Source organism: Cardiocondyla obscurior, linkage group LG28, assembly GCF_019399895.1.
Source record: "Cardiocondyla obscurior isolate alpha-2009 linkage group LG28, Cobs3.1, whole genome shotgun sequence".
In the NCBI taxonomy this organism is placed as follows: Eukaryota; Metazoa; Arthropoda; class Insecta; order Hymenoptera; family Formicidae; genus Cardiocondyla; species Cardiocondyla obscurior.
The window spans coordinates 403,801-1,475,720 of NC_091891.1; the positions used below are offsets into that span (position 1 = coordinate 403,801).

General features: G+C 37.9%; 118 protein-coding genes, 11 long non-coding RNA genes and 2 other non-coding genes across 237 annotated transcripts; 60 read left to right on the top strand and 71 right to left on the bottom strand.

Moving 5' to 3' along the window:
* Window positions 1-2,297: 2,297 nt before the first annotated feature.
* LOC139112354 (zinc finger CCCH domain-containing protein 10-like) lies at window positions 2,298-2,895 on the bottom strand. The gene is made up of 2 exons (XM_070673328.1): window positions 2,874-2,895; window positions 2,298-2,782 (listed from the first exon to the last, which is right to left on the bottom strand). The coding sequence occupies exons 1-2, from the start codon at window positions 2,893-2,895 to the stop codon at window positions 2,298-2,300; spliced, it is 507 nt and encodes a 168-aa protein (XP_070529429.1).
* Window positions 2,896-25,586: 22,691 nt separating this feature from the next.
* On the bottom strand, window positions 25,587-26,617 carry LOC139112384 (uncharacterized). Its single transcript, XR_011547372.1, has 2 exons — window positions 26,483-26,617; window positions 25,587-25,968 (listed from the first exon to the last, which is right to left on the bottom strand). It is a non-coding gene; the product is annotated as an uncharacterized lncRNA (long non-coding RNA).
* An 8,256-nt stretch (window positions 26,618-34,873) lies between these two features.
* Window positions 34,874-38,274, top strand: LOC139112453 (uncharacterized). Of its 2 annotated transcripts, XR_011547379.1 has the most exons (10): window positions 34,877-35,243; window positions 35,320-35,560; window positions 35,652-35,818; window positions 35,925-36,120; window positions 36,278-36,473; window positions 36,630-36,825; window positions 36,982-37,177; window positions 37,334-37,529; window positions 37,685-37,881; window positions 38,039-38,274. It is a non-coding gene; the product is annotated as an uncharacterized lncRNA (long non-coding RNA). The 2 variants fall into 2 exon arrangements; XR_011547380.1 differs by lacking the exon at window positions 36,982-37,177 and having other exon boundaries at window positions 34,874-35,243.
* Window positions 38,010-50,026, bottom strand: Lig (ubiquitin-associated protein-like lingerer). 8 transcript variants are annotated; one of them, XM_070673473.1, is made up of 15 exons: window positions 49,633-49,788; window positions 48,230-48,425; window positions 47,660-48,026; window positions 47,268-47,525; window positions 46,823-47,010; window positions 46,503-46,754; window positions 46,089-46,406; window positions 45,578-46,012; window positions 45,316-45,498; window positions 45,026-45,233; window positions 44,645-44,850; window positions 43,507-43,713; window positions 43,293-43,418; window positions 42,932-43,207; window positions 38,010-38,194 (listed from the first exon to the last, which is right to left on the bottom strand). In XM_070673473.1, exons 2-15 carry the CDS (start codon window positions 48,356-48,358, stop codon window positions 38,144-38,146), a joined length of 3,204 nt encoding a protein of 1,067 aa, XP_070529574.1. In that variant the 5' UTR covers window positions 48,359-48,425; window positions 49,633-49,788; the 3' UTR covers window positions 38,010-38,143. The 8 variants fall into 8 exon arrangements, with proteins under 8 accessions (XP_070529574.1, XP_070529567.1, XP_070529571.1 ...); XM_070673466.1 differs by lacking the exons at window positions 38,010-38,194; window positions 49,633-49,788 and adding exons at window positions 41,646-42,859; window positions 49,795-50,026; XM_070673470.1 differs by lacking the exon at window positions 38,010-38,194 and adding an exon at window positions 41,646-42,859 and having other exon boundaries at window positions 46,823-46,983.
* Window positions 50,027-50,058: 32 nt separating this feature from the next.
* LOC139112451 (uncharacterized) lies at window positions 50,059-54,744 on the top strand. 4 transcript variants are annotated; one of them, XM_070673485.1, is made up of 7 exons: window positions 50,059-50,207; window positions 50,283-50,394; window positions 50,496-50,782; window positions 51,150-51,202; window positions 51,357-51,437; window positions 51,546-51,766; window positions 51,850-54,744. In XM_070673485.1, the coding sequence occupies exons 3-7, from the start codon at window positions 50,720-50,722 to the stop codon at window positions 53,046-53,048; spliced, it is 1,617 nt and encodes a 538-aa protein (XP_070529586.1). In that variant the 5' UTR covers window positions 50,059-50,207; window positions 50,283-50,394; window positions 50,496-50,719; the 3' UTR covers window positions 53,049-54,744. The 4 variants fall into 4 exon arrangements, with proteins under 4 accessions (XP_070529586.1, XP_070529587.1, XP_070529588.1 ...); XM_070673486.1 differs by lacking the exons at window positions 50,059-50,207; window positions 51,150-51,202 and having other exon boundaries at window positions 50,249-50,394; window positions 51,613-51,766; XM_070673487.1 differs by lacking the exons at window positions 50,059-50,207; window positions 50,283-50,394; window positions 50,496-50,782 and having other exon boundaries at window positions 51,145-51,202; window positions 51,613-51,766.
* Window positions 54,745-55,659: 915 nt separating this feature from the next.
* Window positions 55,660-63,775, top strand: Nep3 (Neprilysin 3). Of its 6 annotated transcripts, none has more exons than XM_070673475.1 (13): window positions 55,660-56,166; window positions 59,047-59,160; window positions 59,583-59,745; window positions 59,827-60,045; window positions 60,151-60,431; window positions 60,838-60,936; window positions 61,031-61,201; window positions 61,354-61,502; window positions 61,614-61,836; window positions 62,055-62,514; window positions 62,699-62,845; window positions 62,926-63,065; window positions 63,139-63,775. In XM_070673475.1, exons 1-13 carry the CDS (start codon window positions 56,155-56,157, stop codon window positions 63,313-63,315), a joined length of 2,355 nt encoding a protein of 784 aa, XP_070529576.1. In that variant the 5' UTR covers window positions 55,660-56,154; the 3' UTR covers window positions 63,316-63,775. The 6 variants fall into 6 exon arrangements, with proteins under 6 accessions (XP_070529576.1, XP_070529577.1, XP_070529578.1 ...); XM_070673476.1 differs by lacking the exon at window positions 55,660-56,166 and adding an exon at window positions 56,174-58,427; XM_070673477.1 differs by lacking the exon at window positions 55,660-56,166 and adding an exon at window positions 56,174-57,934.
* Window positions 63,776-66,067: 2,292 nt separating this feature from the next.
* Window positions 66,068-91,433, bottom strand: LOC139112450 (probable glutamate receptor). Of its 3 annotated transcripts, none has more exons than XM_070673482.1 (8): window positions 89,299-91,432; window positions 69,807-70,028; window positions 69,621-69,715; window positions 68,772-68,909; window positions 68,068-68,294; window positions 67,598-67,818; window positions 67,149-67,414; window positions 66,068-66,697 (listed from the first exon to the last, which is right to left on the bottom strand). In XM_070673482.1, exons 2-8 carry the CDS (start codon window positions 70,026-70,028, stop codon window positions 66,280-66,282), a joined length of 1,587 nt encoding a protein of 528 aa, XP_070529583.1. In that variant the 5' UTR covers window positions 89,299-91,432; the 3' UTR covers window positions 66,068-66,279. The 3 variants fall into 3 exon arrangements, with proteins under 3 accessions (XP_070529583.1, XP_070529582.1, XP_070529585.1); XM_070673481.1 differs by having other exon boundaries at window positions 69,585-69,715; XM_070673484.1 differs by lacking the exon at window positions 68,772-68,909 and having other exon boundaries at window positions 69,585-69,715; window positions 89,299-91,433.
* LOC139112452 (growth/differentiation factor 8) lies at window positions 74,275-94,012 on the top strand. The gene is made up of 3 exons (XM_070673489.1): window positions 74,275-75,980; window positions 91,532-92,141; window positions 92,914-94,012. Exons 1-3 carry the CDS (start codon window positions 75,608-75,610, stop codon window positions 93,131-93,133), a joined length of 1,203 nt encoding a protein of 400 aa, XP_070529590.1. The 5' UTR covers window positions 74,275-75,607; the 3' UTR covers window positions 93,134-94,012.
* Window positions 94,013-95,207: 1,195 nt separating this feature from the next.
* Window positions 95,208-104,427, bottom strand: LOC139112459 (uncharacterized). 2 transcript variants are annotated; one of them, XR_011547386.1, is made up of 5 exons: window positions 104,286-104,427; window positions 104,059-104,173; window positions 103,893-103,936; window positions 97,422-97,671; window positions 95,208-97,238 (listed from the first exon to the last, which is right to left on the bottom strand). It is a non-coding gene; the product is annotated as an uncharacterized lncRNA (long non-coding RNA). The 2 variants fall into 2 exon arrangements; XR_011547385.1 differs by having other exon boundaries at window positions 95,208-97,671.
* Window positions 104,317-108,465, top strand: Dgkepsilon (diacylglycerol kinase epsilon). Of its 5 annotated transcripts, none has more exons than XR_011547381.1 (13): window positions 104,317-104,665; window positions 105,078-105,295; window positions 105,412-105,583; window positions 105,670-105,800; window positions 105,964-106,111; window positions 106,211-106,428; window positions 106,506-106,651; window positions 106,728-106,896; window positions 106,982-107,162; window positions 107,224-107,360; window positions 107,439-107,613; window positions 107,827-108,102; window positions 108,177-108,464. XR_011547381.1 is itself a non-coding variant. In XM_070673494.1 (11 exons), exons 2-11 carry the CDS (start codon window positions 105,131-105,133, stop codon window positions 107,556-107,558), a joined length of 1,587 nt encoding a protein of 528 aa, XP_070529595.1. In that variant the 5' UTR covers window positions 104,317-104,665; window positions 105,078-105,130; the 3' UTR covers window positions 107,559-107,820. The 5 variants fall into 5 exon arrangements, 1 of the variants encoding a protein (XP_070529595.1); XR_011547383.1 differs by having other exon boundaries at window positions 108,026-108,102; XR_011547384.1 differs by lacking the exon at window positions 107,827-108,102 and having other exon boundaries at window positions 108,194-108,465.
* Nox (NADPH oxidase) lies at window positions 108,340-118,985 on the bottom strand. Its single transcript, XM_070673492.1, has 19 exons — window positions 117,982-118,985; window positions 114,626-114,720; window positions 114,402-114,513; window positions 114,120-114,217; window positions 113,879-113,999; window positions 113,643-113,793; window positions 113,203-113,413; window positions 112,740-112,966; window positions 112,366-112,554; window positions 111,902-112,095; window positions 111,505-111,826; window positions 111,248-111,383; window positions 110,932-111,095; window positions 110,649-110,802; window positions 110,290-110,507; window positions 109,983-110,164; window positions 109,655-109,864; window positions 109,324-109,527; window positions 108,340-109,193 (listed from the first exon to the last, which is right to left on the bottom strand). Exons 1-19 carry the CDS (start codon window positions 118,126-118,128, stop codon window positions 108,996-108,998), a joined length of 3,333 nt encoding a protein of 1,110 aa, XP_070529593.1. The 5' UTR covers window positions 118,129-118,985; the 3' UTR covers window positions 108,340-108,995.
* Window positions 118,986-119,931: 946 nt separating this feature from the next.
* Window positions 119,932-120,205, bottom strand: LOC139112461 (uncharacterized). Its single transcript, XR_011547388.1, has 2 exons — window positions 120,120-120,205; window positions 119,932-120,036 (listed from the first exon to the last, which is right to left on the bottom strand). It is a non-coding gene; the product is annotated as an uncharacterized lncRNA (long non-coding RNA).
* A 56-nt stretch (window positions 120,206-120,261) lies between these two features.
* LOC139112454 (chaoptin) lies at window positions 120,262-127,897 on the top strand. Its single transcript, XM_070673490.1, has 10 exons — window positions 120,262-120,423; window positions 120,775-120,958; window positions 121,169-121,316; window positions 121,545-121,655; window positions 121,812-122,558; window positions 122,772-122,920; window positions 123,397-124,179; window positions 124,373-125,127; window positions 125,198-125,714; window positions 127,472-127,897. Exons 2-10 carry the CDS (start codon window positions 120,775-120,777, stop codon window positions 127,792-127,794), a joined length of 3,717 nt encoding a protein of 1,238 aa, XP_070529591.1. The 5' UTR covers window positions 120,262-120,423; the 3' UTR covers window positions 127,795-127,897.
* Window positions 127,898-128,758: 861 nt separating this feature from the next.
* Window positions 128,759-147,779, bottom strand: Cht7 (chitinase 7). The gene is made up of 16 exons (XM_070673493.1): window positions 147,193-147,779; window positions 134,715-134,796; window positions 133,961-134,121; window positions 133,306-133,543; window positions 132,924-133,103; window positions 132,573-132,696; window positions 132,037-132,346; window positions 131,525-131,948; window positions 131,127-131,344; window positions 130,739-130,893; window positions 130,532-130,672; window positions 130,140-130,287; window positions 129,862-130,047; window positions 129,585-129,707; window positions 129,224-129,425; window positions 128,759-129,042 (listed from the first exon to the last, which is right to left on the bottom strand). The coding sequence occupies exons 1-16, from the start codon at window positions 147,193-147,195 to the stop codon at window positions 128,834-128,836; spliced, it is 2,904 nt and encodes a 967-aa protein (XP_070529594.1). The 5' UTR covers window positions 147,196-147,779; the 3' UTR covers window positions 128,759-128,833.
* On the top strand, window positions 134,115-145,733 carry LOC139112460 (uncharacterized). The gene is made up of 4 exons (XR_011547387.1): window positions 134,115-134,363; window positions 134,701-134,837; window positions 142,350-142,644; window positions 142,767-145,733. It is a non-coding gene; the product is annotated as an uncharacterized lncRNA (long non-coding RNA).
* Window positions 147,780-150,494: 2,715 nt separating the features above from the next.
* On the bottom strand, window positions 150,495-155,898 carry Ggamma30a (guanine nucleotide-binding protein subunit gamma-e). The gene is made up of 2 exons (XM_070673495.1): window positions 155,654-155,898; window positions 150,495-151,474 (listed from the first exon to the last, which is right to left on the bottom strand). Exons 1-2 carry the CDS (start codon window positions 155,764-155,766, stop codon window positions 151,369-151,371), a joined length of 219 nt encoding a protein of 72 aa, XP_070529596.1. The 5' UTR covers window positions 155,767-155,898; the 3' UTR covers window positions 150,495-151,368.
* A 3,216-nt stretch (window positions 155,899-159,114) lies between these two features.
* On the top strand, window positions 159,115-159,856 carry Mrps33 (mitochondrial ribosomal protein S33). The gene is made up of 2 exons (XM_070673394.1): window positions 159,115-159,283; window positions 159,390-159,856. Exon 2 carries the CDS (start codon window positions 159,419-159,421, stop codon window positions 159,761-159,763), a length of 345 nt encoding a protein of 114 aa, XP_070529495.1. The 5' UTR covers window positions 159,115-159,283; window positions 159,390-159,418; the 3' UTR covers window positions 159,764-159,856.
* Window positions 159,857-160,002: 146 nt separating this feature from the next.
* Cnpyb (protein canopy b) lies at window positions 160,003-161,480 on the bottom strand. Its single transcript, XM_070673392.1, has 5 exons — window positions 161,175-161,480; window positions 160,879-161,005; window positions 160,666-160,800; window positions 160,289-160,453; window positions 160,003-160,209 (listed from the first exon to the last, which is right to left on the bottom strand). Exons 1-5 carry the CDS (start codon window positions 161,278-161,280, stop codon window positions 160,032-160,034), a joined length of 711 nt encoding a protein of 236 aa, XP_070529493.1. The 5' UTR covers window positions 161,281-161,480; the 3' UTR covers window positions 160,003-160,031.
* Window positions 161,481-161,972: 492 nt separating this feature from the next.
* Window positions 161,973-167,575, bottom strand: Dbo (Kelch-like protein diablo). The gene is made up of 6 exons (XM_070673456.1): window positions 167,221-167,575; window positions 166,127-166,503; window positions 165,711-166,026; window positions 164,899-165,596; window positions 164,467-164,809; window positions 161,973-164,241 (listed from the first exon to the last, which is right to left on the bottom strand). The coding sequence occupies exons 2-6, from the start codon at window positions 166,441-166,443 to the stop codon at window positions 164,050-164,052; spliced, it is 1,866 nt and encodes a 621-aa protein (XP_070529557.1). The 5' UTR covers window positions 166,444-166,503; window positions 167,221-167,575; the 3' UTR covers window positions 161,973-164,049.
* A 1,584-nt stretch (window positions 167,576-169,159) lies between these two features.
* LOC139112440 (putative inorganic phosphate cotransporter) lies at window positions 169,160-178,281 on the top strand. The gene is made up of 4 exons (XM_070673457.1): window positions 169,160-169,534; window positions 176,119-176,333; window positions 176,486-177,377; window positions 177,495-178,281. Exons 1-4 carry the CDS (start codon window positions 169,510-169,512, stop codon window positions 177,824-177,826), a joined length of 1,464 nt encoding a protein of 487 aa, XP_070529558.1. The 5' UTR covers window positions 169,160-169,509; the 3' UTR covers window positions 177,827-178,281.
* A 2,589-nt stretch (window positions 178,282-180,870) lies between these two features.
* LOC139112437 (ankyrin repeat domain-containing protein 27-like) lies at window positions 180,871-183,897 on the top strand. Of its 2 annotated transcripts, none has more exons than XM_070673452.1 (2): window positions 180,871-181,382; window positions 181,444-183,897. In XM_070673452.1, exons 1-2 carry the CDS (start codon window positions 181,036-181,038, stop codon window positions 183,728-183,730), a joined length of 2,634 nt encoding a protein of 877 aa, XP_070529553.1. In that variant the 5' UTR covers window positions 180,871-181,035; the 3' UTR covers window positions 183,731-183,897. The 2 variants fall into 2 exon arrangements, with proteins under 2 accessions (XP_070529553.1, XP_070529554.1); XM_070673453.1 differs by having other exon boundaries at window positions 181,238-181,366.
* Window positions 183,898-184,041: 144 nt separating this feature from the next.
* LOC139112435 (presequence protease, mitochondrial) lies at window positions 184,042-188,840 on the top strand. Of its 2 annotated transcripts, XM_070673449.1 has the most exons (3): window positions 184,042-184,661; window positions 185,252-185,322; window positions 185,436-188,840. In XM_070673449.1, exon 3 carries the CDS (start codon window positions 185,481-185,483, stop codon window positions 188,586-188,588), a length of 3,108 nt encoding a protein of 1,035 aa, XP_070529550.1. In that variant the 5' UTR covers window positions 184,042-184,661; window positions 185,252-185,322; window positions 185,436-185,480; the 3' UTR covers window positions 188,589-188,840. The 2 variants fall into 2 exon arrangements, with proteins under 2 accessions (XP_070529550.1, XP_070529549.1); XM_070673448.1 differs by lacking the exon at window positions 185,252-185,322.
* A 326-nt stretch (window positions 188,841-189,166) lies between these two features.
* Window positions 189,167-191,064, top strand: LOC139112441 (probable methyltransferase-like protein 25). Its single transcript, XM_070673458.1, has 4 exons — window positions 189,167-189,427; window positions 189,544-190,123; window positions 190,198-190,320; window positions 190,382-191,064. The coding sequence occupies exons 1-4, from the start codon at window positions 189,350-189,352 to the stop codon at window positions 190,627-190,629; spliced, it is 1,029 nt and encodes a 342-aa protein (XP_070529559.1). The 5' UTR covers window positions 189,167-189,349; the 3' UTR covers window positions 190,630-191,064.
* Med8 (mediator complex subunit 8) lies at window positions 190,559-192,891 on the bottom strand. The gene is made up of 5 exons (XM_070673464.1): window positions 192,592-192,891; window positions 192,079-192,324; window positions 191,371-191,541; window positions 191,077-191,194; window positions 190,559-190,996 (listed from the first exon to the last, which is right to left on the bottom strand). The coding sequence occupies exons 1-5, from the start codon at window positions 192,754-192,756 to the stop codon at window positions 190,920-190,922; spliced, it is 777 nt and encodes a 258-aa protein (XP_070529565.1). The 5' UTR covers window positions 192,757-192,891; the 3' UTR covers window positions 190,559-190,919.
* An 86-nt stretch (window positions 192,892-192,977) lies between these two features.
* Window positions 192,978-194,884, top strand: LOC139112444 (NAD-dependent protein deacylase sirtuin-5, mitochondrial). The gene is made up of 5 exons (XM_070673460.1): window positions 192,978-193,480; window positions 193,589-193,803; window positions 193,901-194,043; window positions 194,228-194,378; window positions 194,745-194,884. Exons 1-5 carry the CDS (start codon window positions 193,238-193,240, stop codon window positions 194,797-194,799), a joined length of 807 nt encoding a protein of 268 aa, XP_070529561.1. The 5' UTR covers window positions 192,978-193,237; the 3' UTR covers window positions 194,800-194,884.
* LOC139112438 (fanconi-associated nuclease 1) lies at window positions 194,273-201,547 on the bottom strand. 2 transcript variants are annotated; one of them, XM_070673454.1, is made up of 10 exons: window positions 198,393-201,547; window positions 197,818-198,005; window positions 196,571-197,727; window positions 196,331-196,462; window positions 195,801-196,250; window positions 195,302-195,713; window positions 195,110-195,232; window positions 194,859-194,969; window positions 194,625-194,649; window positions 194,273-194,403 (listed from the first exon to the last, which is right to left on the bottom strand). In XM_070673454.1, the coding sequence occupies exons 2-10, from the start codon at window positions 197,935-197,937 to the stop codon at window positions 194,363-194,365; spliced, it is 2,571 nt and encodes an 856-aa protein (XP_070529555.1). In that variant the 5' UTR covers window positions 197,938-198,005; window positions 198,393-201,547; the 3' UTR covers window positions 194,273-194,362. The 2 variants fall into 2 exon arrangements, with proteins under 2 accessions (XP_070529555.1, XP_070529556.1); XM_070673455.1 differs by lacking the exon at window positions 194,273-194,403 and having other exon boundaries at window positions 194,418-194,649; window positions 198,393-201,545.
* Window positions 201,548-201,663: 116 nt separating this feature from the next.
* Window positions 201,664-211,173, bottom strand: E(pc) (Enhancer of Polycomb). The gene is made up of 11 exons (XM_070673451.1): window positions 210,996-211,173; window positions 209,506-210,298; window positions 208,500-208,638; window positions 208,174-208,415; window positions 207,714-207,970; window positions 207,492-207,624; window positions 207,096-207,398; window positions 206,663-206,814; window positions 206,429-206,563; window positions 205,185-206,252; window positions 201,664-205,055 (listed from the first exon to the last, which is right to left on the bottom strand). Exons 2-11 carry the CDS (start codon window positions 209,656-209,658, stop codon window positions 204,938-204,940), a joined length of 2,700 nt encoding a protein of 899 aa, XP_070529552.1. The 5' UTR covers window positions 209,659-210,298; window positions 210,996-211,173; the 3' UTR covers window positions 201,664-204,937.
* Window positions 210,094-212,474, top strand: LOC139112443 (glyoxylate/hydroxypyruvate reductase A). Its single transcript, XM_070673459.1, has 5 exons — window positions 210,094-210,202; window positions 210,847-211,044; window positions 211,329-211,703; window positions 211,788-212,152; window positions 212,234-212,474. Exons 2-5 carry the CDS (start codon window positions 210,948-210,950, stop codon window positions 212,363-212,365), a joined length of 969 nt encoding a protein of 322 aa, XP_070529560.1. The 5' UTR covers window positions 210,094-210,202; window positions 210,847-210,947; the 3' UTR covers window positions 212,366-212,474.
* On the bottom strand, window positions 212,434-325,314 carry Trsn (translin). 2 transcript variants are annotated; one of them, XM_070673463.1, is made up of 8 exons: window positions 324,636-325,314; window positions 291,020-291,063; window positions 261,899-262,211; window positions 261,736-261,779; window positions 213,873-213,975; window positions 213,578-213,793; window positions 213,420-213,499; window positions 212,563-213,265 (listed from the first exon to the last, which is right to left on the bottom strand). In XM_070673463.1, exons 5-8 carry the CDS (start codon window positions 213,922-213,924, stop codon window positions 212,966-212,968), a joined length of 648 nt encoding a protein of 215 aa, XP_070529564.1. In that variant the 5' UTR covers window positions 213,925-213,975; window positions 261,736-261,779; window positions 261,899-262,211; window positions 291,020-291,063; window positions 324,636-325,314; the 3' UTR covers window positions 212,563-212,965. The 2 variants fall into 2 exon arrangements, with proteins under 2 accessions (XP_070529562.1, XP_070529564.1); XM_070673461.1 differs by lacking the exons at window positions 261,736-261,779; window positions 261,899-262,211; window positions 291,020-291,063; window positions 324,636-325,314 and adding an exon at window positions 214,296-214,526 and having other exon boundaries at window positions 212,434-213,265.
* Kr (krueppel) lies at window positions 294,168-299,884 on the top strand. Of its 4 annotated transcripts, XM_070673366.1 has the most exons (4): window positions 294,168-294,446; window positions 294,566-294,714; window positions 297,625-298,297; window positions 298,706-299,884. In XM_070673366.1, the coding sequence occupies exons 2-4, from the start codon at window positions 294,675-294,677 to the stop codon at window positions 299,301-299,303; spliced, it is 1,311 nt and encodes a 436-aa protein (XP_070529467.1). In that variant the 5' UTR covers window positions 294,168-294,446; window positions 294,566-294,674; the 3' UTR covers window positions 299,304-299,884. The 4 variants fall into 4 exon arrangements, with proteins under 4 accessions (XP_070529467.1, XP_070529468.1, XP_070529466.1 ...); XM_070673367.1 differs by having other exon boundaries at window positions 294,168-294,714; window positions 297,620-298,297; XM_070673365.1 differs by having other exon boundaries at window positions 294,168-294,714.
* A 606-nt stretch (window positions 325,315-325,920) lies between the features above and the next one.
* On the bottom strand, window positions 325,921-333,548 carry LOC139112404 (endochitinase). Its single transcript, XM_070673395.1, has 10 exons — window positions 333,452-333,548; window positions 328,892-328,972; window positions 328,486-328,815; window positions 327,971-328,193; window positions 327,729-327,852; window positions 327,341-327,538; window positions 327,145-327,229; window positions 326,815-327,035; window positions 326,322-326,507; window positions 325,921-326,230 (listed from the first exon to the last, which is right to left on the bottom strand). The coding sequence occupies exons 2-10, from the start codon at window positions 328,962-328,964 to the stop codon at window positions 326,105-326,107; spliced, it is 1,566 nt and encodes a 521-aa protein (XP_070529496.1). The 5' UTR covers window positions 328,965-328,972; window positions 333,452-333,548; the 3' UTR covers window positions 325,921-326,104.
* A 4,072-nt stretch (window positions 333,549-337,620) lies between these two features.
* Window positions 337,621-342,038, bottom strand: Cysrs (cysteine--tRNA ligase, cytoplasmic). Its single transcript, XM_070673252.1, has 11 exons — window positions 341,908-342,038; window positions 341,294-341,525; window positions 340,937-341,117; window positions 340,425-340,767; window positions 340,204-340,344; window positions 339,919-340,129; window positions 339,353-339,828; window positions 339,068-339,212; window positions 338,785-338,993; window positions 338,285-338,656; window positions 337,621-338,211 (listed from the first exon to the last, which is right to left on the bottom strand). Exons 3-11 carry the CDS (start codon window positions 341,113-341,115, stop codon window positions 338,080-338,082), a joined length of 2,208 nt encoding a protein of 735 aa, XP_070529353.1. The 5' UTR covers window positions 341,116-341,117; window positions 341,294-341,525; window positions 341,908-342,038; the 3' UTR covers window positions 337,621-338,079.
* Window positions 341,878-349,358, top strand: Emb (exportin-1 emb). 4 transcript variants are annotated; one of them, XM_070673235.1, is made up of 14 exons: window positions 341,878-342,010; window positions 343,149-343,383; window positions 343,463-343,657; window positions 343,735-344,085; window positions 344,170-344,895; window positions 345,024-345,258; window positions 345,344-345,507; window positions 345,590-345,739; window positions 345,822-345,965; window positions 346,043-346,189; window positions 346,268-346,516; window positions 346,605-346,857; window positions 346,953-347,203; window positions 347,367-349,358. In XM_070673235.1, exons 2-14 carry the CDS (start codon window positions 343,186-343,188, stop codon window positions 347,511-347,513), a joined length of 3,210 nt encoding a protein of 1,069 aa, XP_070529336.1. In that variant the 5' UTR covers window positions 341,878-342,010; window positions 343,149-343,185; the 3' UTR covers window positions 347,514-349,358. The 4 variants fall into 4 exon arrangements, with proteins under 4 accessions (XP_070529336.1, XP_070529337.1, XP_070529335.1 ...); XM_070673236.1 differs by having other exon boundaries at window positions 341,993-342,122; XM_070673234.1 differs by lacking the exon at window positions 341,878-342,010 and adding an exon at window positions 342,238-342,392.
* Window positions 349,359-350,266: 908 nt separating this feature from the next.
* Hecw (Hecw ubiquitin protein ligase) lies at window positions 350,267-356,926 on the top strand. Its single transcript, XM_070673233.1, has 10 exons — window positions 350,267-350,540; window positions 350,806-351,147; window positions 351,273-352,216; window positions 352,362-352,652; window positions 352,727-352,925; window positions 353,080-353,606; window positions 353,680-354,017; window positions 354,135-354,335; window positions 354,423-355,382; window positions 355,517-356,926. Exons 2-10 carry the CDS (start codon window positions 350,844-350,846, stop codon window positions 355,626-355,628), a joined length of 3,876 nt encoding a protein of 1,291 aa, XP_070529334.1. The 5' UTR covers window positions 350,267-350,540; window positions 350,806-350,843; the 3' UTR covers window positions 355,629-356,926.
* A 721-nt stretch (window positions 356,927-357,647) lies between these two features.
* On the bottom strand, window positions 357,648-366,512 carry LOC139112290 (cilia- and flagella-associated protein 44). Of its 2 annotated transcripts, XM_070673231.1 has the most exons (25): window positions 365,720-366,512; window positions 365,343-365,505; window positions 365,032-365,171; window positions 364,622-364,916; window positions 364,344-364,488; window positions 364,047-364,240; window positions 363,704-363,943; window positions 363,347-363,528; window positions 363,136-363,274; window positions 362,798-363,071; window positions 362,448-362,682; window positions 362,093-362,363; window positions 361,821-361,987; window positions 361,513-361,731; window positions 361,325-361,444; window positions 361,023-361,239; window positions 360,755-360,943; window positions 360,456-360,653; window positions 359,723-360,247; window positions 359,466-359,640; window positions 359,096-359,385; window positions 358,817-359,013; window positions 358,524-358,741; window positions 358,322-358,464; window positions 357,648-358,257 (listed from the first exon to the last, which is right to left on the bottom strand). In XM_070673231.1, exons 1-25 carry the CDS (start codon window positions 365,890-365,892, stop codon window positions 358,060-358,062), a joined length of 5,307 nt encoding a protein of 1,768 aa, XP_070529332.1. In that variant the 5' UTR covers window positions 365,893-366,512; the 3' UTR covers window positions 357,648-358,059. The 2 variants fall into 2 exon arrangements, with proteins under 2 accessions (XP_070529332.1, XP_070529333.1); XM_070673232.1 differs by lacking the exon at window positions 358,322-358,464 and having other exon boundaries at window positions 358,096-358,257.
* Window positions 366,513-367,014: 502 nt separating this feature from the next.
* On the top strand, window positions 367,015-369,589 carry LOC139112315 (glyoxylate reductase/hydroxypyruvate reductase). The gene is made up of 7 exons (XM_070673285.1): window positions 367,015-367,422; window positions 367,502-367,585; window positions 367,658-367,782; window positions 367,979-368,168; window positions 368,447-368,610; window positions 368,875-369,165; window positions 369,371-369,589. Exons 2-7 carry the CDS (start codon window positions 367,506-367,508, stop codon window positions 369,484-369,486), a joined length of 966 nt encoding a protein of 321 aa, XP_070529386.1. The 5' UTR covers window positions 367,015-367,422; window positions 367,502-367,505; the 3' UTR covers window positions 369,487-369,589.
* Window positions 369,590-369,828: 239 nt separating this feature from the next.
* Window positions 369,829-371,233, bottom strand: Lamtor3 (Late endosomal/lysosomal adaptor, MAPK and MTOR activator 3). Its single transcript, XM_070673306.1, has 4 exons — window positions 371,119-371,233; window positions 370,746-371,005; window positions 370,345-370,572; window positions 369,829-370,241 (listed from the first exon to the last, which is right to left on the bottom strand). The coding sequence occupies exons 2-4, from the start codon at window positions 370,752-370,754 to the stop codon at window positions 370,104-370,106; spliced, it is 375 nt and encodes a 124-aa protein (XP_070529407.1). The 5' UTR covers window positions 370,755-371,005; window positions 371,119-371,233; the 3' UTR covers window positions 369,829-370,103.
* Window positions 371,234-371,266: 33 nt separating this feature from the next.
* Window positions 371,267-377,834, top strand: LOC139112300 (sulfhydryl oxidase 1). 4 transcript variants are annotated; one of them, XM_070673259.1, is made up of 9 exons: window positions 371,267-371,499; window positions 371,600-371,954; window positions 372,132-372,384; window positions 372,496-374,215; window positions 375,450-376,236; window positions 376,366-376,684; window positions 376,946-377,083; window positions 377,295-377,367; window positions 377,590-377,834. In XM_070673259.1, exons 2-4 carry the CDS (start codon window positions 371,660-371,662, stop codon window positions 373,931-373,933), a joined length of 1,986 nt encoding a protein of 661 aa, XP_070529360.1. In that variant the 5' UTR covers window positions 371,267-371,499; window positions 371,600-371,659; the 3' UTR covers window positions 373,934-374,215; window positions 375,450-376,236; window positions 376,366-376,684; window positions 376,946-377,083; window positions 377,295-377,367; window positions 377,590-377,834. The 4 variants fall into 4 exon arrangements, with proteins under 4 accessions (XP_070529360.1, XP_070529357.1, XP_070529358.1 ...); XM_070673256.1 differs by having other exon boundaries at window positions 372,496-376,236; XM_070673257.1 differs by having other exon boundaries at window positions 372,496-376,236; window positions 376,413-376,684.
* On the bottom strand, window positions 374,369-376,422 carry LOC139112319 (probable palmitoyltransferase ZDHHC24). Its single transcript, XM_070673291.1, has one exon. It carries the CDS (start codon window positions 376,269-376,271, stop codon window positions 375,429-375,431), a length of 843 nt encoding a protein of 280 aa, XP_070529392.1. The 5' UTR covers window positions 376,272-376,422; the 3' UTR covers window positions 374,369-375,428.
* On the top strand, window positions 377,157-377,223 carry LOC139112471 (small nucleolar RNA SNORD18). The gene has a single exon (XR_011547390.1). It is a non-coding gene; the product is annotated as a small nucleolar RNA SNORD18 (small nucleolar RNA).
* On the top strand, window positions 377,453-377,522 carry LOC139112470 (small nucleolar RNA SNORD18). The gene has a single exon (XR_011547389.1). It is a non-coding gene; the product is annotated as a small nucleolar RNA SNORD18 (small nucleolar RNA).
* A 436-nt stretch (window positions 377,835-378,270) lies between the features above and the next one.
* Window positions 378,271-379,566, bottom strand: LOC139112333 (uncharacterized). The gene is made up of 2 exons (XR_011547365.1): window positions 379,370-379,566; window positions 378,271-379,269 (listed from the first exon to the last, which is right to left on the bottom strand). It is a non-coding gene; the product is annotated as an uncharacterized lncRNA (long non-coding RNA).
* Window positions 379,567-379,716: 150 nt separating this feature from the next.
* Window positions 379,717-385,657, top strand: Zdhhc8 (zinc finger DHHC-type containing 8). Of its 2 annotated transcripts, none has more exons than XM_070673254.1 (9): window positions 379,717-380,112; window positions 380,251-380,375; window positions 380,455-380,612; window positions 380,690-380,862; window positions 380,955-381,167; window positions 381,235-381,379; window positions 381,985-382,199; window positions 382,273-382,440; window positions 383,501-385,657. In XM_070673254.1, the coding sequence occupies exons 1-9, from the start codon at window positions 380,021-380,023 to the stop codon at window positions 384,207-384,209; spliced, it is 1,998 nt and encodes a 665-aa protein (XP_070529355.1). In that variant the 5' UTR covers window positions 379,717-380,020; the 3' UTR covers window positions 384,210-385,657. The 2 variants fall into 2 exon arrangements, with proteins under 2 accessions (XP_070529355.1, XP_070529356.1); XM_070673255.1 differs by having other exon boundaries at window positions 380,955-381,149.
* Window positions 385,385-389,673, bottom strand: LOC139112305 (DNA primase large subunit-like). Of its 6 annotated transcripts, none has more exons than XM_070673269.1 (8): window positions 389,582-389,673; window positions 389,203-389,299; window positions 388,305-388,466; window positions 387,883-388,220; window positions 387,573-387,800; window positions 387,350-387,499; window positions 386,889-387,267; window positions 385,385-386,804 (listed from the first exon to the last, which is right to left on the bottom strand). In XM_070673269.1, the coding sequence occupies exons 3-8, from the start codon at window positions 388,438-388,440 to the stop codon at window positions 386,647-386,649; spliced, it is 1,389 nt and encodes a 462-aa protein (XP_070529370.1). In that variant the 5' UTR covers window positions 388,441-388,466; window positions 389,203-389,299; window positions 389,582-389,673; the 3' UTR covers window positions 385,385-386,646. The 6 variants fall into 6 exon arrangements, with proteins under 6 accessions (XP_070529370.1, XP_070529368.1, XP_070529369.1 ...); XM_070673267.1 differs by lacking the exon at window positions 389,582-389,673 and adding an exon at window positions 389,418-389,554; XM_070673268.1 differs by lacking the exon at window positions 389,582-389,673 and adding an exon at window positions 389,369-389,449.
* A 2,492-nt stretch (window positions 389,674-392,165) lies between these two features.
* Spock (secretory pathway calcium atpase) lies at window positions 392,166-399,622 on the top strand. Its single transcript, XM_070673249.1, has 15 exons — window positions 392,166-392,297; window positions 394,371-394,571; window positions 394,677-394,766; window positions 394,874-394,971; window positions 395,316-395,574; window positions 395,662-395,998; window positions 396,105-396,493; window positions 396,579-396,735; window positions 396,817-396,987; window positions 397,072-397,387; window positions 397,467-397,652; window positions 397,760-397,907; window positions 397,968-398,060; window positions 398,142-398,283; window positions 398,365-399,622. Exons 1-15 carry the CDS (start codon window positions 392,187-392,189, stop codon window positions 398,496-398,498), a joined length of 2,832 nt encoding a protein of 943 aa, XP_070529350.1. The 5' UTR covers window positions 392,166-392,186; the 3' UTR covers window positions 398,499-399,622.
* Window positions 399,208-400,320, bottom strand: LOC139112356 (uncharacterized). The gene is made up of 3 exons (XM_070673329.1): window positions 400,303-400,320; window positions 399,903-400,075; window positions 399,208-399,718 (listed from the first exon to the last, which is right to left on the bottom strand). The coding sequence occupies exons 1-3, from the start codon at window positions 400,318-400,320 to the stop codon at window positions 399,601-399,603; spliced, it is 309 nt and encodes a 102-aa protein (XP_070529430.1). The 3' UTR covers window positions 399,208-399,600.
* LOC139112331 (uncharacterized) lies at window positions 399,617-401,409 on the bottom strand. Of its 2 annotated transcripts, XM_070673308.1 has the most exons (5): window positions 401,276-401,409; window positions 400,968-401,090; window positions 400,742-400,897; window positions 400,542-400,611; window positions 399,617-400,015 (listed from the first exon to the last, which is right to left on the bottom strand). In XM_070673308.1, exons 1-3 carry the CDS (start codon window positions 401,312-401,314, stop codon window positions 400,748-400,750), a joined length of 312 nt encoding a protein of 103 aa, XP_070529409.1. In that variant the 5' UTR covers window positions 401,315-401,409; the 3' UTR covers window positions 399,617-400,015; window positions 400,542-400,611; window positions 400,742-400,747. The 2 variants fall into 2 exon arrangements, with proteins under 2 accessions (XP_070529409.1, XP_070529408.1); XM_070673307.1 differs by having other exon boundaries at window positions 400,542-400,897.
* A 159-nt stretch (window positions 401,410-401,568) lies between these two features.
* Window positions 401,569-402,363, top strand: LOC139112327 (uncharacterized). Its single transcript, XM_070673302.1, has 2 exons — window positions 401,569-401,666; window positions 401,872-402,363. Exons 1-2 carry the CDS (start codon window positions 401,625-401,627, stop codon window positions 402,301-402,303), a joined length of 474 nt encoding a protein of 157 aa, XP_070529403.1. The 5' UTR covers window positions 401,569-401,624; the 3' UTR covers window positions 402,304-402,363.
* A 14-nt stretch (window positions 402,364-402,377) lies between these two features.
* Window positions 402,378-405,110, bottom strand: LOC139112307 (gram-negative bacteria-binding protein 1-2). The gene is made up of 8 exons (XM_070673272.1): window positions 404,831-405,110; window positions 404,463-404,690; window positions 404,047-404,243; window positions 403,839-403,972; window positions 403,603-403,769; window positions 403,209-403,534; window positions 402,986-403,087; window positions 402,378-402,881 (listed from the first exon to the last, which is right to left on the bottom strand). The coding sequence occupies exons 1-8, from the start codon at window positions 404,970-404,972 to the stop codon at window positions 402,783-402,785; spliced, it is 1,395 nt and encodes a 464-aa protein (XP_070529373.1). The 5' UTR covers window positions 404,973-405,110; the 3' UTR covers window positions 402,378-402,782.
* A 464-nt stretch (window positions 405,111-405,574) lies between these two features.
* LOC139112316 (3'(2'),5'-bisphosphate nucleotidase 1) lies at window positions 405,575-407,939 on the bottom strand. Its single transcript, XM_070673286.1, has 6 exons — window positions 407,856-407,939; window positions 407,501-407,557; window positions 406,688-407,107; window positions 406,302-406,530; window positions 406,142-406,226; window positions 405,575-406,042 (listed from the first exon to the last, which is right to left on the bottom strand). The coding sequence occupies exons 3-6, from the start codon at window positions 407,043-407,045 to the stop codon at window positions 405,785-405,787; spliced, it is 930 nt and encodes a 309-aa protein (XP_070529387.1). The 5' UTR covers window positions 407,046-407,107; window positions 407,501-407,557; window positions 407,856-407,939; the 3' UTR covers window positions 405,575-405,784.
* Mttfb2 (mitochondrial transcription factor B2) lies at window positions 407,564-409,410 on the top strand. The gene is made up of 4 exons (XM_070673274.1): window positions 407,564-407,700; window positions 407,822-408,655; window positions 408,751-409,067; window positions 409,156-409,410. Exons 2-4 carry the CDS (start codon window positions 407,834-407,836, stop codon window positions 409,355-409,357), a joined length of 1,341 nt encoding a protein of 446 aa, XP_070529375.1. The 5' UTR covers window positions 407,564-407,700; window positions 407,822-407,833; the 3' UTR covers window positions 409,358-409,410.
* A 309-nt stretch (window positions 409,411-409,719) lies between these two features.
* On the top strand, window positions 409,720-411,204 carry LOC139112323 (uncharacterized). Of its 4 annotated transcripts, none has more exons than XM_070673296.1 (3): window positions 409,720-409,862; window positions 410,257-410,401; window positions 410,479-411,204. In XM_070673296.1, exons 2-3 carry the CDS (start codon window positions 410,285-410,287, stop codon window positions 410,932-410,934), a joined length of 573 nt encoding a protein of 190 aa, XP_070529397.1. In that variant the 5' UTR covers window positions 409,720-409,862; window positions 410,257-410,284; the 3' UTR covers window positions 410,935-411,204. The 4 variants fall into 4 exon arrangements, with proteins under 4 accessions (XP_070529397.1, XP_070529399.1, XP_070529398.1 ...); XM_070673298.1 differs by having other exon boundaries at window positions 409,734-409,862; window positions 410,272-410,401; XM_070673297.1 differs by lacking the exon at window positions 409,720-409,862 and adding an exon at window positions 409,986-410,157.
* On the bottom strand, window positions 410,683-412,574 carry LOC139112322 (transmembrane protein 179). The gene is made up of 2 exons (XM_070673294.1): window positions 412,441-412,574; window positions 410,683-412,361 (listed from the first exon to the last, which is right to left on the bottom strand). The coding sequence occupies exons 1-2, from the start codon at window positions 412,548-412,550 to the stop codon at window positions 411,806-411,808; spliced, it is 666 nt and encodes a 221-aa protein (XP_070529395.1). The 5' UTR covers window positions 412,551-412,574; the 3' UTR covers window positions 410,683-411,805.
* Window positions 412,575-413,903: 1,329 nt separating this feature from the next.
* Window positions 413,904-420,206, top strand: LOC139112302 (polypeptide N-acetylgalactosaminyltransferase 1-like). Of its 2 annotated transcripts, none has more exons than XM_070673261.1 (10): window positions 413,904-414,032; window positions 416,927-417,326; window positions 417,555-417,743; window positions 417,875-418,041; window positions 418,264-418,438; window positions 418,579-418,909; window positions 419,028-419,213; window positions 419,275-419,523; window positions 419,620-419,763; window positions 419,839-420,206. In XM_070673261.1, the coding sequence occupies exons 2-10, from the start codon at window positions 417,121-417,123 to the stop codon at window positions 419,986-419,988; spliced, it is 1,797 nt and encodes a 598-aa protein (XP_070529362.1). In that variant the 5' UTR covers window positions 413,904-414,032; window positions 416,927-417,120; the 3' UTR covers window positions 419,989-420,206. The 2 variants fall into 2 exon arrangements, with proteins under 2 accessions (XP_070529362.1, XP_070529363.1); XM_070673262.1 differs by lacking the exon at window positions 413,904-414,032 and adding an exon at window positions 416,720-416,851.
* LOC139112308 (facilitated trehalose transporter Tret1-like) lies at window positions 414,174-415,812 on the top strand. The gene is made up of 2 exons (XM_070673273.1): window positions 414,174-414,701; window positions 414,795-415,812. The coding sequence occupies exons 1-2, from the start codon at window positions 414,174-414,176 to the stop codon at window positions 415,608-415,610; spliced, it is 1,344 nt and encodes a 447-aa protein (XP_070529374.1). The 3' UTR covers window positions 415,611-415,812.
* LOC139112321 (protein takeout-like) lies at window positions 420,005-422,322 on the bottom strand. The gene is made up of 7 exons (XM_070673293.1): window positions 422,047-422,322; window positions 421,735-421,857; window positions 421,415-421,599; window positions 421,264-421,350; window positions 420,861-421,130; window positions 420,579-420,737; window positions 420,005-420,346 (listed from the first exon to the last, which is right to left on the bottom strand). Exons 3-7 carry the CDS (start codon window positions 421,485-421,487, stop codon window positions 420,198-420,200), a joined length of 738 nt encoding a protein of 245 aa, XP_070529394.1. The 5' UTR covers window positions 421,488-421,599; window positions 421,735-421,857; window positions 422,047-422,322; the 3' UTR covers window positions 420,005-420,197.
* Window positions 422,323-422,836: 514 nt separating this feature from the next.
* LOC139112295 (coiled-coil domain-containing protein 39-like) lies at window positions 422,837-427,866 on the top strand. 4 transcript variants are annotated; one of them, XM_070673246.1, is made up of 13 exons: window positions 422,837-423,192; window positions 423,333-423,473; window positions 423,711-424,136; window positions 424,258-424,479; window positions 424,539-424,730; window positions 424,884-425,099; window positions 425,244-425,627; window positions 425,746-426,000; window positions 426,156-426,638; window positions 426,779-426,991; window positions 427,060-427,351; window positions 427,471-427,645; window positions 427,752-427,866. In XM_070673246.1, the coding sequence occupies exons 2-12, from the start codon at window positions 423,372-423,374 to the stop codon at window positions 427,578-427,580; spliced, it is 2,895 nt and encodes a 964-aa protein (XP_070529347.1). In that variant the 5' UTR covers window positions 422,837-423,192; window positions 423,333-423,371; the 3' UTR covers window positions 427,581-427,645; window positions 427,752-427,866. The 4 variants fall into 4 exon arrangements, with proteins under 4 accessions (XP_070529347.1, XP_070529346.1, XP_070529348.1 ...); XM_070673245.1 differs by having other exon boundaries at window positions 422,837-423,162; window positions 423,275-423,473; XM_070673247.1 differs by lacking the exon at window positions 422,837-423,192 and having other exon boundaries at window positions 423,225-423,473.
* Window positions 427,716-429,512, top strand: LOC139112312 (S-formylglutathione hydrolase-like). The gene is made up of 5 exons (XM_070673280.1): window positions 427,716-427,866; window positions 428,232-428,302; window positions 428,414-428,791; window positions 428,874-429,099; window positions 429,223-429,512. Exons 1-5 carry the CDS (start codon window positions 427,798-427,800, stop codon window positions 429,403-429,405), a joined length of 927 nt encoding a protein of 308 aa, XP_070529381.1. The 5' UTR covers window positions 427,716-427,797; the 3' UTR covers window positions 429,406-429,512.
* Rho-7 (rhomboid family intramembrane serine protease rho-7) lies at window positions 429,066-432,188 on the bottom strand. Its single transcript, XM_070673281.1, has 8 exons — window positions 431,894-432,188; window positions 431,354-431,534; window positions 431,012-431,113; window positions 430,774-430,939; window positions 430,447-430,667; window positions 430,266-430,367; window positions 430,065-430,162; window positions 429,066-429,862 (listed from the first exon to the last, which is right to left on the bottom strand). The coding sequence occupies exons 1-8, from the start codon at window positions 431,938-431,940 to the stop codon at window positions 429,766-429,768; spliced, it is 1,014 nt and encodes a 337-aa protein (XP_070529382.1). The 5' UTR covers window positions 431,941-432,188; the 3' UTR covers window positions 429,066-429,765.
* Window positions 432,189-432,233: 45 nt separating this feature from the next.
* On the top strand, window positions 432,234-436,050 carry LOC139112326 (putative peptidyl-prolyl cis-trans isomerase dodo). Its single transcript, XM_070673301.1, has 3 exons — window positions 432,234-432,403; window positions 433,083-433,295; window positions 433,623-436,050. Exons 1-3 carry the CDS (start codon window positions 432,349-432,351, stop codon window positions 433,841-433,843), a joined length of 489 nt encoding a protein of 162 aa, XP_070529402.1. The 5' UTR covers window positions 432,234-432,348; the 3' UTR covers window positions 433,844-436,050.
* A 436-nt stretch (window positions 436,051-436,486) lies between these two features.
* Gs2 (glutamine synthetase 2) lies at window positions 436,487-461,376 on the top strand. 4 transcript variants are annotated; one of them, XM_070673278.1, is made up of 4 exons: window positions 436,487-436,804; window positions 457,921-458,111; window positions 458,241-458,689; window positions 458,797-461,376. In XM_070673278.1, exons 2-4 carry the CDS (start codon window positions 457,928-457,930, stop codon window positions 459,271-459,273), a joined length of 1,110 nt encoding a protein of 369 aa, XP_070529379.1. In that variant the 5' UTR covers window positions 436,487-436,804; window positions 457,921-457,927; the 3' UTR covers window positions 459,274-461,376. The 4 variants fall into 4 exon arrangements, with proteins under 4 accessions (XP_070529379.1, XP_070529377.1, XP_070529378.1 ...); XM_070673276.1 differs by lacking the exon at window positions 436,487-436,804 and adding an exon at window positions 440,895-441,067; XM_070673277.1 differs by lacking the exon at window positions 436,487-436,804 and adding an exon at window positions 445,617-446,718.
* LOC139112336 (uncharacterized) lies at window positions 444,314-445,623 on the bottom strand. Its single transcript, XR_011547367.1, has 2 exons — window positions 445,524-445,623; window positions 444,314-444,554 (listed from the first exon to the last, which is right to left on the bottom strand). It is a non-coding gene; the product is annotated as an uncharacterized lncRNA (long non-coding RNA).
* A 234-nt stretch (window positions 461,377-461,610) lies between the features above and the next one.
* Surf1 (surfeit locus protein 1) lies at window positions 461,611-463,222 on the bottom strand. Of its 2 annotated transcripts, none has more exons than XM_070673289.1 (5): window positions 462,874-463,222; window positions 462,575-462,692; window positions 462,306-462,500; window positions 462,024-462,194; window positions 461,611-461,929 (listed from the first exon to the last, which is right to left on the bottom strand). In XM_070673289.1, the coding sequence occupies exons 1-5, from the start codon at window positions 463,070-463,072 to the stop codon at window positions 461,716-461,718; spliced, it is 897 nt and encodes a 298-aa protein (XP_070529390.1). In that variant the 5' UTR covers window positions 463,073-463,222; the 3' UTR covers window positions 461,611-461,715. The 2 variants fall into 2 exon arrangements, with proteins under 2 accessions (XP_070529390.1, XP_070529389.1); XM_070673288.1 differs by having other exon boundaries at window positions 462,575-462,696; window positions 462,878-463,220.
* Window positions 463,223-463,469: 247 nt separating this feature from the next.
* Window positions 463,470-465,087, top strand: Rpl14 (ribosomal protein L14). The gene is made up of 4 exons (XM_070673303.1): window positions 463,470-463,549; window positions 464,132-464,233; window positions 464,483-464,677; window positions 464,894-465,087. Exons 1-4 carry the CDS (start codon window positions 463,547-463,549, stop codon window positions 465,053-465,055), a joined length of 462 nt encoding a protein of 153 aa, XP_070529404.1. The 5' UTR covers window positions 463,470-463,546; the 3' UTR covers window positions 465,056-465,087.
* Window positions 465,088-465,599: 512 nt separating this feature from the next.
* On the top strand, window positions 465,600-469,796 carry Rnb (R and B). Of its 2 annotated transcripts, none has more exons than XM_070673251.1 (6): window positions 465,600-466,194; window positions 466,382-466,599; window positions 466,785-467,507; window positions 467,631-467,809; window positions 467,940-468,210; window positions 468,321-469,796. In XM_070673251.1, the coding sequence occupies exons 1-6, from the start codon at window positions 465,913-465,915 to the stop codon at window positions 469,282-469,284; spliced, it is 2,637 nt and encodes an 878-aa protein (XP_070529352.1). In that variant the 5' UTR covers window positions 465,600-465,912; the 3' UTR covers window positions 469,285-469,796. The 2 variants fall into 2 exon arrangements, with proteins under 2 accessions (XP_070529352.1, XP_070529351.1); XM_070673250.1 differs by having other exon boundaries at window positions 465,602-466,194; window positions 467,937-468,210.
* A 38-nt stretch (window positions 469,797-469,834) lies between these two features.
* On the bottom strand, window positions 469,835-475,850 carry Sad (Cytochrome P450 family protein sad). The gene is made up of 9 exons (XM_070673263.1): window positions 475,008-475,850; window positions 474,626-474,911; window positions 473,944-474,415; window positions 472,371-472,940; window positions 471,922-472,112; window positions 471,413-471,747; window positions 470,887-471,111; window positions 470,563-470,772; window positions 469,835-470,499 (listed from the first exon to the last, which is right to left on the bottom strand). The coding sequence occupies exons 4-9, from the start codon at window positions 472,886-472,888 to the stop codon at window positions 470,383-470,385; spliced, it is 1,596 nt and encodes a 531-aa protein (XP_070529364.1). The 5' UTR covers window positions 472,889-472,940; window positions 473,944-474,415; window positions 474,626-474,911; window positions 475,008-475,850; the 3' UTR covers window positions 469,835-470,382.
* On the bottom strand, window positions 475,008-478,132 carry LOC139112301 (uncharacterized). Its single transcript, XM_070673260.1, has 2 exons — window positions 475,291-478,132; window positions 475,008-475,139 (listed from the first exon to the last, which is right to left on the bottom strand). The coding sequence occupies exon 1, from the start codon at window positions 477,850-477,852 to the stop codon at window positions 475,891-475,893; it is 1,962 nt and encodes a 653-aa protein (XP_070529361.1). The 5' UTR covers window positions 477,853-478,132; the 3' UTR covers window positions 475,008-475,139; window positions 475,291-475,890.
* A 20-nt stretch (window positions 478,133-478,152) lies between these two features.
* LOC139112320 (odorant receptor 4-like) lies at window positions 478,153-481,716 on the bottom strand. Its single transcript, XM_070673292.1, has 5 exons — window positions 479,647-481,716; window positions 479,168-479,267; window positions 478,985-479,086; window positions 478,749-478,907; window positions 478,153-478,451 (listed from the first exon to the last, which is right to left on the bottom strand). Exons 1-5 carry the CDS (start codon window positions 480,036-480,038, stop codon window positions 478,386-478,388), a joined length of 819 nt encoding a protein of 272 aa, XP_070529393.1. The 5' UTR covers window positions 480,039-481,716; the 3' UTR covers window positions 478,153-478,385.
* A 532-nt stretch (window positions 481,717-482,248) lies between these two features.
* On the top strand, window positions 482,249-487,218 carry LOC139112332 (membrane metallo-endopeptidase-like 1). Its single transcript, XM_070673309.1, has 18 exons — window positions 482,249-482,357; window positions 482,566-482,717; window positions 482,805-482,966; window positions 483,043-483,126; window positions 483,202-483,401; window positions 483,551-484,372; window positions 484,459-484,563; window positions 484,696-484,837; window positions 484,926-485,034; window positions 485,152-485,242; window positions 485,335-485,511; window positions 485,584-485,690; window positions 485,772-485,830; window positions 485,966-486,017; window positions 486,180-486,247; window positions 486,397-486,533; window positions 486,610-486,777; window positions 486,880-487,218. The coding sequence occupies exons 1-18, from the start codon at window positions 482,338-482,340 to the stop codon at window positions 487,057-487,059; spliced, it is 2,835 nt and encodes a 944-aa protein (XP_070529410.1). The 5' UTR covers window positions 482,249-482,337; the 3' UTR covers window positions 487,060-487,218.
* A 1,004-nt stretch (window positions 487,219-488,222) lies between these two features.
* Window positions 488,223-500,786, top strand: LOC139112314 (hexosaminidase D-like). Of its 3 annotated transcripts, none has more exons than XM_070673283.1 (15): window positions 488,223-488,502; window positions 488,596-488,650; window positions 489,041-489,256; window positions 489,391-489,739; window positions 489,814-489,888; window positions 490,010-490,205; window positions 490,427-490,471; window positions 490,580-490,720; window positions 490,783-490,856; window positions 491,040-491,180; window positions 491,571-491,859; window positions 493,815-494,327; window positions 494,449-494,921; window positions 495,022-497,882; window positions 499,211-500,786. In XM_070673283.1, coding segments are annotated over exons 1-8 (978 nt in total). In that variant the 5' UTR covers window positions 488,223-488,461; the 3' UTR covers window positions 490,581-490,720; window positions 490,783-490,856; window positions 491,040-491,180; window positions 491,571-491,859; window positions 493,815-494,327; window positions 494,449-494,921; window positions 495,022-497,882; window positions 499,211-500,786. The 3 variants fall into 3 exon arrangements, with proteins under 3 accessions (XP_070529384.1, XP_070529385.1, XP_070529383.1); XM_070673284.1 differs by having other exon boundaries at window positions 494,449-494,635; window positions 497,444-497,882; XM_070673282.1 differs by having other exon boundaries at window positions 494,449-497,882.
* LOC139112329 (uncharacterized) lies at window positions 492,686-499,392 on the bottom strand. Its single transcript, XM_070673305.1, has 2 exons — window positions 499,257-499,392; window positions 492,686-494,259 (listed from the first exon to the last, which is right to left on the bottom strand). The coding sequence occupies exons 1-2, from the start codon at window positions 499,378-499,380 to the stop codon at window positions 493,922-493,924; spliced, it is 462 nt and encodes a 153-aa protein (XP_070529406.1). The 5' UTR covers window positions 499,381-499,392; the 3' UTR covers window positions 492,686-493,921.
* Window positions 500,787-511,333: 10,547 nt separating the features above from the next.
* LOC139112318 (chymotrypsin-2-like) lies at window positions 511,334-512,662 on the top strand. Its single transcript, XM_070673290.1, has 4 exons — window positions 511,334-511,478; window positions 511,563-511,880; window positions 511,968-512,197; window positions 512,424-512,662. Exons 1-4 carry the CDS (start codon window positions 511,334-511,336, stop codon window positions 512,583-512,585), a joined length of 855 nt encoding a protein of 284 aa, XP_070529391.1. The 3' UTR covers window positions 512,586-512,662.
* Window positions 512,663-512,794: 132 nt separating this feature from the next.
* On the bottom strand, window positions 512,795-515,634 carry LOC139112306 (sorting and assembly machinery component 50 homolog). Its single transcript, XM_070673271.1, has 8 exons — window positions 515,397-515,634; window positions 515,119-515,193; window positions 514,932-515,000; window positions 514,607-514,825; window positions 514,247-514,464; window positions 513,789-514,161; window positions 513,397-513,679; window positions 512,795-513,142 (listed from the first exon to the last, which is right to left on the bottom strand). Exons 1-8 carry the CDS (start codon window positions 515,415-515,417, stop codon window positions 512,961-512,963), a joined length of 1,440 nt encoding a protein of 479 aa, XP_070529372.1. The 5' UTR covers window positions 515,418-515,634; the 3' UTR covers window positions 512,795-512,960.
* Window positions 515,635-515,764: 130 nt separating this feature from the next.
* Subdued (anoctamin 1) lies at window positions 515,765-522,352 on the bottom strand. Of its 6 annotated transcripts, none has more exons than XM_070673238.1 (12): window positions 522,205-522,352; window positions 522,004-522,085; window positions 521,146-521,486; window positions 520,830-520,955; window positions 520,266-520,745; window positions 519,775-520,168; window positions 519,449-519,681; window positions 519,150-519,347; window positions 518,579-519,014; window positions 518,290-518,495; window positions 517,876-518,163; window positions 515,765-517,751 (listed from the first exon to the last, which is right to left on the bottom strand). In XM_070673238.1, exons 3-12 carry the CDS (start codon window positions 521,452-521,454, stop codon window positions 517,437-517,439), a joined length of 2,985 nt encoding a protein of 994 aa, XP_070529339.1. In that variant the 5' UTR covers window positions 521,455-521,486; window positions 522,004-522,085; window positions 522,205-522,352; the 3' UTR covers window positions 515,765-517,436. The 6 variants fall into 6 exon arrangements, with proteins under 6 accessions (XP_070529339.1, XP_070529341.1, XP_070529342.1 ...); XM_070673240.1 differs by having other exon boundaries at window positions 521,146-521,489; XM_070673241.1 differs by lacking the exon at window positions 522,205-522,352 and having other exon boundaries at window positions 521,146-521,489; window positions 522,004-522,190.
* Window positions 522,353-522,838: 486 nt separating this feature from the next.
* LOC139112324 (prenylated Rab acceptor protein 1-like) lies at window positions 522,839-524,547 on the bottom strand. The gene is made up of 4 exons (XM_070673299.1): window positions 524,184-524,547; window positions 523,691-523,924; window positions 523,348-523,547; window positions 522,839-523,274 (listed from the first exon to the last, which is right to left on the bottom strand). The coding sequence occupies exons 1-4, from the start codon at window positions 524,249-524,251 to the stop codon at window positions 523,168-523,170; spliced, it is 609 nt and encodes a 202-aa protein (XP_070529400.1). The 5' UTR covers window positions 524,252-524,547; the 3' UTR covers window positions 522,839-523,167.
* A 1,674-nt stretch (window positions 524,548-526,221) lies between these two features.
* LOC139112334 (uncharacterized) lies at window positions 526,222-527,053 on the bottom strand. Its single transcript, XR_011547366.1, has 3 exons — window positions 526,991-527,053; window positions 526,710-526,910; window positions 526,222-526,631 (listed from the first exon to the last, which is right to left on the bottom strand). It is a non-coding gene; the product is annotated as an uncharacterized lncRNA (long non-coding RNA).
* Window positions 527,054-527,211: 158 nt separating this feature from the next.
* Window positions 527,212-531,490, top strand: LOC139112463 (wee1-like protein kinase). Of its 3 annotated transcripts, none has more exons than XM_070673501.1 (4): window positions 527,212-527,725; window positions 529,187-529,526; window positions 529,927-530,818; window positions 530,977-531,490. In XM_070673501.1, exons 1-4 carry the CDS (start codon window positions 527,479-527,481, stop codon window positions 531,184-531,186), a joined length of 1,689 nt encoding a protein of 562 aa, XP_070529602.1. In that variant the 5' UTR covers window positions 527,212-527,478; the 3' UTR covers window positions 531,187-531,490. The 3 variants fall into 3 exon arrangements, with proteins under 3 accessions (XP_070529602.1, XP_070529601.1, XP_070529603.1); XM_070673500.1 differs by having other exon boundaries at window positions 527,214-527,725; window positions 529,924-530,818; XM_070673502.1 differs by lacking the exon at window positions 527,212-527,725 and adding an exon at window positions 528,606-528,777 and having other exon boundaries at window positions 529,924-530,818.
* A 784-nt stretch (window positions 531,491-532,274) lies between these two features.
* Window positions 532,275-535,545, top strand: LOC139112464 (sodium/bile acid cotransporter 7). 3 transcript variants are annotated; one of them, XM_070673506.1, is made up of 5 exons: window positions 532,275-533,150; window positions 533,250-533,476; window positions 533,579-533,722; window positions 533,795-534,041; window positions 534,128-535,545. In XM_070673506.1, exons 1-5 carry the CDS (start codon window positions 533,024-533,026, stop codon window positions 534,370-534,372), a joined length of 990 nt encoding a protein of 329 aa, XP_070529607.1. In that variant the 5' UTR covers window positions 532,275-533,023; the 3' UTR covers window positions 534,373-535,545. The 3 variants fall into 3 exon arrangements, with proteins under 3 accessions (XP_070529607.1, XP_070529606.1, XP_070529604.1); XM_070673505.1 differs by having other exon boundaries at window positions 532,275-532,874; window positions 533,002-533,150; window positions 533,579-534,041; XM_070673503.1 differs by having other exon boundaries at window positions 533,579-534,041.
* Window positions 535,291-541,268, bottom strand: Swm (Zinc finger protein swm). Of its 3 annotated transcripts, none has more exons than XM_070673499.1 (10): window positions 541,056-541,268; window positions 539,976-540,094; window positions 539,573-539,873; window positions 539,211-539,378; window positions 538,685-539,052; window positions 538,273-538,521; window positions 537,329-537,832; window positions 536,462-537,246; window positions 536,067-536,321; window positions 535,291-535,828 (listed from the first exon to the last, which is right to left on the bottom strand). In XM_070673499.1, the coding sequence occupies exons 1-10, from the start codon at window positions 541,112-541,114 to the stop codon at window positions 535,751-535,753; spliced, it is 2,886 nt and encodes a 961-aa protein (XP_070529600.1). In that variant the 5' UTR covers window positions 541,115-541,268; the 3' UTR covers window positions 535,291-535,750. The 3 variants fall into 3 exon arrangements, with proteins under 3 accessions (XP_070529600.1, XP_070529599.1, XP_070529598.1); XM_070673498.1 differs by having other exon boundaries at window positions 537,329-537,844; XM_070673497.1 differs by having other exon boundaries at window positions 537,329-537,844; window positions 539,211-539,375; window positions 541,056-541,171.
* Window positions 541,269-541,615: 347 nt separating this feature from the next.
* On the top strand, window positions 541,616-543,689 carry Sgt1 (suppressor of G2 allele of skp1). Its single transcript, XM_070673508.1, has 5 exons — window positions 541,616-541,824; window positions 541,919-542,029; window positions 542,247-542,445; window positions 542,671-542,870; window positions 542,950-543,689. The coding sequence occupies exons 1-5, from the start codon at window positions 541,801-541,803 to the stop codon at window positions 543,055-543,057; spliced, it is 642 nt and encodes a 213-aa protein (XP_070529609.1). The 5' UTR covers window positions 541,616-541,800; the 3' UTR covers window positions 543,058-543,689.
* Window positions 542,510-545,275, bottom strand: LOC139112465 (mitochondrial potassium channel). The gene is made up of 2 exons (XM_070673507.1): window positions 544,740-545,275; window positions 542,510-544,458 (listed from the first exon to the last, which is right to left on the bottom strand). The coding sequence occupies exons 1-2, from the start codon at window positions 544,902-544,904 to the stop codon at window positions 543,655-543,657; spliced, it is 969 nt and encodes a 322-aa protein (XP_070529608.1). The 5' UTR covers window positions 544,905-545,275; the 3' UTR covers window positions 542,510-543,654.
* Window positions 545,276-549,109: 3,834 nt separating this feature from the next.
* Cert (ceramide transfer protein) lies at window positions 549,110-553,510 on the top strand. The gene is made up of 8 exons (XM_070673410.1): window positions 549,110-549,948; window positions 550,061-550,180; window positions 550,295-550,532; window positions 550,646-550,929; window positions 551,759-551,926; window positions 552,042-552,473; window positions 552,550-552,682; window positions 552,841-553,510. Exons 1-8 carry the CDS (start codon window positions 549,676-549,678, stop codon window positions 552,966-552,968), a joined length of 1,776 nt encoding a protein of 591 aa, XP_070529511.1. The 5' UTR covers window positions 549,110-549,675; the 3' UTR covers window positions 552,969-553,510.
* A 1,085-nt stretch (window positions 553,511-554,595) lies between these two features.
* Arp2 (Actin-related protein 2) lies at window positions 554,596-558,204 on the bottom strand. Of its 4 annotated transcripts, XM_070673418.1 has the most exons (10): window positions 558,021-558,204; window positions 557,779-557,950; window positions 557,519-557,629; window positions 557,141-557,158; window positions 556,701-556,718; window positions 556,120-556,199; window positions 555,916-556,051; window positions 555,483-555,842; window positions 555,117-555,395; window positions 554,596-555,043 (listed from the first exon to the last, which is right to left on the bottom strand). In XM_070673418.1, the coding sequence occupies exons 2-10, from the start codon at window positions 557,824-557,826 to the stop codon at window positions 554,861-554,863; spliced, it is 1,233 nt and encodes a 410-aa protein (XP_070529519.1). In that variant the 5' UTR covers window positions 557,827-557,950; window positions 558,021-558,204; the 3' UTR covers window positions 554,596-554,860. The 4 variants fall into 4 exon arrangements, with proteins under 4 accessions (XP_070529519.1, XP_070529520.1, XP_070529521.1 ...); XM_070673419.1 differs by lacking the exon at window positions 557,141-557,158; XM_070673420.1 differs by lacking the exon at window positions 556,701-556,718.
* A 143-nt stretch (window positions 558,205-558,347) lies between these two features.
* On the top strand, window positions 558,348-562,908 carry Purple (6-pyruvoyl tetrahydrobiopterin synthase purple). Of its 4 annotated transcripts, XM_070673443.1 has the most exons (6): window positions 558,350-558,655; window positions 558,910-559,019; window positions 559,102-559,237; window positions 559,361-559,499; window positions 559,737-559,816; window positions 559,941-562,908. In XM_070673443.1, exons 4-6 carry the CDS (start codon window positions 559,423-559,425, stop codon window positions 560,222-560,224), a joined length of 441 nt encoding a protein of 146 aa, XP_070529544.1. In that variant the 5' UTR covers window positions 558,350-558,655; window positions 558,910-559,019; window positions 559,102-559,237; window positions 559,361-559,422; the 3' UTR covers window positions 560,225-562,908. The 4 variants fall into 4 exon arrangements, with proteins under 4 accessions (XP_070529546.1, XP_070529544.1, XP_070529543.1 ...); XM_070673445.1 differs by lacking the exon at window positions 558,910-559,019 and having other exon boundaries at window positions 558,348-558,655; window positions 559,406-559,499; XM_070673442.1 differs by having other exon boundaries at window positions 558,350-559,019.
* On the bottom strand, window positions 560,266-564,776 carry Bwa (alkaline ceramidase). Its single transcript, XM_070673430.1, has 5 exons — window positions 564,583-564,776; window positions 563,676-564,242; window positions 562,500-562,656; window positions 562,076-562,313; window positions 560,266-561,934 (listed from the first exon to the last, which is right to left on the bottom strand). Exons 2-5 carry the CDS (start codon window positions 563,766-563,768, stop codon window positions 561,613-561,615), a joined length of 810 nt encoding a protein of 269 aa, XP_070529531.1. The 5' UTR covers window positions 563,769-564,242; window positions 564,583-564,776; the 3' UTR covers window positions 560,266-561,612.
* A 1,060-nt stretch (window positions 564,777-565,836) lies between these two features.
* On the bottom strand, window positions 565,837-568,971 carry LOC139112411 (condensin complex subunit 2-like). The gene is made up of 2 exons (XM_070673407.1): window positions 568,622-568,971; window positions 565,837-568,411 (listed from the first exon to the last, which is right to left on the bottom strand). Exon 2 carries the CDS (start codon window positions 568,325-568,327, stop codon window positions 566,291-566,293), a length of 2,037 nt encoding a protein of 678 aa, XP_070529508.1. The 5' UTR covers window positions 568,328-568,411; window positions 568,622-568,971; the 3' UTR covers window positions 565,837-566,290.
* A 188-nt stretch (window positions 568,972-569,159) lies between these two features.
* Hdm (meiosis specific with OB domains hold'em) lies at window positions 569,160-571,704 on the bottom strand. Of its 2 annotated transcripts, none has more exons than XM_070673412.1 (8): window positions 571,552-571,704; window positions 571,145-571,276; window positions 570,806-571,074; window positions 570,355-570,577; window positions 570,094-570,210; window positions 569,830-569,992; window positions 569,548-569,755; window positions 569,160-569,459 (listed from the first exon to the last, which is right to left on the bottom strand). In XM_070673412.1, exons 1-8 carry the CDS (start codon window positions 571,670-571,672, stop codon window positions 569,274-569,276), a joined length of 1,419 nt encoding a protein of 472 aa, XP_070529513.1. In that variant the 5' UTR covers window positions 571,673-571,704; the 3' UTR covers window positions 569,160-569,273. The 2 variants fall into 2 exon arrangements, with proteins under 2 accessions (XP_070529513.1, XP_070529514.1); XM_070673413.1 differs by having other exon boundaries at window positions 569,318-569,474.
* Window positions 571,705-571,860: 156 nt separating this feature from the next.
* Window positions 571,861-575,331, top strand: Alphasnap (Alpha-soluble NSF attachment protein). The gene is made up of 5 exons (XM_070673425.1): window positions 571,861-572,146; window positions 572,583-572,779; window positions 572,852-573,117; window positions 573,213-573,386; window positions 573,527-575,331. The coding sequence occupies exons 1-5, from the start codon at window positions 572,055-572,057 to the stop codon at window positions 573,674-573,676; spliced, it is 879 nt and encodes a 292-aa protein (XP_070529526.1). The 5' UTR covers window positions 571,861-572,054; the 3' UTR covers window positions 573,677-575,331.
* Window positions 575,332-576,808: 1,477 nt separating this feature from the next.
* On the top strand, window positions 576,809-578,768 carry Aurb (aurora B). Its single transcript, XM_070673422.1, has 7 exons — window positions 576,809-577,040; window positions 577,220-577,357; window positions 577,505-577,696; window positions 577,777-577,911; window positions 578,002-578,160; window positions 578,271-578,502; window positions 578,571-578,768. Exons 1-7 carry the CDS (start codon window positions 576,880-576,882, stop codon window positions 578,667-578,669), a joined length of 1,116 nt encoding a protein of 371 aa, XP_070529523.1. The 5' UTR covers window positions 576,809-576,879; the 3' UTR covers window positions 578,670-578,768.
* Window positions 578,769-578,816: 48 nt separating this feature from the next.
* Pus10 (Pseudouridine synthase 10) lies at window positions 578,817-581,014 on the bottom strand. Its single transcript, XM_070673411.1, has 7 exons — window positions 580,821-581,014; window positions 580,632-580,730; window positions 580,232-580,539; window positions 579,933-580,138; window positions 579,727-579,852; window positions 579,455-579,647; window positions 578,817-579,323 (listed from the first exon to the last, which is right to left on the bottom strand). The coding sequence occupies exons 1-7, from the start codon at window positions 580,959-580,961 to the stop codon at window positions 578,894-578,896; spliced, it is 1,503 nt and encodes a 500-aa protein (XP_070529512.1). The 5' UTR covers window positions 580,962-581,014; the 3' UTR covers window positions 578,817-578,893.
* A 100-nt stretch (window positions 581,015-581,114) lies between these two features.
* Window positions 581,115-582,744, bottom strand: LOC139112427 (uncharacterized). 3 transcript variants are annotated; one of them, XM_070673435.1, is made up of 4 exons: window positions 582,636-582,744; window positions 581,846-582,080; window positions 581,473-581,751; window positions 581,115-581,403 (listed from the first exon to the last, which is right to left on the bottom strand). In XM_070673435.1, exons 2-4 carry the CDS (start codon window positions 582,058-582,060, stop codon window positions 581,247-581,249), a joined length of 651 nt encoding a protein of 216 aa, XP_070529536.1. In that variant the 5' UTR covers window positions 582,061-582,080; window positions 582,636-582,744; the 3' UTR covers window positions 581,115-581,246. The 3 variants fall into 3 exon arrangements, with proteins under 3 accessions (XP_070529536.1, XP_070529534.1, XP_070529533.1); XM_070673433.1 differs by lacking the exon at window positions 582,636-582,744 and adding an exon at window positions 582,145-582,273; XM_070673432.1 differs by lacking the exon at window positions 582,636-582,744 and having other exon boundaries at window positions 581,846-582,240.
* Heix (UbiA prenyltransferase domain-containing heix) lies at window positions 582,430-584,602 on the top strand. 2 transcript variants are annotated; one of them, XM_070673424.1, is made up of 2 exons: window positions 582,430-582,589; window positions 583,159-584,602. In XM_070673424.1, exon 2 carries the CDS (start codon window positions 583,174-583,176, stop codon window positions 584,182-584,184), a length of 1,011 nt encoding a protein of 336 aa, XP_070529525.1. In that variant the 5' UTR covers window positions 582,430-582,589; window positions 583,159-583,173; the 3' UTR covers window positions 584,185-584,602. The 2 variants fall into 2 exon arrangements, with proteins under 2 accessions (XP_070529525.1, XP_070529524.1); XM_070673423.1 differs by lacking the exon at window positions 582,430-582,589 and adding an exon at window positions 582,771-582,908.
* A 1,231-nt stretch (window positions 584,603-585,833) lies between these two features.
* Xmas (RRM_XMAS2 and SAC3_GANP domain-containing protein xmas) lies at window positions 585,834-591,773 on the bottom strand. 2 transcript variants are annotated; one of them, XM_070673399.1, is made up of 4 exons: window positions 591,557-591,773; window positions 587,455-591,472; window positions 587,037-587,318; window positions 585,834-586,952 (listed from the first exon to the last, which is right to left on the bottom strand). In XM_070673399.1, exons 2-4 carry the CDS (start codon window positions 591,438-591,440, stop codon window positions 586,376-586,378), a joined length of 4,845 nt encoding a protein of 1,614 aa, XP_070529500.1. In that variant the 5' UTR covers window positions 591,441-591,472; window positions 591,557-591,773; the 3' UTR covers window positions 585,834-586,375. The 2 variants fall into 2 exon arrangements, with proteins under 2 accessions (XP_070529500.1, XP_070529499.1); XM_070673398.1 differs by having other exon boundaries at window positions 591,552-591,773.
* A 212-nt stretch (window positions 591,774-591,985) lies between these two features.
* Cdc14 (cell division cycle protein 14) lies at window positions 591,986-597,891 on the top strand. 2 transcript variants are annotated; one of them, XM_070673409.1, is made up of 8 exons: window positions 591,986-592,445; window positions 592,873-593,138; window positions 593,265-593,565; window positions 593,867-594,236; window positions 594,329-594,670; window positions 594,762-594,890; window positions 595,192-595,422; window positions 596,163-597,891. In XM_070673409.1, the coding sequence occupies exons 1-8, from the start codon at window positions 592,397-592,399 to the stop codon at window positions 596,203-596,205; spliced, it is 1,731 nt and encodes a 576-aa protein (XP_070529510.1). In that variant the 5' UTR covers window positions 591,986-592,396; the 3' UTR covers window positions 596,206-597,891. The 2 variants fall into 2 exon arrangements, with proteins under 2 accessions (XP_070529510.1, XP_070529509.1); XM_070673408.1 differs by having other exon boundaries at window positions 591,991-592,445; window positions 595,141-595,422.
* Window positions 597,892-599,643: 1,752 nt separating this feature from the next.
* Window positions 599,644-601,951, bottom strand: Por (Protein-serine O-palmitoleoyltransferase por). Of its 2 annotated transcripts, XM_070673414.1 has the most exons (7): window positions 601,835-601,951; window positions 601,442-601,758; window positions 601,131-601,323; window positions 600,833-601,049; window positions 600,561-600,679; window positions 600,272-600,474; window positions 599,644-600,160 (listed from the first exon to the last, which is right to left on the bottom strand). In XM_070673414.1, the coding sequence occupies exons 2-7, from the start codon at window positions 601,662-601,664 to the stop codon at window positions 599,718-599,720; spliced, it is 1,398 nt and encodes a 465-aa protein (XP_070529515.1). In that variant the 5' UTR covers window positions 601,665-601,758; window positions 601,835-601,951; the 3' UTR covers window positions 599,644-599,717. The 2 variants fall into 2 exon arrangements, with proteins under 2 accessions (XP_070529515.1, XP_070529516.1); XM_070673415.1 differs by having other exon boundaries at window positions 601,442-601,944.
* A 101-nt stretch (window positions 601,952-602,052) lies between these two features.
* Window positions 602,053-607,714, bottom strand: LOC139112408 (protein Son). The gene is made up of 13 exons (XM_070673402.1): window positions 607,098-607,714; window positions 606,705-607,028; window positions 606,285-606,597; window positions 605,975-606,214; window positions 605,741-605,892; window positions 605,527-605,672; window positions 605,326-605,434; window positions 605,016-605,260; window positions 604,796-604,906; window positions 604,613-604,726; window positions 602,976-603,204; window positions 602,769-602,884; window positions 602,053-602,678 (listed from the first exon to the last, which is right to left on the bottom strand). The coding sequence occupies exons 1-13, from the start codon at window positions 607,420-607,422 to the stop codon at window positions 602,565-602,567; spliced, it is 2,538 nt and encodes an 845-aa protein (XP_070529503.1). The 5' UTR covers window positions 607,423-607,714; the 3' UTR covers window positions 602,053-602,564.
* Window positions 607,715-608,015: 301 nt separating this feature from the next.
* Window positions 608,016-612,866, bottom strand: Stt3a (catalytic subunit 3A of the oligosaccharyltransferase complex). Its single transcript, XM_070673406.1, has 12 exons — window positions 612,678-612,866; window positions 612,123-612,279; window positions 611,279-611,446; window positions 611,031-611,191; window positions 610,549-610,938; window positions 610,290-610,443; window positions 609,936-610,174; window positions 609,698-609,862; window positions 609,383-609,571; window positions 609,054-609,273; window positions 608,786-608,974; window positions 608,016-608,711 (listed from the first exon to the last, which is right to left on the bottom strand). The coding sequence occupies exons 2-12, from the start codon at window positions 612,217-612,219 to the stop codon at window positions 608,566-608,568; spliced, it is 2,118 nt and encodes a 705-aa protein (XP_070529507.1). The 5' UTR covers window positions 612,220-612,279; window positions 612,678-612,866; the 3' UTR covers window positions 608,016-608,565.
* Window positions 612,867-613,006: 140 nt separating this feature from the next.
* Window positions 613,007-620,444, top strand: Nup205 (nuclear pore complex protein Nup205). The gene is given in 11 exon segments (XM_070673397.1): window positions 613,007-613,192; window positions 613,558-613,724; window positions 613,862-614,278; window positions 614,433-614,745; window positions 614,810-615,532; window positions 615,607-618,870; window positions 618,960-619,210; window positions 619,321-619,560; window positions 619,638-619,839; window positions 619,944-620,127; window positions 620,129-620,444. Coding segments are annotated over 11 exon segments (5,793 nt in total). The 5' UTR covers window positions 613,007-613,182; the 3' UTR covers window positions 620,151-620,444.
* A 41-nt stretch (window positions 620,445-620,485) lies between these two features.
* Window positions 620,486-621,731, bottom strand: Pig-c (phosphatidylinositol glycan anchor biosynthesis class C). Of its 2 annotated transcripts, none has more exons than XM_070673428.1 (2): window positions 621,592-621,731; window positions 620,486-621,460 (listed from the first exon to the last, which is right to left on the bottom strand). In XM_070673428.1, the coding sequence occupies exon 2, from the start codon at window positions 621,442-621,444 to the stop codon at window positions 620,626-620,628; it is 819 nt and encodes a 272-aa protein (XP_070529529.1). In that variant the 5' UTR covers window positions 621,445-621,460; window positions 621,592-621,731; the 3' UTR covers window positions 620,486-620,625. The 2 variants fall into 2 exon arrangements, with proteins under 2 accessions (XP_070529529.1, XP_070529530.1); XM_070673429.1 differs by having other exon boundaries at window positions 620,486-621,487; window positions 621,592-621,706.
* Ubc10 (ubiquitin conjugating enzyme 10) lies at window positions 621,729-625,371 on the top strand. Its single transcript, XM_070673431.1, has 4 exons — window positions 621,729-621,950; window positions 622,276-622,371; window positions 622,840-623,026; window positions 623,219-625,371. Exons 1-4 carry the CDS (start codon window positions 621,729-621,731, stop codon window positions 623,386-623,388), a joined length of 675 nt encoding a protein of 224 aa, XP_070529532.1. The 3' UTR covers window positions 623,389-625,371.
* A 249-nt stretch (window positions 625,372-625,620) lies between these two features.
* Window positions 625,621-633,375, bottom strand: Cul3 (cullin 3). Of its 2 annotated transcripts, none has more exons than XM_070673403.1 (14): window positions 632,377-633,375; window positions 630,263-630,646; window positions 629,891-630,094; window positions 629,641-629,820; window positions 629,179-629,553; window positions 628,931-629,101; window positions 628,710-628,817; window positions 628,359-628,536; window positions 628,041-628,273; window positions 627,726-627,895; window positions 627,507-627,645; window positions 627,260-627,387; window positions 627,128-627,184; window positions 625,621-625,845 (listed from the first exon to the last, which is right to left on the bottom strand). In XM_070673403.1, exons 1-13 carry the CDS (start codon window positions 632,434-632,436, stop codon window positions 627,160-627,162), a joined length of 2,355 nt encoding a protein of 784 aa, XP_070529504.1. In that variant the 5' UTR covers window positions 632,437-633,375; the 3' UTR covers window positions 625,621-625,845; window positions 627,128-627,159. The 2 variants fall into 2 exon arrangements, with proteins under 2 accessions (XP_070529504.1, XP_070529505.1); XM_070673404.1 differs by lacking the exon at window positions 632,377-633,375 and adding an exon at window positions 631,609-631,632.
* Window positions 633,376-633,636: 261 nt separating this feature from the next.
* On the bottom strand, window positions 633,637-637,463 carry LOC139112407 (NF-X1-type zinc finger protein NFXL1). Of its 2 annotated transcripts, XM_070673401.1 has the most exons (5): window positions 637,253-637,463; window positions 636,704-636,976; window positions 636,518-636,630; window positions 634,745-636,428; window positions 633,637-634,653 (listed from the first exon to the last, which is right to left on the bottom strand). In XM_070673401.1, exons 2-5 carry the CDS (start codon window positions 636,965-636,967, stop codon window positions 634,204-634,206), a joined length of 2,511 nt encoding a protein of 836 aa, XP_070529502.1. In that variant the 5' UTR covers window positions 636,968-636,976; window positions 637,253-637,463; the 3' UTR covers window positions 633,637-634,203. The 2 variants fall into 2 exon arrangements, with proteins under 2 accessions (XP_070529502.1, XP_070529501.1); XM_070673400.1 differs by having other exon boundaries at window positions 636,704-637,463.
* A 38-nt stretch (window positions 637,464-637,501) lies between these two features.
* Window positions 637,502-640,711, top strand: LOC139112428 (coiled-coil domain-containing protein 25). Of its 4 annotated transcripts, none has more exons than XM_070673439.1 (6): window positions 637,502-637,670; window positions 638,117-638,164; window positions 638,250-638,341; window positions 638,427-638,809; window positions 638,907-639,037; window positions 640,680-640,711. In XM_070673439.1, exons 1-5 carry the CDS (start codon window positions 637,646-637,648, stop codon window positions 638,986-638,988), a joined length of 630 nt encoding a protein of 209 aa, XP_070529540.1. In that variant the 5' UTR covers window positions 637,502-637,645; the 3' UTR covers window positions 638,989-639,037; window positions 640,680-640,711. The 4 variants fall into 4 exon arrangements, with proteins under 4 accessions (XP_070529540.1, XP_070529538.1, XP_070529539.1 ...); XM_070673437.1 differs by lacking the exon at window positions 640,680-640,711 and adding an exon at window positions 639,841-640,400; XM_070673438.1 differs by lacking the exon at window positions 640,680-640,711 and adding an exon at window positions 640,086-640,400.
* Tgt (tRNA-guanine transglycosylase) lies at window positions 639,404-641,286 on the bottom strand. Its single transcript, XM_070673416.1, has 7 exons — window positions 641,086-641,286; window positions 640,925-641,014; window positions 640,635-640,788; window positions 640,406-640,538; window positions 640,112-640,273; window positions 639,839-640,007; window positions 639,404-639,748 (listed from the first exon to the last, which is right to left on the bottom strand). The coding sequence occupies exons 1-7, from the start codon at window positions 641,284-641,286 to the stop codon at window positions 639,404-639,406; spliced, it is 1,254 nt and encodes a 417-aa protein (XP_070529517.1).
* Window positions 641,287-641,487: 201 nt separating this feature from the next.
* Window positions 641,488-643,700, top strand: LOC139112429 (uncharacterized). Its single transcript, XM_070673440.1, has 4 exons — window positions 641,488-641,612; window positions 641,690-642,556; window positions 642,625-642,720; window positions 642,817-643,700. The coding sequence occupies exons 2-4, from the start codon at window positions 642,088-642,090 to the stop codon at window positions 642,861-642,863; spliced, it is 612 nt and encodes a 203-aa protein (XP_070529541.1). The 5' UTR covers window positions 641,488-641,612; window positions 641,690-642,087; the 3' UTR covers window positions 642,864-643,700.
* On the bottom strand, window positions 642,830-645,895 carry LOC139112423 (mitochondrial protein C2orf69 homolog). The gene is made up of 6 exons (XM_070673427.1): window positions 645,796-645,895; window positions 645,518-645,659; window positions 645,090-645,217; window positions 644,756-644,918; window positions 644,238-644,481; window positions 642,830-644,150 (listed from the first exon to the last, which is right to left on the bottom strand). Exons 2-6 carry the CDS (start codon window positions 645,647-645,649, stop codon window positions 643,963-643,965), a joined length of 855 nt encoding a protein of 284 aa, XP_070529528.1. The 5' UTR covers window positions 645,650-645,659; window positions 645,796-645,895; the 3' UTR covers window positions 642,830-643,962.
* Window positions 645,896-646,245: 350 nt separating this feature from the next.
* Window positions 646,246-648,643, top strand: Zip102b (Zinc/iron regulated transporter-related protein 102B). The gene is made up of 5 exons (XM_070673388.1): window positions 646,246-646,617; window positions 646,711-646,837; window positions 646,915-647,141; window positions 647,265-647,399; window positions 647,506-648,643. Exons 1-5 carry the CDS (start codon window positions 646,522-646,524, stop codon window positions 647,749-647,751), a joined length of 831 nt encoding a protein of 276 aa, XP_070529489.1. The 5' UTR covers window positions 646,246-646,521; the 3' UTR covers window positions 647,752-648,643.
* An 87-nt stretch (window positions 648,644-648,730) lies between these two features.
* On the bottom strand, window positions 648,731-651,587 carry LOC139112398 (UPAR/Ly6 domain-containing protein crok). Its single transcript, XM_070673391.1, has 3 exons — window positions 651,214-651,587; window positions 649,693-649,860; window positions 648,731-649,457 (listed from the first exon to the last, which is right to left on the bottom strand). Exons 1-3 carry the CDS (start codon window positions 651,278-651,280, stop codon window positions 649,240-649,242), a joined length of 453 nt encoding a protein of 150 aa, XP_070529492.1. The 5' UTR covers window positions 651,281-651,587; the 3' UTR covers window positions 648,731-649,239.
* Window positions 651,588-652,887: 1,300 nt separating this feature from the next.
* On the bottom strand, window positions 652,888-656,572 carry LOC139112392 (cytochrome P450 4C1-like). The gene is made up of 12 exons (XM_070673384.1): window positions 656,129-656,572; window positions 655,756-655,865; window positions 655,468-655,558; window positions 655,072-655,257; window positions 654,865-654,958; window positions 654,693-654,795; window positions 654,438-654,555; window positions 654,151-654,257; window positions 653,978-654,046; window positions 653,676-653,844; window positions 653,357-653,536; window positions 652,888-653,261 (listed from the first exon to the last, which is right to left on the bottom strand). Exons 1-12 carry the CDS (start codon window positions 656,280-656,282, stop codon window positions 653,083-653,085), a joined length of 1,560 nt encoding a protein of 519 aa, XP_070529485.1. The 5' UTR covers window positions 656,283-656,572; the 3' UTR covers window positions 652,888-653,082.
* Window positions 656,573-656,914: 342 nt separating this feature from the next.
* Window positions 656,915-661,623, bottom strand: Mer (ezrin/radixin/moesin family protein merlin). 3 transcript variants are annotated; one of them, XM_070673382.1, is made up of 9 exons: window positions 661,118-661,622; window positions 660,905-661,034; window positions 660,572-660,777; window positions 660,115-660,342; window positions 659,437-659,676; window positions 659,258-659,364; window positions 658,203-658,332; window positions 657,597-657,932; window positions 656,915-657,516 (listed from the first exon to the last, which is right to left on the bottom strand). In XM_070673382.1, the coding sequence occupies exons 1-9, from the start codon at window positions 661,202-661,204 to the stop codon at window positions 657,139-657,141; spliced, it is 1,842 nt and encodes a 613-aa protein (XP_070529483.1). In that variant the 5' UTR covers window positions 661,205-661,622; the 3' UTR covers window positions 656,915-657,138. The 3 variants fall into 3 exon arrangements, with proteins under 3 accessions (XP_070529483.1, XP_070529484.1, XP_070529482.1); XM_070673383.1 differs by having other exon boundaries at window positions 659,467-659,676; window positions 661,118-661,620; XM_070673381.1 differs by having other exon boundaries at window positions 659,258-659,676; window positions 661,118-661,623.
* A 1,605-nt stretch (window positions 661,624-663,228) lies between these two features.
* Window positions 663,229-674,461, top strand: LOC139112394 (paired box protein Pax-1). Its single transcript, XM_070673386.1, has 4 exons — window positions 663,229-663,322; window positions 664,004-664,092; window positions 672,974-673,615; window positions 673,807-674,461. The coding sequence occupies exons 2-4, from the start codon at window positions 664,074-664,076 to the stop codon at window positions 674,337-674,339; spliced, it is 1,194 nt and encodes a 397-aa protein (XP_070529487.1). The 5' UTR covers window positions 663,229-663,322; window positions 664,004-664,073; the 3' UTR covers window positions 674,340-674,461.
* Window positions 674,462-674,738: 277 nt separating this feature from the next.
* On the bottom strand, window positions 674,739-676,018 carry LOC139112400 (uncharacterized). Its single transcript, XR_011547377.1, has 3 exons — window positions 675,769-676,018; window positions 674,955-675,311; window positions 674,739-674,828 (listed from the first exon to the last, which is right to left on the bottom strand). It is a non-coding gene; the product is annotated as an uncharacterized lncRNA (long non-coding RNA).
* A 106-nt stretch (window positions 676,019-676,124) lies between these two features.
* Window positions 676,125-677,478, top strand: Galla-2 (MIP18 family protein galla-2). Its single transcript, XM_070673390.1, has 3 exons — window positions 676,125-676,512; window positions 676,826-676,905; window positions 676,978-677,478. Exons 1-3 carry the CDS (start codon window positions 676,389-676,391, stop codon window positions 677,245-677,247), a joined length of 474 nt encoding a protein of 157 aa, XP_070529491.1. The 5' UTR covers window positions 676,125-676,388; the 3' UTR covers window positions 677,248-677,478.
* Window positions 677,479-677,870: 392 nt separating this feature from the next.
* L(2)k09022 (HEAT repeat containing 1 homolog l(2)k09022) lies at window positions 677,871-686,609 on the top strand. Its single transcript, XM_070673368.1, has 10 exons — window positions 677,871-678,011; window positions 678,094-678,242; window positions 678,508-678,817; window positions 678,928-679,291; window positions 679,475-682,786; window positions 682,941-683,612; window positions 683,891-684,208; window positions 684,310-684,758; window positions 684,829-685,279; window positions 685,546-686,609. The coding sequence occupies exons 2-10, from the start codon at window positions 678,101-678,103 to the stop codon at window positions 685,714-685,716; spliced, it is 6,189 nt and encodes a 2,062-aa protein (XP_070529469.1). The 5' UTR covers window positions 677,871-678,011; window positions 678,094-678,100; the 3' UTR covers window positions 685,717-686,609.
* LOC139112393 (uncharacterized) lies at window positions 685,938-713,013 on the bottom strand. The gene is made up of 9 exons (XM_070673385.1): window positions 712,668-713,013; window positions 712,289-712,510; window positions 710,145-710,248; window positions 708,047-708,220; window positions 707,362-707,544; window positions 706,723-706,905; window positions 691,646-691,831; window positions 689,965-690,049; window positions 685,938-686,731 (listed from the first exon to the last, which is right to left on the bottom strand). Exons 1-9 carry the CDS (start codon window positions 712,859-712,861, stop codon window positions 686,665-686,667), a joined length of 1,398 nt encoding a protein of 465 aa, XP_070529486.1. The 5' UTR covers window positions 712,862-713,013; the 3' UTR covers window positions 685,938-686,664.
* On the top strand, window positions 688,267-786,650 carry LOC139112399 (uncharacterized). Of its 3 annotated transcripts, XR_011547374.1 has the most exons (5): window positions 688,267-689,220; window positions 689,582-689,618; window positions 714,013-714,061; window positions 734,437-734,481; window positions 786,550-786,650. It is a non-coding gene; the product is annotated as an uncharacterized lncRNA (long non-coding RNA). The 3 variants fall into 3 exon arrangements; XR_011547376.1 differs by lacking the exon at window positions 786,550-786,650 and having other exon boundaries at window positions 714,013-714,065; window positions 734,437-734,565; XR_011547375.1 differs by lacking the exon at window positions 786,550-786,650 and having other exon boundaries at window positions 734,437-734,565.
* Dysc (whirlin protein dyschronic) lies at window positions 719,334-783,036 on the bottom strand. 4 transcript variants are annotated; one of them, XM_070673373.1, is made up of 15 exons: window positions 782,636-783,030; window positions 770,654-771,035; window positions 769,921-770,294; window positions 764,091-764,221; window positions 756,996-757,319; window positions 756,601-756,833; window positions 755,709-756,012; window positions 754,844-754,903; window positions 750,947-751,101; window positions 746,167-746,248; window positions 745,570-745,677; window positions 731,944-732,171; window positions 725,687-725,992; window positions 725,040-725,118; window positions 719,334-724,800 (listed from the first exon to the last, which is right to left on the bottom strand). In XM_070673373.1, exons 2-15 carry the CDS (start codon window positions 770,998-771,000, stop codon window positions 724,658-724,660), a joined length of 2,874 nt encoding a protein of 957 aa, XP_070529474.1. In that variant the 5' UTR covers window positions 771,001-771,035; window positions 782,636-783,030; the 3' UTR covers window positions 719,334-724,657. The 4 variants fall into 4 exon arrangements, with proteins under 4 accessions (XP_070529474.1, XP_070529475.1, XP_070529476.1 ...); XM_070673374.1 differs by lacking the exon at window positions 731,944-732,171; XM_070673375.1 differs by lacking the exons at window positions 746,167-746,248; window positions 750,947-751,101 and having other exon boundaries at window positions 782,636-783,033.
* Rgl (Ral guanine nucleotide dissociation stimulator-like) lies at window positions 785,021-811,686 on the bottom strand. Of its 3 annotated transcripts, none has more exons than XM_070673379.1 (7): window positions 811,173-811,686; window positions 809,911-810,223; window positions 791,670-791,774; window positions 791,175-791,595; window positions 789,443-790,068; window positions 788,945-789,256; window positions 785,021-788,817 (listed from the first exon to the last, which is right to left on the bottom strand). In XM_070673379.1, the coding sequence occupies exons 2-7, from the start codon at window positions 809,938-809,940 to the stop codon at window positions 788,173-788,175; spliced, it is 2,139 nt and encodes a 712-aa protein (XP_070529480.1). In that variant the 5' UTR covers window positions 809,941-810,223; window positions 811,173-811,686; the 3' UTR covers window positions 785,021-788,172. The 3 variants fall into 3 exon arrangements, with proteins under 3 accessions (XP_070529480.1, XP_070529481.1, XP_070529478.1); XM_070673380.1 differs by having other exon boundaries at window positions 811,155-811,686; XM_070673377.1 differs by lacking the exons at window positions 809,911-810,223; window positions 811,173-811,686 and adding an exon at window positions 795,670-798,042.
* A 1,292-nt stretch (window positions 811,687-812,978) lies between these two features.
* Axud1 (AXIN1 up-regulated 1) lies at window positions 812,979-844,540 on the bottom strand. 3 transcript variants are annotated; one of them, XM_070673370.1, is made up of 5 exons: window positions 843,922-844,540; window positions 821,116-823,213; window positions 819,797-820,047; window positions 818,217-818,639; window positions 812,979-817,639 (listed from the first exon to the last, which is right to left on the bottom strand). In XM_070673370.1, exons 1-5 carry the CDS (start codon window positions 844,279-844,281, stop codon window positions 816,482-816,484), a joined length of 4,290 nt encoding a protein of 1,429 aa, XP_070529471.1. In that variant the 5' UTR covers window positions 844,282-844,540; the 3' UTR covers window positions 812,979-816,481. The 3 variants fall into 3 exon arrangements, with proteins under 3 accessions (XP_070529471.1, XP_070529473.1, XP_070529472.1); XM_070673372.1 differs by lacking the exon at window positions 843,922-844,540 and adding an exon at window positions 832,706-835,959; XM_070673371.1 differs by lacking the exon at window positions 843,922-844,540 and adding an exon at window positions 824,255-825,272.
* A 108-nt stretch (window positions 844,541-844,648) lies between these two features.
* Window positions 844,649-848,237, bottom strand: Oli (Olig family). Its single transcript, XM_070673389.1, has 5 exons — window positions 847,788-848,237; window positions 847,303-847,509; window positions 846,961-847,196; window positions 846,660-846,883; window positions 844,649-846,538 (listed from the first exon to the last, which is right to left on the bottom strand). Exons 2-5 carry the CDS (start codon window positions 847,438-847,440, stop codon window positions 846,315-846,317), a joined length of 822 nt encoding a protein of 273 aa, XP_070529490.1. The 5' UTR covers window positions 847,441-847,509; window positions 847,788-848,237; the 3' UTR covers window positions 844,649-846,314.
* A 24,580-nt stretch (window positions 848,238-872,817) lies between these two features.
* Dhc36c (Dynein heavy chain at 36C) lies at window positions 872,818-897,739 on the bottom strand. The gene is made up of 39 exons (XM_070673509.1): window positions 897,663-897,739; window positions 897,147-897,416; window positions 896,541-896,844; window positions 896,212-896,357; window positions 895,978-896,131; window positions 895,485-895,634; window positions 894,938-895,126; window positions 894,628-894,731; window positions 894,274-894,543; window positions 893,690-893,994; window positions 893,103-893,457; window positions 892,270-892,743; window positions 891,732-892,112; window positions 891,111-891,547; window positions 890,895-891,010; window positions 889,935-890,757; window positions 889,163-889,725; window positions 888,777-888,974; window positions 888,446-888,577; window positions 887,690-888,233; window positions 886,615-887,126; window positions 886,105-886,451; window positions 885,608-885,994; window positions 884,575-885,193; window positions 884,085-884,273; window positions 883,178-883,707; window positions 882,535-883,083; window positions 882,139-882,330; window positions 881,776-882,002; window positions 880,481-880,851; window positions 880,062-880,242; window positions 879,477-879,775; window positions 878,993-879,157; window positions 878,671-878,911; window positions 877,977-878,269; window positions 877,409-877,646; window positions 877,176-877,327; window positions 876,660-876,941; window positions 872,818-876,421 (listed from the first exon to the last, which is right to left on the bottom strand). The coding sequence occupies exons 2-39, from the start codon at window positions 897,386-897,388 to the stop codon at window positions 876,215-876,217; spliced, it is 11,868 nt and encodes a 3,955-aa protein (XP_070529610.1). The 5' UTR covers window positions 897,389-897,416; window positions 897,663-897,739; the 3' UTR covers window positions 872,818-876,214.
* Window positions 897,739-899,706, top strand: Mefts (elongation factor Ts, mitochondrial). Of its 2 annotated transcripts, none has more exons than XM_070673510.1 (4): window positions 897,739-897,821; window positions 898,400-898,561; window positions 898,650-899,181; window positions 899,262-899,706. In XM_070673510.1, exons 2-4 carry the CDS (start codon window positions 898,400-898,402, stop codon window positions 899,483-899,485), a joined length of 918 nt encoding a protein of 305 aa, XP_070529611.1. In that variant the 5' UTR covers window positions 897,739-897,821; the 3' UTR covers window positions 899,486-899,706. The 2 variants fall into 2 exon arrangements, with proteins under 2 accessions (XP_070529611.1, XP_070529612.1); XM_070673511.1 differs by lacking the exon at window positions 897,739-897,821 and adding an exon at window positions 897,933-898,178.
* Window positions 899,707-899,716: 10 nt separating this feature from the next.
* LOC139112469 (uncharacterized) lies at window positions 899,717-903,277 on the bottom strand. 3 transcript variants are annotated; one of them, XM_070673514.1, is made up of 5 exons: window positions 901,581-903,277; window positions 900,861-901,447; window positions 900,687-900,790; window positions 900,321-900,536; window positions 899,717-900,153 (listed from the first exon to the last, which is right to left on the bottom strand). In XM_070673514.1, exons 2-5 carry the CDS (start codon window positions 900,901-900,903, stop codon window positions 900,004-900,006), a joined length of 513 nt encoding a protein of 170 aa, XP_070529615.1. In that variant the 5' UTR covers window positions 900,904-901,447; window positions 901,581-903,277; the 3' UTR covers window positions 899,717-900,003. The 3 variants fall into 3 exon arrangements, with proteins under 3 accessions (XP_070529615.1, XP_070529616.1, XP_070529613.1); XM_070673515.1 differs by lacking the exon at window positions 901,581-903,277 and having other exon boundaries at window positions 900,861-900,979; window positions 901,325-901,567; XM_070673512.1 differs by lacking the exon at window positions 901,581-903,277 and having other exon boundaries at window positions 900,861-901,567.
* Window positions 903,278-904,172: 895 nt separating this feature from the next.
* Qua (villin like protein quail) lies at window positions 904,173-908,769 on the top strand. Its single transcript, XM_070673362.1, has 9 exons — window positions 904,173-904,310; window positions 904,422-904,538; window positions 904,881-905,221; window positions 905,289-905,770; window positions 905,973-906,256; window positions 906,504-906,690; window positions 906,878-907,126; window positions 907,224-907,520; window positions 907,743-908,769. Exons 1-9 carry the CDS (start codon window positions 904,173-904,175, stop codon window positions 908,090-908,092), a joined length of 2,445 nt encoding a protein of 814 aa, XP_070529463.1. The 3' UTR covers window positions 908,093-908,769.
* Window positions 908,183-909,821, bottom strand: Prosbeta2 (Proteasome beta2 subunit). Its single transcript, XM_070673353.1, has 4 exons — window positions 909,654-909,821; window positions 909,252-909,431; window positions 908,857-909,172; window positions 908,183-908,586 (listed from the first exon to the last, which is right to left on the bottom strand). The coding sequence occupies exons 1-4, from the start codon at window positions 909,713-909,715 to the stop codon at window positions 908,311-908,313; spliced, it is 834 nt and encodes a 277-aa protein (XP_070529454.1). The 5' UTR covers window positions 909,716-909,821; the 3' UTR covers window positions 908,183-908,310.
* A 334-nt stretch (window positions 909,822-910,155) lies between these two features.
* LOC139112361 (putative uncharacterized protein DDB_G0277255) lies at window positions 910,156-916,946 on the top strand. 3 transcript variants are annotated; one of them, XM_070673332.1, is made up of 16 exons: window positions 910,156-910,566; window positions 910,722-910,848; window positions 911,121-911,222; window positions 911,478-911,602; window positions 911,688-911,871; window positions 911,942-912,045; window positions 912,246-912,362; window positions 912,450-912,565; window positions 912,636-912,690; window positions 912,816-913,076; window positions 913,175-913,433; window positions 913,501-914,050; window positions 914,147-914,853; window positions 915,140-915,219; window positions 915,369-915,522; window positions 915,611-916,946. In XM_070673332.1, the coding sequence occupies exons 1-16, from the start codon at window positions 910,544-910,546 to the stop codon at window positions 916,685-916,687; spliced, it is 4,041 nt and encodes a 1,346-aa protein (XP_070529433.1). In that variant the 5' UTR covers window positions 910,156-910,543; the 3' UTR covers window positions 916,688-916,946. The 3 variants fall into 3 exon arrangements, with proteins under 3 accessions (XP_070529433.1, XP_070529432.1, XP_070529434.1); XM_070673331.1 differs by having other exon boundaries at window positions 910,158-910,566; window positions 912,816-913,088; XM_070673333.1 differs by having other exon boundaries at window positions 910,159-910,566; window positions 910,718-910,848; window positions 912,816-913,088.
* A 363-nt stretch (window positions 916,947-917,309) lies between these two features.
* Window positions 917,310-918,639, bottom strand: Rps25 (ribosomal protein S25). Of its 2 annotated transcripts, none has more exons than XM_070673358.1 (3): window positions 918,502-918,639; window positions 917,806-917,898; window positions 917,310-917,611 (listed from the first exon to the last, which is right to left on the bottom strand). In XM_070673358.1, the coding sequence occupies exons 1-3, from the start codon at window positions 918,502-918,504 to the stop codon at window positions 917,348-917,350; spliced, it is 360 nt and encodes a 119-aa protein (XP_070529459.1). In that variant the 5' UTR covers window positions 918,505-918,639; the 3' UTR covers window positions 917,310-917,347. The 2 variants fall into 2 exon arrangements, with proteins under 2 accessions (XP_070529459.1, XP_070529460.1); XM_070673359.1 differs by having other exon boundaries at window positions 918,398-918,512.
* Window positions 918,640-918,659: 20 nt separating this feature from the next.
* Window positions 918,660-922,483, top strand: Znt86d (zinc transporter 86D). Of its 2 annotated transcripts, none has more exons than XM_070673346.1 (2): window positions 918,660-918,977; window positions 919,532-922,483. In XM_070673346.1, the coding sequence occupies exon 2, from the start codon at window positions 919,569-919,571 to the stop codon at window positions 920,661-920,663; it is 1,095 nt and encodes a 364-aa protein (XP_070529447.1). In that variant the 5' UTR covers window positions 918,660-918,977; window positions 919,532-919,568; the 3' UTR covers window positions 920,664-922,483. The 2 variants fall into 2 exon arrangements, with proteins under 2 accessions (XP_070529447.1, XP_070529448.1); XM_070673347.1 differs by lacking the exon at window positions 918,660-918,977 and adding an exon at window positions 919,011-919,301.
* Window positions 922,484-922,586: 103 nt separating this feature from the next.
* On the bottom strand, window positions 922,587-981,856 carry LOC139112357 (uncharacterized). The gene is made up of 10 exons (XM_070673330.1): window positions 981,788-981,856; window positions 981,556-981,746; window positions 979,722-979,911; window positions 972,382-972,990; window positions 971,258-972,171; window positions 965,103-965,392; window positions 955,970-956,324; window positions 945,627-945,939; window positions 928,129-928,338; window positions 922,587-926,396 (listed from the first exon to the last, which is right to left on the bottom strand). Exons 1-10 carry the CDS (start codon window positions 981,854-981,856, stop codon window positions 925,758-925,760), a joined length of 3,780 nt encoding a protein of 1,259 aa, XP_070529431.1. The 3' UTR covers window positions 922,587-925,757.
* On the top strand, window positions 931,044-933,372 carry LOC139112382 (uncharacterized). Its single transcript, XR_011547371.1, has 3 exons — window positions 931,044-932,459; window positions 932,622-932,731; window positions 933,006-933,372. It is a non-coding gene; the product is annotated as an uncharacterized lncRNA (long non-coding RNA).
* Window positions 981,857-1,022,608: 40,752 nt separating the features above from the next.
* On the bottom strand, window positions 1,022,609-1,064,010 carry LOC139112368 (uncharacterized). Its single transcript, XM_070673349.1, has 4 exons — window positions 1,061,838-1,064,010; window positions 1,059,982-1,060,019; window positions 1,030,465-1,031,127; window positions 1,022,609-1,030,162 (listed from the first exon to the last, which is right to left on the bottom strand). Exons 3-4 carry the CDS (start codon window positions 1,030,749-1,030,751, stop codon window positions 1,029,439-1,029,441), a joined length of 1,011 nt encoding a protein of 336 aa, XP_070529450.1. The 5' UTR covers window positions 1,030,752-1,031,127; window positions 1,059,982-1,060,019; window positions 1,061,838-1,064,010; the 3' UTR covers window positions 1,022,609-1,029,438.
* Window positions 1,064,011-1,071,920: the final 7,910 nt, after the last annotated feature.

The window sequence follows — 1,071,920 nt, forward strand, 5'->3', positions numbered from 1 at the left end:
TTTGGATCGAGATGAGTTCTTCAACCGTCGAGCGATCAGTTCCTTGCAACCAGGCATCGGTAACTGATCGTCGCCAATTAACAAGTAACAAAAAAAAAATGTAAGTATCTTTTCTGATATTATTTTTAATATCTTTTTTTAAAAATTTCCGCTTAATATAAAATATTTTTTTCAGATGATTTCCAACATCAATATAAGACAACTTACCCGCTGGCCGCACGAAGTACGCGTGATACGCGTACAATCACCCACGCTATTTTGGGTAAAGTTAATAAACGGAGAGAAGGCTCATTTGGAGATGCTTGAACAATTGACTGCATTTATGAGGATTGCAGCAGCCAACCTCATGCTGTTACCACATGAAGTTACAGTGGGAACCCTTGTTGCTATCCGAGAAGGTTTAAAGTGGCAAAGAGGAATCGTCGATGATGTTAGTGCTACATTGATTACGGTACATCTTCGCGACTGGGCTCGCAAAACCTGTAGACTACCTTATGAGTGTTTCCGACTGGACGAACGATTCTGTGAATTAAAGTGGCAAGCGATACCGTGTGTTCTAGACGGAATCTTGCCTCGGCGAGCCCAGATGTGGACGGAGCAAGAGATCACACTCGCTAAAATAATCATGGAAAAAGCGCGGGGGTGGATTACCATCAATGATATTCTCTCTGGCGATGCGGCTCTTGTTTCGTTAATTAGAGTCGGGCAAACAGAAAATGTGCACCCGGTAGATATGTCAACTTTATTCATACACCTGGGTATTGCAAAAAATTTCATCATGTGGATCGATACGCCGGCTGAATGAATTACACCGAAAGGGCCTTAAGTCCGTTCGTATATCCGCTTCTTTAAGCATCATCACGAAAAATTTACTGGGAGAGTGCATGTGGGAGTGCCTCTCTTGCGAGAATGGGACATTTCGCAGTAAGTTTTTTATTTTTTTTTTTTTTTTTTGCTTTTTTAACTTTTTAATTTATATTTTTTAAAATTTACAGAGGATAACACGCCGAGATGCAATTTCTGTCGGGTGCAACACTTCAAGAGGGTTCAGGCATTAATTTGTGGCCACTCCTATTGCACACCGTGCAAAAAAATTATACCATTCTCCATGCAAGGCCAAGTGCCTAAATATCTCTGCACGGTGTGCAAGCAATGGAAGGTGCAGATAAATCTATGTAAGTATATTTGAAATAAATTTTAATTATTTAATACATTTTATTTTATATGTTTTTTAATAATTTCTTTTTTTTGTTTCAGACAATGACTAAGGACTCCAAAAAAATTAGTTTATAAGTTTAGGTTAAGTTTAGGTTAAGTTTCATTTTTTATTTTTCATTTTTTATTTTTTCATTTTCTATTTTTTTTATTAATACACTTTTAGTTTATAAGTTTAGGTTAAGTTTTATTTAATATTTTATTTTTATTATTTTTGTATTATTTTTTTTTATATATTCATTTTTATATTATATATTCATTTTTATATTATATATATTTTTATATTATATATTCATTTTTATATTATATTTTATTCTAAAGTAATTGTACACATATTTATTAGTTTGTAAGTTTTTAATAAGATTAAAGATGTTCATACAGAAATAATAAAATATGTTTTATTATAATACGCCCAAAATTCCGACAATGACTAAAGACTCCGGAAAAGACGAGGGAAACTAAAAAGAGACGGAGAGAGAGGACGTCCAAAAAAATGTTTTAGTTTATAAGTTTAGGTTAAATTTTATTTTATATTTATTTTTATATTCATTTTATATTCATTTTATATTCATTTTATATTCATTTTATATTCATTTTATATTCATTTTTTATTCATTTTTATATTCATTTTGACTAGTTTATTTTTTATTAGTTTATTTTATATTAGATTTATTTTTATATTAAATTTATATTCTAAAATAATAGCATACATATTTATTAGTTTGTAAGTTTTTAATAATTAAAAATGTTCATACAGAAATAATAAAATATGTTTTATTATAATATTTCTTTCATATCTTAATTTACTACCATATATTCTACAAACGTTTATTATATATAAGCAAAAATATAATAAAACTAATAATAAAACTAATAATAAAACAAAAAATTCCATTAAAAAATGACATTAAAAAAATGACATTAAAAATACCTTTAAAATTACATTAAATACAATCAACGCAAAAACGACAGAAGCAACTACAATAAACGCAAAACGACATAAGCAAAACAACATAAGCAAATACAATAAACGCAAAACGACATAAGCAAAATACAATATACGCAAAAAAAAACAACATAAGCTAATGCAATTGCTCATAGCTGGCGACGGATTGGCATACCGGGCACACAACCGTAAGCATAGTGTACGGACGCGGGGGGCCTTGACACTTCAGGGCACACGTGTAGCAATACACGTGCCCGCAACTGGACGCCCCGAACGTGTCCAACATAATTTCCGTACAACACACTATGCATTCCAGTTTTTCGTCGTGCCCGATATGCCGACGTTGGCAGTCCGTCCTGTTGCACCTGCCGGCCTTATAGTCCCCGCAGATGATGGAATTCTGCAGGGTGCGTCCAACTTCGTACCGCAACTTCTCTGATGTTAGGCCGGTACTCTCGTAACGAGCCTGCTCCACGCTCGTTACGTGCAAAAATTTGCATTGCGCGTTTGTGCACTTCTTGTTTTGGTAATTGAAACAATACCTGTAAGGGTGCACAAACGCGCAATAACTGTTAGAGCAGGCTCCTCGCTGGAAGTCGCGGCAGAGCTGTTGTTTTTGAGCTAAAAACATAAAAATACATATTATATATCATTTTATAACAGATTAAATTATTTTTCTAAATTGTATTATAAATTCTATTATAATACATACCTGGTTCCCCAAAATATGCCATTTTTACTAAAAGTTTTCTTCACTGTTCTCGACTGTCTTTGAAAAAGAGCTCCTGCACGTACAGATGCGAGACTGAGAATGAGGCATGGTCACATCGTCGTCGTCGTCGTCGTCGTCGTTCTCATCAATAAACAAAGAAAATAGACGCCGGGCCAACGAAAACGAAACGTGATACAAAAGATTCCAGACGCCAAAGATTTTTGTCGCATAGGCGTGTAGAAAGAATCGTCCATATCTAACGAAGGCATCTTGAAACGATTACTAGAAAAGCATGAACGACACTTGACCAAGAGAAAACGCAAAAAGATTTTTACAACGTTTGAAGCCCATACAAACGCAAAAGATTTTTTGACCACACGGGTATATAGAAAAGAATCTAGCGATAGCATGTTACGCATCTGCAAACGATAACTAAAGAATGCGAGTGAGAGCGTGAAAGGGTGTGAGCGAGAGCGCGAATGGCACTTGAACGAGAAAATACAATTTTTTACTAATTTTATATTTTAACGATATTATCTTATACAATCGATATAATGCGAGCAACGATGACGATGACGACGATGATGATTGCAATGAAGACGCCGGTGACGTTGGCTTTACGCAAAATTGTCCTTCTGTAATATTAAAATTTTACGGCTACTATTCGTACGAATAAAAATATTTTTATTTTATTTATCTTTATACTTACCATTTACGGATTACATGAATCGCACAGCTCTTCGATGATTGTCTTGGGCAAGGAATCAATACCACATGAGCGATTGATAAACACGACATGAGCGATTGATAAACACGACATTAGCGAACCTATTAAAATTTTTTCTTATCGTAAGAATAATAAGAAGAGGAAAATACACTCGAGCCGACAGTTGTGCATCCTCATAGTGTCAACTTTTGTTTAATATTATATTTCAAAGCGGCATACTACGCATGAAAACTACGAGTCGTAGTCGATGGTGACAAACGCGTGAACGAGAACGAGAGGGAACGATAGGCGGCGCGAACAAGTGCGAGCGAAAGGCAACGATGGGCGCGCGATCCTTTGCGATCCGCCGCCCGCCGCTCGCCGCCGACGCCTTGACTAAGACTCGCGTGAAAAATGTGTAATATATTTTAACGCATATTCATAAAATAAATATATACTTTTGTAATCGGCACGTATCATTTTTAATCGCTTCTATTCCATCCTTCATTTTATTATAATTGTGAGTCCGCCCTCGTTCGTATGCAACATACGTATCTGAGTGAGAGAGAAATCAGATAATAAGGAGGAGCGATTAGCCGGGGATGTACGTGCAGCGTCACCCGCATTCGAATCGTATGAGCGTGTACTAAATTGTTTATAAACAATAGGCGGCGCGAACGGGTGCGAGCGAGTCGTAGTCGATGGTGACGAACGCGTGAACGAGAGCGAGCGAGAGGGAACGATAGGCGGCGCGAACGGGTGCGAGCGAGTCGTAGTCGATGGTGACGAACGCGTGAACGAGAGCGAGCGAGAGGGAACGATAGGCGGCGCGAACGGGTGCGAGCGAGACGGAACGATGGGCGCGCGATCCTTTGCGATCCGCCGCCGCCCCGCCGCTCGCCGCCGCCGACGCCATGACTAAGACTCGCGTGATCACCCCCCTTACCCCCTGTAAAAATAAGACACCCCCTTTCCCCTTTTGAAAAATTCCAACCCTTTGAAATTCGCGATGCCGCAGGAAAATACCGCGGCGCGATAACGCACTTATTTATTTTTTAAAAAATATCAAATTACGTAATTAAAATATCAAATTACGTAATTAAAATATCAAATTTCATAACTTTTATGTTATTGTTATATTTATAAACAATCGATTCCGAGAATCGCAGACAAAGGAGCGATTCCTGGAAAAACACCCCTCCCCCGCGTGACGTCATTACCCCTCGTCCTAGGTCACACGGACACACTAACACGAATTGGTCCAGAACCGGTCTATACCCATCTACTTATTGCAGCGTTTATTATTGATGGTTTAACAATTCACAAATTACTTCAGTTACCTGTTGAACGAGGTCAGAATTCAAAGTATAAATCTTTAAAATCTCAAATTATAATTTTGCTTTTTACGATGTGCTATGCATCAGATTTTTGTAACCACACTGGATTATATTAAAGAGTATTTTTAAAATACATCCAACAGTCCGCAATCTGTAAAAGTGGAATGGCAAAAAATTTGTTGCATTGCTTATTTTCAATATTTTTGTTATATTATACATATTTTTTAAGTTATCAGCATTTTTGTTTTGTCTTCTTAGAATTATGTTTCTTTTCTTATTTTTTCTTTTATTTTTTTTTATTCAATATTTTTATTTTATTTTTTTTATATTTTATTGTAATTTTAATTTTTTTTGTTTTTTTTTCGATTTTAAAGATTTGGTTTCGCAGCGCCAAGTTTTTTTTTCTTTACATTATCACATTAGTTTTATAAAGAGTATTTATTATTAAAGTACACATTTTATGTTCTATTTTGGGGGAGTGTTTTTTGGGGGGAATCTTGATTTTGTTTAAATATAATTTCTATTTTCTTAAGATTCTTGGCGCATTTATTTGATCTCATTAATTTTATGAAGAGTATTTGTTATTAAAGTACACATTTTATGGTCTATTTTTGGGGAATATAATTTTAAGGGAGTCTTTTTTTGGGGGAGTCTTGGTTTTGCTTAAAAACTTTTTCGAGGACGCTTTTCTCGCTCGCCTATACTTGGCGCTTTTTTTGAACTTTTTTTTAAAAAAGGTCAGTTTTTTGGGGGGATATCATTCATTTTGTAGTTAAAATCTTTTTGGGGGAGTCTTGGTTTTGCTTAAAAACTTTTTCGAGGACGCTTTTCTCGCGCACTTATACTTGGCGCTTTTTTTAAACCTTTTTTTTTTAAAAAAGTAAGTTTTTGGGGGGAATATCATTTATTTTATAGTTATAGTATAATCTAGAGACACGTTAGTGTTCTGCGTTACGTGCACAAGCAGCGTAATCGAGCGTGTCATTACGCGAGATTTTTTATTCTGAGCTATTGAGATGTTTGGATCTCAACAACGGTCTAACCGATCGCTTTCTAAACGTGTTCCTTTATATATAAGTTTGTACATAAAATACACGTTTTTTATTTTATCTATTTTTGCTGTACGATTGATACTTGTTAGAACAATGTTTAATAAAATTGATGCTATAACAAGTTCGGGGTAAACTTGTGTCACACTTGTACGGTTCGACATGTGTTTGTAATATTATAGAAAATAGAATGGGTCCCATCCGACGCCCAAACTCGTGAGACGCACCAAATTAATTTTTTTCGTCTCTCCGTTGTAGTATTACATTTAACGCCTCATACGTTTTTATATAGGTTTGCAATATTTAGTTTTGTTTATCACTACTCGAGTTTCTCGAGAAAAATCTTTGGCTTTGTTCAGCAGAAAAAACTGCTTTGCAACTATTATAAAAATATTAAAATTGATTAGCGCATTTTTTAATAAAAATTGTAAAGTCTATTTTAAATTTAGATCGTATTAATATTTTTGTAAAGAAGATTTTATTCAAAAAATTATTCAAAGTATCAAGACAAACCTAGGTTCATGCTTGTACGGTTTCACATAAATTTTTAATATTTAATAGATATTTATTACGCGATCATCACTCATCAATAAACACAGTCGATAAATGAAATAGAGTCGATAAATCATTCCATGCCATCTAGCGGCGCGAAAACGAAAAGGACATTTTCGTCGTCGATGACGTTAAAATAAAATGTGATTTTACTCTTGCAAGCAAACTTTACATCGCGATATCTTCGTTTGTAAATAACGTAGCGAAAAAATAAAAACACTTTTATTATATAAATTGACCCTAATCTACACAATGAACCTATGTAGAAAGCAATCGGTTCAGCCATTGTCGAGATCCAAACATGTATGAATTTCTTAAAATGGGTCTCGCGTATAATAGGCAGGTAGTACGCTGCGCCTATACTTGGCGCGAGGCACTACCGTGCCTCGTGATAGGCAATTCTATATTTAATTGTGGTCAATCTTACGTTGCATTGTCTCGAGTAACAACTATGGAAGGATTGCATTTGATTAACTTTGATCCTTCCAAAGTGACAGTTGACAAAAAAGCTATTGACGAATATAATCGACTAAAATATAAGTACAAACCAGAGGCAGAAATAATTACTATGCAAAAAGAACGTCGTCCCAAAGTAAAAGATATTCTATGGATACAACCTAAACTAGTTGAAGCTGTTCAAGAGAATGGTCAACAAAATCTAACGTTACAAAAAAATACCACTTGGGTTTTACGTGGTTTTCAAAAAATACAGATAATGTTTCATGTTACGCTAATGCGGTTATACAATGTCTATTTCATTTAAGTGTTATAAGAAAGCAACTGCTTAATTGTGATATTTCAAATAATTTACGTAAGTTAATGCATCGGTATGAATATGGAATGAGTAATCTAAATACATATAATGTTCGACAAGATTTAGGAGAATTGTTTTCGATGAACGTAAAACTAGATGCAATCAAATTTCTAACAACTTTGTGTACAAAATACGAATGCATAAGAGAAACAGTAGAGCATGAGGTAACTTCTACTACTCGTTGTGTTACTTGTCAATATACAAAAACAATTTGTTCTAGTAATTTATTTATTTCAATATTTATTAATAATTTTAACAAAAAGAGCATTATATTTCAAGATTTATTTAATGTTACATATTCACATTGGTATCAAACTGATAACGGGTTATGTGATAATTGTACAGGAAATAATATACTGTTTAAAAAAGAATTAACGTTGACAATAGATATAATTATTATTCATTTAGCAATATTTTCGTCAGAAAAAAATATAGTTGTAAAAGCAATACGTAGTTGTAATATATCTAATATTCCAACGTCTACAATACTAATAGGTGAGAAATCATATAAAGTTAAAAATGCTATATTTCATTATGGTTCTAGTATTGAAGAAGGAAATTATATAAGTATTTGTAGAGAATCAAATAGTTGGATTGAAATTGATAATGCGGAAATAAAAAAAAGACAATGGCCAAAAGGTGCTTAAGATCTTTATATACTTTTTTCACAAAAAATTGATAGAAAATAAATTTATTAAACAAATTGCATGCATGAACCAATAAGTAATCAATAATATTTAGATTAGACATTAAAAAAAATTATGCTAAAAAATAATGATACGAGTTAAATTTGATTGATATGTTTTTACTAAAGTGCAAAACAAATTTTTCTGCTAAACGTATCCAAAGATTTTTCTCAAAAATCTCGTGTTGTGATAAATTAATTATAAGTTTTTAAAAGATTATACAGGGTGTCCGGTTAGTTTTGTCATTCCCGAAATTTTGGGATAGACAATAATAATTCAAGACAAAAAGTCCTATACAATTATGCAAAATTCGTCACCGTTGATTTTATAAAAATTATAATGTCTCGGCGAATGAACGCTAAGAAATCTATGGGTTGGGCGCGGCGATGGCATTGTTTAGTTTTCTGCAGAAAGTAGCCGAATCGAATAATAATGTTCGACGAATGAGCTCTAAGCAACTTAGGGGCCGGCCGCGGCGGCGACGGTGTTTATAAAGATGTTATCTGAGTCAACTCAAAAGAGAACAATTGCAAGCGCATTCGTTTCATTTTTGCCGCAAAGATTTCGATACGTATTGAAATCTTTGCGGCAAAAATGAAACGAATGCGCTCGCGATTGTCTCCTTCTGAGTTGACTCAGATTACATCTTTATAAACACCGTCGCCGCCGCGGCCGGCCCCTAAGTTGCTTAGAGTTCATTCGCCGAACCCGCTCGACAATCATTATTATTCGATTCGGCTACTTTCTGCAGAAAACTAAACAATGCCATCGCCGCGCTCAGCCCATAGATTTCTTAGCGTTCATTCGCCGAGACATTATAATTTTTATAAAATCAACGGTGACGAATTTTGCATAATTGTATAAGACTTTTCGTCTTGAATTATTATTGTCTATCACAAAATTTCAGGAGTGACAAAACGAACCGGACACTCTGTATATAGAAAGCGATCGATTGGACTAATGTTGAGATTAGAAAATATCAATATCTCTGAAAAAGAAATCTTGCAAAATGATAAAAATATTGGTTACTCTACGCAGATAGAAGGCTGCTGTGCGCCTAAGACCGATATTTATAAAAACGATAGAGGTGTCAAATGTAACATTGCAACGGAGAGACAAAAAGTATTAATTTGATCCGTCTCACGATTCTATGAAATATTTTAAATTTATGTGGAAGCGTAGAAGCATGAATGAATCTAGGTTCAAAATGTTTTAAATATTGGTTGCTTTGCATAGATAGAAGGCTGCTGTGCGCCTGAGACCGATATTTATAAAAACGTCAAAAGTGTCAAATGAAACATTGCAACGAAGAGACGAAAAGTATTAATTTGGTGCGTCTCACGAGAATGGGCGTAGGATGGGGTGTCCCATTCTGTTCTATTAAATATTTCAAATCCAGGTGTAACCGTACCAGCATGAACCTAAGTTCGGCTTGATATCTTCAACTTATAATAATTTTTTAAAATAAAAATATTAGTTGCTGAGCGCCGATACAAGGCTACTGTACGCCGGATGGAGGCTGCTGTGCGCCTGAGACTGACATTTTGTTCTATGTGGGCATTTTTTAGCAAAGAGATATGGATGACACAAATGGCTCATTTCATCTTTGGTTGTTTAAAACAAAAATGAAATGATTTACTGTAATCATCTGTGTAACTTTCTGAAAATCCTGCATATATTTAATTGGCTGCTGTGCGCCGATAGAAGGAAGAAATAAAGCAATCAAGTAGACATGTATATTTTATTACATTTAAAAAAATTGGCGCTGCTGTTTTGTATAAAAAAAATTCAGTAAAAATGCTTTAAGGGGATCCTAAAACTCCCTGTTTTACCACCTACTACGAGAATTGACTAATCTTTGAATCAGTTTTACGGAATTAAAAATCGCTTTACACGAATAATGTACATACTTCAATGTGTTGGAGACTGGTCAGATTAAGACCGAAAATAAAAAAAAAATTTTCGTATTATATTCACCTGCACAACATTCGTTTAGTATACAGGTTATGTTGTTAAAATGCACAATCAGACACCAGTCTTCAATGCAGTCAACATCGAGAAAGACGATAACACTGTTTATATTACGATTAAAAGCTTACAAAAAAAGATTAGTCTTTTCTACGATTTAGATTTCCGTGCATGTGTCAGCATGTGCCATAATGATATTTTATGGTAAAGATGTAAAGAATTATGTCTAAGATTAATTGTCACATGTTCTGACAGATGGCACGGACGAACAACAGTAAAAAAATTGTCATTATTTTTTGCGTGTGCAAAGAGCAATTATATTTACACAAATACACCGTTATTACTTAGCGAAAGAAAACGATGTATTAGTGTAAAATATAATTGCTCTCTACACAAAAAAAAAAAAAAAAATAAAATTAAAAATGTACCCGACAAGATTCGATCCAGCAATCTTAGCGGAGCGAGATTACCGATCCCGCGTCTAGTCGCTGCGCCACACCGATCTTTTTGTTAACCTACTTACGTTACGGGTACTTATGTCGCAATACAGTATCAACCGACAAGAGGAACAGAAGGAAGAAGAGACGAATTGACGGATGGCTGGATGTAACATCGTTGGAAAAAATGTATTTTTAAGTTCATTTTCAATTATAGTTGCGGGCGGGTACGGGATCGTCATCGGCGGGTACGGGATCGTCGCCGGCGAGTACGGGATCGTCGCCGGCAAGTACGGGATCGTCGCCGGCGAGTACGAGATCGTCACCGTCGAGTACAGTGACCGGCAATAATGGCCTGTCGCACTGCGGCGACGGCGGCTCCCGCGCGTGAGGTGGGGTAGTGTGCGTGAGGCTTCACCGCAAATCGCGTACGGCATTTAAAATTGTCTTTCTCAAGACAGAAAACAAAAATTATCCCAAAATTAAATTATACGTAATGTAAAAATATTGTTACGCCCGGTATACGGAGCAGCGTGAAGCTGCCGGCTTGCTCCGAGGTTTCGGTTCCCCGTTGCTAGGGGAACGAAGACGATTGATTATTATTAAAATGACAGTTCTGCCCGTGACTTAATTCGGTGCGGATGTATTTGATGTATTTGGTTAAGTCCGATTAAACTCTTTTCTGTTCTTTTTCTAAATCCGTCTTCTTCTCTTTCGCGGAGCTCGAGCGCCGCGAGTGTGAGTGAGTGTGAGAAAGAGACGCGAACGCGGAGACGTTCGCCGACCCGTTCCCGGCGTAACATTTTGGGGGCTCGTCCGGGATGGCTACGCATACGGCGAAGAGGAGACGATCCCGTCAGAAGGATCCTGCTTCGTCTGAGGCGGCGGCGTTCGAGTCGCTCCGTCAGGAGATGCGTCAACTGCGGGTCGAGCAGGAGCAGAGGGAGGAGAGTCTGCGGGCCGAGATTCGTCTGCGTGATGATGCGATCACGAGGATGCAGAGCCGAATCCTGCAGCTAAGTCCCTCCAATAATTTTTCGCGCGTCTCCGGTGTTCTTCCGGCGGAGAGGGGCGCGAGTTTCGTTCCGGATGTCCCTCCGGTTGAGGGTGACGCGCGTTCCGTGTCCGGGTTGAATTTAAAGTTAGATACATATGACGGTTCCGTTCCATTGCGGGAGTTCTTCTCCCAATTTGATTTGATCGCTCGGGCAAAGCAGTGGGGACAGGAGGCGAGAACTGTTGCCCTTGTTTCTTGCCTTCGGGGCAGAGCGCGTTCGGTTCTCTGTACTTTTCAGGATTCCGAGGGCATGGGCTACGCGGAGCTTAGAGCAAAGCTCGAGTTATGTTTCGGGGAACCGCGGTCTTCTCAGAATTATTATTCACTTTTTACAAATCGGAGACAGAAGGAAGGGGAGGATTTTGCTTCTTTTGGGACGGAATTAGAGCGGTTATCTCAGTTAGCTTATCCTGAATGTCCCTATGAAGTACGAGACAAGATCGCTTGTGCACAGTTTATTTCTGCGTTGTTAGATGGTAGGGTTAGGAGAACGCTGCAATTAGAAGGGATCTCCTCACTTAAAAAGGCGATCGAGAGATCGAAAGTGATCAGGACGATTTTCGGGGAATCTTTCGATAAGAGAGCGTCAGGTTTTCAGGGGCGCGCGAGTTCTTTTAGAAATTTTAATTCTTTTCGTTCGGAAAAGTCCAGGGGGGACGTTAAGGAAAACGAAGGAAAGGGGGAAAGTTCGGTAAATCCTAGGAAGTATAAAGGGAATAAGTTTTCTCGGGAGACGAAGGGGGGGCTCAAGGAGAGTGTTGGCTTTGTGGGAAGCCAGGACACTTCCAGAATCAGTGCCTTACCCGTCAGGAAAACTCGGAATAGTCGACCTCTTCGGGGGTCGGCTAAAGGAAAGGGGGCCCCGAGGGAGTTATTTTCCAGAAGAATCGGCTATTCTTCACGCGATTTTTGTTTCGCAGGAAAGATTAATGGTAGGAAATGTAATTTCAGGGTTGACACGGGCTCTGATATTACTATTTTGAGTTCTAGGTTTTTCGGAAAGAGGAATTCAGGTTTACAATCGCTTAGAGAGGGGCAAAGATTTCGATATCCTACAGGGGAAGATGTTTCTATTAGAGGAGAAGCTAAAGTTTCTATGAAGGTAGGAAAGTTTGCTCTTGAAATGAGCATGTTTGTAGCGGAGATTTCGGATGATTGCCTTCTCGGGGCGGATTTTCTGAGGAAGGTTGGTTTTTCCAAAATTTTTGACGAAGCTTTTGGTTCTTGTCGGAATTCTTTGAGGGTGGCCAGAGTCAAACAGACTTCCGGGGTGAATTCTTCTTTTTCTCAGAAGCTTTTTGAAGAAAGCTTGAAAGAATTAAATGATGAGCAGAAGAATGTAGCTTCTTTATTCTTTAGAGAATTCCAGGGGACATTTTCGGAGGAAATTGTTGCAGGGAATTGCGAATTAGTGAAACATAAGATTGATGTAGCGGACGCTCTTCCGATTAGACAGGTTCCTCGTCGGATTCCTTTTCGAATGAGGGATGAGGTTGATGGAATTATCGAAGACATGAAGAACCGTGGGGTAATTGAGGAGTCGCAAAGTCCTTGGGTTTCTCCAGCAGTTTTAGTTAAAAAGAAGGATGGGACAATTAGATTCTGCGTCGATTATAGGAAAGTTAATGCGGTTACGGTAAAAGATTCTTTTCCTCTGCCGAGGATAGATGATATTCTAGATCGTTTGGCTGGGAATTCCTGGTTTGCTACTCTTGATCTTAAGAGTGGGTATTGGCAAATCAGGATGGATCCAAAGGACAAGGAGAAAACGGCTTTTTCCATAGGAAAAGGACTTTGGCAATTCACTGTCATGCCTTTTGGTCTCACAAATGCTCCGGCAACTTTTGAACGGTTTATGGAAAGGGTTTTGGAAGGGCTTCTTTCTAAGAGTTGTTTTGTATATTTAGATGATGTGATAGTTTTTGGATGAAGTTTCGAAGGACTTATGGAGAATCTTAATGAAGTGTTTCTTCGTTTAAGAAAATTTAATTTAAAAATTAATCCAGGGAAGTGTGTTCTTTTCAGTAGGAAAGTTAAGTACTTAGGTCATGTGGTTTCTTCAGAAGGGGTAGCTACTGATCAGGAGAAAGTAGCAGCAGTAATAGATTGGCCAGTTCCTCATACGAAGAAGCAATTGAGAAGCTTCTTAGGTTTTTGCTCGTATTATCGGAGATTCGTGAAAGGTTTTTCTTCGATAGCAAAGCCACTTCATTATTTGACGGGAAATTTGGTGAAATTTTCTTGGACGAATGATTGTCAAGAGGCTTTTGAATCCTTGAAGCGGGCCTTAACTTCTCCTCCAGTGTTAGCGTTCCCGAAGGAAGAAGGTCAGTTTATTTTAGATACTGATGCTTCTGGAATAGGAATCGGGGCTGTTCTTTCACAGAAGCAAGGGGATGAGGAGAAAGTTATAGCGTATTTCAGTCGGGTTCTATCAAAGTCTGAAAGGAATTATTGTGTTACTCGACGCGAGCTTTTAGCCATTGTAGATGCAGTCAAATCTTTTCGTCATTTTCTTTTAGGAGGGAAATTTTTAATTCGCACGGATCATATTTTTTTAAGGTGGCTCTTGTCTTTTAAGGAACTCGAGGGTCAGTTAGCTCGCTGGGTAGAAAGATTACAACAATTTCAGTTCGAAATTGCTTACAAGAAGGGGACTTCTCATGGGAATGCCGATGGTTTATCGAGACGGCTTTGTGAAGCGGAAAACTGTTGGTATTGTTTTAAGGTTGAGCAAAAAAGTCTTCCCGAGAGAGGTGAGACTGTGGCTCGAATAGTCTTCCAAGAAGAAGAGTTAGATCTTTGAAAGAAAGATCAGCGGGAGGATCCGAGTCTTAATGTTTTAATACAGGCGAAGGAGTCTGGGGAACGTCTTTCCCGTTCGGGATTTTCTTCTTCAGATACAACGGGAAGAGTTCTTAATTCATATTGGGATTCCCTCGTTTTAGAGAACGGATTTCTTTATAAGAAATGGATAGCTCCAAATTTAAGGAAGGTGCTGTTTCAGTTAGTGGTTCCTCGTAAACGGATTAAGGGGGTTCTGGCTGATGCCCATGATTCTCCTTCGGTTGGGCACTTTGGAATCAATAAGACTCTAGATAGAATTCGGAAGCGTTTTTATTGGGTTTCTTGCAAACAAGATGTAGAAGATTGGTGTCGTTCGTGTTCGGTTTGTTGTTCAAAGAAGGGACCTTCCGGCAAAGGAAAATCTCCTTTGCAAATTTACAATGTCGGATCTCCGTTTCAGAGATTACAGATGGACGGCAGTGTTACGCCCGGTATACGGAGCAGCGTGAAGCTGCCGGCTCGCTCCGAGGTTTCGGTTCCCCGTTGCTAGGGGAACGAAGACGATTGATTATTATTAAAATGACAGTTCTGCCCGTGACTTAATTCGGTGCGGATGTATTTGATGTATTTGGTTAAGTCCGATTAAACTCTTTTCTGTTCTTTTTCTAAATCCGTCTTCTTCTCTTTCGCGAAGCTCGAGCGCCGCGAGTGTGAGTGAGTGTGAGAAAGAGACGCGAACGCGGAGACGTTCGCCGACCCGTTCCCGGCGTAACAATATATATTTAAAATATAAGTAACATGAGTATTTAATTTCGATTGTTAAAAGTCGCGAAATGTCTTAAAGTATACGCTAGAATTAATAGCGTACTCTTGTGATATACTTCTATCCTTGTCTACCCGTATAAACACGAACGCGTGCAAGCGAGAGAGCGAAGGTGCGCCTATAATAATTCCTTAGCGTTCACTCATGCTTTCTCTCTCACACGCACGAGTCGCGAGCGAGAGAGAGCATGAGAACGCCCCCCACCAAATTTTCCTTCGTCCTCTCGCTCCTTTTGGCGTTCCCTGCCTCACGCACACTACCCCACCTCACGCGCGGGAGCCGCCGTCGCCATAGTGCGACAGGCCATTATTGCCGGTCACTGTACATACAATACATGAATTTTCACCTAAGGTTCCACCTGGATATAAGATATCTGAAACTCCAACACAGATCATTTACCTTCCAGTCGTCGTACGAAGCGTTACTGATTTGACGATTCGCATTGTAGATCAAAACGGACGATTGCTTGATTTTCGCGGCGAAGAAATTACCGTGAGACTGCATGTGCGGAGACGACTTTAGTGTGAGATGCTCGTTTTGAATAAAACGTCGAACGTGAGACAAACTAAATACACAGCTTCCACCAAAGGAGTTCAATTATTGAAGAAAAAACTTACTACATCAAACGTAGAATTTTTAAAATCACTGGGTTTCATTGTGTGTAACATCTAAAAATGGCTGATATATTGATTATTGATGATAAGCCGATCTTTGATAATAGTATTGTTAAAATTGAAACTTATACGTACAACCCATATGCTAACACAACGTTTAGATATAGTGATGAAATACGGATACCAATACAACAACAGGATTTGTATACGTTGCCATGTGACAGTTTTTTCTATATTGAGGGAAAAATAAAAATAAAAAAACCTGACGATAAGTTAACAGCTGCGCTAGGAAATAATTGTGTAGCGTTTATGTTCGATGAAATCCGTTATGAACTCAATGGTGTAGAAATTGATCGCAACAGAAACGTTGGAATAACTAGCACTCTTAAAAATTATATATCGCTAACATCTGATAATGCTGTGATGCTGCAAAATGCTGGATGGAGTGAAACATCAACTACGTCAGAAGGATTCTTTAATTTTTGTGTACCCCTCAGTATATTGTTAGGTTTCTGTGAAGATTATAAACGAGTGGTTGTCAACGCTCGCCATGAATTAATTTTAATACGCGCTCGCAATGATAATAATTCCATTATAGGAAATTCGAAATTAGAGCCAGAAATTGAATTGCATAAAATACAGTGGCGAATGTCTCATGTCATATTAAATGAGGTCAATAAATTATCCATGCTGCGAACTTTGGATAGCGGGCGATATTTAAGCATGACTTTTCGCTCGTAGGATTTGTATGAATATCCTCTTTTGCAGAGTACTACAAAACATTCTTGGGCCGTCAAGGCTGCAACGCAACTTGAAAAGCCTCGATACGTTATCTTTGCTCTGCAAACCGATCGCAAAAACGTTATGTCTAAAAAATCAACTATTTTTGATGATTGTAAATTAACGAATGTGAAACTTTTTTTCAACTCTGAATATTATCCATATGATGATCTGAATTTAGATTTTGACAAAAAAAGATACGCTATTCTTTATGATATGTATATACGTTTTCGTAAAGCTTATTATGGCAACAGTTCTTATGAGGTTTTTTGCAATGTAGCAGCATTTCTATCATATGGACCATTTGCTGTTATCGATTGCTCTCGACAGAACGAGTCAATCAAAAGCGCCACTGTAGACGTGCGATTAGAATTTGATTGCAAGGAAAATGTTCCTGCGAATACAACCGCATATTGTCTTATTTTACACGATCGCATAGTTGAATATAGTCCACTGTCTAACGTTGTGCGCAAGGTCTTATAAAAATTGCTATATCAGCAGTTTTTATCATATATAAAGAAACAATTTTATCTACACATCATTATTGTTTCGAACACGCATTCATCATGATTGTGCCAACGTTTGTTGATCTTCAAGGTTTTAATATTGGACGGCGATTTATTGTAAAAGAAGTTGCAGTGCTAAGAAAGGGTACTGTTCTAACTTATTACATCTTTAAAAATTCAGTGCCATGGAATTTTTTGGCGCAATTTGAAAAGTCATGCATTTCTTGGACAATAAAATATCATCATACATTGTCGTGGAAAGAAGGAACTGTGCCATACAACATGGCAAAACAATTAATTACAACAGCTGTAACAAGTGTAGACGGGGATGAAGTGTCACGTCTTATATATGTCAAAGGATATGAGAAATGTACATGGTTGGCTGATATGCTCGACGACAATGTTAGAGAAGATTACATCATTGAAACCTTAGACGCTGATTATGAAGATATTGAATCTTTAAATATTTTAGATACTATTAATACTGTGCGATGTGGAAATCATCTTACGTATTGCGCTTTACAGAATGTATTTAAAATATTCAACTGGTGGTCGCAGCGTTAAAAAGAATTATAAAGATTAAAAAAAATTTATGTTAACGGGGATGGCGATGAAGTGTGGCATCTTATATCATAGGATATGAGAAACGTACATGGCTGATATGCTCGACGGTGATGTTAGAGAAGACCGCATCATTGAAACCTTAGACGCAGATAATGAAGATGCCGAATCTTACAAAATATTTTAGATCCTATTAATATTCATCTTACGCATTGCGCTTTACAAAAATGTATTTAAAAATATTTAACTGGAGCATCAAAAGGAGTTGTAAAAATTTTAATAAACAAATTTATGTTAGCGGATGGTGACGAAGTGTAGCACCTTAAAATATTCAATTAGTGGTCGTAGCGTCAGAAGGAGTTGTGAAGATTAAAATAAAAATTATTTTTTATGTAAAATAATTATGTTTTTTATTTTTAACAAATATATAAAATATATAAAATATATATAATTATTAAAATATTTAAAACATATATACTTTTAATCTTAATCTAAATCTTAATTTAAAACATATACTTTTAATCTTAATCTTAATCTTTGAAACGACCGTAATTCTTGGCCGCGAATATCGGGCCAGCCAGAGTGCCCGGATGTGCTCGCCGGGCGGACAGGATTCGCGAGAGAATAAGTAGGTCCGAAAATACACGAGACTTGGATTAACGATTAATTGATGGTTTATTCAATTAATAATTTCAATAACAATTTACAATAGAGCCAAATGTGACGAACGCGTGATTGAGACGTTGCCGGACAGAATACTCATATAATAGAACGCTTGCGGTAACGCGGTAATTGGCGCGTGTATGCGCCGGATATTCCCCAGCGTCGCGGACCTGGGCGGGGCCTGGTCGATGCACGCGGCGCGGGACGCGGTGGTTGGAATAATTCGTAGATCGCGACGCGAATGCGGTTTCCTTTTCCCGTCGGCGCGGGCCCGGGCGGGACCTGATCGATGCACGCGACGCGGGACGCGGTGGTCGAAATAATTCGTGGATCGCGACGCGAATGCGGTTTTCCGGATGTAGTGAAGGACGGAGCACCTGTCCGGTGTTGCAGTAGCCAAGAGTGCTCGGCCGAGGCGGAGAGCTCTCCACCCCGGCTTTGTGCAACGGTGCGAAAGGATATTCGCCTTGGCAAACCGACGGTAGATCCGGGATCGAGGTCACTCGAAGGAGGCAAAGTGCGCTTCACCCCACGAGCCGGTCTTACGAATCGAGAATTGCTTTCGACTGCTAGGAAGATTCCTAGGTAGGCAAGCGTCAGGAGTGCCTGACCGAGGCGGAGTTCGCTCCACCCCGTTGTTCTGCTTGCTCCAGGAGTCGGTCGGTCCGGATGTTCGCTGTGAGGCGAACAGAACGAGAATGGTGCGCGACTTTTCCGAATTCGCCTTTTTATCTAGAAAAGGCGACGTCCGGGGGTATCCTGGTACTAAATCGTCTACATATACCAATATTAATGCTTTGTTGCTCAAGGTATACACGCAGTTTGTACATTGTAATTTTTTACATCCTAATTCTTTGAATCTTTTATTTAGTTTCAAATACCATTGTCTTCCACTCTGGTGGAGTCCATAGAGAGCCTTTTTAAATTAACAATTTCTCCCCTGCTCTCGATGGATCTGATGGTAGCCGCATATACAATTCTTTATCAATACTTCCATATAGGTATGCGCATTTTACATCTAAATGTCTATGGTTCCATCCTAAATGACAAACTAAAAGAGAAATAAACAATCTAATTAAGGTGAAGTTTACTACGGGAGAGTAGGTCTCATCATAATCTATGCCCGGTTTTTGCGAGTAATCTTGAGCTACAAGTTGCGCTTTGTATTTTACAATCTCGTCTTTCGGGTTGCTTTTGACGTTGAATACCCATTTGCTTCCGATAACAGCTTTTCCTCCGGTGTCATCAACTGGTTACCAAGTTTCTTTGTTGTTGAGCGTTTACATTTCTTCATTCCTGGCTTTCGTCCAATTCTCTTTCTGCTCACTTTCCATGGCTTCCCTTAGTGTGTCCGGAATTTTTATATCCAGGAACAGGGCCAGTGGTTCTTCGAAGACGATGTCCCTTTCGCTGGATGTACGTGACCCTTTTATTTTTTGGCCCGTGCGACTTTGTTGTGTCTTTGTTCCTTGTTCTGTTTTGATACCTGTAATTTGCAAAGCTTTAAAATTAAATGCGTTTGGATCGTAATGAATAGCATGTTTTTCGCAATATAGACGTGCTTCGTTTTGTGACGTATTCTTGTGTCGCTCATTGCATAATATGCGACGTCAATTCGTCCTGTTTCTGTTCTCTTAGTTCTTCTTTTTGCTACGTGTTGTAGACATCTTGCGTCTAGCTCTATCCGTGGGATAATTTTTTTTAGCCTAGTTCCAGTGCTAACGCCTTCACGTGGTCTTTCTTGAGGGAATTCTTCAGGTTTTTTTTCTTGGGCCATCTCTTCAGGTTGTCTTTCTTGGAGCATTTTATCTGTTGAAGCATTATCTTCGATGTCTTTTTCAGTTGACATGTCATCGGGTAAATCGGTATCATTAATGAATTTATAAACTACTTTGTTATCACCCGACAGTGGCCTTTGATCATTTCCTCGCTTGCCTACATCATTTTACGTGCATAGTTTCTATAATACCTTTGTTTTCTGGTTCGTATATCCTGTAACCTTTTGTTTTGCGAGCATATCCCACGAGAACGCCAGTTTTTGCTCGTGCATCTAATTTTCCCTTCCTTTGTTTTGGGATATGCACGTACGCTAGGCATCCCATAGTTGTAAGATACCGTAGGAATGGCTTTCTACCCACCCATTTCTCGTAGGGTGTATGTCCTTCCAATTTTTTATGCGCACAACGGTTTTGTATGTAAACAACCGCACTTATCGCTTCTGCCCAAAAACTTTTTGGTAAATTTCCCTGTAGTACTGAGCAGCGGGCGCTTTCCATAATTGTTCTATTTAGCTTTTTGTCTACCCCATTCTTCTGCTCTGGTGTGTATGTATTTGTTCGTTGAATCTTTATTCCATCTCTTTTCAATTTTTCCTCGATGATCTTTGCACAGAATTTCAGTTCTTGATCTGTGTCGACAGCTCGTATTCTTTTATCAAACTGTCGTTCTGTTTCTTGTTGAAATTCTTTAAACTTTTCAAATACTTCATTTTTATGATTTAAAAAATATACCGTGCCATACCGTGAATGATCATCTATGATACTGAGAAAGTATCTCTTTCCACCAAGAGATTTTACCGGTGATGGTCCCCATACGTCCATGTGTAGCAGTTCTAATGATTCTTTTGTTGTTGTGGTTGCAATAGGTTTGAATGACGCTCGTGTTGATTTTGACTGTTGACAAACTTTATATATTCCGATGTCCCCTGTGATATTATTCAAACCCATTACCATTTCTGCTTTAACCATTGATTTTATAGTTTGCACGTTGCAGTGTCCCAGACGTATGTGCCATAGTTTCAAATCTTTTCCGAACCCACAGAGTTTATTTCCTTAGAATCTACTCAGCTCATCGCCCATCTAAAACGAAAAGTTTTTCCTTTAATGGTGCATCAAATGACCACTTATCTGGTACATATATTCGCATCTTGTCTTTGTAAATGTGGGCTTGAGCCCCGGCCTCTGCGATGCGTCTTCCAGATATTAAATTTTTCTAGAGGCTCGGTACGTAAAATACTTTCTTTGTAGTATGTCCATATTTCAGAGTCGAAGTTTTACAGTACCGATTCCCTTAATCTTCAAATTACCGCCTGGCACATACGCTGATTCGTTCGCTCATCTTTTTAAATTTGCGAACAAGTCTTTATTGCTGCAAAAATGGTTGGTTGCCTCGGTATCGATATACCACTTACAGCTGCCAGATGCTTTCGTTACATTTGCCTCAATAACGAATGCCGCTGTTGATCTCTTTGCATTGTTCTTTGATCCTTGATTTTGTCCAGGGCATTTTGTCCGGCAGTCTCTCGCAAAATGACCCAATTTACCACATTTAAAACATTTAAATTTATGATTTACCTCTTTTGTGTCCTTTTTTGCTTCGTTCTTTGAACTCGATGGTAGACGATATTTTTTCTTGACTCTTAAAGCGTCTACTATCACATTTCGGTTGTCCAGCCTTTTCGCCTGTATTCCAGTAAAGCTGTCCTTACGTTATCAGTGGTGAACTTATTAGCCCGTATTTTGAGCTCACTTTTAGATGCGCTTTTAGTTAAAAGCACCTCTAAAAATGGTTTTATAAATGTGCGCGACGTAGACGCGGATTACATAATGCGCACTTTACGCGAATTGAATCGCCGGCGTTTTCGTCCCGAAGAAACGCGACGGGGTACGGAGATCGTGCGGGCAATCAAAATAATTATACTAAACCACTCATAAAAATAATTAGCACTTGTAATTACAAACAATACAAAATAATACAGTTCTCCGGCCGGAGCGTTTTGATAGGAAATTTTGACTTCGCCCGTGACCGCTGTCAAAACGGACCGGCGAAAATCTTGAAGAGCGGTGAGACTGACCACTCTCGCGACGGATATCTTGACGAAGAAAGAAACGCGAGACAGCCGGGCAACACGCGCAACGTTCCGGAGGAACCTAATTATACAATGAATAATCTAGAAAGAAATTCTAATTTCTCGCAAAACGATGGCTTATTTGTCACGTACGACTAACTAGCTTACCGACATCGGCTCGAGTTGATTGGGCGGTTATATAAATTAGAACGTGAAAAGCCGCTAGCTGTTTTCAACTCGAGCCGACATCAAGCAAGCACGCGCACACCGGCAAGCGGATGCGTGAACAATAAAAGTGGTCGTATTCTGAACTCAGATTTAGAGGCACCTTTAAAAGTGACAGTCACTTTTAGCCTAAATGTGCGCTTTTATCTCGAAAAAGCTATTCTGAACCCACTTTTATAGCACATTTATAGGCTTCCGCTGAATGTGCCGATAAATGTGGTCTGTAGCACATTTAGCGACACATTTAGCGAAAATCCAATATGGCGGCACCCATGTGATTTGACAGGTGGACCCGTATAGCGACTTACTAATTAGTAGCGACATTAATTAATTAAATTTATTTTAAAAAATGATATACGCGAAGTTTTTAGAAGTAAACGAAACTCCATGTAATAAAATTAATCGTATTAGAACAATTCTAAAAACTTTCAATTTTAAAAATGCGCGTATATACAAGATGTATCATTTAATGTGACACACCGAATAGGAATAGGTGGGTCTTGGTGAGAAAAATAAAAAAGTCATACCATTTTGCAAAATTCTCAATAGTTATTGAGAAAAAAATTAATTTGTCTAGCGCAAGAGCGACAAGGAAGCCACGCGTGAGTGAGCGCGACAGGCGAGTAGCTAAAAATGATGCCGTCGCTTGTCGCGCTCACTCATGTGTGGCTTCCTTGTCGATCTTGCACTAGACAAATTAATTTTTTTCTCAATAACTATCGAGAATTTTGCAAAATGGTATAAAACTTTTTTATTTTTCTCACCAAGACCCACCTATTCCTATTCGGTGTGACACATTAAATGATACACCCTGTATAAAAATGATTAAAGTGCTGTGCGAGTGTAATAAGAACTCGGTATTTAGTACGTATAACATGATACATAACCAAATAATCAATTATAGAGTTAGCCGAGGCAATTGACAACGCTGCAGAAGTTCGGGAAGTAAATGAATTACGTAATTTCAAACCAAAAGTTTTTCGGGATAGAATAAATCCGTTTAAACTTTTCAATGAACGAGAATTTCGACAGAGATACCAGCTGTACAAGGAATGTGTGCGTTATGTGCTTACATTAGTGGACGCTAGATTAACTCTGCTAACGATTAGGAGAAATGTTATACCACCAACTCTGCAAGGCCTCATCACTCTACACTTAAAAAAATATTTTGATTACCGTAACAAAATGCATTTGTTACTTAATGATTTGCTAAGAACACGAATTATTAAGTTTATATTGCAAATCATTTCTTTTGATTTGTTATTTTTACAAATCATATATGGTTTGCAACACAAATCAAATTTGTTGATAATATTTGTTATGGGCTTTAAACATTTGTTAGTGCAACGTTATGAAACTAGTAACAAAAACGAATGTGACATCACGATTCCGTGATGTGACAAATACGGATTACCTTGTAACGCTTGTTTTGGTTACTTGAAATTGTTAATAAATTTAGTACAGATCATTTGTAATTAGTACAAAAAATGATTAATGAAGATATTAATATAAGTGCATCAGACTTCGCGGTGACAAAGCGTTTGAAAAGTTGGGGCTTGAGTGCGGAAGTTATTCAAGCATTCAAAGGTTAGTATAAAAATCTTTGTTGTAAAAGTATAATATAATAATTTTTATCTCACTTTGTTGTTTGCGTCAAAGATCAAAAAATTATGGAGGAAGTATTTCCTTACTTGGACAAAGACACTATTAATCTATTAATTCCTTTTATTGGAGAAAGAATTCTTTTTAATTTAAAATATAAAGCGGAATTAAATAATAAGGTATTTTAAATTATTTTTTATCTTAGCCATAAATGTTTGCATTTTAATTTTTTTATAAAATAAAAAAACTTATTTTAATTCTTTATATATGTACTATAGATTTATACCGATACATCAGTTGCTTGTGCATCTGATGAAAATTCCGATATTAAAATTATAGCCACTACTGGTAAATATTTCTATTTCTATTTTTATTATATTTAATTATTTATAAAAAAATTATATTATTATGGCTAATATGCATAATTGCTTTCAATTTTATTCAGACACCAGTGGCGAAGCAATAATTATTCAAGAACCAGCACTAAATGAAATCGTAAATCAAAATATAAATATTTTGGATGACAATATAATACAGCATATTCCAAACAATGACTTGGAACTTCAAAATGAAAAAATAGACAACAGATATGTAAGTAACTAATAAAAGTTTCAAAAATTTATATAAAATTTGTGGCGGCCGAGTCGACAAATTGGCAGTAGATCCTCGGCGCGCCACGAGGAATGCAGCCCGACATACACAGGTGTATGCCGGAAGGCCCGGACGCTCGGTGGAAGAAAAAGCTCCGGGCCCAGCGAGTAACAACCGCGACCGCCAGGCGGCGCGGAAAACGAGAGCTTTCTCGGGAGTCAAGAGCGGCAAGGACCGCTATATAAGCGGCACCGAGGAAGCTCCCGATATCGCCTATCTTCGATGAGTGTATGTCAGTTGCCCACAGTTCTATTGCCCACGTAGCGATTGCCCACGTATCAATAGGACACAGTGCGATTGGCCACAGCTCAATTGGACACAGATCAATTGGACACGGTTCTATTGCCCACGTAGCGATTGGCCACGTATCAAATGGACACAGTGCGATTGGACACGAAAAGTTGCCCACCGTTCAAATGACCACAGATCAGTTGCCCACCGTTCAAATGCCCACAGATCAAACGCCCACAGAAAGTGAATTTTTGTTCGTTTGCCCACGGATAAATGCCCACCGTTCAAAAGCCCACAGATCAATGGCCCACCGTTCAATGGCCCACAGATCAATGGCCCACCGTTCAATTGCCCACAGATCAGTGGCCCACCGTTCAAAAGCCCACAGATCAGTGGCCCACCGTTCAATGGCCCACAGATCAGTGGCCCACCGTTCAAAAGCCCACAGATCAATGGCCCACCGTTCAATTGCCCACAGATCAGTGGCCCACCGTTCAAAAGCCCACAGATCAGTGGCCCACCGTTCAATGGCCCACAGATCAGTGGCCCACCGTTCAATTGCCCACAGATCAGTGGCCCACCGTTCAAAAGCCCACAGATCAGTGGCCCACCGTTCAAATGCGACTTTTATATCATATACAGGGTGAATCAGAAAATGGAAGTGCCACTTACCATATAAGACTGGTTACCGCAAAATATTAATTTAATATTATTATTTATTTGTGGACGCGTTGTTTATGGATATTACTTTGTGCGAGGCAGTCAGCGGCAGGATAGAATAAAAATAGTAATTAGGAAGTAGGTATTATGCATAGTGTACAGCATAGAAAATTAATCTTATTTAACAATAATTTATTACGTTGAATTTTATAATGTACTGTTTGTTACAGGTATAAAAATAGATTTAACGAATTTTAAAAGTCGTTGCGATATAAAAAAATAACTGTATACATATATTTTGATATTTTTTAATAATCGGGAAAAAAATTAACTTACTAACTACACATTCATAACCGATAAGAAAAACAAAAGAAATCGTTACGACAAAAGTATTCACACGCAGCCGATACACATTAGAGTTCGAGTTACATCACGTTCTACGCTTGTAAATAAAATAATAGTATCTAAAGCTATAACGTATCACACTGTATCTAAGTCCATTTTGCAATCTATAAGTATTACAACTGCATGCTCGAATACTAAAAAATAAAACAAGTTACATCAGAATCTCTGCTACATTACAACGGTTTGGTAAAGCGCACTTTGGCATAAACGGATAAAAATATGTTTTACAACTACACAGTCATAAGCGACGAAAAGATACAAAAGCAACCGTGTTCGAGTTACATCACGTTCTACGCTTGTAAATAAAATAACAGTATCTAAAGCTATAACGTATCACAGTGTATTTCAATCCGTTTTGTAACTTATATGTATCAGAACTTTGTTCAAAAATAACAAACATCAGTATAAAGTTATGTTGTATCTTTTCCGCACGAAGTAACACGCCTAAAGATTTTATCTCTTAAATCTAAACATATTTTTACATAAATATGCTGTAATGTCTTATGGTTTTCTAATCCTTATGTAGGTTTCATACGAGTCGTTGCATATGGGACAACGCTTAGCTTTTAAACGTTTGATACATGTAACGCAACAGGCAAGATGTCCACAAGGTACGAAAGCATGTGTGCGCTCGTTAGTAAGGCATACCGTGCATATGTCTGAAGAAGATTTTGCTTCTGATGGACTTAGAGTTTTCGTTACATTCCAGTCTACATTTCTCGTTTGCAATTCCAAATGTGACATCTTCTTTCAGCAAAGGCTCGGCACTTCGCTGCGCCGTATTTTAATACTAAAATTGTAATTTAATTTTAGACTCAACTACAAAATTCTTTGTACAAAAGTTATTACCTTGCTCTTTTCCATAAAACGACATCGTACCGTTTGTACTGCCTCGTGATATTTCTTGAGTCCTTAATATAACGAGCAATTTTTAAACGACACTGGCAAATACAACAAGGATAACGTAGTATTCACAGCAAGCAATAACTACGACACAAGCAGCATTTACGACATATGACAAAAGCAGAATTTACGAGTAGTACAACATAAGCGATCAACACATGTCCGTATTTTTGGTTAGAAAACACGTGGCGGTGAGATCGCGCGGGAAATGTGCATTAAGCTTGATACGCAATGCACGGTACACGCAATAAAAGTAAAAAATACTATTGGTCGAAACGAACTTTTCCACTATTGGTTGTGCCTCTGCATTGTGTGTTTCCCGCGCGATCTTACCTCCACGTGTTTCCTAACCAAAGATACAGACGCGTGTTGGTCGCTAATGTCGTACCACCTATGTTTAATTGCTTTTGTCGTTTAATTTTTATATTGAAAATTGTGCTATTTGCTTTTGTCGTTTAATTACCGATCAAAAAGTTTTGCTTTGCAATAATGATTTGTCGAGATTATTTCATTCGTTCATGCAACAGAGATTCATGCAATAAGATACATCGAGCAATAATTTGTTATTTTTGAACAAAGTTCTGATACATATAAGTTACAAAACGGACTGAAATACACTGTGATACGTTGTAGCTTTAGATACTGTTATTTTATTTACAAGCGTAGAACGTGATGTAACTCGAACACGGTTGCTTTTGTATCTTTTCGTCGCTTATGACTGTGTAGTTGTAAAACATATTTTTATCCGATTATGCCAAAGTGCGCTTTACCAAACCGTTGTAATGTAGCAGAGATTCTGATGTAACTTGTTTTATTTTTTAGTATTCGAGCATGAAGTTGTAATACTTATAGATTGCAAAATGGACTTAGATACAGTGTGATACGTTATAGCTTTAGATACTGTTATTTTATTTACAAGCGTAGAACGTGATGTAACTCGAACACGGTTGCTTTTGTATCTTTTCGTCGCTTATGACTGTGTAGTTGTAAAACATATTTTTATCCGTTTATGCCAAAGTGCGCTTTACCAAACCGTTGTAATGTAGCAGAGATTCTGATGTAACTTGTTTTATTTTTTAGTATTCGAGCATGCAGTTGTAATACTTATAGATTGCAAAATGGACTTAGATACAGTGTGATACGTTATAGCTTTAGATACTGTTATTTTATTTACAAGCGTAGAACGTGATGTAACTCGAACACGGTTGCTTTTGTATCTTTTCGTCGCTTATGACTGTGTAGTTGTAAAACATATTTTTATCCGTTTATGCCAAAGTGCGCTTTACCAAACCGTTGTAATGTAGCAGAGATTCTGATGTAACTTGTTTTATTTTTTAGTATTCGAGCATGCAGTTGTAATACTTATAGATTGCAAAATGGACTTAGATACAGTGTGATACGTTATAGCTTTAGATACTGTTATTTTATTTACAAGCGTAGAACGTGATGTAACTCGAACACGGTTGCTTTTGTATCTTTTCATCGCTTATGACTGTGTAGTTGTAAAACATATTTTTATCCGTTTATGCCAAAGTGCGCTTTACCAAACCGTTGTAATGTAGCAGAGATTCTGATGTAACTTGTTTTATTTTTTAGTATTCGAGCATGCAGTTGTAATACTTATAGATTGCAAAATGGACTTAGATACAGTGTGATACGTTATAGCTTTAGATACTATTATTTTATTTACAAGCGTAGAACGTGATGTAACTCGAACTCTAATGTGTATCGGCTGCGTGTGAATACTTTTGTCGTAACGATTTCTTTTGTTTTTCTTATCGGTTATGAATGTGTAGTTAGTAAGTTAATTTTTTTCCCGATTATTAAAAAATATCAAAATATATGTATACAGTTATTTTTTTATATCGCAACGACTTTTAAAATTCGTTAAATCTATTTTTATACCTGTAACAAACAGTACATTATAAAATTCAACGTAATAAATTATTGTTAAATAAGATTAATTTTCTATGCTGTACACTATGCATAATACCTACTTCCTAATTACTATTTTTATTCTATCCTGCCGCTGACTGCCTCGCACAAAGTAATATCCATAAACAACGCGTCCACAAATAAATAATAATATTAAATTAATATTTTGCGGTAACCAGTCTTATATGGTAAGTGGCACTTCCATTTTCTGATTCACCCTGTATATGATATAAAAGTCGCATTTGAACGGTGGGCCACTGATCTGTGGGCTTTTGAACGGTGGGCCACTGATCTGTGGGCAATTGAACGGTGGGCCACTGATCTGTGGGCCATTGAACGGTGGGCCACTGATCTGTGGGCTTTTGAACGGTGGGCCACTGATCTGTGGGCAATTGAACGGTGGGCCATTGATCTGTGGGCTTTTGAACGGTGGGCCACTGATCTGTGGGCCATTGAACGGTGGGCCACTGATCTGTGGGCTTTTGAACGGTGGGCCACTGATCTGTGGGCAATTGAACGGTGGGCCATTGATCTGTGGGCCATTGAACGGTGGGCCATTGATCTGTGGGCTTTTGAACGGTGGGCATTTATCCGTGGGCAAACGAACAAAAATTCACTTTCTGTGGGCGTTTGATCTGTGGGCATTTGAACGGTGGGCAACTGATCTGTGGTCATTTGAACGGTGGGCAACTTTTCGTGTCCAATCGCACTGTGTCCATTTGATACGTGGCCAATCGCTACGTGGGCAATAGAACCGTGTCCAATTGATCTGTGTCCAATTGAGCTGTGGCCAATCGCACTGTGTCCTATTGATACGTGGCCAATCGCTACGTGGGCAATAGAACTGTGGGCAACTGCACCGCCACCTGTTGCCGTCGTACCAAATCTGCGAGCACTGCCAGCGAAATCACGCGGATCGCGAAATCACGGCATTGGTCGATAGGTTGGCGGGAGTAGATCGACAAATTGAAAGCGAGAGAGAGAGAGAGCCCGCAATGTTGCTATCGAAGCGACGGAAAAAATCCGAAACTACAATAAATTGTATTATGACGCGGCGCACAAAAAGCCTTCATTGTATAAGGAACAACAATTGGTTTTGATTCGAGATACGCAGACCCGACCGGGTCAATCGAGAAAACTTAAATCACAATATAAGGGCCCGTACATGATATCAAAGGTTCTCAACCACGGACGGTACGTAGTCACGGATGTGCCCGGGTTCAATCTCTCCGGAAAAGCATTAAACACGATTTTGTCAGCGGACAAACTTAAACCGTTTGCGACGGAATAAGGCATCTTATTATGCATTGTATTTGGTAGCGTAGAGCGACATCGCCGCATAAGATGCGTTAATCTGCGAATAACAGCGTTTAATTTACGAGTTTATATTATATTTAATCACGAAAAGTATTTCCATTTTGTTAATGTTCTTACAATTTCGATTTGATTGCGGCTATTTAGTAGTTATAAAGCGAATTATATAAATGTGATGCGAAGGCTGAGCTTCCAGTAGTTTAAGATGGTCCTTTACGGTTGTGACGTCAGAAATTAAAATTTCCACTAAATAAAATTCCTAGATCCTAGTAAAATCGATTCGACCAATAACATGAGAGTGAGGATTCTCAACCTGGTCTTTTGGATAGACGGTCCCTCTCTGTAAGAAATAATCTATGGTAGACTTTAAGAACAATAACCAATATGTTAATGATAAAACAAAACGTACAGCGACATTCTAAAAATATTTACGCATAATGTCAATTTAAAAGAACTTGATTACATTAATATATAATTTTTCCACATATTAACAATTCATGAGCCGTGCGCGACTCATTACCACCGTATACTCTCGCGCTTTCGAAAAACTTGTTCTATTAAATTGATAAAATGCAATGCGTTCTGCCAAATAATTATAGATTATTAGAATAAGTATTTTTCCTTTGAACAAAGGGCCAGCCAAGAAGGCGCCAAAAGCCAAGAGCGCGAACAATAAACAGCCCAAGATATCGGATCCTCGAGTCGCACACGCGGTCCCTAATTGCTTAATTTATGAGATACACAAAATGGAGGCGCCACGCTCTATCTGCTGACATATAATAAACATTACGGCTAAGCCGATGTCTCTGGCTGACTATTGAACACCAAAGGAAAATTCCATTGTTAAAACTCTAAGAACACGTGGAATAAACTAAATTCAATAATTTAATAATTTAATGATTGTAGAAATTAACAATCGTTTACTAAATTTTGTAATATTAAATCTGTATCACTTTCGCCAGCACTGCCACCTTTTCTTAGAGTTTACCAAATTTAATACTTTTAGTGATACCGAACGATCCTATTTAAGAATATTTTACTTAAGTACTAAAATTACTTTTAAGAAAAGAGACCACCCATGTTACCATATGAGAGCACCCCAGTACATGTATTCAGCGCCTACCGAATGGCTAACTGGCAACCATGCTTGTCAGCCGCGCTGCCATTCCACAGGCGCAGCATTGCGATAATCATAAGCGCGCCGATAATTATTATTAAAATTACTTGTCACAATTATATCTCGTCCATTGTAAATGCACGTACATATGAGCGCATATATCTTTTCCTTTTCGCAAAATTGAAACTAAGAATATTAACGTGTTTACTCTCATACATATGTACCCGCATAATTTTTATAAATAATTATTTTAATACACCCGCAAGATTTATCTGTGACTCTGAATGCTTAAAACTTAAATCGCGTGAAAATAAACTTTCGCACGGCATTAGATCAGTCGCCAATTCTAGGAATGCATAGTTTCGCGATATCTAACAATAACATTCAGAGCTACAGGTTTCAATCGCACCGCTATCAGCGCTAGGGGGACCGAAACCCCCCAAATTAATAAACAGTACATGTACGAAGAATTCCATACGATTTCTCCGCCGCTAGCCGCGTCATACCGAAAATCTAAGACGCAAAAGGCCCCCTTCCCTGTCGTCTAATGCAAGGGATGCTAACCCTATATAAGCGGGCCCGCGGCCCGAGCGAGCGTTCAGTCTTTTTCAAAAATCTACGAACGTTGTGTAATTGCGGAAGCTACCCGAGGGTCACGAAGCCGCTGTAATATAATCACGCTGCGTCTGCCTGGACCAACCAACAGACTTGTAAAGGCGCTGCGTCCATCCTTTAATAAACTCAAAGTAAGTTGATTAAAATTTTGAAATAATTCTCCCATTTCCAAACTCGATCCTCTTAATATTAAGGAAAATCGATGTAACTAGTTATTGGTACATCTACAAGCCTTAGGAGCTTAAAGAGAACGATTAAAGCGTAAAAGTTAACATTGGCCGCTAAGTCGTTCTTCTCTTCCTCCTCTGTATTAAACCATATCTTTATCCCCTAATAAATTATCAAACCGATTGCTCAAAAGTGCAGATTTATTTTTCCGCTGCGAAGCTTGCATTACGACCTGAGGGTTGTCTGCAGTACTCGCCATCTCAAAATACAAATCCTCGCATTTTGCAAATCGGATCCCTCCCATTCCTCAATATTTGCTTAATAGTATAGATTTGTTATTTCGCTGCGAAACGTGCATCACGACCAAAGAGTCGTCTGCAATACTCGCCATCTTAAATACGAATCCTGGCATTTCGCAATTTAATTTTCTTCTCCTTACAATCGTCTGTATCTTAATATACCACGATTCCACTTTTCCTTAAAATTGTCTGCAAGCATGTGCATAATCGAAACGCAGATGCACAATTGCATTACGATCTGAAGTATTGTCTGCGAATACGTGCAACTCAACCTCGATCTGCACACTTCTGCATTACAATTTCCCTTCTTTCCAATTGTCTGCGAGTAATGTGCTTAATTAGTATTTTGACGCATAGCCGCACCACGATCTGAACGGTCGTCTGCGATTCATGCAATTCAAAGATAATAGGCATACCTTCCGCATCACAATTTCCCTTTCTTATCCCATAAAATCATTTGCTTAATAGTGCAAGCTCGATGAAAATCGTCTGCATTTACGCATTATGATTCTAGATGGTATGGAGGAAAAAATATAGAGGCGGAAAGAAAAGGCGCGAAAGGGCGGAGATCTATCGGCGTTTGAGGGATCTCATCGCCGCATAGAAGGAGGCCGCCAACCATCCTTCAAGTTCTCCCCCTCCCAGCTCGTTCGGGGCACCCGAGAAGACCGCCCCGAAAGACCCGCAGCCTGGGCCATCGAAGCCCAGAGGCCCTAGAATACTTAGCATTCAAAAGGGCCATTTTATTACAGTCCACCGTCCTCCCCGAATAATTGAGACTATAGACCTTACTACTTCCGACACTGAAGTGGAAGTCCTGGGCGAAAATCCTCCCAAAACTATAGACCGTCTATTTAATAAAATTATTAGCAATTGTACACCTAAAGAGAATAAAAACTAAGATAAAAAGATCTATTCTTGTAACTTCCTACGATAAGGCAGAAACGGCTCTTGCCATCCCGGGGTATAATCGGTGCATGCAGATTGCCCCTTAAACTAAAAAAGAGCAACTCCAATCTAGACCCTAGGATACCTAGAGAGAAGAATTAAATATCGACGCTCTGGTCCTTTTCACTATTTCCCTAGAAATCCCTAAATCCATAAGCTGAGACGTCACACGGTACTTGATTTTTGTTTAAACCAACTAATCAAATTATGTTAATTACGGCTATTCAAAGGCCTCTCATTTCTTTCTTTTTATTTTATTACAGTCTATGTTAATTATTTGATTTTTTCTTTAATTGGTTGGTTGGTAAAGAGCGACTTTATGATGTTTTCTAAGTCAGTGATTATGACACTTAATAAGGTAAACAGCGTGTCCGATAGGGCGAGATATAAAAAAGGGTTATAAAATTATTGTAATCTAACGTAAATTGTTAGCCCACTGGGCAGGCAAAGCTTACTTTGTACCACGAGCGAATAAGGCACTTGCGAGCCGCAAGTAGAGTCAGACCTGGCCGAGCTGTAAAAGATTTACCACTAGCAGCGCTGTGGCGGGTCGCTTTGGCGCCGTCTGGTAGAGACCGCCAAAGCTCTTAGAGCTGTTGTATATAGACGAACGCACGTGAGCAGCACGATCGCTCAACGGGCAGCCGGCTTCGAACGGCCGTCGGCTCGGGGAGTCGTTCAGTAACGCGCAAAGGAAACGGATCGGAGATAGGACCAATAAAGTGAGACCTGACACACTTATAAAAGTTTCCTTTATTCATCCTGAGCGGCTTCCAGGGGAATCTCACTAGAAAAGAGAATTGCCTCTTACACAATAGCCTAGCTCTTCAGGGTCGCGAGATATTTCACATTTTCCGCCAAAACTTTGATCGTTAATATCTCGGTAAACAGGCGTCGTAGGGGTCTGATCAAAAACGCGGTTTAAAGGGCTTGGAAGCCGGCGTCGAACGACGAAGACAGATTTAGTTTATCTTTTCTAGATCGCGAGATATTTTATTCAAGTCGTTTCATGAATGTCAGTATTAATGCTGTATTGGCGGATCATAATCGCGTTACATTTTACGTTTGTTTTTTGCGTTATTTATATGTTTCTATACTAATTCTTATTTAGCATGTAAATTTACAACAATTTATTGCTATTTATTATGTATTTTTACAATATTTTATTATTCGAGTCGTTTCATAAATGTCAGTACTAATGCTGTGTTTCTATTGGTTGAAATTAATCGAGTGACATTTTACACTTGTTTTTTGCGTTACTTATAAATTTTTGTACTGAATCGTATTTTGCACGTTAATTTACAACAATTTAATGTTATTTATTAAGTATTTTTACAATATTTTATTATTCGAGTTGTTTCATGAATGTCAGTACTAATGCTGTGTTTCTATTGGTTGAAATTAATCGAGTGACATTTTACACTTGTTTTTTGCGTTACTTATAAATTTTTGTACTGAATCGTATTTTGCACGTTAATTTACAACAATTTAATGTTATTTATTAAGTATTTTTACAATATTTTATTATTCGAGTTGTTTCATGAATGTCAGTACTAATGCTGTGTTTCTATTGGTTGAAATTAATCGAGTGACATTTTACACTTGTTTTTTACGTTACTTATAAATTTTTGTACTGAATCGTATTTTGCACGTTAATTTACAACAATTTAATGTTATTTATTAAGTATTTATACAATATTTTATTATTCGAGTTGTTTCATAAATGTCAGTACTAATGCTGTGTTCCTATTGGTTGAAATTAATCGAGTGACATTTTACGTTTGCTTTTCGCGTTATTTAAATGTTTTAATTTATAATTTTATTTTGCGCGTTAATTTACAACAGTTTAATGCAATTTAATAAGTATTTTTACATTATATTATTATTTAAGTTTTTTTATAAATGTTAGTATTAATGCTGTGTTTCCATTGGTGAATATTTTTCGCGAGATATTTTATGCTTATTTTATTCGTTTCTGGGAGATCTACTGCTTCCTCGAGTGTCCCGATGGTTTTTTTTTACAATTTTGAATCTTCTTTTTGGTTCCCACAAAGTGCCAAGACTGTGCATCAACGAGAACTAATTTTTATAAAAGTTTTAAAAGTGACAGGTATGTGTAATAAGATTAAGTTGGAAGCCTGAAATACAAATATTTCTATTTGTTTTTCAATTTTTAAATTTTATAGACAAAAGATACGTGACGACAGCTAACCAACGAGACTATCCGGAAACCCGGGGAAGCCGCAGAAGTCCCTCTGACCATTCCTGGTGCAAGAGAAAAATCTTTGATTCATTCAGTACTCCAGATAGCACTAACACTTTCCAGAGTGAATTCATGTATGTCACCGGTTGAAACTGAAAGAGAGCACTCTCCTCTATCACGAGGGATCGAATTTAAGCCGACTTTGACCTTTGTTTAATTTAGAAGTGAGAAAATCAAGATTTAATTTCTTTAATCTCAAAGTGTCAACTTGCAAATTTGAAATTAACTTTAAAAATATTTCTATTTGTTTTTCAGACTTCAAACTTTATAGGCAAAAGGTACGTGACGGCAGCTAACCAACGAGACCATCCGGAGACCCGGGGAAGCCGCAGAAGTCTTTCTGACCATTCCTAGTACAAGAGAAGAATCTTCGACTCACCCAGTACTCCAGATAGCACTAACACTTTCCAGAGTGAATTGAGGTTTCTAAGTTTAATTTCTGATTTAAAATCGGTTTATCTAAGTGTAGTAGAGTGTTTTAATTACATTTAAATAATTCTTTTAACTGTAAATATTTTTATATTTCAGATTCTTGGTGATTGGTGTTCTGCGAGGGTCACAGAAGTTTCACTGCACTTCTACAGCTTGTGAAAATAGTTCTGCGTCTTCCTCGAGTGCCCCGTTGGATTTTTTATCAAATTTGAACCTTTCTCTTGCTGCCCAAAAAGTTACAAGGCTCTACATGGACGGGAACTATTTTTTATAAGTGTTTTAAAAGTGACAGGTATGTGTTTTAGGTTAATAGTAAAGTTACATCTAAATAAATTTTTTTCAGGCTTCTAAGTTAAATTTCAGACTAAAATTCAATTTATTTAAGTGTACTAGAGTGTTCTAAATACAATTAAAATATTCTGTTAACTGTAAATAATTTTATATTTCAGATTCTTGGTGATTGGTGTTCTGCGAGGGTCACAGAAGTTTCACTGCACTTCTACAGCTTGTGAAAATAGTTCTGCGTCTTTCTCGAGTGCCCCGTTGGATTTTTTATCAAATTTGAATTTCCTTCTTGCTGCCCAAAAAGTTCCAAGGCTCTACATGGACGGGAACTATTTTTTATAAGAGTTTTAAAAGTGACAGGTATGTGTTTTAGGTTAAAAGTGGAATGACTCTTAAATAAATTATTTTTAGGCATTCAAGTTTAATTTCTAACTTTAATTCTGTTTTATTCAATGTATTAGAGTGTTTTAATTACAATTTAATATTTTTCCTAACTGTAATAAATTTATATTTCAGTTTTTTGATGACTGGAGAGTTGCGAGGGTCAGAAAAGTTTTCCTGTGCTTCTACACATTATCAAGAAAGTTCTGCTGCTTCCTCGGCCATCCTGTTGAATTTTTTATTAAATTTGAAGCTCCTTCTTGTGTTCCGGAAAGTGCCAAGCCTGTACATCGACGAGAACTATTTTTATTAAGGGTTTGAAAAGTAACAGGTACGTGTTATAGGTTAAGAGTAGAGTTACTTTATAATAAATTATTTTCAGGCATTCAAGTTCAATTTTTAACTTTAATTTTGTTTTATTCAATGTATTAGAGTGTTTTAATTACAATTTAATATTTCTCCTAACTGTAATAAATTTATATTTCAGTTTTCTGGTGACTGGAGAGTTGCGAGGGTCAGAAAAGTTTTCCTGTGCTTCTACACATTGTCAAGAAAGTTCTGCTGCTTCCTCGGCCATCCTGTTGGATTTTTTATCAAATTTGAACCTCTTTTTTGCTGCCCAAAAAGTTCCAAGGCTCTACATGGACGGGAACTATTTTTTATAAGTGTTTTAAAAGTGACAGGTATGTGTTTTAGGTTAAAAGTGAAATGACTCTTAAATAAATTATTTTTAGGCATTCAAGTTTAATTTCTAACTTTAATTCTGTTTTATTCAATGTATTAGAGTGTTTTAATTACAATTTAATATTTCTCCTAACTGTAATAAATTTATATTTCAGTTTTTTGGTGACTGGAGAGTTGCGAGGGTCAGAAAAGTTTTCCTGTGCTTCTACACATTGTCAAGAAAGTTCTGCTGCTTCCTCGGCCATCCTGTTAAATTTTTTATTAAATTTGAAGCTCCTTCTTGCTGTCCGGAAAGTGCCAAGCCTGTACATCGACGAGAACTATTTTTATTAAGGGTTTGAAAAGTAACAGGTACGTGTTATAGGTTAAGAGTAGAGTTACTTTATAATAAATTATTTTCAGGCATTCAAGTTCAATTTTTAATTTTAATTCTGTTTTATTTAATGTATTAGTGTTTTAATTACAATTTAATATTTCTCCTAACTGTAAATAAATTTATATTTCAGTTTGCTGGTGACTGGAGAGTTGTGAGGGTCAGAAAAGTTTTCCTGTGCTTCAGAACTTTGTGAAAAATGTTCTGCAGCATTCACGACGGTCCCGTTGGATTTTTTATCAATTTTGAAGCTTCTTTTTGCTGCCCAGAAAGTGCCAAGCCTGTGCAACGACGTGATCTATTTTTATTAAGGGTTTGAAAAAGTGACAGGTATGTGTTATAGGTTAAAAGAAGTGTTACTCTTAAATAAATTATTTTCAGGCATTCAAGTTCAATTTTTAACTTTAATTTGGTTTTATTGAATGTAGTAGAGTGTTCTAATTACAATTTACATATTCTCCTAATTGCAAATAAATTTATATTTCAGTTTTATGGTGATTGGAGTACCTGGAAGGCCGCAGAATTTTTACTGTGATCTATACTTGGTGAGGGGGATTTCTGCTGCTTTTTCAAGAGTCTTGTTGGCATTCCATTACAGTTTCTTCATTCTACTTTTGCCCCACAAAGTCTGAAGCTTGTAAGTCTATGGAAAATATTAATAATTAACTTTTAAAAAGTGACATGTATGTTTTATAAATTGTAATAAAAATTTGTTAAAGTTAATGATTTTGAATGTTCCAAGTTAATTTTTTGACTCTAATTCGATTATATTATAGCTAGTAGAGTGCCCACGTTTTATCTAAATAATTATTTTATTTTTAAAATAAATCGATAAAGGTTAGAAAGATCGATGTATTTGCAGCGACGGTAGCGCCGGGAGTGTTTGGTAGGCGGATTTTTGGCGGAACTACTGAAATCGATGCTGATATATATATCATCATCGATTTTGGTAGTTCCGAAAAAATCTGCTTACCAAACGCTCCTGGCGCTTCCGTTGTTTAGTATATAATAATAATTCTAGAAAATACATGCGAGATCGTAATACAAGCACTTGCACCTTAAATATATATAAATCGCCAGGCTTCTTTAATACATTTATTCTTATATATTCATATTTATACACAATAGTAGCTATTATTATTATTATTATTATTATTATTATAAATCATATAATAGCAATAGTTGAGTAATGCATATATCGTGCATTCACCCGCAATCGGTTAATATTTGACAAAAATACAAAAATTATTAATGTATAATTATACGAGAACAAATGTGCTTAATTCCGAATCTTATCTTCTCCATCTAGCTCTCTTCTATCTTCTACCTTTTCTCGTTTTTTTCTTTTTCATATTCAGTAATTCTTGCTTCCTCCTCAATTATATTTTGCATCTTTCCCTATTTACTTTCCATTATACATTACACTTAATATAATATTTTCCTTGTTCTAAATTGATTCGAGTATACACGATGAAGTCGTGAAATCGACTATAAAACATACACTAAGACATTAAACAAAAATTTATGAACTTGATTCCTCCGGTCATTCATCTATCACTCCTTTGTTGATGTCGGGTGCGTGTACAATCAAACGCATTTCTTTCTCACTTTTTTTTTTATATATAAGTCACTTGGTGGTCCACAGTCACTGAACCACGATAAAGACAATGTAGCCCTTTTCTCCATTTTCCTTTTTTTATCCTCTTGTTCGAAAATGCGAACCTAGATTTACTTTTATTAAAAAAAAAAAAAAAATAAAAATAAAAATAAAAAAAAGCTAATCTACATTTGGTCTTCCAATCATTTCAAAACGCATTCTACGCATACCGCATTCTGTATGTATGTATATATATATATAAATATATATATATATATATATATATATATATATATATATATATGTACACGAGTTTATGGTATTTATATATTTATATATGTATATATATGCAGTCGCTAACAAGAGTTTACTTACAACTATGTACTTCTCGCTTATCTGCGGTAAAGTTTTGTCGACCGTCGTGATTCGTCAGCCCATTTAATGTTCATGATAAGAGAAACATTATTCCTCACGTATACGCAAGTCGTAACAATTCTCACAGCACCTCCGTGAGAAAAAAAAAAAGAAAAAATTCTTGCCTCATACGTCTTACTTTTTTTTGCTCGACATTTTCGTGTTCAGTTTCTAGAATCTTATTCATTTTTCCTCTCCCTCTGGAAAGGTTTTTACGATATCATTCATTATTCACAATGCAAAAATGTAAAGTATATCTTCAAAATATGAGTGCTTCACAGTTGGTCGATACACATAATTATCCCGTTGAGTATGTATATAGCTATACAGCTCGCACGCCTTTAATCGGCACGAGTAATTAACGAGTGTGTATACCAGACGGAATCGATAATGGCTTTCGTTCTTTTTCTTTCCTTTTTTCTTCTCTTTTATTACAATCTCACAATGAAAAAGATACAAATGTCGCTGCTAATGGCCGTTACTGCACATACGTTGTTTACTATACAAGGTGTTTGGATGAGTATTACGAAGTTCTTATAATCACATAGAACTCTAGTAAACAAATAAGAAAGTACTGTACTATTTTGTAAAATTCTCAACCGTTATTAAGAAAAAAATTTAAATGTGTAGCGTAAAAGCGTCAAAAAAGCTGCGGGTGAGTGAGCGTAGATATTAAAATTTTTTTCTCTATGACGGTCGATAAATTTACAAAATGGTACAGGATTTCGTAATACTTATCCAAACACCTTGTATATGCTCGTTCGTCTCGATAATCGGTTATGTTAAGTCTCATCAGTTTTAATCGTTCGCGATTTGATAGAACGAACTTTTCATCTCGTTCCTGGAAAACGCGGAACGTGTACGATTGCTTGTTGCAATGGAAAACATCACATGTTGTCTCTCAGCGCGCACGTGCTTCCCATGTACACGCATCGACTATAAACCATTAAAAAAAAAACATTTTTTATTTGATAATGTCACGAACGCGTTTTCCAAAAACTGCGATACAGTAAAGATTAGAACTTGCTGATCTATTTTTCATTCCCCCTCTTTCCCTGAAAGAAATTAATTTCTCTTTCTGTTACATTCAGAAATGCACTAATATGCCAAATGACAATCCGTAACGTTTTTAGATATTTTCCAACGAATCTCTTAATAACAGTAACATTATTTATGTATTGCAATAATATAATTTGAGATTCCCAAAAAATAATTTACATTATTAAACCATAAAAGTTTCAATATTATTTTAAATCAAATTTTTAATAACTTTGTTGTAGAGAAATAAAAATTGTTAGCTCTTTTATTAAAATATCTAAAGATCCAATTCTTAAATAAATTTTTTAACTCGAAAATAACCTTTCTTTAATTGTATAAAAAAAAAAAAAAAAAAAAAAAAAAAAAAATGAGTTACATATAGTACGATTTCAAACGTAATTTTACTCATTAATCAACTGTCGGTTTAAATTAATGGCCAACATAAAAAATACAGCAAAATATTTTACATATAAATATACTACTTTGAAACGATATATTTTTATAATATACATAATATATTTTTGTAATAATTGAAGAGATTCGGATAGAATAAATCACAATATTGTCAATCTCGTGAAAAGATCTACGTCGTTCATAAAATTAGGTCAAATATATGAATTTAGCGAAACAAAAAGATAAAGATAGGTACAAAAATAATAAAAAGAGCAAAGCACAATTTTTACATATGTCTGGCATATTTGATTTCTTTTTTAGCTACACTTAAAAGTAATACGAGTTGCATATATAGTTTTCCGTTTAACCGAAATAATATGCAATCAATATAATACGGAATAAACGTACGTGTATTAATTAAGAGTAATAAAAATCAATACTACTCACAAAAATGCGTAACGCGTTTAAACCAAATGTATGCGAATGCAACGATTGTACTTTACACAGGGTCGCCGTGACGTGCCATACAAAAGAAAAAAAAATAATAATAAAAACGTTATAAAACGCGATAATAATAAATGTATACAAGCGTACGTTTTCACGCTGTACACCCTTTATTTCCGCTCTTTTACTGAAAAACAATTTTACCCTATTTCACAAAGATACGCCTTTATTATTCATTAAGCAAAGATGCTTTACATACACGAGAAAAAGAAAAAAGAACAATATAAAGACACACTATCATCACCCTATAATTAGCAGTCAAATACAAGTACATTCGAAATTGCACTGTAATGTACAGAGATCCGGTGCGAACCCGACGGATGTTATTCTTCTAATTTCTTTTCCGGTGCATCATACGAAAAAGTCGCGAGACACTGGCTTCGTCGTATCGCGTATACGGCGTGTCAGATAAACTTGCCACGAATTCCACGACGTAGTCGTGTCATAGAATTCACAAACGATAGACGATAATCCATCTTTCGCAATCCATCGCGTTACAAACGCTACAATTTCATTTGGCACGAGTGCAATTCACAGTTAGAAGGAATATGCAAATGATCATATACGATTTGCACATACACCACCCGCATAAAATGCAAAGAATTATTTTATTGTGATATCGCGCTCTACGCCAGTCTCTTGGAGAAGTTTGCGAGTGTGCAGTATATGTGTGTATGTGTTGTGTTTGTGTGTATTATATATATGAACTGAACAAATAAATTATAGATCAAGTACAAGTAAATGTAGCGTACAGCGTACACAGGAATTAATTGTTCATTACCATTAGAAGGAAGCATTCCGAGCAATAATTGCATATACTTTTCAATTTGTAAGAGTATTTCACTCTCCACTCTTCACGGACTCGCGTTATTTTCGAAAAAAAAAAAAAAAAGAGGTCTTTCATCTATCATTTTTTATGTCATTTTTAACTATTGACAACGTCAAAGTCTCTATGTCACACCATCCCGCTTCACAATATAAGACGACTTGTTATTCTACCAGCAAGATGTTACGTTACTTCGCCCTTTCTCTGTGTCGAATTTAAAACTTTGTCTTTTATTTTTCTTTTATTTATTTATTTATTTATTTTTTTTTTTTTGTGTGTTTTTGTTTTTAATTGCTACCGGTCCAATAACTAGGACTGTATCCAGGCTTCGCTTGAGCTTTGTTCTGCGAACTTGTGTTGGACCTTTGGTTGCCGCTGTTGCCGCCATCCTGGTGTAGCGGCTGATGCAGCTGATGCGGGATAGTCGGGATGAATAAGTGCGGGGTACCATAACCACCGGGCAAGCCAGCATTTTGACTGCCCGTCAAACCGAACGGTGGTGGCGTAGCCGAGTGGAAAGTCTGTTTTTCGTAAGACTAAAAGGACCGATTGATCGTGTGAACATACGGGGTTTTTAACGACGGTTGTTTTTGGGTAGTGCTACTTACGTTCACTTTGTTAAGAGCAACGTGACTCTTGGCGTACATTGTCGCGCTGATGTCTGTTGCGGAAGAGCCAGCAGTGTTGGTGTTCCCCGTGGAAGTACCGGTTTTGCCTGTTTGGGTTCCAGTGTAACTGCTACCGGCACCCTTGTATTCTCCAGACGGTCCAGCGGAAGCCAATGCATCATAGCTCGCTCCAGCACCATAACCGGATCCATAGCTACCCGGCTTAGCACTGTACGCACCGCTATTTGTTCCAGCATTGCCGGCCGCTGCTATTTGCTATAATACAAATCATTTTTAGCACTTGTTCCTTCATCAGGAGAAATTATTACATAAATAAAGACATTTAAAGCGTAAAACTTACCGGATAAATAGCAGGAGTTCCATATTGAAAGCCTCCCGGCATAAGTCCGCTACCGTAAGTAAATGCGTATGCATATCCCGGAGGAAGAGTAGGATTTATCATTGGCTGCTGATGCTGCGTAGCGGTCTGCAAATCCCATATAATTTATAAATTTTTTACAATGTATTTTTTTTTCTTTTAGCAATAGTTATTTAAGCTGATCGATGAGACTCACCTGCTGCGACATAGTGGAAGGAACTGGTGACGCATTGCTGTCGTTTCTAGCGAACCTAGCGTCGCTAATACTAGTGTAGGCTCCTTGGACTCCTTGGACACCCTGTACTCCTTGAACGCCGGATAAGGCATCACCTCTGCCACCACCAAGACTCGTAGCGGGACCGGTCGTCTGATAGCCCAGAGCCGCGTCATAGTAAGTTGTTGGCTGCACGTTAGTCAGGAAGGCCAAACACAAAACTACATGCATACACTGTGTACTCCAAATACAAGAGAAGGCTAACTAACGTCTAATCTCTACGCGTACCGAGCTGGGGCAAGTGACATGCGTTTACTTGGAGTTTTGCTATGTATAAAAAAATAACAAAATACTTATCCGACCGGGAACCATTATTCGCGATAGATCTAGCTACTAATCACGCATACAACCGCAGTGCATACATACAAGTACATTTATATTCCTCGCTAACGCGTATTTCCCACTTATATTGTATGATTGAAATGTCTGAATAAAGCTAAAGAAAATATATAGAGCAATCTTCATCAACCATTTATATATATTACCACATAAAAATATAATAAGATCAATCAGATACATGACATCATTCATAAATAATTAAGGCAAGACAAAAAAGAAAGTAAAGAAAGCCAAGATAGATCGGAGATCGAAACAATCCCATAGCTAAAGTATATTCTGTAAATATTTTTTCCAGTTCTTTACTATTGATACCAAGAGAGATTTGCACAGTGTCGAAAAGCCGATCTGTCTTTGCTAATATACCGTTTCAGAAACAACAAAAGAAATAAGAACGAGTTTACAGTATTATCATAGAAACATCTATAGGAGTTTGAAATATTTTGGAAAGAATATTGGAATTACGAGCAGCTACCAAGCGATAAAGAAATATATTTCAGAAATTTTTGTACCAGATAATAACATAAAGTAAACGCACTTCGAAACAATGTATACATTATAATTTATTTTAATGTCTTTTATTAGTTTAGTTAACATAATAAATTATTCAATAAAATATATTATTGCAATGTACGTTGCTTCGAAGAATCGTTAGTTAAAGATGTATTTATATATGAATAAATAGAGAAACAAATTAACTTATGGAAATCGAAAAGTGACTGACCATGTGTGGTATTCTTTGTTGTACAAGCTGTATATCTTCGTAGCTATACACAGGTTGCTGGAAGGCTGCATATGGTACACCCGCTTGGCCCATAATATACTGGTGACTGAGCATCGGCGTCATACTTCCGGCCGCACCACCGCCTGTCATGTTGCCAGTACCACTGCTACCCGTCACTACTCCACTCGATGTGCTTTTTGGAACAGCTGAAAAAAAGTTTTATTAGTCAAATGAAACAAGTCCAATTCTTACTGTCTATAGAAATTTTTTAATAAAAAAGTACTGCAAAAAAAAAAAAAAAAAAAAAACGAGAAACAAAATAAAAAATTTAACTAACATTACTTTTCAATTTTTAATATAATTTTTTAAACATCTACTAACCGTTGGAATTCGTTACTTTAGTTTGTGAACTATTGACAGACGTCGAGGTGAGACCCAACGTTGGTGTACTAGTCGTCGCAAGGGAACTGTTCGATGTTGTTGCACTGCTGTCGTATTGCGAATCCTTTGTTGCGGTGCTATTCAATTTGTGATTGTGAGAGGCTGCTTGCGGTTGACTGGCGTAACTGCCGTACGGATTCGCATAAACCTAAATATTTTACATGTGAAATTTTAATGTCGAAGAATTGTACGAAAAATATGAGAAAGATACAATAGGATATTGCACAAACCGATTGCGTAGCACTCTGGTAACCAGAACTTTGTGTTATTGGAGACGTGAATGTTGTGACAGAAGACTGATATGGAGGCTGGTAAGTTTGATATCCCGCATTACTATTTGATACAGTGTTAGTAGCTTGCGCTGGGTATTGCGATGTTGTAGCCGGCACATATCCGCTCGCAGATGGATAAACCTACCAAATAAAAATTATTTTATCTTTTGCAGAAGCTCTATATCTCTGAAGTAATTCTCAAAATTGTTAATTCAATTACTTGACTGCTCGTAGTTGGTTGATTGTAACCGGAAGTCGCAGACGCCGATGCAGAAGGAGATGGTTGACTGAAATTCGACGTATTGGACTGCGGAAATGATGTTGACGAGTTGTAGCTCGCTTGTGAAACCGTTGCTGTCACGGAATAACTATTCGCATTAGCACCCGACGCATTTTGAAAGCTAGACTGGGATTGGTTATTAGTCGAATACGCGTTGTAGGTGCTAGGCGTGCCACTCGATGACTGAAAAGATGATTTCTGCGACGATTGATAAGACGGCGTACCACCATACGTTGGCGCATTTCCAGGCGAGACTTGCGATGTAAAATCTTGCTTGGTTATATCCAAACTTTGGCCACTACTGCTTCCACGAGTGAAACTTTGAGAACTAATCGTGTGCTCGTTGGACGTTGGCAAAGTATCAGTACTCTGTAACTAAAAACATGACAAAATTATAACTTGATATATTAAAAAACTGCAATACTATGCAATAACTTGATTTAAAGTCTACCATCTGTGAGCTGGCGTTAAAGGGTGTGGTGGAAGTCTGCGTAGTCTCGATGTCGAGTGAATTACTCGTATTGGCAGTGTTTGCAGTACTCGCACCGGAAGTCATGTCCACACCGACGATTGTATTACTTGTGGAGTTATACTTTTCGTTCGCCGAACCGTCAAGAGAACTTGAGTCGCTACCAAACTCTAATGCGCCAAATTGTACATCGAGAAACCCGATTCCGCTGTTCACTGCATCACCAGGCATTTCCACAGCACTTGAAGGTATTTTTGATGGTGGAGGTACTCTTGGACGTTGTTTTGTTTGTCTCTGAGGCTATAAACAAATATTTTAAATTGTAGATAATTTAATATTTAAAAACTACACGTTAAGATTTTATAAAATTGTAACATTATATTAATATTATAATACCTGATTGGAGATGGATGACGAAAACGACGTTTGTGCAGCTGCTTTTAAGTTTTCACTCGTCTGTTGAGTAAGTTGCGTCAGGTATTGGGTTTGCGCTGCTGTTAATACGCCACTAATAGCGCTGGGTTGTGACAGTTGCATCGTTGGTAAGCCCAATACTTGCTGCTGCTGTTGTTGAGCTTGCTGTTGCTGTTGAGGTTGTATTAAGCTCTGCTGCTGCATCGAAGACATGTCCGACAATTTTGGTAGTTCCTATAAATTGTACAAAAAGTCATTAGAATAAAAAAAAAAAAAAAAAAAAAAATCTAAAACATTCTTACCTCCTGCTGAAGCAGTGACAGATTAACCCCCTGGCCTTGCGTAGAGATATCCTGAGGTTTTGGTTCCTCGACAACAGGCGGAGGTTCAAGGATATTCGTGCTCGGAGTGAAGACTTTAGTATCTGCCAAGGATCCCGTGTACTCCTCGTTATCCCAATCTTCTGTAGAGTCCAAATTATTCCAAGCATCTATATATACAGTTCAACATATAGATATAATGTTTGATATATTATATTTGATGCATATATACATACATCAAAGTATGTATTTGTGCACATATATATAATATATTTCATTATAACTTTATGTACTTATGCAAGATAGAAATCAATTTATATTTATAAAATTGATTTCTCGATAATACTATTTTCTATTGTTCGTAAGATGTAGTTGTTTTTTTTTCTTTTTTTTTCCCTTCAAGAATCACAAATGAACTAAAACTTACCCATTTTTGGTTCTTGAATACTTTGTTGTTGCTCCTCACTACCAGTCCAAGTTTCAATGGGCCGATTAAAACCATGAGCAGCAGAAGCAGACGATGGATCGTTACGATTCGCAAATGTCCTTGGACCAAGACCTCGACCACTGCTACGACACCCACGACCTGATCTTCCAGATCCACCTCTGCCTCTTCTGCTATAGCTGCCATCACGCAGGCCATCTTCCATGTTCCTCTCGTTCTCTTTATTTTCTCGTCCGCGCCCTGACCAAACAATTTTGCAAAAGTTACAATTAACAGTTTATTAATTAACAAAAAAGGTTTTGTACTTTTTTATGATCTTGTTTCTAGATTCAAGCAATAATAAAATAAAAAATGTTTACAACAATTAAACTAACATCCACGATTATCATGATTAGCGCGGCCACGCATCCGCGGAGGACCGCCACTACCACGTTGATTACGCCGTTCTTCCCAATCGACATTGTCATCCTGCCCACCCATCTGATCCGTCACCTGCTTGGAACCGCTGGGCTGACGAGGCTTCTTCTTCTTCACCTCCCATTCTGTTTTCACTCCCTCCAGAAGATCGTTTACAGCCCGATCCAAGTCTCCATCACTGTCATGTAGGGCCATGATTACCTCATCCTCCGAACGCCGAGTCATATCCATGACTTGTTTAATGCGTTCTTTCAGGATAGGGTCCTCACCTCCTGCCATCCTGGTATCAATAATTTGCGCATTACGCATTTGATTTGTGTTTTGCTGTAACAAACGTTACTTTTTAGAATATTTATAATATTGGCCATATAAAACGATACTTGTTTTATAGGAAAACAACTGTAATTATATAACATTTTAAATGTAAAAGAATATTATTGTGATGCAAGAAAGTAATTTTTGTTTCAAAAACAATAAATTAATGAATTTTGATAATGCTTAAAGACAAAAATTGATCTTTTACCAACCTGAGCCTTGTCATGTTTAGTTGAATCTGATGATTTAGTCTGATGATGGTCTGATTTGCTATGTTGTTGTGATTTATTTTTATTGGTGCCTCTTCCAGAGGACACCAAAGATTTGTTGCTTGAACTCATTGCCAACTAAAATCCCACGTATCTAAGCACTCACAGTATCACACTATGTACACTCTCTATTTACAGTCTGAAACAGAAAATGCATTTGTTAATATACATATAATAAATACATATAAAATGAGTTATTAATTCCACATGAGGCAAGCCATGTATAATTATGTTAAAAGTACTGCTTTCATAAAAGCACAAAGACAAACTATATATTAAGCAATGTATTGAAACCTAAATGTATAATAAACATTCTATGAAGTGATTATTATAAGTTTCCAAAATTACATCAAATTATATTGTAAACGTTTTAAAAATAGTCCTCAGAGCTTTTTTTTAGTCAGATACAAATGTAAATGGGCAAATATCCTCATCGCCTAATATTCGATAATAAAAGGCCCATTATTTACAACATAAATTTGTGTTTAAGTCACAATTACACACAGCACTACTCAAGTTTCGCTGTAGACTAAATCCAAAAACTTTTTCAACGAAGATAAGACTTGTAAGATACGTGAGGACCAGGTTAGGAACGGATTCGATAACGATAAACGAATAATGCTGAGATCCGCCCTAGGAAAAGTGACGAAAGTCGAAAGGAATGTCACCGCTTCTCGATGATTTCGAAACGGGGAAGAGCGAGCTGCTTCGGGAACGAGACGAATGCACTTCACGTGCCACGTTGGGACGCTCTTTCTTGTTGGAGCCCCAATGCGTCGTTGAGGCACCTAGACTGCGAAACGTCGGCGAGAAGCACTATTCGCGTCAAAGCTCTTTGCGAGCGAAAAAAGAAAAGGAAAGAAAAGGGAGAGAAGCGCACCCTCGTCGAGCGCGTCGTCGCCCGCTCGCACGCCGCGAAAAGTTCGTGCGTAGAAACGGAATGAGAAACGGAGGAGGTGAGGGAGAGAGAGAGAAGGAAAGGGAGAGGAAGAGAGAGAGAGAGAGAGAGAGAGAGAGAGAGAGAGAGAGAGAAATAGACGGAGGGTTTGAGGGGTTGGCTCCTTCGGCGACACGGCGGCGCGGAATGAGCCCTCACGACGGGGCGCAAGGGTCACGTATCGCTTTTCGGCGGGCCATGTGCACTGTGCACGGCCGAACGCCATTTCTACGTACGTGAGCGACGAGAAGCTTGTCAGAAGTCGGGGCCGCGGTGGTAGCGGCGGTGTATCAATGGATCTCGCACGGGCCTCGGAATGGCCGTGTGGAACGGAAAAAGAAAGAAAGTAGGAAAGAGAGAGAAGGAGCGAGCGCGGAGGCGAGGAGAGAATCCTTAGTGTGTAACTCACGGCTGCGTGTCGTAGAACGTCGCGGGCTGTGGGTCGCCTCGACGGATGCGACGGAGAACGGAAGCGCGCGGAATCGGCGGCACACCACGGGCGCCTCGGAGCCGCGGCCGCGCGTAATATAACCACGAGAAAAACAACGGATTGGAGACCTATCTACCGTACCTGGGTTAGTGCGCTCAAAACGCAGCTCGGTCACGTGACCGCGAGGGCCCCCCTTCCCTGTGCGATGCACCAGTGCACCCCGCTAGTGCTCAACAGCGCAGCACCACTACCGCCGCTATTTTATCGCCGAGTCTGTGCGTATGCGTGCTTCGCACGCTCGTCAAGCCGCCAATCGAAGCGAACTGAACGCCGCCACGCCACGTTTCCACTCGACCTTTCCTCGGCGGAAGAACCGCTGGACTGCGTTCAGAAACATCACCTAAGTGTGATAGGTATCATTTTATCCTTGTTTACCGAATGTTAAACAAGAATAAAATAGCCTAGTTTCCACTAAGCACTTGATTCAGGCTCAACGCATAAGAGCGACGTAAGAGACTTAAGTCGTAGACGTATATCAGCGCACAAGTCGTAACGTATGTCATATAGTTGTTGATAGAAACGTTGCAACATTTTTTTTTTTTTTTTAATGATACATACACATGTTGTAGACATACGTTAGGCCCGGTCTACAATGGACGTAATAAGTCTTAATTGAGCCTTAAGAAACTGACCAATTATATCAAGCATAGACTTTTTATTCGAATACACGTAATAAACTAGGTAAGTGCAACACGTATTTAGAGCCAGTGCAAAGTCAGTGCAAATTGACCGAATTCATTATTAGTTTTATGTAATATGTAATATAAAATTTTTTTTTTAAGAAATTCCTATACGTCATCCTCGTTTGGCTCATTGCTCATTACCGTTGCGGTGGTAGCACTGCTCACGGCGAGCTGACGTCATTGTGAGTTCCGAAATTGAAATCAATAAGTGCAATGTGCAATGTTGTGTATATTACCCTACGGACGGTGAGAAATGGCGATTATGTCAAAACATCGCGTTAAGAGGTATCATCACGCTTGATTCGGGAATATCGACGACGAAGATGGCTCGTAACAACAAGAAGAAGCTCGCCATATTCGTGGGCACATCCAAGTGTCTCATTTACGTGAGTTGCTTTGCACTTCACGGTGCTTGTTTCAGTTTTTAGTTTCTTCTTTATAGCTGTAAAAAAGCATTCTACAAGCTCAGTGGATTATCGATTTGCATTTTAAAAGAAGATTTGTTAAAACAATTTTGCAGCTTCGCTCGATTACGTTTGATTTAACCTCTATAAGTAAGTAGAATAAAAGCAAACAATGTAACTCAATATAATGCTCCAAGAATAAAAAGTTATTACTAGATCTCACTACGACATTGGATGATATCGATTAAATTTTGATCGGTTTTACTTGTTTAATACTTGCTCGATTTTATGAAACTAAAAATGTTACAATTCTTTTTTATTTCTTTTTCTTTTTTTGTTTTTTTTTCAGGCAGAAGCAAAATACTGTGCCTCTGATATGCCTGGAGAAATAAAATACTACGAGTATGTTCTATTATCTAACATATTAATTAATTTTACTTGATTACATTTTGTTAGTTAATTCTAAAAGACACTTATTTTTGAGGAATTATTTTTATTATACTATTAATTATATTATCTATGAAAAATTACTTAATTTCAATCATAACGTTCGTAGATGTTCAAGAACAGAGTATTGTTGCACTTTTGGTTGTTGCGTGTCACCTGGATTTCATTTTCATCATTTGTGGTACTACTGGTGAGTAGTTTTAAATAACAAATTTTAAGATTAATTAACCTATTAATAATTTTTTTTTTTTTTTTTTTTTTTATTAAGCAGTACAATAATAAAATGAACAACTTTTAGGATCCTGGTTATAATCATGTTCTTGGTCTGTTCTGGTGGTGGTTGGTGGTACCGATATTGGTTGCAGGGAAGATATAGAGCAGCAACCTCGGCTATTCCAACTCGATCTTCCAATCCTAGATCACAAAATTCACTTCGTAATTCATCTTATCAAGCACAACAAGCACGTATTACATACAACTCGGCGAGAAATACCGTCTTACTGCATCGCATGTGGAAAGGCTTGTATTTTTTCTCTTTTAATAAATTTAATATGCATGGAAAGGTGACGATAGAAACTTTATTTATATATATTTTTTAACAGGTCCTCAAAGAAGTACAGCAGCGCCAGCGTATAATGGTACCGCGACCACATCGACTCACTATCAGAATATGAACGTCGTTTTAAACGATGCCAATTGTCCTTACTATCAATTATATGAACCTCCACCTAGTTATGAGACAGTGATAGCCCAAACGCGCGGCAAACTTTCAAATCCAGCATCACCGGAGTCTTCTGTCTCACGAATTAATCTACAGACACCGAATGTGATACCTAATCCAAGTGTACCGCAGTGCTTTTTTTACAGCTGCAATTCTCCGACGAGATTGGTGGATGGCAATTCAAGTCAATGTCAAAGTGATAACGCGAATGCTCATCAGCTCAATGGTCACGAGAGTGTTCCATTTGCGCATTTCTCCCAATATTGCCCCAAGAATGGTGCGGTTGGCCAAAACATGTGCACTCCTCTAGAGTATCCGGAACAATCAGTCGTATCCGGGGGAAGTAATTTTTCTTGCAGTTACCAAAATAGTACGCATCGATTGCCGGAATATCCTGCGGACAGATCGGTCGATGTGTCGGATACGGAAAATGTGGCTTATGGCTACGAGATTCCAAGCACAGAAGAACGCACAATGCTTAATATTGACGCTACAACTGAAAGCTATGGAGAACGTAGTCCGTGGCAGAGAAATGATCAGTCTGTATTACGAGTCCACGGTAAGATAACGATGCAAGATGAAAATCGCGCATTCCAGAATAAATGTGCGACAACTACAACTACAAATACACATCTACTTTCGCTTAAGTCGGAAGAAAACGGAAGCGAGAACGAGATGAAACGTACATTTAACATGGCACAGAGAAACTTTCCGAGGGGACGTACAGATTACGGTGGGTCTTTGCGATTACCACGTAGACATCCTGGAGATGTCATTTATCAAGGCAGTAGCTTCCAAAACGTTATTCTCAGAGATTCATTAAACACTTGCCCACGGAACACTTTTAATTCGACTCAGACAGCATCATCTGAAATCGCGAATACTCTGGAACGTGATGCAAATTCTTCGCAATCAAATCCATCCAATAATGTGATATTAGAATCCTTTAATTTTGAAAATGTGCAATCGCCTCCGAGTGAAAATGTCGACGAGACCCGCGGTCTTTCTGCGATGGATCGGAGGGTGCACTTTGATCTTGAAAGTAAACATAAATTAGATAGATCAAAGTCGCTAGACTGAACGTAAATCGAAATTTTTATCATTGCGCGAATTATGCGATGTTTATTCTTATATGTCTCTATTATTCGCGCGTAACTTGTATAACAATATAAACTTGATCCTTATCAGGATAAAACGGAATAATCTTTAACAGAGTTTTCAACCGTCGCGATACAAGAACGATTCTATTTTATCAAAAGTAATGCGACATTATTTTTATTAACATATATGTACAATATATTTTATGTAACAGGGAGTATTTCATATTCCATATTGCATTATTTTCCATATCACTTCTTTAGTCGTCAAAGTTGACGATTGACTCTCGTGAAAGATGTATATATAATATCGTTCATTATTGTCGTACATAAAAGTAGGCATTAGAATTAAATTGCACTTTCGTAAAATTTTTTGCCGCATTAGCTACATTTTGATTACCTCCTGAGATGCTAAATTTTATCTCTAAATGTGATAGGCAATAGTTTAATTTTTATGCATCAGCGAAAATGTCTTATTTCTAATAGCTATGACATATACTGCCATAAAATGAATATCTTTCTGAACATTGCGGAAGATTAAGATATAGACGATGAAAATGATGTTTCAAAAGCGCGGCCCAATTTAATCCATTTACGCACAAAGATATTAATCATTAATTTATATAAAATAATGATGAATAAATCAGATTTTTTTTTTCCAAGTAACAATGTATTTATAAATTACTTACGGAAGACCAAGAAAGTGACTAAAATCTTTAATAAAACTTGTAATAAGTAAATAAATTAATTTTGACATTTTTTTTCTAACAATATTAATATATTACTTGATAATATCAAAATAATGTTATTCTACGTGCAGTATATTTATGTCAGATTAGTCTTGTCTATAAATTTAAACCTCTATTATATATGTGCACATTATACATATAATATTATGTCTACATTACGGAATCCTTAAATCACTACACATTGCGTACATATTTAATATTGAGATACAGCAATTTAAGAAAATTCTAATTTATTATACAAAAAAAAAAAAAAAAAAAAAAAGGGGGAAAAAAGAGTTTACAGTTGAAGCAATATTTATGATAACTATGCCCATAAAATAAAGAAATTAAAACGCCGAAAAGGAAATGCGAATGTGAAAAAATATATGTATACGTATAATAAATATTGAAATAAACTTGATTGTATGCAATCACGTTTGCTTAAACGTAACATATTAATTCGACTATGCTTAATATTATAAATTGAATATTTTTACTTAAAAAAAGTTTTGTATTTGTATATTATTTAAGGAGAAGAACTACGTCTTCGTGCTGTAGCATGAACGACATTTAATTTGCCATACTCTTACCAATGTCGTCGAAACACTGTAATTTTTGTCAACATATATCATTTGCACAAATTATATTATAAGAAAATAATTTATTTTATAACATACAGACCCTGTACTTGTTTGTATTTTAGACATGCGATGTGAGTTTAATCGCGGCATACAATGTCGCCAGTCCTTCGATTTAAGTTTTTTTCAGCGTAATAGCGGTCCAAGAAAACGCATACGTGCCAATAGCGACAAGTCCGTTAAATAAGCAAATAACTTGAATAAGCGTGACGCGGTCTTGCAGCTAAGGAGGTCTTACCTTAAAATGCAAAGCAAAAGAAAAAAAAAAAAAAATATATATATATATATATATAATATATATATTGTATACAATGTACACCTACATATTGCCACGAGTCTACGATAATTTCTAGTCAGAAGTTACTATATTTTGTGTGTGAAAAAGTGTGTGTAGTCTACGCGTTATATCATATAGCTTAAATAAACTCTAGTCTCTACGATCTTCTCACCGTAATGTGCAATCATATATCTGTGCGGTATCAATGACACTGTAAGATACCGTATCTAATGTGAAAGAATGTTTATTCGAAATAAAGACACCAAATATTTATTCACGTATACAATAGAGATAAACTGTGCCTTATAGAAGTGAATCCTTTCAAAGTGGTGCATAATGCGTAATAAGTTATATGCCCAGTTTAATTAGACATCAATTTTAAATAGAAATGCTAGTGATATCAAGTCGATATTATGGAATAATAACAGATCAATCGTAGATATATTTTTTTGTAAATTTTTCAATGAAACTACACGAGTTTAATTTTTAAATTACGTTTGCTAATTTCTGAAAGAAACAATTTTGAGATTGTTTGGGTTCTAATATTGAGCTCCACGATTTATTAAATTTTTTTTTTTGTGAAGAGGAAGAATTTGTTGAAGCGAATTTCTTTTTTCAGCATTTTTTCAGTAGTACATATCGACCAGGATAAACTAGTATACATGTACGTATACATGAAAAGTAATATAATAAATTTAAAATTATCAAATTATAAATTATAAATTCAAGAACTCGGAATTTATTTTCAAGAAAACGAGGAAGATTATTTTTGCAATAATTTTTTCTTTATTAAAAAAATTTGAGGAGTAACGTCGTGCTATTACCCCAAACGACTGACGATCCACATTTGATCTTTCTTTAATTTTCAAATTTAATTTTTCATTAATCTATTTTTTATGCAAGCTTAAAGTATCTCGTTGAATTGATTATAGCGAACGTAACGCGATGATGTATCGGTATCATAGTATATGTCACGACGATAAGACGATACTTGTCACGAAACGGCGATAAGAGATGGCAGGTAAAACCGGACGGGCGAGAGATCAATATAAACAGCATTCGCGGGGTCGGTCGCGTGGGGTGTGCTATGGGGTTGCGCGAGAGAAAGTGGTAAAGGCATCCCCCTGTCAAGCGAAGCGGTCACCGAACGCCGATTGCAGCGCATATTACCCCGGCCACGCTGGCGAAAACGGGAGAAAATGCTGCCGTAGACGTAGCGGTGGTGACGGCCGCCGAAAGCACCCAGAGAGGACGATTTAACCTTCTCTCCTCTCCTCTCCTCTCCTCTCCTGCCTTTCGCCAGCCACCCTCTCCGTCCTCATTTCTACCCTTTTCGTCGCGATTGCTGCTCCCGACTCGCGTGCGAGCGCGCGTATTCCGCCCTCAATGGTGAATCAATAATTAAGGTGACAGTGCAGTGGTTGCGCGATCGTGTACCGGGGCAAGATGTCGGTGAAGGTGAGTCCTCGTACGTGCATCCGTGAACGCTATGCGACATATATGACGGTTCCGGTTCCTCCCGGTCGGCCGGTCAGCGAAACAGCTTCAGCTGAACCCCAGCGGCCGCGCTGACGAAACGTTCTGACGTTCTGAAGGCTATTGCTATTATGTAACGCGTATCATTTCAAGTATTGATATCTTACGGCGTGCAACAGTAGAGGGAGAAGAGCGACGAGATAGAAAAAGATCGTCTTGTACATCGTCGTATCGTCGATAAATATACTGCCATGATCGTAGGTCATGGCTTATCACACATGCATGAAATGCGGAGAAGCGTAGCTTTTATCTCGACTTGACCTAACGCGTTTTTAGTGCGTAAATGCGATTATCGTTGCGAACGTGATCATTTCTTTGATAATACAACGTATCTTTGTTAAACGTCTCCATCAGTTTCTTGACGAAATCAAGTGCCGCCGATCCAATTTTTTTTCTTTTCTTTTTGGTTTCGCGTCTAAGTAAGTACATAACGCGACGTGTTTGGTGACCTCGCGCAGTTGTCTTCAGTTTTGTAACGTGCATTGTTTAACTCGCATTAAAGTGACTCGCTGCAATTTGTTAATCTCGTTACGGTGTTATGTTCGCGCGGAGTCAGTCAGCCGCCGTATCAACCCGCCAAGTATTTTAATGACAATAACGGCGTCACAAGTGTTCGCTTCCTGTCGGATCCGAAGCCCTTCATCGAAGGCGAAGGTAATCCGGGAGTGCTCGCGCACGTAGTGACGCGTGCGCGCCCAAACGCGCGCGCTTTTCGGCACGCAATTCGCATACGCTCACGCACTTGGGCGCTGACGCCCTCCCCAGCGCAACACGCCTGCAAAACTCTAGTAGAGACTTTTCAATTAGTACGCAAATTGTTTCCTCTGCTCTTTGTTCGACCAAGTTGTAAAAAAGCAGCTCGGAGTTGACGCAGCGAAATAATAGTGCTCGTGAAAGTTGTTTCTTTTTTCTTGAAAACTTGAAAGCAACGTGAAACCTACTTCTTTGTCAAAGGCTTGCTCGTTTGACAAATAAATTAATTACAAAAGAACTCGATTACCTGCAAAACCGATGTAATCGGCAACTATATTTGTGCGTATATTGTGTGCGTATACTATATTGGTACATGAAATCTTGGAATGCTTCTTTTCGTCTGTAATGCCGCCAGAAAAAATAAAGCGGAAAAAAGAAAGAGAACCGGCATAATAATGATCGAAGCACGCAGCAGCGTGCTTGCCAATCTGTCATTTGCTCTCGTTTACGATGACGTAAATATGATACTATCGGCGAATCTCATCTTGAACAGAAGCTACGGTCAATACGCGTACTTGACAGACGAGCTTCGCATTCATTCGTTTCCCGTTCAAGTATAGCAATACTATATTCGTCGAGTCACAATGTCGCAATAGTTGATATATAATTCTCTGCATTTCCCGTTAATGTTGAATAATTTAAATTTGTGCGAATTACATCGCGATAAGTAGTAAGTATAACGATGCGAGAGAGTTTGTTCTCAGGATTAAACGACCTGTCAAGTAAAATAAGCCTGTCTTGATATCATTCGAGTGCGCCTTTAGAAACATCGACAGGGTTTAGCCCGTAGAGTGGAGGACAAGTTGTATTTTTAGTACGGGAGGTCTAAAATCGTATCGCTACTGCGAAATTCGCGAGTGAATCTTGCATCTTCGGCGAGGATACTACGTCGATCTGCGCGTATGTGCACAATTCGCTTATTGAGGATCATCAAAAAGTGATTATTTTATATTACCAAATGTATTATCCGCAATTCGCGTAAACGCAAATTACAATCTTCAAACTAATTCGGTTTCCTGAAAAATACCGTTTCTTTAAACTCAAACGATAATTTAACGACAAAAAATATAAATAGACGAGATTGAATCTTGCATTGAAACTGACGGTAATCAGCGTAATGTGTTAGGCTTGAATAATTTATAATTAAATTGAATTAACTTGATTAGAGAACGGTATCCTGGGAATTATTTTAAGGTATTTAATTGCGATGCAACGCAACGTTTCGTGGATTTCCTTTCCCTATGATTAAAGTGTAGAGTATCACTTAATTTACATATGAATGTTAGTAATGTGTTTGAACGTTTAAATTGAGACCATTGCGCCTATTGTACTTCCACTCGACAAATTGCCACGCCACAAAACAAACATCTGTTATGCAGATAGAGCTCAGCGAAATATACTACATATGTGTATAAAGTGTCTCTTTCGGGGTGAGTTCTCTTGATCACATGCTCATCTAATTTTATTTAAAAAATTAAAAAAATAAAATATATATATATATATATATATATATATATATATATATATATATATATATGTATGTATGTATTCTTTCATTCGGAATAATAGGCTTATAGCTTAATTTCATAAACTTTTTATTTATAATAATGAAAAAGTCGAAAAAATTCTTAATCTAAAACCTCGTTATTTAATCAACTAACGAGAGCAGCAAAGTTATACGTATACACAGGCACATGTGACATAATTATTTACGACCAATTAAATGTGTTATCTTAAACACACGTGAGAAGCATACCGTATTTTTATCTTTATTTGCGAGAATCACAGTGGCAAAGAAAATATTGAACCTTTTTGGAATCCATTGCAATTTCGTATAATCCCAGCAAAATTCCGTACTAATATTTTCAATATGCAAATCACGCAATTGCTTTATTTGCGATTATAAATTTACAAGATGCGGTACGTGTGATGAGCCGCGCGCATCCCGGCACTTTATACGAACAATTTAAATTGATTTTTTTCTTTTATTTTAATTAAACTTTAATTTTTTTTGTACATAAAATTTATTTTTACATGATTGTTGTTCAGATGACGAGATACAGGCAGGCCGAATTCGAAGATGAAGACAGCAGCAGCATCGGCTCCGTTGCTCTAAATAGCGAAGGCATCAGTACATCCGCCACGCATATAAGATATCATACGGTAAAAGTGTCTCTCTCGATATCAATATATATGTATATGTATATATATATATATATATTTATGTATATATTTATTACAAAAAGATTGATATTATAATTTTAAATCATTACCGTGAGACATGACGATAGGTTTGTTCTTTCCAGCTGCACCGCTGAACTGGGGTAGAAAGTTAGAGTGAAAGGCAAAGCCAGAAGAAGGAATACAAGTTAACATAACGAACCAGAAAGAGAAATAAAAAAGAAAACGTGTGTGTCCCCTACTTTTTACTCTATTGTTGGGTTGATAAAAACAGAGAATGAGGAGATGTGTATCTCTCAACGTTAACTTATTGCCCTAGGGTGCCCCAGTTCGGCAATGCAACCTCGAAAGAACCAACCTAATTTAAGGTACTTAATGATCGTGTAATTTTATTGATGACGTAGGGTACGACGATGTGGAAAGCGAGAAGTATTTTGGAAAAGTGTCTTCTCATAATTTGCGCCGTTTTGTTATTAACAATCGTAGGACTGGCTACTGTAATTAGCGAGATGAAATCAAATGAATGGGACGAGACCCAGGTTCTTCACGTCGCCTCTCACGAAGAAGGTAAAAAGATTAACCGTGATTTTTATCAGAATATACTTGTCGCAATTCCTGGCAACTTTGTATACATATATTTACAAATAGATGCAGATGGTAGAACGCATTGCCTCACGGATCAATGCGTGACAGTGGCTGCTTCCTTAATTAATAGTATAGATACTTCCGTCGATCCATGCGACGATTTTTATGAATACGCTTGCGGCGGATGGAGGAAAAAAAATCCCATTCCGGATGGGAGAAATGTCTGGGGCACGTTCGGCAAGTTGGAGCAGGATAATCAACTAGTTGTCAAAAATGTTCTCGGTATTATTAATTATTTTATTATTAATTATTAGGAAGCGTGCTTTATCGACGAGTCTATCGATGATATATATATATATCCAAACGTTGTTTTACATTTTCGTATAGAAAAACCGCTTAGCGAGATGAAATCAAAAGCTGAGAAGAAGGCCAAATTTTATTATCTGTCCTGCATGGACGCGAACGAGACGATCGAGGCGCTTGGAGCGAAACCGATGCTGGATTTGCTGGAAAATATCGGCGGCTGGAACGTTTCTGGCAAGTTCAATATCAGCACGTGGTCCCTGCAGAACAGTATGCATATTCTGCAAAACATTTACAATATGGGCGGACTATTCTCTTGGGGAGTTAGCGAGGATGATAGAAATAGCACTAGATACATAATCCAGGTACAACCACATTACAGTGAATTAAGATAACTTGAGAGTACATGTGTGCGTGCGAATAAAAAAAAAAAAAAAAAACCTTTTTTAAATGCAGAATTATTCCAACGGAAATATTAAACGCGAGAATAAGTGTCGATTATATCATTTTCTTTCTACAAAAACTCGCTTTATATTAATTACAACGGTAGTGATCGTGTTACTAGAATATTTATTTCTCCCATTGTCGTTGTAATGATAGATTATTATTAGAACGAAAGAGTGAATCGAATTGATGATTAAGTAAAACTTTCATGACTGCGGGAAAGAATTATTTCGACGAAAGGGATACGCGATAGAACTTTTATGCAAATTATTACAACTTGCAACTATTTCAATCTTAATTTAATTATGTATTTTATTGTAATTAAAGATCGATCAAGGTGGCTTAACGTTACCTACTGCGGACAGTTACCTTAATGCATCTGAGCATGGGAAGGTTTTGAACGCTTATCTAGATTACATGACAAAGGTACAAAAAATAATGATATCGATACACGAGTCTTTCGCGTGGCATGTATTTTCTTGATAGTGAATGAAATACGGGTGCTCTTGCACGTTTTCAGATTGGCGTACTCCTAGGTGGCGAGGAGAACAGCACGAAGAAACAGATGCAGGATGTAATCGCTTTTGAGACGAGGCTGGCGGAGATCACTATCCCGCCCGAAGATCGAAGGGACGAAGAGAAGATGTACAATCGAATGTCGTTAAACGAATTGCAACGTAAAGCACCTTTCGTACGTTTGTCGTTTTATATTTCATTACGCAGTTCGATATTGTACGTAATATTGTAAATCTACAATTACTTTCGTCGTAGCAGCATTTCTTTAAATAACATATATTACCATAATATCGTCCTAAATATAACCACGTTCCGATATGTTTTTAGATGTCGTGGGTAGATTTTTTCCAAAACGCCACACGTCTCGTTAATAAGAAGATCAATAGTAAAGCGATGATCGTAAACTTTGCACCGGAGTACTTTGTAAATTTATCGAAAATCGTGCAGGAATACAACAGGACATCCGAGGGAAAAATGTACGTATATGTGGAAATGGTCGTCGGTTTTATTCAACGAAAGTACATATTATTCTTTTTCTCTCTTATCTTTTATTTTTTTTATTTTCTTATTTTCTTATTTTCTCGCAGAGTATTGAATAACTATCTGGTTTGGCAGACCGTAAGGTCCTTAACGGCATTCCTCTCGAAACCGTTTCGTGAAGCTTACAAAGGCTTGCGGAAAGCTTTGCTCGGCATGGAAGGTCACGAAGAGCAATGGCGTTATTGCGTCAACGATGTTAATAACGCCATGGGTTTTGCCATCGGCGCGATGTTCGTCAGAGAGGTTTTTCACGGCAAGAGTAAACCAATGGTTAGTTTGCATTAGTATTTTAATCCTTTTTAATTATATTCTAGTAATTATTTATCTGCTTCTATTTATTATTTTGTTGTACAAAACGGAAAAGTGTGTCAAGTTGTCGAAATTAAGTAAAAAATAATTTGCCCTTCTTAAATGTTAAAATATAATTTGTAAGAACATGCTCTTCTTTTAATTGAAATAATATTTAAATTTGTCTTGAACGCTCGTAGGCAGAAGAAATGATTAATCAAATCCGCAAGGCGTTCACGAAAAACTTGAAAAATCTAAGTTGGATGGACGTAGAGACGAGAAATGCTGCCGAAGAGAAAGCAAATGCGATCACCGACATGATTGGTTTTCCGGATTTCATTTTGCAGCCCAGCGAACTCGACGAACGTTACAGGGATTTGTCGATCAAACAAAACGAATATTTCCAAAATACTTTGCGAGTGAACAAGTATAGTTTTCGCAAAAATCTTGAGAAACTTGATCAGGTGGTGAACAAGACTACTTGGATAATGACCCCGCCGGCCGTAAACGCTTACTATACACCCACCAAAAATCAAATGGTCTTCCCCGCTGGGATCCTTCAGAGTCCGTTTTACGACATGAAAAATCCCAATAGCTTGAACTTTGGGGGAGTAGGCGTAGTTATGGGACATGAATTAACACATGCTTTTGACGATCAAGGTATAATTTTTAAACATACTTTATATACATATAAAGGAATTATGTTAAATTCTTGTCATTTTATATTAGACATTTTACGTATTTGGGATGTAAGTTAATTATTTACATAATTATTAAAAAAAAAAAAAAAATTCTTAATTTTATTTTTTATTATACTTATGTATATTTTATTAACATCGAACAGGTCGAGAGTATGACTTGCATGGAAATCTGCATCATTGGTGGAACGACACTACGATAGAACGATTTAAAACTAGAACCGAATGCTTTGTGGAACAATATAATCATTATCAAGCACAAGGACGAAATATAAATGGCCGACAGACGCTAGGTAATTCTCTATTGATTACAAATAATTGCTTATTGCTGGCGAAAGTATCAGAGTTTAGATCAATCAATTGTAATATACAGGAGAGAACATTGCCGACAATGGGGGTCTTAAAGCAGCGTATCATGCTTATCTTTCGATACCTAAGAGCAACAGAGATGAACTGCCGCTACCCGGACTTAATCTAACGCATCGTCAACTGTTCTTCCTTAATTTTGCTCAGGTTGTAATAAATAACAATTCCGAATTTTTTTTCTTTTATTTGCATTTGTCCATAAATATTTTCTTGCCTATAGATTTGGTGCTCCTCCATAACATCCGAGACGATGACTCTTCAGATCGAAAAGGATACTCACAGTCTACCCAAGTATAGGGTGATAGGACCACTTTCGAATATGCCGGAATTCGCGACCGAGTTTAACTGCCCTAAAAACTCGAAGATGAATCCGACACATAAGTGTGAAGTGTGGTAACACTTTCTGTTTATCCCAATTAATTCATTGAGGACAGTTCGGGTGAACGTAATTTTCCAAGTCGTAAGAAAACTGTCGAGGTTTCCACGTATTGTTGCATAATGAGAAACACGTGGAGCACGAGACTTATTCCGAGCATCGGACTGTGTATTTTTTAATTCCTTTCACATATCACCACTTATCACCAAGATGGTCATTGAAAATTTAACAAATCTTTTGCCAGCGTATGATTTTGCCATAGTTTGTAAATATACAATCTTAACAAGTTTTATGAATTAGTTCTGTTCTATTATTTACTACGATAGGTATTAAAATTCTCTATAATTTTCAGTTATTTTATTTTTTTTTATGTTTATTTTTTCCTAAAATTAACAATTTGGACTGTAAGCAAGACTTGTACGAATATTAAGTACCATACGCATTTTTAATATCGTAAGTTTTTTTTTTTTTTTTTTTTTTTTTGACAGAATCCATTAACGTTTCAAACTTATTTTATAAAAACTTACTTCACTAGTTAGACGGAACTCGGACGTTGAGATCTCGGTAACGCGATACGCGCGATATAATATAAACTACTATCGCTGATGTAAAAAAAAAATATTTTTAAATGTGCTTAATTGTGCTAAATATTTTTCTCCTATATCACGTAGCACATATTTGACGTTCAAGTGAATCGGAGACTTTTCTATCAATTGCAAAAAATGTATCTACAAATAATAACTTGTCTAGAAAAAAGAAATCAAATTTAAAAGATATTATTTCGCAAGTTATAGATACTTAACTGCTAAACTCAGACTATAAAAATAGGTCTTGTATGTAATTTCTGATAAAAATTGGTTATCTTGATTTGCCGAAATGTGACGATTCTCAATTCAATATCTGTAAGTACCTATATACATATATACACATTTTTTTTAAGATACCGGCTATTAGAAGTACATGCATAAGTAATAAGTTTGCGGGACATTATGTGATCTCATGCCTACAAGATTATCGTGTAATTCTAAAAAGTGTACATTATATGTATTTTCTCTTTGTTTCAAGTTTTATTATATTACTGGTTAATTATTTATTAAAGAAAATTATACATATAGAATATTTGTAAATAATGTGATTTTTTAACTGAAAAGCTTATGTATTTATTACAAGAGGAATGTAGATCTTTGCTTGTCAGCATTAATTTTACGCTGTCATTGTGACTAACAAGAAAAGAGAAAAAAAATTTTTGCGCAATGATTAGCTACGATAAAATCTCAACTAAAAGCGGTAACAATTTCGTTGTAAATCATTGCTGAATGAGAAATGCAAAATTAAAAAACGTATTTTAGCAGTTTAAATAATATAAGGCATATAACAACTACTTACCTATCGATAACTTTTTTTTTATTTCTCCATACAATAAAAAGGATCGCCAAAATGAAGAAATTTCTATCTTTTAACGCAAAGCAAACTTGGAACCAATTGCCAAATAATGAAAGAAAGTATTGTAATTTAAAATTCTCAATTTATTGAAAAATAATAAATTATAAGTTTATAATAAGTTTAAAAGCTGTCAAAAGAAATATAATATTCTATTAAAAATTAATCAACGTGATGTGATCCTGTTATTATTTTGTCTATATAACATGTGTGTGCATCTAAATTTTATTCTCGCAATTACATTCTTCTATTATCAAATTATCAAATCATAATGAATGCTCCGATTACGTTGTGACCGTAACAAATATTGCAGCTCAAATGAGTTTTGCACAATTCGAAAGAGATGCCAATCAAAATCTGATCTTTTTTATTGTGGAAGTAAAAATAAATATGAATTTGAATGCAACATTATTTAATACAAGGAAATGAATATTATACATAGTTAATCAACTATTTCATTGTACTATATTAAATAAGATACACTTATTATGCATGCACATAACCAATTTATTTAAAATCTTATCGATCGTAATCATTCATAATACAAGCTGCAAGAGACAGCGCACACGGAGATGTATGTTATTATTAACTAATTAAATTAAATATTTAAGCTTAATTTCAGTATTAACTTGCGCCGTCAAATATTGAAAAAAAGTGCGTTGTTCTAGTCGAAAATCGTTAATCGTTGTAATGTTAATCCTAACAAAGTCCTATATCAAGCCTGTGTACGCAATTCCATACGTCCTAAGAGCATAACTATTCATTTTTCTTTAGTTTTCTTATTAAGAGATAAATTAATGATTTTGTTAATTAGATTCTCTAAAGTCTAAAGTATATTTTAGGAGAGAAAAAAAAAAATCAAATTAATACATTTTTATGATCGAGGAAGTGTAATCTATCACAAGATAGAGAGAGAGAGAGAGAGAGAGAGAGAGAGAGAGAGAGAGAGAGAGAGAGAGATATTAAGGTCCGCTCGATATCTAATGTAAGATTAAATTTAAGATGTTAGCATTAAGCTTGTCAAATTTGACAAGTCTACGATAATGCAAGAAATTTCTGAAAAGTATTATGATACATTCGAATTGGAAGGAACGAGTTCTTGACGATTCGAAAAGGATTTCTCGTCGAGATTGCTCTATCCGCGCTCTCTCGCTTTTACATTTCCCTTTTAAAGAAGATCATAGGTGCTGATCAAAATACAAAAATAAGCCAAAGTTTCTTTAATTCCGTTATAATATAAGGATCCATATAGGCCTTAAATATACCAAGTCGATGCATAATGCAATTGTAAAAGTTTATTGTTTATAATTATAAATAATTGTGAATCTTATAACGAGGAGAGGAGCGCCATTTCTGCATTTATAAGATGTTGTGACGATGATAAAAATACAATTTGCATTTAATTTTGCGTAACGCAAAAAAAGTGTATTATTATTAAATTAAAGTGTATTATTATTATTATTATTATTATTATTATTAAATTAAAATTAAAGAAATTAAATCTTTAACGCTTACTCGTAACATTATAATATTATTTAGGTATAATTACCATCGATTAATTCGTACTGTGACTTTCTGGACGAATAGTGGATTTTTTCTCTTTTCAGTTAATAATATCAAGTTAAGTTTTCGTTGCCAGGTGTAACGCAATCTTGCTTTATAACTAGTCTTCGATGTGTTGAAATTATTATTACTATTATTATTATGTATTCCGAGTAATATTGAATGTCTTTTTTTACCCTCTCGCACGTATTGAAATTTATACCAGATATTTTCCAAAATGCAGATAAACGTACTGATAATTATCATCGCGAAAAAGTATAAATTAGTTAAACGAATGTGTTTGTATTCTACCGGATGAAAACTGTTGGATTGATGATAATTGGATGTCCTGTAAATTGGTTGCGAGATCCATTTCTTCTCAAGATAATTCAATATCCCAGCCGAGCGCATACGCATTAAGCTGCACAAAAGTATTCCTCGATAGTAATAAGGGAAAAATTAAGCTAATTTTTTCCTTGCGGGGACACCTCTGTTCCACAGTATTTCTCAATATGTATAATAGGCAAATTAAACGAGATGGAAAAGTTGCATAATTTAATTAATATTATACTGGAATTTACAATTTTATTTTCCAAATATAATTTGCATTCTTCTATTCTGATTGTAATATTACAATTTATAATATTACAAAATGTTAACAAAAAATGAGAGTTGACGTGGCTTAACTTATTGAATTAAATTAAATTAAATTAAATTAAATTATTATCTATTAATTCTTTTTCCAAATAATTATCTCTATTTTAACGTGCAAATACAATTCTTATTTAAATGTGTAAGTAAGTAAGTAAGTAAGCCAAGCTGTAATCAAACGTGCGTACTGCGGCCGAAGTAAAGAAAAAAATGACACTTACTATCTGTCAATGAGTTTACGGTGTCGTGCCGCTCTGGCGTGCAGAAACGTAAGTTTGAGACTCCAATAATTTTCGGGGAGTTGTACGATGTCACACTCGTGCTGAACTTTGTGATAAATCGGTAAAAATATAGCTGGGGCCTCCAAATAGGCAAAACCCGGACGGCATAATTTCGAAGGAAGAGCCTCCCTGTCTCTCATATCAGGGCAGTCACTATTTAATAATTCTTTCCAATGAGTTTGAAGATCGCTATCTGGTAATTTATCCTGTTGTACATTATTTTAATAAGAATGTATTGTATAATGGAAAAGCGTATTTTTATAGATTTCTAGATTTTATCTTTTCGAAATACATATATTATTTATCTCACGAAAACTACAGATGCAGCAGTTTTAGCAGCAGTTTGCGTAGTATTTATAAATATATATTTTCTTTGTTTCTATTCTTACCACGGTAAAGTGGACATATGCAGTGCTGTCGTTCCTAATACAAAGCGAGTGTGTCCTTTTCATCATCACGTCTTCCAGATTAGTCAGAGAAACGGAGTTTCCTTTATTTGCCAGGCAAGAGGTAAGAGTACTACTGAATCCGCACGTCATCAACATTCCCATCACCAGAGAAGACAAAATTATTAATCGAAGAGACAAGCTTCTCGGTATTTTTTGAAAACCTAAATAACGTACGAATGTTAAAAAAAAAAAAAAAAAAAAAAAAAATTATTTCTAAAAATAGGTAATGCAGAGTTTTCTTAAACAAACAAATGCATGCGTAGGTATACACAAATTTCATTAAAATTATAACATACAAAAAATATTTTTAATGTTTTTTTAAGTTAAACTGTTGAACTTTGTCAGTTTCCGGCTTGAGACTTTATTCCGTTTCCTTTTCGTATCTTATTTATTCGCACTTGCCGTGTTACCTTGAAATCCCAAAACGTGAAGAAGATTGAAGGACAACGAAGAGAGCTCGTCATCGCATTCCTCATAGTTAACGTGTATGAATTTTTTAATACGATATACTGTCACAACGCTGCATGCGATGCAAATGATGGACGCGAAAAGCGCCAGCCATAAACCGTGGCTAAAAGTGTTAACGTAGTACCATTTTATGTCAATCATACCTTCTGATTGAACGAACAAAGCGTATCTAAAAAAATTGATTAGATTAATTTGATCGGACATTTAGATTTAAACAAGCCAACGCGAACAAAACTTGTTCTTTTCCCCGTTTTGTTTTACTTTGCGATAATAGGTATGTATGAATTTTATATCTCAATCGCAATCGATAATGATCCCGGACTTATTTTTGTGTTTTTTTTTTTTCACCCTCGCGGTATATGCGACACGGGAGGAGAAATTGCAAAAGCGAAATCAGAAAGTTATTAACCGAGATTAAATCGCGGGAATGTATATCCTAACCGGAACAGGTTAATGACCGACGTTAAACCGTAGCAGCTGAAAAAAAAAGCTTTCAACGAGCGTGCGCTCGCGGGGAGTGAAAGCTCGCGATAAGAAGGCGCGCCTCGCAAGCTCCTGCATGGAGAAGTCACCGCGTTAAAAAAAAAAAAAAAAAAAAAAAAAATCGAGGGAGGGCTACGCTAAAGTAATAACAAGTTCGACTTACGAGGTGGTCGTGAATGGCACGCTGTAGGAGTAATAACTCGTCGAGTACATATACATCGCCGTGGCGATCAGCAGGGTGTGAATATCTCCATTCATCAGCGTCGCGATGATCGACCGTCTCGTTTTTTGGTTAATCGTCCTGCATTTTCGTCGAAAAGACGCTTTTATTACGATGCCGCGCAACGACTCGCAAGTCCAACACAACACCCTACGCCACGCCACGCCACGCCACACCCTTGGGGTCCCCCTCGCCGCCGCTGCCGCCGCCGTATCCCTTGTCTTACTCCCTACCCGTTGCCCATCTTGATACTATACTTATACCTGTCTAGACGAATGAATCATGCGAGTATTTTGACCCACACCCGCGACGTGGGGTGTGGGTGGTACACGGAAAATTGGGCAAGTTCTACGTATGGCTTCGTCACACATACCTTTTTGAAGAAGCGTCTCTACGAAAATTATTCGTGCGAATCGCCGCGAAAACAGCATTGCAGTTACTTTGGCATGCGGTCGACGAGAGAGAGAGAGAGAGAGAGAGAGGAAGTAGCTCCTCGGTATTTAGAAATAATTTTCCACGAGAAATCTGACATCGACATAGATATCTGAATCTCAATGTTATACAAAAGTTTCACCGAAATACTTGATAAATTTCTCTACCAAGGTTACTTACGTCGACTGTCAATTAGATATACTGTATAATGAAGCGAGCAAAGCTATTTTTTACCCAATGCACAAGTAAAATACATTTGAAACAAAGATAAAACCGTTAAGAAACATGCAAAAATTAATATTTCTCTCGAGATAGGTACTTTACCTTGCCGATATATTTTCGTATGCAGTAAATACTGACTTGAATTTTAAAGCTTGTTCTAAAATCGTCCAGGCATCCCCTATAATTCCTGTAACCTCATTCTTTTTCACGTCAGGGATAATATACGGATGCATCTGAAAGGATAATTAACATCTTCGGCTGTTTCACGCTCAAATAACGAGTCCAGTTTATGAGAAAATCACATTAGAAGAAACAAGTACGCACGGAATCCGTGGCGACAACGAGAGTCCTTCCGCGCAAATCGTATATCGTATCTACACTGCAGAAAGCGGAGTTGTTCGATTTTAGCGCCTCAAGTTGCTCGAATTCTCCGGTAATCGCATTCCAAAGCAAAACGTGTCCGGGCCTTCTTCGTAATATCCTAATTTCCTCTTTGTTTTGCAGAAGTTTAATGCACGTCTCGGCTACGACACATGGTAATACCATCTGCGTAATCAATTAAAACAAATTTAAACTAGGTATAACATTTGCGAAGAAAGAATTACAATTTTAAGAATTACATTTTTTTAACATGAAATTATTTAGATAAAAAAAAAAACCAAAAAGAATATTAATCTACTACACCGATAGCAAAAGATATTTCATGGCAGCTCCAGGATATTTCGTTTCAAATATTTCCAGCAAATGTTCCAGCTGTACTGCGGGAATAATGTGGAAATCATTCGCGTCAATTTGCTTTTTATTACGTCAATGTAGACTAATGGACAATTGACACTCGACAAGTTTGACGCGAGAAGTGAAAAGCTTTTGCCGCGTTGTGTCAATTATCGAGAAGTAAGCGTAAAAAGAAATCAATCTGCCATGTATTCACATATTGAATTATTTGTGCAAAATATAAACGAGGAATTATTTTATTTTTAAAAGTCAACTTATTAAAATGTATTTTAGATTATATGCCGTTATTTAAGAATAATAAATACTTTGATATTGTAATTATAATAAAATATTACAAAAAATTATCGAATTTTTGAATTATTCTCAAGACATACATACATACATATACATATATTACATGTACATACGTATGTGCATGCGGAAAGTCCCAGAAATTTAATTCCGATATAAAAACAGATTAAATAAATTATTAAGTATATTTTTTCTGCTTTATTGCCGATAGCATAAGAGAAAGAGAAAGAGAGAGAGAGAGAAAGATTTCAGATAATACACGATATGTTTATTTAATTAAAAAATTAATTCAATTATTTACGAGCATGACCCTAAATGTCTTATATTGCATTAAAATTAATCTTTCACACAACAGTTAGTTTCTTTTAACAAAAAGAAAAAGAGCGATAAGTTATAAACTAACGCCGCAACTGAGAAAGATTTCAATGCTTGGAAAACACCCAACAGGGTTACAGAAATAATAAGTTTCCTCTAATCCCTATACTATTTTTGTTTCATATTTTTATCGTTGCGGAATAATATAGTATACGTACGATACAAAACAATTGTGATATATTTAAAAATTACCTGCTGATCAAGCACGATGGTTTCAGTTTCGATTAATTGATATCAGAATATTATCTCAAGATCGTCTGGTATTACCTCAATATTATCTATATGCTCTATTTTTATTACATAGAAATTATCATATAACGTTAGACTTTTGCAGAGTGCCGTTTTATTTGAGAAAAGTATACTTAATTTCGGATCTAATTGTAATTGTATGATATTTTTGATGATTGATTCGATTATATTTATAATTGACTCAATTTAATTTGTCATTACAAATGTCATAAAATTATAGTCTGGTTCACAAATGATTATTTTTTCCTCTTAGAGTATATACGTTTAGCTTTTCCAGAAAGGGAATGTTTATTAGTTTACCTCGTTCCTTTAAAAAAAAAAAAAAAAAAAAAAAACATAAGCGATTGAAGAAAGAGAGAAGACCCGCGGATAGTATCGATAACGGCGATCTGACGGATGGAGTCTCGTGAAAAAGAAGGATCACGCAATAGCAAAGATCAAAGCGAGATATCTTCGCCGAAGCTATAAGCAATTCCGTTCCCGATCTTTGCAAGGATGCAAATTATTATAATTGATTCCAGAGAAGAAACGATGGGGAAAAAAGTAGGAGAGATATGGAGATTGGGGTGTGATCAGACGCCTATAAAATTTTATTGAACGACATAATGCATCTTCAGTAGAGCAGTTACAATGTAGGGGGCGATCCATCGTTCAACTTTAACCGGATATGATGAAAGAGTCGGTCGCCGATCAAGGTATTCATTACTTTCCTGTGCGATCAATGCGTTACCGGACAGGCACAGATATCGTGGAGATTTCGACGAGCCGAAGATTCTTCGCTTTTCACCTTCCGGCGGTAGCGTTCGCGCGCAGAACTCACCCGGATGTCGGTTTTAACCGAGATAAATTCATTTTACCGTTAAAGATGCACCCTTTGTATCGCGTTCTCTCTCCTCTCCCCTCTGTGCTCAAGTAAACGTAACGTTATTTTCACTTTTAAAGTTAACTACTTTCATTGTTTCAAAATAATAGAAACGGTTGAGCATAGAACTCGCCGAAAATTCTCCTCCTTATATATTTTTCATCACCGAGATGCCGAAAATATGTATCGCGTCCCTCGACTTTGCAATGTAAAAATCTATCTTACCCAATACGAATACGATGAGATCGGATAGGCTGTGCCTATCCGAAATCTCGGCGGTTTCGCTCGCGACGGAGATGTATGCGGAATGCGAAAAGATCGAAAAGGCGTTTAGAATACGCAACACGGTGCATCTTCGTCTTGCGCGCATTTGAGATTTGAATCCTTTTGAAATCTTATTTGGATTTCAAATATCGAGGACCACGAGCCTTAAGTCGCGCGGCTATCTCGCACCCGCCGAACCTGATCTTCTCCTCCGCGTGTCCCTTTTCCCTTCCTTCTCTTCTCTCACCCTGTCACATTGCGCTATCGCGCATCGACAAGATGGGCCCTCGAATCGATTGGCGGGTTGCTCCCGCGTCTCGTGCCCTCGATTTCGGGATAGGCGTAAAAAGATTCGATCGAGATCCGTGCACAAATTGCACATACCGCCACAGCGTGTACAGCCGAGAACGAATTTGCAAGTTTTATAAAACGCGAGAAGGAGAAAGAAAAGAAGGAAAGGGAGATAAGAGCGATGCATACTGAGCGATATCTTTTGACGTTTGGCCATCGTTTAAAAAAAGAGCGACGAGAGTTTCACAGCCGGATGAAAGAGCTTACATGTCGTGCGGCTGTTATCGTAGAATTTTACGATTTTTAACCCTCTCGAGACTTTTTCCAAAAAGTTTATTGATAAATTTCATGCCTCGGTATAATGCCGTCGATAAATGTAATCTTTAAGCGATTATAACGCAAGGAGCTCGTATTTGGTGATCCAGCAATCTCAGTTTAATTTCGCCCAGGAATCGGGAATCGCTACTCTTCTCAGATCAATGTTAATTCTTTAAAAGTATTTTAGCATGCGAAAGAAATCAAATCTCTCTGATTCTCCTTTAGACTTTCGAAAAACCGAACTTCTATTCATCTTCAAGATACTTTAAAATGTTACATTACGTTTCGCATGTAATAGAGATCGTTTCTCGTTCAGTGATACGAGCAATGCATAAAACATTTCTGAGAGGCCAGCGACCGCATTTTTTCTTTTTCTTTTTTTTTTTTTTCTTACTTTTATGCTTCTGTTATATCGATTTGATGCTTTACAAGAATGTTAGATATCTATGAGAAAACGATTGAAAAATATAATAATAATAATAATAATAATGCACTAAATGCTGCATTGAGATTAATAACACGTTAGTTAGATATTATTCTAACTAATTTAGCAAATTTTCTTTGAGACAACTTTCCTCCTTAAGAGAAATACCAATAAATAAAGAATACCATCTTCTTCTCGAAGGGTACCGCGTGACATTTTTGAGCCTTCGATACCCGTTCGGAGGAATGCTAACCGGGCGTTACACGATCGCGATATTTCTCATCGTGACGATTTAACCCGCTGACACCGACACCGGCGTAGAAGTGATGGGACGGTAACTGCCGGTTGACTGCTCGATGCCCTTTCAACTGTTGTAAGCCGGTACTTTGACGGGTCCGCCGCGCCGATTGAAGATTTGCAAACCGGCATGTAAAGAAGAACGAAGATAAGCGTCGCTCTCTACACGAGGGAATCCAAGGGGAGATGAAGAGTTTTCGTACGTCAAGAACAGTGGGGTATGGCGGGTTGCGCCGGATGCGACGGTTGGGAGTGCGGGTTCACGAAAGAGAGGCAGAGGGAAACGGCACTCACGGCGACGGTGACACTGATGGTGACGGTGACGATGACGGTGACGGTAACGGTAACGGTAACGGTAACGGTAACGGTGACGGCGACGGTGACGTCGACGGCGACGGCGACGGCGACGTCGACGGCGGCGGCGGCAGCGGCGATCAGCGACAGCCGTGGCAGAAAGGGTTGAGAGCGGGGAATAATAGCAAGGGAGGAGGAACGCGCAGGGGGACATTGGTTGGCGGCGGGTGTAGGTAGGTGTACGTTCGGCCCCTACGACGCGAGTGCGTAAGATACGAGAGAAACTAACGGAGAGAACATCGAGACGGAGAAAGACGTCGCGGCGTTCACGCGAAGGAGGGAGACAACGAGGTAGCAAAGAGGAGAGAAAGAAAGAGAGAGAGAGAGAGAGAGAGAGAGAGAGAGAGAGAGAGAGAGAGGGAGAGGGAAGAAGAAAGAAGAAAGAAGAAGAAGAGAGGAGGAGGCCTCCACCTCGGACATATATGCGATGAGAATTCGCGCCTCCTGTCTCAGTGCTTGACAGGCCGGCAAGCTCTTAAGATCTATCAGGGTTCTACCAGTTCATCATTTCAGCCGCTGTGCACCCCATCACGCGCAATCGTTCCCCACAACCGTTTTCTACGGGACTTTGTCGAATTTTCATGATTCGGCGTACTCAAACGAGAGTAAAGCACGAGTTGCTTTTGGTACCCGCAGTAGTATTAACCCGGTGGTGTCAGCCAGCTCGGAGGACCGAAAATCGACAGAAAAGAACAGACACGAGCACGAGCAAGAAAAGATAGAATCCTGTCCGTAAAGATCAAGTTTGGATTTGGCGCCATGACGTCCGAAAAAAATTTGATAAAAAACAGGACCTGTCATTGAGCAGGACGCCCGGAGTGATTGACACTAAAGACTGAAAACAAATTGGCGCTAAAGATCAAAAGTCACGAGGATGCAGCCGATTAGTATGATCGCCCAGGACACTTTGTATTAAGTTTAGCCGAGAAACTCAAGTGCCTTGTGATACTCTCTCGCAGTGGTTGGTGTGCGTGAGAACGGTTTTGGTGAACCCTATAAAGTGGAGCGAACTATCCGGAAAATATATACCGACGATTCTCTCTTTTCTCCCCCCTCTCTCTCTCTCTCTCTCTCTCTCTCTCTCTCTCTCTCTGTCTCTCTTTCTCTTTGGCATAATCTAGAAGACTCAAATTTTCCGCGTAGTTAATAAATTCGTGACATAGAAAGGAAGAAAGTGAAACTGGATCGTGTAGATTGCGATCGTGATCGAAGCCGGTCGCCTAGTTCTGGCGAAATACCGACTTCAGGACACGATAAGAGGATCAAGCTCCTGGAAGTGAAAAACGTATGGTTGCGTAAGTTCAGGAAAAAGCTGGCGCTGCGAGATAAACGACGAAGAAAGAGATTTTTTTCGTGGATGAGACCAGAGTTACGCGAAAAAAAGTAGACAAAGTAAAAAGACAAAGTGTTGTACAGTTCGCGAAGAAGACTGTCGGAAGCAAAAGAGAAGAAGTGGAAGGAACGGAAAGGGAAGATCCTAAGAATTATCAAGGATCAACGAAAAATTGTTTCATCGAGAAAACTCTAAGGAGAATTCTAAAATCTCGTCTGAAAGTGATCCAAGAGGTTGACGGGAACGACAATGCCATTGATAATCTGATCGTTCCTTTCGCGACGAAAGCCGATCGGTAGAGCTTGATCCGATCAAGGGCGACCTTGAACAAGATGGTCACGAGGGCGCTGCTACTACTCTCGCTGGTCCTCCTCGGTGCCTTCGACGCGCCCGGCGTCGAGAGAGCCCACGTCCGGCACCTAGCGATGGCTGGGAACGCCTGCAACGCTTGTAGGATGCACGAAGAGATTCGTGCGCTTAGTTTAGAAGCGATCAAGGAGCAAATCCTGAACAAACTAGGTCTGAAACAAGCGCCGAATATGACGGGCCGGGCTCTGCCACGGATTCCGCCGATCTCGAAGCTGATGGACATGTACGGGATGCAAGCCGATCAGCCACAGCCTCTTGAGCCTGGCATCACGCACCACGAGGAGATTGACGAATACGCCGCAAAGACGGAAAGTGTGTTTGCTTTGGCACAGCCTCGTAAGTTTTTCCGTTTTCTCTTTTCTACATACGTGATATCTCGAGGAAAAAAAAGAATAAATTATAAGAGGAGAGATAAAATTTATGCAATACTTTTTTTGATTTTTAACATTTCTTAAGGTAGGATACTATACTTATGTGAGAACTCGATACCTGAACCTAATTTAATTTGATTCGCATAGTACTCTTTTTTAACGATGTTAAAAGCTTATTTTTCTAATTTCAATAAATTAATTGATTAATATTGATTTTTTGTCCATTAGGACAAAATTTAAGGCTTCGGGAAATTGCGCAAATAGTTAAAAAGCCCGGACGTTCGTTTGTAATCGTGTGCCATAATCTAAAATTTGGCGGCGTTTTTTTATTTTTTATAGGTACTTTTTGTTCAATATTTTGAAAAAATATGTACGATTATAATATTTGTACATATCTTATTAAAAAATAGATGCATTATTCTAAAGATCATGTCAGCCAGGCGCCACTGTTCACACAGAATTAATTACCGCGATCGAGTGATAATATTTCATACGTGATACCCCGATCATGTTTTCCTTGGCGACGTCAAAATAAATTAACTCAGCGACTCGATGATCCGTCCAATGATTCGCGCATGCACAGCACGTTCTCGCGTTCCAACATTGTACATATACTGAATTTTATTGTATCGTCACCACTTACGACTTAACAGGGTCAAAATGACAATTATATATCTGACATTTATTACTATTAACTCTACGATTTATCCAAAGTGCCGTTCCAAAATACATACAGCTTCCAAACGTGAAACATCCATTTTAAGGATATTCTTAATTTTACATCCTAAAGGTGTCTCGGCACAGAATAGGTGTTTGTAATTGCTAATTGTTACCAAAACGTAATAGATAAGAGAGTTGTCTGAAAACGCAAGGCGCCCGGGACGTCAATATAGTCGGTAAATCAACATCGATTGCTTTTAAGGTACGTCGAAAAATTAGAGGTCGAAGACAATAACTAAAACCAATCAAAAAAAAAAAAAAAAAAAAAAAAAAGAAAAGAAAAAAAACCAAGGGGGTCAAGGATATCGCGTGTTTTCGGGGACACCCTGTATGCATTCCGTGCATAATATACACTTATTAAGGAGCAGAAGGAGCTCCAAACAGTCCGCCGTCGCGCGAGTCCCTCGGGCGAACTGTCTTCGAGCCACTTGCCGCTAAGCACGTAATAGTGGTGGTAGAACTGCAACCTGTTATTAAGGCCCCAGTGTTCGCGAAAAAAGAGAGAGAGAGAGAGAGAGAGAGAGAGAGAGAGAGAGAGAGAGAGAGAGGAGGGAGGGAGGGAGAAATAAAAGGTGGGAGGAAAAGAAAAAGATACGAAAAAAAGAAGAGGAAAAAAAGAGAAAGGGGAAGAAACAAAATAAGATCAACGACCTGTTTAGGATCGGCGAGGGAGACCGATCGTGGTCTCGCTAACCGCGAGACTGGCGTATTTTCTTTCTGGGCGAATCTGAATTTTTTATGAACGTAATATGCCCGGAGCACGACGGCGAGTTCACCGGTACAGCACCGGCCGCATTGTAGACGATTATCGCGTATCGCGCGATTGCAGACACTTTGGCATTCCGATAAAGAGTTAACTTATTATTATCTATATCGCGTCAATTATAGCTTTATTTTGCAGAGCTGCAATACGTGAGATTCGAAAACGAGGTTTCTGCGACGGACATTATATTATTGTATATACATACATATATTGTATAACGTTGTATCGCTGTCGCATTGGACAGATCACTAATTGCGAATGTCGAAGGCTCGCTCGCGAAGATGCTTCGACACACTCGCTCACTTTTTTTTTTTTCTTTTTTTATTTTGCTCGAAAGATAAGCCAAAAAAAGAAGCGAAATATATGGACGACTCGATAACGAAGTAAAATTTTATAAATTAACTTTTTTTTTTTATTACACAGATAACTACATTAGGTATTTATTATTCAACGTGATAATATGATATTTGTATATTTACCCCGTTCAACACATAATGTTAAAAGTAGAAAAAAGCTTGTAAAAATAAGTTGCAAAATCTTTTTTATAAGATTTTAAGTATAATTGAAGTAGAATTTTTAGTCGATTATTTATAACAGAATAGATTCTTTGAAAAATAATTAAACTAGTCTGTCTCAAATAATATGAACGCTAATTACTTCACTCTATTTTAAAACGTATTTTTTTTACAAATTATCGCATTCTTAATTTTACGTATTGTATTAAAATTGTTAATTAATGTCATATGATTTGCTTCCTAAACTGTTCTCGTCGCAGTCTTGCAACAGTCGAAAATAAGTATGAATATATTTAGCATTGTGCAGATAACAAACGACCAAGTGCGAAGGGGAGTTCAAAAGATCAAAACCTACTATCCAGTAATATCGGTAAGATTAATAGCCGGAACGATTTATTAAAAAAAATAAGAAAAGAGAAAAAGACGAGAATTCTGCGTGCACATATACTTGAGATAATACGCGGCGCTCTTAACATACGTACAGTTGGCGAGAATCATGCGTAACGTGCGCAACTTGCACTCGAAAGCGTCGACTCTTAATATCATTTCTTGTCCATGTCGTTAGAAATGCTTGGAATAGAATTTGGAATAGAAAATAGCACCAAAAGTGAAACGAAAGAAAGGATGACTAACTGATATCACAACGGGTTATCAGGGACGACCTCTTGTCTGTTCGTCCGATCAACTTGGTCCCCGCCGCGGGGAATTATTTTTGAAAATTCGTACGTGCGAATTTTTTTTTCTGACACACAAATTTATATTTGCTTTCACATTTCTGTTCATCTTTATTACTTTCTACAAATTAAATCTTGGTCTAATTTTGGAATAATGATACGTTTTTCTCCCTAATTATTGATTTTTCCTACAATTTTTTTTTCACTAGTTTTTTTTATCTCTGTTGCTTTTTTTTAATATTTTGAAACCCGTACTTCTCTCTTTTAACAAGTTACCCAACGGTTTTCTGTCCGACGTTCTCAAGAGATCGACCGATCTTTCGATTACCTCTCGTTGCATGATTAGCTTGTAAGTACACATGGATATTCGACATATATGTGTACATACATACGTGCGTATAATATAAATGTAATACGTGAAGCGTGATAAGTCACCGATGACCAATGTGAATTAACGCTTTAAAACAGTTTAAAGAGTTGATTCGTAAGTGGTAGAAAAGTTTTCTTTAAGATCTCTTCTAAAAAAAAAAAAAAAAAATTACCATTAATTATACTGCGCAATTATGTTCACCCTTGCAACTCAACGTTTTATTTTATGCATCTTTAAATTAAAGAAAATTTAATTATAACAAATTACATCCGTTATTAATTATATGTATAAAAAGTTGAAAAAAGCAGAAACAAATCAAGTCACGCAATACGTAAACTTTTCAGAATCTATTATTTAATTACTATGTGCGAAAACTTTGCGACAGATTACGTAGCGAATTTTAGAAATTAATTATAACAAGTGATCTCTCAAAATCTTTGTAGTTACCGCCGTATCACTCCGATGACACCGACCAAAATTATTTCTGCAGGAAATATAGCGCGTTCATTGATTCAATAGTCATTGCAGACGCGATTGATCGAACATCCTTTGAAACTTTTTTTTTTTTTTTTTTTTTTTTTTACGTACCGCTAAAACACATTTTAACTATACAATACTAATTAAGAATACGGAGCCAATTAAATGCATAAAAATTCAATGATACGTATGCCGTTTTGTCTAAATAAAATTAATAAATACCGTAATTTAATATCATTCTAAGAGCACGGAAAAAACGGTATTATATTTCACGAATCTAAGCACGGAGAGATAAGAAAAATTTCAGCTCAGCTAAATATTATCAGCTAAATATTAGCATTTTCGCAGTTTAAAAAATGCAAACACATTAATATTATTATTATTATTATATCAAGAATGTCACAAAAGATTTGAAAGATTAAACAATTTGTTGGAAATATATGACAATTATTTTAATATAAAAAAAAGAATGAAAAATATTTGTAATACTTTTTAACGCAAAAAAGATTTTTTTACAATATTCTTAATTAATAACCTGTTAAAAAAAAGAAAAAAAACAAAAACGAAAGAATACAGATCAGTTCGCAAATTCGAGATGGAGATCCGTCAATCTCCGTCTAAGTACTCCTTAGAATTAAGTATGGACATTAAGTATAGGCCTGTCGAATATATCTAGACGCGAGAGATCACCAAGACTCGTAAGCGTATACGTGTGCGAACGACGAACCGGCCTCCATCCGCAACGAAGGTCACGGCCGGTGCACAGGCCTAGGTCAGGCCCATCGCCCATTATCGCGTTAAAGCTGTCTGTAGGTGACTGCCGGTGGTTAGGACTATATTACGTTGGGAGTCTAGTCTATGACTTAGCGCCCGGAGCTACTCTAGAACGGCAATTTACTCTAGTCAGCTGGGAGCAATGATTGTCGAAGGCGGCGGGGCTATTCGAAATTCACAGAGGGGAGATGATCGCTCTAAAGAAAGATTACAGAATTATATTTATTAAATTTTTACACGAGCTATTCAATAGATCTTCCGTACGATCAGATAATGTAAGAACTTTTTTTTTTTTTCTTAACATTTTGTATAAATTCTTAATATACACATATATATATATATATATATATATATATATATATATATATATATATATATATATATGTTGTCAGGAAATTAATTAAAAAATAAATCGCAAAAAAATAACATTATTAACGAGTAAAAAATTCGTAATGCCTAAAAAATTAACGAGTAATATTCATCGTAAATTTCTCTTTCGGTTTTTAATTTTAATGAGTAATAAATTTCACAATCAATGTATACATGTATAAAAAATAATAATTTTATCGTACCATATAATTAAATTTAATTGAGAAAAGATAGCTCATATCTTATTTTACTATATTTACACATTGGATTTCTTCATCAACTTTCCACGTGGATTCAAAGTCAAACTCGTATCTCTTTATTGTAATTATCACACAGACAATAAGCACGCGGTGGAACAGTTATATAAGGATCTCAACTTTATCGATATTGTATTTTTTATTCTAATTATTATTTATATTTTAGTGCAATTCAAATATAAATAAAGAAACAAAACTAGAGAAAAAAAGGAAAAAAAAGAAAAGAAAGAAGAGAGAGAGAGAGAGAGAGAAGAAAATTGATAATTAGTCAGGAGCGCGACCTTTACCGTAATTAAAAATTACTAAATACATCGCCTGCGGCGATAATTGAAATGTTTTTTTAAAAAAGCATATTTATATTTCGTGTCACTTTTACGAGACATGTCTGCTATCGCAAAACATTTCCGCGAGCTGTACAGACTACTGCGTGCGTTGCGTTGCAACGTAATCTCCCTCTCGATGCGTAATATTTTATTTTGCATCTTTTTATTGTCAACAAAATTAATTTTTGTAAACAATTTGTATTAATATCATGGTCAAAACTAAAAATAATTATTAATACGTTGAAAAATTATTATCTCTTGGATTAACTTTATTTATTAAATCCGCATCTCTTTCTGCAAGCTGTTTAGCACAATAGGATAAAAATACTCTTGATTACGTAATAAAATTATACGTGATTAAAGCCTTTGTCGCGACAATTTTTCGTCCCTCCTATAAAAGAATAATTTTATTTTGCACATCGTAAGAATTAACCCCACCGGGAAACCCACGAGTTACTCGGCTGCCGTTTTACGTTGCGCTTAAATCATTAATTCGTTTGGACAAAATTAGTAAATTTGCAATAGATATATATTTCTGGGGAATAACGATAGCCCATATAATACCGTTGCGGTCGGCATACTCGCAGACAGGCGCCATGCCTTCGGCGGTTCTCATTCATTTAATACCTCGACTTCTTTCGTATGGAAGTAGAAATGAGAGTTAGTTTTAGCATTGGTATATTATTTCGATGGTTTTGGATTTCAATGCTGACTAACAGTCACAAAGATGATCTTTAAGCCGTCTTGGTAATTAAAACCAAGCGGATCGTTTTATTTAAAGTTAAATTTTATTTTGAAAAATTATCCTGACCATGTTTTATACAGGATTTGTATAATCAAAGTGATTCTATTCTGCAATGTTTCTGGTATTACTTTTATTAAATCTTACATGTACACGAATTAACGATTTTAATGAGAATTTGATAGATTTGTCAAAATCGCGGAATTGACTTTGTCATGAAAAGAATTAAGAACGTTAAGAAGAGTTGAGATCTATGAGTAATTCTCGCAGAGAAAACCACTTCTTCGTGTTCCCGACTCTATGCATCGTATTAAAAATACAAATACCACTGTTACACGTGAATGCGTTTAAGGGCCAGTAGTATTACATACGTTCGTATAATATAATATTATTGGAATTAATTCCCAGGAACCAGATCAGAAGTGTTATTGCTAGGATTTAATATTTATTATCGTCATCAAATTAGCGTATGATTTAAAATATAACTAAAATTCTTTTTTTATTTCTATATCGAAATTATGCATTTTTATTTTTTAATAAAATTTTTTCATTAAAAAAAAAAAAAAAAATAAGACATTTATATGCGATAAATGCGCGCGACGCCTGGCTCGTTTGTATCGTCGACGCAAATAAAACTTTGACGTGCGATTTACTAAAAACTCCTTCAATTTATTATTTAACAGATTTACTTCGAACAAGAAGACAGGAAAGATGCAAGAAGAAGAGGCGTTTCTATTTTTTTTTTTCTTTTTTCTCTTTTTCGCCTCCTGGGGCATTAGTAAGCCCTTCGTCCCCCGTAAGAAGGGGTGCGGGCGCATAACCGCACGCGATGCCACAAGGCGCATAAGGTACAGGTAGGCCCTTTCGAGGGGAAAAATAAAGGTAAAAGAAATAGCGGGAATCGGACAGAGCGGGGGGAGGGAGGGAGGGAGGGAGGCGAAGGAGAGCATGAACCGGCGCGGAAGAGAGAAGAAGAGAGAGGGAACGAGTACGCGTGACCCAAATGCGAATTTTATCGAGTTACGCTGTTATACTGTCGAAGTGCAGTCGCAATTGCGGGCTGCCCACGTCACGCGATGCAGATTACACAGAGACGGCAGTTTTTACGTCCGGTTTCTGCTTGACCGGTGGGCCCCCGGAAGGTGATCTCACGATGAAACGTGTTTTACAGGGTGTACTGCGAGCGAGCGCGCTACCGGAAAGAAACGATAAATGCTTTGTAGATAGGTAACGCGGCGTCGACCCCTTCCTCCCCGATGCCTTCTGTTTGTACGATTATTATCGATGTAATTATTTTTGAGAAATTACCTTATCTAAAACACAATAAAAAGCAAGCAGTTTTTAATCATTCTCTTCGAAGGTATCTTTTGCCCTATTAGCCTTTATAGCTCTAAATAACCCTCTTAAAAAAATTATATCGCGAAACAGGGGATCAACTTTCGTAGATGAAATTCACAGAAATTTCCAACACAGACCAATCGGGCTTGAGTTGAACAGCGAATAGAGTTGTAGCAGAGTTTACACGTTGCGTCTCTATCGAACGCGAATGCGTTCTCCACGCGACAAATCCGCGAAGGGTCGTTCACCCCCGCGCCCTACGAGCTCGCAGGATCATTAGAGCAATTAGATATTCCCAAGTCAAAGTTAGAGGGCACGTTATCGAGCGGCTTTAGGCGCAACGAGACGGCATAGAAGGAAGGAAGGAAGGAAGGGGTGAGATGAGACAGGACGACATTGCGTTACAACATTAATTTCGGGGTTCAACGCTCCTGGGAAGGGGATGAGAACGCGTACACAGACGTAGACACCCGCAAAGCCTTCTTCTCGGCGTTGCCCTCGGCTGTTTAGCTGAATTGAATGTGTATGCTCGACGTCTCGTTCGCGAAAACCCGTTCCTTTCAGCGCTACGTGCACAAACGATCCTGTCGCGAGATTAAACCAATTGAAGGGTGGAAACGTTGCTGAAATCGCGTGATAAATTAGTAAGATTCATCCCTGTTACAATTCTTACGCCGAGCACGCGTATTTTCTCCATGGTTTTCGCAGGAGAGCAACACTTGCCCCTGATCTAACCGTAACCATTTCGATGCGGATTTACGATTACACGATCGAAGGGGTTAACTCGAAATTTTACTTGAAAGTTCGGGAAGGATTATTTTTTATTTCTGTCTCAAGGCCGGAGATAGCTATGCCGCTTTTGCATCCTCACGTGACACCGCTTTCCACCGATCCCTCTTCGTTTCTTTCTTTTGCTCGTTTTCGTTCTTGAAGGTCGGACAAGGGGGAGCACCGGAACGAATCCCTTCGTCGACATCGCGGCCGGAAAAAAATGGAAAGAAAGACTTAACGGTTAGGACGGGAAAGATGGTGGGTAGGTTTATTTTCGTCCAGACGAGGCTACAGACCGTCTAGCGCGAGAAATTTCCAACTATATTTAAAATAGTGGCAAAAAAAAAGCTCGCCCCGCTAAAAAAAAAAAAAAGTTTATCTCAATTATCTTGCTAACGAGATATTTTCGCTTGAGAAAAATTTCAGGATTTTATTAATTTGGTCCCGTCGTCTCGTTCACTGTGACCGTTTAAAAATAATCCCTTCCGGTCCTCACGGCGTATCTGCATCTTCCGCGGCGTTCAGGGAGGGCGACTGACTACTAATCGTCACCGTTGAAACGCACGTGACGTGGATTTTCAGGCCGGGGTTTCGCGGCAGACACAAATAAATGCACGCCGCGAATGTGACAGTTGGCGGCGCGGGCAGGAGACAGGAGTGGGAAAGGTAAACGACAAAAAGAAGGAAGCGCGCGCGGAGTGAAGACAATAAAGCCAAAGCATTAAGTACATGGTGCTTCAGCGCTTAAGATAAATATAGATTTTAGCCAACACGGAGGTCACTCGCATTGCGCACACGGCAGAAAGACTTTCTCGCCTGTGCGACGTACACTTGAAGATTCGAGGGATGGAATAATCTCTATACATAAGACAAAATTAAATTGTATAATACCTTAGTCAGAAATCTTGATCTGCAGATTTGAAAGAATTTTGTCAAATTGACAGCATCCCGGGTGTCATTTAATTTTTATTATCGTTTCTACTTTTTCGAATCTCGCTTGAAAAGTTTCTCGTGAGAAAGAGAATCTAGTCCAACTTTTACCGTCATCTCCCGTTTAACGTTTATCAGTCTAGCTTGGAAACTTTGCTCTCTCTCTCTCTCTCTCTCTCTCTCTCTCTTTCTCTCTTTCTACGTAATGGTCGCTAAATGCGGAACCGCGATCACGCTTTGTCGACGGAAGGCTGGTTGCGTCGTAGAAGTGCGTCGGAATAAGCAGGAAAATAAGACAGGAGAGCCGTTCAAACGGGTGGAAATCATGGAAAACAACGATGATACGCGGTGTCGTGGCCCTGCCTATAAATAAAGCGAAGAAATAATTGTGATATGGAAAGATCTCTCGCCGGCCGCGCACCGTGGTCCCCCTTCTCGTCCATTCCTGATACACTTTTTGCTATCGGCCGATTCTTTCATTCTCTCTCTCTCTCTCTCTCTCTCTCTGTCTCTAAGTTACAGACATACGTGAGGGCGGCGACGTTTAAAAATATCGCACCGCAAATCGTCACGACACGGCCGCATGTGCTGCCGTGCAGCACTTTGATGTTCAGACCATTTTGACGATACAGTTCTATACGGTAATAATTTTTCATTTGCGCATTTTCTCGAGTGTAAATTGTATGAAATGTTTCAGTAAATAATAACCTAACATAATTCTATTTAATTTTTTCAAAAGCGCAATTACGAAATGCTTAAAATCTCGCATTTGGAATTAAACTGGTCGCTGGAAGTTTTCGCGATTTTCTCGAAAGAAACTGCAAGTAATGTTTGCGCACAGGAATCAGGAAAAACGAAAGAGTTGGTGATAAAATGCATGCACGATAGCGCAATCCGAATGCAAGTCGCGCATGCAAGGAGTCGTCCGACACTTTCCTCGTTGAGACATCGACGTATGTTCCTTGAAAATACGTATCCGGAAATTATCAAGCTCTTACTTTCGGCCAGATAAAATAATTTATCGAATCGATCCTTGTTTTTAGGAGAGCGCGAGATTTCCTCTTATACGTATACGCGTCTACGAGGGTGAAGGGTCTCGAATGTCAAACTTTCTCCCGCTGAACTTTCAGTCGCTTTAAAACGCGAAGGGCACGTTTTTGACTGCCCGACGAGACCGGCGCGTCCATAATCGTAAAGTTGACGTGATTAATAATAATCATTTCTTGGGGGGAGAAGAAGGAAAGGAAGGAGGTGGTAGACGGCATGACGGACAGACGGTAGCATCGCGAGTAGATGTCTACGGGTACATGGTAGATCCGAGTTTGCGCGCGCGTCAGACGATCGTTGCGAAAGACGAGACAGCTGACGGGTGACAGTGACAGGGACGGTGAATAAAAGCGAGACGAGGGTAGATCGCGGCAGGGAAGTAGGTAGGTAGTGGGTGGAGAACGATAATCGAATTATTTGAGTGCTCGAAAACGAAGAGAGAGAGAGAGAGAGAGGAGAGCCCGGCAAGGTTAATCATGCGTCCGTCGCGGTGCCTCTCATAAAACGTTAACGAAAATAAACCTCCCCTATCACTCGGATGGATTTGCGTCACGCAAATCTCGCCGAATTCTCATGCAAAATTGAGGAAAATTGTACCTGCGTGTAGACTTTCCCCCGTGCCCTTTGCTTGCGAGCAGCAGGATAATAAGAGACGTTGGCGATTCTGCCGCTCTTTGACAATTGAAGAGATATTTCACGTTCACGTTACGCTCTATTTCTTGTCGCGTCAGCGTACTTTAGTCGTAATCGTTCATTATTACCAATTAAATAAATTAATTATTTTACAAACAGACGACTTTTGTACCCACATAATTGTATATTGTAATAAAAAAAAAATAGCTGAATTAATTTTGATATTAAAAACCAAGAAATATTCAAGTGTTTTTAAAAAATAAAATTTCTTATTAATTGCCAGTTAATATAAAAAAAAAAAATGTCGTTTGAAATAATTGGATCAATTTCTTCTATATAGTCATCTAAAACTTGAGTAATTTTGCTTGACTGGATCTAAAACTGTCGTGGAAACCGTCAGGTAGACAAGCGTTGACGCGCTCGGAAAACGTTGCTCATAGCATTCATAAGCTTCACGGAAAAGTTCTTACGCGGCGATCAACGGCGCGAGGAACCAGTTGAATACCAGAACGAACGCAGCCGGCTTAGAAGATACGCGCCGAGTTGCAGCTTCGATATCGATACGTAAGGAGAGTCGCTGATTGATCGAGGAATCGGGTGAAAAACGTTGCTCGCGTATAACGGGACGATTTGAGGTGACTTTACCCTTCGTGGAAGCGGTCTCGTCGTGCGCGATGGCCTGAATAGAGCCTTCTGGCCCCTGCCGCGTATATAAATCTACCTCCTGCCGCTCCTCTTTCTTCTTTCTCCTTTTTTCCCTCCTCTTGCACATTAGCCGCGTCCCCGTCGATGCGCTCTCGTGGTCGGCCGGACCGCTCGCTCATCGCGAAACCAGGGAATCCGGGGTCGCGTTAAACGTCGGTCATCAGGGTGAATGTCGGACGCACGTGCGTGCTCGCCGCTGCGTTCGATCGGCAAGAAATCTGAGCACGACTCCGCCGAGCTCTCTTCCTGATTTATTGCTCATCTTTGCCTCTCCGATCGCGAGAACGGCCGCGAGCAAAGCTCTTGCGCGGGCGTTTGTGAAGCGTTTTTGCGAACACGGAGATGACCGTTTAACCAGGAGGATTTTCTAAGCCGATGGAATCTTTTTATTTTGAAAACCAGCCACGTCGCGCTTCTTTAAGGTTTTGCTGGCTAACGCTGTTCTACGCGATTCCGATGTCGAGTCGCGAGCACTACCGGATCTCTCCAACTCGATAGAGACTGTCGTAATGAGTGAATTTTATTTCGATATTCCGATATTGATAATTAATACCTACACAAAGAAACGGAGATTTTGCATCCAAAGTGATTAATTTTTTTTTTCTCGATTAGCTGCTTTTTGTAATATACATATAAAGTACGATTAAAGCCCAAGAAAACTAAAAAAATTGCAATTTTTAGAGATTGAATCGTCCTGTATTAAAAACTGCAGCATACAAATGCTTAAAACTCAACTTCTATTAGAGCTGTAAGAAAATAGAATTTTCTTACAATTTAATCGTTTCCGTTTATCTGCAAACGTTTGCAATCGGAGAAAGCGACCCGAAGACCCGACGGACGCTTCCTTGACTCTCTCGTATCAACGATTATGCGTTAACTCGATCGCGAGTCGAGGCGATTCTACCGGAGCCGTGCCCGCGATACCATCGTCATTGGGGAAAAGAACGGGGCGTGAGTAATCGTCGGTCGATTTACCATGAGCTTACCCCGATAACGGAAATTTCATGTCGTTAATGAAATTATCAAGGAAACGCTTTACAACGACGGGCGTCAACTTGCTGCCGGTAAGAGCCGGAAAAAGAGGCGTTGCGCGCGAAATACTTTTTTTTTTTTTTCTCGTACGATTGGCCGACATCGCAAAAATTCTTCTCCGATCAACAAATTAAAAAACCGCAGATTTCCCCGGCAATCGGACGTGAATGCGCCCGCACGAGATTGCTTTATATTCGCAATCGGATTAAAAATCACGTTAAAAAAGTTTGAGGTGCCGCGACCTAAATGTACGCTTTTGTACGTTAACTTTTGTATTTGCTAGAATATTGATTACAGCAGCATAATTTATAATTAAGCCAGAGATTATAGAGCGCGCGCTGTTAAGTTCAGACATTAGTTAATTATATTTATTTCTTTGAAATAATTGCAATTGAATGATCCACGGCCGACGGCGTGTTCCCAGTTCATTTACATTTGTATTTTCCGGTCAAGTTAGATTAATTATTCCCCATTCTTCCCTTTTTTTTTTATTTCAAATTAAATATAAAGAAATATTTAATTATATGCACGCGATACCAAAAAGAGGCTGGACATTATTAATCGCATTTCTTTTTAAAATCAGGAATTTTAATTTCTACATAGCGCTTGTGCCCTCGACCGCTTTGATAAATAATTTTAAAATTTATATTCCTCTCTAGCCGCGTTGTAATCGGAATGATAATGCGTGTTCACTCAGGGATTAAGCGATTCGTCATGAAATTACAATATCGAAATATACATCATCCACAGTGTTACCGTGGTACTTTATCCCACCCGATTTTTTTGACAATATATATATATCATAAATGAGACGATAAAATATGTAACATTTATTTTACTCACATTTTAGACAGGATTGTTATTTTCCGTCCGTCCATCCATCCTTCCTTCTGTGGCGGTTTCTGGATCGTCCCGACGTGTTGTAGCACTCGACACTATATTACACTGTCCTTGTCTTTCTTTACAGTCATTAACACCATCACTCGCGAGACGAACGACCGAAATAATGACGGTGGATTACCGCGACGATTTTTTAGGTTATAAATTCGGAAGCGCGACGGACGATCACTCGTTGTATTAATGTGCCCTCTAAATGTTCGTGGCGTTGTTTGCTTCCACCGGGTCTTTCACTCCAGTCGTCCACGATCCCGGCACAAGAAATCCGGTAACGAACGAGACGAACCGCGACACAAAATGTCCTCCGCGCACTTTGTCCCTGGCTCGAAACGGGATGAAATTCTCGGCCACGACGAAGAAGACGGGCGAGGCGCGGATCACCTCCTGGCACTCTGGTGGTGGCTGCCAGAATTTCCCGAAGAAGATCGTGATGGAAGCCGGTCGAAAATGTCCAACGCGGAGCAATATACGTCGAACGCTCCGTGTACACTCTGCTGCCCGCTATGTGACCTCGTTCGTTCCGGAGCTGCTCTCTTTTTCGAAGCAGGAAATGAAGCACAACGACGAGCGGGATAACTCCGGCGTAGCACAAGATGATCGTCCGTTCTTCGAGTCAAATACTTATTTATCCGCGATTGTAAGAGAACGCCCTCGCAGTCGCGAAGCAATTAAGCCGTCCTCGCGCAAGAACCTCCGCAGCTAGATATATATTACAAAAAACTGCACCTGTTTTTAACCATGTCTCTTATATAATATCCGAATTGCACTTGACTCGCGAGAAAATCTTGCGCATCCGCGACACCTAGTGATCGGCCGAAAGGCTTGCCACGTGGCTCATCCCGAAAATGGCACAGTAGCAGATTCATTTTACTCTCGAGAAAGTTACTGCGCACGCGCCGCGGACAGGTGCCTGGTACGGACCGGTACAGGTAGACACGGACCGTCGCAAGCTGGTACGGCCCGTCCGGCACGGGCTGCGCGGAGCGTTACGGTCTCAGAAAAAAATCCACTTATACCTTTAAATATTCATTATCTTGCTCAAATTCTTATCTCAAGTTTTTTCATAGAAAATATGCAAAAAAAATATATAATGTTCAATTGTGCATCGTTATTTTAACAGCAATTCACGCGCAACGCCACTTTTTTTTTATATAAAAGAGAAGATAGATTCGCTACATCAACCAATAACATAAGTCATTATCGCACTCATTTTCTATTCCGATAACCTTGCACCGAATAAAGCTTAATGAAACTGTCATAATATACTGTTTCAGCACCTCTCAATTAGCAATTTCGCCTAATTAATTTCGCAAACGTGGACTCTTTTCTTTTCTTTTTATCTCATCACGAGCTTAAAGAACACCCGTCTTTTCTTATGACGAGCTCGAGCAAATCTTTCAATTCCAGATCGCTTTAAAGTGTTTTACGTATTTCAAAGTGTTTAATGACGTAGAAGTATATCGCGACGCTTTGAGCATTTTAAACGAACGAGATTGAAATATCTCGTTATTTTTGTTGAAAATTGCAATGCAATAAACAAGATCGCAAAATTGTATCTATATCGAATATGAAGGCGGTTTTGTCGTAAAAATAAATTACATGTTTGCGTTGCAACAAATGTTTACTTAATTTCATTAGCTTTTTTATTTACTCACGCTATCCAGGGTGTAGATAGCACCCAAGTGGCTACAAAGCCGTTGAATAGCCACGGCGATACTTTATCGAGCTGTGCAACGTTATGCGCGCGATATCGAACGGCGAAAATCTTTTCATTCATGGATAATAAATTGCGCGGCGAGCAGGACGGATCCCCCTCTTTTCGAAAAATCTGTCCATACGTACTGTTAAAAACACATTATTGGCGATATTATATTTATAATATGTATATATCATATATTATATATTGTACGTTTTATTTGAAATTTTCCACAACTATTAACGTACGTCATACCCCGCATCGATATACTTGCTCCTACGCAACGTTAAATAATCGTACTTGCAGCTGTTTTACAATGATGTAAAAATTAAAGAGCAAACTCCACAGTTACGTCACTCAATTCATTCTCCAGAAAAGACGGAAGAGTATTTCTCTTATCTCTTCCTTGGTTAAGTTTATCTGTGATTGAACGAATTCGTATTGCGTTTTATGACCGACGTATCGTGATTTTGATGCTTTCAGATCAGAGGCTAAGGCACTCGAAAGGTAGTCTGGACGTGCTGTACTTTAAATTTTCCGACAAGGTCGTCCAGCATCGCGTTACCAGGGCGGAGTTGTCTCTGTGGATATGGGGCGTAAATCAAGAAGTCACGGAACTTGGGGAGCCGATCGATTTGGATAGTCACGACGTCGGCCCGGTGACGATCACGTTGCAAAGGATCCTCCGAGGCGCTACCGAGACGGGTGGACCTCTCCTGGGTCCACCTCTGACCACAAAACATCCTCGTCCGTTCGGACGGCGAGGCGGTTGGATCACGATCGAGCTCAGACGAATGGTGGCGGAATGGTTCAAGCACCCGAGAGACAATCTGGGAGTCGCAATCAAGATTATCGGGCCCGGGAGTAATCATCGCAGGAACTCGGCTCGACTGGTCGAGACCAACCCCGGCGCGGAATACGCTCCGTATCTCGAGGTGCAGATGCAGGAACTTGATTCCCGAAGAGGCTCCAGGATCAAAAGAAACGTAGGACTCAATTGCGACGAGGCCAGCCAGGAAACCAGGTGCTGTCGATACAAACTCACGGTGGATTTTGAAAAGTTTGGCTGGGATTGGATAATCGCACCTAAAAAGTGAGTTAAATTAAGATACTTTTCATTTCTATTTATTACCATAAATTTCCAACTAAAATTAAAGCACACAAATTTATGGCGAGAAAATATCTTATATGCACGAAAAAATGATAAATTTCTTTTTGCGGGAGACACATTGGGCCGATATAGTATATGTATATATGATATTTTGCGTCCTGTTTAATAAAATACTTGAAACGTGTGTACTTTTGTAAAAACGTTCTGCGACTCGCAAAATGATTAATGTATCCTCGGTCAAGCACGTACTCGCAAAGATTTCTTTAGCGAAGGAAAACATTTTGAGCCAAACTGGGTTTCAATAAAGGAACTGCGATTTTCTCCCTGGCACGTAGAACAGTTTTGCCCCAGCTGCGCTCAACTATTATTTCCACACGTTTAGTCTAAAAATAGCTTTCGTTGTGCAATCATATACATTTTCAGTTACTTTATTATCGTGATATTCGACACTTTTGAGGAATATAAAATTAATTACGCTTTTTATATAAAGAAGCGGAATAATAAATGTTAAATTTACAAAATAACAATTAATATTTGTATCGTCGGTACATTTCTATCTTTGAAATAATAAGTTTTATCAATTTCAATTTTTGTAAAAAAAATATTCTTTTTTGTTTCTTAGAAAATTAATATTACTATAAAATTGAAAAAAAAAAAAATAACGTCGATGAATCTAATTTTATGGATCGGCATTTTATTAGATAGATAGTGAAATCCGCATTAACGATCGGTTCCTTGGATCTTTGTGTCGCAGATACGATGCCAATTACTGCTCGGGCGACTGTCCGATGGCTTTTCTTCCGGCTTATCCGAACACGCATATCGTCAGCTTGGCGGAACCGCCGAACAACACCGGACCGTGCTGCGCACCTAGGAAGCTGTCGGAAATCACAATGTTGTACTTCGACAATGAGTACCAGATTGTGTTCTCGCGGTTGCCGGGGATGGTCGTTGAAAAGTGCGGATGCTCATAGTCCATCTTCGTTTCTTTCTGGCAGAACGAAAGCGACGTGGGCGACGTCGAGAATTCCACGCGAATGTCGCGACGTTCTCCCATTGATCAATCTCGACGGTTATCGTCATTGCCCTTGGCAATCGTTATTGATTGTCGCCGCCGTGTTCTCGGCGATTCCTCATCCGATAGACTGAAAGTGCCTTGTTCGGAGAGTGATTGCGCGATGCGGATCTCTTTAGAACGCGAGGAAAGAAACGCAAAGTGCGCGAGTAAGCGGTGCGACGATTCGCGATAGTCCCCCTCGAAGACTGTGCTGGATGCCAAGGGAAGTCCAAAGAGGGACTCGCGCCGTGTCAGAGGCACCTCAACGGGTGATCCATGGTCCATGGCAAGGCGGATAGTTCCTAGAGTCACGGTATTATTTTTAAGATGCCGATACGTTTGCACTTGATTCACGATCGTACGTCGGTTGCGACCTCGAAATCACCATTTTTACAACGCTTTTGGCAATTACGCAAGACGTAATTATATTTATTCAACTCTAACATTATTTTGTTAACGAGCAGGAGAGCATAATTTGGCTTATAAAATTATATTATTGCGTCACGGTTCGCGAGACTATATCAATTGAAAAGGATACGATATCGGCCGTTTCACGTGCCTAATTGTGTTCACAGAGAGAGTCATTTTTATCTCTCTTATTTCTCTATACTACGTAATTAAAATGCGTTATTATTAAAATATAGGTCGTCAACGATCGGTGGAAATGTATCGGCCAACAGATCTCGGTGTACAGTAAAATCGTTGTTTTTTTCTAATGGTTTTTTTTTCTCTCCCCCTTTGTCTTTCTATAATATATTATGCGTATGTATACAGGGTGTCCACCTTGCGTATATATATATATATATATATATATATACATATATATATATATATATATATAGAAATGTTTCTGTCATTTTTATAATTTTTTTTTTTTTTTTCCTTCTTTTTATGAATTGTGAGAGTGCATGTGCGAGAGAGCGTGTCGAATTATGTAAATAAGTCGTAGGAGGGCAAGAATGCAGTGTTGCTTCGCTGACAATCCCGCATCTTGATCACAGAACGCGGGTGTCGAGCGTTTATTTCTAGACAAATGTGCATTAATTAACGCGAACGAATGCGCAACGCGCGCTTAATTTTCGTAGCTTTTTTCGTAACTTGCGGTATTAATAGTTGCATTTTAGCGCGTTCAGAAACGCATTCGTCGAGAAGGGACAACGATTTTTTTTTAGAACGTGTCCCTTCGCTATTCCACGCGTTGTGCAATCTAAAAGAAGATCAAGGAAAGATTGACAAATATTTTCTTTAGGCAAAATTATTCTATGTATATCTCGACAAGCGCTCTTATTAGTTTTTATGGACTCGTTAGGCTCCGTCCCTAATCCTCGGGCATAATCGCTATTAATTACCACGGTGACAGAGAGAATCAGTATCGTAATTATGTAATATAGACGTATTCCCGACGCTTGAACAATTCCAGTTATGTGTAGCGATTGAAATCAATGTAATTTCGATACATTCAAGTCTGCACGATCGGTCGATAAAAAAATAATTTGCAAACGTTTAATAAATAAGGCCCTCTTTCTCTTTGAAGCTGGGCGACGTCGGGCATTGAATTCGTCGAGATTCTATCTGGTTTCAATTCCTCGATGTATACGATCTTCAAAATTCGGACACATACTTGAAATTTCTCGTGCTATCAGAGCTAACACTTAACTCCACATTTACTCCTCGGCTTCGAGTCAAGTGCACTAAAGCTACATTTTGTAAAATAGTATACGATGTACGATGGACTTGCGCGCACCGTCCCTAAACTTTATGTGATTGTAAAGGAAAAAAAAAAAAAAATTCACATAACACGATATACATAACACCCCCGCGCGAGTTTATTACAAAAAAAGAAAAAAAAAAAACTTTGCGATTTTTATAAAGCGATCATTTAGAATGTAAGAAAAACGATCCGTGAAAATCGATTTTTAAATATTCCTTTCCCTGTCCCTCTCCTTCTCCTGTTAAATTGTTCTTGTCTTTTCTTCTTCAGCTGTCCATTCCTTTCCCCTCCCCTCGTATCTATTACATTTCCTATTTTCGGTTTGTTTGTCTCAGTGTATCAATAATTAAAAAAAGATAAGGGATTTGTTTATCCCCCGCTCCTCAAATAGCGAACGAGAACGGCAGAAAAATGCATACTTATATGTATAATGTGTACTTCCTAGGTAGGCATACAGCATAGATAGAAAAATATTTATTCCATGAAATAAATGGTTTTTCGATGAGCACGGAATAACATTTCATTTTTTTCTCCCTTATCACTATTAAATAATTTTTAGAATTAGTTGCGCGTCTTCATGAAAAATAAAATAAATGATCAGATTTAACTTTCCGTTGATATTTCCGATAAGAAGTTTATCAAAATCTCCTGTGTCGTAATTTGTTAATTTATTTTGATTATTTCAATTACTTTAATCATTATTTGATATTTTATTTTATAAATATACGATATGTATGTAAAAAAGAAAGTGCGTACTTATTACTCTTGAACGTCGTACGTCAATTTTATTTTTAAAGCCATTTTATGATAAATTTGGCAGTATCATGTATTCTGATGCGGCAATCAATCTGCATTTTATTAAATCACGTTCGACGACGTATTTCTTTTTCTTTTTAATTAATCACGAGAGAGAAAGTCTATAATGAGAGCCGACGATAAACTTTCGGGGCAAAAAACGATTATTGTTTTGCGATTTCTTTTCGTCCACCAATTAAAAACCGGTCATGTTTTCGCCAACTCCCGGTACTCTAAAAGTAAAGAATAATATTTTTCTTAATATAGGCGTTATTAATCGTTATATCGTATTACTTTTCCAAATTGTCGATACAAAAATTCTCTCTTAAAAGCAATTAATTTTGCTGACGTAAAGAATCTTTTAAAAATAATTTATAAATGCCAGTTAATACAAATCAAATCTGGACATTAAAAGTATAATTAAACAAGTTGGGTGAACTTAGAGTATATTTAGATATACTCAAAGTTCATGTCAGGAATGGCTGTAACTGATAGTGCTGAAAATTTTGACTGATTCACTCCATCAGTCTCATAAATCAAAACGAATTCGTCAATATGATTATCGTCTGCTTATTATTAATAATTAATGATTTATGGTTGATAAAAATATTATTAAAAGTAACCCTATAATATAAAATTTATCAAAAATATGCATTCTTATCGTTTGCAGATTAAAGTGCACACATAGCCTGTCATTTATTAAGTTTATTCAACATTGCTGTCTTCAAGGGTGATATTACAATCGATGCAAGTTTCAAATTGCATGCTCTCGATAATCTATTACGTGCAACGAAAGATCAATTCAATGACAAATGAGCTTTTTATAAATACTTGATAAAATTTTGATCGCGTCGATAAACTTACAATTAGATTTTACTTTTATTAAATTATTAAATGTACAAGGTGTATCGCTTCCCATAAATCATTGTTGAAATATTATTTTACATGCGCCGTGACGATAAAATAATGTACACATAAAAAAACATGCTTATGGGTATATTATTTTCTACATGCGATTCTTCTTCCTTCTTTATGCGATTCAGTCTTGTATGGATGACTATAATTGTGTCATGGCTTTTACGTCGGTTGCGATAACAGAAACAATTGTAATGTGGAAATAAAGGAAGAGTTATCTGTCGTTAGTCGGATCGAAAGGGTGCCAAGGAAAAATTTATTTAAATGGATGGCGCTGTCAGGGTATCAATAGTAGGATGTGATTTATCAAGAATGCGCAAATGACAGTCAGACAGACAATCATTTTTTTTTCTCAAGTTTTTTATAATACGTTTCCGAAATGAATAAATGTGAAAACTATTTAATTTCAAGTTTTAGGTTCAATTTTTTAAAATAAATTTATGCAACACATTTGTTTTAAAGTAAAGAGATTTTTTTGGTAGAAGAAAAAATTAAAATGACACAACGTGTGCAATGTCAAAGCGTCATTATCATATCGCTTCGTCGCTGCTTTAGCGCTATGTTGATGCCGATATAATATCACTTTTATTCTACTAAACTACTAGAAAAATAAAAAATGAAAAAAAATTATATTTAATTTACAAACCGCATTAATTTGACAATCAAATGTAATTAAAAGACAATTTTTTAAAATAATATTTAAGAAACATAAAAAATTAACATCAATAATTACAAATAATTTAATAAAGATAATTAAATTTTTTAAGTGTTGAAAAAGACTTACTTATATATTTATTACTGCTTTGTGAATGTCATGGGGTGTCAGTGACATGAGCGGCGTTGCTCGGAGTGCGACGATAATTCGCACATATAACGTGATAGTCAAGATGCACGTTCTGACAAGTCGGCCCAGTTGAATTAAAGGCAGAGTCAACTGTTTCGCCAGACGTGCCAATTCTCGTTTTATTGTTTTTCTTCGACGGCGCCTCGAGCACTCGTCCTTGCCGATGGTCGGGTTAGTGCTCTCTTTTTCGCTGAAACAGAAATGCGAAAATCGACATTAACCCGAAAATATCACGGAGAAAATATTTAAACAGAAATAGTTGACGTCGCGTGCCAAGAACGCTCAAGATAGAATTAAATAAAAGATACGAAAGTGACTTTCACCAAAACGGAAAGTGACGATCAGTCGAGAACTTTGCGAGATAAAAATTCCTTAAACTAACTCTGAAAATTTTATACCGTGAACGATATTTATAAAAGATATCTCATCTTTATTTTTTTTAAGTGACACATATTTGTTTTTTTACGTCAAAATTAATTAAACGACGACGTCTTTTAATCATTTTATTGAGAAAAGATTTTCGCTATCTCTCTCGATACTTTTCGGCAAAGATTTGTCTTTCGGAAACAGATTCTTGTCGTACACGGTATTTTTTTCCCTTTTTTATACAAATAGAAGTTGTCAAGTTTGTTCGCTAGCAAAGTCATTTCTGTAAATGAGACCAAGTCGTATATTCATTATAAAGAAAAAAAGAAAAAAAAAATCGTGGAGGTCAAGCTTCGCCTGCCGTCGATGGGCAACGAGCTCTCGAATGCACTGGCCCTTGTGGGCCAATCTACCTAAACTCGCCGACCAGACTATGCTTTAATAACCTTGCACTCTGCGAAGCATATTGGCCGGCTCATCGGATTGGCATTTAAATTGGTAGGTTGAAACACTATCGCCTAACTTTCCTCCTTCCACTTAAAAAACGTAAGAAACCAGACTCGCGACAGATCTATCTATACGAGATATTACATAAAAAATGGCAGAATAAAATTACTCATCTGGAATAATGTGCGCTAGCTTATAAATTAACATATCCGCGAATCCCGGTAACGCTTGATTAGAAACAGTTGATTAAACTCGAGTAACGGCAACTTCTATAAATAAATTTTAAGCAATGAAATAATTAACAAACAGTCAATTATAATTATCATTGTATGTAATTATAATATATATATATATATATATATATATATATATATATGTATATATGTATATGTATAATATAATATTTAAAAAATGATATGAATCATATTAAACGATAATATTTTATTCTAATCATTTTTCTTGAGCAAGACGCTTCTTCCGTGTGTAACAGACTGAGAAATCAATCGGAAATATACGTAACGAGCGTTTAATAAACGTACGATAAATATAAAGTAAAGTTGATTTATCGCAATTCTAAAATAAATTCCTAATTTTAGAAATTACGAACACACAGCTTTGGACGATAAATTCTTATCAATTCTTACAGCATGCAGTCACGTGAAATAACTTGGGTTTTATTGAAAGCTTAGTGATTTGCCACGCAACGCGCCGATGCGACTCGAATAATTGGCAAGGAATTCTGTTGTTAGAAGCAGAAGTAGTGCCCATTTGGAGAAGTGAAAAGCGGATGTAGGCCGACGTTAAAGCGCGTTTTTTACACCCGGCCGTTAAACGAGAGTGCGATGCGGGGGTGGGAATAATAATATTATTTAAAGCATGAGCTCTTTGACATAATTGTCACGGCGTGGTGCCGCTGGTGGTATTTAGCTGCGTTTTATGATCCATTCAACGGTCCGGCTTTTAAACTCCCTCGCGCACGGCCGTCACTCGGATTTGCATTTTACGAGTGAACGGGCAAAGGTGAACTACGATAGATCGGAGAAGAAGAGGGATAGGAAGTCAAAAATAAAGAGAATCTGACAGAGATGCCTGCGCCCAAGTACATGCTATTTATGCATTCATATTCTTTCCGATAGTGTAATTTCTTCGTCAAACGCCATTGGTCGGATGTTGTTTCCTGTACCATTAATTAACCCCGTATCTTACAGATCGCCCGTGAGCGTATTTATTTTCGTGTCGATTTGCGCTTTCTACGACTTCGTGAAGTCTTTTACAAATTTTTATTTCCATTTGTGAATTATTCTTTTTTTAATTTTTATTTTTATAATATTTTATATATACATATATTATTAGTTTATTTAGATAATATTTTCATATATCTAAATCTCATCATATATTTAAATAAACTTTCTCGCGCTGCGTTTTGCCTGGTCGGTGCATGCTCACGACTCGAAACGATTGGATATGGATAAGGAAAGTGATGACGATCGGAATAATGGGACACATGCAGTACCTGTTAGTATGTAGCCTTTATTCGAGAGCGTGGATCAAGTGATCCCCTTTTCACTTAGGGGACGAGGAACTCTGCTGGCTTTCACGGAGGGTCGAAACGACGAAGAAGAAAAGAGGAAGTCGAGTTCGAATCGCAAGGGACGCTATTTCCTGAATGCTACTTCCTCTCGAGCGCCAAGTGGAGTATATGCATCCAGTTAATTTCTCACGTACATCTCCTGTTTTAGATCATCAACTTTATCCGGAAAATACAGAAAGGGAATTTGCACAAGTGAGGGAAGAGAGAGAGAGAGAGAGAGAGAGAGAGAGAGAGAGAGAGAGAGAGAAAGGACCATGTAAAATTTAAACTAATGCTATTTTCGATACGTACGCGTATTATTTACGTTACACTTGCAGTCGCGATTATAATTTGTTGTTGCAGCAGCACAGGAAATGATGGATGAGTTTTTAAGTGAAACGTCGAAATAACATCTCCGTGTTTAAAAAAAAAAAAAAAAAAAAAAAAGATTTGCGGGAACAAGAACGGCAAAAAGGAATGTACGTAGCGACAGCAAAAGCGATGCACTTGAATTAACTTAGGGTATTTCTAGCACTCTAGGTTTAGCTCCGGAACACTCGTGGTATGTTATATGCTGGCAGAAGGTCTCTTCTCTCTCCCCCCCCCCTCATCCCCGCCCCTCTCGCTCTCTCTCTCTCGCTTTCCTTTTACGGATCTGGTGCACTACTATGCTCTCAATGGTGACGAAGCACCCTTGTCGGTTAATTTCGAAAATCGGCTTGACTAATATTCAATAAAATGTGCAATTTGTCGATTTTTATCGAGTTAGAATAAATGGCACTTGTGAATTAAATTGCCAAAGATCGGTACGTTTGCGCAACGCAATTGATTATCAAGAGCTTACGCGCGATAACGACGAAAGATAAGGGAAAGCGTCTCGAATTCTTTGTCAGTCGGTGACGTTAGAAGAACCGCGGTGCGATATTTGAATCAGTTGATACAGGAGTGCTCTTAGATAATTAAAGGTTAAAAAAAAAAAAAAAAAAAAAAAAAAGATAGGAAAGAAATGGCAGAGGAGAATGGTACAAGAGGAATGCCCGCGAATAAGAAAAGAGAAGAAGACCCGGTTACGTGAACGTTTGTAAACGTGTCCTCGGGTAAGCATTCAGGTTTCGGTCGTTTGGGTGGCTGCCTAGGCAGGCTTGCCCGTGTTACCCGATGCCCCCTTCACCTTTACTGCACATATAAGGGCTGCGAGCACCAACCCCCGCACACGCACCAGCGAAAAAAAATGCATACGCATACGATAACGGGGGTGCGTGCCTGAGGGCTATCCTTATGGGGCTTGGGGAGGCCATACAATACTTTAGTAACCCCGTAATGCCTCCCCTTTCGCGCAAGCAGGAGGGCAGGCAGGCAAGCGAGGCGAGGCGAGGCAAAGTAAAGCAGGTAGATAGAGAGCCTTAAAGTATAAAATAGCCAACCGTTGCGCCTCTTCTTTTCTTTTCCGATCTACTCTGCATCAGGACTAAAGGGTTACCAAGAGGGTCGGTGGTATCTCACGTTTGTATGTCAATTTATCAAGCGCTACCAATATGAGGGTAGATGGCTTTTCACTTCCTTTGTCACGAGGAATTTGATTACTTTCTCAACGTAGTAGAGCTTAATTTCCGATTAATATAGATAACGAGAGCTTGATAATATTCAGCAAATAATAATTTTTTAAAAAACTTGCAATAAAATTATTTGTTATAAAGTCAAGTAACAAGGAAAGTAATATTAAATAGTTGGTCAAAGATCAATTAATAATTTTTAACGTCAAATATTAATCTCTATTTTTATACGTATAATAAAAAGACAAATTAGAATTTTAAACATCTTTTAACTTCATTTAATTATTTTTAATTACCTTATGTCCAAAAAATTATATATCTGCAATTTCATATCAATTTGAAATTATTATAACGCGTTTTATACATCGCGATCTAGTACATTTCCATTTACATAACGTTTTACGTTAGTAAAAATCGACGGTTGCATTGCAGGCGATTTATTAAAAGTTTGTCTCGTGCAATACTTATACATTTATCTTTTCGATAAAATATGTTTTATTTAAACAGGAAGTCATAATATTACGCAGCTTATGTACTGATAATTTAAGAGATCGTGAGCCGTCAAACGTCCCGGCTCGTGAGTGTTTGCTATAGTCACATCGGGATTTATTATCGCATAAAGATTCCGAGTCCAGGGAATAAACTGCGATCGGATAACGACGCTATATAATTATCTCACAATTTTAGCGAAGGGTCTAAAAATCGCATAAACGAGACTCGGAGAAAGGTACGCGGATAGGGGCCGAGGAAACGAGCAGAGGTTCCGCGCGAGACGGATCACGATAATTACGAATTACCCCGCCGTGTTTGTAATTAAAAACAGCGGCAGTTTCGTGCGACTGGAATTTCGCTTTGCAGTCCTGCTTTCGGCGCCAAAGCGGGGTGCATAAATCGTGCGCGGTGCCAAATATTCGAAACCCCTCTCGTCTCTCTCTCTCTCTCTTTTCATCGAACGAAACAGAGCACCCTGCGACTCCCGGTGCAGTCGAACCGAGACACACATGCCTGTGGAAATATACGTACGCACGCCCTACCGTCGTCGGCCCTCCTATTTATAACGCGAAATTCCCGGAAGGTGAAGGCAGATAGCATCGAACCCAACCACCGACGGGGACGAAAGAGGACCTACCCATAATTTTCCCCCGATTCGTGGGCTGTCGAGTACCGGCCACCGGCTGCACGCACATCCGCATTCGATCAAGCCACGCGCCCCGCGTTCGCCAACTTCGCTCTCCTCCTCATTCTTCATTTCGTTGCGTTTCACCCTTCCACGTGCATCCGGACAAGCTCGAATTTTTTTACTCTTTAATTTAAACTAATTTTCTTTAGCTTTTTCTCCGCTCAAACGATTGATTTATAAAAAGTACTCGTTTCAATATAATTCTTTTAATAGTTGAATTTTTTCTCAAACTATTTGTTACGTAAAAAATATTTAAACATTTCCTGTTCTCTAAACCAGCTCTAACTCTTTTATAAAATATATAGAGCAAGTTACGTATAACGTTGAAATTTAATAAATATATTGTACGTACATTGATAGGTTTCTCCAGATTTTCGTATGTCCTGCAAAGCAGAAGACGCGGGACACGAATCGGTATCGGTAATCGGCCGCGGGAATTCTGGGAAGATAATAATATTTGCTCCGATGGCAATCAACCGTCCAGACGGCGGCCAGACAAGACAATGATAGATCAATCTTGCGAGTCTCGCACGCTCGGATGCGCGTCACGTCAACGCGCTAACCCGCTTCGCGACCTCACGATCGTGTTTGCCGACGTCGGGCTGACTGACGACTTTAGGAAAGAGTCACCGACGGTCGTAATATACGACCGTGACCAATTTACAAACGGCACCCGTCATTTCTCGTGCAGGGGCAAGCGACTCTTCCTGCCAGCCGAGAGTCAGTAGCCTCGGATCGGTCGGGTCAACGGTAACGGAGCCGCTGACACGACGAGTTCTCCTAGTTGCGCTGATAATGACTTCGTCTTTCTAGTTAAAGTTTCTCGCGGTTCTCATTAATTAATTCAAGTATACTTCTTTTATTATCATTTACTTATATGCATCTTATCTCAAAGACCTTTAAATCTAGTTGCAATGCTTATCATCAGAAGGCGTTAGCAGACCGCCTCTTTAACGACGTCTCACATGACTCGAATTTCACCCACATTCAGTCAAATGATCGATTATATTAAATAAAAAATTTTCTTGATATTGCGTAACCGTTGAATTAAATTAATTAATTTTATTTTTTATTTTAATGATAAGTATACAAGAATTACATACAATATATTTATAATAAATACTGTTCTACAAAAACCCTACTAAGAAGCAAATCTTTTTTTATTGTTTTAATATGTAATTATATCACGTGTAATTTTTATCAAAGACTAGAAAAAAACCATGCGCGCGCTATGCGCTCGCTATTTTTTAAGAGATCTATATTATAAACTACGAAAAAGAAATTATGCGACTTACCAATCTGCATGAGCTTCAGCGGAGTTGTTGACTTCTGCCGGTGACTGTAACATAAAAAAAAAAAAATTAATGTAGACGTGTAAATTAATTAATAAAATTAATTTAAAAAAAAAGTAAAAAAAATTTTTTTTTTTATAAAGATTTTATTTAAAATATTTATACTTACTTAAAAGTTGCTCCGCCGATGCAGGATGCCCGTCCCGAGCCTGCTCCTCCTCTCAGAATATCAGGCCTCCCGTCGGAATGCTTCCTCTCATGTCAGACCGTTCTCGCACTGTTCCCTGCAAACAAAAAGCCCAGATAATTAGTTTAAACTGCGCGAATCTACGCATCACTTCTGAAACAAAAAGGTTATTTCGCAGAGATGTACGTACGCGTAAGGATATAACTTACTTTGAGGAAAGGAGACGTGATCACACGTGCTCTCATCACACGTAAAATGGAGAGGAGAATATAATTTTCGTGCCGGGAGGTTTTCGTTGTAACGCAAGTACGTATTTCGGCACAGACTTGTGGCTGCTGTGTAGGGTGTACGTGTGCTTCGCGTGACCACTGAAAAAGGACAGAGCGAGTGGTCAAGCTGAATAAAGTAAGAAATAATATCGATAGTCGACTAGACCGATCGAGTCGATGAAAGACAGCAACTTGTCAGTGGCAACTGTGGAAACAGCTGTAAGGTTATACGTGCATTAAGAAACATGTATAACATAAACTGCATACAAAATATAATCAACTTGAAAAATAAATAGTGATTCTCGCGTCTGTCACCTAACGTAAGTATCAATTAGAATGTAAATTATTTTGTCTTTTATTTTACTATTACGTCTTATTTTAATGTAACAGAGTCGACTCTGTTATAAGTCATAAATTATAAACATTTTTACAAATTTAAAATACTCTCACGTTATGTCCTTTTCGCCTTTTACAAATGCAAATCAATGATATGTTAATGATACATTTAAAAGTTACATCATGGCTTAACTCATATTATTTTTATATATATAACAAAATCAATTAATTTACCTTTATTTTATAAATAGTTACACATTTAGTTATCTAGTAAAATACTTGTTTGTTAAGTAATATTTATTTGTTAAACATATAATATTCTGAGTGTGCTATAAATTTTGCATTTTTTTGTATTTAATAAAAGAAAGAGAATATTTATTATTGTATTAATTTTAGATTAAAATTTTTGGAATTCTATAAAACTAATAATAAATTAGATATTCTACATCATGTGGAACGAAGATCTAAATACTATTGTGCTGCCTACATTGTCTACCATGATTTTCTTTGTATTTACAATAAATTTCTTTCGGTACCTCATGGGTAATCCTCATATTCAAATTAGAGATGTTACAAAAGAACATAATTGGAAAACAATTAGTAAAACAACCAAGGTAATTTTAAGACTTAATAGATTATTACTAATTTTTTTTTTTTCTTTTAGAAATATATTTACTATTTCTTATCATTTTCTTTTCAAATATATTCTTTTCTAATTTGTCATATACAGGCATATTACTGCAGTATTTGTGAAGCTTTACTATTAAATCTTGATTCTCTTTTCTGTGATTCGTGTGGCGTATGTGCGGACCAAGGTTGTGTAAAGCTCGCCGATAAACAGCTAAAATGCAAGACTATAACTCTACATAATGACCAACCAATGAAGCATCACTGGATTAAAGGTATATTACTAATCTGTAATTATAATATACATTATTATTATACACATTAATATACATTAATGTTATTTAAAAAACTGTATTTAAAGGTAATTTACCACTTGTTGCCATGTGTTACATCTGTGAAGAAGAATGCGACGTTGAGCCTGGGCTTACAGATTGGTGGTGTTGTTGGTGTCAGAGATGTGTTCATAAAACATGTAAACCTTCTCTCTCTGAAGTAATAATTAACAATATTTCGCTTTTTTATATATTTTTTATAGTTTTTTTGCACAATTTTTCTTGTGCAATAGCATTTGGTTGTTTTACATAAAACTTTTCATTTTGTTTTTAAAAAAGTTGGTATATTAAGTTACGAGATACAATTAATTGTTTTCTTTTAGATATGTGATTTTGGAAGATTCAAATTAATGATTATTCCTCCGGGGAGCATAGAAATAATAAATCGACGTAGCACAATGAGGCGCAGATTACATCTCCGTTCTGTTACATCACCAAACTGGCCTAACTGGAATCCAATCATTGTTGTAGGTGAGAAAATAAGAGAGCAATAAATATTTCTCAAAAATACATAAAAATTATAGTATTCGGACGGATATATTTGTTCACATGATTCTTGTTTTTGCGTAGGGAATAGAAAATCGGGGAACAATGACGGTGGACAAATTTTGTCTCTATTCAGAAGATTATTAAACCCCGCGCAAATAGTGGATTTAGCAGAACGTGATCCAGTCGCCGCTCTCGAATGGTGTCGTTTGTTAGAAAAGACCACATCTACCATACTCGTAGCTGGCGGTGATGGAACTGTCGCTTGGTTATTAAACACGATCAATAAACTTGAGTTGGAGGTAAATCTTTTTTGATTCATTTAAAATTTTCAAAAATACATAAATAAAATACTAACAAACATTTTTGTATGGCGCAGCCTGTTCCATCTGTAGCAATAATTCCTTTGGGAACAGGCAACGATTTGTCCCGAGTATTAGGATGGGGAAAGCAACATGACTCACAGTTGGATCCTATAGAACTGTTACGAAAAGTTCAGACAGCGGAGAAAGTAAAGCTTGATAGGTACATGATAGAAAAATTAATATACGGCATTGTTAAATTATCAATTAGATTTGTATATTCAGTTTGTGAAATTTAGGTGGTCTGTGGCAATTAAGCCACACGGTGGATTAGGATTTAGAGGATCGCGTAATAATTTATTTATGTACAATTATATAAGTGTAGGAGTGGACGCACAAGTGACTTTGAATTTTCATCGCACAAGAGAAAGTCGATTTTATCTGTTCAGTCACAGAATATTTAATAAGGTACATTTTTGACAAGTAAAAAAAAAAGGATAAACAAATTTGTAGAAGAAAAATACAATTTACGTATTCTGAATATATCTTTTAGCTACTGTACCTGTGCTTTGGCACGCAGCAAGTTGTGGAAAGAGAATGCAAAGATCTTGATAAAAACTTAGAAGTTTATTTAGACGACAAAAAAATAGAATTGCCTTCTATTGAGAGCGTTGTGATACTTAACATTCCATCCTGGGCTGCGGGTGTCGATCTGTGGAAAATGGGAATAGAAGGTAAATATTTCTAATAATCGATTTAAATTTAATAATATTAATTATTCACGTTACTTGACAGATGATGAAAATTTGGAAGTGCAAAGTATTAACGATGGGAAATTGGAAGTAGTAGCGCTTTATTCTTCATTCCATATGGCTCAGCTTCAAGTAGGTCTCTCAAAACCACATCGAATTGGTCAGGCTAATACTGTGAAGGTATTTGTTTCAACGATTCTAAAGTTTTGTTTGCATCTGTAAGATTGTATGTACATACATAACGTCATTGTTATTTAGATAAAATTATCGCGCTCGTGCGCTATGCAAGTTGATGGCGAGCCTTGGTACCAACATCCATGCGAACTTAACATAAAATACTGCAATCAAGCTTCTATGTTGATGAGTACTGACTTTTAAATGTACAATATATTTATAGGCATTTGCACAAATGCATTTATTCACACGTTACTGCGTGAGTATTAGCAAATTTTTGCCAAATCTGTTGATAATATAGCACTTTGACGACAATTAAAATATCAGAGCGTATAAAATTTAAAGGAAAACTAAAGAAAACTCTAGTCAATATTATTTCATTCCTATCTCAAAACAGCCATGTTAAATCGTGTCGCTAGAGTAAATATATGTCAGGTTAATTGTTTATTAATGCATTAATAACTAATTTCAGGTAATTTAGAAAATAATTTGTTTCAAATTTTAATCAAAATTGTGAATTTTACTTACACGATTTTAAATTAACAAAAAAGAATAATGTAATTGAAAAACTTTGATAAATTCTTGGCAATAATATAAGAAAAGAACAGAAAATTAATTTTACTAAATTATGACAAACTGTCAAGTACATTTTTTCGTAATCTTGATGACAGTTTGGATTTTGCACGAAATGGCTAAAATGATGAAGGATTGAGACTTATTATAAATTAGAAAAAATTAAGTTAATGTGGTAAGAACAATTTTAATTGCATAAAATATATTTAATATTTATATTTGTAAAATAAAAACTAAATTTATTTGTAGTTACTTTTAATGTGCAGACATTGAAGAAAAAATAAAGATTTATTTAACATGAACTGAATATGGTAGCAGACAAAAATCAATTTGACAAACAAAATTGTATAAGAGAAGAAAACGTACGTACGTCTTTCTAGAACCACGGATCAATGAAGAAGAAAGATCGATATCGATTTGACAAAATCCTTTTGTTTATTGTTCGCTTACGCCCCCGATACTTATCATCTTTAACTCTATACAATGAGATTGATGAGAAAAAGCGCATAAAATATATAGATTATACTTAACATTTGTATATGTATAATATGTATTATGATATAACATTAAAAAAATTATAAAACATTTGTATATACATTGTTAATGCATTTGTGGAAATGATACGTAAACGTGTGTATAATAAATCGTATATATAATAAATCGTGTATAATTTATCGCGTATAATAATTTATTGTTCGCTTACGCCCCCGATACTTATCATCTTTAACTCTATACAATGAGATTGATGAGAAAAAGCGCATGAAATATATAGATTATACTTAACATTTGTATATGTATAATATGTATTATGATATAACATTAAAAAAATTATAAAACATTTGTATATACATTGTTAATGCATTTGTGGAAATGATACGTAAACGTGTGTATAATAAATCGTATATATAATAAATCGTGTATAATTTATCGCGTATAATAATTCGCGTATAATAAATCGTGTATAATTTACTATGTTAATAGTATTGGAGATATTATTAATTACTTTAATTAAGTAATTAAGTAATTAATTAATTAATTACTTAATTTGTATATTTTATTTTTAAAATATTAAAATGATTCTTTTCTAAAACAGAATCCAAATTGATCGCATTTGTATCGAAGAATCCTAGCGAGCTGTGGTGGTCCGCAATAGAAAACTGTAATTTTCCCCTTTTTTTTATCTTGAAGTTGCTTGAATACTTTGTCCCAATTAGGACGTCCTGCATTCGTTCTGGTTTTTAAACCTGTGATGAGATCTCGTTTCTCCTAATTAAGAAAAATACCAAATAAAATTAATATATTACCGTTTCAAACATATTTTTTAATCTTTCTGTCATAGACTTGAAAACTAATAATGTATAGATTATAAAAAAATTTATGTAGTTCTATTTCTTACTTTTTCATGCAGAAGGTCCAACGCTAGTTGCAGTCCAACTGCTTTCATGTCATTCTTTTGCAATGCACTTGTGATGTACATGTGCATCTCCAGAAAGCGTTCCATAGTAATACCTAATTCAGCCTGTTCTATTTCAAGTTGAGATAATAAGTTTACGAACCATTCGAATGAACGTTGGTCGCGGTTAATCCAAAAGAAATCCACCTATATACAATATTCTTCGTTAAATTAAAAAATTAAGTAACAATTTAGCTCTTTTTATTATTCAATTTGCTCTAATTTACCACTTTCAGATTTAGTACCAATAATTTATACATATAAATTAATTTACCTTTCGTAAATTCATTTTAGTAGGTGGAATTTCACTTGCCCAAGAAAACGAACATTTTGGACAAGTGTGTCTTGCTTCCCAATAACGATGCATGATCGATTGTAATATAGAAGCGAAAGGTGTAACTCCGATACCCGTGCCTATCAAAACGGCGTGCTGGGCTTGAAAAATGTGGCTTGATGGTGCTCCATAAGGACCGTCTAAAAAAATCTATAGTAACGACATGTTATTTACTACTTAGAAAGAATTTAGTAACAGTTGAAAAAAATCTCATTAAATGATATCTAAGACTTGTAATAAAAGTTTTACCGTAGAAGATTTACCGTACCTCCAATGGTTTTCCAACGGGATAATTTATAGTTGGTTGAGAAGCATTATCGAGTTTCAAATCTAGACTATCTGAACTATTACCAGCTTCGTTAAATCCTTGTCTCGATCTTCCTTCCTCTGCCGCTATTTGCACCGTTATCGACGACATTATTTCACTTCCCTCAGCATTTGTATTCGATACTGCAAACATGTACGTAAGTACAAGGCAATTAAAAATGCAAGATTTGTAAAATATTATATCGATTTTTTCTTTCCCCCGTATAAAATATTTTGAAATAAATGTAAATTTTTACTTGGTAACTTACCAACGTTGAACGACGTGCCGATCTCGTAATCGTCTGTTTCGAAATTGGGCGTCTTAAAAGCGATGATAGTCGGTTTCGTCCTCATGTATCGGAAACTTTGAGCTAAGGATTTATTCTGCGGACTCAAATATGCTAAACCCAATGATTTAAATCGTGCACATCTCATCTGACACTCGTCAAAAGTCCTTTCCGATTCAGATCTCATGTAATCTCGAAGGCTGCGAAATGATGTTATTATGCATTGTATATTTATACATTAAATTATTAATAAAATGTTAATTATAATATGAAATATAAAGAAAAAGATTTATTTTTTAAAAACAAATGTTATTATGTTATTAATGTATTAATTTTCTCACGCTCTGAGTTGTTCTTTCTTCTTGCTCTTGATATGCATATCAGGCATCGAGTATGATTTTTCAAGAGGCATTTTACTATCAACGAATAACTGATTTATTCTCCTATCTCTTCTCGTAGGCGTATCTAACCATTCTTTATTTAATTCTGATGTACCTGTGAAATAAATTTGTGTATAATGTTGCAAACAGTGTTAACTGTGATTACTGTGTATTATTCTTTCTCCTACATATCTAACAATTAGTCAAAATATTGTTACTTTAAATAATTATTAAATCAAATTACGATCTGTAGGTTTCAAATACGCAGACGGATTATTAATAGATGCATGCAAAGGTGGCACGGTATTCGATAAATCAGCTACGAACGAAGGGTTGTCCAGGCTATGAGTATGAGGTTCGGCTTCGACTGAAGTTTTTTGTGTCATCGATGATGCTTTTTTACGGAAACTACAGAAAGAAGAAGATAAATATATTAACATATTTGCACTTGTTAAGAGTGACACACAGTTTAATAAGAAATTATTTATAAGCATTAAAGAAATTAGTTCTTGCATGAATTTTTGCATAATGTTTGACTGAATCATAATTAATAAACTTACGATAGCTTTCGAACGGCATCAGAGTTTTCACCAGGTATAATATCGGCGCAATGAAGTTTTATTTGTTCCTTCTCAAAGTATGAGTACAAGCTGTTGGTCCATTCACCAACCGCGCGAATGTGCAGCCACATATAGTCTGTACAAAAATAATTAAATTTTTACGAAACAGAACAATATTCAAATTAATAGATTATTTTCTAGACTTGCTCAAACAGGAGTTTTATAACAACGACGATTTGAAAGCTCGAGCTCTGTACCTTTTTGCTCGGGAGCGCTGCTAATGGTGAAAGGATGCCATTCATATTTCGCTATTACTGGGATTTTAACGAATACATAATCACCAGGATGAAAGTGAAAATGAGATGGCCGCTTGATGACCAGGTGAGTCACCTTCGAAGGTAAAAGAAGACCGGAACTTATATATGTCTTTCCTCTTTGAGAACGTAACGACATCAATCGACGGATCTTTTCTATCAAATATATGACACCTGGGATGACAAACCACTTCCAAAAATTAGGGCTATGGAAGATCATCAGAATCCAAAATGGTATATACAGTAGATGGGACCAATAAAATATCTAGCAAATTATAAAGATTATAATAAGATTCTGAAAAAAATTAATAGAGGTAATAACGATCAAAGATATTTATACCTCAAAACACCCTCCACGTCGTACAAACGGCAAAGAACAAACGATCATAATGGCAAGAATAATAATCAAAATTAAACCAGTCGGAAATGCAATGCCTGCCACCAGACCAAAATATCTAGGTCGACTTGTTAACAACCATTCGGACATGGTGTAATTTCCACTGTTCATTACCTCGTCTTTTATTATTACCGTCCCTAAAAATATGATCAAATCTTGTTAATTACAGTTATAAGTAAGTTAATTTAACTCCTTATCTTGTGCGCTCGAGTTAATTCAAGCGGCGTTATATTAAAAAAAAAAAAAAAAAAAAAAAAAAAAAAAAATCTGTGCGTTAAAGGGTTAATTAAAAATAGAAATATTTCACTAAAATACTAAAGATCGTTTAACGTAGCTTTTATTAGAATTTCAGCAAAAGATTTCCAATACTTAAAATTATTATATTTATATTGAATATATTTATTTACCGCAATTAATAAGATGCATCAAAGTATGTATAATGCTGAAAACTCCGATCAATATTCCCGTAATTTTATGAAGATACATGTGATGATCTAGAGGGAGTATGGAATTAAAGCGATGGTTTCGCAAAAATGTAAGGCATTGACGCAGCATCAAGATCAAAATAAATGTGCAGTCGAAGTTCAAACATTGTCCTAAAATATATTAATTTAATCTGAGACTTTCAATAATCAACATCTATTGGAAGTTTTAAATTTCTAAAAGAGTTTTAAACTAGAATACAATTATTACGTTTAGGTAATAAATTTAAATATTAATTTTAAATAAATTAATAATGATAAAATATCGCATTATTAAATACAATATATACTTTTCTTACCGGATGCCCGGGCAATCATTATATAACCATTGGAATGCCGATACTCGTAGAGACGAGTTGCAAAAAGAGCGACGTGAATAAGTACAAACATTGACATAAAAGTAATAAAGACAAAATTATTTTTTATATATGGCTTGGTCAGTTGATACGGAAGAAGAGAAGATAATGTCCCCAAAACAGATTTTGGCTTTGGTTTCGGTTGCGGTGGCACCAACCATCGATCTATGCTGTAATTTTATATTTTTAATTCTTACGTTTAATATTGTTTTTAAAAAATAATTTTAAATTTAATAACTTGTAATATAATCTGACAATTAAAGGGATCAAATATTTTATTATTAATATTAAATGGCGATTAAAAAAAAACTTTATTATTTTAATTCTTGGAATTTTGCAACAATTAAGTTTTTTGTAAATTTTATATTATATATGTTTGTACATCTTACATAGCTATTTATCTAACCTGATTGAAAGATTCTCCAACAAACCCTCGTGTTTCTCTAATTGGTTTTTCAGAGCCTCAAAAGTGATTGCTCCTCTATTGCCTTGATCGGCGTCTTCAAAAAGTGCAATTGTTAGATCTTCGATTTGTTCATCGCTGAACTTCATTTCATTTTCTTCCATACAAGCTCTCATAACATGTTCTAGCTCGCAGAGTTGAATTAATCCATCACCTTTCATCATTTTGAAAAATTAATGTAAAGTAATGAAGATGACATTTTGACAAAAATATCGAATTATTTAATCAATTTTATTACATATATAAATGTGACTATTAAAAATCTTCTAAATGTATGTATGTATGTATGTATGTATGTATATATGTATAACGTTCGTATTAAATCCAAGAGCAAATGTGTGTTCTGTAAAATAATTTTTTTAATAAACAATTAGAGACATTACCATCGATATCATAAACTTTGAAGAGAAATTTAATTTTATCATTCGTTGACTTTCCAGCGAATTGATGCATAGCGTCTAGAAATTCTGGAAGCGATATTGTCCCAGAGTTATCTTTATCAAATATTTGAAACACTCTCTCGGTAAAAAATGGCTACAAAAAAATGTAATATTAAAAATGTTAACGATGTAAAAATATTGCATTTGAAAGAACAAAGATACTTGTAATTTCTGCGTACATTTTTCGAAGTAACAATAGTTTTAAATTCCTCACGACGTATTTCTCCTTCATTTCCAACAGTTTGTTTAAATATTTTTTCCAGCCATTCAAGATTTCTTTTGTTAAAGCCAGCCCTTGGTCTAATTGTAAGACAAGATTTAGGTAAAATAATGCATAAAAGAACATTTAAGAAATGTAATAGAAATTAAAGTAACGATAAAAAAAATTTCTAGTTTTTTAATAACAAGAATATTAGGTACCTGTTATTCGTTATTGTAGATAGCATATTCATAATTTGAGTCGACGTAACATATCCCGAGTTCTCTTGATCGATTAATCGGAATAATTTTTCAACAATCTGCGACATGCAATATACGTAATTTTTTATGTACCGCATAATAAAGATTTTTCAATATTATTTTTTACCTCGTTACTCAATTGTACCTTATTTCACACGTATTATATTTGTTATTATTAATATTAATTTTTTTTTTTTTTTTTCTCTTACTTATTCTTAATACGTAAAGATAAAGCCAACTCACCCCTTTGGCATTAAAAATTTGTTGAAAATTGGACAGATTTATTGGATTTTCTTCACATAATACGTACGCAACGCTTTCAATCTGATCGACAAAGTCATTATGCTTTTCATTTCTAACAAAGAATCGAGAGCATTCAATAGAGCGAACATAAAAATATTTAATGTACCATAGAGAATTGAGACGAATGAATACATTTATACAATATAATGGAAAGTTATTCTTACGTTAGTCTTCCCTTCATGAATTCGAGCCATTCATTCTGTTTCAGCAACCCATCGCAATCTTGATCGAATAATGTAAATAATTTCCCAAGAAGTATCTGTGAAATCGATAAATCAATTTTATCAAGTCGATTTCGTTTAAGAAGCGTTAACAGAATATTACTTGTTTTAATATAATTAAGAACATTGATATTTAAAAAAATGATGACAAGAGATAACCGTTCAATATGCAAATCGTCTAAAATGTATTTCTTATTACACGCACGCGTAATCTGGGCCAAAGTTAATATGTGATAATGGAAGTGCGTTTATTAAAATTCTAGCCTCAGGTGTATATGACGACGGCAACATTAACATCAATATGACACGTATCGATCACCATCGGCGTGGATCTCGACGACCGGTGCACGTACGTATACTATATGTATATTTTACTCTCGATCGTTAAGAAATGGGTCAATGTCGTGAAAGATCATACTCCCTCGTCACATGCGAGATCCAGAAACGTGTCCCAATACTGTGGGATATTAGCGAATATAATACATATATATATATATATATAATAGTGGCTCACGAAAGTCTACATACACACCATTAGAATCCATATAATGTTATTTAAGTCTTTTGTTCATACATATATTTTTTTTTTTTTTTTTATTAAAATGTTTTATATGCTTACAATATTAGTTTTTATTATAAGGAGTACGACTACCCGTCAGTTACAACGTTTCACGGTGTACGAATCACTCGATCGGACGGCGGCTAGCATGCGTGTAGCTTAGCGCGGTGTGCGTCACGTTTCACACAACGAAGCGTATACGTGTGCCACGAAGTGCCGAGGAGATCGAGAGGATGGTGGAGGGGTGCGATGTTTTAACTCCATCTTTCTTGCAAAACATGCGATGGAGAGAGAACGCATGCTAGCCACTTGCGCCGCTGATCGTACACTGTGAAACGGATCAACTGACGGACAGTTGTTTCAAAACATTGCTTTAACATTGCTTTTGCAGCTTAGAGATATTACACTCTTTTCGTTACTTAGCTTACATTTAGTTAAACTAATTTAATATGATTTTTTTCAAATCTAAATTTATAATTGTTACTTTGTGCTTAATTAAATTTTAATGAAAGTCTTAACGTTTGAATAATGTAAATTCGTATTTAATAATAATTGCTGACAGGGATTAAAGGGTTAATGGAATAGTTGATAAACGACTCTATGGGATTGGTCTTTGCGATCGATCGATCGGTCCCAAGTGACCGAGAGACGCTTGGGGCATCAAGGCCTCTCGCCTGAGGCAATTAACCACCTTGATCGAAAACCAGAGATCCTCAATAGAGTCTCTCGGTTCTCCTTATCCTATTCAAATTCTCAAGAGAGAGAGAGAGAGACTCATTGCCCAGCGATTGCGATCTTCTACAGAGCTCCCGATAAACAGGTACATGGATTCACGATCGTTAATTTCAGTCAAAAACATTTTAGTTCCGATAAGGATATCTCACCGTAGTTCTCCTTATTCAGTAAAGTATCTTATAATTGAAAGGGAAAGAGAGAGAGAGAGAGAGAGAGAGAGAGAGAGAGATTTTCATCAATGTGCTCTAAGCTGTGTTTAATTTACGTTTTGTCTTTTTCTAATCCTTAATACTACAAAAGATAAAAAGATAAAAATTAAATTAGAATCAAAGTTAATCTGCATTGACGAAAATGACTGTTAATCTTCTTATTCTAGTGCACAATGCTTAGTTTTCATGTAAAAAGATTAATTTTTAATTTAAATAAAAGATACAATATGTCTCATTATTTATACTCTTGTGACAAATAAATCTCTTTAGATCATGGTAAACTCGAATAAATTTTGATTGCCAATCTCAAAGAAAATTGAAACTTTACATCTTGGCGTAGATAGTATGTATCAAACTTGTTAAAAAGATGTTGTGTAATTTTAAACGGTATAACGATAACGTTTTCTGTCGGAGGGTGAAATGATTAACAAGGCAACCGATTGTGATTTTTTAATGCCGATATGTGTTTCGCTTTACTTTTCTTTTCATTTGCATTGTGAGCGACAGTTTATAAAGAGAATTTAAGAGTTTAACATATGTATAAACGTAAAAGCTACTTCTTTATGTCACGATAAGGTTTTCCTGATATTACAAGAAGAAAAACATTACGCAAACAATCCAAGAGAATTGCATCTATTTGATTATACATATTAAAAACAAAAAACATATTAAAATACGTAATTATAATAAATCTTTATTAGATTAGAATTTAATCTATTTGTAAAAATTATATTGTTTATAGAAATTTTGTTTAAATTATGTTTTATGATTATTTGTTTCAAATATTATTTTAGTACTTAAATACAAATAAATTGTAGTAAAGGGGACAATTTAAATAATCTGTAAATGCTTTTTAAAAGAATCATAATTGCTCGACAAGCCAATATACCCATGATGTAACGTCGACGTTACATGTTTAGTACCGCACGAACCTTCTTTTTCTTCACGAAAGAAAGTGAGGCAGCAAGCCAATAATTACAATAATTGCAATTCTTCATGGCCGCTTTAAGAAAGTACCGGATTAAGATCACGAGGATATTCTATCCTCTCGTTATAAATTTGTGTTAATTTAAAGTCAATAGATTAGAAAATTTTTAACGCTCCATATCATTTAGCAACTCGCAATTACGATCCACATTTGTGATATATTTTATTTAAAGAAAAAAGAAACTAAAGTCTTTTAATTAATTTACATTATGTAGATTTGTTTTAAGCTTCCACGGAAAATAATACGCGGAAAAGAAAAGTATTCCATTACATATAAAAGAATTAAATTGCTAAATCTCATATTTTTATGTATGGAATTTTTAAAAATAATTTTTGCATTTAATAATGATTTTTCATACGATACAACATTTTTTATCGAGTTTCCAGATTTCTTTACAAAAAATTATGTTTCACTTTATGTAAAATGCATATCGTGTTGTTACGAAATCCTTTAAAAAATTGTCGTAAAATTAATCTGCGTCGTAAAACTCAGAATATACTTTTCCATATTTCATAAATAAAAAAGTGACGATCTTTATTTTATTTCTTAGTCGTCAATTTATGCAACACTTGTGTATATATTTGCACCATCTATATAATATTTCTTCGGCATAACCGCAAAATTAAAAAAGATATCAAGTATTAATTTTTTTCTTTTAATGTTAAAATATTTATTATCTAATGTTTATGGAAAAGTTTATTGATTAAGATTTAGAGAAAAGCATCATAACTCAACCAAATCGTTATTTTATTATAAAATTAGTAAATTTATTAAATTTAATCTAGTACTTATTGCAATTGTGTAATACCTGATCGTGAAAAAGTCTCTTAAAGGCTTCTTTGCTGTAGCGCTCTGATCTTTCTTCTTGCACTATTTCCTTACATTCTTTCAACAAGATTGTCCTCTTCTTCTCGATTAGACATTCCTTCTCCATGCCGACAGTACTTTCTTCCATGTTACTGAATATTTCCTACTGCTGTAAGAAACAAGGATATCACCAAATAAATAAGAAGGCAGCTATTTTGGTAATTCACCACAATGTCAACAAGATTCTAAGCATTATTATCACTCGCTCCTGTTAACAGACACTAATATAGGTACTTGACAAATTAATCACGTGTAATTTAATATTGACCATGTGAAATTTGATTGGCAAATATTTTTTAATTAACCCTGTTATATTGATTTGATGGCAATAATCCTTGCACGTGTTAGTTACATATTATTAAATTGCAACTATACAAGCTCAAAAAAAAATTAAAAAAAAATTTTATTTTTAATTATTAAATACAAGTAATTAATTTAATAAAATGTAATAAGGCTACTGACTTAAAAAAAATACAAAAAATTGTTAAGACGTTAAGAAATAAACGGACAAAGCAAATAGTATAACTGTCCACTGAGCTTTTACTCCTTGCGATCACAAAATATTAATTATGACAACTATTCTTTTATAAACTTTGCTCGTTGAAAAAAAATGGTTACAGGGTGTAATCCAACGCAGGATGTACCAATCACAGAAAAACAATAATTCTTCGTCACGTATCTTTATCCGCAAATAAAGACTTGACAAATAATTTATAATTAATTAATTCGCGCGTAAAGTTCTACCTCGGTACTTAAGAACTCGGTTTAACATACAAAAGTTCACTTTATCATCTAGTATTAACACACGAGATCACAGTGCCTAGCGTGCCTAGATGTTACTGAGAGAAGGCTTGAATGAAAATCATCCTCGGGGCATCAACGAAACACACGCGTTCGCGCGATTGTCACCGGCTTGGTTGGAAACGTGGTATCAGTGACGCTCGCATTGGATCGCAGAGCATCACAGTGAGGGAAAAAGAAGGAAAGACAGCGAGATGAAAGAGGACAAAAGTCTGTTTTAGTGGCAATTTGAATTGTGTGGGGGTAGAAGAAACGAACAACCTTTCACTTTTTGACAAGTTCTGAGTTCCTCCTTCACTTTGTTGTAACTATAATTAATATAAATAAATATAAGACGTCGTCTTTGTTCATGTCTCTTTTGCTTTTCTATATGTCTAGAGATAACGTTACAATCTGAGAAGTATATATATACAAGTAATTTGTCAGAATTAGATAACATCATCGTCATCAGAATTAGATAATAAATCTGCTTGTTAAAAAAACTTATCTATTTTTTACACGTGATTATTGTTTTAGGTACGTATATGTACGTACAGGTATTTATTACACAAACTACACATTGTTGATAACAAATTGTTTGCCACTTATTGTTAAGCGATAGCACGATGACTTTTGAAAATCACTACTTTTCATACGTTTATAATAGGTATATTTAAAATGGTAAAATATACCTTATAAAGAAACAAGAATTATCGTTGATATACAGTCACTCATAAAATGATTCAAAGACTACTAAATTTTGACTTTTAATTTTTATATTTTTAATATACATACAAGAAACAAGAAAAAAATATTATATTGCGTTAGGTTGCACTATATAGATGACAAAAGCACACGAATTTAAACCTTGTAGTAGTATCCGAATCATTTTGTGAGCAACTGTACATGTGTCAAAGGAAGACTTATAGAGTTGTTTTTTAAATACACGTTTGACTGTAAAAAATATCAGTTAATTTTAGAAACCTGTTTCCGTCTGGAATGTAAGAGAAAGATCACAAAATTAATTCGATGCCGCATAGCCAGATACACGTTTGTCGTCAAATCTTTATCGATCGGAATTGCAAAATATTTTGCGCGTATAAAAACACAGTTTTCTTTATTTTTTTTTTTTTTTTTGTTTTTTGAGCAATAATAAAATGTCATTTATATGCAGTTTTGCATATACAGGAAATGTAGAAATGTCATGTTATATTTTCTGAAAATTAAATAAATAATTGTAATTAAGTCTTTGCATTTGTGACATTGTACGAACAATAGCAAATACTACTAGAATATTACAGTTTTTGTTAGAATTGTCCCAACTTCTACCACGTTCGATCCATAAAGGTCGTATAGAGATGCGCTTGCGCTTCTTGGAGCACTTGCGCGGTGGAAGTCGTGCATGAACCGAGTCTTCGACGCGTTGCTTCCCCTCCTAGTCTCTCGGACAGGACAGGACTGGATAGAACAGGATTAACAACGAGCAATGAGCGTGTCCTGAAAAATCTTGAAATGAGCCTTACGTCTTTCAAGCTAATGAAATACATATTACTTTCCGGCTGAGAACTTCCATAAAATAAGCAGAGTTTAATCCTAGTACAAGGTCTGGTAAAAGTTATCTCTTATTAATATATAATAATGTACTTTGTTTCAATAATCTTTTAAGATAATAGTTCTTTTTTTAGGATACAAAATACGTACGTAATAAATCGTATATCGATAGTAACGCGATATAAAAATATTATTGGAAAAAAATACATATATTTGCAATGAAAAGCACACAATATTTCATAAAATATGTATTTAAAATTTAGAAATTGTAAATATTTTCATGCACATAGAAAATTATTTTTTTTGTTTTTATATATAAAACGTAATATATATTAAATACGTAATAAAATTTTAATTTGCATATTTTGCATATTTAAAGTTAATTAGTTTTGCATACTTACAGATGACATTTGACGTAATTCGATTCAGAAATATATTCTTCCTGCTTTGGAGTTGCAACTTTGTAAGATGTTACAACATTCCTTGCACATTTAACACCATGTGTATGTGTTGGGTTCAGGATGATAACGACGACTTTACAAAGATGGATATCAGTTGTATGGGAGTCCCATTTGCACGATTTCCTGGTATGCCAAAGAGAAATTAATGTTACTATTAATTAACAAATTTTTTTTGTTATAAGAATTTAATTTTATTGTAACAGGAAATGATTTTTTTATCTACTTATCATTATTAGCATGCTTTGTCATTTTTGCTTAACGTTACTATACATATAAATACCCTGATACACCCTTCTTTATTATGACGACGATATAATACATATAAAAATATTTCAGACGTATCAGTGAATTATGTGGCACAACTAGATATTGCTGGATCCGGGATACAAGTGTTGGATAATGACGCGCTGGCAGGTTCAGCAGGTGTCGAGGCTTTGGGACTCATGAGCAATCGATTATCCAGTATAGGTGACAAGTCTCTGTTGTAAGTTTATTTTTAATTTTTTCCTCGTGCATAATACAAGCTTACATTTTTCGCATAGATTGATTACGAGACAAAGTTTTGCTTGTTAGACTTTTTTTTTATTTTTATATCTTTTAATAAAAAATAAAATTATACGTACCTAAATTTAATTTAATACTATAATGATCTTGAACCAAATTCTGAACAACTATGACGAGAAATTTATACCTTTTATGTCTTTTTTGTAAGAGGAGTTACGGACAGTCTACGTTCTTTGGATCTAAGTTACAATTCCCTTGAGGATGTGCCTTTCAAGGTTTTTCGTGATCTGAAGAAATTAAATTGGCTTAATATGCACAGGTATGTAATTATAATTAATACATATTGTATATGTATTATATGTACGTATACACACGTGTATATGCGTGTATGTGCGCGTGTGTATTGAAAAATTATTTTAATTATAAAATTAATTTTAATTAATTAATTAAATTTATTAATTTAATCACTTATTAGCAATCATTTAACGTCGTTGGACGGCGACTGGGGTCATACCAAAGAAACTCTAACGAACGCATTTTTCGGTGATAACTCGATCACTGAAGTACCGAGAATTTTTTCAAGTTTTGCTGCTCTGGTATGGTTGAATTTAGACAACAATAACATCGAGGAACTCTTTAAAGATTTTTTACCGCCTAACATGCACACTTTGAGCATTAATAATAATCTTTTGAAAGATTTTCCACAATCTTTGAAAGACCTAAAAGAATTAACTTGGCTCTATATGAGAGGAAATGATCTAAGGTATCTGGAACTGCCAGATTTCCACAGTCCGAATTTAGAGCTCATTGATGTCAGCGAAAATGCTATCGAATGGATAAAGACGCCTATCTTGAGCAATCGTACTATAAAAATTAGAGATTTTAATTTAGACGGAAATAAACTGGTCTCGTTGCCAAGTAGAATGTTTAATCGCCTCGAGACTAGAAGACTTCATCTATCGTCAAATAGTATTAGGAACGTTGATAAAGAAGCCTTCCACGGTTTAGAAGACAGTCTCGAATATTTAAATTTGGAGAATAATAATTTACCGACGGTACCAAGTGCTGTTAGCCAGTTAAAAATGTTGTCGTACCTCTATTTAGCCAACAATGAAATTCGAAATATTTCTGGAGAGTCTTTTCAAGCATTTGCGGAGCATCTCAAGGCCCTTTCTCTTGCAACTAACAACTTAGATGCAGTACCTGTGGCTGCTTTATCCAGGTAATTTTAATATTATTATTTAAAAAAATACTTTTTTTTTTATGTAAAACCAGAATAAGCTATCTGTGTTAATCACATTCGTAAGGTTTTATATTATATAGACAGATTGTAAAAGTTAAATCACACAATAAAAAATGCGAATAAATAGTATGAAATTCTAATAGCGGAAAGAAAATTTGACACAATATATCTGACAATTAATTTTCGAAACAGATGCCAGAGGCTATTGCACCTGAATCTCGGTTACAACAAGATCTTCCATGTCGAACCGGGTGATTTCGAGTGGGCTGAGGACCTTGAGATCTTACTGCTCCGGAACAATATCCTGATGAAATTGAAAGCCGAGACTTTCAAGGGCGCCGGTAATTTTACGTTTCTTATTTTAATTGTAAAAATATATTATTTAAAGTCATTATATATATACACACACACACACACACACACACACATCACAAAGTGAATGATATAAATTATATTAATGATACGCTATTAATAAAAATATACAATACAGTTTTCTGTAAAAGTATTATAATTACATGTACACTCACCGTCAGAAATGGCATTCGTGATACTACGACGGCGGCTAGCGTACGTGATCTTGGCGTGATGTGTGTCGAATCTCACACGAAACGCGCGCGTAGATGTGTTGCGGAGCACCGGTTACAGAGGACTGATGTGAGAGGGAACGCGGCCTACACCTCTCCACGCTCGGCGGCTGAGAGTGGAGGAAATCACGTACGCCAGCCGCCGTCGCCGCTCGTCGCAGCAAATGCCATATCTGCTTTTATCAGTGTACGTACGTACAAGAATTTATCTTTAATTTAGAACTTTCTTCTAGGTAAACTAAAAGAGCTTAGCCTGTCTTTCAATCATTTGACGGAACTCGATGACGATTGCTTCGTTGGTCTCGAAGAGAGCCTAGATATTCTCGAGTTAAGTTTTGCTTTTGCTACGGACGTTTTTCCGCAGCGTGCACTTAGACCACTTTCAAATCTCCGGTGGCTGGTTTTAGATAACAACAATTTTCAAACAATTGAGACGACAGCCTTCTACTCTTTTCAACAATTGCGTTACATTAACATGGAGTCAAATAGGCTACATTACTTACCTGAAAGGATATTTCTCTCAAGTGTGCACCCAGAGCTAAGGGACGTTAAATTGGGATACAACTTTTTGGAGGCAATACCCGAGTCAAGTTTCCATAATTTAACTGAATTACTATCTCTCGATTTAACTGGCAATCGAATAAGAGTCTTAACGCCTGGCTCCATCGTAGATTGTCCAAAACTAGTGACCATTTCGTTGGCTTATAACCGAATACACAAAATTGAAAGAAACGCGTTATATGGTTTATCCAGCTTGCGTTTTCTTCATATGGAGTTCAATAAGCTGACCGTACTGGATTTGGGCGCTATTTCAGAAATCGGTGGCCCCGATTTTGCATTAAACGTTTCTTACAATGCAATCGCATTTATCGATTCGGTATCTACAATGAACAATCTTACCAGATTAGATCTTGGATTTAACAATATCAGCCATTTGTCGGCGGACACGTTTTATGGAACACCCGATTTGAAAAATTTAAATCTGCGGAATAATTTTCTTTCAAGGATCGATCCTGGTGAGTGAGTAATAATTTTCGTTTAGGCAAAAAATAATTTTTTGCAGCTTTAATTTTTTTATCGAAGATAAATTACTATAGATGATCTTTAGATAGATTTACACTCGTATTTTTAATTACAAAGTATTAATATTTTTATTTTTAATTTCTCAAACAGTAAAAGCAACTGTAATTTATCTATATATTGTTTTAGGAACATTTGCATTCCCTCACTTAGAAACTCTGGATCTGAGTAACAATAAGATAGAAACGTTACGCAAGCAGTCTTTCCACGGTTTGGAATCGCTGCAGTGGCTGAATCTTGGCGAAAACGAAATAACGCAGTTGTCGACAGAACAGTTTCGAAATCTGAAAAGTTTGAGGATTTTGATTCTTTCGAACAATAAAATTCGTTCGTTACCAAAAGACGTTTTTGAGGGCACTAGATTAGAAATTCTCGATCTCAGTCACAATAAATTTACCGTCGTACCTTCATCGTCATTCTTAGAAGTTGGATATACATTAAGGGACCTCAATATGGCAGAAAACTTTTTGGATCACCTTGATTCGACTGCTTTTCCAACTTCTCAGCTTATATCACTGAATCTGGCACAAAATCGTCTAACTATTCTACCAGATAATTCGTTTGTTTCCTTGGGAAAATTACTAAGTTTAAATGTATCGCAAAACATTCTTCAGGCAAATTTTAAGGAACTATTTCATTATTTACCAGACCTCCGACATCTCTACTTATCTAATTGCGGGCTTAGAAGTATACCATTACTGCCATTAACAAATTTAAACGTTTTAGATTTATCTTTTAACAATGTTGACGAGACAATCGACAAGCAGTTTCAATATTTAGAAAGTTTAAAAATTCTTTTCTTAATAAATAATTCGCTGACATCAATGCCCGGTGTTAGACTGAGCCTTCTAAGAGAACTTGATGTTTCTGGTAATCCTATCGAGGTCAGTTAAAATTAATTTAAAAAAAAAATTGTATCTTTAGAAAAATAAAAGCTATTTTATAATTTTACAGGAGCTAACAAAAGAGAATTTCTTGGGATATCCAAGATTGGAAAAATTAAACTTGAGGAATTTAAACAGAACCAAATCAGTGGACAAAGATTGTCTGCATCCTTTAAAATATTTAAAACACTTGCGAATCCAAACGTGGCCTCAGGCCGACGGGTTTCATCTGCGTAACTTACTATCCGGTTTACCACTTCGAACGGTCGAGATTCAAGTGACGGAACATTTACTAAAGCATCAGATACAAAACGTCTTTACAAAACAATTGAGAGAACTGACTATCACTGGAACCGATCTCGAGTTGATCTCCTCCGAAGCGTTCTCTACTATCGAAGGCGGAGAACTGGTATTACGAATCAAAGATACGCACGTTCAACGATTACAGTCAGATATTTTTCTATCGTTGACAAAGAGATTGTCGCAGCTTACGCTGGACCTAAGGAACAATCATATCAACGAATTAAGTCCGTCGATAATTTATGGAAATCTTTCGTGGGAGACTGTAGGGACCAACATGGTGGCTGGTAAGTTTATAATAATATACAGTCGGTCACAAAATGATTCGGACACTAGTAAATTTTGACTTTTAATATCTATATCATAAATATATTTACAAGGCAGAACGAAAATATACTACATAATGTTATGTTGCACTACAGAGAAAGTAATAACATAAAAAACTTTTTGTTATTATTTATTGTTTTTACGAAATAAAATAAAAACCAAAAAATGACGAAATTTTATGTCACAAAATGATTCGGACACTTTTGCAATAATGATTATAAAACTGAAATAAACAAGAATTTAATATTTTGTTGGGTATCCATTTTGTTTAAGTACGTGTTGTAATCGTTTGGGTACTGTAGAAATCAAATTTTTTAAATAATCTACGCTAATATTTTCCCATTCTTCTTTCAATCGTCTCTTCAGTTCTTCTGTTGACGTTATAGTGGTTTTACGAACTCTACGGTCCAATTCGTCCCAAACATTTTCGATAGGATTTAGGTCGGGCGATTGCGGAGGTGGTTGTAAAATATTTTTACAGTTGTAAAGTAAATACTCTTGCACTATTCTTGATTTGTGCTTTGGATCGTTATCTTGATATAATTTAAAACTATTCGCAATCCCCATACTTGAAGCACTTCTTTGTAAATTGTTTTTTAAAATATCTAAATATTTATTTTTATCGAGAATTCCATCTATAAAAACTAATTCTCCTACTCCAAAAGCGGAAACACACCCCCAAACCATCACAGAACCTCCTCCATGTTTCACAGTTCCTTGTAAATTTTTGGGATTCAAATGTTCGTTAACTTTTCGCCACACTCTTACTCTACCGTCACTTCCAAACACATTAAACTTAAGTTTAATGTGTTTGGAAGGCGAAAAGTTAACGAACATTTGAATCCCAAAAATTTACAAGGAACTGTGAAACATGGAGGAGGTTCTGTGATGGTTTGGGGGTGTGTTTCCGCTTTTGGAGTAGGAGAATTAGTTTTTATAGATGGAATTCTCGATAAAAATAAATATTTAGATATTTTAAAAAACAATTTACAAAGAAGTGCTTCAAGTATGGGGATTGCGAATAGTTTTAAATTATATCAAGATAACGATCCAAAGCACAAATCAAGAATAGTGCAAGAGTATTTACTTTACAACTGTAAAAATATTTTACAACCACCTCCGCAATCGCCCGACCTAAATCCTATCGAAAATGTTTGGGACGAATTGGACCGTAGAGTTCGTAAAACCACTATAACGTCAACAGAAGAACTGAAGAGACGATTGAAAGAAGAATGGGAAAATATTAGCGTAGATTATTTAAAAAATTTGATTTCTACAGTACCCAAACGATTACAACACGTACTTAAACAAAATGGATACCCAACAAAATATTAAATTCTTGTTTATTTCAGTTTTATAATCATTATTGCAAAAGTGTCCGAATCATTTTGTGACATAAAATTTCGTCATTTTTTGGTTTTTATTTTATTTCGTAAAAACAATAAATAATAACAAAAAGTTTTTTATGTTATTACTTTCTCTGTAGTGCAACATAACATTATGTAGTATATTTTCGTTCTGCCTTGTAAATATATTTATGATATAGATATTAAAAGTCAAAATTTACTAGTGTCCGAATCATTTTGTGACCGACTGTATGTATAACAAAAATGCATAAATATAAATATTACAATTAATAAAACTTTTAACAAAAATTTTCTAACGTGTTTTCTAATAATTAAAATTCTTAATTAAGCTAAAATACCATTCTTTTTAGGTGGACTGCAGGTATCTGGTAATCCGCTCGAATGCGACTGTGAGATCGCGTGGCTTAGTTTATGGCTACGCAGATGGCTCAGAGAATCCCGTCAGATTCATACAGCGTCACAATCCGACGCCAGACAACTCAGAACCATAGCTGGCCGAGCTGTATGCACGGAAACAACGCCATCTTATTCGTCCGACAAAGTCCTGCTGACTTTAGGTACGCCGCACACCGCTTGCCAAGCATCTGCCCTCAGCTCTGGAAATTACGAGCGACTTGCAACAGCCTGGTTGGCCTTCGTCAAGTTCTTCATTCTTGTTTTCATCGCCAATTAATTACGAATTTATATCACAATCTTTCGTGATGAGCCTAGTCTTTAAAGTTCACAATGTGATCTTTTTTAATGTCAGATTTACCAATAAAAATAGTTGATTACGAGATGCGCTTTTTATCATATTTACCCACAATTAATTGGAGAAGATAAAATGTTCACCGGTAGCTTTATTCGTCAAGGTATACTATAATTATTTTTCGACACGTACGACATTCCGCTACCTGGGTGATATCTGATCGAGCTACGATAGAAGAATGCGCCAGAAGTAACGTTATGAAAACAATGTCGAGGGGTTGGCCGCTCACCGAACTTTGTTTGTTTATCTCACTCTTTTACAATTCAACGTATTATAAAAGAATTTATATTTACATCAAATACTATGTCAAATATGAACTTTAATGTATATCATAAATCTGTAACTGGAGAATACGTTGTGGTATTTATCAATTATTCAATAATTTGTACGTTACTTAATTTACATTTAAAAAATTAATATAATTAATGTCAGAATATATAGTATATAAATTACATTAAAGGAACGAGAAACGTTTAAAGTACTATTAAGATATGTTAAACAATTTTCTTCAACGTAGAAAAAGTAAAAGTAAATAACGCGCGCAAAGCGCTTTGTAATATCCAGTCTTTATAAAAGAAAAAAAGAACAAGTATAGATTAAAAACAATTAATATAAAGGTAATAGCTATTTCAAGACTTTATCTTTATTTACAAATGTAATTATTATGATTTCGCTTGTGCTTTATACAGATGGCGAGGGTAAAGATATACGAGAATGGAAAAAAAAATCTTAAAAAATAAAAATTAAAATGTAGATAATAAGATACTTGTGGAAAAATGTATAATGGAAGAAAAACATTAGAGAGGATAAAATTCGCTGACGCGCGATAATATTATACTTACTGCTTGCAAATTAATGAACACTTTCAATAAAATTACTTTCCCTAGACTTCCTCCATCATTTTTGTTTTTATTTTACAGCTTCACGTATCGCATGAAATTATCTTTGTTACTGCTCTTTACTTTTACACAGGCGGTGCTTGCGTGTGCTGCAAACAGCCCTCGACATTCTCCGGCCAGTCACAAACATTCTCATTAGGATTAAACACCAAATTCACAGGACAGGGCATATGATGTTTGCGTTCACCCTCGCACATATAATACATCGTACAATCATTTTTGTCCGCGTGATAAGATATGTGATTGTCTTCTTCGTCACACGACACTTCGTTTGCTGCAAAATTATGTTTTACAATCAATTCTTTAATTATTCCTGTGGCCTACTCTTTATCTTTTATAAATTTTAATAATTTCAGATAAAATTTGATGTTCTCTTTATAATATTCTTCTCACGAGCACATAATAAAAAATATTATGTTCTTTTTATAAAACATTTTCTATATCGATTTACTTACGATCTTTAGTGGTGTATTTTCCATTTCTCAAGGTGCTTTCATAAGGACCGTCATATTCCAGCTTGACTTTATAGCTTTGCAACTCTTTCTTCATTGCTTTGATCAATGGATACTTTCCTGCTCCGCAAGATCCTCTGAAATCATCCATGTCGACTGACCAGATCATTACACCTCCAAAGCCTTCTTCTTTTAGCCAAGTCATCTGTAAATAAATATAATTTAGGCTTTGTAAAAGTATATGCATAAACATGGGATATGACGATTCATGTCTAAAAAAGCAATATTAAATTCTTGAGTAATATTCTTCAAATATATTTTTGTTTAAAAAAAAAGTGTGTGCGGGTATGTGTAATATATATACCTTGTTAATAAGACTTCTTTCGTCGTCAAATCCGACCCACTGATCATCTCTATAAGCAAATGGTACTTGTTGTTCACTATCCCATACCAGAGTCGTGTTGTCTTCGTTTAGGAAACTGCAAACCTATTTACGAAGTAAATCAATTTAGATTTTACTGAATAACGTAAGCAACATACAAATCTTTTAACCCTTTTAATAGAAAAATTCACTTTAACTATTTTATTTAAATAGATGAAAAATTATTGCACTTGAGTATTATGAAAAAACAGTTGCATACTTCATAATAAGACAGAAATCCGGATTCATTAGTAAAGTTTCCTGCAACTCCACCGCCAGACGCAGGTGCACCAATGTCGAATTTATCTTTATCGACTAGGGTAAAGGATCTACCATACGTTGGCATTCCGATCATTAACTTTTCTTTTGGTGCTCCTTGCTTTACCCATTCTCGTGCGCTGTAATCCTAAAAATAAAATATGAAACATTTCGTAACAACTAAAAAAAAAAAAAAGAAGAAAGAAAGATTAAAATTAGCATGCAAACACTTCTATTTACCACTGTCAATTTTTTTTGATAACTAGTAGCACTTTCCAAAGGATATAATGGACTGTTATGACCGACTTGTCTCTCCCATTGACCATGAAAGTCGTATGCCATCACGTTAATAAAATCTAGGTACTTGGATATTTCTGGGACATCGTATCTAAAAAGTAAAATAAGTTATCTAACATGCTGACGTTTTATATTATATAATATTTTATATTATAAGTGTTAAAAAGAAAAAACTAACTGTTAAAACTAACTTTAACATACATAAAAAATTATATTGTTTTGTATATATTGTTTTTATATTAATTTGTGATTTAATATAATAATAATAATATACGCGGTCGATCTCGCTATGCGTAAATCTGACGCGAGACGCTACCGCGTCTCTTGATATCTACCCTGCAGCAATAGCTTCAAAACTTGCAGGCACCGCGGCTGACAAGATTAATTTCGGTTGACCAGAACTCTTTGCTTCACCCTCGAAAGCTAGCCTGAGTTCCTTTAAAAGATTAACGTAAGCCGTTCGATCGTCAGCTCCTCTACAAGAAATATATTTTATATAATTATTCAAAATACTGATAAAATACACGAAATAAAGAAAATACCTCGGGTATTCCCAGTCAACATCTAGGCCGTCGAATTTATATTCTCGCAGAAAATCAATAGCTTCATAGACAAATTGATTCATCCGGAACGTATTACTGGTGAGTTCTTTGAAAGGCGTCGAGCCAAATGCCCATCCGCCAATCGCAAGTAAAATCTAATGATAACATTAAAATATTAATAATTGAGTCACTTTTTAATTAATTTTATTAAATAACAATTTCTGTATTTTTAGATTTAATTATCTATTTTTACTTAGAAATTTTAAAATGCCAAAATTTAAAAGAAGAACCGAAATCTTTATTTAAGATTATTTTTACAAAATAAAATTTTTAATACGCAATAATACGATAAAAATTTATTAAACTGTTAAAATTTAGTGAACAATACCTTAATATCTGAATTCTTATCGCGAAGCGCAATCAATCTCTTATACATTTCAGCGTCTTTGTCACTTCCTTCGGTAAGTAAATGATCCTTCAAAGTAGCGAACGCGTATACTACGTGAGTGCAAAGATTCGGATCAATGTCTTCCGGATTAAACCGTCCCATTCCTGGCCTCTTGTGCGACCAATTTGTCAGATAACAAATAGTTTGCGCTTCTCTCTCTGCAATTTATAAAAAACATTTTAATATTTAATTAATCTCTAATTGTAAATATTATCTCAACAGATATATTTCTTATATGTATAGTCTAAACTGTTTAAAAAATTAATACATTTTTATAGAAAAAATATTTAATTAAAATATAATAAAAATATAGTTTAATAATTTTAATAAAAAATTACCTTGAGTCGGAGTGTTAATAACAAGGGTAGACTTTTGAATTTTTTTTGATTTGTTGAGCACTTCCGAAACGGCAATCTTGTAAGGCTCCGGTTTCTTGACGATTGTTTCCGTGATAGTAGTAGCGACTGCCGTCCAATCGATGTCCTTGGCATTGGAACCTCGCGAAATACCCCGGAGTTCTTCTCTCATCGCTCCAATCAGAGGATACCGAACGTTTCCACCGCACACGGTGCCATTGAAATCGTCCATGTCGATTGTCCACACCATAGCACCTCCGTAACCCTTGCTCTTTAGCCAGTCCATTTTATTCCTAATGGATTTTTCGTCGTCAAAACCAACCCACTGATCGTTGTACACCAAATAAGGTACTTTCATCTCGTCATCCCATACGTAGCCGGCACCATTATGCAGCATTTCGCAGATCTGACATAAAAAAATAATTGTAATTTTACACGTAGCTTTATTAACTTGTTTTTGTATAAAATATATTGTATAAAAACATAGGATCTACCTCATAATATGCGAGAAAACCAGACTCCTTTGTGTATTCGCCTGCCTTTCCGCCACCGTTAGCTGGAGCGTGTACGCGGAAGTTCGAAGGGTTTGAAAGGGTAAAGGACCGGCCGTACGTAGGCATGCCTATAATAAGTTTTTCTTTCGGTGCACCCAGCTTGACCCACATGGTAGCTGCATTGTCAACGCTCAATTGTTTCTGCCACTCCGAATCTAATGACGAGGCGTACAACGGGGCGTTATGACCGGTTTCTCTTTCCCATTTCCCGTGGAAGTCGTAGGCCATGAGATTAATAAAGTCCAAATAGCTAAGTGAATAAATGTACATTTTCAGTCAAACATATATCACGATTCAGATACTCTAAATGTGTAACACTTAACATGTTAATTATTTTATTTTAAATTCATGAGTCAACTATAAAATAATTATTAAAAAAAAAGTTATTTGCACAATAATATCGTATTAAAAAAAAATAACATTAAATTTATATTTATTAATGTATTTCACATTTCTTTCTAAAGTTTTTCTTGTACCTGGCGACTGCTGGCACATCATATCCACTCTTAACATTGTCAGGTCCAACTGGTACCGCGGCGGTTAACAAAAGACGCGACTTCTTCTTCTCTTGTGCCTCTGCTTCGAAAGCCTCTCGCAATTCTACGAGAAAATAATAAATTAAAACGTAACGGACGTATATGATGTATGAACATGCACGAAGAGTGGAAATGTCAAGTGTTCCGTCGCACGTTGAACTCGAGTAATTCTTAAGTACGATAAAACAATAGGTAATAATCGTTTTATAGAGATTAATGTGCGTATCTGACATTTTCACTCTCGAGGATTTTACATTGTTATATTTTTCTTTTTCTCAATCAGGTCTTTACCCTTCAGCAGGAGAACGTAATTCTTTTTATCGTCTCCACCCTTCGGATATTCCCAGTCGATGTCAAGGCCATCAAAGTTTCTATCCCGTAAATATGGTATTGCACTGTAGATGAAGGTTTGTCGAGCATATCTCGTCGACGATACATCCTTGAACTTTTGCGTGCCGAAAGACCAACCGCCTGGGAGATAGGATGAAAGATAAAATTATATTTGCACTTGTTATTAACCTGAGTTGAGAAATTTTCCAAATTGCGATCATTTATTGCACGTAAATTTATTTACGCGCTGACCACGTATTCAATTATATGTATATATTAATAATTTACCTAATTTTCGAATAAATAATAGAAAATAATATGAGGCGACACTAAATAAACATACCAAGTGCGAGCAGAACTTTAAGAGACGGATTGGCTTTTTTAAGATTCACCACTTTATCATAGAGACCGACTTTGCCGTCCTTTGTCTCGTCGTTCGATTCGAAACTGGTTAATTTGTTCTTCTTTAGCCAGCCGAAGGCGAAAATAACGTGGGTGCAGAGGTCAGGTTGAATGTCCTCCGGCACGAACTTGCCGATCTTCGTTCGATACTGAGACCAATTGGTATAATAACATACAAGCTGTGGAGAAAGAAAATGGAGATCTGTAACTTTATTAATATAAAAAAAAATAATAATAAACCGATCAACGCAAAAATAAGGTATTTACGAAAACGATTTGGACGTACTCCCTGAAGGACAGATATGGGATTAGCTGCGACAAGTGACGACGGCGGCTGGCGTACGTGCTTCCCCCACTCTCGGCTGCCGAGCGTGGGGAGGGGTAAGAGACTGCGTTCTCCCTCAGTTTTCTGTGACCGGTGCTATATGTTACATCTACGTACGTGCGTTTCGTGTAAGATTCGACGCACACCACGCCAAGATCACGTACGCTAGCCGCCGTCGCAGCCCCACGAACTTAATTCCAGACGGTTGAGTGTATGTACATACGGTTCTGACATCTATCGACGTAAGTTCAAAGAGTGCTTTTTCACCTACCTTGTAATCGTTTGTCTTGCCAGGCTGAAGTTCGTTCTTTGTGTTCTTATTGCTAACCCGATTTCGCGTAACCTTGAACCTGTTGACACTGGCTGAGACCTCCTGGTCGTTTGAGATCGACGGGGCGGAAGTTGTCGGCCTCCGGAATCTTTTTCTCGCGCCTAACAACATAAACACAATCGCGATATAATTACGTAAAATCGCTCTGATTTTTTTCTACGGCAATTACGCAACGTATGCACGAATATGTGTTTCAACATTGCATAAGATTTCGCGCTTACACGCATACGGCACGAAACTTGGAAAGGCAGGTGCCTTTCACCCATTAGAATCAACTACTTTGGAACCGTTTTGCATGTGTGATGCAATATCGACGACGACAGAGCCCTTTTGCGCTTTTTAGGTATTGTATAATATAAACTTGTGTAATCGGAAGGCTACGTGTTCTCGCGCAGTTAAATACACTTGTCTGATCGCCATCTGCACTTGCAGACAGATTGCTGCTTTAGCGTTTGGCTGATGAAAAAATTTATACAATCCAAAGTTTGGTCAAGAAATTAGCTATGTCGTGGAAAATTAAATAAAGTAAAAGGACATTACGTTACATTATTAATCAATTATTAATAACCTATCTGTGCTGAATCATTTTAATCGCCCCGATTCTTGCTTCGAAAGTGTAAACTAGTGCGATTTCCAAACCGATTATTACGAAAGTAAACGGTGAGAATTAATGATTGCAGAAGTCGTCGAGTACCTTCGGCGTGTTGAAGGAGACCCAGAAGCAATACTGCGAAGCAGACGAGCAGCAACCTCCAGGTAGTTCTGTTGGTTGACATCTGGAAAGAAAGCAGAGACTGGGACAATGCAACAGAAATAGGTAAGTGCAATGAGAGTTTGATTAATTTATTGCTAGTAAACGTTTGCTCGAGTTGAAGTAAATCACTTCCAATTGAGAAACTCAGGCTGAAAACTTGATACAAAATTAATCAACCTTACGTAGTTAAATCTAGAGTTATGGCTTCTTCTGTATTTAGATGAACAATAAGTTTGTCTAGAAACTTGTCTTTTTATAATGATGAAATTGCAGACTTAATTCAGCTTAAGATTTTATTGGCAAACGTTGGTGAAAAAATTCAGACTTGCTAGACAAGAATTCTTTAACATATTCCTTTTACTTTGCCCGTTAACTTGAAAAACGTTTGCATAACTTAATATTTCTTTTCTCTGGCGTGGTGTAACTATTCATGCACGATGAGGTTAAAGACCTGAGGTATAGTTCTCTGCTAATTAGTCCGCGTAATATTATTCACAACGACGTCGTGATTGTCGAGAAGAAAAATTCAAAATACTGTACCACTACTTGTTAATATTTGCGATGCCTAATAAGTAAACGGCGAGAATCGTTGACGGTTTTGACAATCAATTACTAGGTAATCGTTAATTGTTGTACAATAGCGACAATAAGAACCGCGAGTATTTTCATTAAAGTGTTCTTCAACGTATCGCTGATCGAATAGGGGGTGGGAGTCTAATAAACTCATCTTAAATTCATTTCTCTCGCGAATAATTTGAGATTACAACAAAATTAGAGCACTTGGAATTAAGCGATACAAGAGCGAAAATATATTTCACACTTTCGTACTTTTTTTTTATAGCGGTAAAATTTAATTTACAATTTTACATTCAGACATATCATAAATGCAGTTTGTTGAATAAGGACGAATTAAAATGTCCACATGATTTACAAGCATATTTCAAACGTAGGATTCTTGAAACGTGTGAGAAATTATGTCCACAATGTTGATGCAACGATGAAACTTGAGTTCCAGTGACATATTCATTAAGAAATGATTCAACACTAAGTAGTTTTCATTGGCATCCAAGAAATGCGAAAGTAATTTGCGGTTTAAGTAATCTATTGCTGAGCGAACGGTTGTACTCGAAGAGCTTGGGTGAATAAAAAAATAGCTAAGCGAACATAGTCAGCAGCGAGAAACTCAGTAAAATAATTATGCGCAAATGTATCTTATCGAAAATTATTTCTACTTGAAATTCGCGGAGAGGAGATTACAATTTTTCAATTCTCTGGCTGTACGTTACGTGGAATAGATTATCTTTATGACTCGGAACAACTCGTACCATTTTTATCGCGAACAAAAGTTGGTAAATGATAGGAAAAGATCTCTGCATTGATATTCAACGTTATGCGGCTTGCTTATCTTGCATTTTAGATAAAATACTAAGAACTTAAAGACGCGTTGGAGTGAATAATTATCCCCAATGCATCCACATCGAAACAATGTACCGATCCGTTCGCACGCGAATCGCGTTTTCACTCCCGGCTTGCGTGAGATCACGATGGAAGTCACGCTTCATCGCGTTTTTTCGCAGGATAGATCCACGGTGGGATAAAATACCACGCAGCTCGTCGTCCTCGCTCGTATTAATTATTATTGCAAACGGTAAGAAAGTTGGCGGACCGAGCCGATCCTTTTTTTTTTTCGAGGCCATGGCCGACCGGGGCCTTTGCAACGAGCAAATTTTTTTTTTTTTTCAACGGCATCCGCACGGCTCCGTATTACTTCAACGGCATCCGCGAACCTGGAAAGTTCTTAACCTCGTGAACCCCTCTCGTCAGAGGACCGCAAAGATCGAATATCATTGCGCGAGACCCGCGACTTAATGATATTCAGCGTGAAGCCCGCCGGTCCCGCTTTTATATCGGACCGAGCCGCTGGTTCCGATATGCCGAGACGAAGTGAAACTTCTCTTTCCTGCGTTCCGCGGCGATGCGATTTGTCGAGAGTGATTTCGTTCGGCAGTCTTGACGGCGACACTTTTGTGCCTCGCTAATATCACTTAAAGTTTCCATTTGCCGCGTCAAATTTAGCAGCTCGATTTAATCTAAGCGAAATACAATATTTTTTGCAGACTATAAGAGATCGTCATCTCCGCGAAATACTTGCAGGTTTTTTAATTTACACCTTGCGACCGTCGATGATGAAGAGAAAATGCAATTATGCCTTTAATCTTTCTGTTCCAATTTCACTTTGCATCAAGGTTCACGTTGTACGAACAGAACTGAATTATCAAATCCCCAGCATCATATTATTATTAATATTACTTTACAAACGGCTTTTTAACTTTTTCCACATTACTAGAAATAATTAATGAAATTCAAAATTTCATAATTCTTAAAAATAAAATATCGCTGTCTGTACCTATACAAGTCTACGCACAATGTGGCAAGTGCATTAAAATGACGTTCTCGACAAGTATTGTAAAGAAAAAACAAAAGAAATTTTTTTTTTACCGCTTCTCCTGATTTGTAAGAAAAAAAAAGAGAAATAACGTTTGAATCAGCCTGAGATTTTCAAATTTAAGTGACTTAAGCCAAGTATCTTAAGGCCATCGCCAGCTGCAACTCTCTCGTTGCATCGTCTTGTCGTTTGCGTTGCGTCGTCGTTGATGGCTTGGCTTGGCTCGGCTCGGCGCGGCTGTGCACGTCCGTTCGCGTGGAGAGAGCGAGAGATTTCTATGCCGGACTTTTAGAACGAGCGGCTCCTATTGCCACGGTGCACGACTCCCTCGTGTTATATAGCCAGCCAAGTATCCGTGACTTGGCAGGATGATAATTTCCAACGTTCCCCTTACTGGTCTATCCGCGTGCGCGCGTTTGCCGTACACCGGCGGATGCAAGGCAATCTAACGTAAATCTTAAGGGATATATACCCGAGATGTTTAAATCGCTGTATCGGGTTTCTACGACCTTCTTCTCGGGAGAAGAACGGGACAACGCGAGCGCAAAGCTCGCGAGAATCATGCTGGATTCGTTGTAAAGCGGAAATGCATTTTTAAATTCTCTTTTCCAATCGGTTTTTTTTTTTCTTTCGCGATAAAACACTTTGCGGTTACTTTTATGTAGAAAAATTAATAGCTGTTGAAGGGATCCAATTAATATTGAGTTAATGAAATATGAGCGAACAAAGTTGAGCCTGATTCGAAAGACCTAAGGCTTCAATGTCATTTCGTCACGCATGATCTGGTTCCTCAATCTTTTTAACAATCTAATAAAAGACGAAATAAGTAATTGCAAAATTACAAAATAAACAAATTGATATTTTTCCGTCTGCCAAAAATATATTTTTTTAAAGTAACACATATTTTTCTAACTATTAAGTAAAATTAGAATTTCATGTGTATATAGACTGTGCTGTAATAAATACGTAGAAATAATCTTTATAATTGTTTGCGATTATAAAGCAAAGACGACAAAAAAATCAAAGTAAAATAAACTTTCGTGTCTACGAAGAAGAGTTAAATTATTATCGTCGAGAATTAACATCAGGTTTCAATTCCCGCTATTTTGCCGATTAGCATCTGAAATTGTAGTGAAAACCGGCGAAGCCTGGCATTACCTACATCTCCAATCGTCCTCATTTTATTTAGTTTTGTTTCAAGATTCGACGCTTCAATCGTCGCTAGGCAGGATGTTGATTGATTTTTGCGACAGATTCTAGATCAGGGAGATCGTTCATCCGTGAAAATTTCACTGACGTTTCTTTACTTCCATACGCGACTTTACGTACGCAGTTTGGGATTTTCGAAAGTTATCCGTCATAAAGATATGGCCCGTCTAATTGTTGATTCACCGCCAACAAGAGAAATCGATTCTCAGCGTCGCCTATTAAGAGGGAAATGCAATTACAGGGACGATTATGCACCGCGGTTAGTCACAATGCGCGTTTTCCCTTTTGCTCGTCTCGTGGATGACAACTTGCGCATCGCCATCTCGATTTTCCCCTATCTCGGGGTTCTCGATGTCATTTACATTTTTATTACACCATTTACCCTACAGTATTTGTGTAATTTTGATTAAATAATAAAGAATAGGATATCTTCCACAATTAATAATTATAACTTGCAATCCAACGCCAGCTTCTCGTTTATCATTATGCTGTTATTAAACACGTAATGTTATATTTTATTCCCATGATAAGAATTAAATTAATCTATCAGATAAAGCAGCAAATGATAAATGAAAATTTGGCGTGTGACTCATGGATTGTAGGTATAGTGGCGAAGGCGGAGTACCGTTGAGATGCAACGAAACCATTTCTACCGGTTTGTGCTGTGGCTGTGCTAGGCTTTCTTTTGGACCGTGCGCCATGCTACCTTGTTACATTTACCTGGTTTACACTCGAACGCTCTCATTCACTTAGCTTCGGCATACAAGACTTTGCCCTTAACCGTACCGTGCTGTCGCGCGACGTTTTAATTCTTAAAAACAATCGCTTCTTCTATTGTCTCTTAACTTTGATACAAATTTTATTTTAATTTATTATTATAATCTTTAATTTAATATAAAATTTATTTTTGTATTACGTGCGGAATTTATGTGCGGAGAGTTAAATATATATGTGTCATTTTCTTAGGTCAATACAGTTTCTACGTTTTAATTTAAATATTCTTCAATATTGCACATTTTATATAATGCTAATAGCAAATTTCTCTCGTAATAGCGGCTTTCTGTTATATCTTAATATTATTTTTCCGTGGCGTCAAGCTTTCTTATTTCTGCTCGAATTCCGGAACGTTTTCAACACATTCTTTATTGAATTACTGTCGTCAACCTCTCGCGCAGAATAGAAATAATTCCACCGCACAAGTATGAGCGCAGCTATTAATACAATCGCTTTATTAGCGATAGGGTAAATTCAAGTAATTTTATCTATGTGACTGCTTTTGTTTCAACTACTAACTTTTTTTTATATATTTTTATGTATCTATGTTTCATTACAAATTCACTTGCCATAACGTACCTCTTACCTGCATTTAATTACATTTTAATAAGGCCTACATTTTCAGCAAGGCCTATATTTCCTTTTATGGAGATATACTTCTTTATAGGTCATAAATGCAAAAAAAAAAAAAATTAAAATTATAAACTTTCATACTTATGTGATCCTTTTACACATCCCTCGTATTTCTTGCTCATTTTCTACTTTCGAGCGTTCCCACTTGCTATCGAATTCCTATATCTCAAAGTGCATTCCACATCGAAATACTCTTGCATAGGACGGACACTCGCTCTTTGATCTTTTTCAGTTCAATCGAGTGGTTTTTTTAAACTAACTTCCAGAAACTATCTTATAAAAATCTTGATGCAAATAAGCCCGTTGTAATTTCAATCTGTTTATCTTGTAGAATGTAGGTCTGCGAAGATGACACAGTTATAGCTGCGCGATGGCAAAAATCGAGCGAAAGCTTATATTCATTCGATGCATAAAGCTAAAACACGATTTTCAACTGGCGCGTTTCTTCTTACCGGTTGTAAATAATTTTTTTGTTGCCAACATTCAGCTAGTCTGGGAAACTTTCTAGCCGGCGACTACATGCCTAACTCGGTAGAAATCAAAGTCATGCAAAATTATTCCTCACGCACGCATCGTTTCAGGATCGCCACATCAATATTCAAATATTGACATTTTTGTAAAATTATTTATTTAATTTAGCAGAGCTCATTTAATTTAGCATAATTTTTATCAACGTAATTCAATAATTTTTTAACATCTTGTTAGAATAATTCCCGTTTTTCGTTGTATTTGAAAGAACAACCTGCGATTCCGCGACGTTCTAGATAAAAGAGATTATTTTTCTTTAATCTTCTCAAGGTTTTCAACTTTTTCTGAGAGAGAAAAAAAGATTACGTTTCTGCATTATGTATATTTTTCTTTACAAAGGATTCTCTGTCCTCGCTCTGCATTTTACGATCCATGCCAGCATGCAAATCACGGAATTTCTTATGTAGATTTCCCAGAGTCTTTATGTTCACATAACATCGATAATACCTACAGTTTTACCGATGAGCAAAAAGTGTCGTTACGTATCCGCGAAAATGTAACGGGTTAAAAAAATTAATCTCGCGTGTCGGCGGCAAGTAATATAAGGGTCTGATCGCGAAGAGAATGGCGAAGGTTCGCGACGATTAAATGTAAATCGCCGCCTGATTCGTCGCGATGACAGAACGGCGAGCTGCTGTTGATGGTGTTTTACAATCGCGCGGAGCAATAATTCTCGTCGCGCCAGACCGATTATGAAAACTTGAAAGGCGAGGCTCTCCCGCTACCCGCCACTACAGCGCGTACATATCCGACGCATTAACAGTAATTTGCGCGTTGCACGCTGATGTAATAATTACTGGAAGTGCCGTACATAAGAATGGTACTCCAACAATACTCTTCTTCTTGCTCGTCGTGACTTTAGAACGTTCACCTTCATTTTTCATCTCGACAATGACACGCGATTCATATAATTACAACTAATTGCAGCCTCTGCTTACAGATTTGTCTTTATTAGCACTTGACCTAAAAACTTGAACAGGGAAAAATAAAATTGTTAATTAACTTTGTTAAGTATCGTACATCGATACCGCTTTAGCAGTTGCGCAGACACGTTGTATTTTCTAGCATCAGCAATCTGTTAAAATTTTTTTAAGTAATCCACAGCAATTGCGTGCACGAGAAATAACAAATATTGTAGTAGCAAGTAAATACTGTGTGTGTGTGTGTGTGTGTCATACAAAATAATATTATATACGATCAAATTATAGCGATGCTATAAACGTTTAGCATCATGCAAGGTATCGATTCGCAAAGTTTCTCACAGCTGCGACATGGGCATTTTCAACGTACGTTTCGCAGCGATAAACTGAGTTTTTATTACGTCCGCATCGATGCACGATCGTCCGTTTTTCCACATGGTTTCCTCATTCCCTGGTTTACTACTTATCCTATCGTGTAATTAAAACTCGAGGATCACCGTGCAATCGCATCAGCGTAATGCGACCGATAATACTACGTCTGTTCGGCGCAACAATATAAATTACGGACACGCGTTAAACTTTTTACACTCATAAAAGAAGGGAATCGCGCTCATTAACAGCCAATTAACGTTTAACCCTCAGTTTCAGGTGAAAGTACTGACGGTGAAAAAAAAGAAACTATCTATTATTCGTCTAATCATTTCCGTTAGTTCATACGTTCAATGGTTACGCCGAACTTTCCCAAAGTATAATCTATATTCTTAACGTTTCTCACGGTTCAACAATTTGTTTCTCGGTTTTTTTCCACAAACTTTCCAATTAAATGGTATTTCGCTGATATGCTAAAATCTCAAAGCACTTAAACGCTCATAATTTATAACGACGCCAAGTTCTTTATCGTATAATAAAATATAACACCCCACTTACAAATATTTCAGAGATATATTCATTATCTCTGTTAAAAAAAAAATATCAGTGTTACGGTGTCACGCATCAATTAACTAATTAATCGATTTTATTGTTGGCATTTATTAAATTATATTTTTTTTTGTTTTTTTGTTTCAGATCAACGCAGCTGCATTCAATGCTGTCAACAAGTGTCGTTACCGCCGATATTATTAATTATACGAACCGCCGTCGGTTCGTCGGTCGTTCCGCGAGTTTCGTATAGTATTCGGGCGGATCTTTTTGAAATACGACTTTCTTTTAAACGCGAGTGCCGAACATGAAACGCGCATAAAATCACGGTCGGGGTGTTCGCGAGTGACTTGTGCGCGGGAGGATGGCTCGTCACGTCCCATCTGAGAGGAGGAGGAGGAGGCCCAGGAAGGGTATCCTGCATCGGCGGAGCAACTTTTAAGTAAGTATAAATATTTTAAATAAAATCTTTATAAAAAAAAATTTGTTTATCCTTTTTTTTAATAATTTTATTAATTGATACCCTGGCATGTCTAAATTAATATTTTCTTTTTTATGTTACAGTCACCGGCAGAATTATACAACTCCGCTGAAGCTCGTGCAGATTGGTAAGTCGCATGACTTTATTTTTGTAGTTTATAGTATGGGTCCCTTAAAAAATAACGCGCGTATAATTTCTTCTAGTTAGAATAATAAAGCTCATAAAATAAAATAAAATAAAATAATAATTTAATTAATTAAGTGAACGTAAACAGAAATGTAAAATAAATTATTAACGCTACATTGGGGTACGATCTTCATCGCGATAGCACATTGCAGTTCGTTCCTATAATAATTCACATACGATTTTGCCGCATTTTTAATTCGTTAGCAAAACTTTTTTAATCGCTCACTCGTGGTCCATTATTACACACGTTATTGGAATAAAAATACATTGCTTCGCAATGTATACAATATTAGTGTAATTCTCCGCTTATCAGTTAAAGATCGATCTTCCTTTCTCATCTCACGATGTTTGCCCATAGTACGATTGCAATTCTATCTCTCGCGATTCGAAACACCGGGCTATTCTTATTTTTCTCATGAATAAAGCGCACGCTTTGTTCCGACGTGCATTAAATACTTAAAAAAAAAAAGAAAAAAATATTTTAGGTTCCTGGGAGAGTTCTACGAAGTTTTGCAATAAACTAAATATTTAAAATATATTTAATAGGTTTTATAATTGAGAAATTCAACTAATAGATAAATTTCTGTGTCATCTAATATCGATTTGCAATAAATAGTTAAATAATTTTAAAAATTAATAAAAAATATACGTCCCACGTAGGTTTCGTCTAATTATGTCTAGCGGTATCTCTTGATTTCTATTTATGTTTACGTGACAAACGTACGTCACATAACAGAAATATAGATATTCCATGCGCGAAGTTTACGGTGCGTTGCCGTGAGAATAATAAAGAAAACAACGCCTTGCAAAGGCGCGGTACATTGAGCAACCTAAAAAAACAGCACGTAGCGACGAATTTCACTTTCCAAGTTAATTAACCTTGAATGACGTATGAGATATCAATCTACGTATGGTACTTTCGTAAGAAAATTCATTCGACTATGTACAATTTCTTCTTTTTCACAAATCAAGTAAGAATACGTTTGCGTGCGAACGAAATATTTCTCAAGCGACTTCTTCTTCGTATTATCTGATCGACTCGAGTCAATCGATATCTTTATGCAGATAAGAATTTACATGTCGAGTCGGCGGCAAGAATATTCTGACGATTTCCTGTTTCGATATAATTGGCGATCGGTTCTCAACGCCAAAAAACCAGGATCGCAATCAGTTGCTATCCTTCAGAATTCAGATGTATGTATGTATGTATGCATGCAGTTGCTAAAATCATATGAAAAGAAAAAGACTGTCTCCCCCGCGCGCTTTAAAGCGATAATTCCGTTCGCCATCCTTGAACACTCGGACCTAGGCAGCTTTGTTACCACGAATATCCCGGTTTCAGAATCGCGACGACGGTAATCCTACACAATACTCGTTGTGCTAGAACTTACATAAAAGCAACCTGTTCGGCACGTCGGCGCCCGGACGTGTTTTAACCTGGCGACAACCCGGTACCGTGCAAAAAAATTCCGCTCTTGTCGAGGCAGACTCGCCAATGGTAGCCAATTCACCGCGTGTGTCTCTAGCGATGAGATCGAAACTTTCGCCGGGGCTCGAAATAAAGGCGTTTCGTAAAAAGTTACGTCGACCAATAAACGCAGCAGCTCGATCTTCGCCGATTATTACGCATTTGCAATCACTTTATATATATATATATATATAAATAGTTGATTCCTTTAATTGTACGGCGATGTAAACGGAGCCATAAATTGTAGACGTGGGCGCTAAATACTTCCGACTTATGGTACTACTTGGCGTTCACTCTTTATTACTAATTATCTAGTATCTGGTAGTTGGAAGCGGAATAGATTTGCTTAAAAATTGCAAGCCGACGTCGGCTTGTCAACGCGAGCACCTCTCGACGCGTGAGTATCGATTCGTTTTCAGGCTACGTACGTTTTCACCTGACTTCCGCCGGAGGGGCTTTCGGTGGTCGCGCGCTTATGAAACCCACTCTGGTTTCCTGCTACGGGACATATTGCTGATTTGTAGAAGACAGTTTATCGACTTCCTACCTCTTTTCCTACTTAACGGCAATCCGTCACGAGAATCGTCACGACTCGCCAACGACGAAATTAATTTTCACAGCCGCGTGTAATTATTGTATGTTTATTAGCGCGTGGTTTGCAATTTAGGAATCCTGAATATAATTGATTACTTCTCGAAACGTATCCAACCTAATTAGGCGTAAAATAATATTTTGCCGTTTAATAAAACCTTTATTGCTATAATTTTAATTAATTTTATTTCACATCGATAAAACAAAACTCACGCGTTGCTTTTTAAGACAAATTATTAATCTATTTTCAATGATTTTCTTTATACGCCTAATGCGCGCGCGTTAATAAGAAGGTAAAGAGGATTTTATTTTCTTTAGCCAAAGATATAAGCGTATGTAGGTTACGTTGGAAAGCAGCAGACTTGAACGTCGCAGACTGCGTAATTGAACCACCGTTTCCACGCAGTTTTATGTCTTTCCTCTCGTCGTAGATATTATTGTTCTACTTGTCACTGGAATTCCTTACCTTGTAAGAGACTTTTATATAAATCCTTTCCACCACTTCTTGTATAAGAAATTCATCTGTGCCTCGTATACGTGAAAAGATTCGAGACGATTTTTTAATAATCAGGACGTCGGTGTAATAACGAAGGAGGGAATGTTATAAAACCCGATTCTCAGAAATTTCACCGACGGATATAACAGAAAAAAAAAATGCGAGTATTTCTTTCTCTTTCTTTACCGTTATTCCGGCTGGTCACGATTAGCGTCATTCATTAATAATTCAATCTGTTGCATTCCGCGATCGCAACGGAATTACAACTCTTAAATCGTAGATGTTCCTCTGGTACGAAAAAAAAAAAAACGGGCGGGTCTCTTGACAAATTATTCTACGACTTTGTCACGATCTTGTGAATAAAAAGTCTTTTTAGAAAAAAATCGCCTGAAGAAGCAACAGTTTCGTTTATCATTAGCCGTGTCACGCGTCGTATGATATGTTTCAAGGCGTGGCAGGATGAGGTAGAAAGTTGCAATTTATATGACAGATCTGTAATAACTCGAATAGTTTACTTAATATTTCTGCAATTTAACATTGGCATCGCAACAGAATTTATTGGCATTAATTAAAAAGTTATTCTTAAAAGTGCCAAGTATTACAATAATTATACCATAATTATACAAGTCATTTTTCGCATGTGGAAAGAAAGTATCGAGTAAATTACACGATTTCAGATTGAAAACGATGAGAGACGAAAAATGAATCAATTTCCTTTTTTTTTTTTTTTCTTTAGCAACGCGCGAACAGGTGCATTCCGTTAATGTAACACGTCCAGCAAAATTACGACGAGGTGTATCCGTACTTTTTATTCCGTACGTTCATTCGCATATATCCGTACCAAGAGAGTTCGCCCACGCGCGAAGGTGTCACGAGATCGCTCAGAGATTTCGATCCCGCTGTTTAGCAAGGATTTATATTATTACATAAAAAAAAAAAAGTGCGCCGACGTCGTCGAGGTCGTCGCACGACGAAAGTGAGAGGACTCGCAGGTATAACCCGGAAGGGCGGAACAAGTTCCCAATTCTCTATCAAAAATCCCGACTGGGGGTATCCGTGTTAATAATTATTATATCCCGGGATATGTTTAACGAGTATTATTATGTTTTCAATTGCGATAATCACCTTAGTAAAATAGACTAATAATAGATAAAACTTTACGACACGAGCATTCGCCAATTTTAATTTTGTCGTTTAGATTAAGCGTCGGGGATTTTAATACACTTCACGGCGCGAAATTGATCTACCAAATCGGTACTCTGGGAAACGATCTCCCGCAGCCGATTTAATTTTATACACGTAACGAACTTTTTTTTTAAGACCGGTTCCATGGCGGTCTCGTATAAATCCACACGTGACGTAATAATTCCACCGCGAGAAGATCAGACGGTTTGGAAACGTAACTGCGTGGAAAAGATAAGCGTGTCAGACGCGAGGTATGCGGCTGCGAATATCTCTTCCGTGCGCGAGAGAACAATTTCGATAGTCCCGCTATTGAATGCGATAAGCTGGAGAGCGAAACTGGAGCAGATCGCTCTTTCTTTCCCCGATAAAAATTTCCGACGGATCTGGGTCTGGTCGAGATTAATTCGCCATCCACAAAAATTAACTTTAAAATCGGTATACAAATCAAGTTTACGTTTAAAGAATTTATAACAGCGTAATGCTTCAATTGTTAGATTTTTAGTTATTATTACGATGGTAAAAATACATTTAGATATGACAATTTGTTGACAGCAAATTTATATAATCTCGTGATTGTACTCACCATAACTGCTCCAATTCCTCAAAACAGCAACAACAATAACGATCCGTAATACGTAGCACCGCGTAAAGGCAGAGAACCGACGGAAAATCCTTTGGATAGTATCTTGTTAATGGACAAACGGTGCAGAGAGAAAATTCAATAACTCGATAAAATTGCCGGCAGGTCGGAGAGAGAAAAAGAGAGAGAGAGAAACGAAAAAAAAAAAGAAAAAATCTCGATTATTGATACGGATCAATGATCGAGAATCCGCCGCCGCATGATCGAGGAACTGTCACTGACAGCAGTTCGAGAAACACTGACTGGAGTAGCGAACAGGCCTACTGTCATTCTTTCTCTCGCTCACTTGCTTTCTTTTGTTTTCCCTCTCTCTAGTGGTATTGCTCCGTCGATCTCTCTCTTTCTCTTCCTCCCTCCACCCCCCCCTCTCTCTCTCTCTCTCTCTCTTTCTCTCTCTTTTTGCCAACCTCCCTCTTCTTCCTTGAAACGTGAGTACACTCTCTCTTCCTTGCACACTCGATAGATTTTTGCTGCACACCTCTAGACGGTGGCGGCGATGGCGACAAAGATATCACATCTATACGGCAAAAGTAACGATAAGGTTTACAATAAAAACGTTGTCACATATTGACTCTTTTGACGTGACTGCCTTTCATTTTACGTGTAGCGAGTAGCGAGTGAAATTGGTTGAAATAAAAATTGGCGCAGGTAAAGGCCTCTTAAGAAAGTATATTTAACGTTTTATCTAATATTAATGAACTTATTAATTTATTAAACGATAACGAACAAAGAAATTTTAGCATATACAATTGCGTAATCGTTGATTAAGCCACATAATAACGGGAATGCATAAGAATCTATATCAAATATATATTTAAATTAATTGTATCGCAATATAATTTTAGTTAAAAAGAACGTCTGATATTTACGTGGGGGCTCGAAATTACGATATTAATCGGTGAGAAAGCAGAACGACAAATGATGGATAATGCGATAAGAAGTCGATGAACTTGGTCGCTATATGACACAAATGCATTTTAATATAAAGCATAACGAGTGCATAATACAACTGGTATACACGTAATCGATCGGTTAAATGTTGCAACACTTGCAGTATACCATAATTGGGGAAATGCTCCAGCAATTTGTCGACGGCGATCCTGTGATTACTGTATATAACGGTTGCTCACGATGAAAAAGGATCCATATGGCGTAGCATTTACCAGCGTAAATAATCTAAAATCGGTTTAGATGCTAGTGACGGGGACTCGAAACACGTCAGGTCATTTTAAATATTATATAAAAGTCTCAATCTATTTTAAATATTGTTCGATTATTTGCAATATCCGTAGTATCTGTAATACTTGTATATTTTATTTTGATACGTCTTATTTTATCAGTTACATAAAAATACGTGAAATAAATTGCCTAGGGTATATAACAAAACGTTTAAGTTTTTTTTTTAATTACAATGCACAAACAAATGAATCGCATAAGGAAGAAAGCAGCTACGTTTAATGAGCTTCCGTGAAGGGTATAATTCTTGATTCCTGATCAGCTTTGATCGTATCGCTCTAATTATTTATTCCAAAGAATCAGGGTAATTAAGATTCAAGTTTGAGACTTTCGCTGAGAAAAGAAGCCTAGAGCGCAGCTAATTACTTCCAGAGCACATTTTTTTCGGAATGCCATCTTTCAAAGACGCTCCGCGGACGCGACTTTCGCAAGTAAACGATTCGTTGTATCGAATTGTAATAATTTTTAGATATATTTCGAGACTTTAAACGCAAATGGCGCACCTAATGCGTCCGCGGCTCTTCTTTCAAGAGCTAGCGCGTGCGATTTATACCGAAACCCTTCAAGCATATATTGAATTTAATTGTAAACGCTGCTCACGATGATAACGAACGCAGGCTTCCTGACGTTAAATTATTTTGCAAATTAATCGTACATAATGATCGCCAGGAAGGCAACGCGAGTCAGAGAGATTCTAATTCGCGTCGCTAACTGTCACGGAGGCACACGCCGTCTGTCCATTCATACATTAGTTCTCGTCGTTTGTTTAAGAGGCGAAAGCGGCTCTCGCGATTCTTCCCTCAGATTTTGCTCGTTTTTCATTTTCTTTATTTCGCCCCTTTGCTACTTACGTTTGCGTATAAATTTTAACACTCGGCGCGTATAAAAATATCCTCGCCGTTCCTTTCTCTCCGCCGTCAGGTGATCCTAACGATCCGTAAATATATGCATAATTAACGTTATAGAGAAATATAAATTGCTCGGACAGCGCTCGCTCGCGCGCGGTGCAATTTGTCGAAAAGGTCGTTAACCCCTTTTTCCCTCCCACTCGCGGTTTATAATATAAACGCGATTATCGCGGGTTTCGAAAATTACCTCTCCGCAAGAAGGGGTTTGTTTGTTATATCTCTTCCACGTTCCCTTCCGGAATTACCCAACACGCTCGTGACTGAAAACCCCTGATTTTCAAGTACCTGACGCGATTGCGGCGCGCAACAAATTGAAGGCTTCTTCTATCGTTTAAATGAGATTTTATATAAGGTAATTTTCGATAAATTTTTTTAATGGTCAAACGCACTCGAGCAAAACCGCGCGAGAACGTATCAAGTACCGTCTCTAAAGAGCATAACTCTCTGAACGTGGTTTTGTTCGTGGTTTCGCGTTCACCTAGCTCTCACTCGCGTTACCAGGTTTTGCGTCGTGTAAAATAAAAACAGCTAAAACAATTTGTTTAATATTAATTTAAATATTATATTATATTACGAAATTGGAATCGACAAATCCCTAACTACGCTGCAAATCTAAAAAAAAAAACAGCTTTGAAATTCAAAGAAAATTCTTTAAAAAAAAACATCTTGAATTTATTAAATCACTTTAAATCAATTTTATTTTCGCCATGTTATCGTCACATTTAATATTTCATACACATAAGAATTATATGCAAAATTTTCAAGATTTCTACACATAACGATACATGTGATTTGTATATAAATTTTTTCAAAAGTTTGCAACATTTTTAGCAAAGTGAATTATTGACGCCCTTCTTACGCCAGTATTGTCGGGAGGATATTTAAAACGTCAGTTTTGGATAGGAAATTGTTGAGGTAAAACGAAAACAGGCAGTGGTAATTAAGATAATTGAAAAATTAAAAGACGGGTTGTTGTTAGCGATTGCGATCATGTTCTAAATGATACCGTTAACTCTAAAATTTGATCGACAACTTAAGTGGCATTTTGCTACGTACGCGCTTTCCTAATTTGAATAACGGATGCAGAAAACAGAATCCGGATTTCAGTCGCTGATCATGTTATATATTTTTGTAAGAAATTCACGCGGAAATACATACAAGAGTAATTATAATTATTATTACAATAATAACTATGCTCATATAGTATGAATATACATACGTATATGTATATATGTATAGATTTATGTATACACGTAACGTTAATAAATTGCGTTGACAAGTTGATCGGTGAATGGAGAGAATTTTACATGGCAAGTGCATCACATGGCGAATGAGATGTGCAGGGTGACGTCGCGCGGCATGCGGCGGTCTATTTGATCGGTCCAGGCGGAAATAGTTGTCCTTTTTCTTCTCCTCTTCGTTTCCTAGGTGGGACTTGGAACATTTTAATTTGTTCAGTCGACAAGCGAAACTACTCGACGAGACTGATTATCGACAACATTTTCGTTATTTTTTCCCTTTTTCTATCTTACTTTTGTATCTCTTTGCCTACGTCAACGGCCGATCGATAAGCGCAGCAGGCTTAAACCTTAAGGTTACCTCGAGATATTTTTACAACAAGTAACGATTAGCGAGGAATTGGTCAGCGAAGCTGCACGCCGCGCGAATCGTCAAGATAGAACAGTCCCGGAGGAACGGAACGGTCTGGCAAACGGATTTGCTTCGGTCCGATCTTCGATCGCGGCTTAATTCTTTATACGTTGGCGATGCCTGTCGACGATCAGATTGATTCGCGATCGAATCGCAATGGACATCCATCCATCCATCGGCATTTCTTCCTCTTCCTCCGCTCTTCTAATTCTTTATCTTCGGCCAAGATTCCTTTTGCCGCGGATCAACAACCGACTCCTCTCCTCCTGGGCTTACACGCACGCTTCCTTCTTCTTCCGTTGCTCTTCCTCCGCTCTAGCCTCGATTACATGATTATACACTTGCCTTTCTCGGCCCAGGGATTGTTCTTCTTGTCGGGCGCGTGTATCAACGGATCATTCTTCTCGTTTTCTTCCACGTACTCTCGCATCCTGCCGAGAAGAAGAATAAGAGGGTCAGCCTCGCGTAATGCTAAAATTGCAACCTGACAACATGCGTTCCTACTCGTCTACCTTACCTAAGACTGTGGCGCAATAAACATGCGATTGTGATTCTTTCGAGTGGAATTAATTTCTCGTTACGCGACCCTTTAATTTTTCGACCCCTTATACTTGAAAACAATAGGATTCATTAAACGATTGATATTACATTTCGCTTTCAAACCGGTATTTTATTCTCGATATCGTGTATTTTTTAACGAACGCGGGGGCGTTGCATTGCTCGTGCAAAATCGAAACTTGCCGGCGGCTCAAAACCGAGAATTTTCCAGGATCTCCTGGAGAATGTTCCACGAGATACGTTAACTCCGATTTAGTAGATCGGCGATAAGTTCGCGCCTCCGCATGTAGAGCGGCCGACAAGCGATCGCTCGTTTCGCGAGGAAGTCGGTGAAAGGGACTCGATTTTGCGTTCAAGGAGAGTCGCGTGCAAGCGGCTGCGGCTGCGGCTGCGGCTGCGGCAACGGTAAACGCCACGAAGCTTTCGGACTTTTCAGCCGTTTAAACGCTCTCCAAGCGCAAAATGTCCGTGGAATTCCTTCCCGCGGGAGATCGCCGCGAACGGGAACCACGCACGTGCACGCTTAACCCTTCCCTGCATTTTATTGTACCCTATGTTCGATATAGCTCTCAATTTATCTCAACGTAAACGGGAAAACGTGTAGCTTTTAAATCGATTATACGGCAAGAAAAGGAAGGATTTTCTTGCCCCCAAACTCTTTAATTCTTACGTCACACCGCGCGCGAATTTTATTTCGCTAACAATAATCGCATTTCGTGCTTGATCGGCATTGATTTATCAGAGTTCGTGCGGGAATCGCAAACTTTCACTTATCAGCGTCGGCCGCGCAATTTTTAAGCGAGGGTGAACGACTCTCCGCGAGTCGACGCCCGTGTCGTAATGTTACCGATTCGCGTTTCTGCGACGTCTAGCTATTATTTAGCGGCCGTCGTTTATGTAATGAGCGGCAATCATTGAAATCAGAGCGATTCTCAATCGCAGGCCGCGACTCCGAATGAGAGTCGACCGAGCGGATTAGTTGTAGAAATGAAATGGACGATTCTGTCCACTTCACGCTCGAATTGACGGTTTGTCTCACTTTCGTGTCTATCTTTACGACCCAGCGATGGAAGTTGTAATTTAATACACGAAGATCGAGTGAAACTATTGATTGACAAAAAATACCATATTGCATTTTCACTAAACATTCGCGCGCTACTAGACGACACGTTTGCGTCACAAAATTAAAATAAAAGCACACCCTCGTGCTTAACAAGGTTAATTGCAGACTTGTTAAAATTAAATTTCTTAAAATTAGAAAAAAAATCAAAGACGTTTTAATTATTATATTAATAAATAAATATTAATTTTTAAATTAAGTTATGCAAAATAAAAAAAAAAAAATTTACTGCAAAACTTATTTTAGTTGCAACTCATTCTTTTGTAAGATTTTTTTTAATTCGCTGTAATTATCTGTTAATCGTTAATTGTTAATGTTGCCGATACACCGCGACTAGTTAGGCTTCCGTAGCGTGCTGTAAAAATAAGAAAGAGGGTATCGAAAGAGAACGACCCACATCACCATTAAATGCAACAGGCGTCGGGTACAACCGAGTTTAAAGGAGGTCATCCTAATTTCAGGAACCGAGACTCAACGTCGATCATTTCGCGATTGTACATTTTTGACTCGTCGCGTGCACAACCACAACCACAAGCGGAACTCTGAGTTTCGGGGATCCGAGACAAAATATGTTTAATAGTTAGAATTATTAAAAACGTTAGGCTGCGATCGAGAAAGGGTTAAGTTAATAGGTGCATCGCCAATCGGTCGGCACGATCGAGCGTGTAGAAAACGGACGCTAATCTTGTTGTTCCGGTGCGCGAGTCCGCTCGCGAAACAACGCGGAAACCGCGCGCGTTTCGACCGGCGCGGTGCGCGACGCGGCTTGTTTCTCGCGCCGGTTTTCGTGGCGAGTTATCGCGCGCGAAAGCAAAAAAATTTCCGCGGTCTCGCGAGACTTCTCGAGCGGTGAAAGGCGACGGAGCACTCGCCTTCGTCCCCTTTGCTCTCCTCACCCCCGAGCTGCGCTCCCGTTTTTTTCTTCTCCTTCCTTTCTTTTTAATATCGGGCGATCAACCTAATCTCGCGCCCCGATAACACGACGATACGTTTCCACGACCCCACCTCTCGATCCTTCCGTTTCGCCGGCACGATCTTGCGAAGCGTTGCGACTTACTTTACTATTAAATATAATGCAGCATATACCTAATAAAAGTAGACCGGTTTTTTGTTTTTCCAAAACGCATCCATAATATGTAAGTTTTGCTTTTATAAAAGAATTATATGATAATTACCTGCACGTGTTGCAACATACACCTTAAAACAATTAAGCTCTCTATTGGAAAAAAAGAGATGTTTAATTTTATGTAATTTGTAATGCAATATTCTCCTCGTATGAACTCGTTATCCGCGAAAGGTCGTTAATGCCGTCATTAAATGACTCGTGGGTTAAATTCGCAGAGCGAATCGCGGTTTGCGAGCTTAATCTCGCAATATACTCGGACGCGATCGATCATTAGCGTAAAAGCGACACGCGAGGAATATAATTAGCTCGAGTCGAAGGATGATGATCTTCCCTTTCGTTTAGACGTGACGAAACCGCCAAGTTACGACGAATCAAATCCAGTCGCGGTCCAATTAAGTCCCCGATAATCGTCACCAATTATTGAGTCATCGCGATCGCTGACCGCGTCAGGTTTTGCGTGACCTCACACTTGCGTGCGTATGTAAACCCGCGTTCCCTGAAAGTGATGGTGCGCCTCGAAAACGAACACCCGCCGCGTCGTCCAAGGAGATCCTGTCCCTCTACGTTCTACGTAATACGGGGACGTTAATTGTGAGCACGACTCGTGTCAGCCTTGACTGTGCGCCGCGCGCCGGCTAACGCTCGCGCGATTACACCTTACGTTCGCGCGAGATGACTTATCTGGGAAAAGGCTCGCCGCGCGATCGGGATCGGGAATACCGGAACACACCTACGCCGTGGCCAGTCACGCACACGCGACGGTTTCCATATCCATACACTCTGAGGAAAATGTAGTTATTTAGCACGTAACAAATTACCTACATTTCATTTCTAAAAATGTTGCAGCCAATTCACGCTCGTACGCTTACCGTAATATCGTATAATTAAGAGAATAGTTGAACCTTGAACGATAACAACCTGCGTCATTATGATATTACAATTTATTTGCAAAGACATTCTAAGACTACGCACATGCAAAAATTACATTGTCGATTATCGAGGAACTAGAAACTACCAACTAGCCGATACCGTTAAACAAGCCTTGGCTATTTTATGTGCCTTGTACTCACGATCAGAGAATATTTCAAATATTTAAAAAAAAGTTTGCAACAGATAGACACGCCCAGATTATAAAAATTATATACGTTATCCTCGGAACACGAGAGTCTTATCTTAAAGGTATTTTTTGTGTGCCAAGTGCGCTTGAGTTAGGTATATTAAAGATGCAATTATTCAGAAATCAGATTGGACTAATTGTAAAAAGTGTACTAGAAATGAAAAAGAAGCGTGCGCCTTGTGCGTGTAACGTTACAACAATTTACAAACTAAATATTACAAATACATAAAATTATTCCGTACATGTACATTGCTATTAATCGGCAACAATAACGATTAACGATAAACGATTATTATTTTATATTTTTAATCACTTACAACATCTATTAGCAAACGAGTGCAGCACGAGTCACTTGTTTTATTCAAACGAGACAGAAGTTTTTTTTAATACTACTTTCAAAGACTAAATAATAAATTCTAATTCTAATATAATAATAAATAAAAAAATGTATCTAATAAATGTTCGAAAATCGTGTATTTAAACTAATAAGTCTATCGTAAAAAAATAAAAATTAAAAAATTAAAAAAAAAAAGTTACACGATGTCTGTGACAGACACCTGCGTGCGAGGGAACATTTCTCTCTTTGTCAGACACAAACGGGCGTATACGCAAATGATACGCAAGCAGGGGGAGAGAAAACGATAGCAGACAATGACGATGACGATTCGATGGCACCGTGATGCACTTACGCCGCGATGCTTTTCGACAGCGGCCACCGTTCCATGGACGCCTGATATTTCATGTTCTCGATTTGCTTCTTCAGTGCGTCCTTGTCCATGGTGGCGAGTACACTGGGATCCATGGTTATAGCCGCACCCCCCTTGTCGCAAATAGAGAACGGGATGGCGCGTGCGCCTATACGGGAAAATCAATAAGAACGGCTTGAGAGCAGCTATCGGACGCTGTGCTCGTAACGCGAACGATGGTCTCGTTTCGGACGAGAGAGAAACTAGGGTGGAAGAAAGAATCTCATAGTTCTGGTCCACCGATAATAAAACACGACGTATGCGAACCGATATCAAAAGATATTAGAACTTGGCGACGAGTCCTGCCTATCGTTATATGTATGCGCGGTTTATTTGCCGATTCGCAGATAAGAAATCGCAGGGCAAATGATTTTTTTAGACTACCAATGATCCTCTCGATTTCGATGCTTTAAAAATAGGGCAGGGTTTTAAATTATTATACTAACAATTTAAATCACTCGACACTACACGGCATCAAGCTTCACCCGCGTCATTTCTACGCGTCTACTAATTTTCTTCTTCTACGTTAAAGAAAATTGTTTTATACTTGATCATTTTCACTAAAGAATTACAAAAGTATTTTTATTTTTTATAAAAAGATAATTTGCCAACGTTATTTTTTAATATAGTTTGTTCACGCATATTGTAGTTGTTTAGTTCGATATTTTTAAAAATTATTAATTACGAGCTTTAATTATGACCGCGTTAATTAATTGTAACATTAATCTATAGATCCTATTAAATCGTAAAAGTATTACAACGTGGTTTTCTTCGTACATTCTTGTAGAGTCACAGAAAAATTGTAATTAATTTCTGCACCCTGATTAAATTATATCTACAAATAACAGCTCACCGGTTATTGTAATTTCACAATATAACAATTAATATCACCGATAATGATACTTTGAAATTCATAATATATCGTTATTTATACGATTTAATTAAAAGCTCTCCGTTAAATAACTACGCACGGTGGTTATATAATTTACAATTAAATCAATTTACAATCGCTGTGTTTTTAATTTAGATCAATTAAAATATACGAGTGACATGAATCGCGAACGAGTTATAACAGGTAGTACTCACCTAAACGAAGAACGGTGGAATTCTGCAGCGATATGCCCTAACGGGCTTCGCGAGTCGCTTAAGGAGAAGCCTCGGAAAATCCGGACAATCTAATTTAATAATAATTTCACCGCTGATCTTTAATCATCGTCAACGCACGTAGAACGTGCGTGCTCGTTGATGAACGCATTGAATTTAATGCATGTGGAAATACGTATTCTCGATATTCAACTTTCACATTTATATGAATAAAATCAAAAGATAATATTGCTAAATTAAAAGTTTTTATTATAAAAAATATTTGTTTATGGGAAATAGCATGCTTATTTCTCATAAAATTACTATATTATGGTTTGTAAGTCACTTTTTTAGCATCGAGGGTACGTGCAGGTATGCGTGTATAGATGTGGAATCAGCTGTGCGCTTTGACTATAGTCAGAGGCTGTGCGCAACTCTACCTACACATGTACCCTGAAAAGCAGATGTGGCGTTTGCTGCGGCGACGGCAGCTAGCGAACGTGCTTTTAGAGTCTTGTACGTCGAGTTTCACATGTCCGCATGTATGTACCGCGCCGGCCGGATTGCCGATGACCGATTTCTCCCCGTCCTCTCATTCCCTGCCTGCGCCTCATAGAATTACGTACGCTAGCCGATGTCGCCGCAGAAAACGTCATATCTGCTTTTCGGTGTACATGCATGCATGCATACATACATACAGTCGGTCACAAAATGATTCGGACACTAGTAAATTTTGACTTTTAATATCTATATCATAAATATATTTACAAGGCAGAACGAAAATATACTACATAATGTTATGTTGCACTACAGAGAAAGTAATAACATAAAAAACTTTTTGTTATTATTTATTGTTTTTACGAAATAAAATAAAAACCAAAAAATGACGAAATTTTATGTCACAAAATGATTCGGACACTTTTGCAATAATGATTATAAAACTGAAATAAACAAGAATTTAATATTTTGTTGGGTATCCATTTTGTTTAAGTACGTGTTGTAATCGTTTGGGTACTGTAGAAATCAAATTTTTTAAATAATCTACGCTAATATTTTCCCATTCTTCTTTCAATTGTCTCTTCAGTTCTTCTGTTGACGTTATAGTGGTTTTACGAACTCTACGGTCCAATTCGTCCCAAACATTTTCGATAGGATTTAGGTCGGGCGATTGCGGAGGTGGTTGTAAAATATTTTTACAGTTGTAAAGTAAATACTCTTGCACTATTCTTGATTTGTGCTTTGGATCGTTATCTTGATATAATTTAAAACTATTCGCAATCCCCATACTTGAAGCACTTCTTTGTAAATTGTTTTTTAAAATATCTAAATATTTATTTTTATCGAGAATTCCATCTATAAAAACTAATTCTCCTACTCCAAAAGCGGAAACACACCCCCAAACCATCACAGAACCTCCTCCATGTTTCACAGTTCCTTGTAAATTTTTGGGATTCAAATGTTCGTTAACTTTTCGCCTTCCAAACACATTAAACTTAAGTTTAATGTGTTTGGAAGTGACGGTAGAGTAAGAGTGTGGCGAAAAGTTAACGAACATTTGAATCCCAAAAATTTACAAGGAACTGTGAAACATGGAGGAGGTTCTGTGATGGTTTGGGGGTGTGTTTCCGCTTTGGAGTAGGAGAATTAGTTTTTATAGATGGAATTCTCGATAAAAATAAATATTTAGATATTTTAAAAAACAATTTACAAAGAAGTGCTTCAAGTATGGGGATTGCGAATAGTTTTAAATTATATCAAGATAACGATCCAAAGCACAAATCAAGAATAGTGCAAGAGTATTTACTTTACAACTGTAAAAATATTTTACAACCACCTCCGCAATCGCCCGACCTAAATCCTATCGAAAATGTTTGGGACGAATTGGACCGTAGAGTTCGTAAAACCACTATAACGTCAACAGAAGAACTGAAGAGACGATTGAAAGAAGAATGGGAAAATATTAGCGTAGATTATTTAAAAAATTTGATTTCTACAGTACCCAAACGATTACAACACGTACTTAAACAAAATGGATACCCAACAAAATATTAAATTCTTGTTTATTTCAGTTTTATAATCATTATTGCAAAAGTGTCCGAATCATTTTGTGACATAAAATTTCGTCATTTTTTGGTTTTTATTTTATTTCGTAAAAACAATAAATAATAACAAAAAGTTTTTTATGTTATTACTTTCTCTGTAGTGCAACATAACATTATGTAGTATATTTTCGTTCTGCCTTGTAAATATATTTATGATATAAATATTAAAAGTCAAAATTTACTAGTGTCCGAATCATTTTGTGACCGACTGTACATACATACATACATACATACATACATACACACACACCCTGAAATACAAATACAGCGTTCGCTGTACAAATGTAAAGTTATAGCGTGTGAATAGTATTTTTCTCTCTTTTTCTTCTTTATCCAAGGCTTAATATAACAATTTAATATTTTATTTCACGTGTATAAGCGACAAACGGTACGTAATTCTATTAAAATTGACTTCTGTTACTTATCTTAAGTCTAAAAATTTTTCTAAGGTTCGTAAAGTCGGTTCTAACCTTACTTTTCCTTCCCTCTTTCAGAGTTTATATAAGAATATTTAGTTATCAATATGAACAAATACGTGAATCTGGCGAATGTGGGCACTAATTATGCTAAGCGTATGAATCGTTTAAGTAACCGAATCTTTGGCGAAGTGGTTAGACCAACTAATCAAAAGTCAATGAAAGTTGTGAAGCTCTTTAGTGAGAAACCGATTAACAAACGACCAGAAATTGTAGAATATTATCCAAGATTTAAAGAGACAGAACTGTTGATGACACATCTGCGAGATTATGGTCTCTATAGGGACGAACATAAAGACTTTAAAGAGGAATACCAACGTTTAAGAGAGCTTCGTGGTAAAACTAAGTGGATACCACCTCCTTTCAGAAATAAATCCAATAACAAATCTTAGGTCAAATGTTCTATATTCTAATATAACAAAAATTAATCTTACCATAATATGTATTTTATTTCTTAATAAATTACATGTTTAAATATATCTTAATTTTTTTTTTTGTGGAATAATATTTTGTATGAAATATAAAAGAATTTTATTATAAACTTTTTAAACAGCACAATATGGCACATACATCCAGTATATAAATGCTAATAATTACAAATTCCATTTAAACCATAAATGAAACGTATATATACAAATTTGTTAATTTATTCTTGTAATTTTACAATTCTTGCTTTATATTTTGAGAATTATCACTTGTATTTTCTTTGCTATTTATATCTTCTTTCGATACCTTTTCCTTCTTTCTCTTTTGTTTCTTAACATCTTTCTCGACATTAACTTTTTCGTACAGGCAGGAATCATTTTGTCCTTTCAGTGCACGCTCGGAACACAAATATCTAAATAGTATATAACGATCAAAAAGAGATATAGATTTTATAAAATAAACAATTAAAATAGATATATTCTAGATAATACCTAATTAAAGGAACCTTCCCTTGATGATTATGATACCAGTCTTCAATATCTGCTTCATAATTTTCTAGCAAACCTTCACATTGTGTCTTTAAAGTGGTTATCTCCACAGATGGCTTGTCCCATAATTCATAAGGAATGCCTAATTCTACTTTAACTCCTTTATCCCTATATATACATTTATTAAATTTTAAAACCATATTTAAAATGTATTGTTATCAATAAATATGTGTATTCAGAATATAATTCACATTACTTATACTACAGAATTTCAGAATTGAATACACATCTATTGATAAAAATTTATTTTGAATATGGATATTCAAAGGATATTCTTAGAATATATTCAGTACACTTTTTGTTATAATAATATATCTTACACAAGGCCATGCAACGTTTTAAACGTTTGACTCATTCCTTTTGCAAATCTTGTACTGTCTGTACGTTCTTTATGTATGTTGTATTCCAATATACGCTCACAAACATTTTCCATAGACTCAACTAATCTCAATTCTCTAAAAAAAAAAAAAAAAATTATATTAATGTCACCAGAACATTTTCATGTAATCTGTCTCGTGAAATATGACACTTACGATTTTTTATATTCCTTTTTCTTCTTTGGAGCAACATCATCCACAGAATATCCAATTTCTAACACGTCGTGTGTTTTTCCTGTTTCATCTAACCTAGCTTCGAGTTCTGTTGCTAACACCTTGCATACTGTAACAGAATTGCATTGTTACTTTTAAAATAAATCCTTAGTAAATTTGATATTATTATACAGAGATTTTAAAACACATTTTCAATATATTAAGTTAACACAAAATAATATTCTAAAATTCTAAATCTACTTTTCTGCCTTGGACGTATGTTATCTCAAATCAATAACCTTCGCATTTATCAGCATATTTAACTCCTTGCTCTTCTTCGGGATTAGCAAAGACCAAATATACTAATAACAAATTTAATATAATTGCACGATTCACTAGCAGCATCGTTGCTTAATTATATATTAAAATAATAGTAAATGAAAGAGGAATGTCAGTCAGTAGATCATGGAAACCTAGATTTGTAACAACTTGTAAAGTCACTGATATGCAGTTTGATCATGCATCATAACCGGTAATTGGCTAAAATTACAATATCAAAATAAACTTCAACAGTTCGACCGCTAATGCTAAATTGCACTATATATTATTACAGTATAGCAAAGAGCCCAACTCGGAATCGCGGCTTCCACGCGTACAAATACAGAGGCTCGTCCGTGGGAAGCCAGCGCTTCAGCTGCCGACGGCAGCCGAAGCGCTGGCTTCACACGGACGAGCCTCTGTATCTGCATGCGTGGAAGCTGCGATTCCGAGTTGGGCTTTCTGGTCTAGAATATGTGAAATCAGTCGATTCGCATCCCAATAGGGAATTTACAAAACTTCCTAATACTAAAGAGAGATTTCTTTTATATTATTTTCAGCTATAAAAATAAATAATAATTTAAATTGTTAGCTACAAATTTATTATCTTAAAGATCGTAGTTTCTCAAAAATTTAATTTAAATTAATAAATTCATGTATAATAATAGATTTGTACAAAAATATTTTTAATAAAAAAATTACATTAAAAAAAAAAATCTTTGTTATCAAAAAGAGAATTAATTTTGGAATGTTTCATTAACAGATATAGGAAACAATAATGCTGTGCGTAATAGCATGCGCAAATTTCTAATGCGCATTTTTTATTTTATAGATAAAGAACAGGAAAGAAATCCTATGACTCTTCCTTTGTACTGAACAGTTGTACAGAACAAGTTTTTGATCTCTTTCAGTAAGATAAGAAAACAATACGTTTGCGTCGACACTTAATGCTTTACGTAGAATTACTATGCGCACTAATCGATAACAACATAATCATTTTTAATATTTCTTTCGTTTATGGGAAACGTGTTGTTAAAACGTACAAGATTCGATCTCTTATGTATTTTCGACATAAGTTAAAAAGTAACTCGCTAATACTATGCATATAAAATATTGTGGAAATAATATTACATTCTCCTGCTATACAGCTGCAACTTCGTCAGAATTAATTAAGAAAGATTAGGTAATTGAACACTTATTTGAACTTCGTTCACGAATTATCATAATTTGTACCATTAGAATATTTAATTTGGTTAACGGGGAATAACGACTTCTCCTCTATAATATTATAAAATTAAAATTCGAATATAAATTTTAGGAATTCAGAGTAGTTTAGTATTAATTAATTGAAAAATGCGTTAACAAGCCATCATAAAAGTACAGCAACTCGAGAGAATCGAAATAATCATTTTTACAATCGATTGCTTAGAAATAATTACATTACATCGTCAATATGTCCTTATGCTACACAGACATGCATTTTGTTGCCTTCCAACAATCTCATATATGTAACAGCGACAGTTTCGAAATGCTTTTGCCATTTATACGGTACCCAAGTGATACTCGTATATCATTTGATTTTCACATAAATAAATCTTAAACAATTATCATTATTAGTACAATACTGGTCGCTCTTAGCCAATTACGTTGATTGTTGCTATATAATTACAACAAACAAATGTTACATTATGAGATTATTGATCAATGATCCCTATCACCATTTTGTACGATAAGGTTGTGTTACTCCTCTGTAATAATTTTAATATATGTAACAAATGAAGTTAGTTAAATGACGTTTTCTTAGCGCAATACAAAAAAAAACAATTTTAAATGTCATGTTTAAATAAATTATAATTTCAAGTATTGTACATCCTATTATTTTTTCTTCGAGCGTGTCTTGGCATTTATCAAAAATGGTTAATAACATATTAAATGCATCAAATATATTAAATATATGAATTACTCACAGTTTAATCGAAAATGTGATTTAACTTGATTATTTTTTTATTTTTACAAGAGAATGTATTTATCACTCAATATTTCCTCTGGTTGAAATTCAGTCTTGTTAACAAAAGAAGTTTTCTATTTCAAGCAGACTACCCTTTTTTTAGAGAGAAAGAGAGAACGAGAGAGAGAGAGAGAAAGAGAGAGAGAAAGAAAAATCATGTTTTATCATTCTTTAATTGTTGGGCACAGAAACGACCCTTTGCAATTAAATTAAAATTCTACTGAAAACGTAAGCCTTTATTTCGATTATTTACCGAAGAATGGAAGCTGTAAATGTCTTTTTAAAACACATATGTTTCTGACGAACGTTAAGGAAGAGATTTTGCCTTTCTTTCTTTCATGGAATAAAATGCCATTTGAAATTATGTGTGTATACAATAGTGATAAAGCATTTTTTAATTAAGAATGCTTTATATAGATAATTAATCTAAAACAATTAAAGTTTGAGTATTGCATAACATAAAAAAATATAAATAATATGGATGAGGAATCTTATAAAATAACGTAATAAAACTATAAAACAACGGCAGTAAATTGATAGACTATCTGCATCTTCTTTCTGTAACGTGATCTGTGCGCTGGACTGAGCGGAGATCTTGAAATTGATAATAAATTAAATATTAAAGACCGATGCAAGATGTTCTCACGGAATTTCAGAGAAAGGCAAAGTCTTTTACAAAATGCATATATTACTTATATAATGCTCATCGATCGGCGGTAGCGTTTTCTAGTACTAGTTATAACAGGAACCGATACAGGAGCAGGAGGTGTTACAGGCGTAACTGGCGTCATCGGTGTAAGAGGAGTTAAAGGAGTTTCAGCCATTTGGGCTGAAGAGGGGGGCCTGAGCTACCAAATGTAATTTTCGGTTTGAGGAGCTCGCATCACTCCCACGCCTCCACCAAGCCTCCTATAATTCATACAACCACATAGTTTCCATTGATTCTGTTCCGTATCGTATACTTCAATTGTTTTCAGATACGCAGTTCCGTCGAATCCTCCTACCGCATACAATTGACCGTTTACTACCGCTAAACCCACCTAAAAGTCGTATAATAATAGTTATAGTTTTATTCATTATTACGTGTATAATTAAATTTTGAAATAATTCAAATATATACATTTTCTTTTTATATGCGGACAAATATAAGTTTTTTTTTCCATATATTTTTATATTTTGAAACATTAGCAATTCTCTAACTCTATAAAATTCTATAAAGAAAAAAGAGTAATAAATATAATAACAAAAAAGAAAAAAAAACTTACTCCACTTCTCCTAGATGTCATCGCTACTATAGGACTCCAGGAATTCGTATGAGGATTATAACGTTCCGCACTGGACAACTCCATACAATCGTCTCGTCCTCCCACAGCATAAATTACATTATTAAATACAGCACAGCCTAGATGTTTACGTCTCGTAGACATTGGAGACACTTGGGACCATTTATTCTGCCTTGGGTCATATCTTTCTACCGTATTGAGAGGTGACTGTCCATCAGACCCGCCGATGGCATATAAATAACCTCCGAGCACTGCAACCGCCACTCCCAATCTTCTGGTAGTCATTGGTGACACTTTAGACCATTTATTTTCTTTAGGATCGTATCTATAAAGTTATATGTATAATTAATTATTGTTTTATATATGTATCGATATTTGACATTTATAAAAAAAATTATTAACATAGGCATTTACCTTTCCACATGATTAAGGCATTGCACTCCGTCTTGGCCACCAACCGCATATAGAAATCCATCTAACACAGCGACACCCACGCTGGTTCTACACGAAGTAGTAGGAGCGACATCGCAAGACCACTGATTTGTTTGTGGATCATACCGCTCAATGCTATTTAAATAGCTTTGTCCGTCATGCCCACCGACAGCATATAACAAATCATTTAATACCGCTACGCCGACTCCGCATCTTCGTTTACTCATCGGTGCAACCATTTTCCAATCGGCAGTATTAGGGTCGAATCTCTCGACGCTGGCGATAGCGTCACCTGAACACCATCCACCAACAGCAAATAATACCTCTCCCCGTCTCGTAGGTTTTCTGGGTCTGGTTCTAGGCCCTTGCATCAATGGCCTTTCTTGCGGTAAAAGTAAATAATTTTTCGCTTCATCCACGAGATCTCTGCAAGCGTCATCGGAACGAACCAATAGATCCGACCCGACGGTACCAACTAAAAATTTAGGACTAAGTAGTGGAAGTCGCACATGTTGCAAAACTTGTGCAAGATGTTGTCTCCTTTCTGTGACGTTGTATTTCACCCAATTCATCACGGCGCTAAAAACTTGCTCCTCCGTACGTACGTTTAATTCATCCGATGAAATAATGTCTACCAATTGCCCGACAGGTAACAATAAAAATTCTTCGCTCTCCATTACCTAAAAAGTAATATAATTAAATATAAGTATATAATTAAATATAAATAAATTAAATAAAGAAATAAATATCTCTAAATTGCGAAATCGACGTTTGATTTTTTAAACATAATATACCTCTTGGAAATTATGTTGAGTAAATTTATCGGCAATGCGGAGAAGTTCGCGACACGAATGGGTATCCGCGAACGCCCGGATACCCAAGCAATTTGATGGATCTAATTGGCGTTTTAGAAATTCGCAACATATATCTTGAATTTCAGCTAATTGAAGAAGGCACGCTGCTGGAAGGAGAGTTTGAACATTAGCTTCTTCGACGATAATATGAGAGGTGTAACAGAAATCTATGAGTAACTCCATAGCCATTTCGTCTATGTCACGTATTGTTACTTCAGTCTGTCTAGATTCCGCCAGCTCCCCAGTAAACATTGCCCTAAAAAATAAAAAAAAAGAAATTAATTTTATTGTAAAATTACAAGATTTACTGCATAAGTATAAAAGAATAAAATATATTTAATCGTGTGTCGTTGTACCTAAAATATGGACTGCATGCTGATAGGATGACACGATGCGCGAATATTTTTCTGGAGCCAACATTGAGAACAACATCGCACAGTTCTCGATGACGACGAAGAACATTAAGCTCAGTTAATGTCGCCCGGGGGTGCTTCTCAGAGGTATGACTGAGACGTGGTGGGGAAGGAGCGCGCTCTACGACTATTTCACCCATCCTCTGTGAGGATGGGGCGCCCGCAACCACTCTCCCCGAGGCACCCCTGGTCCCCCCGGCTAGTTGGAGGCGCAGCGGGGGTGACGCCCAGCCCCACACGGAATCTATCTGCAACACCATTCACCAACTACCACAGGTTTCAAATGTGCCTGCAGCAGGTCCCCTAATGTTGTAATTTCCCTACAATCAAAAGATATAACGTCACATAAATCATACCTAATTAAATATGATTATTTATTGTTTTTGATTTATTTGATATATTTCGATTTATTATTATATATGATATATATATATATATATATATATATATATATATATATATATATATATATATATATATAAAAATAATCTAATGTAAAGGTATTATCAAATATTAGAGAAGAAAATATGTATTCTGTAACTGTACAAAAGATAGAAAGAGTTCACTCATCTGTATGAGTCATAATCAAAGATTAGTTCTTAGAAATTAGTGATAAGAATTATCTTTTGGAAAACAATATGCAAACAATATCTTACTTTATTTATGTCTTTCTAGCACATGCATCTCTAGACATTTACATTTTCCAAATAGAAAACTTTACATTATTAGTTTTAAAGCTCTCAAGCACTGGGTGCTAAAATTTAAACAAACATAGAGATGTACAGCACACACCATTCTTTCACTGAAACTCTAGGGAATGGACAGTGCTAAGCGTGAACGAGATAAATGCTGATAAACGCGGTTAAAAAGAGATTGCATATATAAGCGTGAGTCTTGCAGGATCACTGAATCCTCATACCTTGTCGTTAAAAATATCGCGAGGGACGCAGGTGCGAGGAATGGGTCGCAACCCTAGGGGGACGAGTGCATTTGGTTCGCGAGGACCATGCGGAAAATCGAAAATCGGGATTACGTACTTTCGTCCGTCTTCCTCGGACTGCCAGGCGATGTCAACGGTTATAGAAGCAGAGAGAGGGACAGAGAAAGAGCTGCCAGAGTTGTTCTCGCGAACTCGATTTCGGCTCGTCGTATTTTTGCGTCAGCGTGGCCACCCGTCGTGTAACATTGGACGTCGCCGTTGACGTTTCCCGTCGTAATCGAAACCCTGCCTGGTACACTTTGCACCGCGTCGCACTGCGAGCTATCACGAGCACGCTCTCATTTTGACGTTTTTCCGTGATGATGCATCGCGGCTCGCGTCACGTATTCCAGCCGCTCCGCTCGTGAACTCGCCTCTCGCCTCGACCCAACTTCCACTAGTTCTACCTTTGCAAACCAGGGGGTAAGGGAAGAGGAGAGACCACGTTCGCGCAGGGTGTCTAGACTGTATCGAATGAAAAGTATCGAGTATTATAATGACATTGCTAGCATGGAATTGAGTATTATAAAGATCAAAATGACTTGATACCAATCGATACCAGCGACAAACTATAAATTATATGATTATGAAAGTACTCATTTAAAATTATAATTAGTCTTGATATCGAAACAAAAATATTCCAGGTTACGATTGTCGAACATTTCGATAGAATTTGAATCGATTACTAGACACGTGAGATGATAGCATCACTGGCGCAATTATATATAATATTAATTGGTCATTTATATCAAAACTCAATTAATTCTCCTTTGCAACGTTTTTCTGCTCTACTTCAACGTTTATTAATTAAACAATATTATGTGTAGTTTTCGTCTATACCGACCATGTGGGTCTTTTTCTTTTCGTTTCAATTGTAATATCAGAGAGGACGTGAGTGTTGAGTTTTTCAAACGTATAGTGTGCGACGCGAGATAAGTTTCACCTATAACCCAATTTACCCTTTACTTAATTAAAAATACAAAAATAAACAATTTAAAAAATTAAGAAAACATATTTGTATTATTTTAATTCAGTTATAATAATCGTAAATCATAATTTGAGTCATACGAAGATACAAGATAACTGCGATAAAACTTTAATATCTCGATTGATTATTTATTTTACGTTTGTTGACGTAATATTGTAGTCTGTGTTTTCAAGTTTTATAAAAAATAGAAAAAAATAAAAACCCCCCGTAAATAAATATAAAATATAAAATTATAGATTTACAGAAATCATAAAAGAAAATAACTTTTTAATTATAAATTACGAATAGCTTTAGACAGACTTGCAATTTTTTATAATTGACTTCATCTTGCGAAACGATTAACACTGTTTTGTTCAGAGGTTTTGTCCTGGAAAACGCAGTGAATCGCGACAAATTCAGCGACCTTGCGTTCAATATAGAACAAGATAATTTAGCATTACTATCGCAATCATTTTGACCGACGTAGAAAAAAAAAAAAAAGAAAATAAATAAATAAACAGCTACGTGAATAAAATTTTACGTCTTAGACGAGAATCCGAGATCAATGATGACGCGTTCACCATGAGACAGTACGTGAAAAGAATTTCTCAGATTGACCGATTACGGAGAATGAGTTAATCTTCATATCAAAGGCCACATTGTCCCATTGAAGGTGAATGTCTTGTTTCGTACGCGTCGATCGATTGCGACATTATTTTCGACAAAAAGAGAAGTCTCGCAAGTTAATTTACAAAGTAAAATAAACACCCGCGAAGCTGCGATTTAGTCTTAAAAATCTAAAAGTAGTTTTTTTCAAAAATTACTCCGAGAACAATTCGTCACCATAAAAAATATTAAGCGCGGATCGCGAAAAACGAGAAGCGCGCGTTTCCCTCCGTATTCCGACGTGTTATCGCCGGGTGTCGACGTGAGGCTCAGGGAAAGAGATGGTTCTATTATAATAGAAGCATTCCCCTGAAAAAACGTCAGCGAGCGTGCACGCGCGGGTCTGGGTCCGGGTCCGAATCACGACCGAACTTATCGCTTCCTTGCCGCCTCTTACCTTGCGTTTCTCGCTCTCGTTCCCCACCCTGAATAATAAGCGACGAACAGCACTTACCGATATAAAAGCGAACTTAACGGGGGTGTCGGATCCAGTCGGTCGCGGCTACGTGTGTACGACTCAACGGTGGGAACCAAGCGGAAGGAGGGTGTCGGTGGCTTTGCATCCCTTTACGCCCGTTGAAGGCGAAAGAATAACCCTTTCGAGAACGAAGAGGCGCGAAAGGAATTCTTTTTACCCTGGGTTTTAGGGATCAACGATTGGAAAAGAGACATCATTGACACGCCGTTCTCCAAGGATAATAGATTCCTCTTAGGATGATTTCCGCGTGGAAAACGTGTTGTAAGTACGATCTCGTGTCGCGATCTCTTACACCTTTCAACGTGCCTGCTAATTAAATCTCTAATCGATTTAATATTCATCGATTCGAGCAGTTTATCCGATCAAGCATATTTTCCATATCGCGATGATCTTTGCAGCCGTGCGTGTAACCGCGATTTAGCGACAATCAGAAGCTGTATGTATAGCTATAATATTAAATCGTCGATCGTAACGAAAAGACATGTCGATATTTAGAACGCAAAAAGAAATTAATCGACAACATCGTTAAATATCGTTGATCGTTTCGCAATCTTTCGAGTGGGTGATTTGCTCAAAAAATTATCGCAATAAGTTAAATAATAGCAATTTGGAAAATCCAATTAATATGATAACAGCCGAGAGAGAATAACTCATTATCAACAATTTACATGGACACGTCAATTCGATTTTTTTAAACAGAAAAAGTTAAACAATTTTTTTGTAACTTATTGTAATAAAGAGTAACAATATCAAGTATTTTTATATTGTATAAAATGGCATTCAGAACAAAATGGTCTAATTGATACAATATGTCAACGTGTTGCGATATGAAAATAAAATTAATTTTCTCAAAGCTGTGACGCAGTTCTTGGCGTCTTCCCTATAACTTATTTTTTAAGTACAAACGCTTTGCTTTATAAAAATAAGTTGTAGGAAAGAAATGCAAAGTAGGAGATACTTGTGATTAATTGCAAAATAATAGCCACGCCGCAAAGATTATCGATCGCGACAAATTTTGATTTTTGCCAATCCCACTGTCACGATTCGTTAGCTTTCACGTTCGTCCGACTTTACAGGAAGTGCCTTGACATTAATTGCAACCCGTTCATTTGCCCAGATCACTTCTTAACGTTTACGCGCGATAGAATGTGCGAGGGATGCTCTTATTTATTAATGAAAGGCAACGGGGAATGAGCAAAAAGAAATTTAATTTTAAATGTTTCTTTTAATATAAGACTTTTAAAATGTTAATAAATTAATAATTAAAATTATCTTTTAATAAATATTTAAAATATCTTTATATTGTACTTTGCACAAGACTCAATCAAATGTAAATTAGTTTCGACAGATTTATACGTGAATTCGCAATTTTCACTTCACTCTCCTTTCCCTCCTGGGAGAAAAAAAATAACGCGATCGATTATCCGCGAACATTTTCTTTTGCTCGAGGCATAAGAAACAAATTTAACAATAATTTTCGCCACACGTGTTCGCTTAATAATTACTTAAAGACGTCAATTTGCAAGCGTCGTTTAATGGCTATCGTCCGTTTGCAAAATGCTTCAGAAATTCGCGAAGCTGATTACAGAAATTAAGTCGCGAGCGCGTGTCTCCGTTCCGGCCGCTATGACGGAAACACGAATATCTCGTTATGGTTTTGACAAATCAATGTCGAAAGAGTTGATAAATTACAGTAATGAGAAAGTCCAAGAAAAAGGACAGAAGGGAGGGAGGGAGGGAAAAAAAAAAAATTATTATCGGCAAGGCTTTGTCTCCGAGTATGTAGTTTCTACGAGATAAGATAGCGGCCGGCAGTAAACGATCAGCATTCTTTACAGGCAATGAAAACCAATTGTCATACGGCATTGTCAAATGCTGTCGATCGTAGTAAAGTGACAAGCTCATTTTTGCACGCCACATTGCACATATTTTACCGTAGATATCCGTGCAGTTTATTAATTAACGGCTGTAAGGTCACCGATATCGAGAGAAACCGCGTATTTGCCCATTGTACGCCGACAGCCACCATTCACGCCTACAAATCGAAGGTTTTGAACTGAAAAACCGATTTATTCGCCGTCCGAAAAAAAAATTCACGGTTTATTGCATTTTATTATATTTTATCATATCGCACGATTAAGATGATCACTCCCTACCGAAAAGCATCCCGATTGCAACTCGATAACATTTTTGTTAACAGTTTCATCTACATTTATAAATTAATAGCGACCGTAATAATTATCTGATCGATAAGCTTCGCTTATTGCATTCAATCAATCACTTTCTTTGAAATCTTTATCAATTTTTTGATCTTAATTGAAGTTGTAAATACTTTTGATAAGTGAGAAAGACTCGACGTTTTAGAATATCGGTAATTAACGCGGTATCGCAGACTGTTAATTGTTACTTACTATTTTGTTACTAGCATTATTTTTCATATTTAATTTTAATTTAAAGATTATTTTTAACATTTTTTTTTTCAATTTCAATGATAAATTTTCAGTTTTCTGGCGATAATTCTTTCGGTTTCGAGTTAAAGAATCAACTTCCTTTTATGCGGGATTACCGATAGAATAATATCTTTGTACAAAATCTCTGAACGAGAAACTTCCGACTTCCACAATCTCTTTTATACGAACGAGTTTGCTTTCGTGGTAGCTAATTGTGCGGATCGATGGAGTGTTTTATTTTTTGTTGAGCGAATATCGCGAAATTTAATCCCGCGCCCTCGTCCCCGCATTTCGGCGATTTTGTAAATCAAGAGAGATCGCGCGATCAAGTACGTATTGTGTTATTCCCCGAAGCTTGATCACTTAATTCTATTTGATTTTGATTTTGTAATCCGCTGCGAGTAAAGTTCAAGCTTATGCCAAAGATACATGACAAATCCAAGTATCACCCGCTTTGCTCGATTCTTCGCGACTACGATCGCACGAAAAAGTACGTAACTGATTACGAATTTTGACAGAAGCGAAGAAAGTCCTTATTCTGCGTTATATATATTTTTTTTTCTTCGTATTCATAAGATTTTGTAATCCGCTGCGAGTAAAGTTCAAGCTTATGCCAAAGATACATGACAAATCCAAGTATCACCCGCTTTGCTCGATTCTTCGCGACTACGATCGCACGAAAAAGTACGTAACTGATTACGAATTTTGACAGAAGCGAAGAAAGTCCTTATTCTGCGTTATATATATTTTTTTTTCTTCGTATTCATAAGATTTTGTAATATCGATCCTTGCCAAGATATCGATGTTTACACAATGTATCTCAAAATATAAATTAAGTAATCGGAACATAATTAAGTGGCGCGCGCACGAAAGACGCCGTTTGTCGTATCTTTGTGGAACGTGTTTTATCGTGGAATTCTATATTGACGCTTGATTAATAAGTAAACAAAAGATAAGCGCAAAGTAGTCAGGAATTAAAAATATCGAGAGGTACAGAGGCGTGTGCGAAGTGAATCGTGACGACGGCGCGAATTGCATGGTGGATGGTATCGCCGACGATATTCTCGACGATATGCTTTTTTTACTTGACAGAGAGAGAGTACAAATTAACAATACCGAGAATTAGAAATGATATCGTCGACTAGGTTTCTGATAATTTCATTTGCAATAATGAACATCGACGACGTAACATATACGTCGCTTTTTTTTTTTTTTTAATATAAAAATACGTACGATACAAATATGATATCAACCCTACGTAAAAAACTAGAAACTTAAATGCGGAGGTCGAGTGATCGCTGATTAAAATACATCGCGACGGGATGTGATTTCGTAAATCAAATTACGTAGCGTCTATTTCGCGGATAAAATTGCCGTAAAACGCGGCACAGACAAATCCCGCGGATTTACAATCTCGCGCGATTCGTGCGATTTCTGAAACCCTTGGGATCAGTACGACGACGTATTATAAATCACTGCGCACGTTGCTGTGCGTGTTGCGAATTTTAATTTCCGCCAATTCACGCCCGCGAAGAGACAAATATCGCGTAGATATACAGATTCGATAATGTTCTACTTTAATTGCGTTTTGAAAAAAAAAAATCCCTTTTAATCCCCGGAAATCTGTCAATCGATATTATTTTATTGTATTGAAATAATCGCTATATCTACCATGATGGTTCGACTTAATATTTTAGATATATAATTAAAGCGCGTCCAGCGACAAATCTGCGCGCTAAATGTCGATGCGATGTCATCGATTTATCACTTGTTGTCACACAGCGAGTAGTTAAGTACCTCAATATCAGAAGCAAAGTGCACATCTCGTGAGCTTTACAATAATAATTCAGATAGGACTTTCCCTTACGCCGTGCTCTCTTTCGATCACATTTTTCCTACGCTTTTACTCGAACATATCGTAAGTAAAAAAAAAAAAGAAAAAAAGAAATAGATGTATGCGCGCGTTTGTTAATTAAAAAAAAAAAAAAAAAAAAAAAAAGATTACACCTGCTAGATTACGTCACAATCAAGCTCAAGAGCTTAAAACCAATTATATAATATTTAATATCGATAATCGGCGAGAAAATGCTTAGTATAGTGTCGTAATAAAAAGATCAATTAGGGGAACGTTATTTTAATCGCATCGCGATTGCGAGATTTTCCTGATTTACGAATTAATCGAACGCGGCTTCTTTTTCTTCTTCTATTTTCTTTCTTTTTCCCGAAAAAAGGTAAATCTTTTCGACTCGAGAAATATTTCCTGCTCTCGCGAATATATTTTCTCGAAGAGTTACTGGGTCACTTCTCGCGAAAATAAGCCTCCTTTCCCTGCCGTACTTGAATAATTATTGATCAAGCTGATTTGACAGTTTGACAATCGTTGCGTAAAGGTGCGCGGAAAAGACGTGTGAAATTTTTTTGTGACGATAAGATTTTTGCAAGACGCGTGATACTTTCTTCAACCGTTTTTTTCTAGGACAAGTTAGACGCACTTGCGCGATTTCTTTCCCGACATTTCGCAGTTTGCCTCACGAGGAAAATTTGAGCGCGAAACTTATATAGCCGTGGAATTAACGAGATAACGAACGAAATCGCGAAAACTTTGTATTCTCGTCCATTTAACGTCAACGAGGGAAACGGCGTTTGCGGAAACTCGTTCTTAAATCTTATCCTTTGACTTTGTGTAAATCTTTCTTTTGAGATATTTCGCAGATAACATATTTATTAATCATTTGTGAGCGGGATTTATTCGGTTTGCAAGATATTGCCAGATTAATCAGCGCGTTAAGCGAAAAAAATGTTACATGGAGATAAGCACGTGTACGTGTAAGGCTGTAGGTATATTAAACGAAGGGAATGTAGTATCGGTGCATATATGGATGTAAGTAGATAACAAAGTTTTATTTTTAATCGTTTTAAGTGATGCTTTAATCGATATGAAAAAAGGCTTACCGTTTCCAGTAATAACAGTCTGTCTCTTTTTTTAGACGTGCTTTACTCTGATACGCGATATACGCAATTTCCTGCAAATACCGAGCTTCGATCTTCACTTTTGTCTCGAAAATGCGTTCTCGTACACTCGTGAGTAACGGAAATTCACAATCGGATAGAATTTTTACACGCGCGCCGTTGTACCGCATCCTCAAAGATGCCCCGTCGAAGGCATTAACGAGGAAAGTTCGAACTCGCGTACGAGGAAGGAATGTTGATTACCCGGTCACCTGTTTGAATCATTGTCACGATGTAGGTAAAGGCCAACCGAGAAAAAATCCCGAAGCTAAATTTACGAAAAGTCGCATCGTGACGCGTAACTCTACGTAAATATTTTAAGAGCCTCTTCGGAAAAAGTCGAAACGCTGACCGAATACGCGTATAACCGGAAAACGTGCTCGCGTTCTTTCAATCGTAGCGTTACCGAAACGTATGTAGATTCGTACTCTTCGCTAAAGAGAAAATGTTTAAGTGTGCTTTCGCGGCGAGGTGTCATTGCGTATGTTAGGACACGTGCGTGCGTACGAACGTGATCGCATCGCGGATGGACAGCCGCGGAATAGAAAATACGCGGCCGAAGGTTCATTCACCAAACCCGGAGAAGGAAACTGTGACCATCGAGAAAGTCCCGTTGTCCTTGCATCGTTAAAGTCGATAAAATTAGATTTCTTTCGCGACGCGGGTAAAATTTATCTTTCCCAAGCCGACTTTTATTCTTAAAAATTATTTCTTTTAAATACATAAAAGTAAAAGTCTTATAATCGTAGCCTAAAAATAGTACTTTTAATTAAGATTGAGATATATTTCTTATGAAACGCAGTGTCGTTATCACGAGATTTTGCCTGAGTCAACGACGATCAGAAGAACGGCGAAAGTAAACTTCTGTAAAAACTTCATCGCGCGAATGATTTATTGGACAACGGAATTGTAAAAAAAAAAAAGAAAAAAAAACATATATCGGCGATAACGGCATATAATCGGATAAAGAGAACAAAGTCACAACTGAGATAAGTGCACAGTAATCTAACAGTAAGCCCAGCAAAGCGTGAATCTTTACAAGTGACTTCTGTATGAGCAAACTTTACGAGAATTAACCCACCATATCCTAAAACCTTTCAGTCATAAATTAATAATATATTGTCTTCCGATTCAATCAAAGTGACATTAATGAATAATCAAAAAGAATCTTTTGAATGGAAAAGTTTTAAACACATTTTCACAATATTTTTCATTATCTACAGATCTTACGCAACACGTTACTTGTATCTAAAGTTACGAGTCACGGTAATTACAACTCGTCTCAGTTGATTAAGTTTTCGAAATGATTAGAGCTCGTTTTAGTTGGCTAAGCTTTCAGAAATGGCAGATATAACGCATGCAGAATTAACGAAATTATGATTACAGGTAACCACTTACCGCAACGATGGGTGTTCGCTATCATGGGATTTTTGGCGATTTTGAACGCGTACACCATGAGAATCTGCCTCTCGATCACTATTACGGAGATGACAAATCCAATAAATCACACCTTCACAGATGATACTTGTCCGGCTCAGGCTAAAAATTCGACAAAAGAAACAGATGACGTTGAGAGATACGATTGGGACGAATATACGCAGGTAAAAGATTATCTTTTATGCAACGTATTGGGGATTATTATATAATCTTAACACTTTTATACTTAAATATTATTCTTATCTCTACTTCTACGTTTTGCTTTTAATTTTTTTTCTCTCTTACCTTTTATACTTATTGCCATTTTTCGTCTCAGGGTTTGATCCTTTCGTCGTTTTACTGGGGCTACGTTATTACGCATCTGCCTGGCGGAATGCTGGCTGAAAAATTCGGCGGCAAGTACACCCTCGGCTTTGGCATGCTTTCGACAGCTATATTCACCCTGCTGACGCCGGAAGTGGTTGTATGGGGCGAAGCGAACGGTTTGATCGTGCTACGGATCCTCATGGGCCTCGGCGAAGGCACAACCTTCCCGGCGTTGAACGCCATGCTGGCACAGTGGACCCCGCCAGAAGAAAGATCGATAATCGGTTCGTTGGTATTCGCCGGTGCTCAACTCGGCACGGTCTTCGCCAACTCGATGTCTGGCTTAATTCTACACGATTATTCCTGGCCCGTGGTCTTTTACGTGTTCGGCGGTATCGGCGTGCTATGGTTCGTCGTGTGGGTGCTGGTATGTTTCAATAATCCGTCCGAGCACCCGTTCATCTCCGAAAAAGAAGTCAAGTTTTTGCACGAACGTATGAACGAACACACTCATACGAAACCACCGCCCGTACCCTGGCGCCACCTATTAAGCTCGACCCCCGTCTGGGCCTTGATCGCCGCTCAGGTCGGTCACGACTGGGGCTTCTTCACCTTGGTCACCGATCTCCCCAAGTACATGAGTAGCGTGCTCAAGTACTCTATCAAGATCAACGGCTACGTATCGGCGTTGCCCTACCTCGTCATGTGGTTCAGCAGTATAGGATCGTCTTGGTTAGCCGACTGGATGATCGTCAAAGGCGTTATGTCCCGCACTAACGTGAGAAAACTCGGCACCACGATCGCTTCCATAGGCCCAGGTGTCTTCATTATTGGTGCTTCATATGCCAGGTGTGACGAATTCCTGGTCGTCGCCTTGTTCACGATTGGTATGGCTCTAATGGGTGCGTATCCTTCAAACCATTTTAAATTACTACCTTAAAAAGAAATCTTAGAATTAAAAGTAATTCCTCCATTATTTCGACGTACATCTCTTATTTTTTTTTTTTTTTCTTTCAAAGGTACCTTCTATCCCGGGATGAAAGTCAACGCGTTGGATCTCAGCCCTAATTACTCCGGTACGCTAATGGCGTTGGTAAACGGAATCGGCGCCTTCACCGGTATCATCACGCCGTATATCGTTGGCGTAATAGCGGCAGACCAAACCCTCCAGCAGTGGCAGATCGTCTTTTGGATCGTCTTGGGGGTATTCATTGTAACAAACCTGATCTTCGTCTTCTTCGCCAGCGGCGAAGTTCTGCACTGGAACGATCCCGACTTTGTTATACGAGACCGAGAAGAAAGGCGGCGCAGAATAGAAAACGAAAAAATGGAATCGATGGGGAAATCATGATAGCGTCTGTTCAAGATGTTCCCGAACAGTATTCTTAACAAATCAGCCGGACTCATTAACAGCCACGAGATCTCGTGTATTTCCTTGATCGATAGACACATTCTCAAGGTCCGTCTGTCATTTCGCTACGGCTTTCGACCAAGATCTCACAACCGCGCGAGAAAGAGAAACCGCTTGAGAAAGGCGCGCGCTCGATCCCTGCACGCTTCTCGCGCGCAATCCTTGAATAGTAATTAACACGGCATTATAATCGCGCGATGCCGGAATGCATCTAGAGTTCAGTTCACGTCGGAACGTATCGCTCAATGCCCCAGCGACATTTACGCAAGCGAGCCTTTTTTCGTCACGAAAGGAACAACCGTAGGCTAGCAACGATTGTATATATTTGCGTAAGAATTATAAATGTATAGTATAAATTTTATTTAATTAAATAAAACCTTAAGATTGTGCATCTCTATTGATATTTTTAATAAAGACGATAATACTCGTAACGATAGCTTCTCGTCAACCGATCTCGGAGAACTTTATTATTTTTTCTTACAAAAGATCGTTTTAGTTACACTGATAATCCGTCGAGTTGTCTAGCAATATTTTTAACGTGGCCGTCATTCGGTAGTTCAGGATACAAAATGAGAAATTTTTATAAGAAATATTTAATCAACTTGTAAGTTTTCTACGTAACTGCGTTCGATGGCCAAAAATGCATTAAATGAGAAACAAATTGCCATACAAATCTCGTCTGTTTGTAAACGACAAACTTGAGCGTGCCTTATCGAAAAAGCGAACAAGTTCACATAGGTGCTAATTCAAAAACGGACAAATAATCTTCGCCAAGAACTTTGCAAATTTTTTCTTCGCCTTTCAATATCCGTAAAATGCTTGGCGTTACATGTTTGATGTTTTACATAACTGACAATGAGAACGAAACGATCATAAGAGACGATAAACGATAATATTAAAAGAAGGCCAGCGGAAATTTTTCGCAATTCCACCTAGGCGCAAACAATAAGAATCAATTAATTACACAAATATTCGATTAAAGAGTCGCTCGATTATTTATTCGAACGATCAGAACTAACGTAATCGTATATATTAAATAAATTAATTAATAAATTAATTAATTCATTACTACATTCCCGTTATATGTCTTATCTTTTATCGTTGTGAGTTTAAGATACAGATCTACAGTTGCACGCGTGATAATACGTCAATTGAATATTAATTTTAGAGTGGACATCTCACTTACTTTATTGCAAAGCGAATATATTAATTACACATCATATATGTAATTAATACACATAATCTCTATTTAATTATATAACGTGCGATGCAACGAAAAATACATGTAACGTGAAGTTCTGCCGTATCATAATTAAAAGCACTTATTTTTCGTTCGTTTAAGTCTCTGATCGGTCCCGTGACGTTTACAAGGTAAAATATGGGCTCGCGAAGCATCGCGTGCACCGTACATGCTAATTAAACAGGAGTTGGATAGCACAGCGGTCAATTCGCTCGTGATTACGGCACTACCCGATTTTTAATGAGCCTCGGCTCACACACAACGGTTTTTTTCCAAAGCAAAGAAGAAGGAACGCGTTGTACGCCCGATTAAATTCGCGGCCTGTTCGCCTCGTTCGTGAAAATAATAATTCGAGTTTCAAATTGAAGGCGTGTTTCACGCAAGGATGCAATTTGATACAAAAATTGCGCACGTCCCCGCGGCTTTAATAAATAAAAAAAAATATATATATAAAAAATTGCGTAAGCGTCGCGAGATCCACTTCGCGCATTTTATACACCGTGCATCTCTCTTCTCCTCCTTCTTCTGCTACACTCGTGAAATATGCGAGCGCGTATGTGTTATATATAATGTATACGCCAACGCGTTGACATTCAAGTACTTATTACAAAAGTGGAAGATAAAACGGAGATAAAAAGAAATAGAAATCAGCTGGCCAGCCGCTGATTCTATCTACACACATATCACAATTAATATATTTAAGTTTTTCTCGAATGAGAAGACATATATTGTTCCGGAGGTCGCAACTCATGCTCATCCTCATGATAATGTATTATAATAAAAAAAAAAAAAATCAATGATATTTTTTATCTCTGCCGCATTAGCGATAGCGAAGATAATGCCCGGCTTTGCTCGCACACTCGGTGTGCTCTACATATATGCGTAATATGAGGAATTTTATAAACGTAGCGTACCAGCAATATTCATCGGAACGGAATGAAAATGCCGAAGGCACGTATCGGAAATAATTATTATCATTCCGGCAATAATGTACATAGATGAAGAGGAAAAAAAAACAAATTTACGCGCGCTGCAACTCTCGCGCTACGTGGTTATGATGTTACAAGGAGACGGGAAGACGCTGATCGTCCAATTAATATTCATGTCATGCAGGAATTCTTCTACATATATTATAGCGAGATGCTTCTGATAATCACAGGCGTTTATCGCTCATTACGAATTAGATCACTAAGTTTTTTTTACCGTCGACGTTACATATTAATGCAATCGCATTCTTTCATTATATAATATGAATATGTGCACTTATCAAAATTCCTTATCTTTTATTGACGCTAGAAATAATTATGTTAGAAGAATACCGAGCACCTAATTAATCATTAAGCTATATATTTCCTAATTTTATTCCGGTCGGTATATTATACGTTTCACGTAATATTTGCTCGGAACGAATATATTAATCGCGTGCCCTTATTTAAAATTAGAATTGTAATTAATGAATTAATCTTAATAAGCGCATAAAAATCTCGCAGGTTATGTGCTGCAATTTGTAATTAAAAAATATAATATTTTACTTACAATCAGCGTGATTATTCGGCGGTGTTCCAACCTTTCTGTACCTTTCTTAGGTTTATTAGGCCAAAGTCGCATGCGATATTATCTCTTGCTTTCAAAAATAAAATCCAAAGCAATTATAATGACTCTTGCACCAATTTCATTACAAAGTATTGAAGTATTATTTTTTGAACGAGAACTACTAGTGGCGACAGTGCAGCTACAGAGAACAATTAACTTCTTGTAACATAACCTAACTCGTTCTTACATCTGTCATGCTTGAATTCAAATCGTGTGCGATGTTAGGCAACTTACCGAAGTCACCAGCGATCTTTGTGTCGCTCCCCTTCGTCGTCTTCTTCCACGTCAAACTCACTCGCGTCGCCGGTCGCCAAACATGAACCCAGGGTACGACGAAGATCTATCGGAGAATCGATTCTTACAGGCTCTTCGGAACGAACATGATCCTACGTTCCAACGGGCCATCCGGGAAGACTGGATCATCTGCGTTCCGCGCAGTGGTAGCTTCGCCAATCACACGTTTCAGGAGAGCGACATTAACGCTCACATTCTAGTTCCCGGTGGAGACCTTTCCATCGCTCGCTTCAACTGCTTGAACGGCAGAGAGATCTTGCTTGAAGACCGTGTCTTGCACATTGAACATGGTGACGCGAGCCGGTATTCCTCGCGATTGCTCTTTGAGGAGATTTTTTATAGCGACGATTTGCGTAAATATCGTGTATGGTAAGCTAATTCTCTGAAATTATAGTTCTGGTTGCTGGCTTGACGTTACTGTATCCCACAGGTGCATCGAGCGGCCCCTGGAGGCCAGAATGCATGTCTCGGATAACTGCGTAAGCGTGATCACAAATCTCCAGGAGGCTGTAAATTTTCTTCAAGCAGAACTGCCTGACAAGCAGCTGCGTGATTTCGAGACTAAGATAAAAGATTTTTTACTTGTTAATAAAAATCTGGAGGACAAGTCATTGCAGGCACAAAAGGATTTGGTACACCAACTGTATGCAGATTGCCTAGAGATACTACTGGAGAATGTAGAGTTAAAGGAAAGGGCTCCTAGTAATAAGCAATATCAATGGAACGTCAGAGTTTCATTAGAAACATATATTCTGTATACCTTAAGAGATGTACTGCTAAAATCGTTATCTACCTGTACTGTTACAGAAGATGCAAATCTAAACAAGATTATAAGGAACTTAGATGGAATTCAATTGAGCGATTTACGAGTACGGTCAGATTTACAATCTCGGATCCATGGGGGAAAGATAGAGCTGTCGCGACTAGATTACTTTGCGACTGTCCTAGGCAAAATTGAATGTCTGAGAAGAACGGTGAATTATGTATCGCGTGAAACGTCATCATCTGTCACATCGGACGATCTTTTGCCAGTGCTCGTATTCCTTGTCGTCAACGCTGGCTTATCAAACTGGACGGCACAGTTATACTTCATGAGACAGTTTCGTCTCTCCACGAGTTCTAGTTATGAAGCGGACGAGACTGGATTTTTGGTAACTTCTTTAGAAGCCGCAATTATGCACATTAAATCAGGAGTAACTTGTGGCGAGGACAAACGCATAAGTAATCTGGAAAAATATCAATTAACGGATCAGACTAAATATTCGTCTATTAATTATTTATTTAAGTGTATCGAGAACGGCAATTTATCCGAGGTAAAAAGATTCCTGATTTATGACTCATCCAACCAAGTCAGCGACGTTGCGCTTTGCCATCCTTTATGCACTTGCGCGACTTGCGAGCGAAATTGGACGAAGCAACGAGACTTAAATGCTTGCCCGAAGGACGACAAGGGTCTCACACCGTTGCATGTCGCCGTGCTGTGCGATCAAATAGTAATTGTAGATTTTCTTCTCGACCGCGATATAGATATAAATGCCATCGACTCGAATGGTATGACGGCTCTTCACTACGCCTGCATCAAGGGTCATCAGAACATCTTGTTGCTAATGTTACATGCAAGCGCAGATCCCGCATTGAAAGATTCACGAGGAAATACACCATTACATCTGGCGGTGGACCGCGGTCACGAGAACTGCGTCAAGGCATTGTTATATTTGTCGGAGCATATGAGAATGTCGGTTGACGTCAACACCGCAAATGATAACGGCGACACTCCACTGCATCTCGCGGCTAGATGGGGATATTGCACGATCGTTGATATTCTTCTAGAGTATGGCGCGAGTTGCAAAACGAACAAGAAGGGTCAAACACCTTTAATGGTAACATATAGTGCAACCATCTCTGAATTGCTTAAATGTAATATGATGTCGGGTAACATTTGCAACGGCGTTGCTTTGTCCCAGCGACGTTCCCTCTCTCAGCCTCATCAATCGGTGCCTTTTCAACAACGTCGTCGGACCACGTTGGAGAATAAAAATTTGTCGTATCCTAAAAACTATGCCAACGTGATGCAACATCGTATGATGGATAAACTGCTTGCTGCGATAACCGACGGTGATGTATGTCTGGCGTGTTATTACTTAGGATTAGAGATTTATCGCGAGCGACCGCCGAGTGCTCGCGCAAATTTGTGCCATCATCCTCTCTGTGACTGCGAACGATGCTCGGCGATCGGTGAGGGTAAGCTGGATCGAAAGCGAAGACAACGTGTGATCGCAATTAACGCTTCTAACAGTTTAGGCGAAACAGCGTTACATGTAGCAAGTACGACCGGACGCATCAAGATGGTGCAGCTTCTGTTAGATGCTGGGGCAAATGTGAACGTGATGACTAAATTAGAAGGTCGCACTCCATTACATCTAGCGTGTCTCAACGACCACGTTGACGCGGCAAAATTATTGTTAAACTGCGCAACTTGTGATGTAGATGCCAAAGATCAAAACGGCGATACACCCTTGCATCTAGCGACCGTTGCTAGCAACGTAAAGTCGGTTGGTTTACTGATAAGACACGGTGCATCTACCAGCACACGCAATCTGCAGAACAGAACACCACTGCAACAAGCGGAAGAAATACTGTACGCCGGTTTTTCCACAAATCGCGCTGACATACTAAAAATTCTAAAACAAAACTCGGTACAATCAGCCAGCGACTAGATTTTTATCTCTTCGGTTATTCCAGACGTTTTTTTCTTAATACCTCATAAATTAGTCAGTTTTCTTTTTTTTTCTTTTTTTTTTAATAATTATTAACTTATAATACTCTTGTAATTTTATTTAATACTCTATTGCCATGAGATAAACGAAAAATAATGTCCATTCAAGTATACTTTAATGTATTTAAAACTGTATAAGAAAAATCTTTGCACAGAGAAATGATAATTAATATTTTTTATACAATAGATAATTCTATATTAATTCTTTTCATATATGTACATATATCGTATTATATGAATGTGATTACAAGTATTTTCCAAGAAAATTCTAACCTCGTCCGAACATAATACTGACCGATGTATCTAGCATCAAGTGCCGATTACGATTCTAAAATTAAATCTCATCTGCATCTTTTTTCCTTAAGTGGAAGTTTTTTTTTAATTGCTTGGATAAATTGCACAAATTGTACTGAGCGATATTAGTGAGATTAATACATTCATAAATCAACAAGACAGATAGTGCAATATAAGTCAGATTAAATAGTTTATATATTTTATAAATGTATAATCAGAAGCTATAATATATATTATACGCGTGTCTTCGTACAACTCGTGTTTTATTTGATCAAAAACAGAAGTTTTTTAAGTAAAAGCGACGTCAGCTGTGCATAAGCACGCACTTTACTAATAATAATCATCGCAACGCATGCGTAAAAATTCCGACTGCGAGCTCTGCTTTCTAACCACTACTAACACCTTCAAGCATCTCTTAGCTGATCACAGCTGATCGCTGAATACTGTTAAAGAAAGAATTAAGGTGTGCTTAGATTTCTATTGCAAGATTTACAAATTTCCAGAAGACAAATATATTCTTTTGCAACAGATAGATAAGGAATCGTTCCAAATTGTTGTTTTAATAAATAAATTAATAGGTAAGTTTATTAATATAATACCGGTGTTTGCTTGTTGTACCATAAATATTGCATCACGTTATTTGAACAAATTTGACTTTCATTAATCGTCAATTAACTTAATCATTAATTCATTCGTTAAACGATATCAGCTTGAATTAATTTTTGTCTTGATTAATTTATTTGTTGTTTAATACATAAAAGGTTTAATATCGATTTAAAGTAAGGTTGCAAAAAAGTTAATTATTCATATTACAATTATGTAGCTCAAAGAAATGAATGTTTTAATTACCTTGTTCTCAAATCATTTTCTATATTAGTAATATTTAACTTGTGCACGATTTTTAATAAAATGTGTTCACAAATAATTAGGTTAGGAATGTAGAGGTACATACAATTTTAAGTTTTATAGAAAACGTTTCTGCTGATTAAATTAATTAAGTTAATTGATGCTTGATCAAAGTCACCGAAAACATTTATAGATTCTTCACAAATCGACATTTCTAATCGATATTTTGAAATTTATTATTAATATTTTTCCTCTTATAACATACATTTTTATTTTTCTAAAATGATATCCCATGGTGTCAAATAAATATAATACTTTAAAGTGGTGATAGATTTATTATTATCAGACTTTACATATAAATTAAATCCACTTACAATTGTTCAAGAAATATTGGTAAGTATTTATACATACCATACATATGTATATGTGTGCACAAATATTATTTTGCATTTAAAAGTTACAATTTTAAATCGTAATACCGACATATTATTTCAAATTATTTTCAGATACCTCATTGTCTTTCACAATTGTGAATTAGAAGTTTCTCCAAGATGTTAAGATTATTAAAATTGTCAAGAAATTCATTTTTGAGAAGGGCAACTTTACAACATGTCACCCATCGTACCTTTCAGTCATCTACAATTTCTACATCAAGTGCACTGCATTCGAAAAAAAAAGTCACACAAGATGAATTAACAAAATTTAAAAAGGGCGAGGTTCTTCATGGATTTATAGTGGATGAAGTTGCAAATATAGATGAACTATTTCTTACTGCAGTAAGGTTGACACATTTGAGTACAGGCGCGCAGTATCTGCATTTGGCCAGAGACGACACTAATAATGTGTTCTCCATTGGATTTCGTACAACCCCCATGGACTCCACAGGATTACCTCATATACTGGAACATACTACTTTATGTGGCAGCGAGCGATATCCCTGCAGAGATCCATTTTTTAAGATGTTAAGAAGATCCTTGGCGACCTTTATGAATGCTATGACTGGGCCGGATTATACTATATATCCGTTTTCAACACAGAATTTGAAAGATTATCGCAATTTACAATCGGTTTACTTGGATTCAGTTTTCAAGCCAAATCTGCGAGAGCTGGATTTTCGACAAGAAGGATGGAGATTAGAACACGTGGACGTTAATGACGTGAACTCTCCTATCATATTCAAGGGAGTGGTATTTAACGAAATGAAAGGTGTCTTCAACGACAATCAAGCTATTATGGCGGAACGTTTGTTAAATTCTATTCTACCGAGCCACACGTACTCTGTAATTTCCGGCGGTGATCCTCTGGTCATACCTAATTTACAATATGCCGATCTTCTTAATTTTCATAGAAAATACTATCATCCTTCGAATTCGCGCTTCTATTCCTATGGAAATTTCCCGTTGGAGGACCATCTGAAATTCATCAACGATCAGTACCTGTTCTTATCTGATAGGATAAATTCTTCCATGTCGGAAGTGCCAGCGGAGAAACGATGGAATGAAGGTAGAAAGGAACACATCGCGTGCAAACCCGATCCGCTCCTCGCGGATCCTAGCAGGCACAGCGCTATCGCTATTGCACATTTGTGCAATGATATAACCGACATACAGACGACTTTCGAGATGTACGTGTTATCACAACTGTTGCTCAGAGGTCCAAACTCGGCATTTTACAAGTCTCTAGTTGAATCGAATATAAGTACTGGCTTCGGACCATTCACAGGTTTCGATTCACAATGCAGAGACACAATGTTCGTCGTGAGTCTGCAAGGAGTAAACCCGGAAGACTTCGAGAAAATTGAAAAAATTTTTGACAACACCGTACAGAAAGTTATCGAAGAAGGCTTTGAGAAGAATCACATCGAAGCTGTTTTACATGGCATCGAGCTTCAGGTGAAGCATCAAACATCGAATTTTGGATTAAATATGCTTTTTAATCTGACGTCATTGTGGAATCATAACGGCGACTTGATACAGGCGTTACGAATCAACGATGCGATGAAAAAATTCACGTCGCGAATGAAAGAAGATCCAAAGTATTTGCAAAGTCTAATCGAGACCTATCTCAGAAATAATAATCATAAATTGATGTTAACAATGTCGCCCGATGAAAATTACGAGCGGAATAAAATACACGCCGAACAAGAGCTGCTGAAAACAAAGTTGGAGGAACTTTCCGCGGAGGAGAAGGAACAAATTTACAAAAATGGAAAGATTTTGCTTGCCGAGCAACAGAAAAAAGAGGACGTTGGAGTTTTGCCGACGTTAAAAATAGAAGACTTAAAGGCTGACGTAGAGAGATACAAAACCTCTGACTTGAAGATTTCCGGAGTGCCTCTTCAGCTGTCTGTACAACCAACGAACGGGATTTCTTATTATCGAGGAATACTCAACACGCAGGCGTTACCGACCGAATTAAAGCAACTAATACCGTTGTTTAACAATGTTGTTACAAAAATGGGCACGCAAAATTACGATTATCGGAGTTTCGATCAGATGATGCAACTAAAGACTGGCGGTTTGAGCTTTATGAATCACATCGCCGAGCAGAAAGACAGCGAATTGAAGTACGAGGAAGGAATTCTCATAGACTCGTACTGCTTGGATCGAAATTCAAGTGACATGTGGAAATTGTGGACCGAGCTATTTAACAACGTTAAACTGACTGATCTTCAGAGATTTGAGACACTTGTAAAGATGAATGCAGCTGATTTAATCAACGGTATCTCACATGCCGGTCATATATACGCAATGAGTAGCGCTGCTAGTTTAATCTCCCCTATAGCCAGGGCTAAGGAAAATCTCTCGGGATTGCAATACATCACGAGAATGAAAAAGGTGGCGCAGATACGCGACTTAACTCCTTTGATGCATAATATGCAAGAAATAGCTAATCACGTCTTGAACAAGAAACACTTGCGCTCGGCCATTAATTTGTCTGAGGAACATCAAAATGATATTTTTAATGGTATTCATGCATTCTACGATTCTCTAAAAGGTCACCCAGAAGATTCACATGTCATTACTAGTGATCAAAATATCGATATAAAAGAATCTAGTAATCATCACGTTCTGCCGTACACGGTAAACTATTGTTCTAAAGCTATTCTGACTGTTCCTTATACGAATCCGGATTATGCCGCATTACGCGTGTTGTCTAAATTAATTACTTCAGTGTACCTGCATCCGGAGATTCGAGAGAAAGGTGGAGCTTACGGCGGAGGTGCAAAACTAACGTCCGAAGGAATTTTATCCTTTTATTCTTATAGAGATCCGAATTCCACTCGTACCTTCGATTTGTTCGATGGGACGTATGATTTTCTAGTCAAATACTCGTTGCCTCAGAATGACATAGACGAAGCGAAACTAGGAGTCTTTCAACAAATCGACGCACCTATTCCTCCCAGTAATCGAGGCCTGACCAAATTTATAAACGGCATCACAGACGATGATCTTCAAAAGCAAAGGGAACAACTAAAAGCTGTGACTAAGGAACAGATCTTGCATGTGGCAGAAAAATATTTAAAACCCGATCAAATTGAAATCAAAGTAGGCCGTTCGCTTATTGGCCCTGCAAATACCGATATTTCAAGTAGATGCAAAGAAAATTGGCTGGTACTAAATCATGAAGAAGCAGATCGAGCACGAGCTTCTGATTAACTAGAATTCAAAGTACAATTTTAATTTTATTGCAATGCAATTTGCAATTGCAATCGTGCAATGAAGAGTTTAATATGAACTACATACGAGTCGATGATGTTTAGAATTTTTTGTGACATATAATTAAAATATTAGAAACTGAAAAAAATGTTATATCACAATAAAAGTGTAATATTAAATATAATTTATGCTATTTTTGTATATTAAATGTATTCCAGTTAAGGCATATAAATTAATATTTTATTTAATTTATTCCCTGTTTTTATTCTCACATATATGTAGTGCATAAATATTAAATTGAATATTTATTACAAGTAAGAATGTAATAAATTTCTTTTTTTTTTTAGTCTACTGATACGATGGATATCAATGCTGAAAAGAAATATTTTTTCGAGACACTACGTTTTTTCCACGAAACGCAATGGCTTCATAATATTCCTGTAATTGATATATTAACTAAAGCGTCTCTAGATGCCATTCCTAAAGAATGGATAAAACATTTAGAAATGTTAGAAAACGAGGAACTTAATAATTTGGTAGTGGAAAAAACAATAAAGGTTGGTTAAAAAGTCTCGATAATACTGTGTGTAATAGATTATTAAGTAAATTTATTATTTTAGTCTGACTGGCCTGATTCCTTAAAAACGTATGTTACAAAATGTAAAGAAGTTAATAGACTGCCACCGATATCTATATTATCTTCTGTAAAACTGCCGCAACATTTTAAAATAGGTCTAAGTCAAAAGAAACAACACGAAATAATGCATTTAGCTCATTTAGTCGACGTGCAATGCAAACGGCATGATATACAAACGATCATTGACTTGGGTGCAGGTTTGGTAAGAAAATAATAATGGAAAAAGATATTAATAATATGGGGTAGGATACCTGTACACATATATGTGTATACTCAAACTCGCACATTGCAATAAAATATCTTTTTTTTTTTTTTTAGGGTTATGTATGTCAGATGTTATATTATTTGCATAATTATCAAATTTTGGGATTGGAAAGAGATAAAGAAAACATTAACAGAGCTTTTACTAGACAAAAAAAATTGTTTCCCGAATCTCTGACTAAAGTTAAATACGTTCATTGTGATATAACATGCGATTCAGTTGACACGATAGAATCTATTCTCCAGCAAAAATTTCACGACGTTGCAAACGTGTGTCTAATTGGCTTACATGCTTGTGGGGATCTTAGTACAAGTGCATCGACGATCTTCTGCAAAATGAAATCTGCTAAACTCTTTATTTTAATTTCCTGTTGTTACCACAAACTTTTGATCTCCAAAAGTATACAGACACCGTTGCAAGAAAAGCAATATTTTCACAACTTTCCTACATCTAATTGCTTGCGAGAAACGATTGCGGCACATAATTTTGATATAGGACAATTCTTACGAATACCTTTTTTGCGATTAGCATGTCAAGAATCAGCGGACAAATGGCATGGAATGACCCAAGAAAAACATGACGATCATTCCTTTCATGTTCTCGCCAGAGCCGTTCTCCAATTATATTCCCAACAAAGTAAGTTACAGAAATATATAATACATATACACTTTATGGATAATTCTCTCTCTAATTCAGAGAATGTATTTTAGACAATTATGTTCTTAAGAAAAAAGTTCGAAAAGGCACGAGAAAGTCGCAATGCTCGAATTTTCAAACTTATGTTAAAGATTCATTATTAAGATACGATTTCGTACCAAATGCAGATGAAACAGGTAACATACTAATTAAATCTTATAAAATTAACAATTTATATAATTAAACTTTTACTTAAAGACAGAGTAGTCACTCGTGAGAAAATGGAAAAGGACTTAACACAAATATGGGAAGAACAGAGTAAAAGTTTCAAAGCTGTAGAAATTTACACTGGATTGCAAATGATGTTACAACTTCCAGCAGAATCGTTGATTTTACAAGATCGATTATGCTGGTTGCACGAACAAAACTTAGAAACTGTTATCGTACCCGTGATGGATAAATGTATTTCTCCTCGCTCGTATGCGATTGTATCTTACAAATGCTAAAAATTATTATAATTCGTTATAAATTAATAAATGTGAAATATAAATTGATCGATTTTTAAGAAAATTTGAGTCTAAATAATGTAATATATGTAAAATTGAGTACACATTTCAAACATTATTTAAATTATCTTGTTAATGAAAAATATTCTATATAATTACGTAAAATTATAAATTACATAATCAGATCATATAAAAATTAAAAATAAAAATTAAAACATAAGGGCATACTAATATGCGAGTTATCAGTCGTTTTATAATACATTTTAAGTGATAAATATCCTATTAAATTCTTATCTATAAGGATGGATTTGTGATGCTGCTTTAATATTCGTTTTTATTGCACTTGGTGCTTTATTCATTTGTCCCACTGTAATATAATAATTTAAATTATTATGAGCATGTAACTGCGAAAAAAAATGAACATCTTTAGAAGAATATTGTACTTACTTGGTGTATTACCTAATGGTCCTTGCCCTGTCGTTTGTTGCTGATTGCCAGGTCTGCCTACCATCATGTTATTACCTACTGGATTTACGCCGGATTGCACCATTTGTATTGAATCAGACTGAAAATAAAAGTAGCATATTATATATCTCGCAATATATTAATAATTTAATGACCATTGATGCAAAATTGATGTTATTTGTGCAATGAGTATTAACTTTTTTTTATTATTACAATTATTTTTGTCAATTATTGGAAGTCTATTAAAAATTGGGCTTTTTTTCATCTGTAACTTACTTTTAAACCTTTGCCCATTCCTACAGCAGCTAAAAGAGCATGGGTGTCTGCCGTACTGCTAGTCTGAGCTTGTGTTGCTCTGGTGCTAACCTCACCCTCCCAATCTTCACGCGCCTTATTCGCTATGTCCCATACATGACTAATTACTTTTGTATACTGTGCCAATTGTTTCTGAAACCCAACAGAAGCACAAGAAACTTAATAAGCAGCTAAATTAGTGCGTTCCACTCGCTAAATGGACCGTTCAGAAATTTCTGCATAGCAAATGTTTATATGAGACATCAAACATCTATGGCTATTTATATAACTACAAATAGGCTTGTATACTTAGTCCATAGCGAATGGAACTGACAAAGCTGAAGCTATCTGATTTAGTAGCTTACATTGTAGTCCTTGTTTAGTTAGCACATTAACAGAAAAATAAAACATTTTCAGTTAGCTTCAATACATTTACCTTATCAGATATTATATATATATATTTTTTTTTTTTTTAAAGAAATTAATCATAATTAAGTGCATATACATTATACATACATATACTATATACATATATATGTATGTGTATATTATATATACACACATTATACACTTAAAAAATTTCTAATTTAATTGTAATTATATATCCAATGTTTAAATATTTTCTATAGTAAAAGAATTTAATGATAAATAAGAATAATAAAAAAAAGAATATTTAAAAAATTGTCTTACATGTGATGTATCAATATTAACATTAGCAGCTTTTGCTTCCAGCTGCATCATCTTCTGTTCAGCTTGAGGTTCCAGCTTTGTTCTCAAATAATCTGGCACTAAATCATGAGCAAACGTAGGAATACGATTTTCAGTCAATCTCAGCAATTCTTCGTCTTTTTCTGGACTCAAACGTAATGGTAAAACTGTTAAATTCCTAAGATTTGGTGCTTTGTCATGCCCAAGAATTTTTGAAAGGCTGGTTAACTGTAAAAACAATATTAATGATAACTTTAAAATTTACGCAAATAAAAATATATAAGAAAATTAAAAACGACTGATTTGCAACTTTTTATCACATATGAAAATTTCCCATAATTTTTGTTGCAATTTAATTAAATTAATTAATTTACTTTCCCTTTCATCGTAAAATAAATAAATTGTTAATGATATATGGCACATACATATAATATAAACGGGTGTATATTAGCAGTTCCAGTACATGTTAATCAAATAATAAAACGAAATACTTACGTGGCCTGAAATGAGGGCAAAATTGTCAAGGAAATTCGGCCAATTCAAGGTTTCATATTCGTGCTCCACCTTGAAAATCATCGCAGCAATCGCGTTTTTCAGGTCGTTCACTCGCATTATTATGGCCTCCAAGGCCGAGTCTAGTTGTTTCTCTTCTCTCTGCATCGCGTAACTTTTATCACGAAACACGATAATGATAAATTAATATCACGCTACCATATAGTTCGTCGTTGAAGAACGCATCTCTACAACTATTCACTCCAACTCGATCACTCAGCTGCAGCCTGCAGCTCCTCTCGGCACTCGGTAGCTCGATCAGGATGTCCAATACATTGACTTGCGTTCTCTAGGGATTTGTAAATGCCAACAGAAATACGTAAAATAAATATCGAAAAAGTGTTTGCGTGAATAACTTGGGTTTATTTTCTTCTTTCTAATTAATTCTAACGGTAGAATGACATAAGCTTATTAAATTTTATGCGCGTGATGTACGAAAAACAAAGAGCCTGTCTTCACAAATCAGTTGTTTGCCAGCTGATTGCCACAAGCCACGTGATCACTTAGACTTACTTGCAAGAATTATTAATTCGTTTTAATTAATTTACTTATTTTTAATTGCGACTTATTTCCGCACGAGACGACGTTGATGCACAACGTAATGAAATCCTTTCGCGAAACCCTCGCAAGTGCCAGCAACATTCTGATTTTGACCGGTAGCGGAATCTCTGCCGAGTCCGGAGTACCGACTTTCCGAGGTGCCGGCGGATTCTGGCGTAAATACCAAGCCCCGAGTCTCGCGACGCCGGAGGCATTTGCAGCGAATCCTTCTCTGGTGTGGGAGTTCTACGAATATCGTAGGCAACTTGTGAGCAAAGTCGCACCAAACAAGGTAATTCAAGGAATTAATAAAAGTCGCGTAAAAAAATCTAATTTTTTTACGAGCATTTAAAAGCGGAGCAAAACAGTTTTTTAATTCTCACCGTTTCTTATTTCACAGGCACATAAGGCAGTGGCAGACTTTCAAAAGCGTAAATTAGAAGAAGGTAAAAGAGTGTCCATTGTCACACAAAATATAGATGGTTTGCATCAAAAAGCTGGAGCATCAAATGTGTTGGAACTGCACGGCTCACTTTACAGAACACGCTGCACAAAGTGCGGCGATGTTGTTACAAATGAGAAAATTCCCATTTGTGAAGCACTGGAAGGAAAAGGGTAAGCATGTCCTATAGTATAAATAATTATTATTATTTTATTAAATACAAGGATTATCCATGCATCTTGTTAATCTGATAATTATATGTCCAAGCAGATCTCCTGATCCAAGTATTATGTTCTCTGACATTCCAATAGAAGAATTGCCACGTTGTAGCATCAAAGATTGTGGAGCATTGTTACGACCTGATATTATATGGTTTGGAGAACAGTTGAACTCAAATGTACTGAAAAAAGCCTGTATGTAATCTTGTTTAATAAGCGTAACTATATATGTTCAACTTTTATAAAATTTATTTTTAATTATTCGAAAAAAAAGAAAATGAATAGATACCATTCGATTAGAATTCCCATGTAAATTAATAAAAAAAAAATATATATAGAATATATTGATTTTAATCGTGATATTTTTTTTAAATTACAGTTGAACTTGTGGAAACATGTGATGCTTGTTTAGTCATAGGAACTTCGGCAATTGTATATCCAGCCGCTATGTTTGCGCCGCAAATAGCGCAACGTAATGTACCAGTCGGAGAATTTAATATAGAAGAAACACCAGCTACAAGACAAGTGCAGTAAGTATGCAATGCTCCTTTGTTGCTAAGATAAAAAATTATTTATTGTCGTTATTATGCATAAAATTTTTATAATTCTAAGATAAAAAGATTTACAGATATCATAAAGTAAAAATATTATACTGACAAAATTAAATGCAACGCTTTTATCTTTTTTTTTTACACATGCATGCAAAGTAATATACATATATATCTCTGTAATTTGTTAAAAACATTATAGTTCACTTTTATCGTGCTTTCGCTTACGTCCTCTAGGATGACTCGTGTGTGACTACAACAAAAAATGTCATATTTATATATTTTCATAAAAAAGAATAAGTCAATAATTTTTATAGAATAATTTTTTAAAAGTATATTATTTTACAGGTATCACTTCAAAGGTCCCTCTTCTGTTACTGTGACACAAGCATTGGCGCCTTAAAAGGCTTGAAATAATAAATTAGCAATTAAACTTTTTTATAATATAAAAATAAGGATTACCTCACAATAGCATACTTCTGTATTTAGTCCAAGCCGATTTAAATAATCCAACCATAATTTTTGTTTAGTTGACAACGAATCATTTGGACCTTTTACTTCTACAATTTTGTACTAAAAAAAATGTATATATATATATATATGTATAGTATAATGTTATAATTTATTAAAATTTACATTCGATAGAATAAAAAATATTTTTTAAATATTTATTTTATATAAATTTTTTAAATTGTATATAGAATATAACTTACTTTGTTTGTTTGTGCATTCCACACAATTAAATCTGGAAAGCCAGCTGTCCATAGTGGGAAATTATAAATCAGTCGTTTACAGATTCCAATAACACCTTCTACTCCTAAGCAACGTGCTATTTGCTGAAAACAAACGTGATATATTTATAATTTATCTTTTATTATAAGTGCAATGTAAACTTTATTAATTACCTGGATACAGTCACTGTCATTAAATATATTATCCTGAGAAATAGATTGGTATTCACAATATAATTCAAATTTGTCCTTTAAATACTTGCTCAACTTTTCTGAATCAAACTTTTGAAGATTTTGAAGCTTCTTATCAATTTGCTCCTTTCTATTTTCGTAAAATTCTGACGAATATAGATCTAACGGTGCATTCTGATATAATGATACCCAAGCGCCAGGAATATTTATGTTGTAAAGCTCGTCCCAAAACATTACGGCAAACAGAGTGATTGGAAAAGCACCTTCGCAATGTACACCCTTAATATATCCCTTGCTTTTATAGCTATATAATGCCAAAGTTTCAACCGAGCCGTACATTTTTTCGTCCGCATCAGTACTGATACACCAACTACTTTTCCCTTGTGGTGTATTACTAAAAAAAAATTGTTTTTTTTTTTTTTTAATATTTGCGTATACATATATGTATTTATTTAAATAACTGATTCAACTTTTAGCTTACCCGCATATCGTTCCTTGTATTGTAATAGAATTTTCAGGTATAAGCTGTGTCCTGCTAATTACATGAGAATCTAACATATGTTTAACAAGGGCTTGTGAATTTTTACTAATACCAGTTTTTCTCTTAACAATTATTTCTGCTCTCTCTAATAGATCTAATCTATCAACTTCTGTTAGATTTTCGTATTTTATCGTCTTTGATATTAATGCGACACTAGCCTCAAGATTTTTCTGATGGTACATGTGTATCTTGATCAATTCAATATACCATTGGCCTTTTCTGTATTTCATATGACAATTTTGATTTATTAATATTTGCAGGTAATCTATCGCCAAAGGCAACGTTTCCTTGGTTTTTTTAAACACATTAATGCTTTTGCTTAAAACTTTGAGCCACATATAACCGGGCATAAAACGTCTAATGTGATAAGGCAAACTAGAATCTTGAAGACTACAAACAAATACAATATATTTAACAAATCTATGTCACAAAATAATCTTAAAAAATTAATTTAATTACATATTTCTCACCTTATGGACTCTATTTCTAAGATAAGTTGTAAACGTTGTGCAGCTAAAGTTCCAAGTCTCTGTGCATTTTCCCATTGCTTATTTTGGATTGCTCTTAAAATGTTATGTAACACATTTTTTGCCTCAATATAACTGTAAAAAAAAAAAATATATATATATATATATAATTTAAAATTAAAATAAGATTTAAGTCGGCGGTAATAATACAATAAATCATAAAACAATGATAAAATTACGCACTCTAATAGATGTTTCTTACTGGCAAAAATGGGACAGTCATTTATAGTTATTTTTGGAAACTTTATCTCGCCTTTCTCTATTCTTAAAAATGTTAGAAATGTATCCGACAATGTTTCATCAGGATCTTGATTAGGTATTAGCAATGTAATTATTCTATCAATCACTTCTTTCACTTTAATATTCAATATTACACAATCTCCCAGGCAGTTGTTGACTGATGTACGTAATTTATCTCTAGGAGATGCCGTTCCAGGAAACAACGGTTTTGTTTTGCATCCAAATTCTACTAATTTGCTTTTATTCTTCTCAATCTTAAAATCTCGACATAATTTGTGAACTTCAGGTGCTTGTAGCAAATTTATCAAAACTGCTGTATCTTCTTTGTCCTTATCAGCTTTAAAAATAGATCGTGATACAAGCTCGTCAAAAACTGGCTTCAAGTTATTGGATATTTCATTATATTCAATGTGATTTATTCGGTGCCACTTGTATTGTCTTTTCAGCATACGTATGAGTAATGCTTGTGCATGTCTTGAGAGAGTGAGGAATGAAAATATCATGTCCAGTTCTGTATTATCAAAATAGCCACAATTAATTGGATTGGAAAATACAGTAACAATGGCTTTAAATAAATGTAACGAATACATATCTTCAGGTATTACTACATCGTCAAATTCATATTTCGTGGTAATTGTAGTGTCTATGCACTTCGGCTGATAGTTAAATTTCCCAATCGAATAAACTTTCTCAAGATCAATGTCATTATTGGCTATAGCTCCTTCCTTGGCCAAATTTAGATAATTTATTGCCTTAGATGTCAAATCCTCAATTGTGTTTTTGATCAATTTTCGTCTTACTCTCTTTGTGCTTGGTGATCTATTTAATGCAGCTTTTATTGGAGATGATGTTTTTGGCGTAAACTGTCCATCACTGGACAATGGAGTGGGCTGTGCACTTCTAATGGGAGATGCATATTTAATAATTGGCGACGTTACTATTCTATTTTCTACAATTTTAGTTGGGCTGTTATGTGTATTAGTTTCAATTGAGGGTAACTTGTCATCAAGTGTTATAACATCAATTTCTTTTTTATTTGTTTTACACAAATTTGGACTTTTGTGTAAAAAATCTCTTCTCGTCTTCTTTACTGGGGTTCTCTGTGCAATAGAAAAAAAAATTATAATATTATTAAAACAGATATCAAGTGTCTTTATATTCTTTGAAGAATAATAATTACAACTTATTACCATAATAATTGGTGACTTTTTTTTTTTATTTTTAATACGTTCCGATTTGTTGGAACCACCAACAACATTATAAAACTGGTCCATCGTTGTCTGTCTCATTGTATTAAAATAAATTTTCATGCCAAATAAACTCTACAACATGCCGCAAGCTTGGAAACAATATACTGTGCTCCACTGAAAATGCATTTCTGAAACAAACAACCATAAGACACCTGGCACAAAGAAACAAAAAGAGGGTTATTTTGCGTCAATTATTTGCACTCAATCCTTGTTTTATTTCGTTTTTACATTATCCTATCGTTAAGTAGTACTTAATTTAAACCATAGCAGATCGACCAAAGAGAAAATTACTGTATTTACACGAGTCGATACAAATAACCAGCGGATATAAGTGTTTGTCTAAAGCTAGATAGATTCAGAATCGTAAGTTGTGCTGCGACAAAAAAAAAAAAAAAAATATTAACGGCGCTATGTTTTTTCGTTTTGCAGCTTTTTCCGTGTGTTTAAAGCTATTAAAGAAAGACGTCGGGATGTGCGAAGTCTAGCGAAACGGTGAGTCGATCCTCTCGCCTTACCTTAAATATAAAGATCCAAAAGTCGCTCACGTCCGAGAAAAGACTAAAGGGATACAATCCACGAGACGTGTCTTCACGTTAGAAACTACCGTTTAAAGTCAACTCGACGAGCAAACGTTCTCATGCCGTCATATCACGCCGCCGCACAATGACATGATTCAGATAAAATGGTTAAGTTATGTCTTCTGCGCAGTCGCGCTGCGGCCCGTGTCCACAGAGCGCGCCAAAACTGTAACCTACACGACAGTGATCCTGTGGAAAAACCACTTTAATTAACGTTGCAAAGATAATATAACGATAATTCGGCTGACATACAAAAAAGAACTATACATCGTTTATAGATAGATAACGTGTGATAAGGTTGAGATGCCAATTTATAAAAGTTTAACGAATGAGATATGAATCATCGAGTAAGTTCATTGTTAATTCGATGGGATAGTTAACGTTGCTTGTAATAATGTTCATACTTTTTCAGACATGAGTTTGTAATAAAAATAAAACGTCAATTTAATGTAAGTCCACACAAATCGAGAAATCCTATTATACTTTTTGTTTGCTAATCAGAAAGGACATCGTCACATCAAAACTAAAAAAATGGGAAAAAATTAATAAAAAAAAAAAAAAGAAAACATTACAAAGCATCAATTCTGCAGAACTAGGTAAGCTTAAAAAAAATATAAAAGAAAGATTGATAGCGTAATTGGAATTTATTTTGGCAGGTCAACTTTGTTCAGATTTTATCGTCTGTCATGCGTCGGAGCGCATTTTCTTACGGCTTGTGAAACAACGTTTTGTCGATCATTCTTCATCTCGTTTCAAAAGCGCACGGGGAAAGAAAACTCGCCTATTAAAAATAATGTCTCATGACGAACGTAAAAATAATACGACTGAGTTTTATGTTAAATTGCATTTGGCTCGCCGAGTTACTCAGAGGTACTGTATACGAGTTGTGATTTAACATGCCGCATTCTTTCTTTGTTATTTATATATATATATGTATATGTACGTGGTGATTGCATGTACAGAGCTTACGAGATGCGTTATATGTGTATACGTACATATGTATACGAATATGTACAAATTGTCCAGTCGATTTCTTTCTTCTCTCTCTTGCCTTCTCTAAAATTACATACTAGTTAGAATGTATTTAATAGCCAAAAAATGCAACCCGTAAATTGACTTATAATATATACGTATGTATATATGTACACACACACACGCACTCATTGTCAGTTATATCCGCTACCTCGCGCGCACCATTTAATCGCACGATAACGAATAATTAATACTTAGGTCTCTATAGACAAGTTGCGGAGAAATGTCGACTCGTCCGCCAGACAACACCTCACCATTCTTTCGCCCGGCGATATTAAAGATTCAGGATATCTATCGCACTTGGATGAACTGTAATATTTTATAAGAATTTTAATGAAAAATTTGACGAAGAAAACAGCGAAAAGCTTAGACAACAGAATCATGGGAAAATTAAATATTCATCGAGAACAATAGTATAATAATTTGATGTGTCTCGCGCAATGTGGAGAGGTGTTATCAAATGACGGATTTGAACTAGACGACGTCGTATCAGATGAACAAGTTGAAGGGTCGTCCGGAGCGAACGTTCTACGAAATATTCTGTAAATCTAGCGTCGTAGGATATAATCAATACGTGCAGTCGTCAGTTCCAATCTATACGCTTCTCAATCGCGTAAAACGTGACTTTATATATTGCAAATGATGGCGAGTACATACTGAGATTGTTTTATATACAAGCTTTTGTCTTACGTTTTTTTCCTACGATGCTAAACTCGTAGAATATGTCATATACATACGCGATAAAACTCCCTGCGTTTCTTTATAGTCCTCGCGAATCCTCCAACTGTACAATTGTTCTCGTCAAGAAAAAGATTATCCGTGCCGAAAATTACGGAGCTTTGGCTGGAGATCATCTTTTTTTTTCGCCTTCATCTGTTTCATTTTTTTTTTTAATTATTTTTTTGTTTTTAATCGGACCTTTCTGGTCGCACAGCGACGCGAAAGCTTTACACCGCATTCACAGAATAAAATACACATATATAAGTAGACACACATCGTGTCTCGCGTCAATATTGTATCGTAATTTTTGTTTAACACGCATGCAGAAAAAGTGTTGCGGAGCTTTCTTGTTCACATACCTATTGATCGGTTTTAAGCTCATTCCTCTCCTTCCGATAATCTCGTGTCTTACGCGCAATCAGACAAGCCTAGCTTTTTACCTCGCCTCATATCGATCATCGTCGATTCGGAATATTTGCATTTGTTCAATCTTAACTTCTATTTACACGATACACTATTGTTTCACGCGAATGCAACGAATTAGGTAAACACGAAGTTTCACCAAACGAGATACGACCGATCTCTTTGTTTCGCCTTCTCTTCTTCTCTCTTCCTTTTTGGTAAATGATTTCCTCGAAGCGTCTTTCGACAATAGCGTCTGATAGCGAAGCGAAGGTTTTCTCATGCGTTTTACGATACGCAAAACGGAACGTTCATCGGTCTTAGCCGCAGTGGAATTTCGTGTTTGCCAAATCAGAGAAATGTAAAGCGAACTCAGTCTTTGGTTGGAGCGATCTTCCAATATCAATCCTCGACGTTTCATTTAACTTTAATGGCCCTATCGGATTACTCTTTTAACATTAATAAATTTTATATAAAAATTCATATACATCCGCGCGCTATACCTCTTTCTTAAAGCGTTTCAACTAAAATAAACGGATTACTATTTATTATAAATACATTTTTCGAACTTTTATTTCTTCTTCTTTTCGCACAAGTCGCTCGTTCTTCTCAAAGTCATTTGGCGGTAAAACTATCGCTTCTTCCATTTTTTAAGATATCTCTAGAAATCTCAACAGCAGTCTACGTATACGCTGTACATACGTCTGCGTTTTTTTATTTACGAATGTGTGGCATGTGTACGTTAATATGTCTTACGGCAAGCAGATAACGTTTTAAAAGCTAAAGATTACGAATGTACAGGGGCAAATAAGACAGAGAACGGAAAGAGAATTTCAATTTTGCGCGCAACAGTGAATCTGAGAAAAACGAGACAAACGATGAAGTATCTAAAGAGTATGTATGTATGTACAAATACATGTTAGCAAAACAAATCTTAAAAAAAAAAAAAATATATACATATATTTTTTATCGACACATAGGGTGAGCACCCTGCATATATATTTGATACTACACGGGCAAAAGTGTGAAGATCTTAACAAAATAATAAGTCCTATCCAGGATAAAATTTCTTTATTACTCCTCCTTTCTAAAATCGTCTTGAAATTCATAAATTTCCATACACATTTCGCTGTGCGTCTACCACAACAACGTTTTTTTTTTTTTTTTTTTTTTTTTTTGTTTAATTACAGTTATTCAGTTAATTACCTAAAAGTAAGAGATACAATAAGCGTAATTATTTTTATATGTACAATATATCTGGTTTTTTTTTTGTTTTATTTTATTACGATTTCGAGAAGTCTTCCTACGATTTGTAATCACTCGCACCATAATCTTACTCTCCCACCGTTCTCGCGTTACGGCTGGCGACGAATTGTTTTATGGCTCACTACCGCGAGAGATTTCTTTGAGACCAGGATTTACAGATAAATTAAAAATTATTTTACACCGGTAATTATATGTAATCAGTACCTGCGCTTACGATTTGTTACAATTAATTGCTGTTTAATCTCAAATTTATAATTTATTCTTGTACGTCGCTATATTTTTGTTTGCAGTGCCAAGAAATGTACAAGTATCGGTGTAAAAAAAAAAAAATTAATAATAAATAAAATAAAATAAAGAGAGAAAAAAAGTTGTTTGTGACTATAGAGGGTACAAAAGTTATCTGTTCTCTGCAAGGCATTCCAACCGAATAATTTCTGATCTCTTTCTTTTTCTCAACGTACCTCTGAAAATGTCGTTAATTTAAGAAAACTTCTCCCTATATCATTATGTGTTTATAAAAGAAAATTAGTTATAATCGATTCTATATTCTCTCAAATATTTTCTCATTTTTTTTTGTATATGTTTCTTACATTTTTACACTCTCTTGTAATTGATAAAGCAGAAGAACAAGTGATATTCTACAGAAAGATTAAGAGAGGAAGAGAGCCATATTACATGTCACCCATATTACGCGTGGGAAAAACCAGGGAGATACTACTTTCTTTTTTTTTTTCACAATAATAAATCAAATAGTAAAAACATACACATTTTATCTAAAAACAGGTTGCATCAATGAAGTGTATAAGTACGATGAGATATTTTGCTCGAGTCGATTATAGATATACCAAGATAATTTGTTCAATTGTATCAATAGACTATCTCTCGAACTTCGTGACGAATTAACAATGGAAAAGACGAAAAAAAAAAAAAAAAACGAATGTCATTCGTGTATAACTTGATGTTAATTTTTTGGAGGATATTGAAATACCTGTTCAAATGGAAATTTAATAGCATGCCCAAATTATTTGCATTGCAATGTTCTTAATACGACTGTAATTTGTGACATAACACGTAGCAAAATTCACATAGGACTTGAATTTTGACGTTCGTGTCCGCGAGCCATAAGAACTCTATTCTACAAATAAGAACACGTATCGAACAGCTTTCCAACATTTACGTTTATCTACGGTAGAATACCGAGTTTGTGAGAGGACAGATAAAAGTGTGATATGAGGTGCAATATCATTATAACTTTTTGTTTCGATCTTATCTCGTTAAATTCGCTTATACAGGAAAGATAAAAAAAAAAAAAAAATCACAAAGTAAATTCGCGCATAGAACACATGTTCAATTAATGAATTTGCCTTTAGAGACCGTGAATCAATCGCTTTTAAATCTACTTTGCCAAACATTGCTCATAATATTTCAGTATTTTTCTACGTCGATATAGTGATAAATTCAGTCACTGATGTGAAAGACATAAGTAATCTTAAACGTTGTCCCCAATGAGCATTGTAGATTCTAACACAGTTTAGAATGATTCTTTCGCGTAAACACAAATCTCACGATACAAGCTTTCCACAAACGCAACATCATACAACAGTTCTATTACAATTGCATATCGGTCGCATGTAATACGTGGCGATGAATATGCGGGTATCAAAATGTACATTTTGGCGATTACTGGAGAGAAAGAGAAAAAACAAAATTTTTTACGATTATAATGACTTAATGCTATCAAAGATTAATTGATAACAATAGCTTCGATATTTCACAGCCTGGAAGCCTTTAACGTAGTATTATATGTATATGTATGTATATATTTATATATATTTATATATTTATATATAAGGAGCATTACTATATATAAAGTCATATAATACTTGCGAACCGAATCTATGTACAGTATTGAGAAAAATCGTACACTTTCATAAGAAATTAATTAATCTACTTTCCTTTCCTGTAATGTTATTTATCTGGAAAGCGATGAGATGTAATTCGAGCATGCTCTATTGTACTTATAAGCAGATTACTATACAGTCCCCGCCGTTGCTAATGTAATGCTTTGCATCTATTTTTCACATATGATTATGAAAAAACTTACGAAAATTACTCCGAATAATTTCCTCTTTAACAATTATCTGATAACAGAAATAATTTTTAATGATTAAAAATATATTTAAACATAGTTTTTATATTCTCGAGTGTCCATCAAATAATAAATGTTACGAGATATGCAAAATTAAGAGAATTTTTTCTTTTCTTTTATGGACTTTTGATAACATAATAATCAATGCTGTGTCTGAGAAAGCTTGCTGCATTATTGTGCGCCTAACTTTTATGTAATTAAACAGTATTGAGCTAATAAATGAGAGATTTCGATGTCAAGATAGACGTAATTGGTTTGCATCTCGGATTTTTGCATTTACGATTTTCCTTGCATTGAACGAACGAGACTCTTGCAGACTATTGTCACTAAAAACAATAGAGAAGTATTGCACGCTATATTTTGATGAGTAACTTAATTATACTTTTACTTTTTTTTTACAGTTAAACTATTCGTGTGTCAGGATTCAATTTCTTCTAGACTATATATTCCTTATTCTTATAAAAGATGAAGAAGAAAACGAGCACTGTTATTAAAAGCGCTAGTGCTAATTTCGGACAGATAGTTTAGTTTCGGAGAATCTTGTATCTACAGAAACAATGGCAATATTTTTCATATGGCTATCGATCATAACAGTAAATGGTTATTGGTCGTTCAATGAGCAAGGAAAAAAAAATTTTAATTCCGGGTGACGATTACCCGACAGAGAAGAAAAAGAAATTTAACATTTGCATTAGAATCCACGCTATCGCTGGCAAATAGCGTCGCCATAACAAAACAACTGATCGGAGGAGCAATTGTACCTAGCCGTATCGCTCTTTTACGTCAACGTAGCGCAGTATATCATCAGTACGCGTCCAATCTTCCGCTCACAGCAAACATCATAGGCAAGGTAAGAGAATTAGCGAAGCCCCCATTGACGTATTGGCGGCAACAGGGGTGCCGATAGCAGGCATCATGTCACTTCCATCGCCAATGAATTTGTTTTGTTCGCCCGTACAAGCTGTTGTTGCTGCGGTTTGCTATCGCATGGCGAACCGTCCACTCCATCCACTTCCATATCTAAACTTTCACTAAAATTAAACAATAAATCAAGATGTTAAAGTTGCAAAATTTCGTGTACAATATTCCTAGCTGTTTTTGGTATTATTCACAAAAAAAATTTAAGTATAAATTACAAAATTATAAAAAACATTAATTACCTATTACTATTAAGCGTAATTTCCCCGGACGTTGGGACCTGTGAAGCCTGATTTTGCGTCTGTTGTTGCTGCTGCCTCGCGAGACTCGCTAATTTACTTTGCGTTATCAGGCCGGGTAACAGATTGGACGGTGGATGTTTTTGTGGTAGAACTAATGTAGATTGTTGGTTGTTTATGACATGGGTGCTATTTGTCAGATTATTAGAGTTGTTAATGTATGGTAGCGGGCCGTTCTGATGGCTATTGCCAAAGTTTGTGACGTTACTGCCGTTGCCACTACTACTACAACTACCACCACCGTTACCACCGCTGCCGCTGCATGTGGTACTTGCACTAAACACTCTAACGTTTGCACTACCACCACCACTACCACTACCGCCGCCGCAGCTACCACCATTCCTATTATTTGTCGGACTAGTCAAAGATTTCGAGAGAATGGAGGCAGTTGCACTATTGTTCGGCAATTGTTTGTGTTGCTGCTTGGGCTGATGATTCGACTGCGTATCGATTGCAGCACTGACACCGACAGCGCACTGCGTGGACACTGTACTCGATGCTACTGTGGCTTGATTGGTCGTACACGTGACGACGGAGGACGAAGGAATCGACGAAGAACTCGTAGAAGTATGTACAACACTAGAACCACCACTGTAATAGGTAAGTCGGGTTTGCTGTGTCGTGGTGGGCGACGCGAACAAATTATTCATGAGTGGCATCACAACGAAATGTGAACTTCCAAGCTCGCCGTCTGTCCGTGATTCGTTCGCGCCGATGTCTGAGAGACCACTCACACTACTCGTACTACTAAGGTTCGCTACTGCAAGCTCAAAGTCTGATACGGTATCCATTCCAAAGTAATCCGCGATATTAAACTCCGATGTAAACGGTGATTCGTCACCCGCGCGTTCTGGCTCCACCTCGATGCATATGGACGTCGCCTCGGGTGGAAACGGGTATGGAAGCTTGGACCGAGACACCGTTAACTCCACGTCTGAGTCCGCGTCATCGCTACTTTCCTCGCTTGGACTATGTACCGACACAGGTGGAGTCTTTGGTCGAAAATGTAACCTGCAAGACAGAAAAATATTAACACAAGAAAAATGTGACATAACTATATAACTATTCTATCAATTTATACTTTATAAATTAAATAAACAAATAAAAAAGATTTTGTAACTTGTTAATATGTATAACTAATAAAAATAATATAATTTAACACAAAAAAAGTAATATTAAATGGGTACCACTCCGTCTTGACGGTAGTTGTTGCTGTGGCAGTCGTATTTGAATCCGTTGTCTCACGCTCGGAGTCATGTATTGTGAAGTCTAAACTAGACCACATATCATCCATGTCGGCCGTACAGCGATCTAATATTACTCTACAAATTGTTAACAAATATTATTAGTTATATAAACCGTCAAATAAATATTATTTTATTTTATAGTATTTGTCATATAAGTAGATGTGTTAATCGTACCTGCCACCACGACCAATTCTCCGCCGTGCGAAACCAATACACTTTGGCACTGGTTTGGTGATACTAGTCAATGCAAACCTGTATTTTGTATCGGCAATACCGCCTTCGTTTTTACCACACCAAGGCCAGTTTCCATAACCACCTGATACAGGCTGCAAAAAGATAAAAATTATTAAATTGTTAAATATAATCCTAAAAAATAACAGATTTAATTAAAATACATATTAATTAAATAAGCATTTATTTACTATTTATTAACAAAATAAAATTAAAACTTGCACTTTATAATATTTAATTTCTGTCATACTTTTAATTTAACATTTTTATAATTTATCGTGTTTTGCTAATACTCAGTTCAAAAAATTAATATTGTGCCAATAGTCAGATAACATTAATATTAAAAAAAAAAAAAAAATATTAAAAAGCAGCTTACCGGTAAATAAGAGCTATTTCTATTTCGACGAAAGGCGAATTGACCCTCGTCTGCAGTGTCTTCGTCATCGCGATCAGAAGGTAACGAGGGCTGAGAATGCGAATGAGATGGAAGTGGGCTATCTTCATCTGAACTCATAAGCGGGTCCAGCCCGCTTCCAAGAACTCCTGAGCGATTTCCTCGACCGACGCCACTACCCGTTCCGCTACGAATGCCAGAGTCGTCTAAACTTCCTCCTCTGCTATCCGTTTTATGTTTCCGCTTCTTGTACTGTCTCTTTTCTTTCCTGGGCACTACTTCATCCTAAATTACATAGTAAATGTGAAGACGATACTCTTCTGCCGAAACATTTAAAGGCAAAGATGAATCAACATTTTCTTTAATGTCGACACATACTTTACAAACTTTGTTTGTCCAATTTTGATGAACGCCAAACTGATTGGTAAAAAGTGGAGCAAACGCTGGTCTTGGTGCCTTTAACGCTGACACTTCCGCCAATATTTGTCCACTGAAATCTTGCGCTTGATACCTAAGACAAATAGAACGTAATTTTCCAAATTAATAAATACATTTATATAATAAATAGTATAATAGTATCACAAGCGATTTAATACAAACCGTTTTTCGTAAATCTCGATTGTGAGATGCAGATGTTCCCGTTTCGTTTTTTCTCGGCGTTTTACCATTTCCAAAAGCGTAACCGCTCTACTAAGATCTCTACGAAGCTTCAACATTTTTTCATAACTGGTTTCGTCATTCTTGCGATTCTTACGTGTTTGCATCTTTTCTGTACGCCGTCTGAATGCAAGATATGGATTGTTTGCAGCTGAACCAAATCGATTCTCCGTTTTAACCGATAATAGTAAGGGATGTTGCTGCAAAAAAATCCACAAGATTATTAATATCTAACAAAAGAAATAGATTTACAAATAATAGAAACTGTATTACTTTTGCCAAAGAAAAAAGGTAAAAGAAAATTTATATAAGTTTTTTTAAATTGTTCACAATTAATCTAGATTTGTGCATGAAGTAGAGCAACCTTACCTTAAAAAACACATTGTAAAAATACGACACTTACAGTTTTGAGACGCTTGTTGAGCCAATAGTCAAACACTGCGATAATCAGATCATCATCCTCTTTTAAAAGTGCCTTGGCTTCATTGAGGGTAACTACAGTTTGTCCTGAACTCTTCTCCAAACGATCCATCATTTCTTCAAATTGGAGAGGAGTTAATTCCATCTTACGACTTTGCAATGCAACCCATTTTTCATCCTCTGAATCCATATCATAGTCCGGTATGTCTTGTTCCATTGCAAAAGCTGCAAAAAGAAGGCGAGTGTATAAATTAATTCCAAAAAATAATGTAAATTATAAAAATCAAAAACATTTTAATGTCTACTTACGCTGCATATGTATTAATTGGCGCGGTAGCTTATAATCAGCAGGATATATCTTGTTATAAGCTTCTGCATCTGCCAAATCTGTTACTTCAGGAGTAGGAATGATTAGACCCGTACATATCGCTCTTTGAAGATGATGTTCCTAAAACAAAGAATTATTCGATTAAAATCGTATTACAATCGTTATTATCAAACATATAACATAAAATTCAACTTATTATAAAAAATAAAAAAAAAACATGTTTAATACATTTAATACTAAATTTAAATAATTTAAATATATTTTTATAAGAAATTTTCTTTAATTTAGTTTAACATATTTTATCTAAATGCCATAACTATATTTCAACATTGTCAAATTATGAACATATTAAAATAGACTTGTTTGATTATATTAATAAGTATTACATTGCACTATGTAAATAATACAAGAAAGCAAATTTAATCGTTGATTGACAAATTAAATCATATTAAAATATAATAAAGGATTCAAAGTTTTGATTGTTTCAATGGTATAGAAAGTACATGGAATATACTTTTAACTTGTAAACGTCTTCTAGTGTTAGGGATACAATAAAGTGATAAAATATGAAATAGTATGTCTATTATTTTATACAAAAAAGACGTGTTGTTTCCAAATTGAAAATTCCTGCGTCTGGAAGACATTGTAAAGTTGTAATCTAAGCGTCGGAAAGTAAAACGCTTGACATTTTGGTCGCATGAGACCAGGATGACATAGAGCAGTGGCATAGGCTCGCGATTAACAATGAACGAGACGTTGACATCTATCGTGAGGAGTAAAATCGGGAGCGAGAAGTCGCGAGAAGAAGGATTGGGAATTGCAGGGAAAATGGTAATTACGTTAAAACGTGGAAAATTTATGAATTTTCCAGGGTAAACGACAATGGGCGGGCCGCCATCTGCCGGTTGTTTATGAAATTTTACGCCGTGGGTAAGATGGCGGACGGAGAAAACATGCTGGAACGAGATGCTGGACGTTCCGACTTACGCATTCCTCCTCCTTTTCCATGCCGCTGGGCATTTGGGGCACCGCGCGGTTAATGGCCGAATAATCTGGCAAATCCGGCAATTCCTCGGCCATGTAGATCGGCATGGGCTTGGAGGCGTCCAGGGCACGCGCCCTGAACGACAGCTTGCTCATCCTGAGGGCGGCTGGCACGCGCGTGTTGACAAGCAAGGATGGCTGGCCGCACCGTAAGAGGCCAGTCGGGTCGGCTGGGGGGGCCTCGGGGCTCGCGGAACGCCGTGGACCTGGCCTATTGAGGCCTGGCTGGAGGCCCTGGGGCCGAATTACCCGGCACAGAGAGCGCTCAGGGCCTCATCGTTCCCCGGCCATCGCGCTGGAACACGGTCACTCAGTCACCAAACGAGATATATCACTTTGAAAACATGTTTGCGTGACACGGTCCCTGCTCAAAGCCATCATGGCCGACGCACAGCCATTTAACACGTTCGGCCGCCGCCGTGCAGTTCTGCGGGCCGACGTGTGTAGCGCGGGAATCGCTCCGCGTCGTCGTCGTCGCCGTCGTCGCCGCCGCCACCGCCGTTCTCGCAGCACGAGCCTGCTTATTGGCCGCCCAGCTCCCGCCCGCTAGGCTGAGTACACACCACGTCAATTCGTTCGACGTACAGTGCACCAGTGCACCGCCACCGATGGATCACAATTATTTCTTCACTCCCTAACGGTACTTATTTGCGCTGTTTATTTCAACCGTGCTTCTGCTCTGCTTTACGTACTTTCGCACGTAGCTTCTTGCACTTGCAGCAACCAACAGTTTATTCTGAAATAAAAATATACCAATATTAATTGTAATACAAAGGATAACTTTGTCCAAAGAAATAACCGTGAGAGTATTGCAATTACGTTTTCGTTATATATATAATTTTTTTTTCCTTTCTTTTTTTAACATTAGAATAACTGTGGACGACGGAACGGGAGTTTGTCGTTACATGCAATTAAAGAAACGAGGAATAAAGGTACAATCGAAATAATTGCCGCGCATGCGGCATTGGCATGGTGGGTGCTTCAAGTTCGTGACGAATCGCGACGCCGGCCGCGCGAAATCCGAAGCCGAAGAGTACCTCGCGTCGAAACACACCCACCCTTTTTCCATTTTACATTCCAAATAAGATAAGACAGGTCTGTATTTTCAACTCTCGAGAAAGAAACGCGAGAAACTTGCGAAAGCACGAGCAAAAGTCGAGTTATCGGTACCGATACAAACGCATGCCGCGGCTTGAAATTGCACGCCTTCATTATTGAACGGACGCCAAATATGTGACGCGGCGACACGTTGTCGTGCGTTATCGCCGTGTATCTTGATTACAGTGCTCGAGATAAGAGGAAAAAGACGGATGTTGCGCATTTGACCAACGTAGCCGGAAACGTCGTGGAAATCGCGAATTTGCTGCGACACTAGGGCGTGCAACATGACGCAGATCGTCGCGGTTCTGTCTGTGATTCCTAGGTTATCTTACCACCTGCGCTCGCGGCTGCCAGGTCTGCACATTTCGGACGTGTCACCAGGTAATGAGTGCCCCACGCGGTCGCACATCGGATATCGGCGGGCGATTCTCGTCCTGGGCGAATCGTCCCGCCGTTTAATACTCTGATAACCCCCTCGCAACGAGCACGTGTCGAATTCCCACTGCCACTGGTCACAGGTTACCGCCATTCCCGCAGGAGAGCGCGCGCACCGACGCGGCTAAGCTCTACAACAATTAAAAAATGCCTTTTAGAACTTTGTTATATCGAAAATGCTCACGGTTTAGACATTTTTTAATTTAACACATATTTTTTTTTTAATACAGGACAAACAGACACTTTATCCAAGCTTAACACGGCGGAAATATTAGTGGCCGACTGCGATTTATTGATACCTTATGTAAATAAATTAACGTCGGTCAAGTGGATACAAGCGACATGGGCTGGTTTAGATAAATTCGTTCCACATGTACAAAATATGCAGAGAAGTTATATATTGACTCGTTTCTCCGACGAATCGTTCGGCTTGGCTATGTCCGAATATGTGATCGCACAGATTGTTAATTACGAGCGCGACCAGAGGCAACAATATGAAAATCAGAAACTTACTACGTGGAATCAGGAGGGTAAATTGAGAAATTATAGGCTTATACGTGATTTAACCATCGGTATTTTAGGAGTGGGAACAATAGGCAAATCAGGTAAGCGATTAAAAAAATTTACATTTGACATCGAACAAGCGATATTCTAATTTTCTTTTTTTTTAACTTTCGATATTTTTATAGTTGCGGAAAAGCTAAAGCAATTTGGCGCAACGATCTGGGGAATGACACAGTCTATTCCGGAAAAAAAATTACCGTATCTCGATGAACACAGAACGGTAAATGACCTACCAGATATTCTGAAAAATTGTGACTATGTCGTTAACATATTGCCCTCAACTCAAGATACAGTAGGATTTTTAAATGGCGACGTTTTGGAACATTGTAAAGCCAAAAACGCAATTTTTATTAACGTAGGACGTGGTTCTGTTATTAAAGAAGCAGATTTGATAAATGCTCTCGAACAGAAATGGATTTCAGCTGCTATTCTGGATGTGTTTGAAAAAGAGCCTTTGCCAAAAGAGAGCAAGCTATGGCATCATCCGCAAGTAATTATCTGCTTTTTTTTAATTATTATATATGGAATGTTTTGCGAAAGATTTATAAAAAATACTAATGTGTTTGTTTAGGTAACTATCTCACCACATAATTCAGCTGTGACAATGTCAGAAGATGTTGCAAAGTTGTTTACTGCAAATTATGCTAGGTACGTAAGTGGAGAGAACATGATAAATGTATTTAATTTTAATAAAGGCTATTAATAGCTTATATGATATTATATTGAGGTAACAAAAGGGATGTATGCAATATATATTATTAATCAATATATACGAACAAATTAAAATAAAGAGTATATTTTCGATATCTTGAGCCATGTAATTGTTTTGAACAGAATTTAGGATTCCACTAAAATTTAGGTCGCACACTTAAATTTTACGGTTATATAATGTTCGAGATGTTGCAAAATAACGTAATGTCTATTATTTTTTATACAGTTCTTTAAATTATGCAGCTTAAACTAAAAATGTGTCAAACTAATCAAACACACAAGTATTTATGTAACATAAAATAACGTTCAGAAAATAAATTACTTAATTTATATATGACTAAATATGACAAATAAACTATATATATTTGTTTGGTCTTTAACATTTTAAGTAACAGATAAAAAAAAAAAAATTTTAATATCTAAAATAATTCGATTATATTAGCAGCTTATAAATTATTAACCTAAAGTATAAAATTCTAAATAAAGAATATAGAAATGGTTTTCTTATATATATATGAACACCGGATATCTCTCTTAGCATGACGTTATATATATAGAGGTATATTAATATAAAATATGCAGATATAGAAATCTACTCGGTAGGCGCTTCTTCGATAGGCAGCTCTTCGGTAGACGCTTTTTCGATAGGCAGCTCTTCGGTAGGTGGCTCCTCGATAGGTCGGGCACTTGATATCAAACCTCGGATGCATAAGTCATACACTACTTCTTCGATCTTTTTCACATCATACTTGAGAGCGTCAAATCGTTTCCTCAATATATCGTTCTTTAAATTCAATAGTCGAAAGCCTGCATTTAGATTATTAACAAACGTCGCAATTTGCATTGGCCAATGGTAATGACCGTTCGTGACACTATTTACAGCAAAACGACTCTAAAAATAATAAATTATTTGTTTAAATTTTAATTAATTTTAAATTATTTTATTTTAATTTAATTTAATTTGTTTAAATTTGTTTAAATTTAAATTAATTATTAAACTATTACGTAAAGAAATGAGAAAAAAAATTATTTATCAAAATACATACTAATTCAGCAGATAACTGAAGCAAACCCAGTAAGAAATCCTCCAGATCTAGATGAAAACCATCTTCTTTGTTATTTTTTACTGCAAAAGTACAATAGAAATTATTCTTAAATTGTTATGCATACATATAATCATAATTAGTTATTAAGTATTATATACCTCCTAGTATTTCTGCCACAGTTTTTTTGTCAACCAGGAGGTTAACCTCGAAATATATTACTAGAGCAACCAGAAAGCACAGCCTCTGAGTAATAAAACGCCATTGATCGTGATAACGATAATACTGATAGCTCGGTACTATTTTAGCCAGACTTGCATATTGTATCCTCACTTCTCCAAATATCTCTCTTGCCTTGAAACAATATTTTGACACAACTGTAATTCATTAATCACAAATTATTACATAATATAAATTCAATGAGCAAGTAATAAGATAGTAGATGCAAAAACATACTAATATTATCTTCCATCGTTTGATCCACTGTGTGAATATTTTGCATTATCATTAGTATATCCCTAGAACTCTTCTCAATGTTCTTCACAATGACACGAATTTGCTGCAGCAAACAGAAAAATATTACAAAACTTTAAAAACATGATATTGTTGCACAATTCTAGATCGATTCGTCTTTGAATAAATCAAAGCCAAAAGTAGAAATATCGCGTTAGTTCGCCAATAAAGATTAAATTACAAAAAAAACCTGTTTGTTCAAAAAAAAAAAAAAAATCATAAATCGGTGACGATAAAATGACGATAAATCCGTCATATCGAGAACATATTGCAAAATAAATTTACGTTTGAATGTTTAATAGAAATCGTGACGCCGACAACATAACCTAATAGAATCTCATTCTCGAGGAACACATCGATACGCACCTCGCGCACTTCCTGCTCGTTGTTCAGACTGTCTTGGAACGAATTAAACATCTCCGTTATTGTAGAAGACATGGTGTCATCCATTATTTTCAAGAACGAGTCGGAATATTAAAACGTGTTGTAAATCGCGCACATCGATCTCGTTAAATGATACCGACCCGACATCTGTGTGCTGCCCGCGTAATACCGTACGTACATCTTGTCCTATAGCGTTTTGTATAATATAATTCTCAATCGTTATTGAGAAAAATATTCAAACGTATAATCGTAAGAGTGAGCTGCGAGTAAGTGAGCGCGACGAACGAATGGTTAAGAACGACGCCGTTGCCTGTGAATTGAAACACGATGTTGAGCGATCGCATTCTTTTTTACAACAGGTAATTGCATTGCATTGCATTTTATATAGCTCGTGTATGTCAAAAGAAAATCACAACGTCTCATCGCATTTTTCTCATTTATTTATTCGTGGTATTGCAATTTTGTAATCTGTTTAAATTTATGCATGTATCCGAAAAAATATTGCATTTATTGGCACGTTAGTGATTTTCTCGATCTAGCAAAACGTTTAAACGAAATCTCGGACGCCCGGGATACCGAAGGATCAAACCGCGTCATGGGCGGCAGCGCGATGCGGCAAATTCGAGTCGAGACACGAAGGCGAGAGCCGCGCGTCCACTCGCAACTCTCGCAAGGCCTCGTACTCGAGAGTGTATAAATAGAAACCAGTAGGTCCTGCTGTGCGCGCGAACTCAAGAGAGGCGGCGGCTTGGAATTCTGCATACGAGCCGCCCGCCGCTCGCAGCCTCACGCAAAGATCGCAGGAGAAACGCATCCCTCCGACCAGGGGGAGAGAATTCGCGGGCGTGTCATTGATCCCGATACACGGCCGGCGGTTGAGCAACATCCACGGCGAGGGGAGGGAGAGGGACTCGTTTTATGGAAAAATCCGAGCGCGCGCGCGCCCACGTTCACGGGCACCGATCACCCGCTCGTTTGAGTTAACTCGACGCGAAAAGGAGAATTTCTTTTAGAAGAATCCGCGAGACAGTCTGTAAGAAAAAAAAAAATAAAGAAAGAAAGAAATTGCGACGGTTCCATTCGTATTTTGCTAAATTGAACACGGAAACCGGACGTGAATGCCGACGAGGATTCCCCGAGAGACAGGGTTTTCGGAGAATCTTTTCCACGCTTCAAACGAAATCCGAATGACTGCGTCCAGCAGAAAAAACTGCTTTGCAACTGTTGTAAAAATGATCAATGTGATTGACGTGTGCTCCTAAAGTCAACGAAAATTAAGAATATACGCCAATCTTATTTACGATTTTTATAACAGTTGATAAGCAGCTTTTTCTGCCGGACGCAGCTGACGAGAGCGACGTCGATCTTGATCACTTCGATCCCTCCTTCACCCTTCGATTTCGATCTCTCTTCCTATTCCGGCAGAAGAACATTCTTTTCGAAGTTTTTTGCGTTCAATGAGGATGATGGGCTGGCGGGATCCAGTTCTGTCAAATTACTGCGTTCTCGTTACGTCGTCTCACTACCGTCAGAGAAGAAGACCGATGAAGAAACGATGAAGAGAGGCACTCGGCCTTGCGGCGGCCTTCGCTGGCTGCGCCGTGGACCTTCTCATCCTATACCTCGTTCTCGATAACTTTAGAGACACGTGAATCTCGCGACATTTGTTCCTCCGAGCATCCTCACGCTTCGTCAATTAATAGAAGAAAAAAAAAATAGGAAAAAAAAAAAATTATATTAGACAGTATTTTGGTCGGCGCTGAACCATTTACGCGGCGCGATGTAACGACGCCGAGATAACAGTCGTGAAAGCTTTTGCGGTATCTTTTTTCGTTATGTAAAGCGGTCAACAGCCCGCATATATGGTATGTATTATATGTATACGTATGTACGTAAATGTAAGAAGCCCTCTTGTACGCGGGAGGTGCGAGAGAGGAAAGAGAAAGAGGAGACGCGGCGGCAGAGGCGCCCCGTTAAAGCTTCGCATTCCTCTTCTCTTCGAGGGGGCGTCAATCTCAATAAAATCCCACCGACGGCGGATCGCCGTGAATTCGTGGCACCTCGTGGAACTCCTGCGTCGTGCTCTTCGTGCGCGCGCTATTTTTAGCGGTTGCCGATCTTATCTCGACACGAGAAAATAACGCGGGCGCACGTACGGGCTGTTGTAAAGAGACCAAGAGTTCCCCTTCCTCCGTTGCGGTCCCGAGCCGGTCGCGGTTAACAACATGGGGGATGGACACTTGGCCGATTCGCATGGGTAATACCTTGCGTGCGGTACGGAGTCGATTGCGATTCCCTGGAAAGGAGAAAACCCTTGGCTCGCTGTGGCCGTCGTACAATCGAAGAGCGACATTTCTAGGACGAGTCGAGGGGAAACAACGAGATCGTTTTATCACGATCTGAAAATCAAACATTGATCTTTGATCGAAGAAGTTGGATATAAGAATCGGTTTGCTCCATTTTTTTTTCTTTTCTTTTTTTTTTTTTTTTACCGAGTCGTCTGCTATTTATTACATCCAAAGCCTCCAATTTCCGATCTGTCTGGAGTTTAATAGCGAAACTTGTCTGTATATTAGTATTTAGAACAACAAAAAAAATAATATACGAGTTATGCACGTATTGAAATGATAATTTAAATAACCGGAACTGTCTAAAGGTAAACTAGACACTTTGCAATCACTTTCGCCGTTACTTTCAAATTGTAGAAAAAAATACGCACGCAGACGAAATACGCGAAGTTGCGGTAGCGCGACGCAATTGCCGCAGAAGCGGCTTATTATTTAATGTTTGCGCTTTTAAACAGGTTTACGCGTTTTTTGTATAAGCTCGACGCGTGTAAATGGCGAAGTAACAAATCATATTTACACACATAAATATAGAAACGGATGTCTGAAAGAGAAAGAAAGAGCTTAATCTCAAACAAAAAAAAAAGAAAAAAAAAAGAAAAAAACAGAAAACGCGTGACGCGCTTTTTGAAAATTCTATGAGCAATGTACGCGGAAATTGTAATATATATTTAACGAGAGAAAAATAAAAAAAATAAAAAAAAAACTTGTTGCACAATATTCATTCAGAGTTTATTCGTCTCGCGATGTGATCCGGTGATTTTTTAACGAGGCATCCACGTGTCTCATTCAACGCTTAATGAGAACATGTAAACCGCATGCAAAATGCATCGACATAAATGTCAAGGTTGCTTCGGCGGTATAACGCGGGAAATACCGATTACCTACCAATATGGCAGATTTATATTTGCTGTAGGAACAAATTACTTCTCACGTGCCAATCGAATCAAAGATTGCGAAATACGATAAACGCGAACGTTAAAGCACAACCGGATCGTTACACCACGTTGCGTATATCAATTTTTGACATAACGAATCCTCGGTATTTTAAGCCGATCCATTTCCTTCCACTACGGGCTTCTCGTTAGTTCTCCTCGTAGCACTTTATCTCAAAGGGTTTTCCTATCATTTTCTTCCCCGTTTGTTTTCTCAGATCTAATCGCGCGGCTGGATTATCTTGAAATTAATCACGCGCCGTCTTCGCTTTGTTTTTAGCTTTGACATTAAGCGAGACGTACTCGCGCGGTGAAAAAGACTTCCTGGTCGAGGCGGTACGCGCGTTGATATTGTGAGAAATTGAAGACGAACGAGCCTGGCGACGCGCGTGTCCATTAATTTTCCTGGCGGAAAACGGCATGCCGCGTAAACACCGATAGATCTTGGTCCACGGCCGACCGCGCAGACAGCCGGAGGCAACCGGTTGTAGACACGCAGTGTACGCCGTTTGCTCGACCGTGCGTTTCGAATCGTTGACGATTACTCAAAGTGTTAGGTTTAACTAACGGGAAATTTATTATATCACGTTTGAAGGTATTCGCCGTGTAAATTCGTCCGTTCTCTTTCGCGCGAGCTCATATCGCTTCATAATTCAATGGACGATTCGCCTCGGCAAAAAATGACGAAAGATTAGAGCCCTAGGTAACGCGAATACCGCGAGCGAAGGATCGCTTCTCTTCCCTCCGAAGAACGTGTCTTTCTGCAATTAAAATCATAGACAGCCGGAAATTGAGGTATGCTCATCCTAAAGCCGAAGGCGCATCGGAAACCGCATTTATTACTCACGTGAACGCTACCGGGGACGTTCGCGAAACTATGATCACGTTAAATTATGTTCTTGAACTCAATTTTTCATCATTGACAAAGACATTTACGTTTAAATTAGAAGACGTTATTTTATTTCACTTCTTTTGCCCCTCAAGTCACAGAAACTTATTTCTCGGACTCGATACACGCTCGCTTAATTTCTTTCGCCGATGCAAAATCGACACTAGAGTACGGGAGACCAGGGGAAGAGACAAACCGTGGGATACTAAATGTAACTTTGCGTTGACAGAGAGCCGCATCAAAGAGAAGCACCTTCGGCGCTGAAACTTTTTACGTCACGGCTGGAGAATTTAAATTCTTATTCGCCGATCGTTCGCCATCGCGGAACAACCGTCTCGTCGCGTCGGTTGCCGGGGCGCGGCGTTGGACCGTTAAGGGCCACGAGCGCGATCCGCGCCGAGGAATCCGCAGTATCTTTGCGAATCGGGGTCGTTATCGCGCGTCCAGCCGTATCGACACCGTTCCTCGTATCGCTCCAGCGCGCGCAAAAAAAAAAGAAAAATGCGAAATTCTTAATTAAGATAAACGGTCGCTCGATATCTCACGTCGGGAATCGTGCGAGATAAACTCCTCTTTATTTTAATTAATATATTTCCGTCTTTCGAGGGACGCGAGCGTGGACGAGGCACAATTCCCTCGCCGAGGAAGATCGTTTTTATGTCGCAGTCGTCGCGCATCTCTTCGACCGACGTCAGGCAAATTCATCGAACGCGCACGTGGTTACGTAATACGTAAAAGCCTAAGTATAGATTATGAACGTTCGGAGCGTGCAATTATGAATTTTATGCATTCCATTAGGTGGGATTACCCTCGAAGGGAGCCGCTTGTCAGCATACTTGGCCAGCCAGTTGCCAAGCCGCGTATCTCACGTTTCGTTGAGGCCGTCCTCGCGACCGGTCGCACGCGGCTGAATCAGCCGCGAATGCAAAACGCGGATATGCGTGATATACGCCTCAAAGAGATGGACAAAAACTAGTCGATGCATTATGGATGCTGCACGCTAGATCGCCTTGCGCGAGAACCAGCCTCATCAGCCACTCCTATAACACGAGGGCGGTAAAAAGCAGATCTCGTTAAAAAAAAATTCTATTAAAAATAGGAAACTGGTTAAATAGACGTAGATGATTTTTTTTTATTTCTGCGTAGAAAAAAACAGTTGTAAATTTAATGAAAAGTGAGTTGCGAGTTGCCACAGATATCAAGTAGTTGAAGCAACATTGGTACTTGTTAGTCAATCAAATTTGACAGATAATTGTTTTAATAATTATGGCAGTTGGTTTAATAACACTAGGATTGAACGAATTACTTACGTTCGTGGCAGCCCGCAACTTTACCGTTTAATTGAATTTACAACTTTTTTTTTTTAGTGTACAGACGGAATCAGTTCAATTTGCAACGACAATTTACTTAACCGTTTTAATTAATTTAATTCGTTAAAAGGTAATTTCTGTTGGCTTCAGGCTGTCCGGCCACAAGTTCGAAGACCGCTTTCAGGTAAAACGACATGGAACGCTGAACTTTGCTCTTTACCACACGCCGTTGCCGAGAAACAGACGTTATTACGATCGTTAGTGACTGTCGTTTTCCGTTCCCTTTTCCGCATCGCGACGACTGAGTTTCGCTCGTCTTTGGCGTTACCAGTTGGATAATGCAAAGGAAGAGGAGTTTCAATTATAGATTAATTAAGTCTCGCGCGTAGGAATGTTACGTCGGGCTACGTGGGGAGAGACGAGCGGCTTTTCGCTCGAACGAAGATGCTTTCGCGTTTCAAGCCGGTCGGTCGATCGAGCCTTCCAACAGGTCCAGCGGAACCGACTCGCCGGACTAGTTAATAAATTATCATAGTCTGCCATCTTGGTTTGCACGCAAACTCGCAAGAATTGCTGGCTTTATTTTATTAAAAATAAGTGTAGGGTGCGTACGTATTGAAAAAAAAAAAAAAAAAAGAGAGATAAGTATCGCGTCTCGCGGAGGACGTTTCATCGGAGTCGCGTTCTAGCGTTCTTCGCGCGCGAAAAAGTTGGTCTCCGTCGTAGGTTGGTCCGCCAGTTAATGGAGCCGTTGCGCATCATCGTGATCGTATTCGCAACCAGTGTGACGACCGGCGATAAAATCTACCTAGATACCTTTGCGAATGCGACCGACGTTTAATTAAAGCCATCGACATTCCTGGCGTCTGGAGGATTCGCGAGTGTGAGACGAAGTCGGTCCCGCTTCTCGGACTTGTCCACCTACGAATTTCGGACAGGAGAAAGAAACACATGTAGATCGAGAAAAAGAGGCGGACAGAATCGGAAATTTGAGCGTGTCATTGTAAAACTGTATCTGGCAGCCAAAGGAAATGCTTCTTTGATAAAATGTCTTGGTCAATCGGTGTAAAAGGCGCGGGCGTATTTTGGTTCGCGGACAAAAAAGGCGACGAAGCGGAATTCAAGCCGGCGCTGAAAACACGCGTGCCAGCACACGTCGTGTACTTCCTCATGCGAGAAGGTCGCGTTTATTTGCGCGGGTTTCCACACTCCATCGAGTTGCCTCGGCCATAAATGGGGCACAGTATCCGAGCGGTAACTTTTTACGGTACCGGACTTGCCGCCGTTGGATACCGTTGGTATACATAAACAATGTCGCAAACGATAGCAACGGTATCTCCCCGGGATTTTCGAACTGATACGAGTTATCTGAGAGAACATCGCTTCTTCGATCGCAGCCTGAATTATTTGCTCAAATGATTCATGAAATTCATTTTGAATGCGCGGTTAAAGCATTTTCCTATAACTTTATGGACCGCGCATTACGTTCTTAAATTATCTTTAATTTTTTAATTAATTTTTTTTAAATTTGCAGCACATTTCAATTATATTCAAAGAATATCTCACGAATCACATGCTCTGAATGCTCCCGCGATGAATGGCGTGAAGGGCACGTGCATTAACCGTATCGTGGTACCCGGGATAATTCGCGTGATACTTGCGACCTTGGTTGAATCTCGATGAGAGATACGTCGAGTACTTTAGAAATGAATAAAAAATAAAATGTGTGGAAACTAAAGCTGAGAAGTAGTAACGCTGAAAAAAAATCCTTGGAAAAGGCCTTTTCGAATTTATTTTATTGTAATATCAAGGGTCGCTTATTGCGAGGAAAGAAAAATTCGAGGGACTAATTATCTAGGGCGTTTTAAAGCCCACATGATTTTCGCGTACGTATTTCTCACTTCTCGCCCTTTTTTTTCCCGACGTCGTGATTAATTTTCAATTTACTCAATTTCAAGAAAAAAAGCTGCGGGTTACTCCGCTCCGTGCGATCTTTTTCGATTAATTTCGCAGAAGAAGTCGGCCAAAAGCGGCCGAAAGCGATTGGAGGGCCCGATCTCTCCACAAATCCATGGCGAGACACGAAGAGGGACAGGTGGACGAACGTGTGTCGAACGTGAGAGAGAGAGAGAGAAGGAAAACCGGCTTACTGAACAAGTATACGATCTCCCTTCTCCACCTTGAGCTCCCTCCACGAACGGCTCGCCTTCGAAAGATGCTGCTGCTGTTGCCCGCTCTCTCTCACGTAACTAACGCACATAGATACATATATTATCGTCGCGAGCGAGTGAGCGAGCACGCGTTTTAGCCTCCCGCGGTTAGTCCGCCGGTTAGTGTGGTTGGTGGGTCCGCATACCGCATACCGGCGATATCGTCGTCGCTGTCATCGTCATCGTCTTCGTCATCGTCGGGGTATTCTCGCTTACGCACGCTGGCCACGTACGCGCACGGACAAACCAGGTACACGGCGATTCCGCGCCTAAGTCTTTCGCGCGTGTGACCCACCCTGCCGCCCACCACATGATTTCGATTAAATTGTTCGAGCCGATTAAACCGGCGATCGTAAGTGAATCGAAGAATCGGGAATAGAGAGAGGTGAAAGAGATCGCCCTGTCTGGTCTCGCTCGTCGCCGCAAGAAATTCCGCAAGGACGTCGCGAAATCACCATCGCCACCTCCGCCGCCTCCGCCGCCGTCGTCGTCGTCGCCGCAGTGGGGACCGATCGCGACCTCGCGAGCCGCCGACGGTTTTTCCGCAGTCTCTACAAGTGTGGTATCACGATAGGAAGGACATTCCTTCCTATTTCCTTTTTCTTTTTTTTTTTTTTTCTTCTTTTTTATGTTACCGCGAAAGTGCACCCGGCAAAACGGAGTTATCGTAACGTGGTCCTTCGTGACTATCGTCCTCTTCGCTGCAATTTTCCAAGAGAGGCGGTGCCGGAGAAAGTGAGACTTCCGGAAATACGCCGCATCGTGAGCGCTTCCGTTTATGTAATCACGTCGCCGTTCGCCATTCGCAATATGCAAAGAGATCGCACGTGCGGGCATCGAAGTCTCCGAACGATTCGGTTCTCCAACGCGCTGGATCGAGTATCCTTTGACCCTTATCCCCGTCGCAGTGTTATCTTCGTGGAGAGAACTGTACGTACGCTCGCGCGCGCACGTGCGCGTATGTGCCTGTGTGTGCATGTGTGTACAAGATTGCTACATAGCTGCAGCGGAATGGACTTTCGTCATCGGGGAACGAATGCGATTATATACCACAGCGATAACGAAGCGGAGAAATCATGAGTACAGGGAAATTAAATGAGCTGCGTACAGCATGCTGGTTTAGAAGTGACATCGTTGCCGTTTAGCGATTTTTAGTGTGGACATTAGGATCTCATTTCGAGCGAAATCTTTTAAAGCGATTGCACCGCTCTTACGATTTTCATTTTTGGCTAGCAATCGAAGCGTATATAAATTACGCGTCACGCATACGACTTTTTTTTTTTCTCTCTCCGCTTTCAAAAGTTATAAACTGGCGTTTCAACACGTCGATACAATCGCGGAGCCATCGTAGTGGAGAAGGGACCTTGGACGCACTTACTCGAGAATAAGTCGAACGTTTACATAACGGCGGCAGCTTTAGAAAGTGCATGGGTATTCGAAAAATTATTAATAACGCGATAATATAAAGACGAGGAAAAAGAAATAACGTAACGTCGAGGAAAAAAAAAATAAAATCGATAAGAATAATTCCCTGAATCTATCCATCAGTTAAAAAAATGTAGGTAAAATAATTTCGCGCTAGTTAAAACATTGGGCGTAAAAATAAAGAATTTTATAACAAAGATTTCTCTTATATCAGTTCACCACTCGGTTTCACCGCGTTCTCAAGCCTTTTCTAGATTTCTTTAGTTCCATTTGTAATAAGCTACATTTCACGCGCATTCTATGCATTTTAATTTAATATTTTATTGCACGTTTGATTCGAGAGAAACAGATCTTGCAAAAGAGAGAGAAGAGAAGAAATGGGCGCGCGCCTGCCCGGCGATTTGAATACCAAATCGCCGTCTCTTGTGCAATTCTCTCTTGTCTGTTTCTCTCCTTTTTCTTCTTTCCGTATTCCGACTGGGGTCCCTACGACCTTTCCACGTCTACCTGCCTGCGTGCCCCGCGTATTTTTAGGCGTGACACGCTTTCTTTGTGCCGGTCGGTTGGACCACCGTCGCAAAAATGATTCCTCGTAAAAGAATACGCGCAGTAGTGTTAAATCGACATTTCTTCTTTCTTTTCTTTCGTTACTTTTCCTCTCCTTTACTTATGTTTCTTACGCGTGTCTATCGAGCTTTCCAATTTTTAATTTTTCACCGACGTTAAATTTAACGCTCTCTGCAAATTATTAACATTGTGAACAATTCTCCTTCTTTTAATTTCAATAATTACAGCGATTATTTTCTATATTTATAATAAAAAAAAAAAAAGTTTAGTTGCAGTTTTATATATTATAGAGCTTCTTGCGTTTATATATGACGATAATAGATAAATAAAATGACAAGATCCATTTAACTTTTAATCACTTATCTGTCTCATTGAAGTTCTGGAAGTGATTTCATATTCTTTCATTCTCGTTACTTCGTTATTTTATTCAAGGCTAACTTTATAATGTATGCACATATAATTTTGCAATTTAAATATCAAAGACGCGGAGAGAATGTGTAATGGATTCCGTACAACGGATTTCTTTCTCGACTTTCTTTAAAGCCTCGGATTATTCTGGAATTTCGTACACCTCGAGTGATTGGCACTTTATAGCTGCGAGATAGTGAAACGTAAAAATCGTGCGATATTGGACAGCTACGAAAGGCAGCAAGTCGTACAGAAAGATTCGCCGGTTGTTTAGAAAAAACGTTGCGTAGTTAGCTCTATTAACATTATCATTTTAAATACAATCAAGCGTTATCTTAATAATTATTATACACCATAGGATAACTGTGAGCGAACGGAAACTACCGTGGGAAGGTGGCTGCAAAAAGAGCGGAGCAGACGAGGACGAAAAAAAAAAAAAAAAGATAGAAGAGAAAAAAGAAGGCTCGACGGAAGGAGAACCGAGTAACTTGATTTAGCCTCTCCTAGGCTTTGTCTGTATGGGAGGATAGAGACATAGCCTAGAATAGGTTAGGTCAGGACTCGTTCAACATGGATCATCTACCGATACTTGATTCGCGGCGCCGAAGGGAGAAATATGCCCAGACTCATGGTCAAGCTCAAGGTCTGCTTCGACGAGACCGACTTCAAAGGATATCAAGTGCGTTGGAATTTGTCTGAATTATGTCTGTAACAAGAAAATTATTTCACCGGTAAAAATACATATGGAATAACGCCCTTTAAATGTTTCCTATCTTTGTAAATTTGTGCATTTCGATGCTCTTAATGTTTCCTGAAAAGAAAAATCGTCACTCAAGTTTCCTTTATTTTTTTAATTTGAATTTTAAAGTTCTTTGATGTCGGTAAGTAGGAAAATAGCGTAGCCGTGTATACATTCGAAAAAATGTTAGTACCTTGAAAGTGATAAATTTGTCATTTTTCTAATTATTAATATTAATAAACCTTAAAATTAAAATTAAAAAAAGAAGATTTGAATGACGATTTTCTTTTTTAAAAAAGAGTAAAAGTAACAAAATATAGAAACTTACAAAGTTAGAAGAAAATCTAAAATGGGAGCATATTACTAAATACAGATAAAATGTGAATAAAAATAAATTTTGCTAAAATCCGTTTTTATAACTCTTCGAATTATTCACTGCCAAACATGTCTTATATCGTTTCACAATTGATAAAACAGATCCTGTTATTATCAAGTGTATTAAGGAGATCCTGGAGCGTCTGTTTTATCATCTATTCGTATTTCAAACTAATCTTTAAATTAGCTAAGCGGAATAAAAAATCCTTCTCCAGGATTAAAGTACATACTCTGAAGAATTGCGCTTAAGTTAGTTTAATATCAAAATTGCAAAATCAATTTAACATATTGATTTTCATGGTAAAGATGTCTAGAAATGTGTACAAAATTTAGTTCCGACATCTCTGAGTAGATAGCATTGCCAATTGAAAAAGAATATTTATAAATTAATAGTTATTAATGTAAATAAATGTTAATTTTAATTTTAGTTTAATAGAATACAATGAAAAATAATCTTTTATTATCCCTCATATATTATTACGTATTATTAAAATTTGTATTATTAAATGCATACCGAGTCACAGCAAGATTGCGCAATGACTTCAATAAAAATTGCATTCCGAGTGAAATAAATATAAAAAACTCCGCTTCCTTCTTTCTTTCTTCTTACGATATTTTGCGACAAAGCGTTTAAATGCAAGATTCTAAAATCTTGTCCCCGGATGAGTGGTTGTTCGGGGGCAGTCGATACATTCTTATTTCCATACAAAGCCTTTCAATTTCCCTACTGAGCCTTTGATATTTTGCAGGACGAGGGTTCCTTTGCCCGCACCGCGACTTCGATCCCTCCCTCGTTCTCATTGATCCTGGCCCAGCTTTCCTTTTCGCGCGAGAAAATTATGTAAACTACCACCGATATAATGCGTATACATATGTGTGCGCTCGGATCAAAAATTCATAGAGGATCGGGCTTGCAATCGCGAGCATTGACATTTTGTTAAATGCGCGAGATGTTGACAGTAAAACGTGTCGCTAATTAACTGCCTTGACGGTGCGTGTGCGACATCTGCGAACAATCGTTCTCTTTACCTCGGTATGAAAATTTAACATAAAAGGTTTCTGGAATTTAATTTAAAGCAATTCACGCGGAGAATTTACCGCGCGACGCATTGTAGGACACACGCCCGCGAGCCGGTAGATTTAAAGGAGAGATTCGCTACGATAACGACCGAGAAGTTCTTCTCGAATGTGAAATTTCTTTCTCGCGGCCGCGATATCTCTTTAGGGAAACCATAGTAGGATGCGGGCACAATGATCTCCTTCAGATTGTCAAACGCATCGTTTAGTCGCGGGCACTTTGTAATGATATATCGTTCGTCTTATGAAGAGGTAAGAGCTGCAGCCCATTGCAAAGGCATTGTCCTGCTTTTGCGAGAACATGACCGGCAGCACGGTTCGACACGCGTTAGATAATTCGTTTCGCGGATACTTGATACTTTTTTTGTCAAAACCCTTTTCTGGCCACCAATGAAGGAGGGCACTAAGTTCCGATTCTCGATATAGACGTTACCATTATGTTCGGAGAGCGATCTATTATGACAATTTCTTTGTAACACAAGATTTTTAAGATATGAATGAAAATTGAATCTTTCAGCACCTCTTAGCTGCAAAAGATGCTTAAGTACCGAGAAAAGCTTCAAACTTTTTTTGTATTATTAATTACTCGTGTTAAAAGTCTACTTGTATTTAAATTTTATAATAAAATTAAGAAGCACACAGTTAAAAAAAAAAAGAGAGGGAATAAGAATTATTGTTGTATATGTTTTTACAAAAATAATGCAATATAAAAGCTTTAAAAAATTTGCACTTAAAAAAAAAAAAAAATAAATACGAATGAAATAAACGAAAGTAGAGTTAAAGAGCAGAATTCTGACTTATATTAACGATGATCTTTGAGAATCGTTAAACTCGACGTGGTATTATTCTACGTGTCGTACGGTCTTTAGAAATTCACGAGTTCTAACTGATTTCTGTTGTGCCGACACAAATGGCGATAATGGATCCCAGGATACTACTGCGCGGACTGCGAATGAACGGTCCAGCAGGAAGATTAATCGTGAACGATGCAAATGACGAGATGGAGAGTTTGCGCCCCGCCTGAATGAAAGCCCATTACGAGCATCTTCGGAGGAAGCCCTCTCGATTGGGCGCGAGGGAAGGCTGGCGGTGGAAGAAGCAGAGAGCGGCCAGAGGATCGAACGGAGTGACATTGTGTCAGTGAAAGTTGGGTGAAGTGACACTCGAGATAAATGTCCTGCCGGTGTTACACACCGGGAGAATCTCCGACCCTCGTCTTTCCACGTGCTACTCCGCTGCAACGTCCGTCCGTGGTTTCCTTTATCTACGCTCTCCAACGATAATCGCTGACGATGTTTTTGATAATTGCGGATATTTCGTACAAGCCGGCGGAATGCGCGACGATAATTTCTCCCGCTCCTCCCCGAAGCGATTCTTTTACTTGCTGCGGTAGATCGAGCATTTAACAATACGGTATCAACGACGATCTGCCGCGACCGATGGGGATCGGATCGCGTTTACGACGGTTCGGCGAATGTTAAAGGCTTCCACCTTAACTCACCGAGAAATCGGGGATCATTAGACAAACGGGCAGGGTTCAACCCCGAACGGCGATCGGTTTTCTCGCAACTGTCCGGTTGACCCAAATCTTGGGAAACGGCGAACTGACGGACCGGACAGAATTCCACGCAGATGCGACGTTGCGCCACGACACGTACATAAATTTTCCTTTTCTGCCTACGAGCCTTTTGTTGCCGTATAGTTTTTCCCTTTCTTCCCATACGAAAACGCAGTCGTGCATTCTTTAGACAAAGAATGGCCGCGGGTCAAAAAACGGGTAACGGTCACAAAAAAAAAAAAATGTTTCAGATAGAAAAATAATTAGATATCGAAGAAACTTTGACCTGTGATTTTCTACTTTAGCGAAACGAGAGCGGCGCTTTATACTTTTTAATTTTCTGCCCTTTTAACCCTAAGATCCTCGGATAGAGTCATCATATATATATAGTTGTATAAAATATAAAGAATTTTTCTCCGCTTTTTTTTCTTTCTTTCTTTCTTTCTATACTTGCTTTTATGCTTTTATTGCCTTTTCGTCGGTTAGTCGTTGACCTTTTACATTTTTAAAGCTAGTCATGACCATCATCATAATTTTATGGGGATACACCTTTTTAAGCTTAAATGTATGAAATTTATGATGCTTTTATGGTGTCTTAAAAAATAAGAAAACCGCACAGAAGCCACATTACGTTCCCAATAATTTTTCTGCTATTCAAGTTCTAGAATTATACTTAAATACTTTTGTTCTTATTAGAGCATGCTATATTTGTAAAATAATTTTGCATTATTTTATATATTTTTAACAAATCTTAAATTTAATTTATATATAAATAAAAAAAATTTCTGAGGATTCTTCAATTGAAAAAAAATCAAGCAAGAGGTATACCCCCGCGTCTAAATATCTGCTTTAAATCCTGTTGATGTCACCGACCCTTGGATTATTTAGTAATTTTATTTATATACCGGCAAAGTTCTTCAAGATTTCGCTTAGAAAAAGATGCGAAAGAATGGTCGCGAAGAGTCGTAGGAGTCGCAGGATTTACAAGACTGTACGAACGATCTCTTGGAAACATGGACGTACCGTTGATTCTTCAAATCAGCACATGCCTCGCCGGATTTTTCGTCGTACAATACCAATGTTTAGACACACAGCGAGCGAAAGGCTTGCAGCTCGCTTTTCTTCGGTGCGAGCAAACAGTTCTCTGTCTCATTCGATGGCCAATGTGACTGATGAACCGTTCAGGATACCGTCCCGAGTCTTTTCCTTCGTCGTTTTTGCGATATAACAAACGATCCTTGCGGTCCAAATCGCTCGATCGAGCTGATCCAATATATAAGGCGTCTCAGAAGAGATGCATAATCCAATACACAAAGCACCTGCGCGCCGACGATCATCCGCCTTTTAACGGAACACGCGATTGATTGTCAGAAACTGGTTAAATTTATTTCTGGGGTGTTCCGTTCGAAAGCAATACGATATTCTACACGAAAATCGCGGGGCAAATCGCTGGTTCCGTCGGCGGTGCCCATCGTTCACGCTTCAGAAAACATTGTGTAGCTCCTTCCGCACACGCAGGCAATCACCGACACGCTTCTGGAACGCGTGCACCATATGCCAGCCGGTGATTCCACCACGGTCACGATAATTTGCGAAACCATCCCCGATAATGAACCCTCCGCCGCGTGCGCTGGTAGCAGCTTCGAACGTCGACGATCGATCTCGCCAGTCGAGTCATCTAAAACGTACGGTTCTCGGCCGAAAAATTCTGAAAGCTCGCATTTTACGCCGCACCGATGTGCGGTGGGTAGGTTTCAAGAACTCGCCTGGATCCCTTGACCACTACCTCGGATACGAGAACAACGAAGAAACGCGGAAGCTGTCAAACGCAATCAACGTCTACGATGAGTTTCCACCAAGCCAGAGCGGATTCTTTCTTCGCCCTCGTGTAAAACGAGTTTCCAGGAAAACGCAAAAAAATTAAGGACCCTTACGTGCCGGTTCGATTCAAATTGATTTCGCCGCGCGTTTCTGCTTTTTTTTTCTTTCTCATTGTGGTTCGCACGCGGTAACGTTACGCCGGTCCTTGCATCGGGTTACACCGGAATTGTAAGTACGGTTATATAAGAAACACTTTTTATATTTCCGTATGAATATTAGTAAAACTCTCTTAAAATTTCCTAAAATTTTTTCATCGCATAACCAGTTGATCATTGAATTTGATTTTCTTAAGTACGATCGCACGAAGCGACATTTGAGAGACATCTTAATGCGTACAATTTAAGATCTTTGTAAAATTTAATTAAAACTAATCGATCAACGCATGATCGAAACAACGTTTGATTTTTTATCTTTATGCGTTTCGCACGAATTAATATTTCAAAATAGTATTTCGCACAATTAAATCTCTTGTAAAAAAAAATAGTTTAAAAAAAAAAAGTTTAATTATTCTGAACAATTCTAAAATTTCGGCGGAATGCCGTTTGAAATCAGCATTATTCTTACCAAGAGATTCATATCGTGCACCGTTGCCTTCCAGGTGGTTACTGAATTTTTCAAAAGCGGGCTAGGGCGTACCTGGGAAACCGCGGATCCTTCTCGTCTTACTTTCGGAATCGGCATAGCGCGATAGCCAATCGGCGTCAATCGGCCTCGCAGAAATACAAGACCGTGACGCAACAATGGTGACTGCTCCTTTTGGTGAATCGAGGAAACTCCTTCCGCCCACAATATATCTGAGATTCGTATCTCGAACGGCCATCTAGAGTCTTCTCTTTCCCTTTTTTTTTTTTTTTCTCTTTCTCACCCGTCTACCTCTGCGCGTTACGTAAAAGCGCATTGACAGATCCAGGGTGCTCGCACTGACCTAAGCTGGGATCAAATTCTATTCTTTTCGGTCTTCGAACGGCTCGCTGGCCGATCGGGCAATGATCGACCAGACCATTCGGGATGAGAATGAGAAATGAAGCAAGTTGCACAGAATTTTGTCAACTCAAAACATTTTCCACTTGCTTTTACTTTTGGCGAATTAATATAATAATTCTAATTAAACAATCTATCTTCAGTCTCAATTAAAAAATTTAGTAGAAAAAAATTAACGGAGAATTTGTTAATTTAACAACCGTTTTTTTTTTAATTTGCACTCGTTTGTAACTTTAGCCTGCATTTTTAAACTTAAATCGCCAACTATAAATTAACTCGCAAATAATGTAGTCTATTATATAAAATAAAATAATTTGACTGTCTCTCTTCGATAACTTTTTTAAGGTTGTTCTTTGTCTGAGGGTAAGACGGTAGCTGAAAGTAGCACGACCGTGCCAACTTAGCCGATACTCGTCTAAGATTTTTGCATCTGTTACAAGTAGGCGAACAATGACAGCCGCACAAGCCGTTTGTCTGCAAACAGCTCTATTTCCCGAGGATTAAAGGATTAGGTGTAAGGAGTATACGCCTTGGCCGCCGATAATAATGGAAGAACAATCGCGGCGTACGGTAGCGAAGCGGCCGTGTGCCTCTTAAGAATACCGGTGTTTCCCAAACAAGGATTTGTCCAGGAAGAAAGGTGGCGTCATCGCGGATTACGTCCACCTTGGTCATTCACGGGCGTCTCTCGCTCGACTACGAATTCGTCGGCACCGAGAACACGCACAGCCGGACAGGAAGGGATTGTGTGCGGACGTGCGCCTGTGTCGCGATCCTTAATGCTTCTTACTGTCATCGTAATACGCTTCTGATGACACAAGGACAATGTTGTTCTCGAAACACGAGAGCCAGCATTCATCTACGCGTAATTTTGCGGTCGGTCCGTACCGATCTCTTTGTCGTGCCGATATTGGAGCGTAAAATGGGATTTTCTGACTAGTTTCGCTCTACTTTTAGTGCGGTAGATTCTACGTGCATAGCGCGATTAATTAAGTTCATTAAGATTTCACAGGAATTGAAATAAAAAAATTAATGCAAGAATAGCAAAGATGCAATTTCAATACAAACTATTACATTTTTTTTCAATTAAAAAAATATATCTTTAATCAATAGATATTAAATAAACTTCTTTTCCAGTCTCTTTAATTTTTTTATAGATTTTAATTATTTATAGATTTTATAGATTTTAATAATTACCGATGATATAAATTCATCACGTAATTTATTATCGACAACCGTGTCCTCCTCTTGCAAAGTCAGTCGCCAAGAATGCATTTAAAGACTGAATGCGGTATTATGTGGACAAACGAATGCATCTAGTTTTCGTCCATATCTTTCTGTAACCGACTTCTGCGACGATCTATTTTCAGACCGCAGGTGGTTCCACGGACGAACGGAATCACATGTTGGGCTCGTCCTCTGTGTCGCAAGTGTCGGGAGGAGTAACCCTTCGATCGTCAATCACCCGGTGATCGTAGTGAACTTCCTGAGAACGATAGGGCGCGAGCTCAGAATCTGCTTTACACAACGAAACATCAATTACGCGTTCATTATAATATAAAATTGTTTTTTTTTTTTTTTTTTTTTTTTTTCACGATTTAAAATACAGCCTATTAAAACTACAAAGATTAATTAACTTCTTTTAAACGTACACATGACTTTTTAATATACGACACTGTTTTAAAATCGCATATATAAGTATTAAGAAAAGCAAATTATAATTAAAAAAAAAAATGCAATGCATCTATTCCATTATAGAGATTATGAAAATAAGACGTTTCAGCTTATGATTTAATTATCGTGGAAACGTGATAGCACGTATCGCGAAGCTCTCTATGTAATGTGACTCCTTTCTCTTTTTTAGACTAACCAGCTCGTCCTTCCGCATTACGATAACGTTTGTAGGCGGATGTCCGGTGGCCAAGGGATCGAGTGGTCAATGCCAAGGGGGCTCCGGCTCAAGAACAACACATTGGGAAATACCGCACGATCGTAGGGCGGGAGCCTCTTTCCCACACTCTACGCTTGTGAAAATTCGTTACGATTTCCCGCACGTGCGTCGGCTCGTCAAGAAAACGCCGCTTGCCGATTTCGTATCGGCAACGTTCGATCACGGTAAATGGTACCTGAAAACAACGTTAGTGTTATCGCGCCGCACTGCGTCCACAGGTTCGCATCTGCGCCTCGTTCTATTGCATGCCGCATCGTCGAAGGTATCTAAATTGTGCGTTTGACCATTAAAACTGTATCGCGTGAGAGGCGCGTGAGAACGCCACGCATCTCGGAATGATTCACACGTCACACTATTTGCGTGAGAATCGGCAATCGGGATAAATGGCGATCGAGTGGTAATCGATAAGACGAATCGCTCGCGAAACGTCCGCGAGAGGAACGATATCGTGACATATGTTTATCGTGACTATATTGCACATGCACGAAAATGTACAAAAGTATTTGAACCGAAAGATTGGGCTGATGTGAATCGCCTTTAAATAATCGAATTTAATAATCAAAAAACCCTTTCAAAAATGCCGCAAAATGAGCCTTCAAACAATTTGACAAAGAAACGATAAGAGAAAAGCTCCCGTTCCATTTAAATTTCAGATAGCACCAAAAAAAAATTTTTTTTTATTAAAATTTAATATAAATTATAAAAGTTTATTTAAATCTTTCTCGTAAAAAAATTCTTTCCGGGAAATCCGAATGTAATTAGGATGTAAGCACCGGACGGTCGTTTTTATCGCAAAGTGCATCAGGATGAAAATTCTCGGGTACAGCGAAGATCACCAACTGCAATCTGCGATTGCCTCGCTTGGCAAAGTTTTAATTTGAGTTGAACGATATTTTCTGGAACGTAGTTTCTAGCCAAGCTCGTACAAAGTAAGGTCGGTCTCGAGCGAAAGTACCATTTACGTCCAAGTTCGAGTGTAACCACTTAAATCTTCGATCAAGTTCAACAGCGTTAAGTACGATGTGCATGGCGCCTGATACTGCGATGTAAATTCAATAAGCGTCGCAGGAAGGAAGGAAGGAAGGAAGGAAGGAAGGAAGAAATATTAAGCCGAGACCTCAAGATAAGCAGATCCCGATGGAGTGCGATTGTGTATGCGCGTAAGTGAATCGTTCTAATTATTTGTGTTATTTTTTCATTAAATTTCCATTAAGTCTAACCTGAGAACCTGGTCGACGAAAATAATTTTAATAATCAACAGCACGCGCATACAGGGGTCTTTAAATTATCACGTGAATTTTACGCGACGATCCTCTGCGCGAAAAATCCATTATTTCGCTGCAACGTCAGTTTGTTTTTAATTAGTTTAACGTTGCTTTTCGATGAGAAAATGATTCACATGAAATAAACGCGTTATGGGACACATACTTATTATCAAACTTTCATACAAAATCTTTTAGATGACGCATGCTCTTCTAATATTAACAGGTCACTTTCGAAGGGAGCACATATACGTAGGTACGTCCGGAAATCGCAAAAGTGTAACGTTTTGATCGTTATCGAAATTAACATCGCGTGCGACATTCAACGCGCGTATGTAGGTTACTGGCTTCCTCTAATTTAATTACATAGATTGCTTTTCCGTCGAGTCTATTATTATTCATAAAAATTTGTCAAAATACGTGATTAATTTTTACGTAAAATTTAGATTTCTTTACGTTCGTCGATGATAAGGTGAAATAAAAAGAGCGTTGGTTACGGCGAGTAAATTTTGGGTAAAAATGTAACATCTTCCGCGCGCGAAATTAAGAAAACGTCGACTCTGCACAGGACTATTATATTTGAGTGAGCGAGCGTTCATTATAACCGCATGATAACGTGATACTTTGATATTCGGCAGTAAGTAAACGGATAAGTAAACGCGGGAAGAAGAGATGCGAGAGCCGTATCCAGGGCAACCGGACCCTATCTCATCCTTCGCGGTCCTGAGAGCGTTTCTAGATGTCTTCTTAAGTTGCCGGAACAAACTTCGACTTGGTAGAACAACGTGTAATGCCCAGAGGGAAGCGGGAGCACTGTCGAAAGGAAAAACAGGCGAAGAAGAAATTTACTTACAGCACGGGATTACTGTTTCGCCCCGGGTCATCTTCCGTGCCTCGCGCAAACGAGTAATTTAACTCGCCTCTTTCACGTCGAAAGGCACCGACGATCCTTTTGTTTCTGTTAATTAATACGGAGGACGCGCGATTTAATTTCTCGGTAAATTAAATTCTTGTAGCACGTCTCCCGGCGTTAACGCGAAATGAAAAGATTTAATTAAAGGATCGGCTGGAGTGAGTGTAAACTGGATGGAAACATAAATTAAAATGTCTTTAAAATCTCCTTTCCCGTCGGGCTACAAGGAGCTGGTATTTATATACGCACTTCTAAGCTACGTTTTATATTTGTTAATAGATATAATTTATCAGCGTTGATGCACCAGATCGATCGCTATCGATGTTATTTCTTTAGAGCGTCTTCGATTTCCTCCCTCCTTTCTCTCGATCGAGCTTAAAATCCGAATCGCGTAATGTTCCCGCAATTTTCCAGAAACTTCAAAGAAACACCGTAGGACCGTAGCGAAGATCACAATGAACGATCGTTATGCGTATTCAAAATGGTTCTGCCCGGTAGGGTGTAGCCAGAAGCCCTGGCTATTGTTGACCCTTCGCTTTCCTGGAAAACGCAGCCGATTGTGCAAGCCCGGCTCACGTGTGCAGCCGTAAGCGGATGTTGATGGATCTACCTCTCTCTCGCCGCGATCCTCCCTCTTTCCAATCCCGCGAGGATATTAAATTCAGAAGTATTTGGGAAACTGCACGCCATGCAATCGTTCACACGCTCACGTTATCGTTACGATAGATAGATTTCCGTTCAAGTTCAACAGGTGATTGCATCTTACATCCGTATTAATTTTTTCCCCCCTTTTTACATGCTCCTCTTTTTAATGCAATAAATTTCGACTGTTTATTTAAACGCTACATAGTCAGCGACGGAAATTTATTTTGCCGTAATCTTGCATTGGATTCTATTGCCCGGAGGCAAGGAAATAAAAAGACAAGTTCCGCCCAGGTCGTATACGTTACGACCCATCCTCGTCCTTTCTTCCTCGTGGCTTCCACGGATCTACGGGATGTAGCGTCTACTGTCCGCATCAGAGGCACACACATGACAAAACCGATGACTGATGACGCGGGGCACCCTCTCTTTGGCGCGAACTTTTGTTTATTCGCATCTCCGTCTCCATCGATCAATGGCCATCGCGGACTTTCCGCGTAAAGACGTAAGAAACCGTAAAAGAGAATACTACAAAGTCCCTTAATCTCAAAGTCGAGCGGTTCTTCGCAAATGCCCGTTATCAATAAATGTGTTATTATTTCCAGCGATAGTTAAAGTTTTATTATTTCATCTTTATTAGATAATTCAAATTATAAATTTAATTATACTCGTATGTATGCACCTCCACGAAATGTAATTCGCGAGCTTACGGACGTTTAAAATAAAATAATTTTGAGATTAAAAAATTTCATTTAAAAAAAAAAAAAAGTTTTAGCGTATCGCAAGACATTTAGTTGCGTATTATAACATTCTGTATGAGAACATTTGTCATAGTACCGAGATGAAGCGGTTCGAAGGTAAGAATGAGATTTTATCGCGAGTCATCGTGATCGCCTAGTTTCATCTTACGAGCAAACGTCCAAGCGGGAAAGAGCTCGATGAGAATGAAGAGTGCATTCGTGGCGTCCATTCCGCGGGACGATGGTGAACCGGAAGGTCGTCCCTTTGATACGAAGGGCGTCTGAACGTCGGTTCGGTCGCTGCACAGAACGATTTATTGATTAGTACGGCTAGCCAATGGCGCATTGGTCAGTTGCACGAAGGCTCCCCAGATACAACCCCAACGCGCAAAGACCCGAGAGGGGTTGAGACAGGGAGAGGGTTGCAAACCCCATAGCATCGTCCGACGATCCAGGGAGAGATGTAGCTTATCTCATTCTCGGAAATTATGGTGGAACGATGAAGGGCGCGAACGGCCGTGTTCTGCCTTCAGCAGCCATTGCTTTTGCCCGTCAGAGGCTAATATTTCTTTTAATTATACAAAAAGAATCGAATTTGTAAATTAGTTCTCAAGAAAAAATACAGTTGATTATTTAATGTGCCGTAATTTCGGGCTAAATTATTTGACGTGGTTAAAAATTAATTTATTAGCATAGCTTTTTTTTATATAAAAATATAATTAATTTAAAAACTATCTGTAAAAAAAATTTGCTTAAACATAAGAAAATATTCTATTGCTATGTTTAAAAATTGTTTTTAACAAAGACTATTACAATTTTCTCATTTACTTGTGCGATAATTTATTTCAAGCTTTTACAGCTGTCAAATTACTAGAATCGAGGCAACAGTAGGAGCGCCAGCACTTTTGAACGTGAAAGATTAAGCAGTCAAAGGCTTTTAAGCGCACGCGAGGAGCCGTTATCAATTATTCAAGATCAAGCCACCAATCTTGGATCCCTCTTTCGCCGCCGTTGCCGCCACCCCGTTGCGACTTTCTTTCTAAAATCCTCTCCCGTGGACTTCTCTGATTCATCTCCTGTAGTTACCTACGCCTTAACTCAAGAGCCGCGACATAATTAGGCCCACGGCATCAAGTATTTATTCTTTCATTAGCCTCCTCTCTAGTAGGAAGCAACTAGAGGGTCAGAGATGAGACGACGTCATTCGAGCGTAACTTGATCAACTTCAAACTTTGCTCTCGTTTTCTCTTTTTCCTTCTACCTCTCTTTTTTTCTGTGTTTCCCCCCCTATAAACTGCCGCGCTGCAATTATTATTGCAAATTTCACTTTATGTTTTGTAAAAATTTATATCTATTATTAATTATTTATCACATAATTGTATCGTCAAGTTATAATCAATGGAGTTTTCTAATTATAAAATAATACAATTATCGTAATTAAATTTTGCAAAAATAGTTTGATAAAATATTTCAAAATGACTTTTATAAAGATATTTTTCACAGTTACTTTCGCCGATTAATTATTCGCTTCCTCCATTTGAGGGTGTGGTTTCGCAGGGATCTGACACACAAGGGTTGTATTACTCTGCATCCTGATTGGAGGGTGAAAGCTTCAAGGGAGAATTTTCATCGCAAAAGGGTTATACGACGCGAACGTTAAAAGTAATACGCCGAAATGAAAGATTCACCAGTTTCTTTTGATCCTCCAACGCGTGTTTACGATACCTTCGGTGAGGCAGGAGATGACGAAAAAAAAAAAATTTAATCCGAAGCAGCACGCGTCCACTGCCGGCGGAGCAAGATGCTCGTTGAAACGTGGTCCAGACTGCATCTGCCGCCGATATCCCTCCGCCCTTTTAGCAAAAAAAGAAATCGCGGCTAAGTCGATTTAAATTATTCAACCAAATTTTTTTTTTCACGTCATCGCGCTTCCATCTTGCAACCGTTTTTCAACGCACGTGCCGAGAACACCGCTACGGTCATTTTTATCGTTCAGATGGCAGATCTCCAACGAATCTTTTTTTTTTTTTTCTTTTTTTTTTGTCAACTCGGTGGGATTTACTTTACGGCACGTTCCGTAGACTTTCAATCTTTGGTTGATGATCAAAGTTCGATAAGTTTTAATAACGTTTAATATAGTAATTTTATAAAAAGAAAGTACAGCTGCCAATTAATATACGGTGTAACAATATTACGGCATTAATATTTATTAAGCGTAAGATATGAATTTATGTGCTCTTTTATAATAATACACGGGCGATATAGTGCTGGAAGATATATTCTTATTAGGGCGGACCTCTTGTAAAACTTTTACGAGATTCAAAGAAAATGTCACTAGGCGCATAAATCAAATTAACTATGTAAAAGTCCACATTTGGGTCCATTCGGTGACAGTTATTAAAAAGAATGAACCCCTTGAACAGATGCTTCCGTCTACCGTGGAAATCATGCCGCGGCGGTTTTGATTTATACATCGGCCGTATGGGTGGGCATTCAGAGTTTTCGGTAGCGAAAAGGAAAAGTCTTTAATAGTTTCACGCGCGCGTTAAACTTGTCCATTATCGGCGCACCGCATCCTTTGAGAGAGCCGAATTCCCAAGGAGCGGAATGTGTCTCTGAAGTTTATTAGGAACGATTTTACGTAATGCGGAAAATTATTTATGGCGCGTAATTAATATATTTTTTCGATATAATTAAAGCCTCGGCGACGAGATTAAAATGGTCGGTTTTTATTAAAATAAATTTTAAGCTGTAAAAAAAAAAAAAAAAGAAACGTGCGCAAATATTAATTGCTTCTACAAAGGAATAAATTTTTATCTTTCAGCTTTCTTCAGCAAAGATGAATAAAGTTGCTACATTGTGTATGGATAAGCTGTTAAAAGGGAAATAATTTGCATATCGAGATGGATGAACCGAAAGTGGTTTTATACGTATATCGTCAGGAATACGCATCTAGTTCGTCGAGTCAGTTGCGCGTGATAAACTACCGGCAAGGATCGAAGCTATAACGCTCTCGTAAACATCTTTCCACCCCTGCCGTCTTCACCACCGATGATATCGTCTTTTCCTTTTCACGGCACTTACACCGCGACATCGCTGACAGCAACAGGCGGCACATGTCTCTTTTATCCTCTCTCACCTCCGATCTGTGATACTCGCTTTTACAGTTCCTTGTTCGGCTGCGGAGCATCGTGAAATGACGCGTGCGGGAATACTTTTTACGTTGCCAATTTACAATTCTGTGTTATCTTACTATTGTTAGATGAACGATAAGTGACGTTTTACATCCGCGTTATTTCTTTACGCACAACGATGGACGGGTTACAATATGTATAATCGTCATAACGTTCCTCGAGGTCTGCCCATTTGCAATTAACGCCGTTACGTAAAACGTGAAATAGACTACAATATTTAATTAATTAAACGATCCACTTGTATCTATACCAAATTAATTATTGGAGCACGTGGATTTATTACCCCGAACCGAAAGCAGCTGCGTCTCGTGAATCGCGCTTAAGTAAATTGAGGATTCGCGTAATTACACGTTTCGCCGAGAAGATGATGAAAGAGCGCATCGCAAGATATTTTCGACGTCGAGCGATGATAACAGTCCAGTCTACGAGAACTCAATTGCTTTTATAAATGTTATGTGTATCGGGAACGTATCACTTACCCTTTTAGTATTTTGATAAATGGAACGTCGCGTATTTCTGGCATGCATTTAAAAATTGCTGATTATAGGTCAACTCACTGACTATCTCAACACGATTTAACTTTGCGATATATTTTGTCTTGTAAATCGACATACGTGTGTCTTTTTTTAACTACTTGCACTCGAAAAAATTCTCCACTAATATTATGCAGAAAAACTTCGGCGAGATCTAGTTTATCAAAAAGATATCAGATTCGGGCAATCAAATAAAATAATCGTATTTATCAAATAATTAAAAAAAAAAAAAAAAAAATCGTTAATCATAATTATTAAAAATAAGTGGCGAAGTATCGTAATGTTTGCTCGTGCCGGGAAATAAAATCTCCCTAATTTCAGATGGGACTATTTGATTTGTTTTAACATCTTCGCGGCCTTCCGTCGTGTCGCTCGCCTTTCCGGTATTTCTCGTCTCGTTAGGGTCACTCTCGAAGCTTATAGATTTCCCGTTTCGAAGGACGCGGGAGCGAGCTCTCGAGAAGGCAAATACGACGGATGATCGAGAGGTCCGTCGGCGCGAGGGAAGACAGATGCGATTCAAGAGGTGGCCGCGCGCAGCATCCTTCGCCCGCGCAACTTTGCCGCTTCCGTTTTCCCGATTTCCCCACCCCGCTCGCCCCCGTTGCTCCCGTGCTCGCGTCTAATGTGAGAAACCTGTAATGTGTTTACTGATGGGGACGGTAATAAAAATATGACATCGCAAAATGTGATGGAATATGGGTTGTGATAGCGAATCATTGATTTTTCTCCTTGTTTGACGCACGAGAGTGGAACTCTTTTCACGGAACTTGAAGAACTTGATTGAACTCTAGTGGAAAATTGATTAAAAATTAAATAAAATAATAGAAACATGCAGTATAAATTATTATGGTTTTTTTTTTTTTTTTCTTTGACTTGCACGTTTTATTTATTAAATTCTGCCTTAAAGTTTCGCAATCTTTGCAATGTATTAATCTATCATAAAATTCTTGAAATGTAATTACAAACTATAAGACAAAATTATAAATCTAATTGCGCATAGCATGCATCTTCCTCTACAAACGATGGAAATTTCTCCCCCGATTTATCTCGCTCGCATACTTATATTCGCTATCATATCTTTTATGTACTTGCCGGCAAGGCTTTTCGCATCCAGCAGATTTGTGCTAACGAGAACGTTATAGGAGCGCCGTGAACAAAATCGTCCAAGGAATATCGTAGATCTTTTGAAGATGCTGACAATCCGGTGGAAAAACTCTCGAAAGGTCGATCGATCTTGGTTCCGAGACATTAAGACATCCTGTAATAATGGATACGCCTTTGACATCCGCGCGAAAGCTGTCGCTCTTTTAGAAAAATTATTTCCTCATTTAACTGCAGGCGGCACAAAATGCTACGAAGTTAAGGGCGTACACCCTTTCCCGCAGCGCGCCTTTCGCGCGTCCACCTCGGCGACGAATGTGCCGATCGAATGTCCAGTGAAAATTGAGAAAAACCAGATTTCGGGACAAGCGCACGTCCGACCGGAAGAGTGGGACAATGACGGGTCGGCAGTTAGTCTTTGTTACGTGGAACTGGAATAGGACTAGAGGCGTTAACACGATTCCTGGGCAGAGGGTTCGTAGGACGGTGTCGCACGACGCCGACGAGTCCGTCGCTAAATGCTTACCACGCCTCTAAATCCTTCAGTTCCCTTTGCCAGCGGCGTGTCCTGCGAAACATCAAGAAGAACAAGCCTCTTCTTTTTTTTTTTTTTTTTTTGAACCGCCCCGTATAATTGTGACTTGCGACAGTAAATTCAAAGTTAGTGGAAATTATATTTTTTTCTTGAGAAACATAAAAGCACTTGAACGTCTTAATCCTTAGCTATAAATTAATTAATGTCGAAAAATTGCAAGATTATACAATTGCGAATATACATATGTGTAAAATAAAAAGAAATTTTTTTTAATTTATAATATAAAAACTGTAAACTGAACTGGGTAAATAAAATTGTTACATAAATCAGTCTTTCAAAAATTACGCGTCAAAAAAAAAGCCTGATTCTCGCATACAGATTAACTTGAAATACGGTGTCAAAAATATACGTGTATCTAATTGAATTCAAATAACATTAATCGTATTACGAGGTATCATTTATGCCGGCCTAATCTTCGTGAGAGCACTTTTAGGTAAGTGGTTTAATACCCGCATGATATCTCTTTCATTTTCTTTCTTTTTGTAGATTAATAAAGGAAATGTTTTCGTCACCTATACAATTTATTACAAACTGTTCGTGCTTTTATCGATCCACTTTAATGAATTTACGAATAATTCGTTTACGGTAAGATTTTCGATTTTCGAGAGAAATTACAAATGCCGTTTGACGTCTGTCAAATGCAGCTTCGCATTTCGAACGCTCTCACAGTTCAGCCACCCCTTTCACATCTTCGTTTCGCGGCATATTGTGGGAATCGCGACGTTTACATAATTTTCCCAGGGCTTTGGCGAAAAATCGCAACACTTGCCCAACCTGCCGGCGTCATAGGCGTGCTGAGAAGGGAAAGGACGCTGAAAAACCCTCGTCCTTCAAAGGTTGAGCCAGTGAAATCGTACGTCTTTGTATGGAAATAAGAATGCCCCCCTGCACCCATGGTGTACACCCACGCGCACGCACACTATGATCGAAATTCGTGCGCGCGTAACTTCAAAAGGCAGTCATGCGAGAAGGAGACGGAAATAGGGTGAATAGGAACGAAGCCGCAGGTACAATTGGAATCGGGCACGGTGAAAATATTTTTTTCGATCGGAAGGAAGGGACCCCGACATTATAACCGATATCCACATATCGTCGTAAAGTTCAAAGTGACGTTGTCAATGCCTCTTCAGCACAAAACGGTAATAACAAAGAGCAACAATTTTTTACTTGCAAGTATCGGGACTGATTATTACTTGGCCACGCGAATAAATTTTGGTGCAGGGTAAATTTCAAATTTTTAATAAACTATTATAGCGTCGTGGCAAACGCAACCCTGCGTCAGTTATGGCGTTAATAAAAAAAGAACAAAATGTCCGCAGGGAAGGATCCTCCCGACTATGGGGTCCAATCTCATTAACCCTTCACCGGCCGGAATTCGAAAAGGGGTTGGAACGCTAACCCTTCCCGTTACCATGGCAACAAACCCTGCTTTCATCTCCTTAGAACAGCGTCCAATGGTAACAATATTACCTGCTACTTGAAATACCGTTGCGAAACGTACTACGTCGACAATAATAATTTCAACTTTTATATTATATTGCACATTTTGAATTATTAATGTAAGATTAATTATGTGATAGAAAAATGAATAAATTAATTGAAATTAAAATACTCTGTTTCAAACAAAGTGCACCATCAATCTGGTACCATAAAAATGACTTAATTTATTTCGCAAACTATAATTTTATTTTCTAACGTGAATATAATTGTTTTTTTCTTTTCAAAATTCTCATGCCATTTAAAAAAATTAATAATACAATTATGACATTACGAAAATTATCATCTATTTTTTATTTTAATAAAAATAATTTAAAGTACGTCTTTTTCCTTTCAGTAAAATATTTTTAATCGTTTTCACGATCATTAAGAATATAGCGGAATCGTTTTGTATTTCTTTCAAGCGCGGTAAAGAAAAGATTACCTTTCTGATGGAAGACAAATCGTTTTTTTTTTTTTCTACAAATTTCATTAGCCTCATTTTGTGAACGTGATTTTCAAAACCTCATCATTTTTACTTTTTCTACAAATATGCATCCATCATTGAAGCCTACCTGTAAAGATCACAACTGACAACACACTTCGAATTGCTTCTTCTATCGCTTTCTTAATACGCGTACTTTCTCATACATATATTAGAAAAATTTAATACGTTGTTATCACAGATTTCATCACGCGACATTCATTGTATGTATTAAAAGCACAACGACAATGTATTTTAAATAAAAAAAAAACATACAATCTGATAGAATGAACGGTTGTAAATGACCTGTCACAACAGATTGAGGTTCGAAAGGATTCAGGCATCGCGGGCGATTCTTCGTTTCGGAAATATTTAAGTGGATCTCCGATGTTTTGAGAGATACCATAGTCGGCGCCGAGACGGAACGTCAGATTGGTGCTACGATGCTCTTGCGAGCAAAAAGGGTTCGTCGTTAATCTTCGAACGTGGCCGATTTTTCCGACGGTGAATAAAGGTACAATATGCGAAAGTTGAGAAAAGCTTGTATCGATAATATCCGATTGTCGTAAAAGCGAGAAGCAAATTTCTCTTTGTAAAAATATTTTGCTCGAAGGAAAACGTTTCCGATTTATCTTTGCATTGTACGTATTTTTTTTTTTTTTTAAACTTTTTAACATATTTAATAGAAAAATGCGTATTATGTTACGCGAATGCATATTTCCACATTTGAACAGTATCGAAAATCGTTCTATTAATTAATTTCTGTTATTCGTTGTATCGCGTATGAATATACATATGATATAAAATGTATTTTTTTTTTTTCATCATATTTAATTTTACGAAACGTTTGATGCAGTTGCTGTGACAAAACCGATGAAATATTCATCGGCGAGTAATACGGATTCGTAGTAATCGGGTTTGTTCCCAATGAAAAGGGAGAAGAAAAGGAAAGAATTAACGAGAATGCGAAAACAAATTAGGTAAATGCACTTTCTGTAGATTCTAATTATTGTTTGCTCTCCCATCCTTCAAATCTCCGGCATCTTCCGCGACCCATTGTAATAGAATTGAATTGACTTTCTACTCGGTCTCTTATTCATTCATTTCATTTCTAAATTGAGTAAAGAATGCATTACTTTAATCGTTTCTTTTAAAAAATATTATATAGAAATAAATTTGTATTAAACAAAGATCTCTTTCCGCGAACTAATTTTTGAAGGAAAAAAATACTGTAACAAATATAAGCTCATTTAAAAAAGAAGTACAACCCTCTCCACCCAAATGCTAATTAAAGTACGAGGGTGCGTTAGATGATACTGTAAGAGAGAAGCAGAAGGAGCTCATTGGCATTCGAGACGTAAAGACGCATAAAAAATAGCTTCTCTCCCGAAACGCAACTTGGATTTCTCAAAAGGTATAGGAGGGACGAGGTAAAAAGGGTGTCGCGTGGGCGCCCGTGGGAGGAAGCCGCAGAATAGCGAAAGAGAAAAAGGGAGGAAGTTCCGACCACCCTCGGAAGACAGAGCCGCCGTCGCCGTCGCCGCCGTACTCGGGGCGCTAGAGGGATGATGAATATAAAGGCAGGGCAAGCAGTTAGGGTAGATTCAACCCTCTCGGCTCGTGAGCCTCACGGGCCAAGAAGAAGCTCAGATCAATACTTTTTATGCGAGAAGCCACGGGACGACGGGTTTGAACGCGGGTGGAAGAAGGGCGAGACGGTTCGGATGAATACGGGGTTGACACGGCAAGGTGGAGCAGAATCTCTCGGCTCGCTCTTCCACCATCATACCCTCCCTCCCCCCGGCCTCCCCTTCCTCCGCCGCCGCCCTCTCTGTTCGCAATACTTCCCCTCCCCCCCCACGTCTTTCTCTGTCCCTTTTTCTCTCTTTCAACGTGCCGCCGTAATCAGGAATATCATTAAACTCTCGGCTTCTTCCTTCGCAACAATCTTCTCCTTTTCTTCCGCGCCTTCCTTCTCGCCGCCCCCGACTTCCTCGATCTTCTGACAAGCTCCTCGTTACTCCTACGCGCGAGGAGAGTCGAGAACACGATCTTAACGATCCCTCGAAGAAAGTCCGTCGCGTATCTTCGCTCTTACTACACTTACATTGTTAACGTGACCTTCGAACGAAATTGCACGAGATACTTTGTAACGTGCCGAAAAAAAATTTGTGGCACATTTTTGGTGTAGGGTCTGTGTCCCAAAAAAAAAAAAAAAAAAAAAAATATATATATATTGCGCAAGCTGCATGGTTTCTTTTTTATTTGTAACAACAGCGGTAACTTCTGACGGCATTTTCTCGTGACGCGATAATGAGGTGCGACAAGGGTTTAAAAAAAAGCATGTAAAAAAAATTTGCAATTTTTTCGTTCGAAGCTATCTTGCCCTTGGTGGAGAGACAACGTTTGGCAAACGAGAAATGCGGGTGTAGATCAATTCCGTGACCAAAACTAGAGCAACGCCGTAAATTTTTTCGAACGTGATTTAGGGGATACTGACGGTGTAGGTTGGATACAGATTTCGAGCGTGCAATTTCGTGCAAGGACTTTCTCTCTTCGCCGGCGAATGACAGAACCCTTAACGCATCCGGGCCGTAAATCTACAAGATGCCCGAAACTAGAGTAAAATGTTCAACAGTTTTATGCAGTGCACTGGTACTGCGATTCGAGGACCCTACGTTTAAAACCATGTCAACCTGTAGATAAATTGCGTTATGGCAGCTTTATTCCTACTTTCGAAAAAAAGAAATAAATTTTAAATGATATATAATGCCATTATTCTTTTTTAAAAGTGCCCTCGCCCTTGACGCAAAAAAGCAACGTGTCGATTTTAATTATTACCAGTATTACTCTTTTACGAAGGTTTTCTTCACTTAAAGCGTCAGGTAACAAAAAGAAAAAGAAAAAAAAAAAACGGAGTTGAATACTAGCGATTAAGCGTTATCCTACGGTGTCTTTTTAGTTTCTGTTTTATTTTTCCGAAAGCTATAATTATTTTATATACCCACGTAAAAACGTGAACGTTCGGTTGATCCGTGTAAGTGCTTGAAAAGTCGGTGTGCGTTTTCATAATCATTCGCCTATAAAAAAAACCAGTCACGGCGGTCGAGTCTGCTGGTTGTACGCGGACTGCTAAAAAGAAATGAAAGTCGTTTCGTAACTCCGCGGACGCCGTAATCCACTCGTACGTAGCGAAACTCGAGAGGGTGCTTCATCCTCGTTCCTTCGTCATGCGCGACGGTTACCCGGTGGTGCTCGAGCGGAAAGAGATATACACGCGGGCACGAAGGCCTCGCGCACACAGCTGAACAACTCGCCACCCTCGCGCCACGTCCGAGGGTGCGTGTTTACACACACGCGCACGTAGGTGCCCCGGAGATTCTGCAATATGTTATTGTTCGGCTTGAACGAGTATCTTAGAAGCCGCTTCTACCCCTCAGCTATTGTCGTGGTCCTTACAGATATTGACAACCCGCAGGAGAAATTGGCGGGATATCTGGAATCTCGAATCTTTCCGGGATACGCATCTGCTCTCGAGAGTCGGCCCCACTTCTAAAAGTCGGATTAAATTCGTTTCTCGTTTCCTTAGGCTCATGATTTCGTGCAAGATCGGGGCATCGTGACTTTCGCACCGCGCGGAAAACTTCCTTGTCTCGAACTTGTAGAAACGCGAGGATATCAGATCGAGAACCTGAGCAACTTAATGTATTTAAAAATTACATTCATTCTCGAACGTGATAAAATAATAAATAAAAAAAATAAAATAAAATAAAAACTGGTAAAAGAATAATATGCTTCGGGTTGAAAAAGCGCGTAGGAATTTCGTAAGGGAGATGGCTTCTGCGAAACGGCCAGAATAGGTATATTATTTTCGCTTGAGTTGCTCTCCTTTCCGATAAATGGTTTTTGAAAGATGTGGCAATCCAGGAAAAGGTTTCACGAAGGAAAAGAATTGAAAAAATGTTTTTTTACACAATTTGATGCTACGTAAGTATTTCTTAAAAAGTATAAGAATGAATACAATAACCTATGAATAAAAAATTTCCATTTCAAAAGAAGACAATATAAAATAAGAAATATACATATGTATTATTTTTCACAAAAGATATTATTTAGTTATACAACTTGATCGAACCCTTGATAATAATCATTTAATCGCGTTCTTTAAAATTTTTAAGTCTTCTTTTTATATTAAAATAAAAAATTACAAAACTATTTTTAATGTTTAAAATTAATTTTTCAATTATCAGATAAGCTTGGAAAATTTATTCTGTATAAAATTTAGTTTTGTGTTCTTTGTGGTTGCGGTAGACAAAAGGAAATTTGGCTAACATTCCTAGCAAGATTCTACAAGATTAAGTCCAACTTCTTACGAAAGTCTATGTGAAGATAGCGTGCATTCATCAAATGAAAGTTGACGGAGCGATTCATCGAAAAATCTCAACTGATCCTGAAAAACCAGTGGAATGGCGCCATACATCATTTCTAACTTTTACGCTAATCCGTTGATTGCTTTCCATCAGGTTGACTACCTGCCGACAACCGAACGATTGACAGGTAAATCATTAACGATCGACGATTTTCAAGTATAATAAGTTTCGACGAATAAAACGTCCTCATCGATTTAAAATATATTCTAATTTTTGTTCTCAGTTCAGCTACAAAGAAAATTATATGTATTACGATATTAATATCGCAATTTTTTTTTATAGTGGCGAAGTCAAGCAATTCTTCATTGTGGATCAACGAATCGATCAATTCGAATCGAAAAAAAATCTGGGCAAACTCCTAGGGGAAAAAAAAAAGCACGATGAATCCGGCCACGCGCCACAATGCGCGAAGAGTCTCAAGACGCGCACTTTTATTTATTCCATCCCGTCACGCACGTCGCTCACTTGAATCTGCACGCACCTACACAATTTCTGAAGCCAGCTGCATCATGCATTGTCGAATCTTTCAAAATCTTTATGCGTCACGATTCCATCCCCCTTTCTACCTCTGAGAGATATCGTCACACTCGAGGGAGGTACACCGTTTTTCGAATCGATGAATTTAAAAAAATTTGTCGCGGACGAATGTGAAATCTCTCCAAGATTGAATATAAATAATCATACGACTCTAAATTAAAGTAACTAAATAATTTAATTAAAACAGTTAACTTTGACTCGCGTGTATTTTTCTTTTCTTTTTAATCCAGTTTCGTTGACGAAAAACGATTGACCTGCTACCGCCTGCACGAAGGCAATTCTTTACTCGAATCCTACACCTACGAGATCCCGCGCGGCGTTAACTTTTAAGTAGAAATACCTGCGGAGGTGGAGAGAGGATCAATTATATTCAGCGTCGCGGGGTGCCGCGGGCGCCATATGTCGGCCGTGGGGTGCGTTAAGGTCGGCCTCCGTTATAAGCTTCGCGAATGACTCCACGATTTTCCGCCGACTCGCGAAACCGCCTCATAATAACGCCCTGAGATGTTGGCCACCGAAGTAACATCCATCATTTCCGCCAAGAGTTATTAGGGCAGCGTCCAGCGAGCGCCGCATAAAGACTGTAGTGTGGAAAGGGCGGTAGCGCTTTCGCTTCTCTCTCTTTCTCTCCCCCTCGATCTCGCCCGGCTCGCCCTTCGGTCTCTCTCCCTCGAGGGGTTAACGATGCGTTTTATGCCGCGGCGTTAAAGCACTCGTTGCAAAAACCGCCGTTGCTTTCGTTTCATCGAACGCCGCCACCATAACGCACGGGAGGAGTGAGCCAGAACAAGCCGTAATGATCTTAGAAATGATTTACAGTTCTCTCATCGGTTCTCTCACCCCGATTCTCTCGCCTACCTTTCTTTTTTTTTTTTTTTTTTTTACGCCCCAGTATTTCGACTAGTCACGTGGCGATCTTTTTCGCTCTTGTCTCTATCGCTTTGCCGACTGCCGAAGACGAAAACGAGCGCGAAGGAATTAATTCGGCGAGGAAAAGCAGCAGCGGGATTCATTTGCCGAAGCGAGAGCCAACCGCGGTGGTCTATCCGATAACTATTCTTTCCCCAAGTCTCATTTTTATACAGATCGCTACTTATTTTCCATTAATAATACCTTGCGTCTGTAAAATCAGCGTTGTTTAATTTTACTTAAAAAAAAATAAAATAAAATAAAAAAACAAAAACGAAGGAAACGGCGCGTGCAAAGAAACGCAGTTACGCTTTTTACAATATAAACTTAATTCGCTGTCTGGAGCTTTTTGGCGAAGCGACTTCCTTGAGGATCGGGGGTGGGCAGGTGAGTTATCCGGCGATCGCGATTCTTCGAAGCGTATATAAAAGGATACGCCGGCTGCTGTTGCGTGGAGCTACGTTCGGGGAGGGTACAAAAGTTCCAATATATCAAGTGCAGTTCTTTCGTTCCCGCGAGAAGGAACGAGGAGGGCCCCGGATGAGCGTGCCTCGAGGGGGTGGCGCGCAACAATGACAACCCCTCCTGATGCACATCAATATCCTCGCGTCGGATGCCACATATTTTCGCTCGATACAAATGACACCTTCTCGAAAAACCAATACCTGCTCCGCCGCGATCCTTCGATCATCCGTGACCCGATCGTCTCTGGAGCCCCGAGGACTTTTTGTTAAAGGCAGGCCCGAAATAATACCCTTCCCTTAACAGGGTCGCCATCTTTTATCATGTCGAAAAGCAGTTTGGAGGAATGCGTCGCCTCGCCAAAGAGCCACGACCTCTCGGATACGCAAAAAAATAATATATTTCTACCGCGTTATTAAATCAATTAAAAATTATAATGTAAATTATTTTTTTTTTAACATTTTAATTAAATATAGATTTAATGGAGATGCGTATCATGGTTAAATATTTCTACTAAAAATCGTTTATTTTGCATAAGATGTTTAATGCATTCTGGCGGGAACGTGCGCGGGCAATGCAACTTTGTCGTCATTCGGAAAAATTGTCACACATCGTCGCACGTAGTTTTAGATTCCCGTACGTTTCTGGATGGTCGTAAAAGTGTTACGAGTGCGGCTGTCAGCGGCGCCATAATTGAAGATTAATCGTTGGCGTAGGTGTTAGAGCTCATCGCTAAAGTAAAAAAAATGCATTGAAAGGAAAAGGCACGTTGTTGGTAAGGGCGGGCTGGTCGCCGAGTCTCGGCACCGTTTTCGCTTTTGTGCGGGAACAATTACTCACAGATTAGAGTGAGAATTTGCGAGGCGAAGGCAAAAGGGGACAATCTCACTCACTTGATCTTTACATTTACGACTGGAGTCACCAAGCCATTCAACCCGGTGAAATATCATCGCCTTAGAACGAAAAATCGTAAGACGAGTCTTCCGGCGAAGAAGCTCGATTGTGAGTTTCCATAAGACAAGCTACAATTTCTATGAGAAAGGTGTCTGAAAATTGATATCCGCGAGGTGACGAGTTACTTAGTTTCGCGTATACGAAATGGAAAGCTTGACTTTATCAAGAAATACCCCGATTAGAAATTAATATTAAAATCTAAACTGAATTCACAGGTTTGATAGCAATTTTTATATTTATCTGTATCGAACGATGTGCTTCTAATAGTAATCACGAGGCCGAGCAAGCTGGTCGAAGGGGCGTAATTTTTCGTAACCACCGGATGTTCGCATGGTCGAAATTCGACGCAGGTCTAATTTCTCTGACGACAGTTTGAGGAAGACAAAAAAATAAGAGAGGAAAAGTGGGAAAGGAAGGAAAGTCCGAGGGAAAGACGGGGCAGCGCCGAAGAATCTGGCCGTACAGAGGCGGAGGAAGCGAGCTGGTGGAAGCTCAGCGTGCAGGAAGTCAGGACATATCTTTATCCTTGCACGTTTCGTCGTGATGGAAACCATACTTGAGAAGAAAACATTCGACCGAGTCGCGGAGAACGTATGAAAATGGAGACCACTTGTTGAGGGCTGCGTACGTAGGCTGAATTTTCGCGTCGATGCTCGGCCTGCCGAGACGCCGATTTTTCTCCGACGCAAAGGCCAGAAAACGAAAAAAAATGAAGAAAAAAAGAAAGAAAAAAAACCGTAGCTGATGTTCACAGCTGTACCGTAATAGAGCTGCTTTTATTTCTTATTGCGGCGTGTTATAACGCGTTTGTCGCTCGTTCTTTTAGTGGTAAAAATAAGCCTTTATTCTCGGACACTGTCCATTATGATCTCAAATGACACTATTAGACATCCGTCGTACATTTTCAGTCCTTCTCTCGTCGCAAGATCTTATGGCTAGCTCATGCTTTTGTTGTAACAATTTTTTTTTTTTTTTTTCCGTTACAATTGAGAAGTGATACAGGCACAAGTCGCGAGAAATAATCTAGTCACGGTAGCACGAGAAATAATTTGCGTGAAAAAAATGCGTACAAAATGCGTAAAAAAATGCGGAAAAAATCCCGACGCGTTCCGTGACGTTGTTTCTATTGTGTCAATCAGCGAAGAAAGCGTCATATGTCACGGTACTGAAATGTCCGAGTAGTGAAGAAGTCGTATATATTATTATCAGCATCGATCATTAGTAATTATCATCGGGAATCTAAATGGTTTTCCTGTCTCGTGACCTAAGCGCCGACGCGACAGTTGCGCAAATGCGGTCGGACTGTCAGACTGTTAGTGGCCTCGTGGCAGATGTTACGATGCAGACCATAACTCGTATGCACTCCAGCCACGCGCTTCGATCTTTACTGCCGTGCGGCGGTTTCATCCGTTTTCAGGCACAAAAAAAAAAAAAAAAAAAAAAAAAGAAAGAACAAGATATTCGAGATTTTCAATAATGTTTTAAGTCGCTAGGCAAAACGCCGTCGTTATATTAATTTTTTGCTAATCTTAAATATAATTAAACCGAGTAATTAAAACAAATAAAAAATTTTTTATAACATTTTGTCGTCTGGAACACAAGAATGGTTTAATAATATCGAAAAAAAAAGTAGTTCTAAATATTTCTGCGATACCATCTTAACGGAAACGATTTGTAATATAATTTTATTTCCACGAGAAATAGAGAAAACTACCGGAGTCTCGCGCTGTGTTAAAAATAAGGGTTTCTTTTTCAAAACTAAGCTTTTAAAATTTTAGCGGTTTGATTGTAATCGTCTACAATGCGGCTAATAAATGGCTCTCGTTATTGCGTGGTAAATCTGGTCTGCATATTGAACCCCGCTGGACCTTAGGGTGACCATTTGGACGTGCCAACGAACCTTTCTGACTTTAACCAAGGGTTACGACAATAGCTTTTTTTCGACGTTCGTCTATAAATCAGATTTGCAGTGACAAATTTTCTGGCTCAGCTCTATCTTCGGTCGTTTTTAGCATATAATAAAATCTTGTAAACGCTAAAGGCATTTCTTAGGTCAGAGAACTCATTGGCTACGAAAAGCTTCGAAACGAGATGAAATTTTCGTCAAACCCGAGACGTTTAGCATGTAACTTAAATAAAAGACTATTATCCTTCTTTAATTAAAAAACAACTAATACTTTTTATAAAATATTTAATTAAAGATTACCGACATGGCGCTAAGGTTTTAAGTTTACTCCCGCGAAATATTCGTTCCGTTCGATTTCATCGACATTTTGGCGAAAGAAGCGCGGTCGGGAACAACCGCCGAGAAACTCGATCGCGCGTCAGGTAACGACACGTGACGAAAATGACGACGCGTCCGCAGATCTTTTCGGATGAGTCGCAGTACGACGAGAAAGTACCGAAACATCAAGTAGGAGAGCGAGAAAGCGCGAGATCTCTTGGATAGGGTGTTCTGGTAGCGGTGTCCACTCGTCGGCGTAGGCGGATTAAGAGCAAATCCAGCGGTGACGCTGACAAGAGGTTGGGGGGGAGGGAAAGAGGGGGGTACGGGAGGGTTAAATCCTGATCGCGTTTCACGAGCTACCACCTTCGAATGTCGCGCCAGCTTCCATTAGCGCTACCTACGGTAACTTGTCAAAAGGAAACTCCCGGGCATCGACATTATCACGGCCTGCCAAAACACGATTCTTCCTCGCCTACGCGGAGCCCACGACCCGGACACTCAAAGGGGTCGCGGGCCAATCTTTTCTTCCGACTCGATTACATCGGCAATAATAGACGCAGCCGGGAGAGAGCCGTAGGGGCTGCAATGAAAATCTCGTTGATTCGTTTCGCTGGCGATTCGAAGAAAGACCGTCCGACCGCGTGAAAGGGTTTTCCTTCGGGTTATACGCGTGGCGCGGTGGCCGGGACGCAGCGAGCGACTCTTTGGAAGGATTACAAGGGATTGCGACTATCTTATTGATATGCATCCACGCGAAAATTTTATATTCAGCCAATGTAAACAAGTAGATGTCAAAAACTTGATTTCTAATATAAAATCGCGGACCTCTCTCTCCTCTCTATATTCATTAATTTTTAAATATTTATGTCTCTCTTTATCTACAATATTTTACAATATGTTACTATATTGTTTATATATTTATTTTTAATTAATTTCCTATGTTATTAATAGACTGTTAATTAATATATTAAAAATAGCAATTTTTTAAATAATTGTTACATTTTTTTAATTGAATGTAAATGATAATGCAATTCGGACTATATGCTTAAGTAAAAAAAAAAAAAAAAACATTTCAATAGAAATATACCGATCATTGGTGGGCACGTAAATTTTGATTTTGGTTCAAAGATGAAAGGAAACGCTGCATGGTCGTAGACATCAGCTGCAACTCATAAATAGCCCTTTTAGGTTGGTCTACGCTGACCATATAGAATGTCTTGAATTATTGCGTCCCGCCAGTTAAACTCTTTCCAGTTTGCGAATAGAAGACGCATATACGGTCGGAGCGTCCTCACAATGTTCGAAAAAATCAAGACCAGCGTAAGTTATATCGAGCCCGGTGTCATCTTTACAGCGATGTATAAAAGAACGCTCACATAAAATATATCGGAGCTCTAATATAATTAAATGCGATTAAAAATAACGGGCTATAAAAGTCCGAACTAAATTTATTAAACAGCTCGCCTTAAACAGATAGCGTGTTAATAAATCAATATCGTTTCTTTCTGTTTATTTTTTTAATTGTTTTTTTCTTTTTTTTTTTTTTTTGCGATAATAGAAATTTATTCGTTCGCTATATTAATACTCTAGTAATTATATGTAAAAATGGACTAATGTCAGATGTAATTTTTTTCCTACCGTCGCAAGGAGATTCGAGATATCAATTTTGGATAAGAAATAATTGAGATAATGGAAACGAGCTGTAAATAACAAAGATAATCGAAAAAATTAAAGTGGCGGCAAACGTGAAACCTCATACGTACTAGATTGTGCATGTTTAAAAATTTTATTTCAATTATTACGTTATCCTGCTATTTTTTTCGACTATCTCGTGAAGTGATACATCGAGATGGGTATAAATCTTGGCCACTTGGAGCATATCGAGACGTGATCTTTTTCAGATACACCGAGAAAAAGGGCTTTTCCACCTAATATTTGTCGACGAATAAAGAAAAGTTTAAATGCGCACCCTTCACGTTAGAACATTGCTCGAAGACACGTACGGGGAGTTTCGAGCAGCTATCCACGGTTATCAATAGCAAACAGCCAGAGATGTTTGTATTATATGGATGAAAGATCGCGGGCGGTCGTGTCAAAAGAGCGAAAATTTAGAAGAGCCCTCGCGGAAAAAACAAAACGAGCCGGCTAGCAAAAAAAAATCCGGCGATAAAGAGAAATAATCGCTACTAATGGACGGGATTATCCGGTGACGGTGCAGGTACTCCGTCGTTTTATCGCGAAATCTTGAACTTGAACGTAATCTAAAACGGGCAGGTACGCCGCTCGGAGCACGAATGCAAGAATGTGACGCAATATAATACGAGACTTGGAGCTGCGTCTACGGATCCTCCTATTCGCGTTCACAACGCACAAGATCTCTATCTGTTAGGAAAATCCGACTCAGTGGAATTAGCAGAGCGTCTCCATTGGGAATGCCCAATAAGAAAACTACACATAGCGGGCTGGCTATCGCGAGCAAATAGATCCGAGGACGTTCTGGAGAAAAGGTTTCCGGAAATGTTAGACGATTTTTTTTTTCTTTTTTTTTTTCCTCTCCGTCGAGGATTCGGTGTTGAATTCCACGTAGAGAGGCTGATTTCACAATTGTGCGCGCAACGCGCGATTACCGCTCCTTTATTCGCGCACGTTTGATGCATTACAATATGCGCTTTTCATCGTTGGCTTAAGCGGCATGCGTGAACCTCCGCGTATATTTTGATTCAATAAACAGATCAACTACGTATAATTCCCGATATCTATCTGCATCGAGAGTTAAGGTCGATCGAACGGCAGCGTAAGCTGCCGCACAATAGACGCGGCACGTCGGGCTTGTAGGCGTCGATCCGGACAGCCGACTAGCTTTTAAAGAGAACACCGATCCGGATGACGAGTGGAGAATCCTCTCGCGCGCTATATTGGATCGGAGCAAAGGATTGGAGAGTGTAAAGAGGCAACGAGGCATGTCGCAACTCGTTACGGCCAAGAAGATTGGAATCTTTACGGGTGAACCGATCGCGTCGCCCCCGTTTCAAGGGCCATGTTAACCGTATAATTTGGCGCACGTCGAGCGGCGTTGAACCTTGATAACAATCGCCGTCTTGAAATGAAATCTAGAGAGCGAGCATTCGGTATGTTGCACGGAATCGCTAAAAATGTACGACATTCTCAAATTATCGCGTTAGTATTTGCTAAATTTCGGTATTTCAGTTAAAGGCAAATCATTTATTACAACGTTGTGGCTTTCACGATTATCAAGCAGCGTGGCTTTCCACGATTCGGTTGCATCGAGCGCGTGCCGTACCCCGAAAATAAGAGCGGAACGAAGATTAGGCCGCGGAGGGACGGGAGCCTAAAATTGCTCGCTCGCGCAGAGACAGACATAAATTTAACGAAAACGATCGAAGGTAATCGAAGTGTCCGCTTTACTGGCGAGGGGTGCAAACTAATGAAATAGATTCGTCGTCTATTTGCCCTTTCTCCCGTTCTCATTGCAGCCGACCCGCTTTTTCAAGCAGCTGCAGGCGGCTATGGCTATCTATTGTCTTACTTTCGCAGATGTGCGGTCCGGCTTCGAATGTCCGGCACGTGTCATTGGGATAACACGGCTAATTAGGCGATGGATGGAGCCCGCGGTCTGGTGCGACTCGATAAAACGTTAAACAAGAACGACATCTCACGATACGTAAACTCTCGTTTGAGAAAAATTATACTAAAAGCGAACGTGGTAATTAAAATTTCAAAAAATATTCCGTCAAATTAAAGATTATTCTCGACACTTGATAAATAAAAAATTTAAGATTTTCAACAAAAAAAATATTAAATATATACATCGCTACCGGCATATTTTTATTCAATAAAAATTAAAAATATATTATTAATCAATGCCCGTTTAATATACATATTACAGAATAAATTTCAATAACCGTATTAAAAATTATCTATAAAGACAATCTCGTTGCGTTATCGGCAGTTATGAGCCTTCTTTATAAAAGAAGAAAAGAAAAGATAACGTCGTTCACTTTGAACCGAAATCATCTTTAACAAATCAAATTTATCTTTATCGAAGGTGCAGGATTATAGGTACCTACGACAAATGCAATGTTAGGAGCGATAAACAAATAAACGATAAGATTATTTTACACTCGATTTTTTTTTTAAGCCTATATCTTTGTTAAATAGATTTCATCTTTCCGACATCTGATAATAATTTCAGTAGACCTTGTCAGAGCTGAGGGGACAGGTGGAGATAAACTCAACTCTCTGTCTCACGATTTTCTTTTCTTTTTCTCTTTTCCTCTTAGCTTATTTTCTCGTAACCTGTCATATCCCTCGCCGTTCTATTTAATCTCTCGATACGACGGCACGTGCCGTCATTAATGGCATATGGATATCAAAATCGAGCCCTATCTCTTACATTTGTTAAATTATTTTCCTGACCGTGCAGGTTAAGCTACAACATGGAAATAATATCAAATAATATAATTTTTTTATTAAAAAGAATACGCAAAAAAGTACTTTCCTCAAACGCCTTGAATTTTTACGTTAATTCTTGTTCTACGTTTTCATCGAACGAGTCTTAGAGCATTTAAAATTTTACCTATTAGCAGAGAATCCCACTGACAGATCATAAACATAACGTAATTACGAAAAAGAGTCCGTTCCGATCGGTATTTTCTTATGCAACTGTCTAAAGGTTTTCTTTATCCGGTGTTACTTTATGTGTTTTCTAAGCGTTCTCTGAGTACGTATGTGAGGAGGGTTGGCCAATATCGGAAACACGGATGATAGGGCTGTATCGGTACTGAATTTGTTATCTCTTTCAAACACTTAGAGGCAACCGTTTTTACTCGTAATCGTAAAGTAGAAGGGTGAGACAATACAGCGAATATTTAAGGAATGCTTTTTGTACATAAAAATTCTTCAGTTAATCGAAACAAATTCTCTTTTTCAGATTAACTCTCATTCTTAGAGACTGATTATTCTCTTACGTGAAGAAAGACGGGAATTTTTCAGAAGAAAAGTATCACTTTAATTCAGTTTCCTATCGTCGAGTATTTTTCTTTTACAATATCTTGTTTTAAATTATTTTATTACGTCAGCCCGCAATCGCGAATTAATTCTGGTAAGGAATTCAATGAATAATCGATCTCGTAACGACGATTTTAGTTCGAAATAAACGAATGGGACGAAATACGGAAGCGGATATCCGCAATTTCATTCGTGCGAGTATTAAGACGCTGCCGCGGGAAAGGAGCAGCAAAAATTAAATGGAAAAATCCACAGCGTGGGTTACATCAGGTTGCATAATGCACAGCGCGGACTCCGTGGCTGTTTGCTTAGGGCAAAATGCGGTTTGTCCCTTTCGTGATCGTGCGCACACAGAGAATATCTTTACCCGACTCGAGAGTGCGACCGTCTTTTATAAAGCATTACGCGACCTTTTCGTTTCGATTGTGCAAATGTTTCAAGAAAAATATTAAAAAGAAAAAAGGGCGAAGAGTAATAACTGTGAAATATACGCGATGCAAATAATTATAACGTGTCTTTAAAATAATATCGATTTGCATATTAATAATTTTTTTTTTTTTTCAAATTTAATAATAATTGTAGGAAAATATTATTTTATATAAATGTGGAACAGATTCCCTTTCTTTTTTTTACCGGAGCGTTAGGAAGTGTCATGCACATATTTACATATCGCGATCTCTGGGGAGGATCCGAAGTGCATCCCTTTCCTGAGAAAAACACGCGGCTGGACACGTCTGGGACGGAAAACGGCCGGATGAACGTGGGAGGGTGAAAAGAGCAGGTCCGGCGTCATATGATGCCGCGTGTGAAACTTTGCGTTGCGTCCTCGGTCGATGGTCCGGTTTCCTCTTTATTTTTAAGGGTATGTGTATTCTAACCGTCTGGCTGATTTTCCTTTTTAAACGATCCCGATTTTAAACGATTTAGGGATGGCACTTGAGAGTAACGCGTGTCCAAAATGTTAAATAGGAGCGAAAAGCAAATAAACATCCGACTATTAATTAAGTTTATTAAGTAACGCATCCTCCAATTAATAATTTATTCTAAAAAATTTTTTAAACCTTAAAATTTTATTATTTTATGTCATGATACGTTTATTAAATAAAAAGAAAAAAAATTTGGTATAACAAAGTTGAGACGCGTTTATCGTTCAGATGACTGCGGTAACGCGCGTTTTTATTTTTCCGCGATACGTGAAAACGAGGCAAGGGCTTTTGATAAAATAGACCGGCATAAAAGGGAGTCACGATGAAACGTGAAATATCTGGCATTCCCACAGTCGGATAATATATCCGCGGCGTGTCCACCCCTCCGTTACCTGGCGTCGCAGGTGAAGTAAGGTTGCGAAAATCTCGAAAGGAAATTACGAAGCTTTTCCGAACCGCTAACCCCTATGCGAGAGTCCCACGGTATAATATCCATTCAAATGGACCGAAAGAGTATCGACGATGCGGGGTTATACGCGAGTTACGAAAGAGGTGCGGGCGAGCCGGTCCCATCGTAAATACACAGAGCAAAATCCGGTAAACGTCGCATGATCGGCCCCATCTTTTCTCTCCAAATTGCATCTTTTTACCAAAGGGCTCGTCGGATTTCCAAGTCGCACAGGTGTGCACCGGGATTGGGATATTTGAATAGTCGTTTACATAAGAAGCTGAGCGTGTCTCTGACGCGGGAGATGCTTCGACAGTGAAAAGGGTTACGCCAAACTTTTATTACCGCCAACGCCCGGGACAGGGGATGGCCGAGGTGAATCGCCGCGGAATAAAGAAGTTAGAGGTTCGGTGACGTATCCCTTTTACCCGTATCTAAATAGCCGTACACGTGGGAAAAATGTCCCTTGATGGAATTTTATGAATGCCTGACTCTAACTTGCAAAATGAATTAAAAGTATGTATAACGAAAATCATTTCTGTTAATTATTTATATTGCGGATTCACACCTTTTTTAAATCACTTTAGAAAACAGAGTCTAATTTTTATTGTAATTTATTTTATCGTTATTTATTAAAAATTTTTTTTTTTTTAATTTTGACTTATACGAAATATATCTGTGTGTTAAATACTGACACGATTGTTTCAGGCTGCATATCGTGAGTATAATAATGGTTTCGTGCCCGTGAAACAAATAATATAGTAATAGAATTTTGAGAGCATTTATTAATACAGCGGTCGGTCCACCGGATATGAATAGCGGCGTCCACACGCAAGAGTTCAACGAAAATAACACGTCCACGGCGCATCACTCATACCGGTGTTTTGCAAGTCGTAGCGTGGGAATATCCCCCAAACCGCGATTCACCCTTATTTTTACCTGTTCGAGGGATTTGCCGAAGAAGAAATACTATCTAGATAGTGGGGGAAAACCGAGGGTGCGGGGGATGAAATTAGGATTAACGTTCGGACTGGGCAGGGACCTTTCAGGTATCTTCCGATAATTTTCAAAACGTAATTCCTATTCGTCATTCAGCGATAGCTTTCCGTATCGTAAAAGCTGCACGTATAAATAACGCATCTTTTCCATTTATAATGTAATAGTTGAAATATATAATTATTTTGTTGCATTTTGTTGTTCAAATCACTTGTTAAACTAATACCTCGCTCAAGCCTTTTATCATAATTATACGATTTCGAGTTCTTCGCTGCATTAAACGCGTTAAATGATCGAATTTACGACAGAATATGACAGTATCTCAGATCTTGACGAGTAAGGAGACGGTCGACAACTTACGAGCTGCTTTCAGGAAATCCTTCGAGAATCAAGGGCCCGACTTCCCACGCGTAGGTAGAATTCTATACAACTGTCCGGTATTGTGTTTCACAATTAACAAATATAATATTACTCAACCTATATGTATATCGGACCCCGCTTGACCATTCCCGTTTCATTCAGGCTAAGCTTGGACATTGTAATGGCCGTTTCCTACATCTTTAAAAGAATCCGCCGTCCACTTTTGTGCGAGAGTAGCATCGATTACGTAAATATAGAAAATCTCATCGTTCTACTCGTGACCATAAAAACATCCTGGGTTCTGAACTCTCAAAAGTTTTCGAACCCCACATGCATAATGATATAGTTTTGTCTACGGTAAGATTAGATTTATCGTCGAAAAATTTATTCCGCGCGTACTAAATTTTTATATTCTCGTGTAAAAGAAACGACAACTTTTTTTTAACGCAGTTTTTAAACATATCAGAAGAAACCACGCACGCGCTTCGCGCGCGGTATTTTTTGAGAGCCTCCAATTTCGAACTATAAAAAAATAAAATAATGAGACTCACCGATCTGCATGAGCTTCAGCGGAGTTGAAGATTGCTGCCGGTGGCTGTAACATAAAATAAAATATATTATTAATAACGTGTAAATTGGTTCATAAAATTAATTAAAAAAAAAAAAGGGTACAAGTTTTTATTTAATATTTTATTTTAAAAAAGGTATATTCACCTAAGAGTTGCTCCGCCGATGCAGGATGCCCATCCTGAGCCTGCTCCTCCTCTCAGTTCGGACGTCGTGACGAGTCCTCCTTCCGCGCACAAGTCACTCGCGAACACCCCGACCGTGATTTTACAATTATTTATTACGTACACGCGTTTCTGTCCGGCACTCCCGTTTAAAATAAAGCCACGCCAAAGAAAAATACGCCCGAATACTGTACGGAGTTCGCGAAACGACCGACAAACCGACCGCGGTTCGTATATATTTTTTAATCGGCGGTAACGACACTTTTGTAGGCGACGGTGGATGCATCTGCGTCGATCTGTAACAAAAAGAAATTAAATTTAATTGTAGAGATGCTATTTAACTATTAAAAAAGAATGCACGTGCTTCTAAACGGTATATACACCGATAAATCACCTCAGAGAGATGAGCGCATAAGTGAGAATGTAGCTTACTTTAAGGAAAGGAGCGTAATCACACGTGCTCTTCTCTTAACGTGGATGGGGAAGAGAAGATAGTTCTCATGCCGGAAGGAATTCGTCGAGCGCGAATGCAAATTACTTTCGGCACGGACACACGTGGCTGCTGTACAGTGCGTAATGAGAGTAGTACGTGTATTGCGCGCGACCGCTGGAGAAGGACAAAGCGAGAGTGGGAGTGGTGGGGGAATATACTTAGCGCGCGGCATGTAGGCTCGCGCTCGCTCTTACTCTGTTCCCCCCCGCCTCACCCCACCTCCCCCCGCGCCTATCTATTCGTTGCTCTCGTTCGATTTAACTGTAATATTTAATTAGTATGTCCAGACAAAGACGGTACTTTCACCAAGTCGTACGCGATCTCGAAAATCGCGAAGACCGGTCTTTGTCTGGACATATTAATTAATTATTACAATTAAATTGAACCTCAAAGTAGACAGCCGACGTTGACTCTCGCTTGGCGTGAAGCAAGCCAAGCGAGAGTGAACTATCAGCGGCGGTTTTAAACGGTAAAAAATAAGATAGCATTGTTATCGAATAATTTAAAATATTTATAAGTTTTTAAATAATGTCATTATTTTTTTTTTTTTAGAAATATATTTTTTTTGTATTTTATAATATGCATAATAAAAAGTTTTGCATAATAAAAAAATATATAAGATTTGTTAAATATATACGAGATAAATGTTGCTAAAAAATATTCTTTTCGAAAAAAAAAAAGAAGTGCGCTATTGTAATACTTATGGAAAGTTAATATCTAGCTGAAAGTATTGTTGCTTTATGATTAATGCTCGAATTCTATGAATTTTTAGTATAATAGTCGAGCAAACTTTTTTTTTTTTTTGACGAGTAATCCTTTAACATTTCATGAGTCATGTCTCCACTTTTGTTCGCTCTCGGCAGGTCTGGCAATGTATCGTAAGAGGAGCTTAAAGAGTTAACGGTACAGCAAATATAATAGAACGCAAAAAGATTTTTTTCTTTGTCGCTTTTTTTTTTTTTTTCTCTCGGGTCAACTCACTTTTGCGATAACGTCCTTGAACATGCAACTCCGTCTATTTTACATTCGAAATTCACAAACGTCCGAAATGTTTAAGGATTTCCTTCCGAGTGTTTGCCGCAGGCATGTTCCTCAGCTGAGACGGGCCGATTGACGCAAGCAAACACGCAAATATCGCGCAGCTCTCTTTCTTTCTTTCTCTTGTCGCAATATTATTGCTCCGAGAGATGCACGCGCTAGTCGGTCCAGCCGATCTTGGCTATATATCACGGTCCATGCGCGCACAAACAGATAAGATCGTTCCGAGTGGTTTACCGGCTAGCCCTGTTTAGCTTACGGCTTATACGGAGATACCCCGTGGCACCGGGGAACGTGCGCTGCTTATACAGGATCACAATAGGACGACCTCGTGGAAGAACTCCAAGGAGGGTGATCGCGACTTTTTATGCGTTTCACGCGCGCGGAACACGTACGTTAGGATCAGCGGACAAATTAAAATACATTGCGGCAAGGAGACTTTCTAACTAGCGCGACGGTATCCCCTTGTACACTACCCTCGGTACGGATTCGGATCACTTTAGCATGACCAACCATCGCTCAGCCGGTAGACCGCTTTTGTCGCGAAACGTTAAACTATACGACACGTTTGCTGGACACGTCTACGTTGGGTTGATCGGTCCGTTAGCATTTTTTTTTATGTTTCTTTTTTTCTGATAGGTGTAAAAGTATGGCAAGGCTCCAATTTTTTTTTTTTTTTTTTTGTCATTTCCGTTTTCCCGGTAGGAGTGATTTATAGACGTTCGAATAGAGGTTGAAGTTACCGCACGGCGGTACTTTTCGAAAGTATTTGTTAAAAAAACGCAATGAGACCATACAGTGTGCAGTATATAAATGAACAAAGTTTGCCGCTGTCAAAACTAGATATACACTTCTTTCTTTTTTTTTTTCAGTTTTATTAACTTTCTTTTTTTCCCGAAGGCCATTCATCTTTTTTTAGAACCTGTAATTAGTTCGAACTCATATATTTTTACCTAAAATATCGTAGCGTGGATAATGCGGAACGGCTCTTAAATATTTTTACGACAAGTGAATAGACCTGAGATAAAGAGATTTCCCTTTTCTTGTGCTCGCACTGTAACAACTGTAACACACTATATTACAATCTGTATTACAATTGGAAAAAGTGTAACAGACGTAGAAATTTCATAACACGCAAATATAATTTTCTTTTTTCAGAATTTACGAAATAAAAAATTGCGTATCGTTTAAATTAAAATTATGAATTCAATCCGATACAGCGGATGGTTAGTATTATTACCTTCGTCGTGTTGAAAGCAGCGCGGCTTTCCGAGCATCTCGTTATTTTGTCGAAAAAAAGAGGAAAAAAATTGATAGGCAAAAACTCGGAGGCTCACTTTTACCCCACATGGGTATCCCACTCTGCGTATCAAAAATGAGTTACGTAGCAAAATGGGGTGCGAGAAGTCGCGAGATGAGAGCCCGGGGTGAGAGCGCTGCTCGCCTCGGCGGTCTTACCGTGGCAACATTATGCGGTTTATGATCACTAGCGCCCGCCTTACGACGAGGGGCATGACTCTCGTTACGGCCTCGTAAAAGAAACCTTTTAACGTGTCCACTTCGCAACGCCTTCGCCCTGCGCGACTCGTCGCGTCGCCGAGGCGCAAAAACTTTTATAATTATCGCACCCGCCGATCGCGCTTAAATCGCCTTCGATCGCCGGCCCGCGGTTTCCTTCGCCGACAAAACTCTGATCGCGATGCGCATAATTCTTTCATGATTCCGCAATAAGCGACAGTCCCGAAGGGCGGATTACGCTCGGGCTGTGCTCTCCACGTCGAACGGTTGTCAAAATAATATTTGTTCAGTTCCATGGATTTCGGCTCGAAGAGGCTTTCTCGCCTGTCCGCTCCTCCCACGTCAGTTATGAGACTTATGACCGTTGTGATTGTCATGTTTTGTCAACTCTTTTGTGCGCGACAAAAGGGCTGCCACCGCGAGGACCACGAGGGCTTTTCGCCAGAGCCTTTAGCGCGCTTACGTCTACGATCAGCCGACGTTACGACGGAGGAACGCCGTGAACCTCCGGGGGGACAAAAGTGCGACCGGAAGTTCTGCTGCTACAAAATTCGATACGTCATTCGGGCTAAGAAATCGTGTTTGTCCGCCGCCGAAGCGGTTTTCACGACGCGCGACGGTACCGTCAGATTTTGACAAACGTGAGCCGCGGCGGTGGATCCAAAGCGCATCAGATGTTTTATCAACGATCCATTTAAAAAAGCGTCAAGCGATGAATCGAGAGCAACTATTTTCCGTGACATTTTATTACATTTGTTCGAATAATATTTTTTTAATTATTTATAAAATTTATTAAATCAATCTGCTATTTACTTCTATTAAATTTAATGAGAAATGCTAAATTTTTTTTTTCCACGCTTCTTTCTTTAATCGATAAAAACTCGTTATTGACAGAATTAATATGCGATAAATTCATTACTTTAACGAGCGCGTGTGGGCTTTTCGCGCCTCCTACGAACATCCCTCGTTAGTTTCCTTGGCAGGTGCTGAGATGATAGCTCGATTCGGGAGTCACGTACAAAACCGAGAGCGAAAATCTCTGAATCCAACGCGCCGCGCTGCGGATCCTCACAGATCAGTCTCCCGTTTTCTTTTTTCTCCTCTCTCGTTCTCTCTCTCCTCCCCCCTCCCTTCCGCGAGTAAACCCTCTTTCGTGCCCTCGCTTTGAAAAATGCTCCGAATTGTTATTTTTCTCACCCTCGGTGGCGCTCGACGACGACCCTTTTCGCTAGGACGGTCAACCGAGGACCGCCACCGCCACAATCTGGCAATTATCGACGTGAGGCGGCCACGAGTGCGTGACTATGATAAATCTATGATAGCGATCGGGGAATTTATTACCCGCCTGGCGCGAATGAGATTCCGCTCCCGCGGCCGCTCGCATAAACGGCAAAGGCGTCGTCGTCGGCGGGGTGCGACCGCCGGGGGTCGGTTAACGCGAGGCAGGGCTCGGACTGCCGGCCAATCCAGCTCGCTGCATGGTAATAAAAATATCGGGGAAAAACATTGGCAATGGCCGCCGCCCGTCTCTTTATGGGTCGCATATGCGGCAGGACCATTTTTCTTCGACGTCCGTTTGCGTTGCGTGACGAAACGACCGTGTCAAGTTGTTGCATCCTCGGCACGTCGCTGCGCCGGGTGGGCGCACCGAGTACGCGAAAAGGCGCGAGGACCGCTCGCACCATTTATCCCGTAACGACGAGCTCGAACGCGCAAACGCATTCTTAAATCGATTTAAGAACAATCACGTTCGCGGGAAAACATATCGGCCCGAACAACCATTTTTATATTACGCCGACAATTATGTAGAAAAATTCAATCTCGCGCGGATAAGCTATAAAGGAGCAGATAAATAATAAAGTTCTCCTTTCCATTAAGCTTTATGCCAATACATTTTAGAAAAGAAAAAAGTAAACGACGAGATCTGCTTCGCGTATCGGATGATACTCGAAAGTTTACGTAAATTAAAGAGAAGATAGAAGAAAGCGCACAAAGCGAGGAGATGAAAAAATAAAGACGTGGACCGCGACGAAGCACTATTACTTTTTTTCTTTTTTTTTTTTTTTTTTATTACTATCGTTTACCGGCTGTTCACGTAGTTATGTCCTTGGACATGTTTGATAGATAAGAGCGCGTTCTAGAAGCGAACGACTGAGCCCTTAAAAGATCGCCTATTAAGGTAACTCTAGTCCTTTCAAACGCTCTTTGGCGGCCGGACAATCTTCTCAACGATAATTGATAGGCTACATTCTCAAAGGCTATCGTTTCCATCTTTCGCTATTGATTACTATAACAATTATTAGACGCGGTCAAAAGATAATTATGCCGAGTGATCTTATTCCGTCTCAGAGAGCGTAATTAAATATCTTTTTTATATTTTGCAAAAAATGTTTTACTATCGCAATTTAAATAAAAAAAAAAGAATAAATAATAATTTAAAGCTTTGTGAAATTTTGGAGCAATGTGAAACTCCAGAAAATCGTTCTCAAGAGCAACTAATATTTTAAAATTATTTAGACGATTCAACTATATTAATAATTCTGTTCTTTTTTTTAACGTACGTTATGAAAAGCTGGAAAACAACAGTTTTGAAGGAAACAGTTCCGCCGATCGGTGAGCCTCTCTCGAGGCAAGCGAGTAACTTAATCCCATTTTTCCAGCTAGACAATAAAGCAGCACCGCGCGCGTGCTCACGCGCGTACAACAAAGTGCGGCGCGGTCGGGCGCGCGTGGACCGGGGGAGACATTAACCGAGGGCAGATGCTTCCGCGCGTCGTTAAAAAAGCGAAGAGGGCGCGTGCCGGCATCAAACAACTAAAAATACTCGAACGCCTTCTCCTCTCTTCGGGAGGAGAAAGAAGAAGAGAGAGAGAGAGACTGCCACGCCCGCTATAAAGTCCCGCTCGCGCGCACCTTTTGAGCCCGAAAACATCCTAAAAGCCCCCTAATACCTCACCCTCCTACGCTGCACGTAACAAATAAGCACCGCTAATTCTGGTAATTAGTAACGACGCCGCCCGGCATAAAAACTATAAACGCCGCGCTTCCATGCGCTTTCAATTTCTGGACCACTTCTTTTGCAGGTCAATCCTTGAAATCGTTGAAATTCTTACATCTTTTCAATTTTAGTACAAAGTTCTCGTTAAGGGAGTAATTAATTTCCATAAATAGCGATTGTCTTGCGATCTAAATTTGCCCTGTATTCTGATCGTTTGACAACATTTCGTGAGGCTGAAGAAAAAAAAAAAAAAAAAAAAAAAAGAATAATTTCCGGCTACCCGCGCACTGGTGAAAATTGAACGGAACGTAAGACAGGATAAATCCCGCTTTCCGCGCAACAAAATCTTGTCGCCGTGTTTATCCTCGGAACTGGAGACAAATATCGTGCCGGCCCTCGACGACAGAAGACAGTCTTGCCCTGTCTCGCGGAGAAAACCTCCCTCAGGATCGCGGTAGCATAAAAAACATTCTCGATCCTGACAGCGAGAGACGACGGTGGCCTGGGAGACACGAGACGTGCGCGTGCCGACGACACACATTGTCTCTCTCCCCCTCGGTTTCCACCCTCCACGTGTTACCGATCTCGCGGATGTCGGTTTACATATTTTTAACCACTTTTTTCCGTAAACCCACCGTCGGCTCGTTTCTCCGTCTCTCTCCCCCTCTCTCTTTCGTTATGTTTCTTCCGAGCGGACATGCCTATCGAGGTTTTTTTTTTTTTTACCGTATCTCTACTTCCTCGTCTCTCTCTTCTTCCTTCTTTTCCTGAACTACCCGGGAACGTGTGCGCGTTTCACCCCGAAAAGTGGATATTTTCGTTTGGAAAAAAAAGAATGAAAAAAGCGCGTATTCGTTACACGCTGCACGAGGGTCGATTCTAGCTCGCGTGCAAACGAAGCGATTCCGAACGTACGAGCGTCGGCTGTAGCGAGCAGAATGACGAGAGAGGAAGGGTGTCGAAGGGGTGGAGGGAGGAGAATTGAGAGTAAAACAGCGACGGTCGCGAAGGGAAAATGAAAAGCACGCATCTGCGTACGAGGAGCGAGTGAGAGAGCGAAGTCGAAAGGGGAGAGAGAGAAAGAGAGGCGCGTTATCTTTCTCCCGGAAAGTAGAAATTTGACGACGGCAGCACGCAAAGGAAAAAAAAAAAAAAAAAGGGAGAGAGCGAAGCGCACCCTTATTATATGCGCGTTCCGCACGAGCGGGGGACAAAAAGCACCTCGAATCCTTTAACCGAACTAAATCGAAAAAAGCCCGCCTGATTTATCGCGTCACGCCGCTGATTTTCGGTATCGCGAAAACGCCGAGTTTCTAATGGCACGCGCGCCAGCGCGAAATATCTCGCAAACGTTTTCCTCGAAAAGATATTTCGCGTTTCATCGAGAAAAGTATAACTCGTCCGAGAAACTCGCGTAATCGTATCTCGATGCTTAACTGTAGTAACTTATAATGTGGCCCTCTCCCGCCGTATATTCTCCGTATTATTAATCAATAAATCTGATATTAAAGTTTGGAGTATATACATCAATATCTACCTCGGGGTTTTGCCGCGTCGTAATCTCATCAGAACTTTTCCATTAGCCAGCCCGTGGGTCAGTATTCGGACGTAACGATGCCCCGGTATTAATTTTATCCGTCGGGCTTCCCAGTTTCGTCTTTCGCGAGACGTGGATGATCGATGAAGAAAGGCTCTCTCGAACGGGTACACGGCGACGTTTAAGGTGGCGAACGGCTCCATCAAGCTGTACACGGACACGGAGCCACGTTAATCCCGACACTATCGTCGTAACGTTCGGCACATTATTCGAGTGGCCAATCGAGCGTCAGTGAGCATGCGACGATCGAGTTTATGTGCCATAAAATGTGAATTGCTGCCGGGCGGGCGAACCTTCCGCTCCGCTCTCTCGTGGTCACGCAGCCGCGATTTATTCCGATCGAATCGCCCGTCAACAGTCCGCCGCGGAAAAGAGAAGCCGCGAGAGCGAATCTAGAAGATCGTTTGGGCATTAATTCTAATTAACGTGCAGCCCCAATGCGGCTACCGAGCAAGTTCCCCCCTTCGGTCAAACAATCCAACGCTTACGTGGAGTTTAGCGGCGCGATACATTGTCGAGAATGACGTAAATTCTGTTTAATGAAGCGAAATTGCGCGGCGAAGAATAAAACATGAGTTATTAGAAATCTTTTGTATCGAGTCGCAGCTACGCGTGGGAATCGGAACTCTATTTATCGCGAGACTCGTCATAATTTTGTTCCGGTAGCTCGTCAAAGTTTTTCCTCAAGATTTGCGCGATCTACGTTAGGCATTGCTGGAAATTTATTTAGGATATTAATTTTCGTCGGGGATGGCGACGTAGATACACCGGGAGGTGTATTTATCGGATCGACAAATATAATATATCGTTTCATTCTCGGAGGAACAAGCGACTCGTTAGATGTCGAGATATTAACGCTCGAACGGACAGGTAGAAGAGCGCGCTTGGAAAGGTGCGCCGAACCGAAGGATACACTCAGGTGCAAGTTTCGAGAACAGGATCGCAAGCAAGGCGACGACGAATTAATTTCGAATGGGGCACGCGTGAAATACTTTTATAATTCAATGACGTTTATTACCGATGCAGAATAAAAATTTTCCGATCGTTTTTCTCATCTTGCGTTCTCGTTTCTTATATGCAATTTATTTTTGTATCAATAAGACGTTAAAAATATTTGTTACTGCTTAAACTTACGAAATAGAATTAAAAATTGTTTTAAATAAAATTTTAGTTAAAATCACGAAACGGTAAATTAAATATCTGAAAGGTACATTGAGTAAAAATTTCTAAGTTTTTTTTTATCGCGCTTAAAAAATAAATTTGAGCTTTGATTAACTGTACGTTTGCGTATAAACGAAAAATAATCCTGATCGCAGCCACTTGAGAGAGGGATTGATGCCAGAATGGCGATGTTGTGACAGCAATTCAAATTAATCCCTTTTCTTCCGGGGAAAAGGGTAAACCGACGTGCTCGAATAGCGAGCCCTTTTCGAAGGATAGGGTTGCGCAAGGGTTGAGGCGTAACGATGGCGGTATCGGTATCAAAATGGCGCTAGGGCTACGTATTTTATATGGAGATAGTAAATACATTTTCAATCAAACTACTCGATAAATTTCTATAGATTAATTAAAAGAAAAATAATTTACAACGATCCGTTAAAATTATCGATAAATGTAAATCTCAAACGCGACGCAACGTCTGCCGTTGAATCCACTTGATATTCAGCCGACGTTTGTTTCCGTTTCCTGCGTGGCTACGGCGCCTAGTTCCGTTAACTAATCATAAGAACGAAGAACGCAGGAGAGAATTCGTGCGAGCGCGAGATGGGCGACCATTTATTTCGCGACATGAATATTCCCCGTCGTCCTCGTAACTTGTTTCCTGTCATTCGAAGATGTATAACCGCCGGTGTGCGGTGGCATAAATTTCCCGAAAAGGAAAACAAGTAGAGAAGACGTTCTGTCGCCATAACTCACCGGAAACACCACCTCCGCAGGAAAGGTGCGAACCTGGCAGCCTAATGAGATTCCTGACTGTTTAAAATGCTCGATCTCGCGCCGATGATGAGATCTGTGGCGCGAGTTCTAACGATCGTGGACCACACCGTCGTGAAAACAACCATTATAACGGCATTTTGTAAAGGTCTCGATGTTCGTGTCGTATTTAGATATAGATACGGTAGAAAAAAAAAAACATAGTAGCGGTAAAAAGAAGTAAATTCTAAAATTTGAAATGACGCCGTATGCTTCCATTTAAATAATTTTGAACTATGATTGTTAGAATAAATGTGATCTTAATAACGCGTCGTGCATTCAGCAATCCTACAGAAAAAAAAAATATATATTATTTAAAAAATGCTAGTTATAATAATGAAATTATTATTTATCTCGAGGTAATTTTTCTACGTTGTGCTCTCTCCCGTTAAGAAATCCCATTAAGATTATTTTAAGCTTGCGCGCGATAATGCATCCCGGCCAATCTCGCTGCGGTACTTACATAAATCAAGATTACAGTATTATAGACGCGATACGCGTGAATTGACCAGGACGAGACGCAAAGATAAGTTTCCTGGCAAGCACCGGCGATACTGGTACGCACATCCACGCATTTGCACGCGCATATACGCATTCCCACAAGCTTCTCTGAAATCATTACCAACAATGGCGCGGGACAGACGGCCATCGAGCTCGGACAATGAACAATGTTGGCAGCGACGCTGTCAGCCAAGCCCCCCCAGTGCACAGAGGCTGCCGCAGCAGCCTCTCCTCCGCAACCCCTCGATCCTGTCCTCCGTCCTTCTCCGCTCCGTCGGTTTCTCTCGAACTGTTCGACCCAGAAAAAGGTGGGGTTCCCGTGCAGATTGCACAACCGTCTGACGCCAGCTGGCCAACCCCTTGACCCCGACAGGGTGGACGGTCGTAAAGATCCCATATACGTAACCCGGCCCGATCTGACCAAAGGGGGTTGCGGAAGAAAAGGTGTCCAGCCGGCCGTTACTTCGTCGCACCTCGACGCTGACCGATTCGACGGGAGTTAAAACGGCGCGTTCGCGCGATCACGGCGGGTAAAGAATTGCGGAATGCGAGGAGAATGCGGGGGCATAAAGGGGCTGGACACAGAAATATGTCCCAGGTGACCGGGTAAACGGGACGCTCGGCCTCCCGGCGTCGGGCCAAAGGTAAATCCGGTTTTCGCTCTCGCGTTATTCTCGTTGCGCCCCTTCGCTCTCTCTTCCCTCTCGACTCGCGACTCGAGGACATCGCGCGCCGTCCCCGGAAACGACTCTGTTGCGTTGTGCATTCACGACCGTAGGAACAGGTGATGTACTCGAAGCGCAGCAACTCGATGGCTGCAACGAGGGTTAAGCGGTTGGCCCGAGCTGTAGAAACGGAGCAGCTGTAACCTAAAGTTTCACCGCCTAGATATCTCGCTGTTTGAAGAACTTTTTCTTATCTGCGGCCCGTCGGAAACGAGTTTTTCCGCTCCGAGGAACGACCGTGACGGCGCCGTGGCTCGACCGCACGCCGTCGCATGCATATTCGTAAAACCGCATCCCGTTCAATTTACCGCGCCGTCTCTCATTACCAATTCACGTATATTCGAACTTAATTATCCATAAACAAAGCCGATAGATCTCGCATCCGCAGATCGGCCACTTATTTCCTCGAAACGCCCCGCATATGCTTCCCGATCGCTCGCTAAGGAAAAAGGAAGACTGATTTAGTAAGAATTCACGCTCAAATCGTTTCAACGCGATTTCGATCCCGCTTCTTTATCCGAGCGGATCGGCTGATTGCCAGAAACACCGTTCCTATCGCAGGTACTTTACGACGGCCGACGCGGCTTCTTCTCCCCTCGGCCGACAAAGTCTTCTCTTTTTTTTTTCTCTTTTTTTTTTTTCTGTAGGGACCGTGTCAGACCCCTTTCGGAGCTACCTGGGCGCGTGCGCGGCGCGTTTCTAGCCTGGTCGACTCGTTTCTTTTTTAAGCGAGAGAGAGAGAGAATCATGTTGCACTACCTGGAACACCCGGGAGAGAGACGAATTAATATATCGAGTAATGGATTAAGGGCCCTGGGACCTACCCCACGTAAACGACGCAACCCTCTCCTCTTCCCATCGGCACGTTTATACCTGCGCCTCTCCGCGGGATGCACGCGCTTATGGTCGACGCGTAAACCGCGTGCACCATACGCTACTATTGTGCGAAAGGGGGGAGGGTCGATAGGGTTGCGAAACGACAATCTCCCTTTCTTTCCTTTTTTCTTTTTTTTTTCCTTTTTTTTTTTTTTCTTTATTTCCTATCGCGCTCACACCTCTGGCGGAGTAATTGGAAAGCGATATATCCTTCCGCTCGATGAAAACGGGTGTTTTATTGAGTGGCACCGACCCGCGTGCTATAAAAGTCATCGCAGCGACGATCACGATCATGCGACAGGTTCAAAGGACGGGGTGAAGAAGAAGATAGAAGCGTTACCGCGCGATTTGTCGAAGCTCACTATTATAGATTTAATTAAATTTTATAACGCGTTAAAATTTAATTAACACGAATTACGATTACAATATACATACAGGCAGCATTAATTACAAGATTAGAAAACGTATACAAACAGAAATCGACGCGTTCTAGTGTCAGGGCTCAAACTGATACGCATAAATTACACGTTTTAGAAATAATAGTTCTGTCAGCATACGGCTCAATTCAATTAATCATTAAAGCATGAACGAACGGCAGCTGCGGCTCACGCTGCACGTACGAACGCAGAGGCGACGTGGTAACATCAAAGGGCAAATGATTCATTTAACCCACCTTATTGAGAACGCGGCAGACCGGAAAACGCCCACCGCCGGCACGGTATCTCGTTAAACGCAAAATTACGGAACTCGTCTGCGGAATAATTGCGGAGCGTCGCGCGCCGAACGACATTTGTTTGCCTCGCTTCGTGGTGGGCTGGCGGACTCCCATGAGAAAGATGAGAGAAAGGTAAGGGAACGGGCACCCACCTGCGAGAAAGGGTCGCGATTCCCTTCCGTAACCCTCTCTGCCCGACGGTACGCGCTCCGCGTTGTGTGCGTATACGTGCGTGACACCTGTTACGAGGCACGGTTATCCACGTTACCGATACACGCGGGTCAAACAATTAGAGAGGGTTGAAAAGGGCGAGGCCCCGAAGCGGTGCATCGGGGTCTACGAACGCGGCGCAACCCTTTTTCCCCCTTTACTCCGCGGACCCCGCGCACGGGACCGTCCCGTAATAATCGCAGGTACAGGCGCACCCTGCCACCTTGTGCGACCCGAGATCACGACACAATACGCCGCAACCCTTTCGACTAGGGCTCGTCCATTATGTCCCTAAACGTTATCCCACCGAGAAAAACGCGTAGAAAAAAAAAAAAAGAAAACAAACCACCGAATAACAGGTTGGGGCACGTTTATGCAACCCTTTTTTTCACCTTTCGCTTTTTCTTCTTCTATAATGTTTCTTAATGTTCTGTCCACCTTGCGCTTTGTGAAGGGACCGAGCCTGATGTAAGGATCTAGTTTTATTAAGCAGGTTGTGTCAACCTTTGTTATTTTTTGACAAAAAAAAAAAGATTATCCAGACCATTATAATAATCTGTACAATAATATAACTTTTTATTTTCTATTATCGGGTATTATTAGCTATAAGTGATTTACCACGGAAGTAATAATTTATACTCTTGAAATATACGAATCTTGTATTGTTTCGCTATTTTCTTTTTTTTTTTTTTTTTAATATTAATTTTCAGCGCAGTCTTTTTAAAAAGCTACACGTTTTAATAAAAAATTTGAACGGACAGTGACGAATAATAATTTCGACGAATAGTTTCTACTGCGTCGCGGGCGGTCGTCCCAGAAGAAACAGGACCTCCGACCACGCGACTTCTAGAAAACGAGCTGCTCGCGGTTTGAGAAACATTGGGAGAGAACGAAAAGTGGAGCGTGATACCAAAAGCAATAATTATCGGTGCGCTCGGACCGATCGCTGTAACCGTTCGGCGCCGGAAGTAGGTGGCGTTTAACCGGGGACTTTACGAAAAGGGATGAAAGGACGGAGCGATCGGGGTCGTTCTAAGATGGCCCGGGGAATTAGTCGGTGCCGATAATAAGAGGTCGCTTTCCTTTGCTTTCTTAACCGACGAGTAGGGGTGTCATCGTTAAGTCTTAAGCGGATGAAGGGCGAACAAAAAGAAGGACGAGAAAGAGACGACAGTTTGTCGGGAAAAATGTTATTAAAATTTGTAAAATTTTCCTACCACTGATTAAAAATGTAATAAACAAAAATAAATATTTCTTTATAACAGAAATAAGCTTTGTAATTTCTTTTTTTTAATAAACGACAAAAAAGATTTTTTTATATCGCGGGATGAACACGCACCGTTAAACTGTTACACTAAATAGTAAAGCCGACATTTAAAGTGCCATAAAGATTTTTTAGGACTCAAACGAGGCGGTAGTCTATTCTTAACATTCGCCATAATTAGTAAAGGTTACTTCTTAGTAAGGTTGCTCCCTATAATTTACAGCGATCTCGGCAGACTTAAAATAGCGTGACAAAATGTGGCGCTGTCTACAAACAAAGTTATTGAACGAGCATCAAAAGTCGATCCGTGAGTTAAAATCAAAATAAAAAATCTGCACGATTGTCAGTCCGTCTTTCTCGAACCGTGTAATCTGCTTTGAGAAGCCGTCTAAGTTTCCAGACGATCTCATATAAGTCTTACCTTATCAGAAGAAATACGATGCGCAAAGTATATTACGTTGCCCGTTTCAGATTTTATTTAATTAAAAGATAGTATTTCTCCGTCGGTTATCTTCCAAATGCAATTACAAACGAATACGTATAAATACTTTATATCTCGGAACGTTGAATCCCTGCTGCTTAACTTTTGAGAAACGTTAAATAATATTAGGACGTTTAAAGTAAAACAATTAAATAATTGTGCTTGCAATAGGAATTGATGGATCGAAACAAAACGGCGACATAACGCGTCGTTGAAGTTAATGTTGTAGCTATAACAACAAAGCAACAAACTTGGGGCCCAATTAATCTTTTCCAGCGGGTTCTTCGCACGCACGAACGATTTAACGAGGTTGCTCGAAGCAACGCGCCGCCCACCTAGGACCGATTAATCTTCCCGCGAGAGCAAGCGAGAGTTCCTCCGAATCACGAGGGAAACACCGGCGTAAAATTAGCTAACACCACCTCGGCGAGAATCCCTGAATTTTTCCTCTTCCTTGGGGATAGCGTGATGCTGCAACTATAATCCGCCATCGCGGTAGACGGCGAGGAATCGTCTCGGGCTCTCAGTAGGTTGCCGCGGTTTACGCCCGGCCACCCTTTGTTTGAGAAGCGAATTGCCGATTCATCTTAGCGCGTAATTATTTTTCGTCGAAATAACGAATTTTAGACGGTTCGCCGTGGGGTGCCCCCTGAAGCTGTTGAAATCCGTGCCCGTAGTAAAAACTCGCTACGGATAATTCACATAATTCTCCTAACGCTAACCCTCTCACGTTAAAGTATATCGTTGAAGACAAAACGTAATCTTTCGTTACTGAATATTTAATATTGAATTTAATAATATTTTAATAAAAAAAAAAATTTCTATACCCTTTTTTTTTTTTTCTTTTTTACAAAGAATAAATAATTATTTTAGCAGCTCAGGTACAATAATATACGAAGCGATTAATAATAATAATAATTTCTCTTATTAGCGTCAAGTATTTATATTAAAAAATGTTTGAAACGACATATTCTTGGGAGAGAAAAAAAAAAAAAAGTTTAGCGATAGACCGCCGGGAAGATTAACTCTTCCTCGAGGTACCGGAGGGCGAGCAAAAGGGCGAGAGGTCCCGCGACAAGAAGGAAAGAAGGCGACACGCCATTATTCCCCGGGCGCTTTATCTGCTCTTCCCCGAGAAACAAAAGTTCGCCTCTACCACCGCGACGGCGGCATCGGTCGCGTCGCTGCCCACGACTATCGATCTCTTCGCCCTTTCGCGGGCTGGTCCCTCGCAGGGAATAATGCGCGGCGCAGAGATACACCTTGATCCGCAGATATCCAGCGGTCACGATCCCCGCGAACTTTTATATCGAGGGTTGCCCAAGTTTTTTGGCGCGTACTTCAAAGAAGTTCCCGCGGAACGAGAGAAAGAAAGGGAGAAAAAGGGGGAGAGAAAGAGAAGGAGAAAAGACCGGCACTGTCGACAAGTCCATCGTGAGGATGGCACCGCGCCATCAAATATTCTATGAATTCCGAGTCGGCTTTGTGTCGGAATACGGTGACGGCGCGGCGTCGCGAAAGGAGATATTTCGTCGCATTAAATTTTTATCGAAAACTTTTGCGCACACCACAATAAAATATCGCAATGGATGGCCCCTGTCCTGCCGCCACCGCGCGTCATGCTTATATTTATTTATTCATTCGATGTACGGTAACCTTCGTCAATTTTCTTAATCGATAAAATTGTCCAGTAACATTTTCTACGCCTTTGTATTTTCCTTCTTTTTTTTTTTTCTTTTTCTGTCATGTTGCATAAAAAATTCTTTCGAAAGAAATTATATTATTACAAGTAAAAGCACAAAAGTTTATTTAAAGATCAAAAGGATACCTATTGCGTTTTGAGAATGTTAGATAAAAGTCACGATAATGTGAGTAAAATAGAAATGAGCTTAGGGACTTTTCATATAAAATTGTCGACGCGTACGTATACTTAAATGTAAAATTATGTTATATAAATGGAGAACGGTTTTTCAGGACGATATATTTCTCGCCTTTAAGAGCGATTCGCGAAAGATGGCGATCTCATCAAGAAGTAATATTATACACCGCCTAGCCCCATCGAACAACGAGAGAAAACCTTCGAACTAGCAGAAGCCATAATTTCGCAAAATGAGGTAAGCTTCGTCTATCTCTCCTTCTTGGGACGTCCCTCAAGGCTGGCATGGGGTTACGTCCCCCTTCTACGATCGCCCCATCGCTCCGGCCAACCCCCTTGTGTCATGTTGGGGTTGCGCGCTGCACAACTGACCAATAAGCTACCCCTCGCGCTTATGTCCACACCGACTATTCGATCGATAGTTACAGTATCCATGTAACTTTCTTCGTCCACCATCAGCTCCCTCGTAACGCACGCTTTGGCTTAGAACAACTCGGTTTGCACGACATTTCGTAGAAATAATACGCCTCGCGCTTTGCAATTTTCTCCGTTGAATTTGCTACGAAAAAAGTTTCTCGCCGTCACGACACCGAGTCGACGGTTTTTGACCGTCTAGCCGCGTCTAGCATTAATAGGAGCAGTCGATTAACATTTATGAACAACTAGAACGGACGTCCACGTGGCGGTGAAAGCGCTCGCGATCGAGGCAGCTTCGTGATTAAACGTCGCCAAGAATAATAGAAGGAAATATAATAATTCGGATTAGAGATGTTAATTTTGTCGCCACAATGTCGTCGCGCACATAACAGAGAGCGCGCTTTGAATCGGCAACTTTTTCAATTAACCTCGCGAAACGATATCAAGCTAACAAGGACCCTGGATACTTTAAAGAGCCACTTATTTTGCATCGTTGCATTTTTATTCGGCCGAGCTTCGCGTACCATCGGAAGAAACTTTTCCATTAAAACCTGCCGCGAAAGTTGCTGACGACCATCGATAAGACGCCCTGACGTAATTAATAGCGGCTGCAACGAAAGATGGTTAAGTCGGTGACGCAACGAGGGAAAGAATAATGGCGAGCTAAGAGGCTCCAAGTGTGATAGCGCATGAAAAAAAAAAAAGAAAAAAAAATCATTATCTAAATCGAGAAACTGTACTTTTTTTATTTCAAATTTCACATCCTTCAGTTTTATTAATCTACATTAGCATTTTTCAAAAATGTAAAAAAAATATATATATATAATTACTCATTCTTTACGAGCAATCAAAGTTTAAATGCCTCTAAAATTTTCGACATGAAGAATAATATCAAATGAGACGAATAAAGGAAGAACTCTTGTTTCGCGGGAAAGTTTTTCGGTTTCTCCATTTTGATATAACGTAAGCGCTTATTACAAAATGGTAATAAATTGTCGAGGCTTCCCTCACATTTACAGCGAAGATTCGCGATGAAGGATCGCTCGGGGTGGATTGGCCGTTAATCAGGAGCAAGGGGCTACTGATTCAGGAATTTTTAATGGGCGATCTCCTCCCGCCCAGCGAAGCTCCTCTTTCGCAGAGGAAAGCGCCGTCGATTAATTCGGGGATGGAGACATTTTTGCGAAGAGGTTCCTTTTTCAGGAAGGACAATGCCGAGGGATCGCGCGAGTTACAAAAGGGAGAGTCCGGACAAAGGGTGCGAGAACGTTGGAACAAAAGAACAGATAACGGACTAAGCAAAAACATTGGGACAGAGAAAAGTCTCTGCGCCTACCTCGCGCCGGGCTGAGGCGCGTTCGTTCTTGGTGCGAGAAAATTTATCCACCGGAAAACGGTTTACTTCCTGTTCTGCGAGACAACCAGTTCTTAACTTTATCACTCTTAGATAAAACAACAATAAGAAAAAAAAAAAAAAAAAAAAAAAAAACATTAGTAGAGGTGGACGTTTATCTTTTAGTTGCAGGAATGTGACTGAAACCTGCTCGAGCGCTTGGAATATTTCGAATGTTTGTAGTAGATCTGTTTTGAAGCAGATACCACTGATACGTGGATGACCGATAAGGAACCGATTTCGTAATAAGCGTTAAACGGAGAACGGCGTGAGGCGGCAGGAAGCGCGGAGCAAAGCCGGAACAGAATAACGGGAGATGAGCGATGGAGGAAAGCGTTATTTTTAAAGAAAAGAATTCCCTCCTCTCTCGCGGGACGCGCAAGTAGAAGACCCGCGCCGTAATGAAAACATGAATACTTGAAGCCCTCCTACCGTCCATAATTATATCTTCGCCCTCGGGTTAGGCTCGAGCTACGATCCGTGGAGCTCGGGAAACGCGAACGGCAGAAGGGAGAGAACGGCGGAAAGAATCGAGGGGGTGGACAGGGGTGCCATTTCTGTCCCCTAAATAATTAATTCCGGCAGCGCCGCCGGCTTAAATGCGCAAGGAGGGTAAGGGAGGGAAAAACTTTGGTATACCGGGGACACAAGTCTACTGGAGATTCAACCCTCCGAGTCTCCCGCGAGCGCGCGTCCGCGCACAAAATCGATCGCATCGAAAGCACGTTCAAGTGGCATTTAACAGCTTTTCAATTTTTCTGTGTCATCGCCACGTTAAATTTTAGAAAATTAAAACACGTAACAAGGACGCTCAATAGAATATATAAAATTTCAAGCGATATCTTCGGAAATATCAAACAAAATTTAGATTTCCTCGTTATCTTTTACCTTTCGAGATATCCGAGCTAAAGAAAAAAAAAAAAAAGGACGGGTTGCTTACGTATGTAAGCAGCCAAGCGTTAAGGCTGACCGTCGAGAGATTGATTGATTGATTTTCTTCGACGTACGAAGAGGGAAATCGGCGCGCGCGGTTCCGCTTAGATTAAATCGCTAATCCCTATTCTGCCTTCGCATTTGCGCGCGAGCTCGACGCCCGGTTGAGCTTTCGTAGGCGCCTACGTCTTGGAAGATAAGACGGAGGATTAATGGTCGCGGCATTAGGGCGTAATTTTATGGGGATTATTTTAAAGGCCTTCTTAGATCCAGTGGCTCAGTCGCGATTATCTAGACATCATTAATCATGCGCCCCGCGCTTTAAACTCCGCGTAAACGCGATACCGAAAAGTTTTCGAAGCACCATTTACCCGGGCGTCGCCCGAGTTTAGGTAGTTACGGCGGTAGCTTCTCGTCTGGCAAACGTTAATATCTTCGGGAAAAATGAGAGACGGCGGCCGTTCGCAAAATTACACGAAGAAGAGACGTTTCGCGTTCGCGCGATATTTACGCACGAACATAGATATTTGTCAGAATGCCAGGACATTTGTCAACTCCTCTTTCCCGTGTATATATTTATATGCACGAGACATTTGCAATGTTATTTGTTCCCATTCAACGTCCATTTCGTATATATAATATTTGGCAGAGAGTTGGTCAACAGTTAATTTCGCTAATGCCAAAGTACACGAACACGACCGGCCTCAAATGTTTCTAGGTTGCGTACAGCAAGATTTCGTTAAATATCATAACTCTTGATGCTTCGCATATAATATCGACTACAGATTTCACTGAAAAATTTGCAAGGACGTCGGCGATGCTAAATTTAAACTGCAACTTTTAGAACTTTCGATAAAAGCAGACTTATTTAATGCGAGATAAAATTTTTCTCGTATAATAATATGACGCGAGTACTTTGCGGATGACGAGTATCGGGACTTTCGTACGCTAAAGGGTGAAAGTTGCCACGCCTCTCCTCAAGTTTTTCACCAATCCAGAAGAACGGGTCTGCCGGGTATATACGCGGTTACATCATTCGACCCCAGGCAGGTGCCGCAAAGGGTTGGAAAGCGTAGTTAAAGCCGGCAATACGAGAAGGGTTAAACAAATCAGAGTTGCGATTGGTCGTGCGCGACGGAGGGAAAGGGTTCGAGGAGAACTAATGAATTGAACGCCATTTTGAATCCTTTATGCTATCACGCTGCATTGCCAGCTTCGAAGCTTCAAAACTCACGATCTTACTCGTGAATTTTTGTTTCTCTAACGTAATTGAAGTTAAGCAATTTATAGCGCTTGTACAAACGTTTATATAATGGCATTAGAGATATTCTACTTAATCCCGAACGTGTATGCGCTGTATCTTTCGCAGCTCCGGGAAATCCTGCTCAACCCGCACCTTAATCCCGCGAGCGGGTCGTCTCCGCGGAAAAAAAAAAGAAAAAAAAAAAGGCAACGTAATAAAGAACCCTCGAAATCCACCGGCCGGAATCAGAAGAAAAAAGCGGAACGTTGCCTGCGCACACGCGTTGCATAAATATTATTAAGTTTGTCCGACGAAGCATACTTACATCTGCCCGATGAGGGAGAAAGAGGAGGCGACCGATTTTTCGAAATCCACGAGGCCGATACAAATTTGACAGTCGCCAGGACGGTTCTTTGTACGATTTTTTTCTCTCTCCTCCTGCCCTTCTCGCGCGCGCGACAGGGGCCGAGACGCGTGCTGAAAACTCTCACCATCGGAGAACCGTCTCAAGGAGATTTTAATACGGCCGCGCAAAAACGATTACCGACACAAAAGTTACGTTTCGATTGACGGTCGCCGAACAACAGGCTCAGCCGTTTTAAAAAGTTCTATTTAATAAAGAAGACGCGAGAGACGGACGTCAAAAGTTTTCCAACAGCAAAATTAAATATTTGTAAATTAATTAAAAAATTGTAATTAAAAAAAAAAAAAAGAAATTCGCTTAATTACAAGCTCGTTGGGAAAGATGAGAATACATAAAGACGTTGAAACTTGAGTCCGTTTCTTTTTCGCGTGCGCTCTAATAATGTTGTACACGACGTGTAAATGTCCCCGGCGTCAGCGTTTTATTACGTAAAATTATGCCGAGCCGCAGAACGCATGCGATGGCACGGAAGATCTACAGATCGGAGATCTGGGGCGTGTGGGTGATTCTAAATCTGACAATGGCGCGCTTATGCCTAACACCTGCTTAGGTGAGAATCAGGAGACAAATATTAACATCTATATTTCAGCGAGCCAGACGCGAACGGGAAAAAAGGGGCTTTTGTTCCGCTCGGAAAGTACGACTTTAAATTCCATGTTTCCGTTGCTGCTTGAAACGGAAGATATTAAAAAAAAATTCTGATCGGTCTTTAAGAAATAAGTTCCGGAGAAATCGTATACTCTTTCATTTTTTTAATCTTTTTTTTTTCCCCCCCCCATTCTTTTCGCGGCACGTTTTTCAATCCTATGTTCGGCAGAGAAGTCAAGCTTCTCAAGATGGAGAAAACGTCCATCGACACGATCCATACGGCCCACTTGACTCTTTAGCTCCTCTCTTCCGTTTTCCCGAGCGAGCGAAGCTCGCGCTCGGCGCGTTTGAAGTCAGTTCTCGTCGCCAGCGGTTTCTTTTTCTCGGACAAGCTATTCTGAATCGTAACAACGTCGCCAAAACGTCGGCAAATTGTAACTGGAGAAATAGAGAACGCGGGTAACCGGCTCGGGCAATGTATCCGACGGCCATCGAGTTTCTGTTTCCGAAAGAGCACGGACGCAATAAAATGATCCATCGCCAAAGAGGGAAAGGAGAGAACGAGAAACGGCGACGAGATCCCGGAGGAGAAAAGATGAGGAGCAGGAGGAGGGTAAAAAGCAGCAGCCTGTTGCTGCTCGCGTGGTCCTACCGCCTGTGTGCGTGTACGTATACGTATCTACATGCGCGTATATACGGAGGAGAATCGTGTGTGCAAGAGACGTTGGAACCTCAAAGGAGGATGAGTTGGCGCGAGTCGAACACACGAAGGGAGGAACCGACATCGTGTAGTTGCTCGAGGAATCTTTTCTTTCTTTATCTGCGGTTCCGTATCTCTCGTAAGCCTCGGTAGCAATCGGCGTTTCATTGTCACGCGACGTAACTCTCCATTTGTACCTGTATTCTTTTGCGGGAAGAATGTTAATAATCGTAGCGACGAGACGGACAAGCGAGCCTAACGTAGATTCGTAAAGATCATCTCGAAATGAATTGCGCGCATTTCCAAATCTCTCGAAAAACGTAATCAGTCGCGAAATGAAATGCGTAACGCGAGCATTGCGCCACCCCGCCGTCGAATAATTTACAGAACGCCGAGTGGCTCTTGGCGGTATTGTGCAGTTGGCAACCACCTCCGCGAAGGCGAAGCGAAGGCGAGAAACCGAGGTCACGAGAGAACTCGCGCGCAGAATTCTTTTGGGGACCATTTGTCAGTGTCCATTAGTGCGGGACACTGGCAGCGGGACGTTTAGCGCGACACAATGTTAAAGAGTTGTGTATTTGCGAAGTTAAATGAACCTTGCGCCGTGGGCGACGATTGTACAGCTGCGGAGTGGCTGCCTCTCGCTGTCGCGACAAGAGCCGGGGTTCCCTCTTGAGGTGTGCCCATGCGAGAAAACTGCGAAAGGGACGCGCGCGGTTCCCGCTTCGAAAGAGTGAGGCCTGCCGGATGACAAGACGCGCGCTTCCACCGATGTATAAATAAAAGTAACTCTCTCCCGCATCTCTCTTTCTATCGCGCCTGAGTTAACCCGCGTGCTCCTGCCTCCTAATGTCCCGTGGAGAAGGCGAAAAGATATACCAGAAGATCGCCCAGGAGACACGTGCACATACCTTATCCCATTCTCGGATATTTCAGCGAACTTAACCGTTCTTATAAGGAGCGCTTTTGTGTATAAAAGCACTCTGCAGGAAGTCGAGAGGTTCTTTAATGGAAACAGAAAAGATGCATGAACGCTATCAAGTCGTCGTGTCGATTTCTAAGCTTTCAGTTTTGATAAATAAAAATAAAATAAATAAATAAATAAAGAAAAAAACAATACTTTGCATTTGAGATTACAAAATTTGGCATTAAATGACGATGCAAAATATCAAATTTTTAATAATTACAATTTTTACGTTTAAAAAATTATTATTTATGCTTCAAATTTTCTGCGTCACTCAAGGATAGACGAACCAGAGTTAAGAAATCGTGAACAAAGTCGAGTCCGCGTGGCCCACCTCGGTTGACGAGTCACGTAGTGCCTTTCGAAACTCTAAATCGGCGAAAAATTTAATCGACCATGCGGAGTTTCGTTCGCGGCCTCGTATTTTCCCGATGGATCTGCGAACACGGCGAGTCGTCCGTGACGACGAGGAAAACGCAAAAAGGTACAATAGATTTGGGATTTAGAGATGGGAGACATACCGGAGGAAGAAAGAGCGAGATATAAAAAGGATGGACCACACAGGCGGTTCGCTCCGGGCGAAACCATATATCGCAACGAGACACCGATCGATTAAGTTGTAAAATTCACAATGAAGCAATTACAGTTCGCGCGGATGCTAAATCGCAGCCCTTCGAGATGTATTATTAATTCGAACAAGGCGCGGTCGCGAGAAACAATGCGAACGCGCACCTGTCTCTTGCGGTGCATAAATCGACGAGCCGGCCGACGTTAAGACTTAATTTGTAGCGTCGCGAGCGGATGCGACGGTATAGAATTTGAAAAAAAAAAAAAGCACGTAGAGCGCGTAAATTTTACAACAAATTTTCGACCGTACTCTCGATCTACGTAGGGCACGGTGCCTCTCACATTAAATAACAAATCTCCTATGAATAATAATGAGCAACAAATGCGTTCGAGAGACGAGCCAAGAGCCGAGAAAAAGAAAAACGAGACGAAAGAAGAATTTCGAGGTGTTTGACACTTGGAGTTTTTACAGCTACCAAAGCAGATGCAGACGAGTCCTTCGAAGACGAACGGTGACGAGAGTCAAAGTAGGCCCTCGTTTATTCCTCGTTTATTGAGAGCACGAGTGTACATTCGCGAGAGATCTGTACGTCAACGTCAACGCGTCTCGCTAAAACGATCAAGTTCGTAGACACCGTGTCGTGGTCGTCGACCGGAAAAGAGGGACGTTTTGAATACGAACTTCGAATAAGGGCGAGGCAAACCCTCGCGCCCTACCATCGCTCCTAGAAACGAGTTCGGCCGGAGTGACCTCTTCACCCTGCGACGGCGTATGTGCGTCAAAGAAGTGAAATCAACGTCCGTTGCAAATAGCAAAAGGAGGGTAAAACTTAATTGTACTTCGTGGATGTCGATTTCGAGCTGATTGACGCGGCAACGAAATCTGTCATCTTATACATTACGCGGTAAATGCAAACGAGATGTACCTGACAAGTTGAAAAAAGGGAATGTAAAATTAAATAAAAAAAATTTTTTGTATACTTCCTACATGAGTCGTAGAATTCTTGAATATGCATTTAGTACAATCTACATTTTAGAGATCAATCGATCAATTAATAGAATAGCGAAATTTTAGAATTGTCACTTTAGAAATGTTTGATCTCAAAGATACTTCGCATAACGCTGCTGAAAAGAAACTAAGTCCGCCGTAGGTATAGGGTTACGTGACTCCGCATATTTTCGTGTACAACACAATATGAAAAATGAACCTGTTCCATTACGAAAAAATATAACCGATACCTTAGAATGGTTTAGAATAAAATATTGAGACATTTAAATAAAAAGCATCGGAGCACAACGATAGAAGTTAATGATTTTTCTTTTAAGTAGGAGGAAAAGAGGGGGATAAAAAAAAAATCTTGGCAAAAGGAAAAAGTCTCGGAATTTTACTCAGCTTCTTGAACTTAAATTAGCCTAACAAAGACTTGTATAAAAATTAGTTTTTAAAGGAGAAAAGGAAGATAATCTATACGAAACTTCTGAGAGAGATCACCATAGGAGAAAAGCCGTCGCCATAGTATCGCGCCGCAAATAGCCGCGGACAAATTACTGGCGACGAATAAAGCAATTTTATTCGCTCTCTCTTCTTTCCGCGCGTGCAAAACCCCTCCTGCTTTCCCCCCTTCATCTCGCCCTTCGAAAATATTGGTCAAATCTGCCTTGCGTAACGGGAGTAGCGAGCGGGAGCAGGGAGGGACGCAGATTCGAAAAGGCAACCCCTGCTCGGACCGTACATATCGCAGACTTGCAACCCAGCTTCGAATTACTCACCGATCTCCCCTTTACCCGTGCCGTTTTACCCGAAAATCCAAAAACGAGGGGATTTGCGCGTGTGTGCGGAAGCGGAGCCGAGCGCGTAGGGTCGATTGTTCAGCCAATCTTTTTCTCTCTCTTTCTCACTCGCTCTTTCTCTTTCTCTCTTTCTTCTTCTCGCCTTCGCGCGATACTTCTATCTACCTTCGGGATTCAACCCCCCTCCTCGGAACCGAATTTTTCCCTTGCAAAGCCCTTTCTCTCCGGTAACTTATTCTGATAGAAATTCACTCTCGACGACCGCTCTTGCCCATTATAATAGCGGTCTGTTAATATTACTCAATTCTGCGATTGCACTGGTTTCCGATAAAATTTTTTATTCAAATCTACGCAAACTACGTGTCACGTCAGCGATCGCGTTATATAAATGTTCTATAAATTTTCCTACGAAAAATAGAAATAAATCCTCGGTAATAATATGTCGATGCAAGAACGCGAATAAATTTGATTTTTATTTCGTCGTGCCGTACGAACGTCGCGGACGAAAGATGCCGTTCTTTCGGCATCCGGTCAGTTTTCCGCTTCCTTAAATCTCTCGCAAGGGTAGCCGAATCACACGTCAGTTGCAGAGACGGACGTTTTTGTGTTACAGGGGAAAAAAAATATCGTGCCGGTCTCTCGGGCCGCCGCCACCGCCGCCGCCACCGCCGATAGGGTGTAAGAGTACGCAGCGCATGGATGAAAGGGGGTGAAGGGCAACGAAGAATATAGGGTGGTTTTAGGTCCTCCATTCAATTTATCGATGGATTGACAGCTCTGTTAGGCCCTTGTTACGCGGGAGCACGTTGTTGAGTAAAAAAGATAGACCGAGGACACAGGAGCGAGAGAAAAAAAAAAAGTAAAGTGAGCAGAGAGGAAGGGAGACAAATTTACGATTTAATTGCGCGCGTTTTACGTGTCTTGCATATTCATTTGCAAACGTTGCTTTCGCGAATATTAATTAACAAATATAAAAATGATTATTTCGACGCGTTGCGATCAGTCGCCTTTATAATATAACTCGATCTCGCGAACTGGGACTTCCACCCGGGTGCGATAGGAGAACTAATTTCACGACGATATTTGATTAGGACTGGAGTCGACCAAACACACGCGGCAGTCACGTTAATCGGACAGTGACACATCGGCGCGTCGTTTTCTCCTCTGCCTTCTCCTCTGCGCCTCCAGGATCACCGGCTCGGCCATTGTTCGCGCCCGATCGATCGATCCTCCGACAAATCCTGCGAATAGGAGACGTAGCGCCGCGGCTGGTGGCCATACCGCGAATCGATCGCACGCCTCATTATTTATTAAATGAGGTGGCTGACCAGCGACCAGCGATCAGCAAGAGCTCGGCTCCCCCTTGCGAGTGCTACCACCGTCCGTTGCGAAATCCGTCCTGAAATCGACCCGATCTCTAGAACGACCAGGTGCCCAGCATGGTCAACCGCTACACTTACGCTCAGGATCTTATACAATTTTTTTTTCCCGCCCCTTCTCTCTCCGCCCCGCATCGTCCTTCCTCTTACTCGCGAATAAAAGCGAACTCGATCAAAAGTCGCGACTGGACGTGAGCCTACGAAGGGATTCCAACGAGGTACAGAGAAAATAACGCCCCTTTATTCGCTCAAAAGAAACGTTGTGTGCTCACACGGTGAGATTTTGTACGCTCCGCTCTTTCGCGAGTTTAATACAAGCTCATGGACGATAAACTTACGAAAATTACTATAAAAATTAACGGACTAACGTCGGATGTAATTAATTTTTTTATACTGTCACTAAGAGATTCAAAATGTCAGTTCAGCATCGGAAATACGTAAGATAAAATCGAAAAAAAAATTATAAATAAGATAATCAAAAAATTAAATTCACGGTATAACCTGACATCTTATTTATTCGCCTAAACGTTTTAATTTTTTTTTTTTTTTTTTTTAAACAATCACCAATTTTATAAAACTATGTTTTTTTGTTTTCAATTATAATTTCCTATCTATAATTTTCAGAAGCGAACACGTTTACTTTTTATCGTACAACGGAAGCTTAAATGTGTATCGTGCTGAATTTCAACTCTTTCGGACGCCGTCTAGGTCGTCGAGCGAAATTCCGCGACGGCGCGATACAAGGACGATAGGGTCAGCAAAAGGATGAAAAAAAAGGAAAAAAAAAAGGAAAGAAAGAGAACATCCTTCCTCCTAGACCAGCTGGTGCGTCGGACCGCATCTCGAGTCTATTCGCACACCACATGTTCGCCAGTGGGCGAGCACCGAATTAATGCAGAAAAGAGGGCACTGCTCCGCTATTATTAGCCTAGGCCATTAAGCGGTATTGGGATCCGATAATTAGGAGATTCGGTAATAAGCTTGTAACGCGGTCTATCTCACCGACCGGAATGTCGGTGGTCCCGACGCGTCGTAAGTCCATAAATATCGTATCAGAAAATTGGCGTATATCGTTCAGTGACAAATAGAGCCTTCAGTTATTGCCTGTCTCGAAAAATCAAATTGTTAATAACTGTTCTCATGTAAGCTTAAAAAAAAAAAAGGGAAATGTTACCGTGCATTTTTAAGATTAATATATATGTCGCGAGAATTATTTCCGTGCAATAAAAAAATAGTTGCAACAACGAATTTTTCCAGGAGAAAACAGCTGACGACTTCTTTCGCGGATCTCCACCGCTCTGCTTTCCGCTCGCGTAGAAAAACTTTCGGTTTAACAAAAAGAAAAAAAAAAGAAAGAAAAAAAAAGAGAGAAAAACGGGAGCGTCTTAATATCTAGAAAAAAATATTCGAAAGCACGTTTGATATCTGATTTGAACGATAGCCACGGGAGAGAAATGGGGAAGAAAAAAATTTGCTCAAGCGGCGGAAGGAAATTTCCAAGTCGTCTGCTTTCTACCACGATAAACCGTCGTTCGTCGGTTACAGATCGAGATACCGACACAATCCGCGGTATTGGTCTCTATGTAAAGTGGTGCACAACGGTCAGATCCAGGGGTAGATTGGTCGATTCTGCATACGGTATGTGACCACGTAAAGAAAAATCTCGTTGGATATTTCGATTTCTTTCAACGACGCTCCGAAAAGAAACGTAAAAACTCAGAAGCGTTTTCTAACCGTTTTCCTCTAACTGATTGTGAACGATATACGCATTCAATTAAAAATAAAAGATATATCACAGACAAATTAAGTTTGTTTTATATTATCAAAAGAAATTTTGGATATGCAATTTAATCAATTTAATGATTATTAAGAATAACAATATTTGTATAAAATATTTTATCTTTTTATAATTTTTTTTAATGTTAAAGACTGAAACGTGAATTTTTTTTTTAATACAGTGCAAGTGCATAGATAATTATTTTTGACGTTAAGAAAATATTAGACATTTCAAAATGCAAACGAAAAGACAGCCTGCTTAGCTATTTTTAGTTCGTTGACGCGGCTTGTGATATATCATTCTACACTACAAGGTAAAAATGCAGGATACTAGAAGAATTGAGAACAGGTATACGGAAGGGTTGAAGACCTTGTCCGGCCCATGTCATTCTAGTATAATAGCCTGTCAAATAATAATGTATTTCTTTATCACCTAATGGCTCAGTTGTAATAGCGACCAGTAATATGCCTATTACGAACGGATTCTTTCTGTGTCAATAGAGATGAATAGTTAAAACCCATTTTCCAAAAACGAATTTTCATCCAGTGATTATTAATAACGAAAAACATCAAATTAATTATCAAGCTAGCTCATATTTTTATTACAAGTATAAAAATATGAGCTAACTTAAACTATGAAAAAATAAAAATCTTGCGACTCACCAATTTGCAGGAGCTTCAGCGGAGTTTTAAAGTTCTGCCGGTGACTGTAACATAAAATACAAAATATTAATGTAGAGACTGTAACCAAAAAATATATATATATATATAATTTAATAAGCGGCAACAAAAATATATTTTTTAATCATACATTTTATATAATAATTTAAATATATTTTATTAATTAAATTTAAATATATTTAAAGATATGCAACAATTCTTTCTTTTTTTCGCGTTTCTTTTTTAACTCTTGCGAATTATACAGAGCTTAATTATTTGCCTACGTAGTTTTTCACAATATTTTGTCAGGTTTGTATGCGAAAGCACTTTCCCATCGTATTTGGGGTATTCTTTTCGGATATCCCGCCCCTTCGTCGCCCCTCGTCCAAAAAATCTCGAAACGTATGACATTCATCGAACAAAAAAGATTTTTTAGCAGTCAGTCGATCAATTGTCGATTCTAGATAATCTCAAAATCGTTTGTACTAGATAATGCAATTCTATATAATTTTAAAAGTTAAAGACGTCTTCGAGTAAGCGAATACTGACAACAACCTGCCGGGATTGAGCGCAGAATCGATAGAATTCAATGAAATTCAACGATCAAACGCGTATTCCGATCCGTCGCATCTGCGAGCGCAAATAAACGCGGCCGAAAGAAAGAGGAGGGGGGAAAAAAAAGAAGAGATATTTTTGGTAACACGGAAAGGAGCCTCTTGTGGATCGGCCGACTCACTAATTCGACAATCGCCCCAGATCCCGCACCCCGATTCGGCTTTTTTTTTTTTTTTCTTTCTTTTTTTTGCGTCTGTTTCTCTCTTCCGTTCGCCTTACTCTCGGTCCCTCCCGTTTCTCTCGCGCTCTCGCACGGCTCGGATCTCCGTCCTTGTCTCCACGGCGACGACAGGCGGCTGACAGGGTGGAGTGCTCGCGCCACCCTTGTACTCACATGCCCGTGTCCGCGTGTTGGTGTCCCGGTAGAACGACGTGCGACCGTGTGCGTGGCTCTCTCGCCCGTGCCACGAAGGGCGCGCGCGGGCTCGTTCGCGCGTGCATGCGTGACACCCATGGTACGCACGGGGATCCAAGGGGCATTCTTCCACATTTTTTTTTATCGCGGCCGAACGTGCGCGCGATAGTGGCCGGCGAACGTCGTGAGTTCTCGACTGCAGGCACGCGCTACGCGCGCGAGCAGGTGAGACGAAAGAGCGAGCGCGGTTGCACGCGTGCCTCCTCCTTTCTTTCCTCTCCGCGCCGCGCAACGACCCCCGCGGGAGTTATCGTAGCTCGTTCCGTTTTGCGAAGTAAATAGTAAAAGAAAACGGGAGTCAGGGTGCGTGGCCCCCGAGCGTGCTGTTATCGCGGCAGAAGTCAGTTTTCTTACGTCAATTACATCGAGCGTTCTTCGCGTTTGACTCGACATAGGCATGCTTGTTTACGACTGCCTTTGGTAAAGTAATAAGTAAATTTTTCAAGATTAAACTCCACTTTCTATTCGTCTATATTTGCCTGCCATGATTTGAGTATCTTGGCGCACGTCATTAAAATATACATTTCGTATATATCGAAAAAAAAAGAGATAAAATATCCATTTTTAAATAGCTTCGTAATAATGGAAACAAAGTATAACTTAAAAAATTATTGAGATTCATCAATATTAATGCATACGTGTAGGACATAAAGTTACTCTTTAATTTAATCAGTTTTTTTTTTTTTAAACTTTATAATTCGACCTTGGTACGTAACCGACAATAGGATGAGAAAAAAAAATCTGTTTTAAGACCTTCGCTGTAACTGTTTCACGGCTTCTGAAATAGATCACAAGGGACAATTAAGATGTGTAACAAAGAAAGCGAAAGTCACTTCACAAAAAAAAAAATGTGCGAAAAGAAAAAATATAGTCCATGCATAAAAATGAATTGGAAAGTTTGCTAAATGTAAAGAGTGTGTATACATCTTTAAAATAGCATATCCAAAATGTAACAAAAATACTATTCGGCATTGGTACAAAGGCAAAAATCTAGAACAATGGCAAACCTTTCTTCACGCTAATTTTGTCGTAAAAATTATATTATTGAAAAAAGCAAAATTTTAGAAAATTGTTAAAAAATTGCAAGTTATGTCTCGTTTACTTTACCTGCTTATTAATTAATATACAGATATATATTTTTTTTTATTTATTATATATATATATATTTCAGTATTTTAATATTTATTTGTAGACCTTTCACGCGATATTATATTGCCCTTACGCGCAATCTAGGAGACTTTCCCAACAGAACGACGTATCGCCGTGCAATTTATATCGACCGCTTTTGAAATATCGACAGCCGTGGCGAACTTTTGCAAAAAGCTCGCTCCTGTACACACGTGGAACTGTCAATATCGCGAAAGCGGTACATTCAGCAAACATAAAATAACGCAGAGATACACATGTATGTATGTATGTACGTACGTGCGTCGCGGAATGAAAAGTAAACGATCGCGTTCACCCGAAAGCGCTGTCAAGGTGCGCGATTAGAGATCTATAATTATCGTACGAAATAACATTAATTGCGACGTGATCTCAAGTAAAAAAAAAAGGTTCACGACTCGTTTTCATTACGCATTCTCATAATTTTAAGGAAAAGGAGAATCTCTGAAAAAGTTTCGAGCCGCGCTCACGCGAACTTACTCCTTTCACACTTCTTACGTTTCTCGTTTCTTGTTTATCCCTCCTTCATCCCCCCCGGGCGATCCGCCACCTTCTGAAGAAAAAAAAAGCGCGCTCTCCACACGCGCCGATCCCCTACCCTCAAAGATCACGGTCGCAGGTTTACCCTGTTTCTCGCCGAACCTCCTTGCTCTTCCCTTCCCCGAGTTGTTTCTTTGCGCTTGCTCTTTCTATGCAATAACGTCTCTTTCACTTTCTCGCGTCTCTCTCTCGCTAGCTTCACCCTCTCGCACCGTCAGCCCTCCCTTCCACTTTGTTTCCCTCTCTTTCTCTCGCCCCTCGAACTCCATCTTCCACGCATAGGGTAACCCGCGCGTCCTAGCGACGAAGAACGTTTCGGCGACTCGCGCATCCAGGGTTGCGATTCGAGAGGGTAGCGCGCTACGGTACCTGGTGGGGAAAAAGGAACTCGTAGTAGGGATTTGACCGGGACGTGTGAGGGTGGGAGATATTTGACGACTAGCGAGCGGAACTCGGTTGTCCACTTAGTATTGGGTAAGGTCAGCCCGGAGTTAGTATCGTTCGTTGATAGTCGTCAGTCGACCGGCGTGATCGTACCACGATTTTGCTCGTCGTGTTAATTACACTCGCAAAGTAATATATAAATACATATATATATATATACACATATAATTATATGAAACAATCTCTCTCGCGATACTCTAACGGTACGTCGACGTCGTGCCAGTTGCATCGGGTGCTGTCAGTTCGCTCGGAGTAAGTCACTTGTGTTTTAAATTACCCTTTTCGGGGTGCCGTTCCTGCGCTATTACGGAAAAACAAATGAGAACACCGACCGACGACGGCGTCTGTTTTTAATTACGCCATTGATGCAGTTTCACGTCAAAGCCTTTCCGTATCTTCAACTCGCGAGTGATCACGCTGCGTTTAGGAAGAAGGCTACACGGAATGTCAAAGTGAGGACCGCCACACGGAACTTGTAGCATGGCATTGGCTTGTTCGCGCGAAGTGCAGATTTATGCAGGTATCTAGTCTTTCTTTTATAGATGTAGAGTAACGTCAAAAAAAAAAAAAAAAAAAAACCAATTGCATCGTTTCCGTCAAGAATTTTCAATAATTTTGTTGTACGCGGCATGAATTCTCTGCGAAACGTTTAACAAGATTTAATTTCTGCTCTTTTAAATGATTCTCCCACGTTCTTAACTCTTAGGCATCGTTCTCCGGAACGCGCAGCTTCGGTTATTTTAAATAATTTTCTTTATCGTAACTCGTCTCTCACGAAACCTGGCAAAATCTTCGTAACATCACGTGGAATTATTAGAACAGTGTTACGCGATCCCCGCATTGTTTCTTTCTTTTTCATTCGCGAACTAAGAATCTGCCGGATATTGGCCCGGAATGAAAGTGAAAATGTAGGTAGTGCGTCGGCGCTTTAATATATATAGAGACAAACGGAGTAGAGAAAAAGAGAGGAGAGAGAGGCAAGGGAGCGGGAAGAGAGCAATTTCGTAGTTTCTTAAGAGTCGTGCGTATCTTCTTGGCGTATCGCCAGAATCTAAAAGCATCGTATGGCGATACGACGCACGTACGTTGTGACACATTGTAAACACATCGATAGGCAACCGGAGCAACTAGCTAAATCCCCCGCGAGGCGAAACGAAAGAGAGAGAGAAATTGTAAAAAAAAAAGAAAAGAAAAAAAAAAATTTGTCTCGCAAATAATTCGCGGCGCGACGCAACGCAGGTCTAAAAATAATCACCGCGATTGCCTTGGAATGTGCCGTACGCGTCTTCCTCTCGCGTAACAACCTTCCCGATTCGTTATGTGTAACGAATATTTAAACTGATGCTAACGGCAAATTGTAGAAACTAATCTTTTGACATACGCGTACGTGTACAAACGTAAGAATTTATTGACTCTAACGTCTCCTAGAATAAAATATTATTTTGAGACAAAGTAAGGTATAAACAATCAACAAAGATTAAGCTTCATTATTTAAGAAAGGGACATGCTTTACGATTTGCCGACACCGGCAGTATTGCGAAAAAGAAAAAGGGGAAAAAAAGCACCGTTATCCAGAAAAATTGTGCCGAACTGCAGGAACACATTTTTCTAACTTTCGGCTGTGCTTCAAGGCTATTGCGAAAAAAAAAAAAAACTGATCGTAAAAAAAGATCCTCCGACAACAGAAGGAACAATAAACGTAATTGCCGCCGGCTTTGTAATTTCTGCGCGTGGAAAAGATTAAAGTCCCGAAACATTTGTTAACTTTTTTTTTTTTTTTCTCGATCACAAACGTAGCTTGTGTTACGTTATTCTCAGTGAAGTGAAATAAATACAGATATATAAGCTTAACTCAAGATGGTCTAGCTTCTAATAGGGTCTCCGAGAGAAAGTATTTGCGAACTACAAGGGTTGCGACCAATTAGGAAGTAGACGCGAGCGGGGGCGGTACTCCTGGCGTCGCGTTGCCAAGAAACGGCGATCGTAGGCTGTAAGGATCTCGGTCGCCGTTAAGGGAATTTTAGGGTGGCGGGTAGCCGGCGGGGAGAGTAAGACACCGTACGCGCCCTTATTGATTCAACGACGTCGCCTCTCTAAATAGCCATTAATTAACCCGCAGCGATCGAACGTGGATCCTTTTGCCGCTTGTTGTTTCCCCGTTCCTCGCTTTACGCTCAGAACGCTTGAAAAGCATCCTCGAAGCACTTCGCTTTGCCAATTTCCGAAAAACTGTTTGTGAAACGCTTTGCCGATTCACGATCTCCGAATCCGCATCCCATTTCGAAACTTCTTTTTCACGCAACCCCTTTAAACACTTCGTGTAAAGGAAACTCTTAAATATAAGCTGACAATGGCGTATCCTGCGTGACGTCAATTCGCAATCCTTTGAACGGCCTTTTAGAAATTGCGGTTTCGTTGCGTAGGCGACTTTCCAGAAAAAGGATTTGCGACAACCCGTACTTCGATCCCTACTCAATCGTGAACTAATCGCGCACATTTATCAGGGAACAAAACACCCCAGGTTGCTAATCTTGGAAACACAAATTTACCCTTTACATATTTTATTTTTCTACGTTTTAGGTACTGTGAAAAGTACATTTTTCTTACTCTTAGCATGTTACCTTTCACATTTATTTTGCAATACTTATCCGAGAAACTTAATTTTGTAATTTATAAATTTATATAATATAAATTTATATAATATATATTTAATTATATACAATTAATACGTAATTAATAATAATTAATAGAGAAAATATAAATTTGTGTTACACGATTTGATGAAATAATTAAAACGATACTAGTTAATTGTTATATTAACGAATGTTTCTGTCGAGTACGAAATGATTACGGCATTCTGATAACGTAAATGTTCGCGCGCCGATAAAGTCGTTGGCCCCGAATCGAAGAAGCGATACGTCGTAGACGCGTAGGTGGATAGTCGGAGCCTTATGAATGAACTCTCGCGTAGCTGAGAGTGTGAGTGAATGGAGGAGGATCCAGTAACCTCACGTGCGAGCGACATGTGTGGGAGGGCAGCTCGGGAGTGGAGGGAAGAGAGAGAGGAACGGAGAAAAAGAGAGGAAAGAGCGTGCAGAGAGCGTCCGAGAGAAAAAGAGAGCACGGAAAAAAAAGATTTAAATTCGCGGATCGGCATATTGCATCGCTATCCAAAATTAATATCTTATTTAAAGCATTGCGAGATTTAATTAAAAATAATAACGAGACGATGAGAAATATTTTCGTTAAATTATTACCCTCGTTTGTGCTCAATTATATACTTCACCCTACGTATATAAAATAACGCAAACTATAAAATTATTTAATCTATTAATATATATGTCGAGTGTGAAAATTTTTAATTATTCGCCCTACCTAGCATTTCGATATTTTTTTACACACGTCAATATCTGTTTCTCGTCAAGTCCAGGACTCCTGATCGATCAGCATCTGGGCATGATGCAGGATCCCGAAAACAGCACTCAGCTCGACAGCGCCCCGCGAAGGATGTTTCCCATGTTCGATCCCACGTCAGCGGGACTACCGATGACCCAGGAGCAGCTGATTGCTAATCAAGCGAGAATGACGAGAATAGCTCTAATGGCCGCGCAACTTCCCGTATCGTTGCACGCCACCCTCGCCGCGTCTCCGTCACTTTACCCGCAGGATCTCTTTGGGAATTGGATATCCCCGCGAATCGCATCCTCGCCACCCTCGCCTCTTCGCCCACTGCCGGAAGTATCGCCGGCCCCGAACGCGAAGCCCGTGTCGCGGCGCAACAACAACAATAATAACAATAACAACAACAACAACAATAACGATAACAGTGACAACAACAATATGACGGGAAATGACGACGACAGAATCGTCAGGAGGGGCCGCGCCGCGAAGAGGAAACCAACTAAATTGAAAGCGGAGCCTGCGGCGGAAGGTGCGGACCCACTCAGTCCTTCCATCAGTCCCGAAACGACAAAGGACAGCAAAGATAAGGTCTTCACTTGCGGAGTGTGCCAGAGATCCTTTGGATACAAGCACGTGTTGCAGAATCACGAACGCACGCATACGGGGGAAAAACCTTTCCAGTGCCGAGAATGCCAGAAAAGGTGAGAATTCCTGCGATCGATCGCGTATCGTCCCGTGCTTCTAATTTCTCAAGTCACCGCGGATAACATCTCCACGAAATAATTTATTCAAGTGGCAATTTAACTCTTTTATTCTTTAATAAAATTGTATTCTTCTTAAGTCAAAGATAAAACAAAAGTCAACTGTTTCGAAATTTACTTGAAGATTTTTAATATAAAAATTGTTTAATATAAAAATTATTTAATATAAAAATTGTTTAATATAAAAATTATTTTTTTAATATTTGCATCGCACATATGTGCTCGAGACGAAATAAAAAGACAGCTACGGGACGAATTAAAAAGACAAGCTACTTAATCCGATATCTCTCGCGTTATTCATTAAACGTACAAGTATAAGTGAACGATCCTTGACCTTCGATTTTGCAGATTTACCCGGGACCATCACTTGAAGACGCATATGCGGCTCCACACGGGTGAAAAACCTTACAAATGCAAATACTGCGAGCGAAAGTTCGTACAAGTGGCCAATCTTCGCCGTCATTTACGCGTGCACACGGGCGAGCGCCCGTATGCGTGTGACATGTGTACGTCCCGATTCAGCGACTCGAATCAACTGAAGGCACACATGCTGATACACAACAACGAGAAGCCGTTTGAGTGCGATAGCTGCCAAATGCGCTTCAGAAGGCGACACCATTTGCAGCAGCACAAATGCGGTAACGGCGCGGTGCACCAGGAGTCGTCGCCCGAGGCCGAGTCCCCACCGTCGTTGAACAGCGACGAGCTCGACTCGGAAGAGTACGTCGACGTTGACGTCGACGTGGACATCGACGGGGACCAAGCGCCGGAGGAAGACCCGGAAGGAATCGCGCATCCCAAGAAGTACATAATGCCGGTTACTAAACTGGCGCGTCACATCCGAATGAGCGAACTTAACAGCCCTGTATATCACTCGCCTTCGATAGTGCTTCCTTCGGTCGTTTTGCCAGTGCAGACGGAACCCGAGGATTTATCTATGAGGTAAGGGCGTTCCTAACACGGCATTTTCTTGCATCCCTGCGCTAAACGCGGCCAATCGATTAAATACATGAACGAGTCGACGAAAAGCGATCTTATCTTTTGTCTCAAACTAGTCTGCAAATAAATAACTATTCTAATAAAACGATATTAACATATGGCTTTAATGTAAAAAAAAAAAAAGAAAGCTCGATCGAACGAGAAATTGCAAAACTTTCGCTGGTAATGTGCTCGAGACATTCCACGACACGTGCGGGAGAGAGAGAGAAAAAGGGAAAAGGCAGAGTATAATAACGAAAAACGTCAACCGAATTGTAGATAAATTTAGTATTCATTCTAAATAGATGAGGAAAGTGTAGCAAAGAATAAAGATCGCCACATGGTGCTTGACGAAATTTCGGTTCGCGTGAGAAATGTCAAAAGAAGTAATGCAGACAATATTGATTGATTTTTATCGTGTTATTCTTTTTTTTTATACGTATATATAAAAGAATTTTTGGTTAAATTTCAATAAAATAGTTTTGAGTTGAAATACATTAAGAATAGAGATTAAAAGGAAAGTAAAACTCGGAAACATAAATGTGAGAATTAATTTTGGATTATAATAAGTACACGTCTGATTTAAAAAATTAATTTTTAACGCGTCTTATTATATTTTTAATCTTTTTAAATAATTTTATAAGAACAAATCTATGTGGAGTGCGGACACTAAATTTGGCTAAGCATCAATTTGCTCGTGCGATTTTAAGCAGTTCCTTTACATTTATAAGTAAAAATGTTTCAACTGACAAAACTCACAAAAATTACGTAAGTTATAGTGTACCTGCATTTATCTTCTATTGTTTGCGAAATCGTCATACAATAGGGACAAAAGATAAACGAGGGCAGTTTCGGGCAGTTTCGGGCCTACCGAGTATTTTGAATTTAATTTACAAAATGTATTAGCTCCTTTTTTTTCCATTTTCTTTCTCTCTTTCTCTCTCTCGCTTATCTTCGTGAGACGTAAAAATGAAACGATTCATTTCTAAAGTGTTATATTTTGTCGCAAAGAACACTAATAGAATATGAAAATAGGAGCAGTTTTTCAACTTGAAGAATACGTTACGGACCATTGTGGACAAGGGTCGCAGGCCTTTAGGTAGTCTCGAAAGTCGGTGGCCAAAATGAAAAATCTATATCCCATTACTACATAAATCAAACGAGCATTCAGTAAGCTTAAAGAAATTTCTAGTACGGGGGTGCGATGGGAAACCTGAGCAGCGGAGACCGGTTACCGGCTGCAAAAATTTTTTCGTGATCCGGTGTCATCGCGAAACTGGTTCGTGCGAAAGACTGTGATCGCGCGCCGGCTGTGATCGGACGGGGGGAAAAAAAAAAAGTCCGGTACAAAAAAAAAAAGCAGAGATCTTTTTGAAAGGATTTATGACGAGACCGGGTGCGCGCGTCCGAAGGATAGGAGGCGGACATCGGAGAAGCAGATCTCGATTATGCGTACCTCATTCTCTATGATCAAGGCGAAACTGGAGGAGGTAATCGAGGTGGTGGTCGGTTTGAATTTTAAATCGAGTCGCTCGGCGATTACAATTTTCCAGTTTGCTAAACCACTCGAGTCGCGATGACATTTGTCGTCTTATTTAAAAAATCAAATACACGTTGAAATTGATTGCTAATTCAAGAGCGTTATCTCGATGATTTTTATTGCCGTTTGATTATCGCGGTAAACAACAGTTTCGCCTATCACGCAAGAATAGAGGATTGAAATCGTTTCACATAAAGACTGGAAACGCCTCGAGCACGCGAATAGTCTAATCGGTTCAACGATCATTCGAAAGAACGTTCGATCGAGATAGAGCAGCGAACAAATCTCCGGATAATCACGGAAAGGGAAAAACGTAACAACGGACAATATAGTACCGAGCGAGACGACCGTAGACGAGGAACCGCGGAACTCGCGATAGCGAGAGCGAATCGATGGATCATCGTCACTCCTCCCCTGTTTACTTTATACTTTATACTACCATGTCGAACAGACGACGTTAACAGTTACCACAACGAGTAATTAAACGTGAATCCCTCTTACTACTTTAATCCGTGTTCTCTCTTTTCTTATTTGACTTATCTCCGGTGAGAAACTGCGTGTGAACGACATTTCGCGGAGCGCGCTTTTTCACGAGCGCTTCAAACGCAACGTCGCACGGTCCGCGTAACAGCCTTTTCTGTAACCCGCGATTAACAATATCGGAGACATACATCTGTCGAATGCGTCCACTGCCTTCGATATACCGTCGGGATATTTTCTACCGCCACGCGAGGCACACGTTAAACGACAGAGGTCAGCAGGCCCCGATCTCGTGCCCCGAAAGAAAGGCAAATCCACCCCGAAGCCCCCGAGTATATTGTTTGCGCATACGTGAAGGGAACGGCGTCCCCCAACCCCTCGAGTAAAGTCACAAGTGTTAAGCGTCGCCCGACTATTTCTTTTCCTCCCGCCCTTTTTCTTTCTTCCGAGGAGTGACAGATGAACGAGCGGTGATGTCGCGATAGGAGAGCGCTTAACGAATTTGCTTGTGGCCAGTCCACAATCGCGCGAGGCGAAGGAACCGGTCCTTCCGCCACTCAGACGACGGGATGACGAAGAGACGAGGCGTACCGGGGCCCCCAGGATTCGCGGCCGGAGTAGGCGCCGCGATTAAATCTCCCCGGCGCCGAGGAAGAGTTCCTCTCGTCGAGAGCGCGCGCTGCTCGCGAACAAAAGCCTTCCCTCGTCACGCGGTCTAATTCCGGAGCGGCGATTACCTCGTCGACGACGCGAAAAAACGCTCTAGGAACAGCGTCTTCGGAAAACGATCCCCACGTCCGCTCGCGCGTTAACGACGCATACTTTCCGTACTTTAATTTGTTCCTTCTTCTTCTCGCGAACGATCGACGGCTCTAAATCGGCGAAATTGCGCCGCCTCCAGTCCACGCTTAATATCTCGGAACGCGCGCTACAAATTTCGATAAGCCGCTCGTTATTTCCAGCCGGGTCGTTCACGGCAACAGCGGCACGTTCACCAGTCACGTTTGCTTGGCGTTTAGACAGGTGATACTTGACGCGTCCTCGAAACGCATCGGAGTCCAAAAGCGACGGCCGAACTCCTAATCGGCATCCCGGCACATTGATAATTGTCGGTCGGGAACCAAAAACCGAATAACCGAATACCGCGTCCTAGTTTTGTTCCTAACGTTCGACGTTCTATCGCGTTCCGCGTTTGCCGAGTCGAAGTGATCTTTTCAGGCGCAGAGACGGGCCGCTAAGTTATCCCAGCTTCCACTCGGCGTTAACGCGGCACGCTTTACGCGATGTTGAATGCAAGAGTACCTTGAGATATATCGATTCCTAGTTAATGGTTGTTAGTTCCGAACGCGCTGTTTGTAACTTACGTTCCTGCCGGGCTCATCTTTTTGGCCCGCTATTATTTTTTTTTTTCTTTTTTTTTTCTTCTTCTTCTTTTCGTTTCTTTGTAAGCAAAACCAGAGTCATGAAAAGTTATCGACGAGGCGAGAAATCACGTTAAGCGTCGTGATTAATGAATAAGATTATCGCTTGTCCTACTGTAATCATTATTGTTGTTGTCCTCTAACTCTTAACGTGCAAAAACTATACATATTACATATAAATATATAAATATAAATATATATATATATATATATATATATATATATATATATTTGTATCGCATATAGTTTAATGTATTAATATGATGTGTGCTCGAACTGGGAGTACGTTGTACGGATGGGGATCAAAACGATAAAATACGGAAGTAATATACGAAGGATAAAGAAATTTAGAAGATATTTTATATGAATAAGTTATTACTAGAATTCGTGACAAAGAGTAATAGAAATAAAAAGCAATCTATCTCAAATTAAGAAAATACGGCGAAATAAGTCGTATGATTGGAGCACAGAGGCATTTAAAAATGCTTGAAAAAAGTATACATGTGTATATATATATATAAAACAAAGAAAAATAGTTATATATGTATGTATATATATATACATATATACGTATAACGAAAAGAAATATCTGTTTGTTATGCAAATGTTGGTATATTAATATGTTACGGTGAAATCTATATTGATGATTTTATACAAAATGTCTAGTTATTCTGTGACATTGTTGGAATTATTTTTATAAATTAAAGAAAAAAAACAAAAACTACACGTTGCACATAATTACATGTAACTTCATTAATTACATATAAATTATCTTTTGCTGTCTCGTTCATTGAAGATATAAAATCAATAATTGTTTAATCTCGTCATCGATGATCAGCGCGACAATGATGTTATAAAATAATGACCGACGGTGATTTTATTATAATATACGATAGCATCGGTAAAGATATGTAATTAAAATTTCTTTTTACGTTATATATTTTTTAATTATTCCGGTGTGACTAACGATTCTACGGAATCTCCAGTCAATCTCGTATAAACATCGGTCAATACCTTTCACCGTAACAACTACAATTTTTTTTTTTTTTTTTTTTACGCAGACGCTACGCTTGAATGAATTAAACTCTGATATTTAGCTGCTCTCTACACCTTGTTCTCGCATTTCTCGCTGTAATTCAATTCCTTCTTTTTTCTCGCTGCGAGAATAGAGAAGGTGCCAGCGGCCGCGCTCAAACATTGTCGAACGTAACGACGTCCCGCTATCGAGCCGAGCGCTCGTTGCGTCGCGACTCCAACCGCACTCCGTATCCCAGTGACTCGAATAAGGAGATGTAGGCGATTGTGTATACTTCTTTATACCTATATGTAACTAAATTTATATGTATAATTTTATACAGTCAATCGTGGCGCGCGTGCGAATCCGGACGCGTGCGGACGCCGATTCCCCGTGTCGCTACACGCGACGCAGCATCCCAGTGCCAAGAACTCACGCGACCGCCGGAAACCACCGTCGGCGCGCGACAATAAACTCTCTTTCTCTCACCCTCCCGTTCTCCCTTCGTCCCACCCTCCCGCTATACCCCCTCTCGGGCGCTCCGCATCCGGTTGGATCCTCGCGCGCGTTAACGATAACACGGTACAAATTCAGACCTTATGCCTACGGTGAAAAGTGAAAATGGAACACGGTCTCACGAAGTAATAGATAATAGTGATAGTCGATGCGGAGAGCGCGAAACGGCCGCTTGAGAACGTAACGATACGTATCGCGAGTAACATTACTATGCACGCGGTGATCATTGTCGGCGATCCCCGCGGGCATGCGGGTCCACGGTGGATCACCCGAGAACGATATCGCGCAAATTAACGTCACGTATCGCCGTTCGATACGTAATGTGCAGCGCGAAGCCAGCGGATCAAGTGGCATTGTACGTATACTATGAAACTGACACTACCTCACCATACACCTAATATATCTCAACCACAAGACTGATTTTAAATAATATTCCTATAATAAATGAAAATGGAGCAAAGAGAGCTAAGAAAAATGATGTATCGCGAGTCAGAGACTGAGTGAATGAATGCGCGAGTGTAAGAGAGCGTGAAAAATATCGTTCGTACAAATATGATATAAACTGTTTTGTAAGTAATTCGCGTCTAGAATAACACTAATTGTAATAATTATCATTATTACTACATTGCTGCCAATTTTGAATTCTTATTATGAATAACAGTAAAGCGAGGAGGGAAACCCTTAATATCGTACGTGTTTACTCGTAATTTTCGTGCCCCCGATTTCGCAATCACACGATTCTGTAATCAGTTATCGAATGTTCCATTAAATTGACCGCTCTGTCAAACTATTTTTATTATTAAATCTCACTGTTTAATCGTTATCCGGTCTCAGTTATTTAACATCCAACCTGCACGATGATCCACATTTCTATCATATTGTGTCTATTAATATAGTAATTTTAATATTTCAATTCAATAGAAATAATTACGAAAGGCAAGTGCGGTTTTATAAATATAAAGACTTAAATAATATAACTGCATAATTTTAGAAATTATACCTTCAAGACAGTTACGATTAACAGCGTTAATTGTTAACTGTGTCACAAATATATATATATATTTTTTTTTTGACGAGATTAAACTTCGTAAAATTGTACCAATTTCAAATCCAATTTTAATACGCGCGAATTCTATTCCATTCCAATTCAATTGCATTTAATTTTAGTGCCTTCGACCGCAAATTCGATGAAAGAAGTAACGATAGTCACGAGTTTTCTCGCGTTTCGGGGTTTCATTGAGATTCCTCGGTGTCATCGATAAAACATTATTATCGGGGGATCGTTATTTCCCGAGGAACCGCCGCAGCTCGAATAAAATATCGCGGGCATCACAAAGGCGACGATATTTCCACGACTCATCCGAGGTTGCATCATGGATTCGCTCGTTGATTCAGAAAGCGAAGTGAAGAGACACCGAGAAGAGAAACGAAAGCGGCCACCCCGGGGAAAAAAAAAAAAAAAAGAGAAGGGGGTGATCGGAGGGGAAATGCATGGTGAAAAACCGTCTTTCTCTTTCCACCTTCCCCCCGGTGCGTTTCCTCCCCGATGGAGGACCTGCATTCAGCTGTGCTATTCGGGTTTCCAAAATCTAGGATTCCATACACGCGCGATCAAGCGACGGGCGAAGCTGCAGGCGTTGCCGAAGGGCTGGAGAGAGGGGTGGCGGCGGCCGTGGCACAGTGACACATTATGCTGTAATATGGGGGCACGTGGCAGATGCAGCGGATCGAGTCAGACCGAATCGTTCGAATTCATAGGTCAGCAGTCTCTCGAGTCCTGCACGGGCTCTTTATTCCGTTTTCATCCCTATTTTTTTTTTTAATTCTTTTGTCTGATAAACCTGAATGATTTACGATATTTTGTCGTGATATTTATTTGACCGCAAATAGCGCATAAAACAATTATCACGATTAATTAAATTCGTTACGTTCGCCCTCACTTTTATTGTGTTTGTGGAAATTTTATACTTTCCCGATTTGAAATGCAAGTGATCGAGATGTACGATGCGATCTTGACTTATTTTATTGCTTAATACTGTTATAGAAATCATTATCTTTGAGCTCTCGTGAAGGAAACGAGCGGGAGGTAAGTAGGCGCCGAGTTCAGAGCGGAGAATCGAGGGGGACGCGTCGCCTCTCGTTGCACAACGGTACAGGCGTGTAAGTTTACTCCCGCGGCATTGGCCCCATTGTCAAAAACTGTGCCAACACGTCAAGGAAGCCTGGCAGCACGCGACAAAGCGGACGGAGCAAGGCGCGTTTCTTACGCGGCATTGAGTGTTGTTTTGGGGGTCAGGATCCGGAAAAGCACGCACGGGTACCCAGGGATTCTGTACGCCGCTACCTGAAGTACCGCTACAAATAGGTAAACATTCACGAATTCAATTGCGATCGTCTCGTCGCGTGCAATGGGCGTATATAATTCCAATTTATCGACCTACTCTACGAGACCACGTGAACTTGGGAAAGAAAGTTATGAAATTTATCTGTATTCTGTGTAACTCGTCGGATGCATATTAAATTTTTTTTTTTTTTCTTTCTTTTTTTTTTTCTAATGCAAAATATCACGCGTTTCCGTCGTCCGGGTACTACGTCCACCCTTGGACCGTTCTACGCGAGATACCATCGAGCTCGGGGACCTTTTAAATACCGACGGGAACAGCCACGATGACGCGACGTGACGATAACTTTCCTGGAATGCGTCGCAACAAGCGCGTCGTAAATTTCTTTCCTTTTTCACTCGCGACGTCGCTCCGAGATCCTGAGCGAAGACGAAGTAAAAGAATAATGGCGTCGTGTGCCACGCCACGCGTCCCTAAAAGCAAAGAGGGACGCAGGGCGGGGTGAGAGGAGCGGTGGCTCATTCCCCCTTTTCCGCTTTTACCTCGGCGTGTTCCTTGTTTTTTTTTGTCTTTCTGATGGAAAAAAAGCTCCTTTATGAAGGCAAAACGCGCGCGTGCTCCGCCGCGAAGGAAGAGAAGGATGAAAGGGATCCGAGGCTGCCAGCCACCCCGGGAGCCTTAGGTGGCTCCTGTCGGTTGACAATGCGCCAATCCGACGGTGCGTCCCAAGAAACGCGATACCATTTACCCAGCGAAACCCAAAATTACGTGAAATCCCGGGGTGCGTGGCGCGTCCTCGCCGTATGCACGGGGTATGCACGGCTCACCTGGGGGTGGATTGTACGCCGATTTCGACAAGGAACCTATAGCTATACCACGAGCATGTAAAACTGCGCTTTGGTAAAAGTTTATCAAATTCCGCACAGACTATATATTTTTTTATCGAATAATTAATTATGATAACGCGATAAAACGCGAAATTACGAAATTAATAAAAGATTATAAATACATCCGTTCTCCGAAAGACGGTTTTTATGTCTCGCTTCTTTTTATCTTTTTTTTTCTCTTTCCAAATCTCTTAAGTACCGCGCAGTAGTCTATATTTAAATAATTTACCATTTTACGGAAGCTATTCTTGACGTATAGTCGAATACGCGCAGGAAGTCGTCAACTCTCTTTCAATAATGCGGGTGAGCAGGGCGCGCGTACGAGGGGACATACCGCGACTTATCTTAAAATATGTGAGATACGAGCCTGCAGCTTATCTCTCTTCTCGTCGATTAGAACAGGTATCTTTCCTAGCGCCTCAGGTATTTGCGGAAGCGCGTCTTCGATTCGGCCGACCGCACGGCGCCGCGCATGTAATATATTTCGAAAACTTGTTTTTCCACAGATCGGGAAAAGAAGAAGAAGGAAGGATAGACAATAAGCTCTCCCGTGTGGCCAGCTCTCCAGTCCTAATTATACAGCACACGCCAAATAAATGGGCCTTCGGTTCCTCGAAGCACGACTGCTCGATCCTCGCCGGCGTCCGGCTAAGCTACCATATGGCGAATCCTTTGCCACTGCTTCAAATCGCTAAGCATCGAAACCCGATGTCCATCGAAAAATTTTCCCGACGTGGATGAAGCAGGTGCTTTCGAAGGTAACAACTATCCGATAGTTTTATTTCTTTTTTCTTTTTCTTTTTTTTTTATTTTTGTTAAACAAGAAGAGACTTTAATCCATTCGTTCGATATAAATTTGCAAATAATCACCGCGCATGTTCGCCAATAGATATAACGCGAACTGGACAAGTATTTTATACGCAAGTGTTAGTTAAATTAATAGTAATCGATAATATCGGTGCGACGTGATCGCCGCCCGCGGGATAATGGATTCGAGACAATCCGGCTTTTCACCTGCTTTCCTATTTTCACGTCCGCGCGCCATTTATCAGCCCGTCATCTTATCTCGCTAATGCCCAGCGAAACTCACCTTTCCGAGTGACAGGTGCCACGGGGATAGTTAGTAGCCCCTTCGGGATCTACCGAAACCGTAGCGCGCAACGCTAAATGAATTCGTTCGAAAGTGCCCGGCCATAAAGTGGTCGGGTCGAACATATCCCGAGGAGCTCTCCAAATTTAGCTAATAATATACGAAGTAAACGTTTCTCTAGAATGCGTTAATATCGACCGCTGTAACTGTTGGCGCTATCGACACGTTCTTCTTAAGCGCGGTAATATAAAATACATATTTTGTAAATTGCGGACACTGGACGTACGTATCTATAGTTTACGTACTTTTGAACTTTTGATAAAAGCGTTATCGCCGGGAAATCAATTGCGACACCGCAATTGCGAGAAACGTGAACATTATATTTTTATCTCGAAGTGAAAATACACGTATCCGGCCCATTTATACCTGTCGCGTGCGATTCTATATTGATAGACAAGTAAAATTAATACGACAGAGCATAAAGAACGACTATAGTTGCAAGGTAGAGACTTTTGATATACACCCTGCATATTACCGCGCTATCGGCGTATATTACCTCGTCGTTTCATCGTGTCCGTCCTTCATAAATTTTCTATCGCGGGGGGGAAAGGAGGGGGAGGTCTGTAATTTTAATAGGCAATGATCATTCCGGGCTAGCTGCATTCGCAAGTTATCGATCGACTTCTCTTGTAATACGCATAAAAGAAAAAATCGTAATGGTCTCGAGACGTCGGTGACACCGATTTAAGCTATCCGAGAAACAACCGCTCCGCTAATGCAGGAAAATACAACGAGTTTAGCTAAGCGTGTCACGTAGCCGCGAAAAGTGGCGGCGGCTGCCGTACGTTAGACGTAAAAGTAAGCCCTGACGTCGTAAAGAGAAGGATTCGAACGCGAAACGATCCGAGGGTTAGGCGCTTTAGGTGACATCGGCGGGCAAGGGATCGCTGAACCCCTCAGGGCCCACCCCCACCGTAAGAGCAACCCCTACACGATGCACGTTAAGCGCGCCAAAGCTGTGCTTTAAGAAGCGCTTCTCGTTCAAAAGAGTGCCGATGATGTGTCTTGAAAATGGATCGCTTCGTCAAGTTCCGAGTTTATCGAGAATTTTCGTGGTAGACCGACGATCTCGTTTACTTTAGCCGTTTAATCTTGGTGGTGAAAAAAAAAAAAAAAAAAAAAAATCAATCGAGAATACTTTTAGAAATATATCGCGGACGTGGAATTATTTTTGTTATACTCGTGAATACTTCTCTCCTAACCTAACTAGGTAAGCGCCAAAGGTGGCGAAAAGTAATCGTTTTTATTTGCGGCGTTTGATCCCTTCACCTTTGTCTTTGTCTTTATCTCTGCGCTATCTTTAACCCACTCCTAGCGTAGACCTGTTATCGCGAGCATTAAACGGATTCCGGACTAGCGAGAGGGACTAGCGAAAGGATATTATTAGAGGGATCCGGTCAAAGGGAATGCAAAGGAATAAGAAAGGAGACGAGAGGAGGAAAAGGGCGCTACGCCCATAGCATATTCCGGAAGAAACCGTGGCCGGGCCTCTGAAATATGCATCGACTTACAGCCAGAGAGGTATTCCGAAGTACCGACCCTCTTCCGAGAATATACGAGCGCGCGATCGGAGCTTCATATTTCCTGATTTGGGAGTGAATTTAACTCCGGCCCGATATCGTCTGCACCACGACCAGAGGAAAAGAGAAAAAACGTGTACCTATGTACTCACCGTCAGGAATGGCATTCATGGGGCTGCGACGGCGGCTAGCGTACGTGATCTTGGCGTGGGGTGCGTCGAATCTCACACGAAGCACGTGCGTGGATGTTCCGCGGAGCACCGGTCACAGAGGACTGAGGGGGGAACTACTACTATCTCCTCCACACTCGGCGGTCGAGAGAGGGGGAAGTCACGTACGCCAGCCGCCGTTGCCGCTCGTCGCGGCAAACGCCATATCTGCTTATCAATGTACATATGCGTCGTCACAAAGGCTCGCGGGGGTCCCGGAAGGAAGTGCAGATAAAAGATTGAGAGCGACCAAGTCTCCCCATGCGCGTTTATTTTTTTAGCGACGCAAGTAGCGAGGTACACGACGGAGCAATTTACTCATCCACGTTTCTCGATCGATTCTAAATAATTAAATAAAATTTTCGCCAGTCTTATAATTAAGCCGCGAGGTAAAAGGGATCTCTTTCGAAAAATTGTGTCGGAGATATTAGCAGACGGAGAGTCGGGGGCGAAGCGAATTATTTTCAATTGTCAATTATTCAAGAGTCATCAGCGGTCGAATACTCTTTATTAAAGGCAAGTCGACTAGCGTTAGCTATACGATCTGAATATCTCGAAAACGTGCGCGCCTCTTCGTGCGTTTCGCGATTCTTCCGACAGGAATTTTCTCCGTCGAACGGTTACACCGCTTTCTTGTAATCTATTCGGGATCGTGAAGGATGATTCGGACTTGTACGGACGAGCGGGCGGACAGACGTACGGATGGACGGACGGAACCAACGAGCGAGTGAACGAACGAGCGAGCGGACGGGGTAGAGTTGCTATAGAAACACTAATTCCGTCTCTGTCGTGCCCGCGCCGCGCCGCGGCGATCCCTGCGACCGGGGGAAGAAAAAATAGCGAGGGTGAAAAACCTGGGGGTGACTCAAATAAAAAAACGGATCAATATTAACTCTTTTTTCAGGGCGGATGGGCCACCGAGTGGGGACGCTTCGGCAGCTCCGCCGCACCCCGTTCACCCCCGCGGTGGCCCATCGGGCCGCTTCTCCCGATGTCCCTATCTCCCTTTCGCTCCCACTTCTCTCGTCCACTTCCATTTTTTTTTCACCCTTCACGAATCCGTCTCTCTTCTTTTCTTTCCGCTCTCGTTTCCTCTTAAATTTCCCAACCCTTAAATCCCATCTCGTTCGACTTTCTTGCGAGGCGCGCGACGAACGCTCGAAGCGGCGTACGCGAAATTATCGTCGCGAACGATTCAGAGGCGTGATTGAAACGTGGCTGCGAGACGGTTTAAATGCGTCGCACCTGTTACTCGCCGTCGTGCGAAAAATCGAGGGATGGCCTTCAAAGCACACGCGATGGTACGATGCGTTGACCTGGTTACTTAAACGAGGGTTCGAATTATTCTGAGCAGTTGCATGTCAAAGCGGTGCGTCGCCGGCACCAAAACGGCGCAAGATGAATGGAATTAACCAAGAGATGAGCGTAAAATTAAATTAATCGATGATTTAAAATTTCAACGAGATGCGACGAAAATAATTATTTTATTTCGCGAAAAGATTCAGTCGCCTGACAGCGTCGATCTGGGGTATCCGCACGTTTTTTTTTTCTCTCTCTCATTTTTTTTATCGTTGTACGGATTTCAAACGATGAAGCATCGTGATATAATGTAGTAGTTTTCGAGGTAGTCGATAAAGATCAACGTATACGGATATTCGATGGATGAATAACGCACGTGCGGGGCTTTAGTAATCTCACATTGATCTAACACGCTTGTTCTTCATTTTCAAATAAAAGAATTAATTTGTTTTAAATATATTTTCATTAATTATATTTTTCCGTGAATTATATATTTGCATTTATATATATATATATATATATATATATATATATATTTATATACTTATATCTCTCTCTATATTTTCATATACGTTGCAAGAATGTATGGTCTTCACGAAGAATAAAATTAAGGCTTTACGCGATCGTGGCCGAGTTTCCCGAAGTCACTGAGTGCGTCCTTGACTTCCGGCAGACCCTTTACAACCCTTCTTTGCATTCAGTGGCCTCGAAAGTCTACCCTTTCACCCTACGAAGCCCTCACTTGCTGATATGACCAGAAGAACCCCAAACAAACAGGCATTTCCATGGTTACGCGCAATTACCGGGGTTGACCAGCGACTAACTACCCGCCTTTGAGTTTCCACCTTGAGGATCGACGCGGACGTGAGCAAATCGGTCAGGGGTTTTGAAATCGAATGCGGTGTGGGGTCGTCAAAAAAAAAAAAAAGGTAGATACGTAAAAGACGAACGACGACGCGAGCCAATATGCAGTAAATTCACAGAATCGCTAGTGGCCTGGTTTTGATCTATTTCCTTACCGTCTTCCAGAACCGTCCCTTTTATAGATCACATTTATGGGAATGCCATGGCGGACTTTCTTCGATAACATCATCGGGAATATAAGAATGACATATGAATTTTATTTTTTTCCTTTTTTTTTTCTTTTTTTTTCCCCGCTGATTTCAAAAAGATTTGTGCGATAGTCCACAAGGAGTTATACAATATATAGACTTGCAAATTTTTTCTCTCACATTTTAATGAGCAGATTATTAATTATATTTACTAATATTTAACATTAAACGACACCATTTAACTTTATGGTAAAATAAAAATAATTCGGAAAGAAATCAACCTGAGCGTAAATTTACTTCATATCAGCATTATCTTCAAGCGTGCTTTTATTAAACTATCGCGCTAGTTGATAGTGCTAACTTCTTTTTTTACGTCGCGAACAATAGCGTTTTAGCTCATACATACTGAGAGAGGACTTTTGAATTGCTTGCATACCACCCTATACATACATGTATGTATTGCCGCCGAGTGTCGGGTAGAAAAAAAATCAATGGTATCGATTCTATCGGCACGCACAAACCCATTCAAGTTCAAGGCCGGAATCCATCCTGAAATCGGTGACAAAGGGGGCACGCACGGTACGCATACGCTTTAAATTCGATCCATATATAAATTCCCAATTTACTCGATTTTTTTTTTCCGAAATAAACGAAATGGTGAATTATTTCAACCGTGATTTTATTGACAATTCTTAATTAATTTCTTAAATTTAAATTTTTTTTTATCTCTCCCCCCATTAATTACATTTTTAATTAATTTCACCGAAAAAAAGTCGAAACGTTCCCGAATTTTGCGTAAAATTCCCAATTTACTCGATTTTTTTTTTCCGAAATAAACGAAATGGTGAATTATTTCAACCGTGATTTTATTGACAATTCTTAATTAATTTCTTAAATTTAAATTTTTTTTTATCTCTCCCCCCATTAATTACATTTTCAATTAATTTCACCGAAAAAAAAAGTCGAAACGTTCCCGAATTTTGCGTAAAATTCCCGAAGTTTATTTTTACACTCGCGGATAATTTTGACGAGACGTCTTTCTTATCTACCACGCGATCTTCGCGCAAGAAGATTTCTTTTCCATTCAAGACTTCCTTGTTATTCGTGATTGTACATATCCGTCGTTTCTTTTTTTTAGTCAGCTACTAGGTCCAGCGCGCGCGTTCACAATAGAAGGTTTATGCCGCGGATGCTTTATCGTTCACGGCACCGTCAACTGATTTGCATAATAGTGGTCGGTATACACAAGGAATCATGCGAGTCGCGTACCCGCGGAATCTCGTGGGCATCAAGATTTATATAGCCCCCGGTCGCTCGCGAATTGCACTCGTGCACACGTTGCTTTGCGACTTTCTTATCGACGTAAGAAAGTCTAATAAAAGTACGATAAAAGATCAAAATGAAGCAAGATCAATTTAAATAAATATTATTTGTTGAATGAGACGTTGACTTAATTTGTCGTAACGATAGTTAATCGAGGGAAATTAAATAAAAATAATTTTGCAAAATGATAAAAAAATTAATGTAAGCAAATCTATGCGCCTTACATTTAAATGTGCAGATTTAGGTTTTATTATTTGGGTACATACCGCTGTACGTAATTGTGCGTCTTGATTAGAAGCTGGGGTAAGTCGCTCGCGTGCTCGAGCGTTCGGAATCCGATTAATCACGAAAAGAAAAGCAAACTCGTGGAAGGAATCGATCGTTATTCCGGCATAATTAATGACATGCAAACGATATAAATGAATCAAGGGAATGATTTATTCGCGCGAAACAACGAGCAGATGTAAGACGGATTTCGTCTCCGCGCTTTTCACTTAATGATTTCCAAATTAATTCAGTGACCATGAGCATGCAAATCGCATCTGATCTCGTCGAAGCATCCTTCCCTCGGTTCGTGATAAATTGTTTACGACGCGTTAACCTTTTTCGCGAGCAAAATTATTTCGCTTTATTTGAACGAGTTAATTTAGGAATTTATTAATGAAATCCACGAAAATAAATAGCACGCAAAAATTTCATTAGCAAACAAATTTCCGCGCCCGTTGGTTTCAATTGTTCGCTCCGTCACGATGACCTCATTGCCGCGCGAAGAAGAAGAACAAGCTGAAGGAAAAAAAAAAAAACGCGAGAAAAGGCTCGAGTGCCAAAGTGTCTCGCGACTGTAATTGCTACCGCCGAATTAAATAGAAAACAAGCGGAGACAGGGTGGGAGGTGAGGACAAAAGGGAGATGAAAAATGCGCGAAGAAAGAGAACGACCGAGAGGAGGAAAACCGGTCGAGACCGTCCTGCAAATCAGACTCTTCTGGATTTTTTCCCTCCCCGCTTCCCCACCGCGTCCCCGACGACAAGAAAGGGTGGTTGTAGTCGTCGCACCGCGTGCCGGCTAACCCGGCATATCATTACCCCCTCACCCTTCGTGTCTCAAGTCCACCCATCGTTCTCCATGCCACTCACCGCGTCCTCCTGCTCCTGCCGCCCGTCTCGTCCTCCTCCTCCTCTTGTCTCAGTCTCTTCACCCTTCCATCTTCTCCGGTAGCAACCCTCCGCGCTTCGATTCGCGCGGGGTAGCTACCCTCCGTTACTCTGTCGTCCCCCGCCGCCTCGCGGTGGAGGCAATATGGCCGTCCTTGCACACCGGATACATTACAGCCGCGTTGCTTAATTACGCAAGATACTTTTCTTTTTGAGAAAGAAGAAGAGAGCAAGAGAGAGAGAGAGAGACAGACAGAGAGAAAGAGAGAAAAGAAAGGAGAAAGAAACCGCGCACTCTCACTTATCTTTCGCTCTCCTCGCCGAAGATACGCTGAAGAAAGAGGGTAGCGAGGTCAAAAGGGTATTTTCCTCCCCTCGCGAGTTTTTCATTTCTGACTCCTTCCTTTTTCCTATCCTTTCCGCGACGGACAAAGTAAGACGCGGCCGTCCCGGGGATACAGTAAAAGATCGACGAGATCTAATCGAAAGATGGAAACGAAATAACGATGCTAAATAAAATTTGCTTTTTGTAAATCAAGTTCTTTCACGATAAAAAAAAAAGAAAAAAGGTAAAATATACTACAAATATATTAATAAAATCTACTTTAATTTATAAGTAATATCACTCATTAATACGCAAATAAATACGTGATGATAAAATTACTCCAGCGTTACATCGAGTATCCGACAAAGATAAAAAGACGGTGGCTTGTAATTTTTTTTTTAGCACAAACAATTGTATAGATTCAAAACCGTTCTGACGATAAGAAATCGTTAAAAAAAAAAAAATAAAAGAAAAAAAAAGGGTCACGGTTCGATACCCTACTTTCGCCGGCGACGCTATTTTTTGTTCGTACGTGTCGTCACAGCGTACGTGATTAATCAACCCTTTAATCACCGCGTCCCGCTGCAGCAGCGCGTAACCTGGTGCCACCCTGGGCTCCGGCTGTACCCCCAGCATAATATATGCACATGCGTCTACGACCTCGCGGGGTGCTTACGACCCCCGCGGGTTGCCGATGCTTGCGCATATGACCTCGCATTAATCAACCGCCCACTGAAAAGAAATATCCATAGCCCATCAACTATTTAGATCATCCCGCGGTACCCCACCGCGTGAACTCGCGCTCACCCATCGACCTCGTGAACGCGAAAAGGCCAGTGGTGAAAAAAAAAGATAAAAAAAAAAAAAATTAAAAATTAATGTCGCAATTTCCCACCGACAATGTCTCCCGTGTTCTCTCGCGAGCGGGAAGAATACGACAACGGGAGGAGGCAGGCGGTGAAGAATATGAGAGAAAAGGATCCCGACTGCGGGAACGCGCGGAGCGTGCTCTCTGTTTCTCTCGCACGACGTAAAGCGTAAAAAATAATGCGCGCGTAAAAAGACTACACCCGCTTTTGGGCTGGAAAAAGGGTGCGCGAGCGACGCGCTCGTTCGCCAGCGAGGAGGTTCACGGTTTAAGTACGGGGGAATGAATAATAGAGAAGAAAAAAGAAAGCGAGAGCGGTGCCGAAGAACCGAGTGCCGAAGATATTCGGTTATCCGAGAAACTGATGTAAGGAAGAGCGAGGTCAAATGAAAGGCCATTAACATACCCCGCGAAAGGTACAGGGAAAGTGTCCGAGAACGAGACGCGTAGCACTTGATATTCCGCAAGGCGCAGGATCAAAATATTATATTAATATAATTAGTTTTCATCTCCTTTGCGAAGAGCTGAAAAATTTTTCTCTCAACCAAAAAGAGAATAAATAAAAAGTTGATTAAAAAAAATAATTTAAACAAAATATTTTTATCTCTGTACGCATAAATTTTCTGAAACGCAATTTCTGATGCTGTTAAAAGTGAAACGTGTATATCTATCGTCGTGGCATTTTGGGGATCGTCTGAAAACGCGGTCGTCGAACTCTTTCCTATAGCGGAGGCCGACGTACAAGGAACGACACGAGGCGAAAGGATTCATCCCTTCCATCCACGGACCCACGGATCTGTGCCACGGAGGGGTTGAAAAAAATGGGTTGGGTGATGGTGGGTGAGTCACTACTATCGGTTGGGGTGATAGCGCCTGGGGTGGGTGCAGACTTTTTATCTACAGGGATTTGCAGAGCGAGAGCCTAGGTCCGGTTGCACCCTCGTCTAACCCTAGCCAGCAATGTGAAGATCGACCCAGAAAGAAAGAGAGAGAGAGAGAGACAGAGAGAAAATGACGAAAATTATTCATGATATGCGAGCAACTTTTGTACCGCACTTACATATGCAAGATCGGTTCGATGAATTAGAAAAGGGTGGCCGATCGCAAAATTTGCTCCGAGAAGAATCGAGCATCCTCGTGTACCACCGACAGGTCAAGTACAGGTTTACTGATCTGAAATTGCTCAGTTGTTTATTTCTCACGATAATTAATTTCATTTTAATTCTGTCGGCGCTCGATGGAATTGTAGACGCGAGGTAGTTCTGCCTTTACTACTGACGTGTTAAAAGAACGGACGATAAAATTGATACAATAAAAATTAAAAAGAAAAGTCTACCACCAGCTCGACATTTCTTACCCGTGAGAACGTGCCAAACGTGCTCGCACAAATTGAACGCGAATACGTCGCGGCTAATTTTAAGAGCGCGACCGAAAATTAAGGTGGGTTTAAGGTAAACGCGAGGAGAGAAAATTATCCCACCGGAAGCGCTGGTCATTAAAGGTACTTTTCGCGGTAAGAGCCGCCGCCGGCAAAATTATCAAAACGAGAATCCCGCCGGTAATCGCGAAGAGGGTCGAATATAAAGAGGATCAAAAGGAAAGCCTCGGTAAGGCCTGGCTGCAGGCGCTGGAGCTGACCCAGCAGTCGCCGAAGCTATTCTTTTCTACGAGAGGTAGCGGCGGCGCGACTCTTTCTCGCCGGGCCAATTGCCAGAAGAAATAAAATTTGGATGAGTAACGAGCCGTCGGCGGGGCGGCGATGCCGTTTAACATTTCGTAATCAGAGCGCACGTCGTCGGTCGAGGTACGAAGGGAGAAGCAGAAGAACGGGGCCGTACTTCTTTTCTCGGGACACTTCGTTTATAAAAAAAAAAAAAGAAAAAAAAGAAAAAAAAAAGAAAAAAAAGAAAAAGAAAAAAAGAAAGAAAGAAAAAAGCGCGCCCTTCCACCTTGGTATTTCTCATTCGCTCGGCCTAGGGCCGTTACCGTCGGCGAAGCCCCGCGCGCACGTTTGCCTCGCGAAGTAATTTCGCTTAAAAACGTAATTAGTGTGCGTCGAGATGGGGTTGAGGGAAAAAAATCGTTAGGGGTAGCCGAGTTTTTTTTTCACGATCCAGGCGCGCGGACCGGGGTGGCGGCGCATTGCGCGAGGGTGCCCTACGGTGTGGAGCAAGATTGCCTGCTCGCTTGGGGTCCCACCCTCGGCCCCTCGCTTCACTTTACCGGCGTGGATCTCTCCTTTTTTTTTTTCCCCTCTCTTTTCTAGTCTCGCTTTCTCTCTCTGTCCTGATCAAATCTTCGGGGTGGACTTCTCGAGCGGAGCGGAGCAACTCGGCCGTGGGCCGTATCGAGCCACGTCTTTTCCGTACTGTAAGGAAGTTGAAAGGATAAAGGAATAAGGGGGTGGAGACGACCGAGCCAGAGTCGGAGAGTATAGATTGATAGTCGAGGAAAAGGGAGAAATAAAAAAAAAAAAGAAAAAAAAAACCAGAAAAAGCAAGGTCAACGAATTCTTCAATTTCAAATGACCGTCATTACTCCGCCTTAAATTTCCGACGATCAAATATTTTGTTCTACGCATTTAGAGAAATGCAGTATAATTTATTCACAAACATACTAAACTTGGCAAATATAAAATAATCGACTTTAGCGGTACTCAATATGTCTATCCTGACAGACCGCCACGTGTCTGAGAAAGCTCAAATATAAATTAACCGCAATTGAAATCCGATTAGCAACTATTAATTAATTTTCTTTTTCTCTCTCAAAAATATAGACTCAATAATTAATGTCCGTATAAAATATCGTTATACGTTAATCGCAACTGAACGAATAAGAAATTTAATTACACCATTAATCGTATTAGAAATATTAATAATTAATAAAATAAAATACTATGCGGGCGTAAATTCTTCGTGAGGATTTCAAAGGCCGCGATCATGATTATCAATAGCGAATAAGGGTGGAGAGGCACGTGTATCGTGATCAGGCGAATGATATTATAGGAAATATCTTGATATAGAATTCGTGAGTGGGCGTGGATACCCTTTAACATCGTTTTTTACGACGCCCCGAGTGTTACGTGGCTGTGCAATCCCGTGACACCCTCTCTCAATCGAGTGCAGATCGATTTGACACAAAAAGCCCGATACGCCGCGAGACCCCCCTACGCCTCCTCGAAAGCCACTTGAAAATCATTCCCAGTGACGTATTATCCCGCGACGCGTGTCGGTGATATTAATCCCGTGAGTTTGCCATAAGTATAACATACGCGCCCCGCGTCTAATGGGATACCGACGAGCCCGCTTCCTTTCCTTGTCGTTTCTCCTCGACGGAAATTATCTCGATGCGCGTCCACCGGCATCGTTGTAAGTTCATTACGCTTTATGCGTCACCTGCCCTCCTCTTTATCTCCCACCGCGGTGAGCGTCGCACGAATAGGACGCGCCATATAACAAAAGAAAATAAATTTTCGGTAAAAGCAAAGTGCTACCCTGGCTCCCGGCATAAACACCCCGTCGAGCGTGCAACACCTGAGGCCAGGACTTATGCGCCTGTCCGGGAGGGAAAGAAAGAGGCGAAGGCGAAGTCAGTAGTTTTAACGCTGGATTTACGTACGCACTCGCATTTTCCGTTTAATATTACGCGAGCAGCTTGGTATTCCTGTTATTTATTACGCCTCGGGCATTTGCGTAAAGCTCGGCGTCGCTTGGTAAATCGATGTCACGAAGGTTTATTCATTTCTAACGACCGCGTCTTTTAGCCTTTGTCGACTGCGATTGGACTCTCGACTTTCTCGCTGTAAATCTGTTTTTCTTTTTTTTTTTTTTTTTTCTCTCTAGCCTGCTTTTCTAAGACGAAAGCTTCGGGCGATCGCGCGAACGAGAGCGAAAGACTGATTGCGAAGGTTTACAGAGAAATAGATCCCGAAACAAAACGAAAAATCCTTGCACTCATTTACGCCTCTCTCGTCTCGCAGTTTGTTCGCGGCATCGAGGAACATCCGGCGGAAACCGGATGGATGTGCGAGGAGAGAAAGATGGTGAAAAGGAGGAGGAAGAGCGCGCAGCTTTTTTTTCCGGAATCGGGAGGAAGAAGAAAAAGGGACCGAGGAGAAACGGGCTGATTGAAGCAGGCACGATGTTTAATTCAACGAAACCGAAGACACGCCCCGCTAACTACGGAACGAGTCCCGCCATCGACCTCGAGGAAAACGCCGAGACGGAGGCCCTCCGCGCGCGATACTCCTCTTTCGCTTTCCCTCAAATCCTCCTCCGCGGTAATTGCTTCTCGCTCCTTCGCCGATTCACGCTCTCTTGGACCAGTCGCACGGCGGAATGACTGGTCATCACTGAACGGGTAAATCGTTAATCAGAGATTTGCTCCCTCGATAAGAACTATCGGCGGGTGCTACTACGATTCTAACGTGAAGTCTCTTCGAACCTCCATCGTTTAAAGTAAGCTGGACTCGCGAGCCGAAAGTCGATTAGTTGCTCGATCATTGCCAAGTGCCGGAGAATCGCTAACTTGACGTTTAAATCCGTCGTCATCTACCACGCAACGCTAACGCGTTCTTAGAACGTTCTTTTCTAAAAGAATCAATTTCCTATTCTGTCCCAAGTAAAAAAAAATAGACGGATAGAGCTAACGTTTTCGGGAAGGAAAGATTGCAAAATAATTCGCGAATAAAACGCGCCATCGCGACCGACGTTGCCTGCCATTTTGTCTTTGGTGCAGCAATTACCGTGGTTGCATTGCGACGCAACGCGCATGTCCTCGAGGGTGAAAGGGTTAAAAGGCTTCCCCTCTTTTACGCGAGGGAGGGTAGGTCTTCGTAGCTCGGAGACGCGTACCGTCCATTTCCCGTATAAATCCCACGAACACGCCGAGATCAAGAATATCAGCGGATCTTTGACCGCGTCGAATCCACGCATCTCTCATTAAATCCCCCTTCACCCCGCGCGACGCGTTATGTCCCACCCGTATGCACCCCTCGGGGCGCAACCCTTTTTTTTCTCTCTTTTTTTTTCTCTCTCCGACCGTAATGAAAAAAAAAAAAAAACGATCCGGGTGGCGAAGCATGGGGACGGTCGCGTGTGCTTTCCGCGTGCCACGACGAGACGTAGCGAAACAAGCTCGTGGAAGCGGCGAGAAAAAGTTTTTGCCGAGCGTCGAAACAATGACTGCGGCGCAGCTGGTTAAACGCGGAAGGGTTGTCGATTAGCATAAAAGGGCCCGCGATTACGCACGCGAACGCGGGGCGGAATCGGATCATGCCCGAGCTGGGCTGGCTGGCCTGGCCGGAGGCGAAACGATAGGCGTTTTTGCTCGTTTGAAATTACATGTACGCGGCCGACTGAGTAGGCTCTTGCACAATGAGCCACGCGAATAAAAATGAGACGAACCCTTTCATAGTCGACGGTGAGAGGCGCGGGGCATTTGTTTTGCAGCGAGAGCATTAAGCGAAAGCGTAATCTCACGTCTGTTTGCGCGAATAATCGTTTGCTTTCATTGCGAGGCAATTGCTTGTTACCGCGGAACATTACTTTCGGAACAACAGCAGATTACAACACGCAACTATTTATATGAATAAACAAAGATACTCTTACGATTTTCTGCTTGCAAGAAAGCAATTTTTCCGTTTGCTTAAATATCTTTTTTTTTTTTTTTTTTTTTTTAATTGAGACATTTTTTTTATAATAATTACGAATTACTCCACAAATTTGTAGATAATTGTTAAGTTATTTATCGATAACCGATAGATTTATTGATTGACACATGTTCCGACAGCCGAAATTATTTACTGAGACAATATCGAGAGTCTCCTTTGCGTGGTGGAAGATAAATCATATGGGAGGATACGAATGTGCGACCGAATGTACGTGTGGAGTTGATCGAAAATAGCGAAAAGGGTAACCGAAAAATTGCCGATGGAGTTATAAAAGTGGGTTCCGCGATCTATTGACACCTCTTCCCCGTGTCCCCTCGTGTGACCTACAGACTACAAAAAAAAAAAAAAAAAAAAAAGAATTAGACGTAGGGTTGTCAGCCCCGAAACGCGAACAACAATGGATTTATTTATACGTTATTCGGATGCCACTGCGTCGGCACGCGCGCTTCTCATTAATAATTTAATTAATGCTATATTCCGTATTTTTTCTACATTTCATTAATACATATGCGCAAACTGAAGTAGGATTATCGTCAACCTTGTATCCCGTGGATACTTCATGAATGCTACGTAAAAGTGCGACAGAAACGAGACCGTTGGCTGGGAAACGGTCGTGGAAATAATTGCGTGCGAGTGAAATAGATCGAACGAGCGACTGTCGTTAAAATTACATTTTACAGGGTGCTATTCTAATTTTTGGAAACCGTTGCACCGTTCACCCTCCGACATATGAAACGCGTCAGCGACTTCATTTGCGCGTTCGACTTTCTCACTTCAATATTTTTTTTTTCTTTTTTTTTCCGTTTTCGCGGCATTATTCGATTGAGAAAATAAAAAAAAAAAAAAAAAAGAAAAAAAAAGTGCGATGATTGTCGGGGAATGAGAAAGAACCGCCTTACGCGGCGTAAGAGAAGAAGAAAAAAGGAACACGGGCTTTGCCGGTGTTCATTCTTGCAAATGCCGCGGTAACTGGAGAAAGAAACGTGCTCGTTAAATTATAACAGCCATCAAGTTCCGCTTCCGGGTAAAAGCGATGTAACAGAATGTGGAAGAAATGCGAGGTTTGGGCAATGGGAAAGAGAAAGAGAAAAGAGAGAGAGAGAGAGAGAGAGAGAGAGAGAGAGAGAGAGAAAAAACCGGCGCAGCAGAGGGTGGCCTATATGCATACGAGAACATTCAGGTGTCAATCAAAGCTCAGATCTTTGGACTCTGGGGTGTCGTGCGCACCATATGATTTTTCCGCTAAAAATTTACGTATTCATTCAACGCGAAGACCGCTCGCGCGAATGGAGAGCGTTTTGGTAGGGCAGATTAGAAAAGCGGAAAGAGAGTTTCTGTTTGCTTTTTCAATACTCTTGACTTCATATTCGAGAGCATATTTTTTGCGCCAACCGTCACGCATTGTTAACATCAAATCGCGTTTTTTTTTTTATTTCTATTTTCTTTTTACCGTACTCGCTTCGCTACCAATAACGGCGGCAAGAAGGAAACTATCGCTTATGCCACGATACAGGAAAACGTCGCGACACAAACGATTTCAAACGAGAACGTACGAACCTGCGATTATATTCACGACTTGACGGCGTTAAAAGATTTTTTTTTTTTCCAAGTTATTTTTTGCTCGAATTTTATGAGCTATTCTTGATATATAAAAAAATATTACATTCCGATCGGTAATAATATATATCACGTGTGTATACATGTATAAGTTATTCACGTATAAGGAGCAATTCTCTAACTTACAGAATTGAATTTTAAAAAGATATCTTTTAGCCCCATATATTTTTGAATTATTTATCGATTTATTCTTTTCTTGAATAAGAGGGATAAAAAGAGATTTTGACACCAAACCTCTGCTTTTTTTTTTTTTTTTAGATATTTCTAACACATTTATATTGTTTCGTAAATTTTTTCTGTACGTGTATCGTTTGTGCAAGCTAGCGATCTGTTCTTTAATTAATTTATATTATTTAAAAATATTTAATTTTTTTTCTGTCTCATATATTTAAATAACTAGAGATTACAGGGCGCGCGCGTCATTAAATTCAAACATTAATTAATTATATTAATTTCTTGGGGGTAATTATAATTAAGTAATCTACGGCTGACGGCGCGCTGCCAGTTCACTTACATTTGTATTTTTCGATAAAGTTAGATTAATTATTCCCCATCCTTCCTTTTTTTTTTATTTTAAATTAAATATAAAGAAATATTTAATTAAGTATATGCACGCGATACCAAAAAGAGGCTGGACGTTATTAATTGCATTTCTTTTTAAAATCGGGGATTTTAATTTCTACATAGCGCTTGTGCCCTCGACCGCTTTGATAAATAATTTTAAAATTTATATTCCTCTCTAGCCGCGTTGTAATCGGAATGATAATGCGTTTACTCAGGGATCACGAAATTACAATATCGAAATATACATCATCCACAGTGCTACCGTGGTACTGTATCCCACCCGATTCTTTTGACAATATATATATCATAAATGAGACGATAAAATATGTAACATTTATTTTACTCACATTTTAGGCAGGATTGTAAGTTTCGATTGTTATTTTCCGTCCGTCCTTCCGTCCTTCCGTCCTTCCTTCCTTCCTTCCTTCCTTCCTTCTGTGGCGGTTTCTGGATCGTCCCGACGTGTTGTAGCACTCGACACTATATTACACTGTCCTTGTCTTTAGAGTCATTAACACTATATTACCCTGTCTTTGTCTTTCTTTATAGTCATTATTAACACTATATTACACTGTCCTTGTCTTTCTTTACAGTCATTAACACCATCACTCGCGAGACGAACGACCGAAATAATGACGGTGGATTACCGCGACGATTTTTTTAGGTTATAAATTCGGAAGCGCGACGGACGATCACTCGTTGTATTAATGTGCCCTCTAAATGTTCGTGGCGTTGTTTGCTTCCACCGGGTCTTTCACTCCAGTCGTCCACGATCCCGGCACAAGAAATCCGGTAACGAACGAGACGAGCCGCGACACAAAATGTCCTCCGCGCACTTTGTCGTCCTTGAGTCCCTTAAAAATCCCTGGCTCGAAACGGGATGAAATTCTCGGCCACGACGAAGAAGACGGGCGAGGCGCGGATCACCTCCTGGCACTCTGGTGGTGGCTGCCAGAATTTCCCGAAGAAGATCGTGATGGAAGCCGGTCGAAAATGTCCAACGCGGAGCAATATACGTCGAACGCTCCGTGTTTTTAAGAGAGCAGCTCCGGAACGAACGAGGTCACATAGCGGGCAGCAGAGTGTACACGGTACGTACGATGTCTCTTATATTATATCCGAATTGCACTTGACTCGCGAGAAAATCCTGCGCATCCGCGACACCTAGTGATCGACCGAAAGGCTTGCCACGTGGCTCATCCCGGAAATGGCACAGTAGCAGATACATTTTACTCTCGAGAAAATTACTGCGCACGCGCCGCGGACAGGTGCCTGGCTGTCTGCCTGGTACGGCCTGGTACGGCCTGGTACGGACCGGTACAGATAGACACGAACTGTTACGGACTGGCACGAACCGTCGCGAGCTGGTACGGCCGGCCCGGCCGGCCCGGCACGGACTGCGCGGAGCGTTACGGTCTCCGAAAAAGAATTTACTTATACCTTTAAATATTCGTTATCTCGCGTAAATTCTTACCTCAAGTTTTTTCACAGAAATTATGCAAAAAAAATATATGTTTAAAAATGCATTGTCATTTTAACAGCAATTCACACATAACGCCACTATTTTTTGTATAGAAAAATAAATTCGCTACATCAACCTAAAGGAAAACGCATTAAAAAAATTGTTAGACCTTCAATAAACTGCGGATGATTTATTTGTGGCTCGCAGCGATATTCGCATAACATATGCTTCTCGTACACAAGTAATAACATGTAACGAATGTTCTGTTATATGAAGTTATCTCGATAAATTGCCTCGCATATCTAATAGATGTAATGAAAACGCTAAACGATTGGATTCATAATCGTCGGCAAATTAAATATTTCTACACTCTTCCCGATCAGCATTAGCCGGCCAGTCGCAAATGAGTTTGGTGACTTGGAAGACCAAGCCGGGTGCGCACTTTGTCTTGATTGGTTTCCCATGGTTGCAGATAAAATACTGCAAAAGAATACGTTTTATAAAAATTACATTAATAAATTTAATTAAGGAAGCAATTAAAGTAATTTTCCAAAAATCTTCGAGACTATACCGTTGAACAATCTTTGCTGGGAATGATATTCTGGCCGTTGCAGTCGACTTCGTTTTCATCGACTGGCTTCGACGTAGACTGCGTAGGACGAGGTACTTCGGTAGTTATCTCGGGATTTGATGTAGGCTTGGGTTTCGGTTTTTCACCCGTCGAAGGCGTAGTGCTGGGTGGTCTGTCCCACTCGGGCTAAAAGTAAATCTTGATTATTTCGTTTACTGACTCACTTCGGTAATAGCGAAACGTTTCTTCGTCATTTAAATACATATTATAACAAGCGGACAAAAAAAAAATTTAATTCAATAGATAATTTAATAGATAATTAATTTTAATTCAATAAATAATTTAATAGACAATTTAATTTAATTTAATAGATAATTTAATAGACAGTTAAATTTAATTTAATAGATAATTGTACAATCAAACTTCGGGCTGTAAACTATTTTTTTACTTAAACTAATCGCCGATTGAATTGATCGAAGTATCTCTGACTCACCCTTGGAGTTGTTTTGTAATCCTTAGACGTTACCGTATAACCCTTCAGACCGTTGTAGATTGCGGTCATGAGAGGATTCACAGGACCGCAGAGTCCTCTAAAGTCATCCATGTCGACGGCCCAGACCATAGCACCGAGATATTTCTTCTCCTTGAGAAAGTTCATCTTGTGAACGATACTGTCAGCGTCCTCGTATCCAACCCACTGAGGACTTTTCCCTCCTGCAAACCATAGAACTCGCTAGTAATTCGATTGTTGCAAATTAATCCTTTGTGGATTAAAGATTAATTAATCTGACGTACTAAGCGGCACAAAGTTAATTAAACTTACCCTTGTACATGTAAGGTACTTTGCCTACATCATCGTAATCCTTCGTCCATCCGTTTTGATCTGGTTTTTTAAGTTCCATACAGATCTAAAAAAAAAAATAAAATAAAATAAAATAATAATAAAAATTTCAACAAATGTATTTGCCGACGTTGCTCGGCTTCCGCTCGTTTCATCCGTCTCCGAATAGATCACTCACTTCGTAGTAAGATAAAAATCCTTTAGCTCCGGTGTATTTACCGGCTTCGCCGCCACCCGCTTCCTTGTTAATGTAAGTACCAGGCTTGAAGTTGTTATTGCCTTGGCTAAGAGTAAAAGTACGTCCATACAACGGAATTCCTACGACGAGCTTGTGCGCGGGGCATCCCTTGTCTTCCCAAAGTTGGAGACCATCGTGCTGAAAATTTCAACAATTATATTTAATATACATCGACGAGACGATCCTCGTATACAATTAGACAGTTTTAAGATAACCGTCGCATCAGTTTTATTTTCAGTCAACGTAATAATCATACATGATATTTTATCGCAGATTAATTTTTGTAATTGTATACTTTTTTTTTTTAATGTCTAAAAAAAAAACTTACGACGTTCAGTTTCTCATAAGCATACTGATCGTGAGGCCTCCTGTAGAGTGGGCTGTGGACGTCAGCGAATCCGCCCCAATTGCCACGAAGATCATAAGACATGACGTGAATAGCATCGAGGAGTCTGTCATATGTCATATGTTGCATTTCACATTTTTGTCACGCACGAATATTAACGTTATTTAGATTTGTTTTAATATATTTTCTTTTAATTAAATTTGTTTTAATAATTAACAGCTTACTCGCATAATTCTGGCACGTGGTATCCTTCGTTGAGACGGAATGTAGCCATCGGCACCGCCATCGTGATCTCCCAGCCTTTGCCAGCTTTATCGAACGCAGTCCTCAGCTCTTCGACGAAGTAGAAGAAATTGTTCTTGTCGCTGAAGGTACCACCTCTGTCGGTAGCAGCCGGATATTCCCAATCAAGATCAAAGCCGTCGAATTTATACTTGTTCATGAAATCTGCGAAACGACGAAAAATCCAAGATATTATTCAACTTGTTTATTTTACCTTTAAATATATAATTTTGTAATCTGTACATTAAGTAACATACATATTAAAAAAAAAAAAAAAAAAAAAATGTATATTAAGTAACACATATAAAAAAAAATGTATATTAAGTAACGGAAAAATCTTTTCACGTCGCTGCATTTATCTCAATGTCTACGCGAGATTTTTAAATGCAACGATAAGAAGCAACTCTCTTTTTCCGATAATTTTACGAGTGAAGCGTCATGCTCGAATTATGCTCACCGACAATGCTGCTGATCAACGAGTCCCGTCTAGCTTTCACGCCAACCATCGCGCTGTACTTTCTACCACCCTCACCCCAGCCACCGATTGCGATTTGGGTCTTTAAATGCGGATGCTTCTCTTTCAAAGCGACAAACTGGCTGAAGCCGCCTTTCTGGACGTCGAGCTCCTCGTCGAGGACGAGCACCCCCCAGGTGACGTTGCTCACGCCGATGAAGGAGTAAATGACGTGCGTGCACATATCAGCGGGGATGTCGTCGATGCCGTAACTGCCTACGTCCGGACGGTAGATAGCCCAGTTGCTGAAGTAACAGACCAGCCTGGGTGCCTCTGAAATAATGCAGCTTTAATATCGCGAGCCGACAAACGCGCGTTAATTTTATCTCGTCGTCGAAGGCAAACGTACCAGCCGCTCCGTACGCCAGAAGCGCTAAGAACAAGGGCAGGGAAAACGACAGCTTTCCCATCGAAGACTTCATCTTGGAATCTGCAATTAAAATCAAACGAAAAAAAAAAAATTTAGCAGTTTAATTCTAAGAACAACTGCGAAGCTCCGGAGCTCGCGTGCGATTTACTGGACACTCGACAAGTTTCTGCTTCGCGGCCGGCGGAGCGGATTCGTCCGGCCTTCGCGGATACTTCTTGGAGCGTAAAGTGATCGATTTATTTTTCAGAGTAAGCGAGGGGAATGATCTATGAACGACCGGTTCTCCGATGAACGTTGACACCGGCGTCGCGAAGCATCCGCGCGACTTGTGTATCGCGATAATGACCGTCCGTGCATTAAACGCGGAGCTAAAAAAAAATTTATATCTTCATCCGGCGCGAACGGGATCGTCGTCTCGCGTTCGCCAAACCGTCCACGCGGCATTTTCACAGGTTACGTCTTTGCGAGGGTTTTAATAAAATTAAGAAAACTTCTTTAAAAAAAAAATTAAAAAAAAATTATTACAGTGGTATTTGCCAATTATAAAGACTTGAAATTTAAAGAACGTACTTTGTGCGAATTATCTAGAAATTATATCGGCTCATCGATTAATCTGCGATCTAAAATGGTATTCGGATAAGCTTGATATTCCGACGCTTTATAAACGGCTGCGATTAAATTTTATTAAACGATGAAATCGTCCTGGCACATACTGCTTCTCGCAAATATATCATCGCGCATCTCATTACAATGCATATGCAATGTGATAATAATAATCTATGAAAATGTCGGCTATAAAATATAATATCGAAGATAAATGTTAATATATCTAACTGTTAAAAAACTAATTATATATTCATCTATTCTAGTCAAAACGAATCCATTGATCTATCTTTGAATAGAATTAAAATCACGAATAACGGTCACGCGCAAGTCCCGTATAATTCGGTAACTTTGTAACAAAAAAAAAAGGAAAAAAAAAAAATTGAGAAAATTAAGTGACTCTTTTGTAGCGGGAAATCACGAGCTCCGATATTCATAAAATCGTATTTAATACTCCGCTAAAGTAGGATATTATAAACGAGATCGCAAATCCATGCGAAATCACGATCACGCATTCAATATATCACGGAGGAATGAAAGGAACAACGGGAAATCGCTTCCAAGGATTTTCCGGCGTGATCTTCATCCGACATAGAGGAAAACAGAATTACGAGCGCACAATAAAGTTTTGCGGCATTATAAAACGTACGCTGGGGAAACCCCTAGGTTTATCCCTGCGTAAAATTGGAGCGAATGCTTCGCGGCGGTTTCTGTTCCCACCGTAAGAAAAAGCGAGGACGGAAGCCGCGGAGCCGGGCGAGACGGCGCGGCCGTTCTGCTCGCGCGTATTCATCGGGCGGACTCGGTGCAGCCGCCTTCGCTTCCAAATAATTATGTAAAATGCACCGAGCCGCGTACGATATTATTTCGAAGCTAGCGACTCCTTGTTCGACGGACGAGGCACGAATACCGGTGTTGCGGGTCTGCCACGAAACGCGATAAGTAGAATTAACGACCGAGACATCCACGGCCGGACGGGAACGACGTTGGGGAAAACGAAGTGTTTTCAAGTTATAAAATTCCTCCGAGCTGCTTTCCGTTTCTAGCTCCCTCTCCCCCTCCCCCTCCCCCCTTTCTTCTCTCTCTCCCCTTTTTTCTTTGGGACAGAACCGGCGCCGAATAACGATCCGAATTCGGCGACGGGGAGCTGCGCCTCTTGGGAGAAATCAAAGACCCGTCCTTCGAATTCTACGATCCCGCCGCGCGTCGTGATAAAGAAGCCGAAGGTAATGTCGCCGCGGTGGTTAAAAATAAATGAAACGAACGAAAGCGCACCGTATATGCCGGGGAAGCCTTCGACATTCGCGGGGACGACCGCCAGGATCCTCGATTGGGAATTAAGATGCGCGATGCGGAGCTGATTCTCTCGCGGAGGCTCCTGTTCCGCTCGTTACACTTTGAATACAAACGCCAGACGAAGTCGGCAAAAACGAGTTTCTTTTAACGCGCTGATAAAATACTTATCTTCGGCTTAACCGCAAAGCTAATTGCAAAGCTGACTAATTTCGACATATTTATTAACATCTTCCAATGCCGTTGACTTTATTCACCCCGCAATTTATTTTGAGAATATAAGATATTTACGCGCGTGTATAACATTAACATAAAACGAAATGTGCGAGTACAGTGATCCCCGTATAAATTTTACGTATTATTACCAAATGTTCGTGACGAGTCAATTGATATTTCTCGAGTATCTTGCGTCGTCGACTCACCCCGCGCGCGGAACGCGTGAAAAGATCGAAAATGAAGTGGAGAACAAAGACGCGGGCGGCGCATTTGTATTCGAGCGATAACGCGCTCGCGGGATAAGGATACGGGCGCTTCGCGGCAACCTCTCATAGAGGCGTCGTTAGAAGTATCCTCGCGTGCCAGGCGATATCGCTTTGCTCGCTTTACCGGCGTCGAAGGTAACGGTTCAACCGGGCTGGACGATGTTAATTAACGTTTTGTTATTCGGCGTCGATCCACGCCGATGTCCGCCCGCCGATCGGTAACGGTGTTTCTCTTACGAGAAATTTCGGACTTTTCGTTTTGGTATGGTAATACCCGAGACCGCGCGCGCCGAGTCTCACGTGTCTAGTACCTGGACACACCTCCGATCTGACCTTCGTTTCGGCTGTCGAAAAAGAATCCTAATAAAATTCCGCCCGTGCGAAAGGCCCGAGATTAAAATATCTAGAATTTCTATGTGAAAGAGAAAGAGAAAAAAAAAAGAAGAAAATTGATAAACGGGAATAAAATCGTAACGACGTTGTTCCTCGTCGATCGGGACCATCGTTGGAAAATTTGCGGCAACGACGCGACGTCGAAGCCGATAAATAATCGTCGACGACGAGCGTGCCGCGAACGAGCGAACCGATGAGACGAAACGCGAGCGACAAAGGGAAGCGCGAGACAAAAATTTTGGCGAGTCAGCCGGTCGAAGCTGTTTCGGACACGTAGGTGCGACATAGGTGTTGACCTTCGGTCCCCGACAAAGGCGAAAACGTAAAAGGAAATAACGAAACAACGGGAGAAGTGGACTCTCGATAAACAATCCCGGGTGTCGACGATCCCGGCGAGCAAACCGAAGGCTCGCGCTTAGGCACCGTTGGCGGATTTTACGATATCGCTCGTGAAGCCCGTTATCAGAAACGGGATCCGCGAAACTTAATGGAAAGAGCCAACCTCCAAATGACAAATGCGAGGGCAAATCGCTTCTTAATGTCCGGCGCGTACAAGTCTGCGCGAAAATATAATCGCGTAAAAGAGCGAGAAAAATACCGGGGAAAGAGATATACATCTCTGCTGTATCTAAATTGAGAAAAATATTTGTCATAAATATAAGATCGGCACGTCAGATTGCGGAGAAACGTCGCGTGAAAGTCGTTGAAAAAAAATGTACGTTACTTAAAACGGAAATGGGGAGAAAAAAAAAAAAAATTATTGAGATAAAAGGTAACTTCTCCCGGAAATTATTAAAAATACATTCTCGCGCGAAACGTTTCCGAATCGTCGCGATTTCTTTATTTTTTTTTATTTTTTTTTTATTTTATGATAATACTCTTTGGCAATTTCTTCCCTTACGGAAATATCAAAAGAGGCATACGTAAAATTTATATTTGACTCACCCTGAATTTATACCGAGAGCTCTGTTCTTTGTTCTTCGCCGAAGCACACGCGACATTCCACATGATTATTTATTAATTAAAATCTACGCGGGTTTCGTCTGTATTCGCGCGAGGCCGAGCTGCTGTCTACCTTCGAAGAAGACGAGCGTAATCGTAGAATAATCGGCTGTCACGAAGACGTGAGAAACTAATTGTAGACATCACGCTATTTAGATTGCTTCGGGAAGGCAAACCAGCAGCCCGATCGAGGCTACCTCGCAGACACCGATTTATTAAATCGTCCTTATCGATCCCACTTATCCTTGCAATCGTGATGTCCCGTCGGGTCGTCAACTAAATATATTTCACGGTTTTTAATGTTGGAACTAGATTAGCCACGTGTACGTAACGAAAAGCTCTTAAACCGACGCTCACTCTCTGAGCGATCTAGAAATACTAAGCCAAAGAACAATGCGACGCAGCGCGGAGAACTCGTGCAGAAAAACAAAAGCGAAAGCGTCCTAAAATCACTGCCTAAAACTGATAAGCACTCGTACACGCGTCCAACCCAAAGATAAAGCGAAGAATACGAGAGCGACAAAAACAAATTATCGATAACGTCGGAAATAAGATCCACTGATTCAAGAACCCATCGCTCGTTACCGGCGCGTCAATTTAATACGATCGTTTCGTTGTTATATTAAAAATCACGGCCTTACGCGCGCTCGTGGAGCTCCTCGTCGACGGCCGAGGATACTGTCCAAGTTCGCAAACGACGATTCCACGGAGAACGCGAGATATTCTTGCGAAAGAGAGCGAAGAGAAAGAGAGGAGGTGGACTCACCTGCGCGGCGGAGAGATATCTCGGAAAAAGCGCGGATGAAGCCACGGTCTTAAGCTCATATATACCCAGGTGAGCCTCATTAGAATTCAGATGCACGAGCCCCCGCACGATTGGCTGGTTCGTCGACCCTGTGCCTCCCGTTGACATCCAGGAACGCTGGCGATGATGACGACGATGACGAGGGACGGAGGCCGTGTCGCAGGGCGATTCGCGATCCATCATCGCCGGTTCCGTCACTCGTGCTCTGGCGAAATAAAAAAAGAAAGAGAAGTTTTCTCTCAATTTTTCCAACGACAAACTTTAACTTTCTGCGACGGGTCGCTTAAATTTGTATTAAATTCACGAATTTCGAGGACGTGAAAACGCTTACGAAACGTGTACTCGAAACATTTTCTTTTTTTTTTCTGTTTTTTTTCTTTTTTCTTTGATATAATATCGTATGAGAATATTATTATTATATGTTACGTTTCCGTAATGATGCGGAATGTTTTAAATTTTATAATATGTTTATTCCGTCTGTTAATGATGGTCTATTAATTCATAGACTTGTGAAAACCGATTCCAATCGGAGACGCAATAAAATAGAATTGGGCTTGGAATGAATCAATGAATGCGTATTTCAGAGAAATTGGAGTAACGCAATATATCACTAATTCAATAACATCCATTTTATTTGACACGTTATTGAGAGAGATGTAGTGACATGTTATCGACATAGAGAGCCTCACGTTTGACATTCAAATAAAGCTCTGTATTGCGATGCGCGTTACTTTTACCAACATTTATAGTGAGTTATCTTGATCGAACGTAAAAGTTAATATCTAGAAAAAAAAAAAATAATAATAATAATAAAATAAGGGGTTTTCTTAAAAAAAAATTATTATCTTTCATATTTTTCAAATCTAAAGGCTTTATCGTTTTCTTTTTTTTTTTGTGCAACGCAAGAAAGCTTCGATCATTATTTCAAAAAGTCAAGTGCTACCCGCAGCATCGTATTATTGACGTTATTTTCAATCTTTTGACTTGAAATAATTGAGATAGTCTTATCCACCTGGCGCGTAATCAAGCAGGGTGATGCAGCTGTTAACATATAAAACATCGGCGTGTTCGATTATTGCGTGCAGTTATCCGCAAATAATCGCGCTTTAACAAACGTAAACTAGTTAGAAATTACTGGAATCTAAAAAGATCATAATTTTTTGTTACTTTTTTTTTTATTACAGTATTTGAATCTGGAGCAAAGTTTTTTTACTCGCGTGAAATGCAGGCGTATGTTACTCGTTCGTAGCGTCACTCTTATCTTTGCAAACCTCCTTTAAACTTCGATGTTAATCAATTAAAATAAATGATATATAACTTAAGTTAATTGGCAAGAAGATATTAATAAAAATCAACAATGCAAAAAAATCTTCGGGAATCGATTGCGTACTGAATATTTAAATATTCTATTTATTTCGAATTGAACACAAACGAAGTTAATTAATATTGGCACAAGTGAAGTCACGCCGCAAAATATCGTCTTACCTGTTTTCTCGTTAGTGAAACGTTCTTTCGACTTCTCTGTTACGTCATCGATACACGATTGATTTGCATACAAAGTTGTAAAAAAAAATCAAGCTAATTACAGAACGATTTCTCAAAATAATTAATCTAAAGCTGTTAAAATTTTTTTTTTTTGCCCAAAGAAAAAAAAACAAAACGCTATAATCGTTCGCGGATTCTCGGCAAGCCACCCACAAGACCCAATTCACGTAAGAGACGTAGACCGTCGGTCCAAATCGAACGTCTCAGGCGATCAGACGTCAATCGCGGAGAAGACGGATCGAGGAATGACTAGTTAAAAGAGAAAAAAAAATCCGCAGCAAGCGAGGGTTCGCGAGTGAATTCACAAACGAGAAACGCTCGATGGCGCCGTTTGGGGATAGCAATGTCGGGAGCATCCCGATGTCAATCATGACCCCGGGATCCTCGGGATTTCGGGGTGCGTGGCGTACTCGATTTTTTTACTAAAAAATTCACGGGTCCGTTTGCGCGAGAACGGAGAATGATGGGGGTCAAGCATGGACGAAGAGCCTGTTTGCTTTTTCATCACTTGACTTCATATTCGAAAGAGCGTGTCTTTTTTTTTTTTTTATTTATTTTTTTCCTTTTTTCTTTGCGTCAACCGTCAACTCGTGCATTGTTAACGTTTTGATTCGCGTTTCTTTTTTCTCTACACATTGTCCGCCGATAACGGCAGCAAAAGGAGAAAAACAAGCAGCTGACGGGTTTTACATTCTTAAATTTTACGTGACTTTTGGGAAAAGAATGCGCGAGGTACGAATATTAAGTAAATATATACTTAAAAAAAAAAAACCCTAATCTAAATTTATTAATAAAATTCTTAGAATAAATTTTATTATAATATAACTGAGGGAAAAAAAAAACCTCGTGTAGGGTATAGACTATCGGCGAAAGTTTCAACAAGAAAACTTTGCGATTCCAAGGGAAGGTACAAATACAATGGTTCGTTAACAACGCGCGAGCAACGCCGATGACACAAATATGTATGCGAACGTGACATGAGATGTATCACATTAAACTTTCTCGATTAAGAACGAAACGCTTTCGTAGGAGAAGTTTAAATGCCGCTTCGTTCCAGTCCGGAAACATAATTTGTAATCGAGAGGAGGGAGGGAGGTGGGGTTGCAGGCGGCCGCTTTCCCCGATTATTTCGAGTTTTCGGATGCCGCCGAGCGCCGTTATTATCGGATACGATGCGTATTTTACGGGGAGTTGGAAAAGCGACTGACGGGTCGACCTGTTCGCCTGCCTCGGGTTTTCACTGCTTTTGAATATGGGATGAATATCGGTTCGCTTCGCGCCGCGAGTCGAGCATTATATCGCCTTTGCATTTACGAAGCTGTCACTGTCGGGTTGACGCCCACTCGTTATGAAAGGGGTATTATGTTTTAATAATGGACAGCATCGCGCGTCAAATTCATCCGGTCGAGTGAAAACACGTAACATTTATTTTGTTCGACCAGTTTCGAATCGCATCGCCACGATACGCCGACGTATGTAAGTGTGGCCGTACGTACATACGTGCACTCACCTTCAGAAACGGAGTCCGCGATGCTGCGACGGCGGCCAGCGTACGTGATCTTGGGTCGTGGCTGCGTTGAACCTCACGCGAAGCACGCACGTAAATTTGTCGCAGAGCACCGGTCACTGAGACTGCCAAGACGGCGATTTTCAGGTTCGACTTAATTGTAATATTTAATTAATATGTCCAGGCAAAGGACGGCCTTGGCGATTTTCGAGATCGAGGACGACCTGGGGGACGTACCGTCTTTGTCTAGACGTACTAATTTAATATTGCAATTAAATCGAACGTGAATAAAGAATAGATAGCCGCGGGGTGACGAGAGAGCGAGGAACGGGACGGGGTGAGAGCGAGCGCGATGTTTTTCCTAGGTGTATTCCCCCACTACCCCCACTCTTGCTTTGTCCTTCTCTAGCGGTCGCGCGAAGCACACGTACATACTACGTGCTCACACTACACGTACGCACTCACAGCGACCGCGTGCTCGTGCCGAAATACGTGATACCGTTTAACGAAAACCGCCCGGCAAAGAGAACTATATTCTCCTCCTTATTTTCCGTGTGAGGAGAGCACGTGTCGCCGCCGGTTTCGTCGGTCGTTCCGGAAGTTCCGCAAAGTATTCGGGCGTAATTTTTTGGCTTTATTCCAAACGCGAGTGCCGGACAGGGATGCGCGAAAGCGATGAATAATTTTCGCGAATTGTAAATTTACGGTCGGGGTGTTCGCGAGTGACTTGTGCGCGGAAGGATGACTCGACACGTCCCATCTGAGAGGAGGAGCAGGCTCAGGATGGGCATCCTGCATCGGCGGAGCAACTTTTAGGTAAGCATTAATTTATTTAAATTAAATCTTTATTAAAAAAAAAAATGTTTACCTTTTTTTTTATTAATCTTATTAATTTACTGGCACGTCTACATTAATATTTTCCTCTTTATGTTACAGTCACCGGCAGAACTCTACTACTCCGCTGAGGCTCATGCAGATTGGTAAGTCGCATGATTTTTTTTTTCATAGTTTATAATTGGGGGTCTCTTAAAAAATACATACATATTTATTAAAATATGGATTAAACTTACAGAAGATCTAAAAATAAAATAATTTATTTTAACAATAGTTTACAAGCTTGAAAATTTTATATTAACCATAGCGTGATATAATGTCATTTAAAAGATTTCAAGTATAAAAAGAGTATGTTAAAAAATCTTTCAAGACTGATACCTGCTAGGCTTTGAATAATCCTGACCAAAAATTAATTCAAGACGGTAACATAATAAATAAACTATCGAGGAAAAGAATTACAATAAATAGATTGCAAGATAATTCGAAATACTAATCGTAGGAAAAAGATACTGATGAAAAATCGTAACATTTAAATCTCTTAGCTAAAGCTTTTAGAACAAAACTTAAGGAAATAATTTTATTTCAGCTAAGGTTCAGGTTCTTATTATTCCTTGTAATAGTAAAGTGACAATACACAATTGCTGAGATATAAAAATGTTGTCTTGCGTTACAGCTTCATAGATATTTCTTTACGTGCTAACTCTTACAAGCAGCCATTTTGCGTCGAAGCCAAATATTCATTATATCTCTTTTCCTGTGCTTGCTGTAACTTTTGCAATTTTTTAAGTAAGCCTTTACTAATTTCTTTCCCATCGACATCATGCGTCGGCAATCCCTATAAAGAGATATACATAAAAAGAGAATATAAAAATGTTTAATAATGTATGTAAAATAAATAAGATGGTTACCTTATCGTCAAACTGGGAATATTTGTCCTCTAATCTGAACATATCATTAGGCGATATTTTTTTCTGTGCTTCTTTAGCCGCTGCTGCAGCAATAGCTTCTGCTTTTCTTTTCATCTTTTCTAAGTACTTCTCGAATTCTAACTGCTTCTTTGTTTCTTTTTCCTTCAATAATTCTTCTTTATTCACCAACTTTATTTTACAAGCTCCTTCGTTATCGTCTTCTAATCGTACACCGACGTTCGGCAAAATATCGTCACGCAATTGATCGCATTCTTGTAAAATATCATCTGCTTTTAAAATTTTCGCACAGTTTCGGACTTTCTCCCGGAAATGTCCCAAAATTTCAAGATATGGCATAACAATTTCTTCAACCTGATTACGAAACATATAAATTTTGAACTCTTAAAAATTTACGATAAAAAGAAATATATTTTGAGGAAAAAAAAATAGTTATTTCGTTAAATTTGTCGAAACCTAAAATGAATTAGGTCATAACTTACATTTGTAGTAACTTTCTCATCATCAACTGGAAATCCTATTGAATCATACGAGGAAGAAATAGCCCCAAAGATGATAAACATCTTAGTAATATATACGGCAATGTCTCTGAGAAGTAGTGTATTTGGATTTTTGCTTTGATTTATGTACACGTTGCAATTGGCTACAAGTTCCCGTATTAAATCGAGAACAGTCCTTGTATCGATATTGTCTGCAATAGATATCTTTTTAGCAATGTGCGAATTAATAATTAGAAAATAATCGAGATTTAAATAAAATACTTACCACATAACGCTTTATGTACAGAATGCTTTGCAACATGAAACTTCTTATTGAGTTCTATCTCAGAATTGGACCATTTAGTAAAACTGTTAATAGTAGTATTTGTCCCCAAAGATCTAATCCTACATTTTACATTTAAAAAAAATTCCTGAAAGTATATCGAAGTTTTATTTTTTAGATATGTGTATAATCTTAATAATCTTAATAATAAAACCTGTAAATATCTATTTTTTTTACACACATAAAATCAAGATATATACAATATGGATATATCAATTATGTACTCACGTTAAGAAATTTTTCGTATTGTACAGCCATACTCATAGTATTGTCACTGTAATCCAAAGTATCTTTCCATGAATGCAAAAGAAAGGCAAGTCTGAGCTGTCTACTTGAATGTTTCTTTAAAGCATCCTGTATCGTCACAAAGTTTTTTAACGATTTCGACATTTTGCAACCTGCTATAGTCAAATGACCGGAGTGCAGGAAATATCTAACCCAATGCGAGTTATCAAAATATGCTTCCGCTTGTGCAAGTTCATTATCGTGATGAGGAAATTTAAGATCTACCCCACCGGTATGAATATCTAAACTTTCTCCGCAAATTGCGGACGCCATAACAGAACATTCAATGTGCCAACCTGGACGTCCTTTGCCCCAGGGACTGTTCCACCAGGGTTCCCCAGCTTTTGAGCTTTTCCACAATGCAAAATCTGTTACTGACCGTTTTTCAGAAAGTTTATCTGCCGTGATGCTTAAATCACCTTGAAAAAAAAAAAGAAAAAGAAAATTAACTTAGTCTTAAAAAAAGAAAAAATGTAAAAAAGATAAGTATAAAAAGAATTAAAATCTACCTTCTCCTTCTTCCAAGCTCGATGTATCGCCATATGCTTCTGGTACAAGTTTAGCATAAGAATGTTTTTCCTGTTTATCAAACTTACTTACATCAAAATATACAGATCCATTACTTTCATAAGCAAGTCCGTTGTCAATTATTCGTTGTATAAACGCTATTATTTCAGGTATATATTCACTAACTCTCGTGAGCACATTTGGTCTTAATACCTGAAAAAATTTATTCCAAAACCGATTAAAAATTAAGCTTATTTTAAAAACAAATATAAACATTTATATCTTACATTTAAAGAGTCCATATCTTTATGAAATTCATTTTCCCAATGTTGTGATAATTTATTAAATATAGAATGTTCTGTGATTGTGCCACCTTTAATTTCATCTAACCAATTGGCTAAAGGATCTCTAGCTTCTCTCAATAATGCCTGTAAACAAAATAATTATTTTTATTTTGCACAAAACAAGAAATATAATTTCTGTTATATTTATTTCAAGTAATATTTACTTCTTGTGAATCAGCAATGTTTTTTTTATCCTTTTCTTTCACTGCTTTATGCAAGTCTTCGATAGCTTTTGTCATTTTATGCAACATTTTTTCTAACATACACTTTTTATCCGAACTATTTGTAGTTTTTACAACATTCTCAAAATTAGACATTACTTCTCTAACATCATCTAATATACTGTTGAGGCTGTGATTTTCTTCTACATATTTTTCATACAGATAATTCTGTCTTGCTTTCTTGATAATTTTATCATCTATATCAGTAATATTCATCACATATAAAATGTCATATCCAAAATAGTCTGAGAGTACACGGCGTAAAATATCAAAAGATATGTATGACCTATTAAAACAAATTTGTATATAAATATCTCATAATTATACATTTAGGAAACTACTTACTCATATGTTAAATAATATATATTGCAAAAATATCCCATAAAAAATTATATTAAATGAAACAGATGTTTGTCCAAAGGTATTATTTAGATATATTAATATTTTGTCAATACCTTGCATGGCCCATATGTGAGGCATCATAAACAGTAGGTCCACAACTGTACCATAAAACACGGTTTCCAAATTGTGGAACAAATACTTCTTTCTCTCTGGTCAAACTGTTGTACAATTTGAGCACTGTAGCTTCCTTTCTATCTGGCAAATGCCAAGCTGGTTGTGTCCTTTTTGCCATTTCTAATATAAAAATATATAATACTTTCTTTTTCAGTTTTTTTAATTAAAAAGTACATATTTTTTGTAGATCATATAAATTAATCAACACATTACTACAAGTACTAATGTCAAATTTTAAAACAATTTGAAATTTAATTGCATTAAAAAAAATTATTGATTTATAATATTCAGTTTACCTTCAAAAGTAGTCTTTTAAAACTCGAGTGAGGACAGAATTCGTCAAAAATTTGGAAAACTGAACCCAATATCACGTGTTTGGCACACTTCTATGCTCAGGTGTTCAGATGAGTTGAGATGACGTTATCAGGCAGAAGGTATACATCAGCACCAGACATCCAGACGTGATAGAATACAACGAAAGGAGCATGCGCGAATGGCACGGTAAAGTAAAGACTACTTTACAATGATCTACAAGGAAAAGTTGAGCAGTTCTTAGCAACAAAGAATTATTGAATTCGTTCATTATTGTAACAATTTTAAGCATATTATGACTTGAGTTCAACAGTTCGTATGCATCTTGCAAATTAATTTCTAAAGATCTCGTTGAAGACGTGCAAATCGCAAAGTGAAAAAGTGAAGCGCACGTGTAGCTGTGACGTCACAGGAGATGACGCCAACCGCGGCGTCACGGGAAACAGCCGCGCGGCACGGCGTAGATTGGCTCAGGTCTCCAGAATTGGCCAATCGCCGATGCCGCCTGTCCGCAATGGTCGCGTAAACTGATTTCGGCCATCTTATTATTATTTTCGAAAATCTTGAGGTTGGATTTTCGGGAAGACGCAGTACGTACGTGTGAACGGAATTGGCATTACGTTTCCAAGCAAACGGCGTGTGAGAGACGCAGCTCGCATGTGGTTGAGAGCGCGGGCTTGCGACGAAGAACGGTCTCGGCGGTGGGTATTGCGCGAGCCTCACCGTAAACGTAGAGAGTCGATCTCGCTAGCGACCGTCGCAGAAGCGGCAGAAGTAGAAGGCGGAGTGAGGAGAGGGAGAGAGAAAGAAAGAGTAAGAGAAAGAAAGAGAGAAAGAGAGATGGCGGATAAGAGAAAGCGAGAGAGGATGTGTGTGCGAGTGAGAAGACGAGTGAGGAATGACGACGAGTGCGTGAAACGAGGTACGAAAGTTGGTGGTCGTGCGCGGGAATCAGCGGTTGTGTGTTTGACCCTTTTATGCTTGTGATTCGCGCCGAGGTGGCCGGGCCGTCGGCGCGGTACGTGTGCTTTTTTTAATTTCCCGAGTAACGGCGAGCGAGTACGCTGTATGAAAGTGAACACGGTAAGTTGCGGCGCGTCGTTTCCCGCGGCGCCTATCGCTCCTCAGAAGGGGGGACCCTGACGACGACGCAACGGACGAACGGGGCGACGCCGAGATTGCCGCGAGCGAGCCGACGACGCGACCGAATCCGCGGACGCGTCGTCGCAACCTCGGCTACCTCGGCCGTCCGTCCGCGTGACAATTTCCACCCGCAACCCAATGCCACATAACCTTGCTTCCGATTGTCAAATGTAGGTTAGATCGGCCGCAGCGGATCGGTGACCTCCCTTCGCGCGGGCACCCCGCGCGGAAGCGGATACGTGCTTTTGCCCCTTCGCCTTTGTCTCGAAGCATCTGCGTCTTCCTCGTTTTCTGTTCACCACGCCGCGGATCCCCCTCTTTCCCCACGTTTCTTTCAAAACTTGCGAGCACGAGCGACATAATTTCTAACGGCATTCTTACTGTTTTTCGAGTACCGTTGCTCAACATTACCTTATCCCCCGGGTGTCGCATAATCTCAAAATTTCTCCGTGCTAGACTTGTAAATTGATAGCAATGATATCTAGAATAGAACTTATATACATCGTCGACGTCTATTGTTCGTTTTATCTAAAGCGTTGGGGTATCGGTTCCAACTTGTCTTATTGTTACTGTAATTTACGAGCCTTTAATTAACAAAAATTAGAATGTATATTAGTTTGTGCATTCATGTGCAAGTTGATGCACAGTTTTGTTACTTGAAGGAAAGCATTCTTACATGTATCTTCTGTTCAAAAGGTAAAACGTACGAAAGGATATACAGTTAAGATACACAATGGCAACTTTAGCTGAGCAGGCATCTAAATTATTGGACTTTAATCAGAAATTGGATATATCGCTCCTTGACAATATAGTAGGATGTATGTATACTGGAATAGGTGAGCAACAGAGAGTCGCCCAAGAAGTGTTAACAACCCTTAAAGAACATCCAAATGCTTGGACCCGAGTAGATACCATTCTAGAGTATTCACAGGTAAATTTTGGCAAAATTTATTCTTTGTTTGCCACAATATATATTATGATAATAAAAAATAATTATGTTATTACTTTAGAACCAACAAACAAAATATTATGGTTTGCAAATATTGGAGCAAGTTATAAAGACACGATGGAAAGTATTACCGAGAAATCAATGCGAAGGTATAAAAAAATACATTGTAGGCCTTATCATAAAAACGAGCAGTGATCCAGAGACGATGGAAACTTCCAAAGTTTATCTTAACAAACTTAATATGATCCTTGTACAAGTGAGTAACAGTTATTATATTTATAATATAAATATATAATAAATAACAATGATAAATTAACAATGATGCTATATTAGGTACTGAAACGTGAGTGGCCAAAAAATTGGGAGTCCTTTATCAGTGATATCGTTGGGGCGAGTAAAACAAACGAAAGTCTTTGCCAAAACAACATGGCTATCTTAAAGCTTTTATCAGAAGAAGTGTTTGACTTCTCTAGTGGTCAGCTCACACAAACAAAGGCAAAGCACTTAAAGGATACAATGTGCAGTGAATTTTCACAAATATTCCAGCTTTGTCAATTTGTGATGGATAATTCACAAAATGTTCCATTGGTAGCTGTCACATTAGAGACGTTATTGAGGTTTTTAAACTGGATTCCGCTTGGTTATATTTTTGAAACTAAATTGATAACTACTTTAATATTCAAGGTATCTATCTTTTGTTAATTTTTGTTTTAAACGTCAATTTATATTCCACCGTTATTTGTAATAATTGTTGTCTCCAATTTACAGTTTTTGAACGTACCAATCTTTCGGAATGTCACTTTAAAGTGTCTAACTGAAATCGCAGCAGTCACCGCCACTGTGCCCAATTATGATGACATGTTTGTTATATTATTTATCAATACGATGCAACAATTGGAAATAATGCTTCCACTGGACACTAACATACGCGAAGCATATGCAGCTGGTCAAGACCAAGAACAAAATTTTATTCAAAATCTAGCTATGTTTCTTTGCACTTATCTAAAAGATCATGGCGAGCTAATAGAAAAGAAACAATTGAACGAAACACTAGTAAAAGCGTTACATTACCTCGTTCTTATTTCCGAGGTTGACGAAGTTGAAATATTTAAAATCTGTTTAGAATATTGGAATGGATTAGCAGCTGATTTGTACAAAGAAAATCCTTTTGTAACCTCGACACCACTCTTCATGTCTAAAAATATGACTGTTCCACCTCGAAGATTATTTTATGGTCAAGTGTTGACAAAAGTACGATATATTATGATCAGCAGAATGGCAAAGCCTGAAGAAGTGCTTGTTGTAGAAAATGAGAACGGTGAAGTTGTCAGAGAATTCATGAAAGACACTGATTCTATTAATCTTTATAAAAATATGAGAGAAACTCTTGTATATCTCACTCATCTTGATTATTTGGATACGGAAAGAGTAATGACAGAAAAACTACAAAATCAAGTTAACGGCTCAGAATGGTCTTGGAAGAATCTCAATACGGTAACTATTCTTTAAAACACATTCATACACTGACGCATATAAAACACAAGCAAATACAATCAATAGAACATTGGATAATAATAATAATGCCATATTTATCTCTATTATATTTTCTATCTCTTTGTTAGTTGTGTTGGGCAATAGGCAGTATTTCGGGTGCTATGCACGAGGAAGATGAAAAGCGTTTTTTAGTAACCGTAATAAAAGATTTACTTGGTCTATGCGAACAGAAAAAAGGCAAAGATAATAAAGCTATAATTGCCAGTAATATCATGTATGTTGTTGGTCAGTATCCACGGTTTCTCCGAGCCCATTGGAAATTTTTAAAGACTGTTGTAAATAAACTTTTTGAGTTTATGCATGGTAAGAAATGAATACTTTTATCATAGAAACTTTTCGTTATTTTAAGTATAAATAAGTGAATAATTTTTTTCCGCCCGTCTTTTAGAAACGCACGATGGAGTGCAAGACATGGCCTGCGATACTTTTATTAAAATAGCATTGAAATGCAGACGACATTTTGTTACTGTACAAGTAGGAGAAGCAATGCCGTTCATTGAAGAAATTCTTTCTACAATCAGCACAATCATATGCGATCTTCAAACACAACAAGTAAATTAAGTCTTGAAATTTTTGTTTTATAATTTAATTATATAATTCTTAATATATCGTGCATTTTAATATTATACAATAGGTACATACATTCTACGAAGCAGTTGGCTATATGATAAGTGCTCAAGCTGATAATGTAATGCAGGAACAATTAATTGAGAAGTATATGCTTCTTCCTAATCAAGTTTGGGATGACATTATAAGTCAGGCATCTAAGGTATGCCATAATACGGTATATCTTAGACAAAAGGAATATTTATTTAAATTTATATTTGTACAAATACTTGTATTTCAATATAAATGTTCTCCCGCAGAATGTAGATGTCTTGAAGGACCAAGAAGCCGTGAAACAACTCGCCAGCATCTTAAAAACAAATGTTAGAGCTTGTAAAGCTCTTGGGCATCCGTACGTGATACAATTAGGGAAAATATACTTAGATATGTTGAATGTTTATAAGGTACGTTTTTATTTGTATGTAACATTTTTTAAAACTATAGTTTATATTTATTGTGCAAATTTATTCTTTTATTTCAGGTTATGAGTGAAAATATAAGTGCTGCGATAGCTGTAAATGGTGAAATAGTGATGAAACAACCTTTAATTAAGAGTATGAGAGTAGTGAAAAAGGAAACATTAAAATTAATATCAGATTGGGTGAGCAGGACAAACGATCATCAAATGGTAAATTTTCTCATCCATAGATTATTTGTTATCTTTTTATTATATTCTCACGGTATATACTTATCGATATTATTTTAGGTATTGGAAAATTTTATACCGCCGTTGTTGGACGCTGTTTTACTGGATTATCAAAAGACGAACGTTCATTGTGCTAGAGAGCCCGAAGTGCTTAGTGCTATGGCCACCATAGTAAATAAATTGGAAGCTCATATCACTAGTGAGGTGCCCAAAATATTCGATGCAGTATTTGAATGTACTTTAGAAATGATAAACAAAGACTTTGAAGAATTTCCTGAACATAGAACGAATTTTTTTCTTCTACTACAAGTAAGTTAAGCGATTTAATTTGTTTTACGATTAAATCTTTTACGAGCCGTTTTAAACTAATCTTTATCTTATTTTTTTTCTTAACTAGGCGGTTAATATTCATTGTTTCCCTGCATTTCTTTCAATTCCACCAGCTCAATTTAAACTGGTTCTTGATTCAATTATTTGGGCTTTTAAACATACAATGAGGAATGTAGCAGATACAGGATTACAAATTCTGTATCAACTTCTGTTAAATATTGAACAACATGAGCAGGCGGGTCAAAGTTTTTATCAAACATATTTTACCGATATTTTACAACATGTATTCAGTGTTGTTACAGATACATCACACACTGCAGGTAAAGTAATAACATAGTTATAGACAAATGCAGATATAAAATTATTATTAATTGATTAATATACTATATTTAATTTATTTTATTGATATGTGCAGGCCTGACTATGCACGCGACTATTCTCGCTTACATGTTTACACTGATTGAACGTGGGAAAATTCAGGTGCCGCTGGGCCCTGTGCCTGATAATACTTTATATATACAAGAATTTGTTGCAAGATTGCTTAAAGCAGCTTTCCCGCATTTAACTGATAATCAGATTAAAATAACTGTACAAGGTTTATTCCATCTTAATCAAGATATTACCGCATTCAAAGAACACTTGAGAGATTTCCTCGTGCAAATCAAAGTAAGTAGCATTAATATTTGTAGTTTATACAAAACAATCGATATTGTTCGAAGTTATTTAACGGAACAAAATAACAAATTAAACGAAAGTTATTTCTCTTAAAGTTTTAAAAGAAATTAAATAGTAACGTAATCGAAAACCTAAATACTTTTTTTTCACGTAGGAATATACGGGTGAAGACGATTCGGAGCTTTATTTAGAGGAACGAGAAACAGCTTTACGGCTAGCCCAAGAGGAGAAAAGGCGGCAGCAAATGGCGGTACCAGGCATTATTAATCCTCACGACATGCCAGAAGAGATGCAGGACTAAATTAAATCGTAGTCCTTGTGTATCATTTTCTGCACATCTGAATGAGAAACACTCTGTTAAAGTAATTATTGTATCCTTTGAGCTGTAATTATCCCTACGACATCACCATCAAAAATAGACAAATATTATTTACTTACTGAAACTGAGTCTGCGAAAAGAAACTACACCCTTGTTAAGGAGGTAAGCCTGAAACGTGGTGACTGTTTGTTATAGAATTCTAAAAAAAAATTTCGAGTTTTCGTTGTAGACAATGAGACAATTGCCTGCTAGCGATGCTATTTCATGTAATAAATTTTTTTAAATTACTTTTCAGAGAAAGTCGATTATCTAAGAAACGATATCTTTAGAATAAAAACTTTTACAGATTAATTACTAGTTAATCAGAATTATATTTAAAAAAAATTGGTGGATATAGCGCGAGCAACATCATCAGTCTTCAGAATTATTCTTAAATGAGTCGATATATAAATATATATATATATAGATATATATACATAGTTTTATATATATATATTTCGTATACGATAACTTCTCTGTATAAAATTTTCCACGAAACTTATAATATTACGATATTAAGTTCATTTTAGCATTTCTATATGAAAATTAAAAAAAAAAAAAGAAAAAAAAAACGCTATAGTCCACGGAAGTTGTTTTTTTGCACATTATTGGCCATTTAAAATTATTGTCGAATGGATATGAATATGTATGTATGTATGTAAGCTTACTTGTGATAGCTTATACTAATGTATTGATACATGAATTTGTTATAATATAAATACTACGAAGAAAATTTTTTCTTGTTCCATATTTTTTATTCGATTAAACGGTATATATTCATTCGCACATACTGAGGATATGTCATTCAGCAATAATGCCGATTAAATAGTTTCTTTTTCTTTTTTCCAAAAAGTAACAAACGATGGAACATTTACAGTGATGTGTGTAAAACACATGTACGCGCCTGCCCGCGTGCAAATGAAACTTACATCCACTAGACGAATATGCAGATATTATATGTCTAGCAATCTGAGTAATTAAAAGGAAAAGCCATGTAAAAAAAATTATATAAATATATATAAAGCAGCGACCTATTTAAACTTGTTAGATGATTAATGCATTTATTTGATCATTATACATATAATAGGATTTCAGTGAATACTTGATGAATTAGCGTACTTTGTCGGGAGTGAGTGAGTAAGAGATCTCCGGTGATTTGTGTGAGATGAGATGTGTATAAGGTATTAATGGGTTTTTGTGACTGATGTGAAAGGATTAATTCTTACCGCAATGAATCATATAACATTTGTCGTATGTATGTTTAAAGAAAAAAAAAAAAAAAAAAAAAATCATTGTAGAGCTTTAAAGTGTAATATTCGTCGATATTATACCTACATGCGAGGGTGGAGAGCGTGGGTTGATCGGGGATTGAGATATTTTCTTGTGTGGATAAATTTGCATAAAATAGTATCGTCGCAGCAGGCTCTGAAGATGATGTGTAAGTGAAGGCGCGTGTTTTTATCTGACGATCAATGAGAGCGAAGTTGTAAAATAATAATATCAATATTATTACTATTATTACGAGCCATACAGTGGATACTTGTAAATTAAAATGACCGCAAACGTACGTATAGCACTTATTTAGGTACCATCCTGTCTCGATTTTTGTGTTATCGAATTTAGCTTAGCGACCACGTGAGTAACATTACGCTGAGTTACATAGAGGAAGGGATCGAGTCTTTTTAATACATTCTGTTTTTACAAATCATACCGTCGTATCATTAGTCGTGCGCGACGTTCTATTGAGGTTAAACGACAAATTTAAATAAACGAATTTGATTCATTGTATCGCTGTCTTAGTTTCATTGTTCGAAACAACATTCTCTCCTTTCCGTCTCTCTGGCTTTCTCTTTCTTTTACATTGTATAAGTATATTTTTATTTTTCAATTTTTGTATATATATTTAGATTACAGCAAAAAAAATTAAATGCAGCATGAAAACGGTATAAAACTTTCAGATGAGTTTTATTACGTGAACGAAAAATATTGACTATATAAAAAATTATGCAGTAAGCAATGAAAGAAAAAGTTAGCGAGCGAAAGTAAGAGAAAATTCAAAATCTAGCTAGTTTGCAATTAAAATTGGACATCGGTTAGCAATTTTTATATTGTATATTAAATAAAATTAATAATTTAATAAGGTAATGAGGCAATTAATTTTAAATAAATCGTAATTTATTCTGTCGTAAATAAAATTTATTTTTAAGCGACAATAATAGACAAAAAACGCAGCTTAATGCGTGTTTAATACGGGACAATATAAAAGGAATTTTTATAAAAAAAAAAAAACAATTTATTAAATAAATATATATCTCACGAAGCAGATCGCATCTAAAATCTCGTCGCAGCCGTTGACGCAAACGAGTATCTCCTGATGTCACACGCATGAGCAGGTGTTCTTTTATTTTTGCCCATATATAGCCATGGGCTAATATCCATATCCAATGAGAGCTCTGCTTTCTTGTAGAAAGAGAAGTTTTATTGCACAATTTTAATAGCGCAGTTATCCAATGAGAGAGATTATTTACAAAAGCATCAGAAGAATTAATGTTTCTATTGGATGTTGGATGCGTTCCGCAACTCGTCGAGAATAAAACGAATAACGCGCGTGGCCCCTAATTCGGATCGTAGCCGTCGTGTGTCGTCACGTGGGGAACCGCAGGCAAAATCACTAGACTTCGTATAGTCTGCTACGTCCGCTGTCAAAGTTGTCCGTTGACGCGTGTACGTGGGTTAATTGATGAGAGTAAAGTCACGCATAAATAAAGCAGGCACTACGTGGAAAAGGAAGAGGGACGGCCGCCCGGAGCACTTGGTCACGTAACGTGTCAAGCATGCGGTATCATCGTGGCGAGCGGGCGGCCTTCACGTAGCGTCTCTCTATCTTGCGGAGCAAAATGCATCGAGAGCGGCGCCGTTAAGTTTCCACGACGAAATTCAACGTCGAGAATATTTCTGCTAGCGTTCCAGGTACCGTCCCTATCTCCCTCGCATCCGGTAATTCTCGGCGATCAATTTACATCGCCAATCTGTCGCTCGATACGACGAGCTTTAACCTACGTTTTCTACGTTATATTATTACTCAACTTGATCGGTCACATCATCTCCCTGCCCGTTCCACTATGTTATTTCGTTTTATTTTATTATGAAAATCGCAATTAAAGTGCGGAGCACAATTTTCACAGTGTTTTTCAGTTCAAAATTTATTGGGCTTAATTTATTTTTCTGTTTGCAGAATTTCATGAAGTGCTTGAAAACGAATATGTTTTGAAGATGCCATCAGAGACGAATGCCATGGGCAGTGTGTCCAAGGAGGAAGAGGAGGACACAGAACAATCAAAGGAACAGTCTGTTGCATTAATGACTTTAAATTCTGCAACTCAGGACTCAAGTGTATCTTCAAAGCATATAGATACTCATCTGGCAAATGCCAATGGTGATAAAATATCTTCATCAGATGTCAGAACCAAGTTTTTCAATTTGTCTGAAGACACAGTGATGACAACAAGTGATAGCTCTGAAACTACAAATGATTTAGATGAAACAGAAATTTTAAGTCCCCAAGAAAAAACTATAGGTAATCTCACTATTTAATTTATAAGTATACCTTTAACTTTAATTTTTACTAGTTATAAAAAATATTGCAAAATTGTGATTTATTGGATTTAAAATATGTTAAAATAATATTTAAAAAAATTTTAGATACATTAGTACTGGTTCACCAAACTGAAGAAAATGATGATAATAATGCAGATACTGTCTGTAATGATACTGTACAAAATTCGAGCAAAAAATCAACTTTTCTTCATAAAAATCTGTCCAGAAAAAAATGTATATTAACAGATGGTATATCTGAAATTCATAATACTTCAGAATTGGCAACCTGCTCTAACAATATTCCAGATAAAAAGGCTTATGAGCCTGAAAGGGGTCACAATGTTATTTTAGATGAATACAATCATGAATCAACTGCAGGGAATCTGTGTAATAATAATATTGATGTCACAGATGAGCACAAATTGAGCAGAGAAATAATACACCCTGACAACCAATCTTTAAAAAACAATGATTCCGCTACAAACCATAGTCTTGTCAATGCATTATTAAAAACATCTAGCAACGACGATAAAGATTCCAACATAGATTGTGATAGTAATTTATTAACAGATGGATTAACAGCATTGTCTTTAGATACGTCTAAAGAGTCGAGTTCACAAAGTGCAACTTTAGTCAATTATAGTAATGCGACTAATGACGCGAAAGAACCTTTAAATTTAGACAATAATAATAAGAGTTTACTTGGAAACGTGACTGACGGAAATGAATTACCCAGCTCGTCCAAACATCTTTATAAAGAAATGTCAATGCCACAAGATGCAGGATGTTCTTTGTCCTATAATGATTCTGCGAGTACAAGCAAACCATTTAAACTGCCAATTTTAGAGAAGATGCCTAAAACTGCCAGTGTTCAACAATCTCAAGTCGAAGAAAATGCAGCAGCATTTTTAGACTCGGCATTTACGAGACAAAATCAATTGGAAGGAGTTCGTTGCCTAGATTTAGAGCCTCGATCGTCAAATAGCAGCGAGGAAAGTAATTCAGATATAGAGTCGCATCCGAGCACAAGTAATAATGATATTAAAAAAGTAAGCGAATAAAAATATTCTATAATTACCTATACCTATATCTTTAAACAAAATTTTTTTGTTTCTTTTTATTTGTATATTTTTTAATTTTTTCTTTTCTTTTGTTTTACAGTAAATTTACATAAATGAGATTGTTTTATTTTAGAGACAGTGCAGACCAAATGGAATTGTATCAAAAGAAGGAGCGGAATATTATCAGCTATGGCGTAGTACGGCAGGTGGTCATTCCTCTCCCGAGTCTTTATATGAAACTCTGTATCCAATGCCACCACCACTTCCACCAAGAGCAGCACATCGTCCGTTACACAGAAGTAACGCTTTGCCAAGCGGCGCACCGGAATTACCTAAACGGCATCAAAGGCCTCCTACGATAGTACACCCTGAAGATTGTTTCGGATTTGAAATTGTAGATGTTGACGAAGCTTCAAATCTTAAGGTTGAAAAAATTAAATTGTTACTAGTAAATATAACGTTGCACTTAAATTATATGTATTATTTATAAAATTTTAGTTAAGAACAGCAGTTACAAAAAGTATCGCTTTATTAAGTTCACCAAGATCTCACAGGCAACGAGAAAGACCGGAATCAACAATGGCAAATCAGCTGGAATGTCCACCTACTCCTACACATCGACCGAAACCTTTGTGTCCATTGCCTGTATGCCAAACATCGAATGTACCTTTATCTTCGGAAGAACCTTTACCTCCATGTAAGTAAATATAATATTAAGAGGTACGGTAGTGTCTCGCGGCAAATTTACATGCGGCGAGACCGACAGCGATTTATTACACGCTTATAATTTTCTCCATATTTTCCATCTTTTTTTTTTAATATTAATTAATTAATCGTCATATATATTTCAGCATGGGAAGCGAGAATAGATAGCCATGGCCGAGTATTTTACATAGATCACATAAATCGAACTACAACGTGGCAAAGACCGAACTTGACGACACGTAATATCGGCTGCGACCTACGAAGACAACAATTAGACAGGCGTTATCAAAGTGTACGGCGAACTATTTCACGTCCTGACAGCATAGATCGCGAAGCTAATAGCTCAAATGGCAATTCTTTTGATAATACCGAGCGACAGAATGATCGTACTGACAGAGGTGAATCTGAGCCATTCGATATTACCGCGATTCCGCCGGTACTATTCCTAACACGGCCCGACTTTTTCACTGTGCTACACACTAATGCAGATGCTATGGAGGTGTATAATCGTAATTCAAGTTTAAAACACATGATTAATAGAGTTAGAAGAGATCCAATAGTTTTTCCGAGATATGAACATAATAGGGATTTAGTTGCCTTAATTAATGTCTTTGCCGATTCGAGCAAGGAACTTCCAAGAGGGTATGAGTCGAAACTCGATAGAACAGGCAAAGTAAGTTTAAATAAAATTTGATATAAAAAAGAAAAAAGGCGTCATGATATTAATCATTAAGTTGTGATTTCAGAGGTTTTTCATATGTCACGCTAGAAAAGCTACGTCTTTTATCGATCCACGATTACCTACAGAAGCCGCTCATATACGAACGTTATTAGATGAAGCTCCTGTTCCACCGCCCAGGCCGCAGCAAGCATCTGTAACTGCGACTCCCGACATACCTGTGGCCTACAATGACAAAGTAGTTGCATTTTTACGACAGCCTAACATAATGGATATTCTAAAGGAAAGGCATTCTGCGTTAGGGCAAAATATCGCACTTCGAGAGAAAGTTAATACTATTAGAGTTGAAGGAACTATAGCGTTACAAAGATGGGGCCATGATGTTCCTTTGGCATTATTGCTAAGGTAAAAAAAAAACAAGAAAAAATCTTTTTATTGATGTTACATACATATATATATACGTATTTATTTATTTATTAATTAATTAATTTATTATTAATATTATTACGTTATTATTTACAGTTTATTCGAACAAGAAATAATGTCTTATGTACCTGGTAGTATGGGTAGATCTCCGCTTGGAAGTCCGCATGCATCACCTGGATTAACGAGAGCTTCCGCCAGAGCTCCCGCGCCGTACAGAAGAGATTTTGAAGCTAAGCTTCGAACATTTTACCGAAAACTAGAAAGCAAAGGTTACGGGCAAGGGCCGGGTAAATTAAAGTACGTTTTTTTTATGCATTCGTATGTACGTGTATGTCAAGTAAAATATACATAAAAAAAATTTATTAAAAAAATTTTTATACGTAGGTTACACATCCGAAGAGAACATTTACTCGAAGACGCTTTTACCCGTATAATGGCAGCATCAAAAAAAGATTTGCAGAAAGGTAAACTAGTGGTGATCTTTGATCACGAAGAAGGACTGGATTACGGTGGGCCATCACGAGAATTTTTCTTTCACTTATCACGCGAACTGTTCAATCCTTATTACGGATTGTTCGAATATTCAGCTAATGACACTTACACAGTACAAATCTCGCCGATGTCGGCTTTCGTGGACAATTATCATGATTGGTTCAGATTTTCGGGCAGAGTTCTAGGTTTGGCGTTGGTTCATCAGTACCTACTAGACGCATTCTTCACGAGACCATTTTACAAGGCTCTTTTAAGGATCCCGGCGAGCTTAAGCGATCTCGAAAGTTTAGATCAGGAATTTCATCAGAGTTTAATGTGGATCAAAGAGAAAGACATCAGTATCGAACCATTAGAATTAACTTTTTCAGTGACAGAAGAACTCTTGGGACGAGTCGCCGAGCGCGAGTTAAAACCAGGTGGAAGAAATATTGCAGTTACTGAAAAAAATAAGAAGGAGTATCTTGAGAGAGTGGTGCGTTGGCGTCTTGAACGCGGCGTCGCGGAACAAACGGAATCGTTGGTTCGTGGATTTTACGAGGTGGTAGATCCGCGTTTAGTGTCGGTTTTCGATGCTCGTGAGTTGGAGCTAGTTATTGCGGGCGCAGCAGAAATCGATCTAAACGACTGGCGAACGCATACCGAATATAGAAGTGGTTATCACGACGCCCATCCAGTAGTCGAGTGGTTTTGGAGCAGCATAAGCCGATTTACTAATGAGCAGCGTCTGAGGTTACTGCAATTCGTTACTGGCACCTCGAGTATTCCGTACGAAGGATTTGCGGCTTTACGCGGATCCACAGGACCAAGAAAATTCTGCATCGAAAAGTGGGGAAGACCGAACAGTTTGCCAAGGTATTTAATCTTTATTTCTTTTTTTAATTCGCCAAAAATAACTGCATTAAGCATATAGGAGGATAATTTTCGTTCTTCTCTTTCGTATATGCTAAATTCGCAGTATCTCTATCCTATCATAATTGTTATTTCAGGGCGCACACGTGTTTTAATCGCTTAGATCTTCCACCTTACCCTACGCCCGAGATTTTATATGAAAAACTGCTGCTGGCCGTAGAAGAAACAAACACATTTGGTATAGAATAAATATGTAATTATTAAAAATTTGTACAATCGATAAAATTCTAACAGTCAAATTGCATTTTCTGGTAAGGAAAATAAGACAAAATTTTGTATAGGCCTAAGAGCGTTACGTGATTCATTACTAATTCGATTTATTCAAATTGATAATGCAATGTAAATTAATCTGCAGCTTTACAATCTTTCAGAGTTTTTAATCCGACAATGCGTTTAATTTATTGCGTGAAATAACGTGACTATTGAATATTCTCTCTTTAAACTTTTACGAATGTACGTGATTCGATCAATTGTAGATCACACCTCTTGACGCAAATGTTACGTATGCACTCGGATCTCGTGAACCCTACAATTTTTTTATTTCAATTTTTCTGAAATTAGCGGGGCTAACTTTTTAACTTTTTCAGATCTTTCTTTTGCATTTTTATCTCTTTCTAAAATAGAATTATTAGCCGAATTTATGACTGTCTAAATATAATAAATCGGTTAAAATATTAATAATGGTAGATACATTTGAGGGATTATTACTTTTCCAGTGTAAGCTTTTAAAAAAAATTTTTTAATTTAGATTTACGAAAGAAAAATATGCGCTGTCGCTATTAATTGCTACTACCATCGAAATATTATTATCCTGTTATTACTATTAATACTGATACATAATATTGCTAATATTACTATAAACTTTAATTAAAATCAAACCTTATATCTATATGAATTAAAAAAATAATATTACATTGAGGTCACAGCTCCGCTAATCAGTACTTTAGTATGCATTTACATTTTCACATGCATAATTCAACGTCTTTACGTTGAAGTATACTGAGATCCAAGTGTACTGTTGTTAAAACATTTAATTGTATCCGTCACTAGTGTTTCTAGTCCATGAATTGGAATTTCACATCCAGCTGCCTTTTAATGTATCTTAACATTCCGAAGATTCTTGTTAGTTATATTTAAAGAGTTTATAGAACAATATTGTTAACGCAGGAGGCAAATATCACGTTTCTTCAAGCTAGGGATTTCAAAAAGTTTGCTAATACACTTTTATGTTGCATCTATTTTTTATTTTTTAGTCATAACGATATAATGTATAAATACTTTTGAAAAACTTTGCACATAGTATAAAAAGCATTAAGAAATAATTCATACACGAGAAATATAGACTTATTACAATACCTTTTTATTAAATAAGTATGTTATTATTTATTATTAAATTGCTATGTATAACAAACAAAACTTATGTATTTGTACAGCTATCGTATAATTGTTATATATAAGCGATAAATAAAATGCAACGAACATAAAAAGTGTTGTGTTAAATGATCAAATCTATTCAATAAGTCTATTTAAATTAATTATTTTATGCACAAATTATTTTAGAATTAAATATGAAATTATGGAAGCAAAATAATTAAACTTTGCTTTAATTATTTTGCTTTCAACACTTTATTAACTGTTAAGAATATATTTAATAAACTACAGTTTACCTTGTGAATAATAGGTAGTAATATGATAAATTTATCGATGTTAGAAATTTAATTCTTCTACTTACAATAAGATCAAGGTGTTCCTATAAATATAATCCTTATATAAAAAAAACGAGTAAGACGTCTAAATTAGCTAAATTTTGATTTTATTGTTACTGCTTAAAATCAACGCTGATTGGTTCTTTCATTTGGGGCGATAAAAAACCCTAGCGCGCCGACCAATCACAGCGCTTCATCAATCGCACTTCATCCATACGTGATTCGTGTTCTTACTGCGTACGAGCAGACATGCGGCCATGTGGTTCGAGTTCGAAACGAAAATGTCGAGGCATCCGTGCGTCGTAGCCCATTTCTCGTGTCGAATTCGCGGTTTTGAGACGGTCGGGAGTGTCGTGGACTATCTCGCGAGTGTCCAGTGCGCGGAAGGATGACTCGACACGTCCCATCTGAGAGGAGGAGCAGGCTCAGGACGAGCATCCTACATCGGCGGAGCAACTTATAGGTAAGCATAATTTTTTAAATAAAATCTTTATTAAATAAAAACTTTTATCTTTTTTTTTATTAATTTCATTAATTAATTTACACGTCTACATTAATATTTTTTTTTATGTTACAGTAACTAGCAAAATTCAACAACTCCGCTGAAGCTCGTGCAGATTGGTAAGTCGCAAAATTTTATTTTCGTAGTTTATAATATGGGTCTCTTGAACCAGCAACCCGTCGTCGATCATAGGTTACTCAATTGTAATTACCAAATAGAAATTATAATTAATCAATGTCCCCAATTATAATGACGCGCATGAATTAGAATCTTTCAAAAAAATAGCGCACGCGAGGCGTGCACATGGTTTATTTTAGTATTTAATAATTTAATATATTTATTATACATATACTTATTTTATTTTAAATTTAAAATATTGGAATCTTTTTTTTTTTCATAATTCAATACTAATTCATAAAATAACTTTTCTATCTTTCTCATCGGAAGATATTACTTCTTTAAATTGGACAGGATGTTGTAACTTTGTTTTTAATTTCAAATTCTTAATGTCATTCTGAAACAAACATTTTTGCTGCACTTGATTCTCAAGGATATTCTCCAACTTTATTATATCACTTTTGTATTTCTCTTCCAATTGCAATATTTCCTCCTGAAACATAGATAATATTAGCAAACGTGATATTAAATAATAAGAAATAATAAGCATGAATTACATCTGACATAATACGTCGCTGGGATAATTTCTCAAGTTTTGATCTCTCTTCCACTAAAAGCGTCAAAAAGTTCAACTTTTGGGTATGTTCTTTGATCAGTTTGTTAAATATAATTAATTCTTCCGCGTAATTTTCTTTAACGTCTGTAATAAAAGTATGTGAAATATAAATCTACAAATATATAATATTATAACACACTTACGTTTAATCCGTTTAGTGAAATACATTGTTATTTCATTTAAATTCGCTTTAATATCATATACTATTCGACGAAGTATCGTCTCGTATAATTCATTCAAGGATACATTTTGCCCAAATTTATTCATTATCTTTTGTTTAATCGCATTTTTTAAATTTTTATTGTTGACACGCATTTTATTGCAATCAAGTTTAATTCTCTGGAGATGCATTTGTGCTTGTCTGTAATAGAATCTCGTTTTAAAATTTAAAATTATTTTATATCGATTCTTTAGCGATTTGCCATGTAATTCTTACTTGTGTTTATCACGCAAGTCAAGTGTTTCCTCATGCAACTCTTGTATTCTCTCGTACAATTTAGATAATTTTTTCTTGTCAAATACCACGCAATCGCGCACCTTGCATGGAATCTGGGACTCCTCAAAATACTGCAGTTGATGCAATTTCATTAGTACTGTAACGTCCACGTTGTTTAATTTTTCTTGCTTCTTGAGCTATTAAACATAATATGATTGAACAAATTATACTTTAAAGCGAATAATTTCATTAATGTATTAACGCATTAATATGTGCTACCATAAACATTTTTAAATCGTCCTCGTCTTTTTTCAAATTACTCTCTATTATTTTTAGCTTTTTTATATGACTTTGAATTTCCTTATGAAGGGTTTCCATAACTTGTTGTGCATTTTTAATATCATGTTCACACGCATATCGATTTTCTCTCATCGAGAATGCTAAATCATACAACGCTTTATCACATTCTGGTGGACATACATTTTCATCGAGATAAATTAATTTAGATTCTTCATTATCGACACTATCTGTTTCATCTGTATCCGTTTCAGTCGTTGTCGTAGTGGTCTCTGAAACAATGAATACGAATCAGAATTTTTTTTTCAAATCTAAACAGTTAAAATTGAATCTTGCGAAATGCTTTTAATACCATCTTCATCTTCTTTTACTTCTTTGTACTTTTTTTTAAAAATTCTACATAAAAAGTTGCGGAACTTGTTGTCGTTCACTTTATGCATGTACTCGGAAATAATATCTTTAATTTTATTACGTAATTTTGTTATTTCCTTGGTTTTGATGTCAGCTTTATCAGTTGCCGTCTGTACCTACAAGTATTATAATATGTGCATTTAGTGTAATGTATTAAATAAAAACAAGAAAGCATGTATGTATAATATATTAACTAACTTTATGCCTGATCGCTGAAGCTTCTTCTGATCTACGATTAACTTGGTCTTGCAATACGTTCTCCATTGTCTCATACTCTTTCAAGATAATATATTCTTGACGAAGAGTCAATAAAAATAAATTTAGATTGACATTCTCGGCAACAATATCTAATCTATCGCGTTCCAGTTTGTCTAACTTCCTGTCTAAATTTTCGCAGCTAGTTTGTACTTGTCGCAGTATACAATCTTGTTCGTATATTTTGCGTGACATACGAGAACGCTTCATTTCTCGTTCCCACGGACTCTCGGTATCATCGCTTAAATAAAGTAACTTCATATTGTCTTGAACAGCAGGCTGGACTATTATTTTCTTTTCTGTAATAGAAAATGATGGTTTGCTAGACATTTGTGCGTTTTCTAGAAGTTTGTCATCCAAAAGTAACACCTCGTATTCTTCATCCATACAATTATCTATTTCTTTCTCTAATAATAAATCTGTCGTCTGTCTTGTGTGCCCATCCGCCTTCCAAGTATATTCATCGATCTACAAATATAAAAACATTTTCTTTATTCGATATATAAAACTGTTAAAGAAATTTTAATTTTTTTTTTTTTTTACAAATCTTAATATTATAGAGATATATTAAAAGAAAAATTATACTGGCAACTGAACTAAAAGAAACATGAATACACGGCAACATATAAAAATTAATGTTCAAGAATTATTTTAACGATAAATTTATAATACGTACCATTAATTTTCTTTCGGGAAATTCGATATCAATATTTAACGCAGGCACAACTGGCAAAGGTTTTACACTTTTCAATGGTATCTCGGCATGAATCTTTTTAAGAGATTCTATTGAATTTAGAACCCTCGTGTGTAACTGTTCTTTTTCTGATCTCACAGCTTTCAATCTCGTGTTAAAAGCTTCTTGCTGATAATAAAGCTGTAAATATAATCGAAAAACTTTTATAATTAACAAAACTTTTAATATAGAAAATAATAAACTATATGAATACATTAAGTTTAATTTAACAATATACAAACTCTTTTTCGGCAGTTTAATAATTCCTTATGTTTTGATAAGAGAGTATCTCGTTTCTCTGACAGTAGATCGAAAGTCGAAGATGTTTTTAACTTATAATCACCGATAGTTCTTTTTGCTTCCTCTATAGCGGACATATCGTGCGCACGACTTATAGATATATCCGGTTTTTCGTTATATATTAATTTCCACTAGATGACAAATGATTAAATTACAATAGTAATAACAAGAACACTAAATTTTATGTCAATCTCTGAAAATTTTACCGACTTCCTTTTCACGTTGTTCTAATCTTGTCTTTCTTGAAGTATATTTACGTAACATTTGATTTAGCTGAATTCCTAGGCTGCTATCGATATCTTCGTAATTTATACCTTTTAAAAAATCTGGAATCGGTTCTGTTTTTATAATTTCAATTTCTTCTTCTGTTTCCACTTTATCTTTTTCTTGTTTTTCTTCATAATGATGTACTTTCTCATCTATTACACTATCAATTAATAAAATATATTAAAAAAGATATATTTTTGACACATACAAGTCGTTTATATAAAATAATTATTTTTGTAAATTACTTATGTTTATTCGCTTCTTTCTCGGACTCGTGTGTATGTTTTATCGTATCGATATCTGGCAAAGTATCGTCAATGTCTAACACGTGCTGACGCAAAGAATATACTGCACTATCTGGTGTGCTGTGTTAAAAACAAATATTAAATCATTTAAATCATTTATATTTAAATTTTTTTAATAATTTACTTACGATATTTTACAAACGACGAACGGTAAACACGTAATTGGTTTAACAAAATGTTCTAAAAGTTTTTGCAATTGAAGCTGGCTCTTTTCCACTTTAAACGCCAGTTTCTCACGCATCGCAATCATTTCCGCATCTAATTTTTTGTTGAGATCTGCTGTAATTCTAGGATCCAGTTCTAATTCCTCATCAGTTATTTGATGAGGTTTTGGTAATGCATTATTCCTAATATGTTAAAATATTAATTAATATGACTTTTTAGTATTTGAGTTATTAAATAGTTATTAAATAATATATATTTAATATGTTTAAACCTTTGTACGATTTTGCTATATTCCTCGCTTAATTTGAGCAATATCTCCAAAGTTTCATGTTTACTTTGTTTCGATGCAGTTGCAATTCTGTCATATTCAGCTTGCTGAATTTTCTCTTCCAGGCTTGGATAATCAATTTCTTCTATGTCTTCGACATTAGCATATGGCTGTATTGTTACATTAAGCATTTATTGAATTATTATAAGACTAAATCAAAATTATATCAACTTTAAATGTTTTATAAATTATAATTAATAAAAGAGCAAGCGTACCAAGGATAACACCCCCTTAATCTTTTCATATTTAATTTCTTCCAGCGGCGTGTCGTCATTTATTTCGTAAGAAAATAAATTTCCATCGTATCCACACGTAAACAGTATCTTTTGATCATGGCTAAGAAGCATCTTCGGAATATAGCCGTTAGAATTGTCATGCATTGAAAGTATCCAGTAGTCCGACAGATCTGTATAATTTTCGGATTTCCATCTACAAACTCGTATTTCCCCATGCTCCATTCCCAGAAATACGTACTTTTTTTCTTTACTAGCGTTAAACATAACGTTAATGGTAACACAAAATTAATTTTTATCTGATATACGCGTAACAATTAACTGTTTCTGTACTTACTAGAAGAGACAACTTCGTATTTCTACGTTATTCGCATCGTATATTACAGTACTTTTAATAGGTTCGTTCTCGATAATTGTAGTAATTTGTGGAATTGGATATTCGTATATATATCCCGCGTCAAATCCTGCCATTGACAGCCAAATAATATTTTGGCTAACATATTGTGCCATCAGTATCTTGTTTGGTCTTTTTAGTATATGTATTTCTGGTAATGGTTCTTCTTCTTCTATGCCTATTATAATATTTAATTTTATTAAAATTACTCCTATCATTTTAAGTTACGATAAAATTAAAATATTACCTTATCATACCAAAGATATAAAAGAAAATACAAATAATACAATTACCGAAAAATGTCTCTTCATTAATTTCTAATCCGGGACTTTCAGCTATTAATCGCTCTATTTCTTCACGTTTTTTTGCTATCTTTTCTTTCTTTTCTTTTTCTCGCTGCAAATGTATTAATTCTCTTTGAATACCCGATTTTACAGATTGAAATTTAAATCCTTTCGGTTGACAATGAATAAGTTCATACGAAGTGGTAGTATATGATTGAATTGTACTCGGTAATACAATTTCAACGCAATCACCTTGCGAACATCCAATTAATAATGTTGTTTCCTGTAAAGTAAAATTAAAATTAATTTATGAATACGTCCAACATAAATTATAATATATTATTTACACATTGCGGTTTCCACGTAAAACATGTGACTCCTGATGGTACTTTGATGAATCCAATTGGTGTAACAATAGGAAAGGTTTCGGTAATTGTAACGATGAAATTAAATACGATTGAATCATTACCACCAGTCACCAATAATCTAAAATGTTTTTAATGTAGAAATTATTATTACAAATAAAATTAATAATTGTTAAAGATATTTTTTCTATACCTGCACGATGGATTAAAAGACATCGTAGTTATTGCCATTTTGTGTGGTTTTAAAACTTGAATCAATCGTACATAATCTCCTTTTATATTGTCAGCAGCATCGGCTACTGATACCGCTACAGCAATTACACGAATAACACCACTTTCAAAAGCACAAGCGAATGTTGATCCTGTTGATTCAATCTTGTGAATATAAAAAGAAATACATATTATAATTTTATATACAGTTATTTAAATTGGAATAATGTAATAAAAATAAGCGATATAAAAATATTAGATTGTTTTATGTTAATTGTTCATACATATGTTGCAATTATATATTGGAAAATATTTAATTTAAAAAAAAACATAAATTTACCTGACATGGAAACCAGACTATTTGACAGCCACTGTCATTAAATTTATGTACTAAAATTAATTTTTTTTTCAAGTAATTATAAATATGCAACTGTCCAGCTTTACTAAGAGTAGCTACAAAAGGGCCCCATGTTGCATTATCCATATCAGCTACAGCTCCTGCATGGCATGTAAATATTTTTCGTGGTAATTCTGCTTTCGAGGTATGTAAATCTATTTGCCAAATTCCACCATTTCCATCCTAGAAAAAAAGAAAAAAAATTAACATTTTAAGATCGTAAATATTTCACTAATTCTTATTTTTATTTTTAATATATTAAATTTGTGTATTAAAAAATACTTACTTGAGCATACCAAAATGTATTTTTTGGATTATCTGGTTCTTGTCTACGTATACACATTAGCATTGAATCACTTCCATCATTGTCACTGATATGATACTCATAAATAGGTTGCATTTCCAAGAAATGTTTTTCATCGTGCGAATATGCTTGATCTATAGTCTCGTAAAACCAAACTCGAATCCATCCATCCATACCTACAATTTATTTCATAAAAATTTATTATTAAAATTTTCACATATATTATAAAAAATATGTTCTCAGTATACATATAGGACGATAACAGAAAAAAGTTTTTACCAACTGATATAAGCTCTCCATTTATATATTCAAATTGTGTGATTGCTTTAGCATGGCAAGGTTGTCGATTTTTTTTACATATTTCAAGAGTAATTAACCCTTCCTCCCACAGTAAAATATTTCCCCAATTACAACCTGATACAATCTAAAACAATATAAATTAATTTTAAATTAAATAATTTTTTAACTAGATTAGGAAATTTTATATCGCCTACCAACGCCAAAATTTTGAGATTCTTTTTTACTTACTGTAAATTTGAGCATTTTTTACAACTTACCTTTCCATCCGGCATGATATACACGCCAAGAATGTCAGAAATTTCTATCTGACCAAATTTACCAATTTCACTTTTTAATTTAAGCCCAGTGAATGTTTTGGAGATTTTCCAAAATTTTATGTGTCCATAACCACTTGTCGTTAAGTATCCCGGTAATAATGAAGACATTGTTATATTGTAAACATCCCGATTATAAGATTCACATTTCAATGCTATTACGGATATCTGCCAATTCCAAAGCGTAAGTGTGTAATCCGGAGCTCCTCCTTGCGATGCCAGCAATAAACCATCCGCGCTGCAGAAATATATAAAACTTAAAGTATTTAAAGTGTATATTATAATATTGTTACGCTCGCGTAACAATATGATGAAAAAGCAACCTTTTATTTTAATTACTATTTATGAGATACCTGTATGCTAAATAAGAATAAGATTTCATTGTGCCATGATTTAAGATTGTCACGATATCCATTGAAGGCCATTTATAAATTATTATTGGAGGTTTAACACCGTTTTCTCCAACAGCAATATGATCAAACGTCGGATTTTTCTAGAGAAACAAAAAATTTCGTAAGAAGTCATATTGCACATTTTTTTTGCATCAAAATATTTTTTTTTTTTTAATGTATTAAAGTTTAATTAAAAAATTATACTTTATCTTACAATTTCTTAAAAAAAAAAAATTTTTATGCGACTTGTAATAAATAAAAGTGACGAATACCGTAACGTGACCAATTCCACCCCCTGTAAATCCTCTTCTAAACCACAACTGGTTTGTTTCGGTATTCAAGAAATGTAGAATATTGCCAGAAGCAAAAATAACGACATTCGGTTCTACTACACAAAGATTAAAATATCTCTGGCAATCATATGAAAAAGAATGACTAATATTATTTATATATAAGGAATATATACGTATTTTTAATCACAAAACTCTAATTAAACAAAAATTGTACAACAGAAAAAAAATTAATAAGAAGAAAAATTTGGTAAAGATCGAATAAGAGAAAGAATTAAATTATATATAATACGTATATTTATATATAACATATACTTTAAGAAATTAATTCAGCGTTTCTTTATAACAAAAAAGGATACTGAAATTTTAAAATGCCGACAGGCACAGTTCCGTTCGATACACGTCTAGCTCCTGATATATATGCATTCGAATCGTAGATCTTTTCCTGTACTCCATTATCGTCTCCTTTCATCTCATGTTCTTCTTCATTCCTAAACTTGGCTTCGTGTTTGCGCGACTCGTCTTCCAGCATTTTGTTTCATCAGCGAATATTCAGCTCATTTATATTAACATCCTGCAAAAATACGACTGTGTAGAAATAAAATGTAGAAATAAAATTATGTACACTGAAAGACAGATATCGCGTTTGCTGCAGCGACGGTGATTAGCATATGACATTATCGTAATGTGCGTTGATTCTCACACGATGTCATATGCTAACCACCGTCGCTGCGGCAAATGTCACATCTGCTTCTCAATGTATGTACTACATATACATAGCGTCAAAGAGAACAGTTTCCATAGATACGTAACGTCTATTTACTCGATATTGCGCGCGCTATGCGCGCGCTTTTGCTAAATTATAAAAAAAAAAAAAAAGCGACATGGCTTCAAGCATGGCATCTGCTAGCGTCCCATAACGATCCTTGCTCTTTTCCGGCTCGTGTTAAGTTACGGTTAGTTTCGTTACCGTTTAAAATAGCTGCTCCGTAGAATTAATATGTAGACAATTATCATTTTTTTAATCGACGGTTTTCTAGATCGATAAAGCATGGGTGATGAGGATGAAACGTGTAAATTGTGGCGCATTAGAAAAACTGTAATGCAGTTATGCCAAGGCAGAGGTTACTTATCGCCATTTACACCAACGTCGATTAACTTCAATCTTAGTTTAACTCTCTCGTTGTCTTTCTCTAAGAAAAACATAAGAAAGAGACCGAAAAAGAGTTAAACTGAGATTACAGTTAACTGATCTTGGTGAAATTGGCCCTTAGTCACACAGGATGAGCTGGATCAAACGCTAGAATTATTTAAGAGACAATTTGGAGACAAGCCCAGCGAAAAAAGACCGGCCAGAAGTGATCTTATTGTTCTTGTCGCACATAATGACGATCCTACCGATCAACTGTTTGTCTTTTTTTCCTGATGAGCCGAAAATTGGTATCAAGATCATCAAAACGTATCGTCAACGAATGCAAGAAGAAAAAAATCCACAGGTTGCTTTTCATATTAGAATGTTTTATGATTTGTTTTCCATTATAAAGCTTCGATTCTTTGGCCTTAGCGTTTTTTCCTTCAGCTTCATGACTGGGAAGCATTTTAATTTCTCGAAGCGCGACATTTAAATCGAATTTAATTCTAAATTCGCTGATAATTTTATCGGTTTTATCGAGATAATTCACTTGATAACGTTGATAATATCTTTCACGTGGTCTTTGCCAGTTCGCGCTGCTCTCTGTGGTTAATTTTAGTAACAATTTCCAGTCTGTATTATGTTATGTAACTATATATACATCCATGATAAAATATATTGCCGTGTTGTTTTGTTCTCGTTACATAAACCGGTTTGTAGCGGTACTCTCGTAATCAAGCACGTCTCACTTCATCGAGCATTCGATACCGTTATTGAAAAGCAGTGATAGTAAATGAAGCCTTTATTGTTGCATTGAGCAACCGCTGGTTAAATCTTATTCAACGTTATTGAAAGCTGGCGTGACGGTAAATCGTCAATATTTAAACTGCTAAACGAAGATTTTTGTTCCAAGAAAATATTTAAAGATACGTAAGTACACAAACGTTTTTAACTACTATATTTGTCTTTATTTTGATTAAACTAATTATTTTTATTTTAATTGTTCTAGTGCAATGAATTCGCCGGCTTTACCGCGTGTTTTGGTGACTAGCAACCAAGTGCCTGTGGCTGGTATCGATTTGCTTCGTTCTAAGTAAGTTTAAATAAATTTAGAATATTTAAGAAAATTATATAGATTGCTCATTGTTTGTTATTGCTAATATAGATGTAATGTCACTATTATACCGGCTGGTATAAGCAGTCGAGAACAAGTTTTAGAAGCACTTTCTGACCAAGATGCTGTGTTCTTAGCTAGTCATCATCATGTTAACGAAGAATTTCTTGAAAGAGGTAAAAATTAATAAAAAATGAAAAAGGTTTATTAGAAAGTTTCTTTTTATTATTATTACTTATTATAATTTTTTTTTTTTACAATTCTATTTACTTAAACATTCCCAAGTAAAAATTGTTTGAATATTTCAAAAAACACGCTCTTAAAACTTAATTTTTTATCGAGCTAGGAATCAACTTATTATTTATTTTTCAGGAAAAAAATTAAAAGTTGTTTCGACAATGTCGGCTGGATACGATCACTTAGATGTCGAGAAAATAAAAAGCAGAGGGATAAAAATCGGGCACACGCCAGTAGTGCTGTCCGCTGCAGTCGCAGAAATGGCGATACTTTTGCTGTTATCTGCAGCAAGACGTGCTTATGAAGGTCGTCAAAAGTTGGAAAAGTAACTATCATTTTTTACAATTTATAAGATAAAAAAATACGTACTCAAAGATATGATGACTAAGATTAGATCTAAATAAAATCGATAAAGTGTTGCATCTCGTTCTAAATCAAATTTCTTTCTAGCACGCTTAATAAATATTCTCCATGTGTTTTAATTTTGTTTTATTCGAAACAGTTTATATTATAAAATTATAATATAGACCATTATTTTTTTTTTATTGTCTCGCTGACACCCTGTACAATGCAGTAATAAATATATACGATAATGTAATTAAGTGGTGAAACTGCTACGGGACCACTATGGATGCTGGGACAAGATTTACGAGGTTCTACCGTCGGCATCCTTGGTCTAGGGAACATTGGTCAAGCAGTAGTCAAACGATTAATGGGATTTGAAGTGGGACACTTTATTTATAATGGACATTCACGCAAAAAAGCAGGTATGCTCGCAACTTACTGAGAAAAAATTATATTTTTTTTTTCTGTTCCAACGTTTTACATATCTGTATTCCATAACAGACATATTTTATATATAATTAAATATATAAGAAATGTGTAATTTATATTTTTTATAATTAAATTTATAACATATATTTTAAACAAATGTTCAGTGGATATTTATAAGATTATTTTTGGGGGTGGATTTTTTTTACGTTTAACATGAAATGCGATCATTCTTAAAAAAAATAAGTAATATAATTTAGGTGACGAACTTGGAGCGACATTTGTATCTCTGGATCAGCTTTTGGAGCAGAGTGATTTTCTTGTAATTACGGTACCTCTAACTAACGAAACCAAAGGACTTTTTAACGATTCTAAATTTAATAAAATGAAGACAACAGCTGTCTTGGTGAATGTATCTCGCGGTCAAATTATCGATACCGATGCACTTGTGAGAGCTCTCGAAAATAAGAAAATATTCGCTGCCGGACTAGACGTCACCGATCCGGAACCGCTACCAAAAGGTCACAGACTTCTCGAACTACCAAATGTTGGTTAGTATATCAATTTTTATTTTAATGTTATTATTTTTTTTATCACAATATTGCATTATCATACACCTGAGTAAGATTTAAAAATTGATCGTGCTTTTAGAATTTGCAAACTCCAAAGAACATAATAAATATAGTATAATGTATCTGATACTGTATTATAATTTATATGTAATATAATATATTATTTATTTTTTGATAATTACAGAAATTGTGCCGCACTTGGGTAGCGCGACAATAAAAACTCGAACCGACATGGCAATAATTGCAGCACAAAACATTGTAAATGGTCTTGAGGGCAAGCCCTTGGTTCATTCTTTATAATAAGTCTTTTTTTCATACGATATATATTACATTTATTTTAAAATGTTATTTAAAACGATTGTTTTATAATAGACAATTTATTAAAAAAAAACTATAAAGTGAATTGCCTTTAAATATTTCTAAAATCTTATCAAAATCAATTGTTTAATTTATTATTATATTAAAATAAGGATATCTTTAAAAATTACACAAATACGTTAGTATTACTTTTAAAACTCAATAATCTTGTTCTTTTGTCAAAACTATCGATGCTCTAAAAATATTAAAAATTTATTTATTACTTATTAAATTAATACTACAAATTGGAGAACTAGAAAAAAAACCATTTTATAAAAAAAAATATCACGTACTTATAATATTTTATTAAACAAGAGGATAATATTCTAACTCCGAGTATACTTTATAAATTCTTAAGAGTTTTCTATACAGACTTATAACGTCACAAAATTATGTGATATTACTTTTCAAGATATACTCGTAACATTACGAACATATACGCACAAGTGAAAAAGTGGAAATGTCGGTCATTCCTTGAAAAAGAAATAGAATTATTTATGCAATTCACAAACTCACATCCAAACAGTCATTTATCACCCATAATGGACAACTGGTAACCATCAGGCTTCCACCACTGCATTTTTTAAACTACTTAAGATAGGATCAATCTTGTTTTCCAGTGACAATACATGACCGGTATTACAATTGTGACTAGCAATAAAACTAACAACCAGTGGCAACTTATTCATTTGAATTACCTGGAAGAACCAAACAAATTCTTAACTGAAAACAGTTCATTATCTAATATATAATTAAATTATAACATATATCAGTTTAGAATGTATGTTTCACATATTTTACCTGGTAATTACTGTACATGCATATAATAGTTTTGTTTTTGCCTAGTCCCAATTTACTTCCCTGATCTGTGGCCATTCCAAAAGTAGATAAGTAGCTTGCTCTCATAGCTAACTCAGGTGCCTTTTCAGTGGCTACAGATATAACAGGTACTCCATCCCTATCCGTGATTAATATGCTATGCAAACCTTCAACGTCGGTTAACAGTTTATAAAGGAACTTTTTCAATTCCTGTAACAGCAAAATATTAATCTGTACAATAGAGCAGTGGGCGGAATAGTAGAAAAATTATTAAAGTTTGCAATATCTGATTGCTACATTCAAGAAAAACAAAACGTATAACCTTAAATTTAGTGTTGAAAATTTTTTTAACAAATTTTTAACAGGAAATTGTTTAAACTTACGACGGTCATTTTTGTAGGGAAACGTGCACGAATTTAAAAACGACGGCCAAGCGATTAGGATTAATTACTTCGAATCCGCACGATCGTCGAGTGTTATCACCTGCCTGTAATGATAACCGTATCACGTTGCAGCACACGCGTTCACGATCGATGAGACCATAGATGAGACGTGACGGTTGCTACATACAATGTACTAGTACTACAAATTTCAATTCTCCAAGCTGTATTTTATTCCATTTGTGGTTTGACATTAACTTCCTCTGCAAAAAGTGACACGGTAAATAAAGTCAGAACTTCGCTACGTATTTTATCATTATATTATATTTTCTTATTTTATTTTCTAACTTCTTATCGCTATATCATTTATTTGTACCGTTAATATCAGCCGCTTCGTAGATAAAATTTCGATACGTAATTGTTACTTGTTTTCTTCCCTTCGACGTCTTGTTGTTGCCAGTTTTATTTTGAGTGCAAATAGTGTAATCGCGTTGCACCAGTGACCAGCGGAAGTGCTCCACGGAGCTCGGAGTCCTCGGTAACTCAGTGCAACTCGGTGTGAATTGGCCATTACATCGAGCTATGTCAGGTTATACTTTACAGCCGTGATCAGTGCCATGTATATGTGTAATATACGTAAATTACTTAATTAAGAAATTACTCTCTAATGTTGTGGTTGAATCGACGGACATTCATATCGCTCGTGCCAGCCGACTGGAACACATTTCTCAACAGATACGAGATAACACGTAGAGAGGTACTGCATCTGTGTGGCAGTTCTTTTTCACACGCTATCGAGTCTATTGGCGCTCTGCCTGCCGTATTTATCAATTATTAATAATACTGAACAATTATAGAAAAATCAAGCTGACTCATGAAGTGACTGGGGTTTGATTGTCAATTACTGGAAGCGTAAGATGCAGCAGCTAGAAGTAACAAGGATTATACTAGGATCATGCCTACTCAACATTTTTATGATAAACTGGAGCAGTGCGGCTGCAGCAGGCCATAGGAATCCGAATCAGAGTTTAATTATAGGCGGCCAAGGCTTGTACAACGCCAGCGATGACGTCGTGATACTGAATGCCACAAATTTTAAGACAACTGTTTATGGAAGTACCAGAAGCTGGCTGGTTGAATTTTACAACAGCTGGTGCGGCTTTTGTTACAGATTTGCGCCGACATGGAAGGCTTTTGCGAGCGACGTTCTACGTAAGTTAAATTATTTTTAAAAAATTATATAATATATTAATTAATTACACAGTGGTTTCATGGCAGACATTTTTTCGCGAATAAAAAAAAAAATAACATTGATTGCTCGCCCACTTTACTTTCTTTATTTGTGCGCGGACATATAATAATAAGACAAATAAAAACAATGTGTTTCAGCTTGGAACGATATTGTCGTCATCGCGGCCATAGATTGTGCCGACGACGACAACAATCCAATTTGCCGCGAGTACGAAATCATGCACTATCCAATGCTGAAATACTTCTCTATAAATGCACGCCCGCCGTCCTTGGGTATTGTAATAGAAAAGGGGGACAGCGTTGATTCGGTGAGACATAATTTAATTAGCAGGCTTGAAACGGAACAACAGGAAGGACGAGGATCTACATGGCCTAACATTGCACCATACAGGTAGTGTAAACATTTTTTTATAATTTCTAGATTTTATCTCTTAATACGATTTGCCTATGTTATCAAAAATACTTTTTTTTTTTTTTAATGGTACATCGCGTTTGTTCACAGAAACGTCGAAATAACAGATATTTGGAAAACAGCATCTAGCAACGTAAAACATTTCTTCCTAATTTTCGAGAGCACAGATTCACCCTTGGGCACAGAAGTCATTCTTGATCTTCACAAAATAAATAGCTTACAAATACGCAGAGTGACTTCTGATAATGAATTGCTATGCGTGACAAACAAGGTTACCAAATTCCCAACTTTGATAGCCTTTGGACGTAACGAGTCACAAAGAGTCATCAGTGTCAGAATACCGACGAGGGAAGGCGTTCGGCGAGCTATCAAGGATTATGTAATCGCAAGAGGCATAAACATCGACGATCTGAGTACAATATCGTCCCATAACACTATTCAAAGCGTGGAAAATTCGCATCAAACGACAGTCGTGAAAAATCATGAAGTAATAGAAGAACAATTGCAATCGTCGCGCAAGACCGATGATTATTTATATCAACTCGATTTAGAGAGTGCGTTGCATTACTCGATCAATCACGAAATACCTTTGATGAAATTGATAGACGGCGAGAAAATACAAGCGTTACAGAAATTTCTCACGATATTAGCGGGATATTTTCCTCTACGACGTAATAACGTGTATCTGGAAGTGATACACGACGTCGTTGACAAGAAGAATGCAATGACCGGCGAAGAGTTCAGCCAGCTGGCGAAAACGACGGAGGAAGAAATGTCGCCTGTGTATTCAGGCGCGCCTCGCCAGTGGATAGGATGCAAAGGGAGCACGGATTCATATCGCGGTTATCCCTGTGGATTATGGACCATGTTCCACATGTTAACCGTTAATTTTGCGTTGGAGCATAATAAAGCTTTTGTTACTCAGATCGTCTTGCGAGATCCTGCAGCAGTTCTTCGGGCGATGTACGACTACATCAGAACCTTCTTCGGCTGCGCCGACTGTGCCGCTCATTTCGTCGAGATGGCCGACAGGAATAAGATATTCGACGTACGCAGCAAGGACGAGGCTGTACTCTGGTTATGGCGTGCGCACAATCAAGTGAACGCACGACTGTCGGGCGACGACACGGAAGATCCAGCACACAAAAAGATACAGTATCCCGCGGCCGAGCATTGCCCAGCGTGTAGATACGATAACGATAGCTGGAACGAAGAGGAAGTTTTACGGTATTTAAAAGCCAAATATAGTTATAGCGGTATTAAGTTGGAGGGAATCAGCGATATTGATAACGTAAGTAATATGAATAACGGTAATGGCTCTAGAGTAAGACCAGAAAGACTCGCCAAAGAGACGAATTACGCCAAGTACGTCACGGCTTTCGGTTGGGACCTAAATATATTTGATATTAGCATCTGTGTAGTACTTTACGTTACTTCGGCCGCAATACTTGTGCTAGTATGCATAAAGTTTGCTGTTAAAGGGACATATAAAAAAAAGAGCCACATTAATTTATTGTCTAAAGTATAATTTTTTTTTGTATTATATGCAATATATTTCTAGGTCACCGAGTCTCACTCACTTGAGTTGAGAAAAAATAATTAATTTTTTAGGTTGTGATAGCTTCCAACTATAAAATGCTCATTCCAATAAGTAGAAAATGCATTTGGGTAAATGTAATTTGAGAATCTTTTTGTGTTAAACCAGTGACACCGCTAGCGAAGTGATATTAACAAATTAATACTTTTGCACATTATGTCAATTAAAAGTTTTCTGACAAAAACAGCAAGTACAAACTATAATATTTTCAAGGTGAGCAATATATTTCGAGATATTACGATATATTCTTTTAATATAAATTAAATTATTTAATAATTTCTGAAACTCTTACGTTTTATATTATTAATTCGTATAAAAAGTAATTTCTATAAAAAAAAAAAAAATAACTCGCTTTTTTATCCTAAATTTTATTCTAAATTATCCTACCAAACGATATAAAAATATAAATGTATGTCTGATATACAAATGATAAAACACATTCAAGTATTCAATGTCACTATATATACGAAGAAATATTCTCATCGTGCTGTGACGCGACGGAGTGTATGCATCTATAATTCTCATAAAACCGTGCGTTATCAAAGACAATATAATATAACGTACATTACGTGTGTTTAATGTTTCTTTGATGCCGAATGTGACTTGACCGAAATAATTTTCTGTCGGTTAGGTCTTCAGATTAAGAAAATAATTATATACATAGTAACATAGTAACTGTTCACATTTACCGAGATATTAAGTAAAACAAGATGTGAAATTGCAAACTTAAATAATGAGAGGGATCTTATAAGCATTTGGATATGATTTAAGTCACAAATGTTTATACACTGATAACCGTTGATTTTTTTATGGATATTTAATTTGTAAATAGGCACCCAAGAAAAATTCATTCTTCTTTTACTGATTATATATATACATATATATATATTATAAACCATTGTCTTTCTTATGTACAGTTTTCTAATAAAATATAATGTACAATTAAATGCATAATTATATAATTAAATCCTTTGTTGTGTGTAGAAATTGAAATTGACACATTTTGTTAAATATATTTAAAATTAATTAATTTTTTTTTTCTAAAAATAAAGCAGAAGATAATTAAGAAAAATACAAATTCGAAGTTTTTAATTCATTTAACTTCAACATAAGAAACAATGGATACATTAATGTAATTTTAAATGTGCTAAAAAAAATATTGTGACTTATACATGTAATTAAATTATACAATACTACTTATTTGGTATAAATCTTGTTTACAATTGTGATATAGAATAGATGGTACACTTTAAAGTATAATTACTTCAAGTAATATTTTTTTCTTTGATTAAAAAAAAAGCATAGTCTTTTAAGTAATAAAATCTTCATTTTTTGGCCATGAAAGGTAACTTTACTTTTAGCACAGATAAATTCTTTGCCATTTTACATTTCACAGTTTAAAAAGCGTCATAATAATCACAGTAATTTAATCCGTTTTTGAACACAGGTGTTGCCAAGAAATTCCATCATGAGGCAACTGAGATTTAATATAAGGAAGCAACCATGTCAAATACCACCGTTCTCCAAATACTTCCCTAATATTGTCCTTCCAACCCATATCGTATGTAAAATCCTTCTTGTTACTCTCATTACCAACAATGCCTCTGAAGATCAAGCTGAAGTGATAAATGCACAATACTGCAGTATATAAAGTACCAACTGCTGACACAACATACAGCAGCAAGTAGAACTGGTCCATAGAACTGTCAAATCCAAAGAAAAAAATTGCTACGGGAAAGACCATCTTGACGATCGACATTGGGAACTCGAAGGGTATCCTGTTCCAGATGAAGAGACTGCCGTAGCAAAAAGCGTACGCTGCGCCGAGGAACAGGTACCACAGGAACATGACAAAGTACCTGTGATTGTAGTAGCCCACGCAACAGCCGGTGAACACGCAGTGGTGGTCGCGCTTGAGGATGCAAGTGTCACAGACGTTGCAGTGCCAGGAACGCGGTGGTGCCAGGCATTCGCAGGTCGCACACAGCCGCCAGCCATCCGCCGCCGTCGCCTTGCTTACCGGCACTATGCAACCGTCGGTGCTAGTGTCGCACAGTACCGTGTACGTGAAATTACCTACGATGTTGAGCATAATGAAGCTGCCGAGAGCGAAGTGAAATATGTACACCGGGCTTTCGTCGTCGTATAGCCCAGGCAGCACGATCCACAGCCCGAACCAGTACATGAGAGGCGCAATAATCAGGACGAACGCCATCGACAGCAGATCGCTGAAGGTACGTGGCCATATTTTTCTCCGGATTCTCATCATCGCGCCTCTCCGCTCTCGGCGGATCACATCAACTTATTGAACTTACTCCCACGATTCTATACAATTTTATAGCCGTTTGTCTACTATTCTTTAGAGATACCGTTGATGCTCACGTTAATTCGCGCCATTTTGAAACTACAGCCGGTTTCATCGGTAACTTCGGTTTCTCGGCCTTCTATAGTACGCGTGATCAGCGATGCCACCTCAAAGAGGCATACAGCACGTTCGCTGCGAACGGTTCGCAGAATGGGTGAGGGAATAGAGGGGATACTTACCGCGGTCACCGCGTGCGCATCGACTTCCGCTTATATTCCATTTCCTTCGTATTCGCTCGAGGTACTTCATCGTTCGTTCGTCGTTCGCTTGGGCAAGCTTCTCTCCTCCATTAAAAATTGCAGAAAAAATACAAGATGGTAAGAAACTTTTATTTCTACATTTGTCGATACGTCGCTGTTTAGCGCCGCATTTTTCTTTGCTAACCGTAAAGTATTCAGTTCTTAATAATTCACCAAAGCTTTGCAATTTTTCGGTCGCCCCCGACCACGTGTCTTGGATAAGAACGCATTTTCTCTTTTTCTACGTGATACTTTCTACTCATTTATTTCAATGATAATTATATATCGTCGTACATATTCTGATATAATACAGCTTTGTAAAATATATTCTGTTTTTAGCTCAAATCCACGTAAGCTTTCATTGAACAAGTGATGTGACTCGACATCGTAAGAAATGCAACTGCATTCTATAAAATGGCCCATGTAAAAGGAAACCTCGAAAACGATAAGCATCCATAAAAATTTTGGAATTTTTAGGTAACTCGTCGTCTTAAAAATAGTTATTGTCCATAATTTTGTACAATATTAATATATTTTCTATATTTTATCGTAATTATGATGAGGTTAGGTCCGTGTTACTGAGACTAATGATTATTATTAAAACCTTTACTGATGTTTTTATAAAATGTTATTTTATAATCATCTTTGAAATTTACAGTTTATTAAAAAAAAAATTATATAATTTTAGGAAGAAAAGCTAATACATGGAACAACTTTATTAATACCAGCTAAAAAAGGATTTTTCTTTGTCAAGTAATACAGTAAGTAATACATCATTTTTATTAATATTATTAATTTTTTTGCATTATTATTAGTTTTGCTTAAAAATTTAAATTTAATATTTTTTATTTATGATGATTATAATTGGTCCGTGTTTCTGAGAAACAATGATTATTTTTATCCAATTACTGATTTGTTACAAACCTTTATTTAATAATTATTCTTTAATTGTATAATTTTTTAATTGACAAAAATTGTTACAGGGTGATAAGCTGCATTAAAATAACATCAAATCTGACGATTACACATGAGCAGCCAAATTTGACGTATTCGTTCAACACGATCTGTTTATTAAAGAGAAAAAGAGAGAAAAAAACAGGTCAATTATTTGTAATGTATTTGATAGTCTTATGATTATAACTTATTTTGTATAATTAAAAAATAGCATAATAAGCACTAACATTATATAGTTTAACCAAATTTGTTAATAATAATTTTATTCTAAAAATACCGTATTAAATCGAATCGATTGGTTCTGTCGCTTACCTTACTTCCTTCAGCGAGAGTATACTTTTATTATTATATTAATTATATTATAAGATTACGACAACGTTCAATATTCTAATAGAAATTCTAAAATCTATGATTTTTTCCTTCTCTTCTACTTAAATTTATATTTAATTTAATATACAAAAAAACAATCTACATTAATTTCAACTATAAATGAATTTGTGACTATCTTCGAAGACTTTTCTTAAGGCAGTGACCTAACTGATCGAGAGAGAGTGCTGTTTTACCGATTTTCCATACAGAAGCAGAATTTTCCGAATCAAAGTATTCTTTGACTTTGGGGTATGGTCCTTTGCCTTGTAATTTGAACTTTGACCACTTGGTGTCTACGACCTTAAACGACGTACTGATTTAATGGTGAAAAACTACGAAAGTTACATTGTATAAATCCTTTATTACGTTTTATTTTTATGTTACAGAATTTTTATCTCGAGGATTAAATTTTGTACGGACAGAAAAATTGATCATCAAGTTTTACAATATTGCAAATCCAAAGAATTTGTTAAGAATACAAGTATGGTGTTTCTCGACAGTGCTTATGTTTGTTTTACTTCGTATATAAGAGTGAATCACAGATCTTAACATCGGATCCCGGTGGGGATCTTGTAGTCTGATATTGGTCAAGAAAACATAGAGATCAGTCTTCCAACTTTGCGGGCCCATTATCTTTCAACACGGAGGATCTTTAATCACAATACGAAGTAGAAAGAAGGTGGTTGCTAAAATTATCTCTTAGACCGCGTAAAAAACGAGATAACGAAGCAACCAAACCGTGATTGAATTTAATCCGTGTCAATTGAAAATAGAGGCCAGTTAAGATCTTGCAATTACGATCAAAATCCTTGCTTACACCAACAAAAAAAAGCATAGCCGATGAAGGGGGGCTACAATGTCCTCCTTTGGCAATTGATTGTTACATTGCTCGAACTTGTTCTTCTCTATCCCCCTTTAACATGGGGCCGTCATGAGTCTCGGTCTAGAGAAGACCTTGATTTTCAGTGGTTGATTTCATTCAAGTTACATTCGGGCGTAACCTTGCACCTAGGTTATCTCTGTATGTAACTCCCGCACTTTTCCATAACTTTCTGTTTCATTACAGTAAAGTTAAGTCATTAGTTCAATCTAATAGTATGTCCAAAAGAGAAGTAAAAGATGGTTGAGCTGGTACATGAATCGAGGTCTAGTTTGACCCATTGCACCATAATAACGTCGACTACAATTTTTTGCATATGACAAACGTAAAAAAGAAAATGATTTTAATTTTTTCTTTAGGGCAAACGATTTTTTGGCTTCGATTGGCGCCATCGTCTATTGTGCTCATTCATTCGCAGCTTCTTCTTGGCAGCCATCATGAATCTTTCGTGAACAGTGAGCTGTAAAAAAAGTGATAATTATATTTTACGAATTATCATTATAAAAACATAATTATAGCATATAAAATATAATTTATAAGTAGTAGCACGAAATACGAACCGAAATTTATAGTTTGAAAATTATATACTATTGTATATGTAACGAAATGTGACAAATAGATAATTTGATAGGTTGTAATATTTCACGTGAACTCTCAATCCTCTTGTATTTGGCTTTCTTTACATGCAAATATATAGGATAAATTTACATGAAATATTTTCGCTTGCAAACGAAGTAGTTGGTAGCGTTAGTAGCGTCTTTCCGAACGCACCTTATGGATACGAGGGACATGAAAGGGCTCGAAAAGAGGTGGAGGAGGGAGATGACACGCGCGCTGCCGCGTGAGAGTACCGCGAGATTCAGCGAGGGAGCGAGATGCGATATACGCGTTGTATATGTATGTCATTGAGGTGGTGTGCTCGTCGCTCGAACACCCGTGTACGCGACTGCTGGCTGTTAAGTATTGATAGAGCGCCGCCAACGTTTCAGCACGCCGGGATGACGCGCGAGTAACCGGGACGCGAGGACCACGAACGGTGTCGCGGACGCCCGAGACGGCAGCTAGAATGCACGGCCGTCCTCGTTGCAGCGCGTACGTGTCGCAAGTGAGCCGAGCTCGCGATGGACGCGGCCATGTTTCCTGCTAGCAGAAATCCTGTGCGTTAGTGAGTCGCGCTGATCGTGTGCCACCGGAAGAGCGGAGCGTGCAGAATGCCGAAATGCGATGTGAAGACGAGGTATTTGCCAGCTACGTTCGCGTGGATGGTCCTACTCGTCACCACGGCGCTCTTCTTCATCTTTCCGTAAGCTGTCCCTCTCTCTCTCTTCTCTCTCTCTTTTTGTACCGTCTCGCTTCGCTCGTGCGCAAGCACGTTCGTCGGGAACGAGGAGCTCCTCTTCGCAGTCTCTAAAGAATGTTGAATCTCACGTGTTTGTTACAGATGCTCGAACTACTATGTCTCTCGATGGGGCTTGTGGGTACCGGCTCTGCAGGGCGTCATCACCTTTTTCGTAGTGATAAACTTCTCGTTGGCGACGTTTATGGATCCTGGGGTTATACCAAAAGGTATAATTAGAAAACGAGCATATTCATGTGGTATTTTATGACGAGTTGCGAATACAGAGAACATGATTTTCTTTTAAAGCCCCTCCTGACGAAGATCGGGAGGACGATTTTCGTGCTCCATTGTACAAGAATGTGGAGATCAATGGCATTACTGTGCGCATGAAATGGTGCGTTACCTGCAAATTTTATCGGCCCCCGCGTTGCTCACACTGCAGTGTTTGCAATCATTGTATCGAGGTATGTTTCCGTTTTTATTAACGTTTTTTCGAATATATATTTTAAAAAAAATTATCTAAAACCCTATATTTTTTTAGACATTTGACCATCACTGCCCATGGGTAAATAACTGCATTGGTAGGAGAAACTACAGATATTTCTTCTTTTTTCTTTTGTCACTTAGTTTTCATATGCTCAGTATATTTGGGCTCTGTCTATATTACTTACTGGAGCATAAAGAGCATTTGAGTGAAGTTAATACCATTGTTGCGTATCCTTTTGAAGTAAAATACAATTAATAATGTGCAGCATAAGGTTTATACATTTAATGTTGATCTTATATGGTCCTTAATCTACATACAGTCTCATACTTATGGGAGTAGTAATGCTCTTATTCATTCCAATCTTTGGACTGACCGGCTTTCACGTAGTCCTAGTTTCCAGAGGACGCACGACGAACGAACAAGTAACAGGCAAATTTAATGGAGGCTACAATCCTTTTTCTCGTGGTTGTCTGCGCAATTGCTGTTACACACAATTTGGACCACAATACCCAAGGTATTGCAAGGAGCCAAGGTATTGTAAAATTAATATCGTGTGTAGAGATTATTTTGTAATAATGAATTTTCTCTGTAATTTGCAGCTTACTTAAACCTGATAAGTATTCAGGAAAGCGACGTGGAGCATGTGCGTCAGAGATATCGACTATAGGCAGTGAAAACCAGGTAAAGACCTACATGGATAGCAGCAATGGTGTTAGAAATGCCAGTTCAAATGCTTACAATAAGGTAAGAGCTAGCGCAGTCTTGCTTATTTTTCTTTGTAAACAACGTGACTTCAATTTAAAATTAACGCTTACACTTAAGCTTGTATTATTATTATAATTTGTGTTAATTATTCTTACTGTTCATTAGCACAGACGAATTTAGATGAAGCCTATGTCTTAAGTATTCTTCTATAAGCACTCTTCTGCTTATATGCAGTTTTCAAGCATGTACAGCATGGCTAGCAATATATAGTTGTACCACTATTATAGTAACTATATTTGTAAACAATTTTAAATTTACAATTTTTTAGTACTAGCTTTGTAGTAATCTTTACTATAGAATTTAATATATACACATTTATATGTTTTTTTTACTATATTCGTAGAATATGAGTTGCAGCGACGATACCTCGTCTATCAGTTCCATTGAATCCAAAGTCCTAAGATGCCTTTACTAATTCATCCTATGGTTTACGTATATCCCATTTGTTCCAATTGATCTTAAAATTCATAGGAAATATATGTATTACATATATATATATTTTTCAGAATAATTAAACATCTCTTTTATTTGAAATTATTTCTCCGATGTGATTAATAACGTCAATATGGTTTCTAAACTTATAGTTATCTCCTGGAAGAGATGGATCGGATACAGACATGGAACCGACGGCGTCTCAGTCTGCAGATTGCGAACCTACGCCACCGTTGCAAAGACACGGTTCCAAAAGCAATTTCTTCCTGCCACCTGTGGAGACAAACGAATCTCCCAGGCATCCTCCGCCGTCGCAGCATCGCCATCCAATACATTATCCTAGAGGCAGTCCACATCCAAGGCCGAGGTATTGAAATATGATAGCGATTTTCAATATGCAAAACGATTTCATACGATACTCATATATCACTTGTTTACAGAGGGATGAACGGATCTCGAAGTCACACACCTGATCCGTTATCGCCAGAAACGAGTGGTTCTCCGGCTACGCTTCCTCAGCGTCAAGGTGGCGCCAGTCCGACGATGCAACAACGTATTAAAGCTATTGGAGTTCCTACTCCGCTTGCCATATCCAGTCCTATACGAAGGTACATCATACTTATGCATTATTATAAAAAAAAGATTAAAGAATATCTTAATTTAATATGGAGAAATATCTTTTAATATAAACACATTTACACGTAAAAAAAAAAAAAACAAAAGTAATAGGGAGGCTTAATAAAAATTCGGTCAATTTTTATCCGAATTATTCGAAATACTTATATACAATTTCAAACTTATTATTTTTATTCATTTATATACATATATATATATATATCGCGATTTTCACATTGCACAAAATTATCTCAATGTAGAGAGCAAGAGGGAAACGCCACACTAGTAATAGTTACAATGCATCTCTTGAGCACGCTGCCAATACAAAGTGAACGATATTCCTCTTATGATATCCTTTTTGCTACCCTTCGATATGATGTCGGCCTGTTTTGTCAAGATATCCTTACCCTCACTGTCAAACATCTCACTCTTGCTCTTCTTTCTCCTCCTTTTCTGTCACCACTGTTATCGCCTTCCGGAGGACAAAGGAACGTGTCAAAAAGGAAAAATTGCGCAATGTAGCTTACAATAAATATTGTAGAGGATTAGTCTCTCTGCATGTATATATTACAAGATATATGGTATATAGATAAGTTTGTGTCCCACTGCAGGGGGTGGTAACTGCAAGGAGCTGCTTTCTACCATCATGTTGCAACCTACTGCAGGTAAACACGAACTTCATCCTACGAGGACATATCGTAGTTTACAATTATGCTTTCTTGCATATATCTTTGTATACATAGAAAAACATGGTTGTAAAAATACAGACCACACGTACACATACACACACACACGTTACGCAAGAACTCCTACACATATATTTTTTAGGTTCGCTATCTTTTTTTGGTTCTTGAATAGATGCTAATTTCTTAACAGGAATGACGCGCTGCTCTCTCTCCTGTATATCTCGCCAGAGCCGTATTTGTATGGCTACAATGCTCAAGCACTCGCATATTCATCTTGGTTCACTGTACTGTGCATTTGTCGGTTATTGAAAGCATCTTGTGTCGTTAAAGATCTCGAAGAATCTAAGAATCGCTGTGTCTGTTACAGATCAAACCCGGGTACACCGACGCAGGTTCGTCGGCCGGATTTCATAGGCGTAAACGAAGCGCCGACGTACTACGATGTACAGCAGGGAAACAATACGGGAGTCGGAATTCCCAGTTCCATTATTACCGGCTACAGTCCGCAACGGCGTTTCTTGTCGGAGAGCGAGCTCGTGCGACAGGGTACCGATCATCCGTACTCGAGAACGAACAACACGGTCGACAACATACGCGAGCTAGCAGGCTCGCCGCAGCGTGGTGTTTATATGTGGAAAGACAATTCTCCCGGCAGCTATCCAGGTCCACCTCCTGGAGCAGTGAGCGGGGCGCTGCATCAATCGCCTTCCCATCGGCCGCCTACGTCATACGATTATTATCGCTCTAATCCGACGAGCCCGACTCAGCAGTCGCAATATACGACGAACGCTCCTAGGGCAGCGTATCATCCAGCCATAAGGGGTGGAGTACCTGTCTTCCCACCTCAACCGCATCAGTCGCCGCAAGTAAAACGAAAAGCAACCACGATGGCAACGCCCACGACACCCACCTCGGGAGACGCACGGCGTCGACCGATGTCTTTCGTCAGAGCCTTGGAGATGACCGATTCTATGGAATTGGTTTCGGCGCCTAACGACCCGAGATCGCAAAGACCGACCACACCGACACCGGATCGTGCGAGTGTATACGATATGAACTATGAAATATCCGTATAGCCCACCTTCTCGGTCTCCGCACCAACTTGCGGCTGGACGGAGATGCTACGAGAGCCGCTGAATAGTCTGTATATCTTACGCTCCAACGAGAAGAGGATGCATGTTTACGAGATATCCGTCTGAATTCTTCCGTGATTAATACTGTTATTCGCGTTTAACTTTGCACAGAGGCCGATAAACGCAAACCGCGGCTGGTTCTTCAGTTTCGTTTATCGCCATGGGATTATTCTTACAACTACGAGCATGGGACTTGCCACAAAAAAATCGCGATGCACGCGTTGGTGCATATCTGATAAAGTCAGTGATATGTGTGCGCGCGTGAATTACATTGCGATGGACAGTACACAACATTCGTTCTCGACAAAAAAAAAGTCGGTCCGTCGACGCATTTAATACGTTGTGAATTCACATGAGGTAGTAACTATACGACGAAAACTCATTTCTTTAACTCTTCCTTCGGCAGTGGAATCTTACAGTACAACAGTATAGAATTTTTATTTTACACAAAATAAATCAACGGCATGCAAGTGTCCTATCGTAGTATCGTTGATTTAGTCGTTAATAAAAAAAAAAAAAGAAAAAAAAATAGATTCCATGTGCATAGCAACAAAATATATTCGTTACGTCAAGAACAGCGTTTGGTCCGACTGACGATCCGAATTAATGAGTCACGGAAGTGTCAACGAAAGTATATCCCGAGCGCACAGAAGTTGACCTTTATTGGAACCATCACCGATATTCGGTCCTGTCGCTTGACAGAAGCAATTATATTTTTTAGTACACGTTTAAGGTCAGTTTAGATTTTTATACAACACCGTGACTCATCTTAGAATACAACGTTGATCCAATATCATCCCTTTATTTTTTCTTGTTCATATCTCCATTGCCGACGTAGCATATGATTTGATAAACGAGAAAAGCACTAGGGGAATCACTTGATTATATTCTTATTAACCCTTCAAATACCAGAAGAGTTTATTGAAGATAAAAAAAAAAGAAAAGAAGGAGTTACTTAACCAACTTAAGTCATTATCAGGATAGAATAACAAATCTGTGTAAAATAATCGTGGAATATGTAGCAAATTTTTAATATACATATTTAACAATATTTATACGTAAATAATAAAAAAAAAATATAAGGCTTTATAATTTCACTTGTTTGTTATAAATGATGATTTTATCGATGTGCCCACTAACATGTTTTATTTCTATACAAATTTCTATGTAAAGAGTTTGCAGAAGTGAATGTGAAAGAGAAAAAGGTATGAGTGTAAAAAAAAATTAATGTGCGAATGAGAAGAGTGGATTTTCAGAAGAGTGAAAAGTACAGTTCTAGTTTTCTTAAATGTATACAGGGGTGGCTGTTCATAATATATGCATACAACATAAAAAATAAAAACTATTTTGATTTTGTTAAAAAAAAAAAAAAAGAAAAAAGACAGAAGAAATTGTAATATACACACTGCATAAATCCATTGCTACATCCATCGCTGTTAAATTTTGTGATATACATCCCGCTAATTGAAATTGCATGATTTCTCTATGATGTATGTGTATAGGACGCCAATTAATTATCGGCTATAATTACATTGCTACAACAGGCTGCAATGCGATATTAATTAAATTTTACGTACGCACTCGATTCACAGAATCGACATAGTGTTACGCGACATATCATTTTGACGCCAAAACATCGAATATTTTTTAGATTAAAACAAAATTTTGCATTTGGTACAACCACTGCTTGACTACAGACACAATATTATAATGAAGATTTAAAAGTATTTTCTCCATATCTCTTGATAAGCTATGTTTAGGATTTGTTTAACAAACTCATTTTGTTTTTATTAAGATAACAAACTGTGCCAAAAATTATCCGTATTATTCAATCATGTAGTCTTGCTTAAAATAGCATTTAATGAGACAACGGTACAACGTTATGAATTGACTAAGGTAATAATGTATAAGGTATGGCGAGTGTTAAGTGTTTATAATTCGGTGTACTTGTACATAAATATTGCTCGTTACTTCTATCACTTAAAAAAAATGTACATACATATATCATTCGGTACTTACGTATCGTCGCAGCAATCTACAGAATAAAAATCATGAAACATAGTAATTTATACTGTGTTGTATCGTGATAATATTTTTTGATGTGACGTTTTTTTTGTTCTTGTATTAAGCCTATTATTTTGTTAAAAAAAAAGGAAATAGATCATCTGCATCGGGGAAAAACAGCGAGAATGACTTCGATTAAAGGTAAGGAATTGTAAAATTAAATTAAATAAAATTGTAAAATGAATATTTTAATGGAATCAAAATATATTTCGTATATATATATATAAATATATATATAAATATATATATATATATATATATATATATATATATATATATTTATATATATATATATATATTACTGACATAATTCTTATTATGTTATTGACAAGTGATGTTTCATACTTTCATTGAAATATACATTTGGATGTTTAAAGAAAGTATCATTAGAACAGTCATGTTTCATTTCGAAATACTTGTTACAGGCTGCAAAAGATTGACCGTCCTTCGACAATTTCAGTATAGTTGATATTTCTGGTTCAGTAAATTAAAAGTTATATTAAAAAAAAAAATATTTGTATTATAATCGTATAAATAATTGTATTTTTAATGACTCACCATGCTTGTTAAAACCACAGTCAACAAGTTCCTCTTCGAGTACATTGTGTAACATATAATTAAAAGGACATCCATGACAGTCTCTAGGTCCAAGAGCCGATTCCATAATTTTTGAACATGAGTAAGGCTGATAATTTCGTCGACTACCTTCTAGGCCAAAGGCATATCTTACGGCATAAATCTGTTCTTTGCCAAATTTGACATCGCTCGCCATTTTCGTAAATTCATTTTCCCAAAAAGTCATTACATTAGACAAAGAAAGTCCTATACCCTTCAGGAATAAACAATATTGCACTCTACCACCATGTGTAAGATGATGGTTATTTTTTAACGCTTTATGAAGTACTCTCATACAGAGAGGATAAGAGAATTCTGCAAACTAAAGTAATACAATCTATTATATGTTATATTAAAAATTGATATGTTAAAACGTTTTTATTAATTAAAACTAATTTACTTACCTCATCTAATTGATTGATTGAAACATGTTTTCGTATTTCTTGGTCCTGTACGAATATGGTGTTTTCAATTTGAATACTATTTTCTAAATTAGCAAAGATATAAGCAAACCTTTCATCATTATATAAATTGGCTCTAGCTTCGCGTGCAATCTGATACGTAATGATAGAATAAAAAAGGGTAATAATAAATGTTAACAATCTCGATAATTACATCCATCCTTACTTCAAAACTTGATATGAAAATTCTTCTAAAGTGTGTCACAAATAGAAATGCCATTTCTTGCTCAGGTATAAAAGCTTTGCCTTGCATTATAAAAGCTTTGCGCTTTTTTAATAGATTAGGTACTTCAGAAAAGGGCACTGAATAAAATTGAGTATTGTCAATATCATTAATATATGGAAAAGATGCTTCAAGACATTCCCTGATATCTTTCTTTTCATTCAAACTAATCTGAAAACAGCAATGAATATATTGCCAGCCCAAAAATATAAAAAATGTAAAATTCGAAATATTACGACACGCCACAACCAACCGGAATAAAGTCAAAATTGTTAACGCACATAAAGCGTCTGATTCCCTCGCTATTTAAAGAAGAAAATCTCCATTTGAACAATCTTGCTTCTTGCTTAAAAAACCAACGTTTTTTTGATGCGTCAAAGGCCACAACCGATCTCAGTACAAAATGAGAGATGTGATCTCTTTTTCTAGCACAAATATCAACGTCGGTATTTGATCCGTGCCCACGGCTATCGATCAATCTTGCAAATTCAGTTATTTCCTCTTTTAGCAATTCTTTAACCAAGGCAGCTCTGCGTTGCGACACCGACATTGTTAAGTTTCCTAAATGAATTCGTTCTACCAAAGAGAGAACTGCGCATACGAAAATCTATTAATTATGTACATATAAAAATTACTATATTAATTAATACGCAAACGTAAAATTTAAAAACTAACCTTTAAGACGCGTTATACAGATTTCCTTGAGTTCATTTAGCATCACTTCTCCAAATGGAGGGTTTTGATACAATTGTAAATCATGAGAGTACATGTCATCAGGATTATTTGACGTAAGTTTCATCGGAGATGTCATCGCGGATATCACGTTACTCTTCGTACCTGAATCAGATTCAAAAGCGTGAGGCAAAACGAATAAAAAATAAAGCAACACACTTTTTTTACATGTACAACTTATCATTTAAATTTGCAACAAGTATTGTGTGTATCTATGCTAAATTAATGTTTAGTTAAGTACAAATAAGAGGCGTACCACTGAAAAATAATACCCATTTAATTATCATTTACTTCTATCACGACATTCACGACGTTAATTTTTAAATCACAAGCAGTGGCGGCTCATAGCGGATTTCATTGGAATAAAAATCTATCTATCATTAATCGGTTGATAATTGGTTAAATACTTTTTTATTTATTTTTTTTTTCCTTCTATTTTAATGTGCGGTTAAATACTTTCGACATTGTAGGTTATCTTTTAACGCCGGCTTCACGTAAACAGACTTTCGCCGGCATGCTACGCAACGTCAGTGAAAGAGAGATATGTATATACGTCTACGTTTATAATCCGATGTAATCGTGACTGACAAAAAAAAAAGAAAAAAAACAGAATGCAAAAAAAAACAAAGTTCACTTCGTTACGCTAGTATTTTGCATTTCCTCTCATTTTACTTCTGTGTTTCTTTCACTTAAGGTACCTACAATAATTAAAAGAAAAAAAAATTTTTAATGCATTAAAAATGTATTTGTTATTAAATACTTGTTGCATTTATGTATTATTGCATGCATGCATTTTTTTTTTTTTTACATGTGCTTGCTCAGAGTAACTTTTCCTGCTTACTGTGTTTTAAACCGGAACTGCTGATATAATTCCAGATGCCGTATTTGCCGTTGCGTTGTGATGCCGCTCGGGCTTGCCGCAGCTTTTTAAAGTCATCCTAAAACAAATGAAGGGTTCGTATTTAGAACACTGACACAATTATTACTTGCACCCGCATGCATCTCACGGTCTCAGCCTGTCAGCGCGGCGCTACTTGTCGCAAGCCCGGAACGTACCTCCTTCGCGCCCGGTTACGGTACGTCTAGCTCGCCTCGTTCGGTCGGGTCGATCGACCTTCCCTCCGCAAACAGCGGCGACGGCGACGACGGGGACAAGTGCTCGGAGAGACGCGTGCGACAAAAGTGGACTGCGGCCGAATTCGCGAGCGTATATAACTTACTGACTCAGTGCATTCTAGCTCGTGTCGAGGACGGTGTCGTGCGTGAACCGAGCCGTGTATTCAATAGTTCTCTTTACGGCTCTGCACCGTGGATCTACGCCGGGATTGATTCCCTCGCCTGTCACTGGACACCGGCGGATTCCAGCACGGGCTGCAACAAGGTAAAGTAAAACGTTAGTAGCTGCGGACGGTTTTCCGCGAATCGCCGTGTACATGCTTTTGCACCACGTACGTTGCGCGGTCGTGTTATTGATTTTTACCTGAGGAGAGAAACGCGTAATCGCACACGTACTTATATGTACATTGCAGCTTGACATCCACATGTAGCTGTCCAAGTTCTGTAATCGACTCCCGTCGACGCCTCGTAGGCTTTAGAAATATTCAACCGCCTGGTATAATTGTGAAACAAATCCAATGCGAATTGATCCACCAATTCGAGATAAAATTGTGCTTTGTTACACATTTCTATTATTATTTCTTTTTCTTCTCGGCAAAGCTTGAACGTCAATTAAAAAATAAATCGCCGTGGACGAGCCAATTCCGTCAATATCGGTCGATCGTAATTGCGGTTTATCGTTGTCTGCTTTGCAGTGGATGCTGTGACCTAAAAAAAAAAAAAAAAGAGCGAGAGATTAAAAACAACGCAAATTGATCGGTATTTAAATTATTATAATTCAATTGTCATTCGTTGAATTTATTTCAGTTACTAATTAACAATTCGTCAAGCAGTTTGTAAGTTCTTTATGCAAGCGCTAATTAACTCTTTAAAAGTAAAATTTGAAAATTTAATTTTCTCGTCAAAGAGCTGAGAATAACTTTCGATATGTACGATCAGCGTTTTATATAATTGAGCGTATATTTCCAGATTTTTGCACATGTAATAACGCGAAAGATTGCACAAACCTCTAATAAAGCAATCAAACTAATATATTCGTTGTGTCAATCTAAATCATCATCGTTATAGTCAACATATTGTTTTCTTTCGAGTTGCATCAATAGAACATAAACTCACTGTTATCAAAACGCCTTCTCTTGTCATGGTTCTTTTAAAATCAGAGAAATATTATCAATTAAGTACATATTTTAATCGGATAAGATCTAGTCATTGATAAACTTCATCGTATTGCATTCATCCAAATAATATAAAATTAACATTAATGTAGAAATATGAAAATTTTTAATTTTAACAGCATTTTAATTATTATTATTTTTTTTTTTTTTTTTAATGACAAATACTTGCTAAATAAAAATTAGAATTTAATCGTAATCTGTCGTTTCGTATCAAATATTTTTTTTTTGCACGATTCTGATAAGAATGATTCATTATTTAAAGAACAGACATATATAAATAATATCGTATGATGTTTTGCCGTAAGGAAAAATTTATTTCAGATTTGTCATGAAAGAATCAGTATTATATTTTAGTGGAAATTGTGGAAATAAAATTGTAGAGAATAAAACTGCCGCTTGTGCGATACGTCGTTAGTAAACATCGCATCAGTTGTCGCTGATCGATAACGTACGCTCAATTTTTTAACGTGCCCTTACATTTTATGAATCAGCAAATTATTTTGACATGTTATTCCATTAGAGTTCTTAGACCAATTAAATTTGTTGTTACAGTATTCGTATGTACCTTGCTTGACGGTAGATTTTCTATACCAAAGAAATTTGTAGATATTTTTGGAAAACTGATATTGGCAAACGTTTAATCACCTTGTTGTCCAAAATATCTAAGTTCTTAGTATTTAACTTTAAAGCAGCTTGTCAGGACAGCAAAAGCAAATCACCCAGACTGACTTTTTTTGTTTAAAACAGCAAAAAATAACCTGTAAGCAATTTATAATTAAAACAGATACGATGTAGTCAATAAAAATGTGTATAACACAAATAAGAAAATTTTACGTTGAAAAGAGTAAAAATTAAAAATGTTAAATGTCGACCGATTATTTAAATTTCTGGTAAGACAAAAATTCCCTCGATACGTTCGAAATTAAGTCTATTATTCCTTATTAATTGAAAAGTTTGTAATTAAAAAAATCGAATGTAAATTCAAATAGAGGCGATATCCGAGACAGATAAAATGCAAATAATTTGCGAAAATATACAATGTTTAGCTCGTCGCGCTGTCAGTTAAGCAAATGAACAAAGTCTGCTAAAAATTTACGTGAAGTTGAGTCACTTGGCAAGATCGTTTCCACCAGCCTTTGCGTGACCAGAAATCGCCTCCAATAATCGCTTCAAAACAGTCTTGGAAGGGAGAATGTCAGTCATGTGCACTAAATGCGCTTCGTTTTATTTTATTCGTAGGATGACCTAGGAAAGGAAGACAATGCGCTGTGCAGTTTCCATTTGTTCCCTGGCAAACCAAGTGAATCGAATTAGAAGAAACAAACAAATATATAGAGTATAAAGCGAAGAGAGGAGAGAAGAGGAGAAGAGAGGACGCAAATCGATAACGCACGATTTCGGTGGCATCAGGTCAGCTGGTGGTGCTTTTATCCCTCGGCCGTTGTCAAGCTGCATAGTCCCCCATCTCATTTTCCTCGGTAAAGCGCAGCAGGAAGCGGTGCCAGGGTGCTGAGAGAGGCAGCTCTTCTCCGCAATGAGAGACACCGGCAACCAGGCAAAATATGAGCAGCTCTTGGACGACGCCGGCCTTGAGATTCGTAACGACGACAAGGAACACATTGATGAAAATGCAACGTTAAATGGGGTAAGCTTAAATTGAAAAAAAAAAAATTGCTTTTACGGCAACGCAACGCAATCTGAAAAATTTCATACATGCGCGTACGTACGGAATAATATTGCCACGACGTTCAATGTGTTTAGGTTAATGTTTAATATTTTTACAGCCATCCCGTAATTATCTATAATTTTTTTATTACCTAGTATGTGTACTTTTCTACGTGCGCGATAGCTACAGCTGATGAACTATTCAACTTCGTAAAGTAATCGGTATTTGCGTATAATTTTTCTCCCTTCGCGATAAAATGGCAGGTTGGGTAGAAATAAACAACAAACGGAGGGAAATCGTATTGAACTGTTTGAAGTTATCGAGAGCGCATCAAATTGAAGTTGGCTCGTGTCATATGTTCGAGGGGCCATACTTTTCGACTCCCGTTTTCGATAGTCAAATCCGCTGCTTATTTAGCTCGGTTTGTCCTAACGGTGAAATGTACTTTGTACTACTAATAATTCCGATGGTTTTACGGAAGTACGAGCGTCAGTCTTCTCTCAGCCGCTTATCCATTTGTTCTGGAAGAGGAAAGATCAATTTTCATAAAAAGTTTAAACGACGTGAATGAGTAATCAGTCAGAGATCGTGGATTATGCATGGTGTTTACGTAAGTGAAACTCGGAACGCCAGAGGAAAAAAAAAAGAGAGAATTACGTTACACGTAAGCAAGGCCATGAAAACGGGAGCATTAACGATAGTTTGTCAGTAGTTACTTATATATAATAACACTTCCATAATGACACAAAATGTCTCTCGACCATTTGCACGGGCAAACAACGGGCTTCTGACGGCCTACATTTCATAAAATTGTTGAAGCAACGCATTAATCCATTCGCCTCTTAACACCTTTTTTTTTCCTTTCATTATTTACAGCGTAAGATCGTTTCGAATGAAAAAGAAAGGAAACTACGGCCACACGCTTGCGCTATGGAAATGCAACGATGCCGTTTAAATATAAACTGAAGTTTATAAAATTATTAAAACGGGGAAACTGTACGAGATGCAGGAAGGATCACATACGCGTGGCAGTCTCGTTTACGGTAGTCCCTCCCGGTACAGATGAGAGTTAACAGAATCGGGCTCTTGACTGTGCTTTTTTGGCGGTTATCCCTCGTGGAAATTTCCTGAGAAGTACGTGCGAGGGCTGAGAGCCCCTGCATCACCCTGCATGCGTGTGCCAAAGTGCATACGTGCGCGTGACACGCGACTCCACATTGATTTTACAGGAAATCGGGAATGACACGGAGTGCAAAGTCTGCGGGGATACCGAAAGAAAGCCATCGGGCCCGTCCGGCGTAGCTTGTGGGATCACCGTTGACATCTCGCGGACTCGGTTGACAGCCACCCGCCAAGAATCTAGGCGGCAGGCCTCCGCAGAGCCATGCTCCTGTTTACGTGGCTGAGACCGCTCGGAGAACGATCGCTTTCCTACCTATTTGACATGTCGCCTACTCACCGATCTGTCCTATGATCTGTCCGCATCCTCGATCACGCCTTCTCCAATCGCCGGCTCTCGATACCTAGTGCGGACATGCACTGACAGATCGATTGGATTGCCGCTGTCTCTGCGAGGTTAACATTTGAGCTCCGTTATTTTCATTATTCTCCGACGTGCATCTTCGTCAGTTTTTCAATCAACGATTTTTTTTTTTTTTTTTTTTCTCCTCTCGTTCCTTTCGTTGGAGTCTTTTTTTTTTTTTTTTCTTTTCGTTAACCGAACGTATTACCCCAGTGCGCATATTTTACACAGTTGCGACAATGAGATAACGCGCGTGGTATGCTAATTCGATGCTGTTGATAAGACGAAAGGCAGCACACGTGTATATAACGTTGTATTGTGATCAAACTTAAATGATTTATTACATTACGTCATTTTCAGTTGAGAAGCTGCTTCGCTGTATAATGTTATTCCTCTTGTTGAATTAAATTTAACAGTATTTAACTTTGTTTTACATATTATTCGTTATTAAATTAAATTTTAATTCTGATGTATAACAATATCCAGGTATTGTTTATAGAAGGTAATTTAATATAATAATAATTTTTCAGGATAAAGAACAAGATTCTGAAATGTGGTTGACGACCGGTGAATCAGCTAGTCTCGGCGCGGAAGAGGTAGCAGCTAGATTACACGTTGACGTGCGAACGGGACTTAGATGGCAAGAAGCTGACCATAGAAGACAACTAACAGGCTTTAATGAATTTTCTGTAAAGGAGGAAGATCCACCATGGAAGAAATACATTGAACAGGTACTAGATTTTTAACCTTTCGTTTTTGCGATATATATAGAAGATTGTAGCGCGTGATATAATATAGATAAATTTTACATGCTATTAAATTAATATATGTTTTAGTTCAAGAATCCATTGATTCTTCTTTTACTTGCTTCTGCATTTGTCAGTATATGCATGAGGCAATTTGATGATGCTGTTAGTATTACTGTGGTAAGTAAACTTGACTCTTAATACCAATTAATAAAGTTCATTAATCCTACAAATTTTGGTAGGCGTTCTACTAACTATGCTTATATTTGTAATACGTTTCTTTGTAGGCTATCATAATAGTGGTAACAGTTGCATTTGTACAAGAGTATCGATCGGAGAAATCTTTAGAGGAATTAAATAAATTGGTACCACCAATATGCCACTGGTAAATAGATTTGTGCTTTCTTTTAGATTTGCTTTATTAACTACGTCCTATGCAAATAATGAATATTAATAAGAAAATAGTATGGTTCTTGGAGAATATATTAACTCTTTAAACGTGTAGCATTCCCTTTTCCCTTTTAAATGAAGAAGATGTAATATATTGTTGCGCTCTGTAGAAGGTGAAACTTCTAAATTCTATAGTTTTATATTTACAATAAAAAAAAAAATTTTGATTAGTGATAAAAGAAATATTTTTTATCAAATTTTTATTTTCTTAAAAATTCTTGATACTTTTGTTAAGTGTGTAATATTATTATATTAATATTGTACATATTTAATTTTCAGCTTACGAGAAAGTCGTGTAGAAACATTTCTCGCACGTAATTTAGTTCCTGGTGATATAGTATATTTAAATATTGGAGATAGAGTACCTGCCGATATCAGAATATTCGAAGCTATAGATCTGGCAATTGACGAAAGTAGCTTTACGGGAGAGACCGAACCAGCGCAAAAGTCAACAGCTCCTTTACTTAAGACTAATGGGTTGACATCAAAGAGAAATATTGCCTTTATGGGCACTTTAGTGCGTTGCGGAAATGGCAAGGTAAATTCTGTTCTCAAACTATACATAAAATTTTTGGGAATAATTGCGCTTTATCATTAACTTATATTACAATATCGCGCGATACAGGGAATTGTTGTGAATACGGGAGAAAAGAGTGAATTTGGGGAGGTTTTCTCGATGATGCAAGCCGAGGAGGCACCAAAAACTCCACTACAGCGAAGCATGGACATTTTAGGTACTCAGCTGTCCTTTTATTCGTTCTGCATTATTGGTATTATTATGCTGCTTGGCTGGATCCAAGGTAAGGCTATCCTTGAGATGTTTACCATTGGTGTAAGCTTGGCGGTAGCAGCTATACCGGAAGGCTTGCCTATCGTCGTAACTGTGACATTAGCATTGGGAGTGATGAGAATGGTTAAGCGAAAAGCCATTGTGAAAAAATTACCAACCGTTGAAACTCTCGGTAAGATAAAACATTAATAGAAAATTATATTAATTTTAATTAACCGCATTATTTTTTAAATATATTTTTTTAATTTTTTAAACATAAAAGGTTGTTTTATTTTTAGGCTGCGTTAATGTGATATGTTCTGATAAAACCGGTACGATCACGAAAAACGAGATGACCGCGACAATTCTCGTTACATCGGAGGGTTACATCGCGGATGTTACTGGAGCAGGATATAATGGTGTGGGAGAAGTACATATACGGAAATGTGATAATCTTGATCTTGCACGCACTGCTATCAGTAATATGCTGGAAATAGGTTGTGTATGTAATAATGCTATCATACAAAATGATACTTTGTTGGGACAACCAACGGAAGGAGCATTGATAGCAGTGGCAATGAAATTCGGAATGTATGGCGTTAATGATAGATATCTGCGATTACAAGAATATCCATTTTCTTCCGAGCAAAAAATGATGGCTGTGAAATGTACACCGAAGTTCGGCGAGGTAAATTTGAATCGCTGCATTTCTCTTATTTAATTTTATTAATTTTAAGATGTCAAGTAACATATGTTATAATTTTATATTTCAGAATAGGCAAGAAATATTCTTTGTAAAAGGTGCTTTGGAGAAAATTTTACCGCAATGTACGAAATATTACGAAAATGGTCAAGTGTATTCTCTTAGTCAAAAGAAAGATCAGGAATTCTTGACGGAAGCGTATGATATTGGACAACAAGGATTGAGAGGTATTATTTTTTTAAGCAAAAGAAATAAATAATAAATTTTAAAATTATATATTCTGCAATTTATTCTTATTTTGGCTATAGTAATTGGTCTGGCACGTGGCTCTTCGTTACAAGATCTAATTTATGTTGGTCTGGTTGGTATTTGCGATCCACCAAGGCCACATGTACGTGAATCTATTATCATTTTATTAAATAGTGGTGTTAAAGTGAAGATGGTGACCGGAGATGCTAAAGAAACTGCAGCCGCGATAGGTATATAAATATATAATATTATAGTATATATAAAATATTAAATTGTTACAGATAAAATTGCAAAGAGATTTAATTATTTTTTAGCTAGTATGATTGGTTTGGATACACTTCACAGTCGATTATTATCGGGAGACGAGATGGATATGATGTCCGAGATTCAATTGGAACAGTGCATTAATAGCGTCAGTGTATTTTATCGTGTAACACCAAAACACAAACTTTGTATCGTAAAAGCCTTACAGAGAAACGGCAACATAGTGGGTATGACTGGTGATGGTGTAAATGATGGAGTTGCGTTAAAAAAGGCCGATATAGGTATCGCTATGGGTAAAAACGGCACTGATGTATGTAAAGAAGCAGCGGACATGATTTTAGTCGACGATGATTTTGGAACTATTATGTAATATATATTATCTAACAACTTTTTTTTTTAACATATTAAATGTGATAATTTATATATTTATCGTATCATATTTTAGTGCAGCAATCGAAGAAGGAAAGGGAATCTTTCACAACATTCGCAATTTCGTTAGATTTCAATTAAGTACTAGCATAGCCGCGCTTTCTTTGATTGCTCTTGCGACTTTAATGAGTATACCGAATCCGTTGAATGCTATGCAAATTCTGTGGATTAACATCATTATGGATGGACCACCAGCTCAGAGGTAAGTTAAATAGAACTTTTATTTCTCAATTTTTTTAATTAAACATTTGACATTTTATTTAATATATATTTTATGTATGTCGTGTGTACGTATCTTTTTCTATATAGTCTTGGAGTAGAACCGGTTGATAAAGACGTTTTGAAGCAAAAACCACGAAATACAAAAGAGCCAATGATCACACGTCATCTCATAGTTAACGTTTTATTATCTGCTAGCATCATTATTCTCGGCACCTTGTGGGTGTACAATAGAGAGGTAATAATTTTTAATTAATTCTGTAATTTTGTTCCTCAATTACACGTGCTAAATTTCCAGATGGTTAATGGGAATACAGCGAGAGACACTACCATGACATTTACTTGCTTTGTATTTTTTGACATGTTCAACGCTCTTAGTTGTAGATCGCAGGTAAGATTTCATACTTTACTTTTGTTTTAAATATTTATTTAAAAAAGATTGCCATGGTTTAAAAATATCCGTTTGTTTCAGACAAAATCCATATTTACAATCGGTCTGTGGAGTAATAAAATGTTTCTGGTAGCCGTAACGCTCTCTGTCATTGGGCAAATGTTTGTGATTTACTTTCCTCCGTTGCAGAGAATATTTCAGACTGAAGCTCTGACGGCAAAAGGTGTAAATGCTGGTCGAAAATACTGTTACAGATAATCGATATATGTATTTTTTGCTTAACATGATTATTTTTAATTTTCAGATCTTTTATTCTTGGCGACATTGACATCGAGCGTGTTTGTCATCAGCGAAATAAAGAAATTCATTGAAAGGCAGTTGCAGAGACGCCGTGTCAATGGCCAGTATTATAATAAGTTCGAAATGGACTTCGTATGACAGTTACAGTCTGCCGGCGAGAGCAAGGCGGACAAATATCATAATGAATAAATGCATCAATTATCGCTCGGCGTTAATATGCAGTCGGTCAGTTCGTTTATAATTGATACTTTATATTTCGCTAACTTACATCTACTCGATTGTGCTTGCACGTTCGTAACTTCGTCACGTGTGCACCTCTATCACAAAATAATAATATCCTCTCGATAACAGTTTTAATGTATCGATTGAGCAGTGTGACTGCAGTTTTTTTTTAACCATTTACAACTTGTTGATTCTATTTTTTCCAGCACATTGTGCACGTAGGGAATAAAAAAAAGAAACAGTTTCGGTAATGTAGCAAGTTATATAAGCCATAGTTATTAGATTGTATTTCATTATTGCCCTACATACGATAAAACTATAAATCACTGTTTCATAGATTGTAGCGAAGCTACTGCACATTCCATGCACGTTTGATAGATCACTGACTTTTAATGATATATTCTATTTGTAATATAGTCTTTAGAGACTGCAGTCCGAAGCAATGTTGTGCACTGAATCATCGTAATCATTCTATCTTATACATTTTTCTAAATATTGTAACAGTTTTTAAACTTTACTTGGCAAGAAGTATCGACATATTTCACCGTATGTTCATTCATCGTCGATCAATTCACGTTAAAGGAGAAGCGAATCATGCAGCATTTTAACGAGTAAAACAGAGTCAAACAGAGATAAATATTTGTAATTAAAACCAGCCATATAAATCGATTGCATTTAAGTATACAGTTGTAATCGATGAAAATAAATGATCTTACAATGTTCCTTAATTAATTCCACAGTGGCGATCGTATTTTTTCGATGGCAAGGTAACATAATGCAAATTGCGCCATTAACGAATATGCTGTTTCTCCAAATAGCGTAGTAACTGATTTGTATTCGTGTGACATCCAATTTAATTGTGCCGTCGAAAAAATACTCGCATGTTGCATTATGCAGATATATTCGAATTAATATTTCACTAGTATATGTTAATAAACCAGTTACATGTTCGTATATGTTACGTTATATATGTATATTTTATATTCAATTTTCTAAAAACTTTAAACAAGATGATCGTTTAATGAATTCCTTCAAGAACACTGAATGTTTTGTACTGATATAGTTCCGGTCCACCATAGCCATAGAGCAGTTTTCCTTTACCATTTTCATCATAATAAGGATAGCGATACTTTGGCCTAAGGAAATAAAAATAAGAATTACTATTCAACACTATTTGACACTTAATAAACTTTTTTTTAGAGACTATTGCATTATAACGTAACAGTCAGAATCATACAGGCACTTAGTAAGTAAATTTTCACTAATTTTTTTAAAGTTATTTATTCTAGAGTTATATATCGAGATATTTGCTTCACTTGCCGTTCAAAATATTGAAAATTAGGTGCTTGAGGTTCCGCAAGTATAGCCGCACTTTCGTCGATTATTACGAAAAAAATAATCGCGAATGTTGTTAATACGATTATTGTCAGCCACTGTAAAACAAAAAACGAAATTTCGAAAAATAATGAAGTTAAAAGGGTTGTTTTATTTTTAATTTAACGCATTATTTCTTTCAAAAAAAAAAAAAAAAAAAAAACTATATTTGTTACGTGTTAATAAATAGAGTTATAAGCAAAATATGTAATGAGGTACAATGCGTTAGCAATTAAAAAGGTTGTAATGACAATTAGTAATTACGACTATTGTTAATTAAATTTTTTAACGATTGACTTGAGAAACAAAAATTATAGTGTATTAATATCATTTTTTTATTACTTACAGAGTTAGAACTCGCCATGATAACAATTGAATGAAAGTGATTCGAATGAGACGTTCTTTAGAATAATAAGAAAATCTTTTTAAATAGCGCAAAATAAAGGTTTCTTTTTAATAGAACAATTATTAGTTGGATTAATCGCTAATTAAATTTAGTAAAAGACGGAACTGGTTGTATCGCTATATCCAACGTACTAAATTCGCGACAGATTTCTTAAGAACTAAATTTCTTCCTACCACTACCTGCGTCAACTCTCCCCGATGTCTAAAGTGAAAGTAAGATACGCTGTGCTACATCCGTTGATTGCTTCACCTGAAACAGCCGTGAATGTTTGCATATTCCAAAAAAAATACGTTATCTATTTCAAGAAGTATTAAAAAAGAAATTGATCATTTCTATTTACTGCAAGTTATACGTAAAATGTTAAAAGAAAATTAATTACATAACGTTAGACTTTTACTAGTTTTCCCCAAGAACCTCCATATCCAATTCCCTTTCCTAATTTTTCTATTGCATATTCTCCAAAGTGTCCGTTTTCCTGTTCATACCGAATCCTTCTTAGCTTGCCAACTTCTGGATCAAAATTCCACTCCGTTTTCTGTATAAAAATTAAGTGAGCCACATATATTTGTTGCATACATATATGTGTAAGTACATGATGTATTTACCTCGTGCACGGCAGGTATACCTGCCAGATTGTATTCAATAATATCGTGCAGAAATCTGTAAATTGTAGCATCTGTGATTGATATAGTTTCACTATAAAGTAGCAATGCCATCATTGCGGTGATCTATAATAAAATTTACAAGAAGCAAAAAAATTTATAAAATATTAATTTGATCGAAGGCATTATTGTTGCAAATGTACAAAGTATATGTTAGTTATTCTACGTTATTATTTATAATTTATTAACACTATTAAATTAAGAGTTACTTGAGATATTTCGCGATGTACATTTGTTTTCGTTAAATTTACCAATGTCCGATTCCGGCACATGGCAGGTCGCTCTTGCATCTCTATCGACGTGGAATGGTACTACGGAACATTTTCATTAATCCAGTACTTATATAAAAAGATACAGTCTATCGTAATACCGACAGTGAAAGTAAAAAATTCGATCGCGCGCTTGACGCGCGAGAGTTTAAAAGTCACACCGAACGTGTCGCGAATGACGATCAATTACAAATTGATTCTTCATGCAAGCCACGAATTATCTATAAGACATGGCAGAGAAAAGCTTAAAAGCCGGACGCAATTCAAATACAGCCAGTCGTTCTATATTTTCCAGTAGGTGCTTCTGTAATGAACGCAATTTCAACAAGTCATGCACGTTGATAAAATCCTTTTAACGATCATTCTTTGCGCGGTAAGTGATCTGTATCAAGCGGGAGGAAGTTCACTTCTCTGATTCGTTTCGAGAAATTACAATTTCATTCTGCAATTAGTTTCTTCCTGCATATTTTGTATGAATAATTCTGCAAAATATCAATTTTATTATATATTAAATTAATAGAATTTGAATTAGTTATATTTCTTATTAATGAAAATAAAAATATAATTATCTTGAGTAGACAAACGTATGCTGCGGCGAGCAAACCTTGATACGGAATGCCAGGACATTTGATTCATCATCTTTCACGTGGCCGCAAGCATTGTTCAGCAATTTGCCCAATGTTTTTCCAAAACTTTGGCCCAGTTCATCGCAGCTCCAGGAATGGACCAGAGCCGGTGTTATAAGTTTATTACGTCTCGCATTTTCGGGTGGTAGTGAGCAAATGCATATCGAGTTCAAGCCTGAGGATGGGTTACGCGCCGCAAAATTTTATCAACAACGATATGGATATCGCGGAGAGCGACTCGTTGAACAATTGGGAAACGGCTTCGATCCTGATATTCGACTAAACAGGCAACCTAGTAGTCTTAGTACATTCTTAATGCCTCCTCCAAATCCTTTCAGAAGAGCTAGTAATCCGTATAACGCAAGGGCATTCAAATATATTTGATAGAAGTATAAACTAGCTTAAGTTAGCAGTAAATTAGAGTGTAGCTCTATCATTATAAAAGTCTAAAATAAGAATTTGTTATCAATATGTATTATTTATTTTTTTTTTAATAATATGTATGAAGTAAATAATAATTAGTAATTTAAAAAAATTAAAAAAAAACATGTAAAATGTATTAAAAGTTTTAATAATTTACACTGAAAGGCAGATATGACATTTGCTGCGGCGAACGACGACGGCGGCTGGCGTACGTGACTTCTTCCTTTCTAGGCGGCCGAGTGCGGGGAGGTGTAACAGGCCGTGTTCCTCTTTAATCCTCTGTGACTGTTGTTCTATGGAAAATCTACGCACGTGCTTCGTGTGAGATTCGACGCACCCCACGCCAAGATCACGTACGGTAGCCGCCGTCGCATCACCACGAACGCCATTCCTGACGGTAAGTGTACGTAGTCACGCGGTTTTCGTGAAAATTAAAATATTTACAATGCCCACACTTTCACATAATCCACTTGAAGAACTGTTCTTGTATCCCATGTAGGATACCAATGATCTTTCGCACGGTAGAAATGAAGTAATGCCTGTAAGAATTAATTGCATTGATTTAAAAATGTCTAGTATATTTTTATTTAATTTTGTAAATTTTTTTTTTTAATTTTAAAAACAATTGGAATATTTAATATACCTTTGATTCAACATTTCGCCAAGGTTTAACATATCCGCCGCTTGTAAGGTGATCTCCAAATTCGTTAACGCCTCCAACAGCTACGCCCAAAGTCAAATACGACTGCACAATAAATGACACAAAATTCTCAGCATCAGACTTAGTAAAATTATATAAACTATACAAGACTACGTTCAAAAAAAAAAAAAAAAAAACCAATATAAAAATATAATACAATCAATACCGGTTTTCCATACGATCCGTCGACTGTTTGCTCCCCATATTCCACATTGTCAACTTTTACTGTAACAAGCCCGCTCTTCCATTCGATTACAAAGGTATGAAAATCATTTGACCACAGCGTACTTGACCGTCTCTTGGGTAGTGCCGCGAGATTCTGTGTATTATTACGGCCTATGAGTTTGGTAAATCCACCAGCAGTTAGTATACGTCCATTGACAATTTTGCCGTTAGAAGTACTCAGCTCTTCATTGCCCACCGAAGATGCAATTCTAATCTCACGACTTATATCCATTTGCAACATATTCTCAGGGCTCTCCAGCATTATCACTATAAAATATTTATAACGATCAGGATCGTAAACAAAATTAATAAATATAAAATCATAAAAAACTTACATGGATACACCCAATCGCCATGTGGTAATTTGGCTCTTATTTCAATACGTCCGAATAAAAATTCAAATTTTCCCTTTGTATTAATACGTCCAGAAATTATAGGAGGCAGGATGTAAAAGCCAGAGGCATAACGTTCGCACACATTTGTACCAGGTTGGCCCGAGCAGCTAAGAAAAAATGTAATTAAATTGAATTCTTTATTTTAATTTATTTTCCAATTTAAATGATCTGTATACTTTTCTAGAATCAATGTTCCCTGCGAGATGAAATTACTGTCGTGTTTAGATTCAAGCAGTATTGGACTAATACGTAGCTTTCCCTCGTTTACATCCGTGACATCGTTAGTTATGTAGACAACAAATTCTTCATCCTAATATTAAAAAAGCATGATAGTTTAATCAGTGATTAAAATTGTTCTGAAAAAAACGTTTATTACGCACGTACCGGAGAAGTAGACATACGATTTAACGTATTCCAATTTGTAGTATTGAGATCATCAAAGTTGTCCTCAAAAATAAGTTCACCTGAACAAGCTTGACGACGTTTACCGTTTTCAAAGATCCATGTAGCTGATTTTGTCACGCAATTCTGCACATTTTCAATCGATTGGGGAACGAGAGCCCCAGCGTAAGTGTAGAAATCTAAAAATAAGACAAAATTAGTAATATAATATATAATAATCGATATAATAATTTTTAAAAATTGCAAACAATTATAATCGCTCTTTTTAAAAAAATTAAAATTATAAGTAAATGACAGATTACAATATTGCTTGACAATAGTTAAAAAATGTTAGTAGTATTATATAACCAAAGATTAATCTGTTTTTACTAATATTAAAAGAAAAAAAAAAAACTTGCCGATAACTCGATGCGACTGATCAATCAAATTGTAACCAAGACCTTGATATACAACGTGAATCCAATAATAGATAATATCATCTCTCTTTAATTGAGTACGCCGATCTTCATAAGTCCATTGTTCGTTGCGAACTTTCAGAATATCTTTTGCAATATGCCCCGCTTCTAAACCATCAAAATCCTCATTGAATTTTATATGGAAAGCCACTAATGTAATTCCATCCTCATCTGTAAAGAAATTATTATTTAGATTAATATAATTTAATAATTTTAATTATAGTTCAAGTAATTTATTTTTTTTTTATAAGTACCGAATGTCCTGCATAAATAAATATTTTATTTAATAATTAAAATTATATTTTTTTTACCTGGAATAGATACGCGTAATCCTGTTGGATGAAGTGGCTGCACCGTAGCTGACGGAGGCCGATAAACGGCATAATTTTCAGAAATATTTATAAGAAATGTTATCAAAAGAAACCATTTTGCAAAAGAAAAATGTTTTATCATTTTTATTTATTTAATTGCCGTTCTGGAAGTAATGTTTAATATTTCTTACGTTTTTTCTTTTTTTTTTCTTTCGATATTTGTCTTACATCAGTTCTTTGATTTTACTCTTTTGTCTTTTTTTTTTTTAATACTTGATTTCCGAAGGACAACCAGTTTATTTCTAAAAAGCAACCAATCGAGGAGACTAACAGAGATCCACCGAAGTATATTCAGGTGAATGATCCGTGATGCGCAGATACACTACTAACTTGTGGAGGATTCTTGCAGAGCCTTTTATTCCTCCTTCTATCCAAGTAAATACGTTGTTGAAAAACCGGATTGGTCACCGTATCAATTTACTGATATGAACATTATTGGTTAACCATTTATTCGTTATTGTATGTGTCAACTAATCTGCTAGTTATACTCTTTGAACTCTGAATCTACTGATATTGCTAAATTTTTTTTAATTATATAAGAATTATGTACATATTTATTTTCCTGTTGTATGAAAGCAATGATTTCGTAACTAAATTCATTTTTAATTACTGTGAAAAATTAAGTACCATAAAAATTTTTTAATTAAATTAAAGGTGTATTTATAAAACTTATTTTATCTGACATTCTTTCTTGCAAGTGTAGTTTTATTTAAAAATTGTTTCTCGTGATTAACAGTTATTTATACATTTTTTAAAAATAAATCATGATAAAAGAGTGTCTAAAAATATATAATTATATGGAATGTTAATACTCAACAACTATTAAACCTTTTTTTATTTAAATAAGTTATTAAATATTATGATACCGATTTAAAAATCCCAAAATGCAATTACTTATTGAAACTTTTGTTTTACTTCATCAGGCATACGATTTAAATACCATTGATGCAGCTGACCAGGCGCAGTAGCCAGAATTCCTCTCGCATTTACGTACGTTGTTTCTCGATCGTAGGAATAACGTTCACCATGTAGATCAGTTAAAACACCACCGATTGCGTGAAGAATAGCTTCGGGTGCGCAAGTGTCCCATCTCTTGCAGCCACGACTAGCAAACACGTAGGCGTGAGCCTTTCCTTCTAATAGAAGAATTACCTGCAAAATAGGCATAAAAAATTCCTTGATTACATATGCGTTCAAATAACTTGTCGATATGCATTATTATCAGGACTAAATAATTATCTGTGCATTTACTTTGTGTCCAGCACCACCAACGCGTATTACTTCATCGGGATTCAACGATTGTATAGCACTTTGGACAATACTGTCGGAATGCGAACTGAGAACAAATAATACGATATATTCAACGTAACAAAATATTCAAGTATAAACTAACGTTAAAGATATTCGTTACCGAGTGGTCGTGACTATTCTCTTTTCTTCTGGAGGCGACTTTGGCGTGAATCCTCCAAATCCCGCCCCGTCGATACCCCACAATGTACGACCGTTTTCTACATACGCGTCGCTTTCACCTATTTTGTAATAGGGTTGATGTATTACACCTCCGATCGCTTTTTTGCCGATCGCCACGCCGACTAACACCGTCACATGTTCCACCAGTCCTTGCGTATACTCCGTCGTACCTGCAATATAAATTCTTTTAATGACCAACGCTTATCTGCTTCGAAATATTTTTTAACATACAACAATTAAATTATATTTAAGTATCAAAATAAAAGCCACGGGTATATATCTTGCGTCTTACATTAAGGGAACTCTTGAGATTTAAAATATTAGTACCATCTAGAGGGTCCACCCAGACGCAGACGTCTTTAGGATTAACATCCTCCAAGTGAGCCGGTAATTTTAATTGCAGCACCTCTTGGTCCGCTTCCGTGATGATCCAGTCCGACGGTACTTCGCAGTTAGACGGCTCTTCCTCGCCAATAATTGTGATATTTGGAAATTGGCGACTGAGGGAAGTTATGATGCACCGTTGGGCGCAACGATCTGCCTCTGTTTGTAGATCGTTTTTGCCTTTTTCCACAATATTAAGCCCACCTTTGCTTAAAACATCCCGAATTATTTTACCAGCTTGTATCGTGGCCGATATAGAGGATGCTACTATGCGAGTTAACAAAGCGGCACTTTGAGCCATTTTATAAATTTTTCCAGATATAACAAAGGCGACGGTATATCATTGATAAGCTGCCCTCACTTCTGAAAAGCAAAAAAGATAATGCCTGAGCTATATCTAAGATATATCTTTCTCCCTTCTTCCAAAAATCGTAAGTAATATTAATTTGAAGATAATCTATCGCGTAAGAAAAATTGTAATTTAAATATTAACTTCGATATATTATCTCTACATAAAATGACGTGATAATTATATAAACTTCGTAACGAATTCTCGATTTAAATTATTCTATACTAAAAAAAAATTAAATTAAATTAAATAAATAAAATAAAAAACATAACCAAGTTAAATAACGTGAATATAAAGTTGCGGAATAAATGTACGAAAGAAACAATGCGAGATATACTTGAAACTTATAGTTCATTAATCTGTTTTATATAAATTACGTATTGTACAGACATTTGTTAATGACTTACAGTTGGCTGGGCTATGACGAGCGGAAAAAAAACGCCGCATCATATATATACGTTTCACTAGGAAGCAAAATTTATAGGTTAGATTAGTTTAAGTTTACATAAAAGCCACAACACATGTAGAAGCATTTCGAGTGCACATCTGATTAAAAAAAATAGAAATATAACGTTAAAAAAGTTGTGCAAGTTTGTTGAAAAGTTCGGTAAGATTAATTGAGAAATATTACATTAAAAAAAGGAAATGACATTGCATGTTTAAAATCCTTTATGATTATTATTGCATAGGACACTGCTTAAAAAAAAAATTTATATTTTTGTTTACAGATTGTAAATAAAATGTTACATAAAAGATTTTTACCTGCAATAACCCTCTGGTTGTCAAAAAAGAATAGACACATTTTAAATGCATATTGCTCGACATTAATTAATGACAATTCACCTGCAAACGACGAACAAATTTCTATTAATACTGCAAAAACAAAATTGATGGAAAAAATAGAATTGTCACCAGTAAAAAAGAAAAAAAAGGAAAAGCAAATAAATTACATCGAAAAGTCTATAATGCACGATAAAGAAATATTAGACATTATTAATTATATAGAGAAAGTTAATCCAGATGTAATCAATGTTGTCAAATCAATAAAATTGACGTTTAAAAAAGGTGATACAAATATACTGCATCTAATTGACAAAGATACGGCTGTAAAATATGCCTCTTTGATAGAAAGTGATCTCTCAAAAAATATGTGTTATGTTGCCGAATTGAATCCTGGTTTTTGCATATTAACGAGAGAGCTGTTGAAAATTGGTGTACCGTTAATTAATTTGTACGAAGGAAATACCAAAATACGCAAAATACTGGAAGAGATCTGTACAAAATATCCCGGAAGACTAAATCTAACTTCTTCTAAATATTCGAATCTCTTTGGATTAACGAGAGCATTTTACGATGACAAAATTACCGACGAAAAATATCAAAATAGTTTTAAAGCGATAGAAAACAAAAATTGGGAAGACAAAACTTATATGCAAGTTATAGGCGCGTCGGATAGCGTGAATTTATTTACATTTATTATATATAGTTTACTTTATCGAAAGGGTTTCATGTTTTTCGGAAGACCCGTTTTCTACATTGCTGTACTCCCATCTTTGTGGCATGTTAGTATATTAATCTTATTTTCTTTGAAATACCTTGAAGAGTATACTTGAACATAATTATACTAATATTTAGTTTTAATGTTTTAAAATGATAGAGGTACAATATCTGCACTATCAGCACAAATTACAGATTTTATACTTATACAAAGGTAATGTTCAAATTAATGTTTAACTACGAACTTCTTGGAATACTGAATAGAAAGGCTTTTATACCCTGGCCGAAAAAGAAACGTATAATGGTGAAAAAATCTAACTTATGGATGAAAGAGGATTGCGAGGAACTTTATGTGATAAAACTTGAACCAAAAGCTGATCTTTATTCAGAACTTTCGCAAGAAGATTGGATAACGTTTTCTTATTTTGTAAAAAATCATATGGGAAAACGCTCTAGCAGAGTGATACCCTCATTAGAGTGAGTGTAAAAAAAAATAATTATACTGCTTCCATTATTACAAAAAGATTTAAACACATCGTTCTTTAATGTACAATTCTGTTTCTAGAAAGTGGATTCCAGATTGTGGCATCAGACTAATAGCCAAAGACTATACGATATATACACAATTCGGGGACTTGACGCCAATACAATTTTTAGAACTCTATAAGGAATTTAAATCCTGGCCGGAATATAAAGAGAGTCATTTTATAGAATCTATGAATGACTCTTTAGGCGCATATGGTGAAGCAAAATTTTTAACCGAATAATTTAATAGTGTATATTTTGTAAATATACATAAATATATATTTTTGAAAACTCACCTTTTATATATTCCAAAAATTTATGTTGTAACTGTTGCTTATTAGGGTTTTTTTTTCTTTTTTTTTAAGATTAAATTGCATCAATTTATAGTTGCAGAACTGTAATATTTTCAGAGTTATAATCGATTTTTATCTCTTCCTTCTCTCAACTCCTGATGTGTGTATGTAAATTGCTTTCTCAGATCGCACATGTGCACGTATATGACGTGCCAATGTATTAGTGAAGATTATCGCTTTGGTCAGCATACTCTTTCATTTTCTTTTGTTTGACAGTGGTTAGCCTTGAAACATCATAGTCACCGTTACATCGGCTCAGTGTAATTGCGCGTATGCGTTCGAGAGTATCTTGAAACATCTTTCTCAAGTTCACAAGTTCTCGCGTATTAACACGTGTTCGATATTATTATATTTTCTTTTCTCATCAGTGGGAATCAACGTATTGCTAAGAACTGTAAGGAAAACATTTATCTTAATATGAAAAGTATCGATTAGAACCAGGATGCAGTTGTTAGTATATAATTATATTACTAATGACTATTCAGAGAGTTTTTATTGAAATTATAATGGCCGTACGCTTTAAAGCACATCGCGAGTTTTCTGCTTAGTTGGCTATTGAAAATGCTCGGGAGCATAGCTGGAAATGTTGAACATTTACGTTACCAAGTTTAATATTTTAACTAATTTCTGACCGTCTATAAAATATCATTGAACTCTAGTTATAACTGGCTTTCGTATTTGTGTCAATCGTAAGTTACAGATAAGAAAATAAAAGAAATAGATTAAATATTTTTTTTTTTTTACATCTCCACGTATTGCGTTTATAAATGTATGTATAATTTTCTTAGCGACTCAATTTCTAGTCCAGTAGTGAAGATGAAGTTTTTGTACATCGGTTTTACCTTTTTCGCATATAATTATGTAATATGGGGTCAACAAATATCATTTCCAAATGATGAAGAAATATCACACGTCAGCGGCGGCAACTCTACGGTAATATACATATTAACATTAAATTTATATAAAGAATTGTATTGATACTTGTTTTTTTTTTTATATAATTTTTACAGAATATAACAGAACGTATACCTGTATCGATACCAGGTAGTTGCCCGCAAGACATGCTTCTTTATCCAGGGGACACTGACAAGAACGCATGGGTGTGCGATTGTAGGCCACGATTCTTGTACTTTCCGTTAAATAATTCCTGCCACGAAGCCTACAGGCAAGGTCCTTGTCCGCCCAAGTTCTATGTCATTCTTCCTGAGGACGAAGCAGTCCCTCGTTGCGTGGAAAATCCTTGTTTGGAGGACGGTGTGGTGCAGTATAATGGTACATGTTATCCTCTTAGAACAATTGGGGGTCCATGTGCACCAGACGGGGTAATAGGTGTGAATGAAACTACCTTCCAATTGGAATGTGTGGAAACAAGTATTGCACCTTTTATAATAATTGATGTTCCAACAAGAACATGTCCACCGGGCAGTCGCAGGAGCACACTCGGAGTATGCAAAAAAGTATCATAAATATATTGATCCAGGTTGTCGTACGCTATTTCAATGTCTTATACATATATATACATATATATATATATTTTTTTTTTTAATGATTTGATATGTGATGCATATGCTGCAATGTTATATGCATTCAACTTGCTAGGTTAAACATAAATAAAGTCAGATTATTTGAGTTAATTTCAATATATACATTTTATACCATAATTTATATACAAAATTATACTTTTTAATAGATACACTTAAAAAGCATTAAATAACAGTCTAAGCATCATACAACAAGTTTTTATTTTATATCCTTATAATTTTAATAACTTGGTGGGCTATTATGAAATATATATATAATAAAACTTGGGAAGATATGAAAACAATTATAAATTTCCATTACTTATATTCCTATAATTATATATATGTTTATTTGACTATTTAGAAACATACTATATATATGTATTTTTTCTTAAAAAATTTTTTTAGCATTTAAATTAAAAACAAAAAAAAAAAACAAATTAAATAATAACAAAATAATAAAAAAATTTTTAAGATCTTTTTTTCACTTATAAACAAGAACACGAATATACTTCCGATTATCTCAAATTATTTTTTATTATGTTTATATGCATTATGCTCATCTCTCAATAAAAATTTTACTTTATAAAATTAATTGGCTCTGAACACAGAATAGTAATAGATTAATATATTACTTTACTCACTGTGAATTCTATATGTTTTTAAGATAATGGAGAATTTTGTATATAGTGTCTTGTATGTAATTATTCGCGCGGATATACGTTCTGACGTTTTTATATCCCGTTCGTCGTAAGCAAATTAGCAAACATTATTATCAAGTTTACCCTGAGAAATTAAATGTCAAATTTACCACTTTTTAACTTGGCTCTTGCTGCTGATTGCTCGTGGTGGCTTCTATTAATCTCTGCCTTTCTCTGTACATGGAAACTTTCATGTTCTCTAGCTGATGATACCTCAGCAGTTTTAAGACAGCAAAAACGGATAAACCGACCCAAACGGACAAGCTGCTCCAAATGCCAAACTGAGCAGCACCGAGCTCGATATAAAAGCCAGATGTATCAATACCGTCGGCTTTGTCGATATCATTTCCGGCTGCTAGCTCGCACGACGGAAATCTTTTAGTCATGCATTGACACCACGTCATAAAACCTAAGGTCACGATGATCGCCGCGATCAAAGTGACGGTGGTGAGAATAATTGACGCTACAACGTCGACGAACGCGGAGAGGAACGAGCTGTCCTCGCTGCGGTACATGAACAAAGACAGCCGGTAGATTTGTATCGTCGATGTCACAAGGAGTATTAGGCCAATGAATATCGTATAATTGCAGTACGCTTGCGAGGCCCAGTTCCCCACGAACTGGCCATCCGACTCTTGCCAAACGCCGGTTGAAAACAAAAGACAGTGTCCTCTAGAAAAAAAAAATGAAAGCTAGGATAAGAAAGATGCCCGACGGTGTCGTTTCGTCGTGATACCGAGCGTGAGTTTACCTGAACTCATCCTGATGCAGACTCATAGGCACGATGATGCAGAGCGACAGGATGAGGGCCACGACGTAACCCGCTATTTGGCTGAGAAGCAAAATGTTTGACAGTGCCATACTCGGAGGCTTTACGGACGAGGTTGTAGAACGGGAGTATCTCGAAGCCCGATCTGCCCGAAGTAAACGACGAACGCAGTCACGGTTGGTTACGGCGCAAGTCGAAATCCATGGGCCATGGTATCATTTCTTTTATCGAGAGATTCCTCGAGTCGACGAGAGCGATTCCCGCACTCGGGCTGTAGTTAGGCTTGTCAAAATAACTCGTGGACGTGATCGTGGTATCAGCGCTGGAATCACGATGCCGATAAGAAACCGACGTTACCGACCAGCTAATTAAGATTTGAGGTTACGTCAGCTGGCTGGTTGACGTCGATCGGCACTCGGTACTACGCACTCGGTGAGCTCTCGCATCTAATTGGTACATTCTTTTAGATTTAAAAATATTCATGCACAAGTTCTTTGTGGATGTGAGGTGAAGCCTAGTGTAGACGCTCTCGTTTTCTTTTATAATTCTCACACTTGTTAGCACTACCAATAATTACGGATGGCTTATAAGCGAACGGTCGATGTACGTATTCGCTTCTTTCGCCTACTAATATGATTACATAATTACTTAGCAGGTAAATAAGTAAGTAGACTTTCTGGCTTTAAAGTTTAAAAGAAATGTTTGAAAGTAAAGGATGAAAATAGAATCATTATCCAGTATAATTGTCTGTAAATGTGTCGTCATGTTTACAAAGATCTTGTACTTTTCTATTTTTAATGATATCAGTAGAGATAAGCGTACAAATTTTTCGTATTATAATATACATTGAAGTAATTTAAAGTCTGCCAGCACTTCAAACTGACTTTTGTTAAAATGTCTCGCACGGTATGTATATGTAACATGTATGTGAAAATTTATATAATTATTACTTATTTTTTTTTTTTTTTCAGAAATATTAGATTGCTATAATTTTGCAAATTTTAACATTATTTAAAATGACTGAAATGGAAGAAATTGTTGAAGAAAGAATAAATCCAGCTAAGGAACAAAATAAAAAACATGATAATGAAGCCAGGTAAAGTAAATGAATTATTTTTGTACAACATAGATATTAATTTTTTTTTTTTTTATTGCACATACAATTAAAAAGTCACCTGCAATAGTAATTTACATACAAGTTTAGATATATTTCATGTTATTTATTATTTTATTTTAAAAGAAAAAGGTATGTTTTTTTTCTTTTTGCAGTAATCTATTACGGGCTGCCCATAGAAGTTCAAAAAAAAATTTTACATTGACAGATGTAATCCCACAGGTGAGATTTTGAAACTTTACATAGACATATAACTTATAGATCTGTATACAATTGAAGTGGATTGATTAATATATTAAAATTAATGTATTTAAATTTTTTTAGATTATTACAAGCTGTATAATTCATTGTATAACCATAAAAGCTGGCATAAACATGGCTTACAGTACTATTTTATTAGATGGTTTAGAATCAGATAATGGTAATATGAAAGTAACTGAAAGTGAAAGTTCGTGGATTGGTTAGTTTGTATTACTTTGCATTTGTATTTAAATACTAGAGTAGAGGTAGAAAAATAGTAGAAAAGTAGAATAGTATTGTTTTATAGTGCTGTGTGGCTTAGACTATGTGGTAATCAGTAGAGATTTAGATAACCACAGTAATGTTTTATATTATTTTGTGTTTATTTTTTTCTACAGCAAGTCTAGTTACAATAACGTTGCCGATAGGATCGCTCATTGCGGGTCCTTTAATGGATAAATTTGGACGGAAGATAGTTTCTTTGGTGTCTTGCATTCCCGCAGCAATATCATGGGTTTCATTAATATTTGCCAAATCTTTAACGACTATTTATGCGGCTCGAATTATAGCTGGAATCGCAGCAGGCTTAACAACCGTCGGTTTGGTTTATATATCGGAAATTACGCATCCGCAAATCAGACCGATGCTTCTATGCCTTAACTCTGTGTTTGTGTCGCTGGGTATATTGATTACCTGTTGTCTAGCTGTGCTACTAGACTGGCGCCAAATGAATATAATTTTCTTCGCACTAGAGTGCTGTATTTTTTTATTACTTTTTTTTGTACCTGAAAGTCCTTACTGGCTTGTATGTTTTCAAAATGGCATGCTTAATGAGAAACAAATGCATAAAATGAAGCATAATTTGAAACGGCTTAACAGAAGGCAAACAGTGAGTACGATTCTTCAATATCTACACGAAACGTTTTAAAGATATCGACAAATTAATTTTTATTCATGTTTTTTTTTCTTCTTTTTTTTTTAGATTTATGAGGAAGAATGTTTGCGAATTATGGAGACGTGCAAAAACCGCGTAACGAACGGCGAAGCGCCTAAAACTATTGCAGTATCCATAAAAAATTATTTTCACAAATTTACGTCGCCGGAAGCCTATAAGCCTCTGTTGATACTTTTCGCACTTTTCTTACTGCAACAGTTATCTGGTGCTTATGTAGTCATATTTTATGCCATTTCTGTCTTTCGCGAAATGGGTGGCACATTTGGCAAAAGTTTTAACGAACATGGTGCGTTTGTTATGCTGGGAATTATTCGATTTATTATAAGTATAATTACTGTTTTTTGTAGTAGAAAATATGGCAGAAGAGTTCTTTGCATCTTGAGTGGAATTGGAATGGCTATTTCTATGTTTCTTTCTGGAATGTATATGCATTTTGCAGTGTGGTACGATGAAAATGGTAATACAGAGGAAATAGCAAGCCAAAAGTGGTTATTGTTGTTCTTTGTGTTATCTTACATCTGTACGAGTTCTTTTGGATTTGTGGTCATACCGTGGACATTAATCGGGGAATTATTACCACTCTCTATACGTGGTATCGGTGGGGGTCTTGTGGTTTCCGTCGCTTATATTATGATGTTTGGCGTTGTCAAAAGCTATCCGTACATTTCGAAAAGCATGAGCATTGAGAGCATCTTTTTTTCTTTCAGCTTTATGTCGTTAACCGGTACCGCTTTTGTATATTTTTTTCTGCCCGAAACTCTGGGCAAATCGTTCTCCGATATCGAAAAGTTTTTCTCCGCAGGAGCAAGAAAAACGCCCGATGCTAATTCTGAACAGCCGTGATCGTGTAGCTTTTACTTTGCTTCCTTTTAATTATGTAGATGTTGCATGTAGTGTTTTTAATTATTCGGATCGATGTACCTGCGGGGTACATTTTAATGCTTTAATCTTGACAATAAATGAGGGAACAATATTGAGTAATTTTGCCAATGTAAAATGTTATAATTACTCTTCGAATAAGAATTAAAGCAATTTTTATATATAATTCCTTTACATGGACATTCTAACGTCAAGTATTATTTTGATAATAATTTTTTTCGGCCGATTAGTATCAAGTTTTTTTTTTTTTTTTTTTTTTTTTTACAAAAATATTCAAACATTAATACTGCTCAACTTGCAAATAATCAAAAGAGATAGAATATTTAGCTAATTAAAGTCAACCAGCGGTCAGGCTGGTGACGAGCTTGTATTTTTTTAATCGAGTTTAATAAATTGTAGGCCTAGATGATAGACAAAAATATAAAATACAAACGATTAGAAAGTTGTATTAAATAATAAGTTTCTATATTTTATTCAAGCAAAATTTGGTTTTGTAAGCGTTAATTAATTAATTAATGCCTGTTCCACGCCACGTGTATTGCTAATAATGTACATACCGCCAGTAATACTTAGTAAATGCTCGCATATTAGTCTAATGCATGAAAACATATATTTTACATACATATAAACGTATTCGCATAAAAGTGCATAGGAGGAAGTTATTTTAATAGAAGGTTGCATGACGTGAAAGCAGCTTGGCACGTATCGTTCCACTCATAAATAATAATAAAAAAAAAAAAACATGTGACTTTTATACATCTTAATATTATATTTATAATATTCTTACTTTAAAGCATTCGAGAGTATCAAGATTTTATTGTTGCATGAAAATTCAGTAAAAATGTAATAAACACATAAATATGTCGTGTACAATAACGCGTGGCAGTATATATACCTACAACATAATTTTATATTTTATCCAATAAAATATAAAAAGAAGCATTAGCTTTAAACAGTTTTATTTTATTTTTTTTTATTTTTACTAAAAAAAATAAAAGAATGTGTCATTCGTATGGTTCGCAAACTCGCGAAAGGAAAAGAAAAAAATAAAAGGCGATAAACGGCAGTATATGAATCGTATAACCGGTTGGAGCGGTCCCCAATACTTAATTTTAGCCGTTTCTCTTTTTGTTTTTCTCGTTTCTTACACTGGCAACTAGCGTATCCGGTACGTTGCGTTAATATCGTGGCACACGTAACACTTGGTTCGTTTGAACAGGCATAATTTCCACGCGCCAAGTGTCCCGCGGTGATGCTGAATTCTCACTCACCTGTTGCAGATGTGCATGTGACGATATGAACGAAACACGTGAGGAATGAGGCACCTTACGCGCCCAAGCGTCGCTCCGTCATAACCTAACGCAATCGACGGTATCTCGACAACAATAAACCGCAACAGCTGGCATGCCGAGCGTTTGATACCTGACAATCTTTGCATCAGGATGGTATATTCTGACGGCGCACTCCGGAGAAAATGGTGGCCATCCGGCGCAAATTTTTCGTGAAGCTGTCATTTTGCACGTTGTACATAATCGGCGTCCTGATCATTGCCAAGCAATTATTCCGTGCTAATGACAATCCTAAGGTTTACAAGGAGCAGCCCGCGCTCCCGAGATACGCCAACAACTCTTACAAGCAGAAAGATGTGGATGTTGCATTACACAGATTACAGATAGAAAAGTAATGTTTTTGTTTTCTTTTGTTTTTTATTAAAAAAAAATTTTTTTTATGTACTATTGATTTAATATTTCATCGACTTGTGCAGTTGCAACTGCTGGTTTCGTCCTCGAGTCGTGTACTAATTGTCTTCCTTTTATTTTCGATGTAAATAACACATTGAACTGGCATGTTACTAATAATAAACTTATTAGGCGTAGATACTATGTTAAATTGTGGCAATTATTTTAGATATGAGCAGCAGATATTAAAATTGGAACGTGATGTTGTACCTGGACTTGGAGACGACGGACGACCCGCGTATCTATATGGAAAAGACAAGGTTTTAGGTGAAGCAGCGCTTGCAAAAAAGGCATTGAATGTCATACTTTCTAATAAAATATCGTTGACAAGAAAATTACCAGATGTACGCAACCCACTGTAAGATTTTAATATGCATAGTATAGCATTTGAAAGAAACACAAATTTTATATAAATATAATATATGTAGATGCATTAAAAAAAAATTTTTTTTCTATATTTTAAGCACATATAATTTTTATTTATTCCAGATGTGCAAATCTTACGTATGATAAATTACTGCCAAGCGCTAGTATAATCATTATTTTTTATAACGAACCGTGGAGCGTTTTATTACGCACGGTGCACAGTGTTTTGAAGGGCTCTCCAACAAATCTGTTAAAAGAGATTATTTTAGTAGATGATCACAGTGAAGAAGGTATTGCACACAATTAGTAAAATAAGATGTAAATCAATATGCCGATAATTTCTTACGGCGCATAACTGCTTGTTACTGTTATATTATAAAATCTAGCAATTATATTTTTTTACAAAATAATTACAAAACACATTTTTATATAATATAATTATTAAATTAACTAAATACATAATAAAGTATTAATTATATTTAAAACTTACGTATAATATTATTAATTTGCAGAAGAACTCCAAGGAAAATTGGATTATTATCTTTTAACGCGTTTACCTCGCAAAGTAAAATTACTTAGATTGCCATATAGACAAGGATTAATACGCGCTCGTCTACATGGGGCTAAAAATGCTAGCGGTGATGTTCTCGTCTTCCTAGATGCACATTGCGAAGTTATTAAAGACTGGTACTTTAATTTGATATTTAATTAAAAGTTGCTACTCTTTTATATCTAATTTTTGATGTTTTAAATATTAAATTAATTTTACATTTAATTTAGGGAGATTATAAGAACTTTATTAATACATGCATTCGAACATAATGCAGGTTGCAACCTCTGCTACAACGAATAAAGGATAATGAAAGTGCCGTTCTAATGCCAATAATTGATAACATTTCCGAGGAGACGTTAGAATATTTTCACGACAACGAGGCATTTTTCTTCCAAGTCGGTGGTTTTACATGGTCGGGACATTTTACGTGGATAAATATTCAGAAGCACGAAGTTGAGTCGCGCGTTTCTCCAATATCACCAACTAGATCTCCTACTATGGCAGGAGGTCTGTTTGCTATCGATAAAAGATATTTTTGGAAAATCGGTAGTTACGATAACAAAATGGATGGATGGGGAGGTGAAAACTTGGAGATATCCTTCAGAGTGAGTGAAAGCTTTTCAAGTATGTTTATTAAAAGTACGACGCAAGCTTGTAGGCATGCACAATAAATTAAATTATGCTCAATGAAATGATTGTCTTATTGATAAATTCTTTTACTAGATTTGGCAATGCGGCGGTACGCTGGAAATTATTCCTTGCTCCCGCGTTGGCCATATATTTCGAAACTTTCATCCGTATAAATTTCCAAATGATAAAGATACTCATGGAATAAATACTGCTCGTTTAGCATTTGTATGGATGGATGAATATAAAAGATTATTTTTACTTCATCGTAGTGAATTCAAGGTAAGATCAAATATAATGCAATTTAGATCCTTGCATTTTTAAAAATAAATGACGTCCGTAGGATAATCCAAAACTCATTGGAGATATAAGCGAACGTTTGGAATTGCGAAGGAAGCTAAAGTGTAAAAGTTTCAAATGGTATCTTGACAATATTTATCCAGAAAAATTCATTCCTGATGAAAATGCAATAGCTTACGGCCGTGTCAGGTTGCGTAGTAGACGATTATGTTTAGATAATCTGCAACACGAGGAAGATAAACCATACAATTTAGGTTTATATAATTGTCACACCAAGTTATATCCAAGTCAGGTATGCAAGTCGATATAGATTTAAATGTTAATCCATTCAAATTTTAATTTAATTTTAAAGATTTATTATATTCGGCTTTTATATTCGGCAATTTAGTTTTTTTCGTTGAGCAAGTCTGGTGAATTACGAAGAGAAGAAACCTGTGGAAGAATATTGGACAACGATTCAAAACCGCATGTGCAAGTTGAAATGTCCGATTGCAACAATGAAAAGGACGGAAAGGAATGGATATTAACGAAGGTACCATTTATTTTAAATTTAACGAGTATTATACTGATCACGAATAATTAAACGAAGTATTTCTTTTAATTATAGGATGGCAGGATAATACACGTAGAGACTGGTCTTTGTCTTGATGGTACTAAATTACATAGCGATCAGGATGTGCAAGCGAATCGTTGCGCTAATGTACCAGATCAACTCTGGAAATTCGATGTCTACTCTAATAAAATGCTATTTGCATAGCATATCCTGCATCGTGTATCTCTATACTGCACATACTTTATTGTATTTTTTCATCCTTTTTCTTATTTCAGAAGGTTTTGGATACAAAAACTTTAAAAAAAATATTTTTCTCTACGATATAAATTGAAATTTCTTGTTAATGTAAAATATCAATTTTTTTATAATTTATCTTTGTTAATAATTTTTTATGTATAATAAATGTACGAATTTTATGGAAATAGCTCCGAGAAGGGAATATTTAAGAAGATATTATTGACGATGCCAGTTAACCATGGGTCCCATACGTTGGATGTGAGTGGTAGCATTACGCGATATAACGCCGGCCAAAATTCATTTACAAAAATTATGGCAAGATCGTCTGAAAATAAAAGTTGATACATAATCATACGATTAAAAACACAAATCATACAATTACTATATAAATGTAATTATAAATGTATTATATGTAAATAAATAATTTTAATGGTAAGCTTTTTAAATGATAAATTAGGTGCTTAGGTTTTTTTTATAAAATTAATTATATATATACATATATATTGGATACAGAAAATATAACAACGGAATTACATACGTTTTAATTTAATACTTACTGAACTGCTTGTTTCCATGAAATAAATCGTCGAAATACACTTTAAGTTTTTTGATTGTCGGAAGAACACGAACATGTTCCACGGTCCATGTATCGTTTACTACACGTCCTGTTAAATCCCACGTTGCTTTGACATCATCAGCAGTTACATTAAAATGAGCTGTCACATAAATAATACATTGTTATAAATATTAAATATAAAAATAAACTTTGTATATCGATCTTTGAGCTCTTCTTATTCGATTAATAATTGAATTAAAAAACAAAATTATTATTACTGTACCCTTATCAGCAATCCTAAATATGCCGCCTAGAGTACCATTTAGTTTTACTTCACCTTCTATAATTATTTGTGGTACTAGTACATCAATTTCTAAACGGAAATTGTTGTCAAGAAAGTGTGTTCTTACGTCATAAAAATTAGCTCTTGATAAACCAGTTGCAGTAGTATCGCTCAAAATAACTTCTGCATTAATTTCACCTGAGTTAAACACAATTATTCCATATTTATAATATAGTGGATCCAGAGAAGGAAAGTTAATTTCTGGATATCCTACAAAACGATTAAACCAATATTTAATCCATAATAAAGTCACAGGCATAATATAATATTTACATTTCATTTAAAAGATATAAATTGATTTAAATACATGACATCATTAAAAACTTGCATATTTTAAAATTACCTTTAATTAATTGTGGCCATGTTTCTTCCAAGTAACGTTTTAAACAAGCAGAATAATTATCTGAATCACGTTTGCAACTGGTTATAGCTAAAAAAAAGCACAATAATTTATTTTTGTGATATAATTAGAATGTATTTAAATTAATACTTACGTAGTTTAGATTCTCCAGTAATAAATAATCCAAATATTACAACAAATACACTATAAAGCACATAGGGTGACATATTGATGGTCTGGTACTTCAATTCAGCAACAATTCAATTAATAAGATTGCAGTCATGCAGCCTTATATATAAAATGTTAGCTCTAAGGAGTTTGCAATAAGCCAATATAATTCTATAAATGTAAACATATAAAAAGTTAAGGTCAGATGAACAATAATTTAAACGGTAGTCACAGTCCACTACATATCTTGATATCAAGTTTTAAGACTGACATGATTGGAGATTTCAAACTGATAGCTATACTTACCAAGGTTAAAGAATAAATTATCTTTTTATAAACAGGATATATATATATATATGCGTCAAGAATCCTCATCTGCACCTCACTGCAGAAATGCAGACTAATATTTCAGATCTTAATTGACAAATTCTAAAACAAAATTAAACTTGTACATAATAATTCAATTTTTTTTTATTAATTATTTACTTTACGTATGTGTGTTTGTCGTTTATATGTCGTTTATATAATGAAAGAAATATTACAATGTAAAATGTCTGAAAATTATTTAAAAAAAAAAAAAAAAATTTTTTTTTAGAGAAACCTGACAGCACTACTTACAAAAGAGTTGTATGCTATTTTAGGCACAATGTCATTGTAGAAAGCGATGGTAACGTAAAGAAAATTGTTGAACCTTATCCTTTATCCACTATTCACTGCAGACTGGAATAATATCCGAAGTAGTAACTGCGTGCTACATGGGAAATGATACTGCTGTACTTTTATGACGCAATTTCACTTTAAAATACCAAATAAAATGAAACGCGGAATGCTACACTAATTTGCCTAAAAAAGTACGAAGAATGAGGTCAACGAAAGGAAGTCAGAACAGGTTTACTTTCATTTCTAAAAAAAAGTTACTTGTCCTCGATTCTTTCTTTAGTCTTGATAAAAAAAAAAGATACAAATTGCGTATACTATATATATATGCATGCAAGTCGAAGAGAATTAATTTAATTGTCAACTAAACAAAAAGTTCTAATTTCATCTCATTAAATTCAAATGACATTGTTATTAGAGTGCAAATCAATTATATACGTAATAAATTTTTTACTGATTTGAATATTATTTTTCTTCAAATTACTGCTGCGTGTTATACATATAATATCTCTGACAATTTACAAAAAATCTATTTGCAAACTTTTCTCGCTAGTTGCAAGTTGAGTGTTTCATACTCATATTATATATAAAAAATATTATTTTTTTAAGTTTGTAAAGCCCGTTTCACCAACATTAGTTAAGCTAACCGGTCGATTAGTTCATTGGAATCGACCAATCATATTGTCTTTTTTTTGAACGACAGATGCTGATTGGTTAATTCTAATAGAACCAACCCTAAACATAACTAGCGAACGTAACTTTACAGTAGTGTGCGTTGAGTTTTACATGTGTCGCATATATGTATTTTATGTACCGCGCCGGCCGGTTGCCGATGACTGATTTTCTCCCGTTCTTTCATTCTCGGCCTCTGCCGTCTACGATTACGATAGTCGCTGTCGCTGCAGAAAATGCCACATAAGATGCAAGAGAATAGTATGTGCTCACTCAGCTTGTAGCTGTTATGTATCCTCAATTGTATACAGTACTTTGATCGGCAGACATTAAATAAAAAACTAATTTGTTAGCTGATATGACGTGAGAGACGCTTAGAATATTATTCTGGTATTTAAGTTTACGGTATGATGATTTATGAAGAATTAAACAAAGGTAAAAAGTAAATCAAACTGAATATTTTAATTAATTAAATGATCTTTCTTGCGCATGTGTCGCCGCGCGACCATCACTATAGCTACCAAATACAAACGTCAACGCGAACACGACTGACACTTACATTGAAGATCTTGCAGAGTTTTCGTACGCGTAAACGATCAGCAACATTTTGACACATGATGACAAGTAACATAGACGTAATTCTGAGTGAGCTAGGATGGCAGGACGGCTTCCGAATACCTGTAGCGGACGAAGAGAACAAACGCCTGGAGGAAGAAGTAAAGCAATTCCGAAATTATTCTTAGATTTAGTTCTATATCTTTAATTTTGCCCGGTTTTTAATCGATTTAATTGATAATTAAATGCAGTTAAATTTATTCTTCTATGATAAAAATAAAAACTGTCTTTTAATTAAATGGAAAAAAATTATATCGACTTAATAATAAATTAAAATTTATTTTAAAAAATTAATTGAAAAGAAATGAATATAATAAGCACATGCATTGTTCTGATAGGTTGCCAGGAAGACAAAGCAAAAAATCACATTAAATACAAAGCTGGAGAGCCTCCAAGAACGAATGAAAATGATTCAGAAACACACAAGAGATTTAGTTATAAGACATGACTTCAACCAAAACTTGCTTACTGAACACTCAGTTCAGCTGGAAACAGAAGATCATTTATATCGTTTAAGCGGTAACAATGAGTCCTCACTGTGTCAAGAGATGCGCCAATTCGAAAAAGAATGGACAGATGTGAATCACAGAGTATCAATTATGGAAAAGGAGCTACTTACAATGACAAAGAAATTAGTTGAGGCAAAACAAATGGTTCAATTTGATGAAGATAGCTTACACAAATGGGAAGACATGCTCTCACAGAAGGAAGAAGATAATCAATTGATAGAGGATTATATGAAACAAGATACACAGAAGTACAAGGTATAGCAGTTACATCATATGGTAAAAATAATTTATTTAATATATAATGATAAAGAAAGAAATTAATTTTAATTTTCATATATGTGTAAGGTACAATTACTGATTGGAATTTAACTCTTAGGAATTAGAGCAAAAACGACAGAAACTTAGTATGGAATTTGAATCTTACCGTCAAGCTATTATCAAGACTGTCGGCGAGGTCCAAGAGGTGGAGATTGTTTTAGACCGCACAGCAAAACTATACATGGAAGCATTAAATGAACGCAAGCAGATGATAACTCAATGGACGCAAAGCGTCAACGTTCTGCGGCAGAGAAATAACGATATACAGAATAGTCTGAAAGTATGAACAATGCCTTTTTAAAATTTTGCATCAAATGTAATATATTGATATCATTACAGGAAATTGAAACGTTGCAAGAGATTGGCAGGGAGAAAAAAAACAATCTCGAAGAAGTAGAACAATTTTTAGAGGATCAAATTATAAATAATAAACAGCTAGAAGAATTAATTAAACGATCGGAGAAGGAACTTAGTACACTTGAAGAAAAATATCGTAAAATCACAGAGGCAATTGGTATTTACGATATTGAGGTAAAAACAATACGAGAAAAATTTTAATTATATTTTTCACAAAAATATAGATTTAGTTTTATATATTATTATATGCTAATTTAAATATAACTGCTATTGATAAGCTTATTAAAAAATATTTTATTAAATAATTGTATATATTTATCGAGCTAGCTTTACACTCAAAATAAGTTGATGAGAAATTTGGCACGACGTACACAACAAATTCGAGCCAATACAAAGTTGAAAAAAATCGAGATCGAGAACAAACATATAAAGGTGGATGATTGCAAGAAGCGAATCAATGATTTATCGTTAACTTTAGAAGAAATTCAGAGTCAAAAGTTAAATGTCGAAGAGAGAACAAAGCGTTTGGAAAAAATGATCGAGGTATATTTGTATTATATATTTATGTTTTATATATTTTTTTATATTACTATTACTATAAAAAATGATTCAATTTAGTGAAAAATTGAAAAAACAATTTATTTCAATATTCAATAAAAGAATTGCATTTTATTATAATGTTTTTAGCACGATGAGAAACGAAAATCTATAATTATCAAAGAATCAAATCGACTACAAGGTGCAATTTTACGTACAACAAAGAAGATTGTAGAATTGGAAAATGAAAGAAAGATTCTACAGATGGAAATACAAAGCGAACATAAGAAAGTTGATGTGCTTAATACTTTGCTTACGAAAGAAAACAAACTTTTCGAAGAGAAGAAAGAGGATCTTTATCAAATAGATTTTACTCTACAAAAATACGAAATGAAACTCGAACGAGTCAGAGGACACGAGCCCGATAAGAATGAAACCGAGAAAAAGCAAACAAGAATTGAGGAACTGCAAGCCGTATTAAACGAAAAAACAGCCACGTCTAAATTGTTGCAAAGCCAACTTGTCAGTTTGGAGGTAAGGCATTACATTTCGCAGGAAAAGATTCAATTCATTACAAGGGAAACAAAATCAATTAAATTAATTAGTTTAGTGAAGCAGAACTTGATTAAAAAAATATTTTTTTTATTTACAGCATGATATGAGAAAAGTATATAATTCCTTATCGAGTGAAAACCACGAACTTGTACGGCTACGAAGTAAAAAGCAGGACCTATTGCTGTTGATAGACGGAGGTGAAAAGCGACTAAAAATTGCGCAATCCCAGAACGAGGAGAGACAAGTAGAAGAAAATATAATGCGCCTTCGGGTGTTGCAACTCGAGGGAATGATATCAAACATGAGCGATAAAGTTTATGATTTGGAAAAGTATCGTCTTAATCTCGATGCTGTGAGTCGTTTTCCGAGTTACTTCGTTCAAATTAATGAGATCAATGAGAATATTAATAATAAAATAAGATTTTGTAACGTAAAACTAATTGCATTCAATATAATAACGAAGACGAATTACATTTATTTAACATATTCATTTTTTTTTTCTCTCAGGCGCTTAAGGAGCGCGTAACAGAAATCACGGTACAGACAGAAGCGCTCGTTATACAAAAGAGGATTGCTGATAATGAGTGCTCGGAATTACGTACTGCCATTACTGAAAGAAGAAGTAGAATACGGCAGTTGCAAGCGCGATATGACAGCGGTGTCGCGACGATGGGTTCCACCCCGGATGGAGCGCCGATGAGCACCGCGTATTTAAAAATACAGAGCGCTCAAGAGCGATACATGCTGCGAGAGCAAGGTGACAAGTTAGACGATGCTATCAAACGAACCGAACAGGAAATACGTAGCATGGAGAACACGCTGCGAGTGGTAAATGTATGCAATGACAAGTACAGAGACAGCATTAGCACGGTTGATCAAGACGGACCTGAGTGGACGGAACAGAGAAAACTTGACGAGCAGATGCTCGACGCGCGAAATAAATTATTACAAAAGCAAACGCAGTTGCAACAATTGTTCGATGAACTACAGGTATTTTTTTTTATGTAAAAACCTATTTTGTATATAAAAAAAAATGTTTTTCTATGCAAATAATGCGTTTCTTAAATATTTAGTTCGTGTATAAAATATAAAATCAAGGAAATAAATTAAACGACATTTTTGTTCGATAGAAAGCACAAAATGATTATATTCAATTGCTCGATGACATCGAGAAAGCAAAGGAAGAAAAGGAGAATAAAGAACGTTATTTATCGGGCATTGAGAAACAGACGACAGAACAAGGAGAAAAGATATCCAGAGCCGACAAGAGCCTTCGTAAGGCACAAAAAGATATACAGAATGTATATATTTCTAAAAGGGACGATACTGTGCTTCTACAACAGGTAAATTAAAAAAAATATGCCATTAAATTATGCCGTTTTACGAGTTTTTTTTTCTTTTTTTTTTAAAGAGAGAAGTAGAACTTCGAGAACTTCAGGAACAGAACGCGCTAGTTCTTCAAGACATCGCAGAGTTTACGATTCGTCATGTGGAAGCCGAAGCATACGTTAAAAAGTTACTGATAGCCAAGAATATCGAATTACCAAGCTTCCCTCCATCGATTAAATCGCCTATAAGTCCCTCTGCTAGCTCCATAGGATCGACTGATCAATTTTTGAAAAGCACGAGCCGCATGAGTGTCCTCACGTCATCGAAAGAAAGCATCGGCAGTATAGTTAAAATAGAGCCACAATTTGATGAACGTATGTGTATTATTATTTAAATATACCTAATATATTTATTTTTGAAATTTTACATAGTTATAGAATTTATAAAATCTTAACAAATAATATTAATTCATATTTTATCTGATTTTTAACAGCAAATAGCGCATCAAGAAAAACTACGAAACGTGATTTCAAAGAATCGCTTGCTCTGTCGAAGCAATCTTCCGTTTTACATAAAAAACAACAGTCACGAAAAAAATTATAATAAATTCGATAGTGCGATATTTAAGAATTGTGATTAATACGAGCAAGCATCATTTTTGTTCAGATGTTCGTAAATGGATAAGTTCTTAAAAAAAAAAAAGTTTAATTTATCGTATCAAATAAATTGTGTTATCACAACGAATTGTGACATCATTGTGAATATCATTTTCAGAGGTCATTTTGAAGCGTTGCGTGTTTGTACGTTAAGTAAAAATAAAATGCATCGTGTAAGTCTACATAAGGACGTCCAATCGAAGCCGCTTGCACATTTTGACGATAAATATAAGGTAAGTAAAATCCTTAAAAAAGATATGGAAACTATTTCGTACTCGTTGAGCAGTCTTACATTAAAAAAAAAACTTTGTACATACATTTTTTGCTTTTTAATTTTGTGCGTATTGCGTATTGAAATTTTATCATTAAAATATTTTTTTGTAAACATACATAATTTTATTTACACTTAAGTTTGAAATACCTTTTATTCGAAAGATATATCTGTTGGATTTATAATAACTTTTCCCAACTATTTTCTAACCTAATCTACTTCTAACCTTCGCAATCGGCCCAAAGCGGTCCAAGCTTGTCGGCGAGTGAAACTCGCGTAACTGTTTTAAAATAATATTGTTTATTCGGAATTTAATACAATTTCCAGATGTCTGAATTAACAGAAGTTGAGAGTAATAAAAGTTTCGAGGGATGGCAAAAAGTTTACACGCACAACAGGTAAATATATAAAATTAGTTTTATTCATATAAGAGATTGATTTTTGAATTTATTATAAAGTATTTTGCATGTAAAAAAAAAGAAAAAAAAATGATTGTAATTATTTGATAGCGCAGAATTGGGATGCAAGATGAAATTTGCAATTTTTATACCACCCCAGGCCGAGAAGGAGCCAGTACCAGTTATTTACTGGTTATCAGGTTTAACTTGTACAGAGGCTAATTTTAGTCAGAAAGCTGGGGCCCAGAAGCATGCTGCAAATTATGGTGTACTCGTTGTTATTCCCGATACTAGTCCAAGAGGATTGAATATTCCAGGAGAGGATGATAGTTATGACTTTGGTACTGGAGCAGGATTCTATGTGGATGCAACGTGTGACCCATGGAAAAAGAATTATAGAATGTACAGTTACATTACCAAAGAATTGCCAGCATTGATTAATAAAGAATTTTCCACTTTACCATCTAAACAATCTATAATGGGTCATAGGTAAAAAATAATTCTGTGCCTGAGCACAATCTTGAAATTAATAATAAGTTTTAAAATGTTTTTTTTTTTTTTATTTATGTAGTATGGGAGGACATGGTGCTTTAATTTGTGCTCTTAAAAATCCTGGGCAATTTAAAACGGTCTCGGCTTTTGCACCCATATGTAATCCAATAAAGTGCCCGTGGGGAAAAAAAGCCTTCTCGGGATACCTAGGAGGATCAGAGGATAATGACGTGTGGAAGGAATGGGATGCTACAGAATTAGCAAAAAAATATAATGGCCCACCTTTAAACGTTTTAATCGATCAGGTCTTAATTATTTTTAATTATATCTCTAACATACGTTTATGCTTAAATTTAATATATTTAGGTTCTTTAATCTTTTAATTTAAATCATTTGTAATTATATAACAAAAATTTGAATGTTTACAGGGCACTGAAGATTCATTTCTGAAACAAGAGCAGTTATTACCAGAGAATTTGTTACATGCTGTAAAGGATAGTAATATCGAGACGAATGTTAGATTTCAAAATGGTTATGATCACAGTTATTATTTTATAGCTACGTTTATTGAAGATCACTTTAAGCATCATGTAAAATATCTTGACAACTAAACCTGTGTCGGAAATTATTCGTAAAAACACGGAATTTTTATATTAATTTACGTTTATGAAAAATTTATATTAAAATAAAATTTAAAAAATACGAACGATTAACAGCACTCCAAAGTTTTGCATGGATGATATTAATACAATAATTTTATCTCCATTATTTTTTCAAGAGAATAAATTTATATATTATATAAAAATGGAGTATAAATAATAGAAATATATACAGTTCGTTTATACATATTTAAATTTGATATTTTTTTAGCAAAAACCTTGCAAAACTCTGCCTTAATACTCTGACTTTACAGTTTATGCACATAATATGTTGTAATAAATTGAAATCTAGATTTAGAAAAAATAGAAATATCATTGTGATTTTCGGGGTTCTCGGAGCCTATGCCAAAAAGTTAGCAGAGGTTCTCGTTTTTGCCAAATATTAGCATTGCCCCACGCGTGCCAGAATCTGCAATTAAACAAAAAAAAAATTTATATCACAATCTGCTGCTCTTTTAATTTATAATTTTTTATGAATACAATTTAGTAAAAAAAATTATTTAGCATTATTTAAATCTATTACGTAATAATTGGGTTAATATTTTTTAATTTTTTTAGTTCACTAATAAATAATTTTCCAAGAAATATACAATATGTAAAATAAGACTCACATTCCGAATAGCGCACCACCCAAATGTGCGGCATGATCGAAATATTTCCATCCTAAAACGCAACCGGCAACGTCCAAAGTCATTATTGCTTTAATCGCCTAAATAAAAAAAAAAAATTTATACGATTACATTACAGAAAAGCACACGATATAATTTTTGTTTGCATTTATTATACGAATTTTAAAAGAATAGGATATGTACCATGCCTGCCGTAAATGTGAGCATAGGAAGGAAAATGATACTGAGATGTATATCAGGATACTGTGTGCACACAAATCCGAGAACACCCATAATTGCTCCAGACTAAAATAAAATTAATTAAATATAACTTACGTAATTAAAATTAAGTCCTTCTGTGAATTAAAAAAATTAAGCTAGTTACCGCTCCTAAAGAGAGACCCGGCACTCCAAACATAGTTTTATACATGTGACTAGCAAAACTGGAAATCACACCGCTCGATAAATACAGAGCCAAAAATTGTTCTTTCCCCAATGCTGTCACAGCTATTGTGCTGAAGCTATGCAACACGTACATATTTGCAGCCAAGTGGAATATAGAGTAATGTGAAAAAGTTGAGAGTACCATAGACCAACATGACACACCTTATATAAGAATTTATCCTGATCAAAATTTATAATAATTCAAAGGCAAAATAACTGCCACAATTTTTTGCATCAATCTTTTTAAGATGAGTATATTAATACTTACTAGAAGCTGGATTAGCGCAAAAATAGCGTATCATTGTTTGCTGTAATGTCGGCACTCGCCATGCTAAGAATACAGCGACATTTAAAAAACATATAGGCACAAACATCTTCTGTCCTTCTGTTAAGTTTTGCCACCATGACTCCATTTCTCTCCTCCATCCTGTTCGCTAACCAATGCATTATTGTATATATTAAATTAAAGCATTTATTCATTGAATGTGCCTTTAAACAATACATACATTAATTCGAAACTGCTGATAACGATGAATTATTTTGTACGTTTGATTTCTGATACGCTCATATTCCCAAATTGCAGCACCTGCTATAGATGCTCCGCTAAACTAACAAAATAAAAGTGTAAAACATTTATACATTGTTTACTTTAAAATATTTTAAAATTAGTGTACATATTGTGTGTTAAATTACTTTTATTTTTTTTTTAATCACACAAATAGAATATACTATTATTACAACAGCAAAATTTATTATAGTTTTATGGGAAAAAAAATTAAAATTAATTAATTTTACATTTTATTATATTTTGTATTTTATAATAAGTATTTTATAATAAGTATATTTACCATAACAGTAAAACCAAGATGTTTCCATAGCCTTGTAGGTGGCATACTTCCAGTCTCAACATGAACATTAGGAAAAGGGGATTCTGGCTTGAAAGAGATCTGTGATTTCTTCAAATTCCTTATTTGTCTGTATTGTAATACTTGCATTTTGGGTTTGTAGAATTGTGCAGTTGTGAAAACACTAAAATTAAAAAAATACAAATTAGAAACTTATCTAACAAAAAATATAAAAATTCATAAACTCCATTAAAATAAATAATAAATATAAAATCATAATTTTATATTAAGATACAATTATGTTTTTTTTTTTCTAAAATTATTTTTAGTTAACTTTGAAGAAAATTTCATCATAATATCTTAGATGCAATATCTTAATTTCCATAATCTTTAAGAAGCTTGGGGTGCTAAAGCTCAAAAATATTTTTTTTTACGTTTTAATCTTTCAAAAATTGAATATTTAAGCAACAGGTAAAAGATACGTGAAATAAGTCAATTAATTTAAAAAAAGAGCGATCTTATACTAAAGAAAGTTTATTGTACCATCTATTTGCCGCATCGCCCAAACGTAAAAGCGTTCTGACCGTCATGTTATCGGATATTCCTGTACGTGATCCACAAAATACATAAATAAAATATCCCACGTTGCGCGAAATCACGTAAAAACGACAGAATTTTGTCGTGAAAGATAACCTAACTATTAATATCACACGTCTGACAAAGCAGACCGGAGCAAAAGACCAATGTGACGGTGTTACAACGTTCAGGTCCCTTTCGCGCGATTATCTCGCAGCTGTTTGGTCGATTATTCGCGCGAAATTCCCCAAGCGCGCCTCCACCCGCCAAACTCGTCGGAGGCTCCGACTCGGAGGTTGGTTACGGTTGGTAGGCCGCGCCGGCGGTACAGCGCGATGGCGGCGTGCGGTGTTTGACGTGACCAAGTGCCGGGGAAGATAGAAGCAAAGACCACAAAACAGCTCGAAAATACAACGGCGGTAATGGCGGACGAGGAGCTACCAGCAGGATGGGAGAAACGCCTCAGCAGATCGACCGGTACGTTGTGGCCGATATTTTTACGATCTTGCGACCGGCCGGCCCACGTAGAGTCGCGATCTCTGCCCGCAACCGTGTCTCCTTCTCGCCGGCGCGAGGCTTGCGGAGCTTCACGTAACGTATGGCACTTCGCCGTCGTTTCGCCGATTGCAATTTGCAGCGAGAATCGCGTCCAATCTCGTTGAGATCTAATCCAATCTAACCCCTTCCGCGTAGCGCCTTCAACGCGATCGATAGGACTTTTTAGACGAAAGATCGAACGGCGGCTCGAATACGGCTGCTGGAGACGGCTAGTCGGCGTCTCATTCCGAGCTCTTCTGGGCAAACTCGAGATAAATCTCGCTCGTTATCAATTGATTAATCGTTTTTTTTTTCCTTTTTTTATTTTTTGTTCATGCTATTTATCGCTTATTGCAGAATGCCTCGTTAATCATGTAAACTTTTCAGAAATCGCCACATGGTTGCTCTTATTATTTTGTACGTCAACCAATGTGATTGGAAGATGTAGTTCTTTTAATTAATCTATTTATGTTTCTTTAAAATTAGCAAGTATATGCATGCTCTCTAGTTTCTCAAATATGATCATGATTTAGATTATTTAATATTGAACATGGTCTTGAAAAAGAACTTGGTATTAATATATTTAGATTTTAGTCTAAAATAGATGAAATTGTTATAGGTCAACATTATTATTTAAATATTTATACCAAGGAAAGTCAGTGGGATAGGCCAGATAAGCCTGCAGATCCATCTGGCAATGGCAAACCTGATGGACCTGAAGAAGTACAATGCTCTCATCTACTTGTGAAGCATTCAGGTTCCCGACGACCTTCTTCCTGGCGAGAAGAGAATATTACTAGGTCAAAGGAAGAAGCTCTTGAGCTGGTTAAATGTAAGCCTACTAATTTTTTTAAATATTTTTTTTATTATTGACAAGTATTAATTACTGCTATTATTTATATGAAATGATTTCATTTATTAAAATAGGAACAGATTATATGCAATATTTATTTGTTTCTAATAATTAATTTGAAAATATATGTTTTATCTAGATTTTGTCTCTATCAATAAAAAATAAAATGGGCTAAAATTTTTTATTTTAATGCAATATATCAAATTTATAAAGTAATTGTAGGTTTTGCTTGATAGTCAACTACTCGCCGAATATTCTGTGACATTTTATCGTGCTAGTTATTACAAAAGTATTTTTTATTAATAGCTTATAGAGAACAAATTGCATCTGGCAAAGCAACGTTTGCTGAACTCGCCTCCAAGTATAGCGATTGCAGTTCGGCAAAACGTGGCGGAGACCTCGGACCTTTTAGTCGCGGCGCAATGCAGAAACCCTTCGAACAGGCGGCATTTGCACTGAAGGTTGGCGAGCTGTCGTCACCTGTCCACACAGATAGCGGAATTCACATCATCCAACGGACTGCATAAACCAACTCAGCCTGAAACAAATTGCTGACTTTGTGAGGAATATCTCACTTTCCATCTCTTTTTGTCTTTTAATCTTACCGTTTATGAATTATGTCAATGTTCTCCCAACATTCTATATACTAGCTGTTGTGGTATAGTTATTCAAATCAACGTTTGGACTTAATATTTATTCAGAATCACAATTTAAGAAAAAAAAAAAGAACATGTCTTTAAATGTATTTTTATCTTTAACTTTTACTTTTTATATAATAATTCCCCTTTGCAATAACATAATAAGCTAGTGATGCAATTACGAGAGAATTAAAGCATTGCTAGCATTTTAAAAATACTAGAGCACATTACAATATTATATAAAACTGATAATATACCTTTTTTTTTCTTTCTTCTCGCGCCTTTTCCATTAGAAGAAATAATATTTGATTAAATGTTCTTTGACAAATATTGTCTTACTGTAGCGTATGTAATTATATTAATATATTAGTATTGAATGTCTTCCCTCAACTTGATAACGGTTTAAATACTGAAGTCCAGTACTGGTTACACGATACATTATATTATTGTAGTTGTTTTGGGATTAAATCGAAATGACGTAAAATATCAAAAATATTTCGATATAATATACAATATATCTTTATTTAATTAAATTATAAGCACTTTTATTGGCTTATCTCGCTTAAATGAATTATAGCTATGCATGTACTTTTGATATATAATGTTGGGAGAAAAGGAATAAGCTAAAAATATTGCGGATTAAAAGGCTGTAAACCATATATGTATTTCCGAAAAGAAAAAAAAAAAAAAAAAAAAAAACATTATCTTCCAATTCAATATTATTTGAATTTATTGTCAATATAGGTCAAATCTGCACATATAAATGTCTATTTTCTTCGGAAAAAGTAAATTATGGGCAGGAGGATAATAAATTAAGGAAATATTTTAAAGTATTGCATCTACACGTGTATTTCCACATTCTAGAAGACTTAGATCTTTTAAAAAATAGTTAATTTTGGAAATAGCAAATTTGTATGCAATCTCGTTACATATTACTTGTAACGTTGCATTACGGGAGAACGTAATTTATATTCATAACGTAAAATATATGAAATTAGCACAAAATATGAATCGGTGCAATTTCAGAAATTCAGTTTTAGCTCTTTTTTTTTTTCCTTCGCATACAGTATGAATTAATTATGTACGAACTCAACATACTCATTATGATTTCACAAGATGATTTATATTTAAGTGAACATTAAATGTATATGTAGCAGAAGAATAATGTGTACGTGTTAAACTCTCACTCCAGCAATACTTTGATCGTAGCCTCGAGTTTTATATGTAATTTTACGCACAATTATCTTAGTGTGACAGCTGGATTTATCTCGCCGATTTATTTTATCAACTTTTCCTTGACCTCTTAAATATTTTGAAAACGCTGTTTAATTGAATTTAAATAGAATGTTAAATTTATCCTAAATAATTTTACAGCAATTACGCAAAATTTTGGCTTGGTGAAATATTATTATTTGTTTTTTCTTCTTGTCGGTAAAGCATGTTATAACTTTTTAGTAATTAAAAGTGTTTGTGGTACGCGCGTGTACCACTTAGAATAAAAGGATTAAGATTAAACATTTTGTTGCCGATCGATAAAAATTGCTGGAGTATTTCGAGGTAGAATTAATTATGAGATATTAATTCTGAAAAGACCGACATATTTATATATATGTATGTATATCGTAGCAGCTCATTTAGATAGAAACGCAATTACATACAATATGAAACTTCTTTAATCGTTTTCTTATGTTTTTTTAACGTCTGTTTGACGAAGAGATGATTAAATATAAAATTCTTTGCAAGGAGAAAAAAAATACGATATACTTGAATCTGATGAAACTCACTCTAGCCAGACTTTGATCGTAAGCTTAACAACAACAGCGGTGTTTTCTTCGCACTAACGAGCGTAACTTAAGCGCTAATTACTCGTTTATTCTCTATTTAAAGCAACAAAGGAAATAGATATACTTGTTCTTTAAATAACGCCGAGTATTTAGTTACACGCTCGTTTTTTGCTTTTCCTTCCGCAGTTGAAAATTGCACGAATGAAGTTTGTCACGGCAAATAGGAAATGTATATGAAAATACTCGCGTGTGCTGTAAAAATTATTTCCATCTCCGTTTGCGCGAAGATAATAAAAAAAATCCTGAAAAGTTTACATTATATTTATTGTAAAGCTCATGTATCGTCGTTTAGGACTTAATATTTAATTACATTATCTGTATCAATTGTTTCATCTTCGATTAATTTAAGGTTATTAGATAATGAAGATCGAAGCGAAACTGCGTGCGCTTGTTTGCGACCGAAAATATTCGATTGTACGCTGAAAAACAGAAGGCAGATATGGCGTTTGTCGTGACAAGTGACGACGGCGGCTGGCGTACGTAACTTCCCTCTCTCGATCGCCGAGTGTAGAAAATAGTAGAACGCGATCCTCACCTCGGTGACCGATGCTACGCGGAAACATATACGCGCGCGCTTTGTATGAGATCCGACGCACACGACGCCACGATCACGTACGCAAGTCGCCGTCGCAGCGCCACGAACGCCATTTCTGACAGTGAGCGGTGCGATGTGGGCAACCGGTCAGACGCCAAGGCGGCCATGTTTGCTCGCGCCAATTCACGTCGCATCGAACAGCATCGAACCGTGCGCGTTCTCGCTTACGCCTTTTTCTCGGTTTTTCCGCCTGCGAGGGAATTAACGGTTTCGCGAAACGGTCCGAGGAAAATATGCTCGCGTGGATTGTTACGTGGACGTGTTCGTCGCGTGTGCTCACCCGAAATTGGTATCTACGCGAGGCACGGGGCTCATTGTCGGCATCAGAATCGGCATCAATTGGCGGTGTTAACGAGATGAGAATGACGGTAATGGGATCGAGAGGAACGTGCGCGATGGCGTGCTACTTTGGTGAGTACGACAACCGATATCCTGTAAATTTTATTGTATCGCGCGGTAGCTTAATTTACGTGAGGTAACGTGGCTCGGTCTTCGCTCTCGGAATCGGACCGCCTTATTAATTTTATTGTGATGAAATATTTTCTAAATATCGCGAATACACGGATACGTGAAGAAAGTAGTCTTCCGGCTTTGTGTTTTAATTAATTTTAATTTTTTATTATTTTTTAAATTATTTTTTTTTTTTTTTTTTTTCTATGACCTAAAATCTTTCATAAAAATGATTGCGGCTCATAAAATGACCGTCATTAAGCGCGAGAGGGTTAAAGCGGCCACGCTATCTCGATCGACAGTAATGCGTGATACCCTGATTACTTGAGTGATTCTCTAATGCGTATACGCATATCTACGCATATAATGTTGCATTAAGGCGCAATTTTGCGCCAGCGAAACCCCGTCTCGATACGTTTTTTCTCTTTTTTTTTCTTCAAGAAAATGTTGAAGAATGTACTTCACTAATTATAATTACCAGGTTGTTTAAAAACGCAGTCACATATACAATTACAATTTTTTTTTTTTTTTTTAATTATTAAAATCTTTCGAGTGACGCAATTCGTGCGTCCGAAATATTCTACAAATAATATCCGCTCGATGTTACTTTGAGATTTTCGTTACGCGGAGACCATCGCGTTTCCAAGTTACGCTTTTCCGAATTAGTGGTGCCTCGAGCTACGATAATGAACAACGTTATCACGGTGGCACGACGTTACACGTCAATCGCGTCCCCAGGTCGGCCGAGCCGCGTGTGTTGATGCGCCGCGATTACATAATAATTTGGAGGGAATTTCGCGCGGTGTTCCCAGCTGAGGGGGCTTCTGAATGGCGGATTTCCTCCGCGCGTTGAGGACGACGCGGTTAACGCGCGACAAATACAGCGCGCCCATTAACCGGCTAATTCGATATGTGTGACCTTAAAGAAATCCATTTATCAAATTGGGGAGACAGGTAGATATATCGCGTGATGGAATGAGCCATCTAATTGAAGGTCCACCTCCCCCTAAATATATAACCGACGTCCCGTGCCTCGTGAGTCCGCGTACTTTCCCCCAATTTTTCTTTCGGCGCCGGTGGCCTACAAAAAGCCGGTGCAATTTCGATTTTATCCTCCCCTCCCTCCCCCTCTCGAGAGTCCGTGATAACGTCGACGACGGAAGCGTTTCGTTATACTTATCTCTATCCGTCTTCCTTTCCATCTTCGGCGCGGATACGCAGCGCCGGCGAGAATTCTCCGACTTCGCGTGCAATTGATAACGAAAGCACAACGCGGCGCGAGCTTATCAAAGCCAATTTTTAAAGCCACGGCTTCGGGAACGGCGAGGAAATATTTTTTTTCCCCGCTTTCGAAAAGTAGACTCAGAGCGGGCGTCGAGTAAAAAATTTTTCCCTCGCGAAGGAAATTTCGGAACGTATCCCTGAAGTTTATTTCGACGTCGCGTCGATGTCGATTGTCTTATTTGTCTACTTGATTTAATTCAATGCGGACGATTGATTCGCGTATATTACGGAGTAGCTAAGGGCTTTTATTGAAAACTTACACTGAAAATCGGTGAAACAACAGAGGAGCGCGCGGCCGCTAGGTAATCGGCTTGATCGGCAATTTGCCGCACGATTTAGCTTCCGATGCACAAGGAGCGCGACGGTGCTCGTGTATTTGCGTGCATGCATGTCCGCATTAGGATGGCCTGAGCGCGACCCTGACGAGATCATTAACAATCAACGGTGGTTGCGCAAACTTGAAATTCATTTTTTTGCCCGCGGCCAGAGCATCCGCCGTCGGTTACCGTAAATTGGTCACGATATTCGAAACGTAGATAAACACCCGCTGCACGCAACGACGAAAATGATTCAGTTAATTATTCCGATCCAATGAAACGAATTAATTGCTCTTTCCCACTCTGTCTTTTGTGGCTGTTTGTCACATTTTTATGAGTCACGGCCGTCGTAGAAGTGTGTAATACCGCGGCACTGAAATTTATTTTACACGCATTACTTCCGCGCGCTGAGGAAAGAAGATTTTTCTTTGTTTTTTTTTTTTCCCCCCCAAACAAACTGACCCTTTCAACTAACTTAGATTTAGTTAGCGCGAGGAAATTTTTAATAAACCGAAAACATTTCTTTTTCATGCAGTGCTAACGTTTTTCAGAGATAGTCTCCTCGGGTGAGAATTTTTTTTCGTGCACTTAAAACACGTAGCTTTTTTCTTTTTTTTTTTTTTTCTTTCTAAAACAGACAGATTATTTCTTGTGCGAGTTAAATAATATAATGTCGATATGGGCTGGTTCTCCTTGAAGAATAAAGAACATTATTTTGCGGTACGATCCGAGTTGCTGCGGTTTGATTTACGTTAACATCTCGTGTGAATAGCATTACGTAGAAAAAGAAGAAAAAAGAAATTCTTGTAGGTAGCTGGGCATTTTTTAATATTTTTTAAATAAACCACTGCCGTATAAATTATAAATTTTTCAGCTTAGAATAAAATTCTGAATCTCGCTGAATTACCATCAACGAAGTTTTCAGCTAAGCAGCCACTTTTCCCTTTTCGTGCACAAATCGGTTAGATTTACGTCTTTAAATAATTTACTCCCAATAGAAAAGTTTCTATATCGCGTTTAATTAAATTAAATTAAATTAAATTAACCTTTTTCTTTAAGTTAATTTCAGTACGCAATAATTAATAAACGTTTGTAGGACGCGAGCGAGCGCTCGGACGAATCGAAATAAAATAACGAAACTAACGAAACTCTGCCGAATAATACTAATTGAGATGTTTTTATTTTTTAACGAAAGGAACTCGGGCGCGATGCGAAAGTAATCTCCTTGCATTATGAGCGATATGGGAGGTCTTATCTCGAATTTTTAGCAAGCGCAGCATTTTAAGCTAACAAAATATGAGATCAAACGCACATGTAGCGTCGATTTTTTACGCTAGATATCTGTATATGGTCGTGAACTAAAAGGAAGATAAGAATTCATCTGAGAAGTCGTACTTGTAGGATGCACGCGAATCATTGAAAACAACGTTGCTGACGATATCAATCACGACGGCGTGCACGAACGTTACGCAACAGGAAGAAACATAATGCAGCGTTTCGAATTTGCATAAACGACGTTAGATTCGACGTGCACAATCGAAATCACGCGTTATCTAATATTTATTAACGCAGCTTCATGTTTAGCGCGTCCACTTGATCTGTCGCCGCGTGCAAAGTTTGGTTCGCCGTTTACCTTCCGCTTGCACGTTTCAACGGCCTTTAAGTCTTGCAATTAGTGCAGTTAAAGAAAATGCTTCGCTGCTGAAACAGAAGAGGCACTCTGAATGACAATTAAGCGTTGAGATGTTTTCTTAAATGGCCTCGTGAAACGTATTATCTGGATCTGGAACATAGATCGTTGGTATTCCCTATGAGAGCTTTTGCTTTTGATATGTATCGACGATCTTGTAAGAATTATATTCAAACGCGATGCGCATCTTTGGCGTAAGCTGATAGGAAATTGTTGAGAAACAGAAAGCACGTAAATTTTTATTTTATTTTATTTTATTTTATTTTTTTTTTCCTAAATAAGGTAATTAAAAAAAAAGGGTTGAATAAAAGTCGGTAGCCAGATATTTCTATGTCACATGTATATTATACATAATTATTCATAAATTTATGAATCTTTCAAATCTAAATTTCCAAATCCAAATCCGAGTATTTTTATTCTTTAAATTAATAAAGAAATTTTTCTTTTCTTTTTTTTTTTTTTTTTTTTTAAATCACAAATGTTTATCGATCCTTGACGATGCGTCGAGAAATGCATTGTCGCATAAAGAGCGAGGATCTTTAATAATACAAAAACACTCTGACCTAGATAGATATATATCTGCCTTTAATTACGCGAATATTCCATTTCGCGATGGGTAATTGCGAGGATCTTGAGCCTTTCGATTTTTCTCCCGCATCGGTTTTCCGCGTGATTCGCCGAGCAATCGCGAGAAGAATTTCCGACACATAACGATTTACGATGGACGCGCGATCGTGGGGGATAATCATGCCCATCCACGAAGAGGTGGAAACCGGCCAGCGGGAGGTGACGCTTGCGCTGAAAAGCTTCCCTACATAAATCGCGAGCTAGCCTCCACCGAGCTAGTATTGCAGATCGCGGTAGTAACGTCCTAGAACACCTCGGCAAAGTGTTCGCGTAAGCAACCCTCATCTAGTTGTGGACCAACCAAAGGTGAGTCCCTCGAGAGGATGCTTCTCGCGGCCGGTTTCCGCGATACGAAAATAATCTGACAGCTTTATTAATTAAAAGCACATTTAATATCTATCAGTAAACTTAGAACTGCAAAACGATACGTTATTAATATGCCGTGTGATAGGGATTGAATTTTTTTCTTTCTTTCTTTCTTTCTTTTTTTTTTTTTTTTATCGCGTGGACTTTAGATTCTGACTTTCGAAGGTAATTACTTTGAAGGTAATTATTTTGTCGAGCTAAATGAGAAATGCACTTCTGTTGAAAGGGACATGTTTAGAGATCTGTCTAAAAACAGTATAGATATTATGGAGATTGAATTAGTAAAGAAAACTTGTTTTTAATTTGAAGAGAAAAAAAAGGGTCTTTATAGATGTAATAAATTATTTGGTAATGGTCCATTAATGATTAAAATGAGGGAACAAAGTGAATTTTTAAAGTTTCCAAATTTAAAACCGCGAAAGTCAAATGTTTATAATATATTTTTTATTATTTAAAGTATAAGTGTTCTTCTTAACATTTTTCTAATTCATACTTCTATCTACTACCGCTACATTATGCAAGATATTTATGATATTGTAAGTAAAATAAATGGAGGCTTAATTATGTCGATAAAAAAAAAAAAAAAACGTGGCATTGAAATGTTGCTCAATGATAAAAGTCTTTTAAATCATCTAAAAATGGTGCTATTTGTTGAATAGCATAGTATTGATAAAGAATAATAAAACATAATTAGAACAATCGATACAAATTCTCATGAAACTGTTGCGGAAATGCATTTCAAACGTAGCAATATTCTTTTTCTTTTTTTATTTAAATAGATTTTTAAAGTCGTTTTTCGTAACTCTATGTTGTAAATTATAAGTGTTCTTCTTATTACTTTAGACTAAAGTCTAGACTTATCTCAATACGCATTGATAAAAAATGAGTTGAAGCGTTGATGGATTACTCCATTTAATTTTTATACACAACGCAGCGTAGAAGAGAAATATGTTTTCTAAATTCTTTTAGCGTTATTACTTTTTCGCAAACTTTCCGCGTTACGATCAAGTGTGAATTTATTATGATTATTTAATCGGTAAAAGAGTAATTTATAAAAACACTTCTCGCTCGTTATTCTCGCTGTCGGATAAGCTTGTAGTTTCTTTAATGAAAGAAAACACTCGCAATTCACGTGGTCAAAGTCAAGGTGTTGATATGAATCATGCATTTAGTTACGCTTTGTGCGTTCGTATATTTTATATCTATATTATTTATCTATGTATACGAAACTATTAGAATTTATGATTAATGTAACACAAATATGTTTAATATTATAGACCAGTTACAAAAAAAAAAAAAAAAAAAAAAATATTAAACTTCTCTTCTAAAATTAAACCACAAAATTGTAAATTAAAATTTATAAGCTTTATTATAGTATTTAAAAAGAAAACTTGCGTTTGGATGTAGATTATTTAATTAAATAATTATTCTGCAATATCCGTTGAAGTTGAAAATTCATATACTCGGCCGGAAAATTGCCGTGAAGTTTAATTATGCCAGAATACGAAGCTAAAGTGGTTAGAAGTAGATCATTTTCAAAGTATCAACTACGTTATGAATCTTTTCAAGACTCGCACGTGCGGCGGTCTTATGTCATGCAGTATTGTTCATAATAGTAAATTGGTGTGACTCTTCTTTACATCAGCTACCATTTATTCCGTTTTTCACGTGCCAATTAAGCGTCGGCATGTATGCTACCTTGTTAGGCATTGGATATGCTGATGAATTAATTATTCGCTAATCGTTGCGTCCACATGAAATGTAGGAGTTATTTTTACGTTTCCTAATTATCCACAAAACAGCGCAAATATATTAAAAAAAAAAAAAAAAGAAAGAAAGAAAGGAAAAGAAACATAATATTATATTTTTTTAAAGCTCTAACTGTTAAAGACAGCAGTCTTCCTTGACAACGAGAGTTTGTCAAAAACGTCCCTTTCGTCAAAAAGGAAATTCGCGGGTATTGCATTCCACAATTAAGACTCATTCTCCGCGAGCGTAACAATACGGCACATTACAAACATTTTACGAATGCGTTATACATCGGCAAACGTGTTTGCGATACGGTTTTTTTTTCTTTTTCCCCTTTTTTTTTTTTTTTCTTTTTCCACAAAAACATTTAACAAATGCTAATTTTCTCGATAAGCTATTTCGTCACACGGTGCGCGATACAAGGGCGATCTCTTGCAACATGCCGTAAGTAAATGAACCTAACCACCCGCGCCAGCCGACACTGACCCACATCGCTGGCGGGAATAGAAAAAAAAAAAATGTCGAATCTTATGAAAGCTTTATGCGCCAGATACAGAGCGTCGCGGAGCAGATCCGCGCGCGCCGCGCCCAGATATGTTAATAATTGGAATGATTTATCATTATATCAACCGCTAATTCGTACAAAAAAAAAAAAAAAAACAATTGCCGCGCACCGGTCACCGTTTACGATCGCATGCGACAGCAGGCCGGCCGTGACGCAAACGCGGATGTAACGAGCTGGGAAAATTGGCGTAGATCGTTTTTTTCCTTTCCCGGTGTCTGTTAATTTCTCGACTCGCCATTATATGTAAGCGACAACGGGGCGCTATATTGTCCCGCGGTTCTCAGTTAAAGGTGTCGTAAAAAACAAATAAAAAAAAAAATATTACTGTTGCACATAGGATGTTACGGAGCGCGTATTAACATATGAATGTAAACACGTAATGATATCGGTTTCTCTCGCCTCACCTGCTTATTATTCGTAACGGTACGTTTTTCCGCGTATACTTGCACTTACATGTGTTTACTCCGTTTTCTTGCGCACGTAGATGGACTCGATCGTGGTTATATCGTTCTAATTGATTGATTTCGATTTAACTGGCCCCAATGGAAAATATGTTGTCGAGCGTCAGCGCTCTTGTTTTTCTTTTATTATCGAGAGATGGAAAATTTTTTTCTTTTTTTTTTTTTTTTTTTTCTGTTTTTTTTTTCTTTTATTTATTCCCGTCGTGTAAAATAATTATGATAATAATTGTAACTTTTATTACTTTGGTAAACAAGCAGGATTGATTGCGTATTTGTCTCGTATGTGCGTAAACGTATCGCTATGCTGAAAACTGTTGCTGCGTCTATTTTGTACTATGTTGTACGTGTGTTAATTATTAATTGATATTAGAATCATTATGATTAAAGTCGTAAATAACGCATAGAGAAGGATAATAATAATGAATATTTATTAATTCGGTAATGAATTACAACGGAAACATATGTACAGGCGACAACTTGATTTAATTACGGAGTAAAATCGATAAATTTGTCCCATCGTCGTAACACGATGTATGACATATTTATTAATAAATCACAATTTGCCTCGCATGATTTGTGATTTTACCCAGCTGAAGAACAGATTCCACGTGTAATTTTTCGTTCCGCACTCGCACGTACAGAACTATTGTTCCTGTGAATATAAAGTAGAATTATTTAAAAAAATAGAAAGTAATTAAAAAAAGAAAGATATCAATTGCGAGGAATAACTGAAATATATTAATTGCAATAAAAAAAAAATTGTGAAAGAAGAAAAAAAAAAAAGAAAAATTTCGAGTAGAAAAAAAACGAATTTTGATTTACGAGAAGGATTAAAAAAAATATAAGCTCGGTGGAGGATTAAAGAAAATTCTCACGTCCAAAGAGGAGAATACTGAACTCGGTTTCGATCCATTTCGCGCACGTGACATACTGAACTGTGGAGTTTAGGTCAAGGTAACACGAGGGTCGCGCAATTGTGTCCTAGTAGAGTGGCGTTACACGAAACATTGGCATAAATTTATCGATAAAAGTAGCTTATCTGGGCTATTTCCAGGTAAGCTACTTTTTGCACCATTTTTTTTTTTAATAACGTACAAAAAAAAAGAAGGAAACACGTGTTTTCCGTTCGTACTCCTAAAAACGATCGAATCCAAGAAAGTGCAAGATTGAATGAACTTGACGAACGCGATAACGATCGAGCAGGAAAACCTGAACAGGCTCGAGAATTTTAATCATCTCCCACGTCTTACGTGCTTAAGAACGACAGTCAAGTATGCAAAATAACTGAAAGAAAGTCGAAATACGGCTAAGATAATTCTCCATAAATCTCCAGCGTTCAGCGATCGAGGGATTTAAATTTCGGATAAAAAAAAAATACTGTTTTAATTTCCTTCAAGCTTTCCGAAAGTACAGAAAGAAGTCATAATGATATAATTCGTCGCGGTATAAACGATCGTGTTTTAATTTTGTAAAATATTCGTCGGCAAGCGTGGATTTCAATCCAAGTTATATCCGAAGGAAGAGGGTTAATTTAATCTGGACGCGTGCCAAATTGCCGCGAAACAAGCGGCCTCGAATTTTTTTTTCCATTTCTTTTTTTTTTTTTTCCTCCTTTCGATACCTGCAAATTCGTCGCTACCGAGCGCTTTCGTCACTTTCTTCGTGCAGATCGGGGGTTGGAGAACTCGGTCCTTTTCTGTCGCATACGTGACACACTGAACTCGTGAGGCTTACTGTGGGTCAGCGTGTCTATGCGATCATACGTATTTGTTTTCGCGTGTCACCATGGCGATGTCAACGTCACAATCGCACAATCGATTGTCGTCACTCCCACTCAAATTATGTGTCACTGCGTGCGGTGCAAGTCGCTTTGCCGAGTATGTGCGCGCTTAATAAGCGGCTGACGCGCGCCACATCCCCGAAATGCGAATGAACGGGGAAGCTGCCGTGACCCCGCGATTAAGCGCGCTGACCTTACCTCCCTCGAAAGATTTCTTTAACGCGAGATCACGCGCGAGGATCGCCGCGCGATCGCAGCCCACCCCCCGCGTAGCCGATGAACAAATCGTAGCTCGTAAATCTCCAAAGTAGCCTGCGGGCACGTAAACGGTTTATTAAGCGACAGATTCGCAATATCGAAAGATTTATAGAATACCGCGGGTACTGAGAACTCGCGGAATTCTATCTTCAAGCTTACCTTCGCGAAAGCTCGAAAATATTAATTACGAACTCGAAATATTCGAACTTATACCGTCGGCGGTTCTATGAATCTATAAAACAGCCATAAGTTCACTGAAAATGAGACCGAGATCTCGCGGTGTGCCATCTTAAAAATTTACAAGTCTAGTACTCGGAAGGTGCCGCGGGAGGAAATTTTTCTTTTTCTTTTTCCTCTTGGCAAACGCGAAGCGCATTGAATGAGGAAAAAAAAATTTATCTAATAAGAGAACGCGATCCGATGCACTTACGTGGTGCATACCGCGAAAGTGCGCTCGAACGTAAAGGTAGGGGGTGTATAAAGAAGGGTAGGCCTGCGTTCTTGCCCCCCTGCGCCCAGTGGATGACGCACCTCTTCGTCGTGCACGCCGTCGGTGCCCGCGGTAACGTTCCGCGCGCTCGATGCAGTTTTCGCTTGTACGCGACACTATTTTCGTGGACTACGTATACCTACATGCGTCGTCATTGACGGCCGCACACGCGTTGGCCCGCGGTGCCAACTTGCATCTGGCAGTACGTCCGTATCTCTTGCACAGTGCTAAGTGTCACCCCCGCGGATGAACCCCGTTCGACAGCAGTGAAAAGGAAAAGTCCGCGAGGTATTTACCTTCCATATCAATTCTAATTTTCGCGCACCATAGGCGACGACTTTGTCTTGCTTTATCCTGCTCGCGTTTTTTTTTTTTGGTTTTTATTCTGTTTTATTTTGTTTCTTTTTTCTTTTTGATCAACGTCATCCTTGCGCGCGTATTCTGTGATAGTTAATTAATCGTTAACTGGCACACGACGCATGAACGACACGTTTCTGTAAAGATTGAATCGTATTAAAGCATCGTTTGACTTCCCGTTTGTTTGCGAAGAGGAATAAAAGTAATCGATATCGCTCGCTGCTTTGGTAAAATCTTTTTAATAGTTTTTATGTTATAATCTGGCTGGCGAGTAGTACGAGCAAAGCGATTTGATAACGAAAATCTGTATTTTTTTTTCTTTTTTGTTTTTTTTTTCTTTTTTATCAATGTCGATTCAGACTTAGCTCTTGCGGCGATGAGTTTAAATAAACCCGCAACATTTTGCGACATTGCATACGGGGGAATATGATATTCGCTGAAGATAAATTGCATATGTTAAAAATAAATAAACGCATAGAGTTCTTGGAAGCCAGGCTTGGTGCATACTTACACGCAAGTGTCTCACAATTAGACATAGACTTTTAAAAAGAGCACGTCTATCAATAAAAATCACAGCTTGGCAACATGATTGCATTCTCTAAACGTTTCGACTTCTATTATTGGCATTCGATTAAACTTGCAAAAAAAAAAAAAACAATAGCTAGTATTTTATTACAATTATTTCGCAATTATCGCAAGACGTGACAGAGACGTTTCATAATCAAAGGCGACGTTTCGTAATTTATTAATTTATATATTTATTTACTCGATATTACGACACGCTATTTTATTTATGACTGTACAAAACTCGAAACACTGATCGGTAAAATTTTTAATCGACGTGTTCTCAAGTATTTCTTTTTAATAAAATTATTTTAATAAAATTATTCGTGTGAATACAACGAATAAAATATATCGATGACGATGACAATAACGAACTGCTTATAAAAGTAATAAAAAAAAATATGTTTGATTAAGAATTTATGCAATGCATTTGTCACTTTGTGACAGAAGCGCTTTTAAATGTATTAGTATACTATTCTCGTAAATTACGTATACTGTTATACTTGGCAAAGATCTGCAAATTGCGTTTTGATTACAGTACAGCAAATAACAGGTTTTCTTTTCATAAATAATTGATAGTACACTTGAGCCATTTGCAGAATACAATTAATTCCGCATTAAAAGACATTTTTTTTACAATGTTAGTTTCAAAGCACTCGACGTTTTAATTTTGAATTTTTTAAAATTAACTTGATAATTTTCTTTTTCTTTTTTTTTTTTTTAAGTAAAGTCAATTAATTTAGCATACGAGTGACTCGTTTGTAACGAGATGTGTTGAACGAATCATCGTTCATTGATCGATGAACTTTGACGTTCAATCTGCATTTTATTTATTTTTTATTTTTTTTTTTCTTTTTTTCAAATAATAATTTGCTTTTTATATAATTTAATGATTTAAAATTAATTCATCGGAGTGATGAAGAGTATTATAACAAAGGGAATGGTTTCTTTGTAACGCCCTTGATGACGACGTGCCGGGAATAGTCAGTACGATATTGTCATTGTCCGTTCGACCCTGAGAAGCAACAAATAGTACACTCCGGATATTTGGCACGGTAACGAACCATTACTCCCACATTAATGTTTTATTTATAAAAAAACGAACGATATAGACTTTAATAAAATATAATTTTACAAGCGTTTCTAAGAGATATCTTTGTCTCATACGACGCGAGACAAGTTCTTGAAACTCGATCACTTTATAAGACGCGTAAAAAAAGAAAAAAAAAACCGTGAAAATTATCGCAATAGTATAGATCGTTTCACGTTATTTCGCGGTATAATATTCTTGAAGAACAAGGAGTGTATGCATCTGAAATTCCTTAAACGCACGGGAGCGTCTTCCATTCAAATCGTAATTGACGCTCTTGATTAACTTCAATGGCTTCTTTTCAATTTCACCCGCTGGCTGTAACTCTCAGCGTGAGGCTTTTCATCTGAAAACATGACCCAAACTGAAACCCACCCGCACAATTAGATTCGGAAATTCTCAGAAATTCTATTAAAACTTTATCCAAGAACGATTTCGAGACTTACGTCATTTTTTATCGAAATTAATTTTTTTTTTCCTTTTTAATTGCAAAAGAAACATTAACATTTTATTACAATTAGATCTCGAGCGTCATTTGTTGATAAATTTTTTTTCAGATTGTTTTAAAATAACAGTCCTGACGAGGCGTCGAAATTATAATTTTCAAATGAAAAGCATTCGAGGCTGATTAATTAAGTCGCCTGAAAATCGACCGTTTAATGAGACACAAAAAGTCATTCGATTACTTTACATATTTTAAATAATTATTATTTAAGACATATGTGAACGAATTCTTTGAATACATATTTCAAAATGTCGATATTTCAATATTTTAATAATTATGTTACATCGAACGATCGAAATATTGATTACGACCGGACTATCTACAGTTGGCTGCTATTTTTGCAGCGGATATAAGATCCGCGTATACGACGCATAAAGACGTTAAGTGTGTATCGATGTGAACGAAATTTTTCTAACGGGATATTTTATCCCGCGACCCGAAATAAGACATCGATCTCTTGTCGGCGTATTAACTTCGCGAAAGCACAGCTCGACCGTAATATATACATATATATATATATATTTTTTTTTTTTTTTTTTTTTTGCGAAGTGATATATTCGAATCGGGTTAATTCCTTAAATGAAGGATGTATATAAGGACCATTGACTGATGGCAAGTGTAGGTCAGTGGAACGCTTTACCTGTTTCCATACTTTTTATTTTGTGCGACCTCGTAAATTTACAATGTAACGTGACGAAAATGAAAAGGCGCGGAATATTATAGTAAGCTTTTTTTTTTTTTTGGAAGTAATATTATAAATATATTATATGCGGTGTTTCATACTTTACGAAGGACTTCTGGAGAAGCGGATAGATTTTATTGAGACGAATAAGTCCCATATTATTTTGTAAAATTCTCAACTGTTATCGAGGAAAAAAAAAGTTAATATTCCCGCGATAGGTGCAGCTTCTTTTATCGCTCTTACGCTGGATGTAAAAATTATTTTTTCCTCTCATTAACGGTTAAGAATTTTAGAAATGATATGGAACTTTCTTACTTGTCTTAAATTTTTTATTTGCCTGCGCATCAAGGGTTTGTTGCGTCACCTCTGAATTATTCGATTTTTCCGAAAGGGATTCGCGACTATGAGCCCTTGACTTATTAAACTCTCGTGACAGTGACTCGAAATGAATCTATTATCTAATTAATACGTAATTATGTAATACATAGAAGAAAGTAAATCTTTGTTCAGTGCTTTATCAATACGATTGTCGATAAAGCGATATTTAAGCGATATCGAGGCACAGTTCTTGAACTTGAAATTATTTTTTTCACTTTAAAAAATTTCACCGGTATACTACAATATTACGAAATTAATTTTTTTTATTCGAAAAGCTATTTTAAAAAATATTATCTAAATTACAGTTTTTCTTTTAATCTATTTAATTTAAAATTCTTAAAGCTTCGCTAGATTAGCATTAAATAATTTATAGTTTAGTAAAATTAAATCTCGTTTTGAAGGAGTTATAGTTGTTATATGTATATGTAGATTACTATTTTATTGACAATGTGTTAGCAAATAGCACAGTATAAGCATGGAACAAGAAGGTTCATCGGTGACTATAGTACCGGATGAGTAAAGTAATCTTATCGACCAAGAGATAAATTTCATGGAAATGTACAGCCATTCTCTTTAAAAAGAAAAAAAAGTAAAAAAAAAAAAACTCTATTTTCTTGATCGATTGATATTAATCTTTAAGTTCGAGACGTAACTAATTTATTGTAATTAATACCATTTTATTGGTATCGCTTAATAAAACTTTCACCGGAATGCAGTCATTTGCATTTGACATAACGCTTATCGAAACATAATCGTAAAAACAAGCAATTAATTTCAAATGACAAACGAAAAGTCGAACTACAAATTCATAATGATTAATTAATCGCATTGACGCAATAACTGCTTTTAACAAATTATTGATTGGGGTAACGAATCTGTTCAATGACGTTCGTTAGTCACGTGTGGAAGATATAACTCGGTTTATCTTACAATTATCAATGTACGAAAAAAAAAGAGATGTGAATTTAATCTTTAAATAGGAAAAAGAAAAAAAAAGGGAATGCGATAATGCCTTCTTTGGCGTGGAACAAGTTATAAAATTAAAAGTGTTTTCGTTAAAATAAGTACACATTTATCGTGTAATTTGAAAACACTTTAAAGAAAGATTATAGATTATAAGTATTAAAATACAAATAGGTAAAAGAAATAAAATTACATCTTAAATTTAATATAATTTGTTTTTTATATTTATCAAATGTTGCTTTTTCTTCTTCTTTTTTTTTTTTTTTTTAATATAATCTCACAACGAGAACGTTAAAAAAACGACATCAGTTAGTCTTCCAGAAGTCAATGACCATGTTTTCACTTTTAGCACAGAGTTCTCACGACAATTAACTACTTGGACAAATATTCCTTTGAACGCTTCATTATCTACATTAATATTTTTTTATTCAATAAACATCTCAAGCGGCGCGCGACACGTTTTATTTTTCCTCTGTCATTTCCGCCTGCATATTGTGGTTTCGACCAATTGGTTTCAGCCACAAAATATCTCGACAGCCCGTCTGGCTACGATTTATTTATTTTAATTGCGATCGCGAACAACCAAGCAGATTGAGACTATTAATTTTTTCTTGCCCGTCGTATAAATTTTGTATTTCTTTTTTTTTAAATTCTTGTTTTATTCATAAAAGTAAGTAATTAGTTGAGTATAAAGAATATTAAAAAAAAAAAAAAAGAAGAAAAAACCTTACAATCACTAATAATTATGACGCTGACGGCGGTGAAATATTAACGATGCGATGATTTAGAACGTCGATATATAGTCATGACTGTTAACTACATGGATCCACAGTGTCCGCTCGATAATTTACTGTCTGCCCTCGGAAACGAGAAAGATCAAACCAACCGTGGACGGAGTCCTCATCCTCCCGTTTCAGCGTCGTGAAATTAATTAACGCGCTAATTGCAAAACTATTCGCGCCAGTTTACCCGCTAACTGCCGATAAAGGATGCGAATCAATTATATCCGTATCGCTCCCTCGACGATGACAGCTAGTAAAAACAATTGTTCGAGATTAATAAACCGCCTATCGAGTTACGAGATTCGTACTTTCCGTACGCGCTTTTCTCGCGTTTCGTTGGCGTCGCGGATGAAATAATGAGAAAAAGGCACCGATTTGCCGAGCGTTCTCCGGCCGAGAGCTGGGTTATTTACACGCGGCGTAAAGCGGGCTCGTTCGATCAGGTGGGTGATAACAGGTGAGGTCGAGTGGCCCGTTTTATCATCGGATCTTCCGCGCGTCGTCGCGAAGAGGCTTTCGAAAAGTCGTGCTCGGTGTCTCGGACCTCCTCAGACGTCGGTCGAGGAGGGAGAGCGTTCATATAAATGCTTCCACTCTCATTCCTCGTCGACCAGTTCGCAGGGTGCGTTGCTCCCACGTGCTTTCTACTCGGTGCTCCTCTATTTTCGTTCGCATTTACTTTTTCTCTCCTTTCCTCCTCTCGAAGACCGCGCAAAAGGCCAAAGATCCAGATTTCCTTCTTTCTTTCTTTCTATATTTTTTTTTTCTCTCTCCTCTCACCTCCCTTTCCTTCCCTCCGCGGAACCCCGTGCGGAACAAAATTCCACAACGATGAGCACCAACGTTCTCGTTAGAATTTGCGGGCCGAGGCTTCTGCGTGTCGCAATGACTGAGCAGAAATCATGGATCACCGTCAGCAGGTGTTTCAGGTTCGTAGAAATTAAGATTCTTTTTAGGAACGATCGGTTTCTGATTTTTCAATCGATCGATCGTGAGAACGTAGAATTTACTTCGGTGTATGTGCGCGTTGGATTCGTTAGCAGCGTCCTTTGTAGCCATACGTCGTTAAAATATACAGGATAGATTTTGGGAAAGAAAAAGAGAAAATTTTGTTAGGTAAAAAAATGCGTAGTTCGAAAGATTAAATTTATCAAGCGCTGTCGAAAATTGGCATCGATCTTCCAATAGGTTACATTTGGAAATTATTATTTTATGCAATGTCATATCTTAGAATTTTTTTTTTTTTTCCTTTTTTTTTCTGTCATCTCGAGGTTTACACGCTGGAGAAATTTTTATTAAACAAAACTAAACCTTTCGATTGATCAGGATTTAATTAATACGAGAAGACTTTTAATAAACTGAAGAAAATTGTGGTCTGAATAGACAGCAATTCAATACTTCGATTGAATAATAATGAAAGATTTAGTCTGTTTAACAATTTCTTTTTTTTTCCTCAGTATATCGATAAATCGAAATTAATTAAATTAATAAAATAAAAAAAGAAAAAAAAAAAATAAAGGAAAAATAAAAAAAAGCTAACGAACGAGCACTTTGACTGACGTTCGTCATGCTTTATTCGATATTTAAGTCATTTTTCTATATTTATCGTTCTTCGGACACGCGCGAGACCGCTGTAACCGTTGAAACTGATTGGGCCATAAAACAAATGGCAAATTAAAGCCGTCGTGGCTTTCTCCTTATTAAAAACGACAGGCCGCCACGTGGTATCGCGGCGTTGTCCGTCCTCGGTCGTCGGCAGGCGTGCGGCATGACGCGTGTGCCGCATCTCCGCGGCCGATGCAACGTGCAAGCGGCGTGGATGAGTAGGCTTTAATCGTGGTGGTGCAGTGAAAAGATAGGTGTGGTGCCCACCACGTACGGGGGGACTTCACGCGCGAGGCACGCGAGGCATGCGTGCGCGATGCTACGCTCGGAGCTCGGGCGCGCAACGGGATTTTTCCTCTGGTCCTTCACCGAAAAACCTTCACGAAGATTCTCTTGGCTACGCGCGGCGACAGGTCCGAGAAACACTCGGACACCGGTCCCGGAAAAAAAAAAGAAAAAATAAAAAAAAAAAAGAAAAAGCCCTAAGATCACGAACTTTTCTTCCCCCTCGGTTTCAATCGCGTACGTTTTCTGCTTTCGTGGAACTTCGAACTGTGTTTTGAGGTTTTCAATGTCAAGCCGATGTATCGATCGCGGTGAGAATTATTTAGAAGTACATTTAACTTTCCCCGTACGCGAATCATTCCGCTTTCTATTTTATTAGCGTAAACGCGCTGCGCGGAAAAATTAGCGAAATATTTTCTCTCCCCGGTGGCGAGGCCGGCGCCGTTGGAGCTCCTTTTTTTTTTTCTTCCTCGTCAAGCTCTTATTTAAAGGCTGAGACGATTGAGTTTTTATTATTAGTGGCTTCGCGCCGTTGCTTTTATAAACGTCCTCGAAAACGTGACCGCGCGATTATAAGGCGCTCTGTTAAAGTTCTAACACTCGCGCAGTACGCCGTATACGTGTTGTAATCAAGGCCCGATGCCATAAAAGTCGCGTCGGGAGTGAGAAGCGAATCAAAACGATCCTCGGACGAACTCAATCAAGCGGGAGAACCTTCCGACTTCCAACTTTTCTTTCGCGCACGTTCGACGCCGGGCAAGCCTCTTTCTGCAATTAATCTCTCCTCGACGATTGCATAATTCACGTTGAACGAAATCACCTCGTTATCTTTGATTCGTAAGATTATTTAATTTGCCTCGGGGACCATAAAAATTGTTTTCGATAGATAACGCGATATTGTCGCGATTAATCAATTGCCGTGCCTATGTTTTTCTTTCTTTTTTTTTTTTTTGTCACCATTATCTGTTTATTCTCATATTGTTATCTCAAGGAGTGCAAGAATGCGGTACACACTCCAAGATGCGCAGGTGTAAATTGAAAAATTAATTTGCAGAATAATATTTAATTAGAAAAGAAAAATCTTTTTTTTTTCCACCTCACTTATATATATTATTTTATAGAATAAAAATGTAGATTAAAATTTAAACTGCGCGAGGCAAGGCGCTTGGTTGCGCGATTGCAAAATTACATAATTACCACCGCGTGTCTTTCGCCCGAAAACTCGCGTTAATCAACGGCCACCTCGAACTCTAAAGGCTGTCAATCATTTTCTACATTAAAATAAAAAATTTCTATTTGTAAAATCGTCTCTTTAAATTAATATCAATTTTCTAATCTTACTCGTGGCTTGAAAACATTATGTGTTAATTAGATTCAGAGATATATTCGTTATGTTTATTACGCGTATAAAAACCGCGCGCGCATGTGTGTTTTTTTCTTTTTAAAATTTACGCGGCTATACTATCTTGTACGTATTATGTAGATCTGTAAAACAAAAGAGAAATTGAGCGGTATATTGGAGGGTTATCTCCTCGGTCGTGTGTGTGATCGAGAAGTCACTTTTGTGCAATGCATATACATATTAACTGTCTTAATAATTCAATCGATGACTTGCCCAGCGTTGGCCTACTTTTGCCGCAATTGCGGAACGATAACAAAATTAATCGACAGCTCGAGAGTGCAATCGGACCTCGACGAGTGCAATTTTAATTTTTTTTTTTATTTTTTGAAGAGCCGTTATTAAATCGCAAATAATTTTTACGCGCCGAAATTAATTTTATCAAAGCGTTCGATTACGCTGCGACGTAAAATACGGATGTATCGGCTTCGCTAGGTGATCTTTATTAATTTCCACTTTTTCTTGCACTCGCCTTTCCGCGTTAACAATTTATTTGCGTTCCTTAATTGATCTTCGCGCCGGGGAATCCCCGCGCCGCGGTTTCTCTTCTGCGCGCCGCTCGTTTTTGAATCTTTTTCATTTCCACTCGTTATCCCACGTAGCTCGGAGAAAGATGAAAATAAGTACCGAGGTTAATGTACTTCCTGCTGAACTCGCGTTGGACGCGGGATTGAATGTGTTCGTGACTGATCGGCGACCTTTGCTCGATTCCCAGTACGCCGTTCCCGCCGTAAGTAGCCAATGGTACGCACGTGCGTCGTGCATCCGCGTATCTGGCATGTGGACATAAAGTGATGTCACGAAAAATATGACACACCGCGGCTATCATGTCCCGATATTCTCCGCCAGTAGCTGGAAACGTGCCGCTTATGCGACAGCACGTTGATTTAAAATTCTATAAAATATTTAACGCCGAAAATCGGGACGCGACCTTTCACGTTCGCTTACGTTCTCATTTTTAACAATGGAACTTGTCGAAACCTCGTTGAAAGAAGGGGGAGGGGAAAAAAAAAAAAGACGGATCTTGGAGAAAATAAAAAATTTAATATGCAACAAGGTCAGTTACGGGATTAAACGTATAATTTGCTGACTTCCTCGACAGGTTAATCGCCGATTGTAAAAAAGTATCTGGAGCGGGCAGATGAAACGGAGAAAAAGGCAATTAAACACATGCCTTGCGCACGTAAGAAGGTGAAGGAAAGTACGGAAGTCTACTTTGTACGAAATTGTACTTGTCATTTCGATATAACGCGTCTTAAAAATTCCCGGCGAAGACTTACGTCGCTTCTTTAAATTAACGCGAGAAATGTTGAAAAGCGTCGCTCGAAGTGAACAAAGAAACTGTAGAAAATAGTGATAAAAGTCCAACTGACGTATGTACTTATCAAACATTCCGTTTATCGTCACAGTATTTTCTAAACTTTAGCAGTTTTTGAAACGTTACACAAACCGGGCACGTGTTAACTTCTTCGGAATGTACTCTGAAAAGAATTACTTAAATATGTAATAATTTCCTCCTCGCGTTTCTGCCTTCTCAGCTTTTGTGAAATTAAAGGAAAAAAAAAAATAAAATAAATTAAAATAAAATAAAATAAAATAAAATTGTCAATTTAGCATTGCAAGATAAATACGCCTGCCTCTTTACGATTTTATAATCAATATCGTACCGCTTTCAATTAATAAAATTACTATAATGTCGTAATAAACGATATCTATTATTATAATAAACATCTGATATCGGTTTATTATTACTCTTTTTTTTTTTCTTCTTTTTTTGTAATTCTATTTACGTACGTTCGTCTCTTGACGACTTAATTCTTTCGTAAGTTGTTTGTTTCTACTTATTACGTTACGTTTATCAATTTAATTTTTATCGAAAGAGATGACGACATATTCGAGGTCCTTCTCCTCTCAAAAAGTGGCTCGAGCAATAGAAAAACAAGTTTCTCGACGAAAGTGCCTCTCGCAAATACACGCGATACAAATACCTACGCTGGGGACGCGCAAGCGATTAATTTCAACTTTTTGTTCCGCTGGTTTACTGGCGAAAGAACCTAATTCCACTTATTGTAACATTGTAACATTAAAATATCAAAGACTCGTCGAGATCATATAACTCCGAGTATTATCGTCGCTCGGGAGATCGTTTCTATCAACGAGTACACATGAATTTAAACAACAGAGCAGTCTCAAAAGCTCTTAGTTTCAGCCGCTGGTGAAGCCCCGCAAAAATAGTCACGCGTTATCGCGGTATCGTGATAAGTTATGAGTGTGATCAGACGGAGATTATAAATAATTCGAACGCGCCTCGTGTATAAATAACCCTGATGAGACCTGTTTTTTTTTCTTTCTTTCTTTTTTTTTTTTTTGTTCTCCCTCTTTCTCTCTCTCTCTCTCTCTCTTTCTTTAAAGTTTTATTTCTAATCGATATATGGAGATTTTGATACAAAGCGCCGTTGAAAGCCTACTCCGATATACTTTGCTTCCTCGAAGCGTAAGGAATTTGAATTCTAATGATACAAACGTATCGCAAATTTTTTATTATTATCTATTATGTGCTTAGATAGTATTTTATTCCATTATATATTATTTTTATATTTAATATTAAGTGATTTCTTTTTCTTTTTTAGGAATCAAACTTCTTCTTTGTTTCGTTTCTGTTCTAAAAATACTTTTAGGACTTTAGAAAAAGTTTGCTTTGTGTATTATAAATACCAAGCTTTTTTTCTGAAAGATTATTTCTCTCCCAATTTCTTATATTTATTTTTCATATATATAATTTTTTTTTTATACAAGAAATGATTGAGATAATTTCTTTAAATTTTTTTTCTTCTTCTTCGCTGCTTATTTATCTGAGATATTTTTTTTTTTCTTTGGCAGTACCACGATGTCGAGGAGTATATTAAAGGATTCGCCGAATGCGGCGTTGGACAAGTCTCTGTTACAAAAGTACCTCAATCTGCCTCAGCCGGACAATGCGATTCAAGCGAAGTACATCTGGATCGATGGTACTGGCGAGGGATTACGTTGCAAGACTAGGACTTTGGATTTCGTGCCGAAACACCCATCCGGTAAGCACGTTAATGGATATATTCTTGAAATTTTGCCCGAGGAAGACGTGCCTCGGTGAACGTGACCTTAATAACACGTCGCTATATTTCTATGCGGAACAATCAAACCCAATTATCTACCTTTTACAGAACTGCCGACGTGGACTTACGACGGCAGCTCGACGTACCAGGCCGAGGGTGCCAACAGCGACATATTCCTCTACCCGGTCGCGATTTACAACGATCCCTTTCGCCGCGGCAACAACAAGCTCGTGCTGTGTGACACCTACAACAGCGACAAAACCCCAACGAAGTCGAACAAGCGGTACCGGGCGAACCAAGCGATGGAGATAATCAAGGACCAGGACCCGTGGTTCGGTATCGAGCAGGAGTACACTCTGCTGGACTTCGACGGCAGGCCGCTCGGTTGGCCTAAGAACGGCTTCCCGGGGCCGCAGGGTCCGTATTACTGCGGCGTCGGAGCCGACAAAGTGATCGGCCGCGAGATCGTCGAGGCTCATTACAGAGCCTGCCTGTACGCCGGTGTAAAGATCGCCGGGACGAACGCCGAGGTGATGCCGTCGCAGTGGGAATTCCAGGTAAGCGTAGCCGAAGCCGACGGCAAGCGAAAAAGAAGCGGCATCCTCTTGCAAAGTACCCTCTCTTTATACGTACATCGTTTCTTATATTTTTGCTACGTTTCCAGGTCGGTCCGTGCACGGGCATCAACGCCGGGGACGATCTATGGATCGCTCGATTCCTTCTGCACCACATCGCTGAGGAATACGGCGTGATCGTGACTCTGGACCCGAAACCAGTAGACGGCACGTGGAACGGCGCCGGTGCACACACCAATTTCTCGACGAAGTCGATGCGGGGCGAGAACGGCATCGCCGAGATCGAGAAGGCGATCGACAAGCTCAGCAAGCAGCACCTGAGGCACATCCAGGCGTACGATCCGCGGGGAGGAAAGGACAACGAGCGCAGGCTTACTGGCAAGTGCGAGACGAGCAACATCCATGACTTCAGCGCCGGGGTCGCCAATCGTAACGTCAGCATTCGCATTCCTCGCGGCGTCGCCGAGGAGAAGAAAGGATATCTGGAGGACAGGAGGCCCAGCAGCAACTGCGATCCTTATTCTGTCTGCGACGCTCTGATCCGTACCTGCATATTAAATGAGTAATGGGAGCCCTGAACACGACGAGGATACGCGTGGAAGACACGCTGGACCGACACGCACACATCCGCATACACCTGGATCGTACAATTATCCGGAGAACTTAGAATCCTGTTTTCCTATTTCGAACGGTAATTAACGTTGAATTTATTTGCCGGAGATAGCCGCGGAAATTTAAGCGCTCTACGTTAAATGTTATTGGAAATATTTAACTTTCACGTATAAAAATATATAGAGCAAAAGGAAGAAAAAAGGAAAAAAAGAATTGAAAATCTTAATCCGATTGCGACGCGAGAATTGGTTCGGTCCTCTTTTGACGATCACATTATCGATATTAAGTATAATGCTTTGAAGAATTATGTTTGAAATTTTTTTTTTTCTTTTTTTTTTTATGCAATCAACTGTCGGCCGTATTCATAGTCAAGATATAGATATTAGACAATTCTTGAGACGAGCTTGTAATTATGAATGCGAGGTATATGTTATTGTTTAAGTAATCGCGTTAAATTCCTTTCTCAAGCTCGTCTTTTTAGATTTTATAAGATCGTCTTAGAAAATGGCATAAAAATAATTAAGGAGAATAAGAACGTTCATAGCCATCCGTTTGTTTAAAATTAATATTAAAAAGAAATATTCATAACATATATTAAATAACGTATGAACACTAATCTTCATACGTGAATTAAATTTACTTGCGCATGTAAAGTTATTATGTTATTCACGCGTAACACCAATTTTTTTTTAATAGGAGAATTTTGTAATATTTAACTTTTTTATAAACTTTTTAATTTGACTGTAATTACTATTTAGCGTTATCGATATCGTTCTCGACAGTTTTAATTTTGAAATTTAATTAATTTTTACTAAAAGCATCGTATTAAAAAAATTGATACATACATACGTAAAAAAAAAAAATATGAATATATATATATATATATATATATATATATATATATATATATATATATATAATGTACATAAAGTTACATTTACTATACATGCTATATGTGCAAATAAACAAATCGAATTAACAGGATAAATCAAAGTGTTTGCATTATATTTTTGTATATATTTGCATATATTGCAACTAGGTACGTTGTAATTACTGTGCATTAATCAAATAATGTTTAGACGAAAAAAGAAAAATTATAATAAAAAGTAAGCTGCCTTTGCCTATTAATCCTGATAAATAATGTTATAAAAAATATTTAAAAAAAATGAAAAAAAAAGCTAAGTTGTTGTGCGAGTCGTAAGAGTTTCAGATAAAAGTTTTAAACATTTTAAAACGTTTTATAAGTCTCTGTTATTTTATATTTGAAAGCAATGTTACGTGAGAAAAAATATAATTTCAAAGAATGCGTGTACGCGGCAGCAAGATTGGAAAGTATAGATAAGGAATGCGTGAAAAATAATTGATGTCCACGTGTGAGCACATCCATCAAACCGAGCGTCCTGCTGAAACGCTGTATTTTCATGTATTTTCATTACGGATCTAATTAACTAATCGCGTACAGCACGTTCCATATAATTCGACGAAAATAACGATACCTTTAAACGAAGAACAATACCGTATGTTTCTCGCTACCTAGTTAGATGAAAGTTGCAATCGCTACAACGTTCTCGAATATTTCTTTATGGGGAAAAAAAAAAGAAAAAAAAAATTGAGAGTAACGGTTGAGGTTCTTGCGATAGCATATATCAAATGGGAAGCCACTGTTGATAAAATGTAGTTTAAGAGAAGTAGCATATAAGAATTAAACGTATCCTTAAGGATATACGAGGGATCAATAAGGAGGTGTCGACCAATTCGCAGCCTGCCTTCGGCGGCGTGCTTGCGAGGACGTCGTACGTGCAGTATAATCTAGCAAATATGTAGGAAGTTAGCGCAATTAATTATATTTAAGAGAGTTTATTGTTTTGTAAGTTTACAACTACTAGCTGTGGTTCGCTAGGAGTCGGAAAAATGTACGCGGTGTCTCCGAAGGAAGGTGGTGCCGACCGTTGCCAAAGTGAGAAGTCCGGAGGCGCGATTAATATCGACAGTTCAAATTTTAAAGAATTATAAGCGTATGTGTTATTTATTATAATAAAAAAAATCAATTTCTGGAATTCTTTTATCTATATTAAAAAAAAAAAAATGTTAATCACAAAAAAAAGCCCAAAGGAAAAAATTTAATAAAAGATTTAAAGACACACGAGGACTTGAATGGTTAAGTATTCGTAGAGAGTGAAGTTTTAAACAAGCTCGGATAATGTTTTGCCAATTTTGCACTCGTTTGAGTTGAGCTAATCAACGTTGCTTCATTTAGAATTTTTACGAAGATGCGAGAAAAGTTAAATGCATAAAATGTAGCATGTAATTATAATTAAAAGAATATTATAACAATATACATATAATTACAATTTAATGTTCTCTTCTTCTAAAATAGATATTATTTGTCAACGTGTTTAAAGGAGAGGCAGTTTCTGTATAAACTGCCGATACCACATGTAACTCGTACAGACGGACAGCGAGTACCAAGTGATTATGTAACTCAAATGTTCGTTTCTTAAAGTTACTTTTGTCTGGCCTGCAATTGGGCCTTGGGGTGTGCTATATTCTGCCAGTAATTCTATGTACACAGGCTCAGCCTCCGCTACCTTTGCCATCGCATCTAAATCCCTAAAATAAACATATATTTTGCATTTTTATACAACGGAGAAACATCGTTTCCATTAGCACTAAAACGAGTAGGAGAATAAAGCAAACTATTTACCTGTAATGCCATACACCTTTTGCAGGAGAATTATCAGGCACAAAGGAAGGTCGTTTTTCAGTCGTTCTAATTATACCGACAATTTCTATGGAGTCTGTAATTTTATTTTCCATTTTAAACTTCGAGCGTTCACTTCTAGGAATCCATCCACGATTTACCATGACAGTCAAGCTAAAATTAAGAACATTATTTTAAATTAAAATTCCATAGTGTACTAAAAAATGTTAAATAAATGTCAATATTTTTTTGATAACTAAACTAATAAAATCGCAATATAATTACTCTCGATCTTCTAGTTTAAAAGGTGTAATCACGTAATATCCCGAACCCGCTTTACGAGAAAATATTCCGCCTTTTTCGCTAGCAGCCTCTCCGTCGAGAATAAGGCTTCGAGGTCCTATTAAAAATTCCTTTTCATATAGAAATTTGCCCCTCACTTTCATACGATAATATTCTTTATCTTTCAATTCATTTAAGCTAAAAGAAAAAAAATGATTTTCTTAAATGTTTGTATTAAATATAATACTTATAATACACTATTATAATCTTACTCAGATGGTAGATCAATTGGTTCGGTTGAAGTACGTTCTTTTAGGCTTTCTATTAAATTCAGCTTCCATTTTAATCTCTTAACTTGCCATGTTCCAAGTAGAAAAGTGCCAATGGGTACTCCCTAAAAATAAAAAAAAAATTATGTAGATTGCAAAAGTTAAATTTAAAAACCAACAATGAACAAGTCAGCGGTTTCCTAAAAATTTAGAATTTATAAATTTTATACAAATTAAATTAAACATTTATCATGTATGAACAGAATTTTAGAATTATTAGCAAACAACAATTTTGTCATTACTTGCCAACAAGCAATATCCAGAAAATCTAATATCTTCCTCTGTTTTTTTATATTTATTCATTTCTATGGCTTTAGGTCTCGCCAGTTTACTTTTACATCTCGTTTGTATATTTATATTGTTAAATAAAGACACGTGCACTCTTTTATCGGAAGCACATTTTACACTTCCCGAGACTTTAAATATCTTCGTTATATTCATCTTTGTACAAAATTATGCAAATAATCAAAGAACTTTTCGTAATTTAGATTACGAAACAACTGTCACAAGCTGCATGCTAAGCGCCGACAAGACTCCAATTTTCAGAACAGCTGATGTCCAGCAAACGTGCTCCATATATTCTGGTAAATTTCCGTCGCCTGCGAACACATCTGTCCAATAAAAAGCCTCGTCTTGTAGAAAAAGAACCAAATTACCTAAAAAAACCGAATATAATATTACATTAAAAAACAATTAAATGAAATTAGATCTGACGTCGAGACTAAAATCTTATTAAGAAATACATAAATAAATCAAGTGAAATTGTCGAAATAAATTTTCTCGAGGTAAGAGACCTCGAAAAAGCTTTCTCTTCAATAAAGAATTCCCTAGGGGTCCGAATCGTAGATCGTGGAGTAGCAGCGCCTTCACCTTGTTCGGTCTTCTATCGCATGGTTCTTTCGCTTCCGGAGAATCATGGTAAGTGAACTGTAGAAAAAATAGAATTTCGGAGTTTATCGAGCGAAACGGGCGTATAAAGTCGTGCAAATGAGAGCCGAGTGAATTTTTTATACATACGGCTTCTTTCGCGCGACGCGCTCGCGGTTCTCGGCAACGCGGTCGCTTCGCGTTGTAAATTATTGCCCGACTTAACCTCACCGTGGCGGACTTTTGTCAACCGCATGGTGCACCGCAGTGGATCCGTTCGTACGATCTTTTGATCGCACCCCGCGTTATCTCGCGAGGCTACTCAATATGGCACTCATTTGTACAATTGTCGTAATTGGTCTCGAGCCGGTCGGCTGTTATACACCGACCATCTTACCAACGATTCACAGATTTTCACTTGACTTCGAGACACTTGACAAACCCTTTCTAGCGTTACTCAAAGATGTTAACAATTTTGAGATTTAGTTTTCTGCGAGAGGATTTTTATCGTTTAAGTAGTGCGAGACTTTAAAGTATACTGTATGTATAGATGATCGCTGAGACAGATTTGATGTAGATTAAATAGAATTTATTAGTAATACTTTGTTTTTTTTTTTTTTTTTTTTTAAACAGCCGTTCCAGAGATTTGTGCAGTCTGGCCGTGTGGCCTACGTGAGCGATGGCCCTTACAATGGCAAATTGGTCACTATCGTGGACATCATCGATCAGAACCGGGTAGGAAAAAAATATTTTTATTAATTTTTTGATATAATAAATAATTAAATTAACATTAATTTTAATTTTTTTTTTTTTTTTTTTAATTACAACATTTTTTTATGGAAATGACGATACTATAATATGATAGGAATTGCCGGCTGATTTTGTTTGGTGATGCGAATAATTTTTCTGACACGATTGTAACTGTAGTCTTGGTAGAAACAAATCTGTTATAGCTTCAGATATTAAAAGTAATTTTTTTTCTAGGTTTTAGTTGATGGTCCATCAACTGGTGTACCTCGTTGCGAGATGAGACTCAACGATTTACATCTGACAAAATTTCGTTTACGCTTCCCGTTTACGGGATGCACTCGTGTTGTACGTAAAGTATGGGATAATGCGAATATCAACGAACTGTGGAAAGAAACGATGTGGGCTAGAAAAGTTGAAGCAAAGAAAAAGGTATGTTAAGTATATCTATTTGTATCAAGTATTTATTTTTGTTAAAAAAAAAGAAAGAATGAAAGGTGAATGGAAATGATGAACCAATATCTTTGATAGGAAATGCCGTCTGAATATTGATGACACTAATTTAACTCTGACGATTTATTTCGTAGCTTTAGAAATAATTTTTGTTCACCGACTTTATTCATAAAACTATTTGATTCTATTTTTCAGCGTGCGGAACTCAGCGACTTTGACCGTTTCAAGCTGCGTAAAGCACGGCAAATAAGAAATAAATTGCGAAAGGACGCATTTAATAGATTAAAAAAGAAAGTTAAGAAAGTTAAAGCCGGCGGCGCAGCAAGCAAGAGTGTGAAAAAAGCTGAAAAAAAGTAACAACATTCTGAATTAAATACATAATTATTTTATGATCTTTTTATTTGTTAACCCCTTTCACATATTATAATAAGTAATTGATTAAAAATTATAAGTATGTGTGAAAGATTAATTAATTGCACCTAAATTTTTACGTGATTATTTTTATAAATTTAAAAATTTGCAGTATTACATATTAAATAATCGATCTTATCACGTGCTTTCAAATAAAAATGAATTTTAAACATATACAAGCAAATAAGAAACGATTAAGATTATTTTTAATTAGAAATAATTTCACGCAAATTATTACATTCTGCGCTACATTTATATTTTAAATAAAATTATGTAGCGTATGTACATAATTTTTGCATGCGCTTAATATAATATATTTAATTCCCAACATGTCAAAAAAACGTAAGTAAATTTTTTTTTTTTTTTAACATGCATTAAAAAACGAGTTACATGATTCAGCTGACCGTAGCCGTAACTCCGCGCTTGCGCGTACGATCACCAAATTTCATCGCACGCTTCTCTTGTCAAGTTGTCACTCCAATTCTCCATTTCGCGATCGCGGTGGCTGGGTGATCATGTAATTTTCCCCCGTGGGACGTGGGGAGAGAGGCCAGTAGGAAGGAGGAACGTGTAAAGTGACCAGTAGACTTGACCTGCTCTCGACATTGTGCGCGATTCACGTCCGATTTGCGTTTCTACGACTGCGAGACGAATGAGCGGAGGAGCAACGATGTTTCGCTCCGAGCTGCGAAATCGGTGCATGCAGCACGCAACGCGAACCGACGGCGGAGCATAGTGGACACGACCGCTTTCCTCCCCCCCCTCCCCCCGCGTGCATAAAACGTCGCGAGTTTGACGCGATAATGTCGCGCGGCTCGCAGGTGACGTCGCGTCACCAGGACACCGCGCTACCAAAAATTTCGCCGGACGAGGCATTGAAGAAGTACTTTCGCGCGAATAATCACCGTGACATCGTCGTTTCCCTTGACCAGATCAAGAATGACCCGAACTACAAGGAGCTTATCAAACGGAACGACTGTCTCGACATCCTCGTACAACTCCTGCGCTCCACGGACCGTCGGATCGTCGGCACGAGCCTGAGCTTACTCGCGGATGGATGCTTGACCGATGACATGCGGAAGAAGGTGAGCTCCGACCTGTCTTTGCATATAAAACGCATTTTCTTGGCAGCTTGCTGCTTGGAATGTATCTCTGAGAATCATAGAAGAGACATTTTGTTTTTTAATGTCTTTTTCTGTTTAATTTTTTTTTTTTTTTTTTTAATTTAATTTTTTTTGATTACGTATAAATGACTCGATGATTAAATTTCAGGCTAGAGACAGCAACATAGACGATTATGCAGTGATAATACTAAAAGACCCGAGAAACGCCACGCTGCACTGTCGTGCTTGCAGGCTCATTAGTAACTTGTCGAGATGTAGCTGGCATGCTGAAAAATTGTGCAACTGTGGAGTAGTGACAGGACTTAAGATAATCCTAAAGTCAAAAACTGATACATGGACTCATAGCATGGCCATCAGAGCTGTAAGGTATGTGTAAAGATACGCGGTGGGTTTCGCCGCGCGTACAATTTGACGCCGAAATGCTACCGCGTTTCTTGAAATCAGTTTCTCTAGCTATAATTAATTTTTTTTACTGAATTATATACCGTTATAAATTTTCATGCATGTTACAATTGTAAACAGTTATTTAATTTAATGTTATATATTTGCAGAAATATCTGGATCAATTACAAAAGTATTAGAGATTTGATGACGAAATTGGAAATGATCAAAGATATTGCTGAATTATTCGTTCTGGCTGTAAAGAATTCCAATGCTGACAGAAGATATAACGTACTCTTGGACGCATGCTTGAAAGCCATGTGCACATTTCTTCAGACTTTAGACCCGCGATGCGGTAACCAGATGCACGTGAACAAGAATATGTTAGGCTACAAGTGTCTTATGTATTGCTGTAGCACGAGCAATAGAATGGCTGCCAAATGCTTTTACTCTCTCTGTCAGATAGCGGAATGTCGATTAAGTTTGGGTGTTTTTGGCGCAGTTGAAATGATCATAGAGATGATAAATACGGCAGATACTAATTCCAATGTTTTATGCAAGGAAATACTGTTTAGTATGTGCTTGTTTTGCCGAGAATCAGTAAATCGAGAGAGAATCAGACAGAGTGATGGATTACAAATTATTTTGTTGTTTTTAAGCAAGCCTGAGCACGAAGAGTGCCATCTCAATTTATTGGAAGCTCTCTCACAATTTATCTACGATGAAACCGGTATCAATATTCTAACGAAACACGGCATATTACAAATTTTGGTAGGAAAACTGACGAATATTATTACTAAGAACAGTGACAAGAATAGCACATCGAGAAAACGTCCCAGCGATAACTCGATCGAAGATTATTACAAAAAGCCTTCCAAGTACTGCAATTCGAGGTGAAATAGATTACAATAATATGTTTATGATATGTGATCTAAAACTTAATATTTTTTAATATACAGTAATTAATTTGTTTTTTTATATCGAGATCTACATTAATTTACTTTGGAATTTAATAGATACAGCATGGATTATCACGACGATTGGAGCCCAAGGAGCGCTACGAGTGCCTCTTCTTCGTCGTCGCCTAGCACCCCTCCCTTACCATTATACTGCGATTTGAATGCATACTTAGATGATCTGAAAGATGATGTCTATAGTCCGGTCTATAGTGATAAGGATTGCGATAACAATGAAGGTGTGTCATTCTTTATTAATACGATTAGTATAATATTGTATATTGCTAATATGGTGCAAGTAAAATCTTAGACAAAATTTAAGCTATTCGTTTAAATTAATAATAAAATATTACGCTTTGATTACAGCAGAAGAAACTGCTTCCCCAAAAAGTAACAAGTCGTTGACAACTGTCGAAGCTGATTCCGATTCTTCTTCTTCCAATTCTGAGGCACCTTCGGAAAAAAATCCTTGCGAATATTATACGTTATTACTATTAAGTAAATTGAGTCTCTCTGTTACACCAATTGACAATTTGGCTGAGTCCACAACCATCACATCCTTGATGAATTATATAAAACACACGAAAAAGCAAAATCCTTTGAAGGACGTTGCAATGAAAATATTAAGAAGAATCGTGGAGTAAGATTTTTTAAATTATTAATTCATGTTTATACATTCTATTTTTTTTTTTTTTATTTATTTATTGTTTCAGAAAAGTTTTAATTGTGGTATATATTTTTTTTGTCCAGGAACGTGACATATTTTACGCCTTTGCTGAAGCAGGGGCTGGCGTTTGACATGCAAATTTTGCCAGAAATAGAAGAGTGCGCGCCTTATTTGTGCAAAGTAGCGGAGACGGGCGGTGCTATCGGACAATTATCATCAATATTATTACGTGGTAAAGAAGAACATAAGCTTTTGGCCGCAATATCGATACCACTTCTTATTAAAACACAGTGTACCCTTAAACGATTGCTGAAGAAATACGGTGGATTGCAATTGATATTTTGTTTGTTAAAAAATTTCGTGCACGAGTTTCATTATCGAGCAGTTTGGTCAATTTGTCAGTTAGCGAAAAATCTTGAAATTCATTCGGATGATTATACATCTCCTGAAACAACGACGGAAAATAACAAATTGTGTGAATTATCTTTTACCAACACGAATCGCCGGAAATCATGTAAGTTCTCGAGCGTAGAATTCGAATTGGATGATGGTTCGATCATTAAAGCTCGCAGGCGAATGCTATGCAAGTGTTCACCTGTTTTTTCTGTCATGTTGGAGGGTGATTTCAGTGAATCAAAAAAAAGACGAATACGATTGAAGAATGTGACCTATGGTGGTCTGAAGACGCTGATACTAGCAGCGAGTGGTGCCGCTAGTAGTACATATACGTTCGAGAATCGTAATATCGAGTCGTTATTAGACGCTGTGCTGCTAGCCGATTATTTCCTCATGCCAGACTTGGTAGATACGTTGACTGAGAAATGTATTAATAAGCTCAATTACAAGAACTACTGCCGAGCCTGGTGCTGGGCTAGAAATAAATCTTGCCACGAATTTAAATCTTATTGTCTCAAAAGCTTTTTAACTGCAAAAATGTCGTGGAGTGAAACGATACAAGCGTTTCGCGATTTTTATTTCAATGATGCCTTTGACGAGTTCCTATACGACATTAGGAAAATAATCATGGATGTATTGTGCCAATGTTAAAGACGTTAAATAATTAATAAATTCAAATTTGTGCAATTACACGAATCGCTATATATATAAACAGCTTTTAATCTATATAATAAATCGTCAAAGAATCAATTTTAAAATAATAGAGTAAACTTATGTTAGGTTCTTTGTCAGTGACTTGAGTTTATTCTGTTCTATAAAATCTTGTTACGAGAAACTTCTGCATAAGCTTTATGAATTTTATTTGTGATGTATTGACAATTATACAAATTTTTCTGAAAAAAAAAAACATTTATTAAACATGCATTTTTGACATTAATATTAGGAGGCACTTTTTAGAGACATGCGCTTGTAATTATCGTTAAATTTCTTTTGTTATGTATAATATATTAATTCTGTACATATAAAAAAAAAAAGTTTTAAATATATTCTAAGCATTTATGTATAACATAGATAACATACATGTATAAATACGTATAAAATCATCATCTTCCATTATTATTAAGAATTTTTTTTTAAAACAATAAATTCTGCTTGTGAAACGATCTCGAAAATATTTTAAAAATATTTTCAAACACTTTACTATTAATATGTAAATATTAAATTTTTAATTAAAATTAAATCACCAAAATTACAAAAGAAATAAATGTACTACACTGATTAATGAATAAAATATCTCAATAACAATGCAGACTTGAAAATTTTAACAGAAAAAGAAGTTACTTTTTTTTAGATATATTCAAAAGAAATATCGATTTATGAAATAGTACACACATAAAGAATCTTGTTCTACCAGTTGCTTACCTAAGACTAAACCGAAATACAACAATAGGCGGAGGGTGCGTCACGCATTATAAGGGTCACTGAGATATGTGCTCCGGGCGCTTCGTTTTGCGCCGCGCCGCAAGGCCAGACGAGGGAATGTTCCGGCGTGCACAGAAGGGTCCCCAAGCTTCGGATCGATAAATCCTTTTGCGTATATAGTCTCTAAACTATATACTTGCAAAATATGTAAAAAAAAAAAATTGATTTTTTTGACCCGCTAAACTAGAAACCCCCCTTAATAAAACTGCCATTGTTTTTTCGTAATCGTATTTAATGTTGTTTAATATTCTATTTCATTATTGATCGTCATATTTCTCTATCAATCAGTTTCAGTTTAATAGGCTTTGATGGCACGGTGATCAAATGCAAAATCATCTCAATGCTGCTTCGATTTTCACATTCGATCTTGAAATTTTTTATAATCTAAAAGAACACAATGTAATCTATAGTCACGAACTAAAATTAATTGCTTAATCAATGATTTACCTGCGCTAATGTAAGAGACAATTGGGTTTCTGCGAGTCTGCGACCGACGCAATTTCTTAAACCTGCCGCAAACGGTATACTGGCACGTGCGTCTTTCACTCCTTGATAACCATCCTCCGTTCTTATCCATCTTTCTGGCCAAAAGTCGTTAGGCCGTGGAAAATTATTTTTATCGCGGCCACTCGAATAAAGCGATAGAAGAATCAAGTCCTAGATAAAAGAGAAAGTTATTTTCCTCAATTATTTTATACAGCTGCTTGCTTAACGTCGATAGCGATATAGCAAATAATTTTGGAAATATATTAATATTATGACTTTGCTCACCCCTTTTGGCACAAAATAATTATCAATTATTGCATCTACTGGCAAATATCTTGAAAGAAATGGCGCGACGGGATACAATCTTAGGGTTTCCTTCCACGCACTTCTTAGTAGTTGATGTTGCAAAAGTTCATCTAATGACAAGTCTTTAATATCACGGTACAATTGATCTTGCAACTCAGGACGACTACTGAGTAACAGTAGTATCCATTGCATGGTAAATGATGTCTAAAAAAGGATCACAAAATTATGATTTTGCTGCACAAAATGTTTTATCGTTTTAATCATTAACAAAATAACCAAATAATTTTTTTTTTAATTAAAAAAGCTTGATGTTGTAAAAGTTATCGTTTTTAAATAATTATTTGCCTTTCTTAATGAGTTTTGCATATATATTTGTTCTTCGTAACATTCGTGTTGCAAAATGATATAAACGAGAAGATATCAACATGCACTAAAAATAAAATTTCGTCCAATTTCGATAAAATCATGTATCATGTATTGTATATTAATAAATTAAAAAACATACCGTATCGCCAGCGGCTATGATGAAATCGGTGATAATTTTAGCAGCCATATCGTCGTCAATACCCTCATCTTTAATTCTTTTCAGAAGTCCATCGCCATTGAGCCGAATTATTTCAGGTATAAGATTGTGTACTTTGTCAATCGCGATGTCGACAGTTTTAACAAACTTGTTCCACACGGGTAATTTAAGCTTCATCGCTAACTTGGCCGGCATCATCGAGAGAGTTGCAGAATACAAGAAAATTCGGTGCAGCATTAGTGCTACGTGTTGTATTTCAGAACGTATTCGTGGCTCATAATTCCGCCATTGTGAACCTATTAAAGTCGCCAGCATCACTATAAAAAAAAAAATAAGTTAATTATTTAATTGCGAATAAACGTTTAATAGTCTTAATTTTACACAGCCAACGAGTATCCGTGTAATAAATTAATATATTATAATAAAATGTACAGTTTAACATTCGATCATTGATGTAACATTTTATTACTCAATTGTTCTCTAAAAATTACCCTCAATAGACCACTGATATAGCTGATATTCTAAGTCCGGTATTGTACAGCCTGCTTGGCTATAAATTTTCCATTTCTGCGTTAATCTTTCGGCAACTTCCTGACACGGTATCGAAAAGAAAGTCTTTGATTGTGGCCTCAGCATTATTTTATTAAGGATTTTGCGGTAGTGCCACCATTCTTCTCCGTCCCTATTCCAACAGTGCAACATTCTTCCATTATCGAATTATTTAATGGCAAGTCAAATTATTTCACTAAGAAAAAAAAAAAAAGAATTCAAATAATAAATTTGATTATTACAAGATTATTTAATAAAGATTTCTTTGCGGTCTTATAGCGCAATTAAATTTTTACAGACTTATTACTTTATATAGAGAAACAGTTAATATTAATTTCATGAAACATTTTAACATTATATCATTCATACCGTAAGAGAACGCGGTACGTACATGAAAAGTAGACCTCGCTGCTGTGATCGGATCTCATTGTACAACTTCCACGACTCCGGTAAAAAATGCTGAGGCGTCGGGCCAGCGAAATCGATTAATATCTTGCGATATTCATTTGGCGATTTGACGAAAACGGCTCGCACTGGTCCAATTTGTTCTTTGTAGACCGGTCCAAGTTCTTGGTGCCGCTTATCTACATATTCGTGCAACTTTTGCGCGCCACCGGCTGATATTAGGGACAGCATCGTGCCGAAGAGAGGAAGACCTTGCGGCTCGGGTGGCTCCTTCCTCACCGAAGTATCAAAATTTCGTGCGGATGTATGCGACAATGCGAAGTGCCTTATCAAGCCGTAATTGGCAATGCTCCGTGAAGGAACAGCAGCCACATCATTTTCGTTCGACGCTGAAGATCGTGGATCGCATCTAAATACTTTGGGCTTGATGAACGATACCCCGAAGTTGCTGAAGTTCATCGACCTTAGAATTCTTCGCGCGTTCATTCTTCGTGTAGTATGCATCTCTCAAACGGCACCGGGTATACCAAGTCCGAGAAACGAGCGTGCAGCTTCGCTGTTAATGAGAAATTAGATCGTGATTATATCGTATCTGATATGCGTACCGATTCAGCGACTCGCGAATCAGCAATTTTTTTTTTTTTCTTCAAGTCGACAAATTTATTACAAGACTATGATGTATGGAAAAAAAAGAATAACCAAGTTTTATGAACAGAAGGGCAAACCGAAAAGGAAACATTAGTTTTTATGTGCCGCGGCATGTAATTCTATTATTTTGAAATACATACAACATAAATAATAATGGCACTCTTTGGTGCGTTCAAATATAATACAACGGTTAAATTTCTTTACTACAAACGCTAAACAAGATCTTGTATTCAAAAATATATCGATATCCAAGTATCCCACCAATTATTCTTTCTTTTTTTCATGCAGTCTTAATATAACTCATTCCATTGAAAGACGCGACATCATCAGAAGATAAAAAGCGCAGTTAAGAAAACAAGACAGTATAAGTGAAATAATATGCGCGTGTTTGATTTTAATGCCGAGATTAAAGAGAAAAAAAAAAAAAAACATGCGTTTAGCTTTTCCACGGCTATCAAAATGATTCTTTCTTCACTGAACAGTTTTTATCCGATACATTTAATTAAAAACACCGATCAATTAAGGGCATGCAATTTTTTCCAGACTTTTCTTTACATAATTAAAAGTACTATATCATAATATATCAAAAATTTAAATTAGAATGGCCAGTATATCTCTTTTAATATATTGATAATTTTAACAAATTTCAATTTCAAATTATTAATTTTTTGCTTTACCTCCAAGTATATTATATTGCAATTCTGTTCGAATTGCAATCAACTTTTCTTCCATTCGTAATACATGCTTACGTTAATTTATTTAAATTGAATTCAATAAAATAAGTTTAAGCCATGGCAAGCTAAACTTAATCCCGCTGTGATAAAAAAAGGTACAAAACGCTTCGAACCGGTTGGCACTTCGGGAAGATCGTTAAAGAAAAATAATCATTAATAAAACAAATGTATACGTACCAATAATCGTAATTTAGTTTTAATTAATTCCTCCACTCGTGTCGTTGTATTACAATTATTAAGCTAGTGTTAAAACCATTGCTGTATTTGAAAACTGAGACCTCGTGTGGCTTCTCTCTGCTCTCTCCTTCCTTATATCCACTGTCTGCAGACTCGAACTCACGTACGTGCCGGTCTAACAAACTATGCTCGATTCTCCGGGGTCAAACCATCGAACTTGCCTGGCGAGCATCCCGATCCCAACGCGCATGCGATCTCCTTAGCGGTCGCTTGCAGATCAGCCGGAAACGGAACCGACCGGAAGCAATGCAGAGCGTAATCGAGACGATCGAGACGACCTTCTACCTTTTATGCGACTGAACTTGCGTCGGGCTTGCTGGAAGAGATCCGGTACCGTTATTTCAAACTGCGCCGTCGTTCTTTATCCTTCTCGTTTTGAATTAGAAAGTAACCGAAACCATTTCCCCGGACTCTAGTATATTAAATAAATTATCATTAATACGCCAAATATTATAATAATTCTACATGTGTAAATCAATTTTTTTTTTTGCGCGAGACATTATTGTTGCTGTCAGAAATCATTAAAATTATTTAGAAGAACGAAAATAATCCAAGTACATTTAGAGAATCACACATTTAACGAAAGAAAGATAGATAGAAAAAAAAAAGAAAATGTTTTTACCTTCAAAAATTTTAAATTGTTCGGGGAGACGCTTATAAATAAGACAGCAGGTATTTGAATGTCAAAAAAGCTGGAATAGTCTGCTGAGAGTAAAGTGGGAGACACGTCGATTACATCCTGAGATATGCTAAATTTATTCAAAGTAAATCGGCTGCTTGAAGCTTTCTGTTCCTTATACCTGCGTTTCAGGTCTAAAATCAAACTCATTTGATGTATGTGATACTGAAGGCACCATCTTGATCTGCATTTCCTCTCTATCTCTGCTCCTTTCTCTTCCATTTTGTTTCTACAAAACAAGTAAAAGATAAAAGATAATGCGATACATTTAATTCGATGCTATCTCGAACAGTCAACTCCAAAAAAAAAAAAAAAGATATCTTACCTTTACATCCTATTCCTTTGTACAGTTTTACAAACATTCGGTCTTTCCATTTTCCAGCTGTTGCTTTTTTTCTTTTCTTTTTTCTTTTAATTTAATTTCCATCGGATAGTTTAAGAGTCAACAATTGCAGAACTGCAAGAAGGAGAAAAAGCAAACTGTGGTCAGAAAATAATATACTATAGCGTACACATTTCACACACAATTAAACCTATTCATCACGTATGCTATCTGCAACGATATTGCATGTTTTCCAGTGTGACACGAGAATCAATCAAACGCTTACGCGATGCTGCAATCACGTATAGCCAGAGATAAAGTGATATTTCTTGCGCAAAAACGAGCCGCTTGTGCCTGTTCGTCCCCTCATTAAATCTGCACTTGTCTCCGACTGTTGTTCTTTTTACTGTGACGATTTGAAGTACGCAAAAATTACGGAGTATCGATATCGATATGCCGCCTCGGTTAGATAATATCGATATCGTCGCGGCCATGGAGCACAAAAATCATAGACGTCTTGATGTAGTTTTACTGTCTTACGGCAGATGTCTCGATAAAGTCGTCGTCCCGACATTTTTCGTAGGTTCAAATTCGAATGTCTCAACGGGAATTGCGAACTATGCTCTCGTATAATTTTTGGCACTCGGACGTTGAAGCGGTTGAAGTTTTTGGCGAAGACAAGTTCATTTGCGTTTGCCTCGTAAAGATTCGTGCGGACCGCACGGTGCGGTGATCCCCTTGTGAGGTCAAGTGGCTTGAACACAACCTTCGATAAAAATTTTTTTTTCCAAATTTTTGTGCTTCTATCAGTGTCTGATGTGGCACAATAACCTCTTCTTTTAGTTAGTACTATATTTTGTTGTAGATAACTCTTGTAGAATATTTATTAAATAACTCTCTTAATGTCGACTATGTAGTGAAACACCGCTTTTAGTGTGGTTAACTCTTCTTTCTTTAGCCAGCTCCACACACACTCCGGTTTGCTGTTTCCCACTTTATTTAATTCGTCGTACAGTTTCTGTCTCTGGTCGTCGTAATTTTTGCACGAGAAAACTATATGGTTAATGTCTTGCTCCTCAGCGCCACATTCACATCTGGCGGAGTCGATGTATCCCTTTCTTGATAAAGATGAGTTAAGGTTATAATGATATGCTCTTAAACGGTTGATGAGTACAATAAATCTGCGCGGGAGATTCAAAGATTTGAACCATGGGTATTTAATGTTTTCATCGTAGAAGTTATCATAATAAAATTTTCCTTTTATAGTAAATTGTTGTTTAATCTCCTTATTGGTTTCCATAAATGATTCTTGTTTATGAATTTCTTTGAAGTCTCCAAAGGGTACTTTGAATAGCTGTGAGTGTTCTTCGGAGGTAGCCTCTTTTGCTTGAGTATCCGCGATTTCATTGCCATAAATGCCTTTATGTGCTGGAATCCATGCTAGAATAATCTTTTTTTGAGATCGGGAGGATTCTCTTAAGAGTTCCAGATACCTAACTCTGATGTGGATGATAAATTCGTTAATATTCGACCCTAACTTGTTATTTCTTAGCGCCTCTAGTACGCTTAGTGAGTCTGTAAATATAATGATGTCCTCCTTAATATCTTTTAATATGCACCATTTTAAAGCTTCTGATATGGCACATGCTTCTGCGGAGAAGTTGTTACAGAGTTTATTCAGGCTGAGACTATAACACATGTCGATTGATTCAACATAAAAGGCACTGCCTGTAGAGATCTTGTTCTCTTTTCTAGATCCGTCCGTGTAGATCATGATACAGTCTTCTTCTAGGTTGTAATTTCTTTTGATTTCTTCTATTATTATGTTGATGTCGGGTGTTCTAGTATTGTTCATGTGTGTTCTTGCGATATCACAGTCAATGTTCAACGATTCAGTAGCATCCCAGTATCCTATATAAAATATGGGGCATCCTCCGTAAGTTGAGAGAATGTTTCTATATTTATCACATTTCAAGAATATTTCAGTCAAAATAGAACTTTTCCTCCATGGAGTTGATAGGTTTCTTGTGGTTTCAGCATAGGCTCCTTCCGCTATTTCTTTTACCAGATTAGATTCACCTTGTGATATGTTTTTGATGATAAAATTCTTGGCAAGCATTTTAGCTCTTTCTTTAATAGATGTAACTTTCGCTTCAGCAATCATGACATTCGTAGGAGTTGAATTTCTATACCCTAGAGCTGACCTTATTCCTGCGTATTGTATCTTCTCTAACATCATTCTATTTCTGCTATTGTTATTAGGTGTAAAAATAAAGGAGCCGTAATCAATTAGAGCTCTCATTAAGCTTTTGTAGAGCATTAAAGCAGTATTAACTTCTATCCCCCGTGAAATCTTGTTGAGAAACCTGAAAAGACCATTTATTTTGTTTGCTTTTTCTTTTATTTTATTGCATTGATTATTAAAGTTGAGGCAGCAATCGAAAGTTATTCCTAGGAACTTGGCTTCCTTTTTAAGAGTCAGCTGATCATTGATGCATCTGATAGTGGTTTTGTTTTTTTGGCAGCGTGATTCTCTATGGAATTCTATTAAATTTGTTTTGTTTGATTGTAGATTTAGACCTATGTTGTTCAATTCTTTGTTTAGGATATCAATTGCCTTTTCAATGTTAATTTTCCTTAGCATCGGATCGGAGTCATAGCACCAGATAGCGATATCATCTGCGAATTGAGCGTGTTTTATATTACTGGGTAGATCTCTAGTAATGTCCGTGGTGTATATATTGTATAATATTGGGCTTAGCACTGCACCTTGAGGAAGACCTTTGTGTATCGTACGTTTTACTGTCGTCTCTTCATCAATAATAAAGGTTACGTTTCTGGAGTGCATCCAAACACTTATTGCGTTAATTAATTTTTCAGGACATCTGTAGTCTATGAGTTTTTTAATTAGTACTCCGTACAGAACATTATCGATTTACGATGATCTTACAATAGCTCGTACGTTACGATCGTCGCGGGGAATTTGCGACATGTATTATAACAATCATTGCAATAATTACAGATAATTATATATTGCAATAAACAGATTGAGCTACAAATATACCGACGGCGAGGATCGAAATCGTCGCACATTTCATAAGGTTCTCATTTCATCGTCAACGAGGATGTTTTTTCCTCCTCGAAATTATTAAGTTTTTATCAGATATTAATTAGGGTGCGATTTACACTATTAATTGAACGTTTGCATATCAATATGACAGCGTCGATAAAAACGGCATAGAAAATAGGTATTATTTTAGAATTAAACTAACAGTTTTTGCTGATACAAACGGTATATTTTAATACTTAACTATAAAAGGAGTATGTCATGAGAATTATTCTTTAAAAACAAATTTTGATAGTGCAATATTAAATTTATACTTATTCTGCATCGTCAATCATCACTACTCGCAATGTCGTGAAATAGGAAAGTATAGTTGAGAGATACTGCAACATATAACAATAAATATGAATAATGAAATAATAATAATATAAAAGAAAATACATTTATTAAAGGCGTTAATATTTTTTATTAATTGACTCATAATTATATGCTTCGATATTTTTTTGACTGGCACAAAATAAAGAAAGTTATATTTAATTAAATAAATTTGAGTGGACGTAGAAAAAGCTCAGTTACATAAAAAGATCTTCTTTAATTATGTTATAGTTTTAATTTTATTTTAATATTAAATAATAATTATATGCCTACTTAATTAATGATATTAATAAATTTGATCTTACCGCTGCAAAATAATTAAAAGATAGTGCCGGCATAAGACAAGGAATTCTAATTATTATCGGTTTTTGATTTCGCATTATAAATATCTGTAGACACTTCCATATTTTGACAAAATAATGTTTTTCGAATATTTCGAATGCTGTATATCCAACTTCAGTGATCTAATAAAAAAAGAAAAATTTATAATTAAAGTTACTATTAATATAATAAATTGTAATAAGTTTAGGAAGCAATTTACCGAGTGTATTAAATGTTCTGCTGGCCAAGTATACATAAATACTTCAATTAATCCTGCCACGGACAGTCCGATAAACCACATTGCAAATATTATAGAATGTTCCTATTAAAGAAAAAAAAATTTATATCTACCCGCATATATTTTATATATTATTACTACGTTTTTATAATACACGTTACTTACTTTTAAAAGTAAAAGAAATATTGTTATCGTGCAAGTCGTGCTACAACATATTGTTATAAATGCAAAAGGACGAGTAGCAATTGAAACGTCATTTCCATACCTGAATTAATTTATCAGCTTCATTTAACATTTTAGAGTATAAATTAATTTTCGACTTACAAAATTTTTATCAAACTTAGTGTCTTACAAAATATTTAGGCGACGTTGGTTATTAAATTAAGATCAAAATTACATAATTCATAAACTTAGATTTAAACTTGAATTAATAAATCGAAATATGCATTAGTTCATTTAAAATATAATATTCAGGAAGAAAAGAGAGAAAGTTGAGTGAGAAATAATAATTAAAATATTATCAAACTGTTGTCAGCATTATCAATAATTTTTCTTATTGAAAATTCTCCCCTTGGATTTTCTAAATTAATTGTCTATTACTTGTCATCTAAATTAATTATCTATAACGAAAATATAATACGTACTCGAGCAATTCTTGATGTTTTCTAATGCATTCGAACAATTGATAAGCATTTGTAGCTGTTTTTAGCTCTTCGATTAGCATTTCAAATCTTATCGATGCAAACCAGATTAATAAGGCCATAAATACGTTCAGACATAATTGTCCTGTTACCAAAAATCCGCTTATAGTTTGCTGTGCATAGATTAACGTTCTTACCGGTTGGTAAAGAACGTCGAATGGATATTCAGCAATCGTTGGAAACGGCTGTTGTTTTACAGGAGGAAGTACGACAGTTAATGATGTCATAAAATAAAAAACGAACACACACAAAGCATAAAATGGGACACATTTAACGATGTAGCGCTGAATCACAATTCCTTCGTGTGGCTTTATCGAATTGCTAAAACGTTCCATTTCAAATGTAACTTTCTGAAATAATCATTATCTTAAATAATTCTCGTTAGTAAAGAAAACGATGGCGAAATAGTGCCGTACATTTTTTTTTATAAACTTCTCGCAGCTCTTTAAATAATATAAAACAGAAAAGTATTTCGTTAATAAATATCAATTACTTGTAAGTGGTGGTAATTAATATTGTAGAAAAGAAAATTAAAATTGGCGTGAAACGTAGCGCTCGTTATAATAATTATATTTGCGAGAACTACAACGTTCTTAATATTATTTACAACGGTATATATCAACGCCGCGGAAAGAGATGCTAATATCATGATGCATGCGCAGTGATATAATTTCACGCAGACCACTCTCAATCTCGATGCATTTTCCGGCAACGGCCAACATTGTATTATAAAGACACTTAATCTCACGAACGATATCACCTCCTTCAGCAATATCTCTCTCGTCATGACTACAGTGTTACGTATGCCAGCGTATTGCAAATTGATAACGTAAGAAATGCAAACGTTTTCATGAGGTATATATCAAAGAAAATTATTACGGATGCGAAAGATAAATCACAATTTTTTCATGAATATAATAAGCGGTAGTGAGTTTTGCTTGCGAAAGAATTAATAATACATGCTTGGTAAGGGTAGATAATTTGTGAAGCATAGACACCGTAATTTAAAAATATACATTCCGTACAATGTAACATAATATAGGAAACAAAGTGCATTATCTTTTGAATACGGCATGTAGACTTTTAAATTTACATCTCACACGTGCTGTGAATAAACTGTACTTTTATTATTTAAATTCATGCATTATTCTGTGTACAGCTCTTATTGCATAGTATTGCGGACGCGATGCAAAAACTTAATAATTTATTAAACCTTAACGCGCAGTAACATTTTTCGTTGTACTTTACGTAACAATTTTATCGAGGGTTGTTTCAAGAAAAGAAAATAAGTAGTGATTCGTGAATGAATAAGTAACGCATGCTCGCTACCAAAGTACATAGTATACGAAAGGTTGGAACGGGTCTCACATGATACTGTAATTTTTCGAAAAAGAACGACTAACGGGATTTAATAATTAATAGAAATTCTAACAATACGCGGTAACCGCAGAAAGATAAGTGAAAAAAATCCACGAAAGAAAATAAGTATGTAAAGATGAGAAACGTTTCAAACGAAATGATATGTAACAGTTCTAGAAATTGATTTCGCACGCAACACACTGCGTGCTTTAATTTTAAAGAACGAAAGTCATAAATAATATTGTGAAGAAGAATTTGATAACAGGGTTTAACAATGAAAAAAAATTCTATAGAACGAAAGCGAATGGAACGGTGCAAGTATACTGCAGTAATAGACATAGCAGTTTTGTAAGAAGATGGTATAATACAGAAATCAGTTTTTGAAAAACTGCAGGTACTGCATACACATGCAGATCAGAGTCAATCGACGCGGAGACGCCAAGTCAAACGTCTTATTTTTCTGTAGCACACATAGTTTACACACTAAAATATCCAGCGAAAAAGTAGCGACATCCGTAGTTAAAGAAAAAAATATCACGTCCGTATACCTTTCGTATCTCTGTTAAAATAGATCACAGACGTGAAACGAAACCACTTTGTATATAATATTATGCCGGTTCGAAGAGATTCTGTTCACTGCGATACGTTTGTCGGTCTCAATTAACGTTATCCGAATGGCAATTATATGTATATAAAATATTACGGAATTGTTCCCGATAAGTGGAATGATATGGAATTTTCAAAGAAATGCAGAAACATATATGTATTTTACTACTATAAAATATGATATAAGAGAAAAATTAAACAATGCATATCTAATTAAAATAAATAATTAAAATAAAATGTACTGTTAATTCCGTTAATTTATAATACACAATTTAAAAAATATTTAATTCTTTGAGATGTATAATGTATTTAGAAATTTGAAATAAAAATTATTATTAAGTATACATTTTTTAAATATAAGTAATTGTTTAAAGAAAGAAAAATAAAATTTTCTTACTAGCAGCTTGTTTTTTTTCTACAAAGGAAAAGAGTACTTGCAAATTATCAATTATTGCAAAATTATTTGAACCAACAGGACGAGAAAGATAAGTATCTTCGTCCTTCAGTTTATCAATTTGAAACGTTTGTACTTTAGAATCTTTCCGCTCAGATAGTGACATATAAAAGAGTAAGTCGCGGAAAAATAATTTCATACCGTAGTGGAAAACATTAATAACAGTGCGGTATTTTAAAAATTGGGTATATCGGCTGATAAAAACTATTTCCAATATGAGACGACTCATTATTTTGTACGTAATTTAACAGGTGTTTTCTAAGTTCTTTTTTTACATTTTCATGAATTTATTGTTACTTTTATTCTCGCCTTATTTTTATTCTTTCGGAGGAATAAGCAAAAGCACAATTTAAAGCGCCAGCATTTAAAAATACAGAATAAAATAAAATATAATTACAAAATATATAATACCCTTTTATATAATTACTTATTATTTTTTGCAGCGTTTTTATCGGTACGTTATTAATAGGTAACGTTACGTCAAAGGTTCATAAGCATTTTTTAAAATCAAAATGGTCACATAATAGAAATGCAATAAGTGATAATGAGGAAACAAAGCGAGTGGTGTGCGAATCTAAAGAGTGCAAGCAAGCGGGTACTTACATTTCATCAAACAAGTAATCTCGACTATTAAAAAAATTGCGTGATAATTGCTATCATTTTTCTTATTTTACTTTTTCAGCTAAGATGTTGCTAAACAACATGAATAGATCTGTAAATCCATGCGAAGACTTTTACGAATATTCGTGTGGAAAATGGTCTAAAAATAATTTTATCGTACCAGGAGTTCCTGTGTGGAATTCAATGTCGCAGCTTCAAATAAAAGCAGTTATGCAAGTAAGAGGTAATCAGCTCGTCTGCATAGTCATTCGCAAAATTTAAAATTCTAGACTCATTCTAATATTATATTTTGCTTGCAGAGATTGTGGAGTCCAAATCTACAGACAACGAATTGAGAGTGGTGAAGCTCGCAAAACAATGGTTCAAGGCTTGCATGGATAAAGGTGCACAAAATCAAATATTAAATTAAACCTTGCTGCGATCTAGGGACGCAATAATTTGCCAATATGTAATTACAGATACGATTGAAAAGCGAAACCTCGAACCGCTGATTTCTACCCTGGCGGATATAGGAGGCTGGCCGATGACGATGGAATCGAATGAATGGAACGAGCAGACAAATAGCTGGCAAAAAGTGGACGATAAATATATGCGATTAACGGGAAGAAATGCCTTTTACGACGTACGCGTAAAGAATGACGATGTTAACGTTGTCGAGGTATTTACTGCCATATATTTTATAATTTAATAAGCTTGTTATAATTGATATAATTTAATAAGCTTGTTTTTTGAGTTTTAATGAGTTCGTTATAAAGAATAATTATTATCTCATTACATTTGATCTCATTTAATATTATTTATGTTTAGATCGACACGCCGCATTTACCACCAGGCTCAACGAATCTAATTGACGACGAAGATGAAGATGGAGAAGAGGACGACGAAGGAGGGAAAAGCAAAAGTGATGAGGATCCGAGTAACGAGGAAGAACAAAGCGAAGAGGATCCTGAATTTAAGAAGAAAAAAGATTCTATAATTATCATAATTGATGAGAACGACAAGAATGAATGCAATGATTGCGATGATACTGATGTTGGGAGCAATAGCAGTGGTGACGGTGATGATTGCGGCGATGATTGCGACGATGCTGATGTAGGCAGCGGTAACAATATTTACGACGACGACGATGAAGATTATATGAGAAAACGGGAGAAAAAATTCAGAAAAGAAACGAGCAAGAAAAAAGTTACCGGTAAGCTTGAGCGTGTAAAAAATAAAAAAATTTATGTTAAACGGAGCACAAGCAACAACCAGATCGTTAAAAAGAATAACAAAATAAGAAAGCAAAGACTAAAAAAAATGACAGTACCAAAAGCTGAGAGTAAAAGAGCACAGCGTTTGAACTATCGTGAAAAATCACACGCCTGGAAAAACGAAAAAAATCACATTAACAAAAAACATACGAGAAGGATGAATACAATTTTGGAACTAGTGGAAACTACTACATCAATATCAAATGAAACAAACGAAGAGGATGAAGAAGATGATGAAGAATTAATAGATCAATACGGTGAATACATTGCTGAAGTGGCTTCTATTATAGCTAGAAAGAACGGTGTTAACATTTCGCAAGAACAACTCGAAAAAGACGTCCAAGATATGGTCGAGTTTCAAATAAATTTGATGCAGGTAAAGATCGTAGCTTATCGCTTTTTTTTTAAACACAAAAACTGAGAAGAAAAACCGTTTAACAATCTGAAAAATTAATGTTCCAGATTTTCCCGAATCCAGATCTGAATAATCCGGTTAATATGAAAGTTACGCTTAAAGATTTTCAAGATTGGTACGACAGAAAGGATCTTAAGACAGCTAACAGCAAGGTAAGATTTAAAATCAATTAATTCTGTTTGATGAAATATTATTTTTGCGGTTCTTATAAAATAAGAAATATATGTATAAGACGTGCATTGTGTTTTGCATATAATTGAATATGAAAATTATTTTTGTTGCAGATTGATTGGAAATACAAAATAAAAGCGTTGTTTGACGAGGCAAATAAACCTGTGGATGATAATTTAAGTTTGGACATTACCTCGTCAGAGTATGTCAATGATCTTATATCTTTACTGGATAAAACGTCAAATAGAACAATCAGTAAGTTTTAAAAGTGGAACACTAACAATTCAGCGTAAATTATTGCTTGCTGCATATGTATTTTATATAAAAAAAAATCATGTTTCAGTAAACTACATACATTGGAATTTTATAAGCAAAGTGATAAAAGCCACCACAGAAGAAATGAAAGACTTGAGCGACTCATGGGAACAAGCTAGTAAAGGCTCACCATCAAGGTTTGAAATATTTTTTTAAACTAATAACATTTTTATATGTATATTAAAATTAATTATTTACTGCTAGACTTTTTAATTCAAAAATTGATTTAATTATACATTAAATTGTGGAGAGAGATATTTTTACTGTTTAAAATCACCCGAAATAAAAGATATTTTGGCGTACGAATTTGTACGAAAATATTTCTCCGACGATATTATGAAAGTGGTAAGTTAATCTTTTTACATGATTTGATCTGTGAGTTAATAAATTTATTTAAGTTAATTGTTGTTAACTTTGATTATTTATTTCTATTATAGGCAACGAATATAGTCAACGCTATACAAAAGGAAGTAGAGCATCAAATTAATCAATCAGATTGGATGAATAGTAAAGCTAAAGATTTTGCTTTGGCAAAAGTAAGGAATATAAAAAAGTTCATTGGATATCCGGACTGGTATAAAAATACCACGATAATTCAAGAGTATTATGACGGAGTAAGTTTTGGAAAAATTTTAATTATTAGCTATTACGTGATAATCGCCTTATTCAAAATTATTCTATTAAAGTTCGTCATCAGTCCGTTGCATTACGAAAACGTTCTTCGATACAACAGCTATACTAAATGGAAGAGCCTACGGACGGTATCGGAAAGTGAGCTTGAATCTGATGTAAAGTGAGCAATTTTCATTATTTTAATAGCAAGACAAAATATATATTAATTAATTAATATTTGTACACCATGAACTTGTTACAGAAAACATTTGAATCCGGCTGAAGTGAATGCCTTTTATATGCCTTGGAGGAATACTATGCGTACGCAAAATTTTTTTTTGTTTAATAAAATGATATATTTATTTAATAATTAAACACGGTATACTGCGCCACAATTAATAGATGTAATAAATCTGAGTGATGAAAATTTATTGTTTCACAATAATTCTGTTTTAGTTGTTCCAGCGGCAAATTTTCAAAATCCATGGTTCTCTTTAAATCGACCACGGTATGTGAATAATTTTGATAAAAGCTCGATGTGTCAGAAAGTACATACATACAAATACGAATTAAATTTATAAGCACTTTACTTTATATTTTTTCTTTACTTTATATTAATCTGAATTTTAATTTAAAAAATGTTTTACTAATTATCTATTTTTCTGTACAGATCTATTAATTTTGGTTCCATGGGATTCATTATGGCTCACGAGGTAAATCACGGATTTGATGATACAGGTACATTATAAAATAAGATTACTATTGAGTTCTATATTTAAATTTTATCCTGCGATATTTATAATTGTTACAATTACATATAATTTATTATTTAACTTAAGCCGTTTTCTTGCATTTAATAAAAAGAAATTAATAAAAATATTTTTTAGGACACAAGTACGATAAGAACGGTGAATTTCTAGGATGGCTCTCAGCAATGGCCAAGTCTTATGATAAAAAAAAAGAATGTTTTGTGAAACAGTTCAATAACTATCCCATTATTAAAGAAACGAATGAAACGATAAAGGTACATTGCTCACTATGCATTTAAATTATTATTAAAAAATTTACTAGCCAGTCTAACTGATTGTATGGAATTACAGGATTATGGCAAGCAGACAACGAGCGACAATATTGCGGACACCATGGGATTGCAAGCAATATTCAAGGCTTACGAAAGAAGCGAGAAAGAAGGCTCAACACCAGACACTACATTACCAGGCATGGAAGATTTTTCCAACAATCAACTATTCTTTTTATCCTTCGCTAACGTGAGTATTAGACATTAAACCGAACTCAACGTAATTCAAAATTATAAACGACAATAATGAGACACTTGCGCTCTAATTATATTAAAATAAAAATGTTCACAGTTATGGTGCGAAGCGACTGATCCGAAACAAATAATAGAATTCGCTAAGACAGACGAGCATAGCATCGGGCGATTGAGAATAATAGGATCCGTAACAAATTCAGAAGACTTTGCTAAAGCTTTCAATTGCCCAGCTAATAGCCCGATGAATCCCGAAAAGAAATGCAACATCTGGAAGTGATTCGAAGGAACCTTGCAAAGAATTTTATATAGAGATATCGCGCTGAGATTAATTACATGAAATCTATGCAAATAAAATAACGCATATAATTATAACTGCTTTTAGCGATTGTATGCCTTCCAATAAATATTGCACTCGATCCAATTTGTAATTGATAAATGTGAAAATTATTTTCGAATACTACAAGCCACGAAAGTAAATCATGCGACTTACCAATCTGCATGAGCTTCAGCGGAGTTGTGGAACTCTGCCGGTGACTGTAACATAAGAAAGAAAATATTAATATACACAGGTAAGTTAATTAATGAGATTAATAAAGATTTTGTTTTTTTAATTTATACTTACTTAGAAGTTGCTTCGCCGAGACATGATACCCGTCCTGGGTCTGCTCCTCCTCTCAGATGGGACGTGACAAGTTATCCTTAAGTGCACGACACTCGCGAACGCGCCCGGATCAATTGTTATCGCGAAAATTATTAAACTCCTTCGCGCGTGATTTTTCGGCACTCCCGTAAAAAGATAAAAGGGATAAAGACGCCCGATAACTAACGGAACTCCCGAAGCGACCGACGACCGAGGTGCGGATCTCACGTTGACGATAGCGACTGTCAGAATCCGCTGAACGTCGCCGAGGAAAGTGACGAGGAAAGCGGGTTGGTAACGCCGACCACGCGGTGCAATTCACGTCGGACACCCGACACGTAATCTTGTCCCTCGAAGCACGTTTTCGAGGCATAAAATAAAACACGGAGCGATGAACCGAGTGATATTAGTACGGAAAATGATTGCTCGCTCCTGAATCAGCAACGACGACACATGTTCTTATGCGAGATTATCCTGCCCGGGATCGAAAATACTCGTGATTGCGCAAAGATTAACGACACGTCCGGACCCACGAGGCTCCGCAAGCAGACTGACGGTCAGAGATAAATTTTTTTCTAAAATTATTAAACGCTGAAAAGAATATTCTCAAGATTGCAATTTTTTTTATTTGAGAAGGAAATAATTTTTAATTAATTTGACTTTATTATTTGATTTCACGATATCGTGGGTGAGAAACGGCATGTATGATTTTCATCCGCAATAATCGTCGAAATAATTGAGTGACTCTTGCATGTTATCACTCTCGCTTTTTACTGACACACGTTAAGTCTCGTTTAGCATGAAGAAAGTAATAGAATCGAGTATCAGCTGATTCACAGCGTCTCGCGGGTTGTTTTTTTTTAAATAAGACTAGCGAAAAATAGCCAATCGGCATGAGTTTGAGAGGTAACAATAGTGCAGATAAATCGCGAGATAAACTAGTCTGTAATATCGCACGCGGGCTCGCGTTGATTGACTTGTTTTACGCCAAAAGTCGTCGCCTTCGCCTTCAACCAATGATATTTCACCGATAAATGGAATGGAAGAGAAGATGGACGCCTTGACGTTGGGATCGCACAGGTAAAGTAACCGGATGATTGATTGTTGCAATTTTTGACGTATTTCTCAACGAACGTAATGTCGCGACTTAGCGAATGGTTCTTTCTTTTCCAGGCTGGTTCACCTTGACTTGAAAGGCGCACCACCGCGGACTTGCTATTTCGAAAAGGTACAAAGTTACTCGTAAACGATCGAGACTGATAGCCTCGTCCTGTGCGCCAAGCATTTTTGGACTCTTATCATGTATACCGTTTGTTTAACATCCGTGCGGTGGTCGTCAGCTGTTTTTTCTCGCTCGAGCGTTGCATTGATCACCTGATTTCTCTCAACACACAGCGTATCACACGTCAAGTATTATGACAGCGTGCCTCAGTCATTTGTTTTTACTCAGTGAAAGAGAGATAGAAAGAGAAACTAAGAGAACAAGTGTTGTGACATTTAAAACTTTTGACTGCGCTTCGATTTTAACGTTAAACAAACGGTTGTCTCTTTATAACTTTTTGTCTTGGCTTTTGTCTGCTCTTATTTTTATTCTTATGATTCAATAGAAAATTTACAGCTCTTTCCACTACTGAGGACATGGGGTGCTACTGGATTGTTGCTGGAATGGGAAGATACATTCCCCTACAATCGGGAACTGTCTCCTATAGGAAGCAATGGTCCGAGCAGTTTAGGGAGTGGATACACAGTTCAGGAGGCTAGACACATTTTACAGATAGCTGGTGATTGTGGTTTGGCAGTTGTTCCATTGGTGCAAACTTTTGGTCATATGGAGGTAAAATTATATTTTAATTTAATTTAAATGACTATTTTATATTTATTTTATTTTTAAAATTATTATTATAAGATGGTGATTATTCCTTAAATTTTAACTTAGCATTTATTAATTTATTATGCTTTAAATTTCAGTTTATCTTGAAACATGATGAATGGAGATCATTGCGCGAAGTGGAACCTTTTCCAAGTTCCATCTGTCCATCTAATCCAAGAACTCTTCCAGTGGTGAAGTCATTGATACGTCAGATTGTTAGTTTTCACCCTGACATACAATATTTGCACATAGGTGCTGATGAAGTGTGGCATTTGGGCCTTTGCTCTGTCTGTACTAAACGAGCTGCAGCTAGCAAATATGGCAAATCATCATTGTACCTCGAACACATTTTGGCTATAGCTCAATATATTCAAGAAACCTATCCATATTTAAAGATTATTATATGGGATGATATGTTAAGATCGATAGACTTGCAGATTTTGAACGGTATTTCAATAAAATTTATTTGCATTGTTTGGTCAGAATTTTTCGTATGACTAATCGTTTTTTTTTTTTTTTAGAACATTACATCGGAAAATACGTCGAGCCCATGGTGTGGCATTATAGTCCTAGAGACAATTTTGCATTACCTGATGGTATTTTATTTCTACTTTTTTTTATTACTATTGTATTACGTTATTTTCTTATTATTTATTCAAGAAATTTTGAAATATTTGCTAAATAAAAATTTTTATGTAATTATAATATACTTATTAGGACTGTGGGATAAATACAGCGCAGTATTTCCCAACATTTGGGCGGCAACTGCATTTAAAGGAGCTACTGGCTCTGCACAACATATACCTATAATTCGACATCATATAAGCAATCACGAAAAATGGTTGGAAGTTTTAGGAATTCATGTGAGTAAGGTGCATGAATTTCGTGGTACAGCATTCACCGGTTGGTCAAGGCAAGTTTAAAAAGAAAAAGACTTTGCGCAATTTTTATAGAAATTATGTTTTCATAAAATTGATTACAAATTTCGATATAAAATAATTATGTTGGTCAATTATGATTTTAGGTATGATCATTACGCTACAATGTGCGAGTTATTGCCTACGGCGATACCATCGTTAGCTTTATGCTTGAAAGTTTGGCTCCATGGCTACATTTTTTTTTTTTTTTTTTAAGGTTACATTCGTTTACTGATGAAAATGGCACATCAGCGGAACGTTGGTAAGATTATAGTATACATATTTAATTAATAACAAGATATACTTTTTAATGTTCCTTTAGTTTTATTTTATCCACGAATTAAATGTAATAATGTTTATTAATGTTCAGATGATGCAGCAAATGTGGAGACTGACATGTTACAAGATGTTAAAATGAAAGAATATGATTCAAAAGTATTAGCATTTTTTACACAAGGGAGGAAAATAATATGATTAATAAATACATATCACAAGACTAAGTGATAAGTAGGTGAGTATAAAAAAAATATGTATGTATATTAATATAATTAAACATAAAATTTTTTTTTTCAGCAAGGAACATGAAACAAACAACAGCACAATCTATAATGCATATGGTGATGAAGGCAAGGAACAAGATACATATGGTACATTTATTTAGCTGCAGTACAATTAATAAAATTACATATATTTATGTTACATTAATTAAATTTATATTATTATTATTCATATATTTTTTTCGGTGTTAAATAATGTACGATTTATGTAGATAAGCACATTATCTCGTGCACATTAATTTTATATTAATTTATATATTTATAATCTTTTAGATTTACATTAAGACGTCTAGGTAGTACGGTGGACATCCTACAGATGTCTTGTGGACGTCTGAGTGCTGTATACTTATCGTGCGATGCTTACCGGATGCATATTGGGATTCCGCACACTGGAGATCGAAGATTTTAAGATTTGTAAGTTAATTAGTATTCATTTAATAATGAAATCGATCGAAGTTATATCTGATATGCAGAGTTACATTTTTATTGAATCTATATCTTCTCGCGAGAAAGGTGACGTGTCTGGGTTTAATTTTTAATTAGTATATATATATATATAAAAGAAAAAAAATAAGTTGATTTCTCCGCAGATTACGGCCCACATAAATATGTATAGCGAATGTAAATCTGGCGCCGATCGCGTTGACATTTCACAGTTCGCGACGGAATTATATTTGCATTTTTAATCGCTATCCTTGGCATATCTTGTAACAAAGATGAACAGAAAAAAAAGAAAGAAAAAAAATACTAGAATTCATACATTATCAAATTTGCGATTTCTCATACAAATGCAATATGTTTCAGAAAGTTACGCGGAGTTCGGCGTTATAATATCGACGTATGTATCCTGTGCGAATTTGATGATCGCTCCCCCGCAGCATCCAATTTTAGCGACGCCGTGTTAAACTTGACCGCTTGAGTTACGGCATCGGTATTTAATCAACAGATTGGCAGATACTTCGCCAATTACATCATGTTCAGCCGGTAATCTTCCGTAACATCATCCACTTGTTCCTTAATTAAAGCCGAAACTTGATGAAAGAGGATGGCGAAGACGATAACTGAGTGAAAGTAGGCCTCGCAATCTATTCCGGTAAGAATAAAAAAAAAAAAATCTTGTTTGCCTCCTCGTCTACTTTTACAACGCTAGCCACTTACATTTTTTTCTTTTTTGTCACATAAAAAGAAACTGAGGAAAAATTAAAAAAAAAATTGCAATGCCGATTTCGCAGATTCGTATGATAAAAATAATAATTAATTCAAAATAAAAACGAGATTAATTTCTCTCGTGTATTTTTATCTTAATGCATTAATTATCTTTCAATTAAGTTTTTCTTAAAGAAAATGAAATGAGTTTGTTATTGAAAGACAGACAGAGTTTTATTATCAATTAATTTCCTTCTCTGATATAATTCTAATGCAATTAACTTTAAATTGTAATTAATACGCAATTAAATATATGTAGTAATACACAATTGATAACGTACAATTAAATTTTTTTTTTGCGTCCAGTAATTACTTTTTGCATTGAATAATTGTTCTGCTAATTTGGCCTTCGATGTGTGCAGATAAATCAATATTCGATTGCTTCATTGTCTCGGGAATAAATCGTGGGCGAGGTTGACTGCCATTTTTTTTATACCACCTACTTCATTAGCCGTTAATAGTCGTTATACTATTGTAACATTGAAGCTCCGGATATTTCTTGCGGTGTATTGAATAAAAAAAAAAAGAATAATCCTTCAACGGCCGCAATTAAAACAATCGTACCGTTTTTACGTCTCGGAATTGCAATTAAGGTCATGTTGTTTACGCAGTTTATTAATATCAGATAAATCACGACTTCGAATCTTTTCGTTGAATCCCAAGAAGCAATGTAAGAAGAGACAGAGGCGTGCAAGGAACAAATATAACTAGCATTGAATTAAATAAGTATTAATATAATCACATATAATTACAATCACACATATTTGCGATACATACTGCCAGATTTTGCTACGAAGATATAACTTGTATGCTGAGAAAGAGCTTTTAAAGTCAGACTTAACTAGAAAAGTGCTCCGCTACCGATTGCCGTTGGAAAATACGTCGTTTATGAAAGTGTTTGCCAACCTTTCGAACGCTCTTGTGCGAAATAATTACAAAACCTAAGTACATGCCAAAATATCAGCTCTTTAACACATTTTTCTTCTTTTTTTCTCTTTTTTTTTTTGTGAGACATTCATTATACTTGATATCGTTTTCTCAGTATTCGACACTTAGCGAAATCTGTTATTCCGGGTTTTTTTTTTTTTTATATTTTATTTTTATTTTTAATACTTTCGTGAGTAAATCATACATTCGGGACTCGGGGTAGCTAAAGAATAAGGAGAGGAGGCTAACGGGAGACACAAGATGGATTACGATAAGATTGCAAATCAGGCAGAGAGGGAAGAGGGAGGTAGAACGAGTGCTCGGAAAAGACTTTTCTATTTTTTTTTCTTTTTCTTTTTTTTTTTTTTAAGTGCACGTGGTTTGCAGAGGCGCGGCCTGAATTTATATACAATTAGCTTAATCATCTGGATCATGTATAGAATCGGATCACGTTGGGGCGGGTGAGCGGTACCGCGATATGGCCTCGTCGCGATCGGCTGAAACGTTGCGCAAAACCTGTCGAAGGTATAATCCACGATCGAAGCCAGATGCGAAGAAGGTCTGCGTGTTGCCTAGCGTCAATGCGAGCACGCTGATATCGTTCGGTGGCTCTGCCACGCGACAATTTGTCCTTTCCCCGGAGAAGATATACCGTAAAATACCGTGACTAATCGTTCGATCGTGTTAAAACGGATTTCACGCGCTGCTAGGAGCCGCGGTAACATCAGGGCGACTTTTAATATTCATCGTAAAGTCGTTCCGATATCACCGTGACTTGAATCGGGGACCTTAGATGCCCCGGGTGGAAAATAAAATTCATCCCGCGATACTGGTCTTCCTGCCGGGAGTGGTTCTCGGGGTGGCAGAGTTCGAGACTGTTCGCCGCACTGATTCTGGACAATTTATGTTGAACAGATCTCGTCGACATCCGCAACGTGGTGGACTGCAACTGGAGGCTATACCGCAACCTTCGCGTCCCCGCCCGGGAATGGAGTGGCCTTCCGCCGATGTGTCGAGGGTTTTTAGGCCTTTGGCGCATCCGGCTGCGCCTTCGCCGCGTCGGAGTCATTTGGTGGTGGCAAGGTCGGGATCTCCGGGTACTCGAGCTTGGCGCCGTCCTCGCACTCGAAGATCGGGCAGCATTCGGGGAAGCTCGCGGACTTGTTGGTCTTCTCCGAGAGCTTGCACTTGGGGTTGGCCTTGGGCAGCGGGCCGCAGTCCTCCACCAGCTCGAACAGACGACCGGAGTTGTCGTCGGCGGGCACGCAAGTGGAACGGCCACAGAACGGCGCCAATTCCCACGACTTGGTCGGCTCGATGGTCGCGCACTTGGTCGACGCGAAGCACATGCCAGGGAAGTCTGCAATACAGAGTATTAAAATGAGCTATGAGAAACTCTGACGGTAAAACTCAAGAAGAAGGTCTAAGGTTTGTTAAATCCGCTGATCTCATTTACGAAATTCAGAAGATGATAGAAATGATAATTAATTTTATATATTATATTATAATAATAGTTTATTAATATTATGCAAAATTAATATTATTTCAGGTGAAACGTTTTGAAGAGGGCAAGTCTAAGAGGTCAACGATACGTTGGCTATTTGATCCGCTTTGTGAGAGACAATTGCGTGGAGAGACCCGCGGATTTCTTTCATTTGATTTTCACCTAGGCGATGACGCATTGTGTCTACCGCAAGTAACACCCGAATGCAACCGGTCGCCGCAATCAAACGACGGTATGTGACGATAACCCATCACGTTAATAAGCTTGTATCTCGCTATCTCGTCACGGGCAATTCTGTAAAAGTGTCGCTGCTTTCTAACGCCGCCGCGCGCGCCGGACCTAAACCGGAGTTAATGCTCGCTTGTTAATTATCCTGGCCTGAATTATCCGAGCACGATGAAAGACCCGATGGGCGAGAGAACAGGCGTGATTGTTAATATCGCCCCGTACATCGCTACGCACGGTGAAATCGGAGCCGTCTAACACAACAGCAGCAGCGTCAGCGTTCGTAATAGCCGGTAATTAATCTCTACATTATTTCGGCGGCAAATTCTTTCTCGTCGGCCGTTTCAATTAAATTCTTTATTCTCTCTTTTATCGTTCTGGTTTTTGTTGCAGTTATCGTTTCCGCTATCTCGCCCCGTCCGACATAGAACGCAATTGAGAAACGATCCTGTTTTGCATTGACGAACGCGCCTCGCTTTACGACGCCGGGCCTCATTATCTCTATTGTAAACGACTCTGCAACGATCGTAACGTAATGTTGGGTTCGGCGTCCCATTTCCGAGGGTCCGCTTGTGTCTGCTGGACGGCAATCATGACGGAAATTTCACCTCGGCCGGCGGCCGGGCGAGAGCCGATGTCGACGACGTCGGGCGCAACGGATGACGGCGTTACGGGGCTAATTCAAGCTGTAATCGAGAAACACCGTCGTCCCGGTGCCCATCTACGTACGGGAACGGGGGGGTAAACCCGGCGGTGATCGTGCTAGAAACCTCAAGGAGAGACACTTTCACTGTCATACACCGGGCCGGGTCGGTTGCGCGCCGCATTTACGCAACGCGCGCCGACGACGACAAATGTTGGGCGTCGTTACGTCGGACGCGTTGCTTTTTTACTTCGGCACGTGGTTACATCAGCCCTTCGAGGCATGTCGAGATTGCCGCGGCGGTGACTCACGGACAAGCGAGATTCGTTTCACTCGAAAGCGCGGATCGGAGAGACCGTCGGATCCTCGACAGACTCACCGGTTCTCCGATTGAAATTGGAGAGATTAAAAAATAACAATAAAGCACAGCAAAACTCGGTCGGACGAGTAATTTATCAATCTATTATTTTCGTGCATATAGTTACGCGACGTAAAAAAGAAAAAAAAAAAAAGAAAGAAAATTAACTTAAAATTGAAAGACATTTTCTCTCCCTTTTCTCGCTTGAGAGGTAAAACATTTGAGGTTCAAATCGATAAGCAGATAATGAAATAAAATTTTTATTTGAATTAAATTAAGCTGAAATTAAAATGCAAATTTTTCTTCTGCTAGGCGATACGAAAATATCTCTAAACAAAGGTGTGAGAATTACTTATGAAGTCAGATATATGTGAGTCACGCCGGCGTCTCGTTGCCTCGATTTCACGCGCGATATCCGACGCGGTAGATTAAATCGAACGGAGGATTACGCACCTTTCGCCTAGGCGTCAGGAACGGTCTAGTCACGTTGATTCGATCTAATCACCGCGGCGTGCGAACGCGTCTCTTCGCGAGCCGTTTAAAATAATGACGTGTTCGTTACCGTTTTCTCAATGCCGCGACGCGATCGGCGTTTATGGCATCGGCTCGGTGCCGCCGCGGTTTATCTCGCCTCGCTGGGAGACACGTTAACAAGGACACTCATTGCGAGGCAAGAAGCGCGAATAATTGCGATTTTCCGTATGTCGATTAGAAATCCGCGGCGGCAAAGCTTGCGGCTTATCGTCGTCGATATCGACAACGAGGCGCGATAATAAAACCAGCCGTGATTTATGATTTATGTCTCGCCGATCTCGAAGTTCTTACAAGCCGAAGAGGGGCTTCTTTCTCTCCTCGCTTTACCATCTCGCTCGTTTGATCCTACCGCCCGGCACTTTCATCGGTTTTACCATTTATCTGGGTCTCGGTGCAACTTTCCTGCGCGCGCTTCTCGCTTTCAAAGAACGCGGGGATACTTTCTGCGAGATACGCGAAACCGCGGCGCCGGCGTGATATCGATTATCTCGGCGAATTGCGTCCCGGCGCGTTTCAAGCCCGCGAAAAAGGTGTCTTTGACTCTTCAACCGCGAGAAGAACACGAAAGGCGTTATTGTTCCGCCGCTTGTGTGCCGGGTATTGTTTCGCATCTGCCTACCGAGATACCGTTTCCGCGAGCTTGGAGATCGCGTTCGAGGCCTTCGCCTTACGACCTTCCGAGGCGATAAGTAATTGCATCCTTCCCGCGTGCTTCCACACCCGTGCGAGATCCTTCGATCAACAATTCGAGCAACGAGGTCGCCCGTAATTCCCTCTTCGCCGCTCCCGTTCGTGACTAATTCGATTATTCATGGAAGTCCAGGTGCTCGCGGACAAATAAGTAAGAACGCGGCCGCGGGTAATTAAAGAACCGATAGAAGCCACGCGTCTGTACTCGAATATCAAGGATGATCTCTCTGGAAGGCGCATATAATGGATCTGTCGTCACGCGGTCTCGTTGAAACGAAGTCCTAAGTCACGGCACCCAGTTTACGTTAACTGGTACAGAAAAAAAAAAGAAAAAAAAAAGGAAGGAGAAGAAAAAAAAAAAGAAACAGCACGGCCGCCTGCATAATGCATTAATTAATCCCACAATTGGAAATGATTCTATCTGTTTCTTTTTTTCTTCTTCTTTTTTTTTTTTAACCGTATCACATATAAGCGTCGGAATAAATCTGAATTAATTACACACGTTCGTGGATTATAGCGGCGCTAACGACACTTCGTTGTTCGCATTATTTCGCTAAGGTGTCTAATTTATTTTTTTTTGTGCTTTTAAGGAACAAAGTATCCTGGTGCCGAAAGAGCGACTGGTTTCGTAAGGGCATTCTTAAGTTCGCCGAGAGGAAGAGAAACGCATCACTGCACCCTGCGGACCGTATAAAAAAAAGAAAGCGATCTTCGGGAAAAGGAGGAGAGGCACGGGCGAAAAGATCGTAAGGGAATCGTGTGGCCGATGGTTACCGCACGAAACTTTCACGTGGTCCCGTGATCTTGACAGGCAGAGTGGATCGCTGTTTCGCTCGACCGGTCCATGGGAAATCACGTCTGCTCTGCGCCTCCGTGAATCCCTGATTCCAGAGACCGCGCCCGCATTACGGAATAATTGACGAGCCAACGCGAGAGAGAGAAAAAAAAAAAGGAAGCAAGAAAGGAAAAATATGTCCGGCGATTATCAGGGTCGATTCACGCGTGGATAAATACCTGGGATAAAACACGGTGAGACGTGATAATTATGCGAGAAAAAGAGCGATAATCAAGGCTGCGAGAACGGAAGCGAAGGTGTAATCGAGAAGACAGGATTGTCTCACGATTCAACTGCATGTAATAAAAGCTTTCGGTTTTGCTCGGAATCGAGAGCGAATCTTGATTTAGTCATTTACGTTGGACTGTTCGAAATGTCACGAATCTTTGAACGACAGCTGTAGACTCTACTCTTTTTTTTTTTTTTTAATCTTTCTTTTTCTTTTAGAACAGACGAGATGTAGATCTAGTTATATAAATTAAATTAATTCTTTTCCTTTTATAGATTTTGTGCAGTCTTTGTATATGATATTTGGGAGTTTTTTTTTCTTTTTTAAATTATTTTCTAGGATTCGGCATGACTATTTAAGATAAATCGCTGTTTTTCGTTACGAATGGCATTTGCGACATTACTTGCGGTACCGGGACAACTGTTTAATACGCGTGACACGGCATCGTCAAGAAAGCCAAATGTCCTCCGAACACCGGTTGAAAATAACGACAATCGTCCCACTTCTTCAATTATGCACACTCAGTTCTTTGAATTCGGCCAGACACCTAACGGAGATTCTCAACTGGGGGTTTACATTTTGTTCTTTTTTCGTTGCTCGCGTGGGGGCGAAGTTATTTGCAAATCTTTGGAAAATAAATCTTACATTTAAGTATTACACGCATTAACAAAAAGCGAACGTTAATTTATACAAAGTTGTTAAATCTTCCTAAGTTTAACGAGACGCAAAATTTTAGACTCGATTCGCAAGCATTTTATTCTCAGAAACAGAAAAAAATGGTTATTTTTGCAGATTTAATAATTAAAATTGGGTGAAAATTATAATTAAATTTTTTTTTCTACGCGAACTAAGATGCGTGCAACAATCAGATATTAAAAAAGAAATATCGCCATTCTAAAGATAATATCTTTTCTTTGGCAACAAATTAGCATACAATTTATTACGCTAATAACTGACACGTACTCAACATCGATCTGTCAGATATACTCTTTAATTACTTTTATCTTGCGATAATATCAAGCAATATTATTATAGTATCGCGTTACAAAGACAATGAACACTATAGCGAGATAAAAATATTCTTTAGAAGAAAATATAAAGAAAATATATTTATATTTCTTGAAAGATATATCTCTGCAAACTTATTTTTATTAAACATTTTATTAAACAAACCGCAATGCTGTCAACCAGCAATTAAACATTAAATCGAGACTTCTCTGACTGAGCTTTTTTCTTCTTTTTTTTTTTTAAATGCATTATTCGAAAGAGACTAATTACATGTGGTTCTTGCAGGTATTGCATGAGATTTGCCTGAAGAAAGAAATTGAAATTAACTTACCACGAAGAACGTCGGCGGGTATCAGCCTTCGAAAGGTTTTCGGCCGCTCTTGTTCTTGGGTATCCTGGGCAGCGGCGTAGGCCACCGCGACGCACAACAGGGCGAATTTAAAGACGAGCTTCATGGTTTCGAGATCGGACGCCGGACGGTTTCACGAGGGGATGGCCTCCTTCGCAACGGGAAGGGACGAAGTTAAAGAGAAGCTGAAAAATGGAGCTTCTTGTATCGATTACGACTGGTTGGGCCCGATCCCCGTGTCGGCATTTTATAGCCAGCCATCGGGCGGGGTCTCTGTTATCCCCTCCAGAATCAGAGATATGGTCTCTCACCTCTTGAACTGCCAGTCACCAAGGCATCGTTCGCGAACCGGGTCTCAAAGTGATGACCGGGGGACAACGCTTGGGTCCGGGGGTTTCCGCGCCGCGGACAGGTAGGGATGCGTGGACGCAACGGGGGACCAACGTGGCCGCCGCTACTTCGGCCGTCTTTCATCCCCGTGCGAGAGATTCGACGTGGGAGAATAAAAATTTCCACGCGACTGAGGTATTCCTGGACCTGGAAGCGCTTCGAGGGACTTTTCCGCCGAGTGAACTTCGCCGAAGAGTCAAATGACTTGACAAAATTACGTTCCTCGGTTAATTTTCGACGAAGTTTACTTTGAGAGTGATTTAATTGGACGTTGGCGAGGACGTAGAAAATTAAACGCGTTAGACAATGACCGGCTTGGACATTTCCGAGGAAAAAGTCGACTCGGAAAGACTGTCGGAGACGTCGTGTCGTTGGAGGAATTTTTTTTTTTATATTTATGACGTTCTGTGACGTTCTCGAAATAATTTATCTATTAGATAGTACGGAGTTTTATTTTTTGAAAGGCAAAGTTGTATTTTTATAATTAGAATTGACTTGCTTTAATGTTAATCGAAAATGCAAGAGATTGGTCTGAGATTTTTTAACTTATCAAGCGCTTTCAAGAGTAGATAAAAATATATCTAGGCTCGTTAAAACGTATATTGACAGCGCGCTCGCTTTGTAGGTTTAATGGATCAATGTATCACGGTTAGTCGGATCGTCGTGAGTTAATAAGGCGCTCACAGTGAGATTAATTTACAGACAACTATTTATTATCTCCTGCTCCGATCGCGAAACTGTCGCGGACATGTTATTCGGAGACTAACGAGTTGCCATTAACTTTCATCCGTTCATTAATAAATCTCGCGAGCACTCATTAGCACGTCTCAAATGTGGCGGTGTGGCATTTTATTGAAAAGACTTGTCCGTTCTAAATTAATTAATAATATTAGATTAGATAATAAAATCGCGGCAGGGAGTGACGTGACGTAAAAAAAAAAGCTGCTAGAAATTTTTATAGAAAATTCTGTATACGTATAAAATTAATTATCATCTAAATTATATATAAATTATATATTATTTGATTGTCACGTTAACGGCGCGTAAAATAACAGCGCGTAAAATCCGCTCGTTTTTAGCAATTACAAAGAAAAAAAAAAAAAAAAGAAAAAATAACAGTAATGCACGTTGAAATACAGCCTGACAGGCTAACAATAAAATACCGCCGTCTGTAATGCAATTTGCGACCGGCACCCACACGTTAACGAAGAAGAGAGGCGTGTCGACGTGGATGCACGCAATTTTACTGCAAAACCGCGGCATTTCGGAAAAAGAAAGCAAGAACGGATACCGCAGAGGAATTTTACTCGTTAAACGAGATCCCGTCTTCGAAGGTTTATAAATTTAATCGAGATTTAAATTCCGCCGCCCGCTTAAAATCGATCGGGATTTACGGTGATGAATAATTTACGAAGCGAACGCGGCGGTGATACAATGCGACGGCCAGACCTAGAAAAGAGCTGGCCGTTGTGGCTGCGAGCTTTTTGGATGATTGCTACTGTAGAAATAGTCCGAACATTTAGCATAATCCCGCAGTTTAATTATCACGACAATAGCTACCTGTTAATTTAATTCGGACACTGCGGAACGATGATTTAAAAGCTGTGCGCTCCCGGTTTCCTCGTTTTCCGCAGTCTGAAATATTTTTCTCCCGGAAAGCAATTGAGCAAAAGTCCGTCGGGATCTCGAGGCATCATTAATACGGACGTCTCAAGGAAAAAAAAAAAAAAAAAATTTTAAGTCATTAGTAAACGGCGAGCATTAGGAAAGCAGCTGATTCATTTTAGCGTGAGAGTTGCTCAAAAGGCGCGACCCGTATGTATAATATAATTCGTACATTTTGTAAAAAGAAAAAGGAAAAAAAACGCCGATTAATCGCGGAAACGTTGAGCAATATCGCGCGCGTGTTACGCAATAAATTCTCGTCGGATGTGTGAGGTTGATTCTCTGAATGGTTCTTCCATTCAAATGTCGACTTTAATATGCAAGGCGCGACGAAGTATCCTGCAAAGAAGATTGTGCGACATTCGCAATTGCTTGTTGCATAAATATTAATTGATAATCTGAAGGAAAAGTACAGCTATGCTTCTTTGAGGTTTTTTTTCTTTTTTTTTTTTCTTGGAGGTAAAGGAGTTTAAGCTCAAGGTGTAATGCGCAAAGATGACAAATTAGAATTAAACAAAGCGGCTACAATAACTGTGAATAATTCCATCTTTGGTTTTTGCAGCCTAGACCTTGACAGTCAATCCGGACCTCGTCTTTGACCCGCATGCTGACGATTTTTTGGACCCTTCAGCGAGCTCCAATTATAGACGATGATCTCAATGATTAACACTGACAGCAACGGCCTTGATTATGTCTTGATCCGTCCTTCCGATTCGTCGACGCTTCCGTCTTAGCTGTGATCTCAATGTTCTGTCGTGCACACTTCCGCCTAGTCTCTAGGTAGATATCCCGCCTTCGTTTTGGCTCGGCTGCGGAAAAGAGTTTACTCGTTGCGAAAGAAAAGGCCGGAACATTGGTAAGTAACTGCTCCAAGTTGGGAAATACTTAACCGTTCGCCAATATTTACTTAACAATTCGGAAAGAAGTCGGTGTAAGAATTCGAAGAAATTTCTTCTATCTACTTACGCACATCACACTTAATTATGTCACAAGAGGGGGAGAGAAAAAAAAGAAAAAAAAAAGGTCGTGTTCTGAGAATTGTGAATTTCGTTATTACAATTCTTACCAAGAATGTTTTAATTTCTTTTTTTTTTCCTCTTCTGACATGAGAATAATCTTACTATTACACCTAGAAAAATAAGAATTAAAGTCATTTCTATTAAATTAATTTTTAAATAGAGTCGCCGCTTAAAATTAGATCACAGAATAGAGTTTTTCTTTTATTTTCTTTTTATTGAAATAATTTAATGTTTCCAGGTCGAGCGGATATTGTCGTATTACGATTGAGACGAAAGAAGAAGTGTGAAGATCTTTGCAAACTAAGGGATTTACTTCTGACGAACTATACCTTGAATTCGTACCGGATGCGCGAAATGATGTAATCCGGTGTGAAACCGGCGGAAACTCAATTCAGGCGCCGATATTGTGCACCGAGATAGCGGGACAACGGCCGTGCTGGGCACGGCACCGGAGATCATTGCACGACCAACGCCTAATGGTAATTTGTGATGTGCCCAAATTGGAGAAAGTTACCGCATTAACGATATTCACGCACGCTTCATGCATATTTACTTTGTTGTTTGTCGCCTTCGTTAAAATAACGAGGGACTCGCCGAGAGAGAATCGACTCGCATGGAACAGGAAAAGTAATCCGTTTGACGACGACGTTGTTCTATGATACGTAAAGAAGAAACTGCCGCGGCACTAGAACTCATTTTTCATATTACGATTACATCTCTAATAAGATTACTTCCTCAATTACATCACGCATGATTTCTACGACCGCGCGTACCGACACCGTCGTATTTGACTTGCGCCGCGCTCGAGATAATTGTTGAAATAAATCTCGGGGAAACGCCACTTGACGCAGGAAAGTCGAGCGCTGTTATTAAGTATAACTAATTAGGAATCCGGCTTATGTAAGGCTGCCTATGTAAGAACTGTGCGTTATCGCTCGTAACGCGAGTCAAAAAATATAGGACAATAGAAAGACAGAAAAATCTATACGAGTTCCGGCAAGTGTGTGAACTGTAGGAATTGTTTCAACTATAATGCCTGAAAAGATAAAATATAAAAAAATACATTAAAAAAAAATTGAGTAAGTTCACGCGGCAATGAGTTTTTCATTTATAAAGCACTACCGAAACTGTGTGAATAATTCTAGCTCGTTTGCTTTTTCGTAACATTTTCTAAATACAACGAGTGTACGACAAGAATATTATTTTCATATTTCTTTACTTATTATGTCACATTATTATATTATTTTTCTGCAAAACATATATCTCATCCACTCTCGCATGTAGTTCAGACGGCTTCGGCGTGAAAAGGTGAAAGCAGATCGTATGGAATAATCCGTAGAGAGAAGTTCTGTGTAATACAAAAAAAAAAAAAAAAAAGAAGGAAAGACAACGATCTCTCGAGCACGTTCACCATGTATGACTAATCTGGAACTAAGCCTTGACACCGGATGATAGAATTTAGGTCTTTATTCATGAGAAACAAGGCGTCTGCGTCAGCATATTTGGGTATTATGCAATAATATATGTGACTATACACGCAAATTTGGCTGCATTGCATTTACCGAAATAAATACTACAAAAATTATACGATATAAAAGAGATTAAAGTAAAAACAACTTTCCGAGTTGTTTTACTAATTTTCTTTGGCTCGTCACGTACTATTTTAAACATTTGTATAATCTAAAGCGAATCAAGCGATATCGATCCGTTACTACTTGTCGAGGAGAAACTAAAGTCAACTGTAACATAGTAAATGGTTGTTTGTGGAGGATAGGCGAGAAAGCGACAGTGATCTTTTGAAACTTTCCACGTGAAAGTGCAAGTGAAGATGATGCTTGTGCAATAAATATTCGATAAACTGGCTAAAATTTCTAACGTACGCACGTCCGCAGTTTATTGGTAAAAATTATTAAATGTTTCGCCGTATTTTATCTTATTTAACTTAATTTTATTTTATTAAAAAATGTCTGATTTATCGTTTAGCCGTACCTAGTCTACATGTATTTTACTTAATTTGGATTAAATTTGCTTTATTTCTTGTTTACATATATACATATTATTTAAATTTTTATCGACCAAAATTATACATATTTAGCATTTTAAATAAGATATATATATAAAAACATTTTTTAATATTCTAAAAACGTCGTAAATTATACAGCATAATTCATTTAAAGATATCACATAAATAATTAAAAATTCTGTAAAGAATTCTACAAGTGTTCAAAAAAGTTTGAAAATATTTCTTAAATAACATCACTGTATCAGATTCTATAAATAATTTTCTATTTTTTTTTCACAATTATATTTCAAGAAAAAAAGCTCTTGCTAAAAATCTTAAGTTCGTAAAATTATATGTCGGAGCCAATTCAAAAACAATAGGCATCAATCAATTGTAGTACTTAATTTTAATGATTATAAAATTAGAGTAGGCAACAGTCGCGTAACTTGCTCTTGACACAATTTCAGTCCTATTATTTTCCTATTGTTATGTTATCATGAGAAATTTCCCAGTACAAGTAATTATTGTAAGCGAACATGTAGCTAACTGTGCAAACAATCGACGGAAAAAATGAAATCAAAACGTCTGAAAATGATACACACAAGACGGCGCAAAGCTGCCTGCAGATACGTACAAAAAAAGAACTATGAAATATTTATGAGAGAAAATAGATTGTTACAAAAGACAAGACATAAATATTAATACCTGTATAAAAAAAGTAACATTAATTATTGAAAAATAAGATATAAAATCATACGTTTTAATAACGAGATAAATGCTAGACTTACTGTTCACTGTGCTTTGTTATTAAAAATTTATAAAAAAAAAATTTACAGAATAATTTTCTTACGTATTTCTCTGCATCTGAATGTCAGTGTCATTAGCAATTTAATTTTAAACAGTATTAAGTCCTGAATCGACTTCAAAAAAATAAGCATTTACTTCGTTCCAATATTAAAAGAGAACTTTTTCCCCAAGCAGGCCAATCTGTATTATATTACGTGCAAGTAATGATTATTCTGTTTGCATACGTAATTAATTCTTATCGATTCGTTACTGACGGACGCATTACATGAACAAGTACAAAAACTCGAGAAAAAATAAACCCTGCCATTATCCCAGAAAAAAAATTTTTGCCTCTTTCACTTATCGACATACCGACATATAAAAATAGTATACAATTAATTTTCTTATACAGGATACAATTGTATGAAAGAAGTTATTGTGTAGTAAGCAAAAATCTGTAAAGAATGTGTACAATTATTCAATTTGTACTTCTAAAAAGTATAATCCCTAAAATTGTGATCTAATTATTTTAATTTACTACATATACGTACATAACTTCCTCCACATGTGACATTGTATATGTACATAGTTATATACATCGACGATTATCTAATGCGAGTCTAAATAATGAATCATTATTTACAGAATTATTAATATTAATGGAATTTTGTTAAGTTCTTAGGAATATCATCATCTTCATTATATCATTTTATTTGCTCAAACACTAGTGATCGTCACGTACTATACATAAAAAAAAAAGAAAAAGAAAAGAACGTACATATACCTATGAAAATTTACACTTGATAAAGAAAAATCTTAAACATATCAAATTTCTTTGCATGCTCTATTGTACATTTGTCTTACGTTTAGAATATTTTCAATTAGTTTCTTCATACGTTAAATATTGTTGATATAAACATTTTAAATTTTGTATTATGCATGGGCATCAATATTACAAATAAAATACGACTAATAAAGAATAAGATTTAAAAAAGTTTTAAAGTTTAGCGATAATTATTAAAAAAAACCAATTAATATATGCGTGAAACACGAAATTACAATATATTTTCACGAACGAGCATTGAAATGGATGTTTGTCACATATATTCTACTATTATGAAAAAATATAAGCGTGTCACAAAATTAGGTTGCAACTTATTCTTTAATTTAATAAAAGATTTGAAAGAAGATACTATACATTTATATTTGACATGTGTGTATTCAATATAAAAACTGTAAAATATCCTTATATTTTTTCATAATAGAAATATACATATACTTCTATTTATAACTTTATATATGTACAAAAGATATTTTAACAATTTCAGTTTTACATTTCAATTTTTTGGAATTATTACGTTTTTTTTCATGAGATGCTGTAATGTCTTACAAATTAATATGATTTTTCATTAAATCAATAAATTAAATTAGTTACTTTCCTATTGAATTCCGTTTCATTAATGATTAGGCCATCAACTTAAGCCTTTTTTATTAAATAAAAAATCCTAGAACATTTTTTTTAGAGAGAAAAACTGATTTTTATAATTGTTAATAACCATTATTTTGATTAATAAATATCTAACAATGAACTTTTTTAAATGTGACACATATTTCAGCCATGTGGAGAGAAATTTTTTTTTTTTTTCACACTAATATTAACATTTTCGATATACAAAAATATCAACTATTAATTAAGCTAAAATTATTCCGAAAAAACGAAACGGTCTTGCCAAACTCGCGAGCGATGTGTACTTTTTAAAATTGGATCAAGGACAAGTGCGATAGATTTTATACGTCCCTTGAATCTCTCTCTATCTCGTGCACATTGTTCCCAAGGACCTATCCGGGCTGCTCGATACGCGTAATCCCACGCGCGTATCGTATGTACGACCGGAGTCAGTTCAAAACTCACAGCCTAAAAACATAATTTTTTAATTTCTTCATACGAAAACTTTATTGTATCAATTATTTTGTACGTACGTACACGCAATTAGCATATCGATGGAAAAAATTCACAAAAATAATCTGCACAATTTATACGCGCTTCTGAATAGAGTAAAAATAAAAGACTATAAAAAATAAAAGACAGATAATCTTTGAATACCTTTTTCTTTGTTTGCATTGTCGATTCCTCGCTGTCGGTAAAAACAATCGAACCATCTTGACTGTCCGCATCATCGTCATCTTCCTCGACGGTAAAAGAACTAGCAGAAGTATCCAAAACGTTGGACATATTAGAATCGTCGGAGCTTTCAGAAGGATTAGATCTTTTAGAATTGAAAGTATGAGAGCAGTTCAAAGGTTCCGAACTATACGACGATAGCTGATGATGTTTGAATGGATTTTGCATTTGGCTAATACAATTTTCACAATATTCGTTATTCATATTCTTCTTTCTTAAATAATAATAATCTCTATTGATAAATTCGTTCCATGTTCTGGTGAGACATGTCTTCCGACCGTTCATTGTGGACACTTTATCTTCTCCACTTACGCCCAAAAGGCACGGGGAGTTTCTTTCCATTGTCATGTAAGACATTATTGTGTGTAGTAGAGAATATATCTTACAAGACAAAGACTAACACACATTACTAGAGATTTTAATGTGCAGATTCAAGATGCTGCCGGAAGCAAAGAAATCCTGAATGTATTCAAACTCAAATTTCTATTCTTTCTATATTTCTTCTCGATATTAAACCTGTAACAAAAAAAAAAAAAAATAAAAAATCAGACACTGAATAAAATATACATTTATATACATTTTAATATTACATCAATTTCTTCTTCATAAATTGCAGAATTTTATTTCGTTTTAAAAACTAAAGTTTAAATTCCGATTACTAAATAATTTTACTAATTAAAAATCAATCAAAGACTTTTAAAAAGCATATTATCTGTAAAAATTTAACTAAGGTAAAAAAAAAATCCTTATCTGCAGTCATTAATTACTTGTATCAATACAGATAATTCCACCTAGATTACGGAAATATTACGATATTGCGACAACCTGTCCATTTTTACTAATTAGTAGTATAATTCAATCAATGCTAAAATGTTTAAAAGAATTTTGAAAATAATATCTTGCACTTGCGTGCGTCTAACAAGCCTTGCGGCAACTTTGCACAACATTTGTGCAACATCACACATTCGCTGCCGTGTAAAAATAGTCATTAGCATCAACGGTTTTCCAGGGAAAACACCTTGGCAACCGTTGATCCATCGCGGGAACGTTATCGGAGATGTTTTACGTATATATACATCCCACCGATAACGTATCGGGAATTTCTGCACGAGAATCGATAAACACGGCCAAGAACAGAGAACGAGAGGGGGAGAAACGTGGAAAATGTCGCATGCTTTATGACGCTTACTTGGCGCCACGGCGGGTTTTGTCCCGCAGCGACCGTTCGCTTATTCAGCGCGCATTTTTTTAGCACATGACGAGTTATCAGTCGTCGACTCATTTACATATACATGCATCGACATCGAGCAATGCGCGCGCGCGCGCGCGCGATCCCGTCTCGCGGGCCGCACACGCACGCACGCACACGCTTTTGAACTTACATGGAATAATACTGTCCTCCAAGCAAAAACGATGTAACGACGGCTGCTGTTCGCGGTGACACTGCGAATTAATCACCAAGCGGCAGAAACAGCACAATTCGGTCGGAGCTTCCTTAATCAGATCAACGCCGGTCGTACAGTTGGCCTCAGTCGATGTCGCGTGGGCGAGATTATTTGTCTCAAGCGGGCACATTTTTACACCATGCATGTTGACGATAAATTTCAAGCGGCCATTTTCAACTACGAAATGAGAATGACCGGGACGTGCTGCTCGCAGCTCGATGACGAGACGACGCTGGGAGCGGAGAGCCGCGCATGCGCGAGCGTGGAGCTCTCAAGCGAGTAAAACGAGAAATACTGGGCTCCGCGCGGTTTCCTTTTGATTTTTAACATACCTGCTTGAGGTGCACAATGAAAAGCACCATGTGGCGAGCCTTTTCTTTTGTAGAACGGTCGAGAAGAATTTTTCAATGTCGAAATATACATTTCTATATTCATCAAAGACAAAAAAAAAAAAAAAAGGAAAAGAACGATAATACAAAGAAAAATCTACAATGTCCTAGTGACGCAAGCGATCGATTTCAAGTAGCGCTCGGTTATTTAGTTATTCCGTTCAAAGGTCACCGACGCCGGGAAATGTACAGGCACCGAGAAAACATGTTGTTATCTAACGGCCGTTATCAACCAGTCGCTAATGCTTAAGATCAGGCATAGATGACGACGAGGTGTTGTCATGAAGCTCATCTCGAACGACGAACTATGCCGCGTAATATCGTTAAATACACATACGAATTCTGCGCATTGACTTTCCAGCTTAACGCGGCAATGGTTTTCTTTTCATATTCATTACCTATTTAAAGAAGCTATGCCACATAATCGATTTACTGTGCATATTCCGAGAGCTTTGTTCAAATTGTATGCTCAAGGCTTCCCAGAGAGTACAATGTCTTAGTCTTAAAGACAACTTTTTTTTTTTTTCTTTCGACGTCTTAAATAAAAGAATGTCTTTTAGACGCCCTATGTCCCGAATTTGGACATTGTGCTCTCTGGGTTGCTCTTAGGTTTAAGATTACAGTGTACTGTTATCTGTTCTGTCATGTGAACTGATACGGTCCTATCGCTCGTCTCAAATAGTTAAAAAGCAACCCGAGACGAAGGCTATAATCGCTTCCAAGGGTGATATTCAATTCGATCAAATTCATAAGAAGCGAAATATAATAATAATAATATTTAAACGAATCAATAAAACACATTTCAAAATTGTATTAGAAACAGTAAGATTACCTGTTATTAAGCAGCCTGAAAACCAGGCTAAAGATTAAAGATCCCGGCTTTCTTCCTTAAATCAAATGCACGCGTTCTTCCTCATTTAAATTACCGACTATGTATCTGTTTTTTTTTCTTCTTTTTTTTTCTTTTAAATAAAGTAATAAGAAATCAAAATTTGTATTCCTTTTTTTATCCTCAAGCCCTGTGGACAATACAAAAATATTAGAGAGAATAAAAATAATTATAAAATATTATCCGCTGATCTGACTAATAATTTTTTAATTAACCAGCGTGAGTCATCGAGGTTTCCTATTTAGAAACAATTGGCTGATTCACGTATGCAACGTGTGATGAAATACTTCTCGATGTTGTATTATATATATGTATCACCGTTTTCTTATTCTGTCACAAAGCTCTTTTTTTTCTCTCTTTTTTTTTTTTTTGCCTTTTAAACTGATCTCACGAGCTGGTCAGTCACGAGTAACTTTCCAGCTCCCTCTCTCCCTCTTATCACTATTAATCTCTTACATACACGATTGCTGTCAATGATCGTTTTAATGTTATAACAGCCATTTACCGAATGTATGCGTATCGCCATGTGCAACTCGACGGAACATGAGAAATAATTGCATCAGAAAACACGTGAACGGAAACCGGTAGGGTCTTAAAATCTCACGTGTCGTACATGTGTTGAAATAAACACCGCGATATAATTTTGATTGTCTATAATGACAATGGTATTCGTGGGAAAAAAAAGTTGACTATACCTTCCTAATTTGGCTTGTTAATAAAATTGAAAGGGGAATAGATCGTATAATAATTATTTTTTAAAGAGCTCTCTATTAGAACGTCGCGAAGGCCTAGCTCGGTCAAGGTATGTATGTATTAAAAGATATATATTTTTGTATGCGCCAGAAAAAAAGAAAGAAGCTTTTTGACTCGAGATAAAACGCGAGAGTTTTGTTGTCGGACTTTTAGGATAATTACATCGGTCCTCGATATCAACGTATAGATGGACGCGCTTTTTCAAGTAATGGAAGTAAAGATGCAGAAAGAAAAAGTGGACGGAATTCATGATAAACGTACTTGGGAGAGATAGAGATGCTTTCCGTGTTTAAATAACAGAAAAAATCGCAATGCTTCGAAGTCGAACGGTGATCAGAAATCGTTGCTGCCAGTGGAAGGTGCCGATTCACTGTCTTGGTGTTTTCCTCGCGGTACATACTGTACTAAATTTGAGTGAGATCTAAACAGAACATCATTATTATACATTATTATATTATACACAAAAGCGCTGTGTAATTTTATTAATAGATAATTTTCAAAGGGATTACGTTGGACAGTCAATCACGAGTCTGCAAAATATGAAGATATTTTTGAGTATTGCAATTTGTTTAATAGTATGTCGACATACTCAAAGTCAATACGTTGAAAACGCCGAACTTAACGATACCAAATTATATTACGCTTACGATAAAGATGCTGTTCTTGTCGACACAGATAATTATGGTAAGCAAAAAGAATTGATAATAATTAAAGTGATAATAATCAATTTGATATTACCTCGACGGTGAAATTTTTCTTAAATATTAGACGACGCAGACTCCAATAGAATAGCGGGTGGAAAGTATGCGGATATTGGAGACTTTCCTTACATGGCGCTGCTGTATCATATTCTAGACAACGGAATAATCGCTTCGTTATGCGGCGGCACAATTTTATCCGAAAGATGGGTTCTTACAGCCAGTCATTGTGTATTGGATTCTCCAGTGAGATTTGTGGTAACATTTGGTATCGTTGACAAGTTTGATATTCCTCTTCAAGGTGTGTCGATGATGACGAACGAAGTGTTTGTACACCCGAAAAACGATATAGCATTACTTCACATGCCGCAGGATATTCCCTTTTCCAGTGAGTGCATCCAAGTTCTTTCTTCCTTTGTTCCTTGTCTGATTGACATGTATTAATCAAGTATAACGTTGTTCTGCTTTATTTCAGCCGCTATTAAATCCATAAAACTCGCTTATCACCCTGAAAGTTTTGCCAATGTAAATGCAATTGTGGTCGGTTGGGGAAAAGATCAAATGTTTGGCGGAAGTGTGAGAAAACTTAAGTACGCTACATTGCCGATTTTAAGTAATAACGAATGCAATAAATATTGGTGGAGACTACCTGTTAGTGACGAGCACGTTTGCACGGCCGCAGGATACGGACAAGCCGCTTGTCAGGTAAAATAAAAATAGCTACAAATAATGAAACTACAATTAAACAATAATCAAATATAATTAATAATCTATAATCAAATTTAGCAATGCTACTTTCTAAAAGTAGCTCGTTATCGAGTTGAATAAGTAACTCTACTTAACGGATTATTAATTATTTACTGTTTAATACTAAAATTTTACCTTATATCATTTTTGCATTCCAGTATATTATTTGAGATTTTATTTGTAGGGTGACAGTGGTGGCCCTCTCGTTGTAATGCAAAATGGCCAGCATGTTCAAGTCGGTATCGTGAGTTATGGAGACGGAGCTTGCCCTGGCAATATGCCTGGAGTGTTCATTAGAGTTTCTTCATTTAACGACTGGATTCACCAAGTTATGAAGCTATATTAATGTGTAACTTTAACAATATTAAAATATATATGTATATATATAATTAATTATGTGTCAAATTAAATATATTAAATACAGTTCATTGTTCGTTTATACGATTTGTTAGAATAACCGCTGAAATACAATTTTGATTCCATTATTTTTTTACGACAAAACAAACCAAAGTTTCTTAATTTCTAACTTTCGATGTGCAGTTATTAAGTTCAAAATTATGCTGTAACATGGCATTGTATTTTATTGCAAATATTTTACACTCCATTTCTCCGACAAGTAACGGAAATAAATTTACATATAATGCATCTAATTCTTTTTATATTTAAATCCACCGTAATAACACAAGAGACTATCGAGAGGAAAAATTAATAAATAAAATGCTCACAGATATTGAATACCAATACCAAATTGAAATTGTTGGAGCACGTCACTTCTCACAAATAAAAGTGGCGAAACTAAGTTCAATTCTATGCGGGCACTTCCTAAACTCACCGCAATACCCCCGCCAACTGCACAACGAACGTTTTCCGTGAAAATCTTCATATTTTGATTATACAAATTACCTGAAAATATCGAACATGTTTAAGCGTCACGTAAATTAACTGAAAATTATTTAATAAAATATATAAAGATCATAATAAATTAATATTAAGAAATAAAACGAATAAAAAACGAATAACTCGAAATAATTACATTTTTAATTTATATGTAGCATAATTATATAATCAGAATTGCTTCAAAATAAATTGGGTAATCAATTCTTAGAAAGAAAACTTCTGTATTAATTACAAATGACTTATTAAATTATTGCACTCACCATATGCGAACGTAAAATTAGACAAGTTACCACCATTGATAAAACCGTGCAGCTTGAAATTCTTATCGTTGGGTCTGAACGGGAGTGGCGTGTACGCGTGAAAAGCAGCTGCCCAATACATCTCACCACCCACGGAATTTCCATCATAACGTGGCCCACAGCCTCTTATGTCAAATCCACGTAGATTCAGTGGACCACCCAAGAAGAAATGATCGGCGATACTCATTTTCATATCGTTGCTAATTGCACTCAACAGCCCGGCCTGAAGGCCCAGCTGAAATGTCTGTTTAAAAATAGAAATTAACGATGAGATATATTTTGCGGCACATATAAAAATTGTTAAAACTATTCGCAGTTAAAAATATTTCGCGAGAATCATGTAAAGTACTTACAAGGTACTTGTATGGTGACCAATTAGTTTGTACGGCGAGCTCATTCTTTAAGAATCCTATATCACCACCCAAACCAGCCAATTCTGTTGTTAATTGCATAAGACTCCCGGAAACGGGGAATACAGGTACATCTCTTTTATCTATCGTCCAAATGTATCTTAACGCGGACTTCAAATTCGGGCCGCATTGTTCACGAACGTTAAAAGCCGCTTGTTTCGAGCAACTAATGTTTCTAAATGCAGCTTCATATTGTATATTATGCTTGGAGGTAATCGTTTGATTGAGCTCTAAGTCGAAAAGTAGTCCCGTATCGTTTTGTTTAAAACCAGACCACGGATAATCGTGTGCTGTGATAAACACTTTGCTGGTTAATCTACAAAGCGTTAATTTGATTATTAATATGACTCCCGTAATCCTTGCATTAAGAATTACATGCAAATGTCGATAAACCAACTCACACTGCGTTATATAAGTTTTGTACAAATGGTTTAATAGCCAAAATATTAAAGTTGCTTGAACTCTTGCTGCCGTGAGAATATTCCACTTGAACGCGTTCTGCTCTGCCGAGCAGATTTGGTGCTTTTGCGTTGACGACCAGAGATCCCTCATTGTTTCCCCCAATCATCGTGCTAATACCGCCGACCAGCCGTTTCATTTCACGTACCGTATAAGTCACCTAACAATAACCATAATTCGATAAGTGCTAAGACAAAGAAACGCACCGCAATAAACAATATACAAAAACGATGAACGGTGTTGTTTAAATTTAAAAAATTACTTATTCTTTGTCGAATTAATGTGTAATTATATAGACCCACTTCAACACCATTGGGGGTAGCATCAGGTCCTTTACTGGTGTCGATGAAAACTCTGACGTTTCTAAAGCATTCCAACTCCTGCAGCCTCTCCTTCACTTTATCGGCATATATAATAACATCTTCGAAGTTCCTTGCTTTAAATAAATCTTTTACTTGCGACGTAATTATGTCATCTTTCGTTCGACCAAGCCCATCCACATGTATCTTGTCGACTCGTGCCTAAAAAAAAATATTAATTAATTAATTAATAAAAATAATATCAGTAACCAAAATCCACGAAAGCAACGCGTAATTATTACAACCAAATAACGTTGCCGACGCATACCTGTATTAAATGCATCTGAACATCCTTTTCTTTCCCATGTACATGTGGTTTGCTTTTAAAAAATGGTTCCTAGGAGAAATATAACGCTTTATTATACAAAATAAAGAATATAAAAGTGTAACCAGAGTATCACAAGAACATACTGTTTTACATATAAATTGTAAGCAATAAAATTATTATTATTTACGTTTGACGGGTCATCATATTTATTTGCAGTAGTTTCTTTAGGTAGTTGACCAAAGCCTCGAGGATTATTCGGTTTCTAAAAAAACAATTATTCCATTGTAGCATTTGTTACATCATATCACATTCGCAGTGAGCGCATAAATTACGTAAAATGTGCCGTAATTGCTGTCGACTGGTAAAAATTTTGTAAATCAAATATATTCATTAGCATATTATTAGACTACTCTTTCTAAACGAAATTTTAAGGTTATGCCGTAATATCTAATAATAAATACGTGCCTTAGCGTGAACAATACCCATGATTACATCAACGAATTTCTATCCTTTTTTGTAGGCCGCCGCATTAAAACCTCATGCCAAAATCGGTCGCGACGGCGTTGACGTGTTTGATTAATTATGAGATAAACCTAGAATTTGAAACATCGAATGCCGAAAAAAAGAACATATATCGAACACGAATCGCGCGCCACGACCCACGACACCGTCCTCCTCGCACGAAGTGCTCGGATTGTCAACCCAAAAATAAATTAACTCATTTATTACATTAGAAAATTTTAACCTAGAGAAAATTATTTTTTGCTTATCAAAAAACAAAATCAATCAATTTTAAATTGATTCGTAAGTTCCATCGTTTTATTTATTTATTAAATTTTTTTTTCTTTATTTAAAATATGTAAATGTGGATAGATTATAAATTTAAAATGTATATTTTTATTATGTAACATTAAATTGAAAGGAACAATTAGTTTGTTTCAAGATCTTCGAGAAGTATAATAGAAATATCTGTAAATAATTAATAATATGGTAATAATAAAGCCTTCATAATTACTTAAGCCTGAGATTCTGTCGAAGTTATTTCACGTTTTGATAATCTTTTTTGAGAAAAGTTGTGCCTTTAACATAATATATAGACATAATAGATATAACTTTGCATATTAATTGTCGATCAAACACAGTCTATATAGTTGTTATTCATTGTACATGTTTTTTAACATGGTGCCCAATGATTTATTTCGAATTTAGTACTTATTAAATAATAAATTATAATCAATCAAATAAAATAAAATATAAAACAATGCATTTCCTAACATTTGCAATATGTTAATCAATACAATCGTGTGTAAAATTAATAAATAAAAATTGTAGCGTCCGATACTGACTGAGTCATTATATTGAGATTCCTATTATGCTTGCTTATCACATTCATTGTAATCCATTAATTACACTTTCTTCGAAATCAAATCATTGGGTGCAATAAAGATTTATATACATTGCATATTTCCCTATTTTTACGTAACGTTATAAAAATAACAGCAACTTGTATAGTATTATATCATTTAAAAGTGTCACCAACAATAGTAAAATTGTCTGTGATAAAGTTAATATAGTTCTATAGAGATAACAATAATATATCTATATATCAATGTTTAATAATAATATTTAGAAAAATTCACTCTAAATAGTCGCAATATAGATAAACATCAAAACTTTCAATTATGTGAACACGTTATCTGCCTAGTAAGTTGTATTTTATCATATATGTCGATGAAATTTTCATCCTTGGTATATAATGATATGTAATAAGATTTAATAAGCTTTTACGTTTTATATTGAGAGTTCCGAGTCTTTACTTTATGTTGTTAACTTTTGTTACTTGAGATTATATATTAGGTAATATTTATTTTTGATGTGATTCTCGTAATATTTTTAATATTTTTAATAGCGTTGACAGTTTACTAGGGAACAGCTAAAAAATCGGGTGACCACGAATGATGACCATAGCAGTTAACGTGTTATAAAGTTCATAAAATTTGTAGAGATTCTTATTTGCTAAAAAAAAATATAGCACGAGTTTATATGTCACCTGCTACATGCAGTTAAATATGCTAGAGATAATCAGAACGGTGATTTTTGCATTAAAAATATACTTTCAATGTGTACATGTATATACTTTTAAAAATAATATCCTTTTTTATCAGATCTTCAAAACAAATCTAATATCACGACTAGCGAAAAATCACGATATTGTTAAAATGATTCAAAAAGTTGGTCGTTATTTTCTTCTATTACAGTCTTTTAAATCCAACGATAAGTTTTCTATAAAAATCAACAAAATATTCTTGTACTTTTCAAGCACATAAAGATGTACTAAGGCTTAGAATAGTATAATAATTAAAATTAATGTATTACCTTTCATAAAAACAATTTTTTTTTAATATTAATTTCGTTAATTCTATCTTTTTCAACGACGAACTTTTTGGAACTTTTCAAAAGCTTATGCTTATTCGCGAATCCCACACATTTAACAAACCCTATCTATCAGACTACAGAAGCATTAACACGCGGGGTTGCATTGACGGGAGAGACGGGGCTCCCATGGACTTCCAGGTCGAATTCTGAAGTCGTCAAACAATTTCCCATGACTCGATTCCACCTATCAGCACATTCACTGGCAACCACGTATGTTTTTGCGATTCTTGGCTCTATGTCATTCGTCTCGCACGCTCGTAATGCCTCTTGATGTATAATAATTTCATTAGTAATGTACGCTTCGCGACGTATTCTATTGCGCAATTTACAACTCATATCGGGAATACACCATCGTATGAGAATCATCACGAGCGCTACAATATTCTGAAAAATACATATATTCCGATATACATATAACTATCTTTTAAATGTGTTTAACTAAAATAGATAAATTAAAACAAAATGCATTTTAAATATATTTAATTACATTTGAAAGAAAAATACATACCTCAAAAACGACGATAAAAGCTAATCTGGCTGCTAGTATATGCCAAAATATGATGGTATATTCATATTTATTTAGCGACTCTGGTGGTTCTCTATAATCAGGATAGCGACAAATCGCGACCGGAGTTTTGTCTACCGTCATATTCGGATTAATTCCAACTTGTAGGTCGGTAGTATCAAATTTTGATAAAGAATGATCCAAAAAACCTTCCAATGAATATTTATCAGAAATTGTTATGCGGTAAACTAATCTTGGTATAAAATTTGAAGTAAAAGCTATGATGAATGCCTAGAAAATGGAATTGTTAATTAAATTAAAAAAGATTATTTAACAAAAGGATTAATAACTAATTTTTATGAAATAATCAATTCTTTTTACCTAATAAATCATTTAAAATAAATATATAAGACTTACATTTGTGATAATAGATATTTTGGAAACAGAATCGAGAATGCGATACCATATGCCTATATCCCTGACGCGCTGTCCCACCGGCCTTCTGTACATCGTCAATAATTTTTTTGCATCCAATCTCATTTCAAAAACATTATTCAGTAATGCAAAGAATGGAGCTAATGGAAATGCAGCAACAAATATTGTAACAAATCCATATTGCAGCACTGCAAAGAAAAAAAAATTTGTTTTATTGTGCATTTTCAACTATTCAATTATAATAATTTGTTAAAGAAATTTTTTTACATACCCATTTCTAAATATTCGGGAAAAAGACTTCTAGGTCCCCATTGCACTAATTTATAATCTCTCACCCATTGCAAATATTTTCTAGACGAATATCTTTTATTTGGATCTTCCATCTTTTTTTTCGAGCCAACGTGAACTTTTAAAGTATTCAGCCATTTGTAAAATAGTGGAAAAAGCATTTCCAAGATAGTATTCATGGCTTGTTTTCCGACCATAATAATGCTTAATTGAATGCATAATTCCAAAAGACAACCGCCTGGCCCGCATTCTTCTTGCCGAGAACCCAACAAACGATTATAATTTCCCGGATAGCCGGTAAATTTTCCTTTGAAAAACGCTATATAAAATATAGAGGCGTAATAATTTACGAATTCTAATAAGTATATTTTCAAAGTTAAACTGTCGTCAAATTCAGTTTGGGTACGAAGTAATTCAATCTGAAAACAATTATAAGAATTTTTATTACGAATTCGATATAATTTTTTAATTTTTTATTTCTATATTTAAACTGCATTTGCAGTAAGATTTTTATTTTAAATTTTAATTTGTAATAATCTTTCCAATAAACTTACCTCTGTTAAATATTCTGCTAGCCAAACATAGAGCCAATTGAATAAAATAATGCAACAGAGATTAATGCACGCAGCAGTTGCTGTAGTAATCAATATAGCATAACTTGTCACCATTGGATGTCCAGAAACACTTAACGCAGTTAAAACCGACATTCTGTACAGAACTACCCCAAGTACAGCAGCCATGGCTACAACTATCTGTAAATTTATAAGTATTATTCAAATTGTAAGAAATTATATATATCTTTGAAATAAATATTAATAAATAATATAATTATTGTAAAAATAATTAAACATACCAAGAGTAAAACAACTGAAAAACTAAGTATTGTAGCAGGCAATCTCATTTTCCAGTATGGCACTTTTGGCTCTTCCGTATTTGTCACGATATTGATGGATTTCTTTTTAATATGTGCAAGCCGCGCTAAGTACTGTGGCCTAGGATATTCTTCTTGAGCATCTAAACCAGTCAAATCCCATCTGTGGGTTATTTCAGCAGAATATTTCTTCCACAATTCAAGGAACAGCGTGGCTGTAAAAATAATTACGATATGTTACGATATCATTCAAATATAATTAATTTCGAAAATCAATTATTAATAAATTAGCAAAAGTTTTAGCGTACCCCATAGCGACATAAATATAGAAAAGAACACTGTCGATGGGTTGTCAAATAAATATGTAATTCTCGAGTGTAGACACGTTTCCTTTAGGTCCCAATAATCACAAAAATAGTCGCACAATGGGCACATTTGGATAGTGCCATTGCCATTGCAAATATCTTCGCTTGGTTCGTTGTAATACAAAGTAGCGCAACTATATGCGAAGCATAAGAGACCGACGACGCTGGCTGGAATCAGCATGTGAGTGTAAAATCCGAGCCATGCGAAATACAGCCCGATTTTTACACCAAAATATTCCTTGATGTAATCTAAAGGTTGATAGTGAAGGCACTTTCTCAAACTTGCCCATTCGGTGTACAAAAGATATCGCATCGAGTCTGGAGTGTGCAGATTTCCCTGTAACATATATATATATATATCAAGTGAGTCATTTTGCTTCATGCTTTATAATTTTTGCAAGCCACGATCACAAAAATAAAATTAAATAACTTACATCATGAAGCGGATACGCCGCAATATATGCGTGTTCAGATATTAATCTTTCAATGCCGAATGCAAAATCGTCTTCCTTGGTTTCCATAAATCTAGTTCTATCTAATATAAATTGCACGATACGCGATCGAGTTGCCGAGGTGAAAAAATTCGGTGAATCCAAATCGAATAAATAATCTTTGTCCCTGCTGTACACCGCTGTGAAATTTTGCTTCATCGTCGGAAAAATAGTCGTGTCCACGTAATATTTATTCATAATTCTTCGAAAAAATGAATTAACTTCTTTAATAATAACATTACTGCTCGTCTCGGGCATTTGGCAACCAGGCAGTTCTCTCATTGGCAGTCGGAGTTTTAATATTTCGGCATATCGTCGTAAAACTCCTTTGGGCGCGTGAATTTTTATAAAATGCAAACCGTTTGATTCTACTTGCTCATACTCCAATTGCAGTCCCTCTTTTTCTAGATTTTTCTCAAATATCTAAAAATACAATAAAATGTAATACACATTAAATAAATAACAGACAGTAGCTGAATACATTTTAATTAAATAATTTATACTTACTCTTCTACGTTCGACACTGCGATAAGTCTGTGCGTCTCCGTTATACTCATCCCACACGAGTACAAAGTCAACCGAGCGTACTTCGTCACGAAAATATAAGCTATATGTTGTACCAGAATGCGAAAGCTGGAATATATCGAAATATTACATTCACGTTATATCGTTATTTAAATCTTATTTTAAATTTAAATGTTTTTAAATTAAACAAATCTTTATTTAAATAAGTCTTAATTGCAATTAATAAAAAAATATTATGTCCCATGTTATTGTACTTTGTCTTTTACACACAAATTATAGAACAGAGATTGATTCTTACCAATCTTGTGTCGTGTATATTATTTTTCTCTGTGTAATCTCCATCAATAACTGTATCATTTGTGTCATTATTTGCAGTGGACGACGCGTCAGTATTCGTAGGGTCGAGATTGTCCAACGAAACGGCGCTTTGCATACTGTTCACGCTCATAGTGTCTTCGTACAAAGTGTTGCGTACACTTTGATACAACGTCTGCTGCGAGCCTTGATTCAAGCTGTTTTGCACCGATTGATATACCGTGGATTCGGGCACACTGCTTCCATGTCGTTGCAGGCATGTAAGAGAAACCTCCTCGTCATCTTCTTCCATTGCTCAATAACTTCGTTGATTGTTAAGCCCTACTGCTTGCAAACCAAACAAACCATGTGCGTCATGCAAACTTAAAAGGAAAAGAATCCAGAGCATTGCATATCGAAAAAGCATAATAAAAAAAAAAAAAAAACAATAATCTTCCCATCATTAACCTCTTACATAATATTTTTGCAATAATGTAAAGATAATGAATCAGAATAAACAGTGACATGTAAAATTCTATAATTGAATCCTTCCCACGTTTTTTATTTACCTCACGATGGATGATATTTGTTCTCCAAGCGTGCACATTTTTAATATCGCATGTATATGCACGCGATGTGCGTAGAAATTAAATCAACGGTAAAAGAAATCAGTGTTTTTACTTGCCAAAGCTAACCAAGACGTAACGTGCTTTCGAAAGTTCGAGCTCGCGCCAAGAAATGACAATCCCGATAAGTTCACTATAAGATTCCATTTTCTTTCGAGACTGCGGTCTCAGTGGTCTTGATTTTACTTTCTTTTTCCCCCCCAGCGTTATCATCGCGGATAAATCGGAGCACTCACCTAATATCGTCGTCGAGTCCATTTACTGCACTGCCACGTTTATCTTTGGAAGACTCGGTTTTGATCGAACTGCTCTGTGTGGCTGCGTCGTCGTTGTATAAAAAAAGAAAAAAAAACAGAATAAGAAAGCGAAGGATTTACGAATATTCCGGCAACATAATTCGAATTTCAAAGCAACATGCTACATGCTGTGCGACATACCGAATGATTAGAGTACGTCTCGCGTGGCCGTCTCCATTTACAGATCTCAGCACGACCGGCGATGCGGGCGCAGTTGCGTGCACACGCACACGCTGCTCGCGATTGTTGCAAAGTCATGACTAATAAAACTGGACTTTCGGGTTTACTCATCTCGAGATTACATTGTACTTGTCGTTACGAGAGCCGCATTGTCTTCTTGCAACAAAAAGAAAAATTATTCAAACCACACTTCGTTATAATTATAATAAAAAAGATTCAACAGAAATCCCTTGTTCCTTGTGAGAATTCTGCGTTTTTTTTTTTTTTTTTTTTAATAATATATCTCGATTTTGTTCACCTTACTGTATGTACAAATGAGATAAATTATCTTGTATTAAAATATATAATTACAAAAAGAAAAAAAAGAGATGTTTAAAATCGGAAATAAATTTCCTCAGATTATTATATACTATCGCAGAAATTAATCTACTTGATGACTAGCTTTCGAGCCTGTTTTATATCGCGGTTATCTTGTAAATTGTAAGTTTATTTTAAATCTACGTACAAAGTGACATGTGCCGTTTCTCAGTAACAAGTTTGAATAAACTATAAAGATATGTTAATATTTTATATTACTTGTACAAATGTACACATCGAAGTTTTTATCAACGTGCTTGTTAACACGTTTGCGCAATGTATTTAGTAAAAATACTTATTAGATATGTAGATTACATGAACAGATTCGTTTTAATACAGCTTATTAGTAAATAGACATACTTATATATAGTATATACACGTTATATACAGGAAAAAAGTAACACTTGCCAAATTATCAAACAATAAGTAAATATATTATGCACATTTCTGTATAATTTTTCTATTTAAATATACGAAGATCGATATTACTCTGATCAATTTATTACTCTGAATATTTTACGAGATGAAAGGATTAATTTATTTTAACGAAAGATGAGTATTTTCTGATCATACTTCCTGCATAACTAATGCATTGAGTTCCTCTTCTCCTGGACACAATACTGCATCAATATTATAAAAGGCTGCATGAAGTGTTATCAAAAACCAAGAGACTCCTAAAAAAAAAAAAAAAATAGATATAGATATAATTTTAATGTTATTAAATTATTTTAAAGTTCTTCCACTTACCAAGTACCCAAAAAACAGCTGCATGAGCACCAACTAAGAAAAATATAGGCAGTGAACAAACTCCTACTAAAGAATACACTTGTGCTAGAGTTAATCTATGATTAAGTATCATCAAGTCCTGCTTTGAATGTCGCTGAGACAGCTTATAACATATCCAAAGGGAACCAATCACGGTCAGTAACAACAAAGGTGAAGTAATTCTGGAAAAAAAGAAAAAAAAAAGTTAGAATAAATCATATACAGCTATGTAAAAAGTGTTAAAATGATTAATATAATTATATTTGCATAATTTATAATATAAACATCGAATCAGCAAATTAATAAAAGATGAAATATTTCTTACAAGCAATATATCACTAATCCAATGAATACAAACAGGTAATTGCTCTGAAAATATTCAATATTCTTTACAATGCGTTTGCCCAGTCTGGATATATTAGGTGGTGGTCTAATGTGGTTTGTGTTAAGAAATAATGACCACGGCCGAACATTTGCTTTTCTATGCTCAATCCAGTTGTGGGCCTGAGGGTAGCCTATTTGTTCGAGCGGTAGTTGAGGTAGTTGCAGAAACTCAAATCTGCAGAAAAATCAAATGAGTGAAATAGATTCTTTATAGTTAAATTTTTTATCTGATTATCTAACAAATCAGATTTCGCAAAGTACTGCTTTTCGTGATTAATAATAATCATAATGATTTCATAATCAAATGCAAATAATTAATATCAATCCAATAATTAAGTATCCATGTTGCTATATCAATACACAATATGGTACTCTCTTACAGGTTAAGTTGGGTAAATCAAAAGTAAAGCTAAAAAAACGTGTACATTTATTACCCGTTCGTGAATTTTTGATTTTCTGGCGGACTCTGCATCTCACCCATCGGAACTTCCACGTGTGCCATTATTTCCTAAAACAAATAATTCCTTTTTTTGCTCATAAAAAAATCACTCTTTGCTGTCGAAGATCTGCTTTCTGTTTGCTGTAGCTTGTAACGCTTTTTAATCTAAGTTGATTTCTTATGTTTCGTGTACTTTGATTTTTCGCAAAAAGCTCGTGTACGTATACTTGTAGGTGTCCTTTTACAAGTAGTAGGAAAGCACGAGGAGGACAAGCAAAGACGAGGAGACGCTGCAGTACGAATGGATTTATGATTTGGCCAACGCTTATACCGAGTGGTTCGCAATTATACGTACGAGAAATAGTAGCGCAGTATTCAAAGCCATTTTATAACTTATAAGAATTTAAAATATGACTCTATTTATAATTTTACGCTTATAATATATTATAATATTATAATTAATATTATAAAATTTAATATTTATTATATTAATATTATAATATTATAATTAATATTATAATATTTGTTCTTTAATTAAAAAAAAACGAAAATTTAAATGGCTATTTTTTTTCCAATAAATATATTGCATAAAAACATTTTATTCTACTGCACGCTTTTTTATCGTATTTTTCTTATTTCGTTTCTTTTTTTTTCGTTAGCTTCTCATATTTTCTAAAACAAAAACAAAACATTTAAAACGCGTTTTAAAAGACAGTTTTAAATATCAAAGGTAATAACAAAATAGTTAAAAATATTAATATAAACAAAATTTTACGTTAAAAGGAACTATTGAGAAAAACAATAAAACGCATAGACACGAATAATTTAAATTGTTTTCTTTTTGCAATAAATATTTAAAGTTCTCTTTTCTGACAAAGAACTTTCTTTAATCTTTCTTACTTCGTTTCCTACTCGCATGACTACTCTTTCAGCCTCTGCGTCCTTTATCTTCTATACTTCTATACTTTAATAAACTAATAAAAATAATTGTACTTCAAAAAGGGTCGTTCATTGATTGATAAAGGAAGGCAGGAGATAAAAGACAACAAAGGAGAAGGAGATACCGATGGTGGGCGACGTTCTCGTGTCTGCCGTCCCTGTTTTCGATGCCTCTTTCCACGTTTGCCAGCCACAGGTTGCAGCTGCTCGACGAAAATTCCTTCGCCGTGAAACTTCTGTCACAAGGACGAGCTCCTTTGTTCCACAGAAGAAAATCAGGACACCCGTGAAGAGTCGTGGACTCTGTACGCGATGTCACCGTAAAAAGAGTCGTATTTTTTCGCTCTGACTGATTGGCCAGCAAATCGAGACGACGACAAAATTATCGGTGCGATCCGTCGTTTAAAATCTTCAGGGCTTACGGGCCCTACGGTCCCAAGACGAGACCGGGCCCAAAGAGATGAAATAGTCAGCGGCAGATGTCCGGCTGGCCCGCAACAGCTGCTGCAGTATCGCACAGTGTAGATATCGCCCGCGATACTCGGCCCAATGATTGCTACCTCGTGATCCCATCGCTTTCGTGCTGTATAGACGATCGTTTAAGAATTACGAATTCGTGCAATAATAACAAAGCACGAGCTCGTCGCGCGACGAGCATCGAGCCATTTAAACGTTGACAATAATTAAATGTATCTAATATCTTTTTCTACTGATTAAATGCTGATTTCTTTTAATCTTGAATTTATTTAATTTATTTCTATCTTCTCTCTCTCTCTCTCTTTTTTTTTTTTTTTTAGTTTTAAATCACAAAAAAGTAAAAATAAAAAAAATAATAAATTAAACAAAATAACTTGCTATTATCTACAGCAATACTGTTGATTGATTAATAGTCTAAAAGAAAGGATTTTATGCTTACCAAACGTTTGACATATCCGAGCATATTTTGTCTTTTTATCTTAAGAAAGAACCTTTGCCCTATGTTGAAAAAAATTGGATTCAACGGAGCCGGTTGCAGTTCTAGCCTGAGGTAATTCTTCAAGCGTTTTATTAATTCTTCGAGCATCAAAATCCTGTATGTAAATAACAAATTGTACTTTTGTTCTCTGAACGATAAAAAAAAAAAACAGCTGATTGGATAAGTTGAAAACACGATATTTAATTTTTATAAATAACGTTTGCTGTAATAAATATCGGTGGAACGGCACATCCAATATTTCTTGCAAAAAATTATATAATAAAATAATATAATTTTTTTTTTAATTGACATTATATAATATATAATTAAATAATCGTAATCATATTACGCAATATATGTTTAATTACCTAGCTATTATACTTAACTCATTTCTATCCAATCTTTTTCTCGCCCTGCGTGTTCTTCCGAATTAAATGTTGATCGTTGTTCAATTTTTCAACGCAATATCCAGCATTCATCGTTATGCGTTCCTTTCGAACAATATTTAAGAAACTCCTCTATGCATATTCGATGACATCGCAGGGACTACTATTTATTTTAAAAAAAAAATCACAATTTAACTAAGTACGTGTATGTTAAAAATGAAAATATTTCAAAACGTACTACCTGTATGTCGAATCATCGCTCAAGTGACGTCCTGCTATGCGAGGTGCGTCACTCTACGAGTGCGGACGGGTAGTTTAAATTTCGAAAAAGAACCTTTGAAAAGCCATTTCTCTCCTCGTTTCGCGCATGCCGTGTGAATCAACGTTCAATCAGCAACCAGCTAGGCTCGTCGCCGCGTCTGAAATTATTTTCTCATTCGCCCTGCGCGAAGAAAGAAAGAAGGAGGAAGGTACTTGATTTCCATCCTTTTGTCAATGAGCAGCTTGTCCGGGAAAATTTACCGTGAAAAGCCTGGATCCTCGGCCGAGTGCCCGAAGTAGTCCCGTGAAAGCGGTCCCCAGCTGGTGATTCGGCCTCGGTGGTGCAACAAGCGAGCGCAGCGCCGCGCGATGGCGCAACCAATCGTCGGGCGCGTTGCACAAACGATGGCAGCTGTGTCGCTTGCGGTGATTGGCCAGGACCTCCAGGCCGCCGGGTGCTCGAACGCGCCGCCGGCAGCCATAGTAAACGCGAACGCCGGAGCGAACGGTGCTCTTTTTACCTCCCGTTTGAACGTGCGCGGCCTGTGACAACGTCCGTTCCCGACATCGAGATCGACTTCCTCGCGCGCGGCCGACGGCGCCGACTTTCCCCGCGGACGGTGATTTTCGCTCTCTTGCCTCGGCCCCGCACGGATCGACGCCCGCGTGGAAGCGTGAATCGCCGGGCGTCACGACGCGCGTGCACGTCGCACGTGCGCGACGTGGTACGTTCCACGGCCTGCCGAAACATGGAGGTCGCGCGGAAAGTGCATTACGACGCCCGTAACATGCAGAACAGCGAGCTGACCTGGAGCTGCGCCGCCGGCGCGGCCGCCGGCGACGGCGCCGGCAGCCCGGAATTCTGCGGCGCCCTGGACTCCTCCGTGGAGGATTTCGACTCGCCGCCGCTGCAGCCGCGCAAACTGTTCGACGCGGCGGATTGCAACGACGACGAGCCAACGAACAACAACAACAAGATCCAGATCTTCGTGACAGGTTAGACGCCGTTTGCTCAAGCTCGCTTTCGGATCGCCCATTTCTCTTGCGGAGCCTCATCTATTCTCTCTCTCTCTCTCTTTCTCCGTCTCTCCCTTTCTTTCTCTTTTTCTCTTCCTTCAACGTCATTACCTGTTGAACGTGTACCGTAGACCATTTTGAATAGAAAAAAAAACTGTGTGTGTGTGTGTGTTTGCTGTATCTGAACTTCGTCTATTTTTTATCCTCTCTTTCTCTCTTCTTTCTCTTTCTTTCTGCCACAGAAAATCTACTCGTCATTTGATTTGTTTCTTATATACACTTTGTCGCGTATATATTTCATTTTATTCATTTTAAATGCAGAAACGCCTAAGGTGATGAAACTATGTAAGAATGTTAGGAAAACCATTGCCTAAAGTTCTTCGTACTTTCGTCTCTCTCTCTTTCTCTTCTCTCCAGCATCTAATTATATACCTGTTTCACATAAATGCAAGGAGCGCGACGTGGTGCAGCTATACAAAAGAAACGACCCTTTCTCTCGGTCCTGTGCATGGCGTCCCTTGCCCCCCCGGTGTGTAAGACGCACACCGAAAGTGACCTCGTGTTTTCATTTGCGAATCGAATCTATCCGGAAACAGTCTCGCAAGAAACACTTTGCAGAAACGAGCTCGGGAACTTTATCCGTCCGTAATTAAACGAAGAAGGAACCAATAGATTCCAAGATCGTGTTTCATACGCGTTTGAGATGACCGACAATGCAGAATGCAAAGGAGAATATTTTTGTCACAAAAAACTCCAAGCCGCATCAAATGGCTGTTTTCTCCTCTAATTTCCTTTTTATTATCTTTGTATTTCTTTCATTATATTTCTTTTTTTTATTTTTCTTTTTTCTTTTTTTTTTTGTTCTTTCTGTAAGTTTGTTATCTTCTGCCTTCTGTAGATTCTATTAATATTTCAATATTGATATTTTCCTGTGATTTTCATTGATGTTTCGAGTGTTTGCACGAAATCACGTTAACATAATGCAAAATAATTGACACAGATATATTTAGACAATTGTATTTGCATTGGGCGTAAGTATTTTTTTTTAATAAAATTTGGATCTTGTCTAATCTGCCTCGATTTCTCTGAAGTCACAATCGTAAATTGTACAATGTTCTGATTACGATTGTTTTTAATAATTAATTGCATCAGTAATTCTGAAGTCTGTGTACTGATGGACTGGTAATAATAAATTATATACGTTATTGCACAGTATACTTTAACCCATTGATAGAAATATACATATTTTAGTAATAAACACGCAAGTCTGTTAAGAAATGTAATTATTTTCGTAAGCTTTCAAACCATGAGTTTAAGCTTGTCGCTTTAAAAGAAAATTATAATTTATTTTGATTAAGCAAACTTTGATGAGAAAAATTAATTAAAGTTCGAATGGAATCTATGCATTGCAAACTTTTCATGTCAAATATTTATTTGCAGGTCCCCAGAGCAACAAAACTTCTATCGTTCGTGAGAATGCTTTTCACAAGAGCCCGATGGGGTGTAGTCCACCTTACAAGCGCGTCAGGGCTCTACGTCTGTTTGATTCGCCTACTACTCCAAAGACATTGATAGAGAAGAGCGTGTTACAAACTCCGATAGCGTCGAAGTGTTCTAGACTTTTTAATCTAGATAAACCTAGGCCTTCTAAAATAAGTCCCAGTTACCAGAATAAATCGGAGAAACCCGCTGCGAATGTAAATCCATTTACACCTACCGGCATGCTAATCACAGCAAGAAAAAGAAGCAGATCCAAACGTAGTCTCAATAGTCTCAATAAGTACGTATTCAACTATGCATTTTATATTTGTATAAATTATTTATGCGATTAATTATGATGTAAGACAATAATTCATGCTTTGAATATCGCGTTTACTATTTGCAAAAAAAAAAAAATATATATATATATATATATATAGTATTTTTATATCTGTCGTTTACTAAGATTAAATTTGAGATTTAATTTCTGACATTTAATATTAATAGCAGCTATAGTTACTAACATTTATTTGTTATTAATTTTTAATAATGTTCTGTCTACACTTGAGGAGAATCACGTCACATATATTACAGATTTTTACTAGAATTATCTTCTCGTGTAGACAAGACATTAGCAAAAGAGTCACTTCAGGATTTTTAATTTCTTTTTTTTTTTGTTTTTGTTTTTTTAACAATAGCAGTAGTAGTAGTTTACCGGACATGCAAATACCAAAGTTTGACCTCGTTGACTCCGAAGATTCCGACAACGAATATGAGCACGCGACAAAACGTGTGGCACTGCAGGACTCGAATATATCTCGTTACCATAAAGAGTTCCACGAACTCGGTTTACTCGGGACCGGTGAATTCGGCTCTGTGTATAAGTGTATCAATCGGTTGGACGGATGTACATACGCCATCAAGAAGAGTATTAAACCTGTAGCGGGTAGCACCAACGAAAAGAATGCGCTGAACGAGGTATACGCACACGCTGTGCTCGGCAAACACCAGCACGTGGTTCGTTACTACTCAGCTTGGGCGGAAGACAATCACATGATTATCCAGAACGAATACTGCAACGGTGGCAGTCTCGCGGATACGATCCTCTTAATGAAGCAGCAGAAACAGTACTTCAGTCAGGCTGAGATGCGCCAACTTCTGTTGCATGTGGCTGAAGGATTGAGGTACATACACAGCATGCAGCTCGTACACATGGACATCAAGCCTGGCAACATTTTTATTACTAAGGAAAAGAAATTACTTGCCATCAATTATGACTCCGCCGACGACGGTTTTGACGAGGAGGAGACCGTTGACGAAGAGATTACGTACAAAATTGGCGATCTCGGCCACGTTACTTCCATCAATAATCCGCAAGTGGAAGAGGGCGATTGCAGATACCTTCCGATAGAAATTCTGCAAGAGGATTTTAACCACCTATCGAAGGCCGATATCTTTGCCTTAGGACTGACCGTTTACGAAGCAGGAGGTGGTGGACCTCTACCGAAAAACGGACCCGCTTGGCATGACATTAGACATGGAAAATTACCGGAATTGCCTCATTGCAGTCGCGATCTGAACAATTTGTTGAAGGTAGGATTCTTGGAAATTCAACAGTTTAATAGCAAATAATCGTTTCTTTTTCTATCTATATTGTATGTTACGTATAAAAATTTTACCTGTAGCAGTTTATTTTCTCGATAGAAACCATTGACATTTTTTTAAATATTGTTCTTTTATGCCATTTGCAGCTGATGATCCATCCAAATCCGGAAATGAGGCCATCGGCGGTATCTTTGATGCAACATCGTGTTTTATGTCCGCTTGGAAAGAAAACCAAAGCGCAACTGCGAAGGGAGTTGAACGCTGAGAAACTCAAGAACGAGATCTTGTCCAAAAGACTTCATGATGCGGCGATGTATCTGAAGTCTATCGCACCAAACGTTATCGTCGAGAGTTAAGCATTCACATTACGCATTGGAAATTGAGAATTACAACTTAGAGATTAGAATTTATCCAGTTGGAGATGAAATGGATTGAACAACGACTACGGTGACAGAATTCTAATCGTCAGTTCGCAATTCTGATTCTTGTGGGTAATTTGATAAGAGCTTAATCTTTCAGTCGTCATTGTTTTTCGTCGACTTGTAGAGTCTTAAGAGGCTCTAATTAAAAATTTTTTTATATTTCTTACTCAAGTATTTTTGTTTAATATTTTCTTTGTTAGATTTTCAAGTTCATGTAAAATATACGGAAAAGATTTTATTTTGGAATTGATATTTAGACCTCGCACGATGACTGGAGGGTTAATGGTCGTGCGCTCGTGCGCGGAAACGCGTAGCAAAAGTGATACGGGGTAACCAATCGGCTTTCCTCTTTTACGGACGAGTTTATCAGCTGTTACGTTACCTATTGTCGCGCAGCGAGTTTCCGCATCTCGTGTGCATGAGCCCTAACACACACATATATATATTATATACATATCTTACGTCAGTCGTATCTACGGAAACGTTTCGTTGGTTTCATCGTTTCATCCTGCCTTGAAAATATCGTGAAAGATCGTCACATTGCTCAGTGCAGTTTTATTAACGTCCGAAAAAATAAGAACCTGACAATTAAATGAGGAATAATAATAAATCTTCGCGAACCGTGTCATCGGCTAATAGATAATCTTCAATGTCGTAAATAATACCGCATGTTATTACGTCTGCGAGAGCTACTTTCACGACCAGTTTATCAATTTTCTTTCTTTATAGATTCGCAAATTATATAGGTCGCAATATTTTTTCGTTTTTATTTTATTCAATTATAGAACGTAATGTACGATAGCAGTGTAACGATGCATGTAACGATTACTATACAATAGCTATTAAATAAATAATTTTTATGTACGAAAGGAATTTACCTTATTCGGCTGGCACCAAACTTTGATTCCTTTTTAATACATCACGGAAAGTAGTCCTGTGCAACACATTTGTTTTTTTTTCTTTCACACTCGTTCATCGCTTCCAGATATCAGTAATCGCTTTCACACAGATTTCAACGAAATGATAGAGAACCACATAGATAAGTCACGAAGAATGGTGCGCTTGTGCCTTTAAATTTTTTATAATTCGACACATTTTTACACTTTATATACACTAATCGATATTTTTCTCTCTTGTATAAAGTATAAGAACGTTATAAGAATCGAGGCTATTGCTCTTTAACGTAAACACTCGTTTCTTTTTATCTGCAATAACATTTTAACAAACGTATGCGAGAGTATTATAAGAATGTACATTAGAATTATTTCTATTCTGCTTACATCCTAATTACATTTACTAGGATACACTTGGCGCAAGCTTATCTTAAAAAAAAATTTTATCTACATTTTTATGCATCTTGTTTCTAAGAACGTTACCTTTAATAATATTAATTCGAGAAAATCAATTGACTACAATTACGATATCAATTAAATTTTTCAAATTACTTGAGAACCTAACTAGCTTTACAATTAGAATATACAACTGCCAGAAATGGATTTGTTAGTGATAATGGTATTTTAAAATTGAAGAGTTAACTTGATTTCTCTTTGCTCTTTTCACTTCATTGAAAAATGGTTTTTGTAGAGCCTGAAAATTGTAGCTTTCACGCATGCCTTCTTTAGGTAAGATTATCAAGAGTGACTATTATTTTACATATGCATTTAATTAATTTTAATATTGCAATCCTTTTTCTTACGGGCGTTACTTCTAAACGTAGACAAATGCAACGTATTTTTTTCTTTCATTTAGGTGCCTTTTGAAATCATTCAAAATGTGTGTAAATGTTAACATACAGCCGAGAAAGAAAGCTAATCTTTTCTACAGATATGGTTATGTACTTTTGATGCTGGCATGCATGGTACTTGCAACTATTCAACCACATATTGGCGGAACGAACGGTAAATCGATTTTTCTATTATACATTGAAAGAATTGCTGTAATATTTTATTATATAAATTGAAATAATAATGTGCTAATGTTATATTTTTCCATTACAGGTATAATTAATGGTAATTTTATCATTAGCCATTTTGCTGTGCCTTTAATGTATTTGGAAGCTGGATTATTATGCGAACCGAAGTCTCTTTACTCGACATTAAGGGACGGCTATCTATTGACATTCGTAATGGTTTTCGTATACATTTTGATGCCCTTTTTAGCACGGATAGGAACATATTTATTGGCCTATGCAAAAGTTAATGTGTGGCTACTCAAAGGAATAGAGGTGAATTGGAAATTATTCTTTTGCAAATAATTAATCCTTGCTGATAAGACAGCTATATAAAATTTTTTATCATGGTACTCATACCTGCAAATAATTTTCCAGGTCCTTTATTGCATGCCACCGCCGTTCAGCACAGGACTCGCTCTGTGTCGTTTGGCACAGGCCGATTTGCCTACGAGCGTAATTATCACTTTGGTGTCGCACTTTGGAGGATTGTTCCTGTCTCCTTTTTTATTATATTTAATGGTACGAAGCTTTGCTATTCTGAAAGATTATAAAATATCTGTAATTAATTTTTTTTTATTTTTTCTTCGACAGCTAGGAACGTCCACCCCACCGTTAGTCGGGATTAACATCAAAGAGACATTATGCAGCACACTTATTCCATTAGCAGCGGGTATTACTCTGCGAATGTTCGTACTGAAAGATAGATGCTTGAATATTAAAACGAACTTGTTCTCCCAAAGTTTACTGCTAGCGATAGCGTATCATTGGTTTTGCGACGCTGTTCTGGCAGACGCCTCGTCGCTACAAGCGGTGGATATACTGTTCTGTGTACTTATAAGTAAATTTCTAGACGGATACTTAATCTCGTGGCTCTGACGTTATTTTTTATTTCACGTGTTTAAAATTATATTTACCGTTTTCAAGCGTGCCTGGGCCAACTCCTTCTCAGCAGTTTGTGCTGGATCTTGTGTTCTCAGTGGTTGCCACGGGATGTTCTGTTAGCCGTATTATTCACCAGCACCCACAAATCCGTTAGTCTTGGTGGTTGGATCCTACGAGGGGCATATCACGGCTCAGCTCACGGACCAGCGGTAAATTTACCATTGACGATATTACCCGTTGCACAATTGCTGTTGGGTAGCTTGTTAGCCAGCTGGCTGGCTCCATAAAAATTAAATTAAAGTGATCCGACTCAGCACTCGCGTTTGTTTGAATGTATATATATATTTCTTTTTTGTTTTTCAAGTCTTATCATTTTTCCTAAATAATTCTTTATCGTTGTAATATATAAACTCGATACTCACCCCCTAAAACTGTGGACAGAATGGTTTACAGGAATAATGTATCACTACTTATTCTGGATTGAAAGAATTTATGTAAATAATGTGCGAAATATTTCATATATATGTATCAATATATATGAAATATATTTATATATATATATGTATATATATATATCAATCATTGCATTTTTTTTAGCAATTTAATCCACTGACATTTTTTTTTTTTTTTTTTTTTTTTTTAAAGAAATAATAGAGATGAAATACATTGTACTGTTCATTATTATAAGAACCTTTAAATAGGTACACTCACCGTCAGGAATGGCGTTCGTGATGCTGCGACGGTGGCTAGCGTACGTGATCTTGATGCGGTGTGCGTCGAATCTCACGCGAAGCACGTGCGTCGATGTTTCACGGAGCACCGTTCACAGAGGATTGAGGGAGAACGCGGCCTACTACCTACTACCCCTCCCCGCACTCGGCGGCCGAGAAAGGGGGAAGTCACGTACGCCAGCCTCCGTCGCCGCTCGTCGCGGGAAATGCCAAATCTGCCTTTCAGTGTACAATAGGTAAAAGTCAACAGCCAATCGAACGAGATGTTACGACTTACGATTGAATTATACAATGTAGATACCTATTTATATAAATTACAAATATAGTTTCCTCATCTTCGAATGAAAAAGTTCAGAATATTCTCAAAATTACAAGCTCCTACTTATCCTAAGTCCGTCTATCGTGTTAACGAGCCTTTTAAAACAAGAACTAGGAAAAATGTTTCTACATACAAAAGAAGAGGACTTTGTAAAACTCAGAGTAATAGGTTTTCCTTTGTTTTTTTCTTCCCATACAAAACATAGCGATTTTATTCTACAAATAATGGGGATAAATTTTGTTTAATTATTTCCTTATTCGAAAAATTTGCATATTGATTCATTTTCTTCCTTTTCTTTTTTTTTTCTTTTTTTTTTCTCTATTTGTGATGCGCCATTTAATATAGTACGTTGTACCATTCACTAGTGCGCACATGTATAGTATATTCAATAATATTAACAAATAGTGTAACACTCATGATAACGCTGACGAGCACGACGCAATTTGACTTTTTCGTGAAAATCATGGCAATAGATGCATCGAACAGCGGTGCAGCTATGTAGGCGTAAGTACCAGGTCGCGTATGACGATCGGCCCGGATGGTCACGCTGTCGTTACATTTGACACCAAGCTCCTGTCACAAACGGTGCTGACGCTGACGCTGACGCCGATGCTGCTATCGTCGCCAACTGCGTGACTCTCCATCCTCGTCTTCTTCCTCTTCGTTCTCCTCCAAGAGTATAGCCTCCGTACCCTGAAAAGAATATTCTTTTAACTTTAGAAGAAGATATAAAAACTCTTGTAAAATATTCGTATTAATTAAATTTTTTCAAATAAATAGCATGCCGTATCAATGGTACGATTTATGCAAAATTCATACAAAAGTCTTCTCCATTAATAACACCTAAAATATTTTTTTTTTTTAATAATTTTTATTTTATGTAATCTTAAATAATTATTCTCATTAAAATACGAGACTTATTATGTTTTACCTCTAAGTCGATATCTTCGTCTGTAGTAGCTGCAGTTTGTTCGGAACGCGATGAAAGTTGAATAGATGCGTTTGAATTAGTGCCTGCTCCTCCACGATGTAAATGATGGCCAGATACCCAAGTTATTGATAACAGTCTGTCTTGAAATGTGCGTCCTTTTACTAGGGCCACTTCAGCTTCTTTTCTCGATTTGAAATTGATAACAATCGACGGCGTAGCATCGTCAACAATTTGATTTACTATTTCACCAAATTGCTGAAATACAATTAGTAAAATTAATCACCCACCGTATACTCATTAAAATGTTAATGATAAAATATATAATAAAAAATTAATCACTAAAACATATGCCGACGAAAAAGTCACTTTATCGTAATATTATAAATGGATCTTACCTGAAAATGTGCTAGAACCTCCGCTTTTTCTTCAGTTTCATAACCCGAGACTAGAAGACTTGTTGGCCGGTGATCTACCGAAACATGAGCAAAACTTCCTCTACCGCGGCCTCGGAAGGATAGGGCGTGGGTGCCACGTGCAACCCGAGTGACTTTTGCGCCTCTACCAACACCGGAATTCGTGTTCAAACCTAACGCGGCCGCCTGAGCACGAAGTTCATTTAATCTTTTCTGCAATTCACCAGCATCTTGACCCTCTTGTTGCGCGGTCATTAAATCCAGCTCGGCGTCCAGTATTTCTTTCTGCGTTTGCTCTCTAGACTTCGCTTGCGATTTGTTGCCGCTAATCTGGCCATTCGCTGCCAAATCTTTGCGTATATTGTCAACCGACTGTTGCATAGCTTTTATCGTCGGCATGATAGATTCTTTTTGTTCCGGGTTCTTTTCAGCCTTGTCAATCAAAGCGCGCAGTTCGATTAAATGCTTGTCTAATAATTCCTGTTTTCTCTTGCGTAGATCGGCAGTTATCTTTATCGCCTCTTTACGCTTCTCCTCTTGCTTCTTCTTTAGCGTTTCCTTAGCGGCTAATATTTCTTGCGTTTTTTTAATCGCAAGAACTTTGTCTTCTCGAGTAGGAACAACGGCAGCTTTAGGTGAAGTTGGAACTAAGGTTTGTGTGACCTGTTCCTCGGTCGAACGACGCGTGGGAACGTACTCGTTATCGTCAGTTTTTGCCGGTAATGGTACCGCAGCGCCTAGCCTTTCTTTCACAGAGGGACGGCATCCTAGATAAAATAAAATTCTTTGTTAGGCATATATTTATTACGTAAATATTTATTACGATTAACAAAAAATGAATTATCTTACCTGGTGGTACATTTTCGATGGCTCCACCAGCCGCATTATTATTGACGTTATTATGCCAAAATACTTTAATAAATCTATTATTTAACACAGCCTCTGTGCTTCTGTAAGCAGACTTTGCTTCAGCTGGCAGTTGGAAGGTAACCAACGCTGCCTCAGGATCGCCGCCAAAATTAACTTGAATATTTACAATCTTACCAAATTTGGAAAAATGGTTATTTAATTGCGTTATATTATTTAAGCTTCGCGGAACCTTTTTCAGTTCAAGAGAGCAATTCGCCGGGTTATGCACTGCTCTCTGTTTCGGTCCCAAACGATTAAAGTCAAACGATTGTTTACGTTTTAATGGATTGCTTTGGGAGTGGGTTATTTCCGATGAATTTGTATGGGGAATAACTGGCACACTTATCAGCTCCCGTTGTCCCCTGCCGTAAATCCCAGGCGCAGGCTGTGGATGTCTACCCCATGGCATTCGTGGCTCCATGCTTGGTGCGTCCGGATTATATTCTGTGAAAGCATCTAACATATTTAATTTATTACATTTTATGTAATATGGAAATACCATGCTTACAACTGTAAGAGGCAATTTATAATAAGTTGCAAACGCCTTATCGAAACACATCGATGTATCACACTAACTGCCGACACGGTGTTTGCAATTTATTGCAGAGTAACTCTAATGCTATATATAATACAATTAAAATTATTTTTGTTTTTAAATATATCAATCCAAATAAATTCAAAGTTACAATGTGTTAATAGTTTATAATTTGGCCTAATATTTTAAATAAAAAATCTAAAAATAATCAACTTTATAATTTTTACCTATACTTTTTCTTTAAGTATTATATTTACATAGTTAAATATTATATTAATTATATGTACGACTAAAAACGTAGTTTTATAAATATTATTTTATTCTGATATAAAATTATTCAAATACATACCCATATTAGAATGATGATTCCTTAAATGAGGCGGTGGTAAATTGGTAAGAGGAAGATGTGGCGGTGGTGGTGGTGGATTACCGTTGGGACCTTGTGGTGGTTCTGGTACCGTGACTGGAACTGTTCCTGGTGCTTGAGTACCATGCGGTCCGAAACTTAAAACACGACTGAGTGTCACATCTTCTAATACAACTGGGTCCGTTCCGTGATCGTAAGGGCAGAGATCTCCCCTCATGCAGAATCCTTTTTCTACATTCAAAAAAATCGTAATATTTTAAATATAATGCAATTTAAAATATGACGATAATAGCGTAATCAGAACTGTTAAATGAATATCAGAACAAAAAAAAATCAAGAAAAAAAAAAAGCTTTTTAAACACAATATTGTTTTTTAAATTGTTAAAATACATACCGTCAAAGTCTCTGCAACGTCTCTTTGCTTGTTGTTGTTGAAAAGAACCGGTCTGATTATTTGGAATATTACTCGCAACGGCGACAACACTTTGTATCGATTGACTAGTTGTAGACAGTCTCATGTCTACATCTCCGTGATTACTATCTTGGGTCGGTGTACCACCGGGACTTCCTTCAATTCGATCTGTTCTATCTATCTCTAGCCTTTCGAACCGATCGATTTTCTTTCGTTCTATTGATCTTGAACGTGATCGAGATCGGAGCGGCGTTGGAGATCTGTTTCTAAACCTTGCTCGATGATCACGACTATCTGGCCCGTCGCGTATCCTAGGTCGTATTGGTGATGTACTGCGACTCCTAGTACGTCTAGAAGATAAAAATACATTATAAGATAATTAAACAGTAAAAATCGTAAGCAAATAAAAATTTAATAAGTAAAAGAAAACCAATTTTTTTTCTTAAATCAATTAAAAGTACAATTAGAATCGAACTTTATTACACATAAATACAGAAAATACACGTACCTGCGATCATGTCGTCTAGTGCTTATCGGCGGAGATTCATTTCGCCATGGGCGACTTCGATCTCTTTCTCTATCACGCCGAATGTGTTCTCTACTTCTAGATCTACGCCTATCCCTTTCCCACGATCGTGATCGTGATCGTGTTCTCGATCTCATTCTTCCACTCCTACTTTATGCAATTAATAATAAAAAAATTCAATATTATTAAAACTTAATAAATTAAAAGTTGTATTTTTTAACTTCCTTTGTATTTTTTTTCTTTTTTTTTTTTATAAAGTACGTATCAGTAAACGTTGAATGCGTTCACTGAATTATACGAGTATTAATTTTATATTTCCTTAAAAGAAAGAGAAGAAAATTTACCTGCTTCGAGATCGTTTTTCTTTTTCTTTATCCTTATCGGAGTCAGATTTTCTAGTCTCACGTTTACTAATTGCCGCTGGTGCAGATCCATTGATTTGAAGTGGAACAGAAGGATTGGTAATTATAGGTACCAGTGGAATTACTGTGTCTATTATTTTTTCTGTTGACGGCGGGACAATTGGAGCTGGTGGGTTTATACCAGGTGGCGTCCCACCTCCGTCTGGATCACTTTTAGCCGGTGGGAGCACATATTCTTGAGTTTCCAATGTCTTGAAGAGCAATTCCACAAAGCTTTTGGTTTCTGGAAACAATAATTGCAATGTATTATATGTATATTCGATATATTTTTAATTTATAAATCGATCTTTTTAATTTATATCGTTAAACATTTTAAAAGGCCTACCTTGCTGGAGAAATACATCTAATTGCTCTACCATACCACCGCGCAGTTCCTCCAAAGTTTTGTCTTTCTTGACTAAAGCATAGACATATTTGGCAAGGGCAGCAGGATCTGCATCGCATCTAAAAAAAAAAAAAAAATTAATGAAAAATTAACAAACAAAAGCAAAATAATTAGACGAAAATTTGTATACACATAAATATTTCATTGAATTCAATTAGTGTAATTTAATCTATTCATTTGTTTGTTATTTTGAATAATTATTTTACATTTTATCTCTGGTGCTTTCCTATTTAAATTTCATTCATTGTAATCCTTGAATTGACAATTTGCTTGAAACTGTAAACGTTAAAAGTTCTTCCTCTTTGAAGCGCTTTAAATCGAGAGACATAAACTCGGTAAATTATAAATGCAAAGTAAAACAGATTGTGTATTATGCACTAATTGTAGCAATTAAACCATAAATTGTGTCACATTCAGAATAAAATAAACTTTTTCTTTTTAATCAACCACAATGAGGAAGTCAAATGTCAGCGGAAAAATAACGTCACGTCCATTCCGCAGGTTTTGCTTGCGGAAAGTTGGATGCAAATAAATTCTGTGCAAAATGCATCGAAAGCGAGCAGCATCTATTGCCACTCAATGAGATAATCCGTCAATCTGTCGCGTCAACGTAAGTAAGCTACAAATAAATTTCGTTCGACATAAACATATTGCCTCGCGCTGCACGCGATGTGTCAAACGAGGGACCAGCAAAGTAGCACCATAATACGGTCCTCGAATTCAGCGTTTGCTGCTAGGCAGATCGGTCGCAGCGAGCGGGACGATGAATTTCGCTGGGTTTGAGGCTGGCGAGGAGAGCAGAGTGACAGGAAGCGGAGGTGGCCGATGGACCGAAGGGAAGCGGACGCGGAAAACGGCGATCGGCCGGTGCCGAGCTCACGTATAAATATTCGGTGCACACGGGGGTAAAGAGCGGCGCAGCCACATGTACGGCCATTTACCGAGCACCGTGCGCGTACACACATACGCGCGCGGAGTGGTGCGCTCTCCCTCAGGGGGAGCGCGGACTGGCCTACTTACAGCGGCTCCAGCACGGCGGTGAGCCACGCCTTGAACTGGTCCGGATTGTTGATTATCATCCTCGGCGAGTGCCGCGTCACGGTCTGGCATAGAAGGCCTCGCGGATCACGCGTCAGTCACACGGGGTGCCACAAGCGAGCGCGTAGCCAGAACCCTCCTAAGTAAGGACAGTCGCCATTCTGAAATCAGTCGCTGTTGCACTGCCATGCGGTAATCGCGCTCAGCTAGAGGGCCGCGCTGTCGTGAAAAAGTAGCCCGCGGAAGCAGCTGCTGCCAGGCCGGTCCGGCGCCGAGATGTCACTAACGTCAGCCAGCGGGAGATTCTACTTCGAATAAATTTTAAACGAGGCTTGAAATTAATGTTAATTCTCGCTCAATTTATCCGCTTTTTTTTATTTTATTTTATTTTATTTTTTATTAATTTTAATATTCTTTTTTTTTTGCAATTAGAAAACGGCAAGGAATTAAATTAAATCGAAGTTGAAATTGATTTGCATTACTCGGAATAAATGACCATTTGTTTTCCGCCTAGTTGCGGATTGGCTGGCACGTAGATGCGCGACGAGAGGCTCTGCGCAGGCGAGCTTGTGTTGTCTTACAGCATCCCCTGGATAGTGGTGACCAGTGGAGACCTGGGTTATCAGGCCACGCAAATGTTCGAGAAAGTTGGAGGTTGAAGGTTACGTTGTTTACGCTTTGACGTGATCTAATTGTGGGATAAGCGACAGGCCGGGCCGCGATCAAGATGGAAATCGAGAAGAACGACGAGGTGAGTGCTGGCGAATACGTGTAACTTAACGCGGCGAATACGTGACCGTGAAAAAGCAGATTGCTGAAAATGATATATTCTTGGACTGTCGTAGATGCCCAAACCGAAAATAAAACACGATTGGTACCAAACGGAGACCCACGTAATCGTAACGATTCTTGCTAAGAGCACAGAAAACGTAAAGATCGTTTATGGGGAAACTACAGTAAGTATCTACATCGGCGGCTCGTTTTTTTTTTCAAGCGTAAAAAAATTTTAAACAAAAGCCTGGTGTTTCATGGTCTAAAAATGTCATCTTTGTGCTATAAATGCTTTCAAGTCTGACATATTTTCGAGACCTAAAAGAAATTTAACAAGTTATGACATTTATTAATTAAAAGATAACTGAAATTTGAAGAAATTATTAAATTATAAATTTTCAGTTAAGTGTCACTGCAAAATTACCTTCTGGAGGTGATTATAGTCTTGAATTAGATCTGGCTAACTTTGTAGTAGCAGAACAATGTTCACATAAAGTGACACCATCCAAGATAGAAATAAAATTGAAGAAACGCGATGGTATTAGATGGCTGAAACTGGAAGGAAATCCAACTCCATGTACAGTAAAACCTATACCAAATGGTAAGTTGCAAACAGTTTGTTACTTTGTCAAAGTATGTTTAAAATATAAATGTCAAACAGAATATAAAATAAAAATAATGTTTATTAAATAATGTTTGTTGAAATATTTGGTCGAAATTATATTGGAATTTATTCATTTTATTAACAAATAAAATTTATCTTAATGCTACACATTCCATTGTTATAATTGGATGGCATATATTTTTTAAACTGTGTATATTTAAGAAATACTTCAAGCTAGTTCACATCCACTTAAATATCCAAGCTCCTGTAAGAATTCTAAAGACTGGGATAAGGTAGAAAAAGAAATAGAGGAACAAGAGGCAGCAGAAAAACCTGATGGTGAGGCTGCAGTAAATGCTCTCTTCCAAAATATATATGGCAAAGGATCTGATGAAGTAAGGCGGGCAATGAACAAATCCTTTGTAAGTAAAATGTTCATTGTTGACTGATTGAGTGAAGTTAATATGAATTAATGTTGTCAAAAATATTTTTTATATACAGATAGAATCTGGTGGCACTGTTTTAAGTACCAATTGGGATGAGGTAGGACGAAAGACAGTTAAGAAAAAGCCACCAAACGGAATGGAATGGAAATCTTGGAGCTCATAATTTCGAATAATTTTCTAAAACTTTCACAGTTTCTTATATACAATTGTCATGTTTAATCCTGAATTATTGCATCTATGTAATGTAAAAATTTTTTTAGTATAAGAAAGTTAACATATTAATATTTGCTTGAGAGTGATAATCTTTTTATTATACGATAACTTTTTTTGCTGTTTAAAAAAATTTATTTTGTAATGAAATATATTAAATTATTAATATTTCCTTATATTACAATCTTTACATAACATTTAATTTTAAATAGCTAATTTACAGTTATAATTGTACAGTATTATAATACATATAGTATTCTAATGAAAATAAATGCTCACAGCATATTATATTAATTACAAAACGAGATAAAAAGTATTTTGACTGGCAAGTGTTCAACAAGCGTAGCTTATACACCTTATTAAAAAAACAGTGTTTTACATTTAACCGATACTTCTTATTAATGGCAACATTCTCAAGTCCTAATATATTTTACAAATTATAACGAATTCTGTATATGTTTCATTGTAAGTGAAAAGGAAGTTTAAGCTGGATAAATTTAGTTCACGTTTGAGCAATTATAACTTTAATTATGTATATACATTATTTGTGTTACTTGTTAAAAATATATGATGCAGACTGATAAATTCCTTTTTTAATATAACTTGCTCCTGAAATCAATAAATTTGCCGAGTACTTGATAGAAGTCGTTAATATATTAGACGAGTTCAATTGATAGCTTTCTTGATTTAAATTTGTGGTAACTCTTTGAGAAGTCTTAATATCAATTGATTCTAATTTTTCTTTAATGCTAAATAATTCATTTAAATTTTTTTGAAGTAGCAATTCATTTTTTTCTTGCGCCGTTTTTACGGTATTTCGTACGTCTGTTATCCTTCTATTATTAAGTACCATTGAACCGATTAATGAAACAATTGCCAGCACGGCAGAGGCAATGACAGATAAATACTTGTATTTAATTCCGTTCAAATTTTGGCTAATGTGGTAGTCTTTTATCGCTGTTGCCAGCTGAGTAAAATTATCCCTCTCATTTTTTTCAAACAATTTCAATTGGTCAATAACTTTTTTTTGTTCCTGCAAAGATTTGTGCTCTACTATTGTTAATTGCACATACTTAGGGTCATCTCGCTTTGTCTGAATTAATTCTGCATAAATATCTTGCAATTTGTAAGTGATGTTCGTTAATTCTTTATTTAGATTACTCCTAGCATCTTGGCACTCAAACAGTTTATCTTGAAGAGCGATCACTTGCCTTCTGTTTGCCTCAACAGCATCTATTCCTGTTAAGTGATTGTACCATTGCCACCATTTAACTATTTTTCCTGGCAATGGGACCCCTGGCTCTAAAGCCTTGGCATTTAAATCTTGTATTACAACAGCTTGGTCATTCAATTTCTACAACATTAAAGTTAGTTATTTTCTATACTGTACGTAAAGCCATGATTCCAACTATAAAACATATTCCTCCTTTTTATAACTAAGATAATTTTATGTAAATGTATAATATTATTAAAAAAATGATATGCGATCAAACTTTGAGTTCTTTAATTGTCATATCTACATCCTAAAGCATCCTCAAGCTAATCTCAGAATTTTTGTAGAATGCCGGCTATTTGGGCCGGTTGCGCAAAATAAAAACGCTCATACATGCGTGTAAAATATTATTTACTGCTTACTTTCACAACAACATTGTACTTTTCGGCCGCGATATTCTGTGCAGTGGCGATCTTACTGTGTGCTTTTCCAGCGGCACTTTCCACGATCTCCTTTGCATTGTGAAGCATGCCGTATCTCTTTACTTGCTTGGTTGCAAGCTCTATCAATTGTCGATAGTGTCTCATCGTCGTTACACCACGCGGTATAAAATAGGATTGAAACAATCATACGTTGACGGATAAGAAATTAAAATAAAAGGAACCGACTTAATCACGATCTTAATCCATTTGGAGTCGAATCTAATCAAATCGTCCAACTTAACATAACCTATAACTCTTGATGATGCGGGTTATCAGGAAAATGAATTTAGATGACGGTCTGATATTCACGATTATTATTAATCCTGCAAATTTACTGTAACGTATTATGTATATTATGCGGCATTTAATGATCAAGTTATTCCTTTTGGTTTAAATATATATCGCAGTTTGGTTAACACGGTTTCCGTCACTATTTAACTGGACTAGAACGAACCATGCGCACACTTTGCGTACACTATTTTTTAAAAGATCCCAATTCGTGCGTGTCATCATAATTAAGTTATCTATAGTCGACGACGTGTTAATGATTTAAGACAAACGATTACAAAGTATGAAAAAAATAAAATCATGCGACTTACCGATCTGCATGAGCGTCAGCGGAGTTGTAAAAAGCTGCCGGTGACTGTAACATAAAATGAAACATATTAATGTAGACACGTAAATTAATGTAGACAAGTTAATAAAATTAATTAAGAAAAAATAAAAGTTTTTATTTGATAAAGATTTTATAACAAAAATTTATGCCTACCTAAGAGTTGCTCCGCCGATGCAGGATACCCTTCCTGGGCCTCCACCTCCTCTCAGGATGTCTGTGGAATGTCGGGTCGGTCCTTCCTTCATCGGTAGAGTATTATCTGAAACAGAAAAATTACGATTAATATTCTGTTCTGTTCGATGTCTTATTGAGCTATCGATTTCTTGAATCAAAATAAAAAATTTAACGAGAAAGGCGGTAACGCGTTCTGAAGCGCGGTAGAAATAAAACGCGGGATAGTGAATATCCGCGAGATAATGAAATTATGATTAATATTCTGTTATATTCGATAATTATTGAGCTATCGATTTCTCGAGTCGAAATTAAAAATTTAACGAAAAAGGTGGTTGAGTGTTTTGAATAACGGTAAAGATAAAAAGCGGGATAGTGAATACCCCCCGGTGGGGGTAACACAAGGGGGTAAAGAATATCCCGCGCGATAGTAGGAAAAACATAGAAGGGGGGAAGTTTTCGCGGTCATTGTACCGACGACTTTTGACCGAGCAACAAGGTGACGTAAACCTTGCTTGAAGTGACAGTTAGATTTTTGTATTGAGATCGAAGGATAAAAGGAAGTGTCGTGGACTATCCTGCGAGTGTCTACCGCGGTAGGAATATTTTATATCGCGGCCCGTTTTATACCGATGCTTCGTGCAAGTTTTGTATCGTTCGAAAATTTAACGAAAAAGGTGGTTGCGCGTTTTGAATAACGGTAAAGATAAAAAGCGGGATAGTGAATACCCCCCGGTGGGGGTAACACAAGGGGGTAAAGAATATCCCGCGCGATAGTAGGGAAAACATGGAAGGGGTTGGGGGAAGTTTTCGCGGTCATTCTACCGACGACTTTTGACCGCGCAACAAGGTGACGTGGACCTTGCTTGAAGTGACAGTTAGATTTTTGTGTCGGGATCCAAGGTTAATAGGAAGTGTCGTGGACTATCCCGCGAGTGTCTACCGCGGTAGGAATATTTTATATCGCGGCGCGTGTTATACCGATGCTTCGTGCAAGTTTTGTATCGTTCGTTACACCGACCGAAGTATTAAAGTGACAGTTAAACCGCGCTTACGTCTCAGGGTCGTGTTTAAAGATTTAACGGAAGTGTCGTGAATATCCCGCGAGTGATCTAGTGCGCGGAGAACGTTATTTTATTATAATACAAGGATGCTTTTTCGTGATCGGAATATTGTTTCGCGCTTTCGGGATATAGTGATTCGCGTTTCAATTTATTTTTTAATTGATTGTCGTACAGCCGGAGTACGCGTTATCTCTCGCGAAGTGTCGATTTTCTGTTTGGTAAGACGTGCTAATAGTGTATAGTGACCGGCAATGATGACCTGACTCACTGTGGCGACGGCGGCTAACGCGCGTGAGCTAGGGTGGAGTGCGTTAGGCCTTACCGCGGATCGTGTGCGTGAACCTTGGAGTACCGAGAGAAGCGAGAGAACGAGGGAAAAGTTGGAGGAAGGCATCTTTATGTTCTGTTCTGTTCGCGACCGTGCGTGTGAGAGAGAACGCATGAGTGATCGCTAAGAAATCATTATAGGCGCCTCTAATGATTTCTTAGCGATCACTCGTGCGTTCTCTCTCACATGTACGGTCGCGAACAGAACAGAGCATGAAGATGTCTTTCTCCAACTTTTCCCTCGTTTTCTCGTTTCTTTCGGTACTTCAGGACTCACGTACACGATCCGCGGTAAGGCCTGACGCACTCCACCCTAGCTTACGCGCGTTAGTCGCCGTTGCCGCATTGAGTCATGCTATTATTGCCGGTCACTACTATTACATGCAATTCGGAAAACGGCATCTTCTGTTTGAGAGATTCGCGTTACGCCGGATTGTGCGATGAGGATTTTAGTATTTTTTAATTTCTATTTGAACAATTTTTCCTTGTTTTATGATAAGTTACGCTCTAAGTGACAATGTAATAAAGTGCGCGGTGAATATTATGTGAGTGAGTGTGAGTGTGAGTGTACAGTTTTGTGTTTTTGCATATAATACGGGGTGCCGTGTTTAAGTTATTATAAAACAAGGTCGCTTTTCTCGTGATCGGAATATTGTTTCGCGCTTTCGGGTTATAATTCGCGTTTTTAATTTATTTTTTAATGGATCGTCGTACAGCCCGGAGTATTCGTCGGTCCCTCGCGGAGTGTCGTTTTCTGTTTCGTTAGCCGTGACTGATAGTGCGTGCGCTACTGCACGCAATTCGGGAAATTGGCATCTGCTGCTTGAGAGATTCGCGTTACGCCGGATTGTGCGATGCGCATTTTAGTAGTTTTAAAGTCCTATTCGAACAATTTTTTCTTGTTTTGTAACAATTTAAACTAGGTATGAGGGATAGTGTAATAAAGTGCGCGATGAATATTATGTAAGTGAGTGTGAGTGAGTGTGAGTGTACAGTTTCGCGTTTTCGTTTATAATACGGGGTGCCGTGTTTTAATAATAATTTAAACTGTGAGTGATAATGTAAACTAACGAGTGATAATTTAAATTATGAGTGATAGCGTTAGGGGTTAATGACAGTATTTCGCGAGAGTTTCCAGTGCGCGAAAAGATGACTCGACGACGACGACGACCTCCCATCTGAGAGGAGGAGCAGGCCCGGGGGGCATCCTGCATCGGCGGAGCAACTTTAAGGTAAGCATTAATTTTTAAATCAAAATCTTTATTAAAAAGAAACTTTTACTTTTTTTATATGAATCTTATTAACTAACTGTCTGAATTAATATTTTCCTATTTATGTTACAGTCACCGGCAACAACTCCGCCGAAGCTCATGCAGATTCGTGAGTCGCATGCTTTTTTTTTTTTTTTATACAAATTCCTTATTTAATTGTCTTTATTTCTTTGTATTTTAATTGTTATATTACATATGTTTTATATATACTTATATATTTTTATATGCATATGCTTTAATATATATTACTTTCAGAGAAATAATGCTTTTTTTACAAATTCTTTATTTAATTGTCTTTATTTCTTTTTATTTTAAACGTTATATTACAGATGTTTTATGTATACTTATATATTTTTATATGCATACTTTAATATATATTACTTTCAGAGAAATAATGCTTTTTTTTACAAATTTTTTATTTAATAAATTAAATAAGACAGCTGTCTTATTTCCTTGAATTAAAATACAGGCGCGCGCCTGTATACAAATATTAGAATTACATATATTTATTTGTACTAATATTATATTGCTTTCAGAGAAATGATGTGTGGAATGCATCAAAAATTTTTAACCACACCGGTTATACTTACAGAAAATATTAAAAATATGTACAACCGACAGTCCGCAGTCTGTTTAAGTGGGACGGGAAATTATTTGCTGCATTCCACATAAAGAATTCTTTTCTTTAATTATATTATAGGTACTTTAAAGCTGAACCGTAATTTTTGTGATAATCCTAACGATAAATATAAAAAAAGACCTTGTTACCTTGCACTCTTAAATTTTTTCTTTCAAAATTATATTACATTATTCATATTTTAATATATTACATTGTGTTATATTATTTTTTTATAAATAGAAAAGTATGTGTAGGATATTATAGTACGGAGATTCCACACTACGCGACTATTGCTTTAACCATAACGGAATACAGAAGCGCTCTTTTCCTTTGTGAGACACGCTTTATTCTTCGCGACTCAAGGGTGCGCGTGTATTACGACTTGAGCTGCCGTATAAGTATTTAATATTTCTTTTTCCCCTCGCCGACTTTCTCCTCTTTTTTAATACGTGCACACGTACATACATACATACACGCACGCACACGTCAACACCCTGATACTCACGTTCAGTATATCAGCGCTTCCCCCTCGAGTGACGTCGTTTGATAAGCGTTATTTGGTGTACAGGTTATGTACAACAGTTGTGAAAAAGTGATGTTTTGAGACGTTTCGTCATTCCGTGGCGACTCACTGACCCGTCCGAGCCACTCCGTTCCACCACCTGCCCGGGCCGGGGTCATCGTTTTCACGCGGTAACGAATTCGCACAACCCTCTCCCGGAATCCGTTTTTTCCAGGCGATGTCAGGAAGCGCTTCCTCAACCGAGTGCTAAATCGTGAGTTAATCGCGATCGAGGATCGTTCGAGAATGGCCGATGAAGTGGTGGAGACACCACGGAGCCTCGGTAACGAAGACACCGAGTGCATCGTTGACGCCGAGATCGACGGCGACGACGAGGACTCCGACGGGGTTATAGTCCCGGAGCTCCAGGGTACTCTATCCAAATGGACGAACTACATACACGGCTGGCAAACCAGATTCATTGTTCTCAAAGATGGTACCTTGTCTTATTACAAATCTGAGCAGGACAGTGGGTATGGGTGTCGTGGCTCGATTAGTCTATACAAAGCCAACATCAAGGTGAGAGGTCAAGATATATCTTATATGTGTAAATGTACTCAGCAATGTGAACATAATGTGGCATAAATGATCGAACAGTTGTATTAAGTTGTATTGTTATGTTTTTTAATAGGCACACCAGTTTGACGAATGTAGATTTGATGTGTCTGTAAATGATTGCTTGGTTTGGTATTTAAGGGCAAATAATCCTGAGGAAAAGCAGCGATGGGTGGATGTTTTAAAATCTTACAAGGTAACGATAGATAATTTAGATAATTATTTTTATTTGCTTTGGTCATTTAAATTAAATCTGCCGCGATAAAATTTGTACATTGTGCTTAATAATTTTTTATTTACCGCGAAACAGTCGGAATCTGGCTATGGGAGCGAAAATAGTCTCAAACGACATGGTAGTGCCATTTCGCTCGTGTCAAATACACAATCGACAACGAGCGCAGGTAGTCTTACTAAACGTGGTATTAGAGGGCTGAAGGAAAAATTAGCCGAAATTGAAACCTTCCGAGACATTTTGATCAAACAAATCGACACTTTGCAAAAATATTTCGATAACTGTGCAGAAAATGCCAAGAATACTTCCAAGGAAGGTAATATCATTAAACTCGTGAATATTACTTTATAATTCAATATCTTGTTTTGAATACTTGGAATGTATCACTAAAATGTTTTAATTTAATCTACGTTGTGATAAATTTTATAGAAAAAAAAATTGAGACAATGTTCAATCCAGCTGAGCAATCGGTAGATTTTAAAGGGGAAGCGATAACGTTTAAAGCCACCAGTGAAGGGGTTTTGGCGACTTTGCAACATTGCGTTGAATTGATGGTGCAACGAGAAGATGCGTGGCGTCGAAGATGGGAAAAGGAAGTTGAGAAAAAACGAAAGCTGCAAGAACTTTATAAAGCTTTAAAAGATCAAGTTGCCATGCATCATAATGGCTCACCACGACCTAGAGTCGTCATACACGGAGGTCCTGATTACGAGGTTGGTTTTTCTTTCTTTCTTTTTTATGTACATAAAATGTATTTTATTAAACGTTGAATATTTTAGAAACGCAAACTTTAATTAAATATTTAGTCGGCAAATGCTCTCTTTCAAAAATATCTATTAAAACATAGTAAAATAATTTGAGTGTTAAAAAAAATATTTTTGCACTATCAAGTTTTAATACTCATTGATTTCAATATGTACTTATCTGTCTTCAACTTGTTTGTCCACTATATTATATAACGTTTTAATAGCATGTGTATATAACTATCACTTACATGATTATTAATATTATGACAACGTTTAAAAGAAATTAAGACATTTAGAAAGGCAATTTTATTTATTAAATAATTTTTTATATTTTATTTTATGTTTTTATGTATTGAAATTAGTTGCGATTATTTTTTCCTTGAACTTGAAACTTTGAAGTTATCATTATTACAATATTTTAATTTAAAAAATATTATCAGTTATTTAATCGTAAAATTTTTTTACGTAATATTGTGTCGAACTGTTCTGTTGGTGACATAAGTAGTGTTTATGTGTTAGAAAGTAAGAGAAATGCGTTTCTGAATACATTTCGTAATTATCAATTAGGTCACTACTTTGGAAATCTTTCGCCTGCTTAGTATCCTCGAAACCACTGAGGAGTAAAGACTTGTGTGCTTATTTTTATATATAAATACCTCTACTATTTAATTTGTATTAAAACAATTTTTAATAGAACAATATGAAATTGAAAATTAAGTGTTATAATGTGAGTTTTTTTTTCACTATACATTAAATAAAATATTTTTCAATAACATTTTGAAATTTTGTTTTTAAGGAGGGTCCACACAGCGCTCTTTGTGACGAAGAATTTTACGACGCCGTCGAAACAGGGCTGGACAAAATCGAAGAAGAAAATCAATTAAGGGATCGTTTAAAACAAAAGTCTGTTTCAATTGTGACGTCTCCTGCGACGAAAGCGTCTACGCACAGGCTATGGCCAGAGGTTATTATAATATATATTTATTGTATTAAAATATTAAGTTATTATAATATATATTTATTGTATTAATGAATTTTATTTTTATCACTTAATTTTTTTCGTTTTAACTAACTTGCAGATAGAGAAAATTACGATGGAGCAATTGCATTACGCTCGCCTCGGTGTAGGCGGTGCGGGCGGCTGGCAATTATTCGCCGAAGACGGTGATATGCGAATGTATCGACGGGAAGAGGAAGCTGACGGATTGGTCGTGGATCCTCTTAAAGCATGTCACGTTGTTAAGGGCGTCACTGGCCACGAGGTCTGCGAGATATTTTTCAGTCCTGAGTACAGGAGCGGTTGGGAGGCTACTTTAGAAGATATGTCGATTGTTGAGACCATTTCCAAAGACACACTACTGTTTCTACAAACGCACAAACGTATCTGGCCGGCAAGTCAACGGGACGCATTGTTCTGGTCACACATACGCCGAGTGTCCGATGATCAGGATCGCGACGCACACGATCTGTGGATAGTTTGCAATCACAGTACCGAACATCCCGATCATCCGGTATTATATGTTTTAAAAATATTAATTTTTATTTATTAAAATAGTTTGACGTGCTAAATGAAATTAATTATTACAGCCAAATGCAGGTAAATGCGTGAGAGTTTATTTGACGGTTGGTCTTGTATGCCAAACATTTATCGATCCACCAAAAGACGAGGAGGAAATAAAAAGGGAAAATATTACGTGTAAAATAACGTACTGTTCAGTTGGTAAGGGAAAGAATTATACATAACTTAATCAGTTTTATCGTAATTAATGTTTTTAAAATGACTATTAAATTCCGATAATTGGCATTTTTTAATGGACTTTAGTTACATATTTATATTTTATTTCTTTTAATGTATACGTATGTTGATTTTAATTTCAGTAAATCCGGGAGGATGGGCTCCAGCATCCGTTTTACGGGCTGTCTACAAGAGAGAATATCCAAAGTTCCTTAAACGGTTCACGAACTTTTGTATTGATCAATGCAAGAACAAGCCAATCACATTTTAAATGTGACTGATAAGAAAAAAAAAAAAAGAAAAGAAGAACTTTAATGTTTTCCATCCAATTCCTTATTCACTATTTCAAAGTGTCTTTACGTGATTATTGTAAAAACAAGTTTGTATTGTTACATACTGTAGGAATTGTAGAATGGCCATTATGATGTAAGTGATACCGTTTTGTATATTACCTTTTTCTTTTTTTTATTTGCTTAAGATAATCGATATATAGCTTGTGAATGCGAACGGGTGGGGAATTATTATGTTAAAAGCCATTTTATGGTATAAGTAAGTGTATAACAATTATATACACTTAAAAAAAAAAAAAAAAAAAAAAAAAATATGACTTCGATGAAGCACGCGTGGCTGCAGCACCTTTTACCAACTATCCCTTTTCTCTTTGTATGGATAAACAGCCTGTTATATTTGTATACAGAATGCTTTGTCGCAGAATCCAATTGTACAAATCTGAAATGAAAATTGGATACATATACATTTATCTCTTGTTACACATTATGATCTAATTAAACACTGAATTGTATTATATCAGATTATACTGTTATTTTTATTCGTACGTGAAAACATGTGATCTGATAAGCAGGTATGGTGTTTGTCGCGGCGACGGCGGCGGCTGGCGTACACACAACACGACCTTGGCGTGGTGTACGTCGAGCCTTGCACTCGATCCTCTGTGAAACATCTACGCAAGTGCTTCGCCTGAGATTCGACGCACACCACGGCAAGATCACGTACGCTAGCCGCCGTCGCAGCACTATTCCTGACGGTGAGCACCGTGGACCATCGGCCGTCGAGAATTGAGGAAGGAGTTGGAGAGAGATAGAATCACGTACACGAGCCGCCGTCCTCGCAGCAAACATTTTATCTATTTCAGTGTACATTGCTATGTGATTCAAAGGTCACAAAGAAACATAATTGAGACTGTTGTAGACTTATCAAAAAATAACTCGTTACTTTTATATCTTATTGTTCGCCAAACTTTTCATTTAACAATCAAAGTAAAGGATTATTCTTTTAACAGTAGTGAGAGAGACAGGGGAAGGGTAGCGGGACGTCCGTTCCCTTCGCCCCTCGGCGGTCGAGAGTGGAGGAAGCAGCGGTAGAGCGCGCTGCTCTTGGTTACCCCTCAGTCCTCGATTGCCCGCTTTACGTGATGGTTCGCGGCACGTTCATTACGCGCGCTTCGTGTGAGATTCGACACACACCACGTACGGTCACGTACTATATTCGCTATCTGCCGTCGCCGAAGCAAGTGCCATACCTGCCATTCGATGTGCATTAACCTTTTGCGAATTATTTCATATTGCGGAACGTTTCACGTCGCGGCTCGTTTCGTTCGCCGGTTAGCGCCAGTTTTCAAACTCGTTCATTCCGCCGACGGGAATTGACGGAAGAATCAGAAGGAAGTCTTGGACCTCGCTTTACAATTTCTCGTGATCGTGATTCGAGAATCGTTAAAACGGGAGTGTCGCGGATCGCGAGTGTCCAGTGCGCGGAAGGACGACTCGACACGTCCCATCTGAGTGGAGGAGGAGGCCCAGGAAGGGTATCCTGCATCGGCGGAGCAACTCTTAGGTGGGCATAAATTTTCGTTATAAAATCTTTATCAAATAAAAACTTTTATTTTTTCTTAATTAATTTTATTAACTAATTTATGTGTCAACATTAATATTCTTCCTTTTATGTTACAGTCACCGGCAGCATTCTACACCTCCGCTGAAGTTCATGCAGATTGGTAAGTCGCATAAAATTTACTTTTTTCTCATAGTTTGGAATTGGGAAGTCTCTTAAAAAAAACAGAGCGCGAGTAGCGCGCGCGCGCATGGTTTCTTTTAGTAGGTATAAAAACTTGATTGCCCATTAAAAATTGTATAACCTATATTATTATGACGTTCTCTTTGATTCGTAAGAGCCTAATTTCTTTAATACGCTAAGACCTTTCTCTTCGTACTCTTCTCGCGTTATCCACACGGAATCTCGATCCTTGGTTATATCAGCCAACACTGCACCGCCCATAAAGACCATATCCTTACGTCGTGGTGAATCTTCGATTTTTATTTTGAATTTCTGTAAAAAGAATTAATCAACATTTCAACGTCCACAAGTATTATTACAATATTATTAATTATGATAGACTTACATTCAGTTTAGTGGTATCATTCTTTAATACTCTTTGAAGGTAAAGTTGTTTAATTTCTCGTTCGAGCCTCGATGGTAGTCCCGGGTACATTGTACTACCACCGCTCAAAACGATGTGCTTATACAGTTCGCTCCTAATATCGATATCAGCCGCTTGAATTGTGCTAAATACCAGTTCGGCTATTCCTTGCGCTTCGACATTAATTAAATGAGGTTGGAAAAGTGCTTCCGGTGCCGCGAATCTTTCACCGCCGACTTTTATCACACGCCCGTCAGGAAGCTGAAAGAAATATTCACGATGATTCACGTCTCCTTAATTTAATTAAATTAAATAGCTATTATTGCTACGTACAAATATTTTACTTACGGTATAGGATTCTACCAATACGGTGGTTTCGAGGGCTAGCTTCTCTTCGGTTTCAATGTTATATCCGATGTAACATAGTTTCTCTTTTAACATGCGCACCGTTTCAAAATCAGCGGAATGATTAAAAGCGTAACCGCGTAACAACAGTAATTTAATTAGATACATTGTAATATCACGACCAGCTATATCTAACCGTCTAGTCAAATGTGGCAGGGCGTACTCCTCGAACACGGGACAAATGTGCGTGACACCGTCGCCGGAATCCACGACGACACCACTAATCAATCCTTGAGCGTATAATGTCAGTACTGCTTGAATAGCGATGTACGTACCGGCGAAACCGTACTTTTCGAACATCACCTGAAATAATAATGCGTTTATTACATTGCCAATTAATAGACTTGACTTAACTTTTTTTTAAAATACACGTTACCTCTATCATCTTTTCTCTATTAGTAATTGGATTCATTGGTGGCTCGGTTAACAGAATCTTACATTCTTTAGGATTAATGTTCATTTTCTCCTTGCCGAACGTGTAGTCCCACACGTGACACATGTCTTCCCAGTTTCTACCAGGTGTTGAACGTAACGATTTAGGATCAAGTAAATATCCAATGTGATAAAAAATTGTACATACCGAACAATTCCATTTTGCATTGGGTAACTTATTTCTAACATAGAACGTAGTTTACTCGCTTCATCGCCAACCATTAAGTCCTGTGGCAATAATATAAAATTATGAATACTCGTTACCAAGGTTTAGTAATTTCGTGAAGATAATATTACTATATACTCTGTAGTCAATAAAAATAATTGCAATACAAAAATTCTAAGTACTGTATTTAAGCTACGTTTAAAAGATTAAAATAATTCCTAATGTATGAAATTTTATTTTATAAATTTTTCAACAGAAATTAAAGAAAAAAAAAATTTAGTAATTATTTTTTTGTATATACAAAATTAATTAATATTTTCATTAGACGTTACGGTTTACAGTAATGTTACTTCAGTGAGACTTAGGTTACAGGAATTCACGTTAAAAAACGTATTTCATGTTAAATCAGTTTCCAAACGTGTATACTTAAGCTTGAAAACAAAAGTTTTGCCAAATTTTATCACGCTACTCTCACGTTTACAGTCGAAAAAAAAAACAATCTTCCTTGTCAAGACATTGATGTAATGGATGTATATAGCGTCAAAAAAGTATAATAAACTTACAGGCATGTTAAGCACATCCTACGAGAGCAAATGTAAGCACACAAATATATTAGATAATTGTAGGAACAGCATAGTATGTACGTATTTTTGCTTCATTAAGCACACATAATAAATCTATCATTAAAAAATGTTTAAGATATTTCGCAAAAAAATATAGCAACCAATAAATCACTCGCTTAATAATAATATTGTAACTTCAAAAAAAAAAAAAAAAAAGGAAAAAAAGATTGTTAACAAACTTGTTCAAATAATTAAATATTAAAATGTTATGAATAATTTATCTTACATTGTAAGTACATATTCTCTTTTGTTAGTTAAACATCATTAGCGTCTCAAATTATTTAACATCAGTGGACTAAAACTTGGATTATTTTCAGTCAGACTTAAGCGCTAGAGGGGGCAGGAAGGGCACACGTTGTAATACTATATATTGGACTTACACGAACGCAATATTCTTGCTGAAAATATAATTGTGCTTATTAATAATCTGAATATTGCTAAAAAATTGAAAGCTTTGAAGCTGACTTAGATTTTATATGCAATTTTATCGATATACATTATATCTTAGTTTATTTCATTAACTTTCGTAATTTCCACAAGTTTCTAATTGTTTTGTATGCTGTTCTATAAATTAATTGCAGTTAAAATCGAGATTTGCTTTATAAATAACTTTTGTGAGAAATCAAACGTTAAGAACGAAGCATCGAATGATGATATCTCGATGAATCCAACATCAACTACTAAAACATTTACGTCAAAGCAAAATTGCAATTACTGGCCCTATATTCGTAAGTTTGCCAGAGTCTAGGGCTATGTACCTTTACATCAATGTCGCCGATCTTGTTGACAGCTCTGATTATCGGTCGTCCAACTATAGATGGGAATATATGAGCCGGAAAATTCGCACCGGCATATCCGCACTTGACAAACTACAATTAAAAAAAAAAAAAATGCATTAGCACCAAAAACACGTGGATAGGCCGTCTCTATAATTCCATCTCGGTTCATTCTCAATTAATTGATGCAACCAGAAACTCGGTGCATTTTGCGAGAAAGACGAAAAATATCGAGCCCTTACTCCGGTGCCGTTGTCGCAGACGATGATCTTCCTCCCCTTGCTGTCCATCTCGACGTATTTATCCCGTCGGAGTAATCACTTTTATTTTCTCTTTTTTTTTTCCTCTCTTTCGCTTTCTATCACGCTCCTTCAGATAGCCGTCATATCGCCAGTTCCATCGGGTGACTAATACCTGCGGGTGAGACAGGGCGTTACCGGTGTTTGGCATCAAATCGTTAAATGCTAGGTTCGAATGTAATTACCGTCTCGTATCGTCAAATTTGCGCGAGAGTAGCGGGATTCAGCTTGAAAACAGGAGCGAAAGAAACAGGGAAATCGATGTTCCCTGGAGTAAATTATATACTCGAGGCGCACGGTGAGCGGCGGTCGAATAGCTCGGTGCAGGCCAGCGTAAACTCAAACCGAGAACCTCCATCGTTGTGAGAGACGAAAAAAAAAAAAATGTTGCTTGTCCGTGGAGGGCCAATCACGTTTCATAGATACCCCGGGTTTACGAAACTCACGGTCGCGATTGGTCGGCGCGTCCGCCATTTGCTGTTCTCGGCCAATGACGCGCGAGTTTGTTAAAAAAAAAAAATCGCATTATGCGCGGTTTGCTTAATGCCTGCTCTCCCCGCGGACGTAACATACTTCATGCTTTCGAAGCATACGTGCAATAATGACTGAACGTAAATTATTAATATAAATGGAGAGGAAATGTCAAAAGTGTTCTACGTTGAAATGATAGTTATCCCCGATCCCGGAGCTGCGCTCTCGAATCGTGCCTAAAAAAAAAAATCTTCCGTGACGATAAAGTAAGGTTAGACTCGAGGCACTTTCCCGTGACACGTCGAACACGTTTACGTCATGGGATCCGAAGTTTACAGTTGTGCGAAAGGTTCGATTTCTTGTTAAAACGTTTACGAGTATCATGAAGGCTTGTATAAGTAAACGAAGGAATTTTCGCAGCGTGCGCGATAGTAATCGGATCATAAATCATGTAATAAAATAACGACGATGGCGCTGGCCTATCGGTTGCGATGCACTATTTCCTTCTTTTACAATAACTAATTAACTGTAATTATGCAATCACTCTTTTAACCACGAATTTTTTATTTTGGACCATCCATAAACGTTGTTAAATGACGAAAGAACGCTTGTATAAAAGAGAGAAAAAAAAAATAAAATAAAATACCTGCATTCAAGAATCAGAATCTCTTCATAGTTTCATCATTAGCATTAAAAACTTCATCGTTATAACGGTTTGTTTAAAATCAATCATTACAAAGTAGTAGTACTAGCAATTTACTTGCTCGTAGTAAAATGGTAATATGTGTATTTTAGCGTGGTGTTAGCGTAATCTTCCCGCATCGACTTGACGTTTTTGCAAGGCAAGAGATTTATGACGCTCGTTGGATGTTTGCATTCGGATTCGTTATAGACTTCACTATAAGAATTATATGGATTAATGCAGTGAAAGGTATAACTAGTAGGCTAATTAAATCTGATACATTGAGAATAGATCGCACTGATAAAAAACAGATTCAATGAGACGGTTAGACAATTTAATATACTTTGACTGTCAACATACATTGATTCTCAGGTCTTCAATCAATTTTTTAATTATTACTCTCGATCCACGCGTTAGTATATTCTCATTAAAGAATGGAACGTTGCAAGAAAAAGCCAATCGCTTACTTGACGCGGAAGGCGCATATCTCCTGCTGCCATCGTCTCAACAGGTGCGAATTTAAACTAGTGAATAAATAAAAAAATGAATAGATCTTTGTTTTAACGGATCTATAGATCCCACGAGCGATATTTTTCAAGAAGAGAGAACGCTTGATATAATACGTCGTTCATGAGCATAATAAAAATATATTTGTTAATTAAAATTTAAAAAATTGATTGTCTGGATTAGCCAGAGAGTTTGCGATGTAGTTTAAAGTATTGATTTTTTAACGAATTTAAATTTTTAGTTTGTTTCTAACCGAAGAGGAGAATAAACGAGTATATGGAAAGTGTAACAATATATGGGGTCACGGTCATAATTATACCGGTAAATTATATTACTACCTATTTGCAAAAATAGACAATATCTGAAACAAATAACTTTTTTTTTTTTTGGGTTAATTTTGACGATTAAACGCGAAATTAAATTAATTAAGTTGAATCATTTTTAGTGGAAGTAACTGTCCGTGGACCAGTAGATCCATTAACAGGTATGGTTATGAATCTAGTGGACCTGAAAAATTCTATGCAGAAGGTATTGATGGATGAGATGGATCATAAAAATATAGATAAGCAAATTGATTATTTTAAAGAGAGAGTTTCAACAACCGAGAATGTCGCAATTTATATATTCGAAGAGTTAAAAACGCACATGACCAATCCCGAATTGCTATATGAAGTTAAGGTTCACGAAACTGACAAGAACGTTATGTGTTTTAGAGGAGAATACGATTGAATTTTGACTCTTTAATAAGGTTCTTTAATTGTACAAATTGGTACTTGTTTAATATTTATTAGATATTTTTATTACATTTGCATAATTTTATTACACGGTCGTACAGTTATATTAAATTAATCGAAAATAATGCATGTAAATTATGGGTTTATATACAATATTCTCTGATGTAAACTCACAGTTTTCGTGCCGCACTGTAGGGACAGCAGCATCATCTCTTTATCTACATAGTTACGTTGTGCGCTCAGTGGCAAATATAAATTCTCGCATAATATAAGATAGTAATTTAGAATAAGATAGTAATTTAGAAAATTTAACATTCCAGTTTTATCAGTTTTATCAAACCAGAATTACAGATAAAAATCTATAATACGGCAAAAAAAAAAAGTTAAATACTTCACCCGTAACATTTTTTTTTTTTTTATTGCACGTGTATATGTTAATCTCACATTTATGATGATCAGAATTCCGATTCGATCTCGATTTTATTCTAATTAATAGGATACTAATATTTATGCATGTATATTTATATTAAATCTTCATGCGTTATTTTATTTAAAATATATAATACACACGCATGTCATTCTTAATAACGATTAATACAATTTGCATTAAAGCACATTCATAAAATAGTCCTTTGTAAAAAAGTTAACAAGAGTGCATATCACAATATAATCATTCCATAAATAATTTCTAATTTGCTAATGTACATATATAATCATAAATATCTGTAATTTGTAATTTTTACTCTCATGATGAATTAATCATTAAATTTTTTATGTGCGCTTTTAATTATATACAGAACTTATTGCGTTGTTTGTGAAAAATGAAGCAAAAGTATTCGTTATAAATCCGATATCGTCATAAGATCTACTCCAGATTTTGAAACAAGGAACATTTTATTAATGAAAGTCACTAAAGAAAAAAGTAATTTTAGAATAATTAGGCTACTACGGGATATCTGTTTTATCATTGATATTTTCAATCATTTTATATGTTAAATAAGTAAACCAGCATTTTTAGAGCAACGATAAATTAATACAGAATATCTCGAATCAAATGTTATATCTTAATTTCGTGTGTAAAATTGTTAAGTATTTACTGTTACTTGTATAAAAACTTCTTATTTTTCCCCCTTTTAATTTTCTTTCAATATATATATATATTTTTTAAAGTAACTATACAATTAATTGTAAAAATTCAAAACAAGATATGACGTAAAATACGATAAAATTAATGTTTATCTAAATCACGGGACATCACACCTTTATATAGTATCTTCGCATTTACATTTATATAAATGCATGAATATTGTATAAAATACTAGATATACCATCGTAATAAATAACACATTACGATATCAATAAATCTTAGAGCTCTAAAGAGAGCTATATATTCATATTGTAACCCGTATTCATGTAACTTCGGATAGTCACGTACGGTATACCGAGTTCGAAGTCGTCTCTGGGCCAATATCTTAGCACCGGCGATTGTTGCGGCTTTTCATCCTGTACGGCGAAGTAAGCAAAGAGCACCGCCGCGGTGTAACTCGCAATAAATATAAACAGATGCCACAGCGCGTGGAGATACGGGAAGTTCAAATTCAGCCAGGTATCACAGAATAGTCGGTCATTCAGCCAACAGGTCACTGCTAGAATCCATACGGCGCCGCATCGCAATCCTAGTCTGTACACTCTTATCGAGGTGGTCCTTTAAAAATTGTTAAACAATGTAATTCCATATTACGGGTTTCGAACATTGAGATAAAGATTTCTACGCCTACGTTACATTACGCGGAGTTTCTCTTTCTGCTTAATTTTTTGTGTTAGACATTTATACGAAGAAATTTACCTCTTCAGTTCCATGACTAAGAATCCGAACGCCGGTATACCCAAGCTCATTAATGCGAAAGCATTTACGGCTGGATGTATCAGGGCCAAGCCGGTAGCAATTAGAGTGGGCAACGTTGCGCATATAGAGAAGAGCTTTCTGTCGTTACGTACGACATTGGGGAAATATCTTCTGGGAAAGAACATACAGAAGCCTGCCATATACACCCACAAAATAGACAATTCATCTAATAGTTGACCTATCGCACATATATGCACAAGATTAGCTATTACGCAACATAAATATATCACTGATTAAGCAAATATATCTCGACAAATGCTTCTAAACGCTATTCCTTTTGCTGTAACGCATTATTCGTAAATTGTTAAAATATATATACATATATATATATATATATATATCTATCGATATTCGGTATTCTTACCTATTAGGGACAAGGTAGCGTGAAAGTATGCGCTAGTAAGCCCAACTACCATCAATAAGAACCAAAATATATGAATTCCTGGATTTACAAAGCGTGCATAGTCTCTAAATAAGTGCATGAGCACTGGTGGAAGTAACACGAAGACCACATTACTCAACTAAAAAAATAAGAACAATAGATAAATTAAACACTGAAAAAACTTTGGTGTATTTATCTATCCTAATGGGATTATTCATAATTAGATACCGATATAGTTATGTGCAAAAAGAAAAAAAAAAAAAACAAAATACATATCGTATATAGGAGGTTTATCAGAGATAAGAACATATTTACGAAAATTAAGATATAAAATGATTAAATGTGTTTTCTTTCTGGTCTGGTCTTTGTAATAAAAATATGTTTGCTTTGTTATCTTTCTAGTATATATAGTATATGTATCTTTTGTCTCGTTTATGCGCAATACTATTTCTTTATTCGTAACTATGCGACAAGTTTTCACAGGAATTTATAGAACGTTGAATAATAAATTTAGAATTTAACTCGAACAAAAAAAAAACTGGATATCTTGGTAAATAATATAGAAAGTGCTAGTGATTTAGGAAGTTAATTAAGATTTTGTTATCCGTTTATGTTCTTTATTTAAAAATTTTTTATTTAACTAAAAATTCAGTCGCATCATAATTTATATGGCTAAATAATTATGCTAAACGTATTTGCTTAAAAAATTAATTTTTAACAAAGAAATATTATAATATTTACACCGTCTAGCTTATTCGATGTTTTTCATCGAATCACAAATGTTTTCTTAAGATATTTATAGATATCTTTCACTTAAAATTTGGCACTTGACAAATTACCTGAGACGTAGAAGACTATTTTTCACGGCGAACAAAAAAACAAAAAGAAACAAACTCTCTGCCTCGTGTGAAAGACTGAAAACCGGTTATAAATTCTAATTTTTACATAATTTAACTTTAAGAAACACTTTGATAAAATACTAATTTATACTTATCGATTTGTATTCCGAAACCCGTATAATTTATGCAAAAAGAAACTATCCTAACAAAAGACTCCAAAAAAGATATCCCGGAGTTTTCTATATAAGTTTGCAGACAAAGAAAAGGTGCTACGTACGTACGTACGTACTGCATAAATAAACGCACAACGCATACGAACCGTATTCATGAATTCTGCGATGCTGGGGGAAATATTATAATTGCGCTCGCACCAGTCCACGGGCGAGCTGCCAGCCTCGAAAGGTTTCCACATGATTGCGATCCCACCGCGTCCTTTCGCGAAAATTTCAATCCGTTCAAACGTACGTGCGTGCGAGCTAGCTAGAGAGACACTTTGGTCACTTGATGCTTCAGGGAATCATCGGTCACTTGAGCTCGAACAATGGACACTTCCGTGGCGACTCGCCGCGAAATATCAAGTTCCGCCTGCGTGAGAGGAATAGTAAATGCGCGTTTCACTCCTAGGTTTAACGGTGTTCTTGCGAGCAGCTTGCGAGAAGCGAGAACGGCGAATGATTGTGGCTAACTGATTCGACTGACTGGAGTGACTAACTCCGCGGCTCCGCCGCTCGATCTACGGCACTAGCCAATCTGACTCCGGAGAAGGGTAGATAAAGGCGTCTGAGCATGCGGCTTCGATGAACTGCGATGTTAACAAATGACTAGATCCACATATTCTGTCCCCGTATGCTTGTCGCGCGAGCGGGCTGCCAGCTGTTCGTCGCATCTGCGTAAAAATATATTAAAGGTCATTTTTTTATTTGCTATTAAATAACGCGCGAGATTATAGTTTTATTTTTATAAATCTTCACATTGCTTGCGCACAAATGTAGTAGAAAGGAGAATTTTTTTTAATCACCGTAAGAAGAATTTTAATCACTTATGGAGACGTGAAATTTACACTTTTGCTCTTTTTGATTTCTCACCCGTGATCAACAAAGTAATATTTCTTTTGTTCGCGATATTTAATTATGTTTTATTTATCTTTTATAAATTGAGTCTTTATTAACACGAGAGGCGAGACGTATCGCGGATATATTGGAAACAAAACACATTTCAACACTGACCGAGATGTTCGTAAATTTCTCATCAATCTCGTTACATTTCCAGTAATTGTGGATGATATCTCAGTTCGTCGCTGTCCTTATATGCGTATTTTTTTCTTCTGTATGACTCCGACTCTGATGTCAACGTTCTCCTTAATTGCTCGCTCGATCAGGATCAGGAAGTTGATTAGTAATTTCACAGGGCCGCTCTGAGTGATAACGTGACTCTTGCCGAAAAACATCCTCTCCGCTTTCTTATCACGGAACCCGGAACGATTGTAGGAATCTTGCGCTGGGCCTGATAACATAATTAATTATTTATCACACGGAAAGACAAATTGTATAATTCACTTTACTCTTATTATCATAATTATCACTTAAGTGATATCATACAGCTGTATAAACATTGATAACTTGATTAATGAAAACATTTCATCAAAATATAAACCATACCGAGGAGATCTTTGCATAAAAAAAAAAAAAATATATATGTATAATGCGTTAATTTGGCTGTGCTCGATTGAATTAAATCTGATATTTCTCTGCTTATTTCGGCAAGTCTACGCGAAAAGGTTTTCTTGCGCAATTAATATTTTCTCTTACTTTACTCACAGTCTGTTTCACATTCTTTTCACGGAAATAAACCGTGCAGTGGCTGGTCTCCAGATGCAGCTAGTTTGATAAAACTTCTAATACTGAAATTCTTGCGTCCATCACGTCTCAAGACTTTTAAGAAAATTGCGGTGCATGTAATTGGCATCACTCCTTCGTCAATAATAGGCACCGGTTGTTTCGCTTCCTAATCCTTCTGCTTTCTTGTCGATTTTTTCGTAGTCTTCTTTTCGATTTTCTGGACTCTCCTCCATGATAAAGATTTTCGATTCACGGTGCATAAAAATAAAATAGCATCCGCATCGTTGCGACAGGTTGAGAAAGGATCTTGATAGTATGATCATGACTGAATAACTTTCAATATTTCTTGCGGAAAATATATTTGTATATGGAAGAAGAAAAGAAACGATTTTTTTATAGTATTCTTTTACAATTTTACATCACCACGATTGTACAACTTGTGTCGAATTTGCACAAGAGCAAATAAGCAATCTGTAAAACATGTAGAAACGCAATGAATCATGTGTACATAAAAAAAAGAAGCCATTAAAAAAATTATCTCTGTAACTTATAACGAATATGGAGGTAAAAAATTAGCTTTTGCATTATTAGAAAAAGGTATTTTATTTATAGTATAACAGATATATTTACGTATTAAATGTATTAAAAAAATCCTCTCTCTCTCTCTCTCTCTTTTTGCTTTAGTAGCAACTTACAATAATTTTATATAAACATATTTTACATTTTGTTATCCAATATTTTGTAATTTAGGCAATTTGTATGTCTTCCGTTAAATTTTCTAGATCGAATCAAAAGCGAAATTTGCAAAATGATATTTTAAGCAAATAGATGATAAGCATTTGTACAATTATTTGTTGTAACTTTTTTAATACAGAAATGAACATGTATTTAATTTCAAATGAATTATTGCCGCAGAGTTTTAGTAAAAGTCCTAAACTCAAACACTATTTTATTTAAATTTATTATTCGTTATAATTAAATATAATTAAATATAAAAAAAAAAAGAAAAAAAATTATAATTTTATATGTGAAAAATATTATTCTTAATATCATATCATGTCTGCTTAAACATGTGTACAATAAAAAAGAAATATTCTCACTCTTGTGATAAATTCCCAGGCTGGATGATAAGATCAGACATGTCCGGTATCGAAGTAATATTCAATCCTTTTTCATTCGCTAAGTGCAGCATAGATATAAAAGAAATCGGCACGCTTAATGCTTCAGCGTTGCTTTTTGACAGTAACTTCGGCAGAGATTTGAAAACTTCGCTGAACTTCTTGGGCTCCGTCATGTTTTCCACATTTTCAGAAGATTTTGCTATATCGTTTGTAGATGTCAAGCAGCTCCATATAGATCTTTTCAGTTGTCGCATATCTATTCTTTTCGCCTTCAAGCAGTATGTTATAGGCATCTTTTTAACCAACTTTGGAGCGACGACTAGATTATCACCGGTAAGGCCCTGACTATTTAACGCAATGACGTTATCATCGACGTGATTACAATCGTCGTCATCATCGTTACCACCGTCTCTATTTTCATCATCGCCGTAATCTCCATCATTCTCGACGTTAGGGCAGTACTCCAAAGTGTCGTGTGGATTATTGTAATCGTATCTATCACTGAAAGGGGAGTGTACATCTTCGTTTTCTTTTTCAGTATTCGTCCACTTTATACTTGCTTTCGTGTGCCAATAAAGCTTCATCAGTTGTGTGGCTTTGTAATGCATATCTTTCGGAAGTGTTAAATTCTCAGTATTCCACTCCGTTTTCGCGGTTTTGGCCTGTAATTTATTTGAGTGGCTTGCTTTAAACTTCTCAGATAAAGAACCGTCCATCTCTTCATCATACGTCATCTCAAAATTTTTTTTCTTTCGTGACTTTGCTTGCATACAAGCTGCCTTGGTATTACCTCCTGCAGCAGCAGATTTCGGAAATTTTAAAAATTTCCAATGAGACAAGCCGACCCAATGCAAGCTTGAATTCGGCGCAATGAAAGAATACTCGGACTCTTGGGCATTAAGTATGTTTAAAGTAATCGCGTTTGGACGACTCGCTATTTGTTGGCATCTCTCAAAGTTATTTTGATCGTTTACTTGATTATTGTCGTCATCGTGATCGATATCGAAATAATTCATTTGTTCAGGTGCAGGATCATCATCTTGCTCCACACTCGCGTCCAAATCAAATTGGAATCGGTTGCCATCATCATCATTGATTTCGGTATTTTTTTCCACCTCGTCATCCGGTGACCAATTAAGAAACTCGAAATTTGAATACGATAAACCGATCTCTGAATTAGAGAAATCTTCAATCGGTGATATGGTGTATTTTACATTCAAATCGTTTTGCGATTCGGATGCGTCTTCTACGACATCGACAAGCACATCGTTGTACGGGTGGTGATAAAAGCCTGTGTTTGCGTGATTGGGTAATGTTATTTGGTAAAGCATGTCGCTGGTTTGCAAATCTTCTTCGCTTATCATCGCCGACATAGGCTTTATAATTTCAATGTTGCCTCTCAAAGCTTCCTCAGTACTACAGATTTTTTGCCTTACTGTCTTCTTTTTTTTCTTTTGCACGTTAAAATCTGTCTCATTAGATTCTCTGTCCGTAGTTTCTGTTTGTTCGTCTTCATCTTGGGTACTATCGTTTGTCGCTAGTCCACCAATTATTTTGAGTATTTCCATATGCAAGTTGTCCACACGATATCCATAAATTTTGGTGCTCACATCCAAAGATGTGCTGGCCACTTGCAAATTTGTCATGTTAACATCTTGCTTTTTTACCATGTATGTCATAAAATCGATCATTTCTAAACTAAATGCATTTTTAGTATTGATTTTGTTCTCAGTGCTTAGTTTTATACATTGATTTATACTCTCAGTCATCTGAGGCAATGGAATATTTGCTAGGAATCCCAAACCCATAGAACGTCTTTTGTTAGCATTAGGTGATGATGATGATGATGATACTGTAACTTTTTCACATCGACGATTAATACGTTCTGCCTCATCATCATTTTCTGAGAAAGTGCTCACAGTACCAACAGACTTTCTCCGTAATGGAGATAAGGATGATGCAGCTTGTATGGACTCAATTCTTTTATGAACTGCAGACTTACGAGAATCCATTTTTATAAAGACTTTCAACTGTTTTTTTCTTTATTTATATATATCGTTGGATCAATATTTATCCTTAAATTGCTTTTTATGCCTCTGAAACAAAGAAAATATGTTTTAATATAAAATTTTTCATTTCTAGAGCTTTAAACAAAACGCATTATTATTAAAATATTAAAAATTAATACATAAAAATAGATAAAGCATAAAATATTTTTTAAAGATTTTAATAATTACCATATTATTATAGTTATTGAAAATGTTTGAAGTTGACCGGTTTGGGTAAGTGTTAGGTTAAGTACTCACCGCTAATCGTGGAAAAATTCTTTGCTATTCTCTCGAGATCGGCCCTGATTAATCGTAATAAAGTATAATAGCGTTGTAGATCATCATAAGTCATTTGCAAAACTTGCAATGTATGTTTGTCATGAGAAGGCATCGCTTTCTCCTGACTAAAGTTTGTATCTGGAGCACTCAGATAATATTTATTTGATGCTAAGTACAAACCAAAGTGAAAAATCTTTAAGTCGTCCACACGACTTAACTACTGAACGATAAACGCTACATGAACAATTGATCAAAAATCACAAAATAATCCAACAATAATGGAGAAATACGTTAGAACTTTCAGTATTACATTCAAATACTTCTATAACGACACCGACGCTATTGCTGCGTTCCCAAAGCACGAAATCTTGCTCCGTTTTAATCGTCGTAAGCTACGACAATCATAAAATCACATTGACGAATTTCGCCCGTGAAGAAATTCTTGTGAAAATCGCCGATGATTTTTATAATTACATTTTCTAACATTTTATTAAAAAAAAAAAAAAATTTTATTGTTTTAGATATATTTGTATAATATTTTTGCGAATGTGAAGTAAAATTAACTTATATTTAGTAATTATTTATAATGAATCATAAAAAATTATTAGTATTAAATCAAAGATATTAAATATTAATATTCGGATATATTTGCAAATTGTTCGATAGCTTCTTCTATTTCCTCATCCGGTTGAATAGACAAGATATTATACAAAGGACGCGGAAAATCAGACGTCGGCCCGAGAATGTGCAAGCAAACGTCGCATTTTTGTGCTAGGTATTGCCACTTCAATTCGCTACGCTTTTCTATTGCCATTGTCTGTAATAATTATACCTTTTTTTTTTAATTCATATTTCTCGTAAGTATAATTAAAAACAGTTGTTTAACTTTAATTTAAGTAGAGTACCTGAAATTCATTAACTGTACAGCCTAAAACACGTTCCGCAATGTCGCCAGTTAAACGACATCCAATAAGATACCCAGTGTCGTCTTTCAAATTAAATTTTATATTAAACTTTACCGCATTTAGTGGTGTCTGTTTTCCGTTGCCTGACGGGCAATTTAAATTCATACAAGAATCTTTCTCCTCCGCAACAATTTTTTTACAGAGAGCACTACAAAATAAAAATGTGTGTGAACAATAGTCCAATTCTTTAGTTAAATAATATATCGCAAATGAAAGAAGTACCATTTTATAGATATTACGTCTTTAATCGGACCATCCAAATTCATTTCAGTCACCGAAGCTTTTACGATCGTTGCAAATTGCAATCTCTCACCCTCCGTGATCACTTTTCTTTGTAACTTTTCCGTGATTTGCTGCACCGTCATTACAGTCGTGATAGTATCCGCTGTTTGCAAATAATTAACAATAGTAATGGCAATATAAATTAGTTATATACAAAATTACATATTTTAATAATAATTTTAATGTAAAATATGTTATTCTTACGATTTGGTATGGCGAATGGATCACTGCATATAGAGTCAGGATCATAGCGCTGTACCGCGCTTATAATATCTACAGCTTGTGGTATATTCTGACACTCCGTGATTAAAGTTCTTCTTGCTGCAGTAAAATAAATATTGTGAATATAGTACAATTTTCTATAATACATCAGCACCTATTCTTAACTATAAATGTAAGAAACATTACTAAATTAATTATTGCCTAAATAATTGTAAGAAGGAATTATTTTAATGTTTAACATACAAATGCTCAGCGCCGTTTTCTTTTTGTATTGATCGTACGCAATGCGAGCGTCAGCCAGAAACAATATCATCTCTTTCGGTTTCCAAACAGCGGATCTCGCAATCCAATCTTTGTCCCAAAGTATCAACGGTACCGTTTTCTCTGTGGATCCGTCCGCAACCTCGAAACTGCGACATGTTACAGCTCGTCCGTCTCGTGTCGTTATATTACGCTCATCGGCAATCTGCATATTTGATTGATCATCAAAACAGATTGATATTCATAAATATAGCTAAAGATTTTCATATTAAATCTCACGTGAAAGATCAAAGCTTTAGAAGCTGCTACAAATCACGTTTTCTTCTTAATAATCAATAAAATAATTTATCTGCTTTGCATGAAAAATAATAAATAATAATAATTTACAGTAACGCGATGCGACAAGCTTGAAAAATTAATTCCTGCAACTTACAAACGTAACGACGACCAGAAGATCGACAAAGCGATCGCACAGTGCCTCTATATTATCCAAAATTACTTTTAAGCTTTTCGCAGAGCTCACACTCTTCGTCGGCCGCGTCAGCAATTCCTTATATTGTTCGTGAGTCGGTGCGTCGTGATTTTGTATAAGAGCCGCCCCTTCATTCACAATTAGAGCAAAAGGGCTGGAAGTCGACGGCATGAACGCCTCGTTTCTATCGTTAGTATTGCGTCTTACGATTTTCGCGCTTATTACCTCCACTGTAAAGCAAACGCATTGTTTAGTTATCAACAGCAAACCTAATTTTTATTGGAATTGAAAAACACTTGCCTACGGATCCGATGGTAAACGCAGTCGACAATTTCTTTACGAATTCCGTGCTACCCCATACAGTGACGTTAATAAAGTCCTCTTCAGAGTCACGCAAAGTGAACGTCCACACGCTACGTTTGCCGCTGCTAACTGCAAAGATCGAAAATTAAATAAGAAACGCAAGTTATTCAAGTTGTCTGTTAGTTTCTCGAATGCGGGTGAATTCGACAGAAAGTCGAAGGCGTTTGAAAATGACGAAGATAGCGCAACGCATAGCAGAGAAGCTTTTCTCCTGGAAAAAGGAATTATTTGATCCGCCGTTTAGGAATTAATCGATTAATAAATCGTTTCCTTTTCTCTTCGATTCGCCGTTTAATTGAACGCAAGAATATAATAAAGTGAAAAGGAAAAAGATGGCAACGTACATTTGGTTTGTGTGGCGTCGAACGTTCTCATGTTTATGGTGTTTATAATTACGCCGATGACGAAGGTATTCGGCGCGCCGACTTGCAGAGATCTAATCTCCTGTCTGTAGAGAAACGACATGGTCAACAATTAGCGCGACGCGTCCGTTTATCAGCGCGAAAAAAGAAACGGAGGGAAGCCGCGAAATAATTCGTGCGCGCACGCCGCGCAGCTTGAACGTGTCGGCGTTCCTCGTTCCTTTCACGGGCAAAGTTGGCGCCACTGACTGCGCGACATTCAACGCCTCCACGCGTTCGATGGCGAGAACTTCATGACGTCGCGAGGGCGAGGGGAGGACACGACACGGCGGCGAAGATCAGGTGAAATCTATTGAGTTGCAGTCGATGAATCGTAGTGTCTGAGGAAGGGTTTCGTACACGGGGTTAAAGGGCAGAGAGTAAAGAGAGAGGAAGAAAAAAAAAAAAGAGAGAATAATAAACGAACCGCCGTCGTCGCCTTCGAGATGGCCGACAACGAGCAGAAGGCGCTGCAACTGGTGGCGGAGGCCGAGAGGAAGCTGTCGTCGTCGAAGGGCTTCTTCGGAGCCCTATTTGGGTGAGACGATCGATTCCGCTACTTGAACTCGCCCGAGCGCGTGTTACCTCCGCTACCCCTCTCCCGCGATGTCATCCTCGCCGTTCAATCGCGAGTCCCCGAGCCGCGAGAACGTCCCCAGCGCACGTTTCACTGCGACATTGCGATTCCGCTACCATGTATCTGCGACGTCGCGCGAACGGCCTTCCGCGCGTGCATGCGTATCTCGCGCTTGAATATGCGTCGATGCGTAACTCCGAGCGTTATCGCTGTACGGCGCGCGTAATAAAGTTCCTCGGAGAGCGTAAAACTGCCCGCTCGCCCGGCTTCGCGGCGATCTGCGACGAGGGGTTTACAGACCAATATGTCGTTGGGCGATGTGTCATCGAAGGATGATAACAAAGTCCACCGCGTCGTTTTACTTTATATTGTGACAGGGCAATGTTCAACTTTGCAGGAGCTCTTCGAAGGTCGAGGAAGCGGTGGAATGTTACCATCGGGCAGCAAACATGTTCAAGATGGCAAAGAAGTGGAGTTCCGCGGGAAAGGCGTTTTATGACGCGGCAGATTTGCACGCAAAGGCGGGTAGTCGTCACGACGCGGCTAGTAATTACGTAGACGCTGCCAATTGCTTCAAAAAGTCTGATACAAATGGTAATTTATGGAAATAAATTGTATTAAATTGTAAAAAATCTGACGATAATGTGCTGTTTTTTTTTTTTACAGAGGCAATCAGCTGCTTGTTGAAAGCGATCGAGATCTATACTGATATGGGCCGTTTTACAATGGCAGCTAAGCATCATCAAAGTATAGCCGAAATTTATGAAAGCGAAGCAGTTGACTTGGAACGTGCGGTACATCATTATGAGCAGGCTGCAGATTATTTCCGCGGTGAGGAAAGTAACTCCTCTGCGAATAAGTGTCTTCTGAAAGTTGCACAGTATGCCGCGCAACTTGAAAATTACGATAAGGCCATTCAAATCTATGAACAGGTAAAAATAAATTCTGCAGCAGCAACTAATTGAAAATATTTATAATTTTTTATTAATTTAAATGTTATTTAAATCTCGTTATTTTTTTCTTACAGGTTGCTTCCTCATCATTAGAAAGTTCTTTATTAAAATACAGCGCCAAAGAGTATTTCTTTCGCGCTGCATTATGCCACTTGTGTGTCGATTCGTTAAATGCTCAGCATGCGATTGAGCGTTATCAAGAGCAGTATCCCGCTTTTCAAGACGCTAGAGAATACAAACTGGTGAAGGTACGTTTTTACATTTGAAATAATTACTTTACTTGATTTATTTCTCGCGACAAGTTTTACCTTCTTCTGCAAAAATGTTAGTTTGCTATGAAACACCTAATTTAACATTTGATAATTTGTTAATTATTGTATATCTGTAGACGTTGATAGAGCATTTGGAAGATCAGAATCTAGAAGGTTACACAGACGCAGTGAAAGAATACGATTCAATTTCAAGATTGGACCAGTGGTATACGACAATATTGTTACGTATAAAAAAGCAAATTAACGATAATCCGGATTTACGCTGATCAGCTGTTCCCTACTTACATTATTTTCTAACAACGATTTTATTCTCAAATCACGCGTATTCGTTATTAAACCATGCTTTACTTTTGGTAAAGTAGTCTGTAAAGTAGTTTCATTTTTGCATTCGAATGTACCGCCCGTATTATTATTGCTCCCTCGTGCTTTTGACAGTTTTTCGTTTTTAAGTGTACATTTTTTAAATCGTTAAGTATATTTATAAAAATTATATGAAGAGTCACGGTATGCAAGAATGTGATAAACGATTATTTCACACGTCGTAATCTTTACAATTATTTTGTTTGGTAATACAAATAGCTTCACTGTTAGATATTTTGGCAAATATTCAATTAAAAATGTTTTTTTTTCTTTTTTTTACATATCAAAGTCTCTTATTTTTCTTCTTGTGTGCTTTATAAATTTTGTTTTACATTTGTTATACATTTTAGGTTTAAAAACCTAAATAACAAATTTCTTATTAACTTTTTTTCTATTTCTAGATAATTTTATAATCAACATTTCTTAATTCTCTATCTCTCTCTTGTTTAATAAAACGAGGAGAAAATATTATGCATTTTGTTTTGTTAATAATTAAATTCTGTTATTATTATTAATTTTTTTTTAATTATTTTTATTTTACGGCGAAGAAATTATGATCAAACACGATCGTCGTCATTTGTCACTCTTGCACTGCCAAAATATTAAGATAATGTAATTGGTACAGTTTGTAATTCTTTTTTTCTTCTCTCTTTTTATTTTTCTTCTCTTCGATCTTTTTGATTTTCTTTTTTTATATTCGTGTGATTTAAAATACGGCTACTATTTGTATAGATTTACATCCTTAAACAGAGTGATTATTAGCATAACACCACACATATTCCTTCCGAATATTGAACTAAAGATACACTTCGATGTGTCCGTTACACATTGTTTTCTGCAATAACGTAGTGCTGTATCTTATCTAATTAATTAGTACTTATCGCCTACGGATAAGCGTACTCCTACAAATAAAAAGAATATAAAAAAATAAAAAGAAACAAGCGGATAGGGAACACGATCGCGAAGTGCATTTACAGTTAAAATAATCGTAATGATTGTGTATGCAGGATTTGAGTATGCAGATTTCTTTACGTTCTTTTCACTTAATGTTACTGCGCATTTGTTTTCATAAGATATAAATTTGTAATCCATGCAGTTAACTAATTTAACGTTATCGCAAACATCATCTTATTTTATTTTCAATATTGATAGAAAAATGTAGAACACATTAATGTTATGAAAAAAAGGTTTTGAATATTATTGTCATAACTGCGAGGGACACATACTTGAGCGTAGATCTATGATTTATCGGACGCTCGAAATTGATTTAACAACGGTCGCGTTAAGAATCTTCGCATTTTATATAAGAGTATCGTACATAAATAATTAAATATATATATATTGGTACAATATTTCAGTGACATGATACAATTCCGCTGTTAACTAGGAATAGAAAGAATTATCTGCATGCACGCGATTAAAACGGAACATGCACCTAGCGTAAGCGTATGTATACTTATTTGAAAAATAGAAAAAGGAAAAAAAAAGGAAGAAGAAGAATGGGGGCGCACGTATAATAAAAATTTCAAACTCCACGTTCACAGTGCACAGTTGTTTTTTTTTTTTTCGAAAGAAACGAAATGGAAGCCAGGCAAAATATTTTTGTGCAGGTGCTCCGTGTTAAAACCATGCGTGATAAAAAGCGACGATTTTGTAATATTAATTTAGTTAATTGTTTTTTTAAGGGCGCAATAATTTACTTCGTTTAATTTGTAACCATTGTTCGTAGGCGTATTTTGTATTCTGCGTTTAAGTTTACAACGCGTGCGTGAATTACGCGAGATTTCGAACGACTACGTCGTCGTGCTTTTGGTTGCGGTTTTGCACGGAGGTCGGCGCATAGTAGTAAAGTTTAATATGCGCGTTGACATTTATCTCGTTCGTTGGTGTCACACGCTTCCATGCGTATCTTGAAGAAGGCACTGTGCGTTATTTAATCTATTGGAGATGACAGGAATCGATGAATAGCCGGATAAGCTGAAATGGAATAATTTACTTTGTACAACATGAACGTGAATATTTTAGTTTGCACCGATTGTTTATACCGTTGTATGTTAATAGATCGAGAAATTTATTATTAGCATATAATTACATTCTATATATTTAATTTATATTGCAGTTTTGTATTAGACAGGATTATATGTATATGTATGCATCGTATATATACATATATGTGTTTTATATATTTTACTATGCATCATGAAATGTTCATCCTTCTTGTTACTTGTATTTTATATACGTCTGTATATTGAGATACGTTGTTATAATTTTTGTTTTTATCAATTCCTATTAAGGTACACGCCGCACGCGCAAAGGGAGTTTGTTATACGGTTTAATTGCAAATGTAATTGCGACGAGACAAAATTTTGCGTTTCTCTCTTTTATATATATATAAGAAATGATTAATTTATTTACCTGTATATAATTTTCAAACTTTTCTTTGTATTCGTATTAGTTATATACATATAATGGAAGTTAAATTTTCTTTGTAATACTTGAAATGTATAATCAGAGTTTATGCTAGTATTTAGTATACATTCTCTAAGAAATAAAATGCATAGCGATTAAAATTTGCCCAACGTAATAATGCACTTAAAGATTCTATATAAAATTTCATTGTTATAGAGAAATAATGTATAATAATTATTACACAGAGAGAAAAGTTGCGCTACCGTAAAAAAAACGTAACATTTATACAATATTTCAAATACATTAATAGTCGATTTTAGTTTCAAAATATGCTTGAACGATTATATGTATCATTTTAGAGATTTAATAGCGGTAAATTTAAAATAAATACGGTTTAAATGTAATCCAATTTACTTGTGCAAATTTTCGTTAGCTTACTGAGCGGCTGCTCTCCTGAATGCATTCATAAAATGCACATATAATAAAAAAAAAAAACATTTTTTTTTTCTATTTAAATTTAGCGGTTGCAGCATATTTTTTTTTAATGAGTTTAGGAACGCACTTTTAGAATCGACACTTGCGATTGGTTTCGCTGTGTTTTTATGTAATTTGCGGCTGTTGCGCAAGGTGTCTCTCGTCTCTCTATAATTCTCTCACTCTACAGTAGAGTCTCTACCTACTTAAATCCTTGAAAATTCAAATGCGAGGGAAACGGCTGTTACAGCTGGTGCTACAAGACGTGTTGCTAGTTGAATTCGCGAGACAAATTATTTATTTTACAAATCTTTTTTTCAGTGTTATTCTTCAACGGCATTTGTTGCATGTTAGGAGTGTGTCACCGTCTGTATATTTAAATTTAACGTAAGTAATAATGATGGCATTAATTGTGCTACGTGAGAGAGAAAATTTTATTGTAAACATTTTGACATGTATTTCCTATGTAATAATTTTTGGGTTCATAGATATTTTTTTATTGTTGATTTAAAATAATTTCACAGTTTTGTATATTGTTTTTATTAATTGATTAATTTTTTTTTCAGTATTGCACGTAATATTTTGGCTATAATGGAACCTATGCCCAAGTATTTGTCATCATCAAACATGCCTACTGAATATAAAGAAGTTATTCAAAATACAATGCATAAAATGATGGATCATATAAACACCAGAGGTCAAAGGTACATAATAATAGAATAATAAAATAGAATAATAAAAAAGTTTTAAAATTATTTAAGTAAATGTATTTGAATATTTATTCAATGTCTTTTATATGTTTAATCGTTTTATGTTTAATTAATAAAAAAAATTAATATGTTTAATTAAAGTTATCAATGGAGTTTGGATGATTTTCAAATTGGCTCACCATTAGGAAGAGGAAAATTTGGTCGTGTGTTTCTAGCCAGGGAAAAGACTTCTCAGTATATGGTTGCTCTAAAGACATTGTACAAAGTTGAGTTAATAAAAGGGCGTGTGGAGAAGCAAGTGATGCGAGAAATTGAAATACAATCGCATTTGAGGTATGTCTTTTGTAAATGTTGTATTTAAAAAATGTTTATTGCTGATTTTCTCAAATATTTTTTTATTTATAAATTTTTAGACATCCACATATTCTTCAACTGTTAACATATTTTTATGATAAGAAGAGAATTTATTTGGTATTGGAATTTGCAGCAAGAGGTGAATTGTATAAAGAATTAAAACGACAGCCAAACGAGAGATTTAACGAACATTTGTACGTATTTGTGATCTTAAGCATAGTTTAATTATATAATTTATTATACAGTTATAATTTTTAAAAGTTATACAAAATATTTTTTTTTAGATCTGCTAAATATACTTATCAAGTGGCCGACGCTTTGGAGTATTGTCACAGAAATAACGTAATTCACAGAGATATAAAGCCTGAGAATTTGTTACTTACTTACAGTGGAGATATAAAACTTGCAGATTTTGGATGGTCTGTGCACGCGCCATCTTCAAAGTCAGTGCAAAGTTCATACTTTTTTTTTTTTTTTACTATATATTTAATATTACGTTATAATTAAAAAAAATTTTTTTTTTTTTTAATAATTAAATTAAAATGTTTTTTAGACGAGACACGTTATGCGGAACGTTGGATTATTTACCTCCCGAAATGGTAATGGGACAGACTTATGATTTTTATGTTGATCATTGGTGCTTAGGAATTCTCTGTTACGAGTTTCTTACCGGACAACCGCCTTTTTTAAGCGGCTCCACACAAGAAACTTATGCAAAGATAAAAACTATAAATGTACAGTGGCCGGAACAGATCAAACCTTCTGCCAAAGATCTCATATCCAAGGTGACGTTTGTGCTTTATATCGAAATACATATGATGAAAATTATTAATTTGCAAATTTATTTTCACAGCTGATCAAGAAAAAAAGTACGGAACGAATTTCCTTGGCTGAAGTTAAAAGACATCCGTGGATCGTAGAACACAAAGTTTCGCCTAAGAGAAAGGCTTAAACTTTAAAAAGATTTAAGAAAATTATTTTTATGAATACAGGTAATTTATATCGCGTAAGGATGAATTAAAAATTAAATACGAATATCTTTTTCATCCAATATTCTTTATTAATTCAATAATATATTCATATTCGATTTCTATATCCGTTTTTTTTATTTTATTTTATTTTTTTTTTATTTTATTTTTTTTTTTTTATCGGATATAATACTAAATATGATTTACATTATGGCCAATTTAAATTAATACTTGTTACATCTAATGCTATAATATCTACTTCAGCATTAAGAAAATCGCACAAGCTCGGTTTAGTTCTACCGAAATCTCCGTGCACGAATTCTTTCACATATGTCCCCGCTTGCGTCTTGACGTCGAGAACGAAAAACGAGTCGTTGCTCTCGACAGTAGTGTGTAATAACTTCAGTTCATGCGGTTTTACCCAACGTGCACGCATTTCGTAAATAATGCGCGTTCGTGGACTCAATGGCCTTCTATGTAATACTCTCACTGGCGTTTTTTGAATAATTTTCACATTTTTTAATTTATTTAGGTGTTCCAATTGCGATAAATTTTCACTTGCGTTTCGACAGACGCATAATGCCCGATAAAACTTCGTTTTAACGTTCTCACCTTCCTTGAGCTTTTTCAAATCAAACCTGCAAAAGTAAGTGTATATTCGGCATTATCTTTTTAACAATTTAAGTTATTCGTCAACGATTGTTCATAGTATTTAATTTTATCTTACGTCCTATAATTTTATTATTTTAAATAAATTTAGAAAACGTACCTCGTAAGAATTTTTAAGCTCGACGTTATTTGAACCTGCTTAGTAGATTGATTAATGCTTTCGGTTAGATGCGCTAAAATTTCAGTCGTGATATCAGTCATGTGAGGATTCAATAGTTCGACAGCAAATGGTCGACCATTATAAATGTTCCTAACATCGACGTCTTCTCTTCCCGATGATAAAAATTTTATCGCTGCGCGAACAAACATTTTATAGCGTATCAAAAAATAACATATACTATAAAATAACATAATCAAATAATCGAAACGTACATTCTGCTTTCACAATTTCTGCGATGGGATTACAAAGCAGGTCTTGCACCGAGGTCTCTACTTTTTTCTCACCGTTTATGAGCCATGGCGTTTGACTAAGTTTTCTGGAGAATTTGTTGTAACGTCCTGAAATTTTAAGACTATAAAAAAAACTCTTTTAACGCGTTGCAAAGATTATTTAGTAAACGCTCGAATAGTAATAGTACCTCCTATGAATAAACTGCTATGAGAACATAAAATATCGTCAACGTGAACGAACGTTTTTGGCGTAATTTGCGAAATTTTAATATGTTGCATGAGTTGCTCATCCGTCGTTTCAATCAGTAAATTGTCAACATTCTTCCTACTAAACTTATTATTATTACATTTTCTCTTCCTTTGCTTATAATTGGTTTCTTTATGTTCGTTCATTCTGTAAGTGAGAAAAAAAAAAAGTGGTTCTTAAAATAAATTTGTAAAAAGCCGGTTTGTTTCGTATTTAATAAGTTCCGGAAAAAATACTTACAATCCTGAAAATATTAATTCGTCATCGGCATATGCTAAAAAAATTTCAATAAGAAAGGGTGATGGTGTCGATAGATCAGCACGTTTGCCTGTAGCCTGTTCAAGTTGTGGAATTATAAAAGATTTCCAACTATCTTTGACATTTTGTAGTTTCATTTTAAAAGTATTTAAGACGTAATCATGCATGTCTATCTCCTTAGACATGTAAGCGTACAATATATGTTCTCTCAACTTCACAGATACAGGAATTATCAGTGCACAAGTGAACGTCTTGCAGTCATAATCTTTTTCCTTCACTTTTTCTACTATCTGCGTGCGGTTGAAAAAAAAATCGATTAAACATCGGGAATATAATACTAAATAAAACGCGCAGAATTAAATATATATTGTTAATACTTTACTTTTGTAACTACATTTTCTTGTGCCTTGTCTTGGAGAACTCCTAAGCACGCAATGCAAGGTGTTTTTTCTGTAAAATCTCCCTCATTCGCATAATTCAACTATAATATTAAATTGAAGTTATTAAATATTATAATTAAATTAATAATTCATCGAGAATTGATACCACGGTTTTTTTAAAATAAATTTACCTGTACAGCAAATTCGTAAGGTTTGCAATAATATTCTGCCGTGCGGCATCCAATAAAACGAAAGCAACATCTTAAACAACACCCTTGGGATTTAAGAAAGTGAAAAATCTTTCTTTCTTCCTCTGTTGCACCAGTGTTCATTTTGAATCAAAATTGTGTTTACTAACCTCAATAAGCCACATGTTGTCTACTACATAACCTGAAAAATATTTTCGTAAAAAAAAAAAATTAAATTAAAAAAAAAAATATATATATATATTAAAGTAAAAAAAAAGATAATAAATGACAAAAGTATTAAAAAAATATATATTTATTAAATTAATTTTCTATTTTATGCAAGTCATACAATTTATAAATGCATTATGCAAGTATCTTATATGTTCAGCATTAATTACAAATTAAATTCGGAAGCGCTATTAGGCACTTTTATTTATACATATATAAAAAATTCAAACTATTCGATGGCAGCATATTTAAAATTTTCAAACGCAATTCTGTTGGTAGGCACTCCAAACACGGACCCATCAGATTCGATGCCAATAATATATCTCTATGCAAAGGGTGTGCTAGCATATTTTTGAACCTGAAAGAGAAAGCAAGTCTTAAGATAATAATTGATGCACAACCGACATGACACATGACAGAACATTACCTGTGTGATAATTCCTTAACGTTCATATACCGAACGAACAAGTTACTCGTATATGGGTTCACATACTTCAATGTCTGTACAACCATACAGTAAACATTTCTGTTTCTTAAGGTATGCGACAATAAATTAACTACCAGCTTATCACCGTAAGGTATTACGATTAACTTTGATTTAAAATCAATTAAATGTATATTACGCAACGTCAAATATATTTCGTATATTCCCGTTTCTTGGGATTTCCAATTGGTGGGTATAGAAACTAATCGTGTATTTTTCTCCCTGTAAATAAATTAACAGAAATTAATAAGCGCCTACAACAAAAAAAAAAGACAACGTCAAAGTTTTACGTCGTATAAGTTGTGTAGTATATTACCATTTTGTTGGGTCAGTAGTAGACGTTACACTAAATCCACATTCTGCCAGTAAAACGAGCAGCAGAGCAACCAGATAATCGTGGTGTTTAGCCGTCACGTCTAATTGTTCCAGAATCGCTTTCAACGACAACGCTATCGTCGTAAATGTACTGTCTTCCGCTAATATCGGCTCCGATATATCGACTGTCCTATTCGTACGTCGCAAAATCTCCATTTTTCTAAGTAAGCAATTTTCTGCAACATGAGGATATTACAGAAAATTGAGAAAAGTAGATCCATCATATGCATTAGAACATACTGAGGAAATTAGATGCTTGTTGAGCTCGGGGGACCAGCTTGAAGCTGGATTTGTGGACTGTGCCTTACGGATCAAGACGAGATTGAGGTGATTTATGAACGCAGATTTCGCGAGATCAACGTAAAATGGCGCAGGTCGCGCGGGTAGAACGAACCGAACGTACAGATCCGCCATGGTCTCGACAGGTATATGTAATATATGTATGTGAGCTTTCGTAAAGGACAGAAAGGACTAGGAGGAGAGGAGAGAGGGAGGGATCGTCCAGAGTTTCGTGGATTCGCATTGTTAATTCGTAATGCCGTCCGAGCGAGCACCGACGTGGCGGCGGAGGATTATATGATGCACCAGCACGCGCGCGAGGCTCGAAACGTTACGCGAGCTTCCACGAGCAGCGTCTTGGTCCTAACCTAACTTCGTCCGTATCTGTCTTCGAAAGGAATCTCAGGTGGGGGTTCTCTCTCTTTTTTTTTTTTTTTTTCTCCTTTTCTCACCTCACGGCTGGTCGCGTAAATCGAGAACGCGAGGGTGACAGTCTTCGCTCGGCGGAGGATATCGTCCGGAAAAATATCCCCGCGACATGACCCTTTGCTTCCCCCGTTTACGCGTTCGGTTATCTTGCCGCTTATTCGCCGACGTTTAACGAAGTTTGACACGTGAAAACGCACGGGCGATGCATTACGTACATGGCATGAAGTCAGGATACCGTTAAGTACGATGCACCGATGGACCTTGTGCGTCGTGGCATCTTTCAACGATTAATATCGGTCGGTAATCACTTTCCACCTTTCTTTAATTTTATTTTAATACAACGCTGAGCGAATTTCTTAAAAATTACGATTACAACGGGGGTGTATTATAGTATTGCATTCGCGGAATGCCTTGTCGTTTGACAAGTTAACTTTGAAATCGCGATTTTTATAGCGTGGTCGATTTCTTTAGCGTTGTCGATTTCCTTAGCGTTTAGCACTTTAATTATGTCGTTTTCTTTTTTTTTTTTTTTTTATTTTTTTCCAGTACTGTATACGAAACATGATGTCCAACGGTGTTCAAAACCTGACCGAGCAGATTGAAGATAACTCAATGGGGAACAATGTCCACCACTCGTCCTTAGTGTCATCGTCGGCGCCGTCGGCAACGGCCTTGGACTCCACTCTAATGAACTGGTCGTCATACTTCCTAGCAGTTCGACCATGGTCGCTGAGCGCATCGCTGATGCCAACGTTCCTCGGTTCGATCCTCGCGTATCGGTCGACGGATAGTTTTAGTTGGATATCACTGATTCTGACTGTACTCGTGGTATTTTGTGTGCACGGTGCTGGTAACGTAGTGAACACCTATTTTGATTATGTGAAAGGTGTTGATAGCAGAAAGAGCGACGACAGAATATTGGTAGATCATTTGCTGTCCAAAGACAGATTAGTGACGCTGGGGGCACTCTTGTACGCGGTGGGCTGCTTAGGATTCGTCCTACTGGCGGCGATTTCACCTGCAAAGATGGAACATCTGGCCCTAGTGTACTTCGGGGGCCTGTCCTCCTCTTTCCTCTACACAGGAGGTATAGGATTCAAATATATCGCGCTAGGCGATGTACTTATCTTAGTCATATTCGGTCCAATCTCAGTTTTATTCGCGTTCATGGCGCAAACCGGCTACGTTGAGTTAGGAACAATTTATTATGCGATACCGCTCGCTTTAAACACCGAGGCTATTTTGCACAGTAACAACACGAGGGATATGGAGAGCGATAAGAAAGCGGGGATTGTGACTCTAGCAATCTATATAGGTCACACCGCGTCTCACTTTTTATATGCTTTTTTACTATTTGCACCATACATAAATCTAATAGCATGGGCGTTCAGCTATTCCATCTGGTTTTTACTGCCAGTGGTCACTCTGCCGACCGCCTTCAAAATAGAAAAGGAATTTCGCAATCCGCATAGAATTCAAAATGTGCCTAAACAGACAGCCAGATTAAATATGTTTCTAGGTATCTTGTATGTCGTTGCTTGTTGGCTCGTGAGCTCGCTTCCTTATCTGTAAATTCATTCATAGAGCTTTCGCATCGTCTTGAATTACACTTCTTGTATCCGACCAGCCGGTGACATTTTTCTCAATAAAATTTTATTCGAATTGCAATTGAAAATGCAACTCTGAACAAGCCAAAAAAATAAAACACAAAACCAATTTTTTTTTTTCTTTTTTAAATTAATTAATTATGTTGAATATTTTTGATTATGTCGTAATGTAATTCAGATGCGATTGTTTTGGTCATCTGCAAGGGAAATTCAAGGCACTCAAGTTTTGATGAAGCTGGACTTTAATTAATACATTTTTCGGTGTAACTTGTTAATTAAGAAACTTGAAAATTTTATCAAAAGATCTCGATCTCCACGAATGACGCAATCTTTCAAATTATATTTAGCACAATTGTAAAAAAAAAAAAAAAGAAAAAGAAAAACGTTACTCTTTTTCAAAGATATTTATGTTACATTCACCTCAAGTACAAATTTTATCCATATCAGTTTTAAAGTGGTTATCGTAAAGTAAAGCTTCCGCGATTTAATTGAATTATTTACATAGTGCGCTTGCATTACCACTTTTCGTTAAAAGATAAAAATATCACTCTCGCAGATGTCGAAACTTGAACAAAACGGAAGAATACAGCCCTTCGTTCATGTCTCTTTTCTTTTTTACTTACGAGTCAAGTAAATATTTTATATGAACCCCTTAAATTAAATTTCTTTAGAAAGACTTTTGCGTATTTATTTTATGTTATAGCTCTGTACGTTTACGAATACACATAAGTGTGTAGCACGTGTATTCCTTTGACTTGAAATTATTCTGTTGTAACATTTTATTTATATTATCACTTACGCGTGTAATGATTTTAACAGAGTGATGTTTCAAAGATCACATTGTCGTTATAACGCGTATGTCTGTATATCATATTTTCGGTAACATATTATATTCAATTTAATCGTTCTATTTTTATTAAATAAAACTTCTTCTTTACTAACAGATACTTCTATCATGGCGTAGCATACATAATCTTTAGACACTTTCATAGAACAGATATTGTAATGTCACCGTTTGTTTAAACGCTGTAAGAGACTTACGGCTGTAACATTTATTTCCTAAATAGAGGACTCGAATTAGGAATAAATCAAAAACATAGCGGAACCAAATGAAAATACATAGCTCGCTTTTACCTGGATTTATCTGATAATCGATTAACAATGAAATATTAAAAAAAAAATAAAATTAATACATAAATAAATGTGTTCTGTACGTAGCAAAATGAAACAAGTTTTGGTAATACAAGAGTTATTATAACATTAATTTAAAACAGGTTTTGAAATTTTATATGATTATACATGGTATAAAATTATTATACAGAAATTTTTTACGAGAGCAAAATATGTCAATTTGTATTATATTCTGTACATAATGTCACAAAACCTTGTATTATAACGACATTTGATCTCAGTTCATTGATGAATGTTATCAACATCTTTTGTTAGTTGCAAGCAATATCTTATATTAAATATCTCTTTTTGAAGACGCATAGCTTTCGATTTCTATATGTATATGTAACAGAAGTATTATATCGGAAGGAAGAGGGAGAGGAAGGAAAGAATATTCAATATAAATCAAAGAGAGGTATATTAATATATAAGAAGCAACGAAAATTTGTGCGACTAATTTAATAAACAATTTAATATATTTTCATGGCACTGATTCTTTCAGAATAATACATTATTTCTGAGGAAGTTTCTTTTTCTTGTCTTCTCTATGAGAATTTAACTGTGTTGTGAATGTACAATATCATGACAATACCTTTAAGAATATGGAAAGCGATGGTTTTGTTAAAAATATATATTTTCCAAATCATATAATTCTATGAATTACATATTGTATATACATATAAGATAATTATGTTACAAAAAAAAAAAAAAATAAATTAATGACTAGTTCTATTTTTGTGGTTCTGTGCATATAACTTAACATTTAAGATATTGTAGCAGCGATTTAATAGTACTCCTTTTGGTTATTTAAAAAATACATTTTCAATGTTACACAGTGAAATATATTTGACTGGAAAACATTATTTCGAGGTAAATCATCGCATGTCAGTATATAAACATAATGCATGTTGTATGTACATACATAATATAAAACGTAACAAAAGATATTAAAAATTTTTATAGTTAAACGAAAAGAGGAGAGAAACTTATGCTTCTTCTTTTGATAGATCCATCTCTTCGAGCAAGGCATTCTTCAGTTTGTCTTCCAGTAACGAGTTTTCCAATTGCTGCGCCTGCAGGCGAGTTTCTACCTCCATGGATACAGAGTGTATTTCCATAACGCGAGCCTTGGTGCTCTCGCAAAACTCTGCCAGTAAACCAAATTCATCATCCAACGCACTGTCGTCTGAATCGTTCTCCAATTTATCGTATTTTTTTCGTTTCCTCGCCGGTTCATTTAACGTGACATTCGAGTTTAATTCGTTCGTCATAAATTCTGTTAATATGGTAGATTTGAACCACCACGGTAAAGTCCGGAAGTGCTTAACGTGATTTTTGTTATAAACGACGATTTGATTCTCGTCTAGGAGGCGCACTTTCTCTTTGATAACATGTAACAGTATATGCACGAAGGATGATACTTGTAAACTGCCTGAGGTAAGAAAGAGATTGCTCAATATATCGCAAAATACAATATTGCAGTTCGAGTCGGATAGCACTTCTCTGCAATAATTCATAATGTGTCGTCGTAGATCTTGTATATCCGTTATCGGCCATGGTGCACTGAAACCGAGAAAATAAATGACATTAATGAGTGCCTAGAATACAGATTAAAATCAATAATAATGTCGATTACTTCTCACTTACTTCCATGGTGGTAGTATGAAACCGTTCATCGTGGTTTCCAGTTTTGCCCTGTATTCATCTCGTTTCCACACGTCGTCAAAATATTCGTAACTGCACGGCACGGTGTTGCTGCTTTTAAGGAACTTCTTTAACTCGGGAGCAAAATTCGTGTATAACATGGATTCTGGATCTAAGATTATGTCTATCAAGTGATTCACAGCCTCGTTGTGCAAGTCGATTATAAAATTTGGATCCTCCAATGCGTTAGTTAAATGTTCGTTAAACATGGAATCGCTCAGTATTCTGTAAATTATAAAAGCAAACCGAATATTATGACACGTTTCACTTTTTTACTGTCTTAAAATAATATTTTAATTAACATAAAGCATTTAAAAAAATATATAATCGGATAAGAATATAAATAGAAAAGTGATCTTACCTCAGCCACAATTCTTTGGACAGACAAATGTCGTATACGTTACGTAGATAATCCATTTCCAGCGGATTTTGCGGTGATTTATTTATCGTCAACCATAAAATAGTGCTTTGCGTCAAATTTAAAATAATTTTTGTCGATAAATTCTCTTCGTACATCATCGTATATTCGGATATGTAGCCAGATTCTAAGAAAGACTCTAAATTTGAAACTATACTATCGTTCTGATTTTCCAAGTCTCCGTTACCCAGGACGATAAAGGCGAGGGGTACGGGCATTAATTTGTGCCGCGATAATACTGTCCTCGTTAAACGTTTCGCAACAGATTTATAATTCTCAGAGGCATCGGCGATGAATAGAAGCGCGTCGGTGCCGACCAAGTGACGTTCGCTGATCAGGCCCTCGAAATGCCTTATGCAGACGTGCACGGTTTCGTAGGGATTTGGCCGATAAATCTTCACGATAGGATCCATCGTAAAATTCTCGGGGTACAAATATTCGTTCATTATTTTCTTGTGGTACCACAAGACCGGCTTGTTGGCCAAGTCCGGCCAGGAGATGACGAGCTTCCAATACACATTGGGCAGGGGATCAATGTCCAGCGATCGCACGTTCTCCTTGATGCCGGCGTACACGATAGCCTCGATTGGCGCGAGAATTTCCGTCGCGATGGGTGCAACGTCTTCCGATTCGCCCCGTCGTCTTCGCATATTCTGTATCACGACCTCCTGCCCTTTCGTGTAGAGCATCCGTGCGGTTTCCTCCACGGAATGCTTCTGCAGCCAAACCGGCGTGTCTTCCAGCGCTGCTCTCTGCCGCTTTGTTCTCGACACGTGCCGCTTCCAGACGTTAACATATTTTACAATCGCGCGGTTTTTGATCCGCTGTAACATCGCTTGTAATTTTCGCTGTCGGTCAATCTCCTCGATCAATGCCGAGTCGCACATCTCGTGCGTTACCTCGCCGATCATGTCCGTGAGAATTTTCCTGCTCAGCGTGTCGTACATTTCTATTCTCTCAATCTCCTGCCTGACAACCGCCGAACAGATCTCGCGAGTGACCTCCATGTGCAAGCCGTTGTAAATCTCCTCCGATTGCTCCTCAATTTGTTTCATCTTCCTCGCGCGCTCCAGTTTCTCGAGCCTCGCTTTCTCAGCCACGAGTGCTTCCTCTTGAACTTTTTGTTCCCTCTTGTGAACGACACTTCGTTCCTTCGTCGCCTTATCCGTATCATCTGCGAATGTCGATTGTTGAGTAGGCACTGGAACGGGAAAATGTTTATTAGCGAATGGCGAGGGAGCGAAGGGCGTGCTATTCCTCGTAAAGATATTTCCTTCGGCACCGGAGAATATACTCTTGTTTACGGCCATTACGAACGGTGGAACCGGCTCTGCATTACGTGATATTTCCGGCTTCGAAAACACGGATGGGCCACCCGCAAACGGATTATCATTAAGAGTATTGCTGCCGCCGAACGTCGCTGCTTGTTGTTTCTCGTTGCTCGCAGTATCTTTATCGTTAGAATATTTTTCAGAAGTCGTTACTTTTGTCGTTACGTTAGCTCGAGTTCCAAAGTTAGCTTTGTTCCCGAATGCATTAAATTCCTTCGGTTTGGATTGACTACACGTGTCCGTTTTGAAGACGCTCGAAGTGGCCGGCTCTGAAACTGGCTGATGCTTAAACGTGTCCGCTTCGTTGCTCGCGCTCGTCGGCTGCTTCCGAGTTTGCGAGCGGCTGTCCCTGGTGATTTTATCCCGGATCGAAGTCAGCTTCGGTATCCTCTTCGTCTCCTTTTCTTCCACGAATTCGTACGGATCGTTTCGCCCCGCGGAGAAAGCGTCGACGGTTTGATCCGCGGCGTTGACAGACTCCGGCATCAGGTAGCCGTGCGCGTCGAAACTGTTATGCGGCTTATGATTTTTGTAAGTCTTCTCCGGCATTTTTCTACCGGCGATGCACTGTCCGATACTAAAATTCAAGTTGATCCTCTTGGACTCTATCAAGTTGCAAGCTCTTCTTTGCGCGATGTTACCCGCAGGCATGCTAAAACTCTGACGATTCAGGAGGATGTACAGCTCGTCGTTCGACAAGTTCAATCCGGTTTGTACAGAGAAATGTATAGCTTCGTTTTCGTCCTCGAAGCCAAGAATATCCATTAACTCGTACAACGGAAATGCGGTCGAAGTACTTCTACAGTACGCCTTCACCATTATCGAAAGAGCTTTCAATCTGATTTGGTTGAAGTACCTTAAAAGAATGCAGGCGTTCAAATAAGTCGTCTCCCGAACGAGCTTAAAAAATTTGTAGTAATTATTCGACTCCAATGAGAAGTATACTTTTACCGCGAACTGGATTTCCGGTGACTTTTGCACGGACTTCGGCAGCTGTTGCAAATCGTACATGAAGTTACCGTTGTTTAAATTCAGCAGGACGACGTACGCTCTAAATTCCGGTTCGTTTTCGCAGGTGACGCCCATTATTCTTAAGTCATGATACATATACTTAAGCGTTTGCAAACATTTTGTCAGGTTCTCCGAATTGATTTTCTTGTCAAATACAGACGCATCCTCCGCGCAGAGTCTCTCCGAGCATACTATGTGGAATCTAGCACACTGCTCGATCAACTCAACGCTTTCCTCGCAGCACAGCTCCTGTTGCGTAATATCCTTTCTGATACCCCTCGTCCTATCCCAGAGGAAGTGATACCATTCGGCCAGATTTGTATTTTCTTGCTCGCAGAGATCCATCAATTCGTGAAGCAAGTAGCTCATGGTCATCTTCAAAGATTTCACCGGCCTTAATTCGTGAGGCATCGGCTCCTCCTGATCTGCGGAGGACCTCGAGTATTGCTTCACGGCAGTCGCGTGATTTATCCTGTACTCGTTTCCCTCCAGCAGCTCGTACGACGAGACTTGTCTTTGCGATTCACGCATCAGACGTTCCTTCTCCGGGCACATATCTGGACAAGTGCCGTTCGTTACTTTGACCGACGCGAGTGAGGCTGGCTTGATTCGCTTTAATCTCATAAGACGATCCCGTGCCTCTAATATTTTGTACTTGTCTTCAACCGTGAGAGCAGCTTGACGTATTATATTCTGCAATTCTTCCATGGACGAGTGTGGCAAAGCCTTAGCGGCCTGGCTGTCCGTTTCATGCTTCTCATTTTTTGCAACAGCTTTGTCGTGTGTTAAAATCGATTTTACTATCAATGGTTTGGGCTTTAACTGATGTAATGTGCTTACATCGGGTAATTCGGTTCCTTTAGAATGTAAATTATATTCCTCAGATGATGCCATAGCTTCCAATTCCGATTTTATCTCGTCGTCAGATGATTTAAGTAGATTGGTCACTGTTGTCCTTTGTAAATCTTTCTTTTTAATCGTTGCTTTTGCCGCTGGTTCCAGCTTTGTCCATTCTACTTGAAACTTTTCACCCTTGTAATTATTGCTGGTGTAATAAGCGGCATTTGCCTCTGTCTTTGTTGTATAAGCTACTGTAATTATGTGCCTCTTTGGGCGTATAGTCAGCTTCACGATATTTCCATACCTTGCAAAATATTCCTTTGCTGATGTTTTAGTCAGCAGAGCTTTAGGTACATTGGAGCACGTTATCGAATTATCCAAATTGACTTTGACAGTACGTGTCCTGGTATTCTTTTTCAACAGTTTGTACGCCCCCGTATCCTTAAGAGCATTGGCGAACACGTTGATTGTAGGATTGTACGCGTTTCTAGTAATTTTCGGCTTATACTTGTTAAGTTTAGTATGAATTAATGGACGATTCTGATCGTATCTCGATACTATTGTAGGCGCTGCAAAAGTGAACAGTTGTGCTGAATCATTTTTCTTATTGCAGGAAACAAAGACATGGTCCGATTCAACGCCGAAATTAACGATCCTTGGAAGATCCGACACAGCGCTCGGTTTCGAGAACACGAAGGAGTCCGAGGCTGCGTCCTCTCTCATCATATCGGTGTCCATCTCGTCCATCTCTCCCGTACAATTAAGCGTTTGTCTCAATCCTACGAATTACACATACATGTCAGTAAAAAATTGCATCAAAAAGATACAAGAAAAAAAAGAAAAGAACAACGTAGATACCGTACAAATGTATTCGACGACTTCACGTGCTTTAAAATGAAATCTCATTGAAACCGTGACAAGCCGCGTCTCGTCCAATATATTAACAAACGTCAGCCTACCAGTCTGTCCGGGATCAACGGGGGCCGCTGTCGCGAGGATAAACAATCTCCTAACAAATTTCTCTCTCTCTCTCTCCACGTCTCGGCCCACGTTTACGCGCGCATTCAAAACGCTAACCTGCTTTACGGGAACGAAAATGCCGAAGGACCTTCCGCGATGGGTTCGGGAACGCCTTCGGCGCCCGTCGCGTACGACGTACCGCCGACGGGTTGGCAACGGGGCGGAGGGCGACGGGGCGGAGAAAGCGGAGCGAACGAGCAGCGCCGCGCCCGGTACCGCTCCCTCACGGAGTTTGAATTCCGTAACGGTTCTCGCGGTGAGTACGCGACAGTACGCGAGGCGAGGAGTCTCGAGGTGCGCGCTCCCACTCCTCTGTTTCCCCGGAGGCGGAGGCGCCGATCGGCCACCGTGGGTGTGCTCGGTGTTCACGGACGGAAGCCCCGCGCGCGCCCGGACCGGACGACGACGAGGACGACGGCGGCGGCGCGCGCGCGCGCGCGCGCGTCCTGACGTAACGCAGCTCCGATTTTTGCGCGCGTAGGCAGAGCAGCCGCGCTGATTAGCATCCACCGCGGGCGGATGACTTCGCCTAGTTACCCGCCCACTCTAACGTCCCCGTGTTTACTGCGCGACCGCGCTATATCGCGCTAATTGAACGCTCCTATTTGCATTAACGTCGCGCTGATGACAGATCCACCTGATCGGTATCTGCTACTGCGCCGTACACCCGCAACTGGATCACGATGGAGGACGCGAACGAGGTTCTGATGTGCGCGTGTGAATTTATAAAAGGTAATCCGCCCTGGACTGAAATCTATTTTTGATGACGCGCGGAGTAACGCACTCCCTTTGATTAATTCAGCCTGGGTTGTGGCACTTCGTTAGAGGCACCTAGTAACGCTTCTATATCGGAACATCTGCGAGGTCTTTACTGCGGAAAAAAAAACGCAGTTTTAATTAAAATTAATGACATATAAATCTATGATACTTTTGTGACGTTCGGGTATCTCGAAGGCTTACTTTCGGATAATATTTGTTACTGTTAACGCAGCTCTGTAATTATAACTGCTATTTATGTTTTTCTTGATTTAAGTTTTTCTCGATTATCTTTAACAGCTGACCAAGCCTGCCGGAATAAAAAAAAAAAAAAAAAAAAGAATAAAGTTTTTTTCGCATTCGACGTAAGGAGAAAAAAAATTAATTTGCTTCTTTTTTTCAGATCGTTTGTATTTTGTAACATTCAGGACACCAATAAAACCAAAAAGTACTCCAAACACACACTACTTCAGTATTGACAACGAGTTGATATACGAGAATTTTTACTCTGACTTTGGTCCTTTAAATTTGGCGATGTTGTATAGATACTGCCAAAAAGTTAATAAGAAGTTAAAAGGCATCGCGCTCAGTAAAAAGAAACTAGTGCATTATACAACAATGGATGCAGAGAGAAGAGTCAACGCTGCGTTTCTCATAGGAAGTTATGCGGTAATAGCAAATTTTTTTTTTCTTATAATTTTATTAATTTTTAAATTACGATTTGTAAATGCAAATTTTCCAGAAAAAAAAAATCTGTTGCTTATTGATGCATGAAAATACAAATTGTATTTTCAGATATTATATTGCAAGCGTACGGCACAAGAAGCTTACGATTGTTTGACAAAAAATCCAAATAATCCATCGTTTATCATGTTTCGCGACGCTTCGGTTGGACCACCATGTTATCAAATATCGTTAAGGGACTGTTTAAGTGCTATATATAAGTGCCATCGTCTTGGTTTTTTCAATTTCGAAGATTTCTGTGTTAAAGAATATGAACACTTTGAGAGAGTTGAGAATGGCGATTTAAATTGGATAGTACCTGGAAAGTTTATTGCTTTCTGTGGCCCACATGCAAAATCTAAAATGGAAGATGGTGCGTAACTTCCATTTTAATTATATTCGTCGTGGTGTAGAAAGTTGTGTGCATGGAAAAGAATGCATTAGTGAGAAGAAATCTGGCGAGCAAGCAAATTCATGGGGTGAATGTTTACGAGCACAAAAGCAAAGGAATATATGCGAAAATATGAGCGAAGTTTGAAGAATATATGAGAGTAAAAGCAACATTTTTAAGGAACATGAGAAAAATTTATTTGTACATTTAAGTTTTAGTTTTCATTAATTATTTAATCATGATTGTGTAATTAGATAAGACGTTAATTCCTTTTTTTTTTCAGGCTATCCACTTCACGGACCAGAATGGTATTTTACGTATTTTAGCCGTAATAATGTAACGACAATTATACGGCTTAATAAAAAGGTCTACGATGCGTCGAGCTTTACCGATGCCGGCTTTATTCATAAAGATTTGTTTTTTATGGATGGCTCGACGCCGACAGATGCGATAATGCATCAGTTTCTTAAAATAGCAGAAAATGCAAGTGGCGCGGTTGCTGTACATTGTAAAGCAGGTCTTGGAAGAACGGGTTCTCTTATAGGTTGCTATATAATGAAGCATTATCATTTGACAGCTCATGAAACGATCGCCTGGATAAGGATATGTAGGCCAGGATCCGTAATTGGACATCAGCAGCAATGGCTGGAAAGGTTGATACATATACATGTGGTGTTTTTTTTTTTTTTTTTTTTCCTTCCGATATATCTAATAGCTAAAAATTAAATCTTTATGTTTTTTTTAGAAAGGAAGCATATCTCCGATCGTTGCTAAAAGAGCCGTTGCAATCTGAAAATGGAAATCCAGTACATGAGTACGGGATATACTCGATAATTGGCAGACCCAGAGGGGCTTCTTTCCAAGGGGATGTAAAGAATTTGATGGAGGATAATGTATCGGGTATAATGCATCGTGTGGATGAAATAAAATTGGACGATACTGGACCAGTGGCCGGAGTTAGCTCTACGGCTAGATATAATACGTTGACTCAAGGCGATAAATTATGCAGAATTAAAGCCAGAAGAAGAGGTATATCGACAGCCCAAACTTCCGTTAATACAAGTACAGGGACATCTACCGTCGTGCAGTAAGTAAAAAATATATTTTTCGTACTGAATATTTATGTGATATTTGAGTTTTTTTTACGTATTAAAATTAATATGCATATTATGTTGTAGCCCATACTTGGGATCTCTGTTACAAACAAGAAGTCAAAAAGGAGCTATTACTACCTTAGTGGGAAATAAAGAAAGAGATCCCACCAAAAGACTGTTATCGCGATCTACGGCAACGACAGTCGTGAAAAGGTTAAACAATTATTCATTAATTTATTTCTTTTTCTATACGTTACTCTATTCTTTTTCGAAGTATTTTTTTATACCTTTTTTTTCCATGATACTATCGAATTGTATTCTTATTTGTCTATATCTTTCTAATCTACGCTTGCACTCTTACATTAACACATGCTTTTAATATGTAAGAAATTAAATTAAATATTATTACTTTGCACGTATATCTGAAAAAAAAGGGTTTCTTTATCTTAATTGGAAATTGTAGAAACAGTTGGTTGGTCAACAGTAGCTGTGATCCATCTTCCTGCCGTATTAGGTCTAAACCGGCAACACAGAGCCATAACATCAACAACAATACAACTACTACCAATCCTGTTACATCTTTAACCGTATCAAAACCAGTGAGAAGGGTGAAACGTACCTCCTGCATGGCTGCACAGGCCCACGCTACAAACTCGTCTGCCAATCATTCAGTACCGCAACCGCAACAGCGCATGAATATGATCCTCAGGTCGGCAGACCGAGTTACTCGCTATTCGCTCAGGCAGTAAGTCAATAACTGTCTTTGATTTTTTTTTTTTTTTTTAATTTGGGCCTAAATTTATGATTCTGCAGTTTTTTTTTCATCCTTGCTTGTTTGATGTGCAAAAAAAACAAGACTTTTATAATATTCTTTTTTCTCCATTCCCAAATTTTTATTGCTTCAGAATTTTTTTAGCTTTGCTTTGTTGTCATCATGCAAGTATACTTTCCGTACTCACGACTTATCTACTTATATTTTTATCTTTTATATTTTTCACCATTTACTACCACAGTTATACAAAGATTTCTTAAGTTTTTTAGATTTATATCTATTAACAGATAAACGTACGAGTATTCTCAAAATAATTTATAACGCTTTGTTATACATATAAACTTACAAACATTTTCTATCACTCTTTATTCAATTTTAAATCTTCTCTCTTATTTATTTTTAAAAGAGAAAATAATTAAAAAAATTAATTAATTACGATTACATAATCGTTTTGTATTATTGATTTGAATAGTTGGTTTATATTGCATGCAGCATGACTCTTAAGTTTAATTTCTTTTCATTAGCATGTATTACATACAAATCTTATATAGGCCTGGGCAAATAACAATTAAATAGGGAAGTATCACACAGGTTGAAGTTTGTATTATTATATAGTCCAGGCCTCGTAATATTACATTTAGTGCTTATGCAATGAAATCAATAGCACCAAAGGTGGCTAACAAACCGACCCCATTTATTTCTGTGACTTGCAGTGCGCGCACAACAAAAAGTTATAAAAGTGCATTTATCAGATGACTAACCGATATTCCCAGTGGCGTTGGGGAGGACTGTCAGGTAACTGGAGCATCTCACCAGCGCCGAAGATCTCATCGCTTAAATCCCATCATACAATAAAAAGCACTTCATTCTGATCTTCAATCCTTCAACTCAAGCAAGTTTTGCCCAGGCTTTTATATCATAAATCAACGAAGATCAAACTATATCTCGACAAAATCATCAACACTGCATTATTGATTAATATGGTTTTGTCATATCTGCATTATGGGATATGCATTTGTCGCAGTGGTATTTAATATATAGCTTACACGGCTTTTAATTGTTCTTCCATATATCAAAGTATTGCGATGAGTTAGATGTCTGCAAAAAATTAATTTAAAAAAAGAAAGTCAGATTTCTGTTGATATCATCTTCACTTTAACTTTCTGCTGGTCAGAATAAGCACATTTGTAGATATATATATATATATTTCTTTTTTCTTTTTTTTTTTCAAAATTATTTCGATTAATAATTTCTGTTTTCAATAATTTTTTCAATGTTGCTAAAATATTAATTTTATGTTCGCGTGTTTTTTTCTTTTTTTTTTTTTGCGAAATTTAGTGTTAACATGTAATTTGCAGTAACGCAAAAATACACTCCTTTGATTTTATTTAATTTTATGAAAATATTAAATGTTATATGAATATTTAATGGTTGTATATCATCATTATTTTAATGAAATAAGATGTTCTATTATATCTTATCTCATTATATTTCCATTATGGTTGTAATTAATGTAATTAAGGCTCTTGTCATTGTTAAAGATCTAAAAAGATCAAATTTAATATAGTATATGATCACGAAAGGAGTGTAATTCCTCGCCTATGGCTTCAAAATTAAATTTATTACACTTTTTATCGTATTAAACTACTATAAACATTTTTATATAATACATATAATTTTCTATTGTTATGAAAAAATTATTGTGGACCGGAATTAGCTCGTTAGCAAGAAATAAAATTTATTTTGCATTATCGTGATATCGGTAATGTAGTGTGTTAGAAAAGCATTTTGCCGTAACTCGATTAGTTTAAAGCAAATATCGACAGGCTCGGAACACTGTAATTATGGCACTTGTTGAATATTTCCTTTTGTTGCTTTGAATTTGAACAGACAAATGAATAATGGTATATATTATATGTGCAGTTTGTATATGATTAATGCAACTTATTTTACCAGCGATGTTATTTAATATAATTTTCCATAAAATATAGATCTGTTCATTAAATTGTAGATCTGTTGAAAAATTTGAACATATTAATTTATGTATATATATATCTTTTATTTAATTGAAACAAATGTAGATTTTACAATTACGCTATGCGACTTTTTACTATCTTATTCTTTCTTTCTTTCTTTCTTTTTTTTTTGTACTATGTATGTACGTTGATAATTTTAGCAACGTATAAAGAGAGAATTTCAATATGTAGGAAATATTATTTATCTTCAGGTCTTTTTGCAAACATATCGTGAATACATTTTAATTTATATAAATATTTCCATTACGATTATTTTAGTGCAACACATATCAAAAAATGTGATGAAACTATAATAATTATTATTATATATAAATATATATATTAAAAACTTTTATGTATTAAAAAAGAAAAAAAGAGGGATTAAAGTTTTAATAATATTTTACACAAAAAAAAAAAAATCAAATAACATCTTCGATGAAAGAAGGTGTTTCATCATATGATACAAATTGGCCTGAAGATAAGATGAAGTGATATTCGATGTCCTGATATAGAACACCGTGTAAATTGTATATAAAAATGTAAGTTGACTATGAAATTTTTGGAATACCTTTAAGTACAAGATTAAAATTAAGCTGTTATTCTTACGAGTACCCTAAAAACAAGTTAAATAGCGATTAAAGGTGATCTGTATTTGTAGAAATGGCTCACAGATTATACATTAATTGTTCATTAAATATAGATATTAATAATTTATTAAAATTTAATAAACAATACTTCGCTTTATTACTTATATCTCGCATCTAACATTTGACGTTTATCTTGCTTGGAACAAAAATTAATTCATAATATTAATATATTTTTAATTTTTGTATCTTCGATTATTTGAGACAACTGATGAAACTAAAATTGTTTTATATGTAAAATTAACAAAATAGGCAACAAGAAGAAGTTTTCAATTTAAAATATCAATAATAATTAATACAGATGGTAATCGTAAGAGTAACTATAATTGTTGTCTATAGATAGTGTGTCGCGCTGTATCTAAAATTATTACGATAAGAATTATTATTTTTTATGAAGTTGATATATAGAATTAAAAATATAGACATGTCAATAGTAGCTTTAGTACAAGGCTCTTAATTAAATATACACATACAAATGCTTTTACACATATGTATGTAGTTTATATAGTAGATTATATAAATTAGCTGCGTATTCATTTATACAATGAATATGGAAGTCATAGCTTTTTTGCTAATTATAGTGTTTAAGAACACATTGTTATTAAAATGTGATGTTTAGGAAAATAAAGTCCCCTCGCCATTAGGTTGCAAGAAATTTGTAGAAAACAATTATTTATTTTCGAATAAATGCACTGTATAAATTATATAATTACGGGATGTCTGGAAAATTTAAATGTTGGTCTAGGAATTGTGAATTATGTATATTTCTTTATGATATATCGTTCAACTGTAATGTTACATTGCAACGAAATCATTCTTATATGTATAAACTCAAAATATATAATTATTATCATCAAAATGAATATGGAATTGTATATAAGAATTGCACGGTAGTCAATTTATAACGACTATTGTGTTGCATAATAACATTACAAACGGAACATTATTTAATCACATTGGATTAAGACGGGAAAAAGTATCGTAGAGTGTGGAAAGATGTCTTTATTAATTACAAAAATGACAATTATTGTAACATTAGATTAGGATGGGAAATATTGAAAGAGTATTATTTAACATTGTATACTTAAATGCTCTTTGTAAACTTTTTTAATAATTAAAAATTACTAAATGTGCTACATATATAAAGAAAAAACTATATAATATGTATAGATTACATAGTGAACTTTATATTGTGTTATATACTCAATAAAGAATATGTATTTTATCGATCTTTTTAAAATTTCAGAGACAAGAAAAATCGAATAGAATTAAAAACCGTAATTTAATCATGCGCCCATTTAAATAACCGAGAAATAAAAAAATTAATAACGTGAAAAACCCGTCAATTCAGATATTTCGCAGTGCCGAGTATTTGAAATCGTTCAAAAACCCTCGGGAGGTGTAAGGAGCATAAGAGGAATAAGTTCAGTGGCACGGCGAAAATCTCATTTCTCGCCAATTTGTAATGATTACGTATAAATCAATTAAATAATAGAATTTTACGACGAAATTAATTCGATTCAATCTAATACGGCTTGTTAAAAATAGGATTTATTTTGATTAAAAAAATGACTGCCTTAAAGAATTACAAAATAATTAATTTCATTTTTCACTTAATTAAAATGTAAATACAAAACGTAGCTAATGCTACCCAGTGACTAGCAAATCCGAGTTCAGCCCACTTGTTGATAGTGTGACTATAACTGTACCCTGTTTCTTGCAAATCAGACATGTCGAACATAAGGCCTAAGTAAGCCAAATGAAACATCGCTAATCCCGAAAACATCAAGTTTGTCATAAACACCCACCAGCAATTATGCGAGTTATATTTGTGCGCGCATTTTTGTCTAGTGCACTGTTTCGATGCGATACAAGCGTCGAAGGTGTCGGCGAGCAAGCTCCTCAGCTGAAATTCTACATACGTATAAAATCCTAAACTAAGTAATACTGCCGCTAATTGAAAATTCAATCCATGTAAAAGAGAGCTTATTAAATAAGTGATGATCACAGCGCCGAACTTTCCCATATTTCTGATACTGCGACGGAAAATATCTGCGAAAAAATAAAATACAAAAATAAGTTTAAAATCCATTTCTCTCCTTTGACGTTTTATTGTAAAATTATAAAAAATTTTGTTTTGCGTCGATTAAATTTTATACGTACACGTTTTTAGCCAGTAGTGCATCGGATTGTTCCAATGAATAACCACCTGAACAAGCGAGCGTGGTAATTCAATATATAATGGCTTAACTATCGTTGACGATGAAAGTGAAAATCCTCCCAATACTAATAGTGCTGAAGCTAAATACGAAACGAAATAGTGAGACATTCTGAAAGACAATGCGTCTCTGTACGCCATTACCCATCTAAAATATATATTAAAAAACATTTTTTTTTTACACAGAATAAGATATATATTCATTAAAAATTCTTTTAGTTTGTACATACTAACTTCCCAGAGTTTTCTACAAATTGTCCAACCCATTGTATCCAGCAATTTGAAACGCTCAAATAGACAAAGGAAAGAGAAAGGAAAATAAATCCCTTCCAACATGTTATCCACCATTTCGTCTGCAAAAATAATTTATTATTAAATATGCTGCTATTTTAAATTACCTTAGAAATCCAGAACTCATTTCAACATAAATCTGACTTTTTTAATTAAATATTTTTATATAGTAATAAAAAAAATTAGATATACTTTTTTTTTTTTTGTTTGATTACCTGGCCGGTAAAATAACGCAATGATAGGTAATCTCTAAACGATACCCATGGTCCAAATAAGCAAGTTATGCCACAGAACATGTAACCCATAAAACTATAAATATCTGGCAAGTCATTTGAATCATCAGTGTCAATGGCAATGCTAATTGCTTTCATCACCATAATCATAACTACACTGCGAATTTTATGCCATGTCACTGGGTGCATAAAAAATTCACTGAAATTATACCATTTATTTATTATACTTAATAAAGCATAAAGGTAAATTAATTAGTATAATATTATACATAAAGCATACCAATATGCAATTATCAAAAGGGACGGTAAAAAAATTCCTACACCTATGTGCCACTTTTTTGCCACTTGTAAAACTCCATAGGAAAATAGAGTGAATATTATCAATATTATTACGGACTCCGGCACGTAATGGTGAATAATATACAAACCTATACTGACTGATAGTATATGAAATGCTTTGTGCGATATATATTCTGAAACGTAAGACAAAAAAAAACAATTATTTATCACGGAAAAATTAGAGAAAAAATTGAGAAATATAAACCGCATTAATATTATAAATATAAGTAAATGAAATAAAAATAACCTTACTAGTGTGAATCAACAGCCTAAATAAGATTGTGCTGCCCAATAAAGGCAATATATAGTGTCCTGTATCGTACAGACTAGGAGTGAGACAATACTGGTACAGTTCGTGAAGGCTTTCCTTCTCTGAGTCCGCATAATCATAATCGTATTCGGCATTGCTGTGCAAGCACTCGTAGTCTAGACAGTCCTCGTCGTCGTAGAAAACTGTGGCACCTGCATCTTCCATCGCGGCAACAACAGAGGTAAGTTATCAGCATAGCACGCCGTAAAGCTTGTGCTCGGCACGTTTTATTTTTCGACGATAAATGGATATGTAAAACCTGCAAGTTTTACTAATAAAACGAATGGCACGGATAACATAAAATTAATTTAATTCAAGTCGAAAACTATGTTTACTTGTTTAACAGAGAAAACGTAAGCCGCGTGGTCCGGCTGTTTATTCGAAACATCCGATCCGATGTCTGTTTTAAAGTGAAGATGACGGTGGCTTACAGTGTATTTTATCGGAACTAAAAATCTTTAGTTTCGATAAATACCATTACGAACCGCCACTGCTCCGATTTTAAAACAGATGATTTTTTTGGAGTAATAAAATACGGGAATGGTGATAGAAATTACGTACATTAGAATCTTTATTTATAAATTCTAATTTCTCTCTCGTCAACGTTTTCTAATATTTACAATAAATAAAAGATGTAAAAATAACAGAAACACAGTTTTCTAAAAATACGCAGTGTTTTTCAAGTATAATTTATGTGATTGATCAAGCAACTGATGAATATTTAAAGAGAGCAAATATATATTTTTTTAAAATTACTGCATTGAATTTAAACGAAATATAGCTTATTCGCAATACAGTAGTTTGTACATAAGTATACTGTACATTAATTTTAAGTCAGCTTTAATAATTATTAATTATATTATTACTTAGTAACGTCACTTGTCAATTTAATTCACATCAGTTGTTTGCCAATTTCCTACGATATTATTTTTCAAATAATAATTCAAAATTACTTGTATGGCATTCGGTTTCTTTTTAGAAAAACTAAAAAGTAGTGTTACGCGACAGTGATATATAAGCTTCTTGGACTTTTATAATATCCTTTGATTATGTTGATGCACGAAACTAAGAGGGCAACAAGCCTAAATTCTGTAGACATATTTGCGCTGCTTCTGCTTTTGCTTGTTTTTTGTTCGAACTCGCTACACTCGGCTTATATTCGATACCGTTTACTTTCACCTGTAATAGATTTTTATACACGTAAATACAAGTATGTTTGATTATAATTAAAATACAAATATTGATTTAATTATTAATAATATTGCTCACTTTGAAAAGAAAATTCTTTCTGTGATCTGGTCCAGATTCAAGGCACAATTCGTAAACTGGTACTCCGAGTTTCTTTTTCGTGCAATATTCACCTAAAAGTGACACTGGATGTTTGCCTGAAAATAAATAATTATATATAAGTAACAAAATGCAGATCAAACTTACTTTTAAAAATATATATAGCTGCAAAATAATTCAAATTAATACCTTCCAATGTTTTTATTGTTGGCATCATAGGCTTAGCAGCTTTATTAGCTTTTTGCATGATATCCTGCTCGGAAACCAATCCTCTCTTGTCTAATTTGACTTCCAGTTGTAACGGTTCCAGGGCGCCTTCTTTATTCTTGCCCAAACCCTCACCAGGTCGCCAGCCCATCTTCTGTAGTAATGCCATACCCATTCCACCTGATACAGGCTGCGCTGATACTAACTGATCCTAAATAATTTGTTAAATTAAAATAAATAATTAATTTGTATAGAGCTGCATCGCGCGAATTCAATATTGAAATGCAATTTTTAAGTTACGACGTATGTCCTATATTCTTTGAAGTTATAATATACAATTGCTAAAAAAAACACGTATAAACATTAGAAATAATGCAATTAAATAAATAAGTTTATCACGATTAATATATATACATATATATTATTTTATTGTTCAAGTTCGCATACAGATGCGATAGTATTATTATAATGATTTAAAAAATAATCCGTAACTAAAATACTGCTGACGCGACTCTAACTCATGAGCGAGATCCTTTGTGAGGATCACATTCATATACACTACATATATTATATATATGTATATATATATTTTTTTTATAGTTATGATTTGAAGGAACTTCTCTTTCTCTGTGTCGAAAATATCACAGTAATTTATTTTATACAACTTAAGAATACTTACCAAGCAAATACATACCGAACAAATAATAATCTCTGCACTGGGCTGTCCAAGTTGTTTTTTTCTCTGACGTAGCTATATGCCTGTAACAAACCCTCAGGTGGATGCAGACTAATGCTAAATATCCCAGCTTTATAATTAAGAGACAATATCTCGGCTTCAGGCGAAATCCTATAGTAGGAAGCTGATGATAATTAGCAATAATCTCACAAGAGCTCATTATCTCAATTAATTATATCGCATGAAATTTATTATTTGTATAATGCAATTTGTAGTAATATATATTTTAAATTTATATATATAGTATCATAAAATTTTATATCGCATTGCCTTTATTATTAAATTTATTGTTAAAATAATATAAAAATTACTAAGATTTTTTATTTAAAGTCATAATTTTTCACACTTTTAAATTAAATTTTTATTGAAATAATAGCGCTCTTGTGTCCATGCAGGCACAGAATCCACTCCTAAATAAGAAATAGTCTGTGCCTACAACACAGTCTCTACTAACATCAACGTTAACGTTTTATTGATTTTAGCGGAGACCATGCCTGAAAACTTGTTACAGGCAATATCAGTATATATACTAAACAATGTCAGGTCAAAAATCTTAAGTTTGATAATAACACAGAACATTATTATTGCAAATATGTTTAACCTGTTTCATTGTTTAGTAAGAAAATAAAATAAAAAGGAAAAGGATTTATAATGGATATATGTTAAGATGCATTTACATATCACGTAACGTGTTGAGTTATTTAGAATTTTAATTACGCGATATTAAAAAAATTATAGATTATTAATTAAACGTAATTGTTATAAAAATAAAATTATTTTGCAATATAACAAATTTGTTTGATTTGAAAATGCATCGGGAATTTAACTCTTGGACAAATTTTATGAATTCGGAATGGAATAAAATGTATAATAATAACTTTACCTTACGTGCCCAAGCTTGACAACCTGAAGACAATTCTGCAGGTGTGAGCACTTTAACTCCTGTACTACCAGTAAACTGACCTGGTATCTGCTTACTTTCAGCCCAAGTTCTCATCTATAATATGATATAAATTAATATACATATATATATATATATATAATAATTTATACCGTATTTCTTTACCTCATTTTGTGCTCGATTCATCGCATTTAAAGCATTTATATCATTTGGATTTTCCCGTAATTTTCTTATAGCTGCTAATCTTTCAGACACTATAGAGCCAATATCCATCGTCTGTAAACATTATCGTAATCGATAATTATGTTTTTTTCGATTATACGTAATCGTAATCGTAATGAGTATTTTTTTACAGCTTTAATTATACATTTTTTTTTTTTTTTACCTCTGTCGTTGTTGGAAAAACACTTTGCATAGGAACTTGCACAGGATGTTGCATAGGAGGTTGAGCAGGAGATTGCACAGAAGATTGAATAGAAGATTGTACAGTAGGCTGCACTGAAGCTTGCATTGGAGCTTGCACAGGTGCCACAAGAGGAGGCGGCGTAACCGTTGATAAATTTGTACACACTGGGACAAATATCTTTTTCGGTTCCGGTTTCTTTGGTGTAACAGGCACCCATTCATTTTCTGAAAACGATATAGTATCACATAGACTAAAACACAGCCATAAATTATATTTAAAAAATTGTTACCGCTTCTTCTATGATGTTGTCCGCTCGAAACAGGGAACTGCAACCGTAATTGGTTTGACGTTTCAGCCGTTTTTTCTTGAAATGTTTTTGTCGGCAGCTGTTTTGCATCCTAAAAAAACGAAATAAGGTTTATTTTAAATTTTCACGTTTATGTTAATGAAATAAAAGTTGTAATTAACGATATATTAAATTTATACAGACCTTAATATTCATTATGATCGAACTAGGTCTTTCTTTTAAAAGAAAAGGATGGTGAAATCCTTTTTCAGATTCACTTTCTTCATCTTCAGAAGAAATACTAGATAATTCACCTAATGCTTCAGACTTGGATAACGATTTACAAAAATCTATAAAAATATATACATATAAGAATTAATAAAAATCGGAAGATAATAGATATAAACGACAAAGTTACCTGTAAGTTCATCCACTGTTTTCCCACCAGATTGTATAGCGGCAATAGCTTTATTTTGTTGAACTACCGATAAAGTTCCTTGCTTTATCATATTTATAACATTTCTCCTTGCAATTTCTAACAGCTTCTTTTTATTAATCTCTATTCTCTCTCTATAAATAAAAAGATATAATATTATACGTGATTAAAAAAAAAACGTAATTAAATTCTCAAATAATTTAATAAAATATTAACTTTCTTTCTCTGCTCGCACTCCGACCTCGTGGATATTTGTCTTTATTTTCACTGTGGCTTCTGTACCGATATCTCTCTCTACTTCTGTTCGAGTCCCGCCTTTCGCTTCTATCTCTGTCGCGTCTTTCGCTACTCCTACCTCTCTGTCTTTCTCTCCTATCACTTCTACTATGCGAACTATATCGTGTCCGTGACCGCGATCTTCTGTCTTGTGAACGACTGCTCTTATCTTTTGTGCTTCTAAAATTAAAATTAATCGTGTAATTCTTATAAATGTAACAATTTCTTTTTTTTTTAAATAAATTTTTACCTTCTTTTTTCTCTTTCTTTCAAGATTAATCTAAGATCAGATTTTAAAGCAATCGGTCCTCTTGTTGGACTAAACATTTTGCCTTTTCGATCTCTATTCGGACTAAACGATGACGACCGATTTCGAGGCGGCGTAGGACTCAAAGTAGGCGTCCTATTATCGTTGCTGCTACTGTCAGATAATTCACCATCTTCCATTCTTGCAGCTTTTGCTTTTTGCTTATTTTCTATTTCTTTCACTGTTTCATTATAAACAACACTGTTCTTCAGATCTTTTATTAATATTTTTCCTTGAGAAGACTGTTTCGGTTTATCTATTTATAGAAAAAATAATTATTTATATTATACATAATTTTTAAATATACATACATTATTTATCAATTATATTTTTAATATTATTAACAGTAAAAAAAATACATACCGATAAGTTTAGGTATTACCGGCTCGTCACATTCGTCGTCTGTTTTTTTCGATATAGGCGGTAATCGCGGACTACCACAATTATCTAAAAGTTTATCCATTGCATCAAGATCTTTTTTTACATACTGAACATCTAATTTTTTCTCCTCACTTGTGTCAGTCTTTTTCAAAGTGTCAAACTGAGACCTCGCGTCGTCGTATTTGTCACCGTCGACGTCATCATCTATCTTAGCTACTTTGGCTAAACCTAAATCGGACGATCTGCTTGAAACAGATTCATGCCTCCGCTTAGATTTCTTCTTATGTTTTCTTTTCTTTTTGACACCTAATGAAGACAGATAAAAGAATTAATTGCGTCATTGTAGCGTAAACAATATCTAATATAAATTATTACCTTCTGCTTCGCTGTCATTATCCGAAGAATCGTATTTCGACTTTTTCTTGTGCTTCTTCTCCTTGTGTTTATGCTTTTTCTTAGTCTTTTTTTTCTTCGTTTGCGGTTTGTCCGGCACATCGGGTTCATCGACGCTGCCGTTTGGCACCTGGTGGCCACTGTTCAACGGCGACGCGACGCCGTCGTCCGGCGTGTCGAAGGTGCTGAAGAGCTCCGTTAGGATCTCGTTCGACGATTTCTCTGGCACTCCGGGCTCCTGCTTAATCTTCACGCCGTCCACTCCGACGGTCGTGATCAGATTCGCGATATCGAATAAATCTGTCATCGCGTTACTCCACCTGCGAACGCTCGTTTATTCGTTCGTTGCGTTCTCGCTCGGTCTGTCAGCCAGCTGTTCGGTGAAAAGAGAAATATTACGATTGAGGCTGCGGTCTAGTCAGTGCTACAAATGCTTCGTAGTACCACGAGTCACCTAGTCTGTTACCAACTTACAATCAGGCGATCGATGGAGCGCTGTAATTGGTCGGCGTGCTAGGATTTCCTATCACCCCAAATGAGAGAATCAATCAGCGTCGGCTTTAAGCGAAGTCGGCTTTTAGCAAAGTTACAATAAAGTATTGTGATATATATATTTAAAATAATTATTGGTAGTAAAATTAAAAAAGATACAACTCGTAAACTTGTTGCCTATACTAACTGTAGTGTAGTTTGGCTAAGTAATATAATTCGCAATCGGAAAAACTGTCTCAGCTACTTGCGGCACGAGATTCGTATTTCTTGATCACTTGCAACACATTTTTCGTTAATTTTCCGATCCGATCCTTACCAACAATTCGATCTATCGTCGTTTTGTACTATTCCTATCTGTAAAAATATATTATAATTTGGAGGTAAAAGAAATTTCGTTAAAACTAAGACTTTATCGGATTAATTTTTTTATTATTTTATATTATTTTTATTCCTGACTATATTTGTTTTCATGAAAAATGATTACAATATAAATTTTATAATATATTCGTTTCGAACATAATTTATTTGCAAATAACGAAGATGTTTTAGGCAATATAATTATTCGATAATATATAACGCATTGAATGCGAAATATTTGTTATAAAGAAACGCTCTCTCCTATATTTAAAGCATATACTAACGTTGATAAAAAAAATGCAGCATTCTAAGTCATTTACTCACCATATTGTAATTTTTAAAGATGTCGAAATATTTACTAAACTTATCTTTTAAATTTCTAATAAACTGTGTATAGCAATATTTACATTTATGCTATTTTTTTCATTTTCACATTTCATTTATAAAAATTTGTTACAATGCAATGAATAGTAATAGACATGTATGTATTTCTGCACTGGTTGCTATGAAACTTGTATATAAATGAATATTAATATCAAAAGATTTGTGACAGTTTATGGCAATAGATTTTTATTTAAACAAATCCCGGTGTTAGAGTACTTCAAGCTCCTCTATTTCGTAAATCTTTCACTTTATAAATTCGCACAAGCCAATGCTCCGTCGTATACGCTTCTTCCAATGTGTTTAATTCAAAATCTTTATTTCCAATCTCCATATTTCTGACTCTGTCATAACCCGAAGGTTTACCTGTTTAAACATTTTAATGATATAATGATTCTTATAAAACTGATTAGCAGTTTTGATAAAGCAAGAAGTCTTACCGCCTTCAGTATAGACTTGGCCGAATCTGTAGTAGCACATTTTGTACATAAGACAATTGAGCAAAATTGGAGATCCCTCTTTATCCACTCGAAATTCACCCGCAGAATTATAATAATCCCATTCGGTAATGGATTTCCCTTTCTCGGTACTACCGCCAATGCGCACCATCCATAGGAACTTATTTATATCTAAGTTTATTACAAAAAGAAATGAAATAAATTGATATCCTATTTTTTGGAAACAATAAACGAATAATTTTATATTTACCATCCGATGAATAACCAGTAAGCCCTCCAAAAATTACAAGAACATAGTTGACATCTAACTCTCTCATAATCTCGTAAGCCTTTTCCTCAGAACTCGCCATTGCTTGACCGACTCTTGATATGTGCGTGTTATTCCATGTATTATTGTCTACTAAAATAGTACGATTTGCCATCGCAGTTATCTGATACCCATAATCCCACCAAGACATTATTTTAGCATTCTGAAAAAAAAAAGTTTTAATATTTCTATGCACGTTTTTTTATTAAATCGTTAAAATTTTTAATAATACAACATAAAATAATACAAAAAAAGTAGCTAACAATGATTACCTCAGGTGTATTCATACGTAACCAATAGTATGCTTCTCTAAAATCATCAAAAATCATTCGTCCACCATCAGGCGATCGAGCAGATAATACTATGCTAGGCGAGCTGTAAGCTTCTGCTGTAACCCATGTGCAATGAAAGGTATAAGACAAGAAGAGTATAGACATTACTACGATGAAAAATGAGGCAATCTGAAAACATATTTTTATTTTTATATTATTGTTCTTAATTAATTTTAACTTTACCTACACTTAAGTAAGTGTTGAATGTTTTAAACGTTTTTATTTTTCTCAAAATTTTTGAAACTCTAAACTTACCTCACTTCTCAAAATATAATTACTTTCGAATTTTTTAGCTTTTTTATCGACAACTTTTCCACTTTCAACTTGTTTCATGTATGTAACTAATAAAGACGATGCTCCGATTCCACCCAAAATGCACATTACTGGAGCAAGTACTAACATCAAACGTACCATCACTCCCTAAAATAATATTAAATAAGTGCAATTTCGTGTATGTGTTTATAATTGCAATTTTATATATATTTTTACTTACCGCAAAATATAAACTAGTAACTCCGTACAAAATTAAAAAAATATTTGAATCTGTTAACTTAGAGAAACAGAAATATAGACCTAACGGGAATAAAAATACAAGGATTTGCAGATCAAAATAGAAAGAACTCCACGATGTTGGCTGATGTTCCGAAACTGAAGCAATTATTGGAATGTGATTTTTTGCATAAGATGGATCGAGCAAGGAGTAAAAACGTCCAGTCCAGGGTGATATTTTTCCTTTAAAAAATAAAAAATATATATCGTAGTTATGTAATATACATATAATAAATAAAATTACTAATTTTATCTGTATATGTATTAAGTAATAGAAAAAAAAATGCAAGATAAGTACCTGTAATAGTTAAAATACCACCAACTAAGCACGACGCTGTAACTACTACAGCAAGCAGAGCACGGAATAATATTTCAAATTCTTTCTGAGACAGTTTACTCCGTAAATAATCTACTAACGCATGTATTTGACAAAGACCAAAAACGCCCAATGCCTATGAGAAGCAAAAAAAATTAAGTAAAACTGTACAGAGAAGTTTATGTTAAATCCTGACATCCAATTTTTTAAATAGCACTTTAAAAAAATTATTGCAACTTACAAGCATATGCTCGGAACTCTGAATCGGTTGAAAACCAACAAATGAAATTTGCATAGATAAAATAGTTCCTAAACAATACAAGATACTATAAGCAACGTATATCCTGTGGGAAAATCGGCCGGTTATCATCAATGTTAGCACGTGTAGCGGAATCAAATTAATCAGAAAGACATATCCGCCCCACGAAGACACCATATAAAAATAGGCCAGTGCGGCGCACGTAGCCCAACATATCGCTCCTGTTTTCACAGCTTTAATCCACATGTAGTATGTGAATAGCATACAAAAGATTGCTATGCCTTCATTATCATAAGAACCTGCAACTGATCGAGATATATAACCCGGTACAATTGCAATCATTGAAGCTGCAAATAGGCCTGATGCAGAATCCTAAAAAGATAAAAAAAACATAATAAAATGCCTTTGCATACATTTCAAAAAAGATAATACTATACTACAATCAATACAAATATATACTCCACCTTTAATTCTTTAGTGAGTAGATAAGTAATAATTGTTGTTAAACTTGAAAACAATGGAGCAAGGAAGACACAAATATTGCGTATATCTAGCGTAATGTTCAGTAGCCATGAAATACGATACAATGCTGCTGATGTTATCATCAAGCCGGGATATATAGTTCCTGCAAAATTTTATTTTAAAGTATTAATTTCTTGTTTTTCTAAAATATCAAATTTAATTAAAGTTTTGTTTAGCCCATCATTAATACCTCCTATTATCCTGCCAAGTGGATACCAAACGCGATCGTCAAACCAATTGTGGAAACTATAGAATCCATTTTCAGCTAAATATTTTGTTGTACGATAATTAAAGTATGGATCAAATTCATGAATGACACTTTCAAATCGTAATACTGAGAACAAACGTGTCGCGAAAGCTAAAAAAAAAAAAAATTATTCAGTCAAAATATGATTAATACTTTTTTATACAGGGTATCTCATACCTTATGAACCACCCGTTAAAGATAGATAGATCTCATTGAGACAAATAGAAAAGTCCTGTACCATTTTGTTAAATTCTTGCCCGTTTTCGAGAAAAAAATTAATATGTGTAGCGTAGAGCGACAAGGAAACTGCGAGCGAGTGAGCGCGACAGACGACGTCTGTCGCGCTCACTCGCTCGCATTTCTTTATCTCGGCAGGCTAACAATATAATATGTGTAGCGTAGAGCGACAAGGAAATTGCGAGCGAGTGAACGCGACAGACGACGTCTGTCGCGCTCACTCGCTCGCAGTTGTCGCTACGCTACACATATTAATTTTTTTCTCGAAAACGGGCAAGAATTTAACAATATAATATGTGTAGCGTAGAGCGACAAGGAAATTGCGAGCGAGTGAACGCGACAGACGACGTCTGTCGCGCTCACTCGCTCGCAGTTTCCTTGTCGCTCTACGCTACACATATTAATTTTTTTCTCGAAAACGGGCAAGAATTTAACAAAATGGTACAGGACTTTTTGTTTCAATAAGATCTATCTACCTTTAACGGGTGGGTTATAATGTATGAGACATTCTGTATAACAAATAAAAATACATGGATAATAATACACTTACATAAAATTGCTGCTAAGGAAAGCACAGTTAGTTTCAAAAGTGTCTCTTGCTTCTGTGCTGTCATTCGCAGACCCCTTGTCTTTAGTAACGTCACCATATCGAAATGGAGAGGTACAATTCGAAATTAAAAAAATCCCGAGTCTCTTATACCATCAATCTGTAAATAAATCAATGATTATTCAAATCAGCCATCAACATTTGTTTTAATAACAATAATAGTATGGTGCATTTTATTAACAAGGAAAGCTTGGCGTAATGTCTATATAAATAAAAATGTAAAACACGATAGATAGATCTGGTTTTAAGAAGCAGTAATAAGTAATTTTATGTATTTAATTGATTCAGCTTGAGAACATGCTCGTTAGTACTTGAAAGGTTATAATCCCATTAAAAAAAAAAAAAAAAAAAAGCCTCGAGCGCATCTCAAATAACTCGCGTCATTTTTCGGAATATAGGCACGCTTCTTAATTTTCGGATATTCAACGCGCCTCCAACAACGCACATGCAGTCACATCAGCGTTACAACGCCGGGTAGATTTATCATTGACCACGTACACAAAATTACCGGCCGGTGACATATGTGCACGTCGACTCGCATATTTTACACTTCCGTGCCGTGTGTACGTCCAAGCAACGCGTCAACCGTTCCCGGGAATTCGGGTGAAACTTACGAAATTACTTCAGACAACAAATATGTGAACACAACGTGGCCATTTAAATTATTAACCAAAAAAAAACTCCGCACAATACTCCAAAAGAAAAAGCCATAGATCAAAGTCCACACGACTGGTAGACGATCGAACAGAACGAGCGAATAATTTTAGCGACACCTACTCGACGAATAAAGCACTATTTTCATAGCGAATTAAACGAAAATGACAATTCCATCTTCGATGTTGATATTCGATGCTTCAATTTGCCGATGACTCCTTCCCGCCAGACTGACCGGTACCGACCGGTATTTATGTTTTGTAAAATTAGTACGGCTATATTATATTTAATTGCGGTGTCTTATTAATTTTAACTTGTTTTTTCCAACGTGCTTCTTAATGTGATAAAAATGTCTGAAGGTAAAAGCATCCGAATTCATCTGTATCTTACATCACGCGACAAAATTAACCTCTCAAGTTCTCAAAATTAACTTTATATGGCGTGATTAGCCTCTGAAATTTCGAAATAAATCTTTAAATCAAAAAGAAATCTAAAGAAATCGTGTTGTATAGTGTTATATTATAATTAGGAGATTCCTTTTTTTAGCTGAGACAGTATGTTTTATCTGTTCCATTTATGAATAATACGATTTTTTTTATTTTAATAATGTTGATTTTAATAATATTTTAATAATAAAAGTGTAATAAAATTAAATTTATTTTTTAATGTATGATATTACAAATAATAAGTTTTAAGTGTTAAAAAAAAATTTTTTTTTATGTAGATAGAGTAGCAACAACTGAAGATATGTGGACTCCATACAAAGAGTTACAGAGTCTTGTTGAGAAGTATGTAATATCAGGAACTGATATTCAAGATCCTCAATATCATGAGCTTACTGAAGCTTTGAGAAATCACAAACAGAATTTTCTCAGTATATTAAAAAATCCAGTAAGTGTTGTTAGTTTTACTTTTTTTTGACTATATAATAAAGAGTCTTATTAAAAATTATACAATATAGTTAATACAATAACATTAAATAAATTATAATCTAATAATCTAACAATGTTATATTTTCTGTATATTAGCCAAAAAATGCCAAAAGTCGTGAGGAAATTAAAAAAGGTGTTACAGATGGTATTACACTACCAGTTTTGGGTCATCAAATATTATCAAAGGAATTAGTGGATGAAACTCTCATTATATCAGACATGTACGATTTAAATGAGTTTATGGCATTGGATCTCCTCTGTACAGCTCAATTACAAATGCCCCATCATCCTGGTTTAACGCGAGGGTTAACAGCTGTTCTTCTTTATTATGATGGAAGAAAAGCATTAACATCAGTATTAAGAATCTTAGTGCATACTCGAATTGGTCACAGTTGGGCAGTGGATGCACCAGTTCCTCTTACCAGATATATTACAGATTATACAAATAAATTGCAAGAGGATGGCTTATTAAATAGAATTTTATCTTTGTTAGAAGAAATGGATCCTACTAAGGTATTTTATCATAAAATTACATACAAAATATGTTTATATTTTTTAAAAGATCTATAAAGTTAATTATATTAATTTAAAAATTAACAAATAATATTTAATAATTTGTTAAACATTGATAAAATATATTTAACTCTTTAAAAATAATTATAAATAGGAACAAGATTTATTGCAACAAAATAGAGCATTAGGTGGAGCAAAGCATCATCAGATGGTTATGAAACTTTACAATGACACGCGACAAGATTTGGCTGATATTCTGTATTTATGGTCTGCTCAATCATCTCTTCCTTGCTCAATTACCTCTCCATCCAAGAAAATTCTGTTTCGTCTATTATCTATATTGGAAACACGTCAAGTAGAATCTGAAGCAGGTGAAGGAGGACCTGACAGAGTTACACTTGCACTCATTATGGCTGTTTTAAATGCCTTCAATTTTAGTTTCTTACATAGTCGTGAAAATGGCGAAGGTATATTATTGTACTATTAATTTAACAATATAAAACTTTTATAATAATTAAATTATTATTTCAGAGTTAATTAATTCAATGCCATTAATAGCAGAGAGAGATGCACTAAAGGAATTGAATAAGAAATTATTATCTACTAACATAAATTGGGAGAGTGCTGGATTGCGAGGAGTGATGCAGTTTGCTTTAGCGATAGCTATGATTACTATAAAAACAACTACCACTCAATTTCAGTCTCAGAGTATTACCGCAGAAGATGAAATTCTAGTGGAAGCAGCTCTCGCTAATAAAGCTTTCCATTTTATGGCTGAAGTTTTACTTAAAAATAGTTACATACATCAAGAGGAGTTTTATGTTCGCTATTTTCATACATTAATTTCCGACTTTATATTATTGATGCCTGTAAAAGTTAAAGAATTACGTAGTCGTGCAGATGAATCCATGCGCTTGATTCAAGCATTCCAGCAAGAAGGCATCGAACCTCCAATGAATTTGGATAATCATTTTGAATATTTAATGTTGATGATAGCAGAACTATATAAAGAAGATCCATTGAAATTAAATTTAGCCATGGATTATTGGTGTCATCACACTGATACGACCCATGTATCGGCTCCTGCATACATTAATCGCCTACCATCTAGGCAAGTTGCCTTATTTAAATTTATAAGACTTGCCGGAGAGATATTACCAGCAGGTTTATTCGTTCCATATATGAATATGATAGCATCTCTTGCTTCATCGCCACAAGCAGCTAGATATGCTTTTAATTTTTTTAAACCAAATGGTAAGAATTGTTTTAAGCAAAATATATTTTTCTTTATATGTAAATAAAGTTACATAAATGTATCTGTTATGTAGGAACGTCTGGTTCAGCAACTATCTCGTGGGATCACTTTTTCAATTCTTTAAATCGATATTATTACAATTTGAGACAAGAATTGCCTCCTTGTCAGGATACAGTATACAGGCAAAGATGTCATCCAAAAGGAATCATGCCTCAGGAAGTCAAAGGTCTCGAGGCAGTGCTATTAGTTGTTCAAGTGATAGCGAAAAATGACGAGATGTCGAGAGTTGCAATATGCGATCATCCGAATTGGAAAGTTTTGCAGTCTTTGATCGGCTTGGTGAGTTGCGCGATGCCAATACCTTTAAAGGGCGTACTAGTAAGAACTCTCGCGGCTCTAGCAAAATCTCCAGAAAGTTCCTCTACTGTTTGGCAAAGCTTAGAGGCTGCTCAATTTGTGTCCACTATACCAACAACAAGCAGTTATCAACCGAGAGGCGTACAAACAGAATTAGAAGAGATCGAATCTAGAAATGAAGAATACCCATTAACGCGAGCCATGTTAGAGCTATTAGATGTACTTACTGATTTTCCAATACCACGTCTGTTGGGCGTAGGTCAACGAAATCCAGGATTTGATCCGTACTTACATTTTATTATTAATACCGTCTTTTTGAGATTTCACACTCGTTCATACAAAAATCCTGCTGAGAAATGGGAAGTGGCCGAAGCTTGTTTAAAAATATTTTCGAAATTGATAAAGCAATACGAGCCAACCGTTGAAGATTTTGTCGGCTGCAAAGTTGAGTTACAAGGGGGTGAATCTACCCTGGTTAATTCCGCTCCGGGATATCACTTAATGACGCAATTGCACACCACTTCTGAATTATTACACGTGATATTATATATCCTGGACGAAGGTTGCCATCATTTCGATACATACGATAGTTTTCCAGGCAAAAAATATCTTGAAAGTTGTAGTCTTTATTGCTTGGAAATACTGGAACGTGGATTAAAGATGCAAAACAATTATATGACACAATTGACTGCCATTCCATCTGTAAATAAAATTATGACTGGGTTATCGCGTTTGCTGCTCGGAGTGAATTCCCGCACCGGTAAACCCGATCATATGATTAATATCGTCAAGTATGTTTCTTACAATTCGTGGTTATCAAAGCATGCCTTCGTGGCCGTCGGCGTTATTCACGGCGTGACCAATGAGCCTGGAGCAGATTCGGAATTACTATCTACGTTCACGGCAACTTCCACTTTAACGACCAATGTTAGGCACGGTTTTGTCGAATGCCTAGACGCGGATATAATTTCAGAAGATGACGACGAGACAATTAGAACGGATGAGCAGAGCAGGCAGTCGATTGGAAATTGTAAAGAAAGAATTTTGCTCTTAATGATGCACAGTATTACACGGCCAGCGCCCAATCTCGCCCATTACTTGCTTGGCTTTGAAATAACTAAAGACATCAGGAAAACTGTTATCCAGCAACCAGGTATACTTGGTTTTCCGCGTACTTGTCTGCATTCTATCTTGGGAATTTTGGAACAATCTCTGGAGCGTGGGCGTGATAAAATAACCGAAGCTTGTTACTGTTATCTTCATACATTATCGGCTAACAGCAAAACATCGGCGCCCGTTCTCAGATTTTTACGTACTACAAGTAATCAAGATTTCGTTCAAAGACACCTTTCAAAATTACCGTTTCAAGGACCGAACAGATCGACTGAACTCGGTTGCATGTCTTGGTTACTGAAAATAGCAGCCATCGAGTTGCGAGTCGGCAATGGAAGTTTGCAGACTTCTCTAATTCAACGATTAGTAGGAAGTTTTAATCAAGAAAGAGACCAGATTGTATCTTCTCAAAAACTTCTGATGGACCTTTTACATTACATTGATTTCCAATTATATTTAGAACCTGCTAAATCGTGGGAATTTTTTGATCCATCGCAAATTGAAATGGTGCTGGGTAAATGTAGCACTCCCGTCGCGTTAATGGGTGGTCCGTGGCTCGTTGACATTAGAAAATTACATTCTCTTATCACTGAAGAATTGACAGTCACGCAAAGTAGTGCAACCGCTACTCAACGCAAGTTAATGCAACAGGAAGTAAAATCTATACTTGCGCATGCCTTAAAAAAAAATCAAACCAAGGTTCTCTCTTATGCAACTGTGAAATTTGTAGAAGGATGGTGCCAAACTACGGAAATACTCTTTTCCGTTGCGACGAATCAACAATTGCCTGTAGCTCAACAGCAAAATCTTTTACTGAATTTATCGCACGATCTGTTACAAAAAATGACGTCCTGCGAAGCTTTGAGTGAAATTAAGACTTTGGTATCCGGCACAGTTTTAATGCTGTTGGTAAACTTACGAAATAGCTTCGTGATTCAGTCGGATAACGAATTGTTACCGTCATCACCATCGAACACGACGATGATGAAAATTATTTTAAGTCACATTTTACAATGGATCATAAACGCCGGTGCATCCTCACAGAAAGTCGTAACGCATCTTTATGCAGCGTTATTAAACTTTTTGAGTATCGTCGGTTTAGAGAAGTCTGAACACGTAAACGCGATCGACTCTATGTATATTAGCCAATTAGACAATTCATTAAACAAGCTGATGCCCGTGCAAGAACGCTCGCAACGTTATGCGACAATTCAAGTTATTAACAGTTTCGGAAATCAATTAATGGATATTTTGTGCCACAATTGTTCGGGTGGGCACGACGTATGCAAGATGCTCGCATTATCCTGTCTAGATAAGATCTTGGAATTGGATTATGATAACGCATGGATGATCTATTTGACAAGCAGAGGCTACTTGAAGCATATGATAGACAGTTTATTAGAATCGGACGGTTTGTTACGATGCATGTTGCAACCGGAGCCGCGGACGATGCGGCCTTTGTATTTGTACGAGGCAAAGATGGCAATTTTCTGTAGGATGGCGTCCACGAGATTAGGCGCGGAGAGCTTATTGGAGAACAAGATTTTATCCTGTATGTCCAGCATGTGTGCGTTCGATCAGCATCCTGATGTGCACATAGGTTTCGAGGGCGGTGATTATTCGTTCATACCTTCGGTTGGGCAACGCTATCAACAAATTTTTTTACCGGCTTTATATCTCTGCGACGCTTTATTCACCACGTTAGGAACAGAGAATCAATCCTGCGCTGTGCAAGTCTGCGGATTTCTACAGAGTCACAGAGACACCGTGGAAATGGCTCTAAGAAATGCATTTTCGCACGCCAATGTACTCTTCTTGAAAGAGATCGCGTGTCTTACCGGCGTAATATCTAGATCTGCCAATATAGGTTTGTATACTATGGAATAAAATTAATTGTGAACTGTTTCTATATTATATTAATTACATGTTTCTAAATATAATTGTTTTTTTTTTTAGACATGTACAAACTCGTGGATGAAGAGCTAGCAAAAATAAATATAGATGATTACAAGTTAGAGAACAGTACCGGAATGAGAGAACTTCGAGCACATCTGTACCGGCTACAAAAGTTGATGCTGTCGTTGTTACACAAATTTCAGTTACAGTCGATTCCAATAAATCATAATTACCAGCAAGCTGATGCAAACCAGCAATATATCTCTTGCATACAGATAATTGCCAATGTCATGCTGTATACGCGCAATCAAGTAATGTTTTAAAGCATTGTAATTGTATTTAACAGCCTACTAAAAGCATTTTAATATTTAGATATTTCAGTGGATTCTATATATTATATTATAAAAATTAATAATTTTAGATGCAACATAGCCATATGGATCAGAAAATACGGAATGTATTGTTTGATCCTCATTTAACGCCGAAACCTGGAAGAAGACAAGACAAAATGAAAGATACTTCTGGCGGAGTGTGTTTAGGCACGATTGTCGAACAATTAATTTCCGTGACAAATTTGCTGCACACTGAATTACCACATATTGATTCACTAATAAAGAAAGCACAAGTAGTAAATGATATGAGTACAGCAGAATTGAAGAAAGTAAGTAATATCTCATTTTTTAGTTAATTTTGATACTTGCGTAATAAAAAATTAATTACGACTGATTTTACTGACAGTATATGTCCGAGAACGAAGTGGAACTCGATATAGGAAAACAACGAATGCTCGTTGAACAGAAATTAAGTCGTTGGATAAAGGATAAGCGACAAAGCATAAAATATTGCTCACTTATAATAGAGCACACTTTATATATACTTTGGAGTCACTTAGACTTTTATACCACACAAGTTATATCACGGCAAACTCAAAGAGTGCATGGTTAGTAAAATTTAATATAACTTTTTTTATAACAATTGTATGTTTGCATTTGAATCGCGGACTCTACAAGTCTTTAATATCTAATCTTATATTTATTCGTACAGTATCTTCGAGTGGCACTGACGAAAGTACAATAGAATGGAAGGTTTCAATAGAAACGCTAATGGAACTGAAGCAAGGACTTGTTTCTACATTTACAGATACTTTTATCACGCAATTATTAGACACAACACACAGTGAATATGCAACAGTGGACCGTAGCTTTATCGAAGCTCTTATAAGACGAATTAAAAGATTATTGCAATTTATAAAATAATGAAAAATTAACGTTTTTTTTTTTACGTGTAGTATCAATGTTATTTACATATGCTTTTATTCCACTCTATAATTCATTTATCGTTTATCTCGAAAAAATTAAATTTTATTTAAAATTCTTATGTATAATTAGTTTTGATTTATTTATGAAAGTGAATCGAGTGAAAATTACTTTAAAACGTTTTCTTTTTGCATTCCCTGCAAAATAAATTTACATTAACATACTTCTTCCATTTTTTTCTTCTCTAACGTGTGTATCATATAATAAAATATATTCTTATAAAATTATTTATTACATGGATAAGTATAAATAATATTATATATATAAAAATATGTAATAAATATAGAATATGTATTTCAAAACGAACAAGTACACCATATTTAATTATATATTTGTTATATGCACAAATGTACAAAGTTATAACTATATCAATGCTCTTAAAAAATTGTAAAGAATCTAATTTTTATCTTTTAAGAAACGATTACTGCTTCATCCCAAGGACCATAAATATTATCCTTATATTTTTGGCACCTGATATACCAAAGTGGACAAATAAATTGAATAAATATTATAGCAACAATAAAAACGTAGGAAAACATTTGTGAAACAAATAAAAGTAAATATATGGTACTAATTGTCAGCATCGCCGATATAACAATTTTATCGTTTATTTGTAATAGTAAATAAGGTAACAGTACAAAGCATTGAACTGAAACTGTTAATAGGGAAAAGGCATGTAAGGGAGATGCCAATCTGGAGGCCAACATTAATGAGCCAAAGATTGAAGAAGTTATAGACAAGGAATCTGAAAGAAAAATTTGTGAGGAGCCGTATTTACTGAATACCAAATGGGTGAGAAACATTAATATCGTCATCGCGTAAATTGTATCGGTACTAATTGTCTCTGTTAAAGTCTTTAGAATGGGTGACAATACATAGCCAAATGTAAGAAATATTAATACTGTCCATAAATCCTTCGTTGGTTTCACAGGGCGATCAGGTAATTTTATGTTATAGATAAAGTATCCAAGGATCGTCAGGATGCTTCCTGATATCACGACAACGTTCGGCGTTGTCCATTCGTTATTCAGCCAAATAAATATTATAACAAAGAGTACGACGACGCACAGTCTCGTGGAAATGCTGGCACTCAAGCTTATCGCTTCCACCAGTGTTACGTTGTTCGGTTTTATATTTTTACGTAGTTGCTCTAAGAAAGTGCTATCCGTGTAATTGTCAGGCAATCCATAATTCTCGTACAAGTTTCTTTGCCATTGCACCTCTTTCATCTTGCGTCAAGTGTACCTTTGGAAAAGGAAATCTTTTTTATTTCTGCGAAGTTATAAATTAACTTGTAAACATATAGTAATAACGTAATTATTAATTAAGTCAGTTTGTGACCATGATAATAACTACGTTGTGCAAAAAGTGCTTACAATTTATCCACTTGCCGATACTACATAGATATCCCGTTATGTATTTCTTTTGTTATCATAACATAATTGGAGTATTGGAACGGTTATTTATTAATAACCGTGAAGTAATCTGCGAGAGTTAGCACGGCGCGTGACCGATGGTCGTGCACACGCCATCTTTTTCCCTCGCCAATGCTCGCCAGGTAAGCCTGCGTTCACCCGGGGCACTTATCGTCCGCCGCGCGACGAGCGCCGTGGGAAATTTCGTCGGAGAGCTGTCGTCCGCGGGAGAAGACGCGCACTGGTGGCGGCCCCGGCAAGTTTTGCTGCTTTTGGTGGAATTTATTTTCAAAATGGCTGCTACGAGGAGATTGCAAAAGGTAAATTGTCGCGAGGTAGCCGTTGCGGTTAGTTGCGCGACGTCGACGAGGTCACCGGCGACGAGAACGTCGGCCCGTTTCCTCGCGGCGTCTCGCTCGGCGGTCTCGGCGGGAACGGGCCTTCGCACGTCTGCGCCCGGTTCTCGCCTCGCCTCGTCGCCGCGGACACCCGTGGGTCTCTTTCAACGGGTGCGCGTCGCTCGCGACGTCGTCAGCGGCTCGGAAGAGCCCGGGGCTCCCGACCGCGGGACCCTCCGACGTGACACGACACGACCGTGGCCTAACGGTCCCGTGGATCGCAAACTCAACCTGTGCCTTTTTCCAGGAACTCGGCGACCTCAGGGCGTCGGCGATGAAGAACTTCACAAATATCCAGGTAGACGAGGCGAATATTCTCACCTGGCAGGGCCTGATATTGCCGGTATGTCGTAGCTGTCGTTGTCGTATCCTGGAGATTCGAGGGAGACACGTAACCTAGAATACGCGCGCGCGCGGGTGCAAAGTGCACACCTGCGAGCCGTGACTCATCTGGTTTCTTTTCTCAAGAATGTATTTTCTGTTTCTGCATTTCTTTTTGTATTTGAAATAAATGTAGTCTTACATTCTTGAGAGAGAAAAAAAGATAAAAAACGTAATTACCGAGTGATACCTGTTTAAGTATATATTAATTTATATTAATTTGGTTAAATTAATTAATGTAGATATGTGTCACCTAATTCAAATACTTTCTGATAGAATCAATTCAATCTGTTTTTATCATGCCAAATTAATTACAATTACTATATATAACGGAATGTGTATAAAAAATTCTAATATATTATTTTTAAAACGTAATAGAATATTATTAGTTTTCACCAAATACAGCAAAGGTTTCTTTTTTATTGCACAGGATAATCCACCTTATAACAAAGGCGCATTTCGTATCGAAATCAATTTTCCCGCGGAATATCCTTTTAAACCACCAAGAATAAATTTTAAAACAAAGATATATCATCCAAATGTAGACGAAAAAGGACAGATATGTTTGCCAATAATAAGCGCCGAAAATTGGAAACCAGCTACAAAAACGGATCAAGGTCAGTATATACAAATGTTTCTAAAACTCCAGTATACCTTTTAATTTTGCTGTTAAAAAAGTACAAGTTTTTCTAAAACAAGGCAAATAAAATTTTTTTTAATATAAAAAAGGAGATTATTTAGAGAATATTTTTCACTTTAAATATACTTACATATACGTTTACAATTAACGTCTACATATATGTTTACAGTGATCCAAGCTTTAATAGCATTAGTGAATGATCCTGAGCCTGAACATCCTTTAAGAGCAGATTTAGCTGAGGAATTTCTGAAGGATAGAAAAAAGTTTTTAAAAAATGCCGAAGAGTTTACGAAAAAACATGCCGAAAAGAGGCGGGAATCATCATCTTCTAACGAATAACCCTGAGTGATTAGGTTTACTTATCGTCACCACCACGATGCCTGCCGCCCGTCAGCTGATTTAAACTCAAGCCAATGTATACCTGTCTGTTAATCCCCATGGAATCTCACAGATTCAGGTTGAGATGACTCTGTACAGTATTGGTTAACACCGACGATATGAATATACGCAAATTGTAATGTTTATAAGAAGTGGGATAAACTTTTCAGAGTACAGTAAATTATGATAAATAACTGTATCATATTGTATACAATTTATACTTGAAGTCATATGCGATTATACTTTGATTTATCATCGAATAGTCGTTACATTCCAGCTTGATCCTGTAGGAATGTATACGATGATGAAAATGATTCAGCATAGAGACATCATGTTTATCAGATGTAGCAGCGTATGTAATACAGTATGTATTAAAGTACATATAATTTCCAATGTCGTTTAAGATGTTAATTTATATAATTGCATTTTAAATTTATAGCTACTGCTTTATAACTGTTATTAAGATTACGAGTAATAAAAGAGGAACAATGTTTGTGCTCTCAATTTTCAATTAATTTCTTTAACAAAAATAAAAAAAAAGTAATAACAATTTTAATTGTATATAGAATTATAACTTTTTTTTTAATCTTTTCGTGGTGTATTCAATTTTTATAACGTAGCGAATGTATAATATACAAATAATTTATTTCAAAAATATAAATTTTTTTCGTATTTATTTTTGACGCTAAGTAATTTCAATATTTAAATGCAAAATCAATTTTCTTCACAGGGAAAATTTACAATTTTTTTTCTATCTCGTATAGCATTTAAACAGTTTTAATACGAAACTTAATATGTTACATATGTTAACACATTTGTGATAATTAAAAAATATAAAAATCAGGTAAAATATTAAATTTCTTTTCATATCATCATTTAAATCACCAAAAAGGATAATATAGTCGAAATCATTGGAAAGAAGTCTAGTCATTTTTCTTTCCATTTGATTACTGTAACTTCCGATTTCTATAGTGAATTTAAAAGAATAATGTTACATGAGAGTTGTGTGAATATTCTTTTTATATGGCCTGGTAGTATATTTGAATGGGCGAAGAAATTATTACTTCTCTCCATTAAATATATTTAATGTAATATATATATATATATATATATATATATATATATATATATATATATATATATATATAGAAAGCATAATATATGAAAAATTGAAAAAAGCTCTAACTGCTGAAATATGAAATGTCTTCTTGTACTATGTGTGCTGTGTTAATCTAATACTTGTATAGAATTAAGAAATGTTTCAAGAGTAGTAAGTTATACATATATATATTTTTTGACATAAATATAATAAATTATTTCTCTCATTCAATGTATTTCTATAAAAATTTCTTAAATTTTTATGATTATTCGAAATATTATTCGTATTTCAATCTGCAATTGACATTTGGAATAATTTACGTAGCTACATTTAAAAATGGAAACAAAATACTAATAAAGTTTTCCTATTTTGTAACAGCACATATAGATATTTGTTTATAAAATGCTATTTAAAATATTAAATAATTGCTATATAAGAAAATTGTTAAAAATATTGAACATTGTGAAGACACACGTTTATTAACACAATTCATTTCTATGTTATTGTAATTATAAAAATAACAAAATCGTATTTTAATTTTATAACTTCTGTCCTATAATGTAATTCGAATTTCTTGAGACAATAAAAAATACCGAAATAGCATTATTAATAATCTATAATGTACTTTAAAGACTGTAAAAATATTAATTGAATGCTATTCATTATATTATCGTTACATAAAAATTGTAACTTTATATAGTTATTATATATATATGTACATATATATGGTTATATTCTTTGATAGGCTTACAAGTTCCTTCGTTAAATCTGTTCTTAATATTATCTATATTATTTAACGTACGTGTATACGAAGTTTTACAAATACAAGAGATGATTAAAAAGTTCACGACTGCATCTTTATAATTTTTGCAGATTTCCAAAATCCTCGAAAACTATAAAAACAAAAGTTCAGGAACTTTTGGACAGTTCTTTTGTGTATATAAAACTTCATAAAAATTTTTGATAGTTAAATCGATATTTTTTACTTGTCTAGAGTATTAAATTTAAAATATATTAGGTAAATATTTCAGGAATAATAAATGTTGTTATGGCATTTTAAATTTATTTAGTTTTATGTAAGAAAAAGGATAAAATCTTCATTCAAATATTAAAACTCCATAAATAAAGAAAAAATACAAATAAAAATACGACACCAATCATTCATCTTTCTTCATCACAACGTGAAACTGTGCAATATATGTTTGAATTGAACTCCATTTTGTTAAGATCTTCGTCTTTATTCAATCTCATGCGCACATTTTTATCCTGTTAACAAATTCTGCGTTTCTTACAGATTCGTAGATCCCACTTTTGGCATACTATAATAAATATTCTGTGTTGTAACAAAATGACTAATTTTTCATTAAGTTGCAATTAAATAATTGAAAAGCTAGGTGGAAGAGGCGGAAAGCTATTAAGTATTCATTAGCATCGGAAAGAGTGTACATGTGTGTGTGTTTATTTTGCTATATAAAAATTTAATTATATATATAATACAAAATATAGTTTATAGATAAAAAATTAACACTTATTTATGATTAATGTGTTTTATATAACAAGATAAACGTAATTTATATTTAGGGATGTGGAGTGCAGACTTTAAAAATAATATTGAGTTGTTGGAAATGAGACAGGTATATTCTTAATAATACATTCACATCGCTTATTTACATATATAATTAATAGACATCAACGTAAATAAAATTATATGTAAATGTACCAGTTGTTTTTTCCTAAATTCACGATATATTCAGATAGTATTTATGTTATCATAGACAATCACAGTCTTACAAGTGTAGAAAAATTTCTAGTTGCAATATTATCGATGCGAATCATCTTCAGTAACTTAATTATATTTTGCATCATTAAAAATGTACGTTAACTAAAAAATTCTATCTAATTTAGAATATATATTTTATTATGATGAGTACTCACATGTATTACACATGTGTTGTAATACAAGTGTAAGTCAAACAAATGCACATGTAATTGAAATGTAAAGAAATGGAGAACAGATATAATCTCCGTTTGCAAAAAAATTAACGTTTTCTTGATTTACATTTAAGTGCATCATTCCTTTGACACATCGACCTTTTCCACCAAACTAGTCAATTATCAAAAGAATATTTTGCCATTCATTTCAATTACAGAAATGTTCCATGATAACAAGCATATAAAATCAAATATTTTAAAACAGTTACAAACATTATATCATTTTACGGTTGTCAGCACTTAATATTGACTTTAAATTTGGAGTATTAATTGTAATTGATGAAATTGCATTGCATTTCATTATTTTTAATAACATGCAAAACATATTTTAATACTTTCTAAACAATATTTTTCTGCAAGGAACATTATACATTATAAATTTACAGTTAAATAAATGTCTATGTAATTATCAAACTTCTAAATACACAATTTTCTTGTTGACATGGAATATCCCTTGAATATAATAATTCACAACCGAGAAATGAGAATAGTAACGAGAAGATAACAATTATGATGCCACAAATGATGGTGTAATAATGATTCGGTGAATAAAATATGAAGAATTACTAATATGTAATAATAAGATATATATTATTACAAATTACTTACATATTTGTACACATCCAATATTGAACTCAGCATTAAGCAACGTATGTATACACCTTTCTGTAAATTGTAGTGTATGGTTAATTTATATCTCAGTAAGTACTAATAGTAATGTAGTAAACAAGCATTACGTACCGGTCTTCTGGTGTACGAGCCAAGTATTCTCGTTCGATTAAGCCTTCAATACGCTTCTTAATTATTACAGGTGAAGGCAAAAATCGACCTCTTAACTGCTCTGTTACTTCCGTTACTAATATATTATGCTAGTAAAATAAATTTAATTAATATGTGTTGTAAATTTTTTACGTATATTATAGTTTACTTCAAATAAAAATAGTTGTTGAAAAATATATATCAATAAAATAACATTTATATTACTTACAGGCATACGTTTTCGAGCTTTCATAATTCGTACAATGGCTGCCTCAATCTCATGTTTTCGATCTTCATCGACTTTATTGCGCGTCTCCCTTCTTTCAGGTTCAGATTCTCCTTTCGCTGCTACAGTCTGGATCTTTACTCTTAACAAAGGGATACAAATATTCAGTAAAAGATAATTTGTATCACATTAATATTAAATACATAATTTATCACGTAATACCTATGTAATTTGCTGGTGAAACTGTCGTTTACACAGAAACAATTCGTAGATTCAATTTCCTTAGTACGAGGGTTTTTAAGTAAAATTCTTTGTGTAGCTTTACCCATGGCAAGAGATTGTAATGCTCTGACCAAATCCCTCTCTGGAATATCGGTTTCACCTTGAATTTCCTACACAATATTCAAACAATATTTATATAAATATATATATATATATATATATAAATTATAAACACATAATATGTAACAATATGCAACGATGATGTAACGATATGTAAATATAATTGTTTAGTTATTTATACTTATCAGAACTAACCTCATATGTTAACCTTTCTCTTTTATTAAACAGCATTAACACACACATTTGATAAGTGGAAACTTGGATTATATGCTTTCGTGGTGTACTACACAGACTACTTCGCTGGCTTACTAAGCTACTGCTTGCGCTACCATTTCCAATAGAACCCGAAGATGACGGAGTATCTAAACCTCCACAATTGCTCTCTTCTCTTCGCGGTCCATAGAATAGAGCATTTAAATCAGCAGAACCTACACAAATGTTTATTATTTTTTTACATTATTAAATAATTAAGTTAAAACAAATAATGATGAAAATATGAATATAAGACATCACCTAATTGTGGTTGTAACGTTAATTGCCGACCACTATGTTTAGCTAAATAAAAGCGCCGGAAGGCATCGAAGGCATCACGCGGAGCAGTGGGCATACTACATTTTGGAGTGGCTGATTGCGTTGGCCAGAAACCAGTTGTGAGCACCCGAACACTTATATCCACTCCATGTAGATTTGTCTTTATAAAACATATGCATATAAAATATCTTAATAAACAATATTTAAATAAAATTTTAATATTAAAATTGTAGAAACATTTAAATTATGTTTTCATAAAATATATAATCAAGTTTTTATATGTTTTTTTTTTACTATAGAATCCATATTTTGTCATATTATTTAGATACTTACGCCAGACGTTAAAACGTGATCTTTAAATTCATCCATAATAGTGTTGCTAACTGTTATATCTTTAAACATGCCTTCCAACTTTGATGTAAACTGACATCCACATTCAGTCTAAGATAATTAAAGATACATATTATTAATTTTTAAAATATACCAATGTCAATAATACTAAAACAGACATAGACAAAAAAAATGCTAAAAAAATATCTTGTTTTAATTCTCACCTTAAGCTTGGATATCATATTCTTTTCACTATCATCTGAAACAGACTTATTCAACAATAATCGTTTGGCTAAGTGTTGTTTATAGTACCGTTCAAATACATCCTTTTCTTGTAAGAAACGGAACAAAACCATAGTTTTATCTAAGATTCCTTCAATTTCTTGTTCTGTCATCTAAAATCAAATATATTCATGTATCAAATTCTTGCAATGTGTTATTGTAATTATATGCATAGAAAAAAAAAACTTACCCCTTTAACACCTTTCTTCAATTTGTCGTCAATAAATAACGAAAGATATTCTGGACTTTTAGGATTTAAGTTGAGGAAATATTCAAAATCCGACGCTATCATCTGCTTATAATTCTTGTCATTATTAAAAGAAAAATGTAGAAAATGATCAAAACGATCTTTTAGATCTAACAAGTTTTGGACGTAAAGAACGGCATTTGTGGTTGATTCATGCTCTTCTTGCACTAATGCTCGACCCTGTTCTCTAAGGAATTGAGAAACGCAATCGCACACAGTGCGTAATCCATCTGATACTCTCGAAAATAGTTTATACATACAACCAAGATCTTCTGTTTTCTGATTTTTGAGCATGTGCACTACGCCACTGTTTTCCATCTGTCAAGCACGAAGATAATATAATGTTATATAATATTCATAGTTTAAACTTAATCGATTGATACAATAAAAATCAAAGGTAAACACCTCAACAATGGTTTTCATGTGTATTTTGATTAACTCTTCTTCTACGACTTCTACTATCCGTGATTCAGTGGATTCATCTAAATAGTGTTTTGCTCTTTCGGATTCTTCGCAAATTCTGGCTTCAACCTTTTTTATGTATACTGATGCACTATTTTCTGCCAAAAATTTTTGAGATTCCATCTAAAGAAAATATTAATGATTAACACATTTGTAAATACAATATTGTACGTATTTTATAATGAATGCTTACTCTATAAAATTCAGCACTTTGTTGTAAAAAAGGTCTTTCAAAATCTTCTTCGTAAACTTGGCGATTGTTAATTCCAAGCAACATTAACATTTGGCAGGCATTTTTTATAGCGCTACGATCTACAACTTCTCCTCTTCTTTCCCTTGCAACCATACCTAGTAATGTTTCCCGTAAATGATCTCTGACACATCCATATCTGACCACCTAAAATTTATTTAAAAAAATCTTTTTAATAAAACATATTAATAAGTACTCATTTTATGTAAATAAATTATATTTAAAGCAGCCAATAATCGTGTAAAAAAAGCTGTTTTATCGTAATAATATTTTATGATTTTTAAATTTCTTATAAAATAAAACGTTCGAAATTACCTGATCTCGAAAAATAATTAATCCAAGATTATACACATTGTCTACATCATTCTGCTGAACGTACACTCTGTCCATGTACATCAAGATGTCCCTGATCATCACCATTGATGTTTGATGATCGTTCCACGCGAGATTTAACGTTTGTAGGAAGTTATTATGCAAGGAACGAAGGACATCTTCTCGTACTTTGTTTTCAAGATGTTGCGTTACAACCTCTTTCAATCCTGTGTACAGTCGTTCGCCATACTTGTGAAGAACCATTGTGTAAGCATTGCGATAAAGTTCTTCAAAACTGAGGCCAGAGTTATTTTTCTTCTGTATCTCTTGGATAGCACTTTTCAGTAACGCCCAGATGCTTTCTACATACTTCTCATCCATAGTTGTCTATAAAAACAGAGTGTTTAAACAGTTAATTAGCTGCTAACTAAATAAAACTCATATTTCTATACATTTATATTTAAAAGGGACTTGTGCTTACTCGATAATTCGTAATATTATAATTATAAATATTGCTCATAAAAAAAAGTTTGCTTATATTTATCACATTAAATGTAACAAAGTTATAACAGATAATTATTCTCACAAGAGTGTTATAAAATATGAGAGGATTTTTTTGTATCAATCCTGATGTAAAAAATGTCTTAATCATTTTACTACTTTGCTGCAGATCATAGACTTCATTTTTATAATCCATAATTTCTTTCAGTTGAGTTTTCTGTATAAATATATTGCTTGTATGTGTTTTTATTTTATAACAAACGTTTGTACACAAATTTCCATTAAATCTTATAAATTTTTTTATAAATTATTGATCATATTATTTTACCTTATTAGTTATTCTTTACTTAAAAATAAGGTACTTCTAGTATTGCAAATTTAACACGCAGTAAAATGACATTAAAAATTTAACATGGTTAGATAGCTGCACTGTATTACATTATTTTTTTTTCTACTACTATGGTAACCACATTGTCAACTTCTTTCTTGATAACAGATCAAATTTACCAAATTTATCAAAGATAAAATAATTAATATTTTATTTTTCATGAAAGTCCAATGTTTATATTTCAATAATCTAATTTTTGTCGTTTTCTAATTCTTAAAAGAAGTAAAAAATAAATAACCAAGTTCATCTAGTTAAACATAAATCAGATGCGTCAGTTTTTATAATAAACTTGATGCAACACTGATTGCATCCATTATCTATTTTAAAGTTTATGCATTTGGTTCAGCTGAACTTCATTCTATTAATACAAAAATAATTACTTCTGCCACATTAACCATCAATTTCAAACTTAAGAATAAAAAAAGGAAAAAAAATACACATAGATACAACATGTACATACTCAAAATTCTATCAAAATAATACTCGGAGAAAATGTGTTTTTTGGACAACAACATCCTTCAATTCTCCTCCCAAGCAAAACTGTGTCTAAGTCATTTGAATCCAATTTTGAACGTAAAGCAACGACACGTGTAGACCCTGTTTCTCGAAAGGGGAGCAACCATAGGCCTAGCATTTAAGTTACTGGCGTTCGATGATAAGTCTTATCGTGCGATTGTTTCGTCACATACGAAAGAGAGGACCACGGCGAAAATCGGAGCGCAACACGAGACTGCGTTATGCAGATCAGCGTGATTCGGCAGACGTACGCGTCGCACGAGCCTGCTGAAGTCGAGGATCGTTCTCGTCGACGCCAGCAACGGCACGGATCATCGTGATCATTCGTGAAAACCCAATTCGCGTCGAAATTCGAAGGGAATCTAACGTGACTGGTTGACTTCTTGCGTTTTTCAGGCCCATTGCAGGACCTGGGCTAATTGCCGCATGAGTCCGGAGGGATTATTTACGATCGACACGCCGTCTGACGCAGGTTATGGGATGATACTCGTCCACGTCGAGGTGCATCTTTCGCGGCGGCAAAATAAATCAGTTGATCGCACGCGTAAAAGGACACGGGCGCGTGTGTAGGGTGGACGGGGGAGGCAGGGCGGAAGAGGAGGAGGGAAAAGGATGGCGAACGCACGCACACACGCACACCGAGGGGGGCTGCCGTCCCCCCCCCCTCCCCTCCCCGCGGGTCAGGCGTTCTTCGGGTTGCGGAATTACTCACCGGGAAAGCACGTATGCGCATCTTGCTCTCCTTCTTCATTAGAGCACTGCTCTTCATCATGTCGGGTTTTCGGGTCTCCCGGGGTCGCGTCAAAGATACCTCTCTTCAGAAAAAACGCCGTCTCGACGTGAAGGCTGTCTCGGCGAGCGCGCGACGCCGCGTGCACATCGACGAGCGCAAACGGCGAGAGCGAGAGAAATAGAAAGAAAGAGAGAGAAAGAGAGATGGACGCACGCACACCGTCACAGGCCGATTCCTTCTTTAAACACGGCGGGCGAAACCCATTTACGTATCGGGAACAGCCGTTGATCGCTCTTGTATCGCGAGGAGACAACGGTGGGTAGACGCGCGATCCACTGGACGGCACAACGTGGTGACGACCGACAACGGCGGCGGGTAGTACCTTTCCCCTCCGTCTGCGTCCCGAGCACGTTTAACGGCGTCTCTCCCGTGAACGAGCGCCTATCTTTCTCACCCGACGGAGACTCTTGAGGGATAAACGTCCGCGTTTTTTCGATGATTAAGGGAAGAGCGATGACAAGGAGAAAAAGAGAAAGACAGAGAGCGCAAGCGAGCAGGTCGCAAGCGCGAGAAAGAGGGAGCGTGAGAGAGCGAGAAAGATGGTCGAACGGGCAGGCACGACGGAGCCGAGCGGAGTCACGGTCGAGAGGGAAGTTAAATCGCGCTTCTGTCAGCGAGCCACCTTCGCGTGTCCCGGCGCCGCGATTTCACGACTCGAGCTGAGCTGCTGGGTCGCTCGACGATCCTCAGTGAGGCAGCCGCGGTAGGCGCGAGCGCGCTCGTCCTCGTGACATAATTGCGGATCACGGCGGAACGGAGCCGCGGCGACGATGACACGAATCCTTCCCGTTTGCGGTAGTAAACGTTGTCGCGCCGCCGTCAGCAGCAACACGGGATATCCGCCACTATTTGCCAGCGACCTGCGATACCCGCGACACATGAATCACGACCACCGACGGGCACTGCGTGCGTAACGCTCGTAGGATCGCTGGCTGTCGCGAGTCATCGGCGGACATCGACTGGCCCCCTCGTACTTTACTAGCGCCTTCTAACATCGCGACCGCACACCTCTGTCAGTTCCTATCGCTTCTGTCTTGATCGACGATTGGCATTAAACAGTACATCGGTATCAATTTTTGAGCAAATTTCAAACATTTCATAAATTTCAATTATATAAAAATAATTTTTTACGAAGGAACAATGTTACGGGTTTAAATAGTATTTATTATACAATCCTACTTATCGTGAAGTCTAACTAATTTTATTATCAGAGTATTACTTGTAAAATTTTTTTTTAATATTTTATAAAATATTTTACAAACTTTCTCTTAGAAAAATGCAGGTTTTTAATTTATCTTTAGAAACATAAAAAAACTTTCCTACTTCGGTTATTTTAATTCAATTTTGTAATTTGATTCTCATGTTCTTATCAAATGCATTATTTTTTCAATGTATAAACAATTGTCAAACATTTAAAAAGTTACAAGTTTAATTTTAAATCACTATTTAATAATATTTAATTGTATTAAAATAACTGTAGTTTAAATATTTTGGTCTTTATAAGATTAATAGTATTAACAGTACCCAAATTAAAAATCTTCAACTCTCGGAAAAATTCTTCTAAGCAATTACTAGGCCTCTATCATTGATTACGAATATGAAGTTGTTTTTGCGACTATTCTATTAGCAATATAAGTTAGATAAGTGAAATTGTGCTCATAGTAATATATGTATACGTAAGCGTCAATACATTACAAACTTTTTAATTATCAATGATTATCACAAATTTGAAATCAGTTTGTAAAATTAATTTACTCTAGGTATATTTAAGTCAGGAACAGTCATATATACTATTATTATTCCCATAATGCTTATGATAATTGCTAAAGTCCATACATTGCAATATTTATTCTTTGAATTTTTCTGAGAGTGTTTCAAATTTTCATACTTGTCTTTCCTCTTTCGGCGTGGTTTGAACTTCTTTTCGAATTTCTCAATCTCCTCACGATTGCGTAACTCCTCCTCTTGTAATTTTTTCGCTATTATAGCTTCTTGAGCCTCTTTTCTCTCATTCTTTAATGATTCGCACACACTATCGCACTCTACAGCAAGCGGCTCTTTTTGAAGAAGCGAACAGAGAAAGTCTTTTTTTATTCGTTTACACTTACACCATAATCTAACTTTCTTGTTGCATCCCTCTCCACCTTTGCATTCGCCAGAATGACAGTCGTTGACGCAACGATGACCGCATGGATACTGAAATAAAGAAATAGATTATATTTTATTGAAAAAAAAATAATAATAATAATAAGAGAAAACATTTGCATTTTAATATAAAAATAGTTACATTTTTTGGACATTGATTTCCACATTTAAGTAATTCGTCCCGTTCCTTGCTTGTTGCAGACGTCAGATTCACACAATGCCGATATAAAGTACTAATACCACAATGACAAGGAATTCGTACTAATTGCTTACATGGTTTACATGGTGCTGGATGACAAGGTTGCGGACACGTATGTGTACAACCTGTTGGTCGTGCGAAAGCGCATTCTTTCTCACAGTCCATGCACGGAATACTGATCTTAGATTCGTTGTTGGAAGTTTGTAGTTTATGACAAGTTAACTCGCAAGTATGATTTTTGCATGGTAGTAGTTGGCCGCAAAGTCTACCACAGGAGCTCGGTTTCGACATATGACAGGGCCAAGGACGCGTCTCGTGACCACCAAGACATGTCACAGGTACAGAAATTTCGCATGGTGGACAGGGTAAAGTTTTCAGTTCCATAGTGTCCTTCGGTTTATCCCAGGGTCCTACGGGCTGTGCCTTTATTCCATTCACTCTGCATTTCACCCAGACTTTGGTGTGACAAACGGCCGAGCAAAAATGACCGCATCTCTTGTATGTTAGTCCGCAGACCTTTTTACATGACGGGCATGGGCCTTGATGACACTTGTGCGTTTCTCTCTTACTGTGGTGACAAATAGGAGGAATCTTGCATGATTTGTGACATGGTGGCGGCTTGATTCTTTTTCTAGTACCGCATGGCACTGTTATTTTGCTACTACCACATCGACATTGTATGACGTCCGTTCTAGTGCACGGATAACAAGGACCGCTGTGGCAAGGCGCGGCGCATTTATGTTTACGGCAATTGAGAGTACTTTCGCAAGTTTTCTCACATTGATTGGATATGTTCCTCGATATGCAATCGCAGCATTTTTTGTTGCACAAATGTCTGCCGCATAATCGCATTTGCATGCATTTTTTATTGCAGTGGAATTCCTTCGCGCAGGCAATTTCTTTCGTGTAACTGCCGCATCTACATGCTTTCGTTAAGACTTCCAAACACTGACCACAACGATCAGTATGGCATCTCATATTGCAAAAGTGCGATCCGCAGTCTAATAACTTGCCACATGTATCGCCGCACGTCGGCACTTGCTGCTGTCTGCACGAAACATCGTATCGTTTTTTTCCACAAGGACAACATCTGTTCTTTTCTAAGGGGCAGTTACCGCAATCGCCAGGTAAGTGACAAGTGCTTTCACAGCTATGAACGTTACAAGAGAACTTTCTATTGCAAGGTTTTTCACAAATCCATGTACCTTCATAGCATTTTCCTACCTTTTCATTATTTCTACATCGACATTTCAGCAGTACTACTTCTGCACAAAGAGGACATTCGCTAGTGTGACACAGGCTCTTACAATTGTGTATACAAGAATTGTATTTTTTGTTGCATACAGTTCCACAGCTCCAGTTTTTAGCATTGCAACGTCGTGGCTGTGCTGGTAGCTTACCACAGTAACATGTAATCAATACCATTTTAGCACAGGGTGGACATGGGCCAGGATGGCAGAGTAATACACATTTGTGACCACATTCTGGTTGTAAAGTTTTGCCACATGTTTCACCACAGGAATGTGGAATAACCCAAGGCTGATGAGGAGGATTCAGAGTCTTTTTACAAAAGCATTTGTACAATCTTGGAATTTGGTCCTGATCATACTCCATACGGCATTTTGGACTGTAACATGTGCATTTTTATAGTGATATTAAATAAAAGTTTTAACTTTTTATGAAATTCTGTTTTTTTATTTAATAATAAATACATACCATGCCCATATTGGAGTAATTCCTTTAGCTCTTTTGTAACTCAAACTGTCATTAATCCAATGTAGAATGCAAGACATATGTAGAAATGCATAACATTTGTTGCAATTCCATATCTGTACAAAGAGAATAAAAAAATGAAATAATCTTAATTTATAATTATATTTTCAAAAATCACATAAAAATTACCGGATCTATTTTTTTGACAGTTGATATACATATCAAACAAACAGCACTGCTTGTCTGAAAGGAATTAACCAGATATGATATCACTTTTTCGGCATCAATGCTCTGTCCTTGGTATGCCAGCAATACTTTGTCCACAACATTTTGAACCTCCTCCTCATTAGTTTCATCCTCTTCATCACTAGATGAGTTTAATGAAGCATTGGCTTCTAAATGTTTTTCAATAGACAGCTTATTCTGTGCTTGTGCCCTTTTAAATTTTTGCATTTTGAACCTCTGAAAGTTTATACCACTAATCAGTGATAAAGAATGTAAGAAATAATTATAACAAGTGTGCATACATACTTATATATTTAATCGGTTGGTGTTTATGTCAAAATATTCAAGAACAATTAAACAATTATAAAACAATTTGACCTAATCCGTACTTATTTAATTTCTTCTGCTTCCTTTGATTTCGCGTGATTATAATTGATCACCACTTATTATCAAACTATCGGGATATTTTTTAAAATAATTTATAAACTTATATACAATGTATATTATACATACGAGTCTACCACGTATACACGTATTGGCGTCAGAGCTGAAAAGCAACTTGTAAAACAGAGAAATTTATAAATTCCTGGGAATTCTCTATTTAACAACCGATCATTAGAAATATGCAGCTTGCAACAGAGAGCCCAACCAGTGCTCGCAGGTTTTAGACGGGCAACATACGCACACTAGGCACAATGCCGTGTGCACAACGCAGAGTCTCTGCGTCCGAGGCATTAGCAGGCGCTACGGGCACACACGGACACGGCATTGTGCCTAGTGTGCGTATGTTGCCCGTCTAAAATCTGCGACCACTGCTTCTCGGTAACATCGCCAGTACGGAATTTGCGCTTAACCGTCATTCCGACGCCGTGCGAGTTCGGCGACGTCTTTAACTTCCTCTTAACAATGGTTTACTATTTCACGAGTGAAGGTAATTTTCACCTTTTTGCAAACTTTTTTTTTATTTTCAATATACGAAGGGAGACAGATTCTTTCAAGTTATTAATGACATTTGATTGCTTTCCTTTTAGAGGACACGATATGATACAGGTTAAGATCTTCGAAAGTCGTTTGCCAGTTAAATAAAAAATAATATACATATAAATACTTTTATTAATTAAAATATATTATGAAAATAGTTTTATTATTCTTTCAATTGTTGTTTTAAGTATACGAAAGTTATATAAAATTTTAAGATAAATTAACAGTTTGTTAAAAAGAGTCAGCTTGACATATGTAAAGAGAATTAATAAAATGAGCCTATTCTTGAAACAAACTATATGTGTAAAATTTTGTATTGAATGTGTTCTTTAAAAGGAAAGCAGCCTTTATTATCATAACAGAGAAACTGAATAATCACATAATTTTCAATTACAGTAGTACAGCCTCCAATTACACTGTTTATGGGAATTGACAAGTTTGAGAGTAAGTAGAAAGCCCAACCATTTAACTGGTAATTAAAAGTTTATGCTACATTTAATATGTTATAATTAATTGAATTTTAATCTAGATGAGGATCTTATTAAATGGGGGTGGCCAGAAGATGTCTGGTTCCATGTTGATAAATATTCTTCAGCCCATGTATACCTTAGACTTCATCGTGTGAGTTTAATTATAAATAATAAATTGGAGATTATTATTTATTTCAATATTTAAAAAACAATATAAATCAACTTTTAAATTATAGGGTCAAACAATAGATGATATTCCTAGTACTGTGTTAGAAGATGCAGCACAATTAGTAAAAGCAAACAGCATTGAAGGAAACAAAATGAATGACATTGATGTTGTATACACAGTGTGGTCAAATTTGAAAAAGACTCAAGGTATGGAGGTTGGTCAAGTTGGATTTCACAAGGATAAGGACGTTCGTAAAATTCATGTTGCCAAGCGAGTAAATCCTGTTGTGAATCGTCTCAATAAAACAAAACGTTCAGAACAAGTAAACTTTCAAGCTGAAAGAGAACAAAGAGATAAAAATGAACGCGAAGACAAGAAAAAGCTTTTGAGAGAACAAAAGGAAAAAGAGAAGGCAGAAGAAAAGCGACGACAGGAAGAAGCGGAAATGAGGTATACAATTTAAGATAATGGTTATTCTGTTGCAATGCAAGTAATATAAATTGTGAAACATGAATGATATACCTACAATATAATATTCATATTTTAGGAGTTACAATTCCTTATTTAATACATCTAATATGACATCAAACGCAGAAACCAGTGGATATGACTCAGATGACTTTATGTGATGAAACTAATGCTTGTATATGTGCCTCGTTCTCTATCGTCTCTAGCAAGGTATGCAAGAGGAATAAAAATTCTGAAATGAAAAGCTCAAAACATCTCAAGTATAATTATTTAATTAACTTAGAACTATATACATTTCTAAAATTGTCCACATTTCTGTATAAATTAATGTATACTACATTTGTCTATATAATAGAAAACTGCTTTGTTATTCATAAATTTATAAAAAAAAGTGCTTGCATTTATATTTACAAAAACTTGCGTAAGTACTTAAATATGTTACTAAATTTTAATGCAATAAAAAAGATAAGTTAAAGAAACAAGTTACAGAAATAAATTTAAAAGTTCGTTATATAGACAAATTTTAAAAACGTAGTCTAAAGGAGATGGGCTAGTGGTAATACAAAAATTCTAATTTTATAACAAGCTAATATTGACAGTGCTTAAAGCATTAGTTATCCACGTTGGATAATCTTTATTGGGATAAATCGTCAACATGTAATCCTGTATGAATCTGGGAAATCTTTGTTCTTGTATACTGTTTCTAATGTCACGCATGAGTCTCATTTGGAATGCAATATTGTGAACGGTTAATAGGTGGCACGATACCGTCTCTACGGTAGCGATTTGATGTAGATAAGCGCGAGTGTAAGTTTTGCAAGTACTACACTCGCACGACTCATCTATCGGTCTCAGGTCTTTCTTGTATTGCGCCTGCTTTAGACTGAGTTGTCCTGTTTTTACCAGCGCGCACCCAAACCTCTAAAAGTTTTAATCAAACATTTTTTAATTTCCTTTTTGGTCCACATACTTTTCACACATATTTAATTATGTATTTTACAAAATACTTACAGCAGTTCTTGTCGGAAATACACAATCGTACATATCGATACCTAATGCACTGCATACAATTAAATCCACTGTGAATCCAACACCCATGAGGTACCGTGGCTTGTTTTTCGGAAGAATGTCCGTCGATAGGTGGACCATTCTCCAGAAATCGTCCTTGCTCTCGCCACCACTGAAATTATTAGGATTACTATTGTTGTATTATGTAAGATTGCAATTTTATTTATTATAAAGAACGTTTATTTGTCAGCTACGTATATCAACGAGAGCATCTACCTTAAACCTCCTACGGCATACCCATTCACTTCTCGCTTAATCAACTGACGTGCGCACTTGGATCGTAACTCGGAATCAAGGCCGCCCTGTACGATTGGAAATATACTTTGCTCGTCTGGTTTTTCATGCGCCGACAAACAACGATCCAGCCAACGTATTGTTCTGAAATACATCACGTTACATTAGTTAACATTTATTTCATTATTATTAGTTAACATTTGATCAAACGAATAATGTTTGGACAACATGTATATACTATTTGAAAAAAAAATGCATTTACAAAAATAAATATACCTATGCATTGCTTCCTCTACTCTCGGTCCGGTTAAAGTACTCTTAACAACGTCGTCGAGCTGCATGATTATATCAGCGCCGATTGCATTTTGAATTTGAATCGAGTGTTCGGGTGTTAACATGCATTCGGATTCTGTATAAAACGTTATGGTAAACATTATATGTCAATTTAATAATATGAAAATAATATTTTAATGCATTAAAAAATATATTTTACTGTATATAGTACCATTGTATGGTGATTTGAACTTGACACCTTCTTCTGTTATTTCAGCTAGCTGTAATAAGGAAACCATTTGGAAGCCACCTGAATCAGTTAGCAAAGCTCTTTTCCAATTCATAAACTTATGTAAGCCTCCAACTTTACGTAGAATATCTGCACCCTGTCGATATACAAAGTAAATTTAAGTAATTGCGATTGCTTGTATAATTTTTTTAATTTTATATATTTAAAAATAATTTTAATGTAAATGAAAAATTAAACAAAGTTGTTCAAATAATTAATGTGTAATTTCTTACAGGTCTATTTCCAAGGTGGTAAGTATTGCCAAGAATAATCTGGCAATCTAATTCCTCTAATTGTTGCGGCAATAATCCTTTAAGTGTTCCCTGTAACATGTGCAATAATAATTTTACTAACATATATTATAGTTAATAATTAAAATTTCAAATTTACGAACCTGCGTTCCTACTGGCATGAACACCGGCGTGTCCACGTGGTGATGAACAAGTGTCATCTTGCCGACTCTGGCTTTCGTGGTTTCGCACTCGGCAAGTATTTCAAAAACCAACGGAGCCTTTCGATTCGCCATTTCCACCGGCAATTTACCGAGTCCTACGTTTATCGTAGTAAAATATGATCTATATGAAAATCGGAGCATGAAAAAAAAACTATCATACTTTAAATTATACAATTATTTATGCAGCGAGTAGCACTGTTGCTGCTCCGATTCAATGGCCATTTTAGACTAGTGCAATAACTTGATTAACTGCATTTGCTGCATAAACGATCGCACTCTTTCTACAGTATATAACTACACAAATGTGTTGTGCACAAGTGCCGAAAGGCTTTCAGGTTAAATCACAATATCGTATTCACGCCACGTGCCTATTGCCCCTTACTCCGATCTCCGCGCTCGATCGACGTCAAAATTATCAAAATACGTGCGATTTTCCTAGTGGATAATTTGTACATCGACGTGCATAGGTAAACAGCGACTATTCCCTTATTTTGTTAACTCTACAAATTTTTTACATATATGCAATGTGTTTTTTTTCTTACAGATTTAACCTAATTCATTGAAATTGAAAGGAAATTGTTAATCTGAGAATTCAGCACAGTATACCACACGAAATTATTTTATTCGTCTTGCACAGATTAAGGGATTAATTTCCTCGTTTCTAAATATTGCATCACGAGCGCACGAAGACTTTAGAGATCTTTAAAGGACAAGATTGATTAAAAAAGAAAGAAACTATATACGTCTCGACACATGTTATACGTTTGAGTTGCAAACCAGAGGAAAGGTATATAGTTAAAAGAGTCGCTCATCAGCGATACGTTTGACAAATGTTAACGCTACGATTATGAAGGCCCCGAGATGTGTTAACATTATTGACATCGACGTATGGGCCGTCCAGAACAGATACCCGGCCTGCAATAGTTCGATCAGTCAGTAAATATGAAAACTGAGATATCCTGGAGGCGACGGTTGCTGCGGAATAGACTGAAATTTATGCTAGTGTGCGTTTTCGTAGCTGCTGTGATATTCGTGTTCTATCAATTATTTTACTTCAAGGAGCTGAACCGGGCCACCGTCGGTAAATTGATCACCGGTTCGATACGAGATCCCCATCGCGTGGTTGTTGGCAAGCAAGTCGACAAGTGGAGTCAGCCCTACCATTCAAAACTTATACGTGACAAAAATGGGCAAACTGTGTCGCTGCGTGGCACACGAGATCAGGATATCACCAAGTATCTCCCCAATGTTAATGGAAAATTTGTGTGCTTTACTTCGAAGAGAGAGATTGACTTTATAAAAGTCAACGACAATTATTGCGATTGTCCAGTGGATGGCAGCGACGAACCGGGCACCAATGCCTGCAATAATGGTTTCTTTAATTGTGAGAAGAGTTCAAGAAAGTCAGCAGGTACTAGTATATAACATTTCATTGCAGCAATTTATGACATAAATTATAAAATTTCTATGAACTTGCAGTTAGAATACAGTCATATAAAGTCAATGATGGACATTGTGATTGTTGCGACGGCTCGGACGAATGGGCCAACGTTGCAGTTTTATATAAACTCAGCAGTAAGCTTGTTAAATAATTAAACACGCGTGTAAAATAATTTTAATATTATATTTGCTAATTTACATTAATTACTTATTATTCATATCTATTTACAGATTCGGGTGTAACTTTTCATGGACCTAAATGTTCAAGCAAATGTTAGTGAAAATAATGAGCTATAATTTAAGTCACTGGAAGAAATCGTTTCTTGTATGAATGTACATATTATTATTAAAGCAACAACAACCGAATATAAATTGACAAAAGAAAATGCTGAAAATATTCTTCTCATTTTAGATTTTCATAAACATATTCATATTTCGGCATAAAATAAGGTTTATAATTTTTTAATGTTGCAAATAATTAATGCAATTTTTTAACGTTAAAGAATTACTTAACTTTGTGTGGCATACTTCTACCTGATGGTTTTTTAAACTAACGTAACACATTTATTTATGACAAATACCTCATAAGAATATACACGATAAGAATATAATTATATTCTAGAAGAATTTTTCTTTATCGAAATATCACTCGTAATAGGTACTTGATCTAACTACATTATTATTATTTTTTTTACATATGTATATTCGTTGTCATATATATGTATACATCTTTTTTATTTTTTGTTTTACAATTATAAAGACAGTTATTATCAATAACTAAAAGTAAAAGACAAATACGAAAATTAATTTATATAGAAACAAAAAAATACGAACATTAAAATCTTATCAGATTTTCTCAGATTGTTAAATACAATAAATACAATTGATAATTACTTACAAATTCATACTATGATATGTACACTCACCGTCAGACGTGGCGTTCGTGGTGCTGCGACGGCAACTAGCGTACGTGATCTTAAATAATAAAATAATTTCATAAAAAATTATACAATGTATGATATTGTATGTAAATATTAAATAGTTTATATTTAATAAATTTTTATTACGATTAAATTACTGTCACTGGAAATTTAAAAGTATATTGGTTGAATAATTAGTAATCTTGTATTCATCAGCATTAATAAATATTTTGTAGAGATTCTAAACTTTTTTTATTATACACTCAAAGCATATAAATTACGAAATATTTTGTAACACAGAAATATTAATTATTTGTTAAATTAAACTAATAATTTTTAAATGACTGACTATAGAGTAGAGTAGCAATCTTTGGCAATCTATTAGTTTTTATAGACGAATGTTTAATTATGCAGCAAATTTATATAGAAAAAAATTAAGTATAGTAGCACTTTCATATTATTTCATTGTGAGAACATTGAAATGTGACGAAATATTTCGCATTTTGTCTCCAAAGTGTAATGTTCGTTGCACAGATACCCCCATCTTCTGTAAATTGTCATTGAAGCTCTTTTCTTCCATTTGAATCCATGGCCTGTGTTTATCTTGTACTTGATACGGTGTAACATGTACGTAAGTGTTTATTCCTTAAAAAGAAATTGAACCACGATATGTTAAATAAATAATATATCGGATTATTGGTATTTTATATATTCGCCTACTAGTAATCTTACTTAATTTAGCAAAGGAACGAAGTACATTTTGATCTGTAATCCATGTATTTTTGGGACCATTGTGCCCGCCATCTAACCACCACATATCTTTGATAAGTTTAATGAAGTTATTTATATTAGAATCTTTACTGGCATTATTATCATAATAATGAAACTCGTAAAGAAATTGATTTAAAACTGCACATCCCTTACTGAAGCCCATTAGACTTAAATTTATAGCTTCAATGTTATAATTATCAATATCCTGAAAAATATGCAATACAAATAAATAATTTATTTTAATTTAAACTATTAAATTATTAAAATACTAAAATAATATATTATTAAAATATTAAATAAAGATTTCTATAAGTATGTTATTACATTAATATGCATTATATCTGTTGAGAATAATGTCAAGTTTTCAGTTACAAATATACAGTTATATATTAAAATTGGAAGCAGTTGTTGATGCAATATTATTTATATTTTAGTTTATAAAATTGACTTTTAAAATTATTTATGTTTTTTATAAATACTTGTTCTATTTTTAATGTTTTAACATGTTCCAGACAACAAAGAAAGAGGTCCTTTAAATGTTGTAAAGCTTTATGCATTGGACAAAATGTGGGTGTGCCATATTTATCTCCTGATATAAAATTATCGAAACAACTGAATACTGCATTTCTTGTTATTGTCATCCTAAAAAAAAATACGGTACTGTTGTGTAAGTAATTCAGTATGAACATAATAGAAAAATTTATATATATCCTTTCGATCTTTGTTCTATCAAAATATTATAAAATATAAAAAACTACGTCATGCAGAACAGAAATGTTGAAACATTTATGTTCTTATAACATTATAATTCACCTAGATGGACGGACAACAAATATGTGACTTCCAGGAAATCGTTCAGAAAGTATAACTGCTGTCTTTTCTAAACTCCACTTTATATACTTTTTACTGTCCGAGTGCTTTTCCATATTTTCTTGAATGTCCTGCAATTATTTTTCCGCAATAGGTGCATTAATATAACGTACACGTTATGATAAGTTCAACGTAAATATAACGATATTAAAACTTATTAAATTAAATACTACGTCATTCTCTTCTAAAATGTTTTATACTTTAGATGCAACAGAAGATTTTTCAATAACAAATGGCTTTATAATTAAAAAAGAATTATATATTTTAAAGAGGAATCTTTTAATGTTTTGAAATAAAGCTTTAGGAAAGCGAAACAACGGAATGTTGTAAAGAAATGATTAAAATGATATGCTAATCGGCTTTAAACACACTTGGACGTCACCGCCAAAGAATACAAGAAAATCGTGCGAAATCAACTGCAATTTTGGTTGTCCGTAAACCACATCGTTGCATCGACCCGGAATGCCGGGTATATTTCTCCATATCCAAATCCTCGAGCCCATCGGCCGCTATCTGTAAGAGAAAGTAGGAGTAGGAAGAGTTTGTCTCTTCGTATAATGATTTTACTGCATTCTTTTTTTCTTTAAAAATAATGTGCATCTATCTGGCTGAAGATATACGGCACAAAAAGTCGTTTTAAAGATAATACTTTATTTCTGACAAGACTTCCTTCCAACTTCTCTTGCAATTGTCGGAAATATTTGCTTAGGTAATTATCACACATGCCCATGTGAACGTTGCTCTCCCCACTCTTGATTTTACTTTATATATCATGCTAGGCTTGGTGGGTGGTTTAGGGCCATCGCACATGAAATGCAGAGCTACACACGCATATGCATGAGAAAGCTGATTGGCTCATTTTCTTATGTATTCGTCAATGAATCAATTAGCTATCTTATGCATGTGCCAATGCATTTCGTGTATGATAGCTCTAATGTGACACTTTTTACAAAAGATTTATGATCGCTGCCCAATTACAAGCTTTAGCAAATTTTATTTCCCATATTACTACATTGAAATCAGTGCTAGACTTGCGCTCTATTGGCCGAATTCTTTTGCGTGATGTCGGATGCTTTTCCGAACGTTATTCGATTTCTTTCATTGAGCTATAAAGACTAGACTTCTAGATAATGAATTTAATAGCCTGTAATGCTCACGTGTATAAGTTATCAATGTGTTTACTTTTATCTACTGTAAAATTGTTTATACACATATATACATTTATATGATATATGAGCATTATAGATCAGCTAACAGAAAATTTATAATTTATCGTTGACATGCAATTAATAAGTTTTTTATTTACATGTGTGTTTTATTGATTGACAATGTAATATTGGAAAATAATAACTGTTTTTATTATTAAGAGAAAATAATGGAAGAAGGGGCGATGTTATGGATGCTTACTCTTGTTATGCTGGTTGGCTCCTGTTTGGCTGGATCCTTACCATTAGTTATGAGTTTATCAGAAGTAAGATAACTTTTTATTATAAATAAATAATAAATATCTTTTATATCATAGTTTGCCATATGATTGTATATACTGTATACTGTATTTTTTAAGAGCAAATTGCAATTAGTATCAATACTCGGAGCAGGTCTTCTTGTTGGAACTGCATTAGCTGTAATCATACCTGAAGGTATAAGAGCTTTATTTACTGGCAAAATTACTAATGGAAAAGAGTTAGATGGTATATAATTTTATTTTTGTTATACATTTTTTTTTGCTTGAAATTTGTATCTTTAAATAATATTTTTATTTCTACAGATGATTTACATTCTTTAATTGGAGTCAGTTTAGTACTTGGTTTTATATTTATGCTTCTAATTGATCAATGTTCAGCAAGAAAAAGTGATGGAAGACAAAAAAGTATTACAGCAACTTTAGGTCTTGTAGTTCATGCAGCAGTTGATGGAGTTGCATTAGGAGCAGCTGCTACTACATCCCAAGCTGATGTGGAAGTGATAGTTTTTCTAGCAATAATGTTGCACAAAGTAAAGAATTTAATTATATAGTGTTTTAACAATTAGGTTGTTAACAAGTGCTTAATAACAAATATTATGTGGTTGCATTATTTCAGTTTTTTATATTATTAAATAATTTAAAGCATTTTTTAGGCACCAGCTGCATTTGGACTTGTATCATTTCTTCTGCATGAAGGAGTTGATAAAAAGAGAATAAGTAAACATTTATTAATATTTTCTCTTGCGGCACCATGTCTTGCACTTGTGACTTATTTTGGGATTGGAAAAGTAAGTAATGTAAAATATAAGTATTAATATAATATTCAAATTTTTTTAAGTATAGAAAACAATTTTGAAATTATAAATATTAATTCTAACTTTTTTATTGTTATAGGAAGGAAAAGAAACATTGAGCAGTGTCAATGCAACTGGTTTGGCTATGTTGTTCAGTGCTGGAACATTCCTTTACGTAGCTACTGTTCATGTTCTGCCAGAGTTGATGACAAGAAACAGTAATTATGCACATGTGCCAAGTGTCGAAGGTACAATTTCTACAACTGGACTTAAAGTTAAAGAAATATTATTTTTAGTAATAGGATTATTCTTACCTGCTTTAATTACAACTGGACATCATCATTGACTAATTGAAGAATTATATTGAAAGACATTTACATATATGTGAAAATTTTTTATTAGAAAAATTTTATCTCTAAGGATCTTTTTTATATTTTAAAATAAAAAAATTGTATTATGTTATACATACAAAACAATTAATATACTGAAAGAAATAAGAAATATTAGTCAATGTATTTCGTAATACAATTAAAAAATATTTTTTTATCAAATTTAATTAAATTTGATTATTTGTTGTACCTTCTCAGACAAAGATTCTGTAACATCGTGGATATAGGAAATAAAAGATTAAGATATACTTATTTATTCTACATAACTACTGCAATGGACTACACATGTATCAGTCGCTAGCTGCCCATTGAATTGACTGACTATTTATCTAGTGTTTATATTAGAATGTTTTACAGCTGTTTTACTGTACTTTTAATATTGGTACGATCGGTATTTACAAGATACTGGTTTCATTGCGATTTTTCTCTTCCTAAGATGGAGCCTAGTTATGTTTTAATAATTTTTTTCATTCACCTTCGACGCTGTTGATTCTGGAAGACGGGCTATTTAGCATCGACCACGTATGGATGGCTACGAAATCGAATTAATTTGTGTTGGACGTCATTTTGTATGCCATGAAGACTAATTCGGCTAAAGTGAATTATAAACGCAGATTCTCGTTCGAAAAAATTATTAAATTTGACGGACCAAACCTGGGAGTTGTTGGTTGAAAAGCTTTTACGACTCGGAGCTTGTCGTCGAAGTGTTCTCAGGGTTGACTGGAGAGGCTGACGGCACTTGCTCGGATGGATAAAGAAAAATAGAAATATTAGAAGAATTGTAAGTGGAACGAAGGTTTGCGATGTACTCCGCAAGGGATAAATATACATCTAATATATTATAATATATTATGTCGTTCGAAAGTTAATATTATATATGGTAAAATAAATTATTGTAAAGAAATAAATTACGGAAAAATATTATAACACAATGGCTTATAAGTAAAGACAAAAGAAAACATATTATAATTATAAGCGATATTGTACATTCAATATTTGAAAGGCAGTAGCCATAATACAATTTATAATATTATGCAAACATTGCTATATTCTATATTGTTGATTTATTGATATTTAATTAAAATATTGTTTATAATTTGAAATTATTAATAAAAATAATATTTTATTTACATTTTCTGTATATGCCTCTCGAATTTAAAATAAACCACTTGATATTTTTACTGTTGCTTGATGCTTGAAACTGAAATAATTTAACTCTTTTTTTTTTTTTTTTACCCTAATGAAAAAAATTACATTAAAAGTGATATGTTGATCTTAAATGTTTCATGTATTGGCATTTTTAATGTAAATAAACTTTTATTATTTTAATTATTTCTTTAATTTCATGTTTGTATAAAGTTGATAATATTTCTATTATGTCTAATCTAGCTTTCGTAACTTTGTAATTAAATTCTGTAAAGAATTCAAATATTTACTAAGAACATTTAATTCCACAGAAATATTAATAATAGGCTGATCAGAATGTTTGATAAAATGAAACGTTGAGAGAGCATTCCTGGTCCAGGGGTTGCTGAATTGCAATAATCAGTTAAACAGGAACAAACTTCTTGTCTACCACCAAAGCCACTTCGTTGATAACATTTGCCTTTATAATTTGACTCATCCCATCCGCATCCTCGAATAACTCGTGTATCTGGTGGTACTGTGTAAAAAACATAAATAGAAATAGTTTAAAGCCTTAAATATTTTTTTGGTTTTTTAACATATTTGCAAACGTGTAGTTTTACATAAAATTTATGTAAATTACTCTTTTTATTTAATAAAATTATATTTTTGATATAGATATTAGTATAAGTATATTAAATATTTACATAAAATTATAATGTATGTATTTATTAAATAAATTATTATTTAATAGTGTAAATATTAATACATACAGCCATTAACGCTAAATTCAATGACTTGTGTAATTTTTCGACACATTGTATACTTTGCTCCATCTTTAAGATCCGAACAATCTATCTTCATGGACTCTGGAGGAACAAGATCGGCGCATTGACTATTATTGCGGCTGTTACATTGATAACATTGCATAGCATTGACATCTGCAAAAAAAAATAGTTTAATTAATTTATTTCTTTTTATTTTATCATCAGCATGAACATACATATACATATATCAAGAGACGCAGTAGCATCTCGCGTCAACTGTACGCGCAGCGAAACTACAGCTTATCATTTAAGTGAGCTGCTGAGTTGCCCAGCGGCTGAGATCATCAGATCTCGGTAACGGGTGAAGCAATCAAATTCGAATTTTAAGTAGGTTTATTTAAAAGCTTGAAGTCAATTTTAATAACAATTGTTTTTATTTTTACTCTACGTGGTCTAGAAGCTGAGTATGACGATGCAGAGTTTGAAATGTGAAATTTTCGCTTAAGATACGCCGTCGTCAATATTATTCTTATTCTTAATATTGCCATCGTAGACTGAGAAAGTAGAAAAGATATGTACCCATTCTGAATGTGTTCTATCGCGTGCGAAAATTGACATTTCACATTTTGTATCGTTATATCTCGACTCCTAGATTACGTAGATTAAAAGTAAATTAACTTTTATTATATAAATAGACTCCAATCTTTTTATTAAGGCTACTTAGAGTTCAGTCATTTAGCACACTTGTTTGCTTAACTACTCAGTTTTGATATTTTTAAATTATTGTAATTATTTATTGTAAACTATAATAATTAAATAATAAAGACCATACGCACAATTTCCTGATTTAGATTGCTTACTATATTACTTTTTTTTTGCTTAACAGTTATCATCGTGCAACGATAAGGTCAAAGATCATGACAGAAAATAGATAAGCTAGCATCGCTGTTAATTTTACTTCGGTTTTACACATATCACATATTATATTAAAATCTGTATAACAGTTTCAGAATTATAAAAGTATTTTATAATTAAAAAAAAAATTACTTATTTGATTAGTTATAAGAAAATATTTTGTACTACATACACATACACACACTTTCTCTCTTCCTCTTTCTCTCTTTTAAATATACGTATATGTATAGTACATATAGTGGAAAAATGTACATTTATTTCACATTTATCTCAATTTTATGTATAACTAGAAAATTTTTTTATGCTGGAGGTATTAATTATATTTTGGAAATATATATTAGCATAGTAAGATTGCTTATACATTTCAATTTTTTTCTGTTTTTAACACAAGTATTAAATAAAAAAATTGTTATAACAAATAATTAAAAAAAAAAATTTAATTAATATTTTTTTACGTAAAGTTTATTTTTTGGTAAAAAAAAAATTAAAAAAAAGATACTTTAAAAATACGTGCTTTATATATTTTAATATTTAATAATCTATTAAGACAAAATAACATGATTGCGGATAACTTTTAAATAATATTTTATTAATTTCATTCTGATTACTTACCGTTGTAGCATATAAATAAAATAATGCTGCATAAGATGATATTTGCAAATCTGAAGATTTTCTTCATTATTTTTACACTCCCTTTTTTTTAAACAATTGATAAATAGATAGTTCACTGAAAATCCTCACTAATTTATAACAAAATACTGTAGTGCTCACAAGAAAGATGTAAAAATAATAAATACAAGTATAGAGAAATAAATAAAGAAGTTGTAAAATAGGTAGGAAATTATAAATAAACACAGAAAGAGGAAGAACAAATTATAAATTGGAAAACGTAAAAGAATTATTCAGAAAACTGCGAGAGAGTACTATTAATGTACAGCGCTAGCGTGATATAAGTCTACCAACTCTAGTATCAGAGTCACTGAGCAATGCTGAACGAATAAATGATGCCGCTTAAAGAAGGGGGAGCAAAGCGAATATATTGAAGTGACTGTCAGTGGGTACAAAATTAATTTTTTTCTTTTTAGAAAGAAAGTAAAAAGAAGACATCAAATGTACCCACAGTAAACAAGTTGGTATATGTTAAATGTTTTAATGTATAAAAAAAGTTCCCTCTACAAAATGAGTGATATGAAATAGAAACGTTAATTCTAAGAAATACGTACATAATTATTCTTATTAAAAAAAGTCTTCTCTACAAAAATAATGATTTACAATAATTAAATCCATAAAAATAAAAGTATTAAAAATTGTCATTTTAATAAGTCTGCACAATATTTGTCAAAAGAAAGAACTTTTTTAAAAATAAGAAACATTCTCATTGTGAGTAAAATAATAAAGTTATTAAACACGAAATTAACACACAAAAAGTTGACGCACTCGAATTGTATAAAGACACAATAGTAAGGCGTTAATTTTTATTTGTTAGTTTGGCGTTTGTAATTATTAATAAAAACTGTATTTGTTAATTTTTTGTATAAACTAAGAAGAAAGATATGTTTTATACAAAATTGGCATAAATATGTGGGTTAAATAAATAATGCTGCGAGTGATACAAGTAGCTTTACGTACAAATAGAGAGTAAAGTGGTGGTTTGGAGCAGGTTGAGTGGATAATATTCATCTTCCTGTGATATACTCAACGTTACGAAACTACCATACGTAATCATCTACTCGCGTACTTGTGCATTACATATTTATACAAACTAATTCAAGATTTTTTTTAACCATTTTGGATACTTAATTTTTTTTATATATAAAGTGTAAATACAATGACAATATAATTCTTGAAAACATTTAATCACAAGTAAAATTCAATTCTGTATGAAAATATTACGTCATTGCTTGTTAAACGTAATTGCGAGATCTCATTTTATCTATATACAAGCATGTATGTGTAAATTGACATTAAATAAATTTCACTATAATTAATATTAATGTATTTAGCGTTTTAGCGATCCATCGTCACATTTACTCTGACACAGTTTTAATATTTATGATTTGTGCCGTCAATATTGTGCTTTAGAATATGTAAAATTAATCTCTAAAATTGTCTATTGCAATAATAAAATATTGGAATCAACTGTTCGTTTATTCATATATACTTTTAAATAAAAAAATTATAATATACGTATTACGTGGACTAAAGTATTTTTTTTTTTTATGTATGTAAGGTGTTTATTGCCCATGCGGATCTCCGCTCCGCTTACAAACATTTCTACAAACTATATTATTTTTGAACTAAAGTTAATTAAAATTTATTAATAGCTGAGCTTTCGCCATATAATTAATTGCTATTCAATCTTTTATTAATTATGTATATAATTATGTATAATATAATCTTTTAATGATTATAATAAAATTAACATTTGTAAAATTTATAAACTTTTTTTTTATAATCCCTAAAAACAAATTATTATTTTCTTCAAGAGCTTGCATTAGTTTTACAAATAGGTGTAAATTTGACACGTAGTGAACTAGAAGGACGAAGTATAAAATTTACATTGAGGCGAACATCTTTTAAATAATCAATAGGCTCTAAGTAGAAATGTTGTATCACGAGAGCTATTATCGCCTTCATTTTCAGCATAGCAAATTCTTGACCTATAATTTAATATTTATCATAATCTATTTATACAAACAGGATCGTATAATTATATATATACGTATATTGTTATACAATAAAAAATACAATTTACCGATGCAATTACGTGGCCCTGCACAGAATGGTAAATACGAGTAAGGATGACGATTTTGGATCATCTCAGGCAAAAACCTATCAGGATCAAATACTTCTGGATTTGGCCAAAAATAGCAATTTCTATGAGTTGCATAAATATTAAAACACACGTTTGTTCCAGCAGGTATTAAAAATAAATCTAAAAAACATACAATATATATAATAACTAAAGCTGTAATTAAAATTTTAAAGTTAAATATATTGATATCGTAGACGTCTACACTACAACATGAGATAAAAAATATACAGAAATTGTCAATAAATTAAAAATTATATACTTAATTTGAGGTCCTTTTCGATGATTCGTGATATCATAAAATTGGTGGGATATAAGCGCAACGACTCCTTTATACATCTTTCTAAATATGTTAAATCTTGCAATAATTCCACAGTAAACTTATTTCCATTATTTTGCAATGCAGTTCTAATTTCATTTCTAACCCGGATCTGCATTATCGTTAAATTGATAATTAAAGAAGCGTTTATTGTATGTATGTAGAAATGTATGTAGAAATATATGTATAAATATAGGTGTCTCAATTAATTCGATAGAGTAATGTAATTTTTTAACAATACACACTTGAATATCTCTATGTTCAGCTAGTAATGCCAAAGTGAAGCACATACTGTTCATCGTAGTATTATAACTCTATAATTAAATATGTTTAATTTACTCATGACCAAAATACATTATAAATAATTAATAAATTAAATAATTAATAAAAAAACGTTATAGAAAATGTTAACATATACCATAAATATAAAAGTATTAATTTCTTCCTTGATATCCGAATCAATCATATGTCCTTTGCGAGATTCCGCTATTAAAAGATCCAGCATTGCAAATTGGTTTTTTTGTACTGAATAAAAATACATAAGCATGTCAATATTTGTTTAACATTCAGTTTTTTGCATATGTTTTTATATCATATTAAGTAGAATACTGATTAGATTAAAAATAAAAACTACATATTTAAATTTTAATTGTAAAATACATAATTTATAATATTTAATATCAATAACATATCAAAAATAGTTACGCTTTGCGTTATATCCTATCGATTTTGAACTATCCTCTTTTGTCGATCTGTCATTATCAAAATTTGGCAAGTATTTATCATTAGTGCAGTCGTGATAAAATTTTCTTTTAATAATGGCCTAAAATGTAAATCCAACATTAATATACTTTTCCTACATTTATAAATTATCTTGTACAATAGTCATTCATAACAAATTTTATCGTAATTTTTTAAAGTTAATAATGTTAAAATATAATGTTAAATATCATTACTTACTAGGTCAGTAAATTTCTCAAACATCTTTACAATCTTTCTATACTCTCTCCCTTCACTTGTTAAGAAAAACATCCAATTGATATACAGCCATGGCTTCCAAAATCTTAAATTATAATTTAAAAGTAGTTATTTTTATTTTAAAATAAAATAGAAATCTAATTATATAATTTACCTAGAAATGAAGGGTTCGTGCATCCGTTCAAGTGCTTCTCGATATTGCTGTTGAAACATACCGAGATCTCGTAGAGAAGTACCCACTCCAATTTCTGCAAGTGTATGCATTATTAAACATTATTACAATCTATTATTAAAATAAAAAAAAATTATAAATAAGTATATTGTAATATCGATATTTTTCATAAAAAAATGTACATTATACCAATTACTGCATTCAGCATATATTCATTAAGAAGTGGTACTAAATCTTTTATAACTGCGTTTCCTGAATTATTTAAAGATGTAATCATATTTTCACCTTCTTTGATTAAAACTTTAATAAACTGCTGTATTATATTTAAATTATATGTATGAGCTAGTAACTTTCGTCGTGAATGCCATTTAGGCTCTAAAACATAAATCATAAAATATATGAATAATATCAAAGTTGTCAATTGAAATGATTGCACGTATATTAAATATGTATACATATATACAATTAAAGTATCACACATTATTTATAATATATACCAAACTTTACTTATAAAAATGTATTTTACCGATTTAAAACAGAACTTAATGTGCAACACCGTTATTTATATTAATACCATTGTATTACCTTCACTAGTAAAAAGACCAGTATGTAACAGAGGACGTAACATATGAAAAATAAAGCCCTTTTTGTTGTGCTTCGTGTTACTTAACACCACCTATAATTATAGCAATATTAAGTTGCTTTATTTAATTCAACTATAGATAATCGATAACATATTTTAAATATAATTTAACTAATTATTTTAAACAAATTTATTTATCAAATAAGCTTGTTAAAATAAAAAAAAAACCATCTTACAGCTAATTTACATATTATAAAGTATAAAAATAAAAATGTAAAATCTTTTATTACCTCTAAATCATCTGGATGACTAATATATACCACAGGCACAAAACAATACCACGTTTTAAAAATAACGGAATATGTATCACAAGCAATAGTAAAAAATGTCCATAAGTCATCTAAAATGTATGTATATATGACTATTGTATCAATTTATCAAAGTATTATAATTATTAATAATTGTCAATAATTATATCATTATATTTAACGTATTTTATTGTTATTTAAAATTTAATAACTAGAAAATAAATTTTAAATTTACAAATATTTTTTAATTTACATAATTCTTAAAATACAGATAAGAATGTAAAAAAATATTATTATGTTTAAAGACTTGTATGTAACTCACTTACACAAACGTAAAAAAATATTTTTTAATTACCTCTTGAGATAAGAAATGGATGTATACATCCGATAATCGGATAAACTGGTGGTCCAGGTATAAGATTAATAAGTCTCCCGTTTTTCCCATTGCGCACATAATAATTATACACAAATAAAATAAAGACAAGTAACACCAATGTCGCACTAATCATCGTTAACTATATTGTCAAGTTTTATTTCTATTACTAATTCCTTTTAACTTTCTTCTTTTCTTTCTATAATTTTCGAAGCAAAATTTTATAAGTTTATGTATAAGTCTTCACGTATTACGCACGTACGTTTTTAAGAAATAAATAATACGCGCTGAAAGTCTTTTTAATACTCACTTATCTGATTGTTACACCACTCTATCTTTTATTCACATATTTTTGCATGAGTTTGCTTAAAGCATAAATTAAAAAAAAGCTACAAAATTGATAAATGACATTGTACAGATTATATAACATATCATTGCTGATTTATGTATTATGATCGTTTATCATACAACGAGAAGTGTTACTGATAAAAAATATTAACAAATAAGATATTATTTGACGATCTCAGGCAAACTGTCATTTTTACTTGGCATTTAGTATCTTGGTTGAATAAAATATTTTATGTAAAGTATTACATTAAAATAATAGTCTTGTATTTCATTGTCTAAAAAAACGCGATAGTGTCTCGTGTCAATTGTATGCACAGCGAATATGTTTTTAAAAGTTATTTACTTCAAATTTGTAATTAGCGGCTATAAAACTATAAAGACATTGAAACGCAGGATTTTACAAAAATTTCACAACACAAGTTAAACTTTTATAATTTTTATAATTTTATTAAATATATATACATGTATATATATATATATATATATATATATATATATATATATATATATATATATATATATATATAATAAAATTTAGTTATTTTGTTTTAATATGGTATTAATTTCTTATTGTATTGTAGGCTGAGGATCTGAAAGATCTGACGTGAGTAATAAAAAAGTTGATATTATTATAATATTAATAATTACAATTCTTCAAAGAAGGCAACTCTGGCTTTAGTAGATCCGGATTTAACTTTCTTCAACGTACTGTATTTATTCTCACCGAGTCGAACTTGTTCTTCATGCAACTGATCCAATTCGCTCTGCTTTTCACCAACTTTTAAATCTTCAATTTCAGAACGTAACTCTCGCAATTGTTCTTGTAAATGTTTACTCTTTTCTAAATAATCACTTCTTTCTCTTTCAATTTCTAATGACAGTTGATCAACATCTCCATCCCCAATAAGATCGTAAGATGTTAAATCAGATGGCAATGGTTCTGCATCTAATTGTAAAGTCTGAAGATCTGCTTGTAAATCCGATGGAAGCACTTGCGTCGACGGAAATAGATTTGGCACAGGCTGTTGACAAATTAAACAAACAATTCATAAACTATTGCATGTAAGTTTTTAATGATATATGTAACGTAAAAGATACTTACGGTTATAGTAGCAGTGTAGGCATTTCTACTTAAAAATTCTAACAACTTTTCTTTAGCTTCTTTCTCGGCTATTCGTGCACGCAAAAGTTCATCTTTTAACTTTTCTGCTTCAGCAGCTCTCCGTTCCGATTCTTGAACCAATCTTTCCGTTAATAATTCAGCCTCTCTAGTTTTTCGTTCTAAATGAACTTTTTCTTCTTCAGTTTTCATATTGTTTAGCCTTATACGCGTAATTTCTTGTTCAGCTTCTGATGCTTTTTGACTTAAAAGCATCGCCTCTTCCTCTGCTACGCGACTCTTCTCAGCTAAAAGATCTGCTGTTTCTTCAGATCTTCTCTGTAAAACATAAAATAAATTATAAATACATATTTTAACTCACAATATCTGTATAACTACTTATTAGAGAAAAAAATGATACATGATTTTAAGCTTGAAAGACTAGACTTCTGCTTACAATATTGTCAATAACAAATCTATGTTTTATATCTATAATCTTTCGGTAAATATAATTTGTTGCCTACAATTGTTTCGGCAGAAATTGTTATTGGAGTATATACTTTTATTTTTATTTTGATAGTATTTATTATAATTTTGTTCATAACTTACAAGAGCTTCATTCGCCAGTCGTATTTCTTCTTGATATTGTAGAAGTCGTTGTTCCATAGCAGCTTTTTCCCTCTCTGCCGTTTCTCTCAACTCTTTTTCTCGCGCTAACTTATTTCTTTCTATTTGCCTCCTAGATGTAAGGTCACAAACATTTTTAAAGAAATTGAAATAAAATTTTTACAATAAAACAAAGCTCAAATTAAAACTCGGATATTTTTTTAAAATTAAAAATAAAATAAAAATATAAAAACATTTTAGAAAATAGCGAATATTACAAATTTTGAAGTTATTTTATAACTATCTTTAACATTTTTTTATAAACATTATTAATATATTTGTATTATTTTAGAGAAAATGTAAAATAAATATTTTTTTATAGAATCTGTAATTCAAAAACAGATAATCAAAAGAAACTTAAAAAAAAAAAAAAACTAAAGAAAGATATTATAATATAAATCTTAAAACTATTTAATTTTATTATAACGAGATGATATGAAAAATGTACTCCGAGAGTTCAAAGTACTCACCACGATCGTATTAAAAGCAAAATATCAGAGGCGAGAAATAACATAAAAAAGTGCTATTTAGAAATAAAAACAGAAATTAGGATTAAAAAGATACTATCCGCAATCATAACCACAATCACAACTACTGTTACGAATAAAAATATCTTCCGAAAGTAATCCTTTCTCTCCCCCTTCTTTCCCCAAAAAGTCAATTAACAGCCGTAAAATAAACATGATATCACGCGGATTCCGGCATACACATGGCATATCAAATAATTGCGTCAAGTTCTTTAATTTGAGACATCCAGTATACTTGTAATTACAATCGTAAGAATAAAAGTGATTGAAATGTTCTAATTACAATTAAGTTCTATTTGTATGTAATACAATTAATTGTTTATAAAGCATCAAATAACAATAAATTAATAACATATATTCAATAAAAAGTTTTGTTAAGTACAAAATTAAATTTGGCTAACAAACTCATTGATATTAATTTATTACTTTAATACAAGCAGAACGTTAAAAAAAAAAAGTTGTTTTACTTGCCTGGATTTTTCTTCCTTGGCTTGTGCTTTCATTTGTTGAACTTCCATAGAGTCTGGTTTGCGCCTCCTCATAAATAGATCGTGATTGCCAATACACAAGTCTAGGATCTTAACAAATAATACGTGAGCAGCTGTGTCACTATTATGTTCGTTCAACTTTAAAGCAATCAAGCCCCTCACCCAGCTGCCAACATCTAACTGTTTCTTTACCAGTTTATTCATGCGAGTTTTCTGCGAGAAGAACATGAAGTTTGGTGATGATTTCTCCACAGGCTTAATTATGAACTTCTTGTCATCGAAACTAATGTGACGAATTTCCGACCATGTAAACGTAGTTTTTGGTGTCAATTTATTCTCCTTTTCATAAATATTCAATCCTAATGCTGTTACCCCAAGCCAAAGATCTGTTTCTTTTTTATTCTATAATATATAACAAAAAAATTATTAACATTTTTATTGACATCACTTTTGAAATGGTAATACAAGTAATACACATTTATTTATATTTTAATATACAAGATTAGTTGGATAGAATTTTGAGTTCACATATATGTATATATATATTTTTTCATTTTCTTTACTCTTTTTTTACTTTACATGTATCGAATTTAACATTTTTTTCAAATTATTGTAAACTTTGCTTAGAATATTATACCATTATTTTTTTATATTTGGAACAGCAATTAAAATGACAATAAAACTCTATTTTAATTATACATATTTCAATAATTCAAAATATTTATATGTATATAACGTTATATTTAACTGTAGCAAATTGTGCTCAAATGTGTTAACGTGTGTCGATGTGTTTCTTTAATTAAAGGAAAGCAATCAATGTAGACAAAATCATATACCTACACTAATAGGAAAATAATTTACGCCGTACATATCAAGATCCTGGGCTATTTTAAGGTATTCCATTTCTGCTTCATCTCGAGACATACCACGGTGATCGGCATACCAAATTTTTATTCTATCCTCCCACATTTCTGGTGTCATTTGATATTGACCTATGACTCTTTGTGGAAGCAAGTCTTCACTGGCAAGCATTCCAGGGCGATGTACAGCAATATCATAATCACCATACTGATGAGTAAAATAAAAATTGATATTTATGTTACATGTATATTTGTGTATATGTGTATGTAAAATATAATTATTGATCTTGTAAATAAATTTGTGTGACATTATATTTAGATCAATATCCACATATGTATGCAAAAATTACAAAAGTCTATGTTTGCTTTAATCCATGATTTGTTTTAATTTTACTTAAATTATAAAGTATAAATATTTTAGATTAATATAAAGATACCTTTGCTTGGACATCATAAGAGGCAAGTAATACAGATGCCTCAGGTGGACAATAAATATCCATGGATAATATAGCTTGTTTGACTTGCAAGAAGAATAAATGTTGAGTGACTTCTTGTACAAGCTCTTCAGCTATATCCTCAGGATAAAATTTTGCTAAGAACATGAATGATGTTGTTGACTGCTGTGAAATACCTTGATCTTGAACTACAATCAATTTAATGTTATTATGGCAAACAGTATACATTTATCATTATAGTAATTATGATTTTTACAATACTTTCAAAGCAGTTCTTTCTGCTGAACAAAGCTAGGTGCTAAATTATACATTCACCTTTTTTATCTAGTTTTAACCATGAAATAAACCCCTTGGCATCTTCATATTGAAGTCCAAAGTACCATGTCTCTCTTAATCCTATTGTACGGCATACTAGATCAAACAAGTCCCTGCCTGTTGATCTCCACTGTACCACAATTTGTTAAATAGTTAAATGCATCATCAAGGCATAATAAGAATTCGACAAAATTGTTATATTTATCCACTAACCTCTAAATTAAATTCAAGTTCTGCGTCCAAGGTGCAAACTTTGACGGGGAAAGACTTCCCCGATTTTTTCCTCCGGAACGGTGACATCGTATTTTTTATTGCTATGTTTGTTTAGTAAAAAACATGCTTCTGATCGCTATTGCAAAGACACTCGATCATATAACATATGACAAATCAGGCCTCGCGGTGCTATTAAAAAATTGTTTCGGTGTGACTTTGACAATTTTTTTACTCGCGTCTATCAAAACGTAAGAAACGCAAATGATAGAACTTAACCTAAAATATACAATACAGTGCGTTTTCGACATGTCCGATTACGAAACGCGTAAATCGCCGGACACGACGGTTTCTTGCAATCGTGACGTCTTCTGGCATGTTGCTCACATAATTATATCTCGTCCCAACTTACTAAATATTCATATATTGTTACGTTCTTAATATTTTCTCAGACTAAATTTTGTTAGTTTCTAGAAAATCCGCTACGAGCCCTCCACCGTTGCTTTCAACTGATGATTAGTACGAGCTAGTCAAATGAGCAAGTTCTCGAAGGCTACTTAAAAAATTTTTTTTTTTTTCTTAACAAAAAAAAATTATTTTAAATAAAAGTAAAATAAAAAAGAAATAAAAAATTAGTGGTACGAGTTAACGCACCATTGTATATGGTCAGACAATCGGAGATTTTAGTAATATGTATAACTGTGAACGATAAGTTAAGTAATCTAAAATAAAATAAAATATTAAACAAAATTAAGTAAAGTACGGTATAATAAAAATAAAATTAAGCAAAATATGGTTAAATAAAAAGAAATTATTAAGTTAATTTACTTGCTTTTTTTAAAACTAATAGATAAAAATAAAATAATACGTGCTTGGAAATTACGAAGCATCATCTTTAGTTCATTTGAAAATCTTATTCAAAGTTCCTTTGATAAATTTCAATATAGTAATATAAAATAAGGAAACTTATTTAAAGTACAGAAAACTTTATGTTTACAAAAAGTAATAACTCTACAAAATATTCTACAAGAATATAGTTAAAACATAATAAAATAATGTTATTTCTCCCTTAAAATAAAAAAACAATATCCAATAAAACGAGTATACATGCATATTATATTATATTTAGCAATATACTATTATTATGTAATATACTATAATACATTAATTAAAACTCTTCCTAAACAATGTCCTCATATATGGATAACTAAATTTGCAATTTTACTTATAAATTTAATTTTTCTGTGGATGTATAAACTAATTAGAAGTAACTAGTTTATGATTGCGTTATATGTATGTATGTATTTGTCAAAACCGTAATTAAAAATTAACTAAACTAAATAAAGAATTGAAAAATATTAATATGTGATAATTTATGCTTTAAAACTTATTTATTGCTACAGACGATGCACTAACAGTTCACATACTCGCGCTTACTATTACGCATCAGTTTGATGAGTCGCATACCTAACACCAAACAAATCGTGGATAGAAATCAGGTAAGCCTAGTGAAGAGGCGTAAACCACACATATGTGACTCGCTATCGAGCCAATAGCCCATGTGAATATAACTCCGCCTCTTAAACGTGGCCAGCCTCTTCCCCCAATCCGTCGGCTTCTCTGTATTGTTCGGTTGTGCTTAGTCGAGCGTGCGCACGAACATTTATGCGCGTATATGTAAGTAAATGTGCGCTAAGCACACAAGAACGTTAGAATTGAATGCGTTTTGTATGATCATCCATAACCAATCAGTTACTCAACCACTTGCGATTTATTCAAGTTACGTTTCACTCATTTTTTATGTCGCCCTTTTTTTTCCAAAGCTTTTTTTTTTTACTCTACACACATGCAGATATATTATAAAAAAAAAAACAAAACGTAGCGCCTGATTTATTCACGAATGTTCTTCAAATTTAGCTGATTTATTTAAATGCACATATAGGCCACTTTATTACGAGCATGTGTGTGCGTATGTATATGTAGAACGTTAATATACTAAGACACCGAGATTGAAACTGAGACTGTGTGTACTCTAAGAGGCGTAGAGGGATTTTCTTATTTCTGCTCTGGTAAATCTGTCGCTCCAGTCAGTGAGGCAGCGAAGGGCAAGTCGCGCGCCGTTGACCGTGTCTCTGCTTCTTTTTTCGTCTATTCAGCTGCCAATGCTACGATTCGTGGTATACATAAGCGAACCGGTGCGGTATAATAGTGCGTAAATTTGGTTTTTTATGCTCGCGTCTTTTGTGACGTCTTTCGCCACATACTACACACTATTATTACATTTTTGTATCTGACATTACGGATTTGATAACGTCCACAAACAAAACTTGACGATTATTCTCGTTAGCTCAGCATTCGCAGTATAAGCATCATATTAGTATAACTAAATAACTATTTACCACCACTGTTATTACCACTGCAGTGCTACTTATTATTACAATTATAATTAATATCATAGCTTCCTTTGAATTTATTGCAAACGTGATATCAGTATCAAAAGTATACCTACAACTTATAAAATATTCACAAGTCCAAAGATATATAAATACTAAAAATATTAAATTTATAATAGTATTATTGTGTTAATTTATATTAAAACGTCAAAGTAATTATATTTGACATAAATATATTTTTCTTCATTAACTTGTATGAAATTATTAAAAACAGCTATTGCAATTATAAGACAAACTTGTAAATTCGTTGTTTGAAATATGAATTTACAATTAACGTACGCATAATAAACAATTCATCCTTCGTATATTGTTTTTGTGCATTACACGGCTTATATGTATACACATAATATTAGAATTGCATTCACAAAAGTATAACAACGATAGAATTACTAATGAAACTAGTCTGTTCTTTTTGAGTGTATTTTAAAAACTGCAGACGGAATACTGCAACTCTGGAGTTTTCGCCTTGTGTATAAGCGACGGCTGCTGGATTACACGTCTTTCCAATGAATCCGATCATAATAGGTGAGAAATATTTCAACAATATTAAATTGATTAATAAAGACTAATAGTTTGACTATTAAATAATATCTATTAACTTACATGTATATGTTAATAAATATTTCTTCATAATTAATGCAAGTGAATAAGCCGCGCATTATAATAAATAATATAAAAACGATGTATGTTGCATATGTGTTTTAACGCGATCCAGCCACGCCAAGTTTTTGTATATCAGTTTGGCTTCTGTTTTACTGACAATTACAAATTGGCGTTAGTTTCTTGCATGAAATCTTTTGTAAGAAGGGGCGCGTACACTTGGCGCTTCTTTTTTCCTCTTTTATAAAGATAATTTTATATCAATGGCACATGTGTATACACATAACGCATACATATGAACGTGTATAACTTATATACATATACGCAATCAAAAAATAGAACTATATAATTTATTTTTTTCTTATTTTATACGTACCAGGTTTGACTCTTTTTAATCTTACACATATGTTTGGTTCTATTAAGTTTAATCCTAGTGCTTTTTAAATTGTATCATTATGTAATGTAGGTGAGATATAGTAAAGTAAATACTACGTCATAATTTAGACTATGTAATCTTATCTGTAAGTACATTATTATTACAATTGATATAATGCAACTAGCAAATAATGCAACTAGCAGCCGTGTAAATATATAAACAGCATTAGAAATAGAGTCATATCGCGAAATCAAATGAGAAACGATACGGCTTACGATTAGAGTAAGCACTTAAAGCAAAATTGTCTTTGCGCGCATACATGTGCGTCGGATATATCTATTATTACAAATTAAATCATGTAGTGCAGAATTATTAAAAATAAAAAGTAAAAAAAAAATATGTTATACTGACCACAAAATAGAGAAAATTATTTATATTGTAGAATTATATTTTATTGTCTTTTAAGCATCGAATAAATAAAAAAGCAGTAATTTGTTAAAAGCTTTTAAAGAAATTTTGATACGGCTGCAAATAAATTATTTTTAAAATAGTTAACATTGTTACTCGCAAAAAGTGTACGTTTTATGTAAAAGTCTTAATTCTACACACAAGATTTAGAATGTGTAATGCTCGATTAATGTTTGACAACGGTTTCGCAGATATAAATTCTTCTTGTCATCTACTTTTCTTATTTGAGAAACAGGCATGTAAGCTTGTCGGCTCGAAAGCTGTAAGCCAATGTTATTTCGGCTTGGACGTTTTAAATCTACGATTATTCTGTGTATATGTATAGTGATTAATCGATTTGAAAATACTAAATTACTCTTACTTTAAGAAATGAATGCATTATATTATTTTGTACGATAGTTATTTAAAATGTTATAGCATATATTGATATAATTATAATTGACCATTTATATAGATTATAGAAAATATGCTGTATTCATTTCTTGAGAAACCTTTGACCTTCTTACTACGTCCCGGATGCGCTTCGATCTTATCGCTGAAAAAGTTTGTCTCTCTTTTTAAATCAAATGCTGATTTCCATAAAAGAATTTAATACAAGACGAAATGAGACGAAAAAAAATCATAATGAAAACTATGAATATATCCATTTATTGTAACTTTGAGAAAATTATCGATAATATAAATATAAGAAAAAAAAATTCCGTTTACACGTGCTAAATTTCTTTTAAGAGCTCTTTTAAACAAAAAAAAATCTAATATAAAGTATATACATTTTAATTAATACGTATTCATATATGTATAAAACAGTAGAATGCAAGCTATAATTAAAAGAAATTTTTTCTGTACTATTTGAACTAGTCTTTTAATCAAAGTATTATAATAATTAATAATATAATAACACGACAATTAGAATAATAAATCAAATATTACATATAATTTAAATAAGAAAATAAGCAATGACTTTAATTATAAATAATGTAAGTGCACTTAATTTAGAAATAATAATAGAGATATAAAATTAAATGCGGTCTAACATACTGCTGTAATTATTTCAGTTTCTTTGTAGGTAATGTTACAACAATATTCAAAGTCGATGACACAATACATTCGTAACTGTTGCTTGTTAGTACAGTTCAAGACCCTGATATGTAATGTGATATATTTAAAACGTAAAAGAGATAAAACATGCGAACATTCCAAAGTTATCACAAATAGACATATAATTGTATGCCCATAAGGTTTAATTTTATAAATTAGAATTTTGGTAATATATACAATAACTAAAAAATTTTTTTAATTAAATTTATTATAAATTATTACTTAAGTGGTGAGACATAATAATGTCATGTTCACCGGTGAGGCATTGACAGCTAACGTGTTAAATAATATTTTAAGTCGATATTACGACGCTGTTATCGATCTAAAATCAAATAAAATTGTATTTACGACGATTTTAAATATCAGAACAGAGTATAAATATCAGTCTAAGGATGGCATACATGCATGGAGTAAAACTCAGATATGCACAATAGTAAACTTACACTATAAATTAGATTACAAATTAATTTTAACTCTACCTAACTAAGCAATTTGTTTGGTGGTGTCCGTTTTACATTGTGTGCATCTGTAACGTTTTTATTAGCGATAATTTCTGCGCTTGGGTCCGTCGGCGAGAACAAACATTAATCTAAAAAAGAGCACTGATGCTCGTCATCACCTGTCGCTTTCATCCAATCGCTTTTGAAGTATTTATCTCCTTAATAATTTTAATTCATTATTCAAAAATTATTACGCGTTTTACGAAATAAAACATAACTTTTCGTCTAGATTTTACGTTCACTAGCTTCAGCTCTCGCTATAGCAACTTCGTTTGCACATACATACATGGTATTCCATGGTTTTCCTGATACCGTTCGTGAAATGAGCATATGTATAATATATTAATTGTGATAAAGAAAAAAAAAATCTTGTACCGTTTTGCAATATTCGCGATAGTAATTCAGATATAAATTTTTTGAATAGAACGAATAAGAGCGTGTCAATACAAGCACTTGAGCTGTTCGAACTATGGTACAATCCACTGTATTATGCATGTACCGATATTCTGCGACAAAAAAGGAAGCGGCGCGCCGCTTGTCTAGAATGGCGACGCAGCTCTTAGCTTGTCTAATTTTCGATGCTTCCTTTCCGTGCCGCTGCTCTCCTTGTCACCAAGCGTCGGCCAATGGTTGATGCAGTGGGCTGTACTACTCAACTGCTTCTATCAACGTATTTTCATTTGCTTTGCCGTAATTGAATTATTATTGCAAATATTGCAAAACGTATGAAACTTTTTTCGGTTCATCTAAATTGTTATGCTATCCCGCGAATAGTGTAGAAAAACCCTAAAACACCGCATATTTAAGTGAATTAAATTATTTAAATAGTTGATTAAAATTATTTTACTGCATTCGGGCGCGTCGAGTCTTTCTATGTCGGTTTGGTTTCTAGCTTATTACAAATTTGTTATATTTATTTCTTTATACAAAAGAACGCGTATACTGAACATTGGTTTTTTACTATGTTAAAAAATGCAATTTTATGCTGATGATCGACTATGTATGACTTTAGAATGTAAATTATAATTTTTTACTTTTTTACATATGCATGCATAGGTTTATACATTAATCTAAAACTGTTGAAACGTTAAAAGAAAAGAATAAAAGAAAAGCAACTGAAATTAGCAAACATTTTGCATATGTGCATGCATTTTATAACAGTACACTTCAAAACGTTCATACATACATGTGATTGAAGATGCTAAAAAACTACTAAATAATATTATTTAGTTACGGATATGTCTAGCTGGATAAATCTTTATATGTATACATATGCATATGTGCGTTTGTGAATAAAATTTTTAATCTTAATGCAACATTTAAAGGACTTGATTAAAAAATTTTGGAATTGATTTTGATTTCCGATTCTCGTTATTCTCATTTTCGCTGTGCGTCGCTGCTCTTTTTGCATTTTATAACCAATTGTCGGGCAATGTTTGATTGAGTAGAATGCGTTATATTTCGGGAGTATTAATCGCTTCTATTGGCATGTTTTTACTTGCTCTGTTTACAAAATTATTAAAAAAAATTATATCTGAATTATCATATTTAGATTTATGTCTTTATATCTTTACATATGTATATACCTTTCTTACATTTATATTTTTTAAATATAATTCAGTATAATTTATAATTTAATAACATTTTCTTTGTAAAATGCAATTTGTATTTCTGTCTCGGAGCTAAATTGATAGAAAAATGTTAAATGATGAAATTGTACATTTACTAAAATAAAGTAAAATTTTTAAATAAATATCTTTACAATTTTTTATATATCGTTTGTGATCCAAATGCATCTTTATAAATATTTCATTATTTTATACATCTTTTTTTATTTTTTTCAACGCAGGAACTTGTTTCTTAATAGAAAAAAAATTCAACAGCTAATACTATTTGCGAAGTCCTATGTCAACTGAACTACAATCCTATTTCAATAATATTCATAGAAAAGCACTCGTCATCTAAGTGAAACAAACAGTACTAATTGAACGCTAATGAAACATTCAGCTTCTGTTCTATATGTATATAAATAGTTTACAGAGCACTTTGTCTTTTCATAAAAAGGTCACTTTGTCAATAAAATCATTGCCGAATTATTTGCACACATGTGTTTACATGTGCTGATTGCCGATTAAATCAGTTAACAATAAAATTATAAAAAAAAAAACACAGATAATGATTAAAAAATATGTATAAAGATACGAAGTATGGCTACATCGAAATTAGAATAATTTCAAAGAATGCACATCGTCATAATAATATTATTTCATTCTTGAAATTTATTCTTGACTATGTTTACGCTTTCCCTGTTTTATATATAGATAAATATATTACATACACAATATTATAATTAAAAATTACAGGGTATAATAGCACGGTTCTCACTCAATCGCTCGTAAAAATATATATTTACACGAGATGAACAAAAAAGTTCCGTACCATTTTGGATTAATTGTATATTAATAATCGAGATATAAATTTTTGCAATTTATACATATAACAGGGGGAATGAGAACGCACCGATAAAAGCGATTGATACGCTAGAAGTGTAACACAAGCCCATTCAATCAACTAGTGGGGAGGTAGATCAGTTCCTAAGTAATGAAAATGAACGAAAAGTCGCATCGCCATTTCAATAGCGGCAAAATGGCCAGCGGTTACTCTTCTGCGATCGATCGATCGCCCAATCCTTGATTAAAAGAACCGTATTTATGTATACTTGTAACGTATCGATCGCTTCTATCGGCACGCTCTTATTCACTCTATTGTACATATACATTTTTTAAATCCATACTTTGCATATTAATGCAAATAATGCAAAACGGCATGAGATTTTTTTTTACTCGTCTTCATAAGTTTAACCTGCCTTTGAAAAAAATTGTGCTAAGTAAAGAAATCTTTTCTGTATAATTGAAACACTCGCGCGCGTAAACATACAATTTAATATAAGGGAAGAGGTACGGTGATTGAACACGTTTTAGAACACATTTGAATTTAAATTGCTTTGTCTAGAATCCAAGATAACATTTCACGAATATCGTTTGTTTTTCGGTATTAAGCAAGATTCAAGATGTAATAATGCATAGCAATTGGAAATGAAAAGAAAATTTATTTTTGCTAAAAAAGATTATCAAATTTAAATTATGTAAATTTAATTTCTTGTGAATGACATATTTGTATAGCACAACGTGCATGATTATTTTGCTTTGATCGTCAATTATTAAATTTGTAACATTAAACAAAAGAATAAAATTATGTAAAATTAGTTTTATGATTTAATAACGTATTTTCATATGTGCGGTTTGTACTGCTAATAAAATCACAAGGCAATTTTCTTTATGCTTTTTATACGATTTGATTATTATTATTATTCTTATATTACACGTTCGATCGAGACATATATATCTTTACCAACGCAATAAAAAATAAAAAAAAGAAGAAAAAAAATAAACTAAAGAAAAGAAGAAGTGAATAAGAAAGAAAGAAAGAAAGGTGTAAGAGAAAGGGAAAGAAGAACAAGAGTTGTGTGACCTATTACCGATCAAAAGCAATCCAAGAAAAAACAAAAAGAAAGAGAAATAATAAAGTGTGTTCATAATAATCACGACCGACTGTGATTGATTCACCGAACTTCTTGATTAACTCTTCATTTCAATTCATGCTTATATACATTCATTTTTAATAGCATTACGATTTCATCAAAGTAGTTTCCACATACAATAATCGATTTTTAAATGGTTTTATAATCAGAGCTAACACATTAATTGTAGTACTGCTTATAAACCTACAAGCTTTTAACAAACAATTAACTTGCTTCTATTAACTTTTATCATTAGTGCAATTTTATATTCTTGTATATATGTATATGTGTAACGTGTAATACGACGAGTATAATTTAAATATTTTTCTTGTATTCTTAGTAAGAGATCTAATATACGACATATGTGCCTGAGCCCTCGAAATTAAATCAAAGATTCACATTTCTATAAAGTTGGAGCCGACAAAGGCAGCAACGACGGTGCCGATAATTAGCGGGTTGAATGGTAGACAAACATTGGTCGTGTTCTGTGGTACCTACGTAAGAGAAACATGTGTTTCGAGAGTGATACTGGCATTCATCATGCGCTCGAACACGCCCACTTCGTGTCACGTTGTGATGTTTGTTTCTTAACTTTATTTCTATATGGTTTCTTAAATTCGCACTTGTTTTACGCATAAATATCACGCTCACGTGCAATGCATTTATGAGATTTTTTAATTCAAAACTCCTTCATTAATTCGCTATCATTATTTGACATTTTAATTTTATGTAAGTAAATTAAATTAAAATTTTCTTTTTCATTTTTTTAGCCTCTGAGCAAAGCATGACAGAATGATTTCGCAAATATACATATAAATTGTATAAAATATACAATTTAAAAAAATATCTTGTGGAACACAGATCGATTTTTATATATTAAAGAAAAAAAAGAGTTATTAAACTTAACTTTTTTATACATAAATGAACATGAAACGTTTCTTAGTGAAATGGTGTTATTATCAATGGCTTCTATCGACGTACTTTTATTATTTACGAGGCAGTTAAAGAAAATTTAATTTTATTTCAAAAACTTTCTTATCACATAATTTAGTTGTGAATCGACAATCACTAATTTGAGAGCTGAAGAAGTCTATTTAAATATTCAAGCATTTTTAGGTATACTTATTAACTTACATTGAAATAAACTAAATTAAAAACAGCTAAACCGATTAATTTTTTAGTATGTTTAGTAGAAAACTTGATACACATGTATCATAAAGTTTTTTTTTTTTTTGTACGTGCTGTACGAGTGAGGATATTGCGACCAAATGCGACCTATGGCATTCATATCGTTAACACTTATTCAAGTTGTCAGTCAATATGATTATATCTTATGTTATAATCTTATTATACGTAATACACACATCGATCTCGTTATGTGAGTACCAAGTTTTTCTAAAGAAGCAAGATATAATTATGTTGATTTAATGAACGTAATGTATTGTTTAAGTTTTAAATGGCAGTTATAAATACTGCTCAAAATTATGGCAAGTTTCTTATGTAAGTCATAATTCATCTTTTATCTGTATTTATAATGGGAGGTTTCTGCGAACAAACTTGCAAAGCGCGCGCTTTGTATTCTCTAGTGTCTTAAGAAAATCGAATTAATTTAAATTGCTACATTTATTATTGCCGTTTTTCTGTAATGCTGATTAATTTTCTGGCTTAGCTCATTTAACAATCTCCAAACAATGCATATCGCATTTTATTAAAAATTAAATACTTTTAAAATGGTAAATCTTTTTGCTACACATATATTTAAATACTATTTTCTTAAAAAGTTGAATACTTTTCTGATGCATTTAACATAATCGTTATAGTTTATACTATGATAAAAGTATTTTTATAATATTATTCAATGTAATTCATCTAAAAATGATATAAGGTTAATTATACGCACAAAATAAAATCCGTTAAAAAAGTATTTAAAATAATCGGTATTGCGATCCGTATATAGAATTATAGAATTAGAACCAGATTTTCTTTCTCTGCTTGAGGAAGGAGCTGAAATGTCTTCACCCTCATACTAGTTAGTTGAAAGCTAACTGCTTTACACAAATACACGTATATGTACTTTCGTACACTTTCACCAATACACAGACTGCGTACGGCCGCCGTCTCTTTTTCGTTAGACGTGTGTTACATGCGTGTAAAATGACTACATGCGTCGGAACCTTTGATCTCGGTCATTTATCACTGCTTGTGAGAAAAAGCCTAATAATATTACATATATAGACTTGGTACGTATATAAATGTATATATGTGTTCATGTGTATCACATGTGCGTACTTACTTAGAACTTCATAAAAGCACTACGGATACTACCTATATGTGTATTTCACGTAAGTTTAATATTATTCGATGTCTTATAAAATAATGTAAAATTATTTCCTGAAGAAAAGCGTTCAACAAATACGATCACGAATAACCAAAATCGACTATACTTATTTAATATCATAAATTATAATTATAAGAATTATAATATTTTTTTCACGAATTATACGTTCCATTTGACTTGGCTTATCCTTTGCTTGATTAAGCAACGTCACAACAATTATAATATACATACATACATATATCGTAATACAAAATAACAGCACCCTTCGAGCTTATCATTGCTATACTTTTCTCATATCGCATATACAGGCCTTGTACAAAATGTACTGTATATTTAAAGTTGGATAACTTGTTAAATCAAAATTAAATAATCTTTTAATTACTATATTTTAATTATTGTTCGTACGTGTTAATAATTTGTGTAATGTGGCATTTATTATTTTGCAGAAAATAGCAGCACCGAAATTGGGGCACAAACGCAACAATCACGTCAACAACAGCAACATCAACAGCAATACGGAGAAGTAAATCAATTAGGCGGTGTATTTGTGAATGGAAGACCCCTTCCCAATGCTGTCAGACTGAGAATAGTTGAGCTTGCCCAATTGGGTATTAGACCATGCGATATCTCGCGACAATTACGTGTTAGTCACGGATGTGTTAGTAAGATATTAGCACGCTATCACGAAACGGGTAGCATTCTACCGGGAGCAATTGGTGGCAGCAAACCACGTGTAACTACGCCAAAAGTCGTGCAATATATTAAGCAATTAAAATTAAAAGATCCAGGTATCTTTGCCTGGGAAATTAGAGACCGATTGTTATCGGACGGTGTTTGCGACAAATATAATGTCCCATCAGTGTCCAGTATATCGAGAATATTAAGAAATAAAGTTGGCGCTACATCAACTATGCATCATCATCATCCACATAATTCAGGTCACCATCACCATCACCATCACCATCACCATCATCATCATCCTCTCTATGCAGCTGCCGCAGCAGCCGGCGCAGCCTTTTGTCCAGTGCCATACCCACCGACACCTTATCACCCAACGGCATCACCTTCTGTCACGCATCATCACCAAGGTTAGTATTTTGTAGTTAGAATAATTAAAATATAATAGATCTCAATAAGAACTTTTTATATTTATCTTTAGCGTTTTTAAATTTACTGATAGAAATTAATTCAATCTAAATGCATTTGTCTTTTGCGTTAATTCAAAAAATTTGAATATAAAATAATTTATTTTAATTATTCCCCGTTATTAAATTTTTAGTTGGACTACCCTCTACAAATAAATTGTCATCATCGTCATCTTCAGCGATATATACTAGTGGCGGACATCAAACAGCAACAAACAATGCCTTGCAGTGGCCAAGTTCTCATACTGTACATGACATTTTAGCTAACAGTTGTAATAATGTACAAAATTCTTCGTCATCCTCATCATCAACATCATCATTATGTTCCACGATCAACAATAATCATCATCACAATCGTCACGAGGATAATTCTGTTAATAACAATAACTCTAACGCTAATAATAATAATACTAATAATAATAACAACAATAATATTAATGATAATACTAATAATAATAATAATGAAAATGACAATGAACATGCAATATCGAGCGGCTATCTACATCACCATCCGCATTTGTCGCATCAACAGTATTATGCTTCAGCATTGTATCATCATCACACAAATGTTGCAACGGCAACTACCATTTCATCTACACTTTCTGTACAATCCATTATGTTACAATCAGGAACAATAAGACAGCCAACTAGCCCTTGCAATAATTAATGTTGTTATTTCATCTAATTAAATGAAATAACAACGTTAATTATTTTACATGCATATAAGCAATAGCAAATAATCAAATAACGTTTCTTTTTTTGTTTTCTACGTACATACAGTGAATAAATTTTTTAAATGTGTTTCTACATATTACTGTATTAGAGCCAGGTTTTACATTAACATATAATTTAAGTGAAAAACAATATAAATGGTATTACTTCATTATCATAATTATGTCACAATGATAAAAAGATTATAGTTAACTTAATCTTTCGCTTGTCATATATCTTTAAGGCTGTTTTAATAAAATATAACTTACAAAATAATTACAATATAAACTCAATTTTATATAAATTAAAAGAAACCATGGGCGCGCTACGCGCGCGTTGTTTTTTTTATGAGACCTTAATTACGAACTACGAAAAAGAAAAAAAAAAATCATGCGACTCACCGGTCTGCATGAGCATCAGCGGAGTTGTGGAATTCAGCCGGTGTCTGTAACATAAAGAGAAAAACATTAATGTAGACAATACAAGTATATCAGTTAAGAAAATTGTTAGGAAAAAAAAAAAAAAAAGTTTTTTTTTAAGAAAGATTTTATTTAAAAAAATTGATGCCTACCTAAAAGTTGCTCCGCCGATGCAGGATGCCCGTCCCGAGCCTGCTCCTCCTCTCAGTTTGTGTGTCGAGTCGTCCTTCCGCGCACTGGACACTCGCGAACGCGACCGATAAATTATTTGCTACAAGAATTAAATTTTCTTATTAAACGCGCGATAGTCCATGGCACTCCCGAAAAATTTATAATACAAAGAAAAACGCCCGATTACATTGCGAAACTTCCGAAAGCGACCGACGAACCGGCTGCGGTTCGTATATTTGTACAGTTTCGGCGTGCGACACTTTATTCCTTTCATTTGTTTCCAACTGGGATGTCAGGCTGGTGCTCTCTCGACGAAAGTCTTCCTCTGGATTCTGGATCTGAAACAAAGTTATATTAGGTTAGCAAAAATGGCGAAAATTAAGCGTGCTGCGTAATTGTGACTGTTCTGTGCGAAGTATTCGCTTCACAGACACCCTACGCGTACACGTTGTCGATCGCGAAGGTCAGTTCGCATCAGATAATATTTTTACTTACGCTAAAAGTATATTACGCACGGCAGCCGACCGGCCGGCACGTATCTACGTTTTTTTCACCGCGCGAGATGTTTACGCCGCGTGCGCGACCGACCTCTACTTTCGGTTATTACACAATCATAAAAATACAGAGATTTTCTGGCCTCGCGTACCTACACCACGAACAAATAATCTCTCCCGAATCTATCGCGGACTGGTCGACTGAATCCCTCTTCTCGCGAGCCTGACTGTACTTGTCGACACTTCGTTTATGGTAAAGAGACTCGAATTTGATGTACGCATATACAAGGTTTCCACTTACTTTGATCAAAAAGACGTGGTCGCTGGTATGCACAATTACTCCAGGAAGATTGTTCATGCCAGATTATATGTTCCTGGCCCGCCGATTATGCGTAATTCTCGATATGTACGGATCAGCTGCTGCGTACGTCCGTCTCGCTCGACCGTTTGAAAAGGATAGAGAGAGAGAGAGAGAGGGAGCTCGCGCGCGGCACGTACCGCTTACCCCTCCACCCCGGCTACCTGTCCGTCTCTCCCTTCCCCTCCTCTCTCTTTCTCTCTCACCTCTACACAATTTAACGCGTTATAAAAAAATTTATATGCTGAATATTAATTGCAAATTGACCTGATACTCAATCTTAAAACCTTCTTAACAACTATAACGTTTATTCTCATTTTTTTTTTTTCTTAATACTAAAACAAGTTTTGTTCTTGATTCACACCAAGTGAGAAAGAATTAATTAGCGTCGGTTTCTTTAGACTTTTAGTTAATTTGGCAAAATTTGAAGCTCACAACGCTCATGCGGCTAATGTGGAACTTGTGGTAGTGTGCGTTGTGTGCGTGTGGTTCATCGCGCGATAATGTAACAGTTGAGAGATAGGTGGTCGAACGTTGAAAATTTATTATTTATTTTATTCGCTATGATGAGCGAAAATCTGGAGAACATTAATCCAAAACTTTATAAAAAATTAGATGATCGAGAGATTACAGTCGAAGAGCAGGATGAAGATGTCTCGGATGAATTTGACTCGCGAGAGATCTTCGGTACATAACCTTAAAATATAGTATCAAATATAAAAAATTATTTACATTTATCTTACTTTGCGTATAAATCAAATATTTTAATTACTTGTGCTGGGAAATAGATATTTTGTTGGCCGTCAAACATTGAGAATCTAGCTGTCTACACAACGAATTATTAATTGTTTTAGTTATTTATTATTTGTTTAATATTTTGCATAATATTTAAAGAATGATTACGTTAACGTTACTAATATGTTGTCCGATATTAGCTGATTAAATTAAAAAATATATTAAATATATGCTGAAACTACATAGTATAAAAATTAATTTGCAGATATAATTAGGAATATCAATGATCCAGAGCATCCTTTAACTTTGGAAGAGTTGAATGTAGTGGAACAAAACCTTATTGAGGTAAAATATTTTTCTGACTAATATTAATAACTTTATTACACTTGTGCAGTTGCTTAAAATTTAACATTGCAGGTTAATGATAAAAAGAATACTGTGGATGTCAAATTTACACCTACAATTCCTCATTGCAGTATGGCTACTCTGATTGGATTATCTATTCGTGTACAATTGTTACGTGCTTTACCACCTAGATTCAAAGTAAGCGTGGAAATTTCACCAGGTACTCACATTTCTGAGGCAGCAGTAAACAAACAACTGGCAGATAAAGAAAGAGTAGCTGCAGCATTAGAAAATTCCATGCTACTAGGTGTAATCAATCAGTGTTTGGCACCGAAAAATTAGCAAATTACAGTATATTCCAAGGACAATATATAAACCGATAGCTTTATATGTGGTTTTGTTCTTATAAATCAATATACATAAATACATTTATGTATACACATATTGTAAGTAGCTTATTTTAGTTTTAAAATAATGATTTTTAGAAAGGATTTACTAAAACTGTTAGAAACCTAATACTGTAAAGCTATAAGTGAATAACGTCTTGATTTAATATAATATTTAATACAGAAATATATTGGTGCTAATAGAATTTTTTTATATGACGTATATTTAATAAGTTTATTACATATAGTTTACTATATAAATGAAAGAATATCGATAAAGTTAATACAAATTAAATAAAAATTAAATAAACATTGTTATAAAACTACATTAGTGCAATCTAATACCGTAATAATTTACAAATCTATTTTTTTTAATCTTAAAAAAGCTATGTTAAAACGAATCGAATTTATTGATCTCAATTTCCCGCAATGCGTCTTTTTTTTAATTTTCTTATTAAAGAGTTCTTATTTAATTTTGTACGGTCTTTATTATACGAAAAGAGTCATTTAAAAACGCGCCAATTTTACAATGTGATTCACAGTCACATATGTTGGTGCAACATGGCGAACTAGACTCAGGTTACTGAGGTTCTATTTACCGCGCACGTGGTGAACGGCAATTTTTGTACTCTTTTTAGTTAAACAATGTGATATATTAATAAAACCTTATCAGTTTTATAAAGTTGATACTGTTTTTTTTACGGGCAGAAACATAATTTCGTAAGATCGTGTTTTTAAAAGAAATCGTGTTGAATATAGTTTCCTTTAATATAAGGTTACTTTTTTACCGGTTTATTTACAGATTAACAATGGCAACGTCATTAGCAGCACAGCTTAAAAAATTGAGAACTCCACAGACAAATTTATTGCTGCAGGATAAAAAGCGTCCCAGCTTGTTGTTCGATCCAAAAGAAGCTGCGAATTTCGACAGAGATACCGTATTGAGTATAGGTTAGTATTGTTTCACTAATAAATCAATATTTATGCATTTTTAATAAAATTAGATCGCTAATATCGTTTATTTCTTGTTTCTTTGTTATTTTATTATTATTATTATTTTATATTGCTTTAATTATTTTGACAAACATAAATTATACTTAATTTTCTACTTGCTAAAGTTTTAATAAAAAAAAAAAGATATTAATTTAAGAAGAAAAATTGTATAACATTTACAAAAAAAATTTTGTTATTTTTAATTATATTTATTTGTTTTTAGGTCAGAGTGGTTTGGAAGAATTACAGAAACTCTCAATGGTAAAAAATGTTTCTCCTTTTGATGATTTTCAAACTACATTATTTGCCCAGAGCTCTATAAATTTTGAAAGGGCTGTTCAAGATGCTAATGTTAACAAGAAACTGGATGAAGAGATAACAAAATTTTTATTATTAGCAACTCCCTACTTTTTATTATCTACCTGCCACAAAGCTTTGGAGTGGCTTGTGTTTAGATACCATATTCATCAATACAATCGAGAACAATTTATTCTTTTGATTTTGCCATACCATGAAACTCGTATGTTTGTTAGGTATGAAAAATATAACTATATTTGTGCTTAAAATTTTATTAGATATAATTTTTATTAACACATGTATTTTTAATATAATTAATTTAAATTAAAAAAATTTTTTTTTTAAGGGCTTTGCAACTGATAGACTTATCAGATGAGAGTGATAAATGGCATTGGCTGGAACCTATGCAAAAACGAGGTGTAATACTTCCTACAGGAATATTTATTAAGCATTTAATTTCGGATAAGGGACTTTTAAAAACAATATGCACTCATGTAACATTTGCTACAAAAACTTATTCTGAACAGGCATCTTGTCTAACTACCTTGTATGCTTTTTACACTACTGCAATGCTGGGTGTAATTGAATTGGGATCTATTACAGAAGTTCACGTAAATTATTTATTGCCAACTCTTCTTCAAGGTTTGAAAAGTTCCATTCTTGATTTTGCTGCCAGTAGCTATATGATTATTGCAAAATTGACATCAAAGGTAAATTTTTTTATTTTTATATATTTATTTTTTAATTATTTCTATTTTGTATGAATAACATTAATTTTACAATAATTATAAAAGTAATTTATTTTATAGTTTTTTAATAAAATAAAATAAAAATAAATTGGTAAAAATATTAAAATTATATAAACTTGTTTTAAATATTGTAATAAATTATAGGTGAAACTAAACGATGATACTATGGAGACTCTGTTGTTAATGACATTTAAAAAGACGTCTTTACCACAAGAAGCTACTACGTTATTACTTTATCTTTATCAATCTCCAGTTAATCGATTGACGGTTGTACCACAAAGTTTAGTTTTCCAATTGTCGGAATTACCTTGGTTTGTTGAGACAGTTACCAAGATTAATTCATTGGATATTAATGCATCGCGATTTATTACGCCTTTTCTACAAGTGGCTTGTCAGCTTGTCGCTGAGAATCCTGAAGGCACAATCGATGTGCAAAATATGATTGGCAATGTGTTAGACCACATTAAACTCGATAATGATGCAGTGGATACTATTTTATCTACTCTAATAACTTGCGAGTTCTCCAAGAATGAAACTTCTAAGATGGCAAAAGACTTTTTAGCGAGATTTTATCAGAGTTTCGAGCGTAGCTATCCAGAGAATTTCGATTTATATTTAAAGAAATTAATGAAGCAAGGCGAGCACGATGAAAAATCTAAACAGGCGTTACATCTTCTCACTTCATGGCCTTTCGGTGCCAAGGATACGCAAGAATCCATTGAAATTCTTAATAAATTAACGCACATTAGCGCTGCGCAACGAATTATTGCTCTGAAAATTCTTGCCAAAAACAACATAGACGTACCTGAGAGTTTTCGCGCTATAATGACGAGCTCTCTTCAAGCTAGATTCTACGACAGTGATGTGAATGTCGTGAAGACTTTGTTATCTTTTCCAACGAAAAAATTGATTAGTTTGTTACCTGCAGACACTTTAGTAGATGAATTATTAATTCTATTATCGACGTGTCACATATCATCAAGAAAAGTGTTAGCCAAGACAGCTTTAAAAATACTTTTAGAACTCTGCGAAGAGAGCGACGATACCAATGTTTTCATTACAGCTTTACCATACTTGTTTCCAGCTACGGACGATGATGTTGAAGTTGCAATGGAAGTTCTTCATTCGAACTTTGCTAAAAATAATAGATATATGCAGCACGTAATAGAGGATATTAATAAATCCAAATTGAACGCTGAAGCAGTGTCTTCTGCTGCTTTTCACAACATCTTAAATCATCTACTACTACCACCTACGGAGAGTATACTGACTTCTATGCGGTTACAAATGCCGCACGGTGATGCAGCATCTCTATTCTTTAACATGATCCTACTAGGCTCGGTTTGCAGAGTACCCGTAGGTTCAATGTCGACTAAAACTGCACGAGATGTCATTGAAATTGCCACGAAGATGATAAAAACATATTCGCGCGTTAAATTACTGCGCAATTGCAACAATATTACCGGTCATAATATTCAAATGGCTTTGAGGCTTACATCCGAGGGAATTCTGCCACTTCAAGTAGGTACTTACGTTCTTGAAATGGTACACAGGCGGCTGAACATTAAATTTGAACCAAAACTCGATTTCGATAATAATGCGGAACGAAGCAATTTGATCTTGCGACTTTTAGAGATGTTTATCGAAGGTATGGACAATCGACACTGGCGAAAACACTATTCTAGATGTCTACAAATTTTCTTCCAGTTGCACTTTGCTACGGTGAAAGATCTCATCTGCTTTCTTGCGCAGTTTTACGCAAAACCCGTCAAGATACAAACGTCATATCATTGTTTGAAAATTTCTTTATTACTGCTAAATCAATGCAAATCCGTTCAATGGGCGTTTCAAGATCAAGATTTTGTAACTAATTTATTGCTTGCGTTGACAAGACGAAACAATGAATGCAGAACAGTAGCAGTAGAAATTTTGAAAAAGCTAACGCAAACTTTTGGCCTCAACGCAGAGCCGTTTTTTGTGCTACTGCAAAAACTGGCGACAGTGAGTGCAGAGATCTGCAATGACTTTGAACATCTTGCATTAAGCTTATATTTTTTCCTTTCTCCAGATCCGCATGTATCTCGTCAAATGAAAGAACACAAAAAGTTGCAGCAGGCGCAAAAATTATTATTTAATGTAGTAACGCAGGAAAATGAAGCATCAAAGATTCCTCTGAATCGCCGATCACAACTTCTTGATATTCTGGTGAATGTTAACAGTACCGAAATTCTTCAGCAACTAGCTCCTATAGGTTTGGAACTTTTACAAAAGCTGACGGAGGAACCAAAAAATCGATCTGCTGGCAACGCTTTACGAAATATACTGGAACGTTTTACTATAAACACAGTTGACTCTTTAAAAGATGAAAAAGTGTGGTCGCTCTTTCAGACATGCATTCTAATACACGAGCCTTGTGCGGTTTTGGATAATGGCGATCAAACTTCGCCAAGCATTATCGTGCTAAAAAGGATTGGTGCGATCTTCGATATGCTATCTCATGATTTGCAGACGAGCATTTTATCTAAAGTGCTGGATGTAATGATCGATTGCGAAATCAACGATGTAGTCTCCGTCGCGGGTAAGATAATTCGTTGCATGTGCATGGACGCAACAATTCTGATCTCAGAATTGGAACACATGAAATTGAGTGGTCAAATTCAGGAGGAAACAGTAGACTCGGAGATGGCATCAAACGCGAGAAAGCGAAAGAAACGGCAAAGCCAAATTCAACTGGCGCACCCGGCGATGGTCCACAGCCGAGCATGGAAGCGCGGCGTTGTTTTGTTGGAGTTTGCAGAACGTGCCAACAACATCAAACGTGAAGAACTACTTTATAGTATATTGTTTGACTTATTGAACGTTTGTCTGAGTTTAGAGGAACAAAGTCCAGTTGAGTACACCAATCAGTTGCTTTTCTCGACAATCTATCGAATGATGAAAAAAGGTTTGCCAGTGCGGGATGTCGGTTTGCAAATTACGCTTATTGTTAAATGCATCAGAACGTCGCGCAATCCGCAAACGCATTATCACGCACTGCTGGTGTTGGTTGAATTCTTGAAAAATATGAACGTGCATCGCGCTCTCTTCAACCTTATGCCAATTTTTACATTTATGGGTAGCACGATTGTGCGTCAAGATGACGCTTATTCTATTCAGATCATCTCCAAGACTCTCGACACGGTGGTGCCAATTATAAATGCGGCCGATGATGTGACGCAGGCCTGCGAATTGCTGAGAACTTTTATCGTTTCGTTACCTCACATACCTGAGCACAGGCGAATGCCGCTTTTTACCAAATTACTACAATTGCTTGACAAACATTTGCATTTATATTATTTGCTGACTTTTGAAAGCCACGTAACAAAGAACGCAAGTCAAAAGACAGGACATCCCACCCAATGGCTGGATTTCGCTTTACAAGTGTCTCGAGAATTCTCGCCGCATCGATTGCTTGAGGTAAATTTTTAATAATTATTTTAATTGGGGATTTGAGATAATAAGCATTTTTTATACAATTTCAATAATTAAATGTTTTAATAATAATGCTCTCCTATTTTTTTTATAATTTAATTAGAAATATAACTAATAACTTTTCCAATTTTTGGTTTAGATTTGCACGAAGGTAATCACATTTATTAAGAGTTTGCCGATCGATATTGAAGAAGAGCAAGGCAGAAAAGAGGCGATGAAATTCCAGTACAAATATATTTACGATGTGACTAAGTCTACGCCGAAAAATCTTAGGCACTACAAACTAACGGCTGTACAATTTCTTAGCAATCTTCTATCTTCCGAAGATTTCATCAATCGCGTGGCAGTGCTGAGTCAAAACGAAGCGGATAATATGAATCAGTATTGTGATCATTTGATGATCGAATTAATTATATTAATACAGATTATTTCAAAAACCGCTGATCAACATTTAAATAAACCAAGTGCCAAGTATTGGAAAGTGTTACTACATCATTTGTACGACGTCTTGGATTTGGTGAACAATCTGTTGCCGAATACTTTGTTCTTGCAAAGCATAAAGAATCTATTAAAGCATGAATTATTACCGGTGAAGAGAAAAGCTCTAGAACTGCTAAATGCAAGACTGCTCCAGAAAAAATTCAATGAAGATGTTCATGCAGATCTTCTAAATTTGATCGAACCTTTGACGGATTTCTTGGAAGTAAAAATTGAAAATCAGGAACAAGAGATCGTACAACAAACAGTTCTAATATCTTTGAAACTGCTAGCGAAGTTACTGGCCACTGATCGTCCTGCTGTTTTTAGACCGGTACGTATACTTATTTAAATAAATAATTATTATAATGTTGGACTGTCGCTCGCAAGTTACGCACACGTCCGGTAATTCCTTCGAAAGACTCCGCGTTCACGCACTCACTCGCGGTCGGAAAGGAATCGTGTAAACTTTTTATAAACGAAACCGACTTTATTATTTGGAACAGTACACAGAACATTAAGACACGTTTATTCGCGTTAACAACTTTATTAATATTATTTATATTAATATTAACAACTATTAATATTATTTATATTAATAATTATTTACAGATTTTGGATATAACGACAGAATTGTTGAAATCGAAGAATGGCCCGGTATTAGGCAGTGCAGCATTGTGCGTAGCAGAATTGTGCAGCTCAATGCGAACGCATGCCTTGTACTCGTTAAATAAATTTGTGCCAGCAATTTTAAAATTGCTAAAAACTCATTGCCATCAGAATGTTCCGGATGTAATAGTCATCAGCATCGTAAGTGCTTTGCAGAAAATAGTGGAGTCTTTAGGAAATTTTTTATCGCTTTACTTGGACCGACTTTTGTCTGAATTGACGATTCTTAGCTCGCAGTATACCAACACGGAACATCCTAAGGTATTTATAATATTATTCCAACCAAAAATTCTAATATTATGTCTTGCTTTAAATTCTTTGGTGGAAAATTTTTTTTTAATTATTTGATTATATTTTTACAGGCCAGTATTGTTTTATCGCGGTTGAAAGCAACAACGCAAAAATTATCAAGTTGTATACCGCTGCGAGTATTACTACCAGCAGTTAATGAAACTTATGAAATGCTATTAAATAAGAAATCTTATAAATGTATACCGTCATTGATGAACGTGCTAGCTGAGTCCTTTGACAGCGTGCCTCCTGCAGAGCTGAAAGTAGAAGTCGACAATCTTGCCAACTTTTTCCTCGAGGTTCTTCAATTCCGCGAAAGAGTTGAGGATGGTGTAAATATGGATAACAACACGCAAGTTACCTTAAAAGACATCGTCTCAGTCGAGGAGAGCGCCAGTGATGCTTTGATAGCATTACTTTTGAAGTTAAGCGAAGTAACATTTAGGCCGTTGTATGATAAACTCTATGGATGGGCAGCGAATGACACGCTGCATAAACAGAGAAATATAACGTTCTACAGGTATGAACAATATTAAATCAATTAACTTTTATTATGTTATTTAATCTTTTTTTTATTTTTTCAATTTTAGGCTGTCCGCGAATATAGCAGAGTGCTTGAAGTCTTTGTTTGTTTTGTTTGCCGGGCTGTTTTTGAAGCATGCGGCATCATTGTTGAGCAGCAACAATATGTTTGTGACGGACACTCCACAGGAATTGACACTTCCCGATGAATCTAGCAGAATTGAGTTGATAGAGGCGATTTTACTGACCCTTCACCGAGTATTCGGTTACGATGTGCACAACTTTGTCAGTCAGGATCGATTTGAAATTCTCATGCAACCGATAGTAGATCAGGTGGAAAACACAATGGGCACGAAGGAAGAATACGAGAATCGAGCTAGCCGGCTTATCGTACCTTGCATAGCTTCTTTCGCCAGCGCCATTTCCGACGACTCGTTACACAAACAACTGGTTTACCAAACTTTGTTGAAGACGAGACATGCAAAACCTTACGTCAGAAGCACCGCATTGAACGCACTGGTAACATCGAATTAATTCAGTTTAATTTAGATAATGTAAAAAGTTGTATAATGGAATGGTATTTTTGTTTTATAATATTCAGTAATTGACAAAATATATGCAAGTAACGTAGTAAGTTTATAATAATCACAAGTAAAATATATTGAAGGATTGAAAGTTTCGTTAAAAAATATTTTTTAACAATTGACAAAGGAATTAAAATGAAACTTTTAAAAATTAATATTTTTTACTTTCTGACAATGTATTATATTGACAATGTATTATAGGTGGAAATTGTAAGAAAACTTGGCGAAGATTTTATGCCGTTATTGCCTGAAACGGTGCCATTCCTAGCAGAGATGTTGGAAGACGAAGACGAAGCTACGGAGAAATGTGCCCAGAATGCGGTTCGCACCCTAGAAGAGATCTTAGGAGAACCTTTACAGAAATATTTTTAAACTTCAAAAATTAATTAGTTTATAAATATGTAAATAGAATTAGTTTTTTTTTTCATGGAGATACTAGGCACTTACGTAGTAATCTCTAATTTTAAATAATTAAATAATAAATCGTGAAATATTGAAAGCAAAAAGAAATCTGAATAATCGTTCAAAATCTGTTAGCAATTATTTGAAGAACTGTCTTTAAACGATCAAGTTTTATATAAAATCTTCAAGACTTATTACGAAAAAAACATTGATTTATTTTTAACTTATCTATAATCTTGGACGAAGTAAAGAATATATTATTTCCTTACATTATAATACAGAGTAACGTAAATATGCGTATGCGTGACAATATAGGCTCGTGAGTTATATGGCTTTGAAACAATACAGTCCATTTATATTTAAAACGCTTTCATGAGACACCGAGTCTTATTTTGGCAGCGTATTTTGTAAGCTCAACTATATTTGAACATTGTTTCTCGAACTAAATTCTAGCAAATGCCGTATGTATATTTAAGAATACATTTGCTACCAACAATGAAATGGCAATTAATCAAATACATTTCATAAATATGCAAGAAAAATATGCAGGCTTTCATATTATCTGCATGTTTTTAGTTTAAGCGTAGCGCCGTTCGACTGTAAATATCATTTTTTTCGAATTAATGCAGATATACGAGAGAAAAATCTTTAAATTCAGGTAGTCATGTTCTGCGTCATTAGTGTACCAAAACAGCACGCACACAATTTCGAATGTTGCGAAAGAGACGTGTCTCTTTTAGCTTTTATAACACGACCGCAGGCTTCTCAGTTAATTACACGGGATCATCGCAAGAGTTTTGGAGCCTTCGGGGAAAGGTGTTGCGGTATCTTAGCGATGGTCTCCAAACTCCACGTGGACACCGGCGATTTTTTGTCGGTATCGATGGCCATGTGTGCGATTAATCCAGACCCCTGGAGTCACACATTGGGGACATCAGGTGGGCCTCGAAGAGCTATCTCTTCGCTTTGCGTCGTTGTGAGTTTTCTGTAACAGAAATGAAAAGACTTGTTAACGCGTTGCCTTCACGAACAAAGTTCAAAATCATATTGCATTCCGATTGTAATTTTATTTTTCTATGTCGAGCCGTTTTACGCGTTCAAGACTTACATGTATTACATTATTTCTAAGCCTACAAAGTGTACAATTCTCAAAGATAATGTACGTTGAAAGACAGATATGGCATTTGCTGCGACGAGCGGCGACGGCGGCTGGCGTACGTGACTTCCCCCACTCTCGGCCGCTGAGTGCGGGGAAGTGTAGTAGGCCGCGTTCTCCCTTAGTCCTCTGTGACCGGTGTTCGGCAACACACCTACGCGCGCGCTTCGCGTGAGATTCGACGCACACCACGCCAAGGTTACATATGCTAGCTAGCCGCCGTTGCCTCGGTTAACCATATTTGCCATTCCGTCTACACGTATTTTCTTCTATTTATATATATATCGACCGCACATTTATTTACGATTCCGCGTTACCATTCTGTTTCAACTAAAGTATAAGGCATATAAGATACAAAAGCTTTCAGACTTTGGTCTGCTTATGAATTCTAAATATTATTAAAATAATTCAACATACATTGACTCCGTAATGCGTCTACTGTTTGTATACGTTAATCATATTATTTGGCATGTGACGAATACTTATTTTTTACCGTGTATATATCAGAGCTATTGTATTCGGAAGGCATGGATATTGCGTGCGTACCGTGTTACATATAATATTACATTTCGCGATGAGATGGTTATAATAGATGCTGAGACATATTGAACATCGAGATTTCCACGAGAATTATTTCGATTATTTAACCAGCGTGCAATCAATCGGAGCGAAACGACGATTTGCAAGCGTACGAGGATCGAAGTGACGGTCGTCTATTGAAAGTATCTATCTAGCTCGTCGTATTCATTACAAAAAGGGGTAGTTAAAAGACTAGAATAGAGAATGGAAACGAGAGACGTAAATTACTCCCATCGCGAATTATTCGCCCTCGAGTGACTGCTATTTTTATTATAATTAAGTAATTCAATAATTTATTGCATAATTTCTAATTTATATTATTAATTAAGTGACATCGACTGACTAACCGCTTTTGAATTTTAAAGCTTTCTTTTTTTTTTTTTCTTGTCACTCGTTAAATTTAATATCCTTGATAGACTAATTAATTAATTAATTAACTCTTTCCTAACTTTGATCGCAAGTCGCGACGTGTCCGGAATATCTTAGCAAATTTAAATATTCTTGCTTGCTAATCAAAGTATCCTAGCATAGTGATAATCTTGGAATAATAATTAATTATTGCATTTGTATTAAAAGTTTTTGGTCACTAAAACTGGTCACACACACTTACCACCACAGTGGCAGTGAGGCTTTCGACCAATCGCGCTGCTTGATTCGGCCGTTCGTAAGCGTTGCCATTGGTCGAAAGCCTCACTGTTACTGTTACAGAGAGTGTATGTGGCCATTTTAACCGCCAGTCTTCACGTAAGAAAAGAAACGGCGGCGTTGACGCGGGGGGGGTCTCGTCGCGTTTAATTAGTAAGTATAATCGTAATCAGTCTCGTACATCGACGCTCGTCGTGCGTGTGCGATGTACACACACGTCGGCAATTCGTGGGAAGTGAGCAACTCTGCGTTTCGCGTTTATCGCGATATATCGGTCAAAGATTCGTCACTCGGGCTGACCGGTCGCGAAACGACAAGCGGCCGTCTTACGTTAGTCGTGTCTCGTTTCCGCGGATGAGTCCCTCGCGGATATATCCTGCATCGAGTTCCTACTCCAGTCACTTCGTTCGTGTGAAGCCGATTCAGTTGACGGTACGATATTCGCCCGGGAATTCTCGCGGGGATATATACGCGTATTATTTCCTGACCGCAAATACGGTTGCAGGAGGTCGCGGAGTATTGTCGGGAAAAATTCGTAATTTTGGCGAGTATTGTTATAAATATGCGTGTAAGTCAAGTGTCGCGAAAGGAGAGGCAAGGGAGATCCTGGGAGGCATTGGGTTTCATCGGAGCAATGTGTGGTAAGCAGTTTTCATATTCGTGGTGTCATTTTATACCTTTCCATTAATATCCGACAATAAAATATTATTTTGTACAGTATATTTGTGAGATATTTTAAAATTAGTATAATTAATTATTAATTGAAGCAACAGGCTTTGTTTAACGAAAGCCACTTTTAAAAAATTATTAGTAAAATTCTGTATTTTTAAGATTTATTATTTAATTTAATTAACTTGATTCGATTAAATTGGGCTGTTTATCAAATTGTTTTTAAAAGATTTTGAATGATCTGTATAAGTATTTTTTTTACAGAATTATTACATCTATGTTGTATGTTATAGATAAGTGTGTAAAGCGAATGGACAAAAGAAAAGGAAGGAAGGAAGTGAAGTGCCTGAAGTGGACGGATCAAAAACAGGAGGAGGTGGTATCCAAGCCAAGGTGGCATCAGGCAACAGCGGAGCAACTTTAATGTAAGAAATTATCAAGTATATAAATTAAGAATTTCAATTTATTCTGCACATTAAAAAAATTTCATTGCCAATATCTACTGTTAATATCTTGTCATCCGTTTCTTAGTAAGGAAACGCCGGTTGTATAGAAAGTCGAGTGACGTTTTTTTATCATATTAAATACTTCTAAGAAGCACTCTTACAGTTAGACCAAGCGTGGTCTGTTTACATTCAGCACTTGTTTTGTATTAAGAATCGGAGGGCAAGAGAGAGAGAGAGAAAGAGGGAGACAGTGGATATCGACAACAGTTGACAACAACTGAATCTCAGCTCCTGTTTTAAAGCTCTGTTAAAATTTACACGCATTTCATTTATTTTACAGATCATCATGTATAACTCCGCTGCTGCGAATCGTACCGGTGAGTTTAAAATTACTTTTTTTACTTCCCGTAGTATAAAAAGATTTGGCAAAAATTATATGTATAAAAAGTATCCCGTAAACGACGAAAGATTAAAAACAAAGAGTGGAAATAATAATCAGTTAAGGTATTTGGGTAACACTAAAACGACACAACATTTTCTCTATTATTCTTATACATATACCGCCTAACATCTGATCAAATTCACTGTTGAGTTTTAACATTTAGTTAAATTATTTTGGTTCTTAATTTCTTTGGTTCTAAATCAAATATGATTGAAGAATTAATTTGCCAATCGTTATTTTGTATCTTTAAGTTGATACTTGAGTAAAATGAGTTCACTTACCTCTTTCTAAATTGGAATATGATATAAACGATGATCGCATTGCCGACGAATAGGAGAGCAATTATGACCGTTGGCAGCACAACATCTGTAATATAATGCAGATTTGATTAATTTCGATCAGCTTACTTGCTGTGTCATCATGTTGATTTGATTTAGTGTTACACTTTGATCACACGCGTTCAGAACCTCTCACATTACAGATTGCAGCCAGTATTCCGTACGGTAATCAAATTATTGACTGGCAATCGTGTAAATAATCAATATAAAATTTAATATGCTCGCGATAACGTGTTTTGAGGTCACAATAAAATAAGTTAGCCATTATATGATACAACAATAAAAACGTTAATTTTAACGTGGCAGTAGAGACAATTGTGGGAGGGTAAAAAATTTATAATGACAGCAACTGATCACGCGGTAGGACCATTATCTCTCCTTGTATCTCACGTCATCTTACGCCAAACGTCATCAAGCGTGGCATACTGAACTTTGGACGCTACGGCTAGTGACTGAAGTTTCTTTCCATCGCGAACCTTCCTATTCGTACGTTTATAATCCGATATTTTTATCACCGTCGCTGTTACCGTTCGGTGCTCATAGTTTTCAGTCAAATACATGCCAAGTGATTCAATTGTAAAACAATATTTGTTGCAAAGATACATTAGAATATTTTATATAATTTTATTTTACATTATTTCAATGCGTACTTATAAAACAAAAAATAGATTATATAGTTAATTTTTTTTTTTTTTCTAACAAAAAGTTAATGCGTAATTTACTTTTATTATTCATAGTTTTAACTATTTTTAGCTGCAATGACTATTTCCATCCTCTTGAATTGTTTGCTCTTGCGACACATTTTCTTTGGTAAACAATGCCATCAACTATTGAATTAAGTGCAATTGCACTTCAATCTCGAGTTAAAGATAGCTAGAAAATTTCTATTGATAAATTCGCGCAAACAATACTGAAAGTTATTAGTTTACGATATTTAAAAGTACATTTATTGCATTATTGATCAGCTACTGTTTTTTTCAAAGTTAATAGCTCTAATTAGCGGCCTTTAATTCACAGTTTGTATTGATTTGTTTTGATCGAGAAACTGAATTTTATTGCTTGTGATTAAGTAATGTTTTTTGTTTTATCTATTTTATCACCTGAGTATCAATTGTAATCGCTTCCTAACAAGATAATATATTTCTGATGATATTGTTGATATAATTAGGGTCATTAGCTTGTTGCACGTGAAATGTGATTGCAGCCACAATTGTTGATAAAATAAAAATTGTAATTTAGAGCTCTTAAAGTTTGATAGTAATTTCATATATTGCAAACATTATTCAAAACGTTGTTTCGTAAAGCAATGTTAACATCACATTAAACAGCTTTTAACGAATGAATGATATTTAGAAAATATAATTCTATCTTCTTCGAAATAATATTATTAACTATTATGCAAAACTGATCCGGCCTCCATTTTACGTGCGACTAATCAAAGCTTGTGTTTATCACAAATTCACGAAACACTTGAGTCACTTCACAATGTATTCACAATGTAAGAGATAACGCGACAGCGACGTGCGATTATCGGGACAGTCGTCGAATCGAGTTGTTTTACTGTTAAATTACCGCAAAATCGTGCTCTCAGAAGGAAAAAAAATTGCGAGCTTAGTTCACTGACCTACGACGTAGTCTGCTTGCTTCATCATGGCTGATTGCGCCGAATCCATAACGGGGCTGATGCTACCACTCGCGACTGCGTCCTCGCCACGTCCTAGTCTCACCCCTGACCCAAGGATATTATCCCCGGAGAGACTCGCTAGATGATGGTGCTCGTTCTCTGACTTAACGATCACTGCTGACGTGGCTGTAAAAAAAATTTCGAAAATATAATAGTTGTTCGCAAAAAAAGGTTTCTTCACTCAAAAATTATAACTTGTCAAATCTTATTGAACGTATTTTTGACATTAATTTTTTTCTTTTTTTTTTGTATGAATTATATTATATATGCAAAACTCGAACTTCCGTTCGTACATTCTAAGTTTTTAATGTGAATTAAAGATATTTTTGAGTGGAAATCTTGCAGCTAAGTTTTCTATTGCAATTAGTATGAACTCCAAAGTTAGAATGAGAACATTTTGCGGTATGAATAGTAATCTGTGTCGTTTTCACGACATTGCTAAATGTAAATTAAAAATCCCGTTTAATTTCAGTTGAATACATTTTACGCGCTACTTTTTTTTTTCTCGTTTCGCAAAAATATTGTATTTTAATATTCCTGTACGGGAATTATTTGTTAGGTTTGTTGTTAGGAATATTAATTTTTGACCAGCGGTACTTAATTTTAGACATACTGGGAACAACAACTTTTATCGATGTTTATCTGAATCCAAAGCATCATTCATTTTTTTTTACGGTTTAATATCGTGGTATTATTGCGTTTTATAATAGACACAGCGACGACTTAGAAGTTAGAATGGAACGAAAAATACTTGACTCTTTTTACATCTTAGGAACTTGTGTAAAAAAAGTGTAATTCGCAATTTTTTTTCTATTTTATCCTGTTTTCTTGGCGCAAAATTCGCGAGGCATATTATATTTTCCTCTCGTCTAAACTTCAACACCCACCCTAAACTTTTCTGAGCAGTTGGCCCAAGCTGTTAATACAAACCTAACGATTCTACCGAATCATGCTAATATTTACCGAGGCGCGATTGCGTTCACCAGGAGACTGTTCTCAGGAAACCTTGCTCTTACTTCTACTTCGAAACTAATTTTCACTCGACGAAGAAACGACACTTTCTTCGGCTGCCGCGTTATTTGCGAGCAAATGCCCCGTGATAAGTAGAAATATTGTTATTTACTAAGTGTCCCAGAATCACCGATTAAAATAAAACTGGACCAATTCAAAGATAATTTTTTTTTAGTAACGAGCATCTCGAATTATTTATTGCATACTTTTACAACTAAACGTTGTAATTGAATTTCGTCCGGTGAGTGAAACGAAAAGATCGGAGAGTTAAACTTCCAATGAAATTGAATTATTCAAACATCATTTATCGATTAGTCCACGATTAAAGTTATAAATAAACTTTCTCATTAAAAAGTGGTGCAATTTTTAAATTATTTCACTTCAAACGTAACTAAAGTTTATTTTAAACGACTCTTTGAAAACTTTGCGTCGCCTTCGACACGTAGAGCGCGCAATGATTTGGAAGAGATATCTGGTTTCAACTTCTACTCGTTATGCCATATATAAATTAGCATTACAAATAAAAAAAGAAAAAAAAAAAAAAAAAAAAAAAAAATTTTTGAAAATGTTCACTCGAAACGTGTAATGAAATTTCGCGATAACCTCGTATTTTCTTTCCACTTTTCTGCCGGACGAAAAGTCGCTTAGGTCAAGTGGATTATTTTCAAAGTAATTAATGCAATCAATACGCTGCCCCTCGAGTGTTTATTCTCTCTCATTCATCGGGCTCAGCACGTGAACATACAAGCGCGCACGCGACAGTCGTATGATCTCCGTGAATAATTTCCGTCGTATGATCGCGAGTAAAAGAAACACGAAAGATTAAAGGGGCATGTATGTTGTGTCAATAATAACAAGTAAAAAGAGGCGCTCGGTCAGCGAAAACTCGCGAGGGAGGGGGTCATCGTACGATGCGTTATCGCGACTCAATGTAGGAAGATTTCGATGAGACTCGCTGATTCGTTACAGGTCATCGGATATCGGCGACTCCGTGATCCTCGGAGTGCATTCGCTGCTCTTATTTTTCCGTTCCATTCGGATAACTATGGGAGCAATCACGCGTTGGTCACGAGCACGCCGATACAAGTGTTTTCGCGCGAGAGCAGATCGCTCTCGATAAGCACGTGATAACCGAACTTATCCGGCCCAGAATTATTAGACGGTTCGAGGAAAGCGCAAACGAGTAGCTCGTTACGATAACAGCGAAGTAAATTGTCGCGTTTTGGAAAACGTGTTTCGTTTCACGAGATTGCCTGAATGGGTAATAGTGGTTTCCGAATGAGAACTAACAAACTGCGATAAATTAAGGTGATTACCAACGAATGGACGCGGTATGCACTCTTGAAATGAATTGGCCACGTAATAGCGGAAATTTTCTTCTCCGAAATAAACTGAAGAACGTAGAGCACTTGAATAAAAAAAAAATCCCTTTAATGAAGACGTAAACGTGCAGTATTGCTTGACTTTAATTTTTAAAATAAATTTTGTTGCATATGTACATTTATAGACAGATATACGAACGTATGATATCTTTTTATATTTATATTCCTCGTGATAGGTTTTTCCAATTTTGTAGAGATATTGAGAATCTATTCTTCGAAAAGTCAGTTAAAGTTAAAGAGGAAAGATATCAAAAGTATTTTTAAATATTTTTTTTTATCGTCAAAAATATCACTGACCTTTCAAAGTGAGAAGAATGAAAAAGATTGTATTACAAAAACGTATTGAAACGCTTTCTGATACTGCAGAGCTGTTCTGCTCTTAGTTATCATCTAATCATTACCAATTGCTGTTTCGTAATGTTGTATCCTTAAATATTATTAATGGGTAACAAAACGATGAGGGGACTAGCGACCTTGCCTCCAATGCCAGAACGGCTTCGTGAGAATAGTTACATGATACATCAGTTAGATGTGATATAAATATCTAATAAATTTTATATAAATTATATTTTGTAGCGTTGCATATATTGGATATAAATGTGCATATAGAGATTATCTTATTCAGAAGTATCGAATTTTACAGAGATTAAAAAATAGTATTCCTGAAGCACTGTAAGAGAAACTTTAGAAGAGTAATTTTTCAAAATTAGCAATGAAGTCGGCAGTGAATTTATTTGAAAAACGTACGTGGAAATTTTGGCACATACAATTTTATTTACTTTTATCACGTGTAAAATTTTTACGAACGTAGTCAAAATAAAAAAGGGAGAAAAAAAAGAACACAATAGGAGCTTTAACCTAATATTACGTAACATCGAAAATGTTAATTTACGCGAATTTTTGAGATCGGGCTAAATACGCGAAAACATGAATCAGAAACGTTTAACTAGAATATTTCGGTGTTTGGATTTTTCAGCATAAACTCGTTGGTTATTGTAGTCGTGTTTGTTGCAACAATTTTGTGGGGAGGGGGGTTCAAAGTCCAAGCTTTTCGTTCAAGTTAAATAAGTCGAATATTTCAACACGAAAGGTTGTTTAGAATTGACTCATTCCTTCATGGAAATTAATTTGCGAGCGAGCTTAGGAAACCTATGAAACGGAAAACTGTCCACCGATATAACGGACTTAGAATTATAATAAATTTCTTCGAACGACACATTTCGAGGAAAAAGAAAAAAATTGCAAATCATTGAATAAGTAATAAAACATGAAACTAAGCGACGTAAAATAATATATTTATCGCTGATTGCCGAGTAGAAACAAAAAGTCTTGATACCGCTATATAAAAAAATGATTATCTATTATCAACCGTAATAAAACGAGGAACAGGACAAATAGTTGATGCGTACATCAAGCGGCGCGGCATATATCTCCTTTCACGGACAAATATAAATTTTGAGTAAGTGACAAATTAATTGCGAGGACAATTGCAGTTTTTATATAATTGTAGAGTAGCAAAATTACAGTGTAGTCGTAATATGTTGAGCTGCGTTATATTGAGTTACGCGACAGTGGCCTAACGGAACAGAAGGAGAGAAATCCAGAGCGAGATGCAGCAGTTTCGTACGTTGCATCAGTCACGTATACCACGTGAAAATAGCGTTAACAGAACTTGAAACGCAAGGCTAGCCGTACGAGCAAATTATAACGAGGTATCGAAAAAATTATAATTAGGTGGAGTAATTGTCGATACAAACGTAATATCTCAAATGTTATTTTGCAACAGTACTACGACATTTAGTTCGCGAGGAAAAGCTCTATGTGAAATTTTAATATTCTTTGACGAAAAGAAAGAACCGCTGGAGTTGCGTTAGTGGACGACATTCACGTATAAATTAAATTTATTAGGGCTTCTCTCTTATCCAGTTTAGACGCGAGGTAAGTTTCTAGACGAAACTGCTTAAATGTAATTTATTAGACGTATTAAAGTTGATTTAGACTAACTGAAGTCGGTTTTAATCTTGAAAATATAATCTTGAGTTCCGGACTTTTTACGGAAGGCCATTTTACGTGATGCGTGGTCTGATGTTCCGTGGCAGTAGTGCACCTCTCGCTGAATCAACATATAATTTAACGTCAGTCTCGCAAACAAACGAACAAACGTCACCCGTCTTTACGACGGCGAAATTTAATTCCGCCACTGTCGCGCAAACGGACTAATTTTCTTTGTACGACTTTTTTTTTCACCGGCAAATTGCATTCTAATCTAATGATTTTGTCTCAATCAATGGGATTTTTTTTATCTCGTTGCGGGCACGTTTGCCATCGAAACGAACGATTGGATACCGGGAACGATTATTAACGACCTTATCCTTTGACGAAAAGGATTCAGGTTGGATAAAAAGAAAATAAGGGCGAAAAAATAAAATATAGTATAAATAATAAAATTTAAAAATTTACGTTGATAGAATTAAGTGCCACGTCAAAAACACGGCAGTAATTGAATAAAGTTTTATATCAAATAATTTAAAATTATTAAAGTAATATTTGTATCGTCGTAACAATTTTTATTTAATGCCATTAATATTTTAGTTCTTCTTTCTTATTGAAAATCAATACGTATTAATTACTAATTTTTATTATTTTAAAATAAATGACGGCTGAATATTTGTCCAAGTTTTCCAAACAATTATTATTTTTTATTTATTCGCCAAAGTGATTGATGTTATATAAAATAAGTAGTTGTTGAAATATCAGTCACAGAAATCTGACGGATCTCAACCTACGTTTAAAGATCAGAAAATTATAATGTCAAGAAGGAATAAATATAATTTCTGCGAGTCAGAGCGTCGGAGTCACGAAACTCAAAGGTAAACGTCGGTACAGTTTTCTCAATATTTACTCATAAGAAAACGATTTCAAAGCTTAGGTGATTTTAATACGAGGGTGCGTTTTCCGCGTCGTCCCCAATCGCACCCTGATTTATCCGAATGAACGCGAGATACCTTTGGACGTTTAATGAAATAAACGCGTAAAAAGCGTGTGACACTCACTGATCAGGTTCTTGAAGGTATCGGTGAATATTCGAATCATCGTGAAGAGTCTGTTTACTTCGAGATCCAATTAAATATTTATTATCTCGTGCGACGGTCGTCTGTCAGCTGCTGTACACCACCACCATCACACGATCCCTTGCCGCACGTTGCAACAGTACGATTCTCTCGAATTGTGGTGCTTCCACTAGATCCTACCAAAGGTCCGAGGGATTCGCGTTAAATCTCTTGAGAACTCCTCCACTTTCTCCCTCTTCTCTCTGTCCTCCCTCCTCTTTTTCTCACTCTCTCGCTCGTTCTGTTTTTTTTTTTTTTTTTCTTTTTTCTTCTTCTTCACGATAGCACCGCGTGGTCCATTCACAAAAGAAAAAGGAGAAACGATCGATTCTTCTCGCTAGAGAAAAGTTCGCAAACAGATCGTCCGAGGAAGTTGTTGAGAAAGATCGCAATGAGATGAAAAATGCAACGGAAGCCACAGGTAATTTGCAATTCGTAATTTGCTAACGGAGGACTGTCTAGGGATTCGGTCCCTCGTCCCGCGATCTCGGGGATGATGAAACTTCTAGTCGTACCGCACGTCTTACGGGAGACAACCTGATATTTGAAATGTGTAATTTTCTCGATGCAGGAAATTGGGAGAGCTCGAGATTTCTCCTCCTGCGTCTTTAGTCTTTAAATGCGTCTTACGTCGGAGCACGATAAAATCCGATGCGCTTCTCTTATAGAAACAATATCGTAGGAAACTCGAATTCGAAATTTCTTCGTCGGAACGGGAAATAAATCAGTTCCGAGTTAACCCCGTTGTTGCGAGAGAAACTTTCGCGCTCCTCTCTGGAAAATTTCGAATATTTTCCTTTCTCGTTGTCTACGAGAGAATTCACTATTATCTTCTCGATACGAAGGACCTCCACTTTGAAACAAGTCCTCGGATTATATGCTTATCGACCTCCGGACGCCGTAAGTTTTCCGGTAGAAGAGCTTTCCGTCGTCCTCGCGTTAAAGGCCACGATCCAGGAATATCCTATCCTTTCTTGATACCGACTCAAACGTGGAAACTGGATCACGTCGCAAGGGAAACACGCGCGCACGCCGTCACCGCCGGGAACGCTCTGCCGCGGTTCGCGTCATCGTCATCGCCGTTCGCGCACTCGCCTCCACCTCCCTCGCTTCGGCCGAACTGTACTTTGACACCGACGTCGTTGCGGCATCGACTGAGTGAATCCGGCGCTATTTCGTCGGCTTTATTGTCCACCGCCACAAGCGCGTAACCAAACGACGCCTCCTGCCCGCTCTCGTGCTCTTTGATCCCGCGAGGAGGGGTAAAACGGAAGAAGTCACGTTATCTCTTATCAGTTGTCTTGGACGCTTCTTCTCCCCGCCGTATTCCCTACCCAATTTTTATCGCCGTTCCACCCGCGATAAAGACTAATTTCTTCCTGGTAATTAGTGCTCTTTAGGTGGAAATTTAAAATTTGACGAGACTTGTCGTAGGTCAGACTGAGACAGTTGAAACGTAAGTGGCTTGGAGATAATTGTTAGAAAAAGAGATTTCTATCTGATTGTGAGATCAGTGCGTATGCAAAATTGCTGAGATACGGCATAATGCACGTGATCGAATTGTGTAACTTGATCCGCGGCACTTTTTCAGGTCGGCAAGAGATAATCTTTAAATTAAAAATCTAAGAAAGCCGAATAATCATTTCTAGATTGATCAATAAGCTAAAATAAAGTAAAACGATATCGTTGGATCAAATAACGTAACTTAGACGTTCAACTAACAAAAATAGCGTCGAGTTGTTACCCGAGCTTTGTCGAATTTATTTTTTAAATTAAATACAATGAATCTAATAAAAGAAATTACGATGATCCTTTTATTACAGAAAAGTCAGAAAGTAACTTTTGAAGAATCATCTACTTTAGCCGCGAATATATGTATGTTTTTTGTTGTTTTAATCACCTCGTTCTCTTGTAATTCCAAATTACTGTTCTTTATTTCTACGTAAGAATTTTGACGACGTTGTTAGGTCTCTTTATTGCAATAAACGATCCAGAGACGTATTTGTGTCTTCAGATATTTAGCTTGAGTTCGCTGGACCAGCACATCTCGCTTAATTCAATTTCAAGTTCGTCGTAATGAAGCTTACTGAAGTGATGATTTGTCATGGTGGCCTTGTTGCGCGACAAACATGTTATGCTTCATGTGGGATTTACCAGTAATAAAACGACAGGAAAAGGGGAGAGAAAGAAAAAAATTTTCTTTAAAAAATGAGAGAAAGAGAGAGAGAAAGAGAGATGAGGTAAATCACAAATGAAAGTTTGTTTCGTTTCGCAAAAGCGAAGAACGCAGAACGGAAACTAGTGCAGCTTTATTTAATTTTTTTTTTTTTTTTACCCAATTGTGGTTTCTTGCAAAATGCGTAGACTGCAAAAAGCTTTATAAAACTTTTCCGTCAGCTCAATTTCGCATTAATAACAAAAAACCTGAAAGGGGAGAGTAATATTTTAAAGTTCAAATTTTGTACGAGTGAGATATAAAAAGCGTCCTCTAAAAAAAAAAATCTCTCCGATAACTTTTTTTCAAAGACAAACCTGTCTCACTTAAAATTTTACATTAATAAATCCAGGTCAAAAGTAATAAAACATTCCGCGCAATAAATTACATTTCCGTTAAAATTCATAGTTTCATATAATTTTTCAAGTCACAAAGTTGTGAATACAACAATTTATAACTGAAAGCGATTTATCGTGTTTGCAAGTTGAAATGTATGCATTGCACGGTATTTTTGAAAATCGTTACAATTGCAATCCAAATAGCAATCAATGTAATCAAATCCACTGATATTTGATTCATATTTCGTTACAGTTTCGCGAAAAACATCGCGCAAAAATATAGCGTTTATACCAGTACTGGAAGCGATATGTGTCTCGGGCTGACGGCAGCGCGTGGCATAAATTTTAATACGTTTTATGCGCCGTGGAATTTTTTGCTTTGTGCGAGATCCCCGCTACAAAATAACGCCCGGGTAAAGATACCTGGTCGCCGCTTGCTCTTCTCCGCGAACGCACTCCCTCGCACTTTGTCTTCTTCACACGTACCCTTCTCTCTCTCTTTCTCTCTCTCTCGATGCACGCGTGCCTCCTTCCTCAATCGCGATGAGTCATTACAAGCCGGGTACAAAGTCCATCGGCCGGACTCTCCTCGCGGTTCTATTCTTCTCGCGTCGCCCGTCAAATCGCGGTTACCTAAGAGATTCCGTCTCGCGGAGTTGTCCGGTGACACCAGCTTGCTCGCTACATTTCCCTTTATCTCGGCCCCGCACTTACTCGCTCGCTCTCTCCTCCTCCTCCTCCTTCCGTTCACGTAGTTTCGCGCGACTTTGCACCGTGTAGTTATGGTTCGTTAAGGCATAATTAACGGCTCAATTGCCGCGCCTCTGGGCCAGCTGAACTTTGCCCGCCACGCAACGCGCGCGTGTTCACCAGGAATCGCGATTTCGCCGCCGACCTTGGAGGGCCGCCCGTCAACTTGGTCGCGTTTAGATATCCTTTCCGTCCCGTTGCATTTTATCCGCGTTTTCCCGGACTCGACCCCGGCTCGCGTTCGAAACCTTCACCGCCGCTGCAATTTTTATAACCGCTAAATTATCGTTCTTCGGTAATTGCCGAGCTACGGGTCCGCGGCTTTCTATTTGAAAATCGTTCTTTTAACAATGTTTTCTTCGGAGAGAGCTGTCCGGCTCCGAAATCGAACTGCCAGAACTCGCTTTTGGGAAATTAAAATTTCTCTGTTCGCTTTAAAATTCTGGTTTGATTTTACGATTTTTTTTTTTTTTAAGAGCTGATCCTGGAAGAGTTAGTCCTCGGAATAAATCTTTTAGTTTTGAATATGCAAATGAAGATTTTATCGGGAAATTTCTTTGTCCGACTGAACAGTGATTAAAGTATCTCTTCTCGGATGGCTCGATGACTTTTTCAGTATTATCCTTTTCGAAAGGACGTTCCTGGAGTGCATTTTCCTTAAGAGTGCTCACTCCTGAGGAATTTAAAAGCGAATCCTTCGCTTCTTCGGCGCGTATCAATTCTCCGGGCTTTTAAAATGCGTCTCTCCTTATTTTGACTGAGAATTCCCTTTTAAAGGATTCTCTCAGGGTTGACTTCTCGCAGGATCAAACTCTTAGAGTATTCTCCACGAAGTAACGCGACATGCTCTTGAGAACAGTCTCTTTCCTCGAGAGCTCCGTTTAGCTGAGAAGCACCGTCGGCGAATCTTCCTCCACAAAGTGGATCGGCTTCTCCCGCGAATCTACTCGGTAGCGATCCTTCGGGTTGGTCCCGCGGTGACCTTGACGACGCTGACGCGCTGGCGGAGTGCTCTCGGGTGGTGCGACGGGTGGCAAGGCTTTTTTCGGTAATCGCGCGCCTCAGGTTCGCGATACCCCCGCGCGTGCGTGGCGGTGATGCGTGATCGCGGGTAAGCGTGCGTGCGTAAACGTGAACGCGAGCTCTCCATTGATAAACAAAGGGCGGTCGGATGATGAGAAAGACGCGATGGAGCCACTCGGTATATATCAGGAACGCCGATGGCGACTGGAGGAGGTTTCCGCTGGCATCGGCGGTTCACGTTGTTCCTCCACCGGCGAGGGAGATCTCGTGCCGCGGTGGTGAGGGCAGCAGCGAGAGAGAGAGAAAGAGAAAATGAGGGAAGAGGCGCGAGAGGAGAAAGAGGAAACGTATGCCGACGGAGGGAGTAAACAGGGCCAAGCGTTGTATCCCTCCCTACTGTCGGGCGATCCATCCCCACGCTCTCGCAACGTCGATGCGCTCGTCGAAAACAAGTTGACCGCTCTCTTGGCGCGCGGGTAGGTCGAACTAGACGTGGACGTGTCGGTTTCGCGGAGAACTAGGGACTAAAATCGATTTCGGCGGTGAGCAAACAGCTCAACTGCCGCGCACAGCTGTGCGAAGCGCGCGGAGGCTTCGTTAATTCTGCACAACCGAGAATTCAGTAAAACTCCTCGACGTTGAAGTAACGAGTTTTCCAACGTCGGAAATTAATAATGATCCTCGCGCGTCGTCAGAATTTCTTAGCAGCGCGGGGAGCAGCAAGGTTTTATAATTCCGCACCAAAACTCTATAGCCTTGCATCATAATTTTGCCGAGTTATATATATTTCTTCATTAAAATTTAATAATAATTCACGCGATGAATTTTAATAAAGAGTACATAGTCGTTACAATTTAATAAAGTTCGGTAATCTATGGAATAAACCTTTTTTTGAAACATATCTTTTTGCCGCTCTCGGAAAACTAGAATAAAATTATAAAGAAAGAAGAGTCTATTATTATTTATTTATTTTTTTTTTAGTTTCTCAAATCATGTAATAATTAGAAGTTGATGATAACAAAAATCACGGTATATCCCGCCAGTGGAGTTTTTGATATATTCACCGAAAGGAATTAAAATGTTTTCCAAGTAATTACAAGTAATCTCCACCAAGCTACGTTGACTTCGATCAACTTTGCTAACTAACATTTAAACAAAGTTCTCGTTTTCAGCAACAGATCGAGGCTGCACTTTCGCGAAGCGTGCTCGAGCGGTGCAGCTGCGCTTTGTTGTTTTATTCCACTAACTCTAAATTTATCACCGAGAAGAAAGGCTAGAGATTGAGTGAGCGAGTGAGAGAAAGAGAGAGAGTGAGAGGCGTTGGGAGGAGAAGACAGGGGAGAGAGAATAAAAAAGAAAGACAGGAAAACTTGGTGGAGGGGACGGAAATATCTCCCACCATTCCCGTTGCCTTTTACTCCCCTCAGGATCGAATTCGTTCATCTCTGTCTTTTCCTTCTGGTTCACTCGCGCTTCTTAAGCCACGCACGGCACCAGGAACGGCGTTTGCAGCTGCGCGATTCCCGAATTACGTATGCATCTGCCGCGACTCGCACACGCGGATGCGTCGCGCGAAAGACAGAAACGCACCTTCCTCGGAATGACAAATGGAAAATCCGATTTTATTTATCCGGAAATTGAGGACCGTTCGCCATTTCGCGTCGAAATGGATTTTTTTTTTTCCGGGACGTACAAAATTGGTTTTGTTTGGAGAACGATTGAAATGGAAAAGCGTACTGTTGCATTGAAAGATCATTCGGATATTATTTTTTAATTTTTCGTCACAGAAGGCTGTAACACTTTTATTCCATTTAAACTCGATGTCGTATAAAGAAAAAAAAAAAAAAAGAAAGTAATTTTGCGTTAAAAAAGATGTAAATTTATAATATAAGAAAAAGTTATAGAGCATTTTGTTTGGAAATATTTTTAATAATTTTGATCAAACTTAATTATATCGTTTCTTTTCCTCTCTTCATCTTTTTTCAATGTAAATTACTTCATTTGCATTGAAAGTGATACATACTTTTTAAAAATAATTTTCTATTCAATTATTGAATATGTTTTATTTCTATACACACAATAATATTAATCGGCACTTAGAGAAATTTAATTTCGTGCCGCTTTAAAAGGTAGGGAAAGAGAAGTGTTCCTTAATCTCTTTCGCGGAGGATCTGTAGCTATCGCATCCGAATGATTGTTTCTCGGAAACGAGGCAATCCGCCGCGCCGGCGGAAAAATGGAAAAAAAAAAAGAATGGGTGGCCTCGTACAAAGCAACTTGTCTCTTTTTCTCTCCGTCTCTTGGTTTTCTGCTCTTTGTCTGCCGGTTTCAGGCGCCGCGGGATGATATTTTACAAGCTTTAATTTGGGCCGCAGCTGCCAGCAGTATCTCTTTCTACTGTCGATACGCCACGGCACGCTTGAAAATGTAATATAAAATACGAAATTTGCACGTATAGTTGCAACGAAAAGATAGGAAAATTATATAAATAAATGTAGCGTGAACAAGAAATAATGTAAAAACAAATATTCTCTCGTAGGATATAGAAAAATACTGTAACTTTTAGTATAGAGAGAAAACAAGTTTCCAACGAGAACCTCTTGCAAAAATAAAAACTTTTATTAAAGAAAAAGATGAACAAAAAGTAGAAATTTTTTCAAGCAATTAGATTGATGTAATTGAATTAAATTAAACTAAAATTCTTGATAGATCTATTAATTTTATGAAATATCGAGCATGTTAAAAATTTGTGAGAAATGTAATTATTTTTCTGCACAGAACTCGATCTTGCGTAGTTACGTGTTTTATTTTTACCATTTGGTAAAATTAATTTAATTACAAAATGTTGGGAAAGTAGAGTGTTTGGAGAGAACGTATTCTATTCAAAAATTGAGTGAAGTGTCTGTTGATATTCGGTCTGTATTAGTAACTTAATCACGTTTCCACACTCGTTGAAGACTAATAACTCGTTAATAATTAATCCCCGTCAGCGCATTCCACACGATTCGTACAAACTGACTGAAAAGAGAGAGAGGGAGAGAAAGAGAGAGACGGAACACAAGATTAATTAACTCAAAGATCGCAAATGGGTGCGAAGGTTCAATAGGAAGATCATTACGTTGACCTCGCATTCGATATCGACTGCTTCAAACCAGTTAGAAGTACTTTGTATATAGTTGGCATTTTATTCTGAATCGTCGCGTGCTTTTAACCCTAAAACGCTTCTTTTAGAAAGCAACAATCAGTAATAGTAATTAGCAGACAATTTAGAAATTCTATCGCAATAACTGGTATTATTAATATAACTCTTATATCCATAATCCAATAATTTTTTGAGAAATCGGTAAGTTAAGCAATTATACAATTACAAGATTAGGTTGTGAACGATTTTGCACGCAAAATTAGTTACCTGCTGGACGTTGTTGAACTTTCTCAGATTCATGTAATGCTTTTCCGAAATACGATACGCGGAATGACGTACTTTCACGAATCCCAAGGCAAGTTCGTAACACGTATTTTTTTTTTTCGCGTTTAAAGAGGCACGTGACGTCCAGACGACTAACTTCGTGCGACAACGACGACGAAGACGTCGACGATGTATGGTAGGCTTTGGAGACCCCTCTGACCCCCTCTGTCCTAAAGACTCTCTTTCAGTTCTTCCTCGTCTTTCGTTTGCCCGACGCGAAAGCGGTGTCTCGCTTTCTCCCTTCCCCGAGAAAGGATTCTCCCACCATTTTCTCCAAGAGGGAACGAAGCCCCCTCGATGAGCAACCATGGGTAGTGATGGCACTTGAACTTATTCAGATGCTCGTGAACAACAGTCGAAATTTATTTTTTAAATTTAATCGAAACTTCAAATGTAAACAGACGTAATTTTGTCTGCATATTATCGTTTTGTTTCACTTCATTTTTTTTAATTTACACTATGTATCAATTCGTATTTCTAATTTTTCAATTTTTTTTTTAAGTATATTAAATAAGACTGTCGAGTGATTTTTTAATACGTGAACTCACAGTAATAATTTTATGATGACATATAAAGTTTCTGATAAGATTCTTTTATATCTTTTCCACGTTAATTTATATTTTTACCTTTTTTTATGAAATATACATTTAATATAATTAATATAATAGTATTACAGGAAAAGAGTACATTTTATAAAAAAGTTGAAAGCGTTCTGAAATTTATTGCATTTTAATCGATAATCGGGTAATAACGAAAATTGGAATAATGTGGATTTTTATAGGGTTTCGATGTCATCACTACCCATTGGCGGATTTCCGACTCGGAGAAAGGCCGTATCGATTATCTCGTGCGAGTCGCTCTATGACCCGCGTTGAATATTGCGTGAACCGAACCCACACGCGTGACTAACGCACGCGTGTGAGTTTCGTATTAATCATAGGAAAAGGACGCACGTTTGCCTCTTAACTGCCGGTTGTCAAGTGTAGATAAGATCGCGGAAGAAAGAGAATAACGCTCGCAAGGTTCAAGAATAGAAAAGAGAGAGAACAGGTTGTGAATTTACAATTAATGTTTCACCGATAAGCATTGCACGAACTTTATTATCGGCTGTGTTGAAATTCGCTCTTCAATATCTTTTATCTGCGGGTTTAGCATTGTTAAATAACGCGATAACGCGTTACACGGAGGTAGATTATTTTGTTTATTACACGTTGTTAACGCAACGCATCGCTAATAACATTTATAGCAACAGCATTTATATATTAATGTCAATAACATTGTCTGTATTTCCCAGGATGCAGCGCTTTTAATTTTCGCGATAGATATCAACGATTCGTATTTATCGAATATCCGAGAGTGCTCGATGATATTAATAAATAATTTTCCACGCGGAAACAAACGGGTACAAAATATTCATAAATATCACGGCGAACTTGTGCATATTATTATACTGAATTACAATATAATAAAGAGCATTATTATTTCCGTGTTGCAGGCGTTGCGCGCGTTACTTTACCGCGTCGGTTTAAATTAAATCTTCGATGTGAAATTAAATTTATTCGCCGCGCACAACGAACGTATATTTCCGTAATCAAACAGAAATAGAGACGCGGACTCACGGATGCAACTGAGAGTCTGGCAAATAAAATCCGTGAAACGTGAATATATGTATAATAGGTGCGACAGACGAGACAAAACGTGGTAGTACGGGCATGGACTTACCTACACAACCGGGTAACTTGGTAGCGGTCTCGTTCCATTTACCACTTCTGCACACAAGCGTCCTTTTTCTTTCCCCGCTGTCAGGAAACACGCTGCCCGACTTGCATAGGAATGTCCGCGAAGTCAATGTACCGTTCGACACGTAACTTCCGTTCGGCGCCGAGACCTCCGGACAGCCCAGCACTGCAAAACGCGTTTGTTCGTCTCTACCTTGTCTTGCTAGTTAATGCCCTGCTTCGGTTCAAAGTTACGCAACGTCGGCGGAACCTTAAAAATTTTCCGCTATTTCCGCGGGAGCTTAATGCAATTTCGTGAAAACATTTAAACGAGTTATTAAAAGTTTTAATTACTAAAATAATGAATGTAATAACCGATGGTATCTCGAGAAACTTTTAAACTGGCGACAACTTGATTAGTGGTGACGCGGTCGCGAAAATTGTGCGTTCGAAATTAAACCCTGTACTCGTTTGATAATGAGACGTTCTCCGATAACTTATGGCGTTGCACTCGAAGGAGAAAAGAGAGATTCATTAATGTTCAGAGATATCGTTTTGCTAGACAGCCACGACGTGAACCACGAATTGGGTAGCTAATTATTAGGTAACGGTGGGAATCAATTTTCACTCGGGTTATCTTTACCTTGGTACTGCAGCAAAAAGCCCCGAGCGTTGTAGAACCTCTGTGAAGCAACGAAGTCCAGAGTCAGTACATTTGAATGCGAGATAATTCGTACACCTGCGGCGGTGCCGCAGAACTCGAGGAGGGTGCTGCCGCGTTCTCGCACTCTCACGACGTCCACGCAGTTTCCGTCAACATTTGGACCTGCAAGCGTTCACTCACAATATCCGCGTCGAGTTTGTTTGCGGAAGGCACGTAAATCGGGGCGTTTATTTTTTCAGCGGTTCACGCGGTTTCTTAATTTTCACGTCACATGCGACGCATGTGCGTTTAGTTTGCGTGGCAAACTTTAGTTACGCGACGGAATATCGTTACTCATTCCACGGCTTAGTATAAAAAACCAAAGTGGATCGTTGAAACTTGCCGGTTAAATAAAAATCGTAAATCTCGTAGAGGGGAAAAAAAAAAAAAAAAAAATATACGGTGCCGATTGAGCACGTACATTCGTCTCTTTTCAGACTTTGTTTAAGTTCTCGAGAGCTTCTCTTTATTTAAACCATAAGTTATCTTCATTGCGGTGAAGAAAAACTGATATGCCACATTCGTTCGCCGTGAACCATGAATCCGCTTTTAGCCTCGGTGCGGACAGTACGGATTTTATCGTCAATTTATCTCGCGCCTTGGCGAAGAAATTTTCGAGACTCACCACGGATATTCAAGTCGTGGAAGGTCAGAGCTATCCTCTGGTCCGGAAACGTCCTGAAGGTCCACCCGCACGTTTCACCGACGTAATACAGCGGATAACCTGGGGTGTTGACGTAACCACCTTCTCCGCCGGTTACCTTCACCTCCTGATTGCAGTATCGCCTGACCGCAGCTTCTGCAATCAATAAAATATTAATCTTTTATGCGGCACGGCGATCCATTTACACGACATGGTGCAATTTTGTCTCGCAAAATCGAGTTTCGCGAAAATAAACGTTTATAGAGAAAATAGAAACTCGACGTATTTCCCGCAAATAAAGTAATTGCCTCTACATATTTATTAAAATTAATTAAATATTACAAATTATAGGTTATATTATTAATTTCAATATATGTATATCATACATATACGTATATGTAGGAAAATAAAAAGGGTGGCATATAATATTAAATTACTCGAATTCCGGTGTTTAATAAATCGTACTAATAAAACTACCGGCTACCTGCCGCAGATGCTCGCTTTGTAATTAAATCTTTCTCACTTATTGTTAGTAAGAAATCATTAGCTGGCACAATCTGTTATATCGGTGTGAAAGGAATTATTTTCGAGGGGATCGCAAAGTTGAACAGTTTCACCATAAGGCCACTATTAACATCTGCATCCGTGCGACGAATCCTTTGCGCAGCGTGTGTAGCGCGGACCAGGAGGCGAGGGTGTCCTTGTCCCAGTTTCGAGAAACTAGGGGTGCTATTTAGGTAGGGGTTAGATACGCCGGTGGCGGTAATAAGGGCGACGAAGGGGAAATTCGGTCCTCCGTCCTCTCTCTTTCCCTCACCGCGTGCACCCGTTTCCAATATTCCGCCGAGCGTGACCGCCTTCGCAAGGAATGTTTTGTCCCGCTGAATAGCAAACGATTTTCATTCGACCTATCGATTCAATCGGGCGTTTGTCTAATGAAACGCTCTGCATTCAATCCAGATATCGAATGGTTAGAATTATTATTTTCTGATACTGATATTTCCAGGCACTTTGATTCGATATTTGGAACTTTAATTGCGAGAATTAATTCGGAATAAATTAGAAATGAATTAAATTAGCAAATGTGAGATTTTTTTTGGAACTCCCCGAATAATTTAATAATTAATTTGCACCTGAGGTTATTTCGTAATACATTGCTATGACAACGTGCGGTAATTTGATTATATTTCTGTTACTCTGGGAAAGTTAATTTTAAGCCACAGCTTGTAACATTTCACGATGTACCCCAACGTAATTCCGTGTATACATTTATTTTTAATGTGCAACCGTGTCGAACACTAAATCCGAAAAACGTAACGCTTTCCTCGCAAAGGAGCTTCCACGATACGTGCGATTCCATAGAACGGCGGGATTACATGCCCTTTCCACGGCATCATCGTTGCGCCTGGGCGCGACGCATTGTCCGCGATCGGGCACCCTGTTTCTCGTCGCCGGGAGAATTTCAGTGCATATGTCGGCAATCCCACGGTCAATAAAGATCATTGCATCGTCGACAGCTGGCGGACAACGGCCAACGGCGAGATAGAAATCTGAAGCCGATTTCGTCGAACGTGACGTGCCGTGCATTTCTCCGCCCCCGCGTGACCTGCACAACCCGAGGGGTGGGTTGCTCGCTTTATCGAGCTCGTCGATCATCGATTGCGCACGTCCACGTGTCGATCGCAGAGAAATAGACGAGCTCTCTGCCGATAAATAAAATCGTAATGTTGCAAAAATAGTATTTTGTACCGGAAATTGAATCTGTTCCTCGATTTTATAAAATAAACGACGATCGTTATTCAAAATCGACAATTAAGATAATATGCATTTTAGAGAACCTTTCGAAGCACGCAGCAGCTCGAAGGAAATTTAAGGGAATTAAAATTGGAAATACTCCAGGAAGCGCTGGTGGAAATAATTGGCTCTATTAATATTTCAGGCCATATATTGCAGTTACATATGTATACGTGTTCGAGGAATTTTTATTAGTAATAATTTTTTTCAATAAACGTAAATAATTGAGTTTTAATGTTACAAGCTATTCGGTGTTAATGTGTAATATTACGGAGAACGTACTCACCTGGTATACACGCGTATTTTAATAAAATTCCACCTGGAATCCAAGAATGTGCTCCCGGATGGTCGGTAGTGACGTTATAGCGACAGTGTTTCAGCCCAGAGCATCTGAAATATAGTCGTATTAAATATTAAATAACAGAGTAAATTGCTTTTTCGAAATGCGATGCAATTAAAGATTTATTATTTAAAAATTAATATTTTATTGAATTCTATTATCTTTTATATTGAACGGCCTAAAATGTACACAGCTCGTACACAAGTTTCCTTTATTCTCGCACGAATAATTTGCAGTTTGCGCGAGGTTTCGTTGGATACTATCGATTGTCCGACGGCCGCCAATTAAATAAGCGGCGTCGGTCATTAGGGGCTGTGAACGTGCTGACAAAAGCAACCCCCGGGCTTCCTTTTGGTGGGGGAGGGAGGGAGGGGGGGGTGAACGGAATTTAAGGGTGAAGCCAGGATTGTTGCTGCGCGATCTTTGTTGCTCGCGTTTGAAAGCAGGAGTGAATAATGGACAAGGGTGGATTTTCACCCCTTTTAAGAGGCCTCGCCGCCTCACCCCATTACGTCAACTTCTCTTCGTCGATTTTATCGGTCCCCGGGCGGAAATAAAAGGGAAATAACATTTCACCCACGCTCGTTCTTCCGAGGAATCTTTTTGAATTTTTTAGACCCGCCAGCAGGCGGCATAGTCTCAAATTGATATTTGTGGTTCTGTGTACGATCGTAATTTTTAGCTAAGGTATCGACCGCGCGATAAAATCGATAGCGTTGTAAAATTAAAATCCCCGGGAAGCTGTAGCAAGAAAAATAATCTTCTCTAATTAAAATTTAATAAAGAAAAGCGGACAAATAAATAATGATCTTAATTATACTCTGAAAATAATTTTAAAAGAAATGGATATGAATATATGAATATTAATATCTGAAATTTATAATTTTAATTATATGAAAGGGATATGTTCTTTGTATCAATACAATTTCGTTTTTTCTTCGGCATTATTAGTAGATTCCAATTATTCGTTACCTCTTCGTTTTTAATTCACTAATAATTCGGACGGTTTAGTAGACTTAATTTATTCGCGTGAGAAAAGGAAAACAGAACGAGATAAAATCCCGAGGTTTTTTAAATATAAATGAGACGTTTTATTTTTCCGCCAAGTGCTCGGTGCAATTTCAGCAATGCAAAATTTGCATCCCTCGCATTGCCATGCCATCCCCTATTTGCGGAATTCCCGGAGCGTGGTGCTGTGTAAACGTAGGGGAAACCATTTAGCGGAGATCGTTTCTCCTTCGGTGATCATTCGACGCACGTTCCGAGGGAAAAGAGAGAGGATGGGCAATTATTGCTTCAGGAATGCTTTTACCCTTGCACATCAAACGTCGAGTCGAGATTTCACTCTCGACCCTCGACGGCTCTCGAGTGTGCGTCGAGCGGCGGATAAAAATGGTGGGTGTATCGGAGACGTTAAGGGTGGCGATCGAGTGGTTTAACTGCATTTCACGATAATAACTTTTCCGAAATCATACTTTAGAATCGCAGTTTTTAGGTCACCCTTTACTTTTCTCTCATATTTGAATAATTATCTTAATTATATTTTTTATTTTAAGTTTAGTAAAAACCGGAATTGGAAGAAATTCGATTGCTCGGGTTAAATATTTCTTCATCGAATCTTATCGTAGTTGCAACCTCAGTAAGAGTATTAGAATGTTTGTAGTTGGTAGTAAACGACTCGGAATAAGAGTCGTTCTTTGCGGTCTACCTCACAATCAGACTTGCACCGTAACCCAACACTGTCTTGTGTCATCGAATACTTGTGTCGAGAACAGAAGTTCGATATCACCAGCGAGGGCCATGAATATGCTACCTAATCGACGAATCGTAAACAAAATTATTTTTAAACCGAAGTAGTGACAGCGATTAAAGAATCAGCGCGATGCTGATACAAATTATTTTTCAGAGATTGATAATAGCAAGACTAATTCGAACGTGAGATTTTCTTGTAGAATTAAATTTAACGAGTTTATGATAAATTTTTTTTTGCATTTTTAACAATTGTCTTTTCAAATTTAAATTCAGAAAAAAAATGTTACATCAAACGCTTCAATTTTATTTTTATATTTGAATGAACAAATTTAATCTACCTTTTATTCATGGATGATCTAATATCAACGACGTCGGCCTGATTATCTTCGTCGTCGAAAATGTAGTTTCCTTTGAGCTCTTTCACATTCGCCCATCGTCGTATGCTACCTTTGTTCCTCCATACTTTGAGCTCCTCCAAGCTTTTCGACTCTTTTTGACACAGCTTCGTGTGATTCGCGTGGTAATCCGCCTCCAGGATAAAGATGAACGCTCTCAACGATCTGGAGACGTAATAATAAATTGATATGACTCCGCACATAACTAGGTAGGCAAATTTCGTTGAAAGAAATTTAGTCGGCGAGAATAAATAGTTGACGTTTAATATTCTTGACTATCGCTCTCGAGGTGTCACGTCGAAAGATATATTGTACTACCGACCTGCACGTCAGTCTGAGTAGACTTTGGGAGCACCTTTCCTCCTGGATCACCTCCATGTATCCTCCGTGCACTTTCACGGCTTTGAGAATTCTGCCGAAAGGCGCCGGGGTGGTGACGATGATCCCGGGCGAAAAACTGCTTGCGATCGTCATGAGCAGCAGCATCAATAGACTCGTCGCTGCCGGCCACGCCATCACGGTTGATCATTACAGTGACCTGGAAGTCTCCTCGCGAGCCTCGTCTTCGGAAAGGGCTAAAATTAGCCCTCGAGTACCACCGCGTTCCGATAAGCGAAATCTCTCACTTCAAAAGGTAGGCGCGCACTTTTCTCTCGCCTCTTCAAGTTCTCCCACGGCCACTCGAATCGCAGCTCCGCCATCCGGAGACCGACCGACCTCTTGACGCTTATAAGAATTCGATCCGATATCACCCTTAGGCTCGAAACAACCGCGAGTCAAGTTTAGTAAGAAATACGAATGGCTTTTTATACAGAGTATAAAGTATATAGGGAGTACCTTTGTGCGCTTGTATCTGAAAACAAAGTAATTCTTAAATTATTTTTACTCCAAAGTCAAATTTTCTTGCAAATAAAAAGTAATTACTTCGCTCTTGTTTAATTAAGAAGCGGAATTAATTTAGTCGCGCGATTGTATTGTATCTCGGAGGTACTTTAAATAACTTATTTAAATGCGAAATGCTTTTGGCCAAAAGGTAGGGAACGTACCGGAAGAAAAAAGTGTGTACGCCGACGTTATTTGAACCAGATTTTTTCGCAAGCTTCTCGTTGAATACTACGAATCTTGAGATAGGTCAAAAAGTAGAGCACGATGAATAGAGATTATGAATCGCACCAAGATTTGCGACGGCAAATATCAAGAAGCAAATGTATAAAAAGAATAGAGAACATCTAGAAGCATATAAAAATACTGACTTTTAAGTTTAACTGGACGTTACGAAGAAACGCAAAATTATATTGAATATAATATTCGTCGTGTAAATTCTTTGAATACGTTAACGTCGTAAAGGAAAAATAATTAACAGATATTGGCGCGGGACGCACAGAGAGAGGTAGAAGCGGGGGCGGGATATACGCGCGGGGTGTTATCACATTCTTTTGTCGACATTCGAGCATGCGATTGATAAAATCGAGAGAATGTACGCGCGTGTGGTGTTGTTACCGCATTCGCATTTTTACGTTTTAGACAAGTTTAATTAATTTAATTTAAAAGTATTTAACTATTTTATTAAAAACTTTGTTCGAGGTACATACACTAATTTTTATTTTAAGCAATAGATATCGTTTTGATTATCTGTATAATTTATATTTTATATTTGTATGTTACAGCATATAGCATCGACGTGGCTACGTAACTCCGCCGCTGCGCATCGAACCGGTAAGTCAGTAACTTATTCTCAATTTTTAAGAATAGCCAAATGTCGTCATTTCGTTCGTCTCGAGATCGCTCTGCGAATGATATTTTTGTTCGATCCAATGATTCTTTCGATCATTTATCTCGGTCTCTTGTGTTAGTTCCTCTTTTACGATAACATAACCGTTGAAGAGTAAGTGGTCCCGTCGCGATCAATTTTTAGGCGAAGACAACGCGTTTTCCGTGGTCCCCTCAAAGGCGTAAGATTAGAATAGTACGAATAAACGGTTTCGTATTTAGGCGCTGATGATGAAACACGCTCTCAATTCGCTAGGAATTGCCTAACCTGCCGGATTGATGATTAATTACACCCACAAATCTACACGCTTACCACTGTTTGATAAATACTTGGTTACTTTTTTTATGCGTTTATTGCGCGCAATTAATAAAGCATTAAATGCTGGTAAATTAATTTTCAGTATTAAGCTGATCGACTAATTTCAATTAATATTTATTATATACTCAACCACGTTTGATTCTGGTCAATAGGTATTGGGTCAGTTTGCTATTTAATTGGTTGAATATATCGACATGCTGGTTAATCAATTCGAATTTGTATGGATTCTAATTAGTTAGATGTGTAGGCGTTGCTTACATATTTATAAGATGAGTGTATTGGATTAAGAAATTTAGAATCAAGCCATGATTAAAGTTTAGCGTCAAGATTTTTTAAATACTATTTGTTTTGTACTTTTTTTAAATTAATTATTGTGCTTTTATTTTATTTGTTAAAATTGTTTGATTTATTTCTACTTGAAACTCGACACAAGAAAACGCACTAAGCTGATCCGTCGAGAACGCTATCGATATAATTTTGAATATCAAAAAATGACACTGTTTTGTGAATAAAATAATAACCAATGCACTTAGCTTTACTTACAATTAGCGAAACTAATTGTAAGAATCTCACAACGTAATTCCACTTTCTGAAGATAAGTTGTTTGAAGTAAAACTGTCTTAATTCTCACTTCACTTGAATCACTAATATAAAAAAATATATTGTATTATTACTATCTTACACAGTTGTTATTTAAATAGTGTTTTCAACACCGTTTATTTGTTACATTCGATTGGCTCGGTTTGTTCTGGCACGTTTGGTATATTAGGTTTCCCAGCTAGAGTATCCTATCCTTTCGACGCCGGACTGAACGGCACATTTGCAGGTTCCCCGCTTTAATATATCTACCGGCGCGAGTTTCGTAAATCGCGGCCAACACCCGCTCGCGTCGGCGATTCGTTGGCGTGTGATGGTGCCTGCTGGCTGCTGGCTGCTGTTGCTACTCCACGGGCATTGATAGACAGCCTAAGCCGTGAATTCCGCGCCAGCGACGACCAGCCCAGACAGCCAACCAGCCAGCAAGCTAGCGAACAGCCCGGAAGCGGTCGGTGGTAGTTTCGGGGGGAAAGCTACCCTACTGCACGCGTGCAAAGACCTTTCGAAGGGCCCTGCGTACCCTCGTCCCGTGAATTCGTACCCCCGTGCCACGAGCGCTATGGTTTTCGCGCTCTGTCGTCCCCCTAGCTCCTATGTTCGATCCGCTCTTCCCTCTGCTCTTTCTTCCTCGTCGTCCGTCGACGTTTGATCCAGGCAGCTGAAGGTAGCAGCTGAAGATTTTCGGGTTTTCGCGAGGATCGCGTAGGGTAAGGTGGCACGCAGGATTAATACAAGTAGAAACACCGAGAGAATCATCTGCGAGCGTAGCGCTTGATATTTAATTGCTACTCAAATGTCGGTTGATTATTTGAAGAATTTCGTTCTTTTGTACTTGAGGTATAAAAAATAATGTATACTGCTAATTTTTAATTTTTTTAATTAATAATAGTATGACTTTTCTTAGACTTTTGAATGAGGAATAGCGACATGTATAAGGAAACTTTAAAACAAAGTAAGCTGATTTGGCTAAAATGACGAAAATTGAAACTGATTTAAAATTAATTGGTAAAGTAATGGAAAATTAAATATAATTTAATTTAATTTAAGAAGTTTGTAACTCGATTATTTAAAGTTTGAGAAAACTTGGTTATCTTTTATGTATCTGTTACGCTGCCAAGGGTAATTTCATGGGAAATCTTTTTTAGACTCGTAAATAAATCCGCAATCCTCGAAGAAAATGTTCATTTGTTAGAGGACTAGTCACGCTTTCTTCCCTATCGACGTGTGTCTTCCTCCGTTTTGCAAGCGGTGTCCTATTGTTCGATCTAGAGATTTAGCCGTCGTGATCGATTCATTGTGATCGGCACGCGCGCACTAGCGAACGTGCATCTGCATCTTCGCACGGAAACCGTCGAGTTCCGTCCCGCTTCGGATGTACACCGGTTGTCATCGATCCTATTGTCCCTGAATCGAGAAAGGTGCCCCGGTGTACCTTGAGATCATTTTTCTCAACGAGAAATAGAATCGTGACACGAGAAATTGCATCTGCCGTTAGCGAACACGTGCTACGTCATCCTTTAAGAGGGGAAAATAAAAAAACCTAACTATATGTTTAATAGTCCGGCAATTTAAAATTAATAAAATTTTATATATCAAAATAATACGTAAACTTTATTCAAAGTTCGTAAAACCGTAAAAAAAAAAATATTTAAATTGCGAAAACTTATAAGAAGGACATTCTAAAAAATAATGAAGTATGTGTTGCAAGTATTTACGATGAATTTATGTAGCTGCATTCTTGTGGATATGTTGTAGATATTTTAATAAATATTGAACTGCAAAATAATACGCAAATCGATCCTCCCTCGAGAAACCCTTGCACGTGTTGTTGAGAATTAGATCGACATGTGCAGCCGGTTACGGCTCGTTTAATCCACAAACTCGATCGAAGCTTAGTCAAATTGCATTTCTAATTCCCTCGTTTCATTTTTCGCTGCACGCTCGAAGAATCGCGCTGACATTTCCATTCGTTTCACCCTAAAAGAATTTTATCGATCAAACGCGATTACGTTCTATTCTTTGCTCAATAATAATAATGTTTGCAAGAAAGTTGAACGAAATTCTATCGATCAATTAATAGTATGATTTTTTTTTGTATTTAATTTTAATGATATTTAAAATGCAATAAAACTAAAAATAAATATAAATAAAATATATAGAAATTTGATAACTGAAGGAAACTTTTTTTCAAAATTTATTTTCGCAGATATTGTATGAATAGTTAGAAAACCCTCGCGATCCTTAACAGGATTAAACAGTATACACCTACGTAGGTATTCATTGCGTAGAGGTTCGGTTTTTCCCAACCGATCAGCTGAGACTTACGTATCGTGTTCACGTAAACTACGAAAAGAGAGAGAGAAAGAGAGAGATTCATTTGTATAAACTCCTATTTTTAGTACTTCCGTGACCTAACTTGTGCACGTTTTGCTTATATCATTTCCATGACTTCAACGTGAGAGTTGGCTCTCATTATTCATAAATATTTATATTCCAACCAATATACTTTAAAGTCGAGAAATGCTTTGCTGATAAAAATGTGAATATATTATATATATTACTTTGAGATATATAAATTACATAACTTGATATTATTTTTATACGTGGAGTCATTAATTGAATCCTTGAAGGTCTATATTATATTGTTAAATAATTAAATTGATGATTAAATAATGAAAAATTATTTTCGAGAATATAAAAAAAAGTATGACTGTTTTTCATGATTTTGTTTTATAAAAAAAAAAAAAAAAAAAAATGCTATATTCTCATTTATCCGCACATTGTATTTACTTTTCTGAGCAGAAAATGAATCGATTAATCAGTCGGAACTTGAAGAGAGGGTGGGCATAATTGACGAGAATCAAGATATGTTCAGTAGACATAGGCATTTTCGTGATACCGTGAGAGTAATGTTGAATGTAATATTCACCCGAAAAAATCCTTCGTATGATATGTTACGCGAGTATAGTAGGTATACCTGACTCGCGCGCGATATGCACGTGATAGCGCTGGACCATGTGCCAGGCGCTCAGTGTACATATATACATATATTATCTTTAAACACCACCGCATTTATCATATATCGCACCAATACTTTCCGTTTGGGGAGGGTGTTGTAAATAAGGCCTGTTTTCTGCTGGACATTCATATACACTTAGTGAAATAATTTGACGATTTTATCCCGAACATATTATTCAATTGTACCTTCAATCATATTTTTCCTTTCTTTACATTTTTATCATATCGTCTTGAGTGACACGTGATAAAAACGCGAACCAAAAATAAATGTACCACTCTATCTCGCTTCTACAAAACCTCGCCACTTGTTGAAGAAATCGGTTAGGTAATTTGGATGGAACGACTCTTGATACAATTTTAGTGCGATCGATGGTTACTGGCTGGTGATTTACGGTATGCAAAATATAGCGCGGGAGTGCTTTAGGCTTTCGTGCGTTTCTTCTTTCTTACGTCAAACGCTACGTTCTAATCCTATGCTGGGCGAATAACGCGAAGCGAAAACAAACTCGGCTCTTGTCTGCTAGGCAAAGCAAACTGCTTTCGCGTTTGCGAAACTTACGAGGCTCTTAAAAAAATTTCAATGTAAAACAGAGCTTCGTTTTATTTGCTTTTTCTTTTAGGAAATGAGAGAACAGTGTCGAAGATTTCCGACAAATAAATCAATGACGCTGCTCGAGAATATTTGTCGCGGAAATATTAAACATTTTGAAACAGTTTTAATTACAATAGTAAATCGATTTTTGCGATTTCCGCGTATCATTGAGTTATTTTACCTCGATGCGAAACGTCGAGTTGCAACAGATGTCGGAACCCTAAGATTTCCCCGAGCGATTATCTTTCGCGATTTAGTCCGCGCGGATCAACAACTCGCAAATGTGCGCAGATCAAAGTGACGACCGTCCATTGAAATATCTATTTATCTCGCATTATTCATTACAAAAGCAGACGAGGTGCTAGAGAGTAGAAACGAGAGATGCAAATTTATTTATCTAGTAGTGCAACGACTAATTCCTTGAACTATCTTTGAGCACACGTGTTACAGCGCGTTAAACATTTTTCTGCAGTTTTTTTTTTTCTTTTTTTTGCTATTTTGATACTTTGCGGTAGAAAAGAAGCTATATATCTTCGCAAAAAGGGTAATTTGACACAATTATTAAACTTACCTCTGGGTTACTTCGCTCGATATTATAATATTATCAGCGTACTGAGTAACAGTATTTAATTAAACGGTGTCTTTTTGAGAAGAATATGTCGGAATACGTCAGAATAAAAAAGATAAGGCTGTTTCCCGTGGTGAACGTTTTATTCAATTATAGTAATAATAATCGTCATCGTCGTAGTAATAATAATAATAATCATCATAATGATAAGAACAATAATGATAATGGCAGCACGCGCTCGCACGTGCCATTGCCGTGCCGCGAGCTACGCCTCCGCAATCGCTTTCTTACGTGGCTCTACGTGGTCATGTATACGTGTGGCTCGATTTACCGTTAAATTCCGTCTTATTTGCAACAACATTGTTTTCTCGAGGCGTACAATAAACTGACGAGTTACGCAATTGACGCATTCTAGCGCGGTGATTTTGACTTTTTGATCCATGCGTCCTCGCGGGGTGCTGTGTGCCTGTACGTGAACGTAGTTGTAACTGTGTACCCGTGTCGGAGGCCCACAAGTTTCGATTTGCAAAAGAGATGATCTACGAGATGCGCATGAACGAGCTTTTGCGTATGTACAAATAGTAAATTACGATTACAATTATAGTTTCAAGTTTCGGTTTGAACGGCGGACGCACCATTATCACGTCACGTCTCGCGTGGGTCATAACAAGTCTGCAGGGTACATCTTTCGATCTTTAATTTATCCGTAACGTTTTAATTACTGATAGACTGCCAATTGATGCGAGTAAAAGTTATTCTTGCCTTTTACTTTATTATCATTTTAGTTATAATTTTCGGGACAATTTAATTAATTGCGTTACTCGAATTTTTGTCGTACGAACGATTTATGCAAATATATATATATATATGTGGCAAGTTGCTTCTCATTTTTTATGCCGATTTTAAAATGCAACGAATATGTATCCTGTTGTAGCGACGAAAGGAAATAGAGTCACTTGACGTGATAATAGCGTATTCGTGTCTTTAGTTTATCTTGCGCTTATTTTTTCTCCCTTTTCACTTTCTTCCAATTGATAAACAGGAGTTAGGAGTTACGCGAGACGCTTTGAGTTAGTTGTCGCTCTCTGTTGTTGCTTAATAGAATTTCGATTTTTGGAATATTTTGTTTTTTTACTATTTTTTTTTTCTTTTAAATTAAATTTTTGAACGACGCAACGATATCGTGCCACGTGAGATACCTTGGATTTTTGTATTCTTTGTACGATTAATTAAATTTAAATAATTAGATTAAATTAATTAGATTAAATAGAACGATCAGGCTGAATTTCCTTTGAGTAGATTTGCATGATTATTAAGATTGTTACATTTGCTTTTTAAATGTCTCGCGATTTATTTCTTTCGGAAGGTGGGGAATAAATTGGGGTTGTGTGTCAGGTGTCTCACGTTCCCGGTTCTCTGTTCCTCTCGCATAACGTTCCCCGATAGTTTTCGATTTTTAAAAGCGATAAGGCATTGTCGGATATGTCAGCTGAGATCTTCGAAACGTTTCTGGGATTGCGGTAAACATCGAAAGCTTTACAAAAATATCTCATCTTATTTTATCTGTCAAGACTTCTTGTATATTTTTCCCCGTGGCTTTTCGGAAATTCTTAAGCCATCCCCGCGTCCTTTCACGATCTATCGAATCTGCCGGTCCAGTCTCGACGGTTCCACGTCGATCTGACGAATTCTCTTTTTTTCCTTCCGTTCGAAAGGAATTGAGAAAAATACAAACACGCCTTCCTCGCTCGCAGCCTCTTTCTTAATACTATTCCGCTTTTTCTCACCGCGACATAGTGATTAAAGCGACTTTGTCACGCTCCCGTGCTACAAAAGAATAGCGAAGAAAAGTTTCAAATGTGCTCCGGGAAAATCTAAGTTTGCTGTTGTCTCTCTTATTTTTCTTTTTTTTTTTTTTGTTTCTCTTCTTCGACATGACGATGTCGATTAGAGCCGCCGTTGTCGTCGATGGATATGATTAAGCGCAAACTTTTTGGCACATTTGCTGAAATCGCAAGCAATTAAACCCTCACGATACGATCGTTGGTTAGGTAGGATGCTGCAGCTTTTAAATTATTTTCACAAAAATTTGATTATTTTCTAAAAGCATGATTATATGTCAAAGAATAAACTTAATTTTATTTAAGTATAAAAATTAAATAGAAAATTTAATTTCCAGATTTATTATAAGAATTATTATATTTTATGACGCGGAATGATAAATAGTTGACGCGATTTTTTTCTGTAAAAATTGTATGTTGAAACAAATGATTAAAAGTGTCGCTCGTTAACGTTCAATAAAAGTAAAAGTGTATCGTAGATATTTTATAGAAGCGAAATTTCTGTATCGTATCAGCAAGGGATTAATTGTTTGGATAATATCATTAAGTGTCTTTCTTCGCTCACTTGTGGCTCGATTTGGCATTCATACAAGTGCATACAACTACTCGCACGCGTATATTCTACGGTTTTTCTGTTGCTCGGCAAAATCGCGGACGATCGAGTCGTTTCTTCTCTCGGCAGGTGTGTGATTAGCGTATTAAAATACTCGCGGTATGTCTGTCATTATGCACTACTCAATTCCCGCTCTATTTGTCGCTTATATATATGAAGTAATATTTAATAACTACTGCAGTTTCGAGATTTATTTATTTATGCGATTTCTTGACTAGATTCTTATTACTCGCAAAATAAATTTTTAGACTCGAGGAAAAAAACCGTCACGGCTGTTTTACGCGTTATAACTATATCTATTATAATTACTGTCGCGGGCAGATAATTTCTTCTTTATCATTAAAATAAAATTAGTGTAAAAATATATGAAAGTGTGAGATGAAGCACGATCATTTGAATAACGTAGAAAGAAAGTTCAATTAGCGAGGCCGTCTTTTTTCCTGGAGTCCAAGATTTTGTCGAAGGATCCTCGTTTGTGCAGGATCTTCCGCGATTTCCCGCCGTTTGAACTCGAACTCGATCAGGCCCTTACTATGCGTACGTACTCTCTCTCTCTCTCTCTCTTTTTCTCTAAACTTACAATTTCTCTTCGAAAATACCGTTCTTTTACTATTTTTTAATATTTTTTTTTTATCTTTAAATTATTCCTCTTTCGACGAGAGCTTGACCAGTAGTTAGGTACAATTTGCAATTCCACTACGGTAATTTTCATACCATAATACTTATATGAACATGTATAAATATGTGTACCATACGTGTGTACGTGAGTAATATACTTCTTTAAGCCTCAACAACGTAACAAGTCGACGCCACCGTCTTGATCTCGGTCAAGATCGTCGTTAATTCTGCTTCGATGACGATCATCGACGCATTTCGGCCACGCTCGACAATGAAAAAAATATTATCATTAATCCTACCTCGGGTCACGATATATTTGTTGTACGTTCATACACGCATACACACACATACAAGAGAGATCTTTAAAATTATATCTCTCTCTTTTTAATATTTGTACATCAATATTCATTTGTATCTAGGTTCTAACTTAATTTTTATCACAGATTTAGGAAATAAACCGAGCAAAATCCTGGTAATTTCTCGAAAAATCTTAAATTAATATCTTTATAAAGAGAAAACAATATGTTGTTTTTTCGTTTTATTTTAAACTTTAGTGGATGATTAGTTGGATTGAGTTGCACGCAAATGTTGTTTACGAGTATATCGCGCACCCGAGGGGTTAAAATCTTCTAACACACAACCGACAACACAATAAACGAACAACGCGTAACGTCCTAGTGACGCCTGATTAACGTCTATTACTACGTCAACGTTAATCTATACAGTATAACATTTAACAGACTATTAAGCGATATTAGGCGCGATTTCGAGGACCAGCCGAATGGCACCTAATCACTCGAATTAACGAGAATCTTGATCAATAAAAATGTATTCGAGAAGTAGAAGGAAGTTGTAGAAATATTTCCATTATACAATATATCAAATATATATCTAGTAAAAATTGTTTAACTTAATCGAGCGCAAGAAAGCAAAAATAAGTTCGAAGTGCAGCGTTGTAATAAAAAATGGCTATAATTTTAAACACGCCTGTTTAAAAAAAATTTTCAGATACGAGGACATTTTCATGTCATTTTGATACAAATTCCACACTTGATTTTATATGATTTCATATTTATTTAAATTGGTTTATTTTACGTTTTTTCGTCGCGTTATTTAATATTTTTTTTTTTCACCGAGAGTTGTGCGTTTGCAGTTCCCGAATGCTTGCCAAGTTTCTTCCGAAATAATGACTCCCAAGCTACATTCCTTCTACCCTTCGAATACAAACACCACCCGTAACTATCATAATTAATCAATGGCGCGATTAATTTTGACTCGAACGACTTCGCGCCGTCGAACAATCGGATTTCGCGCGAATATATAATATCTGTGTCGAACGTGGGTGTAACGTTTGTGAGTGTCTGTGAGGTAATTGTTCACGCAACTACACCGTGTGAGCATTTAAGTTCGCCCTCTTCTCGTTCCGCGTCCTCGCGCATTTCCTCCGAATTCCTCCCGCCTCCCTCAACCCACCTGAGTCAATCCCCTTATCGATTAATAGCTTTATTAGTATACGTAAACGGCTTGCGTTAGCTAGTTTGGCACATTGCGCGATTTCTCCCGTCCGTTATCTCTCAGACATCTTTGAGGTAACTGATGCAACCGATGTGACCGTTAAAAAATAAAATATATCTCTGTTTTTCTCGTCGCCTTTGTCCGCGGGGTCCTTTTGAGAGATAACAGCTCTCGTTATGTCGAGCTGCGTACGTACACTTGGTTCCGATGATCGCGCAATTAATTGTTAAACAGTTATGCGATGCGAGATCGGAACGGCGTTGCCAGAAGCCATCCGAATGTACTGTCGCGGTGCTCTCGAAATATCGGCTACTTGCTTCCTATCGAACTGCGTCTGTTACAAGAGTTATGTACAGCGGTACGTGTATACAATAATATATACACACAGTAAAGTAACTTTTTCTCTTTTTTTTTTTTTTTTACGGAAGTCTCGTGCCGATTTGCGGGTTTCGCGCGCGAGGGGAGGAAAATTCGTGCGTGTAGCGAGTCCCAACTATCTCAGCACGAGAGTCCAGGAACTTTCTAGGATCGTTTTGTCCCATGGTAAACGCGAGTCTCGCGTTAAAACGGCCCCACGAGGGGCCTGAGTCTGGCAACGTCGGTCCGGAATCTCTCCTAAATTTTTCTTCGTTTGAAATGTATCATCTTCGAGGTGTTATTTTGTCAGCGAGGGTGTGCGAAGTGAAGATCCCACCACCAGGGCCAGATTAATCGGTTGAACAGCCGACCAGACGGCTCGGCAGAATCCGAATCGTGTCTCGATCGAATTCACCGGCGGCGACGCACTTCCTGGGTCGCCGCTGGCCGAGCCTTGGTCAGGTTAAACTATGGTGGTTCCGGCTCGGAGGTGGGAGATTCCTGCTACGCCTCCAGGAAGATGAGCGCCGTCGGTTTCGGCTCCAGATTGCTCTTCTTTGCCTCGACTACCAGGAACTCGATTTCATTTCGGTCGCGGCGCGCGAACGACTCCGCGATCAGTCGCGCGACCTCCTGATGATGAAGACCTGCAAGAAACCCGAATTTAATTGTTGCTCTGGCAATTAAATTTAATCTTTAAACTTTGCACAAGCTTTTATTTATCACGAAATTAAATTCGCTTAATATATCTTGTTGCTAAAAAAGGAAATTACTTTTCGACATTTTAATCGCGCAGATTTTAGAACACGGTAAACGTTATTAATTCCCATAAAATGTATAAAATTTTCTACGCAAGTCTTTTGCATTTCGATCTTTCTGGCATTACCTTCAACTTTTTGACCGTCGACCTCGAGGATGAGCTGTCCGACTTCGAGGCCGCCAGCTTCGTAAGCCGCTCCGTTGTCCTGTAACGAATTACCGCATGTGTTAGTCACGTTTATAGCATAATATTGTTTATGCCTCCGCAAATGGCGTCGGCGATAAATTCGCCCGACGCATATTAATCGTGCGTTTTGGTGAAGCCAAGCTTCATTTAAGTTCTCACTCCTTTCTCTTTTCTCTCCGCTTGCATTATGAGCAATATAAAACACATATTTCGTTGAAGCGATAAAAGTATTAATTGGCGCTATTAACGTTTCTCATTTTGCGCACAATTATTTATGCAACGTCTGGTAAAAAAAAAAAGATATTATCTCGAATTAGTAAGTCTTAAAATAAATTCGTACCTTGTAATTAGGGTCTTTTAAAAAATAGCGCACGCTTAGCGCGCGCATGGTTTCTTCTAGTATCTTAAATTAACGTTCTTCAACTTCTAACTTTCCCTCTAAGCTAATTTGTACTCGTAATTGCACTCTAATTTTTAATCCAACGTCTCTCGAATTTACTTTTGTCTTTCCTATTAATTATTAACGTTTTCCAATCCTGGTTTAATTCAATCTCCCGTGTTAACCGGGTAGGTTTAGTAAGACTCACATGTATGTTGATGATCCGCGGCAGTGGGTGCTTCGTGTTGGCGCCGCCCTCGATAGCGATGCCTAGAATCGACTTGGTCTTTTTCACGGTGATTCGCAGGTTGCCCTGGTGATCGGGCACCACCAGGGCACCGTCCTCTTCCCGTCGGTCCGACATCTCGCTGCGGGTTAGTCGTTGCACGCTGTGATGCCTCCGCGGCGGACCCCCTGCGGTCCCACCCACGGCAGATCCGCTGCCAGAGCCACTCTCCTCCAACAGTTGCGCTTCCTGCATGTCGAAGCTCCGCGAGAGCTTGTGCGCGAGTTCCTGGAACGGGCACAACTTGCATTTGAACGCCGGTAGTCAAGTATCAGGCTCCTTCTCTAGCCATTACGGCGGATACGCGCCAGCAACCGGGAACGAGCAGTTGCTCGATCGTGTTCTCTCGTGTATGCTTTAATTATTACGTTTCAAAGTAAAATTAATAGATAAAAGTTGTTAAAGTCACGTTAGGCCCTCGAGGAGTTGTATGGTTTGAGAAGTTGTTACATGCGGTTAATTCAAGTTGTATATTCAAGTTAAAATAATAATTTTTGTACAATAAATTTTCAAGATTTTTTTGTGGGTATATATATATATTTTTTTTTTAAATATTTTATTTTAATAACTTTTTGTTCTAATAGAATCAGAATTTTGTGTATAAAGTAAGAGCATAATGTGACTCACACCTTTGTAGTTTAACAAATTAATTTAAATGTAGTTGCTGTCGCGTATCCGAAATATTTTCAATGCACACGCACACACGCATGACGGCAGCACACAAGAACTAAAAAGGCTTATGCTAGCATATTCGCGTGCACGCTGCAGTGGAAGAGCGTTCTGGTAATTTTCACGCACCTTCCGGTACGAAATACGAATACAAGATATCTACAAACTCTCGTTACAATTTTCTTTCGTAGTGTTAAAACGCATTTCTACGGGGAATATTACGTTCGGCGTGAAATGCGAAAATATTGATTGAAAGCTGATAAAGAGAAGTGTGTTTAAAAACGGATGCATATTTCTTTTTGCGAAATGCATTCCATCTATCCTTTCGATGCTTTGTCATCTCGCATGCCTTATCTAGCGTGCTGTATAAATTAAACAAAAATAGTAGCGAAGAAATGGAAAGAATATCCCAATATTTTTTTTTTATACATATAACGATAACAAAGTATCCGTTCTTTGTTTTTTTTATTGTAATTTTAATTCGGATAGCAAAGTTTTAGTGACAAAGAAGATAATTAAATGGGGAGACATTTCAATAATAATTAGGCAATTTACACCCTTTTAAATTTAATTTTGTTAAGAGGGATTTAATTATCGAGAGGTAGATAGGCATTTTACCGAAATGAAATAATAAAACTCTAACTTTCGCGCCTTTTCCTCGCGCTTGACTCATCCGTTATTCCATTCCGCTTTTCCTTGCGTGCAATATTACATCATCTGTGTGCAATGTATGTAAGTTATACATATGTATGTGCTGAGAGACGCGGGTATATATGTATAATGCACATATACACGTGAATGTACTATTTATGTCGAATGTAGAATAATATTACGTATAGATATCACAAGAATAAATAAATATATATACATATATTGTATATATATTATATTATATCGAAAAATTGAGTCAACATGCTTGCTGATGGCAGGCTGGTAGCAGTTGAGTGTTGGTGCTCGGAGAGAGAGAGAAAGAGAAAGAAAGAGAGAGAGAGAGAAAGAGAGAAAAAGAGAGTGACTGTGGTGTTGGTGGCGGTGGTGTAGTCGTTATCACAACTAATTGCCGCTAGATTTGTCGTCGTCGGCTACTGATCTTGGTGCGGTTCGTTCGAGTGCACAGCAAAAAAGCGGCACATCGATAGCAGAAACGTGTTCAATCGCGATATCGTCATAACGACGGTATTGGCCAGCTAACAAATTGTGCAGTTTGTAACACGGCTAATTCTGACAATACTAACGACGCCGCTAAGAACAGTTATTGGGTCTTTTCTATCGCGTCTCCGGCTCAAAAGTTGGTCCCTTTAAAAGCAAAAAAAAGAGAGAGAGAGAGAGAGAGAAAAAGATAGAAAGGCAGAACTGATAGAAGAATAGATGTAAAATATGTAATAGAAAATATATTATTATCAAGATGTGAAGGGTACATAGAAAATGTACAAAACAAGTTGTAGGTATCATGTTTCGATCGGCAGAGAAGTATTTTAGAAAAAGTATCTTAGCGTCATGCTAGGATGTAATAGAAAAGACCCCGATTATTATTTTTCAACTAATTACAAGACTCGTTTAAACTAACATTTGACATTCATGCAGTTAGGAAAGTAATGATCGAGGCGCACGTTTACGAAAATTACTACGTCACACGCGTACGTAATTGATTGCATAAATTTTTCTAATACATTAATCCCGATATAACGGTTAGATAAGGTCCTCGATTAATTACACGCGGAAGATATACTAATCTCCCGCTCAATTAAACTTGAATTAGCGCCACGAGAGATCATTTACCGAAGTGTAATTAATTAAATCAGCTATGCCGAATTAGGCATTGTGTTAATTTATCACGGTTTTATGGGCTGTATAAGTCTGTGCGGAACCACCTGAATTGGAATTTCAGTTTGACGTAACTGTTCTAGCCACCCGATCAATCTGCGGGGGGTGTTTATTTTATTATGCTTGTCATTGGTCAATTCGGGTTATCGAGTTCACGGCCGGAAGGCGCGAAGACCGGGCTATAATTAAAGCGACTTGTTTTCTCGAGAGAAACGTTAAGCGGGAATAGTGAAAGTGTGTCCACGCGATGCGCAACGAGATACGTGGATAATGCGCACGTGCCCACGCGTGCACGTACGCACGTGTGGCGGAACAATGACTCGCTCTTCTCACATACGACGACCTGCTCGATTTTCCGTTTGAACAAAAGTTTCTCTTTTTGCTTACGATATCCGAGCCGCTTACAATTTTCAAGCCTGCACTCGTTGTACATTTCTTATTTTAGCAAGAGCTGTAAATAATTTTAAACGCGTAGACATGGATTAATTGAGATAATTATCATCAAATGCGTTTGGAGAAATAACATTTTTCCCGTGTTTTAACAAGATTTTCCTTTCTTAAAATTTTTTTTAACCGACTTCTTTCGTGAGTTACATGTATACTCGTAAGAAAAAAAAATATATCGCGTATATTAATTCACAGCTAGAATTTTTTTATCTCCCTCGTTACTTGACCATTAAGTAATTATGACAATTTAACTGAGAAATATCTCTTTTGTTTTACTAAATTAATTCTGGTTTTTATGTGAGTAAAGTACCCGAGTGGAAATTGATTTCCATCGTTACCTAATAATTGGCTAGCCTATTTATGGTTCATCTCGTGGCTGTCTAGCAAAACTGTCCAGCACCGAGCTGGAAAAGTTAGATATCTAAATGTTTCTCGCCGCGTACTAGTCTATACTACGCGCCCTGACCTATCTAACGCGCTCTCGACTACCCAGACTACTGGTCTACGGGCCCGCTGATCGCCGCGGTAGTGTGAGTACGTGCGTGTGTTTACATCAGCCGGTCATTCTTCGCGCTCCAAGTTCGCAAGGTGGAGGAATCGCGGGCGGCGAGAACCGGTTTGCCTGGCGAATTCGGCAGTCGAGCGAGCTTTGCGTAAGATTAGCACACAACAGTAAACAAGTACACGGGGAAAAACATTTAAATATCTATCCAGATACATGGCCCGCGCTGGACAATGACTAGACGACCGATACTAAACAGATTTTGTTTCTTTTTTTTTTTTTTTTAATGATAATTTTATTTTCTTGAAGATAGTCATATATTTAATCTGCGCGATCTAACCACTAGCTGCAAAATCAGATTAGCTAGATAAATTTCCACTCGGGTGATGGTGCATGCCAAGACATCTATGTGAATATATGTATTTAGCGCATATACATCCCCGTGCCCGTATACGTGTATATATAGAATGTCTCACCCAATCAGATTTCAATTAGAAATTAATTCTGCGACGAATTTAAAGACAAGTGTCGTTTAAAGTTCACTTAAACGGAGATTTTGCGGTAAGAAAAGATTATTCCATAACGCGGCGAAATCTGTTAAATTTTTTATTAAAAAGCAAAAATTCAGAAAACGAAAAAAAAAAAAAAGAAAAAAGAAAAGAAAACTAAGTATAAATTTACTTTATACATTAAAGAAATATTACATTATTCTCCTGAAATGTAAATTGGCAGTGCCTTTATTTTATAATTTAATTTTCTTCTTCAACATTTCAATTTTCCGTTTACACTTGAATTTTTTTGTGAAATTTTCATAAGCGACGAGCTGACTCGAGATTCCCAAGCCTGCAACTGAAATTTTCACACGTGGAAGATGAGACGTTCTGTGTATATACGTATAATCATAAAATAGTGATCGTGCTAGAATGTAAGGACAAATCGTAAAAAAGTAGCATGTGCAAGACATCTAAGATAAAAAACATGTACAACACCTAACGCTATGTCGACTAAACTCGCTAGCTCTAGGAGCACAAGGATACTTGATCGTATGGTTGTGAGACAGAGAGAATAGAGAGAGTGAGAAAATCTAATTAGGAAGAGAACTCATGCCGATGGGAGCAGACGTTTCCGGTGGCTCTCGAATCGCCGCGCAATTTCCGCCGCGCCGCGTTTACCTGCCGCTGTTGACCGTTTTTTTTATCGTTGCCGTTTGTCGCGGGCGTTGCTCACCGCGACATTTCGCGTTTCAACGATCGTCCGTCGAGTGAGTTACACAAATTATTCCGACGATTTCTCGCGTATTGTACGCGCTAAAACGACTGATCGCTCGTTAATTACGTTATTTTATCCGTTAAACTCTTGCTAGTTTGTCATGAATTTATTTTACGACGCTATTTTTTTTTTTTTTTGCACAGACGTGACCCGGATATTTCGAGCGCAATCGACGTAACCGCGAACCTCGCCGGAAGTTTACGATGTCTCGTTGTTTCAATATAATACGATTTTTATTACGAGACTTTATTGCCGCAGTGCAGTCCTCTTTTATCCGTTATTTTCTCTTTCGCCTTGCCAATTATATTTCGCTATAATTCACAATTTGATTGTAGCACGACCACTCGTGCAGAAAGAGGAGCTCGTAACTTTGTTGAGAGAGTTGTAGCTCGATAATTTTACGCGGAGTAAATTTTGTTACATTTAAATATGTAACAGTAAGTAATGGTAGGTTTTTTGAAATATTAAAATGTATGAATCACTGCACGGATGATTTATGTAAATTTACAGTAAAGGTACATTTTTTTTAATATTGTAAAACGAAAAACTGTGAATTCTTATTATGCAACTAAAATTTGTATGAAAAAAAAATATCAGGGAGTAATCTTTAATTTATTAAATGATTGTTAGGTCTATGATTACTATGATATTTTTTTTTTTTTTATAAAAACGCAAATTATTTCGAAATACTTTATGATAACTATCACCTTTTCTATTCGTTATGATGTCACACAATGTTAAATACGTTTAGCAATTGAGATGAACTCGATTACGATTTCGCGTTACATTGTAATTTTTCATGAAGATGCTATCGAGATTTCCGGCGAGGTTCCTGAATGGAGTTCTCCATGTTTTCTCGCTCCGACACGAAAATTGCTACTCACTGCTGATTGCACCTATTCCTTTCCGATATAGACATAGTCGATTATATTCATATCTTAATCTTCTTACAAGGGCGCCCATGAAGGGATTATAAGCTAATTTTCAAAAACTTTTGAAGCATAAAATTGAGTATTAAAACTGAGATTAAAATCGTGATTAAAAAATCAAATAAAAGCCAAAAAAATTGAAATAAAATGTAAAAGTAGAAATATCGAAATTAATACCGTGACGATATTTAAGATTTAAGAAATTATCATAAACTACAACTGTTTATCAATACGAGCATGCATAAAACAAAATTTCCTAAGCTCGATTGAAACTTTTTAGATGACCTATCCCTTTTATCTCTCCTTCTGCGGACGCCCTTGTTTTCTCACCCTTTCGCGAGTTAATAGAAAGTGTGTCAGATAGCGGCAAAGAGAGAAAGAGAGAGAACAAAGTTGAAAGGTGAAAATGAGAGAAGAAATAGGACTGGAGAAAAAGTGAAAGATAAAGATAAAAAAAATCCGTGCGTATTAAGAAAAAGAAAGAAAGAAATAAAGAAAGAAAGAAATAGATTACGTTTCCGCTGGATGGGAAAACTTACGAGGGGCCTGGCGCCCCAGTACCAGGATTTGACGCGTTGCGTTAGTCCACCGAGCAGGTGGGACCTCCAACCACCGAAACCTCCACCACCTCCTCCACTCTCCGAGCCCCTGTCCTCCCTGCCTTCGAGCTCGTCATCCTCCTCTAAATCGCGATTCCTCTCGCCGGCACCCCGTCTCCCGTTACCGATCATCTCGGCGTCGCTACCATCGCAACCCCCATCGCTCTCCTGCGCCGCGACGTTCCGTACAACACAACCGGAAATGCCTCATGTTAGCGCCCGTCCACCCCTTATACTGCTAATTTATGCACGCGAGTATTGTGAACGGGATGAATCAGTATGATCGATAATCATGTGTGTGTGTGTGTATGTGTGCGTGTCGTCCCCGAGATCGTAGAAGAAAATAGCTTTTACGATATCAATGTAACAGGTACGCTTTCATAGGAATAATTCTTAGGCGTAATTATTATTAATTTAATATAGATATAAAAACGTTCTCTTCATCTTTTTTTTTTTCTTCGCGAGTAAAAGAACGTTGAATGACGACATAATGATGTCTAATAGATTGAAATGGATTTTTCGATGTCGTTATGTCTCTGCGTCGTTCCTACTTATTCATCGGTGTGATTTGAAGAAGATTGTATTGATCGAAGCAGACGTAAGGTTAGTCTGTTTCTTTCTAAAATCGTTTGTACGGTACCTTGGTAGCTCTTTAATAAGATTAATCGTATCGTACTTTGTCCGACGAAATTACGTGTAATCAACTCAATCAAACTCATCGAAGAAATACAAAGCAACAGTGCTACACTTCTGCCTCATCTACGTAGTTAGGTTCATTCACTTTGTCTTCAGTTGCACCTGATTGTTGAGCTAATTTCCTGTCGAAAAACCAATTTTTACCAGATTTCTTCTCTCGTTTCTTTAACTATCTTTCTCGGGCAGCCACAGCAATTCTTTTCGCGAACGTGCGACTTCTCGCAACAATTCCGCAACGTTCTCTAACATTTCTATTACGTGTCTATATTTTAGTGCATTCCTCTTATTTGCGTGTGTCACGTAAGACGATATTTGGGACAAAGCGTCTTTCTTTAGTTAAGCAGGTTTACTTGGCGGCTTTAAACGAAGGAGGCCTCTCACGTCGACACGCTGGCCTCTCGATAGAACCACGATCATGCGAGAAAAACGATACTTAGAAAGTGCGGTAAAGCGACTGGACGGTCTCTTTGTAAAACGATCGTGGGACCTACATGATCGACACACTCGCGTTTATGATCGTTTTGTGCGGGGACGCGTAACGGGGCGCAGGTGGGCCTGATTGTTGGCGTCTTAACTGGAGCACGTCTCCCTAACTACGAAGGATCGTATGAAAGCAGTTATATAAATTGTTCGAGGATCGTTTTATAGTGTTTTACACCGGACTGTGTAATTTTCTGATAAAGAAAACCGCACGCATTTCTGACGGAAAGAGACTAAGGCTGAGAAGGAAAACAGAGAGATTATTTATTAAAATCTACTTTACGTTATTGCAAATTAAATTCTTTGTATTGCACAAATTATATAAAAAAAAAAGAAATTTAACAATCGCAATTTCGATTAAATGTTAATTAAATTATTGCCTTTTATTTAGCTACGCGAAATTGTAGACACGAAGCCGGGCATGCCGAAGTAGTTGAATAGTTTGAAGATTAATATCTCAATCGCTGTTTGGTTGTACCGTCGCCGGCGACTTTGCGCGTTCTAAATTCAAATCACGTATTTTCGTGGTCACCCAGTAACCTTAGCCGGCAACAGGAAATAATAATCGCCGTCGGTTATTAATGGGACCGCCGTCGTCGGCGGTCGCCACGCCGGAGAAAGTTTTGGGGCGACGTTCCGTTATGTGCGCGGAACGAGGATCACGTAGAACAAACGCGGGGGTCTCGAGTGGGCTCCGAACCGGGCCTCGACGAGGAAGACTGTGTCTTACGATTTACAATGTAGGTCAATTGTCGCGGCGTTTAATGATTCCGCGGTTGATCGGCGTCGCCGAGAGGTTTCGTTCCTGGAAAAGTCCAAGTAGCCGAGCAACCGGTCGTTCCTGTTCTCCTTGTCCGGGAATCGAACACGGTATTCCTCTTTCAGTCGTGACATTTATCGGAGAAGCGCAACGATGCAATTGTCGCAAGAACCATTCGTTTACCGGTTTAATAGCGTCTTAATTTGCTAACGTGTAGCAGCCTGTGGCTAGTAAAAAAAAAAAAAATATGTAGCATAAAATGGAAAGATTGGATCGTAAAACGGAAGCCGTCTATAAATTAATTTACTTTTTGTTTATTAGATCCTTTTTTAATTTTTTTGATTTGACAGGATTTAAAACTTTTCGAAGCAAATAGAACAATATAAATTCTGATATTAGTACGAGGACATAAATGTTCAACTTATAAGAGAACAAAGTATGATAATCGATTCTATTGTTGCCATTTATTAAATTATATGTATTTTTTTTTGTTACAGATCGACGCAGCTGCATCAACGAAAGTGTCATCACCGCCGATATCGGTAAGTCGCATGATTTTTTTTGTAGTTTGTTATTAGGGTCTTTAAAAAAATAGCGTGTATATGGTTTTTTTTTAGTCTTTTAAAATAACACTTTGTGCACTACGTGTAATTATCTTGAAAGCGAAAATTACCGCGAAAGTTGGCGAATGAGGTCCGAAAATTTTTCCACGCAAATAAAACGTAGGATAATTGAGAATCAACCGTCGAAATAAATGGTAAAATTTTTTCTTCCGCACCGTAACTCGTCGTCGTGCCGACTATTAAGCGACCTCGTGGATCACGTCGATCCCCATGCGTAGGTGTCACTCACGAACTGGTTTGAAGAGAGGCGCAATACGCGCGGGTTCAACGAACTCTTAGCGCTCGTACTCTTGCGCTTATTATTGCACCGCGCTAAATTATTCCCGCGTCGCTAACACACGTGGCCGACCACTCGGATTCATTTCGGTTATCGGAACGCAGATGCCACGGCCGGAAGATAGTTACAGGCTTGTAAAAAAAATTAGAATCCCGTAGCAGCGTGTCGTAATGCGTCTAGCCTTGTTTTATTAATAGATTACACTTTCGCGCGGAATTCCAAAGATTAAAACGTGCAGAAAGTATCAAGGAATGCGTAATTGTAATGTAATACGTTTCCGTCGTTCGTAATTACTCTGTCGTTCACGTCCCGGCACACCCGGTATAAAATATTAAAAAAAAAAACCTTGTGTCACGCGAGCCACCTTGTTATATCATCAGTCGCGATATGCGCGTGCATATCACAACGCACAGTTGGTCGCATCTTCTTCTTTCGCGCGCACAATGGACCCTCGAAACGTTTTTTTCTTTTTTCCTTTTTTATTTAATTTTTTTTTTCGAAACTTCGCGTAATCGCGATCGAGCGACGGACCCAAAGTCGGCGGGTCGGTCCAATACGGCCCTGTTATCAAACTCCCGATAGCGCGGTGAAGCCCTGAAGAGAGTGCGCTGCACCTGGGAGAACTGCACGTGTAACCTGCATCCGCGATATAGCTCGCTAACCTGGCAACGTTGTGTAGAAGCCGGTCTTACGGGCGTATCTGCGATTTTCAGGCCCGAAAGCGAGGGTCTGCGACGACGAAGATCCTCTTCGAGATCGTTTACTCGACTGTTGCCCTCGCGAGAGAAAAAAAAAAATATCGAGGAACCGCGACGAGCGCGAAAACTTTAACGGAACCGGAGCCTCCTAAACCGGAAAGTGTTGCTTTCAGCCGGCGCGTCCTGTTGTCTACGTTCCTGATTTTCTCTCACCTGTTACCTCTCCCGCACCTCTTCTCTCTTGCCCTCCAGTCGAGTCTCTTTCACTTACTCGCTTTGCGCCATAGTTTCTCCCGCTCTTTAGTTCCCTACTTTTATTTATTGTTCTCATTCTCTTTCGTTCTTTCTTCCACTATCGATCCTCCGAGTTGCCCTCTCTCTTCCTCCTTCTTTCTCTTTCTTCGGGGGAAGAGGGGGGCTGACTCACTCTCTCGATCAGGTAAACGTAAACCTGGCGCTGGCCTCCACTTCATGTCCGATTTCTGAATCAGTTGCGCAGGCACCAGCGAGTCGTGCGCTTCTCGCGTTGCTCTTCCGACCGATCAACTATCCCGTTGCCAATCATCTAATACGCGGTCCAGGTACTACGAGTCTCCGAGGACCGTATCCCGATTCACTTGGAGCAATCGGTCAGGCGTTCGGCAGGTATTTGTCAGAGTCACATTTTTAAAAATTCACTCCTCACTCGTTCGATAATATTTCAGCACTACTAATCGAGAAATGGCACAAAATTTTTTTTACATACTCGTCCTCTAAACGCTGTCCCAATCGAATACTCTTTCATATTCATCAATACTTTTCGCACTTACTAATTTCTCTTTCGCCAATATTTATTAAACGATTAATTTAATGAATTAATAATTATTTATATTTATCGACAAAGACACGAATATTTTACCGCAATTTTGGCACAGAAATTTCGCAAATATTTCTCGTAACGAGATCGCGACACGTAGAACATGCAAAATATTCCACCTATAGGGAAGTGTGTGGGCTACACGTTTGACATTCTACGCCCGACGTTACGTTCGCGATGATGTAAATCGGTTCCGGCTTCTCGTTGCTGGATTTACTCGGCCTTCGCAAGTGAACTGTCGCGCTATTGCGCGGAGTCTTTTTTTTTTTAGGAGGGCAATACGTGTCTCGTGGTAAAATCGACGTGCTTAAGTAATTCATTTCGAGAAGTAGGACGAACATACGGTGATAATTGTCAAGCTATAAGAACCGGGCAAGTCCAGTTTTTTTTTAAATATTTTTTAATTTTTTTAGCAGATTGGTTGACTTACTACTTAGAGTACTTAGACCTCGATGTCGAGAACAAGATAACTGGTACGTCTAGATAATCCGGTAGAATAAGTGGAACCCTTCGGTCGCAATCTTGGAAACATAAGCCGGAATAAAGAAAAATTACAGCCCGATTTTTTGAAAATACGTGCACGACACGTAAATAACTGATTACTTTAAGAAATTTTAATTATTAAATTTAATTTTTAATTCGTTTCTATTAAATTCATTAAGGAGAAAGTTAATTATAAGACTTTATTTCACGCCCAGTTGTCTAAAAAATTTTATTCTGTTACACATTTAGTTCTTCCAGCTATGTGATACTTTTGCTAAAATCATATTGAAAGTATTAAAACTGTATCTTCGAAAATTTCCGCGACACTTTTCTTATTTTTAACTTTAATTGAAAACAATTACTTCGCCTGGTTATTACAATATTCAGTGATTACGCAGAATTTTCGTGCAACATCGGAAACGTTGAGCTTACGTTTCGCGTGATTACGCCGTCTTGATTAGGAAACTGCGTCACGCTTGATGAAATATAACTGTGGCGAGATCGTTAAACCGCGAGAAGGCGTATTGATAATAATCCCGGGCGCGAAACACCGCTTCGCACAACGCGGATACATATATGTGCATGTACGCGGTGGCAGGTCGATGATAAAATCGACCATGATAGAACTTGTTAGTCCACATATATCTGTATTTGTGAAATAATTCGTATTATACTCTGACCATGATCTCCAAAATAGAAAAATATGACAAGTTCTAAAAAGATCAAGATACGAGAGTAGTTAAAACCAGAATTTTTTTAATGGAAATAAAAAAGATAAAAATAAAGATTTTCGTCAATTTACAGTAAATTAAATACAAAAAAAAGGAATAAATATTAAAACACGGCGCATGTGCGCATTTTGGAAAAGAGTTCACCATACACACTTTACTCGCTTTACTCGCTTTACTCTCGGTTTCTTTGAGAAATCACGACGTGTTTTTCTCACCACCTTCTGTTCAGTTTCGATTCGACTGGGCGTAAACAAGATCGTAAAATCCCAGTAGATCGCGTTATTCCCTTTACTTTAAGGTTCTCGTGCGCGCCTTCTCGATCCTCATAGACACTCAACGTCGTAAAATTTTCGATTTCGGTTATCTGGATGTACCATTACTCGTTTATCACGATATCATGACAGACTGACATAGATTTACGGAAACTGCTAACAAAGGAAATATACCTTCCCATCTTCGTTGTTTTGTCCTAGTTGAATTTAATCAGTTACCTTTTATCGTCATTTTTTTCCAATGAAATCTTTAAATATTCTTAGAATAAAACTTTAGATATTAATTTTTTTTAATAAAAAAATATATATTTAAAAACACAAAGATTGTCAGAAAGTTATTTTGTTTACTTAAAAGTATCAAAATTTATTTTAAAATACACAAATGGCGAAATATCTTTATATCTTAAAATCCAGGGATCACAAGAAACTTAACATTCATAAATTCCACTCACAAACTCTCATCTTCCCTCTGAAAATCTTCAAAGCACACACAGAGATTCTAGAGCTTTGCATTCATCGACTTCGAAATTCTCAGTTTTCTTTCTTTCATTTTCACCTCTTCCCGGTTCAATTTTAATAAATTTAGGTTTTCGATTCAGAAAACTCACTGAATGCTGATCATCGTAAATGCATGCTATTATTTTCTTTTTAAAGAAAGAGTATATCCTATTCTTTCTCGCTTTAATTTTTTTCTGGTTTAGTTGTGAGAAACTTGGGCTCTCTCTTCTAATCGGTTTACTAAAGCACGTGTATGTGTGACATTAAATGCTGGCAGTTTCATAAATCTGTCGCTGCTTTCTTTCTAGAAAGAATAATAGCGTCCTCTTTTCAATTCTTTAGACCGACTTCAACAAACTCAGACTTTCGACTCGCATTTAATGACTCGGGCTTTAATCGACTCGTGTTTAATAACTCTAATCAGCACAAATGTGCACGTCGCCGCTTTTCATTTCCAGAATTCGTAGATTCCCATAGAAACTCTCGAATTTTGGCCCAGCTGTACAAATCCTACATAAAAAAATTCCCTTTTGGTGCTCTATTCCGCTTTGACGTTCCGTTTTACTTTAGTTTTAACCAAGCTGAAACTCTAAAACACCAACTCGCTAATCGCGGCTATAAACACGCGTTACTGATTTCTTCTTAGACGAAGGGAGCCATGGAGTCGTGGTTGAGTGACGTTCAACGCGTGCGGATCCCGCGACCTAAGTTCGGTAGCGGCAATTCCGTACGGCGGTCGAACTCGTCGGTTCAGCACGCGGTACGCTCGGAGATGCACATCCATCGGCAGGGTCAAGACGTGGCTAAGGCCACTGAAGAACTACGTCAAGCGCTCCAGGACAAACTTTGACCAACTCCGTTATAGGGTTCCGACGAGGGCGCGAGAATTTACTTCAAACTATCCTCGTGCTTGCCTGCCTGCCACGTAGATAACCTGCCCGACGACGGGCAATCTTCAAATCGCCGTTGAATTTTCTATCGCATTTTTAATAGATCTCAACGATATTCGTTTAACCTGACAAACCCTTGAATGCCGAAATAAAAGTAAATTTTAGATATTAAAATAATTTTAATTTCCCGGTGGAAGCATTAATAGTTAAAAATAAAATAATTAAATTAGTTAAGATAATTTGGATTAAAATTTTCTCAAAGTGACGAAAATCGATTTGGCGGTTTGACGATTGCGCCGTCGTCGAACAAAGTTATATAAAAGAATCTGCCACGAAGGTATCGCCTTCTCATATCTCCGGCGAGTAGGTCGGTCATGCGGAAGAGTGAGTTCGGAACGGGCGGCTGCGAAGATCGGAACGAGGATACGTGCCGGCAATGCGGCTCGAAGAATCGGAACCGTTCCCGCCTGTGCTTCCGATCGATCGTAATCGCCGCCTGCAATTAGTCGGGAGGCGATTTGGCACGGCGTCCTCGCCGGGTGTGACTTATGACGAGGATCTGCGAAGGACTGTTCGCGCCGACGGTCCTAAAAACCCGCGGCGTTAAGGACGAAGTAATTATGCCGCGCGATTCGCGAATCGCGACGGCGTTGCGCCGCTGAAAAACGAGGCCGATTTCGACCGTGCATTTTTAATTGGCTTGTAATCAACGTGAGCAATCTTGTACACAGTGGTGCGAATAATTCCTATTAAAGAAAAATCATACTCTTAAATAAATACATATATTCCGCCGTTAGATATAAGTCTCGTTAAAACAAGGTTCTTGCTTACTCACTCCATATGGTTTAATCGGGCAGCGCGTAGCTTTATTTATAATAAATTATTGTATTCGTTATTAGTTCGTATCGCATCATCGATATCTATCGTTAGTTGTGTGTAGGTATAACATTTGTAAGAAGGCATCTAACTCTTTATCAGAAGAATTAAATAAAAACGAGTCCCGAAAGGAGATCGAAAGTGCTGGTGAATCAACGATTCTTATTAATGCAGTCATTGAATTAGATGAGTTCCGACGTGTCGTCTTCCTCCGGCTTTTTATAGCGCTCTTAGCTTATTAAAACGGGCTTTACGCTCTATGGAAATCGATATGTAAGGCCTGAGGCGAATGACTAACGGCAGGACCTCATTAATCGAAGCGAGCGGCCTTAATTAGGCGATTCTAATGAGACGGCGCTTCTCCTCGCCCTCTCTTTCGCCGCGTCTCTCGTCCCATTTCGCGAACGACCGCGATTTCTAGGTAAATCACGTAATGCGCAGTTGCATCGGATGACCGAGGAACTTTCGAGCAAAGTTTCGGCAATGAAACTCGCGGCGTAAAGCCGAGATATGTATTTGGCAGGATGACGAGATAAATTCGGTGAATGAGCTCGCGGTATCGAATTATCGGGTAAATTGCATTGCGAATTAATATCAGGCTAGACACATTAGTTAATTTAACGTCGCATTAATAATACCAAGTTATCGAAGTAAAATTAGTATTTTTCGGATCAAAATTTAATACATCGTCGGTGAAAACGACGTTCGCGAATTGTTTTCAGGGTGTATTATAATGACGGTTAAATGGTTCGAGTGTTTACGCTCTTACCATGCATTTGGCGCGTTCGACACGATCACTGTAATTTATGCATATTATGTGAAATAATAAATTAATTGAGTTGCGTAATTAAAATACGAAACATCAGGTCGACGAGACATATTGTAGGAAATATGTATTTTTTTTTGTGGTAAAAAATTCTCAAACGATTTTATTAAAATGTTAAGTATATATTTAGTATATACTTAGATTGGAAATGTCAAACGACTGTATTCACGTGAAATACGGTAAAAATCTGTGATTTTTGTTTTAGAACTACGTCACTTTTAGCTTTTGATATTTCCGCGTTAAAATCGCAATAATAATCTTATTAAAATACAATTTCAACTTTGCATATCGAGTACATACGCATGCCGTGCTCACGCAAACGGACGAATAAATTCGTATTAATCCGCCGTTATTACGGGAACAATCTGCAAGGGATTTTCAAGTAGAACGACTATCGCGATATCGATCGACAAGGGATATGAACAGCGAGCGAGACGAACGGTGAGACCGTGAAACGCGGCTTCTGTGCTCCTTTTACTGCTGTTTGCTTCTCCGTCCGCTTATCGAGAATCCCTCATTGAACTCTTCTTTTTCCTCCCGCGATAAGAGTACGGGTGCATTATGAAGGAAAAGAAAGACGGTAAGCGACAATCGAACTACGTCGAGATCGACTGCGGAATGTACAGGGTGTTCCTTCAAGTCAATCTTCAAAAAATTCTCCAAGTCACAATTAATATTTTTCTTTCGCAGAATTTTTCACGAATTGTAAAAGTTATTAGTAATGTTATATAAGAAGATTAACGTATTACATTAGTATATTTTCTTCCTCCGATAAATAAAACGTTTGGTTCAATTTTATTTTCATTCTCCGATAAATAAAACGTCGGAAAATTTTAAGATTTTTGTTGCCGAAGAGCATCTGACGCTGGCAGTTTAGAAACACGAGGAAGCTTTTATTTCTTATTGGTTTTTGTTGAGGAGCAATTTACTTTACTTAATAATTTTATTTTCGCGAACTAATAATTCATGGATAAGTCGTGGCTCACTGTGTCAGCAGAACACCCTGTATATTATCTACACCATAATTAAGTACACGATGCGATTTTTCGACGAAGGAGTTTCCGATAACGATTTATAATTTCCTCCTGGCACGTTGATTAATCCTTTGAAACTGTTTTTGCTCAATCGGTGGTTCTATCCCGAGATCTTTAAATTCCATCGCGTAAGCCGCGTTTTATCGATATGACTGCTTTCGAATATTGTCATTTTAAATAAAATCACTCGTAATCCAACCCTGAAACTATTTATATATATAAATCGTTCGCATACGTGTAAATTTTAATGAATTTGTTAATCAATTTCTTGCGATTGACCGTCAAAACTGTTTTCCATATAAGCTATCGATAAAATTATTGAGATAGGGCTATTAAATAATTTATTAAAATTATATGCATGCCACTAAAATCATACGTTGTCCTCTCACAGTAGTTGCCAGATAAATATAGATATTGGTAAATATGACTCCTCGTAAGAATGGCGTCTCCGCGCGCAATTGGAATAACGACCTCGTGTAAGGCATTACGGCTCGTCGCTATTATCTTAATTATATCGAGCCGACCTTGGCATTGGCTTTCGATTCTTTTCGAACGCGGTCGCGATCCCATACCGCGGCGTATTCTCTCGATTATCTCAATTGCACATCGCCTCCGCTCTCGCGTGTAGGGCGTTTGTACTTTTTCTCCCTCCCAGCACGATGGTATAAAGCCGAGAATCGCGGAGGCTAATGAGGAGATAAATTTCCGAGGGCAAATTTTTTTTTTCCTCCGCTCGTATGAAAAGGAAACTGATTGCGCGCATCAGTCTTCCGAGCGTGTATTGATTTTATCATCCCGCGTCTTTAAGACAAAAATACAACTTACTTTATATCTCTGTCGAAACGACTCAACGATTGTATTTAGAATAAAATTTGGTATTAATAACGGAATAGCAAGAGGTAAAGCTGCATCGATATTTTTTAATTATCCAACGTAATAAATTACAATCGAGTTTTTGATGAGTTTAATGGAACTTATCGAGGCAACAAAGAATACATCTTCGATTTAAAACTAATATTAAAAATCGTTACGTCCATAGCAGTTGTTAGACGTTAGATCTGGAAGTTCTACGAACTTCTCGAGAGGGGAATTCCGATAATTGGTATTTCCTACCTATCACGGCTCCGTTCGAGTGCTTCAAGCAGAGCAAATGTATAGTTATGATGTTTCTCATAAAATCGCGGTTTCTTCATTATTTCGTTCTACACACCTGCCCTTGAGAAGGCAATCCAAACGCTTTTTTTTTTTTTTTTTCTTCCCTTTCATTCGTCGGACGTCGAACGTCGGAGTAATAGTCGGTGGAAGTCGTTATTCTTGGGGAGAACGCAACGATCGTAGGCGCTTTTCAGGTGAAACTATTTCACGTCAGTAACGTCGATAACATTGTGGCTGCCCGAGCTCTCCCATTCGTTTTGTCCCAGGCCGCATACCCAGATCATCTCGCGTTCTTTTACCTGAACGATCTCATTGAACCTTCCAGTCGCGAATTCGCTATAATTCACCCGAGATTGCCCCCATTTCTTCGGCTTGCACGTCATCTTAAGGAACACCGCGCTTAGATCCCTTCGCGAGCTTTACGTGACATCCATCGCGCTCCTCGAGGAATACTTAACGAATCACCATTTCAAAGGATACGCTAAAACACGTGAGGAAACGTGAAAGACTTTCCGCGCGGCGAGCTTAAGTTCGCTATCTTTCGGTACGGATCGTTATAAATTATCTATAACGGGCATTACACACGCGAGCAGATGAGCTAATCTAACATTTTGAACCTACGCCTATAATAAAGTTACGCCGATATTGAGAACGCGATCATGCGACGATCTCTCGGGGAATTCATCGCGGAAAGTTTGCAGCTGCATCGGGTGACGTAAAACGAGCGCAAACACGAATTATATTGACCTTTATAATGTCCATCTAAATAGATTGCTGGAATAAAAATAGGGCGCGAGAAGTGTAAACACTGAAAAAACGTTCCATAAATAAAAATGAATTAATGGAGAGGAAATGGAGAGGAAATAAATATGCATGTGGACATTTGTTATCGCGACCGATGTCAATTAGTAATTAATACACTGTTTTCTTTGCGGTGATTGCGATAGATCGTGCTGTGTACGATTTTTTAGCAATAAATCTTTAGTTGAAATTTTTTGCGAGTTTGAAAGAATATTTGAGAGGATTGCAACAGATGCAGCTTTTTTTTTTTTTTTTTTTATTTTTGTACCAAAAATTCTCTCTGGAGTGCTGCGATGTATGTGTCGCACATAAATAACTACGCGAGTAACTGACGTGCACAAATTAAACGCTAAAATTAACGCGCGATATTGCACGAGCGTTATATGCGAATTTAAATGAGGCCGCCTGGCAAAAATCCGATTTCGCACGTACTTTCGTTTAACTACTCGTTTTACAAAGATTAGAGAAATAAAACGAGCTAGGCGGATAAAACCGAGCAGACAAGAAAAATGTAATACGTTATGAGTTCGATACGAGTGCGATCAACAGGATTAAAATTATAACAGTCAATAATATTTAATTGCAGTAATAAATTAAAATAATGGGCAATAAATGAGGAGCAATATAAATTATTATTGAATTATAAAAAAAAATGTCTATATGTATAATTAAATTCGTTTAACGTATAATGGGAACATGTTATGAACATAAGAAAAATATGATCTGATTTTTTTTTTTAGTTGAGCTCTTGTTGCACGATGTAACAACATTTTCAAGTGAAATTTGCATAAAGTAAGCGCTCAAGATTTACCTGTTGCCTGTAACACGCGATACCTAACACCGTTCCGTAAACACCAATCTACGTTTGTGTAATTATTCCTGCAACGGGATCAACTCGCAACGTGCATTACGTTAGATGCAAATTGCAACGAGACGAAATTTGAATCGCTAAAACTTTTCTCGAACACTTCTCCCCGAGAGACCGTCACACGATTGCTCGTCTAATTCTATAAAAGAAATGCCTATCTTAGAATAATGTAATGCGTTTTAAAAGATATCTAATTAATTTTTCTTATTGTTCTACGATAAAGCATGACAGTAATTATTTTGAAACGGAAAAACCTGAACCACTAATAGTCCGATCGTCTAAAAAGAATCTCTTTATAAAATTTTTACTCTAAAGATTTAACAGCAGGATATACTAAAAACTAATATCTGAAGAATTAAGAAATTATTTCATTCAAAACAATTATTTAAAACTTTAATATATTTTTATGTCTTGATAAATTTTTTTTTTATGTAGGCGGTCTTAATTTTATAATACGAACTAAAGGTGAAGGGAGAGAGAGAATTCATGTACTCGATTGAGTTTACTTTTCAATCTCGAATTAAATTCTTCATCGAATTTGTATTGACGTATTATATGTCGTGTTTTACTGTGTAATAAAAAGCGTTGATTTAAATTTGAATTTATCAAAGAGACTGCTGTGTACCGGTGAATTCTCTCACTTTTAAACGCGATCAGGGCTTTTCAATGGCATTGGAGAGAATATACAGGGGGTGTTTCAAAGTGCCGTGTCCGATGATCGAATTTGTGCTGGTCGACTCACCAAATTGTCCGGGTGCAGATGATGGCCGTAATCCCTGGGGTTACCTCGCGAGCCGCCTGGGGAACTGTGTCTGCGACCACGTCCATTTTCGATCTCGTCATCGTAATCCTGAAAAAAAGGACACAACCGTGTTTTATTGCGATTGATCGCGAGTGAGCTTTCGATATTTTTTTTTTTTCTCTTTTTTTCTTTCTTTTACGACGGTGACAGAAATTTTCATCGGGGATAAAAAATCGCGATATCCGGCTTTAGCATCTTCCTAGGTGTGTCCTTTCGAATCCTTTCACTTATGCGGTGCTTCGTTCGTAATTTTTCTTAAACGAGGCAGCGACTTTTTTTTTATCATGCCTAACAAATATACGATAACAAAAATTAAAATTGAAGCCCAAATTAAGCAGCATTGCGAAGTTTGAGATATTGGTGTCAAGTACTTTGAAAAACATTCACGCGGCGTTATTTGAGGATTTTTTTTTTATAATCCGCCTTGTTTTTAAATATTTATTTTCGCTTTATGATCTTGCGTAAGTTCAATCGATCTCGCTGCGTCGCGAAGGATCACCGCAGCGCGACAGTTCGGAAAGGATACGCCCGCAGTACCTGATTGTCGCACTCGTCATCATTGGAGAGGGCGAGGTCGGAGGTCGTCACTTGGTGCTGCTGTGCCTTTCTGCAGCCCACTCTGCAATTGGCAAAATTTCCATTTCAGAACCACCCACCCCCGGTTCGCGACCGCTCTTATCAAATCGCGCGTCGCGTCTTAATAACCCTATCGCTACCATCGAGGCGATCCGTCACATTGAACGAACCGGTCGTCCCGATCGGAAACAAAGGGGAGGTGATCGAACGAAACGTGACGGTATCCGCGTGATTTGCGATTTTTAACAACTATGAGCGCCGAAGATTGACAGCTAATTTCGAATGGCGCCCCTCTCTTTGACTTGACGTTCTTGACCCGGGTAGAAAATGTCAAACGGTAATCCGAGGCGGTTTCATCGTGCACCAACCTACCCTTCGTCTCTAATACATTCTGCAGTGTACTCTAATGAAAGCAAATACTACGGATAGATACTGCGAAAATTCATAAGCGCAGCTGCAGAGACCGCGCAGTTCTATTTCCGGTACGCCAAATATAATTTGCAATACAATTTCCATCCGATCCGAGTGGTCGATCTTGATGAAAGTATAATGTTTAAAATGCAGAGTGTCTCTTGCAAAGTATTATTCGATATTTGTGGAATTTAATCTTTTCGTTATCGCAGAATTGACATTGAAAATAGAAGTCGTTGGATAAAAAATCAAATAAAATAATAATAATAATTGATATGAATTAATTGAACTCTTAAAATACCGTTTGCGGTGCTTAACACTCTGTACGTATTCAAACGATAAATGTAGTCATTCATATACCCAGATTGGCGCGGACGTACGCGGAAATAGAGCTACGTGATGAACGGCTTGAGAAGCGAAAGAACTTCCGGGTGATCGGGATCACTCGATGACTTGCCGACGAACGTTTATTCGCTTTCGAAGGTGGCACGAGATGAGGAACGGACGTGCGAGCGGATTCTCACCCGGAAAAATTTTAAAGCGGTATCGAGCACATGAAGGCTACGATGCGCCGATCGCGCAGTCGATTTCTACAACCGCGATTAACATAGATCGCGTCGTCATCGGTACAGAATTTCTTACCGCGGTACGAGTAATTTCAGATCGCAGGTGGTATCGGTAGGAAGAATTTCTCTCCGTTTGCAATCAATTTTTTCCTCAATCACCATCATTATCTTCTCAGACCGCAGCTCGTTCTCACGTCACTTGAATTTCCCCGCTTCACGTAATTTTTCGACAGAGAAAATTGACGAGACCTTTTATATTATAAATTAATAGACGTCCTCCAAGTAAATTAGCTCCTCGCGTCAATCGTCCTGAGGCAAGAATTATCGAGCTAACCAAATTCGCGAGACAAACACGAGTTTATTCAAGATATTAATTTAATTTCCTACGGCGCGAGGGAAGCGTTCGGTCATTAAATAGGTCACTCGTTTTTTAAAACTCGATTCAGCGACGGAATACGTTTTGTGGATTTTATTTATTTTTACGGATCGGATTGACAGTGGCAGCGCATCGGCGTAAATGAGGAACACACGGGAGCTCGGTTACGCGACGGACATTTCGTTACCGAAGCGATTACAGGACTGACGGTCGTCGAAGCTCATTTGTTTCATTCTGTTACCTGGGATACGACCTAGGGTATAAGAAAGCACGGAAGTGTGAAAATTTCAAGGGCTCTTTCGTCGTTGCCCTCCACTCGATTAAAAATGCGCCGCGGAGATCCGATTGTGTATAGAAACTGCAGAGTCAGCGGGCATGATAAGCTTGAAAATATGTTTTAACTAAAATTTAAAAAAACGACTCGAATATATCAGTGACATTTGTTCTAAATAAATTTAAAAATATATTTTAGTTGTAATGTAAAAATGAAAAATTAATCAATCAATTTACTACTTTTATCTACTTATTAGAAAATTTTTTTTTTTTTAATTTGCGAATTGAAAATAGGTTAATTCCGAATCTACACATATTCTTTTTTATTAAATGCAACGAGATGCAGGATTCTTTCTGCACATCGAAAAAGGTTTTTATCTCGGAAAGGAAGTTTAGTCCCGCGCGCGACAAAAGATAGAATTCGAAGTAGAGATTAGATCGCCGGACAAAGGCGCGAAGGTATATTGAAATCACGAGCACTCGGGAGAGGATCAAAAGAGGAACATTTTCACTCGTCCATTCGTCCGTCCGTTCGTCCGTCCGTCCATCCGTTCTCGCCAGGGAATGTGAAAGCTATCAAAGTAAAGCGCGTTGAATTCCTCCGTATCTCGCAGACCGCAGCGTTCGCGCTCGCTATCGATCCCACAAAATTTACTTTCATACCCGTGATTCAATACGAAATTGCGTGCGTATGCATTTGTCGAGAAAGTATTGTGAGTTCGGTATACAATGTAATAGAGGTAGAATTTCAATGGAAGAATTTTTTTTCTTTTTTTTTTTTCGAGCTACAAGTTATTTAAAATTTTTTCGTATCAGTAATTGTAAGGGATGTTTCGAAGTTAATATTTAATTATAAAAAAAATTGTTTTTGCGTTGGTAGACGGCTGGATGGTTCGGGACAGTCAAATGGGAAATGTTACGTTAAATTTTAATTCAATTTATATTAATCATAGTCGCACCAATAAATATTCACCTTTTCAATATCAGTCTAATCGAATAGAAAATATATTATTATCAGTGTTGGAGCTTAAATACTTTTTATTTTTTTTATTTTTGCAAATTATTTTAATCAAATTTTTTTTTATAACCGTAGTGTTAATAAATCACTCGTAATATTAATTGTTGAACGCAAAGACTATTAAAAATAATTTTTTTTTTAATCCGCGGTGCTACAATTGTACTACAAATCGAATCAAATTGTTCTGTGCCCGCCTAACAATTAAACAAAACATTTTTCCGATTTGCTGGTACAACAGTCACTTCCCACCGTGAAATCGAAAGCACTCGTTGCCGGTTATAGTCAGCGTACATCACGAATGGAAATACAAAATGGTGAAAAGTGTCGTGCACTCCGACGCGCCGACTAAATCCACCTCGATTATCGATTTACTTCCCACACACCGCCACGTGGAAAAGATCACCTCTCACGACGATTCGCCCTTCGCGCACGTCCCACAGATTTCAGCAACGCACGGCAGAGCAAATTTTGCTCTGTCGCCCGTGCGAGGACGTCTTCAAAGCGAGCCGGTAAAAGAGCTTTCCTCGATTCAAAATATTTGCTACTCCGATAACATCACACGGATAATTAAAGATTTAAAGCGAATGCTTTGAGGATCCAGTCTCGATAATTGCGAGCGCGAGCACGCAGGGAACGCGGTAGAGAGGAAGCGAAAACTAGACTTCACATCGAACTTGTCAAATCCTTTGAATCTAACGAAGTAACAACGATGCGCAAAATATTACCGGAGTCTACGGTTCTCAATTTTTCTCACATCAACGTGAAAGACCGATCTGTTCCTTAAATAAAAATTCACCGGCACGATTTCGGAATTCTACGGTAACAAAAATTGACCGACAGATGCGGCGACGATAAATAACGACGTAACGTCGCTTTAGACCTGGTTAGAACGGTGAAGGTATGGGGGAGTCATTAACATTTCTCGACGGCCAGGTTGCGGCGGTGAAGGTAGGTGCATTGAACTGCTGCCGAAGCGCCCTGCACGCATCTAGCTTCATCTGTTTACATACTTGGCCACTCGGTTAGCTCGAGGATGCTGAATAGAGGTCCGGATACCGCGAGAGAAACGAAAGAGGAACCGAGGGCGGAGGGCGAAGGGACAGCAACGCGGCGGTAAATGAAATATCGATGTACCGCGTGCACTTTACAGAGAAACGCCATTACGTTAATCCTATTTGTGAGGAGTCAGCGGAAAGTTTTTTTTTTATCCCCTGGCCCACCTGTGATCTTCGCGCGAGTCAACGTTCGCTGGGCGAAAGGGTGTTATTAGCTGTTTGTCGATTGTCGCTCACAATCAGTCACCACGCGACCTCGTGCCTCGAAAGTAAATAGCCGCTCGCCTCGCACCAACGTCGCGCAACGTAGTTACCACTTCTGGTAATTGTGTAGTTTCAATTGCGTCGCTGAATTAATTAACGATAAATTTATAGTCAAGTTTCACGACGTAAGCGTTTGCTATTTATTTTCTTGTACCGTTTGTAACATCGGGTTTCATGTCGCAGGTATTTTTTTAACACTGATAGAAATGTGTTTTTGAAAGGTTAAAAATTTTGAATTTATGTTAAGAGGTAATTCGATTCGTTACACATTCCGATTGCAACTTTCATATTTTACTAGATAATTAATTTGTAAAATAATGCGCGGCTGACGGACCGGACGTTCTATATGTATAAATCGCGGTGTGCGAACTCGTTGCTAGATGAAAGTGATCGCCAGTAAGTGTATCCCTCGTTAATTAGCTCTTCGTGTATCTACGCAACGGACTGAAAAGCGACTACTGCAAAAGGGGGAGTGATTTTAACGCAAAAAAAAAAAAAAAAACAGCAGTGTCGAAGGGAGAGCGGTAAAAATTAGCCGGAAGGGTCAATCTGTCGCCATTTTGAGCCTGCGTCTCGTCCGCTTCTTGTTTAACTTCGAGTCACAAAACGTTTGATTTCAACGTATAAAAAAAAAAAGAAAAAAAAATTCTAATTTCCACCTTATCTTCCATTGACTCTCATATAACTTTTTTCGATGAAGAATTTTTCTCTGAAAATTACGCCCGTTCAAAATGGCGGCTCACGATCCACCCGGCGTCGGAGAGATCATGCGGTCGACCTGGTCCTGGGCATGTCGGCCCCGAGACCGCTGTCCTCGCTCGGTGATCTATACTCCTGGCTATCCCGCGGTAGCAGAGGGCCCGTCACTCCTAGGGGATCTCCCTCGACGTCCACCAGTCGTCCCGGACGGCAACAACCACCGGACACACCCCTCTACGGCAAATCAGATGTCCTGTCATGCCGCACACCTTTTCCGTTACCGCGCAAAAAGGTTTTCCGAACGAAGGGCGATCGGCCGATCGATGATTTCATCGGCGCGCCGGCGAAATGACGCGATAAGTAACCCGAAGGGTCGTTCTTTATCTCGCTCGAATCCCTGAACATTTATTATGCAACGCCGCTAACGTAAATCATTCTTATATCGGATCGTAAGCGTCCACGTGTGATTCCCGCGGCGATAAATCAGAGATTGCGAATAGAAAGTAGATCGAAATTAAGCAAGTTTTATTAAAGCTTAAAAAAAATTGACGAAAGACTTTTTTTTTCTGTTTAATTAGTTAAGTTAGAAAGGAACGGAATTAAGGACTGGAATTCAAATGACGATTAAAAGTCAAATTAAATGTTAAATTAGCGAAAATAAAAAGAAAAAGCAATTTTGTTTCTCTTCTGACTTCCTGCGGAAAGGTAGGTCGCAGTTGAATTACGTTTAGGCTTCACACGATTCATCAATCGAATTAGGACAATTGGCCCGATAGCAATTGCGATTCAAGCATCGGCGAAATTAGCGATTGTACTGCGATTCATCATCGATCGACGTGTCGCGCGTCGTTCCACCGGCAACATTTGTCTCCGCGTGCAGCTAACGCTTGATTTACGACGCGCCAGCGTCCCGCCCGAGATCGGACGCGTTTGCCTTTCAAGATCACCATCGAGATGTCGGATTAATCTGCAGCCGATCCGACGTGCTTGCGCGTCGTGAATCGAGCGCCAGTCTAATTTTCTTTCCGATCCAAGCTGACGCGCGGGGAAAAATTTTGCTTTTGCATTCGCGCGAGATGACCAACGTTTTCTGCGGCTCCGCCGCGGCGAGCGGAAACGCTTCTCAAGTCCCGAATCGCGCGATCGTTTAGCTCGCGAGAAAACCGCGAAACGGAACGAGCGTCTCGGATCTCTCAGCGTTGTTTTTAGTAAGAGAAAAGGCGGGAGGAAGATGGTGTCTGGCGAGAACAGCAGCTTTCTACTTGTCTGTTAGCAGCAGGCATCTAACAGATCGTATCCAACTAATGATAAGAAGGGAGAGAATGTATATATGTGCAAGAGCGCAGCGTTTTCTCGCAATGAGAAATCTTAATTGTATACCTAATTGCGTACCTTTCTTTTAATTGCGGCAAAGAGAGCAGTGTTATTTAAAGAAAAAAAAAAAAGAGTTCTTTTTAAAGCATAATTATAATTATATTAGAAATCATACTTAGAGAGGTATTTTAAACGTAAATGATATGCAGCATTATTTACACTTTACGTTCCAAGTTTGTATAACTTCTATTATAATTTTTGCAACGTGACGTAAATTCCACTTTCGTTTAATTATAATTATGCAACATAATCGTGACGTGACGTGACGTGACGTGACATCCAATGCTTTGCCCTTAATTACTCGCTATCGATTCCTTCGAGTTTAGCGAAGTATGACTAAGCAGAACATTTTCCGTTTCCTCGGTACGACTATAACAGGAAGAGAGAATGAATGGTAGCTTAAAATAAGCATGTTTCGCGAAACGGAGTTCGATGCGATGGAATCGATTCCCGAGTTGCCGGCAAACACGAACTAATCACAGAGAGAAAAATTGCACGTAAGCAAGATTATAAATAATAGCAGTAGCGGTGAATAAAAGTCAATATAAAAAGAAGAAGAAGTAGAAGTGTAAAAAGTGGAAAAAAGAGAATGCTCGCAGTATAATTCCAGAAAAAGTAAAAGAAAAAGAAGGCGCGTCGAGGAAAAAACTGCGCTCAGGGGAACAAAAGTTTTGTTCGAACAAATTTCTATCGATTAAATATACAACGTAGCGTAGTTCATTGCGATAAATTGCTAATTAAATACCGCGACTAATCCTGCGACATCTGTTAAAAACACAAAGAACTGTGTGACGCTCGTGACGAAAGCAATGTAAATGAATTTAAAGCGTCCAGTTCTAGAAAATCAAACAAAGAACGATTAAATGGACAAAAGGGGAAAAAAGATGGATGTTTGCTTAAAGTATAAGTTAGCGCTTTTTTGCGATGCTGAATTCTTAGCAGCTCGGGCTTTTCCCCCAGGATCCACATTTTTCGCTTGCCGGAAGAAATTCAAAGGCGCGGCATCTCAAATCGCTCAGGCTCGCACGTATTTGTGTAACGTTACGTTGGAGGAGACCATTAAACGTTATCAGCGCGGCAGAAACACGAGGAAAACTGTTCACCGCGCTCGGGGCATGTCATTTGCTCGACGTATATCTCGATATTTCCTTGTACCGCAGCGAGTTTTGTTCGTCATCAAGGCAGCTGTTGTTCTCGACGCGGAAGAACAGAGAAAGATATAGATAGATAGAAGATAGATAGATAGATAGATAGAGAGAGAGAGAGAGAGAGAGAGAGAGAGAGAGAGAGAAAGAGGGGGAGGAGGAAAGAGGAAGAAAGAGATACAGACAGAAAGAGACGAAGGGGTTGCAAGTTATTTTCCTAAAAGACGAGTACATGCTTTGTTCGAGGAGGAGATAACGACAGACCGGAACGATCAAACGGAACAGGATCGATCGTAACGGCGATCGATATTGTAAGCGGTTCCCTTTCCTTCCCGCTCATGTTCGAGAGCAGCGTAAGATTCACTCGCGAAAACGGCCTCCGGGAGGATCGCGGACCTTCCGCCAGGTGATCCTTTTGTTTCTCTTCCTAAGAACATCTTCCTCCGTGTGCGTGGCGTTCTCCGTTCCCTCGCACCTCTCCAATTGATACTTGATCGCGGACATCCATCCTACCTCGACCGCCGGTCGCATCTGCGTCGGTCGCCGATAACGAGCGATTGTTCTATTCCCAAATGTCTACAGTTTTTTCATTAATTTTTTATATATATATATATTTACTTATATTAATTTCCTTGTGGTTTTTATTATGCAATTGATTTTTTCTTCTCGCACAATCGTAATGATACATTAAAATATTAAATGCGACTTGGCGCTTAAGAAAAACTTGTTAATTTTTTTTATTTTGTAATTATTTCGGAATCTCTGATAAAAGCATCGATCTACGTTGCCATTAAGCTTTCCATGTAACGGTTATACACGTTCCGCTTTTTGTCGCAGCAATTGTTTCGTGCTATTACGCCGACTATTCCGAATTACGCCGCTTTTGTTACGAATTATTAATCGCTGCAGGACACCGCTCTTGGGATCGGTCTCCTTTGTTCGCATAGTTTCGCTCGTTCTCGGGTAGACGATAATTTTCCTAACGGCCGCAATTTGTCGATTAGGAACGCGACGAGGAACTTTGGGGGAATACTTCCCTGTTGCTCTCCCCGACGGTGATGCCCATCGACAAAGGGCGGTGTACGCAAAAGCGCGACTCCGCGTATCTCGGCAATTAAGGGTGAGCAGAGATCCACAGAAATAGTGAGTGAAGAAAAAGAGAAAGAGAGAGAGAGAGAGAGAGAGAGAGAGAGAGAAAAAAAAAGAGAGAGAGAGAAAGAGAGAGAGAGAGAGAGAAGGGGGGAAGAAAAAAAAACTCGGTTCTCCATTACGCCGTCGTCGTTATCAAAGACAATAGAAAACGTGTACGTGTGTCTGTCCTACGTGAGCGACAATGCGCGTGTCCCGGGGACTTATGCATGTGATGTTTGTGCGGACGTGTTTGCGATGTGTGGGTATGCGCGTTTTATGTAAGCTCGAGGGATGTGAATAGAACGTAGGAGATGAGTTTAACTTACCGGAAGATCGTGTAGCGAGGGAGTCACTATCAAGTCCGAGTGCGCTCGGTCGCCTTTTCTCTGGAAAGAAAAAATATAAAGCGCCGTTTTAAAAGCCGTCTTGCTGGACGGTCGGTTGGCTTTCTTCCGAGACTTGCCGGCACCTAAGCGCGCGATTCACGTCCCGGTGAAATGACACGGCGGTCGTAAACCGCCGTCGGGTTAAAATGAGTTTCCTCGATTTTTTATCTCGGTGTTGATTGTACGCCGTGTGTCAGTTGCCTCTGAAGAGGCATTCATCTCGAACTTGCGAGAGAATGCGTTAGTGGATCGTAGAATTAAATTCTTTTTTTTGCGCAATCTCTACAAAAGTATTCTGATTATTTTAATTTAAAATAATTGTAAAATAAATTTTGAATAGGCACTTTGAATTTTATTTCTTTATTATAACCGCGATAAGAAATAGCGGAAATGTATTTCTGGTTGAACGGAAACGCATTATTCCGAGGTTTGAATTAATTAATTTCAGCATAATCATTGCTATTCCCATATTCCGCTTGAATTTGCATATGTTAATATTAATAACGCGCAAATCTGATGCATATGTTTCATGTGTATTACATGCGTGTTTCCTACAAACTTTTATACCTCTTGTTATTATTTATTGCAGAGTAATTAAAGTGTTAGGAGCATTAACATTTACTTTTTCTCTCTTTCTCTTTGTCTCTCTCTCTCTCTTTCTCTCTCTTTCTTTTACTTTCTACTTTTATAAAAAAATAAATTTTTCAAGTGCATGCTCTAATTTAACAATTCTCGACATTTAGACAGTCCAGTATCTGAACATTCCAAACCCCCTGCGGGATTAAAATAATTTATAAAGACTTACCCTGGCCATTGCTATTCGGGGTCGGTAAACGAGATCATCGAAGGCCGCTCTGTCCTTGTTGTCGACTAACTCTCTGAGCTCCGTCAGCAGCGTTAATTTCTCGTGGGTGTTCAACAGGTCGCTCAGACTGACAATCAGGTCCTCGATCGTCAACCTTCTCGTTCTGTAGTCCGCCAGGAGCTGAGAAAGCGCCGCCCTTTCGCTTCTCGCGAGGACGACCCGCGCTTTTTCCTCCACCATGGCAGCGGTGGCTGCCGAAACTGTGTGAACGCCACTCCGATGCCTCCACTCGTTCGTGCTGCTCCTTGATTTTCAGAAAGATCGATCAGAGATTAAATTGGGCGACGGTTAGGTAAAAATAACCATACGACCGCGAGATCGGAATACGAATAGATCGCAGCATTGAACTTAAACTCGGAGAAATTATCGTTTCGTTTTACTCGTGCATATATATTTGCGGCGGACTAATTCATTTTTAGCAGATATTAAATATAAGTATATGTAAATCGCATTAAAATATAAATTGAAAATAATTTACATGAATTTTGTCCAGGATGCAACGATATGCGTGTTGGTTTTAATTACGCTGGCTTTATTCAATATTCGCGATTTAATTACCCAAGAGATTTATTATCAAATATTATTCTTATGCTATCGTGCAAGTTTTATTGTTGATTTAATTAACGTCATATTTCGAATAATAATTTTTACGCTAATTAATATTCACGTCCGGAATAAAATCCGTCTAAGAGTTTAACGATTATATTTTTGCGTTATATGCATATTATGTAAATGTAATGTAAGTTTTAAATAGAAATTTAACGCGAAAGAATATTATACAAGATCACGCGCAAAATATATATTAAAAGATCTTTTTGAATGTACAACTTACGCGGGACTCGGTGGACGATGATTCCCGGGACTTTCTATAAGCAAGGGATCGTGCTCGGGATATCGGGCGGTCGGGATCACTATAGGCTGGCTGGTGGTACATGAATGAGGTACTTTGCCAACGTCGCGTATCAGCAGGCTCATCCTCTTGTTGGTCTTCAATATCTGAACGGCCTCGTCGTGCGTCGCTTCCTCGAAGCTCTGCCCATTCACCTCAATGATTTGATCACCCACCTGCCATCATTCGGGAGGGAGCGTTTCGTATTAGAACTTAAGTCGCGAATTAAAGCAATCGAAAAGTCGTAAATAGAAGAGAAAAACAACGTCGCGATAAAATTATTCGTTATAAATCCGAGGTAAGGAATCCAGATCTGGCGGTAAAGCCGTGATTCTCACAAGAAGCCCGGCGCGATCGGCAACGCTGTCTTTGTCGACGCCCGTCACGTAGATTCCGAGGCCGTATTCGAGGCCACCACGGATCATCAGGCCTAGAGATTGGCCGGGTTCGATGCACAGCTCAACCTTCCGCGTCCTCGGTCCATAGCGGGAATCACGGGGCGGATGAGGGGGCGGTGGGGACGCCGGGCGACCTTGGCGGTCCATCCAGCTGCAGGACTGCGGACGACCTGACGACGACCACGCGGGGTGACCGCCCCGGCAACGAGGGTCCAAGGCGGGTCCTCGCACCGTCATGCTCAGAGTTCTGCAGGACTTGAGCATCTGTTGGAATGCGAAAAACGTTGTAGAGTATCATGGGAACGCGCGTCGAAAGGGATATAAGGGCGGGAACGAAAAATCTCTACGAATTCTTCGAGCATCCTTGGGGTGTAGTTTTCCACGATACGGTTTAAAATACTTAAATATTACACAACTTGGAAAGAAATGTTAGGAGAGTTGTGCGAGGAGCGGAAAACGTACCTACGTAACTTTCCTGATTTTCTTTTATTCAGAAGCGACGCGTCCTGTCGAAGAACGAAAGGTAAACGTATGCAAATGCGAAGTAATTTTTACGAAAACGGCGTGATTTCTGACTACGAAAAGAGATCGAGGAAACGATGAAAGCAGGCGCAACGGTTTAATGTCGGTTTCTTGCGAAAGCACGCGGTGGGGGTGTAGCTAATGAAGAATAGCACGGCGTTCGTAGTAAGCTGTTTATAGGCAAAATAGATCGAGTTAACGAAGAGAGACCAACGAAGACGTGTTTCGCGGCGGTGTGACGCCGCTCGGCAACCAGCAGGATATCGATCCCTGCCAGAGCCCGTGACGTCACATCCTACCCTATCCTTGACCCAGCCCGAATCGCGACGTTCCTAGGATCCCGCGGCTTCCTTTCGCAAGACGCGAGTCTCCCATGGCACTTCGATATGTGCCCTTCTCACGCCGCGACGGAATGAACACGGAAAAGGACAATTTTCCCCTTCGCGCTCGTAATACCGGAAGCCGTTGTAGTAAGAAGACATAAAAATGCCGTCCCATTCCTTGCGACGATGGCGGAATCGCATTTGGTAAATGCACTCGCCGCGGCCCGATGTCGGAGATGCGCCTTCCGGGAGGTATCGTAACGTAAACCGTGTTTTCTCCATTTGACTTTCTGCCTTCTGCCTCTCGAATGCATCGCGCAAATTCGACATACTGTTTTACATGCGAGAGACATTCGCAAATAGAACTTGCGAAATTTCGCTCGAGCGGGCAATTGGAGCTCGCTTTATTAACTTTTCCTCTTCTGACTTCTCGTCGCTTTCCGCGCTTAATTTAATTTCGACGAATTTATTCGCTTGTTTGTCTCGCCTTTTTTACTGGCCGATAAAGTACAATATAAAATTATCGTTTCTCAGCTTGTCGTTAAATTTTTCTCAATTAGCGTGCAGTAATTTCAATTTGCGAAGTTATATATTTATTTTGTTTCTACGTATTATTTCGTTACCGCTAAACTCTCCAAGCACTTGAACAGTTCCGTCACGCAGGAGCGTCATTTTTCAAGCTCCTCTCTAACGTTCGATATTGCAGATCGCTTTTACGTTTCTATCTACATCCCGGAAGAGCCCCATATCCGTTCACTTACGACAACAGGTCTTACCGCGTTGCGTTGTGCAACGCATACACGAAAGAGGGAGGAATTAATACCAGATCTGTCGAGAACAGAGCGATAGCTCGGGAGCAGTCCGCTTGCGAATCATTCCGTGATTAATGTACATATCTGCGCGCAACCGATAAAATAATTATCGATTAAAATAATTCATCGAAGCCGAAACATTGAAGCCGACAAGCCCAGCCGGGACTATCGCTGTCGTTGCTATTTTCCGCACCGTGTGTTCGCTGCGAGAGACTCGCGTGCCGTCATATTTTTGACGGCCATCCGGAAGCGGTAATCCGCGAGCGGTTCGTGAGTTGCGACACCGTCCGGCGGATATCGCTCTGGTCGCTTTTGCCGACGAAATCGTTTTCTGGGTCAGCCGGGATCGACCCTCGTCGCGTGTCTTTTCGCTGTCGATGATAAATTGGGAGAAATATAGTCTGCGACGTTCTGGAGAGTCGACTTTTATCGACAGTTATCGCGAAAGTTTGTTTTTCCAAGTCTCCAGCTGGGGGAGATCAATTATTGCGAGATGGAAGTTGCGCTTTATAAAACAGAAAATCGATTTAGAATTCTACATTTGAAATTACGTTGAGATTTATCGTTAATTATTTATCGATCGGCAACAGCACTTTGTGACTTCGCATCTACATTTTGCGATATAAATTAAGAAGATAGAATATATTCGGTATATGTATATTTAAATGTATTGTCTTATACGAGAAGAATTTTGCTAAAGGAAATTCTGCAAATTCTTGGAAGACTCTTTTCTTTAATTGTTATAATACGCGCGTGTAATAATTTTAGAAAAGAGCTCCTCCAAGTATTCGTAGAATTTTCTTGCCAAAATTTAATTAAATTCTTGCAAAATTGAAAATAGAAATATGAAATTTGAGATATTCAAATTGCAAAGAACACAGAGAGAAAATTCATAAGAGACATATTTGTATAATTAATCACATATTAGATTTCTGCACGTGCTAATTGAAATTAATTCAAGTTTCGCGTAGAACCGGCGCGTTGATAACAATCAAGCCGTAAACTTTTTTTCTTTATGAAATAATCAGCAGCCAGAGAATGTCGCGAATTTTATAACGTCGTGTATAATGAAGTTTTGCATAATTAAAATTTCCCAAAGAGACCTCAACGTTCGGCGCGGTGGGCGACCGCGTCCGGCTATCGGTTGCCCTTTTTCCCTTTCGAAGGAAAGCGGCCGCATCCGCGGAAGCCTCGTGTATTATGTAAAGAGAATAAATGACGGAGAAGTTCGCCGGAGGGCGTCGGAACGCTTGGCGCCGCAACGTCGCTTTCACCCTTGTCGTCAACGACGTCGTCGTCATTCGAGAATAGGGGCAAGGGGGGGTGGAAGCGGTGGAACGTATTGTTTGCGCAGCACCACGCGTCTCGATGTACGCTTCTTGGGTCTCTTTGACGAGCCGTTACGAGATAACGAGTTCCGCCGCCACCGTTATCCTTTACAGCCTCTTACGACGGCAGACGCCGAGCAATTTAATCCTGTTTAGTGACCGGTGCCAGACAGAACGAACTTTCGCTCACCCCCAAGTTGTTTTGAAAATTGCTCTGAAATTTCGCGGGCAGTGTCGGAAAGAAATTTCGAAGTGAAATCACCACTTTGGAGAATTTAATATCGATACTTATTTAGCGGTAACGCATTTTCTTTTGTTAAGATTTTTTTTTTTTATTTCGCGGTGTACATTATTACGCGAGGTGCTTCGAAGTGAGTTAGGAATGAATGTTTCTCTGAAATTATTGATACTGGCGGTGCACTTGTATTTTTTAATTAAAAACAAGCTTGTATGCGTGTCACGAATCGAAGTCATTCTATATCGCACTCGCCGCAAATATAGAAAGGCGCGTTTCACGTCAGTTTTCGTGAAGGATGTAGATCGTTTTCACGTATGTCACGCGGATATTAGTTTTCTTATTCAGCTGTCACGGGCGTGTGAGGTATTTTGCTGAATAAAAGATGACACCAGCGATCCCAGAAGATTCGTCGAGATGGGCATGATCAAAGTTGAATCGAAATGAGATATCGATAAAAATGTGACATTGGAAAAACGAAAGAAACATATTAGCATATTATTCTCTTTAGTCGCTATGCTCCATCTTCGAAACACTTAATATAATTGAGAGCCTTCAAATTGTCGCACAACGGAATTTGAAAATTATTTCAAGAACAATTGCAAGGCGTGCACGTTTCGAAAAATGTATAAAAAAAAAAAAAAAATTAGCGCGTAAGTGGGATGAAGAAGAAAAAGGGGGGAGCGAATTGAAAGATAGATTAGCAGAATATTTGCTCAATATTTTTAAATCGCACGTAAAGTTCACTCGGGGTATAGAGTCGATCGATAGAACTCAGTAAGAAAGCACGTATCGTAGGAGATGCGAAGAAGGGTAATCAGGATGGATATAGATCGCCACGACCCATTCGCTCACCCTCCCGTGACAGCAATTTTTCCGGAATATCATCGGCCTAAGTCTCTAGAACTCGACCTATATCTTTGCTTTCGTTTTACGATCGATTCGCGCAATTCCTTAGCGTTTTCTCACGTTCCACACGTGGAAAATTGCGGAGCGCCTTGCAAACGAAATAAATAAAACACTCGATAAAGCGAATTCACAATCTTCGTATTTAAAATATATAAACCAAGAGAAACATATAGAGGAAAGAAATGGAGTAGAGATTCTTTTTCTCTGTAGTAGCAATAAGAATTTCACGAAAACTGTTCCCCCCATTCCAAATTTTATAAGTAAATCTCGCAGTTGTTATTTTTAAAAATTATGTCCTGCCAAAATGTTGACAATTTTCTAAAATTCAGCAATTTAAATATTTTATTAATTAAGCTCAGCGTTGAAGTTCATATTTAAAAGTCGAATATTCGACGTTCGATACCGAGTACGGTGACGTACTTTGACAATCAAATTGGCGGATTGCGCGAAGAATAGAAAAGAGAACCGTTGTACGAGGTGAGTCGATCGAGAAGCAGCAGCGAGTAATCTCTCCGGTGCAAACAATTCCGACTGTCTTCCGTATAATATATATAGTATATATAGCTACATATTTCCGATGTGTTCTGGAGAGGTTCGAAACAAAAGGCTGCCAAGAATTCGCGATACTCCTGGGGTTCGCCGAGACGCAAAGCACGTTGAAGATCTTTACGAGATGACATCTCGCGAAATGTTAAAAAGTTGCGCCGAGGGTCATTAATCATTTCTGGACAGCGAATTTTTTATTTCGACGAGTCAAAATAGGTCCTCGCGTTTAATCAACTTTCAATTTCAGCCCTCAAATTGATTCCCGCGTTTGTTCGATATTCTATTACGGGTATTACAAAACTGCGGCAAGTCGATTCAGAAATATCCCGAGTGGAAATTTATCTAGCTATTCTGATTTTGCAGCTAGTGGTTAGATCGCGAAGATTAAATATATTTTTTAACCAGTGACTAACTTGGTGCTAGCTATAAATTATAAAAAAGTATTTATTATTTAGTGATTGTCTTCAAAAAATAAATTTGTTATTAAAAAAAAAAAAAAAAAAGAACAAAATTTGTCTATCGATCATCTAGTCACTGTCCAGCGTGGATCATGTATCTAAATACATAGATATCTAAACGTTTTTCGCCGCGTACTTGTTTCCTGTTGTGTGCTTATTAGATGATTATTAAGTAACGGTGGGAATCAATTTCCACTCAGGATATCGCGAGATTGACTATCCCGGCATTTTCGCTAACGGCGCTAATTTAAGCGCCGGGAACTTCCGCGACTTTATCGCGTTAAAGTGCAAAGCTCAGTCTCCAGTTTGAAATCGTTCAATTTTGGATTCGAGCGTCGAAACGACGTGGTGTATTCGAGCCGTTTTAATCCTCCTGCTCGGTGGCGTCGTCTTACACGACACTCGCGAGAGAAATAGAATGACAAGCGGGATGGGGAAGACGCTTAATTTTACATACGCGAATATATCCGCTTAGTGTTTGCTACTCCAAGCGAGTGTCAAGCGTATTAACCAGGCAATGATATTCCCTTGAACCGTTTACCCTGCGGATCAAAAGGGCATCCTTCAACTTGACGGCATACAACGTGCGTGATTTACGAGGAAATAGAAAGATTGGAAATATTTGACAAGAACTGTATTTATTTCTACAGCATTTTATAATTCATACGATACAAAGAATTTAAGAATGCATTTTGTGCAACGGTCGTATATTAAAAGCAATTTATTAACAGAATCTCATTAAATTTTCTCGACACTTTTTTTTTTCGCTGATTAAAGACGATTATAAAAATTTATAAGAGATTGCAAGATTATTTACGATAGAATAAATAATCGCAAAGTAACCCGGGCGATGAAAGAGACACGCTGATAAATGGACAAGTGATGGTAGACATGAGGGCTGACAAGAAAATAGCTGATCTTAAGAACGGACCATCCTCTGGTTATTTGTGCGCAGATTTAGGAATGCTTCACGTTTAACCCTAGTTTTTTTTAATCCTGTTGAAAGCCGGAGCTAACGCGCCGAGAATTGACGAGGCGTCTCGTAAGGTCAATCGTAAATAACAAATGCATTCGATTACTTAAGCGGAAACTCAGATTTCGTTAAAACTCTTAATTGGAATGACCCTAATTATCCGCTTTTGCTCTCGTTCTCGACTTGGGTGAAAAAAAAAAAAAAAATCTAATCACGCATTGAGATGGCAGACGAAGAGTTCGCGATCCCAAATAATAATCGTGGAACAAAATTCCATAATTTATTCTGCCCTTTGAGCCAATTTAAACTTTTATTCGGATTCGAATTATAAATTCGAAGATCAAATTGTGGATTATATATTTCGAGACTCTTGAAACCTAATTACTCGGTACCGCCTTATTGTCAATTGGGAATTAAAAACCTCGATCTTAAGACTTTATGAAATTTAAATAGCACTTATTTATCTAACTTAACGATGAACTTTCGGAATCAGGTTTTCTCTAATGAATATTCTGTAATACATTTGTTAAATGTTTAGTTTCAACGCGATAAATTCTTGATAATTAAATCCTATAAAGTTAATGATAATTAAATTAAGCCCGTATATTATTTCACGTACTTATTCAAATTAAGATTTAATTTTAATAAAATACCACAGTTTCGCGCGACTACATTTTAAAATAAATCTGACGAAAGAAGAATCGATAAGAGGGAACGAAGTAACGCGTTACGATCTCTTGTGCTTTAGAACGGCGTTACTTTCTCGTTCGTATTGCCGAGCTAACAAGATCGAGTTTCCGGGAGAAGAGTAAGCGCTAATGGAACTGCCAGAATTAAAAGATATTGTGGCCGACATTGAGAAGTCGAAGGAAGAGGGAGGGGGGGGAGGTGGTAAGGGTGCCGCGGTAAGTAAGAAAAGTTGGACTTACTTTGAGAGCTTCCTCGTGGGTTACCGCGCGAAAGGGCGTGCCGTTTACCTCCAGGATTGTGTCTCCTGGCCTCAGTCCAGCGCGTTCAGCCACCGAGCCTTCCTCTACCCTCGAGATGTAGACACCCACCCCTGTAAACAATTTTCAGACTTTCCATCAGGTCTGTAAGCCCGTCTCCGTCGCTCGATTCACGATCGGTGCGAGCTAAAATTTTCCGCCCATGACGCGAGTCGCCCGAACGAATTTCGCGAGGCGATTCTCCTCGCTCGCCTTCTCTTTCCTTTGACTGATTCGGTTAACACGAAAAAGATTTTAGTGAGAAAATGAGCGTAAATTCCTACGACGCGCGAATAATATTTTAGAAGCTTTTTAAAGAAAATTATTTGTATAAATGATGTAGTATAAAATTTTTGTTGTACTAAATGTAATTAATGACAGATAAATCTCATTAATATTTGCGTAAAGTAATATGAAACGTCTTAGAACGTGTAAATGATATTTAGTAACGAAATTATTATATGAAGACATATTACCGCGAAATTTTTCTCAAATGTCGGCATAAATTGCTCTAAAAATAATTTAATAAGACGAAAGTGACCTGTTGGCTGGCATGTGACAAGCGAAGTTGAACTTTTGGCAAACTTCCTCGGTGTACTTGTTGAACGGGACGTAATAAACGCCATGGGCGGAAATATCATGATAAATAAGAGAGAAAAATGAAAAACAAAGTATATACGAATGCATTTCAAAGTGAATATCGATAAACGATAGGTGAGTGTCTCCATGTAACACGATGCATATGTGTGTAAGTGTGTTCATGACAGAGAAAGAGATGCATGCACAGATTTTTCGAAGAATCGAGAGGAAGTGCGATCGCGTTGCATGATGTGCTTGCATATGCCGTGGTACATCGATATACTGCGTATTGCATGGACGCGGGTGTGGGTGCGCGCATAGTCTGCAAAGTATTTTTTTTATCCGTCCGTTAAAAAAAAAAAAAAAAGAAAATAAAGCGATATTCGATACGCAGTTGAGAGAAACTTTGAGTCTGGACCGCAGATTACTCATGAATTTTTAAACGATATTCGTACGCGAGGGCAATGAAAAATCTATTCTGTCAGGTAGAAAGTAGAGAGAAAGAACGTTTTTCTGGAGCAAAATAAAAGCGAGACTTATCAAGTTTGATTAATCTCGAGTTTGAGACGTTAATTCTCTTTGTAACATAATATCACGGGAAAGTTATCATATATCTGCGTTTATGACTTTTAATTTACGTTCTTCCTGATTGAAAGTTTTATTCGCGACAAAATATTTCAATGCTTAAAAAAAAATTCTTTTACGTACATTGAATAATAACCTTCTTTACGGAGATAAATGTTATTTAAATAGAAATTTTTGCGTGCCAAAATGAAAAATATATCCGAGTCTTTTTATATTTTGTGTGAACATTTGAGTGACTTTTTGAAGACTTACTTTTGGTGAATTACAATAATAGAAAACAACATTCAACAGCGTGTGCGTGTGCGTCCATGGTTATGATTTGTGGCGAAGCAAGAGGAAACGTGATGACACATCGAATAGCACGCTCAAACTGCGTTTATGCAGTTCATGCGGCGCAGTTCATCGCGTGTTTGTGCCGAGAGCAGATTATCGTCGAATTCGACGTTAACATAATTTTTTAAGCAACACGAAAAAATAAAAAAAAAATTAAATAAAAACAAATCTAACGTAGAGACGAAAATAGTCGACGCGTAATTATTTTTCGTACCACCGTGATGATATTTGAAGAGATTCAATCGTAAATGTTTTACAAACGTTTATTTGCTATCGAATTTCAATATTAAATATAAGATATTTTGCGTAAATAAATTTTTCACGATTATTTTCCTTTGCGTCTTTTTTTTTTATTTTTTTTACAATTACAATTGACTTCTGTTCGTCAAAGTTTTAATGCCTGGCAGCAATATACAAATTCAATATGGCAAAAAATTACGATAGTTTTTAAATTTTTGTTGGTAAACGTTTCGATAATTACACGTAAATTGAATACTTTTAATTGTACGATATTTGAAGTAGAGAAAATGTTTGGTCTTACTCGATTTAATCGCACTAAATTAGCGAATTAAATTTAAAAGCTCGATACTGTTCTGTTATCCTGAACATTGCGTTTTACGTGGAGCTTTGTGATTTGCGGCTGTGTGTGCGAGAGTAAACTTTCCTCTATGCACTCATACGCTCACTACACGCATATGCAATTGTACATTCATGCAACGAGCTGTCGGCGTGCCAAGTCTAGAGAGGAAGTAGCTTTCTGACAGATACTCGTGGTGCGACGGCGTTATAAACCCTCCTTTCTCTCGTTGAGTTACCTGACTGCGCTTCTGGTACAGCGAAACAGAAAATAAGAATGACACAACGCAAGTTGGCTTATTCTCGATCTCAGCCGGTTGCTCGCGGACGATGGCGAAATCCCCAGGAAGTCCTCCGTCGAAAATTTAACGAGCTTCCTTTTCGAAGCGAGATAATGTGACGATGGGAAAAAATCTGACTCGTCAATCGAAATAAAACTTACGCCATCGCGTCTACCGGTAATATCTTTATTGCTAATTGATACAATTTGATATTAAGAGTACATTTTAGTATCACATATGTTAAAAAAATTTTTTTAAAAATATATTATTCAATTTTGGTAGCTTTATGTTTTTAAGAAATTTGCAAAACTTTGGCAAGTATCGCGCGAGAAGTGTTAGATGTTTTGAAGCAAAGTTTAAAAAACGTTCGATAATAAAAACCTTTATGCTCAAAGCATAAAAGCCCAACAGTGTGGCGCGAAAGAAAAATTGGCGACACTAGTAGATTTTTCTTCGACTTGCCTGGGAGTTTCAGTATCGTATGAGAACGGATATCAATGACGCGATCCACGCGGCGAAGCGAGGGTCTCTCGAGGGCCGCCTTTTCGGATTTGAGGTTTCACGCTCGAGTTCTCGACGATGATAAAGCTAGTCAAGCGATGATATCGGCATGTGTGCGGCATCGCGTGCGTGATTTTAAGCGTGAGATTTAACGCTCGCAGTCTCGCGCCTTGAACGTCATTATAACGAACGGAATCGCCGATTCATCGCGCTTGATTTTCCTTTCTTCCGCGGAACAGCGCACTTCAATTACAGAATTTGTCTACAAACTTGAAATAATAAAAAAAAAATTTTTTTTAACTGCATTGTACTTTGTATAATAATTCTGTGAAAAAGAAACATAAACTGTTTCCGGTGTTAAAAAAATTCTGTTTAATTTTGCAATGGGAACTTGTTATATGCGAACCAATTTAATATTTTTAAATCAGTAACTATAGATTTTACATCGCAAGATAGTCTAATCTATTTTTGAGACTGCGAGGATTAAGAGGCTGGAGACCGTGAAACCGGATCTTGTCGCTTTTGTCACGTTAACGACTTTAAGGCGGCAGCGAGCATTCTTGCCTCGTCGCGCGGATCCTGTATGAGATTTTTCTCATTTATCAGTTGCGGAATCTTTCTGGAAAACGCACAATCTGAGAGCACGTTTTAAAAATATTTTAAAAATATTTAAATATTAGAAGAAAATGTTGGAAATAAGAATAATTAATTAGCAAGTGAATTACTTTCATATAAACAACGATTTAATTAATTTATTTATTTTAATAGAAAAAATTCAACTCTTTTTAACATTACGATATTATATTTGAAATTTAATTACGCGACGTTAATAAAAAAATAAAAACAAGAAAGACGTGTAGATCGATAAGCTAAAATAATGATTGCCAATTAATTTTTTATCTGCGGTGCAGTTCGAATAACAATCGTTCGTGGTATGCGGGTCACGAGTCGATTTCTAACGGGTCATTCAAAATCAATGCTAAGTATATAATTTACGTCTTGGTAAGACGCTCGCTGAATATTGGAGCATAAAAGTTTGATATCTATAATAAAAAGGTACTTCATAAAAATATAAAAAACGATTATCGAATTCACGTCTTTCATACATTTCAATATCAATTTGTGAGTGAATATAGTAGTCACGCTTTTCATAAATAAGTGACTACATTTTTCTAGGCTGTCGCAGCTAAAGATTTAATGCGCGAAGTTTCTATTTTATTAAACGAATGAATTCTCCAAAAAGATTAGGCAAAACGACGAACTCCGGTCGTCGGATTTCCGGCGCAATCGCGCTTCAGTGGGTCGATAGCTCGTTATCGTGTCGACCATCGAACGGTAAACCGACCGGAGGTTCGTTTCGCCCTCATAAAGGAGGGAAAAAAAAAAAAAAGATAAGAGGAAGGGGCGAGTTTGTGCAAAACGCGTTTCGTTCGTTCCTTCTCTACCGAACTCGCGTGCAAACAATCGTCATTGCAGCGGAAAACGATGCTTAACAATCGTGAAAATGTTTTTCCCCCCGCTTTCGAGCATCATCCTCGCGACGAAAAGAATTCATTTTCCACTGTGATCATGAAAATCAATTAGAATTGTATTCACAGGGCGCGTATGTTACGAATACAAATGAACATTTGAAGCACGATTCAATTTCAGAGCGAAAAGAAAGAGGAAAAAAAAAACACAGTTATTCCGAAATCAAAATCGTCGAATTTTACCATCAATTTATTTAACCCTTTTGCACAATATTTTAAATATTTAATTATTTTCAAGAGAAAATACGAGATTAGATAAATCGACTGAAAAGCAAACTACTTTTTTTTTTATTTTAATATAATTAAATGCAATTCTATTATGATTTATATATGTACATAAAAGAATTTAATAATTTTATAGAACATCGCGCGTTTTATTTTTTTTATATCGTCAACAAAAATTCGTATGACGACACAAAGGTTTCGTGTCGGTGTTTTATATTTCGTCGCGAGGATAAGACGGATGCGCAAGGATAATTCGTCGATTTATGCTGAAGCACGTACAAGCGCAAGGTGTCGAGACACGATGTGAGTGCCAGCCAAGATGACTTAGGCACGTAGCACAAGAAAAAGACAGTAATCAAAGAAACGAATTGGCAACGATAAGTGACAAGCGAGTCATCTGGCAAACCGATCGTTTCGCAGAATCTCAATATCGCAAATAAATTACTCGAAGATCGGATTGTGTGGTATTGATAGGTCGGCAGACTGTTGAACGTTGATAAAGTTTATTTTTAGGTAATTGCACCGGCGAAATTGCATCTCTTTAATAGAACAGCTTATCGAAATCGTAAAACTTGTACGTGTTCGAAATATTTTTTTATAGATTTCCACTTATCAAAAAGATAACATTAAAAAAAATCTAATTAACGGTACGCGACGGTAAAATAGTGTCATCGAGTTAGTGATGAAAGTTTTTTTTTTAAGATACTGGAAAATTTGCAAACCGTTGTTATCGCAAACCGTAATTTATCTTAATAAAAGGAAAAGAGAAATCGCCGTGCACACGTAATCTAAAGTATCGAATATAACGTCGCGAGTATAGAAAGTTGCAGGCTCGAAACGCCAGAATGCGGTTTATCCCGCGCGACGTTGGAGAAGCTGGTATCTTGGTGAGTTTATCGCGGCTCACGTTGTCGGGCGATTTCTCGGTGGAACGAATTTCCGTCGAAGAAACTTCGCGGGAGAAAAATCCCGCGATCGCGGCAGCCGGTAGAGTTCTTTACAGTTAGGCGACCCGGATGATCTCGCGGCGCGGCGGCCAGACGACTCGCGGGCCGTTCGGCGATGCCGTGCGCCGATGTGAGGCTGAAAGAGTTCGACCTGAGAAGTGCGGCGAGCTAAAGAGAAGTTCGAGCAGAGCTAGAGACCGCTCCTGGGAGAAAGTACCTCGTTCTCGAGGCACGAAGTACGGCGACGGGGGTAGCCTGAAGGTACTGCGGATCTCACCTGCGTCCTTGCCACCCTTCACACAGATGCCAAAGCCATGGTGAGAGTCCGGCGGATCTCTCGTCATGGTGATTGTCCTTACGGTGAGCTCCTGAAGGCTGAGCGGCTGCGCGATCGGTGACGTCGGCGGATTCCCAGTGCTTCCGGCCTGCTGCTGCGATTGCTGCGACTGCTGCGATTGTTGCTGCTGCGCCTGCTGCTGCTGGGAACCGCCGGACGCGGTCGGCGTGCCGCGTGCTGCCGTCACACTCGCCGGACTCGACGCTGGCGATCTTCGATCCTGACGTCGCTCCGAAACGCTATTACCGAACATCCTGGAGAGAATCGCGGCGTTATCATTTAATCATTTCCTTATACGTTATATTATTAATTAAACATTTCCCATTCGTCGACACTACAAGCTTCTGATCGATCCGGAAAGCTCAAGGTTTGTGTATCAGGCGTTCCTAACAGAGAACGATGGCTTACAAGGTAGTAATAGGACACGAAACGAACCGCAAGTAGGTATTCTTACGGAACGAATCATGTCCCGAAGGGAGAAAAGTGTCGTGCCGGATACACGCAAATTTCCGAAAGTGATTTGTACAGCTCGATTGTGATAGACATCGTACAACGTGCGCGGTCACGAAAGAGCGTTTTTCGTCGTGGTCGCGAGTAAAGGGGGAGGTCGTACCTGAGCACCTGCTCCGGGGAGATGGCACTGGTACCGCCGGTGGTTCCGTGACCGCGGTGCGACCTGTAGGGGGTCGCGTGCGAAGAGTGATGATGGGGCGCGCTGGGCGGCCTTTCGACGATGGTGTAGCTGGTGCCGGGTGGGCTGTAGTAGCCGCGATGCTGACCGCCATGGTGCCTGCTCGAGGTGACGGGCTCGAGGTCCTCCGCCTCGTAGCAGCCGCCGGTGCCGCTACGCAGGTAGTGAGAACCGCTGCCGGTACCGCGCAGGAAGTGCGTCCCGGTGGTACCACCGCCCCACTGCAGCTCCTGCAGCTCGGAACCGTAGTCTTCCGTGCTGCTGGCCATTCCTCGGTCGGCGATCAGCTCGTCCTCGGTCAGACCTGCCGGGCAACAAAGCGAATTGCGGAGATCGATCATTGCAGCGGGAAAGCGGACGAGTCGAAGAGAGCATCCACCGTTTGAGAATCGCGCAATAGAAACGCATTCCCTTTCAAGGGTGGATTTTAATTAAGGAAATTCTCATTGAATCAGATAAAGAGAAGTAGAATTCACAGTTTGTAATGTAATAAGTTTACTTGGAATGGAACGCGACTTTGTCTCTAGGTTTTCTGTAGTTATACGGAATTAATTTTCTTTTTTTGAAAATTCTTCTTTTTTTTTCTTTATACTTAGATTTGTGTATTGTGAGAATTAATAATATTAATAGGAATAATAACGTGAAACCAATAATGAAATATAGAACAGATTTATATAGAATTTTTATAATACCGAAACTCTTTTCGGGCATAAAAATTGTATGGCTGCTTCCGTCCAAGAATATTCAACTTTTTTACGTTACTTCGAGAGAAAAACCTTTACACGCTTACGTTAATATATTATAAAGTTAAGTAATGGCAATCCTTGACTCGAGCACCCGAAGCGGCTTAAGCGTAAAAGCCGCGGCCTGAATTTCAGGGATGTCGGCCGAATCGATCGAGATTCTCGTAAATAAGTCAGAAGACACTGCGAGTTCCCGGGAGACATTTTCGTGTTGGCGAAGAAACCGCCTCGACATTCAAATGCCACATTAGCAACTGAAAATTTTATTACGGAGGCCTTTCTCGGAAGTTGCTTTCCTCTGGCAACGGAAATGCAAAATTTGTCGCGCGACAATCGACGTGCGTGCGAAAAAATTGATGCGCAATTTTCGAGTTCTTTTTCGCAGTCACAAAATTTGTCTCGCTTAAGAAACTATATGCTGAACTCTTACTTTTTTTTTTATTTAATAGACATTACAAAACGCGCGTGTTGCGCTAGAATATAAAGTATGTATACATATGTATATTCGAATATATATATGTATTTTTTTTTTTTAATATCTACTATGAATTATTTTTTATTATAAAAATTGATTATGTCCTCGTAACGACAATCGCTTTTGCTTTAATTTTATGTCATTGAAACTGTAACAGTTAATTATCGTAGTAACAATGTAATAGGCACTCAAAATCGCGTCATTGAACGTACTTCGCTATGTAATTAATCGCTTATCTATTACTATTGTACATATAGTCAGGTATTGCTATTACGCATTTATTGATATTACGCATAACTGCATAGAGTTTACGGATTAATATATGGGATGACATCCGGTGGGTGGCACGTATAATTTAGATATTTATTTTTTAAACGCGTCTTGAACAGGCTAGTTGAGTCGTCCTCCGCGAAACGCATTTATGAATATTCCTGATTTATTTTTACATCGCGATCGATCCTAGTTTTTTCCATTGTTATCATCGGGTTGCCGTGACGCGAACCGATTACGCTATCGATTTCTCGCGGAACAGGAATAACGGGACAATTAAATCCGTCGCGGGCGAAACTTCCTTGTCGTGACTGTCTGGTGAGGATATCACCTAGATAGGATCTTTAGCGCGAGACCCGCCATCGTGCCGCGGCCACAGTAATGACATCATTTTCTGGGACAAGCCCGCTGTAACTCCCTTAATGGCCCCAGGAAGTCTTCCGTTATCGTCGGAAGAAGGTTCGTAGTTGGTCCTCGAGATAAACGCCGATAAACCGATAGCTACTGTGTTCAACCGTACTGGGATTTTTTTTTCCTCCTACAAGTTCAATCTATTGGCTAAAGTCGGTGTTTAGAGCGGGTAAATTAATATTGGAATAGTTGCCGATGGATGTTGCGTGAGAGAGCCAATTTTGGACGGTGGAATAGACTTTGTTTAAGAATTAAAAAAAAAAAACAAAGAAAACAAAAAAACAACTTTAAAATTTAATTAAATCAATTTTTTATTAATTACACGAAGTTACTTTCACTCCGGCGCAAAACTATTTGTACGAGGAAAGCAAATTTATTTCTCCTTTACTTTTCCTAAAACAAAATTATATCGCTCGTGTTTTATTTAATCGCGTAATTACAGCACAAAGTATTTTGTAGCATGCAACTTTGTACCGTATTACACATGAGTTTTATAATAACATACTGCAGTATTTATGCACAAATTACTGTGCTTTTATTGTAATTAGAACGGCTGTATTTGAATGCAAATCAATACAGAATTCAACTCACGTCTTTACTTCTTACTTTTATGATTCGTCGCTCGTGTTTCACGCAGCGTCATATTATGCGAAGATAAGAATGATAGCGCCGGGCCACGTTTGCCCTCGGAATGAAATTCGGGCCGTTTCTTTTCCAATCGCGCTTTAATACAGGCGAAGATTATCGAACCATCTCTCGGGAGATCGAAAGGTGGGTGGCACGGGTGGTCTCCCAATAGACTCGAACGTCTGATATCGCGCGATATTCCCTGACATCGTCGTCACTCACGCCGCGTTGACAATCGAGACAGTTTCGTGTATCGCGAGGTAGTTGTTCAACCTTGACACTGAGAAAGGTCTGCTCGCCGCCGACGGGGGAGAAGAAAAGAGAGCGAAAAGGAGGAGTTGAAAGTCGCCCCTGGCGAACGCTCTTGCGGGGAACGCGCTAGAGGTGCTAGTGAGAGGGAACGGCGAAGGGGGTGAACCGCGGCGAGGGTTGTATCGTATGTTCCGTCACGTACGAGGGTGGGCCGATCAATACTGCGGCTGAACACCTGAAGCCGGCTTCATTCAGTCGGCACCTCCATTTCGTTCCCCTGCCCCCTGCGACCATTCTAACCCTGCCACTATGCTCGGCGTATTATAGTACACCTACGTGCCTCCTGCAAGGGCCGCGATTAGAAATCGTGGTCGAGAGATACAACTTTTATATATATTATTTTATTTTACTTGGAGAAAAGTATCATTATTTCTCTTTTTCTTTTAATTATGCGAATACAAAGTGGTACTCGATACTATATAAGCATTTTCATATTTAAAATATTATATTAATTGAGTAGAGCATTTAAGTTCTCGTACGCGTCATAAATCGCAAGCGATTTTTTCGCGGAAAAATTCTCGCGTGACGTATGATCCGTCAAAAGTTGATGTCAAATCTCGCGAGGAATAACGCTACGGGTCTATTATCGCGCGCGCCATGTCCGGTGCTGTTGTTCCGGTGGCTTGTTAAACGTTCACGGTTCACGAGGACTTATTTATCGCGCCGCATTGTGTAACGGCGAAAAAGCGTGCAGCGAACGGGACGTTGAAATTGCGGCGCGTCAGATGCTCCGGTATCTCGAATTTCGCGCTCGCTCCTATTACCGTAAATTGCGTTACATTCCCGTCACGTCACAATTGCCCGGTGTTGTGATTGCAGCTAATCCCTCCACGGAGCGCGCGCTATTCCCGGCTTTTCAGATCCGCGCCAAGGCGAAATAAGGACGTTGATTCGGAGATAATATTTCGAGGCGCGGTGATAGCGGAATTCTCTCTCGTTTCTTACCCCTTTCCCTCCTTCGCTTTTATTGAAGGAAAGATCAAATAGAAAACGACCGCCACGGCGATTCTATGCGCCCGTTAAATTCTTCCATTCAAGTCCCGGCTATTTAACCGTACAATCCGCGGGACCTCCTTTACTTCTTCACTGTTTTTATTATCTCCCGGACGTAATACAAAAATCGTTAAATTCACTCGTCTTTGACGCAAACCTGCTGTAAATTTGACTAAATAATTTAAGCTATTTAAATATCTAACTTCTTTTGCGAGCTGCGCCGTGATATTTATCGTTTTACGGGCTTTTTATAGTATTACTTTGAATAATATCAAGAAACTTGTTTGTATTTCATCCAGTTTGCACTTTTAAAGCACAGGTCAAAATTTCCCATCTTTTGTGATTCAAATAAACTCGCTGCGTTTCGGGCACAACTCGTGGATTTAACGTTTTCTCTCGTGAAAAAAAAAAAAGAAGTCGTTCCCACGTTTGTCGAATTTCTCGGAAACAAAGCGTGCTGAATTTCGCGCAGGGATTCGACCGCGCGATAGTTCGTAGCTTGCTCGAGTTAATTAACAATTTTTTTTTAGCCGCGCTCCGTCACATCACATCGAGCACGGCCACCATCGACTCTATTGACCGTATATACCGGCGTTTCTAAAAATAATCCCGGTTCATAGCCACCGTCTCCGATAAAGTAACCGATCGGATACAGTTAGGTGCGCGCATTAAAGCGCGTAGCCTTAATTGCAACATGGAATACGGAATTAACGCCGGACGAGCCGGGGAAACGCGCAATTAAGACAGTTAGTTACGACGGAAGTATTGAAATAAAGCGCTCTAACCTGTGCATTAAAAGAAAAAAAAAGAAACATTTTTAAACATAAGTCAGATCGCAAGATCACAAAGATCAACGCGGTAAAGTTCAACTTAATTTTTGAGAAACTCAAAATAGTCCCCGGAATGGAAGAAAATTAATGGAAATTAAACGAAGTTTGATCAGCTCGCTCATCTCATGTTCGAGCATTATCTGATGCTTTGAATTTAATTAAATTCTATTCCATTTCCTGCGCGCTGAAATGCAACCGAGAGAGGCACTCTTCTCACAGTTAAAGCCGCAAGGTATCCCGGACGAGCATGTTTTTGCACGAACACGTGTCCACGACCGATTTATAATAATGAGTAATTAATAACAATTTTATTTCGCATTTACAAGCGATATTCTCGCGAATGGATACGTCCGTTCTCGACCGCGATAAAAACTGCGTTTCGTCGAACTAAAAGACGATCTTATTCAGAGACGAGGAGATATCCGGACTGTCGACACGGGAATCGCAATCGAGTGCGAGAAGGCGCATTCTTCGCGCAAGTGTCTCCCCGATATTAAACGTAACATTTTGAGCACGTCGAGAAAGGGTAATTCCGAATGCCGTTCGGTGGATATTGCATTCGACAGGGGGCAGGAGGGAGAAGAGAGGAAGGGGATGGGTGGGCCCGCATGTGTTCCGACATGCGAGATAAATTTTCCGCGGAAACTGAAACTACGTGGAGCGTCACGTCGCGCCGCGCGTATGCAATTCGACATCGGGGGTGCTCGCCGTACACCTGAGTCTCGTATGCACTCCTGCCGCGACATAATATTCCGAGTACACTGTTAGGTCGGTCATGCTTCCCCTCCCGTCATTGCGTTATGAAATATTGCGACTGCAGACGCTGCAGCGCCGCAACAGGAGACGATACTTTGACCGATATCCCCTTCCGACTATCCCAGTTGACGTCGATCGTTTGTTTAATAATTATTGCAGACCGAGGTCCGAAATAATCGCACGTTGGTAAAGAAATATGAACTAGAACACATCCAGTATTCTAAATCTGCATGAATTTACATGTAATTTTAATGGATTTTAAAGTCCGATGGAAATCATAATCATTCCTTTTGCAAATGTGTGCTTCCGATATTGAATAATTCTAAAAATATTATTAATCGTTAGTAGCGTCTCTTTATTGTACAGATTAATGCTTCAAGTTCAGTCGTCGCGTTACATTTTCGTCGCGATCCGTTAATTCGATCGGTCAATGTTATCGCAGAGCGTACAACTCGCGATTAAGACTGGGAGCTGAATAGCGCATCGGAGATGTAATCGGGACAGAATTCACGGATCAGCCGGACGAAACATGTGATCGGGTTAATGTGTGCAAATTGTGCGCGGGTTGCGCACCGGCCGATGGCCAGTACGTGTACACGTTCGTCTATAAATATACCAGGTCGTCCTATCGAACCCAGGCCGTTCTGGCATTGCGCGATTGTGCAATGCACACGAACTGACGACGGGGGGGGTGGCCGGCCGGCCCTTCGCGTTTCGTGCAATAACCACGGCACGTGCGTGCCAAACGCCGTCACGAACGCCAGCCAGCCAAGGGCACCACTCCAGGGGGATGATTTGCAAGATTCCTCGAGCGTTTCTCCCCGCGATCCGCGCGCGTTTCTCGCGAGAAACTTCTTTCCCGCGCTTGAGTTTCCGTCTCGTCTTTTTTAAGGAATTATTTATTTATTTATTTAATTTTTTTTAAATAAATTTTATGAAAACTATCGTTTTACAGCTCGAGCGAAAGTGCACATATACGTGTGTGTGTGTATGTGTGCACTCGGTAGAAACTGTGTCGATTTCCACGCTCTGGCTGCCTCTTCGAGCCGAGATTCGGCGGCGCACGAGTAACGAGCCCGATGAGGTGTGAAAAGCGAATTGGTCACGAACCGAGATCGGTATCTGACGCTAGCAAAGGGAGCACCTGCTCCGCGAAAATAAATGGCTGTCGCGTGGCGGCTTATGAATATGTTTCGATACGCCTCGCCGTTTTTTTCCGCCGCGCCGTTAATCGAATTTGCTCTCGCGTCGGCCAAATCTCGACAAGCGGATCTAACGGAACAAATAATACGGAATTCTTTCGGTGCCAGGTGAAATTAACGTAAAACGCAAGCGGCGGAAGAGGTCGTTTTCAAACCAGATATAAGTTCAATGAAATTCTTCTTCTTACGCTCTATTAATTATTAAATAGAGCGCATTAGAGATAAAAGCGGCAAGTGAGAAAAACGTGCTGAATTGCCGTTCGCAAAATAATTCATTAAGAACAAAATTCGCAGCAAGCTTAATGGCAATAGATAAATAATAAATCAACGGCAGAATTAAAGCGAATAGGATATAAAACAGCTGTTAAACGTGACAATAAATACTCGGTGTCGCTTTAACGAATGTGCCCGCGTCTCTAGCGTGCATCAAAACCTTTTAACCAGATGAAAATTTTGGCCGTTAGCATAATGATCATTAATTCTGCTTATCTGAAATTGGGATCGCGGGAAAACAAACTTGAGCCCGTTGCGAAATTGTTGGACAAGCAATAATATTTCCCCGCTCACGCCAGGATCGTTTTAACTAAATGCAATCTTACCCTCATTAACATGGCAATCGTTAACTTTTCCAATTTCGCGTCACGCCAGTCGTAAAAAGCGACGCTTCCCAGGTAGATTACTCGAGGAAAACGGCCCGCGTCTTTCCAGCCCTTACATCGCCATCGTCTCCCCGTTTACCCTTTCTCCCTTTTTCCTGACTGAGCTCTCGCGTTAGCCGCACCAACGTCGCGAATTGCCACTGCATTGCGTGGCGGTGCACGTCGCAATGTTGAATATTCACGAAACGTTGTGTCTGCAACGTTAAGTAAATTTCCTTTCTCCCCCGCCTTGGTCTCGCCTCCTCTCCTCCCGACTCGCGCTTAGCTCGAAAACATCTGACGCAATTTATCACGTTTACGAATATCGCGATCTTAAACGTCGCGTATTAATCGTTGAATTTTTTTTTCAAACGCAAAACCGCGCAGCTGGATTTTCAATTCAATTAATCGCCTGCCGCGCAGGAACGCGGATTCTTTGAGTAAGCGGATGACGTTGAATGAAATGCGTCAGAAATAGCGGCACGACTCAGGCGGAAATCATTCGTGGAAATCGCAATTTGCAAACCCGATACATATTCGATAATCGCGAATATAAACGGCCGGCGAATCCATCTATTAATAATACGAGGAGAGACATTTATAAGCGATGCGATCAATGATAACGTCGTGAACAATGACTTATTTTTGCGTCACGCGCTGTCGACCCTTCGCTCTCGGGCCCGCGAAGGATGACGAAGGGACTCTTTCAAGAAGTTGGATAAAAACGGCGCAGCCGTACCCGGCTTTGTGATATATAAATAATTTTCCAAGCCTCATTCGTTTGCACCTTTTCTGTTTTACGTAACAGTTTACCCTAAAGTGGAAAATGTTCTTTTTTAATTATTGGAAATAATCGCAAAACGATCGAACGCGCTTTACTTGGCGCGGCCGGGGAGGCACGAGGAGCGAATCCAATTTCCTGTGACGGTTAGCGTGACTGTCACGTGTGTATTTAGAATTTATTGCGCGATCGAACGGGACCAGGATCGGAACACTCCTGGTTACATTTATAACACCAGGTTTACGCGTGTGCCACGTGCGCCATGCGAGACTCGACATTGGGCCGAGCAGGGTGTATTCGAGCGACCTTTAATGCATTTCGTGCGAGAGAGCAAAATTGAACAGAGCGGGTGCGAAGAAAAGGAAAGAAAAGAAAAAAAAAGAAAAAAAGAAGCACGGGCGTCGTTAAGTTTGTTGCACTTGTCGCGCGTGCGAGACGTGTACATAACGCGGAGAACGTACGCTCTTTAAATTATTGATGCGAGGCCTCTCGCGTTTTCAGAGGACTTTCTCGAGCGATTTCCGAAGTTACAGTCCAGCGAACTGCCGTGGAACTGCATTTTTCATGAGCAATTTGTACGGACATTTTACCATACACGTGGCGAGAAAATTTTAATAATGTCAGATCGAAAGGCACGTAATGCGTCTCGAGAATCGGCTAGCTTGATTGAATATTTCTAGAATTCCTTTCATGGTCGATGTACGATTGACGTGACATTTTTTGTCACGCTTCTTCGTATTATAAAAACCTTGATCCTTTGCTCTTAAAGTTCGATTCCTCATCGAACGATGACACGCACGAAGGGCGCTTCATCTTTAAAGAGTGCTGTGTTCACATTTTCCGCATAATATCTTAATAATCTTACGAACGATTTATTTTATGAAATCCACGTTTTTAAAAGACCTTTTAAACGATTTCCATTTAATAATCTAGTATAATGTTACTCATAGAATTTTTTGCGAATATTTCAAATTCATGTCAACATTTTAGCACACGCTCTACGATATAAAGAATATTTTCTTAATTAATATAAATTTAGGATCGTATATTACGTGTTGGAAAATTAATTTAATAATTATTTAAAAAGCGAGATAACCAACATGATGTCTAATTAAAAAAGGCATTTTATTAGAGTCTCGACGTAAAATTCTAATGGAAATTTTTAATTAATTTTTTTTTTGTGTCAATAAGAATTAATTCTTGTTATTAAAGTTCAATTATTTATCGAACGAGCGTAATCTCTTAGTAATCAATCGTCAAATAACCGGTCTGTCTTGTAAGTACGCAGTTTACAAGCTGTGCAAACTCTCTCCATGTAGGACAATCGGAAATTGGCGCGTTAGATAGACAGATTGGCAGTTTTCGTTGAAAATTGCACGGAGTTGTTCGTCATTTTCAAAGGCTCGGGAATCGGATGTCTCGGTAATCAAAAGTTATTCTCCCCGCGAATGAAGATTCTACGGGGGCGAAGACTGCTGGCTAATTAACTGCGGAATAAACTTTTCTCATCGATCCCCGGCGCGCGACTAGCAAAAGCTTTTTTCCTCTCAATCGCTCGTGGAGGTCAAGCACTACTCGAGCACACACCGCGACGTTTTCGTTAATGGAAGGTTATTTTTGTCATCGGCGAGAAAGATCGTCTTCGCCACGTGCGCCACGAAACACGCTTCCGTGTCACTTCCTCGCCCCGTAAATCGTTGACGACGCGGTTCTCTCTCTCTCTCTTTCTCTTGCTCTACGTTTTTTTTTTTTTTTAGTCAGCCGCTTTGTTGTCTCAGGTTCTTTCGTTCGCGTAGCACGTGCTCGCAGGAAAACGAGCGAGCGAGCGAGCAAACGAACGTTACGTTGTCCCGGATAAGCGAGCGGAGGTACCGTCGCGTGTCGGCCTCCGTATATACGTGCATAAACCGCGGTCGACGTTGTTATTAGTTATTAACGCGACCGAGCGACCGCTTTTTTCCACGAGGGTGTGCTCACGCAGCACGTCACCGCCGGGGATCGATCTTCGGCCACGAGGTCGAGGGCTGAAAAGTGTTACGAGAAAGAGAGAGAGAGAGAGCAGAGGGGGGGGGGGAGAAAGCTGCGGGCAGGGAAAAGGGGGTGTGCACAAGCTCTACCTTTTTCTTCTTGGTCGAGGCCGAACCGAGGAACCGCCCTTAACCCTATCAAATTTTTAACAGGCCGCCGACTCGTGTCAGTGGCATTTCTGAAGATCGTCCGAGCAGCGAAATCGATAAAGAACAAGCTGAGACAACAAATACCTCGTTTAAATAAGTGGAAAACATCGGGGAAAATATCTGGAAAACTGTTAAAAGTATTGGATGAGTTTATACTCTCAACTGTCTTGGACGTTCTCGCATGGCTGTGTATGTTTTAACTAGTTCCTGAGCGCGGATATTATACGGGCTAGCATTACGTCTTCGGGGAGTAGGGTAATCTCGCCCTCTGGAATAGGTTATTAGTGGCGTCAGAGCTGACGCAATGTTTTTCAAGGCGGTTGTCCTTCAACCTCGAATCCCGTTATTAAAATTGACAAGAATCGCGACAACAACGAGCTATGCAACGTCGTTTTCCTTATTTTTTTTTTAATTTTATTTTAGGTGAGCTAATCTCATTCTTTAATTCTAAAAACTAGGTATGATTCGTTGTCTTAAAAAAGCAGATTTTACGGCCGTTTTTATTACTCCAACTTTGTCCCGCAGGAACATTGAAATTTATTTCGGTGCTGCTTTAAATACGTCTTGAAATTTATCTATATTTACGGAGATAAAATTTAACAGTCTGCCCTTCAAAAGCAGATAATTATAACATTTATATAGTCGTGAATTTTCCTCGAAGGAAATCACGACACGTTTACTGCACTTCGATTAAACTCTGCGTTTCTAGGGTCGACGTGTCACAATTCCACCTTCTAGAGACGGCTTATCGCCAATGACAATATTTTTCAAGGCAACACCTGATGCTATCCCAAGCCAATTATCGTGTAAACTCGATTTCTCTTATTGGACATCTTGACGGTAAGAACACTCGACAACAGAAGAAACTAATCTCAACAATATTCTGAAAAATCTCTCGACTTTAAAACACTCCGGACGATCGTTTGTTAAAATTGTTGTACCCTAGGCCTTTCTTTTGAATTGCTGCGCGATCTTGAATTATTGCGACGTTACCTTAACGTCGCGAGTACCGGAGTTTCACATTTTTTTTTTTTTTTTTTTTTTTTTCAAGGTCAGAACTAATCTTATTCTAGTAGGTGGAGAGAAAGATAGAGAGAAAGAGAAAGAGAAGCGGGGTTTATATTAAGAGGGCATACATTTCAAGGCAACACCTGCTGCTCGCGACCTCGTCTCCGACGACGATGGCAAAGCCGATGGCGAGCGATCGTTGTATTCGCGCATTTTCGTGGAACAGAGATACGCGGTTCTCCGGAAGGACGAGCGCCGAGACCAGCGCTCGATTTCATCCACGGCGAAAAGGGGCGACGAGGGGGTGGAAAAGAGAAAGGAGGAAGGGAGCGAAACGGACAACGCGGGATGCCATTTCGACGTCTGATCGGCACGACATCTCCGTAGTGTTGTGAGCGCGTATCGCGAGTACGCAGTTCGCGAGCAGGCTGTACGGGGAGGTTTTCAAAGATGGCCAGTTCTTCACGTTGTATTCTCCTCCGCCGCGACATGCACGGAAGATCTGAAGCGGGTAGAAACGGAAACAGAGAAAAGAGAGAGCGAGAGAGAGACTGGGAGGATTTCAGAGCGATTGAAAGAGAGAGAGAGATAGAAATAGAATGAGAGAAAAAGAGAGAGAGAGCGAGAGAGAAAAAAGACAAAGAGGGTGACAGAGAAGGTTGACCGATCGAAGGGACTCACGTCTCTCATCTCGCGGCCGCGGCGACGTGCTCACGTGCGAGCGAGTCCGTCGCTCCAGCGAGTCCGGCACCAACGACGACGACGGGTAGGGAGCACGATAGTGCAACACGCAATACACCACTCGTAGCTACTGCTGCTGGTGCTGCTGTTATCGCTGTTTCTACAATCGCGCACGACGGTCGATGCGCCAGGCGCATCGCCCCAGCAACCACGGCACGAAGCTCACGACTGGCTCGCTCCTCGCGACCGAGCGCCAGCCAGGGGTTGCCTCGAAGGTTCACCGGCTTGTCAGGGGTGAAGAGGGGTCCCAGGGGAGCGTAGGAGGGTAAGTTGGGGGTGAAACACGGACGTCGCGACGTCTATCGGTGTCCACGGAAAACCACCCCCGAGCAGGCGCGACGGGTGGACGGCGCTTGATTGGCGATCGCCACGCCGGCGATGGGGTCGCAAGGGGGTTGTGTTGTTTCGGTACCGGTGCGGTATTGGTGACTTAGGGGGGGTCTCGTCCCGGTGGTCTCTTCTCGAAGGGAGAGCAGCGATAATCAACGTGTTTTTAAGTTGTTTTTTTACACCTCTGTCCCGTATTCCGCGTTAATTCTACTATCAAGCCTCCAATGTTCTTTTTTCTTAAACTGTATGCATTATCACTTTAATACTAAAACCATTTTTTAAAATAAAATTACATCTTGAACTTTAATTATTTCTTTAATTAATTGCTTTTATAATATTAATTTTTATAATATTAATACTGATTTTCCACGTTTCTTATTGATTGAAAGGCATTGTAATTAAATTTCTTGCGGCAATTTCTAATAATATCGCTGAGCAACTGAATCTGATGCTAGAGATATCTTTAAGAATAATGAGACACGAGGCAGCCGATAGCGCTGATTTAATTGAAAGCGTAATGGCGCATTCGTTGCAACGAACTCGGCGAATATCTGGCACACGTGCCGAACGGCGCGAGGCATGCGGGAAGTCGTTTTCGATATCAATTAAGTCCGCCACCAGAATGCATATATCCAAATTCCTCCGGTTCGCCACTTCTGACGTCGTCGGCGCGGCCTTGAACCACTTCGCGTGAAACCAATCGCCGCGGATACGCGATATCGCGCGGAGCAATCTCGATATCTGGGTGACTCTTCTCGCGGTTAGGCCAATACATCGAGACACGCTCGGCTGAAGAACAGAAAAAAAAAGAAGCGTCTCTAAATAAAGATAAGTTAAAGATAAGTCACCTTACTTTAAATTTTGTGCTCCGAATTATTCAAGTATTCCGAAACATTCGTTCGTGCAGAACAGCGCACGTTGAAAACGATCGAAAGCTTGTTATTGGCAAAACTTTCTTAATATGTTTCAAAGTTTGTCCAAGTTTTTAGCAAAAATGTTAACGTTATTTTTTTTTTTTTTTAATGAGAGACAAGAGAGGAAAACGTTTCTCTTTTTTTTCGGATTAAGAAAAAAAAAAAAAAGAACAGAACATCTCAGTCTCGCTCCGATAACTCACAATTTTATTTTCACGTTTTCGTAACTTCTGATTTTGACTTTTCAAATGAATAAGAACACGATTATCCACTCGGATCTCGCGCTGTTCTACTTTTCACGGAGGATATTGCAGGTCTCCGAGAATGGATGGACACCTCGATAAATCTTCGTCGTGCTGGAACGTCGGCAATCCGACTACGTGCCTTCCGCTTCATTTCCCACTCAATCACGCCCTTGAATGTCGCGGGAGCGATCGGGATAGCTCGATGCAAATCTTTTCTGTCGAATCCAAACGACTTTCTTCTGCGCCTTCAACGCGTTTGAACGATGACGTGCTACCGGACGAAGCCATTAGCCTTGTTCAGTTTCGAATAGAGTCTTACCTACCTCCGAGTCCGAGTGTTCGGGTTCCTCGGGAGGCAGATCAACAGGTTCGCGTGCCGGATGTGCCAACGTAGCGGAAGTTCACTCGTCGGCCACGAGAAATCGTACCGCGCGATACCGATCGGTTCGACCTTTCGCTCGACGAAAGCCGCGTATAAAATCCGCTGCGATTCTTCACCCCTTTCTTCCTGCATTTCAGAATCGTTATCGCGTTAATTCACGATCAACGAGCTTCAAAGCCTGAAAACTCCACTCGCACATGGTCGCATTTCCCGCTCTTGGGAATGTCGCGAATGTATACTAATGTTTAGAAATGACATCTCGAGAGCATCAGTTGTTTCCTGTGAATGACAATAAAGAGTTACACACTCCTAGCGTCATCTTTTACTTGCGTGACAGTAAACGAGTCATAAAAAGGGGATGGAAAAGAATCGAGGGGGCGTTGGCAAATCACAGCGGCTTTACAACCTAACCGTGAGGGATTGCCGAGGTAGAAGGAGATAAAAACGTTACACGTCGCGTAAAAGTGTAGGCCATCTATTCTCACTTCTCACTTTTGTCAGGTCGTACTACAACATACAATTTCACTTCTCGCCGGCGGTTTCGCCATTTTTCGGAGGTCTATAATACGTACACCGTAAAGAGAATACACAACTAGTTAGAAAGAAGGAACGGGAAGGAAAAAAAAAAGGAGGCGAGAAAAAGAAGGGAGGGAATCAACGGGGTAGATAAGTACAAAAATCGTGTAAAGCTAATGGCGCTCGAAGGAGGAAAATCTTATTCGAAACTTAAATAATAATCGTCAGGGTGCCTCGACCACGGTTTCTTTTCGCTCTTCTCTTCCGTTCTTTCGGCCGCATGAAAGTTCGCGTCGCGAAGCTCCGGTTTAAAAAATGTATCAACGTGAAAAAATCCGAGGGACCGACGTGACGGGGTTGAATTGGCTCGGTTATAGTTGATTAGAACGCGGGTTTCGATTCCGACGACCGAGGTTCGGCCCGACAAAAACCGAGCGAGCCCACTTTTTCTCGCAACGAACGAGTCGTCCATTATTTAGCACTCGTTTTGCTAATGGAATATCGATTGACACCGCGAGTTCCTTCCCAGGACGCGCGACTACGTGAAAAACCTGAACCGCTTCTCTAGATTTTCGACGCTTATTCCTCGGACTATTCAACTTAAGAACAGAACGGATAATACATAATTTTTATACATTTTTAGTTGAAATACTCAATAATCAAGTGATTAGCATAATTAATCGAATAAATAACGTAATATATTTATGTTCGTCAATTTCGAGAGTCTGTAAATTTTTTTTAACACGTTAATCCTTTTATTTACATAGCAATATAATATTTAAGAAAAATTATTTTTAACACAATCGTTTCGGGAGAGAACAATTTTAATATGGTACAATTGTAAAAAAGAAATAATATTCTACGTTTCTTCACGCTTACGCAGAGTTTGTCCAGTCAAGAAAATTAATAATTTAATTACTCCCTCGGTATAAATAACATTAAAGTATGCGTCATAAAGTGGTATACTGTATCTTCGTTCAAGACTTTTTTACGGCGATGAAAAACGAACTTGTTTGAGACATTGTTATCGCCGGTTTCGCTAATTCTGTCCGGTAATTTTGTTTCACTCGGCGATCGCTTAGTCCGAGAGAAATATCGCGTGATATCTTCCACGCATGTTTCCCAGAGACTTTTTCGTTACGACAGAAAGATACGGGCCGTCCGGTTTTATCTCACCGTTGAGTAGCGATAAAACTAGATATCTGGTCTTGGAAAATTTTCTTCTCCAACCTCTCGCGCAGTGATATCGGAAAAAAATTAGGCTCGCCCGGTCATCGCCGCACCGAAATTCTTCTATTCCCCGTATTTCGTCCCAAAGTCGAGAAGGGAAAACAAAACGAGAGAGATTCCTTTATCACAGAATTTTTCCTTGCTCTCGCAACAATTCATCGGACGAACTCGCGAGATTTATAAAATTAATTTCTTTTTGTTTTTCTATTTCTTAATTTTTTTTTCTTTTTTTTTCAGAACGAATACGAGGCATTCGAGTTTCGGATCCCGCTTTTTCGTAATACGGTGAGAGGAACAGCGATAATAATTGACAAGTTTCTGGCGGGACACCCTTCCCCCCTGCTTAGACGAGTCTACCGCGCTATTTGCAATTACAATTATTTACAAAAAAAGAAAAAAAAGATCACAACGACTCTCGCGGCTCGTGAGTCGCCCGCGTCGCTACTTTTCTACGATTTCGTTAATGTACGCGGAACACGTGTATCAGTTTATTGTGTACAATACGCGCACACGCGAAGGCGCCGCTGTGAACGTTCGTACTTTTTACTGCCGCGCGTTTGGCAACGCTCGTCGACGACGTGACGAATACCTGAGACGTCTCGTGCTTCATTTCGACACGACCGTTACTTCGTGATATCCCCGGGCGCAATTATTACCGCACGAGCATCAGTCACGAGCGACAGAGCGCGCTTTAAAAAAATACGATTTCCTCGCGATGAAGAGAAAAGAAAAAAATTTGAAATCCGCTCGAGTGCAGTTGGCTTAATTATTTCAATATAAATCGTTTATCTTGATCGCACCAAGACTTTTTATTTTTAATTTTCTTTTCCTTTTTAAATTAAATTTTCCGAATTGTATTCGATATTGCGGACGGCCTAACTGCGATGACTGAACGACAGTAGCAGTACGGGCACTTCGTGTTTGCGTCACGACGGCGTCGATAAGACCCTCGCGTGTGTGACTCACGCTAAACGCGCACCTAGAATAATGCTAGAACAGCTCGCTCGGTTGCGCAACTATACCAAGCGCTCCGTCATTCAATACTGTACGAATCATATATATATTTATGCGTGTGTATGTGTGCGTGCATGCGTCGTACGTGCGTGCGTGCGTCTGTGCGTGCGTGTGCGATAGGCGCGTGGGTCCACGCACTTCCGGTCGCACGAGCGATCGTTCTTAATCATATCTCGGCTTGTCGCTCTCGTCGCGTCGAAGAAGCGAAGCGACCTGGCTGTCATGGTAAATCTCCACGGGATTAAATAACGCGAGTACGCGGCGAGATTCCATCCTCCTTGCACCCTGGATTCGCGACAAAGAAAGTGACCGAGGAAGGTACGAAGATGCGCGATCGATTCTGACGATTGCGGCCGTCATTTTTTTCCACGGGTGACGTTGTTCAGCTATTTAAATACTTATTTAGAAGTAGTCGCTTTTAAATTACAATGGAATTGCTTAGTGGCGAGTATCGCTGGATATCAAGCTGTAATACTCTGATATGTATTGCGATTTTAAACAATGAGTGCCGTCAATATTACCAATTAGCAAGCATCAATGTGCTAATTAATATTATTAATATCACCGGCTGTAATTAATAGTAATATCAATCAAGATATTGCTGGCATTAATATCAATGTAATATCAAATGTTACAAACGTCACGTGATATTACAGCTTGGTGTCTAGCTGCGGCGATTGCTAACGTACACTTCAATATCGCACTTATTTATCGCAATTATACCGATCGACTCCGCTTCGTTGTCTTTCACTCTAGTTTCGCGCTTAAAGTTCGCGCGACTGTTCGTAAACTATCGAGAGGCCTCGACGATATTCTTGGTCCTGGCACTCGGCGGCAGTTTTAGAACTACCTCTTGTGATTGTGACCGCTCCCTTTGCTCCTGGGGCTGTCTGTGCACGTGTCATTGGGCTCTCTTCTTTGTCTCAATATGAAATTGAGATTGTGCGCGGTATTTACAGCGTAGTAGACGTTGGCTGAGTTAGGTAGCACCATCTCTCGATCGGGTAGCACCTGGGCCAGGGTGTACTGATCGGGACTGCCTTCGAGGCCGAGTTTCAGCATGGCGTTGCGGATGACCTGCGGCGTCCGCTCGTTGTTCGACAGCATTATCGACTTGTACAGCACCACGCCCTCCGTTTCCACGTTGTCCGTTTCCATGGTGACCTTGATGATGTAGAAGTCCGGCGAGCTTTTGTGCGAGTGGCTGGGACTGGACAGTCCAGCGAGATTCGGAGTGCTGCCGTTAGCCACAGTGCCCGCCGGAGGTGCCAGGCGGGTCTGATGATTGCCACCCCCGCCGGAGCTCAGGGAAACATCTAGAGATGGCAGAGATGAGCTCGATGACGAGCTCGACATCTGCGACGGCGAGGTACGCCGATCCAGCGAGTTATGCGGCGAGCTCGGGAGCGAGTCAAGGTCGCAATAGAACTGCGAGCTGCTTGAACTGGACGTTGAGGCGATCGAATCATTTTTTCGATGGCCTTGATGACCCTGCAAAATTCAATTCTCATTTCGTAACTATAGAGTTGAAAATAAATTGATAATGTAAATTTTATTTAAAGAAATTTTGCTACATTAAAGGTATTAAAATATTTTTTATTCGATAAAGAATGCCGACCTGTTTTTTCTTCCCGCGATTGTTGAGGGTATTTCCCGGTGGCGGCTCGATCTGGCAACTAAGTTTGTACGCTTCCCGATCATCTAGCACCACCATCGAGTGGAACCAGCGATCGAATACGGGATCCATGCTAAAGTTGTACGCGTTCGCCGCGCCTTGCAGAAGCCTTATTCTGGCGAGCACCTCGAACTCCTTCCGCCTCTTGTCGAAATTGATGAGGCCGTCGGCTATCGTGTCCGGTATCGCAGTATCGATCATGGTGAGGTCAGTCAAAAAAGTACCTAAATACGGTATGGTACCGTAGCTAATGTTCTGAAAATTTATAAAAATGTACAATTACCGAAGTTCAAAATAACGTAAAAAAAAAAAAAAAAAAAAAAAAAATAACGGGTTAACTTTTACTATTTTTCTTTAGATGTAATATGGTTTCAATGTTTACGAATTTTTAGAACTAAGAGAGAAAATTTGAAAGGCTGCGTAAAAAAAAATCGGACTTACGCCGGCGTGAGTATTTTGTTTCTGAAAGAGCTTTTGCAGGTGTCTGTCGCTTCTACCGGCAGTGTCAGCGAACTTGGCAGTGCCCTCTTTGATAAGCAACTCTCTCTGCGTCCAAGCGTTGTTCTCCTCGGAGAATATCCTCTCGAGCTCACGGAAAAGCTCGTATTTTTCCCGAGGCATGCACTGCCAGCACTTCTCCAGTCGGTATACCGGATTGCTCTGCAAGCCAGAGACGATTGCCTTCAGACTGCTGAAATTCTTGAGTACCCGTAACTCCTGCGCGACGTCTATCCACGTTTCTAGGATCCTGGCGCGCTCCTGCGACTTGAGCGTTGTGTCCGTCAAAATCGTAGAAATCACTCGCAGGGAGACGGCGTTGAATTGATTCACCGTCGCCACCACCGTGGCAGCCTCGTGGCTCCTAGAGCGATCTTTTCTGGACCACACGGCGCCGAGGCACTGATGAGCGACCAGCTTCTTGAACACTTCGGCGTCCATTCGAGTCAGCTGCTCGGCGAAGTGACGATGAGGCACCTCGGGGAAGATGTAGTTTCCCCAGTGATCCACCGTCGGATCTGGGGAACCGCGCGTAGGCAGTCGACCATTTTCGTACACCATGCAGGAGTCTGGAAAGGAGAGAAAAAGGTCGAGATTAAAAAAAGAGCCAATAAAATTTACTTAGAGTCGATGAAACAAATTACAACATATTAATATTTATTAAAATCTTTTATGACTTTTTTAATTTCGTTTATTATATTTAAAAATGTATTTTCTCTCTTTTCTTTTTTTTTTTTTTTTTTTTTTTTTTCTTGGCCGCTTTAAACGATCTCTATTTTGGGAATATTGCAACTGGATCGGCTTCTCCACTGGGCGAGCCCTGAGTGAAAGGTGAGCCCTGCTCCGGTCGTGGTAATATAACAGAGCCGGTGGACCCTCAATTTACACACGGGAAGCAGACGCCTTTGTGTAAGCGCGAGCAACCTTATTGGCCTTTCACCGCCGTTAACATTCAGACTCTCTTTCTGTGGTGGGCTCTCAATAGAACGATACTTTTGTAATATTCTCGCGATAAAAAACACGTCGTTAAACTTCTGAATTATTCCGAAAACTCGCGAGATACGTTAAAAGGTATTGTGACATTTAAGTATACGAGAATCGATTCAATTCCAATCTGTTGAAACATTTTTATTCGCACAAGTCTGAGGAGAAAGTTTTATAATTTAGGGTTTCTACAAAGTCGGCAATAATATTTAACAATTTTACAAGACGTGTATTTAAACATTATTTTAATGTAGGATAAAATTGGATCGTACATTTCAATTCCAAATTTAATTTAAATAGAAATTTATTTCAAAATTACGTTTCAAACAAATGGTCGTATATTATATTAAAACACAGAAACATAAAATTCATGGGAAAATGTGTAGAAATACAAAATTGAAGAAACAAATTCGTTACATTAATTTTAATCCGTCACGTTATTATATATTAATATTGCGAAATAATGGATTTTACGAAAAGTACATTATTTAAATAAATTAACCGCGCGGTGCCGTTTTCTTCCTCGATTTGAACGACGAGAGATTGACAAAAAAAAAAAGAAAAAAAAATGATTACTCTTACATTTGAACTTCCCACGGTGCCTTATCAATCGTACGATTCATATGTGTTTAAAGTTCACAAAGGGGTGAAGCGACGTGACTCACTTTCCGACCTGAAGAGACAACATTACCTATCTTATCCTCACGCTGAAATCGGTGTAGGCGATGTTTAGCCTTAAGCTCGAGCTCGGAGCCTAAGAGACGCTGCTGCGTGAACTCGAGCAGCCTGGTGAGCAAGGGGTAGTTCGGAGGTGACTTCCAATCGCCCGGGTAAGCGTCCAGCCAGACGTGCAGGGCCTGAATAAGGGTCTTGCGGTGCTGCTCGCAGCCGGCGCCTCCGTCCAAGGCGTCGTGTCGCGCGAGCAGCAGCTCGAGAACCTCGTGCGGCGTGGTGAACGCCCGGTACGTCGCCAGGAAGATGTTTATGTAAGTGGACTCCAGCTCGCCGTCGTCGTTTGCCAGGCTCTCGACCAGCCGCTGCACCGTGCCGGCTTTCAGGAAGCGCACCCTCACCGTCTCCCATTCCAGGTGCGAGATCTCGTCGTCAGAGTCCTGTTTGTTGGTAATTTCGGTTCGATAAAAAGGCTGCTAAATATCTTGATTAAAAGTATTTTAGTCGTGCTCACCGATGCGGAAAGACTCCTCGTGGGCCGATGGTATCGGACCTTCTTTAGGTATACCGTGTATATGACGCCGTCGCCCCTTTCCTCGCCCCATAAACGCCACGTGGGCTGCAAGGTAGAAAATCGAATTCCGAACTTAGTCATGAACGTCCGTACCAATAAATACCGTAGGCGGAACCGATAACGAAGGAGCATACGCGCGCTCACCAGGGGATGATTTAAGTTCCTAATTTCACGGCAAAGTGCTCGCCACCCCCTGTCACGAAGTAATGAACTTGTAACAATAAGCGAAGCTACTCGAAATAGAAAAAGAAAAAGATTACTCTGCGTTTTTTATTTGTAGTTAATTAAGTGCGACAAGTAAAATTGATGATACATTGCTTTGGCGAATTGTTATTGACTGTCATATTATTTAAAGAAGACAATTCTCTGGGCGTGATAATCACGCTCTTGCAATAATTATGAAAAATTATTAAAATTAATTAGCGTATCGCGTATCGCTAAATTTTTTTTATTCCGTCTCGTAAGAAAATCATCCCTTGGGTTGTCTTCTCACATGCTAGTCTAAGCATGAAAACTTTACAGGCCACATGCTTTATCAAATATCTAAAACTCTTCTCTCGAAAGCTTTAAAATTATCAAAATCTAATTAAAATGTATCAAATCTGAAAAGAAAAAAAGAAATACACGTGCCAATTAATGTACCCAGACATTTCTGTCAGAGCATTCGCATTAAAGTAAGCGAGTGTGACACGGTACTACTTATTCTTGTTCTAAATTTATCAGGTGCATAATTACCAAGCTTTTTTTAAACTCACTCGAAGCATTCTGAGAAATCATTGTAAAATTAGCGTAGAAATTATGCAGGAACAAAACGAGCATCTGTAATCACTGTCAATCGATTGTTGCCGTACAAACTAATGGCCAAAAATACAAGAGCTCCGAATTTGCTAATCCTTTCGATGTTTAATTCAACGAATAAATCATTAAATCAACTGACTCATGTCCATGCATAATAAACGCATGACGTACGTGTTCATGTGTGGGTGCACGCGTATGTACACATGCAAGCGTGTCACTTATCAGTGACAGTCGGGCTACAGGCAGTCTATATAATTAATTTCAGCTTGATAAAGACTCGCTCACGCGATGACGTAACGCCGTATGATAACGCCCGCCTTAAAGGTAGTTAGCCTTTGGGAAAGGTGTTGCGGCTTATCGTCGCGGAAACTGCAATTAGCGATCCTTGTTACAAAACACTTCCCGCCGTCTTAAATACAATAATGAGTCATTCCCTTCGGTTTAAGGTTGAATTACAGACAAAAATTTCAGTAAAAAGTTGTTAATCGGTTTCTATGAGAAAGTCAGCGCTCCGGTAGAACGATAATTTAACGCGACGCCGACGCCTGTCTCGTGTCACGTCCATTTATTTGGCATCAAGATCCGGTAAACAAAGCGGGTCTTAGAGGCCGTAAAGGAGGCTTAATGTCGTGGAATCCGGTACGGCGTACGCATTCACATTCGCACATGCGATTTCAATCGAAGCCGTATTGAGAACACGACGCTGGTGAGGGACGATCATAAGAGGCTTGACGGAAGCAGAAGCGTGTCATTGCCACCTCTGATACTTTTTTTTTCCCATTTCCGAGAAAAGAAATCGTTTCGCGGAAAGGCAGCCTCCGGCCGGCATCTCCGGAGACATCATGTTTCACTTTTCTTGCTGGACGTATAACGAAGAGTACGTATGTACTCTCTCTCGAGGAGTATTAATTGGAAAATAATTGAATAATAATTTGCGTAACCGCTCGGAGGATAACGTTTCATATTTTAAATGTTCCTCAGCTTGAGAATTATTTGACGGACGTGGTTATAAAAATTCAAACAGTCGACTGTCGATCCCGATGTGAGCGACAGTCAAGGAACAGGGAGCCTCGAAGTCCGCCCGCTCACGCTCCGGAACGACCGAACAATTAAACGCCCGCAGAAGGAACCCGAGCGTGACTCCGAGTCCTCGTACCTCTACACATGTCCTTGGCAGCCGTTTCCCTCGAGTGTCGATTCATCTATTGTTCAGCTGTGAACAGTATGATCCGAGCCGCGGTATGCTCGTTCCTTACGCAAAGCGACGCAACAGAACATCTCCCGATCGAGGTTGAATCGAAATTGCGGACATTTCCGGCAATAAGTCCCGCGGACCGTACGGTTTAATTCGCCGATCGCGTCGCGTCGTTTATCTAATCGTATTTCACAAAGAAAGGATTTCGCGACGATCGATCGAGAGCAACGACTCCCCCGAGTAAGTTGCGGCTCGCGAATTTTAAATGCCAGCCGCGTGTCAATGAGCTAAATATATCGGCCGACGCGGTCGTAGATGCGCGATTCGCGCAGGTTTAAGAATCGATCGATTCGGGAAAACGCGTGGAAAATTTATGAGATAGCATCGACGTCGCACGCGCGGCGACTATAAGTAAATTGACGGTGGCAGCGGAACGTCGCGCTTGCCGTTTCTGGAACGTCGAGACCGCCGCTCGTGAGACGCGAACGGGCGTCGCGGAATCCCGCAAATGTCCCGCCGGGGTCAACGGTCCGCCCCGCGAAAATCCCGAAATACATCCCCATTATTTCCCGTTGGACTTTCTCGCGGAATCCACGGCGGAGGCTGCGTGAACCGTCGCGAGAAACGCTCGAGCGTAACGAGCCCGCCGACCCGCCGTCTCTCGATTCCGCTTTCTTTCTAAAATTAAAAACGATAAGTCTTCATTATTGTCGGAGAAAATGAGATACGCGCGACATTTCCCGATAAGATTTAAGGTCGTTGCCCCTCGAGCGAATAAAAGAATATTTTTTTATACAAATAAATCCGGGATTTTTCCGAAATGTACGGCGAACGCGGCTGATAAAAATTTATTTCGGGTCGTCAGACGAATGTTTTTTTCCATCCACAAGACGATACAGTTCCGATGACACTCTGACCCTGATTATTCGGTTCAACTGTCGACGTATGTGCGATACACGTACCCAGAATCAAACGTGTGTGACTGATGTAATTCGGGAATCAGTGTCACTCGTTGATTTCAAGGTTTGCAGGGCACGAGACGGGATAACTGCGGTAATGCGGTAATCACCTCACGGCCTACACGTATAAAAGGAAATGCGAAATCCTGTTCGACATGCCAGTGATAAAAGCAAAAACGAAAACAAAAAAAAATTAATAGTTACTTCTTTTTCGTGCAGCTAAAGATTAAATTAAACGTTCTCTCATTGCAAAAACGGTACTTCTAGCGGGTCACATGCAGGCATACAAAGTGTATCATAAAGATAAATATATTCTCCGATTGAGCGTCGAATTTCTTATCAAAGGCGAGATTCCATTTAACGCTGTACATTTCGAGATCGATTAATTAAACAAATAAGGCGCACTTTTATTTCTATTAATTATTATTACTCTAATTTAATAATTTTTAGATCTTTAGGTTAATACCGGCGGAATAATTTTTTTTTTTCGTGCTTAAGTAATTATAATGTAAAAAAAAAAATTGATTTGTAAATAATTTGCTTTGTAAACGCTATTTTCGGTGTTAATTTTACGATTAGACTTGTTTAATTTGAATGTTTGAGCGGGTCGTATTATCGGGAACGTTACGATACACCTCGCGTGCGAAATATAACATGCGATTACGCCGAGAGTGCGCTCAATGACAAAAGCGCCGGCGAATCAAACGAAAACAAATTAAATAGAAATAAAATCACGCCAAATCGAGCGGGCCGCGATCTTATCGCGCTCGATACGTTATCGTAATCCCGTTTCCTCGCGTTTACCGACTTCACGAGACTACGCTCTTATTTCTGACAAATATGCATGGCACGCCGGGCGCGTTTGGTGAATGGAAAAAAAAAAGACCCAGAAAAGTAAAATAAAAAAAAAGAAAAAAAAAAAAACGAAGCAGAACGAACGAAGACCAAAAATAGCGGGATGCCGTCCGGTCATCCGGTGTCTCTTTACCTGTTGCACGTACCACTGGGTGGAGCTCTGACTCTTCCGGTGGCCACCGGGCTTGCAAGGGGCGCAGAGCAGCAAGGGGGTCAGTTTGTTAACCCCCTTGGCGGGGGGGCCGGTCGCCGCCGGTGTGGGCGACGTTGTGGGACTCAGCCCGTCATCACCCCCCAACACCGGCCACAGCATCCACGTGTTTTGCCCTCTGCCCTCCCCCGTCTATTTAGCCCACGTCCTTTCTCGTCGGTTTCACACCCTCACGGCGCCTCCCGGTGCTCTTTTTTTTCCGCCTTATCGCGGAAGCGCGGCTTCCAGTGCGCGCCTCTTCTCGCTTTCCTCCTGGTTATCGTTCTCCTCACACCTTCTTGGATACGTCCTCGCTCTCGAGGAGCGATGATTTTCTTCCGAGAACCCACACGTCGCGGCACGAGCTACCCGCGATGCCCGTTGCCGGCGAACTGAGATCGTGAGATCGTCGGCCGACGTCGCGTCACCACACCTCGATGTCGATGACGACGTTGACGTTCACGCGCGATTGCCCGCACGCGATGCAGGAACGTATCATGATAACGGCTCGAAGCAGATTTCCGACGTACGACAGCTGCAGCTCAAGTTTGAGATTTCGATTGGTTGAGGACGACGGGCGCGTTTAGGCGCCTGGGGGAGGGATCCGCGGAGTCACTTCGTCGTTATTTCGCGATTACGGAGCGCCGGAGTAGCAGCGAAGATTAGTACTTCTCAAGGCTGTTGGGACATCGACGTATATCAATTAATTTTAACCACGAATATCTTACTCGACTTGTGCATGCTATGAAAGTAACGTTGTATGTCTAGGCATATTTCAGTCTTTAATATTTTTTAAATACAACACACCTGAAGAGACCGGCTTGGGATACAAATGATTCATAATTTCAAAAGCGTTCGCCTCGAATTAATTCTGCTCGTCCAGAATCGACCATGGAGAGCACAATTGCACATTTATGCTCATCGATCGTTATCACACCTGACTGACAATGATACCGCGCGCGTAGACAAACGTACGAACTTGACGTGCTCTATTTCGGAAAGTTAACAAGAGGAGACACCCGTGCCTGCTACGCTTCAATAGCCAGAATAATGAACAATTACCCGTAAAAAGGTCGTAGGTGAAGTGCGTCTTTGTACTTCCGGTACGCGTATCGTAGCGTTCATGCGTGAGCTACGCAACCTCCCTCCCGTCGCACGAGAAAATTACTTGACCTGGACGGGGTTGCATGGTCCCGACCTCGCCACCTTTTTCCCCTTTCGATGCGAAAGGGCAGCGCGCGTGTTGCTAAAAGCCAAAGGGCGCGGCGTGTCCTATCTCGAAAAATTGGCGTCACGCGTGAATTTGCCGTTAATCATTGCCGCTTGTCTGCGACGTTGATCCGTTTTCTCGCTTAGCCCGCTTTCGTGCTAAGTGAGAGTAAACGTCAGCTATCGATGTCACTGTGTCTGAATTTTTTTTTTTTACGAAATATAAATTTATACGAAATAGAAAAATATTCGGATTATTAGATTATTTTTGGGGCTGGCTCGATGAGGAGTTTTATAACGGCGACAATCTGGAAGCTCGAAAGTGAGATAGATCTCAGCATCGCGAAAAGAAAACGCTTCGTTTTTTTTCTGTTAGAAGAAGACGCCTCGAGCTCGCCGAATGCATCTAAAAAAACGTAAATAGATTGACTCAGCGTTGAGCTCGACGCTTCCGAGAATTTGGCCGAGCTCGGCGCTTCCGGGAAATCCGTGCGAGAAGGACACCTGTTCGGTGGACGCCCGGACCTATTGCCGTCTCGCTTTTTTTACGCGGTTCTCTCTTTCTATCTAAGGGCCGAAATCTCTAACGGCCATTTCTTTAGTCTAGTCGCGGTGTTTCGGGCGCGAGGACGTGTCGTTAATCGCTCCGTGACTACGCGTATTTTCGACCGCGGGTAGGAAGCTCTCGAGTACGAATAAGTGTCGACGTCGTCGACTCGGGAACGGACGATCGTTTTCTGGACATCTGAGTTATCCCGCTCGCCGTTCTGTGCTCCGTTTCGCGCTTCGAAAAACTGCTCCGGAACGATGAGGTTACGTTGCAGGCGCAACGGTCGCAGCGCTCGCGGAGCGTTCGACGTGAATTGCGCTGCGATTGCATCGGGCATTTCCGATTACCAGGCTCCCATTACAATTTTTTTCGGCAGGTTCCGGTAACCGCGATTGACAGAGTGAGAGATCCGCGCCTCGTCCGTCCTTCTCGTCCGGGATTCTCAGTTTGTTTTCGGACAAGTGACTTTTTGAGGGACATAAAGAATATCAAGTGCACGGAGAAACATTACATATCGCGGACTACTTTATTCGCTACTCGGCGCGAGTTCTTGACATCGTTCCTTCCGCCGGCGAGAATCGATCAAAGGATCAGAAGTGAAGCAAGGACTACGAATATCGAGACTGCAAAATACAATAAATGATCGTCCGTCGCGCTTCTTAATTTTAATCGAAAAAAATCGCCGCGATAATCCACCGTCATTTTTTCGGTCGTTCGTCTCTCGAGTGATAGTGTTAGAGAATAGTGATAGTGATTAAAAAATAAAAAAAAGGAGAGAAGTGTAATATAGTGTAGTGATGTGAAGTGCTACAACACAGGATACATTACAGGATACATTACAGGATACATTACAGGATACATTACAGGATAATCCAGAAATTGCCACAGAAGGAAGGAAGGAAGGAAGGAAGGAAGGACGGAAGGACGGAAAATAACCTACCCCAACCTAACCGAAAGCTACAAATGTAAGTGAACCGGCAACAGCCGCTAAATTATAGATAAAGGAATCAATTTAATCGCGTGGTGATTCAATTGTTCGCACTCCAGTTGTCTCTCGCGCGAGTCAGGGCGCTCGTCCTCGACAGGCTTCTCTGCGAAACTTCACCTCGGTATCGAAGGGTTAAACGCGCTTCGAGTCTCGCCGCTGAAAACGTGACGCGCGTATCTTGTCGACCGCCAATTGATTACACCATCAATTCGTTGCGTTTCCATTAATGAATGATAACTCCCGCCGTTCGGTGATATCTCCCACGTCGCTTAGGATCGTAGAGCGTACCGAACCGCAATGAAACGTCATGCAGCCGGAGAAAGTATTTTTACTCTCGATTTTTTTATTCCCGCGCGGGAGAAAATATTCTTAGGGCACGCTGTTTAGAATAACCCAAGACCCAAGCGGGGGGAAAAAAAAGGGCGCAATGATTTTAAAAGTACACGTTTAAACTATCTTTGGAGCACAATGTATCCTGCCTCCGCTTTCGAAATATCTTCGACGTGCTCCGGGGACGTGAGAAAAAAAAAAAATAAAATGCGGGATTACTTTCTTCCTTCACGATACGATGGAACGTGCGAGACTTTCGCGAAACCCTCCCATGAAAATCATCAAACGAACCGCGACCTCCTCGGTCGTCTTTATCGGGAACGATGAAGGATCGCCGGAGCCGAAGACACGTGTCGCGCGCTAATTGAAGCAAGCCCGTTTTCCGTAAACTTGCTGCTCGGTCGTCGAAATTCGATTATCGCTCGCGATTGGATTACGCCGGCTGGGCGAATGTAACGGACGGCGATGGCCCTACGACGCAACGGCGATTAATACGCGGAATGATAAAAAAGTGTCGATGCCCGTCGACGCCTCGCTCGTCGATAAAACGAACGCCCCGTCGCGACATGACACGAGAAAAGCCAGCGGGCGTACATCACAACCTTAACCCTTTCGGAAACACGAATCCGCCGAGCTAGAATTCCTTAACTTTATTTCGCATTCAGTTTCTTAATTAATAAAAAATTTTTTTCAAGTCTTAACCTCGTCTCGATTACTTGATTTTGTCCCCGGCAAAATTAAATTAAATATTATTTTTCCTTACGTTGAATCTCGCTTAAAATCTTCTCTTTTTTACGATTGCTTTTGCATAAAAATGTTATCCCTCATTTAACTTCTGAATTAAGAGCGAGCTCTTCTGTAAGAAGGCTTTGAAAAACGACAGGCGCAGTTTATTCGCGAGATGCGGAGCCGATTTATTTAGAGTTATCTGGGATCCCGGTGTGACATACTCCCGAGAGGAGCACGTGCAATCGGAATACATTATGCAACGCAGGTATTGTCCATAAAGAGAGGCAGCGGGGCTCGTTCGGCGCGGGCGGCAGCAGGAAGTGCTTAACCCGCGTTTAAGCACCTCTCGCATCTCTCGCTCTCGTGTCATTTAGCGGCTTTAATGGCGGCCATGTAAAACCCTTCATCCGCAATGGAGGATCCTAATTGTCCCGGTTTCCCGTCCTAGACTCGCCATCAATAATAATTACTCTCGTCTCTTTGTGCGTGCACCGTGCCATGGCCCACAAAATTACCTCTCCGGCTCTGCGAGCTATTGATTTTTTACGAAGGCGCTTGTGGAAGTGTTTTGCGAACAATAGTCAACATTTCGCTTTTCCAAATTGCGAGAATTCTTTTCGCGAGAATTAACTTAACAACGGAATAAAAAAAAAAAAAAAAAAAAACCTTTGATGCAAAGAGCGCTTGAATCTCGCCCGAAACTGAAAGAAATAATAATGCTAGAGTATCATGGGAAACGAATGCTTAGCTAATAGGTTACTCGGTTAGTCATTGTACGTTACGCTGGTACGCGAAATGCACGTGAGCGTGTACGCGCGTACACGCGCGGCCGCAAGGCTCAACAATAACTGGTTAGAGTCTTTCAAGGTGTTTCTGCATCCAGGCCGAACGGGCAGAAATATTTCTGTCGCGTAATTTTCCATCTCGGTATTTTACACCGATTTTACCGGCGAAAGAGGTCGCGGGAAATTTTTATAAAACCTTCAAGAGAAAAATAAAAAGAGGAGCAAAGAACGAGACGTTGAAAATAGATATTTGCGAGACGCCCTTTTATTAATTTTCCTTTTTGTTAAAGTTGCTAAACAATTTTGCGACGGGTTTGCATTGGGATAAAGCTTTGAGACGCGCGATCTCGAAATAGCTCTAAATCAAAAGCGGAAATGATATTGGGATGATTACGTCGGCCGGGCGAGACAGTTGAGGCATATCAAGGGAGCGAAGTCTAGAGAGCAACAATTCCACGTGCATATTTCGCTCGGTCCGGCAAAGAAAAGCTCATAAATTTTATAGCGGATCGTACGGGCGAAAGTTACGAAAATTCGAGGCGGGGGGAAGACCTGTGGGCGTGCATTCCTAAAATTATTTTTATATTGCAGAAGCCCGTTCGCTTTCAAGGACAACGGCATTGTAAAACATTCCAAAGGTTATTTTATTATTCACCGCGTTGCAAAACTAAGATTAGTCTGACGATTTCGAAAACTAATTTTGCTGTCAGGATTGTAACTTAATTTTAGGAGCGTTTCGTGTTAAACGCGCGAATTTCGCACTCGTATGTTATCTGATTAAGACAATTAATGTTTGTTCCTGGTGCCACAAAAATTCCAGAAAACGCGCGAATTCTCGGATTAGTAATGCGCATTATTTTTACGGATGACGAGACGTAGTTTTATTTCTTCAAATGTCGCGGGAAAGTTCCGAATACAGGCCTTACGAATGATGCGAAGCCATTAAAGTTCGACGCTGTAACGATATGAAACGACGACAACAACGTTTCGCTCTGGTAATTAGAGTTAAATATCGATCGCTCCGCGGGAATACAGTAATTTCCGATTTCACGGGAAGCGCGCGTTGCGTATCTTCATAAAGAAAATCGGATTTATGGCTCTCACGCGCTTACTCGCCTAAACGTTATGAATCATAATGCAGCCGGATCGATTACAGACACGGGCGTAAAGCGTGCTTGTTCCGGCATATGATTTGAGTTACGAATGAAAAGTAAGCTTCTTTCAAGGAAAGAGGAATTCCACGGAATTTATATATAGCGCGCGTTATTCAATTATTAATCGCAGCCACGATAATTTTGCATAATTGCTATCTTCCCTGGAGCTCTACAAACGATCACTTCTTCAAACCGCGACAGACTGAGACGCTTAGTTCAATCTTCGGGAAGGTCAAAGTGGAGTCAAATCTTAAAAAAAAAAAAAAAAAAAACTACTTGAGCAACATGTTGACCAGAAAATTCGACGCGCCGGTTCTTAAGGATCTCGCCCGCGAGATCAAGAGGATCGGCTCTTTGTCCGATCCGGAGCGGCGTCCTTCGCGAGTCCAGGCCGCACGCAAACACGCCCGGATGATATCAGCGGCTCTTAATCACCGCCGTTTCTCTTAATCATCCACCGGCGATCGATTACGACGAAGTGACACTCGCGTGCGAGGTGGCGTAGGGGCAGCTGCTACGAATTTTCGTTTACCTGATCTGGACAACTCGAGGGGAGCCAGGTGCACTGTCACCGCGCGCAATCACCTGACGATCGTAACGCGCGCGACCGGTTCTCGAAAGTATAAAGCGGAATGACCGCACCGTACCGCACGCCGTCCCGACGCCGACTGAAGCGTTGCAGTCGCGCGCCCTGGCCGAACGTGCACTCGAGGATGCACTGACCATGCCGCCACGCTACGGTCGCAACCAGGGACGTATTAGCTATCGGAGACACCGAGACTGAGAAGTCTAAAGCTCAATCGACTTCAGAGCCGGTTCGCAGTACCGATCTACACTGGGTATAGTAGGTAACAAATCATTACTCAGCACAGACGTAAAATTAAGAGAGATCTGTAATTATTGAATTTATTATCAGTAATATTTGCGAGATACTCCGTGCGGATAAACGATATGAAATACAGGAAGTAAGGGTTTTTTTTTTTCTTTTTTTTGCTCAAAATAGGATGCGCTGCGCACGACAAGCGCACACATGCGTAACCATTCAGGCCTTCGAAGCTCCTTCAACGCTTTCTACACATAATTCTGGAAACACGGAGGTCTTCTACGGTTACGCGTAATCGTGGCTTTGTTTAGGAATGATCACGCGAATTTTTACCCGTGCAGTGAATATTAACTCGGTGTTTTTTATGCTTGAATAATAAATATAAATAGTATTTTTTTATTTTATTTTAACTTAACTTTGTCTTCCTATATTGTTATTAATTTTAATTATTAAAATCGAATGAATATTGCGCTCGTGTGCAAAGCATAACAGACTTTTACATCCCTACAAAACGGCGGGCTGAGTCATCAAATCCTTCCCGTACGTATACTGCTAGGGAGAATGAGTGGCGTTGCAAGGGTGGGACAACCCTCAGACGGCCGATGTGAAGTTAAACCGTAGGGAACAGTCGTCACATACGTCTACCAGCTGCTTCTCCAGCATCCGTCAATATTAGTTACAGACGTATTCGAATTAAAAAATTTAATTATCAGCTCAAACCGCCGGGCGAATTTTTGCGGTGACAATTTCAATAGCTTAACAATTTTATTTAATAATTGAAATCAAACGTTACTTTCCAATTATTAAATTGGAAATTAAATAACTTCGAATCTATTTTCAATAATAAGTGCAGATCTACGTTAGATCTAGATTATAGCTTTATGGAAGAAAATTTATGTTAATTTCTTTTTGAAGTGGATATTACAACTATGTAAATTACAATAATAAAATTTTTTCAATTATAAGAGAATAAAAACCTTTTTTTTTTCTTTTTTTATTACATTTTCTATGAAATACTTGAGACACATGATCCAGATATCTTGATCGCACAAGCCGATGCTTTCTCGCGGCCATAAATTTCTCGCGAAGCTCTCTGAGCACTGAACTTGAATCGTCAATCGCAATTAATTCCCTGCATGGTATGCTATCTGATGACACCAATGCACTCGTGACGTACTCGTTACGAAAAGAAACGCCGCGTGGGTGACGTAGCACGCCCACTGTTAATTGCGTCACGGCGACGTCATTGTTATCGTGGGCTGGGGGATCGATACGAGTTCAAAAAGCCACGTTACAGTTTTGTAGATAGTGCCTGAACTATTTCAAGCAGATTATCACCAAACACGTATGAGTCATCGGGTCGAAACAAAACGTCGGACAGGAAAAATTAGTTATCGTATCAATGCACTACTTACGGCCATGTTAATTATTTTAATTTAACATTTCAAATAATTTTATGTTTAACTTAAAAGCACACACGCAATTTTTTTTATAATTTAAAGTGAACTTAACGTTAGCATAAAAATCAAATTACTTTAAACTATTGTATCGATAATTTTAATGAACTTATTGAGCAACAAATTTCGATTTTTATGTACGCAGCGGAATTTCATAAAACCCTTTTTAATTATTCCCGACAATTGTTTGGTTTATTATTTGAGAAAGTTGTGCCCAAGAAAAAGAATGTCAGGCTTAATCTCGCAGATCTGGAATAGCAATGAGAGGACCGATCTTCTGCCAGATGTCATTTGAGCAGCTGGCCGATCGGGTTGTTTTCTCGCGTACGAGTTAGTTTCGAGAGGAGACAGTTTGGTAAAAATCTCGTCTTTGGCGATTCAACGTTCGTTAACCTCGCTATCGGGGAGGCCATTTATTTATCTCTTCCTGTCTCTAGAAAGTGTCTTTCAAGTAACTGGTCGAGTCAAAAACTACCGTTACCGTCAAACATAAGAATTCTAAAGGAATAAGTCAGACGATTAACATATGCCTTACGAATCATTGCCGAAATCTCTTTGCTGTGCGATCAGAGTATCTTTGTATTTCATATCCATAGAAATAATAATTAAAATAAAAAAAAAAACAATTAAACAGTTTGTCCAAATGAAAGAAAGTTAACGATAACTGAGGAAAAAAAGGAGAAGCATTTACTTGAAGGATGATTAATTATTTTAGAAACGTTAATTTGCATTTTTGCAACTTTAGTTTTCTCTTTTAATACGATTACAGATAAATTTTTAACAGATTCACTGACTCGAAAAGAAAATTATTATATAATACTATCAAGTTTATTTAGAGTTATCTAAGGTAACAAATTATTTCAAATACGTAAGTAAGAATCGTAATTAAAAAATTCTTGATACGAGATTTCAAATTGCATACACGTATGCATGCTTGTGTCTGCGCTTAAAGGTGTGAATGACACACGGATGGAGGTGATATTTCTCTACTTTCACACGAATTCCTCACTTTAACGAAACCCGTGCTCTGTTAGTGGCAGTCAACCCGCGCTCTCACATCAAGGCCGTGCTAATTACCGGGATGTAATTTTAATTGATAAGCGAGCTCGGCTCGAGTGTCAAATTCAGTTAAATTTAACGTAGCGGACGCTGATAAATGTTAAAGACCAACGAACGAAAGGGAAACTCCCGGGAGCAAACGGCGCCTTGCGTGTGTAAATTACCCTATCGCCCGACGGAATCTGTACCAGCTGTTACGCGGCGGTCAAGACATCTCGCGCTTACGCAAGCTGGTGAATCCGTCCGCGAATAAATCGCGATTAAGCGCGTCCGCTAGAGACGAGCTCTCTCGCTCGATTAGCGGTTGCGTCGCCGGCATCCAATTTCTCGCGCCATTCAATTCGCACCGGGATAATCGGCGTGATTAGCGAAAGCACAGAGACTCGCGAGGGAACGCGGCTCTTCTCAACGTTTTACTTTCGTTTGTGGCGCGCACAATACGAGAGTCTGGCGCTACGCCGCGATAATTGCGTCCCGCCCGGGCGCGTAATTAACAATAAGATCCGCCTCGATCGGCAAGCAGCGAGCTGCGAATTTACATAGGAAACCTACGTCGGCCCCGTTTTAGAAACGCGCGAGAACGTCGCCGCGATCATTTCTAATCGGCGGCCTTGCGGAGCCGCGGCGTTTCGTGGGAGAGAGTGATTCAGAATCGCGTGTGTCCCACGCGTGCACTCATCGTCGGTCCAGGTTTGTCTCCCGCGTAAATGGAAAAAAGCCATAGGGTATTATATTCAAATTCCACGCGCAGCATCCCACCCATCCGTGCTGAACGAAGCAAAACTTTCCATTGTTAGAGACACGTTTTACATTTTTCGCGCCATTTAAATGAATCGCACCGCGACATAATTACGGAGCGATTATTAAATTTATTTGCGTCGCCTGCGCTTCATATCGCTTCGATTTCTCGGTTGAGGAGACGCCGAGTACAATCCGAAGATTAAATACACGCGAATGAGAGATGAGAATGCGAAATCGGGAGTCGAGAGGTTAAGAAGTCGCGCGTGGATCAACTGTAATGACGCTATCGTGCTTACCGAGGCTGTTTTTCCACGAGAATCGCTGACGGAAGTGATATATTGAAGTCAAGGTTAAACTCGTCGAAATAGTTAGCTGCTTCAAGTCGGTCAAGTCTCGACGCCGCCTCTCGGGAGCCAAAGTTCAATCCGGATGGAGCCGAACGTGCGCCGTCAATCGGTGGAAATCACGGTGGAAAGATTCGCGCCGCGGAAATTCTGTTTCATAACCGCAGCTCGTACCCCGCGCGATGCGCTCACACCGCTCGCGGATGGCGCAAACGCCCGATTACGGCACAGCAAACAGTTTTGTTTACAAACCATCGTTAAACTGCATATTTTTTTAACTCCCTACTTCTTCGCAAGCATTTAAAAAATATTTATGTGTTTATTCTTGCAAGCGAAAGGATTAAGAAATTTTTTAACAAGTTAAATCTCCATATGTTTCTCTCTTTATCGTACATGTCGAGCTGAAAAATTATAACGTAAAGCGAAAACGCGTTTGCTCCTATTTTTCTTTCTCTCTGAAAATTAGAAATCTTGCTGCTCTTTTTCTTTTCTTCTTTGCGGGACAGACCGACTCGCTTTCTTTGTTACACCTCGAAAATATTGCGCACGAAATGTGCCCCTCGTCCGTTTCTTTTCGGTCGCAACCTCGAATAGAAGTGTGCCACATGTGTTGCATTGAAATAAGCGATCGGGCATCGCGGAATGCCGGCGAGAGTCGTCGGTGATCAAACATTTGTATAAACGATCGGCCCGTGTGTGCTCAGTAGTGCTTTCAATCGACAGGAAATCAACACAAGGCAAAGTTCTTCGATTGATTGCTTAACCGTTTAGTGCATTCGATTAAGCTGCCACGTACGACGTGTTTTGAGCCTGACATCTTTAAAAGATGATGACGTGAATAACATTAACTTACTTAAATTTATACGACACGCTTAAAAATTGTATTTTAAATAGCCACAAATATTGAATGCTTTCCGCTCTAAATAATTACGGTCAATATCTATTTTGCATACGTATAATTATTACAAATATACAATTTTTTTAATTGAACACATTTTTAATTTTATGCTATTCATTAAAAAAAAAAATAATAATAATAATAATCGCGGCTATATACAACATTAGTTAAAAAGAAAAAAAAAAAAAAACGTACTTGGATATATCGAAATTGTAACAATTGTCTAATGGCCACTTAAATAATTTAAATTCCAAGTGGAGTAAAGCCCCGTACCGATAAATTGGCTTAGCCGTGCGAGCTCGAACGAGAGGATTGAGTCATCGGATAATTGTCACGATCATCGCATCTCCCGGCCTTCTTTGGACGTGAAAAACGTGCTAATCGCTTTAAGTGGACCTAATACCCGGATCGAGGCTAAAATTTCTATCGCGACAGCGCCGCAAAGGCCACTCCTGCCCCTCTTCGTCGCGTTCGATTTCACGTCACCGCGGCAATTGTGATTGCCAGTTCTAAGTGAAAGATTGAATCGAGCCGAGAGACGGTAGGTTAGATCCGTGCACGGATAAGGACGATCGCTCCAATTGCGAGCGCGATAGAGAGACGCGCGGGAAGTATACGCGCCGCGCGCCACTTATAAATTTGCTCGGGCCGATCTTCTCACGTCGCCGCCGCCGTGAGAAAGGCGGATGTCCATTCTGAATTCACGGTACGGAACGAGAGGAATCTCTTTTCCTTTTCGCGCGACTCGCGCTCGCGAATTCGCACGCTGGAGTCGCGAAAGTGCGGCGGTATCGCGCGGCACGTTCGACCACCGCGGGTTTCTCCTCGAAACGGCAACGGAAAATTTTCTGTATTCCGCTCGTATGATAAGATTCCTTTTTCTAACTTTCGGCTTTTCGGTAAATTTTTAAGGAGAAAAATTGCCCTACTATCGTATGTATAAGTAACGTACAAGTTGAGGGAGAGCGTTGAAGCTCGATTTATATTTAGAGTTGCATCTTGATCCGGCCGTAATTTTTTATTTTTACGTTTTTTTTTTGCGCGTTTTTCCTTCGCCTCCTGTCTACATTCCGCGACGCGCCTCGTTAGACTTGACACGTATTACTTTGCATTCTCCATAAGCGTCTCGGGGCCTTTCGCGTGGCGCAAAGCGCGCGCCTTCGCCGGAGCAGATAAACCGAACCGGAGTAGATTCCGAACTTGGAAACGATCGCGGTTTTCCAGCTCGTCGCCGGAACTTTCCCGGTGCTCTCGCGAAGCGTCCGGTCCCGCAGGAACGAGACCAATGTGCCGCGATTGCGCTCCGATAACCGCGGATAACACGAGGAGTGTTTAGAAAATTTAGAATTTGCTCTCTCGAGACTGACTCTCCTAACATCAAAGCGCAAAAGTGATAATTGAATTTTGGAACTCGCACCAGCCGAATTAAATGCGATCGACTTTCACGTATCACGTTTACGAAACGTTTACACATGTCGATTATTTCATCTTACAAAAAGTAGTTGTTAATTATTTTGATCGGACTACGAATTGCTGCTATTCTACATTAATCATATTTTATTAATATTTTCAATTCCAAGCGCGTTACGGCGTAAAAACCCTTCGCGGTTCTACTCGGAAACCACGCGAAGATAAGGGAGAAGACCGCGCTTACGTTTTCAGGCCTGAATCGTCCGTCGTAAATTCTTTCATAAATATTTAATTTTCCACGACACTTCTCCATCGAAAGAAAAATAAACGATAAAAGTTCAGTTCGGTAGAATCTACGCGGCGATAATTTTAGAGACGCCGTTTATCGACGTGGGCACAAATGACAATGTTGACTCGGGAGGATCTATCGCGAACGATGATAAGGACAACGTTTCACGGGCGCGCCGAAGGACTCGCGATAATCGCCGATAACGTTTGTGGACGCACGACAGCGTGTCAAGGCCCAATGTCACACCGGCCGAGGGACACCCGGCCGACGATTGCGAGACCGTGATATATCGCCGCCGTAATTTTCTGCCCGTTAACGTCGGCCGTCGTTACGGAAGCGAGCTGCGTCCGCGCGGACCGGAAGGCAAGGGGGGAAGTCACGCCGATGCAGTTTGCACGCGCGAGATCCTTGACATTTCCCCGACGTTGCGCACGAGAGATAAGGGGCAGTCAGGCCGCGGGGAAGCCGAGCAACGCGCCTCGAAACCGCATGCGATTTACGAGGAGCTGCGCCGCGCGCGTAATTTCGACTACGAATCGCGCGAAAGTTGCGAAAGAAACGCCGAGACGTGCGGGAGGCGACCGCGGGAAGAACGGCTCCTCTGCCGCTTTGATTCCAGCATCCGCGGGATGCAATAAAGATAAAAGTTCGGCGCGCGTGCGAAAGCGAGCTGAAAAGTGACGACGGAAGTGAAGGTAGAAATCGATCGGCCGTGTGCCGGCCGACTGCCAAGTTCTCGACTCGGCTCGGCTCGAGCTTAATCAACTGCGAAGAAATAAATGTGGCACCTGGGATTTTTCTGCGCGCCGCTCCCTTCTTCTCGCCTTCTGCGAGATTAAAGAGACCCGAAAAATTTTCCACTCGTTTCGCGCACATGATTATTACGTTTGTTAAGAGACTTAGGCTTATTGATGTCGGGGCAATAAAATTTTATTATCGGAATAGTCGCTGCCAATGGCACAAGCGTGTCGGAATAAAGAGGCAATTTTTCATTTCGTCAGGCGTGTGGTCTCCATCGATCGCGTCTTCAAGCGTCATGCCTCCGGAAACGAAAACGTACGATCCGTGACCGCGTTACGTCAGGAACGTGGCTTTCAAATCGAGCCACAATCCTGCCACACGATGGCGAGAGAGAAAGAAAGGCTAAATGAAGAGAGGAAAAACCGAGTATCGCGGGTTCGGAATACGTTCGTCGTATTTAATTATTGAATTAAAATTGTATACAATACTTGCAAATTGATTAAATAGAAAAAAAAACAGAAAAATTAATGCTAAAGTGTTACTCGGCGCACGGTCTGCGCTGCGAGCGCGTGACGGATAGAAAAGTCGCTCGGCGCGTTTAATCGCGAGCGGGATTGCGGAAAATGCGGGAGGGGCGATAAATAAAAAAAAAAAAAAGAGAAAGGCACGATAATTACCAAGGATTCGTCCCCATTGTCAGCGCTCATAGCCCCCCGCTGGCGCTAGAGGAACCCGAACTCGTCGCTCGTCGTCGTCGTCTTCGTCGCCGGGCTGTTCGTTGCTCCTCTTCGCGGCTTCGCTTCCGGCAGCAGCAACAGCAGCACGAGCCGACGACGCTCGTCATTCTGCGCCGAGGCCTGCCCACCAAACGGGACTGCTCCCGAAGGATTTTACTCGTGACGGCCGCTCCGGGTCTAATTTGTCATTTAGCATCGCGCCGCAACACGCCGGAGATATCCTCTTCCCGTTTCGGATCTGTCACCGCTTCCTCTGGTGCAAAATGCCATTTTTCAAAGAACGGTAAAAGGGCAGGAGGATTGTTCAGTTATTCTAACACGGCAGAAAATCGAAGGGAAAGGAAATAGGATTTTTTTTTAAAGTTGCAACATAAAAAATTTTAATTGACGGCGAACGATTTAATTACAAAAAAAAAGAGAGTTAGAAAATAAAATGATATTAATAATGATAGTCATTGCGTTTCGAAATTATCATTGAAGTATAACGTAATTGATTTTTTTTTTTTATGTAAAGTTGAAAAAATTATTATCGTTTGAGGGAATTTTAATAGCACAGTAAGTAGATACTGCGGGGTAGTAATCAGATAAGAATATTACGGTCTACATGCGTGAGAAAAGAAATAAGATGCTGTAATAATAATATTAATAATAGTTAACAATAGGATATTTTTTCTCCTAAAGTTCTATAATGTTACATTTAAAATATGCTGCCAACGCATTTGTGAGAACTTTGAAGGAGAAAAAAAAAAAAAAAAAAAGAATAGTTACGTGAGGCAATCAGATGGAGACTATAGTGATCTCTAGGGACATAGGATTGTGACGGGATAGGGATATCCTATCACGTCGAGAAAGAAAGAGGCGACACTCCAGGAATTTGAGAAAAATAGTACCAGCGAAATTCTTTTCGGATTTTAAGGGGCTGCACTAAAAACTACGTTCGCGATATAGTCACAACGTCTCGAAGTGCCTTCGCGGAGTACTTAAGACTTCCCTCAGGTCGCTCCCTTCGCGCGCACTCTCACGAGAGGTCGGAGCGAGCGAGAGGAAGAGAGACGGAGAACAATGCGGCAAGTGCGGGCGCGAGAGAGCCCGAGAGAGGACACTGACACACGAAACGTCAACGACACTTCGAAGCACGTCGTCTCGCCTCTTCCTCTCGCCCTTCTCTTCTCTCGTTCGCTCACCCTTGGTACTTCACTCACTGTGAACTCACGATGCACCGTGTTCCGAAAATGCACTCTCGGTACCGTCGGACGTCGTTGTTTTGAGGTCGAACCGCGACTTTTCTCTTTCTCTCTCTCTTTCGAGCGGACGAGTGCCGTTCCTTGCGAGCGGAATGGAACGGTACGGTACGGTACGGTACGGTACAGCGCAGGGAAACCGGGGGACCGCCGCGCCGCGGGGTCCCCGCTCTCTTCAGGTTGCGAAAGAGAAAAATCAAGGCAGGCGCGAGGGATGCGCGCTTGTGCCGCAACGCGCCGGGAGAATCGTCAGCCGTTTTCAGATCTCGAGCCTTCCCTCGCGGATCGGACCTCCGTGTGCGACTGTGTTGCAACCACCGTCACGCGGGAGATGTGTGCCGGTGTGTGACGGACTTTTTCCCACTATGCCAGGACACGAAGTGGGGGAGCAGGTACTTACGACCGTACCGCCATTTGTTGTAACGGAGGTGCTCCTCTCGGCTTTTGTTGAAGAGAGGGTACCCAGGGACGGATCGATTCGCCTCAAAGGTCGACGCTGAGGAGTCGAACCGGCTCCTAATTTTGGAGGAAAAAATGTCAGAGACGAGTTCTCCTTTTCGGGAATCAAATACTTTGATTTTTTGACGATATTTTTTAGTAAGACGTTAATTTCACATATTTTCAATCCAAACGTTATCAGATATTTAACGGTAGGGCTTGTAAGTTGCAAAATTAATTATTACTTCGAAAATAATTAAAACTTTATCTTAATATTTAAAGAAAAATATTGATGACTTTAAAATTAATTTCTCACAAAAAAAGTTTTCAAACTGATATAAACTTTCATATATTTTTATCTGAAAAAGTCTCGCGTATTTCTGCATTTCCTAATATCGCTGAATAACAACGAAATCTTACCATTTTATTGGTCTAAGTCCGAAGCCCTGGTTTTCTCAAGGTTTCATGTCCGACGTCCGTGAAGACAGAGAGATTTCACGCAACCATGTTTAGAATCGCTACGCCACTTTGCCATTTTTGTTGTTGCTTTCCGAAGAGAATAGAACGACTGCCAGCTTTTCCATTTCTGGATTCGCTCGTTGATAAGACAGTGATTCAAACGCGCCGCAAAGTTGAGGAATACAGGGTAACTTTAATAATTGTATCAAACTCATTCTTTTGCGGTTTGACGACTCAAATTTTTTTTTAAATAATTAATTTAGAAATAAATAAAATTATGCTACAGGGAACGTTGAAATAATCATAGGCTCGTTGTGAAAGCGATCGACTCTTAATGAGACTGTTCCTAGTTCGATTTCGACCCTCATCCCACATACACTTCAGTCTTATCAAACGTTTTTCAGAAAAAAAAAAGTTTTCCCGGAAAATAACTCGATAACGAGTCGAATGTTGTTTCTTAAAATATCATGCGCGAGAGAAGAAGCTTAAAAATTAAATTGTTTCTTCAAAGTATAATTAATCATTGTGACTTGATACGATGTACCGTGGAGAAAGGAAAAAAAAATTAGCATGAAACTTATTAGAAAAAAAAGAGGTGGAACAGATAACAAGGACAGATAGCAACATCTTTTCTCTGGAACATTAGGTTGCTATCGGAAAAAGATACGATAAGAGGCGCGCGGGTATCTACGCTTTTAGCGCTAAGTGCGACCGCGCAGTTTCCGTCTCGAATAATCGCGAGAGGCGAGGATAAAGAGAATCGCTTAAAAAGTGACGATTAACGTTAAACGCGCGCCGAGAAAATAAAAATGAGAGGCCGAGATGACAGACATTCAGACGATAGACAGACAGACAGACAGAGACGAGAGACGTTTTTCACAACATTTAATAAAACGCTATCAACTATGTATGCCTCTTTTTTACTCAAATACTCTAAAAGTTACTTACATACGTGTATAATCTTTTATATGTTTATTCCTTTTTTTTTTTCCTTCAATGCCACGCGGCTCGGACGTGTCATATCCCTCTCGCGCTTCGGATGCACCCTTTCCCATGCCACTCTCCCTCGATTCTCGCAACTGCTCTTTCGAAACGCTTCGTCACTTTTGCCCCTTTCTCTCCTCCCTTTTTCTTTGTCAATCAGCGATTTCTACCTTTCGCTCGTTTTCTTAGGCACCGATCATCGACGATGAACACAGTGAGGTACGCCAGCGCGATCAAAGAGCGAAAAGAAAAAAAAAAAGGGTAAAAAAAAAAGAAAGAAGAAAAAGGGTGCCTCACAAATCTCGGGAACTGACACGTCCAGCTTCGAGTGTATATGTACGTACGCGTACGTATGTTGAATATCGTGTATGTGGGTGTATGTCACGTTTTCACTCACGCGTATCCGTGTATGTGTGCGTGTGTACAAATTTAATACTATCGTCGTATCGTTAACGCTTCGCTTATGTATATAAGTGCTTCGATTAATCGTGGACACAGCGATCAACGTCCCGGGATGCGCTAAAGAGAGGTCCGTTTCTCTTGAAATGTCTTCTACGGGGACTGATTGATTTCTCCTTTTTTTTTTCTTTTTTTTTCCTTTTTCTCTTTTTTCGATTTTCGGAGGATGACGGGTGTGCAAAAGGGTAGGTCGGCGGTGACGGCGGTGCGGTATGTCCTCCTTTTCACGAATCTCCCTCTCAGCCGTTCATTGCGTCGCGGAGAGCCGAGCCTGTCGCCTCAAGCGCGAATTTCCCTCTTTTCCTTCTTCCCTCTTAAGCTTTTTTTTTTCTTCGTTCTCTTTCTCGTATTCGCGTCCATCAAATTTTTCACCACCTTCCGCGTTCCCCGCCCGAGAGAGAGGAGGGTGTCTCTCCCTTTTATTCGGGTCAGAGAGATAATTACGCGACTAAAGTCGTATATAATTACGTAGGCACCGTAATATCAGTTACAAATGTGTTCAACAATTTAAAATGGAGGACTTCAAATGTATCGAGCGCCAAATTATAAAAGTATGATTGCTCTAGATAGTTGCCTATATGTGTACATTTATATATAATTATATATAGAAATATAATTTGGGAAAACATATAATATATCGATAACGTATATAAAATTAACTTTCGATTGCGAACAATCAAATTAATTGCTTTTGACCATTCCGCGATTCCCGATCGTGACGACGAAATAATATCATTTATAAAAATAAAGGCATAACAATTGTGTACATTCCTATCAATACATTTTTTTTTCTTTTTCGCAAAGTATACCTATATAATTTTAAAATATATCATTTTACATGCAATTTTGTATATATATCCTTTTTTATACATGCATAATTATAAATCTAAGGACCGTTCACGCGAGCGAAGATGCTTCCTTTCGAAAAAATATTTCTCTGGCGCTCGACACGTTCGAGATCTTCGCGCTTGGAATTCGCGAGAGAAGAAAATCGAAATCCGCGCTTTGTCGTCGATCGTCACTGGAATATTCGCAGTTTCTACATTGACCGGCGTAAAAAAGTCCCATATAATTTATCTCTTAACTTATGAACTTGGCGCTAAACCGTTCTCCTGCTATCTTCTCTTATTATTTCTTCTCCTTTTTTTTTTTTTTCCTTTTCTTTCGTATGCACAAGTATCACAATCGCTCACGTATCACGCTTGTCTACGAATGTGTCATGTGTACGCGTGTGCTTTTTTTTTCCCTTCGCTTTACAATTTATTTATTTTGTTCTTGTCGTCGCTATCGTCAACGAAATGCCGTGGTCGCCCCGTTCGTTCCGCATCCAAAGTTCCGTTCTAGAGCGCGATTCGGCAGCTCTAACGATTCGAGAGATCTGCAATCTCATTTCTGGAATTCGACCTCATCGAGAGATGCAACGCACTGTGCAAAATGCAATAATTTTTTTTTTCCTTTTTAAGAATGTTTCTCAACGCTAAAAGAGCTTGGACGTGAAAAACTGAGCATAATCAGTTATGTTAACTTCAATCTAATTCCGATTAGATTAGCTCCGGCTCTATTTAATTTCGTAATATAAAATAATAAATTGTATATATTTTTATTAAATATATATATATATAGTACTCATGTGTGTGTGTGTGTGTGTGTGTATGTGTGTGTGCATGATGTGTGAAGAAAGTTATATAAATATTATATAAGTTCCGATATAAAAATATTAAATACAGATTTCATATTTGTATAATAATATATATATAATATATATATATATATATATGTATATAAACTTCAATATACAGAGTACATATTGCGCGTATGCGACATAATTCATATCGCACACAGTATAATATATAAATGATATAAATTTTCAAAATTCAACTCTGTGTATATGTGTGTATTCGTGTTGTACACGTGCATTCCAGAACGATTCTCTCGAATTAGAGCGGGCGCAGATTCGCTCTAGATCGATACGTTATCCGCGTACGCAGCCTCCCGAACAGGAGGCCCGCCCTAAAAGAACACGCGACTCGTTCTCGGTCGGTCGTCCCTATGCTTAAAGTTAGGTATTATAAACTGCAATCTATAAGCTGATCCCATGTGTTATTTCTTGGTCACAACCTCGTTGAAATCTTTCTTTTCCTACGATTGCTCACGGATCGCTCTTAAACATTCTCGACGAAAATTTCGAGACTCGAAGGTTTCACAGACTCGAGACCTTCCAGGCTCTGAAATGCTCGTCGTCGTCGTCTCTTTCGGCGTGCGTCGTCGGCGTTCTGAGTAGTTTACCGGTTCCGCGATGTGCTTTCGTTTTTTTTCTCGCTTCTCGTTACAAACGAAAATCAATTCTTAATTGCGATAAAAAAATTGTAAAACTTTCACGTGTGGAACGATCTAGTCAACCCGGTGATTCTGGGGTGCCGACGACGACGTCGTGAGTTTGTCCATCCCGGGCGGACGCACATGTCGTAGCCATAAAATTTCCTAATGACCTCTGGGCGAGATCTTAGAAACGCGACGCTTTGGCCCCGGGAGATCTTTCATCTCCCTCGGAGGGCACTATACTCATTTCCATTCGCGTTTCGAAAAAGTAAACTCTTTCCGAGTTACCCTTCTCGGTCTAGATTGTCCTCGAAGTCCTCGTTTTCGAGATTATCGCAATAATGGAAGAGACCCGAAGGATGCCGATCTTTCAGGCTGTAAAATAGTCGAGCGATCAAGATCGTTCACGGAGTGTTCCGAGTAGCTTCGTGGTGTCCGGCGTTCGAACGATCCTGGACGAATAGCTCGAGGGAAACGGACTGTCGAGCGAAGGGTTGAATTCCTTGTTCGTCAGCTTATTGCGCAACCAAAAAAAGGGGCGAGCTTCCGACGCGCTTTAAGCATTCTCAGTACTTTTAAATATTTTTTCCGCGAGGTAGGCTTTTCTCATCCTAGGCAGACACAGTTTCCACCATGGATTTCTTGATGATTTCGCCGAAGTTTTCGTCGCAGTCTTCGGACGCACCGTCCGGCTGCGGCTCGCCGGTGACTTGACCCGGTTCGATCATCTCCGCGACCTTACCGGCCGTGCTGTGAGTACCGTAAGTAGCGTGGTGTTGCTGTGGCTCGTGCATCTCGCCATAGTATGAATACCTGCCGCTCAGGAGCTCCGAAAACGGTTCAAGTTTACCCTGCATCTGCTGTACCACCGTTGCATTTATCGGCTGCGAATTAGTAAGATTCGTGTACTGTGCGGTACTCGTGGCATCATCCTGCGCGAACACGTCGTAGGACGGGTGCTGTTGTTGCTGTTGCTGCTGCTGGTTTTGCGGCGGTGGCGGCTGTGGCATTTGAAGCCCCTGGGTCGCGCAGCCTCCCTGAAGAGCAGCACTCGCGGCGTCCTGTCCGTAGGGCCCATAGTGCGCGAAGGCCGGATTGGGCGGCGATTGAAATTGCGGCGGCTGAAACTGCGGTATTCGCGACGTGGACGGTAGATTAGCGTATGGCGATCCGTAATCCTGATACGAAGACTGCTGGAAGCTCATGCCGCCACCGTTACCGCCTCCGGTGCCGTTGCCACCGTTAGCGCCGCCACTCTGCACGCCGGGCGAAAAGCTTTGAAAGGCCTGACCAAACTCCGGGTGCAGCTTTCGTTGCACCACGACTGATTGACTGCTGTCCACCGCGTCCTCGCTCGCGTAACAGTCGTCCCTGATAGCGTAAAGATCCAGACTGTCTTCCCGTGTCCCAGGCACTTCCGGTTGGCAGCCAGCTCCGACACCGTCGTGACTCGTTTCGTAGTGCAAGGTCGTGAATCCTCCTCCGCCGGGTCCCGTGCCCGGAATCGCGCATGCATCTCTGCCCACAGTGCCCTCCATTCCTAAGGAACCGATATCCCTCAAAGAACGAGCGCTCCTGCTGTTCTGATTGTCTACAATCTGATCATGATCACCGCCGCCGTCTTCCTCGCGCTGCTTCTTTTCCAGTTCCAATCGCATCAGCGTGTGGATGAAATGTGTTCGCACTCGCACCGGATTAAACTCGATCCTGCCTGTGCTATTTGCGCAACCATCTCGCGTGCAGCCGCATGGAAAACCCGGTCGATCCACCTGAAAACCGTATTCAATAAAAAATCGTTTCCTTGAATAAAGCACTTTTTTTCGTGGCTAAGCTCGACCTCAAGCTTCATTTGTTAATCCTTCGATCGGTTAAACTGATTTAAGCTGAGTGGAAAATAGACGAACAAAAAGATTAATCGTTGAACGAATTTAACGCAATGCAATTTACAAGAGTTACAAAAAAATAATAAAAATAAGGATCACTTTAATTTTTCTTTAGTAAAGATTTTATATATTTTATTTATAGAGAGAAAAAAAAATTCAGATATGTAAAATCTGAAAAATATATTTTATATATTATATATATTATATATTTTACAGATCTTACATATCTGAATTTTTTTTTCTCTCTATAAATAAAATATTCAGATATGTAAAATCTGTAAAGTATATATTATATATGTATATTATATATTTTACAGATTTTACATATCATCACATATGTTTCTCTCTTTCTAAAACGCTTTATCAGATCTTGTTAGAGTGACATTATCATATTAGACCCAATCGCAAATTCCATTAATTTAAAAAAGTAAAATTGTTCTCCAAATATCTTTTGCTTCCTCACCTGACATTTTACGTTCGCCCTGCTGCAAGGACAGCTCTCGGGATCGCAGTATCCCTTGCAGCCACAACCACAATGCTCTCTGCTAGCGCGGATATCACGGCACTCGTCCTTCTCCACGGCGTCTATCCTTCGAACTCCGGCAGCTCTAAGAAGTGCTCGACGCTGCCACGTGGGTACCGGCTGCAGGAAATAATAGCTGTCGATGTCGAGCTCCTCGTTGTCGCTCGGCTCTTCATCGGTGTCGTCGCTCGGGTCCTCAGAACTGGACGCCGTCTCGGTCACGCAATTTGTCGCGCAGTTGCGCTCAGAGCGCAATTGCGCGAGACGGGCGCGGTGAATCCGCCTCTGCTCGGCCGCGTGTTCCGACAACGAGAACCTCTCCGCGTGCGTGTGCGTCGCGCTCATCCCCAGAGTGCTGCCTCCCTGAAACCGGCAGGATCGATCTCACATTTCTAGCTTTAATTTGCACGCCCGGTGTACGTTTAGTACTTATTTAACCGGCGATTAATCTTTGAAATAAAAGTCGCAAAGGATCGGAAGAAAAAAGAATTAATCATCTTGTCTTCGTAATTTTAAAACTTGTACAGGCTTACGAACAAATCTACATAATGAAATTATTGATAGTAAAAATAGTAATAAAAAAGCAACATATGGCATTAGATTATAAATTAATAAAAAAAGCTCAGCGATAAAATACGAATAATATTATTTTTCTTCTGTTTGGCAATTTTATGGAAATATCGTGCGTCTTAAACCTTGTACGATTAAAGAGAAGCATTACATTACGATTCATCGTAGACTTTTATCGTGAAGTAGTAACACACACAAAAAAAAGGGGGAGTCGATGGTGTCTTGTACAAATTCGATGGCAAATATTATGGCAGTATTATTGAAAAGTATTACATATGATGCGAGATGGAGGGAAGAAACGATAGACTTGTTTTGCGCGAATGCGGTCAAAAAAAAAAAGAAGGATCGATCGCATAGGTACCTTACGTACTACATAAATTCGATCTTATATTCTTACAGCGGGATGGATATTACAAATGACGGTACGATTTCCCGTCATAAGCGCTTGTTATTCGGATTACTTCGGGTTATTACGAGCGCTTGTTATTCATTCTTTCAGTCTGCATAAAGAAAATCTTGATATCGCGTACATCATACGTGCCGAAGTAACGAAAAGAACTTCCACTCGCGTTATTTATGTTACGCTATACGTGCAAAAGAAAAGGAGAGAACGAATAAAGAGCGAAAAAGCAATAGGAAATAACTAGTAGAAAACAATTAGGAGCTTAGTAACTGGCCGGGGCCAGAAGCGCAGGCATGTAAATTGCAAAGAGAACGATAACGAGACAAATACACTTTCATATTCATACTTTTCCGGGACGATGGAATAAAAATATGCGAAATGTGGCGTTCAATGAAGCACTTACTGCTACGAGCGTAACAAGGCGGACGGGGTAGACACAAAGGGAAGAACACCGTCGGGTAATATAAAAATAATAAAAAGTTGTTCGCGCGACTGAAGGGAAAGGTGAGAGAGGGAGAGAGAGAGACGAACCAATTTTCGGGCTTACCTGGGAAGGCACGCAAGTGAAGCCTTGTGCTCTGGGGAAGTAATAGACCGTCACCGCGTCGAAGTGGATGTTGCGCTTTTTCTTCAGGGGCTCGTCGACGTTACCCCGCGATTCGTCGCCTTCCATGCAGTCGGTCAGTCTGCGCTTCAGGTTGCTCTTAGCCGGAAGCGCCCGGAAGCTCGTCAGGGGTAACTGGCCCGGCGTTCCGGCCGTCCCCGAGGACGTCGCGTAACCGTCCAATTGGCTCACTCCTAAAAAAACGCGAGCTCCGTGTCACGAAACAGTAAGTCTCTTACGGAAATCCCTAATGAGAACGACGAGGCGCCAACGCTTTTTCTCAAATTTCGCGGAAATCGCGAAGACGAGGCGCCGACACGCTACGACGATTGAAAAGAAATTTAAAGAAGTGGACAATCCGCCTAAATCTTTTTACGAAATTTTCAAATCAAGCAGCAAGAGATTCTGAATATAAAAATTGCTTTTATTTTTATTTTATTAAAAAAGAAAAAAAGTATTTCTCGCTAGTTAAATTAAATTGCGATGTTGAAATTCTTTGTTCGTCTTTCGAGGCAGGTTTTGTTAATTCGAAACTTAGACGCCGCGATAGAAATCAATTGGTTTGCATTTTTGTTAAGAAAAGTTCACTGTAGTTTTTTTATCGAAGCAGCAGTGCTTGCCGCTTGTTCTGGGATACCCGGTGTATTGCGCGTTGACAATCGATGCCGAGGCTTATCGTGTTGCGCTCTGCTCGTTCGCTTGCTCGCTCGCCGGACAGTTTCGATCAGTAAATACGAGACTAGATTGGTAAAAAGAATCCTCGCGGAGTTTAAAAAATTTTACATTTTTAAAGAATACAAATCTGGAGAAGTCTTGGACTTAATTATCTCGTTTAAGATGATTATCTTTGAAAATTTTATGCTTAATAGAAACCTCTTTACTAAAAGATTGTACTAAAGCAGCTTTTATCAAAAGCTTTCGTAGAAAAGTGAAATAATAATGCAATCTCTGTACAGATAATTTAAGCATCGAGTTATTAAAATTTTAGCACATAGATCAGAAATTGAATATAAAAGTAAGATTAACGTACAATAAATCTTGATTGACAACGAAAAAAGTTATTAATAAAGTGAAATACAAAATAAATTTTTATTTTTTTTTATTTTTAATATTATTCAACTAAATTAAAATTTTCAATGGGCGTATCGAAATAACGAGCAGTCAGAACTCTATAATAGTTCAGTCATTCGACTTGCGTCGAAATCGGCGAAAGGAGAAAAGAAGACTTGCACGAGAGATTCGAAAGAGAAAGCGCCTCTTACCTTTCTCCTTGTCGGAGAGGATGTCGTCCGGTAGTCTGTCGAGGAAGGAAGTCTCCGAATCGCTTTCCGGTGCGGGTGCTGGTCCCGAGTCGCCCGGGATCTCGTTACCTAGGCCGGAGTCGCTCCCATCGGACCTCACCTCGTCTCTGACGCCGGTCGCCAAGGTCAGACTTTCGGCGGAGTCCTCGGTATACGCTTCCGGTCGGTCAGCCTCCAGTCTGGTCATGATCGGCGCCATCGCCTCCACGCAACACAGAGCGACCCCTTCGGAGCAAGGTAACTGATCGGGCGCCATGTCGACGTCGCGCAACTCGTGGCGAATACTCGTGATAGGCGACACCTCTGAACTATCGGAGCCGGTCTCGGTTTCCGTCTCGGTGTCGACACCTTCGGCAACGTCCGCGGATATCTCTGGCGTCTCCTCCGGCGAACTCGGCATCGTCTCCGATGAATCCAGCTCGTTCGACACGCGGCTGTCCTCGGCCGAGCCCGTCAGCACTACTTCCTCGTTCTCCTCGAGCTTACCGATTATCGCGACGGTCGTGGGCTCGTTGCTCTTCTCCAGGCTTTGCGGGGTCTCGGTCTCTTCGATATTATCCGGTTGCGACGATTGCTGAATCTGACCCTCTCCGATTCGCTCCAGCACCACCTTACACTTCTTCAAGATTAGTTCATTATTCGTACTGCAAACTCTCTCGATCTGTTCTTGCGTCTTCGATCTTGTTATCGGAGACAAGCTGCTCTCGCACCGTTGCTTTTTCGGACTTTTCTCGTGAATCTTTGAAGCTTCGACGTGCAAATCGCACTCCTCCTCGGCGACATCCGTTCTTTCACCGGAAAATGGTGAATTTTCTTCAACGACGAAGTCCCATATGTTTTCATTTGCATTCACTTCGCATTGGTCATCCTTCTTCAAATTATTTTCTTCGATGCGATTCAGCACAATCGATAGATTTCGACAGATTGGCGATAACACAGAATTCGTTGACGTCTCGACGGCGCACCTTGCGGGTGAAATGCAGGGCTTGCTTCCAGCGTCGTTGGCAGCTACGTTTGTATCCTCGGCGTCGTTTTGACGTGGCTCCGTCGTTCCGTCCGAGCTGTCGCTTCTCGAAAAGATCGAAGAAGTCGCATCGATCCCGAGCGTTGTAATTTCCCCCTCGCTGTCGTAATCCATCTTTTTGCTCGCAAGGTTCAACGTGTTCTCGATGTTGTCGAGAACGCTGCTCGTGCACTCCGAAGAGTTTACATCGATTACTGTCTTCTCTGCTTTTCCGTCCTCCACGTCCTGTCCTCCGTGATTGACGTCCTGTATTTTCGAATTGTTCACGAACAATTCGGCCGGGACGTCGTTGCATCTCGACGTTGCCTTACTCTCGAGCTCGTCCCCGAAGAGACAAGATTCCGAGGTCAGAGACACCTCGCCCAGAGTTCTCTCTCGCAGGCTCACCAACACCGGTGACAGTCTTCTGACATCGTTCCTCAGCTGAATCGCCTGCTCCTCCGGGATCTCAATACCGATCCTCTTAATTTCTGCCCCAATCGGCAGGAAATCATTTGCGGCCGGCCTCTTTCTGGATACGTCCGGCGACGCCGGCTTCTCGATTTTGTTTTCTAACACTTCTAAACACTCTCCGACGTCGCGATCTTGAGACTCGGATGTTCTCAGCGATACCTCAAGTACCTGAGGAGTATCTTCCGTCGATTTTTCCACAATCTTGTTTTCTTCGCCTCTCTCGATCTCGCTAGCTTGCTTTGCTATCGTTAAACCCATATTAGCTTTTTCTCCTTCCCCTTCTTTCGTCTGTTCTTCTCGATCTCCTTCAGGTTTGTCACACGATTGTCTCGCTTCGAGTCCTTCGTTTTTCGGTCTTTCGTCCAGTTTTTCACATATCATCACCAAGTCCTCCCGCACAATAGATGGACGCATCTCGTCATCGTTATCGCCATTTTCGGCATTCGTTATCGCCGCTGTTATTGTCTCTTCTAACGACGACGCGTTTCCTGCTTCGGCCTCCACTGAGGTGGAATCCTCTTGGGCCTCAACGAAACAGTCCTGACGGGCCAAAGGCGATTCCATCTCGGGTGTTTCTGCCATCTGCAAACATCAAATTTCAGTAATATTAAAGAACAGGCTTAACATTTTTTACGAAGGAGTATCAGTTTACCGCGCCATTAAGAACGATGATAAAATTATTAAATATATAATATCTCCTGCACGCAAATAACAAAGGCAACTAAAACGGAAATGCTAAATGTAAATCTCGCGATGAAATAAAAAATGATTAATGTTTTATGCGTTATGTGTGTAAATTAATTATATATATGTATTTCACGTTACATATTTGCTTTTATTTCGACTTAACAAATATATCAACGCAGTTGACAAGTGAGAATATGTGCGTTTCAAAATCCCAAGGCGTAGAATAAATGTGAAGCGGCCGATTTTCGCGAAAATATTGAAACAACGATTAACATATAGATCGGGTCGAAATTACATGATTGCGGAGTATAAATGAAAAGGTACCAAAATAACAAACGTAGAATACAGATTAATTGGGTCGTTACATTCACCGCGGGGGATGACTTTTGGCTCACCCTTTCTCCCTTCGGCGGGCGGACGATTTCACCAGTATTATAATTAACGATCATTGCGCTCTACCTTTTTCACGAAAATAACATAAGCAAGCCGGGGAGGACGGGGAAATCAATAATCCGCGCACTGATATCGCGCGCACCGTTGCTAAACCCAGAAGAGAATAAGTGAGAGAGAGAGAGAGAGAGAGAGAGAAGCGGGGGGAGAGAGGAGTAATAGGGAGAAAACATTGATACGAGAAGGAAAATCAATTTCCTGGAGCCTGGTGCAATTCCTACCCGTAGCTTTAAAACTTTTTCGATATATATATATTTTTTTATCGTTGTCAAATACAAGATACCGCGTGGGAGCTTACATATAATCTTGGCCGGAGATTATTGATTCAAAGCGCGGCGGTGAAAGGGGAGGATAAATGCGGGGGGGACCGGTAGGGAGCACACCTTCGTTCGCGTCACGAACGTGCACTATGCGCAAAGTTACTCTCGGGGACCCTAAGCCCGCCAGCAGGCCCCCGGGACGTAAAGAGGGGGGAAGCTCTTTTACCTTGAAGTCGCGCGATCCTTCCTCCAGCTTGGTCCAGTCTAGTGCCCCTCGACTTCGTGCCCTCGCGGCGAGGGCTCGCGAGCAGTTCCGCAGTTTCTCTTTATCTCTTTTTCTCTCTTTAGAGGAAAGGGAGAAGTCGTCTTAAGTCGTCTCGCGACTCCGGCTACCACCGTCGTCCCGTTCGCGAGGGCCCGGGAGATACCGATGATACGGTCCCATCGCAAGACCGGACGCGTCCTCGCGCGAGGGGGAAGACGAATGGCTCGGGCACAACATTCGCGACTGTCGAAACGATTCCCGGGGGGCACGTCCAATCGCGGAGAGGAGAGGTCTACCGGCTCGCCGGCACTCTCATGGGTAAACGCGCGAGATTCACCTTCGGAAATTCAACCGACCGCGCAGCTGGGGATTCTCCGAGACGTTTCCCGGAATCCCGTGAGGAATCGACGGAAAGCGGAACCAAGTCGGAGGAGTAATTCAAAGTGAACCAGGCGCGAACGTGAGGTGGACGAACGGAGGAGTCCCGGTCTGCGGCGCGGAAGAGAAGCCGCGACGGCAACTGGTGTCTTTTCAAAGGAGAGACGAGCGAGAACAACGAAAAGGCGCGATGATGACGATGACGAGGAGCGTATCGGTCGGAGAACGAAGGGGGACTGAGTCTGGAGATGTGGTGGAGTGGAGTGCGGCGCGTTCGACAGCTCGGAGCAGAGTGAGCGGAGGCGGCGTCGGCGTCGTCGATGACGCCGAGCGGCGACGCCGACGTCGACGCTGACGCCGACGCCGACGCCGACGTCGCGCTCTCGGATCCTCTCGGCTCGGCTCGACCCAGCTCGGATGGAAGACACGCTGAGGACGTGTGTTGGTGAATGCGTAATAGAGCGGTGCACACGGAACGCGGAGGAGCTGCCAGGGGTTCTCAATAAGCACAACGTAGACCGGATTAGTCATCGCCGGGCCGATCTGCCCCCTCGTCTCGCCCTCCTAGCAGCGTTTTTAATTTTGTCGAAACACAAATATCTTTTACAGCTTCTGCGAAAGAAAGCAAGCTGCCCGGTTTCGTTTTAAGAACGAAATTTTTCGACTTGAGCCGCGTTGCGAAAACGATTGCCGAGTTTGAGGATGGAAACAGAAGTGACGTAATCGGTATGGCGCAACTAGCGAGCGAGCGTTCGAAGAAGATCTCGAATAAATTAAACTTTGCTCTAGATTTTTTTTAAATTTTGTAAGATATTTTAACTTCTCTCTTTTTTTTTTTTTGTATTTTACCAAATATAGCTACTCTCGTTCTTTTTTGCTAGTGCGTCGAGTAAAATACAAGCCCGAATTGCATTCTTCTCGAGTGCAACCTCGACTGTACAATACAAATTGACAGTTCTCCAACGATGATGCATTCATTCGTAGTCTAATTATGTCAGTGATGCACGCGACGCATCGACGAAGAGGAGCAAAGTTTATTTACGAAGGAGCCGCGCGGAACATTATTCGTACATGATTTATAATCCTCATTGCGTGAGAAAATGATCTCTCTCTGTTCGCGAATTGTTCCGGGAACATAATCGGTCTATTTAAATAAAATTAAGTCATCGCGTAGAATAATTTGATGTAATTGAAAAATATGAGCACATCGGCAACGATTACATTTCGAAAATTCAATAACGCGTACAAATAGATGTATAAATTATTTTTCACGCGAAAACATTTATTTCTTAAACACTAGCGACTTGAAAAATATCCGCATTTTTTTTTTCATTGAATTTAGATGTAATAAATGCAAATATTTGGATTAAATATTTGTAGGGTGCAACTAAAACCTGGTGAATAATAAATTCAAACTGACGCACGAACAGCATATAAATGTCAAATTAAAATGTATAATCTCGTGTACGCTTTGCAAATATTTGACTGACGATCTGGGTGCTCCGAACCTTTTTTTTTTTTTTCCACGATTCAGAGATGCGAAAGTGAATACTATAAAAGATAATGAGAGACCGAAGGCGGGAACGAGACGCATATCGAGTATACGTGATAGTGACGCACAGTAAGAACAAAATCGACTGACGTAAGCGAAGCGAGCGGTGACGCAAATGTGCGCGATGAAGAACATCGCTTCTTGCCGATCTCGCTGAAGACTTCGCCGGAATCGCGAGATATTCGAGATCATCGCGCTCTTCGGCGAGCGGCGGCCGGCTTTTCGCGGGAGGACGCAGCGGACGCGATATTTGGAGGCCTGAATAAGTCATCTCCCCGAACGATCGCCTGAGAGCGATTTGCGGCGAGATAAAAAACAACGTTTCCTTCCAAATGCAAGCGCAACGCTTTAGTGCTTTACTAGAGTATGTTTACTACGAGAACTACTATCTGGAGAACGTGCAAGATCGCGAGGTCTGTGTGGATAGCGCTGGTACCGGAATTGGCGGCGTCCAACAATTGTTGCCTATCTCTCGTTCTCCCTCGCTTTCTGCCTTTCTCTCCTCCCCTCCCGCTCTGCCTCTTTCTCTTTCTCTCTAGTATGTATTTTTTTTTCCTTTCTATTTGACGCACAGCCGTGCACGTACGCCCGCGCATACAAGCGTACACATTTGTACGGTTCTCTCTCTCTCTCTCTCTTTCTCTTTCGTTTCACGGACGGTTCAACGAACGAGAGAGCGCAGCGCTTGCGCGCGGCGCGGGCGCCGTAATTGTCGCTACGCTCCGCGAAACTAGAAGGCGAGCGGAGTCTTCTCGTGGAATTTTCGCGGCCCGAGGAGCAGAGCTTCCTTCTCCGGGGTGACGGCGCGACCCCGGACCCCGAATCGAACCCCCGGCCATCGTCCCGTTCTCGCTGCGGTGGCGCGTGCCGAGATTTCCGGTGTAACGAGGGAGAGAGCCGCGCCGGTTTCGCAGGATTATTGATCGCCGTTCGCGCGAGTATTGATCCGCCACCGGTTTGGTGCAAAGTTACTCCGGATGCGAAAATGCGCGTGACCGCCTAATGTTGGAATCCGCTCGATCTCGGCCCCGAGCGTGCGCTCGAAATCGCGCGCGAGATCGCCGTTTCTTTTTCCGGTCCACCGGGCGGAAGCTGCGAGCGGACGTCTTGGACGGCGGAGAGGCAGATTGATCTTTGAGACGCGGGCCTTTATACGTGGACGTGTCGGAGTAACGGGAGGGGAGTTTTTCTACTATCGATCCGCAAAAATCGTTTCGCAATAATAGACGTACAACTGTATGTAACCCGAGTCCGAATCCAATCGTCCGACGAGAACGGCATTCAATTTGAGTGAAAATGGACCGGCGATCGTTGCGAAATTAAGAGACGAGCCAAACCTTCGTCTGCTCTTGACATCTGCTTCGGCATGGGAAAAATCAGGGCACGTCCCGCTATTTCTGCCTTTACGCGTAAGCGACGAATTTTTAACGCGATAATGACGGTGAATTCGTACGATTATCGATTGGCTTTCGTGTAAATATCGGCCCTCAATTGGTACCTCTTTGCGTCGGACGTGCAATATACGTCACAAATAATTTAATATGTTGATTGCCAGTGCGCTCCGTAATTTCACTATTTCGCGTTTAGCCGCCGGGTAAAATTATTTGCTAATTACTCGTGCGCAGTTTCTTTTAATAATAATTTATATTTACGATTAAGATTTGTTTAATCGCGAGGCAAAAGGACAAACAAGCGTCCCCGTCGTTCTGAATTTTTTTTCTTTACAAGAGGTTTTTCTCGAGTGCGAGCTGGGCAAACTCCCGAATAAATATAAATTCCCGCGATAATGAAAGTACCGCGGCGGTCGCGGAAAACCCATAAAGGACCCGCGCCGGTGTTCTCGAGAGCAATCCAGAGTTAAACGCGCGAGAACGAGAGGAGAGGCTGGTCGTCGGTAACCCGATGCTCCATCTAATTGAATTGGCAGAACGGACAGTCGCGATGGAAAGCTCTGCCGCTGTCCGCCTATCTCGCCATCTTGTAACGTCACCCCGACGGAGCTTTATTAATTGCTTTCTATTTAAAGACAATCGCTCGATTGAATCGCGCGCGCGATCGCGATCTCTTCGTTTTTGCGCGGCGCGCGTCATCAATCTCGCGCGGAAAGCCCGGTTCTCGCTAAATCTTTCTATTCCTCTCTGAATTTCCCCTTTGCTCGCTCGTTGCGCAAAAGCTGCCTCTCGATCGCTCTCGGCGACGACGCATTGTTGTGAACAACAGTAACAATTTGGTTCGCATAGGCGGATAATTCAATCTATATTAACCGGTTGCCAAATAGTAATATTATTAAACTAATTATACCGAAATTATTCGTTAATTACTTTACGGCAATACGGCGAGCAACACGTTATATTATTAATGGAACATTAATTAATATATACATATGTATACATATATACTATATGTATATACATATATATATCAATTAATTATTGCGTATTTATTAATCCATTATTAGTAGTTGAACACTAATAGAACTTTATCGATCGCGAATGCCAAGAGAACTTTTCTAATAGACGGCAGATATTATTTTACCCAACGACTAACTAAGGAAGATAAAAAAATTATTTTTATTACAAGTGGCGAAATGCATATAATGTCTTGCTGCGTTTAAAATTTACTGTGTAATTTTACAAAAAAAAAAAAAAACAGATAAATAATTAATTTAAATTATCAAAAGGTACACGTCGCGGATTTTTATTTTTCGAAGTTCAATTTTCAGATGCAATTTACCATTTGTAACTCCGCGAAAATTTAATCGAGATAATATTTCCCGTCGCATATTCGCTCGAAATCTAAAGACCCTTCGTTTTCGGGAGGATCTGAGGTCTCGTACCTTCTCTCGAACCCGTTCGACTAACCGCAGACGCGTTCGATCATCATCTAATGATATACTAACGTGTTTACGTCGTTCGTGCTTCCAAAATCGTCCGCGTCGGATGGAAGTGGAAGTGGAGGAGCAGGAAGAAAGGAAGAGGTAAAGAGACGACGAAGGGAACTAGTCCCCGGACGGAGGGATGCTGAAGACGGGGAAGGGTGGATGCATTCCGCAGCTTCCAGAGAGGCCACCGAGAGCGGAGGTGGCTCCGTATTATGTCCCATTCCCTTGCTCTTATTATTCCGAAGCGACCCACCGTCCCTCGCGCGTCTGTGTTGCATCCTCGTGTGCGTGCGTGCGTGCGTTGGTGAGGCCCACATATCGCCGGCTGCTCGCTACGTCTCCTTCGTCGGGCACATCGACTGGCGTGGCACGCGGCACACATGTTCCTATCGACGCGTTGTATCCGACTCTACAGGGTGTCCCGGTAAAAATCTGCCTGGTCGTGAAAGCCGCCCGCCGAAATAGAAAGACTCGCGCGATCTTAATCTGCTCCCGTTTACTCGATGGCGACATTGAAAAGAAAACAAAGCTGCGCGAACGTTAATGTAACGTGGAAAGGTGTAAGAGAGAAAAGAAATCGTTGCCTCGAGCGTGAAAAAAATATGCCGCTCGTGGGAATTGTGCACGGAAGTATTAATAAAGAAAAATCTTTTAATGGCGACGTTTCGAATTGGGAGATTATCGTAAAATACAAGTTGCAGAGAACGTATTTACAGACAACTATTAAAACTACAAGGAATTGGTTTCTGCCCGAGTTTTTCTAGTTTCTGCAACTTTATTTGCGAAATTTCTCACATTAAATTTTTTTTATATAATTTGCATCCACGGAACTTCTCTTTCCAAGTCGCGCTCGAGTCTGAATAAATTATTTTTCGCGTTCGTTAATCAACTTACGACAAAAGAGATGTTTCTAAAAGCGGCGCCACTTCTCGGAAAATCTCGAAAGTGCAGACACGCGAGTATAAAAATTCACAGAATTCCGAAAAAGAAAAAAAAAAAAAAAGGATCCGAGCGTACAAGGGACGTGTATGAAAGGATAATACATTAAGAACGAGGGGCGAAGAGACGCGAAACATAATTAGAAAGAGGTGGAAGCTCAGGAAGGTTTCCCGATACGTAGAAAGCGCTGTGGCGTAATATCGCGCCGTCTGCCGGTGTCGTAAAACCGCTTTGATCTCGGCTCTCTCTCGCCCACTTGGAACATTTTTATCTCCTTTCCTCGCATACAAGCAAGGACACCACCGCCTCCTACTTTCTCTCCCTCTGTTATAGCTTTTTTCTTTTTTTTTTTTATCCTTGGCTTTGCAGAAACCGACGAGACCAAGTCGAAACGCTTCTCTTTTTTTCACAAAAATCCGCATCAAGCCCCGATCAAACCGTCGCCTTCCCGTAATCCCTCTCACCACCGCGAACCGCCCCGCCGCACTCGGCGAAATGGGCGAGCGTTACGAGGCAGCCCTTAATATCGCCGCTGCACGTGGCCGGTGTTTCCTAACCGGCGATGCCGATGAATACGAAACGCGAGAACAGACGTTGCGGTACTAAAGATTCACGCGTGCTAAACTACGTGAATCTCCGAATACGGTTTTTCCTCGCGCGCCCGTGACGCACCCTCGTCTTTGATCTATTTAGAGCCGAGCTTTCCGCGAGGGATAAAAATACCGCGTGGTTAATTTCAAATTATGAACAACGGGAGACCTGAGAGGTTTCGCAGGTAAAGTCGCGAAGTCGAACGGAATATCTGCAACAACGCTAACTCCGAGATTAACGGTTTCATTTCCTTAAAAGTCGACCGGCGTGCAAACAAAAGGCTTCTCGCAGTTGAAAACCTTTTCTATAATTCGATTTTGAGCATACTTTTACGGCTACTTCGGCGCGGCGTATTTTCTTCGCTGAACTTCAGACTTCGGGGCTTCTTCGGCTGAAATTTTAATTTGAGACCGAGTTGCAAAGAGATATCGCGATAACATTGCGGAGCAATTAGAAATGAATCTCGGCCGTCGAAGGAAGAGCTTTATCTTAATTATTAACGCGATATCGATTGGGGGAGCTTATCGAACTTACGGTCGATCGCAGCTATGCACTTCCACATCGCTTAGCTGCACAGAGAAGATTCTATACCTAGCTTAGTGTATTCACCCTGACTTGAACCGCGTTGCTTCACCTATAACTCTTAAGAGCGCTCACAGATTTCCCCGTTGAATCGAAAGGGAAACACTTGTACTTGAGCGAAAAGCAGCACGTTAACTTCTCACTCTCGATTCCCACTTTCCTCAAAATTTACCCAGCAATTAATTAACTCGTCAATTCGATCTTATTCTATTCCATGGATTATCTGATTTTTCGCATCGCGAATTGTTATATTCGAGATATAACAATTTAATAACACGGAATACAACAGAGCACGAATTATTTCGTCGATATTAAGCACCGTGCGCGCTTATTGCAAGCAGAAATCGACGTTCTCCACTCAGGCACGTATCGCGCGTTAAACAAATCTCGAGGTACGGTCTTGGTAAAAGTCCGGGTTGCATGATAAGCACCCCCCTCGGGTAGCCAGAAATTTTACCGGTTGGTAGAAAGTAAATCAGAAATTCCGTAGGTAAGGGTGACGAGAAATCTGCTTTTCCACTCCGCTAACAAGAAAGCGGCATGACGAGCGGCGATGTTGAGGGTTGGGGGAGGGTAACACGGCGGAGGGATGACGAGAGGGAAAAAGGACAGAGACACGAGAGAAAAAGGGAGGAATAAAGAAAAGGTAAGGAGGGTGGAGAAGAAGAGGAGGAGAGAGAAAGAGATTACGAGACTATTTGAGACAAACTGCGGATATTTTGCGAGGGTGCGAAGAAGACGGACGAACGGATGGAGAACGCCGGGGGAAGGGGGGGGTGTATATTGAGGCTTGTAAATGGAGGTGGGTGGCTCAGGGGGTGGTTCCGCCAACCTCCGTCCGAATCGATCCCACCGCAGTGTAGCGCTATAGCAGCCCACGTGCATACATACCATGAACTCTCTGCTTCCATAATGCTATAGCGTTTCAGTGCTGCAACAATTATTACGACGTAGCGCCAGCTTAACGCTATTTGAGAGGCCGTTAGCGTTCGTCGGGAGGCTCTTTTATACAATCCGCACAAAAAAATCCGCGATTTACAAACGTTTAAAATTTTCTGTCCGAGTTTTAACATTTGGAAGATAATAATAAGAACTGTATGATGAACGTGTGACATTTTTTAGTACGAGAACGCTAAATGTTCGAGACTTCCGTAACCGGGAATGCTGAAGCGCTTTTCGAATTGGAGAGTCCGCAGTCTACGGATTTTCGAATAACCGGTCGTTGTAGGCTCGAACGACACGGTATCCTCGTGCACTGATTGCATGTCCAATACGAGGACCACCGACGCGCTCATTCAATTCGCGGTCCATAACTGCGAGCGCGGAATGCACCGGCGACATCGGTCGTGCGCGGGAACACGGCGGAATACGTCGTAGTAAGGGGTTGGCAGGGAGGCAACGTGGGAAGATAACGGTCCAGAGAGGTATTATAACGTGTGTCACGGGACGCGCGCACAATCGACTCGCACACTCGTCCGATAGTACCTACATGTATCCTCGTGAATCCGCTCCGGGAGCCCGTACCTCTTCCAGGGATCTCAAGTCGGAATTTCGGAATGCTTAAACTCGTGCGTCTGGTTCAATTTGGATGTTTTACGAGCGAAATCGTGACGATTCGCGAATTCTAAGCGCCCCATGAATTTCATCAACCGCTTTTATTTACCTATCAGCAGACGACATAATCAATTGGATACTTGAAGCATTGAACAATTTAATTGTAACGCTTGTATCTTTATCGAAATAAAAAATAGTTATTGGAATTTTTGAAAGATTTTCTTAAAAAGACCCTCATCTTTCAGAATCTTCTGCATTTAATACTTGGAAATTGATAAAAAAAAAAGAATTTATATTGCATCGGAAATATGTATTTAAATTATAAATATGAATATTTTTGAGCATCTGGCTTTACGAGTTCCGAACAGTCGTAGCGATCTGAGAGCCGGAGGGAAAAGAGCTAGGCGAGCTGGAAGTCTTAATTTTTAGATTAAAAAAATAAAAAATTTAAAAGCTACGATCAAGTTCTCGAATTCAAAGTAGTTTCAACAGTCGCAGTTGAACGTTACGGAGAAAAGGAAAGCGGCGAGATTCTAGTCAGGTAGAGGCAGGGCGCGAGACGAACTCCTGGTTAACGGGACCGTAATAGCGGGGTCAGACGAGCTCCTCGCTTCCTCGGTCACTGCCGCTCCTCTCGGCCTCGCAACAATAACCGTTGCTTGAGTTACAATAAACGGTCTCACTGAATACTTGTAATCAAGCACATTCATTAAATATTCCTTACAATTTCGCGGAAATTGTTTGTCAAAATCAATGAAGACTGACTAGTCGTTATCTCTATTATTACTTTATATCGTTACGCTAGCTTTATCAATGAATTATAATTACCAATACACATTACTAAAATCTTAATTAACGAGCATAATTTCTATTCCAGATCGATTCATTATTTCAATTAATATTTACTCAGAAAAAAAAAATCAAGTTACAAGTTTTGTCGCGGAACTTTTGAATTCAATCTTTCGATAAGATAAGATATCATAACTTCGAATGGTAGTGTGATACTTCAGATCTTGGACTTGTGGAAGATATAAATTGATACTTCAATGTAAGACCTTCTAAGCCACTTGTTAGAAACCCGGTGTTTCAAGCCGCGTAGGCGCACGTGGCGTTACTCTGGGACCTAAAAATCCTTGGCTGAAAATTCCGCATTGTCTTACTGCATTACTGCCATGCATACAAATAATATGACGCGAGCGCGGCACAGTTGCACATTACGTGGATGAACAGTTGTCGTCACGCTCGTATCGCTGTGACGTCGACTGATTAGGAGTAGCAAAGGGTAGAAGCAGCTCTAAGAGTCTAGTAAGAACTAATGTTTCCATCCGTTGCAAAAAGTAGACGCTCGACAAAAGTATTCGTTTCAAATTACAAAAAAGAAAAATTTATCTCTTTTTTTTTTCTCTCGATAATATAAATGAACACAATTTTTCGTAGGTTTTTCTCCCATAATAAATTCCTAAATAAAAATCAGTAACGATTCTTGTGTTACGATAATTATTAAAATTTATTCCTCAACGCTATGTTTTTAAGAAACTTACTTTCGAGTCAAGAATTTTTTTTCCTCAATCCTTAATTATTTTATTATTAATATATATCTTCTTATTTGGAGATTTCACGTAAGCGTTTCTCGTCGGCGACATCTCCTCCATTTGTTTTAAAAATACTAATCACCACGCGATGCGAATGAGAGCTTGGCGTGGATTCGACCCGTTCCACTTTTCGCGTTCTTCCTCTTTTTCATTACCGTTCCTCGATTTTTCTCGTATTGCGTTACGTTGAAAAGTGCGGATCGCTGAGAGCGGCGCACGAAATGTCTATTTATTCATGACGTACGCGACTTCCAAGGAGAACGAGGGCTGACCCACATTTGCCGGCGACCGAGCGACCTCCGTAGGTGGTATAAGCGGGCACGCCGGCCGCGTTATCCTTCGGCCGTCTCTCTTGCGCGAGGATTTGAAATTCTGAATGAAAAATACCTTCTTGTGTAAGACATCGCGTAACGTCGCGCTCCAGGGGGAAAAACACTCGTCTCGTTGTCGTACTACCCGAGCCAAGGTGTTAAAGCCATCGGTCAAGATTTCATCGACTTCCAGCTTCAACGTCGCGCGTCTTATTTTTATGAATGAGTAAATACATATTTTTTTTCTTTTTGCAATACCGCGGAACCAATATCGTTAGGAAAAGCGCTGAAAGACGAGTCAATTATCCCGGCACAGCCAGCGAAGCCGAATATGTTATCCGCAATGCCGAGAGGAAATATTTAGCCGCGATTGCAATATAAAATTTCTCGTTACGTATTTATCATCCTGGGAACTGCGAGCAAGCTAATACAGCTTTCCGCGAAAAGATACCAGCGGGATTATTTGAACAACGAGTGGACAGCTGGACGCGAGGGATGATTTCTAAAAGTAGCGCTCGGGAACCAGCTTTTCGTATCGCGAAGTCAACTCTGGCTGTCGGCGCTTTTTCTCGGATGTGAAAGTGCGCTGTCCAGGACGACCGGTAAGGCAGAATGCAAGTGGAACAAACGAACGGACGGACAAGCGAGCGGGCTTGGTGCCGCAGTTGCAAAATCATCCTGAGATCGCCGACTCCGGCTTGGCTTGGCTGCGCCGCGCCACGTTGCGCTGCGCTGCGAAGTCAAGTTTCACAACCCAGCCATTGTTAGATGGAAACGATGTCGAAACCGCATCAATTTTAGAGGAAACGAGGCCAGAGCGCAGAAGAAGCATCGTGGCGCCTCGACCTTCGAAAACACGTGAGGAAAACCGGGAAATCCGGCTGGGAAAACTTTTGCGGTCCCTGAACTGAAGACAGAAGAAATTCGCGAGAACGAGTCTCTTTTTTTTTTTTTTAACTTTTCTCTTTTTTTTACTACGAAAGTAAATCTATCGCAAACAATCCAAAATATGCGTTGTATGTATGTACGCGCCGTCAATAATATTCTGCGCTTTCAAATTTGATTCTGCTCGGTTTAATTACAAGTGCTACTCGTTGATTTTATTTCATTTAAAGCTCCACTCCTATTTCTCTTCCACTTCTCGTTGACGGGTGAAATAATTTTTAAATATCACCGTCCGAGTATGGGTTGTCGTGTAAAAGTACATGAAAGACTGTGCGAGTTTTTTTCTTTTTTTTTTAATAGATAAGCACGTAACGCTGGGATTTTATTAGGGTACTTTATTATTACTCGACATTTTCATTTTCTTAAAGAATATTATTGTTTTTTGGATCGGATAGTTTAATAGTGTCATGAAAGACTTGAGAGAGACGAGATTAGATTTAGAGTACGATAAAATTTTAGGATCTAAAAATTCTCATTAATAATATAGTGATTATTTCGAAAATAAACGTAATATTATAAATTTTTTTAACACCGTCATCACAAGCCGATGAAATGTAATTTACTTTTTAAAATATAAATTATATAAAACTTTTCGCTGTAAAATTGAAAAAGGAGATTCTGGTTTTCATGTGCAGCTTTGAATTTATCGTGATAAATTTTGATTATAAATCGATAATATGCAACGCATGGACGCTCTTTGAAAGAGACGAAAATAAGGGAAGAGAAAGAGAGAGAGTGGAATAGAGGACTGTGGACGGAGCGTTCGCGAGATGTTCCGACGTCCCTCGTCAATAACGTGTCCCCGAGGCGGACGTCACCACACGTGATACCATCGAGATAACGCGAGAAGGGGATAGATTCCCATTTCCCATGAAACTGACCATTCCTAATTCCAAGTCCTCGCTAGGATGTAATCGGGATAAAGCGCCGCTTAGCGCCGCGAAAGGGACGCGACGATAAAAGCCTCCCCTTTATTAAAAAAAAAAAAGTTATAATATTATTTTAAAGAATATGATAAAACAGATTTTGTTTACGGGTTTAAACAGCGTTGATTGAAATTTTTATCATCGCTGCGAATCAATTAATTATCTTTTTATATTTGTTGCTCTTTAATTCGCACTGAATATTCCTCAAATATCGCAAGCGTTAATAATAATAAAATGTGTTCATACATTTTAAAAGTTAAATCAGTGAATTATTTCCGAAGGTACTTCGTAAAATTCGTATGTAATCTGACAATATAAAATACACATGCTCGCTGCGTGAGCGTAGGTGATTTTTATTAATAAGCTTAATTTCAAAAATACTCGGCCAATAATTCGCGAAAGCCGCGGATAAAATATCGGGCGTCGGCAGTTTCGTAATATCCCCATTAATTATGAAGTAAATCGATAATTTCTCGTTTTCTTTTATACTCTCGCCGCACCCTTTGAAAGCCGACGACCCGTCCGTAATCTGTCACAACCGCGGAAGGGTTGACCCGCGGGGTCAGCAGCGTTGGTCAACAACGTATGTGCGTTCGCACTTCCCCACGAGGCTGCCGAAATAAACGCCCGTAAACAAACGTCCTGACCGTCGTCACGGCTATCTCGAACGTGGTCCATTAATTAAGAACTTAAGCGTGGATTCTAAGAGCAAACCGCGACATCTAAAGCCGTTCCGTTTCCTCTAATACAATTAAAATTTTAATTAGATTTTAAAGACGCCTTTTTTACGTTCTTATATTCTTCCCGGCGAATAAGTTTAAGCTAATGCGACGCGAGGGTATCGCGTAGAGGGAAAAAGGGGGACGGAATGCCGTTGACAATGACGGGTAGGATTTCAGAAGGGGGATGATATAGCCCCGATTTGCAATCTGCGACGGGCACCATTAGGTGCCTTCGAGGACTTACGAGGCGCATCTTGGTAACTTTCGGGAAAATGAGGAAGAAGAAAATGCCAAAGAAGAACGAAGGTGCGAGCGGAGGGAAAGCGTGGGAGTAGGGAGGTTGGAGGAGGATCGGGGATGAGTTTTGTGACCTCCGAGTTCGCCTCAAATATTTACGCTACGCCCGCAACAATGGGAACAATATCGGTTGCCTGGCAACCGCTCTGTTCACGACCAGTTCTACCTTTAGCGAACTCCTCCCTCCCCTTGCCCTCGTTGCCTCTCTCTCGCGCAACTAACTCATTCTCCCCTTTCCCCTCTGTCACCCCCTGCGCGCGTCTCGCTCTCTCTGTACTCGTCTCACTTTATCCAATCTTTCACCCTCGCGCCTCATTGGCCAAGGGGTAGAGACGTGTGATTGACACTGTTCTCTGTGCGAAAGAGTGAGAAAAAAAGCAGGAAAATAGGAAAATGTGTAAAAAAAAAAAAAAAAAAGAAAAAAAAGAGAGGAAGACGAAACGAAATGAAGAATGGTACCAGGGAATTCTTTTTCTCTTTCAAACGAAAAAGAGAAAGATAGAGAAAATGACTTCTGATTATTCTGCATTCGTGGCTCTAGCCGGTTATTCTAGCGAAATTATAAATTAAATAATAATTGTATATGGTACCATCGAATAAAATCGCAAAGTCTGAAAGAATAAAATAGCGAAGAAGAAATTAAGGCTTCGGTGTTAAAATGGCACTGTTATCTCACGGTAATTAATACAGAAATAATAAGTGACGAGGTAATAGAAAATAATGTGTCACAATCATGAGTCTTAATTATATTAAAAAAAAAGATTTTTACGCGTCGTGAATTAATATTAATTATTACCTAATTTTGCTACTCTCTAATATAAAAAAAAAAAAAAAAAAAAAAAGGGAAATGCAGCCAAGGGAGTCGCGACTGAGATAAAACGTACATAAAAACGTATAAATAAAGACGAGTGCGAAGGTATGCTCGGTGCACCGCTAATGCACGTCGAATCTGAATATTCAAGTTCAAGAAGATCAGGAATAAGAAGAAAACTCCCCCAGAATCGACGGAGGACTGGGAGAAGAGGGCAAGGGGAAGTTCGTGAGAGGTAGGAGCGGACGAGCGAGAGGAATGATCGGCATTCGCGTGTATATGTACCGGGTGCGTGCGTAACCGGTCGTTCTCTGTGTGCGAGCCTCCGAGTGCATTAGAGAATGAGCGCGCGGGGGTGAGGCGGCGTGTGCGCGCGCGAGGGGTACGGGAGGACGCGGGGGCGCAGCAATAACGGACGGGCGAGAAGAGGAGGGCGACGCGGCGGTAGAACAAGAGGGGAAGGATCAATGCCGGTTGCTAGGACAACCACGGCACCTGATCTTCCTTCCATCCATCCTGGGGAGCGGAGTGCCTCTCGCATGGTCCGACCCCGCGTACCACGCCGGCGCCGGAGGGGGTCGGACGTCGCACGACGAGACCGGCGGGGTCCGCGAGTGACCCGCAAGAAGAGGGCGATCGACGGGAAGGACTCGCAACTTCGACCCCCGCCCCGTGCTCCCTCGTCAAACGCGACGAGAAGTAATCGCATACGGATCTGACGCGGTCTCGGCACTTTGCTGCTTCCCCCCTCCGATTTTTCATTTTGATGCGGAAAAATTTCCGAGCGACTTAAATTTGTTGGAATTTGACGGAAAATCGGCGCAGAAAGTTGAGCAATCCTTGGAGGGAATTAAGCGGGATACCGCTCGCTGGAGAACCGGCAAGAAATTAGAAAAAGTTCAACAGAGTCTCGCGGAAAATTCATAGAAATCGGAAAACTCGCCGGTATATTAACGAAAATGATCGGGGACGGGATGACGAATACACGTTGGTGAACCTTTGATTGCCAAAAGTAAACGGGCTGCGAGTTTAAATAAAAACTTGATAGAAAAATATTTAAAACACAAGAGGAAAAAAAAAAAGAGAAAAATAAAACGAGAGAGACGGCCGCTTCCGGGCTGGCCGGAAATTCTTCCTCGGAAATTCGGCGCGGCGTGATCGATTTTCGTTCGGGGAACGATCAATATACCGAGGCGACGCGGGGCGGCGAAAATGTGCGGGCGGAAGGCGGCAAGGGGTGGCAAAAGTATTCATTGTTTCGAGGAGAGAGACGACGCGCGCGTGTTCCTGCGCATCGGCCGGCTAACGGCGCGAGTTTTGGCGGGTCGATGCGCCATTGTGCGTTGCGTCGGCGGCTGCGTTCGCTTTGTTTTCGTCTTTCTCTCTTTCACCCTCGTTCCCTTCTCTTTTTTTTTTCCCGCCCCTGCGTCACTCTTTCTCTTATCCGTCTCATTTCCTCGTCGTCTCTTTTCAACGCGTTATGCGCTTTGCTCGTTTTTCGACGTGTTTCACCCACAATATTTCCGCACCGATCGCCACTCGCGCGGAATGATTCGCGGGGACCACGGCGAGATTACATTTGCGGTGCGTCATCTCGATGTAAATATCCGTGGAATTTCCGGCAAAGAAGAGCGCGCAATAACTTCAGGCTCTAAAGCCTGGTCTGAACGTCGAAGAAAAATTACGATTTTTATAAATTAATTAAATTTTAGTTAACGCAAAAGTATTATAAACTGATGTAATAGATGGGACGATAAAAGTAAAATTTTCTTTTTTAAGACAACATAATCTTTCTGACTCTCGCCTCTCTTTTCTTTTTTCCAGCTGAGGAAAACGATCTATGCAATAACGAGATAACGCGTGACGGTCGGCCAGCAGCAACTTCTTCAGCGAACCAGTTTCACCACCCACACAGCTACGCTCCTTTGATATTTGGTTCGTTTTTCCATTTATTTCTCATGCCTGAGTATTGCAATCGAGAGCGGCGTTGTTAACAAAAAATTAAAGAATAACAAAATAAGTGCTTTTCCTCGACCGATATCAATTTTACTGATAAGACAACGACGTGCCTTCCACCGCTTTCTGTTCGAGACGAGCTTACTTCGCGATCGAATTCGAAAACTTCGGTGAAGCCGAGTCGCTTCTTTCTGCGTTCCCTTTTCTTTCTTTCACTCGCCGTGACAGCGTAATCTTTATTCATGCGTTCCAATTGTGTCAAATTTCCTCAGTCATCGATAATTTCATCAACTCGGCGTACCTTGACCCATCCCGCCGATCGTTTCGTTTATTTATGAGCGTCGGGATAATGCGATTACAAATTAATCAAAGAATATAATTCTCGGTGGCGGTGAGCACGACTATAGACAGTTAATTTAGTTTAATTCGACTAATTAACCTCTCGAACAACGATTGAACTTACAAAAAGTCGACCGATCGATTTGAATTTATTCTCACTGTTGAGAATACTTTTTATTATACAATTATAAATATATCATAACTACAAATATCACCTGCGAAAACGTCTAGATCATTTTCTAAGCGTGGAAATCTTTTATTTCCACGGCATTAAATATAAACTTCGCGAACTCTGACTACGATTACGAATAGCGCTTGTAGTTAAATTTCTAAAAGCAGGAAATTCCGTTTCGCGCGAATAGGATGTTCATTGCGTTTTACGTAGGTGTATTTCAATCGCTTTGCGAGATGATTTTGCGACACACATACGTCACGGACGCTACCTGCGAGATAAGCACGCCGGAAGTGCGTCAGAACCCGTTATACTTCTCACGTAAGGTTGCACGACGTGCGACAAACTGTAAAATGTTCCCAGATGCTCGCTCGGAAACACACAATTGGATTGCACACCCGGCGAAAAGAACAATACCGGAAACGCTTTTAAAACACGATCGCCCGTAAAAAAAAAAAATAAAAATAAAAACGTTCAAGCTCGAATCATTGGGCATTTTTTTATATTAAAGGGATGAATTTTATCAGTTAAATTGTTATAAATTCTACAACGCGACATGATGTTTTTAACTTTGACGTATTATTGGATTTTACATATAATTTCCAAACCGAATAACAATCGGCGTCGACGTACAAAGGTGCATATTGCACGTGATCGTGCAAATGGAAAAAAACAATAAAGGGGAGAATATACGTTCCGTGGATCGGTCTGTTGCAAATCCTGCCGATATCAATGCGACAATTTTATGCGACAAAGCGTTCGGGGTAAATTTCACTGTGATTACATTCATTATTTACGATCGCGGTGCGTACACACGCGGTACTATGCGCCTGCATTTTCCACGGAGCACGTGTTTACCTCGTATGTGACCGTTCACGTGTAGCAACGTGACGGATGTGGCGGCCGAAAGCAATATGGGCCAGGGTAAACCCGTCGCGTTGGGGGAGATTTTTGTACGTATTCGTTTTTACTTATCCGAGGACAATCGATTTAATAATTGCAACAATCTTATCTTTGAGTCACTTCATTGCTTCGATAATGTTAAACAAAAGTAAGCGGTGCTCGTAATTGTAATTTCGCGGTGCTAATTTGTTCCCTCGCTTGGCTCAATTCGGGGTTTCGCTACTCGCGTACTCGATTGCCGACAAAGAAATTTAGAATACATATAAAAATATATAAAGAAAATCGAAAATTAATGTCGTTGATTTTCTTTTTTTTTTAATTTAATTAAATGAAAAAATATTCTTTCGGTTTTGTAAAGTCCGGCGATATCGATCGAGAGTTTCGGACACTCGGAGGTATTTTATAAAGGCGAAACAGATGGATCGCGGGCTCGAAAGGCGAGGGGAACTATTTGGGTCCCGTGCCTTTCGTCGGGATCAAGGTATACAGGCCAAACTACCAACGGCAACCTTCTTTCATCGAATCGAGTGGCGGCAGCGCCAGCTTTCTCAGTCGCCGCAGAAAATATCACTTTTAAAGTTTCCACTCGCAATAGTAAACGTCGGCGCAAATTCGTTTGCTTTATAATTTTCGTCGTTTTCAACAAAAAGACGTGCGATAGAAAAATAGATAAATCAACCTTCTGCGATATTAAAAGTGCAACGTATTTCCGCGTTGATTATTTAATTCGAGTTTCCGCCCCAATTTGCGAGCAACAGCAATGACGCGGTAACAAAAGATGGCTTTGCCTCGCAGATTTACGCTGCCGGATAATTAAGGCAACTCACCGAGATCCAAAAAATGCGGAAGGACGAATTTATCGCATCATCGTACCGCCTACCGCTATCCTTTTCCCTTTCCTTTCGTTTTCCTCGGCCGCTTATAGTTTACTTTCTAATTGCAGGTAATAGTACGCGGTACAGTGTTTTGCTTCGTACTCTCATTCAGGTATCCCATTGTACTCAATAACGCTGCCGACTGGACACAAATCTCCAGACAATTTCCTTTTATTCGCTCGCGTAGCTACGCAATAGGCGGACAAAATAAAACAGCTGTTCGGAAAAGTAGACGATTAAGCAATCTCCTCCGAGCGGCCGAGATATTTCCGAAGTGTCTCGTATTCAAACGGGGAGATGGCCTCCACTTAAGCGTTCGTGAATATTCGCAATCGATTCCTTCAAAAATTAGCCGACGTTCCCGGACACCTTCGCGCGGTTTAATTTCGCCTCTCCCTACGCGCCGTGTAAAACAATGTTAACAAACGCACGGAAATGGATCGCGATATCACCCAGTTGACGTATTTACTTATACATAGACGCTAGACTTTATATGCCCGTTTATCTCAGTCGCTAAGACACTTTCACACGAGCGAGCTCGTCCATATTATTTATCAATTCGAATTTAGCCTTGTGAACTCGGAATACTATTCGCGGCTAACTTGGGACGACCAAGTTGGCGCCGAGAGCATTTCTTCAAAACATTAACGCCTTCCCGCCGAGATACTCTCTTATTCCGACGATCGTCGTGCGAGCCCGCCTTGCTTCGAGAAGATTTTCGTCGCGTCGAAAAAAAAAATTTGCCGCATCGAAGTCGCCAGCGACGAAACGCAATCGTAAAAGAGCGAGATAACGCGTGACACATTTAACTATTTCAGCAATTATTACACATTTTCTTACTCCTGTACGTACTCATTTTTTTTGTTTTCTATTTCTTTTTTTCCTGCTGCTTATCTCGCCAAATAATCGAGGAGCTGTTGCCAACCGAAAGTCTATCCGCGCCTACATCTGCGGGATCCTGGCCGTTTTCGCGAAGTGGCACAAACGGGAAATTCTCAGCGCGCTTAATATTGCAAATAACAGTATCTAGACGGTTAACATATCTTTAACAACATCTCTTTCTCTCTGTCTCCGTCTCTCTCCCTCCTTCATCTCTCTCCTTCTCCAACCTACACGAAATCGCCTCTCTCTCTTTCTCTCTTACTTTTTTTTTTTCTTTTTCTATCACCCTCGGTTTCTCGCTCTCTCGGCGTAAGTAGCTACGCCGTCGTGAAATTTCGACTGCGAGTAAGCCCTGGCCTGATTTAAATCCCTCGGGATAAAGCGGTCGGACCGCGAAATCGGGAAAGCGAGAGGACTTACCGGTTCGCCGACTAGCGTCACATCTCCACACCGCTGAGAACGTAGCTGGTTGGCACCGTCGTCTCGATCGTCGTCGTGATGACTGTCGTCGTGCTGGCGGCTTCTCTCACTTCGCTTCGGCACTCCAGAGTAAATCCAGCGGGCCAGCTGAATCGGGTCCTCTCTCTCCCTCGTCCGGAGCGATATCACTTCGCCGCGGCGGACAAAGCCATTTTGAAGAGGGCACGCACGCACGAACGCGGCACAAACCCGCCTCTGATCGCGACGGTCAGGTCTTCTTGCCAGGACGGGAGGCGGCTGAATGAGAGCGCGTCGTGATAAAAGAGTATTCCACGATGGCGCCACAAGACGAGCATTCATTCGCCATCTTGTTCTCCATTGTCATCGAACGACAGTCATTGCCCAGGTGATTTTAGCCGAGGTTGTTGCAAATGGTCGAGGGATAATATAATTCGATAAATCCGTTTCCAAACTTGTTCGGGAATCACTCTCTTAGCGACAAAATGTTCTTAAAAATAAAAAAAATTTTTTTCTAAACCGTAATAAAAGATTGAATGCCCGGGCAACCTTGAGGACAAACTTCCACCTGCAGTCGGTAAGCGGAATTACATCAAAAGCGGTAACTTTGAAGTTGCAGATATGTAGGTTCAAAAGTAATTACTCCCTGACTTAAGCTATAAGTAATCCCATTAAAAAAAAAAGTAGCGACAATTATAAAAAAATCATATCCGATGTTAAACCGCTTTTATAAGTAAAGTGTTACAATAAGAATAATAAAAAGATAATTAAGACCTAGATTAAAAAAAATATATATAATATAAAGGTGATATGCGACATAAAAGAAGCTAATCGAAATCCATTAGAACGGAGTAAGATGACTTTAAGATGTAGAATATTCTTCGATAATCGTACAATTATTGAGTACGATGGACATCGAAATGCGGTTTTCTTAAATAGATTTTATTCGACGGCACTAAACAATTATTACCTACACTACAACAGGTATGACCGCCTTGCCTTTGTTCATACGCAGCTCGCTTTTGCTTTCCCTTCGTAAAGAAGTGGCGTCGCGGCAGAAAAAAAAAATCGTACATCTCTTACAAATAGCACAATAAATATTATTTCTCTTTTATCCCAATCCTATGGTTTCTCTTTTGCTTCTCGTATCGCATTCTTTCGCTCGCTTTGCTTATTTAAACAGATAAACCCTTATTGGCACGTTGTATAGTAGACTTCTTAAGTATATAAATAAGTCGTAAGTCGATGCGTCGTTTAAATTATTAAATATATATATATGTATGTATATATATGTATATATATATTGTATATGTGTATATGAATATTCAATATCTTTGTTATACAAGATGTTCCATAATACCAACTTCGATGCACGAACGTTAGCATTAATATTATGGGGAAGCACCCTGTATAAAATAGTTAGCCTAGACTAGAACTCCTCAACTTACGTATCACATACTAATATTGACTATCGTGTTTCAGGACGAGACTCGAGAAGCCCTTCGCGACCCGAGTCCTAGCGACGTTTTCGTCCTTCTGTTTAATTAAAAAAATCTCGAAAGACATAGTCTTTTAATTTTTGCAAGTCTCAGACAAACTTCCATTTCTTGGCTCGACGTGTTAAAGCAACTGTTTAAAAAAAAAAAAAAAAAAGACTTGTTCCAAAAAAAAATTATTTGCGTTAAAAAATTGTATTTGATATAAAATGATTGAGCAAACGAAGTACTATTTTTTTAAGGACAGATGAACGAAAACGGCGCCATCGTCTTATTGCTTCATTATTGACTGCAAGATCGTAACGGTATTAATTACTTAATCGCTAGTACTTTCGAAATACTTTCGCAATATTTTCTGTTTCCATCCAGAATGGATCTGGACTCGAAACGAGCTTAATTAATCCGCTGGAGGGAATTGGTGTCACTTCGAAATCACCGTACATTTTCCTTTCCATCAGAAAATTGCTTTTCTTTTATCGTAGACGAATTAATTTTTCTTTAATATGTCTTTTTTCATTAATTTTTGATTATTTCTTCATTTCAATCTTTATACGGAAATGCACGGTTTATTCTTCCGCGTGTTAATTAGAAAATAAGATACTTAATATCTAGCTAAACTTTTTTTTTCTTTTCTCTCTCTCTTCTTTTTTCTTTTCCTCAAGAACTTTTAGCACTTCAATAGTACTCTATTAATTAATAATAATACTTTCACGACCGAAAGTGTTCCTATTCCCGAAAACACTTTCGAATCTTCTACCCCTCATTATGCGATCATTTCATTTTTCAATTCCATGGCTCGCATCGCGATCGATCTACAAATTTCGACAGAAAACGAGAAAGAGACGCAGTTGCACATAAAGAGAGATAAAAATCGACTTTTTAATTTGATTCTCCGCTGGCGACCGTACCGTCGGTCGGAGGACCGGTTACGATCTGGGGTTCGTTCGCGGGCAATCCCTGCATCTCTTGCACACCTTGGAACAGCTTGCCAGGGAATCCCTGCAGGAGATCGTAGGAAACCGGTGTTGGCGGCAAGGCGGTGGTGTGAGCGTGCGGCGATTGCAAAACGGCGATTACTCTTCGGAGCTCTTCCAAGGCGTTTCCTGCTCGGAAGGACGCAGTTTCTCATTAATCAACCGATATTTAAATTCAATCACAAGTACAATCAAAAACGCGAGAGGCGCATATGGACGCGAGAGGCGCATATGGACGCGAGCTTGTTACCTTGCATGAGAATATAATTTTTCGCCAGCAGAAGGGTAGCTATCTTGGATAGCTTCCTCACCGACGGGCTGTGAGCGTAAGGAATGACGGAGCGGAGCTCGTCTAGCGCGTCGTTCAAATCGTGCATCCTTCTGCGTTCTCGCGCGTTAATATTTAGCCTCACGCTCTTCCCCTGTCGAGTAGTCTTCGACTTCGGTGGGCAGTTCAGTCGCGAAGCCGAGGGTCTAAAAGTGAACATTACAAAGTAATATTAGCGGCGTGGATTTATTTAAAAAATCTTCAATTATCTTTAAAAATGCACCTCTCGTCCGGTCGATTTTCGTCAGATAACGCGCTGGATGACGCGTGCGGTTGCGGCTGCTGCTGAAAGTAAAAACCACCGAGACCCACGGCACCCAGCGGGGTCCTGCGTCCCGGAGCGCTTTGGGGGTGTTCCGAGGAGTATGCCGCTGGCGGGCCCGAAACTCCCGGGTGCGAGGCTCCTGGCGTTGAATACACGGACTCGAGAGCCGCCGCGGACTGCGGGGGCAGTGGATGCTAGAAGAAATATTACTTTACTAGAATTTAGAATGCGATATATGAATATACCAGAATTTTTTAAATGGTCCACTTATCCGAAATGGTCAACTGTTCCACTACTTACAGCGTTGCGATGCTCCCAAGCCCAAGTAGGATGCGACGCGGTACGTTGCCAAGATCCCTGTTGCAAATGCGTTTCTGGCAAGCCCTCCCTGCGATCGTCGTCTTCCGTTGAGCTGCTCTCGCCGTCATAAGACCTCATCTCTCGCAAGAAAATTTCGTTCCCTGATTTACTCGGTAAATTTTTCGTTACCTTCTTCGTTTTTAATCCCTACAAGTATCGTCGTTTTTTTTTTAATTTCTCTTTACAAAGAAAATTCGAATTTGTTCTCGTAAGAGATTATTACAAGGAATCGAAAAGAAAAAAAATAAATAAGTAAACAATTTAATTATTTTTTCTGATATTTTGAATTATTACTTGCCCGTTGTCGTGATTCTCCTTTCTCCTTCCGCACTTTTTTTCTAACGAGCATTGCCGCCATTCGTAAATGGAATAGGAGGCGTCATCGGTCGCTTTTAACGCAATCAATAGCAAGCGGGGACACTTACCGACGACAATTTTCCTCTTCCACCCCCCCCGCGCGCGACCCGCGGGGTACAGAGTCCGGCGATCAGCAAAGTTTCTCGCGCACCAGCGCGCAGCGCCGATTCATCCCTTCGTCCTCCGTTTTCTCAACGGCCGTCTCGTGCTGGCAGGGACTTCGCCGGTTCTCCCGCCGCGGTCCTTCTATTGTCCTGCCGTCAAAATCACCCGGCCAGACACAGCCATTATAGCTTTCACCGGAACCGTCTTGGTGACTAACGCGAGAAAGAAATACCCCGAGTCCTCCGTAGGATTCCCCTCGTAAGAGTTTCGTCTCGACCGCGGTCGAGGCCGGTGCTGGGGTTACTCGAGTTTAGCTTTGTGTCACGATGATTTCCGGAAAAGTCGTTCCCGACGGGATAACGCGTCCGAACGTCACACGTCCCAGACGTCAGGGGCACGCGCGCGTCTCTCCCTGTATTTGGCAGATCCTGCGCAGAAGGCAGCGGCAACCTCCGAATTAATTTGATCGCCGTGTGCTAGGGTGCGCCCGTTACAGCGCGGAGGGATGCTGCGCTGGACCATCGACTAGCGTGCCCTGGCGGGTCGAAGATCAGCCCCGTGAGCGTCTTGTTACCATCGGGAAAAGGAAAATCATACCGGAGAGAAGCGAAAGAAGTCGCTAGTTGCCGGATGTATGTATACATATTTCACAAAAACGTGTATTTTTTTAAATAACGACGCTATTCGTGCAAAATGCTGATAAAACGCTGAAGATAATCTTTTATACGGTAGCAGCGGTTAAAGAGTCCGAAATTAAGAGGTTTTGGAAGTTGGGATATACGTTTTAAAGATTAATCAGGAAGATGGAGGACTGCCAAATGAAGTTTTCATTAGGAATAAATTTATATCAACCTTGCCACTTGACTCTCGGTAAGGAAATTATTTTTTAAATTATTATTATTAATTATGATATGATATTTCAATAATCTATGCTCTTTTGCGCTCAATTGAGAGAAAAAAAAAAAAGGTTTACCGTGCGCTTTGATTTTTCTTTGTCTAAATATTTGACGTAATCGATATGCGGCAATATTTATATTACACTGATATAAATACTGAAATATTTAGCGCCGCTATAAACGCGTTTAACTTATTAATATTCCGGCAATGGGTTACCGCTTGTCGGCCTTGTTTCTAAAATTTGATAGCATGCTTATATTAACTCCTGCAATATTCTCTTAATTAGACGCGCGAGATCTCTGCTCGTCCCTCCGCTGTCGCAAAGAAACTCACGTCGATCTCGCGCGATTGTCCCATAAATTAAATTAAATTTTCTTTCCCCGATTTTTTCGCCCGGGCCGCCGTCCGTCGTGTTTACGGCTTGCCGGCATATATCGTCATCGAACGCGATTAACGAACCCACGTTAGCACGCGAAAAAAACACCGCGAGCATCGTCGAGGATACCGAGACAATTCGGCGACGGCCGTCGTCCCCTCTGCGTGTGAATCACCCCCGTCTCCCGCACGCCACCCCCCCAGTTTCGTCCACCCTGCCGCGAACGAACGGGTGACCCCGGTTCTACTTTTGCGTCGACGTGCGCGTGCATGCGTGCGTGCGTACGTACGTAACGTGCGCTCGTGTCGGTAAGTGTTTGTCTGCGTTTACCGTAAACACGACGCGAAGTAATAATATTCTGCGTTACCGGAGAGCCCAGGAGCTCTCACGTCGTAGACGCCCGTAACTTCGACATTTCATAAATTATATCGAAGAACTTAAATGAGGCACCGCTGTTTACGCGCGCACTTTAATTTGCGGCCTGCGAGAATAATTAATGTCTTTCGAATGAGAGGTAAACTGCCGGATATTGCACGCGTGAAATATTATAAATTCCCGGAAGCGCGTCGGAAATAAATTCTCGCCTGCGGCTGAGCTAAGCTGAAAGCGTCTCTCGTTGCGACTTGTATTTTAGGGGAATGGGGCATTAAAACGTGAAGAAAGACTTGCGCAAGCAGCTGTAAAATAAAAATAATTACTTTCGTAAATATAACAAGCGTTGAATCAATCATTGAAAGTGAGTTTCATAAATAGTAAAAAAATGTCAAGGATGGATATACTTAAAAGAGCGTAACGATTTAGTGCAAAATAAATTTATAAATTTAAAAATAAACCGAGAACTTTATAATATTTAGATTTCCATTTTCTCGTAAGCGGCTTCCGAATGAAAAGATTGAATTATTGAGGCGGGCGTTTCGATGTACTTGATTTTCGCTCGCTCGTTCGCTCGTGAGATACGCGTAAGATTTCTGGGTCGAGCAGCCGTAGTACCTCAAGATTTATTGTTTCCTTCACACCGTGAAATACTCCGAGATTTTGAAAATAATTGCGAACGCATCTGCATCCTTGTGCCGCACGAAATTCGTAACGCCGGTGCATTTGAATCCACTGACAGGAAACCGTAACTCATTGCTGTCGACGACATTATCGAGAAAAAAGAGAACAAGATCTATTCTAGTTATTATTCTTTTTTTTTTTCCATTTATATCGCATCATATTTCCGTATTTCACGCACTCGTTCTATAATAATCAAGCGTATCGAAAAGATTTGCTCTGAAAGGATTAAATGCGATCGTCACCACCCTCGATAACATTATCAGGAAGCAGGCTCTGTCCTAATTATTTCCGAAAGGAAAGACGCGCATTGACGAGCGACCGAGAGGCAGACCGGAGGAGCGGTAGGGGGGCAAAAATATCTCGCATGTACGCATATCTAATCGGTTGCATCGTTCTACGCGTATAGATCGCGAATCCAATGATAAAGAAGGACAGATAGATATAGGTGGATAGATAAACGAAGCGAGAGAAAGAGAGAGAGAGAGAAAGGTGGAGAGAGACAGAGAGAATTGTGGTTGGCGCTCGGGGGTGGTTTTCGGGCCGACCGACGGGCGGCCGGACTCCTGAGGGATGAGGGACGATGAGGGTTGCCAAGGCAACCCTCCGTGCCAGCCAGCCTCGGCTTACTTTAGCCCGCTCGCTCTCGCGATCAATACAGCATTCCCCGGTGAGCTCCCGGACCAAACGCACCCTCTCCCCTTTCTGCCCCTCGTCGTTGTTCCCTCTGCTTTCCCCGCTGCCCGTCGTACTCCTCCGCATCTACCCCGCGAACCCTTCATCCGCGCCTCCTTCTCCTTACGTGCCTCTCCACGTGCGCATTACCGTCGACCGTCACAAACCAACCCCCTCGTGTCCTTTTCGCCTCGCCCCGTCATCTCGCGATTCCCTTCTCCGTTTATCTTCGACTGTGTTTTCCTCTGTTGCTCTCTATCTTTATTCCCCTCCCTTTCCCCCCCTTTCCTCTTTCTTGCCCGATGAATTTGGCTCGAAGATCTCGTTTTATGCGACATTTGTGCACTTGAAACGCTTCTAAATTTGTTTATTTACGAATTAGCGCCCTTTTCGGCGATCGCAGCGGCGATCGTAACGAGCCACTCGAGAGTACGGCTATAAACAAAACTAACAAGTTCAGCTACTCGATATCGCGATAAAAAAAATATGATATTGGATATGGTATCGTGAAAAATACAAAGCGAATGTTATATCGATATCAGTAAATTGTTTTTTTTTTCTTTTTTATTTCGTTGTATCCAGAAACGGTATTAAAAATTGTATTTAAAAAATCATATTTTTATTCATGATATCGACAAATAATTATCACATTTTTTTACCTACGTGGCCTTTGATAACAAAGCAATCATTAGCAGCGCCGTGCAGAATCACGCTCCGGGAATTTTGGCCGGGAAGCCTGAATTCGGATTCACAGTACCTTCGATTCGATCGCAGCTCAAGCCCTATCGTCAAAATTAACCCTTCCAATAACCGATCGCTTATCGAGTGACAGAGAGCGATTGAGCGAAAGAGTGAGAAACAGAAAGAGAGAGAGAGAGAGAGAGATTGGGCGAGAGGCAGGGAGAAAGTTAAATAATTAATCTGCCGATTCGATTAACGTAAGCTCGCGCGATATTCTCGCGTGATCCCCGCTGAAGGATCTAGGGCGCAATTAATTTTAATCAAACCGCGTCGCGACTTTTACTTAGAGGAAGGAGGCAAGAAGAGTGTAAATAAAATTTCGACTTCTTTCTCTTTTGTGCGCACGACTGCTCTCTTTCTCCATCCTATTGCTTTGCATTTTAATTGCATTTCAGTATGCGACCCGCTTTGCATGTTAAAGCCGACCGCGAGCCCACTTATTGCAAAGGGGTGCGGGCGCGTCGCGAGGGGAGGGATGAAGCGAGAGACGATGAGCGACTCGTTACGCGCCGTTGATGCACAGGGGCGTCGTCGTCATCGTCATCCTCGTCATCGTTGTCGTCGTCGCCGTCGCCGTCGCCGGCCCGGCACGAATTTGGTCCACGGATCATCCCGCGAGCGAGCGGCGGCTGCCTGCCGTCCGCTATCGACAGTTTTCCCAATCGTATCCGTTCCGGAGAATATTCCCCTCCGTTCAACCCCTCGTTCTCCTCTCTTCTTCCCGCTGCCGCTGTTTTCCACCCCTCGCCCGCCGCCGACGCTGGGTGTCGCCGTGAACGCCGCGATGCAACGTGCGCCCTCGTCGTTGCACGCGATGCAAAAATCATTATACCGTGACGAAGTCAGTCATCCCGACGAATGAAGATTGTTCCAAGAGTAATTTGCTCTTCGGTTTTTATTTCTTTTATTTAATTATTATTTTTTTTTATCTATTTATTTTATTTGTTTTATTTTTTTTTCTTTTTTTCTTTTTTTTGGTCTTTTGCAATTTGTGTAGTCGAAGCATGTAAATCAAATTGAATTAAATTACTCGTGGCGGAGAGCGAGCTAATTAAAATAATTTGAATTAAATTAAATTGGCTCCGGTGCCTCTCTCTTTGTCTTCTCTTTGCGTAAATAAATCGCGACAGAGCAAGTGCGGGCTGAAAGAACTGAAAGAAAGCCGGGTACAATAAAGGAGCGAAGACTGATTGATCCCATAGTGAATTCATTCTCAAGAACGACGTTCCTTCTTGTCACGAGCACAAAAATAGCGTACGACGTCATAAACATAAATCAAACAATAATGCCGCTTGTACACGTCAGCGATATGATTTTTCCGCGGCGAGAAAAAGGGACGTTCGCCTCCCCACCTGCCACGGTCCCTTTTCCATTTTAACGCGATATATTGTGGAAAAGGATCCCGTGAAAAATGAAAGGACTGCCGCGTCGCGCCGAGTCAGCGGTGTCGTTCGCGCCGGAAACGGTCGGGTAACGTCAAATTAAAGTAACGCCGTGTGGAACCCCGGCCTGAATCGCGTGCGCAGCTCGGCGGCGGCGGCGACGGCGGCGGCGGCGGCGGCGGCTGGGAAACCGGGCGAGCCGAGGGTGAAGAACGAGAGAAGATCATTTCCCAACGTCCGGGTTTAATTGATGACGGCCGGTTCGCTGAAAGTCGCCCCGCGCGCGCCGCCGATCGATCCCGCAGGCTCACTTTCCCACAGGAAACGCACGGGCTGACGGCGTCGGGCGGTCATCCAGCGCCGCGTAAAACGCTACATATTAATTGCACAATCGCGCCGCGATCTGTGAGCCACGTGAGAAACTTCTTCCTCGTTAAGCGCTTTCGCACGTGAAACTGGAGTTGCCTGCGCTACTCGCATCTTCGCGAGGGAGAAGGCCAATGTTAAATAATTAATGTGAACTGTCGCAGATGATAACGCGTGGGGTAACAATAATAATTTCCACGCGGTCACGTAGAATTAATGAGTCGGGGAAGTACATGTGAAATCATAATCAACGATGAGAAATATATATTTCTACCACGAGATTTAAAATTTAAATTGTGGAATATTTTTTTATATAATTATAACACTTTATTAAAAAATAAAAGAAAAATAAAAATCCTTTTCAATATATTCCGTTTCTTATCTATTTGTTACGCGCCACTGTTTTCGTACTTCTTGAACGCAACTTATCAAACGGTATTAAATCGTAGCGATATTTTTTATTGCAACGTTATATTCGCGGAGAAGAGAGATGATACGTATACACGAGTAAAGAAGGGAACTTTTAGTGGACGGCAGCCCGCGAGTCCTTTGAAAATCCCCATGCCGAGGAAACATAAGAAGACCCACTTCGTCATCTTCCTCGTAAATTTAACGACGCGCGAGCGGGATCCGCGAGGAGACGGCTCGCGAGGAGCGGAGAAAAAAGCTCCTTGCCGGAAGATTAACGAAGTAGGGGGGGTGGATCAGAAGGGGAGGAAAGGACGAACGATGGAACTTCGTCCTTACTTCACGTTTCGCCGAGTTCCACGCTGTCGAGGAAAATAAGAACGTAGAATTGAAATCCTGAGAAAGGCTTGCTAATGAAGTTTCTCACCGTCCTATGTCAGACGCAACTGTTTCTCCCTCTCATTTCCACATCTACGAAGATGTTATTTTTGAATCGGGGAGCCCAAGAAAATTGTGAGACCACTTAGCCGAGAAGGACAAGTTTACTTTTGTTCTTTCAAGGACACGTAAGAGCACCCCGAGAACACTTTCGACGCGAAATATTAGCGCGGGAGCGTCTGCGCCAAGTAAATCCGTGTCGTATTATTGGACGATGTATCTCGGAACGAAAACGTCATTGATCGTGGCGTATTCCAGTTACCTCAGATCCAGTTTAACGCATAATTTTAGACAGAAGAATAAAGTTACATTTATACATAACTAAGTGCCTTACACTTGTACAACATATATGTTAAATTTTCCATTTATAAATCTGACTGATATTTTAATAACGTTAACGTATATACAATTGTATTCAACCGCAGACATGAAGAATCTATTTTCAATCACGTTCATGGATTTATTAAAAAAATAATGCTCGCGTCGATTATCACTCTTTCACCAACGGTCACGAATAAATATGGAAATGAGGAAAATATTTTGGCGGACAAAGCTCGCTCGATGCTCGTTCGGGCGGTCTTCGATTTTCCGCGAGAAAGCAAGCGCGGAGCTATAAAACACGACGAGCGAGCGAGGGGAGCAACGACTGGCCCAAAGAAGCCAACAACCCCCGAGGCGTCTCCCTGTTTACCTCGCGCGAGATACAGCTTGAATTAAAATCGCGAAATACAATTTTTTTTTAATTCACCATTTATCTTCGTCGCGCGTCTCGCGCGTCCCACTCTCCGTTGGGAAAACTCGCGGCAGTGTCGGGAAAAATTTTCGCGGCAAATTTTCCAGTCACGCATTTTCGCGGTGTATTCTCCCCCGCGAGTTTCCTCGTCACGAAGCCGCCCCGTTGCATATATTTTTGTGCTTTTTTTTTTTTTTTTCCCTCGGCGCGAATTGTCTCGCGTCGTAAATTTCTCGTTACAAATTCCCCGCCTCTCTCCCTTCATTCGGTTGTAAATGCTTCCTTTACCGTGCCATTTTCTCCTCACAAACTCTCTCTTTCCCTCTTTCTCTCTTTTTCGTCATGCATTTCTCCATCTTACTTATCTCGCAACACATTTTTCCTGCAAAACCCTTTTTTTTATCACGGATTTTCTCGTTTTACGCCCGTTTATTTTCCACGTTTTCTCATCTACTCGCTTCTTCACGCCTCCTTTCATCAGCTTCTTCATTACGACTTTTTACGCCGTTGCTCTCCTAGCCACACATTTCTCCTACCTCTTATCACACATTTTTTTTCTCCAAAAGCCCATTTCTATCACTCTTCTCCACCATTTGCTCTAAATTTTTCCATCTAATTTTTACTTTTCTTCGACGCAATTTTCGCCGTACGTTTCTCCGTTTTTTCAGCTTCGTTTTGTCGGTTTCCCACAGCATCCGCGAAAGCCCGGGAGCGCGAAAGACCGGCAAAAGAAGCGGAGGCAAGCGAGGCGGAAAAGAGAAGGAATAGCGCAAATGAAATTTAATAAAATTTCAAGCTCGCTGGTCTTTCGCACTCGGACATAGTAGTCACGATATATACTATCGCGAAGAGGATGGCCGGGTCCGTTGGCGGTCACCATGGCGACGCAGCATCCCGCACCCCGTGACGTCACCGCTCCATCGATCCACGCACCCCTCTACGGTTATCGCTGCCGGCCCCACCATCTCTGTAACCCACAGCAGCCTCCACCGCTACCATCATCGCCGGCATCGGCAACCCTCCTCTCCGGTCGTCGGTGTCTGACTCCCCTTTTCTCGTCCGCGTTCCCGGTCTCTCTCTCTCTCTCTCTCTCGCGCCCTCCGGCACCCCTTTTCACCCCGTTGCGCGCTCTCTCTCTCTTTCTCTCTCCTTCTCCCTCTCTTTTTTTTCCTTCTCTCTTTTTCCTCCATCTTTCTTCGTCCGTCCTGTTACTTTTAACTAATTATGGTTTCTTACATATTTTATTTCTATCGCGTGCTTTATTCCGGGAAATCCCGGCCGGGATTAAAAGGACCTCTTCCTTAAAAGAGGCGCGCTCTCCATCTCCCTCCCTCCTCTTTCCCTCGTCGTTATATTTCAACCCCCTGGCCAGCGTCTAAGTTCAATTAGCCCGACGTGATTTCTGCTTATTTTGTACACGCATCTCCGCTTTAACGCAAATTCATACGCGACTTTTGACTTCGATCGATGAATTATTAAAAAAAAAATTAATGTTACTGCTTTTTTAACTTTATCGTCTAATTATTCTGTCTCTTTCACGGGTCGTGTACACCGTGCCTTCATTAGGTGTCTGTTTACATAATTTTACTTCTTCCCTTCGTTATACTTGTACGTAACTCTATCTTTCTTGTTCTATTTACACCATATCGTCATTTTCTTTCAATCTCGCGGTCCATCTTTCTCCTTACCGTGTATATTCCGTATACACGTCACGTTTTTATTATTCTTCTACATTTTATATGCATAATAACACGATCTAAGGACTTATTTCATCATTAATATGTACGAACGTTCTATCGTTCACCCTCACCTTCCTATCTTTTTCTCGCCCTTTCTCTCACTCTCTCTCTTTCTTCCCCGACTCCGCTGCGTATTTTATATACATTTTGCATTCCCAGTTGCGTTCACCGTATGTTTACACGAACGTCGCGGCCATTTTTATTCCCCCACTGGAAATTAATCTCCCCGGCCACGCGAGCGCTCTTTGTGCATCTCGAAGCGAATGTACACTCTCATGGCATCATCCACGATCCCGTAAATATAAATAAATGCATTTCCTCCCTCTACCCCGGCATTTCCATTTTCCTCTCTCTCTCTCTCTCTCCTGCTCGCGGCAATCCATTACTCTTCCCTCTCCGGCGTGGAGACGCGCGTGCACTCATGCATGCGTTTACGCGCGCATGTTACTCACGCGAGCGGCTAGTACGCACGCACGCGCGCGTGCACGCACATGCACGCACACGTATTTGGCATACACGAGGAAAGTGAGTAACCTTGCTGATGGCTGACCGGCCGGCCGGCCGGTGTGGACGCTGGATGCTGGCACCTCCGAGTCTATCTTCTCTTCGGAACGGTTACGCCGAGGCATCGGGAACGATCAGGTGAAGGGGAGGAGGACCGAGGAGGAATCAATCGATAAAAAGAAGGTATGCACAGCCTCTTTCCGATGGTATCGATATTGCTCGATGTTCAAAGGTCGATGGTAGCTTGGAAATAGCGATACGGCGAACGTGATTTTGTCACACCGTTCTGATATATTAATATCGCAAAAATGCAGACGCAACTGATGAGCGATACAAAACTGGGAGCAGAGGAAAAGGGACTCGAGGGAGGTATCTTATTATAATTTAAATTATGATTTAATATACAGGCTTGAAAGATTGGAAAAAAAAAAATTATTTTAAATATGTATATAATTTGAAAAAATTGTAATGTGTGTTCGCAATGTGACTGCTCTACGAGGCCATCGAAGATTCGTGTAGTCAATCGATCGTTGTCGCGATATCGACATTAGATTCGCCGAGTTTCAAAGTATAGGTCGCATCACCACGGGTGCTGGGGACGCTCGGGGGGATGAACGAAGGAGAACAAAGTTGATATGCCGGACCAGAAACAGCGGCGGCCCTTATTTCTGTGACTCGTCCGGTGCACCCTTCGGGTAGCGGATCGCATTATCGATCGAAGGATGGTCGGGATGGGAAAGGGGGAAAGGGCTCGTCCAGCACGTCCGTGTTCCCCTCATCCCGCAGTTCCCTTTCTCTCTCCTAGCGTCCCTTCGCCACCCGTCTCGCCTTTCCCCGTCCGTCCCTTTCTGATTCCGTCTCTCTCCCGTTATCCCGCGAGCTCCTCGGTTTTCGTTATTTAATTAAATCCTCTTACGATGTAAAGGACGAGGATTCTGCCAGGGGAGGAACACCCGTCGTGGTTCCTTTATTTCTTTTTACGGCCATGCTTGCGCAAGAGAAACTAGGGAATGATAATGAGAAGCAAGTGAAAGCCGGCAGGAAAGGTGTGCTTTTCACCAGTTAAGAACGCCAATTAAAAGCTCTTACGCAGCAACGCGATTGCTGACGCGTTGTTTGAAATTTTCCGCACTTCTTACGCGCTTAAAGTAAATCTTGATTGATATAATCGGCAAAAATTGAAAATTATGCGTTGACGCAGCAAATCTATTGTTACGCGTAAATGTAAAATCGTCTATTAATAAAGCTAAGAGAAAATCTATTACGTTGCGTGTCGCGCAATCGTGAATAACGTTCTTCGTTAGCATGTGAGAATTATGACAAAATCTCGAGACGCGACAGATTCAGCCTCTTAAGAAGGGATTGTGTGGTTTATGTTACCGCAGCTGCGGCGTGGGAAGCGTGACTGAATGTCATCTCTTTGAATAATATTCTCTTTCTCTCTCTCTGTATGTCTCTCTCTCTTAAAGTGTTTCTGGTTCCTTCGGATAAAGACGATAGAGGCAACGATACCGGTCTTTTACTTCGCCCATCCCGTTCGGTCTTTCGCGCGACCGTCCGTTAGAGACGCGCACGGAGGTTGCCGGCCTCCCAGCTGATCCCGAATTTTATCTCCCCCGTGGACCACTCGGGGGCGGTCGCCGTCCCGATGGAGCTAGACAGTGTGACGCCGTGCAGTCTCGGAGCGGATTTTCACCCTCGGTACAACACACCCGAAGGTTGCACGCCACCGTCAACCCTCCGAACCTCCGACTCGCCGCGTGCGTCGCTCGACGTCAAGAACGAGCGTTCGCGACGATCGAACATCGATCGCGATGCAAACGAGACGGGAGCAGGCCGAACAGTGATCTCAAAACACGCGCGGGTGAAGAGAGAAAGAGCAAAAGAGAGAGTTTTATGTAAATTATGATATCTCGCTACATATATATTTTTTACTACATATTTTTATATGTAATTTAGTATTTAAAAATTGTATTTTTTTATCTACAGCTTTATCACAAAAACTTATAATTTTCTTAATAATAATTTTAATTTTAATTAATATAGTCGTTTTTTTTTTTACATATTCGAAAATCGGGGCTGCAATAGAATTTACACCGGGACCTCGATCATCTTTTTCACTCGCGACGGCTCCCTTCGCTTTTACGAACCATTTACCATCGCGTAGCTACTATCCTCCGTCATTCCTTTGTCGCTCGAGGTTAATCAGAAAAAAAAGCAGATCGTGCAATGGACTTTTATCGATTCCGACCGAATGTTGGGCCCCGAGTGCAGCCTTGACAGTCGGCATCGGTCGATAGAGGGAGGATGGGGAACGAGAGGCGCGCAGACGAGTGCGACGAAGGGGGATGCATGGGAACCACCAAAATTGGAAAGGCAATAAGGGTGTACCGGAGGGTGCACCTCTATCGCTTCACGGGGGTTGCCTAGCGACCCCAGCATCCCGTTCCCTTCCTACCCCACACTTCCTCCACTCGCTCCTTCCGCTCTTACCCCTTCGCAACCCCTTCTCGCCCGACTGCCGTCGCTCGCCCCGTCGCGCCACTCTCTCCGGTATCCACTTCACTTTTTTCTCCTCTCCTCCCTCTCTTCCGCCCATCACTCGCGTATCCGTACGGCAGAATGCCGATGCTCTCTTTTTCTCCCGTTGCGCACATCTCTCCCCCCTACCCCCCTTTCGTCCTGCTCTCGCATCTTTGGTCCACCTTTCGGCCTGTTCGCTTTATCCTTCTTTATCCTTCTGCTTTCTTTGTCGCTCTTCTTTCGGTTTGGCGATGTGCCTTTGAAGGAATCTCCGAGTTTTATTCCCCTACCAGGAACTGTTGTACCGTCTCACCCCTTTAGCACACCTGCAGGTTCGCGAGGGAGTATCCTCTTCCTCGGCGAGCGTCACTCATTTTCTGTATCTTTTCGGTCCTTCTTAGATCTGATACTTCCATCTCTTCTCACCTTTTAGTCTCACGCAAGTCTCTCTTTCTCTTTCTTTTTTTTATTCCTTTGCCTCTCTTTTCTTCTTTCCTCCCTTTTTTCTCTTTCTCTCATTCTTTCCCTCTTCCACCGGGAAAGTATGTAGCTACAGCTCCAGAGGCCGTGGCCCGAATTCTATCGACCCGTGGCACGCTACGCCACGCCACGCCATCCATGCCACGTTACACGCCACTATCAACAGAAAGAAAGAGAGAGAACGGGGGCGACAGAGAGGAAGATGCAAGTCCTCCGCTTCATTCAACCACCCCTTAGAAGACTCGAAAGATTGCGGCTACGCGCGCACGTGTTGCGGGCCCGAAACTCGGCCGAAACGTCATCGCGTCGAGCGAGGGGGTTGTACGGCAGAAAAATTAACGAGCACGCAGTGCTTTTCTTCAGTTCGCTTTCGATTTTGACGTTTCAATTTAATGAGCCATTAGTAAAAATAAAATTTTATTGGAATTTATACATGCAACATATTTTCAATAAAAACGATATATGAGAGTCAGCTGGAATAGTGGTCGTTCTTTATTTGCAATAAAAGCAAAATCGAAAATGAAATGACGTATAAACGGACATTCATCCATTCGTTTGTCGTTTCATCTGTTTTCCCATTCGCGCTGCAAAAATGCAGAAAATTAATAAAACTATTTTAAAAAGTTTTTATGTAAAAAAAAAAAAAAATTTGTTCTTGGGTGAATTTTGTATATATTTCCGCGCGATGTCTAGTTTCTCAAAGCTGATAGAGTGATAAATTGAAAAATCGAAAGATGTTAGAGATCGTCGCGATTTAAACGTCGAAAATGGGTCAAACGGGTCCTAAGGGAGCGGCGGGTTTAATGGAGAGTCGATGCCTCCCGAGCGAGAGTTTGACGGTCGGGTTTTTCGTCGAGATTCGATTAACCAAAAATATAAATAACCCCGCGATAGGCTGCGAGTTATAAAAATCCGGCTGTCGGCGCCGTGAAAACGAACAGAGGGATGATCAGGGTGGTTCGGGATTGGCCGAAAAGCCTCGACCAATTCCCTCTCTCGGGACGTGGACGATCGTCACACGTCTGGCGAGAGTAAGAGAGAGAGGAGGACGAGCCCGATAACGGCCTCGGGCAATTTAATCCAGACATAAAAAATAATCTCTTTGATTCTCCCGGTGCTCTCGGCGCGAGCCCGCGCTGGAAATTCGCCAACCGTCACGGAAACTTCCCTTTGTCGCCGCGACGGCCGCCGTTGCTTTTGTGCCAGCGACAACAGTTTCGATTCAATCCATGGGCCGGCTATTACACGGCATGCCCCAGACCTATTTTTCAGTCGCCGCTTCGGAAATCGCAGTGATTTTTCACTTTGTCACGTCGCGCACCTTAACGCTTGTAAATCGGATTTACAATCGGCTTACCTGCACTCATCGCAGTACTTTAACAGATCAAAACGCGCGAAATGTATTTGTACGCATGGTATCGAGCATATTTACACATTTGTATTAAAAATTACTACTGTATTTAGACGTTTCTCTTCGTAACTTTTCGAGTTAATAAGTTGCTATGCCGGTTTTCAATTTCTTCCTCCTTATCGATTCTATTTTTCACTGAAAAAGTACCTCAATAGAATGTCTTCTTGATCGATGTACTTGTTCATCACGCACGGACGTTTCCACTTTCGTTGACCGGGCGTCGTTGCTTTCCTCCTCCGCCTCTTCAAAACTCGCAAATCCCGTCGGCTCTCCGCAGGAGCCGCAGGGATTCCGGTCGTCTAACAGCAGGTGGCTATTAGACCAACCTCGTCCTCGTCGTCCGAAGACTTTTACCGTCCCCGAGGTCGTTCTAAGGCCAGGATTCGATTTTCTCGAGTCGTCCCGGGACGTCTTCTCACGACGAGATCAAGATAATCCCGCTGATCGCGGCTCATCTCATATCGACAGGATAAAGTATCGCAGAACGATACTTTTATTAGCCCGTGGCACTTATCGGTGGAAGCTCTAAAGCTGATTTTGCACTGCAATCGTTTTAACAAATAATACCCTTCGAAAATGCTTCAAGAACGTCTTTCACGAAATTAAATTTTAATTGCAATCGGCAAACCTAAGCGTCTCAAGAACGACATCTTAAAATTGATTTGAAATTCTGCCAAGATGAAATAAACTTTTTTATCATTCAATAAAAAATTTAAATTTTTTTTTTGTATTATAGTTAGTAATTGCAAAAATATGAGGTTTCTCCACACTTCTCCAAATCTTACCATTTTACTATTCTGCTGTTTTCAATAGCTATTCCCGCGCGGGCGATAGCCTCGGTCATAGAGAATAAAAAGCACTTTGATTTTTTGATACTATGCGAGGCGCGATCATGGGCATTGTCAAAGGTTTTTTTTCGCATCGCGTCACTCGCATACTATTGTGTCTTCAATGGCATCGGTCGCTGCACCGATGGAAAAAAAAAGTCTGAATTGTCGTCCAAATCCAACGCAATAAAACAAGTTTAACTGTAAAGATCTCTCGGTTGAAAGGAGTTTGCAAAACAACAACTTTTTACCACGCTTCAAGAGAAGAATTAATTTCTGTGATATAAATTGAAAATAATCCGTCCACCTTTTTTTGCGGCATTGTTAACGATATCGCGTTTTTTTTCCTTTTTTTCCTTCTTTTATTGGATATACATATTTGCATGACGCGTGTCATTGTCAAGCAACATTAATGTTACATTGCATTTGTCGATTTATTTACGTTTTGACTTTTTTATCGAAATATCAGTTAACAATTTTGTCGAATAGAAGTCACGTAATAATTACATAATATTAAAAAAAAATTTCATTTATTTGCCAAGTAAATATATGTCGATATTAATTGAGCATTAATTTTATCTTTATTCTTTTCGCGCAATAAGAAAATGCCAGCGAAGTTATTCATGAAGGAATTTTACAAAAAATAATCCTACGAAAAATCGCGTATATTTTGCGCCGTGACATCGAAAGGCTTATAATCTTACCGGATGAAGTTGCTAGGTGGAACTTTCCACTTTTCCCCAACAGGAAAGGAACTTTCAATCTCGAGGGATCTCTCGAGGAAATTGGGAAAGGTGAGTGGAGATGATTATCAGAGAGCGCAGAGATCGAAGTAGTTCCAGGTAATCAACGATATTGGTCAGTCATATCCCGCAAAATCAAATTCAAAAGCATACTTAAATTAACGATACGATAACAATAAAAAAAAAAAAAAAATCCCGGTATGGAATTGTCGTAATTGCAATAATAACCAACGATGCATGCACGCTAACTATTTTCTCTCCTTTTATTTTTTATTCCATTATTAACACGATTAAAATTGTGTTTTACGTTTTCGAATAAAACAAGAGTTATTGCAATAATTTTTTGTGTTTATAACCGTTCGAACCAGTTTTTATCACGTTCGTTAGGAATCCCCGAAATAACGATGTGCGTTTAATTAGAAAATCGGTTTAGCCGTTCATTCATTGGGAATACCGTCATTCGAAATCCTGTCTTATCCCCAACCCCCTTTCCGTCGTCATTCCTGCGCGTGTCTCCGAAGGGAGACCTCGTGACCGTAGACGGCAGGTACTCACACGCGCGTAGAATTTGAAGGATGGACGAAAAGAGAAAAAAAAAAACTGCTCGCGGGATCTCGTTTTCCGGGTTACGCAAGGGTGTGCGGCGGACAGAGACGAGGTAAAGGAAGGAATGTCCTCGCGGGGAAGACAAAGCAAGATCGCGAGATGTAGAGAAACACGTTACCCCATCGGACGACGATCCGCGAGAGAGAACATGGGTGGGGTGGGTGGCGAAGGATTGAAGAAACCGAAGGGTAAGGGGCGCGAAGAATTTAGGAAGGAAGGAAGGTGCCTGGATCTCTCCTCTATTGAAGGTTGCCTGTGGTAGGGGGAGGTCGTACGCCCTTGAACGAAGACGGGGCAACCTGACCCTACGGTGTACGTTTTCCCCGTCGTCTCTTGACGGCCCCCCTTCTCGCCGTTCCCACCCCCGCGAGCGAGAGACCAGACGAACGGCCGGCGCTCTCGGAGAACACCGATGACGACGCCGGCAACGACGACGACGACGACGATGCCTTGATTTTCTGGGTAACGCTTGCGCCTTGGAGAACCGCACACTCACCCATCTGTGTCGCTCTCCGCTTCCTTCTTTTATCTGCTTTGAAAGTCGGCAGTCGACTTCGTCCATTCCGTCGGAGGGTGGAAAATGCGCGCCAGGGGTGGCAGGCACGTTGAGAGGAGCCCCGGCCGCGCTTTTCGGGGTGGTTATCGTGCCAGGAGGCCCGCCACCCTCTTTCCCCCTTGCCGCTCAACCTACCGACTGTGAGGGCGCGCTTGTCCTCCGGAGGGACGACGGCGGCTCCGGAACCGAGAGGGTGTACGTGCACGTATAATGCGCGCAGGGGTGGAAACGGGGCAGCCGAGTGGGGAGACGGGATAGACGGCGGCCGGGGTACGGGAGGGCGCGGGAACTGCCCGAGGATCCCCGGGACAACCCGGGGCAAGGGGGCGAGCGGTGGAGGCGGCGGCGGGCACCGGGGGGTTGATACCGAGGGGCAGGGCTAGGCGGGCGAAGACGGAGAGGGCGCAGTGGTCCCGCGACCATCAAACCAACAACACCGTCCTGCCGCCGCCGTCGTTCGGCGAAAACGGCGGCCGACCAACCCCTACTTCCTCCTCTTCTTCTTCTTCTCTTCTCTTCTCTCGCCGCCGCCGCCGACGCCCGCTCTCACTGGCGACGGACGTCGACGACGTGGCGACGGACGTCGTCGACCCTTCTTTGTAACGCCGCGCTGCGTTCCCGCTGTTGTTATCCCGCGGAATAGGATCGGTCCCGATCGCGGATGGATCCCTTGCGACCACGGGCCGCACGCCGAAGAGCAGTTACCTTCGAGGAGAGGAGCGACGTGCGAGAGATAAGGAAGAGGAGACCGAAAGCGACGCGAAAACCCGCCAGGTAACGCCAGTTGGGCACTCGATCCCGATCCCTTCCGTCGGCGAGCATCTTCGCCGGTTGCGATCGCGCCCCGTCGTTCGCGCTTCAACCCCCTCCGACTGTCCAGTCTAATTAATTGATCCGTTTCCGATCTTTCTGCCGAGCGCCTTAATTAATCACCGCTTCTTCAATCAATTTATCGATCGCGAAATGTTCTCCTATCACGACTTAATCTCAATTGATTTGTGTCTTTAATTTAAATACACTTTCTTTCTTCTAGCACATTAATTTTAATAGGTGTTGCTATTCAGTTTGCTAAATTTTTTTTCTTATATATATCTAATGCACTCTTGTCAAGTATATTACTTTTTTTATTTAACACAATTGATTTTCGGGACGGCAATTTTTTTTTTTTTTTTTTTTTTGCACGTAAGTCGTTCGCATGAATAATCGTAACGATAGTGAAATAATTTCTTTCGGCTGTCATTAAGATACTTAATTTCTTCGACATAATTGTCTCTTTATCATGCTTGATAATTAATTAGAAAATATAAAAGCAAGTTTTTTAAATATTTTACTCACATCTTTGTTTCCTTGTATCTTTAATCAATTTCGTTCATATCACACAAACCGAATATTTGTACTTTAATAATGCACGTCGTATATGTAAGCCCTTTTAAAAAATTTGTCGAAATTTCCTAAAATTAAATTGTGAAATCGATCGATAATCGCTCGCGGTGATTGAAACATCTACAGTCCTTTTTTACCTTTGTCCTATCAAAAAATTAATTTTGCCTCAAGCTATATGTTGAATTTACTAATTCTTTTTATTATATATTAATATCCCGACAGATATTTCGACGACAGATTAATAATAAACCGTCGTATACAATTTCGTAACTCGAGATTTCTATCAATCGAACAATCTTCCACTCGTTCCAACCAGACTTTCGACCGCAATATCTACCGGGTGACGGGCCCGACGTTGTTCCTTATCGCTGTGCTACGTAAACGTATGTGAATATCATTTTCTCCATTGTCCCGATTATAGTTTTGAGTTAATTCATACAATAATTACCTGCTTCTTTAGCAAATGATATTTGCTTTCATCTAAATTGTTCATCTCTAAGAGAACACATGGTTTATATCTTTCAAAAATATCCCGAGTTGTCAATTTTTCATTAAAACAGATTGAAAAGGAGCCACCATATGGCTTGTATACATCGGCCGCGACGCACCGTGCGCATCGAATCGCCATATGTCGTCGGAAAATTGAAACTGTTACTATATGCTTATCATACAATTAATTTATCTAAGAACAGTGCTTTTACATAAGTCTTTTCTGTAAAAATTATTTAAAAAATCAGATACATTAGAAATTTTCAAGAGAGAAAGAGAAGAGTCTAATAACGATAGTTATCATTTCAAGAAATATTAATTAAAATTTTTTTAATAAAATTTATTATTAAAATTATGAGTTTAGAAAAAAAAAAGTATATATTTTATCTTTTAAATTATTATTTTTTCTATCATTAAAAAGAAAAATTGATGCTGATATTCAAGCGGTACTCGTCGTTTTTCTTTTCGCGAGGAAGGCCGCAAATTTTGCGACGATTTCTCTCTCTCGCGACGTTGCCCCCCCGCAATTTTTCTGACACCCGGTACGCAAGGTGTTCCCCTATTCCGCGTAAGTACATTATGGTGTGTACTGTTGTTTTATCAGTAGTGCAGGATCGCCATGGCTACGAAGTATGAATAAGCCGTAGCCGGCACGTCGCCGCTGTTGCTGCCTTGTGCCTAATTACCATTTTCGTAATTTTCTGTCACGAAACTGACTCCGGCGAGCCGGTACCTGAAATCAGTCAACGATCACGATCACGTCCAGGTCGATTCTTCGCCCAGTCTCTTGAACTTCCGTATGTACTATGCTGCGGAATTCGACGAGCAGGTTTGTGCGCCTTTGTGATCCATAAACAACTCCAGTATAAGTCAACGTAAGACAAAGATTATTCCTCCACTGGTCTAAAAAAAAAAAAAATTAATTAATTTAAATTAATTCAAAATTTTGTTACAGTCTTAATTTTATATTTTTCTTCCTGAGAGATTTGCGCTCTTTAAATGAACGACTTAATTACAAATTGATTACGCGAGCGGCAAGGCGGTTGAAATAATTAATGAGCGAGGCATAAAATAAGAAAAGAATGTGTTAGAATAAAATTCGACTTCTTGGAAAAATATTTTTGTTCGGGTCAGCTTGACGCTGTTTTTAGCTTCTTTTCGCCGACGACACTATCGACAAGCGGTTTAATCGATCCTTTGAATTCCGCCGTTCTCACGGAGGCGCGACTAATTGCGCGAGGAGCAGTTTCGACGGTTGAACGATGTTCCCGCGTGGCAACTTATCGGACTGTCAATATGTGATCAGCTGACGCGCTCGATCGTGGCGGATTCCTATTTATAGTGTTTCGCACGTCGCAAACGCCGTCGTGCCGCGAAAGGTTGACGCGACATTCCCTCCCGACAATCGCCGCTGCAACATTTCCCCGAGTGTACGCAATAAAAAAATTTTTATTTAAATATTAATAATCAATAGAGAAAGCGGAAATTTTCGAGCTCCGACAAGATTGTCAGCCTCGAAATAACTTAACATTTTCTTTAATTAACAGTACTGTAACGATAGGCTCGAGAGAGCTTTCGGAGAGATAAGCCAGGAGTTACGTTTCATAAAAAGTAGAGAGAAAAAAAGACACGTATTAAAAATATAATAATATAACTGTATACAGACATTAAGCATCGCTTCATTCTCTGCTTTTGTTTCTGCACCACTGACTGAAATAGAGACGTGTATAAAAATAATTCCGGTTTACAATGCACCGGCTGTGAAAGGCTTTTCCGCAACAAGGATAATACGATTTATCGTAGACAGTCTCTTTTCTTTAATTACCGGCGTGGCTGAACGTTGCTAGCTTACATTTCGTTAAGATTAAGAATTAATAATTAAGAAACAAAAAGCAGGAACGGAAGGTGCACGGCTAAGAGTTAGAGGCGAATTGAAGTCGGGACTCAGAGGTCGGAGGTCGAAGTCTGGACGCGAAGGTCCGGGAGAGTTATGGCTCGGAGAGGCGTGCTCGCGATTCTGACGTGGCGTTAAATGAATTCCCGGCTATTTACGAAGGACATCGTCGCTGACCTAGGATCACAGGGTCGTTGTGAACGGTCGTCACCCTTCCTCCTCAGTTCCCCCGCTGCTTTCTGTCTCCATTACCGCGAGCGCGCCAAGAGCATTGGTTTGTTCCAGATACCAGGTAGAGCCATGCGGCTCGCCGGCCTGGTACCGGGCCTCTCATGAATGGAAGAGGGTTCGCCAGGATCGATGGTGAGGGCGTGCTACCTTCAGGGGAGGATTGGTGTGTAACCGTGACGTTTCCAACCCCACCTGAGTAAGGGTGCCGCGTACACGTGCTCGATTACGTCACGAGGACGAAAGGCCGCAGGACTCGAGCCATTCAGGTATTCATCGTGAAAAGATTCGTGGGAGGATCCGGGGGTGTCTCGTAGGACCACCGAGATGTCGTCGACGAGGACAAAATTACGAGATAGCGTCGCGATAACGAGAAAAAGAGGGCGCGTACGACAGGTGCGAAGGTGACGCGAACGTTGCGTGTGGAATGATAATAAATATAGCTCCATGTGATTTGTTTAGCGACGGTAAATTTATCGATTGACGAGCAGCTTTCTCAAAATAGTGACAGGGTCTCGTGAATTCTGTGCCTCGAAATTTCGAAATCAATTCGAGTAGCGTGTAATTTTTCTAACGGCGAGAAAGCGCCGCAAGGCTTAAGAAATGCGGACTTGAATAATTTCCGAGCACAGCTCGCTTCCACGTAAAGCAGGAAGCAATTGTTATTTTAATTTTACATATATCCTTTATTTATAAGTAGCTATTATTACGTATATATTTTATTATAATCTTGATAAAGTTATTGGAAAGCTGTGTGAAAGTTAAAAGCGAGCTCGGCGGAAGGGTAGGTCGATATATCTTGATCGATTAGCGTCACTCTTACCTCCGCGACTTTACAGCGCTTATAATTAGCTTCATACCGCCACGCCCGATTACACACCCTCCTGCCCTTTTGCATCTCTTGTCTTCCGACTCTTCGGCAACTTTAGATATCGTTATCAGCCAATTTCGTCTACGATTAAATCATCCCGGGCAAATTAAATCGTTGTGACGTTCGCCGATTAAGTATCTTGTTGCGAAGCTCACCCTCGCGTCTAACTAACTTTTTATTCAAACTTTCAATGACTTCAATTACTCCAACTTGCACAAAACGATGTACATTAAATAGTTATAAATTATATCACCGATAATTACAGTTGCAATAGCAAATAATAGTACGATCTTTATATTATTTAATTCTATATTATCGCGGCGCTTCATTTCTGTTTCGCGCGCGTCGTTGCGCTGTCAACTATCTGACCCTATACTCGTTACCAGATCGCTTTTGCCCTTCGTTCTTTCTCCGTCCGATAACTTATTTTTTTCCGTCGCTATTAGGGCATCGCCCCGCGTTGCGCAGATGTCACATGTAACGGGGGCATTTAAATATCTTCCTATTAAATTCCTGGCTCCTCTGTGCGACCGTCTCCCCCTTGTTCACGAGGGTTGCGTTTAAACCCCCCTTTTCGCTCCTCTTTCATTCTCGTGGAAGTAACCCTGACCCACAGCTTCGGCCGGCGAGGTCCCAGCCCTTTAAGGGAATGCCCCATTGTGTCGCGGAGACCAAGCACTCTCCCTTCTCCCTTCTCTTCGCTCGTCTCACGACTCCTTCGCGATGGATATGAATTAGCCTTGCGGGAAAGGGGGGTAAATAGGATATAGTAACTGCAACAATTACGAAACTCCCTCCCCCTTTGTGGACACGCGTCTTTTAACACGAGCGGAACCCTCGGAGAAAATAACGGCTTTCTGTCGCCTACGTTTTTTCGCTTGTCATCGAAAAAAAAAATAAAAAAAATTGACATTAGGTCACACGTTTCTGAGATTGACAGGAAATAAAAGTTTATAAAAAGATTAAAAAAAAAAAAAATTTCGAGTCTTTTAATTCGATTTGTACTTTGATATTAGCAGTCGCAATTATATAACAAACTCATCGAGCCAAACGTTCAAAAATAAGTTAAACGAAACGGAAATGAATAAATAAATTGTACTATGTATAAAGTTGTAAAAAAAAAAAAACGAGAAAAAGGAACGAAGGGACGGAGATCGCTGCGCGAGGTGCCATCGAATCGGGTTCAACGACCGGGGCAAGAAAAAGCGTCGTTAATGGAACGGAGTGTCGAGTGGAAAGTCTCGATTCTGTGGAACTATCAATCAGGATCACGGTCGACGCACCGGTTACAGTATCCCATATGCTCACCGGACGTGAAAAGCGCGTAAGCGTTGCGTCGGCCGACAGAGCGTGCGAGAGCGAGACTATGAGGGGGTGGCGAGAAGAAGGGAAGGGAGGAAGGGAGGTTGTCGATTATGCGAATATCTACGGGCACAATGGAACCCCAGCATCAGCTGCTCCCATCATCCCCTCGTTCATCGAGCGACACGGTGTCCCGTGCAACCCCCCGCGAAATAAGCAATAAGTTACGTTAGCACTGTGACGAACCATCCCTCCCCTCCACAATCTCCCTCGCGCGGCACCTCCTCTTGACCGAGGGCACGCGCCGGGGTGAACGTCCCCCATAGTGCAGTTTCGGCGTTCATCATGCTCACCTCGAGCCTGTGCGATGTAGTCGGTGTCCCAGAATTAACGCGATCATTAGCAACCGGATGGAGAGTTGCTTCCTTTCCTCCTCTTGTGCGCGAGGGATAATTTTCCATAATCTTTTTCCACTGGAGGTCCGTAACACGTTAAAAGGGGTGTCGCGAGATCTTGTTTCCCGATCGGCTTTTCAAGGCTTTTAAGAATTTTACACTTGGTGTCCGGTGTTAATATCGAAGTTTTTAAATTAAGATTGTAAATTAAAAAAAAAAAAAAAAAAAAAAAGGGAGATAGATTATTCTATTTGGCTAATTTGGTGAATTAAATTGCAGTTTATTCTAGTGAGAAACATTCGTCGCGACATTTGTCACGTGGACTGGAAGAGGACTGAACACTGGAATCGAAAGTATCATCGACAGTGACAAAGTGTGTTCGCCGAGATTGCCGAATCGTAATCGCTGAAGATCGTAACGAGTTTCAGTAAGGTTTACTGGTATCGAACGGTACCTGAACAGCGACAAGATCGAGAAGGAAAGTGTGAGTCTGTGCTCCTTGCGTTCACTGCGGGCTTCCATGTGCCAACTTTTCAAAATTCATAAGGCACGCGGTGAATGCCAAGAGCGGACCAAATTCAACGATCTACGTCAACTCGCGATCAAACGTCGGAGTGAATTCATCAAAAGCTTCTCCGAAATGGCGAACCTCTCGCATTTATCCGCGGTTAAAAAAGGTCAGTATCAAGGGACAATCCTTTCCCTTTCCCCGTTTGCCTCCGTTTCTACTTCTCTGTAATTTAACAAAAATGTAAACTATGACAATCTTAATCTTTGTGCCGACTTTTTATTTTTAAGAATTTATAATAATTACTTAAATATATTTTTAACGCACTTAATACATTTACTCTTAAAGTTCGAAAGGGTTTATAAATTATCATTTTTAATAGCGAATAATACCTATATACTATTTATAAGTTTTTGTCTAGATAATTATTCAGTGCTCATATTAATCGCACATTTAGTTGGACCAATAATAATTTTATTGTTCGTATAAAATTTAAAATCTTTAATATAATTTAATATAAATTAGAAATTATATATTTTTGAAATATATATATTTACGTAATTTATTTTTAATGTGCATTACGAATTATACCTTAGCTCAGTTATGACATAAAAAATTGATTTGCCGAGTATAAAATAAATTATATACAGAACGGATTCCTGATTCTCTCCGTCCAGCGCTGCAAGTAACAAAATAGAAAGAGAAAGGAGGTGGAGTGGTTAACGGTAATAGTGGAAAACAAGCGTTTCCCGAAGAACGGAGGTCGTCGAGGTCGGGTTTAAAGCCGAAAAGCCCCTAAATGGAAATCAGGGAATTCCCAGGGCATAGAGGACGAGAACGTCGGTTGTATCGACCGAGACGAAAGGGCGGCGAAGGGAGATGCCGGCGATGGTGGGGGTGCTGCGCGGTTTAAGGGTGGACGCACGTTGCCTGGCAACCTTCCCGCAGCATCCCTCCTGGACCACCGCCGTCACCGCCACCGCCACCGCCCCTATACACCGCCGCCATCGACGACTTCCACGATTATTGTTGTCGTCGTTGTTACGCGTTCGCCATTATTCAGGATCGATATCTCACCCCGAGATGTCTCGTTTTCCCGATTCATCGTGATTTCTGTGTGAATTTCTATATGTGCGTGCGCGCACGTGTGTGTGTTGCTTTTTTTTCCAGAAGTATCCTGATATCTGACAACTTGAATTCGAAATTAAAAGCTACGTGTAATTAAAATATTCTAAAATTTGATAACTGAGAAATTTTTTTTATAAAACGAAATAAGGAAAAATTGAGAACTCATTAATTTTGTAACAGCCAGTATTTTAAATAATTTTTATAAATCCTGAATTTCAAAGATTCCGAAATTCTAGATTCTGAGATGTTTGAAATCTAAGAGAATTTGATGACTTGAGAATAATGATAGTTATAAAATTAGAGAGTTATAGCATACTTTATTTTAAAATTAGTACGATTTCAATTAAAAAGCATCTTGATTATTATGTTTAGGTAAATATTTCATATTATACAAGATAGAGAGTATTATACCATAAGGATATTCTAGTTTTTTTTACAAATTATAATGTAAAATATTATATAAAGTATTGATATGTGAAAAATAAAATATGTACCTACAAAACAATTTATTTGTGGCATCCTTACTTCCTTAAAAATCCTGCAAACATAATTTTTACAATTTTAAATTATCTTTTTCATTACTCTTTTATTCACATTACTTAGTTTATTGTAATTAAATTTCAGATAATTTTTATACATCAATTTATTGCAAAACTATTTTATCAAAATTTTAATAAAATATTTTATATTAACTTCAATCGTTGTTAAAAATTAAAATATTAAAAATATTTCCAAGCACCATAACTTAATTCGAAACATATCATTCAATTTTCGTTTGCTAATGCACCTATTTATCTTAATAAAACTTTCAGCTTTGTGCATATTCCCTTGCTGTTTTTCTTGACAAAGACTTGAGGAACTAGCTAAGTGACAGAAAGATTGATCGTTATATGAAACCTAATGTCATGATCCTTTATACTTACGTTCTTTCGCTTTACTCTACATTATGATACGAGAAAGAAACAATATAATCGCGCTAGATAATCCCTCTTTTTTTTCTACATTTTTGAATATAAACTGCGCAAGCATTGTCGCTTCAGAAAGTTTTCTCAACCTGTTTCGGCGATTGTGGATATCAATTATGCGTGAGATACCGCAAACTTTCCACGCAAGAAGTTGTATGCGCGAGTATCTCGCGAACTTTCGGTAATGATAATTATTTTGCCACCTGTTGCGAGCCTCGTAATCCCCAGCAACACGAAGGCAAGCTGAATGCCAACGATACTCGATGATAATGAAAACAACGGGACTTGAAAATGGAGAACGCCGAAGATAGCGAGGTTCTCAGGCAAAAAAGGGATCACCCAATTACTCGGTCGCAGCTTAATTTATTAAATCAGCTGACGACCAGCAGCAATTCCATCTCCGTGATTTGTTAAAGTCACCGTTCCTCGGCTTTCTCAATCGTCGAAGGCAAAAGTAAAAGGCCGCCATTTCTGGCAGAGATCCCTTCGTCCCGCGCGTACCTCGTATCACCGTCCGCGCCCCGTCGTAAATTTCGCCCCATCGACCCTGCGTAGCGTAGGCGCAACAAAGAAATTCAGATGAAGGTCACTTTGCCAATAGGAAGATAGCCTGACGGCAAACTGTAGGTAAAGGGTGGGTGCGAAGAGGATTCATGCACGCGAAACTCAGGGAAGAAGGAGGGAGGAGGCTCGTGAGTTTTCACCCTCCGCAACCCTCCGCGGCTTGTATCAGGAGCCTGACATCCATTCAAGCGACGTGTTCTTAGGCTACCGCAACCGATCCCAATCGTAATAGTTTATTAGTGCGATCTTTGCTATTTTTTTTTCTTTTTAATCTCATTATTAAAATGACAAATTGAACATTGAAAGATTATCAAGTAATATATTTAAAAAACGGATGGAAGAATCAAAATAAGTGATAAAAATAAATTGTTTTACACGTGATATGTAACATATTAATGTATATGTAGTAATTGCACGTGGTAATAGATCGACTAAATATAAAAATCTAAGATAATTGAAGCCCGTTATTGCGTGCTTCGAAAGAAACGGCCCGCGCTCGCTCGCAGTTGACTTAATTGGACTTCGGATCTATGAGATATCGCGAAGCGAAAGAAATTCTACGCGGGATGGAGGGCGAGAGTGAGAGAGATTGAGAGGGAGCAGAGTGCACTTTATGAAATTGCATCGGGTATAATCACATATTTTCTTCATGGCTCGAGTCACGGCTTAATTCGAATGATGGTACTTCGCAAGCGAAGGGATGAGAAATTAAGGATACTACGATAGAAAATAAACAGAACAAGAAGGAAGGGAAAAGAAAAGAACAACCACAAACAGGACGAAGCAGAACGATAGGCTTGCGGATAAAAATTAACAAATTTGAGCAAATTTAGCTGGAAAATAATTACAGAATAAATGCATTTGCTTACGCACAGTTACGGAAATTAATCGATCTCTCTCGTCTACGAATTACAGACAAAATCCGACGAACGTGAACGGATAGGCTCGTTTAAATAGTAGAGAACATCTGGCCAAGAAAGCTTCACGGAAGCTAACAAGAAAGACGCAAAAGTTTCAGATCGAGTGACGAGAAGGAGGAGGAGAAGCGCGCGTAAAAGAGAAAGCAGAGGAAACACCCTTGAGAAGAGAAATAATTTCGCACCTCTTCGCGAGGAAACTTTCGGCCTGGTTCGCAGAACACGCACGACACCGAGGAACATCGCGCGTGAGATGTAAAATTGTACAATGAGAAATACGTTTTGCGTAATAATCGCAAGAGAAACACAACACAGAGGGAGGGAGGGAGAGAAAGAGGGAGATGAAGGGAGACACACGGGGATGCTCGCTGTGACGAGGGGGTGGAGACGGCAGGTACGGGATGAGATCAATACGAGGTCGCTAGGCAACGAGCCTCCGGCGATCTCGGTCCGGGTAGACAGGGTGCCGCCAAGCAAGCCGCTGTAGCCGCTCCGCCACCCCTGTGGCGGTTCAACCCCTCTCGCCCTTCCGCTTTCCCCGATCGCGCTCACTGTCCCACCCCCGAAAGCGCCATATTCCACATAATAAATACCGGCAACTGTGCAACACGACGCGCGGAATAACACGAGGAGAAGAGCCGGCGAAAATGGTGCCCGCCACGACGACGCGAAAGGAGATCGACGAGAATTTTGGTGAGATTTTTAATTAACGAGCATTCAGCCGCTTTTCAAGCTCCCGCTCGAATCTCCTGCTTTCGTAGATATTTCTTTCTTTTCTTTTTATTTTTTTCCTCGTACCGTGGGTAATAGAACTGCCACTGTTTATGAACTGTCTTGTGCAAGTCGGCTAGCGTCGCTATCTTTTATGCAAGTTCTTGAATTTAAAAGCCAATTTAGTATCCGGAATTTTAGATATTTAGATAATACTTACGGTCGACATTTGAAACTGTACTTTAAGTGTTGTACGTTATTTAAAATAAATGAATATACGCTTATTACGAAGCGGAATGCGTGTTCTGCATTCATTAAACGCTTAAAAATATCACGAAAGCAACTTGCATATATTATTTTCTCCCAAAAAATAAGGAATTTAACATCGCCGAGAAGTTGATCGTCACAATTCAAATCTTTTGAAATAAATTTATTTTTTAAAGAGAGATATCACTAAATATTCTCCGATAAAGATTCGAGACATGTAAGTGAATAATTATTCAGCGACGTACCTTCTTAATAGCAAGCTTGTTAAAATGCCGATGATTAACCCGTCTAGAGGGAGGTAAATTCTATATTATTCCGACAGCTGGCATAGCATGGCGGTGCCACGTAGGATCCAGTGCTCCGGTGGACGCGACGTCGGCAGCCAAATCGCGATGACGAAATTGGTTGAATGACCGGTGGTTGACAGCACGCCCCTTCGTTCGCTAGTCTTGTACACAGGGCACGTGTAGGTGTCCCTATCCTGCACCTGGTCCTTCGTCACCGGTGTCAGCCAAATCTAAAAAGCACGAGTCACATTTCTTTTGAGAAACTGGCGCACACAGAGTCTAACATTAAAAATTTTGACGCTCGATTAAAAATGCGAATGGCCGAAAGAGGCACGTTGCACTTTTGGGTAAGCTCCAAGAAATCTTTCGTAGAAAGCTTCTACAAAGGAATTTCTGAATTATTTGAACAACACTCGGGGAGCATCGAGCTTGGCGGAAAAGATTGAACTCCGCTCCGTGTTGACTTACGTAAGGCACGGTGTCGTAAAGGATCTTCGGGAGGGATTCGTCGAGCTTCATTGTAGTCATGTTAAAGCGAGCTCCGTCAAGAAATAACCCGTGAATGTATACTCCGTCGACCGGCGGCTTCTCGAAAACCGTCTCTTTCAAAGGAACAAAGTCGTAAACTAGTAAATCGATGGGAATAGAGTACTTTCTTGCGTAATTTTGACGGGCACCGGTGAGAAACGCTTGCGTGAAGTAGAATCCGGAAATCCAGAACGATGTGGGAGGTCCTTCCGTGTACCAAGCCTACAGGAAAGCCAGTTTAATTACTGTGTAGTTATTAAAATAATTTGAAACTCAAGTTTGTCATAAAATATAACGCCAACAATTTTATTAACCTAACGAAGTAATAATTTTCATTTAAATAAATTTCTGCAAAAGTCACGTTGTCAAATTAATCAAGACCATTAATGTAACTCGATCAAAAAGCTATAATTTCGAAATTATAATTTAAAATGTAATATTTTTTCTTTATTTTACCTGAAGAAAGTTCAGCCTCTTCAAAAAATCATATATGTAGCTGCCGAGCGGCTTCAGCGAAGGGTAAGAGTTCTTCATCCACATTTTGGGTATTTTACCGATAATAATCGACGAGTAGACCTCTTCAAGGTCAGGGCTCATTATCACAAGTCCTAGGAAAGTACAAGTAAAATTCAGAAGAACTGTAAAACACTAACAAAGCATAAAAGTTTTTTCTCGGCTATGTTCTTTACCTTTGATCGCCTTTTGGATATTCACGAGGCTGCTCCGAATGGTCTGCAGGAGTTTATTGAATCTACCCATCTCCTGGACCAACACAGTGTTCATACTTTGCTCGTATAACGTGGGATACCTGTCCAAAGCGGCTACCAGATCGTAGTCCCGCGGCAGCCTCGACAGAATGTCGGACGCGACGCCGTAGACGGTCTCGTCGGGTGATTTTCCGGCGTCCACTTTCGCCTCGCCGACGTCCTGACAAAAATCAGAAGACTTTCTTAATGCGGCGCGCTCGTAAACTTTTGACGCGACTATTGCACTACGTTATTTTAATTCTGTTACCTCTGACAACTGAATAAATTGTGTTCAACTTAAATTAAAGAACGACATAAATTTTAATAACGCTGCTTTATTATGACGTTAATTTTACTGTGGTTTCCAAGAAATCTTTTTTCTCGTTACTTTAAATATCTGATTCAAATTTATCAGCGTTTTATTGTGCAGCTATATTATTTTATAAAAGGTAAAAACATTAATTTTTACAATTAAATAATACTGTAACATTCTCGATGTTCGATTTAGTACCTGAGTGGTCAGAACAGAAGACAGCATCAAGTAGCTCTCTTGCTGATCTTTGATGATGTCGGCGTTCTCGTGCATGCCGAAGACGCTGGGTGTGGTGGTCATCGGCAATTCTCTCACGTAGTCCAAGAATTGACTGTAGTCGCTGACTGGCGGTACGTAATAAAGGCCGCTGGGATCGAACAGATATTTTCGATCAACCACGATCACGTCCTCGTGATAGAATCGCGTCAAGATCGTGTTCAGGGTTCGTCGGTCCCACTCGTCGGTCACGCGACCGCCGTAATTGCATTCGCCTTAAGAAAAAAAAAAAAAAAAAAAAAAAAAAGAAAAGAGTTAAAAAGCTCCGGCGAAAACTTGTTGCTTACCGTAGCTTGTCAATGGTTAAAATATTTGTTCTTACGCTCTATTTTTAATTCATCATTTCCAAAACGTTAATTAATTAAATATAATCTGCAATATAATATAAAAACGAAGAATGTATATATAATACATTTTATATAAAATTAATTTTTTCTTTTTTATAATTTTTAAAATGTTATTTCTGTACGAAATTTCATTATTAACGTTCATTAATTTTTCAACTCAATTCCGAGTTTAATTAAAAATATCGACAATCATTATCCGTTATATTAATTTTTAAATTTCTATCTTTTACGTGAAAGTTTCAGTTACATGTGGAATTTGATTCGGGTACCGGTCAGATATTTCAATGCGGTGAACTGTACATCGTCGTACTGATCGAGCAAAATTTTGAGTTGTAGCGCGCTGATACGTAAATCCGTTTCGTTGAACTCGTACTGATTGTTCCAACCGATCGGCCCGAACTTCCGTCGCTCCTGTACAATGCCATGAAAGAAGCATAGCGAGAAGAGCAGCTGCTTGAAGATCAGTTGCTGCTTCGATTTGTCGAAGAAATCGGGGTCACATATCGGGTCCTGTCGCGCAATTCAAGCGAATCTCTTAGAGTCGGTTCCTTGTCTGTCTCTTTGATTTGCACAAAACGAGAAGCCGCATACCTGGTGGAAAGACCGCAAAATATTTGCGCGCAGTCCTTTAGGAGGCTCGTTCGTCATTTTTACGCCGTTCTGCAGAACGCTGACCGGAAAGTGCTCGACCGGATAACTCGTCAGCCACAGCCGGAAGTCGGGGTGCACCGTTTCCTTTGTGAAGCTCTCGCATATCTAAAGATAATAAAATAAAAATAATAAGATAGTAATTACACGTAAAATAAAAGCAACCGCGTTAAGAAGTCAAAAAACTACACGATAAAAATACATTCTCTGACAACTGTTTAATTCAACTCATTAAAATTCAAGAGCTAGAAGTCGCAAAAAATTATAATAAATGTTATATCGTATTAGAATAAAAATTGCAGAAAATTGTGTAACAAGATAACTTTGATACAAAAAAAAAAAAAATTATGAATCACTTATTTTGATTGTTCTGATAGTTCTGGCACTAATCTTTTTAGTCGTGCGGTAGATTTATGAGAAAAGTTACTTTTTCCAGAGTGACCATAAAAGTTTTGGCAACGTGACAATTCTGCAACACCACCCAGGTACCGTTCTTCACACCCTCGTCGATAAGACCTTTGGCGATAACGCCCTGACCTTGGCCCAGGGACAAGGAGAACAGCCTGCTGGCACCAAAGCCCTGATCGTCGGCGAATTTCAATAAGATCGCCATAGGATCCGCCCCGGGTGTCAGGACGAATATTAGCGGGATGCAAGAGTGCGAGTCCGCAAAAGAGGCCGCCAGATCGAAAAGTGGCGGCACGATGTACTGATGTCCTAATTGTTCTATCGGGCGATAAAAAAAAAAATTAGACAAACAAAATTACAACTAATAGTTTCAGCTCGCAAATTTTTTAGCTATACAATTGAGTTTTTTTTTATTACATAGAAAAAAAAAGATATGAAAGGATAATGTTATATGTGGATGGATCTACTTCCTATTGTCACAAAGAATTTAATTTCGCCCTTTCGCTCGAAATGTATGGCCTGTTCTAGATTCCCCGTGTCCTTCGTCTCCGGGTCGATCTATTCTTAAATTTTGGTGGCCTCTTTTCTTTTTTAATAACTTTACCTTCAACGAATAATTGTGCCGCCGGTACTATCTTGTCGGGACGTATGCAACGAAGCACCAGCATCTTTTCGAAGCTGCTCAATTTATCCCAAGGAGCGGGAAAGGTCGAAGTGTGAGGTTCCTTGTGATCAAATATTGTCTTCCACTTGTCGACATTTTTTGTATATGACTCTCTTATTCCCTGAATGATAAGACACAAAAAGAAATCGATCTTATTGCAATAAACTAAATTATGCGTTCTAATAAAATTCCGTAATTAAATCAATACTGATTTTTAAAATTCCGTTAAGCTGCATAATGTGTTATTGTCACAAAGAATTTTTATTGACTTATGTAAAGAATTTTAATGCATTTTTATAAAAAACGCGCGGCGCTTGTATCGACGAAGATATTGTCGATTTATGTGCCGAGAAACTTACCGTGAATCCCGGTACGTTGTCTAATCGGCAAAGCTCATCCCAAGATCTCGCCGGCAGCCATTCGGTGGGATTGGTAAAGGGATTCTCTAGGCCGACGCCGCCGGTCAGCAGGTACATCCACTGTGCCATGGAGAGTTGGCCCTGCTTGCTCAGCAAGTTCACGGACAGTAAAAGCGAAAACAGTAGCTTGTCCTTCTCGAAGAGCGAACGACATATATTGACATACAGGGAATAGGTGAAGCACCTGGTGAGATCCTTCAAACGCTGTTTTATGTCCTCCACTGGTGGCGTATTGTCGATCGTATTCTTGAAGAGATTGACGAACCAGACGAGGGAGTACTGATACATCGGATCAATATTCGCCAGCATAGCTGTGAAAAAGATTAACGAAAATTATTATCGCACGATTTTAAGTACGTTAAAAATACATATTTTTCTTATAAAATTTATAATTTTTTGTTTACTATATAAATTTTACAAATAAATAAATATTATAATTAAGTTTCAAAAAATGATAAGTTATATTATATGAAACATTCCCGAGTGAAAATTTATCTAGCGAATCTGATTTTGCAGCTAGAGGTTAGATCGCGCAGATTAAATATATGACTATCTTCAAAAAAATAAAGTTATTATTTAAAAAATAAAAAAACAAAATCTGTCTAGTACCGATCGCTTAGTCACTGTCCAGCGCAGACCATGCATCTAAATACATAGATATCTAAACGTTTTTCGACGCGTACTTGTTTACTGTTGTGTGCTAATATTACGCAAAGCTCGCTCGATTGCCGAATTCGCCGAATTCGCCAGGCAAACCGGTTCTCGCCGCCCGCCGCCCGCGATTCCTCCACCTTGCGAACTTGGAGCGCGAAGACTGACCGGCCGATGTAAACACACGCACGTATTCACACTACCGCGGCGGTCAGCGGGCCCGGCGACCAACAGTCTGGGCAGTCGAGCGCGCGTTAGATAGGTCAAGACGCGTAGTAAATTAGTAGTACGCGGCGAAAAACGTTTAGATATCTAGCTTTTCTAGCTCGGTGCTGGACAGTTTTGCTACACAGCCACGAGATGAACCACGAATTGGCTAGCTAATTATTAGGAAACGGTGGAAATCAATTTCTACTCGGGTTAAGAGTCTCTTCGTCTTTTCCGTGAGTTTATAAAATTTAAAGTTATTCTTATATTACCTTTCGACACATTTTATTTTAACAACTTTTAAGAGAATCAAATTGATTTAAATTAAACGACTTGCTTACAAATTAAATGTTTGTTTGATTGACGTTTTTACTCACCAATCGTGAAGAAGAGAACGGTACTATAGACTGCAATCGGCGTGTACTGCAATCTCGCCGCGTCGATCGACTTCTCGGTAATTTCAGCAGCAGTTTGTTTAGTTTGAATCTCGTTAGCCAGACTTTTCGATGAACTCAACACGGCAATAGCGGTTTCGTCTTCAAGAATGTTCTCCTTGGACGCGGATAACACTTCCAGAATCTTATTTTCTATCTCCTTTAACATTCTGCGGAAAAACGAAATATCACCCGACGGAGCAACGATAATTCTGAATTGCGAATTGTGTCAAAGCTCTACAAAACTTACATGAAAAGTAAAAAAAATAGAAATTAAGAAAGAATAAAACAATTTATTTATTATACTTTTTGTTAGCTGCTCCTTGAACTATTAGCTGATTTTTCTCAGATTCGAGCTCGGGTCTTTCTTTCGCAACGACTATCCCCAAAAGCTGATCGTCCAGACCGATCGGAGTGATCATAAAGTTCAATAGCGTCACCTTTACCACTACTTCCGGCAAATAGTGTGGATTTCGCAATTTCGTAGTAATGTAAAATCTAAGAAAATAAAAAATTCCTTAAATTAATAAATATTAAACTCACAAAATTAATAAAAATGATTTACATCATTTACATTTTTGTTCAACAAATTTGTTATAATTAAAAATTTATTGTAAAGCGTTATAAAAAAAAATATAAAGACATAATTAATTACGCTTATATCGTGTCAGATGTGAAATGCATAAAATTCAAATAACTTACCGAAATTTATCAGAATACTCGATGATGCTATCGCCAATTCTAATACACAATGCACCACCAGATCTAAAAGTCTGCTTCATTAGCAACGGTTCCAAGGCCGCGTCTAACTCCTCACTGATATTCTCTAGCAGCACCGGCTGTCCAAACTGCACGGCATTCTCCAGGATTCTCATGTAATCCGGTTGGGTCAGTCTGACGACATGTAAATTCAACTCTTTTTCCATATTCTTCACCCACTTGTTTGCCTGACCCTGCGGATCGATCATAAGCGGCCAACGACGCGAGTTTGTAATGATTATAGCATTGTCGACAGAAAACAAGTCGCTCGGCAAGCCGAATATGTTCCAACTGCGGATGAGCACCGGGTCGCCCAGCACCTGCGTAAGCTGGAAATCCTGGGTGCAGACAACTTTCAAATTAGTGCAGAACTCTACCCAGTTCTCTATCTGCCGCTGTCGATACTGCGTTGTAAAGACACCAAGATAAGCCACCACGCCGGAGCTGATCAGGATGTCGCCCGTTAATTTGTGATAATTTTCTCCGAGCAACCTGTTAGTTATCATAAAATTTCATGTAGAACATTATTTCAAATTAATAAATAAAACTAAAATAAAATTAAAATTATTGAGTTATTAGTCATTACTTGGCTGTCTCAGACCATCTGGTGTACTCTCCACCGAGACCCCCGATCAACTCCTCGGCTCTCCTCAGCTTCTCCTCACAATCCTTCACCTCGTCAGTCATCGTTTGATACTCGGCCCTTCGTTGAGCCAGTAGAGTTTCCAGTCGAGCCAATCTCTCTCGCACATCTTGCAACTGGTTTCTTTTCAGTGCCAATTGTTCCATTGCCGCAGAATAATTGGCCTCAGCTTTCGCCAGAGCTTGTCTCTTCGGCGCCACCACTTTAGCGACCTTATCGTACTCTGATAAGGCAAAAACCCAGCGACAAAGACCTTCGCAAGCAGTCGACACCTGCCTGATTCGTTCCGGATCAAAGTTCGGATTCGTTAGAATCGTCGTGCGAATCTTGATCATAATGTGCTCGGAAATGTTGTCTTTGTCGAAATTTAGCAGCGATTCTAAAAACCGCATGTCACCCAGAATACGAAGCGACGCCTTCCAGTAATCGTCCACCGTACCCTCCGGACCCTGCACTTTTTCTGGCTTCACGTCCTGTATCATTATTAAAGAGATGTTTAAACAAACAAAAATCAAATTTGATTTAAAACAAGTTTTAGTATATAATATTAACGTGTATATGTAATTATTGAATATATTTAAATTATATATTATAATATGTATATATTATAAATTTACATGTCATTATGTCACTTCAAGTATTTTGTTTAACATTAATAACCTAACTTCACCATTTGATTAGATGCTACATAAATACGTATTTTATGCACTAATTAATATTTACATATCATTATTCATGCAAGCTGGAAACTAAATAAATTTAATATTAATTTTCTATTTCTATCAACGAGCAAGTCACGCTTATATATATAGTATATACATATTATTTATTCCGTAATTATTTAATATACCTTTAGTATGCAAATCGCTTCCATGACTAATCGTACTCCAGCCGGCGGACGTTTCATGGATTTGACAATTTGGATGTCCTGTGGAGTTAAGGTGTTCAAAGCAGCATTCGCTGCGTCAAGTATCGGCATCACTTCCTGAAGATTTGCGTCGCATTCAACGCGAATCTCTTTGGCTTCTGCAGCGACAATCTAACCGTACAACTCGTAGTTATAATTCAACATTAAATTTCTCATGCTTATTTATGTTCAAATTATTCAACACAAAATTAATTATTATTATTATCATATTTTAAAAGCAAAGCTAAATTAATTCGGAAACAAACTTGAAAAGTAATGAGATTAATAAGATTATAATAAAAAAAAACGTAATAATCAATTTTGGATACATTATAAAGTCGTAAATTTATGCAAAATATAAAATAAAAATACATATAATAGTCATGAATTCGATAACTTAAATGTTAAATATATTTGCAACGTTCGAACTCACCATAGCAGCTTCCTCGTCTTTCTGAACGACTTGCTCAATCTCGCTAGCTTCTTCGCTCTGCCGCTGCACATCCAGAAACATGGCCTCCACATCTTTCGCGGCCACCAGTAACTTCGGTTGAAGGGCCACCAAGGTTGTTTGCATCCTACTTACTTCTTTGCGTGTGCTGTCCAGCCTGCCGAGACCAGCTTCGTATCTTTTTTTACCTTGTAGCACTTCCCTTCGCTTCCGATCCAGTAGATCCTTGAACGTATTAATGAGTTCCAAATATGACGTCGGCGTGACATAATTATAACGATTTAGCTGTTGCAGGAAATCCTTCGTCAGCTCTTGCGTGGACGTGTGGAAATACTGGCACATTGCGATGCAGGCGTAACGCTCGTCGTTCGGCAAGTCGATGTCGCTCAAAAACTGCGTAGCGACCGCGAGCAGAGCGTCCTCAGGCCAGGGTTGCAGCCAGTCGATCGTACAGCAGTTCACTAACGCGGGAAACGTGCGAATTCGAGTGCGAAACCCGTCGCCGATCGGCGACATCGTCACCACGATGTGCAGGTGCTCGCGCACCGTCTGTACAAAGAAGTTGAAAAGTGCAACCGGGCTTCCGTCCGTCTGAATGGATCTAAATAGTTTGAAAAAATGTCTTATTATTCCGTATTATTTTATTTTAATCAGCTAATTAAAACTGAAAGATATTACGTCGTCGACCTTTTTCTATTGATATTTTTATCAATAAATTAAATCTATTTACGATACATTTGGAAATTTTGTGATAAAAAAAAGATAATTATAATAACACTAAAGTCAGAATAAAAAGATTGCGTTTTTTATAAATTACATTATGTGATCAAAAGCATTTCTGCAATATATTATGTTACGGTAAACTGCAATGTAATTATTAATTGATCAAATTCCGTTCTTATTGTGTAAATTTAATAAATATTATATGCAATTGAACCGCGTCGCAGGCAACCTATTAATGTTATTAATAATTAATCGAAAACTTATCTGACGGAGATATTCATGCGAGATATACCTGTCCCTCTGCCGATCAATAATTCGCATTTTTTCGCAGATCTCGGATTTCTCATCCGCCGCGAAAAGATTCGGCACTTCGCCGGAGTTGAGAAGGTTACTGATGTCTTCAAGAAAGGTCTCTTCCTTGATTTGCGTGTCCATAAAGAGAAAGACTGTGTGCAGGTCGCTTGCAGCGCTCTTCCGCAAGATGTTCTTCAGGTCCTCGTGCCATTCGTACATGCCGTACTGCTGGGAAATCTGAACCTGAAAGAGCTCGTAGTCGGATATGTGGGCCGCCAGCTTCGTCAGGGATTGTCGACCGGAGCCGCCCATGCCAACCAGAAGAGCGTGGTTGCGCGATTGCATCATCACTCGACAAATTTTCGAGAGATGTTCTATCGCGAATCTAATATTTATATAATTATTAATTCAATTAATTAATTCATCTTTGCTCTGTAGTTTTAATATTTTTATTGTTTTTTCAAAACGCATTTAAAACTTTCGATAAAAACATACCTGAAGAGTACAAGATCCATAGGTGTCTTCGAAATATTGTTGTACTCCGTGAGGTACTCTTCTACTACTTCGGCGAGTGCATCCCAATCTTCGATCTCCGTGTAAAATTTCTGCTCGGCGATCGGATTGTGAAAGTCGCAATAAATGAGATTTCGCAGATTCACCTCCGTTATTTTTGCGCCGGGCTCATCCTGGAGATCCTGGAAAAGGCGGTCCATATCGTCATTCATGCGTTCTTTTATAGTCTTCCGGATTTGCTGCACCAGCCACCTGCTGTCGGCCTCATCGACTAGTCGATCCCCATAAACTCGAAGTACCTCGTGGACCCACAAACGTTTCATACTCATCTTAAAAATTCAATAAATACAAATTGCTTTGTTTTATTTGCCACAAAATAAAGATAATAAATAAAATTAGTTTTTAAAAAATTATAATTGTTTTCTTTTTCAAATTAAATATTGAATTATAAATGTCTTTAAATAATTTTCATTTTAATACTCAATTCGGTACCAAGTCAGTGATGGTTTCGGGAGTAGAGAGCAGTACGCCTTGAATGACTCGCGAAAAATCTCGTAGATTGAACAGATAATGAGATTTTGCAGGAGTCGGCAGCAGGCTTTTCCTAGTCTCTTTATACACGTCTAGAGTGGCGTGGACCAAGTGGTCGATGAACGGCGCGAAGAACGTCGGAAAATCTCGGGTGGCAAAGTGCCAGACGATGATTCTGCCGAATATGGTGGACAACACGTTGTCATCGAACTCTGAAATCGCCAGGGTGACGAAGTGCCGTTTGAACCTCGGCGTGATGTCACGTCCGCTTGCGGGTGGACTCATCGCGCACATCAACTGGACGTCCACAAGTCTAATCGGCACTATCTCTTTTCGGTCATACCAGGTTCCGTGGTCGAGCCACTGGCGCAGCAGCTCGATCGGAGGTTGCGCCCCGTATTCTTCTTTTTGTGGCATCGACAAATCATCGACGAAAACTACCCAGTGTTGACCGAGCGGCGCACCATATAAACCTTAAAAATAATTATTAAATATTAATAATAATAAAATGCATTTTTCAATAAAACAATTTAAATCATGATAATAAAATAAAATTAAAAATGTAACTTAATAGTAATTATAATAATTTTTAAAGTACTATCAATCCCTTTGCCTTAAAGTTGATAATTTTATAACCCGCCAAGTTTCTTTAAATAGCGTTTCAAGAACATTTCTAAGTTGATCGTGCAGACTTAGCGAAAAAAACTTCGGCTTCGAAATCACACACAAAACTGAAAAAAATTGTTTTTTAACTTCGTACAAGATCTCTTAAAAGCTTAAAGACTTTTTTAAAATACCCTTGAGCAAAGTTGGACACAACTTTCTTTCTTCCAAAGAGAAAACTTAACAAGATTTTAATCTCATACTTTAAAGTGCTCTTTACAAAATGACTCTATGACGATCTTCCACAAGGCTATAGAAATTCATAGTGCAAAACAGTTTTTAAACTTGACTACGATGCTAATAATTATTATGTTAATAATTTGTGATTTATTTATATTTCACGTCCAACAAAACAGGCTATCAATTAGCAAACCTTTTTTTCTTCGGTCTAGCTTGCTCATGATAATATCCTGCGTCTGATTGGCAGTAGTCTGCGCCGAGAATATCACAAAGAGCGGCTTGAAGATCTCGGGATTGTTCCTTTTTAGCAAGAACTCCATGATGTAAACGGACTTTCCAGTTCCCGTTGGCCCAACCAAAAGGACAGGCTTGTGATGACGGATGAGATACCAGAAAAGGTGGAAATATCGAACGGTCTCTACTGTAGAGACAATAATTTGATTCACCGGCATGTCCCTGGGGATCGATGGAACGTCCTTCAAATCTTCTAGCCAGAGTCTCCACTCGCCTCTGCCCTCCTTGATGTACTTATAATCGAAGACCGAACCGGCGGTCGGCAGAGAAACTAAGTAAGGTTTCTTCAAGTCGCCAATTTCCGGCGATATGCCGAAGCGTTGGCGTACTTCCTGCGGAAATTCGCGTTCCGCCAATGCTCTAAAGAGAATGCTAAACCACTCGCGATAGTTGACCATCAGCGTGACACCCATCGCCCAGATGCACGAGAAAAAGAAACAGCCCTACGCATCAAAGAACATATTTTTTTACAAAAATCAAACCTAATACTTTTATGTAATGTTAATTACTATTAATAAAATTAATAAAATATATAAGCTACGTACTTAATAAAAAAAAAATTCACAATTTAAAATTAAATATAATTAAAAAACTGCATTATTTAAAAAATGGCTTAATAGTTTTTTTTAATTTACGTATTATTATTTAAACTCACTTCTACTTGTGCTCTCATATCCAAATCGGAGAGCCCGCTCACGTACTTCTCGTCGCGAAAATCGTCCAGGAAACAGTCGTACAGGTACATAACCGAGCGCGTTAGATTAGCATCCGGCATCGTTATCATTTCCTGCGGGCAGAAAGACCGCGAGAACGCGTAATTTCCGACGGAAATGAGAAAAGTTTACTGAGATGTGCAATACGCGAAGTTTATTCGTTCATTCTTTTCCCGGCAATATATATTCCGCAACATTACGCATAATTCTAGAGAGACGAATTGGAAATAAAATCGAATTTCGGAAGAAGTCAGCTTTTAATGACGAGCGTACCTTTGCGCCGCAACGACGAATCAGATGCAACAGTGACGGGCAAAAGCGTAGATACATGTCTTTCAAATGGCTCTTAATTTCCTCGGTGAAACTGAGCGGTAATGTATTCAGCCATGATATCAAAAGTGGCGTCCAACCGAGACTCACAGGCTCCATATAGATCATACCACACCGTGACACTGTAGCTGGTGACGCCACCTGATAAGAAAGATGTTCTAAAGTGTTATACGTGCGTGAACAATCCAAATTTTCATGCTGTTGCTGATAAATGACATAATTAAAAAAAATTATATGCGTTACCATAATATAAAAAAAAAATATTAAGCAACCCGAAATAATATCTAAAGTTTACGTTATATTTATAAAGTTACGAAATTTCGGATTACTTCCAGATCCATAGGCTCGAAAATCAAGTTTGTCGTAGGTGCGAGCTGGATGATCTCTCCAGACGTGAGGCAGAGCTTCTTGTTATCATCAAGTACAGTGTTCATGTTCTCGATCCAAATTGCGTCCACCGGACCGTCAAAGACCAGCCATTTCCGGTTCGGATTATCGGAAGTGGCGAAAGCACGGTAGGCCACCGCCAAGACACCGTCGCTCCACTCATGCGACGCGGGATCGAATTGCCCATACAATTGGCCCATTGTGATGGCCTTGGGATTGATAACTGTGATCTCGACCCGATGTTCGTCCATCAGCTTCCGATCTTCCAAGAGGCCAAGGCAATCCGCCAGCATTCTATAAGCTGAGGTTTTGCCGCCGAACGGCAATCCAACGATCATGAAGCCGTGGCGAACGATCATCATCTCGTAAATCTGCTGGATCTTTTCTAAGAAATGATCCGTGCACTGCAGATTTGCCGCAACGCACGCATCCCGCGCGCACGCATTTATGTGCGTGTAATCCGGTGTTGGTAGTACGACGCCGGGAAACAAATCCGAAGCTATCCCTGATATTAAAAAAATAAGTTTATAACTATTTATTAAATTTTTCACAGTATATTTTTTCGATATTTTCAACTATTTTTATTGCAATATTAAAATGTAATATAAAATTAAACAAATTATTTTCCTCTTTTATTTCTTGTTAAAAAATATTTTGTTTATTTTAATAACAGTAACAAATATGTAAAATTTTAAAAACTTTTTAAATACATACCCTCAAAAAGCGGTAAATCGTGAACGAGAAACTTCGGCAAATTGACATCTAGAATACTCCTTAGCATCAAAATGTCCTCGGATTCGTTAGGATAGCGAAGTTTCAGATTGCCGGCGGCGATTAGCACAGATTTAACCGCCCTCATGCCGTAATCATAATGATGCTGACTGCTGAGCTGCTCCGAACAGAGTTTATAAGCAGTAACTATTTTCACGGCCAACGGTCTGCCGTTGTAGAAGCCGTAAGAGTACAAAGTATTCTCTGCGATCAGAGCATAATCAGGCACCATCATCGCCACCGGGCGAAAGAGGGCCTTGAGATTGTCCGGCAGCTCGGTTCTACCGGCGTAACCCGGATTCATGGTAATGAATATAGCACAGGTGTGGTCGAGACTGATCTCCGTACCTTCAAAAGTTATTTTCTCAGTGCCGGCATTGATCGCGCACTGGATCGTCAGAATCTGCTGTGCGACGACCGACAGGACCTCCAAGTCAATCCGATTAAACTCGTCGAAGCAGGACCAGGCACCGCACGAAGCGAGGCCTTTAAAGAACTTACCCAGGGCGATATAGTCGAGGCCCTCGGAGCAATTGAAAACGACGCATTGCTTCGCTACAGCCTTCGCCAAATCTTTCGTAGTCTCTGTTTTACCAGTACCAGCCGGTCCCTCGGGCGCGCCGCCCAGATGAAGGCTTAAAGCGCCGAAAAGGGTGCGATAGCATCGATCCGTTAAAGGAGTGATTACCAAGCGAGATGTATTTCCAAGGTACTCGCAACCGTAACGTATGTACGAGTTGATCATGTATGCCCACATATTATTTTCCTGCTCCAGCAAAACATAATTGTAAATTTAAAATAATAATCAATAAGAGATAAATTAGAATTATATATTCCGAAAGATTTCAGAATTTTAATTAAATTCGTATTTTTATTAAATCCTAATATTAATTAAAATCGTACCAGCCAATAATATCTGAGTTGGCACAGCCATCTGAAGTCGGTATTTTTTACCACTCGTTCCTTATACAACTCCGCGAGAACGTCCTTGCTATGAACGTCTAAAGTAACTAATGCCTCTAGAAAAAAAAAAAAACGTAAAAAAAAATTTCAATTAATATAAGAAGATACTTTAAATAATTTTAAAAGTACTATGGTCATCATCGTTTAATTACTTACCCAAGGTGATGCGATTCTGCTTCGAAAGAATTCCCCTGATCAGCAGAATAATATCGTTTAATTCCTCTTGGCATTGATCCAGGTAATTCTTTAAACCGGTCACTCCCTTCAGCATGGCTTCCTCGACTTGTTGCGTCCAATACGTCTGATCTACGCAGAGAACAGTTTGACCAGGCCACTCGAGAACCCAGACTGTTCTCGCCTTCGTGTGGTACGCCAGAATCGCTTGGTGCACCATGTGACGTACGCTCTTTCGCATTTCCGCCTCGAGCTCGATCAACCACTTCTCAACTTGTCCTCTCGCCATGGAAGTGGATATGATTTCTAAAATAGCAACCTCTTCGCCCTCCATAGATCGCATTGCCAGCACTTCAAGGTCTTCGTTAAATTTCAGTCGAGCTATGCCTTCGAAGCATTTTTTCAAGTGCGGCTGCACACTAATGAATTATTTTATTCAATAAAAAATAGTTTTATTTTTGGAAAGTTCTTAAAGTTAAATATCTTAATAAATAAATAATAAATGTATTTTTTCAGTATAATAAAATAAAAAAATAACTATTAAATAAATATATATTATTTGTTTTTTTTATATTTTAAATTGATTTGTTATACGCAACTCACCGTGTGGGATCTTTTGTCTCGGAGAGAATCTCCAGTAGTTCGTCATTGGAAAGAAAGAAGAATCTAGGGAAGAAGAGTCTCTTCCTCTCCAAGTATTCGTTCAGACCTTTTTGAATTAGTTCTAGCAGTCCGAAACTTTTCTTCAGTCGTTCCAGCATCTTTTCGATCTCAACTATAGCAAGAACGTGTGGCTCGTTGTAAACATTCTTCATGATGTCTCGCCATATTTTGTCAACTTGCGCAAACTTTCTTCCTTCTTCTGGCATCTGTTGTTGGATATCCGGTGAGGTGAAGATTGGCTCCAAGTACATCCATGTACCCTGCACTTTCAGCCACTGATCTAGAATGTCTTCCAGTAAGCGCAACGTCTTCTCCCATTTACTGAAACATATCAAGCAACATAAAAAAATTTTAAATTAAATAATGATTTTTTAGAAATAAAACACGAAATTAATTATGCACGTTACTTGCATGTGATAGCAAAATCACATTTAATACGCATAATTAAATATCGCCAAAGTTTTGCAATTAAACTCACATTATTCGAGCCTCGAAAGGTTTGATGTAAGGCGAATTTTTAATGGTTATCGCCTTTGTGATGTGATCATCCAGCAAAAGTTGTATCTCGTCTACGCCAGCAATGACATAAGTGCCGGTGTCCTTGTAAGGATTTACCGTAAAGGTAAGACCGCTCCAGTCCCGTTGCATCTTATCCATACCCTTCTCCAGAGTGTCTTCCTTCGTGGCGGCTTCAGAGACACTCTCAAACTGAACGATATAAGCATCCAGACCTAAAGCCATAACTTTACCCAACGTCAGATCGGCGTCGAATTTGACGGGAATGCCCGCGATCATCGATACTTGCTCCCAATGTCGCACTTTCATCCCCGGATTGCCCAAAGTCATCACCACTGGGATCCGATCTTTAAATTCCTCAATTCTTTCACGAACCGCAGCTGCCAGTTTACGCACGTCTGGTTCTTGGAACGCTTTCTCCAACTTGTAGATCGTCCTGAAACAGATTTCATTATCAAAAACACAAAGCGTGCAATGTGACAATAATATCTCAATATCACGATACAGAACTATTTACCAAAATTAATTAATCGTAACAATTACATCTCAATCATTGTAAAGAAAAAATAAAATTATAATAAAGTTTCCTAATCATTATTTTTATTTTTCTCTTTTATCAAGATTTTTTTATTTTACGTCTCATGTATAATAAACATGTCATTATATTAAGAAACATCAAATCAATGTTCGAATAAGCTGAAAAACACCAAACCTTCTGCACATTATTTTTTATTTTAATTTTTATTGCAATATTTTATCTCACGATTTTTTTATAATCTCTTAAACGCATATTACCTGTAATACGTTCCTACGTCGTTGTCGATGTCTTCAGGATTATAAGTGCCGATCGTACTGTTTATCCATTTGTCGTATTTAGTCAAATATTCGCAGATGCTGTCAAAGAGCTTCTTAAAAGGCTGTAAACGATCAGCAATCCGTTTACGCAGAGGATATTGCGTGATCTCCCAACCAAAAGCAACTTCCTCCTCATTAAACTTATCGATCTTCTCCATCGCTGCAATTAATCGGTTATCCAAATTCTGCGCTCTGCGCTGGTAACGATACACTTCATCGATGTCGCCCCAATACTGTATTTCTTCTACTTGTTTCACGTACGAATCCAATTCTTCTACGAATTTCTGATATCTAACTGTAAAGACAAAACTTTACTTTTTGAAAATGTTTAATGCGGTGCAGTAATGATGTTAAAATCAATGTATGAAAAATGCAAAAACAATCCACACATAAAATTTTTTCAATAAATAAATTTGCTTTTATACAAAAATTCGAGCTTTTAATCAATAAATATAATATAATTAATTGAATTAATCAAGATTATTCCCGAGATCAAAACTAGTATTTCGATACTCCGGGTCGTCAACCTTTCAGCGCATCCTGGTACTCCTGCGTCTTGTTCTCAACAATCAGCCGGTTGTCCTCGAAGATCTGGGGCATTCTATGATACCATTGAAAGGCCACGCTGTTGTTACTTATCTCGCTCTCTGTTAGCAACCAGTAATCCGACAGAAACATAACGTGCCCGATCACGTCCAGCAACTTGAGCTCCAGGTTCTTTAGAGTGACGTCACTGGTAGTTCGGACGAACTTGATGAGTTCCATCAGAGCCGCGGTATTGGGAGGCGGGGTCAGGACTCGCTCGGATATAGCTTCATATTCCGCTATGACACTGAATACAGTTTAGTTTGAGAGAATTGAACTCGATATATAACACTTCGAGATAAAGAACTGTCGGCGAGACCGAAATTAACTATATGCAGAGTAATTCCGAAGTTAATTAAAAACATGCGAGTAATTTCGAAGCTTAATGTGGCTTCAAATTTACTAACATAGTCTAATTGCAAACTGACTAATAATGACAAATCGCGAAAGAGCCAAAAATCAAAGAAAATTTTTAGTACTTTATCAAAAATCTCAAATACGTGAGACACATATATTTAACATTTACTTCTTCGTCGTATTCTGATATCGATCGACTAGGCGTTGAATTAGAAGTCCCTTGAAGCGTTCTACATTCTCGACCACGGCCTCGACGAAGGGCGCGTGAGAAACTTCGAAGAATCCTGCGAAGACCGTCCTCTCGATCTCGATCGGTATTCTTCCAGCGAGATCGTAATAGAGTTTAATTTTCTTCCCATACTCCCCGAGCGCCAGCTTCTCGTTCAGCAAGAACGCCTCCGTCCGGCCAAGCTCTTCGTCGTTATAGAGGTGCTCGTATCTGCGAAAAAGAAAAAAAGAAATAGCGGAATTACGTTATCAAGCGATTTATCACGGCCGTCTACGACAATAAATCGATAAGCACTTTCTCAATTCTGCCATCGTCCGCTCCGGGATTATTTTCTCGAGATCGATCAGCTGATTTATCTGTCTCTTGAGCTGCTCCACGATGGGTTGCGATATCTGCGGCTGCGAAGCGCACAGAGCTGTTTGTAATAATACTTTAAGAAATGAATACTTTATCAGTTGTTACATAAAAAATACAATTACGTGCACCGTAATACAATTAAAATTACTAACAATTGTTTTATTATTTTTTAATACGTGTCGATAGTGATTTAAATTGTCTAGGAAAAGCGAGCTTTATTCCTATTCAATTTTACGTGATGCAAAACCTTGAGAAATTTCGGTGGTCCCGCCCAATCGAGATAAAGCTGCGTCTCCAATCGTTCGAAATTCCTCACGGCGTCGCATATCGCCTCGAGAATGTCACAAAGTGATTTCTTAAATTTATCGAAGGACGGCTGAAAAGCGAGCTCCTTGGAGATCACGGTGATACTGATCTTAAAGCGGCAGACTCTCGACTGTAAAAGAACATAAGAAATATTAATGCATTATATGTTCGACCACTTTGCAAGCTACAATAAACGAAGACAGGCAGCTCGTAATGTTCGCGAGCTATTGTCTACTGTTTAGTCTCAAAGCTTCGACATGATGGCCGTGCCATGAGAGTTACGTGGGTGAGATAAAGGCTCAAGGTAAACGAAGCAGGCCGACCTTGGAGAGCACTCGATAAGCAAAAATTGATGGAAATTGTATCCCGGAGCGTTTCAATAAAGCGCGCGACAGCATGGATAAACCGAAGAAGGAAACGCGTGTTTCCTTGTCTGAAAATGATTTCACGTCGATCGATCACGGTAAGCTTCGAATACGTATATTCACCTTGGCGCTCGTGACGTAATTAACGAAATCCCGCAGAGAACGCTTGCAGGCCTTTAAAAGTTGCGACTCCATCAGCTTGGCGGTGCAATCGAAGAACCGTTTGAACTGTTTGCGTCGCAGCGGGCTGGGCACCATCTTTTTCCTGTTATTCTGCAACGAATGCAATGATATATGAAATTGAGGGAGAGAAGCGAGAAACACTTATCTAAATAGATTTATTATACGAATAATAAACGAAGTAAACGCGGACTAATAAACGGAGAAAATAGATACAAATTCTTCAATAACACTTTAATTTTAATTAAATTGTGCGAAAAAAAAAAATGTATAAAAATAAATGGAAGAAAGTTTGCAAAAGCCTCGATTAGCGGAGAATAAAAACTAATAGAATAAGAAATAAGACTCGTGCGAAATAAATTGTTACTTTATCTGATTCTTCTTTCTAACGCGACGCCTTTTATTAGCGTCATTATTCTTTACTTTGGAACGTTACCACGAGAAATATTTCCTGAATTCCGCTGTACCAAGACTTTCTTAGAATTCGTCGGTTGGCGGCAATTTCATGAGTGATTAAGGTGTAAAAATGTGTTAACTCCCAGCTTTCCTCGTGCGCGGTGACGTGCTTCAAATCGATCAGCCGAAATTGACTGAAAGGATCGACGTTGCTCGCTAAAATGCTCAGAACAATAACGCAAATCAAGCATTCGTAATTATAGAACCACGATACCTGTAGTCGCGAATCCACTGTTCCAGAGTCATTCGCATGCATGGATTTATCAAATACAGGTCGGCGTGCAAAATTTCGTAACAATGCTCCATGTGTTTTCTCGAGTCCAACTGAATGTGTCGCTCGTCCTCGCGAATCGCATAAAACTGCAATCCATATCGAATTAAATTCCCGATAACGAACACTTCGACGCCTATTTGATTTCGTAAATTAATTTATATACCAATGATTAAAACAATAATACGAATAAATCTTATGTTATAAAGTAAAATAAATAATGTGACTTTGCTGTAAAAAAATATTTATAATTTTTTTCTTTTATGGCTAACCTTTAAAAAGTGTTCCTCGAAAGGATTCGTGAGCGCGAACTCCACGATGGCTTTTTTCATGTTCTTCATAAAGTCCTCCTTGATCTCAAGAATCAATTCTTTGGCGAAATCAGGAAATTTATCGCGCAAAGTGCTTGGAACCAGATCGAGTATCGCCTCGACAAAAACGTCCTCGATGCTCACTGTGTGAATCGTATCGACCCCGTTGCAAATATAATAATAATATCTATTGATGTCCATGTCGTCGATCAGATCCGCGTCCATTTCCGGAAGTTCCGGTTTCACTATTAAACTCACCATAAATCTAGCAACAAAGAGATTTATTTAAGAGTTCGAATTTTTTTCGAAGCAATTCAATAATTATTCTTTTTTTTTATTTTAATTATTTATGCATTTATAATTTTATTAAAAAAAAATTATTTTTTTAATTATTAACTTTGTCGTTAAGTAAATTAGAAAAGTCTATTTTGGCTATACACAATCCATTTTAATTAATACAATCTAACGGTCCATCCTGTATACATATACGATTAAATATTAATTCGAACATGGTCAATCTTGACCAATGTATGTGCTGCTAAGGTTATGTTTATATTTTTTTTTTACCTGCGAAACTTCTCCTCGCGAAGACGTTTCGCAGTGTGAGACACACCACGAAATTTTTGCACCTTTTCCATTTTTTTGATTAGTGTCTCACCCTTTCTTTTATATGTTTTAGAGCTCATCAAGTCCGACGGTAAAGAAAACAGCGGTTCCACTTTTGCATCGAGGACCTTTGGAATTCGAACTGTATCCTCGATCTCGCATTTTCGTTCCTTCGTTTTCTCTTGCAAGCGAGAACGTTTCATGTCTAATCGTAATTCTGACTATTAATCTCTGAAAAATACATAACAGCAATAACAGTTTATTAAAATCCGAACAGTTTTATTTATTTTTTATCATTGCAAAATAAAACACACGTTTTCCTTGTTTGTAAAACTAATTAACCTCAATTAACAAAAAATCTATCGTCAAAATTTTTATGTAAAATTTACATATATCTATTTAATACATACTATTAATATTAATTCGAGCATAATTATATTAAAATATAATACGATAATAAAATAAAAATGTATTTACCTATTCATAATTATAATGATTATGTCATGCAAAATACATAATACAATATTTTGATTAAATAATTTATCTGCATGAAATTGTCGAAGTTAAGATTAACAGGGTACGGAAAACACTTTTTGATGGTTACTGTACTGGACTGTCCTCTAACCTCCAAACACGGTAAGTGCTTTGCGTCTTTTTATTACCGCGATGCAACTCGAAAATCGCGAAAACGGTTTGATTTCCTTCGAATCTTCACACGCCAACGTCTCGCGCGATTAATCGTCTAATCACGGACTCGCGTTTGCTAAAAGTCATCCACGTGTTATTCGGGCGCGTATAAAAATTTGCAAACTGCACCCCACGGTAACAGTATCTAGGCAACGTAACCAATCGATTTGAATTAGCGAATCCTGTGAATCTCGGCGAAATTCTCGTAGTTTCTTTCTTCTCCATTCCTTCGGCGAAAAATAATCTCGCTTTTAGTTTCCTTTTTAAGGTTATGTTCCAGGAATCACCTGCGTTCTGATTGCCACGGTAACTCGAGATCGACGCACGGAGCTTAATAATATGCTTTCGCGATTTCAGCGAGAATTCTTAGCCTGATTTTGCTTCACGCAACATTTTCTCTTTTGTGTTGTACATTTCTTATTAAACAGAATCAATTACGAGCTACGAAATAAAAATTTTACTTAAACCAACATTAATCTTGTAAGTTAATTACAGTAACTCAGAATTTGACATGATGTATCTTCTAGATGATCCCGGCAAAGATATTCCGATTGATTCACACAAACAATCTGGCAGGGCTCTGGCAGGCAACAAACAAATCTCTGCTGGCCAAACTTCGGAAGAAGACCGGCTACACTTTTGCAAACTGCAAGAAAGCCCTCGAGCTGCACGAGAACGACGTGGATAAGGTGAAAAGCACCTCTATGACCGCCTAGGCGTGTACTTTGCAGTTACAATTGACTTATGACAGAATCTCTTAGTTGTTCCTTGCTCCAGGCAGAGACATGGCTGAGAGAACAAGCGCAACAATACGGCTGGACTCAAGCAGCCAAACTGAAGGGTCGCAATACCAGCCAAGGTCTGATTACAGTAACAGTGGATGGCCATCATGCAGCACTGGTTGAGATTAACTGTGAGACAGATTTTGTGGCACGGAATAAGAAGTTTCATAACCTTGCCGAAACCGTAATCTCTGCGGTATTGAATCATGCAAAATCCCAGAAGATTCAAAGCGAAGTACAACGGACGGTCTTTCATACGGACATCCTGAAAGACCTGGTGGCAGCAGATGGCAAACCTGTAAGTGATCATTCCGCCCTGATAATTGGCACGGTAGGCGAGAATATCAGCGTAAGGCGCGCTCTCGCAATTAGCGTACAATCACCGAACGTGACGCTGTTCGGCTGCACACATCCGGCGCCGATGAACCCCATACCCGTGTCCTTTGGCAAATACGGCGCCCTTGTGGCCATCAAATGCAAGGAAAACGATAACATGCTAGGTACACAGCTCTGCCAGCACATCATTGGTAGGTTTTTTTTTCTGAAAATACTTGTATTGGATTAAGAGAAGAGAAAAAACAGTATTACGATAATTTTCTTTTAACAGGCATGGATCCACAAAAGATTGGAAACCCACAGGTGGACGAGCCGCACTCTAACACGGACGAGGAGCAATGCATGATCTATCAGGAATTTCTGCTCGATCCTAGTCTCTCTGTGCAGCAGTTACTGGCAGAGTCACATGCTGAGATTGTTGACTTTGCGCGTTTCGAGATCGGCGAGGAGCCTGATGAGGAATCAACATTGAAAAGCGCTCAGACTTGCGGTTAATGTCAATTTTGTCTGAAATTAAATTCAATTATTATCCATCGTTAATTAATTTTTGCAATTATTTTTAATGTAAACATCGAAAAAACAAAGAATTGATGAAAACGGATTCCTAGATTATTCACCTTTAAGAAAAAAAAATATTAATATCACTCTCGAATTAGTGCTATGTACAGTTTATCGTGTTATTACAATAAAATCCATGCTAACCTTGTAAAATTTAATTTGTTATTTTAATTGTTCTTTTATTATGTATCAACCTCAAAATTCGTAGCGATTATATTATTTGTATAAAATTATATAATATAGAAAACAGAATTATATTGAAATATAGAAACGATGTAAATCTTTGTCCTTGAGTGCTTAATATTCTCTTAAATATTTTTATTTTTTGATAAATATAAAAAAATATTTTATACGTAATACCAATATTCTTTGAGTGTCAAAATGTAGTTAAGTTAAAAAAAAAAATTAAGTTTCTATTAAAAAAATTCACATGTACGGTCGAGTAAAACATAAATCTATGAAAGATGCTCGCGGTATAAAGCGCTTGCACTAGTTTTTGCTTTGGTTCTTTTCAATTTTCTCGCAAGCCTGACCGATTTCCACAGCCACATTCGAGAGTCCTTTTTCCAATAAAGCGCGATATCCGAGGGAGAATGCTTGATGCCCTGTAAAAAGAAATAAATTTTTATTCTTTCGTACAGTCCTCATTTTTTTTCTAAATAAATATAATTTTTTTATTAAACAGTGGTAACGAGCAGAATAAAATTAAATATGCTAAAAAGATATTAAAAAATTTCTTTATATTATTATTTTAATACGAGAACATTTTTACCTGAAAAATTAAAATCTCCGGTCCCTGGACCACTAATTGAAAAGTAGATTTTTCTCTTGTCTTGAAAACCGGAACGGTTTCTTCTTGATCAGAATCATTGAAGTAATCTGTTTGCGCGTCACTTGTTCTAAATCCTAGGTGATTTTTCGTTTCAAGATCCAGATTTTTTAAAGCAGACGTGAAGTTCCCAATATCTTTATAAAATTCAATTCCAACCTAAATCAAATAAATTAATTATAAAAATATAAGTTTGTTATAACATACAAATACTTAAAATATTTAAAATGTACATCAGCTCGTAATAAAATTTTTTTTTCTCTTTTTTTGAAATTTAATTCACGAATGTTTATAATTTAATTTTTTAACCTGGAGTCCTTGGGAGCAAACACTGCGATCGAGAGTATCGGCGGCGGCAGTATCCTTCGTCCTGGTCCCAGGGCGGTCGTTCTCATCCCACTTTAGGTTTTCGACTGTCCGGAAAGAGAAAGCGCACGTTGTATGTTAGTTGGCAACGAGCGTCCTTCTATCTCGATATTATACCACTCGACTGATCAGACTCCTTGTTTCGCCAATCCATCCTCATGCCGCCGAAGGGTGGTAAGACAGAGAGAGCTCTCTGACATTTGTCAACCAGACCCACATCCCTCGCCTGTCGCCTCCTGTCAAAGGAAATGTCCAACGAGCGCACTTTGTTTGTTTCAAGGATCGGGTCAAATCGAATTTATATGGTTTCAGAGTTCTCGATTTTCGATCGAAAGGAAACTCTTATTGCGTGAGAACTGCGACGAGACTAATAAATAAATCATACATATAACAGCATAAAAATTCGAAATATTAGTTTGATGTCACGCGAGAACTCGAATCATTTTTATCTTCTTCAGTGCCATATCAAGCTGCCCTGACATTGGAGTCACTAGAGAGAGCTCTCTTCTGTAATTACGTGACTTGCTCACTAAAGAGCTACTCGGAACTAAGGGTACTTTTGCTTTATGTTTTCTCCTTACCGAATAACTATTATCCTAGGAAGCAATAACTACAGATCGTTGCTGGTTTCCCGTTGCTTCCTTCGTTGAGAAAAATGCAAATAAGCCAAGATCGTGACGGGATCGAATCCGAGATCTGCAAATCTATAAGTCAATCGTTCTCATGACCCTCCTCATTATACCCTTCTCATTTAATGACGATTAAATGTAAATATACAGATAAATATCGTTGCGTCAGAACACGCTCGGTGTTCGTTCGCAGCGTGCATATACATACCTTTAGAATCTGGCACTAACGTAGACCGCGGGTGTTGCAAATAACAAATGACAGCCAACGTCGCTGTTCGCTGTGTTCGTTCGCTGAGCGTATACACACATTTACGCACGTAGGAGTGGAAAGAGCCGCGCGCGAGGGGCCCATTACGTGTTCTAGGACGTGTAATAAAGCGCCGTGCTCTATCTATCCGTGGCGAGGTAACGTTGGAAAGGCAGCGGACCTCGGCGGCAGGTGTGCGCGTGTATGCGTTACTTGCGTTGGAGGTGAGATCAACGATGGGGCCCGCGGGGGCCGCTCGCTCGTGTATTCATGAGGCCGCGTCCCGGGTTGGCCCACCGCTTCGCCGGTCACGGCTGGCCGGCCTGAGTTCCGGGGCTAACTTCCGGACACTCGCGCGCGGCACCGGTGCGGTCTCGTTTTCAGTCGGAGTCGTTCTCGCAGTGTACAGTTAGCCGGCGCGCATCACGCGCGCGGAGCGGACCCACTCGTGCGTCCCCGTTCCTTCGCGCGTGTCCCCTGCGCGAGGTAGAGGCGGTTTAAATGGGCCCCGGCCTCCCCGGGATACCGGAGAACAATGGACTTCCCCAGGCGGGTGAGTAAGACCATTCCGCTCGGACGCGAACTCGCGCGGACGCGAGAACGGCGGAGGGACGCCATGAATTTTCGGAAGACCTTCAAACGGCGGGACCGGATGTCCTCTAATTTCGTTTCTGACCGAGGAAAAAGGAAAATTAAATTTAAGAGAGAGTTCTGTAAGATGTACATTAATGATGAACTACGTTAATTAAGATATAATCCTTTTTATCTGCTTATGGTTTTAACTGCTATAGTTTATTTTAGGAAGCCGCGAGGAATTTTTTTTTATTCTTTTCCGTTTCTTTGTAAGAGTTAATTAATTAACAAACGAGTTTTCTTCAATCTCGTGTTAAAAAAAAAGAGACTTTTGAAATAGATCTTGAATCTCCATTTTAATTAATAATAAGTTTTAATTAATGAGTTATTAAATTTTCTCCGCTCTCATTCACGCTCTGTTTCAGGCTCATAATCATTTAAATAAATACCAGATTTGCGATTAAATGCAGTTATTAAAAAAAAATACTGAAAATCAGTAAAAAGGAGAATCATCTCGATGTGCTATTACGATCTCGATCGCTCGTAAAAACGATGACGAATAAACGGATTATCCGTCCCCCGTGTCTCCTTAATTCGAGACACATTTCGGACATTTCCTGTCGAGCGCTTTTAGAAGAAAAAAACAAGAGACAAAACTCGCCGGATCGAAATTCTATCCCCTTTTGACGACCATCGCACCACCTGTTACACCGTTCGGTCGGGGTCCGACGTGAATGATGGCGACCGAAGAAGCGAGGCGTTTTCTTCTGCGCGGAAGACCCGCGGCGGGCTGTTCGCGGTCGGCTGGCGGCCGCGGATTCTCACCTTTTGCCGCGATTTTTGCGCAGATATGCGGGCGACAGTTGCGACTTCCTGCCCTGTCGCCGCGATGACGACGATCGTCGCGGGTGATGGCCGTGCCGCGCGTGTGCGTGCGTGAGACGAATGTGCGCGAAAGGCGCGGGCCCTTCGTGTATGAATGAATCCGCGGTGTACGCGCTCACACACACAAGCCGGGGAACGAAACCAGCACAATGCGACGGCGGTCGACATAATGGCCCTCGTCTTACCGGGATCCGATGTTGATTGCGGGTCAATCAACTCCGGCCGAAAGCGGGCGGCAACAAAAGCCACCGGGTTTCCTGGGAGCAACAACAATTTTCGCTAGTTGCTGATGAGAAATTAAAAAAAAAAAAAAAGAAGTTCGCGTCTCTTGTAATTTGCCCGGAACGGCCGTCCGATGACGCAAAACGCGCCGTAGAAATGTTACGGGAGGAATGCCTGAAATCCCTCGGGGCATTCTTCTAACGTTTCCGGAGAGCGACAATTCTCTTTTCAAACGCAATTTCAACAATTCGCGTCAGCAACGAGAAGTAACGGGTAATTTAAATCGTTTTGCATTAAATAATTAATTTTCTAATTAAGTAAAGTAAATGAATTCAACTGAACTAATAAATTCGCGTCCCGTTCAATTAAATAATTGAAAAGACGGCGCTTAAATTTGTTAATTAATTTATATGTATCGTTAACGTGTAGAAATTAAATCAAACCAAATAATATTGAAAGATATATTCTAGCTAAATTAAACTTGTTTAATGCGCTAAGCACTCTCCACCCAAGGCTGCGTGCAGCGCGTCGAGCACGCACTTGAGTGCACCTGCGAGGCGAACGAAGATCCTCTCGGGAGAGCTCTGGTATCCCAGTTTTCAGTACGCTCGCGAACCGCGTCCGTTGCGAAACCTCGGCTCGCGCGAGCTGCGAACATAACAATGTTATCGCGCATTCTGTAATTAATTACCATTAATTATCGCACGCGCACGTTCAATTGTCGATCTGTACGATCCATCTTGGAGCCTCTTCCAGCATTTTTCTGCTTCATCTTAACGTCGTTACATTTCGCGGTTTCGCGACATTACTTTTGAGAGCTTAAGTCGGGTGGGCGGAAATTTTTGAGAGGCCGTTAATTATCGCGAGCGAACAATGACCACCGTGCTCTATCCTGAAGTTTTAAATACCATCCCGCAGGACGACAGGAGCTACCGCAGCGATGACTCCGGCGGCGAGGTCTTCAGAAACATTCCAAAGAACAGCAGCATCTTTCGGGTCTGGAAAATCGAGGTTCGCATCAATAAATTTCTCTTCGTTTACAGTATATGTATAATCTAATTAGCCGCATGTTTAATTATTCATCTTGAGTTACCTTATCACGTATTTGTTTTTACCGAACAGGGTCTACGAGCGACGGTCGTCAGCAGCAGCAACATGGGCTTCTTCCTCTCCGAGTCGGCGTACATCGTCTACGCTGTGTCCGCAAAGGACGGGACACTTCCTTACCCGGGCATGCCGGTACTTTTACTTCCATTGTATTACATCGTCGTGAGAGAAACTGCACGAAAGCGCAACCACCGCCTAACGAAATCCACGCCCTATTAGACCGCAATTTCTCTTCCGCAGACTTTTGACTCTTCGCGTTAGTCATTGAATCGTCTCACAAAGAAAATTCTCTCTCGCACGCGTAATTGCAGCTCTATTTGTAACCTGTAAGAAAACGTTAGCATTTATTAAAAATTGATGTTTCGAGAAGAGATAAGCCGCGACGGTTGAGATTAAAGATTTTTTTTTTAACTTTTTTTTGTTTAATTGGTTTATGTAAAAACGTTGACATTGATTTTGTTCGTCTTTTCACAGATTAAAGATTTAAAGGACACCCCGGTAGTACGCGCTATCCACTTCTGGATCGGAGGCAATTGCGACTCGACGGTGTCCGGCGCCGCGGCGCTTCGCGCTGCCGAGCTAGATTCACAGACGTCGGCGATGATCTTGACGCGCGAGGCACAAGGCCGCGAGAGTCCTCGGTTTCTCGCCTACTTTCGTCAACGGCTGGCCGTGGAGAGCCTACATCACGAGCGGTCCGGATGCTCCCTACACCGCGTATCCGGCGTAGCCGTGCCGATTCTGACCGAGTTAGCGACAGTACACTGGGATCACTTCAGTTGCCGGGATGTCATCCTTGTGGACATTCACGTAAAGTGCGTGACAGTTTCCGGGTAATTGAGTCCTGTAGAGAAAACTAATTTTTTTTTTTTTTTTTGCTAGGGGCGTCGTTTTCTTGTGGCTGGGATCTCTGTCGGACCCGCTACACAAACGTCACGCTGCTAGCCTTTTAGAATCTCGAAAGGAGAACAATAACGGTCGCGTGGTGGTAGTCGAGGACGGCTACGAGCAGACCTTGCCTGTGGACGACCGGGAGCTTTTTAGCAGCGTGCTGGATTCCTCGGCGAGGGTAGTGGCACCCGATCGCCAGCATCGCGTCAACCCTCCCAGCCCCATTAAACTATACAAGTGCAGCGAACAATCGGGCAAGTACAAAGTCGCCGAGCTCAAGTCCGGTCCGATTCTACGCGGCGATTTGACTTCCGGCTCCGTGTACCTAGTGGACCGCGGTGAAGCTGGCGTCTGGGCCTGGGTGGGCCGCGATGTCAACGCGCGAGAAAGATTGGAAGCCGTGAGAAACGCGCGAGGTTTCGTCAAGAAAAAGGATTACAGCGACGGTGTGCCTGTGGCCAGAACGACGGAAGGTAGAGCAGGATTTGCTTTCTCACACGATTAAATAATTATCTCATTCGGAGGCGCGGTTGTTTAAAAATCTCAAAAATAAACCTGCAAATAAATGCAAAAGTTTATGATCGCAAGAGTTTCTAGAATTTTAAAACCGTAGTAATGACTCGCGGTGCGCAATAGCTAAACTCGTGGGAATAAAATTAATAAAATAAAACGAAGGTCATGAACCGGCGGAGATGAAGGCGCTGTTGAGGGGCTGGGAACCCTCGAAGACGAGGCCGTTGACTTTGCCGACGAGTTTCGAGCCTGATTACATGAACGAGAGGCCCAAGATGGCAGCGGAGTGCCAGCTGGTGGATGACGGATCCGGTGAGCGAACCTTGTGGAGGGTCGAACTGAAGGAAGGCATGGTTCAAGTGGAGGACGACAGAGGAATCTATTACGCGGAAGCTTGCTACGTGATGCTGTACAAATACGGACAGGGACGAAGATCTCGAAGTATTGTACGTGAAATATTTGTTCTTTTCTTCAAGAAAGTCTGTTAACTTTTCTTTTTATATCTTAAACTTAAAAAGCTTATTAAAAAATTATTACCAACTAATTAGATCAATGCTATTTTTTTTATTTTTTTTGTAATTATTGAAGTAATTTAATATTGTTTAATGCGTTTGATTTGGTTTAAATATTGAAGTGACATTTACCTCGTGTCTATAATTATAATTTTTTAAAAATCATAATTTTTTCCTTCAGGTTTACTGCTGGGAAGGTGTTCATTCTGTCAAGATAGATCGAGATGCAGCTCTAACAGTAGCTTGTCGTTTATCCGAGGAGACGAACGCGCAATTGGTGAAAGCATCTCAAGGCAGAGAACCGCCTCATTTATTGCAGATTTATGATGGGAAACTTAAGATACTTGCCGGACGACATCATGATTCGCGTAAAGATCTCTCTTTTGTTATTTCTCCCAAATCGTCGCCATTAAAAAACTCGTGTTCGAGCAAGTCTCAAAAATCATCTAATAATCCTATTAAAAAAAAAAAAAAGTGTTATGCGTAAATTAACAATTAACAGCTAATTTACGCGTAACACCAATTTTTTTTAATAGAAAAATTCTTGACTTACAGCGCCGAAAAAGTATTTGGTCAGAGTGTTCGGTTCTACGCCATACACTTCCAAAGCTGTGGAACGTCCGTGTCGAGCCAGCAGCCTAGACTCCAGTGCGGTGTTCATTCTCTTCTCTCACGCGCCCGTTGTCTGGTGCGGTGGCAAAAGTACCGGTGACGCTAGACAAACGTCACGACGCCTTGCACCCAGAAACGCACCACTTGTTGTAGAAGGTAAAGAGGGCGACGACTTCTGGACTGAGCTTGGAGGTAATAAAATTAATAAATAATTAATAAAGTGACACAAACAATTGTAAAGTTATATAATTACAATTGCCGTCGTATCGCGTAAATTTATCTTTCTCAGGAAAAGGTGTCTACAGCACAGAGCTTGAAGAGATCGGTGAAGAGTTGGACAAGCATCTCTTTCAATGTCGTACCGAGAACGGCCTTTTCGTGGGCGAGCAGATTCTCGGATTTCGACAGAATTCTTTAATACCGGAAGCTGTCTGGTTGCTGGACGCCGGCAGCGTGATCTGGATATGGGTGGGTAAATTCTCCAGTCCGAGGACGTTGCAAGAATGCGTGGAGGATGCCACAATATATCTTTACACCCATCCCGCTGGTCGAAATCGCAACACTGCCATTTCTGTGATCAAACAAGGTGAGTTCCATCCAAGCAATGTAGTCGAACAAATCTCTTAAATATGAATATCTTTCTTTAGCATGTTTCAAATAAAAATCTAACTCTGTTAGAAAATACCTTAATTTCGAAGTTTATTATAGCGTCGTTACTTATTGTTAAAGGTCTTTTCAAACTCCTTTTTACGTACAAGATAGTTTATGCTTATCGTCGTTTACAATTTTATTTTTTATTTCTTCTTAGGTTTGGAGCCAGCCACTTTTATTGGCCTATTCGACAACTGGAATCATAATCTACTAAGAGATTACAAATCGTTTGACATTTTTTGTTCCCAACTAGAAGACAAAGATCAATCAACAAGAATGCAAACGATCTCAAAAGCCACCACAGACTTCGATAATTACATCAAGTACCCACCGGCGGTACTGAAAAACGAGCCAGAGAATCTACCGTCTGGTGTGGATGTTAGACGCAAAGAAATGCATTTAACTTATGATAATTTCATCACAATTTTTAAAATGGAACCCGCAGAGTTCGAAAAATTACCGACTTGGAAGAAACAACGTCTTAAGCAAGCTGCCGGACTTTTTTAACATGTATTCTTTTATTTACTTTGGTTTTAATCCAAATACTTTTTTCTTTTATTAAAATCAAAATTTAGAAATCGTACTATTATCCTTACGTAATTTTGGTAATATTTTTATTACAATTTATCAAATTAATTTACACAATCGGCAAATTTCTTACTGTTTGAAAAAATTTAATTATTAATTAAAGTTTATATAGAACAGCTATTTTAATTAACTGAGTTTTATGCCGATGTGTCCATCGCTTCGAGTGCAATTGTGCGCACCGTTTCTTCCTCCACAATAATCGGTTGTACTGTTTTCGTGAGCACTGATGTAGTACCAGGCTTGTAGCGATAACTGATCTGTCGCTCGCCTTTCACGCTAGCAGTATCGTACGGTCGTAAATATTCAACGCTGTTTTTACGAATAACGCAAAGATCGACATTGGATCCTGACGCAAGATCGTTGAATACGCCCGCGCGGATGCCATCCGCTACTAACTGCTTCGCCTCCTCTTCCTAAAAACGTCAATTTTTTATTCAAATATGGAGTTTTTAATATAAGAAATAAAAATAATTTTAATATATTAATAAACAAATATTCATAAAATCGATATTAATTATTACATGTATATCAATATACCAATATATAAATCGATGGATTTTATAAGGAATAATATAAATTTGTCACTGCTTACATAATTATTTTTAAAATAAACATTACTTTAAATTTGCCAAATATTTATTTCCATATATTCATAATTTAGAATGTTTAATTAATTTTCTTACCGACATATTGGGCTTCCATCTACTCTCAAAGACTGCCATTGCAGCTAATGAGCCAGATCCCATAGTAGTATACTTTAATTTCTCTGTAGAACCATGTGGATAAATGCAGTATAACTGGGGTCCATCAAGATCAAAACCACCCAGGATAAGTGCAGCACCAATATGGCCTTGATAACGAAATAGCATTTGTTTTATCAAAGTATTAGCAGTGCACACAGGCACAATGCGACCAGTATTTAAACGATGAAGCTCTAATTGACTGGCTATCATTTCAGTTGTCATTTCAGTGTCAGCTGCAGTGCCAGCTCCACAGCAGCTAAAAATTATTTATGTTCTCTTCAATGCATTGCTCATTAAATTAATTTCTTGATAAAATAAAATGTTATAATACTCACTACATATTGGGAGCAAGATAATGGATTTTTAAACTGTACTTGTCAGCAACAATAGTGTCCTCAGTAGCTCGTGTGTCACCACCAAGAATAACACCATCCTTATAGACTACACCAGCAATAGTGGTGCCTGTTTTGACTGCTTTTGGACCAGTAAAACCTTTTTTAATCAAGGCATTGTTCCTGAATACAGAAAAAAAAATTAGTAAACTTGACAAGTCCCATATTAAAACGTTTAAAATCTGTAAATTAAATATATGTATATTATATATACAATAATTAGCATACATTCTATCTGCATTATAATTTCTTTCTGATTTGATGTATGACATAGCAGTATGTAGGTTAGCTAAGATTCTAAGTTGTCGAAATTTACAATGTACGAAAATAAAAGAAAATGGTTACCTTTGGCAAAGATCGAAGGAAAAACCTGGCGGTGGGATTTCCGGCGCGAGAAGCGAAGTCATGATTCGTTTTATGGGTCAAATATCGGCAATCAAAAATGATACAGCCACAACACTGACCACTACTCTGCCAGTAGTCACTAATCAGCACTATTCAGAAACAGAGAGGAAGTGTTTTTCGCGCATGCGAAGAAGACCACAGTGAGTCGGGAATGATGAAGCAGTTGAGACGACTTTTGTCCGAACTAAAGTCGCGTCTACAATGGGTGTTGTAAATCTTAAGCCTTAAGAAACTGACCAATCATATTAAAAATTTCAAGAGAATTATCTAATATGAATGGCTAATTTTTTATGGCTTAAAGCTTACCATAGTAAGCTGATTGGCATATTCTCTTAATTTTGGTGGAATACGCCAATCAAGTTCACCATTTTTACAACAGTTATGAAGCAGCATTTCTGCTGAACGTAGCCAATTAGTATCGAGCAATTAGAGACTCGGCATCTCCGTTTTCCCTCCAAATGGAAGTTAGTTAGTACACGTCATTCGTATAAAATTATTCAAAACATAAGTTTAATTTTTCGGAAACAAAAATGGAAACGTGAGAAATGAATCTGAGAAAATTTTTCTCGTTGATGGAGACTGTGATAACACTACGAAGATCTTCGTGTTAGGTTTATGGTTACGGCTGTAGTGACGTGCTTTAAATTCGTCTAACAACGTTTTATGGCATCGCGACGACTATAGTTCGAAGTTTTCATTTACAGCCGGTTTTTTATTTTTTTTTATTTTTTATTAACCTTGTACCTCACACTTCTTTCATGAAGAAAATTGCTATTTGGTCACTCGTGGGATCCTGACTTGTGACGCCTCTCTGTGGTGTAATCATCTTTATGCACGACGACGCACTCGTCAGGTGAATTTAGTTAATATTCATCAGATTTATCAGACAATTTAACCGTCACGGGCGTATTTATTTTGCGTTTGTGTGATTATCAGGAATCGTTACCATCCTGGCCAATTATTTATTACACAACTTTAACTTTTTGCGTTTTTTTATTGTTTAGATAGGATGTCCCCAAAGGGAAATTCATCAATTTCTAAGGTCTGCTGCTTTTGCAATTCAGCAGAGGACAATGAACTGGAATATGGAAAAATTTATGAACACAATGGGATTGTTACACACTACTATTGTATGGTAGGTTACTGACACAATGACATTGATCTTGAATATATATTATAAGTGATATATTTAATTTTTATTTACTGCATTATTGAATGTATGAGAAGCTTTGGAGATATGAACATAAGTTGATGGTAGTATTTTAGTTTAATATATGTATACTGAACAATAAAAATTGAATAATGCTCATGTCCTTTAAAAGTTTATAGTTAAAAATACTCAAAGTAGAAGACTGAATTGTCTGTTGCTTGTTATGCTATTTTATATATATATAAATTTCTTTTTAGCTCTTATCCTCAAACATGGAACAAAAAGGAGATGATGATGAAGGCATACTTGGATTTCTTGCAGAAGATATACAAAAAGAACTTCGCAGAGGAAAGAGATTGGTATATATATTAAAAATAGCTGATTGTCTTGTGTATTAATATTTGTTAAGTTAAATTAATTACAGTTACATTTGTTATAATTGATGAATTTATAATTAATTTAACATTTGATACAAGTAATTTTTTTTTTAATTGTTGCAACAATGTTAAGCAGAATTTAAACTCTGATCTTTGTGGAATATCTATTAATTAAACTGCTTGAAGCATGTTACGTTTATATTTGTTAACTTTAATGAACTTTTTTCATGATTCTAGGTATGTTCATACTGCAGAAAAGCTGGTGCTACTTTGGGTTGCTGTAATGTAAGATGCAAACGTATTTTTCACCTTCCTTGCGGTTTAAGAGCCAATTCTCTTCATCAATTTTTTGGTGAATTTAGGTGGGATTAAAATATTAAATTAATTGATTGATATTGGGACTTTTGTAACTATTTGAGTAATTTATTTGAAATTGGAATATTTCAGATCATATTGTATAAATCACAGACCAAAACAGAACATTGATGAGCAAATTTTAAAACAGATTTGTACAGGAAAAAGTGTATTATGTTATATTTGTTATGATAAAGTTAATATTAATGACTTGGTGAAGACATTATGGGCTCCTTGTTGTAAAAAAGACGCCTGGTTTCATAGGACTTGTATTCAGGTTAGCTCTAATAACAACTTAATTTTGTTTGAAATATAAATAATTTTATATAGATAATTTCTCATTTTAGCAACTTGCATTAAGTGCTGGATATTTTTTTAAATGTCCTTTATGTAATAATAAAAAAGATTTTCAAAAGACTATGTTAGAATATGGTATTTATGTACCAAGTCAGTAAGTATAGAAACAAAATTTTATAACTATTTTTTATTTTTTTTTTTTAATTATAAGTTTTGTGAACATTAATTGTTAATGTAAAAGATATGTGGAAAATATTTCTAAATTAATTTTAATAGTACTATTAATACTAATAATTAATTGTTTAATACTTGCACAAAATGCAAGATAATATATAAAAATTTTGTTGCAATTAGAGATGCTTCATGGGAATTAGTACCAAATGCATTTGAAGAGCTTTTGTACAGACATGATCAGTGTGATGCACCAAAATGTTTTTGTCCAAAAGGAAGAAAATATACAAGTCATAACGCGTAAGTAATAGTTATAATATGCTAATAATCCTTTATGTTATATATATATATTACAATATATATGTAAAATACTTTTTTTATATGTAGTAAATGGGAGTTGACTTTATGTCGAACTTGCGGTTCTCAAGGCATTCATAAGGCTTGTGGGCAGTTAAAATGGGCTAATCCAGTATGGGATTGTAGTGAATGTATTTCTATATTATGTAAGTATTTTATAAAAAAAGTATTATAATTATATTTCTAATCTTATGTAATTTTTATATAAATTTTTAGCAAATAATGATTTGAGGCCAAATAATATAAGACTGGACAATTCTATTAAAGATAGGTATATAGCATTATATAGCATATGGTTTTTTTTTTTAAATATTTTTTCTAAAATATTTATCTTAAGCTATGATCAAATAATGGATTATTCTAATAATATCTTTTATATATTTTTTTTTATTCTAGTCAAACTAAAGATTTTGATGCAAGGTCTCCAAATTCACATTCAGAATTAAAATCTGACTCAAACTTAGATTCAGGTTCGGATACGGATTCAGATTTAGATTCAGATTCAATTGTGGACACTGATACAGATATTTCTGTGGGCACTGATTTTCCTGTGCAATTAGCTAATAATAGCTTATCTTCCACTTCCTTGAATTCTGCTTTGAACAAAAAATTACGACCTGGACCACGATGTTTCAAATTACAACAGGAAAAATTAAGGCTAGATGAATGGTTGATAATAATAATTATAATGATAATAGAAAGTATTTTAATTTTATGAGATTTATTTCAATGTAATTTGATATTTTATTTAACAGGTTAAACTACACAAATACTGAAAGGAATATAACTGCCAAAGCTAGTTTAGAAAGTATTAACACATCAATGCTAAATAATAATGAAAGTAATGAGAAAAAAGAACCATCAACAAGCAAAGAAAATACTCTTCAGCAAAAAAATAAGGAAGATATTTCTCAGAAAAAACAACAAATATCTGATAAAAGTAATGCACATTTTCAACCGATACAAAAAGAAACAGATGTCATTACAATTGATAGCGACGATGATGAAATTGAGGTAATTTTTTTTTGAGAATTTTAGTTATAATACTATCTAATTGTATTTAATTTGCTTACTTTTACAGCTTATTGCACGGAAACGAAGAACAGGAGTTGTGTTTGTACGTACGCAGCAGCCTGTGCAATCGTGTGTTCCTACCCCCGTATTAAATCAAATTAGTAAATCGTCGTTAAATGCGACAACTACTTCCGCAATATCTGATAGTCAAAATATAGCAAATGATTTATCGGCACAACGTGTTATAATTGATTTATTGGATGATAACGTTAGTGTATCAAAATCTAATTTATCAGAATTTGAGACTTTGAACAAAAGTATACCTATATCAGATAAAAGTCCAATTGGTGTTATAACGTCACAAAATACCACGTTAGATCTGGGTGCTTCAAGTAGTGATGATTTGGAAGGAAATACAATTGATACAAGTGAAACGTCAATTATGAATATTAAAATTACTAGTGTTACTTCTGTACCGCCTGAAGTGTTCGAAAATGTACCTGATGTATGTAATGATGTTACATTACCTACCAATATCACTGATCCGATGTCTTTGAGTAAAGTGTTGCAGCAACTTGTCACACAGACCGCGCATTTTAAGCGGAGCATGAACGAAGGTAATTTAATAAAAGAAAGCTGGAAATTTATGTATTTTTTATATCGTAAATATGATTTTATTATTATATTTTAATTATATTATATTTTATTTTTAGCGAGTGATTTTACTGAGAACCGTAAAAAAATAAAAACAAGTGATTCTAATGAAATGTTACACGCAACGAATCCTGCAGCCGTCAGTGTTATTGTTGCACATAGTACAAATAAACAACAAAACGAAAATATAACTATAAGCAAGCCAGACAAAATTGACCAACTTAATAAAGGTCTCTCAAGATGCACATTTGGAACTACGAGTAACGTACTCAATCCATTAAATAATCAAACAACTAACTTGTACGAGGTTCATAAAACGGATAATATGCGAAATGCGCATGAAATTGTATCACATTCAGAAGAAAACAATATGTTTGTTAATGTTCAACAAAACAAGGATAATCCTATTGCACAACAAACTCAGAAATACAAAGATTATAACGAAAGCAATAGAGTTTATTTGCAAATTAAAAATCCACCAGTTAATGGTTTTTATTTGCAAAAAATACCAAATCCGAACTTTACAATTAATGAATTAAATACACATGCAGTAAAAACAGAGGAAACAAAAGTGTATGCTCTATCATCGAATAGTATTTTACCGCCCGTAACAAATAATGTTACTGCATGTAATGTCGATCGATTTAATGCGCCTAATATGAGTGACGATAAAGTAGTAGCAGTAAATCGACAAGAAGCTGTAACAAAGAAAGATTTATGTATTAATACACCCAGTGTTGGAAATAATTCATCGGATCAATCCTATGTAAGTAACTCATTAAAAACGTTGAAAAATATTATAAAGAATATTCACATAGCAAGTATTTGCAATATTAAAAAAAAAAATTAGAAAATACCTTTAAAAAAACGTTTGAGATATTTAGATCATTAACGTTTCAAAATTATTTTCGTATCATTGTCGTAAATCCCCGCGTTCTTAATCGAGTAATGTAGAAATACATTCTGGTGAGACACAGTGCGGGGAGTATTTTTTGTTGTAAATTAGTTTTCCCCGTACCTCTTCTCCAGTGTATATCTTGCGATTCTAACAGTGTGACGGGGATGCAGGCACAAAACCTGTTGGACTCTTTTCTGTCGACTTCACAGACGACCCAAGCGACTGTCATAAAAAGTGAGTATAAAGTACAAAGTTTCATGTGTTGATTTTCTGTTGCAAATTAATCTGTAAATAAATTACGAGCAGTATAATAAAATAAAATTTAAATATAGAGAATAATATTTTATAAACATTAACGATATATTTTGAACATTATTACCTAGTGGAGCCCACAATGAGGAGGTCAATTCGGTTATCCAAAGTGTCTTTCCACAAGTCACCAACAATCACAACACCTGTCATCAACCTAGATTAATACCGCAATACATGAATTTACAGGATCTTAAATTTCAAGTTTGCGACTTGAACAACATACAGGTACATTTCATATTATATGAATTTGATAAATCGTTAATCTTGTCAAATTCCTCATGAAATAATAATTAATTTTCTGTATTGTTTGTAGATGATTTTATACGATACATTTTCTGTAAATATCCCGATGAAAAATCCTAGGGAGAATAACAATCGATGGCCACGCGTAGATGCATGTCAGAAGTCAAAAAAATCTTTCATTCTTGCATCGCGCGAAGTTCCATGTAGTTCAGATTATATGGAAAATTTGTCAATTGACCGACAACGTTCCGACAAATTTTCTCGCTCTTCGAAGAATGGCAATTGTTCTGTTAATGACAAAAGTACATGTACTAAATATGTAGTGCACGGTCAAGATGATATCAAAGAAAATTTAGATCCAATCAGATCCAAAATGCTCTCGCGTAATAATATAGTAGAAAATATAAATCCAATAAATGACGACGTGATTACGAGTGACCATTTTTGTAATGAGAATGACAATGAAATAGTGACGTGTCTCGTTACCAGTGATACTAATTTAAGAGTCTTGAACCAAACAGTTTATGATGAGAATGTAGATAATGTTAATTTAAAAGACAGTGTAACAACTCCGGATAGTTATGACCAAGGCTCGCAAGAAAATTTAAAAAATCTGCAAGATGATCAAGCATCCATTTGCGACGCAACTCCTATGCTTACAGAAAAAAAGTCCGAAGTACAGCCTGTTTCTAAAGAGACTAGTAAGTTAATGCACAATATCGATTTTGATTTTAATGTTAATAAAAATATTGAAAAAGTATCGCAAAATAATATCACTGTTTCGATGAGTCAACATGATAAAACTGGTAATGATCATACAGACGATTTTTCGGTATCGAACGATTACAAATCTTTAGACGATACTAACGTTATAAGACCAAAAAATAATAATCAAAATATCCCGTGTGTCTCGAATATTACAAAACTTAATGAACATAATACTCTAAATAAGCAAATCTATACACGCAATTCCAAGAAACTTATTCAGTACGCAGCATTTCAGGGGAATGCCGTATGTTATAATGAAACTAGAATGAATAACAATGCATTTTGTTTCAAAGTAAGCATAGATTTATCTAAGATACAAAGCCTAATTGATTCTAAACCGGAGTTGTTTAAAAATCGACAACATAAAACTTGCAGTTAGCGACGTGAATTCATAAGTAGTTAACCTGTTTTAGTAGATTATAATCAACAACAGGTAAGACTTCGCGATACTGAGAATATTGACAATATCAGCGATTGCTTGTCCAAAATAGAGAATTACAAGTCAAATTACAGTGTATATCATACGGAACGGAATGTTTTTTTCTAATATAGATAAATTTCTACAATATCTTATAAGAGAATTGTGTAAAATATGCCAAACATTTGTTAATAAATAACTTTTTTTTTTACTACATTAATATAGGAATCATATAATTATATATAATTAAGTTTCAAAGTAAAGTTTAATTTAAAAGTTCGTAAACTAATAGGTCCTACTTTTTGTAACTGCGTTCTACACATTGTTTATTTCTCACATTTTCAAATGTAAAAATGTAATATGTTCTACATAATTCAATATAATAAAATGTTAAAATGTTATTTCTAAATTATAAAAAAAATCCTATTTTTATAATGAATTATATCTTCAGAAGTAAGGAATATATTTTATATTATGTACAATGCAAGAACAAAGTATGGGTTCTTCTTTTTGGTGCTATATTTCAAATAAAATTGCATAAATAAAATTTTTAATTTCTTCTGGAAAAGTAGAGAATTACATGTTGATTTAAAAATGTTTTATTAAATTGATGTTTACATATTATGCCGGTGGATCATCTCCTTTAGTAGTACGTGTGTAGATAAGTTGCGCATGATGCTGTACAACTTGTTTGATCAAACCCTTTTGCTGAAGTTCTATGAGTGCTCGTCTGGCAAGAGATCCCCTGATCTTCAATCTTTCACTAACGATCGAGGGAGTAATCAATTTATATTGTGGAACTTCTTTTATTAGCTTCTCATATGTAGGTTTGTCAAAAAGTACTTGATTGTTTAATTTATCTCGTACTTTTCCTTTAGACCACTTCTGCAAAAATGTAGAAAAAAAAGTCATATTAAAACAATGTTCTAATATATTAAAATTAATGAGCAATTCAAATGTTATTTAACTCATTAAATATTTTTTCTTCCACAACCAATCAAGTATGAAAGTGCACATGAAACAAGTTGAATTGTTTAAAATTATTTATTGCAAAGTTTACAACAAAAAAATGTACAAACCTTCTTTTTAGCTTTTCCTCCAGATCCACCCTCCTTCTTCTTCTGGGTTTTCTGGGGCTGTTTTGAAGAACTCTTCGTGTCCTTTTTGGGCGGCTATAAAAATATATTGAGTATAAGACACGGTCGTAACGAGACAAAGTTTAATCGAAACCAGAAGTTATAATCAGACTCATTAAATCAGTATTTTACTGTCATAGATTATCTAGAAAATAATTAGTCATCATTGATTACAAAGGTATTCAAATCTCGTTAAAATATTGTCACATTGCTTTCGAACAAGTTATTTTTCAATAAACGTTCACGATAATGTAATTTTAAAATGAATAAAATTCACAACATTAGGCAGGGTTAAAACTCAGAGAGGTTATGTTGCGAATAATCTTGATCTCAATCTATTAAAATAATTGAATGTGATTTTCGGAACGAGATCTACTTTCCAAAAGGCTAAATATTGCATTCGATGCTCTTATTTTAATGAAAACTACACGAACAGAAATTTGTGGCACATGGATCCTACAAAGAACGAGACGCTCCACGATCCGTAAATAAAACAAGTTTATCGCGTGTGACTTGCAGTGTAATCGGTGTTTACCATTTTTCGGGACTCTCGCGTCCTGCGTAATATCTATCGAATCTAACACGGGATCACTGTAAAATACGTCGTTCGAGACTTGCAAAATTCACACGTGAACTTACCATGGTGGCTGTCGCGCAAGGAAGAGACAGGAAGTCGGCTGTGAACCATGAAAGTGCGCGGCATCACTTCCGGCGGCGATCACGACACCATCTTTATCCACCGGCGACACTACGTAAATCACGATCGCGACGCAGTGAATTTTCGAACGCATAGGTTACGGTACTACGTTGGTTGAAGTCGGTGGTACGTGGATGTGTCGCGGGCTGGCCAAAAGGCCCGGTGGGTGAAATAAAGATCACAAGGGGCGTGAATAGTCGGGTTTTATTTCGCGTGTTTGTTCACAACGTTTCTCGCTGCCGTCTTCGACCGGAGAGAGTTGAGTGACCGGGACCACGCGGCATGGCCACGCTTCTTGTTCATCGTGTGTCTTCCTGTCACTTACTGAAATTGCGAGTCCACTTTGCGCGCCTTTGACGTGCCGGTATGCCATACGGGATGACGGATTGACATCGGCGCAACGAACTCGGTGCGACAGGTAAGTCCCGCTAGAGTTACTTTAGGTTAGGGTGCCCGCCGCTCCCGACGTGTCGCGTGCCGCGCTCTTACGCATGCATGTATGCATGCACATGTACGTGTTGCTCCAATTATTGTACCTGACGCGTGTCGAACAGCTGCGAACGCCGCACGTCGTCGCGATTAGCATTTCGATCGACCGGCGCTAACGCTTTGTTTCGTCGCCTCTCACGTTCCCGAGAGTACTCCGGAGCCTCTTCGGTAACAGCTGTGCATTTGGTTTTAACAATTATCGTGATTTTTGGGTGGCTACCTCGATGCAACGAGATGTTCTCTGGCAACATATGTACGTAACTGCTTGTACACGTTGACGGTAACGCAAACGGTTGCTTTGTTTTTCCGCTCGAAAGATGTAATTACAGTTTCCGATGAATGCGGGATAACTGTATCTGTTAAGTTTACTTTATTTCAACGTTGGGCTTCACTCACTGCTGTGTTTTTTGTTTTATTCGAATGCTTTCACTTATATGCCTTTTATTGACCGTTTTGTTATGATACTCGACTTTTTCTTTGTAGGACAGATTCAGGCTCGTGAGATCACAGTGACTCCAAGATGCTGCCGCTTTCGCATAATCAGCGCGACTCTCGTTCCAACTTCCGTAGCAGGGTCAAAGAGAAGTTGTATAGCTGGAAACGCCTTATATTCTCCGACCAAAATACCCGCAATTTATTCCTGTTTCTGATACTTAACCTGTCCTTTGCCTTCGTCGAATTATTATATGGAATATGGACCAACAGCCTCGGTCTCATCTCCGATAGTTTCCACATGTTTTTCGACTGTACCGGTCTGCTGTTTGGATTAGCAGCGTCTGTAATTACAAAGTGGAGAGCGAACGACAGATATTCCTATGGATATGTTAGAGCTGAAGTGTTAGGTGGTTTTGTCAATGCATTGCTCCTGCTGTTTATAGCTCTGTTTATTATGTCAGAGGCAGTGGAAAGAGCTATCGAGCCACCAGAGATCAAACACGAGAGGCTTTTTGTGGTCTCTGTACTAGGGCTAATAGTAAATTTAGTAGGAATATGTGCATTTAAGCATGGACACGGCCATGGAGGCCATGGGCATGGACACAGTCATAACCACGGTCACAATCAAAGTGGGAGGGGACACCATGGTCATTCTCATTCCCAGAATCATGACTACTCTGTTCTAAATCATAATTACGACCATCACGTCGAGGTGGAAACGTCCTTCACTGGTACAAACTCACAAATTATGAAGGGTGTATTTCTACACATACTCGCAGACACTCTCGGCTCTGTGGGGGTAATCATTTCTGCAGTACTGATGCAGATGTTTGGCTGGATGATTGCCGATCCGATTTGCTCTATGCTCATAGCAGTATTGATAGTGTTAAGTGTAATTTCATTGATGAAAGAGTCTTGGGAGATTCTGATGCAGAGGCAGCCGGCCGCTTTGGATCACATTTTACCGCAGTGCTACAACAAAGTGACGCAGATACCTGGCGTCTATACTGTACAGGAGCCGCACTTTTGGACTCTTTGCTCAGACGTGTACGTTGGATGCCTGAAACTAGAGGTGGCTAGAGAAGTGGATCCCAAATCTGTCGTTATAACGACACAAAAGATTTTCCAAGCGGCGGGTGTTAGACATCTCACAGTCCAGCTCGATTACGCTCCTATGTGATCCACGAAAGGCACGTGTATCACGGAGTGTTGTTACGACTACAATAGAAGTGTGCCTGTCTGCAGACTTTGTCATAAAGAGACGGGAAACACGAGAGTGCCGCAGCATGTCTTCGCTACGTCAAAAGTCTGTGATTGTGCACATTGGAACGGCAGTCGGTATCATCTTGAACTACAAATCGTTTGAGGAGTGTATGCCTTAAAAAAGGAAACTACTGATACGGAGCGATTAAAATTTCTGAAGAATTTTTAATCGAATCAAATTATTAATTTAAATCGAGTGATTTATAAAACATGATATATGATAAATTTATTTCTCATTTTGATCTTGATATTAGATTAGAACAAAAGTCAGTTATATTTTCTTTTGGAACGATTTGTTCATCTTTTATATAAATCTTTTACCTCTGTCGGAGTAAAGGCTTATATGCTCTTTATGCGAGCCTCAACTTGTAATTATTTGTTATTACAAGTAAGCATTTCAGATCCAGGTTTAACTTAGTTATATTCTAATATAAGAATAGCTTGGCTTAGATTTTTTATTTTTGCAAAGATACCTTAAGGTACGTTTGTAAGAATACTTTTTAATGAAACTTCCGAAAACAAAAAATATTACTTAGTTTTACACAATTGTTTAAAATAATTATTATTGTTTCTATAAAGTTATAAGTTTGAAGTGGAATTTCACATATAAGAATAACGTAAGCGGCCATAACAATCCGGGGACAGCTACAAAAAGCTAGTCATCTGCAAGAAATAAGAAAAATGACGTATATAGTAAATAACCAACATAACACGAAGAAAAATAATTTTACATAAAAATATACCTATCATTTTTATACAATAATCTAAAAGAGGTTGCAATTTATATTTTTCCGTCCATGCTAAGTATTTCCTTCCTTGTTATTGTAACACAACTTTTAACTCAGAAATATAACTTAGCATGTGTGGAACATTTGTTGAGTAATCGTTCCGGTTATGTATGCACAATCTGTTGGACGAATTTATGTAATATTATTTGTATATAATTTATAATTATGTTATTAGGCTAATGCCAATTGTAGCCAAATAAACAAAAAATATTGAAAGTTAACGATGTGAAAGAATCGGAGCTTATGCTGGAATCCAAGTGTTCGGGAGATGCGAGATTTATAAAATATTTTCTTTCTGGAAAAAAAATTTCCTCTTTGACTTACTATGCAGAATACTTCCTTTTTAAATGTAATATAAAATAAGTACTTTAATGCCCAAGTATGCTACGGATAATCGAGAAATCGTTTAATACGATTATTTTTTAAATTTTATCCTCTTAATTGCATGACGGACTAAGGATTTTATTGCAATTTAGGAGATATCTAAAGGGGTTGATAACAATAGCGAGTTACATTCCACGTGTGTATGTATATTAATATATATTATATTATAATATATAATTTATATATTGTAATATATATTAATTTATAATTATACGCGCGCGCGTTATAATATATATTAATATAAATGCACCTAGAGATGTTATTGAGTTCGATTGTGATGACGCAAGCCAAAATGTTATGAGTGATAGGGTATTGCAATAAACTTTCGATTATTTCATTTTACGAAGAAACATCTATCACAGTCGCATGACAGGCGCGATAATCAATGTTCTCTATATGAATCGAGACGTATCTGCTATAACGCATGAAAGAAAATGATTATAGTAAGTGAATCTTGTTACGTTTTCCTAACTACTCTCATTATAGATTTATATATACGCGAATTGCGTGTAATTCATTTATTATAAAAAGGAGATGTATAAGTAATAAAGTCACTTGTAATACACGCTCTATTTTTTAACAATTCATTTTTTTTGCGTATGTGTTCGAATAAACAAGGTTAAATTTTTACAATTTATGATAATTGAAAGTCATTTATCAATTAACGGCCTACGTTATTACTAATCAGATAATCGTTCATATTTTTAACTTCTGCACAAGTCATACTTTTTAATTTTGACATATTGCATTGACAAGTAAATATTATTTTTATCTTATTGGGGAATAGTATGAAACAAGTCAGCTGATAATTTTTAATGTCGCATGAATTTCTCATAAAGTTCGTCCACCATTATGTCGCAATTTAAGATTATTACAATAAAGTTTTCAAACACATATTACATTTATTTGGAGAGGATATGTGTACACATATAAATACATAAATATTCATAATAAAATTACTCAAGTTGATTCCACATGTGGATACGTTGGGCGTTTATCTCGCAAGTCGTCGCGGATATATCGCTCGGCCAGCGTGTATTTTGCATATGTATATTTCTGCGGATGTTTTACTCTCTTTTTATGTATGTGTAACGTCAGTTTCAGTCTTACCGAGTGCTGGTTTTCTCGTAAAACGGGTTCTCACAAATGTTTAACAGACCGTGCGGTAGCCACGTCGCGCCGCGCGGTATAATCGAAACTTTTATGTACATAGCAAACTATCAAAAATGACAAAATTCGTCGTACACATGCTCGAGCGGGAGCATTTACGTATCTAGTCAGATAATTAAGAATTACGCGAGATGTTATTGTAGATCGGAAAAATGTCTTGAGAAAGGAGTGAAAATTCTTAACGAGATTATTTTTCTCGACTATGCCGGTCAAAAGTCTTTAAGCAGAGTGATCTCTGCTTACATTAATATTTTAGAAGATAAATTTAGAGTTTAAAACAACCATATATAATAATTAATAAATAATTTAAAATATTTGAAAGGAGAAAAATAATTGTAAACGTATGTGTGTTCATATACATATATGTATATGTTACAATTATATAAATAATGGTGAAGACTTTTGACTGGCGTTTTGTATACGAAATTTAAAAATCAGTAAGTATTTTTTCGCGTTTCGTTAATTGTTTTCTTATATTTTCATTGGTGGTTCCAGTTGATTGGCAGTTATCGTTGACGCATTGATAATACGATCAATCGATCGAAATCATGTTGCGTAGAATTGTTTTCGGCACGTTTAAAACAATCTATGGCATTTTTTAGTTGGTTCGAGGAACGTTTCTTTATAGAAACGTTTGCACAACATTGAAAAAATGGTATTAGAATTTTTGTAGTCAACATTTAGCATTAAACCCGATCGGCAGTGGATTACTGGTCCATGATGACGTTCAAGACTGATTTTTTTTTATTAGGCAGAATCTCAAAAACGGTCGAGTTTAGCGCTACGACGCGCGAAAAGCGCGAGTTCTATGATATTACAATTTGGCAGTCATTTTAATTATAACAATTAATTACTTTTTACAACAATAGTCTGCGTCGGATGTTTATTTAAATGTGTCTTCTATCGTAAGAATTATAAGTATTCGAGACTTTCTTTTCTTTCAAGTCCCGTGAGCCACGAAAACGCATGTATGCACACTTATCGTCAGGAATGATGTTCGTGGTGCTGCGACGGCGGCTAGCGTACATTATCTTGGCGTGGTGTACGTCGAATCTCACACGAAACACGCGCGTAGATGTGTCGCGGAGCACCGGTCACAGAGGACAGAGGACAGAGGGAGAATGCGGCCTACTACACTCCCCCCCCGTACTCGGCGGCCGAGAGTGGGGGCAGTCACGTACGCCAGCCGCCGTCGCCGCTCATCGTAGCAAATTCCATATCTGTTTTTAAGTGTTCACACGTGAGTTTGTATATGTTGTGTGCCTATTGTTTAAAATTTATTCTATAAAATTTCTCCAAATCCCCAACAACGCGCCACCCTCACGGTAAAGCCATCGGCACCTCGGCCCGCATCTCGCCGATCGCGAATGACGGTCGATTGTAACATTTAATAATATCGTAATGATCGTGATCTATTCCGCTAATAATATATTACTCTGAATCGTATCTTACATCTCCATCTAACAACAATGAACGATACTTATGTAATCGCAACAGCCTCTTTTCCTTCCGCTTAAACATTCTTTTATTCTCGCGCGATTATTTCTGCACTTTCTTTCTTTTATTTTCGCTCCGCCAAATAATGTGGAGAAAAATATTCCTCCACATGACATCGAATATCTTTTTTCATCTCACTGAATCAATTTTCTTTAACAGTAACGAGATTCGTAGAAATTTAATTATAGGTACTATTTGGGTAGAATATAAAACGAAGCAAGCACGATCTTGCTTTCATTTATCGAAACAAATATTTCGAGATATGACTGAATATAATTCAACTTACTGTGCTTATAAAAATAAAGAAGTCTTTAAAAAAATTATAGTAAATATATGTGAAAAAGATATAAAAGTTAAAACAAATATATTACAAACGTGTTCGTGTACCAAAATTATTAACAAACGGGTGCTTAAAAAGAATTGCTTTAAAATGACATTTTTTACATTTTTAAATAGATGATTTTGCTTTGGTATTATTTTTATTTATGTGACACGATTCCGACGAAAAGTAATGCCGTCAAAAATCTTGCTAAAGCAGCGAAAGTGATTTCCTAGACCACTATTTGCGTGTTTGCGCTTCTTTTAATACCTCGTTAATTTCTCGAACGTGTTAGATGAGCGTAAGCGTAGTGCACCTCTCATTACCTTCGAATCGTTCTCGAGATCTAATAAATCGCTATAATCTATAATGTCTATATCGTAGGTGAGCGCGCCTGACGCGCAGGAAACGAAATCACAGTAAGACGAAAATCCGCAAAGTTAACCCGCATTTCCCTTTTTCATACTCTCTACGTCTTCATCTCCTTCTTCATTCTACATGCGTCTCACGCAGCCGAGATCAATGTCGATGCACGCTCGACGTATACTCTTCAATATACGCCGTACCTAGAAAATCTACATTATATCTTCGTCTTATCTAATCCCTTTTCCGATTCTCTGAGCTTCTCTCCGCTCGCTTCTTCGGATTCCTTTTCCAGCATGATCTGTTGACTTAATCCTTTCTTTTCGTGCCTTTTCTCCTTCGATCTCCTCAGAATTCCCTTAGTTTCACAATCGTTGTTCACAAAGAGATCAATCAATCTCGTTTCGATCGATTCTCTTCGTTCTCTTTTACCACGCGGTAAACTGTGTGTGCCAGAATCACTTTCTTTAAATTATCGCCCGTGATCCCTTCATTTCTTCTTACCCCGGCCACCTTTCTGGAGCTTCGTGATCTTCAAACGGCAACTAGAGCCGCCGGTGTAAACCACCTCCGTTCTGCCACCCTCCTCGGCCGCGGTCACTAGAGCCTTGACTGATCTCACGTGCACGTCTTTGGCGCTGATTTCTAGGGTGGTGCCGGGATAACGATCCCGCACGCACTTACCCACGCTAGTAGCTTGCGTCTCGGTCAACTCGACGCCGTCCAGGCACAGCCACGTAAGACACTGCAAGTGCGTGAGGATCGTCTGTATGAACACGTGTTCCATCTGCACACGCTTAGCGCTGTCGGTGACGATCAAGCCGTTTGCCCTGAGAAAGCTCAGGCCGCACACCTTAAGGTGCTTAGCAATCTGTCGCATCGTGCGGTCACTGTCCTCCAAGGTCACTCGCCAGAAATTGATCCGGAGCGACTGGAGACTACGAAAATGCGCTGCCAGGCAGCAGAAGAACTGCTGCAAGATCTTGTCATCGATGAAGAGGAGCGAGCCGCTGCTACCGCCGATCGTTGATTTATCTAGTGACAGGTCGAGTTCGCTCAGCGACGTGAAACCCGCCAGGAACGGAAGCAGCAACGGTCCGCGCAATGCTAGACGATCGTTCACTGTCACCTGCACATTAGAAATAATTCCGTCAGCAGATCTTATCACATGCTATTTGTCTCGCTCGTTGTTATATCTTTTGCTAGATAATTAATTAAAGTAAAAGTACATAAATGATATCTCGACGCAAGCAATGACATATCTGTTAAGAAAAAAATCTAATTATAAATTGGCAAAGATGAGGAACATGACGTTGAAGTTTAGCGATTTATTTTAGGGCCATCCTGTGTGAAAGCGAAGGGAGGTAGAATTGGAGGTCGGCTTAATGTGGGGACCACGAAGACGAATGTCGGTCCAGGTCGTCCTATATTTATCGCCAGCGCCGTGCGGCCGACAGTAATTGCGCATGTAATAGAAAATGTATGACTTATAGATAAGAAAGGAAAGGGACACGAGATCTGGCGAACGATCCGAGCATGGAACTGACGTTCGCGATGTACAACGAGATAGTTACTTGAGCATCGTCTTTTCTTTTTATAAATATTAATGGTTCTTTCATTCGAGTGAGAAATAGCTGAGGATTATTTTTGAAAATGTCAAAATGTTCTCTTTTATTAAATAGATTGTAATTCAACGATGATATTTAGAACCTGTGTAACTATCGTGTGAAAAATCTTTAGAGAAATATCACGCATTCAGCGCACGTTTATTTGTGCGTGACTTATCAGAGCGTAAACTCATTAATTTTAAAATGTCCTCGTTTAAAACTGCCAAGGGATAAGAAAATTTTCTTCTTTTCGATTCCGAAAAAGTGCACGCATAAATTTTATGAAATTCAGTGATATACGGGCCAGAAGATAATTAATTTTTTTCTCAGCGTCTTTTTGCAAGACTTCTGGATTCTCAAATTTCTTGTCTGGACTCGCGCTCTCGGTGAAACGATATTAGGGGATGTTACATGGGGTATGAGCACGTTCGCAATTTCCTGACCGGGATCAGAATTATCCGCGGAGGAAGGGGAACGATATTAAGCGAGGGGAAACGCGATAGTCGGCGTTCCAGCAAGCTAACCGATTTTCTTCGTGGCGTGTTTCACGGGCCGGTAACGGAGATCCATTTTTCAAACGAGACGAATCATCTCCGCAAGAGAAGAGACTCGCATCACGAACTGTTCCGCCGTGGATAGAGCGCGGGTGTGTCTAATGGTTCCAGCCCAGATCTCGGGAACACGATAGCTACACTGCTCCTGTATATCCAGAGAGCTCGGAGAGACAGTCGGTAGACAGCTACATCTGCGTCTACTGGAATCGTGACGCCGTATACGTATGTTATCTTCCCGTAACGGCACGGGATATGCACGGTGCATTTCGAAGACGTGTAACTGCATCAGCAAATGGTCAAAGCTTCGTACGGTTATTCCAGTATAATAGGATTGCATATGTCATTGCAGCATTGTTGTGTTATAGAATCAAGTTCGTCGGCGAGTTATAGGCGAGTTAGATCCCTTTCAGAGGTTTACCGTTAATTATTTTATACTCCGTTTCACGTAATCCTCTACAAAATAATTTAAACCCATATATTGAAGTCCAATTGTTCGACATGTATGAGATTTCAATGACAAACGTCAAATCCTCGATGCCAATTGAGATTACGATGAGGAAAAATTGATCCTTTAATAAAAAAAAAAAAGTAATTAATGTTTCAAACAATTGTAGAAAATTGTAGAAAATATTATTAAGAGAGAACACAAAGCTATTAATATTAAAAAGAAATTCCAATATAAAGAAATGTTCATATTCACCTGAAATCCGGCTAATCTCAGGAAAACGATCGCGGGACAAGCTGGAGGTGGTGCAGCTCGCAAGAGCTCGGCGCCCGCGTCATCACGACGTCCTAATCTCGCCAAAGGACCCTCGTGCACCGCTAAATGTAAGCGTGCGTTGCATAAACTCAGCTCACGCACGCTTGTGTATCTCAGCAACTCAGAGAATACCGCCAGGCTGTCGGACTCCTGAAAAATAACGAATTCAATTAGCAATACTATAACAAGAAAGAAATACTTAAAACGTTCGACCGGTGCATTACAAGATCAAAAAGTTGGTACCGGTTTTAATTAAATAACTTTTAATAATTAAAATATGCCATCTCCGGCACGAGAGATTTTATTTAATCAACGTGAAATATGAATTACAAAATTTCATCCTTTCTTAGATAAATTGTTGGACTAAAAATTTCTCTTCCCTTTGCTAAATAAATGCTCGGCTTGATGCAGCTATCAAGTCGACGCCGCCTGAGGTATCTACGTTGGTTGCAGCCCGAGTTGCTCCCAACCGCGCTTTGCACCTCAATATTCGACGGTGTTGCATTATGCTAAAAGCGCAAAGTGGGTAAACGCTTCCACTAAATCGCGCGTAAACGATGCGAACCCGTGAAAATCTCGCGCGCAGCATCTCGCTAAGCGCGCAGCATCCGCGCTTCAAGGCTCGCCGGATCTCCAGCTAATCCCATCCTATTCGACACGGTGCATCCCCCGTGTACCCCGTCTCGCTCTATGCCCTGACTACCGCCTCGCCCGACCTAATCCGCCACCGAGAATGTCGTTAAGTCGGATGGAGAGGCGTCTTAGCGTTCGCGCTTCGTCGTCGCGACGATCTTGTCGACTAGACGTTGGCGATATTACGTTATTCCGGCAATAAGACGAGGGCGGAAGAGGAGCCGCGCAATGTGAATTATATCGGCGCACCCGTGAATCGCCAGGGAAACGCGGTAACACGGGGTTAACAAGGTGCGACTGATCTCGTCGAAGTCATCTCTCGCGCGTTAATCGAGGATCCTCTCGAGGATGAGCTTTGAATTTCTCGGGGAAGACTTTTCGCTCGATTTTACCGTCTTTCACAGATATTCATTTTTTAAGGCGCGCTGAACGTCGTCGAATTTAATTTCCTTTCGATGTTTATCGCAAGAAGTTAAAAAAAAAGAAAAAAAAAATGCAGGTGTCGGAAATGCGTTCAATCTCAGGGAAAAATCAAAATTCAGACTCGAGCGATATCGTTTCATTATGCAAAGAACATCGTCGCGCACACAAGGAGTGGCGGATGCATCTCATGGGAACGACACGAGGAGAATAGTTCTCGATGGAAAACTGCGAGCAGAAGCTGCGCCTCTTGGCTTAGTTTACGCATCGTATGTTAGGTTGGCGCGTTCATTAATAAGTTAGCTTTACTTCCAACTACATGTGAGATTTATGCGAATCTCAAGCGGCATAAATCAATCTCAACGAGATGTTGACGGTAAATTTTTTCGTAGATAGTACGACGCGCATGCTTTCCAATTATTCTGTCAATCAGGATGATAATACGCAATAATATCGCGTAACACTTTTCAGAGTAAAATACAAAGATACACATTGGAGAACTATACATTCAAGTTTTATAAGCATAAAACAGGAATGATATCGGTAATGTATTGATAGAATATTGACACGCCGTTCGCTTTCTTTCTTTCGCGTAGAATGCGATTAAAATGCAATTTAAATATCCGTTAATATAAAATAATATCAGTCTCGCCGTTTTTTTTATTTTATTTTTATTTGATTTAAGTACGATCGCGCGTGGCGATTATTCCGTGTTTCGTTACGCAAACAGAATCGAGGGTGAATTCCATTCTTGAAAGGATGTCCTCGACAATCCATTTATCTGGCTTGACCCCAACCGGCATATCCTGAACGAGAATGCGGGAGGGATAAAAAAGGAGCTCCCGAAATTGAGCAATTCTCGAGATGTGTGCCACGTTTCGACAGGTTATTGCAGTAATATTTTTATGAATTATTTTGTAATAATTTTCAAACCGTGTAATTCATAAAAATTATTTCTAAAAGATAACTTTTCTCTATCACGATTACAAAGGTAATATAATACTGTAATGACGGCTTTGTCTAAAGTGTTTGACTCAGAATTCAGGGCACATCGTTGAAACTTTGGCTATCTCGAGAACTAGGAAATACCTTGTATATACTTTGATAGTTTGTCCACTGTAGTTTCGATCGTGCGATATGCGCGTAACTTTAAATTTTTCCGCATAAGAGTATATCCCCCAAGACAATATTGTACTTTATAGATATATCATGTCTGACGTGCTCGATAAAGTTCTTAAACCGAATAAGAAATCTATAACAACAAATTCATCACCTCTGGCCATCGCGATGCTCATTATGAGTAACCCAGTTGGATTATCTTCCTACTTGTGATCTTTAAAATATTCAGACGTCAAATCTTTAAATGTACAATGTGGCATTAACGAATGCGCAGAATGTGAATGAAGCGTCCTTCGGGACTTTACTTCATGTACAGAGATTTCAAAGTAACGCGGGATTTATTGGTGCTAACTGTGATATTTACGAGCGACGATATTTATTGCTTCCTGACAAGAGCTCGTTGACGAGCGCAGCTTCCTAGGGAACGCGTTCTCCAGGCTTTGCACACGAGAGAGATCCCGGTATCATCAGCGCGGCATTCGCGACTAGAGGACCGATATGAAATATACATTCAACCAAATTCGGCGTCGCCTAGATAAAACGTGGACGTTAGACGCGTACATGTGCCTTGAATTTACATTCTTTAAAATATAAAGCGCGTTGGTGACTTGCTTCTTTTACGTTAAAGAAAACCGTTCTACATTTAACAACTTTCAGCAACAAACCTACAGATGTACGCACGTATCTTACATAGTATTTTAAACGCTTTTCTTTCTTTAAATCTAATTTACATTTCTTTTGATTAATTAATTAAATACGTAAGATACAAATAATTGATCGATTCGTTTAAACATGGCTTTTTAAAGACATTACATTCGCGCGCGTTATTTACTCTTACTTTTTCTACGTTAAAAAAAAAAAAAAAAAAAAAAGAAAGAAAGACTAATTTACTGTAACAATTTTCAACAGAGAAACTTATCCGCCAGTTACAATTTCGTCGTATATCAAAGTTAACATTCAATATAATATTCGGCGTATAATTTATTTTTTAATTTATAATGCGCTAAAGTGAATTGTAGCTGTACGTTTAAAACGCAGGTGGCGATAGACGCGGGGGGTGAAGAGCGAGACGCGAGCGGCCGCCTGACGGCGCGCGCACGCCGTGCCCATTCTCCTTCTCTTCCGGTCCCGGCCATCGAGCACGTGAGACGTATGCAGAGGCGCTCCGCTTAAGTTAGAAGAATTTGGCGTAATCGGCGGAGAAGAAGACGTAATCCACCGTGATTTACCTTCTCCCATCAATCATCCTTCCGTCGAAAACACCCAGAACTATTTCTTTTTCCTTCGGTAAGTAATATCCTCATTTATACGTATGTCACATTCGCGTCTCATCGTCTCGCGTCAGAGCTCGGTGAACTGAAATTTTATAGATTAGAAGTGCGGTGCTTTCAGTAGACGTCATATATTCGTGATAGTGATAATAATAAAGTAATGACTCTTTCGCACAACATCTTATTTGCGTACTTTGTAGAAAGTCAGGTAGGAGTCGGCAGCGCGAGGAGCGTGGACAGCGTTCATTTTCCCTTCCTTCCTTTTCCGACGATTGAGCACTCAAAACGTACGCGGAGACGCATCCGCAACCACATTTTTCTCTTCCAAGTAAGATATATCCTTACTTATACCTGTATAATATTCGCGTTTTCTTCATCGTTGGTTCATCGGAGCTCCGTGAAAGAGAGATTTGATGAACGAGAACCGCGGCGTATACAACATGCATATGTATATTCGTGATATATTAAGAAACATATATTATATGAATAGAATATTCGCTTGTAACATTCTTTTGTACGTGTTATTCCCGTGTACCGAGCGAGGTTTACATTCTCACGTTGGGGTGACCTGCCGGTCGGGCACGACCGGCGAAGTGTGAATAATACGCGTCAAATACACGCGACCTTGTGATAAATATCTCAATATTCTGCTAACCAGATAAATCTTTTCCTATTTCAGATGAAGCTCTAGAGGAGGATCAACTTTCGTCGAAGGGGGATCAACTCGCCAACCCAGACATTATCAGTGGGAGAAAAACTTTTATCGAAGGAAAATGTACACGCGTGGAGCATCTACATATGTATGAATCGAGTACTTCGTACAGAAAGGTATAATTATTTAAAACAACATACGTTTCTAATATATCAATCACTTGATTTTACATTACAAAGTAATTTGCTTTATTTATACGAATTTAATATTGTTGGCTTAATATTGTGAGAATACTAGCTAAATAAAATATTTTCTCTATTTTAAATGAATATTCAAAGGAGAACAAATGGAGATTAACATCGACGAAGGATCAACCCGTCATTCCAAGCATCCTGAGAGGAGGAGGAGGCTTAGGAAAAGCAACATGCACCGGCGGAGCAACCCGAGGGTAAGCATCAATTTTTTTTTCCATAAAGTTAACATTTTTCTACTACTCATTAGTATCACTATGTTGTTTCAATATTAATAAAAAATAATAGAGTTCAATTAATAAAGAAAATGTTCTTAATTTTAGAAAAATTTAATTTTTTTATAAATTTTCAAATAACAGACAACTTATTTTAATTGTTTAACTAAAAGATTAGAAACGAGTAAAATTTTTCCTTAAACAGTGAATATTATTTCAATATCTACAATTTAATTTTTATATTTATTTGTTACAGAATCATCATTGTTGTTTATAACTCCGCTGCTGCGCATCGACCGGTGAGTTTCATGATTTTTTAATAATGAATTTGTTGTCTCATTTAAACGTATAAATATATATGTATGTAGATAAAAAATATCGTGTCACAGACAAAATAACCTGCATTGTATGAGATATATTTTGTGCATCATTTTTCACAAAGACAATTTTTTGTCATAAAACTCATTTATTTTTGACGTGCGCTGTATTGCAACATTTAAAAATATAACTTTGCCTCTACGATATATAGACTAATTAATTTTATTTAGTTATTTATGATGATAGTCTTTAAATCAAAATTAAATAAAAATTTTAATTTACAATCTTTATGAATAAACAATAGATACAGGTATTTTTTATATTTATATTTTTAAAAGAGACATTTTTTAACTTTTAAAAGATAAGATTACATATTACTAAAAATAAAAAAAAAGGGAAAGGCATTGAATGCCTCCTTAAAATCGCTTTTTCTATAAGTTTTCTCCTCTCTCGAAAATAGTAAAGTAACGGTAAACTATAAAAATATTGATGAGAAAAAGAGAAAAAAAAAATAGAATTACAGCAAACCTCACGAAAGAAAAAATAGGAATTTAGCACAGAACGAGCGTGAAACTAGTGTTTTTCGTAACGCCGCGACACGAAAAGTCTTTCACTATTCTCTCTCCTGGAAGCTTTTTTACTTTCCAAATGGAAACGTGAATACGCGAAAGCCTCATTCGACTTGATATGGCATTGTAAACGAAGCGGAAAATCACCGTGAATAAACAATAAGTCGGACATAATGATATTAGTAGAGAAAATTTTTCTTTAGTCAAACTTATTTCTTTTTTTATATTGTAAACTTTTTTTTAAAATTAAATACGGCTTTTAGTTTTATTGTCTGAACCGCAACATCTTTTCATTTTTTCTCGAGAAGAGCGTATAAAAAAACTGTGTATAATAAAATCCAATTTATCGTTAAATATTCGATATATATAACTTTCGTTATCAAGAATTCAATATTCGTTACATTAAAAAAAAAAACTGAAAATATCGAGAGAATTGATTTTGATTAGCGATGAGAACGCATTTCATTTGCTCACGTAATTCATCGCGCGAAATGGGATTGTTTCTGCAAACTGAGAATTATATTCGTTAATTACAATGTGCCGCGCGTGTATACTTGTCGGCTTGTTGATTATCGCCGACACGTGTCGACTCCATAATTTATGTTATTCGCGCCGTCGGCATTTTATGCGACACAATGGCTGGCGTGTCTTCAGGGCCAGCGGAGGTAGCGAATAATGTCGGAAAATTAGGACGGAAGGAAGCGATGTTTAATAGTTTCCGGCGTAAATTGATTCCCGCTAATTGCGGAGCATGGCACGGACGCCGTATAACTCTTCTTTTCCCTCCTCCGGTTGCGAATTATTTTACAGCCTCCGAGACTTTTAATGAGCCGCATAACACTGAGGTATTATTCGTTAAATATCTGCGTCTCCTCGTTCGTCGCGTCGCAAATTTATCTCTGTCATTGGAAAGGAGTGCCTATATTTATTTCCCAATTTCGTGTGCAATAGAGAGTTGGATTATTATTTCTCTAAATATCGTTATTTAGGATATTTCATTTCTATTTATTCATTTATGTCATTATTTAATTTAATTTTTTTTAATTTTATTTTATTGAATTGTAGTAATAATTTATCCGCGAAGATACATAAAATTAATTATAAATAACTGCAAATATTTGATCTATTATTAATATTATTATAGAAAACGTTTATTGCACTTTTTATTATTTTATATAAAAAATTATATAACTGCAGCACGTGATTATAACCACTTTGCTACACTGATTTTCTTCTGGTTAAACTTTTATTTGAATTTCACAATGTTCTCTTCACGTTAATTAAAAATAAGAAGCTAATTAAAGAATAACCTCTTGCTTTGTAAAACAGCGTTGTACATTAAATTGTAGCCAGATGTCACGTTTCATTTTCCAGAGGAAAGCCTCGACCGCGAATTTCGCGTAAAAGCTATAAGTTACGGCAAAGAGGTTCCGTCGTGTACATTTGCCCGGACCTTAGTGCGTCGCGCTAAAATAATCAATTTCTTTGTTTACGCTTTCTATAGACCGGTGTCAGACGCAATGCTATATGCAAATACGCGTAAACAAGCGCGCGTGTATGAGGGTTACGTGAACAGAGACAAGGCGTCAGGAAAAAGAGAGATTCGCGTAGAACATTGCGCGGGTGCGGCTGTTAAATTTTATCAGGATATTCGCGTTTGTGGGTCGCCGACCCTGGGCATTGTTCGCGCCACCGCAAACTTAATATACGGCGACGAAGTATTAAATCTCGTTACCCGCGCGACATTCCGCGAGTTCGGTCTTTTAACGCTCTACTAGGAGTGGACAATGTAGGCGATAGCATATCTTTTTTCAACTATCTAATAAATTAATCGTCTCAAAAATAAAAAATACTTATTTTATTCTTAGAAAGCTCGGTTATGTCACAATATACTAAAAATGTAATTAAATGCACGTAATAAAATTATAACTTTAAGGAAAAAGATTGCAAGTCTTAAATACGTAATAACAAAGTTAAAATGCGCGCGGTTAAGACACATATACGTCTTAAAAATTTTTTATTTTAATATCCTCCGTTTGCTCTAAGATTATTTACAAAAGAGTCCGGCGATTTCGTCAAAGCGGCGCGTAACTCTGTTTATGACGGCTTTTCTTTGGGATAATAATCGCCAGCCAGGCTCGTTTGTGATGTGTAGAATGGCAATAGAAGTGACGAGTGGCACGGGGATGGTCACTGAAAGCCTCGACGGGCAGCATTGTTTATAATCGCATTTCCCGGCCGTAATATTAAATCCGTCCCTTTATGCGGTATCAGCGAACAGTCGGGGAGATTTTCCGGTTATACAATTTATTCGCGATATTCCACGAATTATGCGCTCGGGCCGCCGACGTGCGCGTTTCTATTTCCACCCGAAGGGTATATACGCGTTAGGGGTAGGTTGTGGGCGGTTAAGGGCGAACGAGCGCTTAAAGCGGGACGTGAGTGCCTATAAGTACAGGGTAGACGTCCTGGTCAGTGATTCGAGACAAAGACTTTTAATCCCCAAGATAACGTCCAGCTTTCAGATAGCGATTCTTTATAGGGGTGATTTCAGAAGACGGTATCTTCTCTACAAGTAAACTTCGCTCGGAAAGAGCATCCGGCGTGTTGAAGAAAATCCCGATTTTCTTTCTCTCCTTAAAGGTTCTTATAATATTTTGTTGTAATATGTCAGGATACAGACCCGAGTAAAAATTTATCTAGCTAATCTGAATTTGCAGCTGGTGGTTAGATCGCGCAGATTAACTATATTTCTCAACTAGTGACTAGCTTGGTGCTAGCATAAATTATAAGATAATAAATATACATAAATTATAAGAAAGTATTTATTATTTAGTAACTTTCTTTAAAAAATAAAGTTGTCATTTCAAAAAAAAAAAAAAAAAAAAAAATCTGTCTAGTATCCGTCGTCTAGTCCACTGTCCAGCGTGGACCATGTATTAATTGTATGTGAATCAATTTCCACTCGGAGAAAGAATACTTTGTTGTTAGAAAGGATATGTCTCTTTCTATTTCCGACAGGATAGATATGAAAGAGGGTCGTTCGCAAATATGATGCCGTATACAAAAATGCAATTAGGCTCGCGAGATATTAAAAAGGCAAACGTGGGCGAGTTACGAGTTAAAATTCCGGCGCGCGATTTTTCAATGTCTGTAGGCGGATAGGGACAGATATGTCAGCTGACTCGACATTCTCTCGTGAAAATTTTCGGCGATATGTCGTCCGTGAGTCTCGTCCGGGATCGTCCCGAAGGATATTCAGGACGCGGCGGATTCCGCGACGTAGAAGACGGAGAGTATGAGGCGAAGAAAGAGGCTAGCGATGCTAGGAGAGAGGACCGTGTAATTTATTGCAAGCAATATTACCGACGACACGCTGAGGGAGCCGAGGAATGGGAAAAGCCCGTGTCTCTCGTCCCAGAAATGTATTTTATAGCGACCGAAGATGGGGAGGCTCTTGGTATAACGGCGACCCTGCTTACTATTCTCTTTCGGGTCGACATTGGATTTAAATAAGTCGATGCAAACATCCTGGCCTTTATTTGCCATTTACTGTCTCCCGATCGCATTGCTCGTTACTGGATTTATGCGGCGGATCTTTGAGTTACATGTTAAAGTAGCGATTTTTTTTTTTTTTTTCTGTAAACGGGCTAATATTCGCGCACGTTGTACCGAGGAACATATTTAAGTATTCATGCAAATTATGAATGAATAATAGCATATCGCGATCATAGTGCTATAAAAGCTCAATATCCTATATTTAACGAAAAATTATAATTGCATCCCGTAACATGAATATATTGCGTAACCATGATACATTCATCTCTTGTAGAAAAAATTAATATTCTAGGTTAAAATTTTTTTTCTGATACATTTTTTATACTTGTGTATTAAAAATCAATGTAGGCGAGAGATTTCCTTTCTAAGTTAAATAGAAGCACTAAATTTCTTTTTTACGAATACCTTTAATATTTACATACTTATGTATAATTCAAGTTTATTGGCATCTCCAAGTAGAGTGAATTTATATTTATATGATATAATATTTACTACCGTGGACTTTATGCTCTCTTTATTCCGTATTTTTATGACAAGACTCATTGAAAGATACTCAACCGCCAGATAAAAAGTATGATATAAACAGCGACAATGATGAAATAATCGTGACTTACGATTAAAAGATAAAATGTAACACAAAGGAATGATTTGCCGTCGTATTTAACATTACAATGCGATTTCGATGAGTTTCTTCGGTCCATTGTACGTCACGTAAAGTCCTTTCATATAAAATTATATTACAAAAAGTTTTTTAATTACAATGTTCGACAAGTTTATATCGACTTATTGATATAGTATATACGCGCGTGCTTTCATTTCACTGATTTTACAAGTGTGTCGCTGATATTGAAAGACACTGGTTGGTTCATCTCGCAGCCGTAATCCTGTATAGTAAATTGAATGGTGCCGAGTTGGAATGGGGTTCGAGAGTCGTAGAGAAAATCGGAAATCGATGATACTTATACCGCGCCGCAGTATGCAGTTTTCTTCGTGTGTAATCTATAGGGAGGACTTTCGTAACGAAAACTCGCTAATATCGCATTTCTCCTTCAGCAATTCGATCCTCGTTGCATGCCAAATATCACAGTGATAAAAGAAAGCGTTACGCACCGACCGTTTGTCTACTTTAATGTTTAGCAAGAAAAATCGCTCTTTACGAATATTCTTACATTGACGCTCGTAGCAGCTTCAATATTTTTAGACATATCCACAGTATTTTTTTTTTTTTTTTCTATACCCACTCATCTCTCTCGATACATCATCAAAATTTCGATGAAAAGAGACGTTTTTTGAGCGTGATATATATTTCAGAATCAATCTCTCTCGTAAATATGATTCAGTGTTTGCAGTTTGCAAGAACTGTATCTAGCGCTGGTCTGATTTGCAGTCAACTCATATCCTTCCATCGCGCGTCAAGTAAATAAGAAGATATAATAGATACATATTTTATACGCTGGAGGGAACGTAACGTTTTTAGAAATGGATACGCTGCTCGTCGTTTTGATATTGCTGAATCCCATTTGCCGTTTCGACACTCCATTCATCGTCGCGTTTTACCATCTCACTCGAATGTCACTCGTCGAATGTTTTCACATCCGTTTTCATTTCGACTTCGTTGTTTCCGCTTTTATCTCAGCTGAGAATTCATATTTTTCATCGATATACCTAGCGCTTTGATTCGGCTTTCAGCGACCTACGTTACCTCTTTCATTATTTAATTTATGTAATAATTAATACGTTAATTAATATACGTGGTAACTCGCGAGAAATGTTCTTTCGAGGTAAATTTTTAAAGAAAGAAAGAAAGGGAGTAATAACCGTAGTATAGAAAAAAAATGCAGTCGTTGAGTATGTGAAATAAAATTAAAAATAATTAAAATAACTATTTGTTAATAATAAAAAGTAATTAACTGACGGTAATTGAAGAGATTCAAGACTTATTAAAATTCGGGCAAATTTTCTGGCATTTCATCATTTTCATGTACAATTGTTTTCTAGATTTCTATAAATTTTATGCAAGACGTAATGATTTATTAAATTAAATATTAAAAGCGTAAATTCTTTACTTTAGCGTTGCTTTCTCAGTGACTCAATCATCGATCGTTTTCTACTTGTAATTTTGCGATCTCGGAGCAGAAGTAAAAAAAAAAAAAAAGTAAACCGCCTGTATTCTCAAATAAATCCGAGGGAAAAGAAGAAAATCCTATTTGATGAGAGGTAGAAAAAGGGTGTAAGATGCGAGATAAGCTAGAACGGTTAGAAATCGGAGGGAAAAAGTGAGTTAGATAAAGGCGAATCGATTCTGGTTTACGATAATCACGGTTTACGCGTCAGCTGCTCTTCCTCTTTCCGTTTTCTCGCAATTTTTACGCCTACGTAAAATAAAAAACGGTCGCTAAAACAGAATATGTACGTTCAATCGCGGCCACGATTTACGCGAGAAACCTTGTATTCTCGCGAAAAACAACGAAAGCAAACCATGTTTCTTCTCTTCCTCGGTGTTTTATCGCCTCGTTTTTTCAGCTCTCTCTCTTTTAATATTGCTCTTCTCCTTCATTGATAATTTCGTAACATGCTATTAGACGGTAAACTGCTGTATAAATTATTATAAAGCGAGTAACGTCGAGCCTTCTCGTTAAGCTTTTGCTGCGCGAGAGGGTTGTAAATCTCAACAATTCGAAAGAACCGGGCAGGCTAGCGCCGTTAAAGTTTGAAGAAGTCTAAAAGCATTCTGTAAGAGATACAATGAGAAGAATGTGTCTACGTATTGAAGAATGTAAGAGACATAGCTCTTTTGTAAAGTACATTGCAGCGACTCGCTTGGTAGTTGCAAGAATTATTCACTACATAGATCATACATATTAATTCCGGATCTAATAATATATTTATTTTTCTATGTAACTTCGTAAGACTTTGTTTTTTGTTGCGACATGTTGTTGAATTGTGTCTTGTTGTATGGAGTAAAAAAAAAAAAGGAAATGATTGCAAAAGTCCTGACATTTTTGCCGTAGCTATTAATTCTGTATCTTCTTTTCATCAGAATGTAATTTTAAGTTTCGTTGCCGTTGGTTTTTCCAAGTTTTAGATTAAACGTAACGGTCAGTCGTAGCGGAAGGGAGGAAAAAAAAAAAATAAAATATGGTAAAAAGTGCGACACGTTTTCTTGTTAAAGTTTGCGTTCCATCGGGCAAGGAGCGGGGAAAGGGTAGAAATCGGGTCGGTGCGAGGAAAGTAGCAAACTAATGAAGTGCTATGAACAATGCAAGCAATACGTTTACGACTGAAAATGAAATGGCGCACTTGAATAACGTCTAATCCCGGAGGCGATGATCCGTAGAGTAAGAACTGGCGTAATTACGAAGTGCGAAGAGCCGTCGCTTATTAAAATCCGGCATTATCTCGCGCTGCACATAAAACAGTCGCGCGTAATAATAATTTAGGTCGCGAACGCGAGCTGCAACGAATAATGCAACCGATAAATTAGGACAGGAAGTTACACGCAACGCTGCATTTGAATAGCCGCATATAGTACTGTTGCGACTTTAATCTCAACGCTGTAACTTTTCTCGATAAACGGAGATTTTTTACTTTCGGCATTAAAATTAAATATTTTGGCAATTAAATTTCTAATTAATACTTTGGAAAGATTACCTGTACTCGAACTTCGTAAAAGAATGGTAGATAATGACTTTGATATCTAATTCAAATACTGAGCTTGTAGAATGTTTCGTCAATAGTTTAAAAATTATTAGTTCTTTAAAAATTTTATTGAGAAAAAAAAATATATCTTTATTAAAATATAAGAGAGATGAGAAATTCTGAAGCTTTTATTTTTGAGAAATACTATGACTAATTGGCAATTTCGTAAGAGTTAATAGATCGTTTTTGATCTCGCCATTATTGAGAGAAAGTTACCCATCAGCGGAATAATAAGCCATCCACAAAGATTTCCAGGAAAGAATCCTATAGGAGAATTGCGTCCTACGTTGGGATTTGAATAATCTCTTCGCGTAGCAGGTGGGATGTCCATATTTCGCGTCTCCTCTCGGAGGAGATTTTCAGACTGAATCCCACATATATTGTCGATATAAACTAGAATTATTTTCTCGCTATTATTAAGTTATTTTCGAAAGAATATTTCTATGTAATATTTAGTCCCCGAGAAGTACTAAATTAAAATATCAGTCAGAGAAAGAAAAAAAAGAGATTAGTCAAAAAATTAGTTAATAACATTTCAATTTCAACAATCATTAAATATGAGAGGGAGACAGACATTGGTATCCAAATTAAAATTCATGAGAGGTAAACGAGACTTATAAAACTACATACACATATCTGTCCGAAAGCCCATAAGGTGCTGTAGAAATATGTGCACGGATGCCTTTTAAAATCGCGTGTCCCACTGCGAAAAAAACGCTTTTAAAGATCCATCCTTGGGAATAGACTGCCTAGTGGCGTCGTCGTTAATAAACGAGCTAAGACAATGGGGTCGCGGGCCGCGTAAGAGCAAAATAAATTGAAGGTATCTCCAGCACCGCCTCGCTTCCGTAGGTCGAGTTCCTGGGCTGACTGTTCCGTAATTAGTGAGTGTCTAAACAATACTCGAGCTATCCCGAGGACCACCCCTCACGCGCCTTCTCATCGCCGCCACCCTTATTCCACGCTTCTCTTAACGCAAACCGGAATCACCGATAATTAATTATCCACTCGCAGGATATGCGACTGTTGGGATTATTCGCGGCTGCATCACTTCTTTTTTCGTTTCTCTTACCGTTCCTCCGTTCCTCTGATCCTAATTTCGCGCCGTTTACAAGAAAGATTGTCTCTGTCGCGTCGCAGCTCGTATCGTGACGAGATAATGGCTCGTCGCTAGCAATTTGGAAGAGAACGTGATAGCAGGGGAGGATAAGAACGAACGACCGACTGTCATACATAATATGGGGTGCAAAGTGGCTATTTAAGTTAAGCCGTGATATTGTCACCGTAAATAAGATAAAAATCGCGCCCTTAAAACAAGACGATTTTTTTTAAATCGTAATATAAATTATTAAAATTTTATTTGAAGATTTTATTATTATTAACTTCAATATCATAGATTTTTTTTAGAAGGATATTATACATATTTTGCATGTATTGAGTTACGCGGTATTAAATTAATATTTCAAATATTTTGCGAAGTGCAGCTTTTGTAAATTTTGGTTTAAGAATTAATTGAATAATAAATCGGATTTTTGGCGTGTGTGCATGATAAAATTTTTTTTTTTAATTAAAATTGAAAACGGACTTGCTCATATTTAGCAGGGTCACTCTGTAAGATACGCTTCAAAATTTTGCCGTTATGAATGCGTTTAAACGTTGAGCGATTAAACGTACGAGGTTGTTGCACCACACGATGGACGGAAGCGACCGCCCTCGTTAGCATGCACTTTGAAAGTCTTTAATTGCGGCTAGAAGCTCGACGGAAACTCGCGGCTTGTAAACAATATTCGCCGGGTAAATAAATAGCGATAAATATGCGCTGTCCTGCAAAGTCCTGCGCGATAAATGTTGTTACCAAGTTTCTTCGAGTTTAATCCTTCGCGCGGAAGAAATATGCTGTTCTAGAATTATTTAGGCAGTAAACTCTTTTATCAGATTACTTCATAATCGCCCCTCATGGGAGAACGTATTTTTACTGATTATTCAATTATTTTCACGTGCAAATTATCTAGCAGCCCTAAACGTAATCTGAATTTAAAACGTGAAAGTTACAAGAGGCAGAAAAAAAAGTTCTCATTTAAACACAGGATATTAACTTGAGCTTTTTATATGCGCGGTGTTTTATTTCGCGACTTCAATGCATCATAATTTTGTTTTCGAGGAATATTAGATGAAGCATTAAATAAACCTTCAAAATTAGTATCTAAAATAATTTTTGCAAAAGGCAGCTTGTATAAGTGCAACGCAGTACATGTGCCGGAACTGTCTGGAGAACTAGCTCGTAGAGTCTTCAGGATTTTGCGGTTATGACATGCCGCGTTACTTTGATCCTCGACCAGTACGGTTTAAAAAAGTTAGTTTACTGGGTTAAAAGCTACAAAAATGTTTTACCCGGCAATTTCCGGGTTTGAAAGAGCAGACAGATCGGACACTCGACGGAGAACCGCAGAGTTTCAGTCGATTCCCTTTTGCTACGGGATACGAAGTTACTATTGGCAGACCAAAGGCCGCCCTCGTTGATTTCTTTCGTCGATCTCTCGAAGCGTTCAATAACTTCTTCGAAAGCTCGAGGGTACACCCCGAGGGTGAAGTCTTGCAGATTCCAAACGCATACCGCGTAACCGACCTCTCTTCCTGTAAATTCTGAAGCGTGCTCTCTCTCTCTCTTTCTCATTCTTTATCTCTATCTATTTCTTTTTTCTCTCTCTTCAGCCTGACTTTTGCCAACGTCCCAAAGCTTAACGAAATGGAAACAATATTGACTCGTGAATCTAACTAGAGAACTTCGCATCGAAACGATATTGCAATTTTCCGATGAGAACGATTCCTCCTGCATCCCTTTATAGATTCCGCGAGATATTTATTTGGACGCGAGCAAAGCGGAAGAAAACTCATCTTTGAAGTTCAAGCACACATTAGATTAAAAGCGCGTTTAAGAGAGCGTGATAAATTAAACGAGTTACACATTTTATTAATACATTAAAATAAAGTTTCAATCGTTCGCATCATTTCCGTATATTCTCTTGTTATTCATTTTTATCGTTTATGACAAGAATATTTTTCACAAACGTAGAAATTATGCTCAAAATTATATAAAGAAACAAGAGTAGTTCTGGAAATCCCAGCGCGAAATTATTAAACGACGATCGTTAAAGCTTATTGAAATCAAAGGACCGTGCTATGAGATTGTTTCCCATAAAATTTACGTAAAGGCCAGGATATTGCGCATCGAGCGAGAGCAAGGAGCGAGAGTCATGCTTACGGAAATTTCACGGCGGTACGGTTAAGCGCCACGTTGTTACATCGACGTTATACGTTCGCGTTAATCTGACTACATTATTTAACCAGCGACTTTTTTTTTTCGCCTGGTAAATATTAATTATTATTGTTACGATCGTAAAAGTGAGAGCGCGTGCAGTGCATAAGACGTTTATCGAAGGTAAATATTACAACGCCGTATGCTGCGGCTCGGTCGAAATGTTTGTGCCATTATCGAGTAAACGCTTCGAAAGTCTCGCTACGCTTTATTATTGGCAAAGCGAAGGATTTTCGAATTCATATGCCAAATCATATTACCACGCGGCGCGACGAGGATAATTTAAATTTGCAATTTTATATCGCTTGGCGAAATGACTGATGAGCACAGCGAGCGAATATAGCAATTAATTAATATTAATTAGGACCGCATTAGCATTAATCTTGATCGATAATTCATTGTTGGGGTCCAAAAAGTGGCGTCGCAGATATCCGCCGTAACAAATAGGCTATTGCATGATTTCTCATGTATTTATATAACCGAGTTTTATAACTATTTTTTTTTTTATATATCATATTAATTATAACTGATTTACATTTTTATTCAAATATCTCTCCCTGTATGACTGCCATCGAGCTTTTTAGAAGAAATTAATATTCAGTGGTATTAATATTTTGATTATATTACTAGATTATGACTTTGGAAACGAGAGCTTTCAGTAGTAAGAACGAAAATTTCTCAGATATTGTTGTCCGGACTGTTAGTTGAATGTTCGGTTCCTCCTCGGTCGTGCTATTGTGAGTTTTCGCGGTTACGGAGGTGTGGTGGAACATTACCGTCTCGCACTTTTCCGTATTGCACACCCGCACGGAAGGGCAAATAATTTCCGCCCCTTTTAATTTATCCTTATCTCGTCGCCCGCGATCTCGCCCTCGCGAGTTCTGCTTCCTCGCACGCGAAAATACGAAAATAGATGACGTTAGGACGGGGGCTAGACATTTAGTCGCCTACGCCATACGTGATGTTTATTTGCGAGATGTAAGAACGAATCTTACGGTAAAATTTATCTCTGTGAAGCGCGGGATGTTTAACTGTTCACAAACTTTCATGCTTATTATGAAAAATAAAATTGAAAACGCCTTAGCCAACTCGAAAATACAATCAGCATAATTATAGAAATATTGCTTTTCTTTTTCTACTTCGAGTCAAATATGAAAAAAAATATATATAAATATTAAATTTTATCGATACATCTAAAAACGATTTACTAAGTTATTATTTTAAGATTCAAGAAATTATCTCCAAGCAATGAGAAATTTTCAACGCCTTTTGTAAGCGGCTTTATTAGAATTTTTAAATTTTGCCTTTCTTTTTTTAAATTAATATATTATTGGATAGTCTTTCTATTAGGCATCTAACAAATAAAATGCATTGAGTGTACATTACAAGACATGAATAATAACGAGATATGTCTTACCTCTATCCGGAATGTCCATCCCTCCAGACTGAGCAATTTAAGAGTTGTATTTCTGGCCAGAGCGTGGCACAAGAGTCTCGAAGGATGGTCGTCCAGAGCTAGTCGAGGGCTAGACAGGTCCAATAACTGTAAACAGGGAGCTTCTGTCAGGGCTAGCACTAGAGGCATCACATCTGCCGGTCTCGATGCTCCCGCGGCCCTTAAGGCATCCAAATTGCGAGCCTTCCTTATGGTTTCGCCTAAACAGCCGGCATCCAAACCGCCCAGAAGGCATTTGGATACGTTTAGAGATCTCAGTTTGCAGTTAGGTTCCCTGAAAGCGCAAAACTACCGGTTAGTCGGATGACAAATAAAAAAAAATAACTTAAACTAGATAATTTTTTAAAGATAAATTAATAAAAATGAGGAGATAATTTAATATTTTCTTATACATTTTAATGTAATAACTCGTTTAATTTATTGCTAATCGTCAAGTTTCACTTTGCGATGTGTCATAAATAATTTGTGTACGATTTTGGCAAGAGAAATGAGAGCTTATCAAATTGGACGAGAGAGATAGGAGAACGATTTAATCGAATCAACTGATAGGGCAGTAATCATTTAAGATTGATGATAGGTCAAATCGAATCGCAGATGGAACTTTGCCGTTAAGTAAAAGAAAGACGTAAAAGGCACCTCATGGCAATTTCTGTCTCGGTTCCCATCATCGTCTATCAATCTTACAACAAAGAACACGGTCATTCTCATAACAATGACACGAAATTCTTCGAATGAAATATCGATGCGAAATGAAAATGGAATCGCGAAAAAAAAACTCTAGTGCCTTCTTTTTACGTGCGAAAGTTTCGGGACAATTCGGGACAGATTTAATATCGACATCGATCTTTCTTAAAGGGATGGCTCAACAAAGTATAACAACACGTCAAAAGCATTGACAGGCCTGCAGACATATTTTATCAAATTAAAATTATAATTAACGGTTCCATTTATTAAAAGTTAATTGAGATTTAGTCTTATTTACTCTCATCTTAATTTTATCGAGCCATGTAATTTTAAACTGAGCTAATTAGTTCCTTAATTAAATTTCTCATTAAATCTCAGATTTATTGAAGAAGGGGAGTAAAATACTTACCCAGTCTCTATAATTATACCACAAAATCAATCCTGAATTTTGACAAGATACCGTCTTAAATTTTCACTTACCGTCCGGATTAGCTTCCTAAAAAAATTGAAATATTTCTTTTGAATTACATTCACGCCTCTTCCCTCATTTTTCTTACGCTGTAAGGACATTTTACGCGCAGAGAAAATATAATAGTTCGATCCAGCTACCGTGATTTTCATGTAAGATCGGCGCAAAACTCTTTACGTGATCGTGGCATTATTCGCGCGACACTTTCCGAAATGCTCGGTGCAATCTCGCGGCGGTAAATCGATCAACGTCACGACAACGGAACATAATGAACAAACACACGGCGGTAGTCGTAGCGCGCATCACCGCGAGGTAAAGCGGCGGGCCGAATTATAGGGCGAATAATCGAATCGCGGTGGCGGCCGACACCGCGAGGATTTACGTGCGCGTACGTGCGTTTAATGGTGGCAATTTAAGACGAACGGTTCGAAGTGCGGGCCAACAGAGTGGCAACAGTACCAGCGGCAGCAGCAGCCGGCCGGCGTGCACTGTATCGCGTCTGGATTTAATGGTATCTACTTCGGCCCATATTTACTGACGGCCCTACTGCTATTGCCGCCGCGATACGTACATACGTTCCGCGATACGTCGCTGCTACGTACCGTACGTACGTCTAATGGCGTTGCCTTTAACGGTATCGCACCGGGCGCGGTAAATTCGCTCGAGAGCCACCCGCCGCCGCTCGATGCAGCGCATCCCGACTCTCTCCCTGTGCCTGTACGTAACCGAGGGACGAGAACAAAAATACTGCACCCTCCGCGGCGAGAACGTACGCGCGCGTTCGCGTTGAATTTCTAACAAAAATAAACGCTTCCGTCGGGCCAGGAGAGAAACAGGAAACGCGCGCGGCGAATATTCCGCCAGCGTCAGACTTCCGTAATAAAGCTACGGATTTCACGAGCGAGAATACTTTGACTTAAACCACTCGCACTGTTGCGAAAACAATTCTTTCCTCCGCTGATCGTTTATTTTTTTATTTTTTTTTTTGCAGATCGTCTTATAAGTATCCCTGCGTGCCCTTTTAAGACACGAGCTAGTGTTCGAATTCAGTTTCATTATTCTATCGTTAAAAAAGAGACGCGATTAATAATAGAATCGGCAAGGAGTAATTAATGTTAACGACGACGTGACAAATAAGCTTCGAGTGTATAAAACAGCGTACATTCCCTTCGGAAATCGAGTGTAGTACAAACAACCGAACGTTAATCTGTTAAAAAACAGCGGTAATTTTTCGACCGTTCGTCGTGAGTTTCCAGGTATTTCGCTGGGAAAGAACAAATGGCATTTCACCATCATTCATGGTGTGGTACGCGAAATTTGCTGCTGAAATAAAACGCAGGTGATACGTCTCGGAGCTTGCGGGTATTATTGCGTCGGCCCGAGTTTAATTTTCGTTGCGAAAAACGCGATCGGTATTTTAAATGCCCAAGGCATTGTAAAACGCGCTCCACTTACTTTTGCTTTTCTCTATATTAAAGAAACCGTTTCGCATTTAATTCCGTATAAAATTAATAATTTTCAGCAACAAACTACGAATGCACCTGCATATCTTATATGATAGATTAAACGTTTTCCGTTTCTTTAAATGTACTTTGTATATGCATTAGAACGTTAGTTATAGTAATTTTTGTAGGTTAATTACGTAAAGAACAAGTGACTCGATCGATGAATCGGTTAAAATTTGTACGATGAGTTAAAATTTGTCAAGTATTGAAATCAATATGCAATATAAAATTTAATTTAATATTTGGCATGTAAATTCTCTTACGGCGTGTTAAAGTACGTACGTACAGGTGAGAGACGGACAGGGGAGCGCGTATAATTTTTTTCTTAAACATTAGAAATAATTTTCAGCCCCTCCCTACATTAAAATTATAATTTTGTGTTAATGATTCATTGCCAACTCGCCAACTCCGCTGCTGCGCATCTATACATTTTTTTAATAATGTTTTTTTTGGGGGGATTAAGATTTGTGCTACTGTATTTAAAGAACACGTAATTTATTGGATATACAGGGCGTGAAAGAGGCATTAATTTAATTACTCGATAAATATTTCACGTATATTAATATTTAATGAGTGTATACATTGCGGCGCAATAAAGCGCGAAGTGGCAATTTTATTAAATATTAACGAACTTAATTTATTTCCTGCATTCCGTACAATTGGCGTTTAATTACCTATACATTACAATTTGTAACTTATCCGCGCCAGAATTTTACAGCATATCGAGACGCGACGCGACGAAATTTTCGCATCGCTTGGCGCGTGGAATCGCGCGGGATAAGTCGGACTGCAATAGAGCCGCAATCGTAAGTCAAACGACCGCGATGTTATTTCGTTTTAGTTTCGACAATTTTACCGGCGCGGAGATTTTCGCGACGGGACGCCTGGAATTGCGAAAAATCCGCTACGGCTTAAAGGAAAATGGAACGCCGCGCATTTTTACTGGAAGTTAACTCCACCTCGCCACCTCGGCTTTATCGCGTCGCCTTTTATTACCGCCGTATTCGAAGTCACTCGACTTTACGCTCTTATAAAGAGCAACGTCTTTTGTTCGCCGTGGAGTTTCACACAGCGGGAACAAACATTTCGCAACAATTGCGCGATATTTACTTGTTTGACGAAATAACGTAACAATTTGACACGCGTGAGCACGACGCCGTAAAGGCGCGAGTGAGAGAATTTAACGTCGAGACCCCGGCATTATAAAACCACTTTACAACTCGGGCTCTTCTTCTTTTCACGGCATAATAAGATAAATATGTCAATTTAGCTCAAGTTATCCACGAACTTTCAGAACAATTACCCTTTACCATCGTTGGAATAAAAAAATATCCGTATACATATTTATGTATACTTAAATTTCGGCGCTCATTTAAAATTATACTGCTATATGTAGGTCAGATATTTTACCGGAGCATGTTTCAAGCCCGATTAACATGCGCATTTTTAGCATCTATTTTTAGTATCATATAATAAATTCCACGGAGAAAATCGCGCGACCTCATATTCCCTTCGCGGAGAACGACTGGGCGAGCTTCCGAGCGAAGTTGCTTCGCGAAAGAAAAATACCAGGTGCTTAACTGCGTTATATACCCGACGTGCGTCTCGCGGAATATCCTGCCGCTTTCAACTTCTCTTCGTCTTGCTCTTTCGACGAGTTTCCGCGAGTTGCACCTCCGGGATCTTCGGCGATCTCTCGCAGAGCTCGTTAGATACAGTGGAACTCCGTTTATCCGGAGAAATCCGAGCTCGGTAGCTGATATACCGCATTCCTTGCCAAGTTGTTACACCAATTACTTTATCACAATCAATAATAACGCGAATATATACCGCGCACTATACGAGATAATTCCGGTAAATTATATACATCTGGTGCGTGATTTTGTTATAATTTTATGGTAGTTTTATTTAAAACGGCAAGGCTCACGAAATACACATACATTTCATTAATACCGCGCGTCGTAACCTCTGGCATTGGAAAATCTCGCGATATTGGAAAATCCGACATCCCTTTAAGATGTAAACGCTCCCATTTATATTTCATCGCTGTTTATTTATGGCTGTTATCGGATTATCCGAAGAAAGTGGCGGGCGAGTAAGAGCTAAATCCGCTTCGCCGTCTCAAGACACGCTAATAAAATGCAGTGGACCGGCTCGCGAAGGTGTTCCAACTACCTTTTCAAATCCAAGTGGAAAATTGAAATCTTCCCTCGACGCGTTTCCGCGCGAAAGTAACGACGCTAATTCGGATAAAAGTCCGCGTCTTCTGCGAGAACGACTTTCATGATTTTCTTATTAAACGCGAAGTGAAAATCGTAGATGGATTTTATATACGCCAACCGAAGTACTTTTTTAACGATCTAATTTTCGTCAGTCGATTACGTAACGAATTCTACGCACGTGGCATATTTATAAGAGCTTTGTTAAATGCAATCTGCCTTACGTTAATACAAACAATTTGGAAACAACGTGTAGGGAACTGTCTGATTTATGTTGGCAACCTATCGGACTCGCCATGGACAATGGATACAATTCTGACTCAACTTTTTTATCGCGAGTACCTGAGTGGCCTCTCTAATCCCGGGAGCCGTGTCTCTTATCGCGGGCTGTGTTGCGCGCGTGATTTAGGAAGCTCGTCGGGAGCGCGGCGAAAGTATAGTGGGAGAAGATCGTCCCGACGGCGATGAAAAACGTCGGCAAAACTTGAAACGATGAAAAATCTCCTCGGGCCCGGAGAATTCGCGAACTCGCGTTAGCCGAACGAACTTCCGCCGGCGAAATATCCTCATCGTTTTCCATCGAAGCGATGTATCTTCGTTCACAAGCACCCTCGAAAACGCCCCGCGAATATCGGGGCGATACTTATACCGGAGGGTCCATGCCGATGTTTAGACGCGAGGCCGCGCGCCAAAGACGATCCGCGAGGAACGAGGGTGAGAAAAATCGCGGTGTCGCTTATTACGAAATTTTTCGAGCGGCGATAAATTTATCTTAAGTTTGATCCGCCGTGCTTATCGCCGAATACGACAGGATTGGATTTATGCTAGTCGAGAGCGCTTTATTCCCCCAGTCTTGCGCACTTCATATTTCAAACGATTTAACGTTAAGCAAATTGTCAATTCTTAATCGAAAATGAATGCACGTATAGGAAACGTCTATCAATTTTCTGTTAAGTTACGTTTCCTTAAGATTTTATAAATATTTCTTAATCTCTCCGAGTAGAAATTGATTCCCGATTGATTCCTTCTGGAAGTTGCGTTGCTCTTTCAATGAATATGTCATGCAAATAATGATAAGGTAAAAAAGAACTTTAACCCTTTACGACTCCACTTACGACGTGCATAGAAATTCATGTGAGTGACGAAGTAATTGTGAAGCTCCGATCGAACACAGTCGACTGCTATCAACTCTCGAAGTATTGTTCCTCCGTTTATAGGTCAGGCAACCCCTAAGCCGATAGACATTACTATCCTTATTCGACGAATTTCGTGCTTGCATTGAGTTACGCTTGAATATAGACATTTTATTTTCACAATGTCAAAACCGCGCGATGATGTAATAACTTGGTCTTTTTACGGGAATAAAGCGGCACACTCACAAAAACATCTATTCAAATTTGCATAGAAAAGAGACTGAATTAATTAAAAATTTTAATAATTTAACTGCAATATTTTTTCTGGTATGCATTACATACATATTTTACAAATAAAAAAGAAAAAAAAGATAAGCTCACGATTTTCGAGAGTTTTTTCCACGACTAAATATCCATCGTTGATTACGTCGTTACATTCGAAGGGACTATTTTTCAAGGAAATATCTTTTCTGATCTTCAAACGAATAAAACGCTCGACAGACGTTGAACATGTTATTTCAAGTGAATCGGAATAAAATTCTACAAGAAGGGATGGAAAAAGAGGAATCGCGACGTGTCCCATGTATCAGGAGCTCGCGGGTGGGATAATCGATAAGTTCGATCGCGTGTTTAATGTGGCTCTGTACCCTCGATGAGAGATCACGGCGATTTGGCGTGACTTGCAAAATTTCGGGAGCGAAATAGCCGACCGTTGTCTGACGATGAAAATCGATTATGACGGAGATTCATCGCCCGGTCGGCGCGGGGACGTGTACATTTTGACGTTTATGGAAAATCTTGGACAGCCGCGTTTATGAAGAATGACGGAACACAGGGGCAGAAAGGGAGATCGATTAGTCGCTCTTTGTCCCGAAACTTCTTTTCGACAAAGAAAAACGCCGATAAACGTCATTTAGACGCATCGCGTTGGTACATCGATCTCTTTCAACCGAGCAATATGACGCGGCAGGCGATATTTTTTTTTTTTTTAATCCAGACGAACTAGCGCTAACGATCGCTAATAGACTTTTCTTATGAGAATTTAATAATTTCTAGGGAACGTTCGTTATATTCAAATAGCGAGAAGAATTGTGAAAAATGTCTGGCTTGTCTAACACTTACGCAAACATGCTGAAAAAATATGACTTAAATAAATAGGAATGATATTTTTCATAAATAAAACTAATACGATAAAGTTTTTTACGAAACGCGAAACGTCAACATGTTCCCAAGGAAAATATTCAACAAAAGCTTTATATTCATTTTTAGTTAAAAAAAAAAATTTGTTTATTAAATTATGAAATATTTCAAATTTATTTCATTTTATTTTAATTCGATGAATCGGTTAAACGATTTCTCATTTGGGGACGTAGCCAGATACAAATCACAATAATGAAGTAACTTTTCGAACACGCTTATCGCTTTTAGATAGTCTTACGAATGACTCCATTAAGAGTCGATCCAGGGTCTAAAATAATATTTCTTCGACGTACAACTCGAGCGTAAACTCCTTTAAAAATTTGGACTTAATTTTTTTCTTAAGTTTAAGTTGACTACGGCAGGGCGATAAAGACTAGAGAAATTTAGCGGAACGTGTTTGCGGATGTACGTGGAAAAATGCGCGGAAAGACGCAGCTCGAATCCCCGGAATAATATCTCGGTAATATTTTTTCTCGGCACTTCAATTCGCTAGTATCCACGCGACTTGCGCCAAGCTCCGCGGAGGCGAGTTTTTAATTAAAAACATCGCCTTCGCCGTACGTACAATTCTCGCCTACAGCTTTTGCGCACATACACGCGCATGTATCAGCGATGAAGTCGCCGTGGCTCGGAAAATTGACCGTGCACCGGAATTCGGCGGTAACACGTTGCGCGTCCGAAAAACACGTCTGCCTGCGTCACGTAGTTGACATTTTGTTTTGAATCGCACCCTCGTTTTATAACGTAAGGGGGCACGCTGCAAATTAGATTCCCGGGGAGGTTGCGTTCACGCCCCGAGACCCCGTTCTGTATTTAGCGTCGATAACGAATACAAATCCTCGCGAAATTGCTCGTCGGGTTCTATTCAGCGGCGGCGTAACGTGTCCGGTAACGATGTAATTTTCTCGCGCGATATTGCGCGACGATAATCTATAATAATACGCAAGGCGCATCTCTATTAACCCGCAGCTTACCTCTGCGATTTCAATCGATGTTGCATTCATCATGTACCTCGCGCGAGTTAATTCGCTCACCCCAGAAGCAAGCAAATATTTTTAATAATTTTTTTTGAGCACTTAGATGGAATAGGATTCAATTGCATGTATGAGCTTAATTCAGGGAAATCGTATTTATTTCATAGACGCAATGTGTATCGAGAAATCCGCGAAAAAGACGAACGACCGATGAGCCAGGTGGCGGCGGAACTTTTATTCCCGTCGCGGTCTTAAGAAATCTTTCCGAGATCTTTAGAATACAGTTGGGAGCACCCGTGTCAGTTCGCATCTGCGAGAAATGGATCGACTTCCTTTTTCCCGCCGACCATCGTATCGTACGACACTCCGGCGATTACGCGAACAATAAATCATGTACGGTGTTTTAAATATTATTAATGGTCCGTAAATATGTAAGATGCGAAATACATTAATATATTAATATCTAATTCCAGTTGAAATCAATTTACGTTCTCAATTTTCTTATAACGCTTGAGATAAAAGTATGTAAAAAAAGTAAAATAATAATCGTTCCCCATTAATTTTTAAATACGAAAATTATAGCAGCGCGTTAATACTATATAAATTTTTGTAGAGACAAGAGATCGTATTTAAGACTCGTTCCTGAACAATTCCGCAAATTATTCGCACGAATCTCATACAGCTTCGGGCAAGCTCCGACGATAATTACGCGAAATATCGAGCTTCTCGCCCGGATAAGCACACGGCTCGCCAAACTTTCCGAGTTCCTCTCGTCCGGGAAGAACTAAAACTCTCAGAGCGATATCTAATGGTCGGCCGGAGTGTCGGCGAATGCGTCCCGTTTCTTCGTTGTCGGGCCGAGAATGGCGATAGGAGTTGCGCGATTTCTACGAGTTTGCGGCACGTCGGAGGGAAGGCTGTTGACGTAATCGAGGAGATCCAGCAACTTCCGGCCCAAGTTTCCGCCGTCCGCGAAGTTTGCATAATTTCACCAACGAAATATTCCCACTCGTTCCCTTTAATTTCCATAACTCATTTACCGGTCGTTCAAGAAGGAGACTCGAGGAAGTTCAGGAGACGCTTTCGTCTTAGATCGCACGAATATTCTCATCCCCAAGAAATTCCAGCTCGAGAAGGTAATCAGAAGGGACAAGTTGTCCGAGCATTTCTAGGGCTCGCTTCAAGGTCGCGAGTGAGGAAAACTTGAGACGAGAGGCGAAGACAAAGAGATCATTTTTATCTCTAAAATCTTTCTTCTTTAACGAGACGTCGTTCTTACTTCTAAAGTTTATCTTTACTAGGAAAATTTTTTTTTCGAAAATTCCACCTCGACTACCTTCTTCAAGCTATTCTCTTTCTGCCGTCGTAGCGATTTAAATTTCTATTATAATTAACAATCGTTGAACTTTTCCACCAATTTTTGCGCAACGCGAGAGGCGCAATTATTATTCCCAAACGTAATGTTGTATCAGCACGTGACTATACCTTGTTGAATATTTTATTCAGATTATTGAACAGGTAGGAATATGTATGTATGGTGGTTAAATTCATTTATGCGTAAAAATATCTACATATATGCGTCAAGACCGATCGCAATTCGAGCGTACTCGCCGCTCGTTTTACGGTCCATCTCGACCGTAAAACATTCAGTTGTGATGGTAATTATAATGGTAATGTGATTAAGTCGATAACGAAATGTCGCGCATAATTATTAACGTTACCGCGTTTAATGTCATTCTACATGAAATTATTGGATTTTCATGCTGAACTACTGGTGCGCATGATAGACGAAGATCGATCGGGATTTATGCGACATTAACATTTCGCGGTGGTTACAGATTGAATCGTCTCTCTTCCTCGAATGATTAGTAGCGCGTAATTGCATATTCGCGTATTTCAATAAATAATACCGCTCACAAATAAATTTATTTCACAGTGGAAATGCAAAAATGTCGAGAGAAATAAGAGTTTATTGCTGAGTTATTACGTTGAGTTGTAATAAAAAAAAAAAGATTTAATTAAATTCCGATGTTTCTACCATTTCGTTTTTACGATACAATAATATACATAGCTGTGTATAAGAAAGTAACAGAATCACGCACAAAAATGAAATTAATTACCTGATAGCGTTGAATATCTCGTGGAAACCGGTGCCTTGGTGACTGGTGACGTCACACGTGGGTAGAGGATGCAGTAAAGGTAAACGATGGCAGAGCACGCTGTCGCTGTTTCTTTTGCTGCTTCCGTTACTGTCTCGATCTCGGTCATTTTGAGGCAGGGGTCCGTTGCCGGTGTTGGGTGCCGGGCCTAAACCCAAGCCCAGGGGAAGTCTCGGTAGAGTTGCGGGTCGCGTCAAGCTACCATAAGCCGTTAACGCACCTCGGGGCAAAGACGAGTAGCAGCGATTTAGCGGCAGGGTGCCGAGGGTGCTGGAGGCGCAGCCGCTGCTGCCAGAGCCAGAACCTGAACCGGAACCTATCGTAAATGTATAGTATCAGGATAACATTGTCGAAGCTTCGCGTATCTTAAAATTCTAGAACAAAGCGAGTCGAGCGTAGAGAAGAAGAAAGATAAAATAAATGTGACATACGATAAGAATTAAATTACATTATTTAAATCAGCAAAAGAAACTGTAAAAAGCGAAATCTGAAAGATAAAAGGTTACCGGCGCTTCAATACTCGTCGCAGAAGCTATTCAATGTCGAATATTAAAATGTCGTGTGCAACGCAACGATCACGTTCTTTCTGTGCGATTGGTTTAAAGGAAAAGATAAATAAGTCCGCTCGAAAGACCTTTATGCGTAGAAGGGACTGGGAGATGGAGAAGAGAGTAGTGCGAAATTGAAAAGGCGAAAGACGGGGTTTATAGAAGGTGATTTGTTCACCTCATACGAGCGGGCAACGTGATGACGATACGTAACTTTTTTATGGGGTAGATGCCCCACACAATTTCCACTTGTCTTATCGATAGTAAACTTTACTGGAGTAGTATACGGAACGTAAGCGGTAGCTGCTACCGCGAGTAAATTTGTTTAGAAGCGTATTTTAGCTGCAAATATACTTCTCGGTTACGGAATAAAAAATTTAATATATCCAGGCAAAGGCGGTACTTCCACCGGGTCGTCCTCGACACAAGAAATTGGCTGCGTTGTAAAGCGAGGTCCGAAACATTACAATTAAATCGAACGAGAATAAGGAATAGTTAGCCGCGGGGATGGCGAGGGGGGGGAGGGAGGACGGGGTGAGAGCGAGCGCGAGCCTACGTGCCGCGCGCTAGGTATATTCCCCCACTACTCCCACTCCCGCTTTGTCCTTCTCCAGCGGTCGCGCGAGCACACACGTACTACGCACGGCACAGCAAGCACATGTTCCGTACCGAAAGAGATTCGCACTTCCGTTTAACGAGAACTATCTTCTCCTCCCCATTCTCTGTGTGAGGAGAACACTTGTGACTAAGTTTTCTTTCCTTAAAGTAAGCTACCTTACTTATACTCAACTCTCTGAGGTGATCTTTCTATTGTACGTACTCGTGTAATTTTTATTAATTATTCGGGCTTTTTGTTTGCAGGTAAGCAGTGCGAGGACGAGGTTCAAACGATCTGAGAGGAAGCTGGTTAACTCTGACGGGAGGTCTAATAATCTGAGAGGAGGAGGCCTCGGAAAGGCATCGTGTAACAACGGAGCAGTCCCAGAGGTAAGAATTAATTTTTTTGAAACACAAAACTAATAGCCTGCCGACTAAATACTTGTAGCATGTCTGCAATTTAATTTTATATATTTTTTTCTTGTTACAGATCGTCGCAGCTGCATCCACCGTGTCGTCACCGCCGATATTATATTATACGAACCGTAGTCGGTTCGTCGGTCGTTCCGGGAGTTCGTTCAGTATTCGGTCGCAATTTTTTGGCATAATTTTATTCCATACGCGAGTGCCGGACAGAAACGCGCAAAAGTGATAAGTAATTTTCGCGAGTAAAATCACGGTCGGGGTATTCGCGAGTTACTTGTGCGCGGAAGGATGACTCGACACGTCCCATCTGAGAGGAGGAGCAGGCCCGGGACGGGTATCCTGCATCAGCGGAGCAACTTTTAGGTAGATATAATTTTTTTCTTTTTAGAAAATTTTTATAAAAATATATCTTTACCTTTAAATTAATTTAAATCCTAACATGTCTGTAATAATATATTTTATTTTATGTTACAGTCACCGGCAGAACTCCAACTCCGCTGTTCATGCAGATTGGTAAGTCGCATCATTTTTTTTTCATAGTTTGCAATTGGGTTTCTTGAACCGTAACACGCTATCAACCATTGATTATTTAATTATAATGACGCGCACAAATCGGGAAATAATCCTTTCGAAAAATAGCGCACGTGAAGCGTGCGCATGATTTGTTCTAGTATTTTTAAAAAGAAGATACGATGCGATCGCGAATAATAAGTTTAACTTAAAAAAAAAAAAAAAAAAAAAAAAAAGAAATAGCGAATTTAAATAAAATTTCATACTTTTCTAATTTCGTGGAGTGACAACGATTCTTTTTACCACCGGTGTCGATTTATTGAATCGAAGCGCAGATTTTAGTTACAGCACAAATTTTATCAACGTTACACTCGTAACCGCGCAGTAACGCGTTGCTCTGTAATCGGGTCCGCTATGTAACGCGATCAATCAACGGGAGGCCACGTAGGCCTGGTTATCCGAGAGAGAGAGTACACTGCCGTGTACGATAATTGTACCATCGCATCCGGCGCATTGAAACGATCGTTTCGTAATTACTAATTAAATTAGGGAATGTTTATCACTATTGCGAGGACGCTATGCGGCCGTATTCGTCTAAACTGGTAGTTGAATGCAACCGGTACAGTGGCTTAAATAACCCGAAAATATTAAAATACTCTTTCTTTCAATTTTAAATAATATTTTACATTATTGTCAGTCACATACATACACTTGTATTAAAAAAAAAAAAAAAAAAAAAAAAAATTAAAAATATATATCACCGAAAAATGATTGCAATATATTCAAGTATAACACAAGATGTGTGAACAAGAACGACGGAGAGCGTGATTTATGTATCGATTTAAAAGAAAAACTGTTATGAATTTTAAGGAAACTGCTAGGTGATAAATTCTTGAATTTTCAGTAACGAAAAAATATACTCTCTCGGCAAATGTAAAGTTGATAAACTTGAATTACGTAAATTAGTTCTTCTCTTTCTCTTTCATTTTACCCCCTGTAGCTACGACGATACCGGTAACATTAACATTGCTCCGAATGTTTAACGAGGGATGCGCGATTCAACTAAGTTTAATACAGATTCCGCGGTACAAGTTTAAACGCTCAAATTCCTTTTTCGACGTGATCTCATCTGCGACGTGTACATCGGTTGAGGAAAATTAGACGTACGGGAAAATTCGGGCAAACCAGCACGCGAGATCCACAGTGAATATTATTCGAGATGCTCTCGCGACGTTTGCTTGATCTCAATGTTTAATTTTACTGATAGCCATCCGTCATAGCGATAGGATATATATTTCAGATCAAATTACGCTGCTCAAATCAATCCACTTTTCTTTCCTCGTATGTTTAAAATTTGTAGTAAAATTTGGAGTGTTTCTCAATTTGTAGACTTTGCGATTAAACGATCCTTGAATCTCTCGGGCTCTTAGGCTTTTGCTTTTTTGATGCTTTTATGTCTCGATAAAACGATGCTTAAATATTCGGTAGATGGTCGTACCCTATCGTCCTCGTCTTGTTCAAAGTTTCTGATTGTTTCTTCAACTACGCGTGTACGTACAGCACGTGCTTTTAGATTTACCTCCGTCGAATTAATTACAACAAACTCATTTTCGGTGACGAGAAAGTCGTGTCCACGAGCCAGTGGCGTGCATTTCTGTTTTAGCAGACAGTATATCTTCTCTTTCCTTCTCTCTCTCTCTCTCTTTCTCTCTCGTAAATAGCTTGCGGAGAATCTCCAAGTTGAGCTGTTATAATAAGTGTTAACTTTTGTTCGCAAACTTGGCACGAACTTCCATACACTTTCTCGAGCATGTGCTTAGACACGCGGGATGTAAATGTGTCGTTCTTTCTCTTGTCGTTGACGTTGTCAAGTATTAAATTGATGGACACCACCGGGACACTGTCGGGGTTTCGCGTAATAGGAAGTTATGTCGTAACTGGGACGTAAAATCACGTTACATCACGCGATCATTCGGACGATGATTAACCCGACGAGATAGCGGACTCGCGATTTCATTAATAAATCATCGGCGCTCGTGACACACACGAAGTGATTATGATAACGTTAATTAGGTTGACGTATTATGATGCCGAAATATGTCGTGTTAAAGTGCCGTGAAATATAGCCGTAAATGTATAATTTTACATTATAATACGTGAAAATTTTATATTTGATATACATTTATTCATTACCGTTTTAAGAAATCTAAATGTTTTACGTGCTTTTCTCGTCTTATTTGAAAGGATTGTAATATCGACTTGAATAATTCTGCTTTTAAAATATTGTTTGTTATTATATCTTAATGCAATATCTCGATAAATAATAACGTGCAAAACGCAGAAGTCAATGGGATGCTTTTCGCGGTAAAAAAAAACTTTTTTTATGAAAAGGTTTCGGTATAAGGAAAATATTGAATATCGTGCGTTCGAGCGTCGACTTATTACCTGTCAGCGTTATAAAGCCCTTTCATATTAATTTATTTAAACATTTGATAAAGAAAGATAAAATCTTAATGTCCTTTTTATTTAAAACTCTTTTCGCACTTTCTTTTTCTCAAAAATAAGCTACAAAGATTATTATTAAAATTAATTTAATAGATTTAAAAGTCGATATTTAACACAAAATAGATTAGATAATTAATAAACGATTCTTAATTTATGGCAAACAATTAAGGTTTTAATGGACTACAAATAATTTTGCTTTTTTCAATTAATCAAGTTAATTCATAAATAATTTTATAAAGACCTATGGAGAAAGAGCGAAAGAGAATTAACCGATTAATAAATCGGTATAAATAAATTTATAGGAAGCATTTCAATAATAATATGGAATAAAGTTCTTTACATTATTTACATTACATTAATCATATAAATTTTATTTAGACATTTAGACAGAAAAAGAAATCTCAAAAATCTCAAAAGTTTTATTAAATTCATTAAAATTTGTTATTTTCCGGTGCTTTCGGATAATGGAAAAGAAGTTTAATGCAATTCATTCTCCCTATCCGAGAGACTTGCAAATGCATAACTCGATATTAATTATTATCTCCTTTATGCGAAGAGAGGTAGAAATTTCTCGCGACGTTGTACTAAACTTATTCGATCACGGTACGGGGCCGGGGAAAGTTTCTGTCCTTCGGTCGATCAGCACAACTTGCATCGCGTTTATCCGCTCGTGTCGTGCCAAACTAATTATAATAGAGTCCGATTGGTGGTGGCGACCCAGTTAGGTCACGATCGGTTACAAGATGACGTTCAATCCTTTCGATGGGAAAAGCAATTTTGCGATGTCGATAGCTTGTGCTTCCCCTTCGACATCCAATTCACATTTTACGTTCTTTAACATGGCGCATTTTTTAAACAATATAATATTCTTTTATTTATAACACGAGCGAAAAACAATTTCGCTATTTTATTACCGTTTCGAGAGAAACATAATTTAGCTTGAAAAATGTATATTTTTTTTTTTTTTTTTTTAATTAAGTATTACTATTAAATTTACATTAAACTCGTATAACCCTTTTAAAAAATGTTGCACAATTCTTGTAAGCGTGATTCCAATTTTTGCGCGACCAATGGTTCGTTTAAAGCAATCAGATAAATTTACGATGCTTCTGTAACGCGTATTGCTTACAACAATAGTCCCGAGACGATTCAATGTTATCCGAGGCGTTTTAGCGTGATTGGATGCCGCTGGCCGGCGAGAAATTGAACTCGGACGATTGAGAAAACGGGCGTTGCGAACGACGATGCAAAGCGATTTCAAGACGAAGGTGAGAGAACGGGGTAGGGAAGGCAAAGCGATTAGAAAGGGATGTTCGACTAAATGCAGCCCTTCAAGCGTAACGGTACTCTCTTTCGAAAACGCGCGGGGTCGATTGAGCGAGCCACAGATATTTCAAGAATGCTAAATGCAGGAATGAGAAATTCGAGATATTACACCACAATTCCCTCTCAGTTAGATTTTCAAGAAATTGAAAAAAGTCTATAACTTCTATTAAAAAAAATTTTTTTTTTAACAATACGGTTCTGATATTTCAGCGCAAACGCTGATTTTCAATAAAAAATAGGAATAAGATGTTTCATCGCGTATTATTGCTAATTGCTACTACCAATATCGAGGTCTCGCGACAAAATGAGAGCGAACTTAAATAATTAATCTTCCAACGTTTCCAGCGCGTTTATGATAATTATAAAGTAATTATAAAACTAGGAAATATAAAATATTACTCGCGCTCTTAATGAATACGCATATACGTAGCATATGTATATTAAACCGCGGTCCAATGTGTTTTAACAGAGTTGATAAGCAAACTCGCGCGCACTCTCAATTCTGCGCTAACATAATAATCGTTAATTGCGCGGACCTTACACGCGGCTCGAAAGTTGTAATGGTGCTTAGTTTCGTTTGGGGCTATTTGCGGAACGTGGCGCCATTAGAAAAACTTTGGGTTTAACACTGCTACGCGGTTGTGATTCTAAGCGACGTATTATTCCGTCCAAAGTAAATAAAATCGCAATTGAACAAACTGCCTAAATAGAAATATCATCAAACCGTTCTGTAAATTGATTCTCTTTTAATTGCAAACAGAAAACAAATAATTGGATTGCAAACAAATTTAAATGAATATGAACGAAATTAACGAAACACATGCAATTCGACGCCTTAATATTTTAACAAGATTATTTATCAAAATGTAGCGTATTGCTATTTTAGCCGGGCGTATATTTAATAAAACGGGAGCGCTAACTTTTTTTTTTAATCAAACCGATAGTTCGTGTTATATATCCGCGTGAGAATACCACGTCTAAGGGAATAATAAAAATAAGCTTGCTTTTAATTTTTATTCATTTAACGCGAGAATGTAATCTCCGATTACGCGACAAGGAATTTTCTATTAATTTTTTTTTATGAGAATCTTTCAACTAAGAAAATGACGATGTAGGAGGTACACACGATTGAGAGCAATTCCTTCGGGAATATGGAAGTCCGCAACCTTATAGCCGCGCAAAAGTCGCGAATTTCCTGGCGAGACGTAGGTAGTTACTCTAAGTACGATCAATTGGCAATTTTGCGGTACGAGAAGATGAGCTGCTCCCCCGATTCGTTATTTGACGAGCCAAACGATTTATGCTCGGCCTTGTAAACAGATTGGTTTCTTTCCAAGTGCTTATAATTAGTCTTTTAAAAAGAAAGAAGGAAACCTCTTATACGCGCGTTATTTGATATTATTAATATTATTTGACATTAAAAATATATTTACTAAAATATGGAAGTTAATTAGGGTAAGAAATTATAACGTCGGGATTATGCTGGCTCTCAGATTATTCATCGTCAAAATTGGCCAACGGTATCAAGTAAAGTTTGTGTGTACAAACCGATAATTGCGTTTACATGCGTTCTAATTCGTCATTGATTATCGACTTTCAGCTTATGATATTGACAAGTTAATTATTAAATTAAATTTAACAAGCAAATTATTTAATCTTTTGTGTCAATGAGAACTTTAGTAATTGATGTATTATTCCATTTTAAAGGAGTTAATAAAATATACTTTAAATTTGGAAAATAAAATTTATCTTTGTTCTCCAATGCAAGATCGAAAAATGAGGATAATACATGTATATGTATAATGCGTTTTTATTTTCTGTCGAAAATTTTTATGTTTAAATGGCAATCAAAAATACTTGACTTTATTGATTTTAATAAATGGAAAAAAGACAAATAAATTGTCCGATTTTTTTGTGACAAATTTATTTTAACTCCATTTATTATATAACATTATTTTAAAAGTCTCGTGCAACAATTATAAATAAAATCGCGTATTTTTAAAAATCGAATTAAACTTTATTTCCAAATAAAATTGTAACATCGTCATATATTTCTATAACGTTAATTTTCTGTTTTAATTTATTAATTTGTTTGTTCTCGTCAATGACTATTTCGTTTCGATTGTTATGAGTACCATAGGCCTTTACGACGAATAAATCGAGCCTTTATATTCTAGTCTGCCGGCAAATGGCGTGATTTAAACTTTCGGAAGGGCCAAAGTTCGTTTTAACGCCGCAACTTTCGGTCGCGCGGATTTGTCGTCGCGATTCACGCGCTTCCGTTTCGCAAGTTTCTAATTCCGGAGTCGGGTTAATGGTGGCGAGCGTACATTGGCGACAATGTTACTTTTGCCATGGTCGGATCGATGTGACTGTGCCGACATAGTTTTCTCGGCGACATGTCACGGTTGTCGCTCTCCTACGGACTGCGGTCGGTCCGTTGACAACAATTCAACCATTATGAGACGCAACCCGAACAGAACCACGAAATTCAACTCCCTTGAATTTACAAAGAGTTGTTCTATTAGCTATTTTTGAAAAAGACAACGCTCGGGATAAAACTTGCTTAATTGATAAATAATAAATGTAATGAGTAAAAAAATTCAATCGTAGAATTTTTTAACTTTAATTTTAATTCTATCTATTAAACGTTTAATGATCCCGATGCAGTATGGAGAGAAAAATATTTCAATTTATAAAAGGGTATAATTTAGTTGCAAAGGAAAAAAAAAAAAATTTTGTCCGAGTGGCGATGAAATACGGAATGCGGTTAATATTGCGAAAAATTCGTGGAGGTCAAATGACGATAGGCACGTATATGTTCGCGCTTCGCATCGGTTGGCAAAGCTCGCAATTTTATCGACACGATTCACCGCGAAATACGCATCCATGCGTCCGATATATGTATACGTAATGTAAATCGTGTTCAGAGAGTTGAAATTTTTAATTAAAAAGCTGGTCGCTGAAATAGCTCTTTACTTGCAGTCTCAGCTTCTACTTTCGTATTTTATTATTTCCGATTTGCCGGATAAAATTATCACGAAGCAGAAGTATCAGCATAAAGAATACTTTCCAAAGTCGATCACGAACCTAACATAAATATTCGAGATAGTTAATTTTTGGAATGTAAGCTTCCGCGGAATCGTGTCGGCAAATCGCGGGCAATAATGGCAAGGTTTTACCCATACTGATGCCAGAGCTGGACGGATCTTCGTTCTTGGCGCCCCAGCTGCCGGCCAGGTTGAGTGCCAGCAGCGGTCTTTCCTTCAGCAACTCGGCGACTGATGCCAGGCCCTCGCATCCGCATCCTAAATGGGGCAAGTGCAACGCCTGCACTTGAATGCAGTCGCGAAGTGCTTCGCAGACACGGGACACTTGCTCGCCGGACAGATTCATGTCGAGCACCAGACGCGACAAACTGCCGGAGGCGTGACTTAGGCCGCGACAAAGAGCGTTCACCACGCACTCCAGTCTGAAATCAATCGCGTTAATGACGGTGTTAATGGGCCACTTAGACTTGCTCTCGCGTTTTATCGTTGAATGCGCGATAATGTCAAATAATGGGCGCGAGAACGAACAAATAAATTGAGAAAGAGCCAAGTACATAAAAGTTACATCACCCACAAAACTTAATAATAATAAAAAAATACATTTACTTATATATCTTCAAAAATTTATATATGAAACTAATATTGAGAAAATCACTTATTTTGAGGTTCGGTAAACTGATAACTTTGCTAGTTATACTTTTCCGAGGATAAAAATATATTTGAAAGCAGACGAAAAAGTAGAGAATTTATATCTGCGATGTTCGGCGAATTGATTGTTTTGTAGTTAAGTATAAGCACCGTACATATAAGACGGATTCATTGCCCGTCATATCATAAACTACAAATGGTTTTAGGCCAAACTTGACGTTGGATTATGCATGTGGTATCGATCTGCTGGGAAAGTGCTGTTAATATTACAGCTGTTATGTACCTTTGGGTTTGAATTATGCTAAATGAAACGCGAGCGAAGGGAATTTCCATCGGTATTACGGTTCGCGTCGTGTTACTTTCCGGTGGTCGGAAAAACTGACGTTGATGAAGGATAAGTTACGGCAGAAGGGAACGCGCACTTTCGAAGGAAGATCTCGGCTTACGTGTGCAAGACGCGCGGTTCGAACGGATGCTGCCGACCGGCGCGGCGGATGTAAATTCGGTCGGCGCGGCGGCGAGTTAACAACGCGGAAGTTTGGCGGACTCGTCAGCGAATATATTTATAGGTGTATGTGTAATACGTATTTCACGCTGTCTATTCGCAGCGCTATTTCTCCGCGCGTAGGTACATACGCATTATGCAAAGTCCCGACCGCGCAACCCCCTTCGAGAAATGGTAGACGAAAGCCTGGATTTTCTCGCGTATGCCAACAACCGAAGGAGAAGATGCTCGCGTTGCACATCCCGATTACTCCCCGGTACTCGAAAATTGGCCGAAGTCAGTGGCACAAGTTCTAACTAGCGTTTAGAACTTGTCGCTTTTCTTTCGCACAGCATTTCGGAGAGAGAACGAGAAAGATAAGAAGCTTTCATATTTTGTCATTCAGGCTATGCGTTATTATGCTCTTTTCGAGCCTTCGTGTCGTTTAATATTAATAAGAATTAGTAATGATAAATTTACATAAATTATAATAAATTAATAGTGGTTCATAAATTCAAATTAATATGTATTAATTGCTATAATTAATTAATAGGTAATATGTAGAAACAAATTTGAATATTTTATTTTATATTAATATTTTAACAAACTTGACATTTTTTAAATTTTTCTTTCCATTTTCTTTAGCCTTTTCTCTTTGCATATGTTCTACCTTCTTTCACGGTCAATTTTTTATATTTATCTGTACCTTCGCGTTATCTTTCTCCGCCGCTTCTTTTTCCCTTGACTTTTGCCTCTCTTTTATGGGGAATTACATTACTGCGATTGAAGCTTTCTTCGCGCGGAATTGGCCGTTCCGCATTCGAGACGTGAGAGAATTGCGGCCAAAGCGCGCAACCGGCGGCGTTCGCGAAAAGCACGAGAGTAAACGGCTAAGTGCAGTTGCGGATACGGCAGGCAGCGTTCTCGTAACGTGAATCGTAATATTAATCGAGTATTCGTTCTGCTTTCCAACATTGTCAGAAAATACGCGGAAAGAATTCGTATCTAGAAGACGCCGCGCATCACGGCGAATGTGATAATCCCTTGCATTTCGCTGCGGAAAGAGAGGAAGAAAGGGGTAAACTTCCGCTGCGAATTGGTAAACTTAGCCACTTTGCATAGTAACTAGCTTTGAGCTTGCGATAAAAGATCGCGAATTAAAAAAAATTTTACTCGAACCGTCTGTCTCTCAGCAGTTGTTTGGTTATTTGAATAAACAAACCGAGGGGTCTCTTAATTTAATTAAAATTAATTTTTCAACAAAAATGCAAAGTTGTAGAAAGAAAAGTTGGATAATTCAGAATAGTAAAGCAGATGAGATCATATAAATTACTTTCGGAATAATTAATATACAGAAATATAATTAAATTATTATTTCATTATTCACAACTATTATTAATTTCTATTAAACATTTTGTCTAAAAAAAAAATTATACCATAATAAAAACAATATTCAACTAACTGCTAATGTCAAATAATACAATATAAAAAAGTAGGATGATAACGGTGATGTCGATCACGATAAAATCACATCGTGCTCGCTTATATGACTTTTATCTCTCAACACGCGATCGTTCCAGTAGTATCAGGAAAGAATAAGTTTTTTCATATTTGAGACGACGGTGGCCCGATCGATTTCCGTCGTTCGAATGGAAAAGATAGACAGTAATATCGACTAGTCGCAACGTGAGAACAAAAGTGACGGCTTACGTCACGGAAAAGCGATAGAACGAAGAGTAAAGGGTTCGGTGATGAGGTAGAGGGTAAAACAAGAACGTTTCGACGCGAAACAATGAGCCCGCGACCGCATTGTCGAGAAAGAGAGAGAGAGAGAGAATTTCTGCGAAGCAAATGGCAGGTCTTCCTACCCTTTTATTCCTCCCCGTAGTCGCATCGCGGAAAAGATAGCTGCTCTCGTGGAGTTTGAAGAGACTTCGCGAGGTCTATACATATATTCGCGTTCGGAGAGAAGACCGATGACGAAAAGCAGAGCGCACGAAAGCCCAGCTTGCGAGCGTAATCGCATTTACCGGAATACAATACGCGAAAGGAAGAAACATCTTTCGGAAAATACTTTTCATGTTGCGAATATTCGAAGAGATATGATTCTCTCGCTTCATTCGGAAGAAATCAGATTTAAGTCGTTTGCAGCCGGTTGGACTTTAAGCATTCGGTGAAAGAGCCTCGGCCCAACAAATTTCATTTGGTCCAGCGGTTAGGAATATATTTACATTTTTGGATGAAAGAATCGTATATTGCGTGTACGAGAAAAAGTGGCGAGTGAAAAATAAAATTGTAAAATATATAACAGCCTTGGGAAAAGTCTTAAAGGAAAAGCGTGTGGCAACGGTATAAAACTAAAGAGATTGAAGCGAGATTCAATAAGAGAGCGCGAAAGGGTAAAAAAGAGAGAGACGGCGAGTTTGGTCGCGAATTAAAGCTCGCGCGGTTCGTAGTTTTCTTTAATTTTCCGTTGTAGCCTTCTCTCTTGCTCCCTTTGTTTTTTTTCCCTCACGGAGCTTTCTTTCGAGAATTTACAGCTGTCCGCAACCTTTGCCGAGAGCACGCTCTCGCTGTTGTGTGCCGCTCGCAGTTCGTAAGTCTTCTTTACTTCCTTAAAAACGAGGAATTCGCGCCACGCCCGGAATACATAATTCGAAGGGAGCGATATGTAGCTTAAAGGAAAAATTTTCCGATAAGAATAAAGAAGTGCCTCTGTATTCTCAGGTTGAACGAGATTGAATTCTTAAGCGCAAAAAAAGAAAAAAAAAAGATTAGTATTCTCATTCGTTGGCCGTTTACTTAAGCTTTTTTCTAGACATCGTCAAATTGTATAATTTACACAAAATGTTTTACTAGTACGCGTCGTTAAATATATTTTACATAAAATCGTGTGTTACTAAGTAATTAAATATATATTATTAAAAATCTAAAATAAAACTAACAATAAAACAAAATTAAAAAAAATATATAAAAAAAAAGAAAGACAATAAATTAATTTTCACGGAATATTTTAGCCAACTAATTTTTTAAAATATACAGATCAATCAAATGAAAATCGCGGTAATATATTCCTAAAGGGAATCAGCATTTCGACTTCTCGCAATTCCAAATTCGAGGTCGACGCGACGGCAAGTTCATCGGTGAATCGAGTTCATGAACTCCGGCGGAGAAATACTTTCTCCGTTTCCTTGGGGACACGGAAAAAGAGAGAGTTCAAGCGTCTCGGTAAAATCGAAAAATATAAAGTTTAAAATAGGCGAGTCGCGGTCGAGAGCGCGTATAAAACGGGAGAAGCCGGTGAAATTCAAGTTAAGCCACGGGAGTATGAGCAAGAAATTAAAATTCACCGCGAGGGACGTGAGCAAAAAATGTTGAGAAGATTTCGTTGAGAACGCCGTTGCATACTGCATGTGAGCAATCGCAGGCTCCCGCATTCATTTGTACGCGTAAATGCGTGAAATAGTCCTATTACGCTCGGTAAAGCAGCGGAGAAAAATGCGGCAGTACGCAAATGGAAGGAGTTTGCATATAAATTTTTTTTTTTACACAAGTATCGTGCGGTAAATCATTTAGTTTAATTAATCTAATGTAGACGGCACAATTTGAGCGTGTGTGTAGAGTTAAGTAACATAAATCTTTTATACCAGAAAATCACAAATCCTTTAATAACGAAAAGAAATTAAACGACGCTATAATTTATTTTTATTTTTATTTAAGAAAGATTGACGATAATGGCTATTGTCAATTTTTTTCTCTCCCGTTACTCCGCTCGTAATTATTACGATTCTCATTATGAAGTCGTTGTTGAATTTCTCACGGGTATAAAAACCGCAGACGAGGTGGACTACCTCGGGAAAAGTTTTCCCGTGAGCGAGTCAGGTATGCAAGTATGCGAATGTATATTCACTCGAGTCTTGTAAGGTAAACATGCTTTTTCCACGTCGACCATTTCTTCGCTCCCTTCGGGCAAAGACAAATATCCGCGCGATGGACCCTTTCGTCGCCCTTCGTCGCGCGACAAAACAAATTTCTCAATTTTGACGTCTCCTGGGAATCGCGCGAGCCGGATGAAAATTTTCGGGGATGGTCGCCGAGCTTAACGATAAATCCTGATGATTTATATTACGTCCGCGAGCGCATCGCGGCGACGACTAACGTTTTAAAATGTTTATAGCTGCTGCAGAAACAAAAATATTAATTATTCTATGACATATTATATACTCAAAACTAATTTTGCATCTCGAAATATTTATCATTAATAACTCATTATTATTTTCTAAATTCACCAAGAATGTTTTTTTCTTTTTTTTACAACCGACGATATAAAAACTCGATATAAATGTCCGTTTCTACACGAAAATTAAAACGCTTTTATTAATATCGTTCTTTTCTCGTTTTCCTTCTTTTGCTTTTATATCTTTTAACGTAGAAATCTAAATATAGATCCGCTCTCTCGTCTTTCGCGCTTCTTTCGCGGTATAAAAGAGCAAATATTCTCATTGGCTGTTGTCCTGGCGAACCTCATATACAATCGAGCGGACAAGCAGGCTTTCTGTAATAACTCTTCGTCGCCGTTGAAGCTATCGACGGCGCTCTATCGAGCGTCCTCGAGGTGCAATAATGCCGACACATTCACTAGGTTCTTTATCCTTCGAGCTATTGAGTCACGCGAGTGGATCGATCGGACGAGTCGTCCAGTATAGTGGTCCAGTACGTTTCGACGCGGAAAATTGTCGTTATGACCCATTGTTAATTGAGAAATTCCACGGAACAATAGCGCGCAAATTTTAAGTGAAAACTTAATCGTGATAAGATAAAAGAGCATTAATTAAGATAAGTAGAAAGGAACAATGGAACGCAAGAAAATTAGTAATAAAAAAATAAAAACAATGAAGCAAATGTGAGAACGATTAAACGATCAAGTCGGAAACTGTTAAGACAAAAATATGAACTTCTCTGTGTATCAATCTCGGTAACTCAATTACGTAACGGTAAACCTGCCCGGCGCGTTATACATAGTTTATTCTCCTGAAACACACTTAGCTAGCAATCTCGCGAATTGTTCGAAAGTTACTATCCTCGGGGAGTTCGCGACAACTTGAAAAACGATTTGGAGTTTACCCCGCCGAGTGGATATATCTGCGAAACTCACCTATCATGGGCGGCTTCCTCGAGACAAGTGATGACAAGCTCGAAGTCGTTGAGCTTCTTTTTACCGAGCACGCTCTTGAGGTGTCCGGCCAGTCGCTGCGCCTCGTCCGCCGGGAATTCCTGTCCTAGCAAGGACGTGATCCTAACGAGTTTGACGCTCTCGTTGCCGGCGAGCGCGTCGAAGAAATCGTCCAAATGTCTTGGATCCGAGCCACGCTCCAGTTGGAACACCACCTCGAGCGCTTCGAGCGTGCAAGCGGGACTCTCGAGGATCCTGGCCCATCCCTCTAGCTCGAGAGGAGACGTATGCACCAACGGGGCCGGAGGTCGCTCGTTGGGCGCGGGCCCGAATCCGGGACCCGCGCCGACCAGTCGGCAGACCGCTGAAATGTTGCCATCGGACGCGCCGGCCGCTTTCAGCAACGAAAACACGGCTCTGGGTGGCACTTCAAGTGGACATAATTGATTCAGAATCAGATGTGTCTTCGGGCCTAAAAGACCGGCCAAATGACCGATAATGCCCGAAGGTAGACCCTCTAGTTCGCGGCGTAGAATGTTAGCGTATTGCGCGACCGAAGTGAGGTAATAGGCCGCTAGGAACTCCGCCACTGCCATGTGAATGGGCGTGTAAAGATCCGGCTTACGTCTCTGACCGAAGGTCAGTCCCCTCGTAAGAAAGCCAAGTCGAGTAACCTCGATGCCGCCACCTCGTGCCCTTAGCTCGGCCTCCGTGTAACAGCATCTGCCCTCCCTTAGGGCGGCCAGGGACACCTTGCCGAAGTCTTCGAGACGCTTTCTACAATGGCCCGGGATCTCCTCGTTATAGGGAATTGGCGGGTCTAAGCTTCTCTTCACGATGCACTTCACTGCTGCCTGTACGAGGGCACTCGTCTCGGTCGGCAAACTCCCATAATCCTGACAAAAAAAAAATCGTCCCCGTGAATCAAAATAATTTGTTGAATTTTTCACGGTTTATTATTCCGTGCGTTATTAAAATCTCTAAAATATACGAAAAAAATCGTAATTAATTAAACGTATGCGAGTTCCGTTAAAAAAAAAAACATAACTCTGTTTTAAAAATTAAAAATCTATCGTCGATAAAAAAATATAAGCGACAGATCTTACCTGATATAAACAGCAGAGCATAATCCAGCCAAGTGGATGCTGGCCGAGTTGTCTGACGGATTGAGGTTGTACGTTGAGTGCCTCGAGGAATTCGCAGGCTTTCTCGGCGATATCATTGTGAATAAAATAAGCTACGCAAAGCCGTTCGACGTGCGGCCACTCGAGGCCAGCCAAGTGGATTCTACGTTGGACCAGAGGTGCTAGAGCAGAGGAATTGCTAGGCGAGCACGTGACTAGGATCCTGGCATCCGGAAATAGCCGTCCCTCCAGTAAGTCGGCCGCGTCACCGAGCGACGCCCGACCGCCTACGCACTCGTCGTAGCCATCCAGGACGAAAAGCACGCGATCTTCCATCAGGTGCAAGGTGCGCCATACCTGGGTAACCGCGTCGCCCAGCGCGGCCGTTCTCGGGAACAATTCTCGCGCCAGATAATTTAAGACAGGGCTACCGCGGAGCTCTCGCAACGGCACGATAAACGCCAGAGCAGGACCATCGCTCTGACTCGCCCACTGATGCAGTAGTCGAAGACAAAGAGTGGTTCGACCGCTTCCGGGACCACCCTCGACGGCGACGCGCCGTGGTGCCTCCGACACGGTTCCGTCGCTCAGCTGGAAATCACAATTCGTTTCGCTTGAGCGACAAATAATATTAAAAACTGGAAAGACAAATCTGTTGTTCATGTCGATGGCTCTTATCTTATCACGATTATTACGATTATTAAAGTATGATTATTAAAGTATGATTGACGTGGAAAATGCATGATAATTGCAAAACTACTCGCAAAACATTATTTACAAACAAGATAATTATAATCAAATAAAATACAAATAAAACCGGAGCTATTAAAATTTTTTAACAAAAATGAAAATTATAACAAATATAATAAAATAATTTAAAGTATTTCACACAGCGAATTGGAAAAGGGCGGACACGTAATATTATGCATGTTGCTTTAATTTAAATTTTACATAACAAAACGCGAGAACAAAAATATATTACGCAGCGTCAGAAATGTAACAGTAAAATAAAAAATGTTGCAAATTAACGCGCAAACTAAAACAAACTTGTGACGAGCGTCACTAACGTGGGCCACCCGATGGAAAGAATGAATAAAAAAAAGTTAATGCGACGAGTTATAAATTGTTTCTTCACGTAGAGAAAATTCCTTGTAAAACCGACGGCACGAGAGGATAAGGGGAAAAAAAGTTTAGTCACTTCGTGACCAGCTTCTCGGATACTTGTCGATTTCCAGATCTCGGTTTCCGGTCAGCCAATTAGAACCTAAAACCTTCCCCACGAACCGCTAATCCTCTTCGATCAGCCGTCGTCTGGGACTTGGAAACACTTCGGACACCTTATTGCCTGTTACACGTGGGGCATTCGATACTACGTTCTGTAATCTTGTACCCGACATTATAGCGAAATGTTTCCCCACGAGAATCGATACGCCTTTCCTCTGTTTGCGAAACCGCGAATTTTTCAAACTCTCAAGTTTCAAACGTTCTTCATTAAGCCTCGGGATTAAAATTCTCTTAAAACAAAATTTTATTCAACTAAAATAACATTTTAATGTTAAATTGGAATTCGTATCCTTAGAAAAGAAATTTTTATTTCTGACGATTCGTAGTCCTCGTGAAATATCGATAGCGTTCCGACGCGGTCCGTCAACAAATATCGCGCAGAGTGATGTTATCTGCTCAGTTACCGCTAATCTAGGGCAATCCCTGACAGTGTATTGGCGTAATGTTGGAAGCAAAAAGTATCACGTGACATTGCAGTTACAGCATTATGCAAACGATTAGCGGGAACGGGCGATTAAGCCCGGTCTGTTTCGCGATGAGCAGCACCGAGGTCGACCCTGTTAAGCGGCGGTTAGGGCCCCGTGGTATCGACGGTGATGGTAAATCCGATCGATATCGGCAAGCAGTATCGCGATTTCCGTAATCGAGATCCGTAATCCGTAGTACGCGGTGCACGCGGCGTTTGCCGGTCATTCACTCTGTCAGCAATAATCGATCCGGTCGTCGGCGTACACAATCTGTCGGCCGACGGATAACAGCGCCGCCCATTATACACTGCGTGATTGCAGCATCCGGTTATTGGGACGCCGCGGATGAAAAAGAGCGCGATACAAGTCCATTCATCGCGTGTTACCCCGAGCAATTTTCAAATAAAATGTATATTTGATATAACTTTTATCACATAAAGCGCATCAATGCCGACACGCCTATATTTTGCACGCCGCCGCTTGAATATGCACGTATTTCGCCCAAATATTATCAGCTTATCGTTTCGATTTTGATTCCCCGATTAATTCAAATATTTTTATACGCTCAAAAATTTGATCGGCGTTTAATTTAATTTTCTTACTTGCCGCGAGATAGTTATGTGAAAGGACCTTGTCCATTTTCACTTGCCCGCGCATTAATTTGTTGCGCTTTAATATCAAATATAAAAATGAAATTTATTAGAAACGTCAGTAAGGTATGTCAAGCTTTCGAGATATGTCAGATCGGCTCTTTTACGGGTGATAATGTTTGAGAAATTATTGAAGGATTTGAGATATACACGATACGACGCAACGTTAATAGATTAATATATTATCGAGCAATATTTCTAGTTAAGAAACGCAAATTGGACTGACGTTCGATTGAAATTAATTGATTTGAACGTTAACCGATGGGGATTAACGAAACGTCGATAGCATGACGCGAGTTTTTGACGAGATAATGCAACAACGTGGATGCATGAAGGATCGTAAGCTCGTTACCGGATAATCCGCCGCAGAATAATTCCTGCGTCACGCGGGATCTACCTATCAATCCTTCGGTAGGGTTGCATTTGTTCCGCTCGCTTCCAGTCTCGAATGCTGGCAAGCGAGAAGAATATTCCGCGAGAACGATGGGCGTAAAGAGCGGGAACGGTCACGTTGCAAGAATACAGAACGATAAATCCTCCGTTTCCGAGGAGATTAGAAAATCCGCGCGCCCGTAAATATTCTTCGATAAACCGGGACGGAAAAGCGCGTCGGAGGCGAGCGGCATTCGTTATTATATTACGTAAAGAGACGAAAAGTGGATTATTTAAATACGATTTGACGAAATAGTCGATTTTCCGGTGGGTGATAATACAGAGACACTTTTCGTGCGGAACAACCGCCATATATTTTCTTTGAATTTTTACATAAGTCATTTTCGCTTCGTCGAATTTAAAAAAAAATGAGAGAGAACTAAATTTAAATTGCCACGGGGATGTAACTATCAATTTTTAATTACTACATATTTTAGAATTCTAGTAAAGTCATCAAATTGTTGCATTGCATAATTATCGCACGATCGTTAATATCACCACGATATGCCACAACAAATACCTGACGCGACGCACGTCAGTGCCAATTATTTCTGCCGGCAATCCAATTAGACGCCGCGACCTATTCCCGCGGAGAGATGAAACGATTGAAAACGATAGCGGCGCGTCCACAAATCTCGGCAAAAGGATCGGCGTCGCGCGCCCGTTCATATTCATGCGACACCTCGAGAAATATCGCGCTTCATCTCGCAGCGGAAAATTTAAGGAGACAGCGATACGGGAAACGATGGGGACGTTTCGCCTTCTTTTGCCTTTCCGCCTAGCGATGTGTCTCTCTGCGAGCATATCGTGGAAAGAAACGCGATGAGAAAAGTCCGCCGCGGAATCGTGCCGTGTAGCCTATTGCAGATATACGCCTCCGTATATATTAGAAACGGCAGGCAACGATTGGATGTCGATCGATCCACCGCCGTGCGTTGTCCTCTCAGCCTCGGGTCGATCTATCATCGATCCGATCGCGTAAACTGACGGAATGCGCAAATACGCGCGGTGCATATCAGTCTGCGTATTTCTCCGCGGAAAAATCTCTACAATGAAATAATAAAATAGCAGACCTAGTGGCTTTTCCCCGCAACATCGATGCTGCCGATGAAAATCTCTTTGCATTTTTTACTTGACCGCGGAAAATTTACGAGAGTGATACACTTCAGCGCGTTTCCGTTCGCTACTTTAATATCGCGGCGCCTCATTACTGATCTCAATTATTCATATTCCACGACCACTTAATTTATTAGAATTGGTCGGTTTCTTCTCCCATTTTTGATAACGTTTATCGCAGTTTATATTCCAGCGGAGTATAATGTTTATAGCGCATGTCCACTATTACATAAAGAAGTGAATTTTCGAGCGCAACGGCCATTAGTGAACAGCGTTACTCGATCCCTCCATTGCATGCAAATTTGTATAGCGGATAATAAAAATAATCCACCACCGTCGCGTGAAGTGGTCGCCATAATTTTTTATAAATTGAAAACTGAGGCAATTGCGTTTTTTTTTTGCGGAAGGAAAAAAACAAAGAGCAAGAGTTGACGCTACGTCGATTTTCCATATTTTTATTGAAAACATCGATGCTCGATTCGAGAGTCTTAATCGGTCGTTTTTTTTTTTTTTCACGTATCGACCTCGATATTTTGATTCTGGCAACCTGGTGAACGTCAACAGGATTTACCGCGAGTTGTGTCCGGTTCTCAGGGAATGGCTTGTGTTGGTTTGCTCGCAATATACACTGATTCTTCATCGGTTTTATTCGCAAATACTTTGACAAATTGGGAGATTTTTTCCGGAACGGACAAACCACATTCAATATTTATAAAAAATAAAAAAGCAATATTGTTCAAAATAAATTATTAAATATTTAGTTAAACTTGAATATGCATTAATTAAAAATTATTATGGGACAAAACGTTTTACATGCCAAAAAAATTATTATTATTAAAAACTGTAAAATAATAAAAACAATAAAAATTAACGGAATAATGAAAATTCGACTGATATTTACTCTCGCGGCACAAGGTAAGCCAAACGAGAAAATGAATTAGCATCGCGGAGAAGCGGCAACAATAAATTCGATTCGATTTGATAATACGGCTTTTTTATGATATATAAGACAATAATAAAAGTTATTTTTAAACTCGTCTCTCCGTTCATACTCTTTCTTCACGTTGGCTCTTTAATTTCGGACGTATAAAAACGCGACGAAAGCATTTGGCGGTTCTAAGAGCGATTCGAGAAGGTCTCTGTACTCGTCTTTTTTTCGCGGCGCAAGCACATCGGTTTTATGACGCAGATTTATTTCCGAGTTGCTGGTGCGCGTATGTGGTTTCCCAAGCTCGGTTTGTGCGCCTGCACCTCTCTTCTTTCCTATCCTACGAGTTCTATGTGTGTCCCGACGGTTACGAGGCTCATTTTTCGATGCGAGCGTTTCCGGGCGACGTAGCGCATTGTCTGCATTTTGTGGCTCTTTACATTACGTAGTCGCAATATAGTATATCGAAAATAACGAATGAAAGGCACAGGTTTCTTAGGAGAAGATTGCAGCATCGACGGTAGTAGGTTCGCATTTTTTTTATGTAGCCGACGTTTTTAATCAATTTTTTATTTCAATAAAATTTCTTTGAAAAGTTTTCTTGTTGGTATTTCGCTATATGCTTTTGCATATAAAATAATAAAATTAATTTATTCGTTACGTAATACTTGATAGATAAATACCTAGATATAAATAATTGTAATTTCTTGCAAATTTTAAACTGACACTTGCTGCTATGTTCGTGTAAGCGATCTCAAAAAAAGAAGAACAAGGGAACGTACGAATTTCACTCTTTCACGTTCCAGTATGAGGTGTACCGTCGCGTTGTAGTTGGTTTTTCCGTCCAAGACAAGAGAACACCACCAACGGTGTTCGGGGAAACGTTAACGAATCGGCTTATCGTACAGGGAGAGAACAATGCTTCGTTATGCGATGCAGAAGGACGCAGGTCGGTGTCTCGCCTCCTTTATCCGAAAAACGAGAGTTAGGGAGACGGAGATAATATCGCCGGGACGTGAACGACCGTTCGCGAGACGTGAGAATCGCGTAAGTAGCTCGAAACCGCTATTCATCCCCTTGCTACTATTTCGTCGTGATCAATGTGTTATGTACGTGCACGCGTACATCAGAGTTGGGTACAGGGTTGAACAATTTGTCAGAATTGGTTATTACATCTTCGCTTGAATTTTAGAACATCAAGTTTACCGTCTCTATCTCTGCAATTCAATCGCACAAACGAACTCATTTCTAAATGATATTTGTCTAGATTTCACATTTACGCCAAAAAATTTTAGGGAAATTTGAGATTATTTTTTTAATAATAGATTCGTGAAAGAAAAATTTTTTTTTTAATACAAGCATTTAAATATATTTTTCTATCTGTAAAATACTATTAAATATTGATGAATCGTTAATTATTTTTTTAGCTTAACAAAAAATATATAAAAATGATTAAATTATATATAGCTCTGGTTTAATGTTGCATTTTTTATAATTGATTTAACAATTTTACAATTTTATCTAAACAACTATTTGACTGACGAAGCAACTGTGACTATAAATCAAGTAAGCGTGTCGATTCGAGTGTCATTGCGTTTCACTCGCGGGAGACTGCATTGAGAGACCGATGCGAGTGCAAGAGTCGAGGCAGCTTCGTATTGCCGCGAACTCGAGACAGCAAATCGCGAAGAGAAGGAAGTTCGCAGAACTTTTTCTCTCTCTTTCTCTCCCTCGCTTTCGCTCTCGAACTTTAGACGGACACCAACTTGGCTTTCACATTTCTAAAAGAAGTTGCTCGGCGCGATACCAACGTCGACGAAAGAGGGGATGAAACGAGCTTTCGACAGTCGTAAGAGGAAACTCCCCCCGTTGCTTCTTTGGACATTCGGGACTCGACTTGTCGCTCGTCCATGCAATTACGGAGTCGATATCATGCAAATTTGCGGCTGCCAACGAAAGATCCCTACCGCCGTCTGATAAATCCTGAAAACTCGTATGCGCCCGTAAACCGAAAACTTGTTTAACATTTTCAGTGCGGATCCGCGGTTATCGATTGCCCCGCTTATGATGTAACGCGGTAGTTTTCAACACTTTGGCCTGAATTTTACGCGTTTCCAGAATATCTATCTGTTTGCGACCAATTTTTGTGAAAATAAACTGGAACTTTATCCCGCTATCTAGCATATGATAAATACGTAGGTATATTTAAAAAGAAAAGATTATTACAATATTACATATCTAAAAAGAATCTTTGCGGTGATATAGGAAGCATGAGTAACGATGATTTAAATATCCTATCTATCGGTCTCATTTACTTCACCCTTGATCGTTACACGAAACATCCCTTCAAGGCTTTGCTAAATTGTAATCCCTTAGGCATGCATGCAATATTTGCGCTTTGAGCCATCAATAATAATGCAATTATTGGATTTTAATTATACTCACCCTGACGGGGGCGAAGATCTGATCGGGCTTAATATTCTCGAGACGGTGCTCCTGCTCGCTCTTGTGCACCAGCTGCAGATGCGGCTGAAAGTGCGCTGGGCAGAGGGTGCCGAGCGGCAGGGGGGACGCCCATGGTGGTAGATGGGGTGGGTCGCGGGTGCCCAACTCCCTGTAGAAGGTCTTGAGGAATCTGCAAGGATAGGGTTCGGCAGGGTTATTCAATCTGTGAGCCATATATAGAACGGAAATTCTTCGAGCGAAGTCATAGAGCGACGGCTCGCCGGATTCCGGGGAACATCGGCTAGGAACTGATGAAATAGTTTTGATGTTCTAAGCGAGATAGATGAGAGCTGATAATCGCGGGATTTAAAATATCGCATTGTTCAGAGCGTACGAACATTTTCGTAACTTTTTGGAATTTTAATTTGGTTATTTTTATGGCTCCCCCTCTCCCGCTAAAGATATAGGCGATACATAAAACTTCAATTTACCCGTTTAACTATGGAATTAATGCCGTACGTTAAAATTTAATTTATTTCAGTATATTCTCGTACCGTTAATACTCGTCGTTTTTATTAATGCGATATTGAAACATTTTAACACGCGCGCAACACTTTTGAAAGAAAAGAGACATGACACGGAGGGTAAAAAGCGTGACTAAATTTTACGGGCCTCGAATAAAGCAGATCGGAATGGTAAAAGTTTAACGTCACTCAACGATGAGCGATCATCATTTACCGGGGTGATCGGTAAATTTCCCAGGACGACAAAATAGCGATACGAACAAGATGTTAGGCGGAAAATTCATGTACACCTCTCGCTATGCGAATTGATGGATCTTGTCGGTACTACGTTCGCGGGGCCGTGAAAGTAATCAGGCGGAGGACGGTCCCGGCGACGGATGAAAAAGAAAAGCCCGCGGAACTTTTACGACTTTCGAATGATCGGTCTTAAAAGTCTGCTCTAATTTTATCAAGATCATTAGACCGGACATCCATCTCGCGTAACACGTTGCTCTGTCGCGTCATTCGCGCAGCCTCGACAAACATTCCCGAGCGTCACGAATTTAATTCGCTCGCACGAATGCTTTCACATTTATATCCCGCGTGTTCTCTAGAAACGGCTTTCATTAATGTCGATTAAATTGAATCAGGATTTAACTAATATTAATATTAAACTGCAATATCAGTTACTCTGGATACAAAGAAAATTGGATTAACCGCAATTACTATATAATTAGAATCATGTTAGACTAATGAAAATTACAATGGCAGAGCTGTGCTTTCGCTGAAGCGTTAAATTATTTGCACGAGGAAGTTTAAAGTGGACGCAAAGTAAACTTACGATTTATAAGATATTTTTAATTGTACGACGCGCAGATGTTTTTAGTACATTAAATTCTTTGCACAGTCCTTCGTATACCGAATAATTACAGGAATGCATTATATTTACAATTTCGGGAGAATATTATATGATAAACGATAAATTAATTATCCACCAATCGCGATGTAGCCCGTGTAAAAGAGAACGGCAAGGCGAGCCGAAATTAAATTTTGAATTGAAATCGAGATTAATTAAAACGCACAGCACTTCGACGTAAAGTTTCCCCTTGTACCGCTATCCGGTATCTATTTGTACCGAGCGAAATCACCTCCGAGAGCATCATCTCATCTCGGGACAATGCGAACGTAAGCGTCGGCGGGCAAAAACACGTCTAATGGAATTAGATTCTCTCTCTCGGAACCGGGAACGACGATTTCGCCCCGGAGAAATAAGGATTCCGTCTCGTAGCGAGAGAACTGCGGACGGCGGGAACATCGAGCGAGTGACTCACCTTAACAGTCTTCCCAGGGGATCCCTCTCAGGGGATGTGGGCCCGCCGAGGCCACTTCCGGCGCCGAGTCTACGCGAGGACGCGCGCGCGCTCGATATGTATGCGGCTGGCGCGGGCGGTGGGCTGCAAGGCGGACAACAAACGGGGCTGCTACCCCCTGGGGTCGAGAGGGTGTAACTCCTCTCCAGCTCCTGCAACAGACGAAGGAACGGTAGTTATAGAACAGCGAAACCTCAGGCTCTTGACGTAATATACTCGAGATGCTCCATAGATGCCTAGTTCGTAATTTCCAATATTTCATCTGCTAAGCTCTGTTATCGTCTTTTAGTAATTCAAAAGGATTTGTCGCGCGGTAACAATGGTCCGCGATAAGTTAGAAATTCGGGAAATATAAATACTTCAGGGACTCGACAGATTTAATGATTCAAATTCGATATTATGATATACAGTATATTTCAGAACCATACAATTTTACATATTATAATTTTCACTCGGCGCAAAATTTTAATCTAGATTCATATTTAACATCTTTTTTTCATTCACGTGAAATGTAACATTCTTTTTTAGAACAGTATTTGGCATTTAATTTATAACACCTATCATATAAAATTGTTATCGATAGTACATTTTTTATTCATGAGTACGATCTTTAATTTATTATGTAATATAATACATTTTTCAAAGTAATTTTATCTGTTATATTAATTTGTAGTTTAATTCGTTGACGTTTTTATCAACATATTTGATGACTCTTGATTAGAATACGCATTCTAGGGTTAAAAAGTATATCGGACAATTAAAATTACAAACAAACTTTGGAAATGAATAACGGCGATCTTTACTTTCTCGAGGATCTTTACGATGAGGGCACGATTTTAAGACACGAGTACGATCGAGGTGAGAAATCGAATTTACGATTTCAAGAAAAGTCGTTCGCGCGCGAAAACGAAGCGCCCAGGTGCGAGCATTTGATCCTCGTCGTTTTCGGCGGTCTAGTTAAACCTAAGGATTAAGTTTCGGGAAATTTTCAAGCGATTTTGCGAGGTCGGGCTTTATCGCGCGCGCACTTTCACGCCGTTAACGGAACTCGAGGATTAAACTTCGGAACTGAACTCGACTCTCAAGATTTACGAGACCGGTGCCGCCCCGACGACGCTTCTCTTTTGAATTTAATTAACGCACCGAAGTTAATTTCATTTTTCAATATCGCTAGGGCACAGTATAATCTCTAATGATTTATAGACTGCTTGTTTAATGACAATTGTTGAAAAAAAAGAAAAAAAAAAGAAGCATTAAAAAAAAAGATACGAGATTATAACAATTCAAAAGACAGATTTACTGAAAGCAATGTATTTCGAAAATCAAACATATCATATTCCATAATTATATGTTCCTTTGTTTATGCACGTTTTATTAATCTCCCTTTGTGTAACCTTGCGCAAGATATTACAACGGGAGAGATCTCCTTTATCAGCGAGGACGCGTCATTAAATTGGAATTTTCATAAAATCCAAGAGAATAGAACACAGCTTCGATCGCGCGGGTATATTACAATCTTCGAACGGCGTAACTTTCGTTATTAACGTGCAACGTTTAACTTTCTGACGGCTGAACGAAATCAAAGCTTCTTCTTTCGTACTTTTCTGACAATTTCTCGGAATTCGCGGCCGGAGATCGCTGCCGGAACGGGAATCGGAAAACTTTTCGAAATGACTGGTCCCCATGGTCGATCGGGCGCGATTTAAACTATCGATCGCCTGAGAACTAATCAGTATCTAGCTACCAGTCGGCAGATATTCCTTTAATTGCCCAACTACATACACCAATGCGCTCCGTTGCTTCGTTCAAACGGAAAAAGAGATACAGAGCGCGCCGGTGCGACTAAAATCCCGACTAATCCGGGAAACAGTACGTTTGTTTGCTTCGGCGATTCCATTTAAATCCCTTTCTTCTTACAAACCTGCATTCATATATCTCTATTCACACAAGAGCAATCTTTTCAGTAAACTTACTGTGTAACGGATAATTAATTAACGTTGTTTACCCTGCGTGTATTCAGAATGCAAAAGAGATCTCGCAATTCTAAAAGTCTGTCTCACATGTTATCGTTAAGATCTTTAGAAAAAGAAAACGGAGGAACATTTAATTAGAAGAAGAATTTTTCATACTTTGCAAGAGTAAATTATTTTATTTAATTTCTTTTTTTTTTCTTTTTACACGTATAAAATAAATTTTAAAAACAAGGAGAAAGAAGTATCTACGTCTTTCAACGCGACAATGTTTTAAAGAAACACATTTTAATCTCTTAAAATATTTAAGACATTAAAACATCTGAATTGTAAGATATATTTTGTTATATTCTTTTTCGAAAAATACATTGTTTACTCTCCAATAATCTTAGCAAAGAGAAGCGCGTGAGATAAAAATTCAAGTCACGAAATCGATCATTACGAATGATTACGACACGTTTATAAAGCGTAAGGAGACGTACCTTATTCGAACTAAAAAGTGGAAGACGAGACGACAGAACTTAGCAGTGAAGCCTCAGTAATCGCATTATTCTCGGATATTAATTCCGCTTGAAGGCAAGGCTACCTGTAACGACCTTCACCGAGCCGCGATGTTAATTGACGAAATGAAACAACGAACAAAGTAGAGATCTTTCTTTCGTCTGTCCCCCTTTCTCGCTCGGGATTTCCATTAAGTTCATGAAAATGGCAGTACTTTCGCGCAATCAGATTACGAAGATAATAGTACATCTTTATTAAGATCCCTTACGACCTATCTTCATACATTTTGTTCTATCCACTTTATATCCGTTGTGTACGCAAGAATTCATTGGACATAGATTTATTTAACGCAAATTGTTGAACCTTCTACGCTTAAAAAATTTCACTACTCTCATAGGCGTTTTTACCGATGCTTGTATCACATAAAATTAATTTTTACGTCGATCAAGTTCTATTTTAATCTTCAATTTAGAATACCTAGATGAACGTATACAAATCTACTAGGTAAATAAGAGAACACTTCTATTTTTTTATTTCGTTCAAGTTAAAAAACTGAATACTTTGATTAAATGAGGGGAGAAAGAGAAAGAGAGAGGGGGGGAAGCTTTGCAGCGAACAAAAATTTGAAATCTGATATAAAACTTCTACCTTCATATTTACATTGACCTCCACTATTCCATTTTTGGAATTTCGATATGATACCGAACACGTCTACTGTTTGACGAAACATTTTATATTTGCTGAAAACATAACTAGAAACGTATATGCTCCAATTTACGGTATATTCGCGCAATCAATTTTAATATTTACGTTAGACTATGGGCATAGCAGTTGCCACTATTCTGCGAATTGGCGAAATACCCAGATACCGAAATTGGAGGGTGAGCCTTCTGTCTGAAACACGGCGGACTATGCGTCTAAAACGGAGAGCGCAGAATAGCCGTCGAGTACCGTGGAACTATATACCGAAACGGAACAACAGCGGCTTCGACAATCGAGTCATAGAGGAATAAGGAAAAGGGTGCGAAAGAGAAAGAGAGAAATAAGGGAAAAGAGAGGCAGGAGCGAGAATGAGCGCATTAATCCGAGATAATTGCAGCTTTCGAGACGACAAAGGAGAGACATGCCACGTTTTCGATGCAGTTACGCGTCTTCTCGCGGGCGCGGACAAAGGATGCGCCACCCCCTTTCGTACCTCGTTGCAAAACTACCCCGCGAGAGAGAAAGAGAGACAGAGAGAGAAAGAGAGAGAGAGAGAGAGTGAGAAAGAGGAAGGGAGGAAAATTACGCGTCTTCGTTCTCGTTAGCGTATGTATAGCGTATAGCATAAGATTACAGGTAACCGACGGAATTATGGAACGTGAAGCACATCTCTCGCGCATATGCGATGTACACCTGTATATACCTGCTCCGGCAGTGCACCTTGGAATTTACTTTGCAATTATCCGCCGGTTACATTAGCCGTTACCCCGGCGGGGGTAACGAGCACGGGTAAATTTTCCGGGTGCATCTAATAAAGTCATTACTATCTAATTAGGCGCGCGGGTCCATTACGAGGACGATTTAAAGCAAGCGCACGCGAGTACTCGACTCCACAATATAAATGTCTAATAATTCTTTATATCCCTCGGCCGTGTTGGATAAAGCGGCCTCGGGTCGCGTTTAATTCGAAATAATTAATGGCATGCGTAAAATTTTTTTTCCCCTCTTTTCAGCATTAGCATGTTAATTGCTTGAAGTTTATTAGTATGTAAATAGCCAGAAAAGAGGAAAGACTAAGACGGCAATGCTTGCGAGATTAAAAACTAGATCTTTATTTACACCAAGTAGTTTAAGTTTTTATCTCTCTTTTTCTAAATACCTAATATACTTAAAAAATATATCTGCGTCATAAAAGTCATAGCTAATTCTCAGCTGTTTAATTATTTTGATTAAAGGTAATGGCCTTTTTCATACAAAGAGTTTGTTTTTTTCAAAAATGTTGGTCTTGATACGAGCATTAATTCACTTATTAATTTGTTTGCATTCGGATACATTTCGCTCGCATTCAGTTTCGTGGAATAAACGCGTCTCGTTGATATATCTAATTAATAAATCTATTTCCCGCATTCATCGATCCAAATCATCAGTGATACATCGCGATCAAATTTTGCCGCGTACTAAGTACGCCGTGCTTCGACATACAATATGTACATCGCATTTCAAATGAGAGGATATTCGCGAAAGCAATAACGCACGCTAATAGATAACGCCGACACGAGGTATGTGATATTGAAACCGAGCAATTAGTAAAACGTGCTCAGCATACCGCGCATAAGCAGACGCGTAATGTGTTTCGAAGATGTACATGTGCCGCAATTAACGCGACAATAAACAAAAGAAAAACTTGTCGACAAGTTCCTGAGAAACTGATTTACAGTCGCCAACTTGCGGAAAATCTTTTTACGAAATGTGACATTAACTTTAAAAAATTCTTCCCTGACTATCGCTTGTATGTAACTTTTCAAACCTAATCTACGGCGTCTTCTGAGTTAAAACATTTAAAATTTGTTCATGTTTAAATAAATTGAAGCTTTAGATCGAAAGATATTCAGTATTCTGACAAAGCCAGATTAATTGCATACATGCAAAAAGAAGGTCTTTAAAGCAAAATTGAATTTATAATAAAACAATACCACGTGTTAGAATTAAAAAAAAAGTCTGCTTACGTTCACTTGTTTCGAGTGCTCATTATTTAACCGCGTAAATTAATCCGTGATAATAAATTTACATCTATTATTACCAATGTGATGTAACGAACAGTCTAAAAGTTTTCGAGTGCACACCTACGTATTGTTGCACTGATAATAAATACGGTTGAATAGTCACTCCCGTTTCACAAACGTGATTATTGAAATGGAATACAGTATTTTATAAATACAGTAAAAACAGAAGTAAAATATGGAATAATACTGCACAAAGGATTGTAGTGACCGAGAGTAGAGATCGGTCTCGCGCGCGGTGTACACATCTCGCACGGTGAAACCTAGGTATGTGCCGACCGGTCGGCTGCCGTGCGTAGTCAGTTGACTTTATTATACAATTATACAATATTAGCTGATGCGAACAGACCTTCGCGATCGATAACGTGTACGTGTCGGGTATCTGTGAAGTAAATACTTCACATAGAATAGTTGTAATTATTTGTAACGCAGTACGTTTAATTTTCGTAATTTTTACTAATCAAATATGATATTTTTGTTTCAGATGAAAATCCAAAGGAAGTCCTTCATCAAAGAAACACCAGTCTGACATCCCCGTGACTAGTGCTGAGAGGAGGAGGAGAGCCTAGGAAAGGCATCAGGCACCGGCGGAGCAACCCATTGGTAAGGATCATGTTTTTTTATTATTGCCGTTTTTAAAAATTAATTTTATGTTATTTATTTGAAAAATCAGAGGCGCGTATAATCTTTTTTTTCTAAATAATTATTGAAATCTCTACAATTTAATTTTTTTCATTTATTTGTTACAGATCACCTTACCAAAACTCCGCCGCCTGCATATCCGTGAGTTGCATACTTTCTTTTTGTAGATTTTAATTATTAGAATTTCGGGTGGGAAAAGATTTTTATATTACCCGCGGCACAATTATGTTAGTACACAATATAAAATAAATATTTAATAAAATAAAATATTAATACACCACGTCGGTAACCCAAAATAATAAAAACTTTTTAAACAATGTAGGTGAATAAAAAAAATTTTTTATCAATTTATATATCTTGTCTTAATTTCAATTTCACATGTCAATGTAAATTGCATATATTTGTATGGAATTTACGTTGATATTATTACAGCTCAGCACTTCTTTGGATTTTTATCTGAGCGAAACGAGAATTCTGCTTAGATAAAAATCCGAAGGAGAAAACTGTCGTACGCCGAAAACTACACGAATACGAACCGCGGTTGGTTCGTCGGTCGCTTCGGGAGTTCCGCAAAGTATTCGGACGTCATTCTGTTATATAAAAATTTTACAACGGGAGTGTCATGGACTATCGCGCGAAAGTGTTTAATAAAAAATTAAATTTTGCAATAGTAATTTTTCGGGCGCGTTCGCGAGTGACTTGTGCGCGGAAGGATGACTCGACACGTCCCATCTGAGAGGATGAGCAGGCCCACCAGGAGGCATCCTGCATCGGCGGAGCAACTTTTAGGTAAGCATGAATTTCTTGTATAAAATCTTTAAATAAAAAAATTTTTTTTTTTTTTTATTAATTTTGATAACTAATATACTAATATACATGTCTAAATTAATATTTTCCTCTTTATGTTACAGTCACCGGCAGAATTCTACAACTCCGTTGACGTTCATGCAGATTGGTAAGTCGCATGATTTATTTTTTCGTAGTAATTGGGGTCTCTTAAAAAACAGCGCGTGCGTAGCGCGCACATGGTTTCTTCTATTATTATAAAATACACATCTGGAACATGAAATATTTCGAACCAAAGTAACATTTTCGAAATTTGAATTATTTATACAATACTGCTGTTTTTTTTAATTCGAAAATAAACCGCGCATTATTTTATCTTTCCCTTATTCCCTTGGACTAAAACTTAAAAAAAAAATATTATTTTACTTTAATAAAACCGTAACAAAAACATGCGGATTTTGAAAATTAACGGGAATGATTCCAAACGGCGAATGACGAACAAAAATCAAAGGTGGTAAGAGAGTCGCAGGTGAAGATGGGTGGATTAAAGTTTCTCTATCACAGCCGGAAGTTAATTTAATCCCGATCCAATTAAGCCGGATATAACGCCGAGCCTCTTAGTGGTGGGCGCGCGCAGTTAGGCGGGTTCACGGCACGTTAACCACGATCGTGTAAATTGGAAATTGGCCGCGCGTCCAATAAATATGAGATTGGGCGATAAATCGAACGGAAAAGCGACTCGCGACGCGTTATATCGTCGCAATGACGCGGAACGGAATTAATGCGCCGCCGCGTGCATGCGCGAGATGCGTTCGTCCGATCGACCGGAAACGCGAAACACGATACCCGTCGGCCGATCGCATAACGGCTTGCAACTTATGCGCGTTATCGCGATGCTGTCTTGTTGCTTTTTTTTCTAAACTAATAGTACACGGGATAAAAATTTTCTAAAATACCTGGCGATCACATTTCATCCGGTAATACAATTAATTATATCTCGAAAATATTACACATAAAGTAACTCGTACAATAATAAATATAATTAATTCATGAAAAATACGTAATAATTAATAAATAATTCTTGCCTAATATATTATTAATAGTATTAAATAATTAAAGATCGATATATTATTGCAATTCCGCATTTTCATACTTACGCTCGTCAATCCGTTCCGCGATTAAACCAGGAATATCGATTTACGAGCTCTCAGGGGCTTGTTTTGTGTGCCAGTTAAGGAAATTGGATGTGGGTGTGCTGTCGAGACATTGACCCGGGTGAGCTAGCGAAGGTACCGAAAGAAAGAACATTTTTCAACGTCGCGAAAACAAATGGCCTGCGATACTGGTCCACCCACGTCTACGTCTCGGCCGCATGGAGAGTAGGGGAATGCGCGATCGGTCCGGTCGTGCAAAGCTCAAAAAGCACACGCTTTGCGGGAACCGTGCTACCTTTTCGGTTTTTACGAGACGTTCGAACTCCGCGACGTGCGGGCACTTCGATTGCCGCGGCATCGTTCCTTTCGAGAGGGTCCAGGCAGGTCCGAGATGCCCATTACCGAAATTGCTTTACGTGGCGTTCGAGGTCAACGTACATTCGTTACCGCGGTACGTCATTATCGGTACTACCGACGGGCAATATGTCTGAAATTTAGCCGTCGAGTGTTTGCGCGATCCGCATCAATAAAACAGTAATATCAATTCAGCTATGTTACACGAATTCCATATTCAGCAATAGAAATGATTATGTGCCTATCGTAATGATTACGAGTATGATTAAATAATAATTATACGCGTTAACTAATATCTCTAACACGTTATTGTGTATAGAACGTTGATTATGCGCGAAACGTAAAAATATTATAATTAAACGTAATTATTTTGACATTTAAATAAAAAATTACAAAGTGTAGGGTTTTTAGTAAAAATACCTTATTATAGAAATTAGGGATCGTCGATTATTACAAATAATTGCAATTATACGGGATTTAGGAGGCTGACATAAGTAAAAGTTATGTTTAATAAATCGCAATAAGCTATCTTTCGACATCTCTCTCATCTTCTTTCTCTTTGATTATACTGACAATGAGTTTCTTGGCGGCTTCGTTCTCGTTTGAGATAGAAAAACCGCTGCTGTTCTCGTGGAAAAATCATAATTACGCGGATTTAATTACATCAACCGATGCCGCGCACCCACGACTGCATGTTTATGCAGCACAAAAGAAAATTAAAATCGAAGATGACGTGTAATCGGAGATCTTTAAACAACCGCTCGCCCAGTTTTCCTTTAAAAATGAAACAAGAAAAATTAATTTACAATAGAAAACCAATTTATTGAGAACTTTTCAAATAAATAAGCAGTCCGCTTTAATGAAATTTTGAATTATTTAATTTGTACCACTTTAAATAACTTGAAGCTAACACGCATTAAATTTTAAACGCGATAATTAGGTTGTTCGTGTAAAGGAAAATTCAAACTGCACTTTACATGTAACAGTAAAACGATAATAAAATTTGAAGTAGGTTCTCCAGTTTATTTCGGTAGTAAATCCTTGTTAAAGTTCGCCTCGTCCCTTTTCGATTATCCCCCTCGGACGATTCACTCCACCCTTAACGAAAATGGAGATCAAAGTCAACTCAGTCTTGTCGGATAATCGTAATTATACAGAGTTAATTGCACGCGAGCAGATGGCAGCCGGCAGTGTTTATTAAACCCGCGTTTATGAAATTAATGTACTACTTCCTTCTCGGAGATGTAAAAGACGTTGGTGATTCTTTCCGGTGAAAGATCTTATCTTACTACTTCCATCAACGGCGATGCTCTTTACTTTGACGTGATTGCCACGATGGCACACGCATCAGTTATTTCAATTAACGTGCGCACAGCTTTTTTAGCAACGTCGAATATAACAAAAGCGAGCGAGTGAAATGACAAGAACGACGATAGCTTTTCCTGCGTTGCTTTCTTCCTGGCACGCTATTAGCATTTATTAGCGTCTATTTGCGTAGCTAATTACCGGCTCGAGCGTCTGATTTCGCAAACTGTTCTGAAGAGATTTAAAAGTTTTCATTTTCAAAGAGTCTTGTTAGTACTTTTCTATACTTGCACTCGCGTATCAAATTTATGAAATCATTTATTTAACTTTAATAAAATTTAAACAAAAATTTTTAATGCATTTTAGTAAAATATATTATATAACATATATTTTTTCTCCCTTTTTTTTTGTATTGTTCAGATAAATTAAAAAAAAAATTTAGGCAATTAAAACCGTTATAAAATTTATAAATTTTAAACGTAATTTTACGAAAAAAAAATAGCTAAAAATACGTAAAAACAAATCAGTAAGCTTAAAACTTTGCGATTAAATAGGTACGCCAAATGGCAATAAAGGAATAATTAGTGGTAATCAAAAACTAATTGAGATTGCCAATTAAGGTAACCTCATTATCGCGAACGACTAGCTTAGCTGGAAAAGTGCGATATTCTACTCAAATTATTCTCCACTCAGGCATTATAGACTACCATTCATCTCTGAAATGAAGATCTTATTACTTTCGAAAATATCGAATAAAACTTATTTAAAAAATTCTTTTTTGGAATCGAACGCTACTTTTCTCTCTCTCTCTCTAAAAAAAAAAATTATAATAATAAATTTCTTTAACGTTTATCGTAATAAATTAGATATGTAAGTTTTTAGCGTTCTTTAAAAAGATTTTGTGCGGTTTAAAGAACTTGCAAGGATCACCGTTTTGAGGATACTGGCGACGAATTTTCCTTCGATTGCAATTAGCGAAAGTACGCGCGGAAGGCAACGGGATGCCTAATGAGGGCGTCTGTTCGGTAATTCGCCCGTAAATTAGCGCGCTTGAACTCATTCTGAGGCGTTTTAACGGCCGCGCGGCTCGCAAATTGGTGGAAAAACGGGCCGGTTCAAAGTTTCGCTTAAGCGATGTTTTCGGTGGTCGGCGATGCGCGTGTGTAAGAGTAAAAACATTTTCCGGGATGTATCTAGATATTGTTTTAACAAGGATTCTAATTTCCCAGTCTTCGGAAGCGACATATCGTTAAGAGGGACACTCTTACCTCGATTCAAAAACATTTACGTAGCTACATCTCGCCATCTCGGGATAATAATTATTATAATCAATATATACCGTAGATTTAAGATTCAAAGCAATACTTTCCGGCAGCGTCGTGAAGAAATTCTCAATTAGAAATAGAGATCTGCACTTAGGTTTGAATTTCGGATAAATTATCGGGCACATGTGTACTCTAAAATCTAGGTCCGCGGCGGGCCATTCTTCAAATCAATAATGCAACTTTAGAAATCTAGCGTACGTGGGTACGGATCCCCGTGCACCTCTTTTCTTGCATACTCGCGAAGAAGTATGGCGCGGTGGAACTACTCAGAAGTTATGCACGATGTCGCGCAGGGGGGGTGAGACGACGACAGGGTAAGTTTGCAGCGAAAGGAAGAGCTGGGAGTAAACGAAGCCGCCGTATATGTAACACACGTCGTTGCGAGCGAGCATGGTAAAATATGAGGGCTCTGTCACTTATCATCCCTTTTCTTACCCGGGTCGTGACAACGGGTTTCCGGTGCCGTTAACGTTTCCATCGTTATGAACGCGGTCTGACACCTTCCGCACGAATATCAAAAGCACTTCCGTTCCTGTCCGTTTTCGACCTAATTTGCGAATACCGTGAAGGTAATTGGACGTGGTAATAGGAATCTTCCAAGGATATTATCACACGTGCGAAAACCGAGAAAAGCGACATATTTTGCTACAGATTTTGCTTGTCTCGAGCAGACGGAATATTGTAATATAAAATAATAAAAAAAAAAAAAAATGGTACAAAGCGTTAAAAAATAATATCGTTAATTAATAAACGAAAATTGTTTTTCGTTTTGTTGCATCGAGTAGTAGATCGAGAGAGAAATAGTGATCTTTAGAAGAATATATGGCACTTTCGGTATCTACTTTAAGGTGGCAATTTTTATACGATCGAGTAGATTTGCAGCAATTCGCTTGGAAATGCATGTAAAATTCTGTCAACCAACTTACGTCGCGAACAGTTGTTTGCCGAGCGTTTAAGGCCCTTAGCGGAACCTTTTCGATCCTTTTGTCACTCTATCTCGTCCGCCTTTAAATATTCATGAACGACCCGGAAATCTGCTCGTCCGCGAGACGCATGCAATGGTCTTAATGCACTGCAAACGTGTTCTCAAGAAAGCTTTCGTTGATGTCGCGATGCGCGTCACGCTTTAATCGCCCATCAAGCCCATCAAGCAACGGAATAACGACAACAACGACCTGATTTTGCTTTGAGTCGCACCTTGATGGCACGAATTAAGATGTTAAAGCGATAAAAAAAAAAAAAAGAAAAAGAAAATGCGTAAACAGGAAAGTGAGTCTGCGGCGCATAAATTCATTCCCGTGAGGCTCGAAAAAAACTCGGAATTCTTCTCTTAAATTCAATTAAAAGTCGCTTAATCCAGTAAATCTATTCGATGATAAATTTAGAGATTTAATAAATGTAGGATAACGACTTTATATTACATAAATAATTTTTTTATTTAACACTTTATAAAGTATCACGTATATGTAGGCTACCTAAAATAATGTACAATAATATCTAGTTACAAAATAAGTGGGGCCGTGCAATCAAGTCTTTATTGTTAATCCAGATTATTGTGCGCTCGTTTCTGCACAGTCGTGTGACGGCGGAGGAAACGAGGTACCTACGTATCGGGAGCGTCGTTGTCGCTATATGAAATAATTTACCGAGACACAGGCGATTACACCGTAAAATAATCCGGATGGTGCATGCACGCTTCATTAGTATACGCCATTCACCGCGAAATTCCATGCGTAGTCAAGGCATACCGAACTAGTGGACCAAACGAGCGAACTACTATCCGAAGAACATTCAGCGAGCTCTTCGGGGACCCTTGCCTGAGATTATTAATGCATTTGCCAGTAAAGCAAATGCATCCGTAATGGCCACGCTACTCCTGGGTAAATCCGAGCCGCAAAGGCAGCGTCCTCGATCTCTCATCATGCAGCTCGGGCACATGTTGACGTAGAGCGCTGTGTAAATCTAGACCCGAGAAGCCGCATTTACACGAATTACCGACAATGTAAATTCTTGTTTGACACTTCTTAAAGAGTTTTTTTTATTTTTTTATTTTTTTATTTTTTTTATTTTCGCAAATCTAATTAAGGAGAATTTAAATTCACTCGCCGCTCTAGCCCTAACGCTCTAGCCCTCTTCATTTTTCTCCGAGGTCGTTCTTCATCGGTTCTACGGGTGGGAAAAGTTAATATCGGAATTTTTATTGAAATTGTTATCTTTCACAGATAGAAACTTATCGATACCGTGTAGCGCCGTTTTGCGACAAAATTAATTACGCAATTTACGGTCTTATAATTTTCTGCTAAATTAAATTAATTGCAAGTTTTAATTCCGTTAACTGCGAATATGACATTCTCGCTATGTGTCTAAAGATGTTTGCTCGCTGATATCGAAACGTACCGTGAGCACAAAGTGGTTAGGACTTGCTCGTCCTTCGGAATGTCGCCTCGAAGGTTCTATAATTACGAGTTCCTCGTAAAGCTTAATCCCTGATGGGAAAGAACGCTGCAACGGTAAATACCACCGGACGAGCTTGCGCTTTCTCAATTTTGCCGGCGTCTTTTATTTTTTTTTTTTACTTCTCGCGAACGGAGACAAGAAAAGCGATGTCGGAAGTGAGCCTCGCGACAACTCGGCGGAAGCATAATAACGGCGACAGAAGGAATCGGGAATTGAACGAAATAATGTGGCACAAATTATTAAGCGGCGGTAAAAAGACTATCTTCCGAACGATTTGGTACTTTACGAATTTAATGACGTAACGAAAGCATAACGAGATACTTTTTACATTTATTTGCAATTATGACGATAAAAAAAGCACGAATTTTTCTGTAACTATAAAGATTAAACGCGTTGAAATCGTATAAGTTTCTACGCTGCAGTTTTTCACGAATATTTGACGATAAATGGACCAGTTGGCAAAGAACGAGAAAAATAAAAAAAAAAAAAAAGGGGGGAAAAGGGAAAGAATTATTCGTGGAATTTATGACGTTCTCGGATGCGCCGTGGACAATTTACCAGCGTCCTTCGGCGAATGGCGAACGGATTTTCATCATTTTTCCTAGATTCCCAGCGACATTGACGCGAGAGGCAATATCTCGGGTAGAACGATGCTTGCCTTTGTGATCAACATTTAGCGGTGAATGTTTGTATCATGCCATGCGAAAACACATGCGACCGTTCAAATTGATGGTGAGCCAACTTGATCAACTTGCTCCAAATACAGAAATCCAATATCGCTGCTCACACGTGAGCTCGCTTAACTTCCGAGCGAATTGAAACAAGATTATTTTCCGAACTGAGAGAGTAGAAATTTTACATTTAATAAATATAATTTTGTAGCTTTCGTATTTTCTGCGTCCTCTTTAAACATATGCTGAGTCGAGTACCTATAAATATTACACGAAGTAGTAATTATTTTTGTTGCAATGTTGAAAATTAAATAAAAAAAAGTTAATATAATTTTTAATATTTTAAATATTCATGTTGTGTTAAATATTTGCTGCCTCGACTATCTCCGAGCTTTGTTTCGTATGTTTTGTATGCAGCACCGTTATTAGATCCATAAATAAATTTAAAACTTTAAATAAAGTTAAAAATAGTACAATGCAGTCGCTTTTATTACATTATCTGCAGTGCAAACGGCCATATTTAGAAACTACGATTTTGTAGGGAGAAAAGTTAAATATTCAGCTACACAAATGTTTTAACAGCGCTTAGGGGAAAAAAAAGAAAAAAAAATAGACTTTTTATAAACATAAAAATACATTGATGTTCAGAGTCTATTGTTTTATATAGGTTCGCAAACCGGAGAAAACGTGAAAAACCTTCTACAATACATTATTAACATTTTATTAAATATTTATCAATCTTTCAAAGAAAAAAAGAGAGTTCAAACGGGTCGTGCATGCACGACCAAAGGTAAATTAAGTACTTTGTATACAAAATGCATTATTTTTATCAAATAAATGGTACACATAACGCTTGCCATGTATAAACTCAAACACATTGTACTTAAAAAACGTTTTTACAAGCCAATTCATCACTTTTTTATGAACGTAGATCAATATCTAAATAAGTATTTACGATTAATTCCGCATTTTGAAACTATATATCTCGGATTCTGGTCACAACTTAATTTTCATAACATTTCGCGATACGTGCGACGCTAAAGCAACGTCTTAAAAATGAACAAAATTACTATAAAAATAATAAACATAAAATTTTATTTTCCGTATTTTCTAAAGACACCTTTGAACGAAATAAACGTTTGTCTTTGATACTCCAGGTTTCGTAGTATAATATTCGGTCTCGTTAAAGCATCCGATTTGGTTACCCGTGTACCAATTCGTCGATCCATTGTCTCGGCGATTTAATCCTGTTCTGCGAATTAGTCGGTGCGATCGAAACGGATTCTCTCCCTTTTGATGTATCACGAACTCTAAAGGGGATCTATCATCGGTCTACAAGATCTGGCGAAACGACCCTTCGAGTACTACCAGGTTAATTACTGCGGCAGCAGTAAGTCCCCTACCGTAACGTGATCTTATATAATGCAATCTAATGCTCGCGTAAGATGGTTAGAGTATAATGCTATAAATTTGAAATTGTGGCCTGAAATGTGTACATAATCATACCGTATAAAAGTAGTAAGCGGGTTACCTGACACAGAATTCGCGGCTAAAGCGGTAACGCGTGGACACCTAAACGGAAACAAACAAATTCGTAAGCTAAATTAAAACATTTATTAAATTCACTGTACGTCCTATCATCTTTAATCCAATTAAACAATAAGCGCACGAGAAAATGTAATATATATATTTTTTTTTAACAGAACAAACAGGTTCACGTTGCAACATGATTTTAATTGTTTTCTAATTACAAACTAAAGCGATAATTTATTAATAAAGCAGTATTTTTCTACTTTATTATTTATATATATATATATATATATATATATATATATATATATATTATTAGCGTCGTCTGCACGAATAATTTTGCACGCGGAAATATCGCAATAGACAACGAAAACTTATCACAGCAGAAAAGCCTTGGGCTATTATAACTTTCTCACGAGCAAATCGTATACGCATAATACAAATTCTAAACGGGATAATAATATCCAGGCGGGAAGATTAAATTAATCGGAAACGAGGGATCGTAGAAAATGTCAATGTCGCGATACGTGTCGCGTAAAGCTTACACCGTGTGTCGATTCCGTTGCGATATATAATACATATTTGAGCTTCTGTTCCATGAGTTTTTCTAATTATTTCTTAATCCCTTTGTATAAACGCACCTGGTATCAGCTTCTTTCGTTGGAATATCGCGGTAAAGTACTGGCGTAAAACGTATTCCTGCTCGCACAAAATTGCAAACAACGGATTTATTAATTGGGTCTGTTCTGAATTTTTCTTTATTCCGTACAGTTGCCGCGCACAAGTTCGAATGAAATGTTTTAATTTACATCCGGCAAATTTTTAATTTACCCCATGCAAATTTTTAATTTACGTCATCAAACTCGTCCGCCCCGTGGATTTCATTTCAGATAAAGAAACTTTTCGTCTTCTCTCCGCTGGCGTTTAACGAACTTAGCGAATGACCCTGCGAAGTGGGATTTTCGTGAGATGCCTCGGGAAAAGGTGATAAAAGTTTCTTGCCTTTCTTTTCGATAAATCCAAATGTCCCCGAAAGCTTTCGGTTGTTCACTTAAAACACGCATTATAAAGTGTGAAATTGACGATTGCGATTTAAATAATGGTACCAAATCGTACAATTTCTTTAAATAGAAAGCATATAGGCAAGAAGTGTCAGTAAAGGGTTGAGTAAAATCATATTATTAATCTATTCACCGAGTTACCAGAGAAGTGAAACGATAAAGTTACGCGTAAACTTGAAATTTACGATTTAATATTTCAAGTTACTACCATGTCGGTAGAAAGGACGATAAAATTAGAAATTATGCACTTTGCCACCGACTATTTTAGAAAATAAATTATGGAAGAAAAACAGCTACCTCGTTTACATCGAAAAGTAAGAGAATAAATTACCAACAAATTAAATTAAATTTTTCCCAGCGAGCAAATATATTTTATACGCGATAGCGTATGTTACGTTAAATAAAGAATACGTACAATTGTTCTTGCAATTTACTGGTTACCCTCCGTAATGTCTCAGCGCAAATAAAAAAATACTTAATAAATACCGCTTTCAACAACGACAAAAATAAAACGAGAGAAAGAAAGCGTAATTAAAAAAAAAAAAAAAATTTAATCCAATTTATACGGCTGCGTATAAATAAATAATACTCCTTAAAAAAAAATCTTTCCGTTTCAACCATTCGAGCCCGGTATGAATTGAAATGTAGCGATTGGTAGGCGAGAGGAGCGAAAAATAACCGGAGAAAATGGGACGTTTCACGAGAATGCCGGCGTGCAACGTCCTAGCGAAGGGCAACTTTCGACTATGCTCCCGAAAGTGGCGAGGTAAGCGGGTGGGAACAATCGATGGTCTGCCTCCGCGTGCCGGCGGAAAATTAACAAAATAATTCACATGCCAGGGCGTTAAAAGCACCGACGGGACCGGTGCGGCAGCCCCATAAACGCTGATGTGATTTACACAGGGTGTTCCTAAGTTCTCTCAGCGCGCCTCCATCCGCCAGCTGCGCTGCCGTTCATCTTCAATGCCTAACTACTTCCGCGGTAGCTGCGTACGTAACCAGCGTCGATAATTGCGGCACCTTAGTATAGTCTACGGGGATCGATATTGCGGTATACCGTTCGGGGATCGTTATCTGTACGCATATGGCACGATTCGTTTCGTCACGCGTACACGTATGCTTACGAAGCAATTAACAGCGAAATATGGCGTGAAAAATTACCATTTGACCGAATTTTAAACAAAACACCTGAATTTTGTCTCAAGTTATATGCCATGTATTTGTATTACACATCCCTCGCGTTGATTTCTACCTTCCCGAAAAAGGAACCGGTGCGCAAAAGTGCCATTTAAAAAATTACTTGTATAAAAGAAAAGTGCAACTTTTGCATTCCAATAATTTCTCTTTAATGATACATAAGGTTTACAGCGGGGAAATAAGTTTGAGGCAAGTTCATAATTTACTCACCACAAGTATGAAGTCGTGCGTAAAATGGACTTTAAAATTACAAACTTAGTTCGCTCTTGCCCCCGAACATCATTACGGACCAATGTTGCAGAAATACAAAATGTAACTTGGAGCAGCAGTTTTCGAACTGCGAGGCGCGTCGCATATTTCCTTGAAATCGCGGAGTTTCGCGAAACATGGATATGTCTTCCCGGGGTGTTCCCCCGCGAAATAAAGAGCACACAAACGCGAGTCGCGTGAAAGGGAAATAGTGAAGAGCGCTATCAGCAATCCCGCGCCGTTTCTTGCTGTAACAAATGGTACGCGAGTTTCCTGCGCGTTTCACCGAAGTGGAAGACGCATAATACTTCAATGTTCAGCGTGATGGAAATCGAGTGGCCGGCGCAACATCGGTCCCCGACCGAGAAGATGGTGGACAGAGAAAATCCACCGCGAACAGATGGCGGGTAGAAAAAAAAAAAATTGATCTGAACGAACGCAGCTCCCGCGGCGCGCGTCGACAAGCCGTATCATCGAATTACGCGACTCGCGCTCGTAATTGAGATGAAACGTTCCGTCATGACATCCATCAAACATTTCATTGCGATAGACCATACCGCGTCACGTAACTTTAATTCTCCTTCCTTCGCGTTTCGCGCGTTGACGTTCAATTCGATCCCAATCGCGTCGCGCTAAGACGATTTACAAAAATCCGAGCGGGATTACCAATATTATTTATTCCTTTCGCTGGGATTACTTTAAAAGAAAAAATAGAAAAATTCACCTGCGAGAGAGGTCCGATAAAAAGCAGCTCGCGACTATAGTTATCTAAAAACCTGCCGAGTGCTCTGTAAAGTTATAATAAAATAGCACTGTAATATTGGTTTCTCTTATCCCGTAGATATTATTATCGAAAAACGCGATAGTCCGCGTAAAGGTTTCGCGTATCGAGAGTAATATTCGTGCATTCTTAGAAGTCTACTTTCCCGGGATAAATTTCAACGCGGCGCACGATACGCGCCGGTTAAGCGGGGCAACACGGCAATGCACTTAGGATAATGCTCAATTTTTAAGCTCGAGCGAAACTTCCTTGTTATTATTGCGCGATTGAGACGCGTTATCCAACGTCGCATATAAATCATGCAAGTCGCGCAGAAGAGAATTTACGTTCCTCAGTTGCCTCGTGAGATCAATGTTCCGCTCGTACGGCGCGCTTTGCCGTTCAAATGCTTTATTCACATTGCCTATAATTTTTTTATTGAGAACCCGCGCGTCTTTTCATAAGCCACTTTGCTTGTCAAAAAATCAGACTAACTCTATCGCGATAATAAAATTAAATTACCGTTTAAATTAAATGTACGTAATAATTGTTATAATTTACAACTCGATGAATAAGCATACCGGGATTTATTTCGTTACGCAATTATTTTTATTTCCAATCATTTTCTTCAAATTAAAAATAGAAGAATCAAACGATTTTTTCTTTTTTTTTTTTTCTTAATATTCATGACATGTATACATGGGATTTAACATCCGACGGCCGACTATCCTCGTCTCGTACTACTTTTTACTCGTTTGTCAGAGAGAACCAGGAGAACGATCAATCAGTCGCGCGATCGAGTGTAGGACGTGTCGAGCGTATCAACGTTTAAGAATCGATAGCTTAATGGCCCCGATGGCCATCCACGGTCGCCAGCTCCCTACCTTGACCTCAGCTACCGCCGACAACCTTTCCTCTTCACGCCGCCACTTCTGATCCCTGTTTGCATCCGACCGATGATTCCTCACCAGACCGTTCAGACTGCGATAGGACAGCAGCCGGCACATGTCGCTGGTGAGATCGGGCAGGCGATCTTTGCTGCAATCGCAGTGAAACTTGCGCTGCGGCATCGCGCGATACGCACACACACGCACAGTGTCGTTCTCACCTCACGTTGTCTTTGACATTCACCATTTTCTCGTCAATTGATTAGAAACCTCCGAAGCACTTTAATTAATTACGAAAATCTCGACACGCCGTATAAACGAATACATCCTTTACAAAAAGAACAAAAAAAAGAATGTTGTTTATTATCGTGATTTTCCTTTAAAATGTTTTGTGTTTTAGACGTTGTTTATTTAAGCACGCGATTTATTTCTTTTACAAGCTGACTTTATTTAGGCGATTGTTCACCATCTAACTAGATTTGTCTAAAATTATACGGGCACTGAATCAAATTAACTTAGTTTTATATAGGTAAAATGTTATTATTGATGACTTTCGTTTTACTCGATTTCAGAAATAATTGAGAAAATTAAATTTCGATGGTATTCGAGTTATAAATGAAATTTGCCGATTCACAATCCAGTTCACAATTAAACTTGTTACAGTTCATCGCAAAATTGATGAAATGTTTTATAAGAAAAATTCAATAAAATGTTATCTAAAAATTAATCTTGTATTTATATTAAAAAAAAATAAAAAAAAAAAAAAAAAGATAATGGGTACATGAAAATATTTTAATAAGTTGTATACCATGGGGCATAAAGCTAATAACATATTTCGAAAATAAAGAGATCGTGAACATAGGAAAGAATTTAAGTATTACGTAAAAAGCAATCTATAAAATCAATGAGAATATATTCCTGGTGACGAAACGACACGATTCAGTCAGGCGTTACAACACGCTCGCGTAAAATTGGGACAATCGAAAAAGATGTCTGGGGGCTACACTGCTGTTTGGCACTGTTTCGTGTAAATCGGCGGCGAAAACCACTTTTCACCTTGTTCACGAGCCGGTATTTATCGACTACCTTTTGCTCGCTTTTCTACTTCAAACATTTACGAACGGAATCTTATGGCAATCATTAAATAAGTTTATATTTTTATATAATATTTAAATACCTAAAATAATTTTTTTATTATTTGCAAATTTTTTTTAATATATTTGCCAAACGTAAAGTCAATTACTATAAATCAAACAATTACTTAATTTAATTACACTTAGTTTTGCGCACACATTGTTTTACGTATATGCACGTATGGCAATAGATTCAAAATATCGAAGCAAATACATTTATTTGAATTTTTCACCCCCGGCAAATCAGGCAATGAGCTACAGAAATAAAACAATGAAAACTACACGGCTGTTTACCTGAAAAAAGCGAGGGGGTGGTTTACTATTCGCGCTCGAGGGAACGTTGTGAAAAATCGTGCGATGATCCACGAACGACTGGAGAGCGATGCTGAGCCGCGGGCAGTTCGTAGTTCGACGTTCGAGAAACGTTTAAAAATATCTGGGAACGTGAACGAGGTCATTTTGGGAAGACAAGGCGCGGAGGCCTTCGGAAGGTTGGAATTTACATAAACGAGGTCGAGATCGCGACTCGACGTGTATAATTTTGGACTTTAAAGAGGATATCTGCGCTCATTGATCATCCCCGTTTCGCTTTCGATACTTTTTCTTAAAAAAACGCTGAATTAATCCAAGCGTGTATTTTAGCTTGCAAAAAAAAACGTGTAGCTTTTGTTAAATAATTTAGTCCAATTTGATTTAAAATTAATATTGTCGACAAACTCTGGCAACAAAATTCTGACGGTTCTATTTGCAGTATTATCTATTTAAATGCATAAAATCTTTCTCCTACCATACAAATTTCATTCCATTTAATCATTATTGTATGTATATGGATCCATGTCTTCGTTTCAAAGACAGCGTGCAGAAACGAGGCACGGAATTACGCGCGCCTCGGCTTCTTCTCATAGACGTAGTGTAGGAACACGATATAAAGGATAATCCAATTTCGGGGGCTTTCTATCCGTGATAGCGAGTCGGGAAAAGACAAGGGCAAGCTCATAAAGTTCGGGCCCGGGGGAGCGCAATACTCCGCCAGGCAACAATGAAGAGAAGAAGGTGAAGGAGAAGGTGAAGATTTTCTAGAAGATTACGGATGTAATGTGCATTACGCAATTTAGTCGCTATGCCTGTCTCTTTTAACGACCCTAATTACGTTACTCATATCGACTTATTTATATTTCTAAAATTGTCATGGCACTGAAGAATTTACTTAAGAATTTCATAATATTCGTCAAATAAATTTTCCTTTATTTTAAAATTAATTAATAATACTTAGCTGCTGCTTAAAAATTTTGCGGCCTTTAAATATGCCTACGTAATTATTTCATAAGTAAAATATGCATTGTTGGTGAAGATCTTAATCGATTCTTTCAATAAATTTTATTCGCCTAAAACTGCGTGTACCGGAATTCCACGTGTAACGGACGGCAATTAAAGACGGTTGCAACGGAAGATAATCTGGGAAATTACAAATTCGTTCGACTCCCTTTCCATCCTTTGGGACAGTCCTAATTAACTCGGCGCTACCGCACCCCGAAGAGAATATCCTTCGTTCGCCGGTTCACGAAAACGTGCTTGACGATCTAGTTAGTTCGACCCGGAAATTTGGTGCTGTCCCCAACGGAGCTGGTAACACAGCTTGCACAAGGTGCAATTTAAATAAAGTTGGCATTTAGATATCGGAAGTAAAATCTGTTCGCATTGATACCTAAATTTTAAAATTTATAAAGAAATTTATATTAAAAGAAAATATCTTCGCTGCATCTGGGTTCTCGAAAAAGATGTGTGACCTTTCAAAAATTCAACGGCAGCCGATTGCATTTGGGCGCCGAAGTTCGAAAATTGCGAGGAAAACTTTAATATCGCGGGAAAACATGCGCGATGAGAAGTTATCGAAAGACGCGCGATACAAAAGTGAAAGAGTTCCCGATTTATATTTCCGCCGCTGAAAAATAGAAAAGCGTGTATGTCTCGCGTACCTCGCAAAGTTGCTTCGCGACAGCGTAACGTAGTTACGTGCCCGCCATATCCCTCCGTTACAACGTTTTAAAACATTTTACGGTTTCGATCTTACAACTCTGACAGAAATTTCGCTTCTAACGGTGTCATCATCGTCACGTTGGGCGTAACTTTAAACCCGCGCGAACAATCGTAACTGCACGCGTTGTAAGACTTGTAAAATGCCAATTCGCGAATCCAGTCTCTCGTGGAAACGGGACTTTCTTTTCGTCCGGCCGCTTAACTTAATAACGTCGCGACGAAACGTGAACAAAAGCTTAACAGGAAATTAAAACAGATTACGTCGCTGATAAGGTAAGAAGTTTTCTAATTAACAGTAAAATTTCTTCGCGGAATCGTCAGTAGCCGCGAAAATAATTTGTGAGTTTGTAATAATTCGCTGAGGAGAAATAATTGCTGTCATAAATGGTTTTGTTACCGTTATCGTGAAAAGTTGTATACGTAATTACAGAGTAGTAAATTGTGAATTTATTATTTTATATTTATTCAAAAGTTTTCGACGCGATGCATTTGATGTATTTTATTAGTTTTACGCGAGATTTAATTGTGAGAAACTTATTAGTAACAATCGCGTGGTTTAAACGCAAAGAAAATAAGTTCTAATAAAAATATCTGTAGATCTCACGAATAAAATTAGAATCCTAAGCCGTTCTCAACTATTCTAGTCCCGTGCGACATTCCGCATTAATTTTCAAAATCAATTGATTTTAATTAAATTAAATTATACAGGTTTTGCCTTTTAAGCATTGCGTTCTACCGTTTCGTTTTGGAATACTATATTTGTATCAAATATTAACCATTTTATGAACAAATTCTCAAAGGGTTTTAATGTTAAATTTTCGTAATGCACGATTTACATAAATAATACAAATTAAATTTATGAATATTTATTTAAAATATATAAACTCATAATATACTGCGAATTCAGTCGACGGCTTTTTGATGCTGAGGCACAAATTTAGATATAAAATGAAATACACTCGCGTGAGAGAAGTCGGGCAAAAATTACAGAGATTCCATGGTGAAACCCAAGCGCGAGCAGGACGCGAAGCGCACAGTAGCTAACGTAAGATTTTTCAAGTCCAAGTCCGTACGTAACGCAATATTCCCGCAAAATCCGCTTATTCCGGCCCAGAAATTTCTGCCCCCGTTCCCGTAGCTGTAAATGGTTCGTGCCCTCGCAGCGGCGATGTCCTCGCGGTTTTCTTTCGCGGAGGGAAACAACGAAACGACCGTCCGCGATCGCGCAGCCGTTGCTAATCTAATAACGTTATCGCGTACACGCCGCGAGAAACAATGAGCACGATGCATCAAAACGAACCGCGGCGGCCAAAGACGCCGAGGAAATTACCGGCGTCTCAATAAGAAAGGAAAATTTCATTCTTCTCCCGCGCAGCCGGCTTTATCGCGCCCGGAGTATAATAATTTTCTCTCGCGCGCAAAATTGAGGTAACAATGGAGTACGAGCGAGGATAAATAACGCCCGAACTGACTCCATCCAGCCCGCCGTGGGAATACCCCCGGAGATTCTTATTAAGATTCCACTTCATCCGTCGCTAGCAATCTATCTTGACCCGTTCGTGTTCCGAAATTTTAGTATTCCGAATGTTAATTTGACCGAAATTAATTATATCTCAGGGGTATCTCTTCGATTTCGTTGTTACCCATTACTCGTAATTTTCTCGGAAGGTATAATCAGCTCTTATTGTATCCGAGAGATAAGAACGATCGGACGAGTTCGCGAAGACGGATAATGTGCTGATAATACGGTTATATACGTGGAGAAATGAAATCATCGCGTTTTACGGAAAACTTATGTTCCACCATGCAGCGTAGATATCGCAGAACAAACGGTAACTTCGCTTAAAGACAAACATTTCGCAGAAAAGTTCTCAAGCGCTTGTGCCAGCTGCCGTAGTAAAAAGTTATATCGGGAACTTTTCTTCGGGATCCTAATATCCTACGAGAGACTCTATCGTTTAAGACAAATCTGGCGCAATCGTTTCGGCCAGATGTACTCGACTCTTTTTTTAACTTTTCACTGACCCAACTGAATCTCGTCCTGGAGCGCACGCGATACAAAAATATTATTTCTAATTATTTAATAGTTACGATAACGATAAACATACAGGCTCAAAAAAAGTGTCCTTAAATTAAAAGAAAATAATTTATCATCTCTATCGAAACTTTACAAATTTCATGCAGTATTATCTTATTGGTGTATGAAAATCGATATCCGCAATTTCCTTTTATCAGCGTAACGAAAGTTATGTGCTGAAAGTTAAGTGCGAATTCCGGTATATTAATTTTCCCTGCGTTCTTCGTCGTAGCGATCCCTCGGCAAGATTTTCGCAATATTAACGTCTCGATCGAATGTTCAATAAATAGCACACGGTTAATTACTCGCGTTGTGCGCGAACTAGCAACGCGTATGTATTTATACCGGCGTATTTACGGTCGTCGCGCATTCTGTCTGGTCGTTGGCGATAAGATCGTTAAATTCCGTCGTTCTCTCTAATCGCGACGCATCGCCGATGTTTAGCTGCGAACGGTGTTGAATGCGAGTGCCGCGCGCAAATACTAGCCCGCCCGAATAAGCGTTACGTCGGTCGGATGAGCAAGGTCTGCAAACAGATGAGCACACAAAAGCTCATACGCCGTCATCGAACCACCTGCGAAAACGTCAAAGGCTGTCTCTCTCGGCGTGCGCGCGGCGCAATATCGCGGGTCGCGACTCGCGGCAAATTAATTGGCCCGATTATCGTTCGCCGGGACGTTGCCTCAATTAGTCTCGCAGGACGTATCGCGGATGCACCTGCATGAAATTCGTATTCGCCTTTCGTAATCGGGAGGCGTGCGCGCACGAGATGCGCCTCGCGAAGATCGTTACGAGTGAAAATACGTTCCGACATGGAAAATTTCAGAATTAAAAATTTTCCGTGCTAACATCACTTCTGTATTTCAGATCTCTCGTTACTTTTCCTTCGTATTTTTCCATTCGAAATGTATCATATTTTCAGTAGTTACGTTAAGCGTAATAAAATATCTAAATTAAAAAAAAAAAGTATACATTTAATAACCATTTCTATTTAGTACGTTGGTTATACAATTATAATTTTTTTTACAACTTTTAATTATAATAATTAAAAAAAAAAAGTCACGTCAAGATTTGAACGCCAGGTAAATAATCTTACTTCGCCACGGAGATCTTTATGCGTTGCCTTCCGGTAAACAACATTACCCATGTACGTAGATAGAATCGCGGAGACCGTTTGCGATTCGCATCGCGGCTTTTCGATGACTCGTTATTTTTGCTAATGGCGATATTAGCCGCTCGAAAAATTGCGATCGTTACAAGCCACCGACTTCGCCCGACGCGCAAGGCTAAACGATGGCAAGATGAAATCGCGAAAGCGTGAACGGGCGTGGTAAAACGCGTTCTAACGGTTAACTATCGCCTCGAGACAAACTAACGACGAAGTAACGAGATGTACTACGATGGCCCGGCCAATTTTCCAGGACGCTATGGAATAATTGCGGCCGGAACGGCCGAGTATAATGATTATCGCATCGTCACGCGACGCTTCCAGATGTATCCGACATCCTTCGTGCTCTCGTGACAAAACCAGATGTCGATAAGAAACGTACTAGAAATCTGTTTCGCCGACAACGTGTCATATACGAACGGCGTAAGAAATGTCAATTCTTATTATCTTTTATATCCCGACCTAAATAGCCGTTTATTCCTCTTATTCTGCCCGCTAAAGTGTAAATAATCGCCCATCGTATTCAAATTACTTACAGTATGTGACTGCACCGCAAACACGGATTTTAAATGTATTTGCGCGAAGTGTCAATATGAAATTCGATTATAGAGATTTAAAAATAGATAAGAAAATCACGAGATAAACTCTTTTATTTTATCGTGAAAAGGAAATATTTCCCATTAATATTACTCACTACTAGTCGCGCAAATATATTTCGCTCGGAAGTAATTAAATTTCTAACGCATAACCGCGAAAATTAAATCAAGTAAACTCACGTTAATTTATCTCGATGGCATCACACAATGTTTAGTTCGAGCACGATTCAAGCGCGGTAATCGAGCGTCAGCTGAGACGGTCGCAAATTACACGACGCAATTGTTGGAGAACGGCGCGCGACACAATACGGAAAACTCGACGTTGAATACCGCTGACGTAAACCTCGAAGCATGTTGACTTTGCATCGAATGCTTTCGACCATTCACTCCTCGTTATCCATTCCGTTGCGAATACTGCATTTCGATAAGCCGGCTAAAGCTATGATATATCGCAAGTTTCAATAAAACCGAACAACGATATGACATCGTTTCATAGGGGGAAAAAAAAAAAGAAGAAAAAAGTTGAAAAAAAGCTCTTCTCAATCTTCCGACATGCAAATTTTTTATTAATTTATTTTCACGAAATTTGCATTAGCTAAATTAATTATTAACTGAAATTACTTTCCACTTTTAAAATCGCTTCGATCAGGATACATTTTTATTTCTCTGGCTTATAAAACTCTGGTACGTCCGACTTTTTTTAGGAGCCACTTTTTACTTCATCTTTGAACGGCCGTTTCGATATAAATCTGAATAATCGCGACTGGTACGAACGCGCGGATTATGGCAAAACAGCAATTTCAGAAATGATCGGGGTCGGAAATCGTACTTATATGACGACCGCTTTTAGGAAATCATAAAACGAAGTTTCATCTCCAATTTGCGAGTAGTCAGCTTGGCCGAATGTATACGCGTAACAACTTTTCAGCACGTCGCTATAACGGTGGCGAATACTGTATCTGCAAATCGAATCGTCGTCCGGAGCGTGTCGAGCTTTAAGCTGACTTCAAACTGAGTAATTGTAAAGTTCCCGGAGTCGTCAGCAGATCTCTTGGGATCTTTAACAAGATCGAACTGTACGATCAAAAATATTAAAAATAAATTCAAGTATTTTTTTAATGAAAGTTTACTTATATAAAATTTTTCGCTAAAATGTAATACGATCAAATAAATAATTAATCGATGAAATTAATTAAAAAGTTCAAGAATATTTAAATCAAAATAAAAAACTAAGTTTTTTTTTTTTTGATAATTCAAGGTATAAAAAAAATTAAAAAAAAGTTTTATTATTAGAAATCGTAAATTAAATGAAAAATGTCAATCGCGTCGTTCGCATCTTGAAATATGCCAGAGTAAAAGGAACGGTGTAAGGACTCTTCGCGCAACGTAAAGTGTAATGGCTGAAAATGCATAGTCAACGAATGTGAGTTTAGATGTTCCAACGCAGAAATTTTGCTCATGTTAATGCTGGTAAGAGCATAGTACTACGAGATAGTATTACAAAATGGTACTGCAAAGTACATCTCGTTATTAAATAAGGTAGAGAAGAAAATAAAGAGGATTTAATAAAAATGAATGTTATAAACTGAAAATGTGGCTGCGCGCAAGAGGATTTTCTTATAAAACTAATGAGTATTCAACTTTTATCAAATACTCGGTTACTAAGTTAACTAACAGCTTTATATTGCCCGCGTAACGTAATAAAATATAATTTTTTACATCAAAGATAATTTTTAATACCTTTTCGCTGTTAAATTCATGAAGTGAACGACGAGAGAAACGGAAGAAGGGAACATCTCGGAAAATACGTAGCGCACTTTCGGATAGTAACGCGGCATTATAATTCAACGACGGGTACGGCCACCGTCATGCTATTATTAAAGTGGATGCAGCGAGAGGTAGAGCCGCTGTGCGAAACGTTGCCGAATAATCAACGCGTCCTCGCAAAACGGCGGGCTAACGAGAAACTTGGACGCAAAATTGCGTGCGGGTCGAAAGCATTTCCGAGAAGTACCTTATGGGAACGCGCGGCGCAGCAAGATTCCGCTCGAAAACGCTTCGTCGCCGATCCGCGAAACTTGCGGCCGTGCCGCAGTCGAAACTTGCTTTTCCGAGAAGAGATTGCACCCAGAATCAAGGTTGTCCACCCGCGGCAATGTACACGCTGCTATTATCGCCATCGGTTGTCACTGGTACGCGTCTCGCTGACGGAATAACGTTATTAACGAGCTCGTTATCTTGCCAAATAATAACTATACTGTGATGAACGACTACGCGTAATAACGTCACGATAATTGCAGGCACAAAGCGGCCGAGCAAATTTCCAGACGTGAGAATTATGCATTCTCGCGGGCTGGCAGCGGGTTAATCTGCGCGCCGATAAGCGGAATATACTCTCCGCTGGCCTGATAAGAACTAAGCAAAGGCCTGATAAAGTAGATTGCACCTTTTGTTCCGTTTCCCGTACGCGCGACGATTGCAAAAATTAATTTCAACTCACCCTCAATTTTTGCAGCCAGCTAATTGTTAATTTGTTACCGGAGATATATTAACAAGCGCAGCATCGCGAGCGTTACGTTTAAAATAAACAATTCGCAATTATTAATTACGCCGCTATTGATAATACCGCGCGAGCACTAATTAACATTCTCCGCGAATAAAAATTTCAAATATTCATATTTTACGTACAAAAATGTTTTACTACTTTATTCCGTCTCTCTCATCCTTAACGTAATTATTGCCAGATGATAAAGAATTTAACCTAGACGTTAAAAAAGTAGACGTAAAAGTCTTCTAAAGTTCTGAATTGCAAATTACGTTGAATGGACTTGATTTGACTATGAAAGAAGAATCACACGGCTAATTAATTTTGCATGTATCGTTTAAAGTTGCACGATCACGCACGAAACTGCACTCTCATCTAAATACCAATCAATTAGTCTCGATTTCTGTGTGACTACGCAACGTCAAGCTCTTCGTTCGACGAATACATTAGCGTTTAAGATATGCAAAGATCGCGGATACTTGTTCAAATAGTAATTATCAGAATCTAAAAAAAAAAAAAAAAGGGTCACCGATAAGAACTGAAAAATCGGGAATTAAATTATCTGTGGCAATTTAAAAAATCCAACGGCGCGCAGAACTCGAAACTCAAAGATTCACGCGCTGAAAATTTTTGGAATTTAAGATCAATAACTTTAAAATAACATATTCACGTAATAAAATATACACCTTATTTCTTTTTAATTATTTTTTGAGAATAAAGCAGCAAAACGTGGAAGTTATTTAATTTCCAAGCGTTTATTAAGAAGTTAACAACTCTTCTCGCTAATGATTTCTCAGCAAGAGACAATATTATTTTAATCTATTGTCGCGAGCAGACTTGTCGCGTAATATAGCACGGCAGAAAATTAAACGGCGCCACTAATTTTCCCTTTTGTGCAATACCGGCTTTGCAACGGTTTCCCTGTTTGTTTGCGGCGACCTTTACACGCACGAAAATCTCGACTAACGATGCAAGTTAGCCAAGAGCCACTCACATAACAAGATCCCGTACATGTATGCGCAAATTAAATAGCCAGGCGGTTGTGTGGACTCTCGGTCGTCACGACGAAATCTAAACAGGATTCGAAAGCTTTCACGTGAAAACTACGGCGCTTCTCGTTGAGCTCCGGAAAAGCGTCGGTTTTAATGCAAAACTCGCGTCTAACACAACGTAACATTATACATACGCGACGCGTGACAAAGTAACGCGAAACTAAACAAATGCGTTCGTTTACAAAGAATGAAAGTTACATTATACGTATATATATACCGAAAGTAATTAAAGATCTTTTTTTTATATATATAAAATAAGTAGAATTATATTCTAATGAATTAATGTGTTGAAATTATTTTCTAATTACTTTAATGTAAAATAAACGTCGTGAAAGCGGAGATAAATGATAGCGCATTTGGGAAAGAAATTAATATTCGCAGATTAAAACCTATGAATGGAAGTACTTTTCGCATAACTAAATTTTAACCGAACGGAACTAGGTTAATGCAAATAAACCAGGCGCTTCTCTTGATGTCTATAAAGTATTAGCGGCAATCGGGCGTAATTTTAACGGTTACTCGAGTACATAATTAGTGGAGGTCGTTTCGTTTAATTACACGATAGAACGTGTAATCCGTGACGATGGCGTTCGCGATATCGATCTTGCTGATCCGCAAGAACACACGGCCCCGATCGAAACCGGTCGCTCTCGCACGCACGCGTGGATTGATTCGCGGATGTGTGCGCGTGCAGTCCGTGTATAATCCGCGATATCGAAATGCCTGATTAAACAGAGATATTGCGTCCCGCTCCAATGCGGCGGCGCTCGGAATGTCACGTTGCATTGCGCCTATGCGTAACGTCGACATATCGTTACGCATGTGAAAATTATCGATCAAACGCCGCATATTGCCGGCCGATATACACGTATGTATAATTTTGTATCAACTCAAAGCACGCGAAAATTCAATAGTCGTACGAGAAATGCCATCTGGATTCAACGTATCACACACGTCATTGTTACGTGATTGACGTAATCGCAATTGGTGCAATAGCGTATGCCACCTCGTCAATGTTTAACCACCGATACATTTTCAATAATGTTATTAATGTTAATGAAACTTTGTTAATTTACGACTGCTTAAATGTCTCGTCTTAAACTGAATTTTGTACTTAAATATATTTTTTTTTTTTTTTTTTTTTGTTACCCCGAAATGTTAATTTTCTGAAAATTATAGCGAGTTAAATCCTTACCTAGCGTAGATAGAAAATATTAAATCTTAAATACACAAGGGATTAAATAATACAGAGAATTTCGACGAAGAGAACGTTCCCGGAATTACTAAATGCCAATAACAGATTTCTCAATCGGATCCAACTAGACACTCGATTTTTATTCGCGGCCATAGACGATCCCGAAGTCTGGCTGATCACCTCTCTCACGTCGCGTTGCTTCTCAATGCAATCTATTCGTAAGTAAAAGTGCACTCGTGTTGCATACCGACGTGCGCGGTATTCGCGCCGACTCTCGTCGCGCACGGGAGAGAAACGAGTTTACGTGCTCGATACGCGTTGCCGTTGCACGTACGTCGCGAATCAAGACGATGACACGTCAATAAATCATTTGGGACAACGGCCGGGCGTTCAACATTGTTCCGACAAAATTTACGCGGCACCGGCGCGGCGATACGGCCGGACGAAATACAGTGCTCGGACAATATCGAGTCGATACGTCGATCGAAAGCCCAGCAGAGATGTTCGTGAACAATAGGATTATTCGGATGGAGAACTCCGGGCGAGAGATGTATTACACCGGACACTCGCCGTCTGCGTTCTCAATCAGTGCCGAATCAATTTGCCGTTAATAAGACTATCGACGTAACAATAATTCTTAAGTATCGAAGAAATAAACGAGAAACTTTATCTCTAAAATTTTCAAATAAATCGTACTTCGATATAATTTCAATATACTCCAGCTAGAATTCTAATAGGAATAATTCAGGACGTCCAGTATTTAATGAAGTTTCCTCGCTAAGTACAAATTAGTTCCGAGTGTCACAGAATTAATAGATCGAGAAAGAGATTAACCCAGAACGTGTATCGTACCACTTTAACTTACTTTCTGCGATAAGTAGTTACGGATTAGTCATGTGCAGGTGTGAAGGCATTAAAGTCACCGAACGGTCAAACACGCCTTGTACATCAGCTCGCTGCGATCACTAATTACATAAATAAATTTAGAATAGTCTAAAATACTCTATTCATTATTTTCAAAAAAATTAAAATTAATAATTAGAAAAAAAATTTTGCTGCTTTTGTAATAGACAAACTATATTATTATTTGCTATTTAATAATCAATATTAGTTTCTAAAAATAAAAAAAAAACACACACACACACACACGCTGTCAAAGGCACACAAGCTGTAACAATTCTGTTACGACAATCTCCGTGCGACTACGCATTGCCACTGAAAGATTCATCGAGAAACTAACCGCTCGTACATTTCTCATCTAATCACTGTCCACGGCACATTAATACGGTCCTCGTAATTGATACTCGCCCGCGGCCCACAGCGTTCGTATTAAATCTTTTTCTTTTTTCGTAACGGAATCGCATCCTTTGAAAGAAAAAGAAAAGAAAAAAAAAAAAAATAACGACAAGAGGACGTATAAGAGTCAGATAACAGGATTATTCGCGCGAGCAGGAGTGCACTCGCGTTAAAGAGCGCGTGGATACTGCATGTAGCTTGCGCGTCTCGCTCGGTGAGCGCCGTGGGCGAAGCGGGAGCCTACCTACGCTCGCAGTCGAACGCGCCTTCCTCTATGTTGACCTTCCTCAATGCTGTATCGCGTGACCGCAGCTGTCAAGTGTGAGCGTGCCTCGCCACGTGGCGAAAGCCGAGTGACTGTCGCGAAGCTCCCCGGTTGCATTTTCCTCGCACTTAACTGTCTCGTCCGTCAAAAGATGTAATCTCTCTCTCTCCTTCTCCCTCTTTCTCTTTTAAATGGACATCTGCTTTAAAAAACTGAGCAGCAGAGAAAAAAAAAAAAAAAGAATTTTCTCCCGTTCTTGAAAACAAATTATCTCGCAGCCCAAACTTAATTTGTTTCGACAATTTATTGTTTTTCATTCAATGTGCCTGCGTAAAACGCAAATTATCAAACGTATTTTTGCCTTATTAAAATCACAATGCACCAACGTGTTTTGTACGTAATTATAATTGCTACGATGTCGCCGCAAATAATGTTTAATTATTAATTCCTTTAACTCATTTTCAATTAATTGACGTAATTATATTTCTTTTGAATGCGTGCGTGGATATTGGCGAAAATGCGCGTGGAAAAGATAGGCGCGTCGAGGTTCAATGCACGATGCACCGAATCGGGGTTACGACGAATCGTTGCACCAAGCTTCCGCGATCGTATGAAAAAGGGTTTACGGCCCGAGCGACCGTTTAGCTTAGCAACTCGACACCGCGCTTACTATCTCGGCTCAGAAAATTATACATGTTGTGTTTGCCAGACGGTTAAACGTCATGGAGCTAGCAGTTCGAGGTCACGTCTTGATCGCGGAAGTCGAAAATGAAGAGTACGTCCGCGCGCGGGGGAGCTCTCTTTTGGAGAAAGCACTCCATTCTGCTTCATGTCCCGTGCAAATAATTATATACCCTTTGTAAATTTGCATTTCAGATAAATAACTTAATAAGCGCTCGTGCGGGAACAATTATATATTTTTTAGATATCCGTTTCACTTTGTACGTCGCTACCAGGGCTCACGTGCCAGTTTCGATAAAACGTTCAATATTATTTCAGTCAAATATCAGTTGTTGTTGTTACTCTTGTTACCGCAATTCTGCATTTCGAATTCAAGTTCCGCGCAGTTTCAAAAGCCACCTGATTATAATTAATTATGAGCAGCGTATCGGGCGCAGGCATGAGAGGCATGAAAAACCATGTATGACGGATCCGGGCGCGCGCAACGGCAATAACAAAACGCACGATAATAACGGTGCTCGCGCACGGTATACTTTCGCATTCCATTAGCACGCCGTGGCGTACCCGGTTCAGCGCAAAACGAAAGACATTCTCCGCTATTTCGGTATCGGCCGCGCGCGTAAAAGAGCCGCGACGAGCGGTGCGTCGTTCTCACTTGCATGCTACGGAGGGAATTCATCTTAATGCGTATGGACACGAGACGTTTGCGCCTCACCGTTTCTCTCTCTGTCTCTCTCTCTCTCTCTCTCTCTCTCTCTCTCTCTCTTTGTGCCTCGAAAGTGATTTCCTCGAGATTCGCGGAGACGACGAACGTCGTATTCGCGTCCGACCAGTACCGGTAACTCGAGACCGACACACTGAGAGCAAACGACCGCCGCCTAGCTGTGTATTCAGTTGCCTCTCCTTAGCGTAAACCCGAAACGGACGCCGAACTGTCGAGAACGCTTCTATTTCGGAGATCCGACGTAGATCTATTGCCACGGACCGTTAATGCCGTTGCTATGCACCTGTTACCGTAACGCTAAAATTATCGACTCTACGGTGGGCGTGGTCCGTTTCCCCTTTAGACGAGATGCGTTGATTAATTATGGATGACGTACTCATCAAGACGAATTTCAGAACTGCTTGATTATATTTCTTTGACGTTACCGAAATATTCTTTGTCTAACGATTTGTTAAGACAGCAAAGTGCAACGTTTGAGGGTGTTTTATTTGGCAAGTCTCCAAGTTTACTTAAACGAAGTCACACTAATCTTACGAACGTAAAAGAGACGAGTCGATCGTGCTTTGATTAACGTACTTTTTTTTTTTTTTTTTTTTTTTAAGTATATACGTGATAAACTGACAATGATGATAAACAGCGTGCAACATTTACATGAACTTTAAGCAAAAATTTACAGATAACGAGACGCGAGCGGTGAAAATGTAGTCTAGATATATCATGACTTGCGACTTGAGTTATTTAATTTAAAGTTCCAGTTTTTACGGAATCGCGTTTAACGATTGAGCCGTCAAACGTATGGCGGTTGCACGTTATGTGTGAAATTGACAGGTCGAGATCGATTTATGACGCGGCATTTTTTTTTTTCCTTCCTCTGCCTCTCACAAATTACGTAAGTCAGGAAATACCATAGTCCGGACAAAAATACCGGCGTTTTTAGAAACTTTTTGAAGCGGAATCGGGGCTTCATTGGGAAACAGATACGGGAAATTTTGATTCCGGACATGGTGCACTTTTCCACGGTCACGCGAGCTCAGCTCTGTAAATAAAAGTGCAGTATGCAAATGCAAAAATATTCGTCATTATTCTCTTCGACCGCGAACCGTGATATTCCCTTTTATCCCGAAGCGATAAATATTTTCGCGAACTTCGCCGGAGTCTGGGTGACAAAAGCACAGGCTTGTTATTCCCGCGAAAACGGTACGATATGTATGCGCGTGGAAATGCAGACGAAATTAAAAAAAATGAAAGATCGCGTCGGTCGTCTGCTCGATACCCCCTCCCCCCCCCCATGTTTTCCGCGCATCGTCCAGATCTGTGAACACATCCTATGCATCAGCAGGAAACAACATAAATTCGAATTTTTCATCGAACATCTATCGGGCATCTCTCTTTCTCTCTCTTCCACTCTGGAAAACTATTTCCAGATCGTCGCAAAAAGGAAAAACTGCGAGCGCAAAATCGACAAGATGCAATTAATATCAGCACGTCCAGTGTCTATAGAGATAGTCATTCCGGGTTGTGCTACGCGCGAAGCGAAAGGCTGATGCAATATGCTCGCGTTTTTCCGAATTTCATAATCGATCGTCGATGGCCGATTTGCGAGAGGGCCGGGCATGTAATTTTTCACATCGCGAATTGCTAAATTGTTTCACGTCCAGATAATCTCGAATATCTCTTCCATGAAAAATACTATCCCGCTGATATTACATTTTTTACTCCGGCGAATTTAATGCAAAGTCTTGCGATACGCGTGCGCGCACTGACGGCTAATGGATGAGTTACGCTACCGACGTAAATCACACATATAAATCATGTTTCCCTTCGCTTCTCGATGGATGCTCCACGATATTTAAAATTAACGTTTCGACAATCTCGAAAGGGAGATACCGTGTACCTCTCGATACGCGATAAACTAAACGCACGCAGCGAAAGAGCGGAAACCAGGCGCATCCGGATTTAAGCGATTACAATTTCACATTCTGAACGAGAATAGTCGGCAATGCGAATTAAAAATCTCGCAATCAGTTAACGGGCAGCTTGATACCGACGAGATACGCGTAATATCGGCTAACAAGACGTGCTGTCGGAAATAAATGATGGAAAATAAATGGGATTCATCGGAAGTTGCATTCAATGGAGCAGATTATATCTTCGTTTACGTCGAGATTGTTTCTTTTTTTTTTTTTTTTTTTTTTTTAATGTATCTATAAGAAATGTCGTATTAAATCCCGCGTTCGTATTCTAAACTGACGTTGGTCGTGACAAGATCCAGTTTTAACATTAGCTCTCCTTGATTACCACGATACAACGAGAAAGAAGATCACAGGGCGAAGTGAATTCCCCTCCCGCAAAATATTAAATTTAATTTCTGCATGTTTTTAAAGGTTCGTAATTCAGAAACGCTCGCCGCAATACGCTTAATTTTACATTTAATTCTCTCGTGTTAATTCGATGCCGGTTGAAACTGAAACAGTACGGTTATCGTGCCGCTGCATTACACCGCGTCGTTTGATCGCGTAATACTGAAATTGTTACGGCGGGTGGCACAATAAGGGGCTGAACCGGTTTCAGCTTGTGTCAGCTACGTCTTTATCGTCTATTAGATAGAAAGCTCGCTTACGCAATACCTTGTGAAACGCTCGAGCCAGCTACTGTGTCGGAATACGATACAGTGAATTATACAATACGGCGACTGGGCTAATGTTCAAATATCTTTACGCGCGATCAATGACGTTTAATTGTAAGATTAAAACCGGTCTGCGTTCACTCGTTGCTTCTATAAATCACATTTTTTACGCACGTGCTGCAAAATTGATGGCTTATATTTATCTGTACATTAGATACACGAATAAGAATAGAAAAAAAAAAAAACAATTGATTTAACTAGAAATTAAATTTTACTTTTAATCTCCCTTGGATAATTTCGTGGAAATAAAAATAGCTTCTCCAATTCTATTTCTGTGGAACGTGTGCAATTTATATTATTTACTTGTCGCACGAGTGTTAGTATTAAATTTTCTGTTACGAAAAGGAGAAAATTAATTAAAATGCCATCACGCTTCTATTCCATTGCTATTAACTTTCAATTATACAGAGGGGTCCATCGCTCTTTACAGCATGCAACTCGCCGCTCGCTAGTCCCAGAGCTTCCGAGGGAAGCGTAATTCGATTCCGTATCCTAAATTTACAAGCAAGTGCACATGTCCCCGCTGACGTCGCAGGTCAGCAGCCCGCTTCGATCGCACGTTCGTGGCCCGTCGTCGATCGCTCGCCCGTGTTTTTCCCGCTCGTCTCCCGTCATTGACGTCAGCGGGAGACCCAATTTTCGAGTCGTAACCGGGAACGGTCCACCCGCCTCCGCGCCGGGGTGATTTTACGAGCGGGTTTAGCGAAAAGGAAACTGTCGCGCGAAAGAAATATCCCAGCGCAAGCGTGCCGCGCGTAACACGCGCGAAAAGTTAACTTTCCTGCGAGTCGCTCGTCTCTATTTCCGCGTGTCGTAACTTCCCGAATAGGATTCCGTCGGCGTTCCGGCGTACCGGAATACGACATTCCAGAATTTTTCGTTTTATGCGGAACATTTTCCTAACGGAAAGACAGGGAGAGAGGAACGGAGAAAGCGCTACGCTCCGTGGATCGCTCGGACGGCGATTATTTGGAACTTATTTCGCGAGCCCGGGAATCGCCGTTCTCGAGTTTGAACGACGTTGTTGTCTCAAGCAGATTTGAACAAAGTTAGATCGAGACGGACGTCGGAGGAATTTGAAAAATCCGAGAAAGGGTTAATCCAACGTTCTGTAAGCAGTCACCGTGCGCGCGGCAGTATTGAATTTTCTTCGTAAATTTACATTGTATGTATAATAAGATTAAACTTTTTCCACGTGCTCTTCAATGAATTCTTTGTGTAATTTATCTTACCGAAAGTCTCCTCGGAGTATACACGTTTAATTTTCGATCTTTGTAAATGATCATTAGCCGAAATTACGCCGCCGTACGTTTCTTATGATAGAAATGGAAATGCACAATACTCCGAAACGTGAGAGCTCGTTCAAGAAATGGAAACTAAAAATTGAAATGATAATAGCTTCGTTTCTTATTCCCGCAGAACTAGCACTGTATTTGATGAGAGAATCTGGAAAGCGCGCTTGGAAACTCATATTAAACATCAATTGTTAATATAGGAAAAAATGTATTATTAATATCCTGAAATTACCGATAGAAAGCATTGTTAATATGTAACACGTTACCGGTATTACTCTTGTTATTCGCGGTGATTGCAGTTTCCCCAAAGAATTAATAATTTCGATAAAAATAAATGATATGTTGATGTGTGAATAAACACCATTAATATTTATTTTAAAGTTGCAATATTATTATCGTAATGAGAATTATTATTGCGTGTCTTTGCAACAAATGCACTGAAAACTGTTGCAGCACAATAGTCAGAAATTGTTGGCGGGTCTTTAATTTCTCATGAATGTACGCGAGCGGAAGAGAGCCGCGATAGTAGTTTACAACATATTTGCCGAAATAAAATAATTATTATCGTAAACACTCTCATAAGCCACGTAATACATTGAAACAAAAGAAATCCCATAAAGGACAGTTCACACGCATAATGCATCGAAAATAATAGAATCTATTATGGAAGGCTATTAATTATTGTTATATAACATTATCATTCGTCAATATCATTATTATTGCAATGGACATAATAGATTAAATTAGTTTTATTAATATTAAAAATATCCGTCGTAATCGTTAAACTAATGCCACAATGATTGTGCATTATTTCAATATACATCGCAGAAAGAAATTATTAATTCAGATCACCGATTAATGAAATTAAAAAATCGACTTAGAGCAACATTTAAAATACTTGGTGAAAAGATTGTTGCGCGGCCAAATTAATTAAACGGCTCATTTTATACATAGAGAATAACAAGATAATAAGCAATAAATTACTCGTAATTGAATTTACCGTCGCCCGATACTTCCATAGACTTCGTCTTTGTACTTGCTCGCGAAAATTAATTACAATCGCGCGACACACTCTTTATCACTCGACGAACGATCCGCTCCGTAAAAGCTTTACTCTGTATTCTCGGATTCGGAAATGATAGGCAAGCTACTTTGATAAACGGTTCGTCATATCAAACGCTTACGTGCCATCGATCGCTAAAGTATTATAATTGATAGTACGAACTAGCGGTTACGCGTCTCATAAAGAAAACGATCGCGTCTACATCGTAGCGATTTGTCGCGATCACATTGCAAGAGATAATGCGACGGCACATGCGAGAACGTGCGCGATTTACACGACCGCGCGTCGTCGGTGCGAGAATGATAACGCAGCGACCTTGCATAACTTTAATAAATTATCAGCTATCAGGAAGAAATTGCACATAAATTATGACTCCTGACACATTTGCATATTAACATTCATTTTAATTAATGTACAGCATGCTCCATTCAAATATACAGCGACTTCACATATCCGCAAAATTAATCAGTTCAAACAGATCCCGATAAAGCACACGATTAATGTTTGCAAGTAATAATAATAATAATAATAATAACTAATAGCCATGTTAATTATTGGTAATCACTGCTGTTTAGCAGCCTCCCGATCTATTTCCGGTGCATGTAAAGCATCGTAGCTTCCAACATCGATAATGCTTGAAAATTATTTCGGAAAAGTAACGCGATATCAATATGATTTGCGCACAACTTCTCAATTAACACGTGATTAATTTCAAGCCGGATAAGTGTTCGGCTGGTCTAATGCGTCCGATGCACCGTTTATCAGACCAGGCCGAACGCGAGAGAAACGCGGTCTATGCCAATCAACATTTTCATCCATGTTGTCAGTTGTCGTATCTTGATCCGGCGAAATTCCAGACACCGGAAGCTCGGAGGCTCTGTCAGCCACGATCAGTCTTCCCGATAATTCGCGAATTTATCCCTCCCACCTCCCCACGCCGAGAAATGGTAGCCGCGCTAAATCCCACGACTCTGCACATTAGACTATGAATTGATAAACCTAGATTAAACGATTTGCACTATGAAACGTCAGGAGTACCACCATGCCTGATACGAATGACATTAACTATGCTTTACTTGAGATACAACGCTGAACTGATAGATTATTTAAATCGTTAATTTTATCGGTAATTCGCTTCGAACAAAGAACTGTACCTTAACGTACTCGCTTATAGGCTCTGTTAACAAGGCGTCCGTTAATTCGACCGCGGATGCGAGTAACGATAACGCGTTATCGATGCACACGGTGGAACATGCATGCATCGTCGACGACTATGCATGTACGATCGGTCCTTTAACACAACAGGTGGTTCTCAGAACGGCGATTGATCGAAGGAGCTAGTAATTAATGTAACGTATATAACTCGCTTTATCTCGAACGTGTCCTAAGTAATAAATCAAGATACATCGCGGCAACCGTCGGTCCAGCTGCACGGAAAGCGCGCGCTTGTGACATGCGCTTGAATTTGCAATTTGTTATCTTCTCCATCTCTCTATCTCGTTCCCTTTATCCGTTTATCCCTTTTGTACATTGCGCTTCTGATTTTCCAAAAACAAAAGGGCTTTTAATTAATCTAGACAAACCGCATAAATTCTTTTACGATAAGAGCGTTTTTGCTACTTGCTTAGTTGGTCATCCAACGTCCGCGGAAAAATTAATTTCTCGCGGGAACATTATCATTTTAGTTGGCAGGAATTGCACCGGCAATGTCCCGGTTATCGATTTGAGTCGCCCGCTCGTCAAGTAATCAAGAGTCAAGATCCGGCTGCACTTCTTCTCGGATTCTGTCTGCACTTCGCTCTCCTTATCTCCGAGGTAAAGAGAGAGAAAAGCGGTATTCCGGCGAGAAAACACTGCTAACGAAAGTAAATTCTCACGACCAATCACTTTTCGCCGGCGCGAAAAGTGCCGATAAAAATTTTATCCACGAACTTTCGCCCCGAGCGGCCATATCGAGATTGCGCGATAAATTTCGGCGGCTTAAATTTTCGAAAGAAGTTTATTTTGAAATGTAAATTAATAATTGAATGATCAGCTGTTAACCTTGTTTGCATTTCGATGTTTTTTCTTAAACGAGCACGTCGCGTTCTCTCATTAATAACTCTTATAGGTACTGAAATATTTCCTACGATTAACTATCTTTGTGAGATTGCCGCTCAAAGGTGGGACGGCTATCTCATTTTCAGCGCCCGAGGAAAATTGGCGTTCGCGCGTCACACTTCGCGTACATATTGCTCTTATTACGTATACGTAGCTTTGTCGCAACACAACGCGATATTATCATCGATTAACAAACGAGACTCAAAGTGTCTCGACTATCAGGCGCTACACACGAGCTTGCTTCTAATGAAGCAAGGACTGCATCTAAAATTTTCCACCTTCTCTCGTTACTTAGAAATATTCAAGCCAAGTATTATTTCGCTTGATGCTGAAAGTTTCATTAATAAAAAATATCTCTGCGATAATAAAATGCTATTATTTCCGGTTTCATCAGAATTGTATGCAGCATAATGTAATATTTTCCTCGTTGCAAAATATCTTATTTTCTTTATGTCTCATGTCGAGAAATTTTGAGAATAAAATGTTTATTATTCCTTTTATTTCTATAAAAAAGAGAATCTAAAGAATCCTATACGTCCGCGTGCACTTAATGATGCTGAACGCGTTCTTAAAGTATACGAGAAATCACTTGTTCTCATTTGCGACAGATTCGCGGGTGTTAAAAAAGAATTGCATGAATAACGTCGAGGATGGTTGTAGATAAACGGCCGCAGCTCGCGACTCTCCATTATGCAGCGTAATGTCAGCAGATGCTGCATAATACACCGGCGGGAAGAAGCGCAAGACGAAGATCGGAATAAGGAGGCAAGGCGATTATTAATTCATGCTTTATCGTCGCTTTCCGCTTCGATATAGTGAAACAGAAAGAAATAGCCAAAACGAGAAAAGGAACGGATGTTAGATTAAGCAGTAGGGAAGGCTAAAGGAAAATCCGTCGTTCCCGTGTGTTTCCGCCGTTTACAAAAGCCAGAAACGGGGCGCGATTTCAATGATAAATGGATTTTAATCAAACGCGTTCCGGAAGAAATAGTGCGCGCGTTACGGCCTCGCGCGCGATATGCATTAACGATGAACTTAATTAGGTCATCGCCATTCGTTTACGAGTAACCGAGCCGATTTCATCGCCGGAATTTCTCCTTCGGGAGGGATCGATCGATCGGGTAAATTTATCAGGATCGCCGGGATAACGAATCGAATCCGCTGTCATCGGCAAGCGAAGAAACTGATTCGCCCGGCAAACGTCCCCGTTGCGATTTTCCCATAAAACGCGCGCCACCGAACTTTTCCGTTGATAGAACGCGACGAAAGCGATTCGTTGTCGTCCCCGATATCGACGTGGAAAAATGTCGCGAGGCTTCCGCTCGAGAAGCCTATGCGTCGTTTCGGAACGATAAGCTGATCGTCGATTTAGGCTACGATTGATGCGATTTGTGACAGGTGAATGTAAATCATCGCTGAGATCACTATTTTCATCTCATAAATATATTGGAAATTACCATGAATTATTCACGAAAAGAGCGCAAGCGTGAGCTCACGGAGTTTCTATTTTTTTTTTTTTTACGTTACGTTTTGACATTTTCCAAAAATAAAGGTTTCAGAAATTTTTTGCGTAAACAAGTAAATTGGGGAAAAAAAGCTTATTGCCAGCGCGGCCTGCATACTTTTGTATTTTATGGCTAGTTTGCCGAGCAGCTTGGAATATCTAAAAATGTAACGAGTTAGATATATCATGCAAAATAAATACGAAAGATTAGCATTATATACTGGCCATTTTGAGAGAGATTCCCAGAATTATGGCAGGAGAAGAGTGTAATATCTTTCACGGTGAATGTTTGCGAACTATACATTCGCAGCTTTATCGCGACGGTATTTAAGGTATAAGTCACGCCAGTGATAGTCTTCCTGCCAAAAAAAAAATTAGCAAACGTAGTATAAAATAAATTTTTATTTTATATCCTCGTGGAAGAAAAATTAATAAACGTCAATTTCTCTTTAATTCGTAGTCGTAAATTCTTCATTAATTTACTGTTAACTGTCCGTTAAAATAACTATCGTTTGCAAGTTATTTTTTTTTCTTTCCGTCTAAAAGAAAACTACTTTTCCGTCACAAAAACAGCGGTGTCGATAATCTCCTTTTGCTGAACCTGTTATCGCGCTTTATCTGTGAGAGCCGAGTTCTCAGACGAGCTCGGATCAAGACACACATACATAGGTATATTCCTCATTAAGCCATCAAAGTAGCGAGCGTAATTACGGGAGTAAATCTCTGCCGGTGGTTATCTCGCCGGTATGCTCGCTCATTAATCGAAGGATAATTACGTACGGACCTCATCAAAGTCATCTCGCAAGCGGGCGCGCGACGTCTTTCAACTTTCGTGTCGCCGGTACGAATCGATTTGTGCCGTTTCGTCAGTCAGCGCACGGTGCTTTCTGTACTTGACACATGTATATCGCCGATTAAGGGATCATCTCAGCCAACTCGGATACAGCGAAGTTTAATTGGATCGTCTTGCGTCTGTACTTGAAATCGAGAGATACGTACGTGCGTGTGCGATTTGCGGGACGAGAAGGAAGCGTGCTGCGTTTAGCATTATATCGCGAGTTCTGAAATCTTTTCATTTTGTTCGACTGCGAGCGCTGACAAAGTCAAAGGCAGGGTAACATAGTCGAGAGAGAGTTTCGAATTAATTGCGGGACGACAATGGGATACGGAAACTCCTTAGAGCTGCCTTTCTTAATTATCTCTTACCATTTTCACCATTCGGCGTTACAGTCGATAGCATGTTTAAATATTATTTTTTGAAATCTCTCCGGAGAAAAGAAGGGTCGACCTTTTAAATTGTCGTATAACCAAGGAATTAATTGCGGAAGAATGTGTGCCGCGTATTTAAATTAATTAAAAACTTTACCCACGACGTTCCCATTTTCTTCTACGCCATAATCAAAGTGTCTGCGTAACAGGTATAAAAAGAAACTTTCAGAACATTTTATAGTTTGCCGTGGCCGCCGACCATGTTAATTACGCGTCGAAAAGCGTCGCTTGAAGACTCGCGTCGCGAAGCTTCCGCGAGAGGGAGGCGGAAAAAAAAGGGGGAGTGAAAGCGTCTAAGTGAAAGAAGTTAACTGTCGGAATATTGGGGTGCGCGCACGAGACTCCATTGACTCTAATTGGATCGTCCTTCTTGCCCGGCTGCCAAGAATTACACGTGAAAATTCTCTGCTAACTCGCGTGTTGATATACCTTCTACCCGATGTGCAAATATAGACGAGTTGGCTTCTCTTTACGTTTATTCGCGAGATGCAAAGCTCCCGTAGGGTGACACACGGCAAGGGACGACTAATTAGGCAGAGCGGCTCAAAGAGTGGCGAAGGAGAAAGAGAGTCTTTGTGCGCGAGGTATTTTGTCAAAAAACGAGTACTAAATATAGCGCGCGACAGTTTACAAGTTTCTTTAGATGCACTTCTTCCCGCCGCTTTGGCTCGTCTTGCAGCCCGATGGGGCTCGCGGAGTTAATTAAGATTTTATTAAAGTTCGAAATTCAGTTTCACATTTTTATGAGAAATGAAAATGATACTCCCTCTCGCGAAGAAAGTTCGCTTCCTCCTTTCTTTGCCGGCCCGTGTGCATGGTATTCTCCAAGACACAAAACTTTCAATCTCCAAACAAAAAGTTGGCTATAACAAATTCCGTTACCCGAATCAATTACGTGCTCCAACTTAGCGGCGGTACTTTCTAGAGCGAGGAAATTAATGATGCATCCCGACGGTCGGAATTATCTGGTGAAGGGAAACGATCGCGAATCGCGTGACCCCACGGGGTGATAAAACTCTTTCATTTTAGAAGAGATCGCGGACCGCGCTAAAAAAAAAAAAAAAAAAAAAAAATAAAAAAAAAAAAAAGATGAACCGCGATATCCGGCTCTAATATCCCAGAGTAAAATAGCGCTTTTATGTCCCGCATCATCGTACATCGTTTTCCAGACAGATTTCAGAGCAGGTTTCGTCGCGGCAAGCGCCGTTACACGCGAGAACGTACGCGGAGGACAACAGACATCGAGTCAGGCTTGACGAGAGCCATTCTTTCGTTCATCACGCACTGAAGTGAACATCCGCCTCGTTACTTTGTCGCGCCTGACGCACCGCGTGAAACAATAGTTATTTCCCACACATCGAAATGAATGGCGTAAATGTCACCGTGCTATTTTATTGATGTATCGCGACGATAACAACGATATTCTCTACTAAACTCCCTGACATCAGTAATATTTTATTAATATTTTATTATTACTTGGATATGATATTAATCTTATCACTATACATATTGCTACAATGATATTACACTTACACCACTTTTGCACTCGTTATTATTTAATAATGATTTTAATTATACGATTGTGTTATAGGATCTACTATATCATAATTATAATGAATATTACATTCTTATACCCCTTCCCTTTCGATTGATAAACAAAAGCTTTTCATCGATTGTCACACGTATAATAAAAATGTTGAAATGAACGGAGATTACTCATCAAATTAAATTTTTTAATTAAAATTTTATTTATATTTTTTTTTCTATATTTTACAAGCTTAATCCGCGCACGTTACAACCAGGGATAATATCGGTGCAATTATGCGAGTCGACTCTGGTTATTGAAAGAAGGCACGCGTAAATGTATATTAGAAAACGTGTGCTGCATCGAGCGAATGGAACGCGTGATGGAATATGTATTATACCTGATACGTAATGGGATATGAACGATAATGCACTCACGTGGCATAAACCAGACAAGAGTTTAGAATTTTTATAATTTCGTTAATTTAATAATTGACCCATAAGACTATTCTTTAAAAAGTTGACTAACGCGAATCACGAAGCAATGAATTTAAACCTTGTATTAAAATCTCAAGGATTTACGCCGGTGACATAATCCCGCCTTTTACGCGCCGGCGCCGGCACAAAGGACACCGTCATGTTCGTAAAACTTTCAACGTATTGTATGCGTGTATGCTCGCGGAAAAGTCGGACTTAAAAATTTTTACTGTCCGGCGCTCGACAATTTCTCGAGATTCAGCGAGCGCGCTCGAGTTCCGCAAGCAACGCGCGCTATTTTAATAGCTCCTGTCAACTTAGTTACACGCTGCACGAACATGTCGCTTTCGCGTTTCGTTTTTATGCTTTATTTGGAAAAATGTATTTATCCAATCTCGCGGGAGACGTCAACAACGTACCCGGCCGTCGTTCTCGAGCGCGACAATGAAATCAAGGAGCGATGTAACGTTATACATATATAGATAAGGTATATTTAATTATCACACTCTGAACTGTGTTATATAAAACTCGGAAGATAAAACTATAAACACTTCATCTAATAAATGAGAAAAATTATTAAACTACCATTATACCAAAAATAAAACGACATATGTATAACGTGAATAATCTGTTGATTTTATTTCAGAGAAGTACGTCACCGTTAAATCCGCTTTTGTTTTAGCTTTGAGCGTGATTTTCGCGTGATTCATTACGTGATGTATATTCGATTGTCGGGAAAAATTGCCGGAGGAAGAGATCCCTCTCTTAAAGTGTACATAAACCGCGAGCGATACTTGCGACGTGGCGACAAATTCGGTTTATGAACTCGGGGAATCACGTCGAAGCATTCGTCACCGCGAAAAGAAAACCACGAGCGAGCTTCGCGATCAGACTGCGCGATTTCGCCGCGAGGTAATTTCAAAGTCAGGCGCGATAAGTCAGTGGGTTAAATCCCTTCCCGCGGATGTGGAGGCGAGGAGGTAAGGGTTTGAGAGCTCGGCCGCCCACTTCGGTCGAGGACGTTTCCTCGGCCCGAGGCCATTACGATAATCAACGGTTACAGACCGCGTCCCGAGTACGGTGGTTCGTAATTTTGTACTCATTCCTACCAGTGGCGCATTTTTACGAACCGGTTGGAAAGATTATCCGTCTGCTACGGAACGAAACGCAAAGCTACCTTTGTGAAAAAATGTTCGGTGCGTAAACACCGGACATTATTAAATCCGTAAATGGTGCACACAAGCATTTTGTGATGCAATTGCAACAATAATAACTATAATAACCAACATCAACGTGCCAGCCGTATATATTGGTTCTAAGAATGTTTCAACTTGTAATTCGTAAAAAAAAAGTATCTCGCTCTGTAGGTCTTTTATTTTTAACTCTATATGAGAAGCTGCATAATTCGATTTATTTAATCTCACATAATGTTTAAACGATTCCCCGTATTAGTTATTATAAATTATGATCTATCATCTAATATTAAAATACAAAAAATATTAAAAATTCTTAAAAAAAAGTTTATTTTTAATGCAATCATTAAACGCTAAGTACAAAACAAAAGTATAAATAAAAAATCAGACACAAGCAACGACGAGAACACGACAACGAGACTTACCAAAAATTCGCCGCTACCAAGGCTTTGCTGAGATCCGTCCGGCGTAACCGCGAGATCCGCGACAATTGACGTAGAGAAACTCCTGCGTGCTTGATGATGACACTTGTGCGGGCCGAGATTTCTTTGCGTAGCGTAACCGGAAACTACAGGGCTTTCGTTTAGCTTGGACGTCCATATCTCTTGCTCGTGCTGCGGAGACTGGCTGATAGTGCGATGCTTGGTGAATCTGGAGATACGCTCGGTCTTCACCCAGTCGTGATTCGGACGAGGCTGCCGCGTGATCGTCTGCAAAGATTTCATCGCGTTGAAGCGCGAGAAGCCGTCTTCCATCGCGGCTGCCCAGAGATGATCCGGCAGATCCCTGGAGCCGCACTGCGTCTCTACGGATTGACGGTCCGAGGACGAACCCAGGCCGGAAGTGGTTGGCGTGGTCGGGTAGAATCTCCGGTAGGAGGTGTCCTTGGAATCCTCTATATCCGTGGAGTAGAAATCACCGTCGCGCGACTCCAATGAGCGATTGTTCTCGTGAAGATTCAGAGACGAGCCGATGCCGGTCGAGGTGGTCGAGGTGCGGCAGAATCGGCGCTCGTTCGCCGACGTCCATATCTCATCCGTAATCGAGGAACCGATCCCCGTGGAGGTCGTAGGCGTTCTACGCGAAAGAGGCTTTATATAGCCGCTATTGTATGGATATAACGAAATACGGGGAGACTTCGTAGGCGGATTTAAAACTGCTAACATGCTCGATTTTAATTTAATAAACGTTTTCTGCAATTTTGTAGACTCAAATTGTTTTTTAAATATCGAGGTAAAACATTTTAGAATCAATAATTGATTTTTGACGTTCTAATTTATAAAGTTAATCAAACTTTTCCTCCCCCTTTTTTTTTGGGAGGAACCAAAAAAAATATTACAAATTTTACAAACCGATCAATTTCGTGAATAACTATATACCTATGAGAAAAGTTCCTCTCTCTCCAGAGGTCGTCGGGATTCGCGGGAGACGTGTGGCTCGTAGAAGAGGACGCGGCGAGAGTAGTATGCTGATTCGCGTAAGAGCATCTCTGCGGAAATCCCATCCCCTCGTCCAGGCCGGCTGCCCAGAGCGACTCAAGGGGTAGATCCTGGGTGCCCACGGGGGTGTCGCCGGCGCCCTTACCGTTTCCCGCTCCCGTTCCGTGTTTCCCCCCGTTCCCGACGGAGGGGAACACTCTCTCGGCACCCTGAAGGACGCAGCACATACTCGTGCCGCCTCCCTCGCTGCCCCCGACACCACCCTCCTCCTCCGCCTCCGACCCCCTGGAACCGACGCTTTGCAGGCAACCTATTGTGACCGAGCTTTTGACCTGGTGCCAGGCCTCGACCCCTTTTTTTAGGAGGGGGTGACGACGCTCCCGGCGGTCGGTTCCTCTCCGGTTCGTTCTTCTCCGCTTAGGCCCTTCAGGCCGGTTGCCTCTTCAAGGCCGGCCCTTCATCCCTCTCGCCTTTTTGCGCGTTTGCGAGCGCTTCTTCGGCTGCTAATCGCCGGGTATAATAATTAGCGAACGGTGACAGTCGACGTAATGCTCCACTATGTGTCTTCCTTACGTAGAAATATGTTGAGGAAACTTGAGTACACTGAAAGTTGGTTTCGCTGTTATAATTCTCAAACAGAGTAATTTAATACGAACATTGCGGACTTTTCGCTGGGTTTGTGAAAGAAGCGGTTGGGTTATTATTAAATTAATTACTTCGCCAGTAAACAAAAGTTTAATAAAATATATGTATAATGAGAGTATATATTATTTAAACGAATGCACCGAGACGGCACAATGCTTCTATTATTTCTTTTTTGTGTAACAATTTATCACAGCTCTATACATTGCTATAGCGACGAACTTTTTACAGCTGAGCGTGGCAGATTATCGAGAACGCGAAGTCAAAATACAGTGCTACGTCTCGTTCGTCTGTCGCAGCTTCCGCGCTTTTTTTTTTTTTTTTTTATTTTATTTATCGCACGCGTCGGAACGTTAATTAGCTAATGAAGACTAACGAGAACGAGAAAGCCGGAATGTGAAGTCTAGTCGATCCGCGTGCGAACACATACACGAATCGACCCCGAGGGCGCCCATAAAGCTTTCGATGCCGACAAAATTCGATGGAATGGCCATTATACTGCACGGGCAAATTGAAAGCCGCGTAATTCGTTATTTACCGACGCAGCTTTGTAATTGACTGGGGCACAGCGTACCCGATGATTTATCACGATCGTCTGGACCCTTTTCGCCGGGACCGATCTGTCCCGCTCGTGTCGACTGTCCCCGACAGAGATTTACGAGCGATACGACCGTCGAAACGTCGGGAGAAACATATGGCGGTGACGATTTCGCATGATATAGCCTTGCATAAGAAAAATCTCATTTCAAAGGTACATATCGTCAAAATAATTCAATAATATTTCGATAATACGCAACCTAATTAAAGAACACGCCCCAATCTAATTTTAAATCTCACAAATAATTATTTGAATTAATATTTTATACAAATTATAATCGAAACGTTTCTCGACAGCATGATAAATTTGTGCGTCAAATTGTTAGCCCACTTATCTTTAATGTGATATTGCTAGCTGATAATAAATGAACCAATCACATTCTGATTCTACTTCAGGAATATTGCAACGACAGTGTAATGTTTGCGCAATCAAATTAGTATCTTGTTTACCCTTTAAACGTGCTAGTCTAACTCGCCAAATTAAACTCGACACGTTTTCCCAAAATTCCCGGTACACCAGACGGAAATACATCGGTGAATTACGAAATTGCATATCATGCACATTGGTCGTATAAAGTTTGTATTAATTTATAGTCGAATGCATAAACACAACAGAAAGATATTAAATGACAAAATGTGGTTTTTTTTTCTTCTTTTTTTGCCATTTAAAAACTTTCCATCGAAAGATCGTAATTTCAGGTCAGCGTCACGGTAATGCGATTTGTTATAAAAATGTAATAAAATGCGCAACAAAATTTGTGATATATGATGAAATATCCGATGTAAATCAACGATAAAATTTTTCGCAGCTCCGATACGACGCGGCGACGCGACCTACTTTATTTAATCCTTCCATTCACGTACATGTCGAATATGCGCAAGAGTCGTCCGCGATATAACTCTTTGCGAAAGAAGAGCTCTTCTTTAACGGATTTACTGACGGAAACCCCGCGATAGATGCGAAACTTCGTCTGGACGGAAACGTGGCTGCTGCAGCAGCTTCAATGGAAATCTCAACAAATTTTCTTTCACGTCTCTCTCTCCCTCTCCGGACTATATTCCTCGATTCGCAATTTTTATATTCGAAATAGAACAAAGATGAAAATTTCCACTCCCCTTCTTTCTTTCTTAGAAGAAATGGCAGCATATACTTCTTAATATAGCGAGATATCATTATTATTTCGTAATTTATCTAATTTAAAAGCCAATAATTAAATAAGTAAAATTTATGTATACCCGAGTGGAAATTGATTCCCACCGTTATCTAATAATAATTAGCTAGCCAATTCGTGCTTTATCTCGTGGCTGTCTAGCAAAACTGTCCAGCTCTGAATCAGAAACATATAACACTCAAAACGTACTTTTTTTTTTTTAATGAGAACTTTATTTTTTAAAGATAGTCACCAAATAATAAATGCTTTCTTATAATTTATGGCTAGTACCAAACTAGTTACCAGTTAAGAAAAATATTTAATCTGCGCGATCTAATCACTAGCTACAAATCAGATTAACTAGATAAATTTCCACTCGGGTAATGTTACATTATTAAAAAAAAAAAAAAAATTGGAAACGTCTGTAGAAGTAAATAAAACCTGAGACAGATCAAGAGAAAGGTATCTCTCAATTTTTATAGAAATACTTTTAAATTCCGTTTGCGCGTGAACAGCCGCTGGCTTTCAGAATTAATAAGAGAAGAAATAATGAAAAAGATTCAAGCACCGCACCATCGAGAGGAACAAAAAAAAAAAAAAAAATAAAGAGCCACTAAATATTTATAGAATACTTTACCAGCGCAAGACGATTCAACGTGATACGCGATGTGCTTGCAAAAAGGTGGATGCATAAATAAGCGAGCGTTGGGGAAGTCGATGTAACGCTTGGCAGGGTGCGAACGGATACGTGGATGGGTTGAGAGGACAAGAAAGAACAACTTTCGTCTCTTCGAGTGGCCGCGAAATGAGCATGATCTATCGTTACGATGCATAATAACGCGAGCAGCGCGCTCGCCAGTAGAATAAACATGGAATTTAATATTGCCATGCTTCTGCATGCCCGCAATGCAACATTACCGATATGAAATTTCTGCGCGGCGCTGCGGAATTTCCGCGCACACGTAACCGTATGCAAATTAGCACGTATGTACGTGGGAATTCTGTTACGTCCGCGATCGGCGTATCTCGATCTCGTTCGATTGAGTTTAAAAAAAAAAAAAAAAAATTACAAACGCGTACCAAAAGACATCAAAGCGCCGAACGGTACCGTCGTTAACCCGCACGAACTGAATTACAACGTTAACGGTGTCGCGAGGAAAACGTTATCGCGTCGTTAACGTCGATCGATATTTAAATAGTCACTTTTGCCGTAATAAAAATGATATACAAGCCGTAAGTACATAGAGATATTATCGAATGAAACGTGGATTGCGTCGCTTATATTAAAACCCTTTTCTTTTTTTTACCCGAATGGAAAAAGAAGTAACGCTATGATCTTCTTTCTTTATATGCTAAACAGCTAAACGGTTAAAATCGTTCTCTACGTGTCACATTATCGTGCGGAACATAAATAATTTATAGCGGAACATATATTGTGCTTTAAAGGCAGTTCTCCAATACAGAAGATCCGGGACTGGTATCCACAAAATATATTATGATTAAGTATGACAGTGCCAGTAAAGGGGAAAAATTATCTCCGACCAATGCAGTATGTAAAAGAAAGAAAGAAAGAGCGAGCGAGATAGAAAACGAGGAAGAAAGTTCGAATTTATAAAGATGGCTGAAAAAAAAATAAAAATAAAAAAGACAAAGTACACGCCGGGGCGAGGAATACGTTGAAGTATGATCGCCATTAAATATTTATAAAATAGGTTGCGGGTTATGTAAGAGCAAAATGGCGTATCGGATGAGTCGCCTGCCTGTTTCTCATAGCTGGTTTACGCGTAAAACTATGATTTCCGTTTAATGTCTTCATGAATACACACTGCATCTTGCGCGCGTCGTTGAAAAACGAGCACGGAGAAAGACGGACGCGTGTACTCCCGCGAATCTACCGACTTTTATATGCATCCGCAGGCGATGTATTCACGGATGCACGCGTACGTAGCGCACGCAACACGCTGTGTTACATTATTTCGGCATCATAAAGCTGATATCTAAATTCGCGAAGCCGCGGACACTCGTAAAAGCAGGAAGATCCGTAGAAAAAATAATACTTAACGGTGAAAGCGCGTTCTAAAAAACTATAATTTCCCTTTTGCAAAGTAAATAAAATTCATATAAATTCTGAAAAAAAAACTACGTTAAAAAATCATGATATGCAAAATCATGATATGCAAATGTAAATGCAAGAGCAACAAACATTGATGACGGATCAACTCATCGTTATTGCTGTACGCAATTTAAAGCGTAAATCGTATGATTAAAAGAGATTTTTGGAAACCTTCAATTTATATTTTATATTATATTAAAACTAAAAAAAAAAATTTTGTGTTATATTATTTCTAATTATAATAATAAAGAAAGCCTTCAAGAAAAGCTCTTCAAAGTCATGAGATAAAAAAAGCAATGTAAACTAGATAAATAATCTGTAAACAAGGGTGGCGGATCTAAAATAGTGATAGGTGATTTAAAAAATAAAATATAACCGAAGATCGCAAACATGGAACACAAAGTACGATAGTCAGTCTAGCATAAATATTGTCAATGAAATTACGAGACGTGGAGCCTGTGATCGGCAGTACGTTTTATCCTCGCAGTCGATATCAACAGCGCTTTGCGTTTTCAATTTTGGCGGATTTGTTCGGCCCATTCTTTTATATATATACATATATTTTTTTTTTTCCAATGCCAGTCATTAATTGTCTGCAAAATATGATCGGTCTACTTGTGCCAGGGACAGACGGCTTACCATATAAAAAAAAAAGAGAAAAAAAAAACCGTCACTCACGATCGGTTTATGATCGACGCGAGAGAGCTCCCAATGAATATCGAGGATTTTTATTTATCGTTTATCTTGACAGCTTAATAATACGCATTTCATTCACGTGACACCGATGAGTATTATACAAAACGGCTTTCGACATAAAATAATTATATCCCGTCGTTCGCGATTCCAGGTTCATAATTAGTTAATTGAATTATGCAGCGTGCCCTGTGGTACATTAAAATTATTACAAACATAAAGTTGTTAATTAAATCTTATTATCTGCCGAACAATACAGCAGATATGAGCGTGCGCTCGTTCGTTAATGTATAAAACTATGTAACATATGTATACGAAAGTTGAAGTCTGCGTAATTTCTTCAGCTGTAACATAATCTTTTTCTATTCTCTTTGAGAGCAGGATCTTTCAGGTTCATTAACTCGAATTACTCTCATTCGGACAAAATATCTATCGCGAAACAATTGGTAACAGAATCACGGTGTAACATCGATTGAAACGAGAAGGAAAGACGCGGCACTGCAGCCTGTAATAAAAGTAATTTCCATGGAATTTCGTAGAATGGGCCGCATGGAGGAGAATTGCGTAATTTAAGTCCCGCTCCGCTCTATACCCTTCTGTGCATAATATTCCAAGAGAAGGAAAAATGCCGCGTCCAGGGAAATCCTGCATCTCGCGGAGACGAGCGAGCTCTCAACTACGGTTATTTTATTTCTTTTTCCCACTCCGTCGGCATTTCTATTGCATTAGGCAGTTTTAATATGTAAAAAGATAATACGTCGTACCGAAATGACCTCGACTGCAATAACAACAAAAGTAGTTTTTAATCTTCTATTCTCCGCCAAGAACGGGCAGATTCTACATTCACTTATAAAAATTGCATTAAACTATTTTAATAACCTATTAATTTTTTTTTTTTGCAATTTTTAACTCGAATATTTTTCTTGTAAAATTCATATTAATCCTTCGGGTTTTCTATCTGTCGTTCACGTGGGTATCGTAAAAAAACGCACAAGTTTTTAAATAAAATCCGAAAATACTAACAGAAATTCAAAGGGATTTTCGCGTAGTTTTTTAAAGGGATCCACCCTTAAGCGAGGGCGACGTTGCGGCGTTGAATTTCTTTTTGATGGCGACGAGGCGGACGAGGAGGGACATTTGTTTTCGAGTTAGAGCCGATGGAAAATTGTCGTGGTCACAGCGCCGTGAAAAATACGGCTGAATATCCCGCTCACGTCTCCCACGAGCTGCCCGTCGTCACCTTTTTATGGCTTGTCAAGTGTAAATCCCCGATGCCTCCTCACGACGGCGCGATGAATGGAAATAGTGTTTAACGCCAAGACGGGAAAACTCTGTTCCGAGAAACATGCGACACACTCGTGTCATTCCCGTACTTATTTTCTTAACATCGCAGAACGAGATGAATGTCTGACGCAACGGCGTTTTTGCTACTGCGTGGGTACGATCGGTCTTGTCTATTCACGAGCCCGTTTTTATCTAGATTCTTGAAAACGAAATCGCGATACTAATTTGTTGCCAATGACATGATACGCTGCCGAGATAAGCCTAACGCAGCCTAATAAAATGTTAACTTGTACACTGAAAAGTAGATATGACGTTTGCTGCGGCGACGGCAGATAACGAACGCGATTTTAGCGTCGCGTGCGTCGAGTTTCACATGTGCCGCATGTATATACCGCGCCGGCCGGATTGCCGATGACTGATTTTCTCCCCGTTCTCTCATCCCTTATCTCTGCCACCTAGAATTACGTACGCTAGCCGCTGTCGCCGCAGAAAATGCCATAAACCTGAGTATTCATGAATCGAACAACGTTTCATACAAGAAAATATTAGTTTCTCGCGGAAGAAAAAATTTAACCGCTAATATGTCCGCTTTCGTTTTACGTTCGCGTTAAATAAATTGTCGTATCTCTCGCTGATATTCTTTTAATTCAATAAACCGCGCTTTACCTTGACACCGTATTCGATATTGGTGACCGGGGTCATTTGCTAAATTTCGCGGATATCCGCGGGTCGACATCGATCAAATGGCCGTCGCGCCGACAGTGAATAATGAAAACGCTCTTGGAAAAAAAATGCGGCGATAAAATCGTGTAAACCCGCGGCTGTTGTTTTCCAACCGGACCGACCGACGTGCTCTCCTCCGCGCGCACGCGTTTGCTTTAACACGCTCTTTAATTTGCCCGGCGTTTAGCTCGCCGTTGGGAAAACAGTTGTTTCAATTTATTCGGTCGGCGCGGCGCGGCGATACGGTGCCCCTACGACGTTCGTCCGCATTGCGGCACGCGCGCCCTGTGCAAAATGGAAGTAATTGAATCCCTTTAAATCGCTTTAATTGCACATATCCGTCGTTACAGCGGCGAACAGAAATAACAACGCCGCGCGGTACTTGGGAAATGTACAACGCGTCAAAATTGCGGGAACGCGCCGTACGACAATTAAACATTTCTATCCGGATGAAAAGCGCGAAGATAATACCGAATTACATAAATTAACATAAATCGAATCGAGCTAATACACCCTGGTGGTTATTAACTAAATTCTGCAGTACCAAAAGATTTAAAGCCCGCTTTTAGTAGCGCGTGCCTATGTAAAACCTAGCACAGAGCTGTTAACTTCATTTAACGCAAACGTTACGCGAGCTCCCGACTGTATCGTTTGACTTGCAGAAAATATGAATAAACCACAATTTGGACCAGTCAGAATCGTTACGCAATATTTTATCGTTTAAAAGCGAAATCAAAGTCAAATCGGTTGATAATCCGCGTCATGTATCTTTAAAATTATGATTACGTTTTCACATAAAAAATGAGTTTCGCGTAGAGAAGAGGCGGTCGGCGTTGGGTTATCTGGACGGCGATAAATGGTACAGGAGGCGATCTCGTTACCAGTTTTCCGGTTATCCCTGGTACATTCGGAGTAGAGTGGTCTGTGCTTTACGAGTCACTTCAGGAGTCCCGATAGCGCGGCCCGCCGTGGCACGGTACTTCGTCGCAAGGCAAGGCGAAAACCATAACTTTCGGTCCGCTGCTCGCGCCTGCCCGCTACCATGGTATACGACCGTAAAATCCCCGCCCGATCTTCTCCCCAGATCGCTTTTGTCCTTCGTTTTTCATCTCCCTTACGCACCTGCACACATAATTGAAAACGAATTGCCCGCGGCCGGTTAATTTAGCCGTTTTTCCGCACGCGAGTTTCCTTCCCTTCCGCCTCGCTGTGCCATGCTGTACCGCGTTTTATTGTTCTCTCGTGATTCCTCGTTATCCGGCATAGTGCTACCGGTTACAGCCGTCGCGCGTAATTCGCGACCAACTGCGACTTGTTCAAAGTTGAGCGAGTTTCTGTTTCCGCAACACGCCGTTCCGCCAATATCGGCGATGACGTATTTTCGTTTTGCGAGCGTCATATATTTCGCGCGCAACATACCCTATATCTATGCGGTATTTATTATTTATGAAAATTGAAGATTTAATCACTATCGAACCATATAGAATGTCAAATGTACACTTTGTTAAAATGTCACTATTAATATTTCAAAATCATATTTGACTTTATGATAATATAATGTCCCGATTGTTCGTCACATATATTTTGTTCGAAATTATTTAAATATAAATTTACACGCGAAAATTGTTCGCAATCGAAGACAGTCAAATTTTGAGCGAGATCAAATCAATAGAGCGCGTAGACCTTTTCTTGTTTCACGGAAAAGATAACACCTACGCGATTTCGGTTCAAAAGAGACAAGTTACGTCCCATTGCACACAATTGCTATCGCTGCTATACTCAAGCTGCAGTTACCGTCAACTGCAATAGTCAGCACTCTCGATACTGGCGGAAGCACGAGATGCACCAAAAGCATCTTCGCGAAGAAACTCTCGCGATCGTAGAATTTTAGTCATTAATGCATACCGCTTTGAATCCATAATAATAAACGATTTAATAATCGTTGAAATTCTTAAAAATTATTAATAATGAAAAATATTATTTATGAAATATTATTCGGCTGGTCCGAATAAACGAGCTGACAAAAAAAAAATTGAACTTATCACTTGAATTGGGATCGAAGCTAAAAATATTCTGCTATGAAATTGAATAAAAGTCACGTATAAAGCGAGTTTACAGGTCTTACGTAAATTACATAAATAATTCCATTGTATATTTTCTCTTATGTCTTTACAAACGAATACAAAATTAAGGCAATTAGCATAGCTGTGTACCAGGTCACCGCCGATTGTAATTGCTAATTAGAATTATAATTTACATTTGCAGCTCTGCAAATGTAAATTCGACTTGAAAAAAAAAAAAGAAAGAAAAGGGACGCGGAGATTACGCGATAGAATGCGAATGGAGTAACAAGACAAACGCGCGAGGTATCATTCTTCGCACACACGGAAATGTTATTCTGCCAAATGCGCGTGTTTTTGAATGCAATCAAGTCGTTCGCACACGGTTCACGTTGAGTAAATATGATCCAAAGCTCGTTTGCACGGCGGCGTAGTTGCAGTTTGCACAACGTCGAGAGGAAATTTTTTTTCCAATAATATCGATGCTCACCGACGGTGGGGCATTATCACGCTTAACTGAAATTTTTTTTTATTTAATCTGCTCCCCCGCCCGCGATACGATTAACCGTAAAGTCTGCGATACTTTATCTTAATAACGTTACTCTCTCATAAACACTCTGTAAAAAACACAGAACGGAAATGAAGATGTTCGATCGCTTTAATAATTCCGTTGATAATTAAATTTTATAATTTGGTTTTTTTTTTATTTCATATTCGGTCAGTCCAATACTGTCTGTCGTAAAGATTTTTTTAATTAAATATAATTAAATCTAATATGGCAGTAATTTTTTTAAATTATATTTTCGTTACTGCTGCTATTATGGCCGTTGGTTTTGGTTGTAATAACACGAGGATGAAACGGGAGGGAAGCGAGGGAAAGAGAGTTGGACGAGAGCAACATACGTAGACGTGCAATCGCGAAGTGGGCCTGGAAAATTTATAAACCTTCCCGGTTCTAGAAGAGGATCCGGCGAACGTGACCACGTTGAGCAAGCTGCTGCTCCATTAGGATTAGACCAGCTATACCGGAAAAAGAAAGACGACGGAAGACACTAATGCTAGCGAGGATTTAGACACATGCCGCGAGAAACTCCTCTCTCGCATTCCTTTCGTTCTACGGCAAGTGCAGAATTTTCTACGATAAGAACGATAAATTGATAAGGAATGCTTTAATACGACAGATTGCTCCTGCAATCCTCTTTAAATTACCGACAAGCATTTTATCTTGATCTGTCCCCTCGTAATGTACGAACGCATTAAAGCTTAATGACGTCCGATAAAAAACATTGCAACTAAAAAATTTATTAAAAAAATTTTTGCTGTCGTGTGCAATTGAAAAAAACTGTATTTAAAGAAAGTTTTTAGAAAACATCTCTTTGATACGCTTTTTGGGATACTATATTCCAATTCGCGTTGCGTTTGTGTGTGTCTAATGGAAGCAAGAAAATTGCACGGGATTAAATTTTTATCACGACTAATGTGTAGACTCGAAAACACTAAAGAAGACATACAACAAACATTACAATGAATATTACGCCGATGGGCGGAAAAACGGCGAGAGCGGAAGAAAAATAAACCGTCGAGGTCCACCTCATTTAAAACCCTAATTAGCTTGGCCATGGAATTAGTAATCGTTAGCAGTTAATGCGGAAGAGGATTACAAATTACCGAGTTCTAGCTCACAAATTATCACTGGCACGCAAATGTTTCTGCGATTTTTCGTCTGTCAGAATAATCACGAATTGCATATTCATCCCGCATTATCGTACAGTTATCATTTACTAAATTAAATCTCTTATCATTTTACTGAATTTTTATTAAGCTAATCAGCCTTTTATAATATTTAAAGGATTATATAAGTACGTTCATTACGTTATTTTTGTTAATAAAATATTACTTTTTTGTTTCAGATAAAAATCCAGAGGAAGACTTTCATGGAAAGCACCACTCTGACATCTCCGTTGGAAAAAAGTGGAAGGAGAAAAGTGTCGCACGCCGAAACATTACGAATACGAACCGCAGCCGGTTCGTCGGTCGCTTCGGGAGTTCCGCAAAGTATTCGGACGTCTTTCTTTTATATAAAAATTTTTTTTGACGGGAGTGTCGTGGACTATCGTGCGAAAGTGTTTAATAAAAAATTAATTTTTGTGATAGTAATTAATCGGGCGCGTTCGCGAGTGTCCAGTGCGCGGAAGGATGACTCGACACGTCCCATCTGAGAGGAGGAGCAGGCCCGGAACGGGCATCCTGCATCGGCGGAGCAACTTTTAGGTAAGCATGAATTTTTTTAAATAAAATCTTTATAAAAATAAAACTTTACTTTTACATTTATTTAAATACTAACATGTCTACATTAATATTTTCCATTTTATGTTACAGTCACCGGCAGAACTCTACAACTCCGCTGAAGTTCATGCAGATTGGTAAGTCGCATGATTTATTTTTTCGTAGTAATTGGGCTCTCTTAAAAAACAGCAAGGAATCTTCTAATTAATAGTAAAAAATTGTGATTAATTTTATTAATATTTTTTACTTTACCCGTGTTTAGTAATAATAATTAATCGTTATTTCGTGTAATTCCCTATAATTATTAATTATTAGCTATTATAAAAAAAAAATAAAAAAAAAATAAAAATGACAATTAAGAAACAATACAGTCGAGATCACCGATTATCGTTTCTTGTTAGTAACAATCAAGTGCTTTCACGGTCGTTCCCCCGGGATATTAATCGCTGACGGTAAATGCGTAATATTATTGCCCCACGGAGATTCGAAGCGGTGTTAAGCGAACTCGTGTCACCGTCGCCCAATGCAAACGTCGTAACGCGCTCCCGTTGTTAATGTCGATAACCGATACTAACGAGTTGTCCGTAGCGGTCCCCTGGCTCGCGTGGCGCATTATAAACGGTTTCTCGTGACAGTCGACATTGAATAATGACAGTTGTTGTTCGGACGCAGGAAATCGAGCGGTGCTGTAGCGGCTGCTGCATCCACGCTGCAGTAGCGCAACGCCATACAATGTTACTTTAATTTGACAGAGAAACGCAAGCACGTAGCGCGACATTGCATCTTCGTGGTACTCACTTTCGGCGGGAAGGGTGTCGTAAATATCGCCGGGACGCGAGTTTCGAGCGCTAAACTGAAAAGTAATAACTCGACCGAGACATGCAAATTTCGAGCAATTTCCGCCGTATTTTGCTGTCTTCATACACGAAGAGAAAGAAAAAAAAAAATTAATTCCCACATAAAGATGTCACTTTTGACCTGGCAATAAAATTAAAAAAAATAATTTAAAAAAATTTCTTTGCAGTCAAAGCTATATTGCTTGAATTTAACTATCTTTGTAAAAAAAATTATCAGAATTATCAACCAAAGAATAACATGTAACATGTCGAAATTATGTTTAAAAAGACACGACTTCACTGAAAGATTATTGTACGGTAAATGGTTTTTATTGATTCGCGTTTTTCTGTCGCATTTACTTTGTCACTCGCGAATAGGTCCATTAAAGCGAAAATGGAAATCGTAACATACCGGAGCATTGTAACGCGTTGAGTGACTAGATAAAAAAAAGTGGATCAGACTATAGTAGTATCGGCGTGACAGTCACGCATCTAGGGACTTGAAAGCTTCTGCAAACTTAACGTTTATCGTGTAATATCCGTTACATTTAACATAAATGGTTCCATAAAGATTAAGTTACGGGATATCTTTGGAAAAATGTGTACATTTAAATTTAATATTTTACACCGGGGTGGAATTATATAGCTCTGGTGTTTTCATGAAATTTTGTAAGGCGTCAAATTTATCAGACGTAATGTACTAGTAAAAAAAGATACTCCGTATTAAATTGTCGTCTAATCTCTTAAATTGCAATCCCCCTTTCCCTGAATATTTTATCAGGCGGATCCGTTTTATAAACTCTCGTTTAAGGTTCGGGAAATGGCACGGAACTCGAACGTCCCGTCGGAAACTCTTTCGATTAAGGAAGTTGTAATTCTTTACGCCCTCGTGCAAAATGGCAAACGTTTCAAGTATACCGTATCGAAGCACGCATACGCACGTTTCCCCCGCTTTATGGATTTCGAATGAGGAAACGAACTGTTTTCCTATTTGAGTCAGGATGTACAAATCGTTTTCACGAGTCCCGAGGGATAGCTTTTTCCCGGGGTGAGAATTCAACCGAAAAGGGTCTTGTATCGATCGACAGAAAACTAAGTTTCGCTCGTATCCCTTTCTTTTTTTTTTTCACCTGTAAATCTCGCTGCTTTCATTGCAATTGTCTTCGTTACAAATTAATGTTTTTAATTCATTGAACTGATTGTAAAACTGAGCCGCAATTATACATATACGTAAATTTTAACCAGCTAATATATATATATTTACGTATCAATTGAACTTGTAATAATACTGTTATGTTTGGTAGTATAAATATAATCCCGCTAAATTTTCCGAACAATATAATTAATAGGGTTATACTTCCGATTCTGTTAAACAGATTATTGAGTAAGTAATTCAATATTGTACGATTTTCTAGCCAAATATTGAAGAATGCTACAGAACTTAATTCGATACCGCAGAAACCAAGCATCAACAAATAACCACTGTAATAAATAACGACTGCGTACATTTTGATCAAAGCTGATAAATTTAGTCAATTTGTATTGCCATTTCGATAGAGTGATATACAGCTCTTCGTTAACAATTACAATGTATATTAACATGCATGCATGCTCGTTAACAAATTTCATCTCTAATTGCGAACCGTTTCGTTTGACATCCGCGCGCAACATTATTCTCTAACGCTGCATTCCGCAGCTACAAATTGAAAAGCATTAATGCGGCGGCGAGCTTTTACGAGCCAAGTGTTTCACAAACGTGTGTTTAATACCAACGTTTCGCAACCGCGGAAATGGCACGCGGACTTTTTCGCGAACGAACAAATCCGAGGAACGAATAAAACAATCCCCCAATGAACAATCGAAATATGTGAAGCACTTGAAACTTTTAATTTCGCAAAATTCACAAGTGAAAATTACGTCCCAGCTGATCTGTCGTATGAATAACGCATGCAGCTTACAGATCTAGCTCTCAATGGATGCGCAAACTTGCGCATTAACTATTTGCAATTTTGTCCCCCAAGTGCTCCGACGACGGGCCATTAAATTACTCTCGCACATAGACCTGTATACGTGCACGAATATCGTGAGCGATATAATAACGCTGATACATCCGATAAATGGTTCCGTTCGCCGTCCAATCTCCAGAGAAGTGAGCGTTTACGTGGCGGACTCGTTGAGTAATGACGAGAACGTACTCGAGTTAGATTAGATGGGGTAGGCCACTCCGAAGCGCGTGCGGGAGAACCGGCGGGGTAGCTCCATCTCTTTAGTGAATCATTTGTCGCGAATAGAGGAAACTCCATCAAATGCCCGCTCGCTTCCACGCTAATTTTAATCGTCCGGTCCCCGCGGAACGTGGCCCAATACAACCGCGTTCTACGAAACAGCTAGCAACACGACGAGAATTAGATCGCGGGCGCGAAACAACGGGCGACGAAACGCTGGTGTTGCAGGGTGATACATGACTGACGGTTCCCAGAGAGATTGCTTGTCGTTTGCGTCGCGCAATGTCAGATACGGGTTGCTACGCGGACGGACTTAGACTTTTTCATGCCGCACGATCGACAGCATTTCCTCGATTCTAACGATTTTAACGTAAATACGAATTTTAAATAAAAAAAAAAATAAAAAAAGAAAGCTTTAGCAACGCGTAATAAATAAAATAACCACGTCAATTAAGACAGCTGGATGAGTAAAGCTTTTCTTTTTTTTTTTATGCGCCAAAAAATTTTAAATAAAAATATTTTATCTATAATATAACGTGTTTCTGTAAAATTAATGAATCGCGAAAAAAAACTCTCCAATTTTACTTTATTTTTAGTCCTAGTTTATCGCAAAGCTTAAAAAAAATCTTCATTTTTTATCGCATCATGTATTTATTATATAACGTAACGAAAAACGTTATCCGCAGATGTATATTTTATATCGCTTTCAACGTTCCTAAAAGTCTCCATTTGGATCATATCTACATGGAACTGTAAATATCGTTGCATCCGATACATCAAATCGTGAACGGTTCTTGATTTCGCGATGGAGAAATAAAAAAATAAAAAAAAATAAAAAAAAACCAACGTAATTGAAGAGTAGCTCGTCAGTTTTCGCAGTTTCGCGTGGTCGTTTGAAAAGTTCTGTCCATATTTTTATGGGGCCGCCGTAAGGGCAATCGCAGCTTAGTATAATCCAAATCTCCCACGCTGTTATATGTATACATTGCTCGGGTACGTACGTACATACATACATACCGACGTTGCTCGAGAGGAAACTCCTGGAGGCGGATAACTGTTGCTTTAGCATTTTCACCACCGTAGGATATCTCGTAAATTCGGTGCAGCGCGTCTTGCCACGATAACATCGAGAAACCATTCTATTATCCAACACCGGCGTGTGTGTATGTGTGTGTATGCGCGCGCGAATGTGTACATTCATGAAGCTGTAGCCACTGCACGATCCAAATATTTCTGTTAATGTCTCGCTGATCTTCCACGTTCTATTTTGCGCTGATGCGGTGCACGACAACGTGCATTCAAACGAATACAGGCATTAAGGTAAATTTGAAAATAAATTACAGCTGCACAATTTTAAATATAAAGTCCGTCCCCTGCGAGCATTCGCTTAGCGAGAATTGCTACAGCTTCTTACGTATGTATTTTAAAACCGAACGAATTTTAATATTTCAATATTTTAACTTTTCGATTTCTATACCGAACTTAAGACATGACGCCGATTCGTAGTTTTTATCGCTTTATTGGCTAGAGAATAATTTTTAAGTATCTGATACAAATCTCTGATGTCCGATTTTCTCAGTGATTTCGACGAGCGCATTCGTATATTTAAAGGTTCGACTGCTCTTTCATTGGTTTCGTCGTAATCGGATTCCTTTTGATCTGAACTCTACATATGTATATTACCGCTTACAAATTAAATGCTGTGACATAGCATAGAATTTATCACCTCCTCCTATCCCCTTGGCCTCTCGTTCTCTTTATTCGATACGTACAATCCTCTTTACCGTAAATGAACGCTTTATATTGCGAGTCTGTGTCCAATGATGGCACTAAAATCAAATTAAATCCCCGCTGATCGTCGTCCAACTTTCTCGAAAGCCGTTTTATTCGTAAATAATTTTCTGCATCTTTATCGAAAAGCTCGGCCACAAATACTTAGTATTCACACAAGGGGATTGGTCGATTGAGATTAATGGTTAATGCAAGAGAGCGTGAATAACAAAAGAAGAACCGGCGCGTGCAAAATTACGCGAATTTCACAGTTTTTAATCCCCTTTCTAACCGATACCTCAATGGTAAAATTTTCAGAGAAAAATAATAGAAGGGTAACAAAAGCGTTAAAAAAAATATATTTCAACATTTCGTTATTGCGAGATTACGTAAAACTGCGTGTTATGAAAGGAATAACTCAATTAAAGCGTTACAATGCATTTCGAAAATACAGTTTCACGCAATAATATTTTTTACAAAGAATAAAGGACAAAAAAAAAAAAAAAATTAATTTAGTTCCTATCAAAATCACTTTGTCTCGACATCCAAATATCAGCTTAATAAAATATTGTTTCGCACCATAATAATTAAGATCGTTAGGCTCCTGGTAATATCTAATAGACAATGTATCTTTCATGTCTTAATGCGCGACGTAGTGGCAACTATAAATTTGCTGCAGCAGCGATCTACGAAATCACTCCGCCGTCGCCGTGTCAACAAGGGACGGCCGGAGGGTTTCTCGGGGGAGGCAGGGCCATTAACGGAATACCGAAATTCCATCGAAAACTTCGGCGCCGCTAACTCGCTCGATTATGAATGAGTTCCTCGTTTCGTCTCCCGCTGGACAAGAAGCGATGAATTTCCCGCTTGCCCGCAGGAGCCGGTAACCATACGTAACGCCGTTCCCCACGTAGTTCCAAACTGTCGCGCGTTTCCGCGCCGCGGGACAATGATACGTTAATCCAGTTCGGTACGACTGGAGAAACCGGAGAAACCGTCTCGGATTACTCGCGCGGCTCTCGAATCATTTGCAAATGCGCTCGATGTAACGAACTGCCCGCCGCGGATTTTTGCAATGCAAATAACGCAGCGTCGAGATTTCCACGCGACGTTCCCGGCTAGCGAAATGATGCGCGAAGTCCCTGTCCCTGCCTCCCATGAATATTCTCGTTAATTTCAATTATTCAGACGTACTCATGACTTCCTTCGTGCAGCAATGCGAAACCCCGACATTTTTATAGTTTGTTAATCCGATATTTATTCGATCCGATGCACGATATCGTGAGAAACGATAATTACATAATTGCAGAGTGCGACTCGAAGGAGGAAATCATGTGATTTGCGTGATCCGAGTTGAAAGAGTAGCATTAACAAGCGTATGCGTGGGCTCGAAACGTGAATACATGCAGTTAACTTTTCCAGAAACGGTAAAAAAGAGAAAGAAATGTTAAAAAAATAAGTTAACAAAGTTCCTTTAAAAGGTAATAAATATTTAAACCAGTCATATACCGTGAAGGCAGAAAATCAACCTTTATTTTGAATTAACTCGATGACAAAATCCACAATGCATTTGCGTGCAATCATAAATTCTGCTCTCTTCGTTTTTTGTACGCTACTCGCGCCGCGCCGCGCGCCGTCAACGACGACGGAGCATTAAAAGCAAAGGCGATTTCGTCGCGAAAATTAATTTAGCATTCGTCGCGGTGTTTCTGGAAGCAGAAGTTATGTCGAGAAAATCCGCGGTACTCTCTAATTTTAATTACCGCTATAAGCTCCGGCGACAGTCGGCTCTTAAGAGAAACTTAGAGTTTTCATTTTGAAATAGAAATTATATTCACAAACGCGTCAAGTCCTTGTATTTATTATTAATTATAAAATTTATTCTTTCGCGTTATAATAAATTAATTTGCATCTCGTTTTAACTTATTCACGCGTAAAAAAAAAAAAAAAATTAATTTAAATTGCGATTTACTTTCTTGTGCGATAACATGTGATACATTTATCGGCACGACATTCCGTATAATGGTTAATTACAATTATAACTATCTAGTATCATGTTATTAAACAAGAAGTTATGATACAGATGCGCTCAACCTGCCTGTGCACCTCTGTAATAACTCGGCGAACTAACGAACCGGCACTAACGCGGATCTAAAAAGCGCACTGAACTTCGTTGCCTTCATTGCCTCCGAGGGAGTAAAAGTTCCACTCGCGGTCCGTAGAGAAAAATATAAAATGGACCGGAGGCGGAAGAAGCGAAGGGTTGAGGATAAAGAGGAAAGGGTGGCGGCGGATTCGTCTCATGGCGCACCTGAGGCGCTGCTTGAACACGTGAATTTTGGAGTGAATCGCGGAGACTTAAGGGAATCCCGTGCAATATAACGTCAAAATAGAAAAGCGAGACTGCTGTAGACATATATTTCGTTTACCCCTTGATATCTATCACGAGAAAGACGAATGGATTGCGATTAATGTAGCTGAAAAATCGTCTTATTTACTCGATGGCGTTAAAAAATGTTTGTTTTGTTGTTAGAAACATTATCCCTCCCTTTTTTAAAATATGAGGCAGCTGTAACTTGATATTTTCAAAATATTTCGCTACGTCTCTCGTTATTTTCATTGAAACGTTTCGTCAAAAATGTATAACGGTCATAAACAAAAATCAATCTCGCATCGATTAATTATGAATATATTTACTTGGTGCGAGTTGATGTACGTAGATTTTAACGCGAAAGAATTTTGCGGCAAATTATTCGAACCGTGAAGCGTGCATCCGTAAAACTTGGCCCAGGATTTGTGCCAAACGATTATGCCAACAGAGTCACATCTCCACGTCGACAGTTGAAGCTCTTTAAATTCGGTGCTCAAAGTTTCGACATGATGCGAGTTCCGTCAAGTTAAGCTAGACTTTTTATTTTTATTTAGTTACTGCATTATTGTATTATTTGTCCACGAAACTGTCCAAGAGAGAATGATATTAATGCCATATAAATTGTAGTTACATAACGACAAAAAAGAAATAATTTTTTACTGCAACGGTGTATCGTAAAAATTGACGTAGCAAAGTAAATCACGACGGATTATTTATCATATAACCTTTTAATTGTGTACTAAATAATATTAGCTGCAATCTAATTAAGACGGAAATAATTAATAGTCTCCCGCCGTTATCACGATCGCAAATTTTCGCACACGTGTCTTAAGAAATCTTGCAAAATCCTTCGAAAGCTTTAGCCGAGCCAAATTCTAGCTTGCTCATTAATTTACAATTAATTAAAATACGAAAGTGCAAAATGTGGAAAATGTTTAACAAAGTAAAGTAACTTCCTCGCAAAATATTTCTCTCAGTCAGCTGACAAATATTCAAAGTTCAAAGGTTGCCGGTAAACATAAGTAAATAAAATTAAATTGATTTGAAGAATTCAAATTTTACCGAAATTTCGAACTTATCTTATTTGACGAGGTGTTTAGCTTTCGGAAAGAAGACGTTTGCGAAGGTACTCGACTTCGAGTGGCAAACACGCATAATGTGCAACATCCGACAGCGTCTTCTATTTTTTCTTTTAACTTCCGTTCGCGTACTTTGTATGCATCGCGGTGACTTCAATGTATCGAAGAAAAGATAGACTTGTATCAACAGCGAAGCGTGACGAGAGCGTAAAACATCACGATTTCATCATATGCGCGAGTGCGTATAACGTATTTCTTTGACGGTCCCTTTTTATATTTTCTTTCGAAAATCGATACAGCAAGAGAAGAGCAGCACATAAATTTGCGTTGCCAACCTTTGCGATTCAACCCAAGCGAAATGATACGAACGTGCCGGGCTGCAAGACTAATGCGTAAATCACGAAAAACAGCGCGTATAAATATTGCAGGGAAATGTATGTTCCTTTAAAACTGGAAGATAAATTTGGTACGTAAAAATCAGGGAAGTAGAAATTATTCACTCGATTCAAATTATCAAGATAAGAAAGTTCTGTTATTCCGTACTAATTCAAATGCGGTTCTAACAACTTTAATTGAGTCTTTATTGCGTAAAATATTCTTTATTTACGCGTCACAGCTTGAGGTTAACTCATATTTATTTTACTGTATTACGCTTTTACTTGGTAAGTGCACAGCAAAGCAGGGAGGAAAATGTCAAAGTGCACTCTCTCGATGTTTCCGTTAACTATACACTTATACAGCTTCAGTTTCGACAAATTTCAAAATATCATCAAAATTTTAATTAAAGCCGATCGCATTTAAAAGCATGTTGTTTGCTGTAATACTCAGTATTTAATTAAAATCAAACTCATACGTTGTTTATACGCGAAATTCAAACAAATAATACAATTCGCCATCGTTTCTAAATAAAGCTTATTTCATAACTCCCCGGTGATCTTCCGAATATTTTCCGCGGTATAAATACTAGGCGTCACATTTACGACTGCGGCTCGTAAACCCAGTTTTTCGCCGTCGCGAACTGTTGGCACCGCGGCACCGAGTAAATAAAGGGCGCGAACTCGCGGCGAGAAAGTTTATCCCTTTGCCCGAACTTTCGTCATTCGTTAATCGCCTTCCGCGGAATTATATCAAAGCCGGACGGCGACCTGGAAAAAAGAAAAATTGCTCGCAATCGGATCCGGCGAAAACATCGAACAATCAGACGCCGCGATTAGTAGACTCGAAAATCGCGTTCTGGAAAAAATGGAAAAAATCCACGGTGAACTTTTCCGCGTAGACTAATCTCGCTCTTAATTGAATTTCTTTGGATCCCTGTCCGGGAGATACGCAGAGGAGCCTCGATAGTTATAGATTTCCGCGGCGGAAGAAAAGACGGTGTCCGCGAAAAGAAATCGATATCCGAATGGACGGAGAAAATAGGAAGATAGTTACAGAGAGAAAAAGAAGGGGAGGGAGTGAGAGGATTCCATCGCGTCCGTACGGGGTGAACTTTGGCGATTTAAATTTCACCTGGTTGGATTGCTCCGATAGTAACTTCCTCTCGGTATTAAATCCTTTCCAAATGTTCGATATCCACTTTCAGTTGAATTCTGATTTCGCAAAACAATCGATTACTTCGTACTTAATGTTATTCGATATCTTTTATTATGCTCGTTGGTGCAAAATCGATTTGAAATATCTGATGGACTTGAATATGTAAAGCGATTACGGGGACGTCATTTTCTCGTGATATACGCGTTGTTTCAGTTTCATCTGCGCGCTTACCAAATGCTGGATGCACTTATACGTATATGTACGTATGATTGGCACGTACAAGTTGTCAGTCGTAAAAATATATCGCCATTTTCGGAAGTATAGTGCTGGTACGTACAATCTACACGCGGTCGAGAATGTAGATCGAAAAACGTCGAAAAGTCGAAACGCCGAACGCTCTAACGGTAACAATTTCGGTGCCACTCGTGTCAAATGTTCTGGCAGCTGTTGGACCAAAGCGTTTCGCTATTGGCAAACGATAATCACGTTTCACGAGTAGTCAGACGCGATATATTCATTCCTGCGTTTTGAGATTACTCGATTTCACCATTGCGCGGAGGGTTCGCCCGATTCCGTAATTTTCCCGCGTTTATAACACACAAAATCCAAATCCGAAAAGCATGAGAATTGCATCAGCTTTTTTTTTTCCCCCTGAAAAAAAGGTTGCACGAGTTAAAATTGTAATTTCGTGTAATTTCGACAGTGAAACAGTAACGAGTTTTCCGAAATTATTAAAATCAGACCAGAATCACTATAGAAAGATATAATCCCAATTTTAATTTATTAAAAGGGATTGAGAGACTTGTTACGCGAATAAAAGAAAAATAGAATTGTTTAAAAAGTTCTTTATTAATGTGATTTTTAACAAAATATTGTTTCTATGTTACCCAATTCCAAAAATGGAATTTAAAATTTGCAGAAAATGTAAAGACATTTACCATGCGTTACAATTAAGTTATTATTTATTCATTCTTTTAACACAATCAGCGAATCTCGATATCTAAAGGTTAATCCTATTTTCGTTTTCACGTATGCATGGCTTTATGGTTGCCGCTAAAAGTTCGAGTGCGTTTAACGGCCAACAAACGACAATTACAGTCTGCACCCAACCGAAATGTTCGATCTCGTGTGAATTTGCACATACGCGCAGCGCGGCGGCGAAAAAAAAATCGAAATACGCAAAACCTTGCTGTTGTGGGAATGGACTCGCGATAAAAATCATTAACCCCGATAACCGAGATTCGTGTCCCGAATTCGAATTAGCGCGAAAAATTTGTAGCGTTTATCGGGAAGCAATAGGAGATAAAAACGATATTCTTGTTAAAAAAAAAAAAAGTAATTAAAAATACCTTGGTATCAAAGAAATGCGAGCAAAACAGAATTCATTGTTTTAAAACTAGTTTTTACATTTATTCTAATGTCTTATACAATCAAAATTTATAAAAAAAAAAATTTAGATTACTGTCAGAACATCAATTATTTTCGGATCGCCCAATTTAAAACTCGCTAGTTTCCGGCACTTTTCAAAGTTTTGGTTTCGAAACTCTCGAGGGCTGGAATGCAGCATATTGCGAAAGCGTTTGTCTCACGTCGCGACGGAACTCGCACCACAAACGACCACGTGCGAGATGAGCAATCTCGGAACACGAGATTGCTCGATTATTTAACTAGCGAGACAAAGGAAGGGCGCCGGCATACCGCCGGTTCGAACCCAATCGTGACGCGACCGCTGGAGATTAACCAATTTCGAGGCCGGTGCGTGAATTCGGTACAGTGCGAGGAACTGTCTGTGGCATGCGGAAAATTACAAATTATCACAGGAATTGTCATAGGAATATTAATCGACGTGTTTGCTCCAATTTGCGCTTTGCACGAAATTTCCGATGAGTAATTACATATTATATTACTATAACGATATCTTAAATAAAACAGAAAACCTAAACGTACGAGTAGAAGTTCGTACGCGCGCATACCTATTTATTACAATAAAACTCGTTCATTAATTTATTAAAGTGAAATTATTCCCGCGTTACGATATAAAAATATTTTGATAGATATTTTTGGCTGGCAGCATCGCGTTTCACGTGCGTTCTTTATAAATATAAAAATATTGCACGAATATGTATATTCAGATTAATTACTTCGCGGATATAATTCGCAAAAATAGAGAGACTCGCATATAAATATACATATATTAATGACGTTCTATTATTCATTACTTTTCAAAGAGTTTTCAACATATGTAAATTGTTTCTATATGAAATATTCCGCGTTCGAATTTTTCCACGTGTTACTATGATTACGTTTGCCCATCGAGTTAAATCAAACATACGGACAACGTACCTAAACGCAATTGCGCAAAACAAGAATAACAAATGTCCAGTGTTTCGGTATTCCAGATTGCTTGAAACACGTGTAGCGTATAGCGGCTACTGCGTCGAAAGAACGTAATTAACTCTGTCATCGTCCGAGCGCAATCTCGCGCGGCAACCCATATCGATCGGCCTGGCGTGATGAAATTATTGAAGACCGCGTGACAAATCCACGAATCCGATGGTAAATACAGACCCGCTTCGAAAACAGATCTCCGTTGAAATTCTCACCCGACTTCCGGCATATCAATTTATACATATAACCAAACACAAACGCCGTTCTCGTTTATGATGATCGTTGATTTAAAGATTGTAATCGATTTAACGATTAAAAAGAAAAAAAATAATTTAAAAATTAATAGTAATTTTAAGATTAATTTTAAAGATCAGCCAGAGTTACGAGATTAAATTTTGCACCGAAATTTCAACTTTCCTACGTGATCGGAAACGGCAGATGCTTCTACGGTATATCGCAATCACACGAGTCGTGCTTACTCAGAATGCACGAGTATCGGGGTCCAAATATGTGATACGGTAGACCAAGCAATGTCCAATCGTAAATATTAGGAATGCGTTTCATGTTAGCTTGATTCAATTACCCCGTTTAACGACTGTTTACGGTCGTGTGTCGTTAGTTAGGATATCGTGGCTAAGGTTTCTCCGAAGTACGTGGGTATATGTAATTAATTAATGAGTATCAATAGGCTATTACGAAATTACTATCGTCAATCAGAAACGTGATATGCAAGTAATATGTGCAGCAGATGTAGCTACAGCTGCACAAATGAGATACGATTACAAATACGATCCAGAAAATCAATAACGCGTAAAAATTTCTTCGTATAAAAATCGATATTTAATAAAACATAATTTGATTAAAAATGTATAAATCTCAATTTATAATATTTTTATAAGCAAATTAATACATATAAATGTTTGCGATAAGTATATTCGGTCGAGATATCCTAAAAAGTATTTTTACAATGGGGTTATCTGTTTCTATTTTAGCTAGCTTTTAAAACGCCAAGTCTTTAATTATTCAAATTCCCCCTTGACGATATTAACGAGAATATTTCTCGTTCCCTTCGGACCGTGCAATATATCGCAAATGCTTTTACCGTAAAAACCGCCAAGACGCACAAAGATATTTTTCGCAAGACCAGCCGACTTTTAACAAATTCACATCGTTATGACCATCTGCAAGACGTGCAAATATCGTTTTTTACTATTTCGTTTGCGAAGGATACATTTCTCTCTAGTTTTACAATTTATAATTTCAAAAAGAAATAGAAATAGAAAAAAAGACAGAATTTTTTCGATATAATATCAAATATTGGATAAAAATGTGTTACAGATTATGAATTTAATTATAACTGAGACTATTAGTAAGATAATAAAGTTAAATTAATAATTTTTAATTTAAGAACCCAGAGCGTAACCTAATTAAGTAACTTAAGAGATTAATAAAAAGACATTTTACGATATATGTATATTTTCGTAAGCCACGTTTAAATTTTTTTTTTCTCTATAATGAAAACACAACCGATCCAGGATAAAAGCGAAAAAGGTGTAGAGCCGGATACGCGACTCGGTGCAAAAAGTAATCTGGAATCTCCGTTCGTCGAAGATCGTCTACTGACGAGCGAAAAACCGACGATGGATATGAGGGTGCAGAAAGTGCATATAAGAATTCCGGAAGCGTTCCTTCGTCAGCCATCGCCTTCCACCAATCGCCACGCTAAGGAAACGCGCCAGAAAACATGCCGGAAACTCGGTCGATGCTTTTTACCGTCATTCCGTGAGATTTGCGCGTCGCGAGAAAAATCGCCGCGACAAATATCGGACTGGACACGATAGATTCATGATTCTAAATGATGTCACACGTGGTTCCCGTGTGATCTCATGCATATGTAATTTCGGGATTCTACGTCAGATATTTTATATCGCGTTCGCGAAGGACATGATTCACGGAGTAGTCTCGGCTATAAATTAAAATACAGCTTTATGGTCTGACTTAAAACCGCGATTAAATAATACATATAATTAATCAAAATTTCAATTAAAATGTCATTAGAATTTGGGGAAGAGAGTCTGCATATTTAGTCGCAAGCCTCAAACGTTAATAAAATGATAATCGAGTTAATGTCTGTAACTACTCATCTTACTAAACTCATAAAGATGTCACAAATCCGTGTTACATTCCAACGATAAAAGTGTAAAAATTAATCCCGTGCTATTTTCGCGTATAATTGCACTATGAATCCGGCTAAATCGCCAAGGATACTTAATAAAGTAATAATCCCCATGAGTTACGTCTGCAATTAGCTTTCTCCGATTATCTCGCTGGTAAAGCAAAATGTTACATAAAACAGATCCGGCTTTGCGTTTCGTTTTCAAATTTGCGACCGCGTGTTATTCCCGGTAACTTCCTACCCCCCTCCTCCCGAAAAGTACAATGTAATCTGCAAAATACTGTGCGGCGCAGTTTTAACGAATGTGCCACTCGCCGAAGAGTCCGTGTATAGACTAAACGACCGGCTTAACGGACCTTTGGAGAGTGTACCGGCTTATTCAAGGATTCGACGTTAAGCCGATTCGAAGATTCGGAATCCCGCTTCCGCCACCATTCCACCTCGACTCGATGATCTAATTTCAAAAGCCAGCCCTTTGTGTTCCACGCGTGCACCCTCAGACGCACGCGCTCACGTGTGCGCCCGTGTGTGCGTGCGTACGTGTCCAACGATAAATCCGCGTCTGAGTTTACCATCGATTGTAAACGTCCGGTAGAACGACGGCCGTAATCGTTACATACGGCGAGAGCGAGTTTACCGTGCCGAATACGCTCGTCGAAAGATTACGAGGCTACCCGGTTAAGTCGTTATTATTATCGAGAAAAATGTGCCACGATTCGCGCAAAGCGCATTTGATCAAATCTATCGATACGGCACCAATTTACGATACTAAACTCGTATTTTCTCGTGTCTCGAGCTTATTGAACAAATAAAAACGTGTTTCGAAATTTATCGTTTGATTAGAGACTGGCATCTACCAAAATCACGTTTCCTTTTTTTTTCTTTTTTTTCCTTTTTTTTTTTTTACGCAAAGTCAACATTTCTTGAGCTTCGTAATAAATGTTACATTTTTATTTCCTATACCGATCGAAAATTATGCAAATGTTAAATACCACAATTTATCTTCGTTTCCGTACGAAGCTTCAACCATATTGTGCTATATCGCGGTCTTCATCAATTTAGATTCTACTATCTCGTAAGAGTCATTAATTTAGTCTAACGAGCTGTGATTAATGAGAGTGCGTAATAATTGTTAGTTCACTACATCCAGCAGAAACGTTATTTTAGATAACACGGTAAACTTACGAAGTAACACGAACTGAATATTACGGATATGGTACATTATGTATTAATACAAGTCAAAACTTCGGTGGTCGCGTCATATGAAAATTCTTTCGAGACAGTCGTATAAATAGACCGGTGTCCAAAACGCATGCGTTACTTTTCCCTCCTTTATACTTTAGTATTCAACGGGTTACATTTTTCGACGTTCTCACCACCTCTAACCCGTCCTCTTTCTTTTCCTTTTTTTTTTACGGTTTCCCGCCCTTCCAGTGTACCTACTCCATTGTCTTCAGACAGTGAAAAAAAGCACTACTCTCCTGCAGCCAGCCAAAGTTTCGCCTCGGCTCTTATCTGCAGCTTACGGGCCATCGCGCCTTCGCGTCTCGCGAGATCCTTTAACATCGCCGCTTCTATCTCGCACCTCGCCGGCTCGTATGCACGCACACACGCACGGGCACGTGACGGAAGAACGCGGAAATTGCGATTTCGTCACTCGCGATGAACAACGGCAGCGTCGGTCGTTTATCCGAGAAAAGCTGTATTCGTTCGCTTCATCGAGCGCGCTACGGGATTTATGGTATAATACAAGTAGAGACACCGCCGCATAGGAGCGCTTACCGCGGCAAAAGCTTGTCAATGTGAATCTCGTGAAAAATTTTGGTTGATACAATTGTATTTTCTAACAATCGAAAAAGACAATACTTTATCAACGATAAAAGATACAGGTCGTTGAAATTAACATGAAAGCAGGGCAGATTTAAGGTTATTATACTTTCAAGTTTAAATTTGTTTTTTTTTAATATACGGAAATAATTTAGATTTTTTATTTTAAGTAACAAAATAAATTAAATTGTCAGTTAGATGTGAAATGCAAATAACGATCATTTAATTTTATGAGTTCCTCTATTTTGTGGGAGCTTCAAAGCTGCTATATCTCTCTGCCTACGTCCACCTTAAATCGACTCTGTTCTGTATTCTCGATCGACCTCGGCGTCACGTATAGACTAAGAAATAGGCGATCGCGATCGGAATAATCGGAATAATTTAAAATACGGCATGTAAAATTCGTCGAGCCGGTGTTAAAATGGAAATTTCATTAAACATGTACCGTTTCTTTTTAGAATGGTAATTTCGATCGACGTTCTATTTTATTATATTAAACATTACAAAACGCGTCTCATTCACTCTTGTTTCTTTTACGTTAAAAAAAAAAACTGTTTTACATTTAATAATTTTCGGCAATGAACCACGGACGTATGCATCTCACATAATATTTAAAAAATCTCTGCGCTCTTTTTAATATAATTTAAATATATATTCGGACATTAATTACATTTCTTTTTTAAAAATAATTACGGAAGCTAGAAATGATTGAGCTGATTGACGGATACCGCGACGTATCCAAGAGTTAGATTTTCGTGATACAATATTCGATATAATATTCGGTGTACGTTCTTTTCTTTAAAACGCGTTAAGCCGTATAGAGAAAGTGAGAGAGACGTATCTCGCGAAACAAAAACCGCGGGCGGCCTCGGAAAATTGGCAGTGTCCTACGTGATAGTACGAGAAAAGTAATTTCAGTTAATTCGATGGTCAGTGATCGCGACAGTATTCAACAGCCAAGAGAAAGCCTGCAATAAGCAAACAATGCATATACATACGAAGCTTTCAGAGAGTTCGACTGCCTGGATCAGAGCCACCGCGGGGCAGTTTAACGCGCGGTTAATTATGTACAATTAATTCGTTGCTTGACCTTTTAATTGAATTTTCTCTTGTACCACTCGCCTGAACCGGTTCACGTATACGATTGTGCAACCGCAACTCTTGCGAACGACTCAATAAGTGAAATTACGTTCGCGCATACAGTTTGAACACTCTCACGTTCGATAAATAATAATTATTAAGATTGCTTAAAATAATACGCGACTTATATGCGAAAAGATGTAATCTAATATGGAAAGGAACATTAAACGTCGCTGTGAATGTATTTTTCCCCCGAGATTCGTTATTAGAGTAAAAGTATATGACTGCAGTATACTATAATGACAAGACTTCATAATGCAAATCTCACGTTTTATTAATACTTTTTCCCAAGCTGATAAAATATAAAAGCTTCTTAGTTATAAAATACGTTCATCCGCTCCAAATTATCTTCCGCATGGATTTTCTAAATACGAAGGCTTTCGCAACCCACGATTTAATCGCATTAAAGATACTTTTCATAAGTATATTAACAAAAAAAGAACCCTTTATAAACTGAAAAACTGGATAAATCGGAAAAGGGAGATATGCTTTGTTTATGGAGCCGCGATCGAAAAGTCCGCAACGGCTAATTATAATATTAGATAAAACTTATTTAAACTTACAATCACGGTCGTAAAAGTTTGATCCAAATATCTTCTTTCTATTAATAAGAAAGAAAGAAAAAAACACGTACGATAATCACTTTTCACAGAAATTTGAACCACGGATACTCATGATCATTGATGTGATAATTTCTTAGACGCAAATGATCGAGATACGTATCAAACGAATATTAAATTAATTTGAGAACTGATGTAATAGAAATTGCATGTAATTTTAATATAAACAATTAAGTAATTAACGAAATTGGTGATTTGTCAGTTTTAATTAGTTCGATATCAATCACATGACTTTAAAGCATTAAAAGAAATTCTGTATTTATTTAATTCATATTATGACAATTCTATGATTTTTAAATATTAAACAAAGGAGTACTTAAAAAAGAAGAAGAAAGATAATTTAATTAAAATTTTCTTGCGTTAATAATATACGTATAAGCCACATTTTCCTCTTTCGCAACGAAAATCAACGTCATTATCTTTCTTTAATTAATCGTCTCCATTATAGGATGATCACACCGTGGATTACAAATGAAACTGGATTACGAACTTCGTGGTGCATCATTAATAGGATAACTTCCACCCTCGAAGGATCTAGTTAGTTTAGATCGCACTTGGACAGTATTCAACCGTGATCGCTATTAATGCGACACTAAAATCGTATTACATAAATTGTTGTGCACTTTTTCTCTTTTGCACTTATTTTGCTGTTACTTTACCAGAATCGAATTATTGAATTTATCACAAAAATTATATTCCACGAAAAACAATATTTTAGAGCGCGATATAAAATTAAATTATTCACATAAAAAAGAATCTTTAAATTCTTGAAACATTTTTGAAAGAGACATTCGCAACATTTGACGACGTTTGAAATAATCTCGTCAAAATTATGATAAAGATTTTTAATTGAATTTTCCTCGAGCCTCAAACTTTTTCTTCCAACTCTTTATCAAATTGGCCAGCAATTCATAAAATATTGATCGTTCAGTCTTAACGCGCCATTAGAGTTCTTAACTCACAATTAATTTCCTCTAAACATCGTCGGCCAATCAGAAACTTTCCTCACGTCGTTATGCGACTAACTTTGATCCTCGAGAACCATCCAATCTTCGCGGGAGTTCTCTAACGCTTAACAAGGATCATCATCGACGAATAGAGAATTATTCTGGAAAGTCACGTTGCAGTTAGCGTCGATCGTCCGCGGAATAATTTCGTGCAATCATTTCTTCGCGTCAATCAATCGTTATCTGCGACTTGTTGATATCTCTCCCTTAATCTCGCAATGACTTAATAATTTCACGAGAGTTCCGACACATATCGTCGATCAGGCTGCACTTGTTGATTGATCAATCCGCGAAAATAATTTCAGTTTCATTTGATTTCATTCTGATTTATAACTTCTAGTGTCTTTTACTACAAAATCGTAATTTAAATTACAAATGTTGCGTATAATTATAATTGCACATACATAATTAATAAATTTTAATACGTAAGTAACACATTATTTTATTTAAATAATTAATTTCATCGTTCCTTTCTCGATTTCTGTATGTTATTCGATTATAAAAAAATTGTCATTTAATTAAAAATACCAATTTTAACAAGAATAATTAACTTAAAAAGTTAATGTGCAATTTAATCAAATAATTTACGAATGCTTTGAAAATTTTTTGGTGTATTCCAAAAACATCGATAATAATTTATTCATAACTATTCTTTATCTATTCTCTTTTATTTGCCATAAATACCTAATAATATCGTAAGAAGTGAATTATAATTCAATGAAATTTTTAATAAAACGTAAAATCACCAATTTCTATTCCTAATTGATTTTCTCGATCATTGCATCTTCCCACCCTTTAATCCATTTGCCTTGACACTTTTCGGGATACTCTCGCTCTCGAGTTACGCGCCGTTGTTCGTTCGCCAATTAACTGATCCCGTTACCTCCACGATCCCGTTTCACCCCCGACACGACACTGCCGCGAATTTTCTCTACCACGCTCTCTCTTATCAAAATCGGCTTATCACCGGCACTTGTTAACTCTCGAGAAAGTTCTCTCGATCCCCGCGAGTCTTAAACAGAGTCGAAGTATAGAACTCGCGCGCAAAAATTCGAATTGAGATTTTTTTTGATCGCGTACTTCGACGACGCCGGTCCCGTCGGTTTAATTAGGAAAGAGAGACAGAGAGAACGGAAAGGGAGGACATGGGAACGACGTCGCGTTGTACGTGGTCAGTTCAGCGTCGTGGAGCGCACTGAGAGAGTGTAACAGCCCCGCCCGCTCGCTACGAGGAAACTCGACGCCCGGCGTCGCGTAGATTCATCCCCATCGGTTGCCCGGAGCAACGCCGGCGTACACGGGGAGCGACGCAACGCGAGCGCGACGCAAGCGTCCCAGACAGCCACCCCGAAGTCCCAGACGGTGCGTCGCGCCGAAGTGCGTGCCGGACGCGACCGGAAGCGGAAAAATCTTGCCGCCGAAACTTGTCGACTCGAGCTTATAAATCATTCTGATCGTATCTGATCAATCACAAGAAAAAGAAGAAGCTGCAGAATGCTCAACTTTATTCCCATCTTTCCGCGAGATCACAATTTTTATTCATGATCGCAATCGAGTTACTTATAACTTTTTCGAGAATCTAATACTACCAAATTTAATAAATCATATTTTGCAAAAGTAATGTCCGATTTATTTGCGCAATAAATCTTCACGTCGTGTCTCTACGTTAAAAAGCGGCAATAGCATAAATTTATAACGCATTCTTAAAAATTTATGGAATTTTTAATGCGTAACGTGTACGATGTAAGAAGCGATTTATTTGCTAAAATTTCTAAATAAAATATACATATACTTCTTCCATAGGTAATCCCGGATTATTTTATTAAAAAAAAAATTAGTCATTCTCACTTTCTTATATGTATTTCGCGCTGTCTAGAAAATTAAATATTAACCACTCATTTAAATAACAAAAAAAAATAACATTTTATCGTTTACTTCGATTTCTAATTACGTAAAATATTGCAATCTAACTAGTTCTAATTGACTTACTAAAGTTGTAATTTTAGTCTCCAAGGAAAACGATACAGTATGTATACTATACAGCAGTCATATACACGCAATATTGAAGCGCTTCGGAGTAGTTTACATATGCCCATCGCGCATATCACATCTGGGTATTCATTTTTACATTCGTAACAAAGGTACTAACCGTTACTGTTGCATGGCTGCATTAAGGTCGACGCGATAACATAAACTGAGACTCACGACGATCTGCAATACGCAGCAGGACAGAGATATTCTGAATCACTGATCGAGTTCCGCGAATTGCAAGGTGGTGAACCTGCACACGCTTCGAGTGCATCGGCTTACCGCGGACACCTTGATGCAGATATGCGAATAATTTGCCTATCCTCTGTCGTACGAGATCCATTCTAAAATGCTCGTTCAAAGAAATTCTCCCGCTTGCAAAATCCGTTTTACTCTTTATTTCTCGGCAGTGTCGCGGATAAACGCGCGCGTAGAGAAACGTGCGGAAATATTTTTGTATCAAATATTAAAATATTACATTTTAATATTTATTTAAAAATATAAATATAGATGGACGGTGAACGGGGATTTGTTTTTGATGGAAACCTGTACGGATTACATACATCGGTGCATTAATTGCAATCAAACATTGCATCGAACACGTCATTTGCGCTTTCGGACACGGTCGCGAACAGATCGGATATTGACTTTATGACCGGATCCCCCATTTGATTCCTAATGCGTTGGACCCGAGCGATGCCACGCATCAGCCGACGCCTGAATTGAAACCGGATCGTCCCATCATCTCCGTTCTATCACAACGGCGGATGTCTTTGATCGCGTCTCGGTTCTACATGCGGTTCGATTTCAAACATCGACTGCAACCAGTTATCGTACGGCGCGATCGATCCCGCGGAGCGTTCAACAAACATTAATCTTCGGTGGTCCGACTATCGCTCGACACCACGTCCTAACTTCCATCAATTCGCCGCCGCGTAATTGAATTGCCAATTAAACGTTTCCAACCATTTTTAACTTGAATGTAAAAAGCGGGAGAGTCTGTAGGGAGGACATTAAACTCGATTCGCGACATTATAAAGCGGCGTGATTATTCAATATATTTTTTTTTTCTTTTCTTTTTTACGGTTCGATTTCCCGACAGTTTACGTTTACGGATATCTCGACATTTTGGCCTATATCTAAATTTCTCGGCATGCGAAAAATAATTTTGATATTTTTATACGACTTGCTTTGAAGTTCCCGACGAGCAAGAATTAACCGTTATCATCCGCGAGTAGTAATGTCATTAAGTAATATGTTATAAATGTATTTCTTCACGGCGAACTTCTCGCGGTGGAAGCGACCAATGTACCGCATGCTAACTACAGATGCAGTTTATGCGAGATGACAGGATGATTGATGTTGCAATTGAAAAGGAGTAAATTCCGAATGCTCGCTGATGGACGCGTTAATGGACATCTGCTAGTAGATGTAGAACGAAATCTCATTCATGAATCACATTTTCGTATAATGCTCTCGCAATTCTCTCTTTCTTTTTATATCTATAAAATTCTAGAAGTCTTAATTCTTTCTACAGACAGTATTCACGCTCGGTCCTATTAAAATTAACTGCACAGTGCAAAGCGCGCGGCCATTTACTTATTCCTTCTTCTATGTTAAAGAAAATTTTTACATTCAATAATTTCCAATAAAATAATACGTGAAATAATATGTAAAATATTATTCGGAGTATGAATTCTTTTACTATGCGCGTTAAACTGCTTAAAAGTATGTGTGAATAACCTAAACTTTATTTCAACAAATCAACAAATTATTTCAATTCCAACTAAATGGACCCTCAGCTACGTGAACCCCTTTCCCTCTTCTGACTTTTTTTTTACGTTTCAGTTCTTCTCTTTCTATTCGTACTGTTTCCGCGCCATTAAACTGCCCGTTCATTGTCTGATATCACGGCACACTTGATTATAAGTCGATTCATAATCGAATTCAAATCGTTTAACCTTCCGGCAATCGTATATTTGCATGCGATAACCATCTTGCCTATTACGGGATCATACATATAATAAAATGTAGTAAGAAATAAAATTATTCATCGGTTCGCATCAGCGGCAAGAAGTTGACTGGAATTAATCGACTAAAATTATAATAAAATTATTATAATTAAAATGTTTACGAAGATACTTGCTTTATTTAATTTTAATCAATTTAGAATTCAATGAACGATATCCAACATCAATTATACTTGGCACACATATCGCTCCGTATACGATTACCGGAAAATTAATTTGCAACTGACATTAGTCTGATAACTCGAATGGAGAATAAATAAATATTTATCCGAAGTAAACGCTATTTCCACGATGACAAGTAAAAGCTGCTAAATTGGGTCCTGAAGAGGTGTTAAGTGACAATGTCGCCGTGAAGGGAATACGCAGAGTTTCTCATTATGGACCTGTCTAATTTTCTTTTCATCAACCTCTACCGCGTTTCTCGTATTCTTTCCATTAAAATCTACTCTAATTACAAGTATTCTACCGTACATTCTCTTGCACGAAAGTGCTGAGCACATTTTGTGTGAAGGACACGTCGCTGACGATATGAATTTCATTAAATATTTCTTTTCGGTTTTTTCCCGTAACTAATAACTTTAGAATAATAGGCAAAATTATATTTTTTATATGCAAAACATTGTAAACTTTGCATTTTTCTTCTTTTTATTTTTACGCCGTTTTAAGGTATCTTTGGTTACTTTACTATCTTTATTATCTTTAATTATTTGAGTTGATGTGATGAAAATATATTATATATAATAGTCACCGCACCATAATCTTTTTGAAACGCATTTAAGAATTAAAAACAAAGGTTAGGCTTAGTGCGACGCTACGTGCCTTATCGAGCGTCAGCAAATGTAAATCAAATCCACTATTGCGGAAAATGGGCCGTGAGAGAAAGGGGTACAATCTGATAGTTCACGATAAATGGACGAAACGTGGCGGGGAGCTCGCAAAAGTTCCGCAGTGTAGAAAAAGAAACGAGACAGAGAGAGAGAGATGGAAATAGTGCTGCCGGCTATTCACCTAAAATCTGACCAAACTACTTCAAATTTTAATGCAACCTCTGAATTGTTATCAATACCCTTTCAAAGAAAATCTTTTTATGTCTCTGTCCTTTAATAGTTTAATTCATTAATTAATATTTTAAAAATATATTTACTCGTGAATGTCACAGTTAAAAGTTATAGAGATATTAATTAATTTAAACGGGGAGATCTATAGATCAAAAATAATTGATGCAAAAAAAAAAAAAGAAGCTTTATATTGTAATAACGCGTTTACGTCTCGAACTAGCAAATAACTATCACTTTATCACTTTAGAAAATACCCACCGGTAATGTGTTTAAATATGAATAGCCGGAATTTCTAACGCTATTTCAGCTTTCATGACGATAACAAGAATGTGGCATAACACGCTAGTGCAGGATGCGCTACTTAGGTCTACGTAAATGCATACCGTCGGATAATTAACGTATATTGCCGACCATACGGGATGCACCTGCGCACCTGTTATTTATCTCATCCGCGCGAGTATGCGATTTCTTATACCGCCACGACATCCGCTCGCAATTTGCTGATGGCAAAGCACCGGACATGACAGACGAACGTAGCTTATGTTTTTTTTTTTTTTCCGAAACCCGCAGGTTATCGCGAAATAAGAACGAAATATAAAAAATAAAAACGCAAACGCTTCGGCTGATAATAAAAGAATTTACAAATTTATCTCGCGTATTTGTATCTTTTTGGTAAGAGCGTTAAAAACGACTTAAAAAGATCCGATGCAATCTTCTAAGAAAAAAAGTTGTTTCTTCACAAAATATAATGTTTTATTTCGAATCTAAATCTTATTCGCGTTTTATATGTACAATAATTACTTTGATTGAATTACAAAATGGAAATAGTATATCATATTTACTACTGAACGCGTGTCTAAGTTTTCTAGTACAGGTAAGTCGTGTCTTTATACCCGAATGCACATACGGATGCATACGCACAGGCGCGATGCGCTGAAGTGCATTTTACCTTATAATAGAGAACTCGACGGCAACTAACTGCGTGCTTATTGTTTCGAGTTTCAAATTACTACTCCCAAACGTCTCGAACTACCACGCGGCCGGCAAACAAACCTGGCGATGCCCACGAGACTCGCTCTGTGAATTTCGCGCGATCGTCGGATTCGGTAAAAACTGCTATTGAGAATCTGAACTTTTTTCCGAGTACAAACCACTTCCTTCCTCGCGCGCTAGTACCGCGGGTTATCGAGAGTCCTTTCGAAGAACCAGATTAATTTTTTCTTTTTGGATCACGTTATAATAACGAATAAGACCAATTATACTCCATCTTAATTATTATGCAGATAAGTTACGTGAAAACAATGCTGATGTCTTCTTTTTCTTTTTTGTCTAAAAAATCGAACAATAGATAACGGTGTGACGCGCGTATATGCATTGCGTTAAAGTAATATAAATGCAGTCGCTGAAAACCGTGCCTCAAAGAAATCTGAAAGATCCTGTTATCATAGGCAATACGTTATGCGCCCAGGGGTTAAAGCGAACGCACCGGAAGACTACTCATTTTCCTCCATCGCACTAGCCGTCATTATACGCGGATTATCTCCACCGGTAGTAAAATAAAAAAAACTCGGACGCGAGCGCGATCGTAAAGATTTATAGCCGAGTTTACCGTCGAGCGAGCAAAGTTTCAGCGAATTATAGAGGGAAGCGTGCGTACTAACTGCACGACTTCTACGAGTGTACACGGTTTGTTTCGGAATATCCTTACGGCATTAAACTTTTCGCACTGCTAATTAATTACAAGTTGAATAGCATTTTCCTTTAAGTGCAAATATTTCTCCTTATATTTCTACTGTTCGATCCTTGCTTAACTGGGTTAAAGATTCACATGGCATTTTTAAAATACATTTTACAACATTTCAAATCTGAAATGTATACAACGTAACATTTTAAATTTATATTTAAGTATTTATATTTATATATTCACGTATTTGTGCGTAAAATCTGAGGTAGTTTCCTCTGTGATCGTAACCTTCCGCGTAAATTCGAAAATTTCTACTTTTTTTATCACGATCAATAATAACAATAATGGGCGATAACAGCGAAATATGTGCATCGCCCACAAAATCGTAATATGTTGCGGCAAACAGATAAGCTGTAATGTCCAAAGTAATGTTGATCCAGTTTTTCATCAAACGGTTTATTTCAACGAATAGCGGACGCGATGTGTTACATACGAGATGAATATTTTCCATTCGATCATACAGAACGGAAAAATCAATTCGATGCAGTCTATCACGCGTGTGTGCGGTGTAAATAGCGATCGAGATAACAATAGAATGTTCCGTGCTGTATTCTCCTCTCTTGCAAGAGAAGGATTCTAGGACCTTACACTTTTATGACACCCAAGAGCGCTTTTCCGACCAACGATACCCAGTCGAGAGCTTACTTTTCGCACGTGAAAATGGTTTTCATTCCGTCTCCAATTCAGACGACGGCATACATCATGAATCATGTAAAATGTTTGCCTTTTGATAACCGCGTTAATGAACAATTAATGCTTTCGCATGAGTTCTTTCGAGATTACTAGCGGCTGATAAAATTCAGGTCTGTTATTTTAAGAAAAATTTATTAGCAAATTATCTACGTTAAAAAAAAATGAAAAAAAATTAACTTTAATTACTTCATAAATAAATTATCTTTACTCGCTTTTATCGTTCGTTAAGATTTGCTATTTTGCATGAGCCAATGAGACTACGGAGAATCGTAGGTCGGTTGACGCCTCTAGTCTTTTTCTCTCTTCCGGAAACCGGCAATCACTCCTGAAATATCCCGGAGGGCAACAAGGGAAGACGTCGGCGGATTATTGTTGGTTCGACGCTCGCGGTTTGATGCCAGTACCTAGACACCGGTGTCTAGACATCGGCATCGACGTTGTCGCCGTAGCCACTCCGTAGAATATCCCGTGGGAAATGCGAAAGGTTTATTCCCGTCTCATCTTCTCTCGGCGAAATTCTCACCGGCACGTTGCGTCGCGTCGCGTCGCGTCGCATCTCCGGACGAATGGACCCGCACGAAAACAAGAACGTAGAGTAAATAAAAGGTACCCACTCGCATTATTAATTGCATACCGGAAAAAAGCCGGAGTCAATTATTCCTAGATTAACGGAGATATTACGAAAAATCTTGAAAAGTGTAATAGTTTATTTGAACAATCGTATAATAAATCATCGCAGCGAAATAATAGGTCTCGAAGTTGAATATTTATGTTAACATTTAATTATTTAAATATTGGTTTATTTTCTTGTAATAAATTTAATACTTTAGTGAATTCAATTTTTTTTTTCTATTTTTCTTACAAATTGAATTATTATTTGTAAGTGATCAACACTTAAGACGAGATCAAAACAGATTCGCAACCAAAATGTAGTATTGTACGGCGAACAGCATTCAGTGTCCGAATCGCTAAGCATTATTTGAAGCGAATGGAGATGCGACACGATGCGTCGAACAATGAAATCATCGCGATACGGGAAATAGCGCGTAAATCGTAAATGTTTATCCATCATCAAATCGTTCACTGACCATAAATATCGGTCTTGAATAAATAGAATCCAGACGCGCAAACTTTCATGCGAAAAAAAAAAAAAGAAATAAATAAAAAATTTAATCTCTTTTCAATTCAAAACCGGGCGAAATTAAAACGGGAAGAAAAAAAAGTTACGAAATCTCTTCACGTGGAAATTATAATCAACAGTCCACATTTCTTTAACTGCAGTCTGTATTTGGAAAATCGTCGGTTTCCCAGCAGTGTTAGATCAAGTTAAAAAGAATAATTAAAAAATATATACGAATTAGTCCAAACTATGGGGCACCGCGGAATGAAAAAGACCGACTCTTTATTTACACACGGTACACATCGGTTTTTTTTTATGTTGGCAGCGCAATCCGCAACACGCCAAGCGAAAATCTCGACGTAGCTCAAAAACGCAACGGACCGCGCGTTTCGTTATTTCGTGAAAATTCACGGGAACGCAGTCGTCCGATGATTACGATACAAATCCAGAAGAAAGGGAGATTCCACGTGGGAATTAAAAATGCGCCATAGACCAGCGCGAGGAGGACGGGGCGGGGAACCGCGAAAGTCGGAAACGGAGATCTCGCGAATAAAATGAGATTTGATAAAGCGCGCAAGCGACAACAAACGGGTGATATAACAACGACTCGTTGAAAAACGCGGACCATCGTGGCGTGGTTTCGGCACTGCGAATACATGCAGCTCGACAAATTAACTTTTTTTGCGAAACAATGAAAGCACACTACGCGTGTTCGAATATTGTCCTGGACGTATATACGTCTGCACAATGTCCGCGCAACGATCTGCTCTTTTTATTTTTGCCATTGTTAACGAAATCTTGTGAAAGGGGGTAATATATGTATATTCAATAAAACTAATCATATACTCTAAAAAAAAAATAATGACAAAATTATAATTATTCTTCGTTATCTCTGGCCAATAAATAAAATAACAATCTCGACTCTAAACCGTGCGAAAAGACTTTGTAAATCAAGTTATGTACAATTTTTTTTTTCTTTTTTTCCAGCAACGTAATATACGATATTATATGTATAATATCCCCCTTTCAACTCGCGCGATTTAACTCGGTTCAATTTACTGAGACCGTCAGGTGCATAAGAAAAACCGCGTAAAATGTAGCGGAAGAAAAGTAAACGACTGTAATTAATCGATCCACTAAAATAAATGCGCATGCAACGAGCCGCAGAATAATTCACGCACTTTCGGGTCATGTCTCTTCAGCCATATATGCGGTTTCGCGATGCTGTGTGCGCCGATGAACACAGCCGCGTGATGATCCCGTGTATCCACCGTGTGTCGCATAACAGGCCGCGCATGACATACGTTACGGTTTCGCAAAATGTGTAATTGCGTACGACTTCCATCGTCTGTCGTTCGCACACATGGCGGACGTTATAACGTGCACATGTGTCGCGCGGTGCAATAGAATAGTGTCCAAACTCGTAAAAAAGTTTAATTGCCAGCACATCAGCCGGACAGCTTGAAATTTACAAAAATTGAGAACTATTCAAATGTGTCCTAAAAATGTAAGCTCAGGCGTGCACGAATGCACTCAATTCAACAGAGACTAAACTACTAGCCGAATTGTATGCCCGAAACGCGAACACAGCGGTGGAAAAATTGCGAATAAAATCCGTTTTAAGGTTTTTAATTAACGTCGCGTTATTAATAAAATAGGTGAGCGTGTTGTACTCTAAACAAATCCACTAAGAAAGAAAGGAACTGTCAAGTAAAAAAGTTATGGTGTTGGCATTGAAAAGCTTTCCTACGCGGTGCAGGGTTATTAATAAAGATTATAAAAGCCCCTTATAGCATAACTTTCAAGCTTCCAGTATTAATATATCCATATTTTCGTAAGGCTTATACTTTTACCAGATATTATTTTTCATATCACACGGATAAACACGATATTCAAAGAGCTGGATAGATTTTATTTTCGCTCCCAGCAAAATCGCGATTCAATTTCAGTCGCAGCGCAATGAATTATAAATACACACGTATTAAAACTTTCATAATTTAATTTGCGTTACGCTTTTAAATGTGTTAATGCAGACAAGAAGATAAAAATATTTCACATTTACTTCATAAATTTTGCCGAGCGAGTTATTGAACGTAATTAATTTTTGTCCCGTGTCACGAAATATTGCGCACCCAATTTTTCGCGCGAGCTGCTGTTTGCGATTTATTAATCAAAATACATTCGTATTACGAATCGAATCGT

What these genes read in the sequence shown, in the direction of transcription:
- LOC139112354 (XM_070673328.1), bottom strand. Translation starts at nt 2,895, where the DNA reads ATGGCATATTTTGGGGAACCAG. An exon ending in GGCATATTTTGGGGAACCAG is followed by an intron (nt 2,783 to 2,873) that starts GTATGTATTATA and finishes TTATGTTTTTAG; the next exon opens with CTCAAAAACAACAGCTCTGC.
- Lig (XM_070673466.1), bottom strand. Translation starts at nt 48,358, where the DNA reads ATGAGTTCAAGCAACAAATCTTTGGTGTCCTCTGGAAGAGGCACCAAT. An exon ending in CTAAACATGACAAGGCTCAG is followed by an intron (nt 48,027 to 48,229) that starts GTTGGTAAAAGA and finishes CGTTTGTTACAG; the next exon opens with CAAAACACAAATCAAATGCG. An exon ending in TGTCACTGCTTCAGCAGGAG is followed by an intron (nt 46,755 to 46,822) that starts GTAAGAATGTTT and finishes TACAATTTATAG; the next exon opens with GAACTACCAAAATTGTCGGA.
- LOC139112451 (XM_070673485.1), top strand. Translation starts at nt 50,720, where the DNA reads ATGGCTCGTAACAACAAGAAGAAGCTCGCCATATTCGTGGGCACATCC. An exon ending in CATCCAAGTGTCTCATTTAC is followed by an intron (nt 50,783 to 51,149) that starts GTGAGTTGCTTT and finishes TTTTTTTTTCAG; the next exon opens with GCAGAAGCAAAATACTGTGC. An exon ending in CATCATTTGTGGTACTACTG is followed by an intron (nt 51,438 to 51,545) that starts GTGAGTAGTTTT and finishes AACAACTTTTAG; the next exon opens with GATCCTGGTTATAATCATGT.
- Nep3 (XM_070673474.1), top strand. Translation starts at nt 56,833, where the DNA reads ATGACAATAACGGCGTCACAAGTGTTCGCTTCCTGTCGGATCCGAAGC. An exon ending in CGTCGCCTCTCACGAAGAAG is followed by an intron (nt 59,746 to 59,826) that starts GTAAAAAGATTA and finishes ATTTACAAATAG; the next exon opens with ATGCAGATGGTAGAACGCAT. An exon ending in ACATGCTTTTGACGATCAAG is followed by an intron (nt 62,515 to 62,698) that starts GTATAATTTTTA and finishes AACATCGAACAG; the next exon opens with GTCGAGAGTATGACTTGCAT.
- LOC139112450 (XM_070673481.1), bottom strand. Translation starts at nt 70,028, where the DNA reads ATGGTATTACCATGTGTCGTAGCCGAGACGTGCATTAAACTTCTGCAA. An exon ending in CATATGTCCACTTTACCGTG is followed by an intron (nt 67,415 to 67,597) that starts GTAAGAATAGAA and finishes AATGTACAACAG; the next exon opens with GATAAATTACCAGATAGCGA. An exon ending in CGTAAACTCATTGACAGATA is followed by an intron (nt 66,698 to 67,148) that starts GTAAGTGTCATT and finishes ACTTTTGTGCAG; the next exon opens with CTTAATGCGTATGCGCTCGG.
- LOC139112452 (XM_070673489.1), top strand. Translation starts at nt 75,608, where the DNA reads ATGGTCACGAGGGCGCTGCTACTACTCTCGCTGGTCCTCCTCGGTGCC. An exon ending in GTTTGCTTTGGCACAGCCTC is followed by an intron (nt 75,981 to 91,531) that starts GTAAGTTTTTCC and finishes TGATGCTTTCAG; the next exon opens with ATCAGAGGCTAAGGCACTCG. An exon ending in TGGATAATCGCACCTAAAAA is followed by an intron (nt 92,142 to 92,913) that starts GTGAGTTAAATT and finishes TTTGTGTCGCAG; the next exon opens with ATACGATGCCAATTACTGCT.
- Dgkepsilon (XM_070673494.1), top strand. Translation starts at nt 105,131, where the DNA reads ATGTGGAACGAAGATCTAAATACTATTGTGCTGCCTACATTGTCTACC. An exon ending in GAATCCAATCATTGTTGTAG is followed by an intron (nt 106,112 to 106,210) that starts GTGAGAAAATAA and finishes GTTTTTGCGTAG; the next exon opens with GGAATAGAAAATCGGGGAAC. An exon ending in GAGAAAGTAAAGCTTGATAG is followed by an intron (nt 106,652 to 106,727) that starts GTACATGATAGA and finishes TGTGAAATTTAG; the next exon opens with GTGGTCTGTGGCAATTAAGC.
- Nox (XM_070673492.1), bottom strand. Translation starts at nt 118,128, where the DNA reads ATGGAAGAAAGTACTGTCGGCATGGAGAAGGAATGTCTAATCGAGAAG. An exon ending in AAGAAAGAACAACTCAGAGC is followed by an intron (nt 110,508 to 110,648) that starts GTGAGAAAATTA and finishes ATCATTTCGCAG; the next exon opens with CCTTCGAGATTACATGAGAT. An exon ending in CCGTTGGAAAACCATTGGAG is followed by an intron (nt 109,865 to 109,982) that starts GTACGGTAAATC and finishes TCGTTACTATAG; the next exon opens with ATTTTTTTAGACGGTCCTTA.
- LOC139112454 (XM_070673490.1), top strand. Translation starts at nt 120,775, where the DNA reads ATGACATTTGACGTAATTCGATTCAGAAATATATTCTTCCTGCTTTGG. An exon ending in TCTTTCAAGGATCGATCCTG is followed by an intron (nt 124,180 to 124,372) that starts GTGAGTGAGTAA and finishes ATATTGTTTTAG; the next exon opens with GAACATTTGCATTCCCTCAC. An exon ending in AGGGACCAACATGGTGGCTG is followed by an intron (nt 125,715 to 127,471) that starts GTAAGTTTATAA and finishes CATTCTTTTTAG; the next exon opens with GTGGACTGCAGGTATCTGGT.
- Cht7 (XM_070673493.1), bottom strand. An exon ending in GATTTCTGTCTTATTATGAA is followed by an intron (nt 129,708 to 129,861) that starts GTATGCAACTGT and finishes CTTCGTAAATAG; the next exon opens with GTTTGCAGTTTCCTAAACGA. An exon ending in AAAATACACCACTAAAGATC is followed by an intron (nt 129,043 to 129,223) that starts GTAAGTAAATCG and finishes ATAATTTTGCAG; the next exon opens with CAAACGAAGTGTCGTGTGAC.
- Ggamma30a (XM_070673495.1), bottom strand. Translation starts at nt 155,766, where the DNA reads ATGGATCCCAGTGTACTCGCCACCATGGACAAGGACGCACTGAAGAAG. An exon ending in CTGTCGAAAAGCATCGCGGC is followed by an intron (nt 151,475 to 155,653) that starts GTAAGTGCATCA and finishes TCTTCTCGGCAG; the next exon opens with GATGCGAGAGTACGTGGAAG.
- Mrps33 (XM_070673394.1), top strand. Translation starts at nt 159,419, where the DNA reads ATGAACAAATACGTGAATCTGGCGAATGTGGGCACTAATTATGCTAAG.
- Cnpyb (XM_070673392.1), bottom strand. Translation starts at nt 161,280, where the DNA reads ATGCTGCTAGTGAATCGTGCAATTATATTAAATTTGTTATTAGTATAT. An exon ending in AAAACGTTGCATGGCCTTGT is followed by an intron (nt 160,454 to 160,665) that starts GTAAGATATATT and finishes ATGTATATATAG; the next exon opens with GGATAAAGGAGTTAAAGTAG. An exon ending in GGGAAGGTTCCTTTAATTAG is followed by an intron (nt 160,210 to 160,288) that starts GTATTATCTAGA and finishes TATACTATTTAG; the next exon opens with ATATTTGTGTTCCGAGCGTG.
- Dbo (XM_070673456.1), bottom strand. Translation starts at nt 166,443, where the DNA reads ATGGTGTTGCAGATAGATTCCGTGTGGGGCTGGGCGTCACCCCCGCTG. An exon ending in CTCAACATAATTTCCAAGAG is followed by an intron (nt 165,597 to 165,710) that starts GTATATTATGTT and finishes ATTACTTTTTAG; the next exon opens with GTAATGGAGAGCGAAGAATT. An exon ending in TGCCTTAATCATGTGGAAAG is followed by an intron (nt 164,810 to 164,898) that starts GTAAATGCCTAT and finishes ATAACTTTATAG; the next exon opens with ATACGATCCTAAAGAAAATA.
- LOC139112440 (XM_070673457.1), top strand. Translation starts at nt 169,510, where the DNA reads ATGATTTCCGCGTGGAAAACGTGTT. An exon ending in TTCCGCGTGGAAAACGTGTT is followed by an intron (nt 169,535 to 176,118) that starts GTAAGTACGATC and finishes TTATGATTACAG; the next exon opens with GTAACCACTTACCGCAACGA. An exon ending in ATTGGGACGAATATACGCAG is followed by an intron (nt 176,334 to 176,485) that starts GTAAAAGATTAT and finishes TTTTCGTCTCAG; the next exon opens with GGTTTGATCCTTTCGTCGTT.
- LOC139112437 (XM_070673452.1), top strand. Translation starts at nt 181,036, where the DNA reads ATGAACCCAGGGTACGACGAAGATCTATCGGAGAATCGATTCTTACAG. An exon ending in TTGCGTAAATATCGTGTATG is followed by an intron (nt 181,383 to 181,443) that starts GTAAGCTAATTC and finishes TGTATCCCACAG; the next exon opens with GTGCATCGAGCGGCCCCTGG.
- LOC139112435 (XM_070673449.1), top strand. Translation starts at nt 185,481, where the DNA reads ATGTTAAGATTATTAAAATTGTCAAGAAATTCATTTTTGAGAAGGGCA.
- LOC139112441 (XM_070673458.1), top strand. Translation starts at nt 189,350, where the DNA reads ATGCATTTAGCTCATTTAGTCGACGTGCAATGCAAACGGCATGATATA. An exon ending in TTGACTTGGGTGCAGGTTTG is followed by an intron (nt 189,428 to 189,543) that starts GTAAGAAAATAA and finishes TTTTTTTTTTAG; the next exon opens with GGTTATGTATGTCAGATGTT. An exon ending in ACCAAATGCAGATGAAACAG is followed by an intron (nt 190,321 to 190,381) that starts GTAACATACTAA and finishes TTTTACTTAAAG; the next exon opens with ACAGAGTAGTCACTCGTGAG.
- Med8 (XM_070673464.1), bottom strand. Translation starts at nt 192,756, where the DNA reads ATGCAGAGAGAAGAGAAACAACTAGACTCGGCCTTGGAGGCCATAATA. An exon ending in TTGCCCTCATTTCAGGCCAC is followed by an intron (nt 192,325 to 192,591) that starts GTAAGTATTTCG and finishes TTGTTTTTACAG; the next exon opens with TTAACCAGCCTTTCAAAAAT. An exon ending in ACCATTAGGTAATACACCAA is followed by an intron (nt 190,997 to 191,076) that starts GTAAGTACAATA and finishes ATTATATTACAG; the next exon opens with TGGGACAAATGAATAAAGCA.
- LOC139112444 (XM_070673460.1), top strand. Translation starts at nt 193,238, where the DNA reads ATGCACAACGTAATGAAATCCTTTCGCGAAACCCTCGCAAGTGCCAGC. An exon ending in GAAGCACTGGAAGGAAAAGG is followed by an intron (nt 193,804 to 193,900) that starts GTAAGCATGTCC and finishes ATGTCCAAGCAG; the next exon opens with ATCTCCTGATCCAAGTATTA. An exon ending in CCAGCTACAAGACAAGTGCA is followed by an intron (nt 194,379 to 194,744) that starts GTAAGTATGCAA and finishes ATTATTTTACAG; the next exon opens with GTATCACTTCAAAGGTCCCT.
- LOC139112438 (XM_070673454.1), bottom strand. Translation starts at nt 197,937, where the DNA reads ATGAAAATTTATTTTAATACAATGAGACAGACAACGATGGACCAGTTT. An exon ending in ATGACAGTGACTGTATCCAG is followed by an intron (nt 195,233 to 195,301) that starts GTAATTAATAAA and finishes GTTTGTTTTCAG; the next exon opens with CAAATAGCACGTTGCTTAGG. An exon ending in CACGAGTCATCCTAGAGGAC is followed by an intron (nt 194,404 to 194,624) that starts GTAAGCGAAAGC and finishes TTTTTATCTTAG; the next exon opens with CAACAAAGGAGCATTGCATA.
- LOC139112443 (XM_070673459.1), top strand. Translation starts at nt 210,948, where the DNA reads ATGACGCAGATCGTCGCGGTTCTGTCTGTGATTCCTAGGTTATCTTAC. An exon ending in CATTTCGGACGTGTCACCAG is followed by an intron (nt 211,045 to 211,328) that starts GTAATGAGTGCC and finishes TTTTTAATACAG; the next exon opens with GACAAACAGACACTTTATCC. An exon ending in GGGAACAATAGGCAAATCAG is followed by an intron (nt 211,704 to 211,787) that starts GTAAGCGATTAA and finishes ATATTTTTATAG; the next exon opens with TTGCGGAAAAGCTAAAGCAA.
- Trsn (XM_070673461.1), bottom strand. Translation starts at nt 214,379, where the DNA reads ATGGATGACACCATGTCTTCTACAATAACGGAGATGTTTAATTCGTTC. An exon ending in TGTGGCAGAAATACTAGGAG is followed by an intron (nt 213,500 to 213,577) that starts GTATATAATACT and finishes GTACTTTTGCAG; the next exon opens with TAAAAAATAACAAAGAAGAT. An exon ending in TTCAGTTATCTGCTGAATTA is followed by an intron (nt 213,266 to 213,419) that starts GTATGTATTTTG and finishes TATTATTTTTAG; the next exon opens with AGTCGTTTTGCTGTAAATAG.
- Kr (XM_070673364.1), top strand. Translation starts at nt 297,534, where the DNA reads ATGTCGAGTGTGAAAATTTTTAATTATTCGCCCTACCTAGCATTTCGA. An exon ending in TGCCGAGAATGCCAGAAAAG is followed by an intron (nt 298,298 to 298,705) that starts GTGAGAATTCCT and finishes TCGATTTTGCAG; the next exon opens with ATTTACCCGGGACCATCACT.
- LOC139112404 (XM_070673395.1), bottom strand. Translation starts at nt 328,964, where the DNA reads ATGAAGTCTTCGATGGGAAAGCTGTCGTTTTCCCTGCCCTTGTTCTTA. An exon ending in CACGTGCCAGAATTATGCGA is followed by an intron (nt 327,853 to 327,970) that starts GTAAGCTGTTAA and finishes GACATATGACAG; the next exon opens with ACTCCTCGATGCTATTCACG. An exon ending in CTTATGAGAAACTGAACGTC is followed by an intron (nt 327,539 to 327,728) that starts GTAAGTTTTTTT and finishes TGAAATTTTCAG; the next exon opens with CACGATGGTCTCCAACTTTG.
- Cysrs (XM_070673252.1), bottom strand. Translation starts at nt 341,115, where the DNA reads ATGGCAAAAAGGACACAACCAGCTTGGCATTTGCCAGATAGAAAGGAA. An exon ending in AAGATATGGACTCTTTAAAT is followed by an intron (nt 340,130 to 340,203) that starts GTAAGATATAAA and finishes AAATTTTTTCAG; the next exon opens with GTATTAAGACCAAATGTGCT. An exon ending in TGTACATAAAGCGTTATGTG is followed by an intron (nt 338,994 to 339,067) that starts GTAAGTATTTTA and finishes TATCTATTGCAG; the next exon opens with ACAATATCGATACAAGGACT.
- Emb (XM_070673235.1), top strand. Translation starts at nt 343,186, where the DNA reads ATGGCAACTTTAGCTGAGCAGGCATCTAAATTATTGGACTTTAATCAG. An exon ending in ACTTTTTGAGTTTATGCATG is followed by an intron (nt 345,259 to 345,343) that starts GTAAGAAATGAA and finishes CCCGTCTTTTAG; the next exon opens with AAACGCACGATGGAGTGCAA. An exon ending in GCGATCTTCAAACACAACAA is followed by an intron (nt 345,508 to 345,589) that starts GTAAATTAAGTC and finishes ATTATACAATAG; the next exon opens with GTACATACATTCTACGAAGC.
- Hecw (XM_070673233.1), top strand. Translation starts at nt 350,844, where the DNA reads ATGCCATCAGAGACGAATGCCATGGGCAGTGTGTCCAAGGAGGAAGAG. An exon ending in GGAAGAACCTTTACCTCCAT is followed by an intron (nt 352,926 to 353,079) that starts GTAAGTAAATAT and finishes TATATATTTCAG; the next exon opens with CATGGGAAGCGAGAATAGAT. An exon ending in AACTCGATAGAACAGGCAAA is followed by an intron (nt 353,607 to 353,679) that starts GTAAGTTTAAAT and finishes TTGTGATTTCAG; the next exon opens with AGGTTTTTCATATGTCACGC.
- LOC139112290 (XM_070673231.1), bottom strand. Translation starts at nt 365,892, where the DNA reads ATGCTGGAAGACGAGTCGCGCAAACACGAAGCCAAGTTTAGGAATGAA. An exon ending in TATTCTTATTTAGCATACAG is followed by an intron (nt 364,917 to 365,031) that starts GTATCTCATAAA and finishes ATATTTCTGCAG; the next exon opens with CGCGGATGGTTTATTGCTGG. An exon ending in TATTAAACTGCCGAAAAAGA is followed by an intron (nt 360,654 to 360,754) that starts GTTTGTATATTG and finishes TTATATTTACAG; the next exon opens with CTTTATTATCAGCAAGAAGC.
- LOC139112315 (XM_070673285.1), top strand. Translation starts at nt 367,506, where the DNA reads ATGAATTCGCCGGCTTTACCGCGTGTTTTGGTGACTAGCAACCAAGTG. An exon ending in ATCGATTTGCTTCGTTCTAA is followed by an intron (nt 367,586 to 367,657) that starts GTAAGTTTAAAT and finishes TTGCTAATATAG; the next exon opens with ATGTAATGTCACTATTATAC. An exon ending in TCTCGAACTACCAAATGTTG is followed by an intron (nt 369,166 to 369,370) that starts GTTAGTATATCA and finishes TGATAATTACAG; the next exon opens with AAATTGTGCCGCACTTGGGT.
- Lamtor3 (XM_070673306.1), bottom strand. An exon ending in GCATGTACAGTAATTACCAG is followed by an intron (nt 370,242 to 370,344) that starts GTAAAATATGTG and finishes TGGTTCTTCCAG; the next exon opens with GTAATTCAAATGAATAAGTT.
- LOC139112300 (XM_070673256.1), top strand. Translation starts at nt 371,660, where the DNA reads ATGCAGCAGCTAGAAGTAACAAGGATTATACTAGGATCATGCCTACTC. An exon ending in TTTTGCGAGCGACGTTCTAC is followed by an intron (nt 371,955 to 372,131) that starts GTAAGTTAAATT and finishes AATGTGTTTCAG; the next exon opens with CTTGGAACGATATTGTCGTC. An exon ending in CCTAACATTGCACCATACAG is followed by an intron (nt 372,385 to 372,495) that starts GTAGTGTAAACA and finishes GTTTGTTCACAG; the next exon opens with AAACGTCGAAATAACAGATA.
- LOC139112319 (XM_070673291.1), bottom strand. Translation starts at nt 376,271, where the DNA reads ATGATGAGAATCCGGAGAAAAATATGGCCACGTACCTTCAGCGATCTG.
- Zdhhc8 (XM_070673254.1), top strand. Translation starts at nt 380,021, where the DNA reads ATGCCGAAATGCGATGTGAAGACGAGGTATTTGCCAGCTACGTTCGCG. An exon ending in AGGTATTGCAAGGAGCCAAG is followed by an intron (nt 381,168 to 381,234) that starts GTATTGTAAAAT and finishes TGTAATTTGCAG; the next exon opens with CTTACTTAAACCTGATAAGT. An exon ending in GTTCAAATGCTTACAATAAG is followed by an intron (nt 381,380 to 381,984) that starts GTAAGAGCTAGC and finishes CTAAACTTATAG; the next exon opens with TTATCTCCTGGAAGAGATGG.
- LOC139112305 (XM_070673264.1), bottom strand. Translation starts at nt 388,648, where the DNA reads ATGATAATTAAATGGGTATTATTTTTCAGTG. An exon ending in ACAATTTTGACTTTATTCCG is followed by an intron (nt 387,801 to 387,882) that starts GTTGGTTGTGGC and finishes TGCTGTTTTCAG; the next exon opens with ATTAGTTTGAATGAAAAGAA. An exon ending in TTTTCATATCAAGTTTTGAA is followed by an intron (nt 387,500 to 387,572) that starts GTAAGGATGGAT and finishes ATTACGTATCAG; the next exon opens with ATTGCACGCGAAGCTAGAGC.
- Spock (XM_070673249.1), top strand. Translation starts at nt 392,187, where the DNA reads ATGAGAGACACCGGCAACCAGGCAAAATATGAGCAGCTCTTGGACGAC. An exon ending in TGCGTTGCGGAAATGGCAAG is followed by an intron (nt 395,575 to 395,661) that starts GTAAATTCTGTT and finishes CGCGCGATACAG; the next exon opens with GGAATTGTTGTGAATACGGG. An exon ending in CTCTTAGTTGTAGATCGCAG is followed by an intron (nt 398,061 to 398,141) that starts GTAAGATTTCAT and finishes CGTTTGTTTCAG; the next exon opens with ACAAAATCCATATTTACAAT.
- LOC139112356 (XM_070673329.1), bottom strand. An exon ending in AATTTTCAATATTTTGAACG is followed by an intron (nt 399,719 to 399,902) that starts GCAAGTGAAGCA and finishes TTATTTCCTTAG; the next exon opens with GCCAAAGTATCGCTATCCTT.
- LOC139112331 (XM_070673308.1), bottom strand. Translation starts at nt 401,314, where the DNA reads ATGCAAGAGCGACCTGCCATGTGCCGGAATCGGACATTG. An exon ending in TGTGCCGGAATCGGACATTG is followed by an intron (nt 401,091 to 401,275) that starts GTAAATTTAACG and finishes ATTTTATTATAG; the next exon opens with ATCACCGCAATGATGGCATT. An exon ending in GTATACCTGCCGTGCACGAG is followed by an intron (nt 400,898 to 400,967) that starts GTAAATACATCA and finishes ATTTTTATACAG; the next exon opens with AAAACGGAGTGGAATTTTGA.
- LOC139112327 (XM_070673302.1), top strand. Translation starts at nt 401,625, where the DNA reads ATGCACGTTGATAAAATCCTTTTAACGATCATTCTTTGCGCG. An exon ending in TAACGATCATTCTTTGCGCG is followed by an intron (nt 401,667 to 401,871) that starts GTAAGTGATCTG and finishes TATCTTGAGTAG; the next exon opens with ACAAACGTATGCTGCGGCGA.
- LOC139112307 (XM_070673272.1), bottom strand. Translation starts at nt 404,972, where the DNA reads ATGATAAAACATTTTTCTTTTGCAAAATGGTTTCTTTTGATAACATTT. An exon ending in ATTACGCGTATCTATTCCAG is followed by an intron (nt 404,691 to 404,830) that starts GTAAAAAAAATA and finishes ATTTCTTTACAG; the next exon opens with ATGAGGATGGAATTACATTA. An exon ending in TCAGTCGCATCGAGTTATCG is followed by an intron (nt 404,244 to 404,462) that starts GCAAGTTTTTTT and finishes TCTTATTTTTAG; the next exon opens with ATTTCTACACTTACGCTGGG.
- LOC139112316 (XM_070673286.1), bottom strand. Translation starts at nt 407,045, where the DNA reads ATGGCTCAAAGTGCCGCTTTGTTAACTCGCATAGTAGCATCCTCTATA. An exon ending in AGAATAGTCACGACCACTCG is followed by an intron (nt 406,227 to 406,301) that starts GTAACGAATATC and finishes ATTTGTTCTCAG; the next exon opens with TTCGCATTCCGACAGTATTG. An exon ending in TTGGTGGTGCTGGACACAAA is followed by an intron (nt 406,043 to 406,141) that starts GTAAATGCACAG and finishes CCTATTTTGCAG; the next exon opens with GTAATTCTTCTATTAGAAGG.
- Mttfb2 (XM_070673274.1), top strand. Translation starts at nt 407,834, where the DNA reads ATGTTACATAAAAGATTTTTACCTGCAATAACCCTCTGGTTGTCAAAA. An exon ending in TACTCCCATCTTTGTGGCAT is followed by an intron (nt 408,656 to 408,750) that starts GTTAGTATATTA and finishes TTAAAATGATAG; the next exon opens with AGGTACAATATCTGCACTAT. An exon ending in AGAGTGATACCCTCATTAGA is followed by an intron (nt 409,068 to 409,155) that starts GTGAGTGTAAAA and finishes TTCTGTTTCTAG; the next exon opens with AAAGTGGATTCCAGATTGTG.
- LOC139112323 (XM_070673295.1), top strand. Translation starts at nt 410,240, where the DNA reads ATGTATAATTTTCTTAGCGACTCAATTTCTAGTCCAGTAGTGAAGATG. An exon ending in TCAGCGGCGGCAACTCTACG is followed by an intron (nt 410,402 to 410,478) that starts GTAATATACATA and finishes TAATTTTTACAG; the next exon opens with AATATAACAGAACGTATACC.
- LOC139112322 (XM_070673294.1), bottom strand. Translation starts at nt 412,550, where the DNA reads ATGGCACTGTCAAACATTTTGCTTCTCAGCCAAATAGCGGGTTACGTC. An exon ending in CTGCATCAGGATGAGTTCAG is followed by an intron (nt 412,362 to 412,440) that starts GTAAACTCACGC and finishes TTTTTTTTCTAG; the next exon opens with AGGACACTGTCTTTTGTTTT.
- LOC139112308 (XM_070673273.1), top strand. Translation starts at nt 414,174, where the DNA reads ATGTTTTATATTATTTTGTGTTTATTTTTTTCTACAGCAAGTCTAGTT. An exon ending in GGCTTAACAGAAGGCAAACA is followed by an intron (nt 414,702 to 414,794) that starts GTGAGTACGATT and finishes TTTTTTTTTTAG; the next exon opens with ATTTATGAGGAAGAATGTTT.
- LOC139112302 (XM_070673261.1), top strand. Translation starts at nt 417,121, where the DNA reads ATGGTGGCCATCCGGCGCAAATTTTTCGTGAAGCTGTCATTTTGCACG. An exon ending in TTCATCGTAGTGAATTCAAG is followed by an intron (nt 419,214 to 419,274) that starts GTAAGATCAAAT and finishes TGACGTCCGTAG; the next exon opens with GATAATCCAAAACTCATTGG. An exon ending in AGGAATGGATATTAACGAAG is followed by an intron (nt 419,764 to 419,838) that starts GTACCATTTATT and finishes TTTTAATTATAG; the next exon opens with GATGGCAGGATAATACACGT.
- LOC139112321 (XM_070673293.1), bottom strand. Translation starts at nt 421,487, where the DNA reads ATGTCACCCTATGTGCTTTATAGTGTATTTGTTGTAATATTTGGATTA. An exon ending in ATTTAGGATTGCTGATAAGG is followed by an intron (nt 420,738 to 420,860) that starts GTACAGTAATAA and finishes TTTATGTGACAG; the next exon opens with CTCATTTTAATGTAACTGCT. An exon ending in TCATGGAAACAAGCAGTTCA is followed by an intron (nt 420,347 to 420,578) that starts GTAAGTATTAAA and finishes TTTTATTTTCAG; the next exon opens with ACGATCTTGCCATAATTTTT.
- LOC139112295 (XM_070673246.1), top strand. Translation starts at nt 423,372, where the DNA reads ATGATGACAAGTAACATAGACGTAATTCTGAGTGAGCTAGGATGGCAG. An exon ending in ATATACAGAATAGTCTGAAA is followed by an intron (nt 424,480 to 424,538) that starts GTATGAACAATG and finishes ATATCATTACAG; the next exon opens with GAAATTGAAACGTTGCAAGA. An exon ending in AATTGTTCGATGAACTACAG is followed by an intron (nt 426,639 to 426,778) that starts GTATTTTTTTTT and finishes TTTGTTCGATAG; the next exon opens with AAAGCACAAAATGATTATAT.
- LOC139112312 (XM_070673280.1), top strand. Translation starts at nt 427,798, where the DNA reads ATGCATCGTGTAAGTCTACATAAGGACGTCCAATCGAAGCCGCTTGCA. An exon ending in AAAGTTTACACGCACAACAG is followed by an intron (nt 428,303 to 428,413) that starts GTAAATATATAA and finishes ATTATTTGATAG; the next exon opens with CGCAGAATTGGGATGCAAGA. An exon ending in TAAACGTTTTAATCGATCAG is followed by an intron (nt 429,100 to 429,222) that starts GTCTTAATTATT and finishes GAATGTTTACAG; the next exon opens with GGCACTGAAGATTCATTTCT.
- Rho-7 (XM_070673281.1), bottom strand. Translation starts at nt 431,940, where the DNA reads ATGACGGTCAGAACGCTTTTACGTTTGGGCGATGCGGCAAATAGATG. An exon ending in GGCGATGCGGCAAATAGATG is followed by an intron (nt 431,535 to 431,893) that starts GTACAATAAACT and finishes TTTTAATTTTAG; the next exon opens with TGTTTTCACAACTGCACAAT. An exon ending in GGTGGTGCGCTATTCGGAAT is followed by an intron (nt 429,863 to 430,064) that starts GTGAGTCTTATT and finishes GTTTAATTGCAG; the next exon opens with ATTCTGGCACGCGTGGGGCA.
- LOC139112326 (XM_070673301.1), top strand. Translation starts at nt 432,349, where the DNA reads ATGGCGGACGAGGAGCTACCAGCAGGATGGGAGAAACGCCTCAGCAGA. An exon ending in ACGCCTCAGCAGATCGACCG is followed by an intron (nt 432,404 to 433,082) that starts GTACGTTGTGGC and finishes AAATTGTTATAG; the next exon opens with GTCAACATTATTATTTAAAT. An exon ending in AGCTCTTGAGCTGGTTAAAT is followed by an intron (nt 433,296 to 433,622) that starts GTAAGCCTACTA and finishes TTTTATTAATAG; the next exon opens with CTTATAGAGAACAAATTGCA.
- Gs2 (XM_070673275.1), top strand. Translation starts at nt 452,583, where the DNA reads ATGAGCACCAACGTTCTCGTTAGAATTTGCGGGCCGAGGCTTCTGCGT. An exon ending in ACCGTCAGCAGGTGTTTCAG is followed by an intron (nt 452,681 to 457,920) that starts GTTCGTAGAAAT and finishes TTTCTTTGGCAG; the next exon opens with TACCACGATGTCGAGGAGTA. An exon ending in CGTGCCGAAACACCCATCCG is followed by an intron (nt 458,112 to 458,240) that starts GTAAGCACGTTA and finishes TACCTTTTACAG; the next exon opens with AACTGCCGACGTGGACTTAC.
- Surf1 (XM_070673289.1), bottom strand. Translation starts at nt 463,072, where the DNA reads ATGAATATAACGAAGATATTTAAAGTCTCGGGAAGTGTAAAATGTGCT. An exon ending in CCAATTGATCTACCATCTGA is followed by an intron (nt 462,501 to 462,574) that starts GTAAGATTATAA and finishes TTTTTCTTTTAG; the next exon opens with CTTAAATGAATTGAAAGATA. An exon ending in AAAGGTGTATGGCATTACAG is followed by an intron (nt 461,930 to 462,023) that starts GTAAATAGTTTG and finishes TGTTTATTTTAG; the next exon opens with GGATTTAGATGCGATGGCAA.
- Rpl14 (XM_070673303.1), top strand. An exon ending in ACATCATCGATCAGAACCGG is followed by an intron (nt 464,234 to 464,482) that starts GTAGGAAAAAAA and finishes TTTTTTTTCTAG; the next exon opens with GTTTTAGTTGATGGTCCATC. An exon ending in AAGTTGAAGCAAAGAAAAAG is followed by an intron (nt 464,678 to 464,893) that starts GTATGTTAAGTA and finishes TCTATTTTTCAG; the next exon opens with CGTGCGGAACTCAGCGACTT.
- Rnb (XM_070673250.1), top strand. Translation starts at nt 465,913, where the DNA reads ATGTCGCGCGGCTCGCAGGTGACGTCGCGTCACCAGGACACCGCGCTA. An exon ending in ATGGCCATCAGAGCTGTAAG is followed by an intron (nt 466,600 to 466,784) that starts GTATGTGTAAAG and finishes ATATATTTGCAG; the next exon opens with AAATATCTGGATCAATTACA. An exon ending in TCCAAGTACTGCAATTCGAG is followed by an intron (nt 467,508 to 467,630) that starts GTGAAATAGATT and finishes GGAATTTAATAG; the next exon opens with ATACAGCATGGATTATCACG.
- Sad (XM_070673263.1), bottom strand. Translation starts at nt 472,888, where the DNA reads ATGCATACTACACGAAGAATGAACGCGCGAAGAATTCTAAGGTCGATG. An exon ending in CAGCGAGGTCTACTTTTCAT is followed by an intron (nt 472,113 to 472,370) that starts GTACGTACCGCG and finishes CTGTTGGAATAG; the next exon opens with GGACGGAGAAGAATGGTGGC. An exon ending in ATTATTTTGTGCCAAAAGGG is followed by an intron (nt 470,773 to 470,886) that starts GTGAGCAAAGTC and finishes TCTTTTATCTAG; the next exon opens with GACTTGATTCTTCTATCGCT.
- LOC139112301 (XM_070673260.1), bottom strand. Translation starts at nt 477,852, where the DNA reads ATGCACTCCAGAAACGTAACCTTTATTATTGATGAAGAGACGACAGTA.
- LOC139112320 (XM_070673292.1), bottom strand. Translation starts at nt 480,038, where the DNA reads ATGGAACGTTTTAGCAATTCGATAAAGCCACACGAAGGAATTGTGATT. An exon ending in AAACATCAAGAATTGCTCGA is followed by an intron (nt 479,268 to 479,646) that starts GTACGTATTATA and finishes AAATTAATTCAG; the next exon opens with GTATGGAAATGACGTTTCAA. An exon ending in TATTTCTTTTACTTTTAAAA is followed by an intron (nt 479,087 to 479,167) that starts GTAAGTAACGTG and finishes TTTCTTTAATAG; the next exon opens with GAACATTCTATAATATTTGC.
- LOC139112332 (XM_070673309.1), top strand. Translation starts at nt 482,338, where the DNA reads ATGAGACGACTCATTATTTT. An exon ending in AGTAAAGGCTCACCATCAAG is followed by an intron (nt 485,035 to 485,151) that starts GTTTGAAATATT and finishes TTGTGGAGAGAG; the next exon opens with ATATTTTTACTGTTTAAAAT. An exon ending in GAGCTTGAATCTGATGTAAA is followed by an intron (nt 485,691 to 485,771) that starts GTGAGCAATTTT and finishes AACTTGTTACAG; the next exon opens with AAAACATTTGAATCCGGCTG.
- LOC139112314 (XM_070673282.1), top strand. Translation starts at nt 488,462, where the DNA reads ATGGAAGAGAAGATGGACGCCTTGACGTTGGGATCGCACAG. An exon ending in GGACTTGCTATTTCGAAAAG is followed by an intron (nt 488,651 to 489,040) that starts GTACAAAGTTAC and finishes GAAAATTTACAG; the next exon opens with CTCTTTCCACTACTGAGGAC. An exon ending in AAACTTTTGGTCATATGGAG is followed by an intron (nt 489,257 to 489,390) that starts GTAAAATTATAT and finishes TTTAAATTTCAG; the next exon opens with TTTATCTTGAAACATGATGA.
- LOC139112329 (XM_070673305.1), bottom strand. Translation starts at nt 499,380, where the DNA reads ATGAAGCTCGTCTTTAAATTCGCCCTGTTGTGCGTCGCGGTGGCCTAC. An exon ending in ACCCGCCGACGTTCTTCGTG is followed by an intron (nt 494,260 to 499,256) that starts GTAAGTTAATTT and finishes TCTGTATTGCAG; the next exon opens with ACTTCCCTGGCATGTGCTTC.
- LOC139112318 (XM_070673290.1), top strand. Translation starts at nt 511,334, where the DNA reads ATGAAGATATTTTTGAGTATTGCAATTTGTTTAATAGTATGTCGACAT. An exon ending in TGTCGACACAGATAATTATG is followed by an intron (nt 511,479 to 511,562) that starts GTAAGCAAAAAG and finishes CTTAAATATTAG; the next exon opens with ACGACGCAGACTCCAATAGA. An exon ending in GCAGGATATTCCCTTTTCCA is followed by an intron (nt 511,881 to 511,967) that starts GTGAGTGCATCC and finishes GCTTTATTTCAG; the next exon opens with CCGCTATTAAATCCATAAAA.
- LOC139112306 (XM_070673271.1), bottom strand. Translation starts at nt 515,417, where the DNA reads ATGGGTATTGTTCACGCTAAG. An exon ending in TGGGTATTGTTCACGCTAAG is followed by an intron (nt 515,194 to 515,396) that starts GCACGTATTTAT and finishes TTGTTTTTTTAG; the next exon opens with AAACCGAATAATCCTCGAGG. An exon ending in TTCAGATGCATTTAATACAG is followed by an intron (nt 514,826 to 514,931) that starts GTATGCGTCGGC and finishes ATTTTTTTTTAG; the next exon opens with GCACGAGTCGACAAGATACA.
- Subdued (XM_070673238.1), bottom strand. Translation starts at nt 521,454, where the DNA reads ATGGAAGAAGATGACGAGGAGGTTTCTCTTACATGCCTGCAACGACAT. An exon ending in TCCCGAATATTTAGAAATGG is followed by an intron (nt 518,496 to 518,578) that starts GTATGTAAAAAA and finishes TTTTCTTTGCAG; the next exon opens with TGCTGCAATATGGATTTGTT. An exon ending in AAATATCTATTATCACAAAT is followed by an intron (nt 518,164 to 518,289) that starts GTAAGTCTTATA and finishes TCCATTTTCTAG; the next exon opens with GCATTCATCATAGCTTTTAC.
- LOC139112324 (XM_070673299.1), bottom strand. Translation starts at nt 524,251, where the DNA reads ATGGCACACGTGGAAGTTCCGATGGGTGAGATGCAGAGTCCGCCAGAA. An exon ending in AATCAAAAATTCACGAACGG is followed by an intron (nt 523,925 to 524,183) that starts GTAATAAATGTA and finishes ATTTTTCTGCAG; the next exon opens with ATTTGAGTTTCTGCAACTAC. An exon ending in AGCTGTTTTTTGGGTACTTG is followed by an intron (nt 523,275 to 523,347) that starts GTAAGTGGAAGA and finishes TTTTTTTTTTAG; the next exon opens with GAGTCTCTTGGTTTTTGATA.
- LOC139112463 (XM_070673500.1), top strand. Translation starts at nt 527,479, where the DNA reads ATGGAGGTCGCGCGGAAAGTGCATTACGACGCCCGTAACATGCAGAAC. An exon ending in GATCCAGATCTTCGTGACAG is followed by an intron (nt 527,726 to 529,186) that starts GTTAGACGCCGT and finishes ATTTATTTGCAG; the next exon opens with GTCCCCAGAGCAACAAAACT. An exon ending in ATCTGAACAATTTGTTGAAG is followed by an intron (nt 530,819 to 530,976) that starts GTAGGATTCTTG and finishes TGCCATTTGCAG; the next exon opens with CTGATGATCCATCCAAATCC.
- LOC139112464 (XM_070673503.1), top strand. Translation starts at nt 533,024, where the DNA reads ATGTGTGTAAATGTTAACATACAGCCGAGAAAGAAAGCTAATCTTTTC. An exon ending in ACATATTGGCGGAACGAACG is followed by an intron (nt 533,151 to 533,249) that starts GTAAATCGATTT and finishes TTTCCATTACAG; the next exon opens with GTATAATTAATGGTAATTTT. An exon ending in ACTGTTCTGTGTACTTATAA is followed by an intron (nt 534,042 to 534,127) that starts GTAAATTTCTAG and finishes ACCGTTTTCAAG; the next exon opens with CGTGCCTGGGCCAACTCCTT.
- Swm (XM_070673498.1), bottom strand. Translation starts at nt 541,114, where the DNA reads ATGATAATCAACAATCCGGACCAGTTCAAGGCGTGGCTCACCGCCGTG. An exon ending in GAAAAACGATCTCGAAGCAG is followed by an intron (nt 539,379 to 539,572) that starts GTAAATTTTCTT and finishes AATTGCATAAAG; the next exon opens with TAGGAGTGGAAGAATGAGAT. An exon ending in GAATCATCATTCTAATATGG is followed by an intron (nt 537,845 to 538,272) that starts GTATGTATTTGA and finishes TAAATATGTTAG; the next exon opens with ATGCTTTCACAGAATATAAT.
- Sgt1 (XM_070673508.1), top strand. Translation starts at nt 541,801, where the DNA reads ATGGAAATCGAGAAGAACGACGAG. An exon ending in TCGTTTATGGGGAAACTACA is followed by an intron (nt 542,030 to 542,246) that starts GTAAGTATCTAC and finishes ATAAATTTTCAG; the next exon opens with TTAAGTGTCACTGCAAAATT. An exon ending in GGGCAATGAACAAATCCTTT is followed by an intron (nt 542,871 to 542,949) that starts GTAAGTAAAATG and finishes TTTTATATACAG; the next exon opens with ATAGAATCTGGTGGCACTGT.
- LOC139112465 (XM_070673507.1), bottom strand. Translation starts at nt 544,904, where the DNA reads ATGAGACACTATCGACAATTGATAGAGCTTGCAACCAAGCAAGTAAAG. An exon ending in AGTACAATGTTGTTGTGAAA is followed by an intron (nt 544,459 to 544,739) that starts GTAAGCAGTAAA and finishes TTAATGTTGTAG; the next exon opens with AAATTGAATGACCAAGCTGT.
- Cert (XM_070673410.1), top strand. Translation starts at nt 549,676, where the DNA reads ATGGCCGATGAAGTGGTGGAGACACCACGGAGCCTCGGTAACGAAGAC. An exon ending in ATGTTTTAAAATCTTACAAG is followed by an intron (nt 550,181 to 550,294) that starts GTAACGATAGAT and finishes ACCGCGAAACAG; the next exon opens with TCGGAATCTGGCTATGGGAG. An exon ending in CCGAACATCCCGATCATCCG is followed by an intron (nt 552,474 to 552,549) that starts GTATTATATGTT and finishes TAATTATTACAG; the next exon opens with CCAAATGCAGGTAAATGCGT.
- Arp2 (XM_070673418.1), bottom strand. Translation starts at nt 557,826, where the DNA reads ATGGACAGCAAGGGGAGGAAGATCATCGTCTGCGACAACGGCACCGGA. An exon ending in ATGCAAAATGGAATTGTTCG is followed by an intron (nt 556,052 to 556,119) that starts GTATGTACAATT and finishes AACACCTGGTAG; the next exon opens with AAACTGGGAAGACATGTGTC. An exon ending in TATTGGTAGAATCCTATACC is followed by an intron (nt 555,396 to 555,482) that starts GTAAGTAAAATA and finishes TATTTCTTTCAG; the next exon opens with CTTCCTGACGGGCGTGTGAT.
- Purple (XM_070673445.1), top strand. Translation starts at nt 559,423, where the DNA reads ATGGAACGTTGCAAGAAAAAGCCAATCGCTTACTTGACGCGGAAGGCG. An exon ending in TGCTGCCATCGTCTCAACAG is followed by an intron (nt 559,500 to 559,736) that starts GTGCGAATTTAA and finishes TTAAATTTTTAG; the next exon opens with TTTGTTTCTAACCGAAGAGG. An exon ending in TCACGGTCATAATTATACCG is followed by an intron (nt 559,817 to 559,940) that starts GTAAATTATATT and finishes AATCATTTTTAG; the next exon opens with TGGAAGTAACTGTCCGTGGA.
- Bwa (XM_070673430.1), bottom strand. Translation starts at nt 563,768, where the DNA reads ATGTGGAAACCTTTCGAGGCTGGCAGCTCGCCCGTGGACTGGTGCGAG. An exon ending in TCGCAGAATTCATGAATACG is followed by an intron (nt 562,657 to 563,675) that starts GTTCGTATGCGT and finishes TTATTTTTTTAG; the next exon opens with TTGAGTAATGTGGTCTTCGT. An exon ending in TTAGTCATGGAACTGAAGAG is followed by an intron (nt 561,935 to 562,075) that starts GTAAATTTCTTC and finishes CAATTTTTAAAG; the next exon opens with GACCACCTCGATAAGAGTGT.
- LOC139112411 (XM_070673407.1), bottom strand. Translation starts at nt 568,327, where the DNA reads ATGGATTCTCGTAAGTCTGCAGTTCATAAAAGAATTGAGTCCATACAA.
- Hdm (XM_070673412.1), bottom strand. Translation starts at nt 571,672, where the DNA reads ATGTCGTTTCTCTACAGACAGGAGATTAGATCTCTGCAAGTCGGCGCG. An exon ending in GTTTACCATCGGATCCGTAG is followed by an intron (nt 571,075 to 571,144) that starts GCAAGTGTTTTT and finishes TTTGCTTTACAG; the next exon opens with TGGAGGTAATAAGCGCGAAA. An exon ending in GTACAGTTAATGAATTTCAG is followed by an intron (nt 569,460 to 569,547) that starts GTACTCTACTTA and finishes TAATTATTACAG; the next exon opens with ACAATGGCAATAGAAAAGCG.
- Alphasnap (XM_070673425.1), top strand. Translation starts at nt 572,055, where the DNA reads ATGGCCGACAACGAGCAGAAGGCGCTGCAACTGGTGGCGGAGGCCGAG. An exon ending in CAAAAAGTCTGATACAAATG is followed by an intron (nt 572,780 to 572,851) that starts GTAATTTATGGA and finishes TTTTTTTTACAG; the next exon opens with AGGCAATCAGCTGCTTGTTG. An exon ending in CCATTCAAATCTATGAACAG is followed by an intron (nt 573,118 to 573,212) that starts GTAAAAATAAAT and finishes TTTTTCTTACAG; the next exon opens with GTTGCTTCCTCATCATTAGA.
- Aurb (XM_070673422.1), top strand. Translation starts at nt 576,880, where the DNA reads ATGCGAGGGAAACGGCTGTTACAGCTGGTGCTACAAGACGTGTTGCTA. An exon ending in ATAAACACCAGAGGTCAAAG is followed by an intron (nt 577,358 to 577,504) that starts GTACATAATAAT and finishes GTTTAATTAAAG; the next exon opens with TTATCAATGGAGTTTGGATG. An exon ending in GAGAGATTTAACGAACATTT is followed by an intron (nt 577,912 to 578,001) that starts GTACGTATTTGT and finishes ATTTTTTTTTAG; the next exon opens with ATCTGCTAAATATACTTATC.
- Pus10 (XM_070673411.1), bottom strand. Translation starts at nt 580,961, where the DNA reads ATGAACACTGGTGCAACAGAGGAAGAAAGAAAGATTTTTCACTTTCTT. An exon ending in GAATTAATATTTTCAGGATT is followed by an intron (nt 580,139 to 580,231) that starts GTAAGTATTTTT and finishes TCTCACTTACAG; the next exon opens with AATGAACGAACATAAAGAAA. An exon ending in AGAAATTGTGAAAGCAGAAT is followed by an intron (nt 579,648 to 579,726) that starts GTACGTTTCGAT and finishes TTGTTCGCGCAG; the next exon opens with CGATAAAATTTTTATCATCG.
- LOC139112427 (XM_070673435.1), bottom strand. Translation starts at nt 582,060, where the DNA reads ATGGAGATTTTGCGACGTACGAATAGGACAGTCGATATATCGGAGCCG. An exon ending in ACTACTGACCCAACAAAATG is followed by an intron (nt 581,752 to 581,845) that starts GTAATATACTAC and finishes ATTTATTTACAG; the next exon opens with GGAGAAAAATACACGATTAG. An exon ending in GTTAAGGAATTATCACACAG is followed by an intron (nt 581,404 to 581,472) that starts GTAATGTTCTGT and finishes TTTCTCTTTCAG; the next exon opens with GTTCAAAAATATGCTAGCAC.
- Heix (XM_070673423.1), top strand. Translation starts at nt 582,867, where the DNA reads ATGGACCTTGTGCGTCGTGGCATCTTTCAACGATTAATATCG. An exon ending in TCTTTCAACGATTAATATCG is followed by an intron (nt 582,909 to 583,158) that starts GTCGGTAATCAC and finishes ATTTTTTTCCAG; the next exon opens with TACTGTATACGAAACATGAT.
- Xmas (XM_070673399.1), bottom strand. Translation starts at nt 591,440, where the DNA reads ATGGACGAGATGGACACCGATATGATGAGAGAGGACGCAGCCTCGGAC. An exon ending in TCCAAAGAATTGTGGCTGAG is followed by an intron (nt 587,319 to 587,454) that starts GTAAGATCACTT and finishes TATAATTTACAG; the next exon opens with AATACTGAGCGATTCCATGT. An exon ending in TTCATACTACCACCATGGAA is followed by an intron (nt 586,953 to 587,036) that starts GTAAGTGAGAAG and finishes TCTCGGTTTCAG; the next exon opens with TGCACCATGGCCGATAACGG.
- Cdc14 (XM_070673408.1), top strand. Translation starts at nt 592,397, where the DNA reads ATGGAGGACGCGAACGAGGTTCTGATGTGCGCGTGTGAATTTATAAAA. An exon ending in TTCTCATAGGAAGTTATGCG is followed by an intron (nt 593,139 to 593,264) that starts GTAATAGCAAAT and finishes TTGTATTTTCAG; the next exon opens with ATATTATATTGCAAGCGTAC. An exon ending in GCAACGACAGTCGTGAAAAG is followed by an intron (nt 594,891 to 595,140) that starts GTTAAACAATTA and finishes TGGAAATTGTAG; the next exon opens with AAACAGTTGGTTGGTCAACA.
- Por (XM_070673414.1), bottom strand. Translation starts at nt 601,664, where the DNA reads ATGGAAGATGCAGGTGCCACAGTTTTCTACGACGACGAGGACTGTCTA. An exon ending in TTTGTAGAAAACTCTGGGAA is followed by an intron (nt 600,475 to 600,560) that starts GTTAGTATGTAC and finishes TATATATTTTAG; the next exon opens with ATGGGTAATGGCGTACAGAG. An exon ending in GCACTACTGGCTAAAAACGT is followed by an intron (nt 600,161 to 600,271) that starts GTACGTATAAAA and finishes ATTTTTTCGCAG; the next exon opens with ATATTTTCCGTCGCAGTATC.
- LOC139112408 (XM_070673402.1), bottom strand. Translation starts at nt 607,422, where the DNA reads ATGACAGATTTATTCGATATCGCGAATCTGATCACGACCGTCGGAGTG. An exon ending in AACAGTGGATGAACTTACAG is followed by an intron (nt 605,673 to 605,740) that starts GTAACTTTGTCG and finishes ATATTTTTATAG; the next exon opens with ATTTTTGTAAATCGTTATCC. An exon ending in TTTTTCCAACAACGACAGAG is followed by an intron (nt 604,907 to 605,015) that starts GTAAAAAAAAAA and finishes TAATGTTTACAG; the next exon opens with ACGATGGATATTGGCTCTAT.
- Stt3a (XM_070673406.1), bottom strand. Translation starts at nt 612,219, where the DNA reads ATGGTGACGTTACTAAAGACAAGGGGTCTGCGAATGACAGCACAGAAG. An exon ending in TTACTAGTTTATATTTTGCG is followed by an intron (nt 609,863 to 609,935) that starts GTAAGTAAAAAT and finishes ATATTATTTTAG; the next exon opens with GGAGTGATGGTACGTTTGAT. An exon ending in CCAAGTCTATACTGAAGGCG is followed by an intron (nt 608,712 to 608,785) that starts GTAAGACTTCTT and finishes ATGTTTAAACAG; the next exon opens with GTAAACCTTCGGGTTATGAC.
- Pig-c (XM_070673428.1), bottom strand. Translation starts at nt 621,444, where the DNA reads ATGAAAGAGGTGCAATGGCAAAGAAACTTGTACGAGAATTATGGATTG.
- Ubc10 (XM_070673431.1), top strand. Translation starts at nt 621,729, where the DNA reads ATGGTCGTGCACACGCCATCTTTTTCCCTCGCCAATGCTCGCCAGGTA. An exon ending in GGCAGGGCCTGATATTGCCG is followed by an intron (nt 622,372 to 622,839) that starts GTATGTCGTAGC and finishes TTTATTGCACAG; the next exon opens with GATAATCCACCTTATAACAA. An exon ending in AGCTACAAAAACGGATCAAG is followed by an intron (nt 623,027 to 623,218) that starts GTCAGTATATAC and finishes ATATGTTTACAG; the next exon opens with TGATCCAAGCTTTAATAGCA.
- Cul3 (XM_070673403.1), bottom strand. Translation starts at nt 632,436, where the DNA reads ATGATGAAGAGCAGTGCTCTAATGAAGAAGGAGAGCAAGATGCGCATA. An exon ending in AAAGTGCTGAATTTTATAGA is followed by an intron (nt 629,821 to 629,890) that starts GTAAGCATTCAT and finishes TATTTTCTTTAG; the next exon opens with ATGGAATCTCAAAAATTTTT. An exon ending in TTCACCAGCAAATTACATAG is followed by an intron (nt 627,646 to 627,725) that starts GTATTACGTGAT and finishes CCCTTTGTTAAG; the next exon opens with AGTAAAGATCCAGACTGTAG.
- LOC139112407 (XM_070673400.1), bottom strand. Translation starts at nt 637,039, where the DNA reads ATGCACACTTGTTATAATTATTTCTTACATTCTTTATCACTGATTAGT. An exon ending in CTGTCAAAAAAATAGATCCG is followed by an intron (nt 636,631 to 636,703) that starts GTAATTTTTATG and finishes CTCTTTGTACAG; the next exon opens with ATATGGAATTGCAACAAATG. An exon ending in ATTACTCCAATATGGGCATG is followed by an intron (nt 636,429 to 636,517) that starts GTATGTATTTAT and finishes CACATGTTACAG; the next exon opens with TCCAAAATGCCGTATGGAGT.
- LOC139112428 (XM_070673439.1), top strand. Translation starts at nt 637,646, where the DNA reads ATGGTTTACTATTTCACGAGTGAAG. An exon ending in TATACCTTAGACTTCATCGT is followed by an intron (nt 638,342 to 638,426) that starts GTGAGTTTAATT and finishes TTTAAATTATAG; the next exon opens with GGTCAAACAATAGATGATAT. An exon ending in CAGGAAGAAGCGGAAATGAG is followed by an intron (nt 638,810 to 638,906) that starts GTATACAATTTA and finishes TTCATATTTTAG; the next exon opens with GAGTTACAATTCCTTATTTA.
- Tgt (XM_070673416.1), bottom strand. Translation starts at nt 641,286, where the DNA reads ATGCTCCGATTTTCATATAGATCATATTTTACTACGATAAACGTAGGA. An exon ending in GTTCAAATCACCATACAATG is followed by an intron (nt 640,539 to 640,634) that starts GTACTATATACA and finishes CGTTTTATACAG; the next exon opens with AATCCGAATGCATGTTAACA. An exon ending in TATTTCCGACAAGAACTGCT is followed by an intron (nt 639,749 to 639,838) that starts GTAAGTATTTTG and finishes TAAAACTTTTAG; the next exon opens with AGGTTTGGGTGCGCGCTGGT.
- LOC139112429 (XM_070673440.1), top strand. Translation starts at nt 642,088, where the DNA reads ATGAAAACTGAGATATCCTGGAGGCGACGGTTGCTGCGGAATAGACTG. An exon ending in GAGTTCAAGAAAGTCAGCAG is followed by an intron (nt 642,557 to 642,624) that starts GTACTAGTATAT and finishes ATGAACTTGCAG; the next exon opens with TTAGAATACAGTCATATAAA. An exon ending in AGTTTTATATAAACTCAGCA is followed by an intron (nt 642,721 to 642,816) that starts GTAAGCTTGTTA and finishes ATCTATTTACAG; the next exon opens with ATTCGGGTGTAACTTTTCAT.
- LOC139112423 (XM_070673427.1), bottom strand. Translation starts at nt 645,649, where the DNA reads ATGGGCTCGAGGATTTGGATATGGAGAAATATACCCGGCATTCCGGGT. An exon ending in TCTTTGGCGGTGACGTCCAA is followed by an intron (nt 645,218 to 645,517) that starts GTGTGTTTAAAG and finishes AAATAATTGCAG; the next exon opens with GACATTCAAGAAAATATGGA. An exon ending in TTTGTTGTCCGTCCATCTAG is followed by an intron (nt 644,919 to 645,089) that starts GTGAATTATAAT and finishes ATTTTTTTTTAG; the next exon opens with GATGACAATAACAAGAAATG.
- Zip102b (XM_070673388.1), top strand. Translation starts at nt 646,522, where the DNA reads ATGGAAGAAGGGGCGATGTTATGGATGCTTACTCTTGTTATGCTGGTT. An exon ending in TAGTTATGAGTTTATCAGAA is followed by an intron (nt 646,618 to 646,710) that starts GTAAGATAACTT and finishes GTATTTTTTAAG; the next exon opens with AGCAAATTGCAATTAGTATC. An exon ending in CTTATTTTGGGATTGGAAAA is followed by an intron (nt 647,400 to 647,505) that starts GTAAGTAATGTA and finishes TTATTGTTATAG; the next exon opens with GAAGGAAAAGAAACATTGAG.
- LOC139112398 (XM_070673391.1), bottom strand. Translation starts at nt 651,280, where the DNA reads ATGAAGAAAATCTTCAGATTTGCAAATATCATCTTATGCAGCATTATT. An exon ending in TTTATTTATATGCTACAACG is followed by an intron (nt 649,861 to 651,213) that starts GTAAGTAATCAG and finishes TTTTTTTTGCAG; the next exon opens with ATGTCAATGCTATGCAATGT. An exon ending in TGAATTTAGCGTTAATGGCT is followed by an intron (nt 649,458 to 649,692) that starts GTATGTATTAAT and finishes TTTTTTACACAG; the next exon opens with TACCACCAGATACACGAGTT.
- LOC139112392 (XM_070673384.1), bottom strand. Translation starts at nt 656,282, where the DNA reads ATGATTAGTGCGACATTGGTGTTACTTGTCTTTATTTTATTTGTGTAT. An exon ending in TCCATTTCTTATCTCAAGAG is followed by an intron (nt 655,866 to 656,128) that starts GTAATTAAAAAA and finishes CATACATTTTAG; the next exon opens with ATGACTTATGGACATTTTTT. An exon ending in TTGAGAAATTTACTGACCTA is followed by an intron (nt 654,556 to 654,692) that starts GTAAGTAATGAT and finishes TTTACATTTTAG; the next exon opens with GCCATTATTAAAAGAAAATT.
- Mer (XM_070673381.1), bottom strand. Translation starts at nt 661,204, where the DNA reads ATGTCACCGTTCCGGAGGAAAAAATCGGGGAAGTCTTTCCCCGTCAAA. An exon ending in TAAATTATTTTCCTATTAGT is followed by an intron (nt 659,677 to 660,114) that starts GTAGGTATATGA and finishes TATATATTATAG; the next exon opens with AATAAAAAAGAAACAGATCT. An exon ending in CCTACACTGCTACTATAACC is followed by an intron (nt 657,517 to 657,596) that starts GTAAGTATCTTT and finishes ATTTGTCAACAG; the next exon opens with CCTGTGCCAAATCTATTTCC.
- LOC139112394 (XM_070673386.1), top strand. An exon ending in TGTCACGCATCATCACCAAG is followed by an intron (nt 673,616 to 673,806) that starts GTTAGTATTTTG and finishes TTAAATTTTTAG; the next exon opens with TTGGACTACCCTCTACAAAT.
- Galla-2 (XM_070673390.1), top strand. Translation starts at nt 676,389, where the DNA reads ATGATGAGCGAAAATCTGGAGAACATTAATCCAAAACTTTATAAAAAA. An exon ending in TGACTCGCGAGAGATCTTCG is followed by an intron (nt 676,513 to 676,825) that starts GTACATAACCTT and finishes ATTAATTTGCAG; the next exon opens with ATATAATTAGGAATATCAAT. An exon ending in TGGAACAAAACCTTATTGAG is followed by an intron (nt 676,906 to 676,977) that starts GTAAAATATTTT and finishes TTAACATTGCAG; the next exon opens with GTTAATGATAAAAAGAATAC.
- LOC139112393 (XM_070673385.1), bottom strand. Translation starts at nt 712,861, where the DNA reads ATGGCGTGGCCGGCAGCGACGAGTCTATTGATGCTGCTGCTCATGACG. An exon ending in CTACTCAGACTGACGTGCAG is followed by an intron (nt 712,511 to 712,667) that starts GTCGGTAGTACA and finishes TTACGTCTCCAG; the next exon opens with ATCGTTGAGAGCGTTCATCT. An exon ending in AAAATACGCGTGTATACCAG is followed by an intron (nt 708,221 to 710,144) that starts GTGAGTACGTTC and finishes TATTGATTGCAG; the next exon opens with AAGCTGCGGTCAGGCGATAC.
- Dysc (XM_070673373.1), bottom strand. Translation starts at nt 771,000, where the DNA reads ATGGCCAGCAGCACGGAAGACTACGGTTCCGAGCTGCAGGAGCTGCAG. An exon ending in CCCACGAGGAAGCTCTCAAA is followed by an intron (nt 757,320 to 764,090) that starts GTAAGTCCAACT and finishes GCATTCCAACAG; the next exon opens with ATGCTCAAGTCCTGCAGAAC. An exon ending in CCTCGCTACACGATCTTCCG is followed by an intron (nt 751,102 to 754,843) that starts GTAAGTTAAACT and finishes GATTTGCCGTAG; the next exon opens with AGGGGTGTGTCCGGTGGTTG.
- Rgl (XM_070673377.1), bottom strand. Translation starts at nt 795,849, where the DNA reads ATGCTGTGGCCGGTGTTGGGGGGTGATGACGGGCTGAGTCCCACAACG. An exon ending in TCAGCGTGAGGATAAGATAG is followed by an intron (nt 790,069 to 791,174) that starts GTAATGTTGTCT and finishes TCTCCTTTCCAG; the next exon opens with ACTCCTGCATGGTGTACGAA. An exon ending in ATCGCGGGAAGAAAAAACAG is followed by an intron (nt 788,818 to 788,944) that starts GTCGGCATTCTT and finishes TGAATTTTGCAG; the next exon opens with GGTCATCAAGGCCATCGAAA.
- Axud1 (XM_070673370.1), bottom strand. Translation starts at nt 844,281, where the DNA reads ATGAATGCTCGTCTTGTGGCGCCATCGTGGAATACTCTTTTATCACGA. An exon ending in TGACGCTAGTCGGCGAACCG is followed by an intron (nt 823,214 to 843,921) that starts GTAAGTCCTCTC and finishes TGATGTTTGCAG; the next exon opens with ATGGCAGAAACACCCGAGAT. An exon ending in GGGCGAACGTAAAATGTCAG is followed by an intron (nt 817,640 to 818,216) that starts GTGAGGAAGCAA and finishes TACGGTTTTCAG; the next exon opens with GTGGATCGACCGGGTTTTCC.
- Oli (XM_070673389.1), bottom strand. Translation starts at nt 847,440, where the DNA reads ATGAGGTCTTATGACGGCGAGAGCAGCTCAACGGAAGACGACGATCGC. An exon ending in CTTGGGAGCATCGCAACGCT is followed by an intron (nt 847,197 to 847,302) that starts GTAAGTAGTGGA and finishes TATTTCTTCTAG; the next exon opens with CATCCACTGCCCCCGCAGTC. An exon ending in AAATTATATTCTCATGCAAG is followed by an intron (nt 846,539 to 846,659) that starts GTAACAAGCTCG and finishes CCTTCCGAGCAG; the next exon opens with GAAACGCCTTGGAAGAGCTC.
- Dhc36c (XM_070673509.1), bottom strand. Translation starts at nt 897,388, where the DNA reads ATGAAACGTTCTCGCTTGCAAGAGAAAACGAAGGAACGAAAATGCGAG. An exon ending in AGATGGTCTGAGACAGCCAA is followed by an intron (nt 883,084 to 883,177) that starts GTAATGACTAAT and finishes GATAACTAACAG; the next exon opens with GTTGCTCGGAGAAAATTATC. An exon ending in TTTTGCGGTCTTTCCACCAG is followed by an intron (nt 878,912 to 878,992) that starts GTATGCGGCTTC and finishes ATTGCGCGACAG; the next exon opens with GACCCGATATGTGACCCCGA.
- Mefts (XM_070673510.1), top strand. Translation starts at nt 898,400, where the DNA reads ATGATCCCGGCAAAGATATTCCGATTGATTCACACAAACAATCTGGCA. An exon ending in ACGAGAACGACGTGGATAAG is followed by an intron (nt 898,562 to 898,649) that starts GTGAAAAGCACC and finishes TCCTTGCTCCAG; the next exon opens with GCAGAGACATGGCTGAGAGA. An exon ending in GCTCTGCCAGCACATCATTG is followed by an intron (nt 899,182 to 899,261) that starts GTAGGTTTTTTT and finishes TTCTTTTAACAG; the next exon opens with GCATGGATCCACAAAAGATT.
- LOC139112469 (XM_070673514.1), bottom strand. Translation starts at nt 900,903, where the DNA reads ATGAGGATGGATTGGCGAAACAAGGAGTCTGATCAGTCGAGTG. An exon ending in GGAGTCTGATCAGTCGAGTG is followed by an intron (nt 900,791 to 900,860) that starts GTATAATATCGA and finishes CTTTCCGGACAG; the next exon opens with TCGAAAACCTAAAGTGGGAT. An exon ending in TTTGCTCCCAAGGACTCCAG is followed by an intron (nt 900,537 to 900,686) that starts GTTAAAAAATTA and finishes TATTTGATTTAG; the next exon opens with GTTGGAATTGAATTTTATAA.
- Qua (XM_070673362.1), top strand. Translation starts at nt 904,173, where the DNA reads ATGACCACCGTGCTCTATCCTGAAGTTTTAAATACCATCCCGCAGGAC. An exon ending in TTCCTTACCCGGGCATGCCG is followed by an intron (nt 904,539 to 904,880) that starts GTACTTTTACTT and finishes GTCTTTTCACAG; the next exon opens with ATTAAAGATTTAAAGGACAC. An exon ending in CTTGTGGACATTCACGTAAA is followed by an intron (nt 905,222 to 905,288) that starts GTGCGTGACAGT and finishes TTTTTTTGCTAG; the next exon opens with GGGCGTCGTTTTCTTGTGGC.
- Prosbeta2 (XM_070673353.1), bottom strand. Translation starts at nt 909,715, where the DNA reads ATGACTTCGCTTCTCGCGCCGGAAATCCCACCGCCAGGTTTTTCCTTC. An exon ending in TATCTTGCTCCCAATATGTA is followed by an intron (nt 909,173 to 909,251) that starts GTGAGTATTATA and finishes AATAATTTTTAG; the next exon opens with CTGCTGTGGAGCTGGCACTG. An exon ending in GATGGAAGCCCAATATGTCG is followed by an intron (nt 908,587 to 908,856) that starts GTAAGAAAATTA and finishes TGACGTTTTTAG; the next exon opens with GAAGAGGAGGCGAAGCAGTT.
- LOC139112361 (XM_070673331.1), top strand. Translation starts at nt 910,544, where the DNA reads ATGCACGACGACGCACTCGTCAG. An exon ending in TGAATGTATTTCTATATTAT is followed by an intron (nt 912,566 to 912,635) that starts GTAAGTATTTTA and finishes ATAAATTTTTAG; the next exon opens with CAAATAATGATTTGAGGCCA. An exon ending in GACAATTCTATTAAAGATAG is followed by an intron (nt 912,691 to 912,815) that starts GTATATAGCATT and finishes TTTTTATTCTAG; the next exon opens with TCAAACTAAAGATTTTGATG.
- Rps25 (XM_070673358.1), bottom strand. An exon ending in GAGGAAAAGCTAAAAAGAAG is followed by an intron (nt 917,612 to 917,805) that starts GTTTGTACATTT and finishes ACATTTTTGCAG; the next exon opens with AAGTGGTCTAAAGGAAAAGT.
- Znt86d (XM_070673346.1), top strand. Translation starts at nt 919,569, where the DNA reads ATGCTGCCGCTTTCGCATAATCAGCGCGACTCTCGTTCCAACTTCCGT.
- LOC139112357 (XM_070673330.1), bottom strand. Translation starts at nt 981,856, where the DNA reads ATGAAATATTGGAAATTACGAACTAGGCATCTATGGAGCATCTCGAGT. An exon ending in TGCTCTGCTGTTTATATCAG is followed by an intron (nt 972,172 to 972,381) that starts GTAAGATCTGTC and finishes TTTTTTTGTCAG; the next exon opens with GATTATGGGAGTTTGCCGAC. An exon ending in CAGCTCTGGCATCAGTATGG is followed by an intron (nt 956,325 to 965,102) that starts GTAAAACCTTGC and finishes CATTTACGATAG; the next exon opens with GTTCCGGTTCAGGTTCTGGC.
- LOC139112368 (XM_070673349.1), bottom strand. Translation starts at nt 1,030,751, where the DNA reads ATGTGCTGCGTCCTTCAGGGTGCCGAGAGAGTGTTCCCCTCCGTCGGG. An exon ending in GAGAGGAACTTTTCTCATAG is followed by an intron (nt 1,030,163 to 1,030,464) that starts GTATATAGTTAT and finishes TCTTTCGCGTAG; the next exon opens with AACGCCTACGACCTCCACGG.